The following is a 1,101,203-nucleotide window of genomic DNA, read 5'->3' as shown; positions in this document are numbered from 1 at the left end:
GGCTTTAGTGGCACTGTCCTGCAGCAGAAAGCAGCGATGCTGGAGGCCCTGGGGCACTTGCAAGGCAGCATCTTGATGCCACTCTCCTCATTTGAACCTGTGGGTTATGTGCAAGAAAGCAAAAGCTCTGCTCTCAGACAGACCTTGTGGGCAGCATACCCCATGCTTATGTGGGAGACATGCTCAGTCTCAAGCTGCGCTGCTGACCGCGTGCCCAGAGCACAGGACAGAAGTCCAGAGAAGGATATTCCCATGCTCAGCAAAGCAACAATGCTTAGCTCTCCGGCATTTCTTTTCTGAGGTGGATCTCCATCTGTGTTACCTAGCAGGACAGAGGCTATTTTCATGCATACAGAGAGGAAGGCAAAACGACTTGGCAGCAGAGCAGTGGCACCTGTAGGAATCTGACTCCCCTCCACCATGCACACATCTTATTAAAATGGTTTTGGCAGAGGGAGTGGAGGAAGAAGTTCTGAGCACAAGAGCTTAGCAGGTAGCAGAACCAAGCACTGGTGGACAGCTGTGTCAGAGGCATGAGGTTTTTGTGCAACAATTTCCTTGTGTCCTTTCTGGGCAATCTGACCTACTGAGTGCTATATACAAGAGTTACATGCTCTGAAGCTAAATACGTGATGAGACCCAGCAACAGGCTGTTGTGCATGGAGCAGCAGGGAGGCTTGTTAAGTGAGCTAGCTTGCAATCACAGCCCAACCTAACGGGGAAGAAGGGTTGGTAGCCTCCTCTCTGCCAGTAGTGGGTGCAACTCAGGGTTTCCCAGAGCTGCCGCCGTTTTCTCTGTCACAGTTTGCAGGACCAGTTTCCAGCCAAATAAACAAGGGCTGTTGCAGACCAGATCTGCACAGCTATAACAGATCCAGAGGAATTTATTGCTCTCGTTTTAGCCTCTGCTCATCCACTTTTTGCCTTTTTCATCTAGAAAATATAAAAGCCAGCCATGGCTTTAATAGGCTAATTAGGAAATGTCAGACATGAAGGGCTACCCATGATTTTGATTCTCTTGGCCCAAAAGAAATATATGGGGAGTTTCAATATGGGTTTTCTTGTCGCTGTTTCCTCTGCTAAAATCCCGCGTTTGTCCCTTGAATATGGGCAAAGATATTAATGAATTAGCTTATTCCCATCCCTGCCTTTGCAGTCTCCTTTATTACTTATCTCAGTAAGATCCTTGCTTCCCATTGGATGCAGCCAGTTTTAGATGTACATTAGCAGTGTCCATTGCCTTGTTCTATAATAAGCTAGGAGCTGCTGATGCTTTTAAGTATCTTGCTGCCTTAATGGGATTTACTGCCAGCTGCCAAATTGCTATATTGTCTGTAAGTAGAGGAGAAGGGCAAAAACTGCTCCCTCCTCACCTATTATTAATAAATCAGTGCCATGGGGAAGAGTTTTCTGCTAGAAGCTAAGTCTCATCAGCACATGCTGCTAAGGGAGGGGTGGATAGCTGGGGGCAGCCGCCCTGCCGAGGGTAGGTCTTGGAGCAAAGGGATTTGGCCCAAAGCGACCATGCTTTGGCCCATCCAGGAGGCCTCTCAACATCTCTTAGCTGGTGTCTCCTAAGCAGCTCTACTGGAGTTGCTGGTGCTGCCCAGCACACTGAAATTCTCTGCTCCACCAGCGATTTAAAAAATAGTTGGAGAAAGAAGCAGAGAGCTGTGTCCCAGCCAGCCTGTCATTTCAGTGTCTAAAAATCCTTCTTCCTCCTGAAGGGAGCGTGTCTGGAACAGCATCACACCCAAACAAATGGGCCCTGAGAAGTGACAGCAGCTCCTTCTGAGACTTGGATTGCATTCTGCACCTTCCAGTACTGCAGAACCCAGCCTATCATGAGGACTTTACTGTCCCATTTGGGGACAGGCCAAAGGGGATTCTAGCCCTGTCCAGTGTCGCCATTGCAGCTGTGTGCACAGCCCACCTCCTATCCAGAGCTCATGGCTGTCTTGCTTGTTACCGCAGCTGTTACATACTCACACTGAAGTCTTGGGGTTGCTTTGGACTTGGAACAAATTTATCTTCATTGCCAGAGTAGCAAGTGATAGGATAAGAGGAAATAGCCTCATGTTGTACCAGGGAAGGTTCAGATTGGATATTAGGAAAAATTTCTTCGTGGAAAGGGTTGTCAGGCACTGGAACAGGCTGCCCAGGGAAGTGGTTGAGTCACCATCCCTGGAGGTATTTAAAAAGGCCTATAAATGAGGTTCTTCGGGACATGGTTTAGTGCCAGAGTTACGTTATAGTTGGACTTGATGATTTTCAGGGTCTCTTCCAACCAAAATGATACTGTCAGTCTTTGGCTGCCAAGGAGGAGAAAGTCCAAGAGACATTCAGAAGGGAAAGTCTCATACACACCTCTTCTTCAAATACATACAAATGACAGATCAGCTCAGGATCATTTCCTGCGTGGTTCCTTGACTTACCACCACGTTCAGAGCCCAGTGTACTCAGGCTTATTGCCATGGGCAGTATCTGCTCCCATGGTAGGACATGGCCGCTTTTGGGGTATGACCTCATTGGGGTATGTATGGGGATATAGCGGAAGATTTGGCAAGGAGGTTAGTTAAATGTAAATATGCTCAAGTGACTTGCACCTGTCTGTAGAAAAAGCACATATATCACACTAATTGTTTTACTGACCTTGTGTGCTTGATGAGTAAAACCTCTGTGTTAGATAACATAGGCCTGTGAGAAACTCCAGGCACCTTATCACTACGTCTGAGATTCCTACTTTGTTGTGAGAAAAGAGTGGGAGGCTGCGCCTGCCTGAAGCCTTGAAATGCAGGCGAGCTCAGCAGGCCCAGTGATCTTCCAGCAGGGCTGAACTGACCAGTGCCTGCATCCCCGCTGGTGTCACCTCTGCCTGGGAGCTCAGGGGTGGCTTCGGAGATCCCCCAGTAGAGAGGTAACTAAAATAAAACTTGCTCTTTGCAAATGCATCCGTGGCCTCTGGCTCTTCTTGCGATGTGCCTGCGTATATGTACACAGGGTATGACCTCATTAATGTTTACAGACATATAAAGGGTGAGTGTCACGAGGATGGAGCCAGGCTCTTCTCGGTGACAACCAATGATAGGACAAGGGGTAATGGGTACAAACTGGAACACAAAAGGTTCCACTTAAATTTGAGAAGAAACTTCTTCTCAGTGAGGGTGACAGAACACTGGAACAGGCTGCCCAGGGAGGTTGTGGAGTCTCCTACTCTGGAGGCATTCAAGACCTGCCTGGACACATTCCTGTGTAACCTCATCTGGGTGTTCCTGCTCCAGCAGGGGGATTGGACTAGATGATCTTTCGAGGTCCCTTCCTATCCCAAACATACTGTGATTCTGTGATGATTAGTCAGATGGTTCATGGTCTAGTAATGCCAGACTCTCTGTTGATAAAACAGGGTTTGAGATGGCCCGGATGTCTGCTTGGTACCATCCAGTGCAAAGTGAGATGAATCCTGCCCTGCAATAGCTTTCTTGGTATGCCAGGGTATTTTTGCCATGTTTTTATTGTTGGTAGTATGTTGCTTCTCTAAAGTTCCCTTGGAGGGTACTGGAAATGTGAAGGTAAACATCCTTCCTCTCCAGGCTGAGGCAAGCCTTGAAGGGTGGAGATGGCATGGGAGCGTGTGACCACTGGGGACAGCACACCTCTTGTCAGTGTATGTGGCTCTTTGAGTAGCCTTGCAAAGCTTTTGGACCTTGCAGAGAGGCACAGGCAGGGATCAGGGCAGCTGTGGGACAGCAAGGAGGGGTTGTCCTGGACTGAATTCCAGGTGCCACTGCAGACTGTGAGCTGGTGCTGCAGGCAGAGAGCTGGCCTGCTGCAGACGCATCTTGAGGGGCAGGTGTGCTGCCTGGTCTGCAAAAGTGGGGGATGTCTGTTATCTCTGTCCCCAAAAATGGAAATGCCAGCTGCACTTTCATAACCCAGTCCAGCTAGCTGGGAGGTAACCCAGGTAGTGGAAAACCTGCGTGGGAGGACTCTTGCTGTCACTAGAAGGAAGATAACCTTGCGGGATGTAAACCTGGATCAAGCCTTGGGGCAGTGGAGTAATTTTTCAGCTCTGCACTGGTTTCACACGGCGCAGAGACAAATAGTGTGATCTGAGAGGACATGTACTGTGGTCTTACACAGACAACAGGAGCAGGGCCTTGTTCTGACCTGCCCCTCAAACAAGACATCCACCATGGACACATCCTCTCCCCACTGCCATCAAAAACCTCACTGTGCCTGTGCATGGCCAGCTGGAGATCAGCAGATCATGCTAAAATTAAGGGAGTAATTGAGATATTTTTTAAGCGTGCAGGGGATGACAGCCTTGCAATGGGATCCTCCCGCATAACACAGCATAAACCAGAAAAATAAAGTGTCAGATTCCTGAATGAAGAGTTGCAGTATCATTTATAAATGTAAAAACTGCACCTGAGGAAGAGAGTGCACATGCAACCAGGCAAGCTGCTGTGTTAGCTGAATTTGAAGAGCAAGAGGAACATTTTGAAATGGACGCTAGAGAGAAGAAGAGATACTCCTAAGTGTAACTTTTAAAAGTAAAGACTCAGAAACCAAACCCAAGCAGCTGCAGAGCATTTGATAGGCATTCAGCACAGAGTGGGCTCAAGAATTTATTTTTGACCTTCTCCAGCATCCATTGTGCTGGCCTAGTGTGATGCCACCAAATGTGCTATGCTGGTAGTAGCTCGCTGTATCACATACAAGTTCATTTAGAAATATTTCCTTAGGAAACCTGCAATGCCCACAAAATATAATGGAGAACATCCCTGATCCCCTGCCTCAGCATTAGAAAGCTTTGTGCTATAGGTCATCAGTGGTGCTATAGAGCATCTGATGATGCTATATGCAATCCCAGCATGCCTTGAAGAGGTGGTCTTTGTCACAGGCCAGAACTGCAAGATGCAAACAGGCTCTAGACCATGCATGGCTTGAGTTCTAGTTTCTCTTCCCTTGTTGACCAGGGACTTCTCATCTGTGGAGCCTGTCAGAGCAGGCAGAGCTTCCTGGGGGCTGTGCTCCCCAGGGCTGCTGGACAAATTTCTGATGACAGGTCTACCAATCTGGAACTAATCCTCTCCCAGCCCAGCCATGTTAAAGTTCTCTGCCACTTCTCTCTCATTTATCCCCACACTTGTCTCTTCCTTCCTTCCTCCCTGCTTCTGGTTGTCACACAGCTCAGCCCACCACCTGTGAGCACTTGCTGGCATCCTGGTACCTCCTGAGCAGGACTTCAATGGAAAAGCAGTGCAAGCTGGCAGAGTTCGTGTTTGATTCTGCTTTTCTCTCTTTCATGGTTTTCCCCCTGCAGGATTCTTGGCCCTCCTCCTGATGGTAGAACAGCACCAGAACACTCTGTCAGGTTGCAAGGGGCTTCACAGCAGTGACCATGAGGGCGGCTCAACATCTGCCACCACCCAGCCCATATCACTTCTGTCCCAGCCCTTTTCCCATGTGGAGCCTGGCAAAATCAATGCCCAAATTCTTACTGCTGCTCTGTGGCCAGGAGCAGACCCTTCTTCTCTAACAGTGAGCACCAACCCAGTCCAGTCTCCATCCCAGGCCACCTTGCTGGGCAGACTTCTGTCACCAGCACCCTCCATACCCCAGGGGACAACTACAGCCAACAGGGGCCCAAAGGTGGGTACCTCAGTACCTGGTCTCTATCCACTAGCCAAAACACATTGTCCCCAGCCATGCCACCTGTGGGGATGGTGCTAAGCATGTGCTGATCAAGCCCACGTGGACCTGGGCTGTGCTGGGGCATGCACTAACTGACGATATGAGCAATCGTGGCTGCACTGTCTGCCATGTAAAGGAGCTTCATCATTGTCATGTTCAGAGAGAGCAAAAGCAAAAGTGAAACTGCTGTGAGAGCAAAACATGGAAACCTTTGGGAGATCTGCCTCAGGAGGAAGGCACTTGGTGAGAAGTGGAAGAAGTACGTTGTGGTGGGCAGCACGGGAGAAGATGGATGTGCTGGCAGCAGCAGTCAGGTTGGGAGCACCATGCCATCCTGCCACAGGCAGAGAAGCACGTGCTGCTGGACCAGACATGGAGCTAGTAACAAGACTGGGGTGATGGATTGCCATTTGAAGTAACTGCCCCCTCAAGAGTTGGAGCAGAGCATAGTGTTTCCAGACCACCCAAATGACTGCTAATGTTGCATGGTCTTCCCAAGACGAGCATCTTCCTGGGTTGGGTTACAGATCTCTCAGCCCTTAGGAGAAAAAAGCTGCACACAGAAACAACAGCCAGGATCAAACAGAGTCATCTTCTCCAGGAGAGAGAGATTTCCTGGATTCATAATCAAATCTTCCCCTGTTCAGAAGCTCAGTCCCAAGAGCCGCTGGGACCCTCCAGGGGTTGTCTCCTACTGCCTCCCCAGGTGGGACTTCATAGGGATAGCCAGGAATTAAAAATATTCATAGGTCTTGTGGGGTCAAAGCAACAAATATATTTTTTTTTTCTCCTGGACAATCACTAATGAATTAATTTTTAAATGGGGAAAAAAAAATCTACGCTAAAAGCCTGTCTTTTCCCTGATTTGTCCTATCCCTTTTATCTTATCTAGTGTCAGTTTTGGTGGTTTCAAAGAAGAAAAAGAGAGGTGTTACCTTCCCCTTTCAACTGATATTGCCCAGTCTTGATTTTCTGGATTATGAACAGTCCAGAGGAAGCAGGAATTCAAACACAAACCTCTGGATTAGACTAGTGGCATGGAAAAACAAAGGAGAGGCCTTGCTGCTGCAGAAAAAGTGGTAACTTTACAATGAGATCGAGCAGCTTTGTGAGTGATTTGCAGGGGAATATGAGCAGAAGGGAGAGATCAGCTTCAGTGTCAGCTGCAGCTAATTCACATTGGATTTTATAACTGCCTCTTCAGAAGGCATCACCATTGCACCTCAGCACATAGGTGGGTGGGCGAAGACCCCAAGGACGTAACCCAGCTGGATGAAGGCCTGCCTGCGCTGGCAGAGAGCCAAGCTCCTGGCCTCCAGCTTCTGGAAACCCCCAGTGTCTTGTCAGTGGCCGAGGTTTGGGGTCAAGGCTTTCTCCTCTGTCAGTCCCCAGCAGAAGGCTTGGGCACTGGTGATTTTGCTACAGAGAATGACCACCCCATCTGCAGGATACAAGCCCAGGCAGGGGAGCAGGGAGGTTGCAAGAGTCAGAATCACTGTTAAGTGCCCAACAGGACCCTGCCTTTTCCTTGGTGTCGTCTTCATTTCTTCTGCCTGGTGGAATGCAAGGTGCAAGGAGATAGGTTCATAGCAGAGATGGGTGGTATTTGAACTCAGCCCAACAGATCTGCTCCTTGGCAACTTTCCTCAGCATGATGTGCTGGCCCACCTGACAGAGCATGATGTGGAGTCTGAATATCCCTCTTGAGCACTTGACACCCTGCCTTCCTCTGCCCTCATCTTCTTGCTCCCCTTGTAGTCCTGCCCCTTTTCTCTCAGATCTCTGATGATTCTGCTCCTACATCGAAGCTCTTCTGCAAGCAGCATGACCCCTTGACAGAACCACAGACTGGCTGATGTTGGAAGGAACCTCTCAAGGTCACCTAGTCCAACCCTCCTGCTCAAGCAGGGCTACATACACCCAGTTGCCCAGGACCATGTCCAGGTGGCTTTTGAATACCTCCAAGGCTGAAGATTCCACAGCCTTCCTGGGCAACCCACTTAGGTTCAAGGTGTGTTTGCAGAATCACATTTCTGGCAGTGGGTAGCTCAGTGCTTCCCCCTTCAGCAGATGAAGGGTCTCATTGCTTGGTAGAACCAGTGTTCTGTTCCTGATGTTTGGATGGAATCTCCTATGTTTCAGTCGGTGCCCATTGCCCGTCATCCTATTGCTAGGCACCACTGAAAAGAGTCAGGCCTCATCCTCTTGACACCCACCCTTGAGGTACTTATAAGCATAAATAAGGTCCCCTCTCAGCCTTCTCTGCTCCAGGCTGAACAGGCCCAGCTGTCTCAGCCTTTCCTTGTAAGAAAGATGCTCCAGACCCCTCATCATCTTTGTAGCCCTCCTCTGGGCTCTCTTGAGTAATTCCTTGTCCTTCTTAAACTGCGGAGCCCAGAACTGGACACAATAATCCAGATGCAGCCTCACCAGGGCAGAGTAGAAAGGGAGGATAACCTCCCTCAACCTGTTCTTAATGCACTTCTTAATGCACCCCAAGATACCCTTGGCCTTCTTGGCCATAAGGGCACACTGCTGGCTCACGGTCAACCTGCTGTCAGCCAGAACTCCCAGGTTCTTCTCTGCAAAGCTGCTCCAGCAGGTCAACCCCTAACCTGTACTGGTGCATGCGGTTGTTCCTCCCTAAGTGTAGGACCCTATACTTGCACTTGTGGAATTTAATTATGTTCTTTTCTGCCCAGTCCTCCAGCCCATCCAGATCTTGCTGGATGGCAGCACAGCCTTCTGGTATATCAACCGCTCCCCAGCAAACTTGCTGTGGGACTCTCAGTCTCTTCATCCAGGTCACTGTTGAACAGGTTGAACAAGACTGGGCCCAGCATTGACCCCTGGTGAACTCCATTAGCTATGGGCCTCCAACTAGACTCTGTACCATTGACTACAGCCCTCTGAGCTCTGCCATCCAGGCATTTCTCAATCCACCTCATTGTCCACTCATCCAACTGACACTTCCTTACCTGTGAGGATGCTGTGGAAGACAAAGTGTCAAAAGCCTTGCAGAAGACAACATCCATTGCTCTCCCTTCATCTATCCAGCCAGTCATACCATCATAGAAGGCTATCAGGTTGGTCAAACATGATTTCCCCTTGGTAAATCCATGTTGACTACTCCTGATAACATTCTACTCCTGATAACGTTCTTTTCCCCTGCATTCTTAAAGATGACAACCAGAATGAATTGTTCCATCACCTTTCCAGAGATGGAGGTGAGGCTGACTGGCCTGTAGTTTCCTGGGTCATCTTTCTTGCCCTGTTTGAAGACTGGAGTGACACTGGCTCTCTCCCAGTCTTCAGGCACCTCTCCTGTTCTCCAAGACTTTTCAAAAATTATGGAGAATGGCTTTGCATAACATCAGCCAGCTCTCTCAGCACTTGTGGGTGAGTCCCATCGGAGCCCATGGATTTGTGGATGTCCAGTTTGCCTAAATGATCTCTAACCTGATCCTCCTCAACTAAGGGAAAGTTTTCCTATCTCCAGACTTCCTCTCCTACCTCCAGGTTCTGGGATTCCTGAGGGCTGGTCTTAGCAGTGAAGACAGAAGAAAAAAGGCATTCAGTAACTCTGCCTCCCCTGTACCATCCGTCACCAGGACACCCTCCTCATTCAGCGGCAGACCTGTGTTTTCACTAATATTCCTTTTTGCTGCTGATGTACTTTAAGAAGCCCTTCTTGTTGCCCATGACACCCCTTGCCAGATTTAATTCCAAGTGGACCTTAGCTTTCCTCACCACATTCCTGCATACTCTAACAGATATCTTATATTCCTCCCAAGTGGCTCGTCCCTTTTTCCACATAACAAACATCCTGCTTCCATTTGAGTTTTGACTGGAGTTCCTTACTCATCCGTGCTGGGCTTCTACTACGTTTACTTGATTTCTTGCTTATTGGGATGCATCAGTCTTGTGCTTGGAGGAAGTGATGCTTGAATATTAACCAACTCTCTTGGACCTCTCTACCTTCTAGAGCCCTATCCCATGGGATTCTTCCAAGCAGGACCTTGAAGAGGCCAAAGTTCACCCTCCTGAAGTCCACGGATGTAATCCTGCTTATTGCTTTGCTTCCTCCACACAGGATCCTGAACTCCACCATCTCATGGTCACTGCAGCCAAGGCTGTCCCCAGCCTTCCCATCTCCAACCAGTTCTTTTTGGTGTGTTAGGACAAGGTCCAGCAGCATGCCTCTCCTCATTGGCTCCTCCACCACCTGTGTCAAAAAGTTGTCATCAATAATCTGCAAGAATCTCCTGGACTGTGTGTCCTTAGCTGTGTCTTCCCAGCAGATGTCAGGGCGATTGAAGTCTCCTATCAGAACCAGGGCTTATGATTGTGAAGCTACTTTCAGCTGTCTATAGAAGGCCTTGTTAGTTTCCTCTTCCTGATCAGGTGGCCTGTAGTAAACACCCATAACAGTGTCACCCTTGTTAGCTTGTCCCATTTGTTCTTCATCGCCCCCTAGGCAGAGTTTGATACATCAAAGTTGCTCTCTCACAGAAAGTGCAACTCCTCCACCTTGCCTTGCTGGCCTGTCTTCCTTAAAAAGCACGTAGCCTTCCATAACAACATTCCAGTCATGTGAGCTGTGCCACTATGTCTCTGTAACTGCAATGAGATCATGGCCCTGCAAATGCACAGGGTTTCTCTTGGGGGGTGCAGAAGGATCCACCATAGTCATACATACCCTTGAGGTGCTTGGCCTTCTGGTTCTCATCTTACAAGGCAACTAAGGAATATTTGTCGCTGCCTTGGTTGGCCTGGCTTATTCCCCAGTTGGATGAGATTCGATGAGCATTGCCACTTCAGACCTCACTCCCCGCAAGCCCGGCAGTATAAAGCCTGCTCTACCAAGTTGGCCAGCCTACCGCCAAAGATTGCCTTGCCACTTGTTGTGGTTTAACCCCAGCTAGCGATATAACCACGATAGCTGCTCACTCACTTCCCCTTCCCCCCCCCCAATACACTAATACACTACTAGTAAATATATATATATATAAAATAGAATATAAAATAAAAGATACTCAATGCAATTCCTCACAAACTTCACCCATGCCAAGCAGCCAGTCCCAGGAAGCAGCACCTGGTCTCAAACAGCTGATCCCAGAAAGAGAAGAGTGGAAAAATAAATGGCAGAAAGGCCCGGAGGCCTCTGCAAAACAGCAGAATGGCAAAAGGTCAAACTAGAGAAATTTCCAAATGAAACTCCCCCAAACAGGTCTTTGTCCCAGCTCTAACAAGAAGAGAGAGCATGAGAGAGAGAGATTGGAAGATCCCGACTCTCCTTAAATATGAAGCATGATGCTGAGGGGATGGAATATTCTTATTGATCAGCCTGGACCAGTTGTGGTATCCTCTTGGATATTAGCTCCTAGAAGGCAGCATACCTCTTGTGACTCCCTATCAGGCCAGCAGATGGGCACTTCAGTGCCCTTTAACAGAGTCACCTTCTATGAGCACCCTATGTTTCTTTTTATGATATCCACTGTGTGCTATTTGTACAGTTTCTCCTTGCAGACCTTGCTTGTTGGTGTCTATAGCTGTTAAAGCTTCATATCTCTTTTTGTTTGTGATACTGGAGGGTGGAGATGGAAGTGGAGCCCTGCTGTTGTGAGTCACCAGGATCGAAGATGTTTCATTCTCAGTGGTGCCCTCTACAGGAGCACAGTTCTGAAACTGCCTATCTCCATCTCAGCTGCTCTAATACAGTGTAGCCTTTTAACAGTTTCCTGAACTCATCAACCTGTGCACACCTTATGCAGGCACTTACCTTTTCTCTGGGAGAAGGGTCTGGGCACCTACCACCTGTACCAAAGTCTCCTTCCTTGCAGGTTCTGTGTGGGTGCATGAGACATCTCAGGGTCTTTCCCTGCAGTAGCAGTGTTTTTAATTCTTGAGGTGAATGCTCACCACCATGGCAGAGACCTAGAGCACTACCCTGGGCTGTGAACTAACGAGCAGCCTGCAGCACCCTGCCTGTGCAAACTGCTGTGCCACACCACATTTGCCTGTCCTGGTCACTCAGGCTCCCCAGAGGCCATTTAACTCTTCCACGGTGGCTCCTGGCAGCACCCCCGCTGCATCAACCCCCTTGCAAGAGTGGCCAGCTGCCAGGGGTCTCTCTGCAGGGTTCTGTGGCTCTGGGATGCCCCTTTGCTCCTCAACACGTTCTCAGCCACAGAACTTAACCGTTGCAGCCGCTGCGCTCCTCACCTACCAGTCCCTGTCCCCACACTGCGGCCCAGAGGAGGGATGCAGCTGGCACAACTTGCCAATGGCTCCACGTTTTCAAAGATAACTTGTCATATATATATTTTTGTGATGAAATCCCAGAATACTAACAGCCACAAGAGGGTGCAATGTTTGTTTTCCAGCTGGCATGGAAATAAAGAGAGGTTGTCATTGCTCCTCATTCACAGAGTGTTAATCAACCGAATTTCCCTGCTCTCCGCTGTGCTGTTGCTAAGTGCATCCTCTCCCCTTCTCCATGGCTTCCCTGTGTAGGAAACAATTACCTTGCAAATATAATAGGCCCAGGCTGGATCTCTCAGCAAAGCATATTTTAATAATGATTTTGCAAGATCAGGTGTTCTACCTAAAAGTAGGCATACATAATAGGGCAAAAAGCCCCTGTTTATACCACTTCAAATCCCGGCCGCAATTTCCCCCTCCTGTTCCCCATTGGTTGGGTACTGTGGGGTTTACAGACTACCCGACACCTGCCTCAGTTTACATATTTTATTCATCTAATCTGAACAATACCCTTCCCCTTATTGATCTATTTAAATTATGGGTTCCTGGCTCTTTGGCTACTCTTTCCCCGAGATTAACTTGTAAATACAGGTATGAGTATGTATTCCAGGATTATTTCAAAGAGATTTTGTTTTACATTAAGGATTCGTAGTCTGATGTCTCTCGGTCCTTCCCCTGGCTGGAGTCAGGCACCAGCTCCTCAGTTTTGTAAAAACAACATTACTTTGTTAAACGTTCCTTACGCCTGGAGCAGGCTGTCCTACGTAGGGTCTATCACTGAGGCTTTACCCTTCAGCTCTGCTTTGGTTTGCTGGGGCTCATTGGCACATCCTGAAGTCAAGGGCAGGTGTGGGCTCCAGCTCTGCGGTCTCCTGCCTTGTCTTGCAGGAGCTGGCATGAGCAGCGATGCTTCCTGCTGCAGGTCCTGTCTCCCTGTGCAGCACTGGACATGGGCTCCCAGCATCCCTAGATTTGGGTGCTCTCCTGGCAAACCATGGCATGCAGGCACTTGGTGCTCCAGTGTTAACACCCATTGTCCATGGCCCCACTACCTAGCTCATGCATGGAAGCTAACAGCTCCTGCCAGATTGCAGAGCAAGTAGCAGCACTGTGCATAGGAAAAGAGACCAGGAGGGAGCACACCATGTTCCATCCCTCTGTAACGTCCCAGCTAGTGTCATCCTCTTCCTAGCATACCCATACCCCTGAGTGGGCAGCAGGCACCATGTAAGATGTGTGAGTATCTGGTTCTGCAGGTGCAAATACTTACACCCAAATTCCTGCCAGGTCTGCAAGGGGGAAGAGCTGTCCCAGCTGTGTCTCCCAATGCCCTTGCCACCCAGCAAGGAACCACCACACTGCCCAGTGCTGTTCTTCCCTGCAGCAGCCCACCTTTTCCTTATTTGTTTTTCTTCCCTTGAGAACTATTCTTTCCCTCCCATATGCTGTAGTAATTACAGGCAGTAACTTAACAGTTGCTCTGCTATTCCAGGCTCAGCAGAGACATGCACCTCCGCCTTCCCCCCTTCTCACAGCTCCAGGTCAGCAACTTGGCTTCAGCAGTCAGGGATTCCTGCAATTTCTGCCACTCTGGAGGATTTGGACCCTTTTCCCCTCAGTCACCATCTGTCCTCCGCCTGCCAGTGTTGCCGAGGGGGATGGGACTGCGACATCCATCTGTTCCCATGGAGAAAACTGAGCCAGCAAATGTACATGCCCCACATCCAGGGCGAAGGCCAGCAGAGAGGGGGTGAGAGGGATTTTCTTGTATATTTGTTTTATTATCATGTGTCTGGTGTCATTTGTGAGATCCGCTGCAGGTGACAAGCACTACCCTTGCTCACGATGGACAGTGCCTCCTAAGCCATCTTGGTGGATAGATGGTGGCTCTAGACATGATATGACAGATACCACCATCACAGCTGGTGGACTAAGTCCACACCCCTTAGATGAATGCAGTGCCATTCCCTTTTCCCATGCAACGGTGGAGGTGCAAAAGCAATTGCATTAAAAGAACTTTTTGGGTTCAGAAGCTTTGGTAGCAGCCCAACACTGCAGGCTGCAACCAACTGAGCTAAAAAAGGTGCAGAAATGTCGAACAGAGCTGAGCTGAGAGGGTCAAATGCAGCTTTTCAGTGGTGAGGAATGGTAGTTGCAAAACTAAATTCATGTAATTAAAGGTTTTATTGTGTTGGCCTGGGCTTATCCCAAAGAGGCCTTTGTTAAAGAGATAAGAGAAAAACAAGGAGGTTGCCCATGGCCTGGAGGTCCTCTTCCCTGTCCTGTGTTGCATGCTGCTCCAGCTGTGTTGACATATGCACACGTAGCCCACAGTCCCCCTGGGCATGCCATGTCACCCTCAGTGCTGCACCGTGCTGCATCCCACCCTGACACACTCTCCAGGAGGTCATAGCTTCCCCACACAGCATACCTGGAGTCCAGAGCAGCACCCAGCCCTCCTCCTTTGGGTGTGGAATGTTTTTTTTCTCACTTTGCAAGAGATTTTTGCCTACAGCTTATCCTATTGCTGAAAACTCAACATGAAATTATGGCAGGATGAGGTGTTTCTGCCTTCTCCTCCTCAAGGAAAGCACTGCGTCTCAGATCATGCCAGTCTCTTCCCAGTCTGCCAAGGCCAGAAGCACATCTCCAGCACAGATGAAGCTTCACAAAAATGTGTCAAGACAGCCCGATCCACGGAAGTGGTAGCGAGATGTGTGAGTCTCTGCTTCATGCTGGCTCATCAAGCCCACGAAAGGCTGTATTCCAGTCCTTAAGCAGTGCCAATCTGATGTCTGCCTGCTTGCTCCTGTACCATCCAGTATCAGCTGCTTCCCATCTTCCAAAGGCAACATTCCCAGCACCACTGGTTGCAGCAGGCTCGGGGCAGCAACAAAGCCCTGCAGCAACCTGAGGCAAGTGTCTGCAGCGTGACCAGAACCTGAATTCATTTTTGGCAAGCTGTGGTGCAGGTAGGTTACCTGTTCTTCTTCCCTTGAGTGCTCTTGGTTTTACTGAGATAGAAAAATGCTGGGCATTAAAGACAGTACTTTGCAGAAGGGTGGGATTTGCCAGAGCCACCAGCTTGCAGTGGACCCTTCTTCTCTCTCATGAAGCTGTACCACAGCAGGTAACATCTTTCCCTGCCACCAGCCAGCCTATCCTCACACAGGTAGTTCCCACAGGATGCCTGGGGCAGGTCGTTCTAAGGGATGGGAGTGGATACTCTTTCTCATGGTCCTCCCAAAGTTGTATGTGGGAATAAAATGTGAGAATGTGCAAGAAGGAGGGTCTTCCCAGGAATTTCACTTCCCACTTCAATGCAGTGGTGGGCAAGGTCAGGGTCCATGGCCAGGGCTTTTGTACACAAAGAGGCTTTTCACACAGCAGGGTGACTACAAAAATTGCATGTCTCTGCTTTTGGGTCGACAGCTGCACTACTCTGCTTTGAATTACTCTCCACCCAGAGGGCATTTTGAAGAGGTGACATGGTGCTTATCTGAGCTGGCTTTGACGTTTAGCAGCTCTGCAGGATCACCAAGCTTCAGTGCCGGCAGTGGTGCCGCTGGGGTACACTAGAGGATCATTCGCCCAGGGAAGCAACACATGCCTCGCTTACACCTCCCACATGGGAGTAGGCAGCCCCAGGAAGAGGCGGCTTGAAAAGCCTGTGCCATCTCGTACGGGTAAGCTGGCACCTCCATCTGGCTCTGCTTTGGTGGAGCCCTCTGAGGATCTGCCAAGGGCGGCTGGTGGGGTCTGTGGGTGGTGTGCCAGGAGAGTGTGAGGAGGAGGAACAGCAGGTGGAATACATGTGCCCCACATTGCCAAGTTTCTCTTGGAGGTTGCTAACCCTTCATTAAAGCAACCAGACTGCCCCATGAGAGGGATGGTGAGTCTAGGTGCCCGTTTATGGTGTGTTGCTGATGCTCAGCTGGAGGGGAAGGTGCTATAGGGACTTCAGCTGACCCATATGAGGTGGCCCTGGGGACATACTGGGCTTTGTGCCCAGGAGTTTCAGCCAACAAATGCTCTGAGTGACCACGTGTGTTTGACGTACAGTGAAGTCTCTTTGCAGCTCTGCTCATTTTCCCAGTTCTCACACTTTGTTCTCACTCTCCCAAAAGGCGGTGATTTTTTTCTTGAAGCTAGTGATGTAATAGTTGAGTCGTCATCAAAACAGGAAGCTGGAGTATTTGTTAGGATAAAAACACATGGGATTAACTCCTTACTCCTCATCTCTCTGAGCCCAAGCTAATTCGCAACAAAATTAGAGTCCTTATCTCCATCCAAGTTTTGCAGCAGAGTAACTGCAGCTATTTGGTTATTGGTTCCTTCATTTCAATGTCTTTGATCAGGTGCCACAATTAATCTGATCTGTATGAGGCAGGATGAGTAGGAGTCAGAAGTGAAATTGTGATCGTCTGTGCCTTTGGCATGCGGGAATGGAATAATTTTGCAGTCTCATCTCTGCGCTGGTAGCTCTAGAAAAAGCCTTCATCACTTGAACAGCTAACAACACTGTGCAAGGCTAAGGGGAACAGATATAAATGGAAATACTCGGTCCTGGGTGCCATCACTGTTCCCTGTTCATTTATTTTTGCAAGGTGCATGCTACAAACCGCCATGGTCAATGCCTGAAAACCAGCTGGCATCAGTGGGCTCTGGGCACAAAGACAAGTCCGTGATAAGTTGCCTAGGACCTCATCAGTGCTTGCTCTCACCTGCCACGATGTGATACCAGGCAGCTATTCCCCAGTGTTGTTTCATTGCCTGAGTCAAAGGTAATGTGTTTTTAGTGGGCTGAGAGGAAGGAGGCGAGTGGAAGGAGCATCAGGAGGTGACAGTGCTGCCCAGCCCTGTCCTGTCTCTCCTGGCACATTTTCCTTGCTAGATCCCAACAGTGCAGCACCGGCACTGTTTTTTGCTACCCTGACAGCTGGGATAAAAGTGTTTCCTGCTCTTTAGCCCAGACTACCCTTGCCCCCACCACATGGACTTTTATTCTGCCTACACAAACCCAGATCTCCATCACAGCCCTTTCTGTATTTGAAACATCTCTTCAATCTTTCCTTTCCTAGACAAAACAATCCCAGTTCCTTTACCAACCACTCCTTGATCACTTTACTGCCCATCTGATTGCTCATCTCTCTTCAAGGGTTTCTCTTGAAAAGCATTACCAGCACAGAGCAGAATTAACCATGCAAGGGAGCTGTTTTGCACTGTTCATAACCCATTTCGTGGATTATGATCAAAAGCACCTTTTCTACAGAGATTCTTCCTCTCCATCCTCCCTTTGTCCAGCTGATTATCCCATCTCACTTCACCTCACCTCACCCTCACTTCTGTTGAATGATTTTTGGGAAGGGGTTCCAAATTCTTCCTCCAGTTTCTAATGACCATTTTGATTCATTATCCCTTTGTCATGTGGCTTGCAATTCTTCGTGTTTACTGTTGTCTCCAGACTGGATACCTGAATGGGTTAACAATTTTGAGCTCTCTCTGTTTTGGCCTGAGCAGCCAGTAAATATGCTCCGCTCACTCTTTGTATAGTGTTTTTCATCTCTACAATCATTCCCCAGACTTTCCCATGAGAATGTTTTATCCATAACAATGCCTAAAGTCTTACTAGCATCAAAATATGTTGTGTCCTGCTTTTTCCCTGTCCACAAAGCTGGTGGCTCCACACAGGGGATGATTGGATGAGTTTAACACGGCTCACCCTCAACAAATCCCAGTGGGTGATGACAGCGTATAGTTTTACACTTGCTCCACTCACCAGAGCAAAAGCAAGAACTGGGCAGAAGACATGAGCTATGAGGGCTGCTCTCCATCCGATGTTTCACTGTGTCATCTTGGTTGCATTGAGAAGCCCAGTCTGTCATACCTAGTCTTGCTAACGGTGTGTAATAATAAGGAGATCTGCTGTGGATTGCATCTCCCTGCAGTGTCCCATGCTCTTCACTGCAACACCAGCACCTCCCTGCCAGGCAAAACTGGCATGTGATCTCAAACAAAAAGCATATCCCAGGTGAAGAGCAAAGACAAAGGCTATCCTCTGCCTGGCTGTCCCTCTGGATTTGTCCCCAGTCTCTGTGTGGTGCCTCTCACCAGACACCAGCCGTCACTGCTGGTTATCAATAACTCTCATCTCCCCCTCTTCCCCCAGAGGTTGTCTCTTTCAGGGAAAAACTGACACATTTCATCTCGGTACAGTTTCTGGGTGCTCAACCCTAGTTGTCAGCCTCCTGAGAGTTTCCCACACGGAGCAGACCGGCTTTGCAAAACAGTTATGGAAGGAAGCCCAGTGAAAAGCAATTTAGGCTGAGAAGCCTAAATGAGCTCTCATTAAAATACCTTCAGAGAAGGACTGACAGAAAGACCCTGACTCTCAGCTGGGACTCCTGTCTGGCACCAGGAAAATGGAAAAAAAAAAAAAGAGAGAGAGAAGAGGAAGAGTCAATTAATGCAGGTTTATGGGCAGAGCCCATAAAGGCGGCCCTTCTGGTGGTTCTCTGTCCTCAGCCTGCCCAAAGGTTCATGCAAGGAGCTGGGGCTGGTGCTCACTGCTCTTGTGTTCACCTCTGCTGTGGGGCAATGGGCTGGAGCAGAGCCATACTTCCTCCTCTCTGGCATTATGGAACACTGCTGTATTCCTGTTTCTGGCTGGGATGGGGTGCCCAAATACCCTGAAATGATGCTTGCTTCAGGGAAGAAGTTTTGTTGCCCCATGAGTGACAAGGGGCAACTAGCTGGCACTTGGCAAGGTACAGTTTTGGGGTCCATATGTCCATTCTGTGTGCAGGATAAACTACAGCACCGGGCACATGCACCTGTGCATTTCTGAACAAGTTTTGACAACTGATTCCCGTGGGTCTGGTTCCCCCTGCGCATATAGGGTGGGCTTCCTCCCCACAGACCCTTAGGGAGTGAGTGATTCCCTTCCTAAGCCCCATCAGTGGACAGCAGGCTCCAGGGAGGTGGGAAGATGTAGAGGCTAGAGGGTTGAGATCCCAAAAGGGCCATTTCTCTGCTCAAGCAGTCATGCTTCTGTTTGCAGCACCGGGGCTGAAGAAAAGGCTGGATGTATTATCAGTGTACCCAAGTCCCCCATCATAGACCCTGAGCATTTCTTGGGGGCCCAGGGAAACTCCCAGGTGTTTCTATTCTGGAGTACTTAGGACAGACAATATAAAATCAGCCAAGAGCTGTATTGACAGTCTCATTTGAAAAATAAAGGATTAATGGTCTCTTGAAGCTGCTCCGTACTCTCTGACTATTCAGGATTGATGCACCCATGGGAGAGACAGTAGAAAGTGTTAGGGAACTTCTTCTCATCCCCATAGCACACTCAACCATGTTTAACTTGGACAGCAATGGTTCCTGCTGAAGTTCCCACACTGCCCAGCTGGATCACTTCAGGAAACAGCCCTCACAAGTCACTTTTTGTGCAGGGGAAGCCTGTCCAGAGCCACCCATCCAGTGCAGCTTCTTCAAAAGGTGCTTAGTAATTTTATTCATCAAAATCTGCATTGCAAAAAAAAAGAAAAGATCTTTAAGGAACAGTGGTTTGCTCCATTGTCCTTAATGCCATTCATGAGACTGGGTGGTTTTAAGTGCAGGCCAGGGCAGTACCCAGCCCTCTGCACAGCAGAACCCAGGGAAACAACCCACTTGTGTTTGAGTTGTGGTACCACCCAGTTGATCAAACAGAAACCACTGCTCCACTGGGGACATCACCATCTCAGCACACACCACGAGGGTGACAAGGGGAGAGGTGATGACCTTTGCTTTGGAGAAGAAACTCCGGAGCCCAGACCTTGGTGATGTTTCTGCAATACAAGGAAACCCTAGGGTGGCTGAGTCAGTCTGTAAACCTGCCTGGCATCACCCAAGAAAGCAGCTGCAGAGTCAGGAGCTGAAGCCTGCTTTTCTGCACACAACTCAGGTGTTTGCAGATGTGTAGGAGTGAGCTCATCCTGAGAAAGAAAGACTGGTGGACTTCCGGTGGGAGAAAAGCCATGGCTTGCCATTGCTCCCACATCCTGCCGGCTCGGGATAAAGCAGCATCCAAGCTGGCTTTCAAACACAAGGCAGCTCCTTTGCAAGAAAGGGAAAGAGGACAGGAAGAAACTATTACCGCCTTTTAAAAAATGTTTGCTCTAGGTAACCCCTCCAACTCAGGGGCCTGAAAGGCAGATAAAAAGCCTCGTTGACCTGATGTTAACCTTCAGCTGTCAGCCCTTCAGCTCCCTGGTCCTCACATGCCGCTGCTTAATCCAGGAGGAAAAAAAGTACAAAGCCTGCCCAGAGCCTGTGCCATCTCACTAATATTTGGCTTAAACAAGATTTTTGTCCTGCACTGCAAGTGTAGTGGTTCCAGTTCAAATAGCACTTTCCTTTACCGTTGCCTTCATAGCATGTCCCAGTGGTGTACCGGCTTATCATGGTTTCTGCAGGGCCATGCTTTGGGGCTGGGATATCTGAGGAGATCAACACCTGGTGAAGTGTAAGCTAGGCAGAGGCATTGGCATTTTTTGGCTTCATGAGAACTTGAAAAGATCTCTCTGTGAGGTTGCATGGTCCTTCTTTTGGCCAAGATGAGGTGGCTTCTGATAGGCACAAGACACAGACCAAACATGGGTTTGGCTGATGCATGGCACCTCTTGTTGGGGCTGACGATCACACAAGGCCATAAAAGCCAGACCACAATGTCTGGCTTGCCATCACATCCCTGATGATGTATCTTTAGCAGAGGGGAAGGTCAGAGGTATGGTTAAGGAAGATATCAAATGGGAGGAACAACAAGGAGCACGTCGGCATTTGAGCTTCAGCCTGCCGCCTTCTGCCCCCTCACTTGTGCAGACTTCACTTCGTTAAAGACGAAAGCTCTGTGCTTTCCTGAGCTAGTAAATATGATGTGGTTCAGCACACATGAAGCTGGCAAGGGGACCTGCTGCCCCAGGTGTTGGCATGGGGCTAGCAAGGGTTTTCTCTTCCCAGCTGGGAGATAGCACTGGTAAGAACATGTTTCCACCTGACAAGCAGGCTGGAGGAGGTGAGTGGGTGTCTTCATGCTTTCTAACATGAAAGGTGTGCTTTTGGTGATGGAGAAACACAGCCACCAGCTGAACAGGTTTGTGTGTGCTTGGAAATAGAGCTTCAGTCTTATAAGAGCTGCATGATCCTCTATAGGCTTGATGGGATTCTTCAATGGAAGGACCTCTGTTTCTGTTGACTATGATAACCCTTTAGCAACAAGTCATTTGAGGCTGCAACTTTGTTTCTTTCATGTAGGCTAGCAGTTGAGGACATGCACTACAGGGAGAAACGACTTGCTATCGGACTTTCTTGGTGATAAGTTGTAGCACATCTCTGATCCTGGGGCACCTAAGGAGATGACTGGGATCCATATGGCTGCTTAGCGATGAGTAAGTAGAAACTCCTGTAGTAGGTCAGACCAAGGGTTTGAATTGCTAGGTGTCCTAGGAAGCCTTCAGGGAGCTCCCAATGGCATGTTGCTTGGCACCCCCTCTATTCCCACCCTTTGTCATCTCCTTCAGGAATGAGAGCCATGTGGGCAGAATGTGGCTTGTATATCCCCTCACCATTCTCTACTGACACAGGTCAAGAGCATAGCCCCACATGCTTCTTAAACAGTATTTATCTGTATTTATTAATCCAGATTATCAACTTGTCCAGCCTCATCTTTAACACATGTATCCAACAGCATCCTTGGGCAAGGAGTTCTCCAGGTTTGTGCCCCACTGCACAAGGACCTGCCTGCTTTGAAATCCACCCCAATTTTTGCAATGGGAAGAGTCGGCAAGGCACATCCCTATCAGTCTTTGGGCCATACATGATTTCATAGCCGTCTACCATAACCTCTTCAATCACATCTTTTCTACGCTGAGAAGTCCTGGTGTGCACAAGTCCTCGCTTGCAGGGAAGCTCCTCCAAACCTTTGATCCTCCTTCATCCCGTTCTCTGTGTTGGCCTATAATATTTTGGGTTTGAGGCTGCAAAGAGGTGCCTTTTGGGGCACAGGTCAGTGTGGTAGCTTGGTTAGCATGCCTGCCCTGCAGCTCTCACTCCCTCCAGATGCTGCTGTTTCTTGGCCACAGACTGTGCCAGCTCCTGTGGTCCCGTTTGCTTAAGTAATTGGCAGCTCATACCATGCGTAACCAGCTTGTTTGGTTTTTGGTTTTGGTTTGTGTTTTTTGTTTGGTTTGGGTTTTTGTTCATTTGTTTGTTTTGGTTTTGTTTGATTTTGGTTTTGTTTGTTTTTGTTTTTGTTTTTGTTTTTTTTTTTTAATGCAGAACTCTTTCTCCTCTGAAGGATAGAGGTGACATAGGGTTTGTTTTATAAGCATTGGCTGTTTCCTGACTGCAAAGCCATCCTCTCAGTGTTAAATCTGCTTGGTTTTCCTACAGAGACCCCATGGTGTGTAAGTGACTCTAGGCAAGAGCCTGGTGCTGCCCAAGAGCTTAAGGGAATGCATTTAGTGCTGTACCAGCTCCTTCCCTTTGCATTTATCCCAGGTAAAACATATTTACAAAACAACATAGAGAAACAAAGCAAAAAAACAAACTTCACTGTGGTCAATTGCTTCCTGGCTTATTTCATGCTGGTAAGTCAGTGACAGACTCAAACTGGAACTTCAACTTCTTCGAAGGCATTCAGCCTCTCATAATAGCAAGAACCAGATGCTCAGTTTGAGTTCTAAGATGAACTTTGCTGCAGGTGAGGCTGTAATGTGAATCTATCTTGAGAAACAAAAACTCTTTTAATTTTTTTTTTTTTCCTACACTTTTTTCCTTTCTCTTGGCCCCACTACAAATCTGTTCTCACCACTCAGCACTAATCTCTTCTTTGGCAGCTAAAACTATTATCTTTATTGTTTCAGGGCTTTGCTTCTTCCTGTTAGATCTCCTAATTGGATTTTTACTCTCTGATCCATTTAGTCTCTTCTGTGCGTTCAATAAAACCCTTTAACCCTTTGGCATCCCTTCACTTTGCTAACTGATTGCCCTTGAAGGTTCTCCTCTCCCCACACTGTTCTGATTTATCTCCTCTCCCTGATTTGCATGGGTACGGCTTTCCTAAGTAAAGGCTGTCATCTCCAGTCTCACTGTCTTCATCACCATCTTCTTTACACTTTGCAACTTTTAACCAAGGGTTAAACCTGAGTTGTAACTAAGAACAAGCAAAACAATCCACATCACCCTTTAAAAGGAGGTCTGAGGTCACTCTAGGCCAAAATATTCCAGAAATGATGAAATTTTAGCTGTGGCTAGCAAAAGGCTTCATCCAGATTCACCTCTCACCTCAGAGGAGAGAGAGCGGTCCAGCAAGACCAGGTGGCAGTCCCATATTTCTGGCTGTGTCTTAAGAGTAAGAGCAACCACAAGAGAGGTGATACACCAGTGGTGCTGTATCCACTTCTGGCTCTGCCATGGACATCTGTGCTGACCATGGGCAGGTCACTCAACACTTCCACTCCTCTACATCCTCTGTGGAAAATGCAGATCATAAAGCATGCTTTCTTCCATTTCCCACCAATCTTTCCCCTTTGACTTGCAAGCTCTATGGGACAGGGTCTTGCCCATGCAGTGCCTCCCATAACAGGGTCTGGGTCTTCACTGGAGGCATCAGGCACACCAATAGTGATCCAATTGCATTGCAGGTGCTTTTTATAGAGCTGCAATGATCTCTGTCCTCTCTACAAGTAAATAAGTGGGAAAATTCTGTCTATCCAGACTGCAGATATGCTTGAAACTGTCCTATGAGCATGAATTAGATGCAATCTAGCATGGAGGGGACTTGGGTACCCCCTATCCAAAGAAGGGGCTGTTTGGTTTCATAGCCTGAGCTACATGGTTCATCTCACAGAAGAAAGATGGATCCAAGATGATGGCATCACACTGATGGTCTCTTTTTCCATCAGGTCATACAGTAATGCAGTGCTGTGACTTTCAAGCAGTTGGGATCTTCACTTGTAGCGTATCTTTATTACAATTCAGAGCAGAGCACAGCGAAGCAAATGCTAGTCCAGGTCAATCAAGCCTGGTGGTGGCAGAGGTGATGGACCTCCTCTTAGCAAGATGCTGAGATGTTAAGCACGAAGGGAGGAAAACGGCTGCTCAGCCCAGGTCAGGGTGCTTGGCTTTTCACAGATCTTTATGGACCTGGTCCCCCTCCTCCTTTGACACTTTTTTCCCCAGACTTTTACAACCTTTGTGCCTTTGTGTTTTTAATGCTGGAGCGCATTGCCATGTTAAAGCTGTTATTCACAGCAGTGTTTGCATCTTAACTGTGAGACTTTTAGAGATTTTGGCTTTGGTGTATCAGGCTGAGATATTAATATCTGGACAGATGTCTGTTGTCCAGCAAGACAAAAGCTTTGCTGACAGCTCAGCTACAGGAAAGCTGTGCAAAAGGGGATTTTGTGCTCCCTTCCCATGCTGGCAGCAGCAGCATCTTCAGCTCTGCAAGAAGCTGGTGAGTCCTAGAGGAGGAAGCTGAACCCACGCCTGGGCAAAATGCATGGGGCTGGTGGGCAGTGGCTACCAGCTAAGGAGTGAGACCCAGGTCCTCTGGAGTATTTTGGTATCTCACATCCTTTGGTTTTGCCTGGAGGCATGTCTCATTTCCCATTTAACAAAAGATACTTGGCTATTCCTGGTTATACCTGGCTCCTGCTTGTGTGGAGGAGGGAGATGGCACATTCAGGGGCTGAGTCAGCCACCCAAGTCACTCTCAGTTGTTTATTTTCCATTCACTGAAAATCTCCCCACGAGACTGAGACACAAGATTAGCTGCCTACAATAAAACCTGAGATAAAAGATGGTGACCTAGATGGCTGGAAGTTCACTCCTGGCTTGGGTGAGAACAGATGGCTAAAGGGGAACATTTCCAAATCATGTGCAAGAAGTGCAGAAATGGTTCTTTCTCCACCAGAGAAATGCTGGTACAATGCCAGCTCGGCGTTTCTGACTGCCTTGTCTCCAAGCCCCACCACTGGACAGGGCTGGCTGCCTTTTGCATGGCTGCAACTTCGCAGCTCACTGCCATGTGTTGCTACACTATGATGATGTTCAGCCAGCCAGATCTTGCTGCTTTGCAATCTTGTTCTTGCCCTTTCATATCCAACTAGCTCCACGCTGATGATACACAGCTGCTCTCATGCCCCTTTGGGAAGACTCACAGAAATATCGTTGTTTTCATCCTCCTGTGCTGTGCCTTCTGGTGAGGCTGCAGCCCTTCCTGATGGCTGCCACCCTCACCAACATTAGTAATTGGGGTGATGGAGCTACTGAGGGGATGAAATCTATCCCGTTGCTTTCTGTGATTGTTGTTGCCCTTCTGCTTCTACACTGAGTCAATGGAGCAACCCGGTATCTGAGCCAAACAAGGGACGTCTGTAACTACAGTCCTACCAGCACTGCTAGAGGCTGATGCCAAGGATGAGCAGAGGTACCTCAGAGCTACATGGACTCCTCCCTGTGCACTTGTTTATTCCATAAAGTCACCACGAATTAACTGTAGGTATGCCCTGACTATTAATGAGTTAAAGTCCTTTAGAGTCCCACATGGGCCAGCTTCTGCAGAAACAGTCCATAATTCAGTCATACCTCATCCATGTGGTGCTGTATTGAGCCCAAAAGCAAGGAGGGCAGTCTGGGTGCCTGATACTGTATAGGCAACATGTGGGTCCACTGGGAAAAGACTGATACAGCTCATCCACATCCACATGCAGAGCAGAGCCAGATGAGAAGCCAGCCTGGATTTGTTGTTTGCCAGCACTGGGTGGCAAGTAAACAGGCCCAAGCTGCAGCCATGGGAGTGGATTGCACCTCGACAGCATGGCTAATTAATGGAGTGAAATGAGTGTTTGGGAAGTGGTATAATGGAGATGTGAGTCAGGCATGGCACCACATGAAGCTGATCCTAAAGTTCCTCCCTCCAGTGTGCTCAGACCATGCTTCAGGTGTTCTTCTCTTGGAAGCTGGCAAAACCTCAGTCGTCTTTTGCTGGGCAGAATAAATGACAGATGGCAGGGTTAGCAGAAACCAGTTATGCTTATCCAAGAGGCTCAGCATCTGCTCTGGGCATGGAGGATGTTATCCTGTGATTTCATCCCATGAGCAGGAAGGAAGTCCACATAGATGCCTGAGTTGTCTAAGGGGTTCGATGGGAGGAGCTCTGCCAGAAAACCTCGGTCCATGTTGTCATCCCTGTTGTCCATCTCCCACCACCACCAAGGTGATGTGGAGGTTTCTCTTCATTATCTACCCAGGCACCTGGACCTACTCCACCTTTGGAAGGAGCCTTGGTGGGTCTAACCCTCCCCCTCTGTGGGCAACTGAAATGCACTGTCTCCCACAACTGACACCAAAGGAGCAAAGACAATGGCTGCTTCTTCCACTCAGGTATCACAGTATGTTTGGGATTGGAAGGGACCTCAAAAGATCATCTAGTCCAATCCCCCTGCTGGAGCAGGAATGCCTAGGTGAGGTTGCACAGGAACATGTCCAGGTGGGTTTTGAATGTCTCCAGGGAAGGAGACTCCACAACCGCCCTGGGCAGCCTGTTCCAGTGCTCTGTCACCCTCACTGAGAAGAAGTTCTTTCTCAAATTCAAGTGGAACCTCTTGTGTTCCAGCTTGATCCCATTACCCCTTGTCCTATCATTGTTTGCTACCGAGAAGAGCCTGGCTCCATCCTCATGGCACTCACCCTTTATATATTTATAAACATTAATAAGGTCACCCCTCAGTCTCCTCTTCTCCAGACTAAAGAGACTCAGCTCCCTCAGCCTTTCTTCATAAGGGAGGTGCTCCACTCCCTTAATCATCTTCGTTGCCCTACGCTGGACCCTCTCCAGCAGTTCCCTGTCCTTCTTGAACTGAGGGGCCCAGAACTGGACACAATATTCCAGATGGGGTCTCACCAGGGCGGAGTAGAGGGGAAGGAGGACCTCTCTCAATCTACTAACCACTCCCCCTGTAATAAACCCGAGGATGCCATTGGCCTTCCTGGCCACAAGGGCACAGTACTGCCTCATGGTCATCCTGTTGTCCACCAGGACCCCCAGGTCCCTTTCCCCTACACTGCTCTCTGATATGTAATTTCCCAACCTATACTGGAACCTGGGGTTGTTCCTGCCCAGATGCAGGACTCTACACTTTCCCTTGTTAAGTTTCATCAGGTTATCCCCCGCCCAACTCTCCAGCCTGTCCAGGTCCCGCTGGATGGCAGCACAGCCTTCTGGCGTGTCAGCCACTCCTCCCAGCTTAGTGTCATCAGCAAACTTGCTGATAGTACACTCAATTCCCTCGTCCAAATCATTAATGAATATATTGAATAATATTGGCCCCAGTACTGACCCCTGAGGCGCTCCACTAGATACTGGCGTCCAACTGGACTCCGCACCATTGACCACCACTCTCTGGCTTCTCTCCTTAAGCCAGTTTGCAACCCATCTCACTACTCTATTGTCTAGACCACACCTCCTCAACTTAGCTGTGAGGATGCTGTGGGAGACTGTGTCAAAGGCTTTACTGAAGTCAAGGTAGACCACATCCACCACCCTGCCATCATCGATCCACCTTGTTACATTCTCATAAAAGGCTATGAGGTTGGTCAAGCATGACCTACCCTTGGTAAAGCCATGCAGGCTGCCCCTAATGACCTTCTTATCCCTGATATGCCTTGGGATGACACCAAGGATAAGCTGTTCCATTATTTTCCCAGGGACAGAGGTGAGGCTGACCGGTCTATAATTACCCGGGTCCTCCTTCTCGCCCTTTTTGAAGACTGGAGTGACATTTGCTTTCCTCCAATCCTTGGGCACCTCTCCCGTTTCCCAAGGCTTGGCAAAAATGATGGAGAGCGGTCTAGCAATGACTTCAGCCAGCTCCCTCAGCACCTGTGGAGGTATCCCATCTGGATCCATGGATTTATGGATGTCCGGACTATTTAATTGCTCCCTAACGCAGTCCTCATCAACTAAAGCAAACTCCTCCATTGACCTGGCTTCATACGGGGTCTCAGGGGTACAGGGTTCCCAGGACAGCCTCCAGCATAGTAGACAGAGACAAAGAAGGCGTTCAGTAATTCTGCCTTCTCTGTGTCTTCTGCCACCAGGGCACCCACCCCATTCATCAGTGGGCCTACATTGCCTCTGGTAGTAGTTTTATCTGCTATGTATTTGAAAAAATTCTTTTTGCTGTCCTTGACCCCCCTCACCAGCTGTAATTCTAAGCAGGCCTTGGCTATCCTAGCTGCCTTCCTACATCCTCTAACAGCAGCCTTGTAGTCCTCCCAAGCGGCCAGCCCCTGCTTCCATGACCTGTAAACTCTCCTCTTCTGCTTGAGCATACCCAACAGATCCCTATTCAACCACACAGGCCTCCTGGCTCCCTTCCTTGATGTCCTACATGTGGGGATGCTCTGATCCTGAGCATGGAAGAAGCAATCTCTGAATGCAATCCAGCTCTCTTAGGCCCATTTTCCTTCAAGCAGTCTTGCCCATGGGATTTCCCCTAGCAGTTGCTTGCAAAGGCCAAAGTTAGCCCTGCTGAAGTCCAGGGTTGCAATTCTACTTGCTATTCTGTTCCTGCCACACAAGATGCTGAACTCCACCATCTTGTGGTCACTGCAACCCAGGCAGCCCTCGACCTTTACTGCTTCGACCAGACCCCCTTTGTTAGTGAGGATGAGATCCAGCAGTGCACCTCTCCTGGTCGGCTCCTCCACCATCTGCATGAGGAAGTTATCATCAATGCACTGGAGGAACCTCCTGGACTGTGGCTGGCTGGCTGAATGATCCTTCCAGCAGACATCACGGAAGTTAAAATCACCCACAACAATGCTCCTTAGTAGCAGCTGCACATGTTTGGGCAGGGAAGCCAGCACTAAAAATGGCCTGTCTGCATTGTGCACCTCAGTCCCCCATGCTCATGAGGGACGGGCTTAGGGCTCCATTTCTAGGCTCTATAGAAAACATTTTGCAGGATATAGCTATGTGACCAGGATATGCCCATGTGACCACATCCAAGCCAGAAAGCAACCCTGCAGCTGTGAGTCTGTGCCCACACTGTGTGATCTGGGGCAGAGCTAGGCAGGTAGAAATGGACACACTGGGGGCATGAGGAGCACCCTTCCAGTATTAGTAAAGCTCCATAGCTCCTGGGCAGATGTGACCCAGATGCTGGGTTTCCATGGTGAGGTGACCACTGGGGTCTGGACTGGAGCCAGGAGGTGGAGAGAGAGGATATGCAGAAGACCTTGGACTTTCAAACTTGGTTTTGGCAGTTGGAGGGAAGAGCTCTTCTCCCTTCCCTTCTCCACAGTTCTTTTGTTTTCCACAGCCCAACAGTAAGTTGCAGGGGTGGGGGCAGAGCCCACCCGAACAAAGGCAGCTCTCCATGGGCTGTGTGACTGCTGTCACGCTTTTTCACTCAAATAAATGCCGGTGGTGGATGACGTGGGTCTGGTGCTTCCCAGCCCCAGGGCTGATTGGTCCCAGCTCAGGTTTGAATGCTGGGGCATCCTGGCAACAAGAAGCAGAGGAGTCAGACTTTCCTGTCCCTGTGCTGGGAGAGCGGTGGGTGCTGAGGAAAGGCAGGTGTCGTGGAAAAAGGAGCAGCACACAGAGGCACTGGCCCTACTCCTCCAGGTACCCTCTGCGCGGTCCCAGCCCTCACCCCAGCCCTGGCTCTCGAGTTGGCATGAGTTTCACCCATTTTGCACAGCGGGTGTCAGCTGGCTGCTGTCAGTGCTGACTTTGCATATTGCTCAGCTGGCACCTGTGCCTCCCCGCAGGACATGGCAACAGGGGAGCTTGTTTCCAAGGAGGGGGGGGGGGGGAGATGTGGAAATCAGTGATTTTTTGGGGGTCTTGAAAGTGACAGTTCAGTTGGGCTTGCAGGAGGGATGCTTGGGGAGAAATTATGCAGGCAGAGGGGAGTCAAGGGGTCTTCAGAAGCTCTCTTGCCCCAAGAGGACGGAGCAGGTGATCTCAGCAGGTTTGGGTTCACCTGGTTAAACAAACTCACAAAAGCCCTACAGAGCACCCAGAGCTAGGAGCTGTGCTAGAAGAAGGTGGCTTTAAATTGAAATGAAAGAGCTTTTCTTGCTGATAGACAGCTGCTCTGCTTTTGCCTCAGCATGACCCGCCTGCATGCCCATCCCCCTGGAGCTGTGGCTGTGGGGAAGAAGGGCCCTCAGGCCCAGCTGTGTGCAAGGAAGCAAGGGGAATTTGGAGGGGGCATGCAGTAATGAAAGGACTTTTTCCTGCACTTGGGAAATGGGAGCAAAGGTGTGAGGAGGTGGCAGGATGAGGACATTTGCCTGCACAGGGAGGCAGCACTCAGCACACCTCATCTTGTACCTATCAAAAGTGACAGAACCACAGATGTAAAACCATGTACCAGCCATTAATGGCAGGGCAAGTCCAAGCTGTCGAAGATGAGGAACCCCCTCCACATGGTAACATCCATCCCAGAGGAGCCTCGTGGTTCAGTGGAACATCACGAGCTTGCAGAAGGGCTGACGGCCTGTGTAGATTCAGAGCACATGTTGAAAAGCAGTGCCACAACTCAGAAAAGCCATGGTGCCCTAAGTGAGGGATGGATCGGGCTCACAGTGCCAAGACCTTTTGGCTCATGGCTTGTGTTATTTGCCAGGGCACAGGGCAGGGAGCTGCCTGAACAGGCCTTTCCCATAGACCTAAAGGCACGAGGAGACTTGGAGATCCCTTCTAGCCTCACGCTTGTAGCAAAAGAGCAGTCCCCCAGCATCCTGGTGGCAAGTAAAGGCAGAGGAACATCATGAAATTAGCAGAGAGGGTTTTGCTGACAGCATGCCAAGCAAAGCTGGAGCAGAAGGGGGAGATCCTCAGGCCAAGTGGGTATATTTCATTTGCACCATCCCTGAAGCAGCATTCGGAGGCCTTGTCCAGACATCCCTTAGGAACACACCTGGCACAGGGCACATGCTCAGGCAAAGTGACTGCTGCCATCCAGGTGTTTCCCTCCATCCCCAGCCAGATCACAGCTGGATGTGTCACTGGAGTGAGGAGGCGGAGCATAGGAGCCATCCCAAACCATTTTCCATTCAGAGGCATGGAGACTTTGGGAGCAGGACACAACAAGAACTCCTCTACCAAAAGAGTCCCCAAACCAACAGTGTAATCACCAAGTAGCCTCATGATGGCAAGCAAACTGCTTGTTATTGCTGACCTGGATTTGCAAGGATGACCTGGAGGTATAAGATTAGCACAGCCAGCCTATTCCAGGGCTGGAGCGGGGAATTAGAGAGAGGGAAAGAGTCAGACCTGTTACATAGATCATTTTTACTATTTAAATGAGAATATGTAGCACAAGTTGTCAGTTTTTAAAAAAACCCGGCATCATGCAGTGTCACTAAAGTTTACAATTTTAGGGGAAGCCTTACAGCGGTATAAGCTTTGCCTAGAAGACCCAGTTACTGGATCTATGAAAATCAATTATGCTTTTGGCATCTAAATAAAAGTTAAGGAAAAACAACTCTCCCATGTACTTAAGGGAGGTTTGACTTAGGTGAACCTGGAAATTCAGAATCCTAAAGGTGAATGAAATTAATTGCATATTTTAATTATTTTTTCAACAGTAATGGGGTTTGAGCCAATTTTTAAAGTTCAGCGACTTGGAACTGGGTGATGCTGCTCCTACTTGGACCAACAGCTCTCCCTGCTCCAGTTAGTTCAAAGGAGCCTTGTTTCTCTGAAGGGTTAAGCCAAGTATATTTTTCAGGCTTTATTAAACCCATTAACAGTAATGCCAGTTCAAAACCCAAGAGAGAGGAAAACATACTCAGACCTTGCAGGCCATAAACAGAAATAAATTCGGCTCTCTATCTCCTGAACAGTTGTGTTGAGGCAGTTTATGAACTGGGAGCGCTAGCGCCAGTGAAGCAGGACTTTCCCAGATAGCCATTAAATAACTCGTCTTTCCTGCATCTGCTTTTGTTTGAGTGGGATCATATTTTAGAACAATCCTTCTGCTCAGTTTGCATCTTTGCAGTGATCCCAGCAAGTAATCACTCCACGACTGGTAGTAAATTCACTCCCAGATGTTTAATGATGGTATTTACTGTTGAGAGTAGGAGCTACCAGTTTTAGGGCTGTAGTGATGATGTAGTGATTAGGGTGGGTTGATGGGACACAAAGCAGTTGGGTAATTGCTAGCAATGAGTTAGTGACCTCCCAGGTAATTGTACCTTACCTGGAGATGTGTGTTGTCATGAATGGTGCTTTAAAGGCAAAGTTGTGAGGTGTATAAAGGAGTCAGTGACTCCGTATGACAGGGCTGAACTATCACGGGAAATATCCAGGAAATTATCCCTTCTCCTTACCCAGAAAAATAACATTTGATCTGTTTTCTTTCCTCTTGCTTTCATAAAGAAAACACACTCATGGTAAGACTTGCGCCCCTTCCTTCTCTTCAAGATTTCCCAAGTCCCAGCCATCTCTGTGTGCGCTTGGGCTCCTCAGGGTGTTAATCAACCTGAGTATATTTAGAGCTGGTAGTCCGCACCTAGCCCTCGCATCTGAGGCTATTTACAACACCCGCAGCCTCCAGCCTTTTCACTTCTTGTTTGTTTGCTCTGGATAGCCATCAGTGGAGAAGCCAAAATTGCTTTGCCCTCCCTGCTGGTGGAGGAAAGGGTTGGAGACTCAATTCCTGTAATTGCCACCCTCTACTACTCTGGAAAGGAGAAATCCCCAAAGCAATGGTGACACTAGTACTCTAATGCTTCTGGAGTCTTCATCAGCAGGTCCTGGAGGGGTTTGGGAAAAATGCTGTAAGCATTGCATCTATTTTACAGCTGGGAGGGTAGAAGTGGGGGGCAGAGCCTTGACACACGCTGCCAGGAGGAGAGCAGGTGTAGGTAGAGGCTCTTCCAGCAGAGCCAAGAAGCTGACGGTGTTGCTCTCACCTCACCCAAGGGAGCAGCTCATCAGATGGTTCTGATACTGGGAACTCTCTAGTTGAGTGGCTCATTATCTGCTAGAGCCTTTTCATTTTGCTTCATTATTAAGAGACGAAGATGGAGAGTGTGTCTCTTCTCTCTTTTTTAATAAGCTTTCCTATCTCTGTGTAATAAGAGAGAAAAATTGCAGCAAAACAGTCTTCAGTACAAGATTGTTCCAGCGATGGGGAGAAAATAAGTAGTTCGTGGGCCCAGGACCACCCAGGAGAGGGGCTGCTCCTGGCTCAACAGTGATTTAAGCGGTTTAGCAAGCCAGAAGTGCCAACAGTAAAGCAGGGTTATCAGTATGTTATTAATTTAGGGCAACTGGACCAGTTATTTGCAGGTACAGGCTGATACAAAAGGCAGGTCCAGGTTGCTGTAGCTCCATCGACATGCCTGGAGCTGCTCTAGTGCTACAGTTAGCAACGGGAAAAGTGGTTTAAGCTGTTCTCACTCCCCAGCCTCATCCAAGCGCTTGTTCCTCCACCTTCTCTTCTGTTGGCATTAAAGTTTCCATGACTACCTGAGTCAGAGGCACCAGTCTGGCAGACAAAAAAATAACCATTTTCTCCCCTGGGGTTTTTCTACAGCTGGACCTGTCCTTGATCCAGTTCTGTGCAACAAGAGTAGGGCCATCATGATGGGGGGGGCAACACAGGCTGTCAGGCCACCACTGCCTGCTTTAACCAGTCCGAAATATCAGCTGGGATGAGAGATCTCAGATGGATCCTTTCCCTTCTCTTTCCTGTGGGGCTGTTAAGGGAAACACATGCTGATCGTGGTTTTACTAACCACTGCCAGAAATTTGAAATTATTTAATTTAACTTTTGGTCCAGGACCACTCAGTCTAGTGCCTGTGACCGCTGGAGTGCTGAGCTGAAGCAAATCCCTTGAAATCTGTGCTCTGGTGCGAAGATGAGCACCAGGCTTCATTACACCATTTTTGAACCTGAAGGTAGTGAGGTACAGGCAAAGATCAGAGCATGAGATTCAAAGGCAGGAGCTGCTGAGTGTCAATCCTGCATCTACTGCCGAATCTTTTTGTCCTGGGGCAAATTATTTAGCTTTCCTTTGCCCCACTCACCTTCCATCCCTTTTCCAAAACCTTTGTCACTTGGGGGTTGGAGAGAAGCTTACAAAACACCTGCTGAAGTGCTTTGAAGGTGGAAAGCGGTATGCACAAATGATAAGTTGTACAGGCAATATAAACAAACCTGGGTCTACGTCTCCCAGTCTAAATGAGGAAGGAGGAGGGGTTAACTGGTGGATGGCACCCACCTCCTAGTTACAAGGCTTGTCTCTGGAACCCTTCAGTGCAAAGCATCCTCTTGGCTGAAGAACAGCTGACATGGTCACCCCTGAGCAAAGGTAAGGGAGGAAAAACTGGTCACACAACTAAACCACAGTGGCTGGAAAATTTCTTCAGGAAGACAGGGGTGAGCAGTGGGTGTTAGCAGTGGGTGCTGGCAGTGGGTTGGAGATAATTTCCTGGACTACCTTCAGACCTGCCGGTTCTGCTCTATCTCTTCTTGCTTCTTGTCTGGTGATTTCTGTCAAGTAATTGCCATATGGTCTTGAGGGTCTCGTAAGATCTAGGAAAGTCCTTCTCGTAGATGCCATTAGTCTCAGTTTATCCTCTCTGACACCTGATTTTGGGGAGGAACCTCTTATATTTTTGTACTCTGTTGATCTCACACCAGTTTGTTGATGCAAAAAAGTGGCACAACCCAAAAGTGTAAGATGGAAGCAGTAAATTGTAGGTATGCTTTGCTTTCTGAACCTTCACAGTGTTTCTGTGTCACACTTCTAACTTATCTTCACAACAGTGGGTGTTAAAACCTGATGGTGCATGTGTATGTGCCAGGAGAGGTGAGACATACATGTAATCAGCAACAAGAAACACGTCAGAAGCCATGAGGGCTGACAGATCTTCTGAGATCAGTTCCAGCCAGATGCCTTGGTCCTCTTCCACAGTGCGAGTGGCTCTCTCCTCACTGGTGCTTCTTGCATCTCACACATGCTTATGACCTTGCCCTGAATCTAGGTTATTCTTGCAGGCATAGCACCCCCTGAAGACTACCTGGGATAGGTTTGCAAGTCTGGCCCCTTGTTTTGGCCAAGTACAGCAGCTGTTTTCTGCATGGGCAGGGAAGTGCAGGTTTAGCAGGCCGGGACCAAGGAAAGTGGTTGCAACTCGCATCTCTGCCTTTGATGCTTTGTAGCTTAGTCAAAAATCATCCGGGACCAGCTGTGTGAAGACACAGAAGTACCTAAAAATGCAGGTTGATAACTGCATGCTGTTTATTTTGCTTTTAAGCTGGCTGTGAGAATTTCATTCTCCATTTGGGAAATAGGAAGAAGTATCTTTTCTCTGTCCTTTTGTTAGTCTTCTCCATGCTAAAAGGTTTCTGGGGTAGCAGATGTCCCCATATGTGTGCAAGTGCATGTTGCAGGCCCTGATCTCAGCTGGAGACTTGTACTGGAGCACACAAAACCAGCTCTGGAGCTGAGCAGCCCAAGATGCTCTTTAAGCATTGCAGAGCTACAGGTAGCGGAGGATATTTTTTCCCAGCTGAGTGGTTGATTCTCGCAGTGCGATTAGGAGAAGGGGATATCTGCACCGCCTGGGTGTTCCTCCATCACCCACCAGGGCTGGGAAGCACTCACTCACAACTGGTGCTTTGCCCTGGAAACCGCTCAGGGATGCCAAGTCTATCTGCTGCCTAGTTTCTCTCCTATCCTGCAGGTAACAGCCTAGGTTATTATTGCCCCACCCATCTCACTTGCCAGACAGATGTTAGAGATGGTGATGGATATATGCTCTTGGATTAAAAAGCAGTTTAAAATGCATCCCCATCCAGCTGTGGTCCTCTGCCCTGTTAGCTTTCAAGTGCTTTCTTGAAGAAATCCTCTTTTTTAACTCAGCCCTACCTTTTCCTACAGTCTTCTCCTGCTGTTTTCTGCCTGGCAAAGCTCCAGCAGCAGCCCCCAAGCAACGTGGCACGTGCAGAGGAAATCACTTTGGCTGATTGGGGTGCTTTTGTAGGGAGCCCAGGTGCTGCACACAGTACAGTGGGGAGAAGAACACGCCTCTGGATGGAAGTTAAAGATCTCCTTCTCCTCCCTTTTTCCTCCTGGATCCAGCAATTCAGCAGTTGTGTCAGCATAACTCAGCAGTGTGGGGATAGGGAGGAGCTGGAGCTTCAGTTGTATCAAGCAAAACCTTCACTTTGCTCTCAGATGCTGTGTGAACCAACTCGGGCACATTGCAAGAAGAGCCAGAGGCCACGAATGCAATTGCAAAGAGCAAATTTTATTTTATTTACCTTGCTACTGGGGGATTTCCAAAGCAGCAGCTAAGCTCCTGGCCAGAGGTAACACAAGCACAGATGCAGGTGCTGCACAATTCAGCCCTCATAGAAGATCACTGGGCCTGCTGCATTCTCCTGTATTTCAAGGCTTCAAGCAGGCACAGTCTTCTGCTCTTTCTCACAACAGAGCAGGAATCTCAGGCATAATGATAAGGTGCCATAGAGTTTCTCATAGGCCTGTGTTATCTAACAGAGGTTCTACTCGTTAAGCACACAAGGTCAGTAAAACAGTGTGATGTATGTGCCTTTTCTACACCACAGCTGCAAGTCACTTGAGTGTATTTACATTTAACGTCCTCACCATTCTTGCGCAACTCCCATAGAGATGCCTTTTGAAGGCACCTGTTTATGTGTCCTGGTTATGGAGAGGGAAAAGGACCTGCATGGAGAGACACTATACGACAACTCCTTTGAGGGGAGGGTGAATGCTTTGTCCTCTGCCTTGGACGTATCTATACCAGCTTGCCCTGCCCCAGTGTCTCTGCATGGGCAAGATCTCCCTTGGTGTGGATTTTCCTGCCTTTCCCCAAGGACTCTGAGAGCTAACCATCCCTGGGCTGCCTTTCCAGAACTTTTCATCCTGCCAGAGACCATACCAGCATGGGCTGTGGTGAAGGTCTCATTCCTTCCCTGGGGTTGCCCTGCATCAGCAGCAGCAAGGATGTGCTGGTCCCTGCAGTCAAACTACAGGCTGGTAGGCTTCCTTTTTGCCTAGGTAGATTTAAAAGCCTAAGAGCAACAATACCTCAAAAATACCTCCTCCTTTGACAGGAGATCTGGGTGAGAAATTCTGGCTCAGAGTTGACGTTGCTTTGGGACAGGGATGCTGCGATGGCAGTGCTAGTGGGAGATGTCTATGCCTGTGCTACTTGTGGTGGTGTAGGTGAAATTGTTAACCTGGAAAAGAAACATATAAATTACATGCATTCAATAGATAGATAAAGCATTACTTCTACCAGCACTGTAAATTAAGACGTTTTTCCCCACCTCCACCCAGATTTTGCCAGCCTAAACTGGAATGTTCTGTGCAATATTTTTTCCCTATTAAAACTTTAAGAAATTATATTTTCAAGGAACCAGTGACTTCTTTTTTCTTAAAATCTCAATTTTCCCCTGAAGTCAGCTCAGAACACCTGTCTCTTGGAAAACCAGGACCCTTTAAGATTCTCAGGCTGCTTTGAATCACTAATTGCTTCTGAATAGGCAGACCAAATGTTTTATCACTTCAAACACTCATAGCAATGCAAATCTATACAGCTGAGCAGCCTCTTTCATGCGTGGGGGTGATGGGTATAGATAAGGACTAAAAGTGGAAAGAAATTCAGCCCAGGAAGTCCTTTTTGTTCCTCCTTGCCCTCAGTGAGGTTGCCAGGACTACATTTGTTCCCCTGAATCTTTTTTGGATGGGATCCAGTGCCCCTTGAATGCAAAGGCAAGAGGTGCAGTGGCTGCAGAATGTTGGATAAGGTCCTAGGTACATACATATTTCATTGCCCATGCCAGGCTCTGTATTGTCTTCTCTCTCTGGTTTCACAAGTGTGGTGTTTTCTAAAACTCCCCCTTGTTGAGGGTGGTGTGCTCCAGGTTTCATCCATTCTAAAGTTCCTGGTTGTTCAGTTGATTTCCACTTTCTCTGAATACCAGCCAGGCATATTTCCGTGCCTGGTGGGAAAAGCAGGGATGTTTGGTGGGAAAAACAGGACCCACCGGAGAGTCGTTTGGAGGCACTAACATCTTCCATGACATGTCCTTTTTGAGGCTGTTGCCTGTGTTTTGAGGCTATGCCGGTTCACACAGTGTGCAGGAGGTGAGCAGCTCTTTGCAGAGTCTCCTTGGTGCTGGGTTGCCCCTGACTTCTTTGCCTGAAGGCAAATCTTGACTAATAAGAGGTGGAAAATCGCAGCGAGCTAGGACAGCCTAAACCCTCCTTTTTGCTTAGACTGCCTGTTGTTAAAGCTGCCTGCTATGTGCTGAGTACGGTTGCACACAAAAATTGCCAAGATCTCAGCATTATGGAATCAAAAGCCAATTTACTGACTTTCCAATAGAAAGAAAGATGCATGCTGAATGTGCATCTGTTGGATGATACTTCTATTTCAGGCATGCTGCTGACATACAAATGGAAAAGCATGATTTTTTTTCCTGATTTATGTAGTTACTAGAAAACCTTGGGTTAAGAATACAGCAATACTTCATAGGCATCATCTGTTATTTATTCTTAGCCTAGAAGGTAATAAAATCTGTTTTCTCTCTGACTTTGCAAGTGAATTCCAGTTGACTGAGATACATTACCTAACCTACTCAAGTACTCTGGACACGGAGAGCAAATAAAGTATCCTGACAGATAGTATCTTCATGTAAAATTAATAGCTAATAAAAAAAATAGTTCATTTAGGATAATAACTTATCTTTAAAATTAAAATAAAAACTGTAAAATTTAGTCAAATAGGGAAAAAAAATCTCTGCTCCTCTTTATTTAGGTATCATTCTTTCTGTGTTTCAGATGCTTATAGGATCCACTCAGGACTCAAAATAACTAAGGATAACTATTGTTATCCTTCAGGTCTTTAAGTCTTTAGTGAGAAGTTCCAACCCAAGTGTAACTGTCTTGCTGAACTGGGGTATACCCTTCATGTATAACCCTGGTCTTCCTAGCTGGGATATCCAAGTCAGTACTCCAAACAGTTCAGGCTTGGGACCCTTCTTGTTTCTGCCTGAGGTCCCCATCGTGTAGTGCCACAGCACAGAGCTGGTGCAGGACTGTGCTATGCTCTGACGTCTGGCACCATCAACCACAGCAGAGCCAGGCCCTGGGAGAGGACCTCTGATTTGCGTGGTGTGAGAGGACTGTGGCACTGACTGTGTAACGTGCGGGTTTCTGAGAGCACTGGCTGGAAGGTGGCTTCTGAAGCACAGTGTTGGAAAAACAGTTTGGGACCAACAGGAATTGCATGGGTAGACAGCAGAAAAAGGTGTCGCAAAGGGTGGAAGTCATTCTCCTCCCCAGTCAGAGGTGCCCTCCCAGGCAGGGAAGGAGGTGGAAAGGCTGCAGCAAAAACTGGAAAAACCTGTTCATGCAAGCTCAGGATCCACGTTACTCGCACTGCACTGTTTTAAATCCGGTCATGTTTGCTTTTGTTTCAACGCAGAGACAGCCAAACTGTCTAAAGACTGTTTTCAGCCCAGCTTAAAGAAGGTCTGAGCTCCCGTGTGCCTGTTTTCTGTGTCACTGCCCCTGTGCTTTCCTAACCCATTGCCAGTGCATGGTCTTACCAGGGGTTTAAACCTTTCTAAGCAGAGGCTGAGCTAGGGGCATGCACACAGGCATGTTCCCCAGCCCATCTGAGAGGTGGAATCCACGAGCAGTGGGATCACATCCAGGCGCTCACGCCTCCTGACCAGCAATAGGCTTTGAAGAAGCTTACCCAGTGAGTTTGCTAGTTGAAGGTGGGTGGGAGTCAGCTTCTGGGTATGCCTCCCATTGCAAAGGAAGCGCGTTTGACCTCCCCTCAATGCCATAGCAGGTGAGAAGCTCATGGCAGTGATGCAACTTGAAGCTGCCCCACTGCAGGTCTCATCTGTGCTAGCACTGGGGCTGGCTGCACCACACTTCTTCCCACCAAAAGCTGAGGCAGATGGGTCAGGCCCATATGATCTATTGGATTATTACAGTCAACTAGGTATGAGTAGCAGGGCTGAAACCATGCTCTGGTTGGGAAGGAGGAAAAATGAAGCTAACAGAGTTACAAATCAGATTGTCTGAAGCTAATGGCTCTATCTGCTTATTAGGCAGCAATAACAATAATTCAGCTTTGAATGGCAATAATTCATCATAACACTTTGCACCTACCTCATGAATCCTCACTGCTTATCTCACCCCTCTTGTTTGGGTATCTGAAAGCACTTAATAAACATTAATTAATTATTCCTCCACACCCCTGTAAGCAAGGTAAATATTATCCTCATTTTGCAGCTAGGGAAGCTGAGCTCACGTGAAGAGATAATAACTGAGCAAGGATGCAGGAGCCCAGAGAGCAAACCTCTACCCCATCTTCTACCACAAGCACCTTTCTTCAGAGGGCTCTGCAGTGTGAGTGTTGGGCACATAATCCAGGGTAATTCAGACCCTCAACCATGCACATTTCTGTGCTTATCACTGTTTTCAGGTGGCAAGAAAGGTGTAAAAAGGGTGAGGGCTGCTCCTGCCTTGGAGATGTCTGCAACAATGGTGGCCATCACTATCTCACCACATTTAAGCCTCCACCATGGCAGACCAGGCATCTGTCAGTGTGAAGCACCTGTCATTATTTGCAGCAGGACTCTCCATATTTTAATGATTGGATTGATGACCCTAATCTGTTGTTGTGAATGTGGTTAATCCCACAGCTCTAAGGACTGTCAGTTCAGAAACTTTTCTTCTCCTCCCTCTTCACACCTCACTTTGCATCCTAATCTAATGCTCTAGCACCAGAATGGTGGATCTTGTGCTTCCAACCCCTATCCTGGCTTGGAAATTGCGCTGCTATGAGAAACAGGATGCAACAGTGAAGAATCAGGCCATCCATGTCCCTCCTCTCAGCTCAGGGATGTGAGACACATAGTGCCATCCCGAAACAAGATGCTTGAAGTTAAACCTGTGCTCAAGTGTTTTGATGGATCTTGGTCTTTGAGGAAGAGGGAGTCTGGCACCATGATTGTGGTGTATGACAAAGATGTAAATTAAGGGGAGAATGTCCTCAGAAAATAATGAGCAGTGGCAGCAGAGAGGAGGATGAGACACGCAAGGTCCATGCGAGGCCAGTGAAAGCCTATTGGAAGGTTTGTTGTTTGTTTGTTTGCTTGTTTTCAAAACTAACAGTTGACTTTTAGAAGCCAAAGGGATGCTAGTATCAGAGTGGGAGTAGGGTCATGTTCCATAGACAAGTCACGGTGGATTAAATGTAAATGACTATGCAGCTTGATGGACAGATGTGATCAGTGCTGGCAACCCCAGCTCCTGGTGGGGGATGGATTAGTAATGGGTAGCGGTACGTTTGCACACAAGAAAGGAGTGAATGGCAAGACAGGGAGTTTTCCAGCATTACCCTGCCTGTAGCACCGCAAGAAAGAGACATCTTTGGGCCCAAAGAAAAGAAGTCAAGCCTAGATAAACACCTGCTTGGTCCCCCATCAGACAATCACTGAGGCATAAAGAAAATCTTTAACAGCTTCAATGCTGGTTTTGAACCACTTAGTAAAAGGGAGGGTCAGGAGGTCAAGACTTTCAATGCCCCTGGGAAGGAGAGGACTTTGAAAAAGGCTTTGAAAAACCTGAACTAAATTAGCATGACCACACACTAAATGCTTGGGAAACCCGGATAGCTCAGGTCACAGTCTCGCCCAGCAGCAGAGTGGTGAAGAGCTGTTGCATTTCCATACTCAACAGCCGCAATTAATGGCGCTATTTCCTAGGTGAAAGGCAGATCTTGAGAATCCTATCCAGCACCTGGATGGGAAAGAAAAGCTTGCAGGATGTTCCCTGAGCATCCTTTCTCTTCTCTGATGCCCTTTCCCCTTTCTATCTCTCCCATGCATTTTTGCTCTTCACCATTGTTTTGGCTGTTTCTTCCTCCCCTGTTCCTGGTGTTGCATGACTCAACTTGCTGTTGAACTGGGGAAAGATGATAAAGCTGTAATGACCCAGCCATGCTTTCCCCTGGAGATGCAGGACCTCCAACATAATTACGTCACTTTTTTTGTACTTTTTATTGCAAAAGGTGTGAGTGAGAGACCTGCTCTGCATTTTGAGTTATTCACTTTTATTTCAAAAGTAGATTTTACTGGTTTGGACCTTTTGCAAGCGTTGTTCTAGCAAAGAACAGGCAACGCAAGTTTCTGGAGGATGTAGGGACCTGAGATCTCTACCTTTGACCCCATTGTGGATTTTTACAATGTTGACCTTCCACTTGGCCCATTCCTTTGCACCATGAGTTTCCTGGTCATCACTTTTCAGGAGACCCTTTGCAGGTCATCTCCATTCACAGCTCCCACTGCCACAGGAGTAGAAAGCAGATGGGCACACGTAGACATTGCAGCTATCGTTAATGTTTTCGGAAAAGTGCTGTGTGCCTACGAGATGCAATCAAAATACATAGAAGGAAAATGTGGCCAAAAAGTTTACTGTCTAGGATTGCAGTCCTACAGGATGCTGTTGAGCATCCCCATTCCTATTGTAGCCACAGGACACAAGTGTTCAGCAACTTTTGCAGGCTTGCTGCAGAAGCAGAATAAATACTTCATTGAACAAAGAAGGAGGACAGAAAATATGTTTCGGAGGTCAGAAGGCCTGACCTTGAAGGAGAATGACAGGCCACCAGACCAAGATGTCTCCTTCCTGCAAGCCCTAACCCAAGAAGGGCTGTGGGTGGGAATGGCAGGGTACTGTCAGCTGCAGTGACTCTGCAGTACTGAGCCCTGATTTGGCTTTCCTGTGATGCTGCAGCATCTTTTCTTTCTTATGTCTCTTGTTGTCCTAGAAACAGAGGATAAAATTCTTCCAGACAAGTCCTTTTGTTACACTCCAGGCAGCATCTTCTGTTTCTTAGCAAAATGGTGTATAGTTGCATAATAAAACCCTTGCCAGAGAAACAATGATGTGTTCAAAACCTTCTAAAGAAACCTGGAAAAACTTCACACCATCCAAACTTTCCCAAGGTCCTAAGAGTGCTGTAAGGGTCAACTGACACTTCCCAACCCTGCTGCAAGTATACGCTGAGCAACAGAAGGCAGTACTCCTGTGTATATGTATAAAAATCTGTATCTTTTATTGATATTTATATCTCTGGAATTATATATCATATTTATATGTATTTTGTATATATACTTATGTAGATACACACAATAGGTCCTCACTTCTGTATTTGAATTACAGCTCTTGAGGTCGGGGAGTCTGCTGGAAGAGAAAATCAATATGCCATATGGTACTGACCCCTTTTTTCTCTTGGTGCTGAGGCTTCCCTGGAAATGCCAGAATTTTGGGGATGATTGTCTTTATTTGAGAGGGAAGCTTGTGTTCTGGGGAAACATGCCCTTCTGTATGCTGAGCCAGCCAAGGGATGTGCTGAATAATTTCTGTGTGGCACATGAAACATCACAGCTGTGTCAGGAAAGGATGGTGACTGACAAATTTCCTGAGGTTCGCAGAGTCTGGAAGCACATTCCCAAGGTCTCAAGGACTTCACGGCAAAGGGAGAAAGAAAGGAAAGCGCCATGGGGACCATGCAGCCTTTGTCCCCCAGGAGGAGGGGGACTGGAGCTCCTGCCTCTGGAAGTGTCTGGTGGGAGATGGTGAAATGACAGATGACCCACAGTCCAACAAGAAAGTTTGATAGCCATGATGCTGATTGCATCCAGCTCCTGCAGAGACCAGTGGATGTGGGACAACTCTGAAACTCTGACTTCTCACTCTTTCCTTTTGGAGGTGGACCTGGAAAAGAAACTTTCCCCTAGTCACCCTCACAACAACAACTCAGAGTGTTTTAGCTTTTAGCAGAAAACCAAAACCCAACAGCTCTGCAGATCCTGGTGTCTCAAACACCGATTTTCCTCTCATCACCCATGCTGACCATGCAGTGCCACATTGCAACATTGATTAATACTGCTGTGCTTGAGAAGTGCTCTGTTAACAGAGGCTGTGACTGGTCACGAAATTATGAGCTGCTGCTAGTACATGGTACATTTGTACTCATGAGGAGATTTTTGTGCAAACATGTTCTGTATCCAAAGAGGCCTCAGAGCAAGGAGTCTTCTTGTTGCAACTATCTCAACTGCAATAGGGAGGCTGCTGGTAAGACCACAGGACCTGCTTGGTTGTAATTCAACAGCTCAAGATGCTGAGGTAGCTCCACTCTCCTCCCAAAAGCAGCTTGGCTGCTCAGTGTACAACAAGCATACAAACATTTCACATCTTTAACATGCACCTTTAGAAAACCCAGTGAAGAACCAGTGAGCACAAGCCCAGAAATCAGCTCTGTCACTGCTCCTGGATCAGTCCCTGAAGATGGCCTCAGCACCACAGGAGCTTCTGAGCTTTGGGAGTAAATCTGGAGGTGAGCTGAGATGCTGCAAGGGTTGGAAGAGGTGGTCCATCAGTAGCCAGTCTGGAAGAGGTCACCAGCAGGAACCTGTCCTCTGGACACTCTCATCCATCTCAGTTGATGGAAGGAATGGAGAACTCTTTGTAGGGTGGGGGATCATGCAGATGTGCAGGTACAGATTTAGAAGTATATTTCCATTCTTTTTACAAGCTGCTAAGGGTAGAAAGATTTAACACTCAAAATCTTTTTATTAAAAGAAAGACAACTGTCCTCACTAGTGACAAATGAACCTCTGTTGAGTTCATGTCTGATTAGGATCTCAGAAGAGTATCCAAGCTAGTAAATAAGATACATATCTCCCCAGAACTGCTTTTGTTGTTTTCTTGTACAGATCTTTATTCCTCCTGTGCTGTAAGGTCTCCAAGGCATTGCCCATGTTACAGAGTGCCAGTTGTAATATCTGATTTTAGGAGATCACAATTATGAGAAATATGTCAGAACAACAGAAAACTTCATTTGAAAGCCCAATTAAAGCTGCTGAGTGATAGCTGCATATGAGTGTGTTGCATCACCTCCTAGTCCCAGCAGCCCAGATGTGGAGAAGCGAGTAGTTCAGGATGTTGTAAACCTGACACAGTCCACATGAGATGGAGATTTTTATGACTATAAGTAAAAATGAACACACATTTCATGATGGAGCAGCAGCACTGAGATCCATTTTAGAGCAGCCACCTCAGTCTGATGGGTGGGTGGGTTACCCTTTCTCATGAGCAGTAGGACATTTCACAAAAATTTCTGGATAACTAAAATAAACTGTCCCCCCGTTCTACTGCAGGAGATGCTTGGCACTGGGGTTGCACCAGCATGAGCATGGCCAGAGCACCCTCGCTGGTGAAGATTGCCAGGATGGGGTGCTGAGGCTGATGCCACCACAGCCATCTTCCTTGCTTGGCATGCTGCAGAGGAAGGATGTCAGCATACACGGCGTGGGGAGCTTTCAGATGGGGTTTTTGGGAGGTAGGATGGGAAAAGCATGTGAGAGGAGGAGATGAGGAGTTTCCAAAGCCTCCAGTGCGGCAGCAGGCACCTGCTTCTTCCCAAACCGGCTAAACCTGTCTCCCTCCCGTTGCCTCTCTGTGGTTTTAAGATGTTCGAAACCCCCAGCCAGCTGAAGGGTGTGGGGCCTGTGCTGATCTCCTAGCCCAAGCCAAGCTCTTCCTCTCCGAAAAGCATTGTTTCCTTCATCTGACCTGGGGACCTGTGGATGGGGCAGAGGCTTTTAGGTAAGACTGAGTGCTTCTAGCCAGGAATGAGCCCATTCACATGGCTCCTGCAGTGCTGGGAGCTGGGTATAGAGAAGAACAGTGCAGTTTTGCTTGGTTTATTTTTAAAAAGGGAGAATTTAAGACTTCATTAAAAAAAATCATAGCGATTTAAGACATTAAAAAAAAAAGATAATTTAAGAACTTTTTAAAAATTAAAGGAGAACTTAAGACTTTGGGGGAACAAACAAGATGTTAAGAGATCTTAAAAAAATAAGGAGAATTTAAGGCTTTTTTTAAAAAGGAGAATTCTTTTTTTGAAAATAATTTAATATTTTTAAAAAATAGAATAGGAGGTTTTTTCAAACTTCTTCTAAAAAATGATAATTTGAGGAAAATAACAACAACAAAAGCCAAAAATCCCCCACCAAAACAACAAAACCCAGCACCACACACTACCCAACAGTCTGTAAGAGTTGAGGCGCTGGGGCGGGGCTCACCTGGCGCGGGGGCGGGGCGGGGGGGGGGCGGGGCGCTGGGAGGGGGCGGGGCGGGGGCTGCAGGTCGCTGAGGCTCCGCGCTACCGAGCGGGGCGGTGGGGACGGGCTGGAGTGGTCGCCGCGGGCGGAAGGAGCTGGAGTTGTGCCGCTGTGGCCGGGTCGGCGGCAGGTGAGTGCGCACCGGGGCAGTGGGGCCAGGCCGGGCCTCTTGGCGAGAGGCTGCCGGCGCTTTGCAGCAGCGGGGTGCGGCGCGGCCCTGCCTGCAGCTGGGCCGGCACCCTCGGGGAGGGTGGCTGCTGCTGCTGCTGCGGCGTGGTGGCCGCTGGCCCCGGGTCTCCCAGGCGCGAGCCGCCCTCGGGACAGTCGGCGTCTTGCTGGCCTGGCAGGGCACACCGTCAGTGGGTGATGATCCCACTATTTTGGGGCTGCGCAGTGTAACCACCCTCCCGGGTGTGCGGAGTGAGGCAGGAACGGCGAGGAGGTGACTTGGGGGCAGAATGCCGGCAGAAACTCCAAATGCCTTAATGAGAGCCCAGGCAGGATGACTGGGAGTGACTTTTGGCACTGGTAAGACCTTGAGCCCCTTTGCCACCTGCCTGGTGCTGTGCTGGTTGTGTCCTGGTTGGTCAGGCTTTGCCTCCCAGCTGCCTGGGGCACCCTAGCAACACCTATCACCAGCATCACCCACCCAAGCTCTGCCTGGAGGAGCAGCATTGCAGTCCCACTTTGCACTGAAAATGCTGTCCAGAGCCCACAGTGGAGGAACAGCTGAGGTGACATGAGTCTCAGCTACCCATTCCAGAGGCCTCACTGGGGGGTCTGTACCCACAGGGCAAAGCTGTCCCTCTTCCCTTCAGAGTCATCTCTGGCTCCCTGAAGAGAGGGGTTAAATTCCTCGATAAGAGCCTGGCTCCTTGCTGCATGCTTCTGATGCCTTCTGTGAACTATGCCAGCAGGTTGTTTTGTAACTCCACTTGTGGCCTGCTGCAGGTGGGAGAACAAACTCCTCTCCCTGTTTTTTACCCTGTCCTGCAACAGCACTTCTTTATTGCACATTAAAAACCCAGTTGCAGGTTAAAAAACCAAATGTGGGTTTGGAGGTGGTATTGCATGGAAGAAGGGGTCATGGCCGTGCACTCCTTGTTCAAACAGAGCGGCTGACTCCAACACAGCCTGTGGCACTCTTCTTGGGATGGCTGATTTCAGGAGAAATTGGGAAGAGACAGGTGGAAACGGGTGAGAAATGGTCTGAAGAGGCAAGACAGGAGCTTTGGCTGCTCCTCACAATAAGCCAGGGCTTGCTCCCAGGAATACTGGTGCTAATGACATGCTTGCAGGCCCTGGCTCAGTGCTCTGCTGAGACTTGCCAGGCTGGTGCTGGGTCCCAGGAATGTGGCAGCAGGAACGCCAGAGCTCAGCTGTCCGATGGTGGGATGCTGGATCTACCTGAGATAGGGCAGTGGTGCTACACGTACCCATCTGCTCCCATTGAAGGGTAGTTGTGTGGGGTTGCACTCCTCATGCAGCAAGAATTGCAGCTCTTCTTGGGGAGAAGAGGGAAAAATGCCTGTGTGCACATGCTGTATCTATAGTGGTTACGAGCAGGAAGCATATCTGAATGCTGACTGCCTTCCTTAGTGCGCAGTGCCAGTGGTGTCTTCTCCAGAAGGGACTGTGGGGAAGGGGGCATGCTCTTACCTTCTGCTGGTGCTGTTGGAATGTCAGGAATCCTCCTGCACCCTGGTTATCTTCTGGGAGAGCCTGAGCAGGCGCCTGGCCTCCCTCTCTGCATAGCTTTGCTAGCTTCCCCACTCCCTCTTGAAAGAAATAGCATGGAAATCAAGAAGCCCTCCAGAGTGCATGCATCTTCCTAAAGCCTTTCTTCTACCTTTTCATAGAAAGAGTTGTGAGGCCAAGGAGCTTGCAGTGCCTGTGGGTGGCTGACGCTCTGAAGCATTGAGTGCTGTGGGTGCAGGGGTCCTGCGCTCTGAAATTTCCTAGCAAGGGCATGCCAGTTGCTTTAAAAAATAATAGTCTTTGCAAATGAATATGAGAGATATGGGAGTAAGCTCTACCAAGGGCTTGAAGTGGGGCGGGGCGGGGGGGAGGGTGGCACCTGAACAACAGTCTGACACTGAGATAATAAAACAACTTAGGAACTAAGTCTGATTTATTTTGATTTTTTTTTTTCTTATGCTTAAGAAAAGTGAGTTACGGCTGTGGTCAGGCACTTGGTAGCTTTGGATACCCACAGGCCCCAGCCAGTATGCTAGGGAGCTTCCAGGCTTGACCAAACCTTTCGGTAGCGGGCAGCAGCTGGCCGAAGCAATGCAACGACAGCTGTTCTGAGTCATCCCAGGGTGCTCTGTTCCCTGCTCTTTGAAATACAACTTGATGAAAAAAGGTAGTGTGGTGTAATTGCTGAAGATACAGGTATTTACTGCACCAAGGCAAATAGAGGAGCTTCTGTGCTGAAGTACAGAGTGTTTCAAAAGGATAGACCCAGTTTGAAATCACTATTGCTTTGAAATTTGGTCCATCTTGTGGAAACACCCTGTATTTTGGGGACTGGATGTAAGAGGAGGGTGACTGGGAGCTGGTCTGCTCTGGCAATGTGTGTTGTCCGTGTCCGGAGTGGAGACTTGTGTCATGGCTTGTCTTCACTGAAGCCATGTGTTGCAGAGAAATGTTGCCTCAATGCATCTGCTTGTGCCCCCCTGGTTCATCTCATCTCTGTTTTTCAACGTCTTTCTACCCTGCCCTGTTTGTGTCTTCTGCTATGGGAAAAACTTCCAGTGGTGTCTTGGAAGTGACCCAAGCCCATGTTCTGCTGTGTGTGTTGTGGGGGGGATGATGCTTTTGGACCACATCCAGAGGAGGGGTTGATCCTACCTGCCTGGGAGCCATGATGTGCATGCCAGGGCTTCGTAGCAAGTTATTTCCTCAAGTTGTGTGGTCAGGTGCTGTGGTGAGCTAGGAAGAAGTCCAGGTGCTGCTTGATGATGGTTTGCTCTGTGCCTGAGTTTGAAGTAATGAGAGATGTTTTAAGTATTAGCTCTGTGTTCATGTGTTGCTTTTTAAGAGCATCCTATTAAGGGATGTTCCTTGATCTGTCCCAGCTTGTCTGTGCCCTTGTAAACCTGTGTAGTCAAATCAAGGCATAAGCGTGTCTTCACAGAAGGTTTTTAACAAAATCCTATTATTGTAAATGATTGCTAACAATTTGATGTCCTTCCATTTTCAGATGCCAAGTTCATGAGCTTTTGAAAGCAGCTGGTTATCTGGCTTTTTGTGGACTGCATTCAGCACTTTCTTGAGGGCTGGGGTGCTTCTAGCTGCCCCAGGGTAGCCATGTAGAATAACTCGTTGCTTCAAAAAAATAAAAGGGGGGGGAGGCAACTCTTCTTACCTAAAGGCATGGGTGGGTCAGCCCTGAGCTGGAAACTTTGGGGCAGTTGAGCACTGCCTGAATTTGGAAAAGCTTCCTCTGCTGCAGTGCAGGACCTGCTGGAGCTCTTGGTCTTAGGAGCCACATGCTCGAACTTCCCCAAATGCCTCATGTGTACCAGGAAGACTGGTGATGGGATGCTACAGTGCTCTCACAGCATTTTGGGGTCCAGCATCCTCCATGTTATACCTAGCACTGTACTCCCATTCACAGGGACTTTGGAGGCACCTCTAGGAAAAGCACCCTATAGGAAAGCAGCTGAATCAGCAGAGAAGCCCAGTGAGCAACAACCTCCCCTTTGCTCCCTGTTTTTCCTGCCAACCTGGAGAAACCATTGGCAAGGGGTGAGAGCACTCAGCTAGTGTTGTGTAGTGAGGGATTGCAAGGAGGGCATTTTTTAGTGTTTTTGCTGGTTTGATGATTCCTGCTGGGAATATTGTTTTTCTTAGGAGACACAAGTGTGCAGCAAGGAGCTGGTCTCTGCCTCTGCATGCTAGCCTGAGATGGCTGGTGGTGTGCAGCAGGTTGGATGAACAGCACAGAGAATAAAGGTGAGAATAAAGATGGATTGTTTTTATTATTATTTTGAAGGCTTTGTGGTTGCTGTTTTCACTTGCTGAGTTTTATTTATTTTCTTTTCCAAGTTCTGACAATGTTTGGAGGTGGCAGTACTCCTTCTGCAAAGAGCCGAATGTACTTGCAGTGGGAAGGCTGAGTGGACCAGGCAATGGGATTTTACCTCTTTGCATGTCATGATCAGTGCTGGCTGGTTCCTGCTACATGACTTCCCCTGCTTCTCTGAGGGGCAACATGAGCTTGATAAATTGTCAGAAAGCAGCTCGTGGTCTCCTCGGGCTCTTGACCAATACACCCAGGTCTTTGCTTAATGGTTTGTGCCTGTAGAAAGTCAGGTGTTTCCCAGGTTTGCTCTGAGGATATCTCTCCTCCTTCTCACTACCCTGATTTCTCTGGAATGGGGCTTTCTTGGGGCATCTCATTGAGTCCTTGAGGTCCCATCATAAAGGGGTGGCTTTGCAAGGCTTTCCCAGGGCTAACCCAGCCCAGCGACCAGGTTATACCATGTCATACCTGGTCCAAGGGGTTCTCACCTGCCCCACCATCAGTGGGGAAAAAGCTGTATCTGCACAGGGATTTATACCATGGAAATGATTGCTGTATGTTTTGGTGGAGTTTTTTGGTTGTTTTTTTTTAAGTCCTTTTTCACTGCTTTTTCTAGTCTTTTAAAAATCTTACAAACTCAACACCTTATGTTGTGAAAGGACATTTGCTCTCCCACTCAGGCAGGGAAATATCCCTGGGATACAGGAGTTGATCCACTAGAAACAAGCATGCCAAGGACTAGTTGTCCCTCCGGTCTACTTTGTCTCAAGTAACTTTTTGAGTGTTCTAACACAGTTTGAGGGTTGCTTAGGTTGCGATGTTGGACTTGGTGCTCTCCTCTCTGAATTCATTTGGCTTTTTAATGACCTGCTAGGAAGTATAAAGAAGTTGAGGTAGAAGGTTCAAAAGGCGGAGTTTCCCCAATGTGATCCTAGGTGAGCATGAGTTGTGTGAGGATTAAGCTCCTAAACGCTGCTGAAAACCCAAGATTTTTGTTATTGCAGCTCCCTCTCCATGCAGGTGAGAGGGCTGGTGCAGTCACTGGCACCGGTTCCCATCACATTTTGGTCCTTCAGGTATCACCAAGTGCCAGCAGAGCCCTTGACCCATAGCGTTTGGAAGGAGGACACCTATCTCTGGAGGGGGAGATGAAGCCCTTTGCTGGCATTGAAATCCCTTCAGCCAGAGGTTCACCACCACCCAGCAAGGAGGTTTTGGGGACTGAAGTTGGTTATGCAGCCATGATCTTTATTGCTTGCTGAAGGATGGTGACTTGTACACCCGATGGATGGCCCTTCGCATTTTATTGCCAGATAGGGGATTGAGGTGCCTCTCCAGAGATGTGCATCTGTTTTAGTGCTTTAAAGAGCTTATTATCTCTGGATGGGTTCAGCTAGGGATTGATAGCACCTCCACCTAATCAATCATGTGTCAGGTAGTGTGAAAGCAGAGACTTCTAAAATACCCAAGTGTTTTATCAAAAGTTTCAGCCTGGATTAATTCTGGGTGACTTGTTTGACTCTGCATCGCTGTGTGTGTGAGAGAAAGAATGGAGCCATTTCAGCTCTTGGCAAATGGTCATTAAAGGCCTTTCTAATCCTACAAAGTTATAAATAAATGTATGTGGCAGCATGCACCTGCATATTCATCAGTGCATCCTCTCCTGTGGGACGCAGCAGTGCATCCTTGGCACATCGCCACTTTCCAAAGCAGAATCAGAAACTGTGAGTTATTCTGGAAACAGAAAATAAAATCTAGAAGGTTTATCCCCAGTTTTGCATTTGTTAATTACTGTCTCCCCTAGGATGAGAGTTGGAGTGGAAAGAGGATTGCTGGTGGCTGATGACAGCTCTTCTGAAGGAGGCTGGAAGGCAGGTTGGGGGAGAATATATGGAGTTCATTTGGTGTCTTCATGTCCTTGGTCCTACTCAGAGGAGCCTGATTTTTTTTCTGTAATTGTATGAAAATTACATCCTTGATCGCTTTGAGATTAGACAGGGAAGACAGTAGGTCAGTGCCTGTCTCTCCTTGCTTTGTGGATGGCCAAAGTGCATCTTGTCCTCAGGGCTGCACTGGGTGAGCATTATGAAGAAGCTGCACTTTGAGGGTCATTTCTGGGTCTTCTGGAGGCATTGAGAGAAGTAGCTTGTTGGCTGGGTTTTCACCATTTTGGTCTCGACCTTGGAGGGGGTGTAAATTGGAAATTTGGAGGAAATTGAAACACTTTTCCTTCTCTTTGGCTGTGGAAGAGAAAGCAGGTACTTCAGAGTATTTCAAAGGCTTGAACTGGCTTTTGCATCTCCAGATTTGCAGCATTCCTCTTGCATCCCGTGTGATGAGAAATATAATCTGTTTTCTGACTTGAGGAATGGGCTGTGTGTAACAATGGAGGAATATTCACAAATTGCATCATGCTTTCACTGGTGACCGCTGCGGAGGACGAATACAGCAGAGATGCTGGACCTGCTAGCAGATGCGTGCCGAGTTTGTGTTGCTGTATAGATGGTCTGGCAAATACCCCTCAGAGCTTGGCTTTTAAGAGCTGGATTGTGAGTCACCCCCTGAAAACAAACAGGCATTTGGGCATCCCAGTGATGCTGCGCTGGGGCTTGCAGCTGTACAGCAGTGCCGTGACAGTCAAAGAGCAAGCACCAAATAAATTTGTATTAAAAATAAAGGCAATAGTTTAGGGAAAAAATGGGGGATGGACTCAACCTTGAAGGGTTTTCAAGTCCAACACCTAATCCTCAAGGCTGATTTTGGCCAGCCTAGAGCTCAAGGAGAGTTGGCCTTTCCCCTGTGCTGAGAGCTGGACACCAAAATACTTCCCCAGCCTCTCCTGGGCTTGCTGTCTGGGGAAGTTAAATTGCTCAAGAGAAAAAGGAGAGTTGTAGTGCAAGAGCCTCTTTCTACACATTGCTGCTGATTTTGCTTCACCCCCTTGAGAAGAAACTATGAAATTACTCTCAGCTGCTTTCAAGAAGCTGCGCTTCACCTATGCATCTGGGATTGATGGCAATGGTTACAGCAATAGCAGGTGCTGCTAATGTTTCCCTTGAAAACCTTCATCTTTATGCCAGCCTTGCCAGCTCTTCTGCCTCTGTGGACAGCAAGGGAGAAATACGATGCATTAAGGTGAAGATGATCCATCACTTCCAGGCTGAAATGCCGTAACATGAGTGTGTACGGGGGGCGGGGGGAGGGGCGCTGAGGCGGGGCGCACTTTTAATTTATAATGAGCTTTTGGTTCATTGTTCTTCTGCAGGTTGGAGAGGCTAGTAAAGACCCCTGAAACATTGTCACTGCCCATAATCCTTGATGTTTCAACATGGCTCTGAATGATAGCCTGCCATGGCCACAAATCTTGGCTTGTTTGAGAGGGGAAAAAATGTTCCGCAGCTTTGTCCCAGTGCTGGTTTTGAAAGCTTTGTGTGGGTCTAGTGCTGTAGCAGACCAAAAGCTTGGGTGAAAGAAATGGAGAGAGAAATCCCCATAGGTGGAGCTTGGATGGGGTGAGCTCTTCCATATCAGCCAGGACGTGAGTCTCCCTCCCCTAAATCCCTGTTGAAGGCTGTCACCGTGAGACCTGATGGGTCCCTGTTGCAGCCCTCGGCAGGATTTGTCCCTGGCTTTTCCTGCCTCACCAGTACACCCCAAGCATATTAGCATGCGTCTCTAATTTTGGGGAGGAAGTGGAGCAGAAAATGTCCAAGCCTCTGTTGTGCTCTTAATGGGGGGTTGCTGATGTGGTGCTTATGGCTCTCCAGAAATCCATCTCTTTGGGCAATTCCTGCAAGGTCCTACTGTGTGGGACACGTGCCCTTTGGGGTGCCAGGGGACTTAGGTGGTGATCTATGGCTGCAGGTTTACAAGTGATGCTTCATCTCTTGAGCAATGCAAGTGCCACGGGACTTAGCTTTTCTGGTCTTGGCCCTTCGATCTCCTTTGGGTGCAAAAAACCTTTGAAACATAGACTTCTTCAGATGCCAGGTGTACATTATGCATCATAAGATGCCACCAGCAGAAGCCACTTGCTATCAAAGTGCAACAGAGCCCAGGGGTGCATGTGGGCTGGGATCCATCTGCACGTTTCTGGTAAAGCTGCACCTTGAGGGTATGTTTGCAGTGTTTTTCCCTGTCCCCAGCTGGGGTTTCTCCAGTGGAAGGAGGAGAGAAAAGTGGAGTTCACAAACCCCTCATGCAGATTTGAAATGACTGATTTCAGTGTTTTGCTAATTTTTGGAGTTTGCTGTCAGGCATGCTATGGCCGAGCAGGGAGCTGGACAGGGCATGATTGGTGGAATACTATTATGGCCACCCCTAAATAAGCCACTGGGGCGTGAATTAGAGCCCTATATTTGCTGTTTCCTTGCTCTTGGGTGCTTGCGGCCGCCTTGTGTAAGAGCTGGTGGCTTCGATAGGCTTGGGGGGTGAGTAACGCCTGCACACCCTCCCTGTGATGGCAGAAGGATGAAGAGCTGCCTCCCTGGGCTGTGACCGCTCTGGTAAGACTAGTTTGTCACCTCTTGAGCCTGTTTAACCCCTGTTAGCTCTTTGTGCTGGGATGAAGTAACTCATTTGCTGCCTTGGGCTGGAGCCCAGTGCTTGTATCCTGCCCCCACACTACAGGAGAGGACAAAGACCTCTTTGGTGGGTGGTCCTCTTGGCTGCTTTGCACGGGGCCAGGAGATGGTGTCTCTTCAGCATCCCAGGACCAGCATTCTCAAGTTAAGCATGGCACTGTGGAAAGGTCCTGCACCACGTGGCTGCAGGCAGGGCCTTGCCTTGTGCTCCCTGCTGTGGTGGCAGTGGCCATTGGTGGTTGCCAGAGTCTGCTGCATGGACAGCTCATTCAGAGTCGTGCATGATCATCTCCACCCAGTGTGGGAACTGCAAGCCTGGGAGCTTCAACCCTTGCCATGGCTAATCTCTGCCCAGCATTGGACCTGTCAGTGACATCAACCCATTGTCACAGCCTCAACCTTTGACTGCGACATCAACTTCTGGCCTAGGATGGACATGGCATGGAAAACCCAGCAGAGCTGCTCTACCCCTGCAACGCCCCAGCCAAGGACAAGTGGGGCTTCTCCAAAAGAAGGACCTGAGGCAGGAGGACACTGTCAATGGGCTGGGCCGCACACAGTCCCCTCCAACAGGAGGGGATGAGCTCCATCAGGTGGCTTCAGTTCTCTGTGGATCTCCTCCATGTTGGGTCACCTCTCCATACCTGAGTAATGGGGAGGCTTCTGTTCCACCAAAGGGTTTCAATATGTGGGCATGTACCATCTCTTCCCTTTGGTGCCCAGGAGCTGGGGCCAGTGCTTCTGGCAGGGCGGGACCTCCGGAAACACTAAATAGCTTCTGGATGTGTTACTGCAGCAGCTGATCTGGGGCAGTGAGTCACAGCACTCTGGCATGTCACATGGTGGCACAAGGCCACTCCTTACCTCTCTTCACTGCTTGCTCTTTACTTGGGTGTTGGCCTTTTCTTAACTCGTGTCTGTGTGCACCTGTGATGAGCATCCCCCCCGCCCCAGCACTGGGGAGGAGCAAGAGAGTTGGGTTCAAAGCAGGAATAAAATGATCAAGAGCACACCAGCATCTGCCTAGAATTCATCCAAAGGGATGCAGCGCCACTGGTCCCCATGAACACCTTGGTCCTTCTTCTCAAGTACAAATTCATAATTTGATAAATAAAGATGTGTTTTTATAACCCTACCACCAGCCCAAACCCTGACTCAAAAGAGTAGTCTTCTGACTTTTTGCAGTTTTAATTAGGCTTGCTGAGAAGTTCTCCCTGTGCCTTTGCTCTCCTGTCTGCCCAGCCCCATACCCAGCTCTGCAGGGCATGGCCATAGTAAGAGAAGAGAGCAAAAACCCCCCAAATGGGTGAAACCTCAGCACTGGCATGATGCTTACCTCAAAACTTTCATGCTTGTCTCAGATGGTACTTGTTAAGAGCTTGTTAAATAGAGGGGTTTGGGATGCAGAGGGATTTGTGTTGCAGCTGGCCTTGATGTTAGGTGCAAAATTGTTGGTTATTTTCCTACCTTTTTTTTTTTTTTGTTTGTGGCAAAATGTGGGAGAAAGGCACAGGTGAAGTGTTTGCAGTCCTTGGCTGGAAGGTGCTGTCTCAGCTTTTAGAAGCCCCTGTGGGGAGCACCAGAGCTGTCCCTGCAAATCAGTGGTGACACTCCCTTCTGTAAAGAGGGTGACCGGCCAGTTTTCTTGGCTGGATGTGTGTTATTTCAGGACCAAGGAGATCACTGAACCCTTGCAAGTCCTGGCAGCTATCAGGATGGCAGTTTGCAGGAGCTGTGCAAGATGTGTGTCCTCCCTCACATGCAGAAATACTCCTTCATCTCCTCTTCCTTTAGCCCAACAGCTTTGGGGAGGGTGGGAGACAGCAGCGCCTGGAAACAAAATAAAGCTGCAAGATCTGAGATTGTTCATTTTTAGGTTTGGGGGGTTTGGTGGGGTTTTGGTTTTTTGTTTTTGTTGTTTTTGATGGTTTGGGGGTTTTTTGTTTGTGGGGTTTTTTTTTTCTTTTTTTTTTATTCTGGTTTTGTGCGTGTGTCAGCATTTGAAATTCCAACTTCCAGTTAGGATATTTGTTGAAGTCATTGTATGAGTCATCCCTACCCTCAGTTTTAGGACTCATCACATGGGGAAGAGAGCAGAAAATTAGTCACTTTGTTAATCTGCTTCCAATAAAAATGATTTAGAGACCCATAGTGGAGAGAGGGAAATAAAAATAAAATGGGAGCAACCATCACACATCGTGGTGCTCACAGCCACTTCCTCACTTCCCTGTGCTGTTCTTGGGGCAGTTGACAGGGCCTGACAGCTGCTTGCACTTCTGGTTCATGATCAAAGTGACCTCTTAAGTATAAACAGAGGCAGCTGGAAACTGGCCTCCTGCTGAGAAGTACCTCTTCTCCCCAAAAAAGGCCTTTTTTTACTACCTGGAGATGTAACAGAGGCACCGACTAATTAAAGCAGGGGGTGGGCAGTGAAGCTTGGGGAAAGGGGGGTCATATTTGCAAGTGGTGCAATGAGACTGCCTCTCAGCTGCTGATTTATTTTTAGCAGTGATGGTAAAGAGCTGGGAGGTGCAACAGCAGAGGTGATGCTGGAGGCAAGGTGGACATTTTGGGGTTTATTGCCTGGTGGTTGTTTTTTTTTTTTTTTGAAGCAGGGTGAGGCTACCATGGTGGGATATAGGGGGTGAGATGCCACGTGTAGTTTGTGGTGGTCTGATTCTGCTTTGGGAAGGAGTGGGGAGGGTAGGCAGAGGAAAGAGCAACCCCCAGCCCTGTTTACCACCCCATTGCAAGGGAACAGAAAATATCCTGTATCCGGCAGTGAGCTGGAGATGGTGACCCCCAAAAACCCAAGCAGTTGCAGTGAGTGGTCGGTTAACAGGGACACCTGCACTTGCAAAGATTTAGGGAAATAATAGTAACAATGATGGGATTTTGGGGTGCTGGGAGATGTGACAGAGAGATGTAGTGGAGAGGGATGCACTGGCTGCTTTTTAGGGGGGGGTTGCCCCATACCAGAAGAAAAGCTGGCCACCACCACTCCCAGTTTTCGGCTGTGATGTGCTGTGTGCTGGCTGCTGGTAAATGATTGCCGGGGTGCCCAGTGGAGGCAGGGCTGAAGATTAGTGCCAGGTTTGAACCCAAACAGGTGGCTAGGACTGGTGTGCTGGCAGCCATCCTGTTCCTGCACCCAGCAGCGTTTGGCAGCCACTGGATTTTTTTCATCAGGGTGAGGCTGTGTGACGTGACTCAACCAGTTGGGTTATTTTTTCTAATTTATTTTTAGGCTCCCGGCCTCCCTGCAGGGTCAGGGCAGGGGAAGTTGGGTTCAATGCTAGCCTGGTTTGATGCCAGCTGGGTCCTTGGCAGTGCTGGGGTGCAATGCTCCCCAGGATGCGTTGCCATCCCAAATTTGGCATTACAGTGCAGGGCGGGGGGGGGAGGGGTGTGTAAGGGGGCGGGTCAGTGGCTTTGGCCCGAGCTGGGTAGTGCCACGGCAGCACCTGGACTTTGCTCTGCGCCGGGCCAGTTGCAGCCTTGAGTGCACAGGGTGGGGGGAGCAGTACCAAACCCCAGCCTTGAAATTAACTTGGGCTAAACCTTGCAAATTTTAGTGGTTTTGTGCTCATAGAGAGGTCAGCTGAGCCCAAGGTGCCCTTCACCCCCACCTGTTTTCCCCAACTGCCCAGCCATGGCAAACATGAGCTCAGCATCAAGGTATTTGTGGCAGCCACTCTGTGCCCACATTTCTGAGGTGGGAAGGAGGGTGGCACTGATGGGACCCAGCACTCATGGGGAACAGCCTTACCAAACTGTATCTTCCCCGATTTCTCCTTGCCTTTCTGGCACTATGATTAAAATCCCCTCATTGCTGGAGGCAGGACCCTTTAAACCCCTGCTTTGATTACTCAAGCAGGCAGCAAAAAGTAAGCAAGAAGTGATGTTTAACCTAAGATGAAACTTTCTTGCAGCCCAGCTGCAAACTTGGGAGAGCTGGAGCTGAGGGATGGAGAGACTGACCAGCTGGATTAGTTGGGAAAGTAGTTTGGGATCCTCTGGACCAAGGGCCTGGAAATTTCCTATATATGTTCTTCTGTCAGGAGCTTTCAGACAAGCCTGATGCTACAAAAAACAGTGGTATACTGGGGAAAAAAGATACATCTTTGTTTGTACAGTGTTTGAAAACACTATAAGCTCAAATATTTGAGTTCTTTACAGCTTGTGCTCAATTTTATTGTTGTTGAGCTGCTAAAAGAGGCAGGAGTTGGGTGCAACTGAACTAACAGGTTTTATTTTAAGACAGGAGAAGTAACTGCCACGTGTGAGCCAGGCTGGACCCTGGTGTTGCACATAGCATCCCTGGGGAGCCCAGGCTTCACTGCGGGCATTTGTGCCTGGCTCCCCCTCCCAAACCCCGCCTTTGGTCATGTTTTGTACAGAAAGGGGCTTTATTTTAATTTCTTAATCCCTCTCTGGTGAAGTGAGATGGAGGTAGATAGATTTAAATGTGCATTATTTGCACCTTCTCTCAATATCCCGTTGTGAGTGTGGGCAGGTGGCAGTTTCTCTGCCTTTTCCAATATTGTCTGGAAAATCCCGTGGTGCTGTGCTGCCAAATTGTTAGATAAATCACAGTGAAAGTCCAGCAAACCTACTAAAAGTCTGCGCTCCTGGCAGAAATAACCTGGGCATCTTCTGGGCACCACGTAGGCACACAAACCATTTCTGCTATGAAAAGATTTATTTGGACCTGCTGCCCAGACTAGAGCAAAAGATAAAATCTTGGGTGTTTGGTTGGATTTTTTTGGTTGTGTTGGGGTTTTTTGGTGGGTTTTTTGGGGTTTGTTTTGGTTTGGTTTTTTAGGTGAACATCATTGTTTTAATAATATCAACAAAAAATGTAATCTATGTGCAGGTGGAGATGCAGAGATGGGTGGACAGTGGCAGTGGGTCATTGCTTGGGCTAGGCATTACGGGATGCTGGCATTAAAGTTGATGTAATGATGCCATTCCTAAAGCATCTTGTATTCCTTGTTAGTGGCTTGAGATGAAAACCTGATTTATTTTCTCCCCTCAGGCAGCCCGTCCTGCAATGAACCAGTGTGCCTGAGGCCTGGTAGCCAGGGGGATGGAGCTGAAGGTCTGGGTGGATGGAATCCAGAGGGTCGTCTGCGGCGTCTCAGAACAAACCACGTGCCAAGAAGTGGTCATTGCCTTGGCGCGGGCCATTGGTGAGCCATCCCCAACTGTTGGGGGTATGCCCTTTGTGGGTGGAGGCATCTGCTGAGGGGATGCCCCATCTGCAGGTGCTTCCTGGGAAGAAGAGACTTTTGGGTGGGTATGGGTCCTACTCCAGGGTGGTCGGGATGTCACCAGCCACTGCTCGTGGGACAGCAGCCTTGGCACACCACTGCTGGCCATGGCTTTCCCCATCTGAAGTGCTTACCTCCTTCTGGCAGGTCAGACAGGCCGCTACGTGCTGGTGCAGAAACTGCGGGAGAAGGAGCGTCAGCTGCTGCCGCTGGAATGCCCCTTGGAGTCCCTGGCCAAGTGTGGGCAGTATGCCAGTGATGTGCAGTTTGTCCTGCGGCGGACGGGCCCCAGTGTGGCCGAGCGACCCTCCTCAGAGGGTACTCCCCAAGCTCCTGAGAGGACGTTCATCCGGGCCAGCTTGCCCATCAAGCCCAGACCTGCCAGCACGGATGCAACCCGTTCCCGGGAGCCAAAAAAATCCATGACCTTCAACTTGGGTCCTACAGGCTCCAGTGACCCATTTGCCGTGAGCCGCTGGAGGCACCAAGTGCGAGAAGGGATGGACTTGGAAGGCAGTGGAGTCATCCAACCCTCCAAGGAGGAACTGTTTAGGAGGGTGCTGTGGCAGCAGGAGCAACTGCATTCCTTGGAGGCCCATGGGGTCACTCTGGAGACGGACCTACGGCTCTGGGAGTGTGGCCGGTTTGCTGGCCAGGAGGATGAGATCCTCTACCTGGAGCACGTGGTGCAGAGAAACGAGACAGAGCTGGGCGAGGAGGAGTTTTGGCAGAGTGAGCTCTGGCTGGAGAAGGAGTGTGAGCGGGAGCGGCAGGAACGGGTTAGGAGCCTGCGGGCCAGCCTGGAGGAGTACACCCAGAGGATCTACGAGCTGAGTGCCCAAACCGAAGCCCTGCAGGAGGAGATCCAGTGGGAGATGGCTGAGAGGGCCAAGAGGGGGAAGGAGACTCCTGTACCCAGCCCCACAGAGCTGGAGGACATGGCTGCCAAGATGAAGAGAGACCTGGAGGCCAAGGTCAAGCAAGGCACCCAGCTGGAGAGCAACCTGGCCAGCGTGGAGAAAGCCCTAGAGGAAGCTGAAAGGAATCTACAGGTAGATAAGATGGGGTTGAGAGGCCCTGTGGGGTGATGGGACCTTCAGGTGGGGATGGGACCAGTTTCTAGTGGCATGAGGCTAATGGGTTGAGTGGGGTTGGTCCTGCCCCACCTGGCCAGTGAGCCTGAGGCTGGGTGCATGGAGATAGCTCAGCAGCAGTGGCCACTTTCAGGGAGATACCACCTTTCTTACCCAGCCAGTACAGAGTCCCACACCCATCCCTCTCTGTGCAAGTTGTGTCCGGGCAGGGGCTCCTTCTGGCTGGTACATGGGGAGCACAGCATTGCCCCACTCCAGAATCAGTGATGTTGCTGAGCAAATGGTGCCTATGAAGGGTTGGTGTGTGGGTAAATGTCATCTTGGATAAAGGAGTCATGGAGGTGGGTTAGCATAGGTCCCCGTGGTGCCTGTGCATGAAGCCTTTGATCGTGCAAGCTGTGCAGGGGCTCAAGCTCATAGCACGGGGCTGTGCGGTGTATTGATGGCAGCCGTGGGGCTGAGCCACAATGCCCCCAGCTTGCCTGTCCCAGCCCCCAGCATCAGGGTGTCCAGGCGCTGTGTGATGCCTGCCCTCCACCTACCGGGTCCCCTTCGGTGGAGCAAAAGGGAGAAGTTTTTGCCCAGCCAGGCAGTGGTAGCTGCCCTTCCCCAGGGTGACCATGCTTGCAGCATCTCGTCTAGAGCATCTCGTTTGCAACCAGCATCTCGGGTGGCGGCCACCATGTGGTGACCGCTTGCGCCCTCTTGTGGAAACAGAACAAAGCAGATCTGTTCCCCAAACAAGGTCTTCCTCATCCCTGGCCCCTGGGCACCCCGCTTCCCGCAGGCCCTCGTAGAGGGGCAGCTAAGCTGTGTTATCCCCGAGGTCCCCTCTGCCAACTCTGGCAGAGTGAGCCTCAGCTAGGGGAGGAGCCCTGGGGGATGTCTACCAGCTGATTTTGGAGCATGGGGGGAACATGCAGCTCACCCTGTCTCCCCGCTTGGTGTGTGTTTTGCAGGCCCAGACCCAAGAGCTGGAGGAGTTAAATAAGGAGCTGAGGCAATGTAATTTGCAGCAGTTTATTCAGCAGACGGGGGCCACGGTGACTGTCCTGCAGGCCAGGTCCGAGGAGGACGCCCAGCCGGAGCCGAGCCCGCGCGAGCTGCCAGCCTACCGGAAAAACGGAGGTCAGCATGCTGCCGCTGGCTCGGCCGCGGGGGCTGCTCCGCGGGACCCCTGCCCACTCCCTACCTCCCCTAGCCAAGGGGTTTGGCCCCTAAGCTGGCCAGTTCTGCCCTGACTACTGAGGTTAGGCAGCAGGATGAGGTTTCAGTGCTGGCATGGTGGTCACTCACCACCCCAGGGGGTCTCTGAGGTTTGCCAGCCTCGAGGCTCCTCCTTCATCTTCCCTGTTGAAGCCTCAGGACTGCTCATAGCCATGCTCAGGGGTTGAATCCTGTGTTGCTGCTTTTGTGGCTGGGACAGCTGTGGGGAGCTTTCCCTTGCAGCATTGCTTCAGGCCACTACAGAGGCAGCAGAAAAAAGCAGGCGGCCAAGGGTCAGCGTCTTTGTGTTTGGTGAGGGAAGGGCAAGTGTGGTGCCCGGAGCCCTATCTGTGTTCTTGAAGGGGTGAGAGGATGTGGTGGGGGGCTCTCGTGGAACGGGGTGGGGGACAACAAGGGCCCAATTGTTTCTCTTCCGGAGCACTGAGAGGATGATGGGGCTGCCCTGCAGCACGGCATTCGCTGTGCCCAGTGAGCACAGGAGGCATGAGCCCTGCCTGAACCAGGTGTTTTTTCCTATCCTGTAGGTTTTCCTCTCACCACCAGCACTGACTCGCCCCCCCGAGCCAGCAGCAAACAGCTCATTGGCCATCCCAGGACTCTGCCGGAGCCCCTGGTGTCCAGCCTGAACCCCGAGGGTGCGTACATCCCAGCAGGCCTCAGGAGTGCAAGCTGGGATGGGGAGGATGCATGGGAAGAGGGGAGAGGCTTTTGCTACCCAAAATGGGGTGAAGAGAGCGAACATGTGCTGGAAGCAGGAGGCCAGAGCTATTCATAGATGCCATTAGAAAGAGCAAATCTTACACCCTGGCAGCCTCCACTTTGCTGCCAGGGGCTTGCATGCTGGCAGTCTGGCTCTCCACCCTGCTGGGAGCTGGGGAGCATGCCACTCATCTCTCCTGTGGCCCCACATCCCCTGGGGCTAAGACCTTGCTAAGGTTAAGATGGGGAGAATTTGGCTCCCATCTTTCACAGAAGTCACTTATTCTCCATAGGATCATAGAATAGTTTGGGTTGGAAGGGACCTTCAAAGGCCATCTGGTCCAACCCCCCTGCAATGAGCAGGGACATCTTCAACTAGACCAGGTTACTCAGAGCCCCATCCAGCCTGGCCTTGAATGTTTCCAGGGATGAGGCATCTACCACCTCTTTGGGTAACCTCTCCTAGTATTTTCACAGTATCACAGTATGTTTGGGATTGGAAGGGACCTCAAAAGATCATCTAGTCCAATCCCCCTGCTGGAGCAGGAACGCCTAGGTGAGGTCGCACAGGAATGTGTCCAGGCGGGCTTTGAATGTCTCCAGGGAAGGAGACTCCACAACCTCCCTGGGCAGCCTGTTCCAGTGCTCTGTCACCCTCACTGAGAAGAAGTTCTTTCTCAAATTTAAGTGGAACCTCTTGTGTTCCAGCTTGATCCCATTGCCCCTTGTCCTATCATTGTTTGCCACTGAGAAGAGCCTGACTCCATCCTCATGGCACTCACCCTTTATATATTTATAAACATTAATAAGGTCACCCCTCAGTCTCCTCTTCTCCAAACTAAAGAGCCCCAGCTCCCTCAGCCTTTCTTCATAAGGGAGATGCTCCACTCCCTTAATCATCTTTGTTGCCCTACGCTGGACCCTCTCCAGCAGTTCCCTGTCCTTCTTGAACTGAGGGGCCCAGAACTGGACACAATATTCCAGATGGGGTCTCACCAGGGCGGAGTAGAGGGGAAGGAGGACCTCTCTCGATCTACTGACCACCCCCCTTGTAATACACCCAAGGATGCCATTAGCCTTCCTGGCCACAAGGGCACAGTGCTGGCTCATGGTCATCCTGTTGTCCACCAGGACCCCCAGGTCCCTTTCCCCTACACTGCTCTCTAATAGGTCATTCCCCAACCTATACTGGAACTTGGGATTGTTCCTGCCCAGATGCAGGACTCTACACTTTCCCTTGTTAAATTCCATCAGGTTATCCCCCGCCCAACTCTCCAGCCTGTCCAGGTCCCGCTGGATGGCAGCACAGCCTTCTGGCGTGTCAGCCACTCCTCCCAGCTTAGTGTCATCAGCAAACTTGCCGATAGTACACTCAATTCCCTCGTCTAAATCATTAATGAATATATTGAATAATATTGGCCCCAGTACTGACCCCTGAGGCACTCCACTAGATACTGGCCTCCAACTGGACTCCGCACCATTGACCACCACTCTCTGGCTTCTCTCTTTAAGCCAGTTTGCAACCCACCTCACTACTCTATTGTCTAGACCACACCTCCTCAATTTAGCTGTGAGGATGCTGTGGGAGACTGTGTCAAAGGCTTTACTGAAGTCAAGGTAGACCACATCCACCGCTCTGCCATCATCCATCCACCTTGTTACATTCTCATAAAAGGCTATGAGGTTGGTCAAGCATGACCTACCCTTGGTAAAGCCATGCTGACTGCCCCTAATGACCCTCTTATCCCTGATGTGCCTTGAGATGACACCAAGGATAAGCTGTTCCATTACTTTCCCAGGGACAGAGGTGAGGCTGACCGGTCTATAATTACCCGGGTCCTCCTTCTTGCCCTTTTTGAAGACTGGAGTGACATTTGCTTTCCTCCAATCCTCGGGCACCTCTCCCGTTTCCCAAGACTTGGCAAAAATGATGGATAGCGGTCTAGCAATGACTTCAGCCAGCTCCCTCAGCACCCGCGGATGCATCCCATCTGGACCCATGGATTTATGGACGTCCAGACTACTTAATTGTTCCCTAACCCAGTCCTCATCGACTAAAGCAAACTCCTCCATTAACCTGGCTTCATCCGGGGTCTCAGGAGTACAGGGTTCCCCAGGACAGCCTCCAGCGGAGCAGACAGAGACAAAGGCGGCATTCAGCAATTCTGCCTTCTCTGTGTCTTCTGCCACCAGGGCACCCACCCCATTCATCAGTGGGCCTACATTGCCTCTGGTATTAGTTTTATCTGCTATGTATTTGAAAAAGTTCTTCTTGCTGTCCTTGACCCCTCTCGCCAGCTGTAATTCTAAGGAGGCCTTGGCTACCCTAGCTGCCTTCCTGCATCCTCTAACAGCAGCCTTGTAGTCCTCCCAAGTGGCCAGTCCCTGCTTCCATGACCTGTAAACTCTCCTCTTCTGCTTGAGCATACCCAACAGATCCCTATTCAACCACGCAGGCCTTCTGGCTCCCTTCCTCGACTTCCTACGTGTGGGGATGCTCTGATCCTGAGCATGGAAGAAGCAATCTCTGAATGCAATCCAGCTCTCTTGGGCCCCTTTTCCTTCAAGCAGTCTTGCCCATGGGATTTCCCTCAGCAATTGCTTGAAAAGGCCGAAATTAGCCCTGCCAAAGTCCAGGGTTGCAATTCTACTTGCTATTCTGTTCCTGCCACACGAGATGCTGAACTCCACCATCTCGTGGTCACTGCAACCCAGGCAGCCCTCGACCTTTACTGCTTCGACCAGACCCTCTTTGTTAGTGAGGATGAGATCCAGCAGTACACCTCTCTGGTCGGCTCCTCCACCATCTGCATGAGGAAGTTATCATCAATGCACTGGAGGAACCTCCTGGACTGTGGGTGGCTGGCTGAATGGTCCTTCCAGCAAACATCATTGTAAAAAAAATCCACCCTCATTGTAAAAAAAATTATTCCTCATGTCTAGCCTGAATCTCCCGTCCTTTAGTTTAAAACTGTTACCCCTTGTCCTTTCATAACACACCTTTCTAAAATGTCTGTCCCCATTCTTATTAAGTACTGAAAGGCTGCAATAATATCTCCCCAGAGCCTTCTCTTCTACAGGCTGAACAACCCCAACTCTCTCAGCCTATGCTCACAGGAGAGCACAGCACTCTGATAATTTTCATGTCCCTCCTCTAGACCCTCTCCAACAAGTCCATGTCTTCCCTGTGCTGAGGGCTCCAGAGGTGGATGCTGTACTGCAGGTGGGGTCTCACCAGAGCACAGTAGAGGGGCAGAATCACCTCCCTCGACCTGCTGGCCACGCTCCTTTCGATGCAGCCCAAGATACAATCAGCTTTCTGGGCTGTAAGCACACGTTGCTGGGTCATGTCCAGTCTCACCCACCAGTACTTCCAAGTCCTTCTCCACAGGGCTGCTCTCAATCCCTTCCTCCTCCAACCTGTATTTATACTGGGGGTTGCCCTCACCCAGGTGCAGGACCTTGTACTTGACCTTATGAACCTCATGAGGTTCACATGAGCCCACTTCTCCAGCTTGTCCAGGTCCCTCTGGATGGCATCTTTTTTCATCAGTCATGTCAACTGAACCACTCAGCCAGAGGTCATCTGCAAACTTGCTGAATGTGCACTCAATCCCATTGTCTGTCATAATGAAGATATTTAAGAGCACTGGCTCCAGTGGACCCATGAGGGACACCACTTGTTACCTGTGTCCATCCAGACATTGTGCCATTGGCCACTATTCTCTGGATGTGACCATCCAGCCAGATCCTCATCCACTGAAAAGTCGCTTATCAAATCCATCTCTCTCCAATTTAGAGAGAAGGATGCTGTGGCTGACTGTGTCAAGGTTTTATAGAACTCCAGATAGACAGTATCCGTAGCCCTTCCTTTGTCCACTGATGTAGTTACTCCATTATAGAAGGCCATTATGTTGGTCAGCCAGGACTTGCCTTTGGTGAAGCCATGCTGGCTGTCCTGAATCACCTCCCTGTTCTCCATGTGCCTTAACAGCCCCTAGGAGGATGTTTCATGATCTTCCCAGGCACAGAGGTGAGGCTGACAGGTCAGTAGTTCCCAGGGTCCTCCTTTCTACCCTTTTTAAAAATGGGTGTGATGTTTCCATTTTTCCAGTCATCAGGGGCTTCACCTGAGTGCCGTGACTAAATGTCATGGAGAGTGGCTTGGCAACTACATCAGCCAATTCCCTCAGGACTCTGGGATGCATCTCCTCAGGTCCTGTAGACTTAGGTATGTTCAGGCTTCTTTGGTGGTCATGCACCTGATTCTCACAGTCAGAAGAGCTTTGCTCCCCCAGGCCCTGTCTTGCAGTTCATCCACTTGAGGTGTGGGAAGAGAGCTTGGGGACTGGTTCACCCAAAAACCTTTTCCGCTTCCCGCAACCCTTTTTGCATTTTGCACCATGTTTTCAGGTGCACCAAAAGTAAGCTGTGATGTCCCTGCCCAGTGTAGCAATACTGCCTGCATCCCCTTCCCACCTAGGACACCATCCCCTCAGCAAAACCCTACTGCCATCCTCCTCACAGCCCAAAACATCCATCCGCATCTCACCGGATGCTGCAGCATCTGCATCGTCATCTTCCATCCCAGGCTTTGCACTTGCATGTATCCTGTTTCCCATTCCCTTTTTTTTTTTCACAAGCACTCACCTGCCATGATGAGGTTGCTCAGGTTGTTTTTGTCTTGTCTTACAGTGGTATCAACCAGACAGAGCATCTGGAGGTAGAAGGGCCCAGCCAGTGGAGGATTTATCGTCTTGCAAGTGTAACTGTAGAAATAAACCATATTTTATATATATATATATTTATTTTTTACTCCTTTATATCATGAATGAATGTGGATGACCAGACAGAGTATTTTTACAGACTGTAAAATAAAATCAGAGACCAATGACACAAAGTGACCCTCTTCCCCTGTGGATGGATGCAACCCCCTCATTCTACCTTTTTTTTTAAAGTACTTTCTGTATTCAACAGAAAACAGCAGTGCTCTCAATCCATGTAGCCTCCTCAAAAAACCCATCATGCATTTGGAGAAGTCCTTGTTCCTTTGACTAGGAGAGCAAAGCTGCCATGGACACCTGCCTGGAGTCTCACCCGGATGGAGCAAGTTAACAGGTTTAACAGCATTTTGCTGCAGCAAATGGAGCCATGGCAAACAGCCTCTTCACTGGCCATGGAGGAGGCACAAGAGTAGCTTTAAGACAAATTTCTACCCTCAGCTTCTTTTTTATTAGTATAAGAAACCTGTAGTAAAACCCCCTTTTCCATGGTGCCACAAACCAGGTTTCAAGGGAGTAGGCAGCACATGGCAGGGGCTTGTTTTGCTTAAATCCACTTAACTTTTCAACCTGTTTTTAAAATTAAAAAAAATCACAGAACGAGCCCTTCCCTGGTGACAGCACCGGTGGGAAGCAGGACCAAAATGTTCTTGGTGATATTTCACTGGTTTTTTGTTTTTTTACTTGATGGCCAGTAGTTACTCTCAGTTTTTATTCATCTGTCCCAGTGTTTTAACTGCAAAACCAAATAGGTTTGGGGAGGGGATGGGTTTGTCCAGGAGGTCCCCAAGTTTGTTTTCAATGCATCATATGCCAAAAAAGAAAAAAAAAGTGACTTGGGCACAGTGTTTGCCATAAAGCCCTGCTTTCCACATACAAATGTAATTCTGTGTGCTGCGGTCTGAATTTTCAATAAATCTTTGGGGAAGAAACTGAGCAAAGTGAGTATGAGCGTGCTGTTGTGACCTAGGGCGAGCCGCCCCACCAGCTCCTAGTCCAGTACCCAACGGGCACATCCAACCAGCTTTCATACCCCGTGGCCACCTTTTTAATTTCCAAGCCATCTCTTTCCATTTGCTGAATTAAAGCTATAAGTATTTTATGACCAAAAGCATCTTACGCACATGCTGTTCTTTTTTTTTTTCTTTTCTTTTTTTAAATCGCAAAGTGCTCTACAGCCAGCAGATGAAGTGTGTCTCCGATGAGAGGGTGGACATCTCTGGGATAAAACATGGCAGCATTTTAATAATGCACAGCAGCAGCTCAGAGTATTTTAGGACAGGAGGCGAAGAGGATGGTGCTTAGCTGCAGATAGGAGCAGGTAAGGAGGAACTTTCCATTTGCCTTCAGGCCCCTCTATCTGCACCTGTATAACTACAAACCAGATAGTTGGCTCTTGCTCTCCATCAGCATCTTCCATGAAGCTCTGCTGGGCTCTGGTCCTCAGGGATGTGCTCCTCTCAAAGCCAGTGTTCAAGGTGCCACCACAGTTGAGCAGGTTGTTCAAATTATATTGAAGGGTGAAAGTTTGCTTTGTTGGAAGAGCGCTGGTGGAGCTACATCTCTGGTTTCAACTGGAGAGCTGCTGCAGCGGGGAGATGCAATTTCAGAGTTGTCTTTTTTTAACTGAGGGGAGGTGGGGGGTGGTCCCTGCCACCCCTTCCCCCTTAAATCACATATCTTGGGGAAAATTAGTTAAAAATACGTTTGCTCCATACAGCTGTATCAAATTTCTCTCCTGCTTGCTTCCTTTTTGGGTTTCTTGTGCTCATTTTTTGGACTCTCTTGCTTTTAAAATGAGACTCCACCTTGCTAAGAAGAGAAGCAGAGGTTGATGGAGGTTGTAAAGAGCATTTCAGTGCTGCTTGGTAGAAAAACACCTAAAAAGTGGGTTCAGAAAACCTGCTTGCCTTGGACAGGGCCAGATTTTGGGATGTTACATGAAGTCCTCAGCATGTCCTGAAAACTGACCCCTGCAGGTTAAAAACTGGATCTTTCATTTTTGGGGATACATTTGTAGCTTTGCTTTCTGCAAAATAAATGGGAATAAAGTGGAAAGGGTCATCACTTGCAGCACTTCCCCCAGGGAAAAATGGGGCAGAAAATTAATTTGAATCTCTGATTTTGGCATGGGGTTTTTGCCTTGCACTTAAATATTACTTGATTATTGTTTTTGCAGATTATTTCTGTTTAGCCATTATCTGATGGGCTAAACCAGCACCAATCTTTCTTGGGGGTGAGGAGAGTGTGGAAATAAGGTTTTTAAAAATGTATACCACAGCAGATTAGATCCTGTAGCTGGTGTCACCTGACTGGGATGCAGGATTTGGAACTGTTGCGTGGGATGGGGGACAGTGTAACTCAGCCCTGTCCCCCACTGTGGTCTGAGCATCAGGTGTGGAGTTAGGGAGAGCACCGTAGCCAGGGGCTAACTTGTTTCAGTGGCACTTTGCAGATTTTTTTTTTTTTTTTTTTTAATGTCCTGTAAACCATCAACCAGCTGCTGTAAAGGCAGTGGTGTTTCCTAAGGTAAAAAATCAGTTTGATGAATACCTCTCATCCTGCTGTGGTGGATGCCATGGTCTATGGAGAGGCATTAACCAAACTCATTTATTACCTTAGGAAATTCCCCACCTGTGGGTGACCTATATTCCTCCCAGCACAGGGGACATGCAATGGTACGGCAAGCATGCAGGTCCCTGCATGTTATTTAACTGAGCAAGGCTCGATATCCGCTCTGGCTCCCCTGCCTTTCCACTTTTATCCACTCTAAAGGCTGTGTCAATAATACATTTCTGCCATTGAATATTTTATTGATGGTTTGACTTTTTTGCTGCTCGCAATTCCCATTTCAAGGCTGCATGATTGTTCCTAATTAAAATTTTATGCCCTGGGAGAAGCCTTCTTGCTACAGTGGAGATGATGCTGTCCTTTTCTAGGCCACTACAGAGCAATAGGAAGGAATTACTCATTGTTATGAGATTAAAACTAAGCAAATAAATGATTGGTTTTTTTCCCTTAAAAACAAACCAAAACCCCAGTGCATGGCACATATTGGAGAGGGAACAACTGCCTCACAGCCAAAGCAGGGATCCAAGTGTACTGGGTGGCTCAGGGATGCTGTGCCTGGGTGAGCAGAGAGTTGTGTTCCTGTGTCCCTTGGGCACTGTGGATGCAGCTTCTTTCCCTGCAGTGAGTGGGAATGGGCTTCAGGGCTTCTCCCTCCTTGGACGCTTCTCACTGCCAGCTCCAGTGCCACCCAAAAATCACAAAGCAGAGGATACACCTGAACTGTTTTTCACTCGTGAATAGTCCCAGCATCCAGAAATCTGCAAGCTACCTGCAGGCTCTGTCAGCACAAGACACTATTCAGGGGAGTAATCCAGCCACTTCCAGCCTCCCAGGGGCTCTTCTTCTCTCTTTACTACCCTTGTTTTTTTAATATTTCATAAGAAAAATAGCTCCCAGCTTCTCTACCCTGGACTGCATCAGCTCGTTAGGCCAAGCATCCTTTGCAGATGGTGGTCAGGGCACCACTGCTTCCCCAGGATAGTATGGGTTCTCAAGGGCAACACATCTGCATATACTTGAAACATCCCCAGTTTGCAGTCATGGATTTGTACAAGTTCTTCAGTATTTGGGTTTGGTTTTCCCTCCCCTAAACTTCACCTAGAGTGCTAGAAGCATTTGTGCTGTCTACCAGCCCCTGGATTTGGCAAACAGCTTCAGCACCAGTTACATAAGGAAACGTGTGAATGACTGGAGGAGAAAATGCCTGTTGGTTTTGCTCTCCAAGTGCTGTACAGATGCTCTGCTGCTTGCTCCTGGGCGCACAGCTCCTGCAAGGGTAGTTCACTGCAGATGGAGAACCTAAACTCTTTGAACTGGCATGCATGTCTGTGTGGGAGCATTGTCTGCTTTCCCTATGATGATTTCCCTTTCTCTGTCTCAGGGTAAAGCCTGAGCACATTCTACCTTACCCTGGGAAAAAAAAAAAAAAAAATCATAAAGCACTAGAGGAGGCCGGGAAATTTTCTTGTTTATGGATGAGCAAGTTTCTCTCCCAACGGAACCTCCTGCCAGCAGAATTTTTTTTTAGGATGTATTATGTAAGTCCCCACTTGCATTTAACTAACTGACTTCCTCTTAAACAATTTATGTACTCCTATTTCTCACAGGCCAGCCTGCTCCTTCTGCAAGGTTCACCACAGAGGACCTGCCACTGGCACACATTATAGACAGAACACGATAGGCACTTCCAAGTATGATGCTTGAAGCATTAGGCCTGTTTGCTTCCCTCTGCGAAGCACTGAAACAAGAGAACAAAATCTTTGAGGAGCACAGAAAGTCCTTTCAGCTTAACAGGCTTGACATTCAGCATCTTCCCCTCCGGTAAGGCCCACCCCTGCCTCTCCCCAAAAATGTTACGGCACCAGTTCTGAACAAGAGCTTTTAGCACTCTAGCTACTCTTGTTACCCAGTTAACTATCACCTTACAAATCTGTTTATTAGCTACTGAAGAACATGAAATTAAGGGCCATATTAGCCCTGGTGCATTTTCTCGTAACTTGGGAGCACTCCATGGCTCTTGGGCTAGGGCAGGCGTGAAGGCACTGATGCTGGAGGTTCTGCTTGAGGGATAAGCAGGTCTTGCCCCTCTGCTCTCTTTTGCAAGCCACCTTCACTGGCTACAGAGCAAGAGATGGGAGGAATGGGGCATGTAACGTATGTCAGATACATCACTGAGAAGGCACAGTCTTCCTCTTCAGCAGGTCTGATGCCCTGGATTACAGCAATAAGCACCCAAACACTGGTTTTGCACTATTTATTGAAGACTTCAGGTGACAGCACAGGAGGTTAGTTTTGAATCATGCCACAAGAATGTTAAAAACAGGAATTGAGCCGTATGTTCCCCGCCCTCTCCCCCCACTTACTGGAGACACACACAAAAAAAAGGCAAAACCAAACAAACTTCACTTCAACCCCTTGCCTTTGCTTACTGAACAGGATGATTCCTTAGGCAGTGGGAAGCTGAAAGTGTTCATGCCACAGTGCTGCTCACCAGAACTGGGACAAGTTTTGCCAGGTGACCCATAGAGCTGCTTCTGCCAGTGGCATCTCCAGGAGTTAGTCATTAGGCAGCACAGTCCCAAGCACAGGGCAATTTCTTCAAAGAGAAACATGTTTGTTACCTGTGCAGTCACCTATGAAACAGGGTGGTAAGGGGACTGCAGAGCTTCAGTTTTAGCTTGCAGACACACTCATACACAGGTGTGTTCTGCACCAGGTTCCCTGCTCTCCACATGGGTACATCATGCTCCTGCCTGCTCCAGACCAGCAACAGAAGATACTGTTGGTGTAGCTAGGGAGGGGAAAGCTTTCTGGGGCTGAGAAAGCTGTGAACTTGTTCCTCCCCCCATCGAAAAAATACCCATTTGGCTTCTGAACAAGTGTGATAGAAGCCTCAGTAAATTCAGGCATTCTTCCTCTCTTTCCAGCATGTTTGAGCACCCTGGACTCAAGCAGTCTGTGCGAGGCAGAGAGGGCGCTGATTTTTCTTGTGGGAGAGCTCCTCTGGGACACAGAGGGAGAAATGACAAAAGACCACAGGCAGGAAAGATGGGGACAGGCAAAATTTCTCTGTGCAGAGGACTTTTCTCTGCCTTACATGTAATTAACTACAAAGCACTGCCGATTCCTTCAGATCAAGCCTTTACAACGATCCAGGGCTATATGTGAGCAGCACAAGCAAGAGGGAGACTACCTAAGCCCTTTCAGGGAACCTCGGCAAGCTGCAGCAAATCCTATCTCATTATTATGAGCTTAAACTGCTGATAAAGTTGTGCTACGCTTCAAAACCAGACACTTTTCAACTACCCAACTTCTTCACCAGCCCAAAAATCACAAGAAAAAAAACTTTGTAAGAAAAGCAATCTGCTTCGTCACTTCCTCCGTTGCTAGTGAGAGCCACCCTGGGCAGCTGGAGGAATCCCTGCCCAGCTTGCCTTCCTGTTCCTCAGTACCATGAAAGTCAGAGTCCCCAATGACATCACAGCACGATCGCATAAGGCAGCTCTGCCAGCACCCAGCCAGGACTGAGGGTCCAATAGAGCCCTGGCACAAGAAGTGGAAAGCAGCAAGCAAAGATGAGGGATGGGAAACAAAACAGCAATAAAAAGGAAAGTGAGGCTCATTTTTGCTTTTCATTTAACAGACTAGGGAGTCTCTCTTTAAAGGTGACTCATCCAGGGCAATACCAAGCATGGTTTCTTCTATTAACACACCCTTGGCAATAGCAGTTCAGTTAGTCACTGACTGGGTATCAAGACATCAGCAGCCAGCATGAAGCGTCTCTTTAACTTGCTACAGAGTCCACTAGCACTTATGCACTTTGGAGAAGAGCAGACAAGGAGAGAGGGGGACAAGCCATCCCTCCTATGCAACTTTACCACCAACTCTTCATGCCCGCGAGCCACCACAGCCCACTCGCTCACCTCCGTTCCTGCCAGACACACCGAGACCCACCACAAGAAGCGTTCCATCTTTTCACACTCCACCGTGCAGCACGGTGCTACCGACTGCACGTCGGGGGTCCGTCAGGCCAAGGATGGAAAGCCGCTGGAGGCAGGACAGTGGCGTTGGATGAGGGGCAAGTCCTTTGCATGCCGGAGCCCCTCAACCTGGGCAGCGGGGCACCGTGGCGTCGAGGCATGGCTCCACGGAGGCGAGACGGCCGCACAGCGATGTCCGAGGAGCAGGTTAGCCGCTGTCACACGCACAGTGGAGTCGCCGAGAGCACAATGTGCGTTAGCCAGTGGCTCACCTGCTCCTGGAGGGTGACGAGGGGCGGCGGGGCCCACCTGCAGCACAGGAGACACCGGGCAGCGCGAGTGATGGGGCGGGGGGGTCGCGCCGTGCCCGGGCTCCGAGGCGCGCCTCGGCACGGAGGACTGCAATTCCACGCACCCACCCGCGAGATATGCTCCCTCGTACCGCCCCGGGGCCGGCGGCACCCCCTCCGTTGCCGGGGCGGGGGGGGGTGTCTCTCCCCGTCACGGCCGCCGCTTACCTGCGCTCCCACTGCTTCGCGCTCCCCCCGCCGCCGCCGCTGCCAACTTCTCGCTCTGCCCCGGCCCGGCCCACGCCGCGCGCCGCGATCCCCCCCCGCCCCGCCCACTCAGTCGGGTCCGCCAATGGCGACCCCGCCCGCCCGCCCGTCAGCCCCGCCCCCGCACCACAGTGGCCAATGGCGGCTCCATCACCGCCCGCCGGCCGCGGCGGTGGGGCGGGGCAGGGCGGGCCATGCAGTCCCCCCCCGCCCCCTCGGCAGTGACAGCGGCGGGCGCGGCGCGTTCACTTCTGCACGTCGCTGCTGCGGGGAGGAACCATTTGTACCTGTTGAAACGCCGCCCGCCTCCCATTCACCCCGCCCTGCCGAACCCCTCCCCGCCCTCGCCGCTACGCCTGACGCCAGTGGCCGCTAGCGATACCCCCATATGCCGCCGTAGCCGGCAGAGAATCCCTTTCCCCCTGGAGCTCCGTTGCCCACTCTCTTCTCTCCCCCATTCCCTTTCGTCCCCTTCTCGCCCCCACCGCAGCCCGGCCCATGGTACGGCCCGCCAGGGCCGTGCCATCAGGGCAGTGTCGGGGCGCACGTAGGCGGTGCGCGGGGAGGGGGGGTGGTTGCCCGCACGCGGGGCCACTACCGTGGTTGGGAGGGGCGGGGAGTCGCTGGCCGGCCTCCGGTCTCAGCTGCTGGCTTGCACTTTGTGGTATTAAATTTTACGTTGTTATATTGGGTTTTTTAGTTTTTTTTTTTCCCCGTTGTTCCCCACCGGGTTGTGTGTGTGGAGGGGTGGAGGCAGTTCCTCACACCAAAGAGCGCTACAGGGGTACCGCAGCCTCGAAGGTTCCACTATGCTGGGATGGCCTCAAGTGGCAAGAGCCCAGACACGCCGGGAGTCTTCTTCCAGCTGCTTCCCCGAAAAAAGGATAGGCAGCTGAAGGCCCCCTGTGTGTTCTCAGTTAACAGTACAGATCTTCATATTGGGAGAGCTTGCTCTTGCCCATCAACCTGCAAGCCGGCAGCCAAGCAAGGTCAAAATGCTGAAAATTTTAGGGCACCTGGAGGATCTGCTAAGCACTAAAGGTAATGCTTTATGGAAGGGCATAGCACTGTCCAGCAGAAGTGAAGAGCCTTGTTTGGAGACACAGAGTCGGACATGGAGCTGGCAGGCTGGCTCCCATCTGAGGAAGTGGGCACGTTTGGTGGGACCCCTGCTTCATCCATACTACTGATGTTCAGGAAAAAAACACTTTGGGTGGAAATGTGGCCACTGACCAAACAGTGGCCAGACACCACATCTCTGCTGAACTGATATTGCACACTGTCTAGCAAAAGACATGAGCTCTGATCATCTCTTCTGAAAACTTCCTGAGCACCAGCTGTTGTGGCTCTAACAGGTATTTTGCAATCTGGTGCTCCTCCTGCAAGGTGTGGTACAAGATTTGGAAGCAAAACCCACCATGGGTTCCCTGATGGCTGGTGGCAATTTCCCACCAAAAGGATTTTCCTACGTGTTCTGCTGATAGCTGGTGGCAATTCCTCACCGAAAGGATTTCCCTGCGTGTTCTGCTGGAGTGTTTACCAGTCACCCATGTCTCTGCTCTCCCATTGCTGCAGCAGGGGAGGGAGGGCAGGGGTCACCCCTCTTCTGCGTGACAGCCCGCACAATGACAGCCTCTGTTGTTGTTTTGCGTGCATGCCATGTGGGTTTTTTTTTTTTTGTTTTCACTCAGCAGCTGTAGGGAAAAAAATCACGTATTTTATGTCCCCAGCACAGGGCTTGCACGCACATTGGAGCGATATCTGCCATGGAGCACGCCGGAGTGAGCCAACACAAAAAGCAAGACACGGCCATGGAAAATACTCGCTTTGTCTAAAAATAGGTGGTTTGTGTGGAGTAACGTGGCTGGGTACTGCCCCAACACCTTCCTGCCCACACTGCTGCTTCTGCTGGGCTGCTCCACGGGGCATGATTGTCGTCGGATGCTTTGCTCTGCCAAATCCCTCATCTCTTCTTCCAGGTGGTGCCTTACGTTTCAGGTTTTATATTAAAAATATAAATAAATAAAATCATTCTTCTCTGACTGTAAGCGCACAGGGAAAGAGTGTGTTTTGATGCACTGCTTGTACAGCTGGCTGCCTGCATAGTCAGGCTGCGCATGTTGGTTGGACCTCCCTGGGTGATGTATTAAACCATCCGGCACAGAACGGGGCTGGAGAGGTGCCAGCTGAGCGGTACAACGGGTGGGCAGGCGGAGAGCAAAGCGCTCTCCCGCAGCCCAAGTGAAGGGTGCAATGGGTGCTTGTTCTGGAGGTACCATCGTGCATGTTTTTAAACAAACAGTGAGAACCCCCAGGCTCAGACGATGGCCTGGCATCACCCTGGCGAGGTGCCAGGACAGGGAGCTTTCCAGCAATGCCGGTGCGTGCTCTTGGCCCTCAGCCCCTGCTCCAGCTCTGAACGAGCTCCTGGCTCAGCCCTTAATCTCCGGGATGAAACTTCCTGCTGACACGACCGGGGCTGCTCCGGGCAGAGCCTCCGCTCATCCCGGCTCTGCAGCTCTTCTCTTTGTTCCCAACATCCTTTCAGTCCCCGCGGCGGTGCAGCGCTGCCAGAGCCCCGATGTGCGCGGTGACAGAAAACCGCGTCTGCAGACGGGAGAGTGCCGCGGGCTGCCCCTCCGCCCCGCCTGCCCTCCCTCCGCCGCCGGCCCTCCTGGCACGCCCTAGCGCAGCGCCGGTGCCGTCGTGCGGGAGGCCCCGTGCTACCCACAGGGCCCGGCAAATGCCGTATCAACTAATGTGCAACTAGAAAGTCGTCTCTTAACAGCGCAGATCTTGTCTTTTCAAACACGAGGCACTTTGTGTTTCCTGGCTGCGGCTTCACCAGGATTCTCACCCCAGCCGTCCCGCTTCACCCCTCTCCCACCGCCCCGAGCGGACAGCCAGCAGCATGGCTGGCACAGCTTTTGGTCCGCTGTTTTCAGGAAAAGGACCTTGTTTCCCCCCCCCCGACTCCCTCTGATTTCTGACAATAACCTGAGTGCCTGCGAGGACACAGGCGTTGCGTCACGTCCGCCTGTTCTCCCCTTGCCGGCGGACAGCCGAGCCTGGACAGAGAAGCACAGCCGAGGAAACGCTTCCAGGGGAAAAAATACCCCTTCCTCCGCTACGTGCGTGCGGTCATGAGAAACGGGAACACTGGGTTGGGATCAGCTACACGTAGTTACAGGGGAAAAAAATTACCCGCGATCTGTGCCGCTTTAAAGAGATATTTAGAAGTGATCCCTGTCCTCACAGACCGCACGGTTTCCCTCCCGGAGAGCAGCGTGCGCCCGGCTGCGCCCGCCCTGCCGCGCTGCCGCCAAGAGCTGGGAAAGCACCGTCCACCGACCTTCCCTGCGGCTTTCCCTGGTACGACGGCAGCCCAGCCTTCAGCCTGAAGTGCCACGGTGGGGCACCGCCACCGCCCGCGCGGGCTGCCGAGCTGAGCTCCGTGAGCAGTGACCCATCTCCGGACACGCGGGGCGCAGGTAGCCACGCGGGCCCAGCCCCTCGCTCTCCTCGCGGCCTCGACACCCGCCCGGCTCGGTGGCCTTTGCGCCCCCTCCCCCCACCCCAAAGCCCAGGTCCACCGGCCGAAGGGACAGCGAGCCCCCTTGGGATGTCCAGGCCCCTCTCAGGCCTGCTTCTGAGGGGCAACGAGGAGGCGCCGATGGGAGACGGCCACACCCATCCCCGCAGCCGTGCTGCGCGGCTCTGCCCGCTAGGTCTGAGCTCCCTCCCCTCAGGGCGGTGTGGCCCCGCCCTTTCGCTGTCCGCAGTGGTACAACCCGGTGCACCCCTCCTCCAATGGTTCACTCCTTCGGCTGCTCTCCCCCCTCCCGCGAATGGTTTATCCTGTTGCCTCTCTCCTTCCCGAGCCTCCCTGCCGACGCCCGCGTCGTGGTTCAGTCCTGCTGCCACCGGCGCTTTCGTGACCCGGAAGTGTGCCGGCAGCACTGCCGGGGTAAGGGGGTTTCTGTTCAAGCAACCCGCTACGGGGCCCGGTTATGTGAGCGCTGTGCCCTTCTTCTCACGTGAGTGCCCAGGGACGGGGCGGCTACCGAGGCCTGCTTGCGGAGGGGGGCGGCGGCGGGCTGGGCTGGGCTGGGCCGGGCCGGGCCGGGCCGGGCGGCGGCAGCAGCGGGCCGAGGGCCCGAGTTGCGCGGAGCGGCTGTTCCCCGCCGCGGCGGAGTGCTAGCTCCGCAGGGAAATTGCCCCGCCGCACACGGGATTGTTTATACAGTTTTGTTGCTATAAGCGTCTTTATTCGTTTATTCTCCGGGTAATCGCTGGCGGCAGCTGCCTGGCGGCTGTCGGGATGTGCGGCGGAGCGGCGCCGCTGCTGGGGGGGGCTACCCCTGCCCGGGGAGTGTTCTGGGCCGTCCAGAGCCGCGTTTCCGGGGCAGCGGCCTCGCGGCGGTGCCGTTGCCGAGCGCGCGGAGGCGCCGTTGCCGAGCGCGCGGAAGCGCCGTTGCCAAGCGCGCGGAGGCGTCTCTGTGTGCGCCGTTAACGGCGCCGGCCTGGGGAGCGATCCGGCGCGGCGGCGCAGGCAGCTTCATGTGTTTCGGCGTCCACCCCCCCCTCCTCTTGTTTGCGGTGCACGGGTGAGCGCGTTAGAAGTTAAAAGCTATTTCGGCTTTCTTCAATGGGTCTTAGTGGCCAAGGGCTAACAAGTAGAAACGAGGTTTTTGTGCAAGCGTTTTTTAACACGCATTAGCCTATTGCAAAAGCATGATTGGGCTTGAAAACTTCCTTGAGGGCCTTGTGCCTTCCTGACGGGATTTTAAGCTGTGTAACAATGGGGTGGGTGTGCGTCTTCACAACAGAATAGAGTGTCCTGAATTGGAAGGGACCCACAAACACCATCGAGTCCCCTGCTGGTTGTTGCATGGATGCGTTGCTGATGCGTTGCAGAGGTGTTAGCTGTGTTATTTCCTTTAGGTCAGTAGATCTTGTTTCCTTTGTTATGCCCAGAAAAAAAAGGTCGTTTAAATAGGGGGGTTGGGGTGGGTTTGGTTTTGTGGCGTTTTTTTTTTTTTTTTTTGTGTTGTGGTGGTAGTTTTTGTTTGGTTTCGTTTCGGTTTGGTTGTGGCTTTGGGGTTTTTTGTTGTGTTTGTTGTTGGGTTTTTTGTTTGGTTGGTGGTTTTTTTTGTTTGTTTGGTTTGGCTTTTCCTTCCAACTGTGCCCATAAACAGCAGGGAAAACTGTACTTTAAAGATGGGAATAGTGTTAAAGACTGATGCTGAACAGGAACTCACTAGTGAGGGTGACTCTTTCTAAGAAAATAACCCTGTTAGAAAAGAGGAGGATGTGCAGCGTTAGAGAGTGTTTGATTCACAGCTGGAGATGGAGCCAGTGGTTTCAGGGAATTGCAGGCTGGGAGCTGCATACAGCTTGGCTACTGTTTTGAATACAGAGGTACAAAACACTCAGCTGCTCCTCTGGGTAAGATGCCACACTTCAAGAGTGCCTTTGCAAAACCCGTGTGTTGCTTTGTTTGCATTACAAACTCCCTGATGGGTGCAGTGTCAGCTTCTGGAATGGCTTTGGTGGACAGTTTTGGGCCTGGAATTTAGGGTGGCTAAATTTAGGGCAAGACCAAGATGGGGGAATGGTAAGTACTCCCTTACCTACCCTGGGATTAATTTTCTGTGCCTTGTTTGTTAAGTTCTTAGGCATTTCCATTATTTAAATAATTACATAGAGAGTTCTGATAGTGGTATGTAAGAATTAATATTTTTATAATTTAAACAGGGGGAAGTTGGATCTAAATTCAGATTTAGACGGTTTTTTTTTAAAGCTTCCTGTGCACACTAGGTTTGCATTGTGTGACTTTAGGCTGTAGGAGCCTCTTGTAAATTTGAACACTTTTCTGACTAGTTCCTCTTTTACCTTTAGAATGTGGTGGTGGCAGATACTAGTCGCACCATATTCAGATGCTCCAGGCCCCTAATAATCTTTGTAGCCCACTACTGGACTCCCTCTAGTAATTCCTTGTCCTTCTTAAACCAGAGAGCCCAGAACTGGATGCAGTACTCCAGATGCGCCCTCACCAGGGCAGAGTAGAACAGGAGGAACATTACCCTGAATGTTACCCAAGCAGATTAAAATAAATGCCTTGTCTAGTAGCTCTTCCATTTCTGAAAACTAGAAACTATGGTAAGAAGTTGGTGATGAAGGGAATTGGTGGTGGAAAGGTGTGTTTGACTCAAAGAGTCACTCCCTGGTTTAGGTAGCTCTGTCAGCTTCGTGTCAGAATGAGATGGAGCTTGAGTGTGTTTTGCAGACCATGTCTCCTCTTTTGGTTAGAAACCTGCACTTCCCTTCTAGCTGGAACATACTCAAAATACATTAAAATACTGATTCGTGGTAATGTGTAAAGATCTTGATTCAAAAAAGCTATGTGTTTACTGAAGTGCTTGTTTGATAAACACTTATTCTGGAGGAAATAATAATCTTTGTTCTTAAAGCCGACAGAAAACCCTATTGCTAATATGGCTTGAAGAAAGTATTTGTAATTGCTATTTGATTATACAATTAAAATTACTTAAGGCAGCTCGTTGTAAAAATGTAATCTGTTTTAATAGCAAAGCCCAGGCTTACAATTTATATTGCAGCAGCAGCTGTGCTGCAGTAGGCACACAGCGCTCAGTGCGAATCCAGCTTGGCCCTTGTGAGGTTGTGCCCTTGCACAGGGAACCTAGGGCTGGGGAAAATGTGCTTGAACGTGTAAAGCGATTGAACACCTGTCATGCACTCATTGCTTTTGGTATTTCAGTAAAATATTGTGAGGTTCTTTTAAATGAGAATTTGAGAACAGACAGACATTAAGGAGTACGGTGTCTGCCTTTGGCAGACCTAGTGTGCAACCTGTAATTCAAATACTGGATGTGCTGTGCGCAGACTACCAACGTGTAAATGATTCGCCTGCCCAGGGAACTGAAATGGGCTTTACTGTAAGTGGTGACACCTTTTGTTAGTGGTTTTGAGCCAAAAGACAAGGGATCTCCGGCCAGGTTGCCCTGCGTCTGCGTTTGGGAGCTGCCTGGTGGGGAAGCACCTTAATTCACAGTATCACAGTATGTTTGGGATTGGAAGGGACCTCAAAAGATCATCTAGTCCAATCCCCCTGCTGGAGCAGGAACGCCTAGGTGAGGTCGCACAGGAATGTGTCCAGGCGGGCTTTGAATGTCTCCAGGGAAGGAGACTCCACAACCTCCCTGGGCAGCCTGTTCCAGTGCTCTGTCACCCTCACTGAGAAGAAGTTCTTTCTCAAATTTAAGTGGAACCTCTTGTGTTCCAGCTTGATCCCATTGCCCCTTGTCCTATCATTGTTTGCCACTGAGAAGAGCCTGACTCCTTACTTTGAATAGAGTCCTTTAAGTGGGATGCAGAAGAGAGGATCAGCAGATGGGAGAGCGTCCGCTGCCAAAGGGAGTTCTGCACATTTTCCAAGTGAGCGAGCGGAGAGGGGTTGGGTACAATGGTGAGGGTAGGTCCTTGATACCTCTGGAACAGGGATAACCAGTTGCTTTTCAGCAATCTGGGCTTTTATGTTATGGAAGTGTGTAGTTAAGGTTTGTCTCAGAGGGATTACTACAGTCCTCTTCTAACCAAACTTCTTGGTTTACCTAATAGTAATAAAAATGCTTCCTATCTATTTTATATCTGCTGGTTCTAGCTCGGTAGGGCTTCGAAAAATTCTGATGTGGTAAGTGCTGGAACAAAAGCTGGGCTTTTGTATAGGTAGGTGGGTGAGCTTTCTGAAGTTTATAATAAATGTGTTTGTGTTTTGCCTTCCATAAGGAAAAAAACAAACAAAACAAACAAACACAAACAAAAAACCTTGGAAATGCTGTTTATTGTTCTTAAAAAATAGGAGAAAAAGCTCTCATTAGGTCAACTTTGGTTTCCTTTTTTTGTTCGTTTGTTTGTTTTTGGTTTGATTTGTTGTGTTTTTTAAGAGGAGCTGCCCAGTTTGGAAAAGGTTTTTCCTAAAGTAAGATTTATGATGTGCTTCAAATCTCAAATTCACTTCATTTTGTTTTGTTTCTCCTTGACTCTTCCCAACTGTCCACAAAAGAGGCTTTTTTTTTTTTACTGACAGGATTTGAAGACTTGATTGTTTGCTGTAATACCAGATTTTCCTTAACTCCGAGTTCTGCCTCAGAGCAAAGTAGAAGCCTGCATTTGCAGCATAAATATGTCAGTTTAGATTGTCACATCACGAGTGGTGATTTGTTTGCCTCTGTGCTTAAAGGATATCCTTCTGTGGGGTAGCAGGGCGAAAATAACATGAGTAGTTGTTTTATTCCACAACAGTGAAGAAATGCATGCTGTTTGCACAACAGTGATTTAGTATAAGGTGTTCAGAACTGTGGTTTGTGGGAATCACTTTTAAAAAAAGGCACAGTCAGGAAAGGATCTTTTTATTGCTTTGCTTTAAGGAGAACTAGGGAGCAGGGGAATTAAGGTCATTTTAGCAGCAAAGTGGAGGCTCATTCCCAGTTTGCCCCCACAGCAGCTGTGGTTGGCCTCAGAATGCTGTCTCTGGCTGGATGTGGCAGTGACAGCCAGGCAGGAACCCGCTCTGTTCCCACAGCTTGCCAGTGGAGGAGTGATACAGGCAGAGGTTCTGCATAAAATCTAAATACGCTGTTTGAATTCCTGCTGTGTACATAATAGGCCTGCTGCTGCCCTGCATGGTGCAACCAATCTCTGCCCTCATGTATTCTGGCTCAAATGTCACCACAAGTTTTGCATGGTTAACTTAGCTTTTGGGAGGATATTATATAATTTAATTTGTTTGAATAATTCATACGCACACACATGCTGAAATTTGAAAAATAGCGTTCTTCCTATTTTTTTTTCAGTTACCTCATGGAGTGATTGGCTTTTGATGAGTTTCTGTGTTTTCAGCCATAAAAAAAAGTTTTTAAACACAGTACTGTTAACAGCCACAAATTTAGCTAAAGATTTAAACCTCTAGGCAAGATTCTTACTGAAGTTAGGAGAAATCTTTACCAAAAACTTGATTGTGTTGGGGCTGAATTGTTTTTTCTTAGCTCTTGCTTTTTTTTGTTTTGTTTTGTTTTTTTTTACCCTGAGCGTTTAATGAAGGCTCCATTTGCAGTCTAGTCTAGTTTAGCGAAACCTGCATTTTTAAGGGTCTTAAGTGCAGAGCTGTGCTATATGGCTCAAAACCAGACCATGCAAGTAAAGGTACACATCAAGAGCACTTGAATAAAACCTAGTTTGTTCCAAAAATTCTCTTAATATGCAAGCTATGTAATGTGGAGCAGGGAGAGTGGGATGAGAACTCCAGATTGAAACTTTTTTGGCATGCTTGTAGAATAATCCTTCTTCTTTTTTTTTTTTTTTTTTTTTTTAATTGAGATATGCCATCTAGCTTTAAGTGTCAATTAATTACATTTTCCCATGAGTTGCTCATAGAAGTTTGCAGGGATCTCTTTCTTAATGCTTTGTAGTGTTATATATTTTGATTGCCTTGAATTCGGCTCATGAGACAGATGTCAGTATCTGTCAGATTTATTTCCAGTCTGTGCTAATTCACAGTAATGAATGTGATTGCATAGTTAATATGCACCAAATCAAGTCATCTCCTTCCTGTAGAATAATGGTGGTGAGGTCTGACACTTCTCTATTTTGTGACAGAGCTGTGAAAAGGCCTTTTTTTCAAAAGACTTAAAATATGTAATGTTTCTTCTCTATCTTGCTCAACTTAAAAGAAAAAAAGTATTTTGATTTGAAACACATACTGTCATGCTGTTAGGCCTTGGTCAAAAGGTCTCGATTGCCTTTCATTTTTGCATTTTATTGCTAGTCCACAGGATGGTTTTGGTTTTCTATTCCTATTTTCAGTGGGGAGTTCTGGTTATATATTTTTGTGTCATCTAGGAGCCCAAGATAAAGCTGAATCTTTCACCTAAACCGAGTTTCACAAGCAGCTGGTTTCATCTAGCTCAACAGGGCTGTGAAACTTGAGGTAACGATAACTGCTTACCTGTAGGCAACTCTGACTTGAAACTGAAAAAACTAATTGGTGTGAGGATCCTTTGCTGTAGAGCAATGTCCCTTCTACCATTTGCATCTCCACAGATGCATTGGATGTTCTTTGCCAGGCTGATGCCTGCTCTGCTTGTGTAGGTGGTGCACTGCCTCACTGAAGTCTGCTTTCTTGCAGGGAGGAGAGTCCCAATGTCCTGCCATGGATGATGACAGCCAGGATGAACTGATCAACAAGAATGCTGCTTCAAGCAAGAGCAGAAGACCAAGTTTCGTGCTCCTCAGTGAAACAGGTAAATGCAGCCTCTCTGTGCACACTTCTAGTTCTAGGTTGGGAGAACCTATTGGTTTAACTTCTAAAGAGAAGTAAAGAGATATTTGTGACCATTTATTTATTTTTCTCTGACTTTTTTTCTTTTTTTGTTTGCTTTATAAATTCTGCATCTCAGACTGCTGGCATGCTTCCCTGGAATTTCTTAGAACAGGCAGCTTTGATACCACTGAGGAAATTTGGGCTTTCACTTCATATATAACATCCTGCGTAGGAATCCTGGTGTGTCCTTCACTGTTCTGCTTGTCTGTCTGCATCAAATAGATATTTTCCTCTTTTCTTTTTAAGAAAGCAGTAGTTCAGAAGATGATACCAGAAGTGAAGAGGAAGAAGATGGCACTGAGGAAGAGGGCGATGAGGACAACAGCGAAGAAAGTGAAGATGAAGACTTAGGTAGGTCTGCTAATGTGCATTAACAGGCTTTTTTTTTAATAGTTGGATGAAAGCTTTCCTCCAGATACTAACCGTGAAATGTAAACCCACAGATGCTGCTGTGTCAGGCCAGTGCCCAAATCCTACAGTAATAAACAAACAAGGACTATTTCCCAGTTTCTAGGTTTATAAATCATTTGTATGTTTGAAGACCATCTGCTAGTTATAGTCAGTAGGAGTGAACGTGCCCCACCAGGAGTGGAAGAAAAGTCAAAATCACAGCAATGGCTCATGCTGTTTTTTCACTTCAAAAAAGCATGTATGTTTGTTTGCTTTGGCATGGGGCTCTAAAATGAATGTTGTGATGGGGAGTTTTGGAAATAAATCACTATTGCTGTGAAACCTAGGGAGGAGGGAAGAAGACTTGATTGATTTTTCTTTGAAAAAGGAGTGTGGATGTTACTTGGATTTTTTCATTTTACTGAAACTGTGCTCTGTAGATGCATGTACTTCTGAAACTGCTACACTCAGATTATTATTTGGATAGAAAAAAAATATTTTTTTGTCACATCTCAAAGCTTGTTGGGAAGCCAAGAGCACAGTTTTCCAAGTTACTAGTTAGACTGATTAGAACACAGACCAAAAAGTTAATGCCAGGTGCCAAAAAGCTTTATTGATCCATCATTTAGAGTATTCTCTGCTGTGTCCAGACAGGAGAATCCAACAGAAAAGACAAGGACCCCATTTTCGTTATTAAAAAAAATAAAGCTACCCTCCACCCCTCCAAAAATCAAACAAACAAAAAACGAAATAAGTGGGAGGTTTTCATAGGTAACTTTTCACTGCTTCTTGAAAATGTCAACGTATTTCACAGGTTTTAGGGAAAGACTAACACACGTTTCTGTATTTTGTACCAAGAATAAAAACACCTTTCAGCAATGTGTGTTGAGTGTTTAAAATAATTTTACTCAAACCAAGCTTATTTATGCAATCTTCAGCTGGGCATCCAAATCCCTTGACTATCAAAATAATGATTTACTGTTTCTATCTCTAACCTGTTCTTCTGCAAGTGAGCATGTTCCTGCTGCTTGTTCTCTGAAGCATCTATTGAAAAAAAACCAAACAGAAACAAACCAACCAAACAAGCAAAAAACTGGATACATAATATCTCTTGTATAACTTTATTTTTTTTACTTCAGTGATAGCCTCACATATCCTACTTTCTTCTTGTTTTGATAATCTGTTTGTTTTTCTGCTGTCTGTCCTTTAAATCTCTTGCAAGATTAGCCACATTATCAGGCATTATTTTCAGTCAGAGTAGTTCATTGCTTTTGAGTGAAGGGATTTAGAAAAAAGAAAACGGCAAAAAATATTGCCTCAAATTGGGGAGGTTGTACTTTGCCCTTGTAGACCCATAAAATAAGTTTACTTGGAATTTTCTGTGAACGTGGTGCCCCATCCTGCCCACCCCCTCTGCCCTCACTGCTGAAGCCCTGCAGCACACAATAGCTGTTTGTCTCGCTTTTTAAGATTTTGAAGATGATGATGAGGAAGAAACTGAGGCCGCTGAGAAGAGATTGGCTGATTCTCTGAAATTAGAGCCACGTGTAAGCAGAGTGGGCATTTCCTCTGATGAGGATGGTGAAACCTGCCCCATTTGCCTCAATACGTTTACGGATCAGCCTGTTGGGACTCCTGAGAACTGTTCCCATTTCTTCTGCTTGGACTGCATTGTGGAGTGGTCTAAGGTGAGCTGTTTTGTCCCTGATGTCATGTGGCCTTCTGGTGTGCTTTGCTCTCTCCCCTCTGATCATGCTGTAATGAGAACTGTAATATTTATATTTGCTTGCTTAAGCTTTTTTACACAGACCTGGTTTACTGCTCTATTTGGCAGGACTCAGGTTTGTGAAGCGTGGATCTGTTTTTCTTATACCTGTTCTGATCTATTCTGTTCTCTGAAAGCTGTCATGTCATAAGCAAGTGGTTTTCTCTGTGTATATATTTCTCTGTATACCTGTGTTTATGTCTTGTTGAGTTCTGTGTTGTGACTGTTGAATGGAGGTCTCTTGTGACAGTGATCATTTAAACATGCCACAGTAACAGTAGTTAAATTGAAAAAAGTATCGCTCTTACTAAATATATTTGCCCAAAAGAAAGAAAATGCCATAAAACATGAGCACTATTTCAAGGCAATGTTTGGAAGAACTTTGTTGCTTTGGCAATTGAATAATAATTAAATAACTGATATAATCACGTTTCTAAAAATGCATGTTTTCTCTGATACAAGGGGTTGTTTGTAAGCCACATAAATCAGATTTAAGTACTTAAAGTATCAAGACCAATAGCTGCTAAAATGATTACTACATTAATTTAATGCTTATTACAGTAATAATTTAATATTTCCATTTAAAAAATGAAATCAAGAGAGGTTTTAATTAACTGAATGGTGTGGTTTGTTTTTTTTTCTTTCTAGAATGCAAATTCCTGTCCAGTGGATCGAATCTGTTTTAACTACATTATCATTCGGACATGTTTAGGTGGTCAAATCGTAGAAAAGGTAAGCTTTCTACTCTACCAAGCAACAAGGCCAATTAAAAAAAATTTAAAATACCCATTCAAAGGTTTATACTTCTAGCATTTTTGGCATCTTGATGGATTATTTCTTAACTATTTTGAGATGGCCTTTTAAGGAACTGTTACAATTTTTCTTCCTCTTTGATCATGTTTCCTGCAGTATTGTGTGTGGATTGAAGTGTGCCATTGTTTCTGATGGCAAAAAGGTGGATTTCATAACTGCCTCTTTTGCATAATGGATGTTTGACTCTAAGCTGTTCTGCCTTTAAAATCCTGTCCACATGGGGGAACTTGCCACGTATACTGCACGTGCTGTTATAATAAGAATAGGAATAATCAACGTTATGTGTTATCTCTTCCTTATGTCTTGTACTCATCTACGCTGTGTAGCAGTTGGGTTTGTGAGGGGAGAGAGGCGCAAGGCAATAGTAGAGCTCTTGAAGGCACAGGTTGAGTGTGCCAGTAGTCTCTCACAAAAGAATATTGAAGAGCTGTCATTGCTTTTTATTAATATCAGAAACATGTTGGTTTTCAGGGGACATCATGGAGTTTGATGCTCTGTTTTCATAAACCGATGGTTTATTTTTAAGTGTTTGCATTTTAAAAGAAGTGCAAATTATCATTTAAATCATATGTTTAGGTGGGAATAGCGCTAATTTTGCTCTCTTTTGTTTTCGGGGTTTTCTTTTTTGTCTGACTACTTTAGATCTTATTTTTGGTTTAATTTTGGTTTCACTTTTTCTTAAAATGTAGTTCTCTGTAGGTGGTGTCTGAGAGCAGGCAAGTTCAGTAGATATTGTCAAGCATTTGGTCCTTGATGTTCTGAAAGAACTAAATGAAGGCTCTGGTATTTGATGTGACAATGGATTTTAGAAAGTGCCATGTTCTGTATGAAATGTGAATCCCTCTTATTTAGATTCCTGCTGAGAACGCGAATACTCAGAGTTATTACGACGATGATGAGGAGGACGATCCAACCTTCTGTGAGGTGTGTGGCAGAAGTGACCGTGAGGATCGCCTGCTGCTGTGTGATGGCTGTGATGCAGGGTAAGAAAGGTTGAAACGAATGTAGCACCTGAATGATTGCAGATGGCACTGTGGGGCTGGCCAGTGTTTGGTCCACAGGCACTATCTGGTCTGTAGGCTGCCCCTCAGAGCTCTTTTCAGGTTCATCATGTGGCCAGATTTGTATCCATGTCCTTATAGTGCAGACATCCCCGTGATGTGATAGAACCTTTTCTGGTCACGTAGCAGCATCACCGAACAGGTGATGAAGTTGTTTGTGCTCATCCATGCAACATCTGAGTGCAAGAAGGCTGAAAAGTATATACCCTTTATGTCTCCTTGAGAGGGTGCATGACTTGTCCCAAATGACTGAGCATTAGTACTGTGTGGGAGGAGTGCTTGTTTTGAGGTCTTTTCTTTATAGACAGAACTATTAAGTTATTTCCTTACTCTTGCTCATTTCTGTCTCTAACATATTTTTTCCCCCTCTTAGATTAATAAAACAAGTGTTCAAGTATCTTGATGCCTCTACTTAAACACAACTTTGGGCCTACATTCTTCTGCTAGAATTTAAAGCTCTTTTACTGTTTAATCAGTCTTGCAGCGTTGTCAATTTGATGATGTCAAAAGTTACCCAGGATACTTGCCTGCAATAAATATGTAAAATGATCTTTCAAAAATTACTTCTAGCAAGCTAACTAGATATCTGCTAAGTCTAGTTTTGCCTTGGTTCAGTAGTGTCCCTATACACTGATTTACCTCCTGGAGAAGAGACAAAATCAGGGACACTAAATATTGTTAAGTATGTCATCAGAAAACTAAGTTTAAAATACTTAACCAAAACCAGTGTTTCATAGGTCTTATCTGAAGTCATGTCTTTCAATTTTCCTGAACTTTCATAAGCCTTATCTGAACTCAAGGTATTGCTTCAGATTTTCCTTTGTGGTCTCTCAGTAGTTCCTCTGATATTTTTTTTCCCCCAAGTCTGATACAGTATTTTGATTTTTATTATATTTTTTTCTAAAATAAGTTCTTTATAAATGTGTGACTTCTAGAGTTAGCACTTCCAGAAGAAAGAACTTATAGTCTTTACTGTCTCTCTGTGGCTGACATTAACTCTAGAAAAATGTAGAATAGGTTGCTTCAAATCCTAGTTTTATTCCTCTACATTTTCTGTGTCACCTGACATTAGGAGTGAAAATTTTATCAGTTATTTTTGCCAACAATTCTTAAGTCAGTGGAGTCATCCTGTATTTCCATTTCTTTTAGCTAGACACAATGTTTAAAATGTGGTACAATGCTATTATTTTAGTAATTTAAGTTATGGTTTAAGTAATCAAATCTTTTTTTCATTTAAACCATTTTCAGGTAAGACTTCTTGGAATGTGACAATATAACTGTCTGAACTGTGTAACAATAGCACTAAGTTTGGTATGAATACAAAAGTGCGTGTGTCTAGACACTTGAACAAACAGTAGAAAAACTGTTAATTGCATTAATGGCATGGCACATTAATGTGTAACTTCATTCAGGTTATCAAATAGCAAGATGAGAGTAACACTGATATACAGATAGGTGTCAAGAAGATGAAGAACGGGGATACATCCATGATAAAAATTCCTTCATCTCATAGCTCTAATTTCTCTTATTGTTTGTGAGGACTGAGACAAAATAATGAGGCAGAAGGTCCCCAAAAGTGTCCATTCATTCTTTAAAGGTACAAGAAAGAAGTCTGAAATCAGTCCTTCACTGCCAGTCACAGAGCCCAAGAGATGTACTGAGGACTTGATGGCCAGTGTCTCTTGCGCTCTGCATTGCACACAAATAATCCTGGCCAGACTGCTTGGGCACACAGAGTCTTTGTGCTTCTGTGTGGTTGGGTGCAAGAGTGCAATTAAATGAACTTGGGGATCTCCTGCCTGCTTTGCCCTCTGGCTTTACCCAGAGCACTCTGCCTGTTACTTGCATAATTATAAGGAGTCTTAAATTGCACAGGAGTGTATGGTGACTTAGAATTGAAGACCCTTATATAGCTATCAGGTGGCATTGTTTTTCTGGAGATTAGTAGAAGCTGGTGCATAGATCATAGTTTCAAGCTTAAGAAAACATGTGCCTTAACCTAGCGTGTGGATAGAGGTAAAAGACTCTCTTCCCTTTGTAAGGAGCACGTAGTTTGATATATTTTTTTTTTTTTCTTATTTTATCAAGGTATCACATGGAATGCCTTAATCCACCTTTGAGTGAAGTCCCTGTAGATGAATGGTTCTGTCCAGTCTGTGTCCCCATAGAAATCGGTGCAGCTGCAGGTAAGGGTTTTGTGGTATCCTGTCAAAGTAAATATTTTTCTCATGACTTATATGATGTGAAGCATGTGTTGTTTTGAAGAGATATTTAACCCCTGGTTTTATCTGTTTTAAATAATTGTTTTAATAGGCATTCTCTCTTGAAGCTAAAGAGTTGACTTGAACTCTTGACTGATAAGAGGATCTTGTTTATTAAGGTTTTCATCTGCAGTTACAAGCTGTGGAGCTGCTTATTACAAGCATTCTTTAACCTTTCTGAGGCTAGCCCAGCACTTCAGTGTGACTGCATTGTATTACATTGGAAAGAATTTATTAGTATCCTGACCTCAGATTGCCAAGGTAGCAGAAATTCCTGTTATCTAGAAAATCATATTTCTGTGTAACAGTCTGAAGCAGTGGTTTCTGCTCATTTCCTTTTGAGAGGATAATGTCTGCCTTTTAAGGTGTTTGGTTTAAGAAATGCAATACCAATTTTGTCCAAAATTCTTGAAATGCTTTCACCTATAAAAAGAAAAGTGACATGGGCATGTTTTCTTTCAAGATACAGGTCATGTCAGTGAAGAGGAGGTTGCTGCCCTTGTGGAGAATGATGATGTTCCTACCACCAGTAGGCCACGCCCTCAAGTCCGAACCCGAGTTATAGCCAGAACTCGGCAGAGCGAACGAGTTAGGGAAACAGTGAACAGAAACCGGATAACAACAGCACAGCAAATTCAGGTATTTAGGAGTATTTGCTAATGAGACTCTGGAAGAACCTTGTAGAAGAGTTGAAATAAGTCCCCCTTAAGTAGCTCAGATATCTCTGTTGACTGTCCGTAGCGCAATGGTTAGCAGTTGTGGAGTTCTTTTAAATTGAGATGTAGAACATGTGCAGATTGAGTGCACCATAAGACCAAGACACTCTATTTTGAAATCTGCTTTAGCTTCCTCTCTTAATCTGCATTTTTATCACCTGAGCTGTGAGCAAAATTGTATTCCCAGTGGCTGTTAATGCACATTTATGCACCACTTCTGTTTTTTCATCGTGCTTTTTTGCAGGGACACGGCATGTTTATTTGACATTTGTGTATTTGCTTGTTTGTCCTCCTACCCCCCTTCCCATAGCAGTAGAACCTGTTGGCCACCTTCAGCCAAACTGAAGAGAAAAATGTATTTTTAAGGTTTCCATGTTTGTGAAAATCAGCCTCTTATTTAAGAGAAAAAACCCCATATGCCACTGTTCTCAGTGATGTGGCACTGTGAGTTAAACCACATTAACAGGTACCAGAGAATCTTTGTGAGAAAGTATCCCAAATACCCAGGGTCCCTCAAATCCTTTACTCGTCGAACAGTTTACTAAAGGTGACTACTGAGATATTTCTAGATGTTTCTGCTGGCTGGGATAATTGTGATCCTTTAGGTAATAATTGGTATGCTTCAAACTGAGAGCCTTCAAACTTGGGGATCTCCTGCCTGCTTTGCCCTCTGGCTTCAGCCAGAGCACTCTGCCTGTTACTTGCATAATTATAAAGAGCCTTAAATTGCACAGGAGTGTATGGTGACTTAGTGTGAAACCTGTAAATAACCTCCATGGGACTAGTAATATATTAATTGGTTCTTCATTAGTGCTGCTGTAGAATTTCACACATTTCTATCAAATTTGACAACTTTTGAAAGGAAGAGGAAGATCTGACTTGACAGAAGGAAAATAGTTACTACAAACTATACCTAGAAAGATTATTAGAAACTATACCTAGAAAGCCACTATTACTTATTCCCTTTGTCTCTGAATAAAAGTGCATCTAAGATGCACACTAGCTTGTACCTTGAGTTTACTCAAGTTTAATTCCAATGGTGAAGAAATATATAAGCTCTTGTCCTCAAAGCATAGAGAGATGTTGATTTCAGATCCTCGGAAGGCTTTAGTGTTTGGGGGGGATGGGGGGCAGTTTGTTTTGTAATTCATCTGTTGTTCTGTAGGTGCCTAAACTAGTGATGGTTAACTAAATGCACTATTTTAGGTCCTTCTAGAAAATAAATGTGTTTAGACTAATGTTCAGGGCTTTGTTTACTCCATCCCGTTCTCTTACAAATCGGAGAACCTTGCATAAGATTTATTGGAACCCAGGATACTTAAAACAATGGCGAACCAATAAAAATAGCTCAGTAATATAGTTTGGAGCATGTATTTGTGACGCACAGAAACCTGGCAAAATTACTTCCGTAGTAAGATGAATTGACATGTATTTCCATTGGTGTATTGTATTTTCAAACATTTTGTGGTTTGAAACTTCTTTGCCGCTGCAAGATACTCTAAAGCCATTTTCTTCTAGTGTTTGTGCCACATATACATTTTGTAAATGTACAAGGATCTGATGAATATACTCTGGTAGAATGTACACGTAGTGAATGATCTGTAACGTCAGTGGCATCTTTGCATCTGCTACCCTCAAATGAAGCTTTATCAATTCTTGAGGCATTGTAGTTCCTTGAAGAAAGGAGAGGGGATAGGGAAAACGTCCCTGCCTATGGCAGGGGTGTTGGACTAGGTACCGTTAAAGGTCCCTTCCAACCCAAACCGTTTTATGATTCTGTGACATTTTGGGAATATGGTTGGTGTGGCCATGGCCAGCTTAACACAGCTGCTCTTAACGTCTTTCCACCAGAAAGTCCGGCAAGAAGGCTTTGAGTTCACATTCTGAGGCTGGTGATTCAGAATCCAAATGCTTCAAATGTGGTTGACTCTTGAGTATAGAGAGGAAGATGAATTTGAATTTTGTAGGAGTAGCCCCTGCTTATCTTGGTGAAGTGATGTTCTGGAGGGGAACTCACACCTGCCATTTCATTGAGTTCCCCGAGGTGTGCATTTGAAATGCTGTCTCTGGACATGTTTCACAGCATTAGGTAAATCTGACCTAAATAATTGGGAGTTTAAAACAGGGAACCCGTACTGTGTTGGCTTTTCAGTTTTTGCTCCTTGCATTTTGCTGCGTCATGAACCAGAGAACAGTTAGCTGGATTTGGGAAGGTTTTTAAGTTAACTTTTTCATTGAAGAAATGTCAGTCTTGGAAATTGTTCTTATTTAAAGAATCAGAGTTAGGCTAGCCATGACTTGTAATACTGAGGGAGGCTGAAGAGCAAGGTCATGTTCTCTTTAGTATGACAGTCAGTAGGTGAGATAAGTGACATAATTGCTTAATTGGCAGCTTGGTGACACGAGTGCGTCTCATTTGAATCTCAAATGCATTTTTCACCAAATATTTTTATAACTAACTTGTTGCGGATCTGTAGATACCTATATCATGTACCTTCTAATCCTCCATGCAGCACATGCCAGGGCACCTCATGCCCTCTCCTCTGGATGAAACAATTGAGGAAGTTGTAGCAGGCCTAAACACAGCTGTCTACCAGCGTCCTCTTACACCACGAGTTCCTGCTAGGCATAGAAGAAAAACAGGTAAGGAAATGGGACACGTTTTGTGGTTCCCATCTGCAAGAATTAAAGCTTTGGGAAGATAAGTCTGAATCATACAAAATACTCTAAATTAGCTGTATGCTGCTATACCTGTGCAGCTACAGAAGTATACCACATGCATTTTCTTCTTTCCTTCTGCCATCTCTGCCCAGAAGTCTCTTGAAGGTTGCTTTTAAATAAATCCTAGTGATTTCACTTTTTCAGCTCTGCTGTTTTTGCTGTTTCAGCACACTGTAGGTCTCCTTGAGCTGCTTTGTGTTCCATGGAGGAATGAAAAGGGGAGAACAGGGTAAAATGCAGTGCCAGCACACAGCCATATACTTGTCTTTTGTCCCATCAGGTAGGAGACGGAAAGTAGGAGGCAAAAAAAGAACTCAGTCAAAGTCGTTTGCTGGGAAGAAGAGTTCAGGGATACAGCTGAAGAGACGCAAGCATCTGATAAGGAAGAGACGAGGGAAGAAGATGAGAGTAAGATCACATGTGAGTTTTTGCCAGTGTCAGTATCTTGTCATTTTTATCCATCTGTAAAAGTATGGCATTCAGTGGAAGAAGTAGCATCTTATAATGATAGCAGCTAACTTTTTTTTTCTCATGGGAGTGTGTGCAGGATGTGTACTCCAGAAAGATGCTGTACATGGAAACAAGTTGCAACTTCCAGGCAGGCCTGCTGGGTTTGTTGACAAATCCCGTTACGCGAACTGCAGGCATTGTACTTTAAAGCATGTCTTGCAGGCTTTCTGTTATGCCTTGCCATTCAGCTGTAGTGTTTATCTGATACTGATGCAAGCTCAGTTAAAATTGCCACCACCTATTCCTTTTACTAGGCTATGGATGTTTGTGCTGTTGCAAACCCAAGTAATCAGTCCTAAAGACTCTCAAAATCCCTCTCAGTTGTGGATAGGATTCGCATGTGAACTATACTGAGCACTCTGCACCAGCTTGACTTTTCTCCTCAGCTACCTTAACTAGAGTTTACGTCCTACAGCTATAACTGTCCCTCCAGCCTATAATAAAGAATTGACCATTTTGAATGACATTATTAGGGACTTTTAGAAACTTACCTGATCACTTAAATCTGATATATGTAGTCTCTGTATGAAGTGACATGTAGGCCATAGTTAGAAGTTTAATAAATGCTTTAAAACAAATATAGACAATAAATGCACACCACTTCTACTACCAACAGTAGTAACCTGATGACTGTACTTAGCCGAAGTGAGGAAGTTGGGGCTTTAAACCCTGGATATATACTTGCCGTAACATAAAATAACCCAATCTCTTTATCTGCCCAGATGAAAAATGGGGCTACTACTCGCTCCCGTATTGCAAAAACTCTTGGTCTTAGTAAACCTGTGCATGGGGCCTCACTGCCTTCTGTGTACAAACCAACGGAGCCCTCTCTTGGTCTGATGAGAGCAGATATTGGTGCACCTTCTCTGTCTGTGTTTGGAGATCCGTATGCATTGGATCCTTATGAAAGGTAAGATATCTCTGGATTATTATCAGGGGCCTGGTAATTTTCATAAGTGTTGGGTTGTTTGTACATATAACTATTTGCATAGTGTAGAGCTCACACCTGAAGGCAGCTTCAGATACACAGCTTGTCATAAAGTACTGCCCTGTTCTTTCTTTCCTTCTTGGTAGAGTTGCTGAGCTCTAAAGAATCAGCCTTCTTTAAAAAGGTTTACTGAAATAATAAGCCTCATGAAAACCTTTAATAAGATCTATAAGGTTATTGAAAGGCTGGAGTCTGAAGAAGTTGGATCCTAATCAGTCATTTTCTATTTAAGTGAAGATAGCTAGCATATTTGGTATACAATAGAGTGGCTTCATATAGAATTAAGTGGACCTATGGAATCTTCCATGTTTCTCCTTTTCCCATCTTCACTTTTCCAGACACATTAAATTAAGGAGGAATCTTACTATGCCATAGTTTGTGTCTCTCTTAAGCTTTGGATTTTGGGGAAGGGGCATCTGAAAGTATCGTTAGTAAAATTTAATTTTCCGGTGAATAAGTCTTGTTGATCCTTTAATAAAAGGAAATTAATCATTTAATATTTAAAAAATAAATCTACATTTGAATCTCTGGTGGCTGTTCTATTTATGTAGCCACAGAAAATAAGTACATTGCACAAATCTTTTGTATAATGTATCATAATAAAACAAGCAATGCTCACTAACCATATCTGTCCTAGTAGTATTATCTGCTTCATTTATTTGACATGAAAAACATTCAGACAATTTCAAGGTGTGTGTGTTTTACCCACAGTAACGAAGAGGTTTCAACAAATCCAGATTCACCAGTGAGTGCCAAAAGAAGAGTTCTCTCCCAGTCAGCACTGAGGTCTCACCGTCCTGTAGCTAGACCCATTTCTGTGGGATTGCCCAGGTAAAAATCTATCAAATTTTTTTTTTTTTTTTTTTAAATTGTCTAATGAACCTAACAGAAGAGTGACCTAGGTGATCATCCTGGTTTAACTGTTTTCTTACCCTGTGTATTTTGAAAGTGTGTGTGCGTATGCACGCATGCTTGCACCTGTGTAGATAAATAATCACAGTATTTCATGCAAAAATCCCTGTCTCATTAACCTTTAAAAAAAACCACTTGCTTATTTGAGAGGGCTGGGAAATCTAACTGCACATCCAGAGGAGATGAGGGATGTACCCACTTCACTCAATTCCTCTGCCATTTTTTGTAGCTCAGAAAATTTACGGAAAACATTGTTTGTTCCTGCAATTTTTAACAGTTGCTTTGCTGTCTGACAGATGTCTCTGTGTGTGCAAATTGTGTGACCATGTGCCTGCCATGGCCAGGAAGTGTTACTGGGTGCTTCCCACTGGCAGCCGCAGTGGGTTTTCAGGACTGGGGTCTAGGATAGGATGCAGTGCAGAGGGGTAGGACACAAGGAGCAGGAGCATAATGAGAAGAAAAGGGATGGGGAAAGTGACTGAGGCAGGTACCAACCAAGTCACAGAAAACTGCAAGGTTGAGAGAGCTGAACACTAGGAGAAATAGACAGAGCTCAGCTTAAATTATTAAAGGTGTGAGAAGTTTACATACCTGTCCTCTAACCCACCTGCCTTATGGCAGAGGTTGGTTTCTCAGGATTAAGGTAGTGTATTTCTATAACTTGGAATATTTCTCTACCTTTCCCATCTCAGTCCTGAAGGAAACCTTTTAGGAAGCTTTTCTTGTCCTCTGAGTTATGCAAGTAGCACATCGTTTGGAAGGTAGAACCGTTTAACTGAAATTCAGCTTTTTTAAAGGCTTGTTTTGCCTGGACTGCAGTGAGTTTCCTGGTCTGGCCTGGGTGGCTGATTCTTCTGTTCTTCCCATTTTGTATTTCTGTTGTGTCTTATCGCAGGTTTTTGGTGTACATTGCTTAGTTCTCATACAGACATGAAATGTAGCTCCCTCAAAGAGCTAGGTCTGTTGGTCCCTTTTGAGGTTGTTGGTTTTGTGTTGGTGTGATTTTTAAAAAACAAAACAAAAGCAAAGAAAGAAGACAAAAAAAGCCACAGCCCAGCACCAAAAACACTCAAACCTTTTTGGCCCATATTTCAAGAACAGAGTACTTATAATTAAACCATTTTCATATGATTGAGTAATGCAAAAAAAGGGAGTGTTTTTGTTGTCCCATGTGTGGAAGCATTGTTGGCTTTTTTCAGTGTAATTCTTTCTATGCCATGCTCTTAACTACCCTGCAAGTAGCCATTTATGTGTATTCTGACTGATGCTAAATACTGGTTCAAGCAGCATCAGTTTTTTCAGATAGCAGTATCAACCTGAAGAATACATCTGTGATTGTGATTTGGTGGGAGCAAGAGAGGTAGCTGGGACAGAAATACTTCTGAAGAGCTGAACAATGGTTTATGCTTCAAAAATGCCTCTAAAATGCACTGGAAAGTGAATCTTGATACACAACACAGTGAGCATGGCAAGGTCTCTGGTATGATTACATGCTTTCCTATCCTGTTGTGTTCCTGTAGGAAGTCAGTAAAAGCTTCACCTTCTCTTTGTCAGAGGGAGAATGGGGACTGACTTGCTGTAGTGAAACCAAAACTACAAGTGAACTTCCCTGGCTGACCTCTGTTTTTGGCATTGATTTTGGTTTCTTTTTGATGTAATGTGTGTGTATAGAACAAGTGCTGTAAGAGTAAAGGAAATATAACCCCTCTGAACATGCAGAAGCAGTGTACCTGCCTTGAGTCCTGATCAAGAAGCAGAAGGTGCTCCTGTGCCTGATCTGTTGGGAAGTATCCTGTCTGGACAGAGCTTTCTCATGATGAGTAGTTCAGATGTGGTCATCAACAGAGACGGTTCGCTGATGGCAAAGGCAGCAGGTAAGGGTTTGGCACTTCACAGTGCAGGTAGCCTCTTTGTTTCCTCCATGTCTGCCCTGGTCCTACAAGCTGCATAGCTTCAAACACAGAGATACTCTTATTGAGGGTTTGTATATGTAGGATAGATACAGTTATTGCCAGCAGTAGTCCATCTAATCAAATTCTTACATATGCTCTGAAACAGTGTTACTTGTCTTTGTTCTAATTGCAGAGCCGAGATGTTACTGGAGGATTTTGGTTTTAACAGGCAGTTTTCATCTTTCAAAAGTACTGCAGTGTAGTTTCATGCTTTGTTATAAAAAATAGAGGATTGGATAGAGTAGAGATATCTTAATATCCAATTCTTCTGGTGTTTCTCATGTATTGCTGCCATGCCTGTGAACTGTATTTTGGTTTGAAAAGCAGTGATGAGGGCCTCAGCAAGAAGTTTCTTTGCAAAAGTAAAGCTCTAGAATATGTGCTAGCATCTTCAGCTGTCTTCCCTTGATGTGGTATTATTTGGAAAGAATCTCTTCAAACTGAAGTTTAGAGCTTTATTCTTAAAATAAGTATATATAAAATCCTCTGTTATAGGCATTTTTATCAGTCAGTGGCTACAGGATAATAAACACAAATATGGTGATATCTGCAGAACAGAAAAATTTAGTTTCTTAACATTAGCGTTTACATTTATCACTGTGTGGTATGTCTGTAAACCAAAGTGGAACTAAAAATAGTTAGCTCAGTATTTCTTTTAATGTTGAGGGCAAGTGTCCACATATGTACTGAAAAGCTTAATTGTTTGCTTGTATGCCATAGCTCCACCTTATAGAAAATCAGCAAGTGACTCAAGAGTGGATGATGGTTCAGAACTCAACATCCAACTGAGTACAGTGCACTCAGGGACCACAGCAAGCAGCTCCATTGCTGGACCTTCAGTTTCCCCGGGGCTGAGTACTAGACCTTCCTCCTCAAGCTTGTTTTCATCACCTTCACCCTCACTGAGCAGGATTGAGCCTGCAGCAAACCCTGCACAGAGTACATCAGAAGAGGCATCTGTAAAATCAGAATATTCAATGACACCTAGATCTGTTCAGACTCAGAATATAGCTGCTTTGAGCAGGCACAGCTCCAATTTAGATGAAATGCCTAGATTTAATGGAAACTCTAAAAACTTTGCACCAACTGACTCATCTGCAAAGCACCTGAGCTGTAACTTGAATTCTGACTCAAAAACTGTAACTGTGTGGCAGCCATTAAAACCACCTCCCAAGAGAATTGACATCTTTGAGCTTCCCAAGATACCAAAGATTAAAAAGGAAGCCAGCAGCAAGTGGGTGGAGCCAGAACCTGCAGGAAGCCAAAACTGTGATATCCCCAGCTCCTGTATAACCCAGCTGACAGGCAAAGAGAGCACTCCTCAGCTGGGAAGGGGTAGCAAGGTAGAAAGTCAAAAGTCAAATGCCAAGGAATCTCAGCAATCTTCTGCCAGTACAGGTGTGTATAGCAGTTCATCACTGCTGGGCACTTCAAGGAACAAAGGCCCAAGCTCTTTTGAGAGTTTTAAAATCAATATATCTGGAAATGCGGGGCATTCCAGCAGACTGTCTAACCCAGGATTTTGTAACACCTTCCACCCTGTGGATGACAAAGCACAACAGAAAGAGAGTCCTTCACCTCTTCTCTTAGTTAAGAAAAAGCAAGTCAAAAGTGAAATGTATGATCCCTTTGAGCCAACAGGATCAGACTCAAGTTCAGCAAGCAGCAGTCCTGAAAGGCTTGGCTCAGGAATCCAGCTAACTAATATTACCAGGACTATTTCCATTGAAAATCAAAAAGTTCAAACATTTCAAACTGTCCGTCGTTTCACCCCTTACATGATAGGAAATGTATTTGGATCTGGAGCTGACTCTGATGTACCATCTAGTAACACAGAGTCTCATGATGACATGACAGTAGAAAGCAGGATTGTTGAACAGATCTCTGATACAGAGGAACGAGACAATATGGATGAGGAAGACCTTCTAAGCAGTCCTTGCACTTCATCTGCTGTTAAGCAAATTTCTAATGCAGAGTGCTTAAAGGAGGAAAGCAGAGAGAGCCCTGATGTGTTCTTTAATGCTGAAGAGTTGATTAGACCTAATATTAATGTGAAACTAGAACCAGATGGTCCCTCAAAGAATTATGGGCAGCAGAACGTCCAAAAGGTAGAAGAAACAAAGAGGCAGTCATGTTCCAGATCCTCTTCAAACTCCAGCTCCCAAAGCAAGAAGATGAAAAGGAAGAAGGCACTTGTCAAAGGGCACAAGAGATCCAGATCAGGGTCTAGGGATAGAGGACGCTCAAGGGACCGAAGCTCCAGATCTACATCTTGGTCAGGTGGAGAAGAGCATAGCAAAACACACACATTAAAACCCAAACGCAGGAGGTCTTCTACTGACCGTTCTAGCAGTCACGAACGATCTAAAAAAAAGAAAATGAAGGATAAGACCAAGGATAAAAAGGCAAAAACTTCTTCGTGTAGGGAGAGAAGGAGATCTAGGTCACGTTCAGGTAGTCCTGGAAGTACTTCTGAGTTCTATGCTAACAGGAGAAGGAAGAAACAGTCTCCATTGAGATCAAGATGGAGGGAACGTTCCCGATCAAGTAGCATTGAGAGAACTAAAAGGCAGAAACACAGGAGAGACAAAAGCTATGAGAGGTATGATAAGGATAGTAGCATAAGGTCAAGGGAGAGAAAAAGATCAAGATCCAGGTCTCGGGGGAGGAGAAGGTGGAGGTCTCGGTCTCAGTCTGCATCTGAGTCCCAGGAACGCAAAAGTAGCAAATCAAAGGAAAAAAGACCACGATCGAGATCACGTTCCAAAGAAAGAAAATACAGATCAAGAGAGACCTCGACTCCTTCTCCATCAGGAAAAAATCAAAAACCTTCAGTTGAAAATGTGTCCGGGTGTCTGGAGCAACCCCATTCCTTTAACCAAGAGCCAAAGGAGGAGCTAGTACTGGAAGAGTTTTCCATAGTCATCCAACCAAATGTCAAACTTGAGAAAATACAGACTGAGACCCCAGTTCAAATGGGAGAGGCCCAAAAAACAATAAAAGTAGAGCCCATCTGTCAGGAAGTGACCAGTGAAACTGCATTCCCTGTGCCAGAGATCACAAACATTTGTGTTCCAGTTGGCAAGGTGGATTCTTTTGCTGAAACGGAATTAATGAATAGTAGTGATCCAGCAGCACTTGGTAGCTGTAGCAATACAAACCTTGAGATTACAGTTAAAATAGAAAATTCTGCATTATGTCCATCTCTGATGGAACCACCTTCAAAGGAAGAAGTTACCATGCACGCTCCAACTGAGGCTGCACCAATTCAACGCTTGTCCAAAAGCGAAATAACAGATTGTGTGAAGGAGGTTAAACCAGAGTGCCTTGTGCCAAATGAGGAAACAAGTAATTTCAGTAAGCCTGAACTGGAGATGGTACCTCAGGGTCCTGCATTGAAATCAAAAGCACCAGTGAAAAGAGTTACCTGGAATCTTCAAGAGGAAGAAAGCGGCATGTTGTCTCCTGAAAAAGCTCCAAGTATGTATCTCTGTTGGAAAACAAACAGCAGTTAGAGCAGGTTGTATAAGGCCTAGGGTTCTGGTGCTTAACTAAACCTGTTTGTAGTGTAACAGCTCTGTCATCTGAGCTGGGGTGATCCTGTGGTTTCCAATGAGAGCTAGCATTTTGCACTTGTTGAAATCATGAGGTGAGTTGTGTTAATGAATCAGAAAGGACATACTGTCAGCACCACTTAGCCAGCCAGCAGCAGCTTGTTCAGCCATGAAGTACATATTGCAACCCAATCTCTGAACTGGCAGCCTGCGTTCGACGCTTTCTGCAGTTAACTAGAATGGTTGCTTTGTCTTCAGAGTTTATAAATATTACTCAGAACCAAGGAGCATGATAAATCTCTGTAGCTTGCTCCTGTGAGGTCTGCCAAGCCAAAGCTGCTAGAAACAGCCTGGCTTGGGACCCTGTGCTATGTGTGTTGACAGAGTTGCTTGTGTGGTTCGTATTGGTTCTTATGAAAACTCAGTAAAAAGCAATTGCTGAAGGGGATGAGGAGTCCTCTATTATCAGAGGCTTTAAAATGTTGATGACTGCTAAACAAAATCCCTTCATGGCTAGTCTTGTTGTTAGATCCTTTTTATTTTTTTAAAAATCATTGTCTTTGAATCTTTGGCCAGTTAGTTTTTTGTTCTTAAATGTTTTCTTTCTCTTGGTGAACCTAGGGATGCCGTTTTACAAACTTCAGCAAGCAAAAGACGGGGACTGGAAAGCAGAGGACTCGAACCAAACATTAAATCAGGTGCAGTTAAATGAGCCTCCTCCAACCAATTATATGATTCCTGAACCTATGTTTCCTGATCTAGATTCCTCTCAGGTTGGTTCCTATTCTGGCAGCTGAGTATCATGGAAGGCATCCCACCTCATCTGTGCCCTTGTTGTGCAACATTCTCTCATGGCAGAGTTTGCCTTCCTCTGCGTGTGGTACATTTCATATAGCACATACACCTCAGCAGTCCCCTAGTCATTTAATCTCTCAGGTGGTCCTTGCAGTTGAAGCAGCACATTTTCTTTCAGCTCTGCTGTATACATGCGTCTTTGTTTTCAGCAGTAATTTGTGGAAAGATGGTGCTGTTTGAGAGGCTGTGAGCTTCTCCCAGATTGTGATCAGGCTGTAAAAATTGGCCTGATGGCATTGATCTGTGCCATCAGTCTGTGCTGCCCACCAGTTGTGAGTGGGGCTGGTGCTAGCTCTTGGTGCACAGAGACCTAGTTGAGGGCTGGGATGTTAGCCCCCCTGATTTAAACCAGTAATTGCTTGACTGTTTGAGTGGATAGAAGGTGCTCTGAAAATGCTAATATCTGTCTTGTAAGTGCAAGCATTTACAAAATTTTATCTGCTTCACAGGTGTACTGTCAAAATGTACCTATGACATCGTTTCTGCCCTCAAGACTTACACCCTTTACGCCTTTCAGCCTGTCCACGATTCAGTTTATCATGCAGAGTAGTCTTCCAGCACTTAGCTGCATGGCAGGACAGAGCCTGACTCCAGAGCCGGGTACCCTGGCCACTGCATCTGAACCAGGAATCCAAACTGCTTCTGTTGGCAACACAGAAGAAAAGATCAAAGCACCCAAACCTCCAGTGGATAAAATGAAGAATGAAGAAGTGAGTGAATGCTGTCAAGTAGTAAATGCATAACATTAATGAGCTGTTTATTTGAACTTTTGAAATTTGAGGGTATTTAACTTTCTCTGTACTGTATTCTCTCAACCCCTGTTGTCAGTTCTGGTTTTGGTGACTTAATGTGCTATCCCAGGAGCAGCAGGCAATCCTTTCTTTGAACTCTTTTGGGATTGACTCCATTTGCTGGTTCCACTTTCTGTTGCTTAGTTTCAATATCAGAGAGAAGGATTAAAGCATCTAAAATACGTTCTTAAAGTTCTGAAACTTTCTTGCATGAATGTTTGGGACTTCCCAAATACAGTGATGTTCAAGTTTCTCTGAACAACTGGTTTTCTCCTTTCCCCTCCAACTCTGAAATTCATGTCAATTCTCATAGCAGTCCTATAGAGAGGTAGGACTGTATCTTGCTGCTCATCAGCACTGAAAATGCTGAGATAGTTAAATACTTTGGACATGTATTAATGGAGACATTAACACAAGAACAAAAACTTCTTAGCCAATTATTTACTTTGTACCATGAAACAAAGCAGTAATATACTTTTCCCACTGAACCTCCATTTATGAGCAGTAGTTTTTATGAATTTGTTTTCATAGAGTATGTTCTGATGTCATCTGTAGTCCTTACTTTATAGGCAACTCCATGATTTTTCAGAATGCCTTTAGAGCTACCCAAAGCTTTATATTCACAGCTATGACTTGCTGCTTTTAGAATCTGATGCCTTTTGATGGATGTATGTTTACTTCAGAGCTGTTGGAAGGGAAGGAGGAGACCAAAATTGATAAGTGGACATTGTAATGACTTGGTTAAATCATATTCTGTAAAATATAGAATAAGTGTTACATAAAACAAGGGTTCCTTGTACTGCCACCTGTTATTTATTTCAAGACTGCAATTTACAATAAAGGATCTCACTTTGAGGCTAGCTCTCACTTGGGCCATTGAAACTGTGTAATGAGCTTTTTCATTGTTAGAGCATTTCTAAGAAAAATAGACTCAGAAACCTTTCCCAAGAGAGCACAAGGTAATGAACTTCTTTTTGCTGTGCAGTACATGAAGAAGCTTCACATGCAGGAAAGGGCTGTGGAAGAAGTGAAACTTGCTATTAAGCCTTTTTACCAGAAGAGGGAGATTACAAAGGAAGAGTACAAGAACATTGTTCGAAAAGCAGTGCAAAAGGTAAGTGACAGTGAAATGAAGATGAGGAGCTGGGCAGATCATTAAATAAGTGGCAGTACTTTGGATTGCAATTACATGCTGTAGCTGAGCAGCAGATCTTTGGACTCTGACTCATACTGTGCAGTCTCGTGGTGAAGCAGTAGTTGCTATAAGCAGGACTGAGTGGTGCCATTGATGAGAATGGTCAGACTGTTCCTTTTAGAAGATCATGTTTTCAGTGGTCTGGAATATTGCTAAAGTAAGCTGCCTGAGCTGAAATGTTCATGCCTTGGGTGAGGATGGTCAAATCTCTCTCATTAAGAACTTCAGCCAGAATTGTCAAGCTGTTTCTGGTAAAGTGAGAAAACACTTTGTGCAGTAATTCCTTGAGCACCTTTGGTGCCTGTGAACTTTGGAAGAGGGCTTTGCAATTTGACTGATGTTGACTTTTATCTCAAATCTTAGTGCTGACCAGATTGTGGCTAAAAAATACACCTGATTGGCAAGCGTTGTCTTGGGCAAGTAATGCCCTTGTGGTCAAGGCAATCAAATGATGCCCTCGGAAACTCTATTCTCTCCCTGCTCTGCATTCTTGCTGTTACTGAGAAATTCCATCATAAATCAAAATTCCTTAGATAATGGCTGCAATTTCACATCTACATGATCCATGTGAACCTCATGTGTGGTTTGTAGGAGAGTTGAGCAACACAAATTGCTGCTGGAGTCACATGAACTCTCTGAACACTGATAAAGTTATTTGTAGTGTCCATTCTCCTGCATCTCAGAATGGGTTCTCAATACTCCCAGATTCTTTTAATCTTAGAATCGCTTCCTGAAAATTATCAGAAATTATCAGAAAAATGGGAAATTAACACTTCCTTCATTAGTATGTATTGTGGATGGAAAAGCCTGTAGTAAAAATGAATAATTCTGCTTTCAGAGGTCCTTCTGCATTCAGTTAGTGCTCAGTAGATAAGCCACAGGCCATTTCTGGAATACTTGAAGTAAAATACTACTCTTACCCTGTTGAGTTTTCTGCTTTATGTATCCTGCTATGAGACTCAAGGGCCTGTGCAGGAATCAATTCTCCTGGGAAGCTTAGTGCTTCTCTGTCATTTGTCAGTTGCCTGCCTGAAGTGCTGTAATACTGTTAACTGACCAAATGCCTTTTCTAATCCCTTGTAGATTTGCCATAGCAAAAGTGGAGAGATCAACCCTATGAAGGTAGCTAATCTGGTGAAGGCATACGTGGAAAAATACAAACATATGAGGAAACATAAGAAATCTGATGGTGACGATACACATGAAGTAGAAAACTGAAAGCAAGCGACAACCTGCATGACTTGGACTGGACTTATTTTGGCTATGAACACTATGTCAGAGGGAATAATAGATCTGCAATTGCATCTCATCAAAAATGTGCAGAGAAGCAAGAGTATAATAGGACATACCTGCGCAACCTTCTTTTGAATTTTTACCATATGGGAATGAACTTGGGCTTTTTTGGATTACCTACAGATGTAGAACTAAATAACAATCAAATGCCTCAGACCAGCAGAGTAATTTGAGTGGAAATGCTGTAGAGATTCATATTTGGGACTCCCAGGTTGCTACAGTTTTCAGGGTTACTTTGATTACATTTTTGGGCTGTGCACCTGTGTTGCTGAAAGTTTGAAACTGGACACCACTTTTCATATACAGTATGTTGAGAGCTGTATATTGTTTCTCTTGTGTTTATTTATCGAAATATAGATTGTCTTTAGAAACTTCTGATTTAATACTTGAAATGTTGTATTTTTAGCCCATTTGATAGTGAGCGAAGCTTTACTCACTCTGTCATTTGGGGATTGCAGAAATGAGCTAACCTTTATAAATTGACTTCAGAAACACTGCTCAAGCTGTGGTGTTTGTTTGCATTCTGTTGGAAGTATCTTGTTAGTGAAAAGTTTAATTTTGGGGTGGGAGACTCTGTTGCACTTCTGTAAATAATGCACTGTGGCTGGTTTTGTCTGCCTTTCAGGCAAAAAAAACAACACACAAAAAGCAAGCATTGTGAATTCCCAGTAACAAGCTGGGGGTATACGGTCGAACTGATGTACAAAGCAGAAGTGTGACAGAATTTATAAAGTTATTTTGAATGGTTTTAGTCCTAAAACTGGTGTCATTTGTTTGTCTTACAGCTGCTTTTTGCTCTGACTACTCTGTATAAACCTTCACACTTGGCTCTTGTGTAAGGAGTACTGTGTTTCTAGAAGAGGGTTGGAGTTTAATAATTAATTGTTCCTCCTCCTCTGTAGGAGGGCTCTTTTTCCTATCAAGAAGCAAGGGAGTCCAGCACACATACTGACGTCATCTTGCTTTCTTTAAAAGCATTCTTTGTTCACATGTACTGCAGAGCAACCAGTCTTTTAAGTGAACATCTGAAAGTCAATTACAAATATATTTAGCACCCTTGGACCTGACAAAAAGCATCATTCCCCATCTGATAATGATAGGGATAAGACATTTAACAGAGAAGCTGAAGAGAAAACCAGAAATTACAACTTAGAAACTGACTTTCCCTTCAATAGGAACTGAATGTACATGTTGGACCAGATGGCAACAATGCATCTTGGTGAGGGCTTTCCTAACCTTTCAGAGTGTGCTTGGAAACTGCCCTCTTTGAAGCCAAGCAGTAAGACTGCCTTCAAAGAGAAAACAGGCTCTCTGGGATGAGTTTTATAAAGCAAGTAACTGCATCTTTTTTTTTTTTTTTTTTTTTCCTCCTGGTGACCACAGGCAAACTCACAGATAACAAGCTCGTTGATCTCTTGGTGATGTTCCTAACTTCTCAGTGAACTGTAATTTGGATCATAAGATTTTGAGTTGCATACTGTAATTTTAGCTGGTTTGGGGACTCTTTTTTTTTTTTTTTTTTTTTTTTTAAAACAAGCCCATATACCAGTATTGTCTGGACTCGTGGCAAAATGCTCCGCTCCTATCATTCACCATCCAACAGAAGTGGTTATAGGTGAGCCCTGAGTGTTTTGGAGTTGATCTTCCTTGTCTCTGCTTGCTTCCTATATGAAAGATCAGTCCCTGATACTCCATCCGGGCTGTAAACTTTGGCCTTTCTTTGAAGATTTTGGAACAAAGGCTCACTAAGACTGCAAAAGAATAGCGGGAAGATAAGCTTTAGCTTAAAAGCTGAACTTGTAGCTAGAGTATATACCTAGCAGATGGATATGGGGTTGTAAATGTGAACACTGCTGATAGATTTCTTAAAAAATAAAGTTCAGAAACTTATGGCACTGTTGGCACAAGAACGAGATAACATGATCTAGTTGTGAATACACTTAAGCTAGGAATTGGACACCTTTGGAGGTATCAGAGGAACAATTCTGGAATAAGCTGCCTGCATGAGTGAAAAAGGGTAGGTGATGTGAAAAACAAAGCTTGACCAAATAATAGAAGTGACTACACTGTTGACCAGGAAGACAATGTTAATCTGTTTTGTTCCTCTGACTGATTCACTGCTTTAAATTCTTGGCTGGTGTTAGCTGTAAATAAGCAGTAAATGTAACAGCCTGTTGCAAGGTATCTTAGGAGTGCATGTACTGCAAGGACAGTTAATTTTCAGTTACCTCTGTACCTGCTCTTGCCTGGAGGAGTAATGAAACTGAAGACAATAACTTCCACACGTGCCTTCCCCTGAAGTTACATGAACAAAAATCCTGGTTCTTTTCATTCTGTCTACCATTAAAAAACCAATCCATTGAATTGTAAGCTGCCCCTTGGGAGAGGCAGTGACAAGCATACCTAAAAATGCCTCTTCTGGCATGTTCTAGGAAGCAGTTTTTCTAGTATACTGTGTGTACTACTTGTTATTTTGTTGTTGTTTTTCATTCTGATTGACCCTCTGGGATCAGATGCTGCCACCTGTTTAAAGGTAAGAAATTTTATTTATTCAACAGATGCAGTAGTTTGGTACTAGCATAATCTCTTGTTAGTGTCCTTTCCCTCTGCAACAGTGGTAACCCCAAAAGCTCCTTTATCAAAGACAGGGATGCTGCTGTAAGAAGTTGACTCAGGGGCTATTCTGCCACTTTGTCTCATAGGTGACCTCCAGAGCTGCTTTTGGGACATGCCTGTGGTCCTTGTATCTTGTCAAAGGTGCTTGGGTTGTTGAGAGCTGCTCTGAGGATGGATGAAGAGAGGGTGGGGTTCCTGGGCAGAGCTTGGGGAGGTGGAGAGCGGAACGACAGAAGGAAGTGAAAGGGGGAGGCTGAGCGACCAGGAGGATCCAGCTGGTGTCACGCTGCAGGGCCATGACCCAACCCAGAGCCTGTGAGTAGCTGCCCTGGCTCTTTGCTGCTCTGAATGAGAGTGGTGGTGGGAGCCCTTTGGTTGGTCTCTCTGGTGGTGCTGGAAGAGAGACCAGGCACGTGGGGGAGGGTGAAAGCTTTCCTGCTGGGCTCGTGCATGTCCCAGATTTAGGTGGTGACGCTGAGAACTGATGATGAGTTGGTCCTGAGCAGGGTGGCTTGCACAAGGGAATGTTGCGTCTGGTGGTGTCTGGTGAGGAAGTGAAACGAGGGAAAGGAAAGCAAATCTGACCATGTTTTTTTCTAGTATCGTGTGATCCCCATCCCACGTCCTCCTGGTGTTCTTCTTGCGTGCGAACCTCTCTGCTCTAAACACCCTTCTTTTGGGGATGTTCTTGGCCATCACCAAGTACCTCCTTGTGTGCCCTGTTCTGCAGGGGATCCCACTGTCCCTGCGTTATTCCCCACGTCTTCTGACACTGGGAGCTTCTCTGTGGGAATTGTAGCGTTCATCTGGAGCTGGGGGAGGATGTGAGAGAGGAAATGTCTGAACTCAGTAGCCCTGGTCTCAACACATCCCCCTAGCTGTGGTCGAGAGCTGAGGGCAGGCTAGACAAGTTACTTGGAGAGCAGTTCTCCTAACATGGGCTCTGCCCTACCAGCCCACTGCCAGTTTCCAAGTAGATGCATCTGTGGCTGGAGCTCTTGCAGTGCTTTAAGGGGAACAAAGCTGTTAATGGGGTGCTTGGGCAACGTCTGGTGGGCACCATTTCTTCACGTGTCTTCAGGCCCAGCCAAGATCCTTATGTCCTTCCTCTCCTGAGAGGGCAGAGGATCTGCTCAAGCAGCAGCTGTGGTCATGCTGTTCAACCAGCTCCTGTGTTTTGCATCTGCTTTTCCTTGCTGGCTGAAATGATCCCAAAGTCATGCTGAGCTCAAGGGAAAAAATGGTCTGCAATCCAAAGATTGAAAGTGTCTCTTAAACACCTTCCCTGTCCCATGTGACCAGGTCAGGAGCAGGATGACAATTTGCGTGACGTGACTCTCTCTACCCAGAGGCTGCGTGTGCTGCCTTCAGCAGTCCTGAGCAACCCCGCACTGGAGAGCCTTGACCTCGACAGAAACAAGCTCAGGAGCATCACTGGCATCTCTAAACTTTGCAATCTGAAGAAGCTGATGCTCTCCAAGAATGAGATTGTGGACTTTCCCAGTGAAATCCGGAGCCTTGTCTGTTTAGAGAAACTTGAGCTGAATCAGAACCAAATCCGAGTCATCCCGGAGGGGGTTTTTGCCCATCTCCCCAGGCTTAAACACTTGCGGCTGAACAACAACCGTCTCAGTGCCCTCCCCAGGGACCTGGCAGCTTGTCAAGGCAGCCTCCAGTACCTCAACATCTCCAACAACCTGTTCCGGACCTTCCCCCAGCCTGTTCTGCAGCTGGGACACTTACAAGAGCTCTATGTTCAGAATAATACCCTTCGTCAGCTCCCCAAGGAGTTCTTCCAGGGCCAATCCCTGAAAATGTTCAAGGCAAATGGGAACCCCCTCCGGGAGCCACCTAGTGAAGTTTGTGCTGGTGGCATCCAGCAGATTCGTAATTACTTCAGCCAGCTTCAATACAGTTCTGGACAGGAGGACAAGAGGGTCAAGGCCATGTTCCTGGGGGCCTCGCTGGCAGGGAAGTCCACTATCTGCAAAAGCCTGAAGCAAGGGCAAACCAAACTAGTGCCCAAGGAAGAACGAACAGTTGGTATAGAGATCAGTGAGTTCCAGATTGAGGACTTCACATTTCTCTTCTGGGACTTTGCTGGCCAGCTAGAGTACTACATGACTCACCATGTGTTCATAACCCCACAGGCACTTGTCATCCTTGTCATCAATCTCCACATGTAAGTACTGAGCTGGTTTTGATTCAAAGTGGAGTGAAAGAGGAAAAAAGAGGGTGATGAAGCCCTGTATGGGTTCACACCATTTCCACTAGACCTCAATGCCTGGTCTTCTCACCACTGGAGTAGCTAGCTCTCCCTCTCTCCGTTTTTGAGGATCACTCTTCTAATTAAGCCACTAGATGTATCATCACCTTACCAAAGTCCTTTGTTTTGAGGAGTTAGATAAGCATTAACTCCTTACGTGACAAACAGCTTTCCTTTCTGCCTTGGAAATACCTCTGTGAGCCCTCCTGTATTCTGTGGTGCTCCCTGAATGTGGAGGGAGCATCAAGCTTGGGCTTTGTGGTAAAGAAGGATGCTCCCACCCACAGCAGACACACTCACCTTTAACTGGCTTAGGTTAAGTAAGGATGAGAAACTTAAATATGAGCTTGGCTATGGCCCATGATGGCTTAAGAGATCTGAGCTCCTCCCCAGTAAGCCCCTAGGACAGCACGGGGTGCATGGTCAGGCATGTGCTGGTGGAAGCTGGCTGCAGATCTGGAGGGTTAGACATGAATTTGGGATTGTCTTTCTCTCCCTCCCCAGGTACCAAACTAATGAGAAGACTTTTAAAGAGCTCGTTGGTTTCTGGATCAACAACCTGTCCATGAGAGTTCCAAACTCAGTGGTGCTTCCTGTGGGAACCCATGTGGACTGCTGCGAGGAGGAGGAGGTGGAGGAGAAAAGTCACAACATCATGACCAAGATCTCGGCCATGCTGGCGGAGAGAAAAAGGAACCTCGCTCACTTCATCAATAATCTGGAGGGCAGTGAGGAGCCTGAGTTTTATGTGGACCAGTGGGAGAAGCTGAAGGAGATGGAGAGCCGCACATTAACGGTAGGACTGAGATTATCATCGTTCTTTGCTGTTTGTGGCCATTGTGTTGTCTCTGGTGGTCCAGTGTGCCACTGGTGATGGTGACCTGGTGCTAATGCATCAGGCTGCTGCTGCAGCTGCTCCCCAGGGCTGGGGTGGACATGATAACCTCTGGCTGTGACCTGCTGGGTCCTTGTCCCTGCTCGGTGATGGGCATCTCCTCCTGTGGTTTGCAGCAAGTACCTGGGTAGGAGTGGGGGGGAGATAATTTGCCATTCACAGGTGATTTTCCAGGAACTGCTGGAAGAGCAAAGGTGTGAGGGAAACACCCTCTAAAGCTGAGCCAGCAGTGCACCCCATCCTTGGTGACCTCCTTGGCATTATGTCCGCCCTTTACCTCACAGGCTAAAAGATTCATCTGGATGTGATTTTGGCAGGTGTGTGCTTTCTGTCTCCCAGGTCTTAAACTTAGTTGCTGTCAACTGCACAAACCACAATGATATCAGAAAGCTCGAGGCCACTATTCTGGAGCATGTGAAGAATGAAGAGCTCTTCCCTGAGGTTGTCCGAGTGCTGCCGCCCATCTACAGGCAGGTGGAAGCTGCCATCATAGATATCACACAGAGTGAGGAAATGGCAAACCATGGTGAGTGATCCATCACCCCTGCTGCACCTTCCTGGGAAGACCTGCTGCCCTGTGGTTGGGACAGGCTTCCCAGTGCTTGCTGCACCTTCTGGCCCTGCTCATGTGATGTTCAGGGTCACTGCTGAAGACATTCCAGTGCTACTGCTGGACCATTTACTACTACTACCCAGCTCTGTTATTACAAGCATCTGGGCTCAAGGCAGGTGCTTATGGAAAAGCATAGGAAAAGCCCAGGTGTGTCTTCACCAGGAGGTTTTGCCAACATTTTCCAGCCAATGGCTGGAGGTACCCTGAGCTGGCCACATTGTGTGGTTTGTTTCTTTCCAGTAACGTTTTTCTTTTCTCCCCTTTGCCCTATACAAGCAATTAAAAAATCTTGCAGGAAGGAACTCCCCATCTTTAATGCTTCTGTGTGGTTTCCAAATGTTTGTCCTGCTAACTTAATTTGATGGCCCCTACCCTAGCTAGCCCCTCCCTGTGTCTCCTGTGACTTTAGCAGGAGAAGCAGGCAGGCTTGGCTCCTCGTTTATGTAGCTAAAGCAGGTGGACAAGATGATCTCCAGACATCCCTTCCAAACCCAACCATTCTGGGATCCCTTTGGCCCGCTTAGGTCAACTGTCCTGGCTGCGTCTCCTTCCCAGCTTCTTGTGCATCTCCAGCCTCCTCACTGAAAAGTCCTTGACTTGGTATAAACATTGTTTAGCAACAACCAAGACATCAGTGTATCATCAACCTTCTTCTCATACTAAATCCAAACCACAGCACTATACCAGCTACTAGGAAGAACATTAACTCCGTCCCAGCTGAAACCAGGACAATGATAATCTGAGGTTTTCTGGCTGGAAACAGATCTGGTCTCAAACAATGAAGAAAACAAACAAACACACACAGTATTAGCCTTGTTTTTCAGCTGCTCCATTGAGGTCCTGGCAGGCTGCTGAAATCACTGAGGCAAAGGAAGACTATGGGAGCTGCAGGGTGGCAGTGGGACAGCTGAGGATGGGAAAAGCATTTTTGGCCACAGCTACTGAGCACTGTGCTGGTTCCAACTGCTTCCCCAGGAATGGCATGGGTGAAGCTGGGTGCTGCTGGTGTTTATTGGTTCTCTGAGGTATCTGCCTTGGAATGCTGGTGTGTGAGAGATGTGCGCTGAGCTCCCACATCTCCTTCTAGGTATGATGGACCTCCAGTACCTGCTCAGCAAACTCTCTCAGTATAAGCACCTGGCCAGCCTGGGCAAAGAGCTTCTTCAGGACATCTTGAGGTACCTCCACCGCATTGGGCTTGTTGTGTGGTACGAGGAAATCAAGCACCTGGAAAGCACTGTTTTTCTCCAGCCTACCTTCCTAATAACTATGTTCAAGGTGAGCATACAGATCAGGATGATTTTCTCTGCAGGACCCAAGCTCTGCAGCTTTACTGGGCTACTCTCTTTGCTGTCTTGTCTCTCCTTCTCTTCCCACCCAGCTCCTTGTGAGGTACTGCCTAGCTCAGCAGCTTGAGAGCATCCCTCTGGACACGCTGATTGGGGAACACGCCACCATCAGAGACAGGTCCAACTGGGTGTGGACCTTCAAGTCAAAGGCAATGCTGTGCCACCGGGCTGTGCGTGCCTTGGTGAAGCACCAGCTCTCTTCAGAAGGGATGCGGGATGTCTTTGAGGAAATCATGGGATACAAGCCCCACAGAGGGAGAGGAAAGCTCTTCAGCCTCCTTGAGCACTTTGAGCTCTGCCTGGAGGTAAGGCATGCCGAAGTTCTCAACCCACATGCCAGTGAGTTTGTTCCTGGAAAGCCATGGGAGACAACACAAGGCCAAGGCGAGTCCTGGTACTTGTTCCCAACCTATCTGAACCAGACCGAAGAGGTCTCCGAGGTGTGGGGAGGAGATCACCCTGAGGACCTCCATATCCGTGCCTACTTCTCACCTGAAATACCTGAGGGTTTCTTCCAGAGGTAAGTGGTGGTTTCCAGCCCTCAATGATGTTGTGTGGTTCAGGGTGTGCTCAGTGCAATGCCAGTATGACTATCAGCAAGCCCTTGGCTGTTGAGACCATACCAGCTGAGACATGAGGCTGGGACTCAGGAGACCAGGGCAGCTTCTCAGCTCTGCCACAGATGTGTGAAGCCCTGGATGAGCCATTTCAATGTTCACTGCCTGGACTTGAGCAAGGACCACACTCCTTCTGGTTCACCTTTCATCTGGGGTGGTTTTTGGCTAGTCAAGAGGCCTCCCAGTCCCACCTGAGGATCGTCCAGTTTCTACAAGTGCTGGGACCATTCCAGTTTCTGGAATGTATCCCATCCTTGTGGGGTTCTCAACTTACATGAAGAGTTTTATCTGACGGCCAACTCCAGAATCAGCTTTTGGCTTGAGAGGCAGCTCCTGCTGCTTGAGCTTTTGGTAGGGCAGGGTCCTCATTTAGTGTCTGCCTCTGTTTCTACTGAAATTTGGTTCATATTTTTCAAGTCTACCTGGTCCCACACTTTCTCCCAGTGTTAAGAGATAAGCAGGCAATATGGTGGTGAAAGCTGCGGGCACTCTCCTTTCAGGCTCTTGGTGAAAGCTTGCTCCTTTTACTCCACACACTGGGTGGCCAAGGCGACCTGCTTACTCATATGCAACGGCAAACCTCTGCTGATCAAAGAGAACAACCAGAGGGCCTACAGCTACCTGGAGCTTCGCTGCAGAAAGCCAGCAGAAAGGATGGGTATGGATCCCTGACCCTTATTTCATGACTCCCAATCACGTCTCTCCTTAGCTCCCCTGTCACATCTACTCCCCTGAGCAGAGCATCCCAGAAGCCTCTGACATATGTTCTGGTCCAGCCAGGGTCCACCAGCAGTTCAGGCTTCCTCTCATGAAAGAGAAAAGTCAAGTTTTCAGTCTTCTCATGGAGCAAATGGGTCATCTTTTCCCATAAGGTCCTAGCAGAGTACAGTCTCAGGCTGGGTCTCCAAGTGACAGGCAAAAAGGCCTTCCAAGTTGTGGACCTCACTTATCTTTTAATTCCCTTTGGAGGCCAGTGAGCTTTCAGAAATGGAGCTGGTCCAACCATTCTGGCTGTGGTCTGGTGGGCTGGAAGTGATGCGTCACTATAGCATCTCCTGGGCTGCCACAGTCAGGTGGTTGTGAGTAAACAAGACGTTCTTCTTTTGCCTGGAAGGTTTCCAGGTTGCCTGGGACTTCCTCATGGCAGTTGTGTTCATCGTCCAGAAGCTTGCCGAGGAGTGGCCAGGGCTGCATGTGCGCATGAAGAGCCCGTGCCGAACAGCTGGCTGTCCTGCGGAGCTCATCTGGCCAGACATGGATGGCACAAATGCCGTGTATGTATATGTCATGCCCCTCCAAGCCGAGGACTGGAGCTGGGTGGTGCTACTGCAATGCTGGTGGGGCTGGCCAGCTTCTAAAAGCCATGTGAAATTAGTTGTGAAACTTGCTGGTCATCATGTTTCCTTTCTGCTGACAACAGCAGCCCTTGTCCCACATGGTGTTAGCATTTAGTTGTGTGGGAAACTCGAGCATGGAAAGAAAGGTGAAAAAGCTGAAACTCGGGGACAGGCATGTGATATCCATTCTGGCAAAGTACCCACATGTTCCCTATCTCATATGCTCAGGTGCTCAGGCACCAGGGAAGGCAGCAGCTGTCCCACTAATGGCAGGACCTCATGTCAAGGTGGAAAGTCTTCCATCACCTTGGTATCATCTTCCATGGGAAATGCTGAGGGCAGCTCCTGCTCCTTCTACTTCTCAGGGCTTTTTCCTCCACAGGACAAAGGAAGATGTTAAAACCTGTGGGACATGCAGGCACCGCTTTGGCACAGAGCTGCTCCTGCCCAAAGGTTAGCCCAATGGTCCTGGGTTTATGCTGCAACAGTGCTCAGGGTGGAAAAAAAGGCTAAAGGTTTCATGGGGCCGAGGTGCTGATGATGTCATCCCATCCCCCCAGTGCCCAGGAAGCTGGAGGAGCCCCCAGTGCAGACTTCTGCTCATTATTATGTGACAAGCTATGGGACCACAACCTTTGGGCACAGCAGCATCCATGTCAATCAGCAGGTAAGGAGGCTGCCACCTCCCCTTGCTCAGGGTGCAACACTGGTGGCCAGGCTCATCCTCTCCCCTTTTTCCTGAAATGAGGGAGGGCAGCTACTTTCAGCCTGGGGAGGGACACCCCATCTTTCAGAAAAGCTCTGGTTACCGTGCTCCTCCCTGAGATACCACTACCTCTGTGGCCCAGAGCCAAGCTCTGGGTCATTCATATGTAGTTCCTGCCTTATTTTTCCAGAACATTTCAAGTGAGTAACTCTGGGCCCGTGTGGAAGCACTTGCTGAAGAAAGAATTATTTTTGTTTAGCCAAAGCCTAGCTGTCCTCAACATGCTTTGCTTGCATGTTTATAGCCTTAAGGCACAGAAATAAATACATCCCTTCATGCATGGCTAGTCACCTTATTTACACAAATGTAAGGGGACAAATGTGCTGATGAGTGCTCTGGTACAAGCCTGCTGCCAGCAGGGGCTTTGCTGGGACACATCCTCAAGGTTCTGGGGAATGGGGGTGTGAATGGTGAATGTCTTGGACTGATAGTGGGAGCAGATGTCCAGGCAACATCAGCAAGCAGGAAGCACCTTTCTATATATATATATTTAAACTTAGAAAACTTAAGAAAATAAATCTGTAGCATGACTGCATTCCCCAAACCCACCTTAGCAGCTGATCGAGGGAAAAAGCTATGTGTGAGCTCCTGGACCAGAAGGTGGAGGTGCAGGAAGCCAGGGAGAAAAGGTCCCCGCTATCGGCATCCCACAACGGTGTTGCTGGGGGATGCTGGTTTGCACAGCCCCCAATGCCCAGTAGTTCCCTGTAAGCTGGTGCAGCCATAGGGAGGAGGGGGGAGTGGGGGGCTCAGTCCATCTGCATGTTGTACTGCTCGATGAGCTCGAAGAGGCTGAAGGAGTCAGAGAGCTGCAGGCTGATGGTGCCACTGTCAAGGGAGGAGGCTCCCTCCCGCAGCACCTGCTCACACCAGTACTCGCAGAACTTGGGCACCAGCTGTGGCAGCAAACCACAGGGGACAGCAGGGTTAGGGACAGCTGCTTGATGCGACTGCAATGCCTGCACAGCCCCATCCTGGAGCAGAGGAAGTGTGCATGGCACCCTGTACCTTTCCCAGCCCCTGAGGGTCCCCATCCCTGGGCAGCTGCTTCTCACCCCACCCTGTCTCCTCGCCCAGGCAGCTGCTCCCTGCCTAGGCTGGCCCTTCCTGGACTCCTGTTCCCCAAGGGTCTTCTCCCCAGGTACCTGCCCCTCCATATTCCCCTACTCCCCAGGAGTTCCCCTTTCTTGGCACCCAGCCCCTCCCACATCCCCAAGCCACTCAGGGTCCTGCTCCTTTGGCACCCAGCCCCTGCCATCTCGCCTGTCTCCCAGTTCTTTCATTTTTTCCAGACCCCAAAGTATCCCCTCCTTGGGTACCCAGATCCCCATGTCCCTGGACAAACAGGGTTCCCCTCCTTGGGCTACCAGACATGCCGGCAAGGATCCACCCCTCCTGATGTACCCGGACCCCTCATCTCTCTCAGACCCTGAGGGACCACCCCCCACCCCACCTTGAGTACTCAGATCCCTATCTCCCCTGGCCCCCTAAAGTCTCCCCTTCCTTGGGCAGCAGGGGTGAGTGTTGATTCCTGCACCTTGACCAAGATGAGCTTGGACTCCTTGGGCTTGGCATTGCAGAAGGACTGCCCAAAGCAGAGGTAGATGGTGAAGTCAGGGGACCGCTTTCTTTGTCTGTTGCGGAAGTCCCTCAGCTCTGCAAGGGGAGACAGGGCTCAGTTTTGGGGTGAGCCTGGGAGACTTCAGATGCTTGTGAGGGACTCCCCCCCCGTCCTCCCCCATTCCCTTGCCCACCTGTGCAAAACTTATTGAAATCAAAGATGGGGGTTTCCTGGTCCCGGCAGAGCAGGTTTGGTGAGGGTTCCTCGGTGCCCTCGAGCTGCCGGGACAGTGCCCAGAAGACCTTGCACTTCTTCAGGCGGGTGGCAAAGAGCTTACAAGCACGTTGCTCCAGCTGCAGTCCCACGCCACCCAGCAACTCCTCAGTGTAACGCCGCTGCCTGCCATCAGCCAGCTCGGCGGGGCTGGGAAAGTGCACCAGGTGCCCGGGGCACCCAGCCACCGCTGGGTCGAAGGGTTGGTACACCAGCAGGCACCGGCTGTTCACCACCTCCTCCTGGTGGAAGAGCCTCCCCCGGTAGTAGATGCTGACATCGAGGTTGGGGATGATACCACCTGCACCAGGTAGTGATCAGCAGCTGCATTCCCCAAACCCAAATGCTCCCCCTTCCCACCCCCCCCCAAACATTAGTAACTATTAACAATTATATATAAAATTATAATTTATAGCTATTAATAATAACACTCACATGAGTTATCCTCCAGTGGCGGCAGTGCAGTGGGGGTGAAGAGCATCACCTCCCTTGGGGACGGCACAGGGACCGTGACCTCTGGCACATGACATGGTGGTGGCATGGCCCCTGTGGCAGGAGACAGGCATCAGCATTGTGATTCGGGGGGGGGGGGGTGCAGTGCAGTGGGGTGTTGCTTTGGCATGGGGTGCACGTGGCCCACTCCATTACAGCACTCACACACCTGGGGCTGGATCCTGCCCCACAGCACTCACCTTGCTCACTCAGCAACATGGGGCCTGAGAGGCTGTAGGTGGCCAAGAGAGGCTGCCCTGCCATGGGCACCCATTGCTGAAATGTTGGTGGGGCAATGCAGTTGTTTTGGCTGGGCTCTGGGTGAGGCTGGAGCAGGGTGTCCTGGTGGGGGGCTTCCTCTGCAGAGAAATCGCTGGTGGGAAAAGACTCGGGTCTCCCACCCATAGCGTCAGTCTCACCTGAAGGTATCCAGGATGTGTTCAGGGGGCCCAGGTTGTGGGAAGAGATGGCGCACTGTTTCAGCACCCACTCCAGGTCCTCCATCATTGAAGGCTGTGTGGGGTCAGTGCCACCTGAGAAGGGGCACAGCAGGTAGGAGGTCTCACAACCTCAAAAGCAGCCCTGCCTGAGCCTACTGGGGTACCTCCGCCAAAAACATTGGGGGACAAGTACCTACCTGGGGGGGCAATTTCTGCAGCCATGTCTTGGGGGTTGAGCTGTGAAGGGAAGCAGGATGAGGGGGAGTCTTACCACTGAGGATGAGGGACACCCAATCTCCACTTGCCCTGTGTATCAGCCAGGTGCTGTGGTCCAGCTTGGGTGCACCCCAAGGACATAGGGGATGATTGCATTGCCTGAGCAGTGCAAGTGGGGACTCCCCTATTCTGCTGTGCCCAATCCATTACCTGCACCTGCTGGTCCACCACAGGGTCAGGGCAGCCAAAATCTCCCTCCTCCCCTTGACAGTGGGTGCCTGGAAGGAGAGCCATGTGAGTGGGGTGAGCGGTGTGAGTGGGGGAATCTCAGTGCCCTGGGATCACCCACCCCACCCCCAACACCATCCCCCATGGGGCCAGGCTTACCTGGGGCGATGGCATAGACCTTGTGTGGGTCATCACCACACTTGGAGTGGTCCTTCAGCAGCACAAACATGCGGGTGCTTGTCAGGGCACAGCGGAAGTTGGTCTTCCACTTGGCTGGGTCTTCCGGGTCCTCATACCGACCACTCGCCTGTGCCCAGGCCTGAAGGGGGGGGGGGGAGGGGGGGAGGGGGGAGCGGGGGGGAGGGGGGAGCGGGGGGGGGCGTGAACATGGAGACCCTGGCTCCATGAACATGGAGGTTTCAGGGTTGCCTGGTATCCCACCCTCCCCAGTTCCCCTATCTCATCTCACCCACCTTGAAGACCTCCAGGTCGCTGCTGGTGACATCTTTCCTGGCATTGTGCTTCCAGGGGATACGGAAGGCCTTGCGGGCCGGATCGATCCAACGCAGTCCCTGGTACCTCCCGCTGCTGACGGCGTTCACCAGCCAGGGTCCGAACCGCAGCTTCTGCGCCTCCCTGCGGTCACGGGGCCGTCAGCGGCGGGAAACCGAGGCCACCCGGGCACGGAGACCCGAGAAGGGCCGGGGGATGCCGGGGTGCCGCTTACCCTTCGCTCTGCGGCGCTGCCATGGTGCCGCGGCGTCCCCCGTCCTGCAGATCCCAGGGCGGGTGAGTGATCGGCTCGGGGCGCGCCGCCTCCCGCACGGCCCTTTTATCCGCCCCCTCCAGTCGCGCCCAGTTTCCTGGAAATCATGTGACCCTTCCGAAAGTGAAAGTGTTGCCGGCAGCCACCCGCGCCGCGGGGGATCGCACGCAGCGGTCCCCGCCCAGTCCCACTGGCGTGCCCGGGTGGGTGATCTGGCCCTAGCCTGAGCCACCCCCACGGGGGATGCTGACTGCAGAGCCCCGCGCAGCCCCTTCCCCCTACTCATAGTGAGTAAAAACAGTGCAGATGTAAACCTGGCCCTGCACCGGCGGTGCAGGATCAGCCCCTGGCCAAATCGCCCATGACCCCACACTCGGGTTGCTCCCCGCGGGCTGCTGTGGCCCCAAAAGTGCTGGTGCAGGATGGCTGCCCCCTGAAATTAAACAATGCAGGTTTGCAACAAGCAAAGGGCAGGCAGGTGGAAGGGACACCCTGGAACAGCTGCACCCACCGCCACTGGCGTTTTCCGGGAGCACCAGCAGCACAGCTCAGGCACACAGGTCTTAGCCTTGGAACTGGAAACTCCCATGCCTTTTCTATTTGTTTATTTATTTTAATTTCTTTTAATTCTTCTTCTTTCAGGCTGCCCTAGTTTCCACATTAAAGGTTTGCTATAAAAAAATTTTAAAATACAAGCAAAATCCAGGAGGGCAGCAGGCGCTGGCTGTGCTTCCTGCATCCGAGAACCAGTTTCCCGGTGCACCCTTTTCCCATAAAGCCAAGCACTCCCATGGGCCTGGCCCTGCTGCCTGGCACCACACCTGGTTGAACATCTGCAAAGGTGGGCAGCGGAGCACCTAGCTGTCGTGGACCACAGCAGGAGAGGGGCTGGGAGCTACTGCACGTGGTTTCTGCGTCTTGCACCTGCCTTGGCAGGATCTGGGGGCTCCTGGGGATGGTAATGGGCATCCCAAGTACCTCTGGCTGGTGCTGCTGCCCAGTGTGACAGCATCACGGTTTTATGCAAAAAAAAGGAGGAAAAAAAAAAGAAAGAAAATCAACACTGGGGTTGTGCACTGGCCCCAAATGTGTGTTTCAGGGCCAGCACCACCCTTGCACAGGGATGAACCCTGTGGGGGTTGCCACCAGCCATGCCAGGGCCCCAAAGCAAGAGAGGGAGAGGCAGGAGCAGGGTCCTGTGGCCACTACCCAGCGGCAGCACATCCCCCCACCCCAGAAAGGGGAAGCAGCTCCCAGCCACGGCTACAGCTGGTTACCAGTAACCCAGGTCCAGACACAGCTGCCTGTGATAGAAAATGGTCACCCCATGCCCTGGACCATTGTGGGGCAGGTTATGTGGAGTTTTGCATTAAATTAGAGCAAAATCAGTGAATAACCATTATATCGGGCAGGTCATGTGGCCCAAGTGCTGCCCCTCATCGCTCTTTCTTGACCCCATTTTTATATTTCCCCCTTGGCTTTTGAGGAATTCCCCCCAAGTGCTCTCAAGGAAATTCCTACACAATCTTGCAATAAATTTCCCCTTCATTTTCCAGGATATTTTACTGTAACTTTCTAGGATGGTTTCACTTTGCTTTCCGGAAATCCCCATATTGGCTTTCATGAATTTTCCCTTTTGCTTTGTAGGAACTTTCCCCCAGGCTTTTAGGAAATTTTCTCATTGCATTCCAGGAAACTGAACCAGCCAAAACCAACACAACCACCTGAACATGTGAAAGGGGTGTACATCACTTCCACCGAAAAAGAAAAAATTGTATTTAAGGTCAGTAAACACCACAAAACCCAAATAAACTGGAGCCACAAGAACCACAGGAGGGACAGGGCTGCCATGGGACAAGGTATGACTGAAAAGGGCCTGGGATGGGGGAGGACTGTATGGCAAAGGGACCACGTAGGATGCAAAAGGAGCTGACCCCATACTGGCTCTTGTCCCCTGCTCCTGGGACTAGTGTCACCAACAGGGAGGGGAACAGAGGTGTGTTTCTCTAAGTGTATTTATTTACTTTTATTCCTCAATACTGCGATCCGTATTTCTGTTGATCAGTGATTAATTTATAGGAATTCTGTTTTAAACTCTTACTTTTTTTGGCCAGCAGCATCCTGCCTGCTTTGGGGGGGTCCTGCAGGGCCATGGTCACTATCCCCTCCCACCTCCCCCCGTCTTCTTGACTCAGGGAAATGTCCGAGCAGCCAAAAAGCAGTCCTCTTCATGCCACCAGCTCCAACATGGTGGAAGAAGAGCTGGAGACTTCAGGAGGAAAAGTCAGTTTTACAAAGAAGTTCTTAAAAGCATCCAAAAGGACAAGGAGAGACATTGACTGCACCAAATTCTTCTCCAGATGCAAACCCACAGTATCAACCTGCACCTGCAAGTTACTCAGTTTCAGGGGGCAATTCCTGCAGGCAGAAGGGCAAGCAGAAACCCCACTACTTTTATTGGCAAGGTTGGTTTTGGAGACCCTCCTTGTAAATCACAAAGCAGCAAGGAATGGGGCAGCTTAAAAAAAAAAAAAAATCTGTTTTAATCCCCCCGAGGGAAATCCAGACCAAGAGCAGCATCACAGCACTACGCACAGCACAGACATCTATCATCACATCGTCTTTGCACATATTCCTTCCCAGATTCACAGAGAAGTCATTAAGAAAAAAAGAAAAATAAAGAAAAACATTCACATATGCAAAGTAACATGTAACAAACCAACCACAGAACAATGTTTTTGAAGAGAAAAAGGATGCATCAGAGAAGAAGGTCCTCAACATACAGGTTTTGCAAAAAACTAACCCAAGAACGTTACAACAGAGGTGGTTCTCTTTTAAACATTAAAAACAGGGAAAATTTTTTAAATGAATTTAAATATACTTTTGAAACACAAATACCAAGGAAGCACCCGGAGACCAAAGCGAAAAGAAGAAGGAATGAAAAGTGAATTTGACCAGTTTAATTTAAACAGCAAAGGTGGGTGGTTTGCACCAAATGGAATAAATAACGGAGAAGATCGTGCTGGGTTGCCAGATCTCACACTTAAGATCACTTAAACTAGAATTAATTACACAGCCCAAGAGAGTACTGAACAAGGAAGTCCTCTGACAAGGGATGTTAGCTGGGGCGGTGTCCCTTTGACAGTGGGTTGTAGGTGTGGATTTGCCCCCTGCCACCCGACAATGATCACCACCCCAGAGGAGAGTGGAATTATGAGTTTTTGTGCTCCAGAGGACCCTACCTCGTAACCATGTACATGGAAACACCTCCTCACACGGGGTGGGAACCCTCTGCCTCTTAAACACCGGCTGTCTCACAAACACACCCAAGTAAAAAAGTCAAACATCTAAGCACAACTCAACATTGTTTTCACCTTGCAAGGCAAACACACAGGTGTAGTATTTCTAGCGTGGCTCCCTGAGGTTGGGCACTGCAGAAGTGGAGCAGGCAGCTCCTTTCATGCACCTCGGGCCAGGCTAGAGAGGAAAAAAAAAAAAAGAGAAAAAAAAAATATCGGCTAAACTACACCTGCAAGCACTGGCTTACCATCCCAGCGGTGGGCAGGCTGAAGGAATGTAAGTGTTTTTTTGTTGATTGGGTTTTCCCTTCCCACAACCTCTGTATTTTTAAAAAAACCCAACAAACAAACAAAACCACAAAATAAAAACACACAAAAAAAACCCCACCATCAAACAATAACACAAAACCAACCAACCAAACCCTGAACAAAAATAACTTGATCCCAAGTTCCTCTCCTTCTCCTGCCTGTCACCAAGCAGTGAAGAGCTTTTGGACATTCATGTGATCCCACAGACATGTTCCCTACAGAGCAGACATCTTGTCTCTGCACCTCACCTGCATGTGCCTGTGACACCTGGTTAGAAGTGACATCCCTTTGCTTTAAAATTTAATTACAAAATCAACAGTAACGATCTCCTTTCCTTTCCTCTGATCTCCAAGTTGTCCATTTAAGCCCAACTCATTTTTGAGAAAGTGAGAAGGGAGGGGTGAAGGTTTCCAGGCCAAGGAACTTGCCAGATCCAGCATCCCCCCTGCTATGTCTCCAGCGGCCATGAGATGAGGCCCCTTTATGCAGTGCCTGCTCTCAACCTGGGGCCAGCAGAACCAAGGAGGGGCTGAGAGGACACAGCTTCCCCTCCATCTCCTCCTCAGACAGCCAGCAACTCCAGGAAGAAAGAGGGAGACTGCAGTGGATGAGGATTCAGGTTATTTCCTTCCCATCCTTCTTCTTCCCCAGGGCTGGGAGGAGACTTCTGGGTCTGCAAGCCCAGTCTGTGCTTACCAGTCCCTAAGAATGACAATCTAAAAACAAACAAAAACCAAACCAAAACCAACCAAACAAAAAAAACCAACCCCTGCAAAGAAAAGAAAAACAAAAAAAAGGGCAAAATCAGGTGTCATCCATGGAAGGAGTAGGAGGGGACAGGTTCCAGACTGAGACAGAAAAGGGACTCTCTCCCTCTCTGCATTTGCATGTCTGTAGATCACATCCCCATGGCATCCCTATGCAAACCCTTTGTGCTGTTGCTCTGACATCTATTGACACAGATGACAAACACAGGGATGAATTCAGTGCTGCAGAGGGCGGGAGGGTGCACACAGGTGCACCAGGGCTAGGCCCGGTGCTTGGGGAGCATGTCCAGCAGGAACTCTGCAATGCCAATGAAGTAGACGACTTGAGCGATGCCGAAGAGAGGAGCGATGACCAGGGCTCGGCAGTAGGCCCCTTTCAGGAAGGCCATGGGCCCTTCCTTCTGCCAGATCTTCCTGGGGAGAAATGGCACAGACAGGTAAGTGTCCATTCCACCCCTCCACCATACCAGGAGAGCCTCTGGCCATGCCCTGGCTTTCTGCCTCACTACAGAGACTAAATCCAGGCAAGCACAGGGGCAGATCCAGTTGGCAAGAGACTCTGGCCACAACAGCAATACAAAAGTGCTTGTGTTTTGAAGCGCAGCTAGACCACAGTTTAGCAAAGGGTCAGAGGAGAGAGTGGGCAGGGACGGCCCATCTCTGACAGCACTCCCACAGTCGCTGTTCAGAGCAGTCCCAGGAGGAATACGAGACTTAATGCTGTAGGATTTGCAGGCAACAGGGCCCTGGGAGAAACAACCACCACATTGCCTCCCTTTGCATAAATCAAATCTTGGTGTTTTGACTGCAGGGGTTTGCACAGAAGCATCTAAATATAAATGCTATCTTTATCTTGCTCAAAGTAGGAAGTTGTTCTCTTTTACATAGCTATATATACGAGCAGTATATATCTGGTCATATATGTATGTATCTATCCACATAGACAAGTAGATAAAAGCACAGGTTCGGAGAGAACCTGCAACAGAGAAGCTACTGGTTGTGTTCAGAAGCTGCACTGACTGGCTGGCAGTGGGCAGCAGCAGATGCCGTACATCTGACGTGGTGCCTGCTTCATAAGGAGCCTTACTTGGTGCAGTCCAGGATTCCTGAGTAGGTGTCCTCATTCACTCCTCTCTGCAAGGACTGCAGCCGTGTTTTGATCACTGGGGAGAAAGAGAGAGACAGTGGTGAGCGCTGGGAATGTAGCATGTTCTTCAGCAGGCAAAAACCACCTTGAGAGTAATGTCTTCGAAACACAGACAAAACAAGATCACCAAGAACACAGACCATTTTCATATATTTAATCAGCAAAATGGGAAAACAAACCTATTCCTTTAAAAATTAATAAAAGAAAAAGAGAGCCACCCAAAAACCAACCTCCTTCCCCCACTGTGACCACCATTTCCAAGGCTGACTTAAGCTTTAAACCCTTTCAAATTCAGATATCTTTCGGCAAAGTAGAAACTGATTTTCAAATACTCAGCTCCTTCTGGAACAAGTATCTAAAATATACAATGCTGGTCTTATACTTCTTCACACCTTGGAGCATGTGCAATATTTGGGACAGAGAAGTTACTTTCTGATGTTTTTCAAAGCAGAGAAACCAAGGTGGTATTTTAGGTGGGTGCTGTGGAGCACAAGAAAAGGCCCAGATATCACTCCACATGGTAACGTGTCTTTCCAGGGGAATATTCATAGTCATTCCTGTGAAGAATGACTAAAATGAATGATGCCCTCCTCCTGACTTACCTAGTGAGTACTGCAAACCTCTGTGTAAGCTGTGGCCAAAGGTATAGTTCAGCTGAAGGAAATATCACCTAAACTGGCAGCAGCTCAGACAGCAGAGCTCTCCCACTGTGTGCTCGTGCTCTGAAGAGGCCACCACTGTCACCCTCCTCCTCACCTAGCCCACTTGTGGGCCTCTGACTCCTGCCACTTGGCAGCAGGCCACCAGCACAGGTTACTCGGGACTCACCATCGCAAGGATTGACAGCCACCGCAGCCGTACTGCCAGCCACACATCCGGAGAGGAAGGACACATAGAATGGAGCCTTGACATTAGGGTCTTTCTGGCCCAGCTTGTTCAGGTTTGCAAACAGAGGGAAGTAAACAATGGAGAACGGGACATCCCTGCAGTGGGAAGGAATGAAGGGGAAGAAAAAAGAACAAGGATGAGCCAAGCCAGAGTGCAACACCAGCAAACTGAGCATAGCAGTGGCTGCCAGCATTACACATTGGCAGCACAGCCCCAAGTGCAATGCAGATATCCCAGTTCTGTGATTGCAATGCAGACATAAGCTGAAACTCAGCAGGGACAAAACTGACTGCACAAAGCACAATGGGTCCACAGGAGGCATGCAGCCTTGCAGAGTCAGTGGCTTCCCCCTGATTTTTCAATATGCAAACTGAAGACCCCAGCACATTCAGAGGTCAATCTTTTGTCCACTTTCGTTAATTACAAGAGGTTTGTGTCCTGTCCCCACATCTCATCGGACATTGCTTTAGCTCCGCCTCTGTTAAAGATAGAGGAGAGTCACTCACTGAAACCCCAGATAAAGTGTGTCAGAGCAGGCACTGGTCCTTGGATGCAATGTGCTCCATGGCCCAGAACCCATTCACACTCTGGAGACTCAGGCTGACAGTTTTGCTTTGCTAGCTCACAAGGACTTCTCTACAGCATTAAAATACGGACCAATAGAGAGACAAAAATCTTCCACAGAAAGAAGTAGAATTAAATCTCTCAGTGACAATAAGGTAGCCTTCCTTGCTTCCCTGACCTTCCCTTCTTCAATGCATAAAACCTGTGCATGTAAACCAAACCAAAACAAAGCCACACATCCCAAAGCCAACACCACCTTTGCAGACCCGTTTCCTAGATGGCTGGTGCTTTAGATTCAAGATTTGGAACACTGGTGCCCTGCACGCAAGCCCATGCCATCTTACCTTAGTAGCGTGGCTCCCAGGCCCTTGTAGAGTCCTGTGATGCCTTTGGTCCTCAGCAGCTCCCTTGTTATCTGTGTTGCTGTGGTGCGCGTTTCCACCACTGGCTCCGCTGACCCCGCCGCAGAGGAAGAGGAGAGCTGGGTCTGTGCTGCCATCAGCTTCTTCTGTGCCGCTGGAGAGGAGCAGAGAGAGCACTGGTCTGCAGGACACTCAACAAAAGTCTCTTGCTGCCCGGTGCCACAGGACAAGGAGGAAGAGGCAGATCTCCAAGGTGCATTGAAACATGCAGACTAAGGCCAGCCAGGTGCCCTGCAAGCTGTTGCTTCCAGTCTGTCCATCTCCCTCAGCCTGAGACAACCCAGCTTATCCCAGTCTCAGAGCTGGCAGCTGCCACACCACACCACACCACTGTCTGCTGAACTCTCCTATTGAGTGGTTTTACCTAAGCAGGAGCAGCCTGTTGGGCATGACCTCTGCGGTATAGAGAGAAGGAGCTACTGTGGGCAGGCAGGTGACGTGCCTGCTTCCAGCTCCATCCCTGAGCTGCCCATAGGACAAGCTAAAGATATTCATATATGAAAGAGGTTCAACAGTTCTGTTCTTTGTTTCCTTCCATTGAAAGCAATCATTAAACTGCGGAGCTCCTCAGTCACATTTATGAATGCAACCTGATTTCCCCCAACCTTTCCAAACTGATGTATTTCTGCTCTTTGGCCAGAAGATGGAGGCAATCCTCTGGTTGCTACTGGCACACCACAGGTCTCTTGCCACACAAAGAACAGGCTGTTCAGAGCAGCAAAAACCTCTTCTGAACCCTCAAACCGTAGCTTAATTCCCTCAAACATTTTAAAATACTATGCACAAAGAGGATAAAATCTGCATTAAAAACAGTAAACAGAGGAAAGCAAAAGTAAATCTGTGATTATTCAGGAATACCACATCAAAGGAGAGATTACAGAACCAATCAGTCCACATTCCAGGAAGGGCCACAAATATGGTACCTAACAGTGTCATGCAGGGCTCCTGGGGAATGAGACCATACCCCGGGCTGACCTCTGGAAGAGATTAAGGTGACAGCAAACTGCTCTTTCCCTCCATGACAGACTCTGGTGTCCATTCCTCCTAGGTATGCCCCACAGTGTTTCAGACAAAAGGCTCACACTCCCTCCTGCTTCTGCTTGCCAGCTCCTGCCCACAATCCCAAGAGCCTGACCCCAAAGCTCTTCCAAATCCAGCAGGGTGGGAGAATTTTATCTACTGTTCAGCCAAGACAACTGCTGTTTTTATCAGGAGGCAAAAAAAGGAGAGTAAGAAGGGAGGTAAGTCATTTGGAAAGGACACATCCCCTTGAGAACCTTTTAGGGAGATGCTACAGGCAGGTAGAAGAGAGAGAATAGGTATCAGAAAACAGAGATGGAGGAAGCACCACAGAAGAGCACTGAAGGATGCCAATTCCTTCTTGGGTGTACAGTAACTAACAAGTTTTAATCACGCCCAAGTTGACCATGCAGTCATCTCTCCTGTCTGTCTACCAGCAGCATTTCCCACTTCACTTGCCAAGCCTATTGCTTTGAGCAAAAAAAATCATCACCTTTCGCAGCTGCAAGGGCCTCTGTAACATGTTGTGGTTTAACCCCAGCTGGCAACTAAGCACCATGAAGCCACTCACTCAACATGCCCCCTCCCACAGTGGGATGAGGAGGAGGATGGAAAAAAAGTAAAACTTGTAGGTTGAGATAAAAACAGTTTAACAGGACATCAAGGGAAGAAAAAATATTAGGAAAAAAAATAATAATTCTATCCTATCCAAAACCAGGGCAAAAGCCAGGTGAGGGTGGGGGAAAATGAGCTAGGAAGAAGAGGAGAAACTTCTGCTACAACCTGAGATACCTCTGACCTGCGAGAGCAAGAAGAAAAAGGGTTTTCTCTGTTCATTCCTGCCCCCTCTCCCTTGATAGCCCAGACCTAGCGCTTTCCCCTCTGCCTGCCCAGTGCACAGGGAAGAGAAAACCACATACCAATTCGCCCCGCATCCTGCAGCTGGATTTTGAGCATCTCCATGGGAGTGGTGACAATGACCTGGCAGGTACCTGCACCGCAGCCTGCCAGCATCTCCCTCAGCAGTGTCAGCTTTTTCCTGCCCGAAGAAAAGAGTGAAAGAGTCAGTCAGAGGAGATGGCCTGAAGTAACACTGGGACAGCCAGGTGAAGGGACTTGGGGCACACCTCTGACCTTGGGGGTTACAGGAGAGGCAGCCCAGGGGATGGGGAAAACCTGCTAGGCTTGACAGTTTGGCATATCCGAGGCTTGGCACCAGTGCCAGCATCACCTGATCTGGAGGGAAAGACCCATTTTGGCCCCAAAAACAGAATATTCAGAAAAAGTCACAAGCCCCACCAGAACAGCCCCACCAGAACAGCCCCAGCCAGGAGCACACAACTCTATTCATCCCAAAACAGAGAGCTGCAGCTCTCTTCCAGCCTGGCATTGCCCCTAGTCAGCGGGGTATAGCTTCAGAGGGCAGCAGAGGACCTGAGCATTAAGAGGCATAAGCTGCTTTCCTTCTGCCAGCCTAGTCCTTTAGACACTGTCAATGTCCCCACAAACAAACAAAGAGAGACAACAGAGCAAAAATCAAGAGAGGAAAACATCTGAGTTGCTGCTTTGGAGTTCTCTGACAAAAGCAAAATAAATAAACAGCAAACGTGAGAGTCAAGGAGGCAGCTTCCCTGTGGTTAGGTGATTCTTCACCTCACCAGCCTTTCCAAACCTTCAAAAGTAGCTTTGGCACTAAACTGGTCCTGCGTGAGGTACAAGGGATGGGATGGACCCCCAGAGCAATGCAGCTTTGTGCATCCTCTGCACTAGAGAGCAGGGATTATCAGTGAAATGTTCTTGCCTAATGAAACGCAGTATTTCATAGCTCCCCCCATCCCAAAGCCATGAAACAGCCCAGCTAAGACTAAAAGGAGGAACTTAGGATGCAAATGCTCGAAAAGCCTCAATTTTCAGAAACGGAGGGGTTTTCACCCTGTAGTATATGTCAACCCTTTGCAACAGAAAACACTGACTTGATTAAAAATAAAAGTGCCTTTGACCTGCTATTTTCCAAAAGGATGGGGAAAAGAAGCATTTATAAATCACACATCCAGAGGGAAACAGTCTCCTCTTTTTTATGTTTGAAATACAAGTACTATTTTTACTCCTCCCATCCCTGCTCCTGCAGCAATTCCTCATCTTAACTTACTCAAGGCAAGTTCCCAGGCCATGGCAAAAGCAGTCCCACAATTATATACCTTATTGCCTTGGAAAACCAACCCATGCTCCCTTACCAGGGTTTTCATATGCACACACACAGAGCACAGCTGTGGCACTGTGGGCCAGCAAAGAAATTTCAATGCCAGCCCTACAGGAAAAGGAGGGGAGATGTGCCGTAATCCTGCCAGCCCACCACGTCAGCTGTGCTGATTTCACCACCTCTCATCTTCTCCAGAGAGGATATGAGAGCAGGGGATTAGAGGCACAGAGCCACAAAAGAGATTACCAGTGACTAAATATAGAGCTCTCCCATGAGGCTAAACAGAGGAACATTTTACAGTCTCCCTTTTCCAAATTCCTCCATAGATGAGAAGCTGCAAAAAACAATCCCTCCCGTGGAGTTACCCACATGGGCACTGAAGTGTGCACAGCAAGCTTTCCTGGAGGCATGGACATATCAGGGTGTGCAAATCCAGAGGTCCGCCCAGCACTGAGGCCTGGAGGTGGCCCACTTGCGCGTCCTGGGCAGCCTGATGCACAGTGCCAGTCTCTGCACGGCTCAATACAGTCGGCAGCAAGGCTGCCCAATTCCTAGCCCAGCCGTGGAAGGAAGCAAATCACCCAAAGGAGCTGGCTGCCAGTGCCCCTCTACGGCACAGCAGAGCATTTCCCACTTCAGCAAGAGCCCTGGAGCATCACTGGAGTACGTCTCCCAGCTTTTATTCGGGGCGACCACTTTGATACCCAGCTCAAAAGATCAGAAAGATTTGACTTACACGTTTATCTGTGGGCCATTATCCAAGACAACAAAAGTCAGTCTGACTTGATTGAACTCCATGGAGCTATGTCAGTGTGACCCAGCAAAGGATTTATACGTGTGGGTGTATTTTAGAGATGTCAAACAGGTACATCAAAAGCACCTAGAACAAGAGCTTCTAGCTTGTATTTTGCATATCCTGGGAACTGGGGAGAGCCCAGTAAAAAACAGCCGAAGATAAGCAACTCTTTTGTCAGGTTTAAAATTTGCCATAAAGGGGTCAAACTCCCTTTGCAAAATCTCACTAGTCTTCCTATAAGACGAGTTTGAAAACAGTTCACCTCTAAATGACAAAGGGGTTTAAATATTTAAGGCACCACATGCCTTATCCTCAGTGGTTTAAAAACTGGCACATCTCCACTAACTTCAAAAGCTGTAACACCAGCAAGGATCTGGTCCTATAAAAGCAGAAATCATCTTTTATCACAGCAAGAGGGTGTTAAATATAACATATACACAACAGCCTCAAATTCTGTACTGGCAGAAATCAGCTGTTCCACTTTTTTAACTGACATGCAATTTATTAGCGACAAATCAACAATGTCAAATGGGAAGGGTAAACGATTCACGCTCAATCAAAATTAAACTTTAAAACTAGAGCTGAAAAGTAAGAAAATAAAAAAGTGGGAATTAGAGGTTTATGGAGGGTTTTTCAAGAGCAATGCATCAGTCCAAAGTCAGAATCCCTGAAAGCATCGGTATATTGATGTCACATGGGAGCAGAATAGGATTTTTTTCAAGTGTCTGAAAAATTTCAACCATGTACCAATTGACCGTGCTTGGGCAGGGACCAAAACCAGTCATTCTGGAATAAGAATTACAAGATTTCCAAAAATGGGAAATCTTTGAACTACGAAAACATCCATACAAAGCCACGTTTCTATTTGCTACCCAAGAAGCTACTGTCACCAGCTTGGACGTCACCTTCCTCACACATAAAATAACTTCTGCCTTCAGTCTGTCAACCCAAGAGATTGTAGAAAGCTCCCCAAGAGTTTCAAACCAGAGTCAGCTGCTTTCAAACAATTTAAGTAGTGGGTCTGTGATGTGGATCAAGGGAATCAATATACAGAAGCCATCCTTCAAAGGGAGGGCAACCTGGCTGCCACAGCCACACAGGGACATGCACACAAACTGCCAGTTTTAACTGCCCTTTAAGTCAACCCCCGATCTTCCAAGAGAGAACTGCAATCACACTTCAGAAAAGCAGGAGCTATGATGCTGGGAAATATAAAAGCAAGAAAGTTCCCATTACAAACTCCCTCTCACTTCTAGTGCCAGCTCAAAAATGCCTCAGACAGGCAAAACAAAGCACTCATGTAAGCCAGATCCACCTCAAAGTAGATTAAACATCGCTCTGGCAGACATTACTGCAGATACGGTACAACTACCTCTGGCTGCAGGAGCTCTGTGTTGCACATTTTGACTAAATCACGAGGATGGTGACTCTTTGCGGGCACATATTACATCAGGTTTGCCTTGGCATGAGATCATAAGCGTTTTGTTTCAATACAAATGCCTGAGGAAGTGAACAATGGAGAGGGCAACAGGTCTGGGCACACTGAACACAGGCACAACCTGTGTTTTGTCCCAAGACATGCACCAGCAATGGAAACAAAGGCAATGCTCCTCTCAGGTGTGTATTCTGTGATTAAACAACCCATCTCTAGCTCCCTTTAGATTAATGCCTGAAAGTGCATTTACTTTCTGGCTGAACTTTGATGTCCACAACTTCAACCCACTGCAGTTCCCTGAGCCTTTGTGTGCTAAACAGAAGCACCTCGTCCCAACAGCTATCCTTGCATGAGCACAGTGAGATTATCAACTCTTAGCTGGCTCTTTCTCTAGCGGAAGGGCTGGATTGACCTACAAGTCTGAGTGGGCTGGATGAGGGTTATCTGCATTAAGTGTGTGGACATCCAGTACATAGTTACAGGAGGGGACGCCTTGGCCCACAAGGGTTCCTGTCAAGTGAATGACCAAAGTACACTGGGTGACACAAGGTGACACAGCAGCTCAGCACCAGGACTAGCAGCAGCATTCCTCCTTCCTAAATCCAGAGCACCACTTTACAGCTTGTTTATGAGCATTTTGCAGCTCAAGTATCAACCAGGCCATGCAATAACAACTTAAAAAAATTCCACGGACGAGATGGTCCAAGTATTTTAGGAGAGTCTGAAAGTGGAGTAGATGAAGGAAGGAGCCCTGGGGAGACACATCAGCTGAGAAGGCTGAGAAGGCTCCAGTCTCCCCATCTGCATGGGAGAGAAAGAAAAGTGCCTTGCTTGTCTCAGAATTTCAGTTGGCTATTTCTCTTCTCTGAGCAAAGCTATTAGGTTGGTGCAAAAGTAACTGCAGTTTTTGCATTGTTGAAATTTGCTGTTTCATATTGGATAGATTTTTAAATATACATGGTTACGTTATACATCATTTTAATGTGCTTTTCTCACTTTTTTTTTTGCTAATGATTACTTGCTGTTTATTTTATATTTACTTTAGACATTGGAAATAATGGTAGACAAAAAGCAAACTCAAGTGTTTTTCTTATGAGAGTTCGTAAAGCAGCAGAGACAACTTGCAACATCAGCAACACGTTTGGCCCAGGAACTGCTGATGAACGTACAGTCAGTGGTAGTTCAACAAGTTTCACAAAGGAGACCAGAGCCTTGAAGATGAGGAGTGTAGTGGCGGCCGTCAGAAGTTCACAGTGACCAATTTGAGAGCAATCATCAAAGTTGATCCTCTTACAGCTACACAAGAAGTTGCCAAAGAACTCAACATCGACCATTCTACGGTTGTTCGGCAATTGAAGCAAATTGGAAAGGTGAAAAAGCTCAGTAAGTGGGTGCCTCTGGAGCTGACCAAAAATCAAAGAAATCGTCATTTTGAAGTGTTGTCTTGCAACAACAGCAAACCATTTCTCGATCAGATTGTGACGTGCGATGAAAAGTGGATTGTATATGACAACCAGTGGTTGTACCGAGAAGAACCTCCAAAGCACTTCTCAAAGCCAAACTTGCACCAAAAAAAGGTCATGGTCACTGTTTTGGTGGTCTCCTGCTGGTCTGATCCACTCTAGCTTTCTGAATCCCAGCAAAACCATTACATGTGAGAAGTGTGCTCAGCAAATCAATGAGCTACAGCAGAAATTGCAACACCTGCAACCAGCATTGGTCAACAGAAAGGGCCCAATTCTTCTCCACAACAACACCCAACCACATGTTGCACAACCAACGCTTCAAAAGTTGAACAAATTCGGCTACAAAGTTTTGCCTCATCTGCCATATTCACCTGACCTCTTGCCAATTGACTACCACTTCTTCAAGCATCTCGACAACTTTTTGCAGGGAAAATGCTTCCACAACCAGCAGGATGAAGAAAATGTATTCTAAGAGTTTGTCAAATCCCGAACCACAGATTTTTATGCTACAGGAATAAACAAACTTATTTCTTGTTGGAAAAAATATGTTGATTGTAATGGTTCCTATTTTGATTAATAAAGATGTGTTTGAGCTTAGTTATAATGATTTAAAATTCACAGTCTGAAGCTGCAATTACTTTTGTACCAACCTAATACAAGGAAGGAGGAAGCAAAAAGGAAGAACATTTGCTGACATCAGTAAGGACACAGTTAAAGCAATCTTGCTGGTCTTCCTAGGAATCTGAGCTTCTAAGTCAGCAAATCGCCAGTCTTTGCTCCAGAACAGCAAACAAAAGAAAGGTCAAGACTAAAGAGGACAAGACGTATAAGAATAACACCCCTTTGAGAAGAACAGCAGGATAATCATCTAGGGACACTGCAGAGTTTTTATGAGCAAGGAATTGCTTTTGTAAGAAGCCATGAGACACCTTCTACCACAGCCAAAGCAGAGTATTTAACCAAGAACCCGAAAAATAAACAATGGAACCTGGCAAACATATGCCAAACACAACAGCTGTCTGTCTGGCACTCAGCAGTTTGGAGATAAACATGAAACCCTGTAAGACACTTTAAAGGGACTGTTTTTTAAGAAGTGTTTAACATCCACATTCAAAGAGGACATAAAAAGTAGGCAACACATCTATCAAAGAGACCTCACACACTGAGCATCCAAAAATCAACAATGTACTTTAAATGCACACTGGTGTACTACTGATTTAGGTTGCCTTCATACCCAAGTGCTTCACTTCGCCCTAGTAACTCCTCACATTATCTGCTCTGGACAATGAAGCTGCTGCTATTTTGACAGCAGCTGTGAGTTTACGGGTCTCTCAACACATTCAGCTTCAGAAATCCAGAGGAAAAAGAAAATCTCATCAGTTTCCAGCAGCCTGAAAGCTGCAAGTTTCCCCTCTTTCTTGTGTCCTGTCTTCCCAGCCATGTGGTCCAGCCAGCACAGAGTGCCACAAGAACCAGGACCTGCCTGAAGACTCTTCTGTTGGTCACCTCTTCTCCTGGGAACCGCAGAGGCCCTCAGGTCAAAATCATCACAGGACAATGTTTGACTCTTATTGCATTTCTCAATCAGGAACATTGGGTGCTCTTCAGGTTTTTCAGTATTTTTGTCTTCCTCCTTTCCTCCACGGCATACTAAGGGGTTTTCCAGCACTCATGCAATTCACCCAGGCCACCACCTTGTTGGTAAATGCCCAGGACAGCCTGGGAAGACCAACACAGTTTTGTTTCCTCATGAAACAAGAAGTTGTAGCAGTAGGCGCTCATAACAGTCTTAACATCAGAATAGAAACAGGCAAAGAAGCAGAAATCAAGTCCCCTAGTCTGTGAGCACACATCCTTCCTACACCAAAATGACGGGAAAATCATCATAGGGGCCAGAGCGCCCCCTTGAGCTAGTCCCAAGGTGGAGAAAGCTGCAGGAACAGACGTCTTCAGGCCCAAGGATATGGGTGCACCAACAAGAGCACGAGGTCCCACATGAGGTCCTGCTGCCCCAATGCACTACCTCCAGCAACATCCAAGAGCATAGCCACTTTTTTTTTTTCCTAGCAGTTTGTCCAGGTTTGGGCCAAGATAGAGTGAATTTTCTTTCAAGTAGCTGTGCTTTGGATTTAGTACCAGAAGAATGTTGGCTTCCCATGCTCTACCAGGTGCACAAAAAACTCAGAGGGAGCATAGCCAGGACAGTTGATTGAAGGTGGCCAAGAGGATTTTCCATACCATATGATGTCATATTTGGTATATAATCTGGAGTTAGCTAGGGGGGAAATACTGCTGCTCAGGAACGTATGGGCTATTGGTGTTACAGGTAGTGAGCAAATGAATTGTGCACATTTGTTTTGTATATTCTGTTGTTATTATTATAATTATTATTATCATTTTCTCTTTGTTTGCTGTCCTGTTTAACTGTTTTTATCTCAGCCTATGAGTTTTTTTCTTTTCTCTTTCCAATTCTCTCCCCAATCCCACTTGGCACCAATGGGCAGAGCAGGGTCTGTGAGCAAGCGGCTACGCGATCCTAGTTGATGGCTAGGGTTAAACCATGACAGAGTTGAAAAGCAAGTTCATGTCAACACTAAGTTTTTCAAAGGATAAAAAATAATAAATGCACACTAAAAGTTGTGCAAATTTAGGCTATTTTGGGTCATGCTAGATTTGGCACACTCTCGCTGGTCCACACACGCTTCTTTCACTTGCACATGGAAGACACACTCAGCATATTTCAATCAGCAAATACTGACAGAACATGCACATTTTATCACAGAAGGACCTCCAATTCATGCAACACATTTCAAGAAAGACAACTGCTAGAAGCTTAGCAACAAAGGCATTAAACGTCAAACAGGTCTGGAAGACTTTTGCAGCTCTGAGGTAGAACAGCACCAGAGATTCCTTTGGGATGCTGGTGTAAGAACACAGCATACTATGAATGTATAGCGGATAGTCTGGCTTGTGCAAAGAAGGACCTTGGTGGAGCTGAATGAAGATCTTGGTGGCTCACCATGAAAAACCAACCCCCAGGCTTATATTGAGCCTTACTCCTTCAGTTGCGCTTTACACCATGTAACACCTTGACTGTTGCAACTATATATCCAGAAATGAAACCACACTGACATTCCAGGCATCTTCAATCTTCACCTTTCTAACCCTGGGCTATTTTTTTGTTCATACCTAGGCTTTGACTGGAGTTGTGAAACAGGTGGCCTGTGGCCCAGCTTTGCAATTGCTAGCAGTTATGCACCTTGTTTTGTCCTGGGTAGGACAGGTGTTTGGATTCCAGCACTGCTAATCCTGTTTTACAACAACAACTGGGGAGGAGGGCACAGAAGCATCTCAAGTGAGAAACCTGCAGACTGCAAACAGGTTGGAAAGAGGGAGCAAGATCAAGGCAAACCCTTGGGGGACGCGCAGCTTTGTGACCATCACTCCTGTTTGCCACATGTACTACATGTGGGAAAAGATCCTGTGAAGTGCCAAAGGCAAGGTAGCACGCAACGACTACAGCACAGCCAGGTACAACCCCTCTGGCAGGTTACATATTCCATCCTCAGGCCTCAGATTTCCCTAGCATGAAGGAAAAGTATCCCACAATAAGCAGCTGCCCTGCAGTTTTTAAGGGCCCCTTATCCTCACTGGCAATATCATGGCCTCTTCCATCACCCCCTGATCCCCATGTACTAGGCAAGGTCACAGCCCACACCAGACCTTTCAGCTAGATCCCAGGTTCACAGCCTACACCAGCCACAGCCAACCTGCAAGTCATTTTCTTTCTCATCTATCTTGGAGTGATATTTATAGTCAGAAACAACTTAAACCATCTATCACAGCAGTACTAAGGCTCTGCCTCTCTGTCCAATTCATGCTGGCTATGCTTATGAGCAGAGCTAACCAGATTTCATTAATCCAGGACCCCATGGTGGCCAAATGAGTTAAGTGACACTGATTCTACATGCTGCCAAGCTCTCATCACCTAACTGTGGCCCAAACTTTCTCTAAGGGGATTAAAAATGCTTTGTGTCAAGACAAAGGTTCCCCACTACCTGAGTGGTATCATACTCCTGCTCCAGGTCATTATCGTGTCAGTCCCATCAGTGCATACGTTTTAGGACAACAGACTGCCTTCTTTTGGCAAAACACTCTAGCTCCTTTATTCTGAATCAAGCACAGCATATCATCCACATCATGTGTGGATCAGGCAGAACCCAGATGTCAAGCTGGAAGAGGTCTGGGTGACAACCTCAGCAGCTCATGGAAACAGCTGCATCCCACTTACCCAAATACCTGATCAAAGCCTGCCTCAGCAGTTAGTGGCAGATACACACATTTATCCTGGTGCAGGACATTTACTGACAGGTATACCATGTTTTAACAGCTGAAACATCACAGCAGCGATTACTCTCAGAGAACAACAAATATGTTGCAATGCTGGTCTGATTTCTTCCACGGGCCACTCTCTCAGTGATGGTACAAGGCACAGCAGCTTGGCACTCCTTCGTCTTCCCTGTATGACCTACTAAGCCCTCACTTTGTAGGTGATGGCAAAGAGCTAGCTGTGCTCCTGTCTACTGCAGTAAGCCATGACCTGCTGCGTTGTCTGCTGCGGGGATCAGACCCACTGCTTGGCAGAAGCGAAGAGCAAGGAAGACATCATTACCTCCTACTGTCTGAGCACTATACGAATAGACAGGAAATCACAAACAGCTGTGAGTGATTGAATCACACAGGCATTTGTTGGTTGCTACTTTAAAAGAGTCCAGAACAAAAAAAAATAGGTACATGAAAAAAACTAGATCCTCAACCTGTTTCAGTCCACTATCTCCACTAAAGTTGTTGAGCTGCTGATCTGCAGCAGCTGAGACTGATGTGGTACTTTATAGTTGTTAAACCAAGTAATCATGCATTTTCAGTGAGCCTTCACCACATCACACCACTGCTGAGGGGATAAGTCAGGATCATATCACAAGCAGGCTGTGTTCTAACTACTCTCACTGAGGACTGGGGACAGTGCCCTTCACTGGCTGTCTCTGGATAAAGGTCTCAGTCTGAAAGGAGACACAAGTGTTCTCTGAATTGCAAGTGCTGGTGAAAACAGCATTAAATATTCAGGGTCCAGCCCCTCTCAACTGATCAGCTAGCATCTTTACTTACATTTAATTCACATGAACCAACCCCCACTTGCCAGCTAAACAGATAATTTTATTCCTTCAGTATTTATTTGCACGGCAGCTGCTGGGCAAGACTGCAAGTGCCTTTTGTCAATTCAGATTCACTACCTGTTTAAAACTATTTTCAAACTACAAAAGGACAAGGGGGATACTAAGTTTGGGGGTGATAGAACTTGACTTGCCATGTGTTCAAGCCAGAAAGAGCATAACAGCATCCAACAGGATGCTGAGAACAAGGGTCTTCTCAGCAGCTGTTTGAGCAGTGAGCAGTGGCATTTGGGTCCTCTCAGATATTTTGCCTGCAAATTCTGGATCTGCTAATCTTGGCTTAGATCTCGGACTATTTTTAGAAGCTTGAATAAAAAGCAGTCATGCAGTGGAGTGGTTTTTACTTCTCATTTTAGACATTACATCCTTTAGCTCAAATATAATCACTGTTGAGCTGTTCAAGGTAAACTTGTATTTCAGTCATTACAGCACCCCATTCCACCTTCGCTCTGACATCTCACCAGACTCAGCCCAAGAGTTGGTGTCTTTTAAGCTGAATGCAAAAGGTCTGAACTCCCTACTCACCCATCTTTGGAGAGGTGATGCCGGAAGAAGTCATTGGCTGCCAGTTTGATAGCCTTTTCTGGTGTCACCAGAGTCAGGTTCACTGCAGCCCCTGGACAAAGAAAAGAGGAAAAGGACATTGCAGAATAAGAATAAAGGAACTGTTAACTGGATCTTTCAGGAATGTGTTATAACTCCTGCTCAAAACCAAGGACTGATGAAGGAGAGCTCTCAGTGCAAAAAAGGGGTTCAGAAACATGAAACACAACTGGAAATTAATAGGATTTCTTCCTCCCAAAATCTTGGGATTTTTAAAACATGCCCTGATGTGTTTCTACATCATTTGCAATGTTTTTTGCAATTTCTTTAGCTTCACTACTGCCTCCCACCATGCATACACACATCCTCTTCTCTTACCCAAGGATGTACTGCTATGAATCCAGAAGGATGCAGATCAGACCCTTGAGATGATAGAAGTACAAGTTGGATTAATAACCAGTCCCAACTCCTTTGCAAATATTTTGTGATGCTGAGAAGCAAAAGTCCCCTGCCCACCCTCTTGCTAGTACCCCTTCAAAGACCTGGAGGCTGGCTGAAATCAACTGGCTCATCTGCACAGAACTCAGCCAGCTCTAGATCAACCCTGGGAGTTAAGTGGTCTCACTTGTGTGTCACCACTGGATGTCACTCTCAGAACAGCCACCGTTGAAGTGTCTTTTTGTCCACCACAAGCTGCAGGATGCAGAAATTCCCCTCTGAGCACTGTGGCAAGGCTTGCTAGGGGACCTGGGGCATAAACAAGCCTTGACTGCCCCACCACCTGCTGGAGTGCCCTTTTGTCAGGAGCAAATAGCAAATCCTTGTATTGTGCCTGCCACAGGGAAAGGTCTGAGTGGCCCAGCCAGCTGCTGTGGGCCATAGACACCAGCATTAGTGCAATACAGCAGCCTGGAGGCAGCTTTCAAGCTGTCCTGGGGGAAACGGAGTGAGGGGAGGGCCAGTCCCTTCTGAGTTTATTGGGTTTGCACCATTAATGCTCTAGAATATTCTCTTCCCTTTAAGTCTTATAGCTCAGAAAGTCCTCCAGCAGATGACTGCAAGCTCTTTCTGCCTGCACTGAAGCCTACTGAGCCCAGGCCCTCCAGAGGAGCTTCACTTGAGACTTGCTAACAGCTTGCAAGGACAACACAAACACTAGGGTATAATACCTTTTGCATTTATGCTTGCTGTAGAGATTAAACAATTTGTCCCAAAGCTCAATTTTCCAAAGAGAAGCATACATAAAAGCCTGCACTCATGCTATGCTCTGAAGATGTGGCAGGGTTAATTTTCAGGTTTGAACACAAGTGGACAGGATCTGTAAGGGCTCAACACAGCTAAAGAGAGGCAACTCAATCTTCTGTTCCTCAGGATAGACTCCAATCCCTCCAAAAATTATTAAAGAATTCTTAAATTAGACATAGAAAGACATAGGTTTAGGGGGACTTTCCTCAGATTAGGAAGCAAAGTCATAACTAGGACTTCTAGGACCAAGACACAGGAATCCTTGGCTCCACATTCTCTGCTCAGAGGACACATGTCCGTTATGTGGGAAATCACAGCAAGAAAACAGACAGCCTTTGCTGGGTAGGGCTGGGCAGCCCAACACATTTTCTCCCCTTCCAACTGCCATGTTCAGATTTTGCAGAAAATACAGAGTAATGCTGAACTGCAAGCAGTAAGCTAAGCCAACGCATTCATTCCACACTGGCCATGACATCCAACAAATGCCATCATCTTTTACAGAAGCCAAATTAGCTAGCCAGGCAGAAGGGCAGCCTTCTCATACTCTTGGGTTTTTGCAAACTTCTAAGTGTACCAGTAATTGCTCTTCTCCAGTTTGATGTGCTTCCTACACATCATGTCTCCCTGCCATGGCTCTTGCATGTGATGAGAAGCCACATGTACATGAATCTCCTGCTCTACCTCTACTGTTTAGTGTCAATCATATCAGGATCTACAAAGCAAATCCACACAGCCTTATTTTTTAGAGGAAGTGGCTACCCATGAAGTGTTTTCTTGAATGCCAAGTTGAAAACAGATTAAACGCCACTCCTAACAGCTGGAAAGTAAGACACTTGCACATTACTGACATGCAGCTAGAAAAAAATAAACCTGTTACTCTAACACCAGTGCAAAGAATGTACTGAAAGAAAGAAAAACTCCAAACCATCAAGTAAGAAAGGTGTGCTGACCTCCTCCAGGAACCAAGACGCTTTCACAGCAATTCCTCCTTCAACTGCCAATAAAGTAAAGGGTAAAACCACAAAATATACAGAAAAAAGGTAATGAACCTGGGTTTTCTCCTACATCTTCGATATTTTCAGTAAAGCTGCTTAGCAGAGAAGGTATAATCCCTGTCCTCAATAATCTGTAACAGCCTCAATCCAATGGAGCAGGAGAAATCAGATACTTCAACTGCTGGCTGTCTGCTTTCCACAGTTTTCCCCTTTTTTACAAAATCTTCAATTCTAGCTATGCCAATATTCTACGCCAATGACTTTATTTCCTAGATTAACCCTAACATTGGCCTACAGATAACGCTACGTGTACCAGAAGCAATGACAAACAGAACGCAAAAATAAATTGCAACCATTAAAACAGAATTCTGAAAATAAGTACAGAAGCACTATAAAGAACAAAATTGAGCAGAGGCAAAACCAGTTGTTTGCCAACTGAACTTGTAAGCACACTCTTGTCACTGAGCCTTCGGTTTTGTTATTAAAACACACTTATTACAGAAGCCCTTATACATCACCAGCATGTAGGACATAACAGAAGGATTGAGTCACCCCCAGTGCAGCACTGGTGCTTATGGGAGGTATTATCAGCAGAGCCCGGGGAATACTACCACACTACTGCAGCTAAACTGCAGCTACCATCCAAACATCATCAACAGCAAAGGGCATTTCCCCAGTCTGATCTAGGTCTTTGGCTCCTACCAGCTTGGCCAAATAGCTGGTCTGTAAACAGCATTGGAACTTCCCAGTACACATGCTGCAATCTACAGGTGGCTTCTGGACAGACTGTAGCAAGGAGCAGAGAGAGCACCTTTCCAAGGTCCCCTTCCACTGGTGTCCACATGCTCCAGGAGCCTACAGGTACCATGGATTCATTCACTTGACATCATGTCTGAAGGTAGCACACTGTCATCCCTTGAGCACAGACATGGCTAGACAGCACCACACAGCTTTGAGGCACTGCTGCTACCTAGATCTTACAGGAAAAAAACATGAGAAAATAACCTCCTGTTCTTCCTCCCCCAAACAAACCCAAGAATCCCTGTAACTTTTGGGGAAGAAATGCTGGGATTGCCTTATACATCACACAATTCACAATGGGCTACTCATACAGAACAAGGACTGCCCACGTGCACCCCTTCAAGAGATGATTTGTAGAAATGCACCCTACAAGTTCAAGCCTCTCTCCTGTCTGCACTGAGGACCTATGATTCACACATTAAGGAAATCTGAAGTCATACAGTAGGAATGGCTGCACCCAAGCAGAACCTTTCTGTTCTCCGACAGAAGCGAAGTGCCCTGCAGGGATGATTGATGTGATTCTGGCTCCTCCATGGGGCACAGCAGCTGCCACTTTAGCATATTAACATATAATCCTCCAAGTTTCACCTTAAAGGCTGAAAATGAAAAGCTTGTGAGTCATACAGCAGCTTCTGCTGGGGAACTGGGACAGATGGAGGGAGCAGGAACCAATCCCATCATCTGATTTCTATCTTCTCCTGTCTGCAAGGCTGAGCCATCTCTTTCCCTTCTTCCCAGAAAAGTACTCACGTTCTTCACGAATCTTGTGATGTATTTTACCTGCTCATCCTTTCCCTGAACTGAGGCACAGAAACCAGGACGTGAAGGACTCACTTTTGCACCCAAGCCATGCTGAAATATCTACAAATTTCTGGAAGGAGCTGAAGCTATTCACAAAATCCCTCTCCAAACCCAGCTTTTCATTTAATAGTCAGAGGTGACAAGTAAATTCAAGCCACTATCAGTTCCCTGAACAGAGTGGGTAGAAAGTTAGTGGGACATGGACCAAGCTGACTAGACTCACTATGGCTGGGAAAAGCAAAAACTATGCAAAACCCTCTACACCCTTTGAGATTTCTGCTTGAGAGTGGAAAGTGGCATGGAGATGCACACCCTCCCTACCACCCTAAGCCTCACAGGACTCAGCTGTCTCTCTCAAAAGCCCTGACAGGTGCTAGAGTCTCCCCTGTAAGTTTCCAGGAGCGGCTTCTTCCTTCTGCTCCCCAACAATCAGCCTGCCACTGCATAGTTACAGACAAAGCTAATGCAGGCTCCATTCCCGGCTAGGCACACAGAAGCAACCAGCTCTTGGGAAAAATCAAGGGGAAACACATCACTGCTAGCATTGAAGATGGAGCTTGCCAGTGTTCTCAGGGTTATTTGTCCTGTTGCCTGCTCCCTTTCCCGGGAGCTGGTGCAAAGCAGCCAATCCATCCCCGGCATCCACCACACTCCCCCGGAACGCCCACCAGCAAGTTGTGCAACAGACACTGCCTCAACAGCCAGTGCCTGCTCCCACGACAGCTGGCTGCAGCGTCTGTCTTTCCTTAGGGGGTACAGAAGAAGCAGCAAGAGATGCTACTGCTGCCAAAAGCAAGGTGCCAGCATCTCTGGACTCGTGCTTGAAAAAAATAAGAGCAAGGATTCACTTAAAGCAGTACTTTAATCAGGTTTTATCAGTGAATGAGTGCCACAAAGAATATTGTCTGAATGCCTCAAATATTGTCTGAATGCCTCAAAACTGCATATTCAGGCAGCTGAATACCAGTATATAAAATGAATTGGAGTTCACTGTCAACTAAGCCAGCTGGACTGTCCTGAAAGCCAGGAAGGCATTCCACATTTTCTTCTGCTAGGAGTTAAGTCAGAATTTGGTCTGCTGTTCCTCTCTCCTCAAAATCCTTAAAAACTTTCACAGATTTTGTGTTTAAACTAGAAAACGTACAGTGACAACTGAGGAAGTCACTGCTGCAACAGACAGCCTAAGCCACAGAGCCAGGGGATTTCTAGTAGGTTAGCACGTAACAGCCAAACAGCTGAACCTCCATCTCTGACTGTCTTACCATCCCAAGGGAGTTTCCTCTAGGGGCAGGTTATTTATTTTTAATTGTATCTTGTCTTAATACTTGAACTCGGGTATGTTTCAGAGACGGCTACTTTTGGAGACAAGCTACCATTTAGATGGGACAGTAGGCCTGACCACGTTGGTGATGGGCTTTGACATAAATTCAATCATCAACCACAAAGTAAGGCACTTCAAGAGGTTTTCTACTGCCCCCCTGATGAAAGTTATCATGCCCAAGCTGGGAAATGCACACATAAAGTCCTGAAACAAAGTTCAGCAGCTTCACTTAAACTCCTAGTAAAGATGAACTTCAGTAAACGGTGAGGTTTAACACCAAAACAGCCACAGGGATGACTCACACTCTCAATGGTGGAGAGCTGAGCAGACATCTGACGTGCAGGAATTTATTTTCAGAAACAGCTGCACCTTTTAACTTCTTAAGATATTGCTAGGTTATCAATTTATAAGCCAGAGAACATGGACTTTTCCACCCACTTATGCACCAGTGCTTCCAGTGCAAAAGCTGTGTGGTGCTTGACTCAGCTTTACTTACCTCTGTACATGCCAAAGTAGCCTTCCGACCGAATTGTTTTAATGAGGCAGTCAGACCTGCAAACACAGAGAGATAAGCCACAAAAGCTCAAAGGTGGGTCAGAACAGAGAAAAACAAATCAAATCTTTTGCAGTGGTTTTCATTTACAATCTGTCAGCAAAATCCTGAGCTGAGAAGGGAACTGCGCCAGCCACTGAATGTGCCATTGTTCAGGACTGAGTCCAAGTTCAGCCCCTAATTCACAGGGGCTTTGAAACTCCCAGCTCACCCCGCACATGCTGTCTGCTTTCTGGAAACACAAAAGGGAGAAGTGTCACTGCAAGGGTTGTTTATCCAGGCTCCCCTGTGGCAAATGTACACGAGATGCTCTAGCAAGCAGATCCCCAGTCACATGTTTTTAAATCCAGATCTGGAAGGGAAGTAAGCGGGGTCAAACCCCCCCTGTACTGACTTGCTTGACTTATTGCATGCAATTTGACACAAGGCATACAAACACCAGATGACCTGAACACTCAGTCATCTGTGACCTCCCACACAGGTTAAAGCACACACTTTTAACACATCGGGTCCCACAGCAGGCAGGGAGCACTCAGGCTCCTGCCCTGGGGAGAGCATGGCAGGGAGCCACAAAGGTCCACTCCAAGCAGAAATCTGTTGCCTCCTTCATTTCAACTACGTTTACTGTAAATGGGAAATCTGTACAGAGTGCCAGAATGGCTTAAAGCCTTTGAAAGGCACAGACACACACCTAACAAATCCAGATGTGCAGTTCAGGAAGCAGTGCACAGATCCCCTGGCAGTTTCCCACTCTGAATCATGGCTGCCTGAAGCCTGGGCGCTGGGGTCTTTGGGAAGGGACTGGCACTTCCATGGCCATAGGGGAAGAGAGAGGTGCACATGCATGCATGTGTACATAATTAAGGAACAAAAGGCTCTTAGTAATAAGGGAAGTGTAACTGACAAAAACAAGAACACATTTCTAAGGGATTTGGCAACACAAGGAGTAAACTTCGTCTCCACTCTGTAGTAGTGCTGAGGTAAGAGAGAAGGAAATACAGAGTTTCCTCAAGGGCTTTATGGCCCGACCTGGGACAAGACTGCTCTAGGCTACCTTGCGTTATTTGTGAGGAGCCCATCTTCCATTGTTGTCAGTCACAGCAATGAGTTTCTCCTGTCTGCTGGGACTCCCCACATCCTTTGGGACCCCACCTCTCACACACCTCACCTCAGCTCCTGCAGCTTGCACACGCCCATTTCCTTGGGAGCAGTGCCCCCAACACATTTGCAAGTCCCAGAAATCTTGGGCATTTTTCTCCTATCCCACTGCAATGCTGGAGACAAGGTGTTTTCCCCAAGCCAGTAGCACTGCTTTGAACAAGAAGCAGCAGAGAGGGGAGCAGGAAGAGTTTCTCCCCACCATGCTCATGCAGCCCTGTCATCTCATCGTAAGGCTTGCACATCACTCCCAGCCCCTCAAGCTGCAGCAGGGTGAGATGGAGCCAGAGCCAGGTCCAGTTCCTTTCTCATCCTGGAAAAAGGGAGCCAACAGCCAACTAAAATCATACGTAACATACCTGGGGCAGCACATCCCCAAAGCCCAGATCTCTCTAGTATAGCTTGGTTCAAGATTGTTCCCTGGCTTTTCTGGGGACTGCCCAGTTCCCAGAAATGCTGAACTCACTTGAAAGAGGTAACAAAGTGGAAGGATTCCCTGCCAAAAGCCACAGGGGATGCTGCCCATGCGGGTGGTACTCACATGCTGGTGTACATTCGCTGGCCATTCTGCTGGTTCTGCAGGCGAGTTTTTGCCAGGTCGATGGGAAATACACAGGTGACCCCGATCAGCCCAGCTATCCCTCCATTGATCAGCTTGGCAGGTAAACTGTAAGGCAATAAGATGCAGAGAAACAGATGTCTTAGCACTGGGATAACATCAGAGGACAGAAAGAGGAAAGAATGGAGCTGTTTTGCAGGAACTGAGTTAACACATCACTGTGCAACAAGGCTGTTCCCCACAGCATGAAGGCAGCTCTGCCTCAAGGTAAAACTTCGCCCTTGCTGTACATACTGGGGAGGAGGGGAAAGCAGCTCATAGAATCAAGACAAACTGCTGATGAGTGGAGCCAAACAGCTAAGCCACACGTCACTAAGAGCAAGAAAAAACCCTGTTCACCAGGACCCGAGTGTTTCTGTTGTCCCTAGAGGAGAGCAGACAGAGTTCTGGACTCTGTCCATCTACAACGTGGAGAGACTTCATTTAGGGCCTGATGGCATCCAAGCCAGCAGGTTGACTGGCAAATGCTTTTCAGCACCGCAATCAGATATGAATCTAATGAGAGGTTCGTGACACGTCAGCTGCTACCATCATGTGGGAACAAGACCAGCAGAAGTGCCCAGCTGGCAGCCAAGGAACAGACGGCTGCAGCTCCAGGAAACTGTTTCCAGACCCACCGCCTGGGGCAAGGGGAACACACACAAACCAATAGCCCAGCGAAACCACTGGACTGGCAGCCTGCAGGACCGCAGATTAAGAGACATGAGCTCATGCCTCTCAGAGAAATAAAAACCTAGCTGGCAGCATGTGCTTCCGAAGAGTGGGGCTTTTTCTGCTCACCCTTGTGCTCCACACGGGGAATTTCGGCAAGTGGTGCTGAGTGCAAGCCAGATTAGCTAAATATGAGTTCCCTGCAAATTCAATTATGAAAAATGTCCAGCACTTATATGCTCAATAAACCATTACACACAGAGACAAAGGAAGCCTGTTTGAGTCAGCTCCCTCCAATATAGCCCAGGATATGGCTCCCTGAATCACAGAATGTTAGGGATTGGAAGGGACTTCAAGAGATCACAGTATCACAGTATGTTTGGGATTGGAAGGGACCTCAAAAGATCATCTAGTCCAATCCCCCTGCTGGAGCAGGAACGCCTAGGTGAGGTCGCACAGGAACATGTCCAGGCGGGTTTTGAATGTCTCCAGGGAAGGAGACTCCACAACCCCCCTGGGCAGCCTGTTCCAGTGTTCTGTCACCCTCACTGAGAAGAAGTTTCTTCTCAAATTTAAGTGGAACCTCTTGTGTTCCAGCTTGGTCCCATTACCCCTTGTCCTACCATTGTTTACCACCGAGAAGAGCCTGGCTCCATCCTCGTGGCACTCACCCTTTATATATTTATAAACATTAATAAGGTCACCCCTCAGTCTCCTCTTCTCCAGACTAAAGAGACTCAGCTCCCTCAGTCTTTCTTCATAAGGGAGGTGCTCCACTCCCTTAACTATCTTCATTGCCCTACGCTGGACCCTTTCCAGCAGTTCCCTGTCCTTCTTGAACTGAGGGGCCCAGAACTGGACACAATATTCCAGATGGGGTCTCACCAAGGCGAAGTAGATGGGTAGGAGGACCTCTCTCGATCTACTGACCACCCCCCTTGTAATACACCCCAGGATGCCATTGGCCTTCCTGGCCACAAGGGCACAGTGCTGGCTCATGGTCACCCTGTTGTCCACCAGGACCCCCAGGTCCCTTCCCCCTACACTGCTCTCTAATATGTAATTTCCCAACCTATACTGGAACCTGAGGTTGTTCCTGCCCAGATGCAGGACTCTACACTTTCCCTTGTTAAATTTCATCAGGTTATTCCCCCCCAACTCTCCAGCCTGTCCAGGTCCCGCTGGATGGCAGCACAGCCTTCTGGCGTGTCAGCCACTCCTCCCAGCTTAGTGTCATCAGCAAACTTGCTGATAGTACACTCAATTCCCTCGTCCAAATCATTAATCAATATATTGAATAATATTGGCCCCAGTACTGACCCTTGATGCACTCCACTAGGTACAGGCCTCCAACTGGATGTCCCACTGACCACGACTCTCTGGCTTCTTCCCTTCAGCCAGTTCACAGTCCACCTCACTACCCAATCATCCAGACCACACTCCCTCAGTTTAGCGGTAAGGATGCTGTGGGAGACTGTGTCAAAGGCTTTACTGAAGTCAAGGTAGACCACATCTACTGCTCTGCCATCATCTATCCACCTCGTTATGTCCTCACAGAAGTCAAATGAAGTTGGTCAAGCACAACTTCCCCTTGGTGAAGCCATGTTGACTGCCCCTAATGACCCTCTTATCCCTGATCCCTCCTGCAGCCAGAGTTCCTTCCTCCTCAACAGCCACACTGATACAACACACACATGTAGCCCCAGGGCTGGCAAAGCTGGAAGAACAGGTGCAAAGGACAGGCAGACAGACCTGAGCTCAGCACACTCCCCCAAACAAGACTGTGCTGATCAAGGTCAAATCAAGTGCAGCATGTTAGGAAGGCAGGCCCAAATCAGTGCATGAGCTCAACTCAAGGGCCAGAATGCAAGATCTCACCAGCTCAAGACTCTGTTGCCTCATGGACCTTTGCACCACAGTTCAAGAGGTGAATAGATTTGCCTGCAAACTTCTATGCTCAATTTGTTCTCAGGACATGGGAAAATTTCAAACAGTAAGCTTCACATCATCTCTCTCTCCTTATTTAAACCATAGTGACACTGAAAGAGGAAGTTAGAAACCAGACAAAAAGCATGTCAAAATGGAGGCATCGCTGGGAAGGAGGGTTTTTCAAGACAGGATCACATCAGCCTCCCCAAATTCAGCTCCAAAGTCACTGCTGGCAGGTCACGGACTGCAAGGCACAACCACTGCCCCTTTCCAGCCTCAGCACTGTCATCACCTCTCTAAGCATCCCTGAAACACCCAGGGTAGGCAGACACTTGCCTCTTGAAATCTGCTCCACCACTGAAATCATCATAGGTTTATATAAGGTGGGAGAGAGACACAGACATGTAGCAAATATCTTGCCTGCTGGCACTGAAAGTGCAAAAGATTTCAGCACAGATGCCAGCAATAAAGGGGAACAGTCTGATATGCCTGGGCAAGTAAAAAATTTGGGAAACACAGGCTGCAGAGAACCTCTCTCTCTGTGGGTGAGAAACCCTTGCTCAACACCCCCATCACGCCTGAATCCAACCATCCAGGTTCCCCTATGTGCACCGTGGAGGGAGACCAGTAAAGACGGACTATGAAGCAGTATCTGGTGAGATGCTGAGATCAAGTTCCACGTGCACTGCTGCAGAAATACAATGCCCTTGATCGCACCTTGGCACAAACCACTGCTGTGGATTTTAGCCTTTTGGTATCAATCTTGTTTTGCTAAGGGATGGCAGATGCACACTACAGGGGAAGAGTGGTTTGGCAGATCCTTCAAGCTTAAACAGATGCCATTGGCTTGGCTGCCTGTGATCACTGCAGACTTGTGGTTGCATAGATGGGGGAGATGACCTAAGGAGGAGAGGTGAGGGATTTGGAGCACAGAGAACAACCTGAGACAGAGGGCACTGCATCTGAATCAAAAGCTTTTTGCCTTGTGACTACGTCATCCCACTTTCCACCTCAGTGCTCTCTGCTCTCTCATGGGATAAGAATCCACTGTGCCTAGTTTCTCTGTCCTATTTTGCTCCTGCACAGCTACAGCCTCTCACTGCCTAGGTGTGCAACACTCAGTGAAATGGGGATGCCACAGGCTAGCACACAAATAAAGCCATTTGCTCAGTTTAACATGGGAAGAGAAAGGTATCCCAGTCAGAGGGGCTGGGGAAGATCTTGGAGGATGCATCTGCCCTTCCTTCAAAATCCTAAGCTTCAAATGGCCACAGACATCTGGTTCTTTTGCTCTGCTGAAACTATCAGGGACATACACCCATCAGGCTCCATGGAGGTGAATCTCAGTGTGCCCTTCAGGGGTGTAAGTAGTGCCAAGTGCTCTCCAAACTGTGTAACTGATGACAGACAAATCTAGGCACATAAACACTTCACAATGCTGTCTTGTTATCACTGCAGCTCAGGACTGTTTTCATTTGCAGAAGGTAGGCTCAGAGGAAGATATCCTAATCACCGCAAATGCTAAGAATGGGCAGCCTTCTTGTCTGCAGCGTTCATGCATTGCCAAGTCCTGGTCCTCTGTCACCACGTCTCATTCACTCACTCACCCTCCTGTCCTGAACTGGTAACCTGGAAAAGAAAATGTTAGAAGAGGACCACAAAAAACTCCACAGGAATCCCACAGCGTGTAGGAGTCATTTATCTGGGGCAGCTTTACCAGCAGCAGAAAGGTAAACTCATGCACAGGACTGTGCAGATCCACCTGACACAGTTCTTAAGAAGCTAAGGGTACAGTTCTATCTTTCCAGAAAATGTATCCCCATTCATTTCCAGGAAGGACTCAAATCCAGCTTTTCCATATGCCAGGACTAATGCTCTTAAATTCCTGCTGTGCACTTAAGTGTCACTCTTGTTGGTACTTCATATTCCTGTGATCACTCAAGTGTTGACTGGCTTTAGAAGAAGGGCACAAGGTTGCATCTACATGGACTTTGTAATTACAAGCACTGCATCCTACGCTGGTCAAGGAGCTGGCTTTGCTCCCTTGATGTCAGAAAGCTGAAATCAGGAGGTCAAGCTGACCTCTGAAAGAGGAAGCAAAAAGGAACAGACATACAGGGGTAAAAAACAGAAAGAAAAAGGCAGTGAGGAAAAAAAAAACTGCAGAAAGCAGCGATATGACAACATGGCAAAGACAGAAAACAGGAGAAGTTTGAGAAAAAGCAGGTAAGAAAACAGAAAAAGAATCAGAACTGTTTAAGGCCAAAAGAGACAATCAGGTGATTTCTTCCAACCTCCTGTATCACAAAAGGGATTAAGTTTGAAAGACTTTCAAAGAAAAATCTCAAGTACAACCAAAAACTCAAAAATTTTCAAAACAGTTACCTGATCTGTTTATCAGCCATTTAATTCAAATTTGATCTTGTTAAGAAATGAACCTGTTCCTTCAAACCGTTCCTTAATTTTTCAGCCACTTCTTTTTCACTTCAGTTTCTTCCTAGGAAAGGAGAGAAAGACACCAAGGAGACAAAGTTGAGACACACACACTCTTCCTGAAGCTCAGGCCCTACTGAGCAGGCTGCAGGGTTAGGCCAGCTGAGGAACAAGTGATTTAGGGAGCACCTTGTCTCCTCAGACAGGAGACTAAGCTCCAGAGGGAGCCTTATAAATGTGTGTGTGTATATAAATATACCAGCATATATGGAGGGAAAAGCTGCCAGAGTCATCAGGCTCCAGCAGCACATGAGGAAGGGCAGCATCCAGGACACCAGTACCCATCACAGCTCTCTCGAACTCCAAGGAGCACTTCATACCGCACCATGTGGACCCCCAACCTTCTGCAGGCTCACCCAGCCACTCCAAGACAATCATGTGCCATCACAAGACCTGTTCGGCACTTCCCTTCAACACATGTATGCTGTTTCTAAAGGACAGTCTTCAAACACCTGCTCCTCCAGTGGTTACAATCCTTCCTCTATTTCCCAGCCCAAATGGAGAGCCCATGCTCAGTCTTGTGCCAACATTGTCTTTTAAGTAGTGCCTCTCCCTCCCCAAGCTATTGATGTGACTCTGACCTTCAGACCACTCCTACTGGCACAGCACTGAAGGTTCAAGTCTGAAGGAATTGGTTCTTAGAGGACTCCTAATTGCTACTGTTTGATGAGAGCTGGCAGACGTCACAACATAAAGAAATTTGGATGCTGCAGAAAATTCCAGAAGTGGCCACAAGCTTCATCTTTCTGTAGATGTCTTTTCCTCCTGCTTCCCTCCAACCTAGGAATCAGGTTACCCATGCTTTCAGCAGGCATCTCAGTAGTACTCAGCCACTCTCCTCCCTCTCCCCTCCAGCTCTGACCTGTGTAGCAAGCCAGAAGCAGAGGAGATACCTTTGCCCCTTTCCTCTGGAATGAAATTTGACCCTTAACTGCAAATTTCCTAAGTCACATAGAATCTCACATCCAACAAGGTGGCTTTCAGGCCAGCATTTCTGTTCTGGAGATACAACCTGAGGGCCAGAGGCGCTCTTGAGAATAAAAGGTTCCTGAAAGCACAAAGAACTGGTGATAGTACAAACAGTACGGGAAGGAGAGGGGGTGAGGTTACACACAGTTCAGCACTACCCCGCTCCCCTCCCTGGGCAAGGACAGGGCACCACAAAAGCACTCGCACAGTCCCACACTTGGACGACATGAGGCTAAAACCATCATGAGAGACCAGCCCATGGAGCTCACTAAGGAAAAGGGCTCCTCTCCAAAACTCTGCCATGAACCTCATCCACTACACTAGACTATTACACCTTCCATGATCCCTCGTCAGACAGTTTATCTGATCTTGACTAGTCCGTGGAAGCAGACCTTGAAAATCTCCAGATCAACTATGTCTGCACTTTCTGAGTGAAAACTGCTTACGCTTTTTGCTGCATGTGCTCTCACATGCATGTTCACAAGAGTAGTTCTTTCAAGTTAATCTAATTCTTTATCAACTTAACCAGAATAAGACCAAAATATAAAAAAAATAGGGAGAATAGCTGCTGAAAGTCCATGACCCTGGCATAAAAAAAGCCCTAAACCATGAAAACTTACTCAATAACATCTATACTCTCAATAGGATGTTTCTGTTTGAGGCAGCAGCTCTGACAAAATACACGCACCAAGCAGTCCTTACACCCCACTCCAAGCTCTGGCAAACTCCCCCTTCTTGCCTCTGCTGCACCCTTCCCTGCAGAAGGGCACCCAGGGGGCCTGGCACCACTGCAAACGGTGACACAAGAGAAGACAGCAAGGCTGCTCATATTCACCACTGACAGGCAGCCAAAAGAGTGAGAGACCGAGACAGACAGACAAATGTATCACAAGGTTGTTCCTTACCTGCTGATACAAGTAAGATGATGGGGGTTGGAGAAGATTCTGCTGCACCAAGAGAGATCTGGGACAGGTGGATTTAGCTCTCTCTTCTTTTCCTTTGACTTTTGGCTTCAGCTCTCCACCTGCTCAGTAACTGCAGAGCCCTCCCCAGCTGTCTGACCCAGCTGGAAAACTGCTACTGCTTCCCACCAGGGAACAGATACTACTGCTGCAGCTGCACAGCAGGAAGGAGTAAAAATAAATAAATAAATAAATCTTCCTGGGTTTAAAACTGGGCAAAGTTGCAGGTTTCCTTCGTGCTGGCTGTATGGCCAGCAAATGCCAGGACTAGTATCATCTCTCCTAACAAAAGCTACTCAACTCACAGACAAGCAAGGGGAAGTGAACAATGTGATCATTTTACAGCAGACACCAGCACTTGATAACTGTTTACACAGCATCTGGCACAGCAGAGGCCTGAATGTCTGTGGCTGGGGATTTTAATGCATTAAGGGATTTTAATGCACTGAAGTAGAAAGCTTATTTGAGCTCTCTTTAAACAGAACTCCAGCGAATGACCAATTGCAAAACAAACCCAAAGTCACTGCAAAATCCACCTGAGCACTTTGCCGTAATCTACAGAATTTCGAGTCTCTTAGAAAATGGTGAATGACGAAGCCTCCAGTGTCCTGGCCATGGAGCCAGACCCCAGTCCCTCTGAGGGCCGGAAAATAGCTCCTGCAGTCTGGGAAGAGGAAAAACACTGGCTGGGAAGAGAATGCTGGTAATTCTATAGGATATTTAAAAGACAAATCCAGAACAACATTATACGTTTCACCTAGAAAGGAAAGAGATTAAGAAAGGACCTATGTATCCCCGACGAACACGGTGCTCTCAGGAGCCTAAAAAGGCAAATAAAAGCAGGCAAGCAAAACTTTTACAGCCAAGCAGGGTATAGCTCCGGGGCTTCCTATAGGAGCAGGGTCAGGGAACAGGGCTTGCATCTTCCCAGGAAACCTCCATCAGCACCTGCACCGGGGCAGCAGACAAGCCAGCAGCACCAAAAAGATGCCAATGCCTCAGAAAGCCTTTGTATGGTTAAGCTCCATGGCCTGACGGGCAACAGCACCGTTGGAACTGGGAACCTGCATGGCATGAGCAGCAAAGAGGAAATGAGAACTGCCAGAGACCCACCTCAAAGTTGAAAAGGCTGAGCAGTCCTCATGGAACAGGGGTCCTAAATCGAACATCCCATAATTAAGAAAGTGAGAGCTGCATGAGCAATGCATTATGTGGAGTTAATTCCTTCCTAGAGTGCTGTTAACACAGCTAGGCACGGATTAATGCCCCATTACTCGCACACCAGGATTTCCCTTCTACATTTATTAAAATCATCAAGCAAATTAGTTTCAGAGCAACTCACACATCGCAGCATGGGGAATCACCTCTGTGCTAGGTGGATAAGCAGTGTGAACGACCTGAATCTCATGTTGCTGCACACAGATAGCCCAGGAGCTTCCTCAACCTAGCCTCTCTCTTTTCCCAGCTCTCAAGATCCATCATCAGAAAGCAACAGAACAGAACAGACTGGGGGTACCACAATGCAAACCTAGCCAGCTGTGGATGTATCTGGTCCTCACAGCCCAAGCCCCTGGCAAAATGGGGCTATTTTGCTCCTCTGCCTTACCACACATCACAGACAGTCATCCAGCTACATGACTCAGTCAGTAAGGTTTTCTCCAGGATGGCCAGCCTTCGCCTCCTGCAGACCTGCCTACCCCTGATCAGCCTGAGGCACAAGGCTGGACTCACAGCCTTTGGTTCTTGCTTTATCACCTGAAGAAAAAGTGCTTACCAGAGAATCACAGCCCAGCCTGGGGCATGGAGAGGAGCACACAGTCTCATCACATCTCCTCTGTGCTGCTGGCAAGCTTGAATGGATATACAGGCACCTAACATCTCCACATAACGAGACATCACAGAAGAAGGAACTGGTTAAGCTTACACACACCTCTTTGACCATGTGCATTGCATTTATTGCCACTGCACTGCCAAAGGCTGTGGGTTGCCACCTCTACCCCTGGATGCCACTGCTCGGCCTGCAGTCTGACCCTGGGGGTCCCCACAGCTCAGCACCCATCTCTTTCTGCTCTCCCTCTGCCAGAGCCACCACTGGCAACCTCCAAGCTAGGCATGGGCTGCCAGTCCACTAGTTCCCCCAAATCCTGCCAGCAGCTGCCCCACAGAAGCCATCTCTTTGCTTTCGCCCTCTGCCAGCCTTCCCATTTCCAGGCTCTCCCCTCCCCAGCAGCCCCCCTCTGCAGCTGAGCGCAGCCTCTCGGAAGCAGACCGTCAGACACGCCAATTTATCTGAGCACATGCAGGCTGCCATTTTGACGTAAGACCTTTAGCCAACGTCAGCTGGCATTGTCGCCAAAGGAAGCAATCCCGTCCGCTCCCTACATCCAAACGTGTTCCCATCCCTGCTTTCGTGCCAGTGCAAACATCTGTGCAGAGTGGTCACGCAGGGATGAGACACAACTGGAGGCCAACACATGCTGGAGCTGTCACTGAAAGCAAACATTCAAACTACAACCTTGATTTGAAAATAAACAGCAGAAGGAAAAGACAGGATTCCCTTCCACATATTTCCATTTGTTTTGAGAGCAGACAAAATCAGTGCCCCAGACAGAGAAGCCAATATCAAGAAGCAGGGCTCAGAGGGTGAGAGGAAGGAGCAAAGCCATGTCAGTATCCTGTGTCAAAAGGACACCTCCATGCAACCACTCAGTCAGAGAAGTGGAGGGGTGGGCAAGGGGAGAAGCAATCAGCAACTAGGATCTGCTGGGACAGAAGAAACTTCCTGGGATCAGCACACTGCTTTTCTTCACAGTGTAACATATTTGAAAGTGTGCACACCCTGTGAAGTTTTGCTAAGGACTGAGGCAAAGCTGCCATCGCAACAATGAGGTTTAAGGAGTGCAAACTGAACTGCAAATATTTCCTAAGAAAAGCTGCTTTCTAGATGTGTGTGTGCTGGTCACAAAGCACCTGAGGGAGTCAGCACCAGGACATCTCATCCAGGGACAAGCCATAGACCTGGCTCTCTCCTGCTCAGAACATTTTAGGATAGAGGGGATGGAAGGAATCAGTGGGAGGTTCATCTCTGCTGCTTGCTTGCCTTTAGGCTCTCAAAAGCAGGAACTGCTATGAATTTCCTTGCACAACCAGGCAGGGCATGAGTTGTCAATAAACCAAAGTAGATCTCAAACACACTGGTGGACACTCCTCCACCACCTCAAAGCATCACCTCTCTGGGCGCACAGCAGGACAGCATGGCCTCTTTGTACCATTCTGCCATCAGGCAGAAGCCCTGGGGCTGCAGACACAAACTCAACTGCTTCACAGTCAGTGTCTGACTGTCCCCATATGACACTGGGCTTTGAAAGCACCAAACCCAGGGCAGGTCTCCCCCTTGCCTCAGGTGGAAAAAGGCCAAAGTCTCACTGAGGAGGTGCTACACCACCTGCCTGCACCACTGGCTGCTCACACCCCCGTGGGGACAGGCTCCATGGCACAGTGCCTACTCAACTTGTAAGCCAGTGGGAACACTGAGCCCCAGCATGCAGGGCACTCGCTCCTCCTTCCCGACAGTCACTTGCAAGAGCTCTCAGCTCCTGCAGGCCCCTCCATCCTCCATGACTCACCTCTGCCTTGTGTAGCTTCCTACTGCTGCTCAGGATGGGTGTTCCCCCCAACACTCTCCTATCTACAGCCAAAAATGCCAGAGCACATTCACAGTGACAACAGCTGGGCTGGCACCCTTGCAAAGCAGCAGGCAAACTTTGCTCTTGTATCTGCAAACTGGGCTCAGTCTCCATGTTGTGAGACCTTGTGATGATAGCAGAAAGCCTCAAAACCTCTCCCTCATGCCACAAATAAGCAAGATCCCTGGAGGTGCAGGATTGTCCCCAGGCTGAGGACATGTTACAGAGGCACTTGGCTTCGCAAACACATGTGGTGCCAGTACAGATTTACCTATATGCCCACAGAGGAGAAAAAAAGAGGACCAAAACTCCTGATTAGCAGCAAAGGCTCCTCAGCTCTCATTCCAGCTTTGTCACCAGCTTGCTCTTCACCTTCAGACAAGACTTCCAGCCACAACTGGCAGTCTGAGGAACACCCACACCCTCCCATTACAACATTCCGGCTTAGGAAAAAACAAAACATGAACAAAAGTCTCACATCTTAGCAGCGGTACTTGTGCACCACATCCTTTACCTATCCAGACCACTGTAGTTACCCATAATGTCGTGACAGGAGCAGAGACACAACAGGGCCATGGTGAAAGTGCCACAAAGGGGTAATCCTGCAATCTCCTGGGACTACAGCAATGTCCTATATTCTGATACTGCATGCACAGTGTTGCAACTATATTTTCCAAGATTTATTTGAGACTACAGGAAATTCAGAGACCTCATTTACCTTCACAAGCAGCAGTCAAGAAAACATAAGACAGACAGCAGATACTGACCTTGGAAATGCCACCTCCACCACTTCCCAAGGATGGGGAGACCTCTATGGGGAACTACTCATGCTCAAAGGTAAATTCAGTCTTGGCTCTTGATGGCTTCTACAGAAACATGGACCAAGAGGTATTGGAGCCAGAGGGCCAAAAACTCAGAAATTCCATATGTCTCTTATAAAATCTTCAGCGATCCAGTGTACGAGGTCACAAAATGGCCGTAGCAGAAATTCAGGCCCAGCATTTTGCTTGAAGAAAGCGGTGGGCTTCAGTCTTTGGTCTATACTGCACCAATTCAAAAAGATCTGTAAAACCTAGCTACAGAACAATTAATCCATATGCAAATACAATAAACTACATATATGTGGCAGGTTCTAGAGAAAATGCTTATTTAAATTAAGTTTATAATGGCCTACATTATTTTGCAGCTGAAGAGCCAGTGAAAGCACAGGCTAACTGACAGATAGTAAAACTGCCTAGACACGATCATGCTGGTGTACAAGCAAGTTTGCAACTTGGACATCTTTGCTCAACATAAGTGGGTGCTTATTGTCAATGATGCCCCTTTCCAAAAGTAGCTTAAGAAATCATATAGTCACACACTGAACTGGTGTGATGCTATTTTTAAGCCCACCTTCTTCTGGATCAGTTCTCCATACCAGTCTTTATGAAATTACAGTTTCAGAGACACGCAGCACTAGCTGGAGAAAGAAGTTGGAGTCTGGCAGATGGGAGACAGAGCTGGGAAAACAAACAAGAACTTATATACAGTATTTCGTCTTCAACAATCTGTGGTGGCCAAGAAAAGTCAGAGCCAACTGATGCTGACTGACAGACCAACCCTTCAATCTGGAAGGACTTACCACCAAGAAAACGAATGGTGCAAATTCCTCACTCTGGTGCTCTGCCAAGAGACCAGCAGAGTAGAAAAAAGGTTCCCCCCTCCCAATTTAACATAATCACCACATATAAAGCAGTAATTAAAACCAGCCAACTGAGAAACCCAAGAAAAAGCAACAGTTGGATTCTAGTTCACTTGGCAGGAATGAGACAGAGCACTGAGCTGAGGTCTTGGGGCATGAAAGCGACCATTCATTCCCCAGCAGCAACAAAACCAGGGCTCCTGGCTCTCAGCAGACCAATCTCCTCTGAAAGAAAGGAGTGGCAGTGGCCCTGCTGTTAGAAATAAGCATCTTTTTTAGGCCAAATTGCAGCAGTATCTCACCAGAGCAACACCCAAACACCCACAGAGCTGTTCCTGTTAGATGCCTTGAAGTGCGTCCTCCTGGGATGGTGCTGGCTTGCTGCAGCCAAACCTGATGCTGCAGAGGAAAAGGACTGCCAGCACAGGTCAGTGCTGTGCCCACTGTGAGCCCCTGATGTGAGCTGGTCATCCTGCCCCAGGGCTAGCATGGGGCACACACAATGGACATGATGCAATTCAAGGTCTCCAGGACCCTGGTGATGGCCCAAGTCAGAGAGTTTGGCAGCAGCTGGATCAAGGACTGACTGTTATGGATCACCACCACCTTTGTGTCACAAGATGAATGTTTTTTCTCAGAATGTTGCCTACAGCCCTAGAAAAGGCTTTTTCTCTCTGAAAGGAGGGGGAGGGAAATACAAACTGTTCTTTTGAAAAGAAAAACAACCCACAAATCCAAGTTTGATTCCGCCATGTCATGCTCCTTCAGGCAGATGCAGAACAAGACACACACCAGAAGAGCACGAGGGAAGACCAGTTAAATAGTTGGGTTAAGCTCCACCACATCAAAGCTGCTCCTTCCTTCTCCAAAGTTGTCCAAGCCAGTGAACAGATGATGATAATAGAGGGGGGGGGGAAAAAAAAAGCCTCAATGGCTAAAAAAGCTGGTCTGGAAAATGCCCTGTCTTGGTGGGTGCTAAGCAGTCCACAACTCTGAGCCAGCAGGCTGCTCTGATTCAGCACACAAAGCTTCCTATCCAAAGCCAAGAAGCATCCCTCCCTGCTTCTGAAACAGGAAGGAAAAAAAAAAAAAAAAGGAAAAACCAGACAAACAAAACAACCAAAAAATAAAACCCCACCTCCAGCAAGCATCTGAGGTGCCTCAGCAACCATTTCTCTTCTCATCTTCCCATAGACTTTTTTTTCCCCTTCTCAGTACAATATGTACCATTGCAGCTCCTCACTTCACTAACCACTCACAGTTCCTTCATCCAAGCACTGGGCTGTCCCAGGAACAGGCTCTAAGGAAGAAATAAATTTATCTGCTCCAACCTGCTGCAGACCGACTCATGTGCATCCCCTGTCACCCCATGGAGATCTCACAGAGACTTTTATTTTCCTGCCATGCCTCCCAGGAGGGACAGGTCCTCAGCAGATACAAGCCAGAAGAGCTCATTGTCTCTGATGGAACCTCTCTGACTTGTTCCCTACCAGCTGCAGCGATAGGGTACAATATTATACACACATACACACTTCTGTCCACTTTCACAGGGTTTCTTTGCCTGTCTGCCTGTAACAGCCTCTTCTTCTCAATGACATTCCTGCACAAACTCATGATGATGAGGAACAGTTCAGGCCTTGAAAGCCCAAGCTTATTTGGCAAGGAAGAGAAAGAGCAAATGAGAAAACTAAAACAAGGAAGGAAGACCAGGCAGGATACCTGTATCTCACTCCAACAGCTACCTGCAGAAAACCTGACCAAAACTGTGCAGTCACATCAGCTGCTTTCCAGCACTACTCTTTCTCCGTCCAGCTCATGCTCACTGCAAAGAGCATGACCGATGATTATTACAGGAAGGAGGAGAAGAAAAGCAGGAAGCCTCCTTTGCATACATAGTGACCTTGGCTGAAAAAAGCCCCCGAAATGCATAACTTACTAGTTTCAGAAGCAGTGCACGACCTTACTACCCCAGGTGCAGGACTACAGGAAGAGACACACTACCATCCTGGACTCGCAGGCTGCCCCATTCCAGGGTGGTGGAGCACAAACTGGCATTTACCCCCATAACCTGCATCTTCTGAAAAGAAAAAAAGAAAATGCAACAACAAAAAACATACCACACACACAAAAGCCCACAAAATAAAACACCAAATCAAACAAAAAACAACAAAACAAAAACAAACAACAACAAAAAAAACCAAACAACAACAAAACCAAAACCAAACAAAACCACACAAACAAACAAAACCCCCAAAAGCCACAACAAAAACAAAAAAACCCACCCCACACAAAAAAAAAAAAAAACAAACAAACAACAACCCAAACCACAACCACACCTGGTGGCAAGCATGCTGGCAGGATCCCTGTGCATGGCAAGAACCAGACCAGTAAAAGGACTGAGGATCATAGCACTGCAGAGAATGAAACTGCTTGCAACTGTTTCATGTCCTTTCATGATGTGAAAAATGCAGTTGTGATTCGTGCTAAGATGTTTAATGTTTAAAGGTATAACCAAATGAGCCACGGACTCTGAACTTGAAAAAGGGAAAAAGGTGGTTAAGTTCTATGTATAAAAAAAAAATTAATTATGAAACTTGTTTAGGAAGTTATATTGATAGAGGGAACTAATATTTTAAGGGTTAAGCAACTATATTATAAGGGCCTACTAACAAGCTAACATTTAAACCACATAATTAATATCTATTTTAGAGCTATATGTAACCAATTGTGCTAAAAAAAGCAGGACTTCATTAAATGCTGAGATAAGAAGTTTTACAGCACCAGCTGCAACCTTGAGGAGACAAGATAGCCAAGATTTACAGCAAAAAGGGGGCGCCAGTCCGGTTTCAGTCGGTTTAGTAGTTTGGGTTCCAGCCAGTTCTTCATAATGAGCAAAAGGTAAAAAGTCCACTGTGACGAAGCTGAAGGAGCCTTCATCCAAAGACCCCTAAAGACCCTTCCTCAAATTCACCAAGTGACATTGCGCAGGCACAACAGGGGAGGGTCAAGGAGGGGAATATGTAGATGGTTATATGAAACTCATTTTAATAAAAAGCGGGAAAGGTCATGAATATGTATAGGCGTTCCTGGGGTCATTATGAATATGTAATACCTTACTGTATTTAAACACACTTCTTATTGTTAAGAGTGTGTGTGTTGGGCGGAGTGAATCCCCCGCGCACCCAGCGCTGTTTTGCTTATGCTCTAATGAACACATGTTTAAAGAATACAATTAAGAGATTAGATTAAACATTGTTTATCCATAGAAAAAGTGTAAGTTATTTATTTCAATGAGAACTTCGCAGTCTCAGTTATAAGCAGCACCAGAATACAGCACCACTTCCTCTGTCCCAGGATTCACTGAGGGGAAACAGGGTAGACAACTAAGCGAAACTATTATCAGTACCTAGTTCATAAGCCAATTGGAGCAGAGTTCAAGTACAGGTTCCTAAAGTTTATTTCTGTATATTTCTGCCTCCCAGTTTGTGTCATATCACACATTATATAGATCCTTTTCTACAGATAGTGTAGAGCACAGGAAATATCCAGGGCTGGCTATTTAGCAAACCTGCTGTGAAAGCTTCCTTCTGTCTACTGCGCCTGTTGCTAATTCTCTTCACAGCTCTGCTCATTAATAAAAATACAATACAATAAAAGAGAACCGCACACATATACACCTTGCCCATATTCCCTCCATACTGGCTGATCCTGAGTCACCACCAGTGATTAACCGTTGCTGTGCACTGAGGAGGACACAGTTATTAAGTTAATAGGAGCTGCTTAACCTGGCTACAAATATACATGAGTTCTTTGTGCCTTAGTGAGCTAATAAGGCCTGTGCTAATTACATTAATTCAAACAAGCCCAGCATGCCCTGAGGGCAAAGGGAGAGAAGGGTGCAGCAAACCCTGGCTCTTTCATAATAGCTGTTTGAGAGTGGAAAGTACTTGCCTTGACATGGCTTTCAGAGAAGTACACAAGCACTGCAGCTTTACCCCACAGCTCGCCTCAGCCCCACTGCCTGGTTAACGTGCAAAAAGCTTTGCTCGTTCACCCAGCGTTTGGTGTAATGACAGACACAGGATCCCCTCTCCAAAGGGCTAGCTGGCTTGTCCCTTCCCACCTCCATGGTCCAAAGCACATCACAGGCCTTGGGATGACACCCGTGAGCCTGGGACCCCGCTGGCACCCCCTTTCCCAACTGGGATGACGTGGCACTGGCAGCCTCCAGCCACAGAGCAGCACCAGGGGCTGCAAGTCACACAGTATCCTGCCACACACCGCTCCTCACATGGACCTATCTCCTCCACATCCACAAAGTCAGCCAGGGACAGCTCGGCTGGACAGGCAGCATGTGGAACCTGCAGTGTGAGCTCAACCAAGTTAGGAAATCCCAACTGGCTCCATACATCTACCTGGCAATGGAGGCAGGCAGGTAGGACCATGAGCACTTCCCATGTCAAAATGAGAACTGAGCCTTCAGAAACAGGAAGGGACAGACTGTGGCAAGGAAAAGCAAAAGAATAGCAGGAAAAGAGAGACACACAACTCCACCAATGTTCAGATACACTCAGAGAGCAGCCTCTCACCTCTCCAGCTCAAGGGTAACCAGATCCCTCACCTCTGCCACCCCTGGCAAGGAGCCTTCCTCGGCATCAGCTGTGCTCACAATAAGGGTGTCTGCTGGGCACTGCCACCGCCTCCTGGCATGCAAGGGAGAAAGAGGAAGAGGAAGAGGGGAGGAAGTCGGTTGTATTTCTTTGCATCTCCAAGAACACGTGCTCGCCAACCACTTTCTGCAGCATGCACTTGTTCCTGTGAACACTAGGAACTGTGCCAGAGCAAAGAAAAGGCGTAGGTTTTTTTCCCACTCTGTTTTCACTTCTTCCCATACTGCAGTGCAACTGGCAATACACAGGGTCATCCTTAGGCAGCCTGAGAAGCAACCACCTTTCCCTGGCAGCAAGGACTATCCCATGTGAATTGCAGGGTGTTTTAAAGACATGATGCTGACTCTCCCCCTGAAAAATCAGGCACCAGTCAAGACCCCAGGTTGCAGAATGGTAGTACAATGCATTTTGTCGTGCACAAAGAGGCACTGGTACAGGCTCAATGCAGTCTTGACAGTGGGTTGGCAGAGAAGATGCAAATATTTTCATGAACAAAATCATATTAGGGATTTTTAGCTCCTGGAAACTGCACCTCTCTTAAGACATACGATTCTGTTTCCCAGCAGAGACTGTGGTTACTTAACCACTAGTCCAGCATAACTTCAGGCTACTGCCAAAAAGGAGGGAGTTTTTCCTTCCCACAGCAACTACAGGAACTTATTTTGGACCAGGCCTATTCCCAGGTCAATGCATAGCTGTGAACACACAAACACTTTGGCCAGCACAAGGAGAGGTGGGAGTGAGAAGCAGGGCTGCCCCTCTCAGCAGCAGCCTGCAGCCTGACTGCTGTGGGCACTGGAAAAATAAAATAAAACAAACAACGAACAATGATAAAATAGAACAAGAATCCCTCTAGGGATGCCTGGGAGATAACGGCTTCCAGGCCCTGAACAAACAGTTTTAAAGACCTGGAAATCCAGAGCCCTGTGAGGCTGCACGTCAACTGACAGCTGTCACTTGGAGTCCCAAAGATGAACTGCACAAGCCCAGCTGGAACACCAATGCAACCCCCGACCCTACCCCTGTAGCAAAGGTACAGTGTCCCAAGAAAGCCAGCTGCCAATGTGAGTGCCAACGTTAAAATACTGCAGGTTAATGAAACAGAACCCCAGCATCTGAAAGGATGTAAACCTGCCTGTGTCACCCTCTGGAGTCAGGAGCTGGGTTCCACCTAAGGCAATGTGAGAGAGAAGCATCAAGCAGGAGCCACCATGTAAGCATGCAATCACTGGTGTACAGGCTGCAAACTCAACTGCTTGCTACATCCAAGACTCTATTTCAGGTGCCTCTGTACAAGAGATCAGACAGGAAGAGCAGGACATCTCCCAGCCTCCCAAACACTTTGCAACAGCAGGTAGAGACCTTTCCAAGGAAGGAAGCTTATCTCATTACTTCCCACTGCTGAAGGCAAAATTTGACTAATGCTCCCAGTACACTAGAGGAAATGCCAGTTAAATGTCACGTTAATCAATATTCCTTGCCTCTCAGCAACAGGAATGGTGACACAGGACACTGCTGCTGCCAGTCCCTTTGCCGTGGGAGTACATGAATGTACCTGCTCTGCTCCTGCATCACAAACAGCATTTCTCTTCCCCCAGCTCAGCTGTTTGCTTATGCCAAAGCTGTTCAGATCACAGCAAAATGGTTCTTTGCTAAACAGACGTCAGTGCCCCCACATGGGTCATGTTACTGCCAAAGAAGGTAGCAGCTCCTCGAGGGAAAATCATACGTGCTCTGTGACAAGCAGAAAAATTTTCAAGGGGATTAAAACCACCGTCTGATGGCTTGGGAGTCTGTGGTGTAATCCATCTACCCGCTCCTGCTCACCCAGAGTGCTGTGAATCAGTGGGCTCCAAGGCAGGTAAGGCATTCTCAGCAGGAAAACAATATATTTAGGAGGCTACAGGCAAATGAAATCACATGCAGTCCTGCTCACCTAAACAGAGCAAAAGGAGATGGATAACACAAGAAACCAAAAAGAGAGGAAAAAAGTGAAATAAGTCAAATCTGGAAAGTCATTCTCCGGACATTAAATGTCTTACCTGGCTACTCTGCATACACAGTGCAATGCTGGTACCTACCAGATGGATCTGCAAGAATTTACCTGACACATTAAGCATCCTCAGAAAAGCAATTCGTATTGCATTGCTTAAGAATTTGACCTGTTTTCAGAAAGTTCTCAAAAAAAAATCACCCCTGAATAATAATCACACCTCACAGCCCTGCTCTAAATACCAACCAACACTGTCTTGCCAGAGAGTGCATGGCAGGAATGGCAAACAGCATTACAGACAACAAATTGTCATGCCAGCAAGCAGCGTAACAGGTGCTTTGTGTTGGGAGACTAACAATGGTTTGGCAACGCAGGAACCAGACACACTGCTCTGTTCCAGAGATCCTCTGACAAGGGCTTCTGGGCTCCAATGCACCACCCATTTGAGTCAGCTGTGGCTACTGAGATGAGAACCTGCTCGTCCAGCAGCAAAGCCCACACAAGAGGTCTTGCAGCACTCTGTTGCTGTCACGGTTGATGTCAGGACCCCAGATCTGGTATCAGCTGGGGAAACAATGTTCTCCTTCCCCTGCAAGAGCAGTAACCTCGTAAGTCGAGGGGAAGAGGGAAGGCTGGCCACAGCAGCCAGCTCTGCCAGAGTTCATCAGGGTCCCTGACCATGACATGTCTATCCTCTCCCATCCCATGTCTTCTCAGGTTACCAGCATGTTTGTCACCTCATGTATACGCACAGGTGTGTCCAAATAGCACATGCGCTTTGCCATGGCTGATCTGTTTGCTTTCAGTTTCAGACTACCTCAGTTTGCACTGCCCCAGGTCCAGGTAACTGTGCCACCATGAGAGACAACCTGGTGTTAGATCATGTCAGGACCTCCCCACAATCTCACCAACGTGTCAAGCAACATCTCACAAGCTGCACACCCACAAGCTGACCGTGCACCTCTGCAAACTGGCCACAGCTCATCTCCACCAGAACAGCCCAACAAGCAGGCAGAGCCGAACCTCACCGCAGGGGAAGTGGGAGCTCATTCCATGCCAGGGACCTGGCAGAGTTGCAGAGACTGAGTCAGCGGCGCACAGATGTCTCCTGAGCACGCAGAGGCAGCAGGAGCAGCCTGCTCAGCCTCCTCGGGAGCGTGCTGGAAGGCAGCACACCGCACAGTGCACTTGGGCACACGCCTACACACAGCTCAGCAGCAGCCAAGCATTTCTTCCCCCCTTTCCAAAACCAGATTTAGATCATTTGTGGAAGTATTTCTACAAATCACCCCTCTTTCAGGAAGGGCCGGGGGCTGAGTTTAGTTGTTTATATAGCGTCTGGCATTTCTGTAGTTTTAGTACCCAAGATATTTCCTTCAAGTTCTCCATTAGTTTTGAAGAACCAGAGTAGGGCACCAATGAATCTTCACTCTAAGTTTCAGGAAAAAAAAAAAAGGGGGGGGGGGGATAAAAAAGAAAACAGCTGCTCAGTTCATGTACACAGCTGCTAACAAAGGCAATGGGACAGTTCAGGAGAAGTGGATCAGGCCAACACAATGTGTTTTATATCCTTTAAAAGAAATAGTACCCTTAGAAAATAGCCTTCATGAACAGCTGCTCCCAAAGGATGAGATGAACCAACAGTACTACTGTTGCCTTACAGAGAAGAGCTCAGTTTACCCAGAGCATGGAAGAGAAAGCTAACCTCATCCTTGAGAAAGCCAACATGAAATAAAAAAGGAAAATGAAGCCCACAGAAGGAGAGACCATTTACTACATTAGATCACACTTTCTGCAACAGCTGCTATTGCGTACATGTGGGAAAACTCTGGAAATGCTGCTGTCCCTATTTAGCTGTAAGGGACAGGGTCAGAAAGAGACATTTTACTGCTTATCCAAGGTCGTGTTCTGAATCTATGGCAAAGGAGAAAGCAGCACCCAAATTCACAGTTAGCCCTGACATATCCTGACCCTAAAACATGCACCCTTTCTTTTTTATTTTCGTATAAATCCCTAACAATAACAGAGCAAAGAGCACAGCACTTAACAGGGCACCAAATAAGCTCCCAGTCTGCACATGGCCTTGGAGAAGGCATTTTCATTGCCTCCTACCCAGCAGGCCACAGGGAACTGCCCTGTCTCCTTTGCCAACACGCACAGGCAGCAGAGCTGTTAAAGGCAGGAAGGGGTCAGACACATCAATGACAAGGACACACTACTCAGTAGCAACAGAATGACAGATGTGCTTGTCCAGACTAAGCACACCACATGCTACCACCTCCTTCCACACATTTCTCCGTGCAAAGCCAGTGCTCACCCTGGCTAGGAGCTTTCACATCACACAGCACAGCCCCTTGTTGAAGCAAAACGAATTCACTGGAAGCTGCAGCTGAATTCAGAAATGAAGGATCATGGCTACTGGACTGGCTTCTGGCTTGATTCACACTAAGAGCTCACCTGCACAGCATCTCTCTCCTACTAAAATGACTTGCTGGAAGTACCGTATCTTTGTCCTCTCATAGAAAAGCACACACCTTCTCTCTTCCTAACGGCCTTCTCCAAGACAGTCACCCAGTGCAGCAGCACCACTCTCCTGTATAAGAGGGGAAGTTTTTCTTCTCCTTCCTCTTCACCACTGTGTCCATGAAGTTTCTCATAGCTGGGACAGCCTTTAAATTGAGAGCATGCGCCCCAACCTTGGAGCCAAACTCCAGGTGGGACGTGCAGAGTCTTTGATGGGACTTCAGTCATCTCTAGCTGCTCAAATTCATGCTGTTTGCAAAACTCAACTGGATCAAGATTAATGTCTCTGCTCCCTGCCTCTGGACAAAGGTTGCAGAACCAGGAAAAAAAAAAATCCAAACAGCTCTCTTGATAAAACACACACTAGCATCAGCACCAAAGGAAGGAGCAGGGCACATGGAGGTTTGACAGCACATAGCCACCCACGCACAACAGCACCACCAAAATGAGAACAAGAACCAGTTATGAAAAGGTTTAACAAAATAAACATAAGACTGCATTCCTGTGAGCAGCTCACCACAGGATGCATTAAATCAGGAGCAACAGAGACTCCACAAATTAAAAAAATGGTATCCCATCACATTTCTCCTGATACAGAACAAGCATGGCTGCCCAGGTGCCTTTCCCTTCCCCAAGCAAATAATCTCCATGAGGGCAGCCCTCCTAAGGCAGTAAGCATTCAAAGCTTTTATATTTGCAGATATGTAAGAGGAAACTGCCAGACAGAAATCCAAACCACCCAGAGTGACAAGGTCTTTTCACTGGGTTTCTGTGGTGTTTTGCCTTGTTTTCTAAAGTTTTTGCACCCCCTGTTACTTTATCTTCACAACTGGAACTACCCAGCAACCAATACTGTAAGGTTAAAGCAACACCCAGTTTTGCATTGGACAGCTCAGTCCACCCCTCCTTCCTGCTATTGCTGCACTGGAAGGCAAACAGAAGAGAACATGAAAAAATTATTTATCTGCTGTTAGGATTAGTTGGAGCAACACAGCGTTAGCTCTAGCAACCCGCCGTGCTGTTAGCTGCATATGGCCAAATGACAATCCTCACTCCAATCAGGCACAGGCCAGAGGACTCAGCCTTGCAGGAGAAGGCAGGCTTCATCAAATCACAGTGCCAGGGAAGCCAAAACACACAGCCCTGTTAGACCTCAGGCACTTCTTCAGCAGAGGAGAAGAAATGCTTGCAGTCACGTTTCGCTGTCTCACTACAGACAGACAAGGCAACTGGCTCCAGCAAGGCTGGAGTCCATCATGCACCCATTTATGAGAAATGCACAATGAAACATCACACAGTGTGTATGATATGTTCAAAAGTAAAAAAATAAAAACAATGCACTGGCTTGCTTAGGCAGTATCCATAGCTCATTTGTCATGATAAGTAACTGGTAATTCCAACTCTCCTAACTTTCTGGTAGTGCAGCTGTTTGGGTACTTCTAAGAATGCCCAAGTGTGCAAATGTGGGCATCAAAGCAGGCTTTTGTATTTCCTGAAAACACAGTTAAGGATTTAGATTAACATATACACAGATGCAAAAGGAATAATAACCAGTCCTTACGTACCTGCAGTAGCAGAAGGCAGGATACTGTGACTGGGCAGATCCTTCCCCATTCTGCAATGCTGCTGAAGGAGCAACACAGGCACTTGTCCCTACACAGTACTGCAGATTTAAACAATGGAGCAGAGGCAGCTGGGAGATAAGCATGTCCAACTGGAAGCCTAACAGGATGTTAACAAACTTGTAAGTGACAAGCTAAAAGGCTGTGTGCCGAGGCTCTTCCTGTAGCTCGAGGGCTCCCACATGAATGCCCAGCCTCAGCTGGTGCAAACCAAATTTGCTCTGCAGAGCTACATCAGCTTACCTCAGTCAAGGGCCAAGGTGCACAGCTCTAGGGTACTGCTGACCTGCCAGCAGCTGTCTAGAAACTTCATTCTAGGGAAAAACAAATCAAACAAACAAAAAAACCCCACAAAAACAAAAGACATAGGAGAAAGATCCACTCTGAAAAAGAACAGCCAAGAACAAGGAAGGCTTAGAAGAAATGCCTCTCTGTTCTGAAACAGCCTAGAAAACAGGAAATTGTAGAAGCTCCCTTCATAGGGCATTAGCATCCTACTGTAATACACATGAACTGCAGCACCCAGGATCACAAGGAAACTCATTTGTCCCAGCCATTCCAAACCTGGTTTGACTGCACATCATCTCCCCAGTGCAGAATCTCCTAACAATCAAACAAAAATATTTTGCATTTTCCCACCCTTTCTTTCCCCCTTGGGGCCTAGTTTCAAGCTCTTTTATGGCAGCATAATATGATTTTAGGCAGATAGAAACAGCCCATTATGAGATACATCCCATATAGGACATCTTGCTAGCACTGGAAAGTTGACATGGCAAAACACAGGCCATCTCCCTGCCCCGAGGCAACCCCAGGAACCAAGTGACAAAGAAAAGCATCATGCTGAAAGAAGGCAGATGTGTTGCAAGAGCACCAAAAGACATGTGTCCATTCACATCTACTTTCAACACAGCTGAATTTTCTTCTTGCCACACAAGCCTTTCACCTCACAGATTTCACAAGGACATACCACCTTCCAGCAGCTAATGCGAATTTGGCAATTGTCGTCCAAGAGCATTTTATTTTCACAGTAGGGTGAAAGAGAATCCAAAGGTTTGCCAACAAATGTAAAACAAGTAATCCCCAGCCCAGCACAAAACCCAAAGCCCAGGACTTTGGAGGACTCGAGACAGGGATGATACACCATACTTAGGTACTCCTTGCCAAGGGAGAAGGAGCATCTCTATCAATCACTTGTCTTACAGCCTCCTGGCTGCAGGTTATTGAGATAAAAACTAGAGTGCCAAGGATAAGTAACTACTTTCACAGCATTGCATGGTCATCATATATGCTGCAACGAGGGTGTTTCCTAGATCGAGCTTTACCACTCATGGAAAAGCTGTTCTTAGGGAAATGTGCAAAACTGGGCCACTGGTGAGGGATGCTGGATCTAGATGTGTTTTACTCTAGCTAAACACAGCACAATGTTTTCCCACCTGAAAATACTGCTGCCCTATTCCAGAAAATCTCTCCCTCCTACTATTTCACAATTCTCAATATAACAGTTATGCAAGAACAACAGTATAGTCACATGGAATGCTTACAGTTCCTAAGTGAGACTTTGCATATTATAACACCCTCATCAGAGCACAGCTCCAAATCCTCACAGCTCCCAGGCTGTGAGACACACCAAATCCCAGTCACTGCATCCCAGTCCCTTTTCTCCACCACACCTTTGCCCTGCTAGAGACCTACAACACAAAACGTGACACCCAAGAGAGTGCGGGGGCTGCTTCCATGTGTGTATCCTGCTGTCACCTTGGCCAGCCAGGTTGAGATTTCCCCCTGTCTTGTCCACTAATTTAAGTCTTGGCAGGAAAAGGGGAGCAAATGGCTCTGACAAGCTGACAGTGATATCTAACTCCCAGTAACTCAATACAGCACACTACCCCTTCTTAAAATGGCAGCAGGAGGATCTGCTATGGTCTTGGCATCTTAGTAAGACATTAACAAGATTGCTGGGCATCAAACAAGACCAGAGACTTTCTTCCAGAGCAATGCTGGGCTCCAACTTATGATACAGATTTGCTCTTCCAGCTTGGCCATCCATCTCTGCCACCAGTCACCACTGCCTTCAAAACATACCACTCCTTACTACAACTGGCGCTCAGTGAATAAATGAGCCCAAGGGCACAACACCAGGAGAAAAATTGTACCTGTGTGCATGACAAGTAGTAGCACACAGTTAAAAATCCTACAGGCAAGACATTCAAAAGGGTAAATCCTCATTAAATACTGGTGTTTATATTTTGGTGAAGAGGTTAGTGTAACTCCATCTATTAGACCTCATCTATACCTTTATATTGCCTGGTAAGCAAAACACAAGGCAAGGACAAGACAACCACCATCCAAGTCACAGACAATACATTGTTATCAGTACCACTCCAGTTCAATTGCCTTCTGCTTGCCATTGCCAAGAAGTGAGTTCTTGAGAGGCAAAGCCACAGTGATTGGCAGTGATCAAAGTCACTGCAGATACAAACCCAACAGCAGCAGCTGCATCATGAGAGGTCAGACCACAATGGCAGCAAGACTCTCAGTGATTACATGCTATGGTAAAAACACCCAGTCTTTAACTGTAAACATATAATATTGAAAAGATACAAGGCCAAATACATATAGCTAGGATCGCACTCTGACATTTATTACTCTGACAGCCTGGCAAGGTGTACAAACTAAAAGCTGAGAAGCCCTGCAGGAAGGAGGCCCAGGACACTAGAAAATTCAATTTCCACAGCTGCACTCTCACCCAGCAGGAGCCCAGCAGCCCCAGAGGGTGCAGCAAGAGAGGAGAGGACGCTTCAGGTTCAGTTCCCAGCGTGACCTTGAGGAAATCCCACAGCCTATGCACATTTCCACATTCCCCATCCAGGGGAGAAAGAGCACATTAACCTTGACCTACCTCAAAGAGGCGAAGATCTGGCTTAGGAGAGCCTGGAAGGAGCTCTAAAGGGTTTAGATGCAGGATCCTGCCCTGTGACTGAGGCACCCGGAGGCCACAATCCTACAAATCACCCCAGAAATTAGAAACCCCCGAGAAAGGTAAAAATCACTTTTGCTATACAAAGCAGCAGCTCCGGGACACTAAGGGGCACGGCTGAAACCGGACATGTGTCACTGCAATTTCCCCAGCACGGGCAGGGGGAGGAAAAGCAACGCAGCTACGGTCCCTTCATGCCCGGGAAGGGCAACCCCAGCACCGCGGGGAACATGGGGTGATCTCCCTCAGGCTCGGCTTTGACGCACGGGCAGCTGCGCCTCCAGCCCCAAATCCGGGCAGGGGAACACTCAACCCCTGGGAATACAGGAGCGGCTGGGGGAACCAGCACTTCCCGGGGTGAGCAGGCAGACGGGGCGCCGGGATGGCTTACAACCCCTGGGGCGGGAAGCGGGAGAGCAAGGGAGCCTGCTCCCGGGGTGGGGAGGATACACCGGGGGGGGCAGAGGAGCCCGCAGCCCCCAGGGTAAGGGGCTGGCTCCCAAGAACCAGCGGTGCACGAAGGGGGCCCGGCGACACCCTGGGATGAGGGGTCGGTCCGAGAGAGAAAGAGGCCGGTGCAAAAGGGGCCAGGCCGGGAGAGGCGAGACGAGCCGTGGCCCGGCAGCAGGAGGCGTGTTGGGTCCCCTGGCGGCGCCCCCGAAGGCCGGGGAGGAGCCGCGCCCGCACTTACCGGTCCGGGGCGGCGGCGAGTTCCCTCCGGGCCGGAGGCCGGCGCGGCGCAGGGTGAGAAGCTCTCGGCGCGGCGCGGCCCGGCTCAGCTCTGCCCCCTCTGGCCGCGCTCGGTGCAGAAACAGCTGCCACCGAGCCCACCCCTCCGGGCGGCCGCCGCGTCGCTGTGGCAACGCGGGCGAGGGCGGCCGGGCCTCGCCGCGGCCTTCCCCGGCCTGCGCCACAGCAGTGGTGAAGCGTCCCCGGGCGCCGAGAGTCACGGCGGAACGGGATGGAGTCCCGCGGTGCCCATAGCCCTGCCTTCCCCTTCGGAAGGGCGAGGTGCGCTCTCCCTCACCCCACCCGTCAGCCATCTTGCAGCCACCTGGAGAGGCAGCACACGGGTTGGGGGGGAACAACAGAACAAGTGAAAATGGGGTAAAAATAATAAATCATTGAATAGTTTGGGTTGGAAGGGACCTTCAAAGGTCATCCAGCCCAACTCCCTGCAGTGAGAGGGACATCTTCAGCTAGATCAGGTTGCTCAGAGCCCTGTCCAGCCTGGCCCAAAATGTTTCCAGGGATGGGACATCTACCACCTCTTTGGGCAACCTGTTGCATCCATCCTCGCTGTAAAAAAAAATATTACTTGTGTCTTGAATCTCCCTTCCTTTAGTTTAAAACCATTACCCCTTGTCCTTTCATAATGCGCCCTTCTAAAATGTCTGTCCCTGTTCTTATTATAGGTCTCTGTACTGAAAGGCTGCAATAAGGTCTCTCTGGAGCCTTCTCCAGGCTGAACAACCCCAACTCTCTCAGCCTGTGCTCACAGGAGAGCTGTTCCAGCACTCTGATCATTTTCATGTCTCTCCTCTGGCCCTGCTCCAACAGGTCCATGTCTTCCCTGTGCTGAGGACTCTCTGGATGCAGCACCCCAGGTGGGCTCTCACCAGAGCAGAGTAGAGAGCCAGAATCGCCTCCCTTGACCTGCTGGCCACACTCCTTTCGATGCAGCCCAAGATACGATTGACTGCCTGGGCGGCAAGTGCACAAACATGTCATTCCCTTAAAAATAAAGACAAAGCTGGTTGTGGAAGGTTGGGTCACCACGTGTTGCCTGTTGCTCCACCAGAAAGCCTCCAGGCCACAGGTGGCCATTGCTTTTGTGTTTGATAGGCTCTGTCGTGGTTTCAGGTGCATAACGGCATCCGAGTCCTAGCACAAAAACAGCCATGGAGACCATTTCAGTGAGCTTTGGAAGCTAACCAAGAAGGTGAGGAGGACAGCACCTCTTGGGAAAACACTCACAGGTGTGACACCACCAAGGAAAAAGGGAAAGTTCTCCAGGGGAATACATCTATAAGAGCATCCCTCACCATTCACATGCACCAGGCACTACACTATAACAGACACAGCAAGCGGTTACCAGCTCTGCACCAAAGGCTCACAGGAGCCAGCAGAGCACAAGTGCATCAAGCCTGTGCAATGAATCAGAGATGATCAGAGAAGAGCTTCTACAAGGATGGTGAAGTGTGTCATGAGGACATTGTGTGCATGGGAGCAACAATTACATGGAGCCATGATGAACAGCCCAGAAACATCAGAGTTGTGCATGCACCTGAAAACAAGAGGAACTTGTTATCACAGTCAGGGACCGTTAACCCAAGGTGAGAAAATGTAAACCAGAGGTCAGTAAAGCATCAGGAGGCAATGCTGATGAGTTGGATGTAGGTCAAAAAGGGCTTGTGCACTTTCATCCGGGGCTGGGCAAAGCATGAAAAAATACAGCACAGGAGGTAACAAATCTCACTCCAGAAAGGTGGTGGCTGACCAAGGAAGGAGACTTCTGCACCACAGCCATTTTCTTGTCTCTACCACATCCTTGAGAAAATGCTGGTGGGCACTGACATGGGGCTGCCCCAGTTTGGGGAACAGGGAAGCAAAGCACGTGGGAGCTGTGATCACCCCTTCCCACTCCCTAGCTGTGAAACTCCTTCCACCCCCTTCCTTGGTGGTGGCAGGTCCCTGCTCTGCCTGGTTTTGCCAAGGCTTTGGTGAGTTTCACTGCACTGATAAGGTGCCATCCCATAGATGTGCCCGTAGGACAGCACTGTCCCCTACCACTGAAGAGGTTAAGGCTGTTCAACTTTGCACTGAGTTTTATGAGGACTGCAATCACCTGCTTTTATTTTTGCTTCAACTGCACAAAAACAACTGCTCTTTGTAACTTACATGGCGCAAAGGACCTATTTCTTCCGGCAGCCTTTAAAAGAGGGGATTTAAAAAAAGCAGAGGAAGCAAATTTGCATTCAGAGAGTGCCAGGTTGTCAAGGTTTCCTCTGCTCTCAGACGTGATTTTTTTTTTCTTCTGACAGACACAACATGGATTTAAAACCATTCGGTACAAAATGGAGCTTCAAAAGCAGCAATGTCTGCATCTAACACGAGGTGAAGAGCAGAGCTCAGGACCTACGAGGCATGTTGTCATCATCATGGTACACATGGGAGCATTACACCAGGTTTGTGCTCAGCTTGTCACAAAGCTCCCCCTGCAAGAGTCTCAAAATCCTGAGCTGCTTTCAGCCTGGCTACTAGAGGGGCCGTGGGCTGATCTAGCCCTGCCAAGGACACAGGTCAAGTTCAGTCTGCTGGCAAAGAAAGATGCTTTCACAAAGCTGCGTTTTTCAGCTTCCTTCCCTGTGGATGGGTTTCTATTGGATGGAGATTTGTTATTGAACTAGCCAGGCCCAAAGGAATTTGAAGGCCACCTTGGAAAGCTGAAAGCAGGATCTGCTGTGGAAGTAAAACAGTTCAGCAGCAATACGACGTAAATCAACAGATCTATTAACAGTGAGACTCAGACGCGTGGACAGCTCGTGAACATAGATGATGTCCGATCAGTTAATGCATGCTTGGAGTATGGAAGCATGACCAGGAAATAACTGCATATGTAAGGAGGCTTGTTTCTGTAATAAATGGCTTTGTGTGATTCACATTGAATCGGAATGCTGAGTCCTTTATTTGCTCCAGCACTTCCCCGTTTGCATTACTTTCTCTTTCAATAAATCGTGAAGTGCCAATGAAATCCCTGAGTGCCTGATGAGTGTGGATATTAAACCTACACTTAAAAAAACCAAATCGCGCAAGCTTGGTCACTGCTCCTTTGACCCAGCAGCCATTGTGGATGTGACTAACAGAGTGCTGATAGGTGATTTAACTGATAAAGATTGAAGAGGCAGTAACATACAATTAGCACCAGTCAGCATAGTTTTCTAGAAAAATCAATCTCAACAGAGCCTGATCTCATTCTCCATTGCAACTACAGCATGGGTTGCCAAAGGTAATGGCGCAGAGGTGATAGCAGAGGAGGCATTGATGCATCTGACTGCTGAAAATACAACTAAACAGTATGAATAAAATTAACAGATTCACAGCTGGCCATTGACTTGGATGCCAGGAATCACCCAGAAATCACTGACCAAGCAGGTCTCATTTAATTTTCTGTGCGGATACTTGACATTGCAGAAGTGAGAGGGGATGTGGATGCAGCTGAAGAGTGAAGGGGGTGCAGGAAGGGGACAACTCTACCCCAAGCCCAGCTCAGTTGTCCTCGAGAGCTCAAGGCTGCAAGATCACAGAGTTGAACCAGCATACATGGTCTGTCTGTCCCTCCTGGCCATCGCTCCTTGAAAGGAGGCTGCAGACATCTTCTTAGTGGCTATTTGGTTCAAATAGCAAATAGCAAATAGTGGGAGGGAAGACCCTGATGTTCTAGGCACACAAGTGTTCCTCTCCCAGCAGCAAACTCTCCAGCCACTTTTCTCCATCAAAAACAGAGAAATCAAGGCTCAGAAATGTTAGTGTCTGAAGAAAGGAAAAAAGAAAAGCTTTCAGGCTTCCATCATTGATTACCAAAATCCAAAAAGACATTAAAATACCGTTTTCTTCCTTTTGTAAGTGACTTTTAGAGCTGCAGGAGTGCTAACAGGTAATATGTAATGAGCTGGCTTGCAAAATGACCCAGCTCATGCAACATGCCCCACAGGGCTGGCAACCTCCAGTAAGCATCCATCTCGCCATGCCTAGCATTCATGGGGCTCCAGCCTCAGGGCTGCCCAGCCTCCAGCAACCCCTCTTCCTGTGTGCCCATCTGCACTGTGTCACACAGCAGGGGTGCCCTGGGGCCTTTGGCAGCCAACACAGGCTCCCACGCTCAGCACAGAAAGTGCAAGGGAAAACAATCTTATGCCCTGTGTGCTTATCTCCCAGACAAAACAGCAAGGCACTTCTTTTTATCGAGTCCTGATGAATGGTGCTGTCTTGGCTGTGAGATTGGCCTCCAGATCCCACTTCAGGCACAGCTGGTGGTGTGGAGCCTGCAGCTGCAGCCACCACAGGAGCCTTTTGGCAGGGCTTATCCCCTCATGCCAGGGAGAAACTACCCCACAGCATCCCACCATCCACATCTGCCTTCATAGAGAGGTGGCATCGGATTTATGGGGCATTGCAGGACAGGGAGCACCACTCCTTCCCTGGAGTATGCGGCTGAGCAATGCCAAACAGTGCCATTTGCTCCAGGATTTTAGAGTGTTCCCCACTCTCCACAGCTCCTTCGTTCATCTGCCATTGCAGCACTGGCAAACAACTAAAGGAAATCTGCAGCCACATTAACCTGCTTTGCTTCTTCTCAGAAGCAGAAAGGTGAGATGGCTCCATGCTGCCAGGCTGGAGGGTGGAGTGGACACTGAGGGCAATGCCATCCTGCCATGGGTAAAAATGAAACGGCATGACTCACAGCGAGAGTCACAACTTCCCAGGGCCACTACCTCACCAAAAGCTGCTGCCAGCTCCTTCATAGCCATGTTATTTTGGGACTGCAAAAAGGTGATGGATCCATTTGTGACTGCTTCTGCCCTCCAGCCATCGTTGATGCACTGCACTTGTCACAAAATAGCCTGTTTAAGGAGCAGGGTCTTCTTTTCCCTGCCTGGGCTGTGATGAAATCACCTCATGTAAGGGATTTTTGACGGGGAGACGCTGTTTTCTCTCTCTTCTCAATGCACCAGGATGAAAGCCTCACTGGGATTGTGACTCAGCTGGATGCTCCTACAGCACATGAAGGATGTGCCAGGCCTCAGGAGCCAGTAACCTGCAGTCTTGGGAGGGAGCATCTACAACCAGCATTACAATCCATGCTTGTTCTCAGCTCTGGCCTTGGGGAAAAGCTAAGCAGCACAGGAATCTCCTTTTCCTCCAAAGTGGAAGGAAAAAATGGAAAACATTTGTCCCGAGATGTTGCTGCTTCCAGAAGGAGTAAAATCCTCTGAGGACTGGGCTGAAGAAGCAGCAAGGTGAAGATTCATACCTAAGCTCATGTCCTCCCCCAGCTATCCTGTTACCGCTTTCCCTCAGCCAGCTCTCCTGTCCTACTTCTCACTGTAATCTAAAGCTTCTCTTCATCAGCCCAGCAAAGCATAATTAGCAGCCTAATCAGCCAGGTTCATCAGCCAGGTCCTTTCTTGACATGGTGGAGAGAAATGGGCATCTCCATAGGGGCTACAGCCACCCCCTGCAGGAGCATCACTCTCTGCTGGGCATGCAGATTTGCTGTTTCAAAACCTGGTGATGCTAAACACCTCCAGAAGACAAGGTCTGGCTCATGGCAGAGACCTGGCAGAGCTGGCTTGGCTGGAGCACATCTGTGGTTACTGAGATCACTGTGTATTGCCATCTCTTTTTCATACCCGAAGGTCTGAGCTCTTGGTGCTTGCCTTGGAGCCATCCCATGGGTGGACCTGCAGCACTCTGGTACCTTTTTTACCAGGAAAAAAGGTTTTCTGCATTAGGAAGGAAGAAAACTCAAAAATTTCTCAAGTTATTTGTGGTTTTATTAGAAATACCGAGGTTTACTCTTGCTGGTTCAAGCAGAGGGCTGATGGGATGGTGAAAGCCTGGAAGCTTATGGCAGCTCGAGCAACTAAAAGATAAGGAATATCAACTTGCTGTTTTCCCATGTAAATCACTAAATGTCTGCAGATAGCATCCCTCAAGCTCTCATGTCCTGTTAGCTACATCAGACTTTCCCAACTTCTCCATGACATGCAAGGCTGTCCCGTATCCTCTGTGACGAACCTAATTCCCTGGTGGCCTCCTGCAACCCAGCATCTGATGGACACACAAGACCTTCCCCAAGATGCCCCTGGTGACCCAGTGCATGAGAGCAGTGCACCAGTACCTGGGACTTCTTGTGCCCAGCTAGGAGGTGCCCAGAGATACCTCCAGCTACAGCTCCCTGCTGAGATGCAGTGAAATCAAGGCAGAGCAGAACTTTTCAAACTTTACATATCCTAGGTAGAAATCCCATCTCTTCCTTCAGGCTGTGCTGCCTAGTTTGTTACGGGTCACCACCAAAATTCTCAATCCAGGAGCAAATCTCCACATATGGCTCCAAGGAAGGGTTCAGGCAACAGCCACCTCCCACCCATGCAAGCAAGACTTGCAACTTCATTGCTTTTCTAAAGAAAGCAAGTAGGGGTGTCTGATCTGCCTCCTCTGCTTTGTTTCTCCACATACTTTGTTGCTGACATCTTATCTGCTGCTTGAGAAAGGCAGCCCCAATCTCTCACTCCTTCCATGTGGGAATGCATTCAGGTTTCTATATTAATTTGCTTTTTAGAGGATCTTTTTCTCACCCATTTAATCAATTACTTTCTGAACGCAACACAGATCTCACAGCAACGAGCCAGTGTTAGAACTATGCCAGCGGGGAAAAAAGTAATTCCCTTTTCTTATTTGCAGATGATGTTGGATTATTTCATATGGTGCCACCTAGTTGAGAAACAGTGGATGGCAACCATCTATTCACAGTCTTCATCTTCTCCCAGGAGATATAATACTCTGCTGTAAAAGGGTAGTGGCTAAATTTTCCATCATCATGGCGCCTACCTGGTCTCCATATATCCCAAAGTCAACAAATTCCTTCAAGGTAGCTGAGAAGTGGAACAAGCCCCAAACTCTCCCTGTGGATTTTCAAGCCACACAGATTTACAGAAGAATAGTGCTTTAAGAACATACAATTTATTTCTGCAGAGTTCAGGAAATGGACACACACTTAATTGTAGCAAAGGCTGGTTTTTTTCATTTTAACAACTGATAAACAGGGTGGGCTTACTTCACAGCAGCCCTGGGCTGGGGTTCTGATGTACTGGTGTCTGGAAACCAGCCCCAAGCCTTTCCCAGTGAAAACAACTCTTGGCTTTTAAAGCTAAAAGTATGCTTTGATCCTCCTTTTGGAGGAAAACAGTGTATTTAGGGACCATCAGATTTCCTTTCCCTTTTAAAAGCTACAGCAGCATGACATTGTCAAGTATGGACACTGGAGGGTACTAAACCAGCAGAAAATCTTCTGAATTGGCAGGGTCTCTTCCAATGCTCCCTCAGTTTTGTATCCAGTTTGATAGGTTATATTTGCCATGTTGTGTGGTTTTTTTGCTGCTTCAACCATCTACTGCAACTGTAATCAGTGTTTCCTGGCCATAGCAACTACAGGCTTACAAAGAAGTTACTGTGCCTCAAAGAGTTTATTGATAAAGATAACACACCTGAAAATAACATGCTTTCCATTGACTCTCATCTAGCTCAGATATTTGCTGCCAAGTCAGATGAAGGAAAAAACAGTCAGGTTGTTGCTCTGATTGCCCACCAGCACTTCTGTATCCTCAGCTGGGTGCTTGCTCTGATGTCATTGCAAGGAGAAAAACAGATGCCAGAAAGGCAGTCCAGCCCAGTGGCTGGCACTAGGCAGTGAAAGACTGAAGATAACAATACTTGTCTGTGGTAGTTACTTAACTTTCTTTAAGTTATCAGCCCAAATCCCAAAGAGCTGTTCTAATGCTGCTGCTGCTAGGGTTTGGCATGTCCTGTCACCTGCCCTGATTGTAGCCCATACCTAGAATAAGCTAAACAACTTAGTACTAACCTCCCTCTCTCCTAGTCCAGTCTGTTATCTGGAGAGCTGTAGCTCTGCTGATACCTGGATGAGCCTTCCATAGAGTCCAGCCCACCAACCCTTATTTTGGCATTGCCTAACTCAGCTGTTGTGTGGCCATCACAAACAGAAAACTAAGTGCAACTTAGCTTCATTCTGTTGTAGCTGTGGATGCTACCTTATGCTACCTGTAGACTTCCTTAGCCTAGCTTTGCCTAGCCAAAAGCCTCCTGCACCTTTGTTGGGGGCCAAGCTAAGCCTATGTACTGTCACCTCTAGACTAACTTTGTTGCTCCCTAGACCTACACCACCTGACCTCTACTCACACATTCAGCTAGTCAAACCCATGCCCAAATGTTGAGTTTCCCATCTTAGCCCCACTGTAGCAAAGCCAAGCTACAAGGATATAAACTCAGCTGCAATCTGTCCTGTGCTTTGCAGTCAGCAGTACCAAAACATCTCCCATTTCTGTGCAGCATGGCCAAGTTCACCTATGTCTTTCTGCCAGCAGGTTTAAAGGGACCTGTCCTCTGTTTAACGCCTCATGGCATTTATGGATTAGCAGACTATGCTGTGAAACAGTTAAGTGCTTATTTTATTCCCAGTGAGAGCAATATGCCCAAATGCATCTCTCCAAAACTGAAGGAAGGAACACATACCTCATTGGTATACATCAAAATTACAGACAAGAACATATGACACAGACTACCAGAGAAAACGTACATTCAATAGAGAATTGCTGACTTGAACACAACATGAGACTTGAGGGGAAGCACAGCCTAAGAAATCAGATCTGAGGAAGTTGCCAGGGCCCTTAAGTCTGCAGGTCCTTGTCCAGTGCTTTGAACTGGACACTAATCAGTCTGTGGCCTGAGATATTAGAATAGCCTTAAAAACAAATAAACCAAAAAACAAACAAGCGGAATTATTTTATGCTCTTCTTTCAATTGTACTGATGGTAGGCCTGAAACGCAGCATCAGGGAAACCACAGGTGATTCCTCACAGGGGGAGCATCAGGATTTCTCAGACCTGCAGCTGCAGGTTGACTTGGAGTGTTTGCAACCTGGCATTTCCATAAAGACTTTTGTTTTCCAGACTGAGATCAGCCCTTTAAATATTGCTTAGAGTGTGGCATATACTGAAATCCAAATCTGTCTTTCAAGAGTTTAATTTATGTAGATGACAGTAGTCTTTCAAAAATCTTGCATGAAATTTCCCACTAGCATTAGTGGGTCATTAGTTGAGGCCCATTATGAGGTAGGGAACTGGAAGAGAAGGGCACCTCAGTAGTCAATGATTGTGCAATTAAAAAGCAATAAACACTTCCGGCCTTATACGAGATGTTCAGTCTGCAAAACCGCAAGGTTAGCTCAGTGCAGTTCATGCCAATCCCACAACAGTGCCTATTTCACAGCTGGTCAGACCAGTTTTTTAAATGCCAATTTAAGTCATGCTTTCCACCAAACTTCACACCTTCACTACTACACAGGCATATTTCACTGGGAGGATGTGAGGAATATCCCTTTGAAACTGCAAGGGAAATTTTACTTTTACTTCATTTACTCTCTCCCAGAACAGCAGGGTAATGGATTTTTGCTTATTTGTAAAATAAAACTGGAACTCTGTCAAAGACCAGCAGCATGTAGGTCTTACCTAAAAAGCCTGGCAGGTGAAGCAGCCTGGGACAATGTGAGATTTTATTTGTTCCAAAATAGCTTTTGGAGCGAAACCAAAAACCAAGAGCAGTTTTGCTATAAATTAGTTTCTTCTTTTTCCCCCCATGAATACTTACGTTTTGTCTGGGGCTTGGGGGAACGGGAAGAGATTTGGCAGGAAATAGAAAACATTTTCATGGGAAATATAGTTCACATTTTCATGTGAGCAAAACACATCATTAACAGAAATAGCTGAATAGTCCTCACCGTACAACAGGCCTTTATAACACGACTGCACCCCCACTTTCCCATCAAGCACTGGAGAACAAACAGATGCAAATACTCACACCCAGTATTTCCAGCAGAATACGGTTTCAGTGCTAAATTATAAATAAATACACATAACACAAGTATTAATTCATTAAGGGCCACTTTAGCCACTACTCAACTGACAGACACTTCAGTCTCTGAATTTCTCTGTATTTCTGAAATCTAAAGCTCAAGGTCAAGAAGCGGAAGCACAAAAAAGGCTCATAAATGCACTCTAAACTGGCAGGGGTTGGCAGACATGGCATGCGAGTATAGACTCAAGAGGCTTCCGTAGTTTGCTCACAATTAAATCAACGTCCAGCTCCTCAGGAAGACACTGGTCCTTGAGGTGGGAGCAGCCCCAAGACAGTGTCACTCCAGGTACAGAGAGGGATCCTGTATGGAACCCAATTCTTTATGCTAGGTGTTACATCATGGCTATCGCAGAGTCCTCAGTGCTGCTCTCCTGCTCCAAGCCCACACGGCGGATGGACTCCCTGTATTTCTGCTGTCCCAGCTCAATGATGGTTTCAACCTCGTCAGCGATGTCCTGGCGGCCACTCTCTTTCATGGCTGTAATCAACTTGCTCACACAGTCAGGATCCTCTGAGTTTTGCTGAGCCCATGAGAAAAGCATGTCCAGGATCTGCTTATCAAGGTCCTCTCTGAAGAAAAAGTGAAACACAGAAGTAACAAACACACTCTTCCTGACTGAAAACCCAAAGAGGCCTTGCCTGAGTCCTAGCCCATGACTGGAGCCCCAAAGAAGACATCCAGACACAAAAAGCACTCAGTAGGCCTGCCTTTTCCCCACCCATCGCACAAGAGTTGCAGTTCCTGCACTAAAATCTCTCTAGAATTTTTTTTTTTCCTAATTGAAATATCAAATTAAAACATTCTGCTTTTGAATGTAAACTCCCCATAGGAACAGTAGTTTGGTCATAACAAGTCTCATTCTCTTCTACTGCTCTGGGTTTTGGTCAGATGCAATGTCCCATGACACACCACAAGCTCTTTTTGAATAAAGATTATATTCAAAATTAATGCCATAGACTACTGCTCATTGTTACAGATGGAGTCTGGCCAGGAATCCAGATCACAGAACAAAACAGGAATGCAACTCATCTGAACTACAGAGCTCATCAGGTTTGTTATTTCCCAATTTTGTTTTCAAATATAAACCTTTGTTTTATAATGCCCTGAGAAAATAATCAGTTTTCCATAAATAAGGTAATGTTCTGAGAAGAAAAAATAGTCAACCCATCCTTTATGAAGTGAAAAAATTCCAGTGAGAAAACTTTAACCCAGTCAGTCATTAATTTATACTTTGACACTGCAGATAGATAGCCAGATAGACATAACGCATCACTATTGATCACTGTGTCCTATTTGACCTGTTATTGTATCCTATGCGCTCAATCTGCTGGTATGTCAAGCCGAGGTTCAGGCCGATGGTCTGCCAGTCAGCTCCTACACGTCTGGCAATGCTCAGCAGGTTTGTCTGTGTCAGGTAGCCAGTCTCAGCGTTGCCCAGGTTCAAGGGAGGGAAGGAGAAGCCATTCGGGCGACCTCGGTTCTCACCCCAGCGGGGTTTCAATCGCTGTGTCACAGAGAAGGGAGAGAGAGAACACGCTAAACTGTTTTTGTAGAAGACAGCGTCTGGCCATTCAGTCTCCACACTGAAATTTCCTTCCTCTTGCAAAGGAAAGAAGATCTTGGGGATGACGAGTCAGTAAGAAGCAAGGAGCACTCACACTGGCAATGTACACTGCCTCTGAAAAATATCAAATCATAGTGTTCAGTCATAGCTCACACTGGAAGTTTCCTTTCTTGTCTTTAAAGAGCATTTTCCAACGAGCCACCTCCCAAAAGCATAGTTGCCTTGGCTGTAAGAGAGCACTTAAGTCTAGATTTGTAGTTGAGGTTACATGTGTCAGAAAGGGATGTGAGATCATGGAACATCTGAAAGGAAGCATTCAGTTTACAAAGGTATTTATTGTTTTAAGCTTCTCAAAAATCAATTAAATTCAAGAAACAAATGTTGCATTTCTCACTGTAACATACAGCCTAGCCTTAAAGACCAGTGGCTCACACCAGAATACTTACATTCAACACCTGTATTCAAATCCAGCCTAACTACCCCATCCTAGATCTTTCTTTTTTCCTGCTGTGTGAGCTGTGTGACTAAGAAATTTATAAACAAAACAGATGCTTCCCCTAATTATAGAGAGCTTCCTCCTGTTCTACATCCCTCATTTGTTCAAAGGATCCACCCTGTCTGACCACCCATCCAACAAGCCTGGCTAGATAAGCAGGAGAGATGGAGACCACTCCCAGTTACTAATGTTTCTCTTTTCAGAAGAGCTCAGGGGAGTAGGAAGTCTCCACTGTGGCGAGGTGGAACAGCCATTTCTTGCAGTCATTCATTGCATTCGTTCTCATGGAGGAAAACAAAATTAGCTGAGTAGGAAGGCTGTGCTATTACTCCATCTAGATTCATTTTTTTTGTAAGAGACAAAACAACTCACAGGCAGTTTAATGGGCAAGGTGGCAAGCCAGAGGGAGTCTGGTCCTTTCCTCCTCCTGCTGGCATCTTCAGGGATGCTGTCGGGTACTGCCCCTCGGTAGAAAGAGACCTTTACAAACAGAAAGCATGCAGTGAGGCTCAGATTCAAGCACAGTGGCCAAGTCTGTTTGCACTACGCCTTTTCTGTCTGGGAAAGAATGAATTTAGCATTTGTGGCCTATCCTCAGTCCATAAATATGGATTCTCAAGTGCAACTGAGAGGAGCACTGAGTTTCTGCCATAAAGGCTGGACCCACTGCCAACACCCAAAGAGTTAATGGCAGGAATTTAAGTCAGAGAGCTAAGTGATGAGTGATCCTTCCAGACTATTCTTCCTGCTTATTCAGAGTTTAGTCAGTGGAATGCAAAGCCCAGGGAAAGAAGGGAGAAAAAGAGTCATGCCTGGCACTCAGAGAGCAATGATCTTGATGAAGGAGGAAATAAGAAGTCAGTGTAACTGCTTGCTCACCTGGCCTTTTACAGCTTGGCCTTTCCTGTCTACAGGGGAGGTCACATAGATTTCCTTCATGTTCTTCAAGTGGGAGTAAAAAATAAACGAAAGACGTCCATCCACACAATCAGGGCGATCTGTGCAGAGAAGCAGCAAACACTCAACTTGTGCAGAAAAGTGTGCAGCTTTTCAAGCCTGGCCAACAGCCCACCATCCACTAACAGCCTGCATGCTATAATACTATCTATTCCTTCTACTCATGCCTCAAAGATTGTAACCCCCACTTCCTCGCTGGGTGACACAGGAAAGCAGAAAACACTGGCTGTGGAGAAAGCAGGTCCTACAGGTAGAAAAGAAGAATGGCCACAAGATGGAGATCAAGTTCAAGAATGGAAGGCAAGGAAGGACAAGACATGCAGATGGAGTCAAGTCCAGCCTTGGCACTTCCATCCTTGGTCCATTCTGCCTCTTGGAGGGTAAAATCAGCTGAACTAGCATCCTATAATGCACAAAAATAGGTCACCTATCTCTTCACCATTTCTGCACTGGGTGCAGAAAGATAAATAGAGCTAAAGGGCATAAAATATCATCAGGTACAGCATTCATATATGTAGCTACCTAGAAATGAAGTTAGAGTCCAGCCTAACTTAAGGACAGAGGGACAGACTCTGGCCTCATGAACTCCACTGAAAGACCAGTGCACTTTATTATTCTCCATAGAGTTCTGCTTAATTTACACCAATAACACTGTATATTCAGATTTTGCAGAAAATGGCTCTGTTTGCAGCTGTAACAGGTCCAGACACATTGAGGCATAAAACATTATCTTGAGTTTTAGTCCTGCTCCCTCTTTCCTTCTCTTCTAATGGCTCCAATAGGAGGAATTATTTGCTTTGGATTATTTCAGAAATACCTTTAAAAACCAAAATCTTTATATGTGTTCTCTCAGAAATGGGCAACATTCATTAGATCACCATGGGCATTCCAGTCTAAGATGCCAGGGCATAGCTGGCTGAAGAAGCAGATCAGTCATAAAACAAATACACTTGGCTATTGCCCTCTGCAAGCTACAACAGCATGAGAGGAAATGACAGTCTCCAAACAGCACTTCAATAGGGAAAGTAGGCACAAAAGTTGAGTGACCAGAGAATGTGACAAGTCCATGGGCTGGCTGCTGTGAGTAGTGGGCAAGCTGAAGACAAGAGAGGAATGCCATGGAGGAGTACAGCCCACAGCAGAAACACCCCTAGGGCTAGACAAGCACAAGAGGTAGGAGCAGAAAGGAGCCCAGTACTAACATACCCATATCAATGCTGATGCCTCGCTCAAAAGCTGCAAAAAATTGCTCTCCCTCAAACATCTCCACCATGTCGGATGGCTCAGGTCCTTGATAGCGGTCCTGAAGCCTCTTCAGCACTGGATCAACCTGATGAGGAACACAACACAGGACCTTATGTTTGGTGTGAAGCATGTCTGTTCCTTGACTCATGTCCCTACACCCATGATGTTCCTTTCGCTAACCTTCAACAGGGAAAGTCCATTTTACATGGAAAGGATACAAACAAATGAACAAACACCCCCTCCTATCCCAGGTACATTCACTACGGACAAGGAAGTGGTGCTCTGTGTTTTGTGTCTTGCCTATTTCTCTTCTCGAGTAAAAAGCAGAAAAAGAGAGGCCATCCCAAAACTGCCATTAAAAATGCATTTTCAGCTATGTCTCTATCTTTTTAACAGGTCAGTAAAGACAAAAGACATGGAGGGATTTACTTGCTACTTTATCCTATTCACAGTATGCCATTAAAATACATTTTCTCTGAAAAAAAACACATGCTACAATAGCACACAGCTGAAAACACCAGTAAGTGCATTTTGGTTTTGCAGTCTGTGATCACACTGTCAGACCTCAGGTCTCAGAGGCAGTGCAAGAGTCAGCCTAGAGCCGAAGTGTCTATTCTTTCTATTTGTAACTGCAAACCTTCTCTCTCACCCCATGACCATCCCTGGCAGAGACCCCCAAGCCTCCATCTCATTGCTGCCTCCTCTGGAAACAATTTTAGCCCAGAACCCAAGATATATAGAATCCTTACAGATGTTATGCCCATAGGTCATTTCAATACAGGAGAACAAATAAAGAAAAAAAGGATCAAGTAGACCAGAGGATTGTACAGAGTTAGATACACAGCCCAGTCGTGGCAGTCTGATAAAATGACCCTCACCTCATTGAGCTGCACTATCTGTCAAGACACAGGTCCTACAAGCAGAGATTCACGTTTATTTTGCTAAAATCTGAAGCAACACTGATAAAGGCTGGTACCCTTAGGGCAGAGGTGGCAGAAGAGAATGCGCGAGCACCTCCCATCTCCTTCTCCTCCCCTTCTGTACAAAATCAGCCAGATTAGCTCAAACTAATAGCACAAACTAATCTGATGTTGCACTGAAGCAGATCAAGGAGGGCTCATATGCTCTGTTTCACTGCTTGAACTGTAAACAGTAAGGAACATCAGGGAAGAGTACCATTTCTAACCACTCCAGCTGAAATCAGAGTAGCGCTTCTGCCCACACTACTAGCCCATGTCAGACAAGTGACATGTTAACTTTAATACATTTGACTGAAGTTTAAGCCAGATGTTTTGCCTCATGTTTGCTGGATGCTAACAGCCCACACTTGGCCAGTTATTGTGGCTTGTCTGATTTTAGCAGCCTAGCCCTCAAGGTTTGCAGGAATGGAAAGCACTGCATAGCATCCACCATTGTGTAGAATGAGTTTGCCTTCTTCCCCCAGCTCCTAGTGAGCCAGTATCACACTACCAACCCAGTGTGGTGACAGCATACCCCAGATGTGACCCTTGGGCAGTGAACAGGACCATTTGGTGCACTGTTGCCCTTACATCTTGCAAAGGGAGGCCCTGGAAGCTCAGTAGCAAGGCAATGCAACACAGATCAGACCTTGTGCTTGGGGACACACTGTAGTAGGACTTGCTCGGGGTCCTTCTTCCTCTGCAGAGCAATGAAGTTCACCTGGTACATACGCAGCCGTTCATAGACTTTCTTGGCAATGCCTCCAATGTAGGTCTTGGTGGTGTACCACAGCCAGTACCTGGCAGACAGGGAATTAAGAAAAAGGAGGGATCCTGCCTTGCAAGAGGAGCCAGTGTCACACCCACAAGACTGTAAAAAATGATAAGTAGAAACAAAGTGCTTAGCTGGGCCTGACATGCAAAGAGAAAAGGGAACAGGTAGGGTTAATTGCATGACCCTTGGTCAGAGAGTGGGAAAAGCAAGGTAGAGGAACATCCCATCTTCTTCTCAGGACTAATCCTGCACTTACCATGAGAAGTGAGTGACTTCAAACACTGCATAAAGATGGGTGAATTCCAGCACCACCTGACTGGTAATGTCATCCCAGGTTTTGCCCTCCAAGTCGCCATGGAGAAGATGCAGCCTTGACTGATCCAAATTTAGCCCTAAAGACAACAAAGATCAAGAGATGCTATATGCAGCAGAAGCCTTTATTCATGGTTTTACAAACACAGCCACAGTTTCGGGTGATTCACTTTTTAAAAGCACCAAATTAAGGCTCATGGCCTTCTCTTCACCACCAAGGACTGAACTTTGGTGAAAGACAAGCAGCAATAAAACAATGAGGCTATCCTAATGCTTCCAGGATAATCAGGCAGAACATGCAGACTTAAAGTGATAGTGAGCTGATTTCCAGCAATAGATTCATTAGACAATTTCCATCACCCTTAATTCTCTCTCTTTCTAAATGTACACGCCACAGACTTTCCAGTCGTGGTGTACTTTAGACATACAAATACCAGGCAGTGTTACAATGAAGGCCAAACTCTACCCAGAAAGATGTTACTTCTTCACAAGAAAGCCAGGAAAGGTCAAAGAAAATAAGAATTAGGAGATACAGGGTACTCAGCACCCAAACAGATAAATACCTGTCAAGGCGGGGGCTGTTTATAGCAGTATTCAGAGCGGGAGACTGCTTAGTGTGTGATCACACACTTTTAACTGTGGTGGCTCAGCACCTGATTCATGACCAAGGAAGTAAGAGAGAAGGCAGACCCCTGGATGCAGTATCTTCATTACCTGCTTCAAGCTATTCCCAATCATGAATCATACCCCTTTTATATCTCCTCAGTTGGAAGGAGTGCCTCTCCAACCCATCATACCAACCCCAGCAGTCTAAATACACATGCAGTTCAGCAGAGAAATCCATGTGCCAAGGCCCAGCTTGTGCTGCTGGTCTGTGAAGCCCACCCCTGGTCTGCAGGACCTGAACTACCTTCAGCTCCCACCACCCTGCACCACTACTCACTCAGCAGATACACCTTACTGTTCCTGCAGGTAAAGCAGCAAGCTTTGTTATTAACAGGAGAGGCAAACAAAATTCCCAGCTTGCCATTTGTGCTTTTCCACATATGGCGTTTCTTTTTGCCAGTTATCAGAATAAACTGACCTGTGACCCCAGGTGGGAGAGGCAGCTGAATTCTCACTGGCCTGAGAAAATCCACCAGGGAGTCCTGGGAGAGGCAGAGCAAGGGACTGGCTCTGCATCCTGCATCGGCTGTGATTTCCTCTATCTCTTCTGCAGAGATTGGCAGCACCTGGATGTGGAAGACAGCATGGTGAGCAGAACAGTCAACACCCAAATTCATGCATTTCTCACTCAGTTTCCCAGCACCCAGCAGGCAAATGTTGCTCTTTGCTCAGGGCCTGGTGAGAAATGGAAGCACAGTGCACTACTCTAATACTGATGTCAACCTGGCAAGCTTGGACAGGTCAAGGTATTAAAAAAGCATTTAGCACTATCTAGCAATTCTACAAAACAACTAATTTTAGTGGGGTGCCTTTAGATCCATGTAAATAATCTCCCTCAAGTCTCACTCACTGAGCTCAGGCTCAGTATCTTTGGATTACAACAACCCCAGGCAGCGCTACAGGCTCAGGGAAGAGTGCCTGGAAAGCTGCCTGGTGGAAAAGGATCTGGAGGTGTTGATTGATAGCTGGCTGAACGTGAGCCAGCAGTGTGCCCAGGTGGCAAAAAAGGCCAACAGCATCCTGGCTTGCATCAGGAATTGTGTGGCCAGTAGGATCAGGGAAGTGATCATCCCTCTGTACTCGGTGCTGGTGAGGCCCCACCTTGAATCCTATGTTAAGTTTTGGGACCCTCATCATAAGGAAATACTAGAGAGAGTGCAGAGGAGGGTGACAAAGCTGGTGAGGGGCCTGGAGCACAAGTCTGATGAGGAGCAGCTGAAGGAACTGGGGCCGTTCAGCCTGGAGAAAAGGAGGCTGAGGGGAGACCTTATCACTGTCTACAACTACCTGAAAGGATGTTGTGGCATGGAGGATGTTGGTCTCTTCTCCCAAGTAGCAAGAGACAGGACACGAGGAAATGGCCTCAAGTTGCACCAGGGGAGGTTTAGATTGGATATCAGTAAAAAATTCTTCATGGAAAGGGTTGTCAGGCATTGGAACAGCCTGCACAGGGAAGTGGTGGAGTCACCATCCCTGGAGCGGTTGAAAAGGCATTTGGACGAGGTTCTTAGGGACATGGTTTAGTGCTGGAGTTAGGCTACGGTTGGACTTGATGATCCTGAGGGTCCCTTCCAACCAAAATGATTCTATGATTTTGCAAGGGAACAAGAGGCAAAAATCTCCTTGCATTCCCTTCACAGCAGCTACCTGCTGATCTGGTGGAGGGAGCACTGGCAGAGCTGCGAGGTGATCCCTTTCCCACATAGGGCAGCTTGGAGCACAGCCCATTTTGCAAACAGGGAAGCTAAGACAGAAGGTGATCTGAGATGGGCCAGCCCATGAAGAATCCATTATTCTAGGGTGGACATCTCACCTTCAGCTGCACTACTTGGCATGGGACAACAGCTGCACTAGGGCTTACCAAAGCTTGTTTTTGAAAGCATGTATACCTGCAGCTTGACATTGCGAGTCTCTTCAGTGACTCCAGGAGGAAAGGTCACTTTGATGTTTGGATCCACACTGGAAAAGAGCAACGTCCCCTCTGTTGGCACTTTGCATTCATTTTGCACAAGTCGAGACACAACAAGGAACCAAGAGAAGTGAAGGACACTACAGTGAGCCATGTGCTTCTGTCACAGAAGACAGAGAAGAAGAGAAAACATATAAGCATATAACATAATACAATAAAGGCAGGAAAATAAGTGACAATAACCACCAAGCAGATGAAAGCTTCAACTCATCACCTTCAGGAGACACACCTCCATGACACAGGAAACCTGGAGCTGAAATCCACTACATTTTAGAGCAGTTAGTCAAAACACATCTTATTAGATGTTTCAAATGGGTTCACTCTGGGCTGGGCAAAATCAAAGAGGGAAATAGGAACAATGTGTATCACTGGTCATTCCAATCTGCTTACCTTTGATTTTCTCTTCTGCTTCACTCTTGTGCTCAGATCACTCCAGTTCTGCCCACTGAAGGTCCGAACTACCACCTCACGCTGGTGAAGGGTTTGAGGGGAGGCATATGGCATCCAGATCTGCACCTTCTGGCAAAAAAGCATTCCCATGAGATACCAATATAAAGGATAAAACCAAGCCTAGCTCTGCTCTGTGACTTCCTGTGTAGACAAGAATGGGAAAGGCAAAGCATGGCCTGTATGAAAGGAGTGGAGGAGGAGATAGGAACCTGCTCTGTCCTGCAGCCTCCAGGAAGGTAACAGGAGATATCAGGTCCACTATGTAGTGTAACGGTAGGAAAAGTTCAGCAGCTTGTGGGCAGTAAGGGCAAAGAAACTCCTGCAGTGAGCTGCTGATGGTGTAAGTACTCACCAGCTTGAATAAAAACCACACAATCAGACTTTTAGAGAAGGATGCAAACCATTCTCCTTGCATGCTACGACCAAATGCTGGAACAACTCTGGCACAGGAGGAGGGTTGTGAGCAAGTAAGGTTAGAGCTCAGCTCAAGGAGGAGCGGTAGGGCAGGCAAAGGAGCCAAACCAGCACAGTGCTAGGGAAACTGGCTGTGTCCTTTCTGAGTCTTCACAGCAGGACATCTTTGAAAGGCAGTCCTGCAGGTACTTAAAAGCACCAGTGATTGGGATAGCTGTCTCAAAAGTCCCAAAAGACTCTCTCAGAAGACTCTGATGAGCTATTGCAGGAGCAGATTGATGAGGAGGTGGCCTGGATGTGTCCTCACCTGCTGGAATTCGACCCCATGAGGCTGCAGCTCCAGGACTCTACTTAGCAGGACATCATGGTGTCTCAGCTTTACCCACTGAGGGTCTGGTGCCAGGGTTCGGAAGTAGATCTGTAGAGGGTCAGAGGCAGCCCCCGGTGGAAAGTAGAAACGGATGCCACAGGCCAGGACCACTTTGCAGCCTTCAGAGGTGACAGTAAAGCTTCCAGAAGAAATGCATGAATGTATTGTGTGCAATAACTTCAGCACTCCAAAAATCAATAGAAGAATCTCCTACTTTGTGTTTGACTGGTCTGCTGAGGCCACATGCTCCTACACAACTATGCAATACCCACCATGCCCCAATCTTGTTTGGGACCTTGTTACACCACTGTAATGTAAGTTCTCAATAACAGAGGTTTACCTGTCCTCTCCTGATGCAAGGAAAAGTCTTCGTAGCTCTCCAGCACTGGATTCATCTGATGCAATAAGAAGGTTTGGGTAGGAGGATACGGAGGTTACTTAAATGAGGGTAGACAACAAAGGCTGAACTTGCATTTCAGGTTTGGGTTAATCCTAATCTGAGAGAAGTCACTAACAGAACCCTGCTCACACTTCAGCAGGCTTCAGATCAAGCAGCAGGAGGATGGGAAGAGGTCTACAGGTCCCAAGAAACACTGGAAATGCTGACTCTCCCCCAGGTAAAATCAGGAGCGGGGAAAATTAGAAAATGCTTCAACCTACCATCCCTGCAGCTCTCAGGGCCACGTTTGATCACCTGGGGCCACCCCTGGAAATCAGAGATTGCTCTTGTGCACGTGGGCACCATTGGGAAACCCTGCTCAGATTTCTGCTCATTCATCACCTTAATCTTGGACAAAAAGCTGCTCCTGGGAACCACAGGAAAGCAGGAGGTAACTGCACAGCAGAATAATCTCTTATTGCTCTCTGTGCTTCTAGCATGGGCCAACGCAGACTCAGGGCCATGCAGCAAGTCCAAGAACTGGTGCTCACCTCTGCTAAAAAGGCTGGACCCCTTTAGGGGCCTCTTCTGATCCATTTCCTGTGAATCCCATTTTCACTTCCACTATAAAATCTTTCCTAGCAAGCCCAATTCCAGGGACCACTGATCCCTTCAGGCTGGTCTTGGGCTCATAAACACAGAACTAGTATTGTCTGTATCCTTACAACCTAATAATTATTCCAGACAAGTAAATATGATCTGATTCCCCTCTGCTTGTTTTCTCTAATCCAAACCCATCCACACCATGCTGAGCTGAGTGAGGGAACAGCTGGGCAGAACCTACAGCAGCAGAAGCATTGCAATTACCAGCCTGTGGGGATGGCTCAGTTTCTCCTAAGGGATTGCCTCGGAGGTGCACGAATGGTGAGGTCTGGATCTCAGGGGGGACAGCACGGAGGCAATTGTTCTGCAGATCAAGTCTAGACAAGTTGGGCAGGCTGGCAAGTGAGGCAGGGACTGTCACCAGGAGATTGCTGTGGAGATGCAGCTGCCGCAGAGACTTCAAATTGGCTGCAGGTTAGAACAATAAATGACCCCCCATCCATGCTGTTAATTGCATTGCACATCAGCTCTAAGCTCCCCCACCACTCTCCTCATCACATGTACACGCAATATGGGAAAAGCACGAGAGCCCAACCTCTCTTTAGCTCACAAAATAAAAGGGTCCAGGGAATTAGCTGAGAGGCAATGCAGCCTCCTCTGTCCTCTGCTTTTCAGCGCCCAGCTATGAAAATGAATATAAGATGCTTCTGTAACAGCATCAACGAAAACCCTGGGCACAAATACAGGACCCAAGAATCAGGAAGCTGGGCAGCAGAAGTCAGAGCCTGGTTCCATTGACTGATCCACACTGGTCAGCATGATTTCCAGTCCAGATTTGCACCCCATTAAACCCCAGCTATTCTGTTTCCAGTCCTGGGTGCTACCCAAAATGAGCCAGGTCAGATGCTTGGGTATTGTAAATGTTATTGAAATCTTAGCAGTCTTGCTGATCCACAGAAGCAGAAAGTGTGGTCCAGAGTGTCATTAATGCTCAAAGGGACTGACTGAACCAAGTACATTTCTTCTGGATATCCCTTCCACTTGTCTCTAATGTAATAGATGGTTTGTGCTAACAATTGTGGGGACAGAGACCCAGGGCCTCAGGGATCCTAGACTATACCAAAAGCTTGGCAAGCCCATGTCCTTCCTTTTCCCTAGAAAATACTTACCTAAGGAATCTGGGATGCTCGATAAGCGATTCCCAGAGAGTTCCAGCTCTGTGCAGTTGTGCAGATTTCCAACTTCTTCAGGAAGGAACTCCAAAGCATTTTCTGAGAGATCCAGGTTCTGCAGCACTGCCAGGTCCCCAATGCTCTGAGGTAAGTCCTTCAGCTGATTTTTCATAGCAGAGAAGAAAGTCAGCTTGCTCAGAGAGCCAAAGTTCTTGGGGAGTGCCACCAGGTTGTTGTGGCTCACCAGGAGCACACAGAGGCTAGGGAGGTGGAGGATGCAGCTGGGCAAGGTGGAGAGACTGTTGAAGCTGAGATCCAGGTGGGTGAGACACCTCAGGTTCCCAATGTCTGGTGGCAAGCTTGTCAGGGAGCCATGCTGACATGAACCAAACTCATCCCTGGCATGGCCACCTGGGTGTGGAGGTAAGTGGAGGAAGAGGTCAGTATGCTACAGGGATACCTCATCAGTCTCACGTGAGACGTCTTAGCACAGAGATCCAGAAGATGGGGAGCTATGGATCATAGTGAGCAGTTCTGATTACAAAGTACTCATAGACAAGTGGGGTTTCTGCTCCTTGCCTCAGTTTCGTGATCAGTGAAAGGAGTATAATGGTGAAGACCTGTTATGAAGTCAAGAGATGCTACAGTCAACCAGTAGAGCTCTGCTAAAGACACCTCAAGTCAAAGCTCAGAAAGAGCCAGGCCACTCCACACATCTACAAACCCTTCAGCAGGTTAGCCCATATCCATCCAAGCCTCTCACTCTCCTTCCCCACCTCCCCAACACCAGCACCAGTGGCCAACACACAACACTTTATGGACTAAGGAGACATTCCTCAGACTCCAGGATTTCTTCATGCTGTTGTGGGACAAACAGCCCTGAGGACTGAGACCTGCCCTTGCAAGACTGCAGAGCAGACATGAGGAAAGCAGTGAAAATGTGGGGAAAAAAAAAAGCAGGTAATTCAGTCAGCACAGAGCGGGAATGGCGCAAGTCCCCCCACCCCAGCCTGCGACACTGAAATGGGAGAAGGGCTGCACCCATGGAAAATAAGTGAAGCAAACTAAAGGAAACTTCCAAAACTCGATTTCTTCACTGTTTCCTCCCTTCTACTGTTGTCTATTTGTATACACATACAGCAGATGGCACCAAACATTTTTTATGCTGCATAATTGTAAAAAATAAGAACAATCAAACTAACAGACACATCACACTTCATACATAAGAAAATCTTAGTGACTATTTTATTGCACTTAAGGATGCTCAAGGTGTGTGTACATCTCACAAAACAAGCCTGATAAGAGGTATTGCTGTTCTCCTCACCTTACTAAAGTGGGAAAAGACAAATGAAATCATTCACATGAGCAATCTGTGGCAGATATAGAAATAAATCTCAACTTTTTCAGTTTTTAGCTAGAACCCTGAATTATGGCCACAAACTCCCTCTTTTTCTCTCATTTTTTTTTAATTCCACCTCCCAAAGAGCAAATGATTCAGTCTGATACAGAAATGACACCACTTATATTGAGATCCTCCTACAATAAAATATTAGAAAGTCAAAGAATTATCTAATATTTATAGGTCTCACCATTATTACAGCTTGCCAACTTATGTGCACGCCCTGAGTCATATTGTTGATAAAATGTTGAGCAACCTCTTCTGGTCTGTCTTGAACTCTGCTACACCTACACTCACTGACACTAAGCAAGGACTAAGCTAGGATTGATTGAGATGGAAAGGCAACAAAGACACCTCATTATACTCCCAAAAACGAAAGAGGGGCTGAACATTTACCAAAAAATCCAACACCTTTCAATTCCCCTCTTCTTGTATAGCTGAGCCAAAAATGTTCTTCTTCTAGAGGATGGCTAAAGAAAATGTTGCAGCATCAACCCAACTAGACTTCAAAAACCAGTCCCCAGGCAACTGTAGAAACAAAGGAAGGAAATAAGAGTCTAGAAGCTGGATCTTGTTGAAATCTGCATATAGCTCTGAGAAAGGCTAAGAGAGAAAGCTGTAGTAAGGGGCACTAGGACAAAACAAAACCAAGGGCAGTTTGTCCTGCAGATGTGGATAGAAGAAAAAAAAAAAAAAGCTGAGCCTAGAAAAGTTGGATAGTGACAGGCTCCAGAATTTACCTTTGAGCACCAGGGATTTCAGGTGCTTCAGATGAGGAAGGATGCCCAGGGTAGTGCCAAGGAGGTGATCGTTGCTGCTGAGACGTAGGAACTCCACCTGGACCACCTCTCCCCGTCGCCTCTCGAACAGCTGAAGGAACCAGCGGCAGCCGTCAGGATAAACATCCAGGTTCAGTCTGTTGTCTGCAAGGCAGGACCCAGCAAGAGCAGGAGCCTCCGGAGTCCCCTCCCCGCACTCGTCCCCGAGTCCCAGCAGCTCTGCCATCTTCTGCATCTTGTCCACGGGGTCTGGACATGCTCTGACTTGCCAGGCAGGCAGGCACCGGCGGCACCACAAGGCAGCCGGGACAAGGAGGAGGCAGAAAGATAGCTCTGAAAGAGAACACAAGTCATGATGAAGGCCTCCTGCCCCAGCCTAGTGTGGCTGGAAGTGGTTTATAATCACAGCAAGAGGGCAGGAGGGATTACACACGTATTACTGAAAGCTTTGTGGGCAGAGAGCACAGAAATGCAGGGTGACAGATGCCACGGATGTTTCTCCTCCTAGGGAAAACCTCTGAGTTCTCCCAGCCAACAGCTCAGCAGGGAACAGCAATTACCCACCATCAGAATAAACAGCAATATTAACTACAAATGTAAATTCCTATGCCTTTTGCAGATTTCAAAGGGCCTTAGCAGGAACCTTTACAAGTGGAGGGGGAAACTGGGGCAGGGAGAGCCAAGCCAGAAGCAGAGCCCAGAGTCTGCTTACAGGCTGCAATGGGTGTTCATTGAACACAGTTTTGACAGCAGGTGCCAATGGGATAAAAGTGAGCATAGGTGAAAACAGGCAAAGGGCAGCAGAGCAAACATGGCAGGGCCAGGGAAGTGGATAGAAAAGGCACATCCATGGGACACGAGCACTGGCCTGTGCAGTGAGGCTGGGGCTCTTGCAGATTGGTCTCTGTAAGGATGCTCTAATGCACCAAACTGGGCACAAAGCCATGGCCAGCTAGATATGAGCTAGTCTTTGTTTCCTCCCCTCACAGCACCCTCCACAGAAAAGGGAAAAGTAGATATCACATAGTGCATGCTATGAAGGATTTAAACCTAAAGAAGCAGAGGTATGGAATTTGAAGAAATTAATTATTCCTCTGCCTTCTTAGTGTGAAGAAGCCTCTATCCACCTAGGACTTTCAAAATTGGCCACTGTCACCATAGCACAGTGGTACTGCATGCACAGAGGCCCACACTTGTTTTTATACCATTGGTCCCATACTTCCAAGCCGCACGTTTCCTGATCTTTCCACTTCCTTTATCTTCTGCAACTCTTCCTGAGCTTGGCAATCAAACGAGCTTCTGGTGTGAATACCAGTTCTTTTGAAACCCCGACATGGATCAAATAGGTAAACAGAAGTTTCTTTTGAGTGAGTGATGCAGAACTACAGAAAACTTGGAACAGTTTTAATGTCTAAGGCCAGAAGCAAGCTAATGCCTCTGCAACACTCTGAGGAGCAGTACTTTTACTGTTAACCTCTGGAACACAGCAGCACTGATGTTCCTGAGGCACAGGCTGGAGGGAGGTGTCACAGCTGGCTCCCTGAAAGAGCATAAATCTTACAGACATGTAAGGACAGGAAGAATAGGTAAATGGAAACTATTGCTTTAGTAAAAAGGTGAGCATTTCTTTTAAAAAGGCTGTACACAACAGATACACAGCTTTCTTACAGATGCATGTAGGCAAAAAGACCATCTGCTATAGCTTTGTAAAGGTATTGATCGTGAACGAACCAGAGAGCAGCTCTGAACTTGCCAGGTTGGAGAGGCTCAGAAACCACAAATGCAGCATCAGCCGTGGGCACAGGACATAGGCAGGCATCGTTGTGCACAGACACACGGGCAGGCACACGTGCACACGCACGCACACACACACTCACCCCAGCTGTCCTTGCCTGCCCTGTCACCAGCTCTGGCGACCTCAGGCCTCCACTACCCCACACCCACACGGGCCCGCGAGCCGAGGTTCAGCCCCCAAGGATCCCCCCCTAGCAGGACGGACAGTAGGGCAGCCAGGCCACATGCACCATGCCCTGCTGAGCACAGCTGCACTTATCTCACCCCCTCTGCACCTGGTTCCTGGCACACAACACCTGGGTCCTGAAAGCCCGGCCGTGCTCCGCTTGGCTCGGCTTCGCGTGGCACAGCTCGGCTCAGCTCAGGCACTTCCTGCAAAGTTTGCAGGCGAGCGGCCCTGCCGGGGCGGGACAAGCCGGAGGAGGTGCCAGACGCAGCGAGACATGGGGCAGGCGGCTCTGGGTGACCAGGCCCAGGCATCCCACTGTCACAAAATTATACTTTCCGAACGCTGCCTGGCACCCTAGCTGGCCCTCGTGTGGCTTCCCTGGGCTCAAACCTGAGCTCAGCCTGCAGAGAGTGGGAGATACGGGCAGCTCCTGGTCTTGTGCTCATTCACTGCAAATTTGAGGAGAGAAATGCAGCAGAAGCTGGAGCTACAAGGCTGGAAGGGCACAGTGCTGGGTGCTGCAGATCCAGCCCTCGGTCCTGCCAGAGCCACGGGGCTCTGCCATAGCTGGGCTCCAGAAGGGCACAGCCCTTCAGCCAGCTGCGTCGCAACACAGGGCACCATTTGGTCTAACACTGCATCCTGATGAGGCCCAACAGCATTTGTGCTGCTCTCCATTTTGCTTGGAGGAGCAAAGCCGGGTTTTCCTGTAACAATGAGTTTCTGGCTGGTGCCACAACACTATGCCACGGCAGTGCTGCTGTGTTAATGCTCTGGAGAAGTGCCCCTTACTTAAAACTGAACACAAGCTGCACAGTGCCCTGAGAGAAATGTCTGTTCTCACAGGGAGCAGACAGTAGCTGCTGACTGCTTCTCTGAAGCACTTCCTCAGTTCTGAAACGGTGAGCCTGGTCACTTTCTGATGGCACCAAAGTGACCAGAGCAGCAGAGCGCTCCCACCCACGCAGGTGGCTGCTGTGGAGCCCCCAGCACAGCACAGCAGCAATAGCTAAAGCCTCCTCGCAGCCCAACCGCCACAGTTCTGCTTTACTTGGGTTCAGTTCATTTTGGTACAATATTAACTTTTCACTTTTATTCATTCCGCTACTCCAGGAAGAAACCAAACAAACCAAGCGCGGGCTATAACTCCGTTAATCCACGGCTAGCCCTTGCTGTTGGGCTTCTAACCCCCGGCCTCCCCGGGCCAGGGCGGGCTGCCCGCTCCCTCCTGTGCGCAACTTTTCCTCTGCGGAGAGGCCTGGGCGTCCAGGGAGGCCACGCCGACCCCGGCAGGGCACAGCGACTGGTGCCGCCCAGGCTGCAGTTCGGGTGCAACAAGACAGCCACGGACAGTGAGCGACCCAAGCGGCACTGAAGCGGCGCAGCCCCGCTCTGCGCGTGCGCCACCGTCTGCGCGGCGGCAGCAGCAGCAAAATCCACAGCTCCCCATTGGCCTGCCCGCTCGTCCCCGGTCTGGCCCAATGGCAGCGCATGTTGTTGAGGGGTGACGGGAAGAAGGGGTTGCCGACGTAGTGCCCCTTCCCTTTCGCTGCCGCGCTGCCATTGCGAGCGCACGTCTCAGGCCTGTCTCCCGCGCCACCACCTCCTCTCAAGTAAGCGCGCGGAGGTTCCTTTCCCCCCCACCTTTCCCGCGGGAATGGTAGCTCCCGACACCCCCACCCGCTGCCGCCAGCGGACCTTGGGCGAGACCACTTTAGGCGGGAGGGGTGGGGGGAAATGGCGACCATGTGCTCTCCCCTCCTGGGCCCAGGCCTGGGCTTGTGGAGGAACGGGACAGGCTCGGGCGAACGCCGCGGGGAACCGAGGCGGGGATGCTGTCTGGGGCGCTAAGAGGTGTTCAGGAGGCCGCGGTGCCGCGTTCCTCCGGGAGCGGTGCGCGGTGGCAGCGGTGGCAGGCCGCCTGGCTGCCGGGGCCTGCAGACAGCGAAGCCCGGCGCGGGGCGGGGGTCGCTGCGGCTCCGCCGTGTGTAACGGGCTGCAGTGTGCGGGGCCGGTTCGCAGCCTCGCAGGTCGTGGGTTTTCATTCTGAAGTAGAGCAAAACAGTAGTAGTCGGGATGATGAGTTTGGCTTCCCTCGCTGAGGAGAGAAGCTTCCCTGAACGTGTAACTAGATCATTAACACTGAAGGCCCCATTAATTCTCCTGTTTTCCAGGATGCGTTACGTCGCAGCTTACCTTCTAGCAGTCCTCGGTGGCAACGAGTCTCCCACATCAAAGGACTTGAAAAAGATCCTCGACAGTGTTGGCATCGAGACGGATGATGAACGCATGAACAAGGTGGTATTGCTTCCTAATGCCAGATGATCGTGTCCTAGTCAGCACCAGACGTTGCAGCTGTTTCTTTAGTTGTCTTGCTGGTGATCTAGCCTTATTTTGTTGATATGTTCACTTATCATTGCTTGTGTGATTTCTAAAACACTGTTGAACTAGTCAGAACTATTTGTAGAAGTCTTTCTACAAAGGAAGCTTTCTTATTTAACACCTGGCCTCCACAAAGACATCTGTCAGTTGTTGCTGACTTCTGGCTACTCAGCCTAAGAATTTTCAATGGGATGGTGGCTACAGATAAGTATGTATTGAAAATAAGTTCTGTTATGACATAATTTTTAGTTTACAGTTTATGTTTCATTTTGGCTTTTGGTCATTGATTCAAAGCTAACACTTTTGAAAGCCTGATATTCGGTAATAAATTCTTACGCAGGGTACTGCAAAGGAGGATTTGTTCATTTACCAGGGAACATAGGGAAGTTAAAACATGGATGTTAAAGTTATTAAATATATATGTATTCAATAATAATACATAGGAAATTTTTTGAAATTAATACTGAAAAAATGTTGAAAAACAGGCTTTTTAAGAAGAAAGTATCATAATTAGGACTTTTCTTGGAATTAAAAATAAATGACCATTAAAAAAACAGGTGTTATCACCTAGCTTATTCTTGTGTGCAGAGAGGTGGAGGAAAGAAGTTACTTTTCCACGTGGAGACGGTGTTTTATCATAGGCCACAACAAACAATGGGTTGACTAAACTGGTAGCATCCTTACCATGCTTTGGGATGTTGGTTTGAACTTGTGGTGCTCCTTTTTAAACACCAGTTATTTCAGCTTTGGCTTATTTACATCTGTTTAATACCTTCATAAATGAGTTGTTTTCTCTGATCCTGCGATATCTAGAAAGCTGCTCCGGAATTTATTTGGGTCATGATTAATTAGTTCATTTCTATTTGCATTTGCTGTATCTTATGCCAGTGGAAGTCTAGTGAAGTCTTAAAAATGCCTTCCTTCTGGGTGAGGCAAGCACACAGGCACAGCATTTCACAGGTTACTCTGTGTAACCAGGAGGTGCCAGTTGAAAAGCTCTTGGGTTAAAGCCCTTTGGCTTTGCTAACTCTGCAGTGCTCAGCACTGACTCTGAGTAGCAAAGACTCGCCAGTAAGGTCTGTGGCATTCTTTTTTTTTTTTTTTTTTTTCTCCCCCCTCATCTCTGGTTATACAACAGTGGTAATAACACTAAAGTTGGGACTCTCTGTTCCAGTGCAAGCATACAATAGCCAGCTTGGCTGTAACATTTGGTAAGGCTAGGAACAGGACCCTGTGGTTTTTGGTCTGGGGCCCAGTGCTTCAGAGCCTCCCAGTGGGTATTAAGCAAGATATGTTAACAGTCCCTCAGTGACTAGCAGACCATTAGTGGGATTTCCTAATTGGCTCTACAATATGTGTGTATCCTTTCTGCAAGGCTGTTGGATTCATTATGAGTTAATTGTAACATTTCATGAAAAAGCTTCCATGGAAAAGTGTGGAAGATTTATCTGAAGTTTTCGTTTCAATGTCCTGTTCATTTGAGAAATAAGGAATTTTGGGGCTGTATAATCAGCAGGATGGAGGTGTTGGATGTGATAACTAATCAGTACTTGTTTAAATGTAGCTTATATTCCTGCTGTTTTGCAACTATTAACATTCTAAACTTAATTTACACAGGTTATTAGTGAGCTGAATGGAAAAAACATTGAGGATGTAATTGCTCAGGGTAAGTAGTCTTTGAGTGTCACAGATCATTGCCTCTGCTACTTTGATAACTTAAACCTGAAAGTAGAATTGCTGCCAACTCTCTGATTATTCATCAGTTTAGCTTTGCAGTTGAGGACTTTGATGCTGGCTCTCAGCTAACATGACTGAAATCCAGGTCCATTCTAGTTCCCTGCAGGTTGGTGCCAGTACCTGCTGGGTTTCGCTTGTGGACCACATTAAACTGGAAAACTTAAACGTGTGAGCTTACTGGTAGTCTGCTCATTATGTAGTTTTCTGGACATGTTGATCAGAGAAAATTAGCTGTCCTTCAGGTTCTCAGGGAGATTTTTTTCTTTGCATTTACCCACTTGGATGCACCAGTTAAAAGAGGAAGAACAGACTTAATGTGAATTGACACCAATTTACATTTAAGGATACAGTTGCATCTTCTGCAATTAATACAAGCCTCTCTAGTACACATCTCTTCTGGAGCTCCCCAATTCTGGCATTTCCTTTTCCCTAAGACAGGGCTCTTGAGTGCTGACTTCTGTAGAAGCTTGTGCTCTTACCACAGCTGGAACTTTTAACATTGATTTGGCTGTAAGGCTGAAATGAAGCAGAGCTGAGGTAGTGCAAAGGTTTCTGACTGATCAATTCCTATTTTTTTGCCAGTGCTTAGACACAAGGGAACTTTTAGGCATGTGTTTGCTTAAAGGTTGCCAGGACTTTGCCTGACCTTGGTATTACAAGCAGTAACTGGACATTTCTGTCCATGTGGTCTGAAGACCTAAGAGAAACATTACGCATGTGCTTGACACACTTGTGCCATCTCTTTCTGAAATACTTTAAATAAATTGTTTCCTAGAACATACTGACATGCATATGAAACATGTTTGTTTATTTGGCTAGTTTATTAGAGCTTGAAGTAACAGAATTATTTAGAAACTGATTCCCAGAAATTGGAATACAGGCAAACATACTGTGTACGTGACCTTTGAATGCCAAGGGAGTCTCGGTATGTGAAAGGCAGATACCAGAGAATTAGCTCGCTTTCCTAAGATGAGCATAAATCAGAAGTCAGTTTGTTAATCTCAGAGGAGATGCAGTAGGGTGTTGGAGGATTTGTTTAAAATACCGTACTCTTTTCCACATATACATTTTTGTCCACATTCCCTTCTCTCCCATAAGTATAATCTAGTCATGCCCTCACAGTTCTCTGTACTGTTTAAAAAAAAAAACAAAACAAAACAAAACAAACAAGGTGGGGGAGGAAGCCAGTCCTGGCTATATGTTATTTTTGAGGTGTATTATCAGTTCCGGGCTATTATGCTGTATTGAGAAAACATAGGTTTTTTGTTAAGTGTAAAATTGGGTGTGTTTGTAGTTATTTCTATGTGACAGTTTTCGGAAAAAAAACACAGGACTTTGTGTACAGAAGAAAAATTACTAATAATGTGGGGTCAGTGTTCAGAGGATAAGCCTTTGTGAATCTGAAACTGTTGAGGTTTTTTTCACAGAATAGTTTATACTTATTATGGGTGCAGCCTCTTGGTCCTTTCAGCTAATAGTGACAGGTTCAGTCCATGAGGTATAGTATCTCTTTTTCTCCACTCTCTTCCTTTTCAGCTGATCTCTTTGCTTCTGATGAGCATTTAAATACTTCCTCTTCTGTCCCACTCAGGTAACGGAAAACTTGCCAGTATGCCGGCTGGAGGAGCTGTGGCGGTCTCTGCTGGAGGGGGCTCTGCTGCTCCCGCTGCTGCTGCTGCCCCTGCTGCTGGTGAGTATGGACGGAGGAGCATTGTTACAGGGCAGTTTGGTTTTCTCTGTTAAAAATCTTAACAATAGAGTCCAAATTGCAAGGCTTTTCCACTTGAGCAGTTCACTATGTGATTGAAATGTAAACTGAACATTTGCTTTTCCTTTGGGCAATCAGAAGCATTTGCTCTTTATCCACCTTAAGACTCATCTGCCTTAGAACCAAAAATCAAACTTCACTGTGTTAAATCACACCCCTTCAATAATAGTGTGTGTGTGTCCCCTCAGTGTTTTTATTTAGCTATTGAAAAAGAATGAGGTGAACTATGGAGGCTGAAATACCAATAATACAGGAACTGAGAACACCAAAACATGCGTCTTAAAAATCTGTGGTGCAAGAAATGCACGTACTAACAATTGGCTTTGTCATTTTGTTCCTTCAGCTGAGGAGAAGAAAGAAGAGAAGAAGGAGGAATCTGAAGAATCTGACGATGACATGGGATTTGGCCTATTTGATTAATTATTTGTTGTAGAAAAATTATTAAAATCCTTTGTTTTAAATTTTTTTGAGTTTATTATTATAACCATACAGGTGCTGTTGGGTTCAGATGGCTGTTCTTAAAATAGCTTTGATAAAGCTTTGATTTTTTTTATCTCTGTCTAAAACAGGTATGTGAATTTTATTACAAGCCATGGGACTCAACCATGTTAAAGTACTTACGAAATAGCTAAGCTTCTGTGAACCTGGATGCTTGTTATGACACTCTTGTTTTTTAAACAGTATGTAGAAGCTGAGTCTACCTTCTTCGTACTATTTGCTGCTCCAGTGACTAGGAAAGAGTCCCATCTATTGAGCAATAAAAGTATGTATTTCAATCAACTCCAAAACACATGAAACTGAATGGACAGCAGATTTGAATTAGTCCAGAAGCAGTATGATTTCAGAACTAGTTACAGTAATTGGTTTTTGTAAATATCCAAAAGCACCAATTTCATTGCTGCATCAGATTTCCAAGATCTGACAACACCACCAATAAAATGCTTGACTGTGCTTGGATTTTATGTTACAAAGAATTGGTAACAAAAAAAAAAAAAAAATAGTGCATCCTGCTGGGGCACTGAGATCAATGGGAAGGTGCTCTTCATACCAAATGGCTGTTCTGGGCGTAGCTTAACTTATCAGGACATAAATCACCTTTATCTGAACAGAAATAAACTTTTATGAGGAGAATGGTATTTTTGGAGAACTGAAACAGTGTTCTTGTGTGTGCAGAATGCATCAGTTTGGGAGGGCAGCAAATTTTGCTTTTATAAACTGTCTCTGCTGGGAGATAGTTCTGGCAGGCAACTTCTGACTTCTGCAGTGGTATTTGGCTGTCACTATACGTAGGTAGAGTACAAGTAGTACATGATGATCTTTCCATGCTAAGTCTTAACAAGTACTGTTTTAGAAAAAAAACAACTATCGTAGCTGATAGAGCTATGTTGGTTATGAGTCACTGGACAAAGCATGGCAAGTACTTCTGAGGGGGTGAAACGCAAGCAGGAAAAACTATCTCCTTGTGGTGCACTGAGAGAAAACGCCCATTATTTCACAGCAGCTGAGGGAGAGGGCAGTTTAAAGTTAGATCTCAGACTTCAGAATGGCCATGATTTAAGCAACTGACCCTTGTTGCCCTTCTGTACCTTCTGTAAGAAAGTAACAAGCATGCTGCCAATACCTTTCATCTAACTTTGTCTCTTAAGTCCTAGCATGGTGATTTTTGTGGCAGTAACAAAAACTGTTTGTCTTTGCACCAGTTCTCTGTCAGACTTGTAATGGCTGCGGTTTTGAACTGGAAGGGGTGTGGGTATATACCTGTGTTTCTGTCCTTGCTGATTTCTCCAGCTCAGATCACTGAAAAAAAGAGTAGTTCTTGGATGTGGTTTAATTGAGAGGTAGCCCCCGCAACCTTGCAATATTGCCTTGCTTGGCTGCTGCAGGAGCAAAGTCAATGTTTCACAGGAAGGAACTGCCCTGTCACCACTCAGCAGGGGTTTTTAATGCACAAAGGAATTTGTTTCAGTGGCACTGAGTTATTCCATGAGTTTTGCTGTGCCCAGGCCTGTGCAATGAGACTGAAACCTGTGGTTCCAGCTGCTGGCTACTGTGATGAGGGGAGGATTACAGCTACATCTAGACCAAGTTTTTTCCCCATTTTTCTCCATTTTCTGCCAATGAGTTATAGACTTGATCCTGTGCTAGATGTCCTGTTATCACCTTTAAATTCCTTCCTGAAGTTCAGCATTTTGATGAAAACTCCAGTCACTTGATCTGTTTTGACAAAGAGAAGGATGGTTCAGTTGGTAAACTGTTTAGAGAATAAACTTTTGGGGGCAGCTTTCTGAGAAAGCACTGAAAATACAGCGTTTGTTACACTGTCACAGGGAACCAGTTAATTTGCATAACTACCTTGTAGGTACCCCACATGAAGGTCAGAGGATAGGTCTGCTCCAAGGTTTCACATGCGTTTTACAGAATTTGCTAAAGCTTCTGCATGGTAAAATTTTATTCCAAATGCAAAATCAAAGTATCTTAAGCTTTCTTGCCCTGTACCTACTTACAAAACAGTTGTCACCTGATGGCTTTGTACACAAGCAGTGATGTGTCTGTAAGTCTGTTGCAGATTTGCCTGGTGCTCTGGATGGAGTTTACCTCTCTCTGTTCTGCTGATCTCCATGAGCTTCAGCTGTGAAAGAGCTGGGATCCATGGTTCTCCCCTGTGGACACTGTTCTGAATTTTCAGGTGTCACTGATGCCTTTTCAGACTTAGCAATTATTTCCAAAGGCAAGGGTAGTGGTGGGGTGGATGCATTGTATTCCATGATGCTCTCAGAGAAAACTAGTGCCTGCAAACACTCTGAGTGGTGGTCTAGTTGCTCTTGCAGAATCAGTTTTAGCTAGAACAGATTTTTCCTGACTCCTTCATAAAGAAAGGCTCAAAGGCATTGAAGGGAAAGGAAAGGATAGCCTTGTACCTGGAGGTTACACTGGTAACTCATCATTATTAAAACGACAGTAAGGGATAGTGATTTGGTTATACGCCTGACGTTGAAACACACAAGATTTCCTCACTGGGACACAAATGCTGTGCCATCTCAAATCAGCTCTGATTGAAAATCATTCCTTACAAACACCATGGGGCACAGAGAGTGTCATGGCATCTTCACTACTTGGAAAGCAGGGAGAATGTACTGGACACTACTGGAAAGAAGGGAGAACATACTGGACACTACTGGAAAGTAATAAGCAATAGCTCCCTGGGGTCACTGTCAAATTAACTGGTTTCACTCTTACTACTAAGGCCCAGTTTTGCAAGCTGCTAACACACAGGCAGCCCTGCTGAAGTCAGTAGGTTTGAACTACGTAGGACAGAGCTGTATTAGCTTTCGAAAATTTAGTCCCAAGAGAGCAGGACAAGGGCACTGCTCCATTGCCTCAGGAGGTGCACCCATGAAGCAAGTCCCAAGTGTTTGCCATGAATTTGTCTGATATCACAGGTAAGAAAAAGACATTGAATTCAGGCTTTATGGCAATGTTCCAGCACTTAGGTTGGACTTCATGACCAGTGCTCTAGTCTGGCTGACTACAGGCCACAATGACATGCTGTAGACAACAGTGTAACAGATGGCCCCTCAGCTTCCATTTAAAATTAATTCAGTTGGCTGGCAAAAACCAAGGTCTTGCCTGAAAATACATTATTTGCTTGAACATTATTATATGTACTAACTAGCTGCTCACCATTCATTAGACTACAAAACAAATGCAACAAAAAAAAATAGCATGGGAAGGTGTCTCAGTGCCATCACAACATTTAAGGACATAACTGAACTTGCAGTGTTCTGATAGGAGTTTGATACACATGAAAAGCTACCGAGTAAATCATGCTGACCTGGCTTCTTGCACGATTAGGAGCAAGTGCAGGATTATGGCAGTACTTTCTTAATGTGGAGAAAAATATTAGTTTTGGGGGAAAATTTATTTTTTAGAAAAATGCAGTTTTTTAGCGGCCTGCTAGTGCCAGTACCCAGGCAGCACTCTGCAACACTGGTCACATGATTTTCTTCATTAACCTCCTCTAATAGGTAACCTTGAAGGCCAAGACATAGTGATATAAACAACTCAGGATGAGATTGCTGTTGAGGAATCAAGTGAAACTAACTGCAGCACTGTTGCAGCACTGTTGTTTCTATTTTCCGGACACAGTAGGAACCTTAATGTTTGTGAAATGCTGAAAAAACAGGAAGCAGTGGTGGCTCCGGAATGAGGCTGTTCTTGTGGGTACAAGTGTTAGGGAAGAATCTGCAAACCAGGTTCAGTATTCAGTTTTGCCACACCATTTTTGCTGAAGTCACAGCCCATTGACTAGTTCTTCTGCAGTACAATCCCTGTTCTGGAAAATGCAAAACACAACATTTTATTTGAGTTTGACTACATGGAAATACCTTTCCATGTCACCAGAAGCATGGAGTGAAAGCACTATGGTCATCTTGATGTGAAGGGCCTTTAAGAGGGTGCTCAGGTGCACCAAGGCTTACCTCTTCAGGTGGAGGAGATGAAGGCTAACAAAGGCTATGGAACCACATCAAATGCAAGGCAGGAAGGAAATGACAAAAGCAAAGAGAGGTACAAGAGGAAGAGAAAGAAGGGTGGGTATAAGGCACAGAGAACTTGAGATAAGTAGGGTTAATTCTTTGAGTGCTCCAGGATATAGCTAATATGTATCAAGGGTGCTTCCTAGCTGTTAGGTGAGGTGGTGGGCTCCAGGGTAGGGCCTGGAAGAAAGATAAAGCTGGACTCCTGCCAGTCTGATGGAAGGAAAGTGCAAACACTTAATTAAAACAAACAGTTTGTAGCAGTTAGAGTCTAAGGCTTATCTTGACCTCAAATGTTGGATTTATATAAGGGTTACCTGCTGAGTTTGGTTGCTTTGGTCAGCTGACTGAGGCAGTAGACAGGTGTTCTTACAACCTGGATGGCCCCTCTATGGGGAGGGTAACAGCTTCTCTTTGTATCCTTTGTAAGGACATTCGTAGTGGAAGGAACAGGAAAAGGGCTGCTTGGATGACCTCTGCTAATACAACTGGTGAAATTCCTGTGGGGAGGAAGGCTTAGCTGTGCATAGTTTGAGAGCTGTTAAGGACAGGTATAACAGTGTCCCAAATGAGAAACTTCTGAACAGTTATAAGAAAACTAATGCAAATAGATTTATGCCAAGATGAATTAAGTATTTTTTTTAGACTTTGGTAGAAAGTGATTTTGCCTCATGTTGATTCTACTAAAAAAACTACTGATGCTATTTTTTTTGTACTTCCCAAACCTCCCTTCTGCTGATTTTGCTTTCTTGCTTTGAACAGCTGCATCTCTCACTATTGTGATCCTTTTAATGTCACTGTAAACTTTCAGACTTATCTAATTGTTTGAATGACTATAGTCTGTATTGTTTATGACAAGGGTATCTTTCCAGCTTCTGAAATCTATTTTGATCTAATAGCACTGGCCTCCCACCCAGTGCGGTTCTGTGGCAACCTGATATGCCATGGGCTTGCCTGCACTAAAAGGTTGTGCAGAAGCACTACTGAAAATTGCAGTTGCCCTGACCAAAGGTAAGCGTTTTGGTGAGATAAGGGGCATCTAGAGAACTCCTAAGAGAAAGTTAGTGAAGTTAAGCACTTGTGTGTATTTTGGTGAGTTTGGAGGCAGAGGAGGCTGTTCAGAGAGAGAGGTTGTCTTTCCTCTGTTCCTGTGCTGTGGCTGTGCTGAGCCTTGCCTCCCTCTGGCTCCTCAGCTTTTTATGAAACGGCAAAGCTTCTCTCCTCATGTCTCTTGCCTATCTCCTGAAAAGAAAAAAAAACCAAAACAAAAGAACAACCACAAAAAAAAAAAAAAAACCACACCAAACAAAAACAAACAAAAACAAAACAAAACCAGAAGGACTGTACTTGCAGGAAACACCAAGAACTTGGAGCAGAGGCCTCTAAGAAACAGCATGTTTTGCGGGGAAATGACAGGCTGCTGCCCCGGTACACGGCAAGGTTTGGGGTACTGCAAGGACCAGTGATCCCTCCTCCTTGAAGGAACTAGCTTAGCCTCAGACACCGAAGTGAACCACTGGTATGGCTGCCATGGCTCAACAGGCGGCAAACAACCGCAATGCCCACGGGGGCCGGGCTCCCTGAGCAGAGACAGGGGGTTCACCGGGGGAAGGGTTGGAAGGAGGGGCGGGTGCTTCCCGCCCAAGGCCGGCACCGTCGCCCGCTGGCTCGGCTGCTCCGCAGGCCGAGGGCGGGCCTGGGGGCCGGGCCGCTTCATATAAGCTCGGCGGCCGCGGCTGGTAACCCAGTGGCGAAGCCTGGCGTATTGGCGTCTTGTTTTGGCAGCAGCATCTCCCGGCTCTCGTCTTTCATACTACCCGCCCAGGGGCGGTGTGATGTGAGAGGAGCCCCGCGGTTTCCCCTCCCCGTCCCGGCTGCTTCTTCCCCACGCGTCCCCCCGTCTCCAGCGGGGCACGGAGGCCATGTTCCCCCCGGACTCCACCTGGAATATCTCCTTCGCCGGCTGCGGCTTCCTGGGGGTCTACCACGTCGGAGTAGCCAGCTGCCTGCAGGAACATGCCCCCTTCCTCGTCGCCAACGCCAGGAAGGTCTACGGCGCGTCGGCTGGGGCGCTCACCGCCACCGCCCTGGTCAGCGGCGCCTGCCTGGGTAAGCGCGGGGCGGGCACGGAGCCCTGGGCAGCGCCGGGCGGACGGCCTGAGCTGCCGGCGCTGTCACAGCGAGGGCAGCTGGCCGCCGGAACCGAGCGCTCCTTCGAGTCTTGCCTTCCCTGTTGTAATTTTTTTAATTACAACAGCATGAGGGGATGGAAATATCGTGCCGCCCTCCTCCCCGTTCTTCTGAAACGCGTGTGGTGCTTTGTTTTTAAGGCCTTTACCTCGGTATTCACACGCACCTTCCCCGGCCCACTTTCTCATGGGTGGCAGCATGCCTCGAGCTGAGGCCCAAGGCGGTGTTGGAGGTACCTCAGCTCTGTGGGGTGGTGAAGCTCGTGTCCAAAATGAGCACCTGATTCCCATGTGATGGTGGGTGGGTGTCGCTGCACCCCACAGAGCAGGTGTGTGCAGAGGGAGCAGGGGTCCTGGTTTTGACCCCTGCCATACTAATGTGGACTTGTGAGGGCTCAGGTCTGGCTTGCTTGAATGTAGGTCTGGTGTGTGAGGAGTGGAGCCAGCCTGTGGCAGGAGGCACCCACCAGCTTAGTGGCTGCAAATGGGAGGCAAAGCAGCTGGAGATAGAGACATCAGTGTGTTGCATGCCCAAATTAGAGTTGAAAAGCATCTCTGAGTAACTAGGAAAACTCTCTTTATTATCTCTTAGCATCTTTACCTCTGGATGAGGGTTTATTCCTGGGGGTGTAGTGCACTGGGGAATTTTCTTGATATCTGCAGGAGTTAGATCTCCAGTTTAATTAGATATCTGTTTTCAAGTTATAGAAGAAACCTTAAGAAGTTATCTCTCAGGCAGGCACACAATGTAGTCTGTTCCTGCTTAGGTCATGTCTGGGGAGCAGCTGAAGAGAATGGTGTGTGAGGTGCCTCCTGTTTTTTTGCTGTCTGGAAGTTCAGCTGGTTTGGGTATGGGGGGAAGTCAACAAACATGTGCTAGAGTGTGTATTTGGACGCTTTTACTTTGAGAATAACAGATGCAGGAAACTATCTTGAACTTGGAAGGGGAATGTGGTGTGAGAGAATCAGGTATATCTATTTAGTCTCCGAGAATTACAAACCTCTCCTAGAGCCAAGTGAAACCAGAGCTGTTTACTGCTTGAACTCACCTTGATCGCAGGTGTCTTTCCACGGCACTCCCTGTTCTTTGAGGACAGGCAGAGTTTAGACATTTAGCCTTCATGCAGCAAAAGTTAGCTTCTTCTGTGTAGGTAGATTTGAAGTTTTCCCCTCCTTAAGCATTTTGTTTACTGAAATGCCTAATGAAGTGTAACTGTTGCTTCTGGAGCTCCATGGGAAGCTCTTACCAGCTGTACAAGCCCCAGTCTGGAATCTCAAAGGTTGTCATCATGCCAGAGTGCCAGCTTTTACCATGGACAAGGCAAAAAGCCTCCTCTAATCCCTTCTGCAGGGATCCATTTGGTGATAGCTATCAGGGATTTTGATACTTTACTTGCTGTTGCTTCTGTTGAACAGGTGGTTGCACAATTAGTTCCCTGCCTGGGTGGTCCCTGTTCTACTTGGAAGTGTGGTGTGAACATGAGACAGGCTGGTGGTAGTGCACAAATCCTTTGCCTTGCACAGGTGCCATTATAGTGCTGAGCAAGTTGGTTATCATGTCTGCCTTCTTGCTATTTATGTGTCTAGAGCATCCATGGTGTGCTTAGCATTGCCATCAGGGAGTTACACAGCCTGGTAGAGAGCTTTCTGTGAATCAGGATTAGGTTTTCCCACTTCCTATGAGGTACCTGGGGAGGCATGATAAAGAGGCCTGAGTTAGGGGCCACCTTCTAGGCAGCATTCACCCCCCTCCTGAAAGAGGGCAAGCCATGCTGTTTAAAGCCAGCCAAGGCTTTGATCTTGTGTGTTCAAATTCTATCTTAAATTTCACTTCTCTGGGATAGTTTTCTTTTGACTTGGCCTGTATGACTGGCATATATCGTGGTTAGAGAGCAGCTCTAAGGCAACAGAGCTGACTTCTGAAAGTAAAAGCAAACAGGGTGCTTGGCTGGAGTGGGGCATGGTAATTCTGCACTTTGTCCTTGTTGTAAAACCTCCAGACAATGCATATTCCAGGCTGAGGTTCAAGGGTTAGGATGAAATTATAGGGAAGAAGGGAATGGGGCAGAAGGTACAGCTGCAGCCTGTACTAGGAGAGCAGTTCATCCTAGTACAGGCTGTTGTAGGATCCTGCATATCTGTGTGTGTTGTGCAGCTTGTTTCTGTCTGAGAGTAGGTGTAATAGCCCGTGGACTTTGACTCTTATGGGAACTGTTGCCCTGCACTGTCTGTTGCCATGTCCATCAAACTGGAATGCTAAATACTGTCCCCTTATGGATGACAGGCAGAGGGAAATTTTTCAGACGCCTTGCTTATTTGACTGTGTGTGGATTAAGGTTAGTGTCTTTACTTACACATGTGTACTTGATTCTGAACTCAATGACATTCTACTGTGCAAAGATAAATTCTTTCTGGGGAGGAATGAAAAAACCTCTTACTTTGGGGTTTTTCTTTTATTCCAATCCTTTGAGATCCTGATTGGAGAGAACATAAATTTTTTCTGGACTTCGGAGGGTAAGATCCCACTTAATGGTTTCTTTTCCAGCTTTTTCCTTCTGGACTTTGCATCTGTTCAGTTTGCCTTTGAGCCGATTCTGCATTCTCACTGAATTAAGACCACATTGTCATCATTTGTGTATGGCAGTAAGGCTTTGCTATGGGCTAACAGTGACCAAATGATCTGCAGCCTTGAGAGTTCACTTTGAACTTGAGAATACCAAATAAAACAATATTGGGCACCTATATTAGCTACAGAGAGGACCTTATTTCTAAATAAGAGGCCAGGAGGTGTTTATGGTCTGAAATGACCTCGCCTAGTTCTTGTTAAGCACTTTACCAGTAAGTTGTAGGGATCTTGGATTTATTCTTGAGGGCTACAATGATGGTATTGTCCCACATCTGAAGCACTCTCTTCAGCTTGGACATTCTTCTGTTCACTGGCATGAAAAAGCATTGCTATTTTTCCACTAGAATAGTCTGTGTGGCTATCAAAGGTGCATCAGGCAAAGTCTCACATGTTTACAAGTTATTTGATTGTGCACACTGCAGTGTTGTAGCATGAATCACTTCTTGTCCTGATGGTTTTCTGGGAAGTGGCTTTCTGTCATATCTATGTCTTATCTTGAGGTTGTTGGAGTTTAGCACACCAGGAAATGCACCTTCATATGCCAGGCAACGAGAAGTTGCAGTCTTCTGCTTATGTATGCCTTAAATCCTGCAGATTTTCATAAACTCTAGGCCTGGAGCTCTGAGGATGCTTTCCTGTCTGAATAAATCCTTAAGTTACTGGGCCTGGATGAGTTAAACTGGCTTATGTGATATGATGAGATTGTCCTTTTTTTTTTCAGTCACAAGTAATATTAAAATGCAGCTGATGTCAGATTCTTAGATCTTTAATACAGGGTAGGTGATATATTTTTGTTAAGGGTCTTGAATCATCTCAGTCCAGGGAGCTGTATGAGGTTTGGTGTGCCTGTTTTGGAGCACAGCAGCCTGGATGAATGATGGAATGTGAATCTGTAATCACTGAAAAGCTGTTTTTGAGCTGATGCTAAGGTTCCAGATTGTAGTTGTGACTCAGATAACCAATGGCATCTCTATTGTCTGTGTAGCATGTGAGTATTGTCTTATACAGCTCTCATCTGAGGGTGGGTTGGAACTGCTGAATTGCTTCTTTTCCAGGGGGAAAAGATGGGTTCTGCTGTGAGAGGCAAAGCTGGATATCAAACCCCTGTCTCTGGGAGTTAGCTGTTATCCTAAGGCATGGTGATGTCAGCAGAAACTAGTAAAGCAAGCTGAGGGGATGCTTCTAATACTAAGAATGCAGAAAGGAGGGAGTTTGGTGGGGTTTATTTGTTTGTGGGTTTTTATTTTTGGTTTTTGTTGTTGTTGGTTTGTTTGTTTTGTTTTAAACTAATATCTTAGCCAGGACACTGTCTCAGGCTCGACTTGAGATGAAGTAACAGTTATTTGACATTCAGGTTTGCTTGACAGCTGTCACCATATGACTATTGGGAAATATGCTGCTGAGCTGCAGAGATTTTCCATTGGGTAGCAGGAGGAGAAACAATCTAACAAACCTTCTTTTTACTTTTTGAAATTGAGTTGATGAATAATAGCAGCATCTTGAATGTTGTGCTTCTGAAATTTGATTATGTGCATGCAAAGGCTTAAGGGCTGGTCACAGAGGTTATTTTTCTCTGTGTGTGTGGAGTCTAACACCAAATCCTAGATTGAGAGAGGGAAATAAATCAGCTTAGTCTCTATGGAGTCCTCAGAGCAATGCCAGTTTGTGCTGGCCAGAGCATGAATTCGTGAAGCTTATCCTAGGGGAAATATATGTGATGCTGTTTTGTGTGACTGTGTGGAGACATCTATAGGTCTCCCCAGGTACACAAAGAAAAGCTTCATAGCATCTGTGGCCTCTCAAAACTCAGGTCCTTCCCTGCACAAGAGATTGTCATTTGCATCTCCTGCAAAGGCCGTAGCTGTGGGAAAAGTTGTTGAGCTCAGCAGCCCCAGCCCAGTCAATGGAAGGAAAGGCAGCCTTATGTACGTACTTGGATGTAATTCATTTGGAACCTCCTGGTACTACCTGGAAGCAGTAAAGCTACTGCTGCTTTCTCCGGTGGAAAATAGAGGTGGGTGGGAGGATGTCATGTGCTGACATAATCAGAAATGTTCACTGGCTTGTTGGAGAAGCTGCTGTGCCTGGATCAGTGTAATCAGTAGTCACAGTGCTGCAGGCTTGGGTGTCCAGATGAGTAAGCTAGCAGCCAAGTAGCCTGCAATAACTTTTGTGGGGAAGGAAGGAGCTTGTTCCTGCTGTCTGGCTGGCTTTAATGAGGAAGTTCCTGTGGGGAAGGGTGCTCTTGCAGGCATCTCATTGGTTGAGTGCAAGGGAAGCCAAGCAGCCACTCTTAGCAAAAAACATAGCCATAGTAATGCGTGTGTTTATTCTTTGGTCAGCCCATGTGGACAGTAGGTGTGCAGAGCAGCTTGGTGCCCAGTCTTGCTCCATCAGCTGCTGTAGCAGCTATGCAGAGTCAGTGGCAACAGCACAAGTGGTCTTTGCGCATTCTTTTGACCCATGATTTCAGCTTCTCTCTTGAACTTGTAGCATGTCCAGGCTGTTCCACTTCTTTCTGTCTCTCATCTCCTAAAACTCTTAAAGGCACCTGCAAGTCTTCCCTATAAAATATGAGAAGCTGTCATATGTTCTTCTGGGGCCTGTGTACAGTTATTGATTATGTTTGGAAGTTGTTTAGTCCTGATAAATCAAAAACCTCCATCAGATTCCTGGATCTGTCTTTCAGTTCCAAACTCCTGCTGTTAGTAGTAGTTACAACAGCTTTGCCTGTGCGTCCAGTAGCTTATGGTGTTTGTTTCCTGCCTGTTGGAATGACTGTACTCTGCTGCCAGCCCCCTGTTTACTTTTGGCTTCCACACATTTCCCTCTGTGCCCTCCGTGAAGAGGGGGTGAAGTATTCACTGGCCTGACTGGATGGGATTTTCAACTCTGCTGTGCTTGCTTTGTATTGTACTTGAAGAGGACCATGCAAGGGCTGTAGAAATGAGAATTTTTTCAGCATTCCTTCTTTCCAGACTTGTGAATGGACAAGCCTCCTAATTCTAGGGCCTTCTGCAAAAGCTCAGAAGTCCCCTAGTCCAAGGAGCAATGTGGGTGCATGACTCCTGTCCATTGTGCTCTCCACAAGGCAGACACTGCTGCTGTTTGGATTCCAAACTGGCCACCACTTTCTCATTGAATTTTCTGCACTTCCGCGCTTCCATTGTCCAGCTCGAATACTCAGTCTGTTTCTTTCTGGGACTTGAGGTGAAAGTCAGGATGTGTCTTCAAGAATCTGGTGGTCAAGGGATCCCAGGTATGTATATTTGCCTTGGGCTGTCTTCCTTGTCAAACAGGCATAAGGCATCAGAGAGAGTATGAGCTGGTGAAAAGGAGGGGCAGAGGAAGTGACTCCATCCATGTAGAAGGCTGTGTCCTTGGGAAAAGGCACATGTGTCCTGGAGATGATAGGGTCTGGGGCAGTAGAAAATACCTTCCAAGGAGCACTTAGAAGGGAGGGAACTGGTGGGCCTGAGGGTGTAGTAAAGATGCTGGAGATTGTTGTAGCTCTGCCTGTTTTAGCTACAAAGGCTGGAGAAGGGAGGGGAGAGTTTGACAATTGTGATACAATTGCTGCATGTGGCAGGCCTGATATTGTCCCTAGGGTTGTGCTGATCTGTGCTACATTGTGTGGAGGTTCTGTCCTCTGTTCCTGGAGAAGGGGACTCTCTGCAGCTGAAAGGCTCAGAACAAGCCAAGCTCCATGCCATCCCAAGTGGTGATGAGTCCGGGTGGGTGGTATGCTTGGGGTAGGAACAACCCCAGGTTCCAGTGTAAGTTGGGGAATGACCTATTAGAGAGCAGTGTAGGGGAAAGGGACCTGGGGATCCTGGTGGACAGCAGGATGACCATGAGCCATCACTGTGCCCTTGTGGCCAGGAAGGCCAATGGCATCCTGGGGTGTATTAAAAGGGGAGTGGTTAGTAGGTCGAGAGACGTCCTCCTTCCCCTCTACTCCACCCTGGTGAGACCACACCTGGAATATTGTGTCCAGTTCTGGGCCCCTCAGTTCAGGAAGGACAGGGATCTGCTGGAGAGAGTCCAGCGCAGGTCAACAAAGATGATCAAGGGAGAGGAGCATCTCCCTTATGAGGAAAGGCTGAGGGAGCTGGATCTCTTTAACTTGGAGGAGACTGAGGAGTGACCTCGTTAATGTTTATAAATATATAAAGGGTGAGTGTCACGAGGATGGAGTCAGGCTCTTCTCAGTGACAGCCAACAGTAGGACAAGGGGTAACAGGTTCAAATGGGAACACAAGAATTTCCACTTAAATTTGAGAAGAAACTTCTTCTCAGTGAGGGTAACAGAACACTGGAACAGGCTGCCCAGGGAGGTTGTGGAGTCCCCTACTTAGGAGACGTTCAAAATCCGCCTGGACACCTTCCTGTGTAACCTCATCTAGGCGTTCCTGCTCTGGCAGGGGAATTGGACTAGATCTTTCAAGGTCCCTTCCAATCCCTGACATTCTGTGATACGTCACGTGTGCAAGCTGGTAGTTTTAGTAGAACCCAGGGCTTTGTGCTGCCCTGCATCACATGCCCAGACCTGAAACTATGGTGCTTTCTGGTATAGATGAATCTCCGTTGATAGGCCAAATCTATATTGGTGGCTTCTGTCTTACAAGTCCTCTGGAATGAGCAAGCTTTGTGAAGTTTCCCAGGCTTTTGACTATGCTGTACCTGGAGGATTTCTTGTGAGAGCGGACCTTCCTCTTCATACAGTGTAGTTTGTTTGGATGGATACTGGTTTTTGTAAGCCTTTTGGGTTAGGATTTAAAGGAATGACTACCATTTTAGTGTTGGAGGCTCTGGCGGTGTCTTTGAGCTGCCACTCTTGTGGCTTATCTAATTTGGCATCCTGAAGTAGAGGAGGTGGCATCTGAGGGTGTAAATCAATCCAGGAGCCTTTAATGTATGTTAATTACAAGAGCTGCTCTTGCTGGCTTCATTGAACGCTGATTAAGGGCTGGACGTGGCAAGAATGTTATTCCAGTGTATCATGGAGACAGACTGTGTGTGCAGACTGCCATAATTATGTCATGCATGGAGAAAGTTAGAGGCCTGTTTCAGAGTGGGCTGTCAGCACAGGGGGAGTTCCATTGATTTATCTAGACCAATGTTCTTACATAGTAGGATTGGCAAAATCTTCTTTATGGGAACAAACTAACCGTTTAACTACTAGCTATACTTCTGCACACAGAGAGCTCATTCTGTGTGTGTGATCTTCAGGTGGACGTTGCTGCGTCTGTCTTGCTGCTCTACTTGCTTATGTACTGCTCAGCCTTGCAGGAAGGGTTGAGCAGAGGCTCTTCCATTGCAGGGGTTTGTCCAACCCTCTGTGAGCAGCTCCTGTCCTGCTCACATGGCTGCTTCCAGAACTGGGATCATCCTGATGCCTGGGAGTTGTGGTTGGGAAACTGCTGCTGAAGTCCATGGAAGAAAGGTAATGTCAATCTCCAGATATTCTTGTACCATGGCTCCCAAGGAATGCATCGTGCCTTGTGGTCTGACTGAAGATGCTTCCCAAGTAAGCTGCTTCATCAAAGTTAGATTCCTTCTAGAACGAAATGCCTGTGCCTTTTCTGAGGACTGCTTTGGAATGAAGCTTATCATTCTCCCTTCCTTGCTGGTAGCAGTCTATGCTCATGTCATGGCTAGTGAGGAAAAGTTCAGGGGTGTAAGGTGACACTTAACATGGCTGCGTAAGATGGAAGGACACAGCAAGCAGCATGCTCAGAGATGCATGGTGAGGTGCTTGGCACAGACTGGAGCAGTTGGCTAACTGTGCAAGCATGAGGGAGCTGGGCATGATGTAGCCTGAGGGCCTGTGGAGGACTGCAGAGCTATTCCTTCTATTCTCTGTCAGGGCAAGACAGTGCTCTAGCAGCCATGCAAGTGTACAGTGAGAAAGGACAGGGGAGAAGGGAGACGAACACCTCTTTTCTGCATGACAGAGCCAGCCATGTCTCTGGTAGCAACTCCGGTGAACAGAAAACAATTGCTGCTTGCAAGTGTGCAGGAGGGCATTTTGCAGGTGTCAGATCAGCAGTCACCAGAAGCTATGTGTGGGCCTTGCTTTGGCGTTGGTGAGCCAACTGAGGGTAATAGCTCTTGTGTGTTAAAGTTAAAGTGATGCTGGCATGGCAACTATTTCTTCAAGCTCTGGAAACAGTAATGATGACTGCTCACTCCACTTTGTCTTCAGCAGTCTGTGGTGCAGGTGCCTGGCAAAGCTATCTACTGTCCTGTAGCACTGGTCTCTCTTCTTCCAAAATATTGTGCCGCTAGTGATAACCTCCACTGTGAAGGGGAAACAGTGTACCTTTTCTCTGGATGTGTGGTGCCATCCTGCAGACTTACACTGAGAAATTAGTGTGGAGGGGGCATGTGTGGCATTGTGTGTGTGGGTGAGACTTGATCCTTCTGCACCAGCTCCTGTTCAGAATAACAGCCACTGGACGCTTTATGTTAGTGATTTTCAATCAGATGAATAAAACAAGAATTAGATGTGGTTCCGTTTCTGACTCTATGCGGTGCAGAGGAAAAAGGCAATTTTGCTTTATTACAGATGTTTCTCCCCTTACTAGCATTTCTTGCTGAATACTTGCTTTTAAAAAGTTACTTAAAACCCAGCATTGCTCTGAATCAGAGTGAGCAGCAGGGGTCTGAGCTGCACTTTTTTTTACTCTGTGAATCCCAGTTTCTTGTCTTCTCATGCAGTTTGCATTGCATTGTAGCATTGGCAGGGATTGATGGATGGATGTTGACAGGAAATAGCTTTCAGTATAACTGGGGTCCTGAGTGACTTTTCATGTGCTGTTACGCCATTTAATTTCCCTCTAATACAATGAACAGAGATGCAGCATTAAGCCTCATATTAGGGAATTACAGTGGAGAAAGATTAAGCTGTTGTGGTTGTGACAGAGAACGATCCTGGCTGCCTGCCTCAACTGAGCTGCCTCTTTGCCTTCCTATTGCTTCACAGTAGCAGCTGCACTATTTTGTGTTGCAAGAGTAAATGCCCCAGTCCTGGCTGCAGAAACAAAGTGGGCCTCAGCTTGCAGATCAGTTGCCTGGTGAGGCTTTGGTGTGCCAACACTACATTAAGTCCAGTGCAAAGGTTTAGCTTAGAGACATAATCAGGCTTGGCAGCTTCTGTGCCTGTTGTCCCAAAGCCGTTTTGCTTCTGTACAAAGCAGAGCAACCTGCCTTAAGGTGAGATGGGGTATGAGTTGTGCATCTTGCACTTTGGCTTGCACGAGGTTCCTACCCTGTAGGTACCTGTGAGTGGACAGGCAGGCAACAGTCACTGTGGGTTGCCTGGTGAGCTGCTCTGTGCAGTAGGGGAAAAAACTGGGGCAACTTAAATGTAGATTTTCTCCTTATGCTCCCCACATCCAGGACATGGCAATAGTTCTGGTTCATCTATTGACTAGTATCCAGGGCACACAAAATAACCATCTCTTTTGGCTCAAAGGGGAAAAATGGCTCGTTTTGGTTTGGCTCTATTTGAATAGATAAAGTGACCAACAGCTTTTTACTTTTTTCCCCAAATTTTGCTTGAAATGGAGAAGTAAACATCTTGGGAACAAAAATGCTAAGAAGGAGGCTTCTGGCCCTGAAGCAGTTGCAGGTGATCTGGCTTATTTATCCCTCCTGTCACAGACTGCGTCTTGGCACTGTTTGCATCTAGAGTTTGCAATGCTGAGCACTGAGGATCTGAGCCAGAAAGTGGTGTGGGCTGAGCCCTTCCTTCAGCATCTGCCTCTGGCTGTGAGACCTGGAACTACTTGAAAAGCTGTCTCTTCCTCTTGATGTTTCCACCTGCCCCACCTGCAAGGTCTGAATAGGTGTTGCTTACCATAGGGATCCCTAGGAGTTACTCCTATATATCAGTGCCCTCTTGAGTGAAGGGGAAGAAAGACCATTATTTACAGCCAGTGGCCAGGCTTTCTAAGAAATCTCCTGTGCAAAATAATTTGCTTGTTGAGTTTGGGTTAAATTCCTGCACAGCACCCCTGATGGAAAAGGTTGCCTTCTACAGGAAGTAGTGCTGTCTTCAGACCTAGTGGGTGTGTCTTGTTGGGGGGAGTTGTTTGCTACGTATGTATCACCAAAGAAAACCAGAAAAGCTTCCTTCCTGTATCTCTTATCTGGAGCCCAGTCAGCTGAGCTGTTTCCTATCGGATGGCAAAATAACAGAAGAATTGAGAGAAGACTGTAAACTAAATATACATCAGAACAACCAAAGTTAGGAAAGTTAGGCAAGTCCCAGAAGAACAGCTTGTTTTGTTTCTCAGTGTTACTTGCTTGCAGGAAGATGCGTACAGATGTGGAAAGAACTGGTGCCTTTAGAGGCTCCATTGTTAGCTGCCATCCCCCAGCCTCAAATATTTAAAAATGGGTGTTTTTTCTTTGTGTTAAATAGTAGGGGTTATACAACTTTTAGTAAGTGAGAGATAGATGTACCTTGCAGCTTGTGATAGCTCTTCAGTTTCAGCGTGCTTGTGGAAAAGAAATCTATCACCTCAAAATGGCTTATAAGGGCAGATGATAAGACATTGCTCTAGCTTTATTTCCTGCTGGCATGAATTTGTCGTTGGGCACCCCTTTGACATCCATCCAGCCTTGCTGATAGTCAGTCAGATAACATCTTGGGTCAGGTTCCCATTCAGCACAAGTTGACCCTTGTTTAGCTTAGCTCAGCTGAAAGTCTGTCTGATTCTTGCTCCCCTGGGACAATGAGTGGAAACCAGGTTGCTTCAGCATTGAGTGGGGGAAGGGGAACAGAAGTCCAGCCGAGCAGTGGGATCTTTCACAAACTGAGGTCACTGTCCACAAGAACTGGGGTTGTCCTTGGGTCATGGACATGTTGTTATGCATTGCTCCTTGGGGTGAATGAATGAGCACTTTCTGGCAGTTCTGAGCTACCTGTGAGGAAACATTCAAAAAGTTCTCTGTTAATTATTTTCTAGATGTCAGCTTGCAAACTTTTGTTTTGGTGCCTCCTGTTTACAGCTTTATGTTTTTATGCTGGTAACAGGATTGTGTTATAATAGAACTGTATAATCTCCTGGGAGAGACGAGACAGGTAAAGTATGTGTGTTGCTTACTCTTGGTATTCAGACAAGAGGCAGGTGCAGGAGCTGTGTGTGCTGAGCTAGAGCAGCCTGGGGATTTGTGCCCAGCAAGAATGTGGGACAACTCTCTGGAAACCCACGCTCATCATTATAGACTGGCTTTTAGCTCTTCTATGGATGAGATACAGACAGCTGAAATAGCAAGGGACAGGCAACCAAACTAAATTAACCTTGAGGGAGATCATGCTAGTCAATTCCTTCTGACTTACGCTATTCCTAAATTCGGAGCTGGACTAAGATCTACTAATGGGAAACATGAGGACTCCAGTAGTGCTCAGCAACCATCTGAGTTGAAAATGGTGTGAAGATTGTAGCTGGGGACTCTTGCAGGGAGCATCTGTGCTGAGTAACACACAAACATCACTCAGATAGCTAAGCAGAACTTAAGCAGCTCCAAAATGAGGTCCCTGGTTACAGGACACAGGAGCTGGCTCCTGTCCTGAAAACCTTGTAGTCAAAATAGCTTGGTTGTGCCTTCCCAGACTAATATGCATTGGGCTCTCAGGGTGCTGGAGCAATGTCAAAAGCACCTGAACTTTCTTCTGCTAGCTGGCTTCCTTTCAAAGCTTTTCGTGTTGGTGTGTCTGGCCAGTCTGGAGCTGTATCTGGGTAATGGGACTGAGGAGAGAGGAGCAGTGCCTCCTGTGTTGCTGATGTGTAGGAAGGAGTCCATTTGAATTCTTGTTGGTGTGGAGTGAGAAGCAGGTTTAGCAAGGATCTGCACAGTTCTCTGCCTGCCCCAGTAGTCCAGGCAAAGTGACATCTGCAGTCAGGGGTGTGACCTCTGACTGTTCCTCCTACGAGCAGGGACAGGAGATGCTGTCCCTGCACCCATCCACTGTCTGTGCCATCCTCTGTTCTCCGTCTCTGTTGGAGAGCCTTTCCTTTAAGCTTGCGTCCTGTTTACTGCTGCACTAGCCAGGGAGCAGGAATGTCCCTGGCACAGAGGGTGATCTTTGTGCCAACGTGGAGCTCTTCCAGAGGGAGGGGGGGTGTCGCGGGTGAGCCACAGTCACAAGAGCTGCTGGGTGGAATGTCCAGAATGCCCTTCTCCCTCTTCAGCCTGCTCTGCTATTTTTGTTTGTGTATTAGGCTTCTTTTTTTTTTGTCAGTTGAAATACTTTATGGGTCAACCATGCCTTTGTTTGACAGATGGATATAATTGTGGTCAAACAATAACAGGTGAGCATCATGGTACTCTTGGTGCAAAAACCCTGTAGATATGGGTCCAAAGAGGCCCTTCTTTCCCACTAGTCACCCCTCTTGCTCTGGGGTGTTTAAACTTTGCAGTGGTCCTCATCCTTGTGCGTTGCACAGACTTGAAGTAGCCTTTCTGTTTCATTTCAGAACTCTTGGCTGCAGTTAAGGGTCTTCCCAGCAGCCTGGCAGACGTGGGTTTTAGTGATTGATCTTCAGCTCTTCTCCTTTTCCAGAGTCAAAGTAGCACCAGGCTGCTGTGGCTGGAGGTATTTGAATACAGTTATAAATAGCACATGCTGCTTGATTTCTTTTCAGGTTAGAGAAGGGTAGTTTAAGGCATGTGAGGCAGTAGACATAGATACTGGGTTATTTTGGAGTTGAGCATGACTGGTGGGGGTGACAATAAGCTATGCCGATAAGCTAATGTGAAGCTAGCTTGACATAGCTTAAAAATAAAATGCAAACTAGCAACTGCCTTCAGGTTGCCATGGACAACAGTAATTTGCCCCTTGTAGCTGCTGCAGAAGGATCACAGATGAACCAGCAAAAGTGGAGCAGCTGGCCTCCCTTGTCTGGCAAGGAACATGTTGGGGTGTTTCAGGACACAACTATCTGATGCACCTTTGTATCATCACAACTGAAATTCAGATAAGGATGATGGCCCTGTGGTACTCGGGTTCAGCACCCATTGAGGCAGTGATGGGGGCAGGGAAGAAGGGAAATATTGCTTTTCAAATGAAAATGGAGTATTCCACATGTTAATATAATTTTAGAAGAAAAGGCTTAGTAAATCTGTATAGGGGGAAGTGTTGAATTAACTGGTTGCTGGGAGAAGAACGAAGTGTTTTCTCGAAAAGCAATACCAACTGTTAGAGATTGTCTCTGCTCCTCAGTACATATCTCAGTAAGTGAAGAGGAACTTAATTTAGCTTTTTCACATGACCCTGTGTTCTGAATCACCAGATCCATCAAAAAACATGGGAAACTTTTCTGAGGACTGGAATTGGCATGGGACTAGCCCTAGTAATAATTAACAGCTTGTAAGTGACCTCTGTAGGACTCATCTCTCTTGAACACCTCTCATTCAGCTGCTCCCTCTGGCATGCTGTGAGCAGAATTTGAGCTGGTTTTCCTGGAATAGCACTTCTGGTAGTTAGAGTATTAAAACACTTTCACCTCTTCTCTCTCCTCCCAAATGTATTTCCAAGAGGGCTTGTCAGCTGTCATAGATCTAGCTGCATAAACGTGACTCCTTTGGCTGAACTCTTAGCTAGCCTTGTTTCCAGGAAAGTGGTGGTTCTTCAGATCACCCTGTGCCTGTCTCTTCCCACAGAGCCATTCTGCACTTAGCTTTGGTGCAAGTGAGCCAGCAAGTCCAAAAAAAACCACAGCTGCCCTTAAATTGAAATACATCAGAAGCTCCTGTATGTTGACTAGTATTCACATGTGTATTCAAAAAAACCCACACCCAAACCCCACAGACAAAAACCCGCCACAAACAACAAACACACAGAAAGTATTCAAAGACCAAAATGACTATTTAGCAATAATTATTATTTTTTTGTCCTCTATTCTTCTCTGTGCCTCCCACCCCACTTGGCTGTGAAATAGTGATAGAGCAGGCAGCTGCAACCTAAGTCCCTCCTCAAATGCTGAAACAGTCTGTTTCCTGGCATGTTTGGGACCTAGTTGTTTTGTTTTTCTTAAGCAACTTCTAGCTCACATTTTAGTTCAAACAGTCATTAGCTCAATTTAATTGCGGTTATTTTCAGCATTGCCATCAAATCTTTCTGCACATTTAGATGCCAAGTCTGAAAGTGTCATTCTCTAAACACCATCTCTAGGGTGACACCTCCCAGCATGGCCTATGCCCACAGGGTGTCTCCCCTCGCCTCAATACCTGCCTTCCCACTGGGTTTTTCAGCTAAGTCGGGAACTCCCTGCAATGTACTCAGTGGAGTTTCCTGGGCTCATGCGATGAAGGTGCTGGGCTGGGATTCATTCAGGATTTGGTTCTGTTGCAGTTTCTTTGTGTGTGTTTCCTCCCCTTGTCAGATGTAAAGGCATCTTAGGAAGCACTATGAGTGCTAATGTCATGGTGATGATAAAATGTAATTTCTAGGAGGCTGACTTCATTTTGGGAAGGATGTTGAACCATGTGGCTACTATCTGGAACAGGCTGGGCTCAATGGCTTACTGCTAATTGAGTAAATAAGATCAGAATTAGGCTGCTAAACCTTGCACTAGGACAGAGCAAAAGACTGGGATTATAGTGCTAAAAATTGCTCCAGAGAGGGGAACTTGGATTTTCTGCTAAGTTGCTACCTCACACTGCCTAAAATCCTGACCCCAAAGTCATGGTTTATCTTCAAGGGTCCAGTTCTATGTGTGCTTGAGCTACTGGTGTTGATGGGTTTCCTAAGCAAAGAACCACATTCACAGGCTGTGTTCATAGAAAACATGTTGCTGGCACATGTGTATTGCCAAAGAGTGGGATGTGTCTGCATAACATCAAGGATGTTGTTGCTCTTATCTCCATTGTATTTATTAACCTGGGTCTAACTTGAGTTCTGCTACCTCCTTTCTGCAGTTGCAAGACCAGCTGCAAAAGCAAAATAGAGGGATTTCAAGTTGGCTTGAACTGATAGTCTTTCATCTTTCTCCAGGAACTGTACTTCAGTTTGACTGGAGAGAAGTCTTAAGTTGTGAAACCACATCTCTTTTCTCCAGGTTTCTTTAATTCTTCCCCTCACATTCTTCTTGCGTGTATATTCCTGATGCCCATGAGAATGCTGTGATTGGCTGCTACTTGGAGCAACTGTTGTCATGTATCTCACCATGACTACATGTGTGTGGAAGCAGCAGTCAGTGTGTGCAAGGGGCAGCAGACTGGGTGCTCTGGGTTTGGCTTGGGTTGATTGTTTTGTTTTCTCCCTTCCCGACTTTCCCACTGGAGAGCTCTGGTGCTCTTGCCAGAACCAGCTCCTAGTGACTGTGAGATCATGGGCTTAACACATGCCTTCCTTTTTGTGCAGATGGGATGTCTCCTCTCCTCTCCTCCAAACCCAGCTGGGTCAGTGTGTGAAAGGGTAAAGCAGGCATGCCTTTATGAGTCCCAATTGCCATCAGTTCAGCACTGTGGAATCAGACACAGAAGGAATGGGATGCCAGAGACTCTGCAGGTGGCACTAAGTCACTCATTCCCTAATGCAGTATAATGTCTGACTTGCTCACCTGAGATGTGGCTGACATTCACAGCAGAGTTAGGGTCACTTAGCTGGAAAGCACTGACATTCCTGTTTACTGGTACTTTGCTTATAGGCAGATGATGTTTTTTCATGTCAGAAAAAAGAAGATGCTTACTAGAAGAGTTTTAGTGGAAGATGTTTTGAAGTGAATTTAGCCATAAGCTCAAAGCTGTTAAAGCATCTTTCATCTGTTCTTTGTTAGCCTGTGTTTTTACGAGCCCTGCATTGACCAGTGAAACAGGATCTAAGAAAAAGTGTGAGGCCTTAACTAGTTGCATGTGGTCTTTTACTTTATAAAACATTTGTGAGATGAGGGTAGCTCTTTACATTGTGGTAGTATGAAGGCCAAGATAGCAAACTTCCATGACCTGTATAACACTGCTCACAATAGCTTCTTGTCTTGAGTTGTATATCAGCCAGTGGGGAGAAACCTCTGAGTAAAGCTGTGAATGAGGTTTTTCTGTGCCTTATCTTGTAAAGAAGGCTGGTTTTACTAGGGTTTCAATGCTGCATTTTTCTTTCTCTCATTGCAGGTGAGGCTGGTGCCAGCATAATTCGAGTGTCAAAAGAAGCCCGGAAGAGGTTCTTGGGCCCACTCCATCCGTCTTTCAACTTGGTGAAGACCATTCGGATGTGCCTGTCCAAAACTGTGCCAGAGAATGGGCATGAGGTTGCAGCAGGACGTTTGGGTATTTCCTTGACGCGAGTCTCTGATGGAGAAAATGTGATACTGTCAGACTTCAATTCCAAGGAGGAGCTGATCCAGGTGAATGGAAAATTACTGCAGAGAGATAGGCAAGATCTGCATGCAGTTTTGTTTTGCCTTGGTCTCCAAGTACTCGAGTACAACTGTCAACACATGCCAGTGTGGTGTTCTGAGAAGTTCAGTAGGCTATGATCTGCTGCTTATATTCTGGATCTCTTTTTCCCTCAGGCCTGTATCTGCAGCACCTTTATTCCTGTCTACTGTGGGCTGATACCTCCAACCTTGCGTGGAGTGGTAAGTAAGACTCTAAGATGCTCCTTCATTAAATCATGTACTAATGAATAAGGTGGCAGAAATGCTGGTACTCAATTTTGGCGGTCTTATTGTCTGTCTACTGGCAGCAATTTGCCTGAAGAGACACAAGAAATTCCCAAATAATGGCTTCCAACAGTGGGTGTCTCTTCTTTCCACTACTGTCTGCAGTGGGATATAAATGTCCCAAAGACTAGAGGATTTAACATGATAGTAGCAATCTGGGCAAGTGCTGGCTGACTTAGCAGATGGTTCTCCTGCCTTCTTGGTACAATGCTCTCTGTCACTGAGGCTCCAACTCTCTAGATGTGGAAAGAACTTGGGTTCAGGATAGAAATAGTGAGTGTAGCCCCTCTCCCGCATGCCTGACACTTTCTACTGCCTGCTAGAGCTTTTTTTAACATCCTGTCCAAAGCTGTCTGAGTAATTTCTCCCTTCTGTGTTTGCATGAAAACATTTGAAGGCTGTGGAGAGCTGGACTGTCTCTGAATATTGTGGTCATGCTTAAGGGCCTCAGCTGAGCTTGGACTCCCTTTGTGCTACATAGATTAATGTGTATGTTAAAAGGCAGTTTGGTTGCAAGTAAATAGACTCATAGAATCATTTTTGTAGGAAGAGACCCTCGAGATCATAATGTCCAACCATAATCTAACTCTGGCACTAAACCATGTCCCTGAAAACCTCATGTATATATCTTTTAAACACCTCTAGGGATGGTGCCTCAACCATTTCCCTGGGCAGCCTGTTCCAGTGCTTGACAATCCTTTCCATTAAGAATTTTTTTCCTAATATCCAATCTGAACCTTGCCTGGTGCAACTTGAGGCCGTTTCCTCTTGTCTCTTGCTACTTGGGAGAAGAGACCAACACCCTCCATGCTACACCCTCCTTTCAGGTGCTTGTAGACAGTGATAAGGTCTCCCTTCAGCCTCCCTTTCTCCAGGCTGAACAGCCCCAGTTCCTTCAGCTGCTCCTTACAGGACTTGTTCTTCAGACCCTTCACCAGCCTTGTTTCTGTTCTTTGAACTCGCTCCAGCACCTCAGTATCTTTCTTGTTGTGAGGGTCCCAAAACTAAACACAGCATTCAAGGTGGGGCCTCACAAGCACCAAGCACAGGGGGATGATCACTTCCCTAGTCTTGCTGGCCACACTATTCTTGATAGAAGCCAGGGTGCTGTTGGCCTTTTTGACCACCTGGGCACACTGCTGGCTCATGTTCAGCTGGTCGTTGACCACCATCCCCAGATCCTTTTCTGCCAGGCAGCTTTGCAGCCACTCTTCCCTGAGTTTGTAGTGCTGCCTGGGATTGTTGTGACCCAAGTGCAGGACCTGGCCTTATCCCGACTGGATTTGACTCCATTCACCACAACTTTTTGGGCCCAGCCATCCAGCCAGTTCTTTACCCAGTGAAGAGTACACCCATCCAGTCCGTGAGCTGCCAGCTTCTCCAGGAGGATGCTGTGGGAAATGGTGTGAAAGGCTTTACTGAAGTCTAAGCACACAACATCCACAGCCTTTCCTTCATCCACTAAGTGGGTCACCTTGCCATAGAAGGTGATCAAGTTGGTTGAGAAGGACCTCAAATACCAGGAAATGAAAGGGTCAATAACTGACCTGTCAACACACACTCTAGATGTGAACTGTAGCATATGGGTGAGATGAACCAACCCCTAACAAGTATCAAAAAGCTAATTGTCAGCTCATGTGCGTAAGTGGCCCTGTGCATGGGAGGACATGATAAGGGAATAGAACTGGGCACCCTAGAAAATACCCCAGCCCATGAACCATTCCCAGAAGCTGCAGCTGCTCGTGTCTGCAGGCAGCTGGGGCCTCCATCCTCTGGCTCTGTGCTTTTGGAGGCTTTGCAGGAGATTGGAAAGTGATTAGGCTTGGGTTGCTGGAGGTTCAGGCAAATACAAAGAAGTGACAACTGATCTTTAGTAAGGAATAGTAATTGGTGTTGCTTGGGAAATGGTGGAGCAGGGAGCAGGGTCTGCACATGTATTCCAAGATTTTCATGCAGTGAGAAGGCTTTGCCTGACAGCCTTCTTTCTAATGGCATCCCTGTACTCATACTGCCACCCTTAGGTAAACGTATGTTTCTGCATCCTTACTGCAAAACTAGTAGTGTCTTAGTTAAGTGGCCAAAAATCTTATCTCCATCTTCTTTGTACCAAGTGGGTGCTGCCTGCCTGCCTCTGTCCTCTTCCCACTCAGCCAGTCATGGTCTCATCCTTGCAGAGGGACTCAATCAGCCATCCCCAATTCTAGCTGCTCTCAGTATGGCTTTCAGTAGAACAGCTTTGGGGAGATGACCACAATCACAGTTTGCTATATGGTTGCTTTTTGCTTAGGGAAAACTGATGCCCAATTTAAAAGGGAGCAGGGGTTCAACTAATTTTTTTTTTTTTTTTTTTGTACCTCATTGTCTAGAAAGCATCCTGTAAGCAAGCTGAGTGTTCCTCTTTCCAACAGGGTCTACTTTTCCTTGAGATTAATCTATCCCATCCTTCCACTTTCTTCAGTGCCCAAACCCAGATGGTGTAGGAATCTCTTAACTATGTCTGCCTTGATACTGTGTTCAGTGAACGAGGCCTGACATGAGGATAAAATGCTTAGTGCTGCTGTATTCTGCACTGTAATCCCATGCCATTTCCCCTGAACCTGTAGGCTATATTCAGAGGTATCCTGAAGGTTTAGTTTGTCCCTAAGAAACCTGCTGTGCAGTTCACCCTGACCCTGTTCCCTCGATGGGAGCTGGGTTCTTACAGCTGAATTTGATTGCTTTCAGCCCAAGAGCCTATGAATTGTTCCCCAGGCTCAAAGAAGCTCCTTGAAGAGGTCTCTGCCTGTCTGCCGTCTTTCAAGAGAGAAAAAAGTGCAAAGCACCCTCCAGGCAAAGCAGATGGTGTTTTGCTAGGTATTGTGTATCAAAAGATTGATGTTGATGGTCAGTCTGCCTGTGAGACAAGGCAAAGCATGTTGCAGAATGGAGCAGCTCCTCTTCTGATCAGCATTTCCATGATCTGCCTGGGTTCAAGCTCCACTAAGTCAGCTTCTCACCCAGCAGAGAGCTGGAAGATGTTACAGCTGCTGTTTATGAGGCCATGTAGTTCCTGTATGAAGATTTGCATTTGAACCCATCCAAAAGGAGGGGTTTTGGGCAGCAAATGGCAGGATCAACCCTGATAAAGAATCAGCAAGAGTCTTCTGTAACTGAGGTTTGCAAGAGCCTGTGTTATTGCTCTTAAAGGTCCCAAACTTCCTGCTCTTTTGGCTTAACCTTTTTATCTTCTGCATGTTGCTTGTTCTGCCAAAGGCCTGTGATAGAGATTGTCTCGCTCAGCTCCTTGCGCAATTTTGGTATTTCAATGAACGCTTTGAATTGAGTGCATTCTGCTAGGGGTTGCCTTTTCTTCAAGGGTGATGCAAATGTGATTATGGTACATAGATACAGAACATTCTCTGATAAGAAGGTACCTGTTAGAAGCAAAACCCAAGTCCCTTGTACTCTGTTATCACACCACAGCAAGCAGATTCCAAATCTGTATGCATGTGTTGGGATTGCTGCTAGCAACAAATCAGCTGATTTGCTCTTGGTTAACAAATCTTCTGCCAGTGAGAACTTGTGTCTGAGCTTATTAATTGTAAAGCAAGTGAAAAATTACACATTGTCACAGTGTGACAGCTTATATCAGTGCTAATTGGCACTGCAGGTGATTGTTGCTGTGTCATATTATTTAATTGGACCACAGTCAAACCCCATAGGAGATATGTCAGCAGTCAGACAAGTGAATATGGCTTTCTCATTGAACGCTTGTGACCAGCACAACTTGGCCACAGGAAGAAAGGCACATAGCAAAAGGAGATTATAGACAAGGTGGCTGTGCTATCACTGGATTTGACTTCTCCAGTGCTGCTGGATGTACTCCATTCTCTTCCTAAGTTGTTGGCACAAATATGAACAGTGACACAGTAAAAAAAGCTGCTTGATCAGTTAAGAATACAGAGTGCTTGATTTTTCTTGATTTTAGAGGTATGTTGATGGAGGGATTTCTGACAACTTGCCACGATATGAGCTGAAGAACACGATCACGGTGTCTCCATTCTCAGGAGAGAGTGATATTTGTCCACGGGACGGTTCCACAAACATCCATGAGCTAAGAGTCACCAATACAAGCATCCAGTTCAACCTTCGCAACCTCTACCGCCTCTCAAAGGCCCTGTTTCCTCCAGAGCCACACGTGAGTTTTCTGGCAGCACCAGAACTTGGGGACAAGTACATAGGCACTGGCTATACTGTGCACTTCAGCAGAAGATTTCAGAAACTGCTAGTTTTGTATCTCTTGTTTGTCTTTTAACCTTGACATTATCAACCCAGTGACTTGGCAAATCTTGGCCATCTGCACAAGGTTGTATATGTGGCTTGGTTTTCTTTTGCTCTTGGGAGATCTGGAGTTTAGGTGGTAGCAGTTGCTTGGAAAATATTCCTGTGTTGCTCTCTCTAGAGTAGTGTTTCCAGGAAGTCAGGCTCACTGGTAAACAAGGATTATCAGCCATCAGAACCAATGTGCTCTTGAGTGTTTTAAGGTCAGGATGGAGATGCCAGCCTGAAGACATTGACTGTCTCCTAGAAAGTGCTAGTAGAGCAGGTGGTACTGCGAACAGCTTTGCATAATTCTGAGCAAATGGAGCCTCAGGTAGCCTTGGCATTTGGGCATAATAAGCATGCATTCATGCACTGAATTACTTGGACAAATTTTTTTCTGCCCCCTCTCTTGTCTTAGCTGGCTTTATCTGCAAACACAGTGACTCTTCCTGCCATCTGTCAGGATGTATTCTGGGCTGCTTGTCAGAGTGACTTACTGAAGGTTGCCCACAGCAGCACCAGCTCTAGATGGGGAAATGAAGTGGCTGCAACTCTAAGCCTCTAGGGTAGGATTCCAGGTGTCCCTTTTAATCCAAATTGCCTTGTGATTCCCATATCCAATGTATTTATATTGTATCTCCCATTCCTGCTCAAAGCCTGAGAAGACTTGGCCTTGAAGTAGCTCAGGAGTTGGAAGAATTCCTCTCAAGCCAGCAGTGAGCTGGTTGGTTGCTCTGCTCAGCCAGACAATCTCCAAATGACTTGCCCTTGCCTTCCTCTGCCCACAGGTTCTGCGGGATATGTGCAAGCAGGGCTATCGGGATGCACTGCACTTCCTGAAGAAGAATGGTAAGGCACTGAGTGTTTATACAGTGCACTGATTTGCCTCTATGTGCCGGGCTGGGTGGCTTGGCTTTGTGGATAGTCAATGATCCATATAAAAGCTGGGAAGACATAACTGATCTGTGTGTCAGATATCAAAATATGGAATTTCCATTTAACAAGTCTAATTTAGCACTTCAGCAGAGGTGGAGTGGACACACTTCCAGTGAAATGCAGAAGGACTCTAAGCACTCTGATATCAGAGCAGTAGTTTTGGCACAACTGGGAGCTGAAACTACTTAGTACGTGCTCAGTGCTATACAAACACAGTTGTTAGGCATCGGTGCTGTTTGGACCCCTGCAGATTCGCTGCTCCTTTTTATGTGCAGCTAGGGTATACCTAATGTGGCACAGCAGTGCAGGGTACAGGCATGCCCTTAGCATCCCCCTCAGCAGTTTCACAGTACTTTTTCACTCTCTTCTACCTGCAAGTGCTGGACTTTCTTGCCTCCCAACTGTTGTAGCAGGTTGAGTTTGTGTTTAATGCCACCTAGTGTCGATTTGCAGCAGATCGAGCACATTTGTTTGCTTTGTGATGTATACCTTACTGGGAGAAGAGCAGTCATGTGGTTGTGTATGATGTGGGTTAAGCTGCAGAAGGGAAATATTGCCTGCAAGACTGGTGACTGGCAGATTACAGCAATAAAACACTGCCAATCAGCACCCTGTGGTACTTAAAGAGGAAAAGTTAGAATTTCTGGTGGGGAAAGAGAGGATGATCTTCAAGCAGCAAGGTTTCTAACTTGTTGTGGTAAACATTACAGTAGATGTAAACTAAAGAGGCTGGGTATGCTATCTGTCTGAGGGGGGTTAAGGTGAAGTGAGGGATAACACTCTAAAGGTGAGGCAAGGGCAGCTAGCTAGTTTATATCATCCTTGTGGTATGACTTCTCTTTTCAGGTCTCCTTCATCCTCCAAGTCCTGCCCGTTCTCTCCTTGCCATAGAAGCCCCTGCAGGAGATAAGGAAGAGGAAGAAACAGAAGCTGAAGACCAACTAGATGACAATACTGCTCTTGCTGTTGTTGAAGAACACATCTTTGAACATTTGCCTCCAAAACTGAACCAAGGTATGATCCAAAGGGAGAGAGCTCATACAGTTTTCCTGTACTGCCTGGTCCATTCAGAGGATTACTGGGATGTGGGTATTGCTGGTGGTTGGGCTTGGCCATACCCAGGGATTTAAGTGGCACCCACTGATGGTTAGAAGGAGTTGGAGCCTCTTAGAGGTGGCTGGCCCTGTGGAGGCTGAATTGGGAGAGGGTGATTCATTTGACAGTGTTCTGCATGGTAAGGAGAGGAGGGGATCTTGTTGCTCAGTGCTTTGGGAGTCTGACAAAGCTAAAAGCTGCTGTTCTCAGGAGTGGTCAGAGAAGTGCTACAGTCTGAGTAACTTCTGGGGTATGGCAAGGAAAGGGATAGTCCCACTGGGGGCATTCAGTCATATTCTCTTCTGTCTTCAGCTCTTCTGGAGGCTTGTGCTGAAAGAAGAAGCTTCTTGACTGATATCACCAACATGCTGCCTATACGTGTGGCCACGGCAATGATGGTCCCCTATATGCTGCCTCTGGAGTCTGCAGTTTCCTTCACTGTCAGGTAGGCTTTCAGGTGGTTCCCTCAGTCATTTTCTTCCCAGTGTGGTGGAGCATGAAGGGACAGAGAGTAGGAACCTCTGGCACTCTGCAGTGCCAGCCTTCCTGGGAAAGGAGTTCCTGCCACTCACCAGGAGTGTGGAAAAAAAAAGCCAAACCAAAACAAACTTTTCCTGTCTGCATGTGGCATTTAGCTACAGCCAAAACTTCCAGCTTGAAGGAAGATGGCTGTGTGCTGTAACTTGCCCCAGAAAATGGTGGTAAATTTTGGAGCTCAGAGAGAGACTTCTGGGGGTAGAGTAGTCCTGACCACTTCCAGCTCTATGTTTAAATGGCTGGGAAGACAGGTCAAACTTATATCCTATGAAAAGTTTCTGGAAGGAGATAGTTTTTGATAGAAAGGCTTAGGGAAAAACACTTTCAAAATATGAAAATGGATGAAAAATATTGACAGTGAAGTCACAAAATATAAAGAATTTCTTGGACTGTTCTCATCCTTCACAGCTTCTCCCCCTTAATTATGTGAATGGTGGTGTAAATGGCTTTTAATGCGTTTGTCACTAAAAATAATGAGTAACCATTGATAGAATGCAAAACTGGCATCTTTCCATCCAGTCCTTTGTGTGGCCCAACTAATGTTTGTCTTCTGTCTCTTCCCAGGTTGCTGGAATGGCTCCCGGATATCCCTGAGGATATTAGATGGATGAGGGAGCAGATGACTGAAATCTACAATTACCTTGTGAAGAAAGCCAAGAAGAAACTTGGTAGCCATCTTTCAGCCAGGTATGGCTGCTTTCCTCCACAACACTGTTCTGGAGGAGCCCTCCATTTCTCCTTTCGCCTTTGATGTCTACAGACTTTATTCCATTGGAGCAGAGCACTTAAGGCACAAATTGACCAGAAGGATTTACTGCCCAACCTAAAATGCAAATCTTGTCCATGGTTTCTTGTATTCTTTAACTGTTGGATAGACTCAGCACATGGTCTCCTTCCCTCTTCACATTACAGGGCAGACCCTGTAATGAAGCTGTTCCTGTAGCAATAGGGCAGAAGATGTAGATCTAACTAAAACAACATGCCACCTTATTCCATGCTCCCTGTATAAGACAGAGATGCTTGTCTGTGTGGCATTTGCTGGCCCAGTGTCCTCTAAAAGTTCCTTCCAACAGGTATTTGTATTCAAATTACTGTTCTGCCTTGATCTAGACCTGGTTTAGGGTGAGGAGACACTAGAGTGACCAGAAAACACCAGAGGATTTCTAAATGAGATGGAGTGCTGTGGGTCTGTGTGTGTGCGCTTGTGCTTCTGAACTGGAATCCCTGCAGTAGGCCAGGGCTTGAGGCTGAGGCAAGACTGTGTTGCTTGGATGAGAATAGGAAACTGTGTGTTACAGTAGTAGGCAGAGGGTCCCAGCTGTCATTTGGATCCTAGTATAAGGGAGTGATTCTTACCACAAGAGCTCATGTTCTGAGTAATCAAGAGATGTGAGGCGGAAAGTGGGCACACACAGAGACTTCTGGCTAAGATCATGCAGTCAGTGGTTGAACAAAATAGCTCTGTGGTTCTGGAGCTCTGGTCTGGTGACCTGCTCAAATCTTTCCGTGTACTGATTATTTGCATGTGTTTGCCTTTCAGGCTTTACTATCACCTTGAGCTTGGAGAGCCCAAGAGCCTGCCAATTTCTTCTGCATTAGCTTCTGGTGAAGCACTGCCTATGTGGATAAGAAGCAACCGTTCCCTATCTGATGTCATGATGAAGTGGGAGGAGTACCAGCGCCAACTCCTGCTGGGCTTACTCTGCATCAACGTGGACATGCAGGCCTCCCTCTTCCCTCGGGAAGGGTTTCAGATAAAGCTTCCACCTCTAGACTGTGCAAGAGAGTGCCTGCCACTCTTCTGAGCCTGCAGCGTGAGGGGATGAGGGTGGGTGGGAAGGGGAGTGGATGTAGGGTGGGATCGGTCTCATCCCTCAGTGCCGGGCCGCCCTGTGCTCCTGAATATGCTGCAAAGGGGATTTCCCTGGGATAGAGACTGGTGGAATTGACTGTAGCCATTTGTGGCCCATGGGGCTAGGCAAGGGATCTCTGTGTTCAAAGACACGTATGGGCTGATACCTTGCTCTAGACTTGTGTTGAGGCCTGGCCATTGCCCATGGCCAGGCTGATGCTGACCCAGCTGGGCTCTCCCAAATAATGCACTTTGAATTACTGTTGGCTTTTTGCTGCCAAATAATTAGGGTGTAGATGATGCTCTCAAGTTCATACAGCTTTTAGCTTCCTTTGTTTTTTAGAGCATGAGTCTTATTTTTTCTTAAATCATCTGACATCCCCTAGCTCTTTGTGCTACTGAAAGATGAAGTAGCCTCTTGCCAAACCAGTTTTTCTCATGGCTTCCAAATCTCCTCTTGACTTTCTTCTTTGCTGAAGCTATTGTCCTTTCCCCTGTCCCTTAACTGCATCCCCACTGGAAGCCAGAGCTGGCCCTGCTGCAGACTGCACTGGGACTGCAGAAGTGTAGAAGACTTATGTATTTACCCTGATTCGTGTTGTCATAGTCTCTCCCTTTTTTTATTTTTGTCCTTGTGGAACTGCTGCAGCTAGAACTCGTGAGTGTTAAGTAAGTCACTGAGCTTATTTTAAAGAAGTAATTTAGACAGATTTTTTTTTTCTAGGGAAATGTTGAATTTCAGACCCATTCCTATCACTGTGAATGGAATCAGTGTGGGGTTACCCTGGAAAAGTTCAGCCTGACTATCTTGGGATCAGCTTAGCAGCTGAAGCAATGTGAAGTGCTTGTAGGAACGTGAGATTGTGCAGGGCATGTTATTTTTTGAGTGGCTTGTGGTGGAGTGCTGTATCAAGTGCTGGGGAAGTGACTGCCTCTGACAGGGCTTTGTTCCTTAAGGGACAGTACAGCTGAAGAAGATTCCAAGTGAGTGATTCAGAAGGGATCTCCTGCCAAACTGAGGCTTGGCTCTTTCACTCAAATAGTTTGGACATTGAGGCTTTGGAGTGAGAAGGTTGTAGGCTTGTAGCTATACCATCCTCACAGCTTGCCTGTCTCACATTGTGGCTCACGAGTACAGTTCTGCAGCTGGCAATAGCAGGAGCATGAGAAGTAGAAGTGAAGTTCAGAGCATTGGTACACAAGCAGCCTGCTTGGAACAGGCTACTTTTGTCTTGTCCCTCCAAAGACCAGAGCTAGTGGGTCTGTAGCAGTGCAGCATTCTGCCTTGTAAGGTACCACCTTCTCAGTGGTGGTCTGGTTGTGACTTGCTGTGCAGAAGCATAAACTCTCTGTTCTTCACAGGGTGAGAGACATGGCTTCTTGTGGGGATTGCATGTACTTAAATTTACGTCCTCACGCTGACACAAAACCAGCTCCTTGTATCTTTTTCTGCAGTGTGTCTAGCTGCATGAGGTGTCTTCTACCTTTCCTAGCACAAATAGTATGCAACTGGCCAAAGCAAATGTGCGCTGTCTTGCTGGGGAGCAGGACAGGGTATCTGAAGCTGATTACATAGCCTATATGTGGAATAGTGGTTTATAATAGATTCTCTTTTGCACCTTTGATTTAGAAAGGGAAAGTAACCCTGGAAGTTCTACTAATAGCTGGAGAAAATAGTGAATCTGCTTGTTCACATCTGTATAACCAGCGTGGGTGAGGTGGTGGGTGCCTTCTCCTACCAGCATGATTGTGCACTGGGCATGGGTTTGAGTGTTTGTGGTGGAGACTGTGATAAGTATCAGGACTGTTCTGTAGTGGCTATTGCAAGCTGGGAGGCAATAGACTGGGCAGCTGTGGTGCTAACCAACTGTCTGGGAGATGCCAGTGCAAATATGAATTTTTGGCTTAGGGTGTCACCCCACTGCCCTTCCTGGATATGACATACCTATGTAACACAAAGGCCTGCACAGCTTATGAAGCAGGTCTGCACTTACACAGTCAGATTTAGTCTTAAGCTTCATGTAGTTAAGGCAGTTAGGGAACAGGGAAGTCACTATAAGAAGAGAAAAAAATTGGAGGGTTCTGAAACAAGAATAGGAATATTGGGTTGTAAAACAAGTCAATCTTGTGATTGTCTAAAGCCTGCAGAAAAAACTTACTGCTAGATGGATATAACTCTAATCAAAGTGAACCAGCAACCAGCTACTGTCAGTGGGAGCAGGATTAATTTGATGAAAACTGGAACTGCGAAAAGGTGTTTATTTTGTGGTTTGATGTGTCATTTCTTGTCTTCTACTGCTTTGGGCTGCCTTCTTTGTGGGAATGGCACATGCACAGCTTCTGAGTTTGTCAAATGCATATCTCTTGTCCCTAATGCACACAGAGCAATTGGCGAGAACATGAAGATATTTAGTGGCACGTAATGAAGGCATTTCGTCCAGAAGCAAAACATTGTGAGTGGTAAAGCTGGGTAAGAAAAATCTTGTGCTTAGAAGCTGCTGCCCTTTTGACTCTGCCTCGTTTGTGTTAATATACAGGTGGAGAAAATGACACAACTATTTTTATTATCCCTTCTTCCTGGACTGGTAAAACCACCAAGTGATTATGTAAACCACTAAACTATGAAACAAAACTATCTTGGCAACAGAGTGTGCTAAGAAATTGCAGGTTGGCATCCTTGTCCCCTGGATCTCCTCTCTTCTCAGATTTCCTCTGCATCAGAGTTGACTGGGCTGGTGCCACTGTCTTCCAGTGCTCTGATCCAGAAGGTTTGTTGGTTCTGGTCCATGTATTTCAAGAGACTAACCACAGTTTCTGGGAAAAGGCCTGAGTTTCATTCTGTATTTTACCTCATCTGTCTCAGTTTATTACATTAACCTCTCAAAGATAATCTTTTGTGCACTTCAAACTGGAACCACAAACCAAAGCCTGGCTTTAAATATAAAGGTCTAGCTCTTCAGGGAGGGAAACTCCTGTTTTCCCTATACTAATTTGCAGGGTGTGAACAGATACTGGGAAAGCACCACTCCATATTAACCCTTTCTTTGCCTGTGTTTATTCCCCAAGTAATGCAATGGCTGTTGTGTGATAGCTCGTTGGCTTTATAGATTTAATATCTTCTAAAGAAATTGCAGATCTGTCAAAAATACCTCAGACTACCCTCTTCTTCCTTAAGAGGTTTCACGCATTTGCTTGAAATTCTTTCTGCTCATTCATCACAGATTGGAGAGGATGAAGAAAGTAGGGAAGATCTTCTTGCCCACTGATCCAGAAAAAAGGCTGTGGCTGCTTTTGAAGAATAGCTTTTTTATTATGGAATACTGTCTTGTCTAGATCAGACCCTACTCCTTTGAAGTTCCTGGAAATCTCTTGATAGGCTCTGGACTGGATATGGAGGGGTTTACTGTGATAGATAACTGGAATTCTTCAAGCTTACGCTCTAGGTGTACCTCGTGGCTTGTGTTGTTCTCTGGGCAGCAGTTGCTGATTAACCTGTGCTTGTCAAGATCATAGAAACAAGGTAATAATCTGTAGCAAAATGTGTGGCTGAGCAGCTCAGTGGGTAGTTTTCAGGGCCTGTCTGCTCTCCATAGTTGAGAGGTTAGGTTACTGGAGCAAAAGTTGATCTTGCAGTCCGTGTCCAATTGTTCTTATAGCATTCACTTGAACTTTGCAAGGGTCCCGACCCTTGCTGTTTCACTGTTTCACGTGAAGGGTCTGCTCATTTGGGAATTCACTTTTTTTTTTCCCTTCTTCCTGTGATACAGGTACTACTTGCTGCTTTTAACAAAGCTAATGGTGAACTTCTTGTGCATCTAACTAGCCCCTAACCTGTACAACACTGTAGTTGTTTTTTGTTGTGTACAACAGTCCATATCTATTACATGCTCTGTAAGCCACAATGTGTGTATGGTATGTTTGGTTTAGTTTGCTGACTGCCCTACTGTTAGTACTGTTGTAAGCTGATTTTCAAGGGATAGGAGAAAATACTTCACTTCTGACCACTATCTGTAGGACCTAGGAATTGTTTTCTCATGACTTTTTGGGGGGCTGTGTACCTGCAACACTCAGACCAGAGAATAAAAGAGTATCTGCTGTCTGACAGCCCTGGGGTATCCCTACTACTTCTTGCATATTCCCTAGAGTTTTTGTCAATTTTTAAAAATGAATCTAGTAATTCACTCCTTCCTCTGAGAGAAGAGCTTTCACTTTCACCGAAGTGATTATGGGAGAAATACCCGAAATTCTGTGCAGGTGTTTCCCTCAGGGGTCCATTTCTGCTAAACACATGCTAAACACATGTGGTGGGTGGTGGGGCTGAGCACTGCCAAAGTGAGAGGGCCTTGCCAACAGTTTTAAGCTTTGTTTCTATCTTCCCCTTAAGTCAATGAGAGAATGGACCACCTCACCTGGCTGCCATGTTAGCCAGTTTGTTTGTGCCAAACATACTGTGTGCCTTTACAGTGGGCTCTGGCCTGAATACCTTCTGTGTCCCTGCAGTGAGTGCAGCAGGACTTGTTCCTCCCTCCTGCCCCTTGCCTATCTGTGGGACATTCTCTGTCTCCAATCTGCAGGCAGCTCCACTGGGGCAGTCTCTTAACTGCATCCATCTCATTGTGTGGATCCACATCAGCACAGGGAGGTCAATCCTCTAGTTCCAAACAGAAGACTTTGAAATAAATACCTCTTTCAGTTCAGGTTTTCTCTTGCTCTTGAAAACACCATCTAAAGCAGCTCTTTGACCTAAATGTGTCCTAGGACTCTACTGCTGTTGCTGAGTTTGAGAAGATCCTTAAGCACACAATGCATGTGGAGGTCCTGTGGAAATTACTGATGTCAGAGCAGCAACTAGACAGCAGCAATTACTGATGTCAAAGCAGTAATTAGCAGCAACAGCATACACAAGTTATGTATTTACACAACAATGTCACCAAGTAGTGTTCACTGTCACTTTAAAAGTTCAGTATTAAATTGTTGATGCTTTTTTCCTCCTGTTTCTTTTTTCTGATGTTTTGCTGAAGAAAATGTAACTATTTATTTTGGCAGAAATATACCTTCTAATAAAAACTTTCTCAATATATTTACCTGGCTGCTTGCCTTGCCATTTAAAGGTTTATTAAATATTATTTGAATGCACTGTATGATGTGGATTTGTTTTGCTGGGCCCTATCCTGTTCATCCCATTCAACATTGTCTCAGGGTAAACATGCATCAGCATGCCATGAATGGGGCATTGACCTAGAAGTGAAAAAATGGTGCACTTTGGCCCAATTCTTACTTCCACAAGCCAAAAGGGCCCAAATGATATTAGTCTCTTATTTGTTGGAGCTAGTTTCGAAAAGGAATTAAACAACATCTTGTAGGAATTGCAGGTGGTTGGCACCTGTGAAAGGGTTAGTAGAAAATTATTCAGAATTTGAAACTTTCTCAATGCAGGGAAAAACTTCTTCAGTTTTTGGGGAAATCAAGCCTTGTCTCTTATGCCTGTTTACCAGCTGGTGAAGTAGATGATACTGGCTTGTACTGTGTTTCAGTTCGATACACGGGCTGCCCTGATCACCTCCAGCCGGGCGCAGGGAAGCCCGCAGGCTCTGGGAAAGCTGGGGCCTTGCCTTGGTGCATCGCTCCTCTGGTTCTGCGGCTGGGGACGCTGGGGACAGGGAAAATACCACCACATGGGTTGGGGTTTGTTACTCCAGGTGGCTGTTAGGTGCTGCGGAGCTTGCGTTCTTTTTTAAAAAATAATTTTTCTAGTATTTTGACAGCAGTGAACTGTACTTCGTTGCAAGCTATCACAGGACAGGTGCAAGCGCTGTAATTAATGTAATAGCATTCAGCTGATAAAGCAAACAGCTTTTTCACTTCTGTGGACAGCAAAATCCCAAACGTCCCAACTCGCTGAATTGGTATTTCTTCCATAAATCAGCCCAAGGGCCGGGCAATGGCTCCCGCTCTGCCGGGGGAGCAGCTGCGAGCAGGGTTGGGTGTGCAAGTCCCAGCCTGCGGGTTTCGTGTGTTGTGGGGGATGTTTGGGGGTGGGGGTTGCCGCTCATTTCGAGGGGCAGGCGGAGGCGCTGGGAGCTGTCCCCGGGTGCCCCTCGGCCCGGCTGAACGACCGGTTTTCCCTTGCCCGCCTGCGGCCCCGCTCATTTCCGGGTCGGGGCCGCCTGTAGCGCTAGCGGCGGCTCCGCTCGCCCGCTCTCCCGGGCAGGGCGGCCGCAGGTGCCCGCTCCGCGCCGCTCCACTCCCGCTTTCCCGGATCAGGTAAGTGGTGTGAGGGGCTCCCTTGGGCGGGCAGCGCCGGCAGCGGCACCGGTAGCAGCGGAGTGGGTGGGCTGAGGGCGCGTTGCCCCTGGGGACGGGTCTTCTCACCGGGGCGGCTGCCCCCCGACATTTTGTGCGGCCGTTGGTGCCCGGGCCGCCGTGCAGGACCCCCCAGGGGCCCGAGCCCGCAGCGGGGAGCCGGGCAGGACCCAGCAGGCGAGATGTTGGGGAGCGGCTGCCCCTCGTCCGTCTCCTTCGTCCCTCCCCTGCGGCTGTGGGGAGAGGAGAGCGGAGGGCTCGGGCCATTCTGTGTGCTGCGGGGGTCCTGCCTCTCCAGAGCATCACACCTGCCTCGTCCTCAGCTGTTGGTGGTCCCTTGCTGGCGAAGGACGGGTATAGAGGATCCACGTTCCTGTGCAAAGCCACGTCCTCTAGCACGCTCTGCTCCTGAGGCGTAGCTGTGGTGTGGCTGTGGGCAGGAGCGCTGCCCTGCTCTGGTGCAGGTGTGGGAGCTGCCATCCCCTCCGCCTTCTCCCCTCCTCTGTTGCTCTGAAACCTGCAGACTCCTTTGGGATGAGGTCCAAGGGCTTTGGTCTTGCATGATGGACCTGCATGGAGACTTTTTAAATTTCTTTTTGTTTTTTTTTTCAGCATCTTCTGCTCAGGGAATGTTCTTTCTTGCCACAATCAAGGTGCAGATGACACTGTGCAGTAAAGATGTTGTGGGATCCTATAGTACCTGTGTTAGTGCTGCTTCTCCTTCTCTTTGAAGGGAAAAATACCAAAACGTTCCCTCTCCTGATACTGCAGTGACTTTCTCTTTAACATCCCGTGCACATGTGATGCACTTCAATGAACTTGTGTGTTGAACTTCAGGTCCTTCCTGTAGGACTTCCTGAAAACAGCCAAGGGGAAGAGAGAACAGCCATTGCCAGCCTCAGACACAGGGAGATGGCCGTGCTCAGGAATGTCCTGAGAAGGCAGGATAATCCAAACAGCTTGCTTGTTTAGATGTGACCTGTTGAGTCCTTGCTTATTCTGCTAGAGATGATGGCTGGTCTGCATGAAGGGCTCTCAGAAAACAGGTAACTTCTAGCCTTGCCTTATCCAGGTTCAGGGAAATTGCATCTTATTTTTTCATGTTCTAAAGCTATAATTATGTCTGAGGATCATATAGGCAGGTATATACACATGAAAAAAAAATGCTTCTCCTGAGGGCTACAGAAATTGCTTTTTTAGATCAAACAGATGATCAGTCTAGTCTGTCCTTTCCCTGGTCAATTGAGGTGGTTCTGAGAAACTGCAATGGGCTGGAGTGGGAGAATCCTCTCTTTGCCAGGGCATCCTGCTGCACAGAGACTGATGTGGAGCCTGAGGCATACATTCTTAGGAACCTTCATAAGATGGTGTAAAATCTCTTTGAAGCTACATTTCTGGGCAAATGGTATTGTTCTCATTGTTCTCTTTGCTGTGGCAAGCTAAGCTGGGTAGTATAATCTGTCTGATTGGAAAGTCCACTGGGCTGTTTTGTCACCGTCAAATAGGAAAATTTCTCCCCCCACCCATATTTGATGCATCTAATGAATCAAGACTCTACCATCTACTGATCTGAAGATTGTATTGCAAAGGAGGACCCCATGTGAGGCTGTCTTTAGCAACACACAGACAGTGCTGGGGGTCTGCTGTTACTTGTGACTTTGCCAGGCAGCCTCAGAGAATGAACTAAGGGGATGAGGACAATTGACAATAACACACATCATATGGGCACAGCTCCATGCACAATGTTCTTCATGGTCAGAGAGCTTTTCAGATATTGATCCTTATGTACAATAAACTAGGTTTGGTTTTCCATAATATAGCCCACGTAGCTGTCCTAAAATTACATTCAGCCCTCTGAAGACAACTGTGAGGCTGATGTGGCCCTGGGTGAAAATGGGTTTGACACCCCTGGTCTTAATCTTTTTGATTTGATAAGGCTGCTCTGGGACCAAATCCTTCTGCCTCTCTTCACCTGCTCATAGGAGTTCATCTGGGATATAAAGACAAGGACAAGAAACTTCAGCTGTAGCAAATGTTCCATTGAGTGGAATGGCATCGCCCCTGTTCCTTTGCTTGATGTTCATATAAAGTCTAAGGTGGAAATACTTTGTTTACTTGAATGATCCATTTTGTTGTTGCATCGAAAGAGCAGAATTGCAACAATTAGTAAGGCTTTCTGTCCTTTGTCACTGGTATCCTTTGAGCCCAGCAGCTTGAAAGGGAGATGCTGTTGATATTTTGATTACCCCTCTTAATACTTTTCAAGGAGTGTCCTCTTTTCCCCATCCTGCATCCTAAAGCTTTAATCTCTTGGAGGATTTCCCTATGCAGGGACTTAATTGAACATTTTGCTTAGCAAACCTGACCTCTGCAGCTGTGCAAGGAGCACTCGGGTGGATTCACTAAGTGTTCCCTGTGTGCTTCTGCTGTGGCAGGGAGCACAATGTGCTCTTCTCAGGCCGTATGTTCAAAAGGTTTGCCAGTCCTTACCTTTTAAAAAACATCAGCCAGACACTTTAAAAAGAAAAAGTGCTGTGGAATGACATAAGTGGTGGGTTTTGTTTGGTTTTGGTTTTTTTTTTTTTTTTTTTTTTTTGGTGTATGTTTTTTTTGTTTGTTTGTTTTTTTTAAATATGTTTTTAATTTACTTTCTCATGCTGATTTCTGATTGTCTTGGAGATTTCTGCATGTCTGTATAAGCTATCAGGAATGCTTGAATCTTAGTATTTCAATAGACTGCAGGACTGAGGGGCCTTGAGTGGAATAACAAATGGAATGCCAAACCTCAGGTTAATAGCTGTTGTGAATTGTGTATAGATTGTGGTACTGTGAACTTTCAAATGAAGTCTGGAGCCATGGTGGGCCCTACTGTGCTTCATTTGGGGTGGGGTAACATGATTGGAAAGCCCTGTGCGCTTTTTAACAAAATGTTTTTCTTTTAACCGTGTGTCATAGCAAATTAAAGCAGAAACAATTACTGTCCTGTGCTCTTAGAGACTGTGACTTTAATCCTAGGTTTGTTTTGGAGGAAATGGGGTATGATACAATGCTCTGGAAGGGTACAGTGCTCTCATCTCATTGGCACAGCTGGAAGAAAATCTGTCAAGTAATAAGGTTGAGAGCAAAGAGTCTTATAACATCCCAGCTTTCTATTTAGTGAAGTGTGTGATTGCAGTTAATTTAGCAGAAATGTCATCTGAAGGAGGAGCTGTTGTCCCTGCTTCTGTAGTTTCAATTTCTGTACTGGTACAAGACTTTGTATCACTTTTCTGCACCAATTAACGGCCCAATCTATGTGGAAGGAACTGCCTGGTTCAGAAGGATGCTTGAGGATTATTTGCACCTGAAAGCCCCACAGGAAGTGTTTGTGTTGTTCTGAGGATGGCAGGAGACATCTAAAAAATGTGATGGGGAGCTCTGAATCTCCTGAGATCTGCTGTGGTGGTCCAATGGCATCTGGGCATGGAGCTGGCCCAGGCTTTTGATGCTGGTAAGATCCTGGCAGATGCAAAGATGTCACTGTTCACAGCAGATGATGTATCATGGGCTGAGGCAGCTTGCATTTTTGAAAAGGAGATGAGAGTGTGAATAAGGGGAGATCTCTTAAGACTGCTTTTTGAAAAGAATTAGCCTTTAGCACATGTGCTGGATGAAGGCTAAAGCAATGCAGTGAAGGCTTAGAAAATGTCCAGGCCAGTTGTTCCACCTGTGCCATCAAGGTAACAGTTTCTAGCTGTTCATTCGTTCCTGTCTCAAGTTCTTCACAAGAATAAAAAGCAGGGTATCTGCCGACCTTCGGAGGAGTAGAACTGGTAGCTGTGTGGTGGTAAAAATAAAATTGTGTAATGTCTAAATATGTGATTTTTGGCTATGGAAAGCAAACGTTTGGGAAAAACCCAGCTATGTCTATGCATAGCTGGGTGAGTCCAGCCTCTCGAAAAGGAGGATTAGAAGCAGGCTGTAGGCTCACAGGGTAGCTGTAATTCCTTGGCTGGGTGTAGTGGGAGCTTGGGAGAGGTGCATGGAGGCACATCTAACACATAATACAGGAAAACCTTGTGGCCCTCGCTGTTATAGTAGCTGAATGCTGCCTTATCTTATTCAGCAAAACATCTCTGAGTAAGAGTAGTGTTTTTATCTGTCCCAGTTTCCCCTCTGTAAAATAAGGAGGGGGAAACTGAACTCATCTCCAGTTGGGAATTTAAGCTGTAGGTGACCTGTAGGTTGACAGCATGAATGGATGTTGAAGTCTTCTCTCTGGACAAATGGTCTAACTTCCTGTAAAATAAAATCAACTGGCTTATCTATTGGCAAGGACTAATGTGGCTGTACTGTGTCTAGGCAAGGTAAGCTGTATGCCCCACACCAGCAGCTGAGGTGGAGGTGAGATGAGATGTGTAAATATTGGAGTCTTATTTTCCCCATAACCCTTCCTTGTGGACTAGGTGCCCAGTTGTTTGTGGGGTGGAACAGGCAGGGCAGCAGAACCATCCCACCCTGCTGTGAATCACTGCAGGCTGAAGCTCCTGGCCCCTGCCCAGCTCCCCTCCTTGGCAGGTGCAGAGATGTTGAGCTTTGCCCAAGAAGGACCAGTGTCATTGTTGCTTAGATAAGATAAAGCATGAACAAATCTTTGTTACCCTTGGCAGGTGTGGCTAAATGTCAGCTGCGATTTGTGCAGCTCCAAGGAATAGCCAGGCATTGCAGCTGTGGGCAGGGTTGCAAAGTGTCTTTAAAACATGGGGAGTTGATGCTGGAGCCCAAAAAGGAAGGTGGGTGCACTCCAAGGGAACATGACAGCAAGAGCCTGAGGGATGTGAGTGAAGGAAGATTCACCCAGCAACCTTGTGTGCAGAAGGATTTCCACTGTCTGTTCTTATACCTGTGTCCTGCTATGGACTCTGGGGTTGATGTTGCTCCATGAGCAGTTCCATCAGCTCGGTGTCCTCTGAGCAGGGCTGTGTGGATGCCTTGCTGTCTAGCAGGGCTGAGGACATCTTCAGCAGCAGTGCTCCCAGATCCTCTCTTCACCTATGAGTTCAAAGATGTCTGTTGTCCTGAACTGTGCCCTTCTGTCTGAGATTATGGGACCTAGAAAAACAATTCAGATTTATGGGAGGGGAAAAAGGACACATGCAAATACTCCCACAAATGTACATGTTTTTCTATTGCACAGCTAGCTCCTGGGCTTGAGAGCTGACTTCCCTCTTCCTCACTCTCTTAAAGGAGTTTGCAAGGTCTCTGCTTTACCATTCCTTCTTCCCAGACACATAGCCAGAGGAGTAATCCTCTGCTCCAGTACAGATGCACAAACCCCTTTAATTTAATGTGTTTCCTATGGCACAAAGAGAGTCTTTTGCTTCCTATGCAAATCTGGTTGTTCAGATGAAGTTGCTAAGTGCAAGTGGACCACTTGTTCCCTCTGGGAAAAGCAGTGTGGGTTTTATGTATAGCATGAAGATCTCAGAGAGCAGAGCAATATGCATATTTGTGCTGGAGAGAGGTCAGCATGGCTGTAGTTCATTCACAACCTGTTTCCAAACTTGTGAGGTGGGATACCAGGCAGGGAGATATTTCATGCTGTCAGTATCAAATAAATGAATATTTCTAGAAATGAATTAACATTTACTAGTTACGGGTTTGTGAGGGTTGGTCAGTTATTCTCTCCCCTCTCTCCTTACCACCTCCCTGCTGCATCCAAGTGCAGAATAGGTGCTGACTGCAATTTGGCAAGTCACCTCATTCTGACACCTGGATCCCTTTCCTCTGTTCAGGTTGGGCAAATAATGTTCAGTCTGTAATCATGCTTGAGAGCTCTTCCTGTTACCCTAGAAATGGGGAGCTCTAATGATGCTTACAATGGTTTAATCCAATCCAGTCTGAAAATCCACTTCTCTGAACAATAAATTTTGTGTGTGGAGGGTGGTATTCAAGTGTCTTTACTAAATCAAAAACCTTTTGGGGATCAGTGGATGAAACCTTTTTCTTTTCAGCAGGTACCACTAAATACACAGGATGTGCAGTGTGGTTGAATTAGCATTACTATGGGAACTTCTTGTATTTCCTGACCTTTTCCATGTAATGCTAAGGATCCCTTCATGTGGCTCCAAAATGCTATTTTTTTGTGTATGGTAAGCGTTTTTGTTTTGGTCAGTATGAAGAGAAGCTTTATAAAGGACCCCAGGAGGAGATTAGAGAGAGTACAGGCTGTGGCGTGTAGAAGAGCAATTTGCTCCCTCTTTTGTGCTGTTCTAGCAACATCCCAGCCAAGACCATGGTTCAGTGTTAAGCATCATCTCTGCAGCAATGATGAACAAAATGGTGAGTAAACTCTTCTGTTCAGAGGCAGGTACCTTGCTTGTTATGGGCTTGTTTGGGGTTTTTTTGCCTCACCTAGAGTGCTAGAGCTTGGTCTGAAAGGATGTGTAGTCCTGGGGCTGAGGCAAAGCTGAGCTGGTGGGAGAGGTGAGCATCCTGGCCTGAATGGAGCAGAGTCACCCCCTGGCAGCTCCAAGCACCCCCCACCCCGATGGCTCAGGGGAGCTTGCTGGCCATGCTAAACTTGTATTAAAGACGAATGTGATAGTTTATAGTAGTCTTCATGTACATTTTTTAGTCTGGGTTTTGAAATAACAATCTTAAAATACATGGAGAAGGACCTGCCTTTACCTTTGCTTTCTGCAGGTTCCATTATTGTTTGCTACTGGGAGGCTGGAGCTATTTGGAGCTCCTCTGTTTGCAGGTTCATGAAGTCTCTGCTGTTCAGATACCAGCTGGAGTCTTCTCAGTGGAACTGGTGGAAGAGTGTTTTTTGCTCTCTGTAGAGGCTGGGCTTGCTCACTTCTGACTTGTATGGCAAGGCTTATTTGCTGGGCAAGTATTATCCATGAAGGCTGACACAAGCATTTGGGGCAGGGGTGAGCAAAGAGGACAAAGCCATACCAGGTGATGAAGAGCCAGCCTGTCAGGGTCTCAACATGCTTTTTTTTTTTCTTTGTCACTTTCCAAGAGATACTCAGGCTTAACTAGTGGGACCTGACACAGCTTAAGGCAACTTCATGCTGCCCGGAGGCCCTGGAGCTGCCACTGAGCGATAAATCCTCATCAGCATCTCCAACTGTCAGCAGCCAGGTGTGGCTTTACTTCATTTTAGTGGTGCTGTGAAATAGAGAGGTGCTTTGGTCGGTGGCAGAATAGAGGGTGGCATCTTCGTCTGCTTTAGTGAGGACGTTCTGAGGTGTACACACAACCTCTGGGGTGTGTTTTAAGGTGCTTTGGAAAGATGTTCCTTGAACTGTCATCTTATGCTTTGCCTTTCTTTTTTTCCTAAGCTCTCTGCATTTCTCTTTGTGAAACAGTCTGCCAGCTATCTAAAAGTGGAATTAAACTTGAGGCAGGATTCACAGGGGTAGTTTCCAGCCCTGCCATTTTTGAAATCAGATGGGGGGTAGGAAGCAAGCTACCTACAAGCACAGCTAGAGTTTCTCAGAGAAGTTCAGCATGAGACAAGGGATTGTCTGCTTTCTTACTACTTGTTCCCCTCTTGCCTAAGGCAGCTCAGAAACAAGCCCTTCTCCTTCACAGCTGTGCATAAGGAAGAACTACAAGGAATTTACCTTGGGAGCTTAATAGCTGCTTTCTGAACTGATGGCTACAAGCCTATGTGAGAAAGGGGATGAGATGTGTAGGGAACATTGCAAACCACACCTCCTAGTGTGACCCTGCTCTGATACTCTACAGTGGTAGTGTTCACTCTCTGCTGGCTTTTTGCTGTGGAATATACTGACGGTTCCAGGGAAGGGGAGCAATACTGTCCTTCCACTCGAGGTATTTGGGGGCACTTGCAGAGAGAGGAAACAGGGTTGTGGAACAGGGTGGAGGGGAGGCAAGTCTCTCATTTAGGCAAGGAATTATTTGAGAAGGAAGTCTGAACGAGCTTGTGAGTTGCTGTGTCTCAGCAGAGTTTCTCCCAAGGAACTTTCTGTTCTGACTTCCTGCTTTTGGTTTAAAGCAGGAGCGTAGAACTCGCTGAGTGCAGTAGCATTGTATATCGCTGCAGAAAATGGTCGTTATTCCCATGATGGACGAAGGAAAATTTATTGATTGGTTTTCCAGAGTTGGTGCTTAATTAACAGATGGTTAATGCTTCACTTTGGATCACCCAAGGTCTTTGCAAATGTTGAACTGAAGAAACTCGCTCTTATTTCAGATGTAGTTCTTCAGGTTGCTTAACTAATTCTAGTGACTCATTGATTTGGGAAACTGCTGATTTAGAGTAAAAGTCACAATGGTTGCATTTTCAAAAGTAAAGAGGAAAAATTATGTGCTTAGAATATGTGGCATTGTGATGTTTTCTTGTGAAATTGATGTCTTGAGATGGTGAGATTAAAAGCTAAGTATTTTCTGCTGCATACTTTGCGAAGACTTAGAAATTTTTCTTTAAAAACATTTGTCAGGAAACTTTCCTCTGTCTCTCATAAGCACACCTATCCACCTTCCCCACTCTGCTCTGCCCTTTTCTGTAGTCCTACACCAGTGTTGCTGCTTGAGCTTCTGACTCAGTGGCAGCTTTTGTCAAAGAGGGGAATATTCCTCTCTCCCCAGTAATTTTATCTTTTCCAGAACAGTTGTACTTTACACTCACTGTTATCAGGGTAGATTCTGAGCTGAGAGGTAACCAAGTGTTATTCACCTGTGCATATGGCCATTTTCATCTCTGTGAGGCAGAAAATGCATTAACTGTCTTCTTGGAAACTGGCTTCACCCAGCTGCCTCAGCTCTGTTGTTTTAATAGCATTTGCAGAAAGGTCAAACTGTCCATGGGTCCTATGTATTGCTCCTGTGCAAGACCAATACAGCACTAGCTACAGGAAGCCTTCTCCAGGGAGTTGTGGTGCCTAGAAATCCTCTACATACTCATCCTACTTGTTAATCTTTGCAAACTGCTTTTGTCCTTTAAGTGCATCTTGCAGATTCAGAGTTGTGAGGTAAAGCTTCTCACCCTGGTCCCCTTGCTAATGTACAGCCCAGAAAAGATAATGAGGGTGAGATCACCATGTCCAGTTGTCAAGATACCGGAGGTGAATTTCCTAGAATGAGGAAAAGATGCTTGAACTTCATGCATCCCCCTACAGTTATAGCTCTCTGGATAAGCAGATTTCAAGTGCTGCAGAGAACTTGTCTCAGCTGGGGAAGAAATCAATCTATCACATGCATTCAGTCAGCAGTGTCAGTGGGTGCTTTACCAAAAAGAAGTTTCTCATTTGAGAGGGGATTGGGTGATCTGATGTTCTGGTTTTATATTTTATTGGGGGTGGAGGGGTAGCTGTTTGAAGACAACATAAGGCTATAAATTTTTGTTTGCATGTGGCTGATTTCAAGATCAAGGATCCTGATCAATGAAGATAAGGTGCTTGCCCGCTTCTGTGAGCTTACACCTGTGGTACTCTGGGAGAGATGTGATTGTCACAGGATTTTAGCCTTTGTGCAACGAAGATCCTGAAGTGGCTAAGGAAAACTTGCAGCTGACCAGGAGGGGCTTGTTCTCAGGACAGTGGGTGGCTGTTGGGAAATTTAATTAAGCCATGACAGAAAAAAATTGGGACCCAACTAGGGGCAGCAGTCAACAGCTTTCTCGTTCAGCATCCTGAGGTTGGGTGGCAGAAAGATCATCTTCTATGAAGCTAACACCAGTCATTTCTCTCTCTTATAACAGAGGTGAGAACAAGTGAAAAGATGCCTAGAGAGGGTAACTGACTTCAACAGTGATTATTGGATGAGTGTGCATTGATACAGCAGTCCAAGAGAGTTCCTGCTGAGCTAAGACAAGATTCAGCTTCTTGTTGGAAAGGAAAGTCTTTGTTCTGGTACTACACAGAGAGCTAGAACCTAAGGACTCAGAGGGAGGTCTGAGCTGAGTTTAGCATCCAAGTTATGGCTCTGATGGCTGCAATAATTATGGGCAGAAGCCTGACCTTTGGCTGTTGGAGTACCAAGTCTAGTTCATAGGACTGTCCTTCGTAAAATTGCAGCAAATGCTGAGAATCTTTTGGTGAAAGACTGTACTTCAAGGGTGGTTCCTGCTGATGAGAAAGCAGCCTCTATTCATGCTGAGGAATGACCAGGCTGAACCAGCAAAACATCTCCAACAGCAGTTAATGGCAGATACTTTAATTCTTCCCAGCATAAATGTGTAATAATAGTTTCCTAGTACACTCTTTTGGCTGTTTGTGGCTCAGAAAATTTTCACCAAAACAGATACTTTTTACATACTCAGGGAAGAAAAAAACAGCCACTTCTGCAGCCCATGAATGCCTATGACATCCTCAGCATCCTGTGTCAGGGAGTCCCACGCTTTAATGGTTTGCAGAGAAGTGTTTGATGTGCAACTGCCACCACCCAGTTTTATCTGAGGCTTCTGGATTCTTTTTCTAAAGAAGACAGTGACTGCAGACAATTCTTCATCATCTCTGCTGTTCAGGAATTGGTTGTGCAAGCAACTCCACAAAACACAATTTTTTAAATTTGAAGCTTTGTGTATTCATTAGAACCTTTTATCCATTTATTCAACAAAAGGCTGTTTCTGTGTAATATAATTTTGCCCTTGAAGTACTTCAAGGGCACCGATGGAGTGTTTCTAGCTTTCCACCAGCACAGGACTGAGGTGTGCCTCCTTTCAGCCTGAATTTTCTCTGCAGGACACCAAGCATTGTTGCGTTCCTGAGGGCTGAGGAAGAACCTTGTGTACTGGTGCCTCTGCTGCTCTCAGGGTGTTAAAGGAGGCTCTGCAGCAGCATTTCTGCTGATATGTCCTCCCTGAGATGCAGCAGCCAAGGTGGTGCTCGTCATGTGTTGAGTTTTCCTGGATGACATCTGTTGTGGTTTAACCTGAGCTAGCAATGTAACCCTGGTAGCTGCTCACTCACATCCCCCCAATACCCATCCTGAATAGGGGAGAGAATTGAAAGAGAAGTGAGAAACTTGTAGACGGAGATACACAGTTTAATACAATAACTAAATAACACTAATTTAGTACTAGTAGTAATAATATATATAAAATGGAAATATAATATAAAATAAAAGATACTCAACGCAATTCCTCACAAACTCCTTCCACTCCAAGCAGCGAGTCCTGGGAAGAGAGAACAGCTGATGCTGATCCTGGAGAAGAGAAAAAAAAATCAGAAAGTTCCAGAAGCCTCTGCGAAACAGCAGGATGGCAAAAGGCCACATTAAATGAAGTCCCAAACAGAACTCTCTTGAACAGGTCTCTGTCCCAGCTCTGAGAAAAACTTAACCAGAAAATCCTGACTCTCCTTAAACATGAAGCATGATGCTGTGGAATATTCTTATTGATCAGTCTGGATGTCAGTCATGGTCTGCCCCTTCTGTACCCCATTGCAAGCTGCCTCACACCTGTGGGCAGAGTTCAGAGAGCTAGGCTCTCACACCAGAACAGTTAAAAACATTAACTCTGTCCTGGGGTGTTATCTTCTTGTTCTTAAACTCATTCCAAACAATGGTCGTGCTAGCTGCAAAAAAGAAAGGTTTCTAACTGCATGAAGAAAATTAACTCATTTTCAGTCAAACCAGCGCAACATCTTAGCTGTTCAATAACTAGAGGCATGAGCCCAGCAGAAGCATGCTGACTTCTGGTGGTTGTCTCTGGTACAACCTGCTCTGCACACAAGTGCTTCCTTTGCTAAAGGGGCAAGTAAAGCAGAGGAAACGGCCAGCGATGTTCGGTTAAACAAGTTGAGGAGCTGCCCTGGATTTATGTAATTTACTGTAAATACTACTTGAAGAGCTTTAAATGCCAGCTTATGTCTGCAGTTTGTCTTCCTTATGGGGCGTACCTGCTTGCTGTGCCCAGCCCTTGGATAAGAGAAGCAGAAGTGAACAGGGATCTCCTTTGCCTGGGCTCCCAGTGCAGTGCTCAGTCTTTATTTTGAATCAAAAATGATCGAGCGTATCTGATGTCAACTGCAAAGTCCTCTGTCTTCTCTCCCTTTCCCACATCTGGGCTGGCAAAGAAAGTTTGTTTGCCTCATGCCTGTCCTGTAGGTATCAGCAGCAGAGCACTTGCTCTCTGGTCAACATGTTTGTTGTTACGCAGGCATAATCTACCTCTTGATTGCTGAACTCAAAGTAGCATCTGCCTCCAACGTCACACCACTTAGCTGTGTTCAGCTAATGTGAATAAAGGCTGTATTATCTCTTCACAGCTGAAATATCCTGTCTTTCTTAATTATGTTATTCAGCTGATTGTCTCTGTCCTCTAACAACCATGTGTTTGTGGTAGAACTTTAACAGCAGTGGTATCAGTGGAGAACTTTATACTGCTCAGGGCCTTTTCTACTTGACTAAGTGAATGATATTTACTTACTGCTGGCTAACCATGTCCTTTCTGGATGTGCAGCATGGTCTCTAACCTGTGAAAATACAATGAATTCCTCCTCTTGAACTGAAAGGGTGCAATATTGCTGGTTTTTCCATTCCTCTGCTGTGGTGGTATACAAGATAAATCCTTATCTTGCATTGTATGAGATGTTGCAATGTTCTATTCTGTCTCTTTTAAAAAAGAAAGTTTCAGGAAACCTGTAAGCCTTTATAAAGTAAAAGAATTTGTAAAAATTAGTTGTTTTTAAACCAGCATTTGCTATTTGTCACATCTTATTGCAGTCATGCGCTTCATTTTCTGAAAAATCAGGCGTGTGCTAGTTACATTGACAGATCCAAGACCATTAGCTGTTTATGGAAAACATGCGGTTTGGATATTGTTTTTAATTGCTGAGAATTAACTCTTGGCTTTCATATCATTAGAGGAAAAACTGATGCTTTATCTTTCCACTCCCCAAGCAAAACAACTCAACAAAGCCAAAACCTCAATTAGTAGAAGTGGTTCCAGTGCAAACATGCACCCTTGGTGTTTGCAGTGCCAGTGCTGTGGCACTGTGCCAGTGTGAGAGAGCTGCAAAGTGTCACTGGCTTGCAAGGGGTATAGCTGGGGAACAGCATGTAGGTGTGATGGAGGATTTGTGGCAATTTCTGGGAGAAATAATACTAGTTTAGCATATTGTGGATACCAGTCTGTGTTGAAAGCTTATTATATTGGTGGTTCTTGGCACATGTTGGTGCTTTCTGTTGTGCTGTTGAACTGGGAAGCATCAGTGAGTGCAGTTTTAAGAAATTTATTTGTTCACCTCTTGAAATAAAAGAACCGTCACCAATCTCAAGCTTCTTGCAGATAAGAGCATAGAGTCTGCATTAAACAAGTTCATCTATGGCAAGACTTTTTTTAGCAAGGATCAAGAAGTTAGTGTGATAAGTCATACAAAAGCGTTCCACTTTGAACTTTGGTGAGGGAAATGGTGAATTGGCAGCAGAGCCCCTTTTTTAAGATGTTATTCAGAATAACAGAGCCCCTTACCCTAGAAACACAGACAGCTGTATCTCTGTATGGTACTGGCATATCTCATGATGAAGTCATCTGTCAGTACTGCAGCATAGGTTAGCTCAGGGCCATCAAGTGGGGCTAATCTCCTGCTGAGTAAACAACAGAAAGGTTCCTGGATTTGTTCCTGTTTCCTTAAAGGGATACAATCAAATGCAAGCAATTGAAAGAGTGAGTGAAGTGTAGCTCTGGACTGATTACACCTGATGGTGGGCTCTCTGCCCAGGCTGTGTATGGGTTTCTTAGGTTTTTTAAAAGAAAAAAAGCCCTTGCAAAACAATTGATGCTTTTCTAATTTTTTAGAGAGTATTTCTTTTCCTGCTGTTCCCTTTGGGAAGGGAGAACCCAACAACCACCCAAACAAATTCCAAACAATGGAAACAAATTTCCTAGAGAAAGAAAAGAGCAAAATTAACTTTGAACAAAGTACACTGAGAAATAACTATTTTATTTCTACTCTCCTCCCAGCCTTTTCAGGCATTGCAGCGGAGTCTTTTAAAACCATTTCTACCAAATGAGTGCCCAGTTGCTTTGACCAGCTTTTGGAAATTCAGCCTGTGTGAAAGCCAGTTTGACATGGGGGTCAGTGTAATTCCCTGGCAAGACTTCACAGTATCACAGTATGTTTGGGATTGGAAGGGACCTCAAAAGATCATCTAGTCCAATCCCCCTGCTGGAGCAGGAACGCCTAGGTGAGGTCGCACACGAACATGTCCAGGCGGGCTTTGAATGTCTCCAGGGAAGGAGACTCCACAACCCACCTGGGCAGCCTGTTCCAGTGTTCTGTCACCCTCACTGAGAAGAAGTTTCTTCTCAAATTTAAGTGGAACCTCTTGTGTTCCAGCTTGATCCCATTACCCCTTGTCCTACCATTGTTTACCACCGAGAAGAGCCTGGCTCCATCCTCGTGGCACTCACCCTTTATATATTTATAAACATGAATAAGGTCACCCCTCAGTCTCCTCTTCTCCAAACTAAAGAGACCCAGCTCCCTCAGCCTTTCTTCATAAGGGAGGTGCTCCACTCCCTTAATCGTCTTTGTTGCCCTACGCTGGACCCTTTCCAGCAGATCCCTGTCCTTCTTGAACTGAGGGGCCCAGAACTGGACACAATATTCCAGATGGGGTCTCACCAGGGTGGAGTAGATGGGAAGGAGAACCTCTCTCGATCTACTAACCACCCCCCTTGTAATACACCCGAGGATGCTATTGGCCTTCCTGGCCACAAGGGCACAGTACTGGCTCATGGTCATCCTGTTGTCCACCAGGACCCCCAGGTCCCTTCCCCCTACACTGCTCTCTAATATGTAATTTCCCAACCTATACTGGAACCTGGGGTTGTTCCTGCCCAGGTGCAGGACTCTACACTTTCCCTTGTTAAATTTCATCAGGTTATTCCCCCCCAACTCTCCAGCCTGTCCAGGTCCCGCTGGATGGCAGCACAGCCTTCTGGCGTGTCAGCCACTCCTCCCAGCTTAGTGCCATCAGCAAACTTGCTGATAGTACACTCAATTCCCTCATCCAAATCGTTAATGAATATATTGAATAATATTGGCCCCCGTACTGACCCCTGAGGCACTCCACTAGATACTGGCCTCCAACTGGACTCCGCACCATTGACCACCACTCTCTGGCTTCTCTCCTTAAGCCCGTTTGCAACCCATCTCACTACTCTATTGTCCAGACCATACCTCCTCAACTTAGCTGTGAGGATGCTGTGGGAGACTGTGTCAAAGGCTTTACTGAAGTCAAGGTAGACCACATCCACCACCCTGCCATCATCGATCCACCTTGTTACATTCTCATAAAAGGCTATGAGGTTGGTCAAGCATGACTTACCCTTGGTAAAGCCATGCTGACTGCCCCTAATGACCCTCTTATCCTTGATATGCCTTGAGATGACACCAAGGATAAGCTGTTCCATTACTTTCCCAGGGACAGAGGTGAGGCTGACCAGTCCATAATTACCCGGGTCCTCCTTCTTGCCCTTTTTGAAGACTGGAGTGACATTTGCTTTCCTCCAATCCTCGGGCACCTCTCCCGTTTCCCAAGACTTGGCAAAAATGATGGAGGGCGGTCTAGCAATGACTTCAGCCAGCTCCCTCAGCACCCGTGGATGCATCCTGTCTGGACCCATGGATTTATGGATGTCCAGACTATTTAATGGCTCCCTAAACCAGTCCTCATCGCCTAAAGCGAACTCCTCCATTGACCTGGCTTCATCCGGGGTCTCAGGGGTACAGGGCTCCCCAGACAGCCTCCAGCATAGTAGACAGAGACAAAGAAGGCATTCAGTAATTCTGCCTTCTCTGTATCTTCTGCCACCAGGGCACTCACCCCATTCATCAGTGGACCTACATTGCCTCTGGTATTAGTTTTATCTGCTATGTATTTGAAAAAGTTCTTTTTGCTGTCCTTGACCCCTCTCGCCAGCTGTAATTCTAGGGAGGCCTTGGCTATCCTAGCTGCCTTCCTACATCCTCTAACAGCAGCCTTGTAGTCCTCCCAGGTGGCCAGCCCCTGCTTCCATGACCTGTAAACTCTCCTCTTCTGCTTGAGCATACCCAACAGATCCCTATTCAACCACTTGTCCTTTACCTTCACCTGGTCAGATTTGTATGGCTGTAATTTTGTCAATACATTTAGAATATGGGCTTTTTTTCATGCAACTAGGGTAATAACTATAAATACTTGAATTTGATCACTGAGTTTCACGGTACTATAAAATCTGGGATGTGTAGATATGACCATGTCCTACAATGAGCACTTTTTACAGTAATAACTGGCTCTCAAAACATTGGGAGGGAAGGTAGAACAAACAGAGCAAGTGGCATGTGTTTGATATAAAATTGTATAAGGACCTGTGGAGCTTTTATTGCCCTTTCCTTGTAAAATATACCTGTTACTCAGCTACTTCTGAGTGATGCTTCCGTTCCATGAGCAAGAAACAAATGCTTTGTACTCCACATCTTGGCGTGTTTTTGCTGCGCTAAAGCAATGGACTTCTGCTGCAGGGATCCCTTACCTCAGCCCTTCATCTCCTCCTCTTTTTGTAATGTCTCCTTGTGCATGGGAACAAACCTGTCTCATCCAGCATGTGTGTCAAAGAGCGTGGTCAATGCGCACCTAAAGATTCAGTGAATGCCTTCCTTTAAAATTCTAAGACTCTTTTGCCACACCAGCAGTAGAAGGGAAAGGGTGTGTGCTCTTCTGATCTGTTTAAATAAATGACTTAAATATTTAGCTTTAGTATGGGGGTGTTCTTGTTGTTTCTAATAATATTGTCTTAGGCAGAGCTACAGGAGCATGTCTTTTGGGAAACTTCCTAGCAAGTATTTGACCACTTTAGTTTTTGGTGCACTTTGGGCAGCTACTATGTATCTATAATGATTCTTCTTTAATATTCTCTTCTACCACAATGTCACCAAACATTCAGTGGTACAGGAAAGCAAAAACTTGCTTTCCTTCATAGCTATACAGGACCCAAAGGCTTGACTTGCTCTGTGATCCTGGGTAAGCCACTTAGCCAGTTTTGCTTAGTTTTTTTCTTCCTTCCTTAATTGTTGATTCATTGTCTTGTGTAGGGGCAGGACTGCTAGGAATGCTGTGTATTCAGTGTGTGTGCAATGCCCCATGGTGACTGGGGTCATCTAAGAGCCAGCCATGGAAAATCTGGCTGCACTCCCCACTTTCCTCCTCGTCATCAGGCTGTGGAAGAACAAAACAAAACAAAATAAAACCAACCAACCAAAACAACACAACAACAAAACACATCACCAAGAAAAACCACCAACAACCCAAAGTTGTCATGTGCACATGGTGGTCAGTGTCACATAGATAAAGGCTTTGGAATTATTTTGATGCTTGAGTTTCACGTTATCATCAGTCTCCAGGAACTGAGTCTTAAAATAAAAGTGCCAGCTGTCACAAGCATCAGAAAGAAATTGGAGGAGCTGACAATCTATAAGCATAGGCAGGTGACGTCACTTATCCAGGGCCATATGGCAAGCTGAATCAGGATAAAAATTCAGGTTTTATGATTTCCCAAAGAATGCTATGCCCATGGCATCCATCTGACGTTCTGGCACAGCTTTGCTCAGGACAAACTGTAGTTTATGCTTCACGTGGTTAAAATACGCACGTAAGACTTGTCTTGAGTTACCTCTGTGTAGAAATATAAGACGTGGTGTTAGCTGTCTTTACTGGCCATTTAATTTCCTGTTCTATGTCTGAGATCTATGTTTGCTTTCCAGTCTCTGGGAAAGTTGTCTTGCAGGAACAGGTGACTTTTTGCTTGCTGGGCCCCAGCACACAGTGTGGCAGGAGATACCTGATGTAATCCACAGGTCCTGAAGACTGGCTTTCTCTCGAGCCCTGTATCAGCTTGTTCAGATGGCGGACACTGTCCAGATCTGGACTGTGCAATATCAGAGCTGGCCTTGAGCATAGGTAGCCAAACCTCTGGGATGGGGCAAGAGGGGGCTGCAGAGCAACATTACACACAGAGTCTGGCCAGGGCATTGGTGCCTCTGTGTCCCTGGCACTTCCATCTTCTTGGTAGATCTCCCAAGCCCTGAGAGGAGGAGGTTTTGCCCTCTGCTGTGGTTCCCAGATGTGAAGATGGCAGGAAACACTTGTTTGAGCTAAAGCAAGGACTCCGTCTTTTGTGGAGGGGGTGCTGGTCAAACTGTGTACTCAGAAAACTGGAACAGTCCTGTTGAGGTCTGTCAAAACCCACTGATTGCAGCAGGCACCCTGTTTTATCAGAATATTCATGTGAACAGTGAGTGTTTTCATGCAGATTAAAGGGAGGATAGACAAGTGTCTGGGAAAATGAGGGAAGAACCACATGGCTCAAGAATTGCCTCAGGCTAACAGTGGCTAGAAGCTGACAATCTCTGCAGGAAGTCTTCTCTGTGCTTGCCCTGCTCCCTTACCAGCCATTCATGGTTCCTCGTGAGGGCAAGATGCTGGGCTAGATGAACTCTGCTGTGACCCATTGCAGATGTTCTTATGATGGAAATCAACAGCCCAAGATACAGAGATTGTCCTCACTCCAGGCTAGGTGTGGAAATTAATTCTGAACTGGTGCTGACTCAATCAGTTCCTTCTCCTGCCAGGAGAGATCTGGAAAAATTAATCCTGTCAGGAAGTTTTAGTTAACACCCCCTGGCTTTGTCACTGGAGGTGGCTTGTCTACATCTTACTGGAGGATCCTGGTAGGTTTGCCTCTACCTATATTCTCTGCCTTTTCCACTTATGTCAGGCAAGAATGACTCTTCCCAACCTGATCTTTCTGCACCCAAGCCAGCTCTGCTGGCCTCACTTTTGGGAACAAGTCCACATTTTTAGTACTCTAGTGACCTCAACCTCTTTTAAAGTTGTCCTTCAGTTTTGTTCTGCATCTTGCTGATGAAGCCACTTCCCCAGTAGTTTGCAATGATGATCTGGAACTGGGCAAGGTATGACAGCACTTGTCAGACTGAAATCTGCTTTGCATCTCATCTGCATTTGTGCCATTCAATGCCCTTACAAACAGGGATGGAAATGAAGAGCTTCTTAGTCAAAGGCTTCTGGGAGAGAAGTCCATCAGAGCTGCAGTGTATTTTGCTTACTGGGGCTCTCATTTGCTGCTTTGTTCCTCTACAAGTGCTGTCTTGCCATTGAAGGTGCCATATTTGGCTTGAAGCCACTAGAAGCAGCTTGAACAAGAGACACTGTGCTCTGAACGTTGAATTAATGGGCTTGATCTTTTACATGCAAGTGAAATCCTTTCAGACTCTTGTCCATATCAGGCTCCCAGCTCTTCTAATTAAGAAGCTTTTAGCTCAGCCAGTGTTTGAGAGCTACAATACAGCTGGGCTTTTGGTAAAATGAGGAGGTGCTAGAGGTAGGGAAGTAATGCATCTGATTTCAGTTTGCAGATGTGTCTGAGAGAGAGAACAGAACATCATCCTTGTACAACCTTTTGTTTGCTGCAGCAGCACAGGCTTCTGTGGCTGTTGAAACAGAAATGATGAAGTTGATAGTAAGAAAGTAAGATCTTTACTTCTGGGAATCTCAGTGTCTCTTAGGCAGCTAGAGGGATGTTTCAGCAAACACATTTCTTACTTGCACTTACTCTGAATGTTTTCTGCAATCCCGTCATGGGTCTTGCTTTGAACTCCTATTTCGTTTCCTCCTCTGCTGCCACCTGCACTCACTGCCTGGTACAGCATGCTGCTTATGCTGAGAACTGTGTCTTTCCAGAAGGAATCTGTTTGGCAAAAAGCTTCAGCAACCTGGCCTGTAGCAGCCAATAATTATCAGTGTGGCTATGTGGTTCCTCACTGTAATCACCTGTAAAAATATATGCAGCATAAGATATTTGGGTCTTTTTCTTTTTTTCAAGGCCAGATTTGCAACTTTTACTTGAATGTGAAAAGTAAGCTGTGGTTCTTTCTGACTTCATTGCCACTAACATGTACAGACTTGCCATCAGAAGCAAGCTGACTGTCCAGAAGCAACCTTACTATCTAAAGGATAGAATCAAGCTTTAGTCTCCAAATTGTGCTGTAAAAAGATTGATAGAAGAGTTTGTTTGAAAAAGAGCCAGAGAGAAAGACACCCCTTTGCCTTTTTTGCTCTTCATGCTTTCTTGCCTCCTTTCTCAAAGCCTGGGTCCGGGTCTGTGTCCACTGCTTGCCAGGGAGGTCTCCTTGACTAGAAACATATAATAGTATCTATTTATAGGCAGTCTTCTGCAAAGTTTTAGATACATATCTTCTCAAGTGACACTAAACGGAGGTGCCCTGCAAAAACACTGATTTGAAAAGGAGAGCAAAGTGTTCTGCTTGTTCGTTGAAGCGGAACCACCCTCTGGCTCACAAACCAGCAGTAATAAATGGAGTCAAATAGCATGGTGCATAATTCCCTTCTCCTTTTGTGTCAGCTTCATATAGTTGTTGCATGTGACATTCTTCCTGGCCATCACACACTTTATTCAGTCATTGTACTAAGAGTGCAAACAAAATTGACTGGTTTGTTATCACGGCATCTGTACATGGTTTTTAATTTCTTGGAGATCAAAAAGAACCCAACCTTCAAGCCCTCTTTGTCTAGCACTGTTTAAATCTGTTCTCAGCCTGCTTGCACAGCTCACTTCTGCCCTGCAATGCAGAACACAGATCTGCAGAAGGAGAAGCCTAAAGCAATCAGTGCAACAAGGCTTTAAGAATGTGGTGGTGTTGCTGAAGAAGAGCTGTCTGGAAGGTGTTATGTGGCATCAGTAAGTTGGAAGGTGGGTTGGGGTAGGGACATATTGTATGCATCTTTACAATGACAGTGCTGTCCTTAAAGGAGTGCTCTCATTCCTAGCTTTTTTCGTTTAAGTACTTTTAAGTAATGGGAATTATTTTCTTTGGCCTCTGAAGTGCCTCCATAGTTGTGTGGTTTCCTTCCTATAAAGGTGAACATTTCAGATTAAAATTCTGTTTGGCAGCTTATGAGTTCTCAAAACAGGCTGGAAGGCAAGGGGGGCAGGAGTGCCCAACTTATTAAATTTTTCCCAGTGTAGGAACTGTGTGACCTTTCTTTGCACTGTAATAACGTAAAAGGAGATGGAGTTACTATTTGGGAAGCGTTAACAAGAGAATGTCAGAGATGGAAGGCCAGCCAGGGGACCTGGGTAGAAGAGGGGTGGGAAGAGATGTTTCCTTCTTTCCTCTGTCACTTGCACAGATCTTCCTCCTGTTTGCCTTTGTCCTGCTCTGGGTTCTTGCAGTTGAAATGCAGGTTTGGTGTTCAAAAGTGGTGCAGAAAAGCAACAGGAGGAGAAAAAGCACATGTTATTATCAGATGAACCAAGACCAGAGAGAAACGACCTGGTCAGGGCATCCAGAGAGCTGGACAAGAGCTGGGAGCTGGCCCTGCTCATGGCATTCAAGGCTCCTGTCCCAGCTAATGTGGGACTGTCACTGTGTTTCCCTGCAGATTTATCTGCACACTTTAATATTCCCTTCCTGTCCTCTTGTCTCCACTGAAACCTTCCCTTGGCACCTGGCATTCACCAGCAGAGAACTGTGACTGCCCTGTAGGTCTGAGCCAGAGGAGGAGAGATGGTGAAAGAGCATCTTTGTTTGGTGCAGGGTCTGGAGCCCATCAGTGTGGAGGGTTTTGGCTGTGCAGTAGGTTTGGTTACATCCATATTGTGTACAGTGTGTACCTATGCATAGTGTGTACCTCTGACACAAACTTCCTCCCTTCATCCCTCTGCTCCCCTCAGTAATAGATGATAGAGTCTTAGAATAGTTTGGGTTGGAAGGGGCCTTTAAAGGTCATCTAGTCCATCTAGGATGCTGAATATTATTCTTTCAACCCAACAAGGCATGTAACGTGATGTGTGAAGTGAAAGTGAAGGGTCATGTTTGACTGGGGTTTTCTTTTTCCTGCCCTGCAGCTCTTCCATTTACCCCTGCTCTGGAGTAAAAGACTTTGAGAAGATGAATAACCAGAGGGGAGCACTCTTGGGATATGTCCACTGGGAAGAAGAGGAAGGGGATGAGGAGGATGGGGTGGCTCCTGGTGCTTCTCCTTCTAGCCAAATGAGCAAACTGGAAGATGTGCAGGTGGAGATGCTCGAGAAGGCAAGAGAGCTCTTCCAGCTGTGTGACAAGGATGAGAAGGGTTTTATCACCAAGGTGGACATGCAGGTGAGGGAAAAAATCCTTCCCCTTTCCTGGGAGAAGCTGTAAAGTCATGGCTGGCAGAAGAGAAGAGCATGTGGCATGTCTTTACTTTTGATTAGTGTTGAGTATGCACGTGGGCTCTTATTCAGATTTCTGTGAGCCCAACTCTGCCACAGCCAGCTTCTAGGAATTGAAAATCCCAGAAGAGTCTTGGACCTCTAGGGAATTCCTGCGACAAGTGGGACTGCAATTCAAAATTTTGAAGGAATGCATAGAATAACAAAAATTGCAACAGTTCCTAAAGACTTTTAACTCTTAATGCAGTGGATGGGAAACTGGGGAGTGGATCTTTGGTTTAATTAAAAACAAAACAGCAACAAAAAAGAAAAACAAAAAGCACCCACCCACCCCCTCCACCAAACAAACAAACAAACAAAACCCCCACCACCCCCGAAAAACAATCAACAGCGGAAAAAATCCACTAACCTCTTAACAAAAAAAGCTGTATAACTGGTTTTGCCTCAGTCATAGCTAAAGCCTGATCTCAAAAAATCACTTTAGGCCTGAACTATAACTTTTACCTACAATAATTTTTTGCTGCTTTCTGTTAAAACCAGCATTCATTAACAGAATCTCTATAGTTCTTTGTGAGCTTTGTTTGAGTAGTTTATCAGGAAGCTTACATGTGGATTGTTTTTCTGCTGTCCTTTCTCTCCCTCCATCTATAATTAACACTTGGCAGGTCCATGGTGGTTTAATTATTTGACTTTGTTTTGGGTTGTGTGATGCCTAATTTTGTATAATGTAAATTAATAAATATGTATGAAGTTTTATTTAAAGCTACATGTTTAACAGACAGTAATAAGGTTTTAGCCTGCATCTCTTGTTTGGAAGCTTCTTTGGGTGCCCCTTCACACTAGGTGCTCTGCACATGTATTATGAAGGGCAATTTCTCTGCTCGTTGTCTATATTGTGGGAATAATTGTATGGTCCCAACAGGCAGAAGATGACAGAAGAAAGCAAACAAAATGTTCAGTCCATAACAGAAAGTTAATAATCCGCAAGACTTCCTACAAGAGCTGGGAACTGAATCCAGACATGCACAAGTCTGTCCTCCCTCACTGGCCAGAGAGACAGAGCTGGTACCTTATGTGCCCATGTGCTGCTCCTGGGAGCAGCAGTGGTCACAGGAGGCTGCAGTGCCCTGGGGACAGCCACCTTTGGGCAGGGGTGGAGGGAGGCATGCAGTAGACTAGAGGCAGTCTTTCTGAAGTGGGGGAGGAAGAGGGTTGAGCTCCTTCCAAACAAAATAACCTGAAGTTCCCTCTCTGCAGTCCTGGTGGAATAATTCACTAATGGAAAGTGTCGCCATATCAGTGGGTCCAAACAGGCATTTGTGGCATCACTCAGCTGTACTGGCAGACTGTTGCATCCCAGCCAGGATGCAGTGCTGAAAGGGCACACTGCTGTGGGCCAGTGCTGAGGATGGCAGGGGCAGGAGCTAGTCACATGGAAGACTTGAGTCATGTCTTAATTTCGTTCTTTTGTTGCTGCAGCGGCTCCAGAGTGAACTCCCCCTGACCCTTGAGCAGCTGGAGACTGTTTTCGAGAGCTTGGAACAGAACAATAATGGATACCTGACACCTGTGGAGTTCAGCATGGGACTAGGTAAGGACTGCACAGAGGCAGAAGAAGGAGAAAGCCCACCTATGACACGATGTTTTATGTTGGTAAGAAAGTGTAGTGATTCTGATGAAACTGTACTGGCTATGCAGGGCAATGCCCCATGCTTATGTGAATATCGTTGGAGAAGGTGCGTGTGCAATGCTACTATGCCCCTTGCTGAGGCCTTGTGTTGCCTTCTTCCACAACTGTTACCTGCCTACCTGGTAGAGCCAGCTCTGAGTATCTCCTACTGGAGACAGTACATGCTGCAGCCTGTATCTGGCTATGTGATCCACAGTCATCTGGATAAGGACCCTCATTGGATGAGGGAACAGAAATATGCCTCCTGGCAACTGTCTCCAGCTGGTTTATGCAGTGCTGTTCAAGGATATTAGTAGGAGTCCTGTTAGCAGGCTAGCACACTGGCAAATAAGCTTTTGTTTTCCTCTTACTGTTGTATTTTCTAAACACTAGCAGAATACTAATTCTATACCAGAGTCATCATCCAGCAGCATAAGCAGTGAAGAGGTGTTAAGAAGGAGGAAAGACCATAGAACTAATAACCTTTGCCATAGGTGCTTAGTTACAGAATCACAGTGGTTGAGGTTGGAAGGGACCTCTGGAGACTACACCTACATTTATACAGTCCTAAGATTGCATTTGGCCCTTTGAAGGCAACCGCAAGGCTGATGTGGCCCCTGGTGAAAATGAGTTCAACACCCCTGATCTAGTCCAACTAGAGCAGGTTCACCTAGAGCAGGTTGCACAGGAATGTGTCCATGTGGGTTGCCTTAGCTGGTTGTGAATTCTTAGAAAATCTGCACCCAGTTAGCACCTTCTTTGTACATGTAGAGGTGTTAATTGGATCAGATCAAAGCAAGTGAACACAGGTGGTCTAGGGTTTCCAGAAGTGACTGAGGAGGCTCCAGCGTCCTGACTACTCAGATTGTGGCTGCTTATGGCTTTCACACAACTTGGAGAGGGGCATCCTTTTTGGTGCTTCAGTTTGAAGGGCAAGAAACAGCCACCACTGAAAAGAGAAACTGCAAAGATTTCCTCAAAATAAACATGGGAAGTTGTATCTTGGGCCAGCCTGTTCAGGGAAATGTGTTAACCCATTAAGTGCCTGCCTATGCCTGTTTCTGCCTTGTGCCCCTGCCTATAGGGGTTGAAGACTTGTTGGCTGGTTCTGCTGCCTTGGCCAGAAACAAGAGTCATTTTGGGAGCGTGGGCTTTCTTGCCTAGCACTGTGTAGAAGGTGAATGGGCACCATTTGGGCACCTTGGCATCCACAATGCTGTCTGCGTTATGACTTGGTTATTCCCAATTCTCCTTATTTAAGGTATTTGTCACAGTTATAGCCATAGAGGGCATCATGAGGGTACCTGCCTCAGTGCCATTTCTGACAGTTACACAAGATTTCTCTTTGTGTCAACCACCAGGTGTCAGGTACCATGCTGTGTTGGCAACCTGGCTCCATGGGACTTGCTCCAGTCTAAGCAAACCACTTCATTTCTACTTTTCTTTATGGTCATTCTTTGTGTATGGCTTCATTAAAACAATTTTTCAGACTTTACCCCTAATTCGAGAGTTTGGCCTGGCATATTGTTGTCTTCCTTCTGGAGTGCGCAGGGGGGAAATCAAGGGAAGCGGTAAGCTGCGATCAGGTCTGCTTTTTGTGAGACGTTCTTTGTATGATCTCTGAGAGGTTAAAGGATGCATCTGCACAACTGACAAAAGAGCATATATTTAAAATGTTCAATTTAAAGCAATCTGAGATCTTGTTAGGATGTCAAAACAATATTCAGATCATTCTCTACCTCAGTTTTCCCAGCTGTAAAAGAGAGATAATGAGACACGATGATTTTCCTTAAAGCACACATCCAAAGTGCCTAATCTAAACCCACCTCCTTAACCAACTGTCAGAGCCTCAGGCATTAGTCTAAGTAGAGCCTATATCTTCACACTGCAAGTTATTTTACAGCATATTTTAACAGTGGAAGAGAAGTGGTTAGGTTCTGGACATACAGAGCTAAGAAATGGTGGAGTTAAGTCACTTGAGCTACACAAATAGTGAATATTTTCCCCCTTAGAGCAGCTTCATGTTCTCATTTGTGCTCTGAATGTCCTTGGCTCCTGGCCTTGCAGCTGGGATGTCATTTCTGCCTTTTGAACCTAGCAGATAAGTTTCAGAAAGGAAGAGTGGCTGCTGATAGAGGTCTGACCTCTGTATACAGGATTGGAGGCCTGTGTTTTGGATAGGGTAACTTGATTTGTTTGTCTGAGAAGAATTTGTTCCCAACACCATTATTTGTTACATCTTGCATAGCGTGAAGTTCTCATAGCATCAGTGTCTCAGCATGAAACAGGATCCAGATAACTGGAAGCCATTTGTACGTGGGATGGGGTGGGAGGGTGTTCTCAGAGGGTAATTTAATTTTGTTCAGGCGCTACACAGTCATAGCAAGAGGCAGTCCTTGTCCTGTAGTACTTGCATCAGAACAGATGTAGCACAAGAGAAGGGAGGGGTAATGATCTCCTCCTCGCTTTTTTTTAAGCTGGGGACCTGAAGCACGGTGCTATGCAGTGCCAGGCTTGCAGTCCCAGAGGGAGATTGTGGGATCATTGGCAATTGAACCCACAGCGCTGTGCCGTGGGAGTGAAGTGACCTAATGCCACATGCTTCATGTGCTGAGAATCCAAGGCCGTGGGTGGTAGATCATCTTCACGCAGATGTGAGCAGAGCCCTAACAGCCTGTTGTTGGGCTGAGAGCCAGTTTCAGTCCCAGCATTGCAGACTGGATGCTGACGTCACTCAGGACATCAGAACAGAGGCTCTTTACTGTCTGGGAGCTGTATTCTACATTAACAGCACGCAGGTAGCTTCTCATGGAGCTCTGTTGGGCTGTCATTTAAATAGCAGCTTATTAAATGACATGCAGTTTGACTTTCTTTATTCTCCTTCTTCCCTTCTTCTTCTACCAGGAAAGTTAATAGGGATTGAATTGTGTAAAGGGGCTGGGAGAATGGATCACTCCAGACATGAGGAGACCTTTGAGTCAGGCTGGTCAGATGACTTGGACCCAGCAGATGACAATGAAGATAAACGATTCTGTTCCATGATGGAGCAGTTTGGAGCAGCCCAGATGTTTGAAGAGTAAGTAGGGGAGCTGCATGGCATTACTTCTACCCTTTTAAAATCTTGTAATACCAAGCTTCAAAGTACCAGCAAAGACCAAAGAGGTGAATGGAGCTGCTTGCTCTTTGAAGCACTACTTGCGCTTTCTGTACTGCTGTCTTGGGTTTTCTTATGCTTGGTAGCAAATGGAGTGAAGTCTGGGTTTTCTCATCAGTTACTTTTAGTACAGTGCTTTTCTCAAGGAGTTTCCCAAACTAGAGTTCTTATCATAGCTGTAAAATATAACAGTAGCATGGAAGCACATCTGCATGCAGCAAATAAAAAGAATCATGTGAGGGTTAGACAAGGTAAGGAGGATGAGTGTGCTGGCTGTTCCAAAATGGTGTGTGACTGTTCACTTATGTTCAGACAATCTTATTTCTAAGAGTCTTCGTGAAAGATCTGTGCTCAAGGGGGTGCTTGGGGCTGAGCTGATCTTGAAGAGTGTGAAAGGCTAAACTGGGAAAGGGTTGCTCACCTGAGCCTTGAATCTTGATATTAATGCCCTTGCATGTGGCCCCAGTGTCATCCAGCCTTTTTTAGGGCTTTCCCAAGTGAAGCATTATGCATAACTGGTTCTTACTGATGCACATCTTCTGTGGCTGGGCTGCCCAACAGCATCTGTGGCAGCCCTTTTTTCAGGTATTGCAGTCCAACAGGGCTGCCAGTTTGCTGGGAGCAGCCAAGGTAGGGGCAGGAGGTACACAGGATTCAAGACAGAAGCTGAGAGGGAAGGAGTTTGCTGCTTTCAGAGCTGCATCTGTCATGAAACAGAAGTTTTTGTCTCATTTACATTGTGATGCAAAGCACCTGCATGTTTCTTTTAATGCTAAACAACTTCTCCTGTCCTGAAAAATTCTGGAAAGCTGTTATGCCTCAAATAACTGGATGACGCTGTGAAGAACCACATTACTGTTCTGGAAAAACAGTCTCTGCTGTATATAACTAGTGTCAGTTCTTAAAGTGGAGTTATCCTGTGTTTTATTTTGACCACTTACTTGCAGTTTTATGCAATGGGTTCGGTAGCTACTTCGTGTCATGCTATTGTGCCACACCAGCTGTTGTAAAGAAGTAATATACAACAGAACCTAACTGGGATCAGAGCAGGAATCTGAACCGTCTCCACTGTTTTTGCTAGAAAGAAATGGGTTTGTTTCTTTGTTTCTTAACGGAACTCAGTATGTTATTTTATCTAAACTACAAACTTTTGATGAAGTGCTAGCAACTTCTTCAACTTGGGACAGAAAGTGAGGCTATTATGCAATGGTGGCAGGAGGAATGAAGAACTTTTTTTTTTTTCATAAAGAATATTAGGGGAGACAAATACATAGATAAAGAAAAATATCTATTTGGATAATGTCCGTAGGGCCTATAGGCATAATTATTCTGTAGATTTCAAGGCAGTTCCTCCAAAGTATCTCATGGATTTAAAAACAAAATAAAAAAAGAAAAAGCTCTTCTCTAAAAATAAGCATGAAGTGATGTCTGCAGGCTTATAAGTCTCTTTGGGAAAGTGTAAATTTATAAATGCTGTGTTTACATTGTGACAAAGTAAATGCGAAAACAGTGTAATCATTATTACAGATTAAGAAAAAGAAGACTTTGGGTTTTAAGGGCTTCCTCCATTATTATCCTGATGCAACACCTGGGCAGATTTACTTATTTTTTTGTGTCTCAGTTTCCAAACCTGTCAAATAAATAAATAAGATGGACAATAGTAACCACCAGTACAGTCCAGTATGAGAGCACCACCTATCTGATGTGTGCCATAATCTCTGGGCTATAACATTTTTCTGCCTGACCACAGCTCACAGCAAATTTGCTGAATGTTCATCAGTTTGAGTCTTGGTTTAGACACCAAATGTGTTATTGCTGAATACTTGGAAAATAATCATTCCAGGTTTGCTTCCTAGATTACTTTTCTTTTCCTTGCAGTAGATCTCACTCCACATGCACGCTCTGTCACCATCCAACTTCCCTCTTTGCTGTGATGGTGTAATGGAGGTCATCACAGGAGAAGGGCAGTTTGTCTGTCCCAAGTCCATGTTGGAGTTGGTATATCAGTCCACAAGATGACATTTGCTTTCCTTCTCTCTTGTATGCTTGCTTCAGTCCACGTGAGATTCGGGACCTCTGGGCTCGGCTACGAAAGGAGCATCCAGAGCTCTTATCTAATTTTGAAGAGTTTCTGTTGCGTGTTTCATCATACGTAAGGGAGGTCAATCATGAGAAGGAGTCTATGGAACAGGCATTGAAGCGGTAAGGAGAACATCATGGCCATTTGCTCTCAGAAACCAGCTGATGCTTGGATGCTACCTCAAATCCAAGGAGAGACTGGGTTACAGGATGCAGAGATTTTTCTTGCTGTATTAAAATGACTCTTTATCTTGATCTGATCCACATGGGTTTGTTTTGCATCAGTTCCCATTCATAACATTTGGTCTGGTTAAAATCCCACTCAAAGCCTGTGCTGGGTCAGCTGAGATAGGGTTAATGTCCACAGGTAGCTGGGGGGATGACACAGCCAGGACAGCTGACTCAAAACTATCAAAAGGAATATTCCATACCATAGAAGGTCATGCTCAGTTATAAAAGGGGGGCTGGCCGGCGGGACCGTCTCTCTTTCTTGCTACTGGGAGTGGGGCTGCCTGGAATGCTCTCAGTTCTCTCTGGACTGTGTGGTTCAGGGCTATTGTGTTTCAGGCATGAGCTGCTGTCCCGGGTTGGGGAGGGGGAGAAGGTTACTGCGTGGGCTGTGGTTGGGAATCCACAATTGCCACTTCAGAAAAGGTGAATGATGATATTGGGTGGATGTTTACTACATGGTGAGAGATTGCGCTGTGTATCTATTGCTTTGTATATTCTTTCACAATTATTGTTATTGTGGTGTTTGTTTGTTTCCCTTTATTTGCTGTTCTGTTAAACTGTTCTTAGCCCAGCCCATGAGTTTTGCCTTTTCATAGAATCATTCTGGTTGGAAGAGACCCTCAAGATCATTGAGTCCAACCATAACCTAAATCTAGCACTAAACCATGCCCCTAAGAACCTTGTCTATTTAAACACCTCCAGGGAGGTGACTTCACCACTTCCCTGTGCAGCCTGTTCCAACACCTGACAACCCTTTCCATGAAGAATTTTTTACTAATATCCAGTCTGAACCTTTCCTGTGCAACCTGAGGGTACTTCCTCTCATCCTGTCACTTGCTACTTGGGAGAAGAGACCAACACCCTCCATGCTCCTTTCAGATAGTTGTAGAGAGCGATAAGGTCTCCACTTTGCCTCCTTTTCTCCAGGCTAAACAGCCCCAGTTCCCTCAGCCGCTCCTCATCAGACTTGTGCTCCAGGCCCCTCACCAGCTTTGTCACCCTCCTCTGCACTCTCTCTAGTATTTCCTTATGATGAGGGTCCCAAAACTTAACACAGGATTCAAGGTGGGGCCTCACCAGCACCGAGTACAGGGGGATGATCACTTCCCTGATCCTACTGGCCACACTATTCCTGATACAAGCCAGGATGCTGTTGGCCTTTATGGCCACCTGGGCACACTGCTGGCTCATGTTGTTCAACACTCCCAAATCCTTTTCCACCAGGCAGCTTTCCAGGCACTCTTCCCTGAGCCTGTAGCGCTGCCTGGGCTTGTTGTGACCCAAGTGTAGGACCTGGCACTTGGCCTCACACAATTGACCTCAGCCCAACTATCCAGCCAGTCCAGATCCCTCTGTATGGCCTTCCTACCCTCTAGCAGATCAACACTCCCACCCAATTTGGTGTCATCTGAAAATGTACTAAGGGTGCACTCAATCCCCTCATCCAAATCACTAATAAAGAGATTAAGCAGAACTGGCCTCAGTACTGAGCCCTGGGGAATGCCACTTGTTACTGGCCGCCAACTGGATTTGACTCCATTCACCACAACTATGGGCTCAGCCATCCAGCCAGTTCTTTACCCAGTGAAGTATACACCCATCCAGGCCATGAGCTGCCAGCTTCTCCAGGAGGATGCTGTGGGAAATGGTGTCAAAGGCTTTACTGAAGTCTAAGTACACAACACCTTGTTGTAGAAGGAGATCAGGCTGGTCAGGCAGGACCTGCCTTTCATAAACGCATGCTGTCTGGGCCTGATCGGTTTGTTGTCTTGTGTGTGCCACATGATGGCACTCAGGATGATCTGTTCCATTACCTTCCCCTGCACTGATTTCCTGATTCTTCTCCCCATCCCGCTGGGAGAGGGGCAGAGGTGAGTGAGAGGTATGTGGTTTTATAATAGTTGCTGGCTGGGGGGAGCTGGGGCTAAACTGTGACAATGCCTTACAATTGTTAGTGGGAATCTGTTTCCACCCTCCTCTCTTGTTCTCTTCCTGTATTCTCTTTCTCTCTCCTGACCTGTGTGCACTCTGCCTTTTGTAGGAAGGAGACAGACCATGACCGAGAAGTCAGGTGCCTTTATGAAGAAATGGAGCAACAGATCAAAGCAGAAAGGGAGAGGCTGATCTGCCAGGTACTTCATCTCTCTTGGCTGAAGTCAGACTTTCTCTGGTCTGAAGCAGAGGTAGTGACTCATGTGGCCAAAGAACAGCTCTTACCATGCTGGGTGTTGCATGCACAGCTGTGTGTCTTTACCTCTGCAGGAAGCACTGAGACGTGACAGGAGTAACTTGCTCCAGAAGGAACTGTGCAGCAAAGAGCAGGAGCTTGAGAAAATCCTCTGCCGCCAGAAGAAGGTAAGAGGACCCAAATCCTTTCTATAGAAGCACGTGCCTTTCTACTGTCTTTCTGCTAAGGTCTTGTCTGATGGAGAATGGTTTTCCTCTGCTGAGGGTTGGTACTAGCAAATCTGGTACTAGTCAGTCTAGCTCTCTCCTGTTTCTGGAGGTGTTGAAGTGGTTTGTCAAGTGATTGGTTTGTCTTCAACTGTAAGGTCTTCATGTGAATGTTTTGGCCATGCATTTTCTTATCTGCTGTGTTTTCTTTTGGCACAGTCTTCCTATCAGTTTTACAATAACTATTTGGCAAGGAAGATGGGGCAAAAATTTGGAAGTTTTGAGTTTGGAACCTTTCGTGGACATAAAAGAGCCAAATTTCTCTAATTTGTGTTTTGTGGCTGCTCCAAAATAACACAGAGTGAGCAGTTCTGTGACACTTAGAACTGTACCTACTGTATATTTGCATTTCAGCACTTAATGACATACTGATTAATCAGTCACAGAAACAAACAAAGTGGAAACTTCCCATTAGCCTGCTGGCCCTGGCATGGATGTTTGTGTGGGATTGTCCATTCTGGATGTCTTTTTCCTTTCTGTCTGAAGAACTGAGACCCACACAGAAACAAGTCATGGGATGTACCTGTAAGATGCTGGTGGCTGGGTGGATCCAAGTTGGATGCCTAGCCATGGTGTAGATGAAACAGCACTTCTCTGAAATCATCAACTCCTTGTGCAGCAGCTGGAAAAGCCAGCAAAACTTAGGTGCCATCAGAAAGGATATTGAGAATAAGAGGATGTAATTTTCCTGCTGCCCACACCCTTGATATGCCTCAATTGATGTGTGCAGTTCTGGTCTCCTCTAACTCCACTGTGTCCTTCTTGAGTATGAAGTTATAGAGAACTAATATGGTTGGAGCATCTAAATGGAGCTAAATAGAGCATCTACCTTAGGAAGAGAAACTAGGAAAGCTTAGACTTGGTTTTGCAGAGGAAGAGACTGAAGGAAGATATAAGTGAGCTTTATGGACTTGGGAAGGTGGTGGATAAGGTCCATATAGAACTGTTATTCCCTAAATTCTGCAACAGCAAAGATGAGGGACACTCAGTGAGACCAGCATGAATTTTAAATAGAAGAACATACTTCTTTAAACAGAGATTAATGCTGAGCAGTTCAAAAACAGATCGGACAAACAAATGGACAACATGCTCGCAAATGTTTATTAAAAGGAGGAACAGTCAGGGATGTGGCCTCTATCATCCCTAGTCTGGGGACCATAGATGCTGGGGATGTATGAAAGGAATGGACCATAGTTGGGTGTCCAGGCATGATCTTCCTATGTAGCATCTCCTCTTGTCATGGGCCAAGGCAGAGTACTGAGCTACACGGACACTTATTCTTATTTGATTGGTCATTTCTGATGTTCTTGGCTTAGTACAAGCCTCAGAGTTACATGGATAATCAGGTCCCTCTTGTGGTGTAAAACCAGTATTGTGATCATGCTATTCTATGGTATTGCTTTCAAGTACAGACAACAAACAAAAAGCTGTGATAGAGATTTCTTAAGGAGGGGCATGTGTGCTTTACTTGAAGCCTGTGCCCTGGCTTATTGAAAGATCCAAGGGCTGTGGACAGAGGTTTCTGGTTTTTAGTCTCAACTCCACTGCTCAACATATGTGGTCATGCTCAAATTTTCCCTGGAAGTCTGCAGACAAAGCTGGGTGTGACTTGTGCATGTAGCCTCAGCGAGGAGACATGGGGCTTGCGTTTCAAGAAACCTAGGAAAGGTCAGCTCTGTTCGCTCCTGCTCATGACTGATGTATGCGTGTGCTGGCAAAGAGCAGGGTAGCAAGAAAAAAACCCACTTCATCTTGTGCCATAGTATCCCGCTTTACTTTCTCTTTGAGAGTCTATCTGAAGGTGCAGAATAGAATTGTAGAATCATTTTGGTTGGAAGAGATCCTAAGGATCATTAAGTCAACTGTAACCTAAATCTAGCGCTATACCATGTCCCCAAGAGCCTCATCTTTATGCCTTTTAAACACCTTCAGGGGTGGTGACTCCACCACTTCCCTCCGCAGCCTGTTCCACTGCTTCACAACCCCTTCTGTGAAGAAATTTTTGCTAATGTCCAATCTGAACCTTCCCTGGTGCAACTTGAGGCTGTTTCTTCTCGTCCTATCACTTGCTGCTTGGGGAAAGAGACCAACACCCTCCATGCTACAACCTCCTTTCAGGTAGTTGTAGACAGCAATAAGGTCTCCCCTCAGCTTCCTTTTCTCCAGGCTAAACCACCCCAGTTTGCTCAGCCGCTCCTCATAAGACTTGTACTCCAGGCCCCTCACCAGCCTTGTCACTGGTGGCAAGAAGTTGTCACACATGGTATTTAAAGGGCTAGCCTTGCCTCTGTGCTCAACACTTCTGGGAACTTTCAGGAATTGTGATCTCCTGTCCTGTATTCTGCTTGTGTTGCTGTCTCTAACATAACCATCTAGCCTTGAACCTTGTGGAAGCTGACTCTGCTACCTACTCTGCTGTTCAGAACTGGTTCCTGGTGCTCTCCTCTGGTTGGAAGCATGGATTGTATAACTTCATTTTGGTGATATAAGTTTTCACAATTTCTGCATAGCACCAGCTTCAGCGTAGGGCCTTGGTTAGCTGGTATGGCTGGGTAGATGCTGAAGTGTCAGTATGATCCTTCTCGAGATGCCCTCCTTGTCATCTGAGACGGGCAGGTTTGACTGCTGCATCTGTCTTTGACTCTTTCCCAGACGACACCAAACCTTTGTGAGGAATCACGTCACCGGTTGAGTACATGACAGCAGGCTTTGAACTTCCCAAATCAGGCTTGTTAATTGTGCTGGGGTCATGCTGTCTAGAGTGCAACTGTGCCCCAGTGGCATTTAAACGGCATCTTTAGCCTGAGGTTCTGTCTCCAACAGTAGTAAAGGCCACCCAATCACTTGACTTTCTAGATGTAGTGTGAGATACCCCTAGCACCTCAATATATCCCTCTTTCAGCTGCCATGGGCTCAGGAAGCTCCCAAATTAAAGGATACATTTCAACAACTCTGCTTAATAAGTCCCAACAGACACACCCCTGCCTGTACCCAAATTTTTCCAGTCTTCTTTTGACCCTCATTTGTACTCTGATTTCTACAGTTTCTGTCTGATAGCAGCAAGCTCCTCATGCTGCCTGAAGCGCTTCCTCAGCTATGCCTAATTGCATTGCTTGCTTCCCACTGCTGGCATGATGAGAAATAATTGCTTCCACTTCACCTTCTTGATGCCACTGGTGGTCCTGTAGACCTCAGTTTACTTCCCTTCCACCTCATTGTTTACATCTGCCTTTTCAGCCTGTTTTTACAGGCATGACTGTAGCACAAACCCCTTCCTCTCTTGTGTTTAAACTCTCCTCTCTATTGCAGCTGGAACATCAGCTACAGTCTCTGAACTCAGAGCAATTAGAGACCCGTGTGCAGAATGAAAGGCTCCGACACCTGAATGAAAACCTGCTGGAAGAGCTGGAGAAAAGCAAATGGGAGCTGGAGGTAGTGAAGGGGCAATTACAGAAGCTCCAGAAAGAGGCCCAGCTTGAGCAAGAGCAGAAGGACAGGTGGGAATGGGCAGGGACCTGGGCAGGGGTGGGCAAGGGTGAAGAGGAAGAGTGGGCAAGAGGAAAGGTGGGCAAGTATTTGATGAAAATGGATCTCTAATTAGAATCTTGGTCTCATCAGAGGATTGCTTGTCTCTTCTTGAGGAAAATAAATAACATCCTAGTGGTCTTAGGGGCCTAAACAGGGAGCGATATTGTTACCTCCCACCTGCTTTTAGTGGGAAATTAATATGTTCATTGATATTTGGCTGTAAAAGCACTGTAAAAATATAGGTATTCCTCAGTGTTAAGGAGGCTTCTGCTCCATGTGTTTTCCAGTTCACCATTGCCTCCATGGAGTTCCTACAGATACTCTTCTAGTCACTTGCATTCCTGGTTTTGGCCTTAAGCTAACAATACTTAGCTGAAACACTGGGATGTTTCAGATCCAGATGGCAGTGAGCATCCTTCCCATCTCTAGCAGCTGTAGAAACTGGAGTGTAAAAGGAGAAAATGAGTTGCCTGCCCTCACGCTGGAGGAGAGCAGGAGAGCTGGAGTACAACCCAGCCATCCCAGCTCCTGTGGCAGTGCTGCTTCCTCTGAATCCTCCTAGCATAGAGCAGGCCCTTACTGTTGAGGATATGAGGAGTGTCTCTGAGAAGAGGATCTTAGTATTTCCTCTCCTATTAATTTATTTCCAATTTTTAAAATCCCCTTTGCCCAGGGATGTGTATAGGGTCTCCAAGAACATGCGGAAAGAGAAACAAAGCCTCCTTCGGCAGCTGGAGCTCCTCAGGTAAGAACAGAGCTGGGGGAGATGCTGAGCTTTTATGCACGTAAGGGCCTGAGGTTTCAGCACTGTGCTTGTTTCTCCCACAGAAAGCTATAGGAGTGTATTCAAGCTGTGCTCAGACACTGCTTGTTTTTCTAGGTCCAGACAGAGTTGTGCAATCTGGATAACTCTGGCAGAGTATAGGCTGTGTTGTTTCACCAAGTAATCCCTCCACTGGAGGAATTTAGTCCTTCCTGATAAGGGGACCATGTGGAGCCCATTACCTGAGCTGTGATACATGGAAATCCCAGCATGTCTGGCAATAAATAACATCTTTTTCTGTGTCCCAAGCTCCCTTTCTGTTCTAGCTTTCAAATGTTGGTCTTTATTTCTGATGAGTCCTTCATTGTGTCTCTCCTGTGTCTTCCTTTGGAACAGAGAGATGAACAAGAAACTTCGAGATGAGCGAGATGCTTTTGAAGCCAAGAAGCTGGTTAGTCTAAGAAAGGAAATCCTAATTCCCAACCACCCTCCTTTCATCTGCTGCTGTTGCTGTCACCACTCAGGGGCCTGTCACTTCCACGGGGGACAATGACCTGAGCTCACGAGGCCTGATGTGGTGCTTAATACAGACTTCACAGCACCTCTCTGCCCATGCTAGAGATGAGCTGCTCTGGTTGCTATTGCCAGCTGCCTGGGTTTAACCCAAGGCATGTTAGCTTGTGACTGTCACGCAGCACTGTGCAAGGGCTGCAGTGGGTGCTGCCTGCTGCACACATGGGGTCTGTGCGTTGTGACAGAAACCAGGCACGTGCAAGGAGGGGAGTGAAGCTGCATGCATCCCTGGAGCTGGGTGGTGAGGAAGAAGATGGCTTCCCAGATGCGCTGCCAGCTGACTGGGGGTGGAGGGGCATAGGAGGGTTTCAGAGTTTCTCTGAGTTTGTAGCAGATGTTTTCAGATGTTCATATGGGGCAGCTCCCCATTCCTGTGAACTGTGCTGGGGTGGAGGTGCAGCAGTGAGCCTTGTGTCAAAGGGGTAGGAGAAAGCAGGGGGCCTCTGACATCTGGAAGAGCCTACTCCATCTCTGGCCTTCCCCAGTCTCCAAGATAAGTATGAATATGTGATCTTATTCTATTTTCATGAAAAAGTCTTTGTGTTGCCAAATGTCACTGGCAAGGTTGCTCTGCACTATTCTTGGACCCCTCCCTGCCACCATGTGTCTTTCCCTGCTCTACCATGCCCCACTTGAAGATCTGGAAGTAGCTGTCTTGCAGTGAGGGTAGGCAGTGGTAGGCCGTGAGAGATTTTCTGGTTGGTGCATAAGGGAACATGGAAGGAAGCACATGGATGGTGCCCAGCTAGAGGGTGGGATACCCTGCTAGGGGAGAGGCTGGAGTTCTCCAAGTGGAGCAGCAACTGTGTAAAATAACTTCAATAACTGTTTTGGATGGAGGTGAGGTGTGTGTGCATGTGCTTTGCTGTGTGTGTTTCTGAAATCTGAGGGAAGATTTTTTTAATATACATATATTTTTAAAGCTGCTAAGTGTGTGTGTGCACCAGAGCTCCCTGGTCCCTCGTAGAAAAGTAATAAACACAGTCACTCTGTAGCAGAGTTCAGTGCAAGCAGGCAAAGAAAGTGGTTTGTTCTCTGCTTTCTGTGGTATAGTGCTTCATCAGCTTCTGGGTTCCTGCGGGTGGGATGGGTGGCCTGTGGAGACCACAGTTGATGTATGTTCTTCTGTGTGTGCGAAGCTTGTCTGCTTCTCCTCTGTTCTCCTCTTCTTTTACCCCACTAGGACCTGCTCAGGGCTGCTCTGAAACATGACAGTCACAGTTGCTCTCTTAAGAGCCTACCAGAGAGAGTCACAGTACAGAGGAGCCACCTTCTTCTCCCTGTGTTGGCAGTAGGGAGGGGGCAGCAGGGTGAACTCCTCCTACCATCATTGCTCATCTGGCAAGCCTGGATCATGCTGAGCAGATGAAGCCTGTATTGCAATAAGGTGGTGTTTTCCTGGGTCAGCCAGGACATCTTGTTGGCCACTCTCATTTCAGTCCGCAGGAAAGCAGGGCTCCAGGGGATTGCAGAGATGCTGCTATCGTCATACACTTGCAGAAGATCTGCTGTCCAGCCTGTCACACTGTAAGGGGTAGAGAAAATAGCAGCGCTTCCCTGCAGCAGCAAAAAGAAAAGTCTAGACTTCTGATGGGGATCCTTAGTGTGTGACAGACTCCTAGTCTCTGCCAGAGGCTCTTACTGCTTTTACAGGCTTAAAAAGAAACCCAAGACCTTGATACCCTCTGTTAGTGCTGGGAAGAGTTGTGTTATTTCTGTGAAATGAAGGTGTGAACAGTGGTTCTTTCATAGCTCGGAAGGAGGACTCGGGCTGTACATGGCTGATAGCAACCCAGCTGCTGCTCCTTTGCACTTCCGAGTGCCCAGCGTAATACCTTGCTCTTCATAAGAGGTTTGGTGTTGCTGGGGCAGACAGACCCTAGCCCCACTGTGCTGTGAGGCGCTGTTTTGCCCCAGTGTCAGGGTCACAGATAACAATGTGTGGCTGTTTCTACCTGTGTGCAAACTACTGCTGGGTGTTTTTAAAACCCAGGGGTAGCGGATTCAAGGTTCAGTTTCACACCCATGACCCATCTAGCTATGGAGTTATGCTTGCATGCTGTGTGTTGACAGTGCAAATTTCATGTCTGCTCACCATGAAGAGTGTTTTGGGAGTTTGACTGCATTGCATATGTATTTGTATTTCACCGATAAACCAGAATTTTTTCTGTCCCACTGATAAGCCAGAAACTTTCCCATCCAAAATGCTTGTACGTGTGCTGCTGTTGTGGAATCCTTGCAATCGTGTGTTTTACAGCTGTGATGTCATGTCTGTCTCTTTACCATCCCAGTGAAAAGCCAAATGTTGCACAAACGTGGCAGGCCAATAAAGCATGGCAGAACCAATGGCAAAACATACCCCATTGTTTCTCCTTTCTTACCCAGGTACGTACTCTGCAGGCTGTTTCCTCCCCAGGTAGGGTGGTTCCATAGCAGATTGCCTGGGAGGCCATTTGCACTGCAGGTGGGTTGGAGGTCATGACTCAGCTCCCATGGGCTATAACACAATTTCCTTGTTCCTGTGTGTCTAGAGAGTGCCCTTGAGTGAACCTGCTCAAACCCTGAAAACTGCCTCATCCATCCTCACTGGAGAACCACTGGTTGGCTGCACCACAGCCTGATGTCAGTATTGACCAAGAGAGTCACTGTGCACTTGGGGGTCCTTTGCCTTGGTAGGCATGCGCTCCATAGTTGTGCGCCTCTCAGTGTTGGATTGCTTCTGTGGCTGGAGCTTCTCCTGAACACCAGTTTTATAAATAAAAAATGGGATTTTTTTTTTTTTATTTCAAAGTTCCTAGTTGGGTGAGGTCCTTTGTGGAATCCAGAGTGTCTCCTTTTGTTAGGCTTCATTATGGTAAAGGTGTTCTGGGAGTTCTCTCCAACAGACCAGCTTTTTAATTTTTTGTCTTTTAAAATAAGCCAGGAGTTATTAAATAAATAATCTCCATAGTTCTCCCCTGGTCTGTGGGCAGCACAAAGGAAGAGCTGTCCAGATCTGCCTGCAGGTGGTCAGTTCAAAACTGCTGCCAGAGGCAGATCTGGCAGGCTACAAACACTTCTTTCCCCACCTTTACCTCCAGAAATAATTTGTGTGGATGTGTCAGAAATCTCCAGACTTACGGAGCAAGTACACCTCCCTTTCCTTCAATGCTGAGGTGGTGGGTACCTTGGCACGTTGTCTCTCACTTCGTGTTTTGTGTGTGCAGCCAGAGCAATTAGTCCATTTGGGGGTGGGGAGGGCTAGGCTTTAGCGTGGAATTTGGAGGAGCTGGCAGGTCAATCCTCTGCCACAGGCCCTCCTGCATGATCTCAGGCAAGCCGCTCATCTTTGGCTCTGCTGGGGATGACAAAGCTGCTGTACGGGGCAAAGAGGGTTGCAAGGGGAGTTGTCTTGCTTTCTCCTTTTCTGGGGAGCTGTTAAACACTGGTTGTAGGAAGTGTGTAGTCTGAGGTAAGTGGGAGGAAAGCATGGAGAGGGGCATTCATGTATACCTGAGCATGTGTATTGGCCTTCATGAGAGGTGGTCTTCTGTTGTTATGATGCATGTGCATCTCTGGGTGAGTACCAGTGGAGGAGGAGGGTACTAGTGCCTTCTGAGGAAGGGGCAATTGGTCTGTCCCACAAAGCATCAGCATAGTAAGAAGGCAGGTGGGGAAATAAGAGATTCAGCTGTGAAACCAAGTGGAGAACAAGCCACAGAAATAAAAGGAAGGCTGGCTAAAGGAAGAGTTCAGTTTGAGGCACCATGAGTTTGGATGGATTTTGTTGCAAAGGGGAGAGCAGCAATAGTGATGCCTTCTTGTATGAATTAAATGAACTGAACTGAGAAAAGCAAACCCTGTGCTCACCTCTGTTCAAGCCTGCCAGCAGGGCACTATTGCTGCATGGTGTGGGGCTGCCAGGGCTCCAGTATTGCCTTCCTGAAACAATCTGCATGGGTGGCAAGTGGTTGAACTGGGGCTAGTCAGGTTCCTGGATCCTAATCACATTCTTCATCCCTTTTCTCTTCAAATTCCAGGCACCTCAGAGCAGAAAGCTCGTGATGAAGAAAGGGTCAGTGCTAAGCAGTTACCTGACGGATGACAAGCCGGTCAGACGGGCATCTGTGTTGTGTTTGTGGTGTCAGTCTGTGCCCACTGGAGTATCCTGTCAGTCAAGCTGTGCCCTGTGTCTGGTTTTCCCACCTTGGTGGTGGCTGGTTTTGGGAGCATGGTGGGGGGTGCAGCTTGACTGTGGCTCTAGCTGTCTCTTGGCATCAGGTGGTGTTGGCTCAGCAAGAAGCTGAGGATACTGTTAGCTGATTTCCACAGCGGGGTGGCTCCCCTCTCGGCTGCTTCTACATGTAGCAATGGGGGAGCAAACCGAAATGCCATCAGAAGCTACGGGAGCATTCGTAGCGTGGGAGTCACAAAGGCTGCCTCTGATTGAGTCAGGCAGCTCCATTAAAATGACTGGATCATCTCCCAAGTGTGCCAGTTCCTCCTTGGCTAACAATCCTACGCCAGAGCCCATATCTCTGGGTCAGGGGAGAGGGCAGGAGTTGCACAAGGCTAGTGCTGTCTCTGGCAGCTGAAAGCTGCAAGGAGAGGGCCTGGCTCCAGGTGGGTTCATCCTACCCTTCTCCCTCCACACCTATGCAGATGCTCACCTGGCACACCAGGCCTCCCCTTCAGCCAGGGCAGGTGACCATGTCTGTGTGGACCCTTTATTTTTTTTCTTTTTCACCCTACATGCAGACTGCACAGTGGTTTCAATACTCACATACGCCTGCTTGCCTGAACTGTTAAGTATCAGCCCTTGCAAACTAGTTGTGTGACCAGCACATCAGTATTGGCCAAAAGCCTGGTTCCTCTGAGAGGCAGGGGAGGCCAGCCGAACCCTGACCCAGCTTGGAGCTGGAGCTCCCCTGCGACTGCTGGCCCCAAACAGGTTTCAAAGGCAGTACATTTCCCTGTCTCCTCAGAAAGTTCCACTGCTTCCTAGTTTCTCCTGCTGCAAACCAAAGACATAGATCTAGGCTCAGAGTTTCTCACAGCTTCAACTTGCCTTTCATACTTGCAATTTTGGTAGTGGCATTTAAGAATTGAGCTTCAAGCTCCCGGGCTCATGGACTGATGGAATACCAGGTGAACTGTGGAACAGGGCTGATTCTTGAGCTCAGGCTGGAAGGTTGCTTAGATAGGTCTGAGGCAGAGCTCTGTCATAGCTGTGTGACTGGCAGACATGCTATCCATGGGATCTGGCAATCAAGTTGCCCCATCAGCTACTTCTTGCAAAGATTCTGCTAGCTGCTGCTGGCATAAAGCTACTGGAAAGGCTTAACAGGTGGAGAAGTCTGGCAAAGAGGGTTATGTGAAAAGGGGAGAAGTATTTGTTGATCCTGTCTCTGTCTCAGTGCTCTGTCACACCATATTGCTTCAGAAACATCAATAGAATCCAATAGATCTGCAGTCACTGTTCAGAAAGTTTTGTGTTTGTCCCTTCCCTGCCACTTTTTCGAAGATTCTTTTGAGTCTCAGCCCCTCATTGCTGTGACTTCTGCCAGCCCTGGGAGCTGGAGGCTGTTCCCCAGAGCCTGAAACTGGGAGGATGTGTCTGTTTTCCATGGAGAGAGGTTCCAGCTAGCCTGGCTCTGGGCTGGCGTTTGGGGCAGATGCAGGGCCGATGACCAGGAAAGTGAGCTCCCTTTCATGGAAGAAGTGTAGGCATGGCAGCAGGTGAGTTTTGCAGCCCTGATGGGGTGGTATATTTGCAGGAGGGAGAGAGAAGAGTTGTTGCCTTGAATCCTGCACTAGTAGCAAGAGAAAAATGTTGCAGAGAGGTGGGATATGCTGCCTCTGAAGAGCTTGACTGTAGTAAGCCTCTCTAATTTGCTTCCAAATGCAATCTGTTGGTCAATGAAGGCAATGTAGACATCTGTGGTGGATAAAGCCCTTCAGTTGAGTTCTAAGCTTTCTCACTCCTTTTGTCTAGTTCTTTAACTATGAAAAGCCAAGGTAGAGCTAAGATGCTGTCTTGCTTCTCAGCAATTATTCCAGTAGTTTAAATTGGTTATTCTAGCTGTTGTTTTGAAGATTATTCTCCCACTTACCATGTCAGCTCTACCCCCGTGAGCAAAGTGCATCAGCCTGCTCCTGTGTAGGCACAGTCAGTGCAACACCTACTCCGCACTACCACAGCTGGTTAGAAGCTTGCATAAATAAACATCTTTTGGGTCCTGGCTCCTTTACCTCAGGCTAGGTGCAGATGCAGGCCGGAGCAGAGCCAACACCAGGCAAAGTGACTCTGGTGTGAACATGTTCACTGTACTTTGCACACTTGTAGCAGGTTTCTGCTGCCTAAACTCAGTAAGACTCTGCTACAGCAGTGTTTGGAAGTGATGGGCTTGTTCCCTGAAGCATGGCTGTGTGCCTTCAGCGAAGGGCAGTAACATGCATGCACACTGCATGTGGCTTCTCAATGATCATTAGTCACCCCCCCACCCCCGGCATGCAGTCAAAACCCTTCTTGCTAACCTCAAAACCTTTGTTACCTTTTGGTGTTGGATTTGTTTTTTCCTGTTGCCACCTTGGTATGCTTTGCCTTATTTTTTAGTACTGGGGGAAATGGGAGACAAATAATCCTTGAAAAATCTGGAAGGTGGGAATTTTTATTAAAATTAATGAAATATATGTTGGCACATGTGAGTACAGTGTAGCTCAGGTGAGCTGTCTCTCTTTCCCTAGAGGTGCTGCTGATGCCTCAGTCACAGGGAGTTTGGGGAGTGTATGTGTGAAGTAGAGTTCCTGCAAGCACAGCATATGCACTAATTGGACCACATTGGTTGTTTTGGGAATGTGCAACCTCCTCCTCTTCCCTTCACCCCCTTCTCTCCCACCCTATTTGTGGTGCGTATGGGCTTTGATACAGACAACTGGCCTCTGTGGACCTTCCCTTCACCTTCCCAGTGGATGTGGCTGTGGAAGAACCCAACAGGAGGAACTGTAAATACTTCCCAGGCAACAGAACAGGGCTGAAGACAGGAGAAGGAGACAGCACAAACTTCGGAGAGAAGAGCAGAGACAAGGAGAGATGGTCATTGGCAGCAGATGCTGAGTGGTTGAAGATGACTTTGAAGGGTGATGCTGATGGTAGAAAAAATGCAGATGGATTAGATGATGCTCTGTTGCCTCCTAGAGAACAGCCTGTTGGCACCAAAACCAGGGTGAGTGTAATTACTTGAGGTTCTTCCTCAAATACCTGCTATCGGGGACCTGAGGGTTTCTGATTATCTTCCTAACTCCAGCTCCATAGGTTTATAGTGCAGGAGTGCAATGCCTAAATCCAAGCACAGTCTGCAGCTGGGCTTTTCAAAACTGCATCCCTTTCTCCCATTGTAGCTCCAGGCACTGGAACCAGCCAGCTGTTTCCCAGACCGCATTTTTAAAGTGGTGTTTGTAGGGAACTCAGGTGTTGGGAAGAGTTCCTTCATCCACCGCTTCTGCTATGACAGGTTTTTGGCTGAACTCAATGCAACCATTGGTAAGTAATAGAGTTCCTGACTCATCTAGCTAAGAAGGGTGGGAAAGGTAGCCTGGACACATGCTTTTTGCCCATACTTTAGCCCAACTAAATGTAAAGACGGTCCCTCTCAATTTCAAATCAATCTTGCAATGTCCCTGAATTAGATAGTGTTGATTCTGGCTATTGCAATGGCAAGCTGTTCTCTCCCCATCCTATTTTATGACCATTGTTACCTTCCTGACAGGTATTGATTATCAAGTGAAGAGTCTTATGGTGGATAACACCCAGGTTGCCTTACAGCTGTGGGATACAGCTGGACAAGAGAGGTAAGCAATTTCTTTGAGGATGCCCTACTGCCAGGCTCAGCGCAGGAAACAGGAGGGAGGAGTGCGTGCACCTCATTTCTGTCTCTGGGAAGACTGTTAGCTTCAGAAGGACCAGAGAGGTCGCAGCAGCTAATCCAGTGCTGAACCTGCAGCAAAGGTCTGCTTCAGAGATTTCTAGAAGCCGTGGCTGTGAAGCAAGGCCTCAGGAGATTGCTGTGAGGACTGATGGAAAATTAGTTTTCCGTATATCTGACCTGCATGCTTGTGGTTTCAGATAGTCTATCCATAAATCACTGTATGGTGTGAGGTTTGAAGTTTCCCTAGCTCTAAAAGCTCTCCTGCATCAGCCTGCTTCTGGGAAAAGCTGCAGGATAGGGCTGCAGATTAGAATAAAAATGAGGGCTCTGGGTAGACACTCTGTCCTCAGATTCAGTTGGGTTCCTGCTGTCCCCAGCTGTTCACCACCAATTGCTATTCAGAGTGGAAAATCTGATTTAGACAAAGCCAGCTGAATTAGCTTGGCCTGTGGGGAAGGTGATTTCGACTACCCTGCTGGACTCTTTCAGTGAGGTTATTGGCCCCTTCCATTGTCCCTTCTGCTGGCAGACTCACAGAAGTGATAATCCTTGGCAGGGGGCAGTGTAGCTTTTTGTGACGGTGAATACAGGTTCTGCTTTTGAAGGCCTCTAGTTTCAAAAGCCTGGGCAATCATTCAATGTTACCAGCACTGTTGGTGAGGATCAGAGTAGCAGAGATCACACTTGACCCTCATCTGCTACTAGAGATGAAGGCCCACCACTGCCTATTTCAAGGGGGCTGTTTATCTCAAGAGCTTGGCAAAAATAAGTACTGGGTATTTTGATCTAAATATGTTATGGGGGCAGGCCTTCAGGAGGCAGCCAAAGTCATGGGAATATTATAATTCTGAACTGTGCCAACAGAATAATGATGCTGTCTGTGTCAGTCAGCTAGACGATGCAGACCTGGTACTTGCAAGAAAGAACTTGGCTGAATGCTAATACTGAATAGGAGACCTGGGAATAAGCAAAAGCTTTTTTTTATGTCTAAAGAAATCTTAATTACTTCTAACTGGAGGTATCCAATTATGAATATCCTATGGAAGAGACAGAGAAACCACTTGGAATGTGCAAGGAGAACTCCTTGGTGACTTCCCTGAGATGAGTGCATGCTACATTTGTAGTTTCTTCTGGAGCATCTGGCCTGTCCTGTGCACCTTGACTGCCAGAGTCTGTGCTTTGTCAGTTGCATAGTTGTCTGAATGCCATGCTGCTATTGTAGTGAGAAAGAACAGGCTTCAGGCAATCATCTGAAGAGTTCAGGAAGGTCACTACTACCTGTAGGTTTCTTGCCTCTTAATAGGAGAGCTTGTTATCCTGTGCAGAGCTGAAATACACAGCTCTCTAATGAGATCTCAGTACTTGTGTTGCATTTAACTCCATCAGTTTGCCATCCATGAGGTTATATCATAGCCTTGTCACAAACTGCTTACAAATTTTAAGGTTGTTTGCTTGTTTGTTTTTGGTTGGAATTTATTCCCAAAATGCAAGTCTGTGGTTCTAACTGGTACCCACAGGGCAAAGTAGATGTCTGGTGGGAGTTTCTTCTGGAAATTGTGTCTAACTGCTGATTTTATGTATGATGGCATTGCTTTTTAGATTTAAAAGTGGAAACAGATTGTATTGATGTTGAGATCTTAATTACTGTTTTGGAAGCACTGGGGCAGACTTTATGCATGCCTAGTTTATACTTTGGTGCAGTTTAGTCTGCAGATTCTTCCAGACTCTAGAGAATGGTCAGGGTTTTTCCATGCATTTCCCTTTTTACAGGTAATTACCTTTTTCTGTCCCACCAAAATGGACTCTTCTGTTTCCTTCCTCCTGACCTGCAATTGTCTTCCTTTCAGCTTTCTCAGCACCATGCATTTGGAAAGACTCCTGCTTATTCATGGCTGCCAGGCCTGACTCAAAGGTGCAAAGATCAGACCTGTCTGTCACCAGTCTGTACACACCAGCCCCAGGGGACATATCTTGCACACAGGGGCTGCCAGGCCTTGCAGAGAGCCTGCACTAAAAACCAGATAATCCTATTCTGGCTTTTGTCACAGCTATGGTTCTGAGAGTGCCTTTGGTTTTGTTTGGGCTCAGGTTTCGGAGCATTACCAAGCAGTATTTCCGGAAGGCGGATGGGATTCTGGTGATGTACGACATTACAGCTGAGTGCTCCTTCATGGCGGTGCGGAACTGGATGAGCAGTGTCCAGGTAAGAGCGGGGCCTCGGCTCTCTAATGCTGGTGGTACTGCCACTGCCTCGCTCCAGACCAGTTCCAACAGTTGGTCTGGAAGTGATATTCTATGATGCCACAGGAGGTCCTATTTACCTTGGGAAGATGAATTATCAAAGCAGATGCTATGGGTACTACCTGCGGTAATCAGTTTCGGACCAGGGGCTTCTTGTTGAACATACCAAAGCCTGTGGTAGCTTATTAAATTAGGGACAGCTGTTTTTATGGCAGAAGGTGGTGGGACCTGCTAAAACAGTAGTGTATGTTATTAAGCAGCATCTCCTAAACATGGCCATGTCACACCTGCGCTCAGGCAAGGAGATCTGGTGTCTAGCCTATGCACTGAAAGGGAGATGGCCCTCATGTGTTTAGGCTCAGACCTGTAGCAGGCATGCACAGTACTTCACACGATCACATCCTGAGTCTGCTTTGAGACTTCTAGATGAAACAGAAATATTAGTAATACCTTATTTTTTTTCCTCATTGGCTTCAACTTTACCAGGTGTCCTGGTTTTGTTAAAAAACAAGTTTCTCTTTTAGTGAATTTTTGCCTGTCAGCTAAAGCCTTCATATTAGCTGCATTTTCCTGGAGAACCCGACACATGTTTTGGTTAAACCTAGCAATGGAATGCAAACTTATTGATAAGCACGGATGGACATCTCGCGAGAGGGGCAACGAGAAACTGATGACCGAGAGACTGACCAACGGTATATAACATTCCATTCACGTGAATACTTCATATAAAAGTGGGAGATCACGAGGATCTCGTCCCTTTTGTCTCTTTTCCCTTTTTTCCTCATGGCTGACATTAGGAGAGGACCTTGCTGGTCGTCCCTGCGAACTGAGGCCTGGTGACAGACTGAATCCAGCTCCGGTTGGCTACAGAGTCTAATCCAGGACTTTGGGTGCTGGCTCTGCAGTTGCTGAGACTTACAAGATTGGTTTTGTATATTTTGTATTATTTTCTCTATTCTTATTAGTAGCATTAGTAAAACATCTTTAACTTTTCCAACTCTCTTCTCTCTGTCCTTCTTTCCCTCCTGATCGCCTGTGCTGAGTGGGAAGGGGGGAGAGAGAGGGGCAAAAGGGGGAAGTGGGGGGGAGAAGAGGTTAACAATACATCTGCCAGGGTTTGATTGTCACCCCGCAATCCTAACCCTCGACAGATAATTGGCGCCCAACGTGGGGCAAGAGAAAGGGGTAAATTTGGAGGTTTTTGGCTTTTCTACTGCTCTGACGTACCTTTCAATTTTCTTGGCACGGTGCCAACTCATAGAGTTGTGATACTCGCGCGTCTGTTTGCTTCGGATATTTTTTAGTGGTATTAAGGCAAAGTGAATTACATTGATTTAAAGATGTTATGGCAAAAGTTGTATCAGTTATTTTCTACATTGTGCTCGCTGATCCCATATCTGTGTTGGTGTTTCTTTCTGAATCGAAGTATTCATTATATAACAACAAGAAACTGGACAGCGGTCATGATGATTCTGTGTGGTATGGCACTGATTTATTTCATTATACTGCAGCCGCTAATGAATTTCTACTCGCTTCTGCTTTACCTTGAAAAACCTCCAGGAGAGATTAAAGAGCAGAATGGCTCTATATTTGCTAATTGGTCAAGCGAATCTTTAGAAAGGCTGACTAACAATACTTTTGTGTTTTCGCTAGGACAGTTTGCAAATGTTTTAGAGAACTTTGAATATCCTTGGAGCTTTGATAGAACTGTGATGGTGTTATCTGGTTTGCTGAATGTATGTCAGTTTGTGTTACTGTTAAGAGAAATGAGGTTCAATAGGAGGTTTGCGTCTCTTTTTAGTCCTGAGATTTGCGGTGCGCCTTCGGAAGCTTTAGCAAAAAGCACTCCTAGCCGCTCGAGAAAAGGCAAAACAGCCAAAGCTGCTGCTGCAGCCACTGCCCCCCCAACCGCGGCTTCACAGGCTGAAGCTACAGCTCCTCCGCAGAGCTCCTCTGCCAAGGTCGCTGCAGATAATGTTACCTCTCCAGCCTCAAAGGCTAACAAGGCAGCCCCCCCGTCTTCACACACTGGGCACTGTTGCTGCTGTAACCACAGCAATCACTGTGACAGTCACTCAGATTCTGGAAATGAATCAGATGATGGTGAACCCATATCAGCATCAGTTGCTGGTTGTAAGAAAGTCACTAGAAAGACTACCCGTGCAGCAGGTGATGGCACAGGGCCAACATCAACCCAAGAGGCATCATCATCAGGACAGGGTGGAGATGAAGTGACCACCACTCGGTCCTTTTCTCCAGGTGAGCTGAGAGATCTGCGAAAAGACTTTAGTCGTCGTGAAGGCGAGAATATTTTAACCTGGCTGCTGCGATGCTGGGACAATGGGGCAGAAACAATTGAATTAGAAGGTGGTGAAGCCAGGCAGCTGGGATCTCTGTCAAAAGATTCCACCATTGATAGGGCAATTTCAAGAGAGTCTAATGCCGCTACTCTCTGGACCCGACTCCTGGCAGCTATGAAAGTCAGATTTCCCTACAAGGAAGACTGTATATCCAAGTTAGGGAAATGGAATACTATGGAGAGAGGTATCCAGTTCCTGAGAGAATTAGCTGTGCGAGAGATCATCTATCTAGGACCAAACAGCCAAGAGGGGACAGACCCAGATAGAATCAATTGTACAAAATCTATGTGGCGCAGATTTGTACAAAGTGCACCACCTGCATATGCTAAGTCATTGGCAGGAATGGTGTGGTCAGCTAGAGGTGTGCAAGAAATTAATGAAGTGATTGAGCAGCTCCGGTACTTTGAGGACAGCCTTGCTGGTTCTCTACGGGCTTGTGTCTCCGCTGTGGAGAAACTGTGTGAAAAATCTGATGACCGGTTTGAAAAGCTGTTGCAAGAAATCAAAGAGCTCAGAGAAGACTCGTACCGTTCACGACCTGCACAAACCTATGTTTCAGCTGTTAGGAGAAGGCGTTTCCAATCTCGAGAGAGAGGGCAGAGACAGCCCACAAAAAGAGGTTCACTGTGGTTCTTCCTACATGAGCAGGGAGAAAACATGAATAAGTGGCATGGAAGGCCTACCTCAGAACTTCAAGAACGAGTACGTGAGATAAAAGGAAAAACTCCTAGGAAGGTGGCTGCTCCAGTTTACAAAAGGAGCAGAAGAGATTCTGATGCTCTTGAAGGAACCTCTAATTCACACCCAGAGACTGTGCAAAACAGGAATTAGAGGTGCCCTGCCTCCAACCAGGTGGAGGAAAGGGATAACAGAGTTTATTGGACTGTACAAATACTATGGCCTGGTACAACACAACCCCAGGAGTACAAAGCTTTAGTGGACACTGGTGCTCAGTGCACAATAATTCCTTCTAATTATAAAGGAACACAATCCATCAATATTGTTGGAGTGACTGGGGGATCCCAGGAACTGACTGTTGTAGAGGCTGAAATGAGCCTAACTGGAAAAAACTGGCAAAAGCATCCCATTGTGACTGGTCCAGATGCTCCGTGCATCCTTGGTATAGACTACCTCAGGAGAGGGTATTTTAAGGACCCAAAAGGGTATAGGTGGGCATTTGGTATAGCAGCTGTGGACACTGAGAAAATTGAACAGCTGTCTGATTTACCTGGTCTTTCAGATGACCCTTCTGTTGTAGGACTGCTGAGGGTTGACGATCAGCAGGTGCCAATTGCTACCACGACGGTGCGTCGCCGGCAATATCGCACCAATCGAGACTCTTTGATTCCTATCCAGAAGCTGATCCGTCAATTGGAAAGCCAGGGTGTGATCAGTAAGACTCGCTCACCTTTTAACAGCCCAATCTGGCCAGTGCGTAAGTCTAGTGATGAGTGGAGACTAACTGTAGACTATCGTGGCCTGAATGAAGTTACACCACCACTGAGTGCTGCTGTGCCTGACATGCTAGAGCTGCAATTTGAACTGGAGTCAAAGGCAGCCAAGTGGTATGCTACAATTGACATTGCTAATGCATTTTTCTCTATTCCTGTAGCAGCAGAGTGCAGGCCGCAGTTTGCTTTCACCTGGAGGGGCATCCAGTATACATGGAATCGCTTGCCCCAGGGGTGGAAACACAGTCCTACCATCTGCCATGGACTGATCCAGACCACGCTGGAGCAAGGTGAAGCTCCAGAACACTTGCAATATATTGATGACATCATCGTATGGGGCGACACAGCGAAAGAAGTCTTCGAGAAAGGTGAGAGAATAATTCATATTCTTTTGGATGCTGGTTTTGCCATAAAACGAAGTAAGGTCAAGGGACCTGCACGAGAGATCCAGTTTTTAGGAATAAAATGGCAAGATGGCCGTCGTCAGATCCCAATGGATGTGATCAACAAAATTGCAGCAATGTCTCCACCTACTAATAAGAAGGAGACACAGACTTTCTTGGGCGTTGTAGGTTTTTGGAGAATGCACATTCCTGACTACAGCCACATTGTGAGCCCTCTCTATCGAGTGACTCGTAAAAAGAACCAATTCGAGTGGGGCCCTGAACAACGACAAGCCTTTGAACAAATTAAGTGTGAGATAACTCATGCGGTGGCCCTTGGACCAGTCCGAACTGGACTAGATGCTAAAAATGTGCTCTACACCGCAGCCGGAGATAATGGACTTACCTGGAGCCTCTGGCAGAAAGCACCAGGAGAAACCCGAGGTCGACCCTTAGGTTTTTGGAGTCGAGGATACAAAGGATCTGAGGCCAACTATACTCCAACTGAAAAGGAGATACTAGCAGCATATGAAGGAGTTCGAGCTGCTTCAGAAGTGATCGGCACTGAAGCACAGCTCCTCCTGGCACCTCGACTGCCGGTGCTGAGCTGGATGTTCAAAGGGACGGTTCCCTCTCCACATCATGCAACCAAAGTTACGTGGAGTAAATGGATTGCACTGATCACGCAACGAGCTCGAATTGGAAGTCCCAACCGTCCAGGGATATTAGAAGTTATTACAGACTGGCCAGAAAGCAAAGACTTTGGGATGTCTCCAGATGAGGAAGAAGTAAAATGTGCTGAAGAAGCACCACCATATAATACGCTTTCAGAGACTGATAAGCAGTATGCACTGTTCACAGATGGATCCTGTCGTCTTGTAGGAAAACATCGAAGGTGGAAAGCTGCTGTGTGGAGTCCCACACGACAAGTTACAGAAGCCACTGAAGGACAAGGTGAATCCAGTCAGTTTGCAGAAGTGAAAGCCATCCAGCTGGCTTTGGACATTGCTGAACGAGAGAAGTGGCCAATACTTTATCTCTATACTGACTCATGGATGGTAGCAAATGCCTTGTGGGGGTGGCTACAGCAATGGAAGAAAAGCAACTGGCAGCGCAGAGGTAAACCCATTTGGGCTGCCACACTGTGGCAAGACATTGCTGCTCGGCTAGAGAGCCTGCCTGTGAAAGTTCGTCATGTAGATGCTCATGTGCCTAAAAGTCGAGCCACCGAGGAACATCTAAACAACCAACAAGCAGATCAAGCTGCTAAGATCAAAGTAGCTGAGGTGGACTTGGACTGGCAACATAAAGGTGAACTTTTCCTAGCTCGGTGGGCCCATGATGCTTCAGGGCATCAAGGTAGAGATGCAACATACAAATGGGCTCGTGATCGAGGGGTGGATTTAACTATGGACACTATTTCACAGGTTATTCATGAATGTGAAACTTGCGCCGAAATCAAACAAGCAAAACGGTTAAAACCTGTATGGTATGGGGGGCGATGGTTAAAGTATAAGTATGGAGAAGCTTGGCAGATTGATTATATTACACTTCCACAAACACGTCAAGGTAAGCGTTATGTACTTACAATGGTGGAAGCAACCACTGGATGGCTGGAAACATATGCCGTGCCTCATGCTACAGCCCGAAATACTATCTCGGACCTTGAGAAGCAAGTCCTTTGGCGGCACGGTACGCCAGAAAGAATTGAATCAGACAATGGTACTCATTTCAAAAACAGTATTATAGACAATTGGGCCAAAGAACATGGTATTGAGTGGGTATATCATATTTCATATCATGCACCAGCCTCTGGGAAAATTGAAAGGTACAATGGTTTGTTAAAAACTACACTAAAGGCACTTGGTGGTGGAACCTTTAAAAACTGGGATTCACATTTAGCAAAAGCCACTTGGTTGGTCAACACTAGGGGATCAACCAATCGAGCCGGGCCTGCCCAATCAGAAATTCTACGGACTGTAGAAGGAGATAAAGTCCCTGTAGTACACATGAAAAATATATTAGGAAAGGCAGTCTGGGTTACTCCTGCCTCAGGCAAAGGCAAACCTATTCGTGGGATTGTTTTTGCCCAGGGACCTGGCAGCACCTGGTGGATGATGCTTAAGGATGGAGAAGTTCGGTGTGTACCTCAAGGGGATTTGATTTTAGGTGAAAATATGCAATGCTGAACTGTATGATGTGAATTGCTGCACTAACAATGTTTAATAAGTGTCTTTCAGATCAAGACAATGGTGATGAAACTAGAGCTAGCTTCTTCGAGTGGCGCCCGACACCTTCTTCGGAGTTGGTGTCCTTAACCCACAAGCAGTGGTCATGAGATGCATTTGTATGATTTTTCTTGCCCTGGGAGACTGTTGTGACAAAATGAACTTCATGAACTTTTCAAAGGATGGTCCACTGATTAATTACTCCTGTGTATATATGTACATATGTATATATATATATATATATATAGTAGTAGTGATTAATTAGATTGTATTGATAGATTGTATTGATAAGGTTTAAGTATTCAGTGAATGTCATATTATAAGGGGTGGAATGTCCTGGTTTTGTTAAAAAACAAGTTTCTCTTTTAGTGAATTTTTGCCTGTCAGCTAAAGCCTTCATATTAGCTGCATTTTCCTGGAGAACCCGACACATGTTTTGGTTAAACCTAGCAATGGAATGCAAACTTATTGATAAGCACGGATGGACATCTCGCGAGAGGGGCAACGAGAAACTGATGACCGAGAGACTGACCAACGGTGTATAACATTCCATTCACGTGAATACTTCATATAAAAGTGGGAGATCACGAGGATCTCGTCCCTTTTGTCTCTTTTCCCTTTTTTCCTCATGGCTGACATTAGGAGAGGACCTTGCTGGTCGTCCCTGCGAACTGAGGCCTGGTGACAGACTGAATCCAGCTCCGGTTGGCTACAGAGTCTAATCCAGGACTTTGGGTGCTGGCTCTGCAGTTGCTGAGACTTACAAGATTGGTTTTGTATATTTTGTATTATTTTCTCTATTCTTATTAGTAGCATTAGTAAAACATCTTTAACTTTTCCAACTCTCTTCTCTCTGTCCTTCTTTCCCTCCCGATCGCCTGTGCTGAGTGGGAAGGGGGGAGAGAGAGGGGCAAAAGGGGGAAGTGGGGGGGAGAAGAGGTTAACAATACATCTGCCAGGGTTTGATTGTCACCCCGCAATCCTAACCCTCGACACCAGGTGACTTTTTTTTTCTCCTTTCTTTTTTATTTGGTCACTATGTATTAATACTGTAGTCTCCTCCCCTGCTTTATTTTCAAATTATTGATAAAAGGGAGGCTTTTATCTGACAGGGGAGACAAAAATACCTGTCTGTATAATTTAAATAAGTTGTTTATAGGTGACTCAGAGCTGAAGGGAAATTGTCAAGGGTGGTTTTGTTTTGGTTGTGCTGAGTCTCAAAAATGAAGATCGAAGTGAAATGAATAAGCATAGTTTGGAAGTTTCTAATATTATTAGCTTCCACAGGCCTCTTGGGGGTAAAAAAAAAACCCCACTTAGCTATTTCTTTGGACTCTAAAAGATCCAGGATTAAGATTTTCAAAACTAACCATCCTCTGAAAATCAAGGTCCTTTCAGGAAGGTTAAGCTCAGCACAAAGAAAATCAAAGCACCCAACATCTGTAACTTTTAATAATTTATCTTCTTTTCCTTTCCCCCTCTTAGTATTTATCTTGCTTTGAAGCTGTTCAGGTACTCTAAGTCATCCAGTGCAGTCAAGTGTGGAAATGACTTTTAGCCCCATTCTTTAATTCTTACTCTGGTGATGTTCTAGTGAGTCAGTGGAACTAGAGGGAGTTTTAGAAAAGGTAATGGGCTCCAGGAATCGCCTAGGAATAACAGTTCCTACAGACATCCTATACAAGACTTGAAAGTTTCTTAGCTTGCTTGGCCAGTTGATTTTCAGCAAGGGATGGCTGAGTTTACGACAGCACATCAGGCAAATAGCACTGCACATACACATAAAAATAATTGAACTTAATTAGAGGCTCTGACTGAACTTAAATTCTCAACAGGCTGTAGGACAAACTCCTTTCTTTAGGCTTGTTATTTCCCAGAGAGGAACTTATGTCCTGTCTCACTTCTCTCAGTATGCCAGCTGTACATACCAAACATTTGAAATACATTCCCATAGTTTAAGCTTTCTTCCAAAAAATCCCTGGGGCTATTTGAGAAATGGCCCTTTAATGAGCTAAAGGGCCTGATCCTGCTGCTGCTGAAGGTCTTGTTTGCATGAGCTGGAACAGGATCTGCTCCAAGATATTTTCCTCCCTCAGCTGAGGGAGCACCTCTAGGGTGCTTTACTCTGTTTCTTTTCGCAGGAAGGTATCAACGATGGAGCAGTGGTCTTTCTGCTTGGAAATAAAATGGATGCTGTGCAAAGAGAGACACGAAATGTGCCCAAGGTGGAGGGGGAAAGGCTGGCGAAGGTGTGACTCTGTTCTGCTGCTTGACCTATTCTGCAGCTTCCCTCCAGCTGTGGGGAGGGCAGCCTGCTGGCAGGAAGCCCTCCGGGAGCTATTTCCTATTACAGTACCTTCCCTCTCCCTGCCCCTCATTTCTCCAATGCAGGCATGTACTGAGGTCCTTCTGATACCAGGGAGGATGAGGTTGTGGCCAGCATGTGGGAGATAGTGGCCCTTGAGGCATGGTCATGTATCTCTCTTGAGGCCTGATGCCTCCTTAACCATGACGCTCACTCTTTCTGAGGGGAGGATGCATAGCTGTTTTCCCATTTGAGGACTTCCCTAAGTGCGTGCTCTGCAAAACCATCCTGCCTGCTTCCTCACTCTCTGCACCTGGATGCTTACTGGTACCTTGGCCTCTGGGTGGGAGAAAGCAGGGTGTCAGAGGTGTTCCCCATCTTCTGGACTCCACAGCACAAAGGTAAGGCAATCCAAGTACCCTGGGCAGATGTTTTCTCTTCACAAATAACTCCCCCAGAATTCCCTTTTGGACACTCTTGCTGGGCCCCCGATGTTGAAGAGGCGTCTCCTTTGCCCAGGCTGGTGAGCAAGGTGTGTGCCCCAGCGGGGTGGTAACAGCCACCCTCCTGCACCCAGCTGCTCTTGGCAGAGTTCCTGACGGTGAGGGTGGGCCCGCTCCCAGGGCTGTGGATGAAGCGGGGGGAGCGCTGGCAGCCAACATGGATGTTTGCTGTGCTCTCTGACAGGAATACAAGGCTGTCTTCTATGAGTGCAGTGCGATGACTGGATATAACATCACGGAGTCTATGCTGCACATGGCCAGGTCAGTGCACAGGAGCAGTTGCCCTGGGGTATTTCCCCAGCTGCAGGTGATTGGTGCGGGGTCTCCTGAGGAATGGACAATTAGAGGAGGTTGTCAGAGACAGGCTATCTGCCATGTCACAAAAAAGACATGGAACAACATGCTGTTCCCCCTGACGCCAGGTCCTAGTCTCCTGTGTCAGGAGAGTACCAAGTGTAGACTGGACGTTGAAGTCCGTATGCATTTCTAAGGGTTTTTTCCTCTTTGTCTTATTAAGCATTTTACAGAATGTGATATTTTGGTGGCAATATTTTTAAATGGAGATCAGACATTTTGTAAGGCTGAACGAAGTTTGCTCTAAGGTTTTTGTTTTTTAAGAAAACAAGCAGTTTTGAAAAAAGTCTTTGAAATCTTGCAAGGAGAATATCCTTTTATTTTCTTTTATCCTTTTTACCTCCTGCTGCATCATCTCTGTTAAATTCACAGCAGGACTTAGCTGGGATGATTTACTTACTAGCTAGGTAAATCATGTCTGCCACAGCATGTGCTTTCAGTGTGTTTTATTACCCTGCTGCTGCCAGAGATGGTCTGACAGGTGAAGCAATCAGCTGAGATTCTGCCATCAGACACAGGCCACTCACGCCCCAGTCTGGTTCTCTGACTACTAAGCCATGCTGTCCCCTATCATATGTGTCCAGTTTATTTCCTTGTTCCCTGGAAATTCATGCTTGTTTTCTATGTGTGGTTTTATCTAGCCCAAGTTCCAGAGAAGTCCTGTCTTTGAGCCAGTCACTTTGTACAACTCTAAATGTCCCTGGCTGATGGGGAGCAAAGGGCTGAGCCAAATACCTTGGCAGGAAGAGCTCAGTAACCAGGTTGTGTTGTTCATCTGTGCTGCTTGTTCCAGGCTGCTGACAGCACAAGAAGACAGGCAGAGGGAGAATGCCCTGCAGCTGGAAGATGTCAACAGAAGGAAAGGGTGCTGCATATAAAGCACATCAATGTATCAGAAAGAGACATGGGCCAACACTGTTCCATGAAGCTGGGGTTCCTTTTGAGCAAGCCAAATCTGATGGTATCAGCTCTGCAGAGACTTGGGGAAGCTGCAGCTTTTCCCCACCTGGGAATTTCAAGGCACTAAATCAGACCAAAATGTACATATGATTCGTGCTGTTCAGTTTCCCAACTGCACCCAGCCCTAGTCTCTAGATGCCTCTGGTTCTTTTTGGGAATTCAGCTGGTCTTGGCTAATAGCACAAACTGGGCCTTCTCTCTGGAGAGGTTGCTTCACTTTAAAAGTCGTGTTCCTTTTTTTTCTGGCAAAGAAGTGGTCTAGCAGCAGAGTGTGGAGAACACATTGGGTGCTCTATTAAATAGACCTTTAGTGTAAGAGAGATTTTTTTTTTTTTAATTTGGGCTAACTCTAGGTAGTGATGCATCTGTCTCAAAGAGCAGTATCTCCTCTTGGTTCTGTAACAGCAAAGCCCAGCTCAAAGCCTGCTGTGGTCAGCAGGAAATCCTCCATAAGTTCTTGTTATTTCTGGATGAGGCCCTGCATTTACATCAAAATTTGGTTTGACTTGCCAATATTGTAGTTAACTGATGCCATATGTGGAAATAGTATGAACTGATAAAGCCATATCCCAATGGCTTTCTTCACTTTCTTACCCTAACAGACCTTGTCACTGTCCCTCTCTTCCTGTTTACAGAACACAGAGCAGTTGCCATAGAACTTGCAGGTGCTGGCACATGCTGCTGATTCATAACCTTTTGCAGAAGCTGTGCTGTACATACTAGGGGGAGGCCGTATACAGCCTGTTTTAAGGCTGAATGCTGCCTGTTTCCTCATATGCTCTTATCCTTTAATGAAAAATCTCCAGCAATTAGGAAGTGACTCATCCGAAGTACTGAAAGATCCCACCCTGCTAGCTTGAGTACAGTACTTTAACGTACCTGCGCTGGAAGCACAAGACAGTTGCCTGTGTGAAACGTACCTAGTGAAGCTTTTTTTCTTGTGGTCACTTTGTGCAATAATGTCGCTATCCTGGTGAAGTGCCTCAGAAAGAGCAGGACTGAAGCTAGTTCCCCTTGGGAAGGGGCCTTCTTGTTACGAAGGAGTTGGGCAAAGCGGGGCACAGGCCAGTCCCAGAAGTGTGCCTCTTATTGCTACTGCTGTGCCGGGGCACAAAGTCCCTGCTGTTCTCTGGGGTGTGATGCCTTCTGTTTTGTAGCTCAGTTGCTCTTAAAGCCTTGTGAGACGAAGTGAACTTTTCTTATAAGCCCTGTTCCTTTTCTTCTTTGAGCCTGTTTCTGTACGTGACTGACGTTTTAGGTGCAAGATGTGATACTGCAGCTGCGAAGCAGTCCCCCCAACCTTGCAGCACAGGGATCCCTCTCCTGGGATAAGGCAATTAGTCTGCCTGTTTATTACGCAGATTTCTCTGGGAATATGCAGGAAGAGTGCTCTGAGTCACCTACAGCCCATCAGCGTTACAAAGAATTTTTGTGGTTCCTCCCAGTTTTACTCCTGAAAGAGGAAGTTTTTCTCTGGAAGTACAGGATTCCTGACTAAAAGGAATAGCTAAAAGTAATTAAGCTCTTGTTCAGTCCTTACTGCTGGCTGGCTGTAGTTCTCATAGTGTTTAACTGCAGTAATGCCTTCCAGAGACTAGGAATCAGAAAGTTAGAAGCAGTCCTGAAAGAACCAGGGCTGCTGGTGTGGAGTCTAGAGCTAACACCAGCAGTGCTGCCAGTGAAACTGCTTGTGTTTGCAAGAAATGATGTTTTGGAAGGGGAAATCCTCTCTGTTTTCAGAAAGCACCTGTCACCTGAATACAGACATGGCTTTCTGGCTTTCTAGCCAATGTGGCCGTGAAGGATCGCCAACATTATCACCAGTTGAATAGGTCAAACCCACTACCTGAGTTGGGGGAGCTGCTGTCAATGATTCCTCTGCATCATGCTCCACTTGCAGGTTAATTAGGAGTGAGTGGCACTGACTAAGAACTGGAATCTTTGGTCAGGACACATCAGTAATGCTAATATTTACTTGCCTGAAGCAGCAGGATTTGGGAAGGCACTGCAGAAGGAGAGAGTAGTATTCTATCTGCTAATGCCGTCTGAATGCGTGCCTCCCACACTGTGTACAGACCACATGAAAGACAGGTGTGAAATACAGCTGACAGAAAAACAGGCCAGTCTATGTATTACCTTCATCAGTGCTGTCATATTGCAATGGCAAGAACTACCATGCATGTTTTCTTAGTGTGCAGAGTACAGGCAATAAATAAATGTTGTCTTACAAATGGTTGTGTTGATATTTTTTCAGGCACTGCAGGAGATTCATCCTCCTTTGTTCAGTCTCTGTAGCATGACCTCCTCACTGCTCAGGAAGTGCTGAGAAGCCTGTCCCACATGGTGGTACAAATGGGAGGTTTATAATTAGAGAGTCAGTTGATCAGGATCCCATGTTTTTTGGGCAGCACGGGAGCAATTAATCTCTAGTCTTTTTTTTTTTTTTTTCCTCTTTGAAGCAGCCAGAGTCTGGCTGATCAGAGAAAGCGGAACAGGGAGGACAAAAACAGGAAATGCTTCCCCAGTGTCTGGGAATGGGAAATACTTTCAGAGAGGACATGTTGTCACCTTGTACCTAGATTTGTAGAACTAAACATTCATTTTAATGAATTCACCAGAGCCAGGAATTTGGTTGTTTTTAATCTTCATGCCCTGGCATATCTCCAAGTGGTATGTTTGTGCATTAGAGAACTAATGTCTCTACAGCTTTGACTAAAGAAATTATTACTCATTTCCTCTGCTATAAATTGATAACACTGGAAATAGTTCACCGTAACATCTCTGTTTTAGCAGGAACAGGGCGGACTTCTGTTTCTACCATGACAAAGAGGGACAGAATTTGTGCAGGTCACGCTTGGATGACAGTAAGCACCAGGATGGGTTTTATTATTGGATGGTCTTTGTCTCTTTACACAATATTTAAAAGCCCCATTGGAAGACCTTGATGCTTACAGTCTAGAGGGGTACACTGTTAGTTTTTAAACCTGATACCAGACCCAAACTAGACCTGACTGTCCACAAAATTCCTAATTTTACTATACTGCTACTGTTTTTGTCACAATCTCTCCTGCTTCTAAATGAAAGGCCTGGGAGCAGCTACCCTCTGCAAGCAACTGTTAGACACTGCAGCAAAAATAAAAATCAAATAATGGGCATATCCTGAGGTGGCATGAGAGGAGGAAGGATGCAAAACAGATTCTGCCTGAGGGCTTATCCCTGTGCTGTATCGGCTGCAGCCTCTTAGTGAGCAGGTGACTCTTTGCATGTATCTATAAGGCATTTTGGAATTGTATCACAAAAAAGTAGCTCTCTTACAGCCTAGGAGGCCTATCGTGGCATATACAGCAGTGCAGTTGTATATACAATCAGATCATGGGGCAAAGGTAAAAAAAATCATCTGCTCTGATAAGCAGCCACAATCCCACAAAACTTGGCACACAGGCAAAAAGGGACTCTGCTCTGTCTTGAATTTCACTTGTCTCTTTTGTGTTAATATGCTGAGGATAAGCATAACAGGATTAGTCTGACAGCATCTCTTTGAAAATCCAAACAGGGCTGAAGAGTTAAGTTGAAAGCTTTCCACGGGACAAATGTAGGAATTGCAAAGGTTTGGGATGTTGGTTTTCTTTATTCCAGCAGCCTGAACACCAAGGGACAGTTTTGATTCACACTGATTTAATCAGTTCCTGCTATGGGGATCATGCAGTTTGTCATGCTTTATTTTCTGTCCTGTTACCTTCTTCTGTTTCTGTCTTTTCTTGCTCTTTTTACTTGTTTATTGCTTAGTCTTTATATATATATTGACAAGTACTTAAGTTCCAAGTATAAGTTGATCTCATAGTTCATGCTATATACCTTTAAATGCTTTATTTGGAAATCTTCGGCTCAGCACCAATAAATCTGCAGTGTTGCACTTCAGAGCTTCATCAACTCTTTGAGCCAGTGTCAGTCTGCTCATTACTTATCTGTGTGTTTTATGAATCACACAGAAATTTTGGTTGGCACAGCTACAATAATCCAGCTCCAAACTCTTCAGGCCTGCAAGGCATGATTTATATGCTTATCAAGCCAAGCAGTAAAGAGGCCCTGATCCTGCAAAAACAACTAGTCCACAGGAGACCTGACCACGTAAAATTAGTTTTTCTGAGATAAACACGTATGTCCAGTAAATATATATTACTCCAGCAATAAGCCAAGGACTGGGGTGCGAGGAGTCCTCTGGCATAGCTCACCCTTACTTGCAGGCTTTCCCAAGAACTTGACTGCTGCACAGGCAGCAGTTGTGCCTAATCATGCCCGTTTGCTGACCCAAATCTGCCAGGGTGGGAGGTTATGCTCTTTCATGTTTGTACGTGAAATCTGCAGATGTGGTGGCCTGCATCTTTTTGCCTCCTGGCTCTGCCGCACACTGCAAGAAACCTCTCCCTGTGTGTGAGCTGGTCCCCTAAGGCTCTATTTAATCACTTGGCTCTGCAGGAGCTCTAAGCTAAAGCTTAGGTAGGAATCCTGAAGGCTGAGGAGAGAGGAGTTGGTTTACTCATTGGGAAGGATGATCTGATTTTTGAGTTAGTTATGTGGGCAGGAGAGGTTAAGTGTAATAGCTGAAGCAAACACCCAGGACAACCTAAACTGGCCTTTTCCCTTCCTCTCTTCCCACCCAACTCTAAAAAAACATGCACAGCTGCTCCTCTGCTGAGGAAGCAGGCTAAGGTCTTTCTCCTTAGCCCAGCCTGTGTGTGGGGCTGTTGTGTAGCACAGATGTATCTGGGCTGAAGTTAAAATGAGGTAATGGAAGGATGAGGCAATGTGCCAGTCAGGGCTTGAGCTTGATTTACACGATGTTTCATGGAAAACTCTTTTAACAAGCAGGTCTGGTGCCTAAAAAAAAATAGAAGCTCCAGCTCAAGTTTGCTGTGCTGTGTTGCCTGCGGCAATGGAAATGCCAGCCTAAGGCCCAGGTGGCGAGAGCCAGGGGTCACAGCTACCCGAAGCATGGTTTGACAGCCGTGCAGAGCACCAGCAACGCCAACTGCTCCGCCACCATTCCGCACACCTCGGAAACCACCGGATTTCGGGACGCTTTGTTTTGCAGAAATTGAAAAAACCCACGCGGCTGTTCCACGCCAGCCCCGGGCCCTGCTGCGCCGGAGGGAGGCGCCCCCCGCCGAGGCACCGCCCTGCGGGGTCGGGGCGGGGCGGTGGCCCCCGCTGGGCGGCCCGGCCCGGCCCGGCGTGGGCTGGGCGAGGCGAGGCGGGCCGGGCTGTACCGTACCACCTCCCATCTCTCGGTGCCTTCCCTCCCTCAGAGCGCGGCAGATCGGGGCGTGAGTCGGCACTGGGAGCTCAGGTCTGGCACGGCTCGGTGCGGAGGGGTGAGGCGGGGCGCCCCCGAAATGGCGGCCGACTGGGGAGGCAGGGCGGGCGGGCCGGTCCGTCCGCGGCCGCTGGCGGGGCGCGAACACAGCCTCAGGGGCTGCGGGGTGGGAGAGGGGGCCGAGGGCAGTGTGGAGTGGCCGTGGGTGCTACCCGCAGAGCCGCAAGCAGCCCGGCCGGGGTGGGGGCAGGTTGAGTGCTGCCCAAGGGCCCCGTTGGTTGCCGCTGGGCTCTGGCGCGCTCCTCGCCCGCCGCTCCCTCCCGCGCTGGGCCGTACCTGGCCGCAGGCACCGAAGGCCAGCTCGACTGCAGCGCTGTTTCGCTTCCCTGTCAGCTCCCAGTGGCACTGTACAACTTCACATGGCTTGGCTTTTGCATTTTTTTTAAAGTGTTTTAACCTGTTGCAGGAGTGGGGGTTGATGGGTGGTGTCAGAAGCTTTGCATTGTGAATGGCTTAGGGAAGGTGTTCTGAATGTTTCCATAATTTTGTGAAACGATATTTATCTCCCTCTGCCTTTTTGTTAAATCTCCCTGTTGTACCAGTAAGACTTGGGCTTTATGTTGGGCTTTTAGGACCGTGTGAGGCAGAGGAGGGGTAGAGCAAGCCCTTGTTTACTGCAAATCCAAGTGATGTTCCATTTCTTTCATTTTCTGGAAGCTGAGTCAGATGGGAAGCTGAAGGTGATGGGTTATTGCTGCACCACGGTGTTACTTGCCATCAGGAATCTTTCCCAGTAGCCTTTGCTCCGTGTCATCTCATGAACATAAACTGTTGTAAACTTAAGAAGTCCTGACATTTCCTGAGGGCTTCTGTAATCAACCTCTTGCAGTATCCTGTTGAATTTTAGCAATGACATGTCTTTATTCCAGGCTGCTCTGTAGCATCCACTAAATTATGCTGCTTCAGTTCCTTCATTGTCCTATAGCACTTTCTGACTTGCTCTTAGAGTTCACAGGGTGTCTGGTAGAACAAGGGTTAATTAAAATGGCATCATCTGTCAGAGATAATGTCCAGTCATGGCCATTTTGTTGAAAGTTTTGAAAAAGGTCTCCTTTGCCAAAATGCGTTTCCTTTGCCATTGGCAAGGCCACAGCCTAGGTTCTTAGGAAAGTTTCTGGTGTGTTGAGATACCTACAGTTTGGTATTGTCAAAGCTGAAGAATCTCTTAGCGTGTCATTAGACGGATGAAGGTCTATCCCAGTCCTCCTGTGTGGCTCTCGCTGCTGCCAAAGCAGGGTTTTGTCTCAGGTTTGCTAGAGCTGCTCTTCGGTGCCAATACTTTGAGTTAGATATCCTTGCTGAAAGCTTGGGTTGTGAGTCAGAGGAGTTGGCAGCTTTTGAGCTCCTCCACGGAACTATGCTGAGATCACATCCTTGCTCTGTAGTTTCTTGATGATGTCTTTGAGTTCCTGACCTGGTTAACTTTCTGTTCATATGCTGTATTTCTGCAAAAAGCATGTTTTATTCCAAACTGTTGCATATATCAATTGTCCAGTGGCTTTTTTTTTTTTTTAATTTTTTTTTTTTTTAATAATGGCTTATCTTCTTGGTGGAGTCCTGTAGTGGAGGAGAATGGTTCCCCCAGTTGCCTGGTCAAAGTCCTGGCAGTCTCTGTTGTATGTTGACTCCAGTAAACAATAAGAACATGCCTTTTCTATGTGCTTGAGATAATGTGCTGTATATGACATCTCATTTTACTCTGGAGTCTGAGGCAGGGTAGTATGTTTTGTGGGAGCTTAACAGTCAAGTTTTCTTTTTACTGGCTCAAGGCAAGTGTGTTAAAGGAGGGTTTATTCTTAGCGCAGAGAGCATAGCACTGAGTAAGAGGAACTTTGACAACCCAGTTGGGGCTGTGGCTCTCTTTGATCTAATACAAAAATCATCAGAAGAGTTAGCAGTGAGTACCAGCCCAAGAAGATTTTTCTCTGATGCCTTAGCTTCCCAGCCCCGTTGTGCAGAAAGGAGGTCTTGTGCCAGTTTGGAAGTGGGCAGCACACTGAGGCTTCTCTTGAAGTACAGCAGGACACAGACAGCTGAAATCTTGGCTCTGCAAAAGGTATTTTTGGTGCAGCCCCCGAAAATTTGTGTCAATGGGTGTGAGAGATTCTTCAGCAAGGGGGTGGAAGAAAGCTGCTTGTATTCCCTTGTCAAGCAAAAACACTAGGTGGGAGTGGCTGATGGAGTGCTATCTGTCCCCTTTAGGAAGTTTCCAGCAGGCATATTATGTTATTCCCAGCTAATAAAAGTTGTAGCTCAACTCTGGCTGTTCCCATTGCACATACACAGATCAAGCAACAACTCCCTTCCTTGTGAGACAGCCCTGAAGGGACTGACTGCTGAGCTGTGTCTCTTCTAGTTGGGTTGTCCTACAGGTAAATTCACTTGTTGCTTCTACGAAGTTTGGCTTCTGTTTCAAGGAGTGCATTGGGCTATTTGTTATGCATAGGAGGAAGATACATTTATACATTTATTTGTACATGTAACTATCACAGTGTATGCCTGTATGTGGCAAACCATCCTGGATTCTGTTTCCAGGTGATTTGGCCACTTCTAAAGCAACTCTGTTTTTCTTGTGCCTTCTTTAAACGGAAGCTTAGAAAAATAAAAGGTGGATGGACTGACTCTGAAAAGCGGGGAGCTTTGATTTTTTTCTTGTCCCAGTCTACTACTACCATCCCCAGTCAGTCTTGCTCTTGAAACCTCCTGAGAAGATGCTGTCCTGTGCCCCACCTCTACTCTGTGCTTCTGGGTGCGACACTGGGTTATCTCCAGCTCTCCCTGAGCGTGTGCATGGACAGCTGAGCCCATGGAAAGTCCGAGGGAGGGTGGCTCCTGGAAATTACTGGCTGTGAGGAACAGAAACCGTAGTCTTCATTGTTGTTCAAAAACCTTCATGATGCTGAAGTTGAAGACCAGATCTCCTGTCTCACCTGCTCATCCTTCCTTTCAAACCCTGAAGATTTTACTTTTGCCACAGCAAAGCCAAAATGAAATGAACAGTGTCATTGTTTGTAAAATAGCCCACTTTTCCCATTCTTTTTTGCATAGGCACTTTGGCAGAGCTTTACCCCGGGATGGTGCCCATCTTCCCAATCTGTGAGAAATGTGCTTTTCCCTGCCACCCTATGCCTGAAGCCAATGAGTGGAGGGAGAAGTGAGGAACAGCAGGGCTGCAGGATAGAGATGAGGTGTTTTGTTGCTTTTGTGGAGAGCACCTCATACCGTCCCTCCCCATGGCACAAAAAATGTTCACTGCCAGGTCCTCTTGGCAAGGATCAGTACTGTAATAGCAGCACTGCCTGTGCTGTGCTCTGCTCTGTCCCGCCTGCCAGACTCCTCTGCTTGTGATCTCAACAGCCTGGCATCCCAGGGAATGAATTCAATCAGCCTTATTAGTCTTCTGTCCTGGCTGCTGGACAGTAAAAACTGGGCTGTGTGAGCAGGAGGATAATTACAACTTTGTATTCTTGGTATTGCATGTCAGAATAAGAGGTGTGTTTTGGGGTCTGGGCCACATTTGGATATGACCAGTTGAACATGTAACTGGTTCCTACACAAGGATGTAAACATGAGTAGCTGCCATGACACATTCCAGTTGGGGTTTTCAGAAAGTTATTGCTATTGATTTATCAATATATAAATATATGTCCTGGTTTCAGCTGGGATAACTTTCTACTTAGTAGTTAGCATAGTAGCACTATTGCTATGGACTACGTTTAGAATGATAATAATGTTGATAACACACTGATGTTTTAGTTGTTTTTAAGTAGTCAATTCAGCTTCTCACACCATGCCAGGTGCACAAGAAGCTGGGATGGGGCACAGCCAGGACTGTGGTGGTTAGGAACGATGCACACCAGAACTCAGACAGAAATTCATGCAGAGGCAGAGATCTTGTTCAGGAAGGAGCGCAGAGCCATGCCAAGCAGAGAGCTGACTTAGGCATAGGCTTAGGCTAACTTCTTTATTCACCATTTACAATTTTATAGGACTAAGATGTTTACAAAAGGTGTTTTTCCACTAATTGTTTTTAAAAACACACTAAACTCATGTGATGTTTGTCTCACTTGTTTTTCCGCTCATTCACAGACCAGGCCCAAGGACATTCACACATCCCAGGCACTTGGGGGTGATTATCCCACCCGAGATACCATTCTCACGAGTCTGGGCTATAACTTTTTACAATTATGAGAAAGATACTTCGAAGTAATCTGTCCAAGGCCTTTTATACATTATTATGTTAGTATTATGTCTTCGACTGTCTGGATGGTCATGTTAGTATTGATCTTCCTTTATCATCCAGGTGGCTGGAACCACACATCTTGTTTTCCCACATTTTACTTTCCAACACAGGACAGCTGACCCAAACTGGTCAAAGGGGTATTCTATACCATGTGATGTCATGCTCAGTATATATAACCATTACATGTGGTGGAACGCTGCTTTCCTGGAGATGGCTGAACACCTGCCTGCCGATGGCAAGTATTGAAGGAATTCCATGGTGTGTTTTGCTTTTGTGCAGCTTTTGCTTTACTTATTAAACAGTCTCTATATCAACCCATGGGTTTTCTCACTTTTCTGTTTCTCTCCCTCATCCCACTTTGGGCAAGTGAGTGAGTGGCTCTGTGGTGCTTAGTTGCTGGCTAGGGTTAAACCAAATGATATATTTGTGGTTTATATATATATATATATATACTTGTGTTTATTTCATGCATAGTTTTGATGCCAGCAGTACTGGACACTAGTGGAGGCAGGACACGGGTAGTGGGATGAGGAAGGACATCAGGAACTACATTCTGTGGAGGTTAACAGAGGGGCCTTTGACAGCTATTGAAATTGATTTGGGTGTTGACCCACAGCTGCTCTTGGCAGGGTCTAACTAACCAAATCTGTTTTTACTTGTTCCCCTGTGTGTATTGCCTGCATCCATGTAGGCTGTTGTGGAGTCGCTTTTTCTACCTGCTGAGCATGTGTGTAAGAGTTGAATGCATGAGAGGGAGTGAGTGAGCATGGAAGAGGTGGGATGTGGCAGGCATCTGAAGAAATGAGGTGTGTGTGTGGGAGGTGCAAGAGGGGCTGTTGCTCAGACCCACGTGTTACTGGCAGCAATAATGAGGCTTTGTAAGAAACTGAGCCAGAAATAGGTGACGTAAAACGTTTGGCACTGACCATTGTTTCTTATCTATTTCTGGTACCAGGTCTGAATGCAAAAGGAGCAAAGTTCACTTTTCCAACTCAGGTTCTCTTTCCTTTTATAGGAAAGAGAGCAGCAGGGAGCTGCTTTTGAACAGAGCAGTTGGGGATCTGGGGCAGTGGAAAGCATTGTGAGGTTGTAAGTGCCCATGCTGCGGTGGAGTTTGTCCCTCTTGCTGCAGAGTGGAAGATACACACTCCTAAGAAGCTCTGGAGTTCGGCTGAAATCTGCAATGTGTTTCCGAAATTTCTTTGCTACTATAGAACAGGGACAGGTTGAGAGAAACAAATGTGACCTGGAAATTCTGTGGGAGAAAGATCTGGCTATGCTGTGCCAATGGGTAAGGTGAAAATATGTCCCGATACCTCACCCTGGAAGACTTTTGCCCCAAAGCAGACAGGAGAAAGACCAAGCAGATAAATACTGTTTTGCATCCTTGGCAGAGTGAGAGATGTATTTTGGGAGCTTGACCGTGTTTAGGTATTATCAGCTTTGTCTGTGTTTCCAGCCTTAGTTGTTCTTGCTGGTGTGATGGTTAAGGCTCTCCCATCTGAGCTGGAAAAGTGCTGTACAGCTTGGTAGGTGTCTTTCAGACAGTAGTGGACTAAGTTTTGACATGGGACTGAAAGTGTAGCTGGCTCCTATAGAAGGGTGTAAGCATGAGTAGCTGCTAGTGGCGGAAGGAAACTGGTCTAGTGGGAGGAGGGGCAGTCAGGAATTCTATTTTTTCAATACAAGTGTATGACTTAGCAGCGTAGCTGGAGTATGAACAAAGGGTTCTTAGGCTCCTTCACTGATGAAATCCAGTTAAAACTGGGACCAAGAGTGGTAATAACTTCTGGGGAGATGTGTTTCTGTTTTGTGTGAAGTGTATCATGTTTTGAGCCTTGCTGACCTGTTATCTGCCAGAGCAACAGCCGTGATGCCTGTGTGATTGTGTTTTCAGGGAGTGCTCTGATCCTCAGTGACCACCACACTGCAACGATAAAGGAAATAAAGGGGAAGGACAGTTTTAGTCAAATTTATGCTTTAACAGAGCCAGTAGGTAGATGCCAGCCATGCTGGCGTTTTTGGCCTGCCAGCCAGTGAGCAGGACTTACGGAGGGCCGGAGGAGGCAGGCTTGAGTCACAGCTTGTGAATGTCAGTTATTTCTTCCTAGCTTGGGCGGAATCCAGAAGGGAGCAATTCATGTCTCATGTCTGCTCCCACACCTTGCTGTGGAAACAGGGGTGGTTTGTTGTTTTTCTCCATGGTGGCTGTAAGCGGAGCTCCCAGGGAGATGGTGAGGTGGCACGTGTGCGGTCACAGCAGTGTACAGCCAGCACAACTGCAGGCATGCAGACATGCGTGTGGCAGGTGCTGCCTTGGAGCAGCCACCTTTGAAGCAAGAAGGGACCTCAAGTGTGTGTTCAGTGCTGTGCTCCAGGAACGTGTACATGGGAAAGTGTTGGAATTTGTGCTTGTGGGTTTGGCAATTTTAGCATAGAAGGGAAGAGTCCAGTCCTGTGTGGAAGTACAACTTGCTGAGGAGTAGAGCTGCCAATGAGCTGGAAGCTGTGATTAGTTGCAGGTCCCTCCTTGTTGTATGGAGTAGCCCTTTCACATCTTTATGGGAGACTTGGCTTAGGTGAGAGGTCTGCCAGAGGTAAGATGAGAGATTTGATTTGACCTCCATTTTACCTTGTCCACTTGGAGGGTTTTTGGAGGTATGAATTTTCTGTTATTGGGAGGAGGAACTGTCAGGCTGTTTTTTGCACCTTCAAGTCCCAGTTTGCTTGGGCTTTTTTCCTCCTCCTGAGCAGGGAAAGAGTTACAAGCACCCAGCTGTGCTCCTGTGCAGTGCCTCGGAGATGGGCTCTGGAGAGGCAAATAAAAGCCTGCTCTGTCCATTGTGCACTCCCCAGGGCTTACCTCCTGTGTGTGCAGTGTATCTCGAAATAGGAAAAGGAATTTAAACCACTGTGCTTGCACCAGCAAAAAATCCTGGTTGCTGATGTCCCTGAGCCTTTTGCCCTCACAGTTGATCAGGCACAGGGGAAGTGTGGGTCCTGAATCACAGGTGTGCTGCAAGAAGCCTGGAGGAAGTAAAAAGCAAGCACATTTGCAGAGGAAAAACTCTTTCACTAATGTCACAAGCTTTACTTTGGCTTTGTCTGTCTTCCTGTGGAATAAAACCCCCTTGTATTAAAAAAAAACCTAGTTTTATTCTTTGCTACTTCATCAAGAACTTTAACAAACTTTTAGGAAAAAGGAAGAGAGAAGTCAACTTAGATGAGAGCAGTGAGAGTATCCAAATTAAATCGTTGTCATGATATCAGTGTAGTTCTTAGCAACAGTATATTTATATATGTGTGAGGAGCTGGTTTCCCTGTGTATGAATGGCATAACTGCTGCAGATCCTCCCAATTTTTGACACTGATAACTGTGTCCGGCCAGCCCAGGTCCCTCTCCCTGCATCACTCTGACCGAATGGTCCAATTTATTTTCCTGTGTCTGTGCACATGGTAGTGGTTATCAAGGCAGATGCTGCTGCTGGATGCAAATATACCACTGCAGTGAGGGGCTTTGTGGGTGGCAGGAAGGTGGTCCTGACACCAGAGTGGTCAGTGCTGAAACACACTTTTGTCTGAGGTCAGTACCAGAATTGCCCTGGCTACTTCCAGCATTAATTTTAGTTTTATCTAGATTCTTCAAAAGCAGTAAGTGACTTTTGTTTTCTGGGTTCCTTTATCTCTTGATATTCTAGAGGGACCTAATTTCCACAGGGGTCATTTAGTACTTGCTGAAACTTGGGTCAAAGTGAAGGTAGTTATTCGGTTTCTTCAGAAACTTTTGGCTGTATTGTTCTTGGATTTTCTCTGAGTATTTTTTTTTTCTTTTAATGTTTAAGAACTTCATGAGCATCTTAACCTACAAGTGCACCTTGTTGTAGACTGCTTTTTCCCTCCTGCTCACTAATGGCATGGGGTGCATGAGTCTGCTCAAAACCAGATGTTTGCCATGTCTCTGTCTCTTACATGCAGAGCAAAATGCTTTGCTGCTTTCTACTGAACTCAAAGTAGTCCGAATACTGAGCCATTACATGCCAGTAATGCTTAGAGAGGCTCTTGAGGGAACAAAGTGTGTGGTTTCTCCTGTTGCCTGAAGTCTTCTTGAGTCTTCTTGATATTTGAGGGTTAATCCAGGGTGTCCCAGAGTTGTAGAATGAACTACTTTTAGCCTTTAAAATTTTAACCTCTAAAGTAACAGGAGACCAGGTGAAATTGTATGGTCCATCTTGACTTGAAAATTGACCTCCAGGGCAGGTTAGGGAGTATGGAGAGGATTAAGTTTCAAACTCCTTTTAGGCTTTCCTTTAGTGATGTTTGTTCAGGTAGTGCTAGGGTAACCTGAGGGTGTGTTGGTGGAGAAATACCCTGCAGGATTTCCTGGCTTCATTTGAAGTCAAACTGGTGTGTGCTGGTATCTGTTACAGGAACGCTTTTCCAGTTACTTATTCCTACCAGCTCAAAATGGAGTGGATGACACTCTTGAGACAAACTTGCCAAAGTTTCTGTACTGGTTATAGCTCTGCACCCTTCATGGAGAGCTGCCCTTTGCTTCTGGGTTTATTTGAAGCGGTGGAGAGGACCTGAGCAAGCCCAGCTCCCAGTGCCAGGTGTTTCAGGGAGGTGGTTGATGGCCTGGGGCTGTGGGATTTCTTTAGAGCTTGTTTGTTGGCCTCAGGGACTCCTTTTTATCTTTTTGCCTGCCCCCAGTCTTGGCAAAGGGCCAGCACATAATTGCCTTGAGACAGCCCTTGCCTCCTAGTTATTTATTCACATGCTGGTGCCTCCCTGTCACATTTGCAGGCTAGTCTAAAAACAGCTGCGTAAATGGTTTTAGCAGAATCATTAAAACCTGCTGCACAAGAACGAAGGGAAAGGGGGAGGAATGTTTTATTTTTGGCTGGGGGTTTGATTTTTACTGGAAGAATGGTTGTCATTTTCAAGGCAGCCTTAAGCAGCATGGATTGAGTGTTGTTTCCAGCATTGCTCCTGTAGCAACCGGAGAGAGACAGCTCCTGTAAACTTGGACTTACAGCTCTGGGAAATGAAATGGCATTTAATTTGCCCTTGACTATGCTTGATATTTGATCTGACTCTAGTAAAGTGTTTTTAGCTCTGGAGAGGAATATAATTCCTCAAAGCGTTCAATGATGACTCTGAAACACGCTTGGAGATGTGGATGTCAGGGATATATAAGGACTGGTGGTCAGAAGAGACTTCTTGGCTGTTCCCAGCACTGCTGTTAGCGAAGTGGGTAGTTCCAGATGCGAGTGTTCGCACACGAGGTGGCTGTCCTGAGGAGGAAAGAAGGCTCCTAAAGATGTCACTGGTATCTCTCTAGCTGCCATGATGAGGTAAGAACTGCTGTCGCCCGTTCTGTGGCTGCATGATGGTCCCTTTTCTGTCCGTGTGCTGGGGCGCCGCAGAGTATGTTGCCCCATTCCTAGGACTGCAGGTACCAGCTCCATTACTGGCACACTGAGAGGGTTTCTCTGGCATGGCTGGCTCTAGTCTTGAGCTAATCGGCAACATGCCTGACACGATAAAACCTTTAACCTTATTTTCCATGGTCAAATCCCTTCTCAGCTGCTTTTTAAATATGATCTTTGTGGAGTTGAAATGGAGGCAACCTGCCTGGGAGAGATCAGTGGGCTGACTCCAGTGACTTTTGCTTTGCTTGTTTACACCTCAGGAAGTGGGAACAGAAACAGCCTATTCAAAGCAAAACAAGTTTGGTACAAAAGCTAAGGCTAGTGCCAACATTTTGTGTACCTCTTGCTTTGCGCTCTCTGCAGTCAGGTGTCTGAGGCATAGGCAGAGCAGTGCTAACAAGTAGCTAGAAAACGTGGCATTTTATAGCTTTGTGTTCTGCAGTGTTCTTCCAGAGAACAGACCAGCTCAGCTGATAAGAGGATGGATGTTGAGATGTGAGGACAGCAAATCCACCCCTTCTCTGCTGAGAGAGTCACTTGATCTCTCTGTGCTCCTATTATAATATGATACTTTTTTTTCTTTGTTGGGATGCTTGGAGGAGGCAAAGGATCTTTCAGGCAGTGAGATTATAGAACATTGTGTCGTTCAGAGGCTAGAAATGTACTCCATGGTATGTGCTGGTTTGATTGAAAGCGAGTTAATTTTCTTCATGCAGTTAGACACCTTTCTTTTTTGTAGGTAGCGTGATCTTTGTTTTGTTTTAGTTTGAGAACATTAAGATAATACCCTGGGACAGAGTTAATGTTTTGCTTCAAGTACCTTGCCAATGTCTTTGAGTTGGAACAAAGATAATGTAAGAACTTACTGATATCTTAGGCATTGCCTGGGAGCCAAGGTCTTTCTGGCCGCTGTGCCTTGAGGCAGCTGGGAAGGGGGCATGGATGGGACAGACCTTGACTGAGATCCAGACTGATCAATGAGAATATGCCATGCCGTTACAGTCATGCTTCATATTCAAGGAGAGCTGGATTTTCTGGCTACAGAAACCCATTCTGCTTCTGCTCTGTTTTTGTGGAATTCCATTTGGGAGTTCTTTTAGTTCGGCATTTTGCCATCCTGCTGTTTTGCAGAGGCCTCTGGGCCTTTCTGCCTTTTTCCCTCTTCCTCTGGGATCAGCTGTTCTGGACCAGCGTTCTCTCTTGCTGGGACTGGCTGTTTGCTGCAGAGTTCATGAGGAATTTCACTGAGTATCTTTTACTTTATATTCTATTTTCCATTTTATATATGTTATTATTACTAGTAGCATGTTAGTATTGTTTTATTAAACTGTGCTTATCTCAGTCCATGAGTTTCTCCCTTCCTTTTCAATTCTTTTCCCTATTTGGGGGCAGAGGGAGTGAGCGAGTGGCTATCGTGGTTATATTGCTAGTTCTGGTTAACCACGACATGGTGACACACCAGCTGCCTTCCCTGTCTTCCAAAAACTGCAGCACATGTTTTTGACAGATTTAAAGTCCTGTGATTTGTTTGTGAGCTCAGTGGGGTGAAGATCTTGGCTTGCCATGAGATACACACCTGATACTGTGGGTACAGAGAAAATCTGCTGGCTTTTACCTAGTTACCTTTTCACTGCAAAGTTTTGTAGGGAATGAAGCTGAAAGTACCTCTGCAATGAGACTGCAGTGAAATTTTAAGTGTGTGCTAGCTACAACACAGCACATGTTCTTAGGTTAGTCTCTCCCTAGGCTCAAACCACAGTGTAAAAACCCAGCTATTTGCAGGGAGTGAATAAATGGTTATCACTGCGGCATTATTTGGAGAGCACTTTGAATTAATGTGCAGAATTACCTGAATAGGCTTTGTGGAGGCTGGGAGGATTTTTATCCTCACGGGACTTTTAGTGCTTGTTGGTCTGGCATGGCAACAGGGCAGGGAGTTTTGTGAGCACTCCCTGAAAACACTGAGAACTCAGTGGCTTCTTTTCTGAGGGCTGAGCTGAAAATGAATGTAATGAATAAGAAGGGATAAGGCAGAAAACTGATTCTGCACAAACTGTTTTGTTCAGAAATGGGATTTAATATTACTGGTAAGTTCTCCAGTGCAAACAAAGCCCTGCTTGAAAAAAAAACAAAACGAGTAAAAACACCAAACATCTATAAACCCTGCAGTGCCTGTGAACAGAGTTGGTAAAGTAGAATTTAAAATACTAATACCAGGCTGCAGTGAAGAGTTTGTCTTGTCTGTTGGCTAACCCTGACATATCTGGATTATTGTTCCTCGTTGTGGCAAACTCTCATTGCTGTGAGCTCTCTGGAAACCTGCCAAGCACTGTTTTCTGGTGCTCAGAGTGAGTGAAAAGCAATGATTATTGTTCCTCTCCTCAGTTCAATGACTAGTGAAGTGGTTCCTGTGTATAAATAGTGTAAAGTGCTTTGGGATCCTTCAGGATAAAGGAGGCTGTTATGAGATACAAGAGGATGTTGTTTGACGCAGGAGTCGCCGTTGGTCACGCAGTGTGTGCTGCTCTCTGGCTGCATTCCAGCTCCCAGTGGGGACTGGGTGCTTGGAGCGGCTGATTGCTTCCCTGACCACTTCTGGGAGCAGTGCACAGGGGCTTTCTGCTTTCAGGATGTGGCTGGCTATATATGTTTTGTTAGGACCAGCAAGCCCTGTGAAGGGTTTTTTGTTTGCTTTGTAGTGGAACAGTGCTAGAACACACACACACGCAGTCCTGGGCATGCTTGATCCCTCTTTTTTTCTCTCTCATGCTTTCTTATTCGTGATGGTTGTGAAGTTGGTTGTACCCTAAAGTCCCTTTTATCCTTGAGGATCCCTAAGCCAGCTATCACCTCGCCTGCGTTTGACTAACCCACTCATAAAACACTTAATTTGCAGGCATGTGTGTTGTGCTAAACATATAAATCCTTGCTGAGTTTGAAATTTATGTTCATTTCAGTAAGTCCTTCCCGTGGGGAGTAAACAGTCACAAAAATGAGCAGAAGGCCTAAGTACTCTTCTCCTGAGAGACAGCTCTTGTCTCAAAGAGCAGGCGGCTCCCCAGGTGTATTAGGCAACCCGTTCCTCACTGCATACCTGACTGTCATCAAAATTAGGAGGAGTCAAGAGTCTGCATTGCTCTTGAGAGGTCTATTCAAAACACAGCAGCTTGAGCCAGGGTAGAATAAAGGAGGGATTTGGGAAGTGTCCCAAGGGGTGATGCAGAATTGTGTTACACCTGTGGAGGTGATGCCTAGACCCAGAGGGTGTTGAGGTGAGACCCTCCTAAACTCCCAGGATGGGATCTTGCTTATCCTCTCCTAAGTTTTTCAGAAAGGTCCTCTCCTGGTTGAGAGGTAGAGCCTGCCAAAGATGGCCAAGAGATCCAAGCAGGGCCTGCCAAAAAATGGCCAAGAGATTGTCTTGCTGAATTTAGGTGGCTTTGTAAGTTGTCTCCACCTCTCCTAGAACCAGCATGCACATTCCTGGTAGGAGTAGGTGATGTGGCTGGAAAACATTGCTTTGTATTCCTGCTTCTCAGCAGCCCCTAAAATGCTTGGGGCAAGTTCCTTTTGTACTAGGTACTGTACAGTCAAGGAAGATGACTCCATGCCCGCAGGTGCATGTAATCAGTTTAGACAACAGGCAGAAGAAGATAAAGGCAGTTTCCAATCTGTGGTCTGAGGAATCTCATGCAGCAATGCCAAATGAGTTCAGCTTCCATGTGAAGGGTCAGGGAGGAGGGTTTTGGACCAAAATCTGTTCTGTGTGGCTGCCCCCCACACAAATGTAAATGATGATTCCTGAGAAACAGCTTACTTGCCTCGCTGGATGTCTGGCTCATGTTTTGCCTTCTCCCCAGCCCTAGATGCACAAGTACTCTGACTTTCCAGCACGTTCAGACATGCTGAGATGGAAAGCAAAGCGTTGAGCTTTGCATTCTGGTTCGGCCTCCTCTTAAAGGAGAAGAGTATGGAAGCGGCATGAAGCAGATGGATAAATGGTAGGGCACAGGGGCTGCTCGAGAAGAGTTTGAGCCCAGCCTTTGAACCTGAAGATGCTTCAGAGCTATTGCTTGCTTTGCAGGTGACCGCACTGCCTGTGCCTTCCCTCCTCTCTCCAGTTACTCAGAAAGCCCCCTTGTCTGATCTTAAATTAATGTCTCCAGGATGTTGTTTGGCCTGCTTCTCAATGGCTCGAGTACTGGGATTTCCACAAGAGATGTTTTTATGGTCTAGAGGCTACATAGTAATGTGCACCAACAAGTTTCTAGCTCTTACCAGAGCATTCCTTTCCATAGTGAACAGAAGCAGGGCTAATCCAAGCTGATTATAAATGAAGGTGTGTCATCAAAACTATGCTATGTAAAGGCCTGCAAGGAACCTCCCCTTAAAGATAACAGGAAATTAAAATGGTTATGAATTGTGTTAGATTTGATCCAGTAATAAAAAGCAACTTTTTCCTCTTCCCGGGTGGTTTGTAAATACTCCATTATCCCACCCAGGCAAGTCAGGAAGTATTACTGCTTCCATACCCGAGTACAGGCAATAGATAAGAGTTTAAGCCTTAGGCTGTGAGTAAGTTAGAGTCAGAGTATAGGTCAAATGATCGTTAGTTCGGTATCCAAACAGACATGTTAGGGAGGAAGAATTACTGTTTTCTTCCCCTTGCCATGCTGCCGCCTGCAATTGCAATGGAAACAGATTGCAGGGAGGATTGAACCTGCCTGCTGTGGGATGAGGGTGAGATGGCTGAGGATGTGGCAGTACAAACAATTATGAAAAGTTTGGGACCCTCTTTCTTACAATATCAGGGGATAGAGTAGATATTTGAGGCCATTTTCCAGTAGAGCAGCCTTATGCAGCCTAGCTGCCTCCACAGAAATGACAAGCCATGGGACAACAAACCAGGCTTAGAGGGATGAGGTGCTAGCAAGGGTCCTCAGGCTGTTGCTCTGTGATGTGGTGGGCGTGCTAGAGCACACTTGAAATCTTACAGAGATGAGTCAGGGGCTCCTGAGGTAAAAGGAGCCAACAGGGAAAAGCCAGCAAGAGATGAGCACGGATGAGTCAATATCTGCTGGTCAAATTAAAGGGCAAGAAGGAAATGCACAGGCAATGGAAGAAGGGCTGGGTATCCTGGGAAGATATCCTGGGACACTGCCTGGTTGTGTAGATATAGCATCAGGAAGGCCAAGGCACAACTGGAATTGAACTTGGCCAGGGACGCAAAGAATAATAAGGGCTTCTATAGGTATGTCTGCCAGAAAAGGAAGACATGAGCAAGACTGGCAAACTGGTAACAACGGACAAGGAGAAGGCTGAGGTACTGAACAACTTCTTTGCCTCAGTCTTCACTGGCAAGCTCTCTTCCCACACCCCTCAAGTGAGTGAACCTCAAGGTACCTCAAGGCTCCCGCAGTCCCTCCCACTGTAAGAGAAGATAAGGTTCATGACCGCCTGAGGAACCTGAACATACATAAGTCTATGGGACCTGATAATATGCTTCCCAAAGTCGTCATGGAATTGGCTGATGTAATTGCCAAGCCACTCTCCATGGTATTCAAAAAGTCATGGCAGTCGGGTGAAGTCCCGGGTGACTGGAAAAATGGAAACATCACACTAATTTTTAAGAGGGGTGGAAAGGAGGACCCTGGTTGCTACTGACCTGTCAGCCTCACCTCTGTGCTTGGGAAGATTGTGGAACAGATCCTCCTACAAGCTATGTTAAGGCACATGGAGAACAGGGAGGTGATTCGAGACAGCCAGCATGGCTTCACCACGGACAAATATTGCCTGACCAATTTAGTGGGCTTCTGTGGTGACATGACTACATCAGTGGACAAGGGAAGAGCTATGGTTGTCATCTGTCTGGTCTTCTGTAAAGCCTTTGGCACAGCCCTCCACATTATATTATCTCTAAATTGGAGAGGTATGGATTTGACGGATGGGCTGTTTGGTGGATAAGGAATTGGCTGGATGGTCGCATTCAGAGAGTAGTGGTCAACGACTCAGGGTCCAGATGGAGATCAGTGACAAGTGGTGTCCCTCAGCGGTCTGTACTGGAACCAGTACTGTTGAATATCTTCATCAATGACATAGACAAGTGGGATCAAGCACACTCTCAGCAAGTTTGTGGATGACAGCAAGCTGAGTGGTGCAGTTGACAGGCCTGAGGGACAGAGTGCCATCCAGAGGGACCTGGACAAGCTCGAGAACTAGGCCTGTGTGAACCCCACGATGTCCTGCACCTGAGCTGGGGCAACCCCAGGTATCAGTACAGCCTGGGGGATGAAGGGATTGAGAGCAGCCCTGTGGAGAAGGACTTGGAAGTACTGGTGGATGGAAAGCTGGACATGACCCGGGAATGTGCACTTGCTGTCCAGAAGGCCAGTTGTATCTTGAGCTCCATCAAAAGGAATGTGGCCAGGAGGTCAAGGGGGGTGATCCTGCTCCTCTACTCTGCTCTGGTGAGACCCAACCTGGGGTACAGCATCCAGCTCTGGAGCCCTCAGTACAGGAAAGACATGGACCTGTTGGAGAGGGGCCAGAGGAGGCCACCAAGATTATTCAGAGTGCTGGAACACCTCTGCTGTGAGGACAGGCTGAGAGAGTTGGGGTTGTTCTGCCTGGAGAAGAGAGAAGACTCTGGGGAGACCTTATTGCAATCTTTCAGTACTTGAACAGAGCCTATAAGAAACATGGAGACAGACTTTTTAGTAGAGCCTGAAAGAGGGTAGATTCAGGCTAGATATAAGGAAGAATTTTTTTCGATGGGGGTGGTGAAACACTGGAACACATTTCCCAGAGAGGTGAAAGGTGCCCTGTCCCTGTAAACATTCAAAGTTAGGTTGGATGGAGCAGCCTGATCTAGTTGAATGTGTTCCTGCTTGTTTCAGGGGGGTTGTACTATATCACTTTTAAAGGTCCCTTCCAAACCAAACCATTCTATGATAAATGTAGTAAGGTTGAAGAGAAATAACTCCTCTTAAGTTTGAAGGCACATTCCTGTGGCTTCTTGCTTATCTGAGGAAAGTATTGTGCATTTACACTGGGAGGTTGAAGCCGTGCTCTAAGAGGGCTGGCAGTGACGATGAATTCAGGGGAGCTGTTCTCCAGAAGAGCCTGCTGTGGTGCTTAGAACCTGTGTCTTAATTATGCTTCCCTGGGGATAGAGGCTGAAGAACACAGTGACTTCCTAGTGCAGTTTTTCTCTGCAGGGGCCCCGCTCTGGTTTGTGCTCTGTATCCTGGGGCTTGTAAGCCCTGGGAGCAGAGGATGGATGTATCCATTGAGTTCTGGTACTCTGTGTCCACCTCTTTCCTCCTCCCTGGAAGCTCCCATGGAAGGGCTTGGAGCAAAGATCACTTGGAGACGCTAATAGCAGCTAGTGCAGCTTCACACTGCACAGAAGGGTCTTCTTCCTGAGCTTTCTCATGGAGTTACTTTCAGGCCTTTTGCACCAGAATGAGCTGTTGTTGTGGTGTGTACACAGCCTTGACAGAAATGATAGCAGTATTTGCAGGATGCAGCAGTGAATATAAATGTGTTCTGACAGCTTCCTATCATCAGAAGGTCTTCACACTCTCCTCTGCTACAGTTTGGCTCTCCCGTGTTATCCAGTGCACAATTTCATTAAATGCATTTGTTAAGTTGTATTCTGAAATCATGCACTCTTTGTTAAAAGGAGGACTTGATAGCAAAGCATATTATCAAATATTGATTTCCAGAATAATCTTTGACATAATTCAAAGATGAGGACAGACTTCTTAGCAGAGCCTGTTAGGATAGGGTAATGGTTTTAAACTAAGGGAGGGGAGATCAGGCTGGACTTGAGGAAGAATTTTTTTTACGACGATGGTGGTAAAATACTGGAATATGTTGCCTGTAGATGTGGTGGATGCCCCATCCCTGGAGACATTCAAGACCAGACTGGACGGAGCTCTGAGCAACCTGATCTAGTTGAAGATGTTCCTGCTCATTGCAGGAGGCTTGGACTAGATGACCTTTGAAGCCCCTTTCCAACCCTAACTATTCTATGATTCATTATTCTCTGCATCTCTTTCGTTTTTCAGCTTTCTGCTTTCCTGAATCCAGCAGAGGACCAGAGCCAGCAAGAAGAGAGGGGTGGAAGAAAGCACTTGAAGAGGACTGAACATTTGCTTTGGCGCTGTGAGCTGCTTTGGTGGTGAAAGGTCAGTGTGAAGGCTGTTGATCCAAGTTGGCCATCAGTTTGAGGTGGATAAGGCACTCAGTAGTTGTGTAAATCAGAGGTCTTCTCCTGGGAAGGCTTTACTTACAGCCCAGAAAGCAGCCAGAATTCAGTATGAGGTGTACTGGCAAGTTGATATGTAGCTGGAGGCCTTTTCTGAGGATGTTCCACGGGGTAAGTGGTTGTGATAGTATTTTCATCTTAGAGAGAGGGAACTTAGAGAGGTCATGCTTTCAAAGATTGGACTTTAGCCTTCCTGGAGAATGAGGTTTTCAGTCAGTTTGCTGAAGATAATAGGTGATTGGCCCACACCTGCATTGCACATACCAAGGGGAGGACATCTGCTTGCTTTGTTTGCTAAGAACTGCCTCAGGGTCAGGGTTGTCTGGCCTAGCTCAGACTCCAGCATAGCCGAACCAGGCCAGTACTGTGCTCACTGGGAGCCGGAGGTGGCTGTATTGGCAGGGGGCTGATGATGTTGGACTTCTGGCCCTTTGGGGGCTGCGCTTTCATAGCAGCATAGGTGCAGCAGAATTTTCTGCAAGTTGTCTTTCTGGTGTGTGTTGGCAAAGAGATTAGAGGCTATCTCACTTCTGGCATACAAGTTATCTAAGAAATAGACGTCACTGATGCGTTGGATTAAAAGTTCAGTACTTAAAAATAATGACGCTTTTAATGGGCTGGGAGCTATTTCATTTGCTTTGGCATTGTTTCTTCCCATCCATCAGATGCTGTTTTCGGGCAGGTAGAGCAGAAAAAGCCTGCAGGCCTGGCTTTCTGTGCTGTTTAATTAAGTACTGTTACTGTGCAAGTTCAGGCAAATGTACCAAGCAACGTCTGTGATGACTCACTAACTGTCTAGCCAGCAGGAGTGTGTGTGTTTGTGCGTGCCACGTGCTTTCTGAGTTGGGATGTAGGTGTGTGCCTTGTATGTGCCTTTGGGCCTGCAAATAAAAATACAGTGTACTGATGTGGGATAACCAGACCAAGTCCTGCCATTGAGATTTTAGGTGGCTCAGCACAATGAAGCAGCTGTTTGTGCAGTGCTTGTCTTCCCAGGTCCTCACCATCTGGAACTGGAGCCAAACCTGCTGAACTTCTGGCACGTTCCTGTTGTTCCGTTTGTCCTAAGTGTTTAGTCTCACTAGGATGAGAGCCCAAGAAAATGGGATGGAATGGTTTCACTTTTGGAGTGACCCCTGCCTTGCCTGGTAGTCACACACTGTGTTCTTAACCAGCTGGGAGGTTGTGGCTTGCCGTCAAAGCAGGATGAGTTCACTTTTCTTTTTCCTCCTCTCCTTTTTTTCCTCCTCTCCTTTTTTTCCTCCTCTCCTTTTTTTCCTCCTCTCCTTTTTTTCCTCCTCTCCTTTTTTTCCTCCTCTCCTTTTTTTCCTCCTCGAGATGTTTGTATAGGTGGGTCATCCTTTCCTTCTAGCTTGTCAAGAAGGTGCTTCACTATTGCTCCATTCTTTCCTACTTCATTACTAGCGTCTTGCAATCTTTGAAGTATTTGAGCCAACATGGCTTGTAAATTGTTGCCAGAATCGCTTTACCAGACAATCCTGTCATTGTAAGTATGGGTTTTACTAACCCCAAAGTAGGTTGTTCCAGTTCACTGGCCAAAGTAGCCTATACTGGCAAAGGCACTTTTGAGGCAGTGCAATTACCATAGGGCTTTTGCCAATACACCAGTCACCTGGATCCTGTCATGCCTCACAGTTGGCATTCCTGTCAGCAGGGGTACTCAGTGAAGATCCTTACAACATCACTGGGTTTAGAGAAGAATGAGGGTACTGTGTTGGAGTAGAAGAGCAGAGGCAAGGGGCAGACTAAGGGACTTGCCAATGGCCATGCACAAAGTCAGTGTCAGAGTGGAGAATTGGATTCAAGCTGTTCAGCCTCCACTTTCTTGAATTAATTTTCAAACTGTTACACCTCCGTTTTATGTACAGGTTCTGTCACACTGAGTTTGTCCTTGTGTTTTATTTGCATCTTTGTGTATTTTGTTTTAGTTAGAGCATTATTTTTCCTTATTGCTTATATTGCAGTGTGTGTGGGCATAGCAGGAACCTGTTGATTTCTGGGAAATTACATAAAAATACTTCTCTTCATTTTATGGCTAAATTTCACAGCTTGTATCCTATGATTGCTTGCTTAAATTTAACTTGGTGATGAAGCTACTGTCTATTGGACTGAACCAAGAGAACTTATTTTTGGAGATGCTTTTGGTTTTCTAACCACTTTTTCAGTTAGTAAAGTGCTTCCTGTTATGAAGCTCATGTCTGTGTAATATATTTTTATTCATTTGTAAATACAGCTCTGTGGTACAGCTTGCCATTTTCTGTCCACTGGAGAGCTTGTTTGTAATTATCGATAAGACCTTTGCCTTGATGTTCCTAAGTATAACCATGTGTTTTAATTAATGTTGCTGCTTCTTGTCTGGTTTCAAGAGTGATTTGTGTACTTCTGAGGGTCTGTTATGAAGGTGACTAAAGCCAAGAGACCCTTGTCATGTCAGTGAGTTTGAGATGAGGCCTCCCCATTGTTCATCCCAGTGCTGTGGCACAGATCAACATCTCTGTGCTTTTTGGGACCATGAGGCTCAGAGCCTAAAGTCTTGGCCTGCAAGGCAGGTTGTGGCTCCCCTCTCCACTGCCTGGGCTCTTTGGCACAGGCGTTTCACCGGTGTTTCCTGCCCTCACTTGCTTTCGCTGATGACCAGCATAGCTCCCTAAAGCCTGACACAGTCTGCAGGCAGGGGGAGGCGGCAAGCCACCCTGTGTGAGGCAAGGAGCACAAACATAGGGCTTCCAAAAGAGGATCTGGAGGGAGCTGCCTTTCCCCAAATAGCTTGCTGGGTGCGTCAATAAGCATGCAGAGGCAGCCAGTGCCATCAACTTTGCTCCTGGCAGGAAAGGACAGATCAAACAGGAGACAGCCCTGATTGCTTTCTGATTCATGGCTTGCCATCCCAGCATGAATCTCCGTGCTTTATAAACGTGCAGCTGTTCTCTGCCAGCTTTCTGGGAACAGACAGATCTTCTCCTCCCAGCAGCGAAGCCAAGCTGCCTGAAAGGCCTGTACGCGATACTCAGCAGAGCGGAACATGCGTTCTGGAGGGGGTTTCAGACTGACTGTCACCAGTGCAAGTGTGGTCTCAGATGTGTGTCCACTCAGTCCTCACCCAGAACAAGGTGCAGCTTGATCTGTGATTTCTGAGCTCTCAGATCAGAAGGAAGGACAAGTTAGCATCCCTTTGCCCAGCACCTGCTGAATGGTGATACATGGAAATACCTGTAGTGGCTTTTTTTTGAGCAGGGGGATGGGAAAGGTTCTTGAAATCTTCTGGAGCAAGAAAGAAACTGGGCTGTGGAACCAACCCGAGGACAGTAAGCATTGTTACCATCTTCTGACTATCAGTGATATTGCACCAGGGTCAGTCTCAGCAAACCTGTAGCATATTTTCATCTACATATGGCCCTGATGCTAGAAGGAGTGGGCAGAAAGCCAAGTGTAGCCCTCAGAGTCTGTTACTGGAGCACATCTCCCAGGTCTGGGCTGAGGTACCTGTGTTGGGTTCTGCAGGCCATGTGTGGCTGTGAGAACCTGCCTTGCTGCTGCCATTCCTGTTCTGTGGCTAAATGAAGCCTCTGGGAGCTGTAAATTTGTCACCTTTCAGAGATGGTGCTTTCAGTGGCTGTCTTCTCAGTGAGACTTTGAGTCTGTTCAGTGCAGACTGCCAGCATCCATTCCTTCCTGCTGCCCTGGGCCTTTTTGTGCTGCAGTGTGGTAATTAATCTGAGCATTGCTGGAGGTTCTGATCTCTTCTGAAGATAATTCTGAAGAGTAATTCTCCTCGGTAGATGCCATCATCTCAGAGCTGTTCCCTTTGCCAGTGAAACAGCCTTCTGCTGCCAGCTGTTGTTGCCAGATGTTCTTCTAGAGAAAAATGTTTTCTTTTGAAATGGTCGTGGGGGACAGGCAGGAGTGGGACTGCTGGCATAGTCTCACCCTTGCCTTCCCTGTTAGCTTCATTTATTAGTTTCTAAAGCACAGGCCTGGCTGGGGTTTTCGAGTGGGCTGGCATGAAGCAAAAAGAAACAGTTCCCTTACAAATAAAATACAATTATGTTGCAGAATAAGCAGCTGCTGTTCCCAGTCTTGGTTCATCCAGCTCTAAAGCCAGATGTTAGCAATGTAGCAGCAAAAATAATACTGACAGATTCAACCTGATAGGCACTTGATGTGCAGCCTGGCTGTGTGTACCCATTGCTCGCTTTCTTTATTGTCAGGTGTTTGCAGCGTGCTTACCAGAGTAGATGAGTGTCTGTACTGCATGGCTGGGTTGCAGCTGCAGTGGGTCCCCAGAGGAAGCTCGCATCACTTGCGGGAAGAAGTTTTGTAATCTAAGTGTGCATGAACGGAATGCCTCTGGAAAAGAGGAGGGGCTGTTTGCCTCCCTGCTTCCAGGGAAATTGCTGCTGTAGGAAGACATTTTGCTCTGATATGGGTGCAAGATATTTTCATCATTCCCTGCTGGCTGGTAGTGGGGAGGAAAGGGATGATTTTTTTTTAAGTGAATGCAGGAGAGGTGGTGTGGATTTGGTTGCAACTCTGGAAACTTCCTCACGCAGATGATTCTGGCAGCGATGCTCTGGGCAGTGCCTTTGTCCTGTCTGCCTGGTCAGTCAGTGGTGAGAATTTTTTTGAGAGGTTCAGACCTTCTGGCATCAACAGGAGGCAGTGAAGTGACATGGAGCTGCAGTTGCTGCAGACCTGCTGCTGAAAAACCTGCTCAAGAGTGTAGCGGATCTGTAATGCTGCACTAGGAGTGACCCACTGTCGTGGTTTGACCTGAGCTAGCAGTACAACCACAACAGCTGCCCCCTTCCCCACCCCCCCACAACAGGGGAGAGAAATTGCAAGGGAAGGGAGAAACTTGGATTGAGATAAATGCAGTTTAATAAAATAACAAAATACTAATACATTACTAGTAAATAAATATATATAGAAATAAAATAGAAATAAAAGATACTCAAGGCAATTCCTCGCGAGCTCTGTCCACAACTGAGCAGCCAGTCCCAGCAAGCCACACGTGGTCCCAGAGCTGATCCCAGAGAGAAAAAAGAGAGGAAAAAGGCAGAAAAAGCCCAGAGGCCTTGACAAAATGGCAAAAGGCTGGGCTAAAAACTCCCCTGGCTCCAGCAAAAAAGAGCGAAAGAAAAAAAACAATGTGCACAGGAGAAATTGCCCAAGAGAGCGAGCAGAAGGCCCAACTCTCTTTATATCTGAAGCATGACACTAATGGGATGGAATATTCTCATTGATCAGTCTGGATGTCAGTCAAGCTGTGCCCCATCCATGTCCCCCTTCCTCGATGTCTCACACCTGTGGGCAGAACACTCAGAATGTCCATGGCTCTCAGACCAGAGCAATTAAAAACATTAACTCTGTGCTGAGGTGTTATCTGCTTGTTCTCAAATTAAGTCCAAATAATGAGCGTGCTAGCTATGAAGAAGAAAGGTTTCTAAGTGTGTGAAGAAAAGTAAACCATTTTCAGTCAAATCAGTACACCCACAACTCCCATTTGCTGCGTACTTGCAGCGACTTTTTGCTGTGTCAGGTCATCTGAAGCCAATGGTTGTGTTTCTTCCACTTAGTAGGGAAGACAGCTGGCCAGCGAGAAGGGCCATGAGAAAAAAGGAGAGTGAAGAGAGTTAATTACTACAACATATTGCTGCAGTTCAAAAAAAATAGGGCATTTGAGCAGATAACAAGTACATTCCAAGCTACAGCTGTAAAGATTAAAAATAACCCAGACTTACAGAGGGGTCTGTTTAAGGCAGTGGTAACTAATGCCACTGAGTAAAGAATATTCATTGGGGACAGATTATCCATAAATGTCGAAGACAGAGGTTTCTGTTGCTGCCTTCAGAAGCAGCATTTACAGGCTGCAGTCAGGAGCCAGATACTGGGATTTTTCTGGGTAACAGGCTTGGGATTTCATTTATTTGAGTTCAAATAGGAGGAAGTGAGCGTGAACTATACTGAAGTTTCCTCACCATAACATTGATCACAGTTCACGGTTTTGGCTTGACCGCTTCCACAACGATAGGTCTGATCCCTCTGCTGCAAGCACTGATCTAAAGGAAAATGAGTCTCCAAAAGTTGACAGCAAGATGGGGAGAGAGAAGGAGGATGAAGGCAGTACAGAAAGGCCACATGCTGGTACCATCAGCCTCCCTTTCACACTGTGTCAGGTCTTATGCTGTGTAGGTCACCCAAATGGGTACAAGAGCTCTTTAAGCAAGCGCTGTCTAGAATCCCTGAAATCAGTTGAATGGCTTGCTCACTGGCTTACTTCAGCAGAAGGTAAGAAGTGAGAGTTCTTGCAGGAGGAGAGTTGTAATGCTGGCCTTTTGGGAGAACGGGTGTGATAACTGACTGACCCGAGCTTTTCTGATTCTTTTTCAGGAACTTGCTGAGCCAGAAAGATGCGTGAGTATACAGAAAAGAAGGAAACATGTGGGGCCATCTGTCTCAAGTACCTACTCTTCATCTTCAACTTCTTTTTCTGGGTAAGAAACTTCAGTCTATTTCAGAGGCACTGAGATGGCACTGCAGTTTTGGTGTCGGGTGCAGAAATCTTGGTCTTGATTAATTTTTTGGCAAAAAGCGCTGACATCAGTAGGACACAAATGTCATGCTGTGGGGTGAAATCTCATCCTTTGGGCTTGCCTGCCCAGGCTGCAGAAGTTATGGCTTGGCACTGTAGTCTCTGGCTGTTTCTAGGTTATGTTGGCAACTATGGAAAATAACAGGGAGCCTGAAAACATACTTTGTTTTTTCACCTGGCTTGCTTTTTCAGAGAGCCTGAGGACTCCATTGTCTTGCCATTCCTGCTGTTAAAATGGCAGAGGGAGTCCTGGAAGTGGAGTGGGACAGCTAGAGCAAGGGTAACAAACCACCTTCTTGCAGCTGGGTCCAAGCTAGAGCTTTCTAGAGTTGTTCTTTCCATCAGAAAGTGACTGATGCCAAGGGATTGTTCTTTGCTGCCTGGGACAGAGCATTGGAGTGTCCAGGTCAGACCTTTAAGGAGAACTGTCTGAGCTTACTAGAAGTTGCCGTGTACACAAGCACAGGCACGTTGCGAGAAGAGCCAGAGGCCGCAAATGTAACTGCAAAGAGCAAGTTTTATTTTAGTTACCCCTCTCTACTGGGGGATCTCCGTAGCCGCACCTGAGCTCCCAGGCAGAGGTGGCGTAAACGGGGACACAGGTGCTGATAAGTTTAGCCCTGCTGGAAGATCATTAGACCGGCTACGCTCGCCTATATTTAAAGACTTAGAGCAGATGCAGCTTCTTGCTGTGCTATGCTCTTTCTCAAAACAAAGCAGGAATCTCAGACATAAGGTACTGTAGGGTTCCTCTCAGCCCTGTGTTATCTCACACAGAGGTTCTACTTGTCAAGCACATGAGGTCAGTAAAACAAGAAGTGTGACGTGTGTGCTTTCTTTATACCCCAGCTGCGGGTCACTTGAGCGTGCTTACCTTTCTCCTCTTCACCCAATCTTCCGCAATTCCCATACAGTTGCATAAAACCTCCAGAAACACAAGGCTTGCAAAGAGAGTAGAGACTGCTGGCTGGCTTCTCCATGTTCATTTGCTGGAAGGGCTAGAGTTAACCAGCCAGGCTGTTTAGCTCCTTGACTGCTTTCTCCCCAGATGTATAGTCTAGGAAGGAGATGATGAGCATGGTTGCCATTTATGGATAGTATTGCTGCCTGACAAACAGTAGAAAGATTGCTGATGTAAAGCTGTTTTCTTGCCCTCTGTGCTAGGTAGCACCCCAATAGATTTGACATTTTTTCATGTTTGCCCAGATAACAGTGTGGCTACTTTTGGAAAGGCTCTGATCCAAGTACAGATCGCTGTGGACAGGTAGATGCTTCAGAGAGCTTTCATCTCAGGCTGCCTGGGGTGCTCAGCTGGCCACCTTGATGCCCAGCCCCTCCCAGAGCACTGGGGCCTGCTCCTGGTCCGTGTGAGACCTCTGGGAGTCCAGCCTTTAGTGTGGATCATCTTTGGCTCTGCTTACAGAGCTGAAGCATGTCCTGGTATCCCAGTCCAGTTCCTCTAGGAGGTGAGCAAGTTCATGCATCAAATGCCCTTCATTTGCTTGCTACTCTCTCTGCGCAGCTGGCTGGCGGGGCTGTGATGGCCGTGGGTGCCTGGACCCTTGCTGAGAAGAGTGACTACATCAGCCTGCTCTCCTCCAGCACGTATTCGGCAACTGCTTATATTCTGGTGGTGGCTGGGGTGGTTGTCATGGTTACCGGCATCCTTGGTTGCTGTGCCACCTTCAAAGAGCGTCGGAATTTGCTAAGAGTGGTAAGTTTTGCTTGGTTATTTTGTTTGGGGAGGATTCACCCAATTTTCTCTTGAAGCGTGCTGGAAAGGAGGGAAACATCTTGGTTGTGTTCTGCACCTACCTTATTTGTTTGTCCTAGAGTAAATACCACTAAGGCCTCCAGCTCTGAACAGCAGTGCTGTCCTTGTCCTAGGGGACAGGTTCTACTGGAGAACATTTCCTTTCATCTACCCAAAGAATGTGCTTACCACCGCGTGGTTCAGAAGTACAAAGTATAGCCATAATACCTATATTTTGTGTAAGAACACCTATTTGAAACTATTCCAAACAAAATACTGTGGCTTCTGTCTCTTCCTTCTTCCTGCCCATCCCATATTCTCTTTTGGAAAACTGGAAGAGAGAGTAAAATACGAGAGACAAAACTGGCTTTTAATGACAATATGTTCAAGCCAAATCAACATGCTTTTTCACTTGTCAAAAATCAGAATATTTCTGATGAGTATGTTCTTTAATTGCAAAAATGTTAGTTTTGCTTCCACAAAAGAAGCCACACTGTTTCGATAATCTGCTGCTTTTTTGCATGCCTTTCCCTGTGTTACTTTCTGCTCACCCACCTTCACTGAAGTTTTCAACCAGCCCTAGGGATTCTATTCTGCTTCCTCCCTCTCAAATTTCCCTTTCAGTCTGGAGTGTACCGTGGTGAGTGCAATGACTGAAATAACAATCAGCGGCTCTTTGCTTTCACAGTTACAGAAAAGGATACATCAGCGACTCTTCACCAGGTCCTTCCCTTGCAAATTCCTATTCACCTGACTGTCCCATTTCCCCTCTTTTGTTTGGATAGAGGAGGAGAAATAGGAGTTGCAAACAAGGCCTCATAATCCCTGTGAGAGGCAGAGTAGGGCCAGGAAGGGAGAATAAAACACAGAGGGCACAGTAAGTGCGTTGCTGTGCTTGTTCATTAGGCCCCTGGTGTGTAGCTGTCGTTTTGGCCTTGCTTTACTTACCCTCCATTCCAGAGAGATCTCCCTTTGTCTTTTTGCCTCAGCCAGAAGCTATGGTTGAAAATCCAGTGGGGTTTTCTTTGTTATTCTGCCACAGAAAAATAATAATTGTCCCTTGGGAACAAAAGATCACTCTGTCTCCTTACACCACGCATGCTTTCGGAGTGGCTGGTTGTGACAGGCCTATTGTTTCTTCTTGCCTGTGCTCTGCTCTGAGTGCCAGTGAGTAATCTGCACTAGAGATAGGGCTGGCTGAGCCTGTCTGGAGTCCTTCGCCAGCTTTGAGCTCAGACAGTAATCCTGACAGCTTCACTGTTCATGCCTTGGGGCCTCTGCCAGCCTGTCCCAATTTCTGTCTTTACCAGAGGACCACGTAAATATGTGAGAAAGGACCGTAATCAGCACTGTCTGCTCTCCCCAGTGCTTCCTTGGTGCTTTTAAAAATCAATTATCGACAGCTTTGGCTGCTGTTTGTAAAATGCATATCTGGTTTTTAGTTTGTTTTTCTGTTGAAGACTCAGGAAGCTGTGAAATTTTTTGCTGCCTTTCTATTTGAGTTTTATAGGCCCGCTTCAAGGCTTTTCATAGTATTTCATTGCTCATCACCCACAGCTGCACCTTTTTCTTTTTGGTCATTGCTTATTTACTTTCCTGTGTGCCTCCCTTAGCCAGGTGATGTGCCGAGATTTGGGCAGCAGATGTGGAGTTTCTCTGGCTCGATGAACAGGCAGGGCAGTGGATCTGCAGCCTGGCTGGCTGTAGATGCTACAGTCCAGCTCTTCACAAGCACACATACCACTACTGTATTGTACTTTGGTCGAGATGCACGCCTGCATACACAGACTTTACATGTAGAAAACTTTACATGTAAAGAAAGGAGATGACTTTCTTCAGGCTTGGCCTCTCACACTGCCACTCCAGCTAGCTAGCTACCTTGGATAGGGAGAAGGGAACACAAACGGGTTATGATTTCTGTTCCTGCAACATTTTAGCCTGGAGCCCTCCCATTGAAGTGGGATTGCTGATCTAGTGGTATAGTTGTTACATATCTCTTCTTCAAGTAGTAGAAAGATCTCTCCAGAGAGCGATTTGGATCATAGACAGATTGAACCGTTCTTTGCCTTATTCAGAAAAAACACACTAATGCTTGGTGCTTCACTCAAACACTTGAAGCTGGATGGAAGAATTATGGATGTTGTAGGTCTTGAGACACCAATAGCCCTGACTCTGGCTTGGAGCCAGAGTAAGAGTAAATTTTGTGAAGAGCCTCCCCAAGGTCCAGGCATGTGTCTTCTACAGGCCTTTGGTTGATGCCACATTTCTGATTGTTTTGCTTCCTCTTGGGAAGTGAGCAGGGCATGCCCCTGCAGCTCCATGCCAGAGCTGGCCTCCTGCTTCCAGAGCACCTCTGCAATGCCTAATGAGAAGCAAGAAGAGCAGCCCTGTGCTCTGCATGTGTCCAGAGTGAAAGCTGCTGCCCCCCCTATGTCAGCTTGATACTTGGAAGTGGCCCTGAGGGAACGATGAGACAGGACCAGGATAATGATGCAGTGTATCAGCAGAGACAGGTTGGATGTGTGGGTGGCAGATGCAGTAACCTCCCTTACAAGGTGTTACAAAGGTCCTGTGACTCGAATTTTGTAAGGTCTGCTGGATTCATGTTTCTGTCCACCGTAAGCCGGAGTAATGAGCCAAGCTATGGTGACACAACTTAGCTCTACCTGAATGCCTGTGACATGATGACATGGAGAAAGGAAAAAATAAATAAAAGAAACTTTCTAGTTCATTGGTTGTTCTCAGCATCCTGCCACCCTCCTCCCCCCTGCCGCCTTTATAGAGAGAGATGATGTCAGAGCAGTTAGGTCATAACTAGGTCACAACAAAAGAAAGCCAGCCTTTGTGTCAAGGCCTGTGGATCATTTCTTGTCCCCTTTCAACCTCCTGCAAGTGTTGGGACCAGCCTTTAGCTATCTGACACACCGCTGGGTGACTCATTGCCCTGGTATGAATGGGTACCTTGTACAGACGTCTGCAGAGACCGTCACAGTTTGGCAGTGTGGGAGGATGTGGGCCTGGGGAGTGAAAGCCTAAGATTGTATGCTCAGATTAAAGCCTGGTCTGCAGATAAAACCCAGCTGTTCATCCTTTGCAGCTGCTGAATCCCAACAGGAGCAAAAGGCGAAGCCTGAGTGTGTGTGTCTGCATCATTTTACTTCTGCAAAGGGGCTTGGAAATACCTAGTGAAGAAGGGTGCACAGTTGGAGTGTAACCCTTGTGCAAACGAAAGACATCCATGCTGTGTAGGTCACATTGCAGTGTCCAGGTCTTCACTCTCCTTATTTGTGCCAGGGAGAGATGGTTTGATATCCAGTTACATTTGTAAGGAGCCATTTGCTTCATCCCTTGGGAGCAGCCATTTCTTAAGGTCAGGGTAAAACAGAAAATAGGAGATATTTTGTTTGTTCTATCCTGGGGAGGCCAACAGGGACTTAGCATGATGTCATTGTTATGGCTGGAATGGGTGTCTCTTCAGCTTTGTCTACAGAAAGATGAATGTAATAGCAGTCATAGAACAGCCTGGATCTCTAAAGAAACTGTTCATTGCTGACCAGGAGCAAGGCAGGGCCTGTGTGTTAGGATAGGAGTTCTACCTGAAAAACTCTCTTTGACCCCGATGAAGAAACGGCCACATCACCCTCTGTCTTCAAGTCTGCCTAGTCCTTTTAATCTAGTACACATGTTCCTCCTCATAGGTTTGACTTCCCTTTGTGTTTGTGTATAGGAACAGTGCCCCCAAACAGCTTTATGTACTGTCCATTTGATTCTTCTTGTGGTAAGCAGAGCACATCACTTTCCATTTCACTGCCATTAAGCCCTTTTAAGAAATAGTCATATTCTCCTCTTAGTTTTCTAAGAGCTCTTCTCACTTTGATTTTGAGATACCAGGCATTTCCCTCTAGATCCTAGTTCAGCAGAATGTATAGTCACAGTCCTGAGTGTGAATCAGTGCTAAAATCTATCTGCTTCAATAGTGCCCTTCAGCCTGTGGTTGAGCCCCGTGAAAGTCACTAGGAACATAAATCTGCAGTTTATGCTGGTGTACTATATCCTTGGTGAAATGAGCCCTTTTTTGCTTTACTGAATCATCATTACAACCTGTATTGCTCCTTCGTAACTTGGTGACATGCCTTAACCAATATCAAAACAAAAAGTTGAACATTTTTTTGTATTGATGTCAGAACCAGATGTTTTCTGTGGTGTTGAATGTAGTTATCAGGTTATCCAGCAACCACTTTCCTTTGTCCAGTGATCTTATCTCAGTTGCTTGCACTTTTCCATTCTCTATATCCCTCTGGCACTCTGAGTTAAACTCACACTTGCTGCTGCTTGTCTTCAGTTATCCTGTGGTTTGGTGGTTTTTTTAACCTGTGGGTTTGTTCCTTTCCTACCCTATTGAGGTATTAATCCGAGCCCTTGCCTTTGAATACTGCTGCAAAAAAGCATGGATGAAGACAGAGTCATACATTTTACCTGCTAATGAAAAGCTGGCTTCTGGCATCTCCTTACATTCTGTTCTAATGTCCTCCTTTTCCCATTGTTTTACAGTACTTCATATTGTTACTGTGCATCTTTCTCCTGGAGATCATTGCTGGAATCCTGGCCTATATCTATTATCAGCAGGTGAGTGGACATTGGTCCTTAGAGACTCAAACCAGGGAGAGGAAACAGCTGGTTATCATCCCATTTCTCCAGCCAGAAATGGGTTTGGGGGCATGGGACCTAGGGTCTGGTTGTGGTTCACCTTTCCACATGTCTGTACTCACTCCCCTCCTCATACAGAAGACATTAGATTATTGAGTGTTTTTGACAAAGTGGTGGTGGTTATTCTAGGGAGGCTGATCAGCCTTGCTGCTCAGCTCCTTCCTGTGGTTCACCTTTCTGTGCTGTTTTTCTGAAGAACTTTGTAGAAGACAATTTTTGAGGCTGTGTAAATATAGGAACTCTCCTAACACCCTTCAAGGCATAGTGCAAGCAACTGGAATCACGCTAGTGCCACTTAGTATATTCACGACATAGGAGCAGTTCCTGATGCATCCAGCAAGCTATCTGCTATATTTTTCAACTGGAAAAGATAATGAATGGTCCAGCTAAGAGGTCCTTTCAGGTTAAGAAGCTGTACTTCAACTGGGGGGCTGGAGTACAGCACAGGCTCCTAACAGCTGCAGTTCTAGCTTGGTACTTTTTGCAGTTACAGAGAACAGAGGCTTAAGTCATCGCTTTGTTTTTAATGGGAGTTTACCTACCAAGGCACAAACAGCCTGCGAAGTTGCTCTCATGTCTAGAAATTGATTTGAAATGGCAAATCAGGATTGTTTACAAGTGGCAGTCTGAAAAGCAGCTAGACATCCCCTCTTGTTGGCTTCACTGCCAGGATTCCTTGCCATTCCTATTTCTCTTAGGCCTTTTGTGCTTTGCCTCCCTAAAATGGGCACTGGTGGTTTGCAAGGAGCCAAATAACCATGCTGGCTCCAGCCAGGAGGGATCAGTGCTATGAGTGTGCATATTTAGCAGGGAAAGATCTATCCTGGCAGGAAGCCAGGGTCTGTTCATCCCTCCATGCAAAGGCACGAGGTTTGTACGTGATAATGAAGAGGAGCTGATCCTTAGGTTGAAATAAGGGACAACATATTCTGAGCTGTACCCTTGAGTGCCTTAGATCGTTTGAGGGCATCTCTGATAATAGCTGTGCTTCCCCTTGCCATCTGGCTGACAAATCCCCCATCTTTCCTGGTTGCAGCCTGCTTGCTCTGTTTGCCACTGTTTTTATTTCATCCCTTGCTTTGATGTCTAAGGCTTGTGTGTGTGTCTAAACTGTTTCTTTTGATATGTCTATTCCATGCTGCAGTTCTTCCCCGTGAGCCCACAGGTAACTGCTTTTATCCCAAGTAATAATTCTGCTGGTGGACTCTCCTCTTTATTTGCCTCTGATTCTTCTTAGCTACCAAACCTTTTTTTTTGTTTTTATTACACTAAGTCTTTTGCACTTCTGTAGGGCTTCTCAGCCCAGGATCTCAAAGCATTTTGTAAATATTAATGAATGAAGCCTCATATCATCTCTGTGAGGTAGGTGTCCCCGTTAGATGCATGGGCTTGGAAAAAACAGTGTTTCAAAGGGACAGTACACTGCAGATTGTATTTTGCACAGTTCAGCATAACCAGATGTTTTTGACCTCTCATTTACTGGTTACTATGTAGAGTAAAAGGTGTAGAGGGAGGCTACCCACCTGTTTCATTCATTAACCCTATCTAAAATGCCTGTTGACATTGTTAACTGGTATAGGAAACTTGAATTTCACAAGTGTTGGACTAAAGCAGTGTGTTGCTATATGAACCAGGATAACAAAAAAAAGATGCAGCTCTTTGTTGCTTTTTGGCTATCACCTGGATGGGTGAGATTAATTCAGATAGATTAAAAGTGCCTCCACAGGAATAAATGTTTGAATCAAATCATCTGAACATGCCAGTGGTTTATGATGATGCTTTCAGAAATTTTTCACTTGCAAATTCAGATTTTGTCTCTCTGTGACTGTTATCAAGAAAGGCCTCATAGTACTTTTGCAATCACACACTTAATTCCCTCCTGTGGCACCCTTCTTGATGCTGATACAAGAGCTATTCAGAATATGCGGCTTCAGTCCAGCATGCCCAGGGCTCTGATTTCTTCCTGCTCCTGGACAGAGTGATTTATTTTTTAGTATTTTGTCACAGGCTTCAGGGGAAGAAGACTGCACATGGTCTCATAGGCATATTTGTATTTAAGCAGGCACAGTTTTGTGTTCTTTTTTGATACAGGCACATCTTGGCAATTTTATGTATTCAACGTGCGGATCCATATGTTGATGCGTAATGCAGGCTGAACTTAGGTCCTGAAGCACCTTCTTCCAGTTAATAAAATAGAGGCATGATCTGTAACCAGTTGGAAATAAGTCTGTCCAGTCCAACCTTGGAGGATGATCTTGAAGGAAGCTGTAGCTTCCACTAGGCTCTCTCCTTTTCTCTTGGAGCAAAGGTGTGCAGGGTTCTGGATCACTCTGAGTGGTGAGTTTACCTTGTGATTTTATCCCATTTGTCTCTTCCATTCAGTTGAGCATGGAGCTGAAGCAAAATTTGAAGAACACTATGACCCAGAAGTACCGGAAGGCAGGAGAAGAGAGTGTTACCAGTGCAGTAGACAAACTGCAGCAGGAGGTGGGTATCTTTAGAGGCAGAGAGAATTAATGCAGTTGCAGGGCTTAAAAATCAAACACACAAAAGGCATCATGGGCTCTTGACATCCCAAATACGGAAGTTTCCTCTGTATGTTGAGTGCATGTTGTGCTTCTGATTCGAGACAAGGTTGGGTGAGGTGCCCAGCCTGGGCCATGCAACTGGCAGAATTGCATGGTGTGATTTCTGAATTGCATGCCCAGTATCACTGGGGAAGCAACATCTGAAATACTCCCAGAGTGAACTGGAGCTGTCACATCACACTCACAGCCATTTTACTTCTCATTTCAAAGCTCTGGAGAAATTGCTAACATTTTTCATTAAGCTCATCAGTACTCTAGAGAGCAAGATGAAAGAGTCTGCCAGCCACTGTTGCTAGCTGTGCCTGGCTCAGAGGCGGTTCAAGTTAGGGCTGCCTCAGTTCTGACAGGCTTTCCCACAGAAACGACCCTTGTGCATAGACACTTCCAAAGCATGGGGCCTACTTTGTGTGTACTGCTGTAGCAGGTGTACTTGTGGTAGTAACTGGTAATTAAGCTTACCTGGTTACCACCATTAACACTCTTTATCCAGTGATGAAGAGCTGAGGCAACTGCAGGTGCGCTTTGGTTACAGTTCATCCCAACAGTAACCAGAAACCACAAAAGCTGAAAGATGGATGAAGCTGCTATTTAATGACCTTTTTGGGCACTTCTAACGCAAAAGTAGGTCTAGTAGCCTAAACCAACACACAACAATAGTTACAGTAGCCCAAAAACAACCAAATAAAAAAACCCATGAGATAGCTGGAGTCTTTCTGCAAAAGAGAGTGAAAACCAGGGCTTGGTGTGGGAGGCTGGAGGAAGGAGGTTGCAGTGCTGCCAGGCTCAGCCTTTGCTCTTTGTGCATGCAGTTCAAGTGCTGTGGGAGCAACAACTACACAGACTGGGCTGACAGCCAGTGGATCAAATCTCCAGAGGCCAGTGGACGGAAAGTCCCAGACAGCTGCTGTAAGACAATAACCGACCTGTGTGGCCGAAGAGACCATCCTTCCAACATCTACAAGGAGGTAAAGAGCAAAAGGGCTTCAGAGCTGCTGTCACTAAGTAAAGGAGGTGGGCAGGGTGTGAGGGTGTTGGGTTATTGCTGTAAACTGTCGGTATGCTTCAAAGTCAGTAGGATTCCTTAAAAGACAGAATTCATTTCTCTGGTTCAGCATTCAGCTGTCTAGGCTGTTTTTTTATTGTAGATACAGAGAAAAATAATATATTATTACTGCAGGGTGTGCTAGTGATAGGGGGAAGTGGGAGAGATTGTTGGATCTAGCAAGAGACTTGGATGTGAGCCCTACATTTGACACAGCTTCCTGTTGCTGGAATTACTTGGTGAGGTACAAATGGAGATACTTCTGGCCTTTGATTGAGGTAGTGGGATTTGACCTATAGCATGAAGAAACAGCATATGAGGAAGAAAGAGGGCCCTGTAGCAGACAAATTTGGCCAGTTCCAGCAGGCTGCAGTTCGAGCTGAAAAGAAGGCTGAAGTTGAGATAAAGGTGTTTATCTCTTTTCTAGAAGAAGCAAATTGAACACCAGACTGGCTGAGTGTGTAAACAGGCAGCTCTCAGACCATTTATTCATTCAGTTTGCATAAGGCTGGTAAAAGTTCTTGCATTTATTTTGGCACCATCTAGTTCTATCACCTGGCTTTAACTTGCTCACTGTGATGCTCTCTATGGAGTAGCATAGTCCTTTTTCTCATTAGTGGAACCAGCACCTTGGCTGGCTGTATTGAGCCCTGGAGAGCAGTGGCTGGAGCTTTTTCCTTGTTCCTGTCCTTGTGATGGTTGAGGAGGGCTGTGGATGAAGAGGTGTCCCCTCCAGAGCAGGTATTTCTTCTCACAATCTGTGTTTTGAGCACAACTCAGAAGAGGAGTGTGAATAATATCTACATTAAGCCAAGCAACTCAAACACCTGAAAGGAAACCAACCGTCTGTCTTTGTGGAATGAACAGGGAGATGGAGTCCAGTCTTTCTGATCTGTCAAAGCACACGTCCAGCTGCTTGGCTGGGTTTTGCTCTGCAGGAAGAAGACTTTCCCATAAGGTTTGCACCCAACAAGGAAGTGCAGAAAAGAGTCCAAGCACTCATGAGGTGTTTCTGAGAGTGGAAACCCACAATCATTTGAGAGGCAGAGTTGACAATTCCTGTCCTCTCCTTGTGCTGGGTGAACCTGGAGGTAGCTGCCCAGCTGCATTATTCAGAGGGACCCTGTAGGCTGCCAAATGTTTTGGGCTAGTTCTAGAGCACAAGAAGCTGTAAGGGGAGGTTTGGATCCACCGCCAGATGCTGCATATCATGATATGAGGTCTCAGAGTTCAGAAAGGATTTTAGTAGCTTTGGAGAAGAAAAAGATAGGAAAGGGTCAGATCAGGGAACACAGGAGTAGCTGGTTTCATATCAGGATAGCTGGGGCTGAGTGTAAAACCCAGTACTGTAGTGGGAAAAGTGAGGCCTTTACCATCCCTCCCTGGAGGGCTGCGTGCTCACTCCCTCCCTCTGCCTGTGTGTGTGTAGGTGTCTGTGTTCATCTAAGCTCCTGGGGCAGGAGAGTGCCCAGCACCCTTGGGGCACTGCAGTAGCCTACACAATAAACCCCCAGATGTTACCATGGAAAACTTGCCTCAGTGGATTCAACAGTTTCATTATTTAAAGTGAACTCTTAAAAAACAAACAAAAACCCAAACACAACACCAACAGAAAATATTCTTAGTGATTTATTTTTGCCTTATGACAACAAAAGCTTGGGCCTGAAACAGGGAGGGAAAGGTGACGTTGCCAGCCAAGGATGCAGTAGCAAGGCAGAGGCAGGCAGAGCATGGCTTTCGAGTTTCATATTGATACTCATTACTGTCATAAATAGCAGTGAGAGGAATTTACTATTTAAAGGGTTCTGTCATGCTGGAGTTCTTGATACTGGATCCACTCAGTAGCATTTCCTTGGCCTTTTGGCCTTATGGGAGTAAACACCCTCTCCAGGCACGTGCTAGGCAATGAGCGAGGGAACATTTCTCCACTTACCTCAGAGAAAAATTACACGCTCCCGTGTGATGTGGCTATTTCTTCTGCATTTTTCCTGCCCAGATAGCAGCCACCTTGGATTTGTTCAGTGGTTCCTGAGCCAGTAGGTCCAGAGCAATACAAAACATGGTCCTGTTTACATCATCTGTGTAGGTTTTCCAGTGATGTTGGGTGAAGAGGTTGCTCACAGACACTGCTTTTTATGGCGTTGGTTTCAAGGGTCACAACCATTGGATTAAAGTGAACAAGAGGTTAAAGTTAAGCTGATTTTCTATGTTCCTCCTTTCACCTTGCAGAGCGGTTGCATTACCAAGCTGGAAAACTTCATTCAAGAGCATCTGAAAATTATCGGGGCAGTGGGGATCAGCATTGCTTGTGTGCAGGTAAAAGGGCTGAGAGGCATTTTGGAGCTGCTGGGCAGAAATTAAAGAAACCCCAGAACTGTGGGATGGAGAGAAATCAGATGGTTTAGGTTCTTCCCTGCCTGGCAAGGAGAAGTCACCCAGTACTTTGGGGACCTGAGGATTCACTAGCTCCAAAGCAAAAGTCTCTTATTCCAGTCTGTGAAATTTGCTTCTCATGAAGGAGTGCAAGCACCTGGACCAGGGGGAGAAACTTCAGCTCCCTGGCTGTGGGGGAGGCAGTGCTGGCCATGGCTGGCCGTTTGGCAGCCTGAGAGAGACCTCTTGTGGGAATGTGCCGTGGTTGCTTGCACAGCTGAAGGGTAGGTCTGAAGGAGTTTCCTATCCCAGTTCATTAGGATTATTTTAAGTCATCTGTCATTTCTCCCTCAGCTGTGTCATGTTGAAGAATGGCACTGTGGGCCTGCAAATGATTTGGGAGAGGATGATGAATAAAGGAGTAGGATATGGATGTCCCCCCACTCCCATTTTAGAGGAGAGGGCACAGGGTATTCTTCCAGATGCAGATGTCTCTGGCAAGTAGCCAAATTACACCCCAGAGAAGATGCTGATAATTAATTACGAGGATTAGCACAGATTATGTTCTCTCCTGCTGCTTATTGCAACATGGAGTGCAGTATGTCCAGGCAGGAGCCAGCTGCCACTGCAGTCTGGGTCCAGACTGCTAGTTTGCAAGCTGCTGCCTCAGCTACTTCCGTTGTGTTTTTTCATGCATTTCTCTCTTCTCTTTACACCCTGTAGATCTTCGGGATGATTTTCACCTGCTGCTTGTACAAGAGTTTAAAGCCAGAACCATATTAATAGCTGCAGGAACTCTTGCTCACCCTTTGCCACTTCCCTTAGTGCCTGCCAACCTGACCACTTGCCACCACCACCACAGAAGTGTCTGTAACCTGAGGACTTGGCTCGGTAATTAAATGCCTCTCAAACTATGCACCACTTTACCTGCCCCTCTAGGGGACAACCACCCTCCTTGGTGTGTACAAGGCACCAGGAGTTCAATGGGTTCTCTTCCTTGTCAAGAAACAAAAGAGCTGTTGGTCTGCTGCTAGAAGCTCTAGCTAAACAGTCCCTTGATATAACTACAAAGCAAGATTTATCCAGAGCCGTTTCTCCTGAGCCAACATGAAGGTATCAGGATGCTATACAAGAACCATGGTTTGCTCTCTGAGAAGTGGCTCAGCAGCAGCAGGCATTGACTGTGAGGACGGATGACATTTCTCTGCTGAGCTGGAGCCAGAGCTGAGTCTCTCATGTGGAAGATCTCTCTCCCTCCTCCCAAGGTGTGCACCAGTGTCCTAACACAGCTGTTCTCTGCCTAAGAGGATCTCTGCCTGGTTACGTGGGGCAAGACCTACTCTCCCTGTTGATTGGGAGCACAGTGTGGTGTAGTTGAAATCTTGTCATCATTCTGATGTTGCCGAGATGTGAGTGCCTTAGGATTTCTCAGCAATCCTTCCTCCTCTTGAAGCTTCCCCCAGCACAGTGCCATTAGGAGCCCCAGGAGGCCTTTTGCCTCCTAGCAGTTCTGGAGCAAAGATGATGGGCTACTTTCTAATTCTTTTGGGTCTAGTCTGTTTTATTGAGTGACTTCCAGTGTGAATGAGAAGACCTTTTTCCTCCTAAGTATCACCTGCTGAGGTTTGGGGAAGAACTGGTATAGGCTTGTCTTTCTTGGGCAGGAAGTAAATATATACAAATGTTTTATTAGCCTCCAAAGAGCTCACTAATCAATGAAGGGGTTTCTGACTTTATTGAGATCTAGAAGCCCACTTTACTGGTTACTGCTGAGAAGGTCAGGAGAGTCAGCTTCAACCAGCTGCCACAGTGTACCTGGTAAATGGTAGTGTTGGGTTAACTGCCTGTTTGCTACAGAGGAATAGGTTTTATTTAAATATTCTCTCTGCATTGGGATCCTGGATACATACAGGACAAAGACATCCCTGTTGCCATGGACTTAGTGCCATCATGATGCCAACAGGGGCTTAGCCCGAATTCATAGGATCTTGTGTGCCTCTTTTCTTCTTCTCACCTTCCCGATATGCCTATTCCATCCATGAAGCAAAAAGGGCTGTGGGGTTTTGGTGTTTTTAAGCAGTGAAGACAAACCCTTTTATAAACAAATGTATTCCCTCTCCTGGCCTTTTAGTGGTGCTGGCTGAGCCATGTTGCTTGGCAGCAGACTGTTAACATGAGCAAAATCACCCAGACCCCTGAAGGGTCTTGCAGCATCATGGAGTTTTTAGTTCACAGAGCAGAAACCTTAGACTGGCACTAAAGGGTGACAAGTTAAAATTCAGAGCAGGTCAATCTGAAACTCTCCCATCAACGTCAGCCCCAGGAAATAATCCTTAACTAATGCAGAAAGAGTTTTGGAGGAACTGAGGTGTATCCTTGGTTCCACAGCAGTAGGAAAGATGGAAATCTAAATTATTGTGTAGTGATCTAAAGGAGAAACTTCTAAATTATTTCTTCTTTTATAGTCAAGTTCCTGACAAGTATTGACTACTAACTAAGAGGAAAATATTGAGCATGTTGCTTGAAGCAATATTTCTACTTTCTGAAGTATATCTTCATAGCTGCCTTTACCCGTTTCCTTCAGATATATTGTACAGGGTTGGGAAGGCCAGGAAGAATGAAATACAAACAGTAAGTTGGCTTTTGTCTTTTGAGCTGTTTTATACTTTATGTAATAATATACATTGCTTTTTTTTTTTTTTTTTAAACCTAGTTTAAGTTGCTGGCCAATAGAAAAATAAAGCTTAAGATTCTATACTTACTCTGTGTAGCAAAATTGAAGGGATACCGTGGGCTGGATGGGTTATGTGGATTCTGCAGATCCTGCTGCTGAGGAGCCAGCTGCTCAAGAAGAAGCTGGTCTGAGGCACCAGACTAAGAAGGAAGCTGGGGAAGAATCTGCTTCACATCACTGATCTTGCTAGCCTGGTTATGATCTGCTGCCGTGGACTGCTCCTCCATGGGGCAACCTGAGAGCTGAAGTTGCAGAACCTCAGGATACGAGGGGTGGCACGTCAGCCGTGGTCTGTGCATGGGGGTGTGTGCACTCACTGCTGCTCCAGGGTCTGTGGTGCACCAAGTTGCTCTCACTGGGGTACTTGGTGACCTCTCTTTGCCTTCTCACACAGGCTGCACTTTCTCATCGTGTACAGAGTGCTGAGGCAGCCAGAACAGGGCCTTTGCCATCAATTGAGTTACATTCACCTTGTGGCCCAGCTGCTGCCTGTGATTACAGTCAGGTCTGCTTAAGACAACCAGGTGAGGGTATGAATCAGGTCAAGGCTCTATTGTGCTCTCCCACGCTTACCCCAAAGATCGTGGAAATGTTTCCCCTTTCTATCTTGTCTGTAAAGACAGGTGGGCTACTGGAGGGGGCTGCCTCTTTCTCCCACTGGGATAATGGAGTATGGGTGCTTTGTGCTGGTGTGTGCCGAGTATTTGCTCTGTGTGTTGTAGAGTAGCTTGTAGCCACCTTGCATCACAGACAAGAAGGAGCAAATTTGTGCCCTTTTTAATTACCCTTTGGGATTCAAGGTTGAAAATGATACAAATTTCAAATATGCCTTTGCCCAGCCAGATGGAAATGCCTGCCTGCAGCTAATGGGCACGGCCACTTGGTGGCTCTTGGGGCTCAGGAGACTGTGCTGTGAATTCAGCTCTTGTAACCCAAGTGAGCCTGATTAAAGCTGCTTGGCTGTGTGGGCAGCAAGGCCACCGTGTCACCAAGCCCCAGGGAAGTGTAGTACAGGTCACTCCTTCCAGCCCCGAAAATGTGCCCGATTTTCACATTGCAGCAAAGCACTAATCATGCAGGACTGAGGCTCAGGGCTTGACGTGGCCTGCACTCAGCTCAGGACAGGGTCTTCTGCTAAAAAAACCCACAAATGTCTTGGCATATGCTGAGGAGACAAACCTGGGTGGCTCAGTGGTGGGCCAGCTGCTGCTACAGTACCACTGTGGGAGGGCAGAAGCACTGCTGAGATGCACCAGGTAAGACAGGTATGGAGTCACGTCCGTTTATTAGACGTTGTCCCAAGATCTGCGTGCAACTCTGGCCGCCTGCCTTCAGGAGCGGTGAGGTGAAGGTGGAGCACGAAGGAGGAAGGGAGGGCTTGTCCTGGAGGGTTGTTTGAGGAGATGGGGCTGGACCAGCAGGGCAGGCTGGGCTTCTGACCGCACATTTGCAGTGGTTGCGCAGGAGGTGGCATGGATGGCTCCATGTTAACAGTGTGTTCCAAACAGCCATGAGGCTGCCTTGCCTGTTCTGCATTGGCAGAAAGAGAAATGGCTGCAACTCCCCTCCTCGTGGCTTGTCCAGTTCCCGTCTGTGTCATTAGGGGTGCAGTGTGGCTCCAGTCACCCTTTCCTACTCTCAAGGGAAGCTTAGCCCCCCTTCTGCAAGACTGTCATGGGGTGGAGTCTGTGAAATCTGTCTTTCAGCATGAAGCAATTGCTTAAAAGCAATTTCTCATGTTTGAATTGGCTTCTTTCGCAGTGTCTGTGATCAAGGTGCAATTACCATCTTAAAGCATCCCCACAGACTGCACAGCCTCAGGTCTTGGGGTACTGCCTCCTTTCTTGAGGTAGGATCATGGATTTCTCCCCCTTGGGACCTGGAGTTTTGGGCTGTGATAACTGTCCTTTGTGGTGTGCTCTCTTGGGGTGTCCGGATGCTCAGTACACTTTGCTCAGGAATAAAAGGAAAAGCAGATGTAGCAGTAAAAAGTTTCTGCAGGGGTCCAGCTTTGGGGAAGTCACCCTGTTCCTGCAGTTTCAAACAAGGCACAAGTATTTCATGCTCCCCTGCAGAGCTGCTTCTAACCCCAAACCAGTTCACAAACATGCTCCTGCCGTTTAACTGGGAGGAATTTCCTCCTAGGGAGGCCTTGGTGCCCCTTTCTTTGACCATTTATAAAGCCTCCCTGTGGCTGCAGTTGTAATGTTCTTGCGTGGTGGGCTGATCCTGGCTGGATGCCAGATGCACACCAAGACGCTCACTCTCTCCCTTTTTGCAGCTGAGCAGGGGAGACAAAATTAAAAGTTTCTGGATCAAGATAAGGACAGGGAGAGATCACTCATTATTTACTGTCACAGGCAAGCCAGACTCGAGGAAATTAGGTTAATTTATTACCAATCAAATCAGACTAGAGTAATGAGAAATAAAACCAAATCTTAAAACACCTTCCCTGCACCCCTCCCTTCTTCCTGGGTTCAACTTGACTCTCAATCTTCTCTACCTCCTCCCCCACAGCGGTGCAAGGGGATGAGAAGCAGAGGTTGAGGTTAGTTCATCACATATTGTCTCTGCTGCTCCTTCCTCCTCAGGGGAGGACTCTTGCTTCTCTAGTGTGGGGTCCCTCCCATGGGAGAGAGTCTTCCATTAACTTCTCCAGTGTGAGTCCATCACACGGGTTACAGTTCTTCATGAACTGGTCTGTGTGGGTCCTTTCCATGGGGTGCAGTCCTTCAGGAACTGCTCCAGTGTGTGTCCCCCATGGGGTCACAAGTACTGCCAGCAAATCTGCTCCGGCCTGGGATTTTCTCTCCACAGGGCCACAGATCCCGCCGGGAGCCTGTTCCACTGTGGGCTTCCCATGGGGTCACAGCCTTTTTTGGGCATTCACCTGCTCTAGCATGGGCTCCATGGGCTGCAGGTTGATATCTGTTCCACCGTGGACCTCTATGGTCTGCAGGGGCACAGCAGGCCTCACTGTGGTCTGCACCAGAGGCTGCAGGGGAATCTCTGCTCCAGCGCCTGCAGCACCTCCTCTTTCTCCTTCTTTACTGACCTTGTCGTCCACAGACTCATTTCTCTCGCGTATTCTCACTCCTCTCTTCAGCTGCACTTGTGCAGGCTTTTTCCTCTTCCCAGAGTCGATACCACTGTTGCTGATGGGCTCGGCCTTGGCCAGCAACTGATACGTCTTGGAGCCAGTGGCATTGGTTCTATCAGGCATAGGGGAAGGTTCTAGCAGCTTCACACAGAAGGCACCCCTGTAGCCCCCCTGCTACCACAACCTTTCTGTGCGAACTCAATACACCCTTTTTTCCTGCTGGGCTGGGGCTGAGCAGGGCTGCAGCAGTGGAGAGAGCAAGAACAGGAGCCGGCAGTGATATCCTCCTCCCTGGCAAGCTACGACAAACACACCCTGCTTGGGAAATTGCAAAGGGGAATGCTCTCTCCTTTCCTGCCGTGAAACCTCCCCGGTTGCCGTGTCTATGTGTTTGTGTGTGCTTGCACCCCTGAGAGAAGATGGTGTGTGCTTTTTACCACTCTTAATCACACAGCACCGAGCAGTGACAAGAGATGCCTCAAGCAGCACTGTTGCTGATTTGGGCATGGGTGCATGAACAGAGACTGACAGCTTCTCCTGCAATGTCTGGTTTTGCTGTGGGAGTCATGGGCTTGGTCCTGTGCTATTAAGGAGTGGCTCTTGGGGCTGCTGGCCCTGCTGCATTGTGTCTCCCTGGCAAGCTGCCTCTGCAGGAGGAACATATCTGCTTGCTCCTTCTCTGTGCCAAGATCTGGTCAGGAGGACGGGTGGCGCTTGCACCAGTGGCACCACCCAGGTGGCCAAGGAGGCAACAAGGAGTAGATTCCTGTGGTGCCTTCAGAAATGACAAATTCCTTGCTGGAAGAGAGCATGATGCTCTAAAATGAGCTATAATCACATGAACAGCAGGGGTGCTGGTGGCCACCAAATTGATTCAGTGACTCATTGCAGCACAGCAGATCATCAGGCACACCAAGTTTTTGCAGTCATCTTACTCCCTGCAAAGCAGACTGCTCCTCCTGCTTTCTCAGCTGCCTGCATTAGCAGAGAGGATGCTATGCGTGCTGAGGCCATCAGGATCAGCAGCTTTCTGTCTTCTGATTGCTGCTCCTGCCAGCAGAAAAGGAGCTGCTGAACATCAGGCATTTCCAGGCTTCATTTTTTTGAGTAGTGAACTGTCTTGCTGACAAGAGAAGAGCAGTTTCTGCCTACACAGAATGTAGACAGAGCCCAGTGCCCTAGCAGGGTCCAATCCTGCCAACAGTTGCTGTGTCCGCACACTGGGACAGCAAAACCCACCCCTTTCCCCTTGCAGTCCCAGAGGTGGCTTCCGTGGCTGTAGCATGTGTCTCCAGCAGCTATGGGGGCAGCATGAGGGTCACACTGAGCCCTTTGTACCCCTCTGTGGTTAGAGGCCAACCCAAACCAGGCATTGACCCCAGGGCGCAGGCTGTGTGGAGCAACACGTCACAACTGTGGTAATAGCCCAAGAATAGCGAGGAGGATGATTGTAAATATGCTCAAGCGACTGCAGCTGGGGTGTAGAAAAACACATAAATCACAATTAGAACCTCTGTGTTTAGATAACAAGCCTGTGAAAAGAGTGGTAAAGGCACTTTATACATCCTTGAGATTCCTGCAGGCAAAGATGAGAGCAGTGTGGTAAACTGCCCCTGTGTGAACCCCTATATACAGGCTGAAATGAGCGGGCTCAGTGATCTTCTACCAGGGCTGAATTCTGCAGTGCCTGTATCTCCACTTGTGTCCCCTCTGCCCGGGAGCTTAAGTGCTGTTTTGGAGATCCCCCAGTAGTGAGGTAACAAAAATAAATTTGCTCTTTGCATTGCATTTGTGCCCTCTGGTGGTTCTTGTGACCTGCCTGTGTTGGCTCACACAACTTGGACCATGTCTGTGTGTACATATAGCTATATCTATATATCTCCTTCTGCCATGCTGGAGGATTTCCACTGCCCGCAGTAACATTTACAGGTGAGGTTTCTATTTCTTTTTTTGGTCAGAAATGCTGGAACCCCTTTACCCCATAAACCTGCCACTACAGAAATGTACTTGGTTCTTCCAGAGTCATGGTCCCACTCCTTTCCCAAGGGAGGGGCGTCCTCTCCCCGCCAGGCCAGCCTGCAGCCAGGGGTGCTCCCTACCTGCCAGCAGTCACAGCCTTGACCTCCCCTCTTCTAAAGGGCTCCCCAGCCTCAGATTAGGAAGGGATCAAGGCAAACTCTTTTACCATGCAGCAAATGGCTTTCTAGCTAACCAAACAGTGCCCTGTCAACATTTGGCTGTGTGTCTTCTGTCTGCCACTGGCTATAGATAAACAGGTGTCTGCATAACAGCACCTGGCTGATGGCAAGAGGCAGATGCCTGCATCAGTGCATGGCCATCATCCTCGGGGGAACACAGGGCACTACCAAAAAGTTTAAGCCCTTTGCTTTGTTTTACAGGAGAAGCTGTTTCATCCACACTCATACAGCAAGTATGTGATGGATGCTGGGGGGACCTGTGGCATGAAGCTGCCTGTGCCACTCGGTAGCATGCTGTACACATAGCACACTGGAGCACATATTTTAAGCATTGGCAAAGCCTCCTCTTTCCCGGGAGAGCTTCCCATTTAATTGCCTTTCAACTCTCCTGTGCAGTCATCACTGACTAGTTGTTTCCCCAGGTTGTTTTACACACTTTGATTTCTTGCTGCCCTTCCTGGGATGCGGAGTTAAGCAATGATGGCCTGAGATGTGAGGCACCAGGCTCAGGGTTTGGGATTAGGACTTCAACTGATACCTCCAGACATGGAGCATGTCAGCTCAGTTGCCCCTGGACCAAAATAACAATGTAACTACAAAATAACACCTGAAGGCACATTCCTCTACACCCAGCTCCTACAGCACCTTTCTTGTGTGTTATTCCTCTGTTATGTGCTGAGCATTGTCAGATACTATTTTATGTTTATATAAATTAAATCTTGGCCCACTTACACGTCTGACTCTCTAAGGTATCCCAGGCAAATTCACATTTTGTCCTTCCTTGTGTATTCCATTCCTCCTCCTCCATCAATCAATAGATGTGATCAACATTATAATTTATTTATTTTTCTTCCCTTCTCCCTCTCCCACTGCTCTCTTCCAGGATTTTCATTAACGTTTTTAATAGCAGTCAGTTGAAGGCTGACCTGCTCTTTCCTTTGCTGACTGTTTCCTGCTCTATGGATGGGCTCATGAATGATTCAGTTGTTTAGGCTTTAGCGGGCAACTGTGGCAGAATTACACTAAATAAACATTTCTGAGGTTTGTCCGCACTACCAAGTTGAAGAATCCTAAACCCCGGAACAGGGAATGGAACCCTAGATTTTAAGACAGAAAAGAAGGCTGTGTATATATTACATGTTTTTCAACCCCACAAAAGACCCAGAGCCAAATGTTCACTTATAATAGTTAATAGCACTGGATGGAGTTATTAAAATCACAGTTCCAACAAATGTGGGCTCTTGGTGCCATTTTTGAAAAAAAAAACCAAAACCAAACAAACCAACCAACCAAAATGAAAGAAAAAAACACAAAACCAAACCAAACAAAACCAAACCAACCAACCAACAAACGAAAAAAAACGCAACCCACAAACAAACAAAAACCCCAAACCAACCAACCAACCAAAGGAAAAAACCAAACCACAAAAAAACAAAACCAAAAAACAATGCTGCCTTCTGGAAGTGAACTGAATTTAAAGAAATGTGGGTGAGAAAGAGACAGCAGAGTGGCGGGTTGTTGGGGGTGCACTTAAGGTTCTGACTGGGAATACAGGAGCTTTGTGTTGCATCCCCAGTTTGCCCAGAGGTTTGAGAACACCTCCTACACTGGGGGTTTAGGCAGAGCTCAATGACTGCTTTAGCAAAGTGACCAGATACTCAGATGTTATCGATGCTGGACGGGAGCAGATGAGCACACAGCAGCACAGAAGTCCATCCTGAGCCTGCCTGAGTGAGAGCTGAGCTCCTCTGCACCTGCAACGCCACTGCCAGAGGCTGCTATGCACAGCAGACAAATTCATTCCTATCAGGGTTTTTTTCCCCCTCTAATCATATTTCCTTTTTCTTGTCCTCTTAGATTGAAAACTTCCTTTCAGTGTCTGTACAAGCTGTGCCAAGCTCCATGCAGCCCTGGTTGCAGCTGCACCACTTAATTCCGCCTGTAATCTAAGTAACAATAAAAGTATTGCTCCAAAGGAGCTATGACCCTACAAAACTGCTGAACTCTGGTGACACTTCTTTTCTAAAACCAACAATAGGAAATGCAAATTGGTGTCAAACGGCAGCCTCTGGTTTAGCATCAAAATTTTTTGTCTAGTTTTGCATGGCCCGGAGCTTCAAGTAAATTTGATTCTGCTCTGGCAGGCAGAGGTTTCTGGAAGGTGGAATGCAAATAACTTCTGCTCTCCATGCACTACTGCAGGCATGGATGATCCCAGTCCCAGTCAAATGAAAGGCACTGCATCATCTTTTCTCACTGCCCTTCAAGGAGCCTTGCACTTACCAACTTTGGCCTCTCCTGCTTGCATGGATGGATACTCTCATTTACAGCTGTGAGCCAGACTTCCTGATCTTCTGTGTCATTCCTTGCTTGTCCCTTCAGCCTCATGGTTTGCTTCGTGCAGCTAGCGGTATGTCCTGGCTAATCCTCCAAGTGCTAAATTTCTCTTGCGGAGGTGCTGTTTTTTGCAGAGACCTCTTAAATTTGCAAACTGCCACAGCTTTTGGACAGTTGACCTTTTTCAGACCACTGCTGGCCAAATGTGCTCACTCTTCCTTGAGAGTATTTAAATTTATTTGCACTTTTCTAAGATTTTTTTTTTGTAATTTCAGCATAAATTGTTTTAATCTTTTATTATTCGCTGTTATGCTAAAATAGTGGAAATACAGCTTTGGAACAAACATGTATCCACAAAGAATGTTGTTGTGTATCTTTCCTGGGTTTTTCTAGTGAAAAGTTTGTGTATGTACATTTAGGTGAGCAAATCCAGCATTTCCAGGTCCCTGGTGCCATGTGCAAAGATGCTGCCTTGTTCAGAGAGTGGATTTTCTGGAATAGGACATAAATGAACATCAACTTATACCAGATGGGATGTTTTGCATTTAAAGAAAAAGGTATATACAGGCAAAACTAAATATGATGGCTCTATTCATGTGCATGGACATCAAATGTGCTAAAAGCTACCTCCTCCTCTCCCCTGATGCTGTGTTTATGGTCCTCCAGGGCAGTCTTTGGTAGCAAGAGCCCAACTTTGAGGATAATTGGGTAAATTCCAGGTTTGTTGGAAGCAAGTTTCTGTGGGAGAAAAACAAACTTGATTAAGCAGAGGACTATCTCTAACAGAGTATGATGTAGACAGATAGGATCAATGCCCACCTTGGAATACAAACTCCAGAGCTCAGCACCAAGCTCCTGTGTGCCCCAGGATGGTGTGGTGGGGACCCTCCTCTGCTGTCTTGCCACTCCCCTTCCCCAGGTGCGATGGAGGGCAAAGAGGTGGTGTGGGACCTGGGACCTGTGGTATGGCTCTCTGTCTCCAGCTACAGGCCACCTCCTGAAAGCTGGAATCCAGGAGAGCTCCAAGGCCCAAAAGGGATGTCCCAGCCTGGGAGAGGGGTCAAAGCAGATCCCCAAGGCGGCACCACGATAGCCACAGATGGGCCCACCATGTCCAGGGCTACAGCTCCTCAAGATGCAGGAGGGGTCAGCGAAGCAGAGCTCGGGACGCTGCTCATGATGAGGGCTGAGCTCCAGGGCCCAAAAGGGTCATCCTGCCTGGATACGGTAGGTTTACATTGGATGCATGTTTACATTGCTAGAGAACCAAAGACACCACCTTTCATTAGTTCAGAGAGCTATATTGTCTGGAAGGTAAACAGCTATCTGTACTTGCTCAGTATCTTCAACAATGTCCACCGAATGGTCTGTACTATGATGAAAGCTGGAGCTCCAATCTGCTTGTGGCAGACAGCAGAGTAGTGCCCAATGACATGCTGTCCTGGTTTTGGCTGTGATAGAGTTCATTTTCTTCCTACTAGCCGGTATAGTGCTGTGTTTTGGATTTAGGATAAGAATAATGTTGATAACACACTGATGTCTTAGTTGTTGCTGAGCAGTCATGGACTTTCCAGCTTCTCATACTGGCCTGCCAATGAGAAGGTGGGGAGTACACAAAGAGCTGGGAGGAGACACAGCCAGGACAGATCACCCCAGCTGACCAAAGGAGTTTTCCATCCCATATGTTGTCATGCTCGGTACATAAATGTGGGGAAAGAAGAAGGAAGTGGGGGATGTTCGGAGTCATGGCATTTGTCTTCCGAAGTCACTGTTCCATGGGATGGCACTCTGCTTTCCTGGAGGTGGCTGAACACCAGCCTGCTGATGGGAAGCAGTGAATAACTTCCTTGTTTTGCTTTGCTTGTGTGGGCGGCTTATGCTTACCTATGAAAGTGTCTTTATCTCAACACACAAGTTTTCTTACTTCTACCCTTCTGATTCTTTCCCCCACCTCACTGTGGGAGTGAGTGAGCAGTTCCTTAGTTGCCAGCTGGGGTTAAACTACGACACATGCAATCCCTACTGCAAAGGACAGAGATCCAAATAGTTTCACTGCAAGGAGTTTTATGTGCAAGGAAAGCAGCGGGTAAGAAGGACAGTATGACATTTGCCTTCTTATGAAAAGGAAACAGGAGGCACAAGTGGGCAGATTTGTCAGAGGCCTGAGGAATGACTTAAACCTTAGGCTGGACTTTGAAAGAGCATCCAAAATCATGGCCCAATATAATCAGCACCTCCCTGCCCCAAGGAGACCCAAGGATGCTCCCTGTCCCTGCTCCCCCGCTGCTGCCTGCTGCAGTAGGCCCAAGAGTGCTCCCACCAACCTCGGCCTCGTGTGCCGAGGGACCTCCGCTGGGATCAGCTCCTTGTGGCATGGCTGTCCCGGCCTGTCTGCCAGCGGTGCTCGCTCCTTCCCGAGGAGGCCAGGAGATCCCGTTCGGGTCTTGGAGCTTGGCCCTCATCACGAGCAGCAACCCAAGCCCCACTCCGCTGCTGCCTCCTTCTTGAGGAGTCGTAGCCCCGGGTATGCTGAACCTGCCTGTGCCCATTGTGGTGCCGCCCCAGGGACCTGCTTTGGCCCCTCTCCCAGGCCGGGATGTCCCTTTTGGGCCTTGGAGCTCATCTGGATTCCAACTTTCTGAAGGTGACTCTTGTTTCACTTCTATTGGATTCAGAGTTCTTCCTGGATAGAGGATACAAGGATGCTTGTTGTCTCCTGGGCATGACCACTTGCTGCTAGCCTCTGGGCTTATTACAGGCAAGAACAAAGCTAGAAGCAAAGAATCATCAAATAGTTTTGGTTGGAATGGACCTTCTAAAGTCATTGAGTCCCAACACCCGTGCAGTGAGCACGGACATCTTCAATTAGATCAGGTTGCTCAGAGCGCCATCCAGTCTGGTCTTGAATGTTTCCAGGGGGAGGATGTGATCTGGGAGAGGTTACTAATTCCTGTTTCTTCCTCTTAGAATGAGCTCAGGGGAACAAGTTCACTTTTCTGGCTCAGTTTTAATGGTACTTTTCCCCAGGAAAGGGTCCTTGATGGAGGGTGCATAGAGTTACAGCCCCCTCAGGTGTCTCCTTCTGACCTGCGTGCTGACCCTGCAGGTGAGGGCAGCCCTGATGACAGCACATCCTGAGCAACGGTTAGAAACAACAAGCTATAATTGACGCAATTATGCCTTTAATTAGGTATAGTTGAGCTAATGGCTTTTTTTTTCCCCAGTCTGCATCCCCTCTCCTGGATAACCTATGAATCAAGCTCTGAGGTCCCTTTTAGGACTTGTAGCAGAAAAATCTTCACCCCTTCTTCCCCTCCAGCTAATTAATCCTGTAACTATCCCCCAAGGGGTGGCAGGAGATGCCCCCAGTTGCTCTTAATGAAGCCAGTTGGTGCATGAGGGTTATTTTAATGCCTGAAGGGGCTCCCAGGTGATTCTGTGCAGGGCTGGGTCTTCCTCTCTGCACCTCTAGCCCAGGAGAGGGGCTCTGGCACCAGCCAAAACAGACGTGTTGGGGCAGAGCCCGGCAGCACTGCTCTCGGCATGGTGGCTGAGCTGCTTGCAGGTGAGATGTGCTTTGACATGAGAGCAGTCCAGACCAAGGGCTGGGTGCAGGGCTGCATGCTGAAGGAAAAGGCTGCAGGATAGGAGAAATGAAACTGCATGTGTTTTTTTGTTACTGCTCATTCTGTGTTGCAGGAGCGCTAGCAGAAAGCCAGTGACGTATCCCTGACATGGTGCCACCATCAGCCAGCTCACACAGCTGAGGGCAGGAGCAGCATGTTCCCTGGTGCCTTGCCCTGGTGAGATGCATGTCTGGCCCTGCCTGGCGCATGCCAGCCATTGCAGCATCTCTGTCCCTGTTCAGGGGAAAAGCAGTAGCTGCCACAGCCCCTTTTTGTGTGTGTGTGTGCATTTGGTCGGAGGGGGCTGCAGCACTGCAGGTGGCCTGAGCTCTTACCCTCTACAGTGCAGAGGGTAAGGGTCAGCAGTGGAATGGCTGCACCACTGGCTTTAACTCCAGCAGCTTCACAACAAGCTCTTTCCTATGCAGGAGCTGTGGGATGAGCCAGGCACATGGGGATGGGGAATGCATCCTGTGTGCTGGGGTTAAATAAACCCTGTAGTGAACAAATCAAATGTCATGTCCTCTCAGCTGTTTTTATTTCCAGGAGCAAACCTAACCCCACGGTTATGCAGATAAGTGCTAATTTGAATGTCTCTGACACCAGAATGAAGGAAGCAAGAGATGGTCCCAGGGCCAGAGTAAATATCACTCCTGCTGGGTAAATGATATAGAAATGAGGGGGTAAGAAATCGGGAGATGTTTTTTTCTTTAGCCATTTTATGGAGCTGTGCCTGTCTCTGTGATGACTTCTTGCAGCTGGCCTCTTCTGCAGCCAAGCTGAAATGTCCACTTGAACTTGCTGTTGAGCATTTGCCTACCTACGAGACTCATTCTTCCCACCACACTTAATGATGAGAAAATCTCTGATGCCACTTGGAGAGAGGAGACCTTATCTCATGTTCTCATGCAGTGAGGCATGCTGCTTCAAACAGTTCTGGGTAAAGTGGATTGGAAAAGGGCAAAAGGAAAAAGTGAGTTGAAAAGGGGGTGTCCATGCTGAGGCAAGAGTGGGGTCTCCTCTCAAACAGGAGGAGTGCTGCCCCCTTGTCTGTGTTTCCCTCCTGTCTTTGCTGGATACCTTGGGGACCACTTGCTTTTCAGCCTGGGCTTCAGCAGCCCCAAATTATAGGCAGGAATAAACCAGTAGAAATAGGTGGTACCCAGGTAGCAGGAGTGTAAGCAAGGCTTAAGATGCAAATGGGTCCTGCTAGTGCCCTTCACTACAGCTGGGTATGAAATTGGGTGGCACACCCCATATCTCAGACCTCTTCTAAGCCAGAAGACTCCCCCAAGGTCAGGTGTGTAGTTACAGAATCACAGAATGTTAGGGATCATCCAGTCCAATCCCCCTGCCGCAGCAGGAACACCCAGATGAGGTTACACAGGAAGGTGTCCAGGCGGGTTTTGAATGTCTCCAGGGTAGGAGACTCCACAACCCTCCTGGGCAGCCTGTTCCAGGGTTCTGTCATCTTCACTGTGAAGAAGTTTCTTCTTATGTTTAAGTGGAACCTCCTGTGTTCCAGTTCGAACCCATTGCCCCTTGTCTTACTGTTGGCTGTCACCGAGAAGAGCCTGGCTCCATCCTCGTGACACTCACCCTTTATATATTTATGAACATCAATGAGGTCACCCCTCAGTCTCCTCCAAGCTAAAGAGTGCCAGCTCCTTCAGCCTTTCCTCATAAGGGAGATGCTCCACTCCCTTAATCATCTTTGTTGCCCTGCGCTGGACCCTCTCCAGCAGTTCCCTCTCCTTCTTGAACTGAGGGGCCCAGAACTGGACACAATATTCCAGATGTGGTCTCACCAGGGCAGAGTAGAGGGGAAGGAGAACCTCTCTCGATCTACTAACCACCCCCCTTGTAATACACCCGAGGACACCATTGGCCTTCCTGGCCACAAGGGCACAGTGCTGGCTCATGGTCATCCTGCTGTCCACCAGGATCCCCAGGTCCCTTTCCCCTACACTGTTCTCCAACAGGTTGTTCCCCAACTTATGCTGGTACCTGGGGCTGTTCCTGCCCAGATGCAAGACTCTACACTTGCCCTTGTTATATTTCATTAAATTTCTCCCCACCCAACTCTCCAGCCTGTCCAAGTCTCTGGATGGCAGCACAGCCTTCTGGCATGTCAGCCACTCCTTCCAGCTTCGTGTCTTCAGCAAACTTGCTGACAGTGCATTCTATTACCTCATCCCAGTCGCTGATGAATATATTGAATAGTGCTGGCCCCAGTACTGACCCTTGAGGCACTCCACTAGATAGTTAGGTGCAGACAGACATCTCTGTGTTTTGAGCCAAGCCCCCTGAGATCATTCAGCCCTTGCTTTGGAGAGGTCACCCAACCTCCTGAAGCTGTAAAGATCCTTTCTTCCTCACCACAGCTGCTGATGTGTTGCTTTTATGCATGCATACATCCAGTAACTCACACCCACTGCCAGCTGTAGAACCTTGACACCAAGTTGTACATCAGCCACTGCTCCATGCTGCCTCAGCATGTGATGGGAGATGGCAACCACCATCCTCCCCAGCTGCTGGGGTCCTATCAACTGGGACAACCTGCAGGGCGAGGTCTATGATGATAGAAGCTGGGGAGCCCTGGTAGCAGGCTTAATTTGGGGCTGCTGTTTGCTGCACTGACAAACCTAAGGCTGAGGAATCACCTGAAAGTGAGGTCAACCTTAGATCCGGTGCTCCCAACTCTGAGCTCTTTGAGGTAGCCCTGGGCATGGTGGGGATGCTGGCTTCTTCCCACCGGTAAGCCAGTGGTGGCTGCCCTCTCTCACCTGCCTGCATGCACCAATTGCAGTGGCACCTTGCTGGCGGCTCTCTGGGAGGCTCCTGACCAAGGCTGACTGGTGAGTGGCAGGGCCAGGATCAGACATGTGGCATATGGTCCAGCACCCTGTTCATGTGCCACCCCTGTTTGTTGCTGAGGAGCACTGTGGCTGTACTCTCCTGCCCCCATGGGCAGCTCTCAAAAGCATCTCAGTGCTTTCTAGGCACCTGGCCCCAGTCATCTGGTGGGATTAAATCCAGCCTGTATCACATCTGCCTAAAAGTTTCCTGGGGACCTGGGGCTCAGATGTTCCCTGGAGTAGCATCTCACATTGCTTCTGTAGCTCAGGTGCCAACATGACTTTAATACAACTTCTTAAAGTATGCATTTGTATCTAGTAAGCCCTTGAGTACAGCAGAGTCCCTTTTATATTGAAATTCAGGTTCCTCAATAACATTTTATTATGAGGCTTGCTATTTTTGGAATTGCTGTTATTCTGTTATGAGCAAGGCACCTAACATCCTTCTATATGAAATCATTAAGGGCACAGCAGAGTTCATTACAGGGGCATTTCTCTGGATTAAGAACAAATCAATACCACATACTAATATCACAGCCTGGTACCTGGCTTCAGTTGCAAACAGCATATCCAGAGGCAGATACTCATCTTTTGGCCTCTTGTGCTCTTCTTTCAATATCTTATTTACTGTTTTCCCCCAAGCTGTTGTGATGGATTTATGAGCAGACAAAATCCAAAGGTTGTTTTTCCCTGAGCTACCTGAATATTGTAGCTTTTAAAATAAAGAAGAAAGAAATAACCAGATTAAGTTTGTGCTGTTGTGGTAACCTCACATGGAGTATGACTTGCCCACTTGTGCCAGAGAAGTCCCCTGGAAGCAGACGTTGCAGAAGGTAGTGACGGTCTGAAGCTCCCTCTGTTTCCATTCTTCTGATCACATTCAGAGTTTAGAATAAGTTTCAGATGTTTTGAGTTAAGAACATGCCTGGGGGAGGTGGGTTGGGAGGGAAAAAGGATGAGGATAATCTATAAGAAGGCTCCAATAGAAGGAAGAGCTCTGCTGACCAAGTGTCACCTGGTGGAGTTACTGGTTTTTTTACTGAAAATCTGCCCTGGGTTGAGCTGTGGAAACACTTGGAGTTTGTTGGCCTCCTGGGCATTCTGCACTGGCAGGGAGTGAGAGTAAACACTGCTGTCTTGGTGGGTATGGGGCATTTGGCACAGCCTCCATGAAAGACCTTTGCTAAGGCAGTGTGTGATCACCTTGATCCTGGGTGGAGGCTCCAGCTTTGCTCTGGACAACAGAGATCCTGGACCTGACCCAAACCAGGTTTGCCTATCTGTGGTTTGAAACAAGGGTAATATAAAAGGGGTTTAACTGTGCTCAGCTTGGGGCTGTGGAGTGGATGGCACTGGCTGCTCTTCACCTATCAAGAGCCGTGTCTCGAGATGTCTCCTGCTCTAGCTGAGAAGGGAGTTTCTCCATGTTGCTGCTCCCAGCTATTGCAGCACACAATATCCATTTGGTTCAACAGCAGCTCAGGTAGCTGACATGAAAGCTGCTGATGCCAATGGCATTTGTTTCTCGTTATTTATTAGAAATATTTATTAATCAGTGTAATTATTCATTTTTGCCTTTATAAAAAATGATGCTTAATGGAGAAAAGCAGCCATTTGTCTAGGCTGCATTTAATGCTTAGTGGATCCAAAAGGTGTTTTCTTCAAGCTGTTTTGACAATAATAATAATAACAATTTTAAAAAATCAAGTTGGTGAAGTGTGGAGCTGTAGGCCATCTCTGTAATGATCTGAAGCACTCAAGCCCTTATTAACTTAATACTTTCATTTACTAGCTCCTTCCTGGAGGAAGACCTCCTAGTCAAACTGCTGTTGCTCCTTTAAAAATCTGAAATTAGTAATTGCTTCAGCTGCACACCTCATCATAAGGAAAGGCCTACAGCTGAGAGCAGCACTCATCTTCTTGGTTTTGTTTTTAAATTTTCAGGGGGAATTTCAACAAAACCTCCAGCCCAAGCTTTAGGTATGCCATTGCTGCATATAAATTCATAAACTCAATTATAAAAGTTCTGCATTTCCACTTTCTTTGGAAACAGGAGGCTTGAGGGCTTGATTGTATTGCAAATTGTTACAGTACTGATCAAGCACTGGGCAGAGCCTGTCAGCTGGTGGGTAGTGGCTGATCAATGCTGGTAGAAGTAACATCCTGTTTCATCAGTGAAGCCTTTAACCAGGAGTAGTTGACACTGCTCTGATCATCATTTACCCTGTTGTTCCATTAAGTGGATGTTTTCTCCCTTCCCTTGTCTAGCACTGTCTGGAAGGAGCACAATTTCACACAAGCTACTATAGGGAAGTCTTAGTTAAAAAGAAAAAAAGAAGGGGGCGGTGAGGGGGACAAGGACTTTAAGGAAGCTTAGAGTAAATAGCTGGAGATAATTGGGCTTTAGCTGTGTTCTCACACCTTCAAGATTGCTGGGGACAGTGACACTGCCAATATTTGAATTGCTGCGCAAGCTCAGGGCACCAGCTTTGTATCAGCAGTTCCTACACTGGGCTCTGCTCACAATCAAAAAGCACTTTTAAAATCTATTTAAAGATATTCCATTAGGATTTCAAAGCTGTATATGATAGGGGTCCTTGATGAAAAGGAGGCAAGAAGACACCAGGGGCTGGGTGAAATTAGGTTTCTCCTTGTTGCACATCTCTGATGGTTTCTGAAGGGTGGGATGAGTGCCATCTCAGAGCTACAGGCATGGAAGCTGAGGCACTGCACCGGTGGTTTGCCCAAGGCTTCTGTAATGAGCCTATTTGTTCTTGTCAAGTCCTGTCTCTAAATATACACCTTAAGGCGAAGCATTTTTCTGTCTTTGAAGGACATGAGCTATGATTTTACATGGAGATGGGCAAACGGATTCTCTGTTGCTCATGTGACGAGCATGAAGAAACCAAAGAGAGGGTGGAATGGGATGGACACAAAGTACAATGGCATTGGAGGAAAGATTCCTATTGAGCTTCATGCACTTGGATCAGGTCTCTGGAGGGCTGTTGCTAAGGACAATAACATTTATGTTAATCTCTGAAGTAATTCAAAGCTTGTGGATACTGCTGTGCCGAACCACTAGAAAAAGTGGAAAGAAGCAGCTCAAGAAAGGTCAGCACCTAAAGGTGGGTGCTGAGCACAGCTGTCTTACTGCTGGCACTGATTTATTTCATATGGTTTCAAAAGCAGTTAATTTATTGGAGTGCTCCAAGTAGACCCGCTTTTAAAAGAAGAATGTCTGATTCCCAAAGAGCAGGTATTCAGTATTCATTCTTCCTAACTCCAAATCCAGCCTGTGGGGTGGGCATGTGCCACAGCCTTTGTCACTTGCTTTGAAGTTTGCTGTTAACTGCTGGTTTCTTGCAGTCCCCAAAGTATATGGGCTTTTACCTTTTCGTCTGCTGCTCCATGCCTTTCTTTGATCACCATGTTTTCAGCTCCTGAAATCACAAAATAATAAACCCATCTTATTAAAATGCTTCATATTTGAGAGGGATAAAAGAAGCACTTTCCTTCATGAATTTTCTAGCTTGGCTGTTACAAGACACAATGTTTGATAAAGGAGAAGATGCATCAGGAAGAAAATTGTGGGGCAACTCATGCGGTGCTTGGGAGCTCCACAGCTTCACCCCAACTGTGTGAGACCTACAGGTACAAGACAAGGTATACGTCACCAAAATGGGCCACTGACAAAGTCTGGAAGATGTGCATTTGTGGAGGAGAAATAAGATTGGGGGTGTGGAACCTAATGTGCTCTGTGTGTCCTGGCTGTACATCCCCTATATATTTCTGTAAGGGAGTGTCAAGGAGAAAGAGATGAGGGTTTAAATGAGACCTACTTCCATGTAAATATTGTGCTGTTTCCAAGCACTAGCCTGAAGTGAAGCCTGTTGCCTTGCAGCTCCCCCTAGGTGTCTGGAATTGCTGAAGCCAAAAATAACTTCTTACTTTTTTGTTTGTTTGTTTGTTTTTTATTTATTTATTTGGCCTTATGTGCTGGATTTGCATGTGGCTGACATCTGCAGTAAGGTCTGAAAGCTCTTTCAATATTGAAGGCTTGGGCACCTCAAACAGCTTCTTTTAGCAGAACTTAACAAAATTAATTAATCCTGGACACTTGAGTGTTGTAAGGCACCACGAACTACCAGGACATTTGAAGTCACATTGAAGTTAATGAAAAGACTCCCACAGACTGCAGTGGGTGACAAATCAAACTGTGCAGCATGGCAAAACCCAAGTCTTAGTCACATGCTGCCTGTCCTTGGTTTTCAAACCTCTCTGTCATGCTGTCCCTATTGAACAATTAAAAATGCTTTCTTACTGGCTGGAGAAATTGAATAAAAATCGGATCTGAAAACAAAGCCACAATGTAAATCACGGTGCAAATGTGCTGAAGGAGAAATCAAAGCTGTGTTCATCATCCAGGCACTCAGAGCCAGGTGGAAACATTATTTTTGAGATGTCTCAACCAAGAAGTTCCATGAGTAAGAAGATCTTGCTGTCTAATTAGGCTGAAATAGATATACATCTGTATGCATCTATATGCATCTTCTCAGAGGTGGGATTATGTAGAAGTGCTATTTTCTTACTAGGATGACTACTGAAGTTTGAAACTATTTGGAATTAAATTACTTTGGAGGTAAATAAGCTATTTGTTTTTGGTGTTTGGTGTTTTTTTGTTCTGCGTGTGGGTTTGGTTTTTTGTTTTTTGTTTGTTTTTTTTTTTTTTTTTGAGGGTGTCAGGGAATTGCTTTTTTCCTGTAGAGCTATTTGCAAAAGATATAGCTCATATTCTGGATCCTCATAGTTTATTACAAACGGTTTTATAGCCACAGGGCTAGTTAGGCATCTCCATGTAAACATACAGCTGTGGGCTTTGTGCTCTGGTTGTAACCAGCGTTTTCAGAGTTTTCATTTTTCTTCATATAGACAAGAAGCATACACATGAAGACAGACTTCAGTATCCAATTCCAAACTGCTTTTGGGGAAAGGTGATGAGAAGAACAAAAAACCCGGCACACATCTCTCGGTAAATCACCCTGGAGTGAGACCCTCACAAGGGGTGCTTTTTCAGAGCAAAACTCCTTTTGAAATATAGGGCTTGAGGCTCATTATGGATAGGCATGAGAGCCCTTCACTTCCTTCCTGCAGATGGACTCAGAAGTGTGATCGAGAGGCTTGCTGTTGTTTGAAACTGTCATTTCAAGGAATGTAAAGCTTTCCAAGTGCACACGTACCTTGGTGCTTATGCCCCATGTGGAAGCAGGACACTGGACTCCAGAAGCAGATTCCTCTGGACTTTCATGACCTCAATTCCCATCATGTGCTTCTCAGGTACTACTTCATTATTTTGATATGGTAGTGATGTGTGAGTCTTTCCTGAGGCCACCCTGGCCCCAAGGAACAGCCTGGAGGACAGGGGTTATTCTGTTACACTTCTGATGGTACTTGCTTCCTTTTCCAATACCAGGTTAGTGTGATTCTTTCAAAACAGACTTGAAAAATTTCCAAAATGCTTTATATATGAAGTGAACAAACAACTGCAGAGGAGTGGTGGGATTTTCACTCCCCACCCCATCTTCCAATTGACAGATTTCTGCACATAGTTAAGGGCCACATATTCAGCACAATTTTTATTTTTTTGCTACTTCCGACTATCTGTTGATTCTGATAAGGGCTCCTTTTTATTAAGATTCAGGGAAAAACACGGTTCTTTGTGTGTATGTTTGTGCGTATATGCATGTGCCTTTTACATTTGGTTTAAAAAGTATGGTTGTTGTGAGCCTATTTAAGGGCTTTTCTCAAAGAGATCTGTCAGGTTAGAAAGCAGATTCAATACGCTTCTGTTATTAACAGCTGCAGAAGCAAGCACAGGAGAAATGACAGAAAAACGGGAATTACTTAAAGTAGTTAACAAAGAGTGGGGGCAAAATCTGGGATTTATAGAAATCCATTGAAAAATTCATTGACTCTTTATGGAACAGAATTTAAGCTCTGGTTTTCTCCTAACCCTCCTAAGGATAAAACTCTTGAGAATCATAGAATCATTTTGGTTGGAAGAGACTCTTAAGATCATCGACTCCAACCATATAGACAACCTGTCATATGAACATGATAAACCATTTGCTTTGCCACATTGCAGAATGACATTTTTGGTCAATACCACGTTTGCGAACTCCCAAGGAAGAGCTGCAATGCAGGCAGGTTGTCATGTGCTGCACGACCTGATATTAATGCCTCCTGTGACTTAATCTCGCTACTGGGGTTTTTTTGCTGCTTCTTGTGTAACATCTGCCTGATGGTGCGATGCCAGACTGTCATTGGCTTCCACTGCACCCTGTTTTCTGTCTGAGAAACAGTTATGAGGCCATCAAGGTGGTTTTTCTTTTTCCTTTGAGATTTTGAATGAGGCCTGCTGTTTTTTCACAAATTGTGTCTTCATTGTAAGTATTAAAGAGCCATAGATTTCTGTATCAGTTAACTTGGCATCAGCTTTGAAAAGAAACATGTTATTCTAAAGCAGAAACCTAGACTAGAAAATTTATTTTGCAGATAGAAACAAAGCCCTGTCAGCTCATCTCATCCAGTTCTTTGGCACCAGCGCGGGACAGCTTTCCACACGGCATAATGCGTGACTACCTCTGCCAGACGTACCAGCCTGGGCTGCTGTGCTTTCTCAGTACAGCTCATAGAACGAGCACTGGGCCTGGCATTTTGATCCTTCTGTGAACAAGCTGGCATGTAGCTCCATGTAACACTCCACTGTAACATGGAAAATTGTCCTACAGGAATTCAGTTTGGAAAGGTCATCATCTTTTTCATCATGTCCCTTTTAAAAAATAGCCTGAAAGAGAAGTGTTCTATTTTTTTTAAAGTGCATTTAGCTGGCTAATACAGAAGGCACGCAGAACATAAGCTATCCAACCAACTATGAAACAAGTTCTAGAATTAATTGCTTAATTCTCTTTGCATTAGGATAAAGCATATGGTTTTAAAATGTCTTCAGTGAAGAACTGCTGAATGTGGAAAACATCTACCATTGCCTTGTACTAAACTGAAAAGCAAGTTCAAGTGTAAAAATTGGCAGAGTGATAGCCAAAGGCAAGCTATCCTGCAACTTAACTGTGAGACAATCTAGTTTTAAGGCCTGTGAATACAAGTTTGACCCAGCAAGCACATTAAATAATTATTATCTCTGGAAACCCAGGTTTTGTTCAAACCAATTTCTTTGTAATTCTTCAACTATGGAAAAGAATCCACAGAGATACTTCTTACCCAGCAACTGATAAGCGAGTGTCAAAAGTTTAACTGTACCAAGGAATAATAGACTGCAAACTAAGAGATTATCATCTGTTCCAGCCCACTTTCTGCAAGGATGCTCCAACGATGACTTGTCCTATATTTGCGTATGGGCTAATCCTGCATTTGAACAGAACCGTGAGCATGCATAGATCTCAGAATTGGCCTCCTTCATTTTCAGGTGAGGTGAGTGCACCTCTCTGTGCGCACACCACCTAGAATGATGCATTTTCTGCATGTCAGAGAACAGTGTGAAATGTGGTCAAGCTTTTGAGCCAATAGTGTGATGGGAAGGTGAAAACTTGTGGCAGGGTCAGTGCTTGTCTCCACGAGCCCTGCATGTAGAGCTCATCTCCTTGTTCTGCTCCACCAGGAGAGCATAGAGCACTCTGTTTGGCCAGGCAGTATCACACCACACACACAGCACAACGTGAAGTCAGTGAAATGACTAACAAGTAGAAATCTTGCCTGTGTACCTGCTACAGACTGGTGCAGGTGCTTGGCAAGATCAAGAGTTTGATCCTGTTCACAGCATGTGTAAATTCTCACATCCAGTGCTTTCTGTGGGAACACTCAGATGTGTTTTGCTTAAATGAAGGGCACTGCACCATTGGAGTCATGATTTTTTTAAAATACAGCAGCCCCCGTGTTTTATAAGAACTGGGGTAGAGACTGCAAGTTGACTTTAACTGCAGTGGAAAGTGCACTCTGCTAGCTCCAGGTGCTTTCAGGAGTAACAGCCCATTCTTGTTGCTTTTTCCATGCGAGACACAGAACCTGGCACACCAATATGATGTTCACAGAGTTTGCTTTATTGTCGGACCAGGCTAGCTTTATAGCAAAGCTGCCCTGTCCACACGCCTTACAACAATGTGATTGGTTGTAACTTGTGCTATACAATAACGTGATAGGCTGCATGTACTGTCCACACGCTCTGCACGCATGTGTCCGGCGATTGCTCACTCATTATTACCTTCTAATGGGGCTCCTTTCGTTTCTTCTATCTCTGGCTTCACCTCTCAGCCAGGCTGGGGACAACCCCATCCCCCCGGGGCGGGGCTCTGCCACTACACATTCTTATTAAACAAAATTACCCACTTCCCTGTTGCTGGAACCCTGAGCTTCAGTCCCATGTTTCTAACCTCCCCTGCCTAGGACAAAACATTAAACTGATTACTTAATAGTACGCCTAACCCCAAAGTAATCAGCGCACACAAATGGCAAGATCCAAGAATACACTTAACTCCATCCAGAAAGCGTAGGAAAGACCTCCTTTATTTCAACATTATTATGAAATAATATTTTTCTACAGGAACAAACATTTATTTTTGCTGGCAGAAGCATTTAAAAGTTCACAAAAGAATGCCAAGCACAGATTTAAAAAGAAGCATCCAAACTTTTAATTTAATCTCCAAATTTTGGTTAAGTGGACTTCATCTTCGTTTTCTTGGAAGAGGTTAGTGGCTTGGCACAGTATTTTCTCCAGAAGGTAAACATCTCTCAGTGGTTGCACTACAGGTGGCTTTCATCCTTCACTGCCTGAAGTCCAGTTTCAAGTTTAGAATTAGAGATATGTTCCACATGGCTTGCAGCACGGTACTTTTTTTATCTCATTTCTCCAGCGGTGCATAATTCAGAAGCTTCTCAATCAGATCCACGTGGGCTAGAAGCATTCTGCGGCAGCAGTATCTCTTCAAACCAAGGGCATCAAGGGCATCTCTATTAATGAACAAGAAAAACAATTAAAAAAAATGGATGAAGTGAGTCAGAACCACTTGTAAGTGTTCCTAAGCAACATACTGATTACTTTGAGCTTAGTCATAGAGGAAAACTTGCTTGCAGTTCAAACTAAGAAATATAGCATGTGCTGTTGAAGTTCTTTTCCATTTACTGCTGTTGACAGGGTGCTTGGCTGTTCTCTGGCCTGCCGAGAGCACATGATCTTCTGTTGAAGACTGTCTAACTGATGCGTCCACTGAACTTCCAGAGGTAAGGTTGTAGAACTCCCATAGGAACAGAGCCATAACAGACTCTTACGAGTTTCCTCTTCTGAACTATCCCACTCGTTAGGGCATATTTGCTTACGAAACAGCAAGGTTAAGTGACATGCAAATATTTTGGTTTTGGAAATAAAATTTCAGTCACCACAGGCAGAAGGAAACGTGAAATATGGTACACTTCTAACCTCAATTATTTAGTTATAGTAACTCAGTCTTCCTTTTACAGTCTATAGAAAAAGAGAGGAGCTGATATGGTTAAAAATCTGATCATTCAACAGGTGTGAACGTAGTAACAGGAACAGAGTTCTGAAACATGAGAAGTCATTTCCAACACTCCTAAAATCCTGGACAGGCCATAACTACCTGTGCTGGCTACAGCTCCTGCTAGTTGTATGGTAGAAGGCAGCATGTAAGCACTAGACAGTCCTGACAGGAATAAGGAATAGCATCTCTAAGCATGGTTAGCCATGCTATTGTCAGCATCTCCAAGCACCGTTATAACACGATGTTTCTGTAAACTGAGGATGATACTTGCCTACTTCACAAGATGAAATTTGTGATCTAAGCCACGTTAAATGGGTCAGAGATAAACAGAAACCAAAGTAACTCAAACTGCAAAGTACCCCACATAGGGATAGGATGCTAATTCTGAGGAAGGCTAAAATCCTTTCCAGTTCCCATGTAAGAAGGCATTCAGTTATACAACCTGTTCCTCACAAATATATGAATAATGAAGTGCAGACTGCTCAACAAGAAACTTGTGTTTTACAGTCTTTCCACTTAATTCCCTCTGAGTGACTGCTCAAGGATTCTTATGGTTGGGCAGAGAATGTATGATTCATCCTACCCTAAAACACTGTATATGTCTTCAATGGCTATTGCTATCAGACCCCTTAAAAAATAAGCGACACTATCCAAGTATCAATCTACTAACCATAAAGCCAGTCCGATACTCCTTCTTAATTTGACTACCATGAAATATGACTGATCTCAGGTCCTTAGATCTATCTGATGCAACAACCAGCATTTGCTTAAAACAAATTAACTGTAATTCTACTCTAGCAAGAAGCTGATACATACTTTTTTAAAGTACAGATCACTGAAAGGAAGCCTCCGCATACACTGGACCACGGCAAAAAGTTCTTTATCTTCAAGCAGTAACAAGTACCTAACAACAGTTCTTCTAGAGCTTAAACAGCAGGGCTATTCATTTTAGGACTAGCACTTGCAAAAGTTATCTAAGAGAAGTATATGAACAGTGTATTTTTTTCTGAAAGAATGTTTATAAATAATGCCACATGATATCTAAATGTTCCAAACCACTTGAGAACAAAAGCATCTCATGTCTGTTGATATGTAAGTTTAAAGAGGTATCTGGACAGTTCTGATCTTTCAAGTGCAGTTATCAGAAATGCAAAATACTAACATTAATCACAACTTTAGAAATCATATTACACATTTCAGCTAAAACAACTTCAGTTTTATTTCCCTTTTTGTCTAGCTTCCAAGAAATTGTGGAAAAAAAGCAATTTTAAGGGACAAACAGAAAGGCATGTGTCTTTTTTAACCACAAATTGTTTAGACAAGTTAATTTCTTCCATTTTGTCTATCCATTTCTTAAGCCACCATTAACAGTGAGTCTGACACTGCACTGAAGCTTTTAACTGATAGCTATAAAACTCTGTTTCTGACCTTACAATACTGTAACTGCATTAGTTTGAACACACATCCCAGAATCACACCAGTGACCATAGCAGTTGTTTTCAAGTGAGCCTTTATCAGTAACAACATACATCTTCCTCTCCCATACAAAACCAGAGGAATAATGAAGACAGGAAAAATATTAAACTGTAATACTTAGAAAGAAAAGAAGTCAGAAGTGCTACCAGAATAGCTCTGATAAGTTTCAGTATCAGTGAGAAATGATTAGCAACTCATATTACTTTAATGCTTTTAACTCGATAAATGAAAGAATTTTTTTGGTACGAACTTTCCAAATACCTTTAGTTTAGCAGCTGTGATATTCCACTCAGCTATGTTTGACAGGTTCTGGGATGTAAATGCACTTTAAAAAGCCACTCAAAAAGTAATGAGATTTAGGAAAAGTATTGAATGATTTTCACTACATAGTTTCTAATGAAACTGATAAATGATAGGGGGTCAAAGACATCTTCCCCCTGAAAACTCCACATCAAGCAGTGAGAAGCACAGAGAATAACTACAACTTCCTACAAGTTTAGATGAGGCTCAAAACCCAAACCTTTCCTTCCCTGATTGTTCTTTGCATCACGGTTCAACATTTGGCAAAATAGTATCCTAAACCACAAGAATGTTTTCAGATTTACTTTAGTAAGTGAAATCTGTGTTGTTAATATACATTCTTCTGATAGTTCATAGATGTAAGTAAGTCCATTTAAACACCTTTTTGGAACCATAACCACTTGAATACAAAACAAATACTCTTTTCTTTCTACTTAATAGTTTCAACATCACTTCAGGAAGTCTCTCAAACTTCTAACATTTTTTTCACTTCTTTGAATTGCAAACATTGTGGGTTTGGTTTTTTTTTTTTCATCATACTTAAAACTTGATGACAGTGAAGTATTTCTGAAGACTTGCCTTCTCAAACCCTCCTGAAGCACTCCCATCACAGATAGACCCTCCTTGAACAATTAAAACATGATTCTGACCATATAAAGCATGTACAGACTTCTTAAAATACAATTGTTAGGAGTATCAGTCAGGTATGTAGAGAAGTTAAACCTCCCCTTCCCCCCCAGCAAACCACTGCTTTCAAATAAGGTCAGCAATTTTGGGTTGTGAATATGAAAAGCTTTTAAGAAAAGCTAAAAGTGGTATACATTGTTAACAGTGTTAATTACTTCTTACACTTGTAACTTATCTTCTCTTTAAAAAAAAAAACACAACAGTGTCAAAATTGACTGTACTGCTTGTTTCTTTCCTTCCTGTTCCATATTTGAGACGGTTTTGGGTGTAAAGGTTATGACATGGCAACTTCCATACTACTACCCAGAAAGATTCTGTAGGTAAATGAGTACTTTCTTACCTATTATAATTTCCAACCTCTGTTAAATAGTTAGCTTCAGAATTTACCTATAGCCTCTTCACAGCTATTTCATAATGCCATGATCCTGCAGTTATATATCTTATGCACTGCGCAATCTCATCTCAATTCTGAGTCAAAGAATGTACAGAAATAATACCCACCCTTCTGTATATTCTGCTTGCAGAAGGCCAAGATAAGCTTCCCACTTGTTTCCAACTATTTTGCCGCACGTGAAACATCTGACCGGGATGATCATTTTTGCGCTGTAGCTGTAATATTAAAAGAATACAGTATCACACCTCTGCAAAATGACTAAGTACCATACTCAAATACAGAAAACTCAGATTACAAGTCTCCAGCCGCAGCCCGTCAGGCTCCACTACAGCGAGCGAGAGGCCGCGGCGCGGAGGTGCCGAATTAACGCGCCTCAACACCGACGTGCGCCGCCTCCAAGCGGGGCAGTTACGGCCGGGGCTCTGCCGGGGGCTGGAGACCCAGCACCCGGGCTGGGAACACCGGCCCGAGCAGAGTAGCGGGTCAGCCCCGCCCCTGGCCGGCATAAACTGGCCAAGACGTGCCGTAAGAGACGGCTGCAGGACGGGGGGAGCCCCAGGCTAAGGCCTCGCTCGCCGGGCAAGGCCTCCCCGAAGCAGACGGGCTCCCGTTGGCCCGTGAACCCCAGCCCGAGGCGGCGAGGGAGGTGCTGCCCCGCCGGCAGCGAGGGGCCCGCGGCTCCTACCAGACACGGTTCCTACCGGACACGGCTGCTGGGGCGCTACCACTGCGGCCAGGCGGAGGAAGGCGGGCCGGGGCGGCGCTGCGACCCACCCCTGTTCCTGCAGAGGGTGGCGGGATGGTAGCGGCCGAGCGTACGGCGTCCCGAGCGGCTCAAGAGAGTACGCGCGCGGGGCGGGCTTGTTTTCGCGTTTCGCGTGCTGAGTGGCAGCTGGGGCGCTGGGAGCGGAAAGCGGCGGCACCGGCACCGGCCGTGCCAGCGACAGAGCGCGGCGCCGCTCCCGCTTCTCCTCCTCGTTCTCGGGCGGGGGGGCACTTGTTGCATTGCGAGAGGGCTTTTGCAGCGACGAGACTTCTCATCCCGTCCTGGCTGAGGTACCGGAACCGTCTGGGGCGGGAAGCGCAACTGGTGGCTGCAGCCGGGCACCCGCCAGCCCTGTCCGGCGGGCGTCGTGGGACGGAGCCGGGTACCCCGCGGCAGCTCGCCCGCCGCTCCTCTCCCTCATGGGCAGAGGCGCCGTTGTCGTGGTGCCCGCGGTGTCTCCGCGGCGAGAGAGCCTGTCCGCGCCGCCGGGGCTGAGCAGCGCCCGGCCGGGGGAGGGCGTACCCGTGGGGGAAGAGGCGGTGACGGCTGGGACCCCCGGTGCTCTGCTTGCGGCGCCGCTCGTCACCGTGTCGCGTCTCTGGAAATGCGGCCCCACGGCCCCTCTCGGGGCTGTTTCGGCGCTTTTTTCCGCGCTGCCTCAGTCGGGAGGAGGCAGGAGCCGCTGCCGCCCGCGGATGTAACCCGCCCCGCTTTCCCGCTGACCCTCCCGACGGGTCATGGGTTTTTTTTTGGTTTTCCCATTGTTCTGCACAGCCCAGACAGCGTTAATTTCTTGGAAGGCAAACACGCCCGCGAGTCCTAGTCAAGTTGTGGGCGCTATCGTGCCGACAGGTTTGCCGAGAGTTTTTAAACTCTCATGTCAGGTTGGACTTGACGCTGTCTCGTGTAACTTTTATCGTTGCTCCATATTGCCATAACAGTGAAGCGGTTCAGCGGAGCGATGCGCTGCCCGTGGGGCACAGACCCAGCCTGCGGGAACAGCAGCGCTTACCCCGGTATCTGAGGGCCAAGGGAAGTTCCCCCGTCTCGGGAGGCAATGGCTGGCTGCGGGGAAAGCAAACGATTTTATAGGGTACCCCAAGCCGGGGAGGTTTGCGAGCAGAGGATAATGCATCTTGAAGCTGTTTACTTGTATTTCGTTAATCTAAGGATTGGGCAAGCATTAGGCACCGGACCGTGTGTGCTTAGCAGAGGGAAGCATGCTGTGATGGCTAGAAACTTTAAGGACAGACACTGCTGTTCTGGAGACTCTGGGATGAAGCAATAGTCTGAACACTGTCATTCCTTATTGTTCTTGTTACAGAGGTAGCGTTATGCGAATTGTCCTTGGGCACAGCAAGCATTATCCAAAAGTGTTTTATTTTCCTGCTAAAGTATCTGTGAGTTGATACAGTGCACAGAGCCATTACTGTCAGGCATATCAATAATTGTGTCTTAATGCATAGCTTATGTTAATACGTCTTTTGTGACTATTTTTTGAGCGACTGGATTAGTGACCCTATGCACATAAATGCCAGACCTAACTTGAACCGTAGAAGAGCAAATAGTTTTTTTCTAACAGATAAGGGTTTGAGGTCGTTTGAGAGCATTTTTACAATTCTGATTGCTAGAGAAAAGACAGTAATTTCTGCAGTCTCAGGAACAATTAAATGCAGTTGTGAACAGCGTGAATTGGTGTGGAGGGTAGATGAACCTCCTGTGATCTCTAGATTATTATTGTTATTATAGGCCAGTGGGAGCCAAACTGTATTTTCTTTTCCTCTTTTGATTTCTTTTTTTTTTTTTTTTTGGTGGGGGGGGGGGTAGGGGGTGGGAGGGGTGGGGGCAGGGTACGTGTGGTGAGAATTCAGAGGTTGTGCCTTGATGCCTTTTCAACACCAGGGCTCCAAAGTAATTTTCTTACTGAACTGTGCAGTGTAAGGCATTTGCATTTGGAGATGGAAATTTGCAGTTGGGAGTGAGAAAGAAATGCTGTCACAGGGGCTTCATGGCAGAGCCACATCATTAGATTTAGGTTAGTGTCTTATAGCTGCCTTGTAGAAATGTGCTTGCTTATTTCTTAATAACAAAACTGAGTTCTAACTTTCAGACGTAGTTCTCATATCTGGCTTTACTTAACATCTTTTCCTCAAAGAAAAATTTACTTGGCTTGTTCTCATAGTATTCTTTCAACTTTGTTATATCTTTTTTGGATAACCTTCTTTGACTGAGTTATGGGCTTAATGAACTAATAGGTCTTTTATGGCTGCAGCTTCTTTGATCCTAGAGAATGTGAGGTTTTTTTATGATCTATGACTTGGAGAGACTGCTACATACTGAGGACGTTCTCTGCTTAACTTCTTGTATCATCTGCTTAATCTGACTGTTTGCCAAACCACAGAAGCCAGTTTAAGAGAGTTTGGGCAGGGATGCGCATACATGTGACTTGTTAGGAGTCAGTCAGTGTTTTATGGCTGTAGCTCATGCTGATTAGGGTGACTCTGCAGAGCGAGCCATTGTGGCAACCCCACCTTTCAATGCCTCTTTTGCAGGTGAGCTGGGTATTGCTGACACTCAGCTGTTGCAGTTTAGTATTTAGTCAAATTTGTTCTCTTCAGCCATCTCTCTTCAGAGAGATAAGGACTGGAAGAATTGGAAAATTAGGTCTCTTCAAGCATTCTCTGAAGAGGAATTGCAAGAATTAAGAGTGCTGTCTCCTAGAACTGTATGGCTCTTTGTCACAATAAGTTCTTTTCCAGATTTTTGGTGTCTTGCCACCTTCAGCAAGCAGCAGTGCCCATACTGCTGATTCTTGAGGCATTCAGACAGCCTGGTGATCAGGAAACCCATTGAAGTTCTCCTCAGCATTGAGCAGAAGAGGCTTCTTGAGTACTAATCAAGCTGAAGTAAGTTTGAGAACTGTGTACTGTCTTCCTGATGTGCTTCTGTCATGTGAAGCTTTGTTGTGTAGATAATACATCCCACTTCTCTGTTAATGCAGTACAGGACTTCTTGTGATCTGAACAACTTTTGAAAGTTGCTCTGTCTTACCATTGTTGTTGGGTTGAGGCATGTTCCTGCCGTTTTTTTGTAGATTTAGTCCTACAAAATGCAGCTGGGCATCACTGCTCTGTGGCATTGTTAGTGATGAGTAATGAAATCCTAGACTGGGGACTAAGGATTAGATCCTGCTTCCTATTCTCCCATCCACAAAATGTATGGGAAAATATTGCTGCTTGTTTAAAAAACAAACCTCCAAGAAGTCAGTTAAGTGACCTGACTGAGTGAACTACTCTTAAAATACTTTAATAGCTTGAGTGGCTGTATGACCTCTTGCAGCTCATGTTGGCAAATTGCGTCTCTTGTGACCTTGTCTCTGTAATTAGGGCTATAGGAAGGAGTCGTGGGATCTCTGCATTGTGGTAGTGTGAGAAAAGAGTTTTCACCTTTGACTGCTTTTTCACTTACTGTGGTTGTTCCCCTTCTTCTGAGTTGGCTTGTTTCTGCAAACATGTACATAATCACCAGAGCTGAAGATGGGTCTTTCAAGATCTGATTTGTCAGTTAATTGGCAGTTGTAATCAAGGGTAGTGAATTGTTATTTAAATTCAGGAATTCTTAGAATAACTTTTCAGTGAAAGATTGTCTTGGTGCTGTTGATCACGACTTGCAACCTTCTATAAACCTGTGAGTAGAGCTTTTAACTCCAAACAGAGCTATCAGGGCTATTTGCTGTTGCTTCCTGTGATCCTTTAGAGAAAGGATGTTACTAGCTTTCACTCCATCTCAGAGTCACCTACATGATTGCAAAGCCCGTAGTAACATATTCACTGTTGTACTCCTCAGATCTCAACAGAGCCAGGGAGAGAAGAACCTTAAGAGAAAGACTTGCATCTGTCTTGAAATGAGTGATTAAATAGGACATTAGTCAGAAACTGAAATATGACATGGAAAACTTTACAAATAAGTAGGTAGCAATAGAGAGTCAGAGCGAGAGAGGAAGATAAAAATAAAAAAAACCAACCATGGAAGACAAAGGTTGGCTGCAGTTTCCTCAGGCATGTTCTCTACTCCAAATCTATGAAATCCTGCAGATTTACTATTGGGCTTTCTCTAGTCCTGGTTAACTTCTGAGAAGTGTGTCACTCATCCCGTTCCACAAAATGGAAAGAGAAGTGGCTCACTCTGGAGCTAGCTGGTGTGACTGAAGAAGGACTTCCCTTCTTTCCCTCAAAAGCTTGCAGGCTCAAGGAGCAAAGATTAAGCTGGAATCTTGATTTGTTCTCCCCTCCGTTTTTTTTTGAGTGATTTTCTGCCCCATTTGTGCCTTTCTGCTCCCTTTCAGAATTAGATCTAGCTTCATATGTGATGGTAGGGAGGTGGAGAAAGCCAAGAAGGAGAGGCAGTGGTGATGGAGAGGCAGCTCTACTCTGTAGAGCTTTGCATTGTTTAGTTGCCCTGCATGCTGTTCAGTAGCTGCTCAGGCCCCTGGATTTAGTGAAACAAATACAGAAGCTGCTAAGTGTGTAAAAATGAAGAGAAACCTTTTTAAGCTGGGGATGTGACTGCAGCTTTGCTGTAATACCGGACAAGCCTGATGCTGCTGATTTCATTAAAAGCAATATTTGGGGCTTCAAAGCAGGGTTTAATAGTTGCTATATATTTTTTTAAATATGCTGACCTTCTCTGGTAAGCCTGTAATATTTGTTGCAATGAAGAGCAGCTGCTGCATAAATACATATGTAATATCAGCTGCCAATTCTGAAATCTGTGCTGAGACTGTGACTTGTTTGAAGTGGTGTTGCTATTAAAAGGCAGGTGGCAGGATGTTTATTTTACACCTTGTTAATTACTTGTTTTTCCTGCTGTAATTGGCTTCCTAATGGGGGCAGAATGCACTTGGTTTTGCACAGAAAGCTTCATTAGTGACAGCGGATAGAAAGGATTTGGAGGGTGGGATTTAAATTAAAAAAAATGCATATATATGTATATGTATCTGCTAAATAGAGTGTATGAGGAAGCCCTATAGATGTGTTCAAAAATGCAAATGTTTTTCCATAAAACATTTTAAGGTATCCTTGTGTTAGACATAAAGATCACTGCCTGTTATTTCAGAAGGGGGTAGAGACTTTATCTTGCTTTTTCTGTGGGGCAGAGATGAGACTTGTTCTGCTTCACTGGAGAAGAGTTAGGATGCTGCGATGTTGCTCTGTACTTGGGACTCTGACAGCATACCTGGATTTATAAAGATATCTTTAATGATCTCCGTGGTGTATCTAGCGATTGCTCCTGCTAACAAACTTGGAGGAGATGGTGAGCAGTGCTGGTGTTTAGTAGCTTTCTAAGGTTTATAGAGCCGTCCCTGCTTCATGTGTATGTTAGTGCTCTTTCAGGTGTCCTCCCGTTCACACGAGGCACTTGGAGGGCATTGCTATGGACAAGCATATCTGGACCATTGGTATTTTCAGGGTGATCATGGTTGTGCGTAAAAGTGAGAGCTGAGATGTGCTTCTGGCTAGGGATGGGTGCTCTACAAAGTCAGTTCTTGTTTTAATAATGACTTTATAAATGTGGTATAAGTTTTCTTAGTGTAAGAGACTGGTTTCAGAATTGTCTGTTGATGGTCGTCATGATGATCATCAGACACCACTGTGTCTGATGCCATGAGCAGAATTTTGCACTGCTCAGTTTAATATGCTATTGTATCTGTAGAGGTTGCTGTAGATGGCAGGTGAGTGTAGCTTTGTTTATGTGTGCATGTGTACATATATATGTACTCGTATATAAAAGTAATAATGAAAATGTACGATAGCCCTTCACAGAAATGGTTTATCATCCTTAGCTCCCCCTTGCCCCTGCATTTTTTTATTAACTAAAAAAAAAAAAAAAAAGCACTGAGGTAGAATTAGGAAAAAACACTTGTCTACTCCCTTCTCTGCTTCCTCAGATATCTGTGTTTAACTAGCTTAGGACTGGTTTTGTCTGTTATGTTTGTTCTCAGTAAGGTCACTTCAAGGCAAAAGTATAATGTTTGCCAGTCTTGGATTGACATATTTTATAAGCAAAAGCCTTTATTACATGCATATATCACAGACATTTGTGACTGTTTCATGTTGGGGGGCGTGGAGGAGGGCAGCAAGAGTAATGTCCTGAGGCAGCATTTTAATCAGAAAGATCACAGGAGCTGCCTATCAGGTCTTTCGTGCAAGTGTCCTCAGATGACAAAATTATCCCCTTTCTTAATTTCTGCAGAATCTTTCCTTCCAGAGTAAAGGTTGGACTGTGAAGTTGAGGTGAGACCAGGACTTGTCAATTATTAATGCTTGAAGGGAGGAGCCCCGAGGTGTTGTTCTTCTGTGGTGAAAGCAATATGTGGATTACCACTGAGCTCATGGATGTGCTTTTGTCTCTGATGTACTTCCTGCTTTTGACTGGGAACTTTTTTCTATGGATGTATAACCAGGTCCTTTCCTGTCAAGATGTATCTCTGTTTAGAGAGATTGCAGCAAGCTAGTCATCTTGTAGTAGTTTAACCTGGCATCTATGAGTCTTTGAACTCCATTGTAAAGGAATGGGAAGCTTTTCTAACTTATTTTTGAAGTTTTGTCTCTGAGGTTCTGAGTGATGATAGATGTGTTTGGAACAAGGGCTTAAAGAGCAAGCTCTGCTGAAGGCTATTTTTTTGGGCCTTTTGGGGATGCTTATGTCTGTATTTAAACTTGATGCTTTTGGTTTTCCTTCGGTCTGTTTTCTGACCAGTCTTGCATAATGCAAGCCTTCATGGGGCAGTGAATAGAAGATGGTTGTTCTAAGTAGGAGCAAAGATCTGTCTTGCTGAATACCTTGCCTCTGACTAGCCAGTAATGGCTACTTAAGGAAGCAGGTAAGCTTGAAGCAATTGTGCAGTAGTAATACAGTGGGATGCTTGCATTTTATGTTTCATGAAAGTCTGTAACTGTAGTCTTGTTCCAGAACTGACCAGGTAGGGAAGAAAATGCAGTTTTTCTGATTAAAACCACTTAGTCAGCTTGAGCATGTCAGCCTGTTGTGTCCAGATCAACGTGCTGTATGGGAGCTGGATGTCCTAAACCAGCTCCAAAGCTGCCCCTGCTATGTGCTGCATCCTGGTGAAAGACAGCTGTATCTGGAAAAGTCCCTGTTGATGTGCAGAGCCTTACACCTCCCAGTGTATGAGGCTTCTAGTGTGGATGTGGGCAGGAGCACAGAGTCGATGGATAGGATATCATGTCATCACTCAGATGAGGGGGCTGCTGTGCACCTATCATTGTGCCATCCACAGGGAACGTTCCATTGCTTTGTTTATCAAGCTGCTGTTTTTAAAATTAAAAACAGCCAAATGTTTCATAAAATATTAAGAGGCACTGCTTTAGTGTCTCTCATCAGATTAAGTGTGTCACTTTGTGTGTCCTTAGGGTGATGAAGCCAATCAGCTCGGTTGTTCTCTCACCTTAAGGATGCATTACGGTGACATGCTTCATCTCACAAGGGATGCTGAAGCTATCACACTGCAGAACTGGTAACCGTAGGGGTCCTGCACTTTAACTGTAGGTTCTCAAATGAAATTTTGCAGAAGCAATACAGTTTGCTTTGTATGAGGTAATTCCTTTTTGTTAGAGAAGTGCTTCTTGAAAAAAATATTGAGGTAATACGGTGGTAGACACAGGCACAGCGACTGCTCTGCAGGAAAGAAAGAAATTACAGCATGTTTTGTATGAAAGACCAAGAACTGTAATGTTTCAGTGGGTAAAGGGGGGGAAGCCTCTCCATTCCTCGTTCTTTATGAATGTAGATTTTGGAGCAGTTTTGCTTGCAGGTGAAATTATTTAATTCAAGAGCCAGTTTCAGCATTTTAATCACAACACAGTTGCACTGGAGTAGTAGATGGTTGGGAAACTGTGGGATGTAGTAGTCCCAGGGCTAAAAGCTGAGGTAGGGTCTCTGGCTTCCTGCAGAGAAACCCTGAGGCCTACATGCTGATGTGTTGGGGCTGGGACCAAGATGTGGAGAGCTATTAATAGCTTTCACTGACTTTTCCATCATTTGCCTCTAGCCAGCAGTTCTAGCACTCTTCAGAATGCGTATAGGACTTGGGAATGTTGCAGCATACTGGGTTATATATTAATTGTAATGAAGTTTTAATAAATTCGAGATACAAGACCAACTTGACTTCTGAATGTCCTGGTTGTGTTCAGTTGTGTTGCCTCTTTAAACTCAATAAGTAATGGCACAGGTGGCATGTTACTCTTGCATTCCCACTGCACAGAGCTAAATCACACACACGTGCACATCAGGGAGCAGTTATTCAAGAGTCTGTTCTGAAGGGCAGCAGTTCCTTTGTCTGATCTGATACACTGCTGCTGCTTTGGTTGGTGGTGCTGTGAGGGAATAACAAAGTAAAGCCTTCAATCAGAGGACCTGATCAGAGAGGTTGTCTGTAGCGATTGATATGTCCTCTCACAACAATAGGCTGCTTGAGCTGCACCCAGGGACTGAGGGGTTTGCTTGGGGTTTTGCATTCATTTTTGGCCTAAGTAAAAAGAACAGCGAGATCAAGATTGCAGGTTTGTCTGCAGCTTGCCTTCAGATCCCTACCTGATATAAAATGGGCCTTAACTGTATATATGCCTGCTATCCCCAAAACTATTTGGAGAGCATTTTTTCCATCTCCTTTAGGATATGCTGTGTATTTTGAGGACCCCCAAATGAATTTGATTCCTCTAAACTGTCTCTCTCCCAAGTAGGCATAAAACAAAGACATCTTTCCACCTTTCATACTCGTACCCCCTGGCTTGATGAGTGACATGCTGAGTGAATGGACATGGTTCTCTTCCCTGGGATGTCATCCCAGCCGAGGCTTTTTCCCGCAGGTCTCCTGTATGACCTTGTTAAGCTGTTTCATTTCTTTTCTTGATTTATGACATTTGCCATTCTCAGTAGAGAGGCTAAAAAGCTTAATATTAGGGAAGTACCTATATTCTGTGAAAGATAACTTTTTCAGTTTGTATCGAGAAACTTCTGAAGATGAATGTATATGTGTATTCTGCTGAGCTCTGTAATAACTGAATTGTGCAGTGGTTTATATGTAATGTGGGTGAATGTTAGCCATGCACAGTGTCAAAGGATGACACCTATCTGCATCTGGGCCAGAGTTGTATTTGGAGGTACTTACATTTCTACAAAGGAAATGCATTTTTTTTCTGCTTCTCTATTGAACTATGTCCCCAGTGTGTGTGGTCATTTTAAAAGCAGAGGTGCTCTTTCTTCTTCAAATGCATACTGAACAAATGCACTTTCCCTTCTATCCTGCAGAATAAACTGGTGTGTGTGTGAAAAAATGTTTTTTCCCCAGCACATGTGCAGCCACTTCATGGATCAAGGGAGGGTTTATGGAGCACAGAAGAGCTATTGCTGCTGTACAGAAGTACCAGTTCAATGCTCTCTTTCAAGCAGTCCCAGCTTCAGCCACAGTGGTAGTGGGCTAAGGCTGTGCTGCAGTAGCTCTGCCTGTGCTGCTGCTGCTTAGGCATTCTGCCTTTGTCAGAGGGAATTGGGACACCTGGAGGAAAGGGACTGTGGGATGACTAGGACTCTTCTGTCGCACACACAAGAAAATCTTTTACTTGGAGAATGGATAATAGAATGCCTTTATACCAGAAAGCAAGAACTGCCCAGAAGATCCTGCTCCCCTGCTAGAGGTGAGGATGCAGAGAGCTACACTCAGAAGTAGAAGATATTTCTTCATCTAGATGCAGTGCCAGGCTTGAGAAGCTTTTGGTTTTGGAAAGTTGTCTTTGATCTCTTACTGTTCTATTGGGGTTTTATGTTTCTTTGCTTTTTCTGTCAGTAAAAGACTATTTCATTTGGGTGGTGTCCTACTGTTTGGATTATGGTTAGGGCCAGTTTATTGTGCACCTACTTAACATCAGTTTTATTGCTTACCTGCATGCCTTCTGTGCTGTGGGATTGTCATTGCAGTGCCTTTTGAGTATCCTCTTTGCTGTCAACTGGCCTGACTCCTAGGGTTTGAAAAGCTGTTTGGGGATCCCTCTGGGAGCCTAAGGGAGTTATTGGAAAGAAGTCAGATTCTCATAAGCTGTCATAAGCCTTGTGGCTGCTGGGATGTTGCCAAGTCCTTTATTCAAGGGACCCATGATGAGCCACTACCAGATAGAAATGGTCTCAGGTTTCTTTGTACTGTGTTACGAAAGGACAGCCAGTTCTGGACCATTGTTGTGGTCAATGTAAGAACACACAAGATTGTCTCTATCAAAGCATTTACAGTTTAATAAGCCTGTTCTTGTTTTGTTCCACCCCCCCTCCAGGGGGTCTTTCTCCGTGCACACAGTTTACCTGTCAGACTGCTTTTGCACATTGTGGCTTTTGGCAACTGTAAGCCCCATATACCGTGCATAGTACTAATTTTGATGGCAAGTGCTGCTGTGGATGAGCCGACTGCCCCTTATTGCTGCCTAAGTAGCTTGGTACAGTGAGGAAAATGGTTTTGATGATGTTTTCCTTAGTGTATGTGTAACTATATACATGCATACACACACACAAAATGTACGTATTAACCATGCCTTTGGCTGTTAATGACTAGTTCTGTGGGCAGGCTTTTGTATAAGTTGTAGAGCTGTCTCTGACCCTACATATTTGCCTGACATCCTCAAGGTGTTTAGCAGTTTGTTGTCCTCTTATCTGTCTCTACAGTGAAATGGATCAAAGTCAGAACTAGCTTATTTGCCTCATGGAGTTTCCTTTTTTTGCTGCTGGCTCATGGCTTTGTCCTGCTTCATGGTGGACAGTTTTTGGTGGAACTGAATTTTGAATAGCTAGTGATGAAGTTTTCATTTCCCATGGGAAAGTGGTACTCTACCCAAACAGCTTTCATTCCGTGGATGTCTGCTTTGGTGTAGTCGTCTTCTGTTTTTAGTTTAGTCCAATTGCTCTACACTCTAACCACTTAACTTTTCAATCCACACGTTTTTTATTATCCAGAACAGTATTGAAATGTCAAGAATGCACATTCAAAGTAATTTCAAATACTGAAATTTAATTTTAAATGTGTTGATGCATTATTTGCTTGATACATCTCTCTATTTGGGACTGAGCTGGGACGGAATCCAAACCAAACCTCAAGAGATCCCTAGAGGGAAAAGCGCAATGCAAATTGGAGGCAGAAAAGTCAGTCTGAGCTTTGGTTTGGCTTTGTCTTTTCAGTCTCTGAATGTGTGCCAGCTATGGATGAACAGCAGTAGGACAAATATTTAGGTGCTGCTGCACAGCCTATGGATGCTTTTATTTAGTGGCATGCATTACAGATTTCATACCAGATCTGAAAAATTGTGTTGCCCTCAGAACCCACACTGCTTAATTTCAGCACAGTGTTCTGCCAACCCTGAAATGTGTCTGCATTTGCTCAGATGCAGGGCTTGGTTCCATCTATTTCTGTATTTTCTTAGCTTGCTCTCTGCAGATATAAGTTCCAGAAAAAATCTTCTCTAAAATGTTGCTATTGCAGCTGATATATTGATGATTTTAGCAGTCATTTAAGTTGTTTGTGTGTGGTTGTGCGTTTTCTTTTTTTTTTTCTTTTTAATTTGGAACATCTCATTGCGATTTGAAGTATTTGAAGATTTTCATAAGATAGCACTACAGTAGAGCTAGGCATTTAATCAGCTGCATGGGTATTGGCAAACAAGCCAGGGGACATGTATCTGAGCCGCAGTTTGGAAGAGCTAGGATGTAAGGGACTGACTGAAAACTGGAAGTATTGGAGGGAAAAAGAAGCTTTGCTGAAATCTGATATGCCAGGCTGCCTTACTGTTTAGTAAGTCTGCAGGATCAGAGTGGACACAACAGATTTGAAGGACTGTGGAGGGAGGAAGTTATAGAGGTTACAAAAAGCCAGGTAAGTATGTAAGACTTGTTGAGTGTGTGTGTGTGTGCAGATTATGAGAAGAGAGTGTTACTGTAGTTTCTACATTTACCGTGGAACAGTTTGCATCACCACAGACGCACAGAAAGTTGCTGCTCACTAGTCTGGCCTTGACTTACAATAGCTGCCTGTGAGCCTTAGTGTCAGCAAGGGTCACTGGAGTGTGATGGATCTGGTAGTGTTTACCCAGCACTCAGCCTGCAGCTTGTGCTGAGTGCCATGGACTGGACTGGATGTAACAAGCAGGAGATGATGTCAAGAGGGTGGGAAAATCCTCTTGTGACTTTGTAGGGCAGACTGCTGTGGAAATATGAGGGAATGAGGAGTTGAAAGTCATGAAGGATGTCAAAACAGGGTTTAACTTTGTAGCAGCACATGGATGATGAGGATTGAAGGTTGAAGATTCTGACTGTAGATGCTTCGGGTTACATTCAGAAGTCAAAGGTCTCTCTTGAAAGGTTTTTTCTAAGACAAGGTGTGTGGAATGTGCATACTGTGTTATAACTGTATGATGTACACATGCAAAATTTCCTTTCACAGTGTCCTGCTGCTGCAGAGTGGATCAGACTGGCTCTGCTTTTCCACTTGTGCCAATGAAAATAAATTACCCCATCATAACTTGTGAGGAAAGCAGTGAGTGTTCTGTAGTCCTGTGTATAATGCCACCCATCAACAGGATTGAAAACAAGGCCAGCCCTTCCTGTTGTGTTGGATGCTGCTTCTAGGCAGGTTGGGGAGCCAGCTGGGCAGGGAAGACAGCAAAGCAGTCACTTCTGCAACTTTCTCAGTCATGGCTGCTGGAAAGGGCTCTTCTCTGAACTGTGGACAGTATGTATTTTTCTTGCCCTTTTCTTTTCCCCCCATCCCCCAGTTACTTAAGACAACCATGTCACTTCTGTCAGGGAAGGTGCTGTTTTCTTTTGCAGCTCACAGAACAGGAGAGGAGGCATTGCACATATGGTGTTTTATTCCAGACACTTTTACACCCCTCCAGTTTCTTTTCAGATGTTTTACCTTTTTAAAAGCTTTCCAGAGCAAAATATGAGGCTCTAATGATGGAGGAGGAGGAAGGGAGAAGGAATCTTCTCTGTTTTTTTTTGCTACTTATGTGTCACTGATGAATATGGTGTGAGTGTCAGTGTCTCTAAGCACAGTGGTGTGGAGCAAGTGCTTCAAATTTGAGTCATCTGGGGGATAGCTGAAATTGGGTTGCATGGGCAGGGCTGAAGGAGAGAAGCAAATACTGGAAGATGGAGCTCTGAGAGAATGGGGACTCCAGCTGACCTAGCTCTGGTCATTACCTATTTGGTTTTTTGTTGTCATTTTTTTCTTTCTCCCTACTTCTGATAGCAGAGCCCAAGAGCAGATACAATATGTGATTTAAGGGACTAGCAGGATTCCGAATGCTGCCCTCTGCTTGCAACAAGACCTTGAGTTTTCCAAGCTTGTTTGTGCTCTCTCATTTAACACTTGTCATCTGCTGTTCCCAGTGATCAGCCTTGCCTGCTCTCTGTTTTCTCAGGTTTATACACCTGCTCTATCTGCACGTTTTCCTGCAATACTTGGGATGTTTCCCTCACTTCTTTTCTGCATTCAGCATGTGTATTAGAGTCGGGGATGTTGGAACGTGAAATCTCTTTGTACTGTTTTCTTTGTCGTCAGTATGACATGATTGGTTTGTATTCTGAGAACACCAGCTGGTTATCAGTAGTGCTCACCTGTAGGTCAAACCTCTGCTAAAAGAGGGCTTATTTTATGGAATGTGAGAAGTGAGGCAGAAAGTGAGGTGCCCAGCAAGTTAGTGGAAGGAGCTATGGCTTGAGTCTAGGTCGTGCTGCCATATTGCATCCACTTGGCTAGCCTGTCTCCTGCTTGATGCTTCAGTTGTTTCCCCTGAGCATCCAAATTGATTCTTGGCTGAACACATGTCAGTCACTGTAGTGTTTCTGGGTTACTGGTGCTGTTGCATTTCTGAGTGTTCTGTCAGGGAATGAAAGTATTCTGAAGTCTCAAAGTATTCTGAAGATCAAGTAGAATGATCATACTAAGGTCACCCATTCATGGACTTGACCCATTACTTGTCCCTGATGTTCGTCCCTTGCTACAATATAGTTTCTATTTCCCCAAAACTCTGTTTCCTTAGAAAAATGTCAACTGAATTCTAGAAAAAAGAAGAGTTGTTTTTGCTGAAACTTGGCTGAAGGTTGCATTTGTCTTTGTGCATGTGGTATGGGTTGTAAACAAAGTTTGCCCTGCTGTTTTCCAGAAGGAGCTGCAAAGAGGCTTAAAATATGCATTTCTATGTCTCTCTGGAGATTACTGTCATTTCACTGTTCACTTTCTTCTGAACTGAGCATTGCTACTCATATTTAACAATAGTGCAGACCAAGTGAAGGAGCATAGTATTAATCCTGTTTAGTTGGTCCTGTGTAATCCAGATGTTTCTAATATGCCTTGGCTTGGATTAATGTCACGTAATTCATGGGTCTAAAATAAGAGCTGGAGAGACGCTTATGTCTAGATGATGACTTCCATCTTACTGGGAAGAGTTGTCTGTCTCTGTCATTGACCTTAGAGGAAACTGGCTATGATGATTCACTTAACTTGGGTATTTCACGAGTGCCTAAAGCTGGGTTGGATGGAGTCAAGCCTAGTGTTGGAGAACCCATGCAGTGCCTGGGAGACCGATTGTGCATGCCACCTTTCGCAACTTTGCTGTTACTGGTGTTCAAGGAAACTTTCCTTATACTTTGTTGCTGCTAGAGCTTGTTCCAGTTGGATGTCTTTTCCTTCCCTCTTTTTCTAGTAATCAGTGAAGGGTGATGCCTTACTTTTGTTTTGCACATGTATCATGACTAGTGGTTGTGGGTCATTAAGTCTTATTTAAGCCAGGAAGCGTAGCTGCTGCTGGCAGCTGTAGCAGCTCAACAAGGAGCATTTATTATAGCTGCCATCAGTGTGGCATAGCACTTGCCCCTATCTTGGATTGCAGGTAATGGTTACCCAGACTCAGCCAGAGACCTCAAATAATACAGACCCTTGCCTGCAGGGCCTTCCTCAGGCAGGAATGGCAGAGCGCAGGAAGGGTCAGAGGATGTTGGTAACACCTACAGGTGCAAGATAAAGCTTGGTTTGAAATGTTGCAGATTCCTCCTTTCCCTGAGTTTTCTTGCCATTTGTCATTCATTCAGAACCAGGTCTCTCCCTTAGACCTGCCTATCTATCCCCACCTGCAATCTGAGAGCTCAGGGAAATGTCAATCTGAGATTATAGTAAATAAATGAACTGGGAGGATGCTCTCCTTAACCTTCCCATTAATCATCCATACTTGTGATGTATGATTCCACCGTGTGGTGTCTCTGGGCTATGCAGGGCTCAGGGCAACACCTAGTCTCTAGAAAGCTGGCACTTGGGTAGGCTGGTTTTAGACCGCAGTTTGTGGTTGCTGTTTTGTTCTTGTTTTGAAGGCTGTTCCCTTCTAGGTTGGCCACTCAGGATGTGGCTTCTCCACTCTTGAAAATGGAGTGGGGTGGCACTGTGTGGCAAGGCAGCATTGTGGGCTACAAGTAGTACCTGTCCTGTGCAAAGGGCAGCAAATTCCCCAGCCTGATTTGGCTTTATTGCTGTTTCTGAACACCATACCTTTCTTATTGCACCAAGCCATGCAGAAGGTCTAAGGAAGGAGAACATTAGCACATCAGCCTTGCTACCTTTCCCTAATTGATTGTTTTTTCTCTTTTTCTCTTTTTCTCTTAGCTGTGACAAACTTACTCTTGCATGCACACTGAAGTAGATAATTAATGTGTCTCTCAACGGGGCTTTGCCAGCCACAGTATTTTCTTCAATTCTGTAGAAGGACTTATTCATTATGATGCTAGAAGGGTAAAAGACACCCTATTCTCTACTTGAAGAAATGCTGTGATAGGAGGTAAAGCTTTCATTAAACATGCCTAGCTGAATTTATACCTTTAAGTATCTGAATTGTGGCTAATATATTTTGAAAGAGAAAGAAGTGTAATAGCCGGCATTTTGTGCTTGGATGGTTAATCAGTAGTATTTTCAGTTATTAATCAGTAATATAGAAAGGTAGCTGAATTAATTCCTTCATAGACTTAAGTGAGGGAAAAAAACCCCATACAACAAAACCAAACAAAACCACACAAAAAAAAACCAGAAAACAACAACAAAAACCAACAAGCAACCAAAAAAACCCAACCAAACAAAAAACAAACAAACAAAAAATCCTCAAACCCACAAAATACGAATGTCTATTGCTGTAGGGTAGTTCTTCCTTTCTTTGCATCTTACAGTCATTTAGGAGTGTTGACATCTCAGTGGTTCATGGGTAATGGTATCCATGGTGCTGCTTTCTTTGCTGTTATTAGGTTACCTGAGGGAAGATTTGCAATGTAATAGCTGGTGAAACAACTGAGTCATCCCAGGAGCTCTTTCCTGCTGACTTGGCTTTGAGTGGGTACCTGGTCGTGCTGAATGGTGTTTTGTCATTAAACAGGTAAACTTGCCAACAGCTGGACACATTGTTCGATCCCATCACTTGCTTGTTCTGTAACTTTCATTGTTACAAGTTGATATGTAGAGACAGCCAACACAATAGTATTTGGCTTGAATAATTACCCCAGTTCTGGTTATGTGTAAGGGGTGGTTCTGTGCTTGCCCAGACCGTTTGGATGTCGGATGGAGGTTCACAGTCTGTGGCAGAACACCAGGAGCTGGGAATCATGGCAATGAACTCCCATACTATTGAGTCAGAGGAGGGTGTTTGACCAAATAAGATGGGGAACCCAAGACTTTTGAAACAGTTAGGGTTGAAAACCATGAATCTGGCAATTGTATTGCATTTTCAAAAAGGTGTTTTTAAATCTGCATTTTCAAAAAGATGTTTTAAAATCTACCCTTTTTCTTGCCTTGGAAACTTTCAGCACATGCAGGCACCAATATGAGTTACAAGACTTGACACTGGTTTCACTTTATTCCTTCTCCATTTTCAGTCTAAGAGGTTATTTCACTTCCATGGAGGCAGAAGCTTACATTTTACTGGCACGAAAGCCTGTGGCTGGCTGCAGCTCTAATTGGGAAGGAAGGGTTATGCTGCTGAATTTTATTGTCCCCACTGTGTCTCAAAGACAGGACTGATTTGGCTATTGGAAGATGCAATATAAACTTTTTTTGTTTAGGTAGTTGAAAATATCATATCATTGCAAGGAATGTGTATCACAACAACAAAACATTACTTGTATCACTTGCCAAACCCATGGTAAGGGAGTAGGAGCTGAGCCATAAACAGGTTCACATGGATTTAATGCAGATAAATAGCCACTGCTATGGCTAAAAGAAAGGGGAACTGGGAAGGAATTTTCAAGGTGCAGAAAATAAAGATCCTGTATTGTTTATTCTTCTGTAATCTGGGTCCCTATTGAGCAAAGTACTGACAAATCCCTATTCAGCTAAGTATTCAGAGATGCATTTCCAAAGGGTTTCAGTCCTATTGAAGGCACAGAGAGCAGCACTTCAAAGGGCTTTCAAAATGTATGTGTTATAGATGCCCTGTTCTTACAGAGTCTGTGGAGAATTTCCTCCTAGGTCCTTGTTAGTCTTTTTCCTTGAACACTTTGGCTCCGAGACACATCTTGCATCAGTCTGTCTTAGCCACGGCAGAACAGCACATGTCAAAGTACTACTTTGAACTGAGGCCTTCATGATATAAAAGATCAAAAAAAGAATGATGGGAAATGGTGACCAGAACAGGGTTGCTAGTAGACCCAAATTACTGTGTAAGCATGCAGATAAATAACGATGCCTGCTGTGCCAGTGGCCCAAGCCCACTGCTGCCTAGTGGCAAGATCACCTGTGTGTTCAGCAGCTCTGGAGTTTGCACTGGGCTGTTGGAGACAGACCCACAAGGCTGCTGTACTTTATGCAGACGTTCTGTGTGAAATACACTGTAGAGATTTGAAGGTGTTACAGTGATTAACTAAATTGGAGTTTGAATGATAAAATGATCCTGTTACGCTGCTTAGGCTTGGCAGAAGGAGAGGTGTTGGGGTGCTGCAGCAGTGTGTTTCAGAGATGTGGGAGCTGGTGACAGAGTGGAGCAGGTGTGAGCACTTCAGATCATGACTAAGTGATGTCTCGGCTGGTGAAGACTGCTGTTTTATTCCTTTCCTTTCAATGTTTGCTTCCAAATCTAATTTACCTCAATTAATCATTTTTTCTTTCTTATTTACAGTTACTGATGGCTTGCAGTTTTGTGTTAGCTTGTTCCTGTTGCAGGCATGAAGAGGAGGGAAACTCCGTCTTTGCATTGCTGTTTACCAGAGATGCTGTAGCATTAAGGCACTGCACAAGGAAAGAGAGTGCTTGCCAAAGTGTTGCCTAATACTGCAAGTAAAACACTGGACTAGTGGCAAATGATTTATCTTTATTCAGCCTGACTTCTGCTTAATGTACCTGTTTATTTCTTACCTTGTTGTGTGCCTTTAATGTATTTCAAAAACAGGTACTTCTGTGTGTTAACAATGAAAATAATTCAGATTCCACTGAGGTAGAACAATTAAAATATACTACTTGGTGTTTCTTTTGTTGGTTTGTTTGTTTTTTGTTTTGTTTTTGTTTCCCCTCACCCCGCCTCCCCAGTCATTTTTAAAGAAGCATTTTGAAAGAGATTGTGTTTTGGGGGTTTTGAACAGATACCTAACTTCTGGGAATGAGGACAAGATTTCCTTGGGTTCAGGTTGGCCCGCATTGCTTTCTGCAGAGCATTGTGCATCTTGCAAGTGTGTAGTACTGGCCGTTTGCAACAAATGCAGTGTGAATTAGATGACACTGTGTGTGCACTGATGTGCAATGGTTAATCTGCATTAGGAGTGCATTTTTGAAGCTAATTGTCCTGATTGTCCCACCTTAGTGCACTTAAATTTGCATATTAGAGTAGCCTTAGAGTGTTTGATTCTTTTTTGGAGAAAACTAAGCTGGAAGCTGTGTCACAGGAACACATATTATGCTCAAAGTCTAATCTGAAGTACCTTATCCCAAAATGCTAAGGGTGTGGGTGATGGGGGCCCTTGGGAACTGCTTATTTTCTTTACAGGTGTGTTCCCAAGGGCCTGCATTTAGACAGCTTCCATCTGCTTCTGGCTGATGGGAGTAACTTGTGTAAGGCTGGTGGTGGTGCTCATCTGGGTGGTGTGAGGGGAGAGGAAGTCCTGTGAACAAGCAGTGTGTAGAACAAAAGTTGCAGGCATTCTGCTTACATACATACTGAAAAACACGGAAGGCTGGGGATATGAAGGCTGGGTACAACCTTGGCCAGAGTGAGCATGAGATGGAGCTCAGGATCCTGAGTGGAGTAAACAAGACAAAATGCAGGATCACACTCCTGGACTTGAAATGAAGTGCCAGTAAACCTTCCTGGAGCTAAGCAGGGTTTTGGTTATATATATTGGGTACAGACAGAACATTAGACTAAAAACTAAATTGGCAAAACCTTTAATCTACTAGAATATATTACTCCTTTCTAATGTTTGTGTGTAGTTCATAATTTTCTTTGGTACACTGCTCTTTTACTGCTTTCTGCCAGAAAAACCTTTTTGGGTTTGGGACAAAAGATATGCTTTATTGAGGTCAGATGCATGTGAGGAAAGGTACAGACTCTGACTGTTGCTAGGTTACACTTATGCACTCACACAGAAAAATGCATCCTTGTATGTTGGGAGTGTCATATGATGTGTCAAGTATTTCTCTGGCTACATGATATCAGTCACTGCTCTTGTGTAATGAGTAGTTATTTTTTCTTGTGATTGACGTTAGTTGAACTCACCTCTGAGTCAGCCTAATATATGCAAATCTTTCTTGATTCACATAGTGGAAGTGAATAATGCATTTTTCTTCTGGGAATTTGCATTTCTTACAAACTACAATAGGAATAGCAGCAATTCTGAATAAAGCAGATCTATTTTTATTAAAAGAAATGTAAATTGGATGGAACGTGTAATTCTCTGTCCTAGCTTCAATGTGAATCGGTGTAGGAATCCTGCTTTTAAGTTTATGCCTGTATTGCTGCTATTTGTGTCTCTATTCACGAATTCAGACTATGGTGAGGACCACATTGCATCCTTTACCCCTGCTGAGAAGATGCAACAGTGCATAGAAAGCAAAAGGTCTTACACAGTCTTGTTTCTGAATATTCCTTCATCACATACTATTGTCCTTGAAAGTCTGTTCTGTGTAATCACTGGAAAACTTGCTAGAGGTTAATCTTTAACATTTGGGATATTGAGGAGTGTCACCGAGGCACCCCAAAAGTCAATTTAGGCAGGCAATGAGCTCCAAACAGACTTTATTCTAGCGAGAACTGTTAAGCAAAGAAATCAACTAGAAATGGGGTTTATGCAAATTATTTAGCACTCTGACAACATTATAAAACACAGGTTTGGATACCAGTTGAGGATATCATAAGAATAATGAGGATCCACAGGATGTATTCATTCACAAAGACCGGAACAAGAGGCCTCTGTGAACATGAGGAGTCACTGTGCACTGGGGTGGGGGAGGATGTGACTGTGGGCACCTTGGCACCAACCTGGGTTTGTACTTGGGGACAGTGGGACACAGAAGGTGCTAAAGAGCCATCAGCTGCCCAGTTGGAAGCTCCAGATCTCATTGGGGGATGTGCAACTGCCACAAGGAGTAACTGAGCAGTTCTGATTCCCCAGTTGAAATCAGATGCTGTTCTCTCAGTGCTGGTCTCTTGCTTGCACTGTGTGGGGATAACTCTTCATTGTCCATATGACTGTCCTGGGAGAAGCCTCTAAATTCTCTGTCCAGTCTTGTAGCTTTTTTTTTAATTCCAGCCCTGTGAAGGTTGTATTGTGTCAGTTATTGCATGTTTAAGATAAAAGCCACATTGGGAAATACTTATAGGTTATACCATTGATAAAACAGTAGGTTTTACCTCCTCTGAAACCTCTGGGCTTTTGTTCTGTTTATGGGCTTGATGTCTGTTTGGAATCAGTTGTGGTGTTGGGAGAGCAGTAATGCAGCAGGCACAAAACAATTAAGTAATGTGATTTTGTATTACAAGTAGGTGTTTCAACTTTGCCATAGGCTGCACATTTTTAACTTTCCTGTGGCTTCTAAATCAGATGGTATTTTCTTGCTCTCGTTAATATTGTTTGGTTTGGAAATACACCTGCTCCAAGGTTGAAGCTGTTCGTGAATCTCTTTGGAAACTATCATGCCTCTCTCATTCTTGCTTAATGCATCTAATAAAATAGGAAATAAAACTCTGTCTAGGGAGCAGGGGGTCTTGAGGACCAAACTTCCACTGTTGCTTGTTGGACTCAGCCAAGCCTTGAGGTGATGCCTAGAAGATAATTCTTAAAGCCTTCAGCTGAGAAATGAAGTACTGCTGTGTTTGCCAATGAAGGCTCTTGGAGAGGTAAAGGAGAACTGTTAGATGCCTTAAGGTGTTCTGTGGCAAAATAGCAATGTCTCATGTGCTTGCAGAACAGGTAATGTACAAGATTGCATTTTTGACAGGGACAGTGAGCAGGGAATCCGTTAGAACTGTAATTTTAGGACTGTATAAATGTAGGAGTAGTCACATTTGGCCCTTTGAAGGCAACCGCGAGGCTGGTGTGGCTGCTGGTGAAAATGAGTTGGACAGCCCTGCCTTAGGAGTACAGCATCATGAAGGAAAAAATTCCAGTTATTGCTTGATCTCTTCTGAGGGTGATTGTTTTGGGTTTTCGCTTTTGAGAAGCTAGGAAGAGCACTTTAAGGACACAATCTCTAAAATTCTTCCTTACCAAGAATATCTACAGTTTAATATTTAATTCAATTTTCTCTAATTGCCTGCTTTTGGTATGGATAGAGGGGGGAGTAAACTAACAGCTTTAGGAACTTGGGTAGGATTGACTTTTGAAGTAAATTTTGCCTATGAAGATGGCAAAGAGTTTTATCTTCATGCATTGCTTGAAAGATAATGGGACTGTCACTGCCATTTGTTTTCATTGTTTAATGTGCGTGGTCACTGGAGCTCTTAATTAGAAAGTAAGTTCCTTTTAGAAATATGCCTTATAAAGCAGAACTCAAAATTGGTATTCATTATGAATGCTACTGTGTATATGACTCAAACTAATATGAGCACCTAGCTATTGTTTGCTTTTTTCCTTTGCAATCGTTGTATTATTCCCCTTGTGGCCCTTAAATGTTGGCCTGATTTTGACTTCTGTAGATAATTGTCTAATACAATTCTTTGGGAAGGAAAGCTAACCACCAAGTTAATTTTGCTCTCTGAAGTGTTTAACTTCTTAGGCAGATCTATCTTTAAAGGCTTGGATTCTCACTGTAATGACTAAACCATTGGGGAATGTTGCACACACAGAAATGAAAACGTTTGCTTACTTACTCATTCTGATTAACCTCCTGTGTAAAGGTGGAACTACCTTGGAAGGCAGCTTTTTCGTCCATCCACTTCTGTTCAGCATGTTATAGTACTGATTTGTGCTTTGGTTAACGTTTGTGTAGACTAGACCACTTGATAGTCTGATCTGTTTGTCTAAGTCAGCTCACTGGCTTTGTGTGTATTTTGACTGCTGGAAGTTCTCTTGGTACATGCATCCAAATTACTGTCTTTCTTGCAATTACTAGGTTGGCTCTTTTGCTGAGAACCAAAATTATCCTCTGGGAGAAATGTTGGCAGATGAGGGCTTTGATGCCTGCAGCAGGGCTGTTTGTAGCCTGATTCTCCTCATTTCCATTTGATGCCAAAGTACCAGGCTTGTAAGACTTTGCTGGTCAATTCATTTGTTCTTTTCTGTTCTTGAATTTGAAGCTAATTGAGGACTTGAGAAAGGTGCCAGATGTCCATGCTCATTGAAGGGGCCTTGGACTAGATGGCCTTCAAAGGTCCCTTTCAACCCAAACTGTTCTATGATTAAACTCTGCTTTTGCTTGGAGTGCCAGAGAAAATGCCTTTCCCTCACATGTTTCCTTAGGAAACTACACTTGCAAAAATGAGTTTACATGGTCACACTATGTGTGAGCTTGTCAGGCACATGCAGTCACCCCATGCTGATAATATTTGACCCTGTCAGCCAATTTTAATCAAATTTGTTGGAAGATGGAGGTCCCACCTTCTCAACCAAGTACCCTTCTTGTGTCCTTCAGGTTTGCAAAGAGCTGCATTTAGTGCACTGATGCTAGCATAGTACAACTAATAGGTATAAGTGTCCTTGTCTGTTCTGGGTATGATAGACTCAAAGTTTGTCCTCCCTTCAGACAGATCAGAATCATACTCTGTGAATGTGTGGTGTGCTGTGTTTTTTTTCCCCTTCTCTTCTTCCTTTTCAAAATACAGCCCTGGCTGTGGGGAGAGGTCTGAGGCTGCAGGTAATTGGAGCTCTCAAGCAACACTTTTGTCAGCATTTTAATTTTGTTTTCTTGTGTGGTAAAGACAAGGAATTTTAGACTGTAAAAATGTTATTATTCAAAACTTATACCAGGATCAGTCTGTGTGCCTAAACTGATGAAGTTTGCAAGCTATTTTCTTGAGTGACACCATCTCTCTTGCACTGCCTCGAATAAAGTTCTTTCTCTTGCCTTGAGATAAAGAACGTTCTCCAATTTTTATGGATGTCAACTACCACTTTCCTTTCTTGCAGACTACTGGCTGGTATGGCCGTGGAACAACAGACAACCTGTGTAGTCCGACCCTGAGACGAAGCAAATCAAACAGTTCAAGAGTTGCAGAATCTGCATGTTTCCTAGTGTAGACAGGTCTGTTCCCTTGCAAGTTTCATGGAACACACAGGAATACAGATTCTAACATGGGAAAAATTAGTTGCTTTGGCCAGGTGTGGGATTTTGGGTAGCTTTTGGTGTTTCGGGATGAGAAGAGCTTAATAAACTGGAGGGCGTGTTATTGTAGAATTGGGATACAGTCCTCCTGGAAAAAGAAATGCAGCCTTTCTGGGGGTGGAAGGGGGTTGTAGGGTGTCCATCCACCTTGTGTCACAGAGGGGAGTGGTAAGGAAAGAAGGGAAGAAAGATGATTAGGCTTTCAGAATCTGATGCATCTACAAATAAAAATCTTGTTCTTCATTAAATATGCAGTAGTTTTCCTCCTTTGCAGTATGTGACATCCCATTTCTCACCCTCCCCCACCCCCTTACTTGCATATTTAAATCGTTTTCCTTGAAAGTTCAGGCTGTGGGTTTTGGTTTTTTTTATTCCCATTTGATATAAACCAGCTTCCTTACCTAGGTATTTTATTTCTGTTGCTTTATGAAATGCTTGAACAATGTCTAAAGTTCCTGTTTGCCTAGGATTAAATGAACAAGCTGAACTAAAGAGGAGGAGTGCTGTTTTCCTGCTTTCTGATGAGCACTGATATATTTTGGTACCTTGTCACTCCTGAATTCTGTATCTGTCGTGCAAAGAAAGCCATTGAAGTTTTTTTTGTACTAATATGTTCATTCAATTTCTGGGCTTCTCTTCCTTGTGAGAAAACAAGATCCTTTGTACAACTTTGTAGCAGGAAATGTAGTGGAACCTGAGAACTATGAGAACAGGCAGATGTTTGGTAGCTTTGGGGGTATCTGTGTTGCTGCTGACTAGTGGGCTTGCAGTTTGGCTTTAGAAGATGCTCCATCGGGGAGATGTATCCTTCCTGCCCTGGTCAGGTTGTCCCGTGTTAGTGGCTGATTATTTCTTTACCAAGGTCCTTTTTTGTGGAGTTTTTTTTTCTGGAGAAGGTGCTAATTTTAACAAAATAGGAACACACCAACAGCCAGGGAGTGGTTCTGGAAGCAGGAGTGAGGTGCAGTAAGGGAAGGAAGGTTCTCTGCTTTGGATAGCGGTGGTGACTGCATTGATACCTGAAACCTGCCACAGCCACATCTGGGTGGCGTGTGTCTGTTGTGAGGAGCTGGTAAAAGCGACCCAGGCTCCAGCAGTAGTAGCAGCTGGCTAGTGCTATTATAGCTACAGTCCCATTCCTGTAGGATTGACTACAGGGAGCTCCACGTGAGGGTGGTTCTTCCTTCTCTTGAGCTTTGAGATTGCCTGCTGATGTCAAAGAAATAAACAAAGGTAATACTTGTGGGTTTGTTTTTTTTTTTTTTTTTTCTTTCTTTTTAAAGGAGATCAAGAAGCAGAAGCTACTGTGGAGGTATTGCAATATGACTTTGAGAAAGAAGGTGCTAGAGGACTATGTAGTATCTCCTCCCTGCCCTCCTCCTCTCTATTTCAGAGGTGATGTTTCCTGTCTCCCAGGTAACTGGTACAGGAGGGAGCAGGAGTAGAATAGAGCAGGTTCACTGGAAGTACTGACAGCTGGTGTCAAACACAGCGGGCAAACAGTGATGCAGGAACAACTCTTCTGTTGTATAGTGCACTTCTCTTGAATTCTTGAGTGTTGCAATGCGGTTGCCATTTGTTCCTAATTCATGTTATCTTCCGTCAGGTAATACAAGATACAATGGATGAAGCAGCAGGAATTTCCTTGAGCAGGGTTTATTTTAGTGACCAACATGCCCTTACAAACTCATTAACTTACTTACTGCGTTGGTTAAGTCTGTAGTCATACAATGTTTCATGCGATTCTGATTTAAATGAATGAATCCCAGTGAACTGAGTAGGACTGCCACAGTGTAACTGAGGAGAGCCTGGTCCTGTCTTATCTGATGGTAAATCTGCTTTGGGCAATCATGACTGCACTGATGACTGAGAGCAGCAGCAGACTCGCTGATTTTTATACAAAAGTAGTTTTCTGGTTATTCCCTGAGGCAGCCAGGATGTTGTTGCATATGCACTCTGACCACTCGTTCTTCAGAGGCAACTGGCCCAGGGTCTATTGTTAATAACTGCGGTAAAAGTTTAGAGGAAGAAGAATCTGATAGCTGATGTATGAAAAGTTGCCTTGTGGAAGGTAGAACTGAACTCCCAAGTTGAGTGTACATGCTCTGTGCCCGACTTACCACTAGTATGACAGGCATAATAACGATAAGTTATGTTAGGATCTTAGGATATGAAGCAGGAGCTGATGAACTCTAATAAATAAAGCATTTCAATCCATTAGAGCCTTTGCATTCACTGGAAATATTCATATTCTTAAGTTCTTTGTTGGATTAGGGTAATATCCTCTAAAAAAACCTGGCTGACAGAACAAAGGAAGGGAATTTTAGGAAAGTATAAGCTATCAGCAGAAATCAGGTTTTTTTTTTTTTTCCAGTTTTTCTTCTGAGGTTAAAATAACAGGAACCAGATGTAAAATAGCGTATATATTCAGAACTTGAATTTACTTTGTGAATTACCATGTCATGGCTCAGAGAGAGAAGGCAGAAAGAACCTGTGCTCTGCCAAATGGGCAGGAATTTTAAATTCTCTCCTGTTTCTCACTTCTGAGAAACTGAATAAAAAATACCCGTTGCTTGCGTAAGTACCTCTGGCTCATCTACTTAAGATACTTTCCCAAAGGAAGGGCAGTGTTTATAGTAATCCCCCTTAGATAGTGTGCATTGTTTTTATCTACAAGTAATTGGAGTTCTATAAAAGTTAAGTAGAACAACTTCAGAAAATTGTAGACAAAAATCTTTAGTTTCAACAGAAGTCTTAAATAGAAGCTGTTTAAACTACTAGACCACTATCATTTTAATTATACTGTAATTCATTTGCTATTTCCTGCCTCTTCTAGAGGTTGGAAGATCAGCCAAAATATGTTTGGAAGATGAACAAAAGGGTCTGATTTGCTGAGAAGCATAACCTCTTTTGGGGTAAAGATTGGACTGTCACTTTCTGGTCTTTCTCCTGAAAAACATTCCTTCTCAGTGTTATAAGTCTTGCTCAAACTACTTTTCTGGCTCCTTCTGTTTTGTTAGAGTATGAGTTTACATATTATGACACTGTCATGAATTACAGTGGGCTGGAAAGGAGGGACCCTAATGAAGTTATGTCTGTTAGTGGAATGTTGTGGAAGTGCCTATTCTAGGCTTGTTTATCTGAATTTTTAAGGGGTATTCCATGAAAAGGATGATAAATATTCCTCACACAAACACATATTTGCATTAAAAATCTGTGATGCCTGTCATAGTGTGTACCCCATGGCAAGCTAGAGGTCAGAAAGGTACTGACAATGTTAAATATGATGTTTTGTTTATTTTTTAAATCGTCTCCCTTTCTTGGGGATCTCTGAGTTCCTATTAGACCAAGGCCTGCACGAAATGCAGTTGCTAGCAGGTGGAAATGAGAAGTAGACAGACTTTGTGTGTGTGGCAGTGAATGGTACTGCGATGTGGTGCAACAGTAAGTGCCACCTCATTGCTTGCTGTGTAGCCATTACTGCTCCATCTCAATCTGACAAAGTGGGAGAAATGTATTTGATTCCCCTGCTCCTGAATTGAAGTGTGCTGTGGGAGCATGATGTTGTGTCATCCTGCAGGAGCTTAGACTGACCAGTTAAGAAGAATCATTAGTGAGGGAGCTGAAACTGCAGTATGAGGCATGACCTTGGAAAGGGGAATTTGATGAGATATGAGTGAGCAAAGGATGCCTTTGCTTTCAGGAGTGTTGGAGCCATCTGTATGGCAAAGGAAGGAGGGGAACGGGACTCTCCCTGGGCTGCACATCTGGGTTGACCACACTGCAGTGTTTCTCTAGAGCAGCTAGCTCTCCAGTTAACTGAAAAATATGCAGAGCTTTGTTTCTTGGCTTCCTTGGGCTTCCACCAACTCAACTAAAAAAATTACAAAGCAGGGTGTTGTTGAGGAACAGAAAACTCCTAGTGTTATGATGTAAGTACGTGTGTTACATTTAGGCTGCATTGGGGTGAAGGAAGAGGGTAGCAATGGTCAGTTCCTAAAGAGAAGTTTGTGCTCTAGTCTTGGAGATGACATGAGAGCTGAATCCTGTTCCTAAGGCAAAGAAATGGTGTCTTTCTGAGCCCTGTTGGCTGAAAGGAGGGTACTGTTGTGGAGAGACTCCCTGCATTGAATCTAGTTTGTGTTTCATCTCTTTAGCTGCAAAGCTACAGATGCATCCCTTCGAATCTTGTGTGTGTTTGTGTGTGAGGTGGCTCTCTGGGGACCTTAATGTTGCAGTTACCATGGGAGCCAATTCAAAGTGGATTGTCGTGCCATCAGAACTGAAGACACGTGCAGATTTCTTGCAAGAAAACTATATTATTTACATGGAGATATAACTGTTCTGTGTGTTAAGTGTTTCTGAAATCAAACTGTCTGTGTGACACAGAGCAAGCCAGACAGCATAAAGTAGGTTTACAGATAGAAGAATTTTTACTCTGTATATAAGTTTTCCCTAGGAATTGTTGTTCTGTTTGGTTGTAGTGTTTTTGAGTTACTGGATTCCACTCATATAATGCACTAATCAAGATCCAGGAAGAATTTTTTTCCTTACGTATTTATATCTCCATCCTTTCCATTGCTCTGCTTGCATTGGCTGACACTTTCACCTGCTACAATACTTGAGAAAAGACCTCTGCTCAGACTTGGAGATACTTGTTCTAGAAAATACTACTGTAGTAAGAGCAATGTGCTGTGCACCTCGGACTTGTTTTTTCATCCATGAAAATCAGATGGTTATTCATGCTGGACCCCTACAGTTTAAAACATCTGCTTGTCACCAGAACTTCTTCAGTGACTTTGGACTTAACAGCTTGGGGGCTGAGCATTAGACCTCCAGGATCTCCAGGTTCCTGTGCTGACAGCGCTTTTAGCACTCACAGCATCTCAGTCCACCAGCACAGCAGAGATGGCAGATGTGCTGCTTTGGAAACTTTTTTGTGTGAAGTTAAATCAAATCTCTAAATTTTAATTGCTAATTTCTTTTAGAAAGAGCAGTTCGTCTCTGACCTACATATGGGACTCAAGTATGAGTTTTCAGCTTTTAGAATAATTTTTATTGTTGAAAATCTGAAATAGTATTAAGACTATGGGCATGTTAGGGATGTTGTTTTCATGCCTCTTGTAACTTTTTTTTTTCTTTTTTTTTCTGCTAGTGTAGGCTTTCGATCTTCATGGAGGAGAAAACAACATCAACAGGTGGAGAGTTAGGAGCTGCATTATTGGTTGCTGTTTGTAGGTCCATTGGGGAATTATAGGAAAGCTCTTTTTGAGCAGAACTGATTAGTTTTTCCTTATACCCTCTCTGTAGGAATCTTTTAAATTGTTCTTGTGTGGGGTTTTTTTTTCTTTCATTGTTGTGGTTTTTTTTTTTTTTTTTTTTTTTCTCAGTATAGAAAAAATTCTGGTCTGTGAACAAGAATTTTTAGTATTAAGGCCCGTAGATTTTGATGACTTGTCAAAAAAACAATAACAAAACTCTCAAACACCTCTGTAAACCATTCTTGTCCTATGCGAAAGTTCTGCATTGAAAAATCTAATTCTTTGTTCCAGTGTTATTGGAATTGTTTAATCTATTTCCTCTCTTATGAGTAGGAAGTGTTTTCTGTCCATCAAGCACACAAGCTATTAGGGAAACTTTACTGTGTCATTCCTTAGAGATAAGGCATTTTCATAACAACATTACTATTCAGTCAATTTCATTCAGATTTTATCAAATATTCTATGCAGGCCTGTTTCAGGAATCAGATGTAAGGATGAAGATGTGCACAGATAACGAAGCCAAATTAGAGTGAGAAACAGAATATTGCTAAGGAACTGGAAAAGAGTTCTAGTTCAATAAGAATATAAGCATTTGATGCAGGTGACATGAAAATGAGAGAGACTGCAAACCAGAGGAAACAAAGGCTGGTATTGGGTAGACTGAGAGTTCCCCTTATTCAGAGATACCAAAATACTTTACAAGCATCAGTGAATGATTTGGTTGTACAGTCATTATGTACTTCAGCACTAATATGTCTCATAAAAATTTCCCTGGGTGTTTTGATTTGGCTTTTGGTGAGGAGAATATTGTTCTAAAAGGACAAAGTGATTCTTTGCAGAAGAGACTGCTTTAATGGAAAGGAATGGAGGATATTGGTCCTAGTCTGTGAAATGAACTTTTACTGTGCATGAGATGCCTGAGCACCTTTCATTCAGGGCACATGCTTTTGACGTCAAAAATAAGCTGTTTGTACCTGTTTTAAACCTGTACCCTCTTAAAAACAATTCGTACTGTCGTGCATGTGATTCTCCCTCAGGGAAGAGAGAATGAACTGAACATCAGATATTAGCTGCAACACATAGTGCACTGCTGGGAGGCACTTGAATACAACAGTGATACAGTCAGTGTCGGAAGAGATGCAGCACTGAAGAGAAAGTGTCTGTGCCAGCAGATTATGTGTGTTTGATGTTCACTGCAGTATTTCCCTAGAGCACAGCTATGTTTAGGCACCTCAACCAAAAGAAGTTTTGTTCCACAGCCCTGAACTACTCTGTAAATACAGCTAGAGCACCTTCTGGCTTGAGCAAATGCAAGAAAGTAGGATGTAGCTCTTTTTAAGATTGAGACAAGCCATCTCTGCCAGGAAGACTCACCTCAGCATAGCTGCCAAGCTCCTGCCATCTTTGTGCTGCCTGCTGAGCAAGAAAGCATGAAGCCATGAACTAATGCAATACAACTTATTTATTTTTATAGATAGGTTCCTAAATCCCGAAAGTATTGGAAAAATCCTATTTGTCACTGACTTTCCTTGGAGCATGAGCATTGATTCTCCGAGGCTATCTGGAGAGCACGTGGAGCATCCTTCTGAAGATGCTGGCAGTTCTGTGTAAGCAATTCATGAGGCCTTGTAGGCAAGTGAGAGAAATGGTTTGCTCATGTGTCAGCTGTGTATATGGGGGAACAAAGGTTGTCTCCACAGTGCCTACAGGGTAGACTATAGCAGGGGCTTCCAGTGTAAAGTGCAAGGGTTGTCAGGAGTACATGCCTTATATACCAGGTTCTTGGTCACTAATTTTTTTATGTAAAATTCACATGCTTACTCTGAAATGTAGTTACCTAGTTTTTTGGGCAGCAGGAAGGATTTTAAGACACTGACTTTTTTCCATCTCTCTTTTTTTTTTTTTTTTTTTTTTTTTCCTCCCCCCCATAACAAAGCTACTCTGTTCAATCTGGCCTATCGCTTTTTGCATTTGTTTCAAAAAGGGTTTGCTGATAGAGAACTTTATATTCCTAGCCATGAAAGACTAAACTTTAAAAGCACTGTTCTGGCTTAAGAAACTTGATCTTTAAAAACGCTATGTCTGCATGAGCACTGTATGTTAGCACTTTGGGCGTGTTCTTGTGCTGCTTTCTGGTCTAAGATAGGGTTCTCCATATATCTTCTTCAAAGGGAATTTTATGTCTATTGGGGGCCTGAAGCTAGTACTGTCATAAAATATGATAATGTCTTTGACAATTACCTGGAGAAATATTTTTCTTGGATAAATTGCCCTGCTTTTATTTTCCTGTCCTGTGTGCAGAAACAAGGCACCAGTATAATTCTTATCTTCTTTCTGTTTTGTTTGACCCTGTTTTATGGAAACCTTCTTCAGGGGTCACAATCATGCATTTGAATTGGGACACTGTATGATCTTCTCAGCTGCTCTGGAGGGGCAACATAAAAATGACAGGAGCAATGAGACAAAGTGCAGTGTGAATAACCTCCAGTAGCTTAGTTTTGAAAAGCTTTGTTCAAGGCATCACATAAAAATGACAGCAGACAGTTTTATGGTTTAAAAAATGAAGACAGAATTATGTAGGTAATCTGTGTACTATGATATTTTTACTAGGTTACAAAGAAATTGAATGTTACAGCTTCTTGTGATCTAAATTGGCATCTAATCTTAGTCAGTAGGTGAAATAACACTTGGAGATGTTGTTTATAGTGATTGCTTTTTTTATCACTTAAGAACAAAGCGGTGTTTTGAAAACCTTTGTCGTGTGAATCAGACAAATAAGGCAATTCAGGTAATAAGTAAAATTTCTGAAGATGAAGGAAACTCCATGCTTTACATCATATTTATAATTGGCCCAGACCTTTGTTTTAATGTTCTGAATCTAAGTCTGGAAACTGCACTGGGGGAGAGGAGGGGGGTAACCGTCTGCTTATTGAGAGTAGTCTCTTTCTGTTTAGAGCCCAAAGCTGTATTTTGCCTGTGACATGTGGGTGTTTTGTGGTGGGATGTTTGTGGTGTTGTGTTGTGTGGGTTTGGTGTTTTGTTTTGTTGTTGTGTTTTGATTTTTTTTTTTAAATTTATTATTTCTTTTTAAAATCAACAAGTTTATTTTTCCTGTAAAGGAGATGCTTGGCTGCTACAGGGACTGTTCCAGTTGTGGAGCAGTTTTTTCTGGTCAAGACTAAAACATTCAGCTTGTGTTAATTCTCTGTAACTAAAGCTGTCTAAAAATGAAACACAGAACCAGTCATTTAGAGCGTCCTTCTACAGACAACAGGGGAAAACAAAGAGAAAGGGAATTTAGGGAGGGAGATTCACTCACCTCAAATAGGGCTTACCTCAAGATGGGATATAGTGGAGTTGCTGTTTCTTTCCTTTGGCTCTACAGGGAGCCAAGATGTCCCTGCATCTGGCAGTTAAATGGCTTAAGTTGTATATAGGTGTTTGTGTGTGTGATTTGAATCCCAAGCATAGTCCTTAGAGCAACAACTGACTTTGTTACAGAGGCTGTGCCTTGAGATCATGCAGCATTTACAACCAAAGACATTGTACTTCGGAGGATGATGCACAATTTTTGGGGTTCTCATGCTGGTAGCTTGCATGTATTTAGTTGAGTGTGATGGCAATCGTGTGAAGGAAACCCAGCTTCAGGACCTGCTTCTCCTGTTGGACAGGCGGAGTCCACCTGCAAAGACTTCACAGTGTGCTTGGCAGGTGCCCAGTCTGTTTGCTTGGACAGTTAACCACTAACAGCAGTAATGATGAAGAATGGCTTTTGTCAGCGTGCCATAACAAAATTTTCATAATAAACAGAGGGAACATATCTTTAGTGAAAAACAGGCTTTTTGAAATAGGAGCTTATGTTACATAAAATCAAAGGTTTTGCAACTGGGAGTCAACTCTGTGTTTTGGAGTATGTATTCTTTCCCTGAATTCACTGGGTACTTCCACTGTTGTCCAACATTTACAGAGTTTTCAGTGTCCAGCTGACATTCTTCCTGGTAGCTTGTCATTGATCTGGAAAATCAGCTATGGGAGTGGGAGGTTTTATAGCAGTTCTGCCATTTTTTTTCAATGTGGGTATGTTCTCACTTCAAATCTTGTGTCCTGAAACTGGTTAAAGAGTGCATGAGAAACCCTGCTGTGAAGATTCCAGCAGGTTCACAAGGGCTTTGTAGCCTCTAGTGTGTGGGCTTTTACTTCTCTCATAATGGTGTGGTTTTCCTCTCATCCAACTTTTTTTCCTCAAATGAATTTAAACAATGCTAAAACTGGTAGATAAATAAAAGCAAATCTCAGTCTCATGCAGTTCAGTGCTGAGCTTCAGACGTGCTGTTTGACTTCGATTAAGCCAGCTTGGCTGTCAGACCACTTACCTGTCTGTGAAATGAAGAGAGCTATTTCCAAGGGCCTTCTGAAGATGAGTACAGTAGGTATTTTGAGTGCATATATGGAATGCCCATAGGAGGTTGGAGAAAGGGGAGAGTTTGCATGTTTCTGCGTAATCAGAACATCTGATGAAAAGTTGCATACTGCCAATCTTGCTTTCTCTTTTCTTTCCCCACTTCAGTGTTTTAGCTTGAAAATTCTGAAAATGTTACACTGAGAAATTATAACTTTCAATAGAGATGAGACTTGTTTTGCTTTTTCTGTTAAATTTCAAAGATCGTCATGGCATTGTAGGCTGCTAAGCTGACAAAAGAAAGATTAGTAGGAGAGTGAGTTTCTCCAGGCAAATTTCCTGACCTAACACAAAGGCAGCAAAGAACTGTCAGGATACATTTTTGTCACAGGAACAGAAGAAGAAAACTGGACACCTATCAATTGGTCTTCATAAATGAGTTGCTCTGAAGAAGCACAGCTCTTTCCAGATGGAGCCTGGGATCCTGTGCTGGGCCTGGAGTAATAGTGGAGAAAGGATTGCTTTCAGGGACTGTCATGTCATCCTTGCTGTGCTAGGTGCTGGCAGTGCAAAGTGTCTTCATGGTGGACAGAGAAACCTGAGCTTTGCGCTGAAGTGGCCAACAAATGTGATCTCTTTTTTAAAAGAAGAGGGTCCTTCTCTTCTTGTGGGTTTTCGATGAATGAATTTAATTTCTACAGGGCCTTTTCACCCTGACCAGTGACTGTCCAGGGTTATCACTTGGCTCATTCGTGTTGCCACAGAGCTAATTCTACTTCAGTGATGGGTAAGGAGTTCTGTTGAACCTGTGCTTGATTACCAGCTCTGTTTACCACAGGGGAACAGTTATTAATGTGCTTTCATTTATAAGTCTATTATAACTCCTTCACTTTGATTAATCTCATTGTGGAGCTCTTTATTCTTTTAGCCTGCATAACATGTAAACCTGATTGTAACAAGTGCTTCTGCAGTTTCCCTCCCAGCTGAGGTAGGAGGCAAAAGGGCTATTGATTTTTATATAAAAATCAGTTTAATGAGACTTGGAGGTTGGGTTTGATCCAAGCCTTACTGGAGTTGGTGGTGATCAGTCATTGGATTTCAGTATATTTCAGGTTCTGGTATCTGACTTACTGCCATCGCATTCAGCTGCCTGTGTAGTAGGCATTTTGCAGGTCTTCATCAATTGTTGAAAAGCAGCAAACTATCATGATGAGGGAGGGCAAGGGGAAGCATACTGACGAGGTATTTAATAGCTGCATCTTTTATTCTTGTGATCCTATTGTCTCATCTTTCTGCATATTTCAATATTCAATGTGTGGTCATGGTGCATGTGATAGCCGTTCCTAATGAAGCACACAGATAATACAGCAGGGTTTTAGCAACAAGCTTTTAGAGAGAAGAGATTAATATATTTAACTCTGAGCTGTAATTTGGTAGGTATTAATACGTATATTTTTAAAAATGAATATTGTGATGTGAAGACTAGGGAATCAGCTAGAGATAGGAAGGGTGTAACAAACATATGCGTGAACTAGTGATGTAATTCAGAGGTTTAGCTGTATGAGCAGTTGGGCCAGATCTGTCCCACAAGCCAGTCCTGTTCCATTTTTCTTGCACACGTGTGCACAGGTTAATGCTTTGCCTATGAGCTGATGACTTTTCCTGTAAGAGGGAAAGATTTCTGTGATGTGGAACAGAGAATGGCCCACAGCACTGCCCCAAGCCAGCTTGTGGCAGGCATCCCCAAAAGATCAGACCATCTTCTCAACCGTAATTCTCTCTGCAAATGGCTGCTGCAGCTCAAGCTTCATTTTTCTCCCTCTCTCTGCTTTTGCTCTACTGACTTTTGATTGACTGGTTCTCTAGGTCAACCAAATGCCATCAATTTCCTCTAATAGAAAGGTGTGTGAACAGTGCATCACTCTTATTTTTCAGCCCCCAGGAGCTTGTTCTGTACAGATGCAGGCTTTTTCTATGCCTTGTTCCAGAAGATGTCATTTTTCAGGCTTCTCGATATCATGTTAGGTAATGTATTTTCAGCTGGAAAAAGTTGGTGTGGCTGTCTATTAAAGTTAAGAATAAATGCATTATGTCACCACAAGATGCCATTCACAGATGTAGGGAGAGGAGAAAGTTATCCACGCATCTGCCTTTGAAGGAATTCAACTATTTCTAAGATCTTTACAAAGACAGATTTAATCTGTTTGTCTAAAATGTAGTAAGCCTAAACAAAACAGCAAAATGGAGCATCTCTTCTTGGAGCTTACTCTTTACTGTCAAGCACATAGAAGGAAAACAGGGGGTTTTTGTGTGAGAGAAGGATCACGAAGTATTGTTTGTCTGCTGTGTTTGCCATTAGCAATGGAACTGTACAAATGAAAGTAACAGAGTTCATGTACCTAGTGAGTGATAAATGGAAATAGGATCTATATAGCAGCTATTGTAAATTCATCTATTACCTTGGCTTAAAAAGCCACTGGTCACCTTCTCGGATACGTCATTCAGTTTAGTGATAACGAGCATCTACTTAAACTAATAGCTTTAAAACTCAGAACAGTACTTTGTCCCTGACTCTGTCTTATCTGTTGCTGTAACACCTAGTAGGTCCTGCTGGGCTCTTCTGCCTGTTGTCATCAGGTGGCATGCGCAGTGCCATCAATGGACAATGCAGCCAGCAGGTTTCTCGGAGACTGTCTGCCTTTCTGAAGAGGCTGTCGTTACTCCGTACCTTAGTTTGGTTTGGCCTGAAGTGTTATGTAGCTGCCCAGACATGTACTGGCTGTTGTGCAGTATTGCTCATTATGGACCTGTTGAATCTATTCAGGCAGTCTGATAGCTTGTATACACTGTCTTGTGTTTGGATGAAATGACAATGTGAAGAAAGCTCCCTTTCTGTTGTGAGTAAACTTCCTGAGGTTGGAATGTCAAAGCATCAGATCTGAGCTTTTCAGTTTTGTCATGCAGGATTTCAGCATGGTGCTATGTGCCTGACAGCTTTATCTTACTGTTTGTTCCCAGTTTACAGGTTCAGTAACTCAGACTAGAAGTCGATCTGGAGGAGAGGAGTAAGGCAGTGGTCTACAAAGGCCTGCTTGTGAAATAAACTTCATACACAACTTGTGAAAGTGAGGTGAGCAAGGTAGTCCTGAACTCTTTGCACAGTCCAGCGGGTACAGCATTTATATGTTGCACATGTATATATGTGCGCAAGCAAGCACTTGTCACCCTGAGGCTTGCTTTAGAGTAATGCATTTTTGTGTAGCAACTGTATGTAACCTACTTCCTCCCCTCCAAAGGAAAAGAAGGTAAAAAGATTGTGGAACTGAAGAACAAACAAAGGGGAGGCAGAGAATGCTGGCTCCATATTTTTTTTGCTTTGACTAGAAGACCCTGAATGGGAGAAGCAAAGGGCATCTGTGAGCACAGAGTTTTGTACGCATGCTTGGGGATGTATGCAATGGGTTAACATGCTGAAAGGCCAGCACCCAGCACATGTAGAAATAGTTGTGTGCTGATTATTTATATGAGGGATGACTCTTCACAGAACTGTATGAGTGCTGTCATCACCAGTCTATATATTTTCCTTTGAGCGTAAAGGACAACAAACCTGGAAATGCATTTGATTTGCTCTGGCTGCTGAGCCTTCATTGAGAACTCAAACTGCAGTTGTTCTGCGAGAGAGGCAGGAGGCTATAAATGCAGTTGTGGTGTTCAGCTGGGGAGGGGAGGACAGAGAGTAGGTCTGTGTGATTCCCAATCTGCTCATAGCTTCCCTGTTCTCTGAGAATGACCATCTGCACATTACCTGCAGGAAGACCTTTTTTTTGCATGCCCGTGCTGCTGCTGTGCAGCACTGCAAGCCTTCAAAGAGGGGGGCCTGTGGCTGCTCCTTCTACCTGAGCTGTCCAAACCTGCAGAAAGTTGTTACAAGTAACTGTCTGCTTGGTGAGTGCTGCTGATGAAGATCACTTGACTTCCAGCCTTGTTTGACTTTTTACAGTCAGGCTATCAGAGAGTAGGCTCATCTCACTTGTGCAGTTTCCCTGCTTCCCTCATACATATCTCCTGCTGACTTTTGCTCCCCTTTACCCCCCAATACAAAAACAGTGGCAAAGGTCCTTTGGTACTGTGCAGTTCTGTTTGTGTAGAGTGATGCTCTTTGTCCTGTGGTGGCCTTGAATTGTGGTAACTACAGAAGAAAGGAGGTGCTGTTGGACCAAAAGATCTTGCGACCTGTTTGGCCTGTAGGAAGGAAGGTAGATCGGATTTGCCAAGCAGCCACTGCTTGACTGAGTTCCCGATAGCTTTCTGCAGGCAGTGGTTATGGTGCAGATCTGTAGAGCACCCAGTTGCTTGCATGTGTTGTCTTCTGCCCTCTTGAATGAGAGAATAAGAACAGCTGCCTATACCTACCTCTTGGTATTCTAGAAGTGCTTTCTTCTGATGGTGGTGAGGCTCCTCTGTGCCTGTTTCCAATAGCATGGCCCACCAAGCAGTGCCTGTGAACCTGGGTCTGAAAATACGAAGTATTATATTTAAGAAGTTCGCCACTGTTTAAAGTAGAACTTAAGTTTGTTTGTTCCGTCTTCGAAGTACCACACTTGTAGGGAGAGAATGCAAGGACAAAGAGTGTACCAGACATTTTGAGTTAATATGTATCTTGGTCCAGGTAAGTACGGCAAGGTTGCAAGATACTGAGTGCCAGTGACCTGATCTGGTCACAGAAGCACCATGCTGTCTAGCAGCTAGTTTTTCTTCAGGATATGTTTTGGATGTCTGGTTGGGAGAATCCATCCATACCATCCACAGTGCCGCTGCAAAGCTCTTACAATGGCTGCTGTGAGCACACATCACTGTGTATGCTGTACTGCGTATTACGTCCAGAAGTGCTGTGTGGGTGGTGGAAAAACATCATTGTGAGGAGAGGCTTTTTGAAATGGCAGAGATGTATCTGTGCTTTTCTAGGACTTGTACTTTTAGTAGCTGTGTAATTAGTACTGGCCTCCCAATTTTTTTCTCTTAATGGATTTATTTATTAAATCCATTTGTACCTAGATGGCAAGATGCCTCCGATCCTACATGCTTATGATATCTTTTTGCCTAGTCAGTAGAAGTAAAAATAAACTGATATCTGGAGACATGTGGGAGGTGACAGCATATAAGATCAGAAACCCTTTCTAATGGACGTGTGCTCCTACGAACAGAATTGGCACACACAACAGTGCTGCTCCTGTTCTTTCTTTTGGCCTCATTTTCTAACTGCCTTTGCCCATGCAAATTTCTGAAAACTGATTCTTCCTGGGCCTCCACAAGCTGTGCTGTGAGCTGTGGCGGAGTGTTTTTGTCATTTGTTCCTGGTGACTTTCCCAGGATCAAGGTGAGTTGATGGCTCAGCCATGAGTAGAACTGAGAGTATCAGATTCCTGCTTGTACTATGGACACGTGGAAACTGCTTCGATAGATTGCTTCTTCAGGTAGTGGATCACTGGGTATTTTGTGTACATTGAGAACTGCCAACTGTGGCTTCTAGTACTAGCAAATGGATTTTTTTTTTTTTTTTCTTTAGTATGAGAAAGATGTTTGAGAGAAGTACACATGATTGCACTGGGTGAGATTTTTGGGGGTTATTTTCCTTCCCTCTTCCCAAGTATTATTCACCATATGAATAGCCCTTCTCTTTAAGGACAATATTATGCTTTCAAAGACTTACAGTGTAGACATAAATTAAACTATACAGTGCTAGAAAGTTCCCTTCCTTCCTCTCTAACCATTCACCATGTACATCTGTTTCCTTGCCAGTGAAGCCTCAGCATGGAACATCATGGTGGGTAGCAAGGCTGTTGTTATAATCCACTATTTGAATGGAACTGAGAAGATAAACTACATAACTGTGTAGTATATTCTCTGGATTATCCTTAATTTGAGAACAAGGTGCATGCTTTTTTAGTTTTCTCTTTTGTTTTGTGCTTGAATATTAACCAGATGAATGAAACCATACTAAAGTTCTTGTAGTTAGATTAAAAAAAAAAAAAAAAAATCTCATAAGTACCATTGCTAAATAACAAATGTTGTTTCATTGTTGAGTTTCCAGTAGAAGTTAAAAGCTGGGAAACCATACTATAGCAGGCACAATGTCAGGCTATGAGCTTAACAAAATACTGTCAAAATTAAAGGCGATGTGTTGAGAGTCTACCCCCAATGACTCATGTCTTTTGAAGCATTTGAACTCATTAGTGCTTAAAGGCTCTTTCTGTTATTTCAAAAGCTTGTAAGAACTATTCTATTGTTTACGTCTATATTTTTCTCTTTTCAGACAATTAAACCTTGTTGGCCACGTGGTATTTTCTGTGCTCCGTCCATCTCCTGTGTGTCCCCCTTCCACTCTGATATTATTTCATATATGCTTTTCCACTAATGGTATAACTCTTATAACTGCATTAAAAAAAATCCCGCTCAAAAAAACCCTCTATAAAATGCCACAAGGATTGATTTCATTTGTGTCTAGAAAGAAGAATGATTAAATGTGTGTCTTTAAAGGGAGAATTAAATGTCTTTTGCTGATTTGGAGCTTAATTGGAGTACTGTGCTAATCGTTGAGTTTTACTGATGTCTTGAGTAAGGAGAAAAGGTTGCTCTTTATATTAAGAGCAGATGTACTTGAAGAAAATGAAGATGTTGGATGAAATAGTGGCTCTGCTGAAGTTTGTGTTTCTGGGATTTCCCTGATAATTGTTTATTTAAAATAATTGCATTATTGTTTGATATTTCTTCCTTGTCAGTATAGTGTCTGAGCATGTTAAGTGGCATGACTTAACAGGCAGCTTGATGCAGTTTTTTCCTTTTTTTTCCCTCTGTGTGCGTTTTAGTTAATAACAAACAAACAAACTGATCTTGTGCCAAATGCTAGTGATTGACAATCCCTCTAAAATCAGTGTCTTTTCACGAGTCATTGGGAAGCATTTGTTAGTAGTGAAGAAAGACTTTCAAGGGAGTAATATTAGGATTCCCAATAAGTGGCATAAACTTGGGAGTTTATCTTATAGATATCTTAGGTCATGTAGATAAACAGTAAACATCAGAGATAACATTGTTTTCTCTTCTGTGTCTAAGACTAATGTGCCTTTACTCCAGTTGATATATTTAAGAGATTTTCTTTGACCCCAGAAGAAAATGAGGGGTCAGCTGCTTAAGCATTGTAAATACCCAGAGCTCCAGAGAAGAGAGACACACTCTTGGTTTAGCCGATCAGACAACCACGAATTTTGTGTTAAGTGTTTATTTTGCGCTATTGAATCAAATGAGTGTATTTTTTTTTTTTTTTTTTAATAATGTGAGGATCTGGCACTGCAAATTCAATTTAAATTCTAATAGAAGCATGACTAGAGCTGCATAAATGACATCTGCCTCTGCATTAGAGTGGTCATCTATGGCAAAGATTGCAACATGGATTCTTACCATGCAAATGAACATCCTGATGGCTGGCCAAGAACTGATGTTCTTCTTTCTCTCCTGTTTCCTCTGGCCACCAAGTATGGAATTGTTTTATGTCAAAGAGCACAGTTCTTCTAGGAAAAAATGTGAGGCTTGCTCCAAACTGCCCAGTTGTTAATGTACTAAATTGGGGGAGACTCTGGCTCAAATTTCTGCTCTGTGTTGATATGGGAAGGGTTTGACCTAAATGTTATGACTGTCCTGGCTGTGAGAAAAGCATCAGCTTGAGCTCTGTCTTTGAGATGCTTGAGAATCGGACTGCGAGGAACAGAGAAATAGGATAGGAATAGAGAGGGAGGCTCTGTTGCCCAGGTCTTGTTTGTTCTAAGCCAACAAAGCCTGGCAAACCTAAATGCATTAATACTTTTGGGTTAGTCAGGTGTTTTTTTCACCACCTTATTTTGGTGGAAACATTGTTTACCTAAAACTTGAGAGGTTGTGCTGTCTTTTCACTTCTCTGGAGAGGGCTTCCAAGAAGACAAGCAGAAGGGGAATTAGTAGGAATAACAAGGATTCTCATCCTTAGCTTCTGACAAGGGTCCTCTGAGGCAATTTGTTTTCTTCAGGAGAGAAAAGTCTGAAGCTAACTTTTCCAGGCAAGTAAAGAGACTGACAAATGTGCACAGCAATGTGAAAGGTAATACAATTGTAAACTTAATGAATGTATGTATTATTTTTTATTCCTGATATGTATATGTTAGAAAAGATTAGGGAAGGTTTTCTATTTTGTAGAATCATTTTGATTGGAAAAGACCCTCAAGATCATTGAGTCCAACTGTTAACCTAACACTGTCACTAAACCATGTCCCTAAGAACCTTGTCTACGTGTCTTTTAAACACTTGCAGGGATGGTGATTCAACCACTTCCCTGGGCAGCCTCTTCCAATACCTGACAACACATTTCATGAAGAAATTTTTCTTAATATCCGGTCTAAACCTGTTAGGAAGGCTGGTTGACAGAGTCCCTTGGTAGGCAGTCCTGAAGGACAAAGGAGTCCAGGAAGGCTGGTCTCTCTACAAGAAGGTAATCCTAGAGGCACAGGAGCAGGCTGTCTCCATGTGCTGGAAGGCAAGCCAGTGGGGAAGAAGGCTGACCTGGCTGAATAGAGAGCTGCGGCTGGAACTTAGGAATAAAAAGAGAATTTATAACCTTTGGAAGGAGGGGGAGGCTACTCAAGAGGAATACAAGGGTGCTGTGAGGTTATGCACGGAGAAAATTAGAAGGGCCAAAGCCCAGCTTGAGCTGGGCCTGGCTACTGCTGTGAAAAGCAACAATAAATGTTTCTGTAAATGTATCAACAACAAAAGGAGGGCTAAGGAGAATGTCCATCCCCTGATGGGTTCTGGGGGGAAAACATGGTGACAGAAGATGTGGGAAAGGCTGAAGTACTAAATGCCTTCTTCACCTCAGTCTTTAATAGTCAGAACAGTTGTGCTTCAGGTACCCAGCCCCCTGAGCCAGAAGACAGGGATGGGCAGCAGTATAAAGCCCCAATAATCCAAGAGGAAATGGTTAGTGACCTGCTATACCACTTGGGCACCCACAGGTCTACGGGGCCAGATGGGATACACCCAAGGGTGCTGAGGGGAGCTAGCGGAGGTGAATCACTAAGCCACTTTCCATTATCTATCAGCAATCCTGGCTAACTGGGGAGGTCCCAGTTTACTGGAACTTGGCTAACATGATGCCCACCTGCTGGAAGGAGGATTCAGGGAACTACAGACCTGTAAGTCTGATGTCGTTGCTGGGGAAGGTCATGGAGCAGATGATCTTGTATGTGCCATGTGATGTTACTCAAGAGAACCATATGATCAGGCCCACTCAACATGGGTTTATGAAAGACAGGTCCTGTTTGACCAACCTGATCTCCTTCTATGACAAGGTGACCTGTCTAGTAGAGGAGAGAAAGGCTGTGGAGATTGTGTACTTAGACTTTAGTAAAGCCTTTCACACCGTTTCCCACAGCATCCTCCTGGAGAAGCTGCAGCTCATGGCCTGGATGGGGGTACTCTTCACTGGGTAAAGAACTGGCTGGGTGGCTGAGCCCAAAGAGTTGTGGTGAATGGAGCCAAATCCAGTTGGTGGCTGGTCATGAGTGGTGTTCCCTGGGGGGCTCGGTATTGGGGCCAGTTCTGTTTAATCTCTTTATCAGTGATCTGGATGAAGGGATTGAGTGCACCCTTAGTAAGTTTGCAGATGACACCAAATTAAGTGGGAGTGTTGATCTGCTGGAGGGTAGGAAGGATATACAGAGCGATCTGGACTGGCTGGATTGCTGAGCTGAGGCCAATTGTATGAGGTTTAACAAGGCCAAGTGCCAGGTCCTGCACTTGGGTCACAACAACCCCAGGCAGTGCTACAGGCTCAGGAAAGAGTGGCTGGAAAGCTGCCTGCAAGAAGAGGACCTGGGGGTGTTGATCAACAGCCAGCTGACTATGAGCCTGCAGTGTGCCCAGGTAGCCAAAAAGGCCAACAGCATCCTGTCTTGTATCAGGAATACTGTGGCCAGCAAGACTAGGGAAGTGATTGTGCCGCTGAACTTAGTGCTGGTGAGGCCCCACATTGAATACTGTGTTTGGTTTTGGGCCCCTCGTCATAAGAAGGACATTGAGGTACTGGAGAGAGTGCAGAGGAGGGTGACAAAGCTGGTGAGAGGCCTGGAGCATAAGTGTGATGAGGAGTGATTAAGGGAGCTGGGGGTGTTTAGCCTGGAGAAAAGGAGGCTGAGGGGAGACCTTATTACTGTTTAAAACTACCTGAAAGGAGGTTGTAGCATGGAGGGTGTTGGTCTCTTCTCCCAAGTAGCAAGTGATAGGACAAGAGGAAATGGCCTCAAGTTGAGCCAGGGTAGGTTTAGATTGGATATTAGGGAAAACATTCTTCACGGAAAGGGTTGTCAGGCATTGGAACAGGCTGCCCAGAGAAGTGATGGAGTCACCATCCCTGGAGGTGTGTTTAAAAGGCATTTAGACAAGGTTCTTAGGGACATGGTTTAGCGCTACAGTTAGATTAGGTTATGATTGGACTCTATGATCCTGAGGGTCTCTTCCAACTCAAATGATTCTGTGATTCTATTCTAAACCTCCCCTGGCACAACTTGAGACCATTTCCTCAAGCAGATCAACACTCCCACTCAACTTGGTGTCATCTGAAAACTTACTGAGGGTGCACTCAATTCCTTTGTCCATATCATTGATAAATATATTAAATAGAACTGGTCCCAATACTGAGCCCTGGGGAACACCACTCATGACTGGCCACCAACTGGATTTGACTCCATTCACCACAACTCCTTGGGCCTGTCCATCCACTCAGTGAAGAGTATGCCAGTCCAAGCCATGAACATCCAGATTCTTCAGGAGAATGCTGTGGAAAAAGGTGTCAAAGGCTTTTCTAAACTCTAGGTAGACAACATCCACAGCCTTTCTCTCGTCCATTTTTTTTTTTTTTTTTTTTTTTAATGGGAGATCAGAGTGGTCGAGCAGGACCTGCCTTTCGTAAACCTATGTTGACTGGGCCTGATTTCTTGGTTGTCCTGCATGTGCCAATGCTCAGGATGATCTGCTCTATCATCTTCTCTGGCACCAAGGTCGGACTGACATTCCCCAGATTGTTCTTCTATCCCTTCTTGTAGATGGGCATCACATTTGTAGATGAGTGTCACATTTGCCAGTTGTGAGTCAACTAGGATCTCCCTGGTTAGCCAGGATTGCTGGTAAATAATGGAAAGTGGCTTGGTGAGCACTTCTGCCAGCTCCTTTAGCACCCTTGGGTGGATCCCATCTGACTCCATAGACTTTTGCATGTTTAAGTGGTATAGTAGGTCGCTAACCATTTCCCATTTCTTTAGAAATACTCTTGTTTTTTATTATATAAAAATAAACCCTTACAAATTTATGTGGAATGCAGCCCTGTCTAATGAACTAATCCAGACTGTATTTTCAGCATTTGAAAACTGCAGGAAACATGTATACTTTCAGGAGTCAATGCCTGATGATGAAGTTACATAGTTTACTCAGCCATACTAACCCATAGCTGAAGACTTTGAGCTGGGCAGAGCACAAAGACTACGTCTCTGTGTTCTCTTCATCTCTTTACCAATTTCAATCTAACCAACTAGCATAATGAATTATCTTCTACTCCTTGCAAATCACAAGGTATTCATGAAGATTTCTATGTGTACACATTGTGTGTTGGGACACATGTGGATTATTTCTGATTTCTCTCCCCCCACCTCCCTGCATTTACAAGGAATCTTTCATATGCCAAAAGAATCTGGTAGCCCACAACAGATTAAAAAGAGCATTTGAGGAAGGGTAGATCCTAGGGAATAGATTTTGGAGGCAACTGTTGTCTTCTGTTGCAAACAGGAGCAGATGTTGGTATCTTGGTCACATAGTTCTATTAATTGCAGTGAATTCCTTCACCATGGTGAAGTATCTAATTAAATGTGTAGAGCTAGTGGGAGGATAGACGTGTTCGCAGCAACATGGGAAATGAGAGACTTCCCCTGCCGTCTTTTTGGTGTAAATGGGCAGATTCCCAATAAAATCGGTAACCCTCTAAAAAGTCATATAATAGGATCTGACCTCGCTGGATCTATGAACAGAAGGTGTTCTGCTTTGTAGAGATTATGTAGTTCCTCTTCTCAGAAACAGAGTTTTTAATTGCTTTAATTGGTCTGGACAGTAGATATCTGATTCTGCTAGTATGTCTGCTGCTAATGAAATCTGTTGTAGGGAAACATTATTTATAAGTAATCTATTTTTAACAGTGCTGCTGTAACAATAATTTAAATGTTCCGAACCCTGTGTACAGAGCATAGACCCTGATGGGCTTTTTGTGTGTGTTTTTGATGAGAACATCTGGATATCCGAGGCCACAATTTGTTACCAGGGTTTCTCTAGGTGGTAAAAGGCTGTCGCTGGTCCACCTGATTCCTCTGAAGTTTGGTATGGAACAGACCCTGTTGTATACTTATTCATAAGAAAATCTGAAGAGGTGAATGTTGTTCTCCTGACCTACTGGCCACCTTGGCCGTTGCTTCTCTACAGGTTGATCCAGCATTGTGGGTTGGAGAGGGTACCCTGAAGTGGGTGGCTGGTTATTGCCCACTCTTCTGTTCGTAGGTTGCCTGTCAGGGTTGTCCAGAGCAAGGAACTTTGCAACATTATTTCCTGAAGAGTGATGAGTTCTCTGATGTGCTAGTTGTCCTTTGCACAGGGCTGTTACCTTTCATTCTGTGTCTGTGAACAATGTGTTTAAATTGCAAGGTTGAAAAGCTACATTTGTAGATTCTCTTCTTGTATTGATGTCAGTGCAGGGCACTGTCTCCTTCTGTCATTTTGCAGATCTGGTGATAGCAAATGCATCAGAATTGGTGTTATCTAATAAAGACTGATGGAAAATTATGGCTGTCTAATGTTAACTTGTAGCAGCTGATTTATAGGACATGGGGGAAGTGGCAGTATCTTCTAACCTTTGCAACCGGGAACCTGGTAACCAGTTGTACTTACTACTATGAGAGCTCATCCTCCTGCTCTGTTTGCCTGGTGGAAGCAGATGCCACTGCAGAGTTTCTTTTCCAACCATTCTTTCTTTCTTCTCTTTGTCATGTGAATTCACAGGAATAAGAGAACCCTGTCCAGGGTGCATGCCAGCTGTGGAGCCAAATAGGCATGTACAGGACAGAGTATACTAATGAGGCTGGGATGCATGTTTATTGTCTGTGTCTTATAAATCTGATGCTGGCCCTTTAATTCCTGCTCTATTAGGAGGAAGAATACAAAATCACAGAATCATAGCATGTCCTGAGTTGGAAGGGACCCACAAGGATCATGGAGTCCAACTGCTGTCCCTGCACAGGACAACCCCGCAGTTCACACCATGTGTCTGAGGGTGTTGTCCAGTCTCTTCTTGAACACTTGCAGGCTTGGGGCCGTGACATCTCCCTGGGGAGCCTGTTCCAGTGCTCCACCACCCTCTGGGTGAAGAACCTTTCCCTAATGTCCAGCCTAAACCTCCCCTGGCACATCTTCCTGTCACTCCCTCGGGTTCTGTTGTTGGTCACCAGAGAGAAGAGATAGGCACTTACCCTTTCTCCTGCCTTTGTGAGGAAGCTGTAGACCATGATGAGGTCTCCTCTCAGTCTCTTCTTCTCCAGGTTGAACAAACCAAGTGGCTTTAGCTGCTCCTCATACAGCTTCCTCTCCAAACCCTTCACCAACTTTGTATCCCTCTTCTGGACACTCTCTGGTAGCTTTATATCCTTTTTACACCATGGTGCCCAAAACTGCACCCAGTGTTCCAGGTGAGGCCACACCTGTGTATGTTATGCACTGTCTTGAATTCAAGAGAGTGAGAGGCTCTGCCATGCTTCACCCTGTTTGTATTTTGTTATGTGCTCCACAGCAAGCACCCAGAAATATGATGGTTGAAATTGCTTTGTCTTTTGACGGGCTTTCGGGTGTTTTATTACTACAGGGTTTCTTCTACTAGGTTTTGTGCTAACACACATGAGCACAAAGGTCCTGACTGAAAGGCTGTCATTGCCCTCCCAAGACCTGCAGAGGCTACATTGTAAATGGTTGTTGTTAGACACAAATCTTAGAATGATAACAGCAGAAGCTCAGAAGCAGTAAGCTATCCCAACTTTTTTTTTTTTTTTCTTAATTAAAAAAGCAAAACAAAATGCCCACAAACAAAACCAAACCAAAACCAACCCCGGACAAAACCAACCACCACCAAAACAACAAAAAACAGCAAAAAAGCCAAAACAAAAGCCACCCCCCAACACAACAAACTTCTCTAAGAAAATTGAGAAAGAAAACATGTACAATGCAGTTGATTCTCTCTTTGTCTAAGACTTACCTGATCATCATGTCTTCAGAATTCTTCTAAAAATGCTGGCAGTTATTTAAGGATGTTATTAAAGGCCTTGCTTTGGAGAGTTTGGATACATTTAATTTAATTAACCTTCAGCTGTGTTTCTTTCTGCATGAAAAGGTGACCTTTATAAAATGCCAATTACATTCCCAAGAGCCTACTGTTTGCATTCTTCTGTGTCTATATATGTTAAAAACAAAAGTGTATATAAAGAAAGGTACATTAAAACATGTTGAAGCATGTTTTAGGTATTTAAGGACCCTTTAATTTGAACAGCGGCACTATTAATATATACAGACATACATGGAAAAAAATGTAGCCAGTGGTAGGCTGAAGTTGTTCTAAATGTTATACCGTATTCCCATCAGAAAATGGGTCTAGAGCTGGAGAGGTTTGATGGCCATTGTCTAGAAATGACATTGTATGTATCTGAGTTATAGCAGTGCTTAGGGGTGTTGACAGAGGTCACAATTGCTATGTACTATTGTATAGGCATATTGTAAGAGAGATTCTCTGACCCAAAAAGCATGTAAACTCGGCTGAAAAATGTTGGGAAGACTATGGCTCAGATTGGAGAAATGACTGTCCAGGTCACGTTGCATGACTGCATTTCTTCTGAAGCCCTGCTAAGCATGCTGTCGCCTAGACCAACCTGTCTTTTCTTGTTCTTGGATTCATCACTCATTCACATACACAATTTTTCCTGTTTTCTCATGCCAGGCAGTCTTGAAGAGAGACATCTAAAAAGCATTTGTCAAATACGACAAGTGTGAATAAACACAGTTTTTGGAGAATATGAGATCTAGTATGCTTGTTAAATTCCCCAGATTGAATTTGCCTTTAATATGCTCTTGAGGTTGGATTTCAAATGTATTTAAGTTTCTAAAGATGTGAACAGATGCTTAGTGAAATTTTCAAAGGCTTTTAACTTGCTTAGGTGCTTTTGAAAATCCCTTTAGGTGTTTGTGTGCCTTTAATCTCCTTGATAAATTTGCAAATCCTTAGAGCCTGTTCAGCATTCAGGAGCTGAACAACATGTGGAGTCTCTGCCTTCTGTCCATACTTTTGTTGGCATATTTGTTGCAGCTGTGAGACTTGCATGCTGGCAGTTAATGCAAATGGGTCCCAGTTTTAAATCTGACCCTCAATAGTGCAGGTGTATTATGTTCTCAGAATAATTGTTGTAGATGCAGAGGGCTTGTGGATTTTGTAATTGGCATCCGTCCTGTTGCGAAGAGGGGATTCTGCTCTCATTCTTCGAGAAAATCCCTTTTTCAAACAAAGTTTGTATACAAGAGAAGTTACTTGCATGTTAAAATATACTTACACTGACTTATAACATCATGCAGCTTGCACACAAGTACAACCTCACTTTCTCCTGCCAATGGAAAAGTGCTTGTAAACAGATGTGTATTTTGGTAGGAGAGATTCACCTTAGTGTTTATATCTCTGTTTCTCGCCTGGTAACAGAATAACTTACCGGGAGATGGATGTGGCAGAGATAGTGCAAAAAAGTGCAGTTATTTATCCTTGAAATCCAGTATGCACACTGAGAATATTCAAAAATGTTCTTCCATGGTTCAGAGCTGAAAGAGGTAGTATTGTGGCAATATCTTCAAATGGTACAGGGAAAGAGCTCTTCAGTTTCAGCCACAACAAAACGTTGATAGTTTCTTTCCCACAGTGTGTTCAGTTTGAAGAACTTATGTTTGGGTGCTCATTTTAGGACCTGACCCCATTTTAAAACCTGGTTTTGGAGCTCATTAGCTCCAGTAAGCTGTGGAAGAGAGCACCAGAATAAATGTGCAAGAAATACTGCATGTTGAACACTGAATGAATGAGGTCTGGTGTGATAGGTGGGAAACTGGTCTGCTACTTTAAAGGAAGATGCTTCTCATGTTAGAAGTTGTCTCTGGTGTTTCTTATTGCCATTTCTTTTTTTCGTCCTTTGGAAAATGAGTATGAGGAAGATATCAAATGATCAGTAGAGGAAATTTTAGCGAACTTACTAATTTAGTAAAAAGAGTATCTCCACTTGTAGTCTGCAGTGTGAATTTTAATTTTGAAGTGGAAATGCTAAGAGTCCTTAGCAGTGAAAAAGGGAAGCAGTGTGTGGATGAATCTCCTTGAAAAAGCTAATCTGCCAATTAAGTTTTGTTTTGACAGCCAGTTAGGTTGTTACTTTTTCCCAGTGAGTGTCTTTTTTTTTGCATTTTGCAGGTCTCTGTTTGTGTAATAAAAAGATGACTATTAATCCAAAGCAGTAAAACCTTTCAAATGATGAAATGATTACTGGGAAATAATAATCTCTGAAGTTTGTACCATACACTACTTATTTTGTTCCTGACATTTGCTCCATCATGTCTTATGGGTGCTTCTTGTAGAAAATGGAATTACCCTCATCCAACTAGCAGTAAAAAGTAGTGCTTTGCTTGCCTGAAGTATGCAGTAGATGATTAAACTTTTGGAGGCTGAATTTAGTGATGCTGTAGCCTGTTTTACTTCTGAAGTTCTCTCTCTCTTTCATTGTATTCATTTCTCCACTTCCATTATTGCATGATGGTTCTTATCTGTAGTATCTGACACTGGGACTTTTTGAAAGTCGGTGACAGTTTATTTTGACAGCTTTGAAAAAAAAATATGAAAGTTCCTGAACAACTGGAATGTTCCATTGACCCCTTCCTCTGCTGAGCCTTGCATGAGGCCATGGAAGCGGCCTGTGGTGGGACTACTGCACTTGTTCTTCAATTGTTGTGCAAGGTGGGATTAAATCCTCGCATTGAAAGGATTCTGTGCCACTTAGACTTGTGCTGTCTGAGGAGCTGTGTTATGCTTAACTGTGACAGCAAGTGAATCTTCTACAGTGTGGTGAGGCTGGAAAAATGTCTGTCTGATTGCAAGGGGCAGTACATGTGGGGCAATGGAGGGAGTGAAAGAGACCATGGGAATGTTGGGCCAGCTTGGTCAGATCTGTTGATTTTTGAGTGGATATTTGTGTCTTAAGGGTGATGTGGTATTTCAATAAAGTTTCAGCTGATTACTGCATAATGTCAGGTTGCTTGTAGGTGGTGTTGTTCCTGAGACATAGATAAGCAGGTTGCTCTGGTGCATGTGAAAAGGGATTGCTTTCTTTGGGAGCTCTCTTTTCGGTAGAGGAGAGCTGGTCAGATCCTCCTGCCCAATGGTTCCCATGTTTCCTGTACCCTTTCTGGTGAAAAAGGGTGGTGATTTTTGCATCCCACCCCACTGGTGGAATCTCCTCCTTTCTACCTTGAACTACTATGCAGAGATGCCTTCAAATCCTAGTGGCAGGAACACAACGCTAGGATACTGTTGGCTGTCTCCAGTACCTCATCTCTGCTACATTAGAACCTTGCTGAAGAGGGCCGTGTTGCTGATTGAAAGCTGCTATTCTAGTTCATCTGCCTGCCAGTGCAGTGTCCCTCCATCTAGGGTCTTTTTCTTGGCTGCCTGCAGCAGTAACTCGAGATCTGCCTGCCATCTGGATGACACTTCCCACAATATAACTTAGCATTGATTTTTATGTTTGCTTATTGTGTAATGCTGTAAATACATATGGCTGTGTATATCTTTTGCTTAACTGCAGCTGTAGCAGTGAGAATGATGGTTTGCAGGACTGAGGAGACTTGGAGCTCTGCTGCTAACTTGTTCTGTGTAGGATGCTTGCTCTCTTTCAATGTAAGTTTTTTTTTTTAAGACCTGATCTAAAAACTCTTTAATCAGTGTTGTTGTTGGTCTTTTTTTTTTTTTTTTTTGGTTTACTAAATCTCTGAAAATGGCACCCTCTGATAGTGTTCCTCTTATGCTACCTATCTTTGTGTTGATGATAAGTCTTTAGATGCAGATGCATAATATGTTCTTAGTATGCACAGAAATTCTGCATGTGGCATGCAACACCAGAGAGAGATTTGTGTGTCTTAATCCAGCTGCACATGAGGACTCCAGCTGAAAAGATGGGAGTGTTTAATCCCAGCTGGGGTGATAGATTTACTCTTGGCAATGCTATCAATCAAGTTCATGACAGAGGCTCTCCAAAGCTGGCAGAGAACATGGGTCACTGAATGTTTTACTGTGAGGTGTACACAGAAGTCAGAATACTTGTATTGCCATTTATTTAGCTGCCTGTATAGCCCTCTTGTTTTTCTGTTGTTCTAGGTTACATCCCAGAATGCTTTGGGAACATGTGGTGCTCATTAAGTATTTCTCAATAGGTCAACAATAATCCTGAACCAGTGGAGGTCTGTGGTAACAAATAGAGGTTGCCAAATCACTAGTGTCTGATAAAACCAAACTGCTTGCAGGGTGGGAGCCAGTTCACCTATCATACTCCTCTGTATTGCCAGACTTGGAGGTAACATTTACTTTCCATTATTTTGAGATGTTGCATTTGTTTCTTATTGTGTCCAGCTTGGGAATGCTGTCAGATATTAGTGGCAGCAAGGAAGTCACGGGGAAGCAGAGGTCTCTTTGTGTTTAGTTAGGCAACCATGGGATGAGTTCATGATTTTAGAAAGATAACTGTGTCTGATCCTTCCAGGACTCTTGGTTGCCCTTCATTTTAATGTGAAACATAAGGCTGCAGTGTGGAGCTGAAGATAATGTTTCAGGCCAGATACACAGATCGCTGATGGTGACTGTGATCTGTGTTGGCAAACAGAAAGCTTCAACAACCTCTTTAAATCTCGTGTTGCATGCTTTTTCCAGTTAGCTTTGTCGTTGGTTGCCATAGCCAAATTGATTACTGATGGTTTGAATATGTTTGAATAGAGCCTGAAATAACAGCCATACAGTCCTTTAATTATAGTTTCACTTTAACTTATTTTCCCTGCCTCCCATCTTCCATATTTTGAATGCAGGTTAAAAAAAGAGCACAGGCAGGAAGGTGGGCTTATCATAATGTGTCCTGCATATAACATCAGCTACATTTTTAAACAGAGGTACTGCAAGGTTGTTGTTTCTGGTCACTTGGAACTTGGCTTTCAAAAAATATTTTTTTGTTAGAAAGTGCAGCTAAGTACTAGTTTAAAGAAAAGACAGGTCCTCTGACACTTGCACTTCTAGAACAAGTAGATACCTGACTTTTCCATTGTTTGTAGCTGTAGAGCAGAAAGAAACAAACTATCGTGATTTTCAACTCTCTATTTTTCAAGTAAAGTATTGACATTTGGGGAAAAATGCAAATAGGAGCATTCACTCCTTGGTACTTACTGAAATGAGTGCTTGAAACTGTATTATATTAATAAAGCTTGAGTTAACCACAAAAGTCAAAGCTCTATTATGTGTGCAACTTTTAAAGGAAGCTTCTAACACTGAAATTTGGGGTGGACATTTTTCTCTGGAGTACTCAAAAGGTTATTTGAATGTCCTTAGTAGAATATGAAAGAATTACGCTGTAACAATATTACTTTTTAAAAATCCTCTTAAATTTAAAACCAGGTTTGCATTCTAAAAATAAGAATTAAGTGAAGATACTTCATCTTGCTTTAAGGAAATAAACTAACTGCTTTTTACTGGTCTTACAGTGAAGACCTTTTTGGTTTGTGTTTCGTTACAAGCTTGGAGAAGGAATAACAAATGCCTCTGTCATGGTTTCACTCCAACCAGTTATATGAAATCAACATTAAAAGCCAGTGCATCAGTGCCTTTTGCTGGTACACTGTTCTGTTGGTTTATGGCCACGTGGGAAAGATGAATTAGCTGAGTGAGAAAACACGTTTCTAGGATATTATTCTGTGGTCGACAAAGTTAAGTGAGGTGACAGCACTCAAATAGTTTTGCTGTATTTAAAGTTTTGAGTTACCTAGAGCTTTAAATACTCAACATCCACATAAGCTTGGGAGAAGCTGACTTGTATTTTTCAGACTCCATTAAGGTGTGTAGGGGAAAATCAAAGTCACACCAAGAAAAAGGTCCTCAGCAGGGACAAATATTTTCTTGTAATATACTTAAAGCACTTCATGCACAATAGCTGTAGCAGGATGTAATGTGCAGAAGTATCTTGTACTGCTGCTGTTCTGTAGGTCTCTTAAAGATTGTTTGGTTAGATCACAGTATTTTGCCATTAACTTGCCAGTGGAGTGGCTTCGGATTTTCAGTAATGTTGAAGTCTCTGAGATGTTGGACCTGGTAACAGAAAAATCTCAATCAGGAAGATCTCATTTGCTCCTTTGCATAACTGATGTCTGCTTAGTAAAAATTTTTTTTTCTCTTCCCCCCTTTTTTTTCTGCATGTTAACTGGGGATTAGGAACCTACCTTTTAGCATTAGCAATGCATAGCAATGAAAAGGATAATTGAGAGAGGCTTTGGAAGAACAACAGGCTCTTCCTTTTGTACCAGCATACAAGGTGTGCTGTGTATTTTCAAGATGTACAATCCAGATTGTGTTTGAAAAAAATTTCATTCACTAGCTGCATGAAATTGTACCAAATGAATTTAATTTGCTACCTTCAATTATCAGAGTGTTTGATCCTGTATGTCAAAATCTAACCTTTTCACCCCTCTTTTCAGAAATGTTCCTGTGTAATGGAAGTGGTGGTGGGCAGAACTGCAGAAAGACTGATCTTCTGCGTCGATCAGATATAGCTAGTGCAGAGAGTTCATGATCCAGAGCTACCCACAAGGTGCCGCGTACCCTCAGCTGCTCTTGCAGTAAGCAATTTCTCTTGGCATGGAATGGATTTAATACACTAAGTTTAACAGTATGTGACCTTCCCTTAAGAGTAAGTCACTTATAGTTTTCAACCTAAGACATGAGATGCAGGACCTGGACAGGCTGGAGAGTTGGGCGGGGAATAACCTGATGAAATTTAACAAGGGAAAGTGTAGAGTCCTGCATCTGGGCAGGAACAACCCCAGGTTCCAGTATAGGTTGGGAAATTACATATTAGAGAGCAGTGTAGGGGAAAGGGACCTGGGGGTCCTGGTGGACAACAGGATGACCATGAGCCAGCACTGTGCCCTTGTGGCCAGGAAGGCCAATGGCATCCTCGGGTGTATTACAAGGGGGGTGGTCAGTAGATCGAGAGAGGTTCTCCTTCCCCTCTACTCCGCCCTGGTGAGACCCCATCTGGAATATTGTGTCCAGTTCTGGGCCCCTCAGTTCAAGAAGGACAGGGAACTGCTGGAGAGGGTCCAGCGTAGGGCAACAAAGACGATTAAGGGAGTAGAGCACCTCCCTTATGAAGAAAGGCTGAGGGAGCTGGGGCTCTTTAGTTTGGAGAAGAGGAGACTGAGGGGTGACCTTATTCATGTTTATAAGTATATAAAGGGTGAGTGCCATGAGAATGGAGCCAGGCTTTTCTCAGTGGCAAACAATGATAGGACCAGGAGTAATGGGATCAAGCTGGAACACAAGAGGTTCCACTTAAATTTGAGAAAGAACTTCTTCTGAGTGAGGGTGACAGAACACTGGAACAGGCTGCCCAGGGGGGTTGTGGAGCCTGGACATGTTCCTGTGCGACCTCACCTAGGCGTTCCTGCTCCAGCAGGGGGATTGGACTAGATGATCTTTCGAGGTCCCTTCCAATCCCAAACATACTGTGATACTGTGAATCAGGTGGAGGAGCGGGCTCCTGCCAGAAGGACTGTTTGGGCACTTTATGTGCCATGATTGTGCTCTGCTTGCTCTGGAGTTACTAATGTTTTGGATTTAATTTATAAATTACCCCTTCTGGGAGCACTTTTGGGCCCCAGCAGCATGCTCTATTAGCTATGTGCAGCTCATAAACTGTGGGTTAGACTTGTCCTTCATTTATTTTGCTAATGGTTTTTAAGCTCTTGTCATTTGAATTGCAGGAGTGCTTAACAGGTCTGAAGTGCCACATGTAGAAGGACCAGTCCCTTCCCCAAGGCAATGTACAGTTTAAGCAGAGAAAGATGTGGAAAGGAGGCATAACTTATCCCTAGTGTATGAATAAAATGCGAATAAGAGAACTAAGGAATTAGTGGGCTTATTTGCAAAGAGGCTGTGTTGGTGGGGTACTTGGCTTTGCAGCAGCAAAAGCTGTTCATCAGCAAAGAGATCACAGAGTATTATTTCCATGTATGGGCACAGATTTCAGTCTTACTTCTGGCAGCTCATGTGTAAGAACCTGGAAGGCACACAAGGGTCTGTGTCCACCTCATGCAATAATGAAATTATTAACGGAAGTGAAGACTGCAAGAGTTGAACCCAGGTTGCATATCTTATTCACAGCTTTTAAGGGCTTCCTAATTTTATAGATTAATTGAAGACACACATTTTTCTCCCATTTCGCTACAGCTTTTTTTTTTTTTGGTCTTATTTTGCATGGTGTTTTAAGGCTTAGGTGAAACAAAATTTTCATGCTATTCCCTTTTTACCTGCCAGAAAGTTCCGTTTTCTTACAGTTCAGTTGTCAGCTTTAGTGTGGGAAAAGTCAGTAATAATTCAAGATTATTGAACATACCAATTGATAATTATAATGAGTTCCAAAAGGAAATTTTTTAGCTGAATTAATGACCAATAGCATGATCAATGCTAAATGCATCCATCAAAATCATGTTACTATCATACATGTCAAGAATTAAACATAGGTCATTATTTTGCAGTTGCTACTGTGTCTAGTAGTTACTGATGTTGATTAAAAGGATGCTGGCAGGGCTGTGAAGTGGAAAGGTTGTCCCACTTCTCAGATTTTTGTTAGTATGTTCAAAAATGTTTGATTAATTCCTGAAGACAGTGAGCACACACGTGGATGTTTTTGAAATCTCAAGGAGTGGCAATGGCAAAAACAAAGCACAGTGTAGCACCAGCTTTGAATCTGAAGGAATACTTTGGCTTATAGTTCAGATAGTGAGTTTATTGTCTTCACTGAATACTTGTATAATCTTGTGTCTGGGTGCTGGGGTTGTAAACTTTATATATTAGGGATTGTGATTATTTTTCTTTACTGTATAAGGTGTAGGTGTGTTAACCCAGGTAAAAGAGCTTTACATGAAGTTTCATATATGCTCTGTCTAGGACTCATCATATGACACTTGAAAATGTGTTTGGATTTTAGCTCTTGGGGTTGCTTTTTGTAGTGGACTTCAAATGCTTCTGCAATGCACATCTAGAATACTGCAGAAAGGGGTGGTCCTGACTTCCTCTTGCCTGTGGCTGCGTTTTCCTCACTCTTTTCCTTATGCCAGATTTTTCTATTATTATTATGATTTTCTGTAGAGTTACCAAATTCACAGCTGATTCTGAATGCTGGTGTCAGCATGAGAGAGGAGACAGGTAAAGAGCAGGCAGGCAGAGTGCAGAGTGCCACTTTCAGCTTTATCCTACACATCAGTTGAAGTGAACATGGAACTGCTTCAGGCCCAGGCTCTCCTGGCTGTGTCTTTATGCTCTCAGCTGTACCCAACTACATCTGAACTTGTTGAAGTATGTGGTTCAGACTGATTGTTTTGATGACTTTTTACCAACAAACTAGTGTTGCAAACCAGCATTGCAGGCAGTGTAAGTAATTTGAGTGGTCTACTCTGAGGCTGAACCTTGAACTAATGTGAATGTATCAATATATCTGTATTTTCTGGTCTTTGTAATGATGAGAACCTGTGTCTCACAGGTGAGAAAACATGCAGTAAAGACTAAGATGTAAAAAAATCATAGCTTGTGGCTGAGGCACGTATAAACTAAACTGTGCATGGTAAAGGTGGACAGGCACGGTGCCCTGTGTGAAGGAGTAATGTTGTTTTTTGATACTGATCTTCTATGTAATACCTGTAATAAAGAAAAGATTATAACAATGTGTGTGTACAGGTATACACATAAACATGCACACTATCAGTTCACATTTCCACACTGTTCTGCCTGCTTTCTTCACTGCTATAAGTGAGGTATTGTAGACTGAGGACTGGCTATAAGCTCTGTTGGAAGCTGATCTTGTTGGAGCATGTTGCACCCCACATATACAGCAAAAGTCTTTAATTGCTGGACTTGGAGAACTTCTTCCGAAGTGAAAGTTTTGTTTAGTTGAGAAGCCCTCTGGTACCCCTAAGCAGGGGCTGATAACCAGTGTAAGAGTCTTGGAAAATGTGTTGCGGTGTATCCAAAGTGGGAGCAAAGCTGACGGCCACGTGGATACTGTCACAGAATCAACCTGGCTGCCTTGTGAGATGGTTGGAAGTCTCCTTAGCTTTGATAGGCATTAGAGGATAGATGTTATCTTTGGTATGTGCTCCTGTAATCTATGTGTATTCAACAGAATAATGTCACTTGGTGATTATGCTGTATAATGTGTGCCTGATAGTGTCTGCAGGGCTTGCAGATATATTTATAATGCAAGGGGAATTAGAGGAGCCACCCACACTACTGAAATGTTTTCAGGAGATAAAGGCTGTTAAACTGCTTGAAAAGACCAGTTAGGTCTCTAGAGGGTAAAAAGCCAATTTTGACCTTACAGAAACTTTACTTGCTGATCTTACAAAGAAAGTGTTAGCTATAATGGAATTACTTTCTGCCTTAAAAAATATGCCCAATAGCAAGGTCCACAGAAGTTGTGTACTTCTGAAAAAGAAAAAGGGGATAAAGCATGATTTATTTTCTTCTCATTGGGTAGTCCTTTTGTGGAATCCAGCTTTTCAGATCCACATGGTTTATTATTCCCTTGCCTAGCAGTGGGACTATCCTACAGTATGTGATGATCACATCTGTGACTGAGGGGGAGGGCAAATACTTTACTGAATAGATTGTTCATAGGGATAGTAAATGTTACATACTATAAATGTTGTACTCTAAATTGCCCTTGTAGGAGTACAAACTATACCAGTATCAAGCATTCTTATTCTGGGCTAATAACCCTAGTGGTTGGAAAGTATTTTTTTCAGTAAAATGTTATTTTTCAGTAGATGGACTGGCTCTATCAATGCAAAATGACCACCTTAATTAAACATGACGTATTTTTTTATCTCAAGGGAAATACTGCAGTTTGTTTGCTCTTGTTGAGCTAGTATCTTTATTTAAATATATTGATGCTTTTTTGGCAGGGCTATTTATCGCACCCATTGCAACCCTTTTGTTTCATTCCTTTGACTCTCCTTATTGAAGAGAGTAATTTGCCTGCCTTTACTGGCATAGTGACTAGATGAGTGCAACTAGTAGGGTGAGTGAGGTGTTTCTTCAGAAAATATCCTTGTTACTCAATACATTAGCCAAAACAGTGCTTGCTTTTGTATTTATTCCTGACAGAAGCTGCTGACCAATGCCAATATTGTTCCATCTAGCAAGTGAGAGATGAGAGGAACTTGGTAATTTGTTTCCAGTGTTCTTTCTCTGTCTCTGCTCTGGCTTTTAAGCTGAAGTTGTTGATATGAGGGTAGAACTGAGGCATGTGAATTGTCTCCAGTTGGTGATTCAGGGGGTGTGTGTGTGTGTAATGTTACTCTGACAAAGCCCCTAGAAAAGGTAAAGACTCTGAAGAAGCACATTGTATTTCTTACATTGTACAACAGATACTAACTGGGAGGTTATGGGAGTTGTCCTCAAGTTTGATAATTTGCTAACTTCATTCCCATTTCCCAAGTGCCTGTGATGTTCTCTGCAGAAGTTTACACATACTCATGGCCAGGTAGAGTTGCTGAGAGGCTCCTGGGTATTGCGATGAAGGATGTACTACACTGCTTGGCTAGCTCAGAATACAAAGTGGGGTGGCTTTAGTGTACTGTGGCAAAGGCATGACCAGTAAAGCAGATTCTTTAAACCTGACTTGCAAGTGCAGGAGTGAAGGCATCAGAGCTGTAATTTGAATCACTTCCTCTTTCTCATAGCAGGCTGCCTTGCAACTATAGCTTTATAGCACAGGATTTAGGCCTTTAGAGTATCCATCTTCTGCCACAGTGAGAATTAGGGTGTGGAGACATGAACCATTGCACTAGTCTCATGATCTTGTCTCTGTGCTGTGAGAGCACAGGATAGGAAGAGGTGTCGTGAGCTGGTGAGACCAGCCTCCTGCTGGCGTTCCGTTGGCATTATTACCCAAGTGGTTGTGGGTTTTGGGCTTGCTCTTTTCTTGATTCTTCTGCTCAAAAAGGCATCAGCCCTGGGCTCCCTTCAGGTGGATTCCATGAGGGCACAAATGCAGGGCTTTCTCAGCTTGTTTTGCTGTGCTCTTTTCCCACTCGTCCATCCCCTTTCCTCAGCTGTACACTCTTGGTTTATTTTGTCTTGCAGACACAATTGAAGGAGTTTCCAGGAGGAATGGGTCTGCAGGAGTTATTTTTGCTAGTTCTTTTTGTTATATGTTCCTAATGTTAGGGAATGAATGACTTAGCTTCTTGTATTATTTGGTGTACTGCTTCTTATAGAACTTGTTTAGAAACTGCTTATGTAGAACTATTTAGCATAAGTAACTAAGTTTGCTGTGAACTTTTGAACTTTCTCTGTCCTTAAGATTTATTTTGCTCTCCAGCTGCAGGTGCAAAATAGCAACTGAAGTTCAGGACTTTGACATCTAGTCTGGTCTGTAAAAAGACAAACGACTACCTGCAAAGATAAGAAGTGACCCATCTGACAAAAATGAAGAGGTCCAATGAAGAATGGGGAGGCCCCAGACTCTAATTTTACAATTTGCCTAAGCTGACATGCAAGGGGTAGAAAACTTAGATTGTAAGGATATTACTGCCCAAGGTTTTCTTTATATGAGGTCCCTCTACTGGAGGCACCCAGCTTGGGCTGCTCTATGCTCTACCTTATAAATAAATTATTTATTTAAGAATTATTTCTGGAATCCATTGCTGAGTCTCTGCTTTGTGAAACCTAGGGAATAGAAACTTGCAGAACACTAAAGTTCCATGTATTGGTATACATACAAATCCATTAATTCACAAGGTGAAGAGTCAGGCAAATTAGTCTGGGACTCCACTGGGGTGTTTTTGTAAGGGAATTTCTTACAGTACTCCAGAGGACATCAGAATGAACAGGACATACCTCTTGTTGTAGATAAAGCTGTAACTGTTTGTCACCTATACTGAGTGATTAAGGTATAGAAAGGACATAGTGTGGAACTGCTGTCTGGACTTGTGTTGACTGGAGATGAAATTGTGTACCTGGCTTAGTGTTGGAAATATTATGGCATTGGCATATCATGGATATATACCAGGTACAAGAAACAACTTCTATTTCTATATTTGGATGTTATCTCTTAACTTTCTCTCCTGCTCTGTAGAGCATGAGCAACTTTCATCAGCTTATACTTCAGAGCCTGCTCATAATGAGGAATTGTGGGTTTTTTTTGTTTTTTTTTTTTTTTGTTTTTTTTTTTTTTCCAGCCAGTTCTAGACTTTGCTTGACTTCTGTGGCTGGCTTTTGGCTCTTGTTCCCATCCAGCTGTGAGGTATCATCCCTCTGACTTATCTCTCGTGGACTGCCTAATGTTAAAGCAAACCAGAAGCAAGAGGATGTTATTTTCATAGCAGGAGTTTACTTGCATCTTAAGTGATGCAAAGTTTTGATACAGCCACATTTCTGAAGTATAGTCTCACTGTAGGTAGCCACAGCAGCATTTCTCATAGTTGAAAATTAAATACTTGCTTTGGTTAGCCATCTGTTCAGGGCCAGGACCAGATAACTCCCAGGCCCCAGACAATGCCAGATGCTTACAGTGCTGTATGAGCAGGCATTTCCGTAAGGGACCTGCTTGCATGAGTTCTGGGTTGGGAGGTGTTTTGTTTGCATTAGGGTAGTGCATGCTAATTGTAATGGATGGGCATCAGCCAAGCATTGTGTTTGCAACAGAGTACAACACTAGCTGTTCAAAGTGAATAACAACATGCATATGAAGTATAAACTAGAGAGCAATTTTAGACTGTGCCAGACTGAAGATGAGACAGAAGAGCAAAGGCAGATGGCAGAAACTGCTGGGGAAAGGTAAAGACAGACATTACAGTTGTTATTGACTTGTGGGCCTGGTGTGGTTCTAACAAGAAATAATGCTGTTAGAATACCAGTGAACAGCTGCTATGCCTGCAAGTTTAATCTCTACCAGTAGCATTTAGTTTACCTGACGAACTCTTGTGTGATTGTACCAAACTGCAAGACAGAAGGACAATCAAATTGAAATACTTTAAATTTGGATTTTCCTGAGGATGGATGCTTTTTGCTGTCTATACTTTTCTGAAGCTTCAAGATGGACTTTCTACCTTGTCATAAATGTGTATGGAGCTTTGCATTATTTTAAGAATATTTTTATATATATTTGTATATATATGTATTTTTTCCTCTTTTCCTCTTTTGTTGTTAAGTATAAGCAGATAATTATTTGTATGCTGTACTGCCCAGTCTGCCCCAAACAAACCCAGAAATTTCCAGAGCTGGACATAGTAAATAGGTATTGCGAGAGGTGATTTCTGCTATCAAAGGGCAGATGGACCAGTTAATTGGAATGTTCTCTCTGTTGTGTGTGAGAACTGAAGGGCAGAGAAGCAAAAACTCAAGTCCCTTTCATAATTGCTTTGCCTGTATAACAGGGATCTAGCAAGGGGGTAAAGAATGGTGTCTGCATCAAGTTGCTTTAACTAATATGGTATGATGTGGCATTATGGTAACTCACTCAGCAGAAAACTTTCAAACATATCCAAATAGTTTAAAGATGTTGATTCTGAAGCAATAAGCCAACCTTCATTTCTACAGTGGGACTTAAACACAGAAAGCAATATTGATTTGGTTTTGCTGAGGCCTAATGATGCTAACAACCCTATACATGTGTTTGAGGTACCAGCAATGTGTATAGTTGTTTAGTATTTTTGATATAGAGACCTAGTATGTAGGTACTGGTTTAGATGCTTTCTAGACTTCACAAATAAGTGTGTATTGGGGACTATTACTGGTTTTGCTTGAAAGGTGATAATTTGACTCCTCTGTAGACCACAAATAAATTTTCAATGTGTTTTGTGCAGTTATCCTATAATGAGCCTCTTGTCACTGGGAGTATGTACTTGTGGGTGTTACCCAAGGCATCCAAACTTTTGCAGGACTTGAAAAGGGCAGGGCAGCAAATTGTGAAATCTTGAGGATGCTTTGTGACAAGGGGGTGTAAGTGTATGTCTAAAGGGGTTTGACTGGAAGCAAACTGAATGTGAGTGGTCACCCCAGGCAGAAGGGGTAAGCTTACAAGTCTGTGGGGAAATCTAGTGGTTAAGACTGTCAGAAAGTTGCATAGAACAACACTTGTCAAAATGAAGAATCCTTTGGACAATGTGAATGCAGCTATCCTGGCCCAGATAGATATGGGTTATGCTTTACTTCACCCGCTGACTGGGTGGCATCCAGTGCTCACAGCATTGCCAGACAGCAGCACTCTTCAATTACTGCACAGAAGCTCTTCACTTACCACAAAGTGCCTGCCATAGGTGCAGCAGTTCTGGCCCAACAAAAAGGCGTGTTGATGTGTAACAGCTGCCTGATGTACTCACAGCAGATGCTACACAGCTCTGCCAGCACAGGGACCTGTGGCCAGATCCAGTTGCTCTGATGAAAGATCAGAGCTGAAGGGGTTGCTACAACCCGAGATGGAAAACTTTTTTCTTTTGTGTATTTTGGATAGTTGGTTTAGGAGAAAAAAAGATCTAACCTTCCCTCAAAACTGAGAATGTGTTGGTTTGACTCTGTAAAATTTACCACAAAGGGCAAAGACAGGATATGCCACAATATTAGGTGGGTTTCTGAAAGAGTGTGCTGTGACCTTGGACCTAGCTGGTAAACCATCAGTTATCTCAGGCAGTGCTGTGCTACCCTTGCTCAGCAAGTGCTTGGAGAGTGGGCAGGATCCTCCTGTTGCCGGTGCTGCCTTCCTCATAGTGTGTCAGGTCCACACCTGTCACAGCATGGAAAGGTTAGTCCTTGTGCTTATAAAGATGATAGAGGGACAAATACATGCAATCTTGTGATGCTCTAAGAGATGAGTCAGCTCTCTGGGAACTGGAGTAACTCCGTTCTTCTTTCTTTAGAAAATACCTATGATCTCTACTTAAAGGCTTACTGTGAGAAATAGTTGGCTGTGTCCACTGAGAATATATTTCAGGAGCTAAGTACCTGTCATATTTTAAAAGCACCGTATGTTTCAGAAAAACCTGAAACATTTTTAAGAATCACTGGGCGAGTACTGGAATCAATGCATTTCAACAGTGCTATATCTGTATTTGTGTATAATCTCATAGATTAAATTAAATGAATTATCTGAAAAGAAACCTCTTCAATGGTGAATTTGAAATAATAACAAATGAGGTTAAGACTTTTTTCTAGCACTTAAATTAAAAAAGTATTTACTAGTGCAAGTTTGGCTAGGGCTTTAAAGGAAAATGGAGGGGCTCAAACCACAGGAAATCAATGGCTTAATTGTCTGGAAAAAGAGTTCACTACAGTGTCAGGATAACCTGTGAGAGAAATAGCCTATTCTGCAGGAGCAGGGAGAATACTTGTCACTTAAATTTCTCAGCAGCATCAGTTCCACAACAGGTAACTCGTGAAGTTGTGAGACTTGGTTTAGAGTTGAGGATGCTATATAGCTTGCACCAGAGAAGGATTAAAGACTAAATGAAAGATGGTGAGATATTATCTTTATTCTAGTAGAACCATTTACTTTTCCTTTCTCTCACTGTAGGCAATACTGTTTTAAAAACAATTTTAAAGGTAAAGTTTGTTTTGATAAACCTACTTTCTTCATGAACCATCAAGTTTGGGACGGTTTAGGTAGTAAATAATGCTGTTTCTGCAGATTTTAATTTGGTTTCAATTTTCCTCCAAGGATACCATGACATAGTAAAAGTTAAACAATAAAAAAACTTCAACAAAACAAAAGAAGAAACGAACAAAAAATCCAACTCTAACTTTAGTAGAAAGGAAATCTATCATGCATTCATCTGAAAATAGCAAAAATTGAAACTTGAATATATGTATCATTTCTTGTGTAACTACTTAGTTAAACGAATGGTGATGTATCTTCCTTAACAAATTTGCATGCTTAACTTTAGTGTATGGGGTATTTCTATCTAGATATAGTTACTAAGCAAGGAGAATCAGCCCTTTTTCAAGTATAACAGCTAAAAATAGAAACCAAGTTTAAAGCTGCTGACCTTAATCAGGGTTTCATATTTTGGACTTCTAATCACTTTGATTTGATTATGAATATTGAAACTATTAAACTGTTAGTGCACGTCACAATAACGGTGGTGATGTCTGGCAACCTAAATGGTGGTGATGTCTGGCAACCTAAATAAATTGCTTAGCACAACACTCTGGATTTCACATGATTGTTAAAACTCTTCAGCAGTTTGTGGTCTCAGGACAGTTTATTTTCTTTAACTATATAGCACACATCTCCTTGGGATCTAGTTACACTAAATATAAAGGCAGACATGTAGAGTTGGATGACCATGACAGAAAGGCATGAGCTGATGCAGAGAGGCCCTCAGGAGTCTACCACATTTCAGCCTCCCTTGTAGGTTTACCTGCTTTGAACAGTAACTGCCTTCTCAGGCTGCACTGGGACAGCCTCATTCTCCCCAAAGCGTGGGTTGTTCATGTTGCTGATTTAGTCTAGAATGCTCAGAGTACACAAAAGCTTAAAGCCTCGTCTTTCTGCTCTGTATTTGAGAATAAAAGTGATAAAAATGGGAGTTCCTCTGGAGGAGAAGAGGGAACTTTCTCATGGGTCAGGCTGAGACCTGAGAGCAGCCTAAGGAGGATCACAGATCTTGCAGCTTTCAATGCTAAGTGCTGAGCACAGATACCCTTCCAAGCAGGAACACAGTGCAAATATTTAACAAAGCCTTGTTAAGAGAATATTCCAGGCTGTGCAATTCTCTCTGGAATGTTGCTAAAAGATTAAACAACACATGACAGATGGTTATGTTGTTTAATACAGTACTGGAAAGTGTCCAGTATTACAGTAATACATACAATAGAGTAGAAAGGGGTCAGATATCTTACAGCCTGCCAGACATGTAGCTATGCTCAGGATCAGTCACTTCTGAATTAGCAGGAGCGATAGTCTAGTTTTTGTAAGTGTAGTTTGTTAAATCAAAGGTGACAGAATATCCCCTGGAGCCTTAATCTTGGACAGAGGAGAGATTTCTTTAGTTATAAGTTCTACATGGGTCTCAAGCACACAGGATCACAGTTCATCAGTAATGTTTGCAGCTCTCTACCATTTTCTGGTATAGGGCACGTAGCTATGAGCTGGAGCTTTATTTAAATGTTTACTCAAGAGCTCATGTGCTGATCAGTTTAAGAGCTGGTATGCAAGTGTGCTACAGTCCCATATTCTGGAGTTTGTAAAGAGTAACTCCAAAGAGTAGAATCAATCCAGTCATTTTCTGAGACAAGAGTGAAGCACATGTTGCAGGAATAGGGTTGTCAGGGTTAATGCTGATATAAGAATAGCATAGAGTTCAGGAAATCCCAAAATAGGAGTGGGAAGGGTGTATCTATTTATATATGCCCCTATGGTTTGCATAGATATATATGTCTATATATCTATGCAAACCATAGGGGAATCCAGAAGGGTAGTTCAAGTATCAAAGCTTGCACAGATATCAGCTGGAGATAGCTTATCTGGCAAATCTGCTGCATTTGAGTATGTGATGATGGTATGGGCGTGGCAGGAGAGTTGTAATCTTTTGTGAGAGCAAGGAGATGTCTTGCATCAAGCGACAGGAATTGAAGGAAGAGATTTCAAATAAGCATGATGATTCTAAGATGTCAGGTGGAGTTTTGTTTGAGGGAAGAACATGCAGGCAAGAAATACATTACCTTAAAAAAAAGTGGGGGTGGGTGGGAGACCAGTGTGGTGGTACAGAGATGAAACTTGCCGACATTTCTTTTTGTTATTTTTATCTTAAAGCAGATATGAATGCTGCTTTTGTTTTTAAAATAGAAAATTCACAGCCTCTTGTGTTTGGTAGGACTTCACAGAACAGCTTTTTTATTTTATAGGTACTATCTGCTAATGCAAGAATACAGGCAGTCAATAAGTTTCCTAATACAGTTGCAGCAGTTGAAAGCATAACAGAGACTTAAAAATGCCCCATGCCACCGATGAAGGCAGCTGTGCCTAATCGTTGTGTTCTCTTCAAGACAGGGAAGTTGAGTAGTTACAACACATTACATCCTGTATGCCATTGCACACAGTTGGGGCAATTCCCTGCTATCTGCTGTCACTGGTAATATCGAACCATGGGTATCTATGAGAGTACTGGCAAAAAAGAGATCACTTTGTAATGCATTGTGGGAAGACCCACACAGCAAAGGCATTTCTCCTTTTTAGGGTCAAGTGCCATTGATGATGTCTCTTGCTAATGGCTCTGTTTCTTGGGACTGTTGCCCAAATGGATGCAGCTTGGTGTTGCCTCAGAATAGTGAAGGTGAAGCTATTTTCTTGCCTTCTAAAACAGGGATACAGCATTGGTGGATAAGTGAAGAGCAACCAATGTTATCTACCAGGACTTGTGCAAAGCATTTGAAACTATCCCACATGACATCTTGTCTTTTAAGTTGAGAGATGTGGATTTGACAGGTAGACCATTTGGTGGATGAGGAATTGGCTGGATGGTTACATGCAGAGAGTAGTGGTCAGCAGCTCATTCTCTGGATGGAGATTAGTGACAAGTGGTGCCACCAGAGCTCTCTATTGGGACCAGTGTGATTTAACATCTTTGTTTGGGACATGGATAGTGGGATTGAGTGCATCCTCAGCAAGTTTGCAGATGACACCAAGCTGAGTGGTGTGGTTGATACTCTAGAGGGAAGGGATGCCATCCTGAGGGATTTTGACAGGCTAGAGAGATGGGCCTGTGGGAAGTTCAACAAAGCCAAGTGCAAAGTCTGCACATGAGTCAGGGCAATCCCAAACATAGATACAGGCTAAGGAATGAGTGGGTTGAGAACAGCCCTGTGGAAAAGGACTTTGGGGTATTGATGGATGAAAACCTGAATATGAGTTTGTGCACTCACAGCCCAGAAAACCAACCATATCCTGGGCTGCATCAAACGAAGTGTGACCAGCAGGTCGAGGGAGGTGATTCTGCCCCTCTACTCTGCTCTTGTGAGACACCACCTGGAGTACAGCATCCAGCTCTGGGGCCCCCAACATAAGAAAGACATGGACCTGCTCAAGCAGGTCCAGAGGAGGGCCATGAAGATGATCAGGGGGCTGGACCACCTTGCTCATGAGGAAAGGCTGAGAAAGTTGGTGTTGTTTAGCCTGGAGAAGAGAAGGCTCCAGGGAGACCTTGCTGCAGCCTTTCAGTGCTTAAAAGGGGCCTACAAGAAAAAGGGCCAGGAACTTTTTATTGGGGAGTGTACTGATAGGAGGAGGGTTAATGGTTTTACACTAGAAGAGGCTAGATTTTGATTAGATATTAGGATGAAATTATTTACTGTGAGCGTGGTGAGACAGTGGAACAAGTTTCTTGGAGAAGTCATGAATGTTCCATCCCTGGAAGTGTCCAAGATCAGATTGTATAGGATTTTGAGCAACCTGATCTAGTGGAAGGTATCCCTGCCCATGGCAAGGGAGTTGCAGCTAGATGATCTTTAAGGTCCCTTCCAACCCAAACCATTCTATAATTGTATGAAGTAGCAGCAAGCTCAGGACAGTATTAGGATGCTGAGAGGTGTCCTACATCTAGAAACCAGATTCCTTGACCAATGCACAGACAAATATAAGGAACAGCTGTTCTGGGTCACAGCAGAAAGTCCCATTGATCTTTACCTATGAGAACAATTCCCAGAGAAGGATGCAAGAGTGAAGAGAGCAAGTATAGGCATTTCAAAACAATAAAATCGGAGAGCAGGACTCTGGTCTAGGTCAGGGTGTCCAAGTTCCTGGAAAGCTGAGCTGTCCTTGACAGGTTTCTGATTAGAGAGTTTGAATTTAGGCATTAAGACTGTATCTACCTGCTCTTGCTAGGCTGTAGTTTCCCCTGTGAAGTTTGCCTGAAAAAAATCTAAATGGTTGGGAGATGTCAGGGACTTCTCTTTAGATGGACTCCAGGTTCTGTGGTACATGCCAGAGAGCCAGGAAGTGTTTGACACAAGCCAGGATAGAAAGATTAAACACAACCCTCTGGTCTCTGGAGCAGTCTGGTGTAGCTGGGTTTCAGGGGAGCCTGTAGCACTGATTGGGGTTACACTGCAGCTGACGTTCCTGTTGTTATTAACGTTAATGCTTAGAGGCCCTGTTGTGCTCAGCAATGCATGGTAAACAGACATAAACATCTTGTCAAAGGTAGTACCTGGTCAAAAGAGGAGACAAAGAACAAAACCAGATACTCAAGAATGAAAGGGGGACACAAAGCAGACAAAATGTTTTGCTTGAGGTTTTGTGCAGAGGGAAGTGTAGCGCTGATCTCTCTGCAGGCAGCACCTTCTGCACTGAAACTGTAGTTGCCTGGGCTCATGTTTTGGAAAGTCCACAGAGAGGCTGTGGAGTCTCTTTTTTTTGTAGATATTCACAAACTGCATGGATGCATTCCTGTGCAACCTGCTCTAGATGAACCAGCTTTAGCAGCTGTGTTGGACTAGTGGATCTCCAGAGGTGCCTCCCAAACCCAGCTGTTCTGTGATTCAAGGGAAATCTGTGCAATGACTATGATACTCAAAAGAGGAGGATTTTGGATGTCTTCTAGACTTGAGTAGTAGACTTAGATGCAGCCTACTGAGATTACATCCTCTTATTAGTGTAATGCTACCGCTTCTGATGTCAGGGTCAACCCCTGTTTCAGGAGGCAGGATTGCAGCCTGAACAGCCACACGTGACCTAGCTTTCATTAACATTGTTTAACAGGCATGATGTTAATGATATGCCAGTACTGGGTTATACACAGCTACCCAGCCTCACTGGAGGCAATGTTGTGTGTGTGCTTCTACCTCTTCTCTGACTTACCTCTTGAGCTGATTGTTGCCTGTGTTGAAAGCACATGTCACTGCAGTGTAGATACAGCTTTAGCTACATACTTCCCCATGCATTCCTGTAGAAAGAATAAGGCATGAAATGTGTTCTTGTGCATCTGTGCTTGTGTTTACTGCACTGTACTCTCTGGGAATGCAAACGGATGGTAAGATTGGGTCAAGCCAGTAGTCTGTCTAGCTTGTTCTCTTTTTCACAGTAGCCAAGATCACCTGCAGAACCAGCCAACACCAGTCCACAAAAGTCATGGGGAAAGAAGGATTCATTTGCAATGTTATGACTAAGTCTTCTAGCTTGTTCTTGCTTCATGATTGAATTTGTTTTTCTAGGAAACATCTTTTCTGTTATGAGTGACTCTGGCTTAAAAGAAGGGTTTTGCTTTCAGATGCCTTTTGCCTAAAAAGCTGGTGTTGCTTCTGGTATTTGTCAAGTTTAGAAAAAAATAATATCTAAAAATCATCAGGTAGCTCTCCTCAATAAGCACTTAATATCTACTTCCTTAGATATTTAGGGAAAAAAAAAAAAAATTCTTTAGGGAATGCATCGCTGAGTCTCCTTTGGAGCCTGTTTGATTTATGTGACAGTGAAATGTCAGACAGCAACACTCCTGCATATGGCAGGGATGTAGTCTCCTTTCTGTTTGTACCAGGGTTTTAGACCATCTGGAAATGAATGGCATTAAGCACCTGAAATAGCAAGATTAAACAAACAAACAAACCCCACACCACAAACACAAAAAAAAACAACCAAAAAACCCCACAACAAAAACTAGGAGTTACACTGTGGCAAACAGGCACAGTTGGTCTACGGACCTAATGTCTTCCAAGTGGGTAAATAATCTACAGTCTTGGTTGTCTGTGGTCAGCAGCAATATCATAGTTCTTTTGTCGGTGCTGGCTTTCTAACCCAAAGTAATTTACAGTGGGGCTAATTGTGTTGTACTTAACTAAAACCTCCCTGCGGTTCCAAACTTAATGCTAATGAGATGTATATACTAGCAGAAATCCTGTGGCATGAAACAGTAGTGTAATTCATGATCCACTATAACGATAAAGCTGCAGTGGAAAATGATGGGGTTAATTTTTTTCAGAAGGGTTTGTCTACAATACAGACCTTACTGGTGTTTCTGTAGGTAGAACTAAAGTGTTGGTTGGTTATGTATTTGAATGTTGCTATGCATTTGAGTACAGCTATGAAGTTACTTTTCCCTCTACAGCACCACTTTGAGCAACGTTACCACTCCCAGCAGAAGGTGCTTTTCATTTGTGGGTGTTTGCTTCTACCAGCTGACCTTACTTTGTTGGCATTTGTCAATCTCAGAAACTGGAATGGTTAGAACTATTTATCAGTTTTACTCTCCCTTATTGTGGCCTCCTCCCTGCATAGGATACATAAGCTTGTGCTCTCTTCCAAATGATTTCTTAGCATTTTTCCTTGGGAACAACAAAGCTTGTTTCTTGGGATGCTGGTGGATCGTACATTACAGGGTGCTGTTCTATAGGCAGTCCTTATGTGGACTATTTTATGCATGCCCAGCATGCCGTGCATCTTTACTCTCACTTTATTAGTTTGCATATGGATTCAATGAGTTAATGTCACCTCATTTACATTTTTAAAAAATTCTGTATTGAAAATGTGCAAAAAGAGATCTTCTCCAGTAAGTCAGTCTTTATTTGGTGACCTAAGTTTCATTTTAATAACAAACTTAATTGAGGTTGAAGAGTGTGTGGGGAAGTATAGAGGGGAGGGGAAGGGGATAGTGAAGCAGGGACCTGTAATCCTGGTTTGTTCCTGAAGTGACTCCTGATGACCATCTACCTGTTGTACTCATGAGTCTGTTGTTTTGTGTCTTGCAGTGCCATCACTGAAGGGCTGGCTGTTATTGCTGTGGGACATCAAAAGCTACTTCCAGCTGCGTCTTGTGTGTCATCTGCAAAACCACCAGTCACAGTGAGTTTCTCCTACACACTCTGTTTTCCCCAGTAATGATTTGTTAGCTATAATCTGTGACAATAATATTTTTTTCCATCTATACTTGGTCAGTTTACATACTAGTGCAAAAACCAAAATGGATTTCCCAGTTCCAAGCCAAATGGATATGTACCTTTCCTCCCACCTCCAAGGGCTCATACTGGAAGCTCAGCATTGCAAACTCTTCTGGCCACCTGCGCCTTGTGCTGAGGTTTGTGGTGGGGGATAGTGGAAGAATATGCACATTGTGTTTTCTAGTTTTTCATCCAATGGCCAAGAAGAGAATTAGATGAAAAGTTTTGTTCCTGAGAACAGTTTCAGAAAGAAAAACAAATTTAAATAAAAAGAGGAGAAAAATTTATTCCTTGTGCAAAGAAGATTAAACTTCCTGACTAATTCAGAGGGCCGGAATCAAACCCATCATACATGTGTGACATGTAGTCATAGGCAGTGGCAGGTGAAAGGAGAGGGTTTCTCAGTGCTGGAATATTACTGAATCTGTTTCTAGGTAAGCACTTAAAATGAGAGACTGGAATTTTCCCAGCAGTGTAAGTGAGCTAGCTCATTCAGTGCTATTTGGATACCAAATGAAAACTCTGGAAAATTCTAATTCCCTCAAACTCTTTGAATTTCTACCTGAAATAAATACAGTGAAGAAAATGCTTCCCTACCGCTACAAGCTATCACTGAATGTTCATGTAACTTGCCTGTGATTCTTTTGTCAATAGTTCTCTTCTGCCAGTAGCTCAATAAATCGCTCAGGTGATTTTGATATTTTGTACTCTTTAAAGCAATGACATAACAATTGCTTGAAAAGCCATCTCTGGTTTTCAGACAAGTGTTTTCCTGTCTCGTGCTGTCTGGGGGAGCTGAATATGTCAGTTGTGTATCTCCTGTGTGGAATCCATCTGCAAGACTAGAAGGGCAGAAGCAAATCTATGCAGGTGCAAGTGTTTTCTTTGAAGATAACTCAATGAACAAAAAACAGTAAGTGCTTAAGGGAGTGTAAGGTGCTTGTGCAATTAAGTGGAACTGAATGTTGACGTGGTGTAGATGTTTGGGTTATGGGGTTGGCATGAGGGAAGTAATTGTGCTCAGGTAACTGATTCTCCTAAGAACTAATGGCAATAGCAGGAGAAAGTAATGCTTTAAAAGGAAAAGGCCTCAAACTCGGTGTTGCAAGGTTATAGGAAAGAGAATTGGACACAATGTGTATTTCTAACCTTTGTCAATATTGCAGATGCGTAAATTACAAATTATTTGTAAAATAAGAAAGGTTGCTTCTAGAGAGCTGTTGTGTTTTGCCTGGAAGGACAGAGGCAGCTTGCAGCATATGTAGAGAATAATACCTGTCAGAAATTGAATATTGAGTAAAAGTAATTGTTTTAATGAAAAATAGTTAAAAGTGAGCCTGAGTCGTAGAATCATCTGGGTGAAGAACCTTTTCCTAATTTTCATCCTAAACCTCCCCTGGCACATCTTCCTGCCATTCCCTTGGGTTCTGTCTTTGGTCACCAGAGAGATCAGCACCTCTTCCTCCCCTTGTGAGGAAGCTGTTGACTGTGATGAGGTCTCCCCTTAGTCTCCTCTTCTCGAAGCTGAACAAACCAAGTGACCTCAGCTGCTCCTCCTACGGCTTTCCGTCTAAACCCTTTTCCAAATCATGGCCTCCTCTGGATACCCTCCATTATCTTTATATCCTTTTTATCCTGTGGCACCCAGAACTGCACACAGTGCTGCAGGTGAGGCCGCACCAGTGCAGAGCAGAGCTGGACAAACACCTCCCTGCCCGGCTGGCAATACTGTGCCTGATGCACCCAGGACACAGTTGCCCTCTTGGCTGCCAGGGACGCTTGGCTCATACTCAGCTTGCCATCAACCAGAACCCCCAGATCCCTCTCTGCAGAGGCTGCTTTCCAACCTCTTGTCCCCCAGTCTGTATGTACAGCCAGTCTGTATGTACTGCCTTGTCCCAGGTGCAAAATCTGGCACTTGCTCTTGTTGAACTTCGTGTGGTTGGTGATTGCCCAGTTCTCCAGTTTGTCCAGATTCCTCTGCAGGGCCTCTTTGCCCTTGAGAGTGTCAACAGCTCCTCCCAGTTTTATGTCATCAGCAAACTTAGTATTCCATCAAATCCTGCATCCAAGTCATTTATGAAGATGTTAAAGAGTACTGGCACTGAGATGCATCCCTGCAGAACCCTGCTAGCGACTGGTTGCCAGACCAACATAGCGCCATTTACTAGAACCCTTTGAGCCTGGCCCGTCAACCAATTGCTCACCCACTGCATTGTGTGTTTATCCATCTGTATGCTGGACATCTTGTCCAAGAGGATGCTGTGAGAGACAGTGTAAAAGGCTTTACTGATATCCAAAAAGATCATGTCAGCTGGCTTCCCTTGGTCAACTAGGTGTGTAACCTTGTAATAGAAAGAAATTAAGTTTGTTAAGCAAGACCTTCCTCTTGTGAACCTGTGCTGGCTGGGACCAATGACTGCATTGTCTTTCAGGTGTTTTTCAGTAACTCCCAGAACAATCTTCACCATAATTTTGCTAGGCACGGAAGTGAGACTGACAGGCCTGTAGGTACCAGGGCCATCTCTTTTGCCCTTCTTGCAGATTGGGACAACACTTGCCAGCTTCCAGTCATCTTGGACCTCTCCAGATTCCCAAGAGCACTGAAAAATCATGGAAAGAGGTCATGAAAAATCATGGAGAGAACTGAAGGAAGAAACAACTGCTCAGCTGGAAGACTGCTTCCAGTGCTGCGGACATGCCCTGAGATGCATATTTTATGTATAAGGAATATTGATCAATGGTTGTATCTTGCATTACCACTGTTCTTCCTGATCATTGTGATCAAGATTTCTTAACTCTTTTGAATTCCACTCCTTTCTCTGTGGCCAAGTACAAAGGACTTGGTGCTGGTGTGATGGGGAACTCAGAATTTTATGAGGTGGTTAGCTTGGCTCATCTTTCCTTCTGATTTACTATTGTGCAGAAATGACTGTTTCAATTACAAAAAAGCTGAAAAGCCATGGGGAGCTTTTTCTTTGTACTCTTCTCTGAAGTCTTCTAGTGAACCTGCAAGTGAGCTTTGCCTCTGCTGAAGGCAGCATGATCTTGACATAGAGGTAGCATATGATTTCTCCCCATACACCCATTTCCCTTGTTAATCACTTAGATCTTTGATCCTGCCTGCAGACATTTTCCCTGATGGGTGGATCTTACTATGGACCATGAATTTTGGCTGGCTAAAATGCAGGAAGGAGAAAGGATTCATGTGAGATATGTTATGGGTCAGCCAACAGAGAACACTGCTCAAAGCAGAAGCTTCTTGGCGTATGGACAGATTTTTGTCTGAATCTACTGACTGTGGCAAAGTCATGCCAGTTTATATCAATTAGCATTCCTGATAAATCATCTGTAGTCATTGTGGGTGTTTCCTTAAGAGAGTCATTGTCATGGGGTGTCACTGGGAACAGTGACTGTACACACAATCTGAGGTACACTGAGCTGAGTGCTATAACGGAACCCTAGACTTTGTGTTTCTGCAAAGAAACAACCAGGCTGCATTTTGAAGTTTTTGGCTTTCAGATCAAAAGCAGGATTGCTTCCACATGCTTAAGCCTGTTTTCTGTTTCTCTTGAGTCAATGGCCATTCCCTTCTGTTTCTTTGCAGTGCCCTGGGAAAGCGGAATCCCTATTGAACTCATGGAAGGCACCTTCACTTGCATCTGTAAACTAGCTGGCAGGAAAGGGTGAGGTTGCAGATGAGTGATGTCAAAGGCCTTTTCTGTGCTATAACATTTGGCTACTGCACCCTTGAGAAGGCAGGAGTCTGCGGTTGTGCTTGCTTGAGTAAGGCTCCCTGGGGAGCAGGTCAGCTGTGGTGTGATGCTGGATGCACAGTAGATGCTGCACTGGCAGCTCTGCTGATGCAGTTGCTTCTAACCTTGACCCACACCACCCTTGGCTTTCTGCTCTATCTTACTTGTTGTTTTGTTTAGCCACAAGACTTTCTGAGTAGGCTGCACAAGTGCATGCTGACTGGTACACCTGTTGAAAGCAGAATGATCTGATAGCTCATTTAGAGTTTTGCAAGTCCAGTTTCACCTCCCTTGTCTGCTTGCAGATTCCCGCTGAGAATTCAGTAGCATGACTTGGTTTCTGTGCCAGGTTCCTTTCTGTTAAAGGATGCTTCCCACCTTGGATAGGAATTGATGGTAAACATAGACCCAGTGAATGCTCCAATATGGTGGTTGAAGTGGTAATATAAGTATTGACCAGGATGTCTTTCTCTAATATTTCTGCATAGCTCGAATACTATTCCTGAAGTCATTTCAGCAGTCAAAAAGGGATGATAAGTGCTGTGTATGGATGGGAAACCCTGGGAGAAGATTGTCTACCATGCAAGTGATAAAGAGGTGTGAGCATGAGATCCCAGCGTCCACTGTCCCACTCCGATCACTGATGGTGTCTTACCTCTCCCAGTGAAAGTGCTTGCTTGGACCTGGGTCACCAGTGGTTGCAAACAGCTGGGGTTCATGTTCCTTGCCTGGGGTTCCAGTAGCAGGTGCAGCTTTGTTGCTCATGTGGCTTTGCCTTATGTAGTCACATCTGCTTAACTCAGCTGGCCTGCCTGTGGTGTGTTGGTTTTCAGCATTTACCTTAGGGTCACAGGAATGTCTTTTACCTTGCTTTCCAAATGTCACCAGGCAGAGTTCTTTTCAGAGCCTGGCTATTTCAGAGCTGTACAGCCTACCTCCAAATAGTTGCTGTCCCTGGTGTGTAAGTGAATAGGATCTTGATAGGATTGACAGCTATAAAACATTCCCTCTGAACTCCAAGATGAAAGTGAGGCTCTTCCTTTCTCCTTCCAAAGGGCTTATCTGCTGTAAGAGGAGGGAGGTGGTTTTCTTTTTTAAAATTTAACTCATATCAGGTATCATAGCAGTGTCTATAGCACTCCATGGCAGCATGCTGTGATGCCTCATGCTATGGGAAACTGGGAATATGGGAATGAAAGGCAAGTCTGCTGATAGGCTTCTGTCTGCATTGATAGGATAGTACACATGACTATTATGGCATTACCTGAATCTCACTGGTGACAGAGTGAAAAAGGAATAGGGTAAAATTAAGTTAGGGTTCAAATATTCAGATTGCAAGGATACTCCCTGGGGTTTGATCTCCTTGCTTGCTGATGGCATAGCATAGGGAACAGAATAGATTAAAAAAGTTTGGCTCTATGCTGCAAATGTACAAGCCAACTTTGCTTTGGCTCCCAGCCCAGGGTGAAAAGGATGGCTGATCACCCTTCTCTTCCAGTGTTGACAGCTATTGCTGTCAGGGACAGATGTGACTTGGATCTAACATGGGGATGGTGGAGGGCTTTTTAGTGGGAAGGTAGATTTTAGGAGATAGTGCAGTTTGTCTATTCCACAATAAAGCAAAACAATAGAAGTGGTTTTGTGTTGCTGCTTTTTTTTTTTTTTTTTTTTTTTTTAATTCCTATGATGCAAGGATATTGCTCAAATATTCTAGTATTTAACAATCTTGGATTATATCTTTGGTTCATCCAGTCTCATGACCTGTTCCTTCTCATGCCCAAACCAGTTACCTTACCTGCAAGGAAACAGGCAGTTCTGGGATACCACTGGCTCTGCAGAAATAGGTCTGTGTATTTGATCCTTTTGAAAATGTGTTGAAAAACTCAACAAGCAAGCAGTGTAGGAATTTGGTGGGCAGATTAATTGCATTCCTGTTTCAGGCTGTTTATTCATAACTTTAACTTTTTTTTAAGGCAAAAAGGAGGCTATTTTTAGCTTGCTCTTTTTTTCTCTGTATTAACCAAACCAAATTTCCCTCTTGGAGGAGAGGGTGGAGTTGAGAGGAAGGAAGGGTGGAATTGAAACTGCTTCATTAAATCCTTTTCAAGATCATCAACACACAATTTTGTTTTCACATTACAGTTCTGAGCACACAAGTCTCTTTACACTTTCCAAAGAGGGGAAGCTTTGTGCACAGAGGAGGAGAGTGAGAGGCTCTGAGACAATGAAGCAGTTATGGAAAGCTTATGACTTTTGCTTCCTGAATATTTTTTTTTTCTGGTTGCTTCTGTTAGGGTTAGTCTGTTATTTCCAAGGAAAGGTGTGACTTGGTGATGATTTGTTCGCACAGCTTCCAGTTCCCAACAAATGCCTCATATTGCAAGAGGAAGGGAAGGATTCTGGTATAAGCAGATAGGTCATTTAGATGTTGCTAAGCCACTAATGATATATGTTCTCTCTGAGATCTATCTCTTACCAGATATACACAGGGAGCCTGACCTAAAGACGAGAGACGAAAGTAGGAGGTGTACTGTCAGAAAGGTAACCAAGCTCTCCTTGAGTCCTAGTATATATGTTTTGATGGTTTTATGGTAAGCTGCTTCTGAAATAGAGAGAGTAGCTCCAACAGCTGCCTTACTAGGTTGATGTGACTTTGGCTTAAACTTTGATACGGTCACTGACTTCAGCATGCTGCAGAAAGGGTTGCTGGATCCAGGGTCTGTGGATCTAGTCTGTAGAAAGAAGGATACACACTTTAACAACAACCCAGCAACCCTGCTGCCTAGCCACTGTAGAACACTGATGCTTTTTTGTTTCATTAAACCCCTTAGACTTTAATTTTACTGTTGGTTCTTTAGTACCTATTATTTTCCCCACGCTCTGTTGGTAAGAGGTGAAGGATCTTTACAATAGAACAGGTGTAAAGTTCACCATTGGTGGTGAAGGAGTGGAAAACTTCTTATGCTGTCCTGTCTGATTGCACAGGCTGCTTAAGGTCAGATCCTAAATGATCTCTTCTTCTCACATGTTGCTCCTGCTGTGTGTTCTCCTGATCTGCTGGGGAGCTGATGGAAAACAGAGGTTACCTTTGTGTCTAAAGAAAATGAAAACCTTTCTGTTTTAGAAATAAACAGTAAAAAACCACAAGTAAATTATTCTGTTCCAGGAAAAACTGGTTACGAAGTTATTGAACTCTGTGTATGAGCTCAGAGCTGGAAAGGACAACCTGACCTTTCAAACCTCAGTCCCAGGGAAGACTCCCTGCTGCTGAGGGATCAGGATGGGGCAGGAGCCCTTTCTGTGGAGTCTCAGGTTCACTCTTTCTCTGTTTTCTTCTCTAATTCTCCCATTAGGAGGCTGCTCCAGATCACACCTGTTCCATACTCAGGTTTTTCTGATCTCCAGCCTTGAAGTGTTCATGGTTGGCTTATTTCTGGACCAAGATAATCCTATGGTTTAAACAGCTCTTCTAGTTTTTTGCTGCTCTGCTCTTCTAGGGTATTTGCAGGCAGTGATCCCGTCCCTTATTAGGCTGTGTTTTGACAGTTTAAATAAGCCAAGCTTTCCTGAGATAGGCTGTTATTCTTACCAGCACTTCCATGCACCTATTCTTGATTCAGTTAATCATCTTTGAATTTTGGTGTCACCAGAACTGCTTGCAATAAGAGTACCTGGGAAGGGTCTTCTTTCATTAACACCAATTTCAGCATCTAACAATTAACTGTGGCTTAAGCTAGATAATGTATTTGAGAAGAATCCTCTGGTCTTGTTTTGAAGACATAAAGCAATGGTGACTCTTTCTGTTCTAGGGGATAATCTGATGTCTAAATAGGTACCTTAATTTGAATAGGCTGCCTTTAGCAACTGCATCTTGAAATGCCTTTTTTGTTACTTTACAGAGGCTTTTATTATCAGAAATCTGATTTTTCTTAGAAGTTCTTCTATAGTTGTAGACTATGTAAAACAATTGGTAAATTACAAGAGCTTTAATTTCAGAAACTGAGCACTCCTGTTCCATGAAATGGTCCCTTTTAAGGTATCTGAGTATCCAAAAATGGCTCACTATCAGCTTCCAACTCCAGATGACACTGGGCACTTCACCAGCAAAAGTATATGCAAAGAATGAAAATAAAGTCCATTATTTATGACCTTCTCTCTGAGTTTCCTTGGCTTGTGTGAGGAAAGTGGAATTACTTGGAAATACATTGCCTCCCCCTGGATTTCTGGCTTCTTTGAAGGTTGTTGTGATCTTTGTGAATAATCTTTGGCTTACATGTTTGATTCCAAGCCAGCAAACTAAGTCTTTCTATAATGTGCATTCCTTCAGGCTTTGTATATCATGATGATTTGAGGGATTTCTCCCACTGTTTGGTGCAGTGCCATTTTCCTTCTACTGGCACTGTAGGATAGTGGGACATGGCTGTGAGCAAGGCATAGCCCACTGTGCACAAAGTCAGGGTTTGTTACTGGACTGTGCTGCAGGTGCTCTGCCTGTTTGTCAGTGAACTGCACAATCAGTTCTTGTGTCTGCCTTTAAACTGGGGGGCAATGACACGTTGCCTGGCCCAGCTGAGCTCTTGTGCTCTTCTGATTACACACTCTCTGACTGCTTAGTAACTATTGGACTTACAGTGATGGTAGCACAGGGCTGCTAGTGAGGATCAGCTCATGGTCCCCAAAACCTGATTAAAATGATGATCTACCTGAGCTTAACTCTCTCACTGTTGGGAGTGCTCACATTAAGGTGCTGGCTGTGGTTTCATTTTTTGTTCCTCATGCTCTTCCAGTCTCTGTTTTTTGTTCCACACTGTCTCTTGTAATATACTCTAATTCAGTGGCTTCTAACCTTTTTGGAACAATGGACTGTTGCCAGACACGAAGTTTCTGGCAAACTGAGCTCCTCATTTATCATACTTTGCTGTTCTCGCATTCAGGATGCACTTAATTTTGCGTATTGGAGAGATTGCAAGCGTTTATCATGGCTCTGTGAGCTGCTGCTAGGGAACCATTGTGTTACTCTTAGCATAAGGACTGTTTTTCTTCGCTTCACAGTGCCTAACACTGAAGTCTTGATTAAAGGTGTAGTGATACAAATACAGTTGTCTTAAAATCGATTGAGTAAATGTCCAATATTCTTAAAAAAACGAACAAACAAACCAAAAACCAAATATCAATGGATATAAGCTGCCTTCTGGATTTTAACTGAAATCCCACGATGAAAAAATGAATTGCTCTTTCCTTCCTCTTCTCTTGGAGTTTTAGTCCAGAGCTAAATCATTTTGGCAAAAATGCTTTCAGACATTTAAATTCCATGATCATAATTTTATTCATAATAATTAATAAATCCTTTCACAATGACAAGCTTTTGCCTGTGAACCCCTCCTCCTAGATTGCACTGCTGGCATACATGTATAATTTATAAGATATGTATGTTAAGAAAACACAAATCTTTACATGCATTCATCTTCTGGCAGCAATCCTTGTGTTCTGGACATCCTTTACATCATTTAAAGTATATAATAAAGTCAGCAAATAAAGTAACATGTTGTACATCCCATTGTCCTTGAATAATTTTTCACGTATGCAATTATAGTGCCTTCTACTTTCTCTTTTCAAGTACTTTGGAGAAGAAAGTGCTCTCCTGCTTTTAAAAGTATTCTTTTCCTGATCTGCCACATGTAGTGTTAGTTCATTGTGCAGTTCTCTTCTAGCTACTTGTCCTTTAAAAGTACAATTACATAATTTATATAAATTTAGAAAGGGAAAGATGAAGAACTTTGTACCAGACTATTTTTTTATCCTCTGTGGAAGCGAGGAAAAAATTAGGTTAGTATTCTGGAAAGTAATTAGCATTTGAAATGGAGGTTAAGATTGGACGTTTTCTCATGTGTGCTGCAGGAAATGTTTCTGGAGTCCCCTTGCCCTTCATTGATAGGAGTAATGTCTCAGTTTTAATAAATGACTGCTTCTGAGTCCTGAAGCAGCTCCCCTATAGCCATTTGTCCTTGCCAAAGGAGATCAGTGTCTGATTCACTTTAAATTGAGAGGTTAGCCCAACCCTCTGTATTTAGTCTTGAATATGGGCAAGCAAACAGCCTATGCTTTGGAATTTAGTCTGAATAAGGCTAATTTTGTTTGTTTGTTCCACATCAGTGTTCACGAGCCCCAACTGGCAACTCATGCTTTGTAAATGCTGTATGACTGCAGGACAAGGAAATGACTGATAATCAAAGGGTTTTCAGCCCACGTGGGATAAATGACCACTGCATTAGTAAGTGCTTCTGCCTGAATAGAGACTTCATGCTGGCTGTGCCCAGCCCCTAGGTGGAAGGGAACACACAGTTTATACTACAGCCTGGTGAGAGCTACACTTCTTGCATGTGAAGTACAGTTGGTCTATCTACAGTAGTTGTCTAGTGTTTCCCAGATGTGAACATGCACACAGGATGCTTCTCTTCTGGAGTACCGTGTGGAGAAAGATGTTGACCAGCAGTGGGCTGCTGGTGTCCTGGGGAAGGTGACCCCGTCCTGCCTGTGCTTTTCCCAGAGAACCCCTTGCAAATGGACAGGGAGAGGAGCTGTGGGCTGTGTGGATTGTTCTTACAACCTGCACCCAGCCACCTGTGTTATGTGACAAAACAGCACCTGTCAGGAGAGGGGTAAGAGAACAGCTTAGGCCTCCCATTCTGTTGGGGTCTGGCCAGTTAGGGCTATATGAGCTTTTCTGCCAGGCTGTGGATTTGAACACTTTAGGTCTGCATCATGAAGTTATATTTTAGGACTCATTTGCCTTGTTTACCAACAAGTTGTTTTAACAGAAATATGGGGTCTGTCATCTTCACCTCTGCTTCTGGAAGTTGCATTTCAGCCCAGGATTAGGAGCTGAGGGACAGCTCTGTTGGCGTGAATCTGAGGGAGAATTATTTTGTAAAAGCAAAACTGTCAGTCCTGTGAATTTTTCTCCAATGGCTCTTTTCATGCTCTTAAGCATCACTGAAGTCCTGTTTTTATCAATCTCCAGGCACAGAAATATGGAATTTCTTCCACTTGCATTTTTCTTGCATTTAAAAGGCTATTTCTGCAACTACAAGGGCTGCATCTTGATTCATTGTGATTGGTGACATAGATTGTATAGCAGCTTGGGACTTATATTTGCATTCTCTGGAGTAAGATTTCCAGTAAGATTTCATAGTGAGAAGAAAGTGGACTCATTTTTGCAAACCCCGTGTCTGTACTTGACTTTCAAGTGAAGTGCTGCAATAATAATTTTGATGGTTATTGAAATGTGTCCACCATTAGCTTCAGACGCCTACAAACTAGCTGTCTGCATCTGACTGGGTTATATAGACTCTCCTTCCAGTCAGTGAAGAGAAATAGATATTTTAGGACAAAGTTCATCTGACCCTTTTGTAGACAACTGCTTTAGAAACAGGTGCCTGTTTGTCAACTGTAGTGGCAGTTTGGGAAACTAGTGCAGATGTTGATGTCAGTGTTTGCTCAAAAGAATCCCATATGAAGTATTTCCAGTTTTAAATATAACTGATAAAGCATTTTCAGTAAAGCATAGTCCCCAACCAGCAAACATAACCTGGTGCCTGGGGAGCGAGTTGTGTGCTTTTTCAATTTTTTCTACTTTTATTCTCCAGCTCTTTATCTAGAGAATGAAAATTATTCCATCATGGCAGGAATACTGGCCTTCAGAAAGCTCCTTTTATCTGCACAAATGCTTTCCGTGGTATTTTTTCTACTAGTGTTTGCTTTTTGCTTATCCATCTTAGAGCTGGATTAACTTCAGAAAGGCAGAAGTGCCTTGTATGGAGCTCTGAGGCACATTTATTTCTTTGACCAGTAAATCAGTATTATAGTTTCCTGGGGACTGGAAAATAGGGTTTTATTATGGAGTTATACTTCTAAGTCCACTTTCCTGAATGCTGAATTTCCAAGGAAAAAATATAAATCTCTTTCGTGAAGGAGAAGAAGCTATATGAAACACACTTCAGGGACCTTATTTTCTTTGCGTTAATGCTTTCTTGCTTCTTGTTTCTACCTTCGTCCCTTTCCTCAGGTCCTATGGTATATTACTTAATCTCCTTTGAGGTAAGTATAGCTACTTTGTTGCTGTATGGAGACATTGGTATTCAGAAGAGCTTTTTCCTGTGTCAGAGCCAATATTTTGTTTCTTTGTAACACTAACCTTCTTGGAACTCTCCAGCTAATATTTTTCTTTTCTTTGGTCTCTTATTGGCTGTGGTACATTGAGTATTGCTTCCCTCCCCAGTAATTTTTTGGTTTTTTATTCATGACTAATACATCTATTTTATGAAGCAACTAAACCTATTTACAAAGGAAAGCGAAGCTGGTTGCAGGAGCTTGACGGAAATGACAATATGAAGCACAGACTCTTGAGGCATGTTTGTTTTATAGATGAGGTCTAGCATGCAGCAGAGAGGCACAAATTCTGTGGCTCTCCAGCATCCTTCTGGCAGTGTTCAAATTCCTCTTCTACAGCCTGCCTGGGGAGGGTTGTGCTGGGGTGAGCTGGAAGGGATTTAGTTGAGCAGAGAGGGTGATGAACTGTGGTCCCAGTCTCTCCCCTGGAGCCAGAGGAGTGGAAATTCCAGCTACTTTGTCACCTCTGTGTCTCTTTTGTCCTGCACCATTCCTTGTCTGCTTGCACGGCAAACTATTTCAAGAAGAAACTCTATTCCTGCAATGCCAGTACAAAAGATAGTATATGGAGACTTGCATCCCGATTCCCTCCCCCGGCCCTTTTTTTTTTTTCCTTCCCTATGCATTCTACAGTCATTTTAGGAGGCACTGGTGGAGTTCCAGTAACTGTGAATTTAGTTTTCATGGTACTGTTCTTCCTTTCCCTCACCTCATCACCTTAGGCGTATAGTCTTGACATGATCTTATCATATGCGTGTTTTAGAAAGGTAGAAATGACACACTTGCATTGCAAGTATTTATCAGCGTATTCAAATGTGGACGCTAAGCTCTTATTTAGTTTCTGCCAGGATCCCCTCATCCACAGCAGATTTTTGGACCACAGCACTGATGTTTATGTGGGGTAATAGGCTGTGCAGGAGTACCTGTGTGGTTTGCTAGGATAGAGAGATCTTCCCTGCCACTTTGGTTCTGGTCTGCACCTCCTGAAGTTCTACAGAGATAATACATGGAGTTGCCTGGTATTATGGTAGTGAGGAGTTAAAAGTGGACAGCTGATTGCGGCTGTCAGAAGAAACATTCATTTTTGTTTGTCTATGAATATTATTCCAGAGCGCACTTGCTTTTGTCATAGGTTAAATTTGATTGTAGCTTCTCTGGGTTTCATCTCATGTACAGGACCTGGATGAAATGTTGACCTGTGATTCAGGGCTGAGGTCCAGTGTTGTAAGTGTCTGTTCTGGCATCTTGTTAGCGGAGTTATCTTGTTCACAGCTGGTCTCTTAAAAGATACAGCTAACTTGTCGCATTCAGGTCACTGGTTCAAGCACTTCACTCAGTAGTGAAGTACAAAACACAACTTCAAATAACATTTATTTTTTAGCAAACCACATTTTGACCATTCTCAGCCATCTCTTTAGTGTTTAGATAATCCAGTCTCAGTTTTGCCTTTCCCTGTTGTTGCTTTCCCAGCCTTACAAGAATGCTGACCAACCAAAACTGGAAATGGCCACTGTTTGTGACCAGTGAGCTGTTCAGAAAGTTTTGATTCTCTGCTTTGAAGTGCTGGAAATCCAGTACATAGATGGGAAATCCGGCCACCTAAGCAAACAAAAACATGCAACACACCAGAATTTTTCAAGACAAAGTAAAGCTCTGATAGGAAGAGAGAAGTAGGAAAGAGTTGGTGAGGGGAAATCTGACAAGTTAATTTGGTTTTCATGTTTTAGTTTGATAGGATGGGAGACAGGGAAAGAAAAGATGGTGCTGAAGACAAGAGTCATAGTGTCCTGGGAAAGGGGGAGGGAAAGTAATTGTAAACATGACTAGCAAAATAACCTGGTTCATGTGCAAAGTCCATTTAAATGTAAATTACCTGAAGTGATTTTTTTAGTGGAATTTTTAGCAGCATGATGTGGAAAGATATAAGTATTTTTCTTCAAGTTTAAATATGTGATGCAGACAGCTGTAGAGAGCTATAAACATCCCCAATCTCCCTACCTCATCACACCTACTTCTTTCGTCTGGGCTCCTTGGAGCTGTTCCCTGCAGCAATGCTTCCAGGTAATGACAGTTAGGATGTTCACTTCAGTCACCAGAGCCCTGTCAGGGCCAATTAGCATCCTAATGACTGGCATGTACAGTCTTGATAACATTCAGTCTGTGCTCTGTACCAGGGGACCTAGCCTCTTAAGAACCCATCTTGTCTCATCTGACCCATACCAGTCATATAAACCTGGTTTTAAAAAAAAAAAGAAGGAAGAAAATTTCCATTTCATCTTGTCTTCTGAGTCCCAGGGGCTTCAGCACAGAACAAATATACTGTCCTTTGCTTTAGCTGGAAATTACGAATCTTGGCTTGGGGAAGGGTACTTAAATCAAACTGTGGCTTTTATATGTACTGAAGACTTTGGGACAAAGCTTCAACTGAGGTTAAGCAATGCAGTACTAGTTCTTCAGAGCTGTGTTGAATAAGAGCAATCAAAGACCCAGCCACATAGTTGTTAAATATTCAGTACCTGGCCAGTATGAGGACTAGTGTGGTACTTTTCAGAAATTACTGCTTCCTGTTGTTGTTTGGCTGTCTGCTGCAATCCACTTCATAACAGACTAGTACCTGCAGTCAAAACTGCTTTTGTCATTCAGTCAAACCAGGGTTGAATACTGTGCAGAGACCTTTTCTGTAGCACAAATCAGGCATGCAGGTGAGGAGATTCAGGGGAAGTTTCACAGCTGCTCAGCAAGGTTGGAGTGTGATGGAGTGTCTAGGGTGTAAACCTGCCACTGAGACACCCTTTATCAGTGTGGAGATTCTCAGGGCTTTGTATTATGCTGTGCCAGGCTGGAGGGGGAACAGATCCTCTGGAAGTGACAGAGTTAAACACTGCAGTATAAAATCAGCCCATTCCTGTGCCATGCCTTATTGTTTAGTGACAACATACTTTCCAGAAAAACTTGTGCATCTATTCTCATTTCCAGTCCTAAAAGTCAGTGTTCTTTCTTGTTAACATGACATTGCTATCTAACGTTGACATGTCCTAGCTCTTCAATGGCTTTAATAGAGTGCTGTGATGCCAGGGCCTGCTGGTTGGCACGTTGTGTTGCAGCTGGCACTGCCACACAGGGTCTGAAGTTTAATGGGTCAATAGTTTAATGGTCCTTAGGAAGAGCCAAATCACCTGCGATGCTAAATCAGGCCAAAGAGTGGCTGAAGGGCAGTATTATGGTGGTTCAGCTGAAGCTACAGTAGGGAGGATTTAAATTTACAGCGCTGTGAAGGCAGCACCTTTCACTGGTAGCATAACAACCTTAACAACGTATTATTTGAAATGGCAATGCTAAGATTCTGAGGACAAAAAAATTTCCTTCCCCATTCGAGACAGCAAATCCCAAGTGTGAACTCTGGATATTGAGTGAGCAAGCATTATTATTAAGGTAATAACTATTCTTGAAGCATACACAAAAAAATACCCCTGCTATCCCCCAGCCTGTGAGGCTGAAAGACAGCACATTAACATATCCACATGCTGCATATGTTATGTTTACCATTGCCATGAGAATTTGGGGTTTTTTTCCTGAATTTTTTGATGGCCTTTGCTATCAGAATCATGTCATATTGCTATCAAGACTATTTAAATTCTAATCTTAATGTTTTGATATGATCTTCTGCAATGTCACAAGAACTGGATGGCTAAGAAGGTTTGTATGTACTGAACCTGCTTTCATTGTGCACGGGGTGTAGTAAACCATCATGGTTGACTTACTGTGTGCGCACACAGTGCCCAAGACAAGAATTCCTGCTAAGATGGCCTGATGATTTGAACTCTGCCTCTTGTGTTCTTTTATGTGCCTGACTTTTTTTTAGATATCTCTGAGGCTGAAGCCCTCTGTCCCACTCTTGTCCCGAGCATCCCCAAATCTGATATTATATGCCTCAGAAGATCACCCTATGCTGCTTTCTCTAGGTATTCATGCATTAAAATATATTCAAGGTCACACTTAGTTTTTCTTTACAAACATGAAGGCCAAACAAGTAATCTAAAACATAACCTCCAGTAAAAGTGTTATTATTGTATATGCTGTATAATGATCTCTCTTGAAAAGCTTAGGTGCTTAGTGTCAAGTTAGATAAAATGGGGAGAGTTGGCACAGCTAATGTAATGGATGGTAACAGGGCAGTTTTCCCCTACATTAGTCTGCCCATATGCCTAATCTGGACCTAGAACTATTCTACCTCCCCTTTCAGAGTAAGGAAGGTAGCTAGGTTTCTGTGGCCTGTTTGACAAAGGGACAGTTCCCTGCAGCTTACCAAAATGTGTATGGCAATAGGTTGTGTAAGTTCCCAGTCAAGGGTTCAGAGGCTCTGATACAGATTTTTGGCAACTTATGCACCTTTGTCACCTGAAAGCCAGGGAGTGGTTACTTGTCCATGTTGCAGAGATGGACAGAACAATAGCATGAGCTGCTCCTTCTGTACTGGTGGAATTTCCCAGCCTTTGGAGCCATCCACTTTCTTAAGATGGAAGCCAGAGCTTGACAGTAAGGGATTTGGGGCTGAGGCTCAAGGGTGATCCCCCAACTGCCCAGGAAAACAGATCTCATTGGTGTGACTCTGGATGTATCTATTGTGGCCAAATTTGAAAAAAACATTTAGATATCTAACTCCAACTACTTTCAAGAGGATTAGGTGTCTGCATGGCTTTGTATATCAAGATTCTACCTGCTTCAATTCTTCATTTGCAAAATCAATAAAATACTACCTCATCTTTTCAGGTCCCAGCCTGATTGTGTAAAGATGCCAGGGATTTCTCCTGAGGATTTACTTTTAAAACAGTGGGGACGTGCTCTCAGTTGGGGCTTTCATCTCAGTATGATTATTGCCCTGTGTCAGAATACAGAGGTTTCTCCTCAAGCACATAGTCAAATGTTGGAGTCTGCAGCTCAAAGTAGTGTGTGGTCAAATCAATAATCTGAATGCTCCATGGTTTTCAGTGGCTTAGGACAATTCCCAGAGATTAATGTGAATAGAAAAGGTTTTCTAGAGAAAGCAAGCCACAGGACTACGTGATCACATTAGACATTTCAAATGGCTGTGTAGAGACTTGCACCTCCATATTTTCGAAACACATTTGTTTTTAGTGCAGCTCAGATCCTAGCTCAGTGATGAATTGCCTTAAACTTGAAAATGAACTCCTTGTCCTGGTGTCAGGATGGATTATAATCTTAAATGTGATTTGTAGGAGAAAACAAATATTTTGCTTGTGACTTTTTTCATCATACAATGGTTAAATAGAGCACAGAAAGCAGATAGTTCTTTGAAAAAGACAATGATGGCTGGAGGACTACTAAACTAATAACTATTCCCCAGCATTTCAAAATATCAGAACCATGCAATTATTTGAGACTTATAAAATTTGCTTCTGAGTCAAGTTCCTTTTTTTTTCATGTCCACTTCATTTAAACATTCTGGGGAAAAAAAAACCCTTTATTTGTTTCAGAGTTTCAGTGTCCTTTCCAGGTAAGGTATAGGAGCTTGCAATGTAGCTTCTCAGGAGCAATAGGAGCTTCTCAGGACACTTGGGGAGAAGACTTGCAGTTGCCTTTGCCGGTTACTGAGGCTGGCTGCTAAAGAGGTACGAAAGAGAGAGCTTGAGGTTAAATTTAATTTTCTCTAAATGCTTGGAAGGAAGAAAGCTGCTATCACTTTGCTACTCAGAAAACTCACCTTTCTCAACTGCTGAGGCTGATTTTTTAATTTCAGTTGTGGCCCATATTCTTTATTCTATACAACTTCTTTTTAACCAGTGACTGATAAAGTCTTCTCCCAGCATCGCTATTGTAAATTAAACTTAGAAGGCAGGTGATCTGATATAATGGCTGATCTTTGTCCTGAAGCAAAGTATCCACCTTAGCATTTACACTTGTTGAGGTAAAGTGTAGAACGTTCTGTGTATTTCCCCCTTCACCCTCACGCTTATTGCTTTTTTTCACTCATTCTATGTATGTATTTGAGGGGTTTCCATGCATCTGTGTGGAGTTAACCTGTGTTCCTTGTGCTTATTAGGATAAATGTTTTGTCATCAATAATCGTGAATAGGAATAGTGAATTAATAACTTGTGCTCATGTCTTTTGTTGAATTTGTAGTCCACATAATTTATGGTGTGGCATTGTTATGTGGTATTTAGTCGAAGCCTTTATAGGAGTAAAATGCAGCCTCTGACTTTGACCCTGGGCATGTGGTGGGGAGAGATGTGGTAACAAATTTATTGGTCTGCCCAGCTGTAGGAGTCTGTAGCTACATTGCTTAAATCTCCTGTGGTTGCAGCAGGTTGAGGGGACATATGGAAAAACTGCTGTAAGGTACTATGACTCAGATAGCACACTGTAACCTGCTCAATTTGCTGTGATTTGCTAATGGATCTGACACAGTGACGTATATCTCCTGGCCAGTCACATCTGTATTGTGTTGAAGCCCTGGGACTACTGTGGAAACTAGCAGTTCTGTAGTGGTTTTGCAGGAAGAATGAGGTATGAAGTAAGCACTAAGTTCCAGTGGGTAGAATTGCTTTTTTATTAAAATATAGTCATGCTTTGTTTTGAATATTTTCAATTGGCTGCAGATTTGTTATGAAATATTATGATGTACTTGTGGCCAGCCAGGAGAGGACTTCTGAGCTTGGTATTTGCATCAGCATATAAGCTGGAGGTCTCTGTGTTCTGGAATAGGATTGGTAGCAGGACTGCCATGCAACCTGTGATCTGCTGATCTTTGGATGAAGAGATCCAAAGATCTGGTAGTCATGTCACTAATGAACAGCAGGAAAGGCTATATTTTTTTTTTTTTTTTTTTTGTGCTGTTCTTATGCTTCTTGAGCTGTATCTCATCCTCACCAAGGACTCTCGAGTTTAGAGTTAGATGATTTACTTCCTAAGCCTTGCTCTGTGCAGCCCTGGGTGGCTTGGCAAATGGATGGGGAGCATGGGGGAATAGTGGCCAGAACTTGAGCTGTGAGGACTGTACTCTATTGTTGCAAATTAGAAGAAAGTAGGTTGGTTTCTCTTCTGTGTCTGGGAGGGATAACAAAAAACTTTAAATGCTGTCGCTGACTGCCTGGAAGGCAGCTGTGCCCTTCTGGCCCATTGTGACTGGTTGGCTTGCAAGCTCAGACATAACTTAAAATGCAACCCTCTTAGGTTTTCTGAAGTTAAGGCTCCAGGGCACAGTTCTGCTACAGTGATCTGCAAAATTTCTAGCTGTGCAGTTCATTCTAGTCTGTGTGGCTCCTGAGACAGTTCATTGTCTGTCAGAGCTGCATGTTTTCTCCCTGTTCCAAGAATGTGGTTACAAATAGCGTATTTCTGGCTTATTGCTTTGAACATCTTTTCTTCCACCACCCAAGTGCAAAGCATTCATCTTCATTGTCAGCACTTCATATTCTACCCCTGCCCCTCATCTCTTGTCCAGTGCAGCACTGAGACATCACCCCCCATCTGCCTGAGTGCTCATTTGTCATGCATTTCCATAAAGCCTCCTTCATGTTTGCTTTCATGCCGCATCTGGCATCCAAGAGGAGTCCTGGTTAAAGGTCAACAAAGCTGATGATTTTTCTCATTCTCAGTCTTTCCTTAGCTCTCTCCTCTGCCAGCAACAAGATGATGATGATGAGACAGCTGCTGCATGGGGAATACCTGCAGAGCCAGCTCCAGGCATGTACCTGGAAGCAGTTGCTCAAGGGAGAAGCTGCTGCGGGTGACAGAGTAGCCATCCTTGTTCCAGTTTCTTTGTCCGTGGCAGTACCCTGTTGCTGCCTGGGGAGGAGGGGGTGTGCAGGGTGGGAGAGCTCTGCCTACCAGGTCTGACCTGGCTCCTGTTGAGCTGCTCTGCTCCTGTTCCTCTAGCAGCTCCAGGCTGCCTCAGCCTCTCCTCAGTGTTCAGTAAGGGCTGCCTTGCTAAGAAGCTTTGAGCTGGCAAGTGACGCCATCATGACAATCTCTTTCATACATCTCCTTCACAGCTGTCTGAATCTGGGGACTTGGATGACAAGCCCTTTGAGGCAGGGACCATGTCCCCATAGCTCTGTGCCCACTGTGTTTGGTAAGGTGCTTAGCAAAGTATGCAGGAACTCTGAGGTGCTGCTGTGGTTTAAATGCTCAAGAATTCCTTCAGTACTTCAACTGTTGATCACTATGTGCTTGATTCAACTCTGTCCTCTCTTACCCTGAAAAGCACAGTGAAATTTAAATTTTGCAAAACGGGGAGTGCATGTTTCCTCATCAATGAGGGAAATAGTGCCAGCTGTGGTTTCAATATTAATAGCAACCAAAGCCTCCCTAGAAGAGAATATTTCTCCCTCTCCCTTGGCAGACAATTTTGTAGACTTATTTTTATCTCATTATGTTTTATATGCCTCAGTTGTTTGTATACTTTATAAAGTGTCTGAAGTAGAATTATTGAATAAACACCCTAATGTTGCACCCGTGTGTTTTCATGGCTGACTTCACACGGATTTTTTTTTTTTAAATCTTTGTTTACAGGACACAGTGCATTATACCCCCTCCAAATGCTTGCACTCCTCCAGGAGAACCAGAATCCACTTCTAATGCCTTTTGTTTAGCTGACTGTAGTTCTGTTCTAACCTGGGAATTATTCCTTTTAGTGTGGCAAAATTATATATCCAGCTCTGTTATTGATATATGTGCATCACAACTAAGGGTCGGATTGAGAATCTGCATGGGACTGTGAATCTTTCTATTGATTTTTCAATAGGTTTTGACTGTACCTCGAATTGCCTATCATTCTTGGTGAATCTGTGCTGCTCTGTTTACTTTGCTTGATGAGTGAGATAAGGATTGTTTTGTTTCTTGGTGAGATGTATTCCCAGGAGTCTTACGTTTTCTCACCTGCACAACGGTCACTTTATATTTTAGCAACCTGATGCTAATAAGTGCTGCAGCATTAGCTGTGCCTTGGAGACAAAGCTGCTGTAGTGCAGAACCCTTGTGCCCATGGGGCTTGCATGTTCCTTTTGGCCAGGGTGTAAATGGGTGACTATGGCTACCCTCTGTCTACATGAAAACTCCCACAATATTATTTTTGTGGAGGGATGATGTGTCACTCTGTCCTTTGCTTATCTTACCCCTATTTTGTGGTCCTTCCTTGTCAGTTCCTGGTTACTACTGTGGTTTCTCTCTGTGCTCCTACCTTATGTCCCACCGGTATTTTTGCAAATTCTTTTTTTTTCTTTTTTTTTTTTTTTTGTGTTGGACCTTTTTGTCCACATTTTTTTTCCAATGCTTTCTACTCCCAGCTATTTAAGTGTTACTTTTACATTGTTTTTTTGATGGTTTATGGCTTGTTTTTATCTCCTGTATGGCAACTGGCCCTTCTCTGTGGAGCTCAGTGGGTGCTTTGGGTGTGCATCCAGCTAGACAAAGATCATTAGCTTGGTCTTCCCTGACAGCCAGGAGGAAGATTGCAGGATCAGGATTTTTTATCAGGTTGGTTCACTAATGTCACAATTTGGGCATTTGGTTAGGTGAGCGTTGACTACAGCCTGGTGAGAATGAGGAACCAAGCCACTAGGCCAAAAGCAATGATGCAGAACCAAGATCCAGCAAGATGTGCTTCATGGCTTTTTTGCAAGGTCCTTACTCCTGTTTTGGACACTAGACACTCACTCACATAACTCTCTGCTTCTAGTTAACAGTCTAGGTTGCAAAACTGTAAGTGTGGAAAGCAACTAGTTATGTGCTGACTTGAGCTGCAGGACAGCTTGCTGGAGCTCTGCAAACTTTCTGTCCCAATCTCTGAACACAAATGCCTTTTCCTGAGCAGACAAATCATCTTCAGATAATCTATCGTGCTGCTGCTGGTGGAATGGCAGTGGCTGTGGTCATTACATCTTCCAAATCTGTCTTTGTGATTCCTCTGTGTTGGGAGATCCCCCTATCAATGCCTGAGTGACCACCCCACATCACAAAACTAGTCTTAGCAGTACCTGATCCTTGGTATCTCCACCGAGACTACATAGTGACTTCGTTACCTTCTGGAAGGACTGATCAGGCCTGTGTGCCCATTTTCTGTGGTTTTGTTGAATGGAACAACACAGCATTGTTGTGTCGCTTGGAGTCATGTTTGGAAAACGTTTCTGAGCATCTCAGAGAGCGGCTAAGAAGTCTTTATTATTTCCTGAGAAAGTTGAGCTTCTGCAGAGTCTGAATCTTATCTGTAGCCCACATTAATTTATTGCATTTATGGATTGAGCAGGCTGCATTCAGTATGTCAATTGAATGGAGAGATGACTTAAAAACATGAAGTGTTCTGGAGAGAGATTAAACTGTTTTCTTGTTCAGTATTTCATATCTCTCTGCCAGTCATGAAAATTGAAACTGCAAATATTAATGAACTGACACATTTGCTAGTCTCATTGTAATGATACAGCCAATCCACAAGCAGTCAAATGATGAGTCATACCTTCAAAAGCATGAGATTTTTTTATAATATCATGAGGTTATTTCACAGTGTTGGGTTTTGTTTTGAATTTGTCTTTATGAATGTTTGGGGTTAGTATTCCCAGGCTTTCTTCCACGATCAGGAGCAGAAACTTATTTTTGTACCTTTTTTAAAGACAGTGCACTTATGCTCAAGAGGAGACTTATAGTAAAAGTTGACAGATCTACAACTTCCTCTGTATTCTTTCAGTTGTGATTTAAAGCACCTTAAAGAAACAGCTCCCTGTGACAAGCAGTGAATAATGTTAATTGAGGAGCAGATGTATAGTTGGCACTTTTTCTTCCATCTTTCTTTTTTTTTTTTCCTTTACCAATTTCAGAAGTTATTAGAATCTAAACAGCAGCCACTGCTTTCTCAGTGTCCATGCACCAGGACCACAGCCCTTTGGACAGGAAAACTGAGCAGGGTAAATTCAAAAACTTCCTCAAAGGCCCTGTTGCAGTTTATTATCCTCAGTTGATTCTAGCCATTTATTTTCCTAATATTTTGGTGACTATGTTAGAGCTGTAGTACTGTACTAGGCCCTGATACTAATAAAACATTAAGCTGATATAAAAGTAATCAGGGTAGCCAGATTTAAAAGCAGTTTGAAGTGCTGGACAGGTTTTCTCAATACTAAGTGACCAGGTAATGAAATGACAGTTAAAATGTGTTGCCAATGAATGCAAAGTAATGCATGTAGAAAGAAAATAACTACCTTTCTTTCCCTACCAAAAACCCCACAAAGTATTTGAGGGCAGTGATGAATCATACCTCAACTAAGGCTGCTTTGCAAAAGTTGCTCCTGGTAAGTCTTTGGAAGCATTAGTTCCATGTTCAGAGATCATTAAAGAGGCAAATAAAAGGGAAGATTTTTTTTTTTTTTTTTCCCTACTGTGCAGGAATTCATCAATTTCTAGACTCGTCAGCCTGGAAAAGAGGTAAACGAGAGGTCATGGGAGAAGACTAATGAAATCATGAAGAAGTGACAGAAGATAAATTAGGGAATAATTGTTCACCTTCTCATAAATCAGGCATTAGAAACCATCTGATGAAATAGGTTGTAGTTTCTAAGTAAATGAAAATATATTTTCCTGCAACACAGAACAGAGCTGTGGAGCTCACCGCTACATCATGCTGTTGAGGCTAAAAGCATACATGACTAGAGAAATTAATGGAGGAGAGAAGCGTGGGATATTTAATAGAATGGTTCAATCCCAGTCTCTAGCTGAGGAGCTGTAAGCTTCTAATATTCAGCTGGAACACTATAAGGAAAGGGATGTACCAGGAGGAAGGTCAGGCTGCTTCTAATTTCTGACTCCTTCCATATTCACTCCCACCTATTCTTTACTTGGGAGTGGATGTTGGGCTGATTACGCTTATGTGTTCCTGTGGGGCTGGCTTTTTCTGTTGCTAGTTACTTGATTTGTGTAAGTCTGTATATCTAAGCAGCATTACTAGGTTGGTAAGAAACTACTTAAAGTGAGCAGGTTCACATTTCCCATATCTTCACATATGTGTACTTTTTTTTTTTGAAAGCTTTTCTACATAATTGGAATGCATCTGTGTTATTTCAATGAAATAAGCTCTTGATGCAGATTACATCGTCCGGAGAAATCCACACAGATGCACTTACGAAAATCACCACTAGTTGTCACTCAATCCCTATTTTAAAGCTGACTTCAAGACCAATTGGAGCTCTTTCAGCTTCTGTAAAAATGATGTCTTGGACCCCAAATAATAAATATCTGAGACAAATTTTGCCATGGAGTAATTCTGAAACATAGTGGTAAGAATCAGTTTAAATCCAAGAGATGGCAGCGTCTGCAAGTGTTGTTCTGTGAGTTTTGGCTTTCTGAATAATTATTCTTAGCAGCATGTTGTCCAAAGCCCAGACTAGTCCGGGCCCTGGTGTGTCAGCTGCTGTCTGAATACTGCATGATAGCTCCGCTCTCTGGAGAGATGATGATCTCAATGGACATGTTCCCTTCAGGAGGAAGGAAGTTACAGAAGAATGAGAAGGCTACATCAGTACCTCAGTCAGCTTTGGTTTAGTTTTTCATCACTGTTTTCCTGGGTGGAAATTAGCAGGACTGAATAGGAGTGTGGCAAAAGCACTGAGGAGGAGGAAGTGGCTCTGTAGAGGTATGCAGCTTATTCCCAGGATGATTTCCTTTCTCTGGCTTCTTTTGGTTAAAAATTCAAGTACTTGTTTACTGTGAATGTAAACTGGTTTACAAGTGCATGTTTTGCCTGCTTTTATTTCTTTGGTACTTTTATTCAAAGCCAGTATGAATCTGAGAAAAATAATAAATTTTATAAACTTGGTAAGCATCTTCTTTTTCTATCTTTAGCTCAGTGTGTCACAGGCTCATATTCAAAGCACACGTTTTACTGTTTGTGTTAGAGCTAGTGTTGTGTTGAACAAATAATGTTCTATACCAGTTGAGGCTTGATGCTGTGAAGTTAGGAAGGGAGAGATGCTGATTGTCTTGAAGAGTTTGCAGTCTTAGTAAATCACAGGAAAATGCAAACACACCACAATTCAATCTCTTATTTTTTCATTATTTTAGCAAAAATATTTTGTCCTTCTTTGTTTTGATGGCTGGCAAGTCTGTCTTGTGATTTTTCTCTTCTACCAGTCTTGTGTTTGGCCCACCCTGCTCCACAAAGAGGTGCAAGTATAAACCTGGCTAATAATACCTGGGGATGATGCAGATTATCACTGTCAGGAGAGCTGTATCAGCAGTGCAGGTGTTATGGGCTCTCTTTGCTCTGTGGAAGAACACAGAAAAGGAGTTGCCTGCTTGGCAGGCTCATAAGGAAAAAGCATTCCTGTCTCTACATGCTTTGGCTTCAGTGAACACATGTGAGGTAGTAGTCAAGGATGGAATCTGCGAGCCAGAGCAATTAGGATGTTCTCTACCCTCCTCTCGCACGCTCACTTTGTCTGTAAGTTATGCACTCTACCATTTGCAGAGGTAGCAAGGATGGAATACAGAGCAAAGCAGCCTGCACTGTGTGACTGGAAAGGTCTGACATACACTTGTTTCTACAAATCAGTTGCTGTTTCCAGTTTCTTGATGCTTAAGTGGTTAGGTAAAGCGGTGTCCAAAGGAAAAAGGAAAAGATACACAAAACCAAAACAAACACAAGACAAAAAAAAAACAAACCTAAAACCCCCACAACCAACCTCCTCTACCTCACAAAATGAAAACCCTCCCATTTTTCAGGATTTAAATAAAAAGATTTTATTTTTGTCAAATTTCCCTTTTTTAATATAATGAAACTGAAAGGATTTGTTTTTCAATGACTTGTTCATTGTAGCAGTTAAAGTATTGTGCTGAGTTAGTGCGATAAAATTTAATAGAAAGTATTGTTCAATCCCTTCTCTCTTCTTCTTCTGAAAAGGAAGAAAGAAAGTCAGCTCGAACTAGATTGCTCTCAAGGTGTTTCTTCAAGGTTAGAGAATGTTTCCTGCCTCAGCTACCCATTTCCTTTGAAATAATTATGTTTCGGAAATGCTGTGAGCCAGGACATCAAAAGGGATGTCAAGGGAACAAGTAATTATTTGAAACTGATGGGCAGCACGTTTATGCATTTGTATCCCAGGACTTAGTATGTTTGATTTATATACTGAGGTAACTGTGACGGAGATTTTTATTTGCATGAGAAGCATGTGCCTTTTTATCTCTATATCAGTCCATAATTTGATTGCTTTGTTGAAACCTGTATTATACATAATTTTCTAATATTTTCTTCATTCTTTCATTTTCCAAATGCCCTTTGAAAAACATGGTGATTGGGCAATCCTGTCCTGTCCTCTGTATATTTTAAATGTAGAGGAAGATGATCAGAAACTTCTTATTGTTCTTAATTGCCTTTTAATTATTTTATACTTTAATTAAGTGTCACCATTCCTTATTAAGGATATTGTTCAGGAAGTGGTTTAGTTATCCTGCACAAGCAGCATCTGTGAAAGCTTTTGGTAGCTGTTGCCTTGGCAAGGAGATTTTCACTAATGTAAGAAAATATCACATGATGATGTCTGCTGCTCCACTGTCACCTGGTTGAGCTTTGGGGAAGCTGTGGGGCAAAAGGTAGAAACCCAAATTTATACTATGCCTAGGAAACAAGTTCCTGAGGATGGAGCAGTCTAGCCTGGAGATAATCATAGCACTCATAAAGTGACAGTTTTCATGGTTTATGCTGCACAGCTCAGAATCTTTATTAGCCAATTTGATGGGTTCTTTGATCCAAGCCATTTTGTAATAAAATCAGAGGTTCCAGACGGTGACTTCTTAGGTGCTTATGTCATGTCTCCTGTGGTGGCGAAAAGTCTGAGACAGGGAGCAATGCATTACAACACACAAGACAATTAACACCAGCCTGCCTGCATGTGTATGAGAGAAGGGTGCTGCTGCCAAGACCAGAACTTCAGGAGCTGAGTTAGTACACCCTGTGGCACAGATGTAATTTGGCCTGGAGGAGGTCCTTCAACTCAGTCACCGACTCTTCAACAGTTACACAAAATTTGTTTCTACCACGACCAGACTCTGAGCTCAAGTGAAAAACTCCTGTGTCGCTGTAACATGAAGAATAAAGTACATGCTAAAGCAAACAACTTTAGCTGAGACTATGTCTGACGTGAGGCACCTTAACTAAATGTAAAGCCTGAGGATCACTTTGAAGAGTATTTAAGTTTTCCAAACAAGGTCCATGCAGAGACAGCTTTTGGATAACCGTAGCAAAGTGAGAGAAGCTTGCAAAGTTGCAGTAGCACTGAGGGAGTTCTACCAGCTTCGCCAGTACACTGGAGGTTTATTTAGTTTGATAGGGCACCGCTGCAGGACTAATCAAAGTGTGTCTTGATATGCTGTAGTTAGACTCTCAGTAGAATGAACTTGTATCTCCTTGATTGATGCACCTAAAACATTCTGCTTTTGTAAAGGTTAGTGTTAGCCATAAGACCCATGTAAGCAATTTAGCTCAAGGCATTGCAATGAGGGTGATATAATTTGGGTGAATAACTCATGGAGATCAATCTCATATGGGGGCACTCAGAGAAGCAGAGATGATCTACTGTCTTTGTGTGCATGTCTGCAAAAAACCCAAGTTGTGTAGCACACTTCAGGGTCGAAGTTGTGTACAACACTCTCAAACATGTTGACATTTTGGATATTCAGCTGTGAATAAATGAGAGTCTGCCTATCAGTTCATCAGGGAATCTAGCAAATGAGGAACTGCAGTAATTAAAATCTTGACGGTGTGAAATCCTACTGAAAATACTTAGTATCTGCCATCCAGCTATTTTTAATTACTTAACAAGCTTTTGACTTTCTTATGATGAGGTAAACATCAATATCTCCCATTTTACAGGGACTGGTATACGAGAGTCAAATGACTTTCCCTAGTTATATGCAATGAACCAAAGCAGAGTTCTCTGATCAGGTTTTTAACGTTAATGTTGGAGGTCTTTCCATACATGCAGTCACTGTTATTACAACTGCTAGACCAAAGTCTTACCTGCTGTAGGTGAAATATGAGTTTTAGGAACTTGTCAATGAAGTCGTCTTCTGAAAGAAGTGAACAGTCTTATGCTGTTGTGAAAGGAGCTGTGGCTGTAAATTCACTTCTTCCTTGCACAGATTTTTTCATCAGTAAAAGAGCAGTACTGGTGGTTGATTCTTAGAAAAATAAATTATTTCTCAATCAAGAGCATAAGGCCACTTTTAAAATACAGGCCTGAGCCTTACTTAACATGTAAACCATATCAACATACTGTATGAAATGGCTTATTGCAGGAACAGGATATGTGAAAGCAGTCAAATCAGTAATAAAGTGTAGCTTGACAAAAATCTGGCTGAAAATAATGGAATAATTGCTGCACATTGTGAAGCATTACAAGTGGAACATAGGACTCCTTCACCTTCATGGAAACATAATTGCATTTCACATAAACCTGTGAAAACTTGTAGCTAGAACCTGCCTTTCAGCTTAGGTGGGATGCTGGGGGAGGCATTAGGTCAGCAGATTGATATAAACTCTGAAAGACTAGAGTCAAACTGTGATGAGATTGAAGGGAGAAGAAAAGGTTATGAAAGTGCTGAATTTTAACAAAAGTCTCTGCAACTTCAGTGTGTTCTGGTATCCTGCTTACAAAGCTGTACCTAGAAAACCAAATCATGCTTAGAGAAGTGACCTGTGGTTCTGCTGTGATGACTAAAACATTTAGACAAAGCAGCTGACAAATATGTGTATGGTTTTCCTTTTCCTGAGCTCTATGTGTGCAAAACTTCATTGCAACACCATTGCAAGATTCATAGAATTGCCATGTTTTAAACATTAAATTGGCTTTTTTTTTTTCCCCCACAAGGAAGTTCATCCTAAAGGCACTGAAATGTAGTTTATTTCTAAGATGATATGTTGTATTTTCCTATTCCTGCAGATGAAATCACTGATTATATACTGCAAGTGTTAACTGAACCTGAAACAAAATAAATACAAACCAATAAAATTAACATATCTTCCAGCTGAAATGCAGCTGGGGCAGGGAGCTATGGTAATAATTTTGAATGACACAATACAAGTTTGGAGAGTGGGAAGAGGAACTGGTAAGACCCTTGTGTGAAAGTTCAGGAAGACTGTAAGCACGATGGGTTTAGTGCCATGACAAGGAATTTGTCCAAGATACCTGCATGAAGACCAGTATAATATATTTGTTACTATTTATAGACTACTGTTTAAAGATTTTTTAGGTAGCTGAGTTCCAAGACTTCTGTTGTCCTTAAAGAGTTCAATCTGGCAGTCAGAAAGTGGTGATGATTGATCAGGTGTAGTGAGCATTTTTGACAGATGCAATTAAGCTGTGTGTCTTAGCAACATTTTTCTTAGCCACAGGTCAATTTATTCAGGGCTTTCTCTTAAGTGACAAATGGTGCTGGGCAGTTTTTTCAGAAATAGGACTCATTTCAGTGTCAGAGGTGAGAAAATGCTTTTTGTCATGTGTAAGAGAAAGGCCAGGACAAGTCCTCACAGGAGAAGCTTTAGAAAGCACTGCAGCTTTATACTACATGGGAGAACTTTTTGTCTATGAAAGCAAGAGGTAGAGAGCACTCCTGTTGCTACTATAGACGCGCTGAATATTGCGCTGCCTAACACCCTGCTAGGATTCATGCAAATGCAGGACTCTCTCTGTTGCACATCACCTGTGGTCACAGAGCCCGTGTCATATAGCTCCTAACCTCTCCGCTCTGGGACAGTACCTACTTTTTATTCTAGCACGTGACCTGCTTTTAAACAAGCCCTGCCTTCTTTCCCATTTTCCTCCTGTTGCCATACTTGCTTTCTGATTGCTCAGTGAGCTGCTGCTCTTGTGCCAGAGTGTCTTGGGGTTGAAGTCCCCAGTGTAGCCCTGAAAGCCTGTTGTAGTCTAGCTCCAGCTCCCCACCCCCAGCCGGCAGCTAAAGCCACGCGCCCACTCTGGTGGGATAGGCGGGAGAATCAGGAGACAAGACGCAAAACTCTAGGGGGTTGTGATAAGAACAGTTTAACGGAACAGCGAAAAAAAGGAAAAAAATAATCCCAAATAAATAAACAATAACAGTAGTGAAAAAATATACAAAGCAATGTATACACAGCACAATCTCTCACCGTATGTCAATCCCAACACTGCAGCTCGCCTCCTCTGAAGCAGCAATCATGGATTCCCAACTGCAGCCTGTGCTCAAACCTCCCCCCCATCCTGGACAGCAGCTCATCCCGAAACACAACAGCACCAAACTGCATGGTCCAGAGAGAACCAAGGGCATCCTGGACCACTCTCCCCAGCCAGTCCTCCTTTTATAACCGAACATGACTTTCTATGGTATGGAATACCCCTTTTGATAGTTTTGGGTCAGCTGTCCTGGCTGTGTCATTGCCTCAGCTACCTGTGAACATTAACCCTATTTCAGCTGACCCAGCACAAAGCCCCAGTCCAATTTGAAATTTGGAGCTCTTTGTTATTGCCCTTTGTATACCAGACCATTCTGCAGCATTTCTCCAGTCTGGTTGCCTTTCTTGCTTTGTGCCTTGAACTGGAAAAAATGGTAAATTAGTCCAATTCAGGGGCTGAGGTCTGCTTGAAACGCTGGACTGGAAATGCGTAAAAAAGAAATACACTAGATTGTCACAGTTCCAAGACCTATAGGGAACCTTTTCTTGTGGAGAAAAAAAAAAAGTTAATCCTTCTTCCCTTTGTCCTTGATCTCTGGTACTAGAAATTAAAAGACAAAAGGCATTCTTATAGCATGTGATCACTTTATCAGGAGTTTATTGCCTGACAAGAAATAGGAAGGAGAAGACTGTTCTTGTTTAGTCTGTTCCCATGCTGCCCACTAAGAGTTGTATAAAACAGATGACTTTGTCTTGTGATGGCTTTCTAGCAGTCTTCTGTGCTCTTTTGCAGCAGTCCTGCAGAACAGTGTAAGTATGCAGAAGATGGCAAAGAGCAGAGGAGTGTATGTCCTTTCTGTGTCCCAATAGACACATTCAGGGGTTGGCAATTGCTGGATTGTCTCTAGTAATCATATTTGCAGGCATCTAAAGGCACAAAACATGATTTGGTGTTGACAGTTGCAGTTATTTAAAATAACTGTGTTTAAACCACCAAGCCTGTGGGAACTGTGTTGATTAAGAGAGAAAAATGCCAGATGTTTCAGGTAATGTACATGTTGAGAAGGGATTAATTAATAATTTGTATTATTATGTATTTTCTATGACTAAAGCTCATATACTGAGAAAAAAAGGATTAGTTTCATGTACTAATGGTTAATGAGGAAGAGCTGTTGCAAAACTTCAGATTGGATATTAGGAAAAAATTGTTCATGGAAAGGTTTGTGAAGCACTGGAACAGGCTGCCCAGGGAAGTGATGGAGTCACCATCCTTGGAGGTGTTTAAAAGGCACATAGATGAGGTTCGTAGGGACATGGTTTAGTGCTAGAGTTAGGTTATGGTTTGACTTGATGATCTTGAGGGTCTCTTTCAACTGGAATGATTCTATGATAAAAGTGATTAATGATTTTCACTGCATTTTTATGAATCACATAAGCACAGTGATAAACACAGTGAATTCCAGCTTTCAAGGTCTCAGGTGGTTCCCACGGCGCCTTTCCTGTACTCTTTAGTTATTTACCTAAGGATATATATATGTATTTATATATATAAAATAGAGCAGCTTCATAAATATGGACTTGTAGAACAAAACAATGCCAAACACCCACATTTGTATATGTTTTAGGGATATTTACTTTGGACTGGCTCTAGCTGTAGCTCTGCTGACTCACCAACACAATGTGCTATCTTGCACTGTCTACTGAGATCACTTGTCAATCTGTGTAGCTAGAATCCATGTCTGAATGGGAGCAGTGACTGCGTAGGTGTGGTGTTTTCAGACAGGCAGCTTGTGATAACACTGCTGTGTTTCTCTATGGACATTTATACAATGTGTATCTGGACAAAGCAGCAGCTGCTGAAGTCATATTACTCAACACCTGATGCAGTCATCTCTGAGACAGACCACTTGCAATGTAACATCAAACTTTAAACGTAGTTGATTAATTTCTTTTTTTTAATTTGAATTTTTATTCTTGAATGTGAAGCATTCTCATTTCACAGTTGCTAGCTCTGTTTATTTTGTTAAATGCGACGTTACCCCTTGGAGGCTTCACAGGCTGCTCAACTCAAGGAAGCTGCACGCTCTGTCTCGGGAGCCTTGGATGCTACTCATCAGTATGAAGTGTAGTGCTGACTGTATGAGTTCAGTTATACTGTTAGTTAGAAAAAAAAAATCACCTTTACATTTTGGATTTGTGGAATTACTCCATAACTGCCTTTGTTTCTCTTGATCCTCATTTAAAATCAGTTGATGTTTAGGAATGTGGAAATAGCATGTGGAGGGTGGATGGCCAGTTTCCTCTGGCATTTGGAAATTTGTGAAGGATTCTGATTCCTTACTGACTTGGAGCAAAACCTAAAAATTTTGGAAGACTCCACGAAGGAAAACTCTGTAACCTCACATATGTGTATAGAGAGATATTTGACTTACAGTCTGTATTTTTCTGTTTCAAATTTCAAAACTGACATATTTAATTTATATTCTGATATCTGAAGTTTAAATGTAATATGCAGAAACAAGTATGGATTTTATACCAAAGGGAAAGTAATTTGAAAATGCAAAGTGAGCAAAACCCTCTTCCTTCTGAAAATGTTGTGGGGTGAAATGACTTGTATCCCGTATTTTTATTGTTTTTTAATATTGTCAACATTGTTTTGATTTCATTAAATACTAAGATTTCAGCAGAAATACTTGTTCTGATGAGTGTGGATCTTTTGAAATGCTGTGTTTTTCTGTTGTTACTACAACATTATTGTTATGCAGAGGCAGAATTTAGATTAGATTTTCACAGTGCTAACTGGAATCCTTACAATGAAGAGTGTCTCAATAAGGTTATTGTGTTTCAACATGCAGAGAAGCTAATCCTGACCCTGTGGATGTAATTGACAAAACCACAGTGAACTTTGCTGAGATGAGGATTTCAGGTGAATGATTCAAGGTTATGCTAAGCTGAAGCCCTTTGTTTTTAAGGCACTGGATAAAGTGATTTTATTTGGGTTTCTTTAGGCTTTGCTTTAGATGCCACTTCTGTTACATATCTTTTTTCCTCTTTCCCATTCTGTTGGGCTTTGTTCTTTCACTATGAATTCCAAACACGATGTGCATAACTCGGCAGGAGGCAGGAATGATATCAGTTCTATAAATAAATGAAAATAAACCCCACTCAAGTCCACCAGTTTAATTCACTTCTTCAGCATCATGGCTGAGTCTGAAGCCTCTTCAAAGAGGCTCTCCTCTACAATGGCAGTTTTCAGCCCCACTAGAATATACTTAAAATGAAAAATAATCTCTGTGTATTATTTCTGTATAGTCAAACATTCTGAAACTTTCCAAGAGGAGTCCATTTTGCGCAAGGTTAACCATTTCAATACCTTTAGTGTCCAAATGCTGTAAATAAATAATGAATGAATGAATCTGTTGTTTCTTATAGTTTGTGTTATTTCTGGATTTAAGTCATTTTAATCTTGTGGTACCAGCTGAAGCTCTCTGGAAGAGGGGAGTCTCTCTTCTATCCCAGAGTCCATTTTTCGCATGAATTTTGCCAGTAAAGGGGAACTCTGTTTTATGTCTGAGTTATTTTTCCTTTTCCAGTGTGTTCATTGTGTTCAAGGAAGGGACAGAAATAATGTGCAGTTTCATATATACATATACCAGGCACTTGTTGTTGCTTGTTATACAGTCATGTAAAATTATAAGTTTTTGAGTAAATACTCATGATTTCTAATTTTTAACTCTGCTCTGTGAAGAATCTGCTTACAATAAATGACTTCATTGTGTTTCTTCAGACTTGTTTAGAAGATTTCTGTTAAAAGTATGTCACAAAGTTAAAGCAGTTGCTTGCTCTTATTATCAGAGGCACAGTTATCTAGGAACAGTTACAAGATGTCGGTTTATAACAGTGTCCCGTATATTATTATCCATGCTTGCTCTCTGCAAATTATAGTTTCTTCTTGGAAAGAGCCATAGCATTTCACAGCACTCATACACAGTCTTAATGGGAGTGCAAGCAAGGCTGTCTTAATGAAGTGCTTATAATTAACCCTTGGATGTTTGGGCAAGCACCTGGACTGTAAATGTAATTATGCACCTTTGTAGTTGTAAACGCTGCGTGTTGCTTTGACTTGAAGGCAGTATCACACTTGCCATGATATGGCTTGATGGCCTCATGGCCCGTTCAGGATCTCTTTGCACCATCCTCCTTACAAACATGCTGTAAGTGATGTTGAAGAATTAAGCATCTAGATGGGCAAGACAGAAAGGAAATATCATTACGCTCCTTTCAGAAATAAGGCTCTAAAAATGGTAGGTGCAGGTCAGGTCTGTGGGAAAGTGGCACCTGCACCCAGCTCTAAGTCTTGAGCAAAGGGCAGAGGGTTAAGGCTGCCCATCCTTTGCACAGAGCTCATGGCTGTTCTGAGATAGGCATTTCCCTCATGTGCTTTTTCATCGTGTTACAAAGCTTCAGAAAGCACTCAGCCAGATGGGCCGTTTGATATTCTGGATGTTTCACTCTTTTATGTTTAGTTAAATCAATATATGTCAGTTTTTCACCTGTAAAGAAGAGCTAAAACTTTCCTGTTTAATACTGTGCTGCGTGAATAAATGAAGAGGTTAATTTCTTTTCTGCTGTGTCAGGAAGAGAGTTAATATGGTTTAAAGATGAAAATAAATACTTCAGGTCTGATCTTTCTTTCCTCCCTCTTTCCCAGTTTTACACATATAGTTTGTGTCATGGAAGCACCCCAAAACTCACTTTTAGGCAGATTATAAGCTCCAAACAGACTTTATTCTAACCAGAACTGTTCAGCAGAAAATCAGCTAGAAACAAGGTTTATCCAAGATTATTCAGCACGCAGACAACATTATAAAATACAGGTTTGTGTACCGATTAGGAGTTCAGTTGCTACACAGCTGATTCAAACTCAAGGGATCAGATCCCAAAACTCCGGAGTGATGATTCATAATGTGCATCTTCCCACACTTACAAAGTGAGGACTCTCAAGGGTACCCAGATCACTTGCCAGTTTGGTAAGGCGTCTCAGCCTTCAAGGAATGTTCGTTTGATGGCCAGTCTAAGGAGGAGAGTCTTTGACAGCATACCCACTGCTCTAAGGAAGATCAACTCAGTAGGTGTCTCTGATGGTTCCATTTATACCCTAGTTGAATCTGAGCTGTGGCTTTTTATTGCAGTGTTCCAGAAACTTCTCTCAACCAAGGCATTTCCTTGGTCAAGGGCCCTGTCTGTTGACCAAGGGACATGTGCATGACCATAGCAGTTCATCGGTCCAGATGCTTCTGTTGCTTACAGGTTGGAAGAGGGGGGAGTGCATCTGCCACACTTTGTATCTGAAGTTTTTGCTCATACCTATCCATTCATGATTTAAGTAACACACATTTTAAATGTATTATCCCTTTTGGATTGCACACGGCAACACCTACTTATTTCAACTTACTTTGTTTCATAAGTGTAAGAAGAGATGTTGCTTTTTGGAGGCAGCTTGCTCATTCTACTTATTAATTATCAGGAGAGTGTGTTAAGCATGAAGTTGAGTGAGTTGAGATCAGAAGTCAGGCTGTAGTTCCCAAATAGAGACAATATAATCTTGTGGTAAAGATCAAAGGCTGCAGATCTTGCCTTTAGTCACTCTCTTTGCACATCCTTCAGTATCTCAAAGTCATAAAGTGAGGGAGCTTAAATTTCACTGTCTGGCCTAGGTGTTGTAAGAATAAATTAATTGGTGTAGATGAGTCACTTGAATGCTCTGGGACTATGGGTTATTTAAAAACCTAAATTTATCACTGAAGCCAGACTTTTCTAAAGGGCTCTGCTTGGCTTTTAAGCTCATGCCAGTAGTTGTCCTACCGCTGTCATTTAGGATTTGTATCACAGTTGTGCCTAGAAGCCCACATGGACATCAATAATGTATTACACAAAGGCTTATTTTTCAGGAGTCCTTGCCCTAAAGAACTTGCAGTGAAGTCAGAGGCCATAAATGGATATGAATAACATGAGAGAATGGGGAGAATATGGCAATGTAGTACACCATGTATATATATGTAGCTGCCCAACCACTCACATTTTGCTCTTTGTGGTTGCTTTTTGGCCTTCCTACCTGATGAGATCTCTGATGCCAGAAGGCCATGAAGACTTATAACAGGTATTCATAAGTACAGGCACTGTCAGGGAAGAGGAAAGGACAAAACTGGTTCATGAAAAGCTTTGCAGATGGCCGATACAGATTGATTTTGTTATAGTGGAGCTGGGAGATCAGTGTGTGATAAAGTGTGGTGAGAAGCCAGGAGGCTCAGCATTAAAATAAGCAACTGAGAGCAGGTGGAGAGAATCATAGGACTTATTGTGATTGTAGCTTTAAACTGGGGAAGAATCTCTGTCTCTACAGCAGCATTTTAAACAAATATAAGTAGTACAACGTTGCATTTATCAAGAGATGCAAGGAGCGGAAGAGATTTCAGTAGCAAATTTCCTAGCAAGATTGTTGCCAGATTAGTTTGCAGACCAGTCTGTGTGCTGCAAGGTGTATTTCTGTCCTAAATTGAATTATTCTAGCTGTCAACAAATGCTTGATAATATAGTGATCTGTGCTTGAGAGATTCGCTCTTTATATTGGTGTTGTATTGCATTCAGTGCTGAGGCTAAGACAGAGCCACTCATCTTTACCTCATGGTCCCACATGGACTCACTTAACTTAGTCATGAGCGGGGAATTAAATAAGACAGACCTTGTCAGCTCCAGGCATTAATATAAATCTTGGTGCTTGTAATACATTTACATGGCTCCCCCAGGTCTATCTGGATTTATAATCGCCTCATTTGCAGATCTTCTGGGATACTGACCACTCACTTTTGCTTTGTAGTTCTTCAAATCAGAATTTGGCCCAGGAGATAACCAGCAGTAAGTTTTTCTGACAGGCACTCAGTAAGCATAAGCATTTGCCCACCTTAGTGTGTATAGGCATTTCCTCAAGTAACACTAAACACTCTGCCTGGGAAACAGGGACTCGTGCTTAGCAGGCAACAGATTTTTCTCTCAAATTTCTCTTGTTCAGATGCATTTTACCATTAAACATTTTAGAGTTATCAGTTCCCAATGGCTGATACAAGGTCTTCATGAACACGTTTAGTGATCTTTTTATTTAGAAAGGGCACGTCTGCATCATGGGGCCCTGGATTAATGAATGAGTAGTCAGTATGTTTGTTTCTCACAGGGATTTCAGTAAGAGGCTCTTCCCTGTTTCTTTATCTTAATCATGTGGAGATGCATTAGGAATGTAAGTAGCGATTTTGCGGTCCTAAAGCAGGCATGATCTACTAGTTAAGATGGCTTATGTTATGCATAAGCCTTTGCTGATGATTTTATGGAAGGTTCATGAGCTGAATGGAGCTTAGAGTTTGATTTACCCTGGAGAAACATCTTACAGAAGGAAAGATGCAGACATGCTGGAACAGAACAGTAAAGAGATGCTACTTGTGCTCTGTTTTTCTAGACAACCAGCAGTTTTCTGTATTTGAGTTGGTGAGCTATTGCCTATAAACACTACTGAGTTGTTTATACAAAATCATACAGAAGCAGGGAAGGGTGCGTGACTGGAGTCTAGTATGTGTTTGTTTGTTTGTTTGTTTTTCTCCTGGAACCTTAGAAAATGCTTCTTTGATCTTGAAGTTAGGCAGAACTCTTCCATTCCTTTCTATTTCAGCACTCTCATATTACTACAAATAAATAAATGCCAGCGTATAATTTTATAAGTAGTCTGCACTGGGAGGTGGGGACTTGAGCCTTCATTCTTCCAAGTAGATGCTCATTTTACTAACTTTTATCAGAAGATTGCCCCAACTGCTGCAGAGCCTTAAATAAAATGTCATTCCTGGGACTTCTTTTCTTCCTCCTTTCCTTCCATAGAAAGCATCATGGTAGTGTACACCAGAACAGCTGATAATGTTGCTAGGTACTTCCATATCTAATGTAGATATGTTGTGAAATCCAAAATAAGCTTAAGAAATAGCATTAGCAGAATCAAATATTGTAAGAGGCTGATGTTTCTGTAGCTATATAAAGGGCATTCAGACTGTCAGTGTTTATTTTAATAGCAAGAGACATGGATGCTGTGACAAAGCTTTGTTAAGGTGACTCTTTCCATTACACAAACTGACTATTGTGCATTTCCTTGCTCCAGCTGCTGAATGTTGGTGCAGAAGCAGAAGCTGCTGACTCTGTATCTTCATTGATCTTCTGATTTCAGCTGTTTTGAGAACTAACTCACAGCAGGCTTCAGCCAGTTACAGACCAGCTGATCATGACAGTAGAGAACTGGATGGATAATGGCAGCTAGGTCAGGGCATGATGTGTTTTTCAAATGTAGCTTTCAGCACTATGTGCCCAGTCATTTCTTTGAGTGCCTGGTACAGCCATTCTGTATCACTTTGGGCTCAATCTTGTCCTCATGCACATGTGAACCATTCACAGTGGAGATGGTGAGTTGTGCATGTGTGACTACAAAGGCAGAATTTAGTTCAGTCTTGTGCTAAAGTTGAGTGGTAGCAGTTTGTGACAGAGTCAGTTGCTTTCTATTTTATTACCTAAACCTGCTATGCTACTTGCTGTCTTTCTCTCACCACCTTCCCCTTCTATTCATTCCAGGTGAGTGCTAATACAAGCACTGCATAAGTTATTAGAGCTTTGGGGTAACTCAGAGAGAAACTGCAATGTTAATTCAAGATACAGCATCAAAAGCTGGAAACATTCCCAGTTGATGAAAGATTTGCATGCATGTTTGTGTGTATATCTATATAGCCTAACTGGTTGATATGTGATTGTGGAGTTTTTTAAATTCAATTTGGAGGATGAACACAAAACATCTTCTGTTTCTGCTACTGCAGAGACAATATTTACAGCTGAAACCTTTGTGGTGACAGTCCCTCTGTAGCATAGGTTTCAGAGTATTGCTGTGCTGCTACCTACAACCTTTCAAGTCTTTGTGGTAACAACCACAGTAATATTTCTCCCTTCCTTTTCTTAGGTTGGTTTTGCTTGAGCTCACCTGAAACCTCATCAGCTGGTCAGAAATACTCTGCTTTTCTTGTACTGTTAAATGGAAGGAAGGCTCCTGGCATGGTGTCAATAGTCTACTATTTGTAAATGGATACAAATGAACTAAGCCTTTGCTTTTCCTAGCTCACTTTTTTTTTTTCTTATAAGAAGATTTATTATCTATATGATGAACTGTCAGGCTCAGAGATCTTTTTCAAGCACTGTTTTGCTACTGAGCAATTCTGAATTGCAGACCAGGAGTTTTGCGGTTGTGCATGCAACACCAACCAGGTGCCACAGCAGGAGTTCAGAGGGAAGACCTGCTGACCCACAGCTCCTGCCTCCATTTCTGGACATGAAGTTGTAGCCAGCTGTCTCTCGCTGGAGAGGGAACTTGTAATACACTGCAGGTATGGGTCTGTATGAGAGACTGATCTTCAAGACTATACTTCTGTATTTGTTTTATCGTGCAGTTGCTTGGCCCTAACTCCCAAGGACTCGTCCTTAGAATTGTAGCATCATAGAATCATTTGGAAGGGACTTTCAGAAGTCATCAAGTCCAGCCCCCCGGGAATGAGCAGGGACATCTCCAACTAGATCAGGTTGCTCAGAGCCCTGTCCAGCCTGGCCTTGAATGTTTCCAGGGATGGGACATCTACCACCTCTCTGGGCAACCTGTTCGAGTATTTTACCACCCTCATTGTGAAAAGTTTCTTCCCCTTGACTAGCCCGAGTCTCCCATTTTTTTAGTTTAAAACCATTACCCCTTGTCCCACTGCAACAGGCCCCACTAAAAAGGCTGTCGCCATTTTTCTTATAGGCCCCTTCTGAGAATCCTTATTTTCCTCAGCTAAGCTTCAATATGATTCATACTCTTGTCCTTTGTTGGAGATGGAGGCCCATATGAGTGAATTCACATCAGTAAAAGTTTAAGATGCAAATGCAGTAATTTCTTCATCTTTATATAGCTAAGTGCTCTTTTTGTGCTTCTCTGCCAGCAGGTTGCACGGAAGTTTGTTGATAGCAGAGAAGCAACAAGACTCAGGAAGCGTTCACCCTGGTCAGGAGGTGCATATTCTCTGGACCGCAAGATTTATGCATGTGTCTATTTTCCCAAGAGTGACCTCTTTTTTCTAGATTATTCTTGTTCCAAGCCTGTCTTTTCTAAGTGTGGCCCTACAGCTATTGTCAAGCGCCTGCCCTGTAGCTCTGCTTTAGTCCCTGTGTCCTTGATCACTTAGCTACTTTTGTAGACTTTCAACCTACAGTTTCTTTCCTGACACCATCAAATATCGTGTTTTCATACCAGTTTCCCTGCCTTTGCCCAGCCAGTTGCAATTTCCTGCTCCCTTCTCTTTTCTTAAATCTTGGTTTGCTTTTCCTCCAATCCTCACTGCCGTGTACAAGGTTTTAAAAATATTTGTGTCTCCATTCACCTGCCTGTCTCCCCCCATGGCTGGTTCTTGACTCCTTTCCCTGCTTCGTGTGCCACTTTCTCTGCCTGAGTGACAGCAGGGAGAGCTCAGAGTCCTGGTGTATGCTTCTCTTACCTGTGCAGTGTCAAGACCCAGGAACGGCTCAGCTGCAGAACATCCTGCCCAGTTCCCCCACTGGGTGTGAGCTCACTGCAGCTGGACTCCTTGTAGGTGTGAGATATCCTAAAGCCTAATGAATGTTTGCAGAGCCCGTGCAGACTGAAGCACACAATTGTAGGTGGGAAGCTGGAGTATAGCAGCTAGATTATTCCAGAGTGTATCAATTAGTCACATTTGGTGGTTTCTGGCTGTGCACTGTTCCTTTTTAAAAAGAAAAAAACAGCTGAAATGCTGCATATATGTAGGATATACTGCCGCCTTCTGAGGTAATGCAGCACTCTAGTGTGTGCATTAGCACATTGTCTTGTTAACACTGAAATCCTTTCTTTCCACCTGCCATTTGAAGACAGAGGGCCTGAGATACAGTAAATTGGTGCTTAAAATAATCTTTTCCCCCTTTGTTAAATAAGATAATGATATGATAGCAAATTTTTGAACAAGAAGGAAGATAATGTAAGGCTGAGCAGTAAAATCAGTTGACATTAGCCCAGTGGACAGAGCTCTGAGAACTGTCCTAAAAGAAGGAAAAAATGTCAGAAAGCAACAAGAAAGGTATTCTTAAGAAAAAAAATAGGGAATTGTCCTTATCTGTGGCAACAGAGAGAGGAGGGTCCTATGACTCCTCATTAGCCTATACAAAGAAAGATGAAAGGTTAGAGATTCCAGGTTGAGATTTGCTAATGCCTAATATATGCCTTGAAGATGACAGGTGAGATGTCCAAGTTGCTGTTGGTGTTCATGGGCATGTGTAAGTTAAGGGACTTGTTAGCACACTTTGGTTAGGATTGAGATGTAAATGATTGAGGAGAAATTTATGATTGAAGGGCATCTGCAACCAACTTGCGTGTTGTCTTTGTGGCTGCAGTGGCTTTGTGCTGCAGTCTGGAGTGATATTATCCTGGAAAGTACCCTAGAAGAGCATCATCAAGCCTTGACAGATGTCTTCAGGATTAGAGGGCCTTCTCAGTCCAAGTCAGTTCCTTGTTACTATAACAAAAGTACTTTTCCCCACTGTTTCCTCAGCTGAGTGAATCAGTGACCCTTGGTGGTTAGAAAGACTCAGTGCCTGCTGGTCTGCCATGCATAGCCTTCCCTTATTCAACCCATATACCTGTCTCCTGAGATCCTGAATATTATGGGCATTGACTAAAGCATTGGGCATCTTCTTCCATAACTGATCAGGCTGATGTTTTAAGACAAAACTCTTGACTAGCAAGTCCGGTTTGCATGGAATCTTAGTTTTTTAATGGAGGATTTGGGCAGGGCACTTAAATCTCACTCTTGGATGTTTGGGTCATCACTTTGCCATATGAATTTCCCCACTGCTAGTCTGATCCATAGCATTGTCCTGTTTGAAGAAAAGCACAAGCACTGATCTCCCATCCCTCACTCCATATAGAGAGTTTTGGAAAGAGATTTTCTTTAAGGCCCATTTGAATTCATAGAGACCAGCACAGTGAAATTTAGCATCAGGCCACAACCTGTCATTGCCTGTGATTTTCTTTATAGACATCTGTCTGCTGCAACAGCCTTCCTTGCATCACCATGTCTTGATGCAACTATAAGGTGAAGCCTCACAGTAAGCTGTTATTTTGATGAGTATAACTGATGGTGAGGATGATGTGTTTTTACAGTTCAGCAATCATTTCTACTCGTTCTTGATCCAGGGCTGTGCTTCAAAAAAATAATTTAAGTAGAGTCACCACCTGTTCATTTTTCAGTCAATCTGCTTTTTTAATATTTTAATAAAAAAATCCTCTTTAGCAGAAGTCAATTTGTTTCCCTGGCTGGCATCTGATTCCTGGCTCATTTTCTAGCCAAGTGGCATCTCCTCCTTCGCCTCCTCTTTGCATCTTTGGTACCGGTTACTCAGTGTGACACTTAGCACATGAAGTGGCATCACTGGAAGCTGTGTTTAAACTACTTGAATCCAACCATAGTAGAGTGAGTGTGAAGATATGGACTCATGAGAAAATTTGATGCATAGGAAGAAGGCATTTCTATAAAATTTTCAGTTTGTTCCATTTCTTCAAAAATAGGTTGTTGTTAATGCATATAATGCATCTGCATGTTGCTAGAGATTATATTAAATGTGTACAATGGTGATGTCTGGGGCGATGATTTCTGATGCCCAGTTTTAGAAACTTAAAGCGAGGTACAAGAGGTACTTGAAGTTCCTTGATGGTGTTCCAGGACAAGCATTTGCTGTTGCTGCTGTTTGAAGATACAATTTTAGTAGATGTTTTCTCACATGTACCTATGTTTACATTGTTGGAGGACTGAGCAGAAAAAATGTTGAGACCTTCACAACCCCCACCTTCAGTAGTGCTTTGGGTGTGCGTTCACGTATATGTCAACTGTATATTGATACAAAAGCTGTGGAGAGCTTTGAATAAAAATCTGTGTTTTCTCCTGACTTTCTTGAATGCTACTCCTAGCTGATTTTGGATGTAATACAGCTTAGACAATTGTGGAATTGGCCTGCATGTATCTGCTTTTGCTAAACCACATTTAGAGAGAGCTTTGAGGTGGGTGAATGGTTAAAAAAACTCTGTCTTTCAGACAGGTGGCCATGTGAGTAATTTGGGAAAGCTCCCACAGAGGCTTGAAGAACAAGAGCTTTACCACTTTGTAATTTGATGGTAGTTTTCATTGTTTCTTTTCCTGCAGTTTTTTGCATTCCAATCTAAACTCTCCCCTCTGGAGCTGGCTGCAGCAGTTGGATCATTGAAGAAAATTAGGAGTTTGGGGACTTTGCTGTCTGACATTTGTATTGCAAGCTACCATTTGTGTTGTTCCATAGAATACGTGCATATATCCTGTGGTTCTGATGCAGGAGTCTGTAGAGACCCGTGAGGGTGTCCTGTGTTCTGTTTTGAACTGTGATTTCCAACTGGGTCATTTGGAATTTATGATTTTGTTTGGTTGATTTTTTACATGAATTATGCTGTTGTATGGTAGGGAGCCACTTAACTTTCAAATCTTAGAAATAGCACTTAGACCACAACTAAAATTAAATAGAGAATGGGTATGGAAGGAGTGCTTTCACTGGAAATTAAACAAGATAAAATTTTAAAACCCTGCAGTGATGTAAAAATAATTGTCCAGGTGCCTTCCTTCGGCTCTTAGTGGTATAAAGTGCTTTTATAGGACAGTGCGTCTGTTATAGAATGAATTCTTCATATTTATGTAGTGCCTGTTGTCTCAGGCTGTAAAAACACTTAAAACGTGATCAAGTCTTTTAATCTTACAGAGAGATGTCTTGCCCTAGATCACAGAGAATGTCAACAGGGGTGGCTCTTTCACTGGGGACATGTGGTCCATCCCCACTACAACTGATAACCTCAGGTAAAATCTCTCTGGGCCTTAACTCCCTGCTATGTTAAGGACAGACGACACATGCCAGCACTACTTCTTGCACCCCAAGATGCAGGAACACGAATCACACACTGGTGCTGTGTGGTAGCTCCCAATGGCGATCTCTACCAGATAAAAACCATTAGAGCTCCTTAGTCTCCAGCAGTACCCTGCACTGTGTGAAAAAGCTTAACATTTTTTAGGGAGAATAATCTCGAGAACTTGTGAACCTCAAAACTAGTTGGTTCAGGAGCTCAGGTCAAACGCGCTGGTGATTTGATGTTTGTCAAATGGGATGTTTCACTTTTAACCATTTGTGCGCTCGAAATTACCCTGTGAATCTTACCTTTCAAAGAAATAGGTATATGCTGAGACATTGTAGCCTTGCAAGTCCTCTTACTGGGAGGAGAACTCATCACTTCACCTTATGTGGACAAACTGATGTGTGGGTTTTCATAAAATTAATATGGTTACCCTTATAAGCCTATCACCCTTGTTTCTCACCATCTTCAAACAGAACATGTCTAGAAGAAATGTCAGTTAAACTGAAGCCTCTCCAGGGCAAGGCTTTTGTTTATTACAAAGCACTGATGTATGAAAAAATAGTGCTATAATCATCTGTAAATGAACCACGAACTAGGAAAACATCCACAAGCATTTTATAATGAGATGTGTTCTCTAAAGTTGCAGTTGGCCAGGATAAATCAATAGCCCATTGAGTGCACTTTTATTTTAGTCCTAAATGTGTGAAAGGCAGTTTTAAGTGCCTCTGCTTTTGAGAGCAAAGACTTTAAAACTTCCTGACTGTAGCCGTTTTCAATGCCTTAAGTTGTGCACTAAGAAAGTAGCAATAAATTTCCTGAAAATGCAGTAGGCCTTTCATCTTTATTTGCTGTGACTTATTCAAAGGAGAAAAATAATTATGGCTTCTTGTTTCAAGGAGCATTGTTCAGTGTACCAATGTTTAATGACTCTTGGGTTAAATATCATTCCTAACTCATCACTTTTGAGCCGTTCGTTGTTTCTCCAAGGTGCTTAGCAAGGAAAAAAGAGAAGGACGAGATAAAGTAGAGGTAGCTCTGAAATGCATGTTGATGTTTCAGCACAAAGATTGGACAGTAGAAGAAATACTGGTTTTGTTGCTTTAGACATCTGCAAAGAAGTTGTCTTATCATCAAGACTATAGAAGCAAAGAATCTCTTAAATGCTCTTTTGGATAGTGTTCACTTGCCAGTTCACTGTCTCTGCAGGATGAGTATCTTCTTCCAAGTCTACATACTTTTCTACTTATTGTGACCTTCAACTGCTCCTTTCCCCCGTCCTTTTCTTCATACTACAAATTGCTTCCCATAGCTGCCTTTGTCTCTGATTCATCTATGCCTTTCCCCATCTCACTTCAAGATGGTCCTTTCATTTTGCTTCTCTTTATTGCAAGCTGCCTTTGCTTAGGTCTAGTGAGTCCTTTCCTTTTGATTGCAAGTGCATAATAGGCTCAGAATATCCTGGCTCACATCAAATTAATTCCTTCTTTCATGCCTTATGATTCCTTTTTGGGCCAGTAGCCTTACCCCCTGCTAACACCTCTCTCTTCATAGGGAGAAGCTCCTTTGCTGCAACCCTCTTTTCAGCAGAGAATTTCGCTATGGTCCCTTGAGAGTAGCAAAGAGAGGATGATGTATATAGCACATCTGCATGGTGTTTTCCTAGGACTAGTGTACTGTGGTCCTATATGAACCCGCAAATCCTTGGTGGCCACAGCTGAATTCACTGCATAAAGCTTTTCTACTACAGGATATCTGAGAGGGACTTTGGATGTCTGGGGTGTTCAGTACTATTGTATGCATTTCAATCAGTTAAGGGATGTTGTTCCCCTTCATCTTATTTGAATCAGGTCAGATGGACTTGTCTGCATCCATGTTACATCTCACCATAGTCTCTTTAGTTTTTTTTGTCATGCAAAGGAAGCTCCTGTTTTTTCTCAGAGCTGTGCTAATGGCTACCTCCACTTACCCTATGCTGGCAGGGCAGCTGGTACATGGAAGACAATCCTAGAGTGGTGTCGGCTAACTGCACTGATCTAATGACTCCTAAGCTTGGAACAGTCTGTGCTGGACTGGCCTATGTGCTTAACACTGGCAAAGGTGCAGAATTGTACTTTGCACTGAAGAGTAGAAAAGTGTGACGTTGTTCATAGGAACCCTGCAGGTGCATGATGATGATGCAATCTGTATATATCTGCTCAATAGGTAAGTCTTTCCTGGGAAGAAACACATGGACAATGGGCAGCATTTTAAACATACAAGTGGTTTTTAAAAGTGTGTGTATGTGTGGGGGATGGTGTGTGTATGACAATGTACCTTGACAATAAGTGTAAGCACATATGAGTTAGGAGAGAGGTCACCTGTTTCTCAGACTTTGTAGGTGATCCTACTTTTTGTTTTCATTGCTTGTCCATTGGTGTAACCCAGTGTGTTGTTCCCAGTCCATGCTAGTTCTGTCATTCCTATGATGCAGAGTCTTATCACTGATACAGCATACCTGGATATTTAAACATTGACCAGAAAGCAGAAGAGGTAGAAAAATTTTTCCCAAACTTGCCATCAGAAAATTAAGTTGCTCTGATGTCTAGAACATCAGATGGGAAATATGCCAGCCCGTGGGCACAGAGCACATGTGGACAGAAGGGACTTTTTTGCTAAAGAGTTGTGGGAAATCTGGCATCCTTTTGGGGCTGGTGTGTGCAGTCTGTGATGTGCTGTCTTTGTGGAAGATTCTGGGGCAAAGGATTCCTCTTTGAGGAGAATGGTAGAATCACTCTCCATGTTCTTGGTTTCTGTTCTGGAATATGGGCAGCATACTTGACTGTTGCAGAGTAAGGGTTTGGGGGATAGGAAGGAGTAGGAAAGGGGGTTACTGTCTCCTAGAAGGCTGTCAATCCCAAATGGATAGTCTGCTGTGTAGCTTTGCATTTTTGCAGTGTTGAATTACAAATGGAGAAATGTCTGTCATATTGTACCATACCAAGAACTGAAGATATGAATTCACATCTCCAGCTGCATGCTACACTTGATTTAAGTTCTCAAACCCAGGTTTCTTGGTAAGAATGTATAGTATATTTAACCTGACTTTTCCTAAATCTGAGAAAATTTGGTATTTTTTGGCTCATCTGTGTTTATGTCCACATAAACTGAGGTGGAAGAGAAGGTTGGGAATATTTTAAGGTATGGAAAGTGGAGATCGCAGAAAAATCACATGCTAGGAGTCACTCTACAGGAGCATTTCCTCTGTGTTTAACTGGTACAAAGCAGTTTGGCTTCACTGATACAAGCTGTGGTAGCAGTCAGTGATCTTTCATTTTGGAGAAGAGGAAGAGGAATTAGAACAACCTTCATTGAAAGGCAGAGGGGGTGCTTTTGTTCAAAGGGAATGATCTCAAAGGATAGTTGATGTCTTCACATACTTTTGGGTTGCCTTCAATAGCTGTTTTCAGGTAATGATCACAGCAAATTCCCTCTCAGCTGATTCTGCAGTTTCTTGAGAGCTCCCCGTCATAGATATTTCTTCTTGGAGTGTCTTTAGCAGAGACATTAAACAGTCTAACACATGTTGAGATTTTGCAGTCCTCCAGATGCTAATGCTTTGTTGGTGTGGTTCAGCAGCAGGACTGATGTATTACCTCACCTTGTCTCTCTCTTGAGATGTGTAACCACCAAAACGCCCTTATTAAATAGCAAACAGAAGGCGGGGACTGGTACTTGGAAAGCAAATCAAGTCATGGGACTGACACCTTTTGTTTGTGACAGGCTCTCAGCACTGTCTATTGCAGCAGCCAGAGCTTTATCACACATGCGAGACCAACACATCTGGACCCTGCCCATGTATTTTTCCTGTGGTGCCTTCTGGTATTCTTTGTCTTTATACACAGCACTATTTACTATCCTGCTGTCTCCTGGGCTTAGAGAGAAAAAACATGTGCTGCCCCTCTGGCATGAAATGGGACATTTAGCAGGGATGGTTTCTAGCACTGATGCATAGTTTTATCATCAGCAGTGCAACCAAATTTAGGGAAATCAAGTGCTGGTTTTAGTTCTTGATTTGCCACCATTTTGAAGGCTTAGGGCTTGTGTGACAGATTTAACGTGTGGCTTTTTACAATAAAAATAGTGTGGACATATCCACCTATTCCATCTGTGTCATGATTCAGACTTATGATATATCCTCTATCATGGAGCACTTATTTCCCAGGGAATTATTTCTGTTATTGCCACTATTAATAAGCTAACTGCTAATTAGGGATCAGTCCCATCTCTTTCCGACAAGTGCCCTGTATGTACTGCATGTGGAAAATATGGATATCCGTTTGGAGTTTTGAAAGGCCAACTCTGAGGTGCCCCAAAGAGCTGATAATCTCAGTCTTGGGGCACAGCAAATGGCTGAAACACCTACAGGTGTCTTAAGCACTAAAAGTCAACACAAATCTTATTTATGCACTTTGTGTTGTGAAATCTAGTCTTACACACACTAGAGCACACATTACACTTGACTCGTTTGAGATATCCCTGGACAACTCCAGTAAGGACAGCAACGGGTGAAATTGTGGATAGGCAACCTAGGGTGTATGTTTTACATACTGTGCTTTATGGAAGAATGCTCCCCTGCTTGCTATACCAAAGCTTCAAAACAGTGTAGTGGGCTTGCCTGATTTCTACCTTCTGTACTAATTGAAAAGAGCCAGCTTCTGAATTGCATTACCTTTTGCAATTACATTTGTAAAGTGCTCAAATAGCACATTTACAATCACTCTCTTCTTTAAACTTTAATCTTCTCCGTTCAGATAGTCACAGCTCAAAAATCCTGCTCAAGGCAAAAGCATACCATAAAAACTGAATGCAAGATAAGTGGGCCCTCTTGACTGCTGAGTGATGAGGGCTGGATCTATTTGAATAGTTGACACAGACTGCATTTTTCTTTGCCTTAAGGCATCTCTTATAGATCTTTCATTCTCTTTTTTTATGTTGTTCCTTCTCGTGGTTATTATTGTCCAAAATAAGTTAATCAACACTTACCTAGGGTGCAAAAACCACTGTAAATAAGGATTTGTTGAGTTTCCTTACCAGCTTTGACCAGGGTTGTGGTATAACTACATATGTGGTTCAGTAGCTGGTTTTGCAGTTGCCACCATTTAAGACTAACCTAGCTCCTCAGTGTAGGAGATAGTAGCAATATAGGTGTTGCAAGTGTACCTCTCTTCATAATGAAAATAATCTTGGAAATGATTAGTTCCAGTAGGCTGGCTGCCGAAGTTCCCATAGCTCCTCAAATCCACTGGGATGGGGAGGTGAAGAAGGTGTTGGGAGGCATCAGCTAATAAGTACTTCCCAAGCAGTGGAGAACTCCGCTTACACTTAATCTCTTTCTCTCCTTTAATTCTCATTTCATGGCAATATTAGTGGGGAAGGTTTTTTTGGAATTTAACGTGAATGACTTTTACGGTTCTGTAAAAACTCTGGTGCTTCTAATTGCTAATGACTAGTGAAAAATGTGACCAATAATTTTAAATCCTAATAATCATGCTTTCCCCAGACTCCTGTGTTCACAAAATAATCTGTACCTGATGCAGTACCATTAACAGATACTTTTTAGGCACTTTTTCATATATCTGTGACCTTTCACACTCTTAGTGCACACATGAGCGCTTTTGATGAAGCAGGCAGTTGTCTTTGAGGTATTTGAAATAACTGAACAGATGCATGACTGCTACACACCAGCTCAGTGCTAGGCATGCCTCCTGTGCAGCATAAATCAGGAGACTTCAGGAGGAAATATACGGTGCTAGACTTCTCATTTCTTCATTTATCTTTGCCACATTGTACCCTCCTGGGAGGGATAATATTTTGATGGGTGAATAAAGTACCATTAACTTTAACATTATCATTAATCATCATGACAAAGGAGGACAAGTAGTCTTTGTATCTGGTCTTGCCACTTGTTTAGTCATCAAACCCTTTGCAAAATGAGTGTAAACCACTACTTTATTAATGCTGTGTTTCTGTGACACGGGTTTTTTGACAGCAATACCTGTTTTATTGACTGCCACCACTACCTTGCACCCCTAAGGCATAGCAGCATCTCCATCCATTGCTCTGTGCAACTGTACATGCTTGTGCCCTACTCAGGGTGCCAATCTGGCTCAACTTCATAGAGAACAAATAACAGAAAACACGTTTTGGGGAGGGAGGTAGTAAGAGGATAGTTTTTCTACAGCTGCCTCAGTTCCCTGGTCTGGTTGACTACCTGGCTTTGTGAAGAGCTCACCTGGCACTCACTGAGAGGAGTGGGCTGGGCCGAGGGCAGGCACACCTGTAGGGTGGGACAAGAGGTGGAACGATTTCAAGCCAGCATTTTCAGAAAGCAGTGAATTGTACTGGGAAACGAAAGCCTAATTTGGTAACTTGTGTAAGTGCTGATAGGGCTTCAGTGCCAGGCATAGAGAGTAGTCAGGGTACTTTGTTGACAGCTTTTGTGAAAGTCTTATTGTTTTTTTCTTGTTGAGGCTTCCTGAGGAGCAAAAATCATCATGAGAAGCGTGTGTGTTGCACAGCAGCAGAGGGCACAGGAAGGATGTGGGCCAGCACTGTGCGGGGAGTGTGAAGTTCAGGGGCTCACTCCAGATCTCCTGAGAATTAAGGCAGCACCAACTAATTTTTATCAAGTGTCTTTTCCAACAGTAGCTTTTCATGATGACATCACACAAAGAAATCTTCAAGTATCTTTCCTCATCGTTTTGCTTTCAGAAAGCCACTGCAGATGTGTCAGATTACAGATGTGCTTTTCAAAGGAATTACTGTACCTCACAGAGGTACTGTCTACTTGCCTTGGGTTTTCATTTTCTTTTTTTTCATTTGAACTATCATCCTGCCTCTTCCTCAAGCATAGCTTTTCTTTCTGTGAAAGTGAGGCAAATGATGAGTGGATTCTACTGCATTGGTGTTTACTAAATTGCTACTTAACGGCAATTTTCTTGCTTCCTCCTTGGAAATGCTATATCTGCAACTGCTGGCTTGTGACTAGGTTAGGCCTTTGTTTTCTGTTTTGTTTCTTTGTTGTTCTTTCGAGGGATACCCAGTTTAGGTCTCTCAGATTAGCCGGGTAAGTCAGCCACCGCATCTCACTTGCCTCCCTTTGCTGTTGAGGGAGAAAGGCTCCTCTATTCAGAGTATGAATCTACTGCAGCTCCATACTCTGTGCTGACTGCAGAGGCTGTCTGAGGAAGAGGGGCAGCTAGCTGAGAGACCTCAACCTTCCCTTCCCCTCTGTGACTTTCTTTACTTTTGATGCATGCTCTTTTTCCCGAATGCTTTTTCTGAAACAGGAACATTAATCAGCTTTACCATACTCTCACTTTCCCCACACTTCTGCTTCTTCTCCCCTTTTTCCTTCTCTGTCCCTTGTAACCAAGCTAATCAACAAAGTTGGTATTAATTCTTAAGTAGCGAGTGTTGAAATCTGTGGAATTGTCTCGTGCTGCTTTGTGTGTCTGGACAGTGCATTAAAACAGCTGACCAGGTTTTGAAATCTTCAGTACTAGGCGCTGAATAGAGCAACCTGCTTCAAGGGAGTGGCATTAGTCTACTAAGGGTGAACATATATTGTAACCTGATGGCTTTGAGCAGCATTTTCCATCGGGGTTGATTAAGTCTTGAAGAATTTACCCCGAAGAAAGGAATGGATCCTTGCCACTTCTAAAAAGAAAAAAATCAAAGAGAGGGATTTGCCTGCCCAAATGTGGATGTTTTAGGCACCTAAATTTCGATGTTGAAGCTCATTGTTTCTGAATCAACCTGCAGAAGACTCTCTGGCCGGTTTCTATCTGGCCATAAAATCCAGCCTTTGAAGCAAGTCATGCAGCACAAAATCCATCATGTGCTCTCAGCATATGGCACAACAGAGCAATTTGCTGTTGCAAATCAAGTATAATCAGCCCCGCAATACCCTACCTCCTTCCTGTATAGTACAGTTTAATACACAGCAGAGAGGAATTAGCATCTCAGTGAAGATTTAGAATAAAAACATTGGCCTTGCTGGACATGTATGGGCAGTGATCGTGAATGTGCCTGAGCCTGGATATTTCTCTAGTCCTTTCTGCATGTGCACAAGGGAAAAGCTTGGCAAGCATTTGCCTGCATTGAGATTCTGAACCAGACTTGCAGCCATTGCAAACGGATGATCCCAGTCTCTGGCTGAGTTGGCAATGATGAATTGAAGCCCTTGAAATACCAGACTGAGCAGATGCAAGTGACCTTAACTGACACAGAAATGAAGCCTTATCTGCATCAAAGAGGGGGTTCAGCTCATCATAGTCTGCTGTTATGAACAGCAGAAGAGGAGAAAGGCACAGAAACTAGTCCAGGTGAAGTTAATCAAAAGAAGGCAGCTAGGAAGAAGCCTAACTTTTTTTTGCCTTTTTTTTTTTTTTTCTAATCCAGCAACCAGAATGCTCTGCCTGTTTGAGTTTTGTGCCTTTTCTGGTTTTTTACTACCCTTTTCAACATTTCAGCTTCTACCTTTATCTTCTCTTTGCCCTGATGTATTCAGGGCATGGTACTGCATACAGACGGAGCAGTGAGTTGTTCCTCAGATTAGTGAGTTGGTTGGTCAGCACTGGGCACTGTGGGCTATCCTTTATTCATAGGCAGGAAAAGAAAAAAACTCATTTTCTGTCACCAGCATGCTGAGGCTTTACCTCACAGGAACTGGAGGGATTCTCATAAGTTCCCAGGTACAGAAATTGTCTCTTACTGGATGTGCCTATATTGTGCCTAGCAGAACAGAATCTTGAACTTGATTGGAGGTGCTGAGTATAATTGAGGTAGAAAATACTAAGTGTCACTTTTCAGGCCAGAAATACGTTTGAGACATGTGTGTGGACTTCTATGTGTTGATGGAAGCTGTTCTTGAGTTTGCAGAGGATAAGGTATAGGGACAAGCAGGTAAGCCTGGTTTGTGTTTAGTTTTCTCTGCATGTATGTGAAAGAAGCAGGCTCGTAGGAATCAGTACAATACCAAAGTACAATACAATTTCAGCAGCCTTGTAGGAATCGGTACAATACCAAAGCTGGAGTGGGGGTAGTCATGCATGGTAGTAACTTTAGACTTCTGAGTACTGTCATGTTCCATTGAATGTGTACCGTGGAAACTGTAGTTTAATTTGTTTGTGGGGCTATCGTCTCTGGTGCTTATTTCCCTGACAGCAGTGACACAAGCAGCTCTTTCTCATGTTTCCTCAGAGGACTGCCTTGCTAGCAAAGGCTGTCTGGGATAGTAGGTCATTGCGAAATGAGGATTTTTTCTTTGCTTTCATCAGAAAAGACTGTACCTAGATGCTTGCTTCCAACAGAAAGAGAGGGAAAGCAGAGGATAGAAATAAAATGTGAACAAGACTGTGCTCACAGTGGAAAATGTTAAAGGACAGGAGTGTCAGAAAAGCATCATTTCCCTTGATGACTGGTTGCTTTTCAGCACGCAGTCATGCAAGAGCATGTCTCCTGTAATGGTAGCACTGTGTGCTTTACAGCACCCTAGATCTGAAGACCTCAAAGAGCACTGTGAACTCATCTGGGTTAAATCTGCAGCAATTCTGTGACAGAGATGCAATTACCTCTGTTCTACAAATGAAACCGAGGAAAAAAAGTTTGGGTGCTTACCCAGAATCAAGAAGTCATTGACAAAGGTAGGAAGTGAATGGGAGCTCTGACTCCTGGTCAAGTATGCAGACAGAAATTAGCCATAATGAAGCTATTAAGCTGTGCTCTGCCCTTCCTTATGTAGTCGAACACATAAATCTTTCTTTTTTTTTTTTTTTTTTTTTCCTGGAGTGCTTAGCACTCACTGGGTCCCATGAAAACCTGCAGGAATAGTGGTAGATGTTCTGCAAATCATACTCTTGAAAAGCAAAACATGTTGTACAGTTGGTTATGTTAGACCCATTGATCTTTCTTAAAAGAAATGTTACATTATGCATAACATTGCACAGAAGAAACAGCCTCAATAGTGTGGAGTACTGGCAAGCTTTCTGAGGCCATTTGGAGTGCATAGAGCAACACAGGATCAAAGTTGACCAGAAGAGACAGGAAATAAGGCAATTACTGGGGAGAAAGTGAGAAAGACGAATGAGAATTTTGGGAGAATGGTGGCAGAAGAGGACAAGTTTGGTCTCAGTACAGAAGATAGTGGGAAAATGTATGCGTGATAGGAAGTACATGAATTACATAATTGAAGAACAGAGATTTTTGGTGAGGTAGCACAGCCCTGAGGATAAGAGGGCTACTCAGGAGCACAGGGCCATGCGTTCTCTTGCCTCCTCTCTCAGTGACATACCAACATCACGCCCTGCCTGTACACTGTGTGACAGTGCTGTGATCTTGGTTGAGTCCTCCAGGTACTGCTCTAATAAAGAAAGAACAGTTGTTTCCCTAAATCTGCAACCAGTGAATTGAAAAAGGAGGGGAAAGAGTAAGAGGCAGATGAGAACTGTGTAGCTTTGGTTGTGTTCTTTATTCTGATAGCCAAAATTTTACCCTGAAAGTGTTCCAAAAATGAATCCTTGTCAGCTGATATAAATAAAAAACATCTTGTTCTCTATTCTTTTTCTTTTCTCCCTGCATCACCAATGTGTAACAGATGTAAAAAGAAGACAGAACCACATTATACAGGGTAAATAATGTATTAGCTTGTTTTAGACTGTGTTTTTCTATGATCTGGGAAGAGCTGCATAACTATGCTCTGTGAAGATTGTTGGAAAACCCTGGCTGATGTTGTGTGAGTGTTGAAGAAACCTCCTTTGAGGGCTTCCTATTGGAGAAGGTGCAGCATCATCCTGTCATTGGAAATTTATCACTTGGATGGAAGTCCTGTGTTTATGCTGCACTTTAAATAGATCCTCTTTCTTACGTAGAGCTTTACTACTAGGGCGTGCTTTTGTGGGAGTTACTTAATAGAGAGAACAGCCTCAGGAGAACAATTGCAGTGTTGGTGAGGCATGAACCCCAGTCTGACATTTTTACATTGTCTGAGGTTTTCCCATATGGCCTTGAATAAGTCAAATAGCCTATCTATGCTTCAGGTTGCCAGGAATGAGATGAGGAAAGTGGTACTACTCAACTTGGTGGGGCACAGGATGATTAAGGTATTATCTAAAGATAAAAACTTTTATCTAAGCTAGTAAATATGTCTGTCCACTTCCAAGGTGCTTATGTTGTATTCCTCATTTAAGTTAGGTAAGGAGGCTTTTGTAAACCAGTCCCCTGCAGCCCATGGAAAACCCCAGCAAAGGAGCAAAAGGCTGCTGAGTGGCTCCCCAGCTTTCAGTCCTAGCCTTGAAAAAAAATCCAAGAGATTTCGTGCTACATCTTGGAAAACAACTTCCAGCATCAGTGATGACTTAAAAGGGAGCAGGAGGGTCTACTAGTCATTAGAGTTAAAGGTCAGAGGCTTCAAATGGCAGTGCACAGATCCGTGTTTATCTGTGAATCCATACTGAACATGAATCCCTGAGCATCCCAAATACATAAGGATGTAATTGTACGTGACTTCAGTAAGTCCACAGTGAAAAATGCGTGTGCAGCTCTGCCTGAGTAAGCCAGAATATGGGGATCGGGCACTTCTGCAGATCAGTACTGTCTGATTTCATCAATTTGTGCTGGGGCTACCCTAGCTCTTTCTTGCTTTAAGCCTGGATCTGACAAGTACTGTGATCTGCTCAGTTATCAGAGACCCAACAAGAATTCCAGCCTGACATTTTAAGGCACTGAAAAAGAATCCTGTGGCCTCATGAAATTGATTCAGTAGAGAAATTATCTTCCGGTTGACGTCTGCTTTGCACAGCTCTGGTAAGTAGGTGATCTTCATAAAATATGGATGGTTGTGATCTTTGTAAGTTCTGCTTCTTCCTAAAAAAGGACACAGCCTTGAACAGGGGTGTCCCTGGGGAATGAACATGGGAGCTCTGGATCAAAACGAACAAATCTGCACTGCTTATGCTAAATGAATATGTGTGTATTAGCTAGAGGCTTGCAAGTGTCTGTGGTCAGACTACACCCTAAGGAAAAACAGTGACCCACAATGTGGCATTTCATTTGTATCTCAGAATTGATTGCATAATAATCTTTCAAACCTTCATCATCCTGGGTGCCACTACTTTGTGGTGGAGCAGATGCTGAACTGAGCCCTTTGAGCTGGAAGTCAGGAAGTGTTTCTGTCTAAGCCAAAGTGTAGCTGGTGTGGTGACAGTTCATTCCTTAGCCCTGACATGTTTGCTCTGACCACATGCAGAGAGTGTAAAGCAGGAGTGCTGGACTTATGAGTGATGATAGGATCTTTTAGACCCTGAAACAGCAGAAGGTGCACTGGAAAGTTGCTGTGCTTTCCAAGGGCATTAGAGATGCTTATGGCCAATTGAGATGAGTTATGGATGAATATAATGTTTGCTTGGTAAAATGACTGGCTAGGTGGCTGGGCCCGAAGTGTCGTGGTGATTGCAGTCAAATCAAGTTGGCAACCAGTCATGAGTGGTGTTCCCTGCGGCTCAGTATTGGGGCCAGTTCTGTTTAATCTCTTTATCAATGATCTGGATGAGGGGATTGAGCGCACCCTTGGTAAATTTGCAAATGACACCAAACTGCATGGGAGAGTTAATCTGCTTGAGGGTAAGAAGGCTCTACAGAGGGATCTGGATCGGCTGGATCAAAGGGCTGAGGTAAATTGTAGGAGGTTTAACAAGGCCAAGTGCCGGGTCCTGCACTTGGGTCACAACAACCCCAGGCAGCGCTGCAGGCTTGGGGAAGAGTGGCTGGAAAGCTGCCTGGCAGAAAAGGATCTGGGGGGGTTGATTGACAGCCAGCTGAATATCAGTAAGCAGTGTGCCCAGGTGGCCAAAAAGGCCAACAGCATCCTGGCTTGTATCAGGAATAGTGTGGCCAGCAGGATCAGGGAGGTGATCATCCCCCTGTACTGTGTTGAGTTTTGGGCCCCTCACTATAGGAAAGACATTGAGGTGCTGGAGAGAGTGCAGAGAAGGGCAACGAAGCTGGTGAAGGGTTCTGGAGAGCAAATCCTGTGAGGAGCAGCTGAGGGAGCTGGGGCTGTTTAGCCTGGAGAAAAGGAGGCCAAGGGGAGACCTTACCGCTGTCTACAACTACCTGAAAGGAGGCTGTAGCATGAAGAGTGTTGGTCTCTTCTCCCAAGTAACAAGTGATAGAACAAGAGGAAATGGCCTCAAGTTGCACCAGGGGAGGTTTGGATTGGATATTAGGAAAAAACTTTTCATAGAAAGGGTTATAAAGCACTGGAACAGCCTGCCCAGAGAAGTGATTGAGTCACCATCCCTGGAGATATTTGAGAGACATGTAGATGTGCTGCTTAGAACATGGTCTATTGGTGGACTTGGCGGTGTTGGATTGACGGCTGGACTCACTGATCTTAAGGGTCTTTTCCAACCTAAATGATTCTATGAGTCTGTGAAAGTATCTACCTCTCAAAATACTTGGTGGCCAGTGAGCACTGAGGAAGAGGATGCATGGCTCTTGTAAATGACAGTTGAGCCTACCAAGTCATTTGCTTTTACAGGTGAATTGGGGAACATACCTGGGCCTCCATGTCTTGGATGTTTGCTTTCTCACCTTCTGCAATGTTATTAGGGGCTTGGGCAGCCTTTGTGAGGGGGAGATCAGGCAGCTGATTGAGACTACTCCGGGAAAGCAGAGCGTCTCACAGCTGTAACATCAAGGCACCTATGTATCTGGAAATATATCTTGAAATCTGGATTTCCTGTGGCTAGGATCTCTGGCTCTGCTGCAGATCTGTCGTGCTGCCTCAGGCAGATCTCTTTATCCCCCTGGATGTTTCTTTTCTCTCTTGTTTGTTCCTGTCTTACTGCCAGGAGGTGACTGCATCATGCCCTCTGTACAGCACCAGGTTGTACAAGCAGCTGGGGTCTCCCAGCACATCCACCACACTAATAATGATAGGAAGGAGGGCACCTGTCAGAAATTTATCCTTACCTTTTAGCTATTAATACATTTTTTCCTTTCTCTCTCTCTTTTTTTTTTCCTTGCTTGCTTGAAGGGGAAAAATAAGTCAGCTATCTTTTATTCCTTCTAAAAGAAATGGATCTTGACAGGTCTGGAAATGTGTTCCCTGCAGTTACTCCATGCACACAGGGGCCGTGCTGGCTCATTTATACACCCACATACCACAGCTCAGACATTTCATTAGCTTGGTATATATCTTTTATTTGCAGTGATAGGCACATGAAAGTACAACAGGAACAGGACTGGAGCAGGGAAAAGGGAAGGAAGGGAGCACATTGCTGCCTTAAAATTGCTGTCTCAGTGTTTTATTCCTTGCATAGGCAGGTCAATCTAAATTTTATTCCTATTGTTAGGTAGCAGTGCTTTCTGTGTACAAGGGCTGACATGGACTCATGAATGCATTGTGGCCTGGATGGCTGCTTGTGCCACGCAAACAAGGTTGGTTTGTGATCTTGGCTGGCAGGGGAAGGGCATGCGGGGGATGTCACTTATATTTACAAATCAATAATTAAGCTAAATTTATGTGAGTAATCAATAAAGGAGTGAGAGTGTACTCTGGACAAAGGAGCATAAGGCAGATACTTAGCCAGCCCTCTTGTCCCCAGCCTTGTCTCTGGTCACTCTTGCTTCTGAGTATCTCTTCCAGCAGGAACTGATGTGTGTTGGGCCCTGCACGGGGACTGATGGCTGCAAGGTGACAGGCAGGAGGAGAAGGTGGGGGCAGTGCTGCTGTCTGATTTACATGCCCACAGCAGGGGTTGTCCTTGGCCCAGCGTGTCCAGGGTGTTTGTGTGAGAACTGAAATGCAGTCAAGGCTGGTTAGATCAGCATAAGCCTAATTTTAAATCCTAGATACGCTGCCAGCCTAGCACTTGCATAGCTCCAGCTGTCCTGCCCCCTTTCATCCTGCCACAGCTTCATCTTCCCTTTCAGAGTTGTCACCCTATTGCTCAGTGCAATTCCTGGGTGACTGGTTTTTGTCCCTAAGCCCATTTGTGTGCTTACAGCTAGTGTCCTTGAAATGTTTGCCCGTGTCAGATCTGTCCCTCCCATTCAGCCAGCTACCGAGCCTGGCAGATCTAGGTCTCCTGCCAATGCTTTTGCAGTGCTGTGGTGTCTCAAGCAAAAAGCCACTCTTTTCTGTAGATAGCACAGGCTGACAGATGTTTTGACTTCTGCTTTTGTCCCTGCCTGGCTGTCTTGGAGACAGAAAAGGCACATTGAATCCAGGGCAAGCATGAGAGATGTCTGCTGGGATCTACCAAAGGCCACACAAAATCTGTGGAAACAGGATATTAGTGCTGTCTTTATTCTGTCCCTACCTCCACCCATAGCTTGAGATGCTACAGAGAGGAGCCACTCTTGGTATGTCAGATCTTCATGATATATAATCTAGCTTTGTTCTGCCCTGGCTCTTCTTTTTTTTTGAAGGCTGTGTCAGCATTCATATTCTTCTTGCTTATGTTTAAACAGAAATCTTTGTGTTTCAGGGTTAGCAAGCTGCTTGAAGGAGCTTTGACTGTTCACACTCTTGTTGGTTGGGGAATAACTGTCCACTTGGCTGACACCAGAACTTGAACTCCAGTGCTTAATGAGAGCCTCTGCTTTGAGCTATAGAGACTGTGTATTGCACATAATTTTTGCGGGAGGAAAAAACACAAAGCCCAAAGATCCACAAACTGAAAGAGTTGGAATTACCTTCTGTCTTTCGTGAATATGAGGGGACCTAGAACACACTCTAAACAGCAGGGATTCAGTGTTACTCCAGAATCATTGCCATGGCTCATGATGGTTAAACAATTCAAGGACAGTTTGCAACCCAGTCCTTTTGGTTTGCTGACTACAGGTGAGATGTTGAGATTCTTTTCCTGGTGTCACAGATAGAATCTGCTGTTGATAGCCACTGTTATGTTGTTGTCATCTTGGATAAAAAAATTAGTGACCATAAGATCAGCTTTATGGTGGGGGTTTTTGTGGTGTTCTGTTTAAGGTGCTAATGCCTGTTCAAAGCTATTGGTTAATTGAACATCCCAGAGTTATAGTCCTGGTCTGCCAAATGCAAACAGGGTAGTAGCTTTTATTTATTTCACAGGGTTAAATTCAGATCTTTGGTCGTGTTTATTGACTGAATGTATCAGGGCTCAGGGTTTTTAACATTTGACAGTAAATTCTTAGCATAATGCTGAGAAAAAGAGGGATGGGTAAGATTTTTCAAATACTTCTCTGTTGTGTCCTCATCCTTCTGTACTGACAGCATTTCCTCATTCACTGAATTGTTGTCTTCCTAGCAAAAAAAAAGTATGTTTTCAGCAGATGTCTAGGCAGTGCTAAATTGTAGCAGGTCCATTGGTACTGTTTCTTCTTTAAAGTACTGTACAAACTGTGCTTAAACCTTTGAATCAAGGAATGGTTTTCAGAAGTGCTTAAATGATTTAAGAGTATGGTTGCCTTTGGCTTCTAGTCAGACTTTCTGCTCTTTAGTCTTTTTAGGTGCTTAAAAGACATGCTTGCTTTCCCTCTCCCAAAGGTTTGCTGAATCTGCTAAGTACTAACACAGCCCCTCTAACTATAGTGTCCAAATACTGTCCAGCCTCCAATATGTTATCACAATAGCCTAGTACAGGAGATATACTAGGAGATGGAGATGGGGAGTTAAGACATGAGGGAGACAGAGTGACTTGACCCCAGCCAAACAGGGTTTTTGAAGCACAGATACCCAAGTCCTACACTAAATCCCTGAGCAGAAGATTGCTCAGTATCTTTTCAGGGAGGTGTGGAGCGTTCTCTGCCATGATTTGCTGAGTCAGGGCCTTGGGCTCTTCCTGACATGGTCTATTTGTCTACACATACAACTACTTGCCAAAGCTGCTGAGGTTTTGCTATAAACTAAAATGTTGATATCAAAACCTCTCAGGATTGCACTCTGATGAATTATTCTGTGTGCTGAGAAAAGGAAGATAAGGAGCAGGCAGGGGAAAAGGAAAAGACATTTAAAACAGTATTCTGCATATATCATTTGTCATTTCACTCATGATGTCTGAGAGTGGAAAACTATACGAAGTACAAACTTACTGGTGTTGGGCTCTTTCTCTAGATAGCCCTTCCATCAATGGTAGCTCTGTCATAAGATCATGTTGGGTGAGCTTTGGATGACCTTGGCAGGACTAGCCTATACCTTTGTGTGTGGAATGGTACTATGGGGAATTTAAGCAAGCAAAGATGGAGTGAGTTGGAAAGATTCTTGCTTTGAATTTTCTTAAGATGCTACTTCTTTGGGATGCAGTGATGGTTTGTAATTTTTTGGAACAGCTGTAGCCTTGCTGTTAGGAGAGATGTGGGGTTTCTGGGGAGAATGTCCTTTTGGCAGTAGGGAGAGAAACCTCAGCACTGGACTAGGTTTTGTGCCTGGTATTTTCTTTCTATAAAAGCTACCTCTCTGCAACTATTACAGTTTGTGCTGTGGATGGTCTTCCATTGGCAGAAGGACTTGGGTGGATCATAGGAACACTTTTTCAGATGAGAACTTAATTAAAAATGTTTAGAAAAGAATAATTCTGAGAGTTAATTATTTCTTGGCAGTTTTTAACAATGAATGACAGCATTTTGGCTCTTGTATGCTTACTACCCTTCTGTTTTTGAGGTTTTGGTTGCTGCTGCTCACACTGTTTCTTGCTCTTTATGTTGATAGGTCCTTGGTTAGCCACAGTGTTTTGTGTTGACTTGACAATGGTGTGTGTCCCAAGGACTGTGTGTTTCAGTTGTCTGGTCTGAGCCAATTGAACAGCTGTAGTCCTCTGGCAGAACGCATTCCTGAAATGAAAAATATCATTCTAATTTGTTTTTGTTTATTTTCAATCCTGTTTGGCAGTCAACAGTTTATACTTAACCATGCACATACTTATTATGGACAGTGGCAAAACTAAATTGCTTGTAGTTGAAAAAACCTGAAGTATGGCTTTTTGATTTTTATTTATTTTTAAAGGAAAATGCTTTCACAGTTTTGAAATCTTTTAGAATGCTTTTAGATTGTCTATTTTATATTGTTTTATTTGGGATTATCAGATGCACTTCCCAGAACTCTTTAGGGGAGCATTTACGTGCCAAAACTGAGCCCATCAGCTAGGCTGGTGGTGCATCTATTAAAACATATTTAAGAAATGGCAGAAGCCACCACACAGGCAGAGGATGGAGGGAAAAGAGAGTGAGAAGCAACAGAGTGAGCACCAAGGTAAGGGAAGAAGGAGGGCGAGGAGGTGCTCCATGGCAGAGCAGGTTATTACTTGCAGCCTGTGGAAGGTGACACCAAGCCGAGTGGTACAGTTGACATGACTGAGGGATGGGATGCCATTCAGAGGGACCTTGACAAGCTCAAGAAGCAGGTGATGTGATCCTCATGAGGTTCAACAAGGCCAAGTGCAAGATCCTGCACCTGGGTTGGGACAACCTCTAGTATTAATACAGGCTGGAGCATGAAAGTGCAAGGGCAAAAAAAAATGGACTTCACACAATCCAATATGAATTCAAGCAAAGCCACTTATTACAGAAACAAGCCTCCTTATATATGCAGTTATTTTCTGATCACGCTTGCACGCTCCAAGCATGCATTAGCTGATTGAATATTGTCTATGTTCACGAGCTGTCCACATCTCCTAGTCTCACTGCTAATGGCTCTGTTGATTTACGTCGTGTTTTCAGATTTCCAAGGTCGCCTTGAAATTTCTTTGGGCCTGGCTAGTTTAATAACAAATCTGCATCTAATAGAAACCCACCCACACATTAACTTCAAGAAAATCCCTCAAATCTCCCACATGAAAGGATTGAGAGCAGCCTTGTGGAGAAGGACTTGGGGGTACTGATGTATGAAAAACTGTGTGTGATCTGGCAATGGATGCTTGCATCCCATGAGACCAACTGTATCTTGGGCTGCATCAAAAGGAGTGTGACCAGCAGATCGATTTAAATGATTCTGCCCTTCTACTCCGTTCTGGTGAGGCCCCAACTGGATTACAGCATCCAGCTCTGAAGCCCTCAGTACAGAAAAGACATGGACCTGTTGGAGAGTGGCCAGAGGAGGGCCATAAAGATCATCAGAGTGCTGAAACACCTCCTATAAGAACAGGCTGAGTGAGTTAGGGTTGTTCAGCCTGGCTTCATACTAAGGCTTCAGGGAGACCTCATTGGCAGCCTTTCAATACTTGAAGAGGGCCCCTAAGAAAGATGGAGACAGACTTTTTAGTAGGGCCTGTAGTTATAGGACAAGGAGTAATGGTTTTAAACTAAAAGAAGGTAGATTCAGACTAGATATAAGGAATTTTTTTTACAATTATGATGGTGAAACACTGGAAGAGGTTTCTCAGGGAGGTGGTAGATGCCCCATCCCTGGAAACATTCAAGGCCAGGCTGGACAAGGCTCTGAGCAACCTGATCTAGTTGGAGATGTCCCTGCTCACTGCAGGGTGGTTGGACTAGATGACCTTTGAAAGCCCCTTCCAAACCAAACCATTCTCTGATTCTATGACCATAGCCCCCATCCCCTTGTTCTGCTTGAGGTGGGGGTGAAGTCCAGAGAAAAGGAGTGGAGTGCATCCTGGGAGAGGAAAGGTGGTGTTTTAATGTTTGTCTTTTTGTTTCTCACTACCTGAATCTATTTTACTTGGCAATGTTATTTTCTTCAAGCCATGTCTGTTTTGCCTGCAATGATAATTGATAAGCAATCTCTCTGTGTTGCCGTGCAACCTTTCTCATTCCTATTCTTACATTTTATCCACATCCTGCTGAGAAGAGGGAATGTATGAGTGCCTGGGTGGGTGTTTGGCTCTTAGCAAGGCTAATCCACCACAACAGGAAAGAGGTTTAATATCAACCTAAGCAGGTCTCACACTTGCAGATTGTTCTGCACTGCAACTGTAGCTAAGCTGGCTCATCTACACAAGCAACTGCAGCAATGTCAGGCTCAGTACTGGATTCATGACTTCACCTGGTTGCTTGTCCAGCATCTTAAGACAGTTTTTAATGAAAGCAGCCTGCTCATTCTCCCTTCTTCCCACCCCACCCATAGCTAATGCAAAATATTTCCGACTGCACCTTCCACATGGTATTCTACCATGTACGTGCAAATGTATTTCTTGCAAAGGCCTTATGGTGGATACAAATGGGAGACTTGTAGTCTTTTGCACTTGCAAATAGAAGAGAGGAGCTTGCTGGCTTAGTTGCAATCTGAAGGGATGCACCTCTCAGACATATTTTGATAAGATGCCCTCTTTTGATATAAAGGAGAGTAGAAGCTATCCTTGGCTGCATGAAGACAGGAATTGGGCTCCTTACAACATTGCTGATCTCAAGAGATCAAATCAAACTATATAATGAGATTCTTAAATAAAATAATTCTTAAAAGACCAAGCAAATTTATATTGAATTTAATTTCTCATTTGTCTTTTATGCTGTGTTTACAGGAGGAGAAGGTCAATAATGTGGTTGTAAGTGCACATAAAAATGCATTCACTTTCATAGTCTTCCCCTGTGTGCTGAAACAGTGACTCCTCCATTATTATTTCTTCACTGCTAAAGTAAGCGCCTCCCACCTTCCTTATGATCTTGAGTTTTTCCTCTCCCGCCTTTGCACTTCCTATCCTGTATAGCCCTTTGTTACGTGGAACAAAAAATTATGCTGGAGGAAAACTGAGAAAGTACAGAAGTTGCAGAAGAAGAAATGACAGAGCTTGAATGCGGTAGGCACAGGTGCACCTTAAGATGGAGGAAAAGATCTTTGTCAGTCCCTTGTAAAGAAAAAAAATCCCAAATCAGATAATTGGGGAGTATTTTGCCTCAGGGTGCTACACAGAACTCTGCTTGCATTAGCAGCCCTAAAAATAATAAAGCTGGAGAAACTACTCACTTCACATCAAGGACACTTGCAATGTCCTGTAAGTGCTAAATACTGTGATCTATTATTTATTTGTGAGAGCTGGCAATGCTGTTATGTGATTATATTAGTCATGGTCTCTGTACTTCCTACCACACCTTCCAGTTGTGACCCTACTGTCAGGAGAAAGTAACCATGTACATGATCCACATCCAAACACAGCTTTTTTTTTTTTTTTTTCTGGTGAATTATATTGATTTTGCAAAATATGCACTCAATTAGTTTGCTAATTCTAAAAATATGTTTATTTAGATGTCTGTGTCCTTATTGCTAATGCATACAGCATGACATTGTGTTAGGAGTTGGATGACCTTTGATGTTGTTTGTAGGCTGGAAATCAGGGTCATTGTAGGCTGGTTCCTTATTTTCTGTATATTAAGACAGGTCAGTTATCCTGTTAATAATGTACTGGCTTATTTGGAAGGATTTGCTTCTTTTAGTAGAAGTAGACCATCTCTATCATCTAATAAATACAAGGAGGCTTCATAGATTTCCAGGAGGAAGCGTTAGGATCATGTCGACTTCCTGGTTAACTTGGGCTGAAGACCCTCATTTCACAGTTCCTGTGTCTAGCCCTTAATTTTTAACTTCTGCTGGAGTGCATTGTCAGAAAACATGCTGCTTTTGTCAAGGATTTGAAGTGATAGACAAAGTACCGTGCAGTTTATTCATTTTTTGGCAGTGGTTAATTACTTTTTATAATTAATTTTTCAACTTTTCTTCAGTTTGCATTTTGCCTAGTTTTAGCTTGAATGGTTCTCAGTGTGCCTTTTCTGCTATTTTAACAGTTCCTTTCTATTAATGGAAATCATATTCCTATATATGTGATCATACGTAATAAATTAGGAAATTTGAAGTTTCCAGTGTTAAGGTTCATATACAGGAGAAAGTGCTCTGCAGGCATCCAGTAGGTCTAATGGTCATCAGATTTTTTTATTAGGATTTTTTTTAAAGATATTTTAAAATATCTTTCACATCGCCGAACATAACTTTTGAATATTATTCTAGCAGATTTCTATGCCACTCACCCTCTTGGGATGCTTGGTTATGATTATAATACCTAGGAAGACCTGAATGGATTAAAACCTCCTTGGTGGCCAAACATTATACATCTGTGAGGTTTTTTTTGTGAGACAAAAATGAAATGAAATTACATCTTTAGAAGTAGAGAGTTGGTATGAGTAGGGAAGAAAGTAAATCTCTTTGGGTTCCACATCCTCATTTTCTATATTGTAGCTCCTTCGTTCTTTAAGGACATAAAAGTCAGCCAGCTTGTTATAAAATGTAGTCTCAACATATATATATATATATATAAATAAAATATTTTGCCTCTTAGCACTTTATAAGCATTGCCTTTCCTGGAGACTAAGCAAATGGTGTTAGTTTCCTTGATGTTCTCTTTTAGCATTCAATGCTATGTGATCTCATAGAAATTTAAGTCTGTTGCAGAAAGAGTATCAAGGCCTTTTGGTTTAACATCTTTACTTTCCTTTTATAACAACAAACCAAACAAGTGGAGATGAGCGTATATTTTGTCAACTACTCCAAAAGAGGCTGATCAAGGATATAGGTGGCCTTAACATTGTGTACCTGGGGAGCACAAACTGCTTTGGTGAGACTGCTGGCAGTCAGCCACTCTGTGCTGTGAAGCCAGTACAGCAAGGGGAATGGAGGGTACCTCCACACCATGCAGATGGGCAAGGGAGCTTGCAAGTGAGAAAACTTTGGATTATATATCAAGTCTTGGCTATCTCTGGTGTAAGGTGGAGAAAATACAAAGTAGCCAGGTGTCTGTGCTGTTATGGTCCTTTTGCACTTGGCAGCACTGTCTCTCATTCTTTAACAAGTCTCTCTTTGCAGGTAGGTGTTTGGTACTGCAGACTCTGTTCTCTCATTGCCAGACCCTGTTGTAGTGACCCCCTCTAAACAGCCAGTCCCTGACTCAGACTCATGAATAGTGGATAAATTTGGATGCCACAGACTTGGATGCCCATATCTGGCAGAATTGCATGTCAGGTTCCTCATTATTTGTTAGGAGTTTGATAGATTCTGAATTCTGACCACAGCACTTGAAGTGAGCAGACAGTTGCAAGCATCCTGAGCATGTGAAAATTTGCTTGCCAAGTGTTGCAGGTGCTTTTGTAAGCCCTAAACACCTTGCATTTTTGTTCTTTCTGTGAATACTGAGGAAAAAAAAAAAGAGAAAAGAGTTCTAATTAAAAGTTGATTAAAAGAGAGGAGGAACATAGTTGTTTAGATAACCAGGTGTACACAGCAAACTCATTTACTGGGGTTAATACCTGTAGCTGTATTTGTGCTATCGGCAAAGTGACAGTCCTATTACAGGAAACAGTTTCTACTGAATTCTCACCTGGGCATGGGAGCCCAGAATTACCAGCTGTATGAGAGTAAGAAGGGCAGGAGACAGTTTTCAAAAACAGAGTGTACAGTATCTAGGTGTTCCATACTCTTCAGGAGTAGCTTCTCTGCTTTGTAATGCTGTAGGAGAACATTATAAAGAACATTGCGGTCATTTGTGTGTTTGTTTGTTCTGTATTTTGTTTGGAATTTTAAAATTCCTTAATACTTTCAAAATATAAACAGCTATGCAAGTTGTTGAGTTGCACTGAAACTGAACATTGTAATACATTTTAAAACAGCTTTGGGAAGGAAACCTGAAGTCACTCAGTAAATGTAGATATTTTGCTGCGGCCATGTGTGCTGAATCCCATTATGGCAGGGGTCAGTTCATCAAAGTGGAATTTATCTCATCTGTCTCTATCTGTCTAAACTTATAGCATCTAGGCCAGAAAGTGCTTCAGTCCAGCTATTTCGGGTGCCTATTTTAGGGTGGATAAGTCATGCTCAGATGATGTCTGCCTTCACTGGCTGCAGGGTACATAGAGAACTGGTTTGGATGCTGTGCCTGACTTCAGCCCTGGGGCAGCTCCACAGTCCAGCAGAGCTTGCAGCCTCATGGTGTCATTTAAGACAGTATTTGTGTACTCTTGATTGATACAATTTCCACTCATAACAGCACTTGAGGATCCCCATATCTTCCACCCGAGCAGGCATGTTTTCCTGGAATGAGGCCTTCAGCTCCTACCACATGTCCCCTTCCAGCTCTGTCTGTGTCAGCTCAGATGTCACTACCTGTCGCTGCTTCTCAGGGCTGGTGATGATCCCACAGGGATCTGACAGCAGGGTGGTCTGTGGGAAGCTGAATCTATTAATTTATTGTAAACAATTTGCAGCTTTTGATTTGATCTGTCCTGATGGATTTTACCCAAAGCAGACCCAGCAGTGCTTGCATGAATGCTTCCACCCGCAGAAAGGAGGCAGCAGCCACTGGACATTAACTTCAGTGGCACTACAGTGTGTAAAGGGAATGTCTTTCTGCCATCTAAATGGAGGAGACAGGGAGTCTCAGCCTGGCTTCCATCCGCTGGACTGTGCTGTTCTCTAGATTGTGTCTCATCTTAAGCATCCAGTGATGTTAAAACACTGTTGTCTCTCAGCTGTGGACATGCGATAGAGTGCTGACCTCTCTTGTTCTGCCAAGCTGAGTAAGATGGAACATCAGGGAGCATGGTGTATGTCGGGGGCAGATGTAATAGCTACCAAGGGGGACTTCAAATGGGATAGCTCTGAGGAGGACTACCTCTCTCAGATGTAGAGAGCACATATAGATAACAAAATATTGGTTGTACCAGGGGGATTTGTGAGAAAAAACTACAAGTTTACTATGGACTTTAGCAGGTGATTTCTATGCTTCCACATATTCCTTCGGTTATTTTGTTTTCTCAGGCTTTGCAGTCACAGATGTGGTGAGGCTATAAATACTCTAATCTCTCTCCTCCTTAATTCAGATTTTGGACTCTTCTCTGCTCCATTAAATCCCACATTTAACTTTATTTTGAAGAGTCATAGGAACAATGTTGGAGACAGAAATGGTACATTTAGTTCTGCTGAATGGATACGGTACTAGATTGACAGTCCCTGTCAGTGTGTAATTGCAGATTAATGGGATGCAGTATGTCATTATGGCAGCTCAGTAGCACAAGTTTCAGAGCTGCACACAAGTCCAGACTTTCATTTCTTGTTAGAGGAGGCTACTCTGACCTGCCTTGCATAATTTTCTCCCTGATCTCTTCTGGCAGAGAATAAGGATGTTTACAGTTCAGGTACTTAATGACCCCAGGAATATCATGCAAGACCAACAGTGTAATTTAGAGGATATGAGGAAATGGGGAAGAACTCAATACAATACGGGAGTGACCGAGTCCACCAAGATGCTATAAGGCATGAGACATGTATGAAAAGCATTATGTTGTGAAATGAGAAGCCTTCTGCACAACATCTACCAGCAGATGTGAAAGTATTATTTGTGTCCAAAATGAATAGAATTGCTCAGCTTTACTAACCAGACCATGAAGTCAAGGGAGGGACCATTTTCATGGTTTAGAAAAAGAGGGCATTCCATGAATGGGTTATTGAAATAACTTTCTCAGTTTTTGCTGAGTTGAGCCTCTATCAGCCAGTACTTTAATACTTTATGTCTTGTAGTAGATGCCTTATGCTGAGCTGGTCGATGTGAAGGTTTTCTCACTGACGACCACCTCGAGACATTTACCTACCTAAAATGTATGTTACACCATAAGCAGCCCTCCTTATGTCTGCAGACAAAAATAATGCTGTTTGGGAATTGAATGGATTGTAGTTTAGCCTTAGGGCAGGAACTGAGTAAGGAACTAAACAAGCATTAGAAAGGCCTTCATGCTTCATCACTTTAAGATGTAACAGACCTCCTTCAATTTGTCTTTCTTTGTAAGACAGCCTGCCAGTGTTGCTGTGCAGGTTCCAGATAGCTCCTCAAGAATCACCTGTTCTTAGACTCCACAACTGACAGTCCTGCTTGTGCAGACAGTGCAGTGTGGGAAAAGATTCCATGTGGGAGTAGGCAGAGGTAGTATTTACCCCTTCCTGTCTCACTGGAGTCACATGGAGGAAAAGCTAACCATCCCAGAATGAAATAAATGGCTTGGAAACCTCTGTGGCAAGCACAGAACTCCTTACTCCTTGATAGATTTCAAGGCAGCAGTTGTAGTGCTGGTTAAAGGACACTGAGGAGAAAGGAGAGCTCACAGCTGGGGAGTTTCAGATGTGCATAATAGATCTTCTGGGAATTTTTCCTTGTGCTATAAAGAGCATAGTGTATCACATTTGCTTGTGATGTGTCGTTTGTTTATGCTTAGTGTATTTTACGTGTCCAGTTTGTTCTCTGCCATTGTACAAGTAGAAATCACCAGGGCTTAGCAAGTCTCTACTCAGAGGATACCAAGTCTGTTGTTGAAGCTGCTGACCCACAGAGCCCAGGGATACTTCTAGGCAGCAGCAAACATGTCTCTTAATAATCTGATGTAGTATGACCTTGACTGTCCTATGTGAGAGTGCTAGGGATTTGTGAAGAGCTTCTGTGAAAAGAACAAATATAATAGTACTGTGCCCAAACCTGCATGTTAGAGTAGCAGCCCAGGGAGAGCATCACTGGAGCTGCTATTGCTTCTTATTCTCTACAAGTAGGTGAGGATGCAGCAGTACAGTGTGGGGAGTGGGGTAACCAGGCTCTTCCTCTTCTCCCTGTTGGCCTGCATGACTGAGTCACATCTGGGGAAAGGATTGTTGGCAACCCCTCAGGGCTAGATGTGATGCCACCTATCCAGGAATAGGGGTGTGGACTGCAGTTCCTCCAGGGCCCAGGCATGTTCCTTTGGACCTTGCCATGCTGGGAGGGAGGTGACTGTCCACTGCCACCTGCCAAAGGTTACTGCCTCCCTGCTCTGTGGACAGAGCAGCGTGTGTGGGTACTCCCTTATCTACTCCAGGCACAATCATGTTGCCTAGATCAGGTTGACAATTTGTACTGTTTAATACTATTACTGGAAATTTATTTTTCCTCAATGCAAGTAAGCGATTTTGACAAAAACAGCTTTTCAGGCAGCACTGTGGGAGATAGCATCCAGGAAGGAGTTGCAGTGCATAGCTGGAAGGTGTGAAACTCTTCTAGTGGTACATGGGGACCTAGGAGAGAAATCAGTGATGGCCTCAGATTCATAACTGTCTGCCCTTTGCTCAGGGCTTTTTTTGACAGCAGTGGGTGAACTAAATATATGTGCATTTATCGTTTGCAGAAAAAAAATACTTATACATAATGAATATATATGGATAATACTAAAGAACCACCAGCCTACTTCAGAAGAGTGGTAGGATCCTAATAATGCCTTTGTTTAAAAGGACTGAGACACTAATTCACCCATAGAACTGAAGAAAGTATTTATCATTAGTACCATGCTGCCAGATTTAGTGGTATGAAAATAACGCAGTCATCTGTAATGCAAATGTTGACGTCTGATTAATAGAGAAAATAACATGAGCAATTAATCCACACGGGAATAGACCATTATAAATGTAAATTAGATCATCAAAGGATAAGCCACGCAGAAATAAAACTATCCCAAAACATGATTAATTATTGAAATTCCAGTAAAAAAGGCATCTTTAACAAAAGAGTCCTTGGAAGACATGTCATGTGATTCATCAAAATTCTGAACAGGGTTATTTTACAATCTCAAAATTGATTAGCTTCATTATAAATATAATGGGGACATTTATTCCACTGAAGATAGCATGCTGGTTTAGGGACAGAGCACACCCTTAGCACTAAACTGGCTCAGTTCTGATTTATGCGCACCAATTTTTCTATAGTATGTCATTTGCTTGGGTAAGTCAGGAGATACCTGCTTGCATTTTTTTTCAGGGAGGAACTTAGCTTTTACATTAATACACATTTGTACCTGCATATGATCTTAATCACCCCAAGATCTGTGTTGGAGGAAAGATTGTCTTTGTGGTCAGGGCATAGAGTTTTGTCAAAACATAGTTTCTTTTCTTGCCTCCAAGAAAAATTTTTGGGTGACCTTGGGCAGATCACTTTATCTCTTTGTGCTTTGTTCTCTAGATTAATTTTGAATGCTTCAGCGTAATGATGTATAACATGAAATTATTTAAAAGGTCTTAATTTCAAGTAATGCTAGGAATCTACCCTTGTAAAATCCTGGTCACTTTTTAAAAGCTCAATTAAAGATATTGTTATTTTTTAACAAAACAGGGCTTATTTCAAGTGCTATTAAATACTTGAGTAACTTCATACTTTGAAGATACACGGTATCTTAGCACTGTTTGTAACACTAAGGGCCAGGATCATAATCTGCATCTTTGCTGAGGTTTAATTTTACATCTTGCTATTATTAGAGACCTACTTAGGAACTTGGCAGTTTTTCCACTTTCTATTAGAACTAAACTCAGTGTGCTTTACTGCAGTAATTTAAGTGCATTTTGAATGGCACCATGGTGGTGTGCTGAGCACCCTGCAGAACTGGCCTGGTGCAACACCCCTGCTCCTTATGCAAGGCCTCTTGGAGTCTGAGATCTGTTGCTGGAATGAGTATTTGAAAGAACATCAAAGGGAGGAAAAATATGAGAAGCATCTCTGAAGCTGGCACTAGCGAAAAGGCGTATGGGCAGTCAGGGAATTACTTGTAGCGAGGGTCCAGACAAAGCTGACAACAAACTTTTGTGTACAGGATAGGCTGACAAGAACATTGAGATAGAATCCAAACAACTGCCTCTTGCTATTCTGTTTTTTCTTTATTTGAGGAAACAGGATTTTTAAAGTGTTATTTTGTGAATATATATTATCTAGGAAATGCCATATCTGTCCTTACTTTCTCTTATTAGTACAAACAAGTCACAAAACCTCAGTCTAGGTTAGCCTTTGGGTTAGAAAGTGTTTCAGAAGAAGTTTGGCGTACTACTCTAGATTCATTTGCTGCTTCATCTGACCACATCTTGTATTACATTATGTATGCAACACCTAGCAGAGACTCCCAAGTCCTGGTTATCTTAGGAAGCTGTGTGGTCACCTCTCTTGAGCTTCAGTTTTCTTTTGGTTTGGCGTCTTACTTTTCAAGCAAGGTTGAAATCTTTGTAAAAGAGGGGTTTCCTTGGAGCCTCTCAGCTGTTAACAAACATTGAATGTTGACCGGTTCCATACAGGAATCAACATCTGAACCATGGCTTGAAGTTGTTCTCCAAAAAGTTTCTCTTCACTACAAGCTACACTCAGTAGTTTTTATTGCTCCTGAATGTTATTTTCAGCCCCTGCAGCCTTAGCTTTTGCAAATAGCACTAGAGTGCTGATGCTTGTGGTGCAAATTTCTGTAGCTGGGAAGGCCACCTGATGGTAAATGTTTCTGCTTCTTCATTCAGTCAAATGGCTTTGAGGCATTTCTTACAGGATTTTAGTTGGAATATTGTATTGGGTACCTTTGTGCTTTTGAGGCTCCAACAACTAGATTTAAATGCTGTAGAACATATATAAAAAATACCTGCCAGGAAGATACACTTTTGCATCTTTATACTGACCTGATTCCTGTATAGAACACTCCTGTATAGGAAAAAACTTGGCTTTGTCTAATGTTTCTTTTTCTGCTCCTGAGCTTTTGGTGGTACCACTAAGTCAATTCTGTTACTGTAAGCATCCTAGTTTAAATAGCAGCATTTTAGCCTGTAATGGAGAGTGTCCCACTTGGTCTTCTTCAGCCTGAGGAAGGATGAGTGCAGTGCCTAATCCTAAGGAGCTGGGAACATAAACAGCGATGGTAGAATATGTATTTTCATGAGTTCTCTTATAGGAAGCCTGGTGGGGGAGAAAGGCAGCTAAGAAGAAATGAATGTTGGTAAATGGTATTAAAATCTAGCAGACAGGGAGAGATATGTGAATGCAAGATACATAGGGCTGTTAAGTGAGGGAGGGGACTGTGATCCCAATTTATGCCAGTGGCATGAGGAATTAAACTAAAAAGGTGACACTCAGTAGGTTCCCTTGGCTCCTCATAAATTTTAGAGTGGCTGCCTTTCCTTTTTTAGTATCCTGTCAAATGCAACCCTGGGACTGTTAGAAGATGCACTGGTGAAGGTGATAGGAAATGAGAGATGAAATTTCCTCATTCTGGCCTTCATTTCCCAGGTTTTCAATGATTTGTTAGTCAGTTAACTGGAGGTCAGATATATCTGTAGTTTGTTAAATGTTACTCCCCAGTAGAGTATGTTATTCAACATACATTGTCTACATCTTTACAACCACACTTTGTGTGACAATATTTTGGGTTCACAGCAATGAAGAAAAGGATTTTAATTTTTCAGCACCCTCTGTGCAGAATGACACTTATGCTTTGTGTATTTATTTTTAGTAGGAATGTAAAGAAGTTGCTGTTTAAAACAAACACTTGGAGATCAGCTAATTCCTAGAAATCATTTTAATTAAGCAGGAGAGGAGAAAAGGAAGGAGAGGCAGCCTTTTGGTGTTTGTCATGTGGATTAGTTCGCTTAAGCCTGGAGGGCCAGTGGCTGGTTCTTCTGGTGTTCTCCATCAGGAATCTGGTCCTTTCTCCTTTTATCTAATGTTTCCTCAGCCTGAGGAGTCCACCAGTGTTGTCATTTTGTCAGGCCACAGACCCTTGGAACTGAGACTTTTTTATTTTTGTGCTCAACACATGTGCAATGCAAAATAAACATGTGCTCCCAGAGAGAAAACACTAAGTGCTAATAAGAAGTTACTGGTAGACATGTGAGGAGTTGCTTTGCAAAGCTAGTAGTGTGGGTTATTTTTTAACCTTTGGCAGTCCCTTCACAGTTCATCCTCAGCTGACATGCAGCCCTCTAAAAACTGAGGCCTAGGTTCGTTTGTCATTGACTTCTCAAGTCACTCAGGAGGCCCGTTGCAGCTCTGTACGTTGTATACTGTGATCCATCCTTGTAGGAGAGTGGTGGGAGCACCAGTGTTACACGTGGATTTGTTCCCCTTGTGACTAGGTGAAAGTTGTGTCCTGTGATCTGCTTATGAATTCTCTGGAGGTCAGCAGAGAAGTTTGATAAACATCTTGGCCCTTCCGGGGGGATCTCCACGTGGCAAATAGCTTGGTCTTGATGTACCCCTGTATTCCTCTCCACTCACTTAAATTAAGGGTTTTTGTAACCCCTCTTCATGGGAAACGGTGCAATAGTTCAGGTGTTGCTGGCTATCAGGTCTGTACCTGGCTTTCCTGACCTCCAGGTCTGGGACTCAGGCTTCCTCCCAGGCTGGCTGCACCATGAACTCTCTATCTACTGACGGACAATGGCACCTCAAGCTGAGCTATCCCTGTTTGTTAGGGAAATGATCCAGCTCCTCCTCAGTGATGTCTGGTGATTGACCAATGCCATTGTCCTCAACTGGTCAGGAGAAGCTCAGTGCGGGGATGTGTGTACAGGTAAGAGGATGTGCTGTTATGGGAGCAGCTGAGCTGCTTCTCTGGGCAGAGTCACTTGCTGTTGCCCAGATGATTTTGTAAGAAAGGCAGAAAGCTACCTTGTAAGCCTGAATGAGCCACTTAGGTCCACACTGATACTGTGGAGTTTTAGACAAGTATCTGAAGTGTCTTAAGCTCAAAGCTTAGGTTAAGAGACACTTAGGCTAGCCTTCTTCTTGTCTTTTGTGTATGCCATCTAGTTGTGTACTTGTTAGAGAAAGTGCTGTCTCTGAGTATTTGTGCATGTGTAAGGGTAGCCAGCTCTCACTAAAGTGGAAATCTCATCTTGCCCAGTACTACGCCCATATTAGTAGTACTCATAGTATTAATGCTGGTGGGGGAGGTAGGAAATATTTTGTTGATTTTGAAACAGTTAAACTCATTTAATGTAAGGGCAGATGTTTCAAAGCTGAATGTGTCAATCCTGTCAGTTTCACTCCACTGGCATCAGAGCTTTCTGAAAATGAAATCTTTGCACTGTCTAGGGCAGGGGTGTCAAACTCATTTTCACGGGGGGCCACATCAGCTTCATGGTTGCCTTCAAAGGGCCGAATGTAATTTTCGGACTGTATAAATTTAACTACTCCTACATTTATACAGTCCTAAAATTACATTTGGCCTTTTGAAAGCAGCTGTGAGGCTGATGTGGCCCCCGGTGAACATGAGTTTCACACTCTTGGTCTAGGGAGTTTTCTGCTGAACTTTTAATAGCTTTGTGATGAGGTGCTGTGCAATTCAGCAGGTAATTGACCTGCATGTAGCCCAAAATGTTTCTACAGGAGTATGTAGGTGAACAGCGGTTTTTACTAATTAAATAATTGCTTCCATTAAGCTGAACATAATGAATACAAGTTGGATAATAGAGCAAGGTAAGTTGGTAATTTAACCATTGTGGGTTTGGAGCAGAAGTTCCAGTGATTTACTTTGTGGCAAAGAAGAAAGCATGGGGAAATACTGCTACAGAACAACTCGAATGAAAAAGGATCACCTTGGAGTATGCATGGATGCATACTAGACTAGTGCTGAAAGCTTTTTATACTCCTGAAAGATTGAATGGCAGACTATAGCGAGAGCTGCGAGCGAGTATGTTGTGGGGTTTTTTTTGTCTCAAGCAGCTTGTAAGTACATTCAAGTTTTCTAAGCCTTTAAAAGTGTCCAGCTTCTCCACTACTCCCTCGTAGAGTTTTAACTGCCTGGAGTAAAGGCCAGACTTGATTCAGGGCAGGTTCAGGTACAGGTTCCATGGTGCTTGGCTCCAGTCTTGAGCGTGTGCTTCTTCACAAGGGCAGGGGAACCAGGAGCCGAGCGTGACAACAAGGCAGGCAGGGCAGTGCCTTCACCACCAATTTGGCAAGTCCCACTGCACATGAACAAGCCCAGTGATGGTAAGCACGGCTGGCCAAGAGTGCAGGGATCCCATGCACAGGGATGAGGCAGGTCTAGGATCAAGCTAGGGTGTTGCAGTCAGGATCAGCAAGGTAGAGGCCCAGGCACAAGCTTTTGTGAACTCAGGCAAGACCCAAGGGCTTGAGCAGCTCCACAGCAAATGGGTGAGGGTCCTGCTGGAGTTCTCTCACAAAACTTTCTCAAACTTAGCTGTTTCACAATAGTCTAGTCTCAGCTTACAGTTATGTCATTCTAGGGCTGAACTTGAGCATGGGCGACCAGACTCTCAGGTTAAATAAAAAAAAAACCAACCCTCTAAAGTTTTCACACATAGAAAAAGAGAGCTGCAGTCTTTTCACCTAATGTTGCTGGTGGCAAGTGGGCCAGGCCACTCTCTGGAACTGGAATAACCACATTCAAGACTCTGCTTGTTCTCATCGTGGATCTTAGCTTGAACTGTCTTCTACTCCCAAAATTAATATCTTTCTGTTCCTGAGATGAATATGTCACTTACCAGGGCTCTGGTTCTTCTTCGCAGGGATTGGTTTTTTCCTTTTTTTTTTTTTTTTTTTTTTTTAAATACCTGGAATTTCAGCCTGGAACTGGAAAAAACAAAAACAACAAACAAACAAACAACAAAACCAACACAAACAACTTTATGAAAGCCAGACAAATTACAGAACCCCGTTTATTTTAATTAACCCATTGTTGTGAATGTTGTGTATCATCATAGGAAAGAACGTATTGATCTCTGGCATGGTACTGTAATGCCAATGAAAAATGTGCTTTCAACCGTAGGTTGAACTTTTCTGTATTTTAAATGCTTGTATCTAGTTACAGAGCGAAGAAAGCCCAACTGAAGCAGGCATAGCTGGAGTGACTTGGGCAGAATGAAATCTTTATTACCAAACTTGCTGAGCAGAGGCCATCCAGAAGGGTGTCCCCTAGGGACTAGCAGGAAGCATCACAACTCCTTCATTTCACAGTGCCTTGTATCTGAGAAATTCACTGAAAACTCCTTTTGCAGTAGTGGTGCTGAGTATTGTGGGACTGATGCTGGTAATTTTGCCCTTGCCACTGCTGCTGTTGGGGATTAATCACAATAGTTCAGTTGTGAGTGCAATCTGTAGACGAGGGCATATTTATTCCTACACTAATTTCCTCCTTGTTCTCGCCCGTGTACCTCTTCCTGCTCTCAGAGCTCTGAAGTAATGTGCTAGAGTGCAGGATTTACCTGCATTGTTATTTTAAATGTCTTCTAAATGGCTTGCTCTTTGTAAGCAAAAGCACAAGATTGAATTGTCTTGACATTTTATAATCTTTCTGATTTTGCACGTTGAAGCTTAAATGTATGGCAAAAGGCCCCTGTCATGTTTCTGAAGTTTGCTGAGTCTCTGTGGATGGGAGTAAAATACTCACTTCTTTGCAGTCTCATTTCTGTATCTGGTTCTGTGACCTTCAGGAGCCTGATGTAAGATTTTGTTTTCCTCAGGACTGTGCTGGCTTCTGGACAGTTTAGGCATACCTGTTACTGAATTATATCTGATGAGGAAATATAAAAATATCAAATATGGCTTTATTCTTTGGAATACCTCAGCTACATTAGTTGCTTGAGGGTAGAGCTGGGTGGCTTCTTGTCAATCAGTACTGTCCTGTTCTCCATGGTATGGCGTCTCTGTTTGAGCTGCTGGAATTTGTTATTTGTGAAATGAGTTTTCCAGCCCCAGCTTCAGTCTTATTTACTTGTGAATGATCTGTATACAGCATTGACACAAATAATTTATATGCCAAGCTAATATGCAGTGCAAGGGAAAACATATTTAGGCGGCTGTGTTGGATTTGGGAGCCTGTGAAGCTCATAATTCTTGCTTTTTTCTTATTGAATAGTAGACTGCAGCACTCTGGTACCATGTAACCCGTCAGTAGATGTATTTCTGTCAATGGAAAGAAAGTTCAATCCTTTTCTCCTTCTGCTCTGGGGTTCCAGGAGATACAGAGAAGAAACAAGAAATATGATCCCTGAGGATCTCTGCAGGTAACAAGAGAATGCATAGAGAAGGTGAAAGTCAGCTACAGGGTGCCATACCTTGAGGAATTCCTAATTCAGCTGGCTTTTGATACTTCAAGCTTTAAGCTGTCTTCTAGTAGTAGGCATTGTAGATGATGCTGCCTTAAGGCAGCACCATGCAGGCTCTTCCAAGAACACAGAGGAGGTTGCGTGGCATGTTGTCAATGAACAGTCAAGTTCTTATACCAAAATGACTGTTTTGATAGTCACTTTTTTCCACAGAAGTGTCAGAATTAATGATTCTTTATTGCTGGTAAAAGGGTTTTGTCAGTTGTTCCCCCCTTGAAATTGAAACAATCCAATTAATGATGCTGAAAGGAAATGTTTCACAAAGGACTGGAAAATGTACCCTTTTTGAATACTGGTGAAAAAAAAAAGCCTTCAGTGTGCCAGTATTTTTTAAAAGTTGTCTTCTGACAAGGCTTCTCTCAGTAAAGAGTCTCACACCTGAGGGGACAAGAGGAGGTGGTGACTGTCTGGCTGTTGTTAGATCTGTCTGTGTGTATGAAAGACTGATGGTGGTGGTACGTAATCCTTGGTGCTTAAAAACACACTCCCAGGTGGGAGCTACCTGCAAAATGCTGCTAGTTAGACCTGCTCTCCAGCTGCAAGGGCAAGGACTGTTGCTCACATTGCTGGTGTTCAGATATTTCATAATCCAGGTTTGGAGTGTTCCCCACTCCTTTCCATTGCCTGGCCGTGCCTGCCAGCTGGCTCAGACCAGCTCTTAATCCTGAATTTCAGCCAAGGCTGAACCTTGGGTACCAGTACAGGAAGGCTTTGAGCTAGAGATGTCTTTCCTCCCAGGAAACAGACTGCCCTGTTATGTGCCTTTAGGGAGTGACGGAAATATCATTTGTTTAATCTCATCTGTTTAACCTTGGCCATACTGTCACTGCCCTTAAGATTTCTGGTTTGCATTTGAGATACTTTGTTCTTCCCCTTGGAAGCTGAGCATGCTTCATCAGTTGAACTGGCTGCTGAAGAGCAACGAATTCTGGCTTTGTTCCAGGCTTTTAAAGAAATTATTTATGAGTCTAAGATAATGGATATGTTTCAATGTCAGCACTGGGTATGCATTTTTAAGAATGCTATTGAGACTTTCATATAAAAAATCAGCTAAGCACACTCCTAGAATGTTATTTTATAGTATTGAAGAGAGTATTGGTGCAGTAGTATTAAATAAAAATTTCAAATTGATTTATCGAGGCATTTTCAGTGCCTTCTTCCTTCCAGGACAGGCAGAATGTAAATAAATGCCAAGCAAAGAAAGGGGACAGAAACATTTTTTGACCTTACACCTAATGTCTCTTTCGCTTTAACTGGGACCAGTTAGGCTGAATACATAATCAGAGGCTTAATTTTTGTTAAAGGGAACTTCTGTAGCAGGAGTTTGAAAAGTCAGAGTGCGGTTGACGTCCAGTAAGCCTGAACCTGCATAGACTTAGAACTTGTTATCTGCAATATGTGTTAACCTCAGTGAACAGAGCTCTAGTAATGGGCTAATAGAGCATCCAGATTTAAAAAAAAAGAAAAAAAGTAAATGATGACAACAGAGAGGTTTTAGGTTTTTTACCATTTTAAATTTAAATGAAAAAGTTTAAAGAAGAACTTTGTGGTTAGTATTTTGATGGAGCCAGTATGGTTTTAAAATTTTTAAACAAAATAGATGCTGACATTCCTTATTAGTCTGTTTTTCTGGTGGACATGAAAAAATTAGTTCATAAAACAAAGTGATTAAAAACGGTGAAAAGGGAAGAAGCCATTTTAGTAATGTTCCCTATTGATATGTTTCATTAAGTGGGCAGTAGAGCTACTCCACTCCTTCAGGCAAAAGTCCAGAATTTATTTCTGAACTATGTGTCTGGTCAGTTGTATCTTTTATGTAGATCGCAGTGCTAAAATGCAAAACAATTTACAGCAGAGGAGTTAAAGTCATGGTGGTCTCTAAGAATATAAGTCAAGAAAATTCTGTCTCTAAGAATATAAAACAAGCTAGATCAAGCAATGCATAAGACACTCAAGCAGTTTCTTGGACTGGAAACAAGGCAGCAGCTTTGCATGTAGAAACAATTCCTCCAAGATTAATTTTACTCAAGTTTTTGCTGGAAACTCGAACAAGCATGAAATTCTGTTTGTTCTAATAAGCTGCAAATGAAAATAAAGACACACTTGTCCCAACAATGGCCTTTTTAATATGTAGAGTTCTCCCGAGGTGTTGTCCCATTCATGCCTCACTTCTATAAAATCCTCTGTTGAGAGCTTCTGGGAAATAGAGCTCGGACACATTTTTCCAATTTTGAATAAACTATTCCTGCACTATGGATGCACTTTGGATTGGAGTAATTGTGGTGGAAAGCAGATCTTGTCTTTGTATTTTAAGTTCCATGCCTGATACAGTAATGCTGTTTTAAGCAGAAGTATTTAGAAGCGGGTAAAGACACATTAGGGCAATCAGTGGATCACAGTCTCCTTTCTCTTATAGGATTACTTCTTACTTGAAAGATATTCTAATGCTAGACTTCAAATTGTTTAATTTATGCAATAATTTTTTTTTCTTCTCTTTACTTCTCCTGAACTGAGAATATGCTTAAATGGGGAAGGAATGGATGTATTTCTTCTGTCTAATCTAATTGATCTCTCTTGTTTATTCGGTAAATAGAACATACAGATTTTTTTTCCTTTTGTTTTTTCTTTTACTCACCAAGTAAAAGATGGAAGTTCTGAACATCTGTGTTTGTTCTTGTGGAATCTGTTTGGTTGAATAAAACACATCCTCCGGTGCCATCCTCTTCACTTGAAACAGATGTTTGAAGTTCACCCTTTGGATAACTTTTAACTGAAGGCAAGGAAAGCCTACTGGGAAAATGAGCATCAAAAGCCTTGTAGGCCTTTTGAAAGAGTTAAATCACTCTCTGATCTCACTAGTGTCAGTCAGACTATTAGGTCTTTAAGCATCTTGTCTTTGAGGATTAGTCTGAACTCTTAATTGTCCATTCCTGATGGTTTCTATCACTCCAAGTGCACTAATCCTGCCTTAAGCAATAACTACAGCAGTCATTGCATTGGCATGAAAACGCCTTTTATTCTGCTTATAATGTTCTCTACTTAAAAGCTTTCTCTTCAAAGCCTTTCAGCCAGTCCATAATTGGGGTTATAGGGAGTGAGGAGCATAGGCAAAGTTGAGCAGAACCATAGCACTTGATAAATCATTTGTTCTCAAGTTCTCTGGGATCCTGGAGGAGGGGAAGTGGCACCAAGCCACCTTTTTATTAAAACCTACTGGTAGCAAGCTGGCAGGATGAACATTCCCAGGTGGTTTGCATTCGAATGGAATCTAACATTTGCACCTCCCAAGTGTCCTCTAGGCTTTGAGAAGACTTCTGGAGTTTAGAAGCAGTATGTATTTGTATGAGAGTCATATTGTGACAGACGTGAAGGGCCATGAAGATGAGTGAGGAACTGGAGCATCTCTCATATGAGGAAATGCTGAGAGAGCTGGTGCTACTCAGCTTAGAGAAGAAAAGAGTCATGGGGGGATCGTATTGATGTATATAATACCTAAAGGGAGTGTGCAAATCAGGTTGGAGCCGGGTTCTTTTTAGTGGTGCCCCATGATAGGACAAGAGGCAATGGGCACAAACTGAAACACAGGAGGTTCTGTCTGAACATGAGGAAACACTTTTTGCTGTGAGGGTGACCAAGCACTGACACAGGTTGCCCGAAGAGGTTGTGGAGTCTCCATCCTTGGAGATCTTTAAAAGCTGTCTGGATATGATCCCAGGCAACTGGCTCTAGATGCCCCTGCTTGAACAGGGATGGTTGGACTAGATGACCTCCAGGGGTCCCTTCCAACCTCAGCCAGTCTGTGATTCCGTGAAGCTAAGCTTTCATAGAATAATAGAATAGAATACAATACTGGGTTGGGAAAGTCCACAGGATCATCTGCTCCAAGCTTTCCTGACAAAAGCACAGTCTAGAGAAGATGGCCCAAGCACCTTTTGGTGTTTATCATTTATTTAATTCAGTTTTAGTTTATGTTATTTTATTTTTTTAAATTTTATTTTTAGTTTATTAAAAACACTCCAGTTTCTGTATGCACAAGATTTTGGGAGATCTCAGCTTTCATTTAAAAATATAAATTGAAAAACAGTCTTCATGGTTGTAGTGAAAAAGGATCAAAACCATAACTTTCTAAAAAAAAAATATAAGGTAATAAAGAGATTCTAATTCCCAGTGTTTTATTAAAACCTTTTGATTTTGGGAAACTGATGTTTGATTTTTCTTCAGATTAACTTGGTAGTATTAGTTTCTTGTATTTTCTGTTCTTCAACAATTTTTTTCCTCTAAATATAATGGATTTATACATTACATATTCTAGATGTGTAGAATTTATTTATGCATCCTTTTTGAGTCTCAAGTTCATGAAATGCTTCTATCTGATCTAGTCTTTAATGTGATTCAGATTATGCAAAGAAGCCAATAATACTACCCTGTTCTAATTAAGTGCTTGAACATGGGCCTAAGTGGGAATATACTGTGTGGGATGTTCACAAGTGCCCAGGGGAGAAAGGAGCTTAAGTCCCATTGAGAGTGAAGAGCTTGATCCCAGCAGCTTGAGAACATGATGTCTCCTCCACGCTCTGCTCCCGCTGCTGTTGGCAGCTGTTGTAATTCTGATGATGTCATAAGTCAAGCTACAGGTTTTATGCACCATCCCTTTACAGTCACACTAATGAAAACTCTTATACCTTTCCAGGTTTTCCCCTATTAGGTTTCAATCCAGTGATTCTAGTCCAGTTAATGAGGGGGTCTCTTTTGTCCTTCCTGAAAGACATGGTTAGAGAGAGTTGTTTTCCTTGTGTTTTGCAAAAGACCCCGTGGCTTCTGACACACTTTGCTGGTTGTGACCACCTTGTCATCTGGGATCCCATCAGGTGCTCTGAGCTCCCATTCCTGCATCAGGTACATGAATGGCTGTGTTCAATGAGCCAATGTGACCATGAGCCAGCACTGTGCCCTTGTGGCCAGGAAGGCCAATGGCATCCTGGGGTGTATTACAAGGGGGGTGGTTAGTAGGTCGAAAGAGGTCCTCCTTCCCCTCTACTCTGCCCTGGTGAGACCACATCTGGAGTATTGTGTCCAGTTCTGGGCCCCTCAGTTCCAGAAGGACAGGGAACTGCTGGAGAGAGTCCAGCACAGGGCAACAAAGATGATTAAGGGAGTGGAGCACCTCCCTTATGAGGAAAGGCTGAAGGAGCTGGGTCTCTTTAGTCTGGAGGAGACTGAGGGGTGACCTTATTAATGTTTATAAATATGTAAAGGGTGAGTGTCTTGAGGATGGAGCCAGGCTCTTCTCAGTGACAACCAACGGTAGGACAAGGGGTAATGGGTTCAAACTGGAACACAAGAGGTTCCACTTAAATTTGAGAAGAAACTTCTCAGTGAGGGTGACAGAGCACTGGAACAAGCTGCCCAGGGTCTTGTGGAGTCTCCTACTCTGGAGACATTCAAATCCCACCTGGACACATTCCTCTCTAACCTCATCTAGGTGTTCCTACTCCGGCAGGGGGATTAGACTAGATGATCTTTTGAGGTCCCTTCCAATCCTTGACATTCTGTGATTCTGGGAATTTATTGCTCTAAAACAAAGTTCTGAGTGGATAGTTGCATGTGAACTTAAGACCTCAGCGAATGGCTTTTTAAAGAGTAGAAATGACAATCTGTGGAAGCTATTATAATTTATAGAATGGATCAGGCTGGTAACAGAGATGTTGCTTGCTGCTAATGTGGACTGTGTTTCCTTGCTTCCCTCAGAGTAGGAGGTCCCAGAAAGACATTGTGCTGAGCCCTTTGGGCAAGGGACTGAAGTGGGCATTGAACTGTTGTCCCAGGATCATCTTTTTTTTTTTTTTTTTTTTTTTGTAGTATTACTGGCAAATTAATCTAACTTCAAGTGATGTGGGTACTCTTAACTTGAATACAAAAAGAAACTCTGTTCTTTCCAAGCAGATCAGTTTTTTCCATTTATGATGAAAGCTGATGGATTATGAAATTTCACTGATTAAGACAAAATAATGAAGACAAAAATAAAGTCCTGTTTACCAAAGTCATGTGTGGAATCTGTCCATCTTCATTCTTTCCTCCTTAAACCTGTGTCACTTGTGCACAGTCTGTGTATTTTGAAGAGAAGAAAAACAGCCCAGTCCTTCCAATCATGATATGAAAATGGTTGTGGTGTTGAAGAACACACTGTGGTAAGGGAAGGACAGATAAACATTAAAAAGGAGGTGTTGCAGCATCTGGCACAGTTGCTGTAGGTATATATTATAGTTGATCACCCAGCAACAGATGACTAAGACACTGAGATGTATTTAGGATAATCTCACAGAGCACGGCCCCTGAAGTGGGGAGAAAGGAAGAAGATAATACCTTGGCATTTATGTTCAGTCCCCTCTAATACTCTGAGGAAAAATATTTTTGAATCTTCTTGAAGAATGAAGGTACAAGTAAAACACTGTACTAACTTCTAAGTGGGTGGATCTGAAGCTGCGAAGTGTTTAAACAGAGGGTTAGTCATTCCCCTTTCTTCTGTTTATCTTTGCTACTTCGTAAACAGTTACAGTGGTCATAGTAACCAGCCCCAACCTCCACTTGAAAGTCAGATTTTGTGGGAAATCTGAAAAGAAAAATCATTTCTGGTTTGCAGTTGAAACAAAAAGCACATGACAGCCAATGGCAAGCACTCACCATCGACAAGTTACTGGAGGCACTCAGCAAAGCAATCACCACCTTTAACTGGGACTTGCAGGTGTTCATTTAGATCCATGTAGGACTTCTGCAGCAGATGCAAACTGAGGATTTGACCAAGGTCTGCGGTGTGAAGCTGAACTGAAGTTGGGCATCTGTTGTTAATTTGTATTAACATTTGACTCGGCTGTTCTCATATACTCAAAAGCTGGCATCTATCAGGAATTATGTTGCTTGATTTTCCATCTCCTAGCTCTCTGATTCCTTGTGGGAAAAGGTATCTTCTTTGTTTTACATGTATCTATGATTTTCATCTTAGTTAAAACTGGAATTAAGATCTATGCTTTATAGCTAACTTTACCCTGGGTCAATTTAATTTAATCAAAGCTCAGTGATTTATTCTAGAGAATAAGTATTTTTGTCACATTTTCACCCTCTGTGATGTCTGTGAAGACCAAAATATCTGTTGTTATCCCAGGCCTCTCAGAAGGGCTATTCTGTCCATGTAGGTTTTACAGAACAGATTTATTTGATAGAGTGGCCATGATTTACCACCTAATAGTCTGTAATCAGACTAGGGGTTTGTTTTGTTCTCTGAACTAGTATGTCAAAACTTAAGCAACTTTGCTTTCAATTCTCAAGCTGAATTATAGGTTTAGGCCGAGGAAGTGCAGCAAACACAGGCTTTCAGCAGCTGGACTGACCCCATTTTTTGTATTGCCAGTAACAATTTTGTTGGTTTTGTGTGATTATATATTTAGCTCAAGCAGAGCTTCCAATAGGCAAGGACTGGAGAAGAGTAGGAGTCGTCTTTGTTTCCTTTGTTACTGGATATGTTCACACAGCATCACTGTGTAATTTAGAGGATACAGCTCTTAGGGCCATGTTTACGCCCTCATCCTTACAGCATTATGCACAACACTGCTGTATAAAGTGTGCAGGAAGAAAACAAAACAAAACCTGTTTCTCTGCAGAAAATTTTTATATTTAGTCTTCAAGATGATCTTTACAGACTGAGGACAAACTTTTTTTTCTGTGGTATAAAGGCTTCTGGTGAAACAATGTGAATGAGTGCGTCTGTTTGGGCTGATAGTGAATGTGTTTGATTATGGATATAGTACATGTTAGTACTTTAAATTATACCAAAGCAGCATCAGTTTCCCAAGTGCTATTTCACCATTGAAATCAGGCAGAATGAATTGTCATCTCAAGTGCATTGTCACTGGCAGGTGAGATTTAGCCAAAAGGGTTGCTTCTGTACATACAAGGAGATGGAGCAGTGGAAAAATGGCACAGTGTCCTCTTCCTTTCACTGGCAGAAAGAGAGAGAAATGTCTGCCTGTGTCTGTGCAGTACTGATATGCAGACAAGGAGTCTAAACCAGAAGCTGTCAGGTTGTAAACTCTGAGGGATTTAAAATTATCTTCGTGCCATGTGCCTGATGGTAGGAGTGGAGTCATTGTGGAGGGGAGTAGTGCTTTGCTTTCCCCACCAGTTTTTGTTTTTCTTTAGCTTTCCCTGTTTCTTGCCTCTCTACTGACAGAGAGACTGGTCTGACATGCTGAACACCTTGAGGCTGACAGGAAGGAGAAAACCTACAAGGTCCTGTGACAGCTGTATTCAATAAGAAGTGAAAAATCTCCCTTTGAGAAGCCAAACTATAAATGGCAGCAAAAGTCATAAGGCAAGATCGTGATTTTTAGACCAAACTGTGAAAGCGGAGGACCAGGAATCTGAGCCCAGGGAAAAGATTTGCAAACCAAGAGTTGCTCTCTGTGCATCTGTGTGCACCTCAATGCAGGAAAGAACCACTCTGTGCCAGACAGCCTTCAAAAATTCCTTCGTCCGACAGCTCATAAGATGGATCTTAGCACATCCCTGTGCTCTCAGGGCAGAAACAGGGCTTGCTGCAAGAGCTCTCATTGTCATATTGCAATCTTCTCCAAGATGCCACTCATCTTCTGAGAGATGCTGAATTTCTCCACCTCTTGTGAGAGGCACTGGGAGATGAGGAAACTTCATTAATAACTTCCATGCAGAAGGAGTGATCAGAATCAGCTTTTTAATCTAACAAGTGTACTTTATTTTTAAGACCAAGTAAATTGTTTCTATGGAAGAAAAAGAGTTGTTTCTTTCCAAATAGATTTAATCGCAAGCAAGCCACACTGAAATGCGAATAACAACTTTTAATTATGATTAGGGATAGACAGAAATTCTCAGAGCATCTGGTTAATCAAAAATAGAGGCCAAGGAGCGCAGTACTTTTCATGTCGTATTATGGTGGCAATGGCAAGTCATTCAGAAAGCATAATAGGAAAAGTTAAGTTTAACTGATAGGTTCTTGTTTTGTGATGTTGAGTAACTATGAGAATGGGATCTTACTGTGATCTTCATTTGCAGGAAGCAATGCAAGTGGACAAATATGGTTGTATCCCGTGTTGTTGTTTTATGCTTAACTTGGCTGCTTATTTGGTTGATATGGAGATTTTTATTCCCTTTATGTTACAAGTGCAGCTAGGGAATTCAATGATAATAAAAATACAGAGCTCTTGCAACAAGGTTTGCCCTGATCTCAATGTTTTGTGAAGTATGGTTAACCTCACATTGCAGATATGTAACAGAGAAACAAGTTTGCCCCCATGGTCACTTTGTTGGCAGGAGGACTTGGATGAGGATCCCTGCCCTGGAGTCTCAGCACGGGGCTCCCTCTGTCCAAGTGTGCAGGCTCCACTTTGGTTTGTTAACAGAACTATCAGTGGTATAATTCCTCCTAAGGATATGGGGAAAGTTTTAGATTTCTCAGATATGAATCAGATATCTTTTTGTAAGTACTAAATTCATTTTAAAGAAGAGATACAAAAGTAGCACATCCTTTTGTGTTAGCTATCATACGTCTTCTGGAAGCATCTTCGCCAAATGCGTGAAATAATGCAATTAATGGCTACCCAAGAGATTTATTCTATTATCTTAACAAGCTTATTTCTAAAGTAGCTTGACATTTTATTTGTTGGACTTACCTGTTGTTGTAGGGATATTTTGTTTTATTACCCCTGAGAAGGCTGAAATGTTAAACAGAAAATATTGGAGCTCCTTTCATTACTATTTTACTATGAAATGTGAGCTCACAGACTGGAGTGTCAGCTCTGCAGTAAAGGAGAAATTTGGGCTCATGGTTGGGACAAAATGTTCCTCAGGAGATTTAGATTTAATTACAAACAGTACGCCAGACCTTCTGTGGTAAGATGCTTATACTTCAATCCTACAAAGCAGTTTTAAACCCTGCACACCCTGCCTCTCAAATGTGAAATTCAGGTTGAGCTTTGTCTTCCTCTGGCACTGCGAACATCCCAGTGTCTGCAGTCAGTGTGAATGGGCGCTGCAGGGAGGGGATGCGCTGGAGTCAAATTGGGCTTCTGCACCCAGAGCAGACCTGGCTGTAAACAGTAGGACAAATGTAGTTTAAAATGCCAGCTATTGTTGCTGCTGAACGTGTACTGTCAGTAATGTGAACTATAACTGTAATACATTGACAAAGAATCCATTTACCAGAGGAGGAAGAGCCATTTTTATATGGTTGTCTTTTAAACTGAACTTCAGCCAGTCCTGACATGCTTGACATCAGCTTGAAATTTAATGGATTTTGGCTGTTTTTGTAATGGTATTCTAGTGTCCAGTCCTCTCTGCAGTGTTTCATGACTTTCTGTTTCCACCTTCATGCGTCCACACACTCTCTTCACTTGGGAACACAAGTCAAATATTTGATTTTATTATGGTCTTTGGGAGGTACTATAAGTAAGAAGGTTTTTTTGAGTGGCTGGGAGAAAACTCAGAGAGTCAGAGCAGAAACAAAGAAAGACAGCTGAGAGTGGATTTGCAGTTTTCTGTGTGTGAGTGCACTATTTTACTTTGCATTGCCATTTTGAGTAAAAGATGATGAAAAGCATCTAATCAATAGAAACCTGGATGAAGAGATGTGCTGTTACAGCATTTTTGGAATCCTGTAGATTTTGGGCTTGGCACCCAAAAGCCCCATCGCTTTATGAAGGAACTTTATTCATATTACATGAAACTGTAAGGTAAATGAAACAAACAAGCAGAGTGGGCATACCGTTAGGCATGTTTTGTGTGAGTAAATGAATATCCACAGTTCTAAAAGGAGTCTGAAACTGACCTCTGCAAAAATAAGTTGCTTTATCTCAATAATATACAATATCCAAGAAAGCCTCTGCTTTTTCAGAAAAAAAATACAGGAAACTTTAGACCTTCTTGAAGGAAATGCTATTGCTCTCTTATTTTAATTGCATTTTCTTAAGTAGGTCACTCACTTAAAACTGTGGAAAATTTAGGAAAGCTTAGGAACCTGGCATAAGCACAGAAACAGGGGACCTTAGTACCAGTCCTCTTTTACAGGTCAGTCCCTAGTATTGCTACAGCATTTTCGCATGGACTGCCTACAGTCAGAGAAAACTTTTACTTGTATTTGTTTTTCAATCTAGACCAGTGTTAGCACTCCTTTTCTGGGTCAACTGATTTCATTATAAACATGTTCATTGCAATCTAACTGTCTTGTAGTAGCAGTGATAAAAAGCAACAGTGCTAAGATTGGTTTGGAGTGCACGAAGAGACTGAAAACAGGAACAACTTCATATGGCCAGAGATGGTACTGAATATTTGCTTTCTGACTGTGGATGTGTTTTATGGCTCTAGAAGAATGAGGCAAAAGTTTCCATCTCATTTAGTTCCTAATTCCTTCAATGGGTGGCCTCATCTTCCAGGTGCTTAGGATGCTGCATCTCTCTTGGATACTGAAAAAGTCTGACATTTAGTGTCATTTCAGGAACAGCAGAGCTCCTGGCACATTTCTAAACTCTCCCCCTCTTCAGCTCCCTCAGTGGTAGACCAGAGCTCCTCTGAAAATTTGAATAAAGAGCTGTTTTGAAAATATTTGGCTGCAAAGATACAACATGGAGAGTACTAAAAGGAGGACTTCTGTCTGAGCTGGCTTTGCCCTGCTTCACTGGTGTAGATACAAGCTTGTTTCTAAACTCCTTGGAGATTCCCTAAGAAATATGGTTATGAAGGTGATGCTAATGGACATAACACTTCTGGAACATTCTAGCATTTCTGAGATGATGGGTTTTCAGATGTGGCCTGTTTTACTGAAGGCAGTTAAGTAGGATTGCAGTACACAAAACATCTATTTCAGAAAAAAAGCCCTCTAGCCTCTGCTTTATATGCATCTTCTTCTGCTTCCATATTTGGTGAGCTTTTGGGAAGCCAAGTGAATTGTTTAACCTGATCAGTGTTATCACAGTTATATATTTTTCTGCTTTACAGTTAATGGACAGGTCATGAAGACTTTTTCCTTTAAGCAAAGGGGCTGAGAATGCTTTGTGCCATCACGTGTTTGCTATTTGGAGCTCTGCCAGTGTAACCTGAGGAGCTTGTGATGATAGGGAGTCTTTCCTGGAGTTCACAAAAAGGTAAGGGAAGAAAAAGAACTCTATGCTGTAAGCAGAGAAGTTTGCAAAAAGCACACTCTGTGGTGGAAACAAGCCATGCAAAGTGGTTAGCAGTGCAACTAATTCTTCTTCTCTTCACTATGAAACCCTGCCTGCACTCCCCTTTAAAAGTAAATGACAGTTATTGGCAGCTAGAAGTTCTCAATGGTGTTCAAGGTAACAGTATTTTAGAAGTATGAGATATGATGTTTTCCTTCTGTTACAGTAGCAGGTAAGCTTTTTCACTCCTCAGTTTGGTCAGAACTTCACCAGGCACAGAAAGGAGGGAGCAAGGTAGTAAAGAGGCAGAACTTCTGTTTTTTCTTCTTGGTTGCTGGGTATAGACTCCCAGTGAGGGATAGGAACCACAAGTCCTGATCCACAGTCCTCTAAATTCAAAGACCCCTGTCTATTCCAAGAGATTTGAAACAAACTCCAAACATGTTTCCTTCAGTCCAGCTCATAGTATTGTTGGCTGGCCAACAATATTATCCAGGAGTGTGCCTCTTCAGTGATACATACCTTATCTTCTGCTAGCCTGATGTTTAGCATCACTGAGTCATAGCTATGTTCATGAGCTCCTTGCATGGTGTAATTAGAGATCTTTCCCTGGTTTTAACCCACAAGCTGTTATGACTGGTTACTGGAGGGGAAAATGCTGTATTCTCTTTATAACCCTGCCTGTCTCTATCCCAATCCCTATTTCTTCCCAGTGCAGTGGATGCTTTTCCTTCTCTGGTTTCTTCTGTAAGAGCACAGGCTGTAGTGGAAGCGACCTCAGTACTCGGCACTGGTGAGGCTGCATCTGGAGTACTGCATCCAGTTCTGGGCTCCGCATTTTAAGAAGGACAAGGAATTACTGGAGGGGGTCCAGCGGTGGGCTACAAAGATGATTAGAGGCCTAGAGCACCTTTCTTACAAGGAGAAACTGAGGGAACTGGATCTGTTCAGCCTGGAGAAGAGAAGGCTGAGAGGGCATCTCATCAATGTTTAAAAATATCTCAAGAGTGGATGTAAAGTGGATGGGACCAGACTGTTTTCAGTGGTGCCCAACCATAGGAGGAGGGGCAATTGGCACAGACTGAGGCATAGGAGGTTCCATCTGAATATGAAGAAATCTTTACTTTGAAAGTGACAGAGCACTGGAACAGGGTGCCCAGGGAGGTTGTGGAGTCTTCTTCTCTGGAGACATCCAAAACCTGCCTGGACACATTCCTGTGTAATCTACTCTAGGTGAACCTGCTTTGGCAGGTGGGTTGGACTAAATGCTCTCCAGAGGTCCCTTCCAACTCCAGCCATTCTGGGATTCTGTGATTCAGCAGGCAGTAAAGACGTGAAGTTGAAACAAATGAGCAAAGCTGCAGGAAAAGTGAATTTGACTGGAAAACTTTCTCCTAAGATCCATTTACTCCTGGACTTCTCCTAGGATAAACTATTATAGGTTAATTGGATAGACATAATCCCCTATGAGGACATTGGTTCTGGAGCAAGAGAATCTACGAAGAAATTCATCTCCTGAAACTACTTGAAAGTATTTATTCTGTAGTAGCTACTTTGATTAATTTCTAAGTATAACAGAACCTACAGTGATTATAGTTGACATTGCTTCTGTACCTCACTGTGTGCTTAAAGTAGCTCAAAGAGTATCCCAATTAATAAGTCAGGTTCAGAATTGTGCCCTTTCATTTTATTTAAACTAGCAGAAGCAAACAATCTTCTCAACTCTTCATCTAAAAATGTATACCACAGATTGAAACACTGCACCACATATCTGTGTGTCGACTCCACAGAACTCCCACCCTTTGCCTCCATCTCTTTCATAACTGTAGAGTTTAAATGTGGAAACATCTCTTAAGTCAGAGAAGGATGTTTGGCTCAGAAAATGAGAGGAGGAGGTCAGTGCATCATGTGAAGCAAGACATGAGGGGATGAGATGTCTAATGGAAAAGACTGGAAAATGGCAAGGGAAGTGTACTGAGGGAGAGAAAAACTAAAGTAAAAGGAGTGGAAGCAGAGGATAAAATGCAGGGAGAAGGCTGCAAGATCCTGATGAAATTGAAATGAGTAGTTAGTACACAGGAATTGCTTGGTGACTTTGGATAGGCTGAGCGCCTCACTCTTCAGAGCTGGAGTTCTGCTGGCTTCCCTGCCACACTGTCCCAGTTCGCTTCAGCAGAGAACTTGGCTGCCATCACTCCGAGGTTGCTGTCTGTCACAGCCACCTGCTGGCCTGTGAATTATTTGTACCTGTCTAAAGGCACTAACTGCCAAATGTGTGAGCTCTGCTGTCACTCCAGGATTGATGCTGTAGCTCAGCTGGAGGCCAAATCGTGGAGTCTCAGCCTCCCCGCCAAAAAAGCCCCAAAGTGGTTCCTCCAGCTCTCTCCAAGGTCCCCAAAGCAAGGGGGCAGCCCTGAGCTGTGCTGCAGCCACGGCTGTGGGCAGACTAGCAATATTTAAAACTGAAAGAAATAAATACTGTTCACCTCTGTGGTATCATTCATCCAAGGACCTTACAGTTTTATCATTGTCTGGATGATGCTTCACAAAAATTTGGTGAGACAGCTCAGCTATTTCCAATAGGAATGGAAAAGAAACCAAAGGCAAATATCTGCTGAATAAATAAGAGCTAGGGATAACCTTCAGCCTCTGTGATCACATGGCCCCTGCCCCTTCCCATAGGCAGTGAACACAGTTCCTTCTCCATCAAAAAAGTCTTTTCTCTGCATGGAGCTCATGAACAGCTTGTGTTCTTTAGTTTGTTGGACCACTGCTTTCTTATGTTCTTGATGTTCTGCTTGCTTTCTGTTCGTTGCCTGCAGTTCTGGTGAACCAGCATCTTTTACAAGAGCTGACCTGGCTTGGCTGTGTGCAAATGCCTGTGGTCAGTTCTCCAGGTGGAAAATGGTGCACTTAGTCTCTCACTGGAGATCTTGGCTTCAGGTCAGCCCCAAGAGCTTGACATTGCTCCCTTTTCTGGGGTCAACAGAAATTCTTTAATCTGTGTTTAGTCCTGATTGCCTCAAAAGGTCTCCCTAGTCCAGGACTGTTTGGCTGGATAGGAGGTGGTCAAACCTAGCTGCCTGCAAACAGATGTAAGTTTACCCTCACCTTTAATTTATGCTAAGGGGGAAATATGATGCATATATTAGACCATAGCACTGGTCCGTTTAGATGCCACTGTCTCTCTGCAGTTGCTGTTCAGATGCAAACAACAGAAATACAAATTCCTGAAATCAAGAAGTAGTTACAATTAATGAACAACACAGGGTCAGATTTGACACTGGTGGAAGTTACCATAGCTTCATTACAGTTTTGTTTGTTTATGTTTGCATTATTTTAGCTGCCTGATTTCACAGCTCTGATTTAGAGCGTGGCAATGCAAGTAACTGAATCAGCTTAAGTAAGGTAGCAGTGGACTTTGCTGTGAGTTGAGCAGAGTTGCAGTGAGAGGAGAGAGTTAGCCCTGTTAAATCATGTGCTGTCAGTAAAAATAATTATGTGGAACTACAACCTTAATACAGTGATTCAATTTTATACTAGCTCCCGATATGACTGGTAAATTGTAGCTAAACTTTAATATACCCACCACCCCCTGCTCTTCAGGCTGAGTATCATAATCATGAAATATCCGCTCATCTGGAAATGGCCTTAAGAGATTATCAGTATGAGGGCACTAAAGGTAGACCAAGAGCAAGTAATATACTCCATATCATCAATGCAAAAGCTAGTTATCTCCAGTCAGTGGAATTATCAAAGGAAGATTGCATTTTAGAAATCCTTTTGATAGTGCAAGTCCATATTGCATTTCTGCTAATTTAATAATTTAAGCCTAACTTTTCTGAAAGTGTGGAGATGCTGTTTGTAATGATTTTGAAAGATACAATGTCTGTTCATGGGCTCAGTCTCAACATGTCTTTCTGTTGTTAGAGAGCTATTTCAAATGTAGTTTGACGTTAAATCTGTGCAGTTCGTTCATATCAACTGAATAATGCTTCTATAATAGTGTCTCTGAGCTATGTGTTGGTGGGGTTTATTTTGTTTGTTTTATGTTGTTGTTTGTTTTGCTTTGGTTTTGGGTTTGGATTTTTTTTTTTCTGTTAATTTTGCCAATTCTTATCTATTGCATTATCATTTAATAGAAACTTCCTGGAAGACTGAAGTGACATTCAGGTAACTGTATTTTTTATTATAAAATTTTTCTAGGATCCAAGTGAAATATACTTACCTCATATGAAGGGTTGTCCTGTTTTTTGGTGTTTAGTCGGCCCTTAGTTAGGATATCTGGATATGTATGTGACAAAGATTTAGATCTTCTTTGCCATTTTGAATTTCTTTAAGTTTCTTTTGACTTCAGCAGGTACTTAATCTAATAAGGGCAGGCATGTCAATATAAAATTGAGGCAGAGACAGGAAATAGGCATTTATCATATGAATGGATTTAAACAAGCTTGATTTCATTTTGCTTTTTGAAAAGCAGTCTGGTATGATAGATGACAGCAAATGAAATTCTGCATAACAGTTGCTGACCTCTTCTTTTTTTTGGTAGTATTCCTGCAGAAGATGGAATTTTCAAACCTAAATACAGAAAATAGGCTGCAAGCATGTTATGAAGTTCTTCGTGTGTATAAAGGGTATTCTCCAAAGCACTTTGAGTAACAAGGTCTTGCTAAGTACGAGCAATTTTGCCATTGTATAGTTCTGTTACAAATATGGAGGGATAGAAAAATGGGGATTCTCATGACAGATGTTAGCTATGTCCCTTGATGTACATCTGGAATATCCTTGGACATAAATTGCCCACGGAGACATTAACTTATATTGGTTGGTCACTGATTCTCTGCCTCTCTCTTGCTATACACTTAAATAATAATGTTTATCTCCTGACCACAGCGGATAATCTCTATAATTTCAGAAGTATTTGTTGCTAAGGTCAAAATGAAGTGTCCTGCCAGCAAACCTGAGGAAGGGGAGTAGCTCTTATTTGGAAAGAGACAAAAGGATGGTCACATTATTTAGCAGGGAGTGTTTGATTTTGGCTATCTTCATACCATGGCTTCATTCCATGAGACAGAAAAGGTCACGGAAGGCAAGACTTTCACTGCTAGGAAGTCTTTCCAGCCATTGGAGAGCTCCCTAGTGCTGTTGGGGTTACTGAGGATATAGCATGAGAAGGAGGGTGCAGATTGTCTCATCTCACATAGTGCATGTGAACAATGAAAAAAGCAATGATAATCCACTGAGCTGCTACTGCCAGCTGAACCAGCTCTTTCAGAATCTTTTTTTGGGTACCTTGTTAGATGTACTTTAGCAGAAATACACTTATTAGTATAAGGACACAGAAGAACCTTTGGATGTACTCATCTAGATCAGTCATTCCAAGCAGGGAGAACGGCAAGTATTCTCTCAGTCTCCTTGTTCTGTGGGAAGTCTGTGAAAGAGCAAATTCTGGCAAAACCGAGTTTTTGACTAATTCAATATTACATCTCGAAAAAAAACAAGACACTTTACAGCCTTATTTGTAGTCAAGCAAGCATTGTGCAAAAGTTTATATCTGAAGGCATCCTCTCTTCATAATATATATGTGTTTATGCATGTGTGTATATACATGTCTTTATTCCTGTAGAAAAGAAGACTCTGAAAACGTGATGTTCATTTCTTAGAAACCTTGAGTACAGTGGTCCCTCATACACCCTGTGTTTTCTGGATGTATTATTTCTTTTTTCCCTATACTCTTTTGTGCCTCTAAGCAAGAGGAGCAAAGGCCAACTTTGACAGCAACTGCTATCCTTTTGAGAACCTCTGTTCTTTGCTGAATGTCAGGTGGTGTTACGGGATAGTTTCTAAATGAGATGAGTTGAGTTCAGAGAAAGTTCCCAAGCTTTGCAGAAGCTCTAAGTTTCATCCTTCCGCGCCCCCCCCTTTTTTTTCTTTTTGATACAATCTGGTGTCAAAGGGAGTTCAAACTCCAATATGACAGAATAATGGGAAAGTGTTGTGCCTTCTTTCCAATTTGGAAGAATTGCTTTCCAAGTGGGAAGATCTCAGCATCTTCTAGTGCTGTGAAGAACACAGCAAGTACAAAGATGCTTTGCAGTAAATGTCTCCAGGAGACCTGTTGCAGCCTGAATTTGAACTTGGCTGAGCAAGTTGAGATCCTGCCCTATATGAAATGCCTCTCAAAGTGGGACTATGAAGAGCAAGTAATCTACTGTTATATCTAATTTACTAATAAGAAAACTATGCTTAATGACTTGTTGCATTATGTTTTTGTCATGATTTAGCCCTAGCCAGCAACTAAATACCACCATTGGTGGGATGAGGAGAATTGGGGAAAATAAAAAAAAACTAAAACTCATGGGTTGGGATAAAAACAGTTTAACAGGACACCAAAGGAAGAGATAAACAACAACAATAATATCAGTAAAAAAAATATACGAGCAAGGAATACACATCGCAATTGCTCACCACCTGCCAATGCCCAGCCTGCTCCTGAGCAGCGATACCCTCCCCTGGCCAGCTTCCCCAGTTATATTATAGACCCCCTTTGTGTCAGAAAGAAATATTTTGCCCTGTAATTACATGTCTAGCAGAGCAGAGGTTTGGCCTGAGGCATATATAAAATATACTGAGCATGACATCATATGGTATTGAATTAATCCTTTGCTAGTCTGGATTAACTGTCCTGACTGTGTTCCCTTCCAGCTTCCTGTGAAAATTAACACTCCCAAGTGAACCCAGGACAGTTTCCTTGCAAATGCTGGTCTCCTCTCCAGTGTTATCTTCTCGGAAAAGCGCTGAATCTGATGGGAAATAGGGTTCCAGATAGCACATTCTGGCCGGTTAGTTCTTGCCCTTGGACCCAGGTGCAGAGTTGCTCTCTCTGCATATAGTATTAATTCTTACCTCCAGTTTCAAGTGGGGTTTAGATCCCTCCAAGAGTGTACCTCCTGTTCATCTCTGTCCACCTACGCTTGTTGGTGTGATGAGGCATTTGGGCATAGTTAGATTGACTGAATGAGTAAATAAAGCTTTCTGCAGGATTCGTCAGTCTCTCATGTACCCTCCGTAAGCTAACTGCTCACTTGACTTAATGTTTCTCAGTCTCTAGACAATTTTGAAATCCCTTTGGCTTCAGATCTGGGTTTCAGTGAAGCTGTATATGCAATTTCTTAACCTTGAACTGTTGTTTAAACTTGTGCTTCCCTGACAGAGCACAAAAACAGGCACTTTATGAATATGCTTGTAGGCTTGAAAATCAGTTTGAGGGTTGTGTCAGTTTTAGGAAGAGTTGAAGGGCAGATTTTTACTTCCCCACCCCCATAAATCAATATCTTGAAAGTATAAGACTTCTTACTATACTTAAAGAAAAGTCATACTTTTCTAGGAGTTTACATTTCTGAGAGAATAATAGTAGGGTAGTAGGAAAAGTTTGGGGAGTGGGGCGGTTGCTTTTAATTTTGCTTTTTAATTTACATCTTCCACTGTAAACTTTAGACTATAATGACAGAATCCATCAGGCATAATGAAGTACTGGCAGGTCCCAGCTCTTGTGTTTGACACGTCCTGTTGTGCTTGGTGCTCTGGATGGTGCAGAAGCTGCATGTATATCCTTGGCTTGACAACAGAAATGCCACCCCGTTATCTAATTGACTGGTCTTTATTACACTTTATCTAGTTTTCTGACTTCACTTCGGATTCACTGACACCTGATCTGCATGTGGTAATGACAGCCATAGTCGTATAGCTATCTATGTGTGTTTAAATGCATATATGAATAAATACAAATACTTACACAGTTCTGTTGCATTATGAGTTACCATCATCTGTGGGAGTGAGCCACCAGTGTTTTCTTTCATTGCACTGATTGCCAAGGTGCCCTAAATGAATGAATGAAAATGCATCGACTCAGAAGGCGCACATTCTAGAGATTGTTCAGAAGTGAACCGGTTGACTTGACAAGCTCAATTTTGAAAGCAATCTTTTTCAGGGCACTGAAAGATAACAAGTGAGAGATCCTGCCCAGGAAAACAAAAGAGACTCAATTTACCAACTGTCAGACACGTGACATTGACTTTGAACAAAATGAACACCAGATTCTCTGAAGCTTGAGGCTTCATTGGAGCCCAAAAGTCAGATACACATATTTGAATGATGCAGAGGAGTGGCCTTTGTGTGGCAAGGTTGTTTTTATCTCCTAAAGCAAAATAATGACACCCACAAAAGTGACTTCGACTGTGCTACAGGGAGGACTTACAACGTAGATATTGAAACAAATACAAAATGTGTAGAGTAATGAATTTTAACCGATCACATTCCTCCTTTTCCTGTGAAAACCTCCTTCTACATTTCATAGTACATTTCAGTTCAAATGCTCATCCTATTCAAGGGCATTTCCAATTTAGTTTGAGGAAAAAAAATGAGTGTCAAGAAAGATATAATGAGATATAATATCCTCTCTTGTAGACTTCATGTAGTGCTATATTCTAATAGAATTTAAAAAAAACCATAAGTGTGGAGAGATTATTAACTTGTTGAGCCAGATCAGGCAGAAATGGCGGTTTACAAAAAGGATACCAGTTTTGGTGGGTTTTTGTTGTTAGATTGTTTTGAGCGGCGGAGGAACACACAGGTCGACCCAATATGAGTGATAAAGCATAGTTTGATTTATTAGCCCGAATAGCATATACTTATACAGTTCACGATAATTATGCATAACTGTCACCTACTAATTGGCTTAAGCTCTAACAGTACATTTGCACGGTCCTCCTACTTGCAGCTGCTAGCTACGCTTATTCTACATTGTAGTGCTTTTGAAAGCTGTTTGTGAAACTCTGCCAAGGTCTCAGTGACCTTGGTGTTTTTACTGAAACAGTCAGCAGTTCCCACCGCGGCCTAACCTTGCTACTTGTACTAAGGTCTTCAAAATAGGCTCTGCTCGTACAACCGGTCCGCAGATCCGTGTCCCTTATCTTCAAGCCATTCCTCAACAAGGTTGGTCATGGTTTGGGTTTTTTTTGGGAGGGGAGAGGTTCGTGGGGTTTTGCTTACTTTTTTTCCTTTTTTTTCTTTTTGTAAGACTCAGCAGTCCAGCTGCTGTGTTGGACCTGCACCAAATACTTTTGGGGTTAGCCGACACATTTATACCTCCCATCTTGGGACATGGGTCTGTACCATTTCCATCAGTTAGAGGATTTTGAAGAAACTGCCTGGCAGGTACTACACAAAGAAACAGGAGACAAAGGCTGCAGGGAAGAAGAGATGCAGAACAGCCCTTATCTTCTGCCTGCTATGTCCTGTGGATGTGTTGGTCGTTCTTTGACCCAATTGGGCTGCTTTCAGCATGCACCAAGCCTTGGCGAGAGCTGTGTGATAAGCCAAAACCTGAGCAGGGGCTGAGTAAACAGTCACAATCTGCCTCAAAAAAATCATGCAAGCATGCTAATTCTGCCAGTCACATTCCTTGAAGTACTGATTTCTACGATGAAATCAGAGTTTTACATACAAGAAGCCAGACTGACCACTACATAGTTGTACTGAGGGCGATCGTGCACCAGCATGTGCTCCCTTGAGATCTTGTCCCCAGTGATATCCCCGTGTATAAGTAACGAGTAATTACTTGCAATGCAGGTGGTTCCATTTCACATTCCAATAATGCTTTAAAAATGTCATTTTTCAATATTAGATTTTAAGTCAAAATAAAGCCAAGAAATTCAAAGAGAGGGAAATGAGGAAAAAAAGTGATGTTCAGTGGAAGTTTAGATTATTTTTTGATTTTGATATATTCCTGGTTTCAGCAGGAAAACCCTCCTACTCACTGTGGGAAATGGGTGTTTTTCAAACCCTGTCTTTCAAGTTGGAAATTTAAATGCAGCATCATTGTGGGTGCAGGTGAAACTGAAAACGTGAAACAGGACTTAAAATATGGATAGAAAAGACTGTTCATCAAGTAGACTTAGGTAAAAATGTACAACCCCAGTCCTGTATGCTGCCACTTTGATCTTCCTTCTGATGGAAATTACACCCTAGAAAATTCATTGTTAGGATCAGATTATAGTAAATGGATTCTAATTTGCTTTACTACCTAGCATGTTGTGTGTTTTCTTGAGCATGGCAGCTCATTCCAGTTTTGATGTGAATACAGGAGGTACAAAGTGGGTTTGTTGTTAACTGGCTAACAGTACAGGATGAGAGAAAGAGGGAAAGAGCTATTAATTTGTGATACATGGGAATGTGTTTGAAAGAGGATTATGTGAGATGGTTTCAGAAGTGGTTGTCCATTCTTTTGCTAGTTTCCTGTGAGGGCTGGTAAACATTTACAGGCAATGAGTCTTTAATGATACTGATAGACCCTTGTCTGCTCAGCCCCCTGAGCTGGAGGACCACTAGTGTGGGATCAGTGACTTTCCATTTGTAGACACTGAAAATGTAAGGGACCCAGTTGCATCACCTGAATATTCACAAGTCCATGAGGCCTAATGGGCTTCATCCCACAGTACTGAAGGAACTGGCGGATGTTACGGCAGAACCCCGCTCAATCATCTACCACAGGGAATCTGGGGAAGTTCCAGCTGACTGGAAGCTAGCCTTTGTTATTTTAATCTACAAAAAGGGCATAAGGGAAGACGCAAGAAACTACAGACCTGTTAGTCTAACCTCAGTTCCTGTTAAAATTACGGAGATTATACTGTGTACTATTGAAAGGCATTTGAAGAATAATGTAGTCATCATAGAATCATAGAATGGTTTGGGTTCAAGAGACCTTCAAAGGTCATCTAGTCCAAACCTGCTGCAATGAGCAGTGACATCTTCAACTAGATCAGGTTGCTCAGAGCCCCATCCAGCCTGGCCTAGAATGTTTCCAGGGATGTGCAAGTCCAGTCAACATGAGTTCACAAAGGGAAAGTCCTGTTTAACTAATTTGATATCCTTCTATGGTAAGGTCAGCTACCTAGTGAATGAAGGGAATGTGGTGGATGTAATTTTTCTGGATTTTAGTATGGCTTTTGATATTGTCCCTCACAGCATCCTTCTGGACAAGTTGTCCAACTGTGGGAAGAGTGCGTTCATGGAGTGCTGGGTGAAGAAGTGGCTGAAGGGCAGAGTTTAAAGGGTTGTAGTGAATGGGTCTACATCTGGCTGGCGAATGGTCACCAGCGGTGTTCCTCAGGGTTCAGTTCCAGGACCAGTTCTATTCAGTATATTTATCAATGATCTGGATGCAGGAGTTGAATGCACCATTAGCAAGTTTGCTGATGATACCAAACTGGGAGGTGCTATTGACTCTCTTGAGGGACAAGAGGCCTTGCAGAGGAATCTAGATAGATTGGAGCATTGGGCTATGATTAATGGGATGAAATTTAACAAGTTGAAATACTGGATTCTGCACCTAGGACAGAGTAATGACAGGCACAAGGGTGAATTGGCAGAGGAGTGGCTTGAGACCAGCCCTGCAAAAAGGGGTTTTGGGGGTGCTGGTTGACAGAAGGCTCAGGATGAGTCAGTGGTGTGTGCCCTGCCAGCCGAGAGGGTAAACCTTATCCTGAGGTGCATCAAACACGGCATAACCAGCCAGGCATAAGAGGTGATTAGCCTGTTGTATCCAGTGTTGATGTGGCCTCACCTTGGCTACTGTATGCAGTTCTGCAACTCACAATTGAAGATGAAGGTCCTTAAATGCACCCAGAGGAGGGCAACAAAGGTGATGGAAGGGCTGGAAGGATTGTCCTATGAAGAGCAGCTAAAGACTTAGGACTCATTTAGTTTGGAGAAAAGGAGGCTGAGGGGCGACATCATTGCTCTCTACAGCTTCTTGAGGAGAGAATGTGGAGAGGGAGATGCTGATCTCTTCTCCCTGGGATCCAGTGACAAAATGCTTGAGAATAGTCCAAAACTGTACAAGTGGAGGTTTTGACTGGACATCAGGAAACATTTGTTTACTGAGAGGGTGGTCAAACACTGGAAAAAGCTTCCTAGAGAGGTGGTTGATGTCCCAAGCCTGTCAGTGTTTAAGAGGCATTTAGACAATGCCCTTAATGATATACTTTTAGTTAGCCCTGAATTGGTCATGGAGTTGGACTGGATGATCATTTTAGGTCCCTTCCAACTGAAACAGTCTATTCTGTTCTGTGCTGCTTGGATGCTGTCTCTTTCCTCTTACAGACAGTATCAAGACAGATCAGATGATTGTCTGAGAGGTGCTTATTTCTCGGTGCTGACAAGAGGAAGTGGAATAGTAGGGAAAAGTTTAGATTAGGCGTCAGAAGTTAGATGACAGAAGACTTGCCCTGTCTGCTTTTTGAAACGACATCAGGATGGTCAAAAATGGGAAAAGAAAACAAAAGTGATGAGGCAAAATGCACAGCAATGGTTTGAGAGAATACAGTCTAATCCTTGAAATATGCTGTTTGTCTGTAGGGTCACTCAAATGCCTTACCACAGCTGGGCAGTCTTCTTCAAACCATAAGCACACATGAAGAGAAAACAATAAATGAATTGTCCAGACCTGTGTCCTGAGCATAACACAGAAAGGTGAGAGATCAAGCTTTCTTGGAGAAAGGTATCATTTGAGCCTTTTTAATCCTATAAGTTCAGAAAATGCTTCTGAGAAAACCCTGTATTCTCGCCTTTCCTCCTCCGTCAATATTTATTTTAATATCCATTTTCTAGAGAGTTATAGGTCATTGTTTGCTCTGCTGTTTGTCTTGGCATAGGCTAAAAATCCAGTGATTGTAACGCAAACACAAAGGTAAATTAAGATTTATGGAAAGATCTGCTAGAATTGGACTGATATGTGAAAACACTTCCATGCCTTGTAAACCTAAGCTTATTGATACGTGGAGGAGTCTAATAGAGATGGTGTCATCTGGGAGCTGGAGAGTCATTACACCTTAATCACTCTTCGCTTGCTTTGGGGAAAAGAAAGAATTCCTTAACTGTTGATTAGTTTTGTTTTGCAATTTATTTTAAAGAAACAAATGAACAAACAAACAAACAAACAAGAATCCCCCCCCAAACAAACAAACAAAACTCCCAAAAAATGAAAACAGAAACAAAAAGAGATCCAAAATAAAGGGGAAATAAGGTTTTTCAGGATTATTCAGGTGTTTGTTGGCATTGTTGTTGTTGTTAATTAGCAGTATTCTAGAAGTAAAAAGAAATCCCAGCCCACGAGAAAAAAAAAAAAGATGAATAAGTACAAAATCATTATTGAGGGGGCAGATGCACATGGCTCAGGATCAGCTTTTTGTGTACAGACCAAAGAATCTTCTCTCTTTTATTAAACGATTGTGGTTAATGTGTGACAAGTATGACATTGTTTGGTGAAATATAGCCCTTAGACTTCTTTTTGAAGGGAGGAAAAAAATATCCTGCCTGATTTATGGAGAAAAAAAATCCTTAAGCTGTAGGTGACATTAGCAATAAAAATGTCAGGCACTGTAGTGTATAATACATGGCTGTGCTGTGATTTCACTGTATTTAATGTTATGGGACAATAACCAGGACTTCTGCACTTCTGATTACTCATTTTGAATGCAGCTTTTCTAAAGAGAGTGACAGTTTCATATTGCTAGGGAACAAAATGTAGCTATCGTAACTACTGCAAGCTTTGGCCTTCCTCTACAGAAGTCAGCAGGATTTACTTATCTCCTATGGGAGAAAAACAAAACCTTAAGAATATGAATGAAGAGGGAATTTTCAGAGAAACTTCTTTTATTTACATCAACTTAGTGACTGAGCTCTCTGCTGGAAAGCTCTTCTCTGTTTCTGATTACAAGGGAAGTTTACATCCAAAATTTATTTACATCCTGCATAAATATTTTGTCCTTACACTTCTACTCTTCAAAGAAAAAAAATGTTTAATGTGTATATATTTCAAGATTTAAAGTTTTCAACACAGAGACAACAACCAGAATACTTTACACTGAGAAAGGATGACTATAGCCCTCATAAGTGCCTTGTATGATTGACTTTTTTGCATTGCATGTTTTGACTTTTCAGCCCCTTCTTACATGATGTCTGAGATAAATGCTGCTGAATATCTTTGTTCTTATTCATCCATACATCAAAAAATGATGAACAAACCCAATTTGTTTTTCCTGGGAAGAAGTCTCCCTGTTCTTCAGCAAGGATTAAGGTGGCCAGTGTCATTAGAGGACTTCACATTAGGTTAATAGAAGATCATGTAAGTGCCTTAACACTTCAGCAGTTTTACTGCCGGAATTGCAGAGCTGAATGTTCAACAGCAGTTCGAGATCATCTCGGTCTTACTTTCTCCCTGTATCCACTGAGAGATGGCAGAGCATTGGCAAAACCAGGGGAAGCTGCAAACAGAGGTGCAAGCATTTAATCATAGCCAAGAGATGGTACTTACACAGGAAGTGACAAAAATAACACCAGTAATTAATACTGAGTGACTTCTTGGAGTCACTTCTGACTTGCACCTGCTGTCTTAATGGAGATTAAACCCATGTAATGGATGGTAAGTTACATCCAGCAGACTCTGCTCTACTAACCGGCCTTGCTGTTTTCTCCAGGGTCTTATGTGACTATATAACTACAGTAGGAAGTCTGATCCAGTTAGTTTAATACTTTTGTATAAGGTAATGCACAGAGTTACCATTAAATCTGGTTTTAATCCTGTTTTTTTTTTTATTTTGGTATTGAAACACTGGTTCAATTCTGCTTGTTTCTTAAAACCTGTCGTTGTATAGAAGCTGAGTTCTAATAAGCAACTTGGCTGATACATTTGCAGGCACATTTTATAGGAGGATGAATGTGAGTTAGAAATAAAATTTTAGTGCTAGGCTACCATGAGCCAGTCATTATAAAGACAGTTTAAAAATAGTGAAAACATTCTCACTGGATAAAAGTTTTGAATGAGCTATGTGAATTATAAGCGTTAATGCTAGATTTCCAAAGGCACTTAGCATCAGTTTTATGAAGATACTGCAGTATGTAAAACTGCAAGTAGACATTTTGCGGAATTAACAAACTTAAATGTCAGTGAGGGTCTCAATGATAAGATTAAAAAAAAAAAAAACAACTAGCTATTTTGGCACTTGGGCTGAATCTTTTTAATGAGACCCAATTTTCTAAGGGAAAGTAACACTTTCAAAAGTTGAATCCTATACTGTTTGAAACTATGCATGAAGAACAGAGAGACTGTTACTGTTCTACTTGTTTCTGATAATTATACGTCTAAGGCACTTCTGAAAAAGGAGAAGGGAAAACTGTATCTGGTTAGAATAGTAGCAGCAAGTTTAAGACCAAGGGGAAAACTATCTTTAATGTAACGAGGAGTAGTGATACGATCTCTGAAACAGGGATGTGGATGAGCTTTCCTTATTCCTCTATCTAAAACAAATGTTTGGATTTCTTCTTATTTCATTGGTTGAGCTGGAAAAAATTGAGACTTTTTTCTTTCTACATTTCAACTCGAACTATGTAGCACAGCCTCTGAATAGAAAGTAGAATAATATAAATGAAAGAGATCTAAAAATAAAATTAAAATCACTTCCAGCTAGGTCTATATAAGCACTAAAAACAGAAATGAAGATTTCATAGTTTCACTGCAGCATCCAGCAACAAAAATCAATGAATATGAACCAGGTTCATAGTATTAAAACAAACCATCAGCTTGTAGTAGGAAGTAAAACAAGAGGTGCAACATTCACAGTAGGAAAGCAGATGGAGTGATTAGATTAATGGTAATATTTTAAATGCATTTTTGTGTGTGTGTCTGTGATCTTTTATTACAAGAGAAAATCCAGTCAATTAAACGTATGTTGCTCATTGAAGTCCAGTTACCTTTAATGCACCTGGGAACGCATGAGGGATTGACCCCAGCCAGCAACTAAGCACCTACCAGCTGATTGCTCACTGTCCACTGTGCCCCAATCAGTGGGATGGGGGAGAAAGGTGGGAGAGCAAAATGAGTGAAACAAAGCTCTATGTGCAAGCAAAGAGGAATAAGGCATTATTCACTGCTTCCCCTCAGCGGGCAGATGCTTAGCTACTTCTGTAGGTGGGCAGGCTTCAGCAGCATAATGCTTACTTGGGAAGATGAACACCCTAACAGCAAATGACCCTCCTTCATCCTCCTTTCCCAGAATTTTTATTGTGGAGCACAACATCTTGGACTGTGGGATATCCCTTTGGTCAGTTGGTGTCAGCTCTCTCAGCTGTGTCCTCTCCTGACTTCTTGCCCAGCACTCAATGAGGACATTGCCACTCAAGCCTATTTTTGCCTGGTTTTACTCCAGAGTGTCTGGTTGCTGCTGGTGTTACTGTGCCTAGTGGAGGCTATTCATGCTGGTCAGAAGCAGGTGCTGCTGGAGATTTCTGCTGTACCTTGTTATTCTCAAGACATCCAAGGGTTTCACTTGGACATTTTGCCAGACCAATTTCACCATTTTCTTGCATCAACTAAATTCCATAATAAATCCATCAAGACATGTAATTCCCTGGTCACAACTGGAGATGCTTTATCTTTTTTACTGCTGGGGAGGCTTGATTTTTGTTGCTAGCTTGTTTTTATCAGATGAAGTTTTGGAATTTTGTTGGAAATTGTTTCCCAGTGTGTACATTGCTAGTATGGGATGGTATATTCATCCCTTCAGCTATCAACAGAGGCTGCCTGGCTGGACTTGACATTAGTTTAACTCATTTTGGTTGCACCTCTGTATTCTTAGCATCACTGTTGCCTTCATGTGGACGTGCTGAATTCCACATGCATGTGAATCTCATGTTTTGGAATAGCTTAATTTTGGGAGCTGTAAAGATGACCTGTCTTTTGGATGGTGACTGAATCATAGAATAGAATCATAGAATAGTTTGGGTTGGAAGGGACCTTCAAAGGCCATCTGGTCCAACCCCTGGCAATGAGAACGGACATCTTCAACTAGATCAGGATGCTCAGAGCCCCGTCCAGCGTGACCCTGAGTATTTCCAGGGATGGGCATCTACCAAGTCTCTGGGCAACCTCTTCCCATACGTTACCACCCTTTGCCACTTAAGATAAAACACAACGGGATACTCAGTGCCACTGGGTACTTTCATTTCCAATGCATAGGCTGTGGCTGTGTTCAAAGCACAGGAATTGGGGATTTTGATCAGTACTGGAAATACACAGGAGGCAACTCTGTGAGTTACACATTGACATTGCATTTTTATGACACGTTTGCTAATATTTCCACTACCGCTGAAATAGCCCGACCCTAATGGTAGCTTTGGTTTTAAGTGTTTTAATTTTTTTACCTATAATTGTACACTCTTGTGCTATATATCAATTTTAACTTGAACAGACATCTATGCCTACCTTTAGCTTATTTCTTCCTGAAAATTATTGTTTTAAAATGATAAAAGTGCATAATAAAGAGAGATTATTTGTAACTGGTACAGATATCTCTCAGAATACCAGAAATACAGAGCTCTTGAGAGCTGAGAACTGTCTTTATACCATCTCTGCTCTTTTAATGAATAAGATCTGTTTTTCAAGTATCAAAGATATGTTTAAAGTTGCTATTTCAGTAGACCTTTTAATATTTTCCTTTGCCTGAAGCAGCTGATGTCCCCCTGAATCCTGAACAGGATATTTGTCTGTGCAGTTGAAGAATCCTTATAGCTCTCCCTGTGTAAACACAATTCCAATTGCTTCTGAATGCCCTAGGAGTGTGTCAGAGTTAGGTAAATAAACTAACTACATTAATTGCTTCTACCTCCCCTGAGTGCTTCCACTTTGTGGGTTTTACAGTAATGTTAATGTATTGTAATCCATTATTATCTGTAAAATTAAAATTTTCTTTCTTTGCCTGCATCTGCCACTATTAATTCAGAAGCTCTAATAAATGCATTAAAAGAGGGAAGTAATACGCAAAAGAAAGTCTCTCTGGGAATGTATAATTTCACTTTTACTTATGACCCTTCGTGCTGGGTTTGAAGAAGATAAACAGTGTTAACATGCGAAGTTGGCACACATCTAAAGTGAGACTACAAAGCAAAGTCGTAAAACCCTCTGTAGCTGTTGCACTTGCATTTATTCTAGAAATGGGAAGAATGAGATTAAGTAAGTGCAGTGATGTACTGAAAGCAGGTCTCAGATTCACATTGCTGGACTGGGGGTCATGTGGAAGCTGTGAGCAGTGTCATGCATTGAACTGGGAAACTACCTAGTGGAGCATACTGGGTCTGTCATTTTTATCAAGTAAAATGATAAACCATCAGGAAGCTGAGATTCATCAAGGAAAGAAGGAAAATCTCAGAGGGACCTGTGTGTGGACACAGCATATCAAGTAAGAAATAAGATGGCTGAGTGGGCAGATCAAACTTAAACAGACCTGATAGTTTTGACTTGAAAATAATTGCCTTACCACCATTTGGGGTGCTGACCAATACCTTTCTCCCACTAACTTAAACAAGATATTCAGTTTAGCTATTGTCTGACTTCAAAGGAGCAGGTGAGCATGAGATAGCCCATGAAATTTTGAGCAACTGGCATTTAGTCGGAGAGAGGTTCACAGAGATCCAGGTAGAGTAAAGTGAGAAATCAGGATGTGAGCAAGATGATGGAAAAAAAGGAAAGAAAATGGAGGAGGAGTGGATGTTTTGGGAGCCTTTATATTTTAAAAGCTCTTTGCAAGGCTGGGCTTAGGCAGAAAAAGGAAAAGCTGAACTGTGTGGAGCAGAAGAAACATTTGAAAGCAGCATGGCCACCCAAGAGGAGCCAGGAAGATAGCTACATATAGGGAATGCACAGGGAAGTGGCGTGGCAGAAGAAGAAAATGTGCCTAATTCAATTTGCCAGCATTGCACTGTATCCTGCTGGGGCTTCTTTGGGTCTTCCCTGGAGTTTCAGAGGAGATGCTGGTTCAACACGTTACTACAGAAGGCACATCTGATAGCTGTGACCTACTCAACAGCATATCTTGGAGCACCCTGGCCTCACGGGGGTTCTTCTGTCTTCTCTGCTGAGGGAGCAGCGGCAGGAACACTTGCAGGCAGAAGTGCCAGGACACAAGCTGTGCAGGGCAGGTAAACAGCAGCCCAGGGTATAGGAAGTGGGCCTTTCCTGTGGGTAGGATGTGACAGATGTCCTGCTGTTTCAATGAGATAATCTTATACCATTAGTCTAATCACTGTAATTAGTCATACTGTGCTCACTGGTGATGTCCCTTGGGATGTGTTTCAAAAATCTCCTCCTGTTATGTGCCTGTAGGGTGCTGGATTTGGGAATAAAGAGTAACAGTGCTGTTTCTTTTATCCACCGTAACAAGAGACATCAGAGCAAAGAAGGCAGTTGTGAAGCATGACTTTCAGCAGTCACAATAAAAAAATTTTTGTGGAGGAGTGTGTGTGAAAATTAGGAAAGGAATAAGTTAATTGTGCTGGATCAGACGTATATATTTATACGGGGGCAAGTTAGCCCCTGTTGGCTTATTTGTCTTAGGGGGTTTCTGCCTTTAGCATATGTTCTAGAGGAAGACTGTCAGTCTACAGCTGCTATGGTACTAACAAATCCAGGAACAGGCATGTAAAGTTCAGTGATAAGGTTTTTGTGCGGACGTAAAGCAATTGCTGTGAAATAAAGGAAGGTCTTTAATTTCATGAGGTTTAAAAATGGGTAAAGCCCACAAGGCTGTACAAATCCCTCTTGATTTTCTGATGTGCAGCAGCATTGAGCTTTGCAGAATAAACGGAGCTAATAATTTCTAGGAGGTGGTCTGATCTGTTGCCTGAGAAGCTGAGAGCTAGGGCTTGTTTCCTTGAGTCAGATGTAACTCCTTCTGTCTTAAAATGTTAAACAAAGCCATGGAACTTCGTGGGTGTTTGTGCAGCTTTGTGAATTGCTGCAATGAAAGATTATCCTCTATGAAGTATACAGTGTTATTCCTAGTCTCCTGTGGGGTGGAGTACCCTCCTTGTGTGTTGATTGGATTTAAGGTCTGAATAGTATCTATTGAAGCCTTGAATATTTACAAGAAATTGTTGAAGAAGAATGGATAAACTGTCTATTAATGTAGGTAAAGAAACAGAAATGCATTTAGTGAACATAAATGCGTATTTGCCAGCCTTACAAGAACATAAAAACTCTATTGAAATAGATCAAAGCAACTTTAACTAATGTTAAGAAGAGCTTCTCTCTAGGAATAAGATAAATATCAGACAATCAATAACTGCAAAACCCCTTGGAAAATGCTGCAGAAATACACACACACTTTGCCACTTGTGTCCTACGTTTATTAAAAAGCATCAAGTCTCAATGTACTCTCAGCAACATCTGTTTCCTGAGTTCTCATTAGGAGATGCTATCTACATTTAGTTACATTGTTGTCTCACTTCCAGAAACATCAGATTTCTGAGCCTTTGAACAGTTTTATCAACAATACTTTTGGTTTCAGAGCAGTACTTCATCATTCTGTAGTTACTCTGCCCCTCTCACTGCCTCGTACATACAACGTAAAATGTATCTTGCAAGTTTAATAGCTACGCTGGTTTATATGCAGACTCAAGATTTTAGTAGGCAGAGGAAGTGCTTCTAAAGAAGAGCTCTGATTTTTTAAAAGTAATTGCGAAAGTGACAGCAAGATGGTCTGTATTTATTGTCTCCCAATGATTTCTTAGTTTAGTGGGGAAAAGGAAATATATTCTCATCCTTTTAGTATGTTACAAAAGTTTTATACTAACAGAATTCTAATGAAATCAGTAACAATGCAGTGCTGTAAAATAAGTATAACGTAATGGAGGCAAGCATAGTGGCCCTACGTACCAACTCAAAGCTAAACTTTTAGTGTGAGCATTAAGTTTGGTATTTTTGGTTCATCAATGACAATATTTTGTATTCAAGACATTTAACATTAGAGTACTATAAAGCCACTGTGACTTCACGTTCTGGGCATTGTAGAGATCTAATGCTGGTATCTACTTGATGAATTAGACACTTCTACACTGTTGTTACATATGTACCATCGCTGCTGCTATATCCATAAGAGTAATTCTGGTAATAAGCATTAAGTGATATCATCACTCTTCCAGATAGTCTCTGGAGAAGCCAAAGGATGATGTCATGTCTAAGCATTCTGTTAATCCTAGATGTATCTTTTAATGCCATGATTAATGTGTGTTTCTGCAATACTGTGAAGAATCACAGTCTGAAGGTATATGGGATTTTTGTCTTGGACTGTCCATTTTTCAACTTCAGCAGTGGAAAGAAATACTTTTCAAGGAAAACTATGTATTTTTTAGATTGATCTCTATATATCTGCATATATATATAGTTGATACACATATATGTTTGCTTTAGCTTTTATAATTTGGCTGGTTTTTTCATACCTATGTCCCACTCCTAGAAAAAGATTAGATGAGGTTGTCAGAAAAGTTTATTGGATTGAGTTTTGTTGTGATTTATTTCTTTACTTGTTTATTTTAATTTTCTGTACTAATAACAGCCTTAACACACTAGCATTTCTATTGCCAGAAATGCTTTTGCTGAAATAATTATTCAACTTTTTTTTTTTTAATTCTACACACTAACATAAATCATACCAACGAAAGACAATGTTACTGCTAGAGGCTGTGCCTCTGATAGAATTAGCTTCTTCAGTTGTGCCAAGATGGGTTGTACTTGCATAATGATACCAGCAAACCATTTCTGAAGTAGACCTTGCCTGAGGCACAGGCTTAACTTTACATACTGCAAATAATTTAACTGATTTCAGAAATTATTTATAAGACAAAATCTTGGGCCCCGCATTCCACAGACTTCAGTGGAGCCAGAAGCCACCCATGAGGTATAAAGTATTTTCAAACTCTGGACTAGACCTGATAGAATCCCTGGGGCTACAACAGAGGTAGAAATCGATCTTCCATATTGAAGAAGAAGTAAGAGATTTGTGGGTAAACTGTGGCAAACTTAGCAATGATATGTATCTTATTATTGATGTGAATTAGAGAAGGGAATGAGCAGAGGCTTGCATATAAAGTAATAATATTGCCAAAGGGATGGTCTAAGAAAATGGCCTTTAAAACAGCATCTTGGATAAAGAGCTGTAGAACAAGATTCTATTTGTCAAGGGAGTTTTATCTCTGCAGAGAGGATGCTGTGGATGGCTTATTAGCGATGCTATGTGGAAACCATCTACCAGGCTGAGATATAGCTTAGATACAAGATATGGTAATCAAGAGCAAGCTTCAAGATGAAGATGATACTCAAGTTATGAGCTGGTGCAACAGGAAGGTGCTGTTATTATTCACAAGTCATGTGGAAAGAAGATAATGGGCAGGAGAGTCTTGGGAAGAAAATTAAGGTATCAACTTTAGCACAAGAGCAGTAGCATGACCAAAGCTACTGAAGGGGCTAAGAAGTTGTAAAGGTATTTCTAGAAGGTGTTCCCATTGACTGTAAGAGCACAAACAAAATATTTCTAGGCTGGATTTGTTTGAAAGGAATGCTAGATAATTATTGTAGTGATCTCAGAGTGGCTTATGTGTTTTGGCATGGATTTTTCAAGATGAGAGGGACTATAGCATAGGTTGGTTTCAGGGGAACAAGAAGAGATCACCCTCATAAACAGAGTTGGTTATAGGAGGAGACCCTTTAAATGCAATCATAGAATGTCCTGAGTTGGAAAGGACCCACAAGCATTATTGAGTCCAACTCCTGTGCCTGCATATGACAAGCCCACAGTTCACACCATGTGTCTAACAGCATTGTCCAGTCTCTTCTTGAACACTGTCAGGCTTGGGGCCGTGACACCTCCCTGGGGAGCCTGTTCCAGTGCTCCACCACCCTCTGGGTGAAGAACCTTTTCCTAATGTCCAGCCTAAACCTCTCCTGACACATCTTCCTGCCATTCCCTTGGGTTCTGTCACTGGTCACTAAAGAGAAACAACGAATGATCCCTTCAGCAAGAAAATTAATGACTTGAACTGTAAATGAGACAGTCACATTGGGCTAGTAATGTAACCGCATGGTCTACAACATACATGTAATGAGAACTCAGCCCTATAAGTTTGATTATTTTTGTGATCTGTTTGTCTAATTCTGGGTGCATTTAAAGGATGTTTATTCTGGCATTTGAAAGGCATGATGGACATGTACGTGAGATCCTGAGGGCTAAAGCAGGATGAGAGCAGTGTCTTCCTGATGTCATGCATCAAATATTGCATGGGACAGGCTGAGCTGCTGCAAATGCCACATGAAATGCTTAACCATCCAGGAATTATTCCATGCCTTTCTGGTATCTTAGGCATGTGTTCGTGCCCTAACTGAGAATGCTTGTCCTGTGCTCCACAAGATATATGCTCCTGGTTCTTCTCAGCCAGTTTTGCACTCCCTTGTGCACTATCACTGGTACAAGTTAGACTACTTATTTTGTTGCTGTTGTCCTTTTTAAAGTTTGTTTTGTAGAGCTTTAACCAAAATTTTCATCATCTCTTAATGCAGTCAGCTTGCTGCGTTCGGGTGGGCTAACTGAGGGATTGCATTAATACTGATACAGAGGGGGACTTGTTGAATGATGGTATAATGTGAATGGTTTCAGCTGATTAGCACCTGCGTTTCTGTTCCATTTTATTTTCTCCAAGCAAATGTATTAATGGACCATCCCAAAGTTGTTGGAAGACAAGTGGATAGCAAGCGTTTCCTGTTCGTAAACACCACTGTGAAAATGCAGTGACTCTGTTTTGCTCTGGCTGAGCATGCTTAGCACCTGGTTGCATTAACAGGACTTACACATGTGCTCTGAGTGCAATGTACCCTATAGCCCCTGAGTAATGAGAAACCCTTATCTCGTGTTTCCATATTGCTGCATGGAACAAAAGCCATTGTAAAATCAAATCCACCCAATCCCTCCGTGGGAGTTTTGTCTTGCTTCTTTCTTTATGTGAGCTAATTTGCAATGAGACAACCCAAGGCTGACAAAACAGAGCTTTGTTACTTTCTGCTAGCTTAAACTGAGACAAGGGGAGACTTCTTGACACACTGCTGTCACTGTCTGGATTAGGGGTGTCAACCACATATTTACCAGGGGCCACATTACCCTCATGGCCGAGTGTAGTTTTAGGACTGTATAAATGTAGGGGTAGTTACATTCATACAGTCCTAAAGAACAGTTTTAAAATTACATTCAGCCCTTTGAAGGCAACCACAAGGCTGATGTGGCCCCCAGTGAAAATGAGTTTGACACCCCTGATCTAGACCTTTTCTAAGCTTTATCTTCTCTGGCTGCAGAGATTGTGAGGTGAAAATTAACTCTCCTGAAAATGCTGTGCAGTTTCCATAGAATGAAATCACTGTCTGCAGGTTAGACTGTGACTCCTTATTTACCAAGGTGCCACTGTGTCCAAGTGGCTTCAGTCAGCTGAATTCTAAAAGCTGTAATAAATACCAGTATTGACAAAGAAGCCAACGTGAGCATTTACCTGCCCTACTCTGCTGTTTGCTGCCCTGCCAGCTGTGTCAATGTGACTGTCACAGTTTAGCCTCAGACAGCAACTAAAACCATGTGCTACTCTCCCCCCGCCCTGGTGGGATGCGGAGAATCAGGAAACAAAAGCAGCTACTTTTCAGTCACTTCAACCACAGAGGAAGAAGGAGACTAAAAAGGGAGAAGAGGAGGACATGGCTGTAGTTGCTTTCCCCCTCTCATCAATCCATTGTGCAGCAAATAACCTGGAGGACCGTTTGTACTTCCCTTAGTAACTAAGCCCCTACTGTAGATGATGACAGCTGACAGGAATAGTCATTCATGACTGCAGCTAGTGTTATTTCTCCCCCACCACAGGGAGTGCAATGGTCCATAGCTGTACAGGGTCCTGCAGTTGCTGTCGGGGGGGGACAGGCAAATGTTCCTCTTACCATACTCTGATTGGACATGTACCTCATGCTTCCAGTTTAAGAAATGTGGTGGTAGTGCATGTTCTCTAATCCATATTTCAGAACCATGTTCTTTCTCCATCTTGTATCCTCGGAGAATGTACGTTGGAAGAAAGGTCCAGTTTCCTCCTACGGAAGTTTCATACCTTTGGTAAGGGTATTAATATATAGACTGATAATTCTTAAGGTTAGAGCCGTCCATTCATGATGGTCATCATAGCAGTTGAGGAGAATGAACATCACTAGACATCCACAAAAGCACGGGTGGCTTCAAAAAATGTCAGTTGCTCTTTTTGGATGGTGACATTAGCCTCCAGAGAGCTATTTGCTGCCGAACGTAATTTATGGTATCCAAGCTATCCTACCCCATTCCCAAAGTATAAGAAAAGGAAATCTTGTTATCTCGAATTTCCAGATTAGATTGGAAGTAGAATAAGTGTCATTTAAATTATTTACCCAAAGTTAGAGAAGCGGCTTGTGTCAGAGACAGGGTTTGAATCATAAGCACCTGAATCTCAGACTGGTGCTTTAGCCTCTAAAGGAGACACAGTTCCGGATGAAAGTCCCCTGACCATTGGCTCCATGGTGAGAATTAGTGGGCCTGGTGGTGGTCCAGACTATCACCACCTTTCCTTTCGCTGGCTCTGACCAGAGAGAGGACTGGTCAACCAGCACCTTATGAGACGTGACACGCCATGTCTGCTAACTGAGTTGGGCTGGCTTTGCTGGAGCCCTGTCAGTTGTTTGAACACTTGGAGGGGGGAGACTGATCCAGTGGTCAGTCCCTGAGCCAATGTCTGCTGCTGTGGGTGCCATAGCAGGGCATGGGCCCTGTGAGGTCCTCTGGCCTCATGTGAGACAGCCAGACCAGCACCAGCCTATCGACCGGCCCATTACAGCTCAGTAGATCAGACATGGTGCTACCCTCACTCAAGCCAGAGTAAATTCTTCACATGGATGATCCAAGTTGGCTCAGTCTTCTGGAACTGCTGATGCTTACCCCCGTCTATGCCTTACCCTGATGCGAGCTGGAGGGATGATGGTGGTGATTGCACATCTGTGGGGCATAAGATCTAGCAGCAATACCATCAGCTGTACACAGCCCCTGGTTCCAAAAATTCCATCTAAAAACAGATGTTGCATTCTGATTCAGCATTACTGGATTTGATTCAGTGGATGAGCCACCATTACTTGACTTGGAAAAGGGAGGTGCCTGCTTGCATGTACAAAATCTAGATCGCTGTTTTGGAGAAGAAAAGCCTGCAGTCAGTCATAGTTGCAGCTTTGGGGAAGTGACGGGCCAGAAAAATTAGTCTTAGCCAAATGTTTTTCATTTTTGTGTTTGTGTGAGAGAAGATGTGCATGCTCTAATTTGGTAAAAATTCAACTTAATCTTTTAATTAGAAGTTGTTGTTATCTAAAAACTTTGCAGCCCTCCCACATATCTCCTGACAGCTTGGGCTGTATGGCACAGAGAAGCTAGGATGGCTCTAAGTGTCAAAATATGCTTCTCATTCTTGTGTGTGTATATATATCAATACATTATCAAGTAGAATAAAATCCCACAGTGTGACAGATTATGTTTCTTCAATTGTCATCACTCTTTCAGTGAATTTATGGCTGTCAAGAGAAATTTGCACTTCTAGAAACAATGGAAACCTTGAATCACCTAGGCTGAAAAGAAGGCCAGGCCTTGCTCTGGGTACCTCTTGCTGGAACATTGTTGGAGGTGGCTAAGCTGATTTAAATATATTTGGGTTTGAATTTTTTCTCTCACTTTGCTATTTACATACCAGGCTATATTTCAGGTGGAATTCTGACGTCAGCGTTTTTTTTGTATGTGGGAATAAAGTGGGAAGCTTGTCTCCTGAGAAAGCTGGTTCTTCAAGTTTTCCTGCTAGGTGGCCCCTGCTGCGGTGATGTTTGTGGATCAAGAAGCCTGCGCACTCTAATGAGTTAGAGTTTGTGTTTCCCGTCCAGAGGTGTACATGGTATAGCAGTAGGCTGGAGCTGGGAATCTCTTAGCTAAATTATGCTTAACTTGGACAACCTGGACCACCTTAGCAGAAGCTGAAGGTACATGGGCTTCTCCTGGTGGCCACTCCCAGGTTCTTTTCCACTGGCCACCTTTTCAGCTACTCTTCACCAAGCCTGTGGTGTTGCATGGGCTTGTTGTGACTTAACTGCAGGACCCAGCACTCGGCCGTTTTGAACCTCATGCAGCTGGCCTCAGCCCAATGATCCAGCCGGTCCAGATCCCTCTGTAGAGCCTTCCTACCCTCCAGCAGATCAACACTCCAACCCAATTTGGTGTCATCTGCAAACATACTCAAGGGGCACTCAATCCCCTCATCCAGATCATCAATAAAGTGGTTAAACAGAACTGGCCCCAATACTGAGCCCTGGGAAACACCACTTGCGACCAGCCATCAACTGGATTTGACTCATTTTACCACAACTCTTCGGGCCCAGCCATCCAGCCAGTTCTTTACCCAGTGAAGTGTACACCCCTCCAGGCCATGAGCTGCCAGCTTCTCCGGGAGGATGCTGTGGGAAATGGCGTCAAAGGCTTTACTGAAGTCTAAGTACACAACATCCACAGCCTTTCCTTCATCCACTAAGTGAGTCAGATGACACAGTTTGTTTCAAAATGGCACTTTTTTATCACTAAAAATAGATTATTGTAGTAAAAATGGGAGTCCAAGCCTCAGATATGCTCAGGAACACTTCTGTGAAAGGAAATGGCATTCAAGCCTTGCTCTTTCCCCTCACAGGTTTTCAGACCCTTTCTCTGTTTTGCATGACACATGTAGGTGTATCTAAGGCCTATGGTTAGGAAAGCTTCCTGTACTTTAAGAAAGCAAGGTTCCTGGAAACTTAAAGACACCAGACAAGCTGGCTACAGTGGGCCCAGGCTTCCCTGAGGGAGGGGAGCCAGCTGGCTGACTGTGAGCCAGCAGTGTGCCCAGGTGGCTAAGAAGGCCAACAGCATTCTGGCTTGTATCAGAAATAATGTGGCCAGCAGAGTAGAGAAGTGATCATGCCCCTGTACTCAGCCCTGGTACACCTCCAATTCTGTGTTCATTTTTGGGCCCCTCGCAACAAGAAAGCCATTGAGGTGCTGGAGAGACTTCAGAGAAGGGCAACGAAGCTGGTGAAGGCTCTGGAGAACAAGTCTTATGATGAGCGGATGGGGGAATTACAACTGTTCAGCCTGGAGAAAAGGAGGCTGAGAGGAGACCTTATCACTGTCTACAACTACCTGAAAGGAGGTTGTAGCATGGAGGGTGTTGGTCCCTTCTTCTGAGTAGCAAGTGATAAGAGGAAATGGCCTCAAGTTGTACCAGGGGAGTTTTGGACTGCATAATAGGAAATACTCTTCACTGAAAGTGTTCTCAAGCACTGGAACAGGCTGCCCAGGGAAGTGGTTGAGTCACCATCCCTGGAGTTGTTTAAAAGATGTGTAGCTGTGGTGCTCAGGAACATGATTTAGTGGTGAACTTGGCAATGTTAGGTTAATGGTTGGACTCTGTAATCTTAAGGGTTTTTTCCAACCTACATGATTCTATGATCTTTCCCCAGTTCTCTTGATTTGGGATATCTCTGGTTCAGCTTGTGAAGAAAGAAGGATTTTTCCCAAAGAGACTTTCAGGTCATGGGCTTGCCGTATAAACTAAGGCTCCAAAATAAAGGTACTTCATAAAAGGTGATGGCATTTAGTTTCTCTCACCCTCTATATTAGGCAGGGAGGTATTGACTCCCCTGCTCTACCCTGAGGTGTAAGATATAGCTGTTTACAGCTGTAGGACACAGAAAAGGATGTCATTACAAGTATTCTCAAACAGAGCTGGAAACGCAGTATTTGATATTTAAATTCAAACTGGGGACTGGGTCCAGATGGCCCTAACTTTTAAGCACTTCTCACATCAGTGTAGATGTTCAGGTGAACAAAACTTAAGAAAATTTCAAACAGGTCTGAATATATGTTTATGTGGCATAGTGTTTATTTTTTGTCTTAGAATTCTGTTTATTTTCCCCCTGTCCTTTTACAGAGGTTTGCATAGAATGTATTGGAAGGCATAAGCAAGAAGCAGAGGTGAATATTTTCCCTTCCTTTTGACAATGTATGCCTTTCTAATTCTGTCTTGATTTTGGTATTTTGTTTTTGCATTGTTGCTTGTTTAGGATAATGCATAGTTGTCAGAACCTTCTCTACTGTGATTTGCCAGGATGATGGAAAGGCACCTCCTCAAGAACATTTACAAAGGCAGCCTGGCATCTGAAAATTGATCCTTCCCATATAGTAAAACCTGCAGGTTACATTGAATCTTGTCTTACCAAAGCATGCCAAAATATAGATCAGCTGTTACCAATTCTGAGAACATAGTGGGATAACCATGGTCACATGGCTGCTAATCTTTCTGACTGTAGAATGAGAAGCATATTTCCAGGCTTAATACTGTGTTGTGGAGGATCTTTGCAAATTAGGAATCTTAAAACTGGTTATATTATTAGGCTTTGTAGTATTGCATTATATTTGCTTTAGGCATGCTACGAAGTTGCTACTACGAGCCACTGAAGAAGGTGAGAAGGGGAACAAGGGAATAAGTAGGGGCAAATTAAAATGAAGATGACTCATCTGATGCCTTAAACATGAATGTCACCAACAATTTCTAGCTAGGCAGCAGTCAACAACTGCTGTTCCAGTTAGCTCTTTTCCTTCCTTTTAAAAGATTTAATTTTGAGGGTTTTTTACTATGCGGGATCATCCTTTTGTGTGCCGCATAAATCTAAAGTCATATGTTGTCATTTAAGTGTTCCCAGAAGGGCTACTGGAGATGCCAATGTTGACACTAAATGTTTTACTGTGATTAACAAAGCTCAGGCTCTGGAAACCTTAAAACTGTGTGACCTGCTTGACAGCTGGATCTCTGGGTTGGGAGATGCTGCTCAAATGGCAGCTGCAGGTAGGAAATTACAGACAGACAGTAGCAGGGGCTCCAGCATCACCCTCAGTTCCACTTAAGTGTCTGGTGTGTTTTACAGCAGATGTATCACATTAGTCAAGGATTGTTGTGTTTTCTGCCTTTTGTTTTTCCCTGTTTCATGTACCTGGTTAGATACTCTGTTGCTTTGAGAGAAAATTTGTGAATTAAATGCCAGAAATAAAATTGCCTTTTTCTTGTGCTGCCCTTCTGGATGCAGATGTGTTCCCTCTGTGCACTCAGAGCAGCAGCAGCAGCAGCCAGACCAAGTGGTAGGTCACATCTCTTTGCTTCTGCCTGAAATAAAAAAGGAGAGTCTAGTTCTCTTTAAAATGAAGCCAAGGCCTATAATACTGTAGTATTAATAGTGATGCTGGCCTTGACAAAAATAGCTGTTAAATGGGGAGTAAAGAGCTTTTTGTGTTTGCCAAAGTTGTAATGAAAATGGTGGAGCTGTCATAAATACGATGTTCTTAGCTAAAATGATTATGGCTTAACAATTTTCCAAAGCATTGCACTGGATTGTTTCCAGAACGTTCAGATCTTAGGGTTGTAAAGCTTTAAACTAAAATCTTGACAGTGAGTCTTTATCTGTGCCAGAGGAAAAGGTAGGCAGCATTTATGAAATCCACTCACATTCTTCACTCACAACCTTGACATTGCTCCCATGCTCATTTGTTGTCATCTTTATGTGTCTAACTCTCTCAAGAAACACTTGATCCGGTGTATGGCTGTGGATTGCTGAGTTTGGTTGCTGGTGTGACGCAAACTACAGTCCTCGTAGCCTTTAAATACACAGGCTGACTCCTCAGGAGGGGGAAATCCATGGCACTCCACAGAAGTGGCTGGAGCTGTGACCAACCTGCAGTGCTTGAAGACTGCTCACAATGATGGATCTTTTTTAGGAAAAACTAGTGTTTACAGGGAATCAAACATGCATGGATTAATGCTGAACTGTGAAGCAGGGCCAGAAGTTACATTTGGCAGATTTTGTTAGATGCAAATGAACTCAGGGAAAATTTAAATACCATCCTCTGTGATAAAGATAGAACAACAGTAGTGAAGAAAATGCATGGATGTATTTTATTCCGAATGGTAAAATGACTAATTCTGTTCATTTGTGATCCACACAGTAGGAAAATGTGTTGACCTCAGTGTAGCTCTGATTTCAGTTTGTAGCAGAGACTTGGGTCACTAGCAGAAACTTGGGTCAGTAGCAGAAACTTTGGCATCGGATGGCATCAGCTTTCATGAATTCTTGATTATGTTTCTTATTTCTCCAGAGGAGCAGCTGAATATTTGTTGACATGCTTTCACTGATCCCTAATGGGCTTTGTAAGTGGAGGGAGAAACATGCATGTCTGGAAGTTCTTCTGCTGTCTTGCAGGAATAAGACTTTATTTTCATTTTTGTGTATTCTGAAGTAAAAGGAGAAGAATAATTAATTTCCTCTGAGGCTAAGAACTGCACAGAACCTAAAGTGGCATTATGATCTTTGTAACCGTAGAGAGCGTGTTGCTGAATATGCAGGACACCCCAGAAATAGTGGACTGCTAATACTCGATAGAGGTTGCTTGTTTATCTCATACCAAAGAAAGCGATTTGATCTAGAGGAGCATTCCCACTTGCAGTTAGTCAGCGTACCAGGAAATAGCTTGCTTTTTATCTTTGGATGTCTCAGTTGAGGAAAAAATGCAGCATAGCTTTGGCTTGCCTCATCAGACAGCAATAGAGAACCCCTTGATTCTTACCTTTTGTTTTGCAAGGTTGTGTATGAGATGAGGCTATTCCGTTGCTTAGTTAAGTATATGCTGAAGCACCTGAGTCCATAGCCTTCTGTGAAGATTACTTTTATGAAAAAAAAAATAATAACAGTAATAATTAAGTTTTTTCTGCACTCCAGTGAAAATGATGTATTTTCTCCAGAGAAGGTGTATGACTTCACAAGCTAAAGAAACTGGATGTGTAATTTATTGCCTCTTAGTCAGTGGCATTTCCAAAGTTTATATGTAAGATAAGTACGTATGCCTTTGCAATCTCTATGTTAGTAATAGTGTTTACTACTTACACCTTACCTTTGGTAGCTTCGGTGATCTAAAGACATACTTGAGGGAAGATTTGCACAGCAGGGTGCTATGTTTTAGTAAATCAACTGATACACTTAGAGAGAACAGATAATCTCTGAGAATCAGTAAACTTCAGGTGAAAAAAAAATGGTGGACAGTAATAATGATATGAGCACTTTCAGAAATTGTCTCCTAAGAACACTTTGATGCAGGTGGTGAACACCTGGAAGACAAGAGCATGTACATACATACATGTCAGAATAGCGTTTAAGATGCTGTTTTGCTAGTAGCTACAATGTATGCCTAGGTAAGACTGTCATGCCCTACAACCCTGTAGTGTACATGCAGTGACATTAACCTTTAGGTACTCCTTCCAATATCTGCCTCTCTCACTAGCTGCTCTTTTCCATGGACCTGGTGTCTTCAGGTAAGAGCTGTCCCTTTGATCACCTAAACTGCTATTGGATCTGTCTTGAATCCCACCTTCAGGTGATGAGATGTTTGCAGAGTCCTGCTGACTGTTAGATATGTCTCTCAGATTTCATTCTTGGGTAGTAAGTATAACATTGTGTGCTGCTGAGAAACTGGTGGGATCCCCTTGGAGAGACAGCTTTTCCAGATTTGACCCATCAGATAGAAGATGTCCTGCTGTGGATAATCAAGACTCAGCTGTCTCCTTTGGTCACAGCTCCAGTTACTGATTCCTGTGTCTATGCTGTACATAAACCATTTAGCTTTCCCAGATAAGAGCATCTTGCATCAGCTACTGCTCTGGTACCTTTTGGTCAGAACTGAGGGTGTCAGCTGTCATGTTTCAGAAACATAGCTGATAAACCACAAAAAAGTGGCAACTTTGAGCTAACAAAGTAACAGCTGTCCTCGGTCTTCTAGCCTAGTCTGAAAAATAAATGCTCCTCTACTTACTATGCATGCTGGATATGGTTAGGACTCCCATATGTGTGGCAGCCCTGGGTAAATATGAAATGTTGTAATGGATTTGCCTGGGGAACAGTTGAAGTATGGAAATGCTACACTGAATCGATGACTTATTTGCAGAAATACAGAAATTATATCACTTTCTTAATCTTTCTCGCTAGAAATCTTGGAAGTACTGAAAAATGTTTTAGCATAGCCACTGATAATTATAAAAGGAGACTTTATGGTAAGGAAGGCACCTGCTACAAGTCATACAAGCTAAATAACATTTTTTATATGCACTGTTCAAAACTGAACTACCTGAGGAAGAAGAGTAAATTTTTTTGTTTGTTCATTTTCTGTTGAATGCAGAATGTGTGATTCCATTTAGAAAAGTTAAGATGCTGAACATTTATGTTACTGTCTTTTTATGATTATGTTTGGTCCCAAATTTCCTCCCAATTTGCATTCTAAGGAATTGGACTAGTAGCAGTTACATAAATGTAGTAACACAGGAGCTGATTTTTTTTTTTTTCCAGAAGGTGCTGTGACATCCCTTATTTGTGTATCTTTTTACAGAGGTTGCTCAAATTTTAGCTCTTGCTATAGGAGAGTGAAATAAAGAAAGGGGATTAGGGAAGAAATGATGATGGAAAAACCAAGCTGTGATCTAAGAAAGAGTTTAGTGAGAGTATTATCTACATGAATTTCTGAAAGAAACCCCTGATTTGATGCATTTTGCATCATCTGACAAACCACATATAACAAGAAAATAAGCCAAAATTAAAGGTAAATACAGAGGAGGTAGGTTTCAGTCCTGAATTTAAAATGCTGGCATCTTCTGTTGCCGATTTGACATTCTGTTGTTGTATGGAATTTGGTTTCTGTGTAGCTTTCCTGCTAACACATGCAACAGCGCCACACCCATGCCCTAATTTCATTGACAGATAATTCTTTTGGACATAAAAATGAGTGCCCTTAAAATTAGAGGCACATTCAGTTTCAATAGTTGCACCTCTATTTGGCAATATATTAAGGTAATTTATGTATCAAAGAACTGTGTTGTCTTCATGAAGGCAGGCAGTTTTGAGTCAGAGCAACATTAGCAGAGTATCCTTTTCCAGCAGTAGCTCAGAGCAAATAATTTAGGAAGTGGTAAAATAAAGAAGATATGGTGATAATTCCTGAGTTTCCTGGCTGTACTTAGAAGCCATCAAGCAATATGGCTGCATCAGTTCAAGCCCTAAGCAAAAGCTGAAAGATACTACTTCCAGTTTTCTTCTTTGAAACAGGAGTAAGTGCAAATGTCACAACTTGAGCTTTTCCATGTTTGCAGTCTGGAGTTGCATCCGTGCAGGTGGATTGGTTCTTGGCCTCTACCTCCTGAGTGCGGTTCATTCTGTAAACATCTGAGCCCTGTGAAGTGGGTAAGATGTCTTACAGCGCTGGGCATAATGTTGCAATGACATGAACACAGATTAAACCTGCTGTTAGCGACTGTTCTACACTGTGATTGCAAACATGGCTCTTGGTAGCTGTTCTGGTGTTTGTCTCTCTCATGCAGGTGTGTTTTGGATAGATAGTGATGATAAATATTTATGATTACTAGCATTTGAGTCTGCTGAGGAAAAGGAAAGAAATGCATGTTTGTGGGTGTCTTTTCATGTTTGGTTTCTGTCTTCATACAACTGCAAAAGGTTTATCAGACAGTTAGCTTTGAATCTAAGCTAGAAATACACCCCCTTTTTAGGGGTCTTTTCCTTCCTGTGCAATCTCTCCAGAGTGGTGCTAGAAATTGGCAGCAATCATATCAGCTGTCAGGTCATTCCCTTCAGTTTCTGTATAAGCAGGATCTACAGCCTGTCTGTACTTCTTGAAGAGTAACAGAACGACTTGGAGATGCCTCTGAGTTTCTGCATTATACCTGTCATTTACAATAATTTTATATTTTCCCTGAAAATTGAAACTATAGAGTTGATGAATTGTTTTCACATTCTTTTTTCTGTTGGTCTTCAGTTGCATGGGCTGTTTAACACCAATGATTGATAGTTTCATTATAGCTCTTCTCCTATAATCATATAGGATCTTTATGAAAAAGTGATTTGGGATTTCTTCATTATGCCTGAAAATGACTTTAAAGATGCCTTGCACAGTGATAATTCTCAAAAATGAAATGAGTAGTGTGGATTTTCTGGGAGAAAAAAGCCTGTAACATTTGTTGGAGCTTGACACCCTAAATTGCTACATTTTTCATTTGTTTCCTTTCCTTCCTCCATTCTTATATACTAAAGCCTCCTTGGTAATTGTCATGGTGACTGCTAATTACTTTTGGTGATTTCTTCTTTTGATACCTGGAAACCGTTTGTGCACTTTGTGTAGAGTTTGTTGTTGTTGTTCTTTTTGACCATTGATTTCAAGCCACTTCCATGTGGCATAAAATCAAAGACAGAGGGGGAAGAATTGGTTTGAAAGCAAGTACGTAAATACATATTTTAAACTCTTCATTTAGAAACGAATCAGCAAATGTTGAGGCCCTCACAAATGGCCTCGTATTGCTGCTCCCAGTTTTAGACATGCCTCTGACCATCCCTCAACATCACTATATGAAGCAGTGAGTTCAGCAGAGAGAATGGTGGATAGTTTCCTATCTGGTGTTGCCAGTCTACAAAGGAGCCTGGTTAAAAATTCATGGAGGTTATCTTGGTTTTTCATCTTCTGGTTTTTGAAAAGTTTAAAGCTTGCTGAATAAGGCATTAAAAGCAGAAGGTATTATCAGACAGCCTCAAGTTTCTATTAGTGTAGGGTGTTGTTTTTTTTTTTTTTTCCCCTTTGAATTCTGTTTGGTACTGTGCAAGGAGAACCTTAAATATTCTCCTGGACAGAAATGGGTTTTATACCAGTCTTTTACCCTTTCTGTTATTTGTGAGAGCAAATAATTAGAGGCACTGTCTTTTCTTGAACTGATAATAATTTAGCAGGTAGGAAACATGTACTTCATAATTCTTAGGTGAAAAGTGATAGGAACTGTGAAGCTACTTGCACAGGGTTTTTGTTAGCTAGACTTAATCTCTCTTGGCTTTTTGTAGCTGATGGGGTTTCTGGTGTCTCACTGCAAATGAAAGAGACTTCTGGAGAGTCAACCTATTGCAGAAATAGCAGAAGGGTGTTCAGTGAGAATAATCTCTCATAGAGACACAAATTCACAGCAACAGCATTTCTTCTGCTTTACTTACCACAGCACTAGGCTAAAGTGGCTCAGCCTTCTGGACATTACAAGCTTGTATCGCTCCTTTATTTGTTTAACACTTTTTTTGAGCTTTAGGTCATTGATGTCAGATCTGGCCTGCTTAAGGTATTTCATGTTCTTCTACACACTCTAACTGTAGCTGTCTCATTCCCCAAGGGGTCTCCTTCATTGCTGTTTTCCTTGTGCTCTCTCTACATTTCTTAAAAGACTCACTGTGCATAGGAAACAGCAAAGGATAGATTCCCAGCACAAGGTCTTGCTTAAAAGGGCCAGATCTTTCAGAGCTGCAGAATCAGCCTGCATCATGTCAGCGGTACTCAGTTGTGAGTGATCTGAGAAACATTCCTGTAATTATGCCATTGCTTTTTCATTGATGGTTTATCTCCAGAATGCCCGTTGCCACAGCTTTGCATCTCTCTGGTCAAGACTTTGTCTTTAAGTTACATGCAGCATTAAGGTTATTCTAGATGTACATGTGTACTATAGGTTCCATTGCAGCTGCTTTTTGAAGGGACCTTATAGGGGTTGCTGCCCCTAAAACTCATTAGGAAGTAGGTTATGGTATCTACTGCTTAATGGTGATTGTAACTGTCTTCCTGTGAACTTGGCAGTCTCACCTTTTGGACTCTATTTCTTTCAACATCCTGTGAACTCTAGACTGGGGGGACCATTTTTTAATATAGAACATGATACTGTTGAGTTCTTAATTCTTACCTAAGTCTCCACATGCTTCCACAGCTTAAAAACTAATAACTGACTGTTGTTGGTAGTTCCATCAGTTTTGCATCATGATTCTTGTGTTTTAAACATGTATTTCTGAGCGATGCCTACAGTTATTTTTCATTGTCTAAAGCAACATATGAGCAAGTTAAGTCAGTGAGTCTGATGGTTCTTAGGTATTTGGACCCTTTATGTATGCCCAGCTATGCACTTGCTCGTGGACTGTTCTCTGCCAAAGTGCTTGTATATTGTGTTGATGAGAGTTGATTATGCAAAAATCTGATTAGTTCTTTATTGTTGTTTTTCATTCCTGCACAGTAAGACCAGATTGCTTTCTTTATTCTGAAGTACACTCATAGAATCCCATAGGTTCAAGACAGCACAGTTGTAAAAGTTTCTAATTGTCAGTATTCTCTGTGTAATCTTTAAAACTAAGTTCAGGTGTCTATCTCTAGTTTGTTGCTAATTATTTATTAAAGACAATTCCACATTTCTGGATATTCTATATTAAAAGCCATTATTGTTTGTTTTGTGAAGTTTTGGGGGGTTTGCCTTGGCTTTGTGGTTTCCCTTAAAATGTACTGATTTTGTTCAATGTGTATTGATTTTTATTTGTGTCTCCAGTCTGTCAGTTAGCTGAAGATGTTATTACGTATTTCTTAAATGCAGGCTGGGATTGATCGTGTGCAAGACAAACTGTATAGACAGTCATTGCTCTGAGCTAATCTTATCTCCTACAGTAAAGCATTTCTGAGGAATTTCTAATTTTGACAACTGGGAGCAAATGTCTGACTTCTGAAGGCTGACAGTAATGCCAGGGGCTGAGCTGCTTTGTCCTGTTGATAGCAACCACGCAGTTTAAAAACCCCACTGAATGCCAGGGAACCATGCATCTTATCTGGTTAGGTTCAGGGTTCATGAGCGTTTCGGGTAAGGCATTAGCTTCAGAAGTGTTTATGGGGCAGAAATGCTGCGACTGCTCAGGGGCAAAAATAGTTCTGGGTTTTCAATGGCTGCATTCCGTGACTGGAGCCTGGAATCATGAATCAGGGCTCAGCTCTCCGTCTGTGCGAGCCCAACTGTGAGAGCTCTGCAGACAGGCACAGGAGGGGAGCAGCCAGCTGAGATGAGCCCGAGCCCAGCGCCGCTGATACTCTGGGAAGGACTTGTGTTGCTTGTACACTCCCCGCGAGGTACTGTACATTAATATTTTGATTTCCAGTAGGAGTGTAATTACTTGAGTGTGAATAATTAAAAATCTACTGAACTGTGCAAAACTTCCCACTAAACCAAAGATGACTCTTAAAAAGTTTTTGTTCTGTGTGAATTCAGTTTCACAGATACTTGTAGGTTCGCACCTTACAAACTTCCAGAGACCTGGGATGATATATTTTGATTGGAAGGGCATGCTGCTTATTCCCACCTGAAGGCTGTTTTCTGTGAGTGTTTGTACTTGGTTTTTTCATAGCAGGTTTTTTTTCCAGAAATTTTCCAGCCTGGAAATTCCTGGAAATTTGGTTACATAGATATATATCTAGATACAGTAGTCTTTCAAAGCCTTCCAGCAATCGTGCTTTTAAAAAAATTCCACATGAAACATGGATGTTTAACTCAAAGATCACTCTAAAGCTTCAGGCTCTGTCAGTGTTGCAGCATGAGATCTAGGCAGGTTTAAATCCTGATTTGACAGAGTTAAGATAATTATTTCCAGTGTTTTAAGAGGTGGCGCAATTTCATGAAGGAGTGATTTCTGTACTGTACTTACATTCAGTACTTTCTGTTGGAGGTGTTTCTAGGACGGTGCCAAAGTTTTTGTGACCAACATTACCTTTGAAAGCAGTAAACACAAGTATTTAGTGGTTGTTGTTGTCCGTCAGGCATTTCAAATATGTATCCTTCAGGACATTGCTAGTAGGACCTCAAGAAATTGATATTTCTTCAGTTTTTGGCATGCCCTGTGAATTGAATAACTGTATGATCCTCCATCCAGAGTGAGCTGCTGGATTTTGTGTTGCTAGGAGTACCCATGCCAGCTGCGTGTGCAGACTGTCTGTTCCATTAGTGCCCAGGGCAAAACTATGCAAATCCACACACAGTAACCTCACAGCCAGGCACAGTATTCAAGTGCATTCATGTGTTCCTTTCTAGGCCCTGGGATGCAGCTGCGCACGCTTTTCTGACACTCTCAGCGTATCTGCTTGTGCTGATCTGCTCTGTGTGACCCCTCTGTGCCTGGCATGGCTGCAGACACCTGCCTTTTGCTTTGCTGGCACCTCACACCTAGCAAAGGCACCTACAGCTGTGCTGTCCCCAGGTCCTGCTGGATGGGTTTGCATTAGAAGAACTTGATAGCTTAGCATGGCACTGTGTACCAGTGATCTTGCTTCAGCAAACCAACTGCCAAAGCTGTTTGCGTCTCATTTTCTTCTCTTCCGGTGCGCTGGCACAGCTTACTTCCCTGAACATTACTGGTATTCAAACTAGAGGATACTGCTTTCTCATACAGCTTGCACATTGCGAGGCTGATCTGTAACAGCTAACCAAAGTGAATTTGGGAAATCTCATGTGGCAAAACAACTTTGCAAAGTGAGAAACATATTGCCCTAAGACGAGGAGTAAAACTGTAGAAGTCAAGGTAGTTCCATGCTGCAAGCTAGGTTAGTGAGGTGTTAGGTACAGTTACAGGATGATTAGCAAACATCAGGTATTTTTAAATCGATCTTGTTTTATTTTACTTGAGACATCTTAGAGTGTAAGGCACTGGGCTTGGGTGCAGGACCTGGATTCTATTTCAGCGTTTTTTAAGGAACTGAGTCACCTAATTTCCTTGCTTTTCAGTTCCCAGTCTGTATAATGAGGACATTATTGCAACAGGGGTGTTATGAGAATAAAATCTACTTCTCACAAATATGAGTGATAATGCCATCTTTACCCCTTCAGAGCTGCCAAATTAACTGCCAATGCATCAACCCCGGGAGGCCCATCCCACTTCTGAAACAGGGTTTTGTGTTCTTCTCACTAATGCTATTTTACAGGGGGTGAATATGGGCTGTGGATAGTTCAAAGGATATGAAGACAGAGAACAAGAATAGATGCTGTAATCTTGCCTACCCATGTCCTGTGTGCTGGCCTCACTGTATGTTCCCCATTGGGGAGGTTCAGTAAGAGTTAGAAATCCATTGCAGGACATTAGGTTCGTCACCACCACTGCGCAGAAATAGTTGAATGGGTATTTTAAAAAAGTGACAGGGCAAAACTGTTGGTGTAATGTACCAATAGCGGAGCTGCCTAAAATAACAAGAACATGAGAAAGTCCTTTCTAACTGCAGCGCTTTATCTAATGCCATTTTCACCTACTGTGGATAAAGCAATGAGAGGTATCTCAAATATTCAAACAGTGGTCCTAGGCATTATGCAGCCTTTGTGTTAGGAATTACAACACTTCAAACTATCTGCCAGAGTTGTCAGCAAAGGTGAATAACTGAAAATTTGCATGTTAGCCCAAGCTGTCCAGATTTAATTATCCTGTGAAACCTCATTAGAGATGAGCTGCACCTGTGATACTAAGAGGGAGCTATTTGAAATGTTGTTCAGACCCTGATTCATAGCTTAGTTTAAAAATTACTCTTTCAGAATCTCAAAGTTTTTACATCCCTATGTACTTTGTTACAAGTAGTGTTCAGTCCTGATTTGATTTTCTGAGGGGGTGGGAAGTAGAAAAGATGCATTTGGTAGCCAAAATGATGTTGGTAAATTGGAGATACAACCTGAAAAAAATGAATAAATACAATATATTTCACTTGAGAAATATTCAACTACATAACTACAAATAGGACTGTAAGAGAAGATCTGGGGGTTATTTTGCTTCACAAGGCAAATTTAAGTCAGAAATGCTGTGTTGCTTCAAAAGGCAAAGCCATCTTGCAATGCAAGACCAGAAGATATCACGCATGAGACCTGTGAAATGAGCCATCTCCTTGGCACAGTACAGTCTTGGCTGGGATATAGTTCAGATTCTGGGAGCTGCAGTTGGAAGATGTGGATCAACGGGACAATTTGATACAAGTGCATTGAGAATGACCAAGGTGAAAAAAATCTAAAGGGAAGATTACATTAATTGGAGTTCTTCAGTAGAGATTGATAAGGATGTTTAACAGCATTTTTCAAATGTGTAAATGGCTGCTGGAGAGAGGAGGGGAATAACTCTTCTTTTTAGGTGTAGGGTAAGAAGTAATAGGCTTCAGTCACAGAATAGAAGATTCAGGTTTGTTAATAGATGAAGTAAATGTCTGTCTGGGGTGACATAGACCTGTTCTGCTGTCATCCATGTGGTCTTTTCAAATCTCCCCCAATTCTGTGATTCTATAATTCTGCATGATTATATGCTTTGAGTTGGAAATGGATGTCCTTTATCCTCTGCAGCAGACAATGTGTTCAGTGTCTCCCAGAGAACCTGTTCTTGTGACTAGCCTGATGCTGTTATAGATATTAGTAGCTGGGCAGAGGGAAGGAGTTGGGTGTACCTGTAATCTTTTGGCAGTTGTAAACAATGTAGAGACATGACTCAGGAGTGGCTGGTTATTCTCAGTTTCTCATGGTACAAAAGCTGTAGGACAGCTACTTGAATTGTCACGTGGTAAATGCAAAACAGGGAAGGACTTTTCCACACCATGTTTAGTTACCTGAGGAACTTACTGCTTTTAGATGTGTTGGGGGCAGGAAGCAATTAGACAATATTATGCCAGCAGATCTGTCAAAAGCATTTAGACATAAATATACCGGTTCCAGCTCATGAAGTTCATGAGGCATGTGTTGCTGAAGGCTGGGATTGTATACCACAGAGGCTATCACTATGTTTGTGCCCTGTTCTTATACTCTTGGGACCTGCAAGTGGGATCTGTCAGAGTTTAAATGGAGAGCTGTGTCCAAAATTTATTAAAGGAGGGTTTTCTCTTTCTCCAGTCTGTGATGCATAGCATGTGGAGGCATCCACATGCCTGATAGTCAACACATTTAAAATAGCCTTTTGCCTGTCAGGATCTCAAAAGAGCCCTGACCAGGATGACTTCTGTTCCCATCTGAGAAGTATTCTGTCAGCACTCCCACTTCAATCTGAGAAGCTCAGCGGAACAGCTGGGGTGGAGTGGGAAGAGGCAGCAAAAATTCAGTCCCAGGCATTGGGCATTCTCATGTCTTCATTGGGAATTTCAGGGCATGTGCTTCCTTAATTATTTCCAGACAGAACTGTGCTGTTGAGTATCAAGTCTTTGCTGTTAAGGTTAACTTAGGAAGCCCTATCATGAGAGACATTTCTGAGTACAAAGCTTGGTAGAGCTTATAGGAGGAATTGCAAATAGCCAAGAGGCAAGGTCAGATAAAAACTTCATAAACGCTATGTGTCATTTTTTTCTCTCACAAAATTGCCCTGTCTTTAGCAGGATGATATTATGAATGATCCTAAAATAATTTGTGTAGCTGACATGCTGCCGTTCTGTTAGGATTATGTGTTTTGAGGACATGACTGTGTGGGATTGATATGCCAGGAGGTGGCATGAAAGCAGCAGACTCTTGGTGCTTTTCTACCTCTCAGCTTTCTTCTGCCAATACTAAACCCACTGTGTTAACAAGAGTCAGCAATGCGTTTTACCTGTGAGGCAAACAATTCAAAGTGTTGACAGAAGAGCATTGACTACAATGGTAGAGCCTGTCTGGTGGAAGAACGCAAGGCCAGGAAAAGCCGTAACAAGAGCTAAGCACCTCTGGGCATGTTCAGCCTGTTATAGAATAGGATCTTATGGGTCAGCCTGCTGGAGCATATTGTTAGAGGGAATATTCTTGACAGTTTGCAGATTGATAACAAAATGGAAATCAAGCAGAATAATGTCCACATAAGAAGGCCTTAGACCAACAAAATGCAAACCATTTTGTACCCAATAAGGTGTACACTGATATAGAAGAGTCTCTTCTAATTCTAGACCACAATTCCTTGATCAGTGGCTGAAAAGACTGGAGTTTAGATTTGGAAAGGTGTTGTGGTACTTAGTTCTTTTACTAGGAAGTTTAAAATACCTTTACAAGTCTGGAACAAAGCTATAGGAGGCAAGAGTCCTTTGAGGGTTGGCTGCATTTCAGGGCAGTTTTACTTGGCGTAGAGTAATGGTTGGAAATCATAATTTCAAGTCGAAAAATAGTATACTTGCAAAATCTTCCTCAAAACTTTGTTAATGTCTTTCTACATATTGTCTCAAGATCCTCTGCCCTGTTTTCTAACATCAAACCTTTCAAGACAAAGCAAAAGCATACCATAATCTACAGACCCTGAAAAAGAGATTCGTCAAATGGAAATTGAAAAAAGAAAATATCACTTTAACATTTCTTCAGCAGATTTCACTGCAGATTACTCCCAAATAATTTTGTAAGTCTTCTGAATTAAAACGCAGCAGAAGTTTTAAAAGGGGTTGTACTCTGTAGGCATGACAAAAAATTACTACACCAGTGCAAAGCATTAACACAACTTATCTAGACATTGACCAATAAGGCATAGCTTAGAAACCTCTTATTTAGTGGTTAACTTCTCTCATTTTTTAGAAATAATTTTAAAATCCTATTTAATGTAAGTGTGAACGTTCTTGTGAGCCATATAGAAGTCCAATCCTAGCGTACATCCCACAGAGGTCTCGAATAGGAAGGCCCTTGGTTATGATCAGCTGGTGTAACTATAGCCGAAACTGATGTGCCACAAGAGGAATTTTTATCCTTTGCAGAATTTAGAGCAGCCTGCAAGCTAATTTTAATTTAAATTAATGCTTTCTCAATTAGTACCTGTAATGGGATCTCAGCACAGACTACTTGACTCAAGACACCTGAACAGCACACCCTCCAGTGTCCGGCCTGCCTCTCCTTGCCTGTCCCTGCTATTAGTGACCCCCTATCAATTTTGGGCCATCTATACCAGAATGATTCTGTCTGGGACAGAATGTGCCTGATCCTGGAAAATTCCCAACTTGTTTTGAGAGCAGCTTTGCAGTTCCTTTGTGTATTCTGAACAGCCAAAGCGGTCAGATGAGGAACTGAATAACTGACCTATTACGGTGCTGTCATGTGCCCGCCTTAAAAAAATTCACTCAGAAGGTAAATAAAATAAAATACAAAATCATTTTTATGTAGCACTTTTAACTCCCTTAACTCCCTTGATAGTCCTTATGGAAGTGACAGATATGCCCTCAGAGTCTGCAGTATATATTGAGTGTTGCATATACCTTATAATGAATATTCTAATGGCTGTTCTAATGTAGCTATTTCTGAAGTCCCAACTGGAATGGGAGATTTTTCTGCAGGATGTTGTACTTGGTGCACACTGATTCCTTCTGAACTTTTCATCTGCTTTGCTGAAATGGAATTTCCCTGCAGAAGAATTTGCCTTCCTGATATTGAACTAATAATGTGAATGTGTATGTGTTTCCATTTGAATGGGTTGGTAGCCACAGAGCACAACTCACGTGTAATAACACTCAAGTTATTATAGTGAAATACATGTCAGGTTGTTTGTTTTCTTTTTTTCCTGGAGCTGTATTTAATGATGCTTTAAATACAGCAAATTTCCACTCAAAATGAAGAACAGCTTCTCTCAGTGAAACATAAGGAAATTCTTCCTTATATCCTCTGTTTCATTACCAGGATTTCTGCAAAGTTTATTTGAAGTTGTTTATCCCCCAAAGCTGTTCTATTGATACCTATGCCAAAGGAAAAATAATTGGTCAGATGAGAGGAAAAATATGTATTTTTACAGTGACATATCAGCAGCAATATTATCTGCTTTATGAAGAAATGCCTTTTAGTTCATCTTGTACAGCTGTATCCTTAGCAGCAGGTGCCACTGCCAGACAATTCATCAAAGTTAATGTGATTGCTGAGAAATGCTAAAGCCTTTCTTTTTTATTGCTGTGGGAGGTGGTGTGAAGAACTGTGTACTCTGTGGGAGGGGAAAGAGGCTATGCTGACAAACAAGTTGGAAAGCTGGACTTTTCAACTCTACTTTGTTGAGGATTAAGTGTAAAATACAAAGAGTGTTCTCTCTGAGGCTTGTGATGGGGAGTGAATGTGGGACACCTTGTGTCAGCAGAAGATGGCGGCACAAGTTCAGGGCAAAGGCAACCATCTGGTAGGTGGGGTGGAATACACTTGCAGGAAGGACAGGGAGGAGAAGTGAATAGGGATTTTTTGCAGTTGCAATGCTGCCAACTTAATCACGCCATCAGCAGAGGCTGGACATTTGCATTCCTCCTTTGGCAGGTGTCTCTAAAAGTAGCACAAGCTGCTGTAGGAGCAGCACATGGGCAACTGTACCAGCCTACCTCACCAAGTTTTTGGCTTTACTGCCTGTAGCTGTTGATGCTACTTGCTGGTGAGCATCAAGATTTACTGAGATTCTATGTCTGCGCCCATGGAAATGAGGAGTTTGCATATGTGCAGCTAGATAGGAAGTAGCCAGGTTTGACAGGAGGGACCCTGGAGCTGTAGCAAATAAACCCCAGGAGCACATGTGCTAGTGCTAAAATGATAAATGGCTAAGAAATGTTATTCTGTGGCACAAGTGGGTGGAAACATAAGCAGAGGAAAAGAACATTATGCAAAGCAGACAATGAACAAATTAACAACAACAAATTACTAGAAATAGATATTACGACCAACAAGAATGGAAATGAGGATGGAGCATTCAAGCATGAATGGAGCCATGGACATACAAAGAGAGTCCCTTTGGTTAGAAGTATACAGTGCTCAAAACCAAGGTGTTATAGAATATAATGCTAAGATGGACACAAGTTTAGGAGCTGGGAGGCTATGTCACTCTCGACATGCAGCCACAGACATAAGCATCTGTGTTACGGAAAAGAGAGCTGAGGTGCCTTTTCCTTACATCAACACTTCTATGCATAGAAAAGAGTAGCAGCGAAACATCTGAGAAGTTGAGCTTGAGCTAAACTTCCTTGGTGGCAGAATAGCGATGCTAGGTAGTTTGGAGAATGCCAAGCAGGGAAAAACTGAAGCCAGATAGTAGGACAAAAGTGACCATGAAACAGTGAGGTCTCAAAGGGTTTCATGGCACAAAAAGCTCAGGCATGTATACAGTAATGCAATTAGGAGCTCAGGACCTGCAGTATGACTAGATTGTACTTCACAGAAAATATATAAACAGTATCACTTTGTGATTCTACCATACTCCCTGTGCAAGGCCATAGCTGAATTAGGAATCAACTTAGTCTAAGGACAGCAGATTTAAAACCTATAACCCAGTTTAATTGCTGTTTATAACCAAACTTTTTCTAAATTCTACAGTGATGCCAGTGCAAAGTTATTATCCTTGTCATTTGTATAACCTTTCTTGGTCCTATTTTAAATTGGAAAGTCTGGGTAATATGTATGAAAAATATTTGATTTATTGATGTTTTCATGCCCTGAAGTGAAAGGGCTATAAGCACAATAACTTGGATTTATGAAACAAAGATCTGAATTCTAGTTTGTTCAATATTTTAGAAAAGTTGTATTTTCATTACTGTGATGAAGTTCTGACTGTTTGAAGCACAGGATCCCCCATAGAATAAACTTTGACTTCCTCATTTCTTTGTGCTTTTAAGTAGTTTGAGGTGGTTTTATGCTTACCTAAGTGATAATAGTCTTTGTTGTTTCTTCAGGAGAAAGTTTTGTTTCTTGATGTGGCCTGTAGCTGGGATCTTGGACCCAGGAGTCCAATCTCAAAATGTTGTTTTCCATGAGAGAGCGCCTTCTTTCGGCAGAGGAGCAAGAAGGGACTAATCATTTGCTGAAAGTGGAGCATTCTTTATGAGGGCTGTTTAGAGCTTCAAACATGTTGGTCTTCTGTTTAATAGCATTGTGCTTGTATATACCATTCTTCCCCCGAGTTCTACTAATGACTAGATTGAACTCAAAAAAGGATCTACATCTTAATGTCTTCTCAGGGCATATCAAATGGTAGGGGTGTCTCAAGTAACAATGTCCTTAATGGTAAGCTCATCCCATTCACAAGGTGGGACAGGTTTTATCCATCCACTGGTAGAATCTTGCCTTTACAGAAGTTCATCTTTTCAAGTGTTGTATGTGTTACAAATTCTTCTCAAGATTCTCATTGAGTTTCAATCTAATCAGATGGCATGTGAATACTCACAGAGATTGGGGAGCTTTCTTTTCCTTCTAAATGGAATTTATGGACAAATAAAGTAGCATAAACAATTTGAAATGCAGGAAGGAAAGAAGAATTCACAGATGTAAATTCATTTCCCTGGTGTAATTTAAATAAAAACCTCAACCAACAGAAAGTCTCATTATCTAGTTCACATGAGCAGATGTTTGGCAGGATTCAGTGTGGTGGGTTTGCAGTCTTTGCTTATCACAGAACCAGGACTGCATGCATCAATGCCACATGCTTCTCTTTTCCTTTCATCCCAGGGAAACTAATCTTGTCAAGAAAAGAAAGCGGGAATAGGAAATATATCATTCCAACACAAGCTGGATACAATTTCTGTGCTCCATGTTTGTCAGCAGAGGCTGGGCTGGGAGATGCCTTTTATTTCTTTTGGACAGCCTATTTCAGATAACAATTTCTTTTCTTACTTTTAGTGTAGATTTTTAAAAAAATATTTTAAACTGTGTGAATTACAAAGCCATTTTTTTCAACAGGCTCAGACACTAAAATGTTTGACCTGCAGCATCTCTCCTTTGTGTGGCATATAGAAGTGGTTCATTAACTGTCCAGCTGTAATTTCTATTTTATCATAAATGAAGAACAGGAGTGACATGTTGGCACCAGGATCTTTCTGTAAAATAGAAAAAATACTTTAAGATGCCTAAAAGTGCCATTAGATTTGGAAGAATTTCTCTTTTCCCCTAAATGGAGAAAATATTTTTTTCAACCATGGCTCTAATAAGGCGAGTGTTAGTATAAATAGCTTGTCAGTTGTTATACAGTAGTCTATCCTGTTAACCTCCTGGGACTAAATGTAGTAGTATTTATTAAAAAAAAAAATTAAATGCATTGATTTTACCTGCTGACACTTGTTTTGCCATAGATTTTATTCATGAGTATACTTATACCCACATGCTTACCAGGAGTTGTACACCCAAGTGGTCTGGCAAAGATCACTCGTGTGTGACATGGAGGAAAAAGGATGCCAGATGTCAAGTCTCTAGGGTTCTTCCTGATGTGACAAACATGTTTTTGGACAGATATTTTGTGCCTTTTAGGATTCAACAGTGGTTGCAGGGTGGTGCGTTCCTGCAGAGCCTTGCTTATTCCATCTTCTGTAAATCTTAGATCAGATTGCTGCCCATACTTGTTTTCCTCCTGGGATAAGGACAATAGGAGTGGTGGATGGGACTGCCACAACTTTGGTGTGGTTTTCATTAGCAATATAAGCCCTTCTTTTGACACTTCATCCTTATGTTTCTTCTGGTGCTAGCACCCATACATTTCTGTTCAGACTGCATTATGGCAGTCTTCGTATTCCTGTAACAGATCTCTCCAGGTAGAATTTTTAAGTGCATCCATTGTTGTCCAAACTCTTTTTGCACTGAAGTTAGCAGTAAAATTCCTGTGAACATCAAAGAGAGATAGTTATGTCAGTGCTTAGTATTTTAGAAAATTAACTCCTTAGAAACCCAGTTGTATACCACCTCTTCCTAAATGGGGGAGGCATTCCCAACATTAAGTTTAGACTAGAGAAACAGTTAGGCTTTTGCCTGAAACTGAAAAGACTTTTTTGTGTGACCATATTTCCATGTGGCAGCTGTTTTCGGATTTTTGTCATGTGAGAAAAACTTTATTTCTTCATTCATATCAGAAAGATTTAGATCTCCAGAACAGTGAACTTTGCTCTGGTGTTACTGTGCTGTCCGGGCTCAGCACCAGCTTGCTTATTCATCCAAGTTGTTCCGCATGGTTGCTATCTCTTGGTCAGCTTTAGCTTTTGTACCTCTTGGCTAACCGCAAGATCTGAGGATGTGAAGATCCAGAATATGACTGGCAAACAGAATACTTAGATGCAGGACAGCAGTGCTGAGAAGAGCTATTTACCTAGCTCGAAAAGAAGATGGTGGTTCCATGAATCAGTTCAGTGAGACTTGCTCGTGCATACAGAAAAGAGGTACTGACCTTGGGCTTCTGTGTAATTCTCTGTACCATCCCCCTTCTTCCTTCCCAGTTTAGTGTCTCTTGAGGTGAATTGGAGTTATTAATAGTAAGTTTATCTGCACAGTATAGTTAGTAGTCTTCTGTGGAGAGTCCCTGGTGATTGTGTTGCATTAGTACTTCAGCTTTTGCACAGCATATGTGAGTTTCATGCGTCAGTGGCTTTTGTCACAAGAGTGCTCGGTTATTGAAGCTGTCGAATGAGCCTACCTGCAGTGATTTGAATGCTTGATTAAAACTTGATTTGATTCCTCTATCTGAGCTGAATATTCAGCAAAGAGTCCAAAAGACCCCAGTGGACTGAGATGGAAGGGAGAATTGGGGAATGAGGGTAGGAGCAAAAAGCAGCTGCTAAAACATTCTGCAAACACTTAGAACAACAATTTAAATTCAGTATAATTTCCAAGCTAAAAACAATCTTTTGCAAAATTCTGAACTTATGCTACATGTTTTGAGTGGCTGTGAAGAATACTGCCTTTTAAAGAATTGGCAGTGGGGTTTGGCAGAGGGGAGAATACAGAAAGCAAGTTGTTCTTGCATGCAAACCCAATGTTGATGAGGTCTCTAACACAACTACCATGCGGATGATTAAATAAGTATTTGAGTGACTAACTTCGAAGTGAGGTGCTGCCCTACACTTCCTGATTTGGAGGAACATGTGCATGATTCACTTTTCTCCACAAGCTGAAGAAGCAGCCAGAATCTGTGGAAAAAAAAGAGTGGGAAAGGAACTAAAAATATTATGAGCATTAGAAGAAAACTTCCCACTCTTTAGCACAACATCCTTGAATATATAACCCAGTCTGGAAAGAAATTTAGTTGGTAGTCAAGTGTTGACTGTCAGGGATGCAGCAAGTTTCCTAAGTCCTGAGAAACAGTTTGGGCCTTTGCCTGTGGTGGGATGGCTGTGAGGACTCTGAGAGGCTCTAGTGAGTCGTTCTAACATCGGCATGGAAAATCTCAGAGCCCACAGAACAGATATCAATTGAGGTCCTGTGTGATATTTCACCCATCGTTTATTATCTTCTTTGCAGCTGTCTGGCTTTTTCACTGTACTGCACTCTCTCCTTATATTTTCCTGGGACTTACAGTGCAGCACCAAAGGAAAACACCACTAGAATATCACACAGCTGTACTTGAACTAATCACTTTTGTAGGGTGATGGACAGCAGTGAAATCTTATTGCACAGTTAGCAGTGAGCTGGGAGCATAATGGCCAAGCCATTGCATAATGGCCAAGCCATTGCACTGTCAGTTCTTTAGGGATCCTGGGAGCAGTTCTGGTAATCGGTTGTGCTTCATCAGGTCTCTTACAGAGTCTGACCTAACGTGGTCTGCCCTCTTTGCATGAACTGGAAAATCTCAGTCAGCAGGACCAAGGAGCTCTGGTTTCCTTGGGAACTTAGTGCTAAGTCTAATTTACAACATGGGATGGATGCTTGAAGCAGCAGGGTAGGGAGAGGATGTTATCATACCACCTGATGCCTGGTATCTTGAAGGTGCCAGCACTTGGGAGTGCATCACTGAATGTTGATGGCAGGGACAAGCCAAAAGGCTATTTTCTTAACTCCTGCTGTTCCCCTCCTGCATCCCCCTCCGTGGCTGTCATGTGGTGAAGTTAGCAGATGGGCTGCCCCCGAGGTGACACATGTTTACCTGCAGGGAAGAGAAGCTCTTGTACCAAGTCCCCAGTTAAAGTGCTGCTGCTGGCAGGCAGGCAGCTCTGTCACTTGGCAGCAGGCCTCAGAGAGAAGATTACTTTGTCCTTGTTCTTAGTCCTGTTTGCCAGGTTCCCTTCTGATTGCCAGGCTGGTAATGCATGGGGGGATAACCCTGGTTCAGTGAGCAGCAATTCAGTCTGTCATTGAATGGAAAATACTTGGGCAGAATTAACAGAGCCATGTGCTAAGCTAATTTGATATCAGCCTTGTGGGTGTGGTTCTTTGGTAGAAGTATTTTTTTGTTTGTCTTTCTGACACCTTCCATTAGAATCTCCCTCTGTCACTTACAGGCCTGTTTACAACTTTCACAGTCCTTCGCCATGCTTTTTACCTCCAAACTAAGCTGCTGTCTCTCATCTCTCTCCCACAGGCTTCCCAGCAGCAGTGGTTTTGTTCCCCTTTCCCTAGCACTCCCGTCACCAGCCCTGCAAATCAGGAGACTTGTTTGTGCTGTCATTCTCCGTTGCTTGCTGAGTTTCCTGAACACTTCATGTAGTCCTGCCAGTCCTATCCCATCCCTTCCCTCCCAACCCCTGACCTCCCCAAAATAAATATATACATCACTGCTTCAGAGTGATGTTCCTTTGTGAAATTTGGCTGTTTTCTCTGTTGAATAACAGGGTATATATTTCCTATTTTGACTCTTGTCCTCTCGTTCGCGCCCCCCTCCCCCCCCCCCCCCAACTTCCTAGCTGTTGCTAATGGCTTTGACTGTGCCTGACTGTGACCTTGAATCCTAGAGGACATAACTGGTTGAGATCCAGGTCATGAATAACACTTGTGTTCACAGTATCTTTTCTAAATAACCTTCAGTGCAGATTCCTGTCATATTGCTTAGTATGCAAGAAAGTGTATTACTATGCCCTGCACATTTCTTAAAACTTAATTATATCTGGGAACCAAGACGTCTGTGGACTTCACTCAGTAATATGGCTACAAAAGACCTCTTAACCCACTACACCATGCAGGAATTCTCACACGTATTTGTAAGCATTGCATACCACTAAATTTTTTTTTATTTTCCTATGACAGAGCAGACCTCACATCTCTGTTACTTCTTGAATTACTTTGTTAGATGTCTGTCTTCTGTAGCAAATATAGCAGGTAATGCACACACATGTGGGTTTATCCACCTAAAGCATTTGCACTCTCTGGCCAGAGTATCTGGCTGTGAAATTACTGGATTCATTATTTGGTGCAAGGGCAATGAGAAGAATTTACCATCATACTAATGTGTTTGGGATTTACAAAGCAGTAAATGCAGAAGAAAACACACTTTTTTGTTTATTTGCCATCTTAAATGAGCTTCTGAAAGCAATGCTTTCTCCAGTGTTTCAGTTAGAGAGACAAGTTAGCTGGGTTGACGTTATGAAGAAGTCACTCTTCCATCACCCTCTGCTGTAGGTATAAAGCAGAAAATGAAGGGATAAAACTGGACATGGAGGAATGTGAAGCATTTATGATGGCTCCGTGGGCCATGATAGACAGCAGCAGGATTCAACAAGGAGAGAGGTTTATAGTATCACAGCTGCTGGCTGCATCTTTCCAATACCCAAACCTGGGTAGAAATCTCTCTGTGCACTCTAAAGTCTTGCTGTTGCTGAAGGCATCATGTTCACAAATACTTTATTTATATACACATACCAGGTATTTAGAGGGCATGAAATTGCTAATTGAGTGTGGCTGTGTCAAAGCGGATCTTGCTTCTGTATTCCATCATGCTTTGGCAGCCTAATAGTGAGATTTGGTTTGTTGCTGTTGTTTTTTTTCTGTAGCCATTTCTGTAGCCATTTCTATGTGTCCATTGCAGTAGAATCTTCAATGCACAAGGGCCAGGATTTTCACTCAAAAAGGTCTCATAGGAGACAGTAACGCAAGCACAGAGCAAGGGTCCTAGACAGTCGCAATTCGCCTTGTTATAATCTGCTCTGGCCAATAATTTTCCATTTTGGCACAAAAACAAATACATAAAACTAGGTAGATTCCTTTTATATGGTATTGGCTCTATTTGGCATGTTTTAATATGCAGTGATGATGGTGACAGCTCAGAGCTGTGCTAGCTGGGCCCTGCTATGTGCCATTCTGTGCCACTGCAGCGAACACTGAGGTAGTTTTAATGCTGTCCATTTGGTTAGCGTCTGCTTAAAATATCCTAGACCACTGGGGTTCTTAGCATAAAGAAATCAGGTGTTTTCACCTTTGTGAAAAATAGTTTGATTTCTCCTTTAGTAACTTGCTGCTGTCTTCTCTCCCATGCAGCTACTGCTTACTTGCTGTCACGGTTCAGCTCATCCAGGGTGACATTGTCCTATTGTTTTGACAGTGACCTTCATCTGTTTGTGCAGTTCAAAGTAAAGGCTGTGTGGCCAGAGATGGAAATGCATGCGCTTAGGCAGCTTGTAATGAAATAGAGAGACTTTCACTTCAGCTGCTTTGAAGCCACTGCAAATCAGTTGTTGGATTTGATGTGTCTTTGGGGAGGTGAAATGAATTTTGTGGCTTCTCGCTGGTTGTAGTGAATCAGGTGTCCACCTCATGAAATGCTCCTGGGGGTCCTGGTGGACAGCGGGATGACCATGAGCCAGCACTGTGCCCTTGTGGCCAGGAAGGCCAATGGCATCCTCAGGTGTATTACAAGGAGGGTGGTTAGTAGATCAAGAGAGGTCCTCCTTCCCCTCTACTCCACCCTGGTGAGGCCCCATCTGGAATACTGTGTCCAGTTCTGGGCCCCTCAGTTCCAGAAGGACAGGGAACTGCTGGAGAGGGTCCAGCGTAGGGCAACAAAGATGATTAAGGGAGTGGAGCATCTCCCTTATGAGGAGAGGCTGAGGGAGCTGGGTCTCTTTAGCTTGGAGAAGAGGAGACTGAAGGGTGACCTTATTAATGTTTATAAACATATAAAGGGTGAGTGCCACGAGGATGGAGCCAGGTTCTTCTCAGTGGCAAACAATGATAGGACAAGGAGTAATGGGATCAAGCTGGAACACAAGAGGTTCCACTTAAATTTGAGAAAGAACTTCTCATTGAGGGTGACAGAGCACTGGAACAGGCTGCCCAGGGCGGTTGTGGAGTCTCCTTCCCTGGAGACATTCAAAGCCCGCCTGGACATGTTGCTGTGCGACCTCACCTAGGCGTTCCTGCTCCAGCAGGGGGATTGGACTAGATGATCTTTTGAGGTCCCTTCCAATCCCAAACATACTGTGATACTGTGATAATCAGGCTTCATGGGTGGCAGGCTTAGTAGGTATGCCAGTGGCTATATCAAACTGGATGTAGCTTACTCTACCAGCAGGGATTTTGATAACCAAGTCAGAGGCAATTTAACAGCCAGATCATTGAGTAGGAACTTCCTACCATGGTTGCCTGTACTAGGTGACTGTAGACAGAGAGGATAGTAGGACTTTGAGTAAGTGGCACTGCAGAACTGAGTTAGCTGGTCAGATCAATAATTTCCTGTCATCTGGTGTCTCTTCGTGCTGCTGCGGTGGGAGAACTGCGTTGGTTCAAAGTTAGCATGGTGAAAACTCGAAGTTTAGGATATCAATCTGTTGCCTTTCAATAGCAATAGATTCAAAGTAGCAGCACAGACAGCAGATAGCAAGTCACGTAAGAGAAGGGAAACTATTTCTGATGAATCTGAACACACCTGATTTGCCATCCTGGAAAAACTTGTTCCCCCTGGGTGCACTGGCCGGAGAGGATCTAGCTGCAAAACCTGCCTTCCTGCCACAGACCGTCAGAAATGTCCACAGTGAGGATGACACTGGGGCCAGGCACATTGCTTATGTTACATGGATTTTTAGATCAATAGTGGCTCTAAAATGTAGCCAGTTGCATTATACATTATACTTTTGTGGGGATCCTAGGACTGTGTTTGGCTTCTTAAATGGAGTAGCTGTGTGCCAAGTATTAACACCAGAAAACTTGTCACAGGCAGCAGACGCACAGTGTTTCACCCTTCCCTGGCAAGTTTGCTTCCTTACTTAATGCCAGAAGTCAGAAACAGCACCACATTCCTTTCCTTCTGTGTTTTTGGGCTTGCCTTCTCTGGACTCTGTAAACTAATTTGCAGCTCAGCATCTATTTCCAGAAGTCATATGTTGTCCTTGATTTACATCATTTAATCAGTGAGAATGCGGTAGATGTATATACTGTGAACAAGATGATCTTTATCGCAATGACTTTTTGTACTGCAAGCCTCAGCTTTCAAGGCAATTAAAAGATAAGCTTACAGGTATGTAAACGTGCCTTCTTCTTGTTAGAGTGATAGTGTTTGCTTAAGCTATTTTCTGTTATTCTCTGCTGCCATCAAAGCATTTCCTGCTAGTAGTTCCTGCTAGTCACCAGAAACAGCTATATAAATTCTCCTCCTTCTCCTCCCATTGATGATGGGAATCTAAGCCAAATCAAGAGAGATATTCAAGTTCTGTCTATGGATTAATGAGAGTTGAGCATCCTGTGGTGGAAGTAGTTCTTGTGTTACAGGAAAAATACTAAAAATCAGGAGTTATTTATCTGTTATGGAGCTTTTCAATACCTGTGCAGCGGTAGAGGAGAGAGCCTTGTCACGTGGGACACATCATCAGTATGCATTGGATGAAATACAAATACAGCTTTAGCAAGCCAAAAAGGTAAGCTGTTGAACTGTCTTCAGTCTGTGTTCTTTGTGGATCTAGACTGATGATGAAGTGATGAACAATAAAATATGTGTTGACCTAATGAGTAAGAAATGTCACTGAGATACAGGGGACTGACTCCATTCATATCCTTCTCATTGCTCTGCTGAGTAATCCTTCCTAATTTCTGCTTCAGTGCTTTTATCTGTCAGATGGCAATAACTATAATAATCTCTGTTTCAAAGCTTGTTGGGCTATACCAGTGAAGAGCATAGGTAGGATCAAACATTTTTAAAATTTTCTTCACCACAGGCCAAGAGTGAGAGAAGGAAAGATATAGTTGGTACCTGAAAGATGAGCATCAGGGACTTCAGATGTTTTCTGAAGTATCTTAGAGCTGCCCTGCCCACAGTGCTTTTTTGAGGACTTGAGGTCAGATAATATACCAATTTCTATTGTGCTACCATGATACTTCCCCAGGAGATTTCAGTGCTTTGTAAGCAACTGTCATTGTGATTTTAGGCACCCAGTCAGTCACCATGTGATGGCCTTTTCTTGTGTTTTCAGTCACTTTATTCTTATCAAGCATAAGAGGAGATTTTGCAACGAAATGTTCTTTCTCTTCCATTTCCTGTGGTCACTGTGTCTGGTCATTTACAGCTGCTTCAGGAGTGGAAATGACTGAAAAATCCTGTGATATTTGTATGCTCTGCTCCTCTACAGCTCTCTCATCTGTGGTGCTATTACTTCTCAGCTATTTATAGGTCATACTTTTGCAGAGCTATCAGTGCACAATACTTCTAAGTTTGTCAGTTTGTACTTTATATACATCTCAGGTCAACTAAAGTACGTCCATTTGTAATGTGATTGATAGTTCTTTGGGCCTGGCCTCTCGTCCTACATTCTGGGTGTTCAGTGTTTCCATCATATATCCTCTTTTTTTAACATACCTTTGTAAATAACCTGTGCCTGTGGGGCCATAATTAAACTCTCTATGTCCCTTCTGTGACAAGCCACTTAATTTGTAACCACATGTCGATGATTTTTTGTAAAAACTCTGTATACTTTTCCCCTACTGCTTATGTCTGCCAAAGTATCTCTTGCCTGCCAGGTGACTTACTTTCAGTAAAAATATATTCCTCGTTTAACATTTGGGTTGCAATCCGAGACACACTATGTCCATCTTCTGTCTCTCAGGCACTGTTGTCTTTTCACACTCTTCTTCCAAAACGCTGTGATTCATGTAGCATTTCACCTCCAGCCTTGCTCTCAATATGCAGCCTGCTTGAGTTTGTCACCATGCTACACAGCCCTAACTTTCCTCTAGATCAGGGAACTGGAGAATAATTGATACTGGAAGTGACATCTAGAGGTCATCTGGTGTGACCCCTTGTGCCAAGCAGGGCCAGCTTTGAAGTTATATTGGGCTGATCACTGAGACCCTAGTTAAATCTTAAGTTTTGTCTTAATCTTTGAAAATGGAGATTCCCCATTCCTCAGGGCCTCTGTTCCAATGTTGAACAACCTCACAATTATTCCTTCTTTCTCCCTCCCCCCAGTATCTACTGAGAATTTCCCTTATGACAAATTGTGGCCATCGCCTCTCCTGCCATTACTATGCAGCTCTGCAGAGACTCTGGCTTCATCTTCCCTTTATGTAGTTGAAGCCAGCAATACCATCCCTTAACCCCTGTTGAGACTGCTCAAGCCCAGTCCTCAGCCTTTCATTTATCACATGCTTCAGCTTCTTAGTCATCCTGGTGCCCCTCCGTTAGTCTTGCTCCAGTGTGTCAATGCCCTTTTTCTACTGGGGAGCCCTAAACTGGCCCCACTACTGCAGACACAGCCTTTCAAGTGCTGAGTGGAGAAAGCAAATTGTTTCCCTTGATCTTCTGGCGTCCTTTCTTTTAATACAGCCCAGTACACAGCTGATCTTCACCCCTGAGGGCAACTGCTGATTTATTTTTAATTTGTGCACCACCAGGACCTTAGGTTCTTCTCCACAAAGCCATTTTCTAGCCAGCTGGCTAGAAAATAATTTACTGTGGTAAATTATACAGAATATAATAGGATAGTATTTATATGTTTGTTGTCTTAAATGTATTTTGGGTTTTTTGAACTTTGTTTTCAAGATATTAGTAGTATTCTGTCATGTTCCTTTTTTCAGTATTTTCTTTAAGTCTTAATTTTTAATCCAAGGCTTACTAAATTCTTGTAATATCCAGAACTGTTATTATTTTTTTCTCAATTATTTTAGAGTCTTTATTTTCCAGACACTACTAATCATTCTGCACAAGTCAATATGAGGAAATACCTAACTAATGCTTCTCAGTATTTGGAGACTAATGTGACACTATTTAACAGGGCCTGCTTTTCAGAATACGTAAAAATTTCATGAAGATACAGCATTGAATCTCAGTGTCAGGTTTTACTGTTTTGTTGTCGCTTTGGGTTGGTTTTTGTTTTTTGTTTTTTGTTCCCCCACCTTTTGTTATAACTGCAGAACAAATTGAACTAGAGGAGTGAGCTATATTTTGGTATAACTTGTGGTTCATTTTGATCTTTATTTCCTGAATTCTAATCCGTTATTTCTGTACAAGTCCCTTGAAATCCGGTAGCAAGGAGGAAAGAACCCAGCTGGAGTTTTGGGTCTCCCACAGTGAATTTACAGGCTTTGGGGAGTAAGATATCCTTTCTAGAAAACTGAGGCTATTTGATTTGAAATTCTGTGAAGAGCACCAGTGAGAGAATACCATGGTGCTGCTTTAGAAGTAGTTTTTGGATGAGAAGGCTTTAAGCAAACATTTTCTGAAGGGCTTGGTCTGAACTCTTCTTTTGAAATGACTTTTCAGTGCTCCAGTTCTCAGTTCAGTCTTTTTCCTAGGGGTTCTCCCCGTCTTGCTGTAGTGATGTAAAGCTTGGAAAGCTCCAGGTATCACCATGCTGGGAGGAAGACTTGACAATGGACTTGTCCCTGGGTAGAAAGCATTCTCTTGCAGGCTTTTTTAGAGGATGTTATTATTCTGCTTTACCACTGGTGTATTTACTGAACTGGAATGTGCTTTGTAAGTGTTGAAACAAAGGCATGCTGCTGTTCCTATGTTAAAGTGCCAGCTCTTCTTCTCCTGCCATCCCTTGCATCCCAACATTTTCCATGTCAAAAAACAAATGTCTTTCTGTGTCATTCTAATGATTATGGATCCCATTTGAACAGAATGTGAAGGTCAAGTTGATTTCCCCTCTGGAAGCAAGGTGCCCTCCAGGTTTCTAGAATAAACAGAATTATTTCCTTATCCCATCCAAAAAGCACTTGAATGTAAATATGGCAAAGAATGACAAAATTAAAATCTGTCATCCGTACAGACGCCAAACTAACGTAAAATCAAAATGGTAACCCGGTAGTGACTGTATCTATTCCAAATGAGTAACAATAAACACTAGGCTGAAACAGGTTTTCATGGATGGCTTGAGTTATTTCCTTGTATGTTTGTTTTGTTTTTTAAACAGCATCCCCTACATATGGACCAACTGCAAGAACACACAGCACAGTCTGCAAAGATGTAGTTGGTTCCTGGTCCTGAAGCAGTGGCAGATGGAATTGACCTGTCATCAGGAGACTCACTCATGTCGTGATACATTACATGAGCATGGTTTTTATGGCTTTATCCATGTTGCTAAACGTGGCACCCACCTTTACTGTTAGAAGCCTCTTTTCTGAGTTAACTTAAGCTGACTTTTGTGTACACTAAAATTCGAACCAAGTTAATCAGAGCTGCAGAGGTGACAAATCATAGAAATTAAATTTGCCAGCCCATAGACAGCTGTAAAAAAATATGTCATGTTAATAACTCTGTTCCACCAAGGGCTGTGTCTGTAAGGGATAGCCCCAGACTACTTTATTCTGTCACCCACCTACATAGGCAGAGTTATTAAACCCCTTGTTTAGTTGTACAATCAGACCAGTAAGAACAATCTGTTCTACTGAATATATATTTCAGTTAATCAGTTATGATTTAACAGCTTGGGTCTTCTGATTGGTAAGGCTTTTTTATAGGTTAATCAAAGATTTCTTAAACATATTAAATACTGTCCTGTTAGACTTGAGAGGTACAAATAATGAAGGTGATGATCTCTAGAAGTCAGTGGATTTGAAAAATGTTTCAGGCATACTTTCCGACTAAAGGGCAATCTACTCATAGTGTTTACAAGAAGAACTGCAGCACCTGGGTTTCTGTTGTGCTTGGTTAAAACCAAGCAAACTTGGGCATTACAGCAAAGCTGGAAGAGGATAATTTAGTAAGGTAAATGCAAAACCAGGAGATCTTAAAGTAATAAACCTTCAGAATTTGTTTTCTGAAAAGGTTAGTTAGGAACAGGCTGAAATTCTTAGTAATACTGGCAGGTGCCAGCAGAGGGCATTTGGAAACTTGGTTTTTCTGCTCATTTATCTTCCTACAAGTTAAGAGCCCCTGTACAATTTCTGTGTGAGGCTGATGTGCTCAGTGTTGGTGGCTTCTGTGTTGGTGTAAGCATATGGTGAAGGCAAAACCTGGTTTGTGGTGTTAATCTACATAATATCATCAATAAAATATGCATTTCGAGTAATTTCCAAGTTAGCAGAAGTATTGAGCCAGAAAGTCAGAAAACTCTGACTTGAATCAGGAAGGAGTATTTGAGTGTGAGATGGATAAAAAGCCAGGAGGAAGGAACTGAAGAAACAGTGTATTCTCTTTGTTTTTTTCCAGTGTTTATCATGTCTACATCAGCAATCTAAAGTGGAACCTGGATCCTTGATATGAATTGCCATATTTAGATATTAATTACACCTTCTCTACCCTACTGTCATTGACACAAGGTTCTCAGCAGTGCCCATTTTAGCCCAATACTCTGTCTTGAGTACCAAGAAAGTTGTATATATAGGCATAGTAAAAAAAGATCAAATAGCAACTCCTTGTATTCATGACCAAAAATCCAGTTGCATTTCTGTTGATCAGGGCTTTTCTTATTTGCACTGGTGTATGTAACATGGTACAGTATAGAACAGGTATCTCACCAGCAATACATTTGGAGAAAGCTGTTGTTAAAGCTGAGATCATAGAGTAAATGGGCAAAGGCATGAAAGCATAATAGCATTTAATACTAATGCTTTTCTGTTCTAGGGTTTGGATCAAGTGATTTCTATCCATCAGCTTTGATTCAGGCTCTGGCAGCATCTTTCTTGAAGAGGCTTTCACTGACATTTTTAAAAGACAGATAGTCTCAAGGCATCCAGTAAATGAGGACAGGATTGAAACTTGATACAGGTTTGGTCCTTTCTGTTTCAGTTCTACAGTGAGGTCTGAAGAGCTAGAAACAGATCTACTCGTACACACAGAGGAAAATTTCACTGCATTTTGCATAAAGCCTTTAGTAAAGCATGTAGCAGCATCACAGAACAGTAGAATCATAGAATGTCCTGAGTCGGAAGGGACCCAGGAGGATCATCGAGTCCAAGTCCTGTCCCTGCATAGGACAACCCCACAGTTCACACCACGTCTAAAAGCTTCTTGAATACTGTCAGGCTTGGGGCCATGACTACCTCCCTTCCTCTGAGCGAAGAACCTTTTCCTAATATGCAACCCAAACCTCCCCGGCACATCTTCCTGCCATTCCCTTTGGTACCATCACTGGTCGACAGCGAGAAGAGATCAGTGCCTGACCCCTCCTCCTCCTCTTTGTGAGGAAGCTGTAAACTGCGGTGAGGTCTTGCCTCAGTCTCCTCTTCTCCAGGCTGAACAAACCAAGTGACTTTAGCTGCTCCTCCTATGGCTTCCCCTCCAAATCCTTCACCAACTTTGTAGTCCTCTTCTGGACATCCTCCAATAGCTTTATATATTTTTAAAAATACTGTGGCACCCAGAACTGCACACAGTGCTCCAGGTGAGGTTGCGCCAGTGCAGAATAGAGCAAAAGTGGCAGTAGGACTTAGATCTTTGAACTCTACCTGCTCTGCTTCATTCCAGTCAGAAATTACCTTTTATTAGTTTTCTTTGGAAGTGAGAGTATACTGCTAAAATGTAGTATGTGCTTGTGAAACCAACTGAAGTGCATTTCTCACCTTTGCAATACGATATATGACTCCTCCAACGTGAGGCTATTCAGGCTTTCAGCTTTGTAGCTTTTTGGAAAAATTTTAATGAGAACTGGGGAAAGATACTTTTTAAGCTGTGTAAAAATGCATTGTTTACCTATTTGTCGTTCCTTTATTTGTTATCATGCATGACAAAAAATTATAGATGTGAATATTAATATAAGGGGTGGCTTCTTTATTGGATATGCTAAGCAACTGCATTTGGACATTAGTTCCTCTAAATCTTGTTTGTGGTAAAATATGATTTATGCTGCCAAATATGATTTATTAAATATGTCTTGATAAAGTGGATGGAACAAGATCTTTCTGGGAGTCAAGAACATATTGATTTATAATATAAGTGTCAGTAACAAAGAATAAAAAAAGAGGAGCTGAAGGGTACATTTCTTGATATATCTTTCATGTATACCTTATTTGCTGTAACATCTGCTAACTATCTAGCTTTCCTTTAGCATTTGAAAATGCTAGCTTGTTAATGAATGTTAGTTTGTACTGCAAGACTTAACTACATTGTATTATGCTTCCACATGAATACATTATAAAATAATTAATTGACTTAATCTGAAATAACTTGTAGAACCTCTAAGCTTGATTATTGACATTTAGGTAGTTTCAAAGGTGTTTGCTCGCACCTTTTCAGCATAGATATCTGTCATCTGTAAATCATGAACTCTTCCTATGTGGAGACCTGTCATTGTGGCTGAAAACCAACTTGTTCCCTTCTTGCAAACATGCTTGAATACGTTCAGAGAAGGGCTGTTGAGAGAGGGAGGGGAGAGCGGGGCTTGGAGTGAGGCTCTCTGCTGTGCAAGGAGTAAAAAAACGGGGAGCAATTTACCCAGACAAGTGAGTCCAATGCTATAGTTTTGCATCAGCATGGTCAGAATGCAGTGGTCACCACTGCGGAAAAGCTGTATGATTAGGAAATGCAAAGCTATTCAATACTGCGTGTCCAAATCCAATTAAATTCTTGTCTCAGGCTGTGTGGCTAGCAGCTCCTTTTGGTATTTAAGGTGTGATTTCTTTAAGCAAAGCTATATGATGACAGTGTGTCTCACTCCTTTTTTCTACCACCACCTGTCCATACTGTATTTCCCCATTTCTGTGTTGTCTTCCCTCACTTATATTGAGTGCTATTTGTAAGTGATTTACTTTAGGACAATGCCAAGATTGCTAGAAAAGTGGCAGAACTCTATTTCCATTTGCAGACATGCCTTAGAGGAATGAAGTCAATACATAGGCTATAATACTTGTTCTGGTTGAAGTGAGTTTTCATCCAGACTGTGTAATGATAGAGCACAGAATGAAATGATTAGCCACATGCAATTGTTTTTCTAGTAAAAGCAGAAAAAAAAAAAAAATTGAGTGAAGTCTAGTAGTTGTTATGGTATCTAACAGTAACATTGACTTCTTGCCCAGAAAAGCTCTTTCTTGGTACCCACTGATACCAATAAAAAAGTATCTTGGCATACATTATGTATTGATGACTTCATGTTCATGTTCCTTGTGTTCAGTCAGTTTTCAGGTTTCTGTTGGGTACCTCCTACTTATTATAATTATGCTGTTATTACTACTATCATAGAGCATGTCCATCACCAGTAATGTTGCTCTGATACATAGAAACCTCAACAAGTTGTGAGCTCTATATAAATATATGGTGAGAGGCGGTGTATAAAAAAAGAGCTGGAGAGCAAAACTGAAGCATGGGGATTGAATAACCTACCCAGTACTGGAGGTCTGTGTCAGAGGTTGAATGGAAACTTCATTTCTGGCTTCAGTCTGAAAGCCTACCTAATTTTGAGAGACAAAGTCTTAGTCCTTGTTATTTTGTCTGCAAAGCAGACTGGCTCCTATCTTTCCCTTCTTCTAGTAAAAGGTCAGATCTAATCCCCTCATTCAGCACATCAGGAGGCACATCAAGTTTTTTGAACTCGACAGTCTCAGTGTAGAAGGGCAGCTGTCAGTAAAGTAGCTGCAGATGTCTGATATTTAGCTATTTCACATCTATAGGGAGATGGCTTTAAATTATTTTTAAACGAACAGGTTTCTCAAAAGTTGCCTCTGCTCTTCAGACTCATAGGCAGACCTCCCATTGACTTCAGCAGGTGCTGGATCAGCCCACACAAGGAGAAGGAAAAGAACATTTGAATTTTGGAACAAACACTAGCTGAGCTGATAAATTGTTTTCTCATTGCTATGGCTATGTGGGTCTCTATGCCAGGGAACCGTTCTGCCTCCTTGTCTTCCCTCATCTGCTTAAGGGAAATGCAGTACCGCACTGTGTCTTCATTCAGACCATGCCTCTTCCAAAAACACTTTGAAAACATAAACCAGGGCTTTGATGAACAGCCTGAGACAGAATAAACTATGACATTCAGCAGCAATAGGAGGCTATAACAAAACATGTATTTAGCAGTAGTGTCCTGATATACCTTTGCCTGAAAGGAAGAAAAAAATCTAAAAGCCAGATTCTCAAATTAAGCTGGCTTGGGTACGTCGATTGGCAGGTAGCAAATAACAGTGTGAAGTGACTTCTGGCCCTTACTGGCTGCTTGCCTTGAGAGAGAAAGGAGCCAGCCATGCTCCCAGATGGAGAAGCAAGAGGGAGTCTAACATCATGACACGTGAGGTTCCTCTGTGGATGCTGAGACCCAGCTGGCAGCTGACTCTCCAGCGAGGCTGGTGACAGCTTGAGGGAATGGTATCTCACCTGTGCCATAGCAGCACAAACTATGCGAGTCGAGTCTTGGCAGAGATAGCTCAACTGAATCAGGAAAACAGATCCCCTACTCAAAGAAAGGGGAGAATGTAAGCAAATCCCAGGGTGCAGTTCAGAAATGCTGCTGCGGGTATTTTCCACCACAGCACCAGGAATGAAAAAGGCAGCATATACATGGGGGAGAATTACTTCAGTGGTGGTGCTTGCCTGAGTGGAAGCCTCTGCAATTTTGAGATGGTTGGCTGGGTTTTCAATTGGTGTAAATCCATCCAGTGCTTTTGATTTCCTTATAGTTGTTTTGCAGCAGCTGAGAATCTTGCTTATATATCTGAATCATGACTGAGGTGCGAGAGCCTCTGAGGGAATCATATCAAAACTTGATGGTTAGTTAGCGTATGGTTTTAAAAGCAGATCTAGTTTAAGTGAACAATGCTTCAATGCACCTATCTAGATAGAGATTTGATCCCTGATTCTAAAGAAGAAGAATGAGCTGTCAGGTTGCAGCTCAGCCCTGACAAAGTCCAACCCAAGAATAAAAAGTTTTATAATAAACATAAAACATGAAATTATCCAGTTCTCACGGGTATCAGTGAAATTCTTAGGATTCTGATTTTCTGTGAAAGCGTATACACTGACACGTTTGTTAATATATGTACTCATAAATGTACATACCAGAACCAAATTGAAACCTTTTAAAGGCCCAGGGAGCAATCCCACCAGGGAAAAGAAACTCCCAACTAACGTAGATAATTACATCAGAGAAGAATAGCAAATTGCAAAGCAATTACTTAAAACAACATGTTTTGTGACTGAAATATGTTTGCAACAGACTTGTGAAAAGACAGAAGATTTTCACATGTATAAATGGAAAACAAGCACTCAACTTGCACTGAAACCCATCTTCCCTATTTTATATATTCCATGATCCTTTTTCATTAAAAAATGATATACTGATAAAACCCAGTCATCTCATAGATGATCTGTAAATGCTAATGTAGACTTTTAGTCACCACTACATATAGAGTAATTGGCTGCATTGAAAGTCTACCTTGTAAATACAAGATGGTAGTTTAATTGTTGTGTAATTAATTCTGTTGCCATGAACACTGCAAGTGCTAGTTTACTTGCTGTCAAGTCACTCTGGTTATTTACTATCCTGAAATCCTTGCCTCTTCATCCTTTTCCTTTGCATACAAAGGGAAAAAACTGAGAAAGTGGGAGCTTTGTTTTCTTACTGAAAAGAGGTGAGGGCTGTGTGAGTGAAACCCTGATTTCCATGAGCAACCATCAGAGAAATCGGTAGGAACAGTTTGTGGCAGCAAAAGCCCTTTGACAAACCTCCTGTTCAGTGGCAAGGGGGAGGAGCAGCAACCTTTAGGGTTGCTTGGGGTGATAAGCAGGGGGATTTTGGAGGCAGTGCATTTTGGGGTCTAGCTGGTGTCAAGGGTGCTGGGCTTGTTGACACACTGTACGGGAACTATTATAGCTGGATTTGCAGGCCTGTCTGTGACCTCTGGACAATGAGGTGTGACACAGAGAGGCTCTTCCAGCCCCAGTGAGAGCAGGTGGTGGTCCTCGCTTCCCTTGCTGCTTCATGGGGGCCAGCAGTTGTCTGGAGAAGACCAAGGTTATCATTTCTTCCAGCCCTCATGTAAGGGAGGACATCCTGATGACGGATGTGAGGTACAGGTGCAGTTAAATAGGTTATTTTCTTTCCTTTGCAGTCACAGCCTGAAGGGCTGTCTTGCAGCCACACTTTCATTACAGCTCAGACTGTTATGACAGTATCACTGCCTGTTCCAGAGTTGCCACCTTGAAAGATCCTTATTTAAAATCATAGCCATCAAGCAGTCTAGTTAGCTAATTGTCGGAGCTTGTCATGCCATGTAATTAATTTTTGGACAGCATTCAGATGCCTCTTCAAGAGTGCTTAAGGGTATGTGTGGAATTGCATCTCTTCTGCCCTGTTACCCTGAGAATTGACTCACATTTCTTGCTGGTTCAAACAGAACTGCAGACATCATCGCTGTAGGTGTGGTAAAGATCTAAGATTAGGAGCTTCTGTAACCTGATCTCACAGAAAAAGCCTAGCTAACCTCACCGCTAGTGCAGGGATTTGTTCACAATGGGCTGGGGATGACTAAGGGGATTTTTTTAGTCTTACAAACCTGCTGTTAGGATTTTGCTTATTATAGGCTAATAACTCTGTCCTGGAAACACTGAGATGGGACAGCCAGCCTTCAAGTTAAAGTCTCTGTCTCGGATAGGAAGGATAAGGCTTCAGCATCATGGGTTTGAGAGAGCCATGCTGCTCACTACTTCTGATGCACAGAGATGTTTGGATAAACAACTCCTTCTTGTGCCTAAGTGTTCATGCACTGCAAAGACCAGCCTGTCCCTGCCTCTGGCTGCATGAGGTGGGAATAAGCCCCAGAGCTTTGTTGATCTTGTGAAAAATAAAAAGCGCCTGTGTGTATACACACACTTTTGTTTTTTCTTGGAAAAAATGTCAACATGCTGCTTCTAATTTTCAGGCACTGTCATCCCGGGTGCAGTCCGTTGAATTTTGGGGTTGTTTTGTTTTTAAAGCTGTGTTATAGAAATTAATGTCAACATGGAAAGTGGTCTTTTGTTTAGAGTGTAATAACAAAAAATAATCTTCGAGGTCCCCCAAATGCTCAAACATTATTGCAGCAGAATGTTTTGCTTTTAAACGCTGTGTGCAGCACCTGTGCTATCCTGATTCATCCCACGATTTTCAATAGCATCCTGGTGGAGACAGAATAAAGCACAGCTCTCACTGGAGCCTCTGTTCTGTTAGAGCTCAGCATGGTCAAAAAATAAACTTAAATCATGGTGAAGTTGTTGAAGCCAATTCCTTTGAGCTGCTCTCAAACTGGGAGGAGATAGTCCTATAACACATAAAAAAAATCTTCATCTGCTTTTATGTTATTTCAGGAAGTGTAGACAAACGGGTCCAGGACTGAAACGTTTCTGTTAGAGGAAAACAGACTCTGTCAACAGAGTCCTCGTGTGGATGAATAAAACAAGATTAAAGCTTGCCAGAATTAAACTAGTAAAGCCTTTGCAGTGGCTTCTGAACCTGACCATTTCTGTTTGTCATACTCATCTCTTACTAAATACTGGCCCATAGCTGTGTGCCTTTCTCTGCAGCCCCCTTCAGGACTCAGGAGGCCAAAGTGAGATGACTGCTGAGTTATATACTATGCTCATCGCTCCTGGTGACAAGAGCTGCTTGTCTTAAAATTTCATCATCTTCATCTAAAGGAAGTGACCTTTCTCTTGATTGCTCTCTAGCAACCTCTGATTGCCCACATTTCAGATGTGCACAGTGAATCTTTGAGTTTTCTTCTTTGCTCTTTTGATTTGTTTTAAGAGAGGATCTAGAAGTGCAGTTCACCTTCTTAGGTGATAAGTAAAAAGGGAGATGAAAGCAGGTTGTGCCCTGAAAAGCACAAAATGTGGGTATGGAAGGTAAAGGAAAAAATGCTTTTCTCTGTGCAAAGAACTAGGGCCACTGAGAGATTTACAGCTATGCTATATAATTACAGGTGGAGTCTGGCAGAGGGCCAGCTAAACTTCTGCAGTAGCTCCCACTGATACAAGGCTCCTGATCTGCCGGCAACAGCTTGTTCTTGTTCCCAGTGGGCACTGTGCTTCCCCTGCCCCTCACTGCTTAGTGGTGTGCTGGTTTGACTGGAAACAACTTAATGCTGTTAGAAACTCTTCTTTCTCATAGCTCGCACGGTTGTTGTTTGGATTTAGTTTGAGGACAAGAAACTAACACCCCAGGACAGAGTCAGTGATTTTCTTCAAGTAACATTCCTCTCTCTGTGAGTTGGAACAAAGAGAATAGAAGAACTTACTGTTATCTTAGTTGTTTTCTGGGAGCCAACGAGATCTCTGCCTCCAGGTGTGAGGCAGCTGGGAAGGCAGGACATAGATGGGGCAGACCTTGACTGACATCCAGAATGATTAATGAGAATATTCTGTGCCATTAGTGTCATGCTTTATACTTTATGATAGTCAGATTTTCCAGCTAAGGAGAGAGGGACCCATTCTAGTTCTGCTCCATTTTGGCTGAGTTCTGTTCAGGAGTTCCTTGTTCCTTTAGTTTGGCCTTTTGCTATTCTACCATTTTGCAGTGGGCCTCTGGGCATTTTGGGCCTTTCTGCCGTTTTTTTTTTTTTTTCCCCCTCCTCTCTTCCCCTGGGATCAGCTGTTCGGGACCAAGGTGCTCACTTCCTGAGACCGGCTGCTTGGTATGGACAAGTTTCTGAGGAATTGCAGCGAGTATCTTTTATATTCTAATTCAATTTTATACATATTAGTAGTAGTTGTGGTATATAAGTATTATTATTTTATTAAACTGTGTTTATCTCTGTCCATGAGTTTCTCCTTTCCCTTTCGATCGTCTTCCAGATTTGGGGTGGGAGTAGGGGGAGTGAGCTATCATGATTATACCATGCTATCAGGTAAAAAAAGCTATCAGGTTAAACCACAAGTGCCTTCCAGTGGCTCCAGCCCCATATAGATCACTTCCCAGCCAGCTTTCCCTGCTATTTGGGCTTCTCCATCAGTTCTCAAGAGCTTGGGACATCATAGCCTCACATATTATTTTAGCTGACTGTTCAGTAACACCCTTAACATTTTGCAAACTTGGATGCAAAATAGCACGTAGGCTCTGTGTATTGATCTGATAGGTGGGGCCAGATGATCTTGACAGAATCTCTTTGACAAGGTGGGTAAATCCCACCTGCTGTTTGGCAGCAGCAGAGGAAAACCTGCAAGTTGGTATTTCCCTGCTGGGGAAAGCAGCCATAAGGGAACATTGCCAGGTTGAGCTCAAAGCAGTTATCTGGAACCACTGGGACTCCAGGAAGAAAACAAGAAGCTTTTGTAGTCAGGTCTGTCTGTTTATGAGCTTCAAAAAGCAGCAGAGACCAGACTGTCCCAAGGGCCAGGGAAAGGGGAACCTCTTGTGTAATTCCTCTGATCTGCAGGTTTTGTTATGTGGATTTTGTGATTTGTGGTTTAGGATTAGAAAGACCAAAGACCTTTTAAGTATGGATTTCATTCTGCTGATTGTGTCATCGTCCACAGATGTGGAGCCAGCCAGTGTGTAGCAGACCCTTCATCAACTAATTAACTCGAGTTGTCAAGCTGCAATCAGTGAGTTGCTCTCATACTAAAATAATAATGATAAATTCCTCTCATCTGAAGTTGTCAGCTTCCAGCTGCATGAGGCACGAGTTTGCAGGATCTGTAACTTACTCCATGAAGGAAAATCAAATTGCACCTCTGTCTTGCCAAAGCCAGTTTTGGCTTGGTTCCCTTTCTAGCAGTTTGCTGTTGGAGGAGCAGCTAAGGCCAGGCCAAGGATTATACCAGGACTCATAGCAGGGCTAATAGCTGCTCTCAGACCGCCAGATGCAGTGTACTGCACCGGTGTGAGTTCTATTTGTTTCACAAGGAGTGGAGAACAAGCACTCTCACTGAGCCAAACCAGGGGAATTTCACACTGCTGGAGCTCATGTTTTTCTGCTTTCAGTTGCTCATTGATAAAATGATGATTGTTGGTTTCTTTTGGATGCATTTTTTAAAATTTGTCTGAAAGGTGTGTGTTTCTCTTGAAATTCTTCCTGTAGTTACTCTGTGAGGCAAGAAAGGTGCACATTTCACTACAGGGCAGTGTCTAACACCCATCTGAAGGAACAAGTGAGCAGAATGCCTTTGGGATCGCTTGTCTGGCCCACAGAGCTGGCAGGCCAGCAGGGAGCCCTCGCAGGCTCTGGTGAGCATGTCAGCCCTTCTCCCTTCCCAGTACTTGGAGCTTTAATGCTGTGTTGCATCTTCCCTGTCATACTTCTCGTACCTGTCTTGTCTTAAACAGATAAATAAATAAATCCCACTCCACAGTGGTGAAGGAACTCTTGAATTCAACCCTCCTCCCTCTCCATTTTGCATTAAAAAAATTAATGCCATCTCATCTGAGTATGAACAATTTATAGCAGTCCTGCTCACAGCACTGTCCAGGCATCAATGGGAGCAGAAGCTTGTTCCAAGATTTGCCTGGACTAAGAGCAGTCAGACTTTGGAGGTATTGAGATTGGAAGAGCACCTTGCAGTGATTTCAGTGTGTTTTTGATGAGGCTCCAAACATAGTACGCTGTTTGAGCCAGGCAATGAGTATAATTATCTTCTGGGTATTTTCACTTTTCGCTCTTCCGAATAAATTCAGCATCTTGATTCTTGGCATGTGGAAAGCAACAGAGGTACAGTTTTGGCTTTGTAGTGTCTGATCCCTGTAGGAATTGGTAGAGTTGTGTTACAGTTTGTTTAGCTTTTCTATTTCCAAGCAAAATGGAAGCAAACAAAATGATTATTTGTTTGCTTTATCCAGACAGACTTTGACCAAGGTATTTGTGTTGTCTTGTAAGAAATAATAACTAGCTTTTATGGTAATGAATCTCTTTGCACAGTGTAAACATAACAAATAGAAATTAAAAAGTACAGTTTACCCTACAGCATAGGTTTGGGTGACACTTAGGTTACAAAACATCTTAATTAAAGCTTTATAGGCTCATAATTATGCATTATTTGAGAGAAATACCATTAGCAATACCAGAGCTATGCAGAAACTTAATATGATCTTCAGATACCTGGAAATATGTGTAAAATGAAGATATTTCTAAGGAGGGCTTCTTTCTCCATCGGATAAGAAATCCTGTCTAAAGGCAGAAATGCAGAATACAGAAGTCGGGAGGGCTGGTTCTTCTTTCTGCCTTTTTTTTTTCCTGTGTGTGGAAATGTTCCAAATCACTTTTCAGTTGGCTTCTTGATGATCTGATGCAGAAATCATTTTTAGTATATAAATCTGCCTTCATAAATATCCTCATAAATATAACACAGTAAACAAACTGTTTGGAGGTCAGAATACAGAAGAGGTTGACCTTGCATTTTTAGCAGTTTAATTTATGTTAGGGCTTAGATTTAGCAGGATTAAATCTTGCAAAGGTCCTGTGCCCAGTGTTTCTTACAGAGTAGGAGTATCTGAAAGTCTAGTGCAAACCAATAGGAATCAGCACAAACACACAAGTAAAAATACAGGTGCAAATCTGGTTTTGATTAAATCCAGAATCTTAGCCAGTGTGCAAAACAGGTGGTGACTTTAAACAGATACTTTGGAAGTACCTTTTCAGTAAGAACCTCTAAATTCATGCACTGCTTCTCTTTCATTCTTTCACATTAGAGTTCTAATTTATGTCCTTATTTCTGTCCAAACAAAGCCCCACAATTAAAGTTAAATAGAATTAAGAATTAATACAATAGAGGTGAGTTTCTTATTTTTTTAGACAGTTCAGATTTGCTGAATTAGGGCTTCTGTATTATCTTTGGTAACTGACTATAGGTATGTTTTGCAATACAGGTATCACACCTGTACTGCCTTAAAATGCAGGTACCTCTTCTTTCTGTGTAGATGTACCCTTCCTTAGAAAAATGAGCTTATTTACAGATTTTGACAGTGAAATACAAAAAGAGCTAGATTGTGGTGATGTGAACAAATAAATACACATACATGGTTTCCAGTGCAGGTGATAACTTTTTCTTCCAAAAGAGCATTTTTATTTCAAGCATTATCACTATTATACTCAATAATATGTGTTTTATGAGTGTAAATCCTAGGCTGTTGTTTTAAATTGTTTACCTGTATGTGTTATCTGTTCAAAAATATATTTGAAAGTATGTATGCTGGTCGTGCTTGTGAAGTTATTTTTGACTGTTCACTGTTATGAATGCTCAGAATGGCAAAGCAGAAAGCCGAAGTTTGTGCTCCTACCTAAATTTTATTTTATTCTACAGCAGAAGCTCCTCTCTTTTTGCTTGAATGGTTACAGAGATGTCAGGGCTAAGAGATCCACATTTTTTCACTTTTTCTGTGTGGGATGATATAAGCCCTGTGATTCCTTACAACATCAAGAAAAGCAATCATAGTTGATAACAAAATATGCAAAAATATACATGGCCAGTGCATTTTCTTTGTACAGGTCCATTCCATTTTAATATCAATATTTGATCATCACCTAATGTTTTTGTTTGTGATTCTATTTCAAACAGTCTTTTAATTTGCTGCAAGCTCTTTAATACTTCTGTTTTAATTTTAAGCTCTCCCCAGCACAGCTTGCATTGTAAGAAATGCGTTGAGTTGGTGTGACAGAACTTCCATGTCATAAAATATAATATTTGTTTGCTTGTTCCAAGAAATCTTTCAAGATGAAAAGATCATCTATTACTCCCTTAGGGGGTTACTTTCAGTCCTTTTTTGGATAAAGAAGTCTATTTATCTTTAAGTGAGGGTTTTGGAAGGAGCCTAAGGGAGTTAGGAGCAAGCTGAGGTCTTTTGGCTATAAAGAGAAAGACACAGACCTGGCACTGCAGTAGTAGAGGTCACTTCTCTGGCATGCCCTGGGGTCTTTGTGTGCTCACTCACATCTGTTGACTGAGTTTCTGGTAGGAGAGCTCCTTACCCTATTTCAAACCACCTGAAATAACTTGTTTTGGCTGAAGGCACCTCCCAGCCAGCTCTGCAGGTAAAGTAGTAGCCTGAAAGATGTGTGCTTAGGAAGCAATTCCTTCTGCTAGAGCAGCTCTATACTGAGTCCATCTGAATCTGCAGCCTTTTGAACACCGCATTTCTCATACTTAAGTACAATCCCGCTCACAAAAGCATTTAAGTGTGTGCTTACTATTTAAGTATATGAATGTCTCAATGCAGTGAAAAGTGTGGTGGAGTACCCTGCTGAAATGGGCTCTCCGTGACCTGATTCTCAAAAGTGCTGAGCACTTGGATCCCTTTGAGGTCAATGAACATTTCAGGGCCTTCATTGCTTTAGAAATGGAGCTGAAATATGATTATTTTAACTTTGCTTCATGCTCATATGCTTGCAAACCCCTGTTTTTAAGGATGCGAGACAAGAAGAGAATCCATTTTGAATCTTCAAGGGAAAAATACATGAAGATGTTAAAAGGCACACACCAGTTAGAGAACATTAATGAAACTTGGAATTTTTCTAAGTCGTTTTGTTTTGTTTGCATCTGCTTTAAAATACCTGCTTTCACAAACCATCACAACCATGTAGTTTAAAAGACTTTTGTGTCTGATTGATTGCTTTATACTTGACAGAAAGATCCTGAATACCACGTGTGTGTTTGAAGTGGTATTTCTTTGAACATCAGCCGATCTCTCAGGTTAGAGGAAGCAACCTGATTTTAAGAAAACTAGCACATAAATTGCATTTGTGGTGCTAAGGCCTGCTGACACTGCAAAGATAGGTCTTGACAAAGATTTTCTTTGGGCCACAACTCATCTTGTAGGGAGTGTCAGATGAGTGCTTTATTTCTGTTCTTTCATTCTTTATTACTGAGGGCATTGGCAGTGGAACAGGGCTTCTCCTTCTCCAGGAGTTCAGTGACTGGCACTGCTTGTCTAGCATCTGCAGCGATAACCCTCTCTGTCCAGGAATGAATATGCAGAATTTGCTGGGGAAACAGGGAATCTCCTTACTTAAATTTTATATGATTGGACGAAAGAAATTGTTAGCAAATAACAGGATGATAAAAGCCCAGAAAGCACAAATTGCAAGGGAGCTCTGTGGTGCACGGTGTTTTGGGGCCACATCCCAAGTCATTTTTTAAAGAGATTTGTTTGTTTTCTTAGTCTGACTTGGCACCAGTTCTTCTGCATGCATGTGTGCTCTCATCACTGAACACGTAGATGCTCAAATATGGGTGAAGGAAATGCCTTCAGTGTGAGTCGTGCACGTTCCACCACCATTGTGTCTGACTGCACAGGCAGAGGTGATGAAAATCGTTATGCAGATGAAAGCACATCAAAAGCAGTGAGGTTTCTGCAAAAGTAACTTCTGCACAGGCTTAAATAAAGAGCATTGCAAATCATACCCAAAATATTTTCTCTGTCTATGATTATGTTTTTTCCATAGCAACTAATTATGCCATAAACCAAAGATCATGACTTTAGGTGGTATGTGAACAGAAGGAGATGAGCTATTAAGTATTGAAGATCTTATTTTTTCATGCAAATTTCCTTATTTATAAAGGGAAAAAAAAGAAAAAAGAAAGAAAATTTAAAAAACCCACAAACCTGAACTCTGCTATATAAGTGAAATTGCTTCTGACTGGAATATTTTTTCAAAGTTTTGTTGGAGGCATCAGTAAATCTTTAAAGGAGTTGCAGGTACAACTGCAAATATTAAAAGATCTTTGCATTAGCTGAGAAAATCTCTGTAACATCTGACTTTCTCCTCCTGCCCATGCAATCCAGGGCCCAACCACTTTCCAGCAAACAAAGCCTTTTACAGATAATGAAATTGCTAATGGACGAGCAAGGATTCTGGAAATAAAAGTGAAGGTGTGTGATCTTCTTACATACATGATAAGTCTGAGGTTTCAGTGAAACATGCTCTCTGCTGCTTGACTTGTTAAAAAAAACATTGATATTTCTTTCTACAGTAAAAGATTCTTGAGAGATCCACGACTTACAGCCCCATGGTAATACTCCTTGAGCTGGAAGACCTGCTGCCCAGAACAGGACTGATGGTGGTTTCATTTACCTGTTTCTTAGGGGCCTGCTTTGACATGTCTTGCTTTTGGTTCAGGAACCAGCTTTATGGCTTCAAGTCTGACCCACTCATGCCTCTCTTAAAGTGTTTGGCAACGTGTCAGCACAGGCCCTTTGCACCATGAGAATTTTTAGCAGAGAGCAGGATTTAGGAAGGAAACCCTTTGGTTGCTTCTTCTTAGCTTTGTATGAGCTGTCAGAAAGGGGATTGATATGCAGGGACACTGTCGCCAGATTTTTCCATTGCTGAGCCTGTGGATACAGATGCAGAGAGGTAATTGTATGGTGCTGACTCAATGCCTAGGTTCACCAGTCATGTTCATAGAATCATAGAAAGGTTTCAGTTGGAAGGGTCTTTTAAATGTAATCTAGCCTAAGCCTCCTGCAATGAGCAGGGACATCTTCAGCTAGATCAGGTTGCTCAGAACCCCGTCCAGCCTGGACTTGAATGTTTCCAGGAATGAGACATCTACCACCTCTCAGCAACTTCCAGTATTTCACCACCCTCATTGTAAAAAATTATTCCTTATGTCTGGTCTGACTCCACATTATTTTTAAAACCATTACCCCTTGTCCTATGGCAACAGGCCCTACTAAAAAGTCTGTCCCCATCTTTCTTATAGACCCTTTTTAAGTACTGAAAGGCTGCAATAAGGTCTCTCTTCTCCAGGCTGATCAACCCCAACTCTGTCAGCCTTTCCTCACAGGAGAGCTGTTCCAGCCATCTGATCATTATTTTCATGTCCCTCCTCTGGCCCCTCTCCAACAGGTCCATGTCTTCCCTGTGCTGAGGACTCTCTGGATGCAGCACCCCAGGGTGGGGTCTCACCAGAGCAGAGTAGAGGGGCAGAATCACCTCCCTTAACCTGCTGGCCACTCTTTTTGATGCAGCCCAGGATACAGTTGGCTTTCTGGGCTATGAGTGCACACTGCTGGCTCACACCCAGTTTTTCATCCATCAGTACCCCCAAGTCCTTCTTCACAGGGCAGGTCTCAGTTTCTTCATCTCCCAACCTGTATTTATACTGGGGCTTGCCCTGACCCAGGCACAGGACCTTGCACTTGGCTTTGTTGAACCTCATTAGGTTCACATGGGCCCACTTGTCCAGCTTGTCCAGGTCTCTGAATGTCATCTTGTCCCTCAGTCATGTCAACTGTACCGCTCAGTTTGGTATCATCTGCAAACTTGCTGAGAGTGCTCTTGATCCCACTGTCTGTGTCACTCATGATGATATTAATCAGTACTGGCCAGGACTGAGCAGAGACTGCAGACCTACAGCAGTGCAAGGCTGTCAGGTTAAAAATCATATTCTCACTCTACTTTGCCTTGCACTTTTAGTCATTTATATTCATGCAAAATGAATATACAAAAGCAAACAAATCAAAGGCTCCCTCACAAGGTTTTTTTTCTCCTAACCACATCAGACAGCCTGGCCCTGAACTTTGGTTCACCCTCCAGTCAGAAAAGGCAATGTTTATCTTAGTCTTTGAAGGAGATACATTTTTTACAGAGCCTGCATTGGTGAATGAAACGTAACCAAACAGCAGCTGCTAAGAGTTCACTGGGGCCAGGGAGAGAAGGGTATGCCCGCTAGGCATGTTGCTGAAGAAGAGGACAGGCAGGGCCAAACAGCTTGGATTAATGCTTTCATGTGGTGATCTCAGTATGTACATGAAAGTAGAGAGTTAACTGTTTGGAGTGTATTTATCAGTTGATCACCCTTATCTCATTTTAATGCTGTGATGTGAAGCGAAGTTAATAACACACAAAAACCTCCAGATCTTGTAGTAATATTTGATCTTAGACATTTTGTTCACTGAAACTACTGGGAAAGACTGTCACCTCTCATATGCATGTCTTTGCACACCCCCTGTTGCAGAACAGAAGCAGTTGTCATGTACATACCGTGTATTTATATAGTATATATCAGTAATAGCTTCTAGCAGGATTTTTTAAAATTTATTTCATGGATCACTTCTTAACAGGTTTTATGAGATGCTCACAAACAGGCTACTGAGGTTAATGCAAAGTGGGTTATTCCATTGGGAAAATGGAGCAGGTATGCAGAGGTCTTGACAGTGACAAGAGGCATTAGTAGAAGGAAAACTAGTGCAGGCATTGAAGGACAAATAAGACTAAATTAATGAGGAAGTGAGTTAGTGTCTGTATTTTGTGTGACCTGAAGTGACTGGTGTTTTGTGATCATGAGGGTTAAATCATGGAGCAGGATGAGAGAGCAATCTTCCAAACGGATAAAAGTCAGGCTTAATCCAAAACCTGTTGGTTTCAACTGATGGTTCCTTTTGGTCAGAGTTCATCACTCCCAGCAAGGCACAAGGAGGGGAAGCCCTGGATGTGGAATAGGGCAGGAAGCAACCGGGTCTGGAAAAACATCGTGCACCAAAAGAGGAGCCAAAGGTGAGCAGGGGGCCGAAGAGGCCTGAAAAGCAGCTTTCATGCAAATTATGGGGACATGAAAGTTATTTAGGGATCCTCAGTTGAATGTTTTGACACATTAACCATCATTTGAGCTCAGGGGACGCACACAAAGCTTGCTCAGGCCTCGGCAACAGAGGTGTCCCTGACCTGGGGATCAGGGCCCAGCAGCACCGCCTGGCCTCAGCCCCACCTGGGACTTGCTGCTGCTGGTGTCATGGGCAGCACCGCATGCTGTCACATGTACCTCATCCCAATGGACCTGGGTGTCTGTGACACCCTTTAAAGGAGTGACTCACCTGCCCACAGGTAATGGCCACCTACCCTGCAAGGTGGCAGAGCAGAGGGTGGGAGCAGCGGTGGTGGCCTCAGCTGTGAGAACAAATGTGGGTAGATTTGGCTAAGGGAGGTAGGAGCGTGGTATGGTGCCCGTGGTGACTGCAAGCACAGGATGAGGTGGCAGGTAGGAAGTATGAGCTAAACAAGTAGGTGTGTGTCTTCAGGTGATAGCTGATGCCTTGGATGAGGCTGTACTGAGAATGAGTGTGAGGGTTAACACAGTTAACAGATCTACTGCTGATGCCCAAACCTTTTACAGTTTCTACCTATTGCCCAGAGCTCATCTGATACTGTTAGAGTGCTGCCTCTGCTTTTACAAGGCCAGGGTTTTGGCTGGGGACATTGAAAGGTTGCCAGCCCTCCACTCAAAGCAGCAGGGACAGAGTTGTTACAACATAAATGGTAGCGTGCCACCAAAATCAATACAAATTGAACCTCTCCTGGCGAGACTGCACAGTGCTTGCTTTCTTGTCTGGAAGAATCAATATGAATTGGCCACAGGACAGGAATCCACAGATGCAGCTGAGGAGAGAAATAGTACATGGAAAGCCGAGATGAACAGAGGTCACAAGGTCCAGGCTGTGATTTTTAGGCTCAGTCATTAACAAAGTTTTGTGAAAACTATAATTCACCTGTCCTTTGAGTCACCCTCATGGAGATAATGGCCCAGCAGCATGATGATCCTCAGATTTATTCTTCTTGGTTCTGGCTTAAATGTTAGTATGGGTCCTAGCATGACCCTGTCCCTTTCATACACTTTCCACCAGAGATAGGCAAAAGTAGAGTACATGAGCCCTTCTCTTTTTATTGCTTTTCCTCAGTTCCCATGCAGGGTCTTACTCCTTCATATAAGCATGTCATCCAAGCCACAGTTACCCTACTGCTGCAATGCTGCTATGTCAAGGATTTCCTATTTATGCTGGTGACGCTGACTGGAAGATTTAATAAAAGTATCATTCCAGAGGTGTATAATGGCTGTATCCCAAATGACTGTTTCTAATTAGCTGTTGATATTGGCACGAGAAAGAAAAACGACGACAACCTGAGAGCTAAATTTTACACTAGAGTGCCTTTGAAAAGTTGTCATTTCAATAAGGTGTGCTAGGGAAGGGTAGTGGAAGGAGGCTGGGATAAAAGTACCCTTTATTTTAAGCATCATGTAGGACCTCTGTCTTCCTTGTGCATTTTTCTGCATCTGTCTGAAATATACCCACTCTGCCAATGTATATTATTTTTATTTAAAAGCAGCATTTAGAAACCCTCTTTCCTACCTCAGATCTTGGCTTTATAAATTGCTACACCCATATTAAGGACTGCATTCTCTTGGGGATGGATGATTTCTCACCTTAAGAAAAGGTGAAATCAAATTATTTCTGCCTCTTTTCTTATTCAGATAGCAGTAAGTGAGCTGGTTTTGAGCATTCAGATGTCTAGTTTACAGTAAATATGCCAAATTGGCCTCTGTTATGTGCTTGCAGTACTGTGGCCACCTTTGTTAAATAATGTTTATCTGACTTGACACTATTTCAACATAATCTGTATACAGAGCTGTACACAGTTTTTCTTTTACCATTTAATATGAAGCTTTGTGCATAGGCATTTCTGTATACTGACAAGGGACACAGAAAATAGTTGAATAACCTTTGGGTTTCCATTGCCAAACTGGTCTAGTTGCCATACAGACAAGGAGGAAGATTTAAGGCAGATATGTTTGGTGCCATAGCAAAAATAAATGGTATATTGGCAACTCAGACTGAGCACATATCTGCTTGCATAGGACCATCTTTATGTCCTAGGAAAGGAGGACTCCGTTCTAGGGACAGAGTTTATACTGTACATGAAAAGAAGGGAGGAAAAGTAGAATAGTGAGCTCCATCTTGGCTATGGGGTACCTCTGTTCTTAGAGGTAGGGAAATTAAAATGTGGAAAAGTTGTAAGTCATCCAAAGTTGTTGAAACAGATGGCACAGGAGTTATTAGCCTTGTGTTTTGTGCTCAAGTTCTTTCTCTCTAAAGCTTGCATAGGCATGCCCAGCGTATTTATAGTTTGTGGAGTAAATGAAGGGAAATAATTAGACTCTAGCTTTGCAGTTTGTAAATGAACAGAATCAGACAGTGGTTTGCAAGGGTGAACTGCTCAGGCTATGTGCAAAACCAACTCATTTTACTTTCACTAATTCATTCACTAATTTGCCTATGTCTGTTGATTTGTGCTGAGACTAGCGAGATGCTTCATACCAGAAACCTGTTTTCATCCTGATTAATGCTCTGCTGGGGCAAGCCTTTTAAAATATTAGCTAGTCATCTTAGCTTACACCCAAAGTAATGAGATAAGACAGCAGATGAGAGAAGGCAGAGACAGGCCATCCCATTTTACACATGAGGAAGTGGCACATACGGAGACAAAGTGAGTTACACAGGGAATTTTGGGCAAAGATGGTAAATGAGTCTTGCTTTCCTGAATGTTGATACTGTAATTACCACAGGTTCAGTGAGACATTTCCTTTCTGAGAAAGTTGTGTGTGGCATATTTTCCACTCTTTACTGCCTGTGGGAGTAGTAAGATTTTAGGGAAGTGTTCCCCGATGTACAGAGTACGTGAGTTACCTGCAAGGGGAGACAGGCTGCTGCAGAAGCAAATGAGCTGGCCATACATTTTGCTGAGGGATGATTCCGTGGGACTGAGTAAATGAAGGGAATTCTGGTGGCAGGTCTGCGGGGGAACAAACGAGGTTTCCGGGAAGGAAAGCACAGCCTGTTCTGACCCCGCTTCCCCCAAAGCATCCCGACGCTTAATGCATAAGAAATTTTTACAACAGTTTCTTATTCCCGTTTCTTTGAGCAACACTGCCTGTGTATCCGAGCAGCCCATTTTAAAGCCAACTGCACGTCAGGCTAGATCTCCGCGCGGTTACTCCGTGCTAAGAGTTTCTAAGCGGGGGGGACCGGCGGGCAGAGCCGGGCGGCCCCAGACCCGCTCCAGCCCGGGGCTCCCGCCGCCGTCCCCGCCCGCGCTCCCGCCGGGCTGAGGCAGCGCCCGCCGCTTCCCGAAACCGAGGGGAGGTTTGTTATTGCAAGGTGGGGGGGGGCTGCGACAGGCGGAGGGGAGGGAGGGGAGGGAGCGGGGCGCGGGGCGAGGCGGCCCTTTCCCGGCCTCGGCGGGAGGCGCGGGGCCGGGCCGGGCGCGGCGATGCGGGCGGGCGGGGAGCGCGATTGGCGCGGAGCCTCGGAGGAGTGGCGGCCGCGCTCTGAATGGAGCTGCGTGGCTGGCTGGGCACAGGCTCCCTTCGCATGAAGGGGACACGGGAATGATTACATTGAGCCGAGCGTCTCGGGACAGAGCCATGTGGAGAAGAGGAAAGGGCCACGGGAGCTGTTTGCCTTTTGGATAATTCCTGCCCTTGCCCACGGGTCTTGTGCAGCGGCACTCTCTTGTCTGTGTGTGGCATGTGGAGCTGGGGTTTTATATGGCATTTGCTATCCATGCGCGATCACACTTCCTTTTTTTAAAATTCATTGCTTTGGGTACAGTATATCTTGTTCTCTTTTTTTCTGCTCTGGTAGTGGGGTGGGTCGGGAGGGACGACTGTGACACCAGAGGGAATGTTTACTTGTGCAGAAGTCTTTCTCATGTGGAAGCACGCTGCTCCCTAACTCCTGGCTAAGCAGACTTCAGTTTGCCAACTTTGCTGTGCAGCACGCGTAACTCCTTGATAGGATGGCAGACAAGAGAACAGCTGGTGCAAAGCAATAGGGGATTCATAGCAAGGAGGAGGAAAGAAAATCACAAACCTTTCACCTGCACCATTGACATCCATCGATTGTCAGAACAGCAGTTGCGACAAGACGAGCTGAAGCCACCATGCGCAGGTCCAGCACGGATGAGTCGACCTATCACAGGAGCCCTTCCCTGGACAGCAAGGATTACAGTTTCCCAAATGGCACCTTTCGTCGCTACAGCAGCATGTATGGTGGCCAGTTTGGGGCTGCCAGCAACTCTTTTTTTGGATTCCACACCAACCCAGGCCCTAAGGCCACCAAGGCTAAGTACACGTCCCCCAAGGGAAACAAGTACGTTGTCTTTTACCTGGATCTCTCATTTATTTTTCTCCTAGAACTGAAGAGGTGCAGCATGGCTCACAACTGCCTGCAGTGTATCAAGTACCTAATGTTTGTCTTCAACCTTCTCTTCTGGGTGAGTACATATTTGAAACTGTGAGACAGTTGCATTTGTGTCTGCTCACAAAGACGGAAAGTGAACTTGTTGCTGCTTTAAACTTAGAAGTTTCAGCTTGGAAGTTGAACAAAGTGGTACCTAGGCTACACCTTCTATGGCCTCATTAATTTGTGTGGACAACAAGCTGAGGGTTTCCTTCACCATCTCAGACTCTGGCCTTCAACTGTGTTTCAAAACTGTGATACAAGGCAAAAGAGTGTGTTTACAGAGGCCGGTTGCATGAATGCTTTCATCAGTTTGTTCCAGTGAAAACTGCACACTCCTTTTGCTCTGATCTTTCATTCTTGCATGTACTTGCCTCAAAAGTTGGGCATAGCAAGAAATCACTGAGGCCATTCATGATTTTCAGGTCAAACACATGCTTACATGCATTGCTGTATCGCGGATGGCACTTGGTACATCACAACATGAAAGCCTGTATCAGGAATCTCCCAGTGATCATCCTCTGTCCCAGTCAGTGATGGCTCCTAGTGTTCCCATTTCCTCCTGGAGATGTCTCTGAAGGGTGGAGGGAGACCAGAGCCCTCCTCGCTTCTTCTGGGGCTGCTACTCTGTGGCAAGAGCATATCAAATCACTATGAGGCATGCATGTGTCAGCAGGACACCAGGACATATGGGTGTGCATCTCTGCGTCATCTTTATAATAAATGAGGTGGCTGTCAACAGCAGGGTGGTTGGGCATGTCACTGCCATGAAATGGAGCATAGGCTGTAGATGCAGGCTAAAGAAGCTCAGTGGGGGGTTCAGGTTACAAATGCTGTTTATCCTGTAAAAAAGGGAGTAGCATGATTGCTAGAGGAGGGGAAGAAGTGATTTCTAGTTCAAAGTCTCCTATCCAGATATGTATGTGGGAGGGTTTGTTGCAGGTGCCTTTAAATGCCTTGCTCTTCCAGAGTGGTTTTATTAACATGCTGAGGGAAATAAGGGGTATTGTGAAGTGACACCACTTCTGTCCTGGCACTTAAGGAGGGTGTGTGTGTTTGCATTTGGGTGTTACCATGCCCATATTACTGGTTGTCTGCGCTCTCATGGATCGTCGGAGGTATACGGAGGGTTGTGAGTGAGACAGAAAGAGCTGCTCTCTAGTGTGCGCTGCTGTACAGCTGTTTAAAACCAGGCGTGCTGCAGTGCTGGTGCATCAGAAAACATGAAGTGCAGGCAACTTCTGCTGACCTGAGTCATACCAAGGAGTCAGTATGTGATAAACTAGTGCAAGTCCACTGAATTGGCATGGTACTAAGCAGAGCTATGAAACACAAGGAGGGTACTCTCTTTACAGCCTAGATAAGCTGGTAGAAAGAGTGTTGGTAAAACTGCAGTCTGTCTTTCAACTCTAACTCCGGTTGCTTCTGCCTTCCTAAATATTATCTAATATTTATTGCAGCTTACTCCAGACCTTTCTGAAAGAGAGAAACACTATCTTTTAAGTCTCATGCCTGCCCAGACTGTCCTTGGTCAAGATTGTAGCGCTGACAGCCAGCTGAAGTGTGTGCTAGAGAAATGCAATAGGATGCTGGTGTTAATAGCTCTTTTCAGGACTATGCATGGCACTGCCACAAAGGATACTCGCTGCATTCTTATTCCTTTTACAATATTTATGTACTACTGAAGCGTATGCATATGATAAGAAGAGGTACTGCTCCAAGTAATGTGTGTGTATTTACAAAGGAGAGATGGCATATAATAATAAATCTTTGGCATGCTTTTCAGTAGGAAAGCCTTTGAGAGAGGATTTTTGTCTTTCCCCTGAAACCACCAAAGCTATTCTCAAATGCTTGGAGGCAGGGATCCCAAAAAGAGAGAATATCCACATGCCAGCTGGGCTCTCCATGAACTAAAGCACATGAGCAGGGGAGTGGTGGTGTCAAATACTGCAGCACGATTTCTGTTTTGTTTCCCTTTCACATGCTACCTGCACAGCAGGAGTGATTGATGATGATCATGTCCAAATGAGGTTTGCACAGCATGTAGTTGTAATAGATGCAGCTCTTCACCTTCTCACAGTGGAGAAAGTAACTAAAAAAGGTGATTTTAAGAAGTACTGACTTAAGCTGACCTATCTTTAGTAAAAGAAGAAAAATAAATCCATTTTCAGTGATCAAAAAATCTTGGAATGATTGCAGATTGATGATGCTGCTGTTTTGTTTTTCAAGTTATTATCAGTTATCTATCATGTTTTACTTTATGAAATTAAAGGAGAAGACAGGACTTCTCTTTGCATTCGTGCTCACAAAAGTTTTGCTGTCTCCACCTGTCCTCTCCACCCTTCTCTACATTGTTGGTTAGCGACAGACAATAGTTATTAGGAAGAGGAATTGTTTTTTTCATGCCTTGACCTCTAAATAAAAGTGGTAGTTATTTCCATGTATGGAGAGCAGTCCTTGCATTAAATGAATTAAATACTTGTTTCTGCTTTTTATTCTGTTTTGAACAAATCCTTTTATTTCCTTCAGAAATCGCATTTCCATTTTCTTCTTCCTTATCATTAACTCCAGTCCATTTTGTGCATCCCTACAGCCTATTTCCCAGTACTTCTAGCTATCTTTTCCACAGTGGGTCAGAAAAACACTCCTCAGCCCTATGCAACTCCAGTGAAACTGGTGCTGCGTTTCTGAGGAAAAGACCCTTTTCTTCTAAGTCTGGTGGATTTATAGGAAACAAAATCTCAAGAGGCCTCGATTTTAAACGTTCCTGGTGACTTTATTGGATTAGGTGCTGTGCTCATGCTGTAAAATTTTTAGAAGCTGTCATATAGCTGTGAAAACAGAGCAAATTTCTCCTCCCCTTTTTGATGGTTGAAGGGAACATAAAGCCCCTTCACAAGTGTCAGAGGCTGAGGTGCCTTATAAGTGTTGGTTCTGAATCAGTCCATTGATACAGAAGACCAGCAACTATTAATATAGAGAAAACATCTGATAATCCTAGAATAGCTCTTTTCTCCATGAAGAGTCTTGCATAAATTGCTCTTGGTGCCTTTGTAACTACTCTGGGGTATTAAAGTACTGAAACATAGACAAAACATTATTAGACAGCAGTGCTGCTGCTCTCATGGGGATTGCCATTCAGAGGCCATTTCCTGGAATATTGCCAGATACAGAGGACCCATCATCATATCACTGCACTGGTTTCTAAGCTCCCAAAATAACTTTTGTCACTTGATACATAATTCTTGCCTGACTTCATTCATTTTTATGGACTTCGATTTTCTTTTGCTGAATTGCTGAACCCTTGAGACTAAAGATTACCTCAGATGATCACAAAGCAGATTATTTTTATTTCATAATGAAATATTTGTATTTCACTGTGAAATACCCAGGGAAGAATACTTGTTTTCCACACTAGGTCCTCCAAACATCCAGAGTTTCTTTATGATAGTCAGTAAAATGAATTATTTTCTTTCTGTGCTTGTAATTCAAGGCTTTGCTTGCCTTTTTTTGTGTGTTTTGTTGTTGTTAAAAAAGGGTAGGAGCTATCCTGAGAGCTGAGAGAGTGCTATGGGAAGAAAAATGTCATCTCCTTAATCCTCCTTGGCTTATGCCAACATTCCCACTTTGACTTCTAACTCCCAAACCTCCAAGACTCAAAAAAGGAAATGCACAAGAAATAAAGAAATAAATAAAAGAAATAAAGAAATAAAGAAATAAAGCCTCCTTGTGTTTTCAGTGGCTCTTGCTTTCCTTAAGAGATCCCATGCTAGAGAAAACTAGCTAGGTTGGTAGTGATTTGCCCATAAAAGAACGGAATTCCTGTATCTGACTTCTTTAACCAATAGAGAAATTCGGTAAAGCACGTAATTTTTTAAATGATGTTGTTAGAAGACTAGTTATAGAGAGGAACCAGCAACAAAAGGAGACAAGTTTATTATTTATCAAACTTACCATTCCTCATTTCTACACGTGTGTCCTTTCTGTTGTCGAAACATACTGAAGTTCTATGCACTGTAAAGAAGTCAAAGTCTTCAAAATGGTATGTGAAGACTCTAATTCCAGTGGGTAGGCTCCCAGGGACCCAGGGGAATATTCTCTTGTAGCTTGAAAACTTGGGAGTTGCCATCTGCTGGACACCCTATGGCTGGGATGAGCAGCTTGAGTTCTGCTTTCCCCCTTTCCACCTAAAGAGATGAGGCAAGGCGCTTGGCCTGCTGCTTCATTTTGCCATTTGGTCCATATAAAATTCCCAAGTGTTACAGCCCTGAGAATGATGTATCTTGGGTCTGAGATACAAAGAGCAAATCTGAAAAGTATGGGAACACAGAGCCAAGGAAGTGGCTGGTAGTACTAGTGAATGCACTAAGGCCTCTGTGGATTCCAGGGGCCAGCTGTGGGTCTCTTCCTCTGGCTTTGCTGTTGATGGTTCGTGGGCCACAGTTTGGGAAGCTCTGCACTAATGAGTACTGCTGGCCTGGTGCACTAGTGATACTGCCAGCAGTCAATCCATGATCCTTGTGGGTCCCTTCCAACTCAGGACATTCTGTGATTCATTACTTGGATGTAATTGGAAAGAAGGACAGGAAAAATGAAAAATCCCTCATTACTGGCATAGTTTTCCTTCCTTGCACTTTGGTGACACAAGTATATCTTGCAAGGAGCTATGCAATTTTTTATAATATCTGGAAGACTGAGTGTGCAGGGCAGCTGGAAAAAGAAACAGCTTGGTCTGAAAATGCAGTGTGAGGCATTGGATGATCTTTGAGAGATCCTGGTGAAATATGGCCAGAGGCTGCAGGCAGAACAGTGTCTCTTCATTTCTTTGTACCTCGTTGGGAAACCATCTGACATTATTAGCTTGAGAGGAGAGCTGTTACGTGAGCTTATTCCCAAAGCTGGGGGATTTTGTGAGAGAAGAAGATGATTTTTGTTAAATTGAATTCCTTGTCTTTCATCTGCATTCTCCATCCTTCATCAGTCAGCTGAATGAGATTGATGGCTAAAACAGCCAGAAGCTCTACAGATTGTTAGTGGCTGAGCACAGCAATCATTTTGTAGTTATACTTGGCTGCAGTCTTAAGTTGGTGGAAAAAAAAATTGCTAATAGAGCAGTAAGCCATTTTAAAAGCAGGCCCACCATCTCATCATGATTATTTGTGCACATTCTCCTCCGATGGGCAAGGGCTGCCACTCATCCCATGGAGCTGAGCTGATCAGCTGGAGCTGCTGCATGTTGTTCTGCAGGGAAGACAATCACATGCCTATCAATTGGGTGGTGTTCTGAGAAGACAGTTTGATCAGAAATAAAACAGGCTGTGTATTTTCATATGTATAACAGGTGGATAAGCTATGACAAACAAAAACTTGATTAATCAGCAATACAGACTTTGCTTCTGTGTAATTAAAATGTGGGGAGTTTACCGCAGAATGTAATGTTCTCTAACTGCCTCCCAAGTCTCTGATTCACCGCAGCCTGATTGACATCTTATCTCTGCCTCTAACTTAGTGAGAGCTCTCCGAGGATGTGTTTTTAAGGAACATTGCTTTTAAAGAAAGGAGAGTCATTTGATACGGGAATTAGAGACTTCAAAAATGGCATTTCCACGAGAAGTCAAACTATTGAGGGCTAACATCAAGTGAGAGATAGAGGTGATTGTATTACCTGATGTCTCATTTTTATTGGGCGCCAATTAAAGCTTTTCCTGTAGCAGTGCCATTCATACAGTCTCTTCCCAGTGTGGATTCTTATGTCTGATAGGTGTTGGGGATTATGCTGGACTCTTATCTCCCAGTGAAGGCATTGCTGAGGGCTACATTTGCTACCTAAATCATATCTTCTGAAAACCTTTAGGAAGTGAATGACTTTGAAAGGGTGCCTATCTGTCAAATCAGGCTGACAGTGACAAATTGACTTAGAAGTTATTCATGGGGTACTCAGCCAACACAGTTCAATTTCATAATCTTATTTTTCTTAGGAAACCAGGCTCGAAAGCCTCTTAATAGAGGAGGAAAAAAATTGCCTTTAAGTTGACAATATAATAGATACTGTCTTCTAATTGCTAGCTGCGGGCCAGTTTCTGCTTCCGTTACTCAAGACAAAGAGTAAGTTAATTGCTTTAGGTAGGTTCGCTAACATATTGATAAGGTTTTGGCTGTGAGTATTGGCAAGGACTAAGCACCTTGCCTTATAAGTTTCACTGTCAAGTATACTCACTGTATCTAATTCAGAGGAAGATGTAGTACAAAAAACTGAGGAAACCCATCAGCAGATAAACACACAGGATAGAGCATGTTGCAGTTGTGGAGAAGATGGCCTTTTAAAAAAAAATGAGTGAAATGGCTGCAAGCATTGTTCCATCTTCTGGACAAAGACAGATACTAAATCTATTGCAACCATACTTTGAATTATACAGAGGAAGACAAAAGGCAGGTGAGATCATTTCTGTCATTATTTATCCTCCTCCGTATCTTGGCTTGAAGATTTTTTTGAAGGCTGGCCAGTGCTTCTTTCTTATATGTGATTTCTCATCATGGGGGCTTTGATCAAAGTTACAGTGACTACCACAACATAGGCTGTCACCTCACAGTTCACTCTGCCCATGTATTAGATCATTTTCATGCCCTTTAGGCATTTATTTTAGAATAAGAACCTTTTGGTCAGGGGTTTTTTTGTAACTCTGGACCCCCAGACTATCTGGAAGAATAAAATCCCAGTCTCAGTTTGTTTCCAGACCTTACTATTTCGAACCTGATAGCTATTAATAAAAACCTGATACCTATGTGATTTATTGACTTAGAATATAACTTTTGGCTGAGGTGGCAAATGCATACAAGTTACTATATGAATAATACACAGTATCTATATAAAATATATAAAGACATTTCTCTCTGGTATTTCTAGTGTAAAGTGAACACTGCTAGGTCAAAAATGAAATGTGGAGTTGGATGAAATGACTTCTGCATACTCATGCAGATTGGAGACAGTACATTGTATTTCTTAATACTGTCCTGTAATTGTTTCTCCAGAAAATGTTAAACCATTGCAAGATGCAACAGAAGTAAATGAATTGAAATTGCAGTCTGTAATTAGACTGTCATACTGTAACACATCTTAAATCTGTCTTCAATAGAAAACTTAACACCCTCCAAAAAACCCTCCCAACCTGCTTGAAGTGTAAATGCATGCAGAGGCTTAAAATGTAATGATTCAACTGGGGCTTGTTCTAAAGAGGCCGTACATTTTGAAACAGTAGTTTGGATGACACAGAATGTTGATGTACAAGGACAAAGGACCAGCATGTCTCAGTCTTTTAAGCTTTTATACACAGACTTTCAAGAGTTTGGGGTGGTTTCCCGTTCCTCCCTCTTTTTTTTTTTTTCTTTTGTCTTCTTTGGTCTTTTCTTCTTTCTCACTCTCCTTCTCTCTCTCTACTTTTTTTTTTTTTTTTAATTAATTTTTTTCTGCTTGTTTTTCCAGATTGCTCATACATGCCTTTTTATTCTTTCCTTGGCCACCATACGTTCGTTTGTTCTCAAGTACTTTCAGAACAGTGCAGCAGCAGCCATTGCTCTGTGTCATCTTACTCTTAGAGTCTCTCTGAGCTGTATGCTAAAGCTCTAAATCCAGATCTACTTGATCCGTACTAGCTTATCACATTATTACTTTGTCTACCCTTGTTTCTGCTCTGCATGTTATGCCATAATTGATTATCTGGTCTTCTCACAAGATTCTTCGTGTTTTCAGCCCATTCTATCCTTTACAGGAAAATCCTGTAACTACAGTCTCCCTTTCCCCTCCAGCTGTATTTTTGTAAACTTGTTTTTGAGAAATCATCCGCTGTGATGCCTGTAAACACTGCATCTGATGACCGTGAAATGATAGTGATTTACTAGTACTGATTTTTTTTATTACACATGTTTATTGTGCATGCTGATTAATCTGTGGTGGCTGTTATTCAATGTTTTTTCCTCCTGCAGCAACCCATGCGTATGCATTTCTTTACATGAAGTGTTCAGGGAGGAACTGGTTTTTTCTGTATATCATTCCTGTCTTTATCAATGGAACTTTGATAATGTAGAGGCCTCTGGATATAACTTATAGTGGAAATTACCTTTCTTGGTTTCTGCTTGTAGTCATTAGTAGATACTTCGTTGATGCAACTCCCAAGTGTCTGCTCCCACTCCATTCAGATAGGCAGTCATCTTTCCCCTGTGCCATACAGAATTTAGTTTGAGACTTGGAGAACAAGGAAAAGTGTGCTGTGAGGGAAGGAAATCCAAGAAATGACCTGCCCTTCATGCAGAGATCAATTTGCACTTTATTTTATCATGCAAAGTTCACTTTCTTATTCCATATGTGGCTTTTCTTGGTCACAAATCAAACAGCCAGCATGGGTACAATCGCTGGAATTAAACAACCTAAGCCTTTATTTAAAACAGACTTAGCACTTAGGAGCAAAAATCTCATTGACTTAACAAATGACTACATGGCAGGCCTATGGTGGGATTACAAAGCCTTCACATAAACTGTAGTTATACCAGCAAAAATGTGCTTGTGCCAAGAAAACTTAGGCTGTAATGGCAAAAAGTGGTTTTGCTAGTATTAGTTGTTCCCCTAGTAGGGGCTTTGCTGGTATAACATGCTGAATTACTTTTTTTTTTTTATCCCACAAAACTTAAACCCAGCAATGTTCTCTGTGTGCTGCTGTCAGAGAGCACTGGACCTGATGAGGCAGAATGGAGCTGGGTAAAGGGAAGGTGAATGTTGGCTGTAGGAAATGAGATTTTGTTGTTGCTCAGTGGCTGTAGGCTTAAACTATGCAACAGCTCAAGGAGGTACCATTATCTGAGCTGTGAGCAAGGTGCTTCCCCCAGGAGCAGAAAGAAAGGATGAGAGCTTAAGCTCTAAGGAAAGATAGCAGGCAGCAGCTGCTATAGCAAAATTACATAGTGGCTCCAGCTTGGTTTATACCTCCTCCTTCCTTCTCTAGTTGGCAGTTTTTTTACCCTTGCTGTCTACACAATATTTGGAAGAGACAGCACAGAGAAGGAGCTAGTTTCTCAGTAAGTGTTCACCTCTCTATGATCACCAAGACCAGGTACCTCTTTGTGCTGCTATGCTTGGAAAGGCTCAGCTGATGGCTTCCTCCATTGAAGACTATCTCCTGGGCTTCAAACCTTCTAAGGGTTTTTTCCCTTTCCATGCTATGGCCTCCCAGTAGTGGCAGCTGTGAGAGTACATATCTCCTTGCGACAGACCACATGTGAGCATGTTTGGTTCTATTGAGCATCTGGATTTTTCTCTCGGTCATCTTATTATAAAGCATTTACCTGACATTGCTGATGCGTTTTATTCCCTCAGTATTCACCACTGGTATTATAAAGATATATACTGGGTGAGATGGACTTAGGACACATCTATAAAACATAAACCAGAGCTCCAGTTAGGCATTCAAAAAAACATCTTCGTTGTCTTTAAATAACATTTTTTTTTAACACCCTGTCCCCCGCCCAGCAGAAACTACACTTTTAGATGTGATTGTTCATGGCCTTTTATTACGTTATTATACCCTGTCTACTGCATTGCTCCTGTGAAGTTTGTAAACATTTGTGAACAGACTGCTTTCATATTGGCCAATTGAAAATTCATGGTCTTGTTTTGTAATGATAGTCATCCAGGGTTGTAGCACAAATTGTTTACTTATGTCTGAATAAATCTCTTCACTAATCCATTTGTGGCAGCATGGGAAGGAACTGAAGTGACATGTTTGATGCCATTTTCTTCAACAAAACAACTGGAACTCTGGACGTGAATTGAGTTCCACTGCCACTTGCAATCTGTTATGAGGTCCCATTCTTGAAGGCCAGAGTTTTTAACACATCCACCATCTGCTCTGTACTTTTTATATCCATACGGAATACCTGGTTGTTCTAGAATGACTTTGCAAACCTAAACAAAGAACACAGAATTGGTCTAATGCATCCTATATACACATCTTTGGGCATGAAAAAGCAAACATTTTGTTGTTTGTTTGTGCATCCCTCCATGACCTCCAGCCACAAAGGGTTTTCATTTTTGTAGTGTACTATTACTTTTCTGGTGTTCACAAGCCCCAAACTCTGTAGCAATAAGTCTGGTACAATAAAGGAGGCAGTCTTGAGAGCTTTTTGGTTGGTCTTTCAGTGCAAAGAAAACCAGGAATAATTTGAGTGTACATAAGTCCATTCATTGTACCCATAGGCATTATAACCAATAAGAGCTAATTTTCAGGTTTTTGCTGTCCCATGCCTTTTGTCAGTGGTGGGATTCAGTTTGTACCATGGAGGACGTGCTGATTGTATCTTGCCCTTGCCCTTGCTGTCCTCTCCTAGTGGCAGATGTGATAGGGGATCTCTAGTAGCATCTTGGTGCATTAGAGCTCAGTGTAATAGCATTGAGCACCCAGGCATACTACTCCTCTTTGTAACCAGGGTGTTACCTTCCTGGTACTCCTTATTACGAAAAGCTGAAACTAGAGTTATATATGATTCTAGTGTTTCTGGAAGCCAAAGTGGCAAGGGTCTTTAAATTGTAATCCTGAAAAAACCAGACCGGACAGTCCCATTCTTTTCCAATGCTGACACTAAAGGGATGGTTCATTGCCCTAGTAAATCCTTAGATGAAATTCTGGCTTTTTCTAAGGACTAAATATCTCTCTGCCTTCTTTTTTTTCAGCAAATACTCCATATGCTTTTCAAAATTAAGGAAATGGTTCTTCTTCAAGCACAGGTTTTCTTTTCATTTGCTTTTATAGCTACTGGTACCTTCCTGTAAGATTCTACTTGCCCTACCCAAAAGTTACAGTGAGTTATTATTTTGAGGCTGGAACTTGGAAATACTTCATGCTTTGTCACTGCAGCTGAAATTTCTCTCTCCAAAATAGTACCCAACCCATTCAATTCCCAGCTTAGTATTTTTAGCACAAGCTGCTTACAGTTACATGTCACCTTCTCTGTAATAGCAGCCTGGATTTCCCTGTGCATGTGTTAGAAGTGCTCCCTTTTGCAACCTAATCCATTTTATTAACTTGATCATTCTGATGTGAAATGATGAAAACAGCAGAAGGCCCTTCATTTTAAATTTTACCTGTACTAGCTGGAGGAGTATTTATGTATATATATATCTATATAGATAGATAGACAGTACTTTGTTGTCTCCTATGCTGGGCACTTGTACCCTATTTTCCATGGACTCCAAACAGAACAGGCCAACAAAGGAATCTGAAGTTCTCTGGCATGTTCTTCTTCAAACTGGTTGTACCTTTTCTTGTCACTCTATTTCTTTCCAAAAGAACATGTTTTTCCTCTTCATGGGGTTTTTACGATCTCTACAAACATTGTCGTTTTTCACTGTCTGTATGAAATTTACATTTGACCCAGGGTTCATTTGGATTATAAAATTATTTGTGACACCAAAAGCACACCCTCACATTGTTTTTTCCCTGGTATGCTTTTGTTCAGAAAACATGCATGTGAGGGTGGGCACATTTCAGTGATGATGTTACAATTCCCTGGCATATATGTAGGATGAAAAGTTACTGAGAAGAAGAAAATGGAAGTTGAATAAGGGGTGTCATACTGTATACCATTTGGTGCAGCGTATGTACTTGCCCTCCATCGTGTGTGCTCCATCCTGCTGGTGAGATCTGAGCCAGACCTTGATTTGATGCTGTCATTACTTGGTTTTGGATTGCTTCCCTTTGCTTGCTGCTTGCAAGCTAATTCTCTTTGTGCATCATCTTGTTTTGTCCTAACTGGGAATGCTCTGTTAATGGTGTTTGTTTGGTTTTGGGGTTTGTGTTTGGTTTTGTTTTTTTAAATTTTTAATCCAGCCACATGTGGAGGTTTGGGGTTTTCTTCCCCCTCTTTCATCATGTCTGTAAAAGTGGAAATGCCCTGTAGCCACACAGTGTCTGTGGGCTGGGGATTCTGTAGGATTTGCATGACCTTGGCACATGGTTTGCTGTCTGCTGGTATAATAGGAGCTGTTAGGCTGCACAGCAAGTTACGGGCTTCAGTCTCCATTATGCTCAGTAAAACAGCCATCTTCCTCTCATCACAGATATCATTAGCTATTATGTACTGTTTCAGTTGCTCAGTAGAGGTGTCAAATCTTCCACTGAATTACCAAACAGATCAGTTTTCCTCAAACATCAGCCCAATTCAACGCTTTTTCTAACTACATGAGAGGTTGCTCATAGATCTAATGCTGCACACCGTAGTTTTAGTTTGATTTTGGTTTTGTGTCTGCAGCTACATCCTGCTTCGTTCTGTTCCCAAACATGGCTTTTGCTCCTACTGCCAAATGCTTTGTCTGCTCTTTCTAAACAATACTCCTAAAGTGAAGAAGCTGTAGGGGCACAGTTGGATTGCCAATAGCTGTGGCATATTAATTAGATGCAAACCTTTAAGCCTCAGCTACCCATGGACTCTGTTGCAAAGTTTATGTGGCTTCTCTGCAGAAGGCAGGGCAGGCAGTGCCAGAGAGGGCTCAAATGTTGTTTAGAAGCCTGTCACTGTGTGCTGCACTGGCTTGTCCAGCTTGTATCTCATGAGCCACAGGTGCAGGTGCCCTATAGTTTCTACTGCCCTATAGTTTCTACTGCAGGGGTTGTCATGGGGCAGCAGGGATGCCAGCACTGCTGAAGTCACTCTAGGAGTCCCATAAACCTTCAGCTCAGCCTCAGCCTTCAAGGAAAGGACCAGGTGCCATTGCTGTGGTAGGTGATATATGTGTTGTGGCTTCCAGGCTGGTGCAACATCCTTGTGCCAGTTGATCTTCATACCTCTGCACAGGCAATGGCAAAAAGGAAAGGAAACAGAGACTGTCTACAGTATTGCAAGTACAAGATGTCTTGGTTTAAGCCCAGCTGGCAACTAAGCCCCACACAGCCTCTCACTCCCCTCCTTCACACTGAGATGTGGGAGAGAATCACAAGGGTAAAAGTGAGAAAATCAGAAGGGTAAAAGTGAGAAAACCCATGGATTGGGATAAAGACAGTTTAATAGGTAAAGCAAAAGCTGTGTGCACAAGCAAAGCAAAACAAGGAATTAATTCAGTATTTCCCATCGACAGGTAGGTGTTCAGCCATCTCCAGGAAAACAGGGCTCCATCACACATAACCTACTCAGGAAGACAGTTGCCATAGCTCAAAATGTCCTCCCCCTCCTTCTTCCTCCTCCAGCTTTATATGTTGAGCATGATGTCATATGGTATGGAATATCCCTTTGGTAAGTTGAGGTAAGCTGTCACAACCGTGTCCTCTCCCAACTTCTTGTGTACCCCTAACCTCGGCGCTGGTGGGGTGGTGAGAGAAGCAGAAAAGGCCTTGAGTGGTGAGCACTGCTGAGCTGTAACTAACACATCCCTGTGTTATCAACACTGTTTTCAGCACAAATCTAAAACATAGGCCCATACTGACTACTATAAAGAAAATTAACTCTATCCCAGCCGAAACCAGGACACAGGGCAAAGTGCAGCCTTGCTCATCTTGGCACAAATGTTACCATAGACATTTACACTGAGAGGTTTTAGTGAAAATGTAGTGGTGTGTACTGGTATATGCAGGTAGTGTAGAATGACTATACAAGGAAGGAGGTAAAGCTGGGCTTTATAAAAGGCAAAGTAAAAAGCTTTTACAAGGTTATCAAAAGTCTTAGGTGCATGTTCTGAAATGTCCAGAGACTTCCAGAAAGTTTAAAAAAAGCTTTGTTGTGACAATTAAGTGCTGCTGGTGATTTTGTCCTGAGCTGGAAAAGCAGATGCTTTAAAAAATGGAAGAGCTATAGGAGATAATAACTAGATGTTCACCCCAGACGTACTCTTGTTTTGTGTGGAATGTAGAATATGTTTTTTTTTTCTGAAAGTTTTCATCACGCATATGTGTATGAGAGGGTGAGATAACTGAGTTTTTGTGAGTGGGTGTTCAATTTTACCTAACAAGATCCTATTTCACTTAGAATTTGAAATAACAAGTGACAGCTGTGGGACTTAATTTCCAAACTTGATAGATCTTTATAACAGTTACACCACAACAGTAGGTGTATACATTGGACAGGGTTTTTTTGTTCTAGGGGGAAAAATATACATTGTTATATGAATATTTAGGGATATTACGAGAAAATCATATCAATTTCCTTAAAATAAATAGCACAAGATAAGACATGGGAGTTTCAAGAGACACTGTGTATATAACAGAGATACAATACAAGATAATTACTTTACCAAGATCCATAGATCTTGAAATAGAAAGTCTCAGTAGACTTTTTTGGCAGGTTGCCTGTTAGGGAAGGCTGTTCACTTACTGTGGAACTACAGATCGTTTCAAAAAGATGGACCCCAATTGTAACCCCCATAGTGGAGTTAAATGGACTTTGCATGAAGCTGGGAAAGAAACCTCTGTACAAATCTATTGATCCTTATACGGGGGTGAGATCCGTTTACAACTACACTATGACGGGTGGTACTTATCCTCCATGGATGGGTCCATCTTTTTGAAACATGCTGTATATTTGAATCTCTTTTTGATAAAACGGAAGATTATCACTAACATTACTGAGGAAGTGTACAAAAAATGGAAATAAACAATTTCCCTCTACTATCCAATTAAAAACAATACCCAAGGTATGGAAATAAATACCTTAGTTCTCAGAAAACCACATGAGCGATATCTTCAAAGAAAATAATTGTTTCTGTATAGTTGCTTTAAAGTCAATACAGTGAGCTCAATCTAGGCCTCCGTACAGCCAGCATCACCACATTTGTTTGTGCTGCAGGACCCAGTGCTCATCTCCGTCACTGGAGAGGCATTTAGCTTGTGTCAGATGGCTTAACTGCATGTCATTAGGTGTGAAACTGTAAAATTGTGTTGTCTAATACAGATATGGCTTTTAAAAATGTTGAAGGTTGTTTAAATAAAAATAAAATACAGTAATATTTTAGACTGCCTTTACTTGCAGGATTTTCGTAATTTACTTTTCTACTTAAAATTGAAGACATTATTTTAAAAAATTCTAAAATGTGAAAATATTAATCAGAGCAGAATTTTTAGTCTTTTAGAAAACACCACCTCCTTACAAGCTCAATTATCTAATGCAGCCATTCCAGACTATTAGGTGGTTAATAGGTGTGCCAGAAGAGGAAAAAAAACCATTGTCAAATGTTACAGCTGGAAGTGAAGGGATTCCAAAAGAGTTGTGCTTTGGGTCTATGACATTTAGAGTGAATAGTTATATACATACAGTAGGAAGAAGGAAAAAAGAGGATGTTTGAAGAACTTGTGTGTTTCTTAACTTGTTCAAGTAGTTTCCACTGCTTGGTCATTAATTACTATATAATTTGTATGACTGACCATGACTGAGTCATCTGTACTGAGGAGATTTTATGATAGTGACTTGACCCTGGTGTGTTTGAAAGGATTAAGATGACTTAAATATCCATGTCCTGTTGAATTTTCATTACAAGTCACTATCTTTTAGGTCCTTTTAAGTTTTATTCCAAGTCTCTCTCTTCAGACTCTTAAGTCAGTCACAACTTCTTCCAATCTGTGCCCCCTGCTTCTGCCTGGACAAGACAGGAGGAGCTTTGCCTTTGAACAAGGCATCTGTGACACAGATCCGAGAAAATGGGTCCTCACCTCTCACACTCCAGACTCATGTGATTCTCTTAGCAGAAGCGTTACCCATGGTATGTGTGGCATTGTATAATCTGGGTTTTATGTGAAAGGCAGAAGGCTGAAGTAATTTCAGTACTCTGCTTCTAGTGGTCTGATCAAGTCTCTCTTTCCAAGTGAGCAAAGCCCTGAGAATGGGAAAGCAAGACAGAGTTTTATTGTAACACTGTGATAACCTTTCAGTGAATTACACTTCATTTTCAGCTCCTGTCTCTCTGCCTACTGCTGCAACTCAAATTGAGATTGTTTTTTGAAAAATAGAAAACTGTCTTGGCTTACAAAACAGTTGCAGAGGATTTGGGCTTCTTGTGTCTTGAATAATTTGAGTAACTTTTTATAATCTAAGAATAGACCTGCAGTTTTACAAAACAACGTACAATGGAGAAATACCACTTTTGCACTGCTTCTCTAGGTGTTGCTGGGCTGGCAGGCATCCATATGCCCCTCCACAAGTCCCTGCTTTGGGACTTTCCCTTTCTAGCCTCAATTTTCGCTCTTCTGCCTCTGGCAATTTACTCCATCTCTGAAGTTACCCATGTAGGTACACACTGGTGTTTTTTTCTTTAGATGGATGTTGCAATTGTGTAGGTAGTGTTGCTGGGGATTTTCTTGTTTTATTTTTTCTTACTTCATTTGAATAGACGGTACTTAGTCTTCAGAAGAAGCACCTGTGGCCGTTGGACCAGAGGACCTGTGTATCCCCAGGAGGATTTTATCACCAAGGAAATGTTATTAATGAGCTGACTCTTAAGTCTTCCACTCTGTCCTGGTAGTTTGTCTCTGTAATTGGTAGGTGCACTCTATTAGGAAGCCCTAAACTCGCTGTCTTCTTCTTTTGAAAATGTTATTAATTAAGCAGGAAATTGTATTATGAGTTTGAATTTTATAGCTGCCCTTGACACTTCAGAGAGTTTGTGCAGTGATCTACATATTGTTTTTACATGACAGTCTTTTTTAATTACCTTTGTTCTGAAGTTTTTAACAATTCCTTCTAATCTGCTACCTGTAAGCCTGACAGAAGGATCGCACAACTGGAGAGTTTAATTCTGGTATAAGGCAGAGCTGAATAAGCTATTAAGATGTTTATTTATGAGTTATTTGACTAGATTCTTAACATGTGAAAGCAGCTTTACAAAAACAGTGTAAAAATTTAGTGTAACTTTGAAAACCTCTGCCCTTGCTGCCCCCGCTTCAAACTGAGTGTTTCAGAGGAGCACAGGCCTGTTAAATAGCATAGCAGAGACAGAGGGACAGAGGCAGCAGCACTGTTGCATTTGGTGCGAATCTCTGACAAATGCTTGATTTTGATATTTTGTTTGCATTTGATGTTAATAGACTGCAAGGTGTTTTGTTTTGTTTTTTCTGGATGTCAAAGTGGTTGATGTGCCTGGGGCTGCTTCCATCCCTCGCCTATGTGATTTGTATAATTTTTAGAAGCTATGGGCCACTTGGTTGTGAAAGACATCTGTGTTGTCTTCAAAGGGTTTCAACATGCCAGTTCCTGGGGAGCATTCTTCCTGCTTCTTTTAGCCGCGTCATGTCTGGGGGGAAGTGCCATGGAGAGGACTGTGATATCAAACCATGATTTTTTAGTTATACATATGATGCAACTGTTGATTACTGAGGAATTATGTCACTAGCTCACGCTGTTGGAGCCAGACCCTTTTGCTGTCACTCATTGCCCGAGGAAATTGTGGGTAGCAGGAAGATCTCATTCATGTGCAGACAGATGTTGAGGCAGTGAGGGAGGAAAAGAGTGCTGAGGATTTGTGTGGAAACTTGCAAGCATCATTCACAACTGGGAAGTATAACTTTGGTGCTTTGTAAGACATGCAAATCATTCTTATTTGTAATTTCCAAACTTTTCATCAACCATACTTACCACAGCTCTTGCCTGCGCAGTGATTTCCTCTCAGCTGATCTTTAGGCAGAACAAGTTCTACTGTTGCAGTCTGCTCAGACGCCTGCTCGCTCGCTCCTCTGAATTGCCTTGATTCGGTGTCTTTTACTTGGCATTTTCCTCATTGTCTTCAGCTTCTCCTTGTCTCCTTTAGGGAAAAGATCCTAAGGAATCTGACTTTACAGGACTCTGCCTTTACAGGAATGGTTGCCCATCTGAATGTCTCTCATCCCTTTGTCTGCAGGAGTCAATGTAAACATTTCCTATGGATTGTTTTATTGCATCAGATTTTTATTATTGTTATGATTGTTCTGAGTCCACAACAGCTATATACTCAGCCTTTTGCCTTTTATTTATTTGGCATTCATTTTTCATCATACAAGTATTACCGCACTTGATCAGATAAGCATTGTCTAATCCAGTCTCCTGTGCCAGACACCTCAGGAGAAGGTGCAGAAAACCTGAAATGGGTAATTATTCCAGATCATTTATGGTTGTCTTAGCTGGGGATGTTGAGACTATGTATATAAAGCCCAGAATGGTGTTTCAGTTGTGTTGAAACCAGTGCAAGAAGCTCCACATGCTCCAGTAAGATCAGAATTTTGTTGTCAATTTGTGCCAGCTCTGGAGGTGAAGATAGTAAATTTTCTAGAAAACACTTTTATAGCTTGGAGACTTTGTAGCTCTATAGTTTTGAAGATACAGTTCCCTCTTTTCAGTCAATAATGTTTTTGTGGTAGGTTACAGGGATCTTTCAGTAGAGTAACCTTCCCAGTGGTTATGACCTATTCTGTCCTTCCTGAATGGTATTCCATTGATTTTCGACAAGACCATCTTTTCCTGACAAGTATTCTGACTCATCTTTTTTAGCACTTGAGCTTCTCATATTGGTACATAGGCCCTTGTTGCTTCTATTTCTGGACTTGTGCCTTACTTGCCCTCTGTCTCGTCTTTTTTTTTTTTTCTTTTTTAAATTCAAGGCCCCTAACACCCTGAAAGTATCTAAAGTGTACCTCTTCCATTTTGGTCTGTTTTTCCTGTAGTTCACTTGTGGGTATTCTGTCCTTGTCTTCAGTTATCTCTTGATTATTGGCTCAGAATTTTAGAAATTGTCTTTTTTTTTAACATGGTGCAGTAGGGAATGTTTTAGCAAACATGACACTCTGTCCATAAACCCATTCAAATATCTTAATTACTTCGCCCTTGAAAGTGAACCCTCGCCTGTGCTAGGAGGAGTTTTATCAACCCCTTAATGAATGCCTGTTTTGCAGGTATACACAGGAACTAGTGACTGAGTAAACTTGTAGAAAGATCTCTCAGTTGGTATCATCAATTGCTACGTTCCTCACATTCAAAGTGATCGGACCTGATTTGACATAAAATTCATGTGTCTGAAGTCCAAATCCAGGATGCACATGAGAAGCACAGGGAAGATTGTCCATGGTGGGGATGATTACTACATGCCTTTTAGCTTGGTCAGTGCTTCTGGTTTTGTAATGCGGCTTGTGATTGATACATTGTAGTTTCTTACTTTTAAGAGAGCTAGTACATGCAGGCGTTTGTCTTTGCAGGCTTTTATTGTCAGAGTTTCCCTACAGTCATCAGATATTGTTTCACTAAATGTGATCAGTTATAGTGAAAGATACCGGATATTAAAATACGTTTAAGCAATGGTTATGTGTGACTCTCCAAAATCCAGAGACAGTTCCTTATGTTTGTTGCTGCCTTTCCCACATCTCCAGATTCATTAAATCACTGATATGTGTCTACTCAGGAAATAGCAGTTAGGCACATTGATACGGTAGGGCAGCGAGCTCCCAGTCAAGCAAATTGCTGCACATCTGCGAAACACCAGGTCATACAAGGACTGCCAGTCCCGCGGCAGCAGCCTGTGTTGTCCGGATGCTCCCATGGTGCTGTTTGCCTGGTCACATGGGGGGATGCAAAGGCCACTTTCCTGTGGCAGCTGCCAGTCCTCATCACATCTTGGTCTGTAATGAAACTGTGTGTCAGTGCACAGGCGTGCTGCAAAGGGTCACCAGAATTTTGCAGTGCAGACAATCCCAGGTGGCAGAGCTACCTGTGGCCACAACAGGGTGAATAAAATATAAGTCCCAGACTCCTTCTCACTGCTCTTCCACAGAAGTGATTCCAGCTTCTAAGAAACCCTGGTATTATCTTCAGCTGTTCCTTATATCTGTGTTCTCATTACAGTGAGACTCTGTGTCACTCAAAAAACTGAAATACTGTAGTCTTATAATAGGATATAATTGGAGAAAAAATGAACAAGCCCTTTTTTTCATATGATTCCCTAATATAAAGGCTGATATCTTTTTCTTACAATCTTGCCCAAGTTACATCCTTAGACTGTCACAGCTATGTTACCCATTTTATTATAGTAATACCTGTACTTCTGCATAGATAGATAAATTGGTGTGGAAGTTTCCCTGCAACGTATTTTTCCTAAACTGAAGCCCCTTCCCTGGGGACTCATCCAGGTTTGTCAGAACCATGTTTGGCAGTGTCCTGGAGAAGGATTCTCATTTTCCCTATATTACTGACTGAAAGGTGACATAAGAAAATCCTTGCAGATGCTTTCTGCATTAAATAAAGAGCTTTCCTCATGAATTTAAATCTCCAGTAGCTTACTTTTTATGATTCAGTAGTGAGTAGTGAGTTTGGTTTATATTTTGTAATTAGAGGGCAGAACAGATGGCAAACCCTTTGTTTAAAGTGAAGTGTACTGAGTAATCCACAGTGTCTGCTGCTTTGTATCTTGCTAACCAGAATTCTGAGAAAAGTTGGGCTCACTTTTCTCAACCTTGCTCCCAGAGTTTTTCATGGAAACAGTGTTAGCAGAATCATTCAGCCAATCTCAATAGCAGCAGCATTTCTGCTGCTACTCAGGCCAGCAAACTTAATCTTGTTTAGAGTAGTGGAGGAGGACAACAGGAAACATCAAATATCATGAGCAGAGGCATCCTTACAAGACAGACGCTATAAAGTGTCCAGTTTGGCAGCTGGGGGTCAGATATGTCATTAGAAGTGAAGACTTTGGCTAAAATATAAGACCAGTTTAGAACATCTCAAAGGTTCTTTAATGATAGTCTTTTAGTAACAGAATGATCCTCATCCTTGATTAATTTCAGTATATGATACAGCTTGACCACTTCAGTATCCTTGTATCTTTCAATGACATACGGAATTTTTCATTCCTTTTGTGTTGCTGTGTTGGTTTGTTGCATGGATTAGGCAGGACTCCATTTCAACTGTAGGTAAGCTTACATATTTCCCTGCTTCAGTAAATTGTTAGGAAGCCTCTGTTAATGAAATATTTGCTTTTACTATAATACTTGCTTTAGTTCTACAGAGAAAATGCAACAAAGCTGTCAGGGTATTGGATACTGCAATACTTGCCTTTGCTTTTTGGAAGCAGTGCCAGATGGGTACTCATTCCAGAGATGTAGGCACATTCACTTTCAGAGTAAGCAGGAACAAAGAAGTGGGAGGCAGTGGAACATGTGTGATGTAGTTTCTTGGTGTTGACTTTCTGATGAGGGAAGAGCAGCAGATGTTGTCTACCGTGCCTTCAGCAAGGTTTTTGAAACTGTCTCCCCAGCCTCCTCATAGGCAAGTTTAGGAACTGTGGGTTGGATGAATGCACAGTGAGATGGGTCATGAACTGTCTGGATGGCAGAGCTCAGAGGGTTGTGACAAACAGTGCAGAGTCTGGTTGGAGGCCTGTAGTTAGTGGGCTTCCCCAGGGGTCAGTACTGGGTCCAGTCTTATTTAACCTATTCATCAGTAACCTGGGTGCACATTCAGCCAGTTTACTGGCGATACAAAACTGGAAGGAGTGGTTGATACAGAAGGCGGCTGTGCTGCCATTCAGTGAGATCTGGACAGGCTGAAGGACTGGGCTGAGAAGAACCTGATGAAGTTCAGCAAAGGCAAGGGTAGGGTCCTACACCTAGAGAGGAATAACCCCAGGCACCAGTACAGGTTAGGGGCTGACCTGCTGGAAAGCAGCATTGCAGAGAAGGACCTGGGAGTCCTGGTCGACAGTAGGTTGACCATGAATCAACAATGTGCCCTTGTGGCCAAGAAGGCCAATGGTATCCTGGGGTGCATTAAGAAGAATGTGACCAGCAGGTTGAGGGAGGTTGTCCTCCCCCTCTACTCTGCCCTGGAGAGGCCACATCTGGAGTATTGTGTCGAGTTCTGGGCTCTCCAGTTTAGGAAGGACAAGGAATTACTGGAGGGAGTCTAGTGGAGAGCTACAAAGACGATTAGGGGTCTGGAGCATCTTTTTTATGAGGAAAGACTGAAAGAGATGGGTCTGTTCAGCCTGGAGAAGGCTGAGAGGGGACCTTGTTTATGCTTCTAAATATCTCAATGATGGATGTCAAGAGGATGGACCAGACTCTATTCAGTGGTGCCCAACCATAGGATGAGGGGCAATGGTCACAGACGGAAGCATAGAAGGTTCCATCCGAATATGTGGAGAAGCTTCTTTCCTTTGAGGGTGACAAAGCACTGAAACAGGCTGTCCAGAGAGCTTGCGGAGTTTCCTTCTTTGGAGACATTCAGAAGCCATCTGGACACATTCCTGTGTGATCTGCTCTAGGTGAACCGCCTTAGCAGGTGGGTTGGACTAGATGATCTCCAGAGATCACTTCCAACCCCAGCCATTCTGTGAGATTCCTTTTCTTTGTCACCCATTTAGAAGAGAGTTTATGTGACACCAGCTGTAGCTCTGGACAGGTGTAGGCACTAGCTGGCAGGTAGGAATTATTACCAGAGATGCCCCTACATTCAGAGTTTACCTATGGGATAAAATAAAGGCTGGTGCAAAGCTCTTCTTTCTCTGTCTCTTTGAAATCCTTTTCTATTTTTTTTTTCTTTCTTTCTGTCCTAACATTCATCTGGCTGTTTCACCATCATCCATCTATTCCCCTGCCTATGCTTTCTACCTTTATAGCAGCAGTCTGTGAAGTCTATATAGTATCATGATGAGAATTCAGAACAACCCAGCACTATTCTGTACTCCTTTCTTCATCCTGCTGCTTCTCCTTCATTAATTTCTCATTCATTTTTCCCTTTCCTTCTGCCAGTCTTTCTTTTGCATCCAATTTTCCCTTTTGCATCTAAGCTGGTCCTGCTTTGAGGAGGGAGTTGGACCTGATGACAATCTGTATCATTCTGCTCACTGATAAACATCCTTTGAATTGCAGAGTCCACCACAAGTATTGCTAATCATAATTCTTCTGTGATTTTGTTTCTAGTGTGAATTACTATTCTATGTGAAAAGGCATCAGAAGACAAACAGAAGACAGCAGTAGAGGCTTCCCTTCTCCCCTTGACCCCTGCCCTTGAGTTCAAGACTGATGGCACTTTCCTCTGAAAGTGCAATATTTGCTGTGGTTAAGACTGCAGTTCTTCCAGAGACTCCTCACTCAAACTGCTTGGTTTAGTTACCATAAAGCCCTAAGCCAGTTAATACACATTCTTAGTGAAAAATCTGCCTCTGAACACACTTAGCCTTGGACAGAAAGCTTCAAGAAACTCATAATAGTAAGCGGTTGTGACCTGGAAGCTGGGTGATACACTCCATGATCCCATCCCTTATACAGCTTCAGTAAAAATGTCCCAGTTGTATAATTGCATTCAAAAGTTGCACTGCTACTGCCAGGCAAACATACTTTTCCCCAGCAGCCTTGTGCTTATTATCGTCTTTTTTTTTTCTTCTGGGGGCGGGGTGGGGGGAGCACATTTAAGCAGCATTTCAGTCTGACATTCTTGCAGCTGTAAGAACTGGGTTTTGTCAACTGCTCTCTGACCTCCACTTTTTTTACATAGGAGATTCTCAGGTTAAGAGAAGCTGGGGAACAGAGAGTGTTTCAATGATTAAAATCACTGCTGGGCACCAGGATGTCAGATTGCTGCTGCAAAAGAGATTAAAAAAAGAAAACAAATAAGAGATTGAGGCCAGTTTTCTGCTGGATGCCCAAAGAAGAGAAAGACAGGTTTTTAAAGGTCTTGAGGAACCAAAATATAAAGATATAAAGTAGATATCTCTGTGTCTGCATGTATGTTTAGGTGCATAATTATTTTCAGATAAGCAGCCCCTTTCTGCTCTTTAAAGGTGCTTATTATCCTGTAGTGATTACCAAGCTGAGTAATATTTTTCAGTTCAGAGAAAACTGTTCCTTTTTTATGGTGAGGAAACAGCAAGAAACAAAACCCCTCTTCTTGTAGAAGTAGGCAAAAAATCCTCAGATCTGGACAAAGAGTGTGAGGAGCCAAATCCCTAGCAATATGCACAGCTGTAGCACTCTTGAAAACAGCAATGCTGTGCTCTGAAATAGTTGTGAAGGGACTGGTGCACAGTGCAAGGGAAATACTGAGGCTCATTTAAAATGGTATCTTGCAGGAGTGTACCACCTGTCTTTTTAGTGCTTATCTGTGAGCATGCAGATGACCAAGAGATGGAAATGAACTTGTATGCTCAAACATTCTTCCTTTTCCTTCCTTCTGCACATATTGTGCAGTATGAAGTGGTTAAAGAAGTTGGAAGTCACTTTTATTGATGTCTTCTATTTTTAGCAAGTAATCAGAACCCATTTATTCTCCTTGATAGGGTAGCATATAAGAAAGCAGAGGAGAGGCAGCCTAGGGAGATGTGAAGCTTCTTACTAAGGATGTTTTCCCTGATATCCCAAACGTAATTTATTTAACAGTTTGCCATGGTGTTTCTGTTTCCTTTACTTCATTTTGTTAAAGCTCTGCTATTAAATATTGCTACTGATCTGGATGCTGTTAGGATCAAAAATATTGTAGGCTACGAGAATGTGATTATGACTGTAACTCGTAAGAAGTGTCTGTGACACAGACTGCGGTTCATAGGAAGTTGATCTCACATTCAGGAAATCTTCTAAAAGGTGACAGACTCTCAAATGGCTGTTCAAAGTGTTTATGTAGGAGTATGGTGCCTTCCAACTACTTAAAAAACTGGTAAACACCTGTAAGACACCCTGGTGTTTTCTGCCAGTTGGAAACTATTCTAAGCTAAACTATACTATGGGAGAAAGAAAATAGCTTGTACTGCAGTTTTGCATGGATCTGGAAGGCATGGGGCTGCTCAGCTCTCCAGAGGAAAAGCACTGCTCTCTGCTTCATTATGTTCATTAAACTTCATTACAGACCTTAAGTGTCTGCAGCAATGCTAGGGAATCAATACTGCTCTGTTTCCTCTGCAAGAGTCATTTTCTGAGCTCTAGTGCACTCTACGGTACCACTGACCTAATCCGAAAAGGGTAAAAGATACTTAATCCAACAGCTTCTTTATCTTTGTTCGTCCCTGCTAATGATGAAGGCCAAGTTCGCTCTCAGGTTAAAAACTGAGCTTAGAGACAATCTCTCTGGGAATCCAGCCATTGCAAATAATTGATTTTACCTGCCCTTTCAGGACCCTGGGCTTTGCTTGGGCACCAGCATCCTTCAACCCTGGCAGAATTCCTCCTCCTTCTCCTCTACAGCCCCACCTTTCATTGTGAAGCTCTTTGTTTCAGTGATATATAACACTGCCCACATGCTTGAGTTTTTGTCTGTCCATCTCATAAGCAATCACTTAGCGCTGGTGACAGGAAGCTGCATGCAGAAATCGATAGCTGATGTGCAGCAGCCCTCTTCAGGTGAAGGCAGCAGTGAATACAGAGGAAGAGAGCAAGTCCCTTGATATCAAGGGGATTTACAGACTATTCATGTGGCTGGAAAAGAAAGAGTTTAGGAAAAGGTGCCATTTGGGGTGAAAAGGTGGGATTGTGGATTTCAGTGTCAGTAGGTGTAAGGGCTAAACAAAGCAGTGTAGATTTGAATATGTAACCACCTAGCATGTGAGATTCAATGTTCCATTTCAGAAGTTGTTACAGAGGAGTTGGCATCAGTCTTCTGGGCTATGGGTGTATGTGAGGCTTTGGGTAAGGATTCTGGGGGCAAGCGCTGGAACGAATTCAGGACACACTTTATTTTTTAGCACAGCTGGCATGGTGTCTGTAGATGCGAACTTTGGAGAGTGCAACACTATTTGTTTCTGGTGTTACACATGAGTTCAGGTTCTAGATGGTTGTAATGATCTGTTCTGACCTTTAAAAATAAATCTCTGCATGCTCACTGAAATAACTCTTTAAGGTACCGGTCAGCTAGTGTAGAAGGGGAGGGGAGCTAGGAAGCAGTGTTCCCCTCTGATAGAACTGTTTCTGTTGATACTTCGATGCCGCTGGATTATTTCCATCTGGTTGAACACTTGTTATTTTTGTGGAGGAAAAAACTTACGCTCTCCATACAAAGAAGCATTTGAGCCTGCTACTTTTTTAGCTCAGTCACTAATATTCCCTTATTCCTCCAAACTGAACCTGTCATGTTTGACATAGTTGGATTTTCTTTTCCCAGTACTTTTTCTCTTTCCTCCTCTCTAAGCCATTTTCTTTCTACTTACCTTGCTGTAAAACTTTATTGTTCCCTGAGGTTGTGACTGACTCTCTTGCAGCAAGGTGATTTACAACACTTTGCCATGAGCATGTTATATAAAAATTAATTGTATTCTGTTCTACAGTCTGGGTTGGGTGGGGGTTTTTTGTGTTTTGTTTTGGTTTAGTTTGGTTTGGTTTACTTCCAAGTTTCCATTCTTCCTTTACTTTCTAACTTATTCTATTATATGAAAATAAATACTGGTATGAGTGCCTATTATCCACTCCAGATAAGATCTTGTGGACTTCCTTGTGGACTCTGGCAAACTATCTCTTTGTTCTGTGCAGTGTGGATTGATTTTAGTCTCCTAGATTTTTTTTCTTGACTTAGGGATGAATCTAATCTTCTTGAATTGTTTTGGTAGTCTGTTCTCTAGTTCTCTGATTGGATCTGACTGGGGCATTGTTCTACAGTGACACACTGTAATTTCATACTCTTCTTTTTTTCATTTTTCCTCTCTCTCAAAATACAGCGTAATTTCCTGTGAGGTCTTCACAAGTGGCTGCCATGCTGTGAACCAATAATTCAGCTGGAAATAAGAATGCCCTGGGGCTTCTTTAATGCATATTAATGCATATTTTAACCAACACAAGGTCTCATGACATATTAAGAGCGTCACTAAAATTTCATCAGCTCTATCTTAGATTTTGATTTGTTTTTGTTGGTTAGAAAGATTGTCATGTAAATATTTTCAAGTCCCTTGAAAGCACTTCTCCTCTGTGATATTAGCAAAGAATGCACTTTGTGGTACCTTTTGGTAACTGGAAGCAGCTGGGACTGCTCTGTCAGATTATGCAAGCTCTCTAAAGATTGTACTGCATAGTTTACATGCACGGGGTCTTTACCTGGCTTTGCAGTTTCAGGGAATGAGGAAGATCACAATGACTGTATTTTACTTAATGCCCCACGCCATTTATTGCAGAGCTTCTCTGAGCAACTCTTCCAATAGCATAAGGCAGCTAGAGCAGACATATGTTTCTTCTTCTTTTGGCCATGCCTGGATTTTGGGTGGCAAAACAGCAGATATGGTGCAAGATCACTGTAAGTTTTCCTCCTGTCTTTTTCCTTTCTAAATGATATACAAAGCTTTGTCAGGAATGTTTTTTATTTTCTTTGCATTGTGCTTGAAACAGTGGGGTTTCATTCTTGGTTCGTCCTCAATAGGAATAGTAAGATCTAAAAGCTAAGCCTCACCAAAAGCCAGTTAAAGCAATTGGAAAGCAGCTGACTTAATTAGCTTTACAGCAGGCCCTTCTCCAAGTCTGCCTCTCCACTAAGTGAGAAGTGGTAGGCAAAAGCACTTACAGATCATTTTGTTCTTTTCTCTCCCTTTTTGTTTCGGCCACCACTTGCAAGGGCCTCCCTGTCTCAACTGTCTGTTTTATTCTAGCCACCTCCTTTCAGTAGTATCTACAAACCACACACCAGCTTGCAGGTGGTATTTTGCTTTTGTTGGCTGCAGCCCCTTCCCACCCCACATCAACCCCCCTCCCCCGCAACTCTGGAAGTAAAAGCAATGTAAACCGCTATATTCTACTTCCTTTACATGGCCTCTCCCAAATGCACAGCGAATACTTCAAAGACAATCGTTCGACTTCATTTAATTGATTTTTCATATAATCTAGAACTGCTGAAACAGGTACATTAAAGTTTTGATCCTGCAAGTCAATAAAACTAGTTGTGCGCTTGCACACTTCCATAGAACCCAGAACTGTCAGGGCTGGTGAGACAGCATCTTCTCTGCCAGCAGGAAGGAATGATTCTGTTTCTTGCACTGAGATCTCAAGGAAGTTACTCTGGGACATAGTGTTGCACCACTGATTTCAAGGATCTCTTTTCAAATGTGTCAGTGGATGCACAGTTACACATAGCTTTTAGACTGCATTTTCCTGCACTTTGTAAATCACCTACACCTTTTAGTGCCTCCCATTATGACAGCACAGTTCTCCTAAACAGTGAAACAGGGCATGAATGGGCATTTGGGGATCTTGACCAACTCTTGAAGACCTTATGATCTCATTTTAAGTGAGGTAGGTTCCATTTTAATACCAGGCATTTTGGAGTGGGATTATTACAGGAGTTGGCTCATTTTGATGATTCCAGTGGGATTACATTTTTGTCTGTTGTGACAGTTTTGCTTACAAAATTGTATTCCTAATGTCCTTGTCATCAGAATTCAGCTAAGGAATTGTCAGAAATTTGTAAGGCAGAAAGAAGATCCAGTTGTTCTGAGAGCACTATAGTCAGCTGTGCATTAATGCATGTAACGAATGAAGACTTGTTTGGATCCATGAAGTAAGCAGAGATGTTTCAAAGATGTGCATGGAGCAAACATATGGAATTGCTTGTCAGTAGTTAAGTCCTGTTATTTGCAATGAATCTCATGCAATAAATTGCCTGTCAGTGTAAAGCAGTTTTTTTGATCCTCCCGAAGTGTTCTATGTGTCTTTCTAGATGCGAGAATGGAAAAACAGCTCCAGCTGAACATCTTCCACACAAACCCAGAGGCTGGCAAGTTTCTATTGTTGATAGCAAATTGACTGTTCTCATCAGCATTTTGCCTTTATCAGAGGAAAAACATGTTTCCGATATTTCATGTGCTGACATGAATGGACATATATGGAATCTCTGTGTGTCGTTTGAATTGTCATCACTAACTGGATCCTTAGAAAAAAGCATTTGAGGAAGAGCATTTGGCTGACATCAGTAAGAAGGAGTGTACTTTACAGTCCTAGAGCATTGCCTCTTGTAGCCTCTTTGGCTGCCTGAAGTAGCTCTCACACTATTATCATGTAGAAGAATTTTCTACTTGCAGCTCCCACCATTTCCAACACTTGAAATTAACTAGGCTGAGTAAAACACTGTTGTAGATGGTTTGGGAAATAGCTGAATGAAACCAGAACTATCTAGAAATGGATCAATTAGGTTGCCCAAGATCTGCTTCACCTTAGTGACTGCAGGGAGAACATCCCTAACAGAAATGGGCAAAAAACCTTTCAAGTTTTTGGAATGGCAGGTTCAAAAGCATTGACTTGTAGGAAGTGATGGTGATATGCAACCCTGGAGGGCACTGAGCAAGAAGGCAGCTGTGCCAGGGCAGCATGGACCACTGTCTAGTAGTTCAGCAGGAGACAGGACAGCAAAGACCGTTCTCGCATGAAGAGAAGAAGCCTCATCTGACTACTTTGAGACAAGAAATTAGGTTACTTTCAGAGACTTATTGGTGGAATCTAATTAAACTACTGCAGAAAAGGAACTCAAAAATTCCCCTTAAGTGGATTTGTTTGTTGGCAATTTGATGTGAAATCAGGGGACTAGGAACAGATGATTAGTTTTTGGTTTTTGTGGGTTTTTTTTGTTTGTTTCTTTTTTTTTTAGTTTTAAGAGATTAGGAACCACAAAATGGATAATACAGGCTTCTGGCATCATTAGCAATTCCTCCAGCTTTATTTACCCTGTCACTCTGTAATGAGTAATGAACTAAGCCAGTATTAAAGCAAGCTTAACAAGCTATTGCTTTTTAAATTGCAAGTCCCCCAATACGTCCCTCTCCTGATTATTCATTTTAAATAACTCTCATTTTTTCTTGCTGCCTTTCTGCTCCTTGTGAATTTTGCATAATGTTTGTATTCACATACATTCAGTCCTCCCAGCAAAGATCAGTGATTATGCCCTGTTACCAGCTTCCAGGACATAAGAACAAAGAGCTTTCTTAGGTTATGAAAGATGAGAAAAAATGTGATCACAGTCAGAAAGCTACTTTACAGGCACAGAAATTCACTGCTGCAGTGAAGTTGCCAAAATTCCTGAAAGACTCTCAAAATTTCATGCCTATTAACAGCATCTGTAATTTTGCTGCTGAAAACAGTGGCGAGAGTAACTCTGAAGTTTATCTTCCTTTAAAGCTATTTCTGGCTGTAAGGAGGCTGGGGTTGAATAGTTGAATAGTTTGGGTTGGAAGGGACCTGTAAAGGTCATCGAGTCCAACTCCTGTGCAATGAGCAGGGACATCTTCAACTAGTTACTAGGCCTGTTCAACTGACATTTCCATTCAGCTCAAAAAGGGTTTTATTGATGAATAATGCTTATAATTGGGGTCAAATGACATTCTGGCGTGCAAAGAACGTAGTTTGATCAAAGCAAGCATGGCAAATGTGTAGGACAGAATGATGAATTTAATCTCATGTGCTCCTGTTTTCCATTTCCCATAAAATAAGAACAGATGCTGTCCAGCAAAGGTGGAAAATCACTTTTTCAGTGATAAAGGAAAGTACACCTGGAAATTAGTGTACTTGCACTTGTTGTCTTAACAAAGAAAGAGGAAATATTTATAAATGTGAAATTTGGGATCCTGTGTTCCTCTTCTTTTCCAAAGACTTTGGCATTGAGGATGGTTAGGTTTTTTGCATCTCTTCAAATCCCAAGTTTCCTGCACATAATAAAAATTTAAACTTTAATGTGTTAAGAATTAAAACACAGGGTTTGGAAGATGGTTTCTCTGTGGAATATATTATTTTACTGTGTGCTCTAGAATTTACTTTGCCTTCTCTGAGGCATCTGCCCCTGTCAGAGATAAGTTATAAGAAGAGGTGAATTGCTGGTGTAATTTGAAATTTCCCTAGCTAAAAAGATAGTAACGGTAGCAGTGTGAAAAAAAAGTGTCTTTCTATAAATACAAATGAAATAAAGGCCAAGACTTTTAAAAACACAAGTGATTTTTGGATGCTTCTGTTGTACTTAACCTGTGAGCCTCCTTTGAAGCGTCTTGATGTTTCAAAAAGAAGATGCTTGTATCTTGAACGTGGTGTAAATTTCTGGCAATTCTGTCACAGAAAAATCAACTCAGGCAGATGGCAAACTCAAAAGGGGAATTTATTTTCAATCAGTCATAAATCAAGAATAAAATATGTTCTTAACCAAAATTACTTTATGCTCTGACAAACATTTAGTAAACCACAGGTCCAAGATAACAAAGGGAATCCAGTTACTACACAGCGTGCTCAGGGGATCCCCAAACCCTGGAATAATGATTCAAAATGCACAGTCGCTCACCTAAGAGGGCTCTCAGCCTCCAGGAGTTTCCTCAGGCGGTGTCCCCACCTAAGGGGAGAGTTCCTGACTACAAACCCACTGCTCTGAGGAGAACCCACTCTAAATGGTGTCTCTAGAGACACTCCATTTACACCCTAAGACAAATCTGATCTGCGGTCATAGGTGGTCAAGAAACTTCTCTTGACCAAGGTGTTTCATTGGCTAAGGGCCCTGTCCGTCAACCAAGGGTCCTTGCCTTTCCTGTCCCCTGGCTGCGGTGTGACAACGGTGTCCCTCAAGTGGGGGAAGGGAGTGTCTGCCACCACGTCTCATCTGGAACAACTGTAAAACATGCAGAGAAAGGAGACAGAGTCTCAGAGGTAGGGAGCGCCTTCTAGATGAGGGGTAGTTAAACAGAGTAGGTCTCTTCAGTCTAGGAAACAAGGAGCTGAAGATGAACTGAACAGATTTTGTAAGCATAAAATGAGGGGTTGCATGGAAACAAGTGAATAAGGAATGGCTTCTTGAGGAATACGTGGCTAAGTCTGTGGTTGTTGTTGCCACGGGACATACTGTGGGCAGCATGAGTTAAAAAAAAAATATGAGAAAATCATGAATAAAACCTATTAAAGGCTATGATGTAGGGAGACACTTCAGACCCGGGCAGTGTTCAAGAGCTGGAGCCGGAGAGAGGGCTCTGGGGAAGCATTCCTGTGTGCTGCCTCTGTCCTGGCACTTTTTCTTTCCTCTGGTATAGGATGTGGTTAGAGATTCACCGCTATTCCGGATGGAAGCTTGTTATGACTTGGTACAACCATTTCTGAGTGAAATATTGGGCTCTCATCTCCTAAGAAAGAGGCTGTGTAAAAATATCTCCATTTAAACACCAAGAAATAGATGGTTTCAAATCCCTCTTTGTACTTCAGGCCATAAAATGCCAGATTTCAGAGCATTAATTGTAAAGAATGTAAAGAATATCACCTTGTTCTATGCCTGACCCCAGGAACACAGGATAGCTTGTAGATTAAGGCATTATTTGCTGCAGACACAAGGACTGGAATTTAGCCATTATTTGAGCAAGAGAGAATACTTTATGCCAAGTGATAGTGTTAGGCGAGTGGTGCTGTCTTATTTCTTGATATGATTGTAAGTATAATCCCATCTAAATATGATTCTACATGATAGAGCTTAACAATTCCAGAGAGGAGCCATTAGAAACAATCAAGTAAACAGAATGTATTTAGAAAAAAAAACCAAAAACACGAGCTTGAATTAGTTATTTACCCGATGGCTTAGTGCACGTAAGCAGAGGAGTGGTTATCCTGTCAGGCTTCCTATGTACCTGTCAGAGTTTTTTCTGTTCCACAGTATACATATTTATACAATCAGATTGAAGACTAAAATGTGAAGGAGCTATTGCTGGCTGTGATATGTATGTGCTCTCTGATGACAAGAATATATTTTGAAATAGAAAAGCAATTACTTTAAAATATGCAAGACACAAACTTGTTTTTTCTTCACACCTTTTAGCAAACATGAAAAGAAGGGGTGAGAAGAGGAGAGGGGGGTTACTCTAGTTCTTCTTGGGAGAATTTCCAGCCTGGTTTGCCCTGGGGCTAATGGAGCTTTCCCTACATAGCACCCAGCAGCCAAAAACACTCAGCAGAGTCAGTCTGCCAACAGGAGATGGACCCTTGGACTGACATCTAGCTCAAGGTCTCTGGTTCTTTCAAATTTCACTCTTCAAGAAGGGTAGGGCAACAGAGAGTGTTTCAGGTGTTCCTGGGCATTTTCCCTTGGGGTTGTTCATTGGCCTTTCGCTCCACAGGAGGGTTATGCCCTTGCAGCGCAGTACTTCCTTGTGTCAGAAGCAGACTCTACGCATGGAGCAGATTAGTTTCAAATTGGGGTTTTTTGTGCATTGCAGCAACACTGAGGTGTCTCAGCTGAAATTGGGCAGTGTTGTCAAGGGTACAGCACAAACATTTAGGAAGATAATTTCTGCCCAGAAAAATGTGAAAAGGTAGGAAAAATTATAAAGAGGGTTTTCCTCACGGGGAACTGGGCCCTTATGAGATTAATATAGCTTTCCTAATTATCAAAGAGGGAGCATGTTCCAAAGGCAGCTTTAATACAAGCTTTGAGTGCGATGTAAAGGCAAGTGCTTGTTTCATGCTTGCTGATAGGTGTAGGCAAAGTAACCCTGCTACAGCTGAACTACTTGTGTTAAAGATCTAAGCACCAGCACTGATACCAAAGGCTCTAAGGAGTGCTTGACCTAGCACTGCTCCTTGCATCGTTTTTCTGCACTTTCCTTAGGTCATTTGACATGTTGCTATGACTCACAATCTCTCCTCAGAAGAACCTGACACAGTAGCAGGAGCTGTGAATCTGTGCTGAGGGTTGCCAGGGGGTTGTAGTTACAGCCCTGCACAAACACTTCTCCGTGTTCTGCCTGGGTACAGCCACTCTGGCCTCAAACTTTGCAGAGCACTTAAATTCATACACATAGACAAAAATCCGCAAATGAGAAAAAAGCTTGTACTTATCCATAAATAAAGTAAATGGGGATCATTAATAATAACAGTTTAGTTTTGAAGTTGCTGTGATGCTGGCAGAGGCAACCTCTTAGTGTCCAACCTGGATCAGAGTGGATTCGAAGGCATGGGGCTGCACTGTGGGGAGGTAGTGACAGCAATCTGTTGTGTCGCTACCTGGGCAGCAGGGCTGAAAAAACAGCCTTAGAGGCACACATGCTGGGTCCAAACTGGCTTATGCCAGTTTTCCCACCTGCCATTGTTTCCTGTTACTGCAGGGTTTACTGATATTTGTGTTTCTTGACTTTCTGTCCAGATATTTAGATATTGGTACAGTCTGCCTTCAGTCCTGCTGTCTCTGATGAGTTAGGTGCTATATTTCAAAGATTTTTAAAGCTAGGAAATATATATTTTAAAGTGTGGTTTTGATCAGGGAAGCAACTAAGTAAAAATAACTCCATCCCTATTCCAGAATGGTTCCCTAGTGTATTTTCAAGATGTTTGATTATTTTGACAAATACAAGTCTTTATGCTTGCTTCTCCCTGTGGACCTAGTAAAACTATGGAAGACTGGCCTGCAATCTTTTCTGCCTAGAGCATCTGCTGCTTTAGCTCATAGTCACAGTCCTGAATATGCAATTCAGAGTCTTTATTACCTGTGGTGCTGTTAGAGACAGGAGAAATGTAGCATGATTTTTGCAATCTCAAAATGAGATTTCTGAACTGTCAGGGGAGAAAAAACCCATCACTGAGTTGTAAACTGAGCAATGATGAAATGAATGCAGGCTCTCTGCTGTCACTTCTTTATCAAGTGATTGCTCCAGTGGTGGGCCTGTTGGTGCTTATGGGGTTTGACATGGGCCCACATCACAAGATAAGGGTAAGAGGTGCATCTTATCAGACCAGAAGAGTGCATAAAATATGCATCTATGGTGAACAATTTGCTTATTCCTTTATGTGTTATCTTCTCACTCCTGTCACAGAGACTGGTGTTTCTGTGCCTTACCAAGTCATGTGCTTCTGGAGAATGAGCATCCATGTCCAGCAGTTATACTGACAGTGAGCAGAGCAGGAGACTCTGTACTGTCCTTTTTTTTTCACTACTACCACATACTGCTCAGGCATGCTGAGACTTAGCTGATTCAAGATGGACCTGAAATGCAAAATCTCAGTTTCAGCCTGGATTTCAAGCCCCAGGAATTTGTGTATCCCTTGATGAAGGATTTTGTTTCAGATCCTCACGCAGATGTGATACAGATATAATGTCCAAATGGCTTCTGGGTCTGAGTCTGGGCATGACCTTTCTGCCTGTCTGTGAACAGGGAGGCAGTTATCTCTTGTTGGCAGCAAACTTGGATCCAAATCTTCCTGAAACTAATAACAAGTGCTCATTTAATATATCTCTGGTAACAGAAGTGGTGGGGTTCTATTTAGTTTGGTTTTTTCTCTCTACTGATTTAGCGAGCTGCTTCTGAAAATTTTGCAGGGGGTGGGGGTAAGGCAGGGCTGTAAATCTGAGCATGGGTCGCCTCAACTCAGCAATGTTAGTGAAAGTGCAGACTAGGGCAAAATGCTGTGAAGAGCCTGTGGAGAGGAGCTGTGTGTTTTAAGTGTACCTACTGTGTTACCCCTAGACAGAACTCTGAAGCTGGTTAGCAGTTTCTTCATAGAACCTCGTCTAAATGCCTTTTAAACACCTCCAGGGATGGTGACTCCACCACTTCCATGGGCAGCCTGTTCCAGTGCCTGACAACCCTTTCCATGAAGAAGCTTTTCCTAAGATCCAATCTAAACCTCCCCTGGCACAACTTGAGGCTATTTCCTCTTCTCCTATCACTTGCTACTTGGGAGAAGAGATCAAAACCCTCCATGCTACAACCTCCTTTCAGGTAGTTGTAGCGAGTGATAAGGCTTCCCCTGAGCCTCCTTTTCACCAGGCTAAACACCCCCAGTTCCCTCCGCTGCTCCTCATAAGACCTGTTCTCCAGACCCCTCACCAGCCTCGTCGCCCTCCTCTGCACTCTCTCCAGCACTTCAATGTTGTTCTTATGGTGAGGGGCCCAAAACTGAACACAGGATTCAAGGTGGGGCCTCACCAGCGCCAAGTGCAGTGGCACAATCACTTCTCTAGTCCTGCTGGCCACACTATTCCTGATACAAGCCAGGATGCTGTTGGCCTTTTTGGCCACCTGAGCGGATAATATGGAGAGGATCCCTGCCTTTTGTGCCATCTGAACTCCCTCAAAAGAAGAGTTTGCTAGAGCTGGTCAGGATTAGGTCTTCGTTCCCATGAACAGTCTCAATGTAGATCAAATGGGTTTTCATTTACATTTTATTTCTTATCGTTTTCTTTTGGAAAAGGTGGGGAGAAGGTTTATTTGGTTCAAAAAGGAAGCTTTTAGGTTTTGTTTAGGCTGTGGCTTAGTGCTTTGCTGTATTAAGACACAAACTAGTGATGAAACCGCCTATAAAATTTTGCTGCTTTCCCCATGTAGGTGGACACTACTGTGCTGATACTCTTGCGTCTATATGGTTGTGAACATAAGTCCACCACAGACAATTATATTAATAGAAACAGAAGTTCCATCAAGCTGAAATGAGTGCTTATCGTTTATTTAACAGATATATTAGTCCTTTAGGGCCTCTGAGTGCATCGTGATGCAGGAATTTGAAAATCTTTTTCTTGGAGGAGGTTTACAGGTCTCAGTGTCAGATGACACTTAGTCCCCAGTAGTCATTAGTGCTACCTCAGGGAAATGACCTAACTGATTTAAGCTGTATTCGGGGAACAAGCTTTTGAAAGAAGAAGGACCAGAATAGAAGCCAGTATTTTCTAAAGAAGCCTCTGATTTGGGGGTGTTTATTTTCCCATGGTCATTAGCAGCCTATGTATCTGCTGCTCGCAGGTTCTTTACTTGTTTTGAAGTGTTGGATTTTCAGAGTAATCAAACAGAAGGCAGAGTTTCACTCATATCACCCAATAAATATTTGAAAGGAGGTGGGACAAAGAATTACAGGAAAGGGAAATGATATTACAGATTTGTCACTGCTATTAGCTGGGGTATTTTTACTGGTAGTTATAGAGAATCCTTTTCAGTGTAGTACCATTTGTTTTAAGGTGAAGGTTAATTTAGCAGCAAAATAAAAATAACCTGAGATATGTTTGATGGCAACTAATTTGTGAGTGTTTTGACAGTTTCTGAAAACCCCAGTCAGAGACCAAAATGTCCTCAGACCAGGCTTTCTACACGTTTAGCAGAAAGTCAGCCCTTAGCTCAAAAGAGTTTGCAGCCAAAGTGTCAGAGAAGCAACCAACAAAAATGACAAACAGATGGGAGGGTGTGGAAAGAAACAGCAAGCCAATTAAGATTAGCATAATAAGCTATGCAATGAGGTTACTGTAATGCTCAGTAATTACACCCAAGTAAGAAACTGATGGGTGGTGAATTTCTTATTTTCTTCTTGAAAGTGATTGAGTTATTTCCTGCTGTTCTCTGCTGTCTGTGTGCAGGAGTGTGTGTATTTTCAAAGCCCCTTCCAGCTTTTTGGGTGTGGGAACTTCAGTGCTTGGGTGTTTTTCCTTGGGTCAACAGATACTCAGTTTGATGGAAGCTGTATCCAGAACCATGGGTGCTCTCAGCTTGTGAAATCAGTTCCCAGAATGATTTCAGACATTCTTTTGAGGCTAATGTTTCAATCTCTGCATATTTTGCCTACTTACAAGTCAGTGTTACTGAACATATGAAGAGTCTGTTACCACTGGGAGAGGAGTGAAATACCTAGAGTGGTCCAAATAGAAATGCTACCTACTCTGAATGCAGCCCTGCTTTCGTGGTCACATTTGGTGGTGTGATCTGCCAGAGTGATCTTCTGCTCAGAAGGTAGCAGGTCCAAGAAAGGAAGTCTGTTCAGTAAATGGAGCCAGGCATGTGAGCAGCTGCAATTGAAACATGCTCTTTACTCCACAGACAACTGGACAGATGGCACTGAAGTTTATGAAATCAGGTAATAGGCTCTGGTGGGGAGAAGCATGTTACACATGTCAGTCAGCCACAACTTGGAAAACCCCCATTTGACTACTTGAATAGTCAGAGCAGGTTCTCCCAGTGCTGACAAGTTGAAGGTCCGTCATCATTTCCTCCAGAGAGTATAAAGTACACAGCAATTACAAACTAAGAGGTCGCGTTTTCAGAGAGAAAATGAAAGGGTATTGATATTCCCTTCGATATGTATGGCTATGGGATGAGTTTCCTTATGTCTATATGCTCTGCTGCAGACCCAGAAAAGCCTGACCCCAAAAATCCCAAGTACCTCCATTCAGGTTTTAAGTTGACCTTAGTTCCTTTGAAGTAAGGTTGACCTGCACTGGGTTAGAGTCTCTGAAGATCTGCTCCACAGTTTCCTTGGCTATGCAAAATGTGCAGCTGTGCACTGGAAGAGCATTTTTTGAAAGAGGGAAGGCTGTTATCCTCTCTATTTTTGGTTCTGTTTTTGTACAGCTGGCTAATGAGTCCCAGCTTTTACAGTTATTACAACAGAGATCTGCGCAGCTGGAACCTCTGTTAGCTGCTATGCTACTGCTCTTCACAAAAAGGAATATTTTCAAAAGTTCAGCAAAGGCTTAAGGACAACAGGAGTTATCTAAGGAAGCTCCATTGTCTCCAAGGTGTGAGTAGTTTTCTCTTCTACGGTAGTAGACTGTGTCTTGGCTTCAGGTAGCTGACTGCTTCCCTACCACCTCCCTGCAAGCCAGAGAGGAGGCAGTGTTGCAGGACAGATGCAACACAGAAACTTCGTAAGAGTCATTTGGGAATTTCCTTCTAGTGCAAAAATCACATCTGAAACACACTAGAGGTTTTCTTTCTCACGTTCTGCTATGTGCATGTGTATTTTATGCAGTTCTTTTTTTAGCACACAGGTTGGACTTGTTTTGTTCATGTAATAGATAAATTCAGGGTATGTCACCTCTGACATGAATTTTGGGGTGCAATTGTCAAGGATTTAGATTGTGGGGTGACAGCAAAAACCCTGCCAGATGTATTGTTGACCTGCTCTCCCCCCCACTTCCCGCTTTTGCCCCTCCCTCTCCCCCCTTCCCACTCAGGACAGGCCATTGGGAGGGAAAGAAGGACAGAGAGAAGAGAATTGGAAAAATTAAAAATGTTTTACTAATGCTACTAATAAGAATAGAGAAAATAATACAAATATACAAAACCAATCTTGAAAGTCTCAGCAACTGCAGAGCCAGCACCCGAAGTCCTGGACTAGACTCTGCAGCCAACTAGAGCTGGATTCAGTCTGTCACTGGCCTCAGTTCGCAGGGACGACTTGCAAGATCCTCTCCTAATGTCGGCCAAAGGAAAAAAGGAAAAGGAAAAAGGGACGAGATCCTCGTGATCTCCCACTTTTATATGAAGTATTCACGTGAATGGATGTTATACACAGTTGGTCAGTTTCTTGGTCACCAGTTTCTCATTGCCCCAATGTCCATCCATGCTTATCAGTAAGTTTGCATACCATTGCTATGTTTACCAAAACATGTATCTGGTTCTCCAGGAAAATGCAGCTAATAGGAAGGCTTTAGCTGACAGGCAAATTCACTAAAAGAGAAATTTGTTTTATAGCAAAACCAGGACAGCAATGAAGGCCATCTGTGCTTCTTCAGAAATAAGGGTCTGGCACCTGAGTATAGTAACATGGCACGGAGGGCAGTGGTCTTGTTGGCCGGGGTGCATCTCCACTTTATCCCGATGAGGCAAGCAGGACCAGGCTGGGGATGGCAGTCAGGTTCAGCTGAGAGCCCAGATCGTTAGACGTGTCCGTGGTAATGAGACTGGTCCAAAGTCAAGCTGAGAATGCAAGTCACGGTCAGGACCACATCTAGTGACAGGTGAGTGGTGAGTGAGGAAGGACTGAGGTCAGTCTGAGAAGTCAGTATGTAGAGCAGGGTCCGTATCTACACTGTGCATTGCCAGGCATAGGCAGGGCTGGAGCTTGAGACACATCTATACAACAGCTGAGGCAGGGACTGAAGTTCTCAAGCTTGAGCTTGGAGCAAGCACTCAGGCAGATGGAGTGAGAGGAGTCCCTGGGGGAATCAGGGTGATTCAGACTTTGACCTTGAACTTGCATTACAGCATTTTGTATTAGAAAAGCTGAATTTAAGTCTGTCTGAAGTACTGTCAGAGGAAGAAGAAAGGTTCAAAGCAACTTGTGGGGCCTTTGCAGTTGCTACTGACTCCACAGTGGTGTAGATGAGAGGCACAGGCTGACCACCTCAGGGAATTCAAAGAGCTCTGCTGACTGAGCTGGACTTCACGCTGTGAACTGGTAACTGGCGTAAGTAAGCTGCCCCTTCTTTCATAGGAAAAAAAGAAAACCACCACAACAAACCACCTTGCAATCTCTTCTCTTGCAATAGTTGGGACAACGGGACTGACAGAGCTCTTGTCTGGCCATCTGGGGTCTGAGCATAGCTTTGGAGTGCCTTCATGTGCTGCTGCTGCAGGAGTTTAAGGTGTTCCTCCATTTTTATTCATTCTTCCCTCAGATGCAGGAATAGGTAGTTCAGGCCTTGTGGTAACAGCTGAAGCAGCATTTCTGTGGTTCACTCCAGGGGAAGTTGGTAGGTTGAATGGAAGTGTGTGTGTGCTGCCTGGTTGTGGTTCTCCAGTATTTCCATGCTACTTTAAGTGCTGATGACTATTTTGGCTGGCTCTGAAGCCTAAATGGCTTTAGCTTGATTTTTTTTTTTTTTTTTAGAGCCATTCAGTTCCTCATCCTGTTCAATCTCTCAAGAAAGGGAAAACACACACTCCAGATAAGTGGTATGTGGCAGAGATAAATCAGCTATAAATTGCTTGATTAGCTTTCAGAGAGTAGCTGCTTTTGTGTAATTTTTTCAAAGAATCTTGGAGGGGCATGAGGAGGCAGGGACTATACCACGCTGTTTCTGTAGCACAGAGGCATCTTGCCCTTTTTCAAGACTGAAGTGCCGAATTGCATTTTGTTGTGCAGTGCTCAGGAGCTGTCTGCACAGGTTTTACAAGCCTCGGATGAAGAGAGGCAAAGCACAGTCAGACGGATGACCTTGAAGGAGTCAGTCAGCAGCAGCCTCCTTTGTGTTACCTACAAGCTTGTGGCTGGACTACATTCATGTTACTCCTCATTCTTATAAAATAATACTCTTTCAGGATCTCTAACAAATCTGATTTGCCTTCAGCATTTTTTGGATGTGATTCAAGAGGCAGTGGGGAAATAGAGAAGCTTATGGAAAAGTGGTAACCTGTTACCTGTGAGCTTCTGCGCTTCAGTGCCTTTGCTCAATCTGTTCTCAGATTGTTTTTTTTTTTTTGGATGTAGAGACTTGTCAGCTAGAAATGTGACCTGAGCCAACAGACCAATAGTTCCTTTCACACAATAGGTACGGCCCGGCAGTTGGTATGCTAACTATCTGAGCCTGACGGTGGAAGCAAAAAAGTAACCCTCCATCTGCCAAGAATTCAATAAGCTGGGGAGGGAACCTGAAGATGAGGATCTGCTGACATCTAATGCAGCGATGGAGAAGGAAACTGGGGAGGGATCCATGGATGTATCTGAAAGATGTTTTCTTGTGTTTTACAGATGTTTTTTGTTAAAGTAACTGTGCAATGAAGTCTACCTTGTGTTAGCTCTAACCTAACAAAGAATAATATTTGGAAGTGCAGTCATGTTACAGGTACAGTCACAGGTCAAGTTCCATTAGCCATAAGAATCTCTATTCCAAATCTAATTTAGCTAGTCATTGGGAATAAAGAGCTAAAACCCCTTCCCTTCCCATAGCTACAATTTAAATGAAATGTCTATTTAAGAGGAATGATGTTGAATAAAAGCCATACTTGCATCATCCCTATTCCTTCAGGGCTTTGAAGTCATTCTGGTTTAGCTGAATAATTCTGCTGTGGTCCACTACTCTTATCATCAGTTAATGCTTTTAAATGGTTAGCCATTGCATACCTCTTGGACTTAAATGGCCTGATTCAGGATGGCAGGCAAGCTCTTCATCTTTGTAGACCATCATGGGAAACATATGTCTCTGAAACAAAGTGGAATCAGCACTTCTTTGTTTTGTTCATTACCTCAGAAGAAAATCCCAAGGGGAGTACCTTTCACCTAGTCAGTAAGGCACTAAACGTTCTTGTGATATGACTGAGTATCCTAAAATGCAAAGGGCTAGACAGTAGTGTTCTTTCAATTTCTAGAACATAAGGTTATGTTTATTATTTTTGCACAGAACATGATTGGAGTGGTTTCAGAAGGAGATGCTACTTGGTTTTGAAAAGTGCAAGATACCCTGTGGTTGTGGAAAACTACAGTGGTACAGAATCTAATAGGCATGGCTGCTTTTTTTGGAAAGGAAAGCTGGAACTTATCAGTAGAAATAGAGTATCTTTTGGGAGAGGTTCTTTAGTGCTTCAGTGGCATCCCAAGCCGCATATTAGATACCAGCTGCTGTGTGTGGCTTTTCCTGCTTTATAGCACATATTATTTGAATTGGATGCTGAATCTTCAGCTAGATGTATGGGAACATTTTTCTGCTCTTACACAGCAGCGATATTGTTGTCCCTTGAGGAAATAACTTTCCCTTCGAACATTTGCTCCTGAGAAGGATGCTTGAGGCACTTAACACCTCATATTTAGGAATGGCAGTTATACTGCTGGAGCCCTGTTATTTTCTTTGGAGTGTGGAACCATTTTTTTAAAAGGAAAAGAGAAGGAGCAGCTATAGCTGTGACCAATTCTGCTTGCAAAGCCTGAGAGAGATGAAAACTGTGTGCTTCTGTTCTGGTATGCCAGAGGGAAGAGCTTCCGCCCAGAGACATTTTGAGAAGCCTGAAGGTGGTCCAAGGGAGAGTCCTTAGCAAGAAGTGCAAAATTCTGCTCTTGGCACAGAGTAACCCTGTATATCTGTACATGGGAACCAAGTGGCTGAGTAGCAAGCCTACTGTGCGGGCCTTGCAAGTTATGAGGGATGTAAAGCTGAATATTGACCAACAGTGCACTCTATATGTGAATAAGGTGCACTACATTCTGGGATATATTTAGAGGACTGTGGTTGGTAGTTTGATGGAAGTTATTACCCCTCTCTATTTGAGACTGGCAAGGCTTTGCCTGGTATGCTGGGACTAGTTTTGGGTCTTCCACTTCATGAAGGATGTCAAGAAACTGAAACAGGTCCCACAAAGACCTGCTGGGATGGGCAGGCGCTGAGCACGTGAATTATGTGCAGAGTTTGAGAGAAATGGGTTTGTGTACTCAGGTGAGAGAAAGCAAAGGGGCCATTTAATAACAAACTAGAACTGTTTGAAGGAAGTAACAAAAACAACAGAGCGAAACCCTTCCGGGTAATTGCAGGCAATGTGATAAGGGTGATGTGGCCAGAAGTTGTAACTTGGAAGCTTCAAACTACTTAAGAAGAGCTTTTTTGTTTGTTTGGTACTGCAGCTCTGTAGTAATTTACTTGGAGATTATATATCTTGGACATTTTCAAGAACAAACCATGGCTGAGCTGGTCAAGTGTTGGCAGTAGTCCTCGGAAAACAGCATTTGGTGAGAGACCTGTGGAGTGCATACCAACCCTGACTCCTGGATGGGCCCCTAATTGAGAGACCTGTGTTGAAGTGGGGAGCAGCACCACTGGGGTCATGCTCAACTTGATCTTGGAGCACTGAACTCTTCACAACACTTCAAAGTGGGTCATTGACTCAGCTGGTAGCAGGGTGAAGGTGTATGTTTCTCTCTTGGCATTTTCCGCCCTTTTATTTGACAGAAGCTGCATTGTTGCTGCCTCTAGATAAGATATTATTAAAAACCACTTGGCTAAAAGCAGACTGTAGAGAATCAGACTTGCTTGGTTCAGAGAATCATTTTGGTTGGAAGACACCCTTTAAGATCATCGAGTCCAACCATAACCTAACTCTGGTACTAAACCACGTCCCTAAGAATTTCATCTACATGTCTTTTAGACACCTCCAGGGATGGTGACTCAACCACTTCCCTGGGCAACCTGTTCTAATGCCTGACAAACCTTTCCATGAAGAAGCTTTTCCTGAGATCCAATCTAAACCTTCCCTGGCACAACTTGAGGCCATTTCTTCTTCTCCTACCGCTTGCTACTTGGGAGAAGAGACCAACACCCTCCATGCTACAACCTCCTTTCAGGTAGTTGTAGAAAGCGATAAGGTCTCCCCTCAGCCTCCCTTTCTCCAGGGTAAACAGCCCCATCTGACAGCATGCCCTGCTTTCACCTCTTGCCATGAGCTGTCTTTTTTCTTTTAATTGAATCTGTGGGGGTTTTTTTGTTGTTGTTTTTGTTTTTGGTTTTTGTTGTTTTGTTTTGTTGTTTTTTTGTTTTCCCCTTTTCTCCATTGGATTTTATTTCTGTACCATGGGGCTGAGTTTCTTCTGAGTTTTTAAAAGTAGAGAGTTATTAGCTAATAAATAACAATTTCCACTGGCCATGATAAACTTTGGCTTCTGTGATTCAATCTCTAGATTCTTGGATTTTTAGGGCTTCTTGAAACTGCCAAGAGAGTGTATGGTTCAAGGACAGAGTTCAAGGAACACCTTCCCTTGCTGTAATGTGTTCATGCTCAAGTATTTAATGGTGCTTGTGACCAGCAATTTCAGCTGAAGCAGAATGTGTCGTTGTCAGTTGGTTAGACTACTAATGTACTGTGTAAGAAGAAGTGTATCTTTAACAAAAATAAATAGAACCATATTCTCAGCTTGGTTAAACTGCCATAGCTTGGTTGATTTCAGTGAGGTCATGATGGTACAAACTGTATCTTTGTTTAAGGTCTTTTTAACTCTCTATTTCATGTTAAATGGCATTGTAGGGGGAAGAAAAACAGATACGTCTACCTCTATTTAGTGGAAGAGCTAGTAGAGTACTTCAGACAAGGCAACTTGCTACATGGTTATTAGTTGGATTAAAAATTGTTGAGAGAAATGTAGATAAGTGCTAATCAGCACATGGTTGTCTTCCATGAGGTTTCCTATTTTCTTAACAAATAATCTGTGTAACTGAATATCTGGAAAAAGTATTATTTGGAAGTTCCATTAGCTATTTGGAAGAAGTGATAAGGAAGATAGAAGTTGTGAGGTCCTCTGAATAGTAAGAAAGATAAATGTTGTAAAGAAACTTGGAAAACTGAATAGGGGTAGGAGTGAGAATGAAATTCATCATGGTAGAAGTCAAGTGAATATGTCTGATAAAATAATTTGCACTGATGTTTGAAGGAAACAAGTAATTTCAGAAGTGGTAAGCAGGATCTATCAGACTGTACATGTCTACAGCATGACATGGCAATAGAAAGCACAAGCAGGAGTGCAAGCTGGTTTTGTTGAGTAAATTATGTCTATAAAAAAGAAGTGACAGCTTCTCCTTTACCTACCTTTCAAATAAGATCTATCAAATTTTGTTCTGAATCCTCTGATACCATTGGGTGTTTGGATACTCTATGTAAAATTATGGGAGAGGAACAGGAGGGTAAGAAAAAGCATTCTGGTAATTGTGAGCAGCATGGTTTAATAATCTGGCAGGATACAGTGGAGGAAAACAAGTATGATAACATGGAGGGTAAAATGAGAGAAGAGGGAAAGGAATTCTGTAACTGTAAATTAATGAGTTTTAGAAAGGACAAGTTACTATGGAAAAAAATCTCCTATTAATTTGTGGAAGTCTTGATGGTGCCACCACAGTAACAGGAAGCTGGATGACTAGGAGTTAAAGTGCTGGCTGATGGGAGGAGGAAAATGAGCCATGTGAATAGAAAAAAAATAAATAATGTTTTATTAAAACCGATAACAAAGACAAACAAATCCTTGAGCTATTATCTCTGATTTCTATATATGCTTTCTCTTTATTTTGTTTCTAGGATTCCCCTACTGCCCTTACACTTCTGCAATATTTTTTTTCTGTGATTTGCATTTAAAATTACATTTCGCATCCTTCTCCCATGTGCGGGCAGGAAAGAAAATGTTTTTATTGCTATAGCTGGTGATATCTGCTCATCAGTAGGATGTGAAAGGCCTTGCATATTTGGGTTGCTATTTTTTGTTTTCCCTGGTGCCATTTCTCTGTGAATGTCAGAATTTCAGAGCAGGCTGGTGGAAGAGAAGCTGCTTGAGGGAGTTGTGTCGTGGAGCAGGAGTGAATTCTGCATGCTAAAAACTGATTATCCTGTAACCCTGGAACTGAAACTGCAGATAATTTCCAGTTCTGGAGTCCTCCTCTACTGCCAAGGGTAGCACTGGAGGAGATGGCATAGCTGATAAAACCACATGTGTTCTCCAACTCACACGGGGTATTGAAATTGCATTTCTGTTCTGGAAAATAGCTGGTAAAAGGTGCATTGCCATACTTTTTGGACTGCATTGCTTGTGGAATCAGAATTTGAGGTGCTGAGTACAAAAAGAAATTATTTTCTTTTTACCCTTGTTATTCTTATGAGACCTATGTACTAGAATGACAGTGTTGTTCTCATGGAATTTTCTTGTGGCACTCACAATTTTAGCTATTTTTCCTAAAATCCCAATTTTTATATTCATGTTAATACTTCAGAATATTAGTTTTCATTTTTATGTGAGCACATTTGTAACTTCAGTTTTCCAGAGGAACAGGTGTCATGCAAATGTCACACTTCCCAGAGTTACCCAAGTGTTCTGGAAGATTTGGACTCCCCACATTTAACAAAAGAAAGCCATCCAACATTTTAATCCAGCTTCACAGTTTTAGGAGTTTGATTCCTGATTTCTGTATGCATAAGATTAGTAGTATTAAACTGAGCTGGATTTTATTCTCTTTGTATCTACAACACACTATTTTAAGAAATATAGTGAGCTGACACAACCTCAGTCAACTATAAATCAGAAGCAACTGTGAAACTGTGGGAGGTAGTGGAGTTGCCCAAAGATCATTTTGGGCATAATGGGAAGTTGTCAGGGCTCTGTTGTTATTACTTTGGGTCAACTATATGACTGATAATGTGAAGGATGATTGGAAGGTACTATTTCTTCTTAAACCTTTGAGGAGAAAATGTCCTGTCTTCTGGAATAAATTGCAAACCTTTCTCTCAGTTAAGAGAAGTTGAGACAAATGGGGGATGGGGGGAACATTGTGTCAGTTTTGCAGCATCATATTTCATGACACAATAGCAGGCTGTCCCCATAGTCAGAGTTTGGTGATCAGTTCCTTCTTCAGCTATAACCTTTCTCCGCCATGGTGGTGATTGGAGCCAAGAGACTATAAATTCAAGGAAGCCCTTACTTGACACTGAACTTAAGCATACATAAGTGTTTTAAGTAGAGGACTGTGTTGCACCTGGGTCTGAAGTCAATTGATCAGGTGCTTTGCTGGGTGTGTATTTTACACATTTATTTTAGCCACCCCACATGATTTAATAATTCTCAGCCTGCTTCTTTTCTTCTACCGTGTCATCCCTAACTTAGACTAAACTGTTTCAGAAATGTGTTTGATCTCCACTACAATGGTTAGGATCCCTGAAATTCATTATGACAAATTAATCTCTTGGATTACCCACATGCCTTGTTGGTTTTGTCCTGCCTTGACTAACAAGTTTTGACAAGTGATTTATCAGGTCAATAGCCCTTGTCAAATGAAACTGATTGAGAAAACGGGAAGCAGCTTCAAAGCACAAATGGTTTATTGTCACAAGAAACATAGCAGATCTTCAGGGATGTTGAACCCAATTATCCATATCCTCCTTGGATAATGCCAAGCTGTTTCAAGCTAATTACCCAGAGTTTAGACCGATCTGGATATGAATTTCATCTAGTTCTAATGAACTTTTATTCTATAGCTTTGCTCATCTCAACTGCAGTGAATTTCAGTTTTGACTTACTGTTGTTTTTGTTTTAATTACCTTGCAGCAGATTAATTGGATGGTTTGGGACTAGATGCTTAATAACTTGATATTGCATATTATTAGGGCTGTCATTTAATATTAAAGGATGAAAGAAAGTTATTACTAAGTACAGAGGTGTTGGAGCTTATTTTTTCCGGGAGAAGCAGCTTGGATTTTTCCACTTCTTGGTTCAGTTTCCTTTGACTTAGTGACTTAGGTCTGTAAAAAGATTCCCATTGATTTGAACGAAGCTTTCTAGATGCTGATTTAGGTCTCAATTTAGAAAAGTACTTTAGCAGGTGATTAAATAAGTTTCCCTATCAACAGAACTTAAGTACATGTTCCAAAAAAGTACTGAAGCATGACTCAAGACTTAAAAAGGGTAATTTATTCAGAAATGCTTACTTTCCAACTCACCAGAAGAAAATACTTAATCATTTTAAGGAAGGGCTAACCTTCTAGTATTCACCTTTCTCTTTTAATTTTGACCATATATTAATGACTGGTTTATCTTTCCCACTTTGCTTTGGCTAATTAGAGAGAAACCTCAAACGTTCATTTCTAGTCTGTCTGTATTTCATTCACCAACAGGTTGTATTTTTCAAGTTTACTTCCGTTCTCTCTTACTTTTTTAAATTCAGTTGACTGGCATTCGATCTCTATAAACTGAATGGGAATATTACTACTTAATTCACAGGGGCTCAGATTTGTACCCACTAACTCCAGAGAGATGGCTTGTGTTGCACAGTTTGCTGTGAGATCAGGATCAGGCCTTTGAGGTACCTGTGCCTCCATTTGGGCACTCAGTCGTGCATTCAGCAGAGCACGGGCAGTCAAGCAGATCTTTAAGAAGCATCAAGCAAGACAGCGGGACTGTTCACCTCCATTAAATTGAACATGCAAAAATGCTGTTGAAGATTATATTGTCTTTACAGAACACGACTATATTCAGTGCCAGACTTTTGCATCTCCCATGTCTTTTTGTATCTTCTCATGATATTCCAGTGTTTACTGCCTCTGGTAAGGCAATTATGTACCTAACTGTTCCGCTTGCACCTTCAGCATCTCTATGGCCAGTGCAGACGGTCCCAGAAAGGAAGGAAGTGATAAAACTTTACAGTTGCACAGTTGTTCTCGCCTTTGTTCCTTTAAATTTTAGGTGGACCTTCTGTGGTTTAAATGTAAGTTCTTATACTAAAACCTAATTATTATAGTTATAACACTAAATCTTTAGATTTTAAAAAGGCTGCATTACTAGCAGTCATTAAGATACCATTGGAAAAAACCCATTTAAAAAATATTGTTCTGCTGCTTCGCTTTCTGCACTTTTCTTAGTCTAAGCTAATGAAGTCTAACAGGTCAGTTACAATTTTTGTGTCTCACTAGATCAGCACAGTGCAATTTATTTGAAGTTCTGGAAATAGAAGGACTATGTATTTTGAAAAAGGTTGTCTTGTCTGTAGGAAAAAAATGTTAATGTTTCTAGTTATACAAGCTTTAATAACATATCCCTTAAATTCCAATCTGGAGCTTAAAATTTACAATGTGTTTTGAAACCTGAAGATGAAGCAAGTGGAACTTTAGGTCCTTCTATACTTGTGTGTTTGATGGAACTTTTACATTTTGCAAGGCTTGTCATGAGAGTATGTTGCATTTTCCCTAACAGTGATGCACAAAGGCCTCAGTTGCTTGGGGAGTCATTCTGTTCTCTAACTAGAAAATTCTGAGACTTTAAACAGAGATCTGAATGCTTTTGTTCCCATCTTATTTTGTTAAGTCTTAAAAGTCTGGTGTTTTCTAGCTATTCTTTCAAACCATGACCACGAGTAATTTTGTTGTTAGCTGAGACTCTGCTGTTATCCGGGGTTCCAGGAGCTAGAACTGTAAGGAAAACACTGAGCAGATTGCAGATGTTAATAATGCTGCTAAGCTGCAAGTACTTGTTTTATAAGTTATTAGAAACAGGAATTTTTATTTTAGCACAGATAGTGCTATGATAGCCCTATATCATCTGTGGATCCCTTCATGTTGGTGTCGCTTTATTGTAACTGAACACTTGCTGTGTTACACTGTTTTCTGCTATGTGATTCTGTGATGTCATCTGTACCTAAGAGGTATCTGTGTTTCTAGGCTGCATTGATATTATTGCTGTTTGGATGCAGTAGCATAATGGGGAATGTGAATAAGAAATCCATTCAAACCCCTGCCTTCCGTGCTCAGATGCTGTTAGAATAAGACTTGCATATAGTGACCCAGCCTGTGACTGAACAGCAGAGATGGCTATTTAACTGTCCTCTTAAAAAAAAAAAACACCACCAAAAAAAACCCCTCAACCAACTCACAGACATAAGCAAACTAGTGTAAATGAGATAAAATGCTGCACTGCAGAGTTATTTCAAATGGGAGGAAATATGAAAGACTGAAATGTAATAATACATCCCAAAAACGTTCTCTCTCAGAGATTCTTGGCAGGTAATGGACTGAATAGAGTGCAAATAAATTTGTTTTAAATAGTAATCAATAGGTTATTCTGTTGGTGTAGAACAAATTTACTGTCTGAATCACACATGATGATTCTGCACAATGTACCTGTTACTCTTTAGAAAGCCTTCCATAGATGCCTGCTTCAGTGGGAAACCACAAGAGGTCTGCATGCAAATGTGTATTGCAGTCACATCCAACATACAGCTAGACATACAGACATTTTGTAAATTCGATTTTTTATCAGTGGCTCCTCAACTGTAGCTAATATTGGAAAATCTTTGCTTTTTGAAGTGATCCCAGTTACTTTACATTTACCCCAACCCCTTTATGAAAGCAGCATTGAAGATAGGATTTCAAAGGGGTAAAGAGCTGTGAACTGCTGTAGAAACACTCTTGTGCCAAACAGGTTGCCAGAGAGTACCGATGTACCAGGTGGGTTTTCAGGAAGACCGAGAGGTGCCCGTGCTGTTTGACCTGAGTGAGCCAGCGCCAAGAACGTGCAGTTGGCAGAAATGTGCGGAAATGTGAACATATTTTCCTGCATTTTGATTTTGTGAGGTCTTTCATGGGGGTGGGGAGAGAGTGTAATTCAAGAGACAGTTTGGTTAGCATTCATATATACATGATGTATGGCTGATCTGTAAGGGTGAAAGAGGAAATAGGTAGAAGATAACTAATTAGAGTGATGGATGAAATTCTGTATCCAGCAAAGCACAGGAAATCCATAACAGTCAAATATTGAGCCCTAGTTTTAGTTTTCCGAGTCCCCAGGCCAGCTCTCTAACCACAAAATATTGTTAGTGTCACCACAGCTAGTTTTATATCAGACAGACAATATTAGAAATTATTCTTGTGCAACATGTTATAGCATGAGTAAGAGTGAAGCCTCTAAGACTTTAATATGCCTCTCAAAGCATAATGGGAGCAAGAATAATTTTCCAAGCAAGTGGAAATTCACTGTTGTTACTTTACATTTCTTTCAACTGTTATTACTACTGAATGGGGGGGGGGGAGGCAGCAGGAATCAAACCTGGTTTTTTCTTTTTTTCTTTTTACAGTACTAAGCAGCAGTAGGTGTAAAATACATGCACTGGTTTGAAATAAGAACCCAATGTTTTAAACAGCTGGAAAGAAATAATAAACTGGACTGGAAGTTTTGTATTTCTGTGAAAGCAGTTATTGTAAATTAAGTCAATGAGGTTTATTTATGAGACTTATTAATGTGAAATATCGAATCAGTGTTCTTTAGTTTTCACAGACAGCTACTCTCTTCAGAGAGAGTAATTATAGTCATAAATATTGTGTGCAGTCCTGATGAGTAGAAGGAAGGGAGGAAAGGTTGGAAAGAAAGGGCTGTGCATGGATTTTGAGGGGGCATGCTGTTGCTAACAGGGGTTAGAGGTCTGGCTGTGAACCTGATGAGAAGTGTGGATGGAAATATATCTGCATCGCTAGCTGTTGATTATTACACATTTCTTCTTACTAGGTATTTGGGGGAGAAAAAGATTTTTGAAATGTGTTTTCTTCGATTTAAGGCAAGATACAAATTATTATGGTCTTCACAAGTAAGTACCCTTGGCAAGCCTGATGCCCAGTGAAGGCTTGCAGAGCCTTTCTTGGGGATTGCTTGGCTGAAGGCTGAAGTGCAGTGTGGACTCCTTGCAGGGTGGCACAGCAAGCAGTGCCCGAGGCTTGGTGCCCTGCAAATGTAATAAAATTTTCAGAAAAACAGACAAGTTTGTTCTGACACGGCTGAATGCAATAAGGAGAATTATTGAGCTGCTAATCCAATAGCTTTGGTCGTGCTGTTGCCTGCTCTAAACAGAAAGCTCAAAATCATAACACACCTCTCTCAGTGTGTGTGCAAAATATGAAGGGAAGCATTTGCAAGAACTCGCTGTCAGATGCTTTATATTCATTTTGAGCCCAAATCTGCTATATCTGCACACAAGGCATTTGGGTCGATATGGAGGGCACCAGGAGGCCCTGCTGGCCCTGCCCAGCCACCTGGCCCCACTTTGGCTGGGGCCACTCCACAAGAAGGCCAGCGTCCAGCCCAGAACCCAGCCAACTGACTGGTTTTCATATCTGGAAGCTAGTTTTCCTGTATGGGTGCTGTTGTTAGCCTGATGGAGTGCCCTGTCTTCAGCCCGCCTCTCCTGCGTGTCCTGACTGAACTCCCTGAACTGACCCCAAGCTTCTCTCATCTCCTCACACCATTGGGGATTGCCAATGGCACCCACTGGTGTCCCCAGCCTGCTCTGCCCACCCCGCTGGGATGTGTTGGGATGGCACTGAGGGCAGTGTCTGGCTCCCATCGGGCTGCCTGGGTCACCTGGCTGGTGCCAACTCGTGTTGCACAGCACCGCTGCAGTGGGTGCACCACTGACCGCCTTCCTTGTGCTCAACAAATGTCATGCTCAAGAAACAGGTGAGATTAAAGTTTGGCAAGGGATTCCTGTCCATGGATGCAGATGTATATTTGTACCCCCGAGTCACTGACCTTTCAATCATCTCCAAATATGGGAGACAGTGGTTGTATTCAGATGTTGCCTCGGGTGCCTGTCAGTAATTAGCGTCAGTTGTTACATGAAAAGTGCTTATTGCTGAAAGCCTCCCTTTGTGGCTGTCATGTTGTTTAACTGTACTGCCCGCTGTGCAAAAAAGGCACGGTTGTTTTCAGAGGTGCATTTTTCCACCATTTGTGAGAAAAGTCCAGTGACCATGTACTGGGGGGGAGTAGGGGCTACAAATACATCAGAGTAAAGCCATACAGGAGAAAGGATGTTGTAAAATAGAAGTATGTCTGTGAGAAAGTAGCAAAACAGGACCTGCTGTAAATCACACTTATAAAAAGAAAAAAAGGGAATTTTTAGCAGCCTTTGAAGTTCCCTACAGTAATGCCACCTCTTTCAGAAGGAGGTTGTTTTTTTCCCTTGTTCTGCTGGTGAGATAGCTTTGGTATAACTGGACCATGGTGGTGTGGTGGTCCCTGGTGCTTTATCCTTGCATTAGTGCTGCTTTTGAATGGGCATTTAGATGGCAGTAAATAAATGCTCCATACGGTATGACTTGTTTCTAGCAATTTTCTTATTAACTATCAAATAACCTTCAGTGAACCACAGACTTTCTGCTGCTTTAGGCTCAGGATTTAGTTTGAACCAGTAACCCAAAGGTGAGTGTCTCCTTTTTGTATCAGCCTGATTCCTGCCTTTCCCCAGGCTTTTCAAAAAGGTAGGGAAAGACTAAGAGCCACTGTTGGCTCTCACTAATTGGCTTCTTCCAGTTTCAGTTCATTGCATCTCCAGTCCTCTCATGGCTCATGCAATACTGTTTTGTGTTGGATGTTTGTCTGCGAAGGTAAATGTGATCAGTACAGCAGAACAGTACTCTTTCTTGTGGTGCTTCCTGAGCTGTGCCTGTCAGCAGAAATGTGCATCAAGGAACCTACCACACAGCCATTGAAATCCCAGAAGGGAAACTTCCTTCAGCCAGAAGAAAAATTTTCCCCTAAGCTGCTGAGTGTGACAGACTATTAATGGCACTGTCCCCCAATGATGCAAACGTGTATAAAAGTGCAAACCTTAGCACAGTAAATACTTCCTAGCTGATTAACAGGTAGGATCAAGCTGAACTTTCCTACACAAGTTAGTATTACACAGGACTGCTTGACATAAGGTAGTGCAGTAGTGGCTGACTCAGCACACTGACGCTAATGTGGGCAGTGATAGGGGTGCAGGAATAAGGATGACTGGCAATCGTACACCTAATAGATCGAGGAAGAAGGCTGGCTTGGTGGTTCTGATCATGACTGGGTGATCTTGTTGGCTTTTGAAATTCTTGGAAAAGAGGGCTGGGTAGCAGATGCAAGGCCTGATCTCTTAGTGTGATTCTTGCCTTGTGTTCTGCTAAATACACAAAACTATGGCAAATCCTGTTCACCTTGTCAAATTTACCTCTATGCTATGTAGGTAGCATAACCATGCAGAACTGAATGGGCCTGGAGTGCTCCTGTGATGGTTTTGTGGAATGGGCTATGATGCCAACCGTTACCTTTCATCCTTTTCATATCCCTTTTCTGTACCTACCAAGGGGCGGGTGGTGGGTAAAATGCCACATTAACTCCAAAGCTACCCTGGGTAGCAATTTCAAGCAAGCCATTACTTTCTGAGAATAGAAGGCTTCATAGAACATGACACTCAACAATGAGAGTTTTAAGAGTTTTTCTCTGTGATATGAAAATTACAAATTTGTGTTTTAGTCAATGTGGCATCAAGCTGATCACCTTTAAACACATGTGAGAACTAACAGGGAGCAAGAAAGAGTGTTTAACGTGATGTTCAGGATTGTCATTGTGAAAGATGAAGACTAGCAGTATCTCTCTGGTCTCTACATGTAAGAGTGATCATAGACTGCCTCTGGACACCGTGGAGTGTGGTTAGCTCTTAGGGACTTCTGTTTAATGCTGAAAGACCTATTAGGATTGTGGGGAGTGGGAGTGGAAAAGATGTGTTGCTAGCTTGGGGAGCTGACATCTCTCTCTGCTTGCCCATGAGAAAGATGTAGTGCTACTTTCCTCCCTGAAATCACCACTTGAATGTTTCGTTAGGAAGACCCCAGCTTGTCACACGTGGTTTATCTTAGACCGGAGAGAAATTCATGTATGTACATGGGAAAAGAAGGGAAGGATCTACATAATGCAGACAGAAAAGCATGTCTCAGTGAGAGGTGATGCATGGAGAGTTCAGAAGAGGATAATTTGACTATCATAGTTTCACTGAGATTTGTTTTGTTGTCTTCTGCAGTCCAGAGGAACTATCTGATTGTAATTTTTCCATGTAAGTGTTACTATTTGTTTATGTGGATCAGTGTTGCTATGACTCATTAATATGGCTTGATCTTCTATAGGGGGACTGCTGACGTCTGACCGAGCTTGGTGCCTTGGTGTGTACATATTCCTTTGATTAGAATGTATATGTAGGGAAGGGAATTAACTGTGATTAGAGCTGGGAAAAATCTGAAGTTTCCATCACAGTGGGAATGCCTGGATTTGAATATTTGAGTTTGTTCCAAGTTGGTACTGAAATGTGAAATAGGACATTTTAACATAATGGGAATTCCAAAACACTGTTTGACTTTTCTTTAATCAAAATGAAGTATTTTAACACTTTCTTGGTTGAAAATGCTGAATTTCTATGATTGATTGGCTCTGCAGTGTTTCATTTTGAGTCTGTTCAGTATTTAAGCTACATACAAGATGGGGATTACAGTTAAGACACATGATGCATTTTCCATCATCCCTTTTGGGTTTACCTGCTTTTCTGCCCTACATCTCCAGGGATTATTCAGAATTATGCAGTTTCCATAATATATCATACAGATCCCTCAGTGGAAGATCTGTATTGCATTATAGGAAATGTAATCTTCTGGGCCATTCAGGTCATATTAGAAAATGTGGGCCCATACTTCAATTTACAGAAATTAACATGCTGTTAGGGAAGTGCAGTTTAGTATTTTTTTAATCCAAGTTCAAGGAAACATTTTGGGTTAGTTCACTCTAAAAAAAAAAAAAACCACAAACACCTTTGGGACAAGGAACTCTGTAATGAGATAATTCACCTAAATTTTTCTTAGATGGTGATAGTAATAATATTTATTATTTTTCAGCAAATCAGTTTTCCAGTAGAAAATACTGGTTTTGTGAAGCTGCGTATTTGATTAGCAAGCTCTAGTATTCCTAAAATTTGTATTTCTTCAGGTTTTATTCAGTGACTGAGGTCTCTTCCTGACGACTGTACAAATACCAGTCATACCCTATGAAATTTTGCCATAGACCTGTAAGTACTGTCCAGTTTCCCATTGCCTTCCAAGATTTAAAGGTCATTACGGTTCAGTAACGGTTTGTTTTAAAATTGTCAAATCAAGAAAGGAGAAATGTAAAAAAAATACTGAAAAAGATGCTGGGATAGTAAGGGTACTCTTAACGCTCCATCCTTGCACTAGTCAGAATTTTGAAGTAGTAAGTGCCCAGAGCCAGATGGTTAGGGAGAAGACTGGAGAAAACAGCTACCACCTCATTAGATACCTGGTATTATCTAGTTCATGTTAGCTTTGTTAAGCAGCTTAGCTTTGGTATTAGTATAGTCAGTCCTTGTGAATGTATCATGGGAAGTATTTGGGGCTTTATTTAAAATTCTCGTACTTCTTTTGTGGATGCTGCTTTTGAGTTCTTTTTTTAAGAGAAGCACTGACTGACTTACATGCAGGGGATAGTGGGTAGAAAAATTCTAACAGTTTTTCAGAGTGCCATAAGTAATTGGGATGAGATACAGTCCAGTATTTTCTGTTTAAAGCTCTCTTTGAGTGTTGTGCTGACACTGGTTTTCAGATGAGGTTAAAAGAGGGCTTTAATTTGAAATGAAATGTGGTCATCACTGCCTGTGTTGGCAGAGCATTTTCTTCTTGTTCAGTTTTCCCTTTCTTCTGAAATCATGTGTCTGAGGATTATCTTTCAGTCACCATTCTGTCACAGGTATACTTACACATAGTTTTTCTGAAGGTTGTCCAAGGTCACTGCTCTCACAATGCAAACAAAAACTTAGTGTTTCCCTCTCTGTGTTTTGGGAAGGGTGAGGGATGCTTTGCAAGCTTCCTCATGTCAGGAACATTAGCAGGAAACAATACTCTGCTAATACAGACTTTGCCATATTGAATTAGCTCATTACCTCCTGTGGCATATCAGCACACTGCCTGTAACAGCGATGGAGCAGTATCAAGGTGACCCACAGCTCTGTTCAGTAATTTATCTAATCAACTGTGCAGTAATTTACTTAAGGTTGAAAAGGCAGAGGAGTTACTTCATGACCTTTGTATCTGTCAGTTCATACTCCAAAATGTGATTTTTTTACTACCCATTTTATGTGAGGTTCCATAATGATAACACTGGGCCCTGCTTAAAATTCATTACCTGCACCTGTCTTTAATGAATTCTAGCAATTATGTATTCCATGAACTCTCTCTATGTTGCCTTAAGAAGTCTGCCTTTGTATTGATTTTTAATTCACTGCCCTTTAGCTTTATTGATGAACCTAAATATTTCAAAATACAGAAATGCAGATTGTACCACCCAAGCATACATAAACCTTAGGGCAGTGCCTGAGAGCACTGCTGTGTCAAATTTATTCAGATAAAATAAACAAGTATAACTCTCAGTGGTTGCAAAGACTGGCCTTGACAATTGCATTAAAGTCATCTTAATGCATGGAAATGTGTAGTCCTGAAAAAAAGTATACCTACTTAACTAATTCTTCACCTTAGAAGTAGCAAAATAATAATTTTCCACACTTGACTAAGATGCCACATGCTACCAGTTGTACAAGTGTCATTAATCAGCAAGCTGACAAGTTTTCAAGGCTCAGTTTATGAAAATGAGGGCAGTTCACAAGGGGAATAAAAGGTTGGTGTAATGATGGAACTTATATTAGAAATACAGCAGTATTTTATACTTTGTGAAGTATTTTATCCTTCGTATCTTAGACTTTTCAAAATCTATAGTCCAGACACATCTCAAATTGCATCTGGCAGGTGTTCTGGGAACACACCCACCCGGGGATTCCAGCACCACCCGCTGTGGTGGTGGTGCCTCTGCAGCCCTTTCACCCAAGCGCTCAGTGGTCACAGCTCCAGCCCAGGGTACTGGAGTTCAGTTATCTTCTGAATCTCAAGGGCTTTGGATGTCAGTTCTGTGCTATGGCATGCTGTGTTTTATCAGGAAAGGCTGTTAGAAACTTCTCTTTAGGATACTAGGGTGCTAGCTACCTCACAGCAACTCAAAGCCTCTTATTCCTAATGAGGAATAATGTTTCAGCTGTACTTAACATTTCCTCATTGATTGGGTTGTGTACTTTCTACTTAGGGTCTAGTCTCATTGTGAGGTGGTTAGGTGTCATGGTAAGCAGGTGAGCATAAAATGGCGTGTGGGCTCTGCAAGTGAACACATCCCTAAGAACCAGTGTCCCTTATGACTGTGTGTTAGCTAATGGGATATGCCGTGTATACATACTTGAGAAAACTTATTCCTCACAGTGTAAAGTACTAACCCTATCTGTTTATTTATTCTATCCCACCAAGTACAAAAACCTGATAATGACACAAAATGGTCTAATTTTGATCCAACTCATAGCCCCTTAAAAGTAGTTGTGAGTACCATCTAAGTACACTGTTTCATCTGAATAAAGAAAGACTGGGCTCCTGGCATAATGTATTGTCTTGTAACGAGTCAGATGCACTCACTGGAGAGGGAAAAGCAAAACTGCGTGGACTGAGAGATCTTGTGTTCCCTCAGAAGCACAACTATTACAAGGTATTGTTCAAAGCTCTTCAAAAGTGCAGAGTGGCTCGATCTGCTGCGGATCTGGCAGACACGACAGAAGTAAGGTTTCAGCCCCTTAATCAGTTCAGCATCATAAAAATGGTAGGCTAATCTAAACAGAAATAAAATTTACCCAGTGAAGAATAATCGCTGCCCTAGCTTTTATAAAACAGCCATTTTATTTACTTGGAATGTTTTAGGAGTTTTATTGTGCCTCTTTAATCTCTCGTTACCTCCCTGTCCAAGAGGGAGTGGCTGTGGACATGTGTGACTATAGAGGTGATGGAGCACTCGAGAACAAGTGATCGGAGAGAGGAGAGTGTACGTCTTGGTTCCATATTGCGGAAGAGGGACGAATCATTTGAGGCTTGAGAAATGCAGCATTGACCACAGCTCCTAACCTTTTGATTAACTTCATTCCCTCCAATTAGAATGTTGTGCTGGTTTGACTGAAAATGAGTTAATTTTCTTCATGCAGTTAGAAACCTTCCTTTCTCATAGCTAGCACAGCACAGTCATTAGTTTGAGAACAAGAGATAACACCCAGGGACAGAGTTAATGTTTTTAATTGCTCTGGTCTGAGAGCCAAGGATACTCTGAGTGTTCTGCCCACAGGTGTGAGGCATCGAGGAAGGGGGGCATGGATGGGGCAGAGCTTGACTGACATCCAGACTGACCAGTGAGAGTATTCCATCCCATTAGCATCATGCTTCATATTTAAGGAGAGTCTCGCTTCTTCTACTTCTTCACTCTTTTTGTTGGAGCTGGAGGAGTTCTGTTTGGGAGGTTTAGTTTGTGATTTTCCATTTTGTAGAGGCCTCTGGGCCTTTCTGCCTTTTTTTCCCTTTTTCTCTCTCTGGGATCAGCTGTTGGGGACCAGGTGCTGTTTCCTGGGACTGACTGCTCAGTGTGGATGGAGTTCATGAGAAGTTGCATTGAATATCTTTAATATTCTATTTCCATTCTATTTCATATATATATTTACTAGTAGTGTCTTAGTATTTTGTTATTTTGTTAAACTGTGTTTATCTCAATCCAAGTTTCTCCCTTCCATTTTGATTCTCTCCCCTATTTTGGGGGGTGGGAAGGGGGTGAGTGAGCAGCTATCGTGGTTGTATTGCTAACTTGGGCTAACTATGGCAAATGTATTAAGCAAAAGTAGGAAATGAAGTTGATAAGTAAGAGAATGCTGTTGTTACAAAGTATATCTCAGTTTACTGACTGTACTTTCTGCAACCTTGTCACACAATTGTCTCATTAATATGAAAGCTTTGCCTTATAATTTTTGAGAGGGTGCAAATAGCTGCCATAACCACAAAGAGCTGTACTTAGACACTCATGCTACATTTCTATTTCTGAGTTGCTTGGAGACACCAGGCAGTCTCTGACATTGATGTAGTGTGGTACATCCTTTAACGCCTTCATTTTCACTTCACACACGCTCCCACTGTCCCATTATGGCTGGCTCCAGTGGTTTTTGTTATGATCAGCATTAGCACCTCATTTCCTCCTGCACTCTCAACCTGCTTTCAAAGCTCCATAAAATCCATCTCATCTTTGGTACCTGACAAATATTTCTGGACACCTTGAAGGACTGTCTTGTGAGGAGGAAAGGAAGGCTCAGTTGTTGCTGCCTCTGTAAGCCAGCTAAAGGCAGCATTAATTCAGTCTGAAACCCGTGAAAGTGGTGTCCATCTGTCCCTCTCTCCTCCTCTTTGTTTTTCTCCTTCATTCACTCCTTCCCTTTCTCTTATTGCTGATGTTTTTTCCTTTGCTTATAGAGCCTAAGATGCAAACTGAGTGATCTCTGTGCATTTTCAGAAGCTAAGCAGCTCCACTCTAATCTCCTTGGATTTGATTTGTCTCTGACAGTGATGGGGACTGATGTCCTTATCAGTGGGGGAGCTGTTAGTTGGATGTGCCTATCACTGCTGTCATGAAGAGGAACTGCTCAGGCTGTTTGAACGTCTGAGCATATGTTCCTATTAGATTCTATGTGCTGTCTCTTGGAAATGTCTGTGAATTAAAGGATTCCTGTCTGTGTATGTAGGTTGTGGTTAGGATAGTAATGCAAGCAATATTTACGGGTCTGTAGGAGGCAGGAGAGCTTCTCTTTAACTGAACTTGCACTTACTGGGTTTCTGACTCTATTTGCCTCTTAAGAGGTCTCTCTGTTATGAGGTCATTAGGTGGTTGAGTTTTTGCTGCAGAACTTTCTAGAGCTCTTACTGCACATCTATCTCAGCTTATTTCCTCCCTGCTGTTCCAAAAACATGTATATTGTTGCTGTAATTATTTATTTTTATGGTGTTATTGGCTGGAGATCTGCAAATAGTGTCACATCAGGCTACAAATGTTAGGCAGATGTGGGTTTGTAAAGGAAGTGTGTGTTTCTACCCAAAGAGGCTTGCAAATTTGCATATTTTAAAACTCATTTTATAGTATCTTAGCCATTTTGTACTTAGGATGTGCTTCCTTCTGCTCTCTTTAAGACCCATCGGGAGCAAGAAGGATCATATATATGTGGTGGCCTTGGTTTGTCTCTCCATCACCTTACAGGTGTTTGATAGTAACTAAAATTCCCATTAGTTGCTTCATCCTCTTGTGCCAGATGCTATTGACAGAGTTAATTTTCTGCTGAGACAGAAAGCATGGATGGTCTGGAGATGGGACAGGCTTGAAAGTGAAGAGGTTGGAATGGTCATGGAGTCTATATCTTTTTATTTCAATGATGGACTTACTACATAAGGGAGAGGAGCCAACATATGAGCAAAGGAATAGAAAGAAGGAAGCTGGCAGGCTAACATAAAGTTATGCAGGAAAATGATATCTAGACTTTTACTTGTAACTTCAGCCTATTGGCTTCACTAGTGTTCAGTGTACGGTAGTGATAGCTTATACACTGCTCAGCACCTCCTTTTGGCTAATTCTGCAGAAATTTGGCTGTTTTGGAGAAAGAGCACTACTCCATCACTCTGAGGACAAGAAAGGCTGCTGCAGACCCAGCCTCCAGTGGAAGAGAAACTTGCTCTCACAGACACCCCCTTTACTGAAGTGTGACGGGAGGGGAAAAGAGGTCTTTCTTGTTCCAGCTTCTTTTCATTTGAAAGTGCAGTAAACTCCTCAAATCCATTTAGTTCTTCAGATGCAAACTGGGTTGTATCCATTTTGCTGAACTGTTTTAGCAAGCAGATTTGCATTTTACCTTTCCAGTTGCATGTGAATAAGTGTAATTCTTTGTACAAAGTGGTGGGTCTGCATTAAAACTTTAATTGCATACGTTGCTATGTCCGGGTATCCTCTGGATTTAGTACTGAGAGAAGGTTGAAGGGGTTCTGTGATTCCAAATGACATCTGAAAATATGTAAATGCTGTTTAAAGTAGAATAAGACTGACTGACTTCCTTCTGGGTCACTCAAGGCAAGGAGCCTCCAGTAGCCAATTTAGAATAGTAAATCAAAGTTATGTTTGGAGGTTTGAAATTTGCTATTGTCTGCTGTGAAGAATGTCTCAGAAAGAGTAAAGCATGTCTATGGTCAAGAAACGTGGTTTTGTGTAAGGATAAGTGAGAAAATTTCCATACTTTATTTATATTAGTATCTTAGCTATCTTGCATGTGAAAAAATGGGGCTTTCTCCTATGCTGTTGTTTTAAATCCAGCCTTGTTGACAAGTCACAAGAAAATGAAAAGTGTGCAGCTCCTGCAGAACGTCAATAACTTTTGGACCCTTAGTTCCCCTCATCCACTTTGGAAATCTCAGCCGAACGTAAAGCATTTTGCCAAGTCTTCTACACCGTGTTTTGAATGTGTTTCAACAATTAATGTCTCTTTGTGGATTTCAGTTGATTATTTTATTCCTAGGGATTCAGATAATTGTGGATTGTGTGAGCTACATTTGCTGTAAAATGAACTTCAGAATTAGGATAGCTTATAGGGTAGCAGAATAGGCGAATGGCCTTCTACGCATGACCTTTTAAAAAGCAACCAAGCATCCAACCCACCTTCCTTATGCCACACATGAATTATGAAAAATATATTTTTTCACTTTTTTAATGCTGAGAACCCATTTGTCTTCTGTATCCTTAACCAGACCTACAGAGAGAGAGAGATATAACTTCAGCAATTTACTTTGCAGAATGGGGCGTTAGCAATTTACTTGATTAACGACCTGTACTAGCTTTTGCTCTGAATTTGAAATACCACAAAAATCGTTGACCTCTTTTTACAATTAGCTCTGTAGTGACAAAGGAAGCCAAGCCAGAAAAATGCTGATGCTTTTTTCTGAGAGTGCCAGGGGCTCCAAGGAAGTTTCCTGTTTCTGCCCAAGATAAGTGATGGGTCCTGTTGGGCATATTTCTGCTCAGTGGTTGCCTTTCATATTATGTTTCCTTTTAAGGTTGTAATTGTCTTAGCCATTAAAAAAAAATAGATGTTTTCTGCCTGAAAGAGTGCTATTGTGTCTAAGTTCATGTTTGAGTATGCTGTTTTGTGCCAGAAACTTCATACTCTAATTAATTGAATAGAAGAAGAGCAATAGTATTTTAAATTAATTAAGAGGAAACTAAAAATAAACACGAATGAAAAATACTCCAGGATATTTCAGCAGAGGGAGGTTTTGCTTGGAGTTTTTCGAGTACTTCTGATTAACAGTTTGGACCAGCAGTTTGGCTGATGGGCTGACATGCTATATAGGACTGATGGTATGATGCTGTGTACTTCTGCTGTTTTCTTCCATTAAGGAATAAGCAGGCCCTGAATTGAAGGAGGCTGCTCTAAAATAAAATACCTGGACTTCATGGAAACAGATGACAAAGATAAAAATGCTGTCTGTGTTTCAGAGGAACTTTGTTAGAGCAATTGCATGTCTGAACCAGAGAGGGAGATCGATAGGGCCTGGTGCTTCTGGCCAGGGAAATAAGAGTTTCTGGATCTTTTTGCTTTTTCTTCCTCCAGTTTTGACTTACTTGCCTGTATCTGCTTTAATGCTACCTCTGATTGTTTCTAACATGATGATAACCCCTAAGTATTTGTTTATTTCAGCATATGAGCTCTAATTTCGGTAACTAGATTAATGGGATTATATTTCATATTAATTATCCCATACTTAATTTGGGAAGATCAGGAATTAAGACACTAGAACACTAGTTTCAAAACTTCATTTGGTTTAGTTGAAGTGCTAGAGTACCTTCCAGCTTAGAAGTCACATAGTAGTCAATAAGGGAGGAGTTTTAATACCAAGTGACTATGTATCCCCTGAAACTTAAACTATGGTTGAGGTTTGTAGGGGTGGATTTTTTTTGTCATTCATTTTAATGAAAAAAATGTCCTTTCAATGAAGTAAGGAGAACTAAGTGCCTCCACTTGGAAAATCAATAGCAAATCTCAGATCTCATCAGCAAGCATACAAGAGGCTGCTGTTGCTCAAATCCCTTTTATTTTCACCTTTAATGAGGTAGAATGTCATTCAATTGATACAGTGTGCCCTGGCCTTTTCCCAGTAATTGACCTAGACTGCTGTGCTGTGCCTTAATAAATCTGTTGTTTGGAGGGAGGGAGGGAAGAGGAGAGGACCAGTGAGTTTGGTCTAGACTTGTCTTACGGCTCTTGGTTTCCACATTAGTAATTGCAAGGATCCTTGTCTGAACAAGTTTGCTATAATAACATAAAACTGACCAAAGTACAATCTCATTTGACATCCTGAATATGGTTTTGCTTTTCCCAAAACTGCTGTATATGCAGGGTGGCAGTTAAGGTCTTCTTGATCATACAGTGAAGACCCTTGTCCTTTCTGATGACAGCTATTTATGGCAAAGACTCTTACCCGTCTTGTCTTTAAACTAATTTTATATATAAAGGGAGAGAGAGTCACAAGGCTTTTGCATGCTTGTAGATATCCACATTTCAGGGTAGAGGACTGTTTACAGAAAAGGTGCTGTTTGTCGGTACATTTTCAACCAACTACCTAACAGTATTGAGAGTGGACACACTGATTTACTGCCTTCCTCCCTAGAGCTCAGGTGTCTCTTCATGGTTATGGTTGTGATCTCAGCCTCTCTGGATCAAACCATAACCAGAACACAGTTGGAAATGGAACCAGTTAATGTTGTTCATTGTGGGGCACCAAAAAACAAGGGAATCTCTCCTGTCCTTCAACAGTAAATAATGTTTCTTCTCAGAAACATTGGCCATTAGTCAACTGTAGGTGTATTTCCATAGTAAATGAACTGCTGTAAAACCAGTGGTTTTGGTGCGAGCTTAGGGATGTTGATTCCATTTGACAAACGAAGTCAACTGTATTTATATACCAATGGAGAGACTGCAAGAGCATAACTTAAGCACACTAGGTGTTTTCAAAAATGTGTTTATAACTGAACCACTTTAATTATTTATATTCCTTCAAATATTATGTACAGTATTTTGAAGATCTTTGTTAAAGCATGCTTGTTTGAACATATAGAACAGGAAAAACATTAAATCTAGCTTCTCTATTTCAAAATAAGCAGTGTCTACATTATAGAATATTAGTAGCTGCATAGGTACATTCAAGTGCTAAATTGTCAGTTTACTGCAAGTGTTCGTATACACATGTGGAACCATAAAAGTACATAGAACTGCTAAAGCTGTCTCAAAATTCAAAGCATGATAGAGGGGAGTTGCACAAGTCTCTCTAAACGTTAGTGAATGGATTATATATATATATTTTTTTAAACTAATGCATAAACAGCAACTTCAGAATGTGACATTGTTACTGTTTCACACCTCCTGCTGTCAAAAGTTTTCAGCAACTGCATCTTTCACATTAGCTCTAAGTGTAAAAACCTTAAAATACTGGAGTACATGTTGCTGACGTGCTTGAGGATTTGGGTGCCAGACACCAGCAGACGAACTGGAGATAAGTCAGAGGTAGCCAGTTTTCCCATTTTGTAAATACTTGAGGAAAAGCACTGAGATCTTCTGGGTCCCGTAGCTTTTGTTTGACCCCTGGATTACACTTTAGTCCTGTAGTTGGTTCATTTCCTGCCCTTTGAATTGGGATGACATGATTTTTTTGGTGAATATTGCCTGTCTCAGAATAAAGACAAACAGGATACTTACATTACCACTATAAAACTGTGCATAAATACCAAAAATCTCCATCTGTAGTTATGTGCCAAAATTTTTTCTGAAAGAACCTTAATAAAGCTGTTAAGTGCTTTAAAATGAGGAAGCACCAGAATTGAAGTAAGCTATGTATTATTACATTAGTTTGACATTTCCGTGTTAAATGACTTATAGTAAAGCTTTAGTACTTATATCCTATGATAATGGCAATCCTATCATATATTATCAAGGAAGATGCTCCATGTTCACCCATCAGTTTTCTACCTTTTTTTTTTTTTTAATGGAGAAACTGAAATAATGGTAGGTTGGGCTTTTAAATGGAAACTGGAATAAGACACATGTTTTCCAATATGTCACATAACTATTTACTAATAGGAGGGGTATTTCTGAAATGTTGAGATTTAAAATTTAGATTCCATTCCAGGCTTTGGAGGTCCAGGTTTGTGGTTTTTTTTTTTTAGCATGTGCAAATGTTTCCTTATCTTCATAAATTTGGATGCATCTGTGTTTCCCATGCTGACCACCTTCTTGTGCCGTTGTTTACATCCTTACACCTTAAGGGTTTTTTCTGCACCCTGCCAGAGCCTGGAGAGTAACAAGACACTGTTTATGTGCTTTTTTTGATGCCGAGTGAGGAATCTGCACTTGTAGAAAACCTTGGCTGACCTCCTGCAGCCCTGACTGCAGCCTGCTCAGGGTGAGTGGAGTCTTCAGCAAAATGTGAAGGTCTTTGCTAAGGAGAGGTTGGCTCCAGCTTTTCTAATGGCTTATGAATTGTTATTATTGGAAAGCTATTTCCTTGCCAAGATGTAGTTCCATGCTGCAAATCTAGAGCTTCCTGAAGGATTTTTTTTTTTCTTTTAAACATGAGCGAAACAATGTATTTTTCTCTAACCTCCTTCTGGGAAATGTCTGAACTGTTAAAACTGAAATTTTCCAAAATGGCATTTCCAGAGTGATACTCCCAGTATGTTAAAGTCTCTGGGATTTGAATGTTTTCTGCTTGAGTGCTAGAAATGGTCCTGTCCTGTGCATGCTAACCTTTTAAAACTGTTCAGCATCAGTTCCTCTGAGCTTGCTGCTGCTACCGTAGTCTGTCAGAAGTCAACTTGATAGGGCAGATGTAGTTTACTAAAGCAAATTTTGTTTAGTTAAAGTCGTTACTCATGCTACCGTATACCTTTCTAAATATTTAAGGCTAAATATCACACTGGCCTTTTACAGAAAACTATCATTTTGGCCTTTATTGGTTCTCTGTTCCCCGAGACATTTTTTGCATGAGGTCTTGCAGAGGGCTTAAGTAGTCAGTCTGGAATTAAAAAATAACTTCCTGACCAGAGCATGCAATTCACTTACCTTAATGACACTTCTGAGAAGCAATGTGCTTGTTTAGATTAACTCTCATGTTTATGTGATTCATAAAGTACCTTTTATTTGCAAATCTGTACATCCAGAGATCACAAGTATGCCATTACACAGAACTAAGACATTGACATTTGGCTTTGACATCACCTTTCAATGTGATGAATGAACAGTGTCTTTGGAAGTGGAAACAGTGGAATTGCCCATTTCAAGTTATTCATTCTTCTAACGGAGAGTTTTAGACTTTAGAAAAGCTGGTCAGGTTTACAATCAGCCATTCTCCCCCACATCATGTCAACACAACAGGGCATAGAATGTCCTTCTGGGGTACTTTTCCTAATGTGCAATTCTTCATTCATATGTAGCTATATAAAGGCCATCTTGTAAGAGCCATGTTTGTAGGTTAGCATTTTGTGCCTGGTTCTGTATCACCACTGGTGGTTAAAACACTGCTCTAGATTATATGATAAGAACTTCTGTTCCCAAATATACACAACTTTTGAGACAGAGGAGTGAAATGAGCAAGCCACATCAGTTGGAGACAGTGGCAGTAATTCACCCTCTTCCTCAAACCACCAAGTTCCTACCTGACACACCTGAGGAATAACTTCTAGCCGAGTAGGATCTACAACCTGCCAATGGCAACCAAGTTAAAGCAGAACATAGTTGCTCTCCTAAAGTGTAGTTACCTCAACATATGTTGTCCTTTCTTGCCTTCATCTGCCAGGATACTTTTTTCCTGTTTTTTCTTACTCTGCCTCTTTGGCAAGAAGTACATCATAATTTCTGAATCACTATGACCTTGTCTGACTGATGAGGACAGAAATGCTTAATATTTTCTCCATGAGATGCTCCAGCCTAACATTGACTGAATATGAGCATAGCTCATAGCGAAGAAAACCAAGATGCTTCTATGGTGAGGAAATCTTACTCTAATGCGGCTGCATCAGCATTTCCAGTGCATTAGTATTTTTATTGAACTGTATAGTGAAGTACGGGCAAGTAAGTGCTTTAGCATGGATCAGCATTTCTGAGCTATGGTTGTGTTTTATAGAGGTTATCAACAAGACAACACATTGGAAAACTTTGTTGATCTGGATCAGCAATTCAGTGCATTAGTGATTCATGCAAATGCTTAGGCCCCAGGACCTAAGGAGAACAGGGATGTGTTGCTGTGTGTCACTAATCCAAATATTATTATTAGCCTCTGGCTTGAAGCAGCAGTTCAGAATTTGATGAATATTGATTATGAGATAAACTTTCTTTTTGATTAATTTATTTCGTAGTGAAAATAGAGGACTGTACATGGCAGTGAGTGATTATTTTTCCCTTTGAATTTTAATTTATTAAACAAGGAGTCTTTTTGGAGGAAAGTAAAATTCAATTCTAATAGCAGCTATAAAAACTCACTCAGTTTTTAATGACTCTGTATAGTATGCTATCAAGCGAAAGCAGGACCAAAAATTTAAGAATAAATGTCTCCATTACATTGAAACAGCAGTATAGACCTGATGTAATCTCTGGGCCTCTGTGTCTTGTCCCTCTCCCCACTTTTTGGCTCTTCTGGTTGTCCCTCTGAAAGGACATGAGGCAGCTCAGTCCTTTTCTCTCAGTTGCTTGCTTTCTCATGTCTTGACTCCTCCTGACCTGATGGGTTTCTCATAGCTCCCTGGTCATTGTTCACTTTGAGTTGTAACAACGTTGGAGCTAGAAGGGGGATAAGCGTCAGGAATGGAGAGAGGAGGAAGCTGGTTTTGGTATTGAAAAGGGGAAAAAAGTGATAAAGCGGCACAGGTAAAGTGAGTAGAAGAAGATACTTGGAGTGAGACAGGTAATCATTAAGGTGTGATATTGAGGGACAGGTGATCTGTCTTGAGTCTCATTCATCTAGGGTTAGAGAGAAGATTCAGAAAGGAGCAAAATCTCAGTTGAAAACAGAGTGTGGGGAGGAAACAGAAGTGAATCCTTATTAAAAAGAGTCAGGTTTTAATTCACATACACAGTGTGATTGTTTACATCCAGTAATAAATGTATTTTAAAGTTATAATCTTCTTTCAGCCGTTAAAAAGAAAGGTGGTCATATAGGAATGGGTACTTGAGACCAAGAGAAACACAAGTCATGTCTGTTTTCTGATGTAAGAGGTGCAGTGTACTGCTAGGGATTCAGGGATGCATAGTACTGAATTCTGTCCCCAGATATGGACGTGAAGGTCCCGTTAATGGGTATATTTTTGTTCATGTCTAAAAATTGTTTACAGATTTTTAGAAGTGCAGCATTTTGTTCTGCTTTTGGTAATGGCTTTGACATATTCAGTCCCAGTGAGCATCACACTGGCAGAATGTGATGTGCAAAAGAATAAAGTCCACTGAGGGTGAGTGATAAAGATCTTTCACTCCTTGCCTACCCAAATGAGAGGCAATGCACCTGCAATTTCAGTGTGGATTTTCAACACAGGAGAAAGAAAAGAGAAAATAATTTCCATTTCATTTTATTCCTCCTTTTTCAGTCAGCTCTAAAGGTAACATTGCTGTATTCTGTAATTTCTTCAGAATTGCAGTACAGTTTCACCTACACCCCATTTCAGTTTGTATTAAAGTCCCAGGAGTGTCACGGGACTTCAGTAGGAGTGTTAATTTAAACATGCTCACAGTGTTTGCTCTGATTCCATTTACCAACTTTCTTCCTTAATAGCTGCCTACTATGTTATTTTCACTCTTCCTTTCAAAACCTGGGGAAAAAAACAGAGTATGTTGACTTGTAGCTTGTCCATATTCTGGTACTTTAAACAGGTGTACAAGTTTTATGTTCTTTTAAAACTTTTAAGTTATTGTGATGCAGGGGAGATAAAAATGTGTAGGCTCTGTAAAGAAGACAGCTGGGCAATTGGATAAGCTGTGTCTTGAAGTGGTTGCGTTACTACTGTGAATTTTGCTTGGAGGTTGATCCTACTAAATGCAGACTAACTTTGTGGGTCATGACCTGAAGAGGTAGCTGAGAATTGACAAGTTACTAGTGGAGGTTTTGGAAAATGCTCCCTCAGATACCCATTCTGAGGCGCAGAAATGTAGAGGTATTACTGCTTTGTGGAAAACAGAGCTGATGTGATGGTCTTGGCTCTAGAGTAGCTGTTGTCTGTGTCTGCTTTTTCTTTTAATTTCACCAGTCAGACTAAGCAGCAATAATGGCAGCAGCAGCAACACTGTCACTGAGTCTTTTTCTTTCTCTTGAACCCCTTTTACTGTGCTTTTGTGATAACATTTTCAGATACATATTGGATATTCAGAGGAAGGTTATAATGCTGTTGACATGCTGTTCAAAAAGGTAGAGTGAACCAGTACACTTGCCTTCATGTGTCTATATCAGCACGTTGCCTGCACACCTCTGTATTGTCAAGCCCGGAATAAAATAAGAAGTCTTTTTCTCTGGTTCTTCTTTGCAGGCACATGGAAGTGTCTTGTGATGCTGATTTTAATGTGTCAGCAAATTGCTTCTGCAGACTGAGAGGCTCCCTGTAACCCTCACTCTAGTGGGTCACATCTGTTTGGGCATCTCTGACTGGATGCAGAGAGACTGTGCAAGCAGGATATATGTAATTTAAGAATGAGCAGTGATAATTTTTTGACTAATACTTATAGTAGTCAACTAGAACAAAAATTCTACCAGACTAGCAGAATTTGTTCTCTTGCAGATGCAGAGACCTAATGGATGATGGCTTCATTGCCAGTAAGTCATCAGCCAGGTGGGAAAGGCTGGCCTCTACTGCTCCTTCAGTCAAGCTGATCCTTGACCGTTCTTTTTTAATTGCTGTCTCTGATTATCTGTTTTTTTTTTCTTAGGACTTTATAGCTTCTCATGTTTGTTTTCCTCTTGAGTCACTGATTGGTACTATCTCAACAGTTTCATTTCTGTCTGTGTTTCTGTCCTGCTTGGCTTAAGCCTATGGATTGTCTCACAACTCAATAACCATTTTTTTACAATAAAGATGAGCTGAATTCTCATGGCTGTCCTGCAGCACGCCGGGTATTGGGTCTCAGACAACTGAACCACAGGGCATGTGGCTGGCCTTTTGGGGAAGTGCTGATAATTATCTATGATGGTGCTCCTCTCCTCTGGAAAGGGGAGAGACAAGTGGGCTACAGTAAGGTTTCTCCCTAACTTGATTTTAATGTTTCAGTAGAATGAAGGAGTGAATTTTAGAAGATATTATGGGCAGATATGAAAAGGGATGCTTTACAGTGTGCATGAAGCAGTAGGACTAGAGAGAGCCTTTGAGCATCTCAGATAGCAAGAATCCACTGAAAGTGCTCAAAGACTTGGAAAAGGAAAAATAATTAGGGCTCTGTGCTTGCAGGAGAGAGGCTGTCCCAGCCTCTGAGTGAAGACCTTAAGTTACAGAAATCAGAATCAAACCTTATTTGTTTTTCCCAGGTTTCGCCTCTCTTATATACTGTTGTATTTTAAGAATGAAAAAATACAATCACTTTTGTGGCTGGAGGTGACACTGAATAAGCTCTTTAGCATTCTAGTTTATCTTTGCCATCATCCACACCTTGTGTTTTTTCTCCCAGATTAATTTTTTATTGAAGCGGGATTTACATCTTTTGAGCCAGGATTCCCTGAAAAGCTGGTTGTCTTTTCTTTTTGGTCCCTACACTGCACTGGTGATGAGCACAGCCTGCTCTTCTGCACTGTGGAAATGTCAGCTTTGCGGAGGCAGCTCTCTGGGGTCTCTGCAGGCGAGGACATTCCTGCCAGTCAGTCAGTCACTAGGGAAATGATGACACAGAACAATCTCCTGATAAGTACTCATATCAGGAGAGCTTGGCAGCTCCATAAAGTGTGTATGAAAGGACACTGAGATCCTGAATGAAAAATAAAAATTGAACCCGTAATTTGTACAGCCTGGTTCTGGCTGCGCTTGACCTGGTGGTGATAGCTTTGAGCTTATCATTTAGCTTGGTGTGAACTGTAATGCTGTAACCACAAGTTCGAAGCTCATGTACATACATCTAGGCACATGCATAAATATATGCATGTGCGCACACACACTAATTGGTGTGAGATGATTTTGTGCAGGCACACTGGAGGTAATCATGGTGGATGTACATGATTACAAGACTAAACTTCAGCAATCGCATGCATAAAGCCAGGCAGTGTGAACAACCCTGCAGGCAGAGCAGAAAGGTCACAGTGTTTTAGTTTGTGGGCCATGAGGGTGACTTATGAGACAGAAGGGACTGTCAACCAGCAGAAACAGATACACCTTCTGGACTTGTGTGATAGGTACTTCAGATCTGAGTAACTGCTCCTTGCTCTTCCTACACACTTTGTTAATACAAAGAACAAATACAATACCCAAAAGGTAGTGGATAAATTGAATTGTGAACCAGTGATTCTACTCAGCCTAATCTGCTGTCTGTTTTTCATGCTGTCTGTATAGTAAATTGAGCGTTATTTACATGCTCAAGAGCCCTAAGGAAAAAAGAGACAATAAATATTATAGTAAATAATTTTGTACTCAGATGCTCAATTGGAGTTCCTTATATTAAGCCCAAAGACCAGGTAGTCTGAGGAGTTGCTTTTCTCAGGACGTTAAATAAACTATGCTTCTGGCAGAGAGCAGCAGAGACGAGAAATGTGTTAGTTGAAATTTGTCCACATGATTCTAGTAGGCAAGGGAGATAGGAAAAAAAAAATCCCCCAAGGTCCTCAGAAAATTCCTTTTCAACTTCACATCAAGTGACCTGTATGCTCTTGAGCATCCAAGTAACGCTCACTGGTCAGCCCTCAAGGACTCTCTTGTGTAGCACAGCAATAGCTTTCCAGCCAGTGCCTGCAGCTCTAGCTCTGATGCCTCAGAGAAGGAAGAAATATTCAGGCAAGGGAAAGCCACGGTGTGCCTGGCAAAGCATGCATCGGTGGAAAAATCTTTCCTGCAGGGCTCTGCAGTGAGGTTTGACTTGTGCTGCAATACAGAACCACTGGGTGAAGACAGTGGAAGTAAACTTGGTCTGCTTTTGGGAGAGGATTTATAGAGATCAAGACCAGGAGGTTTCTCCTGGAATCTTTAGGGCAATTTCCTTCTCTTTTTTCTCAACTGTCTAATCCATAAAATTTCTCCTAGAAGCAGCATTAAGATATATGTTTTAAAGTCTCCAGATCTGAGCAAGGCTGTCACCTTTCCTGGTAACCAGTTTTAATGCTTAATTATGCTTTCCCTAAGAAATGTTGCCAATCAGTGGATTCTATCTATGCTATTATGAGCAGGATTAGAAAGGCTGTGCTATCTGATCTCTTTGAAGATTGTGAAGGTTATGAAAACAGTATTTCATGGTGTATACATCAACTCCAGGTTTACTCTTCAATATCCTAAGCACATCTACAGCTTTTTAGTCTTCAAATTGTCAGGATGACAGTTCTGGGACACTTCTGTGATCCTCCTTTGCACTTGCTTTAACATGTCCAGAGCCACCTTAGTATGTATAGACCAGAACTGCACACACCAGTGTAATAATGATCCTTCCAATGCCGCACACACAAAGCCAGGAATTGCCTCCCTGGGTCTTACCCTCTTTAGGACTGTAATTGCTCTTTTTTATAAGTTTGCTGTTCTCACAGGTTGTTGTCTAATAATTCACTATTAAAACCACTAGTTGCAGAACTTCCTAGCAGCTGGCTTAGGTGAGGCATTCACTCTTTTTTTTTCTGTATTTCTTCCAGGACAAACATAGGGAATAAAGTGTTTTAAGGGTAGAAATACAAAGCAACACACATAGTAAGTCCATAAACATGAAGAAAAACTGAACTTCTGTAGTGCTTGGGAGGGCTATTTTCTTGAAAATATATATATATAACTTATTTTAAAATAGGTGGTATAATGAGGGAAATAGTTGGGATGAAAAGTCATACTCAAATATTTAAAGGTGTAACAGAATGGAGAACTAATCACTGCTCAAATTGACTTACCCAAAACTGTGAGCATCATTTATGCAATGACAACACATGATTGGAATCAGTGATGAAGCAGAGTCCTAGTTTGCCAGATTTAATACAAACACTGAGAAAAAAATTTCCGTGCTAAGAATTTTTTGATCTCTTCATTATGTGAGAGTGGGAGACAATGGTCACAGGTCTGAGTAAAGCACTGACTGGCTGAGCTAGTTCATACTCATCTCTAAATTTTTAAACAGGGAATGAGAGGCAGTGTCTGGTAATTGTTGAACCAACACATCCTCTCGTGCTTATCATTAAAACCAATCTTTGTGGGTTTCTAAAAAATTGTAGGAAACTGTAGGGTAGTGCTTTCATAAGTCTAGTGGGCATGTTTCTTAAATTATTATCTAGGAAGATAGGCTTATTTGCTTTTTTCTAAAGTGGTAGTCATTTAAGAAGCGAACAGGTAAAGCCCTCCTGTGTAGTAGATACAGGAATTCTGGTTCATTGTCTTTGCAGTCTTAACTTACCCTCCTTGTGCTCATGCACTATGATACAGTCTTTCATTAGGTGCTTACATACTGTTTTGTTCCACAGGGCGCTTTCCTCATACAGGACACTTGGGAAAGTTGCGAGATCGTGCAGGGAATGAGTCTGATCTTTATACAGCCCTTATCTTGTTTGGAAACTATGCAGTGAATGTAGCCGGGGATTGCTGACAGGCAATGGTTAAGACTGTGCAATGCCCAAATACTCTGAGCCGCAGTTTGCACATTTCTAATTATGCAAGTACTTGGTAGGATGTGTTAGTCCAGATTTGCATAAATGCTGAGCGTTCCCAGCTGCGAGCATGACCGCTTGGATCTGTGCTCTGCATATATGGGGTGCCATAAAAATAATAAGTACTTGGGAAAATCACACTCTGGAGATCTCAAGTTTGTTCCTTAAATGTAGAGTGTTAGCTGCTTTGGCTTTACTCACTGCTAGCTTCAGTTTCATGTCTGGGAAAAAAAAAAATTGTAATAATGCCAAATGTTGTGAGAGAATTGAGGCAAAGTGAGACATTTTCTGACACTAGTTAGTGTAACAAAGAAAGGCCTGGAAGTGTGATGTAATGGTATAGGGTTTATGGTATGCACAGAAATAAGAGGTGGTGCAATGCCCTGATTGTGGAGGTTGAGAAGAAATACCAAGTAACTGTAAAGTCACTAAATGAGCCGTACTTCTTATGGAAACATGGGTTTTGGCAGTGTGTCCCAATGCACATCAACTGGTGAGAGACCTGAAGGGTGACAGGCAACCTGTTATTGTCTGGCTTTGCAATCCTAGCTTTCATGTGCTGGAGGGTTTTCTGGTTTGTTTTAGTTTAATAAAAATACGTCATTGCACTTCACTGGTGATTTGTTTGACAGAAAATAAAGACATCTGAGCCACTAATGCCTTAGGCAAGCCAGGTGCAGCTATGGAAGGAGGTTATATTTCTCTGTGAGCCTAATGAGTCATTCAGGGAGATTACTGTACACAGTGTCATTCAACATCACTACTGACACCTGATGGAATTAATAATACTATTTATATCAATAAGATTAGCAGCAGAAAGGTTCAGTGTTATTAATAGTGCAATTAGCAGCTATGAATTTGTATCAATTTTGTATAGCATCTTCTACATGAGCACGTCATAAAAGCTATCACTGTTAGGAAGTAGAGGCAGGTGCTGAGTCAATGAAACGCCTGCTTACAGATAATTTTAATTGAAGCAGCCACATTTAGTTTGGTGAGTGTAATCTTTTCTCTGTTTTGGCCTTACCCTAATACTATGGATAGCAGAAGTAGCACCAGAAGAGACAGCTTGGAAAGATCTATTCTAGCTCCAGGGATCTTGCAGATCTGTTCAATGCATCTTTCCCACCAGTATCTGATTTTACCCATTCTTGAATATTTACAGTAATGGTTCCTAGCCAGCTTCCCTGGAGACACTATTCACTTACCAGTTATTCTTTTCTTTACCTTAAACTGCCAACTCACGTACCAACTTCTGAGACAGAGTAATTCCCATCTTTCATTTATAAATTTATGTTATTGCCTTGAAGATATTTATAGACTGTGTTCCCCTTGAGTCCTCTCTTCTCTAAACTATTAGTTCCTCCAGCATTTCTGTATGGGTTACCTGTTTGTCTAATTTTCTGGGTCACTGATGGAGAATGGGAGCTGCCTACAGTACCTAAATAGGGTATGGGTCAAAGGAGAAGAGAGCATATCAGAATTCTTGTGTGAGATAACTGAACTTCCTATCTCAAACCTTTTTTTTCAGTACCTGCTGAAACTGATGTAAATTTAACTTGGTAACTGCTGGTTCACACTCTTGGTTTTTTATACAGCAAAGTTAAACATTAGATGAACCTCAGTCATTTCAGTTCATCTGTATTGAAATAGGTGTCCACAGCCATATTGAATTCAGTGAAATAGTTTTCTGAAAAAAAAAAATAGCTTATGACCTGCTCAGGATTCAAATTTGAGAGCGAACTTTGAACTTATGTCTGTTGTGCTAGGGCTGGTTTTACATTACAGAAATAACATAGTATAGCTGGTAGGTACCTGAATAAGCTTCTTATTAGTTAGCTTGGGTGCTTCCTGTAATGGATCTCAGCACAACTGAATTACTCTAGAGTGAAGGCATAGTACACCTACATATATATATGTACATATACACTATACTATAACTATCTTGATGTTAGGACTGTTTTGCTGAAAATAAATCCTAGTTATCCTATGTAAGTAAAAGGTACAGAGAGAGAGAGTAAGATCTGTTTGCCTTGTAAAAAACAAATTTTAAGGGCACATATTTTAATCTTTCAGAATATACTAGTTTACTCTGGCATCCCTTCATTGTGTCTTCACGGTATGCAGTCACTGTGTTCCAGATAAGATCAAAGCAAAGCAAATCTCTATCATCCTTCAGTTAAATTAATATATAATTTCAAAAGAATAGGACAAACAGTGCACTAAACATGTCATTCAGTCTGAAACTGATGACCTGACTTAGTTCATTGTCTGCACAACGTCCTACTTATTGGGCATCCTAAATGACGAATATTTTTTAATTTGGAAAACTTCAGCAGCAGTATCATGTCAAGTACAATAAAATGATAGCTCATATGAGATGATACTGTCTTCAGGGGACTTGTACAACAACATCTGCCATAACATTTATGTATTTTATATGCTGCCTGTTCTTCCTTTGGTTCTCATTTGCTCTTGCAGTAGCCTGTTGGAAGATCAAGTGATCATGTACCAGCCAAATAAGTAACAACCTCTATTTACAGATGGCTCTTTCAAAATGGCTGCTTCAGCACATGCAACTTTATATTAGAAGATTCTCGAAGTGATATTTTCTTCATATTTATAACTGAATAGAAAGTAACTTTTCCAGCCATGGCTGTGTAAAACATTTCATGCATGGTAAAAAAGCTGTCTCATTTGTGCAATAATCGACATTGGGCATTACAAAGTGCCATAATCCTGGTACTTGTGGTGTCCCTCAGGCAGAAACAGCCATTGCTGTCAAAACCATTTTGAGTCTACAGTGTGTACATAGAAAACTAAACGGCTGTTAACTGCCCCAATACATTTTATGGTGATTACCATTATGGTTGCAATGTAACATAAAAGCTCAAAATACTGGAATCAACAGTATTGTGTTTTGTCAGTTACTTACTCTAGCACTTGGTAGATCCTCAATATTGCTTCTAGGTAAGCTTTTGCTTCTATCTGATGTCCTGCAGAAGTTGGACCTAGCTTGAATTCTGACTTGCATATAGACTCTAAACTTGTCATTTCTTAATCACTGGTGGAAGAGAAAGAAACAGAGAGGCTGTGAGGGCAATGTCAGAGTAGGAACACTGTGATTCATTGATGGGAGCTTCAGGGATTATCAGTAGGGAATAAAGAGAAGTGCTTAGTGAACGAGCAGTGCAACTAGAGAAAGTTTCATTTCATTAATCAATGTACTACCAATCTCCACTTCCAGACAGGTGAGACAATAAAATATGGAGCCAAGAAAATCAATCTGCATCACCAGAACACTTTCACAAATAAAATGTTGTGAAGAACAATGGCTTTAGACTCTCCTGACAAATCTTGTAATAGAGTTTACCTTTAACTGAAGCATTGATCTTCTTTTCTTTAGGGGTAAATTATCACAGCAGAGAGGTATATTTAAACATGAATGCCGTTATTGTCTTCAGTGTGTATGAGAGATGCAAAACGTATGTCAAAACCTGTATGCACCCTCCAGATTTTACCTGCTGTGTATTAACTTCTTTTGCTAATTAATGTTATTTGTGCCCTGATAATGAGTGCAACCTCATAGTGGTTCTTAAATAGCTGAGGATCAGTGAGTGAGAACACTTCACAGAAAAACTCCTCACAACACCACAAAACATGGCAACAAGCTTCCCCTACCCTCAGAGCAAGAGTAACGTCATAAAGTGTACTCTGCTTCTATTGTTGTTATTCATAGAAAAATATCACAACTTTTCACACTTTGTTATTTTCTGCGTATGAAAACAAATATATTTGAATTTAGATTCTCTCTTCCACTTTCCATCAAAGGAAAACTAGATTTTTTTTGAGTGTCTTCTCTTACCTGCTTATTAAAATATATTAGCAGACTTTAATACTGTTATAAACAGACACATTTAAGTTTGTCTTCTCCTGATAAGGATTAACACACGCCAGGCATTCTTCCTATGTTAGTAGCTGCCTGAGAAAATAGTCTTTGTGGCAAACCTGTAAAAGAATGAATCAGATTGCAGTGTGCTGTATCTCCCACTGCATTAAATGGGAGTCTAGCCTGCAAACCCATTCCTGCTTCTGCAGAACTATAGCAAGGGAAAAGCATCTTTAAAGTTTTCATAAACAAGGTGTATGTATCAGAAGCCCAAGCCAACAGAAGAATTCTTGAACAAATTAATCCAAGCAGAGCACAATTATCTGGAAGACAGCACAGATCCAAGGACCTGTGAGGGTATAATGGAGACTCTGCAGAAAAATTAACAGCTCGCTTCCCTGTGAATGACCTGAAATTGTTGAATAGCCTTCATGTGCAGTGGATTGCAATGACTATTGCAGTCATTGACCTTGCCAGTGCTGCAAACAAATGGTGTCATGGATGTAGTACAGCAAGGGGTGGTGACAGGGCTGCTGGAGCGTATCTGGGCATCTAGCGGCATATGAGCATCCCAGGAAACACTACTTGTTTGTTAAAATGTGACTAAGGGACTTAATCATTTTGCATAAACTAAGCCTTTATGTCAGTCACCCAATGCAAAATATCATTTCCATATTGTGGTGCGAGTTGCAGCATCCATCAGCACCAGCAGAGAGGTAAAGCATTGGAGGAATCTAGAGACACTGTGGACATTCTCTATTGAGGCAGAAATCAGTGAGGTGAGCTGAGTCGTCTTTGTAGCATCAGTGAGTGAGGCAGGAGATTGGTCACCCCAGGGAGCTAGAGCTCCTCCATCACTGGAAAACAATCTTGCTCAGAAAAATGATGGAAAAGGGGAAGGTGAGGAAATAGCTGGGGAATTTTATGAAGTGCAGTTCATTCTACGCTGCTTGATACTAACAGGGTAATGACCTGGAACTCCCACTCAGATGTTAGCTCTTGAACAACAAAACCACACGCTGCATCTGTATGCTGGCAGTCATTTATGGATCCACACATCTTAAGTACTAAACATAACTACATAACTTTTTTTTTTTTTTTTTTTAATCTTAAGGAATAAAATCAGTAGAGGCTTTCTCTAGGATACTTTTGTGGTGCTTTTCAATATTTTGAAGTCTCTAATAGGCTCTTCAAGCCAAACACTAGAGATGCATCAATGGAAGTACAAAACTAGAAAAAAATGGGGCAGGGAGGGGAAGTTGGTTGTAATTATATGTTGTAGTGAGAAAGTAACAGGCTTAGATTACTTTTTGAACATCATTGCTTTATGTTGAGCCGACTAGGGCCTCTTAGGATGAGGAGACTCCAGAAATTATTAAACTGTGCAGGACATAAGCAAAGGTTTCTTTGCTGTTTTACGCTTCCAAGAAGTGTGTGATAAGTTGATGATTTGTGAAGAGAAGACAATCATCAGCACTAAACTCTTAAAACCTAGTTCATCACTTCGACCATTAATTTCCTTTGGTGTAGCAGAGGGCTCCTTGTATTCAGTGTCTTCTCTGGGGGAAGTTGCAAATGAGCTAGGATCAGTCAAAACAGCCTACAAGCCTCATGCGTGGACTGAGGGACAAGGGGCATGTAGGCCACCCAAGGGGAACATCACTGATCACTGGTGGCATTCAGCAATATGGCTCCTACGAATGCAAGGCTTCCTCGCTCACTGTGACAGCAGCTCACAGCAGAAGGCATAAATTGGGGCACGAAGCTCACTTTGTTCACTGAGCAGATGGAAGTGTTTGGCCACTTTGTGAATTTTTTTCTCGCTGTCTGTACTGGAATTGCCCTTGTTTTCCTACCATCCGGCATTAATGTTTCCCAGAGTTGCCCCTTAAACAGAGAAAAAATACTCTGCAGCATATTAACAACACAAGCATATCACAGTAAATGGCTTTATACATAATACAACATGGTCATTAGCCAGCTGTGCACATAAAGCTCCAAGTAGAGGCAGCAGGTTGTAAACCAGGTTCTTCAGCTCTGAAGGCATTAGTCTGCACAGAGGGCTAACGGAGCTCTCCTGGCCAGCGTGTTGCAGTGGAGAGTGCTTCTGCATCAACAGTAGCTGTCCTTCTCCAGAGTGTTTTGCACCATTTCAAAATGCCTATAAGCCATGGGCTAGCTTGGTGAGAACAAACTCATTGCAGAGAAGACAGCAGCTCCTGTGTGGTGATCATAGATCTGTTGGCCATGATAATTTTTAAACCTTCCTAACTTACTGCTAGTCATATTTGGACAGGTTTATATCTTGTGATTTACCACAGTTAGATGCATCTCATACTGGCCTAATGTCTGTATCTACCTATTCATCATACTACTGTATTTCTACATAAATATATACCAAAAAAATATTTGATGATATAGCATAGAAGGTTTTTATTAGCAAGTGTTTATGACTACAGGTTTTATTGGCTAAAGTTTTACATCCATACCAAGTTATGTAAGTCATCCTTAACAAGTGCCAATAAAACTTTTACATTGTGCCACATTCACTATCATGTATTCAGAGCATACCTCACGACCACCATTTCTGTTTTAGTATCTGCATTGCCTCTTCACCAGTGTTCTTGTGTTTCCACAAGAAATGGGTCTGATGGTCCTAAAAGCTTCCCTGTGGTCTCTCCTGCAGAGCTGACACACCACTGCTGGTAAGAAACAGAGGTAGGCACTGGTGTAGTTCCCAATTCTCTTTACCACCTATGCACCTTGAAGACCTTAGAAGTAAATGATAAGGACCAGTATATTCCATATGAGAGTGAGCTTGAACACTGAAGATATAGCTGGCTGGTTTCTGAAAAGTGAAGTTGTATTTTCTGTTATCTGCTAGGAGGATGGAACTAGGTAGGTAGAAAAGACACAAATTGTGATATTTGATAGATTTTCTAGCAGTGTTTTGGCTTGTTGAGTTGTTGCTTACAAAGTTGAATTGCATAGAGCCAAGGAGAGATGTCTTTGAAACCTCAGTGTAAATTCAGTGAGCAGATAAATAGCAGAGGCAGATAAACATCTTTAAAGGGACAAAAATATTTCCTGATAAATACCTGTTAGCAATGAGTGGACCAGTTTTCTATAAGGCCCGACTTTAGCTACTGTAAAGGAAATGAAGCAAAAGCTTTTGTGCTTGTTTCATTTAAAGAAGCCAAGTTACTTGCCCCTTTCATTTTATGGTGTCAGAGCTCTTGCAGTGCAAATTAGAGAGGAGACAACATCAGATTCAGATTTATGGAGCATTTGAATCCTAGACTTTGCTCTAGGCTGAAACAAAGAGTTTCATAACACTCTGATATGAAGGTGCACCTGCTTTCACACCTGAACTGCAGTGGAGTTAAGTTGGATTGCAAATTTAAGTTCATCTCAGGCAAAGACCTCTTTTTGTCTTGGGGGGAAAAACCCTTAGAACTGTGGTTCCATGCTACAAGCTCTGAGATGATAGCCATGCGATATGATATCATTGTAAGAGGGAGAAGAAAACAAACCAGGAACTGGCTCAGAGTGAGATTCAGCAAACAGCAAGCTGTGAAATGATCTTTTTAGAGCTGCAGTTGTTTGCCTCTGCAAAATTTCAAGGCCAACCGTCAGAAAATCTTGCTGGGGAAAAATCCTTCTAAAAGAGGTGTTCTGTAGTAGCAGTTTCAGTTTGGAAGATCTGTATTTTATGACAAGGCATTTAGGGTTATATCATACTAATATGTGCCTAGTAGCTCTATAGGAGCCTGAGTTGAATTTTACTATGTATTCACTGTATTTTTGTATCAGTTCACCCTTTCTTGAAAAGATGCAGACAACAGTGAGTGGCTTTAAAATAGGAAAGCTGTTGTGCTTTCTCATTGTAATGACAAAAGAAGAAAAATAATCAAGAGGGGTTAAAAAGCGCCTTTTCTATTTGAAGGATAGTGAATACATTTCCCTTTATCAGCAGTAACAGGCATTGCTTAGAGAGAAGCTTTCCAAGTTTAATGATATGTTTCCAAAGCACATGAATATGGCAAAGTTGTAACCAAGTGCTCCTGAAAACTCCTTTCAGCCCATGGGGTTTGTATTATTGTTCTTGCTGTTTTGTCCTATAATACGTCCCTTTTCTGAGGATTGACTGACTGTTATGTTCCTACACACCATGTACTGGTTTGGCTGAAACAGAGTTAATTTTCTTCATGCATTTAGAGACTTTTCGCCCTGGGATAAAGTTAATGTTTTCCTCAAGTAGTTTTCCAATGTCTGGGATTTGGTATGAAAAGAATGTAAGAATTCACTGATATCTTGGCTCTTGCCAAGGGGACAGAGGACTTTCCAGCTACCCAGCTGCATCTGCAAGATAGCACCAGGGAGGAGCAGATCTAGGACAGCTGACTCAGGCTAGCCAGCAGAAGTATTCCAAACTATGAACATCATGCTCCATATATAAGCAGGACTTTGCCGAGGACTGCCTTCTTTCCACAATGGCTGCTGTCTGGAAGGGCTCCCACAATGGTTCAGGAGCTGCTGCTGAAATCTCAATTCATAATCATTCATATCCTCTCATTACATCTCACTATAGTAACAGTATAGCCTGGCATTTTTTTATACTGAGCTTGCTGAGATACCAAAAGCAGAGGTTATGGGGTACCATGTGGCAGTGACAACAGCAGTGGCTACAAATAGCTTTTGCCTCCGTATCAGGCCATGTACAGAGGCAGATGGCTAGCTGTTCAGGCAATACCCAGTCTTCTCAAGAGACAAAGATGATCATCCTAACTCCAGTTTGTGTACTGTAGTCTGGGGGAACTTTCACATAGCTATAAGCACACACAACTCAACACAGATTCTAGAGACTTGGATGGCCAGTGGCTGAAGTTTGCAAAAGGGATGTTACAATTTGCCTCCAAAAATCTTTCCTTGGTGAGTCAGTGATAATGATCTATTACATTTTACAGAACTTTTCCTTGCTGCCACAAAACTGTATTATTGAAAATATACCAGAACAGCTATATTTTATGTCTCTCCAGCCTGCTTCTCAGCTCCAGTTTGGTATAGGCATAGACTGCTAATTTATTAGCATTATTGCCAGATCTGTGAAAGAAACACAGATTTTCTGTGAAAGAAAATCTGTATAGCCCCAGAGTTATCAGTGATGAAAGTGTAAAACAAAGCAGGCTCTGCAAATTTCAATTTCTGTTTAAAAAAAAAAAAAAAAGGTGGTTTTTTCCTTCCTCCATTACAGGATTTTACATAAACTTTAATTACTCCCTTTGCTTTTTTGCCACATCAAGTTCAGTAATGTAGTAGAGATGAGTACCAGGCCCAGTGTGTCACAATGAAAGGGATGGGGTTATTAGCAAAACAAATTACCTGAAGTTTTTGGTCTTTGGAACAACTGCTATTATAACCAGACTGAAAACTCTGAAATAACATCTTTTTAAATAATTGAAAACCATCTTGTAGTGCTCAAAAATGTTCTGTGCCTGAGACGATATGCTTTGTAATTGATGGAAGATTGAACTGAGTTGGACAGTGCTGGTGTCTTGTTTTCCTTGCTTTAAGAGTAAATTTTAATGTAATTTGTCCAAAGCATGTATAGTTTGCTCAGGTGTATGCTTGGCTGACCCTTGGAAGTCCCTTGTTGTGGAGAAGCACTTACTAAATCACGTATGTTTCTACTAGAAGCAGAATATTATAGACAAAACAGCCCTTGTCATTAATGTTCCTCTTCATATGGAGCCTGCTTATTGATTTTGATTTTGATTGAATGAGTAAACACTCATTTTTTAAAATTACTATCATTAGTCTTTTTCTCTAATTTTTTCCTGGTATGGGGCTAGTGAGGAGAGGAAGGGCATTATTTTCTGTGCTTGTATAAGAAAAGTATTTTTGTAGATGCGGAGAAAACTATGCACTGTTACTATATTTAACTTGACCTGTTGGAAATGAGGGGCATTATCTACCTTTATTTCTAAGACTCACAGAACACATGATCCTTTTCCTCAACAATGACTTAAACATTGGTAATATCTGTCTGAAGCGCAGATTTTCATCTGAAGATAAGACGTTAAAGAGCAGTTAATACCAAATGCACCTTCACATCTCATTATGAAAGGCTGAGGTGTGTAGAAAAATAGAGGCTGAGAGCAGAAAGCGGTAGCCAGCTCTCTCTGAAGTCTTCTTGCTGATAGCAATCTCTCTCAATTTAAAATGTTTTTTTGTTCTAAATGGTTATATTTCTGATAAGTTAGTGGTGTTCATAGCAAATCTTTATAAATAACTTAGGAGTTAGTTGATACTAACAATAGAGATTGAGAAGAATTAATTCTTCTGTAGTTGAAAAGGGTGAAGTATGTGAAACAGGCTGCTAGATTTTTTTGGTTTGTATTCTGTGGACAGACAGACAGTTCAGTAAAATGTTTCATCCATCGCATTGCACGAGCTGTTTCCTCCCTGCTGCGTATCACTGAGTAACAGGGTCATCTAAGATCATGAGCCTTCAGTGGGTGTCAGATCAGGTCACTGAGAGTGACCAGACCTGATGGAAAAGGCATGAGCAACAAAATCGTAAAGATATGTCAAAACAAAATTAAAATGAAAAAATCTAAACATACAAGACTGAACTCTTTGGGCTGAAAGAGTTTTTGGATAGCTACTATCTAGTAGCAGGTTCTATGCAAAGTAGAAGACCCAAAATACAGTTTCTAGTTGATGCCCTGCTGCAGTCATATTCTGTTTCCTTTCAGGGTGTTTTTGAAAACAAACAAAACAAAAACAACAAACCCCCCCCCCAAAAAAAAAAAAATAAAACCAAACAAAACAAACAACAACCCAGCAACAACAACAAAAAAACAACAACCACAAAAAAACAACAACAAAACCCCCCTAAAGATGGTCTGCCTTTTATGATATTTCAATATATATCCCTTGTCTAGTTTAAGATGATTTAATTTACCCAATGCAGTACAGTGATATTTGTTACTGTCAGGCTGAGAATATGTAATTCTGTCCATAAGGGAGATCGTTCTCTTTCTACAGCAAGGCACTAGAGATAAGATGCAGGACAATGTTGATGTCTCCAGCTCTCAGCAGAAGATGACAACTTGACAAAATAAGTCTTGTTTGGAGACAGGGAATCTTTACAGGGTGTTCTTTGGATGTGATGAGCAAAAAGAGGTATTAGAATGATGCTGTTTGACAAGACACTTCAGGGAAGGCGATAACAGAGCTCTTTATTCCACTTGGCTCTAGGAGACGGGCTAAGACATTTTGAAGTGTGTGTGTTGTTGTGTTAATAGCATGAGCATTATTCCTTTGAATAGTGTTTAATGTTGCAAGCAGCAGCATATGTTTTCATTGCAGCATGCAGGCAAACATCTGCATGCAAGAGTACTATTTTTGAAGAGGAATTGCCTAGAAAGCCCAAGATTGTCCTTGTAGGTTTACTGGGACACATGGTTGATGAACACTGCATGAATATTTAAAATTACTTATATGGAATCCTTTACAAGCTTCACTGAATCTGCAGATGGGGTCAGAAGTGGTTTTGGATTTTATATGCTAACCTACTCAGAGTATTTCATACCAGCCTACAACTGAGAAAATATCATACCTGAAGTCAACAGATTTTCTCACCTGGTCAGGCAATAGAGTTTCCTTTATCACGGAGCCTAGCATTGTACTTGACAGTCTTCCTTTTCCTCTGCAGGCAATTCAGAATTAAGATACTGCTGTGATTTAAGTATTCTCACCTGTTTCTCTTATCACTTCTGTTCAGACCCTTGCCCCTGCTTAAATGCTTTCTTGCATCAAAGATGCCATGTGGCTTGCAAAACCAATCACATTGTACCGAGGTCATCATTTTCACAGAAGAAAAAGCTTCTCGGCTTTTTTTATTGTTCCTTGTAAGGCTTCTTGTGTGCTGAGGCACACAACAAAGGCAATTTACTCCTCTCCTCCTTGGCTTCATGAAAAGAAGAAGGTTTCAACGTGAGGTTGCATTTTGAGTCCCATGAAGTCGCACCTGGCCACTGGCTGTGACCGTCACATTCTTCTGTGCAGTGCTGGACACAGCTGGTCAGCAGAGGCTATTGGCAATGCTGGAGCAGGATATCTGGTACTAGGGCACAGCACTGGACTCACATCTTCTAGACACCAGATAACAGACCCACATAAAATGTGAGACTTTCCAAGCCTGGAAGAAACATATTAATCCTAAAGAAGCCTGCAGTACAGCTAGTGGGACTCAAAAGCACAGTCTTTCATTGCTTTGGTCTTTTAGTACTGTGTCTGCAATTTCCTTGGATCCATACATGCTCCGCAGATAGTAGTTATAAGTTTCCTTGTTGGTTGCCAGCAGCACAATCCATTACTGGCATAAATTGCAGAGCTGTTAAACCAGTGGAGAAGGTCATGGTGATGAGTCCCAAGCAGTGCTCATGGGAATAAAGTTGTCATAGGCTATACGACATCATTAAAAGTGAAGGCTTTGGATGACAACATATTCAGATCCCACAGGTCACATTTATTTGGATTTTCACTGTATTTGCAGAAAAAGACCCTTGAATGCTGTCTGCTGCACAGCAGACTTTTGGCAGTGGTTTAAAAGAAGCAGTCAAGACTTACCATTAATTTCCCAGGGTAACAGCCTGGCTGTCATGCTTTGTGACAGGCTGTGTTGTTTGATCTGTGCAGTCTGAACTATTTTGCTCGTGTTCCTGCAAATGGGATGGTTGAGTCAGGGGAACCCCTTGGGCAAGGGTGGGAAATTGCACCTTACGTGGACACCAGCTGAGAAGGAGCAAGGGAAGGGACTTTCAGAGACATGGAATATGGAAGGCAGGAGGGTCACTGTACGGAGCTGAGAGCAGCCGTTCAGGGGACAGAGAAAACTTCTTAAGGACCATGTTCCTTAAGGACTTCTTAAGAAGTATGCACAGTTGGCTGCAGAAAGTGACTGATGGCAGGAACAAAGCTTGGCAGCAAGGACCTGCTTGCAAAAAGACCATGGGCAAAGGGAGTATTTGGTTATAACCCATTTTAATTTCTCTTCTCTCTGCAATAGTCTTTGAGGTTTTTTTCTTTAATTAAAATGTTAACTATTCTACTTTATACTTTAGCATAGCCTGGCTTTTTTTAGTTTAAAAGCCAGGTCTTTTTTGCAGAACTGTCTATAAAGAGGAGGCTATGGATCTTTTCGCTCATTAAATGTAAGTTAATGCTCATCTCCATTCCCGCCTCCTGCCACACGGAAGTACTATGAGGGCAAGGTGGAAAGGGATAAAGGTTCTTATGCTGCGAAAGTGAAACACCTTTGACCTTACGCTCAGTAGCTCCCCCGAGCACGTGGACTGCAACTCAAAATAGAAAATCATCAAAGCTATTAGGAGTGCACAAGGTTAAGTATCAATCAGATCCGGTGAGGACAGAAATTCAAAACGGTATTCAGTGCTCAAGAGCCAGTTGGACCTCAGCAGCACCTGTGCTACTGGCAGTGGTGCTGCTCATCCATTGCCTGCAGTGGGCATTGCAGGAGGGCGAGCGGCTAGCACAGGCTCTCCCATTTGCTTCATGGTAACTCAGCGCCCTGCACACAGCACATGGTTGCATATGGGTGTATAGATAACTGCAAATCCATTACATGTTAAATCCATTCAATTAGTTTCTGCAGTTGTATGGAAACGTTAAGAGAGAGTTTAACAAAAGGCAAGATCAGTATTACCAAAGCACTGCATTTTCTGTTATTCTTGTCACCTTAAAAAGCTCTAGGCCCCATGTTTCTGTGTTCTATTAGATCTCAGAAGGGTGTAAATGTTTGCAAGGGATCCCTAGAGACAGAGCAAAGCACTTAGGTTGTGAAGTTGTGCTGTTTTAGTCTGAGGAGGCAGAGAGCCAAATTAGATGGACAGTTTAAGTACCAGCAAAATAATAAACTAAATGCAAATTTTGTGTCCAAGCCTCTTCTGCTTTCAGTTCCCACCGGGACACTGTTCCAGTGCCCTTGCTCCATTCGACTTTCTTGCAGAGGAACTGGAGAGTATCCAACTTTTGAAATTACCTCAGCTTTAATTTATTCTGCTTTTCATGTTCATAGCACCATATATCTAATGGTCCCCAAATCTTTTCCTTAGTCTCTGAGGCTATAATTTACCTGCCCAATGTCTCAAAGGCAGATACCACTTACTTTAAAAGTTAAGTATAATTTTAATATCCATATGTTTATATAATATATGAAGTTTGTGGGGTGGCTGAGTAAGGGAGATGATTTATACTTCATGAACATTTTGAGCCATTTAAAAGACAAATTAATTTCAGTTTTACGGAGGCATCTTAGCAGAATCCTGCACAGGTCCAGCATATTTAATGTAACTTACACTTGGCAAAAAAAGAACAAGCTATTCTCCCTTAGGACTTAGTACCAACCTCACAGAACTAGGCATGATCCAGGTAAATGTATTCCTTTTCCATGATGTTTTGTTGTTTTTTTTTTTTTTTTTTAAAGAAAAACACTGAGAATGAGGGATATGGGAAAAGGCATGTGAATTAAAAAGCACTTAATTTTATATGTTAGAATTTAGAAATAGCTCGATTTCAGTTTCTACTGAGACACCTTTATGTAAACCTGGAAACGCAAAGGGAAAACAGCGAAACAAAGCTGTAGCACTTGTTAAGGCCCCCTTTCAGAATAGGTTAAATTAAGATAAAACCCAGGTCTAGAGCCTTGTTTCCCACATGATTGCAGGGCTGTAGGAATGGGAGAATTATGGTGAGAATTAAATTCTGAAGACTGGCCACATAAGGTCACAGGATGGCTCAGGGAAGCAAATCTGAGCAAGATGTCCTATGATTGCATCGCAGCTGATGAAAGTGAGCTCAAGTCCAAGGCGAGCACTGTTTCCAGAGCCCTGTGGACACTTACCCACTGAGTGCTGCACCGCCTCTCATGGCTCCTGATGGCTGGCCAGGGCAGAGCATGGATATTGATTTCCTCTTGCATCTAAGCCTGATGCGATCTCTGTGTGCTCTTGCTGCTCTCTTGACAGTATGAAGACCAGACATGATGGAAAAGTAGATTAGCCAGTTCGCTGCAAAGCAAGTCAAGGCATCTTCTGTCACACAACTGCTACTTTCAAATGTATGGTTTCCTTTTATTTTCACCTGCACATATATGCTAAGGCAGAGTGAAATGCTCATGTGGTTCATGTTGGTATAACTTTCTTAAAGCTTGGTGGAGGCAAAAAGAACTATGGAGATCTGTAACCTTATCTGACCTTATGAATTTTGATTTGAATAGAGAGGCAATGGGTATAACTTAGCATCCATTAGCAACAGAAACATAATCCCTCCAAAAAAATCAGATAAGTATCTTTATTTCCGTCTGTGGTTGAAGCAACTGGTCAGACTTGCAAAACAGATAATTTGTCTTGCTGTCCAAAATACACCATTTTTAGGGGAAAGAGGGGACACAAAGACACTGCTTGTATCATGCTTGCACTGCCCAATAGTTCATCCTAAACGATGTGAAACATTGTCTTGCATCTTAGAAACAAGCTGTTTGTTCCTTTTTCTTGCACCTTTTCCATTTTCCTTCACAGGTGATGAAATAGTTTGGCTCCAACTCTCCCTTCCTGGCATGCCATATGTGCTGCATGATGCCTTTCTTTGCTAGATTGTTACAGCCTCTGGGGAGGTGGGAATTTATTCCTGGAATCACACCAGTGTCCAGATCACTTTCATTGTCTTTATTAGTATGGACTGCAGCCCACCATCATTGAGGAGAGCAGTTGGTAGGGAGCATATGAAATAATTGCCTAAAATGAACTCTGCCTCCACAGGGCACAAAATCACTCAGTGGCATTGCAGGCTTTCTTATTCCGGCTTAAGTCACCTTCCTCCCTCTAGGCAGTAACTGGTTCTTACATATATTATGGGGACCATATGCTCAACCTAGACCCAGTCCCAGGCTTGAACAGACTGCTTGTAAAGCAATATACATTCTCTCCTGCAGACTTTTCTAGATGACATCCCCATCCTTCAGGTGGAGGATGTCAAACAGCAAAATAAATCAGCTTTTCTGTGTGCTCACTAACTGAGCAAAGCTCCATGGGTCCATGCTCATTCCCAAACCTGGCACAGCTTTTTGTGGTAGGGCCAGCCTCTCCAATATTGCAGCACCTCATGCAAGAGTATATGACTTTCTTGTTGGCTTAAAAAGCTTGTGGGCTTTAGATTGATGGTGGGTTGTGACTGTGTAAGTACAGTCCAAGTCTCTGAAGGCTTCCCTTCCTGTATTTGTAAGAAGATGAACCATCTCCCAGTGTTGTTTTCTCTGCTTGGCTTATTGAACAAACAGCATGGTGTACCAGAAATGCTTAAGGATGGGCCTTGCTACCTCCCCCAGCTAGAACCAGTTAGCTGATGAGAACTAGGGGCTGCAGCTAGGAGTTATGGTTGTTGTTGGGTTGGTGTGGAAGGGAGAAGGCAGTAAGCTCTTGCATATGACCCACATTTGGACATAAAACTAAACAGTAACCATGGCTTGAATTAGAAGTATCAGGACAAGAGGAAAACCTCACAAACCAGTGAACTGTTTATCGACCTTCTGTAAGCTTTTTTTTTAGCCTTCTAAAGGGAAATTGCCACATGTCTCTTTGCCACTTCAGCAAGCAGGAGGCTTTATTAGAAAATGTTTCCTTGTGTTTGTGTCCTGCTTTGTTTGTTTGGTTCTTATTAGTTAGTAATTGTTTCATTACTGTAAGAAATAGATGTCATGTTACTTTTTAATGTTGGTGGTTTTTGTTTTTTGGATTTTTTTCCCTGCCCTGTTGTTGTGTGAACATATCTTACAGCTATTTGCTGCAGGGAAAATATGAAAAGGGCTTTATAACAGTAGGTAGAAATGGAGACATTGCCTTAGCTTTGTAGGAGCCTTGCTTCTTGCCTTCATCTGGCATCAACAAAACCATCAATATTAAACTCAGGTGTGAGCCAAAATGATTCAGCTTTACAATGATGAAGGAAGGGATGGGTGAAGATTGAACCAGGGCAGTTTAAGAGGCTGGAGAATTGTAGTTTGGAGGTCTGTGCAGTTGAAAGAGCACCTGTTTCTGGTCATTACTTGTTGAATCAGGGAGGAATGGAAGCCCTGGTGTGTTTTATGGAGTCCTTTACTCCGACTGCATTTTTACTCTCTCAGGTGCTAGTGGTTTCTGATCCATGGATCTATAGCAGAAGTCTTCTTTGACTGTTGGCCCTACCTCTGCAACAGAGTGGCAAGGGAAGGCAGCATCAATGGGTGTATGAGTCTAATGTCATCTACAGAGTGGTGTCTGTGCTACTAGACTTGGTGGCTGAAAGAGACTGGTATTAGCAGCTAGTCTGTCTGGCTGCGTACCAGACGCCACAGATCCCAGTTAAGAACGGCCTTCTACCAGCAGCCCCAGTGCAGTGCTGGTAAGACACATACAGTATTATTTATGGTGAATAATATAATTCTGTGTGCTGATCCTAGAGTGATAGAAATGTAACAGTGTGGAGTGGGGGTTAGAGAGGGCTTAGCAAAGCTATCCCTTCATCATTACCCTACAACCTCAAATTTTCTGCAGCAACTGGGAGGAGAAAGAGGGAATATTTAGGGCTTCTGGAGGAAACTTGCTTGAAGGAGAGATGTAGAAGAGCTGTTGGATGAAGAAAGGCAGGAAGCTCCAGGCTTTCGCAGTTGAAAGGAATGGGAAGACTGCATGTGAGGCTAGGCATGAAGATCATGTGCAGTTTGGCTGGGATGGAACAGCTGAGTAAACTGAAGCAGTTAGAAATTGTCAGTTTGTTGCATAGGTGGTTAGCAAGTGTCCAAAAGCAATCTAGGACTCTCCCCAAGGCTAAAAAATAAATAAATAAAAGTTCTTAGGGGTCTTTATGTGCACACTACCATCATGCACTAGCTCTGCATGACAGTATTGTTACGTTGGAGCCTTTGGAAGAGTATGCTGCTGGGAGTGCATTGCTCTCTCCTTTGCCATATGTATCTTGACAGCCAACTCATTCCAGCTTACAGCTTTAATGAAGGATTGACTTTAACAGATTTAAGTGCCAGGCAGTACAACCACAGCTGTATTTCCTGTGGCAGAGCTTGAACTTACGTCCCTGTGACTTTCGGTGCCTCTGTCCCACTCTGGACTTTGCAGTCATGGGGACGCTACTGATGCTTTTGTTTTCGTGATAAATTAAAGAAGCCAACAAATGCTTTAAAATTCAGGTGTCCTCTTAGTATTTCAATCAGGGGCTGGATGGACACTTTTTTCCCCCACAGATAACTTTAATGCAGAGAAAAGAGCTGCAGAAGAGAGCTCTGCACATTAAGGAACCTGATGAATTATGCATGAAGCACAGCAGTCTGGTATTGGCAGTGCCTGCTTTATGAGAGGAAGGGAGCGATAGTAACAATTTATGCCATACACTAGCTGTAGTTTTTCATGCTGAAGTAGTAATGTAGGCTGCTGGGCTGAGAACAAACAACATGGCTCCTGCTTTGAACCCTTGGGGGCTGAGAAGGGTTGTTTGGCAGGGGGGAGCAGAAGACCTGTTCTGAACAAAGCGTGGAGAAAGGGAAGAGAAGGCAGGGAGGACACATTAGCTCTGCAAGCTGCTTGGCAGAGCTGTGGTGAAGAGTGGTGGAGCTGCTGCTGGGTTGACAGACCCAGAGTGTGCACATGAAGCTCTGCCATGTAATGTGCCAGTAAGGCTGACACTGAAAGCATTTTATCAGATGATCTGTGCTGCCTGGGCTCACTGTCCTGCAAAGCAAAGGTGGAAAGAGAAAGAGGAAGCAGTGTTAAAAAAATGTCATTAAGAGTAAGGGTTGACTGCAGAAAAATAAAAGGATAATACTCTGCAGTGCTTTAACGTGAAGTCTGTTGCTGTGTCTGACTCGCAGTTACCACATGTCAGAAGCTGTGGAGGTAACGCTCCTTAGGCAACTGGTTCAACTGATCTGCCAGGAAACAAAATGCCCTAGTAGTTCTTTTGTGATGCAACAGCAAAAAGAAGTTTCTACACTTGCTGGCGAGTTGCCACTCCATGTTTATCAGGCAGCTACTACTTCTTTGATAGGGGCAGAAGTAGGAACTTGGGTTTCCTTCTAATTATGGTTCTCTCTTAACCAGATCTGCATCTTCCATTGTTCTCTCTAGGTTTGTTTTTTGGCCATTCATGATTTTGAACCCTTTATTATGAAGAGGAAGTCCCTAAAGATTTTGGAAATGGGCTGTACTGCTATGAGGCATTTGGATAGCAGTTATGATGATTTTTCTTTTTTCCAGTGTTGGTTATTTTCCCCTTTCAAAAGAGCTTTGCAAACAGCAAGGAAGCAGCATGCTACTCCATGGTGGGATATTATATTCATGCTCAGTTTGCAGATGGAGGGACTGACATGCAGAGGAGTACAGTCCAGTGTTTTCAAAAGTGTCTTGAATTAGCAGGCAGATATTTACGAAGATTTTCAGAGATGCTGATCATGTGGAGCCTCTCTGGGCATCAGCTGAAGTGCTTGGCATTTACCAAACTGGAAGGCAGTTGATACTGGACAAAATTCAAGGCTACGCTGAAAAACATTGGCCTAAGAGACCTCCTTGGCCTAAAGGGCTCAATAGGAATCCTGGACATTGGAGTGATTCCTACTTCTCTGCTCTGCTGCTCTGCCATAGGTTGTTCTTTATGCTTTTTACTGTTTAGGTGGTGACTGTGTTTTCCTTGGCCCTGTGTTTCCAGTCTCTGTCAGAGTCCTTTATGTGATGAAGTTCTGTACTTGAGTCTCACATTTTGGAGTTGTTGTTCTGATTAACCTCAGCCATGACCACTTTTACTTCAGCCTCTCATAGGACACTCAGATGCAGGAGAGAGGAGAAACCCCAGTACTCTGAGAGACAGCTCTTTGCCCTTGTCTGGGTTTCTGCAGATTTCAATTAGCAGCTATCCTCGATGTAAAAATGTTGATTTAGCTGTTTAATAAAAAGGTTACAGAACACTAATGAAATTAGAGCTCTCTTGCCAATGAATTGGCAAAGCTTAGATTCTGACTATATAACATCTCTGGTACACACATGGCATCTCATTACTGTGTTTCCAAGAAGAGTCCACTGAATTCTATTTTGTGTTTACTGGTGTGGGTGTGCACAAAAAATTGAAACCAGCCTTCTTAACTGTAAGCGGTATTGTGCTTTAATTGATTTCATTTTTGGCAGAGCTACTTTATAATACAATTATGTTTGTGCCTAGGGGCACGAGGGATTGAATTACCGGGTATCCGCCTTCCAGCACTTCCAGCTCTTTCAGACACCCCATACTTAAATTATACGAATCCTTTGGGAACCAGGCAATTATATATGTGTTAGTTAGCAAAAATCATCTGAAGTTGCATACAAGCACACTTCTCTCCAGAGCCAAATTGTAGGTAACTTTTCTTTTTATTAGTTTAAGTGCTTTGAATATGGGCTTTGGATTTCTGCTCAAGTGACTTCTTTTGAAGATTTTCTTCTGTGTGCTAGGACAAGAGACATCTGGTAAAAATTTGAATCACCTACTCTGGCCAAGCATGAAAAAAGAAAAAGGGAAAAATAAGTCTTTGGGGAAAAAATAAGTCTATTAGCTGAAGTGTAAGCTCTGGTAATCCTTATTCAGACAAAGCTTTTGTTAATATTCCATAAATGATCTTCTTTGTTTGTCTATGCTTTTTTACGTTTTCTTTTAATTTTTTCAACAAATTATGGAAGATGAAGTGTGTCTGACATTTTTGCAAAGACATCTAGGCTACTCATTGCTGAGGAAGAAATGAAGGCCAGTATGAAATGCAACTTCTTTCAGACTTCTTTTTTAACTATTCATAATTAAGCAGAAGCCGATTTTGCGTAGCCATTCTTATCCTGTCTTGTCCCTATTTCTCCTGTCATCTAAAGTGCTATACACTGTTTAAACTGAAGTAAGTGCATGCACAAAGATGTTTACAATAAGTTAAACAGAGGAACTTTGGGGCAGCTTTGTTGTGAATTTACTCTATAAATTTACAGTAGTAACTTGTAACTGGAGGCAATACAAGAAGATTTGATGAAAGTTCTGGTGTCTCTATAACCTTAGCTAAGTTGACCGATGCAGAGGTTTTTACCATGCAAAGACTTGATTTGAAATCTGATCCAAACCATGGTGGTATGTTCCGTCTCCTTTATTGTTGTAAATGATTGCAGAATGTGCAAGAGAGCAATGAATGCATACCTAAATTTCTACAAGGGATAAATATATCTCTCTCCATATATATCTGTGTCTATAGAAATTTCTTCTCCTCTAACTGAACAGAGTCATGGACACAGCATCTGGGCTGGATCTTCAGATTAATTTTGTGTGACTGTCTAGCAGGTTACTCCTTCATTGTTTATTACCAGCTTTCAAAGATCTTCATTCCTCTGCTTTAAAATGTCCTTACTCCATGTAAGTTTAGAGTATGCTTCTGGTTACTGAAAAGTACTTATTTCTTCATAAGCCAGGCTGATAATTCAATCTCAAGATTTGTTCATGTCTTGGGCATAAATTTTCTCTCCTGGTGCTAGTCCAAGATGAGTTTCTGTGGCTGGATCTTTGTTTATACACAGAGGTGTGCTTGTGGTTGCTGAAACTACACATGGGTATTTACCAAAGAATAATAACAGGTCTGTAACCTCTTCCCTTGGTTTTTATTTGAATACTAAGAGGACAGAAATGATCTGCCTAAAGAGGTTTCTTTTGTGTTCCCCCTGTCACCTGCCCCTCTCTTTCAGAGGCGGGGCACACAACAAACAGCTGCCATGTTCTCTAGCTAAAACCCATTCAAACAAAAAAAGTCCTAAATCCATAATAATCACTGCCACCTTTAATTTTTCAATCATTGCTTGATTAAATTGCTGCCTAGATGCACCCTTTCAGTGGTAGGGCCTGGTGAGCACTCTGCAGTGAACTCAAACAGAGAAGTAATAAAGTGCTTTCTGTCATAGGCACTCCCCAAAGCGCCAGACACAACACAAGTTATTAGAAAAATATCAAAGAGTGAGCTCTTATAAACTGTGCAGAGAGGAAAAAAATTATTGTCCAGGGAAGGGGAAGAAGATTTTAATTTCGCATCTGCAATTACAAAGGCAAATACATCTGTATAGAGGGCATTTCAAAGTCAAAATGAAGAAATGAACAAACTCAAATGGTTGGGCTTGACACCGGAATGTGTCAAGACCTAGGTTTGTAATGGTTTTACCACTGTCAAAAGGGTGCATTGTTGTTGGATTTTTTTCTTTCACTATAATTGTCAGCACAGAGCATATCTATCAGTTAATAAACTCACATTGAATCACAACCACCTGCCTTTAAATCTTCCCACCAGGAATGCAGCTATTCCAGCTCCAAACGTGCCCTGATTTCCAGTGAAGTTGGGGTTCTGCTTAAGCCAATTTACTTTGATGTACTTTTACTCTTCTGATGCTTCACAACCATTGTGAAAATTGTTTGTTTCCATTGGACATAATGGTAGACTAGTTAACAGTGAAGGTGCTGTTCTCATGCTGGGCTGTTGTTTGGAGTCTGGTGTTGGCACCAATGTTGCTGTGTAGCCCAACGTGAGCCAACAGATCTTTCCTGGCCACTGTCCTCACTCTGAAAGTGAAGTTGGATTTGGTGTTATGATACAACTGGATGACTGCCATTGAAAGCACATTAAGTCAGCGTAAGTGTCTCCTGGTGGCTTACTAGTTTGGTGTGTGACCAAACACTTGGAAACAGTCAGAACAGGGTATTTTAAGAAGCACCTGTCCTTAATCTGAGTGTGACAGCTGCCAGCACAAACACTGATTATCCAGTAAATACAGAATAAAATGGACAAACTGAAGCAAACAGCAGGGGCTGAGAGTGCACATCTTTGCCTTCTCTGCCTCAACTGGGGAGAAGTAAATTCCAGATGAAATGCATTCTTTTCTCTAAAATACAATCTGTGAATCTTTTGCAATTATATGAGCATCTTCTTGTCTTTACATCTTGTCTTTGAAAAATCCATAAACCTTGATGTTGATAGGAGCACATACTGGACAACCTTGTTCTTGTTAGGATGTTTCACAGGACACACTGCTGCTTTCTAACACAAAGACTTTTTTTTTTTTCCCCTTTTCTTTTTTTTTTCCCCATACTTTGGCCACAACATGAGTCAATAAAGAGTCACCATAAGCTAAATCATTATAAGTCAATTTTAAACCAGTTCAGGAATGTCCACACTGGGGTTTGTGTGGACAACAATTTAGTGAAATCAATTGAAAAATCAATGTTAGGCATCATCTCTGTCAGTTTAACTAGCTTCCTTCCCATTCAGCTCCCAGCCAGCTAATAGCTGGCAAAAATCTGCAACATATTGTTATCTTAGGCTTACACAATCTTCATTGGCAAAAGAATTTTAGAGGTTGAACTTACTCCCTGAAGTTTGTACTGTGCAGATCTTTACCCAGGTAAGTGAGTGATGGAGACAGACTGTTTCATGCTGAACAAGCCTGTAGCTACAGCTCTTTGAGAGCAGAACTGCCTTGTAAATGAGATAGAGTAGGAATCAAGAGAGATGAGTGCTTATTGCTACCACTTTGACTTTATCTTTCTATCTTTTCCTTCCCCTAAATGGCTGCAGTAATATAAATCTTGCACATGGTGTTTGGGGCTTATTTTCATTCATTTGTTCTTGGGAAGCTTTTTAAGAGTTGGTGATTACAAAGGTAATAAAGATATGCTGATGATTGTAGTCACTGGATGTTTGGAGTAGTACTGGCATTTTAGTGATATTCTGCCATTGGGCCTGCGTGTATCCATGTTTTGATGAAAACCTGGGGCTGCTGTTGCAGTGATGAGGCTGGTCTTCTGAAGAGATCTGTCATCACACAAAGCTTCATCTAATTATTTAGCAAGTACCTTTGAAACTTCAGAGCTAAGCATGGATTCCTTCTGATTAAAAAAGATGTGATTTCTGCAGTAGATGCATTTCTTCCCTTAGTTTTCTTGTAGTGTTAAAGGTACCTGCTACTGCAGTGGGATTGGTGCAGTGCTGACCATGACTGCAGAAGCAGCATTTGCCTCCATGAGAGTTGCAAACTTGAAATAGGATCACAACATTAAAATTCCCTCTTTCTGTTGCTTGACTGTTGAGAGATTCAGGAATAAGGTATATTTCTATTCTGTGTTACCCTTACATACTCTTTGTTTGCCCTACATCAGACTTCATGGCCATCAGCTGGTTATGCCAGTGTCTGTAGCATAGAGACAGGGAGCTGTGGTGGGTAATTGCTACAATACCTTACTGTATGGCAATGTATGTACTCTGTGCCTCTCCTGAATAAATGTGTCTCAAACGGCTCTTCAGGAAAATGCAATCATCTCACAATGAGCAATAATAATTCAAAAACAATTCATAAACATTGTGTTTGTTGTGGGGTTTTAATTTATTTTTTTAACAAACAAACAACCCACAAGACAATACTGGTATTTCATTTTCACAAAATAACTTGGAGAGCTCTTTGTGGACTGTAATAGAAATATTACTAGAGCAGTGGGCGAGAGACTATCCTTCCCCACTATCTTTCCATTTAGCGTCAAAATAACATTTGGGCTTCCTTCTCTGCTATAATACTATTGTTTGCAAACCTATGTTTCTTGTTTGCACTCAGAATCCCTTACTGAGACAGCTTGTCCTGTTAGTTGCTTGCTTGAAAAATGGATCCAGGGTTGTACCCTTCTAAAAGGCAATAAGTTAGATGCTGAAAATGTCAGCCAGGGTATCTGTGTGCTTACCTCTGTTCTTCAGAAAGCACAATCACAGTTTTTAATTTCTGCAAGTCCCTGAGGGAAACCTACTAGAAAAAGGTGATAAGGGAAATTGCTTCTAATTCTGCAGCATCCTCTATCACTTTACTTGCCTACCTATTATTGTATTGTGCCAACAGTCTTGATGGCACATGTTCATTTCTCCCTTGTTCCATCATGTGCTGCAATTACTTTAGAAATTTCACTAGAATAACACAATCACAAACATCTTTTCCTGGAGATGTAGCATCTTGCAATACTGAGGTCTTTAGGCAGGCCTGACTATAATTATGTCAGCTAGGGGAAATGATAAGAAGACCTGAGGCAAAAGCTTCAGAACAGACAAGCACCTGTAGCCAGCTTTTTTGAATCTCTGAGGCTTATCCCCAACAATGAAGTATCTAGCCAAATGGGGGATGTCCACTTGGTCAGTGAGTTGTTAGTTTAGCAGGGAGATGGTAAGTATAACCATATCACATATGATTTCTTTACTGTATGAGCAGAGTAACTTCTAATTTAAACAGGTGAATGATTAATAGAAAATAAGCTTTAATAGAAGTAAGGTCATTTGTTTTCAGTTATAAAAGCTGGAGTTATAGCATGGGTCAGGAAGGGTGCAGCACGCAGAATGGTGTGGATGTGTTGATCCTTTGGGCTTAGGTTGATTTACCTCTTTGCTCTCCTGACTTTGCTGTTGAAGAGTTTTCTTCCAGATTAATTCAGACAGGTGAAACTGTTAGAAGCAGAGAAACTTGCACAGCCAAAAAAGAATGATCTGAGGATTTTTATCACAAGAACACTCACCCATCAAATGCCAAGACAGCAAGGTATATAGCATGACCAGACTGTTAGCAGAACATCTCTGCTGTCATCTGTTGAGTTACATGGCTATCTGCAAATGGCCTTTTGGGCAGAGCAAGAGGGTCTGTATTGAAAGTGCTTTATCACAATATATAACAGCATTATCCAGCTATGGTTAGCTGATCGCTCTCAGTTCCCAGAAATGACTGTTTCAGGGATAGCGTTCTCTTGCATCATATGCGATCACTATGAAGAGCAGCAGTTTCACCTTTCGCATTTGCATGACAACTTTTTGGCTTTCTAATTTGGTGGAAAACAAATGCAGAAGTTTTTAGGAGAACATATGCTTTGATTAGCTTCCTTTGTAATTTTGACACACAATGTTCTCTGAATGTATGGCACAGAGGATTACATGGTGAAGATTCTGTCATGTACCAGGACAAAGAGATTGTAAGAAGAATAGCAAGTAAACATCTATCTTCAGTGGCCTGTTGCTGAAATTCTTTGAGAAGACAATTCATATGAAGGTTGTAATCAGAGTTTTAAGAATAGTTGATGTCCAGAATGAGGAAGGGTGACTATGATTTTTAGGGAGTCAGGAAATTAAATATAAGGAAAGATTTAGGATTTTTTTGCTCCCCCCCGCCATATTTTTTTCTCCTTTCCTAGCAGAGGACGAGGCGCTGAGCAGTGCTATGAGGAAGATACAGGTAGGATGAAAGAATCAGATGGGCTGCAGAAAAGCAAAGAGATGACAGTTGTATTTGCAAAGGATAGGGAAGCAGCCAAGGAGATGATGGGGAAAGTTCATTTATGTAGCTGGTAAATACTCACTTAGATGGACAAGGGAAAAAGTAGAGGCATGGAATAGAAACCTTTAGTGAAGGGGAGCTGATAAACAACAGCCCCAGACCTAAATTTCATGAAGTCCATGGAGCTGTGTGATCTGTACCTGTGAAAGATCTCACCTTTATATATATCTTTTAACTTTTGCCTGTTTGCACACACATAAATTTCAGGCTTGTGCTTCTGATATCATACAGGCTTTCTTTTACTTGTTGTCCCCCTTCAGTTGGATTTTTTTTATATATATGTATGTTGTTAAGTATTGAAGAATATCACAGTTATTTCGGGGTTACTGACTTCCATGATATACCATCAGAGGTTTTTTTGATAGTGTGGCATTTGCTGAATGGCAGAGAGCTTTTCCAAGGCTGCGAAAGGACCTTTGACTCACTCAGCTGTTACACCTTTCTTCATGTAAGGCCATATACTTTGGAACTTACAGCTCAGTGACACTGCTGTCCATCTTTAGAAACACTAGGTTGCAAAACTTGGGTGTGCAGAGAAAAGCTGCACCTCAGCTCTAATTTTGGTGAATTATGTTACTGTTTCATTTTAATGAAATATTCTGTGAGCTGCCAGTTTTGCTGCTTATTTGTTTGTTTTGATTGTTTCTTTGTGTTGTTTTGGTTTGGTTTTGTTTGTTTTTTGATGCCATTGTTGTGGCAACAAAATGAAGAGACCTTTTGCCCTTCCTTGCTGAATTGTACTTTTTCCAGAAGGGATATAAAGTAAGTATTAGAAACAGAATCAACAATAGTGAAAATATGAGATAGGAATAAATCCACATGATTGTTTCCTTCTTTCTCCCTCACCAAAAAGAGACAGTGGACCAAGAGTAAACAGTCTGTCCTGCTGTGAGGAGGCATGGCAGCCTTCTGGGCCCATCCACTTTTATAGCAACCAGTAAATAAGAATAAAGCACTTGAACACAGTATATTTATGTGCAGGTAGGTTCTGTATTCAAAATTGTCAAGAATTTGTATGGTGGTGGGAGTACTCATCGCAAAACACTTCAGAGAAGCCTAACTGTTCAGTTATCTGGAGACATTTCTGTATCTGCTGAACGGCTCTAAGAACTGAAAATGTCTGCAGTGGCAGGGGAAAGAAAGGCCTTCAAGCAGTTTTCTTCAGAATGGTTAAGGGCTTTGTCTTCAGTGTCACCCTTTTATTTTTAAAAAGGTATCTTTGAAAATATTATGCAGTGATATTAGGACCACAAAGTATTGCTAAGGTTAAATGGCTGGGAACCTGAACCAGAACTCTTTGAAATCATGGAAAGTTTGTGAATGGCTCCTAGCCATTAAGAGGGCAAGGAGTATGGCATTGGGTAAGAAGAACACACACAAATGCACAAAAAAGGATGCTGTTGGTATCCCTCTTTAAAAACTGTGTGTTTAATCTTGGTAGTAAAAGCTTGCAGTCAGAATTTCTGTGTCACTATTGCCATGCCAGTCAAAACCAAGGCCTCTGTTACAAGGTTTAATGGCATGATGCAGAAGAGACCTGAAAGTGGCAATGTTGCCTTCCTTCCTTCCTTCCTTCCTTCCTTCCTTCCTTCCTTCCTTCCTTCCTTCCTTCCTTCCTTCCTTCCTTCCTTCCTTCCTTCCTTCCTTCCTTCCTTCCTTCCTTCCTTCCTTCCTTCCTTCCTTCCTTCCTTCCTTCCTTCCTTCCTTCCTTCCTTCCTTCCTTCCTCCCTCCCTCCCTCCCTCCCTCCCTCCCTCCCTCCCTCCCTCCCTCCCTGCCTCCCTCCCTCCCTTCCTCCCTTCCTCTCTTCCTCTCTTCCTCTCTTCGTAATTCAGTAATTCAGCTAGAGGCACAGTTGGTGAAAGCACTGAAAAGGTTTGTTCCTACTTGTTCTCCCTGGCTGGCTCAGATATGCTGTTTGTATGTGTGTCTGTTTTTCACACCTGCTTTGAAACAGCAAAGGGGGATAATATGAGGAAAGACAGAGAACTGCCTTATTGTTTCCTTTTATACAAATGCTTTAGCTAACCCTCATTCAAAAGGCAAAACTTTATCAAGAACCAGCCTCGCTGTCACATTTATGCTCAGCATTATAAGTTGGGCCTCTGTTTTGGATTGGTATTCTTCATGAACAAACTCAGAAAGTGGAATCTAAAAACAGAAAAATGGATTAAATTATTTTAGCTTCATTACACTTCATGCTGTGCTGCTCCTCCCCCTGGGGAGCACTGGAGAGACTCTCTTGCTGTTTTGGACTTTTATTACATACAGAGTATGATCGTATGAGTTGACCAAATTTTCCAAACCACAGATCCCACTACGAGTGCTCTGCCGACTTGTTTCTGACTTATGTGCAGGAAGTTAGCAAGTTGTAAGGAATTGCCAATGGTTCTTTTAATTGAAGACAGTTAAGGCATCTGTATTTTGTGTTTCTGTGTTACTAGCTGCTACGTTCTCTATGCATCAGGTAGAAGGGGGAGATACACCACACAGGAAAAGGTTCTACATGTTTGCGTAGCTTCTTAGAAGTCTGTGGGTCTGTACTTTTTGGTAGCAGCTGGATTTGCGTGTGTCATGTGACTCATGCTTTTAGGCAGTTTAAATACTTTAAATTATAGTTTTGAGCAGTGAATACCCCATTAGGAGTATGCTTTATGTATCATGTACATGTGAAATAGCATGTATGAGGGCATGCAGCTCATTCTTTTTAATTTTTGTTGTAGCAATTCTTTTTCCTTTCCCTTAACTCCTGTTGTATCGGATGTGGCTTTATCTGATGTGTTCTGCAGAGCAGACAGACTTAAACGAGTTTATCTCTTTCTCTCTCATGTCCTCTACCCAACTCAGGTTTACCGCATTATAACACTGACAGCAGAGACCATCAGTAGCAGATTAGGATTAGATAAACTTCCCTGGGCACATTCAAATCCTGTCACATACCTATTATAAAGCAGCTGCAGACCCAGGGAAGAGGCATTTAATTGATCAAAGTCTACCTAGCAAGTTCTAAACCTTGTGGTCTGTATATATATTATTGCCATCACATTGGCAGCTTTTTGCTAAATCTGAGCAGAGAACAGAGTGTGTGAATGCAAAAAGTCAAAAACTCCTTATCTGCAATTGGTCTAGAAAAGAGGCCATGGGGACAGAAGGAATGAGCAACACCTGTGTGGAATTTAGCATGAATACCACGCTTGTAAATTAAGCTCTGACTTCAGAAAGGAAGATGGCATTTTGGCGCAGAGTGTTGTGTGTAAGTGGTTTTTCCCTCTTGTTGTGCCTATCCAAGCGTCACATAGAAATCCTCTCCTCAGAGCTGAACCTGTTGAAGGGTCTCAGATGGGCCAGGTGAAGCTGGAACTGCTGCACGCTCCCTCTGTCTGCTGCCTGGCTGATATTTTTCTCCCAGTCTATGGTGTAGGGATTTTGGCTGCCCTTGCATCAGTCTGTTGCTGTGGGACAGCTGGTGGTAAGTCATTCTGGCCATCAGGCATGAGCTTTGCTATAGCCAGTGCTATCAGGAACAGACTGTAGTAAGCATTTGTGGAGGTACAATTTAAAGGCTGAGGCTGGATATTGCACAGAATGCAGTGGGACAGTCTTGTAGTGTCCCTAAAGCAGCTCGGGGATAATAACCTGAAGCCTGGGGACACGTGACAAGCACTTGAGCTGCAGAGCTGGGTCAGCCTCCTGCTGCCCTGTGGCTGTTGCTTTGCAGAAGATGATGCCTGGAGTTTGCAAAAGGGTTTGGCACCTGTTTAAATCTACATTCAAATGCTTCTGCCTTAGCTTCTGTGCGGAGCTGGTTTATATGTCGATACCTTGAGAGGCACCTGGAGAAATGTTTGACTCTTTTTTCTGCTAGAGCCTTGAAGAGCAATAGGGGAGTGATGTAAAGAGAGGGTAACCATTTCTTATTGGCAGTGCTGAGAATTTCTCCTTTTCATACAAATATTACCACTATTTAATTCTGCAGTTTGAGTTGGCAACAGCAATAAAGTCAGCAAGCAGATGCTTTGCAGAGAGAAATTATTTCTCTGCTGTTGGTTTTCTTGCCCTATAGCAAAGTTTTATTGTGAGTTGATTGTGTCTGTAATAAGCTTGGCTTTCTGAGACTCGCTCTTGGCTAGGAGATGGGGAAGATTCACTGTGAGCCTCTTGTCCCCTTTGTCAGAGTTAATTTCCCATTTCTAGCTGGCTTTAAGGTAATGGTATGCTTGTTTTGTCAATTTAGTAGTGAGGAAAGCTGAAAGTTTTGCTTGTTGAAAGCCCTTTTAGGGGAAAGCCCTGAAGTGTGTTCAGTACACTAAATGCCAAGTGCTGTTGTGCCACCAGCATTATTGGAGTTTGGGGATGAATGCTCTAGCTACTTGTAGCTTTTGCAGGCTCATCGCATGCTTTGCCCTGGGTTGTATTAGTTTAAAGAGAAAGGACCTGATTTTGAATGTATTTAGAGTACAATAAAGCAGTAGGATTCCTGCCTGAGCCAGGGGTTTTCCACTGCAGTCTGAAAAATATTATATTGCCTGGAAGCTTCTGCTGGACTTCTGTATTGAGTGAAAGCAAGTGTTGCAAAATCACTTCTCCACCAAATGAGAACTTCAGTGGGAGCAAGGGCTGGGGAAGTCACTTCCAAGGAAGAGAGTGTCACTACAGGGAAAGACGTTTCTGCTCTCTCTAAAATCTCTTCTACCCTGCCTCTTCTAATGTGTGAGCTTGTGCAAGCATGTTGAACATGCATAATTGTATTTGAAAAGCTGTGTGTTCCTTGGGCTTGGGAAAGCAGAGTGGCGTTTTACACAGAACGCCTGAAGAGAGCTGACTTTGATGCAGCACTGAGCTCGCTGAAAAATGGTGTCATACTTTGATCACAGCTCCTTGGAGGTCCTGACAGGAGTATTTATTTAAGTATTTCAGAAAGTAGTTATAGCTGCTTGCACAAGCCATAGCTATTAAAGATTACAACTGAGGATAATTATTCTTTGTAAGAACTAGTTTTTATCAGAGAAGGCTAATACACAGCTCTGGTAGTGCCATGCACGTCTTGGTGGAGCTGTAGCACTTCCTCATAATCATTCACACTAATGCTGCCCAACTGAGCAAATCTCATGGCCATTTCATCCAGATAACATGGAGAAGATGGATGAGCTTTTCACTGCCCCTGGAAGGCTGACAAGAAATCTCAGATTCATCAGACCAAGCAGGAAGCAATTACCCAGACAGCAGTTTGCCAATAGCAACTTTTTCCCTTAAAATAAATAGGCACAATGACATACTTTCATCAGCTCTCCCTGTGCTGCTGCAGGGAATAAGAGGCAGAGGCTAGGTCTGAGAAAGCTTCCTCTTCCTCCAGAGCTTTCTTGGAATTGTAGAATCATTTTGGTTGGAAAAGACCCTCAAGGCCATTGAGTCCAACTGTTAACCTAACACTGGCACTAAACCATGTCCCTAAGACACTCATCTATGCATCTTTTAAACACCTCCAGGGATAGTGACTTCACCACTTCCCTGGGCAGCCTGTTTCAGTGCCTGACATAGTTCTAGACTAACCACCAAGCATTGCTGTTGATAGGCAAAGCTCCCTCACCCTTGTGAGAGAGAGAGACTATGCCGGGACTGAAATGCCAGAAAAAATACTGAAGTGAATGACTTGGGGATTGACTTCATTGTCTGAACGTGACATGTTAAAGGAAGGCTCTGATGATGACAGCTTTCTGTCTCTTAGATTGTGTTTTTTCTGTTAAATGGTCAATGGAATGGGAATGGAGCCTGCTGAAATAATCGTGAGAGTTTCTTCTGTTACTGAGCTGCTCGTTTACAGTTTGAAATCAGTCATTTAGCTTTAAGTGGCTATGGATCATTAATTATGAGCAGGTTCTCTGCAGTACAGCTGTAGACTGTAAGTGGCCTCATGATGAGTTATTAAAGAAGACTTTTCCCTTGATTCACAAACATGATTTTTAGCCTGAACGTAATGAAGAGATTCCATACTGAGAGTCCCATTGCCACCTTCCTATCCAGAGAAGCTAATTTTGTAGTTAACCTGAGAATATGGTTCACTATCCAAAATATCCTCTTGTTCTCATTTGGATAAAGTTATGCTTCTCAGTGTTTGACTTGCTTTTCTCTCCCACTCCCATGTCTTTCTGATTTTATTGTCTAGTTAGACCTGTCCCACACAGCACAGACACATTGCAACAGTCTCTGCCCTGAAGCTCTTTTATTCTCTTGCCTATTAAATCTGCATTAAATTTCTCTATTTTGTTTTGGGGACATCCTAGAATTAGTACACAGCCTGGTGTCACAAAGCTGTTCTCTAGATCTCCTGTCTTTGCTGAAGGCTGTAACATTTATATTTGAAAGCTTTTTATTTTTAACACCTGTGGCATTTGAATCGCTATACACCCTGTGGACATTTCAGCTTTGTCAGCTTGACTTTTATTAAGCTGTAATCATTTATCATCATTGGCAATGATTTTATGTCTGGTTTTTTTAGCAGGTATTGCAGAAAAATTATTGGTAATCTGCTGTGAGCATGCAAAGACTTAAGATATATAATTTATAAAGCCATATTTATGTAGCAGTGCTTTATGATGGAAGGTTGTGCTGAGGCAGCATTTGAGATGACAGTTTATTTTTAGATGACCCAGAAGTCTTTGTTTCCATCTCATTTCAGGCCCCAGCACAAAAGGACTGAGGATAAGCAGAAACCCCCAAAGCTTTTTCCCCTCTAATGGCAAGAGAGATCATGTAAATAAAACTGATAAACATAAAAATGCAGTAAGCTACAGCTGTTTCATGAATTTATAACATGAGGGGGCAAAGTAATAAAAAAGCTATAAATTTGTGTCAGTCATACCCCTTTATTAAGAGATACTAAGTAATACACATATGGGCAGTTGAGGAATGGAAGTATAGCTGAATGCTTTCCCTGAGCATTGACTGGAAGAGACTTGCCAAACTGACATCATTTGGTTCTTCCTGCTCTCTGTGTGTATCTGTGCATGCATGAGGATTTATTATCTATGCAATAGCATGTTTTTATCATAAGGAAGAAAAAAACAATATGTAATTTTAATTAATGGAGGTAGATGAGTTCATTTTCAAATTACCTCAGAGAAGATTATGAAGTTTCATGACCTGACATGGGGAGAGAGAATCTTTTCTGTCATTTAGATAGCGGGGCAAGGAAGGGATTTTATGCTTAAGTCTATGCTGTTTGCTCTGGCTGCCCTACAATTGCTGATTTCCCAAAGGGTGGTTTGTCCTGGATACATGTTCTAGGGTAGTATGGAATGACCTTTGGAGATGTCTCTTTCTTTCCAGTGACAAAAGGAGAGTCTAGGCAGATGGATTTGAGCTGGGATCCAGGTTGCCCATACTGTCAGCATCTGGCCTGCTGTTGTGGTCAGGGAAATTCTGGTCAATGCCATTAGTGGTATTTAGGGAGCTATTCAGCAGACCAAATCCAGGCTTGGACTATGATGAGCTACATTGATTTCTAGAGACCACTAATAGCATTGACATCTAAAGTTAGGCGACCTGAATCCCACCCTGGATATCTAAAAGCTGGTCATACAGACCTGTAGTCAGAAGTGGTATTTGCAGTCTTTCTGTGTTGTATCCTGTAGCATCTGACAAAAGAATATGGAGATTAGTCCAGAAATCTTTTGCAGTTCGGAAGTTTCAACATTATTTATATGACCAGAGGAGTACTTGTAGGTAGCCCTTAGTGTAAGCTCACTGTTTGGACAGTCACATTGGGATTGTTTATATTCATTTTTGCTTCATAATCTTTGTGCTCATTTCCACAGACCCCTGAAACAGAAAAAGGAAAATACAATATGAAAGCAAGGGATTCTGTGGGCTCTCCTATCTGTATGTTGCAATAAAGCTGCTAATCACAGATCTGTTTAACTAAATGTGTTTATTCCAAAGCATCAAAATGCTTTCATAGCTGATATTTGGTTGGTGATAAGAAAGGACTGTAGTGTTTCCTTTGGGGATAACTAGTGCAGAAAAAAATAGATTATTTGAGGTGGCATTCATTACTGATGGCATACTGCCCATGCCTGGAAGTGGCTTGGGATACAGGCAATTGCATATAAATAGAACTAGTAACAATGCAGAAAAGCCTCAGATGTGCTATTGCATAGCAAAACCTAATATGAATAAACAATCATTAAAAATTGCTAACATAAAACAAGGGAATAATCTTTGCTTTCTCTTGTACTCCCACCCAATTAGAATAGTTTTCTTGACAAGGCATTTGAACTATTGAAGTGAGAGATGCTATTCTAGTCATGATGCCGGTTTTGTTATGAGGGACTGCTTATATGGTATTGTTAGGCAATTGCGATGGTAGTAAATACCTTGTTTGTCTGTACAAATATTATCAACAATCCATTAAAAAGAATCCATAAAAGATTCAGAATGCATTTTCCTCAGCTTTCTGGTGGTGTTCAGTGAAAGAACATGAGCTTTTTGATGTGAGGCAGCTTTTTATTAGTGCGATTATTGCTTACAAGTCTGTTATTGATCAGGGGATTGATACTGAACATGGTGGAAGCTGTTTCTACGACAATGTGAGTCGCTTATTGATGGGACACAGTTGGTTTTGCTCTTTGTAAGTTTGTTTTATTACAGGAAAGAATATTAAGATGGTGAATGTTCATTTTGGATGTAAGCTCTTATGGAAGTCAAGGGGTTAAGTTGCATCCTAGAGAGTAACAGGTTTCTACTGTGAAATGTGGCGGAGAGGCTGGTAGTGAGGAGGGAAAATAAAGATAAAAGGAGAGAGTGGGAAATTGTGTTGGAGCAATCTGAACCAATCTTTCATTGCACAGTTTTCTTTTATTCATGAGGTCTCAGCACCCCCACCTTGTACTCCTGTTGTTTTCTATCATAGTTCATTTTATTCCCAACACTAACCTCCCACTTCATGTTACTTCCATTGATTGATGCTGTAATGTTGTTATGATATGGACTGGAATGTGTCTTTACCTTTGCTGGAAGCATGAATATGAAGAAGCCCCTTAATAAATAGCAATTTGAAGGTTTTCATGCCTGTGACTCATTCAGATAGGATGGTTGTGCTGGAGTCATGTCCCACAGCTTTCTAGGAGCTGAGATATTGTCTAAAAGTCCTGCTGCTTCCTAGAACATTCCTGTTCCTGCTAGGGATGGGCTTGATTCCTGAGCAGGGCTTGAATTCCTCAAGGATAGAGTTGGATGTGCCAGGAATCAGCACTAGAGTCCTGTGCTTTTTGGTGAGGGACTTGGAGAATAGTGGGAAGGGATTTCTGTGTTATGGAACATCTGTTTGTCCTTGAAAGACTCAAGACGTTGCCAGCACCTGGTCAGAGAGGGGAGGTTGCAGGCACGATATCCATGATGTGACTGAGGGAAGGGAGAGCTGTATTGCTGGTGTTCCCAGTGACTCTCAGCTCCAGCCCACTGCTGTCAGCTGGTAGGTTAAGACCAGTATTTGATGGTGACCCTATATGTCCTTGTTGACGCTTACTGGCTGCCGCATGAACTTCAGAAAAGTGAATGGAAGGGAACGATGTGCCATAGCTGCACCACTACTGGAGGAATTGGTGAAGACCTGTTCTAGACTGCATGTTTGCAAAGAAAACCAGTTTTCCTTTGAACAGGTCTCCATCAGGAAAATAATCTGTAATCACAGTGGAATACATCAGCACAATTTGGGACCTTGGGAAAGGAAGCTCTTAAAAATCAGTCTTGATATGTAAAAAGCCAAGCACGTTAGTAAAAGTCGCTTGCCTCCCATTCCAGGACTGAAACCAGAGACTCTTTTTGTGATCTGTCTCCCTTTCCAGAGCTAAGTTCAACTTCTTCCTGGGCGCGCTGTGGGAAATTCTTTGTTCAGACTATTTAATCAAATATTGGTTTATATAGTCAAGACACTTATTTTTTTAAAGCTTTTGTGAGGGAGGGAATCAGCTTCAGTTGTCATCCTTTTTTTTTTTTTTTTCACAGTATCAGCAATTTTCTTTTTTTAGATACACAACTGATTTTGCATTTCAACTATAGTATCTATATTCACTATGGATGTTTCTATAGCAACCAGCATTGTGCTGTCTACCTACCTCTATGGATGGATTAAACATGCAACATAAAAATGTATTTAATTTTATTTTTCTGCAGACTGTGCCTGTTAGCACATTTTAAAAAACTTTTTGAGTAACATGAAATAGACCATTTCTGTCATCTTTGTACTCCTTAAGAAACCTGTTTATCTTTGCTTTTCATATGACCCCTGTCATCCTATTATTTCACTACCTCTTTCTTATTCTAAATCCATCCAATGTCTCTAAGGGGGAGAAAAGCACTAAAGACACACAATAATCTGGATTTTATCCAATGCAAGAAATCTGTGGTAAACCAGGGAACTGAGTTGTGGCCTCTGGAGTCATTATTTGATACTCATTATCTTCAGTTTCGCTAGCATCTCACCAAATGGTCAACAATCTCCTTTACAGAAATCACAGTTTTTGTGTTGTGTAAAAGACCTAACTTTACCATTTTATTTGCTTCTATTGTTTTCAGTATTTAGTGGTACGTATGTGACAACAGGTGACTAAAATTGCATCCAGACCTCCAGACTGGGTCTTTTGCCAGTTTATGCTACAAAGTAATTTTAAAAGTTGTATGCTATTTTATGGATGGGACAGAACAGGCAATTGAGAGCACACAATTTTCTTCAATTTCTGCTTCTTTTAAAAAATATTTAACTTCCATCTGATGGATTCCGATTCCAGACCTCATGCATGTATTTCGCTTAACAACTGTATCGATTTCATTACAGACATCCCAGGTGGGTTTAGAAATTACATTTGAGGAGCAGATGAAAAAGCTTTTAACACTTTCAATTTGACAGCAGTTAAAACTAGAACCTGAAAAGAGTCATATTCTTTTCATTGGCACATGTTTGTCCTTTTCCCTTTTGTAACTCATGCATTTGATCTGTGTTTCAGTGAGTTGTCATTAACTCAGTACTTTACTCATAATCCTTAATTTGAATTAGACTTTAGGCAAGTTTCCAAATTAGATGCTTGTGACACTAACAATCACCATTTTTTAATATTCTGTGATCATGTTTAATCTTTTATCAGCAATGCTGCTTTAATAGGTCATCCTCACCTGTTCTATTTCTGCAAGTTTTTGCATCCTCAGTGGTATGACTTTGCAGTATGGGGCAATTAAGTGCACTACAAAAGTGACTGATTAAAGTCAGTGGCAGTTAAGCACATGCTTTAAATGCTTTGCTGGATAAGGGTGCAATTGAATGCATGTTTAAGTGTTTCAATGAATTTTGAGCCTCTGAAAGGAAAACATCACTTTTACATTTGGTGTATTAACTCATAGATGCTGTAGTTCTGTTCTTTTGTAACTGTAGTTGATAGATAACTATGATTTAGAGGAGCAAGCATGTAGGAGAATGCTACTCATAAAACAGCAGGAATTAACTGAATTTTTTTTTTTCACTTTTCCATTAGCGAGGTGTCAGCATAATATTCTGTCTTTTGACATCTACAATTGTCCCCAAATTTACTTTAGTTGTATGAGACTGCAATTTGTTGGCGGAACTCAGCTGGAGAACAATAATTAATTTCTTAAGGCTTAAGCTCTTGAAGCTCAATCCTCTCCAGGATAACTGAAAAGACAGCATTTTATACATTTCCATTATTGACACTATGAAAATGAATGCCTGTCTTGTGATGTTTCTTTACCAACATAGAGCTGCAATGACCTGTTAGTAAACTTTCTAGGCTTGATAAAAATGCTCTTGGTATTCGTCAGGCTCACGCACTGGTTGGAATATTCTAAAACAAAGCCTATTTGTAGGAGAGGAGTGTCTAAAAGGAAGGAGAGCAACAACACAAGCTATTGAGGTGTGTTTCTTTGAACCTGTGACAAGACTAGAGTGTGGCAGAGGGCAGTGAGGGTGTGAAGCCCTGGATGTCACGCTGGCAGGCAGAACACAGGTTAGGGTTGTAGCCCTCAGCCATCCATGCGTGTAACAGTCTCTTGCCTGTCACGGAGGATATCAAGTTCAGGCCCATCATGTCTGCCTTGAAATAACGTAGAGTGCTCTACACTGCATTGCACCACTGACAAGACAGTGGCTTGTAATGGAGAGACAGAGGGCAAGTTTATAGATTCATAAGAAAAAGTCTAGTATAACACTTAGGCTGCGTCCTGCTGATTGACACCAGAAGGGAGTGTAGGCCTGCAACTCTCGAGGCATTTGGCTGCTGCTAATGTGCATTACAGCCCATATTGCAAGATGAAATTTTTGTATTTGAAACTGCTTTTTAAGTGAAATGAAAAGACTATGTAATGGCAAAGCTAAACAACTAGTTTCATGGAGCTTTTAATTTTTAACTGCTTATCTGCAGAGCTGAAAAGATTGGCATTTGAAATGCTTTATGCTTCACTCAGTTGCACTCTTTTAAAGCATCTTCCTGTAAGTCATACAGATATTGATGAAAGAATTCAAAAGAAGAATTGAATTACACCAGAACAAAATAAAATTTGGCTCGAGACAATATACCACAATGAGTAGAAGTTGTTCTGAAAGAAGGCCTTGAGTCTGAGAGTAGAGCAGTATCTGTGATGCATAATTTATGTGGGATAATGTCTGTCTACTGGGTGGCGCTGGCACTCGTTAGGAGTTGAGACCAGCCGTGTCCGTCTGAGAAGCAATGCACATGAATTACATGAGTAAAGTATTTCCTGAGTTCTTCCCTTTTACAGAAGGATTTTTTGGTCTTCGGGCTTTTTCTTTTCACTTTTTTTCCCCCCCCTCTTTTTCTGTTTTCTTATTTTTTTCTTGTTTTTCTCTTTCTTCTTTTTCCTTCTTTCATCTTTTTTCCTTCCTTCCTTTTCCTCTTTCTTTCTCTTTTCTCCTTTCTCTGTTCCCTTTTTTCTTTTTTCTTTTCCCTTTTCCATTTTCCCTTTTCCCTCTTCCCTCTTCTCGTCTCTTCTTTCTCTTTTTTTTTTTCTTCTGTACAAATCTCAATATGTGCCCTACTGTTGAAATCTCAAATCTCAACAGACTTTTGAGGTCTATCTTAATAAAAAATTGGAGAATTTTCCGCCCTTATTTATGCTTCTCTGAAAAGACCTTTAGGGGTCTGTGCTGACTCAGGCAGCCTGACAATCAAGGTGCTTAAGAGGTGTGGGTGGAGTATGGGGTGGAAAGGACATACTTGCATTCAGCCAAGTTTTAAAATGCTGCTTGGTCCCTAGAGTGAGAAATCGGGGAGACTTTTTACAATAACCTGGAGGATCCGTAAACACAGTTCTCACTGATTTTTTTTTTATGCAAATTATGGGACAGCTCAAGTGCTGTGGAGTGATGACAGCTGAGAATTTGCTTGTGACTGCCCAAATTCCATAAGCAATACTGAAAACGTGGGCCATGGATGCAAGAGCAGAAGGCAGTACTACAGAGGAGAAGCATGTGTGTACAAAGAGCTGCAGTATAGGTTTCCTTATTCTACTTGAGAAATGCAGTTGGATAATTTCATCCTTTCTTTTCTTTTTTTTTTCTTTTTAATGTACTGTAGCATAAACGTGTTCTTTCTAGTTTATCTATTGATTGCACCAACACAAGAATCTGTTACATGTGGGCATAAGTTCTGGGATTTCCCTGCAACTATTCTGTATCAAACTAAAAAAATCTAGTGGAATGGGTGCATAGAGGTTAGCAGGTCTTACTCCAGATTTGCTAAGGCTGAGAGAGGAGAGTCTGAATAGGATTAATTTGCCCCATGGAAAAGAAATACAGCTTTTTTAGGTCCAATGGATCTGAGGGAAAGAGAACTTTAATTTGTTTCTAAAGTTGATGAATGAACAGATTTCTAAATTATGATTTAAAATAAGCTATGCTTTCATTGATACAAAACCAAGAGTATGCTATGTATATAAGGAGAAACAGGGACTTAACTCTTCAATTGTTTTCTGTATCTATAACTATAACCCTGTCTCTGAAAATAGGCTTATGCCAAGGAAAGAAAGAAGAAAAAAAAAAATTCAAACTGTAAGTGAAAACTAGGGAGGGGAAGAAGGTGAAGTAAGGTGAACACACAAATGCCCGTAATGTTGACAAAGTTTCATCTAGCTGAGTATCCTATTCTTGATAATGGTCGCTCAGGGATGCTTAGAGAGAATATAAGAAAAAAGGAGAGATAACACAGGACATTTTCACCAGCTGCTCAAATTAGTGTTTTAAGGTCTTCCCCTGGAAGAGCTGCATGCAAAATATAATTTTTAATAAATGCTAGGATACTTTGCCCTCCTTTGATTTGTATAATTCCTTTTTTTCAGCCTGCTTATATTTTATTGTCTGCAAAACTCTCTGGCAATGAATTCCAGAATTTAATTAAATGTTTTATGAAAAAGTACTTGCTTTTATTGGTTTTCAACCTGCAGACCAAACAACCTCTAGCTTTTTTCATCTCAAGGAAAATGAATAGCGATCCTCCTTTCACCTTTCCCAGTTTATGGACTGCTACTGTTTCAGTCCCTTCACTCTCAGGAATGTGGTCCCTACTATCTGATCTCTATTCAAGTATTTTTTCCTGGTTCTTTTTAAATTGTTGCTAAAAGGGCACAGTTCAGATCTTGGCCACTTTGGATGAGGTTTGCACATATCCTTCAGTTCTGCACTACAGAGCTCTAGAGCCTCTGTATGCTAAGGGCAGAAATCTGCGTCAGTTTGCCATCTACTACTCCATTTAAGTTTCTAAAATTAGAGGCACAAAGGGATTAAATTTTATACCGTCCTTTATTTCTTAAATTTCTGTATACCATCCCATATTTGTTAAATTTCAGACCTCTGACTAGTGAAAGAAATGAAGCTTGTGCTACACTGTGATGATATTACTAGTGTATGCCATGTGAACTCTGCCAAGTGTCCATCCTTGTGGTGAGACGGCATCTGCAAATTCCATCATCCTGCATCCTTGCAGTTGGTAGTGGTGGTGTGGTGCACACGGATGTCTACAAGGTCTTTCGTAGTCTAATGAACTGTCTGGCTGGAGGGTGTTTTCCAGAAGTGTCCACTTCTTCCTCCCAGATATGCAGCAGCTGCACCAACGGGTTGTTTGTATGTGCTTGTATAGAGACCTGCAGTCTCTGAATTAGTACATACGCTTCTGCTTTTTCTGTGTAACGTGTAACACTCCTGATTAATTTGATCCTGTCAGTGGATGTATGTATTCCATTTCCACCTCTCCTATTTGTCTAGCTGAAAGGAACAGTAATTTAAGTATGCCTTACATTACAAGAACATTTGCTGAGAATGTTCACATCACTACTATTAATACTTTGATGTTGATTTTTTCATTGCATACACTTACTCCATAGTTAGAGGGGGAAGCATATTCACACAAGTGTAACTGTGGGATTGAGAAAGCCCTTCTAGTTTAAATATATGGAGACTGGGGGAGGAAAATCCTCCAAGTGAGTTAGTTTTACTACAAACCAACAGGTCATACCTTCCATTTGGATTCTGTTGTGAGTGTGTTTTTTTAATACAAAAGGATTTACTTGTATCTAAAAGAGGAAGTATGATGGGTAGATCCTAATCAGATACAATATAAGAAACCTCAATTAGATGCATTTTCTGTGTAATAAAACCAATAAAAAAAAAAAAAAACACAACACTTAAAGGCACTAACACCATTATCATGAACAATGAGGCAATTTCTCCTGTAGTATTTTAAGTGTGTAGCTGTAACTTCAAAATAATTTTCTCTAACAATGTGCGTATATCCAGGCTGTCTGGGATTACTTTGTTTACCATACTGTAAGATCAACTCTAAATGTATGCACTGAAGTCTGAATAATTTATTTTCTAGCCCATTAGAACAATTTGGAGGATCTCATTCCGTAGGCAGCTTTTCTGCCAAGAGAGCAAGTGCACACACGTCTGTTTATCTCTTGGGGAAGCAGAGACAGACTGAATCTTTGCTTTAAGAGTAAGCCACTTGCCTCACTGCTTGACTCTGCTCTATCAATGCGTAGGAACAATTTGTCTTGAGCTTATTGTGCTCCTTTCATAGCCAATTGCAAAGTCCAGGGCTTGCAAAGAACCCACTACTTGTATCTTTGTACTCACGATTTTGCAACCCAGGCACAGACGTATTAAACAGCCTATTCAAGATTGACACTGAGGCCTGACCTGAAACAGACGTTTTACTCAAATCTCCTAAGTCTTAGGGCTATGACACTGTCCCTCTGGTATCCCACTGTTTTGGCCTTAGAAGAAAAGATTTTACAAAAAATGCAATATTTATTGGAAAATAGAGGAAGTGACATTTTGTTTCAGATTTTGCCATGAGCTGCCTTGCTTGCAAGAGAGTGGATTGTTATGAACAATTAGGCAAATAATACGTTGAACATTTCATAAGGGAGTTAAAAATCCGCTGCTGTCAGTAGCCTGACTCGTATTTAGCTGCCAATAGATCAGGCTCAAGCTGTAGACTTCTTACTAACCTTTTGTTTTAATGTTTTCTCTTAACCATGACAGCTTCACTGTTTGCATGGAAACCCCTAAATTGTTAAGAATAGCCCTGTTAATGGTTTTGGTTTTGTTTAATTTCACATTTTGGCAAGCCCTGAAAGCTGTCAAGATTTATCATCGCATCACTCTGCTCCTGACTGTTTGGCGCAAAAAAGGACGGGGGGTTGGGGATGGAATAGGGAGAGAAAAAGTGGAGGAAAGAGAACATCTTAAATAACTAAGTAAAATTACCTGTACCTTACAACTTCTTACATACCAAGATGAAGAATTCAAAACAGACAGGCAGCATAGAACCAACTACAACAGTTTTCTCTTGGCTCTGATCCAGAATAAATAAACAAACATGATCCCTCTGATCCCTGGATCTTAGACTGGGAATTACTCTGCTGTTCTGTTCCAAATGAGGGGGAGAGGAAGCTTTTTGAATGTTTGGGAACAGAAAATATTCTGCTATCATTGGAAAGGCTCCTGTGGCTGTCTTGCTGGGTCTTGGTTCCCATAAGCATTTCCTTAACCAGGCACTTGAGTGTTATTATAGTCATTGGATGGAGACTTACAGGTGTGCTTCACTCCTTGGTGGAAATGGGGCTTTACAGAGCAGTTTAGACTAAAGTTAAAGGCAGCCTCTGTTTCCCAGGGCCTGGTGTAACAGTTTGGCAACTTTATTCAAGAACTGTGAGGGGACATTCTGATGTGGGAAAAGAACAGCGCTGAACTAAGGTAGTGCAGCCTCAGTAGTGTGTGCTGACATTTTCTAAGTGGCACTTCATGAAATCCAGTTTGACCAAGATGTATTAATCCTCAAATGATCCCTTTTTGCATTTCAGAGTTTGGTTAATCAACCTAAGGAAGATCTGTGCATTATCTGTTAAAAAATATGAAGACAATGAGCTGCTAGAGAACCTGATGTATATTAGAGTATCTCCAAATCAAGGGCAATGTAGTGAGATACTCCTGCTGACCAACTCATCTGAAATATTCAGCCCTGATCTAAATGGGTATAGCCACAGTCCTGGCATTTTGCTTGAACCCTCTCCTGGGTTTGCGATGTTTTGTGTGACTGGTGAATTCCCAGTTTCCACAGGCAAGAATTACTTTGGAAGGTGGAGACACTGGAATCAAATGTCCTAATGGCAATGGTGGCTTAAGCATTATGCATTGTACCTCGTATTTAATGGGTGATGGAGGAGCAGGCAAGCCTTTATTGAACACAGCAGCATCCTCAGGAAGACCCACCTCCCATAATACCAATGGTAGTTGTAGGTGTCAATATCACTCAGTGTAGCAATATGGGAGCATGAGAGGTGATAAAATAAGCTCCCTCTCATTTGTGCTGTTGAATTACTTCAGAATAAAGAACTGAAGACAATAGCTAAATCTCTTGCAAGTTGGTGCCTCTGCTGCTGCTGCTGCGCATCTGCCTTCTTTAGGCTTAATTGGGCCATTTGTGCGGCCTCAATGTACTGGTGGCTCTGAGGTTGATTTTGAGCCAGAATGTTCACCAGGCTGCAGAGGCAGAAGTGCAGTTGTGCTTTCCATCTTATTCCTTGGCCAGTTTAGTCCTATTCCCGACTATATTTCAGCACTCTGACCAGTTTGGTTTTAACTTGGGTGTCTGCCACCTCTCTTTCAATACTGTTATGCAGTCAAGTAGACCTTCAAAGTTTTATTCCTGTTTTAGGGATTTATTTTTTCTTTTTTTCCACATTTGGGCTTTTGTTTGTATCCTCTCAGTTACCCCAAATGATTTTCTCTGGGTTGCCTTCTTTAAGTGTTCCTCCTCTCCCTCTAGCCTGGTTATTCTTCAGTCATTTTAGACCATGTTGAAGATCCTGGTCTGTAAGTTGGCATAGAAAGGAGGTATTTCCAGTGTATATGGCCACAGCATAGACTGTCCCTCAGTGGTGATTGTAGAGGGTACTTTGTGAAAGGGTGAATATGGTGATGTGGGATGCCTGTATATGAAAAGGCTGCTGAATGAAGTTATTTGAGTCCCTGTGTCTTGGAGTCTGCCTTCTCTCAGTGGAGACACACAGGCTGATGCAGCTGAGGTACGTTACGATCAGGTACAGCTTTGCTTCTTAGTTCTGAAAAAAAACGGACTGGTTTGCAACAGGGGTGAGGAGTCCTGCCTGAAGACCCAGGTGCCTTTATTCTCGCTTGTTGAGGGAAAATTCAGTGGTGTGCAGAGACAACCTTAGTAATTGCTTTGACTTTTGTATTTCTCTTCTGTGTTTCATTTCTGAGGCTTAGCTCTGCCCCAGGATTAGCCTTGTCTTTTTCCTTCCCTGGTTCATGAGCTGCCTTATGTTCATCCACTTTATGCAGACATTTAATTGATATGCTACTGTGTCTGGCTTACTACTCTATGAACACAATTTCTTTCCTAGCTTTTAATTGATTTGGATAATAAAGTACAACTATAAAACTCAATAAAAATTGATTATTTTAAGGGGAGGGCAGGAAAGAAAGAAAGAAAGAAACAAACATAAGTAATACTCTGCTGCGTAACTGTATAATAATGCAAAATCCCCTTTGGTTTAATTCTATTTAATTGCTTAGCTCTACTCAGATTGTTACAATTCTACAGGCTTTCTCACAATTATGAGCAGCATGCTTATAAATGTTAGAATTTTTTTAAAGTTTCTTGTGTATATAATAAGTGTAAATTTTATGGTTTTGTGGTGACTGCTGCGTGCACTGGCATCCTCCCTTCTCCTTGCTCACATGCTTGGGGAGCCTGTACTGCTGCTCCCCTCTCAAGCTTTCCTAAACCAGAACAGGACTTCTTCTGAGGATTGAATTGCCAAAGCAGTGGCCATACTGGGAGTAAACATCAGTTTGTTTTTTGTTATGTTATGGGAGGATTTTCACTCCTTCTCTGGCCCCTTTGCACTCTAGTTCCACTTAAATATGAGAAAAAACTTCTTCACAGTGAGGGTGACAGAACGGGGTTGTGGAGTCTCCTTCTCTGAAGACATTCAAATCCCACCTGGACACATTCCTATGTAACCTCATCTAAGTGTTCCTGCTCCGGCGGGGGGATTAGACTAGGTGATCTTTTGAGGTCCCTTCGAATCCCCAGCATTCTGTGATTCTGTGATTCTGTGTGTGTAAATGCTCTCTTGCTTCCAAAGAAGGCTAGACCTTGGACAGGAACTAACTCAGAAGAGGTGTGGGGTGTTCTACCAGGGGATGCTCTGGCAAGATTTGTTTATGGCATTTGCCAGGGATGGCAGATGGTATATTGGGATGGGAAAAAGAGCAGATTGAAAGTGCTTCAGCCATTCTGGGCAGCTCTCTGAGGTACCTAATTAGGATATGGATTTTTTCAGTCCCTTTGAGATCTATGTCTTTGGGGTTTTCTCCTTTACTTGTAGAGGAAGAGATCTGATATTTGAAGTTATATCGTGGATTTAGGAAAGCTGGGTTTCTTGAGTGTTACATCTTACCAATGAGTTCCCCCTCTATGAATTTTTTTCTTTCTCCTTTGTTATCCCTACTGAACATGTCATAGGGAGAGATAATTTCTTATTAGGTGTGATGCTGGGTTTACCTCAGCAGAGCTATTTTACTGCTGCCACATTGATATGGATTAATATCTGGAGTTGTCTGGGTACAATAACTGAGTTTCTTTGTTTCTGTCTATTTTTCCAGTTGGGAGGCTGTGGAATCCTTGGCGTAGGCATCTGGCTGGCTGTTACCCAAGGGAACTTTGCCACCCTCTCCTCTTCTTTCCCGTCCTTGTCAGCTGCCAACCTACTGATCGTTACAGGGACATTTGTCATGATCATTGGCTTCGTGGGCTGCATAGGTGCCATCAAAGAAAACAAGTGCCTCCTGCTGAGTGTGAGTATTAAGCTGCTATGCCGTTGCAGCATTCACTGTCTTAAGGTGCTGGTGCTATTCCAATGCATGTTACAGCATCCTTACTTCATTAAAGAAGTTGCTCACTTGACATGGATGAGATGCGAGTCATGTTTGAATCAGTCCTTGTTAGCTCTAAGGAGCTGCTAGATCATCCCTGACCAGGCTTTTAACCTGTGCTTCATGGATGAGACCTGCAAGAAGGGAAGGGTTAGTGGTGATGTGGGTTTCCTTGAACTCTTCAGAGAAGGGAGAGGGGGTTGTGAAGACATCTTTTGCAGTGTACCCCTAAATTATTTTTTACTGAACTTTAGTAACTATCTACTCCAAATGCCTACCCTGGTGGGACTGATGATCTGAAGTCCTGGGCAAAAAGATGAATGTAGGCAGGAAACATTGTAAGGAGGGTGATTTTGGTTAAACTGGAAATGAAGTCCTTCAGATTTGGCAATGCTGTTTTTGCCAATTGTTAACTCTTAAAAGGTTGAGATGTCAGGAAGCAAAGGTGCCAGTAGAAGGAGACTGTTGTGAAATTGAAGATTAATAAGATGCCAGCTGTCCATGATTTAACAGAGGCTTGAGCCACGTCCCTAGTGTATTTTATCAAAATGTAATTTTATGCCACTCAAAGCTGGATTTTAGAAGTAGAGTGCATGTTGTAGTTGATGTTAGTGTATATGTTGTATCCTGTTCAGCTGAGGACCAGGAAGTGAGGTGATCTTGCTGCTCGAGTCTAGAACTTCACTGTGAGGTTGAGCAAACCTCAGAGTGAAGTGAAGCTGAGGTTTAGTTTGGTGAACTCGTGATTCCTTTGTAAAAGGCTGTTCCTCAGCGTGCTTCACAAATTCATTTTGCTCCCCTGGGAACTATAGAATGAGTCAAGGCACACAGCTGTCCAAATTCACCCTGTAAAAGTCTTTATGTGACTGTGAGATTCCTAGGCTCAGTAGAGGATTCTTCCCACCCCCCGTCTTAATCAGTTGTTTCTGCAGATTTTTTACCAGTAAAAGTCAGAGCTAGTCAGTCTAGACTACTAAGGGCTTTTTGTGTGGCAGGCAGGTAGTTTGAAATTGAAATGAACCACATACATCAAAATTAAGGCTGTTTTGTGAATGGAAATTCACATTGGGAAGGCTGAAGTCAGAATCTGAAGCTGAAAGTCCTTGACAATTTTAACAGTCTTATGAATACCCACTTCGTGGAGGAAGTGTATGGCTAGCCAGATGTAATTACTGGATTACAGCCTCAAAGCAAATGCAGCAGGAGTCCACAGGCTGCTGAGTCTAAAGTTATAGCTTATATGTGTAAAATTAATCACCTGCTTTGTGTTTTTTTTATTAAAGTCCTAGCTCAGGTGTGACCAGCAATGAGCAGTGTCATGTGTCAGGATCAGGTCAGGATCTGGCATTCAATCCTCAATACTGGAAGAGTTTCAGCCTTCTGTCTCATATGGGTTGTTGACCCTCATTGCTCCTTTTGGCAAGGGCAAGATGTCCTTGGTCAGCCATCATTCCTCTTAACACATGCTGAACAATACTCAGAATCTAATGCCCTTCAATGAACAATCTAATGACTAATCTAATGCCCTTCAGTGCATGATGTAAGGACTGTACTTGATGGATCCTGTTAAGTAATGCAAAGGAATCCAAATTAATTTAGGAACTCCTTGCATGGAAAAACTGAAATGCTTGATCTGATTTGTTACCAGCATTTCACTCTGTCTGCCTGTCCTTACCTTTGTGTACTGTAGCTATTCAGTATGGCCTCTGAATTACTCAATTTTCTTCAAAACTGAGTTATGTTAGAGCTGATTACAGCTACTTTAATACTGAATAAGCCCAGCTCTAGAGGGTTGAAATAGTTTCATTAGTCTATGTTTAATTCACTTTTTGTTTAGTCTAGACTAACTTTCCACAGCCTGCATTGATACTTACTTACCCTCATTAAATACCAGTGAGATTTTTGAACTCTTGGGAGTTCTTCTGTTGAGTCTATCTGTTTGGAAGGGAAATGAATGGTTATAGAAGCTTCTGTTTCTGGGAGCAAAGCCCCATCATGTGGGTTTGTACTTAGTCTTCCTTTCCCCAAATTGCTGATTCTATTTGAGTTTTGAAATAGTGCTTTTAAGTTCAGGGCAGGCGCATTTGGTTTTGGCCAACTCCCATTTTTATAGGGTACCAAAATAAATGTGGGTAGCAAAATGAATGCTTGAATGAAAGAACTTGCTGAATATCAAACCAAGGTTGTTCTTAGAGTGTGTGGTTAATACATCTCTTCATCCTTTTCTTATTTTATGGGTGTTCCTAACAGTGCATTCTACCAAAAGGAAAATAATCTCTTCCCCAAATATCTCTGGTTTTTTTTTTTTTTTTAAACATCCCTGAGAATGCATCTGCACCACTGCTTTTTAAGAGCACTGTGAAATATACTGCTTTGAAATTGGGTCCATCTTTTTGAAACACCCTGTATTTAACAGTCACCACAGGATCAAATCCTTACGCTCCTTTCTGTATCCCGGGCCACCACTTAACACCTGGCTTTGTTCAGGGTATGGAAATTGTGCAAGAATGGCGAGGAGGCTAATTGCAGTCACTCAAGTGACTGCAGCTGGGATGTAGAAAAAGCATATACATCACACTAGTTGTTTTACTGACAAGTAGAACCTCTGTTAGATAACATAGGCCTGTGAGAAACTCTGAGGCACCTTATCACTACGCCTGAGATTCCTGCTTTATTGTGACAAAGAACGCAAGACTGCACCTGCTTGAAGCCTTGAAATACAGGTGAATGCAGCAGGCCCAGCGATCTTCTACAAGGGCTGAATTGTGCAGCACCCGCGTTTCTGCTTGTGTTACCTCTGGCCAGGAGCTTAGGCGCCGCTTTGGAAATCCCCCGGTAGTGAGGTAACTAAAATAAAATTTGCTCTTTGCAATTGCATTTGTGGCCTCTGGTTGTTTCTTGTGATGAGCCTGTGTTGGTTCACACATCCTGGTAGTAGCTAAGATTACTTTTTGAACTGAATTCTTGTAATTTATGTCTCCAGAAGGTATTACCACAAATGTGACAGCAACTCATGGAATAAGTTGACTTGCTCATGTGTGCTGTCACTACCATATCCTTCTGTGCAGCATTGGGGTTAGTTATCTTTTCCTAACTTGTTCTATTTTGAAATAGGAGCTTTGAGAGTACACAGAGAAAGTAAAGTCTGGCCACACAGGTATTTAAGGTGGGCTGATGGAGGCTTTGATTGTATGGGTAGTATATCCTGTTGCACTGTTCGCTGGATAATTTATTTGATTCTTGTAATTTGCCCTCACCTCCAGATATTGGGCTAGCCCAAGCACTAGACCAGTGAAGAGGCAAGTGCCAAACAAGCTTAGGGAACTGGGATGGGCAGAGTTAGACGAGGTCTGCAGGCAGTTGAAACAGGTTTGTACTAGGCTTAAAAATAATGAAAAGCTGTTAACCGAATACTAAAATGAAAGCAGTATGTAAAAGCTAGAATATTGTGTTCCTTGCATGCTTCAGTAGTGTGCGTGCAATAGCCTGATGAAGTGAGGTTTGGAACAGACAAAAAGAAAAGGAAGTGAAATAAACCAAGCTGGTGGAGTACCCAGGGACGCTATCATGGTGGGATGGCACATACTCAAGTTACAACCTACATATGTGAGATCAAACATTGCTCCACTGAACTGAACATTGCTGTGTGCCTCTGAATGAGTAGCAGGTTTCACTGAGTTCTCCCTTTCCTCTGGTCGATACAGTGTGAGAGAAAGTCTGGGAGGTTAAGTATGACCATAGACAGTAATAAAGATGATGTGAAGGTCATCGAGTTCTCCAGGTGCTCTGCCTGTATTGTATGCGTGCCACCTTCTGCTCTGAAATCATGCCCTTTATAGATCTTGAAGGCACTTATGGCATTATAAGCATATGGACCGTGTGGACATGCCTGGTTTAATCAAGAACAATCTGAACCTCCACTTGCTCTTATCTCCTGTAGTGCACTCCAACCTAATGATAAGTTGGTGGTAGCCTTTAGACCTGCAAGGACTAGAAAGCAGATTTCCCATGCAACAGGAGCACCTCTTGTTCTGCTTCCTGAAAACAGAAGAAAGAGGAAACAATGTGGCAGTTACAAGTTGGGAAAGTTGGGAGGATGAGCTGCTGTTATGGGGATGGGTGGCTTGGAGGAAGACACTGGAAATATTGCAGGAGGCATGTAGCGCCACTGCAATCCTAAAATGAACTGGGAGGGAGCAGGGCAGGAAGAACTACTAGTTCAACCCAGCTGCACTGGAGGAGCAGAATTTTATGTGGTATTGGACACAGCAGGATGTTTGTGTATGGCCTTGACTTATGAATAGTGCTACTTTTTGATGATGTGAAAAAGGATGAGATTTCCTAAGGAGTCTGATTGAGTGAATGAGAAATGAGCAGTATCAAAGAGACATTTCAATCTGTTTATATTTCATACACTAGGTTGCAGAGCAGATGAGACTCTAATCCTGTATCTTTGCATTCTCCACATATGACATTTGTATTGGGTTGTCAAAGCAAACCTGTAAGCTCTTTGGTATTAGGCTGCTGTGATGTTAGATGTAAATGATAATAATTGCTTAACTCTGGCATTTGCGAACAGCTTTTGAAAGAAAGAAGGACAGACAAAGTGTTTTTAAGTAGGCAATGACAGATGGAGGAAGGAAGTCAAAAGCAGAAGTAAAGTTTAATTTGTAAGATTATTGCATAACTGTGTGCAATAGTCAGGAATAATGCACGTTAACCCTCTGAATAGAGTGTTTAGATAGCCTAAAGCTTCACAGTTTTACTGACTTGAAAGGACTTACCTGGTGTCTGCCAACTAAGGAGCTGGCAGCTATTCTTTACTCAGTGGCAACATATAGCCAGGGTAGTGCCTCATTAATCTCTTAAGAAACAGGCCCATTCCTAATTCTCTTCATTCGGAGTAATAGAATAATATGGAAATCTAAAATAGAAAGGGAAAAAAAATAAAAGGAAACATCGAACATCCTGTGCGCTCTGCAAAAATACGCTGATGGAGCGAGTTGTTGCAGCTGTCATTATAAGATCTCAGTGAACAAAGAATGGATATTTACAATGATTCTTATTTGTTCCAGCTACAGTGTGAAGGAAGATAAACTCTTCCATCATTAGATTTCCCTAGGGAAAACAGAGCAACTAGCATTCCTTGAAATAAGTATACAACCCGATATATATAATCTTGCATCTGAATATAGATGCAAATTGATGAGTGAAGCAGGTGAACAATACTTTCTTGCTTCAGTAAGGTTCCTTTGACATTTCTACTATTTTTGTTTCTCAAGATGATGTAACAGACATCCGTCTGCTAAAAGCTCAGCTGTAATTAGAAAATGGCAGCTTTGTTCTGATGAGTTGTGTCACTGTCCTGAGCAGGTGACAGGTAATGATCTAAGAGTCTGACTTGAGAAAGTTAGTTTATGGGGTTCCATTGATTTTGTTTTCGTAAGTATTTGATGGTGTACTGCAGGATCACATAGCTGTACTGCAAAACTATAGGCTATCTTGAAACAAAAATACAAATCTGTTTTTGCTCCCTTCCCCTTTGCAAATGTGTTACAGTTCTAATGTCCTTCAGAGCTATTAGCCATATCCATCATCTCTGCAAATTTTAACAAAACGTTTAGCTTGAGTGCTCTTAACCCCATTGCAATGCGTGTGCTTTTCAGCTGAGGGCAGGTCCTTGCAGAAGATGAGGGACCACCTTGCTGTACCACTCATGCATGATCTATTATGATGGCTTGATCATAGTACTGACTTTAGACAGGTGCTGTATATACCTGTGCACGTGCCATTTCTCTGTTAAAGAATTTTATGCCTGATTAAGTACTTTTTTCTCTTTCTTGCTCAAACATTGACCTAGCTGATCCTTAACTGTTCGTGTAAACATTGTCTTTTAAGTTAATTGCTTAAGATGTATATATGAGGAGCTAAATTGCCTGAATTATCTGCTTTTCATACATGTTTAGCAGAGATCTATATTTGTGTGCTTGCACTAAAAAAGGTAATTATTCCATGGGTAGTCCAGGTTAAAAATCTCAACTCTAGACATTAAATCATGATGGATTATGCTATTCATTATCTGCATTACAGTATCCCCTGCAGGCAGCCCATGAGATCAGGATGCTCGTTCTGTATAAAACTCCTGGTAAGAGGAGGTCCCTGACCAGTAGAGCTTGCCATCTAAGTAGATAAGACAAATGGAAAGTATTATTATCCTCATTAAACAGATGGGGAGCTGCAGCACAGTAAAACAAAGTGCCTTGCGTAGGCTGCACTGGAATGTTGTGGGAGAGCTATGAAGCAAACCCAAATTGACTAAATCTCAACTCAGTGCCTTTGTCATCTTTCTCTGATTGCAGCAGAATATGTCTAGCTGTCCTGTGTGTTACAATGACCTTTAAGAAGTATTTAGTCCATGTTTCCATAATACTAATGACAGTTTTGAATTCTTCCATATGCATAATGTCTAACTGTTAAATAAATATACCAAAGCAAAATTAGTTTTCAATTTTTATCTTGTTGAAAGTGCCAAATTGGCACAATTAGCTGGTTTCCATGAGTTCCACTGCAGGCTATCAGCCAATCAACCTAATTGCAATGTTACCTTCAGTTAAATGGGAAACAGGACATGCAGAAAAGCTGCCAGAAAGAGCATGTGAACATAGTGTAATGCAAAGTTTTTGCAAATAAGCACTTACTTTTGGTCCAGGTAATCATAGTCACTGGAAAAACCCAGTATCAGGCCCTTTGTGATGGAAGGATTTTTGTCTATTTGGTTGTTATATCACACATATATAGACACTTGCAACTTAAATAACAACCTGTGTCCTGGAAGGAAATAAGATCTATAGGCAGTTCTTTTATTTCAGCCTCTGATTTCATGACACCTTTTTATTCACACGCCCCTCCCCAGCCACCTCCCCCCTCCCCCCCCACCCAGTGTTGGTGCAAAGAACATGTTCTTCTGTTCCTGGTTGGGATGTGCAACATGGCCAATAATCCAATCAAAAGAGGTAGAGGATGAGTCTTGCCTGTTTAGACCTTAAAACCTAAAAAGGCCTTAAGTTGACATAGCTGATTCTTCATGATGCATGGCCCATACAGGAATATATTAGAAAGGAGAAAAGGCTTGAAGTAGACAAAATGCTGATTCCTCCCTGCTTACCCAAAGCCAGCTGCCTACTTATGAAGCATCAAGGTTGGGTATGTTCCAGCAGATCAAGGATTAGATAAGTAGGAAGGTGGCTTAGATATGCCCTCTTTCCCCTTATTCCTTATTTTTGGATAAGCCTGTTTTTTCTCGTGGGTTTTTTTGTTTTATTTTTTTTGTTTTGTTTGTTTGTTTGTTTGTTTTGGGGGTGGGGAGGTGAGGGGTTTTTTTTGTTTTAGTTTTGGGGTTTTTTGGTAGAAAAGCTGAAGCAACAGACTGATCTATGTGTTCAGCTTAATTTAAATGAGAACCTCATGTTAATCAGGGAGGACTTCATCACAGTTGCTTGAATGAATAAGATCAGAATTAATCCTTGATATTGGGTCAGGACCAGCTGTGGAAAGAGCTGATACTGTATACATATCTGAATGACTATCCAGACATCAAACGGCTTTTTTATTTATGGAATAGTCCAAGGGGAAAATGAGCGCCCATGATGTTTTGTACTGTGCTGTTCAGTTTTCTGAACTTCAGCCAGCTTGTCTCCAAGTGAAATATCAATAAGGCAAATGAGGAAAAACTTAATGAGTGGGAAGAAAAGGAGAATAAAAAAACCTACTGTTTTCAGTAGTGTCACTGAATCCAATCAGAGAGCTGACATCTGAAATTCCATTGGTGACAGGGAATTTATTTCAAATCAGCTAAATGCAAACGAAATAGCTTGTGAATTACTTTATCTCAGTAATTTAATGCTGCAGACCAAACAGTAGATTTGCATTCCAGCTTAGCACATGCACACGTCTTCTTTTAGCAATCTGAGTAGCAAAATCAGGAAAATTGTGGCTGCAGCCACAGCAGCAAGCAGTGCAAAGACCAGGAAGATACTGTAATCACAGCCGAAGACTACTATACATTATGCGTAAAACTTCTCTGTGTAGTGCTGTGATCCTAGTTTGCTACCTGTTTGGATTGTAAGTACTGAGCACCAAACGCCCCTTGTTTTGCTGCCTTTCCTTTATTATTAAGAATCTGCTCCTCATTGCCTTTCAGTTTTTAGCTCCTTCCGCTTGGCTGAAACTCCAGAGTGGATGGGACCTGTCTGAGTCCTTCTCTTTCTCCCTTCTTTTCTGCAGCTCTGGTAGTAGTTAGTCAAAGAACCTGGGAACAGAGGAGAGAAAGAACAAAGCTGTTTTACTTCCCTCCTGTTTTTTTTTAAGACTTGAGCCTAGGCTCAATGTGTAGGAAGGGCTTACCTCATAGGGTAGTATTTGTTTTTCTGATATAGACTGATGCAATACCACTAGTTCCTGGTATGCTTTGAATCATAGAACATCTGAAGTTGGTAGGGACCCATAAGGATCATTGAGTCCAACTCCCTGCTTCTCACAGGATTACCTAGAACTAAACCTTATGTTAGTCATTATGAGTGTCATCCAGATGCTTCCTGAACTCTGATAGACGGGGTGCCCTGACCATTCCCTTGAAGAGCCTGTTCCAGTAACCAACCACCCTCTCAGAGAAGAACCTTTTCCTAATGTCCTCATTACTTGTTGTTTGCTGCTTTCTGGTGGTCAAACAGTGTGACAGTGCCATGTGCAAGAGTCAGTGGAGCTATACTAATTTACATCAAGGTTTAATCTGTTTGTGTAAATCACTATCATTGTTTCCAAGTTCCTAACTCCTGATTGATTCATCTATTTACTTGTAGTTGTTCGCTATCGGCTTCTCTGACAGACTATACAGGCTCAAGATTCCCCATCACTTAGAAAGCCTCCCTCACCCCATCTTTTGTCTCAGAATTCAACCGACTTTCAAACAAAACAAAAAAAAAAAACAACTGGTTCTGAGCGATTTCAAAAGAAGACCCAGAAACCAAGCCTCATCTTGGCCTACTGCTGTCTGCAAGGATTTGAGGTGGGTCACAGATACCTCACTGTACATCAAATTACTAGGACAATTAAGTAATCCAATAAACCTTGCAGTGGAAGTGCAGAACATAAGACTACCTGGTGGTTAGGAAAACACTCTCAAGGAAGTCTGTTTTCTGCCAGAGCTTCCAGTCTCTGGGCACACATGTTCATTGTCTGATCTATAAGACTGACCTCTGGGCTCTTGCTCCAGACCTAGGGTCACCTACAAGATCTGGTAGGCAACAGAATTAGTCCCATTTCAAAAGTAAAGGACAGGTAACCTGTGTGTTCCTTACCAGCCCAGATATCCATGTCACTTTTGAGGATAACATTTGATTTTTTTTTCCTAACAATAAAATTATCTCCTCGGATGGAAAGCCATAGGCTTACCAAAGCAGCATGTGTGCTTATATTCCCAACTCTTCATTTGCTATCTTAGTCACCTTAACACTGCTTCTTAAAGAGCCACATTGTGTTTGTTTTTTTTTTTCTTTAAGGATTAGAATTACATGAACCTCAGAAAAATCTGACTCTGGAGGTAAAGAAATGAGGAGGTAAGGAAATGAAGACTAGTTTGTGTAAATCAGTGATGCTTACACAAGATGTAGCCACTGCTGATTTGATGCTATAGACCAGGGCTGTCAAACTCATTTTCACCGGTGACCACATCAGCCTGATGGTTGCCTTCATAGGGCCGAATGTAATTTTAAGACTGCATAAATATAACTACTCCTACATTTATACAGTCCTAAAGTTACATTTGGCCCTTTGAACGCTATCGTGAGGCTGATGTGGCCCCCAGTGAAAATGAGTTTGACAACTCTGCTGTAGACATTTCAGTTCCCTAGTAGGGACAATATTACCAGCTAAAAGGCAGAATTAGGTAAACCAAGCTAACATTTTTTAAGCTACTCCAAGACTGATCCATCTGCATCTGATGCAGCAGCCTCTGTGTAGCGCATTTGGGAACAGCAAACTTGGGAGAAAACCAGCAGTAGAATTTAAATACAGACAAAATACTCTACATAGTCCTTTTTTCTCTTTTTGACCATCTGCTTCTCACCTTTTCCTTCACTAACACATGCAGTGCAGCTTCTATATGCTGGTTTGAGACTCCCAGAAACAGGACAAATTTTCTATTATTATAATTAGCAGGTGAGGTCCCATTACAAGCTTACCTCAAGGTTTTTAAGTACATGTGAAGGGAGAACTGCAGAATTTCAGAGTAATTTCTTTTTCCCTTCAACTCATTGTAAGTCAGCTGAGCAGCATGGTCATGTCATTTGCCCTTGTCATCTTGGGAGAGCTTCTGTCAGTTTGCCCAGCACTTGGGGTCAGCCAGATGTTCGGTGTGAACGTGAGTGTGAAGCCAGCCCTGCCAACTCACTTGCTCCCCAAGCAGGGTGTGCAGGGACCGCTCGCTGCTGCTTTCCTCTGCTCAGAGCACCGAGCTGTCTGATCATGTTTCATGCTGGAGCTCCAGATGACAAGAAATATCCTGGGGATAGTCAGTTCAGGGAAGAAGCTCCATTTAATAAGTACACAGAAGATGTTGAAGTCTGAGTAAAAGATATAAGTTTAGACCCTAATTAACTTTGCATGTCTTTGTCGTAGATGGAGAATACTGGATTAACCCCAAGCCAGAGCTTTTAAGTTGTATTTGCTTCTTCCATTAGCTATATTAGATGGTCTCAAGCAACTACTTGATAAATGGAATGAAGCAAGGACTTGTAAGAGCTAGTCTAATGTTTTAGTTCTTCCGCAGCTGCATCGTACTTTGCAACTAGGATGAGTTTCTGTCTTGACTAAGATAAAGATTGACACCAGATCACGTCACACCTTTGCATTATGTTTACAGAAGAGATGAAGCAACCCTCAAATAGAGTTAAAGACCAGTGAGAACTTTATTTGTGCTAAGGAATAATGATCTATGAACTGTTAAATGGGCCTATGCCCCCCACTGTCGTGATGTGAGAGTGATACCTGGCTAATATTTGATGACACTTCATTGATTTTGAGTCAGTTTTTGCAGAAGATGGAAAATGATTAGTAATGCCACAAAATGCCAGTTAAAATCCTACAACACATAGTATGGGAAAGTGTAGTCTCTCAACTCTCCCTAATGCAGTAAGACTGAATGATTCCAACTGAAAGCAGTAATGAGACTAAAATGAAACACTGTTAATGTGTTAGAACTGCATATGTTGTATATCTTTCCAGAAATAATTACTGCAGATTTCTTTGAGCCTTATTAATCAGCAGGAGTTTTTACACATTCATAAAAAGTATAGTCCAAACATAAACAGAGCTGTGCTATATATCCAGCAGGCATAAAGCATGCATGACTTTGTCACAATCACAATGAATTAACTATTGAGGCTTTTAGAGAATAATAGGTGATGAACCAAATTTAGATACATGCCATTTTCATAATGGAGTTCCTGTTCATAAGTTTGCTCGTATACATTACTGCCTTTTTACAGTTTATGAGCAAACTTATCATTTTTTATGCTAAAAAAAAAAAAAAAAAGACTAGGAGGCTAAAGAGATTTACTTCCAAGGAAGTATTAAAAGAGCTAAATATGCACAGCATGGCAGAGAGAGGGCTCAGATGGGATATAAGTCTACAAGTATTCAAGGAGTCTAGCTACTATGGGCAAAAAAGAAGCATGCATGGGGCTACAAAGCGTGGTAAGTAGGAGCAATGGTATGGAACTAACAAAACAAGAATTCAATCCAAGTGTCAACAAAACTTTGGTACTGAGATGTAGAATCAGAATCCACTGTGATGGAAATTGATGGAAGCAAGCTGCCCTTTCCTTTTGTTGTGAAGTTCATGTGGTAGATCAGTACGCTGAGATTTTATTGACTGTAATCTCAGTTATTGTTACTGTCTGGGCACTGTCCCGTAATTTCGAAGTTGTTGCTCAGTCTCGTTCTGTACAAGTCTAGCAGACTGCAAAAGAAGTAATTTCTGAGATGCAAGTACAATTCCCATTGCACTTTTTCTTCTGTTCTGGTCTCCTTGATCAGTTCCTTGGAAAAAAAAAATCAAAGAAAATTTTTAAAAACTGAGAAAGCCCTTTATAATGTTTCTACTCCCTATTAGTATATCTAATCAAAATGCCTTTGGGGATTTTTGTGAAATCAAACTTCTTGTGATAAATAGTGATGCATTAAACACTTTTATGTTCAAAAGTGGAGGAAAGTTTCTTTTTGTTTTTTTTTTTCTTTCCTGCTAAAATCTGTCATGTACTATGGGTAACCTTTATCGTACTTGGGGATGATCTTTGCATTGCTGTCCTTAGGAACCTAGAGCCAACATTGGCAAGCACTGATACCTGAAAGAAGGAACAGGACCCCTGTAAAAAACAGGTTGTTCTTCAGTACCCGCAGTTCTGTTTTCCAGTACCTTAATGGGAATTCTTGCATTGATTTTGACTTTTCATAGGTGACTTGTATTTTTTCCAAAGTGTGGAATATGCATTAAATTGGGCAATACTTTATAGCATTCAGGGCCTCTGACTGTGTTACCCTCTTTGGTGCTCAACTTCATGCATCTAAGTTTGTTGATGCATCTGTTTTCATTTGGTTAGGCATGGGGATGCTACACTTCTGCAGGGAAGACATGAGATTTTGACAGGGCCAACCATAGTAATGAGCCAGCTCCACTCAGTCTGGTAGATATTCTTTCAAAATAAATGGTATAATTTATGATACGAGAAAAGGAAAATTACAAAGCAGGTTATATTAAAGGAAAGTTCTTAATTTTCAGGCAACTTGGTAAAGTGTGGCTACTATAAAATCCATTAAGTTCTTTTGACTCTTGGAACTATGATTTTGTAGGTAAAGGTTTGATTTCATTTATTCAAAAAAGAGAAATGCTGTTTACAATTTCAGTATTAAAGATAGTATCCCTGCAGAGAAGTTTATGTGCAGAATGTGATGTAATTTTTATAGTATTTCTTTTTATATCAGATTATAATCTAAAAATCAATTTAAAAAATTCTTTTTGGAAGATAATGTAGGCCTAAAGCACATAAGCACAATCTGATAATCCTCCTTTTAACTCAAAAATAAAGGACCTTCTCTTTTTGATCAGAACAGGCAAAGATCTTTCAATTGTGTGGAGACCCTGGACTTTAATGTGTGCCTTTGTTTTAAATCATGATAAAAGCATAAATGTAATAGGTGGTTAGTTGTGAGACATACCAAGCCCCACATTCCCTTACATTCCTTCACACTGAGAAAGTATACCTTTTTACAGAATAAGGCTATATTGGAGTGCTTAGCCCAATTTGGGGCTCCCCAGCAGAAGAGACACGTACATACCAGAGGAAGAGTCCAATGGAGGACCACTGTGGTGATTATGGGGCACATGATGTGCAAGGACAGACTGAAAGAGCCTGGTTTGTTCTGTTTAAAGAAATTAAAGCAAGGAGGAGATTTTGTTCCTGTCTTCCAACTACTTTATGGTAAAGTATAAAGAAAATACAGCTTTTGGAAGGATTCTCAGGATTCCGACAAGAGGTAACGGACAGAAGTTACAAGGGAAATTCCAATTAGAGATACAGAGTATTTTTGTTATTATGAAGAGGGTCAAATATTGAAAAGAGGTGTTCAGTGAGGCTATGGATGGCTGTCCATCTTCATCCTGGGAGACACTGTGACTGGACACAGCTCTGCACAGCTTCATCTAGCTGGCTGTGCTGTTTGCAAGGGGTTGGACCAGATGATCTCCAGAGGTCACTGCCAACCTGGATCTTTCTGTGATTCTAAGAAACTCTGTCTTCTAGCAGCCAGTACTGGGCTATTGTTGAAGACCAAAGTTATATATGTACAGGTTAGGACCAGGCAGACAAATTAAAATCCCTCCCATGCTATGAGTTATCTTGGCAGACCAACAAGTTCAGCTCAATAAATTATCTGTAGTTCCTTCTACCTGAGGTGCTTATTAATTAGGAAGTGAAATGTTATACTGAAATTAATGCTGATCAGTGAGGATTTGGTAATCCAGCCTAACTGAAAGGCAAAATGTTTGACTGTATCAAGCTTGCAGTTGATGTTACAGAGGTAAGATTGCCAGTAAATCTATTTTTTTTCTGTTCATCATGGGAGCTGCTACAGGTCAAGAGCAGATAGCTTTCTGGATCACTTTCACAGGAGCAACCTACTTGCTCATGTGTTTTACCTTGTATTGTCTCTGTCAGAAAAGCAGCTAAGTGTCCCCTTGCAGAAAGACTGACAGTGTAGGCACTACGTGATGGAACGCAGCATAGGCGTCCAGTTTCTTAGATAAGTTATGCTAATTTGTAGGCTGTTTTGTCTAAACAAATTATTTGCTAATCCATGGACTTCAAAACTGGTTTTGAATGTGTCACTATTCCAAAGAGACTGCTCATTCTTGGGTCTTCCTACTATTTTCTTGCTGTTTGTTGAAGAGGATTCGAATAATGCTTTGCAAGAAACTTCTGTCTACTGCCATTAGCAAAGTTGAGAAGAGGGTCTGGCATGCTGAGATCTTACTATATCCTTCTGAGACAGACTTCCGTCAAACCTAAAAGCATTACTTCAAACATCAGTCTAAACACAGCATTCTCGGTTGCCATCGGCCCAATCCTGTGCATTAGGGTGTGATGCTCAGTTGTCATGCAGAGAAGCAAGTGTCTATAACATGTGAGAAAACAGAAAATCTTATTTCTTTGGGAAGGAAATATAATTAACTTGTGGCTCTGTGCCTTTGTGAGCTGTGATGGAGATGTGCTGTAAATGATGGACAGAGGGAACAGTTCTGTATTATCCCACTGATATTAAGAGGCTGGATGAAGGGAACTGGAACTACTGGGTCAAAAGCCTAGTACAGGTCCAATGGAAATGGAGTTGCAAGTTGGGACCTCTTCCTCTCTAATAGATTTTTCTCTCTCTGACATCAGGAGGATGATGCATAGCTATGAGGTAGGCTTGATAGCAATTGCATACTTCCTTTACTCCTTTCATGGGAACCTATGGGAAGGTCATGGGCTTTGTAGAATATGAAGGCAAATGCTGAGAAACTGGCCTTAGTATTCTTAAGGGTTGGAAATCAGCAGTGGTAGCCAGGTAGAAGGGTGTCACCATACCTCCCTTCTTATCAAAACTTCTGTGGGGTTATTTCAGGTGTAATTTATTAAAAGCTTTGCAGTACGTACCAGTGAACCTCTTCTAGATTGCATCCCACTGTTTGTCAAGTAGTGTGGTAAGATATCTCTCTGTACAAAGTCAGATAATTTTTTTTTTTTTTTAATGGAGTTTTACATGAATGCCTTCCTTTGGATTGTCATTTCTCCATGCATACATCTTCATTATACCAACAGCCTGCAACCCCCCATGAAGGAAAGCAAAACTCATTTTTATTTTTCTCTGTATTTAACAGCACAGCTGTGAGAGTTTCCAGAAGGTGTGGTGGGAGTTTGGTTGCAGTGAGCCTTCGATGGGCTTATGTTTCTCCCTTTTAAATTTGAATGGGATGTGCCAAATGGGCATCATTCCCTTTGGGATGATACTGAGGATGGAACTGAAAGTGAATGTTTATTGGAAGGTGCTACGGGAATAGAGGAGCAGGTTGTGCGTGCGTCTGTACATACAATTTAGTCTGGTGGGTCAGAAAATGTGGTGATGTGTGTAGGTTGCGCCTTGCGGCCAGCTCAATCTGAAGCCTCGATTTTTACTTTCTGACATGTTGGTTTGGGTTCAGGTAGGCTTCTTCTTCAGAGGGGGATGATAAATATGCTGACATGTGCTTATAGCTTTTACCAGGGGGTGAATTTGAAGCCTCCACTTTGAGGTTGACCTCACCTAATTTACCTTTGCAATAAAAAATACAGTGCATGTCTCTATTGTCTGCACACAGTGGGATTACTAATATGTGTTAGTTATCTGTGATATAACTGTACTTTTTGTGAATGAATGCAAATAGTAAGAAAGGTAAAACTAGAGGTTTTATTTAAAAAGGAAAATATTTTGCTATGGAGAAAAAAAGCATAATCCTATTTATCTAGGTTTTGACTTTCTGAACAGTGTATGTTAATTTTGGTTCACTATGTGACTACCAAAAGCTGCAGTGCATGAAACCCAGTTCCCACTAGTAACACCGTGGAGGAACCTCTAAGCCTGTGTAGGGAAAGATTTAGACATGATACGTAACTATCACTGAGATAACGTTTATTCTGAGATTTCCTAAATTTTGAGTGTCTGACTTCAGTTTTAGCATCTTCTACGACGGCAATGTCATGCCTGTTTCTCTAGCATGAACTGAAGAAAGCAACAACACCATCATGGTCTCACCAAGAGATCCAGCCCATGGGCTTCTGCTGCTCTGATCCTAAGATGGAGGGTTTTAGCAGGGTTGTTATATATGACTTGATGTTGCGGGGGAGAACACTGTCGAATAATGAAATTACGCTTAATTTATTGCCAATTAAGATAAACTTTTAATTACTGATTCTGGTATTGAGAAATAATGACAAACAATTACACACTTGACAAAACACCTCAGTTTCCCTCCAGACACCTTTCCTCGCACCTTGCCAGTCTCCAGTCCACTCCCTGCACATTATACTTGTCATGGGCCTCAGTATGGGATGCTTTCCTTTTTCTGCCACTCTTTGTTTCTTGCTCATTTTTTCATGGCTGCAGCATGGGGCCCTCACCAGGCCACCGTCCTCTCAAAGGCGTAGCTCCTCCTGGGTATCCGCATGACAGGCATTCCCTGCCACTGCACAGGCCTTGCCTTTTCCTCTGGTGTGTCCTGCCCAGATCGGCTAGTGCCAGTAGGTCCAGTTTCTCTAAAACTGATAGCCAGATTGTATTCTGAACCAAACCATTCCCCATCTGCTCTTAAAACCATTCTTCCTCAGGCTCCTCTTTTTTCCTCAAAGTCATTCATTGGCTTTGTCTTTACTGCCTCTGTGCCTGATGAGTGCAGAGAAGGGAGGAAAAGCTTTCTTCAGAGCACAGGTAAAAGAGGTCCCTGAATGTTTCTCTGATTCCCAACCATAACCAGTATTCGAGGTGATATTGTGTGAGGTGGGACTGGAGGCTGTTGGCTCCAAGAGGACAGCAGAAAGGCATTGCCCACGTGTGCGGATGCCACAGGAGAGCAGAAGATGCTCTGTGGAATGATTTGTGAGTTGTCTGGTCGTGCCGTGAGCTGTGGAAAGGATGTGGGATGTTCGAAATGCAGTTTTTTGAAGGCTAGTAACTTCCCCACAAAAATCCACTCATAGTTGGGTAAGACAAAAGGCATGTGCCTGAAATGGTGGTGCACTTTGTTTCAGGTCCCTGCTCTAAATACTGGAGCATGAGAGGATTTCAAATTAATCCATCAGAAACTTAACCTGGGCAGAGTAACATACTTTGTCCTGCTTCATTCTTAGAAGTAATTGAGGTGCCATTTTTTAAGTTCTTCCAAAAGCTTTTATGCTTTGGACAGAAACAAGCTCAGAATATATAAGCATAGACAATCAGGTTTTGGCAAAATTATTTGCTGACAAAATTGGGGTCCTGTGGTAGCAAATGATGATCACTGTTTGTAATGGGTACGAGTCCTTCCTTTGTTGTAGAAATTGCCAGATTTAATCCAGGGTATACCACTGAATTTCACAGGATACAGTGGTGTTTGCATGCACATTTTGGAAAAGCCATGTTTTATGGATGATCCAAAAAGTACCCCACAGCAAAATAAAATACAGCAAAGTGTCTGTGCATCTTTGCAAAGAGTGCTGTGCTTTGTTCTTTTTCAATTAATTCTATGCAAGCAGGCTAAAATCATAAAAGTAAAAAATAAGCAAGCTGCACCAAGGCTGGCTTGCAAAGCCATAGAGAAGGTCAGTGTTGGATGGTAATGATATGGAAATTAGCTTGGACCACAAGCATGAATGAGTTCAGTGAATCAAAACTGGACAGTAATACAATCCAGTATTAGGGTCAGGCAGGTGTGAAGATGCTAGTGATGAAGATTAGAAAATAAACTTTAAGACTTTCGGGTCAAAATGTAATGAGTTCTGTAGACAGTGTAATTGTACTAGTGGAGAAAGGTATTTCCCCTTCTTGACCTTTTGCCCTCCATTCAATCATAGAAAATCACAGGTTCAAAGGTTTGGTTTTGACTTACCAGGCAGTGAAGAAGCTCTGACAAGGCTTTGTAGCTATTAAACTTTCATAGGTTTGCAGCCTCGTGGTTGAAGGTAAAGAGACACGAACCGTATTTATCTCTTGGGATAGGATTTCAATTAAGTCAGTGTTGCTCAGTATTAGAATTCTAGCCTTGCAGGCTCCTAAGTGTATGGAGTTTGTGCTATAGGGAGCAGGACCTTTTCCTGAGCCTGAAATGTTTCCAAAATTGCTCTTTCCTTTACCTATCTTTGGAAAACTCAGTTTCATTTAATGTTCTGATAGTGCTTCTTCTAACGCCTGTACAACCACTGTGTTGATGCTGCTGCAGACCTGTGCTGCAGACCCTTCCAGCATCTTAACAAAAAGCAGGGGATATGTTTTTTCAGAAGTGTTTGGCATTGCCAACAGTTCTTCTCACTGAAGTCAATCAGAGCTGAGAGCTTTAGAGAATCTACCTGAAATCCCTGTGTTAAAAGTCTTTTATCCACTCCTTTGAGCTTTTGACTACTGGCCTTTAGACAGTTCTGTGGCTTTTGAGGAGAAAAAAAGATGAACTGATTTTGCTTTGATGTCTTCAGTACTAATCAGCCCCTTTTAGTTGAAACCCATGGGTGATTTGTGTAGCTACCCAAAATTGCCTATAAAGCTAATTCGGTATACAAGCTTTTTGGCGTGCATGTCACTTGTCCTGCAATTTCCCTTGAGAGGACTATGACACTATGGTTTATGGGCCAGGGTACCTTCTCTTGCAATGGGAAGTCTAAGCTGTGGATTTTGCTGATATCTTGTTAATTAGAAAGTGCTAAAAATGAGCCATACCTATGCCCAGATACTGTTGTGTTTCCCAACCAGTCTTTTATGGGCTTTTTCAGTTGTTGCATGTCACGTGCCTTCTGTTTGCTGTCACACAGCAGCTTCACATCTTGCTGCCTGTATGACACCCGCTCCCCATTCTGCATGATCTGCTGAATGTACTTATTGTCCATCCAGAAAAAGCTGAAATAGATGTTGATGGGTTTTGCTTTTTGTTTTTTCTCCCTTCTTCTCTTGACAGTTTTTTATCATGCTGTTAATTATATTTCTGTTGGAGCTCACTGTTGTGATTCTGTTCTTCGTCTACACTGACAAGGTAAGTCAGATTCTTCATATTTCTTTCCCCTTGAGCAAATTTTTATGCCCCTTTTCCCTATAAATAAATCATGAAGCACTTGGCTTGGTATGCGCATCATGTTTCTGTCTTCCGTGAGACACCCCTCTCAGAAGGAGCTATCTCAGAATACATAAACAGCCTTGCAGGACTGGGCTCTCTTGCTTGCTCATGTGTACAACTCAAGGTCACAGATATTGCCAAGTGTATCTGCCATTTAGAAACAAAAGCAACACACATACTCCTCAACAAACAACAACAACAAAAACAAAAGCAACAACAAAACAAAAACAAACAAACCCACAAACACAAAAACCCAGCCCAACCAACCAAAAAAAAACACACACAAAAAATCCCCACACCAAACTCTAGAAGCGCCCCCCAGAAAAATCAAAGAAGCCAACGAGCCTTACTAGGAACATGTAGGAAGAGATACCCACCAAAATGAATAGGATTTTTAAGAATTATGTTTACAATTTAAGAGCAACTTTTATGTTTTTACGAAGGAAATGTCCTTAGCACAGTCAAAGGTATGCAATTAATTATCTTTCCAAGTTGCTCCTTGCAGCACATGTATACTTAGATTCTAGTCGAAAGCCTAGGTAAATGCATAAAAGTTTAATAAACAAAGCTTTTGTTTGTGGTTTCAAATTTTATTTATGTTTGACCTTTGTTCCTGTGCTTAATTTAGAATCGTAGAATCCTATAATTGTTTTGGTCAGAAGAGACCCTCAGGATCATCGAGTCCAACCATAACCTAACTCTAGCACTAAACCATGTCCCTAAGAACCTCATCTAAATGCCTTTTAAACACCTCAAGGGACTCCACCACTTCCCCAGGCAGCCTGTTCCAATGCCTGACAACCCCTTCCATGAAGAATTTTTTCTCAATATCCAATCTAAACCTCCCCTGGCACAACTTGAGGCCATTTCCTCTTGTCCTATCACTTCCTACTTGGGAGAAGAGACCAACACCCTCCATGCTACAACCTTCTTTCAGGTAGTTGTAGACAATGATAAGGCCTCTCCTCATCCTCCCTTTCTCCAGGCTGAACAGCCCCAGTTCCCTCAACTGCTTCTCCTAAGACTTGTGCTCCAGGCCTCTCACCAGATTTGTCACCTCATCTGCACTCTCTCTAGTATTTCAATGTCATTATTATGATGAGGGCCCCAAAACTGAACACAGTATTCAAGGTGGGGCCTCACCAGGGCCAAGTACAGTGTCACAATCACTTCTCTAGTGGCCACACTATTCCTGATACAAGCCAGGATGCTGTTGGCCTTTTTGGCTACCTGGGCACACTGCTGGCTCATATTCACCCAGCTGTCGATCAACACCCCCCCCCCCCCCGCCCTGATCCTTTTCCACCAGGCAGCTTTCCAGCCGCTCTCTCCTGAGTCTGTAGTGCTGCCTGGGGTTGTTGTGACTCAAGTGCAGGACCTTCACTTGGCCTTGTTGAACCTCACACAACTGACCCCAGCCCAATTGTCCAGCCAGTCCAGATCCCTCTGTGTGGCCTTCCTACCCTCCAGCAGATCAACACATCCACTTAACTTGGTCTCATCTGCAAATTTACTAAGGGTGCACTCAATCCCCTCGTCCAGATCATTGATAAAGAGATTATACAGAACTGGCCCAAATACTGAGCCCTGGGCAACACCACTCATGACCAGCTGCCCACTGGATCTGGCTCCATTCACCACAACTATGTGGGCCCGGCCATCCGGGCAGTTGTTTATCCATCACAGATACACCCATCCAGGCCATGAGCTGCCAGCTTCTCCAGGAGGATGCTGTGGGATACTGTGTCAAAGGTTTTACTGGAGTCTAAGTACACAACATCCACAGCCTTTCCCTCATCTCCTAGCTATTTGTATTTCTGTTGTAAGTGGAAGATTGCCTATCTGCATTATCTCCATCCTTAAAGTAATTTTTCTAAAAAAAATAATCTTATACGAATAACTCAAAATAAGGGCATAATTGTGTGTAACCTGCCTATTCAATGAAAATCGTCAAAGTCTCTTCAACTGAAGGCTAAGGGAGCTTGAAAATCACAGGGTAGGTGGCAAAATTTTGCCATGAATTAGCAGTCATCAGGTACATGACCTATAAACAGCTTCTTCTAGAATACAAAGACAAATGGCAAAAAATAAATTAAAATTAAAAATAACTACAGAAAATATAAAAATAAAATTAACGGTAGACCTAGTTATATTCGGTATGTTTATCAATAACCCGAATGAGGATAAGATTTCAACATTACTTTCTAGAAAGTCTCCAAATTAATTAATGAACCATGTGAGTGATTGTCAGGTGCACTTCTGAAGGACTGAGAAGAGCTAGGTTGCTGGCCAGCATGCTGTAGCTGGAACATGGAATTAACTTGCAAGGTAATTAAAGTAGAAGGGGCAATTTAAAATTATTTGTATGAATTATTGGATTCTGAGTAACCTCTGTAACCTCTTGGGAGAAAGATCCACACATCATACATGACAGCTTAATAAAGACATCTACTTAATATGCAATGGGCCTCCAAAACCCGCATACAACACTTAGAGTATATTTAGAAAGAGAATCAGTTATAAAATATTATCAGGTCATTGTATAAATTGATGGACTCACCTCACTGTGAATTTAAAATTGCGTTTTGGTTACTTCATTTGAGTGAAGGGTAACAAACTATTAAAAGCGCTAGAAAGTGGGAGAGAGCAGTTATGAAGAGGGATTATGGTGACTACCTTGATTCAGTTTGGAGAAGGAAAGAGATCTACTGCTTAAGATATCTTAAGAAGAGAAATTATAGCAGTTTGTAAAATAAGGACATACTAAAGACCTGTCCTGAACACAGAATAAATACTTAAAAATATGAAGGAGTAGGTTTAGAAGGTAAATATTCCTTATGCTCCACATCATTGTCTTGTAGAATTTCCTGTTGTTAGCTGTTTTTGAGGTTGATAGTTCAATAAATGTGTAGGTATAGAGGAAAGAAAAGAAAAACATGAAACATTTTTATTCATAAAGCAACCAGTGCTGTTATGTTGACAAAAGTGTCTTGGAGAATTTTGGTCCTCACTCTTCAGAGGCAGGAATAGTGGAAAAAGTGTCAGGAAGGATTCCCTCCCTCCTTTAACCAGTTGATTTGTAGCAGGCTTTATTTATTCTTAAAAAGAAATCAGGAAATTTAACATTTCCCTAAGTCATGTAGTGTGAGTTGATGCAGGAGGTACACTGCAGTTGCCTGTACGATCAAAATAGAGTCTAAAATATGGGCTCTAGTTCAAGTGCAGTTTTGTATATTGTACATGATCAAATTTAAGGCTTTTAATGTTCCTCTATTACTTTAAATCCATGGCCTTATACTGAGGAAATCAATAGGTTGTGTTACACTCACATTCCTGACTACAGAATAAATAAAAGAGCAGCAGCTGAAAACTAGTGGTTTTGTACAGCATGCTTGGAATTTGTGTGCTGACGTTCCTGATGTAAAGAACAGTATTGACACAGATACTGGTATGGAGAAGTAGCTAACCTCAACAAGTCCATCACAGTAATTCAGTTTATGCAGTTCCTTTGAAAATCAGTGAAGGAACAATCTACATTAACACTTGCGTATCAGAAGAAAGTAATATTGATTTTGGGTGTAAAAGCAGAAAAGCACTCTGCAAATTAAGACTTCGAGGGTTCCTGTATCATTAATTCATTTATATATATATATATATATGCATATAATCAGCAGTTCTTTCAAGTACCTGCCAGCCTTTTGTTAATTAGGAGTGTATGTATATGTAAAATTCTTCCTGGTATAAAATGGGGGCCAACCATTATTTTCTGCTTCTGGCTTGAGAAGAGGTTGAATAATGGATTTCCTGGCAGTTTTCACTTAACTTGTACTTCGTCAAGTGGAAGGGCTTCGGAGTGGATACTTCGTTCCTTGCTACAGAGTTTAATCAATAGTCTCCTCTTTCCATGGAGCAGGGCAGTGTTATTACCCTATTTAGGTGGAGAGGCAGGAGCTGAGAGACTTGCCCAACCCTGCAGGCAGCTGGGGCCAATTCTAAATTTAGAGGTCCCTGTGTTTTGGCTGATAGCAAGGGATTTGAGAGATGGAGCTGTGCCAAGAGCAGGGCTGGGTCTTGCAGCTGACTTAGTAGTGCTTATCTAGTAAATGATGTCCATTTTCTTCCTTTTTCTGTAGAATGGGCACAGTAACAAGCTGGTGCTTGCACCACAATATCAGCCACAAGGTGAGTCTGCATCCAGGTGCATGTGGACACAAGGCATGGGCTCCTGAACTGTGAAACAGTCTCTCTGTATCCATTGCTGGGAATGTTGCTGTAGTGGCACGTTAATTGTTAAAAAGAATCAAGACAAAAGTTTTTTACAGCCATTCACAGATAGGTTTTTGGCATAGCGCTTTTTATTCTTTTGCTGTGGAAGAGTGTGCAGCTATGGAGGTGGACAAGACAGGCTGCTAGGATTCAAAGCAGCCTAGACTAACCCATTCTAATTCATCAGCTTGGGAGAAGCCCCAGAATTGACTCTGCCTCTCATTCTAGTGACTTGACAGCAGCCTCTCTGAGCTTTTAAGCAGCCAGCTTGCTCCCATGCCCTAGAATGTCACCTTCCGTTTTCTTGATGGAGAAATGGTTGTTTTTATCTCATGAGCTACCCTGAACTTAACAACTCTTTGTTTGAACAGACTATGCAGTCTGATGTTGTAAAGAGAGAGGGGCTTGGAGAAAGCTCAGGAATACATAGTATAGGAGCTGCACTGTGGATCTCTTTGGCGGAGCCTCAGCTCACTCCTTGTTCGTTATTCCTCCAACTGTCTTGGCTGGCGACATTGCAAAATATGAATCCCTTGAGTTCTGCCAAAGCGAAATGTGGGCTGTGCGGGTATAGGATTAGGAAGTGCATTCCTACAGGATGATTGTAAGCAAAAAGATATAGCACTTTTATTTTGTCCTGGCTGTTCCCAAAGCAGCAGAGTGACTGGTTCACAAGCTGTCTTCAGCTCAAAGTGGACACCCAAAGGACTTGGAAGCTCCTGTTGATGTTTGTGAATGTTCATATGCAACTTCCCAAAATGTAGCTTTTTTTTTTTTTTTTTTTTTTTTAGAGGGCAGAAATCAGCCCAACAGATTTGGGTATTGAATGGAGTTTGTGTGATTATGAGTACTAAGGCATTTTGGTATTGCTCTGAGAGCACTATTTTTTCAGACTAAATTTATGCCCCCATTTGAAGCAGTACAAACTCTAGCGACATAGCTAGAGTCATGTGAAGGGTTATGTGAATGACCACCCATCTATAGCTGGAATATTCTCTTTAATGTTTTATTTCAATTCCATTAGTACAGAGCAGCATTTGACGTTTTTATAAGTTGATAGTTTCTATGTGAGGCTCTGTATCTATTTATAAGAGATCCATGGAGTACCGATAGGGTTAACCTTAATTTTATTGTGATAAAGAGAAAGCAGCAGGGCCCTATCCTGTCAGAAGCTGGATACTCCTTGTATTTCTCAACACCAGATTGGACCCCTTGAGAATATAAATTATGCTAATAAAATGCATAGTCATGTACCAGTTCTGACTTGTATAATCCTTCTGGTTTTAGCATCTGTATTTATTTTTACTGTGATGATTTTCCTGAAGGCACAGGAAAAAAAAGTCCATATTTATTTTTTTGCAGCTGCAATACATGATTTTTTCAGTAGGTTTGTTTGTTCAGATGTCTGGATTTTTTCTGATTTATGGACAGAGCTATTTAATGCCCACAAATGGAAGAATATAACTAAACCACTATAACGCTAGGTTTGGGTTATTTTTTTTCCTTTCTGAAATTTCAAACTGAGGAACATAAGCCAATTTAAGGAACAAAAGCACTGAAGGATCACTGACTATGATATTTGATTATGAGACCAGAATTTTCAGTAAAGATCAAGCCGTTAACTCACTTGGTATCCCTGTGAAAATTGGAGCTCAAATTCCATGCCTGCTTAACTGTGTTGAAAATGGCCCACAGAATGGTAGAGGATTGAAAAATAATGACTACTTTTGTCTTTCATGAGATGTGTAAAAATGCTCTTGTTTTCCACGTTGCAATAAATTGTAATGAGTTCCTCTATAGCTTTTACTGCTAGCTTATAAAAGATATGGTCTGTAGATTAATGCATTTCTTGCTTTGTTTCTCAAAACATTTTAAAAATTATCGGAATTCCTGATTGGTGTTTTGCCTGGTGCTATGCAGACCATAGACAGCAGACTGGAATGCAGTGTGTGTGATTTCAAGTGTAGCTCAGTCCTCACAATCTCACATTCAGGTTTAAAGACAAAGTGGAAAAACTGAATCTCTTCCACCTTTTGCACCCATGAGCAGTTGCTCACAGAAACGATCTGATGCTGCTGAGCCACTCGCCAATATGAGGAAGGGGTTCACAATCAAACTGCACAAATTATAAATACAGGAACTTTATTTCAAACCTATGGCAGAAACTGTTTTTCTCCTTGAGCTTCTGTCCAGAGAGCTTAAAAATTTTTCACGTTCGTCTTTGACAGAGCTTCAGCAGAGCAGGTTGTCTGCTCAGGGAACAAAATGCCTCATGTTCCTAGTCAGCGTAGCACACAGAGCTGTCCAAGGCGCACACAGAGATGATGTTAATCTTTTCGAAAATGGAGGAATGGAGGCTAAACCAAAGGGATAAGATCATCCAAATTGTATGTAGTTTACAGATGGTCTTAAGTTATGGAGGACAGGGCTATTTTTAACTCTAGGTGGTACTTCTGCGGGGATGGGCTGCGTTAACATGAGATGTTTCAGAAGATGCAAGTCCTGGTGTCTGTATGCAATGATTTCTGAGCAGCCTGTGTGTTAATGCTTTATTTTTCAGTTAGAGCTTGTTTGTTTTGTTTTTAAAAGAGCTCTCCACACCATGAGCATGTAGGATCTCTCTGGCAGTGATCTGGAGTTAGGGTTTTGCGAAAGTGCTGACATAGCTAACAGCTGTTTCTCGGATAAACAGGAGCAGCATTGCAAGCGGATGGGTAGGCATCTATAGATAGTCTTCTGGTTGAGATGCACTGCAATTATTGCTCTGTGAGGGTGATGCGTTAGCCCCTGTCAGGTATTTTATTTCTCTAGTGCAAAATAATGTTATGTAAATGATGGTATAAAGTAAGAAAAGACAGAAGTGTCTCTGTGGTTTATTTTACTTGGTAATTAACTAGTTTATTAGCATTTCAGTACTGGTGTCACACAATAGGGAGTTGCAGAAATTTCATCAAAAGAATTTAATTACAACCAATTCGTTTTGGCTTCTTTTCAGCAAAGCATTCAGACATAGGTTTAAATCTGTCCCTATTCAGCAGATAACTTAAGTGCATGCTTAAATCCATGTGACTGACTTAAACATATACTGAAGTCTTGTCAAAGTTGAAATGCACCTTTCAGGTCTTTCCTTTATAGGAAATATTGCTAAGAAAATGCTAATGACAGTGAAAAAATCTGGAGATTGTAAAGATGGTCACATCTTTCACTCCATAGGGAATTTAGTGAAAAATAGTGAATGTTTGCTTTAAAGCATTATTGGTTATCTTTTTCTATTTGTTCTGAGCAGCTTTTCATTTAGTATCTTGAACTCAAACACGTCACTTTAACCTTTTTTTAGGCAGGAGGAGGTGAGGGGAATGGAATTTATTTGCCTGTGTGGCTGAAAAAAAGCAAACACACCAAAGGAAATCCCAATAGTTTCACTAATTCATTTGTCAAAAGGGGATTTCATTGAAAGTGCACATCCAAAATGCTATTAACAGGCTTGTTGAAGGATAGCAAAATATTGATGAAAAAAATTAAGTGCATGCTCAGAAATAGATGTTATTTAGAAACAGTAACTGCAGATAAAATGCATTATGGCTCCCCACGGGGGACTCTTGATCAATAATTGATCAAGGCCTAATTGATTCCTTGAATAAAATGTTGGCAGGGGAATGGGTGTGGGGAAAGGAAAATCAAACTTTCCTAAATTAAGCACCATGCCTAACACAAATACTCTTTGTAAAGATTAGATAATGGCAGTAGCCTGACAGCTCTTTGTGCTGCGTATCTTCCAAATTTGGCTGTGCAGAAATGAAGATGAATGTATGTGTCTCATCCTAGTCAGTACGGATTTTTGTTCATATTGCAATGAGTACAATATTTTTCATATTGTCCTGCTGCACAGTTTGGCATAGTGCTTTTTCTCAGGAGAAATCCAGTTCCGACCTCCAGCCTGACTGACTGGGAGACCAATTCCCAGAGCTGTATAGATGAATCAAACACAGATGCTGCTGCCATTATGCCTGGCTTAAAGCCAGCCAGATCTATCTTTTCTTTCCTGGCATTACTAAATTTGTCTGAAGATCTGATAAATATTTGGCTATGGTTCAGTTAGCCTGCAACAAAAAGAGATGTATCTGGGCTTCTTTCTTGCTGGTTTGTAATCCCTAATTGGAGGTTAAATCATAATCTCAGGAGCGCATCAGAATATGTCTTTGTTGTAGGAGCGCTTTTATGGTGATTTATTTCCCATACCTGTGTTTCAGGTTTTGTAGTAGACAAAATATGAATGGTGCAGGTTCCTCACCCAGCCTCTCTGAAGGAAAACTCTAAAATGCAGTATTGGCGGTTATTAAATACATTGCACAACTGCATAATTTTTGGCCAGGCATCTTAAAGCATGTTACAAGTGGTGAGTAAGTAGTTCAGCTCTGCTTTTGCTGATTGGGAGAAGTGATGTTGAAGGTTAAATCCTGAAGGTGCAGTGTCCCCTGGGGAATACTTAGTGCTCTCATGTCTGAATTACTGTAATGGGACCTTACTGTTCCAGAGGATAAGTTTTTACATGTCTCATCTGTGGTAAATAAGAAGCCATTTCAACATCTAGGTATATCAGGAATTGAATGCATGCTGATATTCAATGCTGATAGACCTCAAATGAATGACACTGGTTTAAATACAACTAATAAATGCTATTTTTTGTTGGTGACTGACCCCCAGTTTTGCATTTGTTTTAACTGCTGGTACATGTTTTATATGATTTTATTTGAAGGGGAAAATAAAAAGGAAGAATAGCAGAATGATAAAAGAATGTTTTAAAAAGCTAATAAAATAAAAAATTAAAGCAGCCTTAGACATTTAAACACAGGCAACATCAAACGCAGAGGAATGATTGAGGTACTCTATTGAAATAGACAGCACATTTTTTATTCATTCTATGAACATTTTGATGTGTCACAATGTATTTCAGACAACATTAGAAAATGACAATAAACTAAATGTTTAACGTTTTTTACATATACAAAATGAGAAGGGAAGATGACTGCGTTATCAGATTGTAAGTAGGCCAGTAGCATACAGTCCTTGTTTTGGATTTGCCAGCTGCAACTGAAGACTAATGTGGTGAGCAGACCACTTTATTAGGTATAATTTGCAGCTTAAGTTCTTTCAGCTCCTTCCTTTTATTTAACTCAGCAATGTTATACAGGGAACGAATCCTAGTTGAAACGTGGCAAGACAGATCTGCTGATCAGCGGCTCTAAACCATGACTAGTTCTGGGTTCTCTTAGCGTAGAATGTATTGACTTTAAGGCCACAAATCATGGTCATATGCTTTATATTAACCAAACTCCATGATACGTATAGGGCATCCACTATATAGAGTGCTACTGTATAGTGTAGCTTCTCATTGGAAAACTGCTGCACTGTGAGACGGTGTTGTTTTTCTGGCTGATAATTGTGGGTTGAATCCTAGCTGTGAAGTTCAGGTGTAGGAATGAGGTTCAGCAAGTGTTCTAGGCACCAGCCATTGAACCTTTTGAAATATATTCCCAAACTTCAAAACCAACATAGTCAATAGTGATTAGCAATCAATGGTAATCAATACCTGCTTGCTGTTTTCCTGTCTATGCCAGTAAAACAGAAACCAGGTCTATCTATAATCATCTTTAATAAAGACTAATTAGCTTTAATCATGTCAGATCTTGAACTCCCTGAATCTTCTTATAAATGAGCACCAAAATCAGTGATTGACTTGCCAATAGGAAATGACTGAGCTGAGAGAGAAGTAGATTTTCTGTAAAGAGGGATTTATTTTTACAGGAAGCAAAGAGAGAACTCTCTTCTACAATTTTTTGCATGCACACATTTCCTGCTTGAAGGTTTCAGCACCTCTGATAATTTGGATGATGGCAGTATAACACAATTTTGCTACAGTGTCCTGGCATTAGCAGTGAATGAGGCAGGTACAAAGATTGTTCTAACAATGGGACAATTTTAATACACTTTCTATTGCAGTTATTTTGTGTACCCTCTTTTATGCTTTTAAATTACAGGGGAGGCATCCTTGAGAGCTGAGAATTCTCATATAAGTTCAGTTTTTGCTGAAACCTATTCATCTACTTACACTCCCCCTCCTGCTACTGATTTTCTTTGAGACAATTTCTTTATGAGTTTTTCCTGTGATAGATTATTGAATTATTATACAACAATATATGTTTTGATTTTCTTGTTTGCTCCACTTTGCACTTTACTGCCATAAGCCAAGGATGTTGTTGCTCTGCCAGACATTTTTGTCATCTGTACCTTGCCACTCTGAACCACAAGAAAACAGAACAATACATGTCGTCATCTTCAGCTGTGCTGATGTTGCCTCTGTTGACAAAGCCCTAACCTCAGCATTTAGGAAACCTTTTTGGAGGTGAACTTGAAGGGCATATTGAATTGCAAACTGAGTTGCATGTTAAAAATTGGTAAATTATGTATATGAAGCAAAATGGAAAAGATTCAAAAGGTTATTTGAAGATATTTAAGAAAACAACTAAAAAGTCTCTCGAGAATAACGAAAGTGGGAAGTCATGAAGCGTGTAAGAGAAGATTTTGATTCAAAACCAGATGTTTGTTAGATTCATCACACAAGACTTTTGTTTTTTCTTTTGAAAATTCAAGACCAAAGGAGTTGCAATAAGATTTGAATTAATCAAAATTGTTAAACGGATATTTAATAGCTGTGAAGAGAATCGGCTTTACTCTCTATACAATACACATACACAAGAAAAAAAAAATCCCGCAGATTCCTTTCAGGTCCACCCTTTTCTCGATGGATAGGGAATGCATTGTAGTTGGCAGGAGAGCAGTTGAATACATTCAAACAAAGAGAAGTGTTTTCAAGGTCAGGTAGCTTGCGAAAAAAATAAATTTATTTTCTTTCGAGGACTGTGAAGGAAGCAGGAGGAGAATGTGTTGCATTACCTTGAAGTGTGTTGATATCAGACTGGTATTTAAGTAAATGTCAGTGGGGTGACATTGCTATTACCACCACCACTGGTGGCCATTCAGTGGCCACATGTGGCTTCCCCTAGCTGGGTGTTCTCAATAGAAATCTGGTTTGTGCTGTCTCTGACACTGATTTATGTGCAAATGAGAGAGGCAGCTCTTTTATAATGACTGTTGTTATGGCCGAAGAGCATTGAGCAATGAGGATTGCTTTTCCAATTGCCTATCATAAGTTTTCTCTCTTTTGACTCATGTAAATGTCAGTTTTCATGTAAGAGCGTCAGTGAGAGATGATTAGATGAGTAAGGCTAGGGCACTGGAATGACTCTCTGCTGCTGGATATCACAGTTCTGCCACATCCATTTTAAGCCATTTAGAGGTTTAGTTGCATGATATGATATCGGGTGTCTGCACAGAATGAATACACAAGTTAGCACTTTCCATATGGCAAAATCCTCTTCCTAGTGAAGTCAGAAGGAACTGCGTGTAGTCTTCCACGGAGCCAAGCTATTCTTCTTAATTTTACAATTTGTGAAATCTCCTTCACACTTCCCCACATGAAGACCCAAGTAATGCTTGCTTGAATGTGTGAGGTGGTGTATAACAGTGCTATAGGAGATTCCATTGCATGGCAACTGCAATCATCAAGGAATTTTGTTCTCTAGCATAATGTCTTAATCTTGCAATGCAGAATATGCTGCCTGCTAAGAAATTGCATGAACTTTGGCTGCAGAAAAATCACACATTTCCAGGAGAAATGAAATTAATGAAATCTAGATTCCTGTGGATATTTGTTTCATAATCTCTGCTCTAGTAACTTGGCTTCACCGTCTGTGTTCTCAGTGACTGTCCAGCACCCTTGCTATGGCACAGAATCGCAGAATTGTTTAGGTTAGAAGGAACATATTGAGATCAGGTAGTACAACCCTCCCCCCACTCAAGAAGGAACTGCTAGAGCAGCATGCCCAGGACTGTGTCCAGTTGGGTTTTGAATATCTCCACAAATAGAGACTCCACAATCTCTCTGGGAAACCTGTTGCAGTATTTGACCACCCTCACAGTAAAAGCTTTTTCTTGTGTTCAGATTGAAGGTCCTGTTTTTTAATTTGTGCCCATTGCCTCTTGTGATCTCCGTGGGGCACTACTGAAGAGAGTCTGACCCCCTCTCCTTCATTCTTTCCCATCAGTTATTTATACACATTGGTAAGAACCCCTCTGAATCTTTTCTCCAAGGCTGAGCAGTCCTATCTATCTGTCTGTCTGTCTGTCTGTCTATCTATCTATCTATCTATCTATCTATCTATCTATCTATCCTCATATGAAAGATGGTCCAGTCAAGTAATCTTTATAGCTCTGTGCAGGACTCCCCTAGTAAGTCGATTTCTTTCTTGTACTGGGGAGCCCAGAACTGGACACAGATATGGCCTCACCAGTGCAGAGTAGAGAGGATCACGTCCTGTGACATGCTAGCAGTGCTTCTCCTAATGCAGTCCAGGATACTGTTAGCCTTCTTTGCTACAAGGGTGCATTTCTGGCTCATGGTCAACTTAATGTTCACCAAGACCCCGAAGTCATTCTCTGCAGAGCTACAGGTTTCAAATGCCGTAGTAAAGGCAAGGTAAACAACACCCACTGCTCTCCTCTTATCCACAGAGCTAGTTACCATATTGCAGAAAGGTGTCATGTTAGCATGATTTCCCCTTCATAAATCCATTCTGAATACTCCAAATCATTTTCTTATCCTTCATCTGCTTGGAAATGGTTTCCAGGATTAGTTGCTCCATCAGCTTCCCAGGGACTGAGGTGAGAATAACAGGCCTGTAGATCCTGAATCTTCCCTATTGCCCATCTTGAAGATAGTAATGGTATGTGCTCTCTTCCAGTGTTCAAGAACTTCTCACCATCCTCTAGTGGGACAGAGAGTCCTTTCTTGTATGGTATTTCCATTTCCTGTTCAGTACTTCCAACCACTGCACTGGCAAAATAACAGCCCGAGTGCTAACTGGAACAGCACTATATATTCTAGAGCAGATGAAATGTGTATCTGTTACACTTCCATTTCAGCTTTTTTTTTCTCACTCTGGGTACTAATTTTGGTTTTCTGCTGCAGCCAGTCACCAGTTTTCACAAAAATTGTGGAAACTGAGTGTATCTGAAATCTATGTGTCTACCAACCATTTGACTTAATTTTTTTGCTTTATAATAATTTGTTGAAGGCATATAATGGCAAGAACTTTTCAATGACAAAATACTTCCACTGGTGCATTCTGCAGGTTTGCAGTGATTAAACAGAAGGAGAATGTTTGTGTTAAAGGTGAATATGCGAGTTGAAGCTTTTTCTCAGTGATACTTATTGGAATGAGTGCTTTTCCAATGAAACTTTAACTATCATTTAATTGAAATTACTTTTTGAATACTTACTTTGAATTCCTGGAATGTGCTTGATATCAAACTACTAAGGGAGCAGCAGGGAGAGACGTCATACCACACTGAGCTGCACTTTTTGAGGGTTTAATAGGTCCCTTTTCTACACACTCATTTATTAGATTTTGTGATTGGGTATGGTTATATTTTTTTATTCATCCCACAGGGACTAACTAGTGCTATGTATAGAAAAATGGAGAATGTGGTTTTTTGCTTCCCCATCTTTGGTGGGGCTGTGCAAATGCCATAGGAATTGGATTCTGGATCCCTCAGGCTCCTCTCCAGGATTGATCGCCTCAGTCCAGGGGCAGTTCCTATCACACTCCTTAGACACCACAGAACTGTCAACATTACTCTGTAGCTCTTTGAGGAGTTTAGGTGAGGCTCTGAGATGCAAGACTCCTCTCCTGCTTGATCTAGGAAATACAACAGTACTTTTCTGATTGAAAGGCCTTCCTCTACGCCTTCCAGACATGCTTTGAGCAATGTTGCACCGGAACAGACCATTGGGAATAGACTTGTTTGTTGTGTGCCTGAAAGAGCTATAGTCTTCCCTGTGGAGCTGGGGTGGCACTGTAGAGAGGCTCGTGGCATGTCCTGATTTGAATTTATATGTATGGGGTCCCTGCTATGTCGTGTTTAGCAGATAGATGCTAACAGCCGAGTTTAGAGATGGACAAATGAACCCTTTCCATGTGCCTTTATGAAACAATTTCAATGCAAATGAGCAACATGATATTTTAAATCACTGTTTCACAAACTGTGTGCGTTTCTTTCTGGTCTCAGTAGGATGCCATGCAGAGTTATAGCCTGCAAGGGTTACTCACTATGTCCTTATCTATTGCATAGCTTTTATGTTTAATAATGATACATCTCATTAATATTTTATTTTTTATTAGCATATTAAATTAAAGGATTCCAATATCACTCTTTCTCACGATTTTTCCATGTGAACCTTTCTAAAGAAGATTAATTTATCAGAGAAGGGTTAAGGAGTCCTGTTCTATACAGAATTTTGTGAAAAGCTGCATGTTTGGGGACTGAGAAACAAAGCTGATGAGGGCATAAAATGTGCTACTTGAAGTGTGTTTCTTCAGTCACACAAATATTATCTTTCTCTTCAAAGCCTCATTCAGCTTAACATCATGAATCCACAATTTAAATAACATGAATTAAGAGGATCAAGTTTTTGATCTCTGAAATCTTGCAATACCTTGGTTAGTCTAACCTTCCAAGAGAAGAGGACATTGAGATGTCCCCATGTCTATTCTAACGTGCTGATCGCTTCACCTTCTGTCAGTGAAAAAATTATCCAGTGGGAATTTTAGCTTGCATGCAGACAACTTCTGTTCTGATTGAACAGAGTTAAGTGGAGTTAAGTAGGCAAGAATTTGACAGTTGCTACAGAGATTGTTCTTATGCAACTTGTAGGTGCTCTTTTAAGTGGTGGTGGTGGAATCTTATAAAGAGAAAAACTAATGCTAAAGGAAAACGAGATTTAACAAGCAGTTACTTACATCCTGAGTAATAATGTGTTTTTAAGCTGAATATGATTTAGCTATCTCTCCCTTGTTGACCCACTTCAAGATAGTTTAGAGAAGCTTGAATTTTGACACTTAATTAAAATTAGACCTGCTGGGATGTAAGTGGGGTGCCCCAAATCCCCTCTTGTGTCATCTCCAAGGTAGTGTGGCACTGGACAGCAGTACAGTGGTGGGACATGGTTCAGTGCACAGCCTGCTGCAGCAACACACTTTGCAAGGGAAGAATTCTTTGGTTAAGAATAAATCTTAACATTCCTTTTTTTGTGTCCTGTGGCTGCAATAGCCTCTCATATTCCCTTTGGAATATGGTTGTGCATGGAAGGTAAAGATGCATTCCTATTAGTAAGCATACAGGTTTGGATCACTTCCTTTGGTTTATCAGGAACTAGCATTTCACCTGATCTTCCATTTCAAGCTGAAATGGCAGAATAAATTAAACAAGTATTTTATCTCAGCACATTTTTATAAAAGTAGGGAATGAATGGTGAATTGCTTTTTATAAAGTAGGAAATTAAATGGTCCTCCTGCCCTCTAACTCAAAAATCCAGGAGAAGTCAGGAAATGTTCCTTGCTTCCTGGATGTACCAATATTCCTCCCCAGGTCTGGGGTGTCTCAGAACAGGAAGGGCCTTAGGATTTGGGAAGGGTGGCTGGGTGGGTCTTTTCCTGCATATAAAGCTATTTCCTGTAAGAATTATGTATGGCACCTGAAAGTGAATTTGTTGATTTTCAACAAGAGAACCTAGACTGATCCTGCAGTGCTCTGTGGCTTTACCTCACCTACAGGGTCTCCCTTTTAGGTCCTTATCAGGGACAAGTTCCCTTTTCTGACCTCTACAGTTGGAAGCTCTGGGCAGCAGGATTCGGTGGGGGAAAGTGAAGGTTTTATGCTACTGCTTTTTTGTCAGGGAGCACAGGCAGCTTCACCTTCCCATGTCATGCCTGGATCGAAGACTGGAGTTGCAGATGAAGGAACTGAGTAGGGGGCTATACTTCTTGCCAGAGGTGAATATTAATATTATTGGTCCCGTAGCGGGGAGTAATATTTATTACTAAACATTATGCAAATTGTGACAGAAATGGCTGTTCAGGATTCTCCTGAGAGCATTTCTTCTCCGTCTGTCCCTCTGTCCTAAGGAATGCAGTCTGATGGCACGAGTAATTTAATGCGATTAAAAGCTAGCCTCCAGTGAAAGGAGTGATAAGGGAGATTCTTTACTTATTCCCCATTAGTCCTGAGCAGGCCTGCTCATGAATCCTGTAACCTTGGCAGCAAGACAACCTCCTTTTGCTTTGCTATCTGCAAGGAAATGAATTACACAAGCATAGAAATTCATGAATGCTGAATACTGCAATTAATTTTGTTAAAGTCTCTTTATATATTTAGTTTGGAAAGTGGAAGGAAGGAGAAGCTTATCACCAAATAAGAGTCTGAAGCCACAAATCTTGCACAGCTTTCACTTTGAGATAAAAATGAATCTATAAGGAATCCAAACCCTCTTTGTTTATTTTATATTTTGTAAGAATGAGAAATGATGAAGGCAGTAATGTAAAGTAGTGTTAACATCACAATCCCCATATTGAATTGATTAACATGAAGAAAACACATTAATAGCTTTTTATTACTAGACTGAAAACTTTATAATGACATTTATTGGAACAGAACTGAAATGTGAATGGAAGAACTTTATAAATCTCAGCTTGTACATGGTGGCCTAAACACTGTCTGAAAATGTGGGTGTTTTTTTTTTAAAAAGGAGTCCAGAGTTTGAACCTTACCAGTTTTTCCCATTTAATCTTTCATTTGTACATATTAAGCAGTCAATCATATTGCAGAGAAGTTGGATGTAAAGCTGAATGTATGTGCAAATTTTCTCTCTTTATGGCCAAAGCAGGTGCATGTAAATGTTTCATCAGCACACCCATTAAGTTCCCAATGGTAAATTTAGCCACAAGCATTTGAGAGGTGCTTACTTTGCATTTAATTTGAATCTAAAAAAAGAAGTAGGTTTATTTAAAATGCATTACATTCAGCTTATTTAATATTCTTATTCTCATATATTCTTATTCATTATGTATATATAAAAAATAAATGAGAAAATCACAGAAATACCCACACAGCTAGAAGTGATGAGGGTAGTTGTTCTAAAATAGGTAAAATCTGGCTTAGCAACCAACCAGTCATTTCATGAATTCTGAGTGAACTCAGAAATAACCTCACTGAAGTCAGAGAGCTTCTCCCAGGCTGAACAACCCCTTTATCCTCTCTTTTTAAGTTGCACCAAATATTTCTAATTTTTTATGCTGCTGCGTAGTGCTAGTACTGTAGGGAGTTGTGGTTCTTTTTCATCTTTCTTCTTCTTACGCTTTCTTGTGGGCAGTGTCAATCAGCTTGCAAATTGCAGCATGCTCCTATTTGATTGCAGTGGAGGATTCTTTGCCACATACTTTACAGTGTTAACTCTTGCTGTGGCACAGCCTCATTCTGCCATGGGTAAGAAGATGCAGGGACTTCTGCTTGTGCATCACCCACCTCTTCATGACAACAGTGCTTTGTACCACATTAGGAGTTGTGTTTTCTTTGGGAGTTGCATTGATGTCACTTAATAAGTGAGATGTATTTTTTATCACTTCTGTTCAAAATGGGTGGCCAGAAATCATAATTACTGAATGAGGAAAATGACAGTGTGATAAATTAAATAAAACATCTATCTGAAAATAAAAGGAAATATATTCCTGACTGGCAAGTTGCTCTTGAGGGAGATGGCTAGTAATACAAAGCAGGAAGGAGTTTTCTCTTGGCTGGATCAGATATATACATGCCTCTGTGTATATAACAGGCCTCCAAGAAGTATACTTGAATACCATTTGTTTGAAAACTATTTTCATTCTTCTGCTTCAACATGTCCTCAGCCAGAATCATGGGATTCAGCACGGTGGGGGATTAAGTTGGTAACACATATGTGAGCTTCTCTGTTGTATTTTACTTGCTTTGGCATGCTTTTGTTTATTCCTTCTCTTTCAGAGGATGAAGTTTTACCGCACTCCATCCTTACAATAGTTCTATAAAAAAGAAGAAAACAGGAAACTTATTATTACAATTGTTCTTGAGTTTAGCTTGTACAACTTCCGAACCCTTTATTAAATTGCCCATTAGGGGGTGGAGGGAAAGAAAAACTATTTTTTTTTTTCCTGATTTTTTTTCCTGAAAAAAAAATGGTCTTTTGTGGCAGAAGGGAGCGCACTTTTCCATTCTCATCCCTTCCTATCTTGTTTCATCACAAGTCGCACTCCATTAGAGTCCTAATGTTTCTATCAATAAATGATGGATTTGCCAGTGGAGATTTAAGTTTAAAATTACTTGAGAAGAGTTAATGAAACGTGCATATCATGAATTAGATTTCAAAGAAATGGTCTCTGACAGTTAAAAACTACAGGGCCAAAGAAATTTCAAGGGTGGCGTTTTTCCCCCTCTGTAAGTTATGCATCAGGTCAGAACAGAGGTGGTTCTGTAGGAATTACTGTTATCCTTAAAAGCAAATTGCAATTTGTCTCTTGCTGCAGTAGCTTTCACCTATTGGTGTGTAGCGGGGTGGGTGACATGCTTCTGCAGAAAAAACCTCATCTGCTGCAACTAGTTGAGAGTCCCAGTCTGCTTCTGATCTATATTTTCCATTGGTGTGAATGATGGTTTCTAATCCTGCTTTCCAGTTGTGTGCCCTCGTTACTAGACTGTTCAGACTGCATGTCTGCTATGGACAAAGATGATACTCCGAGGCCCTCAGCTATTGTATTTCTAAATGGAGTTATATTTTTATAACCCCAAGTGTTCTTTGCAGGTTTAAACTGTCCCTCTAGGCAACTGCTTTGCCTGTGTAGGAGAAGACACCTGATGCTGGTTTGCAGTTTCACGAGGAAGAGAATCCCTTTTATGCAGAAGTGCATGAGGGGAATTTGCTGTTGCTTGGAGCATATTCATTTAGTTAATTAGATTTGTCGAAGATAATGAGAAGTTGCCTGTCCTAAATTCAGGATATTTAATGCAGTTTGGAAACGGTTGTAAATCTACCTAAAATAACCTGAAGAACTGTAGTTATTCTGTTGATTCTCTCCTTTCTTTTCTTCCAAATCCCAGGAGATTTGAGTATTCAAAACTATTTCAACATGCCCTCCCCACAAAAAAGCGGGGGGGGGGGTGGGGCATGGAGTGTACTTCTTATGCTTTAATAATTGTGCCTACAGACTTTATTTAGGTTTGGTGATTTACTCTGAGCTGCCTGGTAACAGTGGTAGTCAAAATATTTCTAAATTATGTCAGTCTCCCATTTGGTGGTGGGAGCTACAATTTTGCAGGCTTAAAATAAAAACCTTTCTAATACAACTAAGAAACAAACAGGAGTGACATGCTTTTTTGGGATGTGGCTAAACAGATAATACAAATCCTTCTCCTCTCTTAATTTTGTTTGAATTGTCCCTGCAAATGAACCTTTTTTTCATCAAACTCTTGGTTCATCTTTTCCATTATTAACATTTACATTGGTTGTTTCAGAAATTGAAAGGGTTTTTTTAAGCTGTCACATAGTTTTGGTAAAACAGTCCTTCACTGAATACCCAGATTTCACAGTTTTCCACTATTTTTTTCTAATTTGTTAAATGGTTATATTTTTTTTTCCCCAATGTGTCTGTATAAGCCCTGGTTGATTAGTCTAAGCATTTTTGTTGTCCTGTTTTTGTTGCTGAAAGAGGTGAGTGCAATGGGTTTAGTAATTGAAACTTGTTTCAGTCCTCTCAGTTAAGGATGCCAGAACTCATTTACTCCATGTCTGCTGGGTGTCATTTTTCATCTGCAAAGCTGCTTTATGCAAACTCTGAATACCCGTTGCTTTTGATTTACTTCGTTTCTACTCTCTTTCCAAGATTAGATAGTCTGTGGCTCATTTATCTATCAACAAATTGTTTGTCTATGTGATGAGACATTCCCTTTTGCAAGATGAATACTGTGTTTCGTAGCTCATCCTCCAGCTTCCAGTACTTGTGAGTCTTGACTGAATGCTTCCCCTACAGACTTCTGTGTGGGTCTGCTGCTACCACTAATGTGAGGTTAGCAAAAACATCATCCCTGCCCAGTGAAATCTGTTCACGGGGATGTGACCTTTCCAGTTTCAGAGTAATTGGAATCCAGTCCCTGTTTCAAAACTTTCTGTAGTCCTATTGTGATCCTCGTCATTTTAGCTGTGCAAATATCTTGGTGGTGCTGATGATCTCTGAAGGACCCTCGTCAGTGTTGACAGCAGAGAGCACTGTCACATTTCTCCTTCAGTGGAGCATTTTGTGCTGCCAGGGTTTGTAGGTGGTGGTCACATAGCCAGTTTCTCAAAGTCTTTTGTCCTTCAAGTACACCCTGACTCCTATGGTATTTATGCCCCAGGTTCTGTCTCCGTGATTCCCGAGTTTTACCTCCTGTCAGAGTTGTTGCCACTTTACTCTTTTGGCATGACACAGTTTGAGAGTTGGGGCGTTGGTTTTTTTCATTCTTAATATGCTGCAGTGCTTCCAGTGACACTGACTGTGTTACACCATTGTTAGTTCTCTTACTGACTTCCAAATCTTCCAAAATCTGGAGATATTTTTATTATTGCAATTTTCCAGCAGTCAAACCCAAGAAAGGTGAAAGTTGGCATAGACTTCTGCAGCCATTGTTGTCAGACTGTGTTGCCTAGTCAAATGGTTCTTGTGTGACCACTGGAGAGCTGCCTTGTGTTCATCACAGAGGTGCACAGCTGAGAGGCAGTGGCTACTGCCTCTTGTGCAAGGGACCGTGCTTTGTAGAAAATGGAGATTTAAATAGGATCCTATTAAAAAAAAAAAGTCACAGGTGTATCATGAGAAATAAAGGGTCTTTTATAATTATTATAAGTGCCTTTTGATGCTCAGGTGAAGGCACTGTATGTCCATTACTGGTTATTTTGGTTTATTCTGAACTAGTGTAATAGCCTAATAGCTATGGCATCTGTTAAATAGTCATATCATCACCCCTGTGGAGCTATGCCAGAGGTTTAACAGAGCTGAGAGGCTGCCAGCATTCAGTGTATGAAATTATGCAAGAGAACATCGGTGGTGCGGCCCAATGACAAATACAACTGTTTCTTCTAAGTTGTGGGGAAAAGGCGTTGCCTTTTCTTTCTGGTATTTTCAAACTTTTAACATAAACCATGAGGCCTCAATATGTTATAATAAATCCTTTTTTCATAAAAGCCAAAATTCTCAACTACAGCTGCTGGATTCAGTAGCTGGATTATTATAGAACCCCCCATGCAAGTACTGTGTGACTTCTCAAAATGTCCCAAAAGCTGGCAATATTAGTAGAAGTATAAGGTTGCTCCTTTGCTTTGGTGAGTGATGTGCAGACTAATCACAGCATGCAATTTCTTTGATGCTGCTGGTTTAGTTTGTGTTGGGTTTCCCACCCTCACCCCCCTTTTTTCTTCTTTCCTTTTTTGTTTGTTTGTGGGTTTTTTGTTTGTTTTTGTTTTGTTTTGTTTGTTTGTTTTGTTAGCTTTGGTTTTGTTGCATTTTTTTCAAAAGGCATTCTCTGACTTTGCTATTAAATATTTAAGTTGTGCAGTCTGTCGTCCTGGCCAAATAGTATATTTTGAATTACCCTGACAGAATGAAGAAAAATGAATAATCAAAGAAAATGATCGATGGTGGATAATGAATAAACAGCAGAAGAAGTCTCAGACAGATTTTCATTCTTGCTGACGCTGTTTTTTTCCAGTGTTTGTAAACATTGTTGTGAACTCTTTGCAGATACCTCAAAAAAACTCTGCAAGGCACAAAACCCTGCACTTCTGTGTGTATACATTTTATTTTCACTACAGTGACAGCTGAGAGCCTCCCCTGTTGTTTTTAGTCCTAAAGAATCATGTAAGGAAAACTGCAGTCCCTGCTCCAAACATCTTCGAATCCCATAGGAGATCTATTGATCCAGGTCTATATATATATATTAACTTTTGAAATACGTATGAAAGTGTCACACATCTGAGTGAATGTGAGCTTTTACTGTGTTTTGAGTCATGAATGGCAGGCAGTATGGCTGCTGCTAATCATGGTGCAATGTTTTCTGAAATGGTTACAGTTTATACCATGGGAGTTTTTCAAGTAAGAAGTTAATGGGATTCTGAATAGCAGGGCTGCACACACAGGGTCCTTCTCCAGAAGATACGCAAAACTAAAGCACCCATAGTGAGTGACTGCAGCAAACAGCGCATTGTCTGTGGCTGTAAGTGGCCTTTGCTGCTGCGTTCTGTGTTCAACACAGCCCTGTCTGTGTAGACTGGAATTCAACCAGATGCTCCGACTTTAGGGGTATTAATTGAGTGTAGACTGGAGATGGACCTGGTGATGCTGCACCCTGCCAAGCCTGTGCTGCGATATCTCAGGGAAGGATTCAACTTTTCAGACTGAAAGAATAATCATGTGGCATTGATTACTGAAAATAATATTGAAAGCACTCATTGCCTTTGATCTAGGAGTCCTGATTTCATGTCAGAGGGACTAAAATGTGTTTTAGATCTTGCTGACCTGTGAATCCTTAGGCTTGTCCTTTCCAGCGCAGCCACAGTACTGGGTGATGGCTGCGTGCAGTTTCTCACACTGCACCATGTGAGGCCAGGGAAAAGCAGCCTCCAAGATGAATGCCCTGAATGTGCTGCAAGGCAAATGAGCCTTCATGTGAATGGTGACTGTGGAGCAGCTGGCCTCCGTAACTGGATGACACATTTCCCAGAGGAGCCCTGCTCTGTCACACAGTCAGCAGCAGCCAATGCAAGAGTCAGAACAGCACTTCTGAGTGTTGATGTGTGTGAGGAGCTGTGGATTTGACAGATAGGGAGCTCATTCAGAGAACCGGGGCTGTGATCTAGGAGAATTTGTGCCCCAAAATCACCAGTGCCAGTTTAAAAGGAACAATGCCTGAGTCTCCAAGATGCAATGTGCTGGATAGACTGATAGGTTTTCTGTCAACTTTCCTTTCAGGATGGGTTTGAAGCAAAGTTCAAGGTGCAGGACACAGGTGACATAATCTGGCATAAATAAAAAAGTCACTGTCCTTGGAAAACCTTGTAGCCTTCTGGAAAGATTTATACATTTGAAGACCAGATGAAGCAGTTAAGGTCATCTATGGTCCATTGCATTTCAATCAGTATTCTTGTCATCAAACTAATTACATCTGAGTTATAGCTTTGCAAAATTCTTGAGCCTTGATTTGAAGACACCATTGACTGCACCTCATTCCTCAGTAATTTGTTCTGAGAATATTTTTTTCTTCACAGTTAAAATTATGCCTTGTTGCTATCTTGTATTCATCTAGCTTAAACTTCTAACCATTAACTCTCATTATGTCTTTTTCTGGTAGATTTAAATGCCGTCTACTGTTGAGAATTGCTTCTCCATGTAGGTACCTGAAGACTGCAATTAGGCTGCTTTTTAACTTTGTCACTCAATTTAGTTTATCCAAGAGTGTTAGTCATGTGAAGTAAAGGATGCTTTCTCAGTGATTGGCTTTTTCTTGTAGGTGTTATCTAAACTCTTCAAATTTTCAGTAGGTTTCTGAAAACATGGATGTCAATTCTGCAGTGTGTTAAAATGATACAACTCAACCTTCATACAGCTGACGTTGAATATACCCATGACTCTGTTTCCTCTGTGAACTGGAAGTGTTGCCCTTAGAGCATGTCCACCTCCATTTCCTCACTTCTTCCACAGATTTTCTGCTTTCCAGAATATGGTTCAAAATATATTCAGTGTAGCTGCACTGATATTTCTTTCTCTTATGCCCCCAGCAGTTATTTGCCTAAGTCTGGATTGTTGTAGTCAGTTCTTTATATACTTGGAGATGTGACCTTGTTCAGTTCTTGTGAGGGAGGCAGCCTGAGAGGGACCAATTCTGCAAATCTCCATCCTTTTCCTAAACAGTGTGTCCTTTGGATTTGGAATGAGACTCATCTTCAGCATGATATTGGCATCGCCTTTCATTTGGGAATTTGCTTTCCTCTAGCCCAGCTACACATGACATGTGATCTTCAAATGTTTACTAGTATGCTGGTTTTTATAGGATTAGGTGAGGGTGGCTCAAATAATAATCTCTGTTGGGTCCCTTGCTGCTCACATGAACAGTACGTGCATTTTTCATGCTGGCTTTTGTTGGCTTTTTCAGTTGGCACCCCTGGGTGTCCTTTTGCTTCATTTGGGACCACCAGGTGGTTAAGGGACTGAGAGTTCTTGGTCTCTCCTGACTTCACCATCAATAGGGAGTGAATGGCCACTGATACCTAGATACAGGCTGTGCATCACTGTTGACATGATGATGCAATTACAAAAGAAGCTGGCATGTGCCCGGCTGGTTTGAAACACTTCATCTACCACAGAGCAGCGGAGCTGATGCAGTCTTCCACTGCTCACTCCAGTGGGGTCTGGGAGGGGAGCCAAATCTCTTGCCAGTTTGCAGCTGGGGTGTGCACGTATCACATTCTGGGATACAGGAGGACCCCCCCTCAAGTAGCAGCATTTTGAGGTGAACCTTTCTTCAAGATTTCTGGTTTCTCCTTTCATCCAGCTTCGCTACCATTTAGCAGGTGTCTGCTTTTCATTTGGTAAATGGCACTTTTTATGTAAAAAAGCCACATATGTAATTCTGTTCTGTATGGAAATATCGCAGTCCTCCAGCACCTCGCTCAGTGAAGATACTGTCACTTATCTTTCTTCTAACATATGGGGAAACAACCATGTTTCCTTCTTGATTGAACCTGTGTGGCTTCCAATGAGAAATGTGGCTTTTTTCTGACATTATTAGAAGTAGAGGGCCTGTTGGAAACTTGCATTTTCTGCCACATAAGTGTGACTGACAGTTTGTTGTTTTCTGTTATTATGGAAAGTAATCTCCATGTAGTTTATTCATTTTCAGCGAGTGAGTCTCAAATCATTCCATTCATGATAAAATCCGTTTTCAATGGAGTGCGATGAAGAGCTGCAATTGTTTATTTCACTAAAGCAAGGGAGGCATTTCATAGCATGTATTCACTTTGCTTTTGTTATCAGTTAGGTTTCCAAGACATTTTATTTGCCAGTTTATAATATCTCCACTGAAAAGCTTACCTGAGGATTAAAAAAAAAATAATTCCAGTCACTGAAGGTCAGGACTCCCATGGTGTCAGAGATGTTGTTTTGGAGAGGGAATGGTTAGCAAGCTTGCATGTACCCTAAAAGAAACATGGTTTTGAGCCACTGGAGACACCATGGGATGATGCCAAGTTGTTAGAAATGTGAGCAACTACATTGATTTTAGTGGCCCCAGGCAGATTTCTACTAGCTGGGGAGCTGGCATTTAGCTTAACCTGTGATTACTGCAAGTACATATCTATGTGATGTGAAGAAAATAACATATTTTCAAGGAAGCATATATAGGTAAGGAGATAATTACCTTATCTGGTGCTTAGTCAGAAGGTTACTGAGATCCAGTTCTGTTTTCTTCAAAATAAAGCCAGGCAACTCTGCCAGTGGTCTTGCTGAGTTTCTGCAAAGTAGCCAGCTGTTCCTCCAAAGCCCTGTGTCTCTTCCCTGGATCTATGATTTGGTTGCCCTCTCTCTCTGGAGTGCCTTCTGCCCTTCTCCCACTTCCAGGCTGGGCAGAGATCACCCCACAGTGGGCATAAAACTTGCTGTAGTGAGACTGACTTTGCCTGCTCATCTGTTCCCTCTAAGAACAATGATAGTTCTGCTCATAGCATTATTTATTTAAAATGAGTTAATTTCAGAGTAAGCATTTCTTAAAAATAATAAAGTAAGGGGTGTGTAAATCTTGCATTCCTCTGAGGATTAACGTTCCCTGGTTCTAGGAAGACACAGCTTATTCAATCTGTTTCCACAGAATCGCCCTTTCCAGACAAGTTTCTCTAGACAGAGTAAGAGGTTTTAACACTTCAGTGGTCTGGTTTGATTTTAATGGGTCATTTAGTTCCAGCACAGAGAAAGGTGGCTTATCAGCAGATATTTGTTACCCTTCTTCTAAGGAAACAGAAAATTTCTTCCCCTGAAGAAATGATTTAGCCAGCCCTCTCCCCCACTCCTTGTTATAAGTTGCCAGTGGAGCTGACAACATATGTGTTTAGTAGAGCAGCTCTTCCACCAAGAGATGGCAATGCCAATGCCCATGATTAACCGTGGGGAGCTTGTGTGCTTTTCCCATGGCCCCCAGCCTGATTCAGGTGCCACCAAAGGCCTGATCTATTTAGGGTGTAATTGTTTTGACTTTTTCAGACATGTATTTACCTTACAGCAGTGGACAAATTGTGTATTTTGGCTGCTATTTTCATACCAAAGTCATTAATTTAAGAGGAAATGAACTTAACAGCTGGACAGGGTGCTGGGCCATCTTGTCTAGACTGTGCTTTTGCCAAGAAAGGTTGGACCAGATGATCCTTGTGGTGCCTTCCAATGTGGTATTCTGTGATTGTGTGATTCTGTCATTTAAGTTTCTTGTATAAATGGATTTGCAGAGATACCATACTTACATGGTTTGTGGTATTCATTTATCTTCTCTTACTACAGTGGGAGCATAAGATATGGTTTGCCTTCACTATCTCTCCTCCTCTGATATTTTAGTAGTACTCTGTCTTATTTGAAAGCCCTCTCATTCACCTTTAAACTAAGTAAATGGGTATCGTAAATAATTGAAGCAAAGGTTCATCCCTTGGGATGGCTGCAGAAAATGACTTAGCGGGCAAATGGCCAAGTCCTTCATCTCTGTGAGTCAACTGCTGGCGTCCCCTTTTGCAGCTCACAGCATCTGCAAAGGAGTCTGTGTCCAATGTCACTGTTATGCCTAATATATAATCACAGAATGGTGGTCATTAGTTCCTACAAGGAAAGTGGCATGTCTCCCTGCTTTGATTTGCCTCTGCATGTCTTGAAGCCTTTGTGGCAGCTAATTAGATCTCAGGCTCTATTGACATGTGCATCCCTAGGTAGCTGTTTTGGTTTGTTTTGTTTTGGTTTTTTTTTTTTGGTCTGTATAGATGTAGATAACAGGTTGTTAGCACTTGAAACACAAATGCCACCCACCCTTCATGTCTCGTGGTAAACAAAGGCTCAACAGTGTGTATCATGTTAATTAGCATCCTTCTCAATTTACTTATCTGACGTTATACTGATGGTTGTTGAGGACAAATGAAAGTGATTATCTTTTAAAAAAAAAAAAAAAGTAAAAAAAAAAAAAAAGCAAAGAGGCTGAATACAGGTATCCTGGGAATATTCTCAATGTGAGCATAGGTTTTGAAAGAAAGGGTATTTCCCTTTTCTGCTATCCTGGGTTCAATGTACATGGGATTTCAATACATGAGCATAGGTTAGAGGAGTCTTCACACCCTGACACAGGTGTGGTCCTGTAGCCACTAGAGATCAAGGCAAAATTACTGTTTACTGGGGCATGCAGGAAAGGAATGACCCTTACAGGACCATGTCTGGGGAAGGATGACTCAAGTGAGTAGGAAGGGTGGCACAGGATGAAGACAAGGGCTTTGAGGATAGGTTGTCAAATGTGTGGGACACAGGGCTGATGTGTCAAGACAGAGGAGCATTGCTGAGAGCAGCAGTCGGTGCAATGCGTAGCTGGAGAAAGGGGACAGAAGCTCTTTTGTGTCAGTCATCTTTGGAGCAAGTGTATGGAAAAAACCTACTACAAAGACAGTTTCATTCTGGAAAAGAAATGGCAGTGTTAAGTCATGATGGCAGCCAACTTTGCTGGTGTCACTGCTATTGAGGATGTTAGTGTCAATTCTTCCCAAACAGCTTAATAATCTGAAGAGCTTATTTATATGTAAACAAAAGGTTCCTTCTACAGAATCAGCATAAGATGTATCCTGAATGCTATATAAGTAATTATGTATGTCACAAAAAACATGCACTTCAGTGTTCAGTTACCTGGAATTCCTCCAACATGCTGGTGATACTTTTGTCACTCAAAATGCATAATGCCAAGAAGAATTGACTTAATATCCTGGTAATTAATTTGCAGTGTCAGCCTTTTGTGTATGTAATTGATTTGATTTACCTGCCTAGTTTTACCCAGCCCTTTCTCCATGTTTGCTGCACCATTCAAACTCCTTTGAAAGAAGCAGCAGCAAGCCAAGAATTTATGTTTAAATTTTTATTCCTAGGTTGACTAAAAAGAAACAAGATTTGGGTTCTTTTAAGGAGATCTAGGACTATGTGCCTTGGGAAGTACCTGTGCACAGAGTACCACACAAGAGAGAGCTGGATGTATTCATCCTCTTAAACAGGCAGTCAGCTGTGCTATTGGCTTCATTCTGTGTGCAAGCAAAGAACGTGAATAGCTGCACCTAAACATTTTGAGCCTGTATCTCTGAGCTAGTTATGCTGTACTTTATTTAAACAAGCTTGGGGACTTGATGCACAAGTTATTCATCTGTTGCTGTGCATAAGGACAGATTAGATGGCAGCGGCCTCTCTGGCCACAGAAAAGCGTACTTTCCCCTTATATCAGCAATAATAGGAAGTTAAACACCCACTCTGTTTGGAACCATGATAAAATGCCTGTCTCTCCCTTGAGTTCTAAAGGAATCATTTGGACAAAATCAGGTTCAGTTTGCTGAAAACTTTTGAATTTGCTCTTACGTGAAAAATATTGAGTTGCAGAGCCTAGTGACTTGTCGTACTTGTGATCTCTTGTTTAAAACAAAGCAGCACTAAAGCTGCTATTTGGATTAATTTTAATAGTATGAATAGCAAAGGAATGTTTCAGTGGCTTCTTTCTGGCAGCCTCAGCTGTCTGCCACGTCAGGTACCTCAATGCCTCCTTTTGAGCACAAGCAGGTGCTTGTGAGTGGAAGACAATGACTCAAACTGCAATTAATTGTATGCACAAACTGTGAACCCAGCAAAAAATTATTTGAAAAATGCAAGTTCTTTGACTTTCTTACTAGCTTTTTGTTATAAATACTATTGCGACTTCTTGGTTCTTGTCAGAAAATGGTGGGAGACGATGATAGTTTCACCAGCTGCCTGCTCCAGACCAATGCAAGATGTACTTGTCCTTCCTTTTGTTTCCCAACGAACCTCAGTTTTACCCTCTCAGGTTAGTAATTCCTCTCATTGTCTCATGTCCCAGGTTGGTTTTGGTATTCAAATTCCTGCTCCAAATTATATTATTAACTTTATGGCATGAGTAGAGTCAGGTTCTTCCTGTCTTACCAATAGCGAACAGAAACACAAGAGAAACAGTGACTTTTTAAGACTACGTAGGAAGCTTATGGCAGAGCTGAAAGGCCTCACCTCAGTTGACTCAAGCCAGCATGTTTCAGAAATGTTCATTCTTCTTCCCGCTCCCAGATGTTTCCTACGATCCTCTGTTCCTGTATTCTTCACTTTCCCTCTGAAGTTACGCAGCCGGTACCAGTGGATCTCTCTTGGTATCAAACACAGCTACAGCCAATAAGCAGTTTAACTCACTTATTGAAGTCTGGAAGATATGTAAAATGTTTGACTTTTGCAGTCAAACTAGGAAAAGAGAATTCACTAACCAAGTGGTTTGCTGAGTTTAAGGAAACAATTACAGTTTTGTATTTGGGGAAGAAGTGAGGAAGAGGGAATCCCACAGAGCTGAGCAAAGTATCCCAGAGATGCTGTGTAACACTCATGACACTGACAAGAAGTTAGAGTATTGTCCCTTAACTACCAAACATTAGCAAAATTCATGCCATGTCTCTTACTTAATAAAATCTTACAGGATTTCTATTTATAGGAAGATAGTATAAGGAAGATTTCAGTGCTGAGGAGACCACATACCACTCTCAACTTCTTATAGACAGGCTTGGGGACGTCTAATTTAAAACAAGCCTTACCTGGTGGTACAATCAATCTCATCTCTTCTTAGCTGGCAAGAGGGCTCCCACAAATGACCTTATAGATTAGGCACTTTCTGTTTACATTCAATTTCCCACTTCCTGTTGTTTGTAGAGAGTGATTATCAAGGCATTAAATTAAAAGTTTTGCCTGGTGGGAAACTATTGGATATTTTGTCATTTCCTTACAGCCTCTCCTGTTCTGGCAGAGAGTCAGGGGAAACAATCACCAGAAAGGTCAGGAATATTTACTTACCGGTGTTGAAACGCTGCTGAGAGGTTTTGCCCAATTTAGGGGCTTGTTGGGTGGAATTTTTGTTCATGATGTGGTAGAGAAGCATTGAGGCTTGAAATTAAAAGTCTCCAGTTACCTGCAGGTTAGAAAGCTGGGGATTCTGCCGGCATCCTCTGGCTTTTGCCTAAAATCTATGCCAGAATCTAAGTGACATCACATGCTGTTGGCAAGTTGAAAAGGAGTTAATAACGATCTGCCAAAGAGCCTTCTTTTGTCCTTTCTTCCAGAAAGGATTATGGAAAAGCAACCTTCCCTCTCAGTGTGCTGGGACAGCGAAAGGACTTTGGCACTTCAGTATTGGTATAGCTTCAGTTTAATCAAAGTCTTGCATCACATTAGCTGTAAATATTGATAACACCCATGTTCTACACAGATAAAGCTTTCTTATTTGCCCCTGAGTTTTACTCCAAAGCATGTCCTCCTCCTTTTCAGCAGCAAAATACGTTATTTTGGACTGGGCTTCTCAGGGAGTAGTACTTCTGTTTCATGCCTTAACAGTAAGTAGCTAAACTCCAAAGCCTTTCATTTAGACAGAGAGTGGGAGATTTGTCAAACCATCCCTAGGAACTGAGAAGGCTACTGCAATGCCCCATCTGTAATACAGAGATGGAAATAATTATGAGCTTTGCTGGGTTTTTGCAGTGCAGAATGTTTATGTAGTACTTTCAGTGTGTCTGTGTCTGTGCCAAGCAGGGGTTTTGTAATTGCTGCTGTTACACGGTTTTTATCTTGGCCTCAATTATTGTAGGTTGTTTTTTTCAAGGAGGCAAGGTGGAGTCTGACAGCACTTGGTCCTCATGAAGGATGCTGGCTTCTGCAGCTGGGCTCGTCAGCCAGCCAGGATTCTGCTTGGAGGCTCTGGGTTTCTGAAGTAATGAGGGACAAAGCTGACAGTAAAGCAAGCCTTACATGTCAATTGCTACATCTTAAGTAACTGTCTTGAGGGAATACAGATTAAGAAGGAACCACTTTTAAATTTGGCCTGAATTAATATGCAGGCTTAAGTAAGACTTTTTAAGGGATATTTTGTCACAGTTATAATTTAGATGAGGCTCAGATAGATCCCTGCTCATTCTCACTGCATTAGCTGCTTCCAGACACTTTTCCTGATGTCTGTGGCAGCTTCTCTCCAGTCCTGCTGCTTCTCTTGTAGCTTTCTCTAGTTCAAAAGTTGAGTTTCCCTCATTGCCTGAAACTCTCTGCACATGACTTGTCTGCTTTAGAATAGTATATGTTTTCTAGAAAGTTTTTAATTGGACAATGAAAGATTTAAGAGCCAAATTAGGGCCACAGTAAGCAACAGGACACATTTAACTTATGTTAGTAGAAACACCACTGCAATCTGATGACACTGATAAGCATGAACAAGCTTTCAATGTGTTTGATGCCAGAAGTCATAGGAATCCCAAGGAGGAAAATAATTTTTCTCTAGTTCACTTCCAGGTTGATAGAAGGTTCTTACTGCTTAACCTTTCAGAAACTCCTCTAAGAAAGTCTCTGGTATTCCACATGACTAAAAATAGGTATCTCATTTAGAGTAACGGTTTGCCTGCTGAGAGTTTTTATTATCCTTCATTTTACTTCTTCACCAGATAGAGTTGTGCTTTGTGAAGGGCCTGGCTTGCGTATGGGAGAATGCAACAGGTTAAAATTGCAGAATATTTAATATAGTACTTGCAATCCCTATTTTGCGATAGACATTTTGCCTGGCTGAGGACTGGTAGCACAGAGATAAACAAGAGAAGCTGACAGATTGGTGAATGCTGGGTGGGATCATTTGTCAGGAGACGTGATGAATCACTGTAGTGCAGCATCTCCTTTTCAGAAAGATCGTTTTCTGAAAAACTCAAATTGAAGTCAGAAGAGACAGCTGGGAGTGTTTAATGAGTTTTCATTTAATTCAAATATACAATTAGAATAAAGGCACATTGAAATGTTCCTGCTATTATAAAAATATTTTGAGGGAGAAACAAAATTGAGGTTAGTGGGAAACAGAATGACCTAGAGGAACATTTGCCAGCTATATTCCACAAATATGTGTTGAGTTTTACTTGCCCCTCTCTGGTCAAAGCCAGTAGGAATCATATGTCTAGAGCTTCAAGCAATGCTTCAATTAGGGGAAAAAAATATCCATCTTATAACCTTGTACACAGGTTATTCACGCAGAGGTCAACGTGCTTTTAATAGAACTGCATTTAGACACTGAGCACCTCGCAGCCTGAATGAGAGAAGTGGTCCTGTTTAGCATCATCTGTGCTCTTAGAAGTCCAAGGCTACTTCTGAGTTAAGACTGATTAATTCATACAAGATAACACATGAATAAAAAACACTCTATGTAACTGGCTAGCTAGAAGCAAGGGAGACAGAGATGGTGGGCAACTTTGTGCTGGTACCTCAGCTGCAGGCACAAGTGACAGGAGACCTAAGGCTTCCGTCTGCTTTCTCCTGGTGCCAAAGGGCCACAGACTCAGTTGTGCTGTACAAGGTTATTTCTATGTGATGATGGAGACTAATTTGACACTAGTGCAAGCAAACAGGAGAGCGTGAATCTTTTAAGGAGTAGCTCTGTAAAAAAAAAATGTTTTAAATCAGCTGCTCTTCAGAGAATAGCACTCTGGTGCATTTACAGCACACTTAGTTAGAAGATCAGTTAGAAACTTTAGTATAGGGGAACTATGTAAAATCCTACATTTACAATCACTCAACTAAATATAAAGCTCTGTGTGTGTGTATAGATGTATAAAACTGTGTGAGATTTTCAGCTACCTTCCCATGTCAGTGAACATGAAATAAACTAAATAAATCTGGAGACACTGTTTCATAGCATGTATGTGCCACTTTCAAATTTGCAACCTGCATAGAGATGAGAGAGATAAGGAAATGAGACACACACGTGGTGTGGGATTATAAAAAGCTTGTGCCTCTTCCAAGCAAGATTCAAACAGGCACATTCTTTTTAAACCAACAAATAGTAATGGGTCATATAATGTGCCTGACTTGATGTAAAAAGACTTGACATTGCAGCTTTCTGAGATACCAGTGAGAGACCTGGTCACAGTGCCTGTTTTCTTGAGTAATGCTCTGCTGTTTACTCAGTTTCTGGAATATGGAAATCTGTTGCCAGTTTTGTTCCCAATATAAAGGTCTTGCACTCTTTGTGCAGGGAAAAGTAGTTAATTTTATGAGGAAGAGAAGGCTTGCTTTCATTTTGCCTTAGCAAGTTCCTTGCTAGTGCATCTTCTCCAGGTACAAGTAAGAGCAGGAATGTTTCGTGAGGCAATCTCTTGAGACCATGTGTACTAACAAAATGTTGTTCCTGATCTTGAAGTACTTCGTAAATGTTGATTATAAGTTATTAAATGTCATCACGATATTATTATTATTACTATTGGTCTCAAACAGGACATGAAGATTGCATTAGCAAAGGCAGCCTGTGAGCCCCAGTAAAAGGGATTATCATGCTGAGCCACTGCATTTGTTTGCAAAGTAAAATTTGAGTGAGGAAATGCAAACTTTGCATTTTATGTCATTTTTGGTAGCATGGCATTAGCCCTTCAGAAAAGCATCACTGTTTCATTTGACCTTATCTCCCTTTTTCCAGATTAGTGGCGATATGAACCGTAGGCTGATGCATAGCTCTCTCACTTTACAGGGCAGATTTTCTCAGGTGTGATAAATTAATTTTCCAAATTCACCTTTCTCGTTTATCTTCAAGGCAATAGATCTGCTAGATAAATTTCTGTCGCCACCTGCCCTATGCTGTTCCTCTTCACCTTTGTCCCTTTCTGAATAATAATTAATTTTGCAGTAGTTAATTTACCTCATTAACGCTGTAGGACATTAACTAAATTTCAAAGCTTCTATCAGACTAGCAACACAACCGTGCCCTTCCATCCTAATTGATGGCTCTGCTTGAGACCACAGCAGGTCCATCTGAGACACAGGGAGCTGAGGGTTAGTGAAGAGCTGAAACCCAGTTCAGTCCAATTATTAAATGAATGCTAGGAAATCCCACACACATATAAGTTTATCATTTATTGCTTTCAGCTTTGATTTTTTTACCTAATTAACATACCAGTGACTATGTATTATCTCTACATAAAGTCAAAAGCCGCTTACATTATAATTACAGTGGGAGCACAGAACCTACTGTTCAAGATAGTCATCCATGAGAAAGTGCTTGCGTGACAGTTAAGGTGCTGAGAATAAGTTGTACATCTTTATTGTACGGTCCCAAAGCTATTTGATTAGTGGCTGAGCTTGATGGTTGTAAACTTTTGGAAACGAAACAAAAGAACTGGAGACACCAAGCACAACCCTTTGCATGTAGAGCAGAGATTTCTTGGACATGATGAACTTTTGAGGTTGTAGTTTTTCATGGAGTCATATTGTTGAGTAACTTTACATTTACCCCATAGCGGTTATGATTTAGTGAACTGAAAATTCTTCTTTTACACTGTGGAATATGCTTTGCATACACCTTTTCCAGGAACACCTGAAAACACTTCTGACTGAACAAAGCTAAAGTAAAATCCGAGTGTATGGTAGAAGCAGAATGCCTTTGTTCCCTCTGTTAACTCAAAATTAGCATTGGTTACTTAATTTTGGAGCCTCCTCAGCTGGAATGACTAATGTCAGAGAGACAGTCACTAGAGAATATACCACATCTGTCTGTTGTCCAATATGGAAGAGTCTGTCCCTATGAAGCAAGTTTTGAATTTAATTTTGGTTTTCTTTTTGATTGTTTCAGTGCAAAGATCTCAGAGTGGCACTGTATTTTGCCGTCAGATTTATAGCAGATTGATAGAGAAGAAAATGAGACAGGTCTTCTCACCCTTCTTGCTATACCTCTGATGTCAAGCAGACCACTAACATTGACAAGCACCCAGGCAAGCATGTATGGGTGCATTTGAGCAGCACTATTCAGTGCTTTTCATTTACAACAGAAAAAAAAAACATGAATATGCATGTATTGTTTACTTCCTTTTTTGTGTTTGCTTGATTCTGTAGAAATGTGTATGTATGGTTAGACTGGGAAAGAGGCACTTGCAATCATTTTGGATACTACCTGGTGGTGACCAGTGGATCCAACAATAGACTGCTTTACCAGCAGCGCCTCTCAACAAGAAAGCACAATCTTCAGTTTCAAAGGCGTCTAAAGCAGAACTTTGTGCCTTCAATAAATCATCAAAAAAGTAGTTATTTAGGAGTGGCTCCATTTAGTAAGCAAATCCTTAAATCCTGTCTGTCCTGAGTTTCGGGTTGCTTATTCCCTGCTGTGTCAATGTAACTATGTCCAGCCTTCTGTCAGAAGTGGGATACACTGGCCAATTCAGAGCATCAGTACAATGTTAATGCTGCTGTTGATCTTCCAGGAAGCATATGGAAGTTGCTGAGGGTATTTGGTCACAATTAAAGATATTAAACTAAAAGGAAATGCTGTGGGTAGATGAATGGTTTCATATATAGGCCTCATTTGCAAAAAATGAGTGATTAAACTGAATTTAACCTCTCTATAGTACTTCTGTGGTTAAGTGAGAAGGGAAAAGATGTTCTGGAGGTGTGTGATAGAAAACATGAACACTAGCTCAGAATAGGAACTCCTCATGTTCTTTGCAAAATGGAGATACCTGCAATAGATACCAGCTCTACTGGAGAAAAGCTTTAGGAAATGTTGTTTAACTTTATATGCATTTCAGTATAGGACCGTTGTTCAACATCTCCCTGCTACATGCACTTTCATTCTGAAATGTGGTACTCAGCAATTTTTTTAAGTTGTGTGTCTTTTGTTGTTGGCTTTAGATTGACAAGTATGCTCAGCGGGATCTGAAGAAAGGGCTTCATTTGTATGGGACAGATGGAAATATTGGCCTAACTAATGCATGGAGCATCATTCAAACAGATGTAAGTATGAGCTTTTTAATTTTTTCTTCTTCCTATTTACCCTCTGGCTTATGTAACAGCATGTTCTGGGTGTGAAGCTGATTAAGCCTCCAGACCCCAAGTCAATCTCTTCTTTGCACCCAGTCAGCACATTAGCCACTAAACTGTCTGGTTTTTGTAACAAATCATAATTTTTATTTATTTCTCCTTTGACCAGGATGGGTAATTTCTTTTAAAAAATTATATTGTGTTGAGGCCTAAACATTATATAGACCTGTGCTTTGTGGAGGGTGAAGGAGATGGTCAGACAGGAAACAAGCAGTAACTTCTCTTTAAAGTCAAAAGGGACAGCTTGTGTTGGAATGAAGAGCAGTAGTGTAATAACAAAGAACCCCTTCAACACTTTTTCATTTCCATCCTGTCTCCTTTTGTTGCTGTTGTTGGTTTCCACTAGTGTAGCCAAAACAGAAACCATCCATGGTTTTTACAACCTCCCCATACAGTCAGTACATTTTTCCCAGCAGAATTCAATCATCCTCCATCACAGATGGGCTGGGAATGCTTTTTGCTATGTTGCCACTGCTGCTGCGTCCTGATTCTCTGACAGCACTCTGCCACTGTCTCATCAGAACTGGTGAACACTATAGCTGGCTTCCTCCTTTGTCCTTGTCTGGCTTGCTGAGGAAACACCATCACTCACAGTTCAGTTTATTAGCTGTGTCTTTCTCTTTTCATATTCAGTTCAATCAGTTCTCTTGGGGTTATCTCTCTGATAAGATTTTCTCTGCTTCTTGAATGAGGAAGATTGTTCCAACTTTTCCTCTGCTTTAGGAAGAAGCACTTGTACTGCCTTGGCTTCACTCAAAAAATCTTGGGTAGCTTTCTCAAATTCTCCTCCAGAGGTGCTAGCATGATGCAGAGAGGCAGGGCTTTAGTCTTGCCTCAGCCAAAAACATCTTAAATCGTCCAAAAATTATAACCTCTCCCAATGCTTCTAAGGTTATATGAATTATTCAAGAAGATGGATGGGCTATGTACCACATACTGATACAGTAAAACCGCTAATTTACCCTTTACTTCCTCTGTTGCTGTTTGGGCTGAAATCCTGAACATTTTTCAAGATTCACATATACTCTTCTGTACAATACAGGATAACAGGAGAGGCAGGCTATTAAGAAAAGGTCTGAGAAATTAAAAATGTAGAGTTGCTAACAGAACAAAAGAACTGGTTGGCCAGACTTGGGGGCATCTTGGGGGCTGTGGGAGCTGTCTGGAATCAGAGTGCAGGAGGGTGACAGCAACAGTCCTGTGTGTGAAAGACAAACAGCTCAGGTCCAGCAAACAAGTTAATAAGCTTTCCAGTCCTGCATCCTAACAACTGCATGTGGAAGGTTCTTTCAGCTGCCTTTAAAAGGCCTCAGCATCCTGCAATATTGTTAATATTTTTCTCTTCCAATACTGTCATTGAATATGAGAAGGCATCAATTACTGACAAGAGAAATGCTTTTGGTGGTGCTAGCCCAAGAATAAGCCACATGAAATGTAAATAATTTTTAAAATTTCATTGCTTATATCAAGCAGTATCGGAAGTTTTGCTCTTTTACCCTAACTTAACTCTGCATTGTAAAAATTACTACTATTAAGATGTTTGCAGTAAATATTAATCTGGTTTCAGTGACACCCCAAGAACTTGTAAAAGCATATAACAAAGATGGGAGGAAAAGCATTATTTGGAGGATTTATGGGATGTAAACCACATGCTTCTGCTCTTCTTCTTGTAAAATAGGTGTAACAATATATATTATGTCTAGTTCACCTACTCACATTTTTTCAAGATGTTCACAAATTGCATTGTATTCAGAAAAGATGTAAACAAATAATGAGAACTTTGGAAATTTGCATTATGGTGAGAAATTTTAAAAGCTTTATATAACCAGGAGAAAGTGAAGTAGTGATGTGATTGCAGTCCTTAAAAAGAGAGCAGGAAGAGGAAAGGGTTTTGAAAGGAAAGGGCTCTGTAATTGATCCAAGAGCTAAAAAATCAAGATATAGATAGCTGATGGTAGGATGCCATTGCACAGCAGGATGGTAAATTCTTTTTCTCTAAAGTCAAGACAGGGTTTCTTGTCTAAAAGAAATGGTCCTGTTCAGTGACAAGCTTGGGTTTGAGGCAGGACTCAATAGTCTGTGGTCTATGTAGTGCTACAGATGATGCTTGATTGTCATAATGATTCCTTTGGCTGTGAAACCTATTACGGTTTAAAGAGCATCTTACAAGTTTCAGATGAAACTCACGTTAGCAAGGTCTTAGGAGGCCAGAAGGATAATAGGGAAGAGCCATCTCGCAAGCCATGTACTGTCACGTTACATGACTCTCTTTCCTAACACGGCAACTATGAAATTACCATGCGCTGTCTTGACAGCACCGTAGTGCTAAATTCTCCATTCTCCCTGTGCTGGGCACTGAGAAGAAAAGCAAAAAGCCCCCACAGATCCATTTTTACTGCTTTGCATAATAGCTGTTCACACAGATCTTTCAAAACTATTTAGGAATAGAGTATTGCAGTGGTGCAGAGAAGGCAATCCCAGCATGGTTAATTATGTAAAACATTTTGCAGTTGAATAGCGCTATGTAAATGCCAAGTATTATTTTTTGTGTTTGGTAATAATCATTATCCCTTACATCCTTAATCAGTAGAGTGTAATCACTGATAGGAGGATTAGGGCAATATAAGAGACTTTCTGAAAGGAGTCCCAGGCCAGGCTTGCTGTTTGCATTCTGGCTTCCAAAAGACAGCTCTCAAAAAACCCCCACGTTAGAGCTAACCACATTGCTACATAGGACAATGTCTCAGTGCTGACTTTTCTATATGGGGCCAGCAGACATGTCATTAGTTGAGTTATGGGCCATGTCTGTACACGGATGGAAAACAGCAGCCTTAGAATAAAGCATGATGTGAAAAACATGGCAGTAGCAGAAATCATAATGAGTCCTTCTCCCTTGTCCTCTCTGCATTGACATTCTTTCTGTGCAAAAGTGTTTTTCAGAGCTTGAGCAGAAGGATGGCACCATGGTTAAAGTAGTTGGCTCAGGCATGTGGGATCTAAGCTCTGGCATAGTTTTTCATTTCTCCTACTGTTAGCTAAGATGGATACCATCCTTACCCTGAGTTCACAAAGTACAACTGTGTATGGCAACTTTTGCTAAAAAAGGGGGGGAAAATGTTTTTTCCATAAACAGAACCACATTTAGATGGCATTTCATTTCTGTGGGACTGGCTGATCACAAATCAGAGGGGAGTTTTGACTGGGAGTGTGGATCCCAGTGGACACACCGTTACTTATGTGTAGTGATTACTGCGTTTATTCTTTGAGCAAGAAAAGCCTGAGCACTTTTTTTTTTTTTTGGGGGGGGGTGGCTTACCTCTCTGAAGCCTTTGTCCCTTGAGAAATGGTTTTCCTCTCTTTAGCAGAAGCATACAACTCCTAAGTAACTGGGAACAAGGAAGAAACAGGGTCCATCAGGCCCATCTTTAAGGAAGGAGTTGTAGTTTTGGCCCATGACTGATCTGTTCAGATTACTGATAAAGTTGGGTTGAGCTGCACATGCAATGCATGTTAGAGGAGAAGCACTAGACCCGTTGTATTGTAATACAACTTGCAGTTGTATTAAGCCTCTAGGTCAGGTAGCCATTTCAAATTAGAACATTTTGTTGATTTCTTTTTAATACCTTCATCTAACCAAACTTACAGCCTTTCTCAACCATGTTTAAAACCTTAAAAGGATCAGAAACACAAGCTGGTGACTTCGGCATATCATGACTGAAGGTTACAAAAGCGTACAAAGTGATTTTTAAACATTACTAAAATTCTAATAGTTTGGGATGTGATATATTCTGAACTGCGTTACACTCCCTGCTACCTAGGACTGGTTAAAGTTACAGGTGGAGATCATTAGGAAGTAAGAAATAGGCATTAATTTTTAAAATGTTTCTTTATCCCCAACATCTTTGTGATCAATATTTGAACACTTCTCCTTTTAACTAACCAGGCGTGCAGAAAACACATTAGCTTCACTAAAGTGAGCAAACTCAGCTCACTTTTACTGCTGTGTAATGCCTTTCATGTCTATTTAGACCACTGTAACCGAGAACGAAATTTGACCCATCTCCCTCTACTCCAGTTATTAATTCTGTTAGATCAAACCATACTTTAGTATTACTGCTGAAGTAATCCAAACCACCCATTAAATGTGATTTTAGAATGAAACTATCTGATTCACCACTTTTTACAGTGATCGAGGAAAAAGGCATAGAAAAGGCACCCTACCCTGTCCTTAGTTCTCTGTTACATTCACAAAACCAGAAATCCAGGAATTGCTAAAACCTGTCTGCAACAAGGACTGGGTGTCTGTTTGTTTTCATGAACCCTATCACAGCCTGGCTGATTTTGCAGGAATTTGGCAAAGAAAATAAGGCTTACTTAGCCTTCAGTTTGCCTGTAAAATACATACAAGAAGCCAACTCCTGACATTTCTGTTGCACTAAGATAGAAACTTTGTATTTAACATTAATTACCAGCCCTAGATACCCCATACTAGAGCAGCAATTACTTGTTAACACAGAAATAAAACTATTTGCATGCAGCGGTGCATTCCATAAATACAGCACAGAGACCTCAGTGCCGCTCGGTGCTGCGTGGCTGTGAAAAGCGCTCCCCAGCAGCACGACCTCCAGCTGCATGGTCGTGCTGAGCAGCCCCCGCGTGTCCTGAGCTCTAGGGAACTGACAAGCTGCTTCAGAACCCCATGAGTAATCAATAGGGAACTGACTGATGTCTCTTTAACAGAGGAGGGAAAATACGTGTTTTGACATCTTGGGAGACAGAGCCTCCGAAGTGAAACATGTTAACAAACAGTAGTGTATTGTCAGTATCCCTGGAAATGTTCAGCAGCAGGAGCTTAGGTACTCAGAGGCATTTGCAAGCTTTACTTGTTTGAGCAACTCTGCCACACACTGTAAGAGTGTCCCCAGAACTGCTACCCAACTGTCACCTTATGCCATAAGTACCTGCATTTATGCAGGCCAGGCACAGTTGCATCTCATCATGCATGTTCCTTCACAGCTGCAAGCCCTAGAATTAGGTGACCCGAGGTGCCCAAGTCAAGGTGTCTTAAAGTTACTACTATTCAAGACAGCAGTCAGCATTTTCCACAGATTGCCCTCTTTAAAGTGTGTTAGTCTGGGTAACCCAAAATAAGCACTGTGAGTTTGTAATTGTTTCTAAAAAGCCTAAGTGTGTTCTTCCCCATTTAAACTAAGAACATAACTAATCAATTAGGCAACGTTGTCTAGTTTTATCACTTGACTAGTGAAGGGAGCAACACAGGACTGTAAATGTGACCTAAAAATTAATGTGGATGTAGTAAGAATCAAGTCTGCAATTGCTTCATGACATTCAGGCAGTTTAATTTTCTGGCATTGGCAGAACATCAGCCTTTTTGGAAGAGCATGAAGTCTGGTATAACTGGCTACAATAAACTGCTGGTGACAGAAATTATCCTTCATATGACCTGAGCTTTCTCCATCCTCCAACAGTCTCTAACAATCCTTGCTCAGAAACCTTGTAAATTTTAAAAAGAGTACTTTGCTCTCAAATCTAAGCCTAAAAAATCCTCTTATTTTGTTCTTTGTCATCAATATTCCCCTTTCTTCCTGAACAATTCCCTTATCTTCCTCAATAATTTGGCTACCTATCATTCAGCTTCATACACACAGGATAAATTAGTCACTTGTCACATGATCCAAAAATCACTCCCACTCTCTCTTCTCTACTTGGGCCTCCATAATGAGGTCTCTGAATTTGCTGAGCTCTTGGCTTATCTGTCTTTTTGGCTTCTAGCTGGAACCCTTTGTTGAATCTATACTGGTGACCCATTCAGTCTCATGGCTGCTCGTTTCCCTGTTCTTGCCTCTTTGACCAGCTGCCATGGGTCAGTGCCTCTGCTCCCTAGAGATGCCGTTCACCTGACTTGGTCTTCATTGAATGCTGCTCACTCACTCACTTGTGTGCTTTCTGCTGCTGTTAGTACTCTTCTGTGTTCATTCCCTCCTCTCCTTTAGTATTGTGCATCATCAGCTGCTTAATTCCTTCGCTCATTCTTCCTTTGTCTGCCAAAGATACAACATCTCTTCCAGCTATAGTTCCAGACGTTATTTCTTCCAGTCCCAAGATTACTGATCTTCATGCTACTTCATTCTTTTTTACCCTTGATCTTTCTTACCCCTCTCTTCCATTTCTGGGACTGCCTTGTCTGCCAGCAGTGGCAGGCGAGCATCAATATTTAATCCTCTGCTCTTGCACAATACACAGAGGATCTGCATGAGCAGGCAATGTGTGTCCAACTGAGCTTGTCTTTGCAACTGCATCCCTTCCTATTTTGACCTTCTGGCTTACCAGGCTTACTAGTCCCAGCCCTAGATCATGGCCTAGCCACCATCTGCTTCACAGGCTCCATTGGAACACCTGTCCTCCACACTGTCAGCCCTCACTACAAAACCTGTACTTCATCGTCATCTCCTTAGTCTGTCAGACTTGGACACCCTCAGCCATGCAATATTATGGGGACAAGGGGTCTAGTCACAATTTATGCAAACTTGGGTCACTTGTGTTTGGCCAGAACATCACTCAAATGCCTCAGCCCATACTGTTGCACTCTTTACATCACAGATGAGCTGCATTTTCAAGGCTTGCTATTTACAAGCTGTCACTTCTCACTGTCTATCAAGAGCTGTCTCCTGACTCTAATGATGACAGCCTCCAAGACCTTCTTGTCAGCTTTGTAGATAAACCAGCTTTCCTAAAATGCATGCCATGTGTTCCATGCTGCTCCTATCTGCTTTTGGGACCTGTTATGCATGGAGCTCTTGTCTTGTGTGCAGGAACATAGAGGGGGAAAAGTATAGTCACAAACTTTTTTTACTTTCAAGTCAGTTTGTAGCAAATGAAGCCTGTAAACTCACAAATCAAACAGTTGCCAGCTAAGGATTGATTCCTGCCACAGACCAAATCAGAATTCTGAGCAGAACCTTCTGGGGATAGATGTTAGTCTGGGAAAGGTTTTTGACTTTTGCTTGGCAGAAGAAAAACTGTGCTGTGAACGCTGAAACATCTCTATCGTGGACTACGTTCTCTGAGTGCTTGAAGCAACATCTGATGTGTGAGGCAGCATGTGACACCTCTGCCCTCTGTTGGTCTTGGATGGCAGATCCTGTGTGTGCAACAAGACCTGAACACTCAGCCCTCAGAACCCACAGACTATACAACTGTTATATTTATATACATATATATACATAGTTAAAACTCTCCCTCAGGCCAGTGTAACCATCAGGAACTGAATTAGGTCCTTGGTCCTGGGATGCAGATATCTGCATGATCTTGAGTCTATCAGAAGCAAGAGAAATTATCTGTATAGGGATATAAAAAATACAAACTTATATAAAATCACATTAAAAAAAAAAAAAACAAACATCTTGGCAAGTCATTTTGGGGCTAAGTAGGTGGCTGGCATAGCACGGAAAAGGCGTGAAGTACTGCCAATAGCAGAGAGCAGTTACACAGCCCAGTGTCATCTTGTTTTACTCATTAGTGGTAAAGTGTCTAAATACCAACAAATTCTTACCTTTGAGTTAGCATAGGAGTGACAGATGGTGTATACATCTATATGGTAATGAGTCTGAGCTTATTTTGTATCACAGGAATATACCGGTTCTCAGAGGGGGAATATGGTCACAGAGCCATTCCTTGTATTGTTACATACATTCCCTATACCTTTCATCCCAGTACAAAAGTTAAACAACCCTGATTTAGCACTAACATAGTCATTATACACTGTGGAGACACTTAAAGGATGGCATCAGATGATGACATTAAGGAACTGCACCAAAAGGAGGAAATATGTCTTTAACTGACTGACAAAGACTTTCAAAGGTGATTAGTAATTAACAGCTTAGAAAGAAATTTGCCTCATTAACTTCAGTCATGGTTTCAGTAGTGTGCTGTAGAGATCCCAGTATCCTCACCTCCTGAGTGCTGTGACTGTATCTTAAATAATTTTTTTCCTGACAGCAAACGATTGCTATAATCCTGCTTGGTCACATCAACTCTCCAGTTTTTGGCTGGAGTTGTCCTGTTTTAGTTCCTGCAGTGTCCTGCCACTGCAAATAGGTGCCTTTGCTTCTTTTATCAACATTAGCTACATATAAGACCATATTTGAAGACAGAAGAGAGTGGGGGAAACGGTCTATCTGGGTAAAGCTGAGGAAATGTTGTATTTCTTTAAAATCTCTTTAAAATTTCAAGCCTCTGCTGACGTAATCAAAATGCACTGACTGTCCATCTCTGTGCAGAAGTCAGAATGTGCAGAAGTCAGTGACACATCATACTGAAGGTATCATCTCGGTTCTTCTTTATCCAGTTCAGATGCTGTGGAGTCTCCAACTACACAGACTGGTTTGAAGTATACAATACAACCCGGGTTCCAGACTCCTGCTGCTTAGAATTCAGCGAGAACTGCGGACTGCATTCCCCAGGGACCTGGTGGAAAGCGGTGAGTAGCTCCCCAGCAGCAGCTCCGCAGCTGCTCTGCAACCCAGGTAAACGGCAGGCAGCTTGCCATTTGCAGGGCTATACAGATGACAATGTGTGGTGTTCCCCTACTTATCTTTAATCAGAAGGTTTCATAAGGCACATGTTGAGCTGTGGCTTTTGACCTCCAAAGAAACTGCCAAGTTAATTATTTTTACAAGCTGAAGGCTTTTCTTTCAGTGGGCTGTGAGCTGTTTCACGTTGCAGACAAGTACCTGCCAACACTGATCTGGAGCACAGCCTAGGTAGATCTAGCTAGCATCGTCCTTTTTCGTGTCCCACCTACTGGTGTCAGGTAGAGACAAGTATCTTGTCCACACATGTAGCACAAGCCCTGGAGCAGCTGCCACAGTGGCCCAGGCAGTGGTGAGGCAAGAGGACTGTGTGAGCCTGGAGTGCACTGCTCCTGCCAGGAACTCTCATTCAGGGGTTTCCACTGCACAGCAGGAGAGTGAGAACTGTTCCACTGCATTGCCAGCAGCATTTTTTTTTTTTTTTTTTGCAATGAGTTTCTGCACTTGGCTGTAATCAAATTCAAAACTCCATGGGATAATTTCCCTACAATATCTCCATAAGATCTTTCTAGACCATATAGTCTTCTCTGATATTAGCTCGCAATTCTTTGTGCTCATTACAGGTAGTACATATACTCAGGAGGGGTATGGAGTAAGGCCAGCTGATGAAGTGGAAGTATAAAACAGTTTTGATGATTCCAATGGTTTGTGAAGGCAATGAGTAAAACTCTCTTGGCCACTTTCTACTGAGATTTCATGCACATGGATTGGCACTGGGAGAGGCTGAGTTCCAATCAAATGTAGCTCCCTTCTACCTCTCAAGCAGGTCAAAGTCAAATTTTGAATTTGAAGGACTTAAAAGGGTTCTCCTTTATTCAGGGTACCAAGAAGATCAGTGCAGGGTAACACCATGCCTTCTGGTGGGCATTAATATTTTTCCTTGATATTAATACCTATGTGGAAGCCACTAACTGAAGGCTGAATGATTCTTGGTGATGTACATTTACAAGACAGAGGGCACAATTTTTGCACAATGTTACCTTGCAGACATTATTTATTACTTACACATTATTTAAAGAAAGGCCAGTTCCACCCTTCCCAAAACTGGGACAGGAACAGAAGGTTACAGCTACTGCAGAATTTAAAGCAGGAAAAAATAATGGAGGAGTGCACATAGTGCAATTTAAAGTCATAGAAAATGATATAAAATAGGCTGATGTGCATCAGAGTGGCTGAGGAGCTCTCACTGGAACTTTTGGGTTCAATATATATATATGATAATAAAAATTTTCCTAAATTTGGAAAAAGTGAAAGGCTCATTCTGGCATTTTAACTGCTTCTAGTTGTTTTTGAGAGGCCGAAGAGGATGCAAATCCACTGCTTGTTTATTTTTAGTTACTGGCCCATTTTATATGGAGCAGTGCCCATGCAGCACTTTTGAAGTGCACTTTTTTGTGTGTGTCATTACAATTAGTACTCTGCGTTCAAGCGTCAACCCAGAAACACACAGTAGTTGCTCCAATGCTGAAATAATGATAATCCAGGCTACCTAGCAGCTTTGAGCTGGCTCTTTTCTGTCCATCTATTCCCAGGGGAGTAGAGTTGTGTGTTTGTGGCTAATACAATGTTCTGGGGGTTTTTTTCCAGCCTTGCTATGAAACAGTGAAAATATGGCTCCAGGAAAACTTACTAGCAGTGGGAATCTTTGGATTGTGCACAGCTATGGTGCAGGTACAGTTCAATATCAATTTTCAAAACCTAATAACCCCAACAAAGTAAGTAACCACAGATCCAGCTATACTCTAAGTCTTTTTTGATAATTCAAAATTTTGCACCATGTTAGCATAAAACTCTGCAAGATTTGAGTCTTTTATGTTGTTATAGTTAAAAATACTATGTACAAGGTACAGAGTTAGGAATACTGCACACATTTTTCTGGTTTACAGTGCACTGCACCTTACTAAGTGGTTTTTCTAAGGCTTAGATTAGACTCAGGGAGAGGCAGTCCCTGACATCCAAAGCCAGAAGCCTAAACAAGGTAGGGTGAATTGCTTTTAGGGTACGTGTATTTGTCCAGTAATTCCCCAGAAAGGACTATCCATAGCTTCAGTCTTCAACCCCATCCTCAGTCCTAGGCTAAGTTACTAGCTGGAATGTTGTTATCATTACTCAACCTTGCATTGCCTTTTCTATTAATATAGGAAAACTAGGTAGGCAAGACCAGCATGGACTTGCCTACCAGATTTTTACCTGCAGTTATTTGCAGCCTGACTTTGGCCAGAGCAGAATCTGTTGTCAGTGCAGTGTCTCTTGCACACCCGTGTCTTTCATCCGCTTGCCATGACTGTGGCCATAATGTAGCCCAAATGGCACAAACCTTCAGGATGCACAGGTGAAAGCTGGGCTGGAGCTCAGGCTCTTTCAGCCCTCAATTTATGGCCGAAAGTCCTGTTCCTGAATGCAGCGAAGCCAGAACTTTAGTTGCCAGCTCCACCTCTTTTTCACATGCAACATCTAAGGAGGAAGGATGGCATCATTAAGCTAAATAATACCACGTAAATCCAGATGAACCTGTGTTTTGGTGGTTGCTCTTTTGTAGTGTGTGTGGTGGGTTTGTTTGTTTGTTTTGCTTGGTTTTATTTTTGTGGTTTTGTGTTTTGTTTTGTTTGTTTGTTTTAATTTTGCATGGCACACCACTGGCAGCAGCAAGAGAGAGCCTGGGATAAGAATTCCACTCGTATTCCCACTTAATACATGACACAGGAGAAAGAGACGTGCCATTCTGCCTAATTTGACATTAACTCAAATGCCTGACATCTTATAGACCCAAATTCAGTAGAGATTTTGTTTTCTAGTAGAATAAGGGGATACGCTTAGGAAAACAAGCACAATACAATCACATGGCAGAGAAACAATGTAAGACTGTTGTTAATATATTATTACCATATTTTAAGAAACTGCTTTTGAGCCTCTATTCAGCAGTTACAGAGTCTTTAAAAGATACAACAAAAACACAGAAGCCCATGTCAGTCTTTCTTGTAGACCCTAATTATATTTTAGGGTATTTAAGAGACTAGTATCTTTCTGACAGAAATAAATGCCTTGTTTGCATAGGAGAAAACACTTCAGACAATTTTAAAATGCTAATATTCCTAGAAAATGCTGTGAAATACAGAGAAAACCCTTCAGAACACAAAAGATTTTTAGTCTGTCTTGCAGCTGCTATGTGACTCAATCTAATTAAAGATGAAAGTTTTGATGCACTGTCACCTAAAATGAATTGGGCTCCCTCTGTTGTTGCTGTTACAGTGTTGACTGGCCCTAAGCATGAGACAGCTTTTGTTTTTCATGTTAACAATCTTATAGTTGCATCCTGTAGGTATTCTTCTACTAGGAAGTAGAAGTCAGTGTTCAGGGGATACTTCCAAAAGGCATGTGCTTACTATAAAAACAGTTCACTAAAGCCTAGTAATCTTATTTCACTGTGGAAGAATGGGAAATGAAGAAGATAACAGCTTTATAATGTATTTTGAAATTTATTTTTAAAGTATTATATGTGTTATTCACGTACTCCTTCAAAATACTCATTAACTGGAACTACTATTTCTATAAAGAGTAAATTTGAAGTGGTCAAATTAAGTGCTTAAAAGAGAGTTCATACCAAAAATATCTACTTGGTAAACCTTTATTTCAATGACATTTTTACAATGGTGTTGCAAAGGAATAGTATGAATGTACTAAGTGGTTGTTACAAGTGCTACAATAAAAAGGAAAACAAGATTCTCTTCTCCATCCCCTTTTCTGATGAGACAATCTACCAGAGGCAGCACAGCAGGTCCGTAGTTGGGTTGGGGAAAGAACCACCACTTCCCTGCTGCTTCTCTTGAATAGGCTGCGTAGAAAGACACATACATTGTTGATGAGGCATTGATGGTTATGATTAATGCATGGACAGTCTCCAGTGATTCCCCCATAGGGACCCGTGCACACATAGGCTTGGAAAAGTAAAGTACAGTAAAGTAAACTACAGCATCCTCTGGGTCATGGACCAACCCGATTGTCTTTCAAAGCAACAGCTACAGAGGTAACCACAGAGCCCCACAGCTGTGGCTTGCTACTATAAAATATTTCAAGCAAAAGACATCCAAATATTTATTTTCAATATACCTCTTCCAAGTATCTGGTGGTCAGTTTCTGTGGAGAAATCAACTTTCCTGTGCTGTCATTTTTCATTCTGTAAAACAGCAATACAGATAGGACAAAAGGCAGACAAGACATGAGCCAGCAGGAAAAGCAGTATGTGATGTGTCTTCCTGTGTGTGAACAAAACCAGTGTAAGCATGCTTTTCTCTCTCTTTTTTTTTGTTTGTTTCAATAAATTGGGGTGGTTTTTTACTTACTGAAAAATGTTTGTTTGTTTTCTTTTAGATACTCGGACTCACCTTTGCAATGACCATGTACTGTCAGGTAGTCAAGGCAGACACCTATTGTGCATAGATACCATTACCAATCTTTCTGCTCCTCCTCCAAAGGACACAGGAGAAGTCTCCTTCATGCTCATTCGTCTGGCCTTTTTTTTTGACCCCCGCCCCCCGCCTTTGTACTATAAACTGTGTATAATGCTATCTTTCTGAAGATTTTGTGAATCACACTTTACTGAAGGAGGAAGAAAAGAAAAAGCCAGTACTTGAACTGGCAGAGGTAAGAAGCAGCCTTGTCTTTAAACAGAAGAAACCTCCAGAGAGCAATGGCTCCTTCTATGGCCTGTGGCAAGGCAGAGGAGGCTGCTTCTGAGGGGCTCATCTGCAAACCGATGGTAGGAAAAGATTGCACTGAGGCAACCTCTGCAAAACCTGTGAGGTTGTCTCCTCACGTTTCACAGTCTGGAAGAGAGGGAGTAGAAAAGGAGTGTTCTTCAGTGTGGAAAGAAGGTACAGAGTAGCTAGCACTGAATGCAATTGTAATTTTACTACAGTTTGCACACAGCTAAAATGTCAAGATCAAGCAGTCCTGCCTCCAAGTGTCTCAACATAATTTTGTAGCCAGGAGAGGATCATCTTCAGAAATGTTATTTTAAAGGAGTATTTTTGATCTGATGCACTGCAAAGTCAGGCTTTTAATCAGAATCTGCACAGTGAGATCTGGCTGTAAAGAGAAAACAACATTGGACATTGTCTCACTTATTAATTGCCAGCGGAATATAGATGGTTGACTGTATATGTAATATATATTACATTCATATACACATACTGTTCTGAAAGGAGGTGAAAATACCCAGCATCTAACCTCAGAAAGAGGGAACCTTTCTATCCTATTTTACATTCCAACTGAAATAACTGAGTATTATTTCTTGTAGGAAGCAGTATCACTTATACCTCTGGGAAACAAGTAATTACTTTCAGCTGTATCTTCATTTCAGTAAACAACTTGTGAGTGGGCTCTCTCTGTCATTCGACTATGGCTTTATTTTTTATCATCCCTGTTTCAAGTTAGTCAGCCAAAAAATATCACTCGTTTCCACATTTGAAGGTCTGTACAAAGCTGTCAGCTTCTCCTTCCCTGAATGTCACCATTTCATTAATTTACTTTGGGTATCATCATATGCAGGCATGATAGAGTTTGTCTTGCTGAGGAAAAATCTTTTGCACATTGTTCATTTTTCTGAGAGTTAACACTTAAATATGTTTTTATGCTTAGCTTTTTTTGTTTTTTCCAACTACACGCTTACAACAGCCAAGACACATCAGTCTGCTAGAACCGGAGTCACCTCTCAGTTCTGTTTTTCAGACCCGTCTCCCTCTGCATGGCTGTTGGCTAGAATATGCCCCACATTTTCTGGAATTTTCAGAAATCAAAGTCATAACTTTCCTGAACCAGAAAACACACACCAGTTGTCTGACTTCCTCACCCTGCACTGGTAACTGGAGTAATTTATGTAGTACCCTTCTGTGCACACTTTCTAGTGATGGCACTAAAAATCAGATGTTTCCAGTTGTTCAAACAATTCCCCATCGGCAAGCAGCCTCAAATAACGCGCACACATGCCAGGGAGGAGCTGAAGCGCTCCAGGGAGAGGACACATCAGGGAACAGGCAAACAGAGCAATGCAGCTGGGCTGCTCCCTGCAGCCTGCCTCTGAGACTTCTCAGCCATGGACAGTAGGCCGCAGAGAGCTGCAATGCCCTGTTTTCCCAGAAAGCTCAGCGCAGCTGTTCCAGGCAAAAAAAAGTTACCTGGTACCTTTAGTGCTTACAACAGCAAGTCTCAGCTATGAGACTTGTCACCATTTTGCTTACTTTGATTTAAAGGCAATTTCCAGCAGTAAAGCTGGACTCACAGGCCCACAGCCTTTGAACAATCTCCTTAACACCTGTAAGTAACCATTTCTGAACCTGCACCATTGACAAATACTACTCTCACTGCTTAGGTTTTGGGCTTTTTTTCCATCTTTGCTGATTGCCTGCAGTCTTCTCACCCTCAGGCTACTCCATGTTTTGTGGGGAAGTGCTTAGAGCAGTCTGGTATGTGAAAGAGCAAGTTTCTTTTAAAGTCTTACCCCCACTTTTATGCACCAGCCACTGTAGCATGGGGCATTTAGCTGTGAAGGCTAAGTTGAAAGTAACGTTAATACTTGTGTGCATTTTATGTGGCTTCCTAATCACTCACTATCACAGCAACCTCAGCACAACTTAAGGATTTTACTACCATGCTAACAAGCTTTGACAAATGTTAACAGACCCCGACCCAAGAGAGGTTAAACTGAGTAGCCCACACATGGGCACACTGTACCCCAAGGAAGAGACCAACTCCTGGTGTTACAATCACCAGTCTCAATGCTCTCTGCTTCCTGAGCCCAGGCTGACCTGCCAACAGTCCTGCTCTTCAAAAGATGGTGTAAGTTCCTTCCCTCTCTCCTCTCTGTCACTTTCTTTCCTGCCTAGATGCAATTACAGGTTAGATTCACCATTAGTTCCTGCCGTGGTTTATAGTTTGTACATACAGGTGCTCCTGCTGACAGCTCAGAGTTTCCACTGCTGAAAAGCAGCATAACAGAGTGATGAATACATTAATAAAACACTGATTTTTAAGAAAGATAAAAGGTAGACAAGTCTATTTGTAGTGATCGCTGCCATTAAAAATTAACAGAGAGACAGCAGACTGATGATGGCTCAGCTGATAAGAGCAAACCATTGTGTGACAGAGCTCCCGCAGATGGCAACTCTCATCAGTTTCCCTGGCGGTGGTGTAGAGAGAAGAGAGATCACAAACGTGTGAGCATCCCAGGAATATGCACTGAGCTCTTAGAGAAGAATGCTAGACTTCAGCTAAACATACAGAACAAATGAAATGAGAGACAGAGACTGAAGACAAGTCACACTTCAAGAGTTCCCTCTAATCATTTTTGACCATTTAGGTGTCTTTACAACAAGATAAACTGCCTCGGTTTTCAAAAACATGTATCTACAGGCAGTATAAGCAATACTCACTTTGTAAATCCCAGTCACTGCAACAAAAACGTACGGCACTAACTGCTGAAAACAAAGCAAAACAACAACAACAAAAAAACACAACTACCAGACAACACATTGCTGCTAATAATTCTTTTTTTTAAACACTATCCTTACACTGCCAACTGAGATGCTACTGCAACTTGTTTATAATTTGAACTGGACTGTTTCCTATATTTGATGTTATTAACTCTCTTCACACAGGCCAGACAGATGTTACTGTGCTTAAAGCATTACCAGCACAATCCAATTTCAAACCTCTGAACACACCGCATATAACAAGCCTCAGACTTATCATATTTTCTTCTTGAAAGCATTGCATCTGTTCTCTGCTGACAAGGTTAGAAAAATCTTGTGATATGTAACAGCAACAATCTTTTTTTAAAAATCAAAAAGATAGTTCCATATTATGCATAAAAATTCACATTGAACTGGTTGGTTATAACTACCCTGTAGAATAACACACATGTAAAAGGCTGCTTATATCGTACACGTGCAGAGCAACACAGTCATTCCGATTGCTTCCATTAGTGTTTTGTCACTTTTAGTAAAGTCTTCTATATTACTTTCACTTCTTATTTTTAAACATGAAGGAAGACTCTATACATTTAAATTGAAGACAGAACCAAAGGCAATTGAAGGAGAGCACTCCTAATTTATACTCATTGCTCTTTCTGCTTAATAACAAGATGTGAAAGCACAGAGCACGAGGCTTGACCTACTGAACTTAGCAACACCAGAATTTAGCTTTTAGATTGAGTCCAGTATAGTTCTAGTTTTTCATCTTCACAATTATAACAATATATATACATATGTATACTTAATAGAATATGGTTATTCTCCTGTACAGTAACTGTCAGTAGCAACCAAATCTTATTGCTTGTACAACAGAATTATTTAGCTCCACATTGTATAGTCCACAATCACTGAAATACACTCCAGTTTCTGTTCTATGAATATTTCTTTTGTTCCCCCCCCCTCAAATAATATAAACTTGTAAAGATTTATTCTTCCATTCAATAATTACCATTTGAAGGCAGTATTGTATGTTTTACAATATGGAGAGGAAGGAACTGCACAACGGCTGTATTTTATCTTGCATCAGCAATATGGCTGCTACGTGAATCCTCCCATGCCCCTCATTCCTCACAAACTAATTAGGAACTTGGTTACGTGTTTCAGTGCGTGTGGCTCCTGGCTGCCTCTGCCCCCATTCGTAAATGGGGCAGGAGGTTGTTAGTGTGGAGAAAGTTGAAGCCATTCACTCACCCCTCAGCTTCATTGTTGTGCTAGAAATGTGGCACCAGAGGTAAGCAACAGGAACCAGCAGCTGGCTGTGACATTTCTTTTAAAACCAGATTCTTCATTAACTTTGTTTGCAAGGACTCGTGCTGAGTGTGAATGATCTTCACATGTACAGAGTTAGACAATTCACAGTAAGAAAACAAGTCAGGACTTGCCATGGGAAATTTTGTTTGGATTCCTTTGTGAATGCTAGATTGTCACTGGCATCTGACCACAGTAGGCAGGTCTCCTCAGTTCTTTGGATTTTTGTCGCTGCAACTACAGTGATACATTTTTGTGCATTCATATAAGAACAAAATATAAAATATACATTTTTATTTTTAAAAAGTTATTAAATATTCTTTAAAGTTTACAACAGAATGTCTTTTGTATTCTTTATAGTCAACTACACTACAAGCTATAGAGTGAGTATATACATGCCCAAAGATGTGTGTGCACAAGTGCACACACAGTATACAGAATGAAAAAAAGATGATACATATTTTTTGTCCTTTTTCATTACCTATCTTTGATTTGAGCTATCCTTCCTTATATATATATTTTTTATTATTGTTAAGTCGCTAACCCATTCCCAAGTAAATTTATAACCTTTTCTGTTTCCTCTTAAGGGCAACCTGAAATTACGTGATAGCGGATAACAATTAAGATAATACTAGGGGATGAGGTTTACAGTGTAACAAAATACTCAGACCCAAACTCAATTATCTTCTGTTTAGAACTTGTCTGTTACTGTTAATTTTGAAACAAATGGACCTCTCTTTTTCTGAGGTAGTTGCTTAAATTCAGAAATTACATAGAAAAACTTAGAAAATTAGCACCAAACTCTGTTAAACAGGAACAACTATGAATTAACACTGCCTTTTTCAATACAATTTATTGTACCCTCCAGGTCAAACAGCTTCACAAGTGAAACTGCTCTAAACTGGGTGCATTTTGAACAAAACCACAGGCATAGTATTGAAAGTGCAGGGGTAGATGTGATGTGAAAGTGGAGACCCAGACGTTTTAGAGGTTGTTGCAGGAAACCTCACAAAGGATAACCCAAACCATTGGTGGAAGTTCCTTACAACTTCCTCAGTTCAGTAGGCACATTTTTATATTCCTTGAATTTTCTTCATCCTGTTAAGTGTACCACTAGCTGGTCTCATTAACCACATCTACGTTTAATCCCTTTCTGACTTTGTGAAACTTTCCACTTCAGTCTCAGATTGTAGCAGTGAATGTCACAATTTCATCATGCCATGTACATGTAGAAGAACCCTTCTTACATGGATTTTAATGCTGCTTTTCAATTTCCTTTATGCACCATTGAATCAATACTTCAAGAATGCTAACTTAATGATTCGTACAGAAATATATGGGCACAGAGCAGCTGTATTACCTTTATGGTCCAATTTGTCTTTCCACTAAAGCTTAAACCTGGGTAATAGAGTACACTATTGATTTTCAACATCCCATTGTTTTAAAAAATTAAGCTCAGTATACCTTCCCCCAGCAGCTATCCTAGTTCAGTTTTCTTTGCTTTCTGAACTACATGTTGGCATGTACAGAGGTGTTTCTATTTTAATTAACAACTATCCTACTATTTTAGCTGATGTCCTGCGTTTTTGTCAAATGTACTTAACACAACCTGAGAATATCAGGCTTAGGTGATTATATTAGCTGTGTAATACAAAGCATTTTCTGCCTGCATGGCATTTATTTTCAAAGAGACTTAAGGGTAGCCTATGAAACTTCATCCAAAGCTTTGTTTTGACACATCAGAAGTGCAAAATACAGAGCCAAATATTTCTTACCTTCCCATATGTTAAAAACCCCAACAGATAATCATTAACAACTCACCTAGTGAGTGCAATTTGAAAGGCCATTCTTCTGAAATCCCCGCAGTTGCCTATGTAGGTCATTTGACCCTAGGCCTTGCTTTCTGACCCTTCCCTCAGTAAAACTGTTTCCCCATAGAAACACTGTATGTTATTCTGTTCACTAGAAATCACAGGTTTGTTGACCTGTAAGAACAGCTTAGTTTACACTCCCTGCAACAGCCAGAAAGCATTCACTACCAAACCCACACCAGTGCATATTAGAGAGCTATTAATATAAACTGGTTTCTCAAACAACTCCCTGGTATCTTTTATGCAGAAGTTGTTTAGGCAGAATATTTTGTTACTACAAAATAACTTAACAGAGACTTCCCGGTAATTGTGGTTATGAGAATAACTTGAAAGTACGGGATCCTTATCCACTGTAAACCTCCCCTTACATTCCCATGGCACTGCTCTTACAGAATGTGGTTCAAATCACAGCCAAGGAAATAAAATATAAGTGTATATAACTAAATCTATATAAAACAAAGTACAGCATAAAACCCCAGCTGTTAATGTGTATTATGTGTTTATTTTTCCATATGGACACCGCCAAGAGTTTCAGGTATAAAGCATTCATACTGAAGACATGACAAACTACTGTAGTAATAAAGGGATTTCAGGATCTGGTTTGTGAAAGTCTACTCAGATGCAACTCATCATCTCCCGCCTCCACAAATACATTTCCTTTGCTGTAAAGCTTAAGCCCATCACTGCTCCAGCCCTTCCACCTTTGCCATACCATTTACACTTGCTGTTCCGCACACAGGGATACCTGGTTAATCAAGGTCCCAGTCTGCCAAATGCAGAGGGGATTCAGCTATTTGTATCGTGTAACTCAAGGACAGGCATCCTACATGGCTTTACAAGTTCAGTTTTGACATTGAGTTAGGAAACCATAGTCTCTATATAGCACAGAAAAGGGAGTACTGTAACCAAGTAGTTCATGTCAGCCTAGTTATGGACCTGACTAGTGGCTAACCCAGAATTGCTCTCAGTGTCCTCAGTTCCCCAATGCAAACCTGCAAATGGCTGGATGAGCACAGGTACCCAGCCGAACAGTCAGTAGTTGTTTAGTGTTCCCCAGAGAAACAAAGGCTGTGAGGATTAGGTTTTTTTTTTTTTCTTTTAACCCAGTTTACCTTGGAAACTCAGTGTTATTGCATCATCCACAGATGCTATCAACCAATTCTGATACTGTATCTCAGCTTGGGTAGTAAGCACCCAGAATACTGAGCTGAAAAATGCTTCAGACTAGACACGTTGCCATTGCTGTTCTTTGAAATGCTCACATGCATCCATGCACTACTGAGGTGACCAGAGCAGCATATGCGTCCCTCACATTTTGTGCTGTGGCAGCCTGTCCAAGACAACTTCTACAAAAAAAAAAAAGGAATTGAACCCTTCCCCACCCAGGGAGTTAAAGCTGTTCACAGACTCAGTTCTCAATGCACAAGTATTCCAGGAGAAGAGCACTTCCCCATGGTGCTGCTTGAGTGCTTAGTTGGAACACCTTGTCTCACTCTATCACCCTATACCAAATAAAGTCACTAACAGCTTCTTTGTAATCCTCAGAGCACCACACAGATCTCCTTCCCCAGCAATGACCACTGTCTTTGCACCTGTATTAACTTCATTTGAAAGTCACGTTGGAATTCGTTGAATAAGGAGGCTGCATTGAGCTACAAGAGAAACTATTTGGGAAAAATGTTCACGCTGTGAGCTCAGCTGCAGGAACTGGACACACAAGAATGTTAGAAAAAGAAACAGGAATATTTCCTCCTAGAAGCGAGAGGTGCTTTTGACTATTCTTCTGGTGAGCAGCTAAGTTATGTTACTTGGTCTCTCAAAATAAAGATGCCTTGAAATCTTGTGGTTGAAAATACTCCTGCTTTTGGGGAAAGAACAGAAATTGTGAACTCAGACCCGTGAACAACTGAAGGAATTATGGATTTGCAAATGCAAGAAAGTACCCAGACTGAAGTAATGTGTCATATAATTATCAACTCACTTTCCCTAAACAAAATAACTCACCAGCTTGGAAGTACAGCTTGTTGTCATGGAACTTGCTTGATATTTGGTGCTAATAAAAATTGAAGTTTTAAATCTCCTTCCTGTGAAGTCCATGCATTAGAGTTCTTCCCTGTTAAACACCTTATTCCTAACTGTGCACCACAGCTAGGTACCCTGACACAATACAATCTTCATTATCAAAAGGTCATTTGAATTAAGCGCTAACAAGTTTAAAAGAATTCTCACATGGAAAACTGGCACAATTAAAAGCCTGCTGCAACTCACAATCTTGATGGAATGAAGCATTAATGTATGCTAAAAAACCAGGTACATAGGTCCTTCGAAGAACTAGAATATACCAATACAAGCAATTTTTGCTGTGGATGACACAGTACTCAAATTTATCCAAAATTCTGCACCAGGAAAGGCAAGGAAGGGAAACCAAAAGTGAAAGGTATGGAAAAACACAGATGAAAAGTATGGGAGAAGGTTGGAAACAGACACTAGACCTGGGCAGACAGCACTTGGCACCTGAGCAGTATCCCTTGAAATACATGGTCAGCTCATTCACAACAGACGCAGCGCAGTGTGTATGAAGTCCCTCGGGTCCTCCTAGTCCCTGTGATTTAGCAGATTTGGAGGGTTTGAGTCTTGTGTAGGTAGTGGTTCTCTCAGTTCTGGGACTGAAGTAGTCCTTCTCTATAGCATGCTGTGATTCAGATCTGTATGACAAAAGCTATGATGCTCTACTGGTACTGCAGCCAGGGGCAATCAGTCCATCCCTCTGATAGTCTTCATCTTACCACCCCCTTAGGTAACTTCCTAGCAGGGGCACTGCAGCCAATACCATCACCAGGAGCAGGGGTGAACTCATGTACCCCATACAGCATACACAAGGTCAAAGGTATGGATATCAATGTTTAGTGCAATTGTTTACCTTTTTTTTCCTTGATGCTGCTTTCATCCTATTCCAACTGTTTTCCTGTCCTCTTTAGACTGATCAATCTACTCCCCTCCTAGGTGCTGCAGGTTCACAGAGCTACTGAAGGACACTGGAATACTCAGATGATGAAAACAGTTACAAGGGGTACAGACATTGATTCCTCTTACATCCTCCAACGTCTGGTACTTCCAGCCTCACAGTAAATCAATCCAGGGAGCAGCAGGGGAAAATTTATATGTAATTTAAACATTGCTGAAAACTGCTGAGATCCATGACATTTAAAAGAACTCAGCATGTCACAGCTGATGTGTCACTGGTCACATGGAGCACAGCATCCTGCAAGTTAAAAAGCTGTCTTCAGGGCAATTACACAGAACATAAGGGTGTTCGGCTGCACAATCAGATCTAGTACCAAACAACCAAGTGTCCTGTTGCCTTATTTGCAGCTCTCGTGCAGTATAAACAGAAATTCAGGACAACACTGCCATTCTCAGTGCTGCCAATTTCATTTTAATTTAGTGAGCTCTCACTGAAAATTAGAGAGTCCCTGAGAGCTTTACATCATGAAGTGGCAAATTAAATTGAAATTGAGATAATCCCCAGAAACGTGTACACAGGTAAAGCAAATCCAGACACCTTTCAGACTGCTAAGTTCTTACATAAATAAGAAAAAGCTATTTCCTACAATGAAAATATTCTCAAGACTTTCAATTTGTCTGAAGACATCTCAGAATGCATCACATTGTGTCTATACTCTCATTGCAGTGTGATGACTCAGATATCTATCAGAGAATGAAGTACTATTGGAATGGGTTACACAATCTAGAAGCACCACACAATTTCACAGACGGGAGTTTTGAAAAAAATTAAAAAGCCAGCCAAGCCAGTCTTTTTCAAATTTCCTCTGGCTGCCTTATTGAGAGCACATATCACAAGCCTCAACATAATATTCACTTCAGTATTTCCAAATAGCATCATTTGCTTATTTGAAAGCCTAAGCAAGATCTCTGTTCAGACAGGAAAGTTGCTCAGCTCTGCTCTGCACCTCTTGCTTTTAAGGTCTGGGTAAAATTGTTCCTGTGGCAACAATATAATAAGAAGCGAAAACCCACGAGGAATGACACTCCCAGTGTACAGATGCGCACAAAGGAATTTAAGCCCCAGGAACGAAAGCAGATTTGCCAGTAGGCAAGGCTGTGCTATAGTTTCAGTTATGTCCTTGGTGTAATTTTTGAAGCAGAGAATATGATGATTCTCCAGGGAAACTGCACAACCACACTGCCTAAGCATATTTAAAGATTATTATTCAGGGCTTTTAAATCCAACTCCATGTTTCCATTAATCCACTGAGCTGCCAACCCAATCTCACATTGGCAGGTTCACTTGCTCTCTAACAATAGAGAGCTTCTTCAATATTAAGGTCTTAATCTTAAGTACTTCTGTATGACTGAGAAATCCTAAACAGTGCACAGAAGATAAACATTTTCCCACTACACATATATATATACACATGATGGTATTAGATAAAGGCAGATGTCCCCACACTAGCAGGAGAAATGTGTAATACATCCATTCATTTTAAATCAGCCCATGTGTCCCCTGCTTGTCTAGACCCAGGGTTCAAGGGCTTTATCTCTGAAGGACAAAAGCTGCCTTGAAATGCCAGCTTAGCAATTAGAAAGATGTTCATGGCAGGATTCACAGTACTCTGATAATGTTGATGGGAAGCACTGCAGCTAAAGAGACAGACAGACAAGCAGATGGTTAAAGTTAGCAGGACCAGCAGCATTTCTGATATTGGATCTCTGCTGCTTTCCACCATATTATTTTAAAAGCATTCAGCCAAGATAGATTTTGCCTAAAATTTAGGCTAACTACAACGCATAAGCTGGATATGTATCCAAATCAAGATTTTCTGAAAAATCATTTTCTACCTAATAGGAAAGGGGGGGCATGTAGCCAGATGGATTACTTTCCTCTTGTATTTCAGCTGTTGCGGTAGGGGAAACCAGGAAGGCTGAGATTTTTAGGTTTTCCTACTGTTAAGGCATTCCACTGGACCCAACAGTAAGACAGATGGTCACCAGGAAAACAGCAGCAAATGGGTGTTCTGTTTGGGAGCTCTCCTGTGGGCAGGGGTCAGGGAGTACCCACAAGGCTGCTAAAATCCCGCTGGCCTCTTTGACAGAAGATCAGCAGAGATCTGTAGTGCAAGCAGTCCTGCTGCCCCCTGAAGCAGCCCTGTGAGCTCATGAGGTCTGTGCCTCATTGTGTCTGAGGCACTAAGACCTTCCCTGGTTAGATAATTCTTTTGCCTTACTCAGTGCCCTTCCCTCCATCCCAAGCTTTCTACTGCAGCCAGGTCCATTCCTCTCTGCACAGCATCACCATTCCCCTGTGAGCGGGCATGCTGAAACTCCTCCAGGAATCAGAGGTGCAGCAGCTTCTCTGCGAACAGAAATATAAACTTTAATTTCCCATTCTTAGACTCCAGAGAGACTCAGATGTCAAACAATGGTCAGACAGGCATTAACACCCCCACTGGTAAACTTGGATATTGCCAAAAGGTAAAAGAAATAAGAAGCTTAGAGTCTGTGTGTACACATGCAAATCTAGGGAATAATCAAAACTGGACTATTGGATTTAGTGCTGACGTAAAACATGACAAGGCAAAATACCAGACAGTTGTCCAAGGTTCTTCCACCATGCCTGTACCAGGGACCTCAGCACAGACTGGTGGAGACACACTGCTCTGCTCCGTGCTAGGTGACAGCACTGTGACATGTGTAGCACGTGGGTGCTGCCATTCCCGTTACACTTCTTACATGTGGACTCCAGAGAGCAGCTGCAAAACCAATACACCCCCCAAAATCTTCCACAATGTTGTCACATCTCGAAATGCGAAGTTACCCTTTGGATGTATTTTGCTGGAGGTTTAGCTGAGGTTCTGCCTTGTGTTTCCCTGACCCATGTAATGTATAGACCCATCAGTATGGAACAAAGTACTTCATTATTCGTGTCTGAGGACCATGATTAACATTTCATAAAAACAAGTTCTTCAGGTACTTCAACAGAGTAAGGAGGTACTGAGGGCTAGAAAACACATAAGGCTTCAAAACCCTTGGAAGGGATAATACAGCATGCAGAATTATGTAAGTCATTTTGTACTGCAAGTCAATCGCTTTATTAGAAGGGGATTACAACAATCACAGCATTTAGTATCATTCACGCATACATAACCCATGCTTTAACTCCTATATTTTCAAAACTCAATTCAGTGATATACACCTTCAGTGCACTCTTTTGCTTTCCCAAGCTTTTTACTTATAAGAATGTCAGTACCTCAGATGTAAATTTCTAAAACTGTCCTGGATTACTGCAAAGCATGGCCCTTCACAAGAGTCCAGAGGAATATGGTTTCTAAATTTACCAGAAACTGAGGAATCTTTGTCCTCCTTCCCCTAACAACCCACATGACCATACCAGGGAAATGGTAAGTCTGCAAAGTGACTAGTTTGAAACAAATAAACAATATTCAAATTATGTTGTAAGACCTACAGGGCAGTCCTTGAAACAACTGCAGATTTGGTAATAAAACTGATCTCTCACTTTCAATTACTTTTGTGTGTGAACTAGCTTAGTTCGCTCATGCTTTATTCCATACTTGAACACCTATTTTATTAGAAAAATCTTTAGAAATACTCACTATACACGTTTACAAATGCTTCCTCATGCAGAATTAACAAAAACAAACCAGACTCATTTTAATGGACAAAACACTTGAGGTGCAAAATAGTTTAAAGTAAAATAATGTGTTCCTTATGTAAGCACAGGAAGTAATTATGCTGATAATGTGCAGAACAATCCATCAGACATTAAATAAAAATAAGCATTTCAGCTTCTTTCTAAATAAATTAATTTATAATCTCCTGTCTTGATAGGTAAGCCAGGTTTGTCTTGCCATAAATTCTGTGTGCCCTAGAATAAAGCTTGGCAGACCTCATAATAATTTAATTTCTATCCTTATCCTTCTTCATTCTTAAAGTTCAATTTAACATGAATAGAAATGAGCTAGAATAGTTCAAATTAAGTACAGAATAGCCATTATTTTGAATGCACATTTTACCAGCCAGTTCCAAATACTGGAAATAAAGGGATTTATTCTCCAAAGCATTATCAGTCCTCAGACCAAGATCCTGCACACAGATGTATTGGCACCTAATCGACATTTTGAGATAGACCATATGTGGGACACAGCCCATGATGGGGACTCAAAACCAGGTGTACTTTTAAATGCAATTCAACACAGCACTGTAGGGATCTTTAATTTTGTGCAAATAATTAACCTCAGCTTCACTTTCCTAGATAACTTCCGATGTGCATCTTCAGTAGTGATCAGGCAGTTGGACTAGATGATCATCGTATGTCTCTTCCAACTGGAACCATTCTATGCCAGTAGTAACGGAAAAAGGACAAGACACTTAACAGGACACAGATAATTTTGAAACTAAACCACACATCTTTCTTCAGGGTGATTCACATTCAAGGGGCTACTTATGAAATCCTGCCTTTCAGCTGAGCATCACAATTTTTACTGTATGACAGAAAGCAAAGCTTTGCAGTGAAAGAAAAGCACTGGATGGAGAGATGCCATTAGAGAACTCGGAGGACTTAACGGGTGCTGCTCACTTTCAGTGCTGCATTTCCAGACCACTCCAATACTATCAGAAATTCAAAAACATTCACATGTGCAGTGACTCACACTGTTATACTTCTGCTTTGCCAGTGGCTGCAGTCAGTCTGGGTGACATCTCTCCATCATCATGAAAAAACTGCCCACATTTAAGTGCCTGACACCTGTACTGTACAATGCTGCTGACTAAGTGAGGCTTTCAGTATTTTGGGTTTGCTCTGAAATTAGAAGTAAATTCTTTCAGATGCAACCTTTTACTTCCAGAAAAGCCCCAAGTGAGTTATTTGATGCTGCCAGTGGAAAACCCTTAAAAAACAAAGGGGTATTATTACAAAAGTAGCATCATTAGTAAAAACTGTCTGAGCTATACAACTTCACAGCATAGCTCTGTTCTCAGAAGTGTTCTCCTTTTCATCATTCAGAACCATCTACTCTGCCCTTCCAAATAATTGTTTTAAATTTTCTGCAGGATGGGAAAAGGCATTACTGCTGCTTTTGATTCCTCTCATTCTCACTGAGTCAACACAACTGCAGGAGATGAAGCAGGATTATGTTTTCATTTGAGATTCATTAAGAGAGCTGCAATCAAGCTGCAGCTGCACTTCTAAATTCTGTTTTAATTATAAACAACAAAAATCCCTAGAAAACAAGTGGGATCCCAGACATGCAAGTCAGTGGCAAAACGGGCCTGTGGAATCTTTAAGCAGTGATGGTGCCTGAACACCAAGAGCACTTGAATGCCAGCAAAAGAAATACTTTCGCTTACAAAGAAAACAGCTCGGAAATGAAAGCTGAGCAGCAGTTTGACTCAGACATCACAGACAGAGACCACAGAGTCATTGTCAAAGGAGAGAAGAATGCCCCATGTAATGCATGTGCAAGCAATATTAAAAAGCACAAGGTTAGCCATGCAAACGTGATCCACTGCAGATCCTTTTTGTTTGTTTGTTTGTCTTTCAACTTATCCTGGTAACATGCAGAATATGACAAAAGTAATGAGGTGTTGTGAAAAATGTTCAAATATTGGGGGGGTTGAGTTGGAGAGAAGATGCCCTATAGAAGTAACCATTTAGCTAATGGCAGGAGGACTAAAACACTACTATTCTTCCTTTCAAGTGTATAATCAGTGATATCACGACTAGGAAAATATTCAGGCCTTTAAAAGGTCCGGCTACCGTTTGTAGCTTTTTGGACTTATTGCAGTAGTTAATTCCTCCATCTGATTGCATGCTGTGCAATTACTATTTACTTTATGCTTTGTAGAGTTACTTGTCTCCATATCTAGAAGAAAAGTAACTTTCCACTGATCTGTGTTGGAGAGAGGAGGGACAGACTTGTGATTCCTCATGGCATCACTCAGAACTGTGGCGTGCTCTGTTTGCTTTGGCAGGCACACAACCCCAGCTTGTCGTCAAGAGACTGTTCTGCAGCAAATGATTTTGAGAAGATGCCCACAGTGTCAGGAGGAAGGCACCCTGCTTTGCTGTGGCCTGTTCTGGTTTCTGATGACTCAGCAGCAGGGTCTGGCCAGCAAGTGATGGGAGAGTCAGAAAGCTTAGCTCCAAATTGACTTTGTGACAGACTTACTACCCAACACTGAAAAAGTAATTTTCTCTTTTGTTTCCCATTCATCCTTTCTCTTCCAGGTCTAAGGCTGCGTGCCCTTTGGAACACTGTCCTCTTCTAACTCTGTACTCTCGTATGCCTACCTGTTTTTTTTCAATGCAGTTATTGTCCCTCTTCTGAGAGGGAGAGAGAAAAGGCTTCTCATAAATATGATAAATGAGTTTAAATACTGCACAGACATGAAATTCAAATTATACACCAATATGCATACCTGGGAAGGCAATGACTATTTACAATATTCATATTGTTATTTCCAAAATTCACTCAATAACTTAATTCTTCGCAAAAAAAGCACAGGGAGAAGCCACCAGAACAGTAATCTTAGTTTTTACAAATATATATGCCAAGGATACAGCACTAGCTCTGCCAAAATATTTCATATTCCTTGGCTCCAGGACAGACAAGGCTCAAAGATGCACAGGGTTGATCTCAAGAACACATGGATCTGGGGGTTGTTTTGTTAAGTCTAGTTCTCTGCTGCTCCTACAAGAGGAAGAAAATGAGAAAGTGCATTTTTCTGAATACAGTTCCTTCGTTGAGGTGAAATCTGAACACAAAACTTGGACATTGCTCATGCCAAGGTTTAAGCACTCCATATTACAGGGAACAGGAAAGTGTTCACTCTGGGGATGATAAATACTCTCTCCGCCACTTTATTTATATGTTTTTAAATTCTCTTATTAAAACAATGGAAAAAAAAGTTCAGTAAAAACTAAAACTCTTAAAACTTACTGCCCATCTGCTCTTGTATCAAAGGCAGTAATCTCAAATCCTAAAGCAAATACTAAATGTATAATTTAAGCCTCAGTGCTTTAAAACAGTCAATGAACTTCTAAACTGGGCTTTCAAGATATGAGCTCAGCCACATGCAACTGCATCCTTATGTCAACCACAATTTCAGGGTTGATGTGAATGAAGAAAGGTGGAGTTAGATGGAATTTAAAATTCTGGCCCAGTGTCTGACAGAGAAAGTCAATCTAAAACAATTCCAGCTAACAGCAAAAGCAATTTAATTTTGACATAAAGATAGGAGGTAAAAAGCAGAAGCAGCATGCAAGGACCTGATACAGCAGACAACCACTTAGTGCTGTGATTCTAAAGGCATAATTGAATACATTTTCTTATGTTAATTCCAGGTAATGATAGCAGCGAGGTACCTAGATTAAAAAAAAAATAAAAATGGACTGATTTTAAGTTATATCTACAGTTGCAACATGAGACAATATATTATATTTGCAAAGAAGGGTGTTTGCCATTTATAAGGAAACTTTATCTACTAGCATCAGCAGAACAGGTCTGCATTCATTATTCCAAATGCCTTCACCTGGTTCATCACTAGCTCCAGCTCTAGTGCAAAACAAAGGCACTTTGGCTTTCACTTATCCAGATTTATCAGTTGTTTTAATGAGAGCAAAATGAAAAAGATTATTAGCACAGAGGTTTTTCACATAAGAACATGAAATATCAGAGCAAAAATAACTACTTTCTTTACACAAAGGGAAACATCACTTACATACAAAGGGGAAATCAGCCCAGAAGTTGCTGCTCCATGCAGAGCTTTGCCACCCTACTGCAATATCAGTGCAGTAACTATAGGGAGTAGAGAGCCAGCTTTGCAAATAACATAAATTACTCTCTCCTCCTCTCTCTGTGTGGTCACACAATACTCCCATGCATCTTATCTGAAACCTCCACAGCACAAGAACACTGATGCTGCTACTGCTGGGCCTTCATCTACTCATGGTACACAAGCGTGTCTGCTCAGAGCATTTATTTTGTTCAGCCTGAAAAGGAATAAAGGCAAACACAAAAAGGTTGTTACAAACTGCAATCATAGCCAAATAATCTACAGCACCATAACTTTTCTGGCCCACACGAGTTCACCTGAAAAATCAGAGAAGAAACAATCAAGATTGGATGCAAATGGATATACATGGTCCTAAATAACTTCCAACATTGGGCAGTAACTGCCTGCTGGCTGTTTTTAATCACAGTCACATCCTCTACAACTGCAAGCAAGGAAAGCATATAGTGAAGTATATGCTCTGCACTGGAAGAAAACACAGCAAAATATATCAAAAGGCCTACCTAGACTATTCCTAAATGCAGATCATGAGGAAGAACAGAGAAATAACGTTCAGTGAAAAATAGTTATGTCTGTAAGGTTTTTCTCAGTTGCTTTAACACTTGCAAATGCATGCAATAAACAAAGAAAAACTAAATTCAGCCTTAACTTTTGAGTAGGATACTATCCATAATGTACAGACTTAACATATTGGAGGAAAATAGTGAAACACCACAATTTCTGACTTCTATTCCATGCACACTGACCTTCGAGAAAGGTGCCGTACATCACCCAGGCAATCCCTGCTGCAGCCAAATGCATACCAGGAACAACAGAGCTGGAACATCAGATAGCCCTGCTGCAAGAAACTGTGCCTGAATCAGCAGAAAAATTCAACAATCCTGCAAGTCACTTATGCTAAAGACACATGGTATGCAATCTAGAAATGGAAGGGTCAGTGCTCTTCTTCCACAGGTATGTCTGTTGCGGTTAGCAGTTTCTGGTAAATGAAATCAAGACAGTTAGGAAGTCTTTAGAAAGTCAATATGCTTCTTATCTACACTGAATGTGTTCACATGAGCTTCATTACTCTTCAAAAAAAAACAGGTGGGCAAGGTAATGCCCGGTGACTAAGTTCTACTCCTATCTTGGCAGCCAGCTGAGAATTCATACACAGAGGGGCAGCGTTTTAGTTTACATTTTGCCTTCCCACACTAGAAAATTGCTAGATTTTACCTTATATAAACTCCACACAATGGGTAGATTAAAATATTATAATCTATGTGCTGCATGAAGACAACTCAAAAGTGCCCCTCTGCTTTGCTCTCAGCAGTTGAGTGGAGAATTAGTTCTAATGTGCTGGAAGTCAGAATAAGAGCCTATTTCATTAAGAGCTTGTAAGAAACATACCATATAGGTCTTTCTACAGTAACATTGTAACAAAATAAACATTAAAATGTATCCAGAAAAGGTAACTGATATTAGTAGGAATGTAAAATGACTAATTCGTTCCAATTTTGAGTCTTAGATTCCATTCATCCAATTTTTTTTTTCAAAATAACATTTTTACAATGTTCTTGTTCCAACCGAATACTTATAAAGGCATGTTTCAGATTTTAATCTCAAATGCTAATAAGTGTTGTTTGTTATTGCAACTTTTTGAATAAGCAGTGTTAATCAAATTCTATTCCAGTTACTTTTCAGATTAAAGATTTTTTTTTTCTAAAGAGAAGATACATTTTTCCCCAACACAGAGTATCAAAATGATTGCCTGGTAGACTACAAAACACCAATTCAGGCTTAGTTAATTTGCACTTACTACATGAAAAAAGAGACCACTGAGGGAATGGGATTTTCAGGAAACATCTACATACAAGTTCTTCAAGCTGCAGAGGTAGAATCCATCTGCTTTGTGCTGCCATTTGTTTAACTGACATCAAGCAGTTGCATTGTGTATTAATCAAAACAGTAAACTTCAAAAGACATGTCCCAAATTCAGGAGAGACTGTAATTACAGTTCCTATGAAGTATGCACAAAACACCACACCCACTCTTTAAAATGATTATCGCTAGTAGCTCACAGTAGAAACATAGAAGTTTATCTTTTCACCCAAGCCCTTAAACACCACTAAATTGTTACAACTCATTCAACAATTCCTTATGTCTAAGAAGCAGTTAAAGAAGCTGTTTTCCTATTGTCATCCTTTGGTCTACCTTACCTCTTCTCTTTAATTCCCAACTTTCTTACCTGAAAGTTACAGTTAATTCTGGAGTTTGACACCTACATATAATAACAAAAAGGAACTATACAACAAGGTACCAAAATAATTTTCCTTAAAGAAGTAGCATCTCACAATGAGACAAGCTAAACAATTTATTTTCCACAATTCTCTGTTAAAACTGTTTCTGATTACAAAGACTCCATCACAGCTCTGGTTTTAAGCGAGATGCACTTACCACAAGAGACACATTTCCTGAGATAAGATGCGATGGTGTTATCCCAGGAGCATGGCCCATATGATCCTGTAAGTAGTCAGATAAGTCCTCTTTTTTGTCTCAATAAGGTACTTACTTGTATAGAGATGCAAAAACCCCTTTGCTAACTATTAAAATGATGTATGGAACAATAACTGATGATAAAAATACTAGCTTTGTATCAAAGGCCAGCTGCAACAGAATCAACTACTATTTCTTTTTCTCAGTGAGTGCATAAAAAGAAAAATGTATTTATCTTAACACTGCATGAGTCTAACCCCCAAAAAGTAAAACATGGCGAAACACAAGAACAAAGATCAGTTGGAAAAAATTCCACTTAGCATCAGGTACCTAAAAGATACCTTTACATTAACAGCACCTGGGATCTTACGCTAATATTGAGAAAATTTTCTTGCAACAGAACTAGATTACAGAGCACACATGTTGGGTTTTTGTTTGTTGTTTTTGTTTGTTTGTTTGGCTTTTTGTTTCTTTGCATTGTAAAACAGTGTTTTCTGTTCTTTTTGAAATGATAGAACGAATGTCACCTGCCATGGTCCTTAGAGCAGTGCCACTCCAGCACTCCCACCCACCTTCTGCCCTTCACTCAGTTCTCCCCATTTGTCTGAGGGAAAGTCATAAAAACAGATGCTCCGTAGAACCCACTTTCATACCAGCATCTCCCTCCTGTGTCATCTTTTCATACTCACAGTGAGGTGCAAATTTCAAAAGAAACCTGTTTTCCTGGTGGCTCGTTGATGGCACACTGCTTTGTGGATTCTGAGATATCTAATAAAAGACAACCTGACATTCACACACCGAAAAAATAAACACAAGACCAATCCATTAGAAGCCAAACTTAATTAACCCTGGAACTCGCATGCCTTCTGCTGCTCACTGTTTTGGTTTTTTTTTAAGAGAGAATTCAACAATAAAGAATTACACCAACTTTGTTTCTTTCGGAGTATTATTTCTAAAGCAACCCACATGTTTTGCCTTTAGAGACAAATAGCAACATCCTTGGCCTCAAGCACCTACATACCATAGACAGCTCAAAATCACAAGGTACTTCTCATCTGGTATTTATTTTTCATGATACAGCAAGGTTTAGTTTGATCTTTTTGACACACAGAAGTATTCATTCTGTCTCTAAGAATGGAAAAGACATATAGGTGGAGTCGCAAACAGGAATCTTGAACTTCATAGAGAAGAATCATCACAGAATATAAAAAAAAATTATGAAAACCATGATAACCATGATAAAATACATGTATCAGGAAACAAAAAGCTAAAATGCAATATTCTTTTGTTCTCCACACCCAGTTTTGAAAGCTACCTATGGATGCCATTTCAGATCACAACCCCTTCCATTTCTTACAGACTATTTTTTTCTGAGACATTCTGGTTCAGTAGTGCTACTGAAAGTAGAAAATCAGTGCAACAGAATTTAATTCTTGTGCTATTCTAGATACCATTGCCAGAGTGACTTTAAATTGCTTTTGAACAAACTAGAAAGTTCAAGTTAATTGAACACAAGGATTCACGCAGCATATTGTCTTACTACTAATGGTATAGAAGAAAGAAGCCTGATTAGTAAACCCTGCTGGATACCTGCAATGTGAGAAGTCAGGAGATGCCAGAACTAAATCACAGAGGTGAAGATCAATAGTTCTTTAATCAGTGGTGGATTACAGTGGGATTTATTCTGCTGAAAACAGCAGGGGCAGATAAATTCCCCACTGAGATTAATTACTAGGAAGAGTGGATGCAAACAGAGGAGTGCAGTTGTATTTGTGACAACTCTAAGTGGCAAGAACACCAGTGGGAGTACAGTTATTGCCTGAGTCTCTGCTGGTGACCAATGACAACCTCATCAAATTCCCAGCACCCCTTAGTTCCTTAGAAGAAACTGCACTGAAGCCTGTGTATTTCTACAAACAAAAATATTGTAAACCAAAAAGCAGAGACACAATTTTTTGGGTTTGTTTGGGTTGTTACAGAGTTTGGATTCAATAAAAATTCTGTATTGTGGATATGAAAGCAACCGTGTGTATGGCTAAAGAATGACAGCTTCGTGCACAAAGATGCTGATCACATTCACAACACCTGCTTAAGTCAAGCAGTTGTCAGAATTGCTCTGGGACTCTGTCTGTTGGGGCTATCCATGTCATCAATCATTACCATTATAGCCTTTGGCACTAAACATTATAGTTCCCACAAACTAACCACTAATGCATCATGCACTAGTGCTAAATACTGTAAACTGAGACACTAACCAGGCTAAGCAGAAGACAGAAATCACAGAGCCTCTCTTGTAACAAAATCAATTTAGAAACAAGCCATAAATTGAAATTACTGTGACTTTAAACCACTGCAGGAATTTACTAACATGAAAAAAAAAAAACCAAACAACAGAGCTAAAGCTTAGCTTGTCAATGCTTGATTTTCAACCAGTTTGAGGGAAAGATATTTAATTGGTCTCCCCCCTGACATTTTGTGTTGACTTACCTTATCAGAACAGAGCAAGATGCAGAGAGTCCAGCAGATATTAAATTTGCTGGACATAATCTGATGGATTTATTTGTTCATTTACTTTGGTTATTACCAGCAACTGTTTGAGAGGTCCCTGTCTTCAACTCTGATCAGATGGCATCAACTTGTACATTTTATTTCTTGTAGAAAACATTTCAGAACATACCTTCAACTCTGATGCCATCCCAGCTATGTTTGTCTGTGTTCAATGATGCTGAATTAAGGAGCTGAAACAGAAATTTCTGTTTTGTTTTTTTTTTCCTGCTGAATTTTATCAGATACCAACAATCACATCTGTGCAGCAAATCAGAAAAGGTTCTTTATTGGAAAAATGCAAGTTTAATACAGATACGGTATAAATTACAAAAAAAGTTTTAAAAATCACCTCTCCAGGACAACCAGATTAATTGAAGGTGGAGTCTCAGTACAGCAAATAAAGTCTTTCCCAGATCACCTTATTTTAAAGCAGGTCATAAAAATAGTCCAGGCCTTGTCCCAGTTCCCAGATGGATATTCCAGTGCCCAATTCTTTTGCAAGCTCTAAGCGCAACTGGATGGACTAAAAGACACATAAAGCAATCACCTTTTAGTCAGAGACACTGGACACTCCATGCTGCCATCTCTTCATGCCATATCAGATTTTTTAAAACATCTATCCTTGAATCAGATACTGAAAAAACTAGTCTGTATTTCAATTACTCTCTGGTTAGCAAGCAATCATTCAGTAAGAGACAGTTAATTGCACCAGTTAATTCAATGGCCTAATAAAACATAACCAGCTAAACAGACAAAATGCCACAGAAATAAATCAGATTTATGAACTATGTAAAGGACTATTCTAATTTAGGCTATCGTTTCACAATGTATAGGAGTTCTAACTCTTCCCAGAAATGTCTCAGGTGTAAAATAAAACTTTATCAGTGAAGACAATTAGAACAACTAAGCAAATGCCATCAAGATCTCTTACCTACCCTTGCCTTCTTCGAGGACAGAATCTCAATTTTCATTAACAATTCTATTTTAAGGAGAGTTTGGGAGACTAATATTTAAAAGTATTCCTATTTAAGCTGCAGTCCCTGATTTAGTTTAGCCATTGGTTTACAAGAAAGAAGTGCAGAATGTGAACTGTGACATTGCTTCAATGCCACAGTTCACATACTGCACTTCTTTTGGTTCAGACAATAAAAATAATTATTTTTCAATCTGTTATTTTCAGGTTTTCTTACTTTAAAGTGCAGTATTGCAATGTTTAAACTGCTCACACTAAGGATGTGTTTAAAATGAATTTTCATGGAAAACATAATGAAGTACCAAAGCAATATTAACAGATCCACTGGGCGTGACATTCATGACTGCTTTGAACTAATGAACAAACAGATTTTGAGCAACCTGGCAGTGATTATAACGTTAAAAACGGGAAGAAACACAGTTATCATCGTGTAATAAAATTAAGTGTTCCCTGAACATCTTGATCACCACTATGTGAACAACTCTTTGATTTGCCCCAGCATAAAAATCTCAAAATATTTCATTACAAGCTTATTGAAATTGGAAAGGAAACCTGTTTCCACAAGTTTACCAACCACCATCGTTGAGTAGCTGTTAGAGAAGTAGTAATGAAAGAAATGTACAGCAGTGAGTGTTCTTAACCCAGTTAGTACTGACAACAGCAGGGCGAAATCCTTCTAGAAGGTCAAAGAGAACGTAGCATAACAACACTCAGCACAATCTATCTTGTCTCTGCAAGGTTTGCACTGAAACTTTCTAACACTCTAAGAGAGATACTACTAGCAAGAAGATAATTAGACACGGTAATTAATATCCCATATATGCTAGTACTTCCACAAATATTAGATTAACGAAGGGAACTATCATTGTGCTAATGGAGCTTAAGATAACAATGCTGTTCAGAAAAACAGAGCCTTGGATCAATTCACACAAGTTTAACCATATAAAATGTCTCTGTTCTCTGTAAACATGATGTACTTTCACGACAGAAGCAATTCCATTCCAATATTAAAAGCCAGCAGAGGCTTAAAATATTACCTGTAGCTTAATTTGAGAAAATCTAAAGACAGTTCCATAGGAACTAAGGCTGCAGGTAACCATTTTATCCTGTATTCTGGTGTGTTGCAGACTATTGTGTAGATAGAAATTGTATGTCCTGCCAAACGACTTCAGTAAGGCCAAATGCTTAAGTTTTCAAAACACTAAATTATGCTCCAGGGAAACAGAACTGAAGAAAATAGGGTGATGCAGGCCAATGGGGAGAATCAGGACCCTATTAAAGATGAAGGCAAAAGTTCCCCAAGCTTCCAGCCAACCTGATCAGAAGGAAAATTTCTTCCATCTCTTGTCTGACAATCAGCATGTCTGTTAGCACATGAACCGTGCACTTGAACAGATCCTCTCAGAGGACTGGTTTGCCCTGATGTAGACATGGCTAATCTTCAAAGATCCCAAAACCCCATTATGCATGAAATAGAAAAAACAATCTTCTTGTACAGGCAGCTGAAGCTTTGAATCATAACAACTACACAAGAGTAAACTTATTTCACAAAAGCCTAAACCTAGTTCAACATTTTCTGAAGTGGCTTAATAATGCAACAACTCAAGTAAACATCTCTTTCCTCTTGCAGCCCTCTGACATGAAAAAGCGATACCTACCTTCAATGTTGGGTAGAAGACAGCATGTTTTCCTCCTTTATTTCTGCAAAACAGGAAAACCAAATAGTTACAATAGCTTTGACAAATTCCCACAGGATTTCTAGCTGAGGTTAGAATTCAAAACCAGTTTTATTCCTTCCCACTAAGAGAAAAAAAATCAGTGCTGAAGAAAACTGCTGATTTTATTTTGAAGAAGGTATTTCTATAAAAAATAAGATAAGCTAGTATGTTCAGCACATGAGCATTAATACACCCGTATCAAAGATGGTGACTACTTGCCATTTAGTAGCTCATATCTTTGAGATTTCTTACCTAGTGTTCATTTTTCTCTGGAAGCTGAAGCACTCTGTCTCTGAAATCAGACACTTTTGCTATCAACTTCCACTGATTCCATACTTGCACTCTGGCTACTCTATCTATTGAGGGCAGGGTAGGGCCAAAATCTTCTCTACTTCTCTTCCTTTTCCCCTGAAGATAAGAACTTCTACTCCTGCTTCTTTTCTACTATAAGCACATAAATCCAAAGTGGTGTGAAAAGAAAAGGCATTAAGAGAAGGTACTCAACATATCTAAAAGTCAAGTACTTAACCATGTTACTGTCCTGCAGGTATCCGTTACAGGAATATTTGTCAGAAAGGTCCTCCCGACAAAATCATCCTACTTCAAATAGGCTTTGACAATGATAGCAGCTGGAAAGTTAGAAAGTTCAAAACGTGACAGTATAGAGTCAAAGACCTGCTAGGGGATTCTTTGCATAGCAAAAGTCCCAAACTTCTTTGGAACTAACACTTCATCCAAGAACAGGTTACAATGAAATACAATACAGGCAGAGTCAGACAAGATACTTATTTACCCATAAAAGTGGCCTTTAAGGAGGACAACTCTTAAAAGAGGTGAAAAGGTTGACAGTGAAAATAGAGGATCCAAGAAGAGATCTCACAACAGAGATGGTTTGATACTAACTCTAAGTAAACACACTGAGATATCTTGTTGCAACTGGATTATAAAACTGTCAGACAGTAAAAGACAATTGCATCTGCTAAATACACATCTGAAAATGATGAAGACATTTGTTTGTCGAAAGCAACTGTGAAAGACTTTCCCCCATTACCCAAATTACTGTCTTTTGGGTTAAATTAAATGCTAGTCGTATAAAATATACAGCCAGGGCAAGCTACACTGGGCATAAATGCCAAGGCTGCATTTTAAATCTCACAACACCACTTTACCAGTTAGGCTAGGAGGAAATGCAGAGTGCTTGGGCAAACCTATTAGGCACTGCTCCTAAAATCTCCCAAATTATGTAAATGCATACTACCCATAAAATGCATTGGGACAAGCAGTCGGAGACAACCGATTTCTGTAACTGTTTCTGCCAGCTACATGAAAATCATTAGCTGTGCTTTGCTTAAAGATTCATTATTTGATTTCTTAGCAACTGCAGACATGCGAGATTTCCAGGTGAGATGCTTTACCAGTGAAGCCTATTTCAGGTCTGGCTGCCATCCCCATCCAACGTAACTGAACCTTTGCAAAGTAAAGTGGTAACCGAAAAAGAGTTCCCTTAAATAACCCACCCCTGCAGACAGCTGAACCACAGCAGACACGCTGAGCTGCACAGCAGCCTGCCAAGCACAGCACAGCAGGTGAAGCTTACAGTGATTTTCAGATCCAGTGTGCTTTATGCATCAAAAGGTCTTCCAGGAAGCCCACAAATAAGAATCTTCAAACACTGGCTTTCAAAGGCAAATGATGTACTACTAGGGACAAGCTATCCTCATTTAGGAAATGAGTCTCAGAAATGAATCCCAGAAGCATGCCATTCAAACAGAGCCCTCAGATTTACTTTTTTGAGAGCAAGTTTTCATCCAGCGGTTATTGTGTCTCCAATTGGATTGTGCATTAAGAGGAGTAAAACAAAGCTTGTGATTTTGCCTCTTTAGTTAACATGAAAAACTTGGTAATTGTTTAGCACAAAGTAATTTTGCAATAGGATGCCAAAGAATTAATTATAAAGGAAAACATATCCCAGTCCTGTCATTTAAACAGAGAAAAGATACTAAAACACTGTTGACCAACAGGTAAATAATTTTTTTCTGATAAAGAGATGTTGCTGAGAAGTCGGGACAAAATTACAGGCTGAGAGAAACCCTGAAAATTAAACTGAAAATATAAAAGTTGGACATTTTTGGCTTTGGGTTAATTTTGTTTTTGTGTTGTTTTTTGGGTATTTTCCTTTGTTTTGTGTGTGTGTGCTTCCTTTGGTTGGTTGGTTTGGATTTTGCTTGTTTCAATATTTAAAATTACAAAAACCAATATGATATTTTGGAAATAATAAAATAATTCCATTTTGTTGTTTTGTTTTTTTCTTAAAGCACTCTAAAATGTGTTCTACTCTTCTTTTCAGTGGTGTGTCATGCATTAATATACAACACATAGTTTTGTAGAAGTAATAAGATTTTGTTTGTATAATTTTACCACATTTTTGTATATTTGCATAAAAACCAGCAAATTATCACTGAGGCTTAATAAGATGTTGTTATTTTTTAAAAATCTGTTTCAAATGGATTTTTCCTAGCATCAGGAATCCTTTTATCATTTCATGATAAAAAGGGAGGACAATCACCCCTTCCCTTCATGCTCATAGTCCTTTTAAAAACTTCATCTGGAAGTCACTTGATATGATTCTCATTACAGTTCTCTACAGTCCATTCCATTCAGTGGAAGTCTGTTGATTGACCAATCTTGTCACTAGGACTTTTATACCACAGATTTTTCCAAGAACTGTTTTTGGCCAAGTCATTAGTAATCACCCAACAGCTCACAGTACTAATCTCTGAGCATCTGATTAACTGACAATCAGCAAATAACTTTGATGGATAATTCTAAAGACACGACTCACCAGACTTCTCTCCTAAAGATTGTTTTAGCTTATGTTATTCCATTAATCCTTCTCTGATTTATTTCTCTTGCCTGAAGCATTCTTTTATGCTGCAGTTCAGTTTTGATATATGGATCACAAACAGCAGAAATTCCATTTGCTGAATTCAGTTGCATACAACAGTTAACTGATAATTCATTGTGTACTGGGCCATGCCCAAAAATATTTGCAGAATGGTAAGCTAATAAATGTAACTCACTTTTTATATTCAAAGTAGTGTTCAGCAATTTGTTCATCCCACACAATTTTTGGTTTGTGCTCCTTCAACGTTTCAATGTACCTACAAATTAAAAACACAGATATGGAATTAGCTTTTCTAAAAAGTGCTTGGGAAATTACATTGCAGAAGGTTCTGAAAATGCAGTTTTACCATGTTTAGATTGAACACTGTATCAAAAACATCTTCTTGCTGACAATTAATTTCCTCAGCCACATTACAATTCACCGTGTTTGCATTTTTTGACACTTCTTTTTTAAAGCAATGAAGTAATTAATTTTCATCAAATGACAAATCCATAAAAGCACATGAAGGCAATGCTTAAATATTTCTATAGCCTAATTCCAATATGCCAAAGCACAGGAACTCAAGTCATCCCTTGCCTGTACCTAATTGTGTCCTCCAAGGCCAACCAATGCAATTCTTAATTATAAGCCATTATTATGTGATGAGAAAAGTTCTTCTATTAAAGGGGATTAATTAATCTTCTAAAAATGAAATTAAATACCAGCTTGTTTTCAAGGAAAAGTTACTGCCAAGTAACTCTGCATATTAATTTTCTCCACCACTACCTCCTTGGCATTATTCTCATTCATGGAAATTCTGAATGTGGGATGACCTACCTCATACATACTCGACACAAAGTGAGGACAGAATATTACTTGTACCCAAAAAGCTGCACAGTCAACTGCTGTGGAATAGTTAGTAAGCTGTAAGTTCATTTTCTTGGTTATCTCATGGCACTGTCCCTGTGTAGAGACAGTGTCTCCTTGTGTCTGCATTTCTGACTGCTGCCTCAGGTAAGAAGACCAGAAGATGGCAAGCTACTGCCAATGATAGGGGCCACATCAGTGTCACAGAAACAAGAGAAGTCTCTATCACATGTTCGTCTGTCCCTTCTGCATCTTTTTAACCTGCATCTTTGGCCTGCAAGAAGGCTGAACTCAACTCTGCTGATGACTTTCCTGACTACACATAAGGGGGCTGATCTGGCTCATTTAGAACATGGTATCAAGATGTTGCAGCCCAGAAGACAAGAATTACCAGCCAAGACATCCTGACATGTGGTTTTATTCCTGAATCATAGAACTGTTTCAGTTGGAAGAGACCCTCAGGATCATTGAATTCAACCATAACCTAACTTTAGCACTAAACATTGTCCCTAAAAACTATGACTTTAGATGGGAAACCTAATTTCACTTGTTAAAAATCTCAACATAGTTAAACATACATATGAAAAAGCTTTAAAATTAGAAATGCAACTTGAAGCAATTACTATAGCCTATTATTAATAAGGTATATTATTATTATAAAGCTGTTCAAGCATGTACCACATTTAATGAGAACCCATCATGACCAGGTACAGAGAATTTGTTTCCCTTTCTCCCACCTCTAGGCATTTATCACCATGTTATGTAAGAGCAAAACCAAACAAGTTCATCTTCAAATCACATCTATGGTGATGAGACTAGCTCCAAGCTTCAGTTGGGGAAAAAAAAAATATCAGGCCCCAAATTGTCACTGCTATCCCTTAATTTTAGGGGACCTACTTGAAACATATTAACTTGGTTTTTACATTGTCTCTAGTAAGGACAACAAAAGTTCCAAGTACAATGTTCAAAACAATAAGCTCCCATTTACTTCGGTTGCAACTGTGTACTCAATTCTTCTGAAAGTCAAGTTCTGTATTTTTCAACCAGACAACAAGGTTGCTGTGAAGAATCTGGAAGAGGTGCAGCAACAAACCAGAGCTGTTTCACATAGGCTTTCTATTATCGCCCTAACCTGGGAACAATCCGTGCCCTTCCTGTAGTCATCTGCCCCAGTCACTAGTCATTTTCTTACAATAAAACACAGGGGCTTTACAGGCAATATCTCCCAGCTACACCATACTTCCTATTATCTCTGTGCTATCCTATGAAGTGCATCGTAAGCAGAAAAGGTCCTGTGTAAAACTGCAGCACCTGTATCACAATGCACTTGCTTGACTCAAACTAGCTGAGGCAGTACTTGACTCAAAAAAATATTTGAATGCAGTTACTTAAAAAAAAAAAAAGAAAAAGAAAGAAAAAGAGAAAAGATACATTTTCCATCACACTGAACCAGATAAGCATAGGATATCGGTATGTTTGGGGTACAAGAGATCTAGATTCATTTCCAGGTTCTCAAAGAGGAAAAGGGATGGGCAAGGAGCTTAGCACAGCCAGCCTTCCTCCTTCTTTCTACCTCTCACCTCACTCTTCTCCTGTTGATTCATATTTATTGCTGTTTTTCTCTCCTCCCTTTCTAATTTATTCTTCTTTCTACCACCATTGTGCCAGTACACATCAGCCTTTATACTCCTATTGAGACTAATTTATTTGCTTCCTTATCCATCAGCATGTAACTTACTAGCTTTCTTCTTTTACCAAGCAGCCTCAGAAGTTAAGAGTATGATAAACACTGAAAACTCGGCCTCACTGCCTTGCATTCCTTATCTCCTGGGAAATTTGTGACCATTTGCAGAGAGTCATGCTGTTTCTCTGGTCCCAGCCTGAAATGATGTCAGCACAATGAAGTATCTGGAGCGTTGATGTTAGTCTCTCTCTAAAGTGCCAATGCGGCATATATTATTTAAATGATAAATTTGCATGGACTATCAGGAATAGTAACAAAAGGCAGATATCACCTACATGTCTACCTTGCACATACTTGTTCTCAGAGAACTGCCATACTGGCTCTTTCAAATAGGTTTTGGTTTAACTTAGCCAAAACAATGTTTTTGTTCCCCAAAACTTTCCTTCTTGATAATAGTTAAGCAGCTAAAGTACCAATTCAGTTGTCACAACTGGGCTTTGAAAGTTTAGAAGTTATAATCTAGTAAAAAACATGGCCACATAATACAAAAGTGTTTGGAAACAATTTAAGTCTGCCTGACACCTTTCATACAAGACTTCAAATCTGCAGTACTTTACTGTAGTTCATTGCCATACCTCTGTCAAAAAGGTCACTTCTTAGTCTACAGACACTGACTGTTATGACAGACAGTCCTCATTACAGACCCACTGGGTAGGGTTGGACTATCCAGACATAGATATTTTGATGATTAGGGCAGTGGACTTTCATTAGTAAGAGCAGTTTTTTCCTCTCCAAAATCACCCTGTGGTCCCACAACTTTCTCTCTAAATTGGAGAGATACGGATTTGATGAGTGGACTGTTGGGTAGATGAGCAACTGGCTTGATGGTTGCATCCAAAGAGTTGTGGTCAATGGCTCAATGTCTGGAAGGACACCAGTAACAAGTGATATCTCTCAGGGGTCCGTATTGGGACCAGTACTGTTAAATATCCCCATCAATGACACAGACAGAGGGGCTGAGTGCACCCTCAGCAAGTCTGCAGATGACACGAAGCTGAGTGGTGCAGTTGACATGCCTGAGGGATAGATGTCTGGGGAGGGGCAACCCCTGGAATCAATACAGGCTGGGGGATGAAGGGATTGAGAGCAGCCTTGCCAAGGACTTGTGGGTACTGGTGGATAAAAGATTGGACATGAGCCAGCAACGTGCACTTGCAGCCCAGATGACCAATCACATCTTTTGTTGCAACAAAAGGAGCATGGCCAGCAAGTCAGAGGAGGTGATTCTGCCCCTCTACTCTGCTCTGGTGAGGCCTCACCTGCAGTACAGCATCCAGCTCTGGAGCCCTCAGTACAGGAAAGACATGAACTTGTTGGAGAGGTGCCAGAGGAGGCTACCAAGATGATCAGAGGACTGGAACACTTCTGTTGTGAGGACAGGCTGAGAGAGTTGGAGTTCAGCCTGGAGCAGAGAAGGCTTCAGGAAGACCTTATTGTGGCCTTTCAATACTTAAAAGGGGCCTGTAAGAAAGATGGGGACAGACTTTTTAGCAGGATCGCTTGTGATAGGACAAGAGGTAATGGTTTTAAACTAAAGAAGGGGAGATTCAGGCTAGACATGAGGAAGAAATTTTTTACATTGAGGGTGGTGAAACACTGGCCCAGGCTGCCGAGAGAGGTGTTAGATGCCCCATCCCTGGAGACATTCAAGGCCAGGCTGGATGGGGCTCTGAGCAACCTGATCTAGCTGAAGACATCCCTCTCACTGCAGGGATTTGGATTAGGTGACCTTTGAAGGTCCCTTCCAACCCAAACTATTCTGTGATACTATAAAACAAGCATTTCCTTCCACAGAATAAATGAGAATCTAAAACATACATATGATGGAGTACCTGTAAAGTCAGTCCTGCCAAAGATGCGTATCTATGAACAACACTAATATGGCTACTCTTACACACTATTGCACTTCGCTGCCCATAAAGGATCCAGAAGAAAGGTTATCTGGATTTATAGCTGGCATTCCTTTTCTAAGACACTTTTGTTCCAAAATATTAAAAGGAAATATGGCACTGGAATATGTTAAGGTAAAAACCATGATCTATGGTCCCCCTGAAGAAGGCATTTACCTTCATGTGTAATGCTTTTTCACCAAGAATATAAAGAAACAAGTCTCTAGTATATATTTTGCAACAAGAATATACATTCTAGGAAAATACATAGCTCCATATATTATTTTTAGACTAGGAATTATTTATGACAGTTAACTTTTTTAATCCTCAGGTGCTTTGCTTTACTAGTCCTGAGTCACTCTTCAACAAAAAAAAAAGCTTTAGTAAAAAGGAAACCACTACTGTGCATACATCCCATTTTGATGCTCTTCTCTAACACTTTAAATTTTCTCCTCAGTTCTCAGATAGACAAAACTCTGATTAGAAGCATCACAATCATCTGCTCCTTCTGCAGCAAACTAAGCTTATCTTACACTATAGCAAAATTGAGTGACTCAGTCAAAGGATAAAAAATGCTGTTCAGCTTGAAAATCTATACCATGCACTTCCTGTTCAGTCAGCTTCAGTTACAATAGACTTAACTTAGTTATTAAACCCTGAACCTACCAGGAATTCCATCTTCATAACTGACATTCAACAGTGCCTGTGCAAGGTAATGGACGTTTCAGATTCAACTGGATAGGGACCCTCCCCTTCTCAGGGAGCTGTAGCTTGTAATAGAAGAGAAGTCACATAAAAGGCCATATTCTAAACCTGAAGAGTTTATATTTCTGATGTAATAGACAGAAATACCTACAAACCAGTTTTTACGGTACTGGTCCTAAGAACATTCCCTGTCTTGGTACATATCTTCCATACAGTACTCGTCAGTATCCCCACTGCTCAGTGTACATCAGAACACTCTGTGAAAGGGCAAATACCCATTTTCAAAACAAGATTTTTCAGAGGGGTTATATATAAAACCTGTAAGTCAAACCACCTTCTATTTCATGTTTAATTTCAACTACCATGACACTATCACATTTCAGATGTTTATGCTTTTCTTAAAGCCTAAAGTTCAGATATACATCTGCTGTTCAGCTTCAGCTGTAAATAAGAAAAACTATGCTAGTTCTGTTGTATGTAAAGTTGAACTTGCTGAGTTTTGGTTTGTTTTTTTTTTTTTCACACATCAAAAAAGCTTTCCAGACTTCCCTCTTGCTCAAAATATACAAATTAGCTATATTCATACAGTGCTACACACATTAGCTATGAAAACTGCTATACTAGATTTTAAGACTGGTCAGATTTAGATGATCTTAATTCAGTGTATAAGAGATGAAATTTGATCCACTCCAAGGTTCAGTGTACAGTCACCTACTTTGATATTCTTAATTATTCCATACCTACTTCATTACAAAAGATGGATATAAAAAAAATGCTCTTCTTTTCCATCCTTGCTTAAAAAGTCAGATGATCTTTATGCCAGTGATCACTACTAAGTTTTCCAGTTGCTTATGACATTTCTCTTCAACCATTCCTGAATTAAAACCATCCGAACACAAACACAAGGTCAATAGAGCCACCACCCACCAGATTTAACAATCACAAAATCCAGCAGGAATATACTTTCCTCACCTTGTGTCAGTAAAGGAGCAGTGCAGTTCTTCTTCCAACCCTGTCTGACCTGGGTCTGGAGTACCAGAGGACAACCTTTGGGGTTGCCGGGAGGCCTGTGCCAGGTACATGCTCAAGCCCACTGTTTCCACAAGGTTGCTAAGAGGCCCTGGCTGAGACATATGGGCAGAGGCCAAGCCCCATGCAGGGCATGGTTACAGAAAGATTGCACTTGGTAGCAAAGAAGAATGAAAGGGAACATTAGATATAAGCAGCAGAAGGCATCAAGGATGGGACAAGGAAGCTGTGATTGAAGCAGAAGATCTGATAGCAGTTTAGCTCCCAGATCACCTTCTTAGTCAGGCAGAGCACAAAACTTGCAGGCTACAGGACTCTAGGTATGTAAAACTGACCCAGGTCAGCAACAGCTTTGGGAGAGAAATGCTGGCTCTTTTCTCTCTCCAGGATTAGAATAAATAGTTTAGGCCAGACAGAAGCAGTGTTGTCTGCAAAGAACCAGAACTTTAGGTGATGAACAAAACTAACTACAGTAGGAGATTGTAGCCTGATAAAGCTGATTGCTATTTGGATTCCATCTACTTCACAAGGTCCTGAAAATGAGATACAGATTAGAATCTCCACTTCCAAGTAGCCCCAGAGGGTGTGCAGATTGCTTAGCTGACAGTCATGTCAGGTCTACAATTTCTACTACCAGTATCTCTGCCTGCTCCTCCCTGGCCTCATGACTAGTGGGCTTTCAGTAAAACATGACATCTGAAAGCAAAGTTAATACAAAATGCTAAACCATAAATGTGATCCAGCTGTTGAACAGCCCACTCCATTCAAAGCAGTGGGAATACCCATATTCTTCAAATCTCTTGGAAGCAGTCTCTGCTACCATGGCCCTTCACTTCGGCATAAAAGATATGCTTCATTCTTAAACTATAGGACAAACAGTCCAAGAAGTAAGAACACAGCATTTACCACTGCCTTGTGCAGGCCTGCTTCAGATCCTTGAGATCCCAAGCAAACTGCTGAATGCACCAAATCAAATGCCTTTGAGAATGGTATTAATGTCATGTCAGCCCAACAAAAAAATACATAGTATCATTTCCTCCATTGGGGACACTGCTAAACTCTCAGCTATCAGAGCCCTGGGACTGTAATTTTCAATGCTTCTACGACAAAAAAGGATAAAACACTTGTATCTATTTCTGTTCACTTGAAAAGTATGTAGTAAATGCTTTCAAAATGCAAGAATACTTGTTAGTATTTAAGTGATTCCTTACCAAAAAAGTGATAAACTACGTAAAAGAAGCTATGAAATTATAGAGTTGCTCAAGCTTTACGTGTCTTACTGTGCTGTTCTAGTTTGCTGATAAATGTTGCCCATGGTCTCTTAAAACTAATGCATTCAAAATCTATTTCAGGTTATGTTCTTAAAAGAAAGCGTATTGTGGTATTCTGACTTTTAGAAATAGCAAATACCAAAATCCAGCAAGCTTTTCTCTTACATCTGAGAATAATCTGCCAAACTCCCACTGCTGATAAATCTAAAACAGGACTTCCAGGTTATCACATACAGACTTTTTAAAAATTTTTGTTCCAGTTTTTACTTTACTTAGCTGGTATGTGAATTATATTTTGGTATTTCAACCTAGCTCTCACAAAGCACACAAACGTTTCAAAGCTACTCCATGTCTTCTAATTATCAACTGTTGTGACTCAAGCTCAACCTTTGAATGCCTGAACACCAAACACGGTCTATAAGATAAAATAAACATAATTCTGGGATAGTTTTTTGGCATGAAGTGGTTTTAGATGTGCAGCAATAAATTTAAATGATCAAGCACAATATAGCAGATAGTTTTAACTTCATGTGAAAAAAATCATAAATTCAATCCCTCAGTGGGAGGATTGTAACCAAAGAAGGCAGCTACACTCAGGGAACATCTATGGCAGATCAGTAAACCCTGCAAACCTCCAGTGTCCTATGAAATCATGATTATATACTCTTTTCCATCTTTCGGGATCAAGTTAAGTGAAGAACGAAGAATACTTCTGCTGACTTCCAAGTTCATTTTTTATTCTTGGCAGAGGGATTCTTCTCACAACTGACCATGTTTTAGTCACCATGAAATATAGATTTATTCTGGATTTACATCAACAGAACTAACATGAGACTTTCAACATTTGTTTTTGAAAAGATAGGATGATGACAAATTAATGCAAATGACTATTAAAATTAATGCAAATCTCAGAGGGTTAGTACATTTTTAACACACCTTAGAATAATCTGGATGGCATAAAATTCCTCCATTTTTGGCATGACTTGAAGATGGGCTACAAAGTAATAAACTATATTTTACCCAATGAGAGTGGAGATTTATGCCCTTTTAAGAAACTATTTTCATTAGGGCAGTTAAGTAAATACTTGAGAATGCGGATTTTAAATCTCTTGATATTTAGTTAATCTAATACATATTCATGTGGCAGTGTTCAGTTTTAAAGAAAAGCCCATCACTTTTCATCATGAAAAAGCAGGAGAATGTCTTCCATATCTTTGCTGTAACTCTGACAAATATTTCTATGTTTTTATCTGTTTAATTTCTGCTGAACAAACATATCTGTGCTGGCTGCTAAGATCTGTAAGGTTAAGACTAAATTTTAAAGCAAAAAACAATATGCAAATATTTATTTGAAATTATTTTCAAATGAACAAACTGGTATTAGACCAAATGGCAACAATTGGAGCGCAAATCAAGGGATGGAAGGATGGCCATATTATTTCTTGCTCATTAAATTAACTGGAAGTTTCAAAATGTAATACTATTTTACCTCTAACAGGTATGTATATATATATATTTTTTTAATCCTTAAATAAAACAGCACTACTTTTCCAATTAATCATAACTATAGCCCTCTACTAGGTATACAGCACTCTGTACACAAACTATCTTTGGTTTGCTGAAGAAACTGTTGATTTAGAGGAGCAGTGTAAGAGGGAATTATAGTCACAGCATACATGGGATCTGTGTATATTCTCAAATTTTCTTAACATCTGGGAGAGTTAGAAAATAAATCCTTTTTGCCATGTTTAAACGATAAAAATTTGCATTTTGCAATTATTTGAGCAAATTCAGACAGTAAGTGTTCATGATTTATCCTAGTACACTGCAAAAGGTAAAACAGCAGGGCATTTATGTATCTGAAATGGTTCCACTTGCAAATATATAAATTGCAACAACAATTTCAAAATACTATCATCATTTTGCATTCCCTGCACGTCATCCAACACAGAGTCATCACCAGTACAGCTGTGTAATTAATAGAAGAATATTGTTCTTTAAAAACTTACTAATTGTAAATCTAAACAAGTTAATTATTAACAAACACTATGTTATCATGTAACAGAAGGTAAGTCCAGAAATCCCGAAACAAAATTAAAAAAGCAAAAATTCCTGCAAGGCATCAATCACTGAAAACATAGTGGCAGAGAGACTGATACAACGTGGAAAGAAGAAAAAAATTTTTGTTTGTTTGTTTGGTTTCTTTTTGTTTGGTTTTTTTTTTTTTTTTTAGGCACAATTTGGAAACAACTGTTGGGGAAAAATGTTATTATTTTCCTTTTTTTCTTCTGATTTCATGAGCAAACATTGCTTTTTTCAAAGGCTCAATAAAAGTATTTGATTATTTTAATTAAAAAAAAAATGGATTCAATTTAATTAAGTCTGGCAAGATACTGAATAGGTTCCTGGTCACAAATAAGTCAACTTTTCTACCTTAAGGCAGGCGTAAGGGGAGAAGGAAAGCTTTATTTTACATTGTAAAGAGTCATTTCAAAACCATATGGCAGAGATGCCACCTGGGAATAACTCCCTGTGCCCCACATCTCTAACTATCACAAGCTCTTGTTACAGCCCTATGCACAGAGATGAGCTATGAATGACCTTGTTAAGTAAAGAAAACATGAAAAGAGGACAATAGCAAAGCTAGAAGATGAAGAGAAACAGATGGGACAGTCAACTGTAAAACTGCAAAGCCCTACAATGCAAGAACATGAGTAATAGGGAGAACAGTGCTTGGATTAGATGAAAAAGTTCCAACTGCAGTCACTGAAAGACTTATTGATTGATACTTGGGACTGGTAAGGCTTTTGCTGGGTATTATTTTAATTGTTCTTACTTTTACAAAAGGCAGAGGAGTATAATCTGGTTCTCTTTCACTTTCCATTGCAGCTGTTGCAATAAACCTCAGTACTGCTTTATGAACGTTCTAGTCTACAACATAGCTATTGCATGACTTCAGAAGCCCTTTTATTCCAATCCCCTCCACCTTCAGGGATGGGAGTCTTCTCTTTAAACAAAGAACTGTTGCTGTCAGATGACAGATTCTGTACATAGCATCAGAAAATGGCTGGTGAGGCAAATCCAGAAGTTCTGAAGAGAAGTAAAAATTACCTCCTCAGACCATGAAAAAAAATGCAGGTTCTTGAGTTTTCAATAAGCTCTGATTCCAGAACTGGCATTGGCTGAACTAGTTTTTCTGACTGATTTTGGCACTTGCTGACTTGAAATCCCAAATATTATGTTGTGAGTAACCTTTTTTCCTCCCAAAGCTCTAAGTTTGTGGATTATGATGATTGCTGTCTTTGACCAAATGCTTAGAAAGTTTCCATGCAGAGGACCACACTAGGAGGAAAAACGTGTGCCTGTGCCGCAACATGTCTGAGAGCCAAAATACAGAGAAACACACTGGAAAGGCAAAAACAGATTTTATGGGGTCACTTGTCTATGTGGATATCACATCAGGGAAGGTCTAAATCCATCATACAATGTTATAGGTTTCTTAAGCTGAGAAGAAGAGACAAAGGAAAAAAAAAAAGAGTGGGGCCAAGGGCTAATTTTTATCCATTAATGTTTCTGAGCAAACAACAGCAATTCAAATATGCTGGATATTTTCTCAGATCCTGCAGAATGAAGAGACGGTTAAGATTATGAGACCTACTAATTCATATTCACGAAATATATTCCAATTACAAGTAGTTTCTGACCCTTTCTGGCCCCATAGCCATTGCAAGAACCTCTTTAATTACTTACCTCTTTTGCAATAAAATACAATTAAGCAGTACTAATTATTTGACGCAAGATATTCTAAGTCTGAGAGAGGCTAAGCAGTTGCTATAACAACATAAATTATTGAAAATGACTGGCAAGTATTACAGATTCTCCTCCCATGGCAAAACGTTTTTGAACTACGCCCTCACTTTCAAACCATCTTCGTTGCAATTTGCTATTTTGTACCTACGATAACTTCAGAATATTTTGAATAGAAGAGTACTGAAAGAATTCATAAAACTGTCAAATTGTCACACCACTTCACACTTTGGGATGATGCACAAACATTAAGCAATTAAGACAGAGCGGGGAAGGCTACTGTTTAAAATAAAGAATCTATTTGGAAATCCATTTCTTCCCCTGAAAGACAGAAGTCTGGTATAACAAACTAGACAAAAACAATACCAATCCAGTCAGCAATTGTGGGGATTTTGTATAATAAAACAGTCACTTCTCCCAGCAACTAAATATGCCACAATATATCAATATTTCTTCAGAAATATTGCAACAGTATTAGCAGATACCTAGAAAAAAGAATTTAAGACTGGTATCAGAAAATTATAAAAACTCTTGAAATTTCTTTATACAATTCCAGATAATCATCATTATGTCCCCTAAAAGGATGCCTGGTCACAGAGGGAAAGTGAAAGCTAAGAAGTTATCAATATAATACAAGAACAGTTTTAGGGAAGTATATGATAAGATTGTATCACTTCAGGAGCACTTTGCACTAGCTTATAGCTGAATAAATTATACTCTTTGCCATTTGAATTTGGTCAGTCAGCCAGATTAAAATTTTATTTTTAACAGAATGAAAGGATGAGTAATTCAAAAGGAATTCAGAAACAGGGTCAATTTTTACAAGCACAGAAACAGCATTTCATAAAGAAATGGTTCTATAATTGAATGCAGAATGACAATACACAAGCTTCACAGAATGAGAGGTACTGTTTAATTCCAGCAAATAGATCTCTGTTGTTTATTAGAAAATACAAGTAACATATCCAAGTTTTCTTGAGGTACTGGATACTCAAAATTAAATTTAAAGCTAACACAGAGTATTCATGATTGTTTTTACTCAGTGGCTAAATAATTTCTTGAAAAGGTTCAGCTCTAATAATTAAAATTGATGGAAAATGCTAGGATTTTATATTATTTGTAACTAACTAGAATTTCAAACATAACAAAAAAAAAAATCCCGATTGATGTCTGATATTCACCTGCACCACCAAACCTTCCTTCTTTACTTCATCACTTCTTTAGCAAGCCAAACCAACTTGTGAATCAAACCAAGAGTCAAAAGTGCTTTAGAAAGCCACAAATAATTATTGTTCTGCCAGTATCAAATCAACTCTCTCTCTCCTTCCTCAAATAAATAGGCAAAACCTACCTCTGTTCCTCTGCTAGTCATTGTTAGCAGAACACAAACATTTGCATTTTGTTCCACAAATATTTCCAAAATAATTTAGCTAAATAATAAATTAAGAAATTACTCAAAACATTAAGATATTTTAGTAACATTTAAGGAAACATAAAAATATAGAAATAAACCCAAAATGTTTATTTAGTAGTCTAAATTAGTTAACTTCTGTTGTGTAAACAGCAACAGCTTTTTTTTTGGCTGTTTAATTTGATTTTCAAATGCATATCAAGGAGTTTACAAGTAAAATTGTGTGTCTACTGTCACGCATAACATTCTGATTCTATAACAAAAAAAAAAATCCGTTCAAGGTTTTGCTTTGTTTTCTAAAGATTTTAATGAAATCTTACATAAATTTAAGCTTATTTTGTTCCTAAAATGTATATGGAGTTTTAAAGATTCCTACCTTAAAGTCTATGAAATATTTCAGTATAACATACTTGAATGTTTTCATATGAAAGCTCTTAGGTGGACATATTGTATGGACTTCTGGGGGTAAAAATTAGGCATGTTCATATTCAAATTCATATACACATATCATCCTTCAAGAAAGGAAAATGGATGAAAAGGATCAGAAGTGTTTTAAAGGGACAGAACTATATTAGGGATAAAAACAACTTACACACAAAACAGATTTTGCTAGAAACAGATGCATAAGAGACATTACATTTTACCTCCAATGTTACTGCTATTCAACGGAAGAGTAAGACAGCTACACATCATACAAACATCCTCCACTTTTCCACACAGTACTGAAGTCTACTGGTTTAGGATTTCCACAACTCTTCAAAAAAGCATTGATCACTATTTAACTTGCCTCTTAAAGTATTTTCAAAGGACCATAGAAGACTATGTGATCTGCTGTTTAGTTTGATTTGCACAGCTACTAAGAAAACAATACAACCATCAGTCATCTGAGAGGTGATATCGGTTAGACTGCAGGACGCTATTATTGATGGTACTCCACTCCACCCTCACCTGCATTGAATAATATAGTCCTTCTGTATGGAGAGAGTCTTTCTGCATGGGCCAGTACCAAAAAATTGAAACTAGAGCTTTACTTTTTTTTTTTTATATATATAGCTAAGATGACAATTTTCATTTACACAAGCAAACACAGAAAAATTTAACTTCAGCACGTCTTAAACTTGACTAATTGACCACTTAACTTTGAGTGCACTGAAAGTATATTTTAATATAACTATGCGATCATTGTATGCAAAACATACTAATAACTTCCATAATTCATGTATTTCAAAGCGTTACGGAGGCTAATGAACTTTGCTGCTTTATCAAGCAAGATAATCTGGTTAGATATTTAGTCATTAAGAAACTGCTTTCTCATAACACAAAACAGAAGTCATATTCACTCATACAGAAAATACTATAAAATACATCATACAGGTACACAAAGACTACTTCACCCATTTCCAGAATTCTCTATAAAATTATGAAAAATTCAGAAGTGTGAACAATTATTTGTTAGAGATCTCCTCAGATTTTTTCAAGGACAAGTTGAATAATTCTTATTTTCACAATGCTCTGGCATCTTCTAAATGCCTCACTGGCATTATCCATTTAACTCTCTGAGCATCTCACCTTCCACATGGTTGAAAAGGAAGAGGTGATGGTAACTTATGTTACCAGCAAGAACTATGTATTCAAAATCATCACAGGAACAGAAGTCCAGCATTGTAAAAAAGGTGGGTCTGTACTGGTAAAGGACAGATTAATATAAAAATAGTTTATTGAAGCAGATTTAAACTACTATTTTAATACAATTATTAAAAAATAATGGCCCACATGATTAACATTTTTCTTCCTCAGTATTTACAAGAAGGACAACTCTTGATTAATCCCCAGTTTGTTCCTCAGTTTGAGTATCACATTAGAAGCCAAGGCGGTAACTAGATTCCAACTTTAAAAACAAGTTTATTTCCTTCTGTTGAAACTAAATGCAGATGAAATTTATTAGGTGCCATGGAAATTTCAAGAGTCTGTACTTAGGTTGACATGTTCTATAGATAAAGTTACAAGGTGGATTTCAATTTAAACAACAAAGTTGCTTAGTCTTTGGGTAAGTTTGAGAGATTTGATAATAGCTTATAAATAAATTTAGTAAAAAGAAACAGATGTAGTAAACTGAATTTGCTGCAGAAGCCAAAACTAAAAAGCATTTGGAGTTCTGGCTTTATAGGTACAAAGAGCCGCAAATTTGAAGTCAGTGATTCGAGCCATACTTCCCTCTTCTTTGGAATCCTGTTTCAAGAGGAGTAGGGGGAAGAAGACATACAAACCTTCAAATTACTTCGAATCTGTGAATCTTAAAGGGCTAACTTGCTTTGATATATGTAGAAGATTACTGTGAAGTAATATAGCATTTTATCTACCATGTTCCAGAGCAGAGATGTTGAAAGTGCCTCATCACCTTGTTCTTGTAACGATTTCAGAGGCAAAGACCAAAGCTCTTGCCTTTCTTGGGCCTCCACACACATGCCCAGAAAAAGATTTCTTTATGAGGATTGTCACCAACACATCAACATGACGCAGTTACTTCAATGAAAAAATAGGCTCATCCTACCTCTGTGTACATTTGCACAGTGAAACAATTGGTGTTACGTTCACATGGTGTGTTTCACAAAGAGTTAGTTTGGACTAGCCCTAACCTGGTTTCCCAGAGTCAAGGTTCATGAGAAGAGCAAACTACATGCACTCGTGCAGCTCAGCTTCCATTCAGTGTTGTCCAAAAGGAATTAATTTTGTATATTCCAATACTGCTCTGCAATGTGAATTTAAGTAACAGAAATGGGAGATGATATGGAAGACCGACTTCAAAAGTGTATTCCAGAATCAAACTAAAATACACCACACTATTTTTTAATGTTTGTCAATAAAAGAATGATCAATGCGAGGGGTTAGCTGGTTGGGGTATTTTTACAGTCTATATGCTGTGTATCTTCATATTTCTTCCTCTCACCACATTTTTAAAAGTCTATTATGAACAGCCACACTACGTGTCAAGTCTGAGTTGTAACTTTTACACAGAATTATTACCTGAATAATAACTTGTATCCTAGCTGATAAGTATCCTTAATAAGTACATGTAAGATCTTGATTCTATTGCTAAATGCTGTCAGAATTCAAGGTATCTCCAAAACAAAGCTGTAAAGTCAGATTTATCTGCATTAGAGGAAAGTGAGAAATATGTTCACCTTTGGAAACATGATGCACACAACAACGGTGACACAGTAGTATATCTGAACTACTTGCTTTTGGCACTCCACTAAGTTCTATTTAATTCATAAATAAGAGGGACATTTTCAGTAGCTCATAACACTTCCAGATTCTACAAATTTCAGAATTTTTATAGAAAATTCATGTACTGACACACAATCCTGAATAAAAAATACATATTTCATTTTTTTTCACAAAAACAAAGTAGGTCCTGAGCACAGTTGCTTGTTTTGTTTATTTCAGAAAGACACAAACTTTGTAATTCAGAAAAAGAGCTTCACAGAAAGGGTCAAAGAGTAATTTCAAAGAGTAGTTTTGTACTCACAAGAAAGCAATCTGATTTCTAGGAAACTTAAAACATACAGGGTTAGGCTGGATGGATATATTTTCCATATACGCTATCGTAAAATAATAAATGAGTGTGTACCCCACTGATTCAAAAATTAAATTTATTCATTTTTGGATAGAAATAATTTGGTCTAAATTTATTAGTTACTAACTTAATCCTGCAAATTAATTTGATATGGACCTTAACACATGCTTGCTTTCATGCATTTTTCCTTAATTTATCCTGAGTTCTTAAGATTCCTGCAGTTTTCAGTCACCAGTTCTATCTTTGTGATGGTTAAATATTTTTGCTCAATGTAGAACTCCTGTTTATTTCTGCAAATCCGCAAATCTAATGGTTATTTATGTGAGTCACTATTTGTTGGTGCTTAGTCTGAGTCTTCTGAAAAAAAATAAAGCCCAAATGAAACATGTCAGGATACAGAAGTAATTGTAAAGGCACACTCCTCTATCTCTTCTGTCTGTTTTTAAAAAAATCAAGTTTGATTCTCACAACCCCAGCTACACTCTAAATTATTCTGTAAAATTTTATCTTTTTACCAGAAGAATTTTGCTAAATCTCTTAAGGATTTTCGTAAAGCATTCTAAGAAAATCCATTTTCTAGTTCCAATAATGTCTGTGACATTTCAACCTTATGTTTAAAATGACAATATTTTTATGCTAAAAATCACAGATCACTAAGCATGTCTTGGGAAATCTCTGAAAAAACTTCCAAATTGAGATCATTAGTAAACCAAGCATGTATTAGAAAACAGTCTGACTGAATTATCTTAAGTTAAAATTTGCACATAGTTAATTTTGAAAAAAATGTGTACTATTAGCTCCCCCACTACTCGCCCCCCCCCCAGAAAAGCACAGTACAAACCCAGGGTCATTATATTTGTAATACTAACCTGTAATCAAGGAGACTCGAGGGAAATTGTGTATAGCAGGAAAAGGAGGAAAAGCAATCGAGACATTAAATAAATAATCAACTAGAGAATCTCTAAAATGATGATGCAAGAAAAAGCTACCAGTTGTTGATCAAACCTTTCACAGCTGGAGTTGAACAGTACAGGGATCTGGTTTAGCACACTTTCATGGACAAGGGAATGAAATCTGATCATCAGCAAGCCTCCCAGATAAAGCAAAATAGAACTGGAAAACAAGAGTCTCATTACAGAGCCTCAAAGTGTCCCCCCAAGACATTCATTATGCACTAAATGTCAAACTCAGCTTTAAATCACTAACAGAACATTAAGTACATCAAAGAAAACGCTGATGAGTGATATTCTGGCACTGGCCATCCCAGTGAGGCATGTGAGCAAAGAAAATTAAGTAATTTGTGGAATTCTCCCTGGCTGAACCAGGTAAAATGCAGAAGAGGGCCTTGAAAAAGTGTGTGGTCTGTTAAGACTGATGTGTCAGACAGGACTATGGTTGAATTTAAATATGATTTCAGGGGAAATAAGAAACTACTTGGGAGGGCACACTGCAGTCTAGTGGTTACACTGTGTTACATACTTATATTGTGACAGCATTAATTGCTGTATTTGAACTATCTGTATATCAAAATACTGGGCAGCTCCCTTTCTACCATGACAGTACATTGAGTGAGGAACATTACTACTTAAAAGTAAAACAAAACAAAACAAAACAAATATTTTGGTTTCTATTTCTTTGTGTCATCAAATTGGCTGCCCAGGAATAAGTGAGCAAAGAAATCTACAACTGTCCAGGATCTTGAAGCCCAGAGAGCAGTCCAATGCACGAGAGGGAGGAGTGCAAGCACGCTCCAAGGATCTTGCTAACTCCAGAAGTGCGCAGTTTGCAACTTTGAATCAGAAAGCAATATAACTTTGTTAAAATCAGTAAGTAACAAAGTTAAAGTACAGTCTTATGCCCTAAATCCAGCTAAATGTCTTGCTAAGTTATTTCAGGCAAATAACTGTAATCATCATGCATAAACCTCAAACGAGTGGCTGCTAAAGTGCATGCATAGTCAAGCCCATTCATTTTAGGAAAAAGAGCAGTGCCAGGTTGCTGCAGGGACAGCTCCGCAAGCTGAAAGAACTGTATCCTTTGGTTTGCAATTGAGTGTTTCAAAACCAGTGTGCACAGCCTCCGAAGAACTGACCATCAAAAATATCAAGTATTTTACATTGAAACATTTAGATAACAGTGTCTGAAAGACAAACTTGAAGGATTTATCTCTGGGAAAACCTGAAGCAAGGTACATGCCTCCATCTCACTCATTACTCAAAATGGTAGTCAGTACAGATTTGTACAAAACAAATTTATAGGACCCAAAGCTGAGTTCATACAGGAGACCTGAAAGAAAGCTGGAAGCAGTATGTGGCTATTCTTTATCATTTGGATGTAACAATCCAGATCTGATAAAACATGATTTATTACTGGTTTCTCCTAAATCTAAATTTCTGTTCCTCCATATCTATTACCAAGATAAATGTTCTTTTTGAAAAATCCTCATCATCGAAGTACATAAATAAAATACCGCCTATAAAGGTGTATATATACAAGGTTGAGAATTACAAATGTTTCTAACTGATTTGCACATGACACAGCAGAAAACTTGCATGCTAGGTCTGATCCTCTAACATTGTGCACTGCTTTGTAGGAGGTGAAGCATAGATCTTCAAACATTTTTAAAGGTTTCACTTCTGTTAAGAACCTTCATTATAGAAGACTTCAGTAAGAACTAACTGCCCAAATGCTTTGTGCAACCAGGCTTGCAGACTCTAGAGCTTGTATATGATGTGTCTGAGAAAAGAGAAGGCTTAGGCCTTAAGAGTTCCATATCCCCCATATTTTATTTCAAGGGTTGGAAAGGGACAGGGTGGCCATCTATCCTGTCATTTAAATATACCTAAAAACTTAAAAAAAAAAAAAAATTGAAATGAATAATTAAGACGATCATAAATTTTGCACTATCCACAAAATGAATGTACTTTCCATTTTTCAAATAGAAAATGAATGCATATTTCATTACAAAACAACATGGATTGTTGCTGGCAGTAAGAGCTGGGTTTATGCATTATTCAGTCATGAAAAAAATTCATTAATTCAAAGATTGCCTGACGGTCTTCACGCCATTCTGCAATCCTAAGCCTGAGAAGGAGTGAAGGTGTTTCAAACTCAAAACTTGTGTTGCCTGCTTTTGCTGGCAGTGGAATGCTGGGAAGCACCTGCACGCTGTCCAGTCACTTGCAGTTACACGTTGGTCTGCAGTCTACAGGGGGATCAACAGAAAGAGTATGGCAAAGCTACACCTGGTGGGCAGTGTTTCTGCAAGGTTCTCAAGCCTGGCCCACACACAGGAAAGAGCTGCATAAGTATTTTGCGAGATCTGAGCACCCAAGTGGATATGTGATGTCACTTACAAAGAACGGTAATGCGTGGGCCCATCAGACTACAATTTTCTGCTATTCATTTTCTGTCAGCAGGTAAATGAGAGCAGAGCATGGAATGCAAATTTAATTGTGAGCACATGAAATTACAGAACTGAAAGGCAAAAACTACTTTAGCATGAGGACACTAATCTGTGTGACCAAAGGATGTAGGCATGTATCTTCTACCGGCAGTGGAAAGGCAGGCTGCAAGTCATAGTTGGGCATACTAATACATCACTAAAAGAGAGAAGAGCTGATGACTCAGAAGCCTGGCTTTTTCTGACTTCAAACTCTCTCAAAATGGAAAGAACATAACAGGAATCCATGTTCTGCACTGAATAAGGTTCTTTCATCAAATTAGTAAACATATGGACTTCTTATCTGGCATTAGTAAGTGGCCGGTTTTACAAGAGAAACAAGTAAGTTACTGCATTTCACAAATATTTGTGTTGTGCCCTTTGCTGTTCAATCTATATACATAAAAATATGAAAAAGGAGCAAAAAAACGAGGATGCAAAATTTGCTGATTAAATGAAAATATTCAGAGCCAATTAAAACCAAAGTTGATTGAAATGAGCTGCAGAAGTTCACACTAATGAATTACATGGTCATAAAATAGCAACCGAAATCTGATGCAAATGAACACAAAATAATAACTACGAGGAAAGTGAAGTATTGGTTCTGAATAAGCTGTTATCACCCAGAAAAATGACCTTGCTACACATCCCCTTGAACTGAGAAATAAATATCGAACCAGAAATAATTTGTATTACTTTTGAATGTAAAACCTGTCTTAGTCTGAACACCTATTTCAGTTTAGTTTTTCCATGAGGCAAGTAGGTTCCATTGCAGTAGATGAGGGAGACACGTAGGAAATGAAGAAGTCTGGGGCACAGTTCCATTACTCATGGTTTTATCTCCATGCGGGAACATAACAGAATCTGCCAATCACCAGAAAAGTTTGTGGGCTGGGGAGTAATCAGAAAAGAGGAGATGAGATACTGAATTGTATTCCAACAAGTGCTGATTCGGTCCATAACCCTTGCCAGGAGACATATCAAACTCAAAAGTAGGTATACTAATTTTACAGTATTTAGAAAAGCATTGGAACTAGAACCAGGTTTTTAATTTTAGTTGCAGCAGATCTGGTATCTTAATGATATCACCTGTCAACTCAATTGTACAATATATTTAAAGGATCGAGGGTTTTGAAATTGGGTAGAACATTTTCTTTTTAGAAACATACACTATACAAATATGCTGAGAAACACCTTAAAAGATTTGTCATTTATGTATGAGTTCTGTAACACTAACTAGTCATTAAACATGGAAATAACTTTCTTTTTCCAAATTAAAGTATTTTAACAGATAGAGATGAGCTACATTTTCTAATTGTTTGCTATTTTTTTTAACTCCTCTCACTGTGAGCACTATGAACTTTCAATACAGACCAGTTACCACCAAAAACTGACTCTAAAAAAGTCAGTGCCAATGTAATGTCTGTTAATATATAAATAGGTTTGTTACAAAGATTTTAACTTCTTTACTGAAAAGAAACAGTAACATCAAAATTATTTTCCAATTGGTGTGATAAAGCAGCAACAAACAAATTATTTGCAAAACTCCAAACATCTTTTGAATAACGTAATTGTAACATAGTAGAATTTTATTTAAGCAACCCAGTATCACAACTGTTGGCAGTAGTAGGATGCTACTATGGTGGAACATCATGGTTGTAACTTCATTGCAATATGCTCCAGAGATTTCACAAGTGCAAGATCATGAGTGTGAGTAATCACCCTTAAGATGATGCTGTGAAATCTGAGGATTCAAAACAGACATCTAGAGTGACACAAATTCTGCAAACTTGAAAGAGAGACTGAAAGATGGGTATTCTTTACTTTTGAAATGAAAATAATAAAAAAATCCGTAAACAACAAACACTTCAGAGATCAAGCACAAATACGTCTTGCCACTCTAGCCACTTTGGGGCTACAGCATAGAATAATCCTGGTGTTCCTGTAAATGTACAATCCCACAAAGTTCCAGCTTACTCTAACTGCTAATGCCAGCCACATTTCTGGATGAGACATAAAACCATAAAATATTAGAAGTGTTTTCCCTGTCAAGAAGACCAGGCTAATCTGTCAAGTGGTACACATTTAGACGCTCAAAGTAATCAGCTTGTCATGATTTAACCCCACTTTGTCATCCCTACAAAATGAAAACACACCTTTAGGACTGACACAGTTTTTATCGGCAATGCCTAAATAATTTACTGAATTAGAATAAGTAAAATGGGCAAAAAGATAAAGGAATCTGCAGTAGGGTGTATTGGTTTGACTGAAAGTAACTTAATTTTCTTCATGCAGTTAGAAACTTTTCTTTTTCTTTAGTTAATGTGGTTGTTGTTTGGATTCAGTTTGAGAACAAGAAGATAACACCCTGGGACAGAGTTAATGTCTATATTCAAGTAAATTTCCGCTGTCTAATTTTGAACAAAGAGAATATAAGAACCTACTGTTATCTTAGTTGCTGTCTGAGAGCCAAGGTCTTTCTGAGATCTCTGCCTCCAGGTGTGAGGTAGCTGGGAAGGGGGGCACAGATGGGGCAGACCTTGACTGACATCCAGACTGATCAATAACAATACTCCATGCCATTAGCTTCATATTTAAGCAGAGTAGTTTTTCCAGTTAGGGAGTGGAGACCTGTTCTGGTTCTGCTCCATTTCAGTGGAGTTCTGTTCAGGAGTTCTTTTAGTTCGGCATTTTGCCATCCTGCTGTTTTGCAGAGGCCTCTGGGCCTTTCTGCCTTTTTCCCTCTTCCTCCAGGATCAGCTGTTCTGGACCAGTGTTCTCTCTTCCTGGGACTGGCTTCTTGGTGTGGATGGAGTTTGTGAGGAATTGCACTGAGTATTTTTAGATTCTATTTTCCATTTTATGTATCTTAGTAGTAGTAGTGGTATATTAGCATTATTTTTATTAAACTGTGCTTATCTCAAACCACAAATTTCTCCCTTCCCTTTTAATTGTCTCCCCTGTTTGGGGCTGGGTGGGTGGGAGTGAATGAGCAGCTATTATGGTTTTGATTGCTAGCTCAGGTTAAACCATAACATAGGGTTTTATCAGTATAAAGCTTTGCTAGTTAAAAGCATAATTTTTATCACTCCTCCTCCTAATATTTTAGGTAAATACCATTCTAAACATTCTATATCTTAACCATCCCCTAGAGTAACAATTTTTGCATCAGTCCTATCTAACTTGTGCAGATTGTGCAATGCAGATAGAATAGGAAAAAGAATAGTTTATCTGTTAAAACTCCACAGTTTATCTGTAAAACTGAAATATTTCAATGCAATTACTTTTCTCTACAGAAGTGTAAAAAAACTCCATGTGTTTTGAAGTCACTTGTCATTTTATGCAAGCAAAAAGAATAATAAAATAGTTAACTATGTAAACATAGAAAATGAACATTTCCAAAGGAGAGAAACGGTATTTACAAATGTAATCCAAATGAAAACCAGAAGCTGGACAATCCAGTGCACCTCATGTTTCTTTTTTGCCTTTGTAAGCACATTTTTGCTGTTTAATAACAATGTAAAGCTATGATGCATGGAGTCTCACTGCTCATAATGAAGTGCAATATTTATAGACTTAAATATTCCAGAATCCTTGCATTGACAAACTTCATTTTGTGAAAGTAATAAAGACATGTCTTCACGTGTTTCTTTCACATCCATCCCTTCCCAAATAAATTATTGCTTTCACTGGTGTTAACAAGCCTTTACATTGCCATTCTGTCCACGTTCTATCCAAAAGCAACATCACAATAAGCTTTTCAGAACATTTTCTCATAACTTCTGCAGTACCGGTCATAGAACATACCCCTCAATAAATCTTTCAAATTTCATTTTTTCAAGATGCATTTCTATCAACTAGCTCTGACAACTAAGAGTATGTCACTAAGTTATGAATTTTGCTTAAGGTTATGAAAATGTCGCCTCAGGGTGCACACACTCTGCTGTTCTCCATCAGAGTGACATCTGGTCTCACAGGTCAGATGCAATAAAGAATCATATACTGACCAGCTATTCATAGGGAGCAACCTTGGAGAGGGCTTGCTACACAAGACAGTACTCACTTCAAGTTTAAATTCTAACAGGCTCTAAATAGGCAAATGAACTTTGATCCTTAGACAAGGCTGCCTGAGAAAGAGATATGAAAAGAGACTAGGGATTACAAAAGGAGCCGTTACATAAAGGCTCTTTGGGGAGAAAATAGCAAAGCGACAATTTTTTTTCTAAGCAGAAGAATAAAAACTATGTGCAGGAGGGGAATAATGAACTCTTGGAGGCTCTGATGTTTACTTCAAATAGCACTTAATGAGGAAAGTAAAACCATAAGAAATAAGTAGGCATTTTTTATTTTGCCCTCTGTATGTTTCTTTTTCTAGCTAAAGAGAAGAGTGTTTGTTTTCTTGGACCCATTAGCAAGTCCCAGTGTGTCTTGACTTGTTTGTTTCTCCTGTAAGTAACACAAATATCTGATAAGACAAACGGCAAAATGAAACTGTACAACAGGAGCTCAGGGACAGTGTGTGTTAACAGTGAATTTGCAGAATCCATGCTCATCTGGGAATTTTAAGAAGCCAGTTGCAAGGTACAGCCCATTACTGGGGAACAAACAAGGATTTGCCTCCAAGAAAACCTTCAGGAAGGCAAGGAGAATGACATCCCTATAACTAACCAAGTGAGACCCAGCAAAGGTACAGGCACAAGTATCACAACGAACTTCAAAACCGGCATTTGCACCAACAGAACGAAGTGGTACTTGTGCCACCACTGCCATTGCTTCCTCAGACCTTTTGTTTCCAGTTTCTGCAAGAGTTTCCTAGGTAAGTCCCCACTGTAGAAACACATTTTTTCTCTGAAATCCCTGAGGAAATCTCACCGCATTAACAGCATTAATTACATTAACTAGAACGGCAGCAAGTGGAAAATAAACATCTAAACTTACTTCAAAGAGTTGGGTGAGCTCTTCTGGAGAACTTACCTGTGTACTTATTGTATTTCATAGGAACAGGCTATTACAGATGTATATTTCTTTTACTACATCTAACCACTCGTTCCAGTATTACTTGGAACACACTCACCAGATAAAAGATTTCGTTACGGCTCACACAAAAAAGTTTGTATATTTGATTGCACAGTAGAAGGAACCATAATTATCACCAAGTATAATTTTACATACTTCACTGTTTTCAATGTAGGCTGTAGACCGCTATCCATCATTTTTGCCAAGTCTTGGGAAACGGGAGAGGTGCCCGAGAATTGGAGGAAAGCAAATGTCACTCCAGTCTTTAAAAAGGGCAAGAAGGAGGACCCGGGTAATTATAGACCGGTCAGCCTCACCTCTGTCCCTGGGAAAGTAATGGAACAGCTTATCCTTGGTGCCATCTCAAGGCACATCAGGGATAAGAGGGTCATTAGGGGCAGTCAGCATGGCTTTACCAAGGGTAAGTCATGCTTGACCAACCTCATAGCCTTTTATGAGAATGTAACAAGGTGGATGGATGATGGCAGAGCGGTGGATGTGGTCTACCTTGACTTCAGTAAAGCCTTTGACACAGTCCCTCACAGCATCCTCACAGCTAAATTGAGGAGGTGTGGTCTAGACAATAGAGTAGTGAGGTGGGTTGCAAACTGGCTTAAAGAGAGAAGCCAGAGAGTGGTGGTCAATGGTGCAGAGTCCAGTTGGAGGCCTCAGGGGTCCAGTGGAGTGCCTCAGGGGTCAGTACTGGGGCCAATATTATTCAATATATTCATTAATGATTTAGACGAGGGAATTGAGTGTACCATCAGCAAGTTTGCTGATGACACTAAGCTGGGAGGAGTGGCTGACACGCCAGAAGGCTGTGCTGCCATCCAGCGGGACCTGGACAGGCTGGAGGGTTGGGCGGGGGATAACCTGATGGAATTTAACAAGGGAAAGTGTAGAGTCCTGCATCTGGGCAGGAACAATCCCAAGTTCCAGTATAGGTTGGGGAATGACCTATTAGAGAGCAGTGTAGGGGAAAGGGACCTGGGGGTCCTGGTGGACAACAGGGTGACCATGAGCCAGCACTGTTCCCTTGTGGCCAGGAAGGCCAATGGCATCCTTGGGTGTATTACAAGGGGGGTGGTCAGTAGATCGAGAGAGGTCCTCCTTCCCCTCTACTCCGCCCTGGTGAGACCCCATCTGGAATATTGTGTCCAGTTCTGGGCCCCTCAGTTCAAGAAGGACAGGGAACTGCTGGAGAGGGTCCAGCGTAGGGCAACAAAGATGATTAAGGGAGTGGAGCATCTCCCTTATGAAGAAAGGCTGAGGGAGCTGGGGCTCTTTAGTTTGGAGAAGAGGAGACTGAGGGGTGACCTTATTAATGTTTATAAATATATAAAGGGTGAGTGCCACGAGGATGGAGTCAGGCTCTTCTCAGTGGCAAACAATTATAGGACAAGGGGCAATGGGATCAAACTGGAACACAAGAGGTTCCACTTAAATTTGAGAAAGAACTTCTCAGTGAGGGTAACAGAGCACTGGAACAGGCTGCCCAGGGAGGTTGTGGAGTCTCCTTCCCTGGAGACATTCAAAGCCCGCCTGGACACATTCCTGTGCGACCTCACCTAGGCGTTCCTGCTCCAGCAGGGGGATTGGACTAGATGATCTTTTGAGGTCCCTTCCAATCCCAAACATACTGTGATACTGTGATACTGTGTGATACTGTGTTTAGAGTGACTCCAGAATAAGAAAGAGCCGCTGAAGTCAACAGAAACCAATACTTAATCGGTTTACCTACAATCTCTGTATTGATTCTATTCATCCTTCAGGTAAGTCTTAAGTTGTTGCAGCAACAGCTTTCACCCCAAACTTTTACTAATAGAGTGGCTTTTATTTATTATTTATACATTTAATTAACTCACTGCCAAGAAATCAGATGTAATTTCTAGCAACAACTCTAGCCTAAGTGAGGTTTTTGCTGGGACAGCCATGATGGTTATAGGTGTGATTCTTTTCTTGTAGCAATATTTCTCATCTAGTGAGGCATTTTATATGTAACAGTGTCTTTCACATACTTTACACCTGGAGTGTTTCCTCTGGTAGCTATACCTACAAATATTTTTAGTGCCAAATCCAAACATTTGCAGACAGTAACAAATATTTGTAAAGTCTTCAAGCAAACATTTACAAAAATACTCAGAGATTGTCGGTTACTCTAAGTGCAGAAAATTTTCATTAGAATGCTGCACCAATGAGGAAGATAAAGAAAAATCCTCCAGGACACAAAAAATGTCTATATTAGAGGCATCATACATTACATATGAAGCCTACATTTTTGTGCAAGAATCTAATGTTTGAACTCTTAATGTATGGGGTTTATGTTACCTTCAGGCAAGTGCTTTTCATGCATAGGGCTAAAAAGAGGACATAAATTATGAAAAGTTATTTTCCATCCTTAAGCACATAACTGGATGTACATATATGCACACACATAGATCATGGCAACTGCCCTGAAAAACAACCTGATTTTTAGCTGAACTGACATTTCAGTAATGGTATCACTGAAGTAACAGTGCTGGACTAAACACAAGTAAATGTGACATCAGAAATTTAAAAAATGTAAACTATTAATTTTGACACTGTTTGGAAATTAGGCAAGAACTTCTCAAGAATTCACAGTTACACTTTGTATCAGCCACCCATATGGAATACTAGAGACCCCTGTGAATCTAGCCTATAAAAGTAAGACTGATGAAATACTTTTTGAGTTCTTTACTACATATGGTATTTTTAAATTTTAAGCAGTATCTTATCTGCCAACATTTTACTTCCTACAACTTCCTAATTCTTAAATATCTCCCTATAAGTCTTTTATTTATCCTAAAAAACAACCAACCAACCCCCACCATCCAGTGTGTAATATTAAATAATAATTTTGGTTGAGAAAAATAACATTCAGCCAATCAGACATAGTACCAGACAAGTAGCTACCAAAGTCACTTAAGCCTTGTTTTTGTGAATGGTGTTTCCCCTAAAGATGGTTTGTGTCATATGGAACTATAGATAACACCTCCCAATCCCCTCAAACCTTCCTGGTTTTCTTCATCCACTTTTCTGTGATTGTGCTATGACTCCACAGCTGGAAGACCCATCCTTGGTTTACTGACACGGAAAGCTAAAAAAGATGACCCCAAGCCCTGATTTTCAAACTGATTGTTTTATCTGCTAAAGTAAATTAGAAATATTCCCTAAACTACCAGGATTTATTTGGATTGATGTTTCCACTCTTACATTTGGCACACAGTCCACTCAGTCCTTCCATTTCGAAACAATAATGTTAGTTAGAATTAATAAGTACTGGTTATGATCCAGCCTTTTAATAACAAGATTGATCCATGGGGTGTTTTATAGCTTGTTAAAAGTTTATTAGCTATTTCAGATCATCAATAAAAACTGTTTAATTGGCTAACTGCTACAGCTGCTGCTGTCAGTGAGCTTGCGATTCTTCCTGTGTATACAGTAGCATCTACTGAGCACCACCTGTCTGATATTCCTTTTACAGGAGACGCTCATTGCCATTTTTTACTCTCTGATAATGCAGCAGTTTTTACATCTTAACAGGTGCCATAAGAAAAACTAGACTAGGTTACAGCTAGAGTCAGAAGAATGTTCAGAATGTATGGAAAATTAAAAAATTCAAAGCCTTTCAAGAGTCTTGTTTTGATAAGTAGTGAACTCAGAAAGTCAGTGACTAGGGATTACTACAGCATCTTTGTTCGAGCCTTTGTTGCAGCTGTTTCACAATCTCACATGGCTCAGCAAGTATTTGCACTGAAAAATATCGAGAAACCACACATTTGGCCAGCTGGAATTAAAATAATGATGATATTTCACAATTATTATTAGATATTATGTCGCTTTATTTGAGTTTCATTCCAAGAGACAAAATTATCATGTTTGATGTGCAGAAACTTTTAGTTTTCTCCATAAATTACTCTAATTGCTTTTAATATGAAAACTGTGTTCAAATACATCAAGAGTGTATTTTTTGCTCACAAAACAGATCTTATCTATTGCATATGAACAGCTGACTGCCATGCTGTACTGCAGATGTCCATATGAGAGTATCAATTCCTCCACTGTTCTCAGAGCAACCCAGAAAGTCAATACATATAAGGAATATGATCAAGATTTTGCTTGTTAGAATCTGTTGAATACTGCATATATTTTGAGGTTTCAAACCTACACTAACCAAGTACAGCTACCTTCTCAATATGCATTCTGGATGGCAGTGTCCAGGCTTTCACCAGTGAAGAGACAGCCCTTGAGCTGAAAGACAGGGACAGGGAGGAGAATGAAGCCATAATTACCCAAGGGGAAAAGGCTGGCGATCTGCTACACCACTTAGACACACACAGGTCTATGAGGCCAGATGGGATCCATCCAAGCAGACAAAAAAGCTGGTGGAAGCGCTCATCAAGCCATTTTCTATCATTTATCAGCAATCTTGGCTAACTGGAGAGGTCTCAGTTGACTAAAGGTTAGCAAACGTGAAACCCATCTACAAGAAGGGCCAGAAGGAGGATCTGGGAAATTACAGGCCTGTCAGTCTGACCTCAGTGCCAGTGGAGATCATGACACAGATCATCTTGAGTGACATCACATGGCACTTTACAGGATAACCAGGTGAACGAGCTCCATCAGTATGGGTTTATGAAAATGCAGGTCTTGCTTGACCAACCTGATCTCTTTCTATTACAAGGTGGCCTACTCAGTCCCTGAGTGAAAGACTGTGGATGTTGTCTACCTGGACTTCTGTGAAGCCTTTGACACCATTCCGCACAGCATTCTCCTGGAGAAACTGGCAGCACATGGCCTGGATGGGTGTACTCTTCACTGGGTAAAGAACTGGCTGGATGGACGGGCCCAAAGAGTCGTGGTGAACCGAGCCAAATCCAGTTGGCAGACAGTCACAAGGGGTGTTCCCTAGGGCTCAGTACTGGCGTCAGTTCTGTTCAATATCTTTGCAAATGATCTGGACTAAGGGATTGAGTGCACCCTAAGTGAGTTTGCAGATGACACCAAGTCAGGTGGGAGTGTTGATCTACTGGAGGGTAGGAAGGCCATATAGAGGGGATTTGGACCAGCTGGATGCTTGGGCTGAGGCAAATTGCATCAGGTTTAACAAGGCCTAGTGCCGGGTCCTGCACTTGGGTCACAACAACGCCAGGCAGCGTTACAGGCTTGCGGAAGAGTGGCTGGAAATCTGCCTGGCAGAAAAAGATCTGGGGGTGTTGATCGACAGCCAGCTGAATATGAGCCTGCAGTGTGCCCAGGTTGCCAAAAAAGCCAACAGCATCCTGGCTTGTACCAAGAATAGCGTGGCCAGCAGGACAACAGATAACAATCATCCTCTTGTACTCGGCACTGGTGAGGTCCCACCTTGAATACTGTGTTCAGTTTTGGGCCCCTCACTACAGGAAAGACATTGAGGTGCTGAAGAGAGTTCTGAGAAGAGCAATGAAGCTGATGAGGGGTCTGGAGCACAAGTCTTATGAGGAGCAGCTGAGGGAACTGGGGCTGTTTAGTCTGGAGAAAGGGAGGCTCAGGGGAGACCTTATCGCTGCCTAAAACTATCTGAAAGGAGGTTGTAGCATGGAGGGTGTTGGTTTCTTTTCCCAAGTAACAAGTGTTAGGATGAGCGGAAATGGCCTCAAGTTGTGCCATGGGAGCTTTAAATTGGGTGTTAGGAAAAAATTCTTCACCAAAAGGGTTCTCAAACATTGTAACAGGCTTCCGAAGGAAGTGGTGGAATTCCCATCCCTGGAGGTGTTTAAAAGATGTATAGATGAGGCTCTTAGGGACATGGTTTAGCGGTGGACTTGGCAGTGTTAGGTTAATAGTTGGAGTCAATGAGCTTAAGGGTCTTTTCCAACATATATGATTCTAAGTACACAGGCCAAGTATTCTTCTGAAACAGGGATATACTTGGAGAAATTCCTAAGAAGTAAATGAATAGAATATTTATTTATTCATTCATCTATTCCTTCTGTAGATACTAAACCACTATATGCCTGAATAGATTAAGCCCTCAGCACTGCTCTGAAGTAGGTATTTCTACAATATTCCTCTTTAAATGTTCTAAGGAAAGAGCAGCAGTACAACAGCTGAGAATACTTTGTTATGCCTGTGAATTTATTTATAAATGTACAAAAGCTGGATAAAGGGACAGGGGATGTTTCTAGCAACAAGTCTCTCCAGACGTTCCAGTTTTCCTGCTCCTGAAGGGTATTGTAAAACAGCAAAATAGAGACACACATAAAAGAGGGTTCTAATTTCAGTTATTTCTATAGAACATTTAAGGTTTATTTTACGACTATATGTCCCTCATGTAGCACAGTTCCACACTCCTGACACTCAAATTCTAAAGCCAGTGTTATACATACCATATTCCGTTTTACTTCGCCTTCCAATACCAACTTGATATTGATATGACGCACAAATATTCTACCCTGAAATCCAGCAACACATTATCTTTGCTTGTTGAACAACAGTGCAGATATGATAATCTTTCTCTTGTGGCTTCCTTCTGCCCTGCATTTTGTGAGATATGAGCACAATAGTTATGCAATGGGAAGTATTGTCCTAGCAGATTGTTAAATCTACTTGCTAATTACACATTAAGGATTGACCGATGCTGAAAGTGAATTAATGCATTACAAGTACATGACATGTATCTTAAGCTACTTAAGTCTACAGTCTTCTGAATAATGAATGAAGTAACAAAGAATTCTAGCAACAGTTTAACAGGATAAACACACAGAACAATAGTTTATACCATACAAGCCTGAGTGCTTTCAAAGCCAGTATGAGCTTATCAGGTCATAAAAAACTAGGTCAACTGCAATTCATATTACTGTTTTAGAGTCTTACACACATTACTTTAGATCATCTCTACAAATAAATATAAGTATTCAATTTTTAGTAGTATTCCAGTACTTCTTACCCTTCAAAAAGGCATTTTTTGAGCCAACTTAGAGAGAAGAAAATATCTAATAATTAAAAATATGATTAGCACTGTCAGTTGTAGACAAAAAGAAATATTCATTTCTCAGTGCTGAGCTGCTGCTTCTACTCCAGACCCTCTTACACTCTCACTTATTTTCTGATCATTTCACAGAATTCTATCAGTACTGTGTACAAATTTACAAAGATTGTTACCATACTAATTCTGCATGGATGCAATGTATCAGAAGCTAGAAACAGAACAGTCTCTACAGTTCTGTCTGAGATTTGAGAGAATTCACATGCCTAGATCTCAGTTCCATATTTAGACAAACAGAAACTCCTGAAGCTCCTAGGAGCTGTGACAATGGCTATATCTAATTCCTCCCATGAATAGCGCCAATGTCATGGGTCACTTTTTGACAGCTTTTGGGATATTCTAGACAACCAATATCTTCTGTTCTGTCCAGCCAAAATAACTAAAAAAATACGTTGCACAAGAGAATTTAAATCAGTATACACAATAAATATTAAGATCAAACATATATAAAAGCTTCTGGACAGTGTCCAGAAGAGGGTTACAAAGTTGGTGAAGGGTTTGGAGGGGAAGCCATATGAGTCACTTTCTTTGTTCAGCCTGGAGAAAAGGAGAATGAGGGGAGACCCCATTATGGCCTACAGCTTCCTCACAAGGGGAGGAGGAAAGGTAAAGTGCCGATCTCTTTTCTCTGGCGACCAATGACAGAACCCAAGGGAATGTCAGGAAGATGTGCCAGGAGAGGTTTAGGTTGGACATCAGGAAAAGGTTCTTCACACAGAGGGGAGTGGAGCACTGGAACAGGCTCCCCAGGGAGATGTCACAGCCCCAAGCCTGGCAGTGTTCAAGAAGCAATTGAACAACACCTTCAGACACATGGTGTGAACTGAGGGGTTGTCATGTGCAGGGGCAGGAGTAGGACCCAGTGATCTTTGTGGGTCCCTTTCAACTCAGGACTTTCTATGATTCTGTATCCTGAAATTTCTTTCCCCCTTGTGCTGTGTTTCCATGTCTTATAAGTGTCCTGGACATTCACAGATATGCAAAGCTTTAAAAGAAAAATTGAGTCTCAGCTCCTGATTATAGCACATCAGTAGTAGGATGCAAATAATAAATAAATTCTTAAGCAATATGATGGTCAACAGAGCATTCATTGAGCCAAAGAAAAGGTCACAGAAGATGTACAGCTATACGACAAGGCCATATTCAGAAAATATCTATTTGCTTTGTGGGAAAATCTGAAAGAGAACAAAAATTAAGACAAAGACATAAATTCCACTGAAAGATTTTTACTCTAAGACAGAGTAAAGAGGATATGCCTGCTATGCAACCAAGGCTATGGATAAGCTCAGAGCAGAGCATGCAGCCACTGACTCTGTGGGTTACAATGCAGTCTATCACCTGTGTTTTTAGGGGAAAAACTCTTCTATCAGGAAACAGAAACCTAAAACAAGGATCCTCACAAATGGCATCTTGAGACAGAACAGCCAGCCTTATGATATGCTTCAGAATCATGGTTTTGTCAAACTTCAACTTTTAAGTCAAATTTCTTAAGAGCGAGTTTTGCCAAATAGGAAAGTAGGCAGAGAAAATTTTATTCTAAAGTAGCAGTCAGCAAGTCTTACAAAAAAACATACTAAACTTCTTCTAATACTATCTGTTAATATCAGATGAAGATGTGAGTACTGGGTTTATGCTTTATGTTTTCAGTTGTACTTCAATAAACCCCACATGTTGGTGAATGACAGACTATCTGCAGAGTACTGAGTAAGTCCAGCTGGGCTGATTAAGAAAACTTTTCATATCACTGTAGGTTTTAAAAGGCTACCATTTTCCTTTAATGCAAAGAACTGAAAGGTATAACAGGATTCATAGGATCACAGAATTGTTTCGATTGGAAGAGACCCTCAGGATCATCAAGTCCAACCATGAGCAAAATCACAAGCCAGTATGAATATGCAATCAAATGCATCAAGATTTTGTTGTGATCGACTGATAGTTCTCATCTGAAAATATATAGCTGTTTCACACACAAGCTGGCTGTTCATACAGTCTTTTATCAAGAATTCGACCCATTATAAGCAGCTCTTCCCAGTGACTATCTGAAACTGGAAATAGTATTTCTCAAATTTAATGCATATAGCACTGTCGGCATTCAATACAACTAGGCAAGAGGGAGAATCCATGTGTTTTGGAATAACTTTTTTTGCTATTAGCTCCTGATACAAGAAATTACTTAATAGTACCAATCTTCACCTAGAAAAGGAGAATAAATTAAGTACTACACACTGTGGGACTGACAGTGTCCTTCCTATAAAATGCTTATCATGCTACTTAAGATAATCATTAACCTCACTGGCACCTTTACAACTTCTCAACATCATGACAAACTGAGCCCAGGAAATATCATTCATTCAACCCCTTGTGAAGAGTCCTTTTAGTCATGATAGTAGATTTCAGATCTATCTGGTTAGAAACATTAATGAAATATAAAAACTGAATACAGAGACAATGAATAGTGATTTTGTCAGCATGTTACAGAAAATTCTCCATGTGTCAGTCTAGTAGTACCTAGAATGAAAGTTTAAGGTATGATATTTGGGTGCTAAATAGTAACTAATTGTAAAAGATTACAGTGTGAGAAAGATCACTGTCATGGCTATCAACGTAAAATGCGTATATGTTTTAAAAAGTTAATTCAGTCACTGTATAAACCTCCAGATTACCCGGAAGTTTATTATACAGCCTCAAAAATCATTTAATCACCTTGATCTAAAAGGCAGATAAACTTGCATGATCTGTTCATGAAATCAGCCAACCTCATATGAATCAACAAGTCTGAATCAGTATTTTTTAGTCTGTAGCACTACAACAGTTCTGGGGGTTTTGTTTGCTTGTTTGCTTTTTTAAAGGCAAAACTACACTTTCACTTAAATGAAAACAGTCAAGCTGGTATTTTTCAATTTATGAATCAAAGAGGCTCAGCACACTTGGTAAGAGATGAAGTTACATTAGATCAGTTATTACCTGTGCCCCAAATACTTTTATTTGTCAGGCACTTAACTTTGGCATTACTGAAATCCCTTTCCACTTTAGAAAGCCTTGATGTGCTGCTTATTAGGACACCACCATCACCACTGAATGATCTTTGTGCAACAGCGCTGCCACCAGCTTTGCAATACCCTTGTGTGCTACTAGGTTAGTGCAAAAATAATTGCGGTTTTGGACTGTGGATTTTAAATCATTGTAACTAGGCTTAAACACATATTTCTTAATCAAAATAGGAACCATCACAATCAACACATTTTTGTTAACAAGAATTAAGTTTGTTTATTCCTGTAGTGTGAAAATCCATGCTTTGGGATTTGATGAACTCTTGGAAAGCATTTTCTGCATCCTGCTGGTTGTGGAAGCATTTTCCCTTCAAAAAGTTGTCAAGATGCTTGAGGAAGTGGTAGTCGGTTGGCAAGAGATCAGGTGAATAAGGTGGATGAGGCAAAACTTTGTAGCCCAATTCGTTAAACCTTTGAAGCGTTGATTGTGTGACATGCTGTTGGGTGGTGGTGTGGAGAAGAGTTGGACCCTTTCTGTTGACGAATGCCAGCTGCAGGCGTTGCAGTTTTTGGTGTATCTCATCAATCTGCTGAGCAGACTTCTCAGATGTAATGGTTTCTCCAGGATTCAGAAAGCTGGAGGGGATCAGACCAGCAGCAGACCACCAAAACAGCGACCATAACCTTTTTTTTGGTTCAAGTTTGGCTTTGTGAAATGCTTTGGAGATTCTTCTTGGTACAACCATTGAGTTGGTCATCACTGGTTGTCATATAAAATCCACTTTTTGTTGCACGTCACAATCCAGAAAAGAAATGGTTCATTGTTGTTCTGTAAAATAAGAGAAGATGACACTTCAAAATGACAATTTTTTTAAATTTTCAGTCAGCTTGTGAGGCACACACTTTTTTTCCCAATTTGCTTGAAATGCAAAACGACCACAGAATGGTTGATGTTGAGTTCTTCATCAATTTCTCATGTAGTTGTAAGAGGATCAACTTCAATGACTGCTATCAAGTGATCGCTGTGAACGTCTGATGGCCACCACTACACTCCTCAGATTCAAGGCTCTTGTCTCCTTTGTGAAATTTCTTGAACCACCACTGACTGTACGTTCACCAGCAGTTCCTGGGCCAAATGCATTGTTGATGTTGCAAGTCGTCTCCGCTACTTTATGACCCATTGTGAACTTGAATAAGAAAATCACTTGAATTTGATTTTTGTCTAACCTATAGTCTAAAATGAATATAAAATAAACAGCAAGTAATAAGCCAGTAATAAAAAAAAAGTGAGAAAAAGACTAAGTATAACATAACCACATTTATTTAAGTATGTATTCCAATATCAAACAGCAAATTTCAACAACGCAAAAACCGCAATTCCTTTTGCACCAGCCTAACAATGTCAAAGGCTCCACATCTAAACAACCATTTCAGGGTATTGGGTGTTTTTGCACTGAGGGAAGGATGGGGAACCCAACTTCAAGCTCAGATGTCAAGTTCATAGATGGAGCATGAATTTCACAAATTAAAGTAATTTCTGTTGGTTACAATTCCCTGTGCAAGCATAAAATTAATAAAATGGGAATAAACCTTGCTGTACAATTTCTGCCAGCACTTGCTCTAATTTCCCAGACAGCCATAGCCTCATTACCTTCAGATTTGTGCATCTCATTATGATGCTGACACTTACACTTGTGCGATTAGTGCTGAAATTACAGATTCATCCTGATTTAGTGTGGCCTTTATTGCTGTTAATTAGGCAACAAAATGTGAAAACTGTTACAGCATTTTAATTATCTGGATGGAATGAGATTTGTATACTAAAAAAAAAAAAAAAAAAAAGAAAAAAGGAGAGAGAATGCAATCTTTTCTTTGAAACAGTTGCTAGTTTGGATGGAAACAGCTGACTGAGAGAAATTTGACAATTTATTTTGATGCTAGTTGAGGTGACCCCTTCTGTTTGTATCTGCCATGTACAGTTTTATTTTTTGCACAAAGATAGATGAAAATTGCATCAAAAAGGGCATCAAAATGTGCACTAACAAAAACCTGAATGAAATACAGACAGATGAATTGCTTAACCTAGGTAATATTTTGGCCGAGATCCTGGGGAAACAGCTACCAGTAGGCACAGCTGTGCAGAAACACAGCCTCAAAGGAGACAGCATCAAAACCCCAAGGGAAGAAGCAATAAAGTCTCACCCTTGTTGCTGGATCTAGGGTGAAGTAATTTTATAAGCTGAGTGGTCAGCATGATGCCCATCCTCATCAGTTACCTCAGCCAAGTCCTCCTGCAGTCAGCTACCACGGAATGTGCATGAGAATAGAACTTAGCTGGTGTAGCATGGGCTATACACAGCATGTAACTGTAATGTCATGTGCGAGTGAGGTATGTGTCTGTGTCTCCTACTATTTGATCTTCTTGCTGTTTAAATGTTTCATGGAGCATTGTTGCTCTGCTTCACTAGTTTTAGTTATTACTGGTTTATTAATTTTTACTAACATACAGTAACAGATCAATAGTCATAGCACACTGTGGAGGACTTTGGTTTTTGGGCAGAAGAAGGCTCTAAGGAAATGGAGAGTCACATAACCTTGCATGCTGGTACCATGGCTGCCCTATGACAGCATGCTGGAGAAGGCAGGCAGCAGGAGGATGCCCCTCAGAGAGACGACTCCTGATCTCACTAGTAGTTCTCCAGTGGTTACGGTACTTCTAGGCTTCACTTACTAAAATGGTATTTGAGGCACACAGATCACAGATGGGCACTTATAGGTATACACAAACATACAGGTCAGAATCCCAAACTGCACCACGCCTTCTGTGTTTGTATTTCTGCAAATAGTTATGTCAGAGCCTGTCTTCACAACCACTCATAAGTATGCAGAGCCTGGCAAGCCTGCAGACAGCTGCTGATGAAACACATGCAATCTGTAGAAAATGTCATCCCACACTTTTTATGATAGACTCACATCTGTAGGACATTATCCTCACTGTAGCCATTTAAAACAATCTTCAATAGTAAACTGTTACTTTATTTTATTATAAATAACTTTTTATATATAAAATTTTCATTTTGATACTTCTGATTAAGCTCTCTTAAACCTATCTACTTCTTTCATCATATATTGGATAGAATGTTGTGCATTTTCTTCTACAACATCACACACACGCAAATTAGTATTATGCTTATTTGCGAAAAGGAAACTGAACTGGTGTCATCGTTTTTCAATAGGTATGAGATTTCAAATAGATTTTAAACAGACAAGTGTCAGGAAGGCTCTCAAAATGTCAAATTTAATAGATGTTATGCATGTATATATATATACACACACACACACATATATATATCTCATGCACATGCACCCATCAGTAGTCCATAACATTAAAATATAATTGGCATGGTGCTGCATCAGGAACTTCTCTGATCTCTCATGTATATTGTCAATTTATGTACATTTCTGGATTGGTAATTTTTTAATGAAATAGCTAACGAAAATATTCTCAAGTAATGTCCTGTCCCAACTCATCTGGGGTGAGGGCAAAGGTTAACTCTTGAAATACTCTGCACAGTAACACAAAATGACAACAACCACCTGACACGTTCAATTAAATCACAAATTTACTAAAAACCCTCAGTGGAATTACAGCAAATAGTGGCTTGGCAAAAGTTTGTAACTGTATCATTAAAACTTAACAAGACTTTAACAACAAAACTTGCAAGATATTACTCTCATGTGCCCAGAATAAAGTTAGAAAGAGAGAAGAGAGAGGAAAAGGAGAGAGACAGGTTAAGCTATCAGAAGAAAAGGTAAGATCTCACCACTCCGTTGTTCTCTGTAGCTGTCTTGGTGGTGGGTGCAAAACTTTGTTAATGCCACAGCACACACACACAAAACCACAAAACATCCCCCAGTGTCCCAGGTGAGGAAGTTTTATAACTTCCTCCATTTGCATACACGATAGGAGAGGGGTGGCTCGTCTCCTCCTTCTGCTTGCTCTGCATGCTAATTAAGAAGATTGTTCCAGAAATGAGTTGATGGTAGAAAAATTAGAGGAATGTATCTGTTTGTTCTGCAGGACCTTCTTGAGGTGAAAAAATAAAGTGTCTGCCTTCACAGCACCTACCTTTTCCTATCCAAAGTTGCAAAAATCAGCTGTTAAGGGCACTATACTGTTTCATGGGTCCTTTGTTTTGCAAAGGATGGGGGTGAGTGCTTCAAGGCTGTCACAAGTAAGACTATTTTTTACTGTTCTCTATAACTCTAGTGAAACCAAATTCAAAATACTATGGTAAAAATATTGAAGTGCTCGCATTATTGCTACTACAGACCAAGTAACTTTCATAATGTAAAAACCCAACATGCCATTATGTCTTCAGAAAGCAAGGAAAACTGAGTGTTTCAGATATCCATTGTTTCTCTCATGTAGATAAAACGATTAGTATATTTTCTGGTAAAGAAGTCAGTAGCTTTCCATGAATGTTGATTAGGCAGGAGGACCAAATTTTACTCCAATTAAAATCAAGTCCATTACTTTAATATTTGTTTTCAAATCCTCCTTGAAAAATGCTGTTCTCTTAATTTCAAGACAACATATTTATGTGTGTGTTTCTGGAGTCAAAACTCATTACCTTTTCCTTCCACTGTGACATGCCTGTCTGGACATTCTGCTTAAAAATGGAAGTACCACTGTATTTGGAGCTAAACCCTGCTCTGCTGGGGGTCAAAGCTTGAGTATGTGGAAAAAAACCCCATGTGATTCCCTGCCTTCTACCTCCTCTGTACTTTCAATACCACCATCAGTCCCCTGAAAATAATTTTGGGAACTGTACAAGAAAGAAGATACTATTGATTTGAGCATCTGCCTGAACTTTATGAGGAAGAAAACCTAGACTGATGGGCTTAATATATAGAAATAAACATGAACGTATTCAGCAACTTTTCACTCTAAAGCCAGCTTCCCCCAGAAGTATTATTCAAGAATAAGTACCAACATTTTTCAAATACTAGAAATGCAAATATCAGGCAATTTGCCAAAGGCTACACAAGTCAATAAGAGAAACATGAGCACAGTTCAGTTCCTCGCTGAATTCATTACACTACTAATCAGTAAAGTCCTTAAATTCGGGGCAAGCAATGCATATTTCTAATATAAGTACAGAAACTATCTTGACAGAATATACATAAATACGTGCACACACTCAGTGTGACAGTATTGCAGCCCTTTAAGCTTCCTGAAAAAGAAGACATCAAAATCTATAAAAATAGAGTGATCTTTATCTTATTTTCTACTCAAAGATACTGCATAGTTTTCTGTTCCACTTAAAATGCTCAAGTTCACCCACCCCTTTATGCTTTGTTCCATAGGATTTATCTTCTAAATCCCGGAAAATAGATTAACTTGCTGCCTACATTATCAATAAATATCCCTTTCCCCTTGTCCCTAAAGCACTACTACCTTGGAATTATTGTTTTTGCCAGCCAACCTTTCACTTTTTGACCATTCATTTGCACACAAATAACAAAAAATCTCCAGTTGGATAGATACTTTAAGGAAAATTTTACAGCTCTCACAGAATGGTAGAAAGGATGGTACTGGCTCTGCTAGGCCAGCTGGCTGTCCCAGCTCAGTGCACATGTTCTCAGCGAAATGGATACATCTTCCTATGAATATGATATTTCTGGAGCACAAGGATGAGTGCAGCCAATTAATGTAAAGCCAGTACGACAGACTCCAATATGTGAAGTCAAACTATTAGAAGGTACACGGACCAGTTTCATTAAACCAGATCAGAATAATGGACATCTTTAAACTGAAAGTTGAATTAATCCCAGGTAATTAATGAAGTATATTTTACCCATAACTTCATACAGTCTTTTTCAATGGCAACTAAGGAGAAAAACAATTAAGTTATTCCTGTCCAACCCCTTGGTTTTTGGCTCTGTGTGGAGAATAAGACAGTGAACTGTTATTTCTCCAGCTGAAAATCAGAAGGTTTATGTGTTGCACTGAAGTCTAGAAGATGCTTCCCTCAATAACTTTGCAAGTTAATGGCTCACATTTTAATAATCCAGCGGACTGCTATACAAGGATATTTTCCATACAATAGTATCTAATTAGTACAAGATGGGTCATTTCATTAAATATTTTTAAGTGATGGAAGAATACAGGCACTCACATGAATTCTAAAATAAGCACACTGAAATATCATACAACAGTTGAAAAAAACCCTACTGTACTACCTGGTAAAATGACACAGATTATCATAAAACCATATTCAGCACCTGAAATGTCCCAGTCATACCTGAAAGAGACATTTGCTATTACAGTATTCAACTTACCTCTTTTACAAATTCTGTCTTTCCACTAATAGTATCCAATATTTCAGGCAGAGAATATACACAAAGATCTTATCTCAAACATACATAATAAACAATTCAAGAATATCTTTTGCCAAGGAAGTCCATCATTTTATGAAACAATTTTCCATTATGAATTAAAAAAAACAAACGAAACAACAACTGAACTTTGCCATCAGCAGTGGAGGCTGCAAAACCACTCCATTATAGGGCAATATAATACAATGCATAAGGCAATTAATGAAAATCTGTTTAAAAAAAAAAACGTAAATTACTAAGTGTTCACAACAGCCACCTTGGACTAATAATATAAGAGCAGATCGTCACTCATGAAACACTCACTCCCTGAGCCTGTATTTTTACACCAGATAGCAGATCTTTTCCATATTCTTTGCTTGTTGAGACTCACTGAATATGACAGTATTTGATACAAAGGAAGATGGACAAGAGAGATGTTGTACAGGAACCCGTATGATAGAAAAAGTCAAATTTGCTGAAGAAACGTCAGAAAGAATTTAACTAGTCTTCGGCTTAGTAAGAGTGACTGTCTGACTCTTGCAAAGCTCACAGAACTAGAGATGGTGGAACACTAATTTGACTTGAGATTACAAAAAGCTCTGCACATAGCTTAAACACAAGAACATCATAGCACTCCAACAGGAGCATTAAAAAAAAGAAGGAAGCTGCACCAATACTGCAAATGAACACTGAAACAATTAAAATTGAGTGTAGAGCAGTCCACTTTCAAGAATGGCTGTAAACGATGGTCTATACCTCTGTTTCATTCCTCAGTCCTTCAACATTATGCTTCAGCATCATCAGCACAGCACACTCATGCATGGTTAATAGAGTACACATCATTCCATCATCCAGCATCCCTGTACTCAGCTTTTATTTCCTCAGAGAGGAAGGCTGATTAAGAACCTATTTTAAATCCTACGCATGCATGTTCTGCCACTTGTCCTCAGCCCCAAGATGAGTACTACATCTTTCACTGTATCTATGAAACTTGAAAGAAAAAAATAAAAGGCATTTAAAGCCTGTGATTCAAAAAGTAAACACCCAGGAGCAGAAGAGATGGGGATGCTGGTGAAAAGTAGTCAAGCATCAGTGCATTGTAAAATCACTGTCAAGGCAGCCAAGAGGGCACTGAGAATACTGATAGACCACAGCAACTACAGGGATAGAGTACACATGAATTCTTTGTAGGTGGTAAGCATCATCCTTAGATCATAAAGCAATAGGTAATTGTCTCCTGAATCTTTTTATGAACACATTAAGTTACAAAGGTTGACTAAACATAAAAAACTGTGTGACTTTGTAAAACACTTTGAATACCTAACAAGCAACTTAGACTCATGAACTATGAAAGTCAAAATGTCCTAACACATATACAGTTTACATAAAATTTTGTGGGCAGTGTTATTCAAGACAGTGATTCAGATACAAGAATTTGCTGTCTTCTGTAAACCACTTACTACCTGAAGGCAAGCTAATTCCCTTTTTACAGAAGTCAAAGTATTATGTCTTAACAATATCTCTTGGATCTTGAAATACTGTCTTAATGTGAGACAACTGCGCTTCTGTTGGTCCATCACAAGGATTACGCCCTTCCATCAAGTACTGGCTCTTTGGCACCACTCAAGGACAATCTGCTTAATGTCATTCAAGAAGTGCTGGCCCACCTTTTCTTGGATATAATTTCCAAAATTGCATCATCTTGAAAGAATACATAAAATGCCAAGTATACTCTCTACTAATAGCCATTATTAAAGGAAGTATGCTTATTATCCAGTGTAATAAGCTGCAAGCTTCTGAACGTCAATTGACCACACAGGGCTGAAAGACAGAAGGGGAACAGTCAGTTTGACCACTGAGGTCTTTCTGAATTGCAGACATTAGCAAATCTCAGTAAGAAAATGCCCTGAAGTGCATATTTGCAACTTCACCACTATTAGAGAGTATTAGAAGTTATTCATATACCACAGCTAGAATGAGATGAAAATAGAAAGCTTACATAAGCTTCTATTATGTAGAATGAGTATTGAATGTAAAAGTAATTGAAAATGATATTTTAGGCAGCCACTCGAAGGCTAGACTTGCCTTAGCTCTAAAAATACACAATAATGTATTTGCTAGTTAGTGGCTGTAAAGGACATACAGCTGATCTGCATCAACTTTCAAACACTGCATGTGACCTGGTTACTGAGACAGTTACTGTATGTATATATGAATCTGGCTTAGTAAAAGAGCTGTTCAGAAGCTATACAGAACCATTTGACTAGCAATAACTGTCAGGTTATGAATCAATTACCTGGTAAACGTCACTGATTGGCTCCAAAGTCCAAGAATAATTTTGCTAAAGTTGGAAAAGCAAAGATCTAAAGGATAGTAAACAACCAGAAGGTAGTTTTCAGCTTTCGGCTCTGCAAAAAACAATGCAGGGGCCTGCTAAGCAATCACAGTTTGTACACATGTAGATCACCCTGCACTCAATTTAAAAGCAAGTCCTCCTGCGGATGTGTCCTGGTTTTGGATAGGATAGAACGAATTTTTTTTCCTAGCACCTGGTATAGTGCTGTGTTTTGGATTTTGTATGAAAATAATGTTGATAACACATCGATGTTTTTGTTGTTGCTAAGTAGTGCTTATACTAAGTTAAGGACTTTTCAGCTTCCCATGCTCTGCCAGTGAGGAGGTGCACAAGAAGCTGGGAGGGATATTCCATATCATATGACGTCATGCTCAGTATTTGAGGAATATATGGGGTGAGTTTGCTGAGGGAATGGGATCACTGCTTGGGGACATTGGTCAACAGTTGGCAAGTAACCGCATTATGCATCACTCGTTTTGTATATTCTATTATGATTATTTTCTCTTCCCTTGCTGTCCTATTAAACTGACTTTATCTCAACCCATAAGTTTTACTTTTTTTTTTTCATTCTCCTCCCCATCCCACTGGGGCTGGGAGGAGCAAGCAAGCATCTGCATGGTGCTTAGTTGCCAGTTGGGGTTAAACCATGACAAGGCAAATGTCAAGAATCCTTAAATTTCCTCAGGAAACCTCTTTTCTCTAACACTAGGAGTTTCCAATGTTCAATATAATATATGGATTCACTACCATGTATCAGTCACACAGTGATTTAAAGTGTTCTGGTGCAACTAACTTAAATGCCACGCCTGTTAACACCAGTATGTTCTAGCCTTCCCTAATACTTATGAGAGTATGTATGGAAAAAAAACACATTTTGCTCACAGTAGCAGGTGAATACTTACAAAAAGTATTGCTAGTAAAGGGTCGTTTGCTCCTTGTTTTATGGATTTTAACTGCTATTTGCATCAAGCTTAAGCAGAAGCTATATAATACAACTGATGCAGAACGAATTCCGTCTTACTAAAATTATTTTGAAGAGCTTATTCTCATTAGAGGAGAAAACTTCTTAGGTCAAAAGGCAATGGAAAAGTTGTTTCATTCCACCTCATACTCCGGACTCTACCTGAAGTTAAGCAGAGTGCTTTAATACCTGGATGCATTTGGATCTGTTCATATCAGATTTAATATCCTTCTATAAATAGCAAGTTCTGTCTAAGTTAAGATACCACTGGCACAGGGATAACGCCTGGAAGTGTTAGTATATTTATAGGTAAAATATATACCATATTCTTTATGTGCAATATTCTCCATACACATATGTAGAAAATGTAATAATGAAATAAATGTCTTTATATAGCAAGTGCTTGAATTCCCACTATGATAAAAACTTTGTATCAAACAGTTCTGTGTGGATTAGTAAAATTTCTGCTAATTCTAAAGGAAAAAGCACCTACCAAGTTACCATATCAATTAAATGGAACAGAGACAAATGAGGAATCTACTATTAACTTCTGGAATAAGAAATGTTAATTCTTTTACGTTAACTGGCCTTTTGGGGTTTCTAATAGGCTGAATCTAGCATACTGTGGGATTTTAGCATTGACATGTTTTTAATGAGAGGTTAATGAATCTGATCTCTCATACCATAGTAAAACACAAGACTGGGACTTAGGGAGCCAGTTCTGACAGTGTTTGGCTGTGTTCCAGTTGAGTTAACTTATTGATGAAGAAGTTTTCATCAGATGCTCCACTGCTTACTGAAACATGAAGTGAGTTGGAAAAGAAAGGTCCCTGTGGTATAGAAGGAACTGTCAGCAACCCAAGGAAAAGGCCAAATTAAAATTAAAATTAATTAACCTCCACATCTGTCAGTTTTGAAAGGAAGAAGGAAAAAAAGAAGGGTGAATACAGTAACCTAAGACAAACAGATTTACCACTTACTACATGTTTCCCAGAAAACTATGTACTACATCAACAGCCTTATTTCTCTGAGAACAGTAGCTTTGTTAAAGAGAAATAATGTAACCTAAGTGAGATTCTTCACTGACAACTCCCTTAATCTACCTGGCATTTCACAGAATCACAGAATGTTAGGGATTGGAAGGGACCTCGAAAGATCATCTAGTCCAATCCCCCTGCTGGAGCAGGAACACTTAGATGAGGTTACACAGGAAGGTGCCCAGGCAGGTTTTGAATGTCTCCTGAGTAGGAGACTCCACAATCTCCCTGGGCAGCCTGTTCCATTGCTCTGTCACCCTTACTGAGAAGAAGTTTCTTCTCAAATTTAAGTGGAAGCTCTTGTGTTCCAGTTTGAACCCACTACCTTTGGTTGTCACCGAGAAGAGCCTGGCTCCATCCTCGTGACACTCACCCTTCATATATCTATAAACATTAAAGAGGTCACCCCACAGTCTCCCATTTGAATGTGATGAGAGCACCTCTTCCAGTCTTCCTGTTACTTTGTTTCCCAAAAACCCCTCTACTTTTTCCAAATTCTTTCCTTAAGAAATGTAAAATCCAGTAACAGTTTGCAGTCATGTAAAGCAGAGATCTTGTGGGGAAAAAAAATAGAAGAAATAAAAGTTGAAAGATTACTTAAGGCTAATGAAGCGCCTATACAGGACCAAAATCACTACCTGTGAGACAGAGCATTTTTAATTTGTACTGTGCTCATGGAGTCCATATCTGGGTTTCCTACCTGCTACTGCAGTGTAAATAACGTATAAGAGAAGTCTGGCAAAAAAAAAATCTTTTGCTCTATTCACAAATTTTTTTTTAACATTTTTGGTGGGATTTGAAGATGAAAGATCACAAGGAGAAAAGCAAGACCTAGCATGGAATAAGACTACCACTACTAATGCAAGAGAAATACAGAAAAAGGCATAAACTTACAATGTTTCATCTGAAATATACTGATTAGTAGATATATACCTTATATCACATCTTTATCTACCAAATACACCTGTGTCTATGAAATAAGCCATTTTAAAGATCTAGCTCTGACATGTGAGAGTGATAGTATATTAACAACACTCTTTATAATTTCAAAAGAGCTTTGTAAAAGAACTTGGCTTGTTTTCAGCAGAATTATTAACACTGAATAAAATGTTACGTTTATTCACTTTTGAAACTTTCATGGTGATAAACAAATACTGCTCAGCTTTAGTACCAGCTAGAGCCAACAAAAGTAACATATGAGAACTCTCTTCTTCAGGAGACAGAACAAATTAGTGATAGCCACTGAAAGATGAAGTCTCGTCACTGTTTAACCGGAGCTAGTAACCACGACTACAATCGCTGCTCACTCCCCTGCCCCCAAACAGGGGAGAGAATTGAAAGGGAAGAGAGAATCTCATGGATTGAGACAAACACAGTTCAATAAAATAACAAAATAATAGTAACATATATGAAATGGAAAATAAAGAAAATAAAAGTTTACATACCTCACTTGCAGCAGAATATTGCTTGCTGGGCAAACCGACAGCAAATACACTTTTATCATCTTTTTGAGCCTTAGATCAGTGTAGAGCAAATAAGGTTCTATTCCCTAGATGTATGTAAGGTCAAGCAGAAAGCATCCCACCAGCCAAGTCTGCCCGTCAAAAAGCTGTTGCAATATTCCATGCAATCCCCATCCAAAGAATCACAGTGAAAAACTCACAGACATAACTTACTCTAGCCCAACTACATACACAGCTCACAGCAGACAGGAGACCCTAAGTACTGAAAACAGTGAAGTCTCCTGCAAATTTTCTCCCCCCAAAAACATCAAGGTCTAGAGTTATAGCAAGCAATTGCATGTGCAGCACAACTCACGAAATCTGATTTGCTGTCTTAAGCTGAATTTTCCTCTACTTAATCAAATGCAAACTTTTCCCAGTTGAGCTTTACACAGATTCTCTGGCAACCAGCTTATAGTAGGGAGACTTAATCTCTTCACAACAATAACTTATAATTTACCGCTCTGCTAAGCCATTTATATTCAGAAAAGTTTTCATATCTTTGAGAATGTCTGTCTTTGTCAAATTTGGTTTAAAGTAGTTCATAGAACCAAAGGGCACTGCAGAGAACCACTGCATGGACAAGCTGACCAGCAGAGACAACACAAGTAATAAAACCTATTTTCTTAAGAAATTAAGAAAAACAGTAAAAATCTGGGTGACTGAGTGTAGAATATTCAAGATAGGAAATTTATCAAAGTAAATCAAACAATGTATTAGAACACTAATATATATGAAACATGGAATAGAATCTAGTGAAACTTAAAGCAGTTTGTAAAGAGATATTATTTTTCACTGCTACTTCAAAAATCACTCCTTTGCATCTCAATACATAATCTACTTCAGCTGTCCTCAAAACAGCCTTTTTTGCAGACTACGCTCACAAATACTTTGAATTTGTTTTCATACATTTTACATTTCTTAGCAGCTGGGAGCACAATGCTGCACTTTAACATTGCCATAACACGGATAAATAAATAAATAAATAAACTTTATGGAAGTTATTCAGCCAGTCTTATTGCTTTTCAAATGTTGTTATATTTCTACTATGCAGCTGTGAATGATTAGCATTCCATCTTCATCCCTCTCTGATGAGTTTCCTTTTAAGTTTGCTCTTGCCTAAAATAAAACTATTTTTTTAATACAAGTGGGTCAAGGTGATCAAAAGTCCTATAATACTTCAAATATGCGACTTATATCTCGAATTTATTTTAAGAGGACACTCCCTTCTGCTTCCCTCACCATATCTTGAGTTGAATTTCAGATGTTAATCTAATTCATTTTCTTTGAAACTCTGGTTCCTTATTTGGCTTAGGTAAATTCCATCTCTGGCACCAGGAACGTCCCTTTTTGGTGATGCAACACTGGGAGAAGGTTGAAGCTACACTGAAAGCAACACACTCAATATCAGCTTGAAGCATTCTTATTTGTGAGCTTTTTATTATGTGTCAAAGTTGGAAAAATTTGTGGAATCTGGAATCATAAACAGAATCACTTTTAAAAACTATGCTTTAGCATGGTGTAAGATAAGAGATCATGAGTGGATACGGTGAACATTCCATGAAGGAATTGCAAAAATTAAAAATATGTAGTAGAAATATTAAAGATTCTGAATAAATAGCTGAAAAAAAAAATCACACATCAAATAACAAGCCTAAATAGAACAACATGGTAAGTATAACAAGATTTACAGCACTGGTAATGTTATTAGACCGTTATTTTTTTCCAGCATAGAAGAAATCCATTACAATGGGCCTTTGGTACTGCTACAAGACAGTATCATGTATCCTTCTCTGACAAGGAAAAATCTTTCTTGAATGGACAACATTCAAAACATTTTACTCTGTGCACAGAGTAAAAACCCCACAATAAAGTAACTCACTTGCCAAAATCTAAACCTATTTCATTCCTTCAAAGGCTGTAAAAAATGGTCAAAAAACTCCCCTTCGGCAGGCTATCAAATAAGGCAGAATATTCTATGACTTCCCCTTATTCTCTCCCAGTAGCTCTGACAACCATAAAGAGAAGAGAACAGAGGTCAGAATTGTTATGCACTGGAGGGCTGGATAAAGTTTGAGTTCTCTGGCTCATTTCATGAGATGATCCTCACACTGTCACTTGCATGATAAAAATTATTTACCTGAACTGTTGTCAGTATGACACACATCTAGGAAGCAAAAGTTCAGTTTATTTCCCACGAGAATGAATTATTTTTCCCCCTGACTTTACAACAATCTTGGGGGAGATTTTGGTAGTTTAATAGACTTGACATTCGTCATTTTTCTCCCTGTCAAAAACCTATCCTCCAGACAAATTGTCTGGAGAGAAAACACAAAGTGACTCCGTTCATGAAGGAGTAATAAACTAAGACAAACAATTACTAAGAGTCAGAAGGTGCACGACACAAGGCAGTAAGTGAGGGTAATAGGTCTTTAAGAGAAATCGGAGGAATCGGGAAGCAAGTAGAACAAGAGATAATGCCTAGGACTCATTAAGTAACTGATTAAATCTATATGATTAAAGTAATTTAAGAAACTGGAATATATGAAAAGCCATTATTGGGTAGAGCAAAACACTTGCTTTCAGTGAAAATATCGAATGTTCTTCTAGCGTCGTAAAAAAACCCGGAACAAAATACAAGCATAGCCCAGTTAAGGTCTCTAGATGACACCCAAATATTTATTATACTATTACTGTCCAGTGTTATTTAAATTTGCATTACCTATATCCATCATTGCTCTGAACAACATACAATGGATTTTAAGTTGTGGTAACTTTCCAATTTTAGATACAGAATTGCTACAAAAGCACAAACTGCACATCAAAACTAATTCTAAGTTGTTTCATCTGTAACAAAAATCTCAACATTTGCCAAAGTTCAAATGTACCTACTTGTTGGTGGGGTGGTGTGAGAAGCAGAATAGGCCTTGGCTCTGTGTGAGCAACTGCTTAGCAATAACAAAAACATCCCTGTAATATCAACACTGTTTTCAGCACAAATCCAAAACAAAACCCCATACTAGCTACTACAGAAAAAAATGTACTCTATCACAGCCAAAGCCAGCACAGAAAGGAAAACATTTAGTACATTTCAGTACAGGAAAGACATGGACAACCTGATCTAGTTGAAGATGTCCCTGCTCATTGCAGGGGGGTTGGACTCAATGACCTTTGTAGGTCCCTTCCAACCCAAACTGTTCTATGATTCTGTGACTTACACAGCACTATTTTCAGATAGCATGTTGGCAGTAGCCATCAGTGAAAGATGGAGAGGCTCAATATGATAGTCCCAGCAAAAAAACCCAACATTCTGACGGTGAAAAGTCCTATGTCACAAGGTCAGGTTGTTTAAAGGATGGCTCCAACTTAGAATAATAAAAGCTGTATTTAAACATAAATAGAAACTGTTCAACGGTGGTGCAAAAGGCAAGGCAGATCATCTAGTTAAAAGTCTAGCTTTAGGCAATGGGATTGGAAAGTTCTGGTCAAGGGTCACAAAAATGCATTGCTTAAATTAGATGTCTACTTCAGGACAAACTGACTATTTAAAGCTGTTCATTTTTGTTGAAATAGTGGAAAAATAAGTCCATATAAAGATTCCATTGATCAATGATTGCTTTATTATTCTATTAAACTTGGAAACAAGGCTACAGAAAAGTAGTCACTACATTACGATAACAAAATGGCAAAATACTGAAGGAAAGACAGCAGGGGAAACCGAAGACATTTTGTGCCATTGCACTAGAGCACTATAACATGGTCATCCACAGTGTATGTTACACCTAATACCCTAATGTTAAAACTACTTGGGTTTCATGCATACTTAAAAGGTAATCATATTAAATGACAAGATGCTCCAACCTTTAACAGCTATGAAAGAGATTACATAAAGGGAATCATTGTTCTACATACTGAAAAGAGATACTTTACAAAGAAGTTAAATTCAGAATTTGAGCATTTTGCAGTAAATAAGTATATAATCTATCAGTTACACCACAATTTCATGGGTTTTTTATTTCTTTCTTCAGGATCTGGCACCTGTGTAGAAACAGTCAACCTACTCTTTTTTTTTTTTTTTTAATATGACTCAGGGTTACTTCTGCAATGATTTTTTTCCCCATATTTCTATAAATATTGCTAGTTCAACTTATCTATTACTGGCTACCAGGGAATACAATTAGACCGTGGAAAGTAAAATCAGCTTTAAAACTGACATAATAGTACTGAATAAATAAATACACCAGCATTTTTCACATTATGCATTTATATAATTGCGGGAATGTTAATTTCAAAAGCCTTCTCTCTCCCATTACTCTTCTTGCCTTTATGTCTGACTTTGTGCCAGCTGAGGACTCATTTTCATGAACCAGTAGTTTTTCAATGGATGTGGATTATCTGAGCTGCAAGCTTTATGTGCAAAATATGCAAAACCAGATAAATGTTAAAATGTGTTTCTCATTCCTAATAACAATCAAATCAAAGATTTCAAGCTGAAAATTTAATGTGAAAATATGCTCTGAAAATAAATTAATTACCCTGTGAACAAAAAGCTTCCCTTGTATAAATCAGGGCAAGAAACATCCTATTACTAAAATTCAGATACCAAAGAAATTAAAGCTGCCAAAAATATTTTAATTGCAGAGATTTCCAAGTTCATGCAAGGAGGAACAGAGACACTTAAACAGCAGATAAAAAAATGTCAGAATCCAAGAAAGATTCAGAACAGCGGTCAAAATATAAACAATCAAGCAGAAAATAGGATCCAGATCAGCTAATACTACTCTAGTGGTCTGTGAGCATATTTTGGAATATAGGATAGTAGGGAGGTAGAAAAAAAAAAAATTGGAAATACCACATTCTTAAAATTTTAAACCCTCTATAGGTATCAGAATTACATGACATTGCTCCAGTGGGTTTTCTACAAAGAATGAAAGATCATGATCCTTGAGATCAGAAACACTCCTATTTCAAATGAGAATTTGTTAACATGTGCCAGAGCAGAGAGGGTGATCTTAAATTATGTCCGTTGCCAAAACAGGAATCCTAGTAACTAACTGCAGTCAACTTGGAGAAAGTGAATGGAAAAGAAATAATTTGGAATGCAATTCTGAACAGCACGTCAATATATGCATTTTACTGTCTTTTGAAACAAATGGCTCCATGTCAACTCTACAAAACACTTTTTTTCCATGCTCCAAAACTATTAATGCTGTTATTTTTGAATACATTTACTTTTCCTTACTTTGGCTAAAAGATCACTTCTTTTCTTATTCACATACAAGATTACTGAGTAGTCCTTCAGAAAAAATTGTTTCACCTCTTGCCACAGACTCCCTGCTGTTGAAATCTATCTACTAATGCACTTAAAGATTTTAAGTTTATGTTCCTAATACACTCCCATTTATACATCTCTTTCTCACAGTACCATAAACCAGATTTTAACAAAATATAACTTGTCCTGGAAGATCTTACTGTACATAGTAATGCATGCCATCACTCCTTTACTATGCAGCTTGATAGTCACCATTTCACAAAAGACTAACGGCAAACGGTTTATTTGCAAATTATTAATATCAGTGTTTTACTTCAGGCAAGCTCACAATTCAATATTATTAATAGATTTCTGCTTTAAAAACCCACAGGTTTTCACTTATTTTTAATACAGTTGCTAAATAAATGATGCCAGTCAACTATGGGGGGTCCAGGTATATCTTATGTTTAATATTCCCTTTATGAACTTTCTCAAATAAAACTCTAGGGGTAAGGAGCAGGAAGAAAACTCTTCATTTTTGAAAGGGTTTTCAGATCTGATTGAAATTTACTGGTGGGGCTCTCTGTGAGCTTGACATACTACCATCAGTGGTATGCGGCTTTTTTTTATCTGAGGAGAGACTAAACTTACTTTACACTCATCAAGTACCTTAGTTTTTCCTGAGTTAAATTTTAATTTATGTTCTTAAGACAAAACTGGTTTTGGCTGACAGTTTCCATCACCAGACTGATAATTTTTCTTTCCTGATTAGATTTGCATTGAAGAAAAAAGAGAACAGCTAAAATATCCTTGAGTATAATTGTTTCTAAGTCAGAATAATTATCACACATGTACTGCTATACTTGGCCATGCATTTAAATGGAAGCACTGTGTCTGCTGCGCTTACCAACTCACAATTCTAAGATCCTTATAATTGGCATCTTCAGGTAAGCTTTACAGAGACACTGACACGAGATTTAAAACTTCACAACATGATATCCACTTTACACATTCAGATGCTAATAGTATTGGTTTCTGGGGTCAAACATAAGAGCAATTACAAATGACAAACAATTTACCATTCCTCTTTATCTACTCAACCTATTTCGCTGTCTTCTAATTCATTTTCCCAAGGATACACACATCAGCAAAAAGAGAATTGTTCATGAATTGTTCAATATGCAAACTCAAATACAGAAACAAAACCAGGGTGAACTACACACTTCAGAATGCTTGGACTCAGTTAAGACATAATGTTAAAAAAAAAAAAAAAAGGTGTAATCTCAATACAGAAGAAACTAGATCTTTAATTTGTAAGTAGCAATCAAGGTGATATGACACACCAATACCATATTTATAACTCAAAATTTCAGTGTTAACTGCAAGAGACACTATGCTCCCCATGATGTTTTCATCATGTGTTCACTGGTTAATGAGGGTTCAGCAGTGCCAGTCTGCAATAATCATACTAGTTTCTCAGGTTTGGTACACAGAGGTCTCTGTAAGGATATGTGTCTCATTGATTTCTCTCCACATGCTCATAACTCACAAATGCTAAAATCTAGGACCAATTCTATAGATGATTATTCCCAATAGGAATCATAACTTCCCTCACACTGTCAATACTAAAATATATTCCACTTGTATATTGAGTTTACTCAAACTGTCTAGTGCCTCATTACTCTAAAATATAGAATCCAGTGAAATGTTACTATATCTAAATCCATTAAAACTGATTCAAAGCAGTGCAAGGATATGCCCACCATTTAAAATGTGCATCACAATGACTAATTTTTTTAAAACAGATGCCCTGAGATATACACACTCACACACAGCCAGTATGCCATTGTACAAATGAATTTCAGAACCAATCATGTGCCTAATAACCACAAACCACCTTTCAGTTATTTCAAAAATAAAACCCAGTTATAACAGCTTCTATATTTAATATTGTATTTACAACTTGGGCACGCTGAAATATGATAAAAATTTTATTTCATAAGGTGTTCTATCTACTTTATAAGAATTAACTAGTCTGTCACCTTCAGTTAACAGCTCACATTCACCTCCATTCCTAAAGGGAAGGAGACACAAATATATCATGGAAGCCACACATAATAGAATAACCCAGAGGGATTTTAATAGAAGAAACCTCTTGAAACACTCCTGAATTATTTAGATATTTGTAATACAGAAATGACTTTTTTTTCCAATTGCAGGCCCAATTGTAACTTCCTCCTATCACTGCCATGATTTTACCATCTGATCTAGCTGTACAATTTAAGAAGGAGCTTAACACTTTCTCCAATGAAGCAGAGAGGTGAACAACAGACCAAGAGGATGTTCAGTCCTACAGAGCTAATTGGTCCATTGGTTTATTTGAAATATTAGTGTTACATAAAGTACAAGCAAAATGGACTTAATCAGGAGACAGAATCCTGCTATGCAGAGAAGTAATGCAAATTCTGAATTACAGCATGAAGAGAAACATTGTAAAAGCTTGAAGAGTAAAAGCTTCCCTTGCACAAGTTTTTTGTTACCATCTGTAAGACAAAATAATGAGTCATGGTTGACCCAAATCTTCTTAAATTGCTGCTAATAAAGGCACTGCCCTGATAACTCAGCGAAAATGCTCACCTCTAATTGTTTCTAAGCACCACTTCTTATTATCTGCTATTTACAGAATGGCAGGCAGCCAATAAAATTCTCAGTAGAACTCTGCATCCTCAGATAGCTTGCAAGTAATCTTATTTTCTATCTCTGAGCTGTACAATGCATTTTCAAATTAGTTTCTCCCTTTTTTTCAACTAGCAATTTATTATATCAGCCTTCTTAATTCAAAAAATTAGCATAAAAATCCCTACTTGGATTCCTTTAAATAAAAGGTAAGCACATACAGCATTGTCTCACAGCAATGGAGTTATTCACATATCTATTTTCAACAGCTATATTTGGAACAAAAGCAGCTTGGATGCAGATTATATTCCAAAGTTATATACAGCCAGGTGGAATATCAGAGATGTATCTTCCCTCTATCAACACTACACACACACACAAAAAAAAAAAAAAAAAAAGGACAGAATGTCTTTAACATATTAAACTTAACAGGGATGTGCTCAGTAAAGAAGGCTGATTAAACCTAAGTGGCACCATTAGCATAAAATAGCCTTTGAATTACATTGTTTTTAATTCACAGTCAGCAATGAAGTTTCTCAGGTTCCTTTTTGGCCCAGGTCATAAAGACTACAGTTATTAGATGGCATGAAACAAAAAACATCACTTCACTGCTGTCTAACCTCCCATGAGAAGGCAAAAGAAAACAATGGGTATTACCGCAACTGAAATATAAGGTCCCAATGATTAAGACAGATTCTTAAGAGTAGATCGCTAAAGGTGAAGAAAAGTACATTGGAAGTAAGAAGCTTGTGTGATAGAGGGGCTTGCTGACCTGCTAAAGGCCTCAAAAAGGACTCTAAGGTAAAAATTCTGCAAAAAGGCTAAACAATTTCTTAAGCTTCAGGGTATACTGAATAATTATTTACCCACGACACACACTTTTGAGGTGAAGAAGAAATGCTGTCAGGTTGTGGTATCAATAAAGGACACACTGTAACAAACTGATCATTAGAAGATTAAGTCAGAAACACTAGATGGTTATGTTCTGACAGGATTTTAATAAATGGTAAGTTTTAATGACTGCATTTTAGCAGTTCAGATACCTGATTTTTCACAGTCAGAGGGCAGAAAACAACTCCTATTGTAACATCACTCAAGCACAAACTACATTGTGCTGTAAAAGAAAAACTGTTTTCATTTCATTTAATCCAGATATATACGTGTACACAAGCACACACACACATACATATTACTTTTTATGGTGCCTACAAAGGAAAAAGGATATTACATGGAAAGGTTGTATATTTTTTCAGCAAAATGGTAACCAAGTACACTTCTACCTTTAGATTACATTCTGCAATAAAAAAACCCACTGCAACATAGTATTTTGTGCAAATAGGAATTCTATTGGAAGTTATTTTATTAACTTCTGGACTAAAAAAACATTCAGTAAATGAAAACTACCTATGTTCAGAGCTTCTTTGCATCACATAATTTTTATCCTAAAGAAAACCTCAAATATTAGATCAGCAAAGGTTTCTGCACTCTGCATGTAATCCCATATATGTGCTATATTAATACTCAATTTAAATGCATGCTACCTTTACATCAAAAAACTTGAGAATATATATTTTGCCACTGAAGCTTAAAATTCTCCAGCTGTCTTATTAGATATGATCAGATTCTTCCAATAAATATGGTTCAACAAGACAGTGTGCACTTCACAGTGTGCCAAGGAGCACTGGCATGTTGGGAGACCTGCACATGAAATCAATTTCAGGTGCAAAAACCTCAAGAGAAACCTACAACAAAAAAAGCTGATACCCACCATACTGCACTTAACTGATTAGATTTAAAATTCATTTTAATACCAGTACTTTAGTTTAACTTCACTATCACTACAACATATGGAGGGTGCCTTAAAGGAGCCATGACTCAATCCTTCATCACTTTTTACAGATCATTATTAACACTGGACTACAGTCATCAAGAAATCAGAAGCTCAAATTCACTAAGGAGCCAATGTGAAAAAAAAAATATTCAAGCCATCCACTTCTACACTGGACACAGCTTCTGAGCAGCCTTTTTATGTAGCATGAAGCAAATACAAAAATGAGAAGGAATAGGATCGGCCTCAGCCATGTTTCTTGTGAGAGAATGAAAAAGTCTCATGTAGCCAGAATATTAGTAATGAAATGGGAGGGAGGGAGGGAGGGAAGGAGGGAGGGAGGGAGGAAGGGAAAAAGAGCATCTCTGAACAAGCTGTACATATTCTGGGATTCAATTGGATGTGATAGCTATAGTTTTCAAAGACTCATAGATGCTAGAAACTAGGGCTTTTTTACAAACAGCCTATTACCAAATAAGTGGCAGAAAGTTTATTTTACACCAATAACCTTTTCTCTGTTTTCCTCATGTCAGAAGCTCGGCCTAATGTGGAAGCTGGTTTACCTTCAACCTATTTCACTATTAAAATACTATACATGACATATACAGCAAATACTAATACATAACTGTTCATGCTCAAAAATATATATTTCTGGAAAAATAACCATTGACAACATTTAGTAGGTAATGTAGCAAACGGAAAACTAATGTGTTTTATGTTTAAACTCAAAGTCTCTTAAAGACTCTGTCCAGAACCTTGCTGCGGGTTGGTAGATATCCACAAAACTACAACATCATGGTCTGTCAATGAAGAATATTTTAACAGGACCATTCTCTGTATAAAACACATTGTCCCATACTGTGTGCCAGTGCCCTACATACAGGTAAACATAGCCTCTTTTGGTAAAAGTTGGATTAATTGTACATTACTCTTTTTTTGCCATTAATTAAAAAGCAACATGAACTTACACTATAATACAGGTCAGAAGAATCTCTAAAAAGTAAAGGCAGATGTCATCCTGAAGTATGTTTTCAAGTGGAAACTTCATTCCAAACATTGCAGTTCAGGAAAAAAGTGAGATCCTTTTATTCTGCTAGATAGTGTTACACTCCTACCTGCAAAAGGTACTGTAACTATTACAGTGAAGCTCCACTAATTGTACTGAGCTTGTAAAAACAGGTCTGTAAATCAACAATGTTTTGGCTGTTGAGTATTTTTCCTGCCTATCCACTACAACTAACTTCACAGAAGCCACTCTGATATACTCATCATATATCTTTCACTGTAGACAATGGTTTTATTCTGCCCACCCTGTAGTAATTTTCTGTTATTCAGCCAGATTCAGACATAATTCAGCACTGGGAGAAAACTCTGTCTAGAGTATCATACCCCTTCAAACAGCCGAGGTGAAGCAAGAAGATAGCAGAGGCAAGTGCAAATGATGACGAAGTGTTTGTGTAATTGAAGGCATGGACATAAAAAATTCAGGTCCTTACCTTATACAATCCAGCTCAGATAGTATTTCAATGCCCAACAAGCAATCTGTTACCACATTGAAACATCCTGGTGTAATGAACTTAGTAACCTGTGAAGTGAGTACAGTCACCTCTCGTGCTTCAGATTTGTTTCTACTTGGCTTTGTTCTATTTTGTAAATTAATAACCAATTTCTGAACAAATCTGATTGTCCTCACAGATTCACCCTGTTTTTCCTGCTTTTTCTTCTGGCTTGATGTTACTGTACCCTGACTGTATTTCTACAAAGCTCAACGTTAGTATAGGTTATTACACAAAACTAAAACAACCGTTTTCCTCTAAGAATCAATACAAAATTTCAGGCTGGCTTTGGAATACTTCCCTTTATCTTGTTAAAGATTTTTGTCTCCAGGTAAGATTATTGCAGTTTTTTTCTACCCAAAAGAAAACTGGTGGCACATTGCTGTTTGAAACCAATATCAAATTTCAAAGTAACAGGTAACAACTTCAGGAGCTGAGAGAAACAATCTTTAGGTCAACTACATGAACCTCCAAAATGATACAGAGCATAAGAGAATACTGCAGGCCAGTTTAACACAAAGATGGCAAACTGCAGGTACAAACATGCATAGAAGAAAGAGGGAAAACTATACAAATCACTTTTCCATAGGAGTTCTGACAGGATAACTGTGCCATCTGTCTGCATTTCTGTGAGAACATATCATACATAAGTACTTACTATCCAGAGAAGTCTTACCTGCTACCAAGGATTGGCTCCCCAGAGGCTCCCAAAGCAGAATAGTCCATGCCATAGAAATTCAGACCTAGAAGTATTTTATTTCTCCATTTTGAATCAGGATCCAGTACTTGAACACAGGCTCGTACCCAGGGAAGAGGGGAATTTGGACCAGGTCTGTCAAGTTAGTAATTATGAAAAAGGTTGTCAGAAATGGTACATATTCATTCTTAGCTTTCTCTTTTTGATTAGTGTAATTGACAAGAGCAAAATATGCTACACAAAAATCAGTGAACGTTAACCTACAATCCTATTAAGTTTAAACGCACCTTTCTTCAGTGGCTTGAAGTACTGATGCACAAAACTTGCTTGCCCCACTCTTGACTTTGTGATTAATTTCTAAGGTGAAGAGATACAAAACTTCTTACAGTGGCTAAGAGAATGTTTCCAGCTAGCACATTTTCGCTGCCACTGGATCTGGCATAATGTCCACAGGATAAATCAAAACTCTGTACAAACTCAGTTGTTTTCCAATACCATCCTCAATGTTTTAGCACAACATAATGGGTCAAAATCCACCATTTACTTACGGAAAAAATGTAAAATCAGTTACCACTAATCAAGACAGGTTTATGTTTGTTTAACCCTTACTTATGGATAAAACCCTCAACAGGCAATTATCTAACAAAAAGCTACGTTAGGAAGAAGGGTAGAGCCTTAATATACAGTGTAATTAAATTGTCATATGTTTAGTATCAGAATATCATGCTCATTCTATTCACATCTCATCAGAGAGGAGAGCAGGCCTTACCACAAACACTCACTAACATGATAAAAGGAAAAGCATATTTTAGTCTTACAAATATCAACATATTCTACTTCCTTCTAATTATTTGCCTCAAAGCCTTTGGGATATCTGTACCATTAAAAATCAATGTGCTAGCACAGTATAGGAATGTTGCTGGAAATTGTGTTCATATTTAAAAGCAAAACAATTGTGAAAACACATATTTATTATTTTGTATTTCACATACTCAAAGCAAATTCAAGCAAAAGAGAATTGAACTATTTTTACTAAATATTTTCTCAGATTAAAAGCACTACATCTCAAAAACTAAGTTTCTTCCAAATACTATAGGTGTGAATTCAAGAATGCTTCCTTCCTCCTTTCAAGTAAAAAAGATTGGCAGCTCTCCAAGTGAGGTCTAAGTGAAAGTGCCAATGAAAGCATAAAGATGTGACTCCACCATAACAGAACCTGTGATTTTAACATGGCACGAAGCACGGTGCAGCTTCGCCACATTGTAAAGATGCAGCCTATAGCACAGTCTTTAAAAATGCATTCAGGGTTCCAGATGGGTTTGTATAATCTGTACAAAAGCCCTTGGCACCTCACCCTCATAGATGTCTGATTTACCTAGAGGAAAGCTAAAGTGGATACATCTATGGTACATTATTCCAGCAAAAGAGTAACAAAAAAAACCCTGTTATAACTTCAGTAAACATTACTGTCTATGTTCTCCCCTAGGCTGCAAGGCTTGAAGATGTAGAGGGAGGTCTGGGGAGAGACAGGAAGGAGGTATATAAATTCTTTTCAGAAGAGATAAAAGCTCCTTTCTGTTAAACCTGTTAAACATTATCAGAATGCTAATATACTACAGGTGATAAAGGTTTTAGTGAGGTTATAAACACAAGAGGATGGTATTTCTAAATCTGCTGATTTACCACAAATATGAACTCTGGACAGCCATGTTGAAGCAAGATATACAGAATCTCCCAGGAATTCCAAAAGCATATCCTTACCCGTACTTGAGAGGTGAAATGAACATGCTTTTGCAGAACAGTAACATAAAGAGCCTCTGTAGAGTTTAAGGACCTCTCAACTACACTGCTGTTCCACAATCACACAGCTAAAAATGTTAAGTTCCTGAAAATGAATATTCATGTGTAGGTTTTTGTGTTAGTTTTCAGTCAGATTAGCTGCCTTCATGAGCAGCTCTATCAGTACAAGGGAGGGAGCAGTGGAAGAACTGAAAAACATATTAAAGCGTGTCCACATTACCAGTGCCGCCAAAAGGCAGTCTGTTGCCTCAGGATGAAACAAATGAGTTGTCAATTGTGCTCTAAAGCTATTTTTTCAACAATGACATGTAGTAGATTATTCATGTACAGAATTGTGCTAAATAACTAAAACCAAAAGAACCTGGCCTAGAAAAGATAAAGTGTTATGGAACTACTAAAAGGATAATTTTTTAGCTTGAGTGAAAAGCCTTTCACAATACTAGGGTGCCAAATATATATTGCTGTTAAAAATGTTCTGAGTTATCGGTTTGTTCAAAAATCACCTATCCTAAATACTAATCCAGAATTTCAGTATCTGATACAGTTAACACACACTATACACTTTACTAAAAAAATGAGCTCATACTGTAGATTTAATAGTGACTTAACTGGGAACCAGTTCCATCAGCAATTTTTTTTGAATTTTAGATAGAGTCTTACCGTTGTGGTGTCGAATAATCGTAAGTCATGAGACTGAAGCTGTCTATTGCAGAGGCCAACTGATAAAATTCTTTCTTTGTGAACATTCCTGGCTGGTTAGTCCTTTTAAAACAAAAACAATGGGAAGAGATACATTACTACAATAACCTGTCTCATTCTCTCCTTCAGGTTTCATACCATTTGATCAGGTAAGAAAAATCTTTCATTCTGAGGTGACAAAAAAAAGACACTTCAGTACCATTCTTATAATAAATGTGTAAGAAAAAAAAATATTTGAAGAATATCCACAGCATACTTACCAAATAAGCATTTCCAGCATGGCTACAGTAGTGAGTAAACAGGCTGTAGACTAATCAAATCGCCTTATGTAGCAATCAAGTGAATTCAAAGCTTTTACAAAATGCTTAATTGTTTGTCCTGGTTTTGATACTTATAAAACTAAGTTATCTGAGCCATACTTAAATAAATGGATGGGTGTAGCTGTTAATACAAAAACATAAACCAAAAGTATTTTTTCTATTAATCTCAAAAAGAACTATAACTTCAGTTTGTACTGTACTTGAGAAATTTAATCTCATCTGTGAAAAACACTTTGGTTTCTTTCCATTCCCTTTCAAGAGAGCCCTAAAAAGCAGAAGGCAAATACAACTGCCTTATTTTAGCAAAAGACTACACAAACCTCTTTTTTTTAGACAAAATCAAGCCCATTTCTTTCTTCCTTTAGAGGGGAAGAAGAAATCCATTCTATGACTTTCTCTAGACAAAAGTCTAGTTACACCTTCTGTGTATCTTTGTAGGAAATATGGAACATAATTCTTACTTTCTACTTTTTTTTTGTTTATTCATCATTTACAATTTCTATCACTGGGTTAATATCTTCCTGAGCTTTGTGGGTGAGGAGGTGTATTTTTGATGGTTTTGGACTCATGGAAACTAACTTCCTTCAGCCATTCAAGTCAGGAATAATGCACACAAGTTGCCTGAAAACACTGAATCTTAACTTAAAAGTACCAGTACACATAGCACAGCAGGGAACATAAGGCAGCCCTAATAACCCTGCAAAGATGGGACTGAACTAAGAAGGAGAAGGTGCTGCCAGGAGAACCATGTTCTCAGCCAGAGGGCTCTGAAGCACACTAAGATGAGACAGACAGGTAGGTAAGCAGCATATTGTCCTAAATAGCCTGGGAGAGCAGGGGTCATTGAGAGGAGAGCGAGAAGGAAGGGAAGGGGAGGGGAGGGGAAGGGGAAAGGGAGCAAATGTCATTCAGTTTCCTCAACATTCTGCTCAAATGCACTAGTGCTCATAAGTGATTCTTATTTCCTTGTTCAACATAGTTAAGTCTGAAACTTATTAAATACTAGCAAACCCCCCCAACTATTCAGGTTTGGAAATGTCCATCTAATCTTGGCAAAATCTGCATCTATATGGACTGTAAAAGTTGCTCCATGGGGAGAAATTCACCACAGAGGTGAAATTCATGGCACTTTAAATGCAGTAAAAACACCTCCGATACTGTATATACAACAAATCCTTAATTTCAGCTGAGGTCTCAATATAATGTTGGTCATGATGTGTATTGGACATTATCCCAGGTGCTTGTGCTGGCTGACAACAGACTCAATATATTGAGTCAGCAGTGTGTGACCCGGCAAACAAGAAAGTAAAGCGCATCCTGGGTGCATCAAACACAGTGTAACCAGCCAGGCATAAGAGGTGATTATCCCGTGTGTTTACCCTTGGTGTGGCCTCATCTTGAGTACAGTGCAGTTCTGGGCCCCACAATTGAAGAAAGTATGTGAAGGTCCTTGAATGTGTCCAGAGGACAACAAACTGGTGATGAAAGGGCTGGAAGGAATGTCCTATGAAGAGTGGTTAAGGACTTCAGATTTGTCTATTTTGAACAAAAGGAGGCTGAGGAGGGACCTCATTGCTCTCTACAGCTTCCTGAGGAGGGCATGTGGAAAGGGAGGTGCTGATCTCTTCTCCCTGGGATCCAGTGACAGAATGCATGGGAATGGTTCAAAACTGTGTTTACACTTGACACTACCACACAGGTAGTGGTGTGTCTCTGGACCACTCTCTGGAAGTTTGGTATTGTGAATCTGTATTGAAAACACTGGAACAGGCTTCCTAGAGAGTTGGTCAATGACCCAAGTCTGTGTTTAAGAGGCATTTGGAAAATGCCCTTAATAGTACGCTTTTACTTTTGGTCAGCTGTGAATTGATCAGGCAGTTGGCCTAGATGATTGTTGTAGGTCCCTTTCAATGGAAAATATTCTGTTCTATTTTTATTGCCCCTTTATAGAGAATCATTGATTTATTGACAGAAAAAATACTCTACTTGTTGAGCACAATATTTAAGACAAATATTTCTAAGAGGTGACACACTGCTTTTCTTGTACAGAGAACAGCTGCCCATGAGACACATCAAAACTTTTGCTTTAGACCAGCTCATCACCTTGAGAGGTGGTAAAGCTTCCACCACACACTTTTAAGAGATGCATTTTCTTGGATAAAATACTGACTTTCCTGCTGAAACCTTGTTTACATAGCCCAGTATTAATTTCTTCCCATTCTTAGCTATGTCACTTTTGACTTGACTTCTTAACTTTTGACTTCACTTTGTTGAGAGATTCATCATTTTCACTTGCAGGTTCCTGACCCAAATTTCTGCTAGACAACACAGCAAGAGAAGAACAACTATTACTCTGAGAGCATAAGTCTTATTTGCACATATTCCCAACAATCTGTCAGTATTTTCCAATGGCACACTACTATCTATATATACGTATATATAAACTATTATGGGGACAACATCAAAGACTTAGAAGAAATCCCTTGTTTTCCCTGGTATTTCCGTATACACAGCTTAGAATTTCACAGTCCCTTTTTACCATTGTATTCTTTCACGTCTAAAATAAGTGCAGCGGAGTTTGTTTCATAGCCTAGAATGTCTGTTACCTGAATCTTCCAAATAGCATATGGTTATATGTATCAAAATTCCCATTAGTGCTTTACTGATAAGTATTTCTATAAGGTTTTGACTTTGTAGTCTTTCGTATTGAAACACTAGAAAAAATACTTCATGCATGCAAGCCACTTTCATTTACTTTCAAATGAATCTATATTCTCAATTATTTCTTGTGTCACTATGATTACTCTCAAAATGAAATAAGATAAGAAATAAAAAAAGGTCTTGTAACTGACTACTATTCCCTGCAAGTTCGAACTGCATTCTTATTCGGTTACGTCCCCTTCTCCCTCCCTTACAAAAGAGAAGTTTTCTGTATCCTCACATCTTTGAATAGTCCTTCATAATGAAAAGCTGACTGATTTCCTGTCTCCTGTACATATCTATTGCAGAAGTCATCTTCTCAGTAATGACTTAATTTTCTCGTTGTGCATAATTATGTTTTCTCTGTAAAGCAACTGTTTGCAGATCTTCCCTTCTCCCATCTTTCTTCACCATCATTTATTATTGGTTTTCATAGCTCCTTGCAATTAGCTGCACTGAAGTATAATGCTACTGCATTTTTATGAACACAGACCAATGAATTCAGTTAATGCACAATCACTGAATAAAAATTCATTGTTTCTTCCTGTACCCAGTCTGTTCCACAGCAAATATGAAAAAGAGCTGAAATCTCTACTCTATGCATCCACAATTACAGACACTGATAATGAAGCAGTCAAATGCATAAACAAGTTAAATCTGATACCATTTTCTTTTCAGGAAAAATCCTCTTGGTAGTATTGTAACTACCTTATGTCTTTTTAGGTTTTCCAAAACTCTTTAAGGATGACAGCTACTGAAGTAATTCTCCACTATCAGTATTTAGAAAACAGCTCTAAGTAGATCCTGGTTTCTGTGGGTGTTTTGCAACTCGATTCTCTGGTGTCTTATAGATATTCCATTTACAACACCCTCTCACTGCCAGGTCTTGGGAAAAAAGGTGGGTCACCTTCATCCATCCAGCTGCCTATTTTCATGAAGTGGTAGACACCTGACCAGTAAAACTCTATATCTATGTCAATTTTGTTTGAAACTGGTCAAATACTAAAAAGCTTTCATTGAGAGATGAAGAACAGAAGAGATAAAGCTTACAGACACCTTGTTTCCTCAGAAATCATGCTAAAAATAGGATTAAGGTCTGTCTGCAGTAGTATTGGATAAAGCAGGCAAGTCAACAACTGGACCTTGACACAATACTGCTATTCAAAGATATGAAAAACAGTGATAGATTTAATTCTTGCTGTCAAAAAAGAACATGACCATACTGAATAACCAATAAACAGAGATTCTCAGACAGATGAAAACATCTTTAATACGTAGTGGGGGCTGAATTCCATGCAGTTAATACGAGATTTTAAAAAGAACAGCATGATCTCCTCTTTTCCTCAGTGAGCATATCCTCACAGACAATGTATTAAGGCTTTTACAGAGATGGATGCGACTCATTAAGCATTTTGTAAAATGCACATGCTTGTTACTCAAACACATTTACAAGCATTTGTAACACAGCATTCTTTTTCTCTATTTCCTTTCTAAGGACAGAACGTTGCAAGAGCTAAAGAACTGCATACAATGATATAATCCAAATCTCTGTTAAACTGGAGCTTCACCACAGTATCTGATTTTGTAGCCTACAAATCCAGATCAATACGACAAATCAGGGACTGTACACTGCAAAATCAAAAGTGTTAGTCCATTGAACCATAGTGCTGAGGTGAGTTTGTTGCAGGAGAAACAAATAACAAATTCCAAATTAGTATTACATATATCTATTTATTTTTACAATCTGTACGGAAGTCCCATTCCTTGTAAAACAGAAATAAAAATTAAACTGAAAGGTAACTCCATAAAACCAGTGCAATCACCACTGCTCACATACATTATTCCAGTTGTGGCTTTTCATCTGGTTCTACTCTTAGAACACTCTCTCAATTTCATACATCATCCCAAGAGTTAAAAATTCTGAAAGAATGAGCAAACGAAAATAAAAGGGGGATTTTAATGGAAATATAACAATTTAGCAGTTAATTTCTAATGAGTTAGAACAGTCTGAATATCCCAAGATAATTACTTTAGCAAGCCTGGACTAGGCATTAGGGAGAAACTTCTAATGGTGCAGATACTCTGGAAGTAGCAACACTCATTCATTGGTAGATTTTAAGAGCTTGTCAGATAAATTTCTATCAAAAGTCACCAAGTTATAGTTTATTTTGCCTTAGAATAATGCACCTTCCAATACTACTGTCTACTACTCAGATCAGTAGCTTAAATTCAGAAAAAAAATCCTGCAAACCTACTCACACACTGTCTCTGGCTGCTGCACTGATTTCATTATAAGGATTGTAAAATTCAGGTGCCTTCAAAGAGCATGAGGGCTATCTGTCAGTTGTCCACAGAAAAGATCACAATTTAAAATAAAAAAAAAATTTCTACCAAGTGCACCCTAAAAACACAAACATGTCTGATTTTATTAGCATTACTACACTAAGGGACTGTAAACGGTAACAGATTGACGAGTAAAAACTTGCTGTATTTTCATCAGGAAACAAAACTGTGCCTATGTACCAAATGAAATTTTTGCAGAGCATCGAGGGCTGGCACTCTTCCTTAATATGCATATCCCATCCCAGCTGTTGTCTTTGCAGTACTTCCTCTTCAAACAGAGAGAAACACGGGATCTGTTCCTGTCATGGAGTAGCCTACACTGTTTTCATGAAGCCAAACTAATTGCCTGTGGCCCATCTGGTTCAAACCAGTAACAGAAGTCAAGAAGGAGAATTATGCCAACAATTATATGTCCTGAAAAGAAAGTATGAAATCCCAATAGACAATGAGGGACAAATAAGCCTGAAAACTGCATCTTCAGAGCTGAGGCATACTGACAGGCCAGTCTGCATAACTTACATTGTATTTTTCAAGTAACTTACGAATTTGCACATGAAACTCTTACACCAGCATCAGAAATTCATCTGTTTGGCAAAAAGAGACAATCTGAAAATACCAAAGAAGAAAAAATGTCTTTTGTCATTCCATATACCATTTCCATTTTTGGAGAGGTTAACTGCTCTCCTCTAATGCTGTTTCTGTTGGGTTGTTTCAGCCTCTTCAGAGGAGTCATGCAAGCAAGACCATGCATAAAAGAACATCCACTGTGTCACCATTTGGTTCTCCTAATTTCCAAATTATTCTAGTACCCTTCATGCCAGGGCTTCATGCCTAGGCAAGTCATGCTCCAATAGCAGAACATCATGCAAAACAAACTTGTACTCTGGAGCGTATGAGCCTAATTTAAAAACTCTAACACACCAAATGTAGGTTTAATTACTCCTTGCAAAGATTAACATGCTCTTTTTGGTTTGGTTTTTTTTTTTTTTGTAAAGTTTTCCAACTTCATCCTGAAACTTATGTAGTAATTGCTCTATAGCAGCTGCCTCAGAATCGGTAGAGCTACAAATGCCAGACATGGCGAGGAACACCTTTAACTCTTTCTTCTCTTTGGCTGCCACTAGTTGACCTACAGATTATTTTAATGATTCTCCCTAGTGGAAGTTCAAAAACTAATGTGTACACCTGTTTCAGCACACATCAGTGCAGTCAGACCTTGGGTGCATTAGTTTTATATAGTCAGGCATAGGCTTTGAAAAGCCACTTCTAAGAATAGATTTGTTCCTCCCAAGTCGTCTCTGAATCTACGCAAAATTCATTGAACCTATCAGGGCTGCAGTCAGAGACATGCATTACTGAACTGGCAGCCCCAAAAACAGTAGCAAAAACAGGGAAGTCATTGGCAAGGGGAACAGATGTAGTTTAGAGTCGTTAACAAGCATCCATACTGACTGTAGCTAACAGAATTCAGCTAAAAAGAAATATCACTGACAGACCTATGCTTTAAACCTTTATACAGGGAAGAAACAAAATCCATGAGCCCAACAGCATGACCCTGAGTATGATTCAATAATATTACTATCGTTTGGAGAGGTTATTAAACTTTCTCCAGTAATTGTTACTCAGAAGTAGACAGCAGTCAATTCCTACCCAGTTTTCTGCTCTCCTCAATACAAACTCCCATCTCAAGCCGTATCTTTGTGATTCAAGCCACTCACATTTTTTACAGTTATCTAATACACAATAAAAACAATTATGCCAGTCTGCTAGCCTAGGCAGCCCACTTAAGAGTTAATTTCTACACCTTCTTGAGCGCTAAATTTTACACACAGAGCCCAATTTCAAAATCTCTTGATATGTAACTGTACTCTCCATATTCCTGACAGTGCCTTTTTTTAGGATACTCACATGAAGATTGACAGCTACCTGAAAAATGAAAGGCAGTGTGTTATTATCAACTAGGCACAACAAACAGGAAACTCTGCATAGTTATAGTTTCCAGATTTTCCTTCCCAAGTCCCTTCTTCTGTATATTGCTTGCCCAAAGAGATCGTCTTCCAGCATCAAATTCCTTTATTAGCAACGGCAAGCATGGGATACCGTACTTGGTGTGTAGACTAGATAACTCTATAATGAATACAGACTGATCATCTTTAGAATTGCTTGCTTCTATGTGACTTCATTTGTCAAAATGAAAGGAAAAGAAAGATAATCAAAAGTTTAGAAAGAACAAAAAAGTGCAGCGATAATATTGATTCCAACAAAATAAGATTATTATAGTCAGCTTTCTTACCAACATTTTAACCTTTTATAACATTAAGTGTAGGCATTGGTAAAATTGAATCCTACTTAATAAACACAAAGTTGTTTTTCTAATATGCTGTTATTTGATCTGTTATCTGATAATTTAAAACTCCACCTGTAACAAACAACAGGCCTCCTATTGTTTTGATCTCTGGCATTATTTACTTACCAAAATTTCAAAGCTTTACCTTCTGGATTGCATAGCCCTGCCTGAGAATAACGTTAAAAGTAAGTGAGGGTTCCCACTTCACTACAAAACAGAAACATATCAGAAACTGTTTATAATTTAATACAATTTGTTTACATCATCATAAAAATTACCCTGTTGTTTACTTGTGTATTATGCATGAGAATTACTGCTTGCTTGAATTGCTTCTAAGGAAAACAGTGCATAGGTACTGGAATAGTGAACCCACAAATATATCAATCTGCATACACAAAGTTATGGCAAGGCAATTGAATCTGCAATAACTTCTCAAGATGATAGACTCCTGGTGAAAAACACAGATCACCTTAATAGTTACAAGTATACATTCATAGTCAACTTCTAAGAGACTAAAATACCTGTTTCCTTTATCACATATGCAAAACACTAGTCAATCGTGGCATCCATTGAGCTGGGAAACTGTGAGGTCAACAAGCAATTTCCCATCAAGTATTCTTCATACTTTTCAGCTAAATATATATGTATATTTATAGAAAAGGAGAAAAAGAACATGAAAACACAAAGGAGAAGGAGGGACAAGTTGTCTGCCCTGCTGTCAATCTTTCCCAAGCAGCAGGGTAGAAAAACAAAGCTGATATCCACTACTGGACAGCAGTAATGAAGGCTGCATAGATTACGGTAATTTTAATTCCACAGCAGCTCTGGAAAGAAAGAACTGAAGTCTTTCACATTTGCAATGTTTTTGCAGCAAGAAAAAAAGAATAAACCGAGTAGCTAAAATCTTAATTTTGGAGAACTGGGAGTTCAGAGGTAGAAAATACTGACAGTGCGTACCTAGAGAAGCTTGAACTAACAGGGAGAGAGGCTGTAGGTTATTTTATTTATTTATTTATTTATTTTTACTCTTATATAGGCAAATATGAACATCCAAAGTTAGGAATGCTTGCTGTATTTTGAATGAGCAGCATACATTATGTTCAAATATTTGAAGAGAGAAAAGTGGTTTGGGTTCCTGTGGCTTTCAAGTGAAAGCTGCTGAACCACTGCTGTGCATCTCAAGAAGCCAATAAAGACAGACAAATTTGATATGGATTATTTGCCAAGACTGCAGTAGCTTCAATATGCTCTTTTCAAAGCCTAGAATCTAAAAAACTGAAAAACAAAAGACATGCTCAACTACAGATTCACCTGCATATGTTTCACAGGCAAGTAACAAGCTGTGAGCAAGACTGCCACACAGCAAAGGAGTATTTTTCAAACTCTCTAAAGAAGAAACAGGTATTAAAACAGCATTACAGTGGGGTCAGCTGAAGAACCTGAATATCAAAACTTCTGTTTTGCAGAGTGTTTTGACTTTGACTGGCCTGCTTTTCAGCCATCTCTGGTTCCAGCTGCTTAACAAAGAGATTTTCATTAATTCAGTTGTCTGGCTTTCTTTTAGAGAGTAAACGCATACTGTTTACCGTTTTTTTCTTGTATTTAACTTAAAGAGATTATCCTAACTTTAGAATAACAAAGGTAGTAACAACTTGAACTTTTTTAACAAGTACATTTTTAAAAAGATAAATCACTTCAAAATGCTGGGGGGTGTCCATTCCCCAAATCCACTGTACATAACTTGCTGACAGCATACAGAACAAATCTAGGATTCCCCCCAATATGAAGGTGGATCTTGATCCATAAAACTTATAGTAAGGTTTAAGAGACAGCTGATTCTTACAAGAAATGAAAAACACAAGGAAACATCCACCTATTCTGAACAGTCAACTAGTGGTCTAAAAGAACAAAACCCCATTACATAAATATCTCATCATAAACAGCAAAGACACTAGAAAAAGTTTCTCAATTTGTCCAGAAAATTTTCTCTTCACTTTTTACTCCATCAGAAGAACTGTTTTTTAAAAAAAATATCTTGTGTTCCTGGAAATGCCATTTATTTTTTCCCATAGAAATAATGAGCATACTCCAACCTTTACAAGCCCACATACAGTGCTGGAGGATTTCAGCTATTTTTCTTTTAGAGAAGACTAAATATTTGTCCAGATTACTAATAATTCTGCCTAAATGGGATACACTAAATATGAACCTGTGCTAACCGCCTCTTGTTTTCCCCAGGAATCTCCTAGAAGAAGCTAGGTTAATTCCATATATTTACATCTCACCATAGCAGACCTTACTGTTCAATGAATGACAAATGCCGTTTCAAAGCTACCATACAAGACAGACACCTTTTCGTTACAAACATACACATATTTAGAATCAGTATTGACTACCCTCTGCCCCTACTACTATAAAACTAAAGCAAAACAAGTATAAAACATACCTCCTGACCTTGTTCAGGAATATCAACAGATCCAGCTCCTAAAACAATGACTGCTATCATGAAGATTTTCAAAATAGTACTAAACAACATTTGAGCATAAAATGCATTCTCTTTAATGGCTTAAATCAAAAGCACTTTGAGGCTGAAAAGAGGAAAATTACTGAATCACAGTAAAACACTGTCAAGGTTTCATAATCTCCCTACTCTAAAAACAGTGATATAGTAATGTCTCTTAAGATATTTCCAGTTTTTCTTGAAGTTCCTTGTCTCATAATGCATACGTAAAACAACAGTATCTTCTGCCAGCAACTTCTCACTGCTTTTTGACAAGTGTCAAATCTCAGCATAACCCAAGTCTTAAGACTTCAGACTGTCTGAAATGCAAAAAGTGCTATTATTTGCAACTGTTTGGGGTTTTTTTTGGTTTGTGTTTTTTCGGTTTGGTTTGGTTTTTTGTTTGTTTGGTTTTTTGTTTGTTTGGGTTTTTTGTTTGTTTGGGTTTGTTTTTCTGATCAAACAAGAGATCAGCCACAGTAAGAAGCAGCAGTTAAAAATAATGGTTTGGATATAACTGCACTTAGCTCAGAATGGATGGGAAGAAGAAACACACTTTGAGGTGCTGTGCTTCACATACAGATGTGTTGCAAACTTTTCAGAGCAAGTAGAAAACAGTCAGCACAGTATTTGACAGAAAATGTTTTGCCATAGACATGTTTTGTCAATTTTAGACAACTCATGAAAATCCACATAAAGTTATAAATTTAATAGTATGGGCCTCTTTGGTGTTTTAGACATTATTTTGGAAATGTTTACCTGTCATTTTAATTCACTGAGGCTGAAAGCAAGCATAGAAAGTCTCAATTTGAGAAAGCAATTTCAAAACCTGAATAGGTATCTTCAGCACTCTCCATTCTTTTGCTGTGTCTGCCCCACCCACTCCTTTTCAAACACAACTAGAAGAAAAACTTACCTTGGTTTCTACCTTACCTAAAATTTTAGTAGGAAGACCTAACAAACAAAGTCTTCAAAAGTATCTATTAAAAAAAGAATAAGGCTCTCTTGAGTCTTAAGTATAACCCCTGCACAAGGAACTGCCCACGGCTCTTCGCAAGAAACGGGGTGAAGGTATATTTGTGAATGTTTGCTTTGTTCCTGGGACCGAGGAAGGAAGTTTCACATCAAAGCATACTTTGTCTTCTTTCGCCCACTGGCTTAGTTCCGCTTCCTTGCACTCTTCTGCTGAACAGACATTTATGAAGCATTCATTATGCCACCAAACGAACGGACAAAGGCGCTGCTTTCCTTCTTCTCCTCATACAGCTCTGCATCACCTGCTACCTAGATGTGCATCATCAAGTCAAAAATGTACATGAAGACTGCAAAATTTTGCTTGGTGTTTCTACAGTGTTTTGCCATCTGGCATTCTTTTTCTAGCATTCGATTTAAGAATTCTTCACCATGAACTAAGAGTATTTTTATCTGTTTCTTCCAAGCTGATGTAAAGAGCAATGTATCACCGTCACTTATACAGCCCCTCTTGACACATTTGAAGACTTATTATGTCTCCTGACACTTTTTTCCTCTTTTTAATATACTAAACACAGTTTTTCAAACTTTCCTCAAAGGAGACATTATCAACCCTTCTAGCCATTTTTCTTGCTTTCCTCTTAATGCTCTCATTTTTCCACATCATCCTATAAATATAGTACCCCAGACTCAGTTTTCATGAGACCTGCCTAGTGCTGAAAGCAGAATAATTATCTTTCGACACCCTGAAAGCTCCCCGCCAAGCATCTCCAAACAAAGTGTCCCTTTCTCTACATCTCGCAGAACCATTGCCTCACATTTTGAAATTATCTGATCCTCTTCCAACACAGGTCTCTCCAGAAAGTTCCCGTGAATTTCCATGTTTTACTTCCCCTCCTTAGAATTGTATTTTATATCCATCTTTGCCTAATATCATGACATTAATCCCAGGTAAATATAATGTTTCTGGAATATATTCAAGATGTGATCACCTCCTGTTAAATGTTTACTTACCAGTCTGGTATCTTCCACACACTTAAAAATAAGCCACCAGAGCTACACTTTTAGGAATATGCTTTCGCTCACTTTCATATGAGATACACTGCCCTACCACAAAGGTCCAGCAGCCTCTGCAGAGGACCAGCGAAGATCAATTTTTATACTGCATATACAACAGGCCTAATGTGTCCAGAATATACTAGACTTGCTAGGCATGTGCCACACAGTTTATATGGGTCATTCTATACAATCTGTTCTATACCATGTGGACACAAATTTCTTCCTGGAAAATCTACAGACCACGGCTTAAAATAGATGGTTCAGGGAACCATAAATTAAGGAAGATGTAGATTTATAAAGAATCCAGAGAAGGATGATCCAAGGTCTAGAAAACATGACCCATACTAAAACACTAACAGACTTTAATTTAGTTATTCCATACAAGGTTTGCTGACGGGTCCCACCTGGGAGGTCATCCCAGTCTGACAGTCACACATCTGCAGAGTGGACTATTTTAAGCTGGTATTTACATCAAATTCCTACAGAGATCTTTTGTTTTGCAGATGAGGAACCATACTTCATATTTCCACTAATGCTTCTCAGTCCTTCTGCAGATGTGAATCTGTGAAGTTCAGTTCCCCTTTCATCAGAGACAAACATGCTTGGTTTTAATTTAAATACTACTTTCATAGAACCATCTTTGTTGGAAGAGACCCTCAAGATCATAGTGTCCAACCATGGAGTCCTAACTCTAGCACTAAACCATGTCGCTAAGAACCTCCAGGGATGGTAACTCAACCACTTCTCTGGGCAGCCTGTTCCAGTGCTTCACAACCCTTTCCATGAATGATTTTTCTTAATATCCAACTTAAACCTCACTTGGAACAACTTGAGGCCATTTCCTCTCATCCTATCACTTGCTACTTGGGAGAACAGACCAACACCCTCCATGCTACAACCTCCTTTCAGGTAGTTGTAGACAGCAATAAGGTCTCCCCTCAGCCTCCTTTTCTCCAGGCTAAACAGCCCCAGATCCCTCAACCACTCCAGCCAAAACGATTCTATGATTGTAACATCAACATCCCTTCCCTTATGCACTAAGCAGGTCACCTTGTCACAGAAGGAGATCAGGTTGGTCAAACAGGATTTGTCTCTCATAAACCCCTGCTGATGGGGCCCATTTGCCTGGTTGTCCTGTACATGCCACATGATGACAATGAGGATGATCTGCTCCATGACCCTCCCTGGCACCAAGGTCAGACTGACAGGCCTGTAATTCTCCAAATACTCCTTCCAGCCCTTCTTATAGATGAGTATCATATATGCTAACCTCCAGTCAACTGGGACCTCCCCCGTTAGCTAGGACTGCTGATAAATAATGCAAAAGTGGCTTGGTGAGCAACTCCACCAGCTCCCTCAGCACCCTTGGGTGTATCCCATCTGGCTCCATAGACTTGTGAGTGTCCAAGTGGTGCCTTCTGTTTCCCTTAGGAAGGCATCACCTATGACAATGATCCATTTTTTTTTTTTCTTTATGAAAGTGGTTTTGATGCAGGGTGTAGGTCAACTTAACCTTGGGAACTCTTCCAACCTAGATTAACCTTCGTCCTCGTCACTGTTTGGTTCCATTTGCAGAGTCTCATACCTATTACGCAAGAGCACATGGGAAGGTGGGATAGTCACAGAAGAGATGCGCCTGCTGCACTGGGCAGGAACTTGTCACCACTGCCCTCTATCCCTTCAGTCACCACATTCAGCAAAGCGGAGAGAGGACAGGGAGTCCTCCATGTCATGTGCCCTGTCTGCCTGACAGGCCTGTCCCAGGGAAGGTAGGGTGGAATTTCAATAATCTGTCTCTCTCTCGGACACTCCTCAACCTACTCAATCTCCTCTCAGAGCTCTATCACTAAGCAGAGGGAGTTTCTCTACCTAGGTGCATCTCCCACAGGTGTGCTCACTGCTGCCATCCTGTACTGGCATACAAGTAGGGCACACCCTGCAGCCTGACACCTGGGTGGCAGCATGTTCCCACCAGAGCTCTGTCTGGAAAGCTGTGTCCATTGTGGTGGATGCAGAGTTTACAGAGGCCATGGCTTTCTGCTTTCTGGATACCATTTTTCCCTGGTCAAGATGGCAGAACTACAGTGCCCTTCTTACATGCCCTTCTGTGCAAACCACCCTGTTTGCCCACCCTGATCACTAACAATTCCCCATGGGCTGCTTCTCTAAGTCAGGGGGTTGAGGAGTCAAACCCCAGCCACCATTGCTCCTGACCCCACCAAGGTGTTATCAGCCTCTGAGCCACCAGGAGCCTGCAGCACATGCCAATTTCAGCTCCCCCTAAAGCTTCCCCCAGTCTGGGAAACTCCCCTGTGCACCTCACTAGAGGTGCATATCCTAAGCATCAAAATGCAAGTAAAAAGCAGTGCTATACTATGAAGTGACACAGCCAATGCCATTTTTTATTGCTACTTTGCGTAGAGAATTATACTTCAGGGGACAATAAAAGTGCAAGAAAAGTGACCACTAACAACTTGTCTGTAAATACGCAGTTATTTAACACTGGGTTTAGCAAAACTAACAGCTTTTAATGACTCAGTGTATATCAAGCTGATCCTTAACACAGTTACACCATATGTCTAATGTCTGTAATAAGCTACAAATGCCAGAAAGGCCATGGTTATGCAACTACGATTAGATTCAGAATCCCAGTGAAGACAACATCCTATTTGCAGCTCCTCAGAGCTTTTTGTCCACCTTTGCTCCTTCTCAGGACATCAGGAAACAGGTGTATTAACCAGCCAGTCCCTGTAATCTTCAGACTTAAGAGAACAGGTGCAACCAAATTTCAAGTCCCATTTGGCTTTTTTTTTTTTTAACAGCACATTTAGGCATCAAGGTAGTTCACTCCATCACAGCTATCCTATTAAGAGGCTTGTCATATCACTGTAAAGACATCCACACAGCTTTCACCATTATAATTTCTGCAGAACAATAATCACTGAAGTGCACATATTTAAGCCAGGAATTTAATCAAGCCCAGGATTAGTCAGCACGAATGGCGTTACCCACCATCACCAATGGGCAGAATATGCCTGGCTACCCATTGCCCTTTCTGGAAACGGTACTCATATAATTTATACATGCCTCCATATCCGTGCATGTTAAAAGCAGTAACACTCTAACATTTTGAGACAATCTGTTGAAAGACAGTCTGGAAGTCTTCAGCAAACCATCTGCTCATTTACGTAACACAGCAATCCTAGCCCTCTCTTCAGACACACGCAAGCACAAGTTTCCCAATCCCAAAGGAGAGTCACAGTATAACACACACACTTTTTCAGAGCATTGCTTTGGCTCCTGCTGTTCCCCTGTTGCAAATTACTTATGTTTGCAGGAAAATCATGAAATTCCTGGACATCAGGTGGATGGAAATACTATCTCAATCTTTGCTGGCCACCATGGAAGCTCTACATGCATTCTCTATGGCAGCAAAACTTGCTAGACAGATTCCTGCCTCTTGATCAACCTCCACACATATTCTCACTCCTTGATTATTCCAGTGCAACTGTCTGTTGACAATGCTGCAAGGAGACACACAAAAAATTCTGTAAAGAAATACATGAAATGTCTGGATTTAAAAAAATAAGTTGCTTTGCAAGCAAAATTTTATTTTGGTCCAGAACATTTCACAAGCAAACCAAAAACCAAAGGCTTCACCAGATCCTTTAGTTATGAAAGCAAGCTTCAGCCAGCGGATCAGTCTCACTTTGTTTTTGTTTGCAAAAGCTGAATTCGCGATGACCCAATATGTTTCCTTCCTGCATCGTGTACTTATCTCATGCACAATGCTGCATTTTCCAGGCTGTTTTTCTCTAAGCAAACCAGTATTTTTACTTCTTAAAAGTGTCTCCTTTCAGACAGCATTTGCTGTCAGACTGCTTTGATGTTAATGCATATCAAAAGAGTCTAAATTACAAATTCTTAAATAAACTGCTTACATTTAACTATGCTCTCCCTTTAAATCTTAATCAGGGTAAAACACAAAAGGAACAATGTTTCAGCTCCTAGCATCTCAGCTGGTTAGGGTATTCCACACACAACTCATGTCTCCTTTATCAGTCTTTTGCCAGCTGCTGAACTCTAAACTATTATTTGATTACTGATGGTACTTATTTCCATGCCTTTTGCTGTATTTTTGATTAACAGTCTACAGTAATTCAAACAAATAAAGAATATAAGACACACAGTTGAAAGTGCTTTAATGTATAAGTGTTAAAACCCAAAGTCAGTTTCAATACACACAGAATTTGGTAGCACCAGATACTTAATACACAATGGGAAGCACTTTTCAGTTGAAACCTTGTTATTCTATAAATAAAAAATCTTCAAGTACAGCTATTTTCTAAAAAGTCAAGTAAGGCAGTGTTGTGGTCTAACCCTAGGCTAGCAACTAAGAACCATGAGAGCTGCTTGCTCAATACCCACCCCACTCACCCCAAATGCGAGAGAAAACCAAAAGGGGAGGAGAAACTTGTGGGCTGAGATAAAAAACATTTAATAAGGCAACAAAATAATCATAATAATATACTACTAATAATAAAACAATAAAATGATAAAATATATATTTAAAAAATAAATAAATTTTATTCAGTGCAATCCCTCACGGAACTCCAGTCACACTGAACAGCCAGTCCCAGAGAGGAGAGCACCCTGGTCCCAAAGAGCTGTTTCCACGAGATAGCATAGAAAGCAAAAAGCTCAAAGGCAGAAAGGCCCAAAGGCCAGCTGCAAAGCAGCAGAATGGCAAAAGGTTGAACAAAACTAAATGAACTAATGAAACTCACAAATGGGATGACACTGAACTTGTGAGCCAGAAAACCTGAACTCCAATTATAGACAAAGTGTGATGCTAATGGTATGGAATATTTCATTGATCAACCTGGATGTCAGCCAAGGTCTGTTCTACCTATGCCCCTCTTCCTAGCTGCCTTGCATCCACAGACAGAGCCTAGAAGGACCTAAGGATCTTGGTCTCCCTGACAACAGCTAAGATATCAGTAAGTTCTTACATTCTTTTCATACTGACTCAAAAAACAGCTAGCCACTGAAAGAAAAACATTATTAACTCTATTCCAGAAAAAATAAAGCCATGTTGTCTCATTATTCTTATACTAAATCCAAACCAAATACCATGTTAGTGAGACGGAGAAAGGAGAAAGGAGAAAGGAGAAAGGAGAAAGGAGAAAGGAGAAAGGAGAAAGGAGAAAGGAGAAAGGAGAAAGGAGAAAGGAGAAAGGAGAAAGGAGAAAGGAGAAAGGAGAAAGGAGAAAGGAGAAAGGAGAAAGGAGAAAGGAGAAAGGAGAAAGGAGAAAGGAGAAAGGAGAAAGGAGAAAGGAGAAAGGAGAAAGGAGAAAGGAGAAAGGAGAAAGGAGAAATTTTCTAACTGCATAAAGAAAATTAACTCAATTTCAGTCAGATCATCACAGGCAGAAAGAAAATTTCAGGCCTCTGCTTTTTGATATAATTAAATCCAACGTACTTCTAAGCTTTAAAGTATGCACGGACACTGAAGGTTTTAGGATGCCTCTGTAACTGATGATCATACTTTCAGCTACCTATTTACTCAAGAAGTTGAAGTGTTTTTTCTAGCTAATGCAATAGGAAGACATACATGGAAGACACAGATGTGTGGCTTATATAACAATATTAATTGAAAATAATCTAATGCATTCTCCTGGGCAATAAATGCTTATGAATCAACCCAGAAACTTTAGGAATGCATGAAGAAACAAAACAACTGGTTTAGAGGAGTAAGACTTTCAGATTCTTTCACATAAACCATGGGTGTTATTTCCTACAGCTAGAAAACAGGAATATTTCACTAGTCATCTACAGATACAGCCACTTAGTGACAGGCATACAATACATATTTCAGATTAAAAGTTGCACTTCCCAGCTCTAACAGAGTGTCTCTAAATCCCAGTTCAGAAAGGTTTTGAAACTGTGAACCCACTATCCTGTTAATATGCAGGACAGCAGCAGGAGGGGCAATGACAACACAAGGTCCAAACCCCCATGTGGTGTTCAACTGCAAAGCAGCCCTGAAATATAGCTGCCATACCAAGCAAATTCTAGTCAAGGCAAAAATGTGTTTAAGAATCCAGAGGGCTTACAGTGGCTTCAACTCTTGTTTCGGGAGTTAGAGAAAGACTGTAGATCCCATGTGGCTGTATAAAAAGAAAACAGATCTAGCTCCCTCTGGCTACGAGACTGAATCTGGTCATGTCAATAGGCAACATGATGAACGGAAATTTTAAAGTCTGTAATATTTTGCACTTTCTCCCTAGTACCATAAGAAGAAAATGCACTTTAATGTGAACACTGTTTACAGCAATTACTTAAATTCTACCAGAGCATGCATTAGCATTTTAAAAAGCTTCTGTGTGATGAAGTGACTGATAAAGCATTTTAGAAAAATGTTTTAAAGTGTTCTCCTTTGCTTTATCTGTAATAGACTACAATTAATAGCAACAGAAAATTGCTTTAAAAAAAGAACTACCAACTGGGATGAAATGTAGATCATAAGAGGGCAGCATGAATTACTGGAATAAATGACAGACAGAAGACATAGTAATTTCTCATTATGTTTGACTTAACCAAAGCACAAAAACCTCAAAGTATTTGTTATCACCACTGAACATCCATGTGAGGTAAAAGCAAACCAGTCCACAATTTTCCAGAGAAATTTGCAAGAGATGAGTGTATTAATGGCCTGTGAATGTTGCAAAGGTTCTCTCATGAGCCAGAAATAGATTTTAAGGACTTAATTTGTATGTTTTTTAAAACAGTAAGTATTACAGCTATTGCTTTGTGGTACAATGAGTTAATACAACAAGGTGTATAACACTTTGGTTTACTGAGAGCCATACTGGCATTTCAGAAGGCAATAGCCAAAAGTGCAGTTCAGTTTCTGGAACCTTCCCTATAGTAGAAAGTTCTACCAGTACAGCCATCCATGCATCAGAAAAAGTTCTTAAGTATTCATATTCTAAATTAAATCTGAATGACTCTCAACATTCTCTTGAAAGAGAAAAGTGGCTTCCTAAGACTCAAGTATTATCCACCACAAAAGTGGCTCTCAACAGCCATGCAAAGACATCCGTGACAGTAAGGAACAATGTACCTGCCCTTATAGCTCTGTTTACCTGCAACACATATGATGTCTCATCCTGAGAAACAGTGCTGATTAAAAGCTTCCTTCTTTCTAAAATTCTCTGCATATTATGACCTGAACATTCTTTCAAGTAATTTTGTGGTGGTCAAGCAACTACTGCCTCCAGCCCTGCAAATACAACATATAGAAAAGGTCTGATCAACCTGAGGAGTTTGCACAAACTTCAAACTTCAGCTGAGAGCTGATGAAGAGGAAGAAGATTGTGACAAGAAAACATGTGAAATAGCCTCAAGTGAAACCCAAGGCTGACATGAAACCTCCAGCATGAATGTCACATTGCACCCGAGAAAGACCTCACCATGCTGATGACTCATCATTCTGCTCAAGGAATAATGAGTGTCAATCTCTGGACCCACAGGAACAGTGGAAGGGTGAGTGTAACACCACAGAAATAGGGTAGAAAGTGGGAAGGCTCTGCATAACAATTCTAGCTGTGACATTAGTGACTCTTTTCTATATTAACTAGATAATTTGGACTACCAAACTATTAAAACATAAGTGGACAAACAACAAATTCTTGACCCCATTTATATAGTGCATTCCTTTTACACATTACAAGATTTAGAATGTAGCAGCATGTCAAACTGCCTCAAGATTATTGCGTGTGTTTTCAGACATGGGAAGACCATTGAAAATTCAGAGCACAGGGAGGAAAAGGGAACAAGCCACTGCATGTCTAGAGAAAAAGAAACAACAGCATAAGTCTAGTGTTGTCCTGAGATTTCAATCTACGATCCTCATGCCATAAGGCACTATAAACTAGTACTGTTCTACAAATAAAGCCTCCTATAAAACATGACACAAAAACCACCAGAATTGAGGTAGTAGCAGAGAGGTTCAAGTGATAGGAAGAAATCTCCTCAAAATGCAGCGAGGCTGCCAGAGGCCTTCAGCCTGTAAAGGGCTCTGTACAGGTATTATTTTACAGGACTGTCTACTTTAACAATTTACATGGAATTTATTTTGTTTGCTTTTGCCACAGCCCTTAACACATTGGTTCTCCCTCTCTGCCTATCAAAATTTGGTAGCCAGCCACACATAGAAGCAAAGGGATTTCTGCATTAAACTAGCTACTTCATTTTAAGGCTATAAAACTATTATATCTTGCAATAGAGGAAAATATAAAACAACAAAAAACACCCCAAAGTACATAGTTTTACAGAAAATAAACTGCAATCAGATTTCATGCAGCTATTGAAGAACAAAATTACAGGTAGGTACTGTTCTAGGCTTACAGTCTTAATCTGGTAAAAAGTACATATCTTACATGCAGGAATTGGTCTGGATGGCACTAACCTACAGAAGAGATAACATCATAGCTGTAGTGCAGACACTAACTGATCTCAGCACACACAACTTTTTAGTCACCTACTACAGGGTCCCTGAATCTTTTCAGCAGGCAGCATTTAAGCTCTGCACAGGTATCTGTCAGCAGAAATACTTTGTTTCCCCCTTGTGCTATTGGACCTCCTCACAAAACTCAACAGCTTGAGACCATCACAAGGAAAAGTCCAGCCACAGAACAGACAATGACAAGCCTGCTCAGCCATTCCATTTTCTCATCCTTTTTGGCACCTTGATAATGAATGCACACTGAAAGATTGTGACAGTCTACAAGAAATGTAGGAGGTTGAACAACACCATCCTGAAACTGTACTGTTAAACTGTCATAAACCCTGGTGGTTATGACCCTCTCCATACTATTACATGGCCCAAGCTGAGAAAAATAAGACATTGTAATATTTTTCTCTAGCTGTCTACTAACTCATCTGAAAAATACTTAATAATGGCTGTCTATTTAAGACTGACTTACATTACTGAATATTCATGTGCAGGTATAAGGTTGTGGAAAAGCTTGAAAGAAAAAGGACACTTGGAAAAAAATAAATCCTACATTGCCAACTATGCAAATAATTAATGAGTTCCCCATTATGATTATCAGCAAGTCAAGCCCAGTAAACCAAATACATCTGCATAACCAGAAGGAGGTACCTATTCCATTAGGTAAAATTCAGGGATAAGGAATAAGTACAACATGGGATTAGCACATGTGACATCTGTTACCTATTCTGCAGTTAGCAGAACCCACTGCAACACAGTCAATTACTTTATGAAGACTGTTTCATGTATGTAATCCTCTACAAGTTATGCTTCATTATTCTGAAGTCCCATAGAACAATAGTCCCCACTAAACCTCGTAAAAATAGGGATCTGTGGCTTCTCAGTCTGCCATCATCCATGATATATACATAACTAAAATTTGGTCTATCCACAGTGTAACAGGGACATTCATTACCTTTCAGAAAATTTAAGGATAAGATAACCCTTATTACCACAATTCTCTGAAAGGCATGATGCATTCCTTGTATCCATGTAGCACGATAGTAACCATACACCCTTTTCCACAAGGTAGCACAACAGAGAGCTACGTTCACGATGCAAGGATACCAAGCATATTTTGACCAGGAAGGGCACATAAATGCGAACAAATGTTACCAAATGGCAGATGGATACTGGTAAAACTCTTGCTAATAAAGCTGAATAGCATTGGCATAGCCCACATTTCCATCTGAAAATACAATAATGAAGTCACGTTGCTCTGCTGGTATTGCGAATCATCTTCTATGCTTATTTCAGTACTGTCTGCTCATTCTCACATGGATGTAATCACTGATTGATCATACAAAACCATGAAGGACTAGACACAATCTCCCTGAAATACTGGAGCGTGATCTTCTTTCCAGAAAGAGACTAGAGATATAGTAAAACTGTGATTTTTCAGTTTTACTATGCATCACTTAAAGACAATGTAAACTCTTTTTCTAAAAACGTAAAAACTTCAAGAGGATTCAAATAAAATTACATTCACATTTTCCACATAGGTTTTGTTTTTTCAACAAATACAATCTTAGGAAGTAAATATCTCCCTGCTATGAACACTGAAAGATAAGAACTGCTTACTGCTGCTGAGCCAGAAGAGCACATAAACTGCTATATCTGTCAGATTCAAATCATTGCACAAATAAATAGAATCATTAAGAATTCTAAATATTATCCTCTCACTAAATGCACTTTCTGTACACAGGAAATCAAAATAAATAATTTTAAAGCCTCACAGCCCTACTATGGATATAATTCCTTCCTGTATTCTTACTTAAAGAATAACTTATCTATCATAGCTGAAATTGTGCCCAGAGGCTTAAAATGTTCTTTTATATGCTACCTGTATGAAACTCTTTTCACTCCTTGGCAACAACATTAAGCTCCACAACTGTTTCTGCTCTTGTTCTTCTGGAAGTTCTTACCAGACATTTTGGGTTAACACCACAATAGAAGGTCCCTCTGCAAAAAGTTATGACGTATATATGAATGCACAATTACTAAGATTATTCAGTGCAACATGCATGAAGATAGGACTACAAAATTCAAATAATTTCTTATTCATTTAAGCTGCATGGCTATAAACAAAGCTTTGAATTTATTGTATATCAGACAAGAAAGTATTTATCATCCTGAACCTGCCTTCAAAATAGGAATACTTACCCTGCTGCAATTGCAGGAGGGATGACCAGTATGAGTTTGAGTTGTGCTTCATGCAGAGCTTCAGAAAGGTGAATGAGCAAGTGAATCAACTCCCTGAAATATAAATATATTGTTAGAGAGAAAGGTAGTAAGACTGGTGCTATATATTGTCAAGCGCAACTTAACAAGAAGCAGTAGAAATAACTGAAAAGATGCAGCTGGCAAGAAAGCCAAACACAGTTTGAAGTGAATGACCATAGCAGAAAAAATTAGGAAGACTGATCAGAGGCTTACCCTCTTTCAAGACTAAGAACACTGAACTGTTGATGATAGTCTTATTGGAAAGGGTCATCACCTTGGGGCTAAAATATTTCCTAGTTTAATTCTAATCTAACAATGCATTGTTAGCATGTAAAACCAGCACACCTTATCAGAGTAGGTCACCACTTGAGGTCATATTCAGTAAAAAGAATTAAATCAATAGAAGAACCAAACACTGTTGTGAAACAAGCAGTTGTTAAATGGATTCAAGTTGCCACTATATTACTACACATGAGATCTGAGAATTTGTAAAGATGCTTTTACACCAAGACATGCAATCTTCAAAGGATATTTCTGAGGCCTGTATTTAGAAACATTTCTGCTGCTGTTTTTTTTTCTGTACAAATAATCCTTTCATTTCTCAATACATTACTCTATAGCTACAAAATAAATGTTTGACAGTGCCATATCTGTAAATATAGTCTTCCATATGTATCATTTAAAGGCTTTCACAAAAGCTGATATTGATATCCATGTTCTAAACATTTTGATAGGAAAATAAACTCAAAAATTCTCATGTAAGCTGTTTTCAGTCTTCCTGATTTGGAGGGTGACATTAATAGAAAATCCTTCAGAGGCAAATTGCAGAAACAAGAAAGTTTAATGGCTATTGTTATCTTAAGAGGACTGATATTACCTTCAATTTGCACTATAAATATGGCCCTTCGGCATGCCTTCCTTAAGTCATTTGATTTTTCAGAACATAGCCAACTTGCGTATTTACCCTCTAGTAGGGTAGATCCACAAAAGCAGTCTGACAGATGATACTACTTCTGTATCTGTGCAGAACTATGCTTAAACCTGAGCTGAGTAGAAAGCACCTACACAACCCATTCCAGTAGGCTAAGAGTGCTAAAGCAGGAAAGGCAGGACATACATAAGTGACACCCAAGTTGTTTATTCCACTTAAACTGGACTAGACCTGAAGTCTCAGAAACAACTTCTGCTACTGTCAGGCCTTTCAAGGCAGTATCATTCTAGAGATATTCTTCTGAAATCATTGATCTTCCAAAATAATTATCCATCACAGTAAAGATGCTTGACTTGCAAATGTAGACACTACCCAAAGGTAACCAAGTATTTTAATTTTCCCTGAAATGGTTTGATGCCTGATGAAAACTTCTTAAGGACCCTACAAAAGCCATTACTCTCAAAATCCTGGTAAACAAACAGAGCAAGTTTCATCACTTTCCCAATACTATCAGTATTTTGTGCTTGCAATTTGAGAGCTGGCTGTGCTGAACAGCTCTTGACAACGAACTGTCACACTGACACCTGTATTTATCTTTCAGGGAGAGACATGAGATTACAGGAATCAGCTTTTGGTTTATTTACAACAGGTACTTCTACCATTCTTGCTCTGGGAAAGTAACAGCTTTCCCTCCCATTTTCTTATAATATGCATTCCACATGAAGTACGTCACTATTCAGACAAATCAACTACAGCAAATAACAACCCTTTTCCATAGGAACTCATTCAAAACTACAACATTAAACTAAACAGACATTTATTGACTCCAACATACATATCACAGCACCCACATGACATAATCTTATCAGAAACTATAATCAATATTAAATCTAGCTAAGCCCTCTTTCCCACTGATTTGTGTCTCACAGCTAAGTGACCTTTTTGACTAATTACGCCCAAACTTCAGTATGAGTGCACCCTTTTATGAGATGTCAGAGATGCTACATACAAGAAAAATTTGACCAAAGAATCAATTCCTCTGGCATTGAGATTATTCTACACTGTTCATCAGCAGGAATCTCTATTCACTGCTTGGCTGCCTTGGTTAGTTGTAGGAACTTTGAGATCTCTACACCATTCAAAACATTTGCTGACTTTTAAATTTAATTATTTATAAGGTGAAGGGATAGAAAGAGGTGCAGAACAGGCCAAGAGAACCCAGCATAGGTGCAGAGCTAGACAATATAATCTTCATTTAGAAGCAAGGCTCTAACACCCTCACTCCCACTCCACATCTTCACAAACCTATCCCAGTTCCTAAAATGCTGCTATCCAGATAGCAATGCTTTGAAGCATAAGAAGAAAACCAGTTGGGACTATTTTGAACCAGATGCAGAGAAAAAAAAAAAAAAGAAAAATAAAGTGAGTATTAAATTCAAGGTTTCCCCTTTACTCACAATCTCAGATACTTGTGGTTTGCCAGCATGGGTAAAAATGTTTTCACAAAAGGAGTGACACACCCACAAAAACAGTGAAAAAACAAAAGCAGCCATATTTTAAAACTAGAAGGGCATACAGCACAGAACCACAATCTACATCTGTAAATGAAGGACAGATTTGTGGCCTGATATAGGGGCAGGAATGCAGTTTAGATTATAATTTTCATTTTGTAGCTAGCAGACAGGACCCTAACTAAAACCACACCTCATTAAAACAGTGATTTCCTCTCCTCCTGCCACCAAATCCAAGCAGTATAGCTCTGGCCAAAAAATAATCAGCTTCAACTTGGAGTAAGTCAGGAAGAAAAGGGGTAGCTGGACAAATGCAGATTCTTGCTTAAGTAACCCAGGTAAATATCTCCTCACTAACAGGTCAAGCCAGGTTTCTGGGCCCTGAAAACTTTGTAGGAAATCAGACAGGACTAATGGTTAAATAATTAATTTAGGCTCACTTCCATTTGTCAGCCAAGACAGATTATGTAAATCAAAGTGCACTCTTCCCCTCTCCCCCAAACAGCAATAGCAGAATGTTCCTTTATTGTGTGCCATAAATTAAAACTTTACTGTGTCCCAACAGTGCTTTCTAGTGTTTTAAACACAATAGTCTCCCATATTACCACAGGTAATTTTGAAATAAAAGCTACTGACATTTAAAACATTTTAATGAGGTACAGGAAAATAGGAATAGAATCAGTCTTCCTAAAAAGCTTTCATTAAATATTTACCGAAGACTTCATCACTGTCAAATTTAACTTCTGAGTAGTTACTAAAACACTGGCAGCTTTAAGACTTTATCTTGAGCTAATTAAGGTCTACTTCATTCCTACTATTTCAGGCCTTCTGTTATCACTACCATTTGTTAGGTCAATTTTCCAAGAGTTCATGATTTCAAAGTATCTTGTCCCCCAGAAAGTATGCAGACCTCCAAATTTTCATCACCCAAAGTTTGAGGGAAAACTGCCTTTTCCTGGCATTGGTCTACTGCGTTTGGGATACCTTGCAGTACAGTTTACTTCAGTGCACAAGAGTGGGCTGTAGGTATATTTGAAAAGCCTTGCAGAAGACACATAAGGCTGTTACATCCCTCCCTTCAGTTACATGACCCTTTAGAACTCTGCAACTTTCAAACTTCAGCTACTTTTTGCACAAGTTGGTAGTCAGTACTCCCTAAAATTTATGCCTTGTCAAGAAAATTGGACAGAATAAAGCTGTCTACTTCAAGAAGAAATTGCCCTTTTGTGCCATTTCATTGCCTAGTTAATACCAAGAAACTGGAGTGAATTACGGCAAATCTTTGATTAATAGATTAATTTTTCAGGGACTAACATGAAGGATAGAACTGCCAGAAGAGCTTTTTGCTCCTATACTCCTACCAACATTAATAAGATGTCTGAAGGTCATCTTCTGCATGATACCAAAAGAAAAAAAATCGTGTTTTTTAGAACGATTCTGTGTGATGGCAGTGCCATCTATCAGCTAATGCTAGACTGATCAGAATAATGTGTGCACTTTTATATATGCTGTGAGATTCTTACGAGACTCATGCCTTTTTCACATCATTACCCAAGTGCCTGGGGAAAAAAACCCACAACAATAAACCCACAATTGAGATTAGCAAGTGAGGCATCATTCTGTCTAGCAGTTAACTAAATAAGCAGGACAATTTTGCTTGCTCAGTTATCTCAGTATTTCTGCCATGTACACTGATAAATGCCACAGGATGAATAACCTGGAATATTTTATCCAAAATCAGTCAAGAAAGTTCTATCTGAAAGACGGTGATTTAATTACAAAGCAGGTTTAAGCTATAAGAAGTAGTGGATCATTACAATTGAGGTATCATCCACATAGGATACCTTGGCTGATTTTGGTTTTTGTTAGGAGACTAATTTTCTGTGTGTTAGAATAAAAGATGGGAAGCTGAATACTTTTTCTCTGTGCAGTGATTGCCAGCATGAGAGGAAGCAGCACCAGTTAGATGCAGTTTTTCATCTCACATTAAATTTGACCTCACTGTGATTTGTATATCTATAATTCAATTCCCAGAAATCACAGGAAAGTAGGAGGTATCAGTACTATAGAGGGTACTTCAAAGTATCTGTATTAGATGTCTACAGGAGCCTGAATTGGTCAATTTAAAGACCCTGAAACTTAGGTCCACACACACATAAATCAAGACAATTCAGGTTCTTCAGATAGAACAGGTAGTATTTTGACACCTAAATACAGGAACCTAATGTCATTTTATACACCCAAAGGTATACAAAGCATGCATATGGGATTGCTGTGTAAGACTTTAAGGCATCTAGGACTCCACATTAACAGTCAGGCTATCTAATATGAAACTAGGTAGCTATACTTAGGCACATAAACTCCTGGTAAAATCAACATTTAAATGAGTATGCAAAAGAAAACAGCACAAAGGATTGATATCATTTAAGACTAAAGTCTGTTGAGAATTATAGAGCAATTCTAACCCCAAACCAGATCAGAACATTTTTTTGTTCTTGAAAACAGACAAAACCAGATTAAGTGAGTTCTGCTTAAGAAGATGTAAAACAGAAGATAAATGGTGAGCCTGAAACCACAGAATTTCGCGTCTTAGTGGATGACAGCAACATAATTTCCAAGAAGCATATCACCTCATCTGTAATGCCAGCCAGGATAAACAAGAAACCAAAGACTCTTTTTAGATAACTCCACAGGCCTTGCAGGAACAATTTTCATTCATTTCTAATGTTGAAGTGAGTACCCCAAAAAAATCAAGATTTTCTAGAAACATGCAAAGGATTGACAGAGAAGTGTCTATATTTGCCTCATTTTAAAAATGCTTAGTGATCACAGGTTCCCAAAGAGGTTGGTCACAGGATTAATGGGTTACAGAAGTTTTGCACAGAGCTAACATGGTTATTTGGAGATTATTTACAAAATTTAATTGCCACAAAGTCTTCAGGTAACTCAGTGTTTCAAGCCCCAACATCAAACCAAGGGGGAGAGCATATGTTATGAAGATGTCATCATGCCATTTTAATCCAACAATAATTCACGTTCAGCTATTGAAAAAAGGTATCTCATGGGGACACTTGCTCAGCTGAGGTCCACTACAAAAGAGACCTTTAGCTGCAATTAATCCCGATTTCTGATATATGAAGTAGTGCTTAAATCATAATCCAATTTATTACTGAGTTTAGGACACTAATTTGCAGGTTTTCAGATTCTTTTGCAAACCCACCTGCCTCAAGAAATATTGCTGCATTTCGCTAAAAAGTATCACTGCACATTGTCTTTAAGAGGGGATGTTGATTTCATTAGTTAGGCAGGTCTCCTTGTATTGTCAGACAGCTCTGAAAGTAATTTGAAGACAGACTACCTGTTCCTAGGAGTATCATTATGACCTTTTGTCCTTTACCCAGAAGTCAGGTAAGCTACTTTCAGGTGTTTGACCTTGAAGCATCTGAGATAGGAAAGCCTACTCTGTGTACCCAACAGTTAATCCAGATGCTTTATATGGAGCATACACAATTGCTGTTCTATGAACACTTCACATCTCTGAAGTATTAGGGGTCATCTCTGTTGACACCTGTCAGCTGACCCACAGCCTTGGAAGGTTAAGAACATGCTTTACTACTGGTGTTAGTCATTTTCAAAAAACACACAATCTGACAGGATCGGTCAGGTATTAACCATGTTACAATGCTGCCACTCTGTGGGCTAAAGAGGTCAGGGGCTGCTTCAGTTCTTTTCTGGCAGGGACAACGAAGCAAAAGACCATCTATGCTTACCCATTTATCAAGAACAAATCTGCTAGTCAAAAGGAAAGTAACAGATCCCAAAGTAAGCACTCAATGTGCAACTAAAAAACAGGCTTGCTAAGGTGCTACGTTCACTTAATTTTGTCTTATCATGTGTTCAAAGCACCTGTTCACTGCAAAAAGCATTGATAGGGAAAGTCCCATGGGCACTGGATACCCAAGCTATCCAGTTGTAGAGCAAGTGACAGATAAAACGACTTAATCTCAAAATGAAGACACTGGTCCATAATTTACAAGCATCAGGAGAGAATTTTTTACTGTAATTATATGTTTCTACTCTCACAAAACAACTGTTATTCCACACACAAGCCTAGCTTCAGTTTGCTGTCTACATTAGCCTTATTCAGAATGCTTGCCTCTGAGGAGGCAAGCTCAACACAAAGTATTTTGCAACTTAAAACACCCTAACCATTTCTAGGGGGGTGGCAATAAAGAGGAAAAAAACCCACAGAATAGTTACAATGAAGCACTTAAAACTAGTCTTGAAGAGGAGGGAAATCTGCAGTTCTTAACTTTTCTATTTATGTTTTTCTGCCAAACATCATCTTTCACATTTTTAGTTAGGATAATCCTTAAATCTTGTTCATAGGTGGCCACATATGATCACATTACTGATTCAGAGCAAAGGAGGCAGTTACCATTCTGCTCTATGAGAATAACACTTTCCTTCTCTGGAGTTATGGAAAATACTTCCCACTCATGTTTACCAATAACACACAGTGAATATGTAAGTGGTGCTTCTATACTTCACCTAAATAACACACTGTACTGAAGGGTAGAACAACTACACAGCAGTACCTCCTATAGCACAAAGTTTGTAACCACACATGATGGGACAAGCAATGCTGTTCTGAACCAGCATTACACCTGGCAAAGCGTAACATTTTTACCATGTCAAAAGTAAACTCACCCTGGAGCTAATTAAAAAAAAAATGTTTTTTCATGCGTGTCATTTGCACTACAGCACCTTGATGCTAGTGTGCTTAAACTGGTCTTCAGTGATTCTTAACATTGCAGTAATACAGTCTGTCTTGCATGAATGTAAGTTAACTAATAGGAAAAACATCAATTTTACTAAAATATAGTAAACACAGTAGATAAACTGACTGCTACATCCAGCTTCCAGTTGGCAGTTACTAATTGCTTAGATCACCATGTTGGCTGTCTTATTACGACATTACAATAGATTCAGAACTCAGTATAGACTCTTAGGAACAACCTCACAAATTACCTAATTATGAGCAAGAACATCTACCTTAAGGATTATTCGTTCCAGATCAAATGGTGGAACCGCTGACAAAGCTCTGCAGTTTCGATTCCTTGCTCCCAAGTGTTGATTTTATAGGGAAAAGGTACGACTCCACTAATTGCACACTCAGTTCCAGAAATAACTATTATATGCCACCGGTCAATAACATTTGCCCTAAACAGAATAACTTCTAACCACTTCTAAAAGGTGAAAGACTTCCGTAACGAAGTCTACGTTCTGTGGAGCTTTCTTTCAAGCTATCAACATTTTCCCCCAGACATTTCAGGCAATAGACTGCTGGTAGGAATACTGTGCTTTAGGGAATGGATGCCTGAATTTCCTGAGGCAACTAAGACAAAATCATCAGATTGCTGCAATGCCTCATTCATTTCACCACGCATTCTACCATTTCTTCCCAAAAGAGCAGTTTTGAGCTTGCCTTGTCTTGACTCTGTCAAAGGTTTTAAGACATCCAAGGGACTTTTGTTCAAGGAAAACAGATTAGAACATGCCAGGAAACAGCCCTTTACTTTTCACAGCTACAATCAATTCAGACTCACTGAAACTTCATAGCAGAGCTACCAAAACGTGGAATCAACTACTCCAAAGTTGTGCTTGCAAGAACTAGAAACCAATTTCTCCCTAGATTTGGTTCAGGTTGGGGATTTTGGTTTTAGTTTCAGTATGCCTAAAAGATCTCTAAATAGAGGTTTGGAAGGTTTCCTAATCAACTCAAATTTGGTGGTTTCGAAAGCATACCACAATTTCAAGCTTAGCCCAGTAACCCAAACCAATCAATGTTGTAATAAAGGCCAGGGTCAACATCTGAGTAAGCAATACAATTGCGATGCCCTCCGCACCCTTGTAGAACGGTAACATCTCGCAGAATGGTAGTATGAAAGGCTAATGTGGTCTGCTAGATCTACTATGAAGATTATTCTGTAATCTTTGAGTTTATGTAGAGTGAAGTACATTATCCTACTTCATTCAAAGTAGAACAATCTTCAGTTGTCCCAGAATGAAGTGCATTTATTTATAATGACAAATTCGAATCAACATGGACAAATTAAAAAGATGCTTTAAAAGAGTTGATTTTTAGGACTTGCATCCTGAAGACTTATACTCACGTTTGCTTCTGATTTCCCAGCTGACTCCAAACTTCAACTACAAAACCATCAAAATTTTCATTCTAAATAAAGGCAATTAATAACAATATACAGTTAATTACCATATTTGTTCATTAGGCTTGTATCAGAGATGATAGTACAGTACCAAAGCACACAATCACTGTAGTTTTTCTTGTGCTATTACAGATGGAACATGCTTTGTATTCATTTACCAGCTTTGTCTTCAATGCAGCTTTTCATGAAGAAGTGCAAGAGAAGCACAAATTAACCAACCAGCAAAAGTTCAAAATCTCTATTAGTTATCCATTACTTTTACTCTTACAGGATAAACCGATATCAGATGGGAAAATTCGGCCATTAATGAAAGATGATTGTTAAACAAATCATTTGATACACATTCACATGTATCTTGGCAAAAAACTCTTGAGCTTACATCTAAAGATGTAAATGCTGACTTGGCATAGGCATGATTCCAAACATCTTCCACAATTAATCTCACTTGTGATAATTTATGAAGCATACTGTTGCGCTTGAGCACTGTTTCCTTAACAGGTCAACTGTTACCAAGGACCTAAAATTGATCTATCAGTTATAAATTTTAAGAAACTATGCAGTTTATATCCATATTCCTCTAGAGTACATTAGAGTCTTTAAGTAGGCTGCCATGAATCAACCCCTAAAGTTCAATGTCTTTTGGGTGCAACTTGTCTGGCCCTACACATGCATAGCTCTAAAGCCACTAGCTAAGAGGCTGCCCAGAAAACCTTAGCAAAAAGCAACCATTCCTTAAAAGCAAATCCTCTTATCCTCTCCTCAGTCTCTTTACATTTGAAAAAAATGGTTTATGAGACTCAAGCAGAACTCTACAGTAACAGATACCCGGAGTTATTCTTGATATTTAAAGTGGCTCACTAACTAGCACACTGAGCCTGAATGTACTCCTGTAACACAGAAAACAGCACTCCTTGCATGCATGACCCTTTTTCTGCCTATCAAACACAACACTAACCAGTTTAGCGCTTGCTTAATAGATTTATATAAAATAGATTTATATAAAAGAAAGCAGTCTGCTCACTAGGCAACCTCTATGAAAAGTTTATAAAGTATCCACTACTGCCTCAGTAACATTCAGCCTGTCAGCTATTTGGAACAGATTTCATCAATTTATAGCATGCAAGGTTATGTTGATCAGACGTACACAGCCCCACTCTGGACTTGTAGTTAACTGCACTTAAATGTTGCTATACTTCATATTTATAGGAATTGGATACATACTATGACACACTCTTAAGAATCTCACTTCATTATTGTTTTGAGCAGACTTTTATTTTGTAGAATATACACCTACTGGAAATGGGAAAATACCCATTACAAAAAGAATCAAATATCATCTCACACTATTTTATAAGCATTAGCAAAAACTTTTACCTTGGCTAGCAGAACCATGTTCTTGGAAAGCTCTTCTATCTCATCTTCACTGTCAAAAACACTCTCAAAGTCCTGGTAAGTCCATCCATCAAACAAAATTCGAGGCACTATCAATCAAAGTCATCAGTCAGTAGTGAAAACTAAGAATTTATTATTGACACTGGAGTATTTCTGCAGAAAAAGAATACAGCAGGTACAAGCAGTGATGCCACTAAATATCATATCCCATGACTGAGATAAGTGCTTTTTCACTCTGGCCAACTTCAGCAGCACAGATAAATTGACACCGTAGAACATTCTTCATTTTATGTTTAATCAGTGATCAGGAAGTTTTAAAAATATTCCTTCACTTGATTGAACTATCTTAACTGAACTATCACTTAAGGCCCCAAGTAGAGTCTTAAAAGGACACCAACATGATACAGCAATCTTTCTGGAAGTTGTGCATCTCTTCTACCACAAGATAGAAAAGTTCACCTCAGACTGTAATTTACTCTTTTGTACACAGCCTTATAACACTTCACTCTTCTACTCATCTCAAGACCCTATGACAAATTTTTATTTCGGAAAACATGGGCACTCGAGCTCACATCATTTCTTTTTCTAATGACACACTGAAAACATTAAAAACATTGTTTTTAGTCAGCAAAACTGCTGTTGGAACAGTTGATGACCATGCACATTGGAAAAGCCAACAACTTATACAGAGCTATGTCTAAGACATTTCTAACTACCAAGGATGTAAAAGAGTATTTTAGAAGAGTCTAGAGAGATTTCAAAGGCTTTATCATCTGGCAGCTGAAGTAATTTAAAATATCCGAGTACTCTACTTTTTTAATGCATTTCAAATTTCATACTCCCTTCTGAACCAAAAAGGTTTCACAGTTCCACAGGAAACTTCTTCTCAGTGAGGGTGACAGAACACTGGAACAGGCTGCCCAGGGAGGTTGTGGAGTCTCCTACTCTGGAGGCATTCAAGACCTGCCTAGACGCCTTTCTGTGTAACCTTATCTAGGTGTTCCTGCTCTGGCAGGGGAATTGGACTAGATGATCTTTCGAGGTGCCTTCCAATCCCTAACATTCTGTGATTCTTTCTATAGACAAACGTGTAAAGTGCAGCACAGTATGATCTCTATAGCAATGTTTGCCGTTTTCACTAAGGAGACACACTGTGGCACATCCCTTGAGTTCCCAGCTTCAAGGGGAGAAAAGCCCAAGGAGGACCTTTCTTACAATCATACAAGAAAATCTGATTGACTCACATTTGGATTTTTTTTTTCCTTTTTAACTAAGCAGAACCCCTGAACAAGAAGTCTGAAGACTGCTCTCCCAGGTAAGCATGTAGTGCTATATGCAAAGTACTCCTTGGAAAGGGCCCTCTGACACAGCGTTTATCCAGAGATAAGAACTAAAGGCAAAACATTAGGGCACCAACATGATCAACACTTCAGTTACTTAACTATCTGCAGTTAACTGCTGTTGTTTTTCTTCTCAGACTTCTCTCTTCAGACAACTATGCTACAGTAACCTCCCTTTCTCCCATATACATCAGGAACAAAGCCTTCTTTTGTTCTGCTACCGGTTAAAGATGATAAAAAAGCAAACAAATATAAAACAGAGGCTCACCTATTCTGATGGTTTTGGAGTTCTTTCTGACATCTTTCATCCAGTCTGTCAAACAGTATCAAGTAAGAGAACAACTGTTAACACATAAATGATGTTGACAATAACGTGTCTTCAAGCATTCCTCAAATAATGTAGCATAGTTCCATCATACCTGTCTTCCTGCCACAGGCTGCTCGCTCATAACCACCACAGATGAAACATCTTTTGATGCACAGGATTTGAAGCTATTCACCTCCACCACAGCACAACTAGCATTTACTACATACCATAGTCCCTACCCAACACCTTTCTGCTAGTAACAGTTCTGTCTCATCATGGAAACTATCTTACTGCCTACTCAGAACAACACTTTTGTAGTTACTTTTTCTTTTTTTTTTTTTTTTGATGGTATTTTCAAGTGTCCCATCCACTCCTCTTGGCAGTCATTGCACTAGCATGAATTTGTTAGTACACAGCAACATGGTAAGAATTATAGCTGTTTCAAATGAGATTCCACAGACAAATTTTTCAATCAAGTTCAAAACCATAAATTACTTAGTCATTATTTAAGAACATACTAGCGAAGTACGAACTTGCTGCCAGTTTCTTTGCAGTGAATGAAAAAATTCTCTTCAGATTAAATGTATCTTCCATTCCCAAAACAAAAGTTTTTGCAGACAGGGGAAAAAAAAAATAAAACAGGTAAACAACTACACAGTACAAACATCAAAGAGTATGTCTGCCTGCACAATTCTTTGTCCCATTGTTGTTTTAAGAGAGGTTTTGTAGACTGTATGGCAGATGCACGCCCCCCTCTCTCCCTCCCACCCGACTTCTCCCTTCGATATGGAAGGTGCAGACACATCTCCACCCTTTCTTACAATGGGGGTAACAGCTTCTTTTGTTTGACCCCAGAACCCGTTGATGCCAAGGAGCTGCTGGGCACCCACAGCCAGAGTAGGTGTGCTTAGAAGCTTCAGGGCACCCCACAGCCAGAGCGGGGGTGCAGAGAAGCTTCTGGAATGCCCACAGTCAGATCTGACAAGGCTTTAAAAACGGGACCTCTCCCGCCGAGGTTTTGCCGCCCGTTGTGTGGACCTCTCAGAGCACGGGTCAAATGCTGCTGCCAAGAGTCTTCCCAGGGTAGGGACGCTGTTTGCCTCATCTCCACATCTAGGTGAGTGAAATAATTCATTGACACTTAAATATAAGCATGTGTACTTTCTTTAGTAATTCCTTGACAGATCCAGGCAAGTGTATACTTTTCCTAGAGTCAGGGATGGCTCTGGCATTGTTTTCGGTGAGCCACGTGTATGCACACTGTGGATCCCCATTGTTAATACTTGCTGCACCTCAATAATTACCTCGACTGACACTCGAACCTGTATTTATGTCACTATTGGAGAGCTAAAACCCTGTTTTCCACCGGTTAATCTGCTGCCCCTTCTTTACCGAATAAAAGTTTCTTTTGGACCCTGCTGTCCGCCTAAACTGACTCTGTGACAGACAGCCTGGTGGAAGAGCCAGTCTTTCTTATTCTTTGAACAGATAAGCTATGCACACATGTGGAAGCAGGTAGGGACAGAAAAAAGTTCACTCTGAAGAAAACTGCCCCAAAAATTTAACAGACGCAAGTACTTCACAATGAGGCAGGGCCAGAAAAGCCCACATGCATTTATTGCCAAAGCTACCCAGTCTGCAACAAGACCAGTCATCTTACTTGCAATGCACATGCCAAAAAAAAAAAAAAAAAAAAAAGAAGTAACAACCTTTATCAGCATCGTGGAGCCCAGTGAACTGGAACCTTTCCTTCCCTCTCCTTTTCACTTGTAACCAGACTGGTGAGATTAGTGTAAATTTGTTTCCAAATATTTTAGCAATGTCATAGCCATGGTTGTTCCACTTGCAAAACAAAGAAAAAAAAAAAAAAAAAAGTGAGAGTCTCAAAAGCAAGATATACAATTCACTTTACTTTCGAGTGATACAAATTCTTTTGCACAAACTTAATCATTTGCTAGACTCCCATTTGTCAGTTTGAGGAAACCTTCTGGGACATTACTTTTATTTAAAGAAGAAAGTGCTCATGAAACTCTGATAGCTACATGAAAGGCAGTTTTCAAATTGTGCAAATTCACCTAAACCACAGGAATTTGCATGCAGATTCCATCACAGTTCTGATTTTACAGACTTGGAATTTATGTTCTAGAGAACTTGAGAAAGGTGAAAACTTACAGGGCACTTGTTTCTCTTTTTTTCACCAGTGTAACACTGAAACAAGTGAAAAGCATTCTCTAAACAAAAGGAAGAAACATTTATTATTCAAGAAAGGATGCTCTGAATAATAGTAAGACTGGATAACAAAAGAGGTCAGTTTGACAGCAGCATAAAAATGTTACTGCTTATTTAGAAAGTTCAAGTTGGTAGCTGCATAGTATAAGGACACTTAGCAGCCCTCCTGCTCTGACTTTACTGCAACTTCTCCTGGCTCATCAAAGACAAGAGAATACTATCATCTCTGTTTCAGCAGTGAGAACAAAAACAGTATCACTTAGACATCCTCGAAGAGATGGATGGGAGAACAAGGGTTTGAGACCACCTGAATCCCAAGCCAGCTCTCTAATATTCCTCTGGCTATTTGACTGTATTTGACCAGGAGGTCCATCATTATAAAAATGCTTTTAAAGCAAAGATGCAAGATTGCAGATTAGCAGAGTCTGCTGCATGTTTATTCCAAGCACCAATTTTATTCATTGTATTAACTTACAGGAGTAACATATCCCAAAACATCTCCTGAGAAATGTCTTTCCTTCATCTTCTTGAAGCAGTAACTTCTGTGTTCCACTATAATATCCTTTGCCTTTGGATCCACAACTACCAGTCCTCGGTCCTGCACATTTTTATCAGAATGCAGCATCTGGGGGGAGAAAACAATTTTTAGAACCAGCTGTATGAAGCTTTCAATAGCAACAGACTTCAAAAAGAGAGGGGGGAAAAATACATCACATAATTAAACTCTGAGCACTCCTTTTAAATGATGCAGAGCAGTTTGATTAAAAACTGAAACAGGAAAGTGCTCAGAAATTATTTATCATCATCAGTAAACTTTGTTTGCAAGGCAAAAAGCATATAAACAACAATAACAACAAAAAAATCAATAAGCAGTAAGATTAAAGAACACCATTCACCATAGCTGATGGTGCTTTGCTCTGCTCTCTAGTCAGTGCTTTCTAGCATGTTAACCCTAAAATGATAAAAATGGGTCAGGAGTTCTTAACCAAGAATTTGAAGATGAGTTTTAAACTGGATATATTTTAAACTGAGTGTGCTGCATTGTGGTTATTCAAGGCCAAGGTTCTGAACATCTTTCTTTAAGGAAGATCTGCTTCAACTAAAACAGCACAAATAATTTTAGCAGACAGAAAAAGAGTGAGAAGACCTAATAAAGCATGCATGGTGAGTACGCAGAAATCGTCTACTGATTCAGTGTAAGGACTTCAGGGATAAGCCCTGTCTTAACACTTTGTATTATCCTCACTACCTGCAGAGTAGATTTTCTTCCTGGTAGACATTGAGCAAGCAAGCAATAAGAACAATGACAGATGTATCTGCATGAGGAAGGATTAACTATACTTACAATTTAAGGGGATGATTTTGAACATGTCTACTTTTTTACTTAACGTGCTTAGCAGCACTAAGTACATATACTTGGTATATGCATTGGTAAATACACTCCCTCTCCACACACACCATTTCTCTTGCATTGCAGTGCCTTCTTGCAGTTTTGAACTAAAACAGGCAGGAAACAAGAACATGCTCAGCAAATTAACAGAGAATTCAGCATGTTGGCTCTGCTTGCTCAGAATCGACAGGACTCTGAGCCATTTCTGCCTAAAAAGAAATTGCTGGTTAGAAGGCTCCTCAGATCTTATCAGGATACAGGTTTCCCATCGGCAAGGCTAAGAACAGCCCCTTCCTTCCACCAGGAAATGATCTAGCACTCTTGACTCAAACTACTGCTCCTTGCCCCCTCTTTCCAAAGGGATGGAAGTGTGTTTCCTCTAGCTATTGGAGAGGGGACAAAAGCTTCCTCTTTCTGAAGGCCTGCACAGTGGATAAAGTTCCAGAAGTCTACATCATATTTGTCATGGAGTGAACCGTTTGTGACACTCATAAAAGCTGAAGGAAAGGACAGTTTCAAGTAGCCTTATTTATGAGCATAAGCTTCAACAGAAATGCATGGTTGCTTTTAACATTGTTTTGACAGAGAGACCCTTCACCAAAGTTCAATTAGCTCACTGCACATGTTAGATAAGATGAGCATTTCAGTTATTTCTCATACCTTTTCTTCCGTTTTTTTTGTAGCACCTTTCTTTGCATCTGTTTTTGACAAGGTACCTTCAGCTAGCCAGCAAACCATGGTAAGAGAAAGTGAAGTACAGAGAAGCCTCATGGTGGATTTCCCCATGTCAAATTCTCCTGCCCTGAAAACATACAGGTTCAAATCTCTGCGAACAGAAGAACAGAAGTTTAGTTCAGTTCTCTTGTCTAAGAAAAGTTGAGCTATTGTCTTATGTTCTGCCCTCTAAAATCAGACTTATTAAGGCAATACTGTATTCATAGTGGTTTTGCTCTGGCAGCAAAATCGCAGAGTATTTTAAGAGATTCCTAGGCTCAAACATGTTTTTTTGTCCCTTGTTTTAGTAGGTGTATCACAAAGAATGTGGGTTGGATACTTTCTAAAGTGTCCTAAAGAAGCTCTAAAGAAGTAAAACAGCTAACAGCTGAAGTGCCCAGAACAATTACAGTACCACCTTATCTTTCCTATAGCAAATAAGAGATACCATTTGTTTCTGCTCCTGCCTAACTCATTCAGTAAGCCACAAATTAATTAAGAGACAGAAAGAACTAGAGCTATATGCTTATAGCTATGTGCCTTTAACAGGCAAGAGCTTTGCCTTCGATTCCTTGCCAAGTTACTGATAAACACAGAGTTAAAAAAAAAAAATAGGAGTCCTTTTGGTCTAGAAGAATTATTTTGACAGTTTGTCCCCGCTCCAGAGAAAAGAATTGAGAATTAACAGAGAACAGTACTGTTCAGTGCTACTTATCTATCACACCTTAGTTCTGTCAGAGGAAAGATTTTACCAAAAAAATTTCAAATACAGCCAGAGCTTGTTTTTCAACCTCTACCCATTCATGAGTTGCATTGGTTTTCCAGCCTAATTCCCAGAAGCGGATAAGAAGAAAACAGTGAAAAAATATTTAGCATTAGGGGAACCATGGTTAAAGGAGATAAAATACCAGAATGAAGAAAAACAACCTTTTACTAATTCTGGAACTCCTAATTATCAAACTTGGACTAGCTTTCATCTATAATAAACTAGTGGCTCTAGATCTGCATTCAGGCTGCTTCTCATAATTACGAGATCCTAATGGAGAAGGAAAAAAAAAAAGGTTACCTTTCCCAGAGTTTTCTGAAGTTCTATCAAACTTAAAAAATATTCATGTTTCCTGTATTACTCTGAAGAATTAACATTTCTATCACCGGCTTTAAAGATTTACAAGTTCATTTCCTCAAGTCATATTTACAAGGCTTGCTGTTCAGCTGTCACTGGTAACAAGTGCTGCTCAAAGTTTTAGTGTTTTGCTTCTGTACAAATCATCAGGCAAAGGATGCCACAAAAGCAGACTGAGAACTCTAAAGTACTGTGGGAGTAATACTGTGGCAGAAAGACTGTGAAATGTTAAATGGAAGTTTACTCAATGAAACAGCAGTTACTTGACGCCATCAGTGGTAATGCAGAGACTAGGTCAAGAACCTAATAAACTTAAGCATATTTGGATGTGGCTGGCTGTGAGGTTTGAAATAGCAGATATTTACTGCAGGAAAACAGAGAGAAGTATGTGATTAGGGAACAAAGCAGAAAGATTACGGAAGCAGAAGTGCTCGGAAAAAAACAACTAGCACCAAATAACAAAAAGCATAAAAACCCTCATGAACAAAATTATTTGAAGGCTTTAGTCAGTTCTTATAAAGACTGCAAAATAAAAGCAGAAAGCCTTCTAATGCTTCTTGGATCTAGAGGGTGGGATAAAAGCTAAATTGCTCCAACATTTGAAATTCACTATTATTGTGTTAGGTTTCTACTTTGACTTCAAGGTTACTGGTAACCCCCTTGTTTTCCACATCCTAAAAAATTAGACAAAGCAGGTTGCTCTTGATAGCACCTATTCTGTTCCACCTAGCTTGGCAGGATCTATAAACTCTTGCAAGAGGAACAATTGAGAGTCCAAACAGTCAATACAAATCTTAACTCTTCGGACAGGATATCGATTCTTCCAGAAGCTGGTATATATTGATTTGGAGGTGTTTGATTTCACTTTCAGAAACAATTAGCAACAGCATCCATTTCCCTGAAGAGAAGTTAACATTTAACAGTTGAAACACAGAACTTTAAAAAAAACATCACTGAACTCTAATTAGACATCAAAATGTGCTCATTTCCTTGACATGATCATATCCATCTGCCAATTATTGTTAAGTCATCATCGACTCCTGGATCTATAGGAAGCAGTCAGCCTGTGGTAAAATGGTTTTTGCCTGTGACAGTCCAATATCGACTTCTGGTTGGAACCTTGTTTTAATAATTTATCATATAACAACATCAGTTTAGTGAAAAACAAGTAGACAGGATCACTCTACTACATGAAGATGAATTAGTCAAACTTTAAATGCTCTTTATGGAAACTATAAATATGAATTTTTCCAAGCTTTACATAATCAGATCCCCATCAAGTTTTTCTTCTGCAAATCTTCATTCATAATCTTTTAATTCTCCTCAAACTAAGTAAACTGAGTAGAACTCTATGAGCCTGGCACTCCTTGTTTATTTTTTGTATCACTACAAAACACAAGCAAAACTGAAGACTGACTCTGTGTTCTTGTTCAACTGATAGTATGGACAACTTAAGGTTTAAAACATCTCATGACAAACTGATCTGAAGCCCGGGCTTCTCTCTAGCTCACACGTGTTAACCTGAGGTTACCACATGAGGTAACACACTTTTAGTCAGCTGTTTTAAATGCACCTTTATTTCAAAACAGGGGAAAGCTGGAATAGATTTAGTCTGTCCAAGAGAACCAACCAAATAAACTAAATAATCTCAGAGCACAGTAACTATTTGGAAATCAGTTAATGTTTATACTTTATTTCTAAAGGAGAAACTAGATTCTAACTACTGCTGCAGGAGTCTGCATCACTTAGTAAAGGAAGCCCAGGGAGCATACTGTTTGTTGGTAGTTAGGGTCTGGCGGCCGGAAGATCTCCCGCTGTACGGAAAGGTAGTAGACCCTCCCTTGATAGGTAGTAGTGTGTGATCTAAGCAGACGGAAGTGACGTTGTAAACTCAAGGTATATATATTGCTGTGTTACCTGCCAATCAACGCCATTTGTCGTCCACCACATTGGTGTCCGTGAGCTGATGGCCCGAGCGGCCTGCGGTTGGTCGCCGCTGCCACCTTGAGGCAGCAACTGTTGATGTGTTTTCAAATTAAATCAGCAAGTGAAAACAACCCCCTTTCTAACCTGTGTAAACATCTCGCCCTTTCCTCTTGTAAGGTGCTCTACTTTGACAGTTAAGAATTGCCTGCCATACTTGTCTGACTCTCTAGATACCAAAGATTTCCCTGCAGACTCCAGAGACCGCCATCAGCCCGCCAAGCCAGCAGGCCCTCTCCAAGCAGGCCTACCCCCGACCCCACCCTCAACTGCCTCATCCCCTCACCGCGGCGCAAGCCGAGGGCCGCCACCGCACCACAGCCTCACCGCCCGCCCCCGTCTCTCTCCCCAGGCAGCACTCAGCAGCCCACTGCCACCACCTACCGCCCGCCGCCGCTTCGGAAGTACAGGCGAGGGCTCCGCCCCGCCGGCTGACGGGGCAGCGCAGGGACAGCCAAGGGAGGAGTAGGAGGGGGAGAGAGAGAGAGGGAGGGGCGGGGGATGGTTGCTAATGAGCTGGTTGCGCCAACATGGCGGCGAGGCAGCGCTGGCAAGCCCGGGGGAGTGGCTGTTTCTTGGTGCCGGCTTCCCGGGCGGGGCAAGAGGCGAGGGAGCTGCTGTCTGCCCGGCCGACCCCGCCTGAAGAGACGCTGGCTGGGCGGTCCTTGAGCGCGGACTGCGTTGGTGCTCATCAACACCCGAGAAAAGCAAATGCTAGTCAGGGTCTAACCGTGAATTCCTTTAGAGAGCCTCTTGTTTTTCTCCAAGCTGTAGCAAGTAGTCTAGGTAAGCAGGGAGTTTGGGCCAAAATACATGCGCTGGCCTGGAGAAAAAAAATGATAATATGGAGAAGGCTGCAGAGAGTTAGCAAGCACTATTACTAACCTCAGGTCCATAGAATGAAGTTCAAGCTTTAAAATAAAAGTTTATGTTTTAAATTGAGATTGTTGTTATCTTTGTTTTGACCTTTGTTTTGCAGTTTGTGTTTTTACATAGAATGTGGCTGTGCTACTACTATTTTTAATGCAGCACTAATTTTGATTTAACCCTGTTATTTCATGAGCTGCTTGTAGGGACAAAATACCATACCCAAAGACTTGATAAAAACAGATGTGATGTAGTGGCAAGCCTAGCATATCCTGGCAGTGTGCTTCCCAACAGAAGCCTTTCTGTGACCTACTTTCTGTGTTGGTTACAGCTTGGTGTAATCTCCAATAAGCTGAACTGGAAGGTTACCTTATTTTCCCCTGATCTGTCCATTTCTTTCATACCCTCTTGTGCAATTAAGACCTTTAGGAACATTCTTCAGCACTGAAAAGAAAAATAATAGTGTTTTTCCTCTGAACAAAAGTCTTGCCAGTGAACTGGATGTATGGTCTCTCTGGCAAGTGATAAAAACAGTTACACTTTGTGCACTAAATCGCACAGATTTAAATTCTAGCAAGGACCTCAGAAAGAAAACTGGTATTCACTAGCACATTTGGATCCAAAGAGACTAAAGCGCAGGAAAAAGGGATGTCTCATCCCACTTTTTAGTGTCACAAACTACCTCTGAATCCTCCAGCTTTCACTTAAGGAGTGGGGTTTTTTTTGTTTTTTTTTTTTCATCTCATAGGACTGCTTGATAGGTGTGCTTGAAACACAGTACATTTTCATGTATAAACTGCCCCAAATTTTAAAGGTACATAACTAAACTACAGTACTTTAAGTAAATTACATCCATGCAATATCAGATTTTCTGTTATTTCATAACATGCTGTTCATCTCTCACAACCTCTAAATGCTTCTAGTTTATACTTCTAAATGGCAGGAACAACAGAGATAAGGCATGAGGGCATGAAAAATCAGTTTTGTTTCCAGACTCACTGTAATGAAATCTGTCATTTTCCATGTTGCATTCCCATCTCCTATTGACTCTCTCTGTCGTAGCCTTAGCAGGATTGATCCAAAGGTTTGCTGCAAGTAGTTGACAGAGTATATGCTGCCATTGAGGAGACCTGTAGCTACCTGTAAAGAAATCACATATGTAAGGATGTACCCCAATTTTTAACACACCTTACAAGGTATTGGGCAGTCCCTAGCAGAGGCTCACATTCCACTAAGCAAGACTAAAAGGGGATATTTATATTTCTACATTTTGAATGTTCTCCAAAGAGAAAAGAATCTGTACCTGTTCTTGGAATCATGAATGTATCTTGTTTCACTCCCATGCAGTTCTTACCAACTTGGCCTCTTTTCTGTAATGAAGGGGCCAAAACTGAATACAGTATTTGAGGTGTGGCCTCACCAGTGCTGAGTACAAAGGGATAATCATCCCCTAGTACTGCTGGCCACACTAATCATTGAGGAACTCACTAAAAAGAAAAGAACTAGGCAGATCCATCTCAAATTTCTGGAAGTTCAGGGTTTTGTGATTTATCATAACTTTATGTTTCTTAATTTTGAAAGCAGCACATCTGATACTCTGACATGACAGACAGCATTGCTGATAAGTCTGTGCTCTCTGTTAATGGATAATGAATGTTAGATGTCAAGTAGAGAAACACAGTTGAGTGTGCATGTGGAGGAGCCACCAATTTTGTTTTCTTCTTAGCTCTTTTTGCTTTCAGTAATGTTTAGAATGACCATGAGGACCAGAAGATAGCAATAACTGATCAGGTGCAGGACAAATCTGACAGAAGTAACAAAGGGAAAGAACAATTCACTTTTTGTAGTTCCCACAAATGGATACTCACCAGCTGAATCCATACAGTTTAATGGTAATAGTTTCATGAAGGTCAGTATAATTATTCAAGTCTTTGTACCAAAGTGCAATGAAACTCTCAAAACTATTAAAGCAACTGATGTATGACATGGGAAAGAAGGGATAGAGATTGTGGATTTGTTGGCAGATGTGCTGCAAAACATTTTTGGGTAATAATAAAGCATTTATTGAGACTATTTCCCCTTTAATGCTGCTTTTACAGTAATTACAGATATCTTTAGAAAAATCACAGTGTCTTCGGATGTATGGAACTAACAAAGTCTGTTTTTTTTCACAGACTGGTATTTTATAGATGTTAAGCTCAAACTAAAACATTTTCCAGAATTATTAACTCACTATATTTGTAAAGGCCTGTGCCTAGTGTGAATTCTCTGCTGTGTTAAGAACAGCTGAGCTCACATAACAGTGTTTCCTTCAGTGAGAACACATCTAGGGACTGTTCCAGAACCTTTCCTCTAGCTAACTTTCTTTACATTTTTTATCTTTTCACTACCAAATCTGTCTGAAATGGGCTAGTAGATTCTAAATTACAAGGCAATAAGGGCAGACATATACCTATACGTTCTCCATAATTGCATAAGCCTTTGTTGAGGCAAAAAGAAGCAGGGAACAAGGATAAATATAGTAAAGCCTCAAAAGTCAGTCAAAGGAGGTTGACATAAAATAACCAGGGTATGTGTACAGCATACTGAGCCACTTCAGATGAACTATTTAGAAGTGTAGTTACAAAACTAGAGAGCACCACATGGGTTTACTACTTGAGTATTTACCCCAGTTCTCAAGCAGAATTTGCAGTCCGTGCTTAGTTTGGTACTGCCACAGCTATTCGGCCAGCAGTATTTAAGACGACACTTACGAGGCAATGACTTGCAGTTGCAGTATTGACTGGAATACAGCCAGACAGAACCGATAATACTTAGCCTTTAGGTGTCACTGTCCTCTTAACAGTAGAAATTAGTTCAACATTTTGGCTAGCTCAAAAATTTTTTTTTTTTTTTTTTTTTGAAATAGAGACTCCTACATAGGGACATCTTATGTTTTCAACCTCAAAGGTAAATGCAAATTCCTGTTGGGCACCAAAATCTATTTGTAAAGCTAAGAAAAAGGAGGAGTTTCTTCATGTAAGTCTACAGATGCAGAGATTCTGAGTTGAATATAGGACTAGTTGTGCATGACTGCTTGTAGTTGCACTTAGTCTACAAAATGGATCCAGGGAGAAATGGATATGTGCGTGACTATCATATACTGTCCTCCTTCTAACAGATACTTAAACAACTAAAAAGCACTTATGTAACAACATATCCTGAAACATGCAGAATGGATACTTGAGAGGTGACCTGATGTACATAGCCATCATAAGAGAGTACCAAGTATTTTGTAGTTCTTCATGACAGAAAAATGTATCATTAAGTTAAAGGCACTGAAGCTTGATAAATTTAAATAAGATGCAAGCTCTGCATGAGGAGGATTAACCATGGGAACAAACTGCTCAAAGAAACAGTGAATTTGATGGTATCAGATCAAGACTGAGTACCTTTCTGAAAGATGGGCTGTAGCTAAAAGCTAGATACTGGCTCAATCCAGGGAAAAAAAAAAAAACACCACCACCACCACCATCAACAACAAAACAACAAACCAAACAAATGAACAAAAAAAACCCAGGTGAAATGAAATGGCTTGAAGTATACAGGAAAACAGACAAAATGACTGATTCATCTCCAGTAGCCCTAAACCTTGTGATTCTGCAGATCATTGTTATCCACTAAGTATACTAATCACTTGCATTACAACCAAAACTCAGCATACTTTTGGTTATGCAGACTAGGCCAGTTTCAATACCCTTTGAATCTATTTTCAGCTGATGAGATAAAATGCTCTGTGCAGTCCTACCTCTTTGGCATGTTTAAAGACAGTTTAACCTTGAAATGTTTTCAGTCTCAGGAGCACATGTGGCATGGGGCTGTGTCACTCTGCATGTTTGCAGCCTTCATGAGAAACACATGGCCCTGGGTTTGCATGTGTGAATCAGCACATGCAACACAGAGCAACCTCATCACTTATGCAACTGAGAGCAGGCTCACAAGGGGTGTGTGACAAAGGATGGCTCTGCGTATAGTAGTTCTTAGGCCTGCAAATGTTGTAAGTGACTCTGCTGAGTACTTGACGTAGATCCCGTGCACTGTTTCGCGGCCCTTTTTGAGCTGGAGGACTGAGGCACAACTTCTGGATAATTAGTGGCTCGGGGAGAGGGAGGGATTAGGCCGTTCCTGAGCAGGGAGCGTGCAGTGGATTCATTCACACGCAGGTGCAGCGGCTGAAGCCGCCCTGCCGACCCTTCACAGGGCAGGATCGCCTGCCTGCTGCCCGTCACGTCGGCCTGGGCCCGTTTTTCCTGATGGCGGTGACCGAGAATCGCGTCCCAACAGCTGCGCTGCCGATCTCTGGGCCCAGCCTCCATGCAGCCACCGCTCCGGGAGCGCAGGTTTCCCCGGGCTCCTGCGGGGATACGCGGGGGGGAGCGCAGGGCCCCCGCCCGCCGCGGCGGCGGAGGGCGGGGCGGCCCCGCAGCGCCGCCGCTTCCGCACGGCAGGTGGCGCCAGAGCGCCGCACGCCCGGCGCCAGCGGGGGCGCGGGATCCGTCCCGGCGCTTGCGCGCTGCAGAGGCGGTGGCAGCGGCCTGAAGAGCCCCGCGGGGAGAGCGGGCGGCGGCGGTGTTAGTTCTGGTGGTTCGACGTGTCGCTGGGCGGCCGTGATCGCGCGCCACGATGCCTGCGGTGTCAAAGGGCGATGGGATGCGGGGCCTGGCGGTCTTCATCTCCGATATCCGGAACTGTGAGTCGCGGCTGAGGCGCGGTGGGGCTGGGGCCTGGTTGGGCCGGCTGTTGCCGTGCGCCGTTGACCCATGGGTCTGAAGCTTCTCTCCTTCAATCCCTGCCCCAATGCTCTCCTCTTCCCCCCGCCCCGCTGTGGGCTGCTCGGAGCGCTCCTGACTCACGAAATGGCGACGCGCCCTGGGGAGGCGGCGGGCGGGCAGGCAGCCTAAGGCTTTTCACTGTGCTTTTGGGTTGGTTTGTTCGTTTTGGGTAGGTTGATTGGAGTTATTCCCCTCTCTTCCTTCCCCGCCCCCACCCCGTCGTTGCGGAGGGGCGCTCGTTGTTGTGCCCCGGCGGAAGGGGATGCCGAGGGGCTGGTGTCCGCCATCGTCGTTGCCATCGTCGTTGTTTATAAGGCGCCGAAGCGAAGCCGGTGTGTCTTCAGGGTGTGGATGAGCATGTAGCGGGCTGGAGAGAGGCGTCTCTTGGTCTACTTCCAAATCCGTGAACGGCTTTCAAAACGTCACGGATGGAAAGCAGGCCTCTGTAAGGGTGCCTGAGAGTAAGGCCTTCTGTGGGTATGCCTGGGCTTGGCTTAAATTGGTTTTAAAATGCTATTCTTGGAGAAACCAGCTCTTAGGATCTGTGTAATTAAAACTGGAATGGAGAGGGTCTCAAGTAAGTGCCCCCCTGTGGGAAAAGAGAGCATGCCTGTGAGCGCAGGCCGGAGAGGAGGCGTACAAATCTGCTGCAGCTTGGGGGCCGGGGGAGGTGTATGTCCGGGTGCACACCTCGGTGCTTAGCTTTTCTGTTTGACTGAGACTTGCATGTCATAGCAGTTTAATATTAATCTGAGTTACAAATCTAAGCATATGATGTGGCAGGAATTGCCTGGGGAAGGGCTAAGGTCACTGTGGTTGGTGTGATGAAACAGCTCCATTTTGTCCACCTGTGTGTCTCTCTAGATGACTTAAGGCTACTTTAAAAGCAGTAAGGTTTCTTCTCTAATGGATAAGAGTGGATTTGGAGATTTTTTTTTTTTTTTTTTAATGCAAATTATGATGCTCTAACTAGACTGGTGTTAGGATAACCACACTGGCTTGGGAAAGTCTTCATGTTGATGACATCTAATACAAAAAGCTGGGGAGAAAATTATACTGATAAAATGAGACCATTTAAATATGGAGTTTCCTGAAACTGAATTCAGGTGATTTGGACTTCTAGCCACGCAAACGGGAGCCTTGTGTGTAAAATTCAAGTTGTTAATCTTCCTTGCAGCAGAAACTGGTTTCAGTGTTTTCTCAGAACAGTTGCAGGTCCTTAGGTTTCTTTAGTATTCGCTCTTGTACGTGTAGAAGAAAGCTTATAAAATGTGCATCAGTTCAAGATTATGTGAATGCTCTTGTACTTTGGTTGGCCCAACTATTTACTGGAGATTTTCCAGCGCCCTGGTATTCTAAGCAAGCTGCATATGTTACAGTTTCACCTGATGTCGTAATATTTAAGACTTGCTGTTGCATCTACCTGCTATTTTTTTGATTGTTTTCATTCATTTACCTAGAAGTAGTATGATTTTATTCTGCAATGTCTCTTATGTCTTGCCGTCAGTTAACACATTTGTCTCTTGTTTTCAGTGGAATGCAGTAGAAGGAGATACAAGAGAAACATTCAAGCTCTTAGTTTCCTAACCTACGTTGAGAAATGTAGAGTAGCAAGACTTAAGGTAGTAGGATAGAACCAATTAACTACTTATTTCTCCATAAGCTTACTTGTGCATAGGCAGTGTGGGAACTCTGATGGAAAAACCACCTCTCTGTCCAAACTGCATGACAAGACAATCATCTCTCTGGTGTAAGCGTCTGCAAGAGTGAGAAATGTGTAGCTCATTTGTGAAACAAATAAAATGTTAGAAACTTCTGCTGTTGAAGCAAATACCGGTATTTCTTGAATGTTTTGTCCCTGTCTAGACAGCTATTTGGGAGCTGTAGTTACTTTTGTATCTTTCTTATCTTCATAATGAAAAACTAACTACATATTTCAAATAGCTGTGAAAGACCTGGTAGTTCCCACTAGTAGGTGATCTATGCAGCTTCTAGGTAGCTGTCTAATGGCATTTGAATAATTTTTCTTTAAGGGAGCTCTGAGTGTTGCCAGCTGACTGTGGGCTGGTGTATGCTGACTAAGATTCCCCAAAATACTTGAGAGCACTCTTTAGAGACTCTGTGCTTTGCAGGCACTGCTGTTGGCTTCCATTTCATCTTCCCTACTTCAGAGTGGGGAGCTAGGTCTTTGTCAACAACAAAAAGTAACAGAATCTTTTGACTTGTAAATTCAAGAAAATGTTCCTGTTCTGATGTGGGAGGGAAGCTAGGCACCCAGTGCAGTTCTCAGCCTCTGTTCTAGCCTTAAAACTGGCAGTTGCACTGATCTGCAAAATGCCTGCTGATGTTCTGAATGTCAGTCTTAATTTTGGCTTTGTTGGATGTGTTTATCCTTTGTAATGCTACCCTAAGAGCCTGATACTTTTTGTTTGCCTACAGCCCTTCCAGATTATGAGTGGTGTTGAAATGTGGTATGTGTCTTGGGGTATTTTGGTGTGTGGTTTTTTTTTTTCTAAAAGATTTTGCACAGATAGGGAACCTGCATTATAGATGTTGCTGAATAATGAAAATGCAGTTTTTGTGTACTAACTGCTCAGGTGTATGCACAGCATGTGATTTCAAGGTAATAAAATAACCTTAACTTCAGGGGTATACTTAGGTACATTTAGACTGTCTGCCTGTTACATCAAGTCTTATTTCTTGGGCATTTGTACCTGGAATGTCTGCAACACTACAGCACTAAATAATGCATGATTCACTTACAATTCTCTTATTATATTACTGATTTGGGAGTGATGCTTTTCTTGCCTGTTTTTACCAGTCTGTTACAGGCTTCGAGAAAGTCTTACTTGATAGCAATTTTCTGTGCTTACATCTCTAGTTGATTGTGAGTGAATGAACAGCTCACATTGCCAGTCTGTCTTTAATAGCTAAAAGGTTGGTTGCCACTTCTGTGTTGGTTAGGCATATTTTTGGCACTTGAGTTATCTTTGTATTAAATGCTTCTGTGTCACATATGACCGAGTATAAGAATTACTTCCTATGTGACTTTAAAAAGTCTGCTTAAAATACGCTGATTTCTCAAGTCTATGAAACTTTTCATTAAAAAAAAGCATTCTACCTGTAGCAGAAATTGTAAAATATTCTGAGGGGTAGAAGTGCTTCTTAATGCTTTGACTTTGCTCTAGTCTCCGCAGAACTGTAATATTGAGTGACTTTTTCAGAGCAAAATGTTCTTTTCCATACAAATACCAAGTGAATTTTCAAAATCAGATTTTATAAGAAAATATATTATCCTGCAGTTCCTGATAGCTCTCTAGAGTTTTGTTTCAGGTGGCTTCTTTTTGTAGGCTCTGTATTTTGCATATGGAGGTCCTATTGCAAGTAGACTTATGGGCTTTCCTAGAAACTTGCTTAGTTGGGTTGTTTTATAACATGTTTGAAATATTAACAACAAATATCTTTTTAGCTTATCTTTCCTAAACACTGGAGAAGAGACAAGAAAACTATAGATTGAAAGCTGTACTTAAATACTTGATTAAGATAACCTAGTTAATTAGCACTTAGTTAATGGGGCCCACTGAGAAAAGAGCCAGGTGTTGGTATGCCATAGCAGAAATTGTGGTGGTAGTGGTGCTGGAAAGCTCTGAATTCTGTTTGGTGAAGTGCCATTCAGACTTAGGAGTTCAAGTCAGGAAGAATCCTTTTCACTGCCTGGATGAAGTGCCTCATGAACTAAAACCCAACTAAATCTGCATGTGTTATAAGCATATGGAGTCATGCCAGAAATATTTATTTTTAAAGACTATGTTAAAACTTTTTTTTTGTGCATGTACTGCAGAGCTGATGGAATAATTTGGCCTATGCAAGATGGTGCTTTATAAATACTACAACTGTCTTAGCTGACAGATATATCATGAGGAGCCTGTTTTCAATTTTTTTGAGAATAGCTTTATGCTTGTCTGGTGGTGAAGTACTTCTAAGTAATTTGTCACTCAAACTATTCTGTTGCAATAATGGTATTATCTGCTATTCACCCTGAAGACTAGGAAAGCTTGCTTCTCTCCTTTCTTTTGGAGGTGATAGTGCGGAAAGAATTTTTCCTACAGTATTAGCTGTACCTCTGGTAACATCCCTCCTCTGCTGTAAAATCAGGAAGTTATCTACTCTTAGGTTGCTGAAATAGCTCTACATGCTGGCAAAAACTGTTTTTGCCATAGGCTTGTGTGACAAGATAGTTCATCATCTCCCTCACTGCTTTAGATAACTGTCTTACCATTTCAGTGTCACCTAAAAAGTTGGACAGAGGGAGGAAGGATCCCTTTAGTTTGTTCTCCAAATGTTTCTGTATACGTTCTGTTCCAAGATACTGTTCCTTTCTCCTCGGGCTGTATTTTCTTCTTTAAATAAAACCCAACAAATATATTAAACGAAGATCTATCTTTTTATTACCGAACTTAATCACAGAATCACAGAATGTTGGGGATTGGAAGGGACCTCAAAAGATCATCTAGTCCAATCCCCCTGCCGGATCAGGAACACTTAGATGAGGCTACGTAGGAATGTGTCCAGATGGGTTTTGAATGTCTCCAGAGTAGGAGACTCCACAACCCCACTGGGCAGCCTGTTCCAGTGTTCTGATAAACTTGAGAAGAAACTACTTCTCAGTGAGGGTAAGTTGAACCTCTTGTGTTCCAGTTTGAACCCATTACCCCTTGTCCTACCGTTGGTTGTCACTGAGAAGAGTCTGGCTCCATCCTCTTGATGCTCACCCTTTATATATTTGTAAACCCCTCAGTATCCTCTTCTCCAAGCTAAAGAGATGCAGCTCCCTCAGCCTTTCCTCATAAGGGAGATGCTCTACTTGCCTAATCATCTTCATGGCTCTGTTCTGGACTCTCTTCAGCAGTTCCCTGTCCTTGAACTGAGGGACCCAAAACTGGACACAGTATTCCAGGTGCAGTCTCACTGATGTATTAATTCTTCTTTGTACTGGATGGGGAGAGTGTTTAGCCTCTTGAAGTCTGACTTCACTAGCCCTGTTCCTGTGAATTGGAACTGGTGCATCAGGTTACAGATGAGCAAGTGGGAATTAAAGGCTAGTTCATGAAATTTATCATGTGATGATCACCCTTTTGACTGGATGGTAGATAACTGAGCACATTATCTGTGTATGTGGGAGGGGCACGCACAATAATTAAGTGACCACATGGCTATGTGGCTATGTATAGAGTTTTGTTCTCAGTGAGAACAGCCACACAGTGAAATAAACTTCACATAGGATGGGGTTGTGCACATACAGCTTGGGGTTTTTTTATGGCTACTCAGGCAATGAGGACAGTTTTGTGCCTGAAAAATTCTAGGAAGAGCATCCTGCTTAGAGCTATAACAAGCACTAAGTCTTTCATCACTTACTACTATTTGTGGGAGAGTGATTTAAGGAAGACACAATTAGCATGAAATTAATCTGAGGAGGGTGTATTCTACCCATGGCTTCTTTGTCTTAACTTTCTTCTGGTCGTTTCATGGAACTCTGAGGGACTGGGTTTTTTGGGGGCATTGCATTGGGGGTGTGTGTGTTGGGTTGGTTGGTTTGTTTTTAGCACTGTTTGAATTTGTGCATGTTTGGCTGAGACAAGAGGAGAATAGGCAAAAGTGATAACAGGTAAGAGATAGTAAAGAACTAAAATCTTTCAGGGGATATCCAACCTCTCCATTAGAGACATTGGAAAATATAACATCTAGTGAATCTGAAATCCTTAGGATAAAGGCTGCCCATCAGGAATGGTTAAAAAGTTAAGGACTATTGTAGAGACTATTACATATCTGCATCAATTAATAAGCTCATATAGGATGTTCTTTCTAAGGCCCTGAAACAGTAGTTTAGAAATGATAGTTAAACTAGGAGACTTTAGGTAAACCTCAAACTGTTCTTCTATTATTTGAACATGAACTAAGTAGGAAAGAGTCCATAGTGACTTGTGCTAAACTAGTGCAAATACTACCTTACCCTGTTGAAGGGAGTGTAACTGGACAGTGTGAAAATACTGTTCAAGGAAATGACTACTTAAATAAACGCTGTGCAGTCAAGAAGGAGGAAGAGCTGTTTTATGTAGTCTAACCTTGCACTTCTGGTTTTGTGTATCTTATTAGCTTAAAGCTTCTCTTTTGTCAACTTAAACTGCTAAATAGATGTTCTATATGTCATAAAGTCACTCAGATATGAGCTTCCTGTAAGCTTTCAGTACATTTGGGGAAAGATCTGGTCTTAAACTAGACGCTATTACCTAGTTACTCCTCAAACTCTTTCACAGTTTGAGCTGTAGTGTTCTTCTTAACTTGTGCCTAGTTAGGAAAAAAAAAAACCATCCATAGTAGACACCTAAAATTATTAAACATCTATTAAATTGATGTAATTAGAGAATCTGAACTGTGATAGGATTTGGGAGCAGCTGTGTGTTCTTTTGTGTTTATTTCCCTTCCCTTATGAGGACAAGGAGTTAATGGATTACTGGATTACGTTAAAGCCTGTGACTCCCTGCTGTTTCATGAGAAGCGTTATAGGGACAAATCTCTAGCAGCATACTGAAGAACGAAGTCAGTTCTGTGGAGAGTACTTCACTTACTGTGCAGAATATTGGAAAATGTACACTACAGGTTTCTTAAATGGGATCATTAGGTCACCAGTCTCTGTAGTAATGGATATCTAATCACAAGAGAATGTCCCAGGGCACAAAAATCTCGACTGCCTTTGTGCCATTCATGATCTTCAACATGACAGGTACTTTTTCCTCAGAATAATTTTGGTTGGAAGAGACCCTGAGGATCGAGTCCAACCATAACCTAACTCTAGCACTAAACCGTGTCCCTAAAAACCTCGTCGAAATGCTTTTTAAACACCTCCAGGGATGGTGACTCCACCACTTCCCTGAGCAACCTGTTCCAATACCTGACAACCCTTTCCATGGAGAAATTTTTCCTGATATCCAATCTAAATCTCCCCTGGCACAACTTGAGGCCATTTCCTCTTGTCCTATCACTTGCTACTTGGGAGAGGAGACCAACATGCTCCATGCTACAACCTCTTCTCAGGTACTTGTAGAGAACAATAAGGTCTCCCCTCAGACTCCTTTTCTTGAGGCTAAACAGCCCCAGCTCCCTCAACTGTTCCTCATTAGACTTGTGTTCAAGGCCCCTCCCCAGCTTCATTGCCCTCCTCTGCACTCTCTCTAGTATTTCAATGTCCTTCTTATGATTAGGAGCCCAAAACTGAACACAGTATTCAAGTTTGGGCCTTACCAGCACTGAGTACAGTGTCATAATCACTTCTCTAGTCCTGCTGGCCACACTATTCCTGATACAAGCAAGGATGCTCTTGACTTTCTTGGCCACCTGGGCACACTGCTGGCTCATATTCAGCCAGCTGTCAGTCAACACCCCCAGATCCTTTTCTGCCAGGCAGCTCTACAGCCACTCTTTCCTGAGGCTGTAGTGCTGCCTGGGGTTGTTGTGGCTCAAGTGCAGGACCCAGGCCTTGCTAAACCTCATACATTGGCCTCAACCCATCAATCTAACTGGTCCCTGTGCCTCTGTATGGCTTTCCTACCCTCCAGCAGATCAACACTCCCACCCAGTTTAGTGTTGTCTGCAAACTTACTGAGGGTACACTCAATCCCCTTGTCCAGGTCATTGATAAAGAGATTAAACAGAACTGGCCCCAAATATATCTTGTGAAAGGACAGCATGCACTCCTGTTTTTGTTCATAACAGGATGTAAATACATCATTAAGCAAAATCTTCTTGTTCTACGGTCTTGAATTGGCCTATTTCTGAACAAAACTGAAGCCATACTGTCATCTTGTGAAGGTACAGGTTTTTTATAGCGTTTTCTTGGGATTAGTTGCACAGTGAGTTTGGAAACAATAGCACAAGGATTGTCATTCAGATATACTCAGACCTGAAAACTGCACCTCTATTGTAGTAGTACTGTAGATAGTTTAGTGAGTATATGGAATTCATGCAGACAACCTGTGAGGGCAGGCATACAACAAACAGACCAATCTAATGTATTGCTGTGTAACGTGCCCCTGTCTTGGTCTGTTACGGTGCTGTGCTAAATAACCAGCTGTCTGAGAGACCAGGGAGAGGTGGAGCATGGATTTGGTGTTTTACTTCATGAAGCTGAGGATCTGCATAGCAAATGGCTAATCTATACTCGAGTTGTAATGTGAGTATCTGTTTTGCTGACAGGTAAAAGTAGTGGTTTAATTTATTGAGATGAGATGTAAGTATTGTAAAAGCTCTTTCACAAAGGCAAGGATGGGTGCACTGATTACTTTTAAAAGAATGTTTTCCTATAGGTATTTGCATCATTTTTACTGTAGAGATGCTAGTGTTTTTTTTTTATTTGGATACCTTCTTTCAAACAGTTTCTTTTTGTGTCCTCTGACACATCAAGGTTGAAGAATGCAATGTAATATTAGAATTGTGCTTGTAAGTTGCTTTAGCAATAGGAAAGGCAAATGGGTAGTTTTACTGCTTTATGCCAACTGAAGGGTGTTTGATGAACGTGGTGAACTACCTCTCTACCTGGTCATGTATTCTGCTGGCTTCTGCTGGTGTTATCACTTCTACTAAAGCCAATACAACTTACCCTTTAGATATTAAGTAAACCAATTGTGCTTTTGGCAGTTGGGCTCCCTAACTGACCTGCAGCAGTGCAAGGTAGTAGCAGGAATGTGTGTGCTAGGAGGAGAGCAGTGCTAAGGAGCAGTCTGGAATTACTGTCTTTTCAGAACTGTATCATTGAATCAAACTAATTATGAAGGTGTATAAACATTTTTTGCTGAAGGGAAGCTAGTGGCACTCTTACTGTGGTGTCTCTCCCACCTAAGTTACCAATCAGCTTCGATGTTTCTAGTGTAGAAGCTAATGAAAACATAACAAAAGAGAAAAAATTTTTTGTTTGGAAAACAATGACTCACAGCTCTCAAAGATGTCTAACAACATCTTTAAAATTGAGAATTTATCTTCTGTGTAAGAACTGTGTTCTTCCCAAGTAGACATTCCTAGCCACTATGGAGTTAGAGGAGAAGCTGCTTCTCTTAGCCTTGGCAGTATTTATATTACTACTCTCCTAAACAGAAAACTGGAGTTGTCCTCTCTTCAAGGTCTGTTTGATAATTGAATGTGAACAGAGACATATTCTGTTAGACAAGTGGTAATACTGAAAATAGTAATCAACACTACTACTTGCCTTCAAGAAGCATGACTGAATGCTGGCCAACTTTTCTTGTGTTAATAGAACCTCCTATCCAACATGCTTTATAGTTCGTCATGCTAATAATGGCGCATCTATGTCACATGGCCACAGGACAAGTAAGGCTAAGAGGTAACACTGTGAAACAGTTCTGACCTGTGCATTAATTCAAAATAAATGAATTATTGGGTGGGCTTAATTACACTGCTGCTGGCCATAAGCAGATTGGAGTCAGATGAGTACTGGGAACATTACAAATTCTGTGAGGCTGTTTTTGTTTTGTGTGTTGTGGTGGTGTTTTGGTTTGTGTGTGTGTGGTTTTTTGTGGTTTTTTTGTTTGTTTGTTTGTTTGTTTTTTCTTTTTTCTTAAATGTTGCCAACACACCTGTCTTTTGAGAACTTGCCTCCAGAAATCTCCTCTGCTCAGTATTTGTGTAGAGGCTTGTATAGAACAAGTGCTTCTCTGTTCCTTTGGGAAATAAATGTGTAGACTTGGTCAGAAAGATACTGGACTCTAATGGTTTGTATGAAAGCTAAGAACTCAGAGCAGTTCTAGGTATTCAGCATGGGGTGTGCTTGGTGTCTCTAACTTGGCTTAGACAGCCTATAATATAGCTACAAGTTAATCTTGATGGAACAGGTCACTAACTCCAAACTTGAAGTGCTTGTTTAGTCTTGCAACCCTGCTGCCAAGCTAGTATTAAATGTGTCAAATGTTCTCTTCAAATGAATAGACTCAACAAATCACTTTCCTGTAAGTTCTGTTTTCTCATGCTTCTGTAGATTGTAATGCAAAACTCCAAACTGAGATATGGAGGTGTTATTCATGCAGTACTGAAGCTCGGACTGTAGTCTGGATTACTAGGGGATTTAAGAATAGTAATTGGTTCTCTGAAAAGCTGGGTGACTTTTGATGTTTGTTAGTCTATCTTTGTTAACAAGATGGTAATTAAAGATAATGATGCACTACAGACTAAATTTACCTTGCCTAATGTAGGCAGTAGGCAGCCCAGTGGAGTCTGAGTGCTGGCAAACTGCTAAATATGAAGTAATTGCCCATAAGCACCTCAGACACAATTGTGGCTGAGTATCTGTTTGCTCAGGTACTCATCTTGGAGATGACTAACTGCAGTTGTATACTAGAGTTGTAAGGCTATTAATATAACTAGTATATGTGTTTTTCTGCAGAAGAGCTAGCCCAAATTTTACTGGCTTGCAATCACCTCTTTTAATATCGTCTTATGGCTATTTAATCATAATATTACTAAACCGGTAAAGGCTTGAATAAGTGAAAGTGAGAAGGATGAGGCCTGAACTAATGTGGAACATAGTATTTAAGCCAGAGCACAAGATTGTCCTACCTTTCAGTTTGTATAAATGACATGACCTTTATTAAGCCACTACAAGGTGAATAGCTTGGCTACAGCACATTTTCTTCAAATACAGCTCTGATAATTTCTTGAAACCAGGAGCTGTGTGACAGCCTGGAAGTGAGGCAGACTAATTGCCTTTGCAAGCTTTGAAATGTAAGCCTCTGGTTCTGCTGCACAGCACTCCAAGTGTCATCAGTAGTGGTATTATAGAAACAGAATCATATTGTTTGGAAGAGGCCCTCAAGACCATGCTACAACTTGCTTTCAGATATAGGCAGCAATAAGGTCTCACTTCAGCTGCCTTTTCTCAAGGCTAAACAGCCTCAGTTCCCTCAATTGTTCCTCGACAGACTTGTGTTCCAGGCCCCTCACCAGGTTAATTGCCCTTGTCTGAACTCTCTCTAGTATTTCAATGCCCTTCTTATGATGAGAAGCCCAAAACTGAAAGCAGGATTCAAGATGAGGCCTCACTAGTCCCAAGTACAAGGGGATGATCACTTCCATAGTCCTACTGGCCACACTATTTCTGATACAAGCCAGGATGCTGGTGGCCTTTTTGACCACCTGGGCACACTGCTGGCTCATATTCAGCTGGCCATCAATCAACAGCCCCAGATATTTTTCTGCCAGTCAGCTTTCCAGACTCTCTTCCCCAAGCCTGTAGCGCTGCCTGGGGTTGTTGTGACCAACAGGTCACACTCCTGCCCAATTTGTTGTTTTCTGCAAACTTTTGAGGGTGCACTTGATCCCCTTGTCCAGGTAATTGACAAAGATATTAAAGGGAACTGGCCCCAATACTGAACCCTAGAGAACCATCACTTGTGACCAGCTGCCAACTGGGTTTAACTGCATTCACCACAACGCTTGGGCCTGGCTGTCCAGCCAGTTCTTTACCCAGTGAAGAGTATGCCTGTCCAAGCCATGAGCTGCCAGTTTCTCTGGGAGATTGCTGTGGGAAATGGTGTCAAAGGCTTTACACAACACCCACAGCCTTTCCCTCATGCACTAAGCTGGTCACCTTCTCAAAGAAGATCGGGTTAGTCAAACAGGACCTGCCTTTTCATAAACCCTTGCTGATGGGACCCGTTTGCCTGGTTGTCCTGTACATGTCGAGCAATGACACTGAAGATGATCTGCTCCATGACCTTCCCTGGCACCAAAGTCAGACTGACAGGCCTGTAATTCTCCAAATCCTCCTTCCAGCCCTTCTTGTAGATGGGCATCACATTTGCTAATCTCCAGTCAACTGGAACCTCCCTGGTTAGCCAGGACTGCTAATAAATGATGCAGAAGTGGCTTTGTGATCACCTCTGCCAGATCCCTCAGTACGCTTGGATGGATCCCATCTGACCCATAGATTTGTGTGTATCTAAGTGGTGTAGCAGGTTGCTAACCATTTCCCCTTGGATTACTGGGGCTTAATTTTCCTCCCTGCCCCTGTCTTCCAGCTCAGGGGCTGTGTACCTGGAGCAGAACTGGTCTTAGTATTGACTGAAGCAAATAAGGCATCAGTGTTTCCCTCTGCATTCAATAAAGGATGGAGATTCTCCTTGGTCCTCCTTTTGTTGCTAATGTATTTAAAGAAACACTTTTTTGTTTTGTTTTACAGCAGTAGCCAGGCTTAGCTCTAGTTACGTAGTTATCTTCCTTTTTAACCATCCTTAAGGTTACCTCAGTGTTTCTAGTGCTGATAAAAATTAAATGTGCTTGCAGAAATACCTCAGTGAGTGTTACCGTTGCTGAGCAATGTGATGAAAACTTCCTGGTTAATCAAACACCTCTTGTTTAACAGCCCCTGCCCAATCTTCCCACCTCTCCTGCACCTGCATTGTGTGACAGAAGATCTAGCTAAAATTGGTCCATTGTTTTTGATACTTTTCTTTTTCCCCTGTATATGGAACAAACTGAAGCTACCTGCCAGTGTGAAGTTTTGCTTTTCTTTGTCATCCTCTAATGTAAACAAAAAATGAAGTTTGAATAAGGTTACTGTGTGATATAACTGCTGGCATTTAGGAAATTTGGTTTTTAGATACTTTAGCTAGGTTTTAACTCATGAGTTATTGTAAGCTTTGTTGTGTGACTATCCTCAGTTAACACCCAGTGTGCTAGGGCTGCTCTCTAAAACTGCAATTTCAGGCAGGTAATCTGTAATCAGTAGTAAGGAGACAATGTAAGACTATCATTCAACCTGATTTCCAATGTATGGAGTTTAACTTTTTTCACCACTAGCTAGTTGCTATGCTATTTATGTTTGGTCAAGGTCTGGTAATATTATATACCGCATTGAAAATAGAACAGCCTGAGGAATTATTCAAAACAGGCTTTTGTTCATATACTATGCAAGTTTCTAACTTTAGGTGAGAATAATGTGTCAGATGTGAATTTGCTGTTTAATATGGGTGTTCCTGTCAACTCACTGCTATGCTGTTTGCACAGGGGGTGTTTGTTTGGTTTTGTTTGTTTATTGGGGTAGTTTTTGTTTTGTTTTGGTGTTGCTGAGGCTACCATCCATTGCTACCAAAAGTGCTGAATTTGCAAAGTGCTGAATTTGCAAATTCCTGAAGTATTTCTGTCAGACTTCCCTTAATGCTCAGTTGCTTGCTTAGGTCACAAAGAACCCAGTTTCTAGCAGTAACTGATAATCTGCGAGCGTAAAGGATACATAATGCTGCTTGAAAGGTTTGTTGAGAGGATTTGGTGAATTAAAAGAAAAAAAAAATACAGCATTGATTTCATCTTGAGTTAAGAAAAACTGACTGAGATGGACTTCTTATTCTTGTTACCTTTCCCCATTTTTAACATCAGTGATTGTTGCCATGCTTGTTGAGGTTAAAGAAACAATTGCTAATAATTCAAAGTAAACATTGCAATACACTTTCCTTACAAACAGAACCTAAAGGTATAGAAGGACCTAGCTTCTAAACTTTAGTAACTAAATATCCTATTCAGGTTAGCTATATCTCAGGCTGAAGTCAATGTTCTCTGCCCCGTTAATCTAAATGAAGTACAAAATCTGCCAACTCAGTGGTCTAATGTTTTAACGAGATGCATTTTTCACTTGGTAAAAGGGAAAAAATTAATTATTTTAAAAATCGGTGTTTTCATCTAGAGCAGATGAATTACTGAAAATAAGGGAAGTTTTTTTAGGTCTTTAAAAAGAGTGCTAATGTGATAGCTTAGCAAAACTGGAGTGCTGTTTATTTATGTAAACGCTTGTACCTTTTGATATATGTTATTGTGACCCTTTCTTCATAGAATATGGGCACGAGAAAAAGACTTGCTTCAGTCTAGTAGTGAATTTGTGATGCTGGCAAATAACTTAGATGCAAACACTTGAGTTTCTCTGTCATATGCACAGGACAAATAATCTAATTCAATGAAGACAAATCTAAAATCTATACTAGAAGACACTTCAAACCTTAGATTGTATAAGCTGCTGCTTATTTATGTAGTAAATAGTGTTACTGCTTTGCAATCAGCTTACTTTAGGTTGGAAGTTAAATTAGAAGAAAATGTGTAAGATGTTGCATGATATTAGTGAAAGCTGATTAAATTTTGTGATCCCAACAGATGCATCTTATAAACTGATGGAAGTATACTTTGATCTCTAGCCTTGTCATTCTAGAAGTTAAATTGGAGTTTCGAGGTCAAATTAAAACTGTGGATATATCTCCTGCTTTACCTGAAAACAGAAATGCATACAGATGGCAACTACAACTTGTTTTAGATGAGGTGGTGTGAATTCTTGAGCTCCAGAAATGCCTAACTACTTAATCAGCAAGGGGATAAGTACATACAAGTAAGTAGTTTTTCAGGATTGAGTATGGGGGAAGTGAAGGGGTTTTGCCATGTATAGTGTCTGCCAAGGCACCTTGCACTTTAGTGTTTTGAGCAGTGCCCCTTATAAAACAGTGTTGTAGAATGGAAAAATGAATTTCGAGCAAATCTGTAGGTGTGTTCTTCAAATGACAAGACAAACTGAAGTAGTTGCTTTTATTTTGGGCCTAACTTGTTTCCATTTGTACAGTGTGCTAGTCTTAACATATGTCTGTACTCTTGTGACCATTGTTACAGTCTTGTTAATATAAATGAGTTTTCTGCTTCTTATGCGAGAGTTGATTTTGGAAGTGCATATAAGTGCAGTTTCTTTTTTTTGGAGTGCAAATCAAGAAATTACAATCTAGATTAATTTGTACTTGCTGAGAGATTCCCTTGATTTTTAAATGCTTTCATATTAACCTATCCTGAGGCACTGGTGTACTTGAGTTAGTTAATCATCTTTAGAAAGGTAAAGGAGCGATTAACAGTCATTGGATGACATAGGAGGTTTGGACATGCACATGTAGTAGGATATTTAAATGTTGTGAGTTGTTGCTTTGCTTATGTAGAAGAAAGGAGAAAGATTGGAGGTGACTTGAAAGGCTGGTCGTGATCTGCTCTTCCAGCCTTGTCACATACGTTCCTTGCACTGACATGGCTGTAGTTGTGGTTGGAGTGGTGTGGGGAAGGGTGGGGCATGAAAGCAGGTCATGTGATCCCCACCACTCCTAAGATTGTGCCATTTTCAGGCAGGGCCAGGAAATTTTTATTCATAAACTTGCGGCCAAATATATGTGATGAAAGGTAGAGGAAGTTGTGGTTTTTTTCTGCTGCCAGTTGATGTTTTGGAAACTGCTTGAAAATTTGAGTAGGTACAGATCTGAATTTCTAGCACAACTAGGTGACCAGTTCTGCGTTGCTGAAGTGGCCTTGATTTGCTTCCGTCGGTCTTCAAGCAACTGAAATAATGGCTGAGTTAGATATTTTACCCTACGATGCTTACTCATGTAGGAGATAATGGACCCAGACCTCTGTAGAAATCTCAGTCACCAAAAACTAAAATGCTAAAGAGCTGCTTTGGTTTGGACAATGCAAGTATTACTTCAATAAGCTTTCATTATCAGAATTTAAACTGCAGCTTATTTGTCTGAATATCTAACTTGAATTGGCACCAGAAACCCTAATGCCTATTATTGGAATACAAAAATTATATGGAATATAAACAGGGCTGAGAAGCCTAAGGCGGTAAAGTTGCCTAATAAAATATGAATTTTAAATATTTCTGTTTTTTTCAAGTGACTTCCATGGGGCATATTGAAAGTCTGAATTTATGTATGTATCCAATCTGTCTGAGGTCTTTGAGTCTTTGGGCTACTCTTAAGTTTACTGCTTTTCCTCTTCAATGTCTGTTAAGAGTATTTCTAAAGCTGTTGAACTGAATGACCATTCAATACAGAAACAGTAAATTGGCTTATCCTTAAGGTGAGAAATAACACAGGCTGTTTATAAGATTGTGCTTACTATACTCTTTTGGTTTTCCAGAGCACTGTCTACCTAGTAATCAAATTTGAGGTAAAATCAAGTTGTTTTTTGCCAGTTGTAGGATTAGAAAAACTGAAGCATTTGTGAAAGTCAGTAATAAAGGCATCTCAGATTAATTGTATGGACTGATACTATCTAAAGTCTGCAAAGCTTCTTTAAACAGCTATGTCCTTTTAGCTTCTCAAATTCCTCTATGAATTGATGCTTAAGTTGCCTCTGTGATGCTTGCCTTCGTTTAGTCCTAAAAGGGAGAGTAATAATTTCTCCTGATACTTGCATGTTCACACAGCATAGTTGGGTGGAGAGAAGCTTAGGGTGGCAGAGGGCTCTCCAAAGCTCAGTATCTTGATGTCTGTTCTTTTTATTTCAGGCAAAAGCAAAGAAGCGGAGATAAAGAGAATAAATAAAGAATTAGCAAACATTCGGTCAAAATTTAAAGGTAAGTGACTTGATCATACTAAACTATACATATTTCCTCATGTGACATTCTTCTAGATGTTTTTTTGTGTTTACAAACTTTGAATTTTTGCCAACTGCTGATGCAAGCAAAATGCTAGAGCAGTCTGTTAGACTAACTATTGAAAATGTTCTCTTAACTACAGAACATCTTGACAGTTCTGTGACTCTTTGCTATAACAGAAGAAAACTCCCTCCTGTATCAAAGAACATTTTCTAATACTTTTCCTCTTAACCATGTGACTGTTCATCCTGTTTTCTTCCAGAAGGCCATGGGCTAGTTTGAAGAAACATGGGTGGATGTAATTATTTCCAATAAGACAGAATCTGTTTAAGCTTCTCCTCTCTTCCCCTGTCTTCCCCCTTACTTGACCTCTTTATGGAAGCAATGGGTTAGGCTGTCCTCTAGCAGAATTAAGATAAAAATGTGTAGCTGATGAAGCCGTACATCTTGACCACTCCCATAAGCGACAGCAGTACAAATTATTCATATGAAACAAAGGATATGCAGTGACTAATTCCATCCTTGTATATTCCAAGAGGCAGTAATTCACTTCTAAACAACATATGGTAAAACTCGTGCTGTGACTGTATACAAGTTGTGTATGTAGCTTCAAATTTTAAAGATTCTGAGAGGGAGTTGAGATGCTTTTGAATGGAGTTCTGCCAGTAGTGGCTGTGGTAGACATTCTGTTTGACTAGATATGCAGCCGTCTGTGTAGCTAGATAAGGTGTTGCAGTGTGGAGATCATTATATGTAGCTTTAGAATTTGCTGTATTTGGATTAAACCAGTTTACCTTAATTATCTATCCTGACTTAGGCTATTTGGAATACTCCATGCGTTAGCAAAGCCCAAAATAACTTTCCTTAACTTCATAGGGATCTGTTACTACTTTTTAAGTGGTATGTCTCTTAGAGGCATATGAAGACCTGCGAAAACTTGAGTGTCAACAACAGCTGGGAAGGGAAAAATTGACCAGAGTGCAAGACACTCAAGAAAAGTTATGAAATCTAAATTAGAAGCCATGACTAATGTTTTTCTCTTAGAAATTTCAACATACTTTATCCAGATTGGTAACTTCAGTTGTAGGGTAACTGTGGAAATTTTAATGGCTATTTTTTTTAGGGTAAATAGGAACTTTCATTTAGTCACCTCCCTATGCTTTGACATTGTTTTTCAATTCCTTTTCATTGCAAAGCTTCCATCTAACATGAACATTAGTCTGAGTGATTTTTTGTTGGTTTTTTTTGGTTGGTTGGTTGGGGTTTTTTGTGTGTGTGTTTTTGTTGTGTTTTTTATTTGTGGGGATGGGATTTTTTTGTGGTTTTTTGTTTGGCTTTTTGTGTGGCTTTTTTTGTTGTTTTTTTTGTGGTGTGTGTTGGTTTGTTTCCCTGGAAGTAGCAGGGTTTGCATAGTCTGCTCTATACCAGTCACCCAATCCAAGTCTAAAACATGCATCGATTTTCTAGTCGTGGTGACCACTTATGTCTGTCTTCCAGACACTGACCAGCAGGTACTGCTTTCATGTACTAAGTTTGCATGCACACTGAGGAAGTGGCATCTAGCTCAAGGGTCTGTTAGAAACCTGCATGCAAGGCTAATAGCCATTTTTCTCAGTTCCAGCTGTATGATCAGAGTGGATCATCTTATTGCCTAGAAAATGTAAGCATAAAATTGTAACTTCTAAATAAGTCAGTTTAATCTCCAAGTAGGATCTCTACTGGACACTCTTCTTTCAGATAAAGAGACTGAGTTTGTTTAAAAACTGTTTAAGAAGTTTCTGTACGATTAAGAAGTTAGCTGAAGTTTCATGTTAGTTGATCTTGCAACTAATTTCACTAAGCTGATTAATCTGGAAGATGCAGCCACTAAGACTGCTTGTTTTCTGCTGGTGTGTGCTTGTAAAATGACTTGCTGTTAGCAGCGTTATTGGTTATCAGCTGTTGCTGAAATTAATTTCAGCACCTAAATTCTGAATTGTTTAGACAGGACAGGTTTTTCTAGAAATCAGCTTGTCACTTTCCCTGTAGATACATTAACAGTTATTCCAGGTATGCCCTTCTGCCATCAAGACCAACTAGAGGTCAAGGCCTACCTCGAAAGCTTGCTGCAGTCTCACTAACACAGTAATCTAATTCTTTCAGCAACTGAAGTTCAGGCTACACGTTTTTTATCTTGATTGGTTGATGGGCAAGCTTTAGTTTGTTTGTAAAACCTAATCAATTTTTCACGAATGAAACTGGAAGCTTTCATTGGACCAAGTCTTCAGTTTGCACTGGAGATATGAAAACTTCAAAAGGTATTAAAAAAAAGTTATTGAAGCTCTTGTAGAACCTCAGTGCCTACTGTATGTTGCAGTGTGCCTGAAGTGTGAAGGAGGTTCTGTCAGGCCTGCTCACTGCACTTGCTATAGCTCATCTCTGTTGTTCTCTTCTGTGAATGTTTTTATAAAGTAGTGTAAGCCACTGTATTACTAACTTTAAGAAGACTAGGCACTAATGAAGTGCTAACTGAACTGAATTCTGTCAGAATGGCATTCTCTGGTTCACATAGGTAGGTTGATAGCTGTGTTGTATCACTGAATAATCATAGTTTAAAGAGCTGCTGATAGCACAGTCCATTAAAAAAACAGTTCTGTTTCTCAGTTTCGCAAGGTATTTCATGACTTAAGTACAAAAAAAAGTTAAACATATGTGCACAGTAGATTCTTGTCTGGTTGTGATGCAGGGGAGAAATGATACAAGAATCTTTGGCTCTCTAGAACCATGAATCAGGCAATGATCAGAGAACAGAGGTGCTTTCAGCAAAGTAGTACAATGACTTTAGCCCGTATAACTGTTGTAGCATCCTTTAAGAACAGTTAAAATAGTTTCAGATAAATACCAGTGTGTGCTCATTCAGTAGGTTGAGTGAAAGTTGATGAAGCCTTCCCAGAAGCTCATCTTCTTTGTGGCTACTTTATTTCTGAATTTGTATGGATTTTACATGAAAAGCCTTACTTAACTGGAGACAACAACTTGATGTAGCCTGAACAAAAACTGGACTTAATATCATAGTTTAGAAGAAACTGAGTTTGGAAAACTTGTATAACTGCTTCAGGCCTTGAGAGTGTGAGGAGATGATAGCTGTGTATCTTTCTGCTGCAGACGTTCTACAAAGGCTTTGTGCTGCATGGGTTCTTCCTTGCAGAAGGGCTGTATGAAAAGAAACAAACCTTCATTGTGCATTTTATTTTTGGTGTAAGTGAAGATTATTCAGTTTAACCCAGTTTCTTTTTATGTAGCTCTGACTTCTAAAAATGTTTTTAAATTGTTTGGATTAAGACAAATGTGTGACCGTGAACTTAAGATGGAGACCTTTGCTGAGTAATTATGGGGAATACTGGGGTCCTGGGTTAATTAACCTGGCTGAAGATGCAGCTGTTCAACTGGCTGCATTTCTGTAGCTGGGAAATGGCCTGACTGTAAGAAGCAAGGCTGGCAGTAGTGCCTCTTGACACAGATATGTTGTTACTTGAGACTAGCGTAAGAGACTAGTATATCAGAAGTATCCTTTCCTTCCTCTGGATCTTTGAACTCTTCAGCATACTCTATTGCAGTATCTAGATGCCCACCCCATGTAACCTGAAAGATATGTTCTTATACTGTTACAGATAGAGACTGAGCATTTTTACTTTTGTTCTATCATCCAAGTAGCTGGCAAGCCTGTAACCTGCCTTATGTTTGGGTAACCTGCTATTTAAAAGACTCTGGTATTTAACAGACTGGGATGAAGCTGTGCATCTCTGGAAAAGCCATACTTTTTTGAACTGATGCAGTGTATGCCATGGTGTTGAGTTCTGATCTGGTTTCTGTGCTCCAAGCTCAGAAGGAATCTAGAATATCTGTACTTAAGGTGACTGTGTCTCTTGTTGCAGCATGAGGAAGTTGCATTGCTGAGGTCAGTGTGTCCTTGATGGTTGCTTTAAATGCTTCTGCGTTAAGTGAGATAAGATGCATGTAGTAAAGAGAAACTACACCAGTGTAATAAAGCAGAAGTTGTAGGAGTTAAGTTTGAAGTGGAGAAATACTATTCCTGTCGTGTAGTGTGTTCAGACTGCAAGCTGATTTTGCTCCCATGCTTGAGCCAAAACAGAAGTCTGGCTATCAAGAATAGTAATTGCTTTGTAAATGAATGAAAAAAAAATAACTGGTTTATTGATTTGTTGCATTGTTTTAATCTCTCAGAGCAGAATTTGTGTACTAATGAGACTGTCCACAAATCTATAAGCTGTTTCTACAGTAAAAACAACTTTATTCTCTGCTTCATTCAAGCTTGTTCTTTTTGCCAGATCTGGCATTAGATTTTAGTTTTATTCCGATTGCATAATAGGGTTTGTGTTACAAGAGCGGCTGCTGCATTTCAGACATACTAGTGTATCTTAGTTTTGGTTTGTGCAGGAGGGCCCCAGTGTCAGTTGATAATCTCTCCTTTTTTTTTTTTCTTCAACTTGTTTTCGCAAATTTGATCAAGTCTTCTCTGTTGTCCCAAACTACACAGTAACCCTATATCACCTGAGTTGTAGGGCTGCTCTAGTAATACTCTGTTCTGATAGTAGTAGTATGGTAAATAAATACTAGCTTATGGATTTATATGGGTTGCCTGCCAAAAATATTCAGCCTTTTATTTAGAGGATTTCAACTATCACTCTTATGGAAAGACAAATCTTTGATAAAAGTGTAGATGTATTCATAAAAAGCAACTTCATTTTTCTTAGCCTCCAAGCTAAGAGTAGACCTTCTGATACAGTATAGCACTGAATTGTGTGAACATAGGTAGGAGTCAACCTAGAAAGGAAGCACACTGAATGCAAAGAAACACTTAAGTTTGTCTGTGCTGTTTTGCATAAGCCATTATTGCAATTATAGAAGCTAAAATTGTCTTTGCAATGGCAACCATCTGTCTGGATACTAGTGAGACTAGACTTGTCAGGCTGCCTTACCCTCTACCCCTGGTGACCATCTCAGAGGACTAAACCACCTTCTTGTCCCCTCTGGCTGGTAGCAGGCTCTGTAGTTGTGCAGCAGGCTGTTTGTTTAAGCATACTGAGTTAGATTCAGAAGCAGGTGCTGTTTTTTAATTCATTATCTGAATTAGAGACTGCCTGGTGCTGCCTGGTGCTGCCTGGGAACCAAAGGGTCTCATAATGCATTTCTCCCTCATTTTTTCCTCTTTGGAAAGCTGTCTGAAAGAGATCTATAAGCAATGAAAACCAGAACTTCCCTGTTGAAATGGTAGAGGTGATGCATAGAAATGTGAAAGTAATAATTCTTTCTTAATAATAGTACTATTTGCTGATCGGCTGTTAATAATTTCTTTTGTAGAAAAATGACTAATAAATTTTCCAGGGAAAGCAAGTAGTCTTTGAAATGCCTACTGTGCTCAAAACCTGCTGATGTGTGTTCTGAATACTTCCTGTTTCTGCTGGCTTGATTTGCAGTACTTGCAGATGTTCCTGAAAGTATTTAAAAATTAGCTGAGTTAAAAGAAATGCTTGTGTATTGCAATAAACAGAACATGTGGAATTTCCTTCTGCTCTTGTTCAGATGTTTGCTTGAGTCTGGAAGAAGCTGTACTGTTTTAGCACATACTTAACCAATGAGACGTGTTAGTAATGTTTAAACCAGAACCTTTATAACTCTCTGCGAATGCTGTGTGGGAAGGAGAGGAATTGAATAGTTAAACTTGAAATTTCAGTGAGAATCTGAATCAAGACTTCAAAACAGCTGGAGTTAGACAACTACAGTGAGACCTTTGACTGTAATACTCTTTTTTTTTTCAAATTGCTCAGCTAATTAAATAAATTTGTAAAGACGATGTTCTATTATTGCTGGGAACTAATAAGGCTTTAAAGAAGACTCCTATTGACTGTTACTTGGCCTAGTTTGTAAGCTTGCCTGTTATTGAGAACCTTCAGTTTGCCTTCAATTATGCATACAAGGGACAGAAGCTTTCCAAACAGTCAGTCTGTCTCCAGAAAAAGTGGTTTAGGTACTGATTTGACAATATTGTTCTTTGATAGCACATAATGGAGAAAGAAGCTGCTTTTTCCCAGTTAGTAAGATGGCAGTATATTTTGAGCTTGATTGTATGTCATAGCTTCCATCAAAAATGCTTCAAATACCCCAAGATCCAAGTACCTTGCTAATCTGAGCTATTAAAATACTGGTATCTTGGAGGATATAATACCTTACATACTTGGGTCCTGAACCTGAAAAAAGGAATTGCCAAACCTTGAGAAATACTTTGTTGTGAAAGTCGATGTGGTTCAGAGTATATGTGTACTTTCATCTGCTTGTGGTGTTCATTAAGTAATTGTGCTGCAGAATTCTATATTCTTTCTTCCCTTCTCACGTCACAAAGTCAACACCAGAGCTGTTTGATAAGATGAGAGAATAGGGCTTATACCTGTGACTTCTGTGTAGTGCTGATGGTTTGTACACTATCAACCAGATGCAATTCATTTTCTTGGAATCCTGGGAACTCCAGTCTTGGAGACTGCTTGGGGCTTTTTTTGATTTAGAGTGAATTTCACTGCTGGATCTCATCCTCACTAACAAGGAGGGTCTGGTCGAAGCAGTAAAGGTTGAGGATTGCCTGGATTGCAGTGACCATGACATGGTGGAGTTCAGCATCTTGTGTGGCAGGAACAGAATAGCAAGTAGAATTGCAACCCTGGACTTTAGCAGGGCTAACTTTGGCCTTTGCAAGCAATTGCTAGGGGAAATCCCATGGGCAAGACTGCTTGAAGGAAAAGGGGCCCAAGAGAGCTGGATTGCATTCAGAGATTGCTTCTTCCATGCTCAGGATCAGAGCATCCCCACACGTAGGAAGTCGAGGAAGGGAGCCAGGAGGCCTGTGTGGTTGAATAGGAATCTGTTGGGTATGCTCAAGCAGAAGAGGAGAGTTTACAGGTCATGGAAGCAGGGGCTGGCCGCTTGGGAGGAATATAAGGCTGCTGTTAGAGGATGTAGGAAGGCAGCTAGGATAGCCAAGGCCTGCTTAGAATTACAGCTGGTGAGAGGGGTCAAGGACAGCAAAAAGAACTTTTTCAAATACATAGCAGATAAAACTAATACCAGAGGCAACGTAGGCCCACTAATGAATGGGGTGGGTGCCCTGGTGGCAGAAGACACAGAGAAGGCAGAATTACTGAATGCCTTCTTTGTCTCTGTCTACTCTGCTGGAGGCTGTCCTGGGGAGCCCTGTACCCCTGAGACCCCGAATGAAGCCAGGTCAATGGAGGAGTTTGCTTCAGTTGATGAGGACTGGGTTAGGGAGCAATTAAATAGTCTGGACATCCATAAATCCATGGGTCCAGACAGGATGCATCCACGGGTGTTGAGGGAGCTGGCTGAAGTCATTGCTAGACCGCTCTCCATCATTTTTGCAAAGTCTTGGGAAACGGGAGAGGTGCCCGAGGATTGGAGGAAAGCAAATGTCACTCCAGTCTTCGAAAAGGGCAAGAAGGAGGACCTGGGTAATTATAGACTGGTCAGCCTCACCTCTGTCCCTGGGAAAGTAATGGAACAGCTTATCCTTGGTGTCATCTCAAGGCATATCAAGGATAAGAGGGTCATTAGGGGCAGTCAGCATGGCTTTACCAAGGGGAAGTCATGCTTGGCCAACCTCATAGCCTTTTATGAGAATGTAACAAGGTGGATGGATGATGGCAGGGTGGTGGATGTGGTCTACCTTGACTTCAGTAAAGCCTTTGACACAGTCTCCCGCAGCATCCTCACAGCTAAGTTGAGGAGGTGTGGTCTAGACAATAGAGTAGTGAGGTGGGTTGCAAACTGGCTTAAGGAGAGAAGCCAGAGAGTGGTGGTCAATGGTGCGGAGTCCAGTTGAAGGCCAGTATCTAGTGGAGTGCCTCAGGGGTCAGTACTGGGGCCAATATTATTCAATATATTCATTAATGATTTGGACGAGGGAATTGAGTGTTCTATCAGCAAGTTTGCTGATGACACTAAGCTGGGAGGAGTGGCTGACACGCCAGAAGGCTGTGCTGCCATCCAGCGGGACCTGGACAGGCTGGAGAGTTGGGGGGGAATAAGCTGATGAAATTTAACAAGGAAAAGTGTAGAGTCCTGCATCTGGGCAGGAACAACCCCAGGTTCCAGTGTAGGTTGGGAAATTACATATTAGAGAGCAGTGTAGGGGGAAGGGACCTGGGGGTCCTGGTGGACAACAGGATGACCATGAGCCAGCACTGTGCCCTTGTGGCCAGGAAGGCTAATGGCATCCTTGGATGTATTACGGGGGGGTGGTTAGTAGATTGAGAGATGTCCTCCTTCCCCTCTACTCCACCCTGGTGAGACCCCATCTGGAATATTGTGTCCAGTTCTGGGCCCCTCAGTTCCAGAAGGACAGGGAACTCCTGGAGAGGGTCCAGCGTAGGGCAACAAAGATGATTAAGGGAGTGGAGCACCTCCCTTATGAAGAAAGGCTGAGGGAGCTGAGTCTCTTTAGTTTGGAGGAGACTGAGGAGTGACCTTATTAATGTTTATAAATATATAAAGGGTGAGTGCCACGAGGCTGGAGCCAGGCTCTTCTCAGTGGCAAACAATGATAGAACAAGGGGTAACGAGATCAAGCTGGAACACAAGAGATTCCACTTAAATTTGAGAAGAAACTTCTTTTCAGTGAGGGTGACAGAGCACTGGAACAGGCTGCCCAGGGGAGTTCTGGAGTCTCCTTCCCTGGAGACATTCAAGACCCGCCTGGACATGTTGCTGTGCGACCTCACCTAGGCGTTCCTGCTCCAGCAGGGGGATTGGACTAGATGATCTTTTGAGGTCCCTTCCAATCCCAAACATACTGTGATACTCTAAAACTACTTTCTGATGGCTTTTGGTGTATCTGTATGGCTGAGAGAAGTAACAAATGATATTGATGTTACTAAATACTGTAGCAAGTCCTTAATTACACAGATCTCATCCACTAGAGGAAGACTAAAATGGATTCAGTTTATTTAATGTCCCCTTCTGTGAATCATGTTAGTATCTGGTAATGGTATCCAGCATCACCTATTCCTTTAATCAGTCACCTGGAAACAGCTGGCTTGTACTGAGTAGGTATATTCTTAGTGATAAATAATATAAAGTCCTCCCGGTTTATTCACAGATTATTTCTTTTCCTACTAGATCTTATGCAGAAGACCAACAGAAAATCAAGTCCTAAGATCTTGTTTCTTAAGCAGCTGAAAAATGTTTTAAAACTAAAGGAATCGCTCTGCCTTTTCCTGTGTTTTTTCTTGCCCGTCCTAAGAAAAGATCTTTCATCTCCATCTCCTTGCCTTGATGGGATGGGAGGAAACTTCTGCTCTTGACTACCATTGTTTTGGGAAAATAATATAACAGGAGATATTTATTTTCTCTGTTATAAATACAGAAGGTTTTATTTCTTTGCTGCTCTAGCCATAGTTTGAAGCCCATAGCAGATACACAGGCATCGCTGAATATCTACTTTTCCCTCTGGCAATATTGCTTCCAAAGAAGGGGGGGGAAAGGCAAACAAAACAAAAACCGAACAAAACCAGCAAACCAACCAACCAAAGAAATAAAATAAAAAGAAACCCACCACTCTCTCCCCACGCCTCATCTGGATGTTTCACTCTGGTTCTTGTAATGTTAATTCAGGTGTCTAGTAAAGCAAACTTCACTGAATTCATTTGACTGCTGACTCAGCAGGAAAATTGCCTTATGGTAGTGAACTGTAAATGTGGCTTGAAGAAAACATGTCTTTAGGCAGCTTTCTGCAGAGCTGGCTGTTGTCAGAGGATCTTGACAGGACCCAGTATAACAAGACTTCACTGTCATGAGTACGGTCAGTATCGCTGCTTCATGTATGTAAATAAAATGTGACATGTATTGGCTTCTGTGGTATGGACCTGAAGGCAACTTCTTTGTGCAGCATAAAAATAGCTTTAGGGTGAAGTTTCTTTTTGTTGGCAACTGATACACTGTGTATGCCAGTTAGGAAAAAAAATCAACGGGTGGCGAAAAACTCAGACTTGAAATGTATCATTGTCCATATTAAAATGATAGTTGTGTGCATAATTTGTTTTCTCAAGTGAAATAAAACTAAGTAAAAGAAGTTTCTAGAGTCAAAATAGAAAGCAGCCTCCCAAAAATACATGGTTGTGGCCTATAGACAATATCATCTAGTTCAATGTACCAGCATGCTTTCTCTTGATTCCGTAACATTACATGGGTTTGTGCATTGATGGTAGTATTCATTCCTTCACAAACTGTAAATTTAGTTTATAGTGGTAAGATTTCTGTTGTTTTTATACAGTCAGTGAATTTAGTGTGAAGTCTATGGGAGCTGTAGATGCATGTGACATGGGAAATCTGACCTGCTTCTGCACCAGTGGATGAAAAGGAACAATGAGAAGCTTCTGTAGTATTAAGGGGTTCTATTATATGTTTACCTGCCTAATACATAAATCTGAATTGTTTTAAAAGCAATGTTGCTTGGAACTTTTTTGGTAAGGGCAATGAGTTACGGCTATCTTATTGAAGCTTTGCTTTATGCACTGCTATTCTGGTTGAACTGCCCATCACTAAGGAATGCACATTGATCTGACAGACTAGTTATTCTAGGCCCAGAATGCAGAGGCTAAGGACCTTATATAGCCTTTTAGGCAGCAGCATCTATCAGATTTTGCTGCCCTGACTGAACTCTCCGGCATTCTGAACTCTAGCATTCAGGCTTATTTGATTTAGTGGGTGCTCCTTTTTCTTCTGATTTGGGGTATGGAGAGGATGTTCTGAAAAAAGTTTATGTTCGTATTTAGCCTGCTTCTTCAGGAGAAGTGGTCTGCCTGGTGAACTGTAAGCTGTTGCACTGTTCCATGTAGCTTTTACAAGCTTCTAAAATTCAGCAATACTGCAACATACGGCCCAATCTATTTAGGGTTCATTTTTCTTCTAAAACTGAAACACTTGCAAATACCTTACAAACACTTTAAAGCTCTCATGGTAATCTCAATGTATTTTTTCAAGGTTTTGGGGCATACCTCTATCACTCTGTCTTTCTAAAAAGACTTGCTGCTTTTATTTTGTCAAGTTCTCTACTGTGGTGCACTTCAGGAAGTATATTAAGACCTTTTGCTTTAATAAAAGTTTGATATTTGGTTTAATAAGAGAACACCTATGGAAGACATAGCTGCTCTTTACTCAATTTAGATTTTCCTGTTTCTGTTAACGTGTGTACTACATATTAGCAAGAAAATACTTTAAGGACATAGCAGGATAATTATGGGGCTAGATGACAGCATTATTACATGACTCTCCTTTAGGATATAGATAATGGTAAGTGGAATTAACACTGTAATCTTCTGGCGTTTTATTTTTTGTTGTTTGTGGTTTTTTTCTTATGAATGAATTTCAGATTTAGATAAATATTTAAAACTAGTATTATGTCTTGTTGATTCAGTGACAGCTCAGGTTTTTCAGAGCTATGTGTTGGGGTTTTTTTCTGTCTTGGTCCATTAGGAATAGCTACAAGCTGCCTGTGTTCTGTGACCGGGAATAACTTTTGAAACCCAGGAGTTGTTTGGTTGTCTGACACCTGTTTGATTTGTGATCACTTTCATGTGTTTAGCACAGAATGGTATAAAGACTTGTAGCCTTTTAAATCAGAGATAATTAGCACTTTGTTCACTGTAGACTGAATAGAAGCTGAAACAATACATTTAACATTAATGAAATTCAGGTACTGTAATAGCTGAACCCTCAGTTTGTTCCTTTTCTGTAGGGTGATACATAGTGAATCAAATGGCAATTTTGATTTCTAGGTAGGACTGTAAGTTTTGTTACTGTAAGATATGAAGTACTTCAGTGGAACTGGGGTGGGGAAGGAACGGATATAGGAACAGCATAGGTCTTAATTGTGCTTTGTTTCCTTGCTTTCCAGGGGATAAGGCTCTGGATGGTTACAGTAAGAAAAAATATGTCTGCAAACTGCTTTTCATCTTTCTCCTGGGGCATGACATTGACTTTGGTCACATGGAGGCTGTAAACCTGCTCAGTTCCAATAGATATACAGAGAAACAAATTGTGAGTAACTCAGTCTCTCTAAAAGAAAAGCTGTTCTGTCTAATATCCTACCTCAATCTGTAAAGGACTTTGCTTCATAGTACTCCCATGCCACCCCCACAAGCCTTATTTTGGATTTAAGAGTGATTTTGAAATCTAAACACCTTTGTGCATAGGGAATCTTTTACTAATTGTAAAAGCAAAAATGTGCACTCTGTGTAAAATTCTTACTCCTGTTAAGAAACTGCCTTGAGTCTTGCACTACAAGGTAAGTAACCTTTTAATTTTCAGAATATCTCTTCAAACTTTCCTAGGAAAAGTTGTGTTTATCAGCTACATGCAACTTACTAGTGTTTGAATAATAAACCAGATTTTGTTATTTGCTCTCATTCATTCAAAATGATCTTCTGAGTACATGCTGAAACAGACTGATGAAACACTTAAAAACTGGTGAATTGGGGTAACATTAAACTAACTCGATTTTGTTTATTTCACTTAATCTTTCTAGCCTTCACGCTGTTATCTAAATATCTATTTCTACCCACATGCTTAGTATTGGAGGAAAACTGTACGACTCAAAGCATTACTTGTGGCATTGTTAGAAGACATAAGTCAGCTAAAATTAATTTTCCTTTTTCTGAATCACAGGGATATCTCTTCATCTCCGTACTAGTGAACTCTAACAGTGAGCTGATTCGCTTAATAAACAATGCTATCAAGAATGATCTGGCCAGCCGCAACCCCACCTTCATGGGGCTTGCACTGCACTGTATTGCTAATGTGGGTAGCCGGGAGATGGCAGAAGCATTTGCTGGAGAAATTCCAAAAATACTTGTAGCTGGGTAGGTATGACATGCTTCCTTCGCGTACAACACCAATAAACCTTTTCAGCAGCTTGGTTGCATTGCAGAAGCTTGATCTGTGGTTAGAGCTATACGGCTCTGGGCTTGCCATACAAGTAGTGAAAATTTTCAATAACTGCAAATACATTGATATACTTGAACGTGGAGTTCCTTGTAAAAGTATAAATACAGCATGGAAATTAAGACTGTGTAAATATCTTGAATAGGCTTTTACAGCTTTGTTGTAATCAAGTTTTTTGTTCTGCATTAGTGTGTGACAGTGAACATCCCTGGAATGTGTATGTTTTACTTTCCTTATCTCTCTTGATGAAAAGAATAAGTTAACCTAAGTAGGTGTTTACGCTTCAAATCTTGATATAAACTGGAAGCTCTTATTTAAATGGTCCTGACTTCATAACGAACATGAGAATATTCTGTTGTGTGAGCTTTCTTGCTTCCTCTACTAGCCATGTGAACAGCAATTCCTGTAAATGGCATATAGTCACTGCCAACTTTCGAACTTTCCCTTTGTGTTGCTAGAAGTTTCTATACAAGCCTGGCAAGTGTCTGGAACTGTAGTTAAGTAAATCTAAAACGAAACTTGTGATTACAGGACTAATTTATTTTGAAACTTAATGTTCTAATGTGAACAGTATATTTAAACTCTCTTACAGATATGAAATCTTTTGGAATATGTATGGATCATGTTTTATAACAAACAAATGTCTTGCATTAGTATAAAAAAGTAACATGTGTAAGAACTGTATTAACACTCTAAATGTCAAGCACAGGAGCTTGCAAATGCTGGAAATGTGTTTGCTTATGCAACACTAATTCTGACTGTTTCTGTTATATGCACTGTCTGAGTTGGCAACAAGGAACAATATAATGTGAAATCTAGTTGTGTCAAGAGTTTTGGGAAATAATTATGAACTCTTGTAAATAGTGTCTATGTAATGCTACACTTGAACACTATTACTATTTTGCAGAGCTGAAATGTAGTATGGGCCAGAAAGAGAAGAATAAGCAACCAGCACCTCATGCTCAGTATGGGTCTGGTTGAGGAAATGGGAGAGAATCCACCTTTCTCATACATGAAATCCCCTATGAGAGGGAGCACATTTGGAGATAGGCTGACATGGCCCCAGAACATGCTTGTTGCTGTCCTGTCCTGCACTGCCCTTGCTGGGTGCTGTTCTCCATGTACCAAAGTGGAGACAACACTGCAATGATGAGTCAGGAATTTTAATATCATACCCTTAGGAAGTTCCAAAAATTTCATTTGGGGTCATCAACTGCAGACAAAGCACAGCACCTTCAGTACAGACTTGTTTGAACTTTGAACTGTGTTTGTGTTCTGCAGTCAATCTTCAGAACCTCATTCCTTCTGTGTTTCTAAGAGGATATATGTAATATGTATATGTACAAGTCATATCTAAGTGACCTGTGCAGAATGAACACTGTCAGTTACATTTGCAACTTTAGCATAGCTACATTGGTTTGAATATAAGTTGGAGGGAGGTGAGAAGTAGGTTTGGTTTTGTGGTGTGTGGATGGTGGTGGTAGTATTTTGTTTTGGTTTTTTGTTGGTTTTGTTTTCTGTTTTGTGGGTTTTTTTTGTTGGATTTCTTTTTTTAGTTAACTGAGGTACAATTTGATCTCATGGAAAATTGGTAAATTCATAAAGAAAAGGTAGACTGAACTTCTATTAGGGATTTGGAGGTTTCTGAACATTTAACCAAGATTGCATGATATGAACTGCCTCTTAAAACTTTCAGTGCTAATGCTCTTTACACTTTTTAGCTATTATTTATGCAACATACAAACTATTAAGTTGACTACTTTGTGAAAGGGAGTTCACTGGAGTAGTGGCATGCTGCTCTTAAAATAGTCTTTCTGTACCAGCAGCACAGATGGCAAGGTGAATAGACTTGCGGGTGGCATGCTTGCTAGCCGACTTGCGTGCTATCTGTAGGTACTGAGGCTGTTGAATAGTTAATAATTTATATCTGATATGCAGGACCCTATCAGGAAGTCCAGCTTTGGTTGCATGCGTAGCGTAGTGTAGTCTACTATAAATGACTTGAGTCAGTTAGGAAGAAGCTTGTGCTTATCTAATGATAAAGTTTCAATTCTGATAAAAAGAGATGTGAAATGTCACTCTAAGAGTCAAAGAATCATTGTAGAGGCTACTGGAGATACGTAATGATTGAAAATTTAACTAGTTAAACATTGGAAAATATTAAGAACAACAAATTCTGTAACATAGGAAGAATTTAGTGAACTTCTGTTGAAAATATGCTGCCTAATGAGGGGTGCTGAATCAGTGCGAAAACTAGCATAATGCTGGCCTGCAAGTATTGCTGTGACTTAGCCGCTCTATTCTAAATCCATATTTATGTGTTGCAGAGATACCATGGATAGTGTGAAGCAGAGTGCTGCCTTATGCTTGCTGCGTTTATATAGAACTTCTCCTGACCTTGTCCCCATGGGAGACTGGACATCTAGAGTCGTACATCTCCTCAATGACCAGCATTTGGTAAATAAGCTTCATTACACTTCTCAAGCCTAGAGGAATGATGGCACTTCTAACGTTAAATACACTATTAATTTATTTCTTCTCAAGTCTTTCAAGCAAGTGGTTTTCTGTTTTCTTCAGGCTTCTGGAAGGAAATGGAAGTAGTTGATGTCCATTTTTAGTTACAGAATATATTAATTTTTAGTAAAGTTTTGTTTACCTTTTTCTTGGAGTTATAAGAGTAGGATGCACAAGTTGTTCTTTTGCTCTGACAGTAAATAAATTAATCTTGTGCCTTGTTACCATAAGTCATATTGCATAGGGGTAATGCTAATTTTCATAGGCCTTTTAGGATTAGACCCACACTAAAAAGCACAAGGCCTGATTTGTCAGTGCTTGAACTTCTTTGTCCTGTGGTGTCCGTGTTGTCATTCTTATCTTGTTCAGCAAAAAATGTTGTTCTGGGTAAAAAGCTGTATTTCCCACCCCTCCATCTAGTTATTTTATGAATGTAAAGTTACTAAGACATATGCTTCAGCAGTAACATAAAATGTTTGTGTTAAACAAAGACCTCTCTTTACACTGGGTTACCAGAGTTCTCTGGATTATCTGCTGCATCCTGTTTCTTCTACTCATGCTTCTCTTGTGTAATAAGACAATTTTTTATCCAGACTTTATTTTAATATAGCTTTCTGTCGTGTGATACTATACAAATGTGACACAAAGCTAATACAAAAATAGCATGAAATGCTCTGCAAACGTGGCAGTACCATGTTATTTAAAATCTTGTTAGATTTTGAAGATGTGTAGTTAGTCTACCTGCTGTCCAAATAAGGGCTTTTTACTGTAGGGCTTTCTCATGGGGATAAACTTAGTTTTGTTGTATATTAAAAATAATTGAAGTAAAAGATGTTCATGGGCAGCATCTTAAACTGTTAGAAAATTGAATGTATTGCTTTGTTTTCTTCTAGGGTGTGGTTACTGCAGCTACAAGTCTGATCACCACTTTGGCACAGAAGAACCCAGAAGAGTTTAAAACTTCAGTCTCCTTGGCAGTGTCTAGATTAAGCAGAGTGAGTCCAATACTGACCCTGATAATACTTCACTATTGCTTAATTTACTCAGCTTTTGAGGTCAAGTTATCTTGCTGTTTCTTATATATTCAGCTTTCTAGGTCGGATTAGACTAGTGTACCATTAAAAGTGAAGATGATTCAGTTTCACTTCATATAGCTGGTTCAGCTAATCTCTTTTAATGCTTGTTGCTTACCAGGGCAGAAAACTGTTAGCTTGCCCAAACTTTCTTGGTGTAATCCTTGCTATGCTCTAAGTCTGTGTAGCAAAAAGATGTCTTTCTCGTAACTACTTGTGTTTGAAAGGATCCCTGTGATGTAGATAAGTTTCTAATCTTCATTTTATGTTACTGCAATACCAAAGAGTAGTTGAATCAGAGAATTCTGCAAACTTCTTCTGCACAGAACCCTCAAAAATACAACCTGTACTTTTAACTTTGTCTAAGCTTCTACCAAGATGAGTCTTCTTCCTATTCCCTCTTTTGAGCTGCTGCTAGGTTAATAATCATAAGCATTTGATAATCTGTAAATGGGTGTAGGCAGTTAAGCAGGGGCAGAGAGTGCAGGGAGGAGTGGAGAGGCATTTCTGTAAGTTAGCGTCTTCATACTGGAAAACTTATGTTACTGTTTTGAAGTTATGCAAGATGTGGGAGGGTATTACTTCAAAAATGTATTTTAGACCCAGACCTATGTGGTGTTATACCCAAAATTACTTGTAGTTTAGAGGAACTTAATTTCTTTTTAAATATGAAGATTTTGTGTAATACTCAAAACCAAGGGAATACTGAGGGAGGTGCATAGCTGTTCTGTAACGGAGCAGGAAGACTTAGTTCCACTGAGCAAAGCTAATGCCAAACTTATACATGCCCTAGAATCAGGGGGGAGGGGGGAGAAATCCATGAATAAGGATATTCTCCCTGAAACCTAATCTAATCCTTATACCCACAGTAAAATGTGGTAAACCTCTTCCGTGAAAGTTCTTTGATCTGGTGTATGACTTACTGAAGGTGTTAGCTGGTGTTTTCCAGTCATCAGGGACTTAACTGACTGCCATGACTTTTTGAATATCATGGAGAATGGCTTGGCAACTGCATCAGCCAGTGCCATCAGGATGCAGATGCATCTTGTCTGGTCCCATAGACTAGTGTATGTTCAGATTCCTGAAGTGGTCACCAACCTGATCTTCACTTACAATGGGAGGGATGCTGCTCCCTCAGTCCTTGTCTTGTGGTTCATGCACTTGAGAGGTGTGGGAAGAGAGCTTGCCAGTGAAGACTGACGCAAAAAAATGGTTGAATACCTCAGCCTTCTCCTTGTCCGCTGTTACCAGTTTGCCAGTCTTGCTCATCAGGTGGTGTTGAGGTTTGATTGCAGGGGGACAATAAACTGGCAGATGTTAGCCCCCCTCCCCCCCCCCTCCCCCTTCTCCCCCTCCCTCTCCCCCTTTCCCTCCCAGTCACCTGTCCTTAGTGGGAAAGAAGGACAGAGAGAAGAGAGTTGGAAAAATTAAAAATGTTTTACTAATGCTACTAATAAAAATAGATACAATAATACGAAATACACAAAACCAATCTTGAAAGTCCTAGCAACTGCTCTGGCAGATGTTGGGCCAGCATCCAGAGTCCTGGACTGGGCTCTGCAGCCAACCGGAACTGGATTCAGTCTGTCACTAGGCCTCAGTTTGCAGGGATGACTCACAAGGTCCTCTCCTAATGTCAGTCTTAAGGAAAAGGGATGAGATCCTCATGATCTCCCACTTTTATATGAAGTATCATGTGAATGGGATGGAGTACTCAGTTGGTCAGTATCAGTTCACCTCCTGCTTGCACATCTTGGGAGATGCATAATTATCAATGACCTTGCATACCATTGCTATGTCTACCAAAACATGTATCTAGCTTTTAGAAAACAGTAGTTAGTAAGAAGACTTTAGCTGACAGGGAAATTCACTGAAAGAGAAACTTGTTTTTAACAAAACCAGGACAGGTGGGCACACTTCTGTGTACCTTCCTGTTCTGGTTGACATACCTGTGGAAGCCCTTCTTGTTATTCTTTGCATCCCTTGCCAAGTTCAGCTCCAGCTGTGCCTTGGCCTTCCTGACCTCATCTCTCCACAGCTGGGCAGTGTCCCTATACTCTTCCCAGGATACCTGTTCCTTCTTCCACTGCCTGTGCATTTCCTTCTTACCTTTTAGTTTGACCAGCAGGTCTTATCTCATCCATGCTGGCCTCTTGTCTTTCTTACCCACTTCCTTACACCTGGAGTTCACAAGCTCTTGTACTCAATGGAAGACCTCCTTAAATATTTTCCAACTCTGTTCTGCTCTGTTGGCCCTGAAGGCAGTTTCTTGAGGGGTCCTGTTGCCTAACTCTTTGAAGAGCTGGAATTTAGCTTTCCCTAAAATTCAGGGTCTTGAATTTACTCTTTGCCTGTCCCACACCCCTCAGGACTGCGAACTCCTCAAGTGCAAGATCAGACTGCCTCCAGTCTTGATGTCACTGATCATCTCACTTGCATTGGTGACCATCAGGTCTGGTATTGAATTCTCCCTGATAGGACTGTCTATAACCTGACTGAGGAAGTTATCCCTAATGCAATCCAGGAGTCTCTTGGATTGCCTACAGCTCACTGTGCTGCTTTTCCAGCAGATGTCATTGTGGTTTAAGTCCCCCAGAAGGACAAGAACCTGTGAGTGTGATGCCTCCTGTAGCTAGAGTACAAAGTCTTTGTCAGTAATCTCCCCAATAGGGCAGCCTGTAGTAGATGCCAACCACAAGGTTTCTCTTGTTGCCTTGGTCTCTGATTCTTACCCATAAGCTTTCAACCTGCTCATGACTGTTCTTCAGGGAGAGCTCTTCACACTCTATCCCTCTCTTGATGTAGAGGGCAACCCTACATGCTTCCTTCCTTGCCTGTCCTTTCTGAACAGCCCATAGCCATCGATAGCCACACTCCAGTCGTGGGATCTGTCCCGCTAAATTTCAGTAGTGGCCACTAGGTCCTAGTTTCTTAGCCGCACAGTGGCTTCCACCTCCTCCAGTTCACCCATGCTGCATACACTGGTCTAGAGGCACTTCAGTGGGCTGTTGGCCCTGTCACCTTCTTAGAGGAACACACCTTATTTCCTCTAAAGTATTTTACTGGTATTTTCTGGTTGGCTTCTATTACCTCAGGAGCCCCTGGCTTATCTACATAAGACTTCAAGTCTTTTCCAGTGTGGCCAACACATCTCAGGGCCACCAGCTGAGGGACCTTGGCATCTCGTTCCACAGCTTGTCACAGGCAAAGCTGGTATCCTCCCTCATTGTATCTAATTTAAAGCTCTCTCAGTGAGCCCCACCAGCTCATTAGAAAAGACTCTCTTCCCTCTTTGAGAAAGTTGAATCCCATCTGATGGCAGCAAACCTGGTGTTTTGTAGGCCATCCCATTATTAAAAACCCCAAAATTGTGGTGATGACACCAGCCAGGGAGACAAGTATTAATAGACTGAGTCTGTCTGTTTCTGCTAATGTTGCTGCTCACAACTGGAAGGAGGGAGGAGAAAATAACCTGTGTTACTGATTCCCTTATCAACTCCCCCAAGGCCCTGAAATACTTTGATTGTCCTTGGACTATGAGTTGCAGCTTCATCTCTAGTCACATGGAAGACCAGTAATGGGTAGTAGTTCCAGGGCTATACCAGGCTAGGAAGTTTCCCGGTGATGTCCTTAACATAGTTTTGTAAGCCTTTGTCAAAGGTGACCTACAGTGTTCTTTGGGTCATTCTCATGATTGCCTATCACTTAACTACGGTAGCTAACATGCTGTCTGCTTATTTTGCAGATTGTAACTTCTGCATCAACAGATCTTCAGGACTATACGTACTACTTTGTTCCTGCTCCTTGGTTATCTGTGAAACTTCTGAGGCTGTTACAGTGCTATCCACCTCCAGGTAATGCACAAATCACAACAGTGGTCATTTCTTTTATGCAGTATGCTATCTCAAAAGAGCTACTGTGATGTAGTGTTACCATAACCTGGAGCGCAAGCATGTTGTCTTAAGACAAGGATGCTGAAGTCGGTACTCGAGTGTTTCAGATTTGTTAAAATTAAACACAGTATAATTCAAGAAGCCACGTAGCTTAGAGCAACACATCAATTTGGTGTGCATCACGCAAACCAGTTGCAACTATCATTTAAAAAAGTTAATGTTACAAACTGTATTAAAATCTTGGAATATATTATAGTTTAGGTGGCGCTTGGCTTTTATTCTCACCCGAATAGAACTGTGGCTTAGAATTCTTTTGCCAACTGTATGTTGGAGAATGGTGAACGGTTTTTAATATATCAGAATACTTCAGTTTGTTCAGATTTAGCAAGGTGGGAGGCCTAAGGTAGGGATTAGGGTGTTGAGCAAAGTGAAGTTGTCCAACGGCTTGTTCTTCTCCAGAAGACCCTGCGGTACGTGGTCGTCTAACAGAATGCCTGGAAACTATCCTTAACAAAGCACAGGAGCCACCAAAGTCAAAAAAAGTACAACACTCAAATGCGAAGAACGCTGTGCTGTTTGAGGCAATAAGCTTAATTATACATCATGACAGGTGAGTAGTGACAACACTTGTATTATACAGGACAGGATTTGTTAAGTGAAAAGCTGTGGATTTGTCTTGAATGCTAAATGGAGTTTTACTTGGGAGGGAAAGAATGGGAGAAGAGAATATGAAGCTGCTAACTAGATTGGAAGACAGCCACAGCAATGGAATTGAACAGTATTTGTGAACCATGTCCCTGTTAGCATACTTCTGTTGCTTTGTTTCTTGCTACTGCGTTGTTGCGTTGACCCCACCACTCTAATCCAACTGAGATTATTTGTTCACAGTAGCTGCATTTTCATTTCACCAGTGGGGCATTCTCGCAGACACTTTGAGGCATTTTAAGAAATTTCCACTGCAGAAATAGTATTCTGTATTTGGTGTTCTCAAACCTGTTGCTTTTAACCCTTTCACTTTCTCTTCTGTTCTGTGCAGTGAGCCAAACCTACTAGTCCGTGCCTGTAACCAGCTAGGTCAGTTCTTGCAGCACCGAGAAACTAATTTGCGTTACCTAGCACTGGAAAGCATGTGCACGCTTGCCAGCTCTGAATTCTCACATGAGGCTGTGAAAACACACATAGAAACAGTTATCAATGCATTGAAGGTAAATATATAAGTGTGCAGTCTGTCTTGAGTGTTGTCTTCATCCCTGCATCAGTGTCCTCTTCCCCATGTCCCCAAGACCCCCATCTTCAGTTAAGGTAATAATAGTTGGGGACCAAATGACTTATTCTCAGAAATCTCCTTTAGGTTTTTTCCTTAGTCCTACAAAATCATGCTATGCTGGTAACACTATAGGTCATCTTCAGTTTCTCTGAAGCCTGTTAGTAAATATACTTGTAGCTGTGCGTCATGTAAAACTTAGGTATCTCCTCAAGCTGTAGACTAAAGATTAATAGTTATTTCAAAATGTGGAGTTTCAAAATGGAGAATGCTGGGAGGACTCTGTTTCATTACTGTCTTGCTGGTATCAGACACTATTCCTTCACTGCAGTAGCTTTATGGGGACCGGTAGAGCAGATCAACTTCCACTGCAGAATCAAAGTCAAGAAACCAGAAAGACACATTCCTGGGTCATGTTTATGTGAAAAAGCAGAGGTCAAAAGAGGAAGACTGATTTGCATGTAAACTTGCACACTTCAGTGTTGTTTTCTTCCAAAGTTATGCTGTAGTCTATTAATACATTTGTCTAACTTTAAAGTACATATCTGGTCTAGCTGGGATTCTGTTGATAGAAAGCAAGTCCAACACTAAACCTGTAGTTAGCTAAGTGCCCATTGGCCTGGTGACAGTTTCATCCAGTTATTAATGCATTTGTAGCCAGTGATGCCAGCTACCTAGTGCACAGTGGACTGTTCACTCTAGTTAAGGTAATAGAGGAGTATTCTGTACAAACTCTTCTGTCCTTTCAGCACTTGCACAGCTTTGAATATATATACTAGAGAAACAAAACCTGATGATGTGAATTTTTGTAATATCAAAAAGCATCAATCTGTCGGAGTCTCCAGAGACCTTTTTCTAGATGACCAAAAGTGAGAATAACATGAGAAACTCATAGCTTGTCTGAAGGGTATATTTAAGTTTACTCTGCATCTGAAAGATTATGAAAATGTATTTCTTTTAAATTTGACTGTGGATTGTAGTAAGTTTCATTTCTTCAGTAAGTTGCATGTGCTTTCTAGATAAAGATGAAATTATCTTGACTTTTTGTGGTGTGTCCATTTGCAGACTGAAAGAGATGTAAGTGTACGACAAAGAGCTGTAGATCTCCTGTATGCAATGTGTGACCGAAGCAATGCCCAACAGATTGTGGCTGAAATGCTGAATTATCTGGAGACTGCTGATTATTCCATTAGAGAAGAAATTGTGAGATATTTGTGCTTCCTTACTTTTTCATAGCTGTCCTTGGCACCATATGTATCATTTATTGATTGGGATGCTGGGTAGTCTGTGACAGATTCTTTTTCATGGTGGTTTAAAAACTAAAGGTTGAAAAACTCTTATGTTTGTAGTCTAATAGGAAAGTATATTCTTATTTAGATTAAATGAATGGGGAGGGGTGAAAAAATCCCTTGGAAGATGGGAATTTCAAAAGCTAATCTTAGTCTTTGGGCATTGCATATAGAAAGTGAAGTAAACTTTATCAGTGAGCAGTCTCTAGATCTGAGAGTTATGTCCTACTCTACTTAATTGTTAATAGCTTCAAAAATTAGTGTGATGCTTATTTATATGTAGAATTTCATACAGTGTGTGCTGTGAGAATATTCAGTCTAAGGACTCCTCAAAACAATACCTCATAATGAGCTAAAAGAGAAGCATGATATTTCCTTCATCCCAGTAGGCAAAAAAAATGGAAAAGTTGAAATACTCACTTAATGACCTTCCTAGAATAGCAGCCAAAATCTCTACTTAAGGTAATTATTTAGCTTTCTTAGTTGCTGAAGTTTCTTGACTAGAGAATCATAGAATAGTTTGGGTTCAAAGGGACCTTCTAAGGTCATCTAGTCCAAGTCCCCTGCAATGAACAAGGACATCTGGAACTAGATCAGGTTGCTCAGAGCCCCATCCAGCCTATCTCCAATGTTTCACCACGCTCATTGTAAAAAATTTCCTCATGGCCAGCCTGAATCTCCCCACCTGTAGTTTAAAACCATTACCCCTTGCCCTGTCAAAACAGGCCCTGCTAAAAAGTCTGTCCCCATCTTTCTTATGGGCCCCTTTTAAGTACTGAAAGGCTGCAATAAGGTCTCCCTGAAGCCTTTTCTCTTCCAGGCTGAACAACCCCAACTCTCTCAGCCTGTGCTCACAGGAGAGCGGTTCCAGCCCTCTGATCATTTTCATGTCCCTCCTCTGGACTCTCTCCAACAGGTCTATGTTTTTCCTGTACGGAGGGCTCCAGAGCTGGATGCTGTACTCCAACTGGGCTTTCACCAGAGCAGGATAGAGGAGCAGAATTGCTTCCCTCAGTCTGCTAGCCACACTTCTTTTGATGCAGCCAAAGATGCAGTTTGCCTTCTGAACAGCAAGTGCACATTGCCAGGTCACATCCAATCTTTCACATGCCAGTAAACCCAAGTCCTTCTCCACAGAACAGCTCTCAATTCCTTCATCCCCCACCCTGTATTGATACTGGGAGTTACCCTGACCCAGGTGCAGAACCTTGCACTTGGCCTTGTTGAACCTGATGAGATTCACATGGGCTGACTTCTCGAGTTTGTCCATGCCCCTCTGGATGGCATCCTGTCCCTCAGGCTTGTCAACTGCACCACTCAGCTTGTTATCATCCACAGACTTGTTGAGGGTGCACTCAATCTCACTGACTGTCATTGATCTAGATATTAAACAGTACTGGTCTCAGTACAGGCTCCTGAGGGACACTGCATGTCACTGGTTTCCATCCAGACATTGAGCTGTTGACCACTGCTGTTTGGATGTGACCATTCAGCCAGATTCTCATACACCAAACAGTCCATCCAACAAATCCATATCCCTCCCATTTAGAAAGAAGAATGCTTTGGGACACCATGTCAAGGGTTTGACAGAAGTCCAGATAGATTACATCTGTAGCCCTTCCTTTGTCTACTGATGTAGTTGCTCCATTGTAGAAGGCCACTAGGTTTGTCAGGCAGGACTTGCCCTCAGTGGTGTTGTGTGCTGGCTGACTTGAATCACCTCCCTGTCCTCCATGTTCCTGAAAATAGCTTATAGGAGGATCTGTTCCATGATCTACCAGGCACAGAGGTGAGAGATTGGTAGTTTGCAGGGTCCTCCTTTCTAAAAATGGGTGTGATGTTTCCCTTTTTCCAGTCACCGAGGCCTTCACCTGACTGCCAGGACTTTTTGAATATCATGGAGAATGGCTTGGCAGCTGCATCAGCCAGTTCGTCAGGATGTGGATGCATCTTCTCTGGTCCCATAGATTAGTGTATGTTCAGATTACTTTAGTGGTCACCAACCTGATCTTCACTTACAGTGGGAGGGACTTTGCTCCCTCAGTCCTTGTCTTGTGGCTCATCCACTTGAGAGGTGTGGGAAACAAGCTTACTGGTGAAGACTGAGGCAAAAACATGGTTGAATACCTCAGCTTTCTCCTTGTCTGCTGTTACCAGTTTGCCAGTCTTGCTCATTGAGTGGGCACGCTTTTGTTGACCTTCCTGTTTTGGTTGACATACCTGTGGAAGCCCTTCTTGTTATTCTTTGCATTCCTTGCCAAGTTCAGCTCCAGCTGTCCCTTGGCCTTCCTGACCTCATCTCTCCACAGCTGGGCAGTGTCCCTATATTCTTCCCAGGATACCTGTTCCTCCTTCCACTGCCTGGATGTTAACATAGAACACATTGTTAGTTGATTTGTCTCTTGTACTGTCTTGTTGCTGCTGGCAAGCTACCCTGATTTGTCAGATAACTTTAATTTTTTTAACTTATTCTTCTTAAAAGAATAGGTCAATATAATTTCAGCTGGTAAAAAAATGTGTATAGGTCTCTTCCTATGCTATTTGCTTCAGGATATAGGAATCTTAATATGACCTGAGAAAGTCAGCTATGTTTCGGATACTCTGGTCTGTCTCTGCTAGCCTAGGTTTCCACTTTTTTTAGAGATCTCCAGTTTCCTGCTTGATCCTGTCTCAATGGTGGTTTAGATGTTTGGTTGGGGTTTTTTTTGTAGCAAACAAAAAATGTTCTAGGAGTTGCTCTTGATAGTTGAAAAACCACAGATGCAACATATTTGAATGCGTTATGGGGAAAGCATTATGGACCTGGTGACTGACATGTTCTAGCACAAAATATCAGTGTTCATCTTTCACCTTAGCTGTTGGAGCAAGTGAGCAAGCTGACACATCTGAACCTGAGGCTTTTGGGATATGATGGGGTATCAGTGGGGTTTATGTGGAAGTGAATCTTGATATGCAGCTTGTAATAGAAGCTAGTCAACCGTCTTCATTCTCTTATGTGTGTTCAGGTTCTGAAAGTTGCAATTCTAGCTGAGAAGTATGCAGTGGATTATACCTGGTATGTGGATACTATCTTGAATCTCATTCGCATTGCTGGTGACTATGTCAGTGAAGAAGTGTGGTATCGAGTTATTCAGATTGTCATCAACAGAGATGATGTTCAAGGGTATGCAGCAAAGACTGTTTTTGAGGTGAGAATAACTGTTTTCAATTCACTTTCAAAATCAGATAGGAATTAAGAAAACACCACGTGATCTAGCAGGTGTGCATACTTCCCCATGTTAGGGAGGAATAAAAATATCTTTAATATTTCAACAGAGTACTGCTGAAGTGTGCTGTAATAGCATAGATTTTCAGAGCCAGAGACTATATTAAGTTGATGGGAAGCTTCTTTGGCTTAAGTAATGTAGAATATGCCTGATTCTGTTCTGGTGAGGGAGGGCAGGGGTTTTTGCTGGGTTTTCTGTTATCTTGGTGAGTGGCGTTGAAGCATGGCTTAGTAAGGCAATCATGTTACCTAGAAAATTATTGAAATGTAGATAAAATAGAAGCCTTTTACAGGGCATCTTGCTGCTGCTTCTGTTTTTTTGCACCCCTTGCTTGCTTTTTTTTTTTTTTTAATTTGAGTTTTCTGCATGCAGGAGTCCAAAACACTCAGTGATAACTTGATGATTCTTCTGGAAGCATATACCCATTCCTTCTGCTCGGGATCTGATAAAATTGGAATTTGACCTATTAAAGGAGAACACTTGCTTCATATGGGCTTCTAGATTTTTTTTTTTCTTTTTTTTCCTTTCCTGAATGTTTAAGCTGACTTTCAGAACTCATCCCTGCTATGGGTTTCTTCGTACTCAATAAAGACAGTATCTTTATGTTGGACAACTTCAGCACATTCTTGCAAGTTTTAAATTACTAACATGCTTCTAACACCCTTAGAGATGTAAGGGGAAGCCTAACATCTTTACCTCTTACAGCTGTATATGTCCTCAAAAGTCCAGAGTGTTGTTAGATGGGCCTAAGAGTGCTCTTAAGCAAGTAATGCTTATGTTAGAGATTCTTCTTTTAAGTCATACCACCTACCATGCTTTTCTTACACACGCTTTATAGTGCCTAGACAAATGGTCTGCTCTTACAGGAAAGTAGTCTAGGAAATTAGACATGGAAGTGACAGAAAAGATCTTTTTTGATACACTAGAGATTGATGGCTATTAATATGTTCTTGCAGGCCCTTCAAGCTCCAGCATGCCATGAGAATCTTGTAAAAGTAGGTGGCTACATCTTGGGAGAATTTGGTAATCTGATAGCAGGTGATCCAAGATCAAGGTAAGACAGCTGAAATACTGGATTGAAGTCATAACGCTTTCTGTAAAGAATCTAATGTCTATTCAGTATTCCTAAAGACCAGTTAACAAGTAATCCTTAATGCATTACTAGCAAGAATTGAATCATCATGTCTGCAAAAACTGAACAACTTATTTTTCTTCCCATCTTTTAAGTCCTCTCATCCAGTTCAACTTGCTGCATTCCAAGTTTCATCTGTGTAGCGTTCCTACCAGAGCTCTGCTCCTGTCTACCTACATCAAGTTTGTGAACCTGTTTCCAGAAATCAAAACTACAATTCAAGATGTACTACGTAGTGACAGTCAGCTAAAGAATGCTGATGTTGAGCTGCAGCAGAGAGCTGTTGAGTATTTGAGGCTCAGTACTATTGCCAGTACCGATATACTGGTAGGTATAAAGATTTTATTATTTTGCAGAAATCTTTATGTGTATCTTCTGTCAACAAGTAAAGTGTGCTAAACGTTATCTGATTGCTCAGAAATATCTATGCAGAATTGAAGATCCACAGTGCTCGTGCTGATTCTTTTAGTCTACCTAATTCAGGTGCAGTCATCTTAAAGCAAAAATCAAAGCTGTTATTCCTTTAGTGGGATAAATGGCTGTTAAAGCGTGCTGATCAGGAACTGGGAAGCCAGTAAAAGCTGGTATAGTACCAGGTACTATAGTATTCAGATACCAAAATTCTGCTGCTTTGTTTTGAGGACTTCCTTGATGGTGATCAGAAAAGTTGTTACTGTACTGAATTTTTTTTTCTCTCTAGAAACTTGCAGTATTTAACCTGATGCTGTCAGATCTGACCAGAGCATGGCACATGTAATCTTAACAGCTAAAAAATGCTTAGGTCCGACTGCATCCTTTGGAAGTCTTCTGTGGTTTCAGTCTTAGGTCTACTTGACTTAAGGACTGCTGTGATCAAACTTTTTTTTTTTAATTAATTTAATAGCATTGTACCAGAGAAGTGATATGCTCATGTTCTCTTGACAACTGCTTTGGAGGTACTTCAGAAACTTCTACATTTTTTTTTTTTAAAAAAAATGCATCTCCATCACTATACAGTAAACCTGCGTAGTCATTTTCTCTGCAGATAATTACTCTTGCTTTCACCTTATGCAATCTATAAAGGTGTAACTCTTCAAAGATTTAAAAGCTGGTTTGGCTTTTTCTGTGTCTTTAACCAGCACACTTTTTTTCCTATGATAAGGCTACAGTGCTAGAAGAAATGCCTCCTTTTCCAGAGAGAGAATCTTCTATTTTGGCTAAACTCAAGAAGAAGAAAGGCCCAGGCACAGTTACTGATCTGGAAGAAATCAAAAAGGAGAGGAGCTCTGATATGAATGGAAGTGCTGAACCTGCCTCTGTCAATGCCAGTGCTGTTGTGAGTTTAAAAGCTGTTATTTCACTAATTTAGATGGCATACAAGTGAGAAAATAATGTTTTCCTTCAAGTGCCATCTTGAGGGAATTAAAACCTCTAATCTCAAATTTCAGATGGTAGGTGTTTGCTGTAAAGTAGCAGGGCAACATGGAGCTGCTTCCACCCGTGCTTGAATGTTATTTTTCCTTTGGAAATCTTATGTTAATGCAGACAAACAGTCTGCAGCCTAAGAAAATCCTGTTTATGTTGTTACACTGAAGCATATTGCTGTAAATTCAGAAATGGTAGTTTCCTTGCAGTGAAAGTGAGATAATAAAATTAACATTTAAAGGGAGTAACTTGAATTTCAAAGGATCAGCAGTTCTGTTGCTTTGTCTAACATGGTAGATATTGTGAATTTTGTTGTGGGTTGTATTTTTATTACAAGTGGACAACACATAACATGGATGTCCTTAAATATATGTGATGTCATTACTGTTTATTTGATAATACTGGTTGAGTTTAGTTATGGTAGACAAGTCTTATTTCTTTTCTGAGCTGAAACTTCTCGTTTTATTGGCAATTAAAGCTGCTAGGATGAATTGTTCCTGTAATATAATACTTGTTTTTGGTTTTAATGACTAGCATAACTTCTAATTAGATTTGAGACGTAGTAGTAGATGACCTAAGAGAAGGAAATATTGTAGCATGCTCGCTTCCCAGCTCGTTAAAGCATAATCTTTTAACTTTTAGTCACTGAAGTATGGAAGGGTAGATATTCCAAGCATAACATCTTTGAATGGACAGGAAAACTTTTCTAGCGTAAAAGTTGCCAAATATTCTTTGCATGCCAAATTGATGGAGGTGTCTGGCAGTAAAATTATGTTACGCTTTATAATCTTAACTTTATGGGTTGCGGCCATGTAATAAACTCCACTAAGTTACCTTCATCAGTGGCTTTGGTGTGACCCTGGTCTAAATGCCAACAATATGTTCCGAATTGGTGTTCAGCTGTTTGTTTTCAGTAGTTCTTACCAACTGACTTATGAAATTTTTTTGCTAGGGAGTTTTTCATTGTATCACAACAAATCTAGTCTTTGGACTGTAAGATAACTTAAGAGTTGGCTTACAAAAACAAAGTTTCAGACTCAATCCAAATGCATCTCATGATTTTCATCTTCAGCGTATCTGGTATATTGTAGGCTGCAAATATCTAATACATGGACACTTTGTTTCACATTCTATGCGTTGTTCTTGCACATGATGTGGGTGCATATACATGGCCTCTGTAGGATTCTATGTCCTGGATACCTGATTTGTTGTATTAGAGGACAAAAAAATTAAAGGTTTTACCTCTACCTCTAGTGTTTGCTGCTGGATCTAGCTATAGGCACTGCTTTTTTGCTGGTTATCTTTTACATTGTTTCTGAGGTTTGCAAACCTTCAAAAACCCAAGGCTAAACTGATAGTTAATTTTAAAGATGTTGTGATATTTTAATTTAGGTTTGTGTAAAATCCACTGCCTTTTTTGCTGGATTCTACGTTAAAGAAAAGCAACACTTTTGATTTTTATTTCCTACAGTACTTAACTTTCCTTGAAACTAAGGAGTGGGGAGAAAAGGGGATAAAGTTGTCTGTCTTCTGCAGAATCAGATTCTAGACAGATGTGTTTCTGTGGGTGTTCTTTGGTTTTGTTTTTTTTTTTTTATTTAATGATTAGATAGACCTAATTATCTTCAAAGAAATAAAAAAAAAAGAAAACCACATCTGTAAATGAACTGAAGTTGAAATGCGAGGTGGTAACTGCATTCATGAAGCCTCATATGTCTATTCAATGTTTGATTTGGGGTGGGGAGAGGCAGTTTGCTATAACTTAGTTGTCTATGCAAAAGAGACTGGTTTGTTTTAATTTTGGTGCAGCATAACCCCTATGTGTCTTGTCTTCTCTAGTCTACTCCTTCTCCATCTGCGGATCTGCTGGGTCTGGGTGCTGCCCCTCTTACCAATTCAGCTCCCCCACCGTCTTCTAGTGGTAGCCTGCTGGTGGATGTATTTTCTGATTCAGCTTCTGCAGTTGCACCTCTTGCTCCTGGTTCTGATGACAACTTTGCGAGGTAATTACTTTACCCTGTACGGAATCTGAAGAAGTAGCTGTCTGTTAGAACAGGATTAGATTAAAAAATACATACAGATAACTTTCAGTTTTGTTCCAGCTTATTGAATGCATTCCTCAGTGGTAATTGTGCAGCGAGAGGTGTTCTTGAACTCTATGCTGCATGTACTGTATTTATTGAGGACTTCTGCTTATGGAAAAACTGAATCCGTAGTAATCAGTCTGAGTATATTAGCCACACAGTATTGCCCAGTTTTCATTCTGGTTTTGCGTCTTTGTTAAACTGAGCTGCTTATGCATCTCAATACATCTTGAATTTGAGGGTTATCTGGTCTATTGTGAATACATCTATTCTTATTTCCATAAAGTATTCTTGTGTCTTTCCAGTTATGGCAAGCTGGTACTGGAACAGTGAGATGGATTATATCCAGAAATACTGGTTCTCAGAATTTTAAGATATACCTAAATTGTTCTGCTACTGTCTGACGAACAGACATGAAAAGGGGAAAAAAAGAAACAAGTGTTTTTCATTTTTTTTAAAAAGGGGATTTGACACAAATATCTTAATTATGTTACCAAGTATAGTGTAGGTTCAATGTGGCATTAATCCCTTTAATATGAAAATCCAGTGACTACACTCAGATGTTATTTGCCAAAAATTTTGAAAATAAATAGTATAAGATCACAGAATGTCTTTAAAAAAAAAAGTGCCATCTTATTGACCAAGGAACATGCTGCTGTTTTCAAGGACCAAATTTTAAATGAGTCATAACAGATTTGCAATGCATCTTAATATAAAATGCATCTTAATATAAAAGTCATAACTAGTGAAACTAATCTGACTGGATCATTGAGACTTTCAAAATTTTATAATTGGCAATGCATTGTTGCAGTTTTGCAGTGATAGAGACTTCATCCTGTGTTTCTCTCAGAAGGCAATAAGTGATGTTTAATCATACTCCACAATACGAAGACTTAGAGAAAATACACAGGCTTGTTAGAGCTTGTTTTAAGAGGAAAAAAAAAAAGAAACCAATACTAGTAGCTTCATAAGCAAAAGTTACCTAAAAAGAGTTTTCTCTTTCTGCAGAAGAAAGTATAGCATTGCCCAACCCCTTGGTCTGTCTGTAGATGATGAAATGCTTCTCTAATGATACTGAGAAGTTGCCTTTACAGTTTCCTGCCTCTTTTTAGTGCTGTTGTCACTTTTGTTTCTAATCTGTTACCTGGGTAAGTCATTCTTTGTGTGCCTGTACATTCTTGCCTACACTTAATACCTCTGTCTTTCTAAGAGCTGATTGTGCAGCTGTAGTTAAAGTGCCATTAATGTTGATGAGGCCTCTGCTTCAAAGTGCTTATTTGTGGTAGCTAATATACTACATCTACATGTATGGTTTTGAACTAAATCTTTTTTGCTGTGACAACCACCTAAAAGGACTTGGTTCTTCAAGAGTTATAAGCTACTGAACACCTTCAGCTGTCTCCTGTCTTTGGGAAGAATTGCTGGTTCCTAACAATCAGGGAGGGATGGGGTGGGGGAGAGAAGCGGGGGAAAACAGTGCCTAATGCCTAAAACCTTTCTAGGTGTACTGAGCTAGGGCGGCTAATAAATCTTTCATGCATTAAACTCAGCAGTTCCGGTTTTGAGGAAGGAGGTAAAAGAAATAACTAAGCACTAAGCTGTCTTTACTAACTCCTGCTGTCTCTGTCGCTACTGCCTTTCTTCCTTTGTGCTGCCTGAACTAGCCCTGACCTGGCTTCATCTGAGGTAGTTTCTGAGGAACCAGCTGATACTGTGCATGATGCTGATGAGCTTTTTCACAAGTAAGCAACACTAAAACCTTGCAAGGCTGGGCAACTTCCAGAATATAGTTAAAAGCAAAACTATATTGTGCATTAACTTAATACCAGCAAGACTAGAAAAACATGTACTGTCAGACTTGTGACTAGAACACATTTGTAGATGCTGTGGATTTAATGACAAGCTCATGAATACACAGGTTAGAGTTGCCTTTATGAGTCAGTGCTATCGCACACTGCTCTAAAATAATTCAATGTCAGTTGTATATTAAGTTTTGCAAGTATTCACAAATAAAGGAAAAACGTAAATTGTTGAATATACCAATATTTGGGATTGTGTTTTAAGTGCCTTGTATGCTGACCCCCTCTTCCACTTCTAAATGAAAGGTGACAGAAAGGACTGAAATCACTGCAAAATGGGCTTCCTCTCTCAAAGTGGAAAAAAAAAATACAGCTCTCAGTTGATCTGTGTGATACAGAACTGGTAAAACAAGGGATTCTTTTTTCTTTCAGGTTTAAACAGTCAAAGCTTCAAAGTTTTCAATTCTGCACCAACCTAATGAGTTTCAGAAGTTGTCAAGAATATGAATAAGAAAAATCCTAGTCTGTTGCCTGGTCCTTTATAGACAGTGTGTTTGTGTGTGTGTATAGCATATTGTGGCTTTGTAGTTTCTCAGACATCCTATCAAATACAAATTTCTTTTAGTATTCTCCAAGTGGTGATTTTGGTTGTAAAATTGTCTTTTCTAACTCTGCAGTTTTCTGCAAAGGCCTCTCTCACAGACTGATGCACTCTAAATTAACCACAATCTTCATCCTCTGTGTAAACCCTGAATCTTGTGGATCTAAATATTGTTTCATATGACTCAATTCAAAACATGTTTTCCATCTCTTCCCCTAGGTTTGTGTGTAAAAATAATGGAGTCTTATTTGAAAATCAGTTGCTACAAATTGGATTGAAATCTGAATTTCGACAGAACCTGGGTAAGAGCTTTCAGGTCAAGTGATTAGCTGTCTGTGTTATCAGCCCCGATGCCAGCATGATGTTGCAGATAGTACTTGCTTTTCAGCTACTTAAAAGGAATATGTGACTTTCGGGCCTAACCTGTCTTAGGATCTTAACTGTTCGTGTGTCCCTGGCTTCTGTATGGGTTCTTGTTTCCTTAAACTTTTTGGTTGTTTTGGTAGCTGAGATGAAGCAGGAATGTTAAGTGGTACCATACACTCCGCCTCCTGCTGCCTAGTTGTAAGGCTGATACAGCCAAGATTATCAAGGACGTTCTCAGTTTTTATTTCTTGATAGTATAGCCTATTGTAATATATGGAATAGTACATTTCAGATGTCTGTCATAATATATTAATGTACAAGATATTGAAAATATCTAGGAAAGAGCTGGGAATTGAACACAGGCCAACATTAGAGTGGCTTGCTTCTCCCCTTCTGCATTGCTTCTGGTACAATAATAGCTTCTTTACATAAAAAGTAATGTTCTCCAGCAGCTGAAAGACTCCTGCTGATTATTGAACTGCCTGTTTGACAGCTGCAGACAGAGGGTTCTGATGGCTTGTTTTAATTTGTTATTTCATTTTGAGCTGTAAATATGTTGGTAAAACAAACCATGTAAATTATGCCGTGTTATTAAAGGTTGTTTTACAGAAAGGTAGAAAGACAATGTATTAGATACATGAAGCACAGGTAGTTCAATATGATTACATGTGATGTGCCTGAAAGTTCTGATCTCATTATTTTTTTCTCTTATTCTTTTCTTTCTAGGACGTATGTTCATATTCTATGGTAATAAGACGTCAACACAGTTCTTGAATTTTACTCCAACAGTAATCTGTTCAGATGACTTGCAGTCAAATATCCTTAAATGCAGTAGCATGTGTCTGTTCTTATTTGTTTTTTATGGTTTATGCTGCACAAAATGTTAATGAAGGTGCTGGATCGAGGCATGGTGACCTTTGAATGTGAAGAAATGAGAAACTTGCTGATAACTTTCTAGAGTTCATGTAGAAAGGACAAGTCTTGAGCAGATGGGTCTCGTTACACAAATACTACTTTGAAATGAGGAGGAAATAGGCTGAATAAATATGTAGTGTAACTCTGTAGCATTCTCTGCTGTCATGAAGTAGCAGAAGTATAGCAGTGGTGTCCTTCAATTCCTACATTGGTCAATAACCTCAGACTTGAGATGGAGGCAGAAAAATGTGTACACAATGATGATACTGTAAAATAAGCTCTTAACTTACATCCTTAACACTCAGTATTGCAAGTTTATGATTTTTGTAGACTATGTAATCAAGCTTGTCCGACTCAAAGTGTCACTGTAATGTTCACATCAAAGTGAGATCACAGAATGGTTGGGGCTGGAAGAGACCTCTGGAGATCATCCAGTACAACTCACCTGCCAAAGCAGGTTCACCTAGAGTAGATTGGACAGGAATGTGTCCTGGTGGGTTTTGAATGTCTCCAGAGAAGGAGACTTCACAACCTCTCTGGGCAGCCTGTTCCAGGGCTCTGTCATAGTCAAAGTAAAGTTGTTTTCCCCCATATTCAGATGGAACCTCCTGTGCTTTAGTCTGTGCCCATTGCCCCTCCTCCCTTTGCTGGGCACCACTGAAAGGAGTCTAGTCCCATCCTCTTGACATCCACCCTTGAGATATTTATAACTATGGCTGAGATGCCCTCTCAGCCTTCTCTTCTCCAGACTGTTTTTCATATGGTCCAGTGGTTTTTATTGTGAAGTCTGTCTGTGCACTCGTACCATTTTGAGGGCATCTTTCCAAATAACTTTCCAGTATCCAAATAACTGAGAATTGTGGGGGTTATTACTTCTAGGTGTGTCAGTGTGGAAAAACAAAACAAAAACAATACCGCTTTTTGCTGTACAAGAATTGAGCTTTGGATGTTCAGTAGCATATAGAGAATGAGTGTACATGGTGCTAATTCCTCATATAGCTTATTGGAGGATTTACCTTTTATTTTTTAAGTCATCAGTTCATTTATCAGTTTCCTTAACTGCTTCTTATGCCTGAATCTTCAGACAAAACCTGTTGACCCCACAGTGGATGGAGGTGCACAGGTTCAGCAGGTCGTGAACATTGAATGTGTGTCAGACTTTATGGAAGCTCCAATCCTGAACATTCAATTCAGGTAAAACAAAGGATTTAAGTGTTAGTGAAATATATGAAAGATGTTGAATTTGTCCTGGTCTTCTGATTGAAGTGTAGAATATGGACACATAAAAGCCATCTTGCGTAGACAATTACTTGAAAAATTGATTTAACAAAGCTTTAAGCTACGGGGGGAGGTGGGGAATCTACTTGGAATGATGCAATTTAAAAAGAAAAAACAATAATAACAATAAAAAATACTAATGAAGAAGCAGCTACTGATAAAATGTATCCATTACTTCTCTTTCCACTGTCTGGATAAAACAGCAGTATTCATGTTTGCTTAAGAAATCTTGATGGTAATATATGCAGTAACTTCTCCCTTCTGGAAGCCAAGAACATTTCTGCAAACAACTTGGATTGGAAATGCATGCAGCCAAAAATAGTCTTCTGTCCATTCAACATCATCATTTAGGAAATCTTGACTTCTGGGCTACATTCTGTTACTCTAGTCTAAACTGGTTCTTACTGGAATGTTTTACAGGAGTATATTTTCACTCCTTTGGGTGCTATCTAAAAGGATAACAGTCTATGTTGAAACTGAGAGATCCTTATTAGAAATTCTGCCAGTTCACTTTCATGTGTTGTCTAACAGAGCAAATACATTTATTTAACAGTGGATTAAAACTGTATCTTAGAAATAACATCTGCAGTTGATGGATTTTAATTATAAACAATTGCACCTTAGTGTTTATCCTCAATTGCTTGGTTGATTTAGGCTGAACAGCTGCTGACACTGTGATGTACACAATGTGTTCTTTCTGTTTCACATGCAGGTATGGTGGAACATTTCAAAATCTCTCAGTAAAATTACCCATCACACTGAACAAATTTTTCCAGCCAACAGAGATGTCTTCTCAAGACTTTTTTCAGCGTTGGAAGCAGCTGAGCAAGTAAGACTTTGTCTGTATTTGGGGTTGGGGCTCTTGTGGTGGGCCAGGGGAAGAGGAAGGGTATATTATTGTGAATGTAGCTGGTGCAGTGCCCCATCCCATACTTAATTCCATGATTTACAAAATCTCCCAATATAATTAGTTGCTATTGAACAATGCTGTATATAATACATGTTACACCATGTATTCATCTTGCCTTGTCTTGCAGTCCGAAACAAGAAGTACAGAATATCTTTAAAGCCAAACACCCAATGGATGCAGAGATCACAAAAGCAAAGGTGGGTGGTAGTGTAGTGTTTTTAATTTCTAGTCTAAGGGTAGTTGTATAAGCAAACTTAGTTCATCTTGGTTTATATGGCAGTTGGATCATTCTGTTAAAGTGTAAGTCAGTGTTGTCTAACAGACCCTTGACAATGCTGGATTGAATGGATTGTTTCTCAGTGTGGCTTGAATTAGATATAGTCTTCAACAGCAGCTAGAAACTTGGAGCTATTTAAGAAAACACCAATTCAGTTCTTAAAACTGAATGAGAAGACACTTCAAGCCTTGATTTAAGCTAGAGTTGTTAGTCAGAAAAGACAACCCAACAACTTTTTGTAGAACTGGCTGCCTTAGGCAAGACAGAAGTGTCTAGTGTAAGACAGGATGGCTTTATCAAAAACAGGAGAGACTTGCATTGAATGTAACTATTTCTCAGGTGTTTCAAAGAAGAACCTTCAGGAACAGCTCATTATCAGGGTCACTCTGTCACTTCAAAAACTTGTTATAAAATTGGTATAGGCTAATTCTTTAATGTCTTGAACACTTTAAATAAAAATTAGTCTCCTACTTGTTTTGCTAGTTGGTAGTGGCTGTGCTTGGGTAGACTGTGCTGTGCTTGGTGTCCCACTGTCCTCGCATCTAAATCTTCTGGGTTTCTTTCATAGATAATTGGCTTTGGATCAGCCCTTCTTGAGGAGGTGGATCCCAATCCTGCTAACTTTGTTGGCGCTGGTATCATACATACAAAAACTACTCAGATTGGATGCTTGCTGCGCCTTGAACCCAACCTCCAGGCACAGGTATCCATTTAAGTATCTACAGCTTAAATAGAAGTTCTTGCTTGCGCTGTATGTCTGTGTATATCTGAAACTCCTTAAGGTATTTATTTGAAATTGCTATTACGATAGCTAATTGTGACTGCAGACTCCCAACAAAAAACGAAATTATAGCGTCTGATCCTGGCCCCGTTTGGTAAGCTGCTTCTTCATAGCACTTCTCTTTCCTGTTGGAACAGATCTTTGTGTTATTCTACATTGCACATGGAGTCTCATCTTCACTTGAAGATTGGGAACATTTAATATTTCTGTGTTGTGTACCTTAGACAAGATTAAATTCAATTCCCTTTGCCATTTTCAATTAATAGAAGAATGGTTGACTGAAAGAAAACATAAGCAAACAAATACAATGTTAAGAATATTTTTTTCTCAAGCATTTGGACAGAGTTTTTATCAAAGTTAGCTGAGGACTAAAAATAAGTTTAGGTGGAAAGTCTCCTGTTTTCTGAAGATGTGGTGCTTGAGACTTTAGACTTTTCCACATTTACTTCTCTTAAAGAAAAATTTTGGTTAACACCTTGCTGTCAAAGCCTAAAAATATTAGAACAGTGGTATTTCTCAACAAAGGTTTGAAAACGTACGTCAGCCTGTGGTTTCAGTAAACTATTATTCTGTGGCTGGCTGCCTATGAATTTTGTAACTCAAGGTCTTTTTCCTATCAAATCTATACAAAACAAGTAAGAGGTAACTGGTAGCTTTCACTAATTGACTGTGTATTCATTTAATACCAAACTGAGTTTAAAAAATGTTTTATATTCTTTTTCAGATGTATAGACTCACACTACGAACAAGTAAAGAAGCTGTGTCTCAGAGATTATGTGAATTGCTCTCAGAACAGTTTTAATATTAACCATGTCAGTTTTGGTTTTTCCATTTATATCACTGTCATCATACTGCAAATAAATGTCTTGTACATCACTGTCTGAGTACTGCAATGTTAACCAATACCAGCTCCCTGCCTTAATAGAATTTGACCCTTGTTTGAAATTAAGACTGTAAAATGTACAGTACAGGGAAGTGACTTTTGACATTAAAAATGGCTTCAGTATGTTACACAAAGGGTGGGATGGCTGTCTTGTGCTCCTTTTTTTTGCAGAGGTCAGGCTTTTAAACTTGTTAAAGGGAACTTGGTATAGATGTGGAAACTTAGGATTTCAACTGGAAATGACTAGTAACATTCTACCTTAGTAGCTTTAACAGGTACTCCCTCTGCTCTGAGCTAGAAGAAACCAATGTAATGCTGCTCAATAATTCAGATGTTAATGTACAGTCAAAACCTTGTGAAGTTGAACATTGCCACAAGTCTTGTACTGAATGGAAGTGCAGATTCCAAGATGCGAGTCTGATTCAAGGGAACATTTATGTTGAGCGTCACCAGTCTTTGTATTTGACAAATGCCACAGGACCAGAGTCTTAAAGTATTAATCTTGTAATCCTTTACATCTTACTGTTTTCTATCTTTGGAAAGTGGATTGAATACAAAAGCTATTATTAATCCTTGGGCTTATCTCAAATAATGAGGTGAGCTTCTCTGGTAGGTGGTGCATGAGTACATGCTTGTTCATTGTTGGTCAAACTGAAATTAAAAACTCTGTTTTCTCTGTTTTCCATCAGACTTAGCAAGTAATAGTCCAAATGATGTGATATAATTAACTACAGAAGCTGGTATTATATAAAAGGAGAAGAGTGAAGAAATGGGCCCTTGAAGGGCTAAGGCATGAAAATGTATTTTTAATCAATGGGTTTTTATTCCCCGTTGTACAGTAATGTTAAAACTTGAGAGGTTGAATAACTGGTATCTGAACAGTTTCTTGTCTGTCAGTGGTGGCAAAAATATCTAACATGGTGTAGAAGACTTGTGTTGAGACCAAGGGTAGAAAACCTGAAAATGTTCAGCTTTTTGAGTGGTTTTACAGACAAAACCTTTGTAAATTGTTCCACGTCAGCAAACTCTTAGCAGCCTCTCTGCAGAGGTAAGCAGGCACAACTTCAGCTCACAGCTCTTCCAGCCTTGAGATGCATAAAGGCTGCTAAAACAAAGCAGGTGAGGTGTAGTTCAGTAAACTGTTGGCAGTTGTCAGTGAATACTACAGGTCATAGTGGTCCAAGTCAACTACTGTTGAATTGAACCTCAGATCAAGATTTCTTCAAGGTCATTTAAAGGAAGCCTGGAAGTGGTTTCTCACAACACATACAGCCAAGTATGCCCATGAAATAAAGGTTTTGAGTGATATAGCAATGATATTGAAAATACATTTAAATGAGGCTCCTATCATACTGCCCAGTACCCAGAAAGGAGCAGGATTCCTACATGGTTGAGTGTGCCTTGCTTTTTTTCTTCGGTGTTTTGAGTTAAATGATGGAGCTGGGTGATTATAGTTTTGTTTGAGTGAAGGCTAGTGATTGTACTTGAGTTCAAATGAAAAATGAGGAACTAAGGTTTGGCTGTGGTGTGTAGATTTTGGGGGATACATGTTGGGTTTTTGTTGTTGTGTGTGTTGGTTGTTGGTTTGGTTGGTTTTTTTGCTTGCTTTTTGTTTCTTTTTCCCCTCCCAGAAATGGCTGGTAACTATGGATGTTATGACTGAGAACTTGGCTGTAGACCTGGTCTTTTTGGAAAAGTTCTCTTGAACAGTTGGCCCTTTTATGGCCTTTCGAGTAGGTAATCAAGACTCTTCAATCAAAAGCATTGTCTTTGAAAATCTTCATGAGTAGATTGTGCAGTCAGGTTGGGCAGTTGGCAAAATGCTAATGACTGCCTTATGTTTTGTCCTTTGAATGCTGTATGTCTCTTTATTAGTCCTGTTATATTAACCATGCTGTTGGCTGCTATGTTAAAAATCTCATGTACTGAACTAATGGGAGTCTTAGCAAAGACAGGGGAGGAGCTTCTATTTCACTTTTTTCCAAATTCTGTTGTACTTCTGTCCCCCATGAAAATATTCGGTGCCCTCACTAAAAGACACCTTGAAGCACACTGCACTACTTCAGTTCACTTTGCTTTGTTTCAAGCTGTGCTAAAATGTGCGTTAAGACTGTGGGAAGAAAGGGGTAAGGGAAAGTGTCTTTTCAGTGGTGACTGTGTTAAGCTTATGACTGTTCACACTTGTATTAAATGTCAGCTTAATGAAGCCATGAGCAGAAAAGTGAACAAATTAAGGACAAATACTTTTATTTTTTTTGTGAATGGTGGTTAACTTACCAAAGTGATGTATCCTGTCAAGCAGACAATGTAATTTCTGCAGTAAACAGTGTTATTGTTTTTAAGTGCAGTATTTTCAGGCATCGGCATGTGAAAATAACTGAATAGCAAAACAGGTAGCATATAGTCATTCTTGACCTACACTCCAGTATGTAACATTTATGGTGATTGTCTTATTTGTATAAAACAAAGTTCTGTCAAATTAAGTGGAGAATTTTCATATAGAAGACTATATATTAGACTATATTCATCAGAAGAACGTATTAAGATTAAATAAATGATTAGAACAGTAATCAAACTGTCCTTTTTTTGTCTGGGGGCATGGAAGTGTAAAGAATACTTGCATGAAATCGGTTGTTATGGAACAACAATTGATGTGTAATTGTAAATTCTTTCTTGCAAACTACTAGTGGGTTCTCTTCAGTTGAGTCTTACCTGGCCTGCAGATCTCTGCTTCCCCCACTGAGTTTGTTTATGGCTTTTTGTTGGTGTGTTTGGTTGTGTTACAAGTACTCTGCTGTAAATAAAAAAAATCTTGATGTAAAATCTTTATTCCTATAGTGTTTAACAACAGTAAATATATTACATGCTGCAGTGAACTGATGTAATGGTGGGGTATGGTTGAGGCTATGAAGCACACACCTGTATTACACAGGGGCAGGACTTATAAGTTGCTGTTGCTGTAAAAGAATATCTAAAGTGCTAAATAATGTCTCTCAAACTCTGCTTTAGATTCTTAGTACTTCTCTAAAACTTGCTAAAAGAAAAAAGAATACCTGGGCACTATGAGTTTTTATGCATTCACACCTTTAGGTGAATTGTAAACACAGTAATAAAGAATGTCTACTAGCAGCAAGTAGAAATTGCTTGTGAGTGAATTGTTTGTGCTGTGTTAGACACATACAGTCTTTGATTTCTTGTACAGAACTACCCTGCAAATTTCTGCTGTGTCCAAAAGTCACTATGTGTCTATGTTAATGATGCATCTAGAAGTGTCCCACCACATTAAGGATGCATGTAGAAACCTCACAACTAGCTTTTGGTTTATATAGCAACTTGCTTTCTGACTGCAGCTGTGTATGGATGGAAAGTGCAAGTGCTATGTCCACTTTCAAAGGAAAGGGAACAGGTCACCTCAGTTGTCTCTTCTTCAACTGAAGTAATGGGCTATTCCACATGTCCTAGTTCAAGTGTAGTGAACCTATCAGACTGTTTTCAGTTAAAATTAGTCAAATAATGAGAAATAAGTTAGCAAATTAAATTCCTTCTACTTTATTTGGAAGTCAAATTTCTGTTATTGCACAGTGTATAGGCCAGTTTTTAGCCCCTGGTTAAATATGACCCCAAGCAAGGCCAGTTGGTCTCTGACATGATCTTCCCTCCCAGTTCTTAGCCCATCCATTGGTGGGATGTGTGTGTTGTTTGTTTTTTTGTTTTTGGTTTGTGTGGGTTTTGGTTTTGTGGTTTTTTTTTTTTTTTTGGTTGGTTGGTTTTGTTGTTTTGGTTTTTAGTTTGGTTTGGTTTTGGTTCCCCCCCAGCATCCCCTCTTTTTACCCCTCTCCTGATTAGGAGTAATTTATCAGTTAACTTTATTGACATTCCAGGTAGCTGCTCAGGAAGTCTCGCTACAAGACTATCCTGTGTATAATCAATACAAGAGAATTCCTGGCAATGAGCAGTCACAGTGGGAAGTATTACATTGTGATCAGTGTTTTAATTTAAAAAAAGATAAGGTATCTGAGGCCATCTGGGGGTCTGGCTAGTGTATGCAGCTGTCAAAGTTACAAACACAGCCCCTAAATACAATTATTTCTGTAATGAGCCTTTTTCCAGGATTATCTGGGTCTTGGCATGGTAGTTGGAATTCCTGCTTAAGCAGCTGACGTGGCCTGCAGCAGCCACATGCTGTGTCGACCGTCATCTTCTCAATGTTCAACCTGTTTGGAAGAGAGGGAGAATGAGAATTTTTATGCAGCATTTTAGGCTTACTGCTTTTCAAGTATTTGAGTATTATTTTCTTCTTATGGTGTAACGGTTACAGGAAAGAGCACAACCCTTAGTTTTAGCAGTTCTGTCAAATACAGGACTACAAACAGTGCAGTAATTGACTCTGTTAAATTCTCATGACGACTACTGCAGGAGTTCAGGTACACTGAGCTACCTTTTAAAACTGAATTATCGAAGGCTGACAGCTATTGTGCCTCAGACCTCATTGGAAAACTAATAGGATTTGCCTTCCTCATTCTCCTTCTGCACTTCGGAAATTCATAAAGTAACTATAGATCTAAATTTTTTCAAAACTGTGCACTGGACTATTCAGTTTGCAAAAGGTCTCTGGTGTGATCTGTTAACAAAGATGCTGGATTGTGCACGTTCCTTTTACACAGTTCATGGAGGAAGGAAAAATCGCTTTCTTCCTCTGAACTGTTTGTGCAGATATCAGCTTAGGTTCTGATAACTGTGTCAATTCTGGACTATGAGATCAGTTAACAAAGTACTAACAGACTTCCATGTACCTTGTTCTGTTAACAAGAATAAAACACAGGTTGGTGAAGTGTTAGTGTGAATTAGCAGGTGAGATTTAGATTATTTTCTGACAGTACTGTTCTGTTGTACTGTTGCTTTTCTGACTGTGTTCAGCCAACTCTGCTGCTGGACTTGCTCCTATCTCTTTTTTTGTTGTTGTTGTTGGTTTTTGTCAGTGAGAAGTTGTATAAATGGGTACTAGAATTCAGCTATGGGCATAAGAGTTACAGAAAAAATATTTTTGTAGAATCTTCTATACAAGGTAGAAAGGTGTGCTTGGTTTTAATTAAAACCAAACTGGTTTTTAACCACAAGTGTCTTAGTGATTGTGACAAACATTAATAATGTCCTCTGAGCTTAACAACCCTTTTGAAAACTCTTGAGATACGAAGTCAGTCACTGAGTTCTCAAAATGCTGGGGGACACCAGAACTCACTTCAAAGGGAACAGCTTTTACCTTCAGGATTTATTTAAATTAGTTACTGCAAAAGCAAAAATCTTCATTGCTTCTCTACTCTTGAACATTGTATTTGCATAGATTGTTGGGAATATAACTTATTTTTTTTTCTTTCCCTAAATAACTGTGAACTCCGTAATACTGCTGCAGTGAATTTAGTTTTATTGAAGCCTTGATTCTCTGTCTGGGTAGTCTCCTAATAAGCATGCAGAACTGCACAGACTAAGATAGCACTCTAATAACTACACAATATCCCTGAACTACACTATTAGGAGAACATTATATATTTGAGATAAATTTCTTATTTTGCTGTCTCAGCTATTTGAAAACCAATATTTGTAGTCCGAAAAATAATAATCCCCCCAAACAAAAAACATCAACAGCAAAGTCGTCCCCCAAAACTTCAGTATTGAAGTCTAGTTAAAAAAAAAAACCACCACCACCCACTACATAGTAGATAATGTTATTACTGTTATTTTTAGCTGGCTGGCTTTTACTGCAACATAATATTGCTGGGTAGGTGCCAACCACATTTTTCTCCCTGAATTCATAAAGGAGTGGTGGTAACAAATACCACCACTTGCAGATGACAAAATAAGAAAAAGAAACAATCTCTCAACTATCCTTACTTTGTTGAAGATGGACATAATCCTTCACATTTGCTTAAAGTGACATTTGTAGAACAGCCTTTGTAACTTATTTTTTCTTCATATTTGAGTTCTCTACAATGTTCTGTCAAATGTAAAAAAAAAAAAAAATTACAGCAGAAATTAATCTTAGTCATCTTGAGTGACCTTTGTTGGATGCCAAAAGCATCCATACTCAGTTTCATAGAAACTGTTCCTATTGTATAAGACAGTTAACTAAGTCAGAAACAAGTAACACAGCAAGAGCAGGTTTTGAACTAGGCACTGAAGATGCATGAGAGTTACCCCAGAGGAGAACTAAGAAAATGCAAGTTGCTGGAATTATAAATAAGCAAAAAAAAAAAAAAAAAAATCGTGTTAAGAATATAGTGCAAATTCAGTCTGGCAGGAAAAGATTAATCCACTGATGAGGACACAAAGATGCAAATAAAACAACCAGCTGGCTAATTCTGGTGGAATAATTTCTGGTTCACAGACTTTGTAATAGATTTCACTTTTTTGAAAAATACTTAGTTCACTCATTTTAAGGACTGATTTTTTTTTAAGTTTTTTTTTTTAATTTATTTTTTAGTATTTCTAGGCAGGGAGAAGTTCACAACCTAAATGCCTGCCTGCAGTCTGGCTTTCCTTACTAGATAAAATGTATAATGCTGCATAGCAGGTAGTGATCTTGCATTTTCTCCTGACTTGAAGCAAGACACTAAGCACTTTATAAAGCAAAAAGCTGACTGAAAACACAGATTTTGCCAATGAAAGATTTTTTTTTTTTTTAAGTTTATATTAAAGAGAACAAAAGTGTTGTATACTACGAAGGCATTTTATGCACCTCTTACACTGCTCCTGTACAAAGCTCTATTAAGCACCTGAAGGTTTGCTGCTTGAAGGAAGGTTGTGGATGAAACCTGAACATTGTTGCAGGAAAGATTCAGTTAGTATTGTAGTAGGAATTTGTCCTTGGAAAATAAGGCAACTAATAACTGGACATGAGGCTAAGGTACTGTACCTGTATCTCATAAATGAAGAGCTAGGCTAGTATTTTCTTTCTGGACTGAAACATACTGTTAATACTCTGGAGAGGACTGCAGCTTTCTGAACTCATGAAAAATATTGGGAGATACTGCAGTTAAACTGCAAGGAGCAAACCTGGTAATGGTGTGGTAGGGAAGATACTGTCTTCTGAAGCACTTCCCATTCTGTGAGGTGAAAACTAAGAGGATGTAGGGAAAGCAGGGTCAATAGGAGAGGAGCAATAGAAAAAATCCCATCGACTTGGATCAAGCTGTTATTTCCTGATGATCTCAGTCAATTCGAGCCTCCTTCTTACTAAAAAACTGAAACCAGCCTCTCTGGTACTGCATTACTTTTGTAACAGTGCAGAGAAGTACAGACCGTGCATTCAATCACTTGCTCTGCAAGTAGATGATTCTGCCATGCCTTGTGGCTGGGCTGACTGACCTGTACAAGCTGTGCTCCACTGACAAGATTAGTAGTGAAAACAGGGATGAAAAGTCCTGCCACAGGTGACTCTACCCACTTTTATATATATATTAATTCTCAAATCGTGGTTTGAGAGTAGCACTTAAGCACAAATACAGTTTCCTTAGCTGACTGAGACCCTTTGTAAAAAAACTAGTCTTCTGGAGTAAGACTCGGTAAGTGATGTCTTGGATGACTTGAGCATGGTGTTCCACTTTTTGTTCATTTTTTGTTGCTGTTAGAGAAAAGTTTCTGGTTCAGTTGATCTGATTGTAACGATGGAGTGGAGGACTTTGTGTGAAGATTCCCAACACATAAAGAAATAGTATATAGGTATGTGGAAAAATTTTTAACATATGCTTCAAAGATAAAGGTGCGAATTTCATTATTAAGCAGGATAAAAGTGTGGGCATATTAGGATGCTGCGTATCCCTCCTAATTCTTGGAAAATATATGGCAAATGAAGGCTGTAACTTGTTGGTGGCAAGGTTGCACTTTCTTCAGGAATTAAACACACAGAACAGACAGTGAAATTGCTGTACAACAGTGGCGAAGGCAATAGGGAAGGCAGTATCATGGCCAAAGTACACTTTCCACGTAATTTCTCCTTTGTATGTTGAACTTGCTCAAAAGAGAAAGCGAAGCAGCTGAAACTGAGATGTTAACTCTTCTCTGGGACCTATAACAGTGGTTAGAACAAAAAAATGTGCAAAAAGAACCACACAAGAAACACTCCTTCCATTCACAGATTGAACAGTGCATATGTCATTCTGGTTTATGTTTGGAAGAGTTAATCCATATCCTAGGAAGTGTCTCAAAAAACATCTGCCTCATTGTTTTCAAATAGGACTAGAAATTAGACGTCTGCTACCTACACAGAATACAGTTAAAAATTTATAGATATCTCTTGGGAACTCACACCAGTGTTACTGGCTCCTATACTGTAGATACTAAAGTAGGACAGTTCAATTTAAAACCAGAAGAGAGGATGTTGATTTGTGTGCCTCCCTTTACATGAAGCTGTGCAAATTATAGAATATGGTATTCCTTGAATCAAAACACTTTAGATTTTAATTATGCACAGGAGCAAAAAAATGTCGCTGTACCTTGAAAAGAAAGAACAGTATCTTGCTGAAGAGAGACCAAAAAATGTTCAGCTGTGCAGAAACAGTGTATGAGAGGTAACAGGACTGCAGGCTAAGTCAAGAGATAGCCTGTCCACATAACCTACTTGATTGAGATTTTGAGATTAAAAACCAAATGATTCTGTGACTCTCCTGATACATATCCTGTCATCCAACTTAACTCAGTTTTTTTAATGTTTATATCAGTATATAGCAGGGAACCTGTTCTTACAAAATCTAAGACTTCAGACAACTACTCCATGAAAAATAACTGCAGAAAGGAAAAAAAAGAAACATGGAGCCAATGCATACAAATGGTACCATAACCAAAGAATATGTAGTGTAAGAATTCATACACTCATTAATGAAAAGATGTGCTAAAAACAAAAACGTGATATAGGAAATTATATAGATATACTTTACCTTGTGGCACTGTTAATGGTACAACAGAAGACAAGGATGTTGAAAGTTTAGAGGTAAAAGGAGGAGATGATGTAGTGCGGGTAGTAGTTAATGTTGTTGTTTGCAAAGAAGTCCTTTTAAATGCCTCTGTAGAAGCAGTAGTAATAACGCTGGGAGCAAAAGTAATTGTTGTGGATAAAACAGAAGGGATCAAAACTGGAGTGGACTTGGCAGAGATACTGGTAGGAATTACTGATGAAGTAGTCTTGCCATAGGGAGTAAATGTGGTATTCTGGGAGGAAAAATATGTAGCACTCTCAGCAGACCTAAATGTGGAAGTAGTGAGGGACGTAAGTGTAGACATTGGGCTGGTGGTTGGGGCTGAGGTGGAGGAGATTGTGGAAGTGGCAGCTGATGTCAACAGGGTGCTGAGTGAGCTTCTGGGGGCAGGTGGAGAGCTGGGACTTGAAGATGTCCTTGTCAGTGTGACTTCTATGGTGCTAGTGGGTCTCATCTCTTTGGAGACAGAGGTCTTGGAGGTGCTGCTAGCAGAGGTAGCAGCAGTCATCTTCTGCGTGGTCAGTGGTGGCACAACATGTAGCACAGTTGTCTTTTTGTGGGTGAAGGCTGCTGAGAGGAAAGCACGGATCAGGTGAGGATGAAGGCAAAAGGGGAAGGCAAAGGAGCTGGGAAGAAGCCCTGGACTAGGGCTACAGTCAAGAAAAGCAGCCCTGTGCCGTACTGAGTCTCACTGGACAAGATGGGGAGGTGTGGCCCTCTGACTCTTGCCCTCAGCCTCCTTGTCGTGCTTAGAGGCAGTCGGAGCCAATGCGCATGGCGGGCAGCAGTGCCTTGACCCTGGCTGGATAACTAAGCGTGCACACAATTGCTTGTTGACTCCCCCTCACCAGGAGCAGGGACATAATTGGAGTGCAAAACCAAAAAAAACAACGCATGTCCAGATACAGACACTAAAGGAAAAACAAACCAAAACCACCCATGTGATGCAAAGGCAATCACTCACCACCTCCCACTGATGGCCAGTACTGAGCCAGCCTCTGAGCAATGGCTACTTGGGAGAAACTTCCATCTATACCATGTTACTGCTCAGCATGATGTTCTGTGGTATGGAGTAATTCCTTGGTCACTCCTTTTGAGTCAGTGCCCTAGCCAGACTGTCCACATCACAGATGACAAAGGCAGGGACTGGGAGAATGAAGAACCACACACTGTAGAAGAAAAGCAGGTTTGAGACCATCTAAGGAACCTGAAGGTGCACAGGTCCATGGGACCTGATGAGATGCATCCATGGATGCTGAGGGAACTGGTGGCTGAAGCTGCTCAGCCACTATCCATAATATTTGAGAATTCATAGCAGTCTGGTGAAGTACCTACTTAGTAGAAAAGGAGAAATATAGCCTCCCTTTTTAAAAAGGGAAGAAAGGAAGATGTGGGGAACTACAGGCCACTCAGTCTCACCTCTGTGCCCAGCAAGATCATAGAGCACATCCTCCTGGAAACTATGCTAAGGAACATGGAAAATAAGGAGGTGATTGAAGTCAGCCAACATATATTGAATAAAGGCAAATCATGTGTGGCAAATCATGCCTGACAAATGTGGTAGCCTTCTAAAACAGGATTACAGCACTGCTGGGTAAGGGAAGAGCAAGTGAGATCATCTGCCTGGACTTGTGCAAAGTATTTTACATTGTCCCACACAACATCCTTGTCTCTAAACTGGAGGCATGTGAATTCAACAAATGGACGACTTGGTAGATAAGGAACTGGCTGGACTGAGCAACCTGGTCAGTGGAAGGTGTCCCTGCCAGTTGCAGTAGGGGTCTGGAATTAGATGATATATGTTTCCTTCTGACCTAAACCAGTCTATGATTCTATGACTACAAAAGGTCCCAGGCTGTTCAATTCCAAGGCAGAAGGAAGCGAAGGCAAGTACCAAAGAAAATGCAAGCAGGCTGTGGTGCTTGGAAGAAAGGATGGATGGAAGAGTAAGAGCAGGCAGAAGTACTGAGTAGGGCAGGAAGGAACCTTACCAGGGTGTGAGGAGCTCGGCCACGTAGAGGACACAGTTGAGGAGGAGGAAGATGCAGGCAAAGGCAGTGGGCTGGTTTTGGCTGTGGAGGGTGTGGATGACTCTGGTGCAGGGGATTCTTTTGGAGCACGCGTCTTTGTGGAAGAGAGCCTGGGCTTCATGGTTGTAAGTGTAGGCTTGGGGCTGGTGGTTGGTGCTGAGGTGGAAAAGACTGTGGAAGTGACAGCTGACTGTGACAGGGAGCTGGGGGCAGGTGTAGATCTGGGACTTGGAGACATCCTTGTCAGCGTGACTTCTGTGCTGGTGGCAGGGCTGATCTCTCTGGAGACAGAAGTGCTGGAGGTGCTGCTGGTGGAGGTGGTGGCAGTCGTCTTATGTGTGGTCAGCGGTGGCACAACGTGTGGCACGGTTGTTATTTTGTGGATGAAGGGTGCTGTGATGAAAGAGCATAGACCATTGAGGATGGGGGCTAAAGGAGAAGTCAAAGGAGGTGGTCACAACCTCAGGCCAGGAGTATGTGCAAGAAAAGCAGTGCTGTGCTGCAATGATACTCACCGGGGAAGAGGGAGCTGTGGGCTTCTGGCTGCTGCCCTCACCCTCCCCGTCTGTCATCTCCCCCAAAACGGGAACAGAGAGAGCCCCTCAAGGGTGTCATCTAACATACAAGCACCCTCTGCCTTTCCCTGAAGAGGAGCTTCTCCAGATGTGCATGTGTCCCACCAAGGAAAAGGGACAGTGTACCATCTGCCCTGTTCCGCAAAGGCAGGCCAGGCTTTGTGGGAGAAACCTGTTCTCAGGGCCATGCCAAAGGCAGAACATACCCAAGTTCTAATGCCAGTGGAAGGGATCAAGGGAGAATAAAGGAAAAGTAGCAATCAAATGCCAGAGTGGCATGAGCAAATCAGAAGGAAGGAAGAAAGGAAGCATGGATGGAGAGGAGTTGATAAGAGCAGGCAGAAGCAGTGCGAAGGGTAGGAAGGAGCCTTACCAAGGTGCGAGGAGCTCGGCCACGTAGAGGACACAGTTGAGGAGGGGGAAGATGCAGGCGAAGACAGTGGGCTGGTTTGGGCTGTGGAGGGTGTGGATGACTCTGGTGCAGGGGATTCTTTTGGAGCACTCGTCGTTGTGGAAGAGGGCCTGTGCTTTAGTGTCGTAGGTGTAGGCTTGGGGCTGGTGGTTGGTGCTGAGGTGGAGAAGACTGGGGAGGTGGCAGCTGATGGTGACAGGGAGCTGGGGACAGGTGTAGAGCTGGGACTTGGAGACATGCTAGTCAGCGTGACTTCTGTGCTGGTGGCAGGGCTGATTTCTCTGGAGACAGAGGTCCTGGAGGTGCTGCTGGTGGAGGTGGTGGCAGTTGTCTTCTGTGTGGTCAGCGGTGGCACAACGTGTGGCACGGTTGTCTTTTTGTGGGTGAAGGCTGTTAAGAGGAAAGCACAGGACTGTTGAGGACGGGGCAAGAGGGGAAGGCAAAGGAGGTGGGTACAAGCCTCAGGCCAGGAGTATGTGCAAGAAAGGCAGTGCTGTGCTGTAATGAGACTTGCTGGGGAAGAGGGAGGTGTGGGCCTCTAGCTGCTCCCCTCACCCTCCTATCTGGTTTCTCCCTCAAAAGGGGTCATAACGACAGTGCGTGAAGAATGCCATCCAACAATCAAGCATTCTCTGCTTGTTCTGGAGTCACAGATTCAGAGAATGGTTGGAGTTGGAAGGAACCTCTGGAGATTCTCTATTCCAACCTACCTGCTAAAGCAAGTTCATCTAGAATAGATTGCACAGGAATGTATCCAGGCGGGTTTTGAAGGTCTCCAGAGAAGGAAACTCTATAACCTCTCTGGGCAGCCTGTTCCCATGCTCTGTCATCATCAAAGTAAAGAAATTTCTCCTCATATTCAGATGGAACCTTCTATGCTTCAGTCTGAGACCCTTGGCCCTCACCCTACCGTTGGGCACCACTGAAAAGAATCTGGTCCCATCCTCTTAACATCCACCCTTGAGATATTTATAACCTTTGATAGGATCCGGTCTCAGCCTTCACTTCTCCAGGCTGAACAGACCCAGCTCTCTCAGTCTCTCCTCGTAAGAAAGATGCTCCACATCCTTAATCATCTTTGTAGGCCTCCACTGAACTCCCTCCAGTAATTTCTTGTCCTTTCTTCCTCCTTGGAAAAGGAGCTTCTCCAGATGTGTGTTTCTCCATTCAAGGAAGAAGGACTGTGTTCCTTCTGCTCTCTTCCACACAGGCAGGCGAGGCTCTGTGGGAGAGACCTGTTCCCAGGGCCACCACAAAGGCAGAACATACCCAAATTCCAATGCCAGTGGAAGCGGGAAACTGGCAGTGAAGAAAAAGTAGGAAGCCCATGCCTGAGTGGCATGTGCATACCAAAAGGAAAAAAGAAAGGTGTAAGAAAGGTACATGAAAGAAAAGAAGGAAGTATGAGAGCTGGGAAGAGCAAGCAGAAGCTGTGGGAAAGGCAGGAAGGAGCCTTACCAGAGTATGAGGAGCTCAGCCACGTAGAGGACACAGTTGAGGAGGGGGAAGATGCAGGCAAAGACAGTGGGCTGGTTTTGGCTGTGGAGGGTGTGGATGATTCTGGTGCAGCGGATTCTTTTGGAGCACTCGTTGTTGTGGAAGAGGGCCTGTGCTTTAGGGTTGTAGGTGTAGGCTTGGGGCTGGTGGTTGGTGCTGAGGTGGAGAAGACTGGGGAAGTGGCAGCCGATGGTGACAGGGAGCTGGTGGCAGGTGTAGAGCTGGGACTTGGAGACATGCTAGTCAGCGTGACTTCTGTGCTGGTGGCAGGGCTGATTTCTCTGGAGACAGAGGTCCTGGAGGTGCTGCTGGTGGAGGTGGTGGCAGTCGTCTTAAGTGTGATCAGCGGTGGCACAACGTGTGGCATGGATGTCTTTTTGTGGGTGAAGGCTGCTGTGAGGAAAGAACATACCTGTTGAGGATGAAGCCTAAAGGAGAAGGCAAAGGAGGTGGGCACCAGCCTCAGGCCCAGGGCATGTGCAAGTGCTGTGCTGCAATGAGACTCACTGGGGAAGAGGGAGCTGTGGGCCTCTGGCTGCTGCCCTCACCATCTCCATCCATCATCTCCCTTAAAAGGGGGACAAAGAGAGCCCTTCAAGGGTGTCATCAAACATGCAAGCACCCTCTGCCTCTCCCTGAAGAGGAGCTTCTCCAGATGTGCACGTGTTACACCAAGGAAGAAAGCGTACCATCTGCCCTGTTCCGCAAAGGCAGGCCAGGCTTTGTGGGAGAAACCTGTTCTCAGGGCCATGCCAAAGGCAGAACATACCCAAGTTCTAATGCCAGTGGAAGGGGTCAAGGGAGAATAAAGGAAAAGTAGCAATCAAATGCCGGAGTGGCATGAGCAAATCAGAAGGAAGGAAGAAAGGAAGCATGGATGGAGAGGAGTTGATAAGAGCAGGCAGAAGCAGTGCGAAGGGTAGGAAGGAGCCTTACCAAGGTGCGAGGAGCTCGGCCACGTAGAGGACACAGTTGAGGAGGGGGAAGATGCAGGCGAAGACAGTGGGCTGGTTTGGGCTGTGGAGGGTGTGGATGACTCTGGTGCAGGGGATTCTTTTGGAGCACTCGTCGTTGTGGAAGAGGGCCTGTGCTTTAGTGTCGTAGGTGTAGGCTTGGGGCTGGTGGTTGGTGCTGAGGTGGAGAAGACTGGGGAAGTGGCAGCCGATGGTGACAGGGAGCTGGGGGCAGGTGTAGAGCTGGGACTTGGAGACATGCTAGTCAGCGTGACTTCTGTGCTGGTGGCAGGGCTGATTTCTCTGGAGACAGAGGTCCTGGAGGTACTGCTGGTGGAGGTGGTGGCAGTTGTCTTCTGTGTGGTCAGCGGTGGCACAACGTGTGGCACGGTTGTCTTTTTGTGGGTGAAGGCTGTTAAGAGGAAAGCACAGGACTGTTGAGGACGGGGCAAGAGGGGAAGGCAAAGGAGGTGGGTACAAGCCTCAGGCCAGGAGTATGTGCAAGAAAGGCAGTGCTGTGCTGTAATGAGACTTGCTGGGGAAGAGGGAGGTGTGGGCCTCCAGCTGCTCCCCTCACCCTCCTATCTGGTTTCTCCCTCAAAAGGGGCCGTAACGACAGTGCGTGAAGAATGCCATCCAACAATCAAGCATTCTCTGCTTGTTCTGGAGTCACAGATTCAGAGAATGGTTGGAGTTGGAAGGAACCTCTGGAGATTCTCTATTCCAACCTACCTGCTAAAGCAAGTTCATCTAGAATAGATTGCACAGGAATGTATCCAGGCGGGTTTTGAAGGTCTCCAGAGAAGGAAACTCTATAACCTCTCTGGGCAGCCTGTTCCCATGCTCTGTCATCATCAAAGTAAAGAAATTTCTCCTCATATTCAGATGGAACCTTCTATGCTTCAGTCTGAGACCCTTGGCCCTCACCCTACCGTTGGGCACCACTGAAAAGAATCTGGTCCCATCCTCTTAACATCCACCCTTGAGATATTTATAACCTTTGATAGGATCCGGTCTCAGCCTTCACTTCTCCAGGCTGAACAGACCCAGCTCTCTCAGTCTCTCCTCATAAGAAAGATGCTCCACATCCTTAATCATCTTTGTAGGCCTCCACTGAACTCCCTCCAGTAATTTCTTGTCCTTGTCCTTCCTCCTTGGAAAAGGAGCTTCTCCAGATGTGTGTTTCTCCATTCAAGGAAGAAGGACTGTGTTCCTTCTGCTCTCTTCCACACAGGCAGGCGAGGCTCTGGGAGAGACCTGTTCCCAGGGCCACCACAAAGGCAGAACATACCCAAATTCCAATGCCAGTGGAAGCGTGAAGGGGGAGATGGAGGAAATGTATTAAGCCAATGCCTGAGAGAGCTGTGCATACCAAAAGGAAAAAAGGAAGGATATAAGAAATGAAAAGAAAGAAGGAAGCATGAGAACTGGGAAGAGCAAGCAGAGCAGCAGGAAAGGAAGGAAGGAGCCTTACCAGGGTGTGAGGAGCTCAGCCATGTAGAGGACACAGTTGAGGAGGGGGAAGATGCAGGTGAAGGCAGTGGGCTGGTTTTGGCTGTGGAGGGTGTGGATGATTCTGGTGCAGGGGATTCTTTTGGAGCACTCGTTGTTGTGGAAGAGGGCCTGTGCTTTAGGGTTGTAGGTGTAGGCTTGGGGCTGGTGGTTGGTGCTGAGGTGGAGAAGACTGGGGAAGTGGAAGCTGACGGTGACTGGGTGCTTAGAGGGGTGCTGGTGGCATGTGTAGAGCTGGGACTTGGAGACATGCTAGTCAGCGTGACTTCTGTGCTGGTGGCAGGGCTGATTTCTCTGGAGACAGAGGTCCTGGAGGTGCTGCTGGTGAAGGTGGTGGCAGTCGTCTTAAGTGTGATCAGCGGTGGCACAACATGTGGCATGGATGTCTTTTTGTGGGTGAAGGCTGCTGTAAGAAAGAATATACCTGTTGAGGATGGGAGCTAATGGAGAAGGCAAAGGAGGTGGGTACAAGCCTCAAGCCAGGGGCATGTGCAAGAAAATCAGTTGCTGTGCTGCAATGAGACACGCTGGGGAAGAGGGAGCTTTGGGCTTCTGGCTGCTACCCTCACCCTCTCCATCTGTCGTTTCCTTCAAAAAGTAAGCAAGGAGAGCCCCTCAAGGATGTCATCTAACGTGCAAGCACCTTCTGCCTCTCCCTGAAGAGGAGCTTCACCAGATGTGCACTTGTCCCACCAAGGAACACGGACAGCATACTGTCTGGCCTTTTCCACACAGGCAGGCCAGGCTTTGTGGAAGAGACCTGTTCCCAGGGCCATGCCAAAGGCAGAACATACTCAAGTGCCAATGCTAGCAGAAGTGAGCAAGGGAGAACAAAGGAAAAGTAGCAATCAAATGCCGGAGTATCATGGAAGGAACCATGAGAGTTGGGACGAGCAAGCAGAGCAGCAACGGGAAGGGCAGGAGGGAGCCTTACCAGGGTGTGAGGAGCTCAGCCATGTAGAGGACACAGTTGAGGAGGGGGAAGATGCAGGTGAAGGCAGTGGGCTGGTTTTGGCTGTGGAGGTTGTGGATGACTCTGGTGCAGGGGATTCTTTTGGAGCACTCGTTGTTGTGGAAGAGGGCCTGTGCTTTAGTGTCGTAGGTGTAGACTTGGGGCTGGTGGTTGGTGCTGAGGTGGAGAAGACTGTGGAAGTGGTAGCCAGTGGCCACTGGGTGCTGAGGGGGCTGCTGGGGGCAGCTGACGAGCTGGGACTTGGAGACGTCCTTGTCAGCATGACTTCTGTGCTGGTGGCAGGTTTGGCCTCTCGGGTGTAAGAGGTCTTGGACGTGCTGCTGGTGTAGCTGGTGGCAGTCGTCTTTTCCGTAGTCAGTGGTGGCACAATGTATGGCATGCTTGTCTTTTCATGAGTGAATGCTGCTAAGAGGAAAGCACAGGTCCATTGAGCATGACAGCAAGAGGATAATCATAGAATCATAGAATGCCCTGAGTTGGAAGAGAACTACAAGGATCATCCATTCAAACTCCTGTACCTGCATATGACAGCCCCACAATTTATACCATGTGTTTGAGACCATTGTCTTGTCTCTTTTTGCATACTGCCAGGCTTGGGCTGTGACTACCTCCCTAGTGAGCCTATTCCAGTGCTCCTCTACCTGCTGGGTGAAAAACCTTTTCCCAATGTCCAACCTAAACCTCCCCTGGCACATCTTCCTGCCATTCCCTTGGGTTCTGTCATTGGTCACCAGAGAGGAGAGATTGGAACCTTCTTCTTCCTCTTCCCTTTGTGAGGAAGCTGTAGGTCATGATGAGGTCTCCCCTAGGCTGAACAAACCAAGTGACTTTAGCCACTCCTCATATGACTTCCCCTCCAAACTCTTCACCAACTTTGTAGCCCTCTTTGTGACACTGTCCAGTATCTTTATATCCTTTTTATCCTGTGACACCCAAAACTGCACACAGTGCTCCAGGTGAGGCTGCACCAGTGCAGAGCAGAGTGGGACAATCACCTCCCTGCCCGGCTGGCAATGCTGTTCTTGATGCACCCAGGACACGGTTGTTCGCTTGGCTGCCAGGGACACTGTTGGCTCATGTTCAGCTTGCCATCAACCAGAACCCCCAGATCCCTCTCTGCAGAGCTGCTTTCCAGTATCTGGTCCCTTAGTCTGTAGGTACAGCCAGGATTGCTGTGTCCCACATGCAAAATCTGAAACTTGCTCTTGTTGAACTTTGTGCAGTTGGTGATTACCCAGTCCTCCAATTTGTCCAGATCCCTCTGCAGGGCCTCTCTGCCCTTGAGAGTGTCAATAGCTCCTCCCAGTTTAGTGTCATTGGCAAACTTATGTAGTATTCCCTCAAGTCCTGTGTCTAAGTCATTTATGCAGACATTGAAGAGTGCTGGCCCTAAGATGTATCCCTGCAGAACCCCACTAGTGACTGGTCGGCAGCCTGACCTAACCTCATTTACTAGAACTCTTTGAGCCTGGCCCGTCAACCAATTGCTCACCCACTGCATTATGTGTTCATCCAGCTATCTTCTGGCCATCTTGTCCAGAAGAATACTGCAAGAGACAGTATCAAAGGCTTTACTGAAATCTGAAAAGATCTAGTCAACAGGCTTCCCTTGGTCAACTAGGTGAGTAACCTTGCTGTAGAAAGATATTAAGTTTGTTAAGCAGGACTTTCCCCTCATGAACCTGTGCTGGCTGGGACCAATGACTGCATTGTCATTCAGATGTTTTTCAATAACTCCCAGAACAATCTTGTCCATGATTTTGCCAGGAACAGAGGTGAGGCTGACAGGCCTGTAGTTGCCAGGTTGTCCCTGTTGCCCTTCTTATAGATTGGGACAACGTTTGCCAAATTTCAGTCATCTGGGACCTCTCCAGATTCTCAGGAACATTGAAAAATCACAGAGGGAGGTCTCGCTATGACATCAGCCAACTCTCTAAGCACCCTTGGATGAATCCCATCAGAGCCCAGCGACTTGTAGGGATCTAGCTGGAGTAGCAAATCCTGTGCAAGTTCCAAATTCATTGGGACTTTATCATTCTTGCATCCATGGTTTTCTAATGCAGGGCTGTGGGGGCCCCGAAGTCCATCTCTGGTGTTGAAGATTGAGGTGATGAAAGCATTAAATGTCTTGGCTTTGTCTGTGTCCCTGTCAATAAGGTGACCATGCTTATCAAGTAATGGGCCAATGTTATTTCTAGTTTGCCTTCTGCCATTAACCTATTTGAAAAAGCCTTTTTTATTGCCCTTCATGGTACTGGCCAGCTTCAATTCTAATTGAGCTTTGGCAGCATGAATGTCCTCCCTACAATGACGACCAACATCTCTGTAATCCTCCCATCACATCTGACCTTGCTTTCACTGACCATGTAATTTTTTTTATTCACCATATATCAAAAAGAAGATCCCTGCTCAACCAAACTGGCTTTTTGCCTCATCTGCTAGACTTTTTACATTTTGGAATTGCCTGGTCCTGTGCTTTTAGGAGGTGGTACTTAAAACATGACCAATACTGATGGACCCCAGCACCTTCAAAAGCTTCTTCCCAGGGCATCTTACTAAGTAGTTCTCTGAGCAATCCGAAGTCTACTTTCCTCATATGTAAAGTTGAGGTCTCATAGCAGTTTTCCTCCCATTAACAAAGATTTTGAAGCTAACCGCTTCATGGTCGCTGAGGCCAAGGGAGCCACCTGTCACCACTTGTCCCATGAGACCCTCTCTGCTAGCAAGTATCAAATCTAGGAAGGCACCTGTCCTGGTTCCCTTAGTACCTGCACCAAGAAGTTATTGTTCAGATGCTTTAGGAATCTTCTGGACCTGTTGGTGCCAGCTGTGTGATATTCCCAGTTGACATCTGGCAAGTTGAAGTCCCCCATAAGGACAAGGGCAGATGAGTTGGAGGCTTTGCTTAGTTCTTTAAAGAATAACTCATGAGTGTCGTCATCCTGGCTGGGTGGCCTATAGTAGACAGCCATGATGACTTCTGCTTTGTATCTGTCCCTTAATCCTTACTCAGAGGCTCCTAATTTTGCTATCACCAACTGCCATCTCCATGCAATCCAGAGAAGGCAAAGGATTTGGGCACAAGCCTCAGGCCAGGGGCATGTGCAAGAGAAGCAGAGCTGTGCTGCAATGAGATTGACTGGGGAAGAGGGAGCTGTGGGCCTCTGGCTGCTGCCCTCACCTTGCTATCTGGTTTCTTCCCCAAAAAGGGGTAAAAGGACAGCACCTCAAAGGTTCCTTCCAAGAAGCAAGCACACTCTGCTTCTCCTAGAAGAGAAGCATCTTCAGATGTGTTTCATTTCAAGGAACAGGGACAACATACCTTCTGCTCTCTTCCACACAGGCAGGCCAGGCTTTGTGGGAGAGACCTGTTCCCAGGGCCATGCCAAAGGCAGAATATACCCAAGTGCCAATGCCAGAGGAAGAGGGAAGGAGGGAGGGAGGGAGAGCAAGCAGAGCAGCAGGAAAGGAAGGAAGGAGCCTTACCAGGGTGTGAGGAGCTCAGCCATGTAGAGGACACAGTTGAGGAGGGGGAAGATGCAGGTGAAGGCAGTGGGCTGGTTTTGGCTGTGGAGGATGTGGATGACTCTGGTGCAGGGGATTCTTTTGGAGCACTTGTTGTGGAAGAGGGCCTGTGCTTTAGTGTCGTAGGTGTAGACTTGGGGCTCGTGGTTGGTGCTGAGATGGAGGAGGACACTGTGGAAGTGGCAGCTGATGGCAACTGGGTGCTGAGTGAGGTGCTGGGAGCAGGCAGAGAGCTGGGACTTGGAGATGTTCTTTTCAGTGTGACTTCTGTGCCAGTGGCAGGTCTGGCTTCTCTGGAGACAGAGGTCTTGGAGGTGCTGCTTGTGAACGCACTGACAGTGGTCTTTTGCGTGGTCAGAAGTGGCACAATGTGTGGCACAGTTGTCTTTTTGTGGATGAAAGCTGCCAGTAGGAAAGAACAGGTACATTGAGGATGAGGACAAGAGGGGAAGGCAAAGGAGGTGGATACAAGTCTCATGCCAGGGACACGTTCAAGAAAAGCAGTGCTGTGCTGCAATGATACTCACTGGGCAACAGGAAGGATTGCAGCTCTGGCTGCTGCCCTCAGCCTCTCCATCCAACTTTTACCCAGAAGGCCAATAAAGTCAACTCCTGAAGGGTGCCTTCCAACATACAAGCACCCACTGCCTCTCCCTGGAGGAGGAGCCTCTCCAAATGTACATGGAGCAAGGAACAAGACAGGGCACCTTCTGCTCTCTTCCACACAGGCCAGGCTTTGTGAGAGAGACCTGCTCCCAGGGCCATGCCAAAGGCAGAACATACCAAATTGCTAATGCCAAAGGAAGTGGGAAAGTGGGAGTGAAGGAAAAGTAGCAAACCAATGTCTGAGTGATATGTGTGGATCTAAAGAAAAAAAGGAAGGATGTAAGAAATGAGAGGAAGGAAGAAAACATGAGAGTTGGGAAGAGCAGGCAGAAGCTGTGGGAAGGGCAGGAAGGAGCCTTACCAGGTTGTGAGGAGCTCAGCCATGTAGAAGACACAGCTGGAGAGGGGGAAGATGCAGGCGAAGGCAGTGGGCTGGTTTTAACTGTGGAGGTTGTGGATGCTGTAGGCTTGGGGCTGATGGTTGGTTCTGTGGTGGAGGAGACTGTGGACATGGCAGTCGATGGCAACCAGGTGCTTAGCAGGGTGCTGGGGGCAGATGGAGAGCTGGGACTTGTTGATATCCTTGTCAGCATGACTTCTGTACTGGTGGCAGGTCTGGCTTCTTGGGAGACAGAGGTCTTGGAGGTGACACTTGTGGATGCACTGGCAGTGGTCTTTTGCGTCGTCAGTGGCAGCACAATGTGTGGCATGGTTATCTTTTTGTGGGTGAAGGCTGCCAGGAGGAAACGACAGGTCAGTTTATTGTGACAAGGTATGATGAGCAGTTTGGTCACATGGGTAGTTCTGGGGTAGATGACCTGTGTTAGGGTATGGGCAAGAAAGGCAAGAGCAAGTCCCACTTATTTTAATTGTTTTAAATCTGGATGTAGAGATCTATGTCCCCCAAACTGTCCCATCCCTTCCTGCTGCTTCTCAGAATTGCAGACTGGTGATGGTTTTGAAGGATGTCCTGTAGCAATTTGTCTCTCTCTTTCCCCCTGGAACTCTTGAGAGGGAAAGAGGTTTGTCTACGTTCATTTGCGATTCCATTAGTTGACAGGCAGTCTACCATTTGTGTTCTGCAGACTGTGCTGGAAAGGATGCATGGGAAAACTGAGTCTACTGAAGGGACAGACATAGGTCATGGATGACTCTTAGCTCTATCCTGACCAGAGCACTCACCTGTTACTACTTTACTAGTTGGAGTCTTAGCTCTGGTTGGCTCCCTTGCTACAAAGAAAGGGATGAGAGAAAAGAATCGTTGAGTTTTGGGAAGGATTCTAGGCAAAGCACCTTGTGGTGTTTCCTCAAATGAGGTTGTCCTGTTCAACACCAAGACAGCACAGGCATGTGGAGCCTACTGGGTTTAAATGGGAAAATTTTAGCCTGGAGTTGAGTGCACACCTTCTTTCCCACCCTCCACTGGTGACCCTTTTCCCCCAGGTTCAGCACTGGCCAACGAGGTGGCATTTGTTGAACCACACTTTTCATGGATGTGCCAGAGCCTGGGCATCCATTGGATGGAGAACATGCCTTGTGTTCTGTCTGTCACCCAAAACTGTCCTGAGGTGTAAAATGGAGATGAGTTTCCAGTTTCACTGCCTTCTGTTCACCCCACAGTGTGTTCTAGGGGAACCACTGTTAAGCGGAGGGAGTGTGTGTTAGCTTATCTCTGATTGCTAGCTGTAGGGTAGCAACTCATGGATATGTGTAGCCTGCTAAAGGCTTGTGCCCCAGAGTGAAACCCCTGAAGCAGCAAGGGAGGAGGATGCTGTTAGGGTTGTGTGCAGGGAAGTTCCAGGAGCTGCCTGGGTCCCAGGAGTCCTATGGCAAGGGCAATGGGAACTGAGAATGAATACCAAAACTGAAGCCTATGAGGGACATGCTGCTTAGGAGAGAATGGTGGACCTGGAAAGAGCAAGGAGAGTAGCATGAAGGGTAGGAGGGAGCCTTACCAGGGTGTGATGGTCTCAACCGTGTTGAGGACACAGTTGAGGAAGGGATAGAAGCAGATGAGGTGGAGGTGGTAAATAAAGAGCTGGGGCTTGGAGATATCCTTGTCAGTGGGACTTCTGGGATGCTGGTGGGGCTGGCCTCTCTCAGGACAGTGGTGCTGCTGGCAGACATGGCAGGTGTGGTTTTCTGTGTGATGAGATGCTGCACAAGGGGTGCCTTTGTTGGTCTTCTCTGAGTGACAACTACTGAGAGAAACACACAGGTTGATTGAGAGTGGCAAGGCAAGATGGGAAGGCAAAGGAGGTGGGTGATTGTCAAGCAGAAGCCCCAGGTTATGGGTGGGCATAAGAAAGGCAGGATTGGACCACACTGAGTATTACTGGACAAGAGGGAGAAATGGGGCAATGGTTTCCCCCTAGAAAAAGTACAGGACAAGAACTGGGCCTAAAGGATGCCCTCTGACAATTCAGCAGTCCCTGTTTCTTCCTGGAGCTTGTGAGGGAAGAAGAGCCTCTCTGGATGTGCATGTCTCCCCTTCAAGGTGTTCCAGACTGGGCAAGAACATCCTCTGGGAAAGCTGGAGTAAGTGAAGCAGAGTCTTAGGCCAAGGGTGTTCCTCAGCTCCCTCTTACCTACTGGGACATGGTGGTGCAGAGTTGTTGCTTGGCTTGCCTCACTCTCTGTAAAGTAAGGAAGAGTGGATATTAGTAATGATTAAGAGCTTCTAGGGTTCCTAGTTAAAGTGGGTTGGGATGCTCCCTTAGAGGAAGCTGTAATTGCTGGCAGGAGACCCAAAAATTGCTAAAGACCCATATTTGTGCACCCGAACAGTACAGTGTGTGAGACATGCAGATTAGGAAAGAGTGTACACCTGCCCTACTACTACAGTAGACTTTCCCCTACACAGTGTCCTAACCTCTGGTGTCAGTTGCTAACCTAGCAATTCAGCAATTCACATTACAATACAGCCTCAGAGGAGACTGTCCTTGTCTGACATCCCCACGTGCAATTTCCTTTTTTTAATATTTATTTTTTGGATAATTTGTTACAATGGCAATAAAGAACACACGTTCTGCCATCTGTGTGTTTTTAAGAACTCGCTTTGAAGCACAGAGAGATTTTGCATAAATTTGGAGGAAGCATGGAATATAGCCTCAAACAGAGATTTCAAGTTTAAGATGATATTTCGATGTCAGATGCTTGTTCCATCAGCAAAACACACGAATTTCCATTTTTATCACACTTCTTCAGTTATCCATGTCATTTCCTATCTATTTGCGATGTTAAGACACCTTTTTTTATAAGGAATACAGTTGTCTTGTGAGTAGTGGCTTCACCTGGTGGATATGAAAAAGCGATATTTACCTACTGTTGTTTAGGCTTGCTGAAAGTTGTGATATGAGCTGTAGCTTGAGTAGGTATTGAGGTGGTTGTAATTTCATTTTTGAAAGTGGTCTAAAAGGGTGGTGTGGTGAGCCTTACTTTTTCTATCTCTGAAGCAGTGGTTGATGAGACAACAGGTCTAGGCTTTGGTTTAGTGGCCATGGTTCTTTTTATTGAGGTAGTTATGGAAGGAGTAGTGATGTTGGAAGTCATGTTTGATGTGGTAAAAATTAATGTAGTATGTTCTTTCAGAGTAAAGGTAAATAATATAATGTGAGTAATCAATTAATTTCATAATTGAAAATAGGTAAATTATGAAAAGCTACCCATATTCCATAGATCCACTTTTCACCCTTGAACTTCTGAATATTTTCTGTGTAATTGATAGCATTCATGTTCTCATAAGTTTGCAAATCTTTCTCTACCTCGATTTGTTTTCTTTTGTCTAGTATCTATCTTTGTTTGAATTTTCTGTATTTTTTCCTGTATTTGATATTTTGATATAATTTTTCTAAGAGTCGTAGAATCATTTTGGTTGGAAAAGACCTATAAGATCATCAACTCCAACAATTACTTTAACACTGTCAAGTCCACCACTAAAGCATGCCCCTAGGAAATTAATCTACACATCTTTTAAAAACCACCAGGGATGGTGATTCTATCACTTTCCTGAGCAGCCTGTTCCAATACCTGAAAACCCTTTCTGCCTTCCAAATCAACCACAGTTTCAGCTTTCCGTAATTTGTCTTACAAAGCTAAATAACATCATACTGTAGGACTTGCCTTGTGCCAGTGCAAAAGTTGTCTGTCATAATGGCAGCCTTTGAAGCTGTGTTTTGACTCCTGTGGGACCCCTTTTTGACTCTGCTTTTCCTGATAGCCTGGGTCCTGGATGGCTTATTAGTTGAAGTGCATGTTGATGGGAAACTTCGTATTGTTATGAGTCTCCACAAGCCATAGAATCAGAAAGTAATTTGTGCTAGAGGAGTCGTCCTCCTGAGAGCAGGACTCTAGAATCCTAGACAAAGCTGCTGCACTGATACCTGTGTGATTCTGCTTTGGTGTCTGCTTACGTTATTCAGAGTTACTAGGTTGGGTGCTCCTTGTATATGACTGCATAACTGAATCAGTTGTGGAGAGGAGGCTGAAGCTGACCTAATAAATCCAACTGGAGCTGAGCTGGCTCACTGCTTATAGAACTTCAAATGTGCTTCTCAGGTGAGTCACACAAGTGAGTTTTGGTCTTATTTTTAATGTAGTGTCTATATCCTTCCTCTTTCCATGCAACTTTGATCTATACTTCTGAGCATTTGTGGTTTACAAACTCCTTTATGGAAGCCTTCTTCGTGATTTGGAGTCTTATGTCTGGATGTTAAGCCAGCTTGCGATGCTTTCCTGGTAGAGTGCTATCACAACTAGGTATAGAGTGGGCTTACTAAAATTTATTTTAGATAGTAACACTAAAAACCTACCAGTTGTTGACTTTATTGTGACAGGATGTGATGCTGATGAAGTTCGTGGAACTGTGATTCTTGAGGTTATTGTTGGATTTGTAGTCTTAGTTGATACAGCAGTTGCAGAAGAAGAACTACTAGGTACTGTTGATAGGGTACTTGTGGTAGAGCTTCTCATTACTTTAGGCTGCACAGTTGTTACTAAGAGCAAAAAAACCCAAAATTAAGGGATAAGAAATAATTCTTAATAATCTATTTATAATACATCTATACAAATTGAAAAATATTTCTGAGGTAAAAACAGTCTTAGTAACTATTAGTAGTAACTACTATTAAAAACCATTACTTTACTTTTAGATGAAACATTTAAGAAGTTATCCATCTATTCCTTTACTACTACGTGCAGTGAAAACATTGAACAGGAATTCTTGCAGAAGTTTTATACATTTTTCTTCACTTTAAAGTGAATTTGGCATAAATACTTCTGCATAACAGCAGAGATGGAATTGTATTTTATTATTCACACAGCCAACAGTGTGAAGTTTTTCCAGTACCATCTGTCATCTAGTCCAACTCCCCTGCAATGAGCAGGGACATCTTCAGCTACATCAGGTTGCTCAGAGCCCCATCCAGCCTGACCTTGAATGTTCCCAGGGATGGGGCATCTACCACCTCTCTCCACAACCTCTTCCAGTGTTTCATCACCCTCATCATGAAAAGTTTCTTCCTTATATCTATACTGAATCTAACCTCTTTTAGTTTAAAACCATTACCTCTTGTCCTATTGCTACAGGCCCTACTAAAAAATCTGTCGTCTTCTTTCTTATAAGCTCCCTATAAGTACTGAAAGGCTGTAATGAGGTCTCCTTTAAGCGTTCTCTTCTCCAGGCTGAACAATGCCAACTCTCTCAACCTGTCCTCATAGGAGAGGTGTTCCATCCCTTTGATCTTCACGGCCCTTCTCTGGACCCTCTCCAACAGGTCTACGTCTTTCCTGTTCTAAGGGCTCCAGAGCTGGATGCTGTAGTCCAGGTGAGCTCTCCCCAGAGTGGAGCAGAGGGGCAAAATTACCTCCTTTGACCTGCTAACCACACTCCTTTTGATGCAACCCAAGGTACCATTGGCCTTCTGGGCAACAAATACACCTTGCCAGGTCATGTCCAAACTTTCATGCACCAGTACCCCCAAGTCCTTCTCCACAGGGATGCTCTCAGTCCCTCACAACCTGTATTGATACTGGGTGATGCTCTGACCCAGGTGCAGAGCCTTGCACTTTGGCCTTGTTGAACCTTAAGAGATTCACATGGGCCCACTTCTTGAGCTTGTTCAGGTCCTTCTGAATGGCATCCCATCCTTCAGTCATGTCAACCACACCAGTCAGTTTGGTGTCATCTGCAAATTTTCTGAGGGTGTGCTCAATCCCAACATTCATCAGAGATGTGACAGAAGTCCTCATTCAATAACAGAGATATTTCATTACTGGTATCTGGAAGTGCCTAGGTATACTCAGGAAACACTGTTTTCTCACTATGTTTTTTTCTTAAGCTGTCTAACAAATATTTCTGGGAAAATTTTCATTATAATTGTGATACCAAGTTACTTTTCCTCATTGCATCTTATGCACGTGAAACTGGTGATACCACTACCTCAGGTAAAAAAGAATATTGCTTACGTCATAAACACGTATCAGGACATATATCAGTGTGTAAGTACTAGCTTGGTCAACTATGTGAACTAACCTGTTGAAGGTGAAAATACTTCAGGTGTGGCACTAGTACTTTCCTCTCCTGTTGTGTAAAGGTAAAACAGGTTAAGTTTTTGAATGAAAGCATATTAAAATATTCCATATAAGGCAAATTTCAGATTGGATTAAAAGGATTGTGCTATAGTAATGAGACACTCCTGAAAATGCTTAAAATTACATATTTTGGTGGTATACTTCACATGAAAGGACTTAAACAATGACAAATTATCTCATAATTACATTGAACACAACAAAGTTTCTGCTGTGTTTCTTATGATTTTTATGCTTAAGGACACCTCATTTTCCAGGGTTAATGGAAGCATGTTTTTTTAATGTAGATGAGGTCATTAGCTGAGATCCTGGTTACACAGATTAGAATTCTGTACCATGAGAAAAATTGTCCCTGACTTTTTTTTCTGTCTGCATGCAAATCCAATCTGTGCAGCTAGATTCTATCCAAAACATTATTTAATAAGTTTGTATATAAATAAACCATATGGTAACAAACCTCAAGTTAAAATACTTCAAAAAAATATCTAAAAAGAGATTTACTAAGTAGAGTACATTAGCTAGTTCTGATCCTCTTCTATGTGTTCCCTTTTTTTTTATGAGAGATGCTGAATATATGAGACACGTGCTTCTGCTGGGGTAGCCCCTCACACTGATGCACCTTCAGGAATACCCACATTTTGAAAAGTATTCACAGTTAGAATAGATACAACTTTTCTTGTTGCTAACTAAAATCACTCAGAGTCATCCAGCTTCTGTATTATCACATTCCATACCCTAATCCTTCTTTTAATTAGTTATTTTTATTCCTTTATTTACCATGGTTTACATGCTAGCAGTACAGTAATAGGGTTATTTTGAAGGAAAGTTATGTTTGGATCAGCACTCATTAATTGAGAGGTTACTAAGAAAAATACCTTACTTGAGAACACACAAATGTTTTAGTTGTGATTTCCAGTTACTGTAGAGAAAGAGGATGAGCATACAAGGTGCTGCTTACCACATGGCATGCATCTTTCTTTCTCATAGTCGAAGTATTCATCATGAGAGCAGTTGTAACAGCCTGAAGAAAGGGGAAGATAAGTTTGTTTTACATTTCTTGAGGACAGCATTTAATTTATACTATTTATAACATCTTACGTTTCTTTTATTAAAAGAAATCCAATTGAAACATCATCTATTCAGGCAAACATTTCCAATATCATCCTCAGAAGAAGGTTCCGCCTTTGTAGTATTTGTTTTTTTGTTTCTCCAACTATATATCCATTTGCCTAATAAAATATTAACTGCTCTCTCCACGTTTTCTTACCTAAGTACAGTGTATTCATATGATTTGGTGCAAGAGAATTTCCCTTTAAGATAGGCTGAGCTCAGTATAAAGCTAGATATGGTACAGGTACTGAGTTGATTATGTATTTAAAACAGTAGTAATTAGGTAAAGATCAGCAAAACTTCTTCAAAGATAGCATCAATTAGAATAGTATTTAACTGTGATATCACTGATTTAAAAGACAGCACTGAAAATAATTACTATGTTACTGTTTCCTGGTTTACACTAGCATAGCTTTTTACCTTCAATGTTGACATATTTGTAGTTTTGATTTGGACAATTACAAGGCCTGTAATGCCAGGTGCAGTTGCCATTGTTGTAGCCATAGGAGTAAGCATTACCACTTCCTATTTTTTGATGAGAATTGTAATATTCACAATAGACAGCTAAAAAAGGTAAAAGCAAGACAGAAATCAGAATTTTTCAAATTAATGTGATTTTCAAAGGGCTAAAGAGAGGACAAAATTAATAAAGAGTTGGAATAAAAAGTTTTTTCACTGAAGTTTTTATAATAACTTCTGATTCTCCGGTGAAGTCAGTTTCTTTTTCTGTAGATACACTAAGCAGACATTTCCACAATTTTGAATGCATAATACAGTGACATGTTGAAAAGAAACCATCAAATGACAGCTCTAACATTGATTTATAACACACTCATCCTCTTTATTTTTCCACCATATACAGTGTTCTGAAACACTTTGATATCTTTTTTTTGTTTTAAAGTGTTCCAGCCAACACAGCTGTCTTTGTTTCCTTGACATCCAGACAGAAGGTGGATTCACCATAGCTGAAATGAAACATATTTTTTTACCAATTACTCCCTCTGCTGAAGAAGAGTTCACTGTACAGTGGCAGCAGAAGAAACAGCCTACCTTCTGTGACCACGTTATTTTCTCTCTCATTACTCCATGGTAAAAAGAGAGATCGTTTTTTGGTTAATTTAGCACAAATGAAAACTACAGATTTCAAAACTCAGCTGATTATATGCCCATAGAGAAAAGGCAACTTAGGAGGTACCTATTAAGCAATTACTTATGTTGCCATATTAATATACACACAATAACAATAATAATCCCTTAAACCAGTTTAAAGAGAGCTTAAAGAAACTTACGACAGAACTCAGGGGTCCTCCAGTCAATGCAGATACCTTTATCTAAGCACGCCATGGCATATACTGCAATGGCATCGCACATGCATTCACAGTCCCCTCCAATGTCACAACCACAAGAGTCTCGAACACAGGCCTCATAATAGGGCATACGATTCACCTGCATTGGAAAATGAAGCAATAAGTTTTCTAGGATTCTTTTGTGCCTATTTGTTAAGAAGGTCTTTTTCTCTGTGCTAAAGACTATGTGGTCCACTGAGACTAACTAGTATTTCCTCTAAATACTTGTCAAAGTAATTACGATCCTCTTCAGAGAAATCTTTTTAGTAAGAACGTAGGTGTCTTCACATCAACAATAGAAACTGATGGTGTTTTGCCAGATATGTATTTCTAAATTCATACTAATGCTGAACATATTATGTATAGTCAGCTAAAAATTCCCAACACACTGCCATCCATTCAGGTACAAGTGTGTAAATTCACCAGCTGTACACCCTCCAGGGATATGCATGAGCACTGCAACATTATCTACATTTCTCACTTGTTTTCACTTCCTGAAGACGGAGATTTTCCTTCAGAAGGCCTGGCTTTGATGAACTTTGCAATATTTTAATTTCCACAAAGTGGGCAACTTAAAACAAATGGAGGGGGTTGATGATATCTTGCTCTTGGGCTGATCTGCATCTTCTAAGTAATGCTGTTGATTTACTGATGAGAACAAGGGTTTTCAGACTTCTCATTTGTTTTTCTAACTAACGCTAAATGGTTTCAAAAGGGTAAATAGTTCATTAGTCAGTATCCAGCATCATCAACAGACTGACTAATTTCTGATACTTAAATATTATTTTTTTTTCACTCTGATATTTTTAACTAATCAGTTAATGCTAATACTTAGCTTTTGTGCTTACAAAAAGACTAGGGAAGTGCAAATGTGAAATGATGTAGATTAACAGAAATGAGAGCCATTAAACCTTTAAAATATTTTTTATTAAAATATAGCCATAAATATTTTTAATATATTTTATTAAAACATTTTGGGGAAGAGAAAATTAAGTGTCAGTGTGTGAGCATTTAGGAAGAATACAGATTATGCCTATAAAGAAAAAGAAGACCAAATCAATTCTTACCTTATTGTGACAGGCAGAAAAGACTTGGCTGTTGATGATGGAACATGTCTTTTCTGCCCATGCTTTACGATAAGGGTTCTTGCTACAGGGGTCCACTACAAAGTATACATCTCCGCAGAGAGGGTTCTCTTTCCAAGAATTGACAAATTCCAGTTCATTTGATGCCACATATTTGCTTCGAGTTTCAAAATCATCTTTCATGTTGCCATTATAGTTCCCACACAAACCACATATAGTTTCCTAGATCAAATGAAAGCTGCAATGTCAATTCAGCAAGTTACAATTAACTTCCCTTTTGATTACTTACAGTTTCTTGTGCTATAGTAATGTATGTGATCTACAAGTACTCTCACACATTCTTAGTGTCTTGTGAATGAGGTTCTTTTCATCAATGGATGAATGTGTTTCTCCTCTGAACTGTAAACTGTCATCATTTAGAGGTCAAATTCCACCGTGCAGTTGTATAAAATACAAGAACTTCGCTTAAAAATTTCCTGAATGCAGTGGGGTAATCACTTAAAAGTCAGTCTCTAGTGAAAATCTCTGCCATTTTGAAGAAAATTATGAAAAGGAATTGCTAGTAGCACCTCTGAAAAACCTTTTCTATCATAGAGAGTCAAGGCAACCAACATCAATTGTGTTATTCAATCTCTGTTGAAGGACAGTTTACTGAGCAAGTTCTTCTGCAATACCTGTGTTTCTCTGGAGATCTTGATGAAGAAGTTCATGTGCTTATTCCAGATAAGGGTCATGTTGTATTTTCCTGGGATAATGATATCAAACATCAGGTGAAGGGCATTATTTTTCACATTATATCGTACTCCAGGGTTTTCTCCAGAAACAGTGAAGGTTTCATCTCGCAGTATTAATGTCAAATTCTGAAAGAAAATTTATCTGGATGTTATAATTTATCAAGTTTCAGTATTTTCTTTACTCAGTGTCACATCTCTGAAGATCAGATGCTGTGCCACTACAGACTGTCTTGGTATTCCCACTTACTTTTGAAAAGCCATAGCAGTTGGGTGAAGTCCCCAGAGACTGGGGAAAGGAAAACAGTGCACCCTTTTTTAGAAAGAGTAGGAAGGAGGACCCTGGAAACTACCAGACTGTCAGCCTCACTTCTTAAAGCACATGGAGGACAGGGAGGTGAGTTGAGACAATCAGCATGGCTTCACCAAGGACAAGTCCTGCCTGACAAACCTATTAGCTTTCTATGATGGAGCAACTTTATCAGTGGACAAAGGAAGAGCTATGAATGTTGCCTATCTGGAATTCTGTAAGACCTTTGACACAGTCCCCCCACAAATCCTTGTCTCTAAATGGGAGAGATATGAATTTAATGGATGGGCTGTTCAGTGGATGAAGAATTGGCTGGATGGTCGCTTTCAGAGGTTAGTGGTCAATGGCCCAATGTCTGGATGGAGATCAGTGACAAGGGATGTCCCTCAGGGGTCCATATTGGGACCAGTGCTGTTTAGTATCTAAATCAATAACACAGAGGGAGTGAGTGCACCCTCAGCAAATTTGCAGATGACACCAAACTGAGTGATGCAATTGACATGCCCAAGGGATGGGATGCCATTCGGAGGGACCTGGACAAGCTCAAGAAGTGGGCCCATGTAAATCTCATGAGGTTCAACAAGGCCAAGTGCAGGGTCCTGCACCTGAGCCAGGACATCTCCCAGTATAAGTATAGGCTGGGGAATTATGGGATTGAGAGCAGCCATGTGGAGAAGGACTTGGGGTTACTGATGGATGAAAGACTGGACATGACCTGGCAATGTGCATTTGTCTCTGGGGAGAGCTCACCTAGAGTACAGCATCCAGCTATGGAGCCCTCAGTACACGAAAGACATAGACCTGTTGGAGAAGGTCCAAAGGAGGGCCACCAAGATGGAACACCTCTCCTATGAGGACACGTTGAGAGAGCTGGGGTTGTTCAGCCTGGAGAAGGCTTAAGGGATACCTCACTGGCAGCCTTTCAATACTTATAGGGAGCTTATAAGAAAGAAGAGGACAGACTTTTTAGTAGGGCCTGTAGCAATAGTACAAGAGGTAATGGTTTTAAACTGAGGGATGGTAGATTCAGTATTGATATAAGGAAGAAACTTTTTATGACAAGGGTGGTGAAGCACTGGAGGAGGTTGTGGAGAGAGGTGGTATATGCCCCATCCCTGGGAACATTCAAGGTCAGGCTGGATGGGGCTCTGAGCAACCTGGTGTAGCTGAAGATGTCCCTGCTCATTGCAGGGAGGTTGGACTAGATGACCTTCAAAGATCCCTTTCAACCCAAACCATTCTATGATTTTATTCTATTCTATGATTCTATTCTAATGGCTTTTTTACTCCCTTGGCATTATTTATATGCATATGCAAATCTTCAAGGTAAACAAAAATATAATTATCTACATGTGTCCAGCAGAGTGGAGGAAGTATGACAAACCAAAAGGTTTGTCTGAAGCATGCATTTATGAAACGCGATCCTAAGTAAACAAACTTTTTCACCACAGCACTGACCAGCTGAAACTGCCGGTATTTAGTCAGTAATGTAGCAAATGTATACTGCATGTACCGACTGTTCCTTGGGACAAAATCTCAGCTGCACATAATCTTCTCTCTGTCAGATAATGGAGGAGTCTTAGGTGATCCGATGCTGCCCAACATTACTGTCTTATAGAACTGAGAACAGTAAAACTTACCCAATTTTGGAAACTGTTACACAGCAGCGGAAATGATGGTAACTGCTCGTTGCTGTAGTTTCACGGGTATATCTCAGGTAAGATCTGGATATATTTTGAATTGCATGTATTACCTGGACTTAGGGAAATCTGGAGAGGTTTTGCTCATCATCCATGATGAGAATTCCTCAATTTTGTACTATCGTTTTCCTGAGTTTGTCAGGGTGGGAAATCAGTATCTTTTGACTGGCCAATTCACTGCTGAGTCAGTAAAGTTCAAAATTCTATATCTTCTACATAGGCAAGAAGTTTGGGGACTGAAATGTTGATATGAGAATTTGGGAAAAAAATGGCAATTCCTACTAAAGCTGAAACTCTAGGTTTAAAATTTCACTTGCAAGAGATTACTTGAAACACACAGCTAAAGCTTCCAAAAGGGAAGAAAATATGGGCTTGAAACAGCTATTCATCTGGATAACAGCAGGATGAAGATCTTACCCCAAAGTAAATGCTGATGGATCTGGAGCACGTAACCCCTGTTTTCCCACAGATGACATTCTCAGTAACAATTTTGAAAGAGGAAACAGGTCTATTAACACTGCAACCATCCTAAAAACAAGCAAACAAACAAACAAACAAACAACAACCCCAGAACACCAACACAGCAAAACAAACAACAAACAAAACCAACAAAACACCAACAAAACAAACAACAACAAGGCACAAAACTCCAATAGACTTAATATCTGGAGTCTTCCAACCTAAAACTTTAAAGCATAAAGAAAGCTTAAACATGTCATGACTCTGATTCTGCCTGGTTTGGGAGGTGATGACCTGTGATTGGTAGTCAAACTGACATCACTTCCCTAAAAGATATAGTTGGCTGGTACAGAATATGTACTTATCAAAGGTTATTTATACATATTGTTCAATCTAAAATTGGTTGTAATTGCATGAAAAAAACTGTGTTTTGAGAGTCTTTTCATCTTAAGTATTGAAATAAGCAGAAAATATAAAAACCACATTGTTTATAAAAACCACATTGTTTACAAAAATTCTAAGTGCTCTATTAGTTATAGATGTACCCTAGCATATTTTCATTAGCCATTTAAATCAAGGTATTTCTTAATGCTAAAAGAGTGCCAAAATAAGCAGTAAGAAGCAGATTACCATAGCTAATATGTATTCACAGTTGCCATCAAACACAAAACGTTGTCCATCAAAAGTGGTGATGTGGCCTTCTCCATACAGATTGCAGGTTGAGGAACACTTTGATTTCTGAGCACATTTCCATTTGCCTTTTGTGCAAGTACTAGGAGTGAGAAGAGAAATCATTACTAGATTTCAAAGAAATGCCATCTTAACCTGCTCTTTTTATATACATGCACTTTTATAGATACGATGTTCATTTAGTTGACTTGTGTATACTGAGACCAAGTTACAATTATTTTAAGAACCATAACTGAAAGTTATGGACTGCCTAGAAAATTGAATCACAATGAGGAAATCTTAAGTCATTTCTGCTTTCTTTTTTCATAAAAAGAAGTGTATGAAACTAATTTATTTGCTCTTAATGAGAATAGATGTCACTGTTCTGCGTAGTTTGGGTGGTAGTGGTGTTTTTTTAATACTAGATTAGTAACTGAAAAGGCAATAAAGTACTTTGAGAATGCTGCTAAAGAGATGGAAACAAACAGGGGAGTGAGAGTGAAGGGCATGTTTGCCTTTATCTACAGAAAATAAGGAATATTTTGTCTTGTTATTTAGGTGAAGCTGTTAATCCTTGACTTTATGTAGTTTACAGTTACAGACCCTACTGGATGCCCTTATTCCTGGACATTCATATGGCAGAAATTATCCCTGAAGCCAGTACCATGACTCTTTTATATCGTTACACTTGCTATTTCATCAAGTGTTAAGCTTCTTTTTATCAACTCTGTGCTTTGTCTTCCATTCAGCTGCTGCCATTTCCTACTTTCTTGTGAACTAAATGCTTTTGTTATGTAGCCGTACAGTTTAGTGAAACAGAGGTTCCACAATGGAAAACTGTGTGATACTTACCAGATCTCGCACTCAGTTTGGATCTGTTCACCTTTTCCATATGCAAGACCACCATATTCACATGGACAGTCCTCAGCTGGAACACACCTGCCATCGAGATTTTCATATAGCCCATCAGCACAGATGCAGCCTGATTCACACTTAGTAGGTATCTGATGAAGATCAACAGATTGTGAAATGAAAAGAAACATGAGATAAGTTTTTTTCTTGTATGCAAATGGTGTCAAGAGTGAACCTATGATAACTTCTGTTTTTTACTTGATTTCAGTTATGTGGTTTTCTTCATACTAACCGAACTAGTTTCACCGAAGTTGTAAGATATACCTGTTGTGTGAGACATTTAATGCACTTGAAGACTCTGAAAAATGTATCTTTCATTGCTACCAGTCTTCCAGATAGAGTACAACAGAAGTTCCTTTGTATCAAGGAAGCTTATTACAATTTTTCTAGTTAGTCTGTTCCCTTAACATAACGGTGTAAGAAAGCCCTATCAGGACAGACCAGAAGTCCACCTAGTATCCTATGTCCATCACCAGGGAAATTATTCAACAGGAAGCATAAACCATGTATTCTATCAGTTTCCAGCGGTATGCAACTTATGGAGTACCCGAGCCAGAGGTGATAGCCATGTAGTTAAGAATCGTTAGTGTATTTTTAGTTTATTCATTTAATGTAATTTAATTCATTAATTCATGTGATTTAATTCCTTTAATCACTTCTTGAATATGTGTAAATTTTTAGTGTCCACACTCTGTGGAAAGAAGACTGATGTTTACCTGCATCATGTTAGCAGAAATATCTCCTTTCATTTCACTAGAGTCAAGTTCCAGGTAACAACTAGAACATTCTTCTCTCAAGAGGATAAATATTCCAGAACTGTCAAACTTACACATTCAATTCCAGTAGCCAACATCTGACAGGTAGGGGCACAGGCGGCTCCATATTTGTTGTCTAAACTGTCAGAACATGACACAAATTTCTTAGGAGCTTTGCAGCTTTCTAGGAAAAAGGAAGAAAAACAAACATTTGAGAAATTGTGAAGGAGTAATTTTACAACACAGGGAAAAATAGTATTTTTTTTAAGTAAGCCAAATCAGACCCATACCTGCAGGATTTTGAGGTTTGCCTGTGCAACTTAGCCTCCCATTAACGCAGTAGCTAGGGAAAAACAAACAAACAAACAAAGAAAAACCAAAAAATAAAACCAAACCAAACAAAAAACCAATAAGGAATGTCAACGCAATTCTCTCCTAAGATTTTTTTTTTTTTTTTTCAAAATAGTATCATGTTTCTCACCACTGGAAATGTTACTAACTCCTCCCCATCCTTCAAAATGGAATGTGAGTCAACTTGCCTGTCTTCATTTTTTTGTAGCATACAATACCATCAGTTTTAAAAGTGAATACTAAGCCTTTCACTACTATGACAGTCTATCAAGTTATTCTTGTATACAGCTGTCCAGATGCTGTTGGCAAATTCTCCTACAAGGAATAATCAGATCTCACCTATTCTTTTCTAAGTTTTTCCTTAATGTTTTCGAGCTTAAGGTAAGCCAAATACTTTTTTTTTTTTTTAGTTTAAGAATCCTTGTATTTTAGGAAAGGGAAAAAAGATGTCTTAAAAATAAACCTTGGCTATTAAAAGTACAGGACACTGTACAGGTTTTGGCTGGAATGGAGTTAATTTTCTTGTAGCAGCTAGGTGGTGCTAAGTTCTGGATTTGTGACCAAAACAGTGTTGATAACATGACATTTTAACTATTGCTGAACAGTGTCAAGGCCTTCTCTGCTTTTCAAGTTGCCCTGACAGTAAGCTGGGAGTACACAAGAAGGTGGGAGGGGACACGGCCAGGACAGCTGACCCCAACTGACCAAAGAGGTGTTCCATACTCTACAACATCATGCTCAGCAATAAAAGCTCGGGTAAAGAAGGAGGGATGTTCGAAGTTACATCACTTGTCCTTCCAAGAAAGCATTATGCATGACAAAGTCGTGCTTTCTGGTAATGTCTAAACATCTGCTTACTGACTGGAAGTAGTAAATAAATCTATTACATAGCTTTAATTGTGCTTGACACTTTGCTTATTAAATAAGCTCATTTTTGCTTATTAATAATAAAATTATTAAACTGTCCTTATCTTGACCCATTAGTTTTCTTGCTTTTGCCCTTTTGATTACCTTTCACATCCAGCTGAAGTGGGATGAGCAAGCAGCTGCTTGGTGCTTACCTGCTTAACTGCCATTAACACACAACAGAGCCACGTGAAGATCCCTCATCTCAATTTTCAGTTTGTTAATCTTTAAATGTGACACACTTACCAGGTAATCCCACCAGTTATTGTTGACTGGTCAGGCAAGATGTACTTTCTGTCTTCTAAATAGCATGGACAATGAGATTTACGTACACACTCATTCTTGTGGTTCAAGTACATTCCTACAGGACAATGGCAGCCTTCAATAGGGATGTCAGTTGGATGACATTCCAGGGCCCGGTTGGAGAGTGACAAGCATGTCCTGTCACATGCCTGAGTGTTGTAGCTGAATGTTTGATTGCCAGTACAAGCAATGGCTGTGAAACAAGACAAGAGAGTATATGTTAAACTTCATTTACTTATCCTCTTAATTGTGAAAGGTAACTGTGCTCAGAATGTGTTGCATATACTGTGTCAACACATTCAATGCTTAGTGCTTCCTATTGCTTCTCCTCCTGTGGATGTGGAGCTCTAGCAAAAAATATTGCAGATCAGGGCTTAACACTAACTGTGTAGCTCTTTGGAAGTTTTATGTAGTTTAAGTATTTTATTGCTTCTGTGTGTATCTTGGAATAAGATAATGCGAAGAGAAGCTTTGCGGAAATACTGATGTATTTTTGAGTAACTCTGAAAGCTGTGCCGGTGTCTAAGTTGCATAACAGCAAAATCACATCTGCAGCCAGAGTTTTTCCTAGTCCTTTCTCACCATATGGTGCAGTATAGATTTATTTATCTGTCTATTCCATCACTTAATTATCAAATCCTGGAAGTATCCACATGCTCACCTTAACCATATGATTAATATTTTTCCTGTGGTCTTAAAATAACAATCCTTTTCTGAAACAGACTAGAAAGTTATTCAAAAGTTGGATATCTGTTATCCCATTTTTGCTTTCCACCTCTTTCTGTTCACCACTTTCCACATTACTCTTAAGATAATTTGGACAGTGTTTAGAATACTGCTTTATAATTTATGGGGTTTTTGTTGTGTTATGATGCATCTGTGAAGTCAGCAGCTGCTGGGAATACAGCTTTTATACCTACTGGTTGACCTACTTGAGCAATAAGTAGTTATTTTCTAATGTCTGACAAGCAGTTTTAAAGTATGTTCTTGCTCTTACATAGTTTTGTCATAGGTGAGTCAAACATGGGAATATTCTCAATGGAAACAGATAGACCTGTATGCATGTATTCATTTGACGGCACACTATTAAGAGCTGGTTCAGTTACTTACTACAATTGTCCATACTGTTTCTCCAGTGTTCAAGGATTAAACCCATTGAACTGCATGTTCGTGCATATGATCCCAGAGCAGAACAAATATAAGGAAAGGTCTCTTCATAATTACAGGCTTGGTAGACACATCTCTGAAACCCAATACATGGAGAGTACTCTTTTACTGGTGAGCAGACATTTGGAAGTGCTAAACATGCTGAATTGCAGAGTTAAGTAATACAAAATACATATTATGCACTAACTAAAACAGATTTAAAAGATCAGATTAATTGCCTGATTGACATGAATAAAATATGCTTAGTTCCTAAAAAGTGCCTTTGTTTATTTGTTGTTCTTCATTTTTAGGTTTCAAAATGTGTTGTGGAGATTGGCAAATATAATGATATCAGTTATGTACATGGGAAAATCAGTACTTTGCATAGCTAAAGTTGTTGACATGGAGAACTGCAGCATGAGCAAAAGTATTATCTGATTTATAGGAATGGAACTGGTGCCTGTGAACAAACAGACTTTTAGTGTGGTGGAGATAAAATTTCAAAATCACACTTGTTCCTTAGCTTCTATGCATTGCTGATGAAAATGAATGTGATACTGTACATGAGTACATTCTGGTTCATATTTGGACTCCCTCTGTACACCATCTGTCATAATTACCTACCTTGTAGAAAGAAATAGGGTTAACCACAGCATGGCATTTCTCGAACACTGTACCCTTCTTAGTAAGAATGGAACAATGAGTCTCAGCAGATATCTCTAATGAGAGTAAATCACGGACATTAAACAGAGAACGTTAGGAAAAGGAAATGAAAAAATGAAAAATAAATTTAAAAACCTGGACACATTACTCTAGCTGGGCTTTTGGCAATGATGGACTGATCAAAAGGACAACCTCTTTAGCTTGTTAGCACTTTTGTTCAAACAGCTCAGTAGGGCGTTTTGTTTTGTTTTGTTTTGTTTTGTTTTGTTTTGTTTTGTTTTGTTTTAAGAGCAATAGCAATGGAGACCCGAGAAGGCGAAGCCTGGATTTCAGTCACAGCACTGCTGAATAGGTCTAAGACATCCATGGACATAATAATTTTACTGGAAATATGACCAAAACCTTCTCATTCAGCATGTCAATCCCAGATCTCTAGAATGGAATCCGATCATCTTTCACTAGATATACATACCAGAAAACAAAAATGTCTTGTTGCTTACAGAATTTGTGATGTTCAATTGTCTCAGTCTCTGCTTCTCGCACACACTCTCTCATTCCCTTGGTATGGGCTTATGGAAGTACCAGACAAAGCTAGATGGAGAGATCAGTTACAACAGGTTCATCTACTTACTGTTGAGTTGACTCAAAGCACAAGGGTCAGTATCTCTCTCTAAAGCAGGATGGCAATTTCCCGCCCTCCAGGAATCTACAAACAGGGAGGCTGTCCCTTCGGTGATATCCATGCTAGTCAAGAAGTCATCTGTAGTGTCTCCATTGTAATTGCCACACAAACCTAATGATATCAGAAATGCAAGAAATGGCTGAAAATTAAAGAATATGTACACAATGGTCTATGTTCCATTCTCTAACAGTGAAAACACTCATTCAAAAGTTCTACATGGAGTGTCAATGAATACTACAGGTCAAACAGCCAGAAAATCTTGATTATATTTGGTCACTGAGCCTCTGCTTTCTCAAGGTAAGATTGTCCACTTATATTCAGTGACAAATTCATACAGAAGTGTTTGTCTTGTTTTCAGAAGAAATGGCATTTTCAGTGGTTTTAAATAATTTAAAGAGAAAGGCCATGAAATACTTCTGCAGTTATACGTTTTCTTATGTATATAAAATCCGTAATGGCAAAGAATATACGTTTAGACTTTTTAAAAAGCTAAAGCCTTCCCATAGTTCCTTACAGATAATTAGAACATAAGATATGCCTTTGTGGCTAAAGTTGCTGTGCAATAAATATAAACATCTTCATCTGGTCGTTATCAGCTGAGAAGTTTTTAGATTCTCAGGCTCATTATATTTACAGTCATCATGCACTGCATTCAAAGAACAGTGCACTCCAAGATCTTGAGACCACACAGACTAATTAATTGCCCCTTCATGGTATAGTAAAGTGCATATTGAAAAAGGCACACGTAAGACAGGAAGAACAGTATTATATTGCACATGAAAGACGTCACCCATCTAATTTCTTTGATTAATTTTAAAGTTATTAATAAAAAACAGATTCTTAGCACATTGGTTTTCCAATGCAGATTTTTTTTTCTTTGAATCCAGAGGCAAAAGTTTATTTCTTGAAGGATGAGCACTAAGCTTTCAAATCTACACTGCCCATATTTTATCCTTCACTTGGGGACTAGATTTCTTACCTAGGGTTCTGCCTTTGAATTGTGATCCAACTTTCACATAGGCTTGGAACACAGGTGAGGTTTGAACTACAAGTTCCAGCCCGAAGGTCGTATACATTTGAATGTACATCGAGGACTGTCTGAAAATAGTGATGTCTCCTAAAAGAAAAAGGGTATTTAAAGACAGATTTTGATGCACAGGATACTGCAAAGTAAGGATTTTAATGGATATGTAATTGTTCTAGTATGCTGTCTATAAGCCTTTTTCCACACACAACTCTCCACAGAGTGACAGATGCAATGGGAAATATTTTGACCTCTGCTATGGCAATTGTAAAAGGTACTGGGTTGTGTAAAAACAGGTATTTGGTGTAATTTGGATTTTACATATATTCCCTTTTCTTTACCTGATCTGTAAGGCAGTCGCTTAAGTTCATCATCATCAGTAAGGAGTTCATTCTGAGAAATCACAATTTTGTCCTGTAAGAACAGGGTATGGAATCAGAAGTAATTATCTGTACTGATGGTATTTATATGTTCTTTAACTTGAGCAACTGTATTGTCAATGACCAATATAATAGGACAAGATTGATTCAAGCTTTTTCTCACGTTTTATTCTCAGTTTTCACTTTGGAAATACTTTAACTTCCTGAGTTTATGGGGCAAATGAGATCTTTACTGTGTATGCATGAACTGGAACATATCTTTAGATTCTATCCCCCGTAATTTTTGAATTCAGGCCACTAGCAATGATTTTAAGCATTTATTTTGCTAATCTGGTTACTGAAATGCTGGATAGAACCTGTGAAGGGAATACTTACTTTTGAAGACAGGTAGATTACAGCACTAAGTGATGTCTCAGAATGAGAATAACCAGACTTTTCATATACAGCCATTAGGGTTCCGTTGTGTGGCAGGCTGGAACTCTGGAGGAATACAGTGAAAAGGAAAGTCTGTGTCAGAATAACAATGATTTATAGAATAAATGTATATCATATAAAAATGTATGTGTGTTCCAATAGGAAATCAAAGACAGGCTAAAATATATCCATTTGATATTGTGTGTTTCTAGAATGCGGGAAATTACCTTCATAAGAATGTAAGTGCAAACCCCATGGAACCTGTATGATCTAGAATCAAATGTGGTAACATAGGAGCCTCCTTCCAGTGAACACCTTCCAGGGCAGGGCAAGTCTTTGCAGTTCCATTGACCCATTGTACATTTACTGAGGAAAACAAGAAATTCTGTGTAAAGTTATACTAAGGCACTGTTTACCAGCAGATGTTTACCAGAAGATTTGATCCTCCTGTCTGAAGGTTTTGCTGTAGCTGATCAACATGCAAAATCCATTAGTGAACACAGTGTAACACACCAAACTCTCATTTCCGCTGCTTTGAAATTTCTTTTCTTTACACTGTAAAAACTCAGCTACTTCCTAGTAATGGAAGATGTAATTTGTACCACTTTTCCCCTTATACTTTCTATGCTTTGATTTTCTTTTTTGGTGTGTATCAGTAGAAGTTGTTCATCTTACTTCAAACTTGCTGAACTGTTGTATAGTCAATAAACTTTCCTGAACAGATTAATCTTTAAAAGTGCATTCATTGTTACAGTTCTGAGGATCAGATTCCATTCTTTATTTTATTTATTAGAATTATGATAGCAAGATAAGTAACAGAAAAAAAAATCCATTAAAAAAAAATCCAAATTAAAAAAATATTGTCTTAAATAAGTATTTTCTGCTGCAAGAAAAGTCAGTTTTTAGTGCTGATTTGGTGATCAAAAACTCTGAGATTGCCAGAAAGAAATTGTAAATACCGGATCTTTGTTTTGTACTAATTTTACCCCAGCTTTCACAGAAGAGATAAAAATGCTACTGTTTTGTGTGGCTTGGAGGAGCATTTGTATTCTTACAGATTAATCAGGAAATGAGACGTGTATCTTCGATTACAAATGTATGATTTGTGGCACTCAAAGAAGGTGCTCTCAGAGATGGTATAAAAGATTTGCAGCCACCCTCCAAAAGTTAGGCTAAAGTTTCCAATTACTTGATGAGAATACTCTCCATCCTCTTATGAAAGTACCCATTGCTACTCACCAGGTCCTACATGCTGCTTTCATTGTCTCACCAGGAGCATATGTTTTCCCATTCAGTGTACATGGACACTGGTTAATATGAACACATGTTCGATTCTTTGAAATGTCATCAAGAACAGTTCCTGCCAAAGAACACGAAATAAATACTTTTCTATATCCTTACTTAGCACTAATTCTGTTATAGCTTGAAGGCCTTCCAAGCTTAGCTTGAGAATGGTATTCTTGCATAGCCAGTGCTCATATTTAGAGATATAACATGCAGGACATTTTCTCTTAATTAAAATAAAAATGACCCTTTACAAATGATAACAACATTTGACTTTTTTTTTATATGAAAGTGCAATTGTCTTAATTTGAAGTAACAATAAGACTGAATGTCATTTTTTCATTTTTTTTTTATTTGCTATGACACTCTAATTAAGTTGGAAAACTTGAAAAGTGGATACATTCTATTTCCTGCAATACTAAATTTAGTTTTAAATATGTGGCTCACAACACACCACTTCCGACAACTATAAAAAGGTCATGATATTGATGTCAATACCCACATCACAGAAACCTTGGAAGATATTTCAGTTCTGAAATTTCAAGAAACAATGCAAATTATATTTATAACTACAATTTTTGTAGCAAGTTCATCTTGAACTATTTCAAAGGGATTTTACAAAGTGCCCGCATTATTGCAGAACTTCTGTGAGGTATGGTACCTCTTGCTTGTGCCCTGAAAGGCTAGATACCTCTTTGAGATAGGAAATTAACTAAGCTCATGCACTATATATTATAGTAGGATATAATTATCCCACCACATATCACGGTCTTTTGAGGAAAATGCTTTTAACAGCAGACCCGAGGATCTTTAAGGATCATGACTATTCAAGACTTCAGTTGTATTATGTTAATAGAGAAATGACAGTTCTAGCAGCACAATGCCTTGAAATACACTGCTAGTTCATTATTAAGAAGGCTATTCCATTTGACTGGATATATGGCAAAAACATTTGTATGGGCCATTTAGGATGTGATTAATACAGAAAGGATACCTTCTGGACAAAAGCAACCATAGGTACAGTGGCTGGAACAGCTGTACTCTGGGTTGGAACAGGTTTTAATACATGGAGAACCACATTCCTCATAGATTTGGTTAGCAGAACATTTTCCCACAGCTGCAACAAACAGTGAAAGTGTTAAGATTTTTGAAGTGTAAACGTAGAAGAATCATCTACCACCTGGGATGGACATGGCCTTGTGATTTCTGGCACTAACATTCTCTTCTCCTGCTTCAATGCTCAATTCATCATCTGAATATTCATCATTACCATCATATTCACTCTAGCTGTTATTCCTTTTTCATGTCAAATTTATTGGAAACTCCTTTCAGAAGACTGAAGAATGGCAAACAGGTAGATTCAAAAATAAAGGGAATCGTAACTTTAAAAACAAAGATGCATTTGAAAAAAAATGCATGTCTAATCATGTACAGCTTGGAGAATAACGGAAGATTTGCTTCTTATTTCCTTCTTATTTGCTTTAAATCAGTAATTATGAAGGCTGAGCATCTGAAAATAGACTAATGAAAATCACCTGTAAATAAAAGGGGCTATGGCAATTATTAGCAAAAAGGTTCAAAGACTTCAGAGGCTATTAGAAAGTTCTCTCTCTTCACTGGCTAATTCACTAAGTATAATAATGGAAAAACTATACTATGAGAACTGCCTCCTTTTGGAAGTCTGAGAAATTAAACAGATTTCACTTGGTGGATGTTTCTCTCTTTCATGGTCACTGATCTAGACACAGAATTTACATTTCATGCTTCCTCTTTCTCCTTTGATGTTTCCATGCTCTCCTTCTTAATGTTTTACTAAAGAGTGCTGTTGTTCTCCTAAGAAAATAATTTGATTCATGACAAAGGACTTTTCTATCAGTTGATATAAATTCCTGTTAATCGTCATTCTCTCTCTGTGTATGATATAACAAAGTACAAACTCCTATGAATAAAACATTTAAACTTACAGCAGAAGTTTTCAGTTCTCCAGTTAAACACCATTTGATGTGACATAGCACATTGCCTTGAATACTCTGACAGCGTAGAGCAAGTGCAATTGTTTTGGCCTGGCTCACTGCAGTCCTGCATGTCAAGCTGACAACGAATGACAAACCCATCTTTTGGCACACTGCAGGTTGGTGACACCAAGTTAAGTAGCTGAGAGCAGATCACAGCCTAAATAAAAAGAGAAAGAAAATTGTGCCTAGTAACGTTTCTCCCATGAGAAAAACACAATAAAATATCACTGCTAGTTGTGATTTTCGGTTTGGTTTGTTTGTCTTTTTCCCCTACAGTTTAGTAAAATGTATTTGAATTAAAATGCACGAGAAATTCACAAATAGAAGGGAATAAAAACCCGTTGTAAAATAGAAGGAACTTGATATGCTGAGTTAGTTCCACTTCTCATTAAGATGAAAATTAAGTCATCCTTTTATACCATCAATCCTCCTAAAAATGGCTGAGAACATTACAGACAGGGATTATGTTGTCTCATGAAGTTTCAGTTGCAGGCCAAACAGCTCTGATGGGAAGATAGCAACATTCATTCCCCATTGAGCAAACATTTGTTATGTTTGTATTGTCTATCATGTTGCCTACTGAAGTATAAGGTTCCAAAGAGAATCAATGTAAAGATGTTAAACCTTCCAGTCAATGGAATTTCTTCAACAGAACAAAGTAATTTTTCAGTGTGAATACTTCTTCAGAAAAGTATACTCCTCACAGGACCCAGAGAAACTCCTGTTCTTTACTCCTGTTCTGGTTGAAGAGATGCTACAAAACTAATGCTTTGCTGTTCTATGAAAAGGAGAATCTCAGAAGGATTCTATCTAGCTCTTCCTCTGTGATCTGAAAGCTAAACTTTTTGGCAAACAAAGTTTCTATGTTTAAACTAAGAGATTCTTGGGTTGCTAGCTCTTTAAATCTTCACTGGTTTCCATGAATTTCCTGTGATGACCTGCATGAAATTTCAGAAAGCTGGGAGCTGAATGCTGTTAAGTTTGAATGAGTGATATAAATCCAGCCTCAGTAATGCCTACTGGCCTTTTTCAAAATATGTTTTAATGCAAAGAACTCATTTTCTTTGTCATATCATGCGGCACAAATTTTGACTTTATCCATTTTCACAGAACTCATTTTTCTTAAACCACTGCCTCTCCTTTGTTGGTTTCTATCTAGCTTTCCAACTCTGTTAAGAATCGTGCTGCTGAAAAGCCAAGAAGATCTTTCTTACGTATTTTTTATGAGGAATAGTGGAGATTGATATCTCCTCAGACAGGCAGATCTCTGATGGATCATCCATTTTTTGTAATGCAGCAAATTTATATGTATCCAGCAGTTTACCTGTAAATTGAAGGGTTACAATTTGTCAGGAAAAAGTACACATTAATTTGTTTAATTATTGCTGTGGTGCAACAAAACTCAGATACTACTCTTTGACTGTAAAATGTCCTACTAATTAATCTTCCTGATGATAACAACTATCTCTTTTGCCCTCTACCTGGAGTCTATGCAGTATGCAGTAAAGCGTACTTTAATCACCTTGATTATTTCTCTGAGCTACTTCCCAGTCTGTCACAACTACTATCCTACATGATAGCAACTGCTACTGTTTTCCTGCCAGCTGTGTTACCTTTTGCCAGCTGTTAATTCATGCCTCTTCTCCTCATCCCTCATTCTTATGTTTTCTGCTACATGTGGGGCTAAACTCATCACAACTCAAAAAATATTGTATACTTTTTAGAACTCTTCTCTGTCATACATATAGAAAACTGCATCTGGTTGTGTTGACCTGAGATTAGTTTACCGTGCAATTTAATGTCTTCGCACTGATGTTGTAGTTCAGATTAACAATGTGGTTTTAAAGCAGATCTTCCAAACTTCCCCACTCCATACAATTTGATTTTCATTATAAAGTGATCTTGGCATACAGAGTTCCTTTAGGATGAAACCAAGACAGAACATGTGTAATGTCCTCCAAGAGCACGTGTAATGAGCTCCAACTGCTAAGGGGCATTAGCTCAGCAGACGACATCAGAGTGACTCTGAAGTGAACTCCCCAAACCACAAATAGTGCAGATGTCAAGTCCTCGACACCAATTACTTTGTTCTGAATATCCACCATTATTTGGACACACTGCTTGTTAATGTTCTTGTCCACTATGTTCTTTTTATTATAACCTCATTTTTGCTTCTGCCTAATGTAATAATTTCCCTCACTGTGCCTTGCTAGTAACCTATGCTATTCTGAAAGTTGTGTGACCCTTATCATGTATTTCTGAAATATGAGAGGGTCCTCATAACTTGTCTGAGGAACCCACAATATTATCATCATAGCAAATGATAGCATGTAGCATAATCATGTGATAGGTACGTTGGTGACCATAGGAGTGCTTTACTCAATTGTGAAACTAAGTGAGCAGAGCAATATTAGTACAGTTTTAAATTTCTACTTTGACTCAATTTAACTAGCTCTATTTCCATCTGACCTGTCCTTAGATCTTACCTTCACTCACAAATTCATTCAATTCATAACCATCATAATTTCCACACATTCCACAGGTTTTTCCCATATATTTTTTTTCAGTCAAAACCTAAAATAAAATAAAACAAAAAATTTAAAAGGGTCACCCTAAGAAAAATTATCTATAGAGCATTACCTTGGTCAAACAAATTGAGTTCAAGGATACAATTAAAGGTGATCGTTCTCATTCATTTCAGTGACTTGATTGGAGGAAAAATTTGGGAAGCAGTAATATCTTTTTCCCAATAGGCAAATAGTGATCATTCTGATTTTTTCTGTTTACTGAAAGAATAAGATTCCAAGACATCTGAACAGAATTGAAATGGGATAATATTTTAAGGAGCCAATAAAAATAGAAAATTAAATGATACTGTTTCCTTGATCATATCTTTGTTGACAGAGCACAAATTTCACGTTTGTTCTCTTGAGAAATTGAAGGTTACAGGAAGAAAATATGTTTTCAGAAGAAGGTTACTCAATTATCTATTGCTCTGGAGAGAAAAGCGGTAATATTACTACTGGTTACAATCAATGAATTAATATGAAAACTATATCAGTGGGAATAATATGACCATATGCAGAATATAGTGCATTTCTTGTCACATGTGTGGTAGTAATGCTAGTAGATCCCCCAGACAATTTATTAACGATCTCCCTGTTTTAGCAATCTTTCTTACCAATTTAGAATTAGGTGTATTTTGTGTCATTAATATCACAGGTCATGCAGAGAAAATGTATCCTCTTCTCTAAAATATATCAGGAATTTTGGAGGGAAAACATGAAAAGATTCAGAAAAAGGAAAGAAACAAGGGGGGTGGCAGGACCAACATACATCTGAAACTAGAAGATATCCAGGGGAAGCACAGTAGAAATTCCAAAACTATGGCATACACTATTAAATTCTACACAACTTTAAAAAAAGTCATCATCCCTTTAGCAAAATATGTAGCGGCTGGAATAACCATAGGAAAGTTTAAAATTTGTGAGTGTTCATAAGTCTCAACATTGATGCCTTTAGTTAACTAAAAATGCTGGAAGTGAGAGGAATATGGTGGTATAAAAAGCAAAGTTGTTTATTTCAAGAGGAATGGATGAAGCAGGGAAAAAAAAAAATCAAAATAGTAAACATACGCAAAAAGCACCCACTGAGTCTAAAGAGATCTTGTCATTCCAGTAAGTCAGTGAGAATTTTCTCTTCTGCTTTATGAGAACATTTTACTAACCATGAGATAGTCATCATTGTTCCACATGACAACTAGTTCCATCTCCATCATCTTGGCCACCAGACGGACATTGCGTCCATAGGGTGCTATTTGAATTCCATTGCTGGTGTAAGGCAATTTAATGACACTGTAATAAGGTGAGAAGAGAAAATATTATGGAAGTATTAGTTATCTTTTTTAGATATAATACACATACAACTAGAGCACCTGCAGCAACGTCGTACAGAATTTTTTCCTTTCTAAATGTAACATTTCAAGATACATTAACATTTCTGTTGATAGAAGATCAATATCAGCAGTTTCATAGAAGAAGATTGTTGTGCACTGATTATACTAGTGAAAACATTTGCACAAGACTTGGCATCTTGGCTTGGCTTGGTTTTGTTAGAGTGTAGTTATATGTTTCAAGAACTCATAACAATACAGTTTGTGTGGTAGAACTATTGTTTATTGTCCTGAAGAGCTTCTATGGACTACAGCCTGTTAATACAGGAACTATTGCTGTGACTGAAAACTGACAGGTTAGAGAAACCCATAACGGGATTGTTGAAGCAGAATTAGGTTTTCATCCTCGTGGCTGAATTCTAATGCTACAAACTAACAACATTAAAGATCAAATATATTTTGCTGAGTACTTAGTAAGTATGTGATATAATCATGAAAGAATTGGTTGGAAGGGACCTTCTGAAGTTTCCCAGAACAGCTTTCCACCTGAAGCAGGTCTATGTGCAACACTAGACCAGGTCAGTCATAGCATTTGGTTCTGTGAACGTAGAACAAAAATTTGAAATGCAGATAATTGGGTTAAGCCCATATATTTATGTAGTTTTCTTGGAACACAAACTAATAAAATAAGTTTTTCTAAATACAGTTTGTCAAATTAAGTTATAGCTGCAAGTTATCTTTTTGTCATTATGGTTATTGTACTACAGGTAAGTATAGTAAGATATAGACAATTCATGGTAAATTACTTCCCATATCTGCATGTACTCACTGACAAAAATGCAATCCTGCCTGTCTGATAAAAATGCTGAAAGCTTCCCTGGAGAAACTTCCTTGTGTGGGAGCAATTTGTCTAGAAGAATGAGTGAGGCAGAACCCGAAGGTTCCCATCAGTATAATTCTTCAGTAAAACAGCTATTTCTGGACATAGTAATCCTTAGAATATTGTGAACAGTCAGTGGTCTCCTACACAAGAACTTCTTTTTAAGACCTTCCAAATATTTCTCTGTTAGTTATGTAGTTCAATGTTTACCTTGTACCGTATGTGTGTTATCTTTAGCACAGAGAGTTCAGAGTCATCTAAGTCTCAAATCAAATGAGCAAAACACAGGAATTTCTACAAAAGGGCATGTGCTGTTTCATCTGTACTTGCAGTAGAGATAAGCGCAAGCAGACTGGCATTATCTAGGAGACTGTAGTTTCACTGTGAGAAATATTTTGGTTTGACAAGGTTAGCCTCTTTGCCTACAGAAACGTACTCCAAGCTGAATTCAAATAACTGTAAATTAAATACTTGTCTAGAGAGTGTGAATGCTTGATAGGAAGAAATGGGAGTAGAGTCCAGTTAGATGTGCTAGCTTCTGTAATTTCTTAATTCATTTTTTATACGAAGTAGTCTTTTTTAGTGCAACTGCTATATAACTCATGGCCTTCTTTAAAAACATTTTTTCACATTCATCACAGAATCTTACCCAACACTCCTGACAGAAATGCTGCCTTTCTCAACAATGATCACAGAAGGTCCCAGCTCAATAATGATCCTTGCGATTTTTTTGTCCAGGCCACGTCGTAACTGAATGTTGAAGTCTGGGCTGGTTTCATCACAAACAGTTGCAAAGATATAGTTGCAGGTCCCAGTGAAGTCATACTGGTATTTATCAAAGGTTGAAAAATGCCCTCCGCCCCAGGTAGAACAGGAATCCTTGCTCAAAACTGTAAAAGTGAAAGAGAAAAATGGGTTTAAGTGTCCTGGCAGTGTATTTGCTCTTTCTGGTTGCCATTTCAAATACAAATAGTAAGACAATCTCAGAAATTTCTACTCAGATTAATTATGTAAACAACATCTTGGCCTTTTTATGATTTTTTCTTTTTTATAACCTAAAAATTTTATCTCAAGTCAGGAAGTGAAACAATAGTTGAAGTCAGAGTGATATTCTTATCTACTATGAGCAGAAGAGAGCTCCCTAGCTTGGGAAACACCTTTCATCTCCTCTGTGGCCAATATAAAGATTTACCTTCTTATTTCAGTCTGCTCAATCTGTTTGCAAAGGCAACAGCTTCCTACTGGAGACACCTTTAGCATCTCAAGCACAATATATACCAAATTGTGGCATTACTATATCATGATCCATTGCACAGTCAGATCATTAGATACCCAAAGACAGTCTTCAAAGCACAACTTGTAAGTCGCCACTTTTATTTTTTTTTGGCTCCATGCTTGTCTGACAAAGTTCTAGCCAGCTTTATAAATATACAGAATGTTTCTATCAGTTTTCATTTTTGAAGAGTAATCACTTTTCATCTGAATGAACAGATTTTAGGAGGTTGAAATGAATCATAAAAAAGAGATATAACTCCAGCGCTTGAGGTTAGATGTTTCTATACCTACTTAAAGCATTTGAACAGTCCCTCTGAAGCTGATTGAACTATTGAAGTAAGTAAAGTCATGTCTTTGGTTATATATTTCCAGACTTAGATCATTATTTTTCGTTTTAAAATTATTTTTGTTTATGGAGTTATATGAAGCTCAGGTATCTTAGAATGTATCTTAGAAGCACAAAGTATCAGGTAAATTTAGCAAGGTCTAGCTGCAATTTATAATCACTGCTTTAAATCCAAAACATTTTTTACTCTTAAAGAGTGATCAAATGACTACAGAATGTTACTGTTTTTATTCAGGTCATGTAGAAAACATTGTTTCTCAATAAGCTGTTACCTGTTGGCAAAAAGTATTCCTCTTCCATACTTCTGTGCTGTGCAGAACGTCTGACTGGAAAATAGGAATTGGCTAATTGTTATCATTGGACCTTCATGCCCAATTCCAGATAGTTTAATATATTGTGCTTAAGTGATACTGACCAGCAAAGCCCAGCTTTTTCTGCGTGTGCCAAGGAATGATTAAATGGGGTTGCACAATGGTCAGAGTGCAACAGGGGCACCTTTGGTCTATTTATTTTTATTTAAATCTTATCAGAGGAAAATAGCAAATGCGAATATCAATAACTCAAGACAGTTTAAAACTAGATTATATATTTGTCTTCTGAGTTCAGTTTTTATTAAGTCCTATCCAGGGACTTTATTTTCATTTGTATATAGCCCTACTCTACTGTTGAAAGAATAGACAGAAGACAGAGATGAATTGCTGATTATTTTTTATTTTTTTGGCTGGTAACAAGTAGTGAGCTATTTTTGCCTTTAAGATGAACTTCATGTAGGTCTTCCATGCTTATACTGAAAGAGAATTCACCTAATCTGAGCCATTGTGCTGCTTCTGCCTAAACAAGTGCCTCTCATCATAATAAATTTGCGTTTTGTGTAATTCTTTTTGTTCTACACTTCTGCATTTTCCCCAAACTAGATTAAGAATTTCACTGCCAGCCACTGAAACGCTGCGACTTTTGGAGTACACAGGGTTGCTTTTTAACAGTATGCAACAGCAAAGCACAGATTTTAATGTAAAACATTAAGATTATAGATTATTAGGAAGAATATCTGTAAATAGAATATGCTAGAAATATTGTTCAGAATACCAGGATATTTCTTTTTGAAAGGATCTAGTGAAAACTGCATGTTTTCAGAAGGGTTTTAGCCTTTTGTATCCTGTCTTAGCAGAGGAACAGCACATCCTGTAAAACACAGTATATCATGTTGGCATGTTGCAATTTATTCATTCTTGCCATGGATGTGGAAAATGAAGCGTTTACTGAATTAAATTTAAACTGAGAAGTCAGTGCCTTACATTTCTTCAGAAAAGATAATGTGAAAAGTTTTATTGGTTCTGCCCAAAGGTTGATGTAGCTCAATATTTTATTTCCAGTAGTGATCACTTAGAGACTGCCCATGGGAAGAGTACCGTCAGATCAAGCATGTATACTTCCCCAGATTCCCAGTCTCCAATTATTTTCAGTTCAGGTAATTTTGTGAGGCTATTAGAATTTGTCTCCTTATTCCCCTTTTGCTCTGGCTTCCAACTACTTGTCCAGCTTCCTTTTGAACCAAAGCAAAATGTCTTTGTAACAGAAATATCAGAATCACTGCTGTCAAAGGTTAGCATTTTAATTATGACTTAACATTTTAATGATATTCACCTTCCTAACAGTACTTCTGATAGTTAATGTTTTTAGTATTTTAAAGCCATAATATGTTGTTTTGTGCTTTGGCATGGCACACATTTTTACATAGGTAAGATGTTACTATATTTTGTATTTCTTAGACTCAGAAGGACTAGCACAAGTTTGCAGTAAGTAGGTAGCTGGAGTTAATTTTGCTTTGCTTTGCTTACAGATTTCAGTGCCTGCACACAAGCCATTCTTAGGAGTTAAGAGAAATTTGAGAAACTACCAGAACTGTGGCAACAATAGCTTCAGCTGGGATAACTGGATGTTGAAGCAGAGATCTGTTCGTATGCTGACTCCCCACGGGCTGCTGGCTATAAAGGTGAGGAAGAACTATTCCATATTCTGATCTTTCACTTGCACATGAATTTGTTATGAACTGCAATCTTTAAAAAAATCTCATAGACCTACCCTATATAGAGAAACAGCTTTATTTCATTTTCTGGATTTTGCAGCATCAAAAGAATCAATTTCCTAATTTCTTAGATAGTATTAGGGAGCAATCTGCAGGAATGAAAATCTAACAGCTCACACAAACAATCTCAACAGCAAATTTATAAATGTGGAAGGCTACTAAACCGCTCACAGTTTCTCCCCTTAAGCATCAAAACCTCAAAATGGCACATTAAAGCCCTTTCAAGTCAGTGTAAATCTTACACTCTTCATTCAGAATTTCTAAAACTAATACTTTAAAATATATGCTCCTTGAGGCAAGGACTTTATTTTTATTATGTATTTTGTACGGTGTTTTCTGTAATATAGAGCTGATGCTGAATGTAGTTGTTACTCATAGTTGCAACGTGAATATTAAATACCAAGTCAGGCACTTACTTCTTTGAAGAGATTCTTTCTGTTTTTGGAGAAAAAAGTGAGGCCAATAATTTCCTTCAAAAGCTGTGAAAGGAAAAACACAACAGGAAAATGTTATCCTCTAAGCTGTCAGAAATCCCATGCAATATGAGATGGGAAAAGTAACATCTCATGTGTCCTTCACATGAATCATGTGATCTGTAGCTGAAGAGTGGGAAATTCTCAGGCCTAGTTGTTGCTTTTGCTGCTCATGTTAAGGCAGAGTAATGAAAGCTGTTACCTGCCCCCTTCCAGACACTTCTACACAAAGCCTGTTCTGGTTATGAGAAGCCAAAGAACATTTGGCAAATGTGGAATACCACATGATCCCTCTTCTGTCACAGACCCAGACCTACATCATGTGCACAACTGCACTGTGTCCTCAAACATACCCAAAGGTTCTTTTGCCTTGCAGCTTGCTTCCTGCCCAAAGTACAAAGAGAGTAAGATAGATGTTGAAAGGGGCTGCCACAGCCAATCTACAAGGAGTGAGCCCTGTGCAATGACAGAGGTGGTGCATGCATGGAGTGAGCTTTTGTGGAGTCAATAGCTGGACAGTAACGACCACAGCAAGCTGTAAGAAAAATACCCTGGGCTGCTTCAGAAATGTGCTACTTGTTCTTAAAGTTTGTCAGGTCCAGCATTTCTTAGGTAGCAGGAGCAAATATCCTGTAAATCCATATACTTCTCTGTTATATGTTTAGGATTTTTTGCAACAGGGAAAGTTATGTTATGGCAGGTTTCTTTAATCACATAAACTAGGCCAAGTTGACACACATATCTACATATACACTACAGCTCCACAGGCTTTTCTTGCTTCCTTATATATTGAAGAGAATAAAAACCCCTAGGGAGCTCACCAACTGTCACAGACTTTCTAGCCAGTTCCATGCTGTGCTGCTGAAGGTGAGGTAACATATATGATGTGGTATTTCAAGGACTGTAGCAAAACAGGTGAGGATCTGCCTTGTATGTGACACTAGATTAAGGCACACGAGAGCTATGTGAAGAATAAGAGTTTCAGCGCATACTTTTGCTTTGCAATTGAGATCCAGACATCTCCAACTGCTCCATCAGTCTATGCCTCCGTTCTTCTCTGAAATAATACTTAATGAAAAAGTTGTTATCTGAATAAACTAATCTAAGCTTTTCAGAGCTAAAATACTACTCTGGAAGAATTGTATACAATGAATATCTAGATAGAAGGGAAATAAATCAAGGATGTAAGTTCCGTGACAGAAGTGCTCCCACCCCAAATGTTTTTTCTAGTAGCTTTAAATGGCATTCGTTTCAGTCAGTTGACTCTTTTCACAGGCTGTGAGAGTAAATACAAATTTGCTGAGTATAATTTGACTTCCAAAACATGTGTCTAATATAGAACAAAGGGATTATACACAAAGAAATTATTTCCCTCCATTGGGGTAAAGAAAACCTTAGGTCACTATCTGTGGTGTAAATGTCAAGGCAAGTTCAGTGAGATGTATTCCCTCTATCCTGCTTCATAGATATTGTGTGCATTTCAATTGGTCAGTGCTTTACAAACAAAAAATGAAACTCAAGGGTACAATGTAATGTATTTTTTCTGAGTTGGGAGTAAGTTACCAGCATAATAACTTCTTCATAAATTAACCAAGAACATTTCCACATGAAAGAAGCAGCACAAAGCAATCTCATTAGCTGTTGAATTGCTGGCTGCTGTACTCACTGCATGACAAGCACTTCAACTTCCACAGCTGTCTGACACATTCATCAGAAAGTCATTGTAGAACCTATTCGCACTGCCTTGTCTCCTACAATTGATCAGCACTGGCCAATAACTGTTTGCAATTCTGCCAGTGTTTCAGTAAAACCTCTGTGGTCAGCCTGCAACTCAGCAGGCATCTCCAGAATACAGCATGCTTATTCCTCTGTCCTTTTAAGTTCCTAGTGAGCCATGTATCAGAGTGAGTATAGCACAAAAAATAATAGAGTCAATTTGTGTGGCTATCAGCCTAATACTCTTTACATCTAGAATTGCTGCTGCCTTTTTTGACCCCCTTGATTTTGCTAGCTCCATTTGATCAATAATCTATTATTGTTAGTTCAAGTTTTGCATTCACTACAGTTTAATCCCAAACTACAAACACTACATTAATGGGATTTGGGATGGTGTAACAGCTGCCTTCAGGGGATATTAAGTTTGCAGGAATTGAAGATATGTCTAAAATGTTATTTCAAGTGAGATCTATCTAGAGAGCTTGATGTAAAACAAAAAGTCTAACACTTCATGGACAAATATTTTAGATCAGGACAGACAGTTTGGTTTACAAAACTTATTTGTAAGCTTTTCAAACTCAAAATTCACAAGTTTAAGCATGCCAGCCATGAAATGTTACAAATATGTCTAGTTTGGTGTTTAGATTAAAAAAATGAATGTAATAATCATCCTGGATTACATGGAGGTGTGCAAGAGTTATAATAAAAATAACTAAGGATATGAAATCCAGTTTAATATTTTGCTCTAAGAATGGCTAGTAAAACAAATGTGGAGCCATTCACTGACTCGCTGCCAATCAGTCTATATCCTGTCAGATCAAAATATTAGACTAATTACAGTACAGCAGTTATTCTTAGCATTCACATTATTTTCCTCACACTTAAGTAAAATCACCCTTGCAATTATTAACTATTCACAACCACATGAAATGGCAGATTGTGTAGATGCAGCAAGTGCTATGGCCCCGTGTAGCTGTTGTTTATAGCAACCATGTAGGAAGTTTCAGTTGAAAAGGCTGTTCTAGTGGTAAATGAGATTTCTCAATCACTGAAATCTTTACTGACATTTGGCTATTTCTGCAAGTATTCTATTTTCCTTTGAGAAATGGGATGATTTTGAGCTGTCATGAAATTACTTGATTTTCAATTAGCTCAATAGAACTTTAAACAGACTTTTGCTTTTCTTAGATAGGGGAACTTTTACTTTCAATTTCAACTCTACTCTAGTTGGCCTGGCTTCCTTGAGAACTATATCTGTCAAAGTGAGGTTTCTGTGTGGTCAGTCTGTCTAGTTCATGACAGCAATACAGTCCAGACAGGGAACATGCATTACTGTGAAGAAGTAAGTAATTTTTTTTTTCCTACACTACAGTTGCTATGAGATATCCCTATGGGGTAATACAGTTTTATGTTGCAATGTCTTCTATCACAGTATTTCACGTGAGCTAAAAGATTGAAAACAAAACATTTCCATTTGATCTAAAACATTGAAATGAAATGATTTATGTACTTCCAAATACACTAGGATTTTTGTTTTGTAAAGTTCAGTTTTGTCTTCTCATTTGGAACAAAAAGAAATGTTGAAATGTCAGAAGTTCTGGAAAAGACAAAAGTTTTAAAGTAAATTATATAAACCTAAAAGGAAATTTAACAGCAAAGATAGCTGAAATACTAGTAATCAGTTGCATATGTTCATGATGACTACTCTTCAATATGAAATTATTAACTCCTTTTGCCTCTTGCAAAATATGTCTGAACAGCATAAATCAAGGTAGCTTCCTAGTTATATATTTAGTAAGAAAAAATGTCACAACTGCACATTCACATCTCCTAAGGATCCATGCACTGTTTTGACTATTGAAGTAGTTGAAGTGGTGAAGCCTCAATTTAGTCAATGAATGAGCATATCTGGTTTTAAAAATCTCTAGGTGTTTTGGTTTTTTTTGGTTTTTTTTGTTGTTTTTTTTTTTTTTAAATCAGGCTAATATGTGTTTACTGCTTTTTTGAGTTCTCAAGTGAAAGAGGAAGTGAGTCTTCCAGTTTCCATCAGACTTCACATCAAACATATGCTCTTACAACGAATATTTACATTTCTAGTTAGAGACAGATTCAAGGTATGGAATTTGAATGCAGATCCATGATGAGGATAACTGGAGTCCTTGCTCTGATTTAACTCATTCTGAAGAGGCAAGAGTTGGATCTAGAGTTCAAAACATCGAGAAATCTGCATGTTGGCAAGTTTTAGAACATACAGATCAATGTCTTATTGATCAGTTATGCCTCTGAAAATTTTGTTTTCAAAGGCTTACTCGACAGAATGAAACCTCTATTTGTTTTTGTGGTCTGCAATCTTGTATGGCATTTCAAGGTCCCAAAATGTAGATACATCCAAAAGTGAGGAGTCTTTTCTGTAAGAATTTTCTAGATCCTACTTTTAAGCTTTTATGTTTAAATTTAACTGAAGTTCCATCTTAGACAACACAGTCCTTTATAGATGAGGCCCTATTTGTAATTGCCAAGTTTAAGCTTGTGGCTGAAAAGGAGTCAACAGTAATTTTCCATTTGATTTCAAATATTAGTATTTATAGTAATACATCTACTCATCTAACATATGAAGTCATGTAGATTAAGAATTTGCAGGCATCTGCATTTGGGGTTAGAACCCACATTCAGGTACTTGACTTGATCTTGGTTACCAAGGTGCTAATACAGTAAATGGAGTTATACTTGATTTATAACAATATAGCTGAGATTAGAAATTGGCTTTGAGAGTCTACGAAAGGGTCGAGTTGCTTATATTTTAATTCTTTTTAGTGCTACAGTTTCAGTCAGTGATTTAAGAGCAAGACATGTCCTTGTGCAATTTGAACTATATGGTTCATTAAATGTAGTGAACACAATACGGAAGAAATAAATTTAACTTTGTTCAAATTAAAACAAGTGAAGTATGCTTTTTAGCAGCTTGCAACATGTTCTTGAAATCAGAACTGTAACAACTGATAATTGAAGAAAATATGAAGAAAAGATAAAATGAAACCATTATCTTAAGCAATGACAAACCATGGCAAAAAAGGGTCACTCTCATAAGAATCCACTGAAAACATAGGAATAAGTAAGGAGGCAGAGTACTTACAGAGCCAATTAACTTCTTGTCAAGTCTTTTTAAAAAATTACACAGTCATCTGATATTCAGATAGGTTGGATCAAAAAAAGTAAGACAGAGCCCTTTAAAAAATTAATGAATTATATTGAATAATATACGGAGGAATAATTTAAGAGTCATGTAAAATTTTTAGAGTGTAATAATTTACATGTTTTCCAGCACAGGATTCTTTCTATCTCCTAATTCTTCAAAAAAGTAATGTCATTCCGTAGCTCATACTTAATACTTTTTGCAGTTTGCATAACAAAAGAAAAAGGATTTGATATCACTCTACACAGAAGATACACAACTGCCACAATGACATCATGAGACCGCTGCATCATGAACATCTGAAAGATGAAGGTACTCAGCAGCTTGGAAACACAATGTAAGTCCGTCAAAAACATTCCCTGGATTGAGGGAACCAGTTTTAGGGAATGACCCAACAAAACAGTAACAATGTTTCTGAAGAAAAGACAAATCTATTTCCATCACATATTTATTAAATAGGCAGTTGTGTTTTAAGATGCAGTGAGGGAGAAGAAAATGTGTAAACTTAATTCTGATAGTTGAGGGAAAGGAGAACAAGACCTTAACATCATGTGTTGTAATATTACCACAGAGTCACCCACTTCGTTTCAATAAATGCAAATTTTTCTTCAAATCATATACCAAGAGGAAGACAGACATCTTAGACTTACCAGCAGATTGCAGAAAACTGCAGAAGATGAGCACTATTACTGTCGGAAACATGATGCATGCCCTAACTGGAGAGGTTTTTTTAGTACTCTCTTCTGTTCCAAGTGGGCAGTGCCTCTGTTGCCACTTTGTAAGCTCACCTCTTCAAGCTTGGATGCTTTATATATAGAATTGCAATGCCCTCCCTCATTCCCATGGCTTTCAGAAATTGCAACAGCAGAGCACCCGCCAAACAGGATCTCCTCTTTATCAAGTTTAACACACCTAAATGTCATTTAGAAAGAAAAGAGAAATCATAAACCTCCTCCAGTTCATTATCATTCTTATGAGGTTTTTATAATGGCTTCTATTTCTGACAGCTCAAACACATTTAACTTCATTTACTGAACAAATTGGGTATTATACCCAGGAGCAATATGCAAAAAGACAAATAATACACAAAATATGATTACTATCTGATAAGGAGAGGAATAATATTGGACCAGTACACAAAGTGGAAGAATGAAGTGCAGGAGCTTTGGAAGTTCTGGAAAGAATGCGTGGATAAAAGCTGGCAAGGAATGAATAAAGAGAAATATACATCTCAGATTTTTTTATTAATTCTTCTTTCATTAACTTTTATTCGCTCTCCTGAGTGACTGCGCTCATCTCTCGCTTGTGTGACGTTTTCAGCAAAATGATAAACTTTGCCTCAGTAAAAAGGGCTGTCCATGGTACAAGCACAGGCATAATACAACTGCTTTCCTGAATTTGCAGGGTAACAACTGAGCTTCTGCCTATGACCTTAGCACTGCCAGGGGCAGAGGGCAATCTGTGTTACAAAATGGGAAAGGCTATTGCAGTGTGGTACTTCAGCAACTCTGATGAGTTCATCTCCACCTTCCCACCAACATCCCCAAAGATCAGTTCCAGTTCTGTTATAACATTTGGATCTCTCCATAGCAGAGATGAAACACTGACTGCACCGGTTGTGTTCACTGTGTCACTGCCCCACTGAACTGCACAATAAATAAGAAATTTACTTGATCCTGACAATTTTCACTAGCATAGTAATTACTTCAGGAAAAAATAATCTAATTAGAAGACAACTTTCCCCATAAAATATAAATGTATGAATTACCTCTCCATATTAATCTCTTCAGCCTTTCCTGTTTCACCTTTGCAATAATTATTTTATGTAATTCATTACTTTCCTGGGTTTCTATTGTTTTGTCCTTCTCTGGTATGATTCCTTTGCTTGCAAACTGGCTCCTCACCATGTTCTCAGAGTTATCCCTTCTGAGTGGTGTGAAGAAGCACAGGAGAGGCAGTGACCATCCTTTGGTGTAATTTCAGTCCTGGGTCAACTTCATTATAATTAAAATAAAACCTGCCTTATTTCCATGCTCTGCTTTTTGTTTGTTTGTTTGCTTGCTTGTTTGTTTGTTTTCCTACCCCAGCAACTGAAGGGTAAAGTATTTGATTGTTGATAGTAGAATTGTTACCCTTAATTTCAAAATTCCAGTTTAAAATTTTCTGCATCTGACTTATAACAAAACAAAATAAATGAACAAATTCAAGAAAAAATATTTCTGATGGAAAAAAATTGTTTAATTAAATCCCAAACTTTTAAGAAATTATTTTACACCAGTAATTTGACCATTCTGATTATTAGCTTATCCCATGTTTTCAACTGGTTTGTAAATATTCCGTATTAAAATCCTCCCCAAAATAAGACAAGAACAATCTCATCACATTTGACTCTGTTGCACTTGATGCAGCATTTTATTGTTTACAGAGACTTAATGCAGTTAAAATAATTGAACTTTTAAGATTTAGTGTAATAATGTGAGAATTACCATTTGACTCCAACATTTAAATCTTTTATGTGACTTTTACATAGCTCCCTTCTAGGATGTGGGAGTTCATATACTTTAAAAGTGCATGATAACTGCTCGACGCTTTCTGAATTGACAGGACCTTTCTCCAAAAGGTGTCAATATCACTTGTCACTTCTGAAAATCTTGATCAAAGTGCAAAATTAAGTCCTCAAAACAGCCTAATTAGATTGTTAGTACAATCAATCTATAATTGTTAAGGTTTTGCAACTGTACATACTACATTAATGTCTGGCAAATCAGCTCTAAGTTCTTATTAATGAAATCCAAAACAGAATTTCACTATTCTCACTTTTAGGAAATAACTGCTCTGTGAAGATCAGGAACTGTATTACTCCCTAATAACTTAAGCTTTATCACTGATAGTGTCATACAGAAAAGTGCCATCCTCTGACAGAAAAGATGAAAAAAAATCACTGTTCTTAAATAGGTGTTTACTTTAATTTGTTACATATCTACATAATCTTTCTGTCAAACAGTAATAAATTAAAACAGTTACGATCAATGCACATTCTATGACTTGCTCATTTCCAGAGCTGGGTGCTTGAGAGCAACATTTTTGTTATGAAAGGTACCAGACTGACACCTCATGGGACTAAGATACCTGGTAATGCATGAGAAGGCACCAAAACCTTTATATACCACCTAACAGCTAATTTCCCTCTTTCATTGCCATGCTTTTAAGCTTTTCTCCGTAGCCTTTATGTTTACCAAAACCTTTAATGCCACCATTATATGAACCTTAGGAACTCATAAAATGCAAATACTGGCAAAAGCAATTACAAATACCTATAAAAAATATTGTTGTTTTTAGTTCCCCATATTTGTAGCAATGTTCTTGGCTGACATTTATTCCATCCGAGATGTAAGGATAAAAATTTTACCTTCTGCTACCCTGGAAGGAATTTCACTGTATCAGCCTCAATCCCTATGGTTTAGCAAGTAACTTGTTATTTTATGAGGACATCCCATGATGATGTAAATACAATTAACCAAAAGCAGCTATCTACAACTACATTTAAGTGGGGACTCCAGACCAAACATTTGCTGCAGGACTACAAGAACTAAGTCTGCAGTATGTGGATAATTATTTTATATCTTAAAGCTTTGTGAAAAATAGTCTAGAAAACTGTAGTGAGAGAATGACACCTCTAATTAATGGGTTTTTTTTTCCCATGTCATAATTACATCACTGCTGGTTAGAAGCTGGCATTGTACAGGTGAGTAGAGATTATTGTGGCCATATCTATTACTCAGTATATTGGTATTTAGGTGCCGTTTACTTTCCAGAAGACCCAGAAAATCCAGTATTGTGAACATATGACAGCAAGGAATGACTGGTCAAGTCAGACTGAAACAGTTCCTCATACACTGCTGCTTCTCCAAGCAAAGGTTACTGCATACATCAGAAAGTCCTGTCTAGTTGTCAGAGTAGCTGACCAGCAATCAGGCAGGCAGGTACCACATAACCCGCTGGTTGCCCCTGCTGCCCAGATGCTTTCCAAATAAACTGACAATAAAATAGATACATATTCTGAGAATGTTGCAGTTGTGTAAACAAAAATTTTTTCACTGAGAAATATTCACCAAAAAATCATAGCCAGTTATGCCCTTATCCTCAGTCTGTGTCCCACCTTTACAATACCCTGATATTTATGTTCATTCTCTGTGACTTTCTAACTGCTTCTACTCACACTTTTCATATGCTTAAACTTCCCCAAACAGTATCTAAAAGAAGCCCAGTGTGGTTGTGCCATCAGACACTAAATAATCCACCTTATGGTTTTAGTAGAAACTCACGCATCATGCTTTCCTTTTGGTCACCAAAATCAAGAGAATTCTCTTTCTCAGTACCTAGAAAATTACTCATAATTCTGGAATTTATTAGATATGATATTCAAAATAGATGAGATACCTCACATAAAAACACTATTGAGCAGACTGTTATGGCTGCCATTCACTCAAAGCCAGCTCTACTGTTGATGTAACTACAGACAATTGAATATAAAAGTTCATTTAACAATGTACATTATTTTTTGTTGCAATGTACAGAGAGTGGCTATAGGTGTTAAGGAGGATTTTATTTCTTGTTTTACACTGCATTTAGGTGGAAACTGAATACAAACTAAGAAATAACTAACAGCACTCTTTCACTGTTCAAAAAGTAGCAGTCTTCAATTGTTCCAAAAGTACTTTTGTACTTAAATGACTGTAAAGCCAAGTCTTTCCCATGCAGTTGTTAAGAAAAAAAAATGTAGAAAAAAATTAAAACACATGCCTGTAAAAGCTGTAAAGACTTCATCAATTGGTACTTAACTTCTAATTCTAATTTGTTGGGGACAATGGCTGAGACCTCCCTGTGTTGGCTTTATGCCTCTGGCATTCATTTTGACGGATATCTTGGGTACTATAGCTGTGGGGACCTCAGCTGGTGTCATTCACTCTTTGTGTCCTGCCAACATGAGAAGCTGAGAAAGCGTGGCACTCCCAGTTCTCTGAAGCATAGCTGCTGCCCTGAAGGCAAACTTGGAAAAAAAATTTGAAGTGTTTCTGCAGTAAAACATGTGGGGCAAAAAACCAAACCAAACCAAAAATAGCACACGCACAGCAAGCAAGGCCCACCTCTGTGAGAGTGTGCTCTCACATGATACCCTGTTATCCTTCCTGTGCACAGAAACGAAGGGAAAGCAAACTCCCTTTGCTCTCATCTCCCACACTCCCTTCTTCTGCTCCTGAATTCTCGGTTGCTGATGCTGAACTCAAACTGTTTTGCATTCTGATCTCTGGAGCAGTCTGGGCTGCATCGTTTATTCTGTAACACTTAATCCTAAATTCTGGTCATTTTAGCTACAGTGCTGGCAGAAAAGAACAGAACAATACAACTGTGGAAAAATAAGCCATAGAGGGAACGTCTCCTTTATTCGTGTTTGTCTTCTATCTCTTGATACTCGTGTATGACTTTTTAATTAAAATTTCTGTCAAACACTATAATTGTGAACAAAATCTGTGCAGTATCTTTTAAAGCCACATTTATCTAGTGATTAAGTAGTCTGTAGAGGAAGACATTGATTGTTCCATTTTCATTTGCTTCTGGTAGAGAGAACAAAGGTATTCCTTCTTGCTATTTCTTGACTACCCATTATGACCTCATATCAAAGTCTGGAGACAGATTAGACTTTATGCTGAACTAAATACAAACCTGGTGTGGTCCTTTTTTTCCCAAAAAGAAAATATTGATACCAACTTATTTTTGTTAGTTCCTAACCTATTTTTTTCCTCCAGGTTGTATTAGCATGGAGAATATCCTATGAGCAAAAATTTGGGAAAACACAGATCCTTTTTTTTTTTTGGTCAGCTTTTGGGTTTTACCAGTTAAACAGTATTCCTTTTCCAATGGAAATTTAGGAATTACCTTTAATTGTACATCAGTAGTTCTCCTGGACAGCATGCATTTTGACTCCATACAATACAGCAAAGGAAAGGAAAGCATTGCACATGAAAGCAGCTGTGGTTCAAATGTTTCTAGCTTGGTTCATTAAGTCAGATGAACAGGAAACAGCCTAAGTTCTCCTAACTGCTGTACTCATAATTTGTGGTTTGTAATCCACGTTCAAACCAGACTTAGAAAAAATAAAGTTATTTGCCACTTGTTATGGTTCTATTAATTTAATAATCAGACAGATTTTATTACCAGATATAGAATAAAAAGCAAATGCATTGTGTGAACCAGAGATCCATTAAGTACAAACTTTGACCTCTGTTGATAAGGAAATAAAATAAAACCTATATTTACACAAATATTAAGAGCTGGGAACAGGAAGTCAGTGGCAATCACATGTTTAACTTGCCTTTTAATGTGTGTACATTTTAAAACAGGTAGTCTCCCATTGATGCTAATATAATATATCTGCTAAGATAATATGGTCAAGCATATACTTTTGTTTACCTTTTACTTTACACATTCTGATCCTTTTTCTTTTTTTATGCATTTGGTTTAAAAAACATCTCAAAACTCTTAGACTTCAGAATCATCATAGAACAGATTTGAGAAACATGACTTATATCTTATTCTGAAATTTGGAAACCTCTCCAGTTCTAAAGAAATGAAGCTATTGGCAGAATGAAACAACAATAAAGGTGTAAAAAGTGTGAAGTAATTAATGATAGTTTTTATACATACAGTTTCAAGAACAAAGGACAGCATGGCTATTTTTCCCTTGGGCAGAGAGCACTATATATTGAGAATCATAAGAAGAATGTATTCATAAAAATCATAGATTCTCTTGCAGCAAGAATTAACAACTTGTATCACTTTTGCATATCTCTACTTTTGACTAGTACAAATACAAGATGGAACTGCAGCTGTAACCTGTAACTATTATTTACAGCTGCTTGGCCTCTTAGCCCAGACAGTTGTTTATCTGTTGTGTCTCTTCTTGTCAGCTGATCATTCAATGTAGTAAGACTTCACTGCATGGAGAAACTGGCAGCATTTTATGTATATTTTCATGTAGAATAAAGACATCAGCAGAACGATTTGGCATTTTTGTTCTCATTTTCACCCTAATACATGCTACAGATTCAGACCTGAAAGCTCTTTGCTTCTGTGCGTGATTAAATATCATCAAATCTACATGCTATTATCAGTCACAGTGTTACAGTAAGAACAGTTTTTCTCATGGGGAAAAACCACAGTATTTGAAAGTTCTGTGTAATTGAATCCACATGTAATTTTAATACTCTGATATTCTTAACAAAGATTAAACATAATACAATATGAAGAATCAGCCGGAAAATGAGAACTAAATATTAAATTGCCTTTATCTGGCTGTTTCAGTTTAGCAGTTTTACTTTTCATTTTTTAAACTAAGCACAATATAGCACTGGATTGCTGCATTGTGCCATGTAGTTATATCTTTAGTGTCTCAAGCTTGGATTTTCTCTCCTTGGGTCGGTTGGTGGGTGTCTCATGTGTAAATATACAGGACAAATATAACGAACTATTTCAAAGAGCTTAGGTAGGATCCAGATTTAATTTTGGTCCTTACACTTGTGAGTATGACTACTCCCTTGTGCTTTTTGTTAAAGTAATTGCAAAATTAGAAGTGGGTATTCTCAATTAATTGTTCTCCACTTTTTTTACTCTGGATTTGTTTCCTTTAAGGTACATGTTCCGCTACTTTATTTGTTGAGTTAAAATTTCTAATTTCTCGTTGTTCAGTTTAAGAACAAGCAGATGAAGGAATAACAAAAACATGCATGTATGTTATGTATCTACAATACCATATAAACAAGATATTTTCCAAATGTATTTTCTATCTAAGGTGTAATATGCTGGTATCTTCCTCAGAAGATGCTAAAAGCATCTAAGATCTTATCCAAATAAGCTAGGTAACTATTATAACAAGACTCAACATATTTTCCACCTGCTAATACTTACCATATAAATAAATGTATATTTGTACATGAGATGGATCATGAACTGCCTGGATGGCAGCGCTCAGAGGGTTGTGATCAGCAGTGCAGAGTCTGGTTGGAGGCCTGTAGTTAGTGGGGTTCCCCAGGGTCAGTACTGGATCCAGTCCTGTTCAACTTGTTCACCAGTAACCTGGATGAAGAGACTGAGTGCACCCTCAGCACATTTGCTGATGACACAAAATTGGGAGGAAGGGCTGACACACCAGAAGGCTGTGCTGTGAAACCTGAACAGGCTGGAGGACTGGGCAGAGAAGAACCTGATGAAGTTCAACAAGGGCAAGTGTAGGGTCCTGCACCTCGGGAGGAATAACCCCAGGCACCAGTACAGGTTAGGGGTGGAGCTGCTGGAAAGCAGCACTGCACAGAAGGACTTGGGAGTCCTGGTTGCAACAGGTTGACCATGAGGCAACAATATGCCCTTGTGGCCAAGAAGGCCAATGGTATCCTGGGGTGTATAAGAAGAGTGTGACCAGCAGGTTGAGGGAGGTTATCCTGCCCCTCTACTCTGCCCTGGAGAGGCCACATCTGAAGTATTGTGTCCAGTTCTGGGCTCCCCAGTTTAAGAAGGACAAGGAATTACTGGAGGGAGTCCAACACCCTTCTTATGAGGAGAGACTGAGGGAGCTGGGTCTGTTCAGCCTGGAGAAGAGAAGGCTGAGAGGGGATCTCATCAATGTTTATAAATATCTCAAGGGTGGATGACGAGAGGATGGGACCAGACTCCTTTCAGTGGTGCCCAACGGTAGAGCGAGGGCCAAGGGTCTCAGACTGAAGCATAGGAGGTTCCATCCGAATATGAGAAGAAACTTCTTTACTTTGATGGTGACAGAACACTGGAACAGGCTGCCCAGAGAGGGTGTGGAGTCTCCTTCTCTGAAGACATTCAAGACCTGCCTGGACACATTCCTGTGCAATTTACTCTAGGTGAACCTGCTTTAGCAGGTAGCTGGACTAGGTGATTTCCAGAGGTCCCTTCCAACCCTAACCATTCTGTGATATACATATTATTTCTATATACAAATACACACACATAGACAAATATACCTCCACATATTTTATGTGTATACATATCTATGCTGTTCTTTCGACCTTTTCTGGCAGGTCCAGAGAACTGTGCTGCTGTCACAACTCTATACAGAACTGAAAACTTTGATCAATCAAAGCATTTAATGTGGCCCAAAGCATTTGAAAAAAGTGCAGTGCCCAGTTTTGTTCCACTGATGCAATTCTGGTATGATGTCAGTAATTCCATTTGAGCAGTCACCGCTATTCCAAGGCCTGTGACTGCTGAGCAGTATAAAACACGGTTAGTTTCTCAACAGAGTATTAGCAGAGTACTTGCTTGTTGAGAATATGGGGCATAGAAGAAGTTGAAATTGCCTGTGGGAAATCTGGCAAGTTGACTTGCTACTGTGTTTATATATTTTTAATTAAACAAAACTAATACACCCATGAATGCTGGCGGTTGCTGAAATCTATGATAAAACTCTCATGTACTTTAAAGGTAATACTCCTCAAGTCTCAGAATCAGTAGAAAATTCATATCTGAAAAGTAGCAGAATGTAAAGACAATTCTAAAAAGCTAAACAAATGGAGCTTTAGATTTTCTTTTATCACCTTTATCTTCCATGCATTTCCAGGCAGAACTCAGTTTATTTGTGTTTCATTGATCTTACCTGAAAAGCTGGAGCCTGTGATGTTTACTATAGTCTCACCAATTACTACAAGCCCTCACTATGTGGTGGAGTGATGCCTATGTAAATGTGCAGATTAAAGGAGATGTCATGTATTCCTTGCCCTCACTGAGGAAGTGTATGTTTCTCACTACTCTGGGGTTTGGCAGCTTCTGGATTTTCAAAAAGAAGCAGACGTTGCAATGTCTGATGTTTCATACAGTCAGAAAAGATATTGTGTTACCGTTTTTCTTCTGCAAGAACCACAAATATAGGTGCAAGATACTTCTTAAAGTATCCTTATTGACTTCTGCTAGGATTCACATAGGAAGGTGGGCTTCCCATACAGCTTGATTTTGAGGACTGAGTCAAATTCAGTTTCAAACAGCATATTGCATTCCTAATTGCTACTGCTATACCTATCTTCTGCTCTATCACATTTATGATCTTGCTTAAATTTCTTCCAGTAATGCTTTGAGAAACAAGACTACATGTCTGCCAGGTGTTGGTCCAATCTTGTTCTCTCACAAAAGTGAGAAAGATGTCTGCAGTGGGGCTCTTGGTTAAAGAGTTGGTGTCTTATAAACACCATTAAATGTAATAAAAATGTTGAGGCCAATGCCTTGCACATGATACATGAAAAATTGAGAACATTATGGCAGTGCTGTCTGGCTCTCTGTAACAAACTAAGTTTGTTGCTCATATAGGATAGCTTATTTAAAAGACTGCAAGTTTGCTAGAAGAGTATTGTTGGTGACTACAAACTTTTTCCAGAGCTTCCAAAAGACTTCTAAGAATACTGAATTCAGACAAGGGAGTCTGCTAAAGATAAGGACTGGGACTGGATTTGAAATTGTGTGGGAAGGCAGCATAGGTAACAAAGGATATATATGAGATACTTGTAATGGACTGCTGAGAAGGTGCTCTGCAGCATTTCTCATTGGCTGCCATTTCCCATGTATTGAAAATTTCATGTCCAGGTCACACAGAATCACCAAGAACCACAGACTGTTAGGAATTGGAAGTGACCTCAAAAGATCATCTGGTCCCCCCACCAGAGCAGGAACACCCAGATGAGGCTATACAGGAAGGTGTCCAGACAGGTTTTGAATGTCTCCGCAGGAGACTCTACAACCTCCCTGGGGGAGCCTGTTCCAGTGTCCTGTTACCCTCACTGTGAAGAAGTTTCTTCTCATATTTAAGCGGAACCTCCTGTGTTCCAGTTTTCACCCACTGCCCCTTGTCCTATCGTTGGTTGTCACCAAGAAGAGCCTGGCTCCATCCTTGTGACACTCACCTTTTACATGTTTATAAATATTAATGAGGTCACACCTCTATCAGCTCTTTTCCAAGCTAAAGAGACCCAGCTCCCTCAGCCTTTCCTCATAAGGGAGATGCTCCACTCCCTTAATCATCTTTGTGGCTCTGCACTGGACTCTCTTCAGCAGTTCCCTGTCCTTCTTGAACAGAGAGGCCCAGAACTGGACACAATATTCCAGGTGCAGTCTCACCAGGTCTACCCTGTTCCTTCCAGTCAAGAAGTAAGGCTCTGTCATTGTTTGGAAAGGTGTTTAGTAGACTTATATTCAATGAGAGACAACAGAAATAATTTTTTGTAGCCAACAGTTGCTATCTGAGAGTACTTACATATTATAGCCTGCACTGTCAGATGGAGGTAGTTTTTCTACATAAAGGAAAACTTCATGAGGTCTGCTAGCTACAAACTGTTATATTAAAATGTTACTGAGCTGAAATACATTAGTAACTATCAAAACACTTCTGCTGTTTTTACTAATCATGTTGTCTGCTGTTTTGTTATGCTTGCAATGATGAATCAGCACTGGTGACAGAGAGGAAATGTTTTCCAGTAGTTTTTACAGTGGCTAAAACTGAATGAAGTTTTTTTTAAGTTCTCTCTAACATCCTATTTGGGGTGCAAGTACTGAGAGTATGCAATGAGACCAGTGGAGTGGCTGCTGTTAGAAGATGGAGGACTTCTACTGTTTGCTACAACTTCATGTGGCAATGCTTGAACACATCAAGGATCTTGGCTTAAGGCAGCCTGTATCATGGAATTCTTACTTGGAAAGAACTTTATCTTGGAATAAACAAGATAAACAATCTTGGCCATTCTCTTGACAATTGGTGCCAAGGGCATTTGTCATTTATATAATCATTCATATACAATTGCATTCATACAAGTAAGCCCAATAAGGAAAGCACTGGATTGCTGAAGGCGCGTTTATTACCTATATAGTCTGTCCCTGCATGAAAGTTCTTACCAATTTCACAGATAAATGCAGTACAACACTTAGGACACTGCTGCCTGTATTGCTACACTGAGTTGCATCCCTGAGACTATAATTCTCAAGATTATCTTTTTAACAATATGTGAAAAGTCATATTGTGCATGATGTTCAAGATTTAGCACTTTAATTCTGTCTACTCAACAACTCAAATTTTCAAGAGGCCAGAAGAAAGTAGCTAAATGACCATGATTAGAATTCTTGTCAGCATGCATCAAACTCAACAGGTATCTTAACAGTGACATATACATGACTTACCACATTTACAGCAATGTGTTTTAATGGATACAAATATAAAAATAAACAAATGGAAGTTCGCTCTGGGTTTTTGATTGCTTATTGTCAAGTGCCTAGCTTACCATCAGTAAAGACACTGCAGATGCTCATGAAATCATGACTCTGAGAGAGGCACCTCCAAATAAAAATTTCCATTTTAGTTGGCATTTTGCTTCCAGTACTTCATGGAAACTGGTTTCCAAAATTCCACATGGTACTGTGCTTTGTTGATATCCTTGCTTTGAAATCATCTGAGAAACAAACTTCTGAGAAGCTTTAAGAAGTTTGGAGCTATATGGCATCTACCTGAGAGCAGATCAAATAAACTCAACTCGTAATGGCCTGAAGTCAAAATCCAAACATTAGACTAGTACATTTATTTGATCCCTCGATTTTTACCAGGTTTCTACTTCAAACTATGAAAAAATGCTGAAGTTCTCCCCTATCTCTCTGACAGTGATGTTCTATGGATACCCATGCAAAAATAGGCAGAAGCACTTAAAAAAAGTATGAAGTTACCGAGATGTGATTCTTTCATTTCTAATATGACAAACCAAGAATTTTTTTCTGTGACATTGGAGCTGTTCTCAGCTTTGCCCAACTTAGAGAGGTATGAAGCACTGAAAGCCTACCGTCCAATAACATTGATGCTAACTGTACAAAAATATGCAGATGCAGACACAGATGCATTCATCAGTGGAAAATAAATAATAAAAAATAAAGAAAAAAAAGAAAGAAAAAAGAAACAAACCAACCCTGTATTATGACTGTAGTAGTTTGTTTGTGGTTTGTGTGGAGTTAAATACAGTACTAGTACCTAGTTAACTCTTCCATTTGTACACCCCATACTATTGAATGTTGTACTAAGTAATGATAATTCGTTAAAGGCTTACCTAGAAGCAAGAGAATTGATCATGGATGTGCTGTGCTGGCTGCTGCAGCATGTTCAGACAGACTCAGTCTTGAAAATTGCTCTCTAAGTTCCAACAGCTATGTAGGCTCATGCAGACATGAAGAAGGTGCTTGATTAAGAAAACCACCTGGTGAGCTCAAACCATTTTAACCCGTGAACTGATAAAGAAATGTCTTTATGGCAGGCTGTCCTGAAAGAAGTCAGCTGATTGCTTTAGCTATGCTAAAAGCAGCACATCCAGCTGCCATGCAAATTGAAACTGTTAGCCAGAAGTTAGACCTAACAACTCAGAACTACTGCAAACACACAGAAAGTGATAAACAAAGAAATTATGTAATTTTTCAGTGTTTCTCTGGAAGATTATCCAAACCCCATGATCTAAGATCTCTATAGATTCTAGACTATCCATAGGCTCCTTTTAGGAGGGAAAAAAACCCAACTTCCTGGTAGTGTGGTCTTACTTGAAATGACTTATGAATTTGCCATCATTGCAAACATCTGCTGTAGCATTCTCCATCTTTCAGCAATTGTTTGTGACTCATAGGGTGGTGTATTTGGTAACTGGAGTGTTTTTTATCTCTTAGGCTCAGGAATTTAACCAAAGCCAGCTGCATCTAAGCCTGCAGCATTGAGCTGTGGTCAGCAGAGTCAGACTATGTGAAGGCTTTTCAGCGGCCTTCTCAATAAACGTGAGTTTTCCTGAAAAACAGACTAGAACAATTAACATTTTAAATCATAAGTCTCTGACTGATTTTATTAAAAAAATAAAAAAAAGGAATAAAGAAAAAAATAACAGGGGAAAAAATGAACAAAATTTGCGAAGACTGTAAACACAACTCTCCATCTGCAGCATCGTCACAGCATGGCCTTTTAATTTTGGGCACATTTTTCCCTCGGTAAACCTCCATGGCCTCAACCACCCTCTGCACAGTTCTCTGTGGGAAATCAAGACCCTCACTTTTGGGAAGGCATATCTGCTTCTTACCCTTTCCAACTGCTCCATGCATGCTATACTGCAGGCTCCCTCGTAGCACTTTCCATTCAACTCAGCTATGCTTCACCCCATGCCCCTACCAGAACCTTCCCTCCCCTGACCATGCCCTGTGTTCTCAGGGAAATCCCCATCACTACTCAGGGCTGTACCTTACACAAAAGGCAGCTGCCATGAGGAAGGAGGAGGCAGTTTTCTCCTCCACATTCTTTCCTTCCCACTCCCACCTTTTAAGGCAGAATACTATAAAATACACACTACCTTGCAGGCAAATGGACCAATTGTGTACTGTCCCTTGTACTTTGAAAAAATTGAGTGGGGAGATGGGCTGACATGGCTTGCCATTTACTGTATTTTGTGACATGTCAATTGTGCAAATACCAGAGAAAGCCTGGATGGTGAGTTTTATGGGAAAATGAGCTGACTATTAGTGTTAAAGCCTACCTCCTAGCTTCTGTTCCTGTATATCAGGAGGATTTATGCTTTGTTGGAAGATAGGGAGCTGCCTGAATTTGAGTTTCCTTTACTAGTTCCTGACCACTGAAAGGTGAATGGGCCAAGGAAGCCATACTCTGAAACCTCCCTGCAGCCACATCCCTCTGGTGTATTCCTCAGACACCTCTTTTGGAGCCAGTAATCACCCTGTGACCCATATGTCTGTGGTCAGTCTGTTGGAGTTCCTTGAAGCCATCACGAGGGGACACTTGCTGTAAGTGATTCAAGAAGTGTGTGGTGGGGCTTGGTGCACTGTGGCTAGCTGGTTATTGCATAGAGCTAAGTGGGAATGGCAGTTAAGCATTGGGAAATACCAAAGTGTTTTTATAACAAAATAGAAATGTCTCTCAGTGATTCTGGCCCGTGTGAAACCAATGGAGTTTGTTTCAGGCCTGGGCCTGTTTTCTGTCTCAGCGTTGCGTATGTTACCACTGCCTGCAGTACTTCTGTTTGTTCTCCTCTACAAGCATGGCAACCTGATTGATTTTTAACACCAAATTCTGCTACTGTCTTTTAAAATCTGTTGTGAATGATGAGAATATTGAGATGTCTCAAAAAAACCCTCTTGGTAAACATGTGGTACCTTCTGGTGGAAAACAAATTGTAGCAGCTATCAAAGCTTGTGTTGTTTTTACAGCTGTCTTTATTTTGAAGGACACAACATCCTTGCATGTGAGTGAAAACCTGATCCAGCCCCGTTTCTCCGGTTTATTTTGAACTTTATTTGTGGCATGCAGTTTTGAAACTCTGTTGAAGTACATCAAAACAATTGAAAAACTAAGAAAACACAAAGATCACTTATGTAGATACTGTGTATTAAACTGAATTCAGCTATAGGGCTGATTTAGTTGGTTTTGATTATTCAACTTTTAGTATTTATTTTCCTTTAATTTTTGCTCTACTTTGATCAAAAGTATATACGCTCTGCTTTAAAATCCAATTACCAGCATGGTGTCAAAAAGCAGCATGTATTTGATGTAATTCAAATCTAGCATGCTAAGAAGATACCTTCATGTCGTATGTTCTAGATCAATAGGCACTTTGCTATCTCTGGAATCCAGGATTCTGAGGTTAATAATCTCCAGTATCACTTTTGTATCAAGGAATCCAATAAAATTTAAAATGTTTACTCTTAGCTGAGTTTCCAGGACTTCAACTACGTAATCAATAGATAGAGTATGTTTACATCTTGCTAGCAGTCAGTGAGTCACTATTTACGACTTGCATTCAGTGACGGTGTTGTTAATACCAGATTGTGATATCTCTGCAAGTTCCAAACAGGTTTTTTTTTTTTTTTTTAATATTGCTGGTCTAACAGCCAAGTTTATCTCATCTTCTACCTATGATATCTGAATAAATTTTCAGGATATTTGTATAGATATTGTTTGAAGGACCAAACTGAACCCTCTGAAGCAGAGCAGATGTGGAGAAAACGTCTGCTTGACATATTTTGGCAGTATTTCTTTGGGGCAATTGCTGAACTTACAATAGAGCTTTCAGATTAAAGTGTTACATATCTGAAACAAGAACTAATTAAAAGGAGGGGGTTTTGGCACTTTCAGTAGGCCTGGCCAGTTAATTTTGGCTCTTTGGATCTAAACAACTTCTCTACTTCCATTTAAAAATAAGTGGGGAAAAAAATAACATTATTTTTTATCTCCCTACTATGATCTTTGCAAAGATGGAAACAGCACAACAGAAAGTTTATATTCAGTGTCCATTTGCTATGAGTGGGATTGAAAAAAAACCAAACAACAAAACCACTTTCCTTTTACTGTGAGAGTGATCTTATGTTTTCTTCATTAAGTACTATCCAACTAGGTCTTAGTGAATAATCTTAAACAGTGTATCTATGTGAGATGTTCCAGTCCCCTAGTTCTCTTTGTGGCCAATTGTTGGACTCTCTCTAATATATCCATGTATCTCTTGTACTGGGGAACCCAGAACTGGACACAGCACTCCATGTGTGGCTTCACCAGTGCTGAACAGAGAGCAACAATAACATCTCTTGACCTGTTGGCAATACTCTTCCTAGTGCAGCCCAGGATATTATCCTCGTTTGCCGCAATGGTACATTGCTGGCTCATGTTCAGCTTGGTGTCCATCAGGACCCCCAGGTCTTTTTTGGTAAACCTGCTTTCCAGCCCCAACACCTACTGGTACCTGGAGTTGTTCTGTCTCATGTGGAAGACTTTGCACTTGCCCTTGTTGAACTGCATGAGGTTCCTGTCAGCCCACTTCTCCAGCCTGTCCAGGTTCCTCTGGATGGCAGCACAACCCTCTGGCACATCAGCCATTCCTTCTAGTTTTGTGTCATCTGCCCCATCATCCAGGTCATTAACGAAGATGTTAAACAGGACTGGACCAACTACTGACCAATTGGGTACACTGCTAGCTACTGTCCACCAAGCAGATTTTGTGCCAGGTTCATCAGCTTGTCTGCGAGGATCTTATGGGAGATAGCGTCAAAAGCCTTACTGAAGTCTAGGTAGACAATATCCACTGTTCTCCCCTCATCTACCAAGCCAGTAATTTAATCATAGATGGTTACCAAGTTGGTCAAGTGTGACTTCCTGCTGGTGAATCTATGCTGACTACTCTTGATACTTCCTTGTCCTACATGTGCCTGGAAATGGTTTCAGGATTAGTTGCTCCATCACCTTCCCAGGTACTGAGATGAGACCGATTTGCCTCTGGTTTCCTGGGAACATTCCTTAGAGGAAGTACCAAGATCTCATGTCGTATATCAAGTGTTCCAATTAGTTTGAAACAGTTGCTTTCAAACAATTGTTGATAACCAATTTGCTACTGTACAAGACTAACCCCTGCAAATCTCTTCCTGTGGCTTAATATATTAACTGTATTTTGATTCCTTAAGTGTTGCTGAAAATACTAGCACCTCCAACATTCAAAACATTTCAGGAATTATATTAAGTTGCTCTGATTTCTTTGCATGCTTCCCATCAATTGTCTCTGTATTCTTCAGTAAGAATAACAGAAGTAGTTCCTTGAAGGGAGTCATTACTATTAGTGAGCAACTATTAGTTGTTCAAGTAGCTAAGACTATTTGCTTTTTGTTGTAGTGATCTTTCCTTCCTGCTGTCTGAAGACCTGGCTTCTGGACAAGACCCCAGCAATCTTCCTTCTCCTCTCCTCTCCTCTCCTCTCCTCTCCTCTCCTCTCCTCTCCTCTCCTCTCCTCTCCTCTCCTCTCCTCTCCTCTCCTCTCCTCTCCCTCTCCCTCTCCCTCTCCCTCTCCCTCTCCCTCTCCCTCTCCCTCTCCCTCTCCCTCTCCCTCTCCCTCTCCTCATACCTTTCATTTGCCAGGTCCTCCCTTAGCTCTGGATCATGCAAAAATGTTAAACGTTCTCTGCTACCGCCTACTGCACAAATGCTCTGCCCAAATGCCAGGCAGAAGGACTGCAATCATCGGGAGGCTAGTGATTAGGAAAAAGTTTATGCCTCTAGTCCAAGGCAGAGAAACTTTCAAAGCAGTCAGAGATGGTAAACTATATTCTGTAGAAGGTCCAGACCTAGAGGTCTTCTACAGAGCTTAGACTGAATTCCTAGCTCTGAAATCAAGGGATGCAGAGCTTTTCCTGCAAAACGTTCAAGTGCTGTTATTAATTTGCAAGATCTGGCTTTTCTGCCTTTCCCTGTGTTGTATAGCAAGGTGACTTCTACTTTAAGTTAATGAGCTATCATTCGTTCTCTTGTCCATTTTTATTAGTAACTGGCACCAGCACTATTCCTTTAGTGTGTTAACACTCTTCTGCCAGGCAGGAAGAAGCTTACTTTCGCCAACTGTCTGTCCCCTAACACAACCCAAAGGTGAGGATGCTTGCAGCACTAGAACTCAATCTGTTTTTACTTATTGTTCAACTGACAAGAGTTTATTGCAGGACCTCTCTCTCTCAGGGGACCATTAATGGCCATTCACCAGCCCATACTACGGAAAATTAGATATTAATCTACAGTTGTTTTATTTACCCTTAAAATATGTCACTCTGAGTGACTCTCTGCTTTATCACTTCCAAAAGCAAACCCTGATTGAGCAGGTATCTTCTTTCAGTGCTCTGCTCCTGTTGCTAAATGTAGCTTTGAATTTTATCTCCTGTGTAGGCTTTTGTGTAGGCTGAGAAGTCACCACAGAGCTGCAGTCATTTCTCCTGAGAACAACTTCATGCTGCTAGAAAATAATTCCCACATCTTCATATGTGGTGACAACTTTGGGGAACTGTTGATCATTTTGAGGTTTGTCTCCTTTAAAAATAAGAAGAATGTCAGCCATTCTGAATAACAACATTCATGAATGGTGGCCTGTTATTGTGTTTCTTTGGGATTAGTTTATAACAAAAGGTTGACATCATTAAAACACTGCACAATTTAGAAACCTATACAGTATGCAAAGGCTAGAATGGAAATAAACTAATTTGATGTGCACTGCCCCCTCTGAAAAGCGTCCCCTCAGAAAAGCATGTAGTACCATACAGCTTACCATACAGCTTCTTCCTCCCAGTGAAAGGAAACCTCTAAAACTGCAGGAGTAGCAGGTCTGATATACCAAACAAGGAGCTAATTTGAAAAAAAAATCCTTTCATTAAGCATAGCAAGTACATACAATGTAAAGGGGCAAGATATATTTTTACTCTTCTGGTCTATTGGGTACAAGATAAATAGGTAATTAAAATAGTACTTAGTGACCTTTGAGATTAACATTAGCTCATATGTTTGGGGGTCTTCATTTCTGCTTGAAAAGCTTGGACAGGAATTTCCCGTATCAAGCAGCCTAGGGCAGCAGTATCATTCTGTGTCATGGTAATTCACATGAAAATGCTATCTTCAAAAATTTGGAGTGGAAATATGTACATGACTTCCCACATACGTAAGCATATATTTCCGTGAGCAGAAGTCAAAATTATTTGGTAAATGGTATATAATAGATAAATGATGGAATAACAACATTTTCTCTTGTCTGGCTATAGGAAAAAGTTTCTTGGTTTCCCTCAATGTGGGACTGGAAATCCGTTTTATTGTACAGCGAATCCGTGTGTCTTGGCAGTTTTGCAGTTTAAACTTGATTGCCCACCCAGAACTGTCTATTGTAATCCTCAAGTAGACTTGGCTGCTTCTGCATGCACTCCACTGTCCCTTAATTGATTAATATTGCTTCATTTGTAAAGTTCTCCAGGCAGAGGTGACATTTGTATAGTTGCATTCGGATGGTGTTTGAAATATTGCTGAGTACAGAATGGTTGTCACATTTGACAGCACAGTAAAAGCACTGCCCATATTTTATATGCAATTGTGCAAAGTGTTTTAGGCATTTTTGAGTTTGAAATTCTAAAAATTCCTCTTCAATTCATATACAAATTAATTATTTAGAAAAAAATATTCACAAATTTTCGCTTTTGACTTTACAGATGACAGGAAAAATTTGGACCTGACATACACAAACAAGCTCCACTCCTTCATAGGAGTCATCCCCTGGATTTACACCAGTGTGACATAGCAACATTTATCTAACTGTAAATACATATTTACATATGTTACTCTGTACATTATTGGCAGTTGAAGTGCAGGTGACCCTGGTGATAGGTGCTTGAATTTTTTAAATTCCTGCTTGTACATAAGTGAGGAAGTTATTTGTAGAAATGTCATCAGCAAATACACAATTACAGTGAAAATTATATTTTCCTGGGGTTTTTTTGTATGTGTGTTTTTTTTTTTTCTTTTTTTGGTTTTGGTTTTGGTTTTTTGGTTTTCTTTTTAGATTTTAGATATTTCATGTGATCTATTATTTTAATTTTAACAAATGTCTTCTTATTATTCCCCTGTTACTTTATCTGGATTTTTAAAAAGAAATTTAAAGGGGAATGAATCAAGGCTTGTTTTTCATCCAAATTAAAGTTTTGGATTCATTGTTCCTTCATTATTGGACTCTTGGACCCAGATAGTTCAAAAGGAGGATACAGCTTCTCAAGTCTGAGGCAGCACAGGGTGCCTGGGGTTAGGACACTTGGTCTTCTAGCCTGCCAAAGGTTGTGAAGCTGTTGAGGTGGTGTGCCTCCAAGTGAAAGAGCTATGGGAGGAGTTCATCAAACTGTGCAGAATCCAAAAGGATGTGAAAGCAATCAACTGGCACTTCACTGAGACCTTGCATCTTCATGAACCTTAACCTTCAGCTGTAACTGTGAGATGGGAAGAGCCTTTACCTATGAACTTGCAGGGTAGAAACTCCCATCATGGCAAAGGTTGGAAGGCAGTGACTTCTCATACCAGGAGAAAAGCTCCAGCCCCACCTCATGACTTGAAGTTACAGAATGGGTTAATAGCCCTGACAGCTGACAAGGAGCTAGGAGTACCATCAAATGGAGCATCTCCGGTGGCTGACCCTGAGCCACTGAGCCACTTGGGATCACTAAAAGGAAGTGACAAGTGAGTGTGGTTGGAGACTTCCTACTGTAAGGGACAAAAGTTTCCATTTGCTGATCTGGTCTGTCATTTAGGGAGGTTCGCTGCTTTCTGGGTGCTCAGATTTGAGACATTGTAGAGAAGCTACCAAGGCTTGCCTTACTCCACCCACTAGGCCCTACTACTTTTCCACATAGGTGCCAAAGATACTGGCAGATGTGATTGAAGGGCACTGGGACAGCAATTAAGGGCATCGAGATGGAGTTGGTGATCTCCTTGATTCTGACACCGAGGAGAAGCATCTGAGGAGGACTCAATGGATCCTGTGTGCTAACAACTAGTTGCGCAGCTGCTGTTGGTAGCAGGGCTTCAGTTTGTATGACATTGGAAGCCTCTTTGAGGGTCCACAGCTACTTATGAGACAGGATCCAAGTGACTGAATGGGGCAATAACATCTTTGCCAACAAGCTGGCCAATTTGGAAGGCAGAAATTTAGACTAGAAACAGCACAGGAGGGATTGATTCCTCAAAAATCAACTTAAAAAAATAGGGAGAGGATTGGCAAGCCAAGGGCCCAGGTGGTGGGAATCGAACTGGCATAGCAATCAACAAAACACAGCTGCAGTGGAATCTTGAGCTTAGTTATGTGAAGAAGGTGGTGCCTGCAGAACAGCCTCATGGTCAGAGCTGTCTTGTCTGTTCTCAGGAATCAGCATGCTTCGGCACTTCTCTGAAATGCCTCTACACCGAGTAATGCAGCGTGGGGAACAAACAAAATTAGAAGCCTGTGTGGTTATAGGGCTGTCACCTCATTGGGATAATGAAGACAGGGCAGGATAGCTCCCATGACTGGAGTGCACTGGTGAAGGGATCGGTTAAGGCAAAACCTGGCTGCAGATATACATCATTTGCTCTCATAAATCCAATATTTTCTCAAAATGAATATCATCCAGTGTGATTTCTGATCACTGTAAAAGGAAAACTGAGGTTATAGGAAAGATGAGACAAATGGGGATGATAAAGGAAGAAGTGGCAAATTTAAGAAATAAAGGATCAGAATTTGCCAAAAGTAACATTAAGAAAATAACCTTAGTCAACAAACTTTTTTCCTCTGTTCACATTTAGGTATTTCTATTTTTTTAATGTTTAGTGAACATCTATCTCTATATATCTATCTATACTATGAGATAAAATAATTTAGAGCTTAAAAAGTAATGTAAAATCTTCCAAACATACAGAAAAAACCCAACCAGTAACTAACCAAAATGCTACCACAAATAAAAGATGCTGAGGCTAGAATGTGAATAAACAATGATAAAATACTTCAGAAAATAAGTATACATTGTGTACTTTGACATCTAGTAATGTTAAGAAAAAAACAGGAAAACAGGATTGGGATGTTTACTTCACTGCCAACATCCAATTGAACTGAAAATCAACGTTTAAATATATTTATTATCATAAACAGTAAGAGTGTCATATTAATTGAGGAACTGCCTTGTCATTGAGTGATCTGAATGGATCACTTGTTAGTTTCTTTGATGCTCATTTATGGTGGAGTGCTATCCTTAGCTTTTTAAAAAAAATTTGTCTTTTCCATTGCCTCACTGGGCTAAATACAGATGAAAAATACAATTAACATATAATTTAAAGTATTACTTCAAAAACAAAACCATAAGTATAACCACGCAACCTTAAACAAATCTTAGAAACATGGTGTGTTTAAATACCTTGATATAAAAGTTGAAGTCATAATACATTTTGCCAAACCAGTAGTAGAAGGGATATAAACCCTTTTCTTCAAAAACAAATGCTAGAAAGATACTTAATGAGCCAGTTGTCTACCAACAAAGTATCTTTGTATTCTTTTTTCTCCAGAATGGTCCATCAGCCCAAAGAAAAGGAAGGCAACATTTCCATTTGTTGATGTTGTATCTACTAGTGAATTAAAGTAGCAGGGGATTTATGGGGTGACTGTTAATCCCATTTGGGATGGGTTAGGAAATCACAATTATCCAAATAGAGTGGCAGCTATATTATGGAAATTCTTATGCAATTTCTGTTTCTGAGAAGCAGAAGGATGTGTGCATGGCTAGTTGTAGAATAAGGATATTATCTCATTTAGTATGTGGTCAGGAAGTGCCGTGACAAGCTGATATATACTTCTAGCAGAACATCTGCATTAGTCAGAAAAAAAAATATTTGTGAATTGCAGACAAAATGATGTTACTTAAGCAAATCATGTTCATGATCTGAGTTTCATGTCTGTTTTTTCGATGCCTGAAAGATTAATATGAATTTAACAGATCTCAACTAAAACCTGCTTTTGAGCTATGTTACTTCAAAAAGAAATCCCAAATGACTATTACCTTTTCCTTCTCACCTCTCACAAACTGGACTATAGAGTTGCCACAATGGATTTATTAGATTCTTGGCTAAAGATCAAAGAGAACAGTGCAATGCTATCTAGATAGAATGTTCTAGACGACTGGATAGTACTGAATAATGAAGACTTGTATGTCTATAATACGGTGTACACACTGCCGTGCAGAAGATAGTGAGTTTCTGTCTTAAGGTTTTTCACAGTTTGAGCAGGTCTTTCATGATGCCTGTTTAGATTCCAAACACCCTCTCTTACATTTTTTAATATCTGGTCTTATGTAGCTTTGTAATTGTTCATAAATTAAGGTTTTTGTTACAAGATGCAGACTGCTTTAAGAAATCTAGAAATAAGACTTGGATTTTAAAAAGAAATGACAGTAATCTCAGCGGTGAGTCATTCCTTTTGCCATTTCAAGAACTTAAAACCAACACTAGGTATATGGAGCTGGTATTGAGACAGGGTTTTAACCTCTTCCCCATGTGTTTGTTGCCTTCACTTTAACAGATAGCAACTGTTCTGTAATCTTTGAGTCAAACATGATAAGATTCTTTAATTTTCCCTAACCAATCTGGTCATCTAAACTGCAAAGTCTGATTTTATGTACAGAAAAAATGAAAAAGGAAAATATAAGAACTGTACTTGTTTTCATAATGATAAAGTTTTATGGATAAACTCTTTCTCTGTGTAGATTTTGAGAGAGCACACTCTATGTGGCATGTTTTTGTGGAAGATGGGAATGGGCTTTCCCCTGCCAAGTAATACAGCGGATCAAATAAAACACTGCTCATTCATCAGAGCTGGAAATACAGGTGAGAGAATTTACAGAAGAAACTCCTAAATGTAGGTCAATGAACAGTCTTACCACACCTAGAAGAGAAAGGTCACAGATAAGCATGAACACTTTTCCCAGTGTGTACCATGTGCATGGAGTAAATCGGGAAACCTTAGTCGGAATCAAGCAAGATGCTCTGCATTCTTACTTATCATTTTAAAAAAGGCAGTTTACAGCTTCTGAAAAATATAGACTGTAGATTTCTGTCAGCTAGTAAGAATTGTGGTATTTGCTGTTGACTAGAAATGATTTTGATGCTAACCTCACCTCAGCTGGATGGGATTTTGATCGTAGATAGTATTTCTAAATAATAAAAGTAACAATATTTTGCTATTCCTGTTTGTGGTTTAATAGGACCAGTAACCCACACCAGTGTCTTATTTTCTATGTGATGGCAGTTTGGGAATAATGGAAAAAATGCAGGAAAATACAGAAAAGATAATTTTATCCAATTACTATCATTACCCCTAATACATGAACAGAATGACTGTTCGTAGTGTCAAGCACTACAAGTCAATCTGTTCTAGGGCATGGAATAACACTCTTTTTTTTTTTTTTTTTTTTTACTGATGGGAACATTTGTCATTTGCTATTACCAGACTGTGTGTATGTTGGCATTAGATAAATTCTCAGTATGCTGCCTGAATATTTTCTGCCTTCTGAATGATTTGTGGCCAAAAGCAAATCTGAGGAACTCTTGTTTTCTTCAATAAGTTAATCAGAAAGACAGTTCTATTCCCTCCTCAGTCTGTGGGAACACAAATCCACATCTCCTACATTTCACCAGGGTGCACTGATCACCATTAGGCTGCCTCCTAGTCTGTGCAGAATACTTTTTCATGCTTCTTAATGCTGTGACATGGTACAGCAAGTTTCTTGGGAACAGAAATAAAGCAAATTAAAAGGAGCACAGTCCTGTAGCTTTCTGGAATAGGGCACTCACCTAAGAGGTGGGAAGATCTATATATTTGGCCCTGCAAAATTCTGGTTCAGTAATTTTATATTATGCTGTCATTTGAAACCAGGAATAATTCTGGAATTTGTACCTGTTTTACTCATCAGCATTATTATAATTTGACATATACTTGGATGCAGATTAAAAAGGATTAAATTGTACGTCCTAGTGGACTGTGCACAACACCAGACTAGGGTGTTCATCAGCAAGGTTCATGGGAGGATCATGGCTATATTCCTGTGCTTCTTGCAGTCCTTTGCAAAAACAGAAGTACTAAATGCTTACAGGTCTTGATGCTTAAAACCTGAAACCAATAACTTGAGAGATGTGCTTACAGATATTATTTTCATTGTGGATAATTCTGGATGGAGACAGTGTTTACTTCTGTGTGCGTATCTGTTTTCACTGGTCCTTACCTCAGGAAATTGGAACTTCACATTTCTGAGGGCTACATTGTAAGAAATGACTTGTATAATTGAATCAGTGCAGTTTATCTTGGTGTGTTTTTTCTGTCATGGCAGATTTTACTGACTGTTAAAAAGAAATGGAAAACTTATTCCTGATAATTATGTGTAATACATTATCTTGTTCTGTGTTATTTAAATACTGCCAGTGTGACGTCTGTGACTTCTACCTGTAACATGCCGGGGAAAGCAACACATGTAAAAGTGTGGTAGAAAGTTTTCTTCATGTCATTTTATTTCCATCTTCATTTCAGATCAGCTGTGTTGTTGTGTTTTACAGTTCACACTCTTAGCTAGTTCTGCATGCTCACATTCTTATGTTTTTTAATTATAACTTCATTGGGTGGCAGTAGAGTTCCTGGCCTTTTGGAATTGTCATTGTATTGCTGCTCCATACTTGCTTCCTTCTGGGACTAGGAGTTTTTTCCTATTTTGGAGCAAAGTCAGTACAGTACAGTAGCATCTCATGATTTTCACAACCAACATTATTTGCCTTTACAGTTTGATGGTCCTTTTTTCCCCCCTGAGACTTGTTTGTCTCTCCTGGGAAACAACTATCCTGTATTTCTGCCTACTATGTCAGGTAGAAAGATAAATTTAAAACCTTCCAGTCATCATTATTCTCCCATTTATCTGGGGCAAAAATGAACTGGATGATCATTTAAAGAAAAAGACTCAAAATCAAATAACGTATTCTCAATGCTAAGTAGGTGCGTCATGGCACTCAATCTGAAAGATAAACCATTACTTGGGGAGTGTCTGTAAAGCTTGATTCTGAATCCTTAATAGGCCATATTTGAAGCCATCCTTTCATTTCAAAGAAATCTGAGTAAACCAGCTTTTTCTACTGATAGTACCCTGGAGTAACTTCCTGAGGTAGGTTGACTGCTGGTGATTGCAACAGGCTCTCAGCAGTTTTGTGGCTGTAGAACTGTGAACAATGCCAGGAGAGAAAGCTGGTTAATAAGTTACAGTGCCCTCAAGTTAGTTTATTGTGAGTGACCTGGATCATGGTGCATGCTTTACAATGCAGTAGTTCACAGTGTCTTGTTTCGAGTGCCCACTTTGAACTATGTTGGAATATATGCAATGAAAAGCCAATGGGAGATCAGCAGCTCATGTTCACTACTGCAGAAAAGTAAATAGCAAACTTTTGGAGGTCACAGACTGTTTTATTGCCTTTTTTATTTCTTTTCTCTCCAGGATTCTGGAATTTGGCCAATACAATTGGCTGACAGAGGAGCTAATAAGAGGTCACACAGGGCACGAGACTGGCAACTGTCACCCTCCTATGGGAACAAGCTTGGGTCTGTATTCTTTAGGCTTGCCCAGGAATAAATGTAGCAAACACGATGATGAAGAGGAACTGGTATTATCGTTCACAGACTTCCTGTCCTTTCCCCCTTTCTTCAGTCAACAAATTCCTACAAGAGGAAGTTCCCTCCTATTATTTTCCATTTCCTGTGTAATGTCTCTATTTTTTTCAGCCCCACCATATGCTATCAGTGAATTTTGACAGGATACTACTGCTTAATATTTATTCAAACAGTTTAATCTTTGAAACACAGTGTAAAGGCTGTACACTGCACTTTCTCACAGGATTAGGGAGGCCAGTTTTGCTGCAAAAATTGGAGAGGTGACTCATCCAAGATTGCAAAGCATGTTGGCATTGCCATTAGAGAGAGGGCTCTGTACAAAACTGCATCTGAAAATGGTATCCGCAGGAAAGGAATTTGTATTTTCACTAGGGAAGTTGTGGCGTTCTGATCAGAGTCACTTAGAATAACCCTTTTAAGCTCCATCTCTCCCCACTAATTAACTCCATCCTCAGATGGCTGACACAGCTAATCCTCCATTGAAAATGGGCCTTCTGCCTACAGCGATGCTTTTATTGTTAGACTTTTTCAAGTTAACCTTTTATCCATTTTCATTTGCTCCTTGTGCTTCCTTTCTTCCTATCTATTGAGATGAGATGTGCACTGCAGAGTAGGTAGCCATTAGGTGTGAGTGCTGGAGTGTATTAGGTGACATTGCTGCTTGACCTGGGTGCCAAGCTGGGGAGGGCTTCCTTCTTCTTAATTTTACCGTTTAGAAATAAGGTTCTAATTTCACCAATTCAGTGAATTTGCCCACATCAGCTGATCTTTGAAAATCATGTTCCTAATTTGAGTCAATGCAAGGTAAAACAGATTAGCTTGAACTGCTGCCTAAATTGTAGAATTTTTTGTATAAATTATAATACTTTATGAATTACTGTATTTTACCTGTCCTTTCCATCAGTCAGTTATTACAGCTCCACTAATTTGATCTATCATGTCACCTACTATCTGTTCTTTGTTTGCCAGGAGTGTGTGTGGGAGAGATGAGCATAATGGAGAAGTGGTGACTGAGATACTGTCTATGGAGTGAACACTGTCTCACTGAGAAGCTGGAAGCAGCTGTTGCTGTGAACACAGTGCTGCAATGAATCAGTGAACTGAGCACAGCTAATCTCAGCTTGTGTTTTTGGATGATGGGTGAAGATCCCTTCACTCAGCTGCAGCTGTTGAAGAACATCTGGTTCTTACTCAGCAGAACTGGAAGCCTCAACTCCTGTCTCCGTCTGTGCAGTGGGTCCTCCCAGTTTGCAGGGAGAAACCATGGTGGTTGCAGGAGTGTTCAGTTTGTGAGGCAGGAGACTCTGTGAGTTTTGAGAACCGTTCCTGTAAGTGGCTTAGCGCTGGAGCCAGGAAGTCTGGGGAGGAGCTGCAGATACTCCCGTTCTGGTATGCGGAGACAGATGTAACTGATTGCTCAAGCACCTTTGGCCTGGAATGATCTTTAAACATTATAAACAACTTGTTTTCTCTCTGAGTAGTGAATTAGTGTCTCAGTGTAGCAAAAAATAGGTCTCATATGGTTCTGTGTTCTGTCAAACTAGTCCTGTAGATGACTATATATTTTCCTATTATTGCCAGAACTGTTTTGTATGATTGCTCCTTAGGCTTAAATACTTTTTACACTTTGTACTAGATCTAACTACATTTCAGCGGTGAGTAAATAATCATTTTAGAATACAATAATTACTCCTAGCATTAAGTATACTTTTAAAATATTTTCTGTTTTCCTTCTTGGTAGTTATCCTAATATTTCTAAGCTAAAGCAGTGATTGTAGTACTATTGGAGGAATTCCAGATATCTGGATAAAATATAGTATGTAAATGGATTTTGTTGAACATCTCTGCAGGAATATGTTTGTGTATACACACACAATTGTAAAGTAAAAAGAATTATATAGGAGCTAATCTGAAAAATACTTATGATTTCCCTTGTATTAGCTTAACTTACTGGCTGCATCCAACGTTCAGGCATAGTAAGCAAAAAGGTTCATTGCAGCTGTGTACATCCAGGTTTGGAAGTACATTTCTTTAGCTCCATGCATATGCACAGACTTTTCCTGTATTGTACAGTTAGGAAATTATTTCAGTGTTGAAAAGCAGAAAACTCTCTGGTAATTTGTATCAGATCAAATTATGTGCAAGCATTAATCTAAAATGTTTTTTTGGAGACTGTGACATAAAAGCATAGTTCTCCCACCTGCTACTTGTCCATGCTGGATTACTAGATTGTTTTTATTTGACAGGCCCAGGCCTTCACACCTCTAAGCCAGGTATTTGAACAGATTAGGAAGAGTATTGTCAAACAGTGATTTTAGGATGGCTTTGTGTAGTTTCAGAGGCTTGGTTCCAGTAATTTCTCTGATCAGTCTATGATAGAGGAAAATTAAATATAAGGTAGAGAAGGTGTGCTGGTTGTCACTGGGTGCTATTCTCGGAGATGGGACTAAGAAGCAACAATGTATTATTTGGTATTTAAGCAATGCTCTTGAATATTGCAGGGATACTGTGAGGCTATGGCCCCTAGCAAGACACTGTTTATTCCCCATGTTTGGCATGGTTGTTCTCTACTGTCATTACTGAGACATTGGATAAAAAGTCAGAACTCTAAAGACCTCAGGAAAAATGTCAGCTGGTGATCTGTAGATGTGATAGTTGCTGAAAATAAACGAGGCAGTTGAGACACTGGATTTTAAAGTCAGAATGCGAAATTTGTGGAGATGTAAGCAAAAAAAGTATTGGGTTTTTTTTTTTTTTTAGGGATGCTAACTTTCAGATAGTTTGTTTTTCTCTATCTACTGTTCATAAGGAAAATTTAGTATTATTACCTGTCCCAAATCAAGCATATTTCTTACTCTCTCTCTGTCATTATGGGCTGAATATAGAAATTGCCGTACAGAACATGACAAAAATTTGCTTAATTTTACGTGGTGAATAAAAGAGGAAATAACAGACTAACGATATTGTGATGATGCAAAAATATGGCTTTGTATGCAGTATGTCAACTTCAAACAGCCTATTATTTTATTGTAAAGTACCGGACAAGACCTAGAACATGTTAAAGAATTCTGTCTATCAGCTATAAGAAACCTTTGAGTTTCAGATTGAGTGGCAAATTCCTTTACCATAAAATCTGCAGTTACACTGTATCTTCTGTAAAGTAGCAGAAACCAAACCAAACCAAACAAACAAACAAACATGCCCCCCCCCAATCCCAAACCAATCCAAACAAAATTAAAAAAACCCAAACAAAAAAAACAAACAATCCCCAAACAAAACAAACAAAAAAACAAACAGAAAACCCACACGCATTTTAGGCCAAAAATTCCGAACTAATGGACAATGAAGTATTTTATACACTACAGCCATTTTTTTTAAAACTCAACAGATTCTGAGGTCCTACTTTATTTTATTGATACCTATATAGAAACTGTTTCTATTGAAGTGTTATTTCTGTTTCCAAAAATACTTTCCTAGTGCACAATTCTTTATAAAATATTGTTTTATACTGAACCAAACCTATTTATTTCCAATTAAAATTAACCTATACTAGAAGATTTTAAAATTAGCCTATAGTAGAAGATTGTTGGAACCCTCTTCAGCTGTATAAAGCTGTAGTTGTTTAATATGTAGTATTATGTATTAAATAGATATTAGCACTTATCATAGAATAATGGAATATCTCAAGTTGGGAGGGACCTATAAAGGTAACTTCCTGCTCTTCGCCTTACTATCTAAAACTAAACTATATGACTAAGAACATTGTCCAGACACTCCTTTGAACTCTGACAAGCTTGATATCCTGACTACTTTACTGGGAACCCTGTTTCAGTGACCAACACCCTCTCAGTAAAGAACCTTTTCTTAATGTCCAATATGAACTTTTCCTTGACACAGCTCCATACCATTATGTATTATGTAGGGGCTGTAGTTCTGTTTAGTAGGATTATTCATGACATACTGCATCATTTAACACCTATTCGTATAAATAGAAGTGTTGTTATAAAATATTGTGATTCAGGGCCTGAGTCCATTTGCACAAGAATATTAAAGAAATATACAGAGTAGATTTGCATGTGAAAACATCATAACTAATTATGCAGTATCCAGAAATGTGTATGGGTTTTGAATTAGATGAAGGACTGTCTCTGTAAATTCTCTGTATGCATCTTTTTCATAGGTACATGGTACCAGATCTTTAGTCTGCCATTCAGTGAGATTCAGTATTTTCTGTCTCTTTCTCTCAGCCTCCTAGTGTGATTAGCTTGTGTATGGCCCTGCTTTTGTCTGTAGCTGTTCACTGGAATACAAAACCAGCACCTAAGGCAAATTTTATGCGAAAACAGAAGAGCAAAAATAACTACACAATGGCCATAGCTTTTGTTGATAATGCGGTTGTTTTTCCTTGGTCCCTTTTCCCAAGGAGAAGTAATGATGCCATCTACTGGCAGAGGACAGACCACTTCTGGGATCTGGTACTTTTCTCGATAAAGCTCATGTCTTCCCCGGTGAGTTACAAATTACTTTTACCTCCGTGTTTAATTCGTTGATCTTGGTCGTAAATACCACACAGAGGCAATTATTACTGTGTGAGGTCCATGAGTTATGAAGACTTGAACCGGTAAGCCATGTACACAGAAACTTTTCTTTCAAAGTATCCGTTCACCTTGTCTTAATAAAGGAGTTTAACAAAACATTAATAGTGTGATCCTAGTTATAATTTAATTAATCAGTGAAAAAGTGTTAATACATTTTTCCTATGAAAAACTGAATAAATTTATGCCTTTGTTGTAAAGCCATGGGATCTTTTTCATTACCACTTGGAAAGTAAACTGAATTTCCAGACTCTTCTAACCTCAATCAGAGTTCTCAGCAGTAGAACCAACAGGGAAAGACAACAGGTCCCTCAGACCCTGCTGGTCCTTCTTTTAATGCCTAGTTCATGAATGAACATCTTAACATACTCTACAGAAAGGTGTGACTATGTTGCTGCTTTGCAAGGACAGGGACACCAGAACAAGATACTGATTCAGTGAGAGCAGTCATGTTCTTCTTGTTGAAATACGTACTCCTTAGGTATGTCGTACCAGTGACATTGCCTAAAAAGACACAGAAAAAACATTACTGTCTCTCTGATATTTTTAGTAGTCTGATGCCTTATCTGGCAGGTTGATCTAAGGCCTTCTCTTAGTTTAGCTTGGCAGAGCAGTTCACATTTACCTTCCCAGTTTGAGGGAAACTTCTGGAGACTGACTTCACTGTAGTTCACAGAGACTGTCAGATTTTAAGTATTATCTCTCAAGTCACTGGCCCTTTGCAAAATAACTCAGTCTTTAACTCATTTATTCTCCTGGAATTGCAGAAAATGTAAAAAAAAACCTGTAAATACATCAGCATACTGGGTCACCTGAGGACATATGAAATTTCTGTTCATAGGGCTGTGCTCACAGATGACCAGCTGAAGTTGGGAAACATTGAATGAAAAACTTATTACAACTATATTAAAAAAAAAAAAAGATTCACCAGATTAAGGTTTGTAAAGAGCTTTTTCTCCTTATCTGAAATGTATTTGGCCTTATTATAGTCCCATTTGTTGTCTTTGCTTTCTGCATTCTGAACACAATGTAAATGGTGCTGTTCTTCCTTTTTTTTTTTTTTTTCCAAAAGCTGCTGATCCTGAGGAGACAGAGGAATTTTCCTGTTTTGACATTGCTTAATTTTACAGATTTTACATAAGTCACATGATGCTGGTGTTTGAAAGGCCAGGGTTTTTGAAGGCTTTTTTGAAAGCTTTTTCATGAGTAACCACAGAGGGCTTCTGAAGGGTGTGTGTTGTTACGTCATTGTCTCTGAAAAAGAGCAGCATTTCTGGTGTTGAACCTCTTCACCAACTACAGGAAGAATCAAGGTGTGTTTTGCTTGGAAATGAAATAATACGAATTTCCCCTCTGTGTTAACAAATGCTATGTCTCTTGCTAAGGCTATTAAGAAATGTTTTATTTGTTTTTGGATATCAAATGCTGTGGACTAGAGAAAGTAGTTGCTTTTCATAGATAGAAATAATCTCTTTTTTATGATAAAGTTGTCTTAGGGGATGGTGAATAAGAACACCACGTATGTCTAAACAGAATCGATTTTGACTTCCTAGGGTTTTGGCAATTGAAGGCCAAGTTGTAGTAAACCTAAATTCAAGGAAGAAGGAGGAAGGAAACATGATAAAAATTTGTGAAGAACCCTCTTTAGTTTAGGCCTATGCTAATGCCAGTGAGGCCAGATCCCAAGAGATCTCAGATCTCTGCCCTTGTGTGACTTGCAGGCAGTGTTTGAATTGAAAGCTTTCGTACTTCCCTGTCTCTAGAGAAAAGGAACCAGTTACGGTTGCTGCAGATGTCAGAGCATATCTGACATTCTTCTAATGAACAGACTAGTGTTTGGAAAAATGTGTATTGGAAAAGAAAAATATTTGTCAAACCTTATGTAGAAGAAAAGAGGATTAATGCAGAAACTGAAAGCTAATCCTCTCTGGCCCATGCAGTTGAAAATGGATCAGATTTCCCATTGCTTCTCCATGCTCTCAGTATTGTAACAGCAGGAAGGGAAAGGGGAAGAACAGACATCCTGGATGTAACTGAGGGACAAAGCTGTCTCCTACCATTTCATACCTAGGCCCAGGAGGAAAGTGGATGGTCTTTGAGGCTGGAGGAGGATAATAGGAGCATGCATTACCACCGAAGCAGGAAGCTCAAGCATGTATAGTTAATGTGGGGGAAATGAAGGAGTGGAGTGAGATGAACACAAAAGGAACAAATTCGAACAACTTGGGGGATGGGAGGGAAGGAACTAACAGGAAGTTGGATGCCCTGAATCCTAGGGCAGAATTTTCTGTAACCTAGATTACTTCCTGTAACGTGATTTTATTTTGAGTTCTTGAATTAAAATCCAAATCACCGCATTTCACTGTGTTTTGGAGAATAGGTTGGTCTGCATCTATATTAAGTTTGAGTACTTTGAACTTGGGAAAAATAAAGATAGATCAAAAGAGTGATTAAAAACCTTACCCATGAACTGTCTTTCATTTGGGTTTTCAACAGGTTAGGCTGACAATGTACCTCTGTGAACTGATATCACAACTGAAATCCTTGCATAGCCAATGATCTTATTTTCTGGTGATTACTTTATGATTACTCTTATTTTCTGATGGTTTTCTCACTGTCACAGGTGGGGGCACAGCTATTTTGGGTTAGTGCTTTTCACTCAAGCCTGTTTGGTTGCTTTCCCATTCAAGAAAGGTTAAATTTCAGAAACAATTACTATTAATTTACTGAAGGATGTGTGGCCTTACTGTGAAGTCTAGTGGGAACAGTTTTATGTGATTGTAGACAGGATCTTTCCAATGGTTAGTTGTGGTAATATCTATTATAGTAACAATAACATCAATGAGGTTGAAAACCACATGCTCAGTGAGTGGATTCTCCATATTAATCTTTCGAGGACAGACACTTGTGAGAAACAATCAAAATGTCTTAATATGAATGAATGGCTGTTGAATCATAGTACATATTTTTGTGTCTTGTATCTTATATCCCATGCCAATTCCAATTATAGTAAAGCTAGGCTACATACTTAAGCTTTTGCCTGACTTTGTTCCTATTTTGTTTGTGTCTTTCAGAAGTGACTCCATAACTGATAGTAGCAGAACATGTTTAACATTTAGAGAACACTATACACCAGTAAAGACATCCTTGGTAGCATCCACTCTGCTAAAACAGTGTGGAAATTGGTTATCACTGAAATACAACATTTTAAATAGTTCTTTCTTAGCAGACCAGCAAATAGGCTTGTTCTCTTCATTGGAAATTCTGTACTTGTTGGAGTATAGTGCCTAAAGAGCTTACATGGTGAACTGCAACACCCACTTATACTCTACTGAGATTTGTTATGATGTTATAAAATGGCATTAGAAAGCAGAGGATGATGTCTAAAATAGCACAGAGGCCTCTAAGTGAGATCAGTCCAAAAAGTGCTGCCTGAAATGCTGTGTTGTGCTTGAGGTTTCCAGCAGAAAATTCCTGAAGTGTCTAACGATATGTTAATATACCTGCTTTGTAATCAGTGACTTTGTCTACGTGTCCTGTTTCCTTCTTTGGTACTATAAATCCAGTAAATAAGTGTCCTTGCATTTAAACTCCGTGACTGGCGTGTTTGGCGTGCTCTAAAGACACCTGACTGTGCTGATTCAAACTTAGGCCAACATTGACTCCAAAAACGCTGCTGCGACCTGAGAATGTTTAAAAATAAATTTTGGGAGTGTCTTCACCATCAAAATTGTGGGAATGTGGTGGTCGATATCCCTCCATTTGTACTGAGGCAAAATGACTGTGAGAAAGTCAGCTCACAGATCAGAGGGAGCCCTGATAGGAAAGAGGGAGCCCAGGCATCTAGGAGGTAGAGAGGTGCTGAACACAAAGCTTACATTGTTTTTGGGATCTAATGCCTCCTGGTGGTTGCAATGTAACACACAAGAACTGTGACTCTGTGAACCTCTCAGTATGTTCATTTATTAAAAACAATCAGGAACCAGCTTTCTTAGTTCCTGTATAAACTTGAATGCATTTCTTAATCCTTTTATATCTCGGTGTTTACCATTACACTTCTCAAATGGTTAAAAGCAATTGGGTCCCACCTGAGTGGGACTTCACTAGAACCACAGGTGTGGAACAGTAAGATCAACTTTACTCTGGCACTTTTTTGCAGGTACTTAATTACATAACATGCAAATACTCCGAATTTTGATTCTCTATTACGCTATCTTAAACCAAATGCTATAGAAAAGTGATTTGAAATTGACACTAACAGCTCTTTTTTTTTTTTTTAAATGAAGTGGTAGAACCAGTGTACGGCTTGTCAAGAAAATGTTTTGTTGCCAAAATTGTTACTCCTCTAGATGTCAAATGACCTTTTTATATACGATGTGAGAAATTACAAAATATGCTATATTTTTGTTAGGGAGATTTCTAACAAAGCTCCTTATATGGCCCTAGATTTCCAGTTTTCTTCTCTTGCTGCATTCGTCCTGAATCTTTTATGAGGTTTCTCAGCTGTCAGTCTTGGCCACAACAACTAAGCTGCTTTAGATCTAACCAAAACACAGCACTCATTCCTACTTGAGCAAAATATGTTGTTCTTTAAAAATAAGATTCTAGCTGGATTATTTAGAATGTACAAAAGTTACTTTCTACTCAGTGGTGATTGTGACTGTAAGACTCATCAATTCACATTTATAATGAAAATGTTGCCTCCGTGTGAATACCATTAACTTTAACATCAAATTAAAAGATCTTTGAATTAGGGAATATAATTGATGAGAGGATATTTAGTGCTTAGCACAAGTTCATGTCTGTGTGGACATACCTATGCTACTGCTATCAAAGGGGAGAGCTTGATCTTTAAAAGTTCTTTGTCTTGGTCTAAGTCTGCCCCCAACAGATATATTTATAAAGCATTCATTAAAAAATAATGGCAAAACTCCCATAAAATATAGATTAGAAATTATTGTAAATTAATAGGAACAAGACACGTAGATTAAAATGTTGAAAAATAAAATACACTTTGCACTGAGTTATATTAAGTAAAATGTATATAAGTGGACAATATATTGTACTATTGAGCCTGGGTGTAGGAAC

At 42.4% G+C, this 1,101,203-nt stretch overlaps 15 protein-coding genes, 1 long non-coding RNA gene and 1 other non-coding gene across 63 annotated transcripts; 11 read left to right on the top strand and 6 right to left on the bottom strand.

The window, feature by feature from the left end:
- The first annotated feature begins 46,234 nt into the window (after positions 1-46,234).
- On the top strand, positions 46,235-67,933 carry RASSF7 (Ras association domain family member 7). Of its 2 annotated transcripts, XM_065839592.2 has the most exons (6): positions 46,235-46,359; positions 59,881-60,034; positions 60,263-61,167; positions 62,169-62,337; positions 62,961-63,071; positions 67,831-67,933. In XM_065839592.2, exons 2-6 carry the CDS (start codon positions 59,932-59,934, stop codon positions 67,860-67,862), a joined length of 1,320 nt encoding a protein of 439 aa, XP_065695664.1. In that variant the 5' UTR covers positions 46,235-46,359; positions 59,881-59,931; the 3' UTR covers positions 67,863-67,933. The 2 variants fall into 2 exon arrangements, with proteins under 2 accessions (XP_065695664.1, XP_065695665.1); XM_065839593.2 differs by lacking the exon at positions 62,169-62,337.
- An 11,010-nt stretch (positions 67,934-78,943) lies between these two features.
- On the top strand, positions 78,944-107,963 carry PHRF1 (PHD and ring finger domains 1). Of its 3 annotated transcripts, none has more exons than XM_071809040.1 (18): positions 78,944-79,061; positions 85,232-85,346; positions 85,673-85,777; positions 87,287-87,504; positions 88,230-88,313; positions 89,247-89,377; positions 91,544-91,641; positions 92,186-92,355; positions 94,946-95,075; positions 95,434-95,573; positions 96,386-96,573; positions 97,363-97,482; positions 99,283-99,437; positions 100,236-102,995; positions 103,691-103,842; positions 104,374-104,634; positions 105,701-105,829; positions 106,994-107,963. In XM_071809040.1, the coding sequence occupies exons 2-18, from the start codon at positions 85,256-85,258 to the stop codon at positions 107,126-107,128; spliced, it is 5,067 nt and encodes a 1,688-aa protein (XP_071665141.1). In that variant the 5' UTR covers positions 78,944-79,061; positions 85,232-85,255; the 3' UTR covers positions 107,129-107,963. The 3 variants fall into 3 exon arrangements, with proteins under 3 accessions (XP_071665141.1, XP_065694395.1, XP_071665140.1); XM_065838323.2 differs by having other exon boundaries at positions 92,180-92,355; positions 103,691-103,767; XM_071809039.1 differs by having other exon boundaries at positions 92,180-92,355.
- Positions 107,964-110,115: 2,152 nt separating this feature from the next.
- On the top strand, positions 110,116-117,932 carry LOC136102498 (malignant fibrous histiocytoma-amplified sequence 1 homolog). The gene is made up of 11 exons (XM_065839607.2): positions 110,116-110,134; positions 111,122-112,001; positions 112,590-112,881; positions 113,320-113,506; positions 114,681-114,871; positions 114,975-115,462; positions 116,060-116,217; positions 116,674-116,833; positions 117,279-117,349; positions 117,457-117,563; positions 117,793-117,932. Exons 1-11 carry the CDS (start codon positions 110,116-110,118, stop codon positions 117,808-117,810), a joined length of 2,571 nt encoding a protein of 856 aa, XP_065695679.2. The 3' UTR covers positions 117,811-117,932.
- IRF7 (interferon regulatory factor 7) lies at positions 110,611-121,723 on the bottom strand. Of its 2 annotated transcripts, none has more exons than XM_065839153.2 (10): positions 121,600-121,723; positions 121,346-121,508; positions 121,032-121,191; positions 120,855-120,922; positions 120,626-120,665; positions 120,189-120,521; positions 119,932-120,042; positions 119,417-119,797; positions 119,200-119,318; positions 110,611-118,636 (listed from the first exon to the last, which is right to left on the bottom strand). In XM_065839153.2, the coding sequence occupies exons 1-10, from the start codon at positions 121,620-121,622 to the stop codon at positions 118,412-118,414; spliced, it is 1,623 nt and encodes a 540-aa protein (XP_065695225.1). In that variant the 5' UTR covers positions 121,623-121,723; the 3' UTR covers positions 110,611-118,411. The 2 variants fall into 2 exon arrangements, with proteins under 2 accessions (XP_065695225.1, XP_065695226.1); XM_065839154.2 differs by having other exon boundaries at positions 110,611-118,558.
- Positions 121,724-124,032: 2,309 nt separating this feature from the next.
- Positions 124,033-176,190, bottom strand: SLC25A22 (solute carrier family 25 member 22). 6 transcript variants are annotated; one of them, XM_065838803.2, is made up of 11 exons: positions 176,066-176,156; positions 175,297-175,398; positions 154,184-154,295; positions 149,141-149,266; positions 147,385-147,440; positions 141,708-141,798; positions 130,975-131,093; positions 128,957-129,128; positions 127,989-128,143; positions 127,101-127,176; positions 124,033-126,427 (listed from the first exon to the last, which is right to left on the bottom strand). In XM_065838803.2, the coding sequence occupies exons 3-11, from the start codon at positions 154,201-154,203 to the stop codon at positions 126,274-126,276; spliced, it is 969 nt and encodes a 322-aa protein (XP_065694875.1). In that variant the 5' UTR covers positions 154,204-154,295; positions 175,297-175,398; positions 176,066-176,156; the 3' UTR covers positions 124,033-126,273. The 6 variants fall into 6 exon arrangements, with proteins under 6 accessions (XP_065694875.1, XP_071665136.1, XP_065694874.1 ...); XM_071809035.1 differs by lacking the exons at positions 175,297-175,398; positions 176,066-176,156 and adding exons at positions 163,526-163,666; positions 163,926-164,061; XM_065838802.2 differs by lacking the exon at positions 175,297-175,398 and having other exon boundaries at positions 176,066-176,190.
- Positions 175,097-179,043, top strand: LOC136102037 (uncharacterized). 2 transcript variants are annotated; one of them, XR_010651415.2, is made up of 3 exons: positions 175,097-175,731; positions 176,790-177,710; positions 178,419-179,043. It is a non-coding gene; the product is annotated as an uncharacterized lncRNA (long non-coding RNA). The 2 variants fall into 2 exon arrangements; XR_011739311.1 differs by having other exon boundaries at positions 176,790-179,043.
- A 5,563-nt stretch (positions 179,044-184,606) lies between these two features.
- On the bottom strand, positions 184,607-202,786 carry PIDD1 (p53-induced death domain protein 1). 4 transcript variants are annotated; one of them, XM_065839834.2, is made up of 16 exons: positions 202,659-202,786; positions 200,562-200,933; positions 198,420-198,833; positions 197,515-197,718; positions 196,609-196,663; positions 196,206-196,407; positions 195,425-195,553; positions 194,955-195,134; positions 193,484-193,631; positions 192,344-192,479; positions 191,962-192,112; positions 190,315-190,438; positions 189,031-189,149; positions 188,524-188,631; positions 187,390-187,595; positions 184,607-186,660 (listed from the first exon to the last, which is right to left on the bottom strand). In XM_065839834.2, the coding sequence occupies exons 2-16, from the start codon at positions 200,833-200,835 to the stop codon at positions 186,423-186,425; spliced, it is 2,688 nt and encodes an 895-aa protein (XP_065695906.1). In that variant the 5' UTR covers positions 200,836-200,933; positions 202,659-202,786; the 3' UTR covers positions 184,607-186,422. The 4 variants fall into 4 exon arrangements, with proteins under 4 accessions (XP_065695906.1, XP_065695909.1, XP_065695908.1 ...); XM_065839837.2 differs by having other exon boundaries at positions 195,425-195,550; XM_065839836.2 differs by having other exon boundaries at positions 202,670-202,786.
- Positions 202,787-204,046: 1,260 nt separating this feature from the next.
- RPLP2 (ribosomal protein lateral stalk subunit P2) lies at positions 204,047-208,911 on the top strand. The gene is made up of 5 exons (XM_065840064.2): positions 204,047-204,176; positions 204,738-204,861; positions 206,563-206,611; positions 208,274-208,372; positions 208,794-208,911. The coding sequence occupies exons 2-5, from the start codon at positions 204,739-204,741 to the stop codon at positions 208,868-208,870; spliced, it is 348 nt and encodes a 115-aa protein (XP_065696136.1). The 5' UTR covers positions 204,047-204,176; position 204,738; the 3' UTR covers positions 208,871-208,911.
- On the top strand, positions 206,766-206,896 carry LOC136102848 (small nucleolar RNA SNORA52). Its single transcript, XR_010651493.1, has one exon. It is a non-coding gene; the product is annotated as a small nucleolar RNA SNORA52 (small nucleolar RNA).
- Positions 208,912-214,655: 5,744 nt separating the features above from the next.
- PNPLA2 (patatin like domain 2, triacylglycerol lipase) lies at positions 214,656-246,277 on the top strand. Of its 2 annotated transcripts, XM_065839110.2 has the most exons (9): positions 214,660-215,094; positions 231,925-232,157; positions 232,326-232,391; positions 236,443-236,652; positions 237,566-237,626; positions 238,560-238,727; positions 239,121-239,253; positions 239,910-240,032; positions 240,886-246,277. In XM_065839110.2, the coding sequence occupies exons 1-9, from the start codon at positions 214,908-214,910 to the stop codon at positions 241,148-241,150; spliced, it is 1,446 nt and encodes a 481-aa protein (XP_065695182.1). In that variant the 5' UTR covers positions 214,660-214,907; the 3' UTR covers positions 241,151-246,277. The 2 variants fall into 2 exon arrangements, with proteins under 2 accessions (XP_071665134.1, XP_065695182.1); XM_071809033.1 differs by lacking the exon at positions 236,443-236,652 and having other exon boundaries at positions 214,656-215,094.
- An 861-nt stretch (positions 246,278-247,138) lies between these two features.
- On the top strand, positions 247,139-307,069 carry CRACR2B (calcium release activated channel regulator 2B). Its single transcript, XM_065839425.2, is given in 20 exon segments — positions 247,139-247,461; positions 269,390-269,642; positions 271,175-271,286; positions 274,269-274,440; positions 276,574-276,720; positions 278,870-278,960; positions 279,091-279,183; positions 282,592-282,779; positions 283,484-283,555; positions 283,970-284,024; positions 288,166-288,259; positions 289,667-289,794; positions 289,797-289,864; positions 291,057-291,351; positions 291,527-291,668; positions 291,895-291,976; positions 294,142-294,256; positions 302,858-302,965; positions 303,709-303,785; positions 304,672-307,069. Coding segments are annotated over 20 exon segments (2,700 nt in total). The 3' UTR covers positions 304,757-307,069.
- Positions 307,070-310,033: 2,964 nt separating this feature from the next.
- Positions 310,034-349,996, top strand: CD151 (CD151 molecule (Raph blood group)). 4 transcript variants are annotated; one of them, XM_065839422.2, is made up of 9 exons: positions 310,034-310,185; positions 327,960-328,079; positions 334,571-334,674; positions 336,295-336,486; positions 341,077-341,151; positions 343,615-343,719; positions 344,630-344,785; positions 347,092-347,178; positions 347,959-349,996. In XM_065839422.2, the coding sequence occupies exons 3-9, from the start codon at positions 334,591-334,593 to the stop codon at positions 348,016-348,018; spliced, it is 759 nt and encodes a 252-aa protein (XP_065695494.1). In that variant the 5' UTR covers positions 310,034-310,185; positions 327,960-328,079; positions 334,571-334,590; the 3' UTR covers positions 348,019-349,996. The 4 variants fall into 4 exon arrangements, with proteins under 4 accessions (XP_065695494.1, XP_071665133.1, XP_065695496.1 ...); XM_071809032.1 differs by having other exon boundaries at positions 310,034-310,200; XM_065839424.2 differs by having other exon boundaries at positions 310,034-310,210.
- A 22,645-nt stretch (positions 349,997-372,641) lies between these two features.
- On the bottom strand, positions 372,642-377,355 carry POLR2L (RNA polymerase II, I and III subunit L). Of its 3 annotated transcripts, none has more exons than XM_065839666.2 (3): positions 377,210-377,355; positions 376,616-376,723; positions 372,642-373,106 (listed from the first exon to the last, which is right to left on the bottom strand). In XM_065839666.2, exons 2-3 carry the CDS (start codon positions 376,708-376,710, stop codon positions 372,998-373,000), a joined length of 204 nt encoding a protein of 67 aa, XP_065695738.1. In that variant the 5' UTR covers positions 376,711-376,723; positions 377,210-377,355; the 3' UTR covers positions 372,642-372,997. The 3 variants fall into 3 exon arrangements, with proteins under 3 accessions (XP_065695738.1, XP_065695739.1, XP_065695740.1); XM_065839667.2 differs by having other exon boundaries at positions 377,194-377,339; XM_065839668.2 differs by lacking the exon at positions 377,210-377,355 and adding an exon at positions 376,804-377,127.
- TSPAN4 (tetraspanin 4) lies at positions 377,251-820,771 on the top strand. 17 transcript variants are annotated; one of them, XM_065839656.1, is made up of 9 exons: positions 377,439-377,564; positions 431,678-431,818; positions 448,935-449,028; positions 743,326-743,517; positions 762,863-762,937; positions 799,246-799,347; positions 807,803-807,934; positions 809,634-809,717; positions 812,415-820,771. In XM_065839656.1, the coding sequence occupies exons 2-9, from the start codon at positions 431,769-431,771 to the stop codon at positions 812,481-812,483; spliced, it is 798 nt and encodes a 265-aa protein (XP_065695728.1). In that variant the 5' UTR covers positions 377,439-377,564; positions 431,678-431,768; the 3' UTR covers positions 812,484-820,771. The 17 variants fall into 17 exon arrangements, with proteins under 17 accessions (XP_071665131.1, XP_071665123.1, XP_071665122.1 ...); XM_065839654.2 differs by lacking the exon at positions 431,678-431,818 and having other exon boundaries at positions 377,359-377,564; XM_065839659.2 differs by lacking the exons at positions 377,439-377,564; positions 431,678-431,818 and adding an exon at positions 622,062-622,141.
- CHID1 (chitinase domain containing 1) lies at positions 811,721-944,354 on the bottom strand. 6 transcript variants are annotated; one of them, XR_010651445.2, is made up of 14 exons: positions 944,214-944,354; positions 940,670-940,835; positions 939,095-939,244; positions 938,100-938,232; positions 936,352-936,396; positions 934,726-934,832; positions 933,298-933,359; positions 924,620-924,712; positions 901,620-901,721; positions 899,139-899,294; positions 840,315-840,395; positions 837,175-837,217; positions 812,154-812,220; positions 811,721-811,878 (listed from the first exon to the last, which is right to left on the bottom strand). XR_010651445.2 is itself a non-coding variant. In XM_065839647.2 (13 exons), exons 2-13 carry the CDS (start codon positions 940,793-940,795, stop codon positions 834,968-834,970), a joined length of 1,197 nt encoding a protein of 398 aa, XP_065695719.1. In that variant the 5' UTR covers positions 940,796-940,835; positions 944,214-944,354; the 3' UTR covers positions 834,803-834,967. The 6 variants fall into 6 exon arrangements, 5 of the variants coding, with proteins under 5 accessions (XP_065695719.1, XP_071665119.1, XP_071665120.1 ...); XM_065839647.2 differs by lacking the exons at positions 811,721-811,878; positions 812,154-812,220 and adding an exon at positions 834,803-835,066; XM_071809018.1 differs by lacking the exons at positions 811,721-811,878; positions 812,154-812,220; positions 944,214-944,354 and adding exons at positions 834,803-835,066; positions 943,619-943,638.
- A 4,878-nt stretch (positions 944,355-949,232) lies between these two features.
- On the top strand, positions 949,233-1,007,834 carry AP2A2 (adaptor related protein complex 2 subunit alpha 2). Of its 7 annotated transcripts, none has more exons than XM_065838092.2 (23): positions 949,233-949,425; positions 965,871-965,939; positions 977,920-978,062; positions 978,690-978,883; positions 981,293-981,422; positions 982,373-982,474; positions 986,298-986,406; positions 986,908-987,055; positions 987,482-987,650; positions 988,775-988,912; positions 992,004-992,186; positions 993,221-993,318; positions 993,492-993,723; positions 994,538-994,711; positions 996,640-996,803; positions 998,549-998,626; positions 999,504-999,586; positions 1,000,377-1,000,466; positions 1,001,636-1,001,759; positions 1,002,556-1,002,672; positions 1,002,881-1,002,950; positions 1,003,599-1,003,733; positions 1,004,536-1,007,834. In XM_065838092.2, exons 1-23 carry the CDS (start codon positions 949,359-949,361, stop codon positions 1,004,611-1,004,613), a joined length of 2,895 nt encoding a protein of 964 aa, XP_065694164.1. In that variant the 5' UTR covers positions 949,233-949,358; the 3' UTR covers positions 1,004,614-1,007,834. The 7 variants fall into 7 exon arrangements, with proteins under 7 accessions (XP_065694164.1, XP_065694163.1, XP_065694167.1 ...); XM_065838091.2 differs by having other exon boundaries at positions 986,905-987,055; XM_071809015.1 differs by lacking the exon at positions 949,233-949,425 and adding an exon at positions 949,731-949,839.
- Positions 1,007,835-1,018,737: 10,903 nt separating this feature from the next.
- On the bottom strand, positions 1,018,738-1,057,272 carry LOC136102281 (mucin-6). The gene is made up of 34 exons (XM_065839258.2): positions 1,057,245-1,057,272; positions 1,056,001-1,056,241; positions 1,054,307-1,054,433; positions 1,053,066-1,053,153; positions 1,051,794-1,051,903; positions 1,050,529-1,050,736; positions 1,049,559-1,049,681; positions 1,048,520-1,048,640; positions 1,047,508-1,047,646; positions 1,047,242-1,047,346; positions 1,046,828-1,046,900; positions 1,046,442-1,046,579; positions 1,045,412-1,045,573; positions 1,044,742-1,044,836; positions 1,044,082-1,044,214; positions 1,042,915-1,043,164; positions 1,041,702-1,041,754; positions 1,041,486-1,041,595; positions 1,040,597-1,040,748; positions 1,039,706-1,039,847; positions 1,039,034-1,039,144; positions 1,036,550-1,036,735; positions 1,035,858-1,036,097; positions 1,034,734-1,034,890; positions 1,033,865-1,034,008; positions 1,033,293-1,033,355; positions 1,030,558-1,030,719; positions 1,026,929-1,026,976; positions 1,026,108-1,026,479; positions 1,025,102-1,025,542; positions 1,021,577-1,022,020; positions 1,020,605-1,021,048; positions 1,019,114-1,019,542; positions 1,018,738-1,018,745 (listed from the first exon to the last, which is right to left on the bottom strand). The coding sequence occupies exons 1-34, from the start codon at positions 1,057,270-1,057,272 to the stop codon at positions 1,018,738-1,018,740; spliced, it is 5,847 nt and encodes a 1,948-aa protein (XP_065695330.2).
- Positions 1,057,273-1,101,203: the final 43,931 nt, after the last annotated feature.

This window comes from Patagioenas fasciata, chromosome 5 (assembly GCF_037038585.1).
Source record: "Patagioenas fasciata isolate bPatFas1 chromosome 5, bPatFas1.hap1, whole genome shotgun sequence".
NCBI lineage: Eukaryota > Metazoa > Chordata > Aves > Columbiformes > Columbidae > Patagioenas > Patagioenas fasciata.
The sequence above is the reverse complement of the archived record's forward strand: the minus strand, read 5'-3'. Positions and strand labels throughout refer to the sequence as shown.

Bases quoted from the DNA above. Each gene is read 5' to 3' on its own strand.
- RPLP2 (XM_065840064.2), top strand. From the start codon at position 204,739: ATGCGTTACGTCGCAGCTTACCTTCTAGCAGTCCTCGGTGGCAACGAG. The intron at 204,862-206,562 runs GTGGTATTGCTT...TAATTTACACAG, and splicing joins ATGATGAACGCATGAACAAG to GTTATTAGTGAGCTGAATGG. The intron at 208,373-208,793 runs GTGAGTATGGAC...TTGTTCCTTCAG, and splicing joins TGCTGCTGCCCCTGCTGCTG to CTGAGGAGAAGAAAGAAGAG.
- RASSF7 (XM_065839592.2), top strand. From the start codon at position 59,932: ATGGAGCTGAAGGTCTGGGTGGATGGAATCCAGAGGGTCGTCTGCGGC. The intron at 61,168-62,168 runs GTAGATAAGATG...TGTGTTTTGCAG, and splicing joins AAGCTGAAAGGAATCTACAG to GCCCAGACCCAAGAGCTGGA. The intron at 62,338-62,960 runs GTCAGCATGCTG...CCTATCCTGTAG, and splicing joins AGCCTACCGGAAAAACGGAG to GTTTTCCTCTCACCACCAGC.
- PNPLA2 (XM_065839110.2), top strand. From the start codon at position 214,908: ATGTTCCCCCCGGACTCCACCTGGAATATCTCCTTCGCCGGCTGCGGC. The intron at 232,392-236,442 runs GTAAGTAAGACT...TCTTGATTTTAG, and splicing joins CTCCAACCTTGCGTGGAGTG to AGGTATGTTGATGGAGGGAT. The intron at 239,254-239,909 runs GTAGGCTTTCAG...GTCTCTTCCCAG, and splicing joins GCAGTTTCCTTCACTGTCAG to GTTGCTGGAATGGCTCCCGG.
- IRF7 (XM_065839153.2), bottom strand. From the start codon at position 121,622: ATGGCAGCGCCGCAGAGCGAAGG. The intron at 120,043-120,188 runs GTGAGTGCTGTG...CTCCTGCCACAG, and splicing joins CATGTTGCTGAGTGAGCAAG to GGGCCATGCCACCACCATGT. The intron at 119,798-119,931 runs GTGAGTGTTATT...TACCTGGTGCAG, and splicing joins GCCACTGGAGGATAACTCAT to GTGGTATCATCCCCAACCTC.
- CHID1 (XM_065839647.2), bottom strand. From the start codon at position 940,795: ATGGGGAAATCCACCATGAGGCTTCTCTGTACTTCACTTTCTCTTACC. The intron at 840,396-899,138 runs GTAAGACTTCTC...TTTAATTTGTAG, and splicing joins GAGCCAATCCTTGGTAGCAG to GTACATTGAAACGTTGAAGG. The intron at 835,067-837,174 runs GTAGGTATCGCT...TGTGTCTTTTAG, and splicing joins TCTTCTACCCAACATTGAAG to TCCATCCAGTTGCGCTTAGA.
- TSPAN4 (XM_065839661.2), top strand. From the start codon at position 621,809: ATGCGCAGGTCCAGCACGGATGAGTCGACCTATCACAGGAGCCCTTCC. The intron at 799,348-807,802 runs GTAAGTATGAGC...TTCTTTATCCAG, and splicing joins GGAGCATCATTCAAACAGAT to TTCAGATGCTGTGGAGTCTC. The intron at 807,935-809,633 runs GTGAGTAGCTCC...GTTTTTTTCCAG, and splicing joins CAGGGACCTGGTGGAAAGCG to CCTTGCTATGAAACAGTGAA.
- POLR2L (XM_065839666.2), bottom strand. From the start codon at position 376,710: ATGATCATCCCGGTCAGATGTTTCACGTGCGGCAAAATAGTTGGAAAC. The intron at 373,107-376,615 runs GTGGGTATTATT...GTTCATTAATAG, and splicing joins CAAGCAGAATATACAGAAGG to AGATGCCCTTGATGCCCTTG.
- PHRF1 (XM_071809039.1), top strand. From the start codon at position 85,256: ATGGATGATGACAGCCAGGATGAACTGATCAACAAGAATGCTGCTTCA. The intron at 96,574-97,362 runs GTAAGATATCTC...TTTTACCCACAG, and splicing joins GCATTGGATCCTTATGAAAG to TAACGAAGAGGTTTCAACAA. The intron at 103,843-104,373 runs GTTGGTTCCTAT...TCTGCTTCACAG, and splicing joins CTGATCTAGATTCCTCTCAG to GTGTACTGTCAAAATGTACC.
- CD151 (XM_065839422.2), top strand. From the start codon at position 334,591: ATGCGTGAGTATACAGAAAAGAAGGAAACATGTGGGGCCATCTGTCTC. The intron at 341,152-343,614 runs GTGAGTGGACAT...TCTTCCATTCAG, and splicing joins CCTATATCTATTATCAGCAG to TTGAGCATGGAGCTGAAGCA. The intron at 343,720-344,629 runs GTGGGTATCTTT...TTGTGCATGCAG, and splicing joins TAGACAAACTGCAGCAGGAG to TTCAAGTGCTGTGGGAGCAA.
- LOC136102498 (XM_065839607.2), top strand. The intron at 112,882-113,319 runs GTAGGACTGAGA...TCTGTCTCCCAG, and splicing joins TGGAGAGCCGCACATTAACG to GTCTTAAACTTAGTTGCTGT. The intron at 114,872-114,974 runs GTGAGCATACAG...CTTCCCACCCAG, and splicing joins TCCTAATAACTATGTTCAAG to CTCCTTGTGAGGTACTGCCT.
- SLC25A22 (XM_065838802.2), bottom strand. From the start codon at position 154,203: ATGGCTGATAAACAGATCAG. The intron at 149,267-154,183 runs GTAACTGTTTTG...ATTGCCTTACAG, and splicing joins ATGGCTGATAAACAGATCAG to TTTACCTGCCAAGCTGATCA. The intron at 129,129-130,974 runs GTATGTGGTTTT...GCTCCTCTCCAG, and splicing joins GCAGGATGCGGGGCGAATTG to CGGCACAGAAGAAGCTGATG.
- AP2A2 (XM_071809014.1), top strand. From the start codon at position 949,770: ATGCCGAGGGGCTGGTGTCCGCCATCGTCGTTGCCATCGTCGTTGTTT. The intron at 949,840-965,870 runs GTGTGTCTTCAG...TTTTTATTTCAG, and splicing joins AAGGCGCCGAAGCGAAGCCG to GCAAAAGCAAAGAAGCGGAG. The intron at 986,407-986,904 runs GTAATGCACAAA...GTTCTTCTCCAG, and splicing joins ACAGTGCTATCCACCTCCAG to AAGACCCTGCGGTACGTGGT.
- PIDD1 (XM_065839834.2), bottom strand. From the start codon at position 200,835: ATGCAGAAGATGGCAGAGCTGCTGGGACTCGGGGACGAGTGCGGGGAG. The intron at 196,408-196,608 runs GTAAACCTCTGT...TTCTTCTGGAAG, and splicing joins CTTGCATCAGGAGAGGACAG to CTTTACTGTCACCTCTGAAG. The intron at 195,135-195,424 runs GTAAGCAGATTG...CTTCTGTGACAG, and splicing joins AGCAGAAGAGAAAATCAAAG to AAGCACATGGCTCACTGTAG.
- LOC136102281 (XM_065839258.2), bottom strand. From the start codon at position 1,057,272: ATGGAAGAGGAATACTTTTTGCCAACAG. The intron at 1,034,891-1,035,857 runs GTAAGAATTGAT...TTTCCAATGCAG, and splicing joins TTTCTGCCTGTCACAATAAG to GTGAATCGTATGCCCTATTA. The intron at 1,030,720-1,033,292 runs GTAAGCAGCACC...TGCAGCCTAAAG, and splicing joins AGAAAGATGCATGCCATGTG to TAATGAGAAGCTCTACCACA.